Here is a 1,075,787-nt window from a genome sequence, read left to right on the forward strand (position 1 = left end):
TGCAACAGGAACCGGTAAAGTAACAGTACATCAATGTGCCTCTACAAATTTTGAATTACAGCATAGTAATGTATTCATGAATAAGCAGATTTAGCACAGCATGCATCAGAGTGCAGTGTAATAGGAATGCAGCAACATGCACTTAATAATCTGCAACTTCTCAGCGAAACATTAGGCCCATGTGCAAATTACAAGTAATGTTTGGCTGCAGTCAGGCAGGGATCAATACATCAAAATGCTGGAGTGCCAGTAAGCAAAATAAACAGCAATACAAACATACATGGGGTAACATTCAACAAAAGAGAAATAAAAAACACTCAACATGTGTTGCATAAAATTTGAATAGAATGTTAGTTAATTAATATTGCTGCATTCAGCCTGCAAACAGACCGATTGTCAGGAAAGGGAGAGGCAAGGTGACTGGCTATTGACCCAAACAGACAAAAGTGTACACCCTTTCATGAGGATACTGTGGGGAGGATGCCCTACAGTGGAAGGTTGCAAGGATCGCCAAAAGGGAACAAGTGATGAGGGGCCTGGGCATCCGTAAGCATTGTTTTTGTGACAAATGAGATTAATGCAATTAAATAACTTATTTTTTATTGACCTTTAATAACAAATCACAAGTCTCAAGCTATCATTTATTTTTTATTGTTTTTGAAATGGAACCATTGTACATTGTACAAACCATACCTACTAATGGAATAAATAAGTGAACAAAAAAAAAACATACTGCTGTACAACACACAAAAACTGTAAGGTGGAAAACGCTTAAGTTTTGCAAAAAACAAAATTCAATACACCTTCAATAGGTCAATAGATATTATAATAAACATTCCAAATCATGACAATGTCCGTGTAATATTACCACCATAAACAAAAAAGGTATACTGCCTTGTTGATTTTTTTTGTTGCAAGTGCCAGCACTTTTTGGAATGTTTTATCAACTACTTTTCCCCAAGCGTACAAATTCCAAGGAATAGTTCTACTATAAAATGATTGGCTGAGTAAATCCATAATTCAGAAGGCCTACACCTGTTTTCGGCAACTTCACAATTTTGTATACTTGTACTTCTTTACTTTATCTGAGAGTAATATGAACTACAACATTCATCAAGTAGCAAGGAAGCACTGGTTTAAGTTTGCAAGATCATGAAACATTATTTGCATAAGTGTCAGCCTGCTTTCTGCAATTGTCCAATTGCTCCAGATTCACATCGGTAGCTGTTCCATGCAAACATTTGCTCCCATGCAGGTTTGAGTTTGATAACATCCACTGGCCTACTCCACTGCAATCAGGCACTTCAAAAATAAGACTAATAACAGTCTTAACAATAATTCTGGATTTCCTCTTGTTAGGTTATGTTAATAACCTCATTGCCCCCTCTCGTAAAGTCTGGCACTAACTGGTTTAAAGATCTCAAACCTTTCATGCTACGTTACCATAGGTGTGTTGAAAAAGTAGATGTGATTAAAAAATAATTTAAATAAAGATCATAAAATAAGTCTTGCTTCAATGCTTTCTAGAAAAAACATCCTCCTTATTGAGCTTGTGTGGCTTTCCAGAAAACAAACACACAATACATACAATGGCTCCAGGGCCTTCGAAAAGTAACATAGAAGCTATTTCAGGTAAACCTGTTAGTGTCAGCAATGACTTTTACATATATTGAAAAAATTGGTTTTGAGGTATTTTAACGATACTACAGTATTAACTCTTCTCTTTAAAGTACAGGCATCCACTTCTATAAAAAGAGTCTATTCACACCTTTGCAAAACATGTGGAAATATCAACCTAAAAGTGTTCAGAAGTGTCCATATACAGTGGTCAGTAGAAAGTTCTACCTATCAAAAGTGGCATCTAAACAGTGCGTAATATACAGCTTCATTGTTCACAACCTCTACAGTTTGCTTAATGTACAAAACAGGCATAACAAATGAAACTTCAAATGTTTGTATGGGACAAATTTAAAAGCTTTGATATCCAGATGGGTGTTAACACATGGCCACAATTCCATCACATAATTCAAATATCCCCTTGCTGTCTTCTGCTGGACCTTTTTCACACTCAGTTGATGGGGTAATGTGCTATGATTGCTTATTGACGTATTCCTACACAAAGCGTACAGAAAATAAAAAACACACTGGGGGTTTCAGCTTCAGTTTTTGAAATTGGTAGCATTGTGACAACCAGGAGGAATTTTCAACAAGATATTTCTGGATGAGAAACTATTATTTTGCAAAGGCAAAATAAATGGTAATAAGGAAATTTAGTGCAGTCGTGCACACTTAACCTGGTTAGTACCCCAATAAGTAGATCTTGAATGCTTCACCCAAGAAAAGATGATCAAGAACATGTTTTACAAACATGCCTGCTGCCTCTTTTCTTTTTGTAGAGTAAATTGATTGGACGCAGCTGAAATTGGTTGGGAAGATAGAGCCCATAGGCCTAAACTGGTCTTTGAGGGTCACAAGGAGGTCAAGATATCCAACATGAACAATCACTAACTATATGGCCATACTGTACATATATGAGATTAACATATATCTAAGTAGGTAATGCTCAAAACGTAACCTGTTTTGAATCCCCTCAAAGTAGGACACTGCTACTCTTAGCATGTTACCAAACAGTCTTTTGATTCCCTGCAGCCAATTGCAGCTATGGTACGTAGCAAGCAACATATGGCATCCCTGTATATAAATAAATATAATTTTACCTTCAAATTATTTTAAAATTTACAAAGACAAAGTAACATGATTAAAATAGCATACTCAAGATGTAGGCAATGCTGTATTCAATGTTACAAAGAAGGTCACTTGAATTGTTTTTGTCTACATCAGTTACTCGTCATTACCAAAGCCCCTAACAATGCTAAAGTGCCCCATAAATCCACTGGGTCCTAAACATGCACGCAAAGACCATTTAAGTTGATGCAGGGAGTTGCCCACTTTACTTAAAATTTAACTGTGGTTGTTCAAGCTTTGTCTGCGTAGAATCGAGGATGAGCAACCAGGAGTGTTTACATCTTGCAGTTCTTCAATGAAAATCTTGATTGTAAAATAATTTTTATGAGGTGCATGGGAGTGTATGTGAAGCAAAACTATCTCATCCCTCCAATTCTAAAATGGTTACAAAACTGTAAAACCCCCACAAAAGAGGCATGTGTTGAAGTTGCTCAAGATAAAAGAACGGCCCGCAGACTAATAAAAGGTGTGCTAGTGCATTATGCAGACATAAAAAAAACTAGTATTTTGTCTAGGCTGTTGTGAAGAGAAGAATGTTACTATAATACAAATTATATGCCAAAGGAAAAACATTTGAACTCAAATTTATAAAAGACATAACTACTGATACTATTATCTTGACAGGGAAGCAACTCACTTTGTATGGCGTCTTCCTCAACTTTAGACAGTATTACAAATGGCTGAAAATGGGTTCTGTTCTAGATTAATATTTTCCTTCTACAGCCATTAGAATTACATTTTTATTACACCTGCTTAGTCAACAGTCTGAATTTACATCAATCATTACATATAAAAACTAATATTCAGAGGGAGTGAAAATTGTAATTGATGTGAGAACTCAATACAAAAACAGGTATTTAAGTATCCAATTGATAATCTGCAGATGAGCATATTTGCTTCAGCTGCTTTGCAATCTATGTTCACACGATAGACATTACTACACCTGACGTGTACGAATATCTAAAAACATTGGGGCAGTTTATTACTTTTGATATGAGCAAAGCACCAAACTCAATTATGTGAGACTTTGGTTTCACCTTCTGAACATTTTCATTAATCATGACCAAATTCTTTAAACCTCCTGCCAAAAAAACTAAAGACTTCACCAGATGAAGAATTATGACATTTCAGAGAGGTGAGCCGACTTTGTCAACAGTATTGGCCATTCTAAAACTGGCTTCAGCAAAAAAAGTTGCGTCATAACCTTATGTTGGGAGTCACTGTTTTACTGGGACACGAATCCTAGAGTCCAGTTGTTTACTGTTGATTTACTGTCTGTCTGTAGAGTAGTAAAGACTCTCAAACCCAAAGCAGCTAGTTGTTTTGATATAACTATGTACAGATAGTTAAAGTAAGCAATGATTTTTACTGATACAATAACGTTGTAATAGTGGAAAACTTAACACATGGAGCAAAAGCCATTTTCACCCTTGGAGAATTGATCAATTAGGAATCTAGTACAAAAATGAACATTCTAGAACTATCCCATATATTTCACTATATATATATATATATTTATTGTACAATTTGTTTTCAACAATTGTAACAACGTGACATATGAATTTTCAAAAACAAGACCCATTTATGCTCGACAGAGAAGCAAGATGAACAACATTAGTCACATACTTCAATTTCTTATAACATACAAACGACCAGTCTCTCTACAGTGAAAGTAGCGAATATGAAAATCGCAACTAAATCAACATTATTTTTGATCATTATACTTCAAACATTCAAAATGTACACCAGACACAGGAAAAAGGAGATTTTATCAAGCCTTTGTCTTATCAGACAAGGAAACTCAACTGTGTTAGTAATTCATTTGAAATGGGATACACCAACATGCACCGAGGCAGCAATCCCATGTGTCCTATGATTTTTCACTTAAATAAAATGCAAAAGGATTTTAAAAAATTAACACTGAGTCAGAACTGAAGATTTTCCTGGGGATGTGTCCTGATGTGTGTCCCTGTAAAAGCATCTTCTTCTCAGTAAACGCCCCATTAAAGTTTTGACAAAAATAACATCTGTTTGGGGAATGCTTTTACTCTTGACAAGTGCAAAGTAGTGAAGAAATATCGAACACATATTTATACTAAAAATAAGCAAACTTTCTCAAAGTGTGAAAATGGCTCGTTTGGCTCCTGCTATTGCTACATATAAGAATTCTTGAGTAGAGCGGTGCAACATACTACTTTCCTTTATACACACATGGGCAATTTGCAAAGATGATAGTTACAAAACAACTGGAAAATGTTTGCACTGATTTCATAAAACAAGGCACACAAATAAAAACAAAGCAGACTGTGTATCTCAAAACAATGAAATTTCACATGTAAGCCAATAACTGACCTGTACCATCTTTAAATATCTTACACTGTTAAATATAGAAAATAAAAAAATGCAGCAGCAACATGAAGGTAAAATTGAGTTTAGAAACAGTGCGCAGACCCTCCTGAGTTGAATACTCCAACCATTTTTAAAGACTGTAACTTAAAAGTTCTGAAAGTTTATTTCACAGGAACTGTTCTCAGTGTCTTAGAAGTCACATCTTTCAAGATTCTCTTGGATGTTTGCTTGGTATTTCCACTAGTTTAGGAGTTCCGTCCTCATCCAGGACGAGGTTTCAGTAAGGTTGTTCTATAATGAAGCCCATTGAGGTACCTTACATTTAAAAAGTGATCAGAAAACTTAAAATCAGCAAGTCTAGTTATCCTCCACGTTCTGTTGGGAAGCATCTGCTTTCATCTTTTTGGAAGGGGGAACACCTTCTGAATCCTTGATGAAAGGAGAAAAACAGTTAGTTTTACTTTAAAACTACTTTCACACATGATGCATTCTAGTGCATGGAGATGTTTAGCCAACCAGAACCCTGCATACATTGTAACACCAACACTGGATCTCTGCGTCTTTTCTCCCTTCTGAATTTCCTCAAGTTGACAACGCAACTTCCTCACCATGAGCCTTAGTGATATGGGCTAGGCCACCATAGCGCATGATGATGACCTTGCAGACATCTTCATACTGTACACGGACTACTGGCTCCCATCCTGCTGATGGTACTCCATTTAGTGTACCAAACTCACTACCGGCATCCCCATGCTCATGCCAAACAGCTTCTGTTTCTAATGTCCACATGGGAATTTAGATCCCTAGGCAATCACATTCTCTTTCGCTGGGGCTAAATTATTGGGTCTTAAAGGCTTACATCTTTCTGTATCATCTTATGGATAGAAATGTTGTCCTATAGGCCTTCTGTGTCTATATCAAGCAAGGACAAGTGGCTTTCATGTGCAAAAATATGCAAACTGCATTTGTGTAGGCGTCTGTTTCCATGTGTTGCCACATCAATGCTAGTGTGTGTATAAACTTTCATGTATGTGTGTCGCACAATTAAACTTTAAAAAACACATGTATTCAATGCACATACGAGATGACAAATAGGGTGTGTGATAATTCAGTTGAGTTTTGAGATGTAAAATAGTCACTCAACATTGCAATGTATGTACTACATAAGAGGCAGAATGATACATCAAGCAGCCAAAAGGATCAAGTGAGAGAACAACTTCACTGGGTGGAGCAAAGCATTCTACATACTTTAATTAATCTGCATGTTTTTTAGCAATAACATTGAGGCAGTTAATTATGAAGTCCCATAAACTGGGTAATGTGACCATCTGTTATTTTCAGCAGTTAGAAACAGAATAATTGAAGTAATAATCACTATTTTTAAAGTCATAATATGATAAAGCTCGGTCCACAGGCACAGACTCAGTCAAACTAAAATTTCATGAACCCCAGATTGAAGGAAAGAAGTCATACATATTTTCCAGTTGAAGATATCCTCTTGTTCCTTTAATAAACATTTCATGTCCGAATGTGAGTACAGAGTATCAACTAAAACAAACTAACCATCTGATTTTACCTCATGAAACATTTATGGGTATTTTGGAAAATAGAATCCCTGAGCCTGGCTAAAATGGTATTCCAAATATTTGACTAACCGTGAGCAGGGCTTTCTGACTCCCACCACTACAATTACAGTAAAAAAATCTTTACCTGAGAGTTTTTTGATACCTCTGTGGATAAATTCTTGTCTCCAGTGGATGTGTTTTCTGTCTTTTCCGAACTGTTCATTGAACTTTCCACCGATGACTGTGAATTCTGCCCAGAAGTATCTGAAAATACATTTGAAGGCGTTTTATCAGGTCATCAAGCACCAAGGATTTAGCCTCTGCACAGTATGAAAACTTTGCAAAATCTGTCATTTCTTTTGGCTTTTTTCTAAGACACATTGAAAACGGTATATAAAATTAACCAACTCCTAAAAGCTCTCTTAATTAAGTCTCTGTGTGAAGGATTGTAGTACGTATCGGCTCCTCAGTCTCTTCTGAAGAGCTGTGGGGGAGCTCTGAGTGTGTTGAGGACCCATTCCTTCTTCTTGGAACCTCTTACTATGCACACGTCCACCAGGTCCGAACCCTGGTATGGGCCAGTGAAGAGGAGTTTGGACAGTCTCATTCTGTTTGCCCTAAACGCTTATTGAAGCAAATGCATTTCAAGCCTTTTCTGAATTCGGGTTTGCTTGGAAGAACTCGAAGGATCCTGCACATTCTATAAGCAGGGTCCCACTTTCGTGAGCATGCTTGCCCACCTTCATATGCACATAATGGAAGCACAGCTTTTGTTGGCATGCAGAAAGCAGTATTGGCAAAGTGTCTGGTGTGCCTGTAATACAAAGCATGCACAATGTGGTGCTGTCATTCATGTATCCCAAACTATGAGCCAAAAATGTAGCTGCATCATAATGGAGTCAATTAAGGAGTGTATAAATCTGTGATATGAAGGAGATTGGTAGCATGATGCTCATTAGCTTGCCAGCACTGTAGCCTGATGCTAAAAAGGCTGGGTTGGGTGGTGGTGGTGGAAGCTGGTTGAGAAAATTGAGAGATTTCCCTACGAACGACGACTCCGGAAAGTGCAAAAAAATACTTTGCCATTAAGACGCTCGAGGGAAAAAGAGGTAACTCTGGAAAGTAGGTAAGGTCAAGATGAGGTAGGCACATATACAGCTTCCTTTTTTTCTTCAGAAAATTACACTGTAAAATCCTTTATGCACACACATCTGGAAAGAAAGTGGTTTCTGTTCAGGTGCAACAGAACTTGAGCTAAAGTTCACTTCTTCAGATTATCACTTCAGTTTAACAACTGACGAAAAAGCCAAAATGTTACAAAAAATATGCATCTATTTTAGCCGAATTGTTTGGCAGACCAAATAAAAACATTGACGTGCACCTTGTTTTTCAATTCTAGTATATTCCCCAGCAGACAAGGGTGAGCAGAGTTTATAGAAGTTTCTACAATTTAGCTGTAGTCAGTATTGCATAATTTTGAGAACAAGGGCATTGGTGCCAGTTTGAAAAACAAATTCTGATAAACACTAGCAAAGCCAATGGGTCTTGCCGTTGGGACCTCTTCGCTTTGCCTATGCCCTTTAGTGATGCTGTATACCAATTGCAATAAGCTGTGTCCTGCAGTCAAAAGCTTATAATAAATAAATAACTAAGATGCAATAACCGGACCGGTACTGTCATTTTGTAGATCCACGCATGCGTCACTATAAATGTGCGTCTACAAAATCAGGCAAATAAATGAACATATAAATAAAATATGAACTGGACCAAGAGGATGGGGGGGGGGTTGCAATGGGGAGCAGGAGAGGTGGGAAGCAACATGTAGTGGATGGGGAAAAGCAGCACACCAGGGGGAAGAAGCAATATTAGGGAAGTGGGGAAAAGCACACAATGGAGAAAGCAACATGGAGCACTGTGGTATTTGGAAGGAGGAAGAGGCATACAAGACAGAGCTTGCGGCTTGGGAACAGATTTAAAGACCTCTGGGAGAAGTCTCACGCTAAGGACACCTTTTGCCTAGAGCCAGCTGAGTGCAACAGACGGCCCTTCCGCCAGCACCATGAAAGCCTTTATGTCCCGAACGTATGCTGTCATGCAAAAAAACGGAATGCAGGCGATAAAATAAAAAAACAACCCTTGAAGTCAGCTTTTAAGCTATACCCTTCAAAATAAATCCTTGTTGCTTGATTTAAAAGACAAGCTAGGAGGGGTGGGGAGACACAGTGCAGGGTGGGGTATCAGAGGTGAAGCAGCACAAGCCGGAGAGAGCTAGCAAAAACATGCACTCATGGAGTTCTGAATGATAAAGAAAAAAGCAGTTCTCTAAATATGTGCAGTGGAAGGTTTCAAATCATCCAATCATAAGGTTTGCAAAGAGGTTATGCTCCAGGGTAAGGAAAACACACCCAAAAAAAAATGACTCATTGAAAAAGATGCAAGCAAATGAGTGACAATAAAGCAAGCAATGGTGAGTAATGGGTGGGTTGAAAGCCCACTGTAAGCGCACAATAGATCTTATGCAACCAGACAACTAGTACTGTTTGGTAGTCTCGACCTACGAGAACGAGTAGTTCCCAAAAAGTGAGTAGTGGAAGGTTAGAAGCCAGCCAGTCAGAGATATGGCAAAGAGGTTATGCTCCAGGGGAGGGGCTAACTCAAAACGAGGAAGCTGGGACAAGGAAATCTATCAACTAGGCAAGCCATTGAGAGTGGCAATAAGGCCAACCAATGGAAAGCAATAGGCGTGTTGTAAGCCCTCTAGGTCCTTAGAAAAAAAATAATTGTGGACTTACCACTAGTGTGGTATATGCTCCAATACAAGCAAAGTATTGCAGACTAGTATTTTTTTGAATACATCAGACCAACGTTAAAAAAAATATATACAAGGGAACATTTCTTTTCAGTGTACATTAAAAAACATTTAAAAAACAAGTATCTCATCTGCTTCTGACTGAAACAACTTTGGAGTAGCTGCACTGCGAATTTGGGGTTACCGCACTTCAATAAAGCTATTCAAAACTGTAAGTATTGTATTGTATTGTATGCAATATTCATAAAGCGCGACTATCACCCAACTGGTACCTTGGCGCTATAGTACATGAATCATCATCAAACGGTAGGGGGGGAAAACGGAGGTAAGTCAAGCAAGACAATTCCAAAGCTGTCAAGCTCTAGGGAACAGCCATGTTTTGATCTTCTTTCTAAACTGCAGATGATCATGAGACTGTCTGAACTCCAAAGGAAGGCTGTTCCAGAGCTTGTCTGCAGCAAAGCTAAAAACCCTGCCCCCTGACTTGGCTCTTCGAATCTTCGGGACTTTCACCAAACAGGCAGTAGCAGAACGAAGACACCTTTTTGGAATATACCATATAAATATCTCTTGAAGAGGTATGGGTCCAAAGCCATGCAGGGCCTTAAAAACCAGGCATAAGGACTTAAACTGGACCCTCTGCATTATAGGCAACCAGTGAAGCTCTGCAAGGGCCAACGAGCCTGACTAGCGTCGAGGTTTCATCAGAGCCAGTTTAGCTGCCACAGTTTGGACTCTTTGAAGGCGTTCAATCAAAAATGTAGGGGCCTCCAGCAGTAGGGCGTTACAGTAGTCTAATCTACTGAGGATGATACTACCAACGACCAACGCTCTGGCCGTCTTTGGTAGTATCGGAAGAATCTTCCTCAGGGCTCTGATCAGGGAAAAACAATTCCCCACCACCTTATTTACGTGCGTTTCCAGAGTTAAGTTAGCATCAAGCATAACTCTCAGATTACGTACAACTTTGGCCGGAGCCAGAGTAGACGTGAATGAAGAGGACCAAAGATTTCCAGGAAAAGGGGGCAGGACCCTCACTGCAGCACAATATAAAACTTCAGTCTTATCTGAGTTGAATTGAAGTGAGTTAGCTCTTAGCCAATGGGCAGTATCCTGCATGCAATCATGGAAGGCTGTCAAAGGAATCGACTGATTTCCTTCTAGAGAACACAAAGAGTTGGGTGTCATCGGCATAGTTCACCAATTTCACACCATGCACCTTTACGATTTCAATCAAGGGTCTCATATAGACATTGAAAAGAATAGGGCTTATCGCCGATCCCTCTGGAACGCCATGGTGGACACTGGAGAACTTAGATTGATACGGCGGGAGAGAAACCGCCCAACACCTATCAGAAAGATAAGAACAAAACCATTCTAGGGCCATCCCTGACACCCCAACTTCTTCCAGCCTGGTCAGCAAAATATCATGGTTGACCGTGTCGAAAGCGGCAGACAGGTCAAGCAAAATAAGATTGCCCCCTGTCTGTCCGAAGTCGAAGATCGTCTAGCACGGTCACTAGAGCAGTCTCAGTTCCATGGGCAGGTCGAAAACCGAACTGAACATCGTCCAACCTGGAGTTGGATTCCAGGAACTGAGACAAAGTTTTGCTGACCAGTCGTTCAATGATTTTAATCGGGTATGGTAAAAGAGAGATTGGTCTGTAGTTAGCAGCGCAGGTCGGGTCCAGTGTCGTCTTTTTCAAAAGTGGAGTAACTACTGCCCGTTTCCAACACGCTGGTAAGTAACATTCAGAATTTTGTGGATGGCTGTGAATACCATGTAGCAGGCCAAGTAAGTAGTAAATGTACACAAAGAGCAAAAGAGTAATGAATATTTAGAGTGCTTTGTTTTTGTGCATGTATTTAGGTTGCTATGTACGAGTGATGCACAATGTAAATAACATTTACAATACTGCATGTGTTCTATGTACATGGAATGCACACTTGTAAATACATTTTGAATGCCAACAATGGGTTTTGGGTATTTGTGCTGTACAAAGTACATAATGCTAAGAGTGCCATGGATTTAGGCCCAGATCTCTCTACTGGGGTGAATGTATGACATTGTCCTGCATTCTGTCCATCAATTGTTCTTTTTGAATGTTCATTTAGCATGTTTAACTGCAGCATTTAGAATGCCATGCAAGTCCCTGCGAACAGCATGATCAATTGGAGCGCTACTGCAGCTGTTACTCATGGCTATGCTGCACAATGTAACACAATGAATGCCATGTCTACGTTCCTTGCACCAGGCCAGCAAAATCCAGCAAACATTTGGATTTATTCCATTTGTTTCAGATTTGATGCATGTTGTGAATACCATTTAGAATGCTGATTATGCGTTGCACACCGTTTAACAAACTAATAGGCACTTATGTCATATATTTGTTGTACATGCATGTGCAGCATAATGTTAATATTTTAAGATATGTATATACCGGATGCCCAGCTACTGAACCATCTAACACATTTCAAATGCTGTGTATTGTTACACGGACACATCGACTTTCAGAAGCACTGCAGTCCGTAACAAGCTTGGTAATACAGACGTAGAAGCACACATTTGCATAAATTTATATACAATTGATACATGTAGTCACAAGGATGCAGACAGAAGTAGTTGGCAGGTATGGGCCATTGACCACCTGAAGAGGCGAGGTATTGCCTTACCTTCAGAGTCGTTTAGCTCGCTCACGTTTATTCGAGCGTCCTCAGACTTCGCATCCGCGCCGTCAGCGATAGAGGAGTTAAGGTCCGGTGCTGGGCTGGAGTTACTGCTGTTTTCTTGTTTTGTGGGGGAAGCGTCCGCTATGGAGCTCTGGTTGCTGTTGTCATCTGGAGGAAGATGCATACATGTGTCAACACCACACCTAGACCTTCAGGGGTCTTCATGTTCACACAATGAAATCGAGACTGGTCATTTGTTTTCAAACCAGCCAAACTACTGAGATCCTGTTACAATCTTTGGGGGTTCTGCAAATGCTTCCCACATAGGTCAAAAATAACCGCAAACATGGATTTTTACACTTCGGTCACTGCCACTAGGTACACGCTTGCGCTCATCCTGTAGTCAACCCTGTCCTAACACCTCCACCTCCTGTTCACAATACAAGGACATGCATCAAGAGCAATCCCAATTAAGCTCACTCATCCTCGTGTAGCTCTTCATCCTCTGGGTGCATCTGGCTGTCTGGGAGCACTTGCTTAGTTTGTCACCATCAATGCATACGGACGTCCTATCAAGTCTGCTGAGATCATCCTTATGCAGCCCTCCGAGAATGATAAAACTGTCTTTTTTCCAGAGATTCCGATCGTTCATGCACAAGCAGTGTTCAGTCAGCCACATACTCTGTAGATTTGTCATCAGTTCTTTTAAGTTTCATGAGTCCTTCCTCAGCTATGGACGTCTGTACACTATCTTCACCCAGCCCTGCACCCGTGGCTCCGTTTCATTAATTGTGTTGCTATTCCCCTTTTGGATAATACTACATTTAATGTCACAAATGTAAACCTCATTTTACCCTTTTTCGGCTTAAGGTTGATGCTCAGGCATTACTTAGGCCTTTTTGCTGGGCTTTTCGGATGTATCGTAGATAAAACTTGCTCCAAAAACCCTTTATTGAGGAGCTAGCCCACTTCATGTGGAATAAGCCAGTATTGATCCCTGAACATCTGGGGCAGTCCCAAGAGCGACTGGATATATTTTGTGCAGCTGTGTCTTGGTTATATATGTTCTATTTACATAGGTAAATTGAACTCACTTATACCTGGCATCGATTGATATTTTCTTTGCCTGAAGACATACCAGATCCCACTTTTTTTAATCAGATATAGGTTTTCGTATGTTATCTTTGCACAGTCTCCAAGCGACAAGAATCCCTCCGTCTTTATTCCTCAGCAGTGCGTCATGCTGGCTTGCAATCAGCCAGCCACCAAGATCTTGATAACAATGTTCAGTCTGGTCGCTGTTACTTTAGGTGCTTCTGGGAAGCTTGTCCATATTTCCTTGGCTGTTGTGCTAACTTCACATACTGCAAGAACAGTCCCTGTGTAATACTGAAAGCCTCCTATATGCTTTGTCAAATTTATGAATTTATCGCTGCTGTATCAATCTCCAGCTATTAAGCAGCCCTCTCTGTCCACTGCGCCATGTAATTTCTAATCTTTTTGAAAAGCTGCAGACTCCCTATCTGCAGATCCAATGTGAAGAGATATCTTTAAATCACCTTTTGCACCGGCTCCACTTGTCTTACAGGCTTCCTAGCGATATATGGCTTCTCATCAATTCCTGCAACTTGGCATTGGGGTGGGTGAATTTAAGCACGTTCATTTCCCAATTGTGGTCCTCATCCAACTAGCAAACTGTATGTTACAACAGTGCGGCAATATAATTTAGGGTCAGCTAGCCCTAATTCACATTATTTCAAGGGTAACTTAATTGTCTCGAGCTTGACCCGGCTGCACTTCCCCACTTAGATTAGCTGGATGAACAATTGATCCAATTCTTTACATAAATGAGTTGACATTGGATGCAGGAAGTAGAACCACCTGGGCAGAAAGACCATTTCAGCCAGCAGTACCCAATTTATTACTGATCCCGGCTATGTGATACAGAAGGCTATTGAATTCCCATGTTGCACCCGTATTGGTCTGCTGTGTGCGACAACTAGATCCCCAAAGAGCACGGTCATTCTTATAAAAAACGCCCAGCCCAGGGCATGAACGCTTGTCCAGCATTTTTAACCCACCTAGAGGGAAAAGTGTGTTTTTCACCCGGTTAAGGCAAAGCTCAGATAGCTCCCCCAATTTAAAGCTCTTGTTACACGATTGGAACCAATTTCTCTAGGTCTCTCAGGTATAATAATGCATCATGTGCATGAAGGACGATAACTTGTGGCTTCCTTTCCACCTTTACTCCACAGTCTTGCAGTGCTTTCTGTAGTAAGCACCCCACTGGCTTCATTTCAATCCCAAAAATGAATGGAGAATAAGAGGCGCCCTCTCGTTCTCTATTCACCTCCTCTCAGACACTACCTGCCTGGTTTTCAACCCTACACTAGTCTGTGTACACATTATCTTTCTCCATTTCAGAAAAACAGCACACAGGACCACCCAATCATGATGAAAGCTTTTTCTTTATGAGCAGAGCCAGTGCATGGGGTCGTTAGTGGTATCTAACCTGTGCAAAAACATGAATGAGGTGCTGCACATTTATTTGTGTGCCTCTGTTGGGTACTAAGCCACGTTATTCCAAGTGTGTCAAACTTTCTATGAACTTAAACAATCTATTTGTTAAGGCTGTGCTCAATATTTTAATAGTAGTATTTAGGACAGAAAACGCCCGTTATGAACCTCTTTCCTACAGATCTTTATCTGGTTTTGGAATAATCACAATGAAAACCTCCCTTATGGATGAAGGCAGACAGCTGATCGGCTCTTTTTGAAATACCCTAACAGTGCCCTCTTAAATTCCCCATCTCCTCTTAAGATCCCATGCCTTTTTAGTTATAAGTGAATTCTATATCTCCTGGGGTAACTATTACATCCTAGTATATTACGGGCTAGAAAGGTAGAGTCAGATGGGAGAAGATTGTCCAATCCCAAACGGAGCTAAGAGATATGTACAGGGAGATCTATCCCCTCTTGGAGAGGGCACTGGGTGAAGCCGCTATGGCTGAGGGCTCACTAGACCAGGCTATGATAGGATCTACACATGTAGAACTTTGCGGTATCTTGGAGACCCATTTCCATCGGGAAACCAGGAGGAAACCGGCAGCCGCGAGGGGGAATAACTCTTGGTATAACAAACCCTGTAGGGAAGCTAAGCTAGCCCTTCTATCAGAACTAAAAAAGGGAAATAAGACACCGATTAAGGAAGCGAGGGCATATTTTAAGAAAGTCACCGAAGAAGCTAAAAAAGAATGGGAACTAAACAGATGGGAGGAGCTCTCCTCTGCACTAAAGAAAAGGGACTCGAGGTCCTTTTGGAATCTGGTTAAAACTGGGTCATCAGGTTCCCAGCAAGCAGTTCAACCTAACTTAGGGGAGGAAATATGGAGTAGCTACTTTGAAGACCTTTACGCCTCCAAACTATCAAATTCAGATGCTCCTTCTCCTCTGCCAAACGAAACCTTATCCCCTTATCAGGGGGTGGTCCAAATGTGCACGCTTGTAGAAGTTAAAATGGCTTTGAGCAAAGTTCTCCCAAACAAAGCCCCAGGCTTAGATAGGATCCCAGGTGATCTATTTAAGAGCGAGCCGGACATCTGGGTTCCCTATCTACATGCCCTTTTCAATGCAATCTTGGCTGGAATGCCGTTACCGCCGACATGGGCCGGTGCCGAGATTATACCCATACATAAAAAGGGTTCACCCCTTGATCCGGCAAATTATAGGCCGATCAGCCTAATCGACGTGGCCCAGAAGATCTTTGCGCGTATTATACTAGGGAGACTCCAAGTATGGATGGACGACTCCAACATTTTAACACCACTCCAGGCGGGTTTTAGAGCTAAAATGTCAACAATAGACCAACTGTTTAGATTACAAATGATCCACTGGAAATCCATTATCTTAGAAGGAGGCAGCCTTTATCTCTCTTTCGTAGATTTAAAGTCTGCCTTCGATATGGTGGATCGCCGACAGTTGTGGGAGTTGTTAAAAGGGATGGGAGTGCCCCTCTATTTGTGCCATTTACTAGAGCGCTTACATAAAGACACCTTCGCCAGAGTTAGGTTTGGCCTAAACGGAGAACTAACTTCCCCGTTCCGAGTTGAGAAGGGAGTCAGGCAGGGTTGCGTACTAGCGCCAACCCTCTTTTCTTAAACGGGCTGGTCGAGGACCTCCTGGCCTTAAGAGATGTAGACTCACCCAGGTTGGCAGGCAGGAAAATACCTGCATTAATGTTCGCAGACGACACCTTGCTCCTGTCCAGGACCTAATGGGGATGGAAAGAATCCTGGATGGATTCGCTTCATTCTGCAGGAAAAGGAACCTGGTCATCAATGTGAGCAAGACTAAATATATGGTTCTTCATGCCGACACCACAAATCGCCCCATGCCAAAATTGGATGGCTTGCATTTAGAACGGGTGAGCATTTTTGACTACTTGGGCCTAACACTTAATAATAAAATGAATTGGGGCCCCCAGATATCAAAAGCAAACTTAAAATTTACACAGATAACAGGGGGCATCTTAAAGATGCATAAAGATAGCCCACTAAAGCTAATCAGCCCATTAGTAGAGGTATACAAGGTCCAGGCGAGAGGGGTGGTCTCATATGGTGCTGAACTTTGGGGCCATAACATGGTCCAGATTTTATCTAAGTCAGAAAATCATTTTATTCAACAATTATTGGCACTACCCACGAGTACCCCCATCCAGCCTCTCAGGATGGATTTGGGCATACACCCAATTGCCGACCTTGTAGCCTCACGCCCGGTCATGTACTGGCGTAGACTATGGAGCACTCCTGAACTTGTCAACTTTCGGGAGGAATTGAAATCTATTTTGTTGCTCCCAAAGGCAGGTGCCATCCCGTGGCTAGCCTATGTAAAAAAATCTTTGAGGGCAATCGGGAGAGAAGATCTTTGGCACACACCTGAGGAGTCATGCCCTATCCTCCCAAAAAAGACCCTGGCTAAAGCCCTGGAGGAACATAACTTGATGCAGGTCCTACAGACAGAGAATAGAACTAATCTGACCTCGGCATTTCTCGAGGTGAAAATCGGATATAGTTTTGAGCCTGCACTAGACTTGATTCACCCGCTAATCGCCAAGAAATTATACATGCAATTTAGACATGGATCACTCCCCCTCTTTTGCAGAACAATTAAGTGGGTTGGTTTTAGTAGACAGCCTTGTCCTGGGTGTGGTGTTGATGAAGAGACAGAGGTCCACGTCATATTCTTCTGTACAGCCTACAAAATCCCCCGTAGAAAATGGATTATCCAGCTCGCTTAAAACTTGGGGGTTAGGAACTATAGAGATTTGTTCAGGCTGTTGAAGTATGACCCATCCCCTTTATTCGTCACAGCGATAGCTAAATTCTTATTTTCAATGTGGTTAATCAGAAGACGCTTAATACCACAATAAGGTATATCTCTGTACTATTTCCTTTTAAACATAGTGATAAATTTGCTGTTCTGGCCTAAGTGTATGCTTACATGCCTTTTTATCCACACTTTTAATGTTGTATCTTTTTATTATATTTATTGTTCTAAGATGTATGAACTTTTATGGCTGACAGCCGAAATAAAGTTTTCTGACTGACTGACTGAATTCTATATCTCCTGGGGTAACCATTACATCCTAGTATATTACGGGCTAGAAAGGTAACTGCAGGCCCCATTGGTGTTCCCGCCATTGCTGTCTTGTCCAAGTCCAGCCTTGGCTCCGGTTTTCTATCATAACTTAGTCATGTGGCAGCTAAACCTTTGATGAAGTATTCATGTTGACACGGTAGTGACTGCAATGCGCCTGTATCAAACCCTTATTCACCTTCCCCCCCCACCCCAGGCAGCCATCCATAACAGGTCAATTGTATGTGCTGTACGCTCAACTCTTCAGCGTCTAACAATACAAGCTTCCCTCCCCAACTTTCCTTCCCCTAAACCAACATCAATTTCTTTAGCCCTCTATGAGAATAACTGTGCGCTTTGTTAAACGTCTGTAAAACAAATAAGCTGGGGTGGGTGGAACCCTTTTTTTTTTTTTAAACTATATCATCACTTCCTCACAAAGAGACTGTAAAAGCAGGTACACATTCAGAGTCTTATCTAGCAATAAAATCAACGGGAAGAAGGCAAACATCACTGCACAGCCTCCTTGGCAGTAACACCAGCTGATCAATTCAACAATCACCAACACCCGTTCTACAAAAACATCATGTGGCTCAGCATGTGACAAATACAACAGCATAAAGCACAAGAGACAAGACACCACATAGAGGCTTTCTTTAAACCTACAATGTAAAAGCAAAAAAAAAAAAAAACATTTCCAGGCTAGCCAAAATGACCAATCTCACAACTATTTTAAGGAAACAAAGGTATCACATATTCACGATTGGTCTTTTCCATCCCCGAGTTCTTCTCAGGAAGGATTTTACAATATAATGTGTTGTTTAAAAAAAATTAAAAACAAGAAAAACTTCATAACCATACCTTAAATGAGCCCGGGGCAGCAAGACACTCATTTGCCAAAGAAACCGTTTCAAGAGTAAGGACAATGAACAAACACTGAGCTATTATGGTGGGATTGCCACACGCACAAACATGCTGCAGAGCTTCTCTTCGGGTTGTCAGCAATAATAAGCTTTGTTCCCTGATGCAAAGTATGAAACCAGCAAGCTGCCTGCGAGGGTCCAAGCCACAGCACTATAATTAACAAACTTGTCCCTATTAATTAGCAACTTTTATTAAGTCATTTATTAAGTCCGTTCTTGGGGAGATTAGCCCCTCTCAAAAATGCTAAATCACACCCACTACTCAAGAGGTCGATTTCCAATTACCATGTTTTAAAAGAAAGATGTGGTCCTGTGACATAGATGGTCAAGCTTCCTTCCCTATGGAAGGGAGTGTTAAGAGATATGAGCTAAAAAGCTACACACATAAAGGTAACTCAACAACCTATTGGCTTTTGTTGACATTGCAAAGTGCCTCAGAACATCCTAATTCTCTTTTTTATATGGGAATAAGTGGGAGCAAGGGCCCCGTACAACTCGTCAGGCTAGGATTTCAACATGCTGGCTGTGGTAAGAAGTTAAAACACTACCCAAGCTGCCTCATCATTGGTCTTCAGGGTCAAATGGACAACCCTTCCAGCAAGATCAAGACTTTCAGCTGGCTGCTATCATGGTCTATGAAGGGATAATCCCTAATATCAGCTAGGGCGGACTCAATGCCTTTGAGAGGTCTGAATCTTATCTGGGAGGCATGTAGATGCTGCAGGTTCCCACAAAGCTCTGGTGTGGTTGTATGTAAAAATACAGAGGACAAAAAGATCAACTCGCACATATAGTGAATCTAAACATGGACTTCCAATCCACTGTGAAAGTAAGCATATTATCAAAAGCCCTGGTTTAATATTGTTAAGCCACATCTACTTAATTTGACCACACAGTGCAAGTTGGTATTGTAGAAACGTTATATTTGCAAGCCAATTTTAAAAACTCAAAATTTTGGTATCTCACTTTTGGAGTTGTAGAGTGATTTCCCATTCCATAATTTTGCCTGGGAGTGGAATCTTCAGTATAGGGCAGTAACAAGCCAGTACTCTAGGGGCCGTTGTTAGTTCCATAAGTAAAGGGAATTTTGTTCCATGTTTTTAAGCAACAAGGATCCTGCTTTGGAAGGAACTCGACTCAGCCGGTAGGTTGCAAGCTTTGATTTCACATGCTATTTCAAGAATGTTAAACGTGTTCACTGCAATAAATGGGCCAGTGCCACCTGAATTCTTAAATGAGCTAAAGGCTTGGGCTGAATATTTCCAACAATAATGGGGGAAAAAAAGAGGTTATTGGTTAGCCGCACATGTCAAAATCTAGTGGGCCATACAGTTCTGAAATGTCGTTGTAAGGAAACTGTGCCGTTTTGCTTTACTGCCTCCATGATACGTGTCAGGAGCATGCTTTTTTGGACATACAATTAACCTAGCCTCTTGGATTTTTTCATTTGATTTTGTTATCTTCTTCCTTAGTCTTTTTCTAGCATTGTCCCAAATTTTGCTCAACCATTTTTAATTTCAGATCACTGGGTACACTGTGTGCTTTAGTTCATTCAATGGGTTTGGTTTCTTTAACAGGAGCTGTGTTACCTCACTTGGAGCTCCAGGAAACGTAGAAGGTGGAGAAATAGAGACCAAATTACTCTCAGGATCATGGTTCTTGTAAGTTTACGAATCCGTAGAGAGCAGGGCAGTTTGAACTCCGGCTGAGTCCACCCTGGTGTTACCACCCAATCCGGTTAGGCACCGATGATGAAGCATGTCACGATAAGGTGAGCGAGGCATCTACTCCAATATCTTTGGATACCCAAGAGGCACTAGGAAATTGAATCTTCCTAGAACAGGATCTGTATTTTTCCTTTCTTCAAATCGGTCCAGTTGCTCACGTGTGAAAAGTGATTTTGGGAGAACGCAACTGGCCTTAGTCTCACGCTCTCCAGCCTTATGAGAGCAGTTTGAACTCATACACTGTGTACCATGTCCATGATAGAAGCACAAACTTATAACTGGTTCTTTTGATTTAAATGTTTGTTCAGATAATACAGCAACGTCACACAGAGTTGAGTGATTATGAACAACGGCGGTTGTACTGAATGTTGCATATGAATGTTTGGAAGGAAGATAAGCCACATTCCTCTCTCTGGGTACGTCCGCGAGTGGTTCTCCTTGTACCAGTCTGATTGATTCTTCGACATATTCTAGTACTCATGCTCACAAGACATAGGGGTCGATTCCGATCCTGGAGAAATATTCCCCGTACAAATCTTATCCGGATTTTTTTACGTACGTATCGTACAAGTCCCGTACAAACTGGCAAGTACGATTTGTATGTAAAAAGCACCACACGGATCGCATTGGGAATATACCCACGTCCTCGGGTCGGAAAAAGTGTCCAACACATCCCCGGACGTTTTTACGTACGACTCGCAAAACCGACGTCCGTACGCGCAAGTACGATCCGTCCCGTCCGTCCGAATCCACAACCGTATGGTAAAAACACCGTACGGAGCGAACCTCCACAGCAACCATGGAGACGTCCAAACAACCCCCCCCATGTCCGCGACGTCCCCCCAGCCCCCCGTATGTCCGCAATGCCCCCCCCAGCCCCCCGTATGTCCGCGCCGTACCCCCAGCCCCCCCTATGTCCGCGACGCCCCCCCGTATGTCCGCCCCGTACCCCCAGCCCCCCCTATGTCCGCGACGCCCCCCGTATGTCCGCGACGTCCCCCAGCCTCCCCGTATGTACAGTGCGGACCCCCACCCCACCCCCGCATGTACGGTGCGGACCCCCCACCCCACCCCCGCATGTACGGTGCGGACCCCCACCCCCGTATATACGGTGCGGATCCCCACCCCACCCCCCGTATGTACGGTGCGGACCCCCAGAGCTACGCGCTGGGGGTCCGCACCGTACATACGGGGGGTGGGGGTCCGCACCGTACATATGGGGGTGGGGGTCCGCACCGTACATACGGGGGGTGGGGTGGGGGGACGTCGCGGACATACGGTGGGGCTGGGGGGACGTCGTGGACATACGGGGGGGATGGGGGGACGTCGCGAACATACAGGGGGGCTGGCGGGACGTCGCGAACATACAGGGGGTGCTGGGGGGACGTCGCAGACATACAGGGGGGCTGGGGGGACGTCGCAGACATACAGGGGGGCTGGGGGGACGTCGCAGACATACAGGGGGGCTGGGGGGACGTCGTGGACATACGGGGGGCTGGGGGGACGTTGCGGACATACGGGGGGCTGGGGGGACGTCGCGGACATACGGGGGGCTGGGGGGACGTCGCTGACATACGGGGGGCTGGGGGGACGTCGCTGACATACGGGGGGCTGGGGGGACGTCGCGGACATAGGGGGTGGGCTGGGAGGACGTCGCAGACATACGGGGGGCTGGGGGACATCGCAGACATACGGGGGTGGGCTGGGGGGACGTCGCAGACATACGGGGGGCTGGGGGGACGTCGCGGACATACGAGGGGGGCTGGGGGGTGTCCGGTGCGTACCGGGCCCCCTTTTCCTCACGCTTCGCGGCATACTTAGCTTTACCGGCACTTTTTGTGTGCCGTAAAAATATAGCCGTCCGGAGTGCTGTCGGTGCGAATCGTACTTGCTGGTACGTAAAAAGCTGCCCAACTCCGTCCGCATGTCGCGTACGCGCCGTCCCGGATCCCATTTGTATGTGTTTTTGTGTCGGTCGGTGTTTTGTACGAATCGTACGGAAACGGTGTTTCTGTACGAATCGTACTTGCGGGTTTGTAAGGTGTTTTTCCCGGGTACGAGTCGGACGGAGAAAACGCTCCGTCCGACGATTCGTACCCGGTTTTTCCAGGATCGGAATCGACACCATAGTCCTTTATCCTCTACTCATTTCACTGCACCCTACCACTCTTGACATCATTATTTTTCCTTGGCTTCTGCTTTCAAATCTTTGATGATAAGATATGGACCTCTCCTTTTCACCTTTCATATCTGACAGTCAAATCAATTCAGCTGTCTCATAGGCATCAGCCACTACATACTATTTGCTCTCATGCTTACCTCATTTAGAATTACATCATTTTATTTATGGACTCTTCAACTCCTTTTAGGTATCCTACTTCAATCTCCTTCTTTCTCACACTATTTTGTCCACTGCATCGGAAAAGAATCTCTGCCAAATAAAATTAGGCTCCGAGGATGGAACACAATATACCACTGCCAGAAATCAACATTAGGCAGCTCCACTTAGATCTCATCTAGCATTTAGACAAATTAGAACTGTGGTTGAGATAAAATGTGAGTTCTGCAGCTACTCTCTAGTTAGTATTAAAGAGCATGCATTAAACTCCATTGAAAAGTGGATGCACATTGCAGCCAGGTGCCGCTGGTAACAGACGATGAATGTCTTGAGTTGTTTAATCTTCTAAGAGCTGAGTTTTCCGCTTGTACCATCCATATACTCAAGCACAGCTGGGGACACACAGTAGATACGTTTTATTACACTTTCTTAAAGACATTTCTAGAATAGAAAAAGATGCAGCACTTGAGGGTCCCAGAGAACTAAGAAGACCACTAAAAGCAAGTCTGTGCCGTCCACCCTTGGGATCCATTCTAGTCCTGTGGGTAGATACGGACTCGCACAAATGTAAAGGTCAAAGCAATGATAATTCAGAGAACTCTGCAGTTAAAGGTGTGGATTCCACTAGGAAGATGAATGGGGAGGACAGAAGAGAATTCCATATCCCACTGCATTCAACAACACACTACATACATCTACCTTAGCACAATGGAAAATTGCCCTCTGGGCACCAGACAAAAAAAACTGATCATGGGAGTATTAAAATAAGATCGTAAAAGTAGAAAATTAACATTTAATTAGTTTTATGTTTTGCAAATGCAATTTATTAAATTATGAGTGTCATTTATGGGGACTAACTGGTGGGCAGTAAAGAGTTTGCTGGCTGTGAAGGCAAGAGATACACCTTAAAGAGTGCATCCTGGGTTTTATAAGTGTGACAATTTGATGTAAGCACAAGCCATTTTCAAAGTCCTATTAGCTGCATTCAATGTAGTTTTAACATCAAGAACGCTTGAGATTCCCCCAAAAAACACTAAGTTATCATGGAATGGTAAAAGGTTTGAAAATCACATAATGACTTGTCAATTCGTTTGACAAAATGTGAATAGACTTTTGTGAAGATTAAACCATACGGAGATTGCTGAGCTGATTAAAAAAACATAATGGTCTTGATCATGCGTACCCCGGGAAGAAAACTATGAATATGTTGACAAATAAATAATAAATAAATGAAAAGATATGTAAAGAGGCAAATTCATAGTCATTTCAGAGTGGCTCCTTGACCAATTTAACCCTTGGAATCCATTATTTCTACAACCATTATTTTTTTTATTGGTTCTTAGGTGACCATGTAATATCTAAACTGCTCCATTGCCCTGTGGACAAGTCTGCACTATAGAAATACTTTAAATAACAAAATTAAAAAATACAAATGTGGTACGTCTATCTCATGAATTGCCTGGTAAGGGCACCTTGTGGCTGCACAGGATAGATCATTTATTTTAATTATATCCAAGGATATAGTGAACCGATTACAACACAAAAGAGAAAACTGGCCATATGAATTTAGTTTAGAACAATAATTGAAGAACAGAACTAGACATATGACACTGCAACCAACCTACACTTATAACACAACCATGTCACCTGATTCTGTGTCATACAAAAAAATCAATGTCTAAATAGGAGAAAGTAATCAACTTTGCTTTCCTAGGCTTTTCGATCTCCCTAAACACAAACCCATTCCCTGCCACCATAGGACCAGCTATTTGCTAGATTGATAGAGTACTCTACAGACTAGCCATGTTGCCCTTCAAACCCGCTTAGGCCCGATCACCACCCTACCTCGCCAGTAGCTCTCTACATGAACGGGGTGGTCTGCTAGCCTGCACCTCCTTTCCATTCCTGCACCTCTGCCCAAGTCATGTCCTTCAAACGTTGTTATTACAGAGCCACGTGTTGCTAATGGCTACTTCAGAGCACTCGGTTTGGAAGCAGAGGACATGATGACGGAGATGAACTGCTGCTGAGAGTTCAAGTCTAGCCACACGCACGACTAATCAAAGATCCACTGCTCCTAAGTAGTGCCTCTTTTCTGGACAGAGGTTCAGTTGAAAACTAATCTGATACGTTCAGTGAGAATCTGGTCACCTGGTTATGGACCGTCTGTAGTTTGCGGAGGAGTTTTTGGGGGGAAGTTGTGCATACATGACACTGCAGTAGTCCAACAAACCAATTCCCCAGTCTAATATGAAGTCTAGAACAAGAGGATTTCCTAAAGCAGAGACAGGTGAACATTGACAGTTTTAGACCACGGCATTGATTTGAGGTGCAAGGATGGATCTGAAAATTTGAATGGGAGTGATTCAGTGGGCATCCCTCTTTCACAAGGTCTTTGCTTCATTCAGGCAGAGGAAGATGCACTTCATCCAGTGGTGGAAGTATTCAAGATGCTCTGCGAAACTTGTTGAGTTCTTCTCCAAGCGGGCGTGTATTTGAACATCACTAGTGTAAATCTGGAAGTGTCCCTGCTGTTGAAATATTATTTAAGCCAAAGCACACATGCAAATATTGCACGTCTTTCAGCTCTCCTCTAGAATATTTTATTTCAATTGAACTTCAACCTCATCACTTTAAAGTCAGTCCCGATGGCCCACTGGTACTAAACCGAAATTCAGAACAGTCACAAACCCCCCAACACCAATACGCCTCCTTCAACCTGAACCCATTGCCCCCCGTTAGCATACAACAAAGACCTTCATGAATTGTACAATACTGTATGTACTTTATTTGTAAATAATAAAAATGTAATGTATGGTCATTGCTTTCTCAATGAAGCATCCCATAATCACTCATCATCGTTCTGAGTGACCGCTCTGCCATCTGTGACATAATGTAACACTGCTGCTACTATAGACAGTGTTTCTTGTTTAACATGTCACCACTAAATATAAAATATCAATTTGCCACATAGTCTTCCTTTTAAAGTGGCTAGCTAAATTACCAAGCTGGTAACCCACCCTCTGTGATCCAACAGATTACAAACCATGCAGGTTTCATGCAAATCTGCAGCCGGTGCAATAATCAACTCAGCTCTCAAACCCACAATTTAACATAATTCAACGGTTGTGTAGATTAAATGTATCGTATGCTTGAAGATAACCACCTGATTGCATTTACTTTGTTACTAGCACAGTTTAACGTCTGCTAATTCAATTCTACCAGCCCATTTTACTGAAATGAATTTGCCGCCATCCACAACTCACTTGCCCAGTTCAGATTTACACTTGGCCCTAAACCACAGCAGATTCAGCAGACTACGGCTCACTCAGCACTAAAAACAGCAACAGGTATTGACAAATAATTCATCAATCCAAGAAGTCAGCCACCGTCTTGCCCAAAGGCCCCTTGTTGCCACCCACACTTACCATGCATGTCCATCATGCCTGGGGAGGAGCTGTTCTCTGGAGTAGTGACCTCAGAGCCACATTTTTCGTCTTTGAGCTTCTTTTTATTCTTGTTCTTCTGTAATATATCAAGATATAAACAAATATTTTACTAAAACAGTGTCTGATGTCCTCTACGGCTTTTACTTGTAATGGAGGCATTAACTGAGCTGACAGAAGGCCTTTTTTGCACATGTGCTGTTGGGAGATAATGGCCGATAACTATTCTTTCTCCTCCTCCTCGGGCACTTTGGGCTCAGGACACATTGCTGAGGGAACAGTGAAAAGCTGTTCACGTCTACAGCACAGGGCACCAACGCTAAGCGCTCGATGTACTTCTCCCACTGATGCAAACCTAGACCAGTTACTGAGATTAAACCAGCAAGGATACAGCAAATGTGCACACAAAGGTTTCTTCCTACAGCAAAAACTTAAGTTTAATGATCACAGTATGTCATCTGTCCTTATTTCGCCTCTTCATTCATGAGCAGCTTAATTAAGCAGTTTCCAATAGTAGCAATAATATTGTAGTGTTTATATATTGCTTGTGACTGCCCATAGGCACACTCAAAGTGCTGTAAGTAACAGATGATATTATGCCAAACTGATGAAACTTATATTATCAGTCTGAGAAGGGTGCAAATCTCAGTGTACCCAAATCAATGTTGTGACAAGGCCTGGGCAACATTTAAATTACGCAGGTGTAATTTGCAAACATGTTGGAAGGTTATGAAAACATCTCAAAATTATGCCTCTATGCCACTTCACGTAATTATGTGGATTTGCAGTTAAAAAACCATGAACAGTTGAACATGAGTGGCTGTTGCTTGTGATGCGATTGATTAAATGCATCCTCGCACCAAAAATGGACGTGTGGACGCATTCTGCGCTAAAATATAGCGCTAACTGACGGATTCACATTTCAGGTTATTCTGCGAATTTTGCACACCCCTACTTGTGACTTACAGTTTAAATAGGCATTTGCACCAGATGCTTAACTCAGAAGCATTTTATATAACGCCTAGTAAAATAATGCCAATTTTAGTTCAAAGTATTTGTGACAATCAGCCATTGATGCATCAGAAAGAAATACGGAAATCAACTGATCGGCATGAAAGACGCAAATGCATATCTGATGACGCAATATCCCGAAATGCCTTGGGGCCACAGACCCAACAACAGCGGGTTATTTAAGTGCTGTCGTGTGACGCAGCAATGACCACATCAAAACGATATTTAATTACTTTTATTTGGAGTCCATCGCCACTTCTTCCATGATTCGGAACGCTAGGCTGTCCAAAAGAATACACGTGGATGTTTGTTGCTCATAAAGAGGGCATCCGTTCAAACATTTACATGCAGATAATACATATATCTCACATGCAAATAATTAGGCGGGAGCAGACATTTAATGTCTCACTGTAAAAAGTCAAACAGTCACGATGGATACCATTTCAATGAAGTGGTTGAGCTAACACCATGTACGTAATATACGTTAACTGCTACAGTTCTTGTAAAAGTTAATTTCCAAGGACATTAGATAGAATAGCGTGGTCGGGCATTTACCCATATCTAACAGACATTTGTTTACGTGGTGTGGTTGGCCAGGACAGGTCTGTGGCTGCCAGATGTTCGGGGTTTCAATGTTCATTTCTACTGTTTTTTTTTTGCCAGGCTCGTGTTCAGTAACCTGTGACGTGCATTTTGTGGCTGGTTTAGTCGGACTCGCCAGTTCATAAAAGTGTTGGGTTGTCTTCCATAAATACGTATGCAGGAGAGGCAGGCCAGAACGCCAACTCATGCATTTCTTATTGTAAAGCTGCAATTGTGCACTTTCAAGCATGCGCGCTTCACGTACCTTCCGACAGGATAACCTGGGACATTGACTTAAACAGAAAGTAGCTATTTTCGAGTATTAATTGAAGCAGGCATGCGAGTCTGCTAGCTTCTCACGGTGGCTCCTCCGCATATGATAACATATGCAGCAATCACAGATCACTGACATCTGCCCAGCATGCAGTCACTGGAGGCCTCTACTCCACTTGGCAGTGACCTTGGCAAAAAGCCTTTCTTGTGTGGGCAGCATCCGGTGGAGCGCTTCCTAACGCTAGTTAGATGAACATCTAATTGTGTTCCTCTTTAACAGACCGGCTCTAGCTCTTCTTTATAGTCTCTGTTGAACCCTACATTGGAGGGAAAACTGTTCCCCAAAGAGGTCACAAGGTTACAACCATTTACGTTCTTTCGGCCATTGCGCAGAAAGCCACGCCGCCGTGAGATTCTCGTTTCCCGGACCCTCCACGGCTGCTCGATCAGGGTCAACTCCAAAAGGAAACTTTAAAACCTTCTTTACTTTTCACTGCCTATTTAATCTCTCCAAAATGAGACTGTCAACAACCTCACAACTGCTCTATGCCTCAGCAAGGATGAAGGCTGGCTACTGCCAGTGTCCCCCTTGGACTCGGCAGGATTAGTTCGCGCACCTTGGAAAATTGTTCCCTTCTGCGACCCGTACGCAACCTGGACGCCTGCAGACCAGACGCCTGGCTCACCAGTGGCCGCAAGAGCCTTCATCATAGGTGGTCTCGCTAGTGCCAAATTCAGGACCACTTCCGGCCACCTACACTAGGCTGTTAATACTGAGAGTGACAACGTGAGATAGAGAACAAGCATTTGCAATGCAATAGGTCTGGCATTTATGAGTTCGAGCTATTGGCGCTGTAAATGACAATGCCATTTACCCATGTGTTTTGTTTTGGAGTGGATGTATGTGGGTTGGACTGGAACGGTTAGTTCTGGAATTGAGTGGATTGGATTTGTGTTGTGGAATTATGCGGCATGGTGGATAGATGGGGTGAGAGCTGGAAAGAACAGATAGACAAACAGTGTGGTGTGGATTTGTGCAGTGGAATTATGTGGCATGGTGTGCAGTGGAATTACGTGGGTAGTAAATATGTGGTATTTAGTGTGGAGTGTAAATGTGTGGATTGGTATTTTGTGTTGTGAAGTGGTATGTAGTAGAGTTTAATTATGTGGTGTGCCGTGTAATTTTGTGGCATGATGTGGAATTCTGTGGTATGGTTTGGATGTGTGTGGTGTTGCTAAGTTGAATTAATGATGTGGTTTGTTGTTGAATTATGTGGAGTGGAATGGAAATTTATGGTAAAGAATGAAAGTTAATAACAAACACATGGAAACCTGTCAGTTTATGCAAATGTAGCTTAGCTGAGGGTGTTACGAGGCACAGCAGCAATTTTAAGGTTTGCTTTTTCAAGGTTTACAATTCATTACAGGTGTACAAGAAATACTACTGTTGACATTTAGAGAGAAACAAACAGGGTATGGCAGCTGTATTAGAGGCCAAAAAGTATTAACCGTTTTTATTGTTTATTAATGGAGAAGATATTAGGTAAAACTCAACAACTTTATTTAAAAAAAAAAAAATCACACAGCTATGCGCGTTGTCGTAAATTAGAAATTAAATGAAGTCCTAAAACATGCCCCAGGAATGAAAACGAAATAAACATACCATCTGCTGTGAAAGTGTAAATGCCACGACTGAAGCACGAAAGCCCAAAATAAATACAGTATACATGTGCCGCGGAACGCAAACAAAATAAATCTACTGCTTAAAATATACCGCATACCATGTATTTATGAAGTAAAAAGCCCACAAGATAAGCACGTGTTTTTTCCGGACAACCGAGATTAAATGTATCAAAATCTCGAGCCTATATAGCATCCATTTCCTGATGGGTTCCAACTTTATTGACCCCAACAGCTTAATGTTAGCAGTTGGTTTTCCTACAACGCTCCTGCCACAGTGCACTGTATACAGTTGGGTGCAAGTAAGGGCAACTTAGAACTGGACCCAGGCAGAATACATAGAAAAACATGCGAACGCTTAGCAGCCAGGTTCACCTGCTGTGGGTCCTTTCCCAACACAGCCAACAAACAACATGGCACATGGGTGTTGGTCAGGTTAGACGCTCGGGTCAGCCACAGACTCAGATGCCCTCATGATAACCCCATCACACACCGCTATTGCCCAGCTCTTATACAAAAATATACATACTGTTTAAGAGACATCTCGGTACATTAACTGAATGCAAAATCCAAGTATTGTAAACATACAAAGCGAAAGCACCCCTATGCCCCACGCTGTCAAACAGTTTCAAGCTACAGCTGAACACACTTCCTATTCTCACTTGAACGGGCATTAAATGTCGCCCTCACAGATTGGCTCTCTTCATTGTGAGTGAAGCATTCCGATTGTGCACATGTATTTAGATCACAAATCTCAGAAAAAAAGGTCATTCGTGTGCTCCACGATAATATCGGGGTTTTGAGTTGTTCATGAAGTACACAAACTCAATGTACCACTGAAGGGTCAGAAAACACAAACGTGTGAAAACTTTGCTTCTCACCTAGCTCTGGGTTTTCAACATAGTGATGTAAAGTGCTCCAAGCACAGGCTGTGCTGTGCATGGTTTCCTGAGGAAGCATACATTCGTGCTGTCTGAGAAATGTTGATTTAGTGTATACGACACACTCCAAGACAAGTCCAAGAAAGTATAGAACACATCTACGGTAAATGTGTAAACTGGCCCAAAGCACTGTCAACAGGTATACACAAAAGAGTATATGTCAATATAAGGTGATAGGGTAAGAATATTAACGCTAGAATTTAGTCGGCCGGAATAACTTGCACCGACATGGTTTGGTTGGTGTTTTAGCTAGCATTTACGCTATGTTGTGCAAGCGGGAGCTACTTTTTTGTGAAGTGTATAGAGCACAAACTGTCACTGGTATGAGATTACAGCGTATTCAACCGCCGGCCTTCCAAACTACAACCCTAAATTTTTTTTTCAAGGTTTGCCCACAAAATTGTAAAATGGAAAATACCCACTGCAGTTCTGCAAATCCGAGGTACTGTCGCTGACACGCTCTAGGAGAGCGGTTGAACACATCGAAGTTAGCCTGCAATATGAGCACAAGTGAAGCACAGCTGCCATGTTTTCACTCTGCATATGTGTGACATTTTCAGGTGTTCAGCGTGTTTGTGTGTGACATTTGAATGCCATGTGTGAGATTCAAGTGATACGTCACTAGCATGTCTGCCCTTGCAATGAGACCGGCTTCAGGCAAGTTCCTCTTTTGTCCAATCTCATGGGCTGGAATAGGCCTTCGAAGAGTCACCACGCTAACTCAGTTCTTACACAATATCCCAGACCAACTTTCGTTTTCTGATATGTTCACCCCTTGAAGCATCTGATAAAATGGACCCGGCAGCGAAAAGTCATAAGGGCTACCACTGGACTGCAGGGCGGCGGATCCATACTCGGACCTTGGCCGCAGTGCTGCCTATGCAGATGCCACGCTGCCGAGGAGGGCAGCCTTCTTCCAGCTGGAGAGTAGATGGGACTGAGGGGCCACCCATCCTGGTTTATAGAGGAGAGCTGCCCAACTAGAGACCAGAGAAATCATGCAGGTAATGGCCAGCATCAGTAAGGTCCCCAGCTGCCTCCATGCCGCCAAGGATACTTCCACTGTTCTAGGCTTCCATTTTACAATGAATCTATTCTAGTTGGGTAATTGCAGTGCTGGAACATTGTGTTCTTGGTTACGTGGATTCATCTGGTGACCTGTGACATGTGTGAGTGGACAGAGCTGCACACCAAGACACGTGGTCTTTTACTGGCCAATAGGAAAGTGGTGCATGGGAGCGGAGCAGCTGTCACCACAATAGCTAAAGGAGCGGCTGGGACCTCCCACAAAAACATACAAAGGCACTGCTATTTGTATTGGATTTATTTTTCTATTTAATTATTTATGTCATTCTTACACTGTCACTATCACTCTTCTACAGAGGTTATCAACACTTTTTAGAAATCCAGGCGCAACACGTCTGTGTCAAGAATCACCTAAGGAAGCATTAACAGAAGCAAAGAACAAGGATCGACGCTCCTAGCTTGTTTCGAAGGAATTTTAAATATTGCAAAATTGATTTATTCATCATAAGAAATAGATTCACTATCAGTCAAGGCTGGGGCAGTATCTTGGCACCAACCCCAGTCCCGCCAAGACACTTCAGCATACTGACAGGAGAAGCAGGCACGGTCGAGTAAGCCCATAGCTATTTCAGCCTGACTTGCAGTTTGTACTCGAGTCTCAGTAGCAAGTGCTCAAAAGAGAGAGCTACCCAACTTCTTAATGTAAAGGTCATTATGCTGGCATTACGAGAACGTTCTTCAGAGAACAGCACAGAATCTTAGATAACACTGCACACTGCATCCAGCACATACTGACAAGTGTGCATTCTTGTAAGTCTCTAAAACATACAGGCAATCTACACGATTCTAAAACACAATCTAGTAACCCCCAGACTGGCAAAGCTTGGCACGGCCTCTATGAGATGACAACTGTCACACAAGCTCGTAAAGTCTTGGATCTTACAGGCTGCCGTCGAACTCTGGTCCTACCTGCCAACTCTAGACAGGCGATCTTTTAAAGTGCAGCGCTGCCACAGGCGGGTGCACCATGAGGTGGCACGCAGCTGGTATCCCTGGGAGGTGCCTGGGTGTCGGACAGCCCATCGCAGTGTGGTTCAGGAGACTGCTTGTGCAAGGGACTAAACTGAAACGAAAGTGCTGGAGAACGAGGTGGTTCATGCACGGAGTCATGGCAACCATCCCTCACCTACTCAACCCAAGCATGATACAAGAGGGGCAGCAGTTTCCAAGTGCCGCACTATCGATGTGCAGAGCCATGTTTGCGTTGACGGCATGTTTTTTTCAAAGATGCCGTTCAAGCGAATCCAGGTTACCTGGTGGACCTTCAAATTGCGTGACACATTATTTCAGTGCGGTCATGCGGTGATAATGGCACATTTACGTTAGTTTGAACCGTTGACGAGCTACACTTGACAGGGCTACTGAAGACACCTACCGCACTTGTAGCTACTTAAACGGTGGTAGGGCCAAGGAGTGAAGCCTTCGAGTCAGATGAAAAACTGTCTGATCTGGGATCGCAGCGGGAGGCTGGGCCGTGTGCACAAGAGGCAGACTTTACTACAGCAGTACTAGATGGGACGCCGCAGCCCCAGGACTCAGTAGCAGCAAGAGAAACAGAGGGAGACTCTAGGCGGTGACAAGCTGGTGACGTAGGAGGTGGAGTGCATGAAGAAAAAGTTACTTACCTTCGGTAACGCTTTTTCTGGTGGATACAGTATCTGCCTGTGGATTCCTCACCTTGTGAATATCCCCTGCGCCAGCATTCCACGGAACTTTTTTCCCCAGCTCTCTACGCCGACGTGGACGACGTCATAATGCATCGGCTCCGCTCGCGACTCCGTATGACGTCACCGGAGCCATAAGAGAGCCACGTCGGCGTGATGAGGTCAGTTCCACCCATTTTTTCCGTGCCCCCGAGGCGCACAAGTGGACCAACGACAGATTCAAAGTATACACAGTATACAATATACCATCAAATATACATAGAACATATACAAAAGGAAAGCTAAATAAAACAAGCATTTCCTACTAATGTACCAGAAAGCATAACAACATCTCAAACAAGACAACTTTTAAGGTATACAAAAGGTGGACAACGGGGAGGCGGGTGGGCCAGTGAGGAATCCACAGGCAGATACTGTATCCACCAGAAAAAGCGTTACCGAAGGTAAGTAACTTGTTCTTCTGATGGATACATCTGCCAGTGGATTCCTCACCTTGTGAATAGATTCCCACAGCAGTCCCCACTCCCGGAGGAGGGTGTCCACCTTTCTATACCAGAAAGTCTTGCAAGACAAAGCGCGCAAAGTGGCCCTCCCTCCTCATCTCAGTGTCCAAGCAATAATGCTTTGCGAAAGTATGGAGGGAGGCCCAAGTCGCGGCTTTACAAATATCTGCCACAGGAACACCCCTGGCCAAAGCATATGTAGATGATTTAGCTCTAGTTGAATGAGCCCTAATACCCTCAGGAGGAACCTTACCAGCCAGGGCGTAGCAGATCTTGATGGCAAGGATGATCCATCTCGATAAAGTGCGCTTGTGCACCGCTCTTCCTTTAGAATGACCAACATAACCCATGAAGAGCTGATCGTCCAGACGAAAGTCTTTCGTTCTGTCAAAGTAAAAGCTCACAGCTCTCTTAGGGTCCAGGCGATGAAGTCTTTCCTCCTCTTTGGAGGGATGAGGAGGCGGATAAAAAACAGGGAGAGTAATAGACTGCCCCAAATGAAACGGAGTAACTACTTAAGGCAAGAAAGCAGCCCTGGTCCTAAGAACCATCCTTTCAGCATGTATTGTTAAAAAAGGGGGTTTAGAACTAAGAGCTTGAAGCTCACTCACCCTCCTTGCCGAGGTTATGGCTACAAGAAAGACCGTCTTAAAGGACAACAGCCTCAGAGGACAACTATGAAGAGGCTCAAACGGGGACCCCATCAGAAAAGTTAAGACAAGATTAAGGTCCCACTGTGGCATTACAAAAGGAGTAGGAGGAAACTTGTTTGTAAGGCCTTTGATAAACCTTAGTACAATCGTAGATTTAAATAATGACGGTTGATCAGGAAGACATAGAAAAGCCGATAAGGCTGATAGATAGCCCTTGACCGTGGCCACAGCACAGCTCTGCTGAGCCAAGGAAAGAGCAAACTGAAGCACATCAGAAAGATGGGCTTTTAAAGGGTCAATGGATCTCTCTCCACACCACTTAACAAACTTAGACCACCTATATGAGTAAATGGACTTGGTGGAGTGTCACCTGGCTGATAAAATAACATCCACCACATCAGGCGGGAGAGAGAAGGAATTCAGGTTGCCCTGTTCAATCTCCAGGCATGAAGGTGTAAGCTCTGGAGGTGGGGGTGTAGAACCTGCCCCTCCGACTGCGAGAGGAGGTCTGCCCTCAGAGGGAGACAGAGCGGAGGGCACGAGGAGAGATGGAGAAGATCTGTGTACCACACCCTTCTTGGCCAATCCGGAGTGACCAAAATAACTTGGGCTCGGTCTTGGCGAATCTTCCTCAGAACCCGAGGAATCAAAGGTATGGGAGGAAACGCGTAAATGAGTTGTGAGCCCCAACTCAACTGAAACGCGTCCCCCAACGCTCCCTGCATCGGATACTGCAAAATGACGGGCAGTGCGCGTTCTCGCGTGTGGCGAATAGGTCCACCCGAGGTGTCCCCCACATCCGAAAGACATGACGAACCACCTCTGGATGGAGCCTCCACTCATGGTCGGTGGAGAACTGCCGACTGAGCCTGTCCGCACGTACGTTCAGCACCCAAGCCAGATGATATGCCATTAGACAAATCTGATGGTCCTGAACCCAGGACCATAGAAGCAGGGCCTCTCTGCAGAGACAATGCGACCCCACTCCTCCCCGCTTGTTGACATACCACATCGCGGTAGTGTTGTCCATCAGGACTTGAACAGACTGACCGCGAAGGGAAGGGAGGAAGGTCTTGAGTGCCAAACCAATTGCTCGCAATTCCAGAAGGTTGATGTGAAGCAACCTTTCCTCTGGAGACCAAAGACCCTTGATCTCCAGATCCCCCAGATGAGCACCCCACCCTAAGGTGGAGGCCTCCGTTATCACTGTGGCCACTGATGGAGGCAGATGGAAGGGCTTTCCTTGAGACAGATTGCCCCCCACGCTCCACCAAGATAGATCCGCTGCAGCTTCTCTGGAGATCCTGATCGACTCCCTGAGATCTCCATTGTGCTGATACCACTGCCTGCGGAGGCACCACTGGAGCGCCCTCATGTGCCAGCCTGCATGGTTGACCAACAGAATGCAGGAAGAGAACAGACCGAGCAGATGAAGGACCTTCAGAACTGGAACAACCGCTCCATTGTGGAATAAAGGGACCATCTCCTGAATGTCGAGAATTCTTTGAGGTGGAGTAAATGCTCGACACACAGTAGTGTCCAGTACCGCCCCTATGAACAGGTTGTGTAGAGAGTGCACCAGGTGAGATTTGGGCACATTGATCGAAAACCCCAAGTCGAATAACAGCTGAGATGTTACCTGCAGATGATGCTTCACCATCTCTGGGGACTCTGCCTTCAGAAGTCAGTCGTCCAGGTAGGGGAAAACCGGAATCCCCGACCTCCTGAGATGAGCAGCCACCACCGCCATTACCTTCGTGAAGACTCGAGGTGCGGTAGTAAGACCAAACGGGAGGACCGCAAACTGGTAATGTTGCGACCCAACCGTAAAACGGAGATACTTCCTGTGCGACATCAGGATTGGGACATGGAAGTACGCGTCCTGCAAGTCGATCGACACCATCCAGTCTCCTTGCTGCAACGCTTGAAGAACCTGCGCAAGGGTCAGCATCTTGAACTTCTCCTGTTTCAGGTAAAAGTTCAAGACTCTGAGGTCCAGTATCGGACGCAATCTGCCGTCCTTCTTGGGAATCAGGAAATTCCGGGAGTAGCATCCCTGACCCCTTTCCTGCTCGGGAACCACCTCTATCGCACACTTTTGAAGCAAAGCTAGCACCTCCTTCTGCAGAAGAAGTAGATGGTTTTCTGAGCAGTTACCCTGGCAAGGAGGGTAAGGGGGAGGAAACTCCCGAAAGGGAAGGGCGTACCCAGTCTTAACGAGGTTTAAAACCCAAAGGTCGGTTGTAACAGATTTCCAACCTCGCAGAAAGTGGGACACCCGATCCCCCACAGGTCTTACATGATCTAGGATGGGGGTTCTAGGACTGCTTCCCTGAAGCTTCATCGGGAGCAGAGGAGGCAGAAGATGAAGATGGGTTGCGGCCAGAACCTCTCCGTCCTCTTTGTCTTCCTCTATAGGACCTATAGAGGGGATTCTGCTGCTGCTGTTGCTGCTGAGGCTGCCGGAAGGAGCGAAATGAAGATCTCCCAAAGCCTCTGAACTTCCTAAGACCAAATCCTTTAGCAGGAGCTTGCAAACCTAAAGATTTCGCCGTCACCCTGCTCTCTTTAAATCTCTGCAAGGCAGAATCAGCCTTTTCACCAAAAAGTTTCTGTCCGTCAAAGGGCAAATCCATCAAGGGGGCCTGAACATCCGTAGAGAAGCCAGATGAACGAAGCCACGCTTGCCTCCTAGTGGCTATAGATGACCCCATTATCCTTGCCACAGAATCAGCCGTATCAAGCCCCGACTGAATCACCTGCCTTGCAGCAGCCTGAGTGTCAGTGACCACTTCCATAAAAGACGCCTTATCACCTTCTGGCAACTTAGGGGCTAAAGATTTAATTGAGTCCATAAGAGCATGAACGTAGCGCCCTAGTAAGCAGGTGGCATTAGTGGATTTAAGCACCATGCTCCCTGTAGAAAAGGTCTTTTTAGCCGCCTGATCCGCCTTCTTAGACTCCCTATCCGCAGGAGTCTGAGGAAAAGCTCCTGAAGCATGCTTCGAGCATGACGCCTGTACCACCAGACTTTCTGGAGAAGGGTGGGAAGAAAGAAAACCTGGATCCCCAGGAGCCACCCTATATCTTCTTGCCACCTGTCTGGAGACTGCCGGCGAAGAGAGTGGCTTACGCCAGACGTCCATAACTGGCTCCAAAATAGCCTCATTAAAAGGCAACAAAGGCTCACTGGTCGAGGTAGGCGAATGTAGCACCTCCGTCAGAAGGTTAGGTTTATACTCAGCAGAGGGCAACTGTAAGTCCAGCAACTCTGCGGCCTTCTTTATTACAAGATGATAAGGAGCCAGTTCCTGCGGTGGAGAGGATCTAGTGGAAGAATGCTCCCACTCCGGAGTTGTATCGAGACAGCTAGCCTCTTGAATCCCCTCAAAGTCGTCAGAAGAAGTATCCACCTCACCTTCTTCCACCTCCTCCCTATAACGCCCCTCTTCCAAGACTCTCAGGGCCTCTCTCCTTGAGTGGATCCGAGGAACCGGCGGCGCCGTACGCGGAGTCGGCGGAACCGAACGTGGAGCCGGAGGTGTCGGCGCCGCCGGACGCGGAGCCGAGTGAGTCGGCAACGGTGTCGAGGAAGGCTCCGAAGAAGGTCGATCCAATCGAAGTCAAGATGCGCCATCAGCAGAAAGGGCATAAACGAGGCCTGAGCATAATGCTGCGGCACTCCCAAGGTGTATGCCATAGGACCCACGGGACCAGTAGGTGCGCCGGATGGGAAGGCAGCCCGTTGGAAAATCCCATACATAGAATTTAGAAAAAGCGCCGAATCGGCACCCGGAGTCGGGAACTGCGGATAAGGGATTGATCCCGGATCCGGCTGAGGAGTAACTGGAACCGGAGCCGTAGTGTCCTCAACAGGCGCCGCAGGATCATCCGGCTCTGGAGAAGGCTCTTTTTCCTGTTCTTGCTCGGCCTCAGAAGCAGAAGACTCCACTGGAACCGGTGACTGCGCCGGGGACCGCTTCGGCGAAGGAGATCTCTCTGGAGACTTGGAAGGAGACACATCCTTACTTCGACGTCGAGGCAAAGTCGATCTCGACGCCTTGCTCTTCGAAGACCGGCGCCGAGAGGAATGCTTCCTTTTCTTATGGTGTTTCTTCGACTTCGAAGAATCCGAAGTCGACGACTCCGGTCTCTACCTCTCCTTCTTCCTACCTCTCTTCTCCTTCTTAGCCTTGGCCATGAAGAGCTTCGCCTCTCTCTCCTTCAAGGCCTTGGGATTCATCCTTCTGCAGCTGGAACAATCCTCCACGTCGTGGTCAGAAGAAAGGCACCACAAACAATCTTCATGGGGGTCTGTCATCGACATGTGGCCCCCACATTCCCTACAAGGTTTGAAACCCGACTTCCTAGTCGAAGACGTGGCAAAATTTTCAACAGTAACTCACTACACGACTACAAAGTAGCAGGAGAGTGCTGGAAAACCGTTGCGCGTCGACGGCGCGGAAAAAAGGGAACTGACGTCATCACGCCGACGTGGCTCTCTTATGGCTCCGGTGACGTCATACGGAGTCGCGAGCGGAGCCGATGCATTAGGACGTCGTCCACGTCGGCGTAGAGAGCTGGGGAAAAAAGTTCAGTGGAATGCTGGCGCAGGGCATATTCACAAGGTGAGGAATCCACTGGCAGATGTATCCATCAGAAACCGGGTTTATTCCACCTCTTAGAAAATGACGCCTCGAAATCAACCAGGTCAGCTCGAGACCATACGCATTCATAAGTTGTTGTTAAGGAAATGCTCTTCCCATGCGCTCACAGAAAAAAAGGTAGGAAAGGGTTAAGGGTGGTTGTACTGGGAGGGTGTCAGTGAGGGAAACGTAGATAAAAAACCCCAAAAATGCAGACAATATTACAGACAGGATGTGGCATAACATCAAGAACTGCCAACTGGAACTGGGAAACCGGGTTCATGCCGCAATCCACACCGTGATGTGAAAATAGCGAATGATGTGAAAATAGCGAATGCCGCGAAGATTACCATCCTGATAAAAGCTTTCCTCTATGAGAACCCGGGACATGATTGCATATTGTGCCGAAGACTTCAATACTCCAGATACGTGTCAACCTAAGAAAACTCGAAGGGACCGCAGTCGAAACATTCTGGAAGTTGGGCTCTTCAGACCAAGAAGGCTCTGATAAGGAAAAAATCAAAGCCCACCTTCAAAACACTGGACTATATCTTTCTAATCAAGAAGCTTCTAAGTAGATGTATAAGCTACCAAGTCCAACACAGAACTGAAAGTGACCACCATCCAATATCCATTGTGGTCAACATGAGTGTGATGACGCAAGAGGAATACCACCAGGCAGGCCAAATACTTTCCATCAATGTTGGTCCATTAATAAAAAGTGTCAAACTGGGCCCCGCCTGCATTGCCAGAAACTCGCGATGGAAACTAGCCAACTCTCTCACGGCCATGGGAATTGAGAAACATTGGGTGGAAATAGTTAAAAAGCTAAATAAAGCTTTAATAGCACATAAACGTAGCAAACTACAAAGAGTGCCTAAAAAAGGAAGGCAGGTCTCATAACTTGACAACAATGAATTCAAAGAGAGCAAAAGGAGAGCGGTCGTGCAGAGCTCCTACATAGAAGAGCACACACTTGGAAGGTATGCTGAAAGTGGCTAGGAAACTAAACAAAAACAACCTGGATGTTAAAACAGAAACTACTAGAGGAGGAATGGAAAGACATATATTCCCTGCTAGTGCCCAGCAAGACCAGGGACTCATGGGGTTATGTCAACAGCCTGACAAGCAGTAACATCAAGGAGAATGCCGTCCCTGCCAGTGAATGGGTTTTCCATACAACAAAACTATATGTGGATCCTGACGAAACTAGAGATACCATCAATAATCTACTTGATAATACCCTAGAAGGCTTGGAGGATATCCCAATGGTAGTCTCAGAAAAGGAAACATTAAGCATCTTGAAGGGTATCCGGAAAGATGGAGCCCCTGGACCAAGGAAGACCAGGAATTCTAAGCACCTTACACCCATAGTATGTTCAATTAATGCATTTCACTATCAGCCATCCAAAATTTGTGGAAAGGCTCCATCTTGCATCCAATACATAACAATACATAAAAATGGGAGAAAACACCCGGCCAGTAAACTACAGGCTAAAGTCATTATTGGGCGTAGATGGTAAGGCTTTTGCGAAAGTGCTTCTACATGAGCTGGATGCTTGGATCAATAAAAATAACAATACCTCATTATCAGACGGGATTCAGGTCAAACTCCTCTACCGTGGACAATGTGATTGCTCTTTCCTACCTGGGTGCCAAGGCTATTGAAACAACTAAGTCCCCATTTTACGCCCGTTTTGTTGATTACAGTGCCACCTATAATGGTATTGATCTGGACAAAACCTGTGAAGTGGGGAATACCTAGGAAACTCTGCGCGGCCATCACAGTCCTGTACACGGACACCTGGATCTGGACCATGATAACCAAGAGTCATGCTACAACAAAAATCTATACAAACAAAGGATTAAAGTAGGAATGCATCATTGCTCCCACTTTGTTCAACTTATATAAAGCAGACTTAGGCATGGAATTGCTGATCTGCCTAGAGTTTGGCCTTGTGAAAATGGACATTGAATGAAAAAAAAAAGTTTAATCAAGTATCACCATCGTGTGGTCAGAGTGGATCCAAATTCAATAAGAGGTGCATTGAATGTGATATTGCAGGATAAAAAAAAGTAGCTGGTCAAGGTGCTTGGGCAGTAGCAGAGATTTATTGAATTTGTCCTTAAAGACTACAACAAACACACTTATAACAATAGATCGCCTGAAGAGGACTGTGCACGAGCAAGGCAAGCGTGTATCAAGGGAACAGGACATAGAACAGATTAGAAATATCTCGGGTCTTGCTACATCACATGAGGCCACCTCTTGCCAACCATATTTGAAAGTGGCTTTGGGAAGACGAGCTCTAAAGAACATATTGCTGAATAGGCTCCTAACCCTGCCAATTTGCGAACATAGGTCCCACTGGAAGAACATCCCCGCAGTTCACAGGCAGTGTATGCTGTACCAATACTACTCTGAATCGGCAGAGCACATCTTCTACTGCTGTCCTGCATTGCTGCATCAGAGGCAAGACTATTTAGGGACAATTATTTTGCAAAACGGGTAAGAACATGCAAAGAGACGCTGATATATATTTATACAACAGCTGTCCCAATGGAACTGGTACGGACTGGTGACTTAGTGGACAGATGCATCCAGTGTAGGGGCCCTTGTTCGACCTCACGGTCACAGGTTCAAATCCCGGTGGGTCAACTCAGCCTTTCATCCTTCTGAAGTCGATAAAATGAGTACCATTGAATTGGGTAACAATAAACATCTGTTATTCAGCGCCAAGATACCCTTGGGTGAACATGCATTTTACAAATACATGTTATGTTACTGATGGGGATGGACATTTGAGAACTTTTAGCACTACCCCAAGGATGCTCATGTAAGACATGGCCTGATAACCTAGTTTTAGCACATGGAAAAAGTTCTAACACCAGGGTTCTTTATTGCCATGCAGGTTTACAAAGCGCATTTGAACCAGCATGTGGCACTTTAGTGAACAGTTTATTATCCCGAGAACGTGCATGATAGATATAGCTTGGCAAACTGGTTTTAGTACAAGGAAAGAGTTCTTACATCAGGACACATCGCACTTTTACTGCTAAGCATGTTTACAAAGCGCCTTTGCACCACTATGTGGCACTTTAGCAAACAGTTTGTTAGTACTTGGCCTCGCTAGCGCACAGCTTTTAGAATTTGGCTATCTGTACCTTGTGAACACACACATGCTTTTAAATCGCCTTGGCTCAATACGCAGCACTTAGGTGGCAGTTTATACAATAGGGCCCCTTTCACTTTACTGCTATATATGTACACAGAGCGTTCTTGCAGGAGCACGCAGCACTTCAGCGAACAGTTTTTATAATTGGTTCCCTATACTTTGCTCTAAAAATTACCTTGGCACATGGCACTTCTGTGAACGCGCCTCTAATTTTTAAAGTTGTTGATAGTTCGATTTTTATGTCAACCTTACATCTAAACTATATTTGACAATGTTTACGCTTTGTGTTTTTAATCCTTGTGATGTTTATTTTTTATATACATATAACACACACATTTCATTTATTCCTGTACATCTCCAGTTTTTATCAGCATCTCTGTGTGTTACTTGGTTACATGATATATTGGTGCAATGTTTTATTCTTCAAACGTTCTTGTAATGATACAATAAAGCTGTTTATTGATAAATGGCATTATACGAGGGAGGAATAGAGTAGATTAAACAAACACAGCTGTTTTCTATTTGGCAACACACAAGTATACCAACACACAGCTGCAATGCTTAGAAAGATGAGATGCAAATACATAACAATTAGTGTAATTCACTCTGATTCACAAGTCAATTCCATAATCACTTGATTTTGGTAAACCAAAGAAAAAAGTCCTCAGAGTAATTTTGACATCAACTTAAAAAATGCACCGTGATAATCCAATATTATATTTAGCTATTTATTTAAGGGAGACTTCGAATACTCCAGGCTCAAACTTAAACAGCATATAATGAACACATCTAACACGTGTTTCGACCCGTGGAAGCAAATTAGACTAGGATTTTTTCAAGGCTGAAGAAACAAATAATAGTGATCAGGCTAGAAGAAAAAGGGAGCGCATACTAAGGGAGGAAATTTGGAAAAGGCTTACTCAAGCTATTATAGCAGGGAGTTTTGGGCCATAATCAACTCACCATATTTTAAGACTCATAGGGACCCTTCGTTGGATACACATGTTGGAGAGGAGGAGTGGATAGAACACTTCACTAATATCTTCTCGCCCGCTGACCCCCCTGCCCACTGCCCATCTGCCCCTCAGAATATTAGGAAGGTATTCTTGTCATTCTCGCTTATTGAGGTGAAGAGGGCCCTATCGTCATGCAGTATAGGAAGAGCCCCAGGTGTCCCAATAGACCTCTCCCAGGACAACTATGACCTTTGGGTTCCTTTACTGACCAATGTTTTTAACAACATAGCAATATTAGCCCCCCCCCCTTCATGGAAGACAAGTATAATTGTTCCTATCTACAAAAAGGGGGACAAGAGTAGCCCTAAAAACTACAGGCCTATTTCCCTTTTAGACACTACTGCGAAACTTATGGGCCGTCTGCTTTTAGCAAGACTGGAGGCTTGGGCAGTTGATAAGAATATATTAATGCAAGCCTAGTATGGGTTTCAACAGGGTAGGGGAACTGTAGATCAGTGCCTCAATCTTTAATTGATCATTGATGAATATACAAGGGCTAAGGGTGGGAAAATCTATCTTGCCTTTATGAACCTTTCAGCAGCATTTGACTGCGTTTCTCACCCAAAGCTCTGGTATATCACGGAAAAGATGGGGATCGACCCTCCAAGAATTGACTTTAGCCAGCAATTGTACTTGTAGGCATCAGCATCGGTTAGATACGTGAAAAGCGGGGAATGTACCCGCCCTTTTAAGATCCTAAGGGTGGGTAAGACATGGCTGTGTCCTCGCGCCGTTCTTGTTTTCCATCTATACGAACCGCGTGGGGAACGCCCCTCCTGGATGTAACCCCTGATCTCCCCGTGTCTGAGTCTATCCAGCTTCCAATTCTGGCGTATGCAGACAACGCAGTCCTTATCTCCAGAACAGGGATAGGGCTGCGTCACCTAATTACCACTTATGCCGCCTTCATGGATTCTCTTGACATGAAGGTTAACCAGTCAAAATCATTTGTAATTATTGCTGGGGGTGGGTGTTCGAGGAAAACTATTACACCTCAACACAGAATCAGGGAAAATTGAGGTGGTGGAGTCGTTCCCCTATCTTGGGGTGCTTTTTGATAAGAATCAAACGTGGTCTAGACTAATTGATGCAAGGGCCATGGGAATGGAACGGAGTCTGGGAGCATTAAAAGCATTTACCTCCAGGATGGGCAGGAGACCTCTGACCACTGTTAAGCAGATTTATCAAGCTAAAACAAAATCAGCGGCCACATATGGAGCAGGAGTCTGGGGTCTGGAACACCACAAACAACTCCAAATCATTGAAGATACGTTTTTTTAAATCCTTGGTCTCCCTTCCCCAATCAACTTCTAATTTTATACTCGACACTGAGTTAAGCCTACCCCATATTACGTATTCAATTAAATTGGCTCCTTTGCTTCTGTGGTTTTCAATTTGGCAAAGGAAAACTCTCCCTTTAACCCAGAGTATAATAAAAGATTGCCTGAGCCTCGACAATTATAAGAGAATCAGATGGATTAACTATGTCGAGCAAGAATTGACGGAGTGGGGATGAAAGTATTGTTTACAGACCCGCTTTCTTGCAGGTTAATGTCCAAGCAAAGACTGGTCGACACTTTTATGCTGAAAGCCCAGTACATTCGTAGGGAGAACAACCACAGGAAGCAGTCTATTCTGGTTCATCAACCTTATTTATGTCCTTGGGCAGGTGGATTCTCCTACCTAGAGGAGGTTACAATACCACAACACAAATTTATATTACTCCTTTTTCGCTTAAATTTGATCCCACTAATGCGAGGGTTCCCATCGAAAACTTATAACAATTCGACCCTGATCAACTGTCCTTGTGACAAGTCGTCCGCCCAAACAGACCTTCATATACGGTTTTTTTGTGGTCGCTATCTTAAAGAAAGGAAAAAGTACATTGTACCAATTTTAAAGAGCCATATTTTGTCCAATGTACGGTTGCACTATTCTTTTTTAAATCATTACCAGACCATCTAGTGTGCTTCTCCCTAGCCTCATTTCTATGGGCTTGTAGAAAAAGGCGGATCATCTTGGGATTATAAAACTTTTTAGGTACATTTATTTAACTATTTATATTCTGCATTTTAACTTATATTTGATATGGCAGATTTTAGTACTTATAAACTGAATCTTTGTAAGATTTTTAACTTCTTATAAGAATCCTGATGAAATGGTTACCATATTTTATCTATGATAGTTGTTTTACCTTTTAAATGTATTGTTCTTTCTGTACTTTTATGATTATGCCTAAGAATGACCAAATAAAGTTGAAATTGAATTGAATAGTGATCATCCATAGATAATGAGCAAAATAACTAAATTATATCATTCACAAGCAAAAGAACCAGAATCCAGAATAATAGAAAAAAAGAATAAAAATTAAAAAATGGAGAACAGAAAAACACAAAATTAAGAATAGATAAGGGACAAAGAGAAAACAAAGAAACTTTGCTTAATATTAAATAATAATTTGATGTAGAAACATTGGTGATACATGCCAGGTGTGACACTCCGTGAAGTAAAATTAAAACTTAAAAGTGTTGTGAAACATACGAGAGGATGTGTGCCACCACCAACATAGGGCAACAGAGTGAGAACTAAAATTATGACTGATCAGCCTTAATGGAAAGACTAATCAAGAGAGGTCGAAAATTAAGAGATCAACTTTATCATGTTTGACTTCAGTGTTCCCGAGGCTGACGATATAAATAAAAAACAATCAAATGATCTCCTAAACGTCCAGAAATTATTCAAAAGATAAAGAGGATCAGAAAAGCAGACACCAAGACCGGAGAGTGTACAAGTACTGACTTCGTGAGTTCCCAGTCTCAAAATTCAAAACGAGCAAAGGGGCGTCACGCCATTGCCTAGCAAAAGCTTCTCATGCGGGCTGTTTTGGAGCGAGAAGCTGCTAGTGCTTGCTCTGCTATAGTTCAAATCAAAATTACTCTAAGGATTTTTTTTGGGGCTTACCGAAATCAAGTGACTATGGAATTGACTTGGAAATCGGAGTGAATTATACGAAATGTCGTTATGCATTGGACTCATCTTTCTAAACTAACTGGAACTTTAGTTTATGGGCTTCACCTAAATGGATACATGTACAAACTAATTAATCAATAATCTGTCAGGGTATTACTGGACAAGGTATTCAAATAAAAGCAGCCCATTTATTTATTTTACATAGCTGCAGTGATTTGCTGGGATGCGGAGATGCCTTTGAAGGGGTCAGAGGAGAGCATTTTTGTCAGCTTCCGAGATGTGTGTAGTTCCCTGAATAGGGAATTTTCTGTATGAATCAAATATATACAGCACCGGAAGCAATACTCTATTAATTAGACCCGGTCACAGGCCTTTTGTCATCAAAGCGAGTTACTCCCATTTGCCCAGTTCTTTTAGCCCTGTATAGTTACTGATTAATCCTAAAAAAAAAAAATTGTAAACATTCCCCTGTGGTTATATGGTGAGGAAAGAGATAAAAAGCATTTGTTTTCTTGTACAGTGTATAGATTTTTACACCTATACCCAAAAAACACCAATGAGTTAAAAGCTCAAACGTTTGAAAGATTCTCAAGCTATCTGATTAACTTTGATAGAAGTGAAACTTCTCAACCTAGCCTTTTTCTTAAACATACACTTGAGTACCTAGGGGTTGAACTGATTGCCCGCGCCAAAAACATTAGGTAAACTGTTCTCAATTTTTTTGAAGTTTTTCCTAATTGCAAGATGTCACTACTTAAAATTAAGACTGTGCTTAGAAGGGGCTGTTTCTTGGTGCTGGACATTTTCTGCACAGCAACACCAGTTGCTAACTTTGAAGCTGCATGTAAAATGTGGGATTTTGCCAAGGGATGCTGGAAGAGCAATGGTTCACTGATTTGGGCGCAGTTGCTTCTGTATGTCATGAAGTGAGAGTTGAGACTGTTCATAATCACAGATTCTTCAGATTTCAACATTAATACCATAAAAAGAGGATGCGCCAACATACCAATTTAAAGGGGAAGTTATTGACAGCCACACGCTGCAAAACATGCAGCTCACATCAAGGAGATGTGACGTCAATGATGCCAACTTATTCGGTAGTGAATCAGTGCTAGGAGAAAATCTTTCAGCAGCTCCAACACTATAAATACACCTCAAACCCACCACGGCATTAGGTTATCATAATGAGCCTTTCCGGCAATGCATAAACAAGACACCGAGATCAGACAGTCATTTCTTGGGATGAAACGAGTGTCAGAAAGTGAAAAATCTCACTGCAATTAGATTATGTCTGGTGATGCCCTTTCTGGTGTGCAGGGCTCCCCAAAGTCATGAACACAAGTTAGTGAGATGTCATCACTGAGGGAATATTCTGTAGCATTTACATCAATGTCAACAAAGGCTTGGAACAAGGCCTGGTCATTATTGGACACCACTGGATTGATAAGAGATTGAATCTGGGATCCGTGAAGATGGATGTTCAATCGGAAGCAGTATACTCATTATATTCAGGGCTAGCTCCTATGATAAATAACTATGACAGCAGAAGAACCAAGTGGCAGGGAACAGAGTGGATCATAAGCAGATTCTGGAGACAATGATACCCTGTCAAGAAAAGTTAGCATCCTACACGCTAAACTAGCAGAATCTTGACACAATCCCAAATGGGCCTAGAATTATAATATACTGTGAAAAGCAATTTTGAAAGGGTTGATATACTATAATGGCACTATTGCAGCAATACTCAGAAGGGCTATGTTTTTAATGGCGCAGTACTGACATCTAATGGCAGTCTCAGAAAAAGGCTTTTTTTACCCTCCAGAGGGAGTACAGTGCACACTGGTGAGCAGCGCTAAAAGCTTGCTCACCCTCTTCTGTGCCTGTCGAAATCCTAATAATCTTTCTGTCTTACAGGACACTTGGAGGCAAGGCATTGGCGTATCTCTAAAATGCTGTACAATTCAGAAGCCAGCCTGATTGGGCGTCTACCCGTTCAGAGGGCACTAGGGCTTTCAGGAAACAGCTCTGTGAGCTGTGTGCTACCATCATCCATGTACAGCATTCTGGTCCCAATCATAAATCTTAGCGGTCAGTCATCAACTTGTTAACAAGGCTGGTATATATAAATTACACAATGTCTCATTTTCAGCAGAGCTGGTATCCTTTCAATGAGACAGTATTGGCACTTGTCTGCGAGGGTGACAAGCTTCTAGGGCAGAGTTACAGCAATTTGTAGCAGGGCTGCTACACCTGTTGACGATCTCAGCAGCGAGGTCAAGAACTGAATGGCCACGGAGTCAGCACTGCCTTCTTACCCTCCTAAGTGGACACTGTCTCTTCTTGAATTTTCTTTTCAACATACTGTGAATGCACAGTATAAGACTATTTTTACACCATTTGTTTGCTCTGGTATTGATAGTTTTTTATTTTTACCTGAGCTGTGCCCTCGGGCAGCTTTTTCTGCAATTCAAAATAACTACTTTTTATCCCTTCCTAAAAATACTTGGGGAATTTATAACTTTTCTCAAATGATTCCAGGATTGGAGTTAGAATAGTAAATAAGCCTTCTGAAATTTCTGGGGGAAAGTTGTTCTTTCCCCAAACATTCTAGGAGTGGAGTTACAATAGTTCATTTGATCTTCCAGTGCCTACTCCCACTGCTGCCATGAGGGCGCAGTTCAGGGCAAGAAACATGAACAAACCAGTTCTCATACTAAACTGCAAAAAACGTATAAGGGGTGTGGAACCGATGCATGAATATCTGGTCGCAAAATTATTTTTGCGACTAGTAAAGATTTTTAACAAATGAACCTATAAAATAAAAGTAGATTCTTTAAAATCCGAATCGTAGTGGATAGCAATCCGATCTACCTCATGAATATTGATGTGTTAGTTCACAAATTACAACTGACTACCATTGGAGGGCTTCGCATGGACGGTGGCCAGCTGTGGCCAGCAGACCACCTTGTCTGTGATTGCCTTTCAATAAAGTTTTATTTATTTATTTTTAATTAAGCTTGTTTTTTAAACTAAACTGCATTAAAAAAGATAAGTTCACTTTTTTTGTTTATGAGTTCGCAGTGGTCCTGACGGTACACTTCAACAAACGTTTTTTTTTTTTTTTAACATCCACAAAGGGGAAGAAGGGGTCCTTGCCTCACGCCTTAACTGCCAAAGCTGAAAAGAGAGGGCGAGTCATGCAGAGAACATGTTTTTCCTTGTAACCTGTTATACTGACTTTAGACACTAGATGGTAGTATTCACACAAGATACACGGCTAGGGAACACGAAGTTCTGCTACTTAAAATAACAGTGACAAGACATGTGTACTGTAAGACTTTCCACGATTCCAAGGCTCTCTGCCAGTCTCCAGTAGCAACAAGCATTAGCAAAGCCAACAGGCCTGGCCTTGGCTGTTAGCCTGTTGGTCTCGTCAATGCAGCGCTGTAAGTCCTCCGACGGCTCATGTCTTTGGTCCACCCGAGAAGATCCTCCTTGAACCTGGATGTTTAGGCAGTCAAGTTGTTACATTCACCACAAGAGGGATTTTAGAACACCTCTTAAGGTGTGTTCATGAACCACAGAAGAACACTGCTTGTTTCACCAAACCACCCCTCAGGGGTACTGTACACTAGAAAATCACATGTTCCTAAATGCACGCAGATGTGCAAGGCAGCAATGTGGTTACACTGCACACATTCTGCAAGCATTGCTCTGGATGTCACTAAGGGCAAACTATCTGTTTGAATAACATGTTCTTTGGAAGATTCAACCCGCTTTCGGAATATGGGGACTTTAATGCTGGCTATGCTGCCGTTCTTTGTGAAGAAGCTGTCAATGTAGTTTACGGAAACTATCTGAGCAGATCTACAATACATCACAGGTGACTAAACAACCCTATTCTAGACCACAGCCTCCAACTGGGTTCCTCCAAAGAGTGAGCTTTAGCAACACACTTACTCCGAGCAAAAAGTGTGCGGCTGCTTTAGAGTGAGCGGTACAAAAGGGGGTGGTGATGGACGGAGCATCAGAACCAATCAAACACTCTGAAGTGTGGTAAACACCACTCGGACTCGTGGCTTGTAAGTAGATGATGAATTTTATTCCATATAAATGCACCCACAACCAGACGCCTCCACAGCATACCAGGATCTCTGACAACTGACCTTGTCAGAATCCTGGCACACAACGTTCAGCGCTAGATTGTAGAACAGCGCTTGAACAATAACACGCACGAGCCCAACACTCCCAACACGTGAATATAGAGAACGCCAGTCAGCATCACATTACAACTTCTCCCTTCCCACCAGGAACTAAACAAAAAGAAAACTCAACCAACAATACAAAATTCATCATAGCATACAAGCATGAACCAAATAAAACAAAAGTTCATGACAACAAATAATCATGACATCATGACAAAACATAGTCACTTAATTTCGTGGGCAATCTTCTACAACGAACCCCCAATTCTGATGGAGAAGTGGAATCATTCGAGTTGGAAGCGACTGTTCGGGTACCCGTACAAGGTTCCAAACTAGAACGTGTAATGGGAGACAGAGTAGAAGATTCCCCAACACTAGAAGGCAAGTCATTTAATAAATGAACCCAATCAGAATCTTCTAATTCTTGACTGGAAAGCTTAAGTAAACAGTCAGCCTGAGAATTGGAAAGTTGAACAAGCGATCTCTTACTCCACCACCCTTTATGGCCAAGTAAAGCTGATGACTTACTGACTCCCGTGACCTGCACTGGAGGAGAAAACCTTGAAGTACCCTTTGGCACTCTTTTGGGATTCTTAATAAGGACCCAGCTACCAACTTCCAAGTGTGAAGACTTGAACACTTTACCTTTATCATGAGTACTCTTCATGAGGTCCTGTTTCTCAGCAACCCTGGAAGCCACTTCATGATTACAAGTCAAATATTTATCCTGTTTTTTAACCAACCACTTTGGAAATAAACTGGTATGAGCAGTTCTACCTCTTAACAATGAAAATGGAGACACACCAGTGGTACAATGAGGAGATATGTTATAAGCCCATAATTTTGCCTCAAGAAAGTCTTGAACATTTTGTCGTGAGGATAAAGCTGTTTGAATAGCATCTTTAATTAATCTATTCGCTCTCTCAACCAAACCATTTGACGTTGGTGAATAAAGAGCAACTTTAAAATGTGTAACGTCACAATCAGTAAGAAAAGAACTAAACTTCTCTGAAATAAAATGAGTGCCATTATCTGAAACTAAAACAGAAGGTGAACCTTCAAGAGAAAACACTCTTCTCAAAAACTTTACAGCATTAGAAGAACTTGGTGAATCGCAAAACATGTGGTAAATCCATTTAGAATGGTAGTCAATTAACAAAATGATGTACTTTAAATCATGTTGCAAACATTCATACGGGCCAGAAAAGTCCAAGCCAACTTTATCCCAAGGTTTCGTAGGATAGGGAACAGGATGCATTGGCGTGCTCATAACTTTCCATTTCTTGTCTGATAATAAACACTCTGGGCATGAATCAATAACATGTTTAACTTGTGATTCTAAGGATGGCCACCAATAGTATAACTTGATGAGTTGAGAAGTTTTCGAAATGCCTAAATGGCCTCTGTGAGCAAATTTGATAATGTCATTTCTGAGTTTGGCAGGGGGAACAAACCAATCATGTCTCATGACTATGTTATTGACTACAGATAACTCAGATGCCACCATGGCGAAAGCCTTCAACTCATTAGAAAGTTTTCTATTTTCTGGCCAACCCTTGACAATGTACTCAGAAACAAGTTTAAGAGTGTCGTCTTTATGCTGTGCGTCTAACCAAGACTCCTCAGAAATATTTGGACAAGAATGCACAGCATCAAGGGTCGCAATAACACATTCCGTATCCTCTGAAATCTCAACCTCTGAGGAATCATGAAAAGCCATGCGAGACAGGCAATCCGCCCTAAAATTGTTCCCCCCTGAAATATGTTTAATTACGAAATGAAACTCTTGCAATTTAGATAACAGTCTAACCAACCTTGCTGAAGCTTTGCCAAGGCCATTACCGGATAGTAATTGCGTCAGAGGCTTGTGATCAGTAAATAGATCAAACTGACGTCCCCAGATGTAATTTTTAAATTTTTCAATGGCCCAAACACAGGCAAGAGCCTCGCGTTCTATGGTACTGTAATGAGTTTCAGACTGCTTTAACATCCTAGAGGAGAAAGCTATGGTGTGCTCCTTACCTGACACCCACTGCCCAAGAACGGCACCTAAGCCGGTAAGGCTAGCATCAACCATAATAAAACATTTCGAGGAATCATGAAAAGGGTGTAAAGCAGGTGCATCCATGATGAGTTTCTTAACTTGCTGAAAAGAAGAAGAAACTTCTTCAGACCACTCAAACTTTGATCCTTTACGGAGAAGAGCACGTAGGGGCTCCACCGTTTGTGCATACCCCTTAACAAAACGGGCATAGTATTCCGCCAAGCATAAAAAAGACTTAAGTGCATCTTTGTCCTTAGGAGGCGTGGCATGGCTAATGGCTTTAATAAGAGACATTTTTGGCTTGATACCCTCTTGTGAAAGTGTATGACCCAAATATTCCAATTGTTGTGTTGCAAATTTACATTTTTCTTCCCTAACAGTCATTCCTGCCTGATCCAATTTGTTCAAGACCAATGATAAATCATTCAAATGAGTCTCCCAGTCATTAGAATAAACTAGAATGTCATCTTGATAGGCTTGAACACGTGTGATGTCTTTAAACAAGCTATCCATGATTTTTTGAAATACGCTGGCTGCAGAGGCTAATCCGAAAGGTAATTTAAGATACTTAAACACCCCAAAAGGTGTGACAAAAGTTGTTAACTCCTGAGAATCAGCAGTCAAAGGAACTTGATGATAAGCAGAGCGCAAATCAATGAGTGAAAAAAACTTAGCCCCTCCCAAATTAGCAAGGAGATCATGGACTTTAGGAAGAGGATGGCAGTCAATAAGAATGTTATTATTCAAAGTGCGCAAGTCTGCACATAATCTGACCTCGCCAGATTTTTTGCGGACAATAACAATGGGAAAAACCCATTCAGAGGAGTCGCAAGGGGCTATGACGCCATCATCGCATAGTTTTTTAAGAACAGCTTTAAGCTCATCCTTTGCACTAAGTGGCAAGGGTCGTACCTTATGAACAAAAGGTTGAGCATCAGATTTTTATCTAATCTGATGTTGAAATCCTTTAACGGTTCCCAACTTTTCAGAAAATAATTTTGGGAATTTACCCACTAGCTTTTTGATATCCGAATTGCAGTCTGAAAGACATAAACAGTCAGAAATAGCAAGTGCATCGTTCATGGAACCCGCAGGGCTGTAGCCCTGAGGAGGATCGCCAAGCTCAATTGGACTATCAGAACCTGGAACAAGACGTAAACCCATTTTCGCCAAATCTTGCCATCCAATAATATTGCGTCCTTTGACTGCAACGTAAATCTTAGTAAAAATGGATCTACCCAAGCATTCTAGCCTGTAGTCAAAATATCCCAACATGTCTATATCAAACTCCCCAAAAGCCTCTGGATTGACATCAGTTGGGCATAGAGTGATTGAATCTTTCCATTTATGACAAAATGTAACATCTGACAGAATAGTTATGGGAGAACCAGAGTCTGCCATAACCGGAATTTCCACCTCACCAAAATATGCAGTTCCTAAAGGACCTTTGACGCCGTGATGAGTAGCAATGGAATTGCATTCAATAGAAACTACCATGTCTTGAAATTGATTTGAACAATCATCAACAGCTTCAGCGTAAGCTTCACTGTTTACGGTGGTTGGTCTTTTTGAGGATCTACAAGAACCTTGAAAATGGCCAATCTTTTTACAAAGAACACACCTTTTCCCGATGGCCGGGCACATAGGATAATTGCTTAAATGCGATTTAGAACCACATCTATAACAGAATGTATTTCCTTTCCTTACAAACTGCTTGTTAGGTCTATGCATAGATATGGCATTCACAGAGTTAACAACATCCTGTGTAGAAGACTTAAATGAGGTGACGGGCTGGTCTTCTTGAAGAACTTTAGAAGTGACAATGGATCTTTCAATACTCTTGGCAATGTCAATAGTCTCTTGAAGAGAAGGTTTTCTACAACTAAGGAGACGTTGCTGAATTTTCTTTGAAAAGCAAGCAAAAACAAATTGGTCGCGAATGTAAATTTCAGGGTCAGCTTCAAATTCGCATGTAGATGCCAAAACTCGCAATTGCGCAATATATTCTTCCACCGATTCATCTTCGCCCTGTTTTCTTCTAAAGAAATTATGTCTCTCAAGCATAACGTTCGACTCCTGATCGTAATGACTAGCCAGTCGCGATAACGCCTCCTTATAAACGTTCCAATGGTCAGCATCACCTGCTTCACCAGCAGGAGTTGGAAATTTAGGTAGATTCTCAAAAACATGTTGTGCAGCAAGACCAAGACACCCATAGAGAATTGCTACTTTGCGCGGCGGAGGAAACTTGACCGCATCAATGGCTACAATATGATTTTCAAAGGCTTTTACCCATTGGCGCCATGGGATGCTGGGTTTCCCAGGCTGTTGCAAAAAGGGAGGCGGTTGTGCAAATTGTTGAGCCGATGCCATAGTTGCTGGTTAAAACCACAATCAAGACGTAGAGAATATGTTGGAGTAGCAACAAAAATTATTTAAATGTTGAGATAAATACGCTTGCTGAAATCAGTGACCCAAAAATAAATAAATAAATAAATAAATAAATCTCATGCAAACTATCCATTTGAAATGAGCTTATAACAATGTCTAACAGCTCAAGAACTAATCAGTACTTTAAAATAAGCCAGGTGTGCCTGTCACCGTCAAAACGTGCAGGCTGGATCCTACCTTAAGGCGAGGCAAAGAAGAAATCACCTGCAGAAGTCAGCTGCTCTCCGTGTCATATCGTTGGTTGGTTGCTAAGGTAACCTGTAAGCTGTACACAACCACACTATGGCCGCTAGCGCCGTTGCGCGTATACGTCACGCGTTGCTGTGCGTGCGCGAAGATGCGCATGAAGATATCACGCGTTGCTGCGCATGCGCGAAGACGCGCATGAAGATACGTTGCTTTGTGGTTTCCGACTTGAAAAGAAGAACACCGTCGAAATCGTAGCCTGCACAGATTGAGACTCAGGTATGAGAGTCTACGACGAAGTCCAGTTGTGCGGAAAACGTGAAGAGGTGAAGTCTTTTACGATCCACTCTTTGAAAAAAAATTCTTTGGCTGGTGGGTGCAGGACGCGTAGCTCCGTCCGGTCGTCGCCAAATGAAGTGTGGTAAACACCACTCGGACTCGTGGCTTGTAAGTAGATGATGAATTTTATTCCATATAAATGCACCCACAACCAGACGCCTCCACAGCATACCAGGATCTCTGACAACTGACCTTGTCAGAATCCTGGCACACAACGTTCAGCGCTAGATTGTAGAACAGCGCTTGAACAATAACACGCACGAACCCAACACTCCCAACACGTGAATATAGAGAACGCCAGTCAGCATCACATTACACACACACACCCAGTCAACAGATCTGGGTTTGATCCATCACCATTCTTTAGCCCACTCTGCCACCCCAGTTCAGACATGGCCATATGCAAATCAGTCTGACCGTGTGCCTCATGGGAACAGTCCAGCCCGAACTGCCAAGCCATGTCTTCCCTGGACCGGAAACAAGCTTCCTAGGACCGGTTTCTGGCATTTCAGCCGTCTTCAGCCAGGCTTGCTTGAATCCAGTGGAAAAGTGAGCAAGGGACTCGCGTCTGAGCATACCCTGCCAACTTATGGCGAACAAAGCGGTACAAAAGGGGGTGGTGATGGACGGAGCATCAGAACCAATCAAACACTCACACCCAGTCAACAGATCTGGGTTTGATCCATCACCATTCTTTAGCCCACTCTGCCACCCCAGTTCAGACATGGCCATATGCAAATCAGTCTGACCCTGTGCCTCATGGGAACAGTCCAGCCCGAACTGCCAAGCCATGTCTTCCCTGGACCGGAAACAAGCTTCCTAGGACCGGTTTCTGGCATTTCAGCCGTCTTCAGCCAGGCTTGCTTGAATCCAGTGGCAAAGTGAGCAAGGGACTCACGTCTGAGCATACCCTGCCAACTTATGGCGAACAAAGCGGTACAAAAGGGGGTGGTGATGGACGGAGCATAAGAACCAATCAAACACTCACACCCAGTCAACAGATCTGGGTTTGATCCATCACCATTCTTTAGCCCACTCTGCCACCCCAGTTCAGACATGGCCATATGCAAATCAGTCTGACCCTGTGCCTCATGGGAACAGTCCAGCCCGAACTGCCAAGCCATGTCTTCCCTGGACCGGAAACAAGCTTCCTAGGACCGGTTTCTGGCATTTCAGCCGTCTTCAGCCAGGCTTGCTTGAATCCAGTGGCAAAGTGAGCAAGGGACTCACGTCTGAGCATACCCTGCCAACTTATGGCGAACAAAGCGGTACAAAAGGGGGTGGTGATGGACGGAGCATCAGAACCAATCAAACACTCACACCCAGTCAACAGATCTGGGTTTGATCCATCACCATTCTTTAGCCCACTCTGCCACCCCAGTTCAGACATGGCCATATGCAAATCAGTCTGACCCTGTGCCTCATGGGAACAGTCCAGCCCGAACTGCCAAGCCATGTCTTCCCTGGACCGGAAACAAGCTTCCTAGGACCGGTTTCTGGCATTTCAGCCGTCTTCAGCCAGGCTTGCTTGAATCCAGTGGCAAAGTGAGCAAGGGACTCACGTCTGAGCATATCCTGCCAACTTATGGCGAACAAAGCGGTACAAAAGGGGGTGGTGATGGACGGAGCATCAGTGGGCAAAAGAACGATGGATTTAACCCAGATCTCTTGACTGGGGGAGAATGTCTGCATTGTCAGCATTCCATCCATCATTTGTTTGTTGTAACGCTTTTCGCCCTAAGTGGGATGGGTATTCCCAGACGTGGGACCCGTGCTCACTACGCCACTGGAGTCAAGCTATCCTGGCTGATAGCCAGAAACCGGTCCTAGGATGCTTGATTCCGGTCCAGGGAAGACATGGCTTGGCAGTTCGGGCTGGACTGTTCCCATGAGGCACAGGGTCAAGACTGATTTGCATATGGCCATGTCTGAACTGGGGTGGCGTAGTGGACTAAAGAACGATGGATTTAACCCAGATCTCTTGACTGGGGGAGAATGTCTGCATTGTCAGCATTCCGTCTATCATTTGTTTGTTGTAACGCTTTTCGCCCTAAGTGGGATGGGTATTCCCAGACGTGGGACCCGTGCTCACTACGCCACTGGAGTCAAGCTATCCTGGCTGATGACGGCTGATAGCCAGAAACCGGTCCTAGGATGCTTGATTCCGGTCCAGGGAAGACATGGCTTGGCAGTTCGGGCTGGACTGTTCCCATGAGGCACAGGGTCAAGACTGATTTGCATATGGCCATGTCTGAACTGGGGTGGCGTAGTGGGCAAAAGAACGATGGATTTAACCCAGATCTCTTGACTGGGGGAGAATGTCTGCATTGTCAGCATTCCGTCTATTATTTGTTTGTTGTAACGCTTTAGAGTGAGGGCACCTGTAAGAAAAGGGTTACAGTTCTCAGGTCAAAATGACCTACACAGTGCAGGACTGCTAGAAAGCAGGCGAGTCCAAGATGTACCCGAGAAGTTTGCGCACATATTGCGTTTCCTGAAATATTTATGGCTGGGGGGAAGGGGGAACTGCTTTAAATATTAAACCATATTCTGCTACCACTTCAACTATTGAAAGTGGATTGCAATTATCAAGGGCCAGAGCGCTGCACTGTTTTATAGGCCGCAGCAGCAAAGGAATCTAATAATTCAAAATTAGTACAGATTTACAGAGAGCGGTAAGATTATGCTCACACTGAGATATGTCTCAGCACTGGAGCGGTTATGTTCTGTAGAGACTAGAACTTTCTTGGCAGTTTAACAGAGCTACGCGTGCAACACTCCAGCAGTGCAAATGGATTACAACAGGCAGCATGGAAATCCAAGACAGTTTAGGGCGGGTAATCTGCCTGCAGAAATTAGGGTTGTGAAGTTGTAATTGACAGAAGCACAAATGTAAAGAATGATGTACAAGGTGTGGACAACTGCAAGCATGTGGCTTATTTCAGCAACTCTACCTTTGTCATTCGTCTTGAATCCTTTTGTACTAAAGGAACCCATCCCCCACCTAGGTGTAGTCCAGGTATACACACGGACGATACTGCTTACGTGAGACTTCAACATCCCAGCCCGGGATAACATAAAATTAATTTTGACCACCGCAATCATCTAATCTTTTAGAAATTACCTGGCCATACGCATTACAAGGGACATTTATCACTCTCATTCTAGGTTTCCAGAGCCAGCATTTTAAGATGACCGGTGTTTCCTAGCCCACACTGCACCTTTTCACCTTAGGAATGCCTAGCGTTCAGTTGCATCAAATGCTCAACATCATCCCCGTCATATACCGATATAAGACCTCAGAAACAGGTTTTCCAAAAAATCTTCAGAACTTCAATCCCTCCAGAGACTGAGCTGCCACATTCTGTGGTTAAAATATTATGTAAAGGTCGACGATATTCGAATCTATAGGATACAGACCAGGCTCCGAACAGGATCACTGCTGTGACTGCTTGGATACATGACGTGCTTTGGCTACTAGGTGCTTTGTGGTGTTAGCTCTATCGCTGGGTAAGAGTGGGTAGCCATAGTAAGGATAAGGTGGCTACCACGCACAAGGAAAATCGGGCTTTGGCAAGCCAGTCAGTCTTTATAGTCAGAGTGCTTAGTTATTGGCTTTGCTCGTTTGTAAAGTATTTTTTTTTAAAGTAAAAGAAAATACATTTCAAAACACTGGAGAAAAGGCAAACATAAAACCTTAGGGTCGGGCAGGTCTATAGAGCAATCCGTGAGTACCAGAAGGGCTGGTCTCGCAGGCCAGTGTGCAGGCCAGTATATTAGCTGTTTGGGGCCTATTTTATGGTCTGGTGGACCGTTCTTGTACTGTTGATTCCTCCAATATTGCCACAAACATTGCTGGCAGCAAACAAACACATAGTCAACTACCTTGCAAAACACATCTATAGCATCTGTACCAGTTCAAAACTGCCCCAGTTTCAAAATGTGAGCCACTTATTTAGCTTTATGGTTCTCTAATGAGGGCCACTTTGTTTTTGGTGGTAGGGCCTATTTTCTATCCCAGTCTGATTCTAAAGGGATCTAAAATCTGAACACTGAATTCAATATTTTCAGTCTTTATAAATGGAAGTTTATTTTCAAAATTTCATGAAGGAAACAATGAACAGAATTTAAAAGGCCTATTACACATGCTCAAAAACTACAAACTGAATAGTCGCAGGCACTTAAAAGAACAGAAGAACATTCCGAGGTAATGTGTAAATTTAAAGTCGAACACTTGCCATTTACTTTCCACATGAGTAGGATCTGGAACAAATACTCCAACCGTTTTGTGCTCTGCAGCAGCCCAGGGAGCAGAGCTATTGTTCCCTGGAGAAGACACTTCTTTCCCATATCTCTTCTCCCTTAAATGCAAGCTGAGCGTATGCAGCACCATGCCTCTTCCCTGGTGCCATAAAAGCTACCTTTGTGTGCTTAGGCCTTCTGGAAGGCAGGAGATAAAATAAAACTAAAACAAAGTTTGTTCTTTAGTCAAAACTGACATACACCTGTTGAACAAGCTTCTTACCTTCGGTAACGCATTATCTGGTAGACACAATGTCTAGCTGCAGATCTTCTGGATCCAGCCCGATGCCGGGCAAATTCAAAGGTAAGGAATCTACAGCTAGAAGTCTCTATCAGATGATGTGATTTTGAAGACGAGCTGGCAGGGGTAAGGAGCAACACGGAGAGCGAAGGGTGCAGACATGTGGGGGGTAGAACAGCATATGGCAGAGAGATGGAAAGCACATGCAGTGCTCAACTAACAAAAAAAAAAAGTAGTTCCCTAAATGTGAGCAGTGGAAGCATATACGTCAGTCATTCAAAGGGACAGCAAAGAATGAAGCAACTTAGAGTAACAATAAAGCAAACCGATAGTAAGCAATAGCCAGAATGTAAGACCATTGTAGGTTTTTGGTAAACCCACAATAGGTCTTTCACAACCAGACAGCTTCTGCTGTTTGGAAGGCCAGTCCTAAGAAGGGATGCTCTGAGATCCAGGAAGAAAATACAAACATTGCTGTTTAACCTCCCACGGCACCGGCTGTTATTTTTCTCTGAAGCCTTTGCTGAACGCAGGTTAACATAGCTGGCCAGTTGGTATGACTTTTCGGCCTCCGCAACCTGTCCTATCACACATGACGTTTGCACTTTAAAGAGTCTGGTTTAAAAAAACTGGCATGTTAAAACCAATGAATGATGAAGACAAACACAATGCCTGGGCTCTCTGTTGAGGTTTAGCGACTCAAACATTATTTACAATAAAGAACTTCTGAACACCTGAGTTATGAGGGTGAGTAACAGTTTCTACTGAAATTACCCAGAAAGTGTGGATGGAGTGGGAAGTAAAAGGCAGGATGCGTGATTGCGCAGTAGGACCAACATGTGCAGACTGTTACCAACGCATGCGGCCGCCAAGAGGGAGATGCCCCGATGCTGGCCGCATGTTAAAGAAAGGTCTAGTGATGTACAGCACTACTGCTACCAAATGCAAGAACGTCTGGTATCTATAGACTACGCTCAAGCCCACAATGTAAATTATACATTTGCCAGAAAGTGTCACAAAGAAAAGTGTGAAATACTTGATTTTCTACCAAGAGCGACTTTTAGCAGTGTCCAAACGGATGCACATATCTGTTTTAATTCTAATAATCTTAAAACAAAGAAGAAACCTCCGCCGAGATGATGAAAACATGTGACAAATCAAATACCAAAAACGAGGAAAAAAAAAACATTGTGATGGGAGATAAAAAATTAAAAACCAAGAAGCTCTTGTTTCAGTTTCGAATAAAATGGCATTCTTTCCTCGACTTAGCAGTAACCTTTCATATTTAAAAAGAAGTAACTGAAGGCATATCCAACATAATCATTCTGCTGTTTCACAGGCAGGCAGGGTCTATTCCGTTTCCTCCAGGTGAAAGCTCAAACAAAGAGAAGGAGTATCAGTGAATTTATACCCGAAAGCAGCACTCAACAGGAATCAAACTACCTCTTGCTGTTGAGGCCAATTCAGACTAAACCGGGAGCTGGAAGACCACTTTAAAGCATCTTTGTGTACACTTAAAACCATTTAATACTCCTATTTTGAGAAACAAACCATGCGGGCATGAGGCAGCAGCGCCTGTGGTCAACCTCATCCATTCAGTTCTTCGTTTTTGTTATCCACACTGCTGAAAAGGATACGAATCGGTGAAGACCACTCAGGTTCTTCCCACAAAATGTGCCTCTGCTAGAGTCTGCTGTAAAAGGGGACATGCTACTTAAATTTCTTTAGTCTACTCTGAATCTACTTTAAACTAGCTTAAGGTAGAAAAGGCAGAAACTGACTTTTCCACTGTACCTGGCCTGCCTCAGTAGTCTAGAGTACCGACAGACTCTTTCAGCTCAATCTCAAGGGAAAGAGAGGGAAACAGTCAAACATGTCTTCTAGAAATACACAGAAATGCATTGTAAAACTCCCACAAATCATATTGAGATGGACTGTCTTTTATATTATGGCTATGAGCTACGAGGGAACCAGCAAGGAGTCAGCAAGGTACTTATGACCCTTTGCTATCCAATCTCTTTTGATCCCTCTCCCCCCCTCCCCCATCTCACTAGTGTCTTTAATTTTTCCTTCTGCTCTTCTCCCTTGTTTATTCTTTACTGTTCCCCGCACTTAGTGCTTCAAATCGGCTATTGGGAGGCAGAAGCTCTAATCGAGCAACAAACATAACCTAGCCGTGTTTATATGTATGTATGTATATGCATGAGTTACCAAGTACTGTTCACAACAACTTGCAGTTCTTCATGTCAATAATTGATCAATAACAATATCGTAATAACTCAGCTTCTTAAAGATGCGAGACTCTCCTCCCACGCCCAAACCTCTCTATAGTTTCACTTTCTTCCAACGGTACAACAAAAGTAAGTCAGACTTGAGAGAGAGTAAGACAAAAGTTTAGGAAGTATCTATTATTCAACAATTGTGACCTCAGACTTAGAGGACCTTACCTTGCTGACAATACACGGTTACTTCATACGTGCTCACAGTGGATCAGAAAACTGAGAACGATTAGCTGTACTTGTTAAAGCGTCACCTGATCCATGATACATCTAATCCGGTCAGGCAAGAAAAAATAGTTCCCACACCCTTGATATAAAAGATTTCACATCCTGGTAGTGAAGAAACCTGCTCGGCTGCCAGAGACAGCACAGATACTTACATCGTCAACTTTGGGCTCTGTTACTGGAACCCACTTGTAGATCCTTAGGGATGTGTCGCCCACTGTCACCCACTTCTTCTCCCTGCAAATCAGAAGGCAAACAGCATTAGGAGATCCGGTGGGGAGAGTAATGTTCAGGCATTCAGAAGGAAACAATGTTAGGAGATTCATCAGCAAACAATGTTCACAGATTGAGTGAGCAAGCAATGTTTGAGGATTCTGCAGGTAAACAATATTGAGGAACTGAGAAGGGCAACAATGCTGAGGGATTCAGAAGGGCAACAATGCAGAGGGATTCAGAAGGGCAACAATGCAGAGGGATTCAGAAGGGCAACAATGCAGAGGGATTCAGAAGGGCAACAATGCAGAGGGATTCAGAAGGGCAACAATGCAGAGGGATTCAGAAGGGCAACAATGCTGAGAGACTCAGAAGGGCAACAATGCTGAGAGACTCAGAAGGGCAACAATGCCGAGGGATTCAGAAGGAGGGCAATAATGCTGAGAGACTCAGAAGGGCAACAATGCCGAGGGATTCAGAAGGGCAACAATGCCGAGGGATTCAGAAGGGCAACAATGCCGAGGGATTCAGAAGGGCAACAATGCCGAGGGATTCAGGAGGGCAACAATGCCGAGGGATTCAGGAGGGCAACAATGCCGAGGGATTCAGGAGGGCAACAATGCCGAGGGATTCAGGAGGGCAACAATGCCGAGGGATTCAGGAGGGCAACAATGCCGAGGGATTCAGGAGGGCAACAATGCCGAGGGATTCAGGAGGGCAACAATGCCGAGGGATTCAGGAGGGCAACAATGCCGAGGGATTTATAAGGGCAACAATGCCAAGGAATTCAGAAGGAGGGCAACAATGCAGAGGGATTCCGAAGGGAAACAATGCAGAGGGATTCAGAAGGGCAACAACGCCGAGGGATTCAGGAGGGCAATAATGCTGAGAGATTCAGAAAGGCAACAATGCCGAGGGATTCAGAAGGGCAACAATGCCGCCGAGGGATTCAGAAGGGCAACAATGCCGCCGAGGGATTCAGAAGGGCAACAATGCCGCCGAGGGATTCAGAAAGGCAACAATGCCGCCGAGGGATTCAGAAGGGCAACAATGCCGCAGAGGGATTCAGAAGAGCAACAATGCCGCTGAGGGATTCAGAAGGGCAACAATGCCGCAGAGGGATTCAGAAGGGCAACAATGCCGCAGAGGGATTCAGAAGGAGGGCAACAATTCCGAGGGATTCAAAAGGGCAACAATTCCGAGGGATTCAGAAGGAGGGGAACAAGGCTGAGAGATTCAGAATGGAAACAATGCCGAGGGATTAAAAATGGCAACAACACTGAGGAATTCAGATGGGCGACAATGTTAGGGGATTTAAAAGGGCAACAATGTTGTGTGATTTAAAAGGGCAACACTGTTGAGGAATTCAGAAGGGCAACAATGTAAGGGGACAGACTCACTCAAAAGCTGAACAGGAAATTGGAATGGAACAAGTCACTTCAACAAATTATGGCAAGTTTAATATCAACAAACCATCCAAAGTCTGTGTTGTCGCTTAAGTATCTGCAATTTGTACGACTGTTCAACGACTCAGCAGAATAACTCTGTAATCATACAAAGAGCATTTGGCTCTGCTCATTGGAGCAGCTGCTAGACGGCGGCTTGGGTTACAGACTGCTTCACCACGCACTATAATGTTCATATCATTTATACATTTACTCCATTAATGGGTTTCCGCCGCGCACAATATTTGGCTTGTTATTGACACCCACACCAACGTTTTGAAACTTCACATCATGTTTTCCCACTTCCTCCTCTGCAAAACCAAGAAGCACTTTCCAGGAAACATATTCGCCACTGAATTCCCAGCGGCTCATTGCGTTAAAACGTATTTTTTTTCCAGGTAGAAATGGAACCCTCAGAAAAATTGATTTTACATTATCACACAATTTCTAAGGATAATAACAGCCAAGGCAGAGGCCGTTTCCTTCACAACTGCATTTCTATATGACAATACACCGCTAAAGAACACCACTCCAGAAACCCAATTTCACGATATGTAACAAATTTAAATTCTTCTTTCAGGATAATCAAAGCAATTGAAAAATTGTTTCCAATTAGACTTTGTCAAAGACCTTTTTTCTACGTGTCTCAACCTAGATAATTGACATTTTTAAGCCACAAAAAGGACTCAAATGCATTTCATAAAGTCAAAAACAAACGAAAGCACTGCCATGTTAAATCTTCAGGACTACGGCTTAGAAGCATATTTACTACATTTAAAATATTGGGCAGACAGAACGCATGCAATACATTTACTGTAAAAACACAATCGTGAGAAGCATCCACAGCCCGCTCAAACTGGTGACATGTTAAATGTTATGCAAATTAACTACTTGAGGGGAGAACGGTACATTCCCTTGTGCTATGATGTCCTTGCTGCCAAGTCACATTTTGTGATGCTTGAATCTTTTACAACTTAAGATGTTTAAAGAAAACCTTAGTGTGCAAATGCATTCTGCACCCAATCTCCAAATGGGACTTAGATTTTAAAATGTACTACTACCAGATGGAGTCGCTCCCCCCTCCGTCCTCCCATGATTCCGCTCTTCTCAGAGGCAATGACATATAGTTTGGTATAGCCGTGCTCACAAAAATACATCTTTCATAAAAGACTAAGTACAAAACATTCGACAGTACACTTCAGACTCAACATAAACACACTTTTAAACAGCAGATAAACCATATAGCCATCACACTATGCACCCATGGCTATCCGCAAGAGAAGATAGATGTGGCTCCCGGCACAGGTGAAGACGCACCTCTTTAAAGAGCACAACATCATGATGCATCAACAGCCCAGCTCTGATCTGAGAACCCATTCACCTCTTCAACCATTTGCTGATCATATCTTTGCTTTTTACCCCCGACAGTGCTCCGTTACCTTTGACTAGGTTTGTGCTACATAAATACAACGTACATACATAAGACCGAACTCACAAAATACATCCAACATAGGCTAAATATGCCATTACTTGGCTATTAAGAAGCACCCAATAACACTAGACTGGTTATCTCCAAATATTTTACATACATACTTCTGCCAGGGAATGGGTATGCATACTATCCTAATAGAAAAATAAGCAAATCGATAATAGGCCTCTGATGTCACCAGGCAAACGCCAAGAATATTCAACCACAACTCAGTGAAGTGGACACATTCATGTAGCATGGGAGGGAAACAGCCTTTACAATAAAGGCTTTATCACACATTCGTCTTTATGATGCAAGCCTTTACAAAGCAGGATTTCACAACGAATATGGCATTATCATGCATGCCGTTACAACGAATTTCATCGTAAATGCATGCATGGTAAAGGCATATGAGTTTTGAATGTAAATAAGAACAAGTCTTCAAATTACAGCTGCCCGTGTGCTCTTTGCAGTAATGTTGCTTTAACTGGCTCCTGTCCTCTGCCAACCAACCTGTGCCATGTTATTACTCTGCTGGGTAGCAGTTCCCCAGTTCAGTGGGGCTATGATATTTAGAATTTCGTGAGTGCCTTTCACCAAGTGCCGCTTTTCGGTTTCTGAGCTCGGGTTCATGTCCCGTTGCCAGCTGTTAACTTTCAGATGTTTTTTCCAAGGAGATGCAATAAAATGGATATAGTTTAAGAAGTTAGAAAATTTTGATTGTAAGGACATGCGCTAAAGGCATATGCGTGGTCAAAGGTTTCGTACTAATGGCATGCGTGCCAAAGACGCATGCGCTGTAATGACGGCGTTATAACAGCATGCGTTGTAATGGCGCGCATTATTCCCCTCATACAACCAGCATAGGGGCATACACATTCGCATTCCTGATCTTAACAAGCTGAACCAGACTCCGGTCTGGATGGAAAGCTCTGAATCATTTGCTTTGCAATGTCAGAAAAACAGTAAATTGTGTGCTAAACAAATGCTAATAACCCAACTTCTGGTCCACTTAAGCCACTCCTCTCTCCTGGCCTGTCCTCGCTGTGCTGGGCACCTCCATGTGGCTCTTCTGGCGTGCATGTTCTGTTAAAGATCACTTGTTAGGCGCACGTCCACCAAAAAGGCCTCTTGGCGCTGGGGTAGAAGGATGCAACTGCTGACAGACATAAGCTTGTCTGAACTGCCAAGTTTTCAGTTATTTCTGAATCCCTTGTAATTCACAGAAGATCTTATTTCAAGGGGGAAAATGCTCCAAGTGAGGGAAGCAGACACAGAAAATCTGGCTCTCCCCAGTCTTTTTCTTTTGCTTCTAGGAACAACCAGTAGATTTAAATGTGCTGATCTGAGCTGGTGGTTAGAGATATACATTGAATTTCTGAAAATAGGAAAGCAGGGCTTTTGCCGTGTAGAGATTTAAAGATTAGGCACCCTGTTTTGAAAATGGACCTCTGACCTACCAGAAGCCAGTGCAGTGTTTACTCAAGGACTTGATGTGGCAAGAGCAAGGCAACCTGACCACCTGATTGTGTATTATCTGCAGTCTGTGCTGAAGGCCAGAAGGAAGTCCCATATAACGAGCATTGGCATAGTCAATGAGGGACATTACTAAGTCGATTATAATTTGATTAATCACTCAAGAGAGTAAAGCACCTTCCTTTTTTTTCTCCCAAAGTTGCTGGAAACAGGATGAGGTCACTGCGCCTATTTAAGGTTTGATAAATAGATCCTCATCTATGAGGATGCCACGATTTTTCACCACTTTTTTTGGGAGGGGAGGAGCGCCCACCTCCAAAGGCCTAAAAGTGGGGCTCTATAGGTGAAGTATGATCTTGGTCACCACTAACTTAGTTTTGTCAGAGTTCAATTTCAGCTGATGGTCATCTACTCAAACCTGTATGTAAAGCAAGGTGTTTTGAAGGAAGCTTCTAGCGTGTTGTCGATTGAGAAGATTAGCTGCATGTCATCAGCATAGTTATATCTCTTCACCTTTCGTTGCTGGAGAGAGTACATCAGGGGCCGGTTATAGAGACTGAATAAGAGAGGAGAGAGGGAGGAGCCCTTGGGCTCTCCACAGCCAAGCTGAACTTTCCGCAAGCGGTAAGGTTTTCTAGAAAGGACTTCATCCAGTCATGGGCGGTGTCTTGGAAGCCAGCAGTTCTGAGACAGCCAATCAAAATGGAATAGTCAACCATGTCAAAAGCAGCCGTGAGATCCAAAAGGACCAGTGCCTGTGTAACATCTTTATCCGCTCCATCACTTAAGTAATCCAAGGCTGCCAAGATGACTGCCTCCATTAAATGAGCAGGATGGAAGCCAGCCTGGTGGTGGTGGAGGGGACTCCTCCAAAAAGGTACTAAGGTGATTACCAACATGTGCCTCAAGTAATTTTGCCAAAAAGGGAAGTAAAGAGCTGAACCTATAATTTTTCAGGTTGGTAGGATCCTCCCCAGGTTTTTTCAGGAGGGGTAGCACCACCACCTTCTTGAAGGAATGAGGGACCTTCCCCTGACTATATCTGGGAACTGGGGAAAACTCGTTTTTTGAATCTCGAGGGGACAGATGTCATTTGGAGAGCCAGATTTGACTTTAAGCAACAGTTCATAAAGGCGATCTCTGATGATGTCTGGAAGGGTTACTATCTTCAGGTGGATTTGCCAAATTCAAAGAGCTGAGATGGATACTATCTTGTCTATATTTTATCTATAATGGAGGAGTTCATGGCATTGCATACATAGCTCTTGAGGGGACCACAGGTGTGGTTACTCTGTATGGATTGGATACTTCCTTGACTTTCTCAAATATAACTTTAGTTTTATTTTTCAGAGTTCCCAATTTTGCTAGAGAAAAAAGTTGCCTTTCCATCTCCCTGGTTTAGTTGAGCACCCTGCAGCACCAGTCTTGCTTTACAATCTCCCTGTGCCGCCTTACCACGGCTAACCTTTCTGCCTTCCTGTTGCACACTCACATTCAATCTCTTGGCCTGCTCCCGCTCAAAGCCACCAGATACTTTCTAAACTCCACTTGCCATCTGCACTTCATATGCCCCTTCACCTAGCTGATTACCTATGCTGCCTGCTTTTGCGGCAGTCTCGGTACCTCAATAGAGGCGGTGAAAAGACTCCCAGCCACTCCTCACTACCGCAAAAAGTATTTCACCAACCAGGCTTATTTCACCCGTTTTATATTTAAAAAAAAATAGAATAAAATACTCAGTCTTTAGGCTCGAGTTTGACTTTTTTGCCTTTCAAATTCAGGCCTTCCGAACTCCAGCTCCGTAAGACCAGCTCACACACTTTCCATATCACTGGCAATAAAAGACTGACTACCGAGCATCATAAACTGAGTTGTCTGTTGGCACTTAAATGGAGGGGGGGGGGGGGGGCGGCAGCTCAGGCTGTTTTGAAACCACATCACATCATCCTTACAGCTGATCGTGTGTGAAGTTTGAGGAGTCCAGTCGATCTACAGCCTTCATGGGGCAAACGCAGTTTTCCTCCTCGCATGCTCTTCTATATAAGGCAGAGTGTAGACTGACTATTTCCACGCTGCAATGACCTCAGACAATTCTGCCTCAGGCTGCGTTTGCTTTGAGGTTTGGTACTGATGCTGTTTTTTCGAGCCGTGGCTCCAGAAGATGAATTTTCTCGTGAAAATTGTAAGAAAAAAATAATTATACTGCACTCTTGGACACATTATTTTCCTTTTTCAGAAAACATTAACATTCAATTCAGTCTTACATTTGTATCAAATATCTAATTGCGGCATATAGGTGACCTTAGAAATTGTAGTCACACACTGGCGTAAACGCTTGTGAAGCACATGTGTGCAGAAAGTTACTATGAACATTTACTGTCCCTCAGTGGCCATACTACACTCGAGAGCGCGCCATCTCTCTTAAGAATGCACGCGAAAGCCAATATTCCATTACAGAGCAAATCTCAAACTGGTTATGCTGGAACAGACAAAAAGGCACATTGGCACAATACATGAAAGCTGCCAGTAATCCACACTGGTTCTTTCATACCTGAAACTATGTTGCTATCAGGGATGAGAATGAAGTTAAAAGCCAATATTTCCCTATAGATATCTCATACAGGTTATACAATACCTGATATTATGCCATCAGCTATTAGCATGCGCATGTGCACCAAGGACGCCATGGCAGCGGATTATCCGATACTGACTTGTCCATACTAGGTAAAAGGTGTGGCGCTGTGGCCAGGGCGATTGACTCAGCAATCTGGGGATCACAGCTCGATCCCCGGCGCCAGCGGCAGATTAGCCCAGCACCATGTGACTCTGGGCAATAGCTTGCTTAATCTTCCCGAGGGCCCCCAGCGCCTAGAGACCCTTACGGGCGATTGTTCGCGCTTTACAAATGTGGATTATGATTATTATTATACTTGAAAGTAGGAGGTTACCAGTGATGAGAACCTCCTGTGCGCACTAATCATCCATGACAGAAGGGATTACCACACTTGCGTATGTCGTTCCGAGTGGGACAGGTATGCACAGATGAGGGTCCCTTGCTCTCCATGCCACTGGGATCAAGCTATCCTGGCTGATGAGGGGTGAAACCCTGAAACCGGCCCTAGGATGCTTGTTTCCAGTTCAGGGAGGACCTGGCCTGGCAGTTCGGGCTGGACTGTTCGCATTGGGCACAGGGTCAAGACTGATTTGCATATGACTGGGTCCAAACCGGAATGGCATGGTGAGCAAAAAAACGATGGATTTAGGCCCAGATCTATGTACTGGGGTGAATGTATGATATTGTTCTGCACTCTGTCCATCAATTGTTGTTTTTGCGCTTCTGTGGTAAATATTTAAATTACCTGTACTATTTTTTATGCGGTAAAGTCTAGTAAGAATAACTCAGTCAAAATAAGAGGCAGAATCCGTGGTATTAGAGGTTCTGAAAAGGGCTTTATTCCTTACAAAGGAATTATGGTTCGAACCAGGCAATCATATTCCATCACCACGAAGGTTCAGGAAGGGATAGGCAATACATTATTGACAAGTAACAATATATATATGAAAAGCATTGCATTAAGACAGATGCAGGAGGCGTAACAGCTGATAATACAGATAAGAATACACATACGTAATGAAAGTAGGCGTAAATACAGGCGTATACTAGAAACGTCATTTAAAATGATGTCACAAGTGGGTGGATCCATAAGAGAATCCTGCAGTGTCAGCAGAAATATTTGGCAGAGAGGCGCGCGCAGCCGCATGACGTGTGATTGACGTGCAACTAGAGGGTGAAGGGGAATTAACATTTAGCTCTACATGTGGAGACAGAAGTCTGGGGGGTCAGGTCAACCTAATCCCAAATCGTATCTAATATCTTTGTTTAAGGAACTGTTTTATCCAAAAGGAAAGGTCTCTCGGACGGAATCTATTCTATACTGACTGTTAGTGCATGTACAAGCGTCTATGTGTCTACATGAGATGCGAGGGGGCAGGAATCTTCCATGGTAACAGGGGCTATGAATTACTTGCATAAAGACAGCGAGGCCGAGCCCTTTGCTCGGTAGCTGGAAGGATGTTTACCTAAACTACTAGACAGGAATGCATTGGATGAGGTGCGGAGCAGATAACTTGAAGGCTGAATACAGTTTTTGGCAGGCAACAGGCCGCGTCAGGCACCGTTAGCCGCGCAGGGAGTAGGACAAAGTTCATAGATACGGATGCAGGTCCAAGCTGGAGCATTTCAGAGGCAGAAGCAGGAAAAGGCTTGATGGCAGAATTCAGGGCCTACTCGCCTGAACTGTAAAACTAGAAAAGTGAACCATATAAAGTCGGTGGCCAATCATACTTAGGAATGGAATATTCGACCCATTCATGGCGGATCTGAAAGAGGACATGTTGACGTTGGACGCACATGTATTTGCGTCTTCATAGCTGGAACTGGAGGGAACATACATGTACTTCTAGCATGTACATGGAGCCGTTGGGGTCTTAGATAGGGGACATAACTGATCATAAAATTCATATTTCCTCATTCCCTCCTTGTCCCCTACGGACCCTTATGAAATATCCATTTTCATCAATCCATCAATCTGTTCATATAGCATCATTTGTTCTTCTTTCTTCTTCCGAGATCTTGAATGAAAATCCGAAGGCGGGATACACGATGTGGCACACAGACCACAAATCGCTGGCCCACATTGTAGACACAAGCAGCAACTGAATAGAATGAGAAAGCCAATACCTAGGAAGGAGAGGATCCTCCATCCCCAGGATGACAACACGCTCCAGAACCAACCGGACCAAGTCCAGGTGCCTGGATTCTGGTGTATCTGGCTTACGATCTTATGAAGTCGAGTTATGGCTTTATATACTGACGGCGCGTTTTCTGGTATGAAAACACAGCAACTTGATCCGATGACCCTACAAGCTCCGCCCCTATCGGCCAGGATGACGTCAAGGACAAGACGATTTTGAAGAACAACAATCCGCATCGCAGACTGCTCCTCTGTTAAGTTGCCTAAGGCGGAAGTAGTTTCATTCACTACTGCTTCAAGGGTTCTAGTTAATCTACGTATCAACTTACTATTAGTGACTGTACCTATGTAGGGAAAAAAAACCTTTATTGAAATCTGTGTATTGCTCCCATGCAGTTTCGGTGTAGTCGACAATCGGGAGATCTCTGCTGTCTATTGTGTACTAAATGGGTATTCCTATGGTAATCAGGCGGGGCTAGGAAAACAGGTGGCAGAAGGAATGCAATGTAACAGGTACCATCCCAATCTAGGGGTAGGCGTATGTATGCGGTGTGACCACAAATGAAGTAGGAGTGACGAGAAGCTCTAAATGTAGACTTGCCTTTATCACTGAATTCTATTACAGTGGTACATTTACTATGGCCCATGTGTATTGAACCATTCTTTCTTACACATAATTCGCCTCTAACTGGAAATACTGACATAGCGGGCAAGATTGGTGTAGCTTCGGATTCAACATTCAGGATCATGAGATTAAGTGTAAAGTTACCTAATCCATATACTTCATTTTCTAGATCAGTTCCTGTTCTTTTGGGAAGTCCCTCCTTGTTAGGGTAGCAGACTTTAAGTAAAACTAGGTTCAGGTTTCCCCAAACCCAGTTGTCTTGATAAACTACTGAATTTGAATCTAGGGAATTAATCAAACTAAACCATGCTCCACAGGAGCCATTGTGTGTGAATGGATACGGAAAGAGAGGCAGAACTCCCTTGTATTTCTGATAGGGAGGGAGTCGGCCACATATCCAACAATTTGTAGCATTGCTGGTTTGATGAGAATGATGTAACATACTAATGAATGTGTTGTTGCGCAGCGCAAATCTATAGGACAACTCATGCGGGGGTAATTCGCTAAAAGAATGTTCGGCAGTAACATTGAAAGCGCGCTTGGAAATAGGGTAATACATGTGTAATAATATACTGGCAATGATAATCAGAAGACTTAGAAAAAACATAATTAACAATGTCACTATGCAGTGACTACGAAGTGATTTACAGTACGCATGTTTCTTGAGCTGTTTTTGTCTATTTCTCTCTCTATTTCGGTCTAGAGGATACATGTCAGAGACAAATTCAACCGATTCACCTTGGAGAGGACTTAAACAATCAAATTGTCTGACTTGCTAGACCTTAGTTTCAGTTTATAGTTTTCCTTTTCTGTCTTGTCAACCAGGGGGAGTTTTGAGTCAGTCTGTGAGGGAATGCAGGGCTGATAATTCAAGTCGGATGATAGTCCATGAAATTTTTTGATATGGCTCGAGTGCAACCACCCTTTACGTCCCTCAATCTTCACAGCTGTCCTTGTGGTCAATAAGACGAGTTTAGGCGACTGCCAGCGAGGCTCCAGCGGGTTCCTTCTGTCGAAGTTCCTTACAAGTACAATATCTCCCGGAACCACGTCATGGGGCTTCACCTCAGTGTTATCGGGAAAAGCTGCAGCTACCTGTGAACGACAAGATTGTAGTGCAGACATCAAGGAAGCCAGGTAATCTGTCAGCATATTACAATCAACATCAGTTATTTTACGAGGTATAGGCGTCCCCCACATATTTGGTGGTCTACCGAAGATCACCTCATACGGGGATAGCCCTGTTCGAGAGTGTGCTACCATTCTCATGTAAAAGAGCGCAACCGGTAGAGCTACTATCCAGTCGACACCTTTTTCTCTACATACTTTGGACAGTCTAATTTTCAGAGTTTGATTATGTCGCTCCACGAGACCTGCTGCCTCGGGATGTCGGACACAGTGGAATTTCCATTGGTAGCCTAACAGAAGTGAAACATGTTTCATTAGCTCGGATGAGAATGGCTGGCCATTATCGGAGTACACGACACGGGGCAAACCATACCGTGGGAAGAATTCTCGAACTAACTGTTTGGCAGTAGTCGGGGCAGTGTAATCTGAGACGGGATACGCCTCTGTCCACCGGGAAAGAGCGCATACAACTACGAGGACATATTTGAATCCTCGACATCGTTCCATCTGGATATAATCCATCTGGAGGACTTCAAAAGGGTGATCGGGGGGTTGAAATCCACCCTGTTCTACAGGTACGCCTTTTCCTGGATTGAACTGACAACAAATCATACAGGTACGTACTTTCTGTTTAGCTGCTGCTCGCAAGTGTTTATTGAACCAAATGTGTTGAATACTGTCTAGCATAGCTTTCTCTCCTAGGTGCGCTGGACTATGTATTGTGTTAATGATGACTTGAACCATTGAGTCGGGGAGAAACCATATAGATTTTCCCTTCGTCATCCATCCTTGATCCGTTTGGATCCCTCCTAATTCAGTCCATCTCTTTATTTCTTCTGGTGTAGCATGTGTCTGTATGTCAATTACATCAAGGGCGGGATCCTTAACTGTCATGCAGTGTGTTGGTGTCGGAACTATTGTCTTTGTCGTGTCAGTTGTAGGAGTCTGATTCTGAGCAGTCTGTTTAGCTGTTCTGTCAGCTAGGTCGTTACCCTGAGAAATAATGTCAGTCACTTTTGTATGGGCTTTACACTTCATAATCGATATTGCAGTCGGCAGATGTATTGCATCTAACAGAGCTTGAATAAGGGGACCGTGCTGGATGTGGGCACCGTGAGAAGTCAAATAACCTCTCTCTCGCCACAGCACACCGAAGTCATGGACGACTCCGAATGCATAACGTGAATCTGTGTATATGTTAACTTTCTTATTTTTGGCTTGAATACAGGCTTGTGTCAGAGCGATGAGCTCTGCTGCTTGAGCTGACAAGGTATCGATACAATTTGTTTCAATAACTTCAGTGTCTGTTGTGACTGCATAAGCGGCCACTAACTCTCCTGTGTTTGTTCTCATGCATGAACCATCTACATACAGTGTCAGGTCTGGATCTGATAATGGAATATCTGTCAAGTCTTGTCTGGGTTTCGTTGGAATAGTAATAACTTCAATACAATCATGTGCCAATGGGTCTGTTCCACTTAATGGCAAAAGTGTGGCAGGATTTAATGTACTACAACGTCTGATTTCTATGTGTGGCTGGAACAATGTCAATTCATAACCCGTCAGTCTTGCTATAGTCAAGTGTTGTGTTTGGGTCCGGTTCAAGAGAACCTCTACTGCGTGTGGTACTTGTACTGTCAATTGGTGTCCTAACACTATGGCATCGCTTTGTCTGATTGCTAAAGCTGTCGCTGCGACTGATTTCAGGCACGCAGGAAGAGCCTGAGCTACGGGATCTAATGTACTGGAAAAATAAGCACATGGCTTGTGTGATCCTGCTTGTTCCTGCGTGAGTACTGACAAAGCAGTACCTTCACGTTCTGTAACAAAGAGTGTAAAACGTTTTTTGTAACATGGTGTTGCTAAAACAGGTGCTTGGCATAAAGCTTTCTTTAAGCTTTCAAAAGCTTGCGTATGTTCCTGAGTCCAAGGGAGGACAGTCGATGTCGCTGCCTCCTGTGTTGTCAACTGAATGAGTGGTTTCGCTAGAAATGCATATTGAGGGATCCACTGCCTACAGTACGAAGTGAGGCCTATGAATGCCCGTACCTCCTTTTGTGTCTTGGGTGGCGGCATGTTAACAATTAACTGGATGCGGTCGGGTGTAAGCTGTCTTCCCCCCTTGGACAGCAAGTGCCCAAGGTACACAACTTGCTGGACACAGAATTGCAGCTTCGAAGGGGACACCTTGTGCCCCTTGTCGGCTAAGAAATGTAGAACCGTCAGTGATGCTTTTTCACATTCAGGTTCGCCTCGGGCGGTGATCAGCAGATCATTGACGTATTGAAGCAGGGCAGTGTTAGCTGGCATGTGGATACTGTCAAGTTCTCTTTTCAGTGCTTGGCTATAGATGCTGGGGCTTTCTGTGAATCCTTGAGGTGCGCGTGCGAATTTAAAACTTCGTCCATTTAAACTGAATCCGAACAAATATTGGCTTTCCGGATCGATTGGGACGCTAAAGAAAGCGTTCTTGAGATCAATTACAGTAAAGAACGTTGCTTCTGAATCTATGGCTGTTAGCAATGAGGAGATATCTGGGACCACGGGATATTGTGGTACAATGCATTTATTTAATTCTCGCAGATCAATAACTAATCGATATACTGGTGGTGCTTTTGGATCTGTTCGTTTAAGAATCGGAATTATCGGGGAATTACACACATTGGAGTCCGTTTCTACAACCACTCCTTGTGCAATGAGCTCGTCAATGATTTGCAGTAAAGCCACAACAGCATCTGGGGGTAACTTGTATTGTCGTATTCGTGGTAGTACCACTCCTGTTTTGAGTGTGACTCGATATGGTGTAATATGCATACAACCTACATCAGTGGGGCCTTGTGCCCATAAATGTGCAGGTAGATTCTGTAACCGGTGATCCATGTCTCTAGACACGTAGTGACCTTTAAAGTCACGCAAAAACAGTCGTACTCCTTCCGGAGAACAACATATTACAGCTCCTAGAGCCTTCAATGTTTTTATACCTAACAAGTTTTCTGGACATGATTTAGTAAGCAATAGATCTGTAGTCCGTGTTAATGGACCGACTGTGAATGCAAGTGGTTGCGATACTTCATTAATAGTGGGCTTTCCTGAGAAACCAAGGGAAATATTTTGTGAGCCTGAGAGGGGTGCCCCTGGGACTTCGCTGTGACTGATAGTGGTTCTGCTTGCCCCTGTATCGAGTAGAAACTTTCTGTCTTTCCCTAATACGTGACTCTGTACGTAAGGACCTTCTTGATCTACGGGAACCTCAATAAGGGGTAGGCCAACTTCCCTCTCTAGGCTATTTCATGTGTAGCGCTGATACTCTGGATAGTCATTTTGTGCATACTGGTACATCTGTTGTGTCGTGTTTTGTGTTGCAGCAATAGGCTGTGGCTGTTGTTGTGGTTGTGGTGCGGTCTGTTGTGGAACTGGCATAGGTTGTATATTCTGAGGTACTTGTTGTTGGATCTGATCCTGTCTAGGCGGACGTGGTCTCTCTTTCGTTATACCCGTAGAGATATTATGTTTCAGAACTGCGCAATCGTGTATATAATGACCTGGCTGTTTACAATAGTTGCATGTCCCTCTAACAGGACCTACGGAATCATTGGACTGTGTCGTACCCTTTTTATGACCGTCAGCTGGAACTGACTGAGCAACAAGCATTTTCATTTTCGTGTCTTTCATACGTCTTTGTTCATGTTCTTGTTCTTCTCTAATTCTATTGTGATGATATTGTAACATTTGTAACATCTGTGACGGTGTGTTACCTTGCCAAGTACTCTCGAATTTTAAGACTCTATTCTTAACTTGGGGCAGGGAATTCTCAACTAATTTTGTCACAAACAGATGTGGATACGACTCACTACTTGCTTTTATGCCACTATTAATACCAAAACATTTTTCAAATCGGGAATAGAAATCACTAGTGTCTTCATCTTGTTTTTGTTTACAGGCTGAGATTGCACCCCAGTCTTCCTTTTTCGTGGTCAATAAACGTGGTAGTACCTGCACTAATAATCCTGGTAATGCTGTAGTCTTTTCCCCAAGCCCTGAACCTGCAGCTCGGGCCTTTTCTTCGTTTTCTAATGCTGTCCAATCTATCTTTTGGTCTCCCACCTCCCATTCGTTTTCTTTGAGTTTCTCGTAAATACCGGCAGGCAATAAAACTTTTAATATTTTCATAATGTCAGGATAAGTATACTCTCCCATGAGTAACATGTCTTTTATCTCACGGTGGAAACCTGCTGGGTCTTTGTCATGGCTAGGTACTACTTTCTTCATTTCTAATAATTCAATTTTAGTTATGGGCGTGTACACAAACACGCGTTTAAAAGTATTGTCTTCACCTCTGATTGGGTGTACTTCGCGTAAGGGATTCTGTCTGTCTATGTGATACGTTTTTCTTTCCAACTTGGGGGGAACTGAAACATGTTCTGGGCATACGAAGACAATGTACTGGTGTCGATATTCTAGAATTTCTTTAATTAAATCAGTACCTGAACCTCTCCATTTATTCGTGAGTAATTCTATCAGTATATCAGGTAGGGGACCAGGATCGGAGTGTTGGCTTCTATATAATATAACGAGGTGTTGTATCATGTATATACCAGCTAAACGCTGTTCGTCTGGGGTAAGATTCAAAAACGTGTGTGCTAACGCATCATCACTGTATTTTTCAGAACTGTCAGCCCATTGTACTGCTGACCTGGCTAATTCTTGTTCATCCATAGAATCGAGCATATGATACCCCCTTCGGTCTGGGAGTAATTTATCAGCAGCCTGGAATAAGTGTTCAGGGGACTTCGTATTTAGCATAGGGGCTTGAAAATGTCTGTTACATTCTGGACGTATCGGTCGTATCGGGTCATTAAAGTATCTGGTATTGTTACAAGGTCTTCCCCTACCTACATAGGCTATCGTTTCTAATTGTCCTGCGGGCATTTCTGATTCTTCCTCCTCCTCTCCCTCTGATTCAGTTTTGTCTGCCTCCGATCTGGCTTTATGTATTCGTTCTACTTCCTTGTGGATCTTTCGGCACATCGCTACTATACATGTCTGTTTATCATGTTTTCCCTCTGATATATTCTGACCCCATCGGGTAAGTACTTGCATTTCATCCTGGTCTACCTCGGACCTATCTCTGTCTCTGATCAAGCAGTTTATGAAGAAACGTAACAGTAGTCTCTGTATATCCACTTTCTGGTATTCCATGGCTTCGTCAATACTTTCAGGGCCTTGCCCTGTTTGGACAAAGCGATATATATTGTCTAAATGTTTAATCATTCCTGGTAGTGTCGTTAAATACATTGAAGCTCGTCGTATACGTAGTGATGATAGCAGCATTCTATCATTTTTACCGGGCACTGGATCATATCTACAATCTACAAGATGTTCCTTAAACATGTCGGACGTTGCTATTTGGGGGTGTACGTTGGTTTGCTAAATCTCTAAGACGATTTGCTTCGTGATGGTGGCGTGGCAAAAATTGCTGCCGCACCTCCTGTCGCACCTTCTGAGGTGCTAGGCACGAAAGGATTCGTGGGATGTAATGTAGAAACTGTGGATGCAGGAAAAGCGGTGGAAACAGATGGACCTATTGGAATATGCGGAGGAGTTTGTTGTTGCGGAGTCGGGGGCTGATGATCTCGGGGTTGAGCACTATCGACAGGTGGCGTGTGTGGTGGAACATTAACATATTCGGGAGCTACATCGTCTAAATAGGAGGAAAGGAAAATATCTTTTGCGGTCTTGGGATGTGCTTTAATCGGGAGTAATGGGGGTGGCAAATCTTTCGGTATTTCCGGGGTGGCCTTAGGTAAACCTTCGGCCAAAAGAGGATACATACCATTCATAAGAGTGTTCCGTTGTCTGTCTACTTGTTCTGTTTTTACTCGGATACCTTCCTCGACTAATACGTTTTCTCGGGCTTTATTTGAGTTCTCCCTACTTTTCTCTTCCAGTCTGAGCGCTTTCTCTGTGCGCCTATGCGATTCTTTACGCCATAGTTCAATGGCATCTTTCTGTGACTGTCTGGCTTTCTTTTTCCATAATTCTTCTTCTACTCTCATGATGCAATCTGCATCCCATGTCCCAGCTGCGGGCCACCTCTGACTTTCTACTAGATCCTTGGTGTAGTCCACCCATAAGTCAAGATATAACACGGCATCTAGGCCATGTTTATGATACATAAAATACCCTGGAGTGTCCCTAGGTGGAATGGGAACAGCTTCTTCGAGTACTCCTTTTCTAGTTTTGATCTGTCTTAATTTTGAAAAGAACGGCATCTTTAAACCTTGCTACTTGATTCTTATTTGAACTGGACTTGAACACAATTAATACAATAAACACAATAATGAACACTCATTCATACCACAATTTTTGAACACAGTAAAACATTTAACATTTAACAAACAATGATAATTAGGTGAAAACTAACTACTGACATACTACTAATACTAGATAATACTGAATTATATACATGAACATACTGGATATACTGCTAAACAGTACAGATACACTGCTAAAACAGTGCAGACCGGATCTGTGTACCCAAACCCGTCAGGACCGGCACAAATTAATGTGCACGTCTAAATGCCTCCCCAGCAACGGTACTCACCGGGTAGCACGGAACGGAAGGCCTCGGAACGGAACTGAACTGGACCGGACTGGACTCGGAACTTCGGAACCTGGTGGGCCTCTGTATACCTCGGATCTTGCTCTCTCAGCTAGGCTCTGGTCGGGATACTTCGCACTTCTCACCGCCTCGTCTGGGTGTTGATCGCAGCCTCAGTCACCCCCGCTTGGCCGGAGGGAGATACAGGAAATCCTGCGGTTACGCGTTTTTGTCCGTTCAGCTGTGGCAGGGGACCGGGCCTGCAACGCACCTCCGGCGCGTGAGATGAGAAAGTGTCCCTATTCGGGCGCCAATTTATGTGGTAAATATTTAAATTACCTGTACTATTTTTTATGCGGTAAAGTCTAGTAAGAATAACTCAGTCAAAATAAGAGGCAGAATCCGTGGTATTAGAGGTTCTGAAAAGGGCTTTATTCCTTACAAAGGAATTATGGTTCGAACCAGGCAATCATATTCCATCACCACGAAGGTTCAGGAAGGGATAGGCAATACATTATTGACAAGTAACAATATATATATGAAAAGCATTGCATTAAGACAGATGCAGGAGGCGTAACAGCTGATAATACAGATAAGAATACACATACGTAATGAAAGTAGGCGTAAATACAGGCGTATACTAGAAACGTCATTTAAAATGATGTCACAAGTGGGTGGATCCATAAGAGAATCCTGCAGTGTCAGCAGAAATATTTGGCAGAGATGCGCGCGCAGCCGCATGACGTGTGATTGACGTGCAACTAGAGGGTGAAGGGGAATTGACATTTAGCTCTACATGTGGAGACAGAAGTCTGGGGGGTCAGGTCAACCTAATCCCAAATCGTATCTAATATCTTTGTTTAAGGAACTGTTTTATCCAAAAGGAAAGGTCTCTCGGACGGAATCTATTCTATACTGACTGTTAGTGCATGTACAAGCGTCTATGTGTCTACATGAGATGCGAGGGGGCAGGAATCTTCCATGGTAACAGGGGCTATGAATTACTTGCATAAAGACAGCGAGGCCGAGCCCTTTGCTCGGTAGCTGGAAGGATGTTTACCTAAACTACTAGACAGGAATGCATTGGATGAGGAGCGGAGCAGATAACTTGAAGGCTGAATACAGTTTTTGGCAGGCAACAGGCCGCGTCAGGCACCGTTAGCCGCGCAGGGAGTAGGACAAAGTTCATAGATACGGATGCAGGGCCAAGCAGGAGCATTTCAGAGGCAGAAGCAGGAAAAGGCTTGATGGCAGAATTCAGGGCCTACTCGCCTGAACTGTAAAACTAGAAAAGTGAACCATATAAAGTCGGTGGCCAATCATACTTAGGAATGGAATATTCGACCCATTCATGGCGGATCTGAAAGAGGACATGTTGACGTTGGACGCACATGTATTTGCGTCTTCATAGCTGGAACTGGAGGGAACATACATGTACTTCTAGCATGTACATGGAGCCGTTGGGGTCTTAGATAGGGGACATAACTGATCATAAAATTCATATTTCCTCACTTCCAAATGTAGGCACATCAACTGACCAACCCACCTCTCCCTCTACGCCATGATCTCTGACTTTGCAGGTGGATTCTTCTTCAGCTCCCACAATCCTCCAGGGCCTGATGCACCTGCATTGCTTCACTGAGCCTTCCAAGGAAACCCTCACAGTCGTATTCATCAGCTTCTCGCGCTGCCTTCAGCCCCTACCCCTGTAGTACCAAAAGATGGTGGCGCCTCTTTCCCGTCTGCAACCACCAGGTAATACAGCTCTCGGTCCAGCGGTGGCAATGAAACATTAAAAAGCACCAACAATGGACAAGACCTAAGAACCTCCCACCATTTTAGATCCCTCTCGCAAAGAATGTTTTGCATCTCTCCCACCATAAACTCCCTTGCATGGCTATCATTTACTACATTTCCACTCAGTGCTAGCGTTGGCTGGGCCAACACAACTCTCCTGTGCATTTCCAGTATCCCCCTTCTACCCATCCCTTCATTGGCTTCTCACTTCCCGCTGCTGTCCCCCGGCTTTCTGAACCCTGTGGCTTGTGTTCAACTCTTCACGTATTTATTGTTTAAATGGGTGGTGAATAAGTGGTGCAAAGAATAGTGATGGCCCTACTGCTGTCGGCACCCCCTGCACCTTGAACACCTATGGCATGCACTTTGCTTATTATGTTGATTTCTCTATGACTAAGAATCTCAATGAGCTGGCATTCTTACAAAATTAAAATATAAAAATAGAACCCTCAGAAAAATTTAACACAATTTTTAAGGATAACAACAGGCAAGACAGAGGACGTTTCCTTCACAACTACATATCAATGTGACAACGCACTGCTAAGGAACACCACTCCAGAAACCCAATTTCACAATATGTAACACATTTAAATTGTTCTTTCAAGATAATAAAAAGCAATTGAAAAACTGTTTCCAATTAGACTTTGTCAAATACCTTTTTTTCCTGCGAGTCTGAACCCAGATAATTAATTTAACATTTTAAGCCACAAAAGGACTCCAATGCAATTCATAAAGTCAGAAAACAAGTTACAGCACTGCTATGTTAAATCTTCAGGACTACGGCTTAGAGGCCTAGTTTACTACATATAAAATGATGGGCAGACAGAACACATGCAATACGTTTAATGTAAAAACACAGATTCGTGAGAAATGTAAATGTCAAGGTACTTATAGAGCGCACTGTCACCAGACGGCCACCTTGCGGTGTCGCCTTTGCGGTTTCCTGGCGCTGATACTCATACCGCTGGGGAACCACTCCTGGCTTTCCCTGTGAAGTGTCCACTCCTGGGCACCCCCAGGGTGAAGCCAGGCATCCTTAGCGCTGTTGGGGCCGGTGTGGAGGCTAAGCAAGCTATTGCCCAGAGTTGCAGCGTGGGGCCCGTGATTAGAATAGGCACCGAGGCGAGAATAGACAGGTCCGAGGAAATTGAGCCCGAGCCCCGCCGAGGCAGGAATCGAACCCTGGTCCCTGGCCAGAACTCTGCTTCAGGGTCTGCCGCTCTAACCATTGAGCCACACTCCTCCACAGAAGCATCCACCGCCCGCTCAAACTGGCGACATGATAAATGTTATGCAAATTAATTACTTGATGCGAGAACAGTACATTCCCTTGTGCTATAATGTCCTTGCTGCCAGGTCACATTTTGTGATGCTTGATTCTTTTGTAACTTAAAACTTAAGTTGTTTAAAGAAAACCTTAGTGAGCAAATCCATTCTGCACACAATCTCCAAATGAGTCTTAGATTTTAAAATGTACTTCAACAAGGAGTCGTCACCCCCTACCCGGATTTCTCTCTTCTCAGTTCTTCTAGTTTATTAGATGCTCGAGCTGCTGTAAGCAATCATGACTTGTACTGAAAAACTTTTGTTTTAAAAAACACACATATGCATGCAGAATGGAACAGTAAAATGAGATTAACCAAAGTGCAACAGTTCAACTATTAAAAATCGGATTAACCTAATTGCCACTTTCAACTATTATACTATAGTCAATGCATACGTGGTTAAAAAAAAAAAAAAAAAAGTGTATTTGCAGAATGGCAAAAGATTGTATGTACATTGTCCTCTACAGGAGAATAAGGTATTGTTCCCTCTCTAGCTTTGATACCACTGAAATCGATGCCTTTCTGAAGTGCGCCTTTTGACGAATCCTTGCTGCAGCCCAATGGAGCATAAAGTGATTTAAAGCAGTACAAAACAGTTTATAATTCATCTGAAGTGCGTAGTATTAGGCTCTGTCGTCCGAATACTGAAGATTTATTGACATACGTGTCTGCCTTTGCTGCAGCACCGAATGGTTCTGCAGGCTCGAAGGCAAGGGGTAGAGAAGCAGGGTGGAAAGCGGGTGAACACTCAAGTGACACCTGAAGGTCAGAACCCACACTCTACACAAGAGAGGTGATTGGGAGTAATGAGGAGCGCGTAGTGCGAACTCCAATGCTTACGGTATTCCACCAGGTGTCACTGGCACTGATGAAGGCTGGAGGGCAGAGATGCAGTGGTTGTGCTTTCAAGTGATGTTCAAGGGTAAGAAACCCAACTGTACCAGAGGGAGGTGACTGTCGGTGATGGAAGAAGTGCAGAAAGACCTCCAGAGCTTGGGACTTTGCCACCGGAGATGCCTTTGGCCTTTACAGCAATTGAGCACTTGCAATTGTTTAAAAGAATTGATGGCAATAGCGGGTCAGCGAAGGGTAAGAGATAACCAAAAATTCTCTGCTGTCATCAGGTAAACCAAAGGGGATGATGGACGGAGCGTTTGAGCAAATCAAACACTCACCCCCAGTCAACTGATCTGGGTTTAATCCATCATCATTCTTTAGCTCACTCCACCACCCCAGTTCAGAAATGGTCATATGCAAATCAGCCTGACCCTGTGCCTCATGGGAACAGTCCAGCCCGAACTGCCAAGCCATGTCTTCCCTGGACCGGAAACAAGCATCCTGGGACCAGTTTCGGGTTCATAACCCTCATCAGCCAGGCTATCTTGAATCCAGTGGCAAAGTGAGCAAGGGATCCACATCTGGGCATACCCTGCCAACTTAGGGCGAACAAAGCGATACTAAAGGGGATGATGGAAGGAGCTGGGGTGGCATGGTGAGCAAAAGAATGATGGATTTAACCCAGATCTCTTGACTGGGGGTGAATGTTTTGATTTGTTCTGCTTTCCGTCCATCAATTGTATGTCTTTTGTCATCAGGTAAAGGCCCAATGTAGGCCAAAAGTGCCTAGAGCTCATTAAAGACATTGATCAGGTCGGGCTCAATGGAGAAGAGCTGCAGGTAACGGGCAGGTACCAGAACTTTATCTGGTTACTACAGACCCACCATTCGAGTAGGTCAGGGTTTATGAAGAGACAACATGGAGATATTTTCGGGGAGAAGAACCATATTGCGTTTACTAGATATGAGAATTTAAACTCCCATCCCAAAAAGGTTTGTAAAGTGATGGTACAACTCTGTAAAAGGAAGAATGCCCACAGTTGTGGACACAAGAGACTAATCTTCAGCATTGTTCCATGCTTTAGAGCAAATCAACTCTCTATGTTGGCCAACACTCTTTCCGACTGAAACTTCGGGGAATTAGGCAATGCAGTTATATTTATTAATGAGAATCTTATTTCCACACAAGCGCAACCCCATGATATATGGGAACCTCCGCGAAGGTTTCTGAAAGAACAGCGTAGCGCACAAGTCCAAGACCATGCGGGTGAGGAGTAGACGAGAATATGATGTGGCGTTCGCCTGCGGAGGGGTCCGCCCCCCCCCCCTCCTCAACTCTAGCGCTCCAACGGGTCTCACTTAAGCTTTCTTGTCTCGTCCAGAGAGGTACCCCCACCTTTCCCATACCTCCTTTCCCTTCCATCCCTCCTTTTCTTGAATGTTCCAATGTATCTCTTCTGTTCCATGCGACTATGTTGGACCATATTAAGTATTGAAAAACAGAGATCGGATTGAACCCCGTGGACAAAAATTTGCTATCTAGAGCATTTCAATAGGCTTCCATAGAAAACTGTTGCGGTGTATCACTGTCAGCTGGGCATGCTCCTTGATGTGCTCTAATACCCATGCTCATCTTGTCTATAATGGGCTTTTTCTTTTGTATATGGTCTGCAATGATCAATAAAGGTTTTTGAAAATTAAAAAAAAGAAAAAAAAAATATTTATTAATGATAAGTTTTGTGCTGTTTTTCCCCCCTGTGACTTTGTGTAAAGTGCCGAGAAAATAGATCAGTTGACATTCTTATCCTCAGAGGCCTTCTATGAAGAGATCGAACATCGATAGGGTTATCGCAGCCTTTCAGCTTCCCAGTGGTCAATAAACTGCATTAAGTAGTCTTCACAAGCCAAGACTACTATCAGAATTATTAAGTTTCCTTCTCACCACAGAAAAAAATTAAAGAATTCACGGAGTGAATTTACTGTGTACAGCTTTTGTTGATGCAGTTGTTGGGCGTTGAAGTACTTCATCTAATACGTGGTGTCAACTCAGTGGAACTCACTCATCTACCATGGGAGGAAGACTGGATGGGTGAAAGGGTAAATGGCTGGATGGATGAGTGGATGGATGGATGGGTAGAAGAGTGGATGGATGAGTGTACAGATGGATAGGGTGAAAGGGTGGATGGATGGATAATGGAAGGATTAGTGAAAGGATGGATGAAGGGATAGATGAGTGAAATGATGGATGGAAGGATACATGATGGATAGGTTTACAATGGTTGAATATGTTTGGATATGGCTGGGCTTACTTATTATATACTATTGCGCGACCTCCTCGGATGTGTCTGTAAAACTTACCTATTGTCCTGAATTTATGTCCTGAATTTTGACCCTTTGTCCTGAATTTTTACACTCACCGTCCTGAATTTGCACCAATGCCAGTTGGTCACCCTACCTATTTGTGGCATGCTGCTGAACGCTCTTTGCGACCGTTGTCTGAATTCCCCGAGGACACTAGCAGGCCACGAGCCCCACTTTGAGAACCTACCTCCTCGCGCAATGAGCAACATGTAAACTGGTAGGATTGGGTGCATGTATATTAATGAGGAATATGCCTCGACGCTTCCGTACACAGACCGGGGCTGGGCAGCGCACCTGCCACGGTTGGATGCGTGACAAGGTGCTTCCTGAAGAAACGGCTGACGCAGGGTGCGTGACACGTGCTGAAAGGCAGCGCGAGGGCACGGTGCTTCCGCCCTATGGAGCCCGGCTCCGCCTGAGCGCGAGCTGATGCCAACACGCAGATGCAGCCGCGCTCCGGTGCGGACAGTTCAAGCGCACTCCGCAGCCTGGGCTTCGGGGGAAATTGTTTAAAAACATGCTTTCCACTCACTTTGTGCGGCCACTATACTCTGGTGGAATGAGAGCGGGGTCGGACTGGCCTGTGGGGCAATCAGGCAGTGCCCGAAGGGCTGGTCTGACAGGGCGTGTGGGACCGCTGTTTTCGCTATTCCTGTTTTATGGTCTGCTGTGACGTCTTTTACTGTTCATTTTCCTGCTTTTATAACAAACATTGCCTGTGTCAAGCTGAAATTCATGCAATGATCCATTTACTTGCAAAACACCTATTCATTGTGTCTTTACAAGCCCTAAATGCAACAATCTGTAAACGAGGGGCACTTTTTTTTTGCTATCTAAGCCACTAATGGGGGCCACTTTTATTTCGGTCTCCTGCAATCCCGAAAGGGAAAATACGCACAATGTGGGCCAGTGCGTACCCATGGGTTGGGTATAACACGAGCACGGACCGGTTTCTTAGGTGAAAAAGCCCTGATCTTTGTCTCTTAAAAGGGCATACTCATCAGGGTGGGGAGATTTAAAACACTCGTTCAGTGGTGAAAGAAAAAAGGTACTCTGAGATCCCATACATTCAGTATGGGGAAGAGTGGGTAATGGCAGCGGAAAGGGGTTAGAGTCAAAATATGTGGGGCAGAGTCACGTGGAGCAGATACTGACAATCGACTTCTACAGTTATTTTTTTTAAACTCTGCTCCACCGGTCCCCTCAAAGAAATTGGCAGCAGGGACAACTGTGGTAGCATATCTGGTCTGAATTATTTTATGGGTAACAAGCAGAGGTATGACGTAGTTTATCAAGTTAAGAAACCTGCTGCAGAGATCTTTGTCTACCCAGCAAGTTCCAGGGTCTAATAGCAGTAACAGAAACAGTGATTAATGCACTTGCTTGAGAGATATTTGTGCATCGAAGGTTTGACTCATCAAGAAATAGAGTTTTAATATGCCTACTTCAAAGAACATCACGACATGCAAGTAATTGCTTTGTATTTTATGTAGCTAGCGCAATAGGTTAATGCTTTGTTGCAGCCATCCTTGTGTTATCAGCAGGTCTGAAGTTACAATTGTTCGTAACATATCTTAGTGACTATAGTGAATTATTTACCATCACCAAGGTGTTGCATGCATCCTGCTAGGCTTTAAGTTTACAACCTATTTTTCTCAATATTTCGTTATTCTAAGGTTACTAAAAATATTTATTTGGGTGGTAATAAACATGTATTGTAAGAGCTATACAAATGAAGTGTTATATTTACTCTTTTTCAGATACAAACAACATTCTTACATTGCATGTGCATTGCTTTCCTTCAAAGCTTAGTAAAGTAAAACACCTGACTCCCAAATATAATTAATTCCTGAAGCGCGAATGAAATGACAACACGTTGAGCATCTTTATTTCCTCGATTTTATTTCCTCGATGCATCTGCATTAAGGTGCTGTGCCCTAGCCTGTTCTCAGTCAGGATGAAAAAAAAAAAAAAGAAGTCCTGATAACACTCCACGGTTGGGCAGTCTATTGTAGTTCATACAGGCTGCATAATAACTCCTATTTAGTGCTTGACATTCTTACACTCACATAATACAAAACTGCTATGGGGCATGTTCATCATCCAATATTGTACCAGTCCAGGGCAAATAAACCAACCATCTCCAACTGAACAGGCAGAGAGTAACAAGAGATCTGCCACATGCTGTTGGCCAACAGAGGATTTTAATGTAGTCCACCACTGCAGGCCCCTGCGAGCTACATACTACGACTGCTTCTTGATACCTCACAATGACAATAAGATATGGGACGATATCACCAAAGTCCATCCTAGCAGATCTCTCCACCATGTCTCCCTCCAAATTACACTTGCTCTGGGTCATAAACTTCAAACAAAATATCTCAGAATAAACAACACAATGCGGTCACCATCTAAGTGAACAATGATCATTAAGAAACAAATGCCATAAAGGAACCAGCAGAGCAGCTCATAACTGCCTCTTCTTCAACCCGGACTGGGATCTCCACGGAGTCTCGCTGGCCGGTGTCGACTGCCGGGCCGTAAGGAGCTTCATAGCTTGCTCCCGCAAGGCCTTCGGAGCCATGGCCCAACAGTCTGAGAACGCTCGAGACACCAAAGACATACAAAGTGGGGGTCGGTTACCGACACGGCACGGTAACCGGCACCACACGGTTTAAAAACTGTCTTCCTAGAAGACATCGCTCTACACACAAAAAAAGAGATTTGGTCGAAAAAACCTGCCAAAAAGCGACAGAGGGGTGAGCTCTTCCCAGATAGGCGCTTAATTGGCGCAGAAAAAAAAAAAAGAACTGACGTCCACGCACCTGGGTGACTCTTATATAGGCGACTGCAACATCATAACTGACGCCAACAACGCCGTCACGCGAAGCCGAATAGAGCCACCCAACAGCACGAGCAAGGGGGTACTGCTCACACAAAAGTTTCCGAATCCAGCCTGGGGAATTCAAAGGTAAGGAATCTGCAGCTAGAAGTCTGTCAAATTGACAGTTTACTGAAAACCATAAACTGCAGGTCCGTCACACTTCATCATCCACCGCACTGCGTCGTGCTGCGTCCCCATACAGGATAACCGCTCCTCGGTGGTCATTGGTGTTATGCATGACATGGAAACACTTCCCACACAGCAACAAAACAAAGGAAACACACTTCCAACCCTACTCAGTGTAGCATGCTACACATGTAGGCAAGCACTTCGGCGCCCGATATAATGGTAGTAAGCTGTAAATAAATATTACAGTGCAATACAATTTATTGGGAACATTCTATGGTAGCAATGTTTTGCTACTTGTTATCCATTCACACAAATGAATACCTTATTAGCATCAGCCTAACACCTGAACAGAGACATTAGCAATGGTAAGTTAATTAGTCAACATAAAGTCTGCCACTGGGCTGCATAATGTTTCGCTTACTTTTTACTAACTTTTGATCCCTTTGATATAAACACATTTTATGTTGAAATCAAAAAATTATGCAGAAGATGGTTGTTTATGAGGCAAGTGTGGCAAATCCATAACTATGCGGACAACGCAGCATCTTGCAGAATTCCAGTGGCCCCGCACAGAGCACACCAGAAGAATACTGCTGCACAAAATGACATGTTAAGAAATTGATGCACACAGACAGAAGGGCAGCCCACATGGCACAGAATGCAAAAAGGTGTAGAAACAGAAAAGCAGGTGTCAGAAGAGGTACACAGACGGAAGGAAAGACGAGCTGAGCATACACACAACAAGTAAAAGCTGTATAAACGCTACACACAAGGTGTACAGCAAAGAATAGCTGTACACATGACAAAGATGGTAAAAACAATTGTACAGGAAGGGAGAACTGTACACAGAAAAAAGAAAGTTACACTAAAAAGACAGAGGAAGGAAGATCTGCACACACCGAGTAGAGGCTGGGCTGAGGACAGCTACACGGAAAGGGCAGAGTAATGATCAGCTACACACAGCATACCAGGAAGAAGAGCTGAACACACAGCTTACTAGGAGGAAGTGTTGCACACACAAGTTCTGTGAGGAAGAAATGAACACACAGCATACAGGAGTAGCGCACACACACAAGCAGGGATCAAGACATCTTTACTGAAAAGGAAACGGAAAAAAGAACTGCACACGGTGGAACCATGAGGACTGCACAAACAGTACACCAGAAGGAAGAGATGCGCGCGCAGGGTACGGAGGGGCAGGGGGGACGGAAGAGCCACGCGCGCTGGGTACCCAGGGAGGGAGAGCCACGCGCGCTGGGTACCCAGGGATGGAGGGAGAGCCACGCGCGCTGGGTACCCAGGGAGGGGGGGAGAGAGAGAGCCACACGCGCTGGGTACCAGGGAAAGGGAGGGAGAGGGAGAGCCACGCGCGCTGGGTACCCGGGAGAGGGAGGGAGAGCCACGCGCGCTGGGTACCCGGGAGAGGGAGGGAGAGCCACGCGCGCTGGGTACCCGGGAGAGGGAGGGAGAGCCACGCGCGCTGGGTACCCGGGGGGGGGAGGGAGGGAGAGCCACGCGCGCTGGGTACCCGGGGGAGGGAGGGAGGGAGGGAGAGCCACGCGCGCTGGGTACCCGGGGGGAGGGAGGGAGAGCCACGCGCGCTGGGTACCCGGGGGGGAGGGAGGGAGAGCCACGCGCGCTGGGTACCCGGGGGGGAGGGAGGGAGAGCCACGCGCGCTGGGTACCCGGGGGGGAGGGAGGGAGAGCCACGCGCGCTGGGTACCCGGAGGGGGAGGGAGGGAGAGCCACGCGCGCTGGGTACCCGGAGGGGGGGGGGGGGAGGGAGAGCCACACGCGCTGGGTACCCGGGGGGAGGGAGAGCCACACGCGCTGGGTACCCGGGGGGGGGGGGGGGGGGGGGGAGGTAGAGCCACGCGCACACAGCGTACCGGGAGGAAGAGCCGAACACACAGCGTACCGGGAGGAAGAGCCGAACACACAGCGTACCGGGAGGAAGAGCCGAACACACAGCGTACCGGGAGGAAGAGCCGAACACACAGCGTACCGGGAGGAAGAGCCGAACACACAGCGTACCGGGAGGAAGAGCCGAACACACAGCGTACCGGGAGGAAGAGCCGAACACACAGCGTACCGGGAGGAAGAGCTGAACACACAGCGTACCGGGAGGAAGAGCTGAACACACAGCGTACCGGGAGGAAGAGCTGAACACACAGCGTACCGGGAGGAAGAGCTGAACACACAGCGTACCGGGAGGAAGAGCTGAACACACAGCGTACCGGGAGGAAGAGCTGAACACACAGCGTACCGGGAGGAAGAGCTGAACACACAGCGTACCGGGAGGAAGAGCTGAACACACAGCGTACCGGGAGGAAGAGCTGAACACACAGCGTACCGGGAGGAAGAGCTGAACACACAGCGTACCGGGAGGAAGAGCTGAACACACAGCGTACCGGGAGGAAGAGCTGAACACACAGCGTACCGGGAGGAAGAGCTGTAGACAGGGTAAAAGCCAACAGGCAGAATCACACAGAGCATAGGGAAAGAGAGAGCTTCACACAGAGCATAGAGAGCTGCACACAGTGTGTACAGGAAGTGCACGGACACATGCAGTGAACAAGTGACCTGCACCTCCAATGTATAGAAACAAAGAGGGGGGGGGAGAACCGCGCACGCAGGGTACCCGGGGGGGGAACCGCGCATGCAGGGTACCGAGAGGCAGAGCCGCACGAGCAGGGTACCGAGAGGCAGAGCCGCACGAGCAGGGTACCGAGAGGAAGAGCCGCACGAGCAGGGTACCGAGAGGAAGAGCCGCACGAGCAGGGTACCGAGAGGAAGAGCCGCACGAGCAGGGTACCGAGAGGAAGAGCCGCACGAGCAGGGTACCGAGAGGAAGAGCCGCACGCGCAGGGTACCGAAAGGAGGAGCCGCACGCGCAGGGTACCGAAAGGAGGAGCCGCACGCGCAGGGTACCAAAAGCAAGAGCCGCACGCGCAGGGTGCCAAAAGGAAGAGCCGCACGCGCAGGGTACCAAAAGGAAGAGCCGCACACGCAGGGTACCGAGAGGAAGAGCCGAACACACAGCGTACCGGGAGGAAGAGCCGAACACACAGCGTACCGGGAGGAAGAGCCGAACACACAGCGTACCGGGAGGAAGAGCCGAACACACAGCGTACCGGGAGGAAGAGCCGAACACACAGCGTACCGGGAGGAAGAGCCGAACACACAGCGTACCGGGAGGAAGAGCCGAACACACAGCGTACCGGGAGGAAGAGCTGAACACACAGCGTACCGGGAGGAAGAGCTGAACACACAGCGTACCGGGAGGAAGAGTTGAACACACAGCGTACCGGGAGGAAGAGCTGAACACACAGCGTACCGGGAGGAAGAGCTGTAGACAGGGTAAAAGCCAACAGGCAGAATCACACAGAGCACAGGGAAAGAGAGAGCTTCACACAGAGCATAGAGAGCTGCACACAGTGTGTACAGGAAGTGCACGGACACATGCAGTGAACAAGTGACCTGCACCTCCAATGTATAGAAACAAAGAGTTTCAGACATAGTGCACGGGTTGGAACCATGAAAGCAGCACAAGCAGGGTACCAGGAAGAAGGGCCGCACAAACGGCACCAGGAGGAAGAGGGGCAGAGTGGGCAACACAGAGCACAGGCAAAGAGAGAGAGCTGCACACGTAGGAAGCCAGACAGCGCTGCACACACACGGCACAGGCAGTTGATGGGAGATCTACACAGAGAGAACAGGCAGGAGGAGCTGCACCAACAAGCACAGGCGCAGAGCATGGGAGCTGTAAAAAGGCACAGGCAAAGACAGCTGCACACACACGCAGCACAGGGTGGAACAGCTGAACAAGCAAGGCGCATAAAGACCGCAGAGAAACAGTACGCACGGGGCACAAGCAGACACTGGTAGCGCCTATATACACACATACACGGAGCTGCACTCACTGGGTACTAGCTGAGACCAGCGAGGTGATGCACACACAGAGCACAGGCAGGGAGGGAGTGGCAGTGCTACCCTCCCAGGTTACAGACAGGGATTAGGAGCCATCCGCTTTAAAAAAGTGATCATTTTAAGGAGGGAAAAATGAACAGTCGAGAAATACAAACATGTTTGATGCTCACTCACACGCTAAAGAGGCCGGCTACGACAATAAAACGATTTGGGTTAAAAACTCTGTGAAAAAATACACTCATATGTACACACTTTTCTGGAAGCCTACTCTGGCACTTCAGGGTACTTTTTAATTGTCTAAAGCAGCTCCCACAGGCCCTTATGTGCCACGGCCTTCACTCAGGAGGTGAAGAGGTTAAGCTCAGGCGTACACAGACAAGGGAGAGTCACAGAAGCAGAGCCAGATAAGGACAGAGGATCGACCCCCCCCCCACCTGTATTAATCAAAGTAAGCAACCATGTGCCCCACCACTGCACAGCGCCTGGGAGCACAGACGAAAGGAGGCGGGCCAACAGGATGATGGGTGACAGTGAGGGGTGTCCAGAAAGCGACAGAAAGAAATCATGGTAAGGGATCAAGAGGGCAGGCCAGAAAGCCCAAAGGAGACAGGGGCCTGCCTCTTACCACCCTCCAAAAAAGCAGTCAGAGCTTTCATGCAGCCTCGCCCAAGCAGATGTGTTCTCAGCAACCAACCAACCTTCTCCACGGTGCCTAATAACTGAAGGTAGTGATACCAACCTTCTTTGCACCCACATTCTCCTCTGCATTTGTTAAACTCATCCCAGATGGCGACAGCCTCTCTCACGGCTGACCACCAGATAGACACCAGACAGCCGTCCTTCCAATCATCATCAGAACCATCTTGGCATTCTTCATTCCTACCTCCCGAACAGCTCATTCAGAAGGATCTCACCTCCCTTCTCAATTCCACCCACAACGTTACCTTCCACCTCAGAATCTGTAGGCTCCTGGCTTCAACTAAGACTCCCAGGATGTATTCTCAGAGTTCACATCCAAGACCATGATTTCTCACTCGAAAAAAATACACCCCTGACTTTAGTCTCCCTGTGCACTCCACCACCAAGACCATGAAGGAAGTATAAACAAATGATCACCTCTCCAGAACTCACATTACATGCAACACCACATACCCACTCACTCCAAGGGATAAATAATGGACTTAGTCACACCCAACCTCCTCACTCTCTCCTGCCCCCATCCAGTCCCTCTGGACCACGACTGCAATCACCACCTTCACCAATGCACTCCACAAATAATTGCACAAAATCAAGGGAAGCAACTAACCTCACAGCTAGAAAACACAAAAACTCCCAACTGATCACTTACACAAAGCCAAAATCTTGCAATAAATCACACCAGCTGATAGCTTCATAGACCTCTCACTTACTCTATTGTCCAAAAACCTTTCAAGGCAAGACTCTCAGCCGCTTGATACATAAGTAAGCCGAACACCTGCAAGAGTGTTATCCACAGACTAGGGTGAAAAACTGTAGCAAACAACATTTCTCATAGACCAAACCCAGTTCAGAGCAGCAAATCTAACAGCACACAAGCACAACAGCAAAGCCAATAATTAATTTCGACCATAATTCCACAACACAGGCCAACAACCAAAGCATGTTTCAAGGCAGTCAAACAGACAAATCAATCATCTTTCTTTCCTGGTTTACTCAATTAATTCAAACATCAATCCCTATCAACAATGGCTGTATTACTAAATCAGCAGCTTCTGTCAAAACATAAACCTCTCCAAAATCCTTGCTAACAACCCACCAACACCCCATAAACTATTCCCAAATGGTGAAACGACGCAAGAAGGCCTGGTGGAAGTCATGAATGCGTACTAGGGCAGGGCCCCATGGTTCCTGTCCCCAGAAAGACTCACTTCCCAGTCCCACCTTGACAGCTTGAAATGTTTACGCATAATGTAGACCTCCCCTTGTCCCAAGAACATGCCAAATTCCTCCTGCCCTGAAAAAATATCTCCATACAGACAACTTACACAAGTACTATAGAATCATAGACCTGCCAGTCTTATGCAAAAGTCTACATTTTTTTAAGCAGTATTGCGATTACAAGCATGGGAAAGCCAGCACTGCCTGCTCCACACCTACCATTGAGGCCATCACAAGTGCTTCAAGAGACTGCAACAATTTAGTTCAATGATGACACCTTTTAATCACAGGCAGCATCATTTAGGGATTCTGCTTAATGTGCCTGCATAGATTGGAACGAACCAGACACTCCTCACTGTCCTAGCCTTCCCCAAATGGGATTCCAGCACACTGGTCTTCTGTGTCGGTCTGCAGGGTTCAAACCACTCGCAAATTATCTGCAACCTATCAGCAGGAGCCCTTTAAAAAACTTACTGTGTTAAAGCAAACAGGTCAAAGAATCAGGCTCGCCTGCTGACAAAAAAGGCTTTGCTTCAGAACACAAATGATAAAAAGTAGTCCGACATGCCTATATGCCATTTGTTCTTTTGGTTTGTAGTGTGTGAGTGTCCGGGACCGCAGAGCTCGTGAAGGGTTCTACCTAGCTCAGCAACTTGCTATAGATATTGTCCAGGCAAGGACAGTGCCGCCAATCTGAGGTAGGCCTATGAACAATTAAAGATGATAACGTGGATGCACCTTTGTAGTGGATACTTCAATCTTAGTAAGAGAACCAGATCCCTTAATACACGACCCTTGTAAGAAAATGTCCCTTATTTGCATGGTAACCTCTATTTTTTGCTCAATATTATTGCTGGTTTTTAGACTGTGCACCAACGCGCAGCTGCCTAGTCTATGTGCTCTGATCTCTAAAACGCGTAAAAATAGACTAATCCTCAATAAGCATAAGTAACTCTCTTATAAGACTATAGTATGTAATGTAGAAACAACACATGAGGGCATGGACAGTTAAATGTCACCAGTGGACTGCAGCACATAATGTGTCATCCATTAGTGTCATAAGGAAAACATGATTTCAGGCCTACCAATGTAGCCCGAGTACTGTAGTTTCTACCTGCAGTCCGACCTGCAAAATAACCTTGACATGGAATAACCTCCTCTTTAAATATTAATAAGTCACCTCTTTCTAGGCCTTGTAGCCCATAGATCAGGGTGCATAGATCAGTGTGCAGAGTATTTAAAAGTTGGGCATGTAGAAATTCTGTGTTACAATGCACGTTCATAACTAAATGTAAGGTGGGACCTGGGAAAAGCAAACCTTTTATCCCCCAGCCAGGATGACTCCAAAATCAGTGGGAGAGTAGCTACCTCGAGAAATGCTCATTTCCCTGGCCACACCTGTGGGTGGGTACATAGGCCCTGCACAAGTGAAAAAGGGTTCCTCCATCCTGTATTTTAGTAGTAAGGTGCACTGAGATATTGTCTGCAGTAGGGCAAACAGAAACTACTCAAAAAGGGAGTAGGGTTGCCTTGTAAGCTTTTACCCCACTGATTGGAGTCAAGAGTCACCCCCACCCATTAGAGCCAACCATAAATGTGGCATCCCAAAGCATTCACTTCAGAACACTTTCTGGACGTATTGATGAACGGTAGAAGGACTACACCTCCCGTTTGAGATCTGTGAGGAGACCGCAAGGGCTGAACCTGCTCCCACTTATACCCAGGAAAAAGAATGGGACTCAGCGAGTCATGTGGCTGACCTCCAATTTGGCTACATGGACACAAAGAGCTGCAAGAAACCATTTTCCTGAAGTGCCTACCTGACCAGTTGTAATTGCACTAGACCTGTACACTACTAGTGGCCTCTGCTGGAATGAGCCCTGACCACTAAGTGCTGTCCCTGAGGTCATGGGACCCTTATCTGTGTATAATTGGACCTCTACAATCTCTGAAAAGTTGTGGCACTTAAGAAAAATTCTGACTTCCAGATGCCAGAGGACTGGGTGCCCTACAGCTGTAGGTAGAGATGAATATGGTGCCCAATATCTGTTGGTGGAGATTAACAGGAAGCCCAATAGCTATTGGTAGAGAGGAATAAGGAGTCCCACAGCTGTTGGTAGAGATGAATAGAATGCCCAATAGTTAGTGGTGCAGATGAAAGGGATGCCCAATCGCTATTAGTAGACATAAATAAGGTGCCCTACAGCTATTGGTAGAGATAACTAGGGTGCCCAATAAACTGTTGGTAGAGATTAATAACGTGCCCTGCAGCTGTAGGCAGAGATGAATAGGGTGCCCAATAGGTACACATGAATGAGTTGCCCTAAAGCGATTAGTACACATGAATAAGGTGCCCTATAGTTACTGGTAGAGATGAATAAGGTGCCCTATAGCTATTGGTAGAGAAGACTAGGGTGCCCAATAAACCGTTGGTAGAGATGAATAAAGTGCCCTGCGGCTGCTGGCAGAAATGAATAGGGTGCCCAATAGGTACACATGAATGAGTTGCCCTAAAGCGATTAGTACACATGAATAAGGTGCGCTATAGCTGGTGAAGATAAATAAGGTGCCCTGTAGCCTCTAGTAGAGATGAATAAGGTGCGCTCCAACTGCTGGTAGAGATGAATGAAGTGTCCTTAAAGGTATTGAAAGCAATGAATAAGGTCTCCAAGTGCAGCCGTGCTCTGTAAACAACCGTGCGAGAGGCTCAGGTTAATTCTTGAGGCTGAAGAGGTAGTGACGGAGCGCGGACAGCGGAGGGGGGCAGCTGCGCGAGGCGCCACCCGCCTCCTCCTCCTCTGCCTGGGAAGCCGCTTCCTTCACACGCCGGAGGCGGCGGGCTCGCCGGTCACTGCGCCCCGCCACGGTCTCCATACCTCGTGCAGTGTTTACTACAGCACGCAGGCAGTGTTTGAACACATGGCCATGGAACGCTGCCAGCCAATCAGGAGGCGGCTCGGCAGCGCGAGCGCACACCGGGCGAGGCCTGGCAGTGCATCAATGACAACTAGCAGAAGGCGCATCTCAGAGCCCGCCACCACCGGTGGCATCAATGGCACCGCGTGTTAGCGCGTTCAAATAAACAGGAGTTATGGAAACTTGAAGAGGGAAGCTGGCCGAACTCCCATCGAGCGCAGGAATGCATCAAACGAGCAGAAGCACGAGGGGAAAGCAGCGAACAGGGCTACTGAAGTCGGTCTTTTACTGAGCAAACATATGCAGAAAAAATTAAATACAACTGTAAAAAAAAAGTGGGAGCAGAGATGGCGAGCACTGTCCATGGCAGTCTGTGTTTTGGCAGTGTACTTAGGGCCTTCTTCGTGGGTCAGTAGACGCAGGGTCGCCCAACTGCGGCGTCTGAAATGTGGCTACAATAGACAGCCACCAGTCCAATAGAGTCTGCCTTAGTTTCTAAAATGTGGGAACAGAGGGTAGCACCAGGCTGGTGCAGTCCACCATGGTTTCTAAAAACTTGGAATAAATACAGACCGAGATGGTGCAGTCTACCACGACTTAGTGGCACCAGACCAACACAGTTTACAAAATGTGGGTACAAAAAGGGGCCGCCAACAGTGAATACCAGGGTTTCTAGAATGTGGCTACCAAAGCGGCCAACAGTCCAAATAAAGTCTACCATGGTTTCTAAAATGTGATTATACAAGGTGGCATTTGGGCCAATTCAGTCTACCATGGTTTCTAAAAAGTGGCTACACAAAGAAGCCACCACACCGGGTCAGCGAGTTTACCATGGTTTCTAAAATGTGGTTACCCCTAGGGATGCACCAGGCAGGCAGCTCACTCTGCTGGCACTGCTCCAGAGACCCTCGGTCACCTTTAGCTTTACCTAAACTGTCTCACCTACTTCTGCCCTTTGAGAGCCCTGGGCTTTTTAGAAAACTGTTTCTTCCTGCCAGCACATTGCACTGGTCACTTGCTCTGGACACAGACTCTCAAGTCCTGGAGCTCTACTACCACCCCTTGCCAAGGAGAGTTTCTGGGGACAAGCAATGCCACACAACTGAAGCATGCTCACTGAAGTGACGGAAAACCAGGGCTTGGTTAACCTCAGTAAAACGATGAACACAAGATCATGGAATGTTTAGGCTACAGCCCAGAGGCTCTCCGACCAAAGTATACCTCATTGGTGTCCTCTTTTCTTCACATGATTATTTGCACAGAGTATTTAGAACTGGTTTTTAGCTAATCAGAGCACACAAAGTGAGTCAAGGATCCTACTTCAAGCACCCGTCTTAAACACCTATCCATACTACTCGCACTCAGCTGTAGTGGTGCGATACAGAAGCACTACCTGTGATCGGGAAAGGATATCTGGATAGCATAAGCTGTTCACAGTGTCAACCTGCGAGAAATCGGTGCCGCAGGAATACCTAATGCTGCCCATATCTTGGGAAACCAAACTTCAGTTTCTACCACCCTACCTCGGGCTCTTTGACAAAGCAAAATCATTCAAAAGTGGAAGTGTGCTACGGTCAATGCAACCTACAGCTTGTGCTCGTGCCACAATGAAACATTGGTATTTGTTTGTGTTTGCCCTCCTTTTCTTTGCAAGAGAAGGAAACTTTTCAAACCTATCTGCAAATTAAATACAGGGGCCTGCAAAACCACCATATCACACTGTTATCAAAGAAAAAACTGCAGGGCAATAGCCAGATTTGTTAAATTTAGGTTTATAGAACTTTATGCCATATTGAAACAATATGACAACCATTCAGTGGCCAATGCCGACCCACTTTAAGTGACAGCTGCAGGGAGCAATACGGCTACCTAGTGCGAATAACTCATCAACCACCACGTTGGAGTGGTCCATTAACCAAATCTCAAAGTGACAATTGTATATAGGTTAGTCTTTATGATACATCAATTAGCCTCATCGCCGCAGTATAACTAATGATGACTTATTTTAAGAGACACCAACACTGGCGACATTGTAATCTTACATGTGCCACCAGCTAACTCTCACCATAGCCTAGCATGTCCATCAAAATCCATTAACTTCCAATGAAAACAACAGAAGCGCAAATAGAAAATGTCCCAGGGCAATAGATACAAGAGCACGTTCAAATCCACTCTGAGACGCCATCATCAAACGATCTGCCCCACCACATGTGCACCTCTGGCAGTCCGCAACAATGCCAGCACCAACAGATGCAAAGAAATCTTCACCATTGTGAAGGATTTCACCTCACAAGCAGTCGCCTCCAATTCGATCAACCCCACGCAGGACCTCTGCAGGGATCTCTTTCAATTCTTCAGCAACAAAATCATTGCCATTTATAGCATCTTAAACCTGATCAGACTGGCCTTGCCAAATCCTCCTTATTTTATCCAGAGAACCAAAGCTAACCACATGGCCCATCATCACCCAAGAAAAAACCACCACCACTATGAAGTACATTCACTCAGGGGCACCAACGGACCCCTGCCCCCACCATGCCTACTCCATAGGAATGCAACCTGTCAGCGCCATGCTTATATCCATTCTGAATACCTCTTCCATGACCTTCCCAGACGCTTGGAAACGTGCAACTGCCCCCCCCCCCCCCATTGCTGAAGAAACCCTCCGTGGACCCTTCAATGCTCGAAAAGTACAGACCAATCTCCCTGCTACCATTCCCGGCTACAGTCTTAAAGAAAATCGTCAACAGGCGCCTCACTGAATACCTCAACGACCACCAACTCCTCCACACCACTCAGGCTGGTTTCAGGCCAAACCACAGCATGGGAACTGCCCTCGTCGCCAACATGGATGACATCTGGATGACTCGGGACCGAGGAGACATGGCAGCCCTCATCTTCCTGACCTTTTGTCAACATTTGACACTGTGTCCCCACGCTCCCATTCTCAATCCAATGTCTACACAACATCAGAATCCAAGGACTTGCACTTGATAGATCATCTCCTTCCCGATTAGAACGACTCAGTCAGTCAGCCTTCCAGTACAGACCTCGGACTCCTGCAAGTTCATCTGTGAAGTTCTGCAAGGATCCTCCCAGAGCCTGACCCTATTCAACGCATACACGATCCTGTTAGCCAGGTTCATCCACTCTCAGGACATCAATGTCCTCTCCTATACCGACGACACACAACTCATTCTCTGCTTCATGGACAAGATGCTCTGGTCACAAGCAAGCTGGACTATGGGAACACCTTCTATTCTTGGATCAACAAACAACTTACCAGAAAGCTGCAGACTATCCAGAATTGCTCTTGAGCTCCCACGCCGTACTCGCACCACCCCACACCTGAAGGAGTGCCACTAGCTCCCCACACACAAACGGGGCACAATTTAAACTCCTCACCCACACTTTCAAGGCACTACATAACATCACCCAATATATCTGAACAATTACTTCTGCTTTCACAAACCTTCCAGATATTTCCGCTCGTCAGGACTTCTACTTGCACACATCCCATGCATACAAAAACCAGATCTGGTGGTTGAGCCTTCTCCGACATCGCTCCCAAAGCGTGGAATGACCTGCCACTACACATAAAAGCCTCCGCCTCACTTCTTGTATTCTGCAAGAAACTGAGACTTGGCTTTTCGAGTAGTCCCACTAGGCCCTAGGTGTGGCTAGACTGCCCAGGGACAGTGCGCTCAACAAAGCTGCATAATATTAAAAGCCAGCACTATAGAGGGCATCAGTGTTTATTTATGATATACTGGTTAATTTTACTGCAGGAATCTATTTTAACACTATTTTATAAGAAGATTGTCACATGGGCCTAATCATCTAGTTAGAAATGGGTTTAATTAAATGTGTAATAAAGGATTTACAACTGCAGATATCTGGATAGATACCTTCCACATGGTGCTGAAGAAATGCAGTTATTTAAGAAATCACTAATATTCTTGACTGGGCTTCGTATTTAGGGGGAAGAATAAGACCAAAAGTAAATCTGAAGTTTTTCAAACAAAAACACATTTCCTACCATCCAAAAAACAAAAATACTGGTTCAGAGTAGGCTACTGCCGTCAAGGATAGGTTACTGAATGCCTATCAGATTGAGAAGCACGTCTTTGCAAGTTCGCCATTATAAACTTTTTAAAGCTATATACTTCTGTTTCAAAGGCTGCAAAATCAGAGCGAACCAACCAACCACACCTGTTTTTAAGCTGCTCTGCGCACATCACAGATGGTCAGTCCTGCACCAACTGACTACCTCACCAAAAACCTCCCGTACTTCCCTTTTTACATCAAACACATTTTGTCAAGACAAAATTGTATAGTGCTGTACTGACGATAGTAAGGCTTTGCAATGCTGTCTGGTTCAGAGACCTTCATTCCTAGGCCTCAATGAGTCCATCACCTACTGTAGTATTAAACTGACCATTGGTCAAGATCCTCAGCCCAGTCAGTGCTACAATAGTCAGTTACCCTACACCATGGCCAAAAGCCCAGTTCCACCATAGATTAAACAAGCACTAGCAAAGCCAAAAGCCCTGGCAAGCTGGTGCAATGGTTACTTTTTTTGTGCAAGTATGTCACAGAAATAAAAAGAAAACCTACTAGCACCTAAACGTGACAGCCATGTGCTTCCAATACCAATTAAAGAGAGATTGTGTACAGTGTTAATAGAACAGTGCAGGAACTTATACCAGACAGATGTACTTTAAACTGGTACAAAACCCCTTCTCAGTTTTAAAGTACGACAGGAATCTTTGATTCTTACTGGTGCAAAGAAAATGTATCATTGGTTTTAAACAAGTGTAACTGGAACACCTAATGTAAACACGCAAGTATGACTAAATATTTTTTAACAAGGATCAAGATCAGAACAAAAAAAAGAGGAGTGGCAAAGTAAAGTACTGGCCTACCAGCCCAGGGGGGGGAGGGGGGGGCTTCTTTTTAGATGGATGTTCGGCCAGCCACTGCAAGAAACCTATGGCTGAAGTAGGTTGACTCTCAGACCTCTGCCATATGCGGCGTTCGGCCGAAGCTATATGAGAATAACAGTTGAACAGACCAATGAAAGAAGATGGCTGACCCAGGGCTCCTGTGTGTGTATGTGTATATGTATATATATATATATATATATATATATATATATATTACCTACTGGCGGTCGCCAGTAGGTAGTTATAGTTAGGACCCCTTTTCCATAGGAAGACCTCAACATTCTATTTTGAATAACTTTGGCGCCGGTCGACGAATCCTCGCGAATTTCTCAAAATAGGTGGGGCGCTACGCTCCGCTCCTACCCTGAAAGTCTCGGGGGGATTCGTCAAGCGGGGGCTGAGATAAAAGGGGGGTCCCAAAACGCGTTTTTCCCATGCATTTTTCCATAGGACCTTTAGAACGAGCTACAGCCCGAACGGCTGAACAGAATTACTAGAAATTTGGCAGAGAGGTAGTCCTCAGGTCAAGGAAGTGCCTTTTGTAGGTTTGGTGTAAATCTGTTCAGTAGATCCTGAGGAAATAGCCTTTAAATCAATATATATATCTGTGGAAGCTTACGGTGCGCTTACCGTGCGCTTACCGTAAGCTTACCGTACGCGTACGGTGGCGTGCGCGAGCGCGATTCTGATTGGCTGTTAGATCTTAGTAAACATTCGAATCGGTCGAAACCAGGAAGTGGCGGCCGCCATTTTCTCTCTCGAACTGTCAGGGGGGTGAATAAAAAAGGTGGATAATGTGAAAAGGGGGCAGGCTCGACAGTTCCTGACCCCCTAGCCTTGGTCAGGGGGTCCCAGAAGGACCCTCAAGGGCAAAAATAAAAAAAAATTATTTTTCGAAAAATCGCCGTATGCGCGTAGCGTACGCGCACGGCGACCTGCGGAATTACGCGTACCGTGCGCGCACGGAAAAAAAAAATTTGCGAAAAGGGAAGCTTAAAAAAAAATAAAAAAAATTGTGAGGTAAGGTTGGCTCTTATAAGAGCCGTTGGGTTCATACAGGGATGGAGGAAAGAAAGAATGGGAGTATTATGAGCGTCTACAAACATGCTGGTCTATCTTATTGTTAATAAGGGGAAGACTGACCTCCCCAAAAACAATAAGACCACCACATTTTGTACACCTCATTTCAACACTCGCAAATCGAGGGTTGATGTCCAAAGGAAAAGAAGAAGGTGATGCTCCAACAACAGAGGAAGGGCTCAGCTGAGCTGCCGATGATGTACTCGGCTGAGCATCTGAGGCTGGGCTCTGGTGACTTACTGAAGAGTTTTCTCCAGTATGTCGAGCAAAGGTCCTTGGGTGTTTGTCCTGAAGGTGTCTCATCATAGAGTGATTTCCAAAGGAATATTTCCTACTTGGATTTCCTCTTGATAAAACACGATCACAAAGTATGCAAGTGACCTTTGGAGCATTGACCTTTTTCTCCCCCTCTGGAAAAGTGAAATACTCCCATACAAAAGAAGTCTTTTGTTTCCTCCTTCTCTGGATCATGGTGGTGCTGCTGGCCTCACTCTCAGAAGAGCTCTGCTGTTCTGCCATTGTATCCCAATGTCAATCCAGCTCCTGCTCCTAGAGAATCACAAGCAGAAATGAGGGGAATGGGTGTGGTGTGGGAAGAATCTGGAACTGAAAGTAGTATCAACCAATGAAAAGTGTTCTTTCAAGCAGTAAAGAGGGGAATGGGTGTGGTGTGGGAAGTTTCTGGAAGTGAAAGTAATTTCAACCAATAAAAAGTGTTCTTTGTAAGTCACATGGCCTACCGTGCGCGCACGTGACGCTTACGGTGCGCTTACGCAGCGCTTACGTCACTTTCGCGCATGCGCATTACACGCCCCTGCGTAACCGCGACGTTGCTTCCGGGTGTACGCGTACGGCACGCACGTATCACGTATCGCGCATGCGCATTACACGCCCCTGCGTAACCGCGACGTTGCTTCCGGGTATACGCGTACGGGCACGCACGTATCACGTAGGCGCGCTGCACTAATTACGTCCAGAGCGCGTAGCGTCAGCTTACCGTACGCGTATTTTACAAGCGCGTAGCGTCAGCTTACCGTACGCGCACGGAAAAAAATGCATTAAAAAAAACCGTTCGATAATGCAGGATATAGTACATAAATTATTAAAAAAAGGCTTACAAAAAATGAAATAAAAAAAAATTGCATTAAATTATAATAAAAATATAAAATCGAAATAAAAAACCACTATCCACATTGACCCCACCCCCTGTGCTTTTGGTGGCGTTAAGTGGGCGCGCACGCCACGAATGGCGTAAAGTAACTTAGCATTTAAAAAACCGTACAAATTCACTGAAAAAACCATAGGTTTCACACACGTTATAGTTAGGAATTAGCATTTAAAAAACCTTGCAAATTCACTGAAAAAACCATAGGTTTCACACATGTTATAGTTAGCGGAAATTTTACTGATAAAAAACCAGTGAAATTCCCCCGTTATAGTTAGTGCAGGCAACTATAACTCACGCGACCGCAATCTTCTGCTGATGACATATGTGTCTTTATGAAAGAAAAATATTTGTAATATATGTATAGCTAAAAATGTATGGAAGAAGACATGGGCAAATAAGTGTCTAAATACAGTATTAGCATCAGCAGAGGATTGCGGTCGCGTGAGTTATAGTTGCCTGCACTAACTATAACGGGGGAATTTCACTGGTTTTTTATCAGTAAAATTTCCGCTAACTATAACATGTGTGAAACCTATGGTTTTTTCAGTGAATATATATATATATATATATATATATATATATATACATATACACACACACACGAGTATTTTTTCATTTATAATATCTGATTATATGTGGCAGGCAATAAAACTAAAGCGATCTTTAGACCAGACCTAAATATGATGCCCAAAACCCAAATTATTGATCAGCACATCCCATTACTACAGGGAAGTAACTTTCTACCTCCTCTTCATCCAGCCAGAAGAAGCTCTTAGTTTAGTGAGCTACCGATGACATCATTCATTATGACATTTCTCTTTATCTTTACATCAAAACACCACCGAATCTGATCCAGAACACTGGGGTGAGCTGAATTATATATGATTGGTATACTGGAGCACACCCACTACACAGGCTTCCTACTAATGCCTGGATAACCTGCAGCATTCTCGGCCTCTCCCACAAACACATCACCGTGAAAGCTCTGGATTCCTCTCCACCCCTGGAAACTCCCTCCGGCCAGCCAACCACAACCTATTCTCAGCCCAGACCAAAGAGCAGTTCAAAAGCTGCTAGGCATCTGATATGGTCCACTCTCATTATGGACATTTGGTTTGAGACAATACAGCTCTTAAAAAACATAATTAAACCTCTCACCATACTCCATGGACCCACCCACTTCAGACAAAGTAGGTTTGCTGCCATTCAGTATCTGAGCTACTTTAAGAGGAATCTCCACATTAATCCATCTGATGAGGCGTAGTAAACATTGGCTGAGGAAGAAATCCGAGCTTGTTAAACGCAGGGCAGTCCCCAACACTTTCTGCAATGGAGTTTTTTTCACCTAAGTCCCACCACATTCCAATTCCACCAGACCTAAGCACATTTTCACTGACGAGGACTCTTTCAGATGTATAATGTCTACATTGTTGAAGAAGACAGACTATTTTAGCAGGCCCACTGGTACTGGCATTTTATCGCACTGCCAGATATAAAACCCTCTGCTGAGGTTTTACTACTGAATGACCCCTTAGTAGCAGTAAACGGGACTTGAACCTGCAGTAACTATTTCCCCTTGGCTCAGAGCTGGTGGCCGGCTCTTTGGGTCTCTGGGCTGGTGGTAGTTTTATTAGTATTTTCAAAGCAAAAACCACATCTCAGGAGCTTACAGAATATCATCAGCTTATTACATTACAGTTCATTTATGGCGATTACAGGTATTTCATAATCCATTAAACACAGAAGCATAACAAATGCATACATGCAATAAAATAATAAATACAATATAAAATCGCAGCAAGATCATATCAATGAAAAAGTCACATATTAGGCACAAACATCTAAAATATTCCAGAAAGTCTTCAAATATTAAATCCTTGAATAGCCTTAAGTGCAGAGTGTTCTCCTTAACTGTATTAACCAGTAAAATGGTTCACCATTCAAACGTCTACGTATTAGATAAAACAATGCCGATAAATATTTTGATAGGGCCAAGATTCCAGGTGCCGCGGTGTTATAATATTATCCTCAGAGCAATCTTATACCGAGGTACACCAACATTTCTTAGCCAAGAAATTAAGTGTTTTGGTCAGGACGTCTTATATTATGGGGGGGGGGGGGTGGAGGGGGAGCGGAAGAAAGTGACCCTCATTGTCTGTTAAGAGGCAGAATAATGTTCAATTGGGTTAATCGTTTTTTGCATTTCCTATGTTTTGGTTAGATCAGCTAAAGGCTGTGTCCTCATTCGAAATTGCAGCACCAGTTTCTTGGCTTGTTGGGGCGTCATAATTAAGATAATGTTCAAGACTGGGTTTAGTTTTATGTTTGATAGTTAATTGTCTAGTGTTTGAAGACCTTAAAATGAGACATTCTTCTCCATGATTGCTATGTGCACTTCATTTAATCTGTTCAGTTTCTGTAGAAGCGTCTTCCAATTTGATTAAGATATTATCAAGACCAAGGAGTCCCAACTGATGTCAGACAAATTTCAACCATTTAGGTTTCCACTGCCTTGATTGAAATAACTTCTGTAAGTGCAGCTCTACACATGCCAGGTTATTTGCTACTTCATAAACGAAACCAGTGCATTGGGGGTTTAAGACGTAAACTAGCAACTTATTAAATGAGACTGAGCAACATGATGCGTTTCCTGGAGTTACAGTCTCCCCATCATCTCGATACTGAAGATTTGAGCTCCCCAATCTCTTTGTAGGAATCTGGTCTGGCGATTGCAAACTGGGGAAGTTGCCAGACCCCATCAATCTTCAGCACCACCCATGGACTCAGACAGCCTAATGTTTCATGGACCAAAACTTCTCCTCAGCCTCATTCTGTTTAAAGACCCATCATACTCGCATCTCCTAAAAAGATATCAAGCAGGAGAGAGGATTCCACTCTCCTTCGCCTGTGGAGAGGCAGCCTCCATCGCTTGTTGACAGCACAACTCTAGAAAATAAACTCACTGCATACATGTGATCTTGTCTCTTGGGCACAAAGATTTATGCCAGGGAGGGAGGCAGCAGCGACTGTGCTCAGTGCCTGGGGTATCAGACCGCACCCTGAAATTCCTTTCCTGGAGCCAGACGTGCCTGCTTCTTCTGTCCTCCTGTGTGCACAGTGCAGATATGAGGTGTGCCGGCTTGCACTGCCCCTGGCATACCATCATCAGTGAGGGCCCTTTAACTCTGGAATGCTGTCTAATTTGTCCCTACCTGCTAAATGGCCAACAAGTTGGGAACAACAAAATCCAAGTATTTACACAACTAACGCACCAGTTGATAAAGGGACCCTTGTATGTCAGTCATGAATAACCTGGGTACCAATCAGCAATGGCAGTGATGTAGTTAGAGGGAAAGCTTTAGGCAGAGATCTCCGATGATGTTTTTCTGCAGTGATGCGATACAAAGCATCCATACGTCACTTTAAAAATCACTTATTTCTCAAGTGCACCTCTCAGATGTATGGAACACCCAGTAGAAAACAGTGTTGATGAAAATTGGAATTAATTGTTGCACCGTTTTCACTTACAAATATGAACACAAGTTTGGGGAAACCCCAAACGTTCTCCTTGTTTATTTAAACACAGTGCAGCACTGTTGGTAATGTCTAGAACCAAAGTGAACCACGGAGCCCAAGCCTGTGACAATAAGGACCACTGCACATCATAGCAGCAATGGAAGAGGGTCTAGTGACCTGCACCAAAACGTTGGAACAGAGTAAGAACGGAGCATGGGGGAACAGAGTAAGAACGGAGCATGGGGAAACAAAGACGAGCGAGACGCGGCCTATGCCATTTATGAGTGAACCAGATAATACTGATGGATTCGTGGAGCACTGAGACGCTGCATGGCTGTATTGCTTCTCTGAGCTTGCATTACACTTTTAAAATGCCCCACGGTGTAGGCTGTGCTTGCTCACACAAATCAGTGTGCATATGAAGTCTTTCTAGCCCGACTGTTGAATAGAGCATGGGGTGTCAACAAGACCACCGTAGACTCCATTGCATGAGCATGCATGTGTGAATCCCAACACCCACACCATCGACGGTAAACTGGCCCTGTTGTGTTAACTCAAACCCCTGCATCCCATCAAGGGAACCTCCGATTCATTATGTGCCACCGTGACTGATGGCTGGTGAGGAGAGAGAATGCTTGAGTAAAGTAAGATTTCAGACGCATAAAACGTAATCCTTCATAGAGGGATATCTCAAGGTGCAACTGTCACCCTTGCTGTTTTAGGTTTCAACGGTACGACATGCAGCCTATCAGCCCACCAGTAATACTAACTCGATTAGGAGGTCTCCTCTGGAGATTTCAACCAGCAGACGTCTGAAAGGGCTCAGTCCTGCTGAAGCTCAACTGATCGAAGACCCCATGCCACTTGCTCCTCACAAAGAAATAACCTGTTTGCATCTAGAATTGGTGGTCTCTAGCAGCTGCATGGTGCAGATATGTTACGTTCACCAACATATGACAAACCCTTAGGATTCAGTATTGAATGGTAGGTTTCACTTCACTACTACAGAGACAACATCCATACAATTGCACCCCAACAACTGCATGTTATTTGCAAGTTTATTTTAAACACATTTCGGTATCAGCCTTTCAGTGCATCACAATATTTTTTTAAAATTCTCTTCCATAGATCAATGAACAGAAGCACACTTCAGGCGACAATACGAGGTAAAAAGCACACAATGTCAACATTCACTACAAAATACTAAGCCTGGGCACTAAGGAGGGTAGCATAAGTTTTCAAGGAGATGATAGGTGAATAAAGGGTCTTAGACTGCTAGACTAAGAGCCCTCTCGGCCCTCAAAAACTTTCTCCAAATGATTAGGACATTACTGTTGCATGGAGGAGGCCATGTCTTCATCCAGAAATGGAGCATCTTATTTTGGACCCACATTTGACACGAAGAGGGAAAAATGGAAGAAAATTCCTTCTACAACAGAATTAGCACATCTTCGCCCCAAGAAGACGGGTTTTATTTTGGACACTGAAGTCATCTGGAGCCACAGAATGTGTGACTAGACAGGTCAGCAACCTTTTTCAGGGTACAGCATCTTTGTGTCAGGTCTTTGTTAATGTTCAGGAAATGTGGGAGATTTGCATTCGACACTACAGTCCTTGCTTATTCCACAACTCCTTAATGTGAATGTTTTGGGCTGTTTCAAGGTCTTATGATCATATTATTCCGGGCATTTCTTGTCTAACCGTGCCCTTAGTTTAATAGGGTTTATCTCTCACTTCTCTTATACAGGGTTTGTCATGTTTTTTCTGTCTAAAATTTTATTTATAATTCTATGTGCCATATCTTCAGAGTCTAGTTTGAATGTGTTCATCTTTAAGGGTTGGTCATGGGCGTCTGGTTTGTAACAGAGCATTTTTCTGTGTTCTGCAGAAAAAAATGACTATCTCCTTCTTGATATACTTTGCAGGCTTTTTGGCAAACCTGAAATTCTCAACATTTTAGTTCACCCATGACAGGCCCTGGAATTAGGCTCACAGCCATTCTTGGAAGGACGCAATTTCTGTGCTCATTTATGTTCTTGGCGATGTCAAATTCTTCATATAATTTCTTCCCATCTTTGGGTTTTCGTGCCTACTCTTGTATGTGCAGTGTGTCTACTGCTTGGGATAAAGCTTGAAATTTCATTTTCCGTGCATTTTGCTACTGACTGTGCCAGCTACCGGTTTTCAATTTGGAGATCTTCATATCCCTCCGCTATGGCTTCACCATGCGCTAAAATGGCATTAAAGTGATTGGTTGGGGGCAGAACATCCTTCCCCTGGCAAGCAGCTGCTCCTCCCAGACTCCTGGCTTGTCCCCAAAGCATCACCCTCATTTGGTTAACATTGTTTTAGGTCCACTGACCCCTATGTGGCTGGCCCGTTAGACCCATGATATTTTGTATTGCTGAAAAAACATTTCTAGAATGTTCCTCTTAGCCATTCTAATGGGGGCCCAAAGTGTGGACGTGACCATTGGTGGAACATCACAGGCTCCCACTCACAAGCTGAAAGACTATGTATTTTGGTTATCATTGGAGGATAAGCAGCTATGTTGTGTTTCCTTTTCTTTCCGGCTTCAATCTGGTCTGATGTCACCTTTGCTACCTTGATAGGTCCAGCCCTCTTTCCCTCTCTTCTAGATATAACTGGGATACCATGACTCTGTACTTGCAGTGCAATCCTTGGTGCTCACCAACAAAGTAGGAAATTTGCTTATACATAGCTTACACAACAAAACACTTGGTCTGCTACAAATTATTCTAAAGTCGGATCACACCACCCCTTCCGTAGTTCACACCTTCCTCTAGAATCTCTTACTGTTTTCAAGTTATGGGACATTCCTTGCACAGCCATTAACTTCCAGCCAACCACCAAACGACAACCTATTACTCAAGGCTCAATATGCATTAAGTGGCAAGAGCTTGGCATCTAAAGACAAACATGACTCAGAGTCCAATTTAAATGACATTAGCCCTACTTTCTGGTATACATTGAAAAAGCTCCATGGCTAGAACAGCCAGAGGGAAACATGTGATGGCAGAATAGACATGCGCCCTTTAGTTTTGAGTCAGGATATGGACCCGTTTCGATCTCAGAAATCATTTTGGATGAAAAAGTAGTTTGGATCCCATAAACAATCCATAAAAAACAAAAGGCTACGATCACCATTTGTCTGAAGTTTAAATCAATCGAATCCCACGGAGGAGGTAGGGCAGTCCCGGTAAGGTGTAAACACCTCCCTGCAGCTTTCAATATCATCACTCAATAGTGGCAGTGACGACAAATTGGCAGCTACAGACCCTTTGCACTGCTCAGTTCACGACAGAGACCCTCTTCAAACTGCGAGAAGCTCAAATGCCATAATCACACCTCTGAGAAACTCCACTTAATTTATAGGATTGCCTAAGCCTGCGATCCAAACCCCCACCAAAAAAAAAAACAGAGGAAAAGCACACTGGCGCAAGATTAAACGGAGAGTCAGCGAACGCCGAGCTTCACTAGAGATCCCTTTGATGGCTCAGGACTCAAGATCAATTCCCAACAAAAGCAGATGCGTGCGCCTGCAGCCTTTGTCTTAAAAAGAGACACCAACTGCTGCCCCAGATGCACTGCTGAGAACAAGCCCGAGTTACTGTGGCGAATACAGCAGGGCGAGTACAAATTTCCAAACGCGCACTGTGAAAATATCCCCTAAATGTTCCAATTGTGAAGTTGAGGCGCAGTAAACTAGACAGAAGCAATATGAAATTGCAAACAAAAGCAGGAACTAGTTCCCACCCCACTTATGAATAACCCCCCCAAGCACTGTCCAGTAAGTACGGCACATTTTACTTGAAATATTACGATACAACATACGATAATATAAAAGAACTATTGTCTGTTCTCTGAATCACATTATCTCAGCTTGTGCCAGCGAGGCCATCTATTTAGCTCGATGGGGGAAGAGGGTGGGGGACACAGCACAGACAAATGAACACACAAATATACCCACAGTTCATCACATTCAACTGCATAACTCTTATAAACGTTTGTTCATAATAAAAAAAGAATTGGGCATAGCAGAGACTTGAGATGGAAGCAAATGATCCAACCGTGCTAAGCATGTTAATTAATTTATGAAACCGAACAGGCTTAATTTACCCCAAAATACATAATGCGATTTAAATTATTTCCTCAAAATCAATGGTGCGGTGAGTGAGTTCTAAAACTAACTTTATCACAGGAAAGACACGAGCGCTGCGCTGTCTCCCTGTTGTCTATGAAAAAGAAATCAGGTCACTGAATTATCTCCTTCCTTTGATTGACTTTTTCAATTTTTATATAGCGTCACGGTCTCTGCTCGAGACTACGTTACATTTATTATTTTAAAATTATAAAGATTTATTAAGAACATCTCAAAAAGGGGAGCAGTTTTCCCCCTAACACTCATTGCAAGCAATGTAAACCACTGCAACAGAGAGCTGAGTAAGCACTGTGACTGAATTGAATGGTATGAGACAAAAAAAAAACCACCTGGCATTTAAACCGGGTCCTCGCGCATTTGAACTGAAACATCAGGAAAGCTCCATGTGCTGGTGCCCTCAGCAAGTTTGTGAAGAAAACTAGTTGAACAAGAAAATCTCCAAAACATGTTTTTTTCCCTCTCTGATCTCTGATGGAATCAGTGAGGCGGGTGTTGTATTTTTCCACGAAATGACCGAGTTTTGGTGAGAATGTCCTTTGGTTCCCTTTTGGGGTGCAGATAAGTGATTTTCGGGAGGGACAGGGGGGGGGGAGTGGGGCTGTTTTCGGGGAGCGGGGGCTCTTTATGTGGCTGCCATGCAGCACTTCCTCCTCCCGCAGCCCCCATCTTTCTTTTCTCTCTCCCTGCTCGGAGGGAGGGAGAGAGAGAGTGAGAGAGAGGGCAGCTCTCGGCTCCAGCCAAAGCGCTAAATTTAAAAACCACCACCACCAAAAAAATTAAGCGAGAGAAGGAGTCCGCGCGGCGCCCGGGGGACGGGGAGGATCCGGGGGCGGCCTGCAGCCGGGGCTCCGGCGTGAAATGGCTCCCAGGCAGGCGGGAGTGGGGGCGCGGGGGCCGCGCCGGCTCCGGTGAGGGGGGCGGCACCTCACACCTGGGATCCTGAGGGGAAGCCTGCCCTGCCCGCCGCGTCCTTCCAGGACAGGAGGATGTATCTCCCCCCTGGCTCCCCCGCCCGGCTCACCATTTCCTGACTTTCTCGATGGCTGCCATAACCCGCTTGATGTCATCCTTCGCCCGGCTCCGGGTCTCGGCCCGCACCGACCGTCCGGACATGGTGCGCCCGCTCTGTGCCGCCGCTGGGTGAGGGGGGTGCGGGCAGCCGCGGCCGGTGCCTCTCGCTCGCTCTCTCCGGCGCACGCACCGCACTCACACACAAAGCCTGGAAGTGCTGCTCCTCCCGCGCCTGCGCCCCGGCTCTGCTGCTCACACTGCATGCAGGCCCTGGGCAGGAATCGCACGCACTGCAGGCCTGAGCAGGAATCACAGGCACTGCACAGGGAAGGGAAGGCAGGAGCCGGCCGGGCACTGCAGGCCTGGGGAGGACTCGGCATAGAGCAGGAGTGAGCAGAAACCACTCACTGCAAGCAGGAGGGGAGGAAGGAGGCATGTGTCTTACACTGCAGGCCGTTGCAGAAATAACACTGCATACAGGAGGCGGTCCAAGATCACACACTGCAAACTGGCGGTGGGCATGAGCCGTACACTGTTGGCTGTGGCAGAAATAACACACTGCACGCATGGGCGAACCGAAGACCACACATTGCAAACAGGAGGAATGAGCCAGGAGTGGTTCGCAGGGAGGGTGGGACTTGGGTCAAATTCAGGGCCTCTCCTCTCGGCAGCTGGGCCTCGTATCCATGGGTGAACAGCTCCTGTGGGGCACATCGCTTCCTCTCCTCTCTTGGCAAGCTCCCAGGTCTAAGGCAGATCTACATCTCTCTAGTTTGGTATGTAGACTTCAGTCAGGCGCGCAACACCCATTGGACTCAAAGGGCTTCAGCCACCCCCCCGTCGTGTGTGGCAGCCCGGGATGAGACCGCTTCCCTGGTACCCACACAGCCCCACCCGAGCACTTCACAGGTCTTTAAAAGACCATTTGCATATTAATAAGGCCTTGCTGTTGTTTCACCCCTGCAACTCCACTCTGCCTATTGCTTAAAGATTCAGCCCCCCCCCCCCGAAATCAGCTCCACTCTGCCTATTGCTTAAAGATACAGCCCCCCCCCGTATTTTTTCTTAGCCCCCACGAAATGTGGCTCTAGTTGCTCCTCTGACTTCAGTAGATGTCCCCTTACCTCCAGGAGACTGGTTGTCAGGATCGGACTGAACAGACAATAGGCCTGAGCACCAAAATAAAAGTGCTCCCTATTAATTTTAATGCCATGTTTGCAAATTGGTGTCGTTTTTAACTTGTAAAGACAGCTTGCAAGGTCCGACTTGCAAGGTCTGAAGACCGCATAGGCAAAAGCAAAACTAGAGGTCGCTCATTCTCCTACATTGCATCCAAGACGTGGAACAATCTCCCTCAGCACATCAGAGCCCCTTCCTCTCTTCGTGAATTCTGCAAGAAGCTGAAGATCTGGGGCTTCGTATAAGGACCTTGAAGGCCACAAAGTTAAACACCTAAACAAAGTTTAAATGTATGGGCCCCACTTCTATACTTGATTTCCAGACAGGAGATCTGGATTTTCTCTTCAAAATCCAGGATCCTGTCTAATGCGGTTCTGTTTTACATTTCATTTTCAGAGTGCAGTGTAGACAGAGTTTTTATGTAAGGCAATGGCTTTCCCTGCAGGTAGTGATTTGACTGGATCCTAGGAGGAGTAAGCACAACATGAGCACAATAGGCTGTCGTTTGCCTTCCTGGAGTAGCCAATCAAGAGGAAAACAGAAGGACCAGCCCTGCCCAGAAGCATTGCACTGTAACAGCTGAATCTGCGGACTCACCCCCATGCCCCCAATTATCAACCAAATGGCAGTGCTTAGAAATGACTAATGAGCAGTCACCTGCTAAACATCTACTATAGAATGTCTAAAGAGAGCTATGTCTCTATTCCTACAGATTTCAATGTCTAGGCCTCACACTGTAGATCAGGGATGAAGGCCATACTCTGAGCCAGTTTTATCATTGGTTGCACTCGGTGTGGCACTCAGTGCGGCAATCTATGTTGGCACGCCTCCCCCCGGACCTCCTTCACAGATTGCCTCACTACCACCCTCTAATGACGCCCCTCACCTCTCTTTACATTTATATCTTACAACACTACTCATCCCAATGTACAGTGTCAGAGCACTTTATATCAAAAACATATTATAGAGAGACAATGAGTCATAAAAGTGTGTAAATTAATGTATAGGAAATGTTACTGAAGACATTGAGTAATACAATGTGCAGGAGTCACATGTCATCCATATTGGTAGGTATTCTATGTTAAGAGTGCTTGGTCTGGAGAAATGAAGGGCCAGTTTACTTAGCTTTCATGCAATGTAATAACCAATGCTGCTGCGTTGCATGAAAAGGAGAGAGCATCTCTAGGTTATACGGTGTGCTTTGGAAATTAACCCTCTACCCTACTTTATCATAAGTCAAAACTATAAGTAGACAAATCAACCCTCTTCTAGTGCATTAACCCCAAGAATTATCATCCCATTGTAAACATCCCTTAAAAAATGCCGGGCACACAAATATCTCTGCAGGCTGCTCTTACCTTGCCTCAGCTTGTCATGCAAAGGGTGCCCCCTCGAACTTGGTGCCCAGCGTGGTGGCACAAGACGCACCACCCTAATTAGCACTGGTCATACACTTCAGGGAAGGTTGTATTACGACCTCCATCTTTTGCCATTTCAAGCCAAAGGCAATTCAAAAAGGATACCACTGCCTTCAGCATTCACACTCTTGCAAACAATATGGTTTCCTGCTACTATTCAACATACACACACACGCAGAGATGTCAGCAGAGGGTCTAGGCATGCCCTAAGTAGAACTCTACACAAGCGTGTCTGTAGTTATCATGCTCACACTTTCAGAAGGTAAAAAGTCCTGTCCAGTGCTATGAATTCAAAAACAGTATGCTCCCACCGCTGCTCAAATCAGTGACATAGATGGCAGTCTTGTATCCCTAGAGAATATGATTTTGGTGCCCATCCTGAACTAAGAGCCGGGCACTGAGTCTCATGGTCAATTTTGGGCCGGGTTTTGTAAACTCACTTAGGTTTTCCTTTGTGCTGGTGCCTAAAGAAAATCAGGATATCATTTTCACATGCAGTTGAGTTACTCAGGGCAGGGGTGCATGTCCGTTTACCATGCAGGGAACATGCTGATCCTAATATACACACACTGCTGGCCTGGAGCAAGAACAGCACTCTGTATACAAGTGGCAGACAGAAGCTGCACACTGCAGGCCTGAAGCAGAATTAACTCGTGAATACCGAAGACTGGAAGAGACAGTTGGTGCACAGGAGCAGGAATAACACTCTGGCAGAACCAGTGATGGGACCATAGGGATGTAGGGGTTACTGGGCCACAAGCCTGTAGATTGGAGCCTTTTATCACTGATGTCCCGAGCCACGATCTACTGTGGAGCTTCAGACTGGGCACCAAGTACACCCTTTCCGCACTTAAGGGGAGCAAAGATGAGCAGTGCAAGGTGGCTCGGTGAGGGAGTGTGGTGGTAAGGGCTCAGCACCCAAACAGGCAGGCAACAGGCACTTCAAGTACTGCCCAGCCCAGTCTTTTTCTATTTAAAAAGAGAAGTTCTTCAATTGCACACCAAGAGGTAATACTACACAAAAGAAATGTTAATCAGTTACAAGATTCTGAGATGGGTGCTAAGGGATTTGAAACACTCAGAAATATTCAGGCATACATCTGGCACAGGTGCAAGCTCACTGTAACAGGGTTCAAGCAGCTTCTCTGGTTCTATGAATTATAGTCCTGTCCATATATGCTCACTTTGCCACTGGACTCAAGCTAGCCTGGCTGATGAGGAGTGTTACCCCAAAACTGGTCCCAGGATGCTTGTTTCCAGTCCAGAGAAGACCTGGCTTTACAGTTCGGGCTGGACTGTTACAGTGAGGTGCAGAGTCAAGACTGATTTGCATTTGGCTGGGTCTGAACTGGGGTGGCAAAGTGTGCTAAAGAATGATGATTGATTCAACCCAGATCTGTGACTGGGGGTGAGTGTCTGAAAAGTTTCAGCACTCCGTCCATCATCTCCTTGTGTTTACATATATGTCTCATTACCAAGGTTTTTTGGGAAATTCATTTAAGTTAAATAACCCTCTGGAATTTTAGCAGAGAGAGACACAGTAAATGTTCAAGTTCATATGGCTCAAGTTACCTGGTGGATCAGATGCTTGGAACAGTCTTGCTCGCACCACCGAATACTGTGGTCTGGCGGCACTTTAGCCTCCAACTCTTGGCACTGGTGCTTGAGAACTGTGGCTCCAGGTGGGAACAGTGCATGCCCAGCAGCACCCCAAGGTCACTCACCAAAATGAATCTTTTCAATGGGGTGGTCTTGAGTCTTTGATAGCAAGACTCAATGTCACATCAGAGTCCGCACTAGTTCTCCGGCCTCTGGCAAATGACAGTCACAACATTATCACTCTGGCTGACACATAACGAGGTCATACGATGATTCGGCTTCTGTGGCTTTTTGTGGAAATGCATAGGGAGGCTGGGAGACTCTGTCCAGATTCAGGTTGGCACAGGTTATTCTCCCCAGTTCAGTCCACCTCTTCTGGGCTCTTCCACACTCCAGGCACAGGGGCTGAGCTCCTCCTCGGACATCTCTTCCTGCAGGATTAGGTGCTCCTTCTAATCTCTTAGCTCACCAAACCACAGGCAGATCCACAGCTGCCCAGCAAGATGCTCAGACTTCAGGTGATGTCCCCTCATCTCTGGGACACTGGCTATCAAAGATACCAGCACTAGATGTAAGCAGTGCTTTAAGTAGTGTATGGAGCACTCCCTTCTTTGCTCAGTGGAGAACCCGGAACTGCAACTAAGTAAGATAGTTAGTGTCCCACTTTTATACCAGTTTTCCAGACAGGGAATGTTGACCCCCTATCAATGTCCACAAAACAGTGTGAAGACATTCCTATTCGTAGTTGACTGTTTCTTCTACATATCAGGCACCTTCTTTGTCCAAGGTGAAGGTTTTCACAGAAGGTGATGAGGAGACTGGGTCCAACCGAATCAGCATCCAAAACAAGAGCACGCTGAAAGACTCTGCAACTGTCGCCATCAGCTTTGTGGAGTACCACTCAGATGAGATACAAAGGGGACAGAGCCTGCTTAAAGGATTCCCTATCCTTAACAATAGAATCTGCTGACTCACATCTTCATTCCCACTATCACCTAAATGGCAGTGTTCAGGAAAAGATCATATTCAAACCATTGCTAGCAGGTCACAATTGAATAAATAAGGCAGCCATGTCTCCATCTTCCTACATGTAGTTATCTGAAGCTACTCCTTCTAGTTCAGGAATGCGAGCAATACATTTCCACTGTCTGATGAGGCTGCACCTCAAACACCATCTTGTCCTATGTTTTAAAGAGGGGTATTCAACATTGATCCTAACGGCCTCTGCACCAACACACACACACACAATATAGTATTCCACCACCAATCATATGACTGACACACACACACACACTCTCTCTCTCTCTCTCTCTCTCTCTCTCTCTCTCTCTCTCTCTCTCTCTCTCTCTCTCTCTCTCACTCACTCACTCTGTGCATACATTAAAGCAAATTTTAGACACATGGGGCCTGCAGGCATCACACATATCCCTAAACAGAAGAAAACTCTGGTCAGTTGTATCAGTCATAAAAATGGTACGGTGCCCCTCATGTATATGGCACAAAAAATGGACAGTAGTCCAAGGTTGATTTGAGATTACACTTTTTGCTCCCTGCAGACCACAGAGGTTGGATCTGAATCTCAGAAACATGATGAAAAGTCTAGGCCTCTACACTCACACCTTATTGTTGTGTGCTGGGCCACAGACGATGAGGATGCCCGATAACCTACAGTTGGAATCACTGAGGGCAGGGGTGCAAGCCTGTAATATCATGCAGGGAAAACATACGTCTCAACACACAGTCCATGCCTAAGTATGGTGGCCCATGCTGCAGGTTAAGTAGAAATCACACTGAGTCAGGCAGCAATGACATGCTGTTGTAACGTACATCATAGGCACGCCCACTGGAATTATGCGATTCTGCGGCTGTGAATTTTTTTTGCATAATTATGAATTTGCTGCATTTGTCACATTATCCATCATCTGCTGCATAATCTGCAGATTTTAACAAAAATATTAATTTGTTTCCATTTGAAACAGATCAGAAAGTTACAAAAAACATTATCAGGTGCGTATGCGCGCAGAGGATGTCCCTTCGCGAAGTTTAACTGGTCATCTTTCAGTAGCTTGTTTCTGCATTTGGTTGTTACACTGGTACTGATGAGGTGAAATATGTGCCCAGACAGTATCTCCATGTGTAATAATGACATAATATTGAAGAAATATTATCAGCCAGGAGGTCCCTTTTGCCCCCACATGACTGCTGACACCAAAACACTGCCTACTCCCCGCTGCAAAGATCATTGCACACCTTGTGATGAGGTAAGCAGACACCGTGTTTTCTGAAGTTCTGCCTGTGCACAGGGGTTGGGTAGGATCCGGGGACTACCGTTTTTTAACGTGAGGATAAAGCGGACAACGTTCCATGTTTGTGTATTGACGTGTTTCTCTTGGCAATGCTAAATGCAGATGTAAATATTATGTTAATATAATAGGTAGAAGGTTGTAAGAGATATAAGGGTACCGCTTGCAAGATTGTGTATTGTGTACATGTGTTGCACAGTAGTTATGGCGCTGCATAATTGATAAACTTAGTATTCCCAATATCACACTGAAAGTGGTCAAGGTTAGTAATTTGAAATTGGAAGGCGATAATATGCGTTCTAGTGCTTGACACAGGGAACATCTGAAAAGCTGGTGTTGCTAAACTTTACGTCCTAGTATGATCTGAACACTCAAATTACTGCCCTGGAATGAAATGAAAAAAACATTTATATAGCTCAATAGCTACCCTGAGGCATCCCAGCGCTGCAGACGAACGCGGACAGAAGAGAAGAATTCAGTGGTTTAGAGGCAGTGATTAAAAAGCAGGGTTTTTAAAAGTTTGCGGATGGGTAGGAGATTGGGCTCCGACCGCATGCGTGGTGGGAGGGCATTCCATAGCTTGGCGTAATTATAGGAAAAGGAGCGTTTGCTGCATCTCGCTCTCTTTATTTGAGGGAGTAGGGCGAGGATGCTGATCGGAGCAGTCTATTAGGTTGATAGGGGGTTATCATTGATTGGCTGACTGCCGGACCATTCTTCCAGAAGGCCTTGTGGGCAATGCACAAGGCTTTGAAGTAAATTCTCTCCCTAACTGGCAGCCAGTGAAGGCTTCTTAGTGCCAGGTTTGCTGATTGTCGATGAGGGGTCTGGAGGAGCGTGCGGGCTGCACATTTTTGAATTATCTGGAGCTTGCGGATGGTAGATTGAGGGGCCCCTAGATATAGGGCGTTCCCATAATCCAGGCGTGCTAGAATAAGGCCTTGGACCATGGGAGAAGGGGAAGTATTTTACGTAGCATCCTCAGCATTCTGTAGCAAGTGGCCGAAAGTTTTGGCACTTGATGGTTAAAACTAAGGGAGTGGTCCAGCCAGAAGCCAAGGCTTTTGATCTGGTTTTTGGGTACTGAGGCGGGGCCAAGGCATTTCGGCCACAGTAGTTCCGAGTTGAAAGAGGGGGATGTTTCCAAGAAGCATGAGCTCGGTTTTGTCCACGTTGAGCTTTAAGCAGGACAGTTCCATCCAGTTGGCAACCTCCTCTAGGCAACTTCTTAGGTTGCTCGGTGTCTTCTTGGTGGAGCATTTAAAAAACAAACCGCAGGTATCATCTCAGCAGTAGGCTTTATAAAGAGTCTGCTTAGTTCTCTTATAGGAGATGCACCCGACACTGTATTTCAAAATGCTGGAGTGAGAAATGTTACCTTCACAGAGACTAGATGTGATGAGCCTCCATTTAATTCGATTAGAACAGTAGATTGGGATCAGCTGAGGAAAATTTATTCCGATAGGCCAGATATTGGATCTCTCATGGCTCAGCCAATGCAGCCAAATGAGGATCCCGGTCAGTTCCTTAAAAGGATGAAAGAGAAATGGATCCAGGCAGTAGGTAAGGGTTGGGAAGTAACAGGAGGCAATGCAGTATTATTTTATAATGTAGTTAAAAAAGGGTTGACCTCTGACATGCAGGACAGCCTAGATAACATAGTAGCCCTAGAACCCAAGCCCAGGACAGAAATACAAGTGCACATAATCCATTTTTGCAAGAAAAACAGAAGAAAGAAAGGAACAAACAGGAGGTGACAGAGAAAGCAGCAGCCAAGTTAGTGCAGCAAAAGTTGGCAAAGAGAGGAGCAGTAGAAGGAGCTGTAGTGGCAGCCATCAATCAGATGACTGCAATGTCTGTGGGATCGGTCCCAGGCACCACTCGACAACAGTACCCACAACAGCAGGATGATATAAGGATGCAGGGAAGTAGTAGAGGAGGACGAGGAGGAATAGGAAGAGGTAGAATGGGTCCTCAGAGGAGGGATCAGGTATGTCATTATTGTCAGAGGTTTGGTAATTTTATTAGAGACTGCAAAACTAAAAGATGGGATGAACAAAATTGGAGGAAGAGCAGGCATTTATAATCAGCCAGGGAACACAGCAGTACAGCCACAACCAAATCTGCAAATAATACACCGCAGACGCCATCCTAAAATATACAGCCACCAGTAATGCCTCAATGACAACACGTGCCACCTCAGTAAAGCTACAAAACACCCCCAATAATGATTCCACTTCAAAGTGGACAAGGAGGTGTAGTTGTGAGGGAAGGAAATCCATTCCAGATGAATTCAGTGGGAGGACATACACAGTGAAGGTTCCCCCAGATTATTTCTATGTGTCCAGTCTTATCAGTGACGCACAAACCAGATGAGGAGCCTACTGCGACGGTAGCTATCAATGACAAAAGGTATGCATTCCTCATAGATACAGGAGCAACTAGGTCCTGTATTAAAGAGGGAATCCTTCCGATTTCTAACAGATCAATGAACACACATGGATTCTCTGGGGAAGTGATATGGGTTCTTTTTACCAAGACAATGGAAATGAAAGTAGAGGGAAGCACATTGATGGCAGTTTACTGTTTTCTTCAGTTGCCCTTAGCTAATCTATTAAGAAGAGGTCTGATGACCAAATTAAATATGACTATTCATTTTGAATCTAATGGTACCATGGTATGTTCCACCCCTGGAGTCTCACCTTCCAGGATCATGGCAGTAACAGTAGATTCCTCTACTGGAGATAAGATCGTGTTAGAGCACAACCTGCTGATACTACAGCAGTATATACAATTATAGCCGAGACACCAGAGTTACTTGGAAGGGAGGTTCAGTTACCCAAAGAATTTCTCTTTCGGCGACAAGGACAGGACTATTGCAAAGACAGGCTTTAGAAGTAACACCAACCTATGGCGCTCTGATAGCCAGTGACAATAATCATGTTTTATGGGCATGTGTTATTTTCATTGAGCCAGGAAAAATGGTTAGGGAGATATTCAATGACCAACTGTTTGATGATAATCCCAAGAAAAAGGTTGTAATTTTCCAAGATGACACACCATTGAGGACAGTGTTAGAAGTATGGAAGCCCACACCCAGCAGCACTTTTGATTCTGTTAGAGAAGCAGATCTGTCCCAAGTACCAGACACTTTATGGAATAAGGGCCCCGCTGATGTAGGCCTGATTCGTACTCCTACTCCATTCAGAATTACTTTAAAAGTAGGTGCTCTTGTTGCAGCGTGGAACATCAAATTCCCCCTTCGTCACAGACCAAATACCTCAATAGCAAATTCACTCAAATACATTCATTGGTGGGGCCCATAACACCAACACTCACTCTCCGTTGATCTGCTTCCCTAGAGGAATAAGCTTCCAAACGCTGACATGAAAGGAATATCTTTACCTAACCCTAAATGCGTTGACTACAACACATTTGTCAATTAATTAAATATCATTTATCTAAGAAAATTGCGAATTGTTAGAAATCATCATTAGATCTGCAGAACATCATATTTACCTAATCTGGATTAGAGTCGTCCTCTAAGTCAGTCAAGTCGGGAAAAAACCTTTAAATTCATCAAAGTCAGGCCGCAATTCAGTCTCTCAAAGTTTCAGGATAACAGCTGTCCAGCAGTGTCACCGTCCTCTCTGTCAGCATAACGCCAGGAAATCGAGTTCGTTAAGGAAGAGCGTTTTTTAGTTCATTTCCCTACCTACTTTTATAATGAAATTAATGTCAAAATGTATCAAGATTGGGGTTTTGGAAAGTTCTGATTGGTAGACTTGGGGTCATCCGTTAAAGTTCTCATATAGTCCGCAAAATGAAGTCATCGCACTTGCTGGTTCTGGTTTTAAGACAGTCCTTTGTATTGTCGTTGGTGAAGCTCCCAGAGCGTCCTTGACTAGAACATCAGCTCCTGGGGTCAGGACTAGGCCATTGTTGCTGGTGGTGACGCATGCGCACTTCACCCGGAACATCGTGTTGTCAGGAGCAGTCACGTTCAACGTCTCGTTCAGCCATTTTGAATTAGGCCGAAATGGTCAACTTAAGCAAAACAAACATAAAAACGTAATTAAAACATGGAAGTGTCTAATAAAATGTTAAACCCTCACTAATACCCTTATGTGTAAGTAATTATCTAACAGAATAGCAACATCCAAAGCGTTTATACTCACTAAATGATGCGCAACTTACAATTACATCACAAAAGCAACATATAACATGCAATATTCTACTTTTCTACTATTAGTATGTGTACATATGTTAGTTTACAATTAGTTTAGCCATGCAAAGTACAAATCCCACGTGTAATTCTTTTTGTTAATATAATTGATAAGTCTTTCACTGCAAACAAATTAATAAGATTACTATTAGTTGATTAATCAGATTAATATAAACATGCATAATGGGGGGGATATACAAAATTTTGTACTACCTGCTCCAGCACTCTCTTACCCAGAGTGAGGCAATATCTCAAAGACTCAGATGAGGGCATCGCCCTTACTATACAGGCGTTGCTTGAGCAAGGAGTCATTTACTCTTGAGTGTTTCCTTGTAACACCACGACTTACCCGCTCAAGAAATCTAAGGGTAATACTTTGTGTATGGTTCAAGACCTTCATCCCCTGAACGACATAGTGGTACCAGAATTTCCAATTATTCCTGACCCCTCCATCATTTTGACGAATATTCCTCAGGGAGCAAAGTATTTTTTTGTTATTGATTTGAAAAATGCCTTCTTTAGCATCCCTCTTCATCCAGACAGCCATTATTTGACAGTGTTTTCCTATCGCGGGACTCAGTACTTGTACTCTCGTTTACCCCAAGAGTATTGTGAGTCCCCTATAATTTTTAACAAAATGATAAAGAACGACCATCAAATTTCCAATATTACAGCACATTGTTGCAATATGTTGATGACATATTGATTTGTAGTCCTACTGAGCAGCAGTGCCGGAAAGACACTATATATCTTCTTGGAAGTCTTACCCAGAGAGGAAACACAGTAGAGAGAGAGCAAATTAAGTACTGTCAGGAAGAGGTTCATTACTTAGGGCAATTGTTGGCAGCTTCTGAGCGACTCGTAACCCCCAAAACAGCAGCATCCATCCACCGAATGACTAAACCAGAAACTGTCAAAGGAATGCCGACATTTCTAGGTCTCTGTAGTTATGTGGGACAGTGGATTTTTGATTATAGTACATTAATAGCGCCATTGTTGGCTTCTATCAAACAAGTGCAAGAGACAGAAATGACAATATACACGGACACCAGAGATGAGAAAGACTTTCCAGAAATGTAAAACTGAAATAACTGCTCCAGTTTTGGGAACACCTGACTACACCAAGGAGTTGTATTTATTCTGCCATTGCAATGGTCAGGTGATGACAGATGTCCCTACACAGAAATACCCTTTTGGACACAAACCCATTGCATATTTCAGTGGACTTCTGGATCCATTAATAAAAGGACATTATCCCTGGAAGCAAGCACTCACCCCTGCAGCCTTTGCAGTGCAGAAGAGCACCCCCATTGTCACCAGGGCACTTTTTTTTTTTTTTTTTTTTTTTTTTTTTTGAAACCGTTTATTGCAATCTCAAATAGTTACAGGTATGGGCCTACAACCGTCTGGCCGGCCGCTAGAGTGGCAGAAGCATATGACATATATACAGAAAAATCTCTTGGCGGTGCAAAAAGGTAAATCAGGGGATATCAGTAGCGCAGGCCACATAACTCCAAACCCACAATACGGTTTCCTTTTGTCAAAACACAACAACACAAAAAACCACACCCGCAAGGCAACCCGCAATCCCAAGTGACAGCACGCGCTCCTTAAGTGGGGGACCCCAACCAATCGCCAAACTCTGAAGAGGGGGAATGAGAACAGATCAGGGACTGGGGAACCACGTGCCCGTGGCTAGGGGAGGGGGTCGGCTAGGGGGACGGGGCTGGTGAGGCAGCCGGCAGCAGTGGCGGCTCGCAAATACCCCCGCGATAGGCGTTCCAGGGGCCCCAGATTTTCACCCACGCCCCAGGCTTACCCCTCGCAACATACACCACCTTTTCACGAAACATACACCAATCCATGTGTTCTTTCCAGGCCGACACCGCCGGGGGCCTCTGGGATCCCCACAATTGAGCAATGTCACGCTTAGCTATCATGTATCCCAGAGTCACCCACCGCGTCTGCGGAACCGAGTAGTCAGTTGGCTCCCACACATTCAGCAAGCATCTCCTCGCTTCAGGCAACAGCGCGACACGCGTAACCACTCGCAGGACCTCGTGTACACCACGCCAGAATCGCTCCACCTTTGGGCATTCCCACAAAATATGCAAGAAAGTTGCCAAAGCACCACAGCCACGCTTACACAGTCCATCCTCAGCAAAGCCCATACGTAGAAGCCTCGGCCCCGTCACGTAAACCCGGTGGAGGATCTTAAGCTGGACGAAGCGAAGGCGAGCCGGGATGGCCACCTCCTTCGGAGAGGCCACCGCGGAAATCCAGTCCTCGTCGTCCAATTCCAGCCCATCGGCAACCCAGGCCTCGCGGAGGCCAGTCAGCAGGCCCGATCGGTCGTTGATCAGTTTTTTATATATAAGGGAGATCGTACTGTCTGGGACATGGCCATCCAGCACTCTGTCCTCCAGGGGGGAAGACTCCGGAATGGACGCGACATCCGGGAAGACGGAGCCCAGCGCGTGGCGGACTTGTAAGTACCGAAAGTACTCACTGCCTTGCAACTGAAACTCCGTCTGCAGCGTCTCGAAAGTTTTGAATCCCCCCCTCGTCCAGAGATCTCCCACTGTGCTGATGCCGATCGTATCCCACTTCTCGAAGCCCTTCGAGGTCCACAGGGAGCCCAACCTCGCAGACGCATATAGCGGTGACGCCCGGGTCAAACGGTCCTTCCACCCCATAGCTGCGTTAGCCGCGTGCCATACACGCACCATGACACGTGTCGGTCCCGTCAGGCGAGGGTCCGGCGCGCCAGAGTAGAGCGCTCGATTGTAGTCGCCACCGGGCAGGAGCATCTTGTCCATTTCAAATGCCGGGTTCAGGGCGGGCCCGTAAAGGCCATGATTAAGCGCAGCTAGCTGGGAGGCCCAGTAATACCGTTTGATATCCGGGAGGGCAACCCCCCCATCGTACCACGGGAGCGTCAATTTAGCCAAGGCAATACGTGGCCTCCCGTCCCAGAACAGGCGACGCTGCAAACTCTCCACCTCACGGAAGTAGCGCGCCGGGACCAAGTCCATAGTGTTCTGGAGAGCGTACAGAAAGCGCGGCAACGACATCATCTTAAACAAGGCCGCTCGGCCGAGCGGCGAAAGCGGCAGACGCCGCCAACGCACCACATCCTCCTTCAAGCGCTGGAGGGGGGGCAGCAAATTCCGCTCGTAGCGGGCCTCCGGGTCCAGAGTAATATATATACCCAGGTACCGAAACCCCTGGGAGGCAATCTGGATCGGACAGTCCCGTGGTAGGACCGGAGCCTCCCCGGCAAGCACATATACACAGGATTTCGCCCAGTTGATGACGAGGCCTGAGTTGCGACCGAATGAGCGCAAAACATCAACTAGGACGATCAGTGATTTACGCGGGGAGGCGAGGTATAGAAGGATATCATCAGCGTAGAGGGACACACGGTCCTCATGCTCGGGGGTCCAACGGAGACCACGGATGGAAGGGTGCCACCGCAGCCACTCCGCCAGGGGCTCCAGGGCCAGTGCAAACAGGAGAGGCGACAGGGGGCAACCCTGTCGCGTGCCCCGTCCCAGTGCGAATGGGGCCGAAACTCGTCCATTCACCACCACCTGCGCCAATGGGCCGGAATACAACAACTTGACCCAGCCGATGAAGCCCGGTCCGAAGCCAAACTTCGCCAGCATCGCCCAAATGTATGGCCATTCGAGCGTATCAAACGCCATGGTGGCGTCCAAGGACGCCAAGATGGCCGGTTCCCGCACGAACGGGACACGCGCGAGCACCCCGTGCAAGCGTCGCAGATTAAGGGCCGTGTTGCGATGGGGTATGAAGCCGGACTGGTCTTGGTGGACCAAATCGCCCACCACGCCGACCAGCCGGTTGGCCAGCACCTTGGCGAGGATTTTGGGCTCCGCGTTCAAGAGCGAGATAGGCCTATAGGATGTGACCCGCTTACGGGGTCTCCCCTCCTTGTGGATCACCACGATCGTGGCCAGACGCTGGTCCGGCGGAAGGGAACCCCGCGAGCGGGCCGCCAGGAACATCGCGCGCAGGTGGGGCGCCAGTACATCTGGTCGCAGCTTATACAGCTCGATAGGGATGCCATTGGGGCACCAGGGCACTTTTAATGCTCTGTGTAGACGTAGAGCATGCAGTATTTGACATTATTCAGAAGGCTAGGAACACTCTGCCTACACAGAGTGTCATGATATGAGAAGATAATGTTGCTACCATCTTTGAAGGCTGTGAAGTGTCATACAGTGAATCCTGCGACATTCTTTGCCCATTTAATATTAGACTCTGAGGATGAGGCACATGACTGTGCAACCCAAATTCCCAATTAATGTAGTCAAGCAACAGACAATCCTATACCAGGTAACATTGTCTGTTTTGTTGATTGTCCTTCTACTATTGATCAGGAGACAGGAATTAGACACACAGTCTGCAAAACCGATCTGAGCTAATAAAAATCAACAACTCAATGTCTGATATTTCACCCATTGTCCGGGGTGTCCCACAAGGCTCAGTCCTCTCTTCGACACTCTTCAACATTTACATGGAGCCCCTCACCGCAATTCTGAGACAAACAAATATTGCCTATCACCTCTTTGCCGACGACATCCAGCTCTACCTAGAAATGTTCTTTCTGAACGACATATACTGGCTTAACACCACACTCTTAAAAATACAAAACTGGCTATCACACAACCACCTCAAACTCAACCAAGAAAAAACTGAAACTCTGGTCTTCTCCAACCACAGTAACTCACCACAGATCCAAGAATGGATAAATAACCTTGACGCCCTGAACTGCAAGGTTACTCTAGCGGACTCTGCCAAGTTTCTGGGGATCTCTCTGGACTCAAGACTTAACATGAGCTCACACATAATATCCACTGCAAAGGGCGCTTTTAATAACTTAAAATTCTCTACAAAATCAAGCCCTTACCTCCCTCCAAATTACCTAAAAACCGCAACACAAGCACTGGTTCTGTCCAGACCAGACTGTGGAAATGCCACACTCATAGGAGCAGCTAAAGCACACGTAGTCCCCATGAGAGCCACCCTACATGCAGCAGCAAGAATGGTCATCGGAGCAAAGAAACATGATCACATCACCCTGAACTCCAAAATCTAAAGTGACCACCAATCGATGAACGCTGGTGCTTCAAAACTGCCTGTCCTGTCTTACCTACAAAGCTCTACACACTGGTAAACCAGATTGCCTAGCAGCCAAACTCACAAAAGCAGGCCAATCGAGAAACCTAAGAAGCTTCAACACAATTATTCTCATCCTCCCCAAAAGACATAAACAAAAAGCCCTCTCACGCTCTTTCTCAGGAAACGCCCCCAAAATCTGGAACTCTCTCCCAATACAATTCAGAACTAACCTCTCCTTCACGTGCTTCAAGTGACAACTAAAAGAATTTCTTCTAAACCATCACCTTTCTTCCTCCAGGAAATAATCTAATCAATCGTATCGTGGAAACTCCACCGAGTTACACCTACCTCTCCCGGAAGCTCTACACAACGACTTGATGCTCAACTCTACAATCTTAATACACTATTACTGAATAAGAATGACTAGGCTCTCAAAACAATATTTTGAATGCACTGTGATTGACTGATAATTGTCTAGACTTCTCAAAATTGTATCTTATTGTACTGTGATTGACTGACAATTGCCGTAATGTTGCTATAAAGCACTCTGATAGCCCTTGGGGTCTTGCCAGCACTACAAAAAACTCCTAAAATAAAAATAAAAACAAAGCAGTAGTCAGAGCACAACAGCATGATTCCTCTGTTACACTGCGTATAGAAGAGCTGTTGACATTACCAGCGCATTATTCTGCCCAAGCAGCAGAATTAACAGCACTAATAGCAGTTCTTAAGCTAGGAGCAGGAGCACTCATTACAATATATTCAGATTCATCTTATGTGACAACTACCATGCATTCCAGGATTATGAGATGGACCAGGAGAGGTTTCCTGAAATCAGACGGAAGTCCTGTTATGCATAGGAACTTCTTAGAGGCTGTAATAAAGGCACTCATGGTACCACAGGCAGTGGCAGTTGTGAACTGTGCAGCACATACAAGTGGACAGGATTTTGTGTCTCAGGGTAATGTACTAGCAGATTGGACAGCTAAAGCTGCAGCTAGGCACACCCCCCGCCTTTGCCATCAGGCTCCCAATATGATCCAGTTCAAGTGGCTCAGACTGCCTTACCACCGGAGTCTGAATTCAATGCTACCAGAGACAATGACACGCCTCATTATGCTGAGACAGCGCAGTTACATCTGTGAGAATTACAGAAAGCTGCTCCTCTACATGAAAAACAGTTATGCGAGGATAGCTGATGCTCCCAGTTAGGGAATGACTTAATGTATAGACAACTATCTACAGGTGAACGAGTGATACCACAGGCTTTACTGACAATAGCTCTTGATCAGTTGCATTTACCTGCCCATACCGCAAGAGATTACCTGTCTATGCAAATACAACAAGACTGATTTGTTCCCAATTTACTCAACATACTTACTTTGTATCTTCATAATTGTATTATCAGTCAGCAATTTTCCCCTAATCCCACACTAAAAGTGATAAATTCTACCGTTCCATGATCACAAGGTCCCGTTAAAGTTCTTCACATGGACTATGTTGTGGACATGATAGATAGGTGCAGTAACTACAGGTACCTCATAGTTGTGGCTTGCCCTTTTTTTAATGGATTGAAGCAGGACCATGCGTCCATTGTGATGCTAAAGCAGTAGCTACAACCCAAATTTGTGAAGTAGTTCCACAATGGGGGATATAGGAAGGGATAAGTTCCGACAATGTGTCAGACCACGTGCTTTTTCTAATGCACAGGAGCAGAATGTCGCAAGTTCCCAACGCCCCTCTGAGATTCCTCAGCGCCACGTAGATATTAGCATGAACGCCTACGAAACCCCAGGGGGGAAAGGGGATGGGACAGAGAAGAGACAGTCGCACCACGTCTGATTCTTTCTGCAGCTTCAGACGTTGATTCTTCTTGCCTTCATCTGGCTAGCACGGGTGTGTAATTTTACTGTAAGGAAACAACATACATTAACATTTCAGTTCCTCCTAAACATTTAGATAAATCCACTTCCTTGCTCACCTACCCCGTCTTGGTGTGACCTTTGCCTCTCTTCTATAGTGGTGTGTGGCTTCTTTGTGCTGCAACTAAAATTATTTGATTATTAATTTCTTTCTCACAGCTCTTCCCTGCTAACTCTACTATTTTTTATCTTTCTACAGATTCCTTACCTATTCCTCGCTACAGCTGACGTGTATTAAGGTCTGGTAACTGGTAAGTGTATTTGTTTTAATTTATCCTTGCTCTCTTTTTCTGACTATTAGATTATTGGCTCTAAATATTTCAGTCCGTAAATTTATATACAATTTGAAAGTTGCTTCCTTCCAAAATCACCACTTGCAACAACTAAATAATAGATATGTAGTCGTTATCTGGTTGGTTTAAGTTAATTCCGATTTTTCCTCTCATAGGAAAATAGCTGCCTTATTATTCTCAGAACTAGTGCTGACTCTAACTTTCTCTTCAGGGAATAAGCAGCGTTTCCTACTCGCGCATGCTCTATTATTAATATGTATGTATGTATGTATGTATAAAATATTTGTAAAGCGCACTGCAACCCTTCGGGCATCCTGGCGCTAATGACATAATGAAGGGAAAATAAAAGAGAGGGGTTAGGAGTTAAACTCTGGGGAACAGCCAGGTCTTAAGCTGCCCACGGTAAAAGTGTCAGATCCTGAACCTGTCGTAGCTCCGAGGGGAGACTATTCCACAATCGCGCAGCCGCAGAGCTAAAGGCTCGGCCTCCCAAGGTAGCTCTCTTCGTCTTGGGAATCAAGGCCTGCCTAGCTGATGAAGAGCGCAGAGTGCGCGTGGGAATATGCCATCTAAAAAGATCTTGCAACAGTTTAGGGCCAAGGCCATGAAGAGCTTTAAAGGTTACACACAGGGATTTAAACAAAATTCTCTGTTGCACAGGCAGCCAGTGGAGCTCGGACAGAGCCTTAGTGCTGGATGAAAAACGCGGTCTCAGAAGAGCAAGTTTTGCGGCAGCTGCCTGGATACGTTGAAGTCTCCGGATCAGATAAACTGGGGAAGCAAGCAGCAAGGCGTTACAATAGTCCAGGCGACTAAGGATAGTGCATCGGACTACTGTACCTCGCACATGGAGGGGAAGTAGGGGTAAGATCCTGCGTAAGCCTCTCATAATCGTATAACAGTTCGAGGCCACCTTGTTAACATGCGACTCCAGACTTAGCTTCTCGTTGAAACAGACCCCCAGATTACGTACAGTCTTTACTGGAACCAGGGGGGTGTCCAATGGAAGAGGCCAAAAATTGAGAGGCAGGGCTAGAGGCACCCTGCCCACTGAGCAATGTAAGATCTCAGTTTTGGCACCATTGAATTGCAAGGCATTATTTTTCAGCCACGTCATTTCCAGCATACAGTGGTGGAAGGTAGATAAGGGATCCACCTGATCGCCTTCCAGAGAGATGATCAATTGCGTATCATCGGCATAGTTAACTGCCATAATGTTGCAGGATTTAATGATTTGCACCAAAGGTCGCATATAAACATTAAACAGTATCGGGCTAATAGAGGAACCCTGTGGGACACCCTGTTTGTTAGGCAAAAAATCTGACTGATACGGAGGCAGAAAAAACGCCTGCCGTCTATCCGACAGATAAGAGCAGAGCCATTTTAGGGCCGATCCTGTGACCCCCACCTCCTCAAGCCGATGTAAAAGAATAGTATGGCTGACCATATCGAATGCGGCGGATAAGTCAAGCAATATCAAAGTTGCAGAGTGCCCCTTATCCGCCCGCATTCGCAAGTCATCCAAGGCAGTGATCAATGCAGTCTCGGTACCATGCCCCGAGCGAAAACCAAATTGATTCTCCTCCAATATACCCTTGCTCTCTAAAAACCCCGAAAGCTCCTGGCTGACGAGGCGTTCAACTATCTTAGCTGGATAAGGCAGCAAGGAAATAGGGCGATAGTTCCCATAACAGGCGGGGTCTAGCGAGGGTTTTTTCAGAAGGGGAGATACCAACGCATCCTTCCAACAGGCCGGAACCACACCACTGATTAGTGACTGATTAGTAATCAGATGGAGGTGCGGAAAAGTTTCCGACCCCAATTCCTTCCAGAATTTCTGCGGAATAGGGTCTAACGGAGACCCCGAGCAGACTTTCTTAGCCACATTGGAAAAATCCTCCAAAGAAGGACACGTCCAGTGATCTAAACAAGGTCCTGCCGATACCTCTTCGTTTAGCCTGAATACTACACGGTCAGGTGGATCCACTGTTGATATCCCTGCTCCAGCCTTGCAGCTAGTAACAGGATCATGCTGCAGGCCCTCGAGGATTCCCTTTATTTTGTTGTGAAAAAAGGCTGCCAGCCCATCACACAAATCCTGCGAGGGAGTAATCTTATTGGCCAGACACTCTGGGTTGGTAACACCTCTCAGAATATTAAAAACACATTTGGCACTGTTCGGGGAGTTCAGAATAAGGTCCGCAAAATACAACGCTTTAGTAGATGCAATAGCATGCTTATATCTGATCAGCAATTCTCGCCAAATAATCTTATCACTGATTAGATATTGACTACGCCACTGCCTCTCTGCGTGTTTGCACTGAATTTTAAAAGCCCTTAGTTCCTCTGAGAACCAGGGGGCCGAAGGGGTACCTCTTTTCCTAAGCCGTTTCAGTGGAGCAAACCGATTAATAGTATTCGTAATGTAGCTGCAGAGCTCCTTAAAGTTAGAATCAACCGACTGTCCTGAAACAGGGAGAGGAGCCGCATTAAACAAAGAGGGACACAGAGCTTTCCTTCTCAAGGCTTTCCAGTCCCTGCCCAGGACGCTGTTACTATCTTTAAACCGGGGGGGTCTGCCCTTAGGGATCAACAGAATTCTGAATCTAATCAGATGGTGATCGGACCAATCCACAGGGAGGATATTATCCAGAGTCACTACATTCTCTGCCGCAAATATGAGATCTAGAGCATGTCCTGCCGAATGTGTTGCCTCCAGCACGTGTTGTGATAGATTAAAATTAGCACATGATTGAACAATATTATTATATGCTGTTTTCATCGTTGCGTTAGGCCAAAGATTAAAGTCTCCCAAAATCATCAATCTGTGATGAGTAAGTGCCAAATTGCCAATCACATCCAAGAACTGCTGTTGTGACTGTTCGCTCACAGTCCCCGGAGGTCTATAGCATAGAATTCCAGTCAGGACATTGCCGGACCTGTCCTTCAGAGAGAAGCCCAGAGTTTCAAACTGCGAGATCTCGTCAATATCCAATGGCGAGAAATCCCAAATTTCTTTGAAGATGATCCCAGTTCCACCACCCCTACCGTTAGATCTAGGTTTGTGAAAGGCTTTGAACCCAGGGGGGCAAGCAACGCCAAGGTCCAAGTCAAGACCTGGCGCAAGCCAGGTTTCCGTCATGAACAATATATCACAGTTATGTTCGTCAATTAACAGCTGAATTTCCGTTGAGTGCTTGGGGAGAGACCTAATGTTTAAAAGTCCACATTTCAGTCCCTCCTCGTGGGCAGAACAACCAGTAATCCCTAATGCATGCCCCACCGTCGGCACTTCCGGAATCAGAGCACAGTTGTTAAGCTGGTGCAACTGTAACCGGGTGTAGCAGAGCCGCGCAGTAGGTGGCTTCGCACTGGGCAAGGGCTTGTAGGCAGCATTATTAGGCACAATAGGCACGTCCGAGGCGCGGACGGGCGCAGACGGGCTTGCCTTTGGCGCGCCGCCGGCGCGCCCGCTGCGTGCGTCCGCTGCGCGGTCGCTCCAGGATGACGTTAAGTAGGCGCCAGCCACAAAAAGACTGGAGTGCTGACCTCCTAGCGGAAGAGCGCTAGTTCCGGTCGTGCTCGAGTGTCCGAATTAATTAAAAACGAGCTTCGTGCAAAATGCAAGGGCAGCAGCAGAGTATTTTTAAAACAGGGCGAATATATTTTTAAAATCAAAGCACAGGTAAAACACACAGTTCCCAATTCAATTCTCCACACCCCAAAGCGTCACTCCCTTCAATGTCAGTTTGTGCGCGGTCGCTCTAATAGTCTCTAATGCGCATGGATTAAATATGAGTTTTTCTCCTCAGTATACGCGCATGCTCAGGACTCGATAACATGGAAAATTCTTACTGCTTCTCAGTTGCACTAAGACTCGTACTCCAACACCGCAGCGAATGTTGAAGCGCAACAAAGTTTTTCCCCTAAGCTAACTTTGCAACGCTTCACTGCCAAACTTTCCTACTCTTCAATGAACTTTTAGGTATTATGCTTGATAAGGAATTGTACCGCCCTTGTAATTTCTTGGTCTTACTTCTAGATTTTAACACCAAGGTGCTAATAATTAGTCTTTTTCCATTGTTAGGTTTAGCAATCCTTACACAATGGCACTCATTTCGTCAACGCAATATTTATTCATATCACGGCACAGTTAGCGGCAAAACATAAATTATCCTCTGTGTAATATCCTCAAAGTAATGGTATTACTGAGTTCCTAATCGACCTCTTGAAGAGTAAAAGAAGTATGTTATTTTCTACATTGGACAAGAAATGGTTGTATTGCCTACCAATACCACTGCTTTGCCTTAGGAATACACCTAGTTCTGACCATCACTTGACACCTCATCAAATAGTGACATGGAGATCTATGAATAATCAAGTTCCTGCCACTAGAAGTAATGTACAGGGAGAAAGCTCCACAGAGATCCTAAATGATGAGATGCATATGTATTTTTGTGAACTAATTAAATGTGTAAGATTAATCTTCAAATAGGTAACTAAGGAGAAGGGGAAACACGCCACTGCCGAGGTCAAAGTATTTTGTTAGGAAATTGAGGGAAAAATGATTTAACAGCCCTTATACTGTGGCCAAGGTGACCCCTACCTCCCTCAAAGTGGATGGCATGAAACCCTGGTTTCACTGCACCCATGTTTGTCTAAGCTGAGCATCTCGCCGAAAATCATGAATAATGTAAATGGAACAAGAGGGGGAAGACAATCATCATTGTAAAAATACCCCTCCACCTCTACTTTTGGATTATTTTTTGAAAAACAACACAAAATTATCATTGTAAAAATAACCCCTCCACCTCTACTTTTGGACTATTTTTTGAAAAACAACACAAAAGATATGCATTTTTGTTTATATGCTTCTTTTTTGTCTCTTGATTCTATCTTGTCTACTCTTCTATAGCAAGATACCCTTTAGTCCTGATATTTTCCATGTACGAAGAGAATTCTCTAATAATAATGTGACCCTTATTGCCCATACTCATCTGTCAGATAATGTGTGGTATCAGCACATGTTAGACATAAGTTCGGAAAACACTAATGAATCCTCTTTTGTGTGTTCTCAACTCCTCATGCTACTGGATCAGATAGGCAGCTATTACTGCCATCATGGATGTCGGGACTGTTAGGGTCCTTGTTGTCAACTATTGTCTAATATATTATGTTGTTCAGTTAATCCTAGCATGCTGTAGGAGAATAAGCGCAAAGGTGGGAGGGATGTTTCCAGTTAGGGCACCAATGCAAGTAGTAAATTCCTAGGGCAACTAGTGCCAAGTGTAGACCAAGGTCTAGATGAAGTAGTTGAAATATCAACTAGAGGGGGGAATGTTGTAGGAAATGTAAAATATAAACACACAGTAGAAAAGGAAAAAACAAAAACAGCGCGACAACAGACACTAGCAGAAAGTACACAGCTGTATGCAATGAGAACAGTTTAGGACCAAATATTGCACTGACAAGAGAAATGTTAAAAGTTCACTTGAGGTCACAATGGAATAAGTAACTTGAATGGTTTTCAGTTAAAAGCCAACTCGTGTTTAGCAAACAAAAAAATATTTATGCACTCAATGTAAGACGTAGCGCCAAGTACAGCACAATGTTTATTACATCTCTGATTGTGTAAGATTAAAGCTCAAATGCAATTGACACATGTTAAAGTAGTGCATTTCTTAGTTAACACCACAAAATATGACTCAGCAGAAGTATTATACATTCTCACAGATAGACAGGACATCAGGAATGAACTATCAAGTAGTAGGAAGACATGCCATTCTACCACTGTAAATTGGACCCAGATGGTCCTGGATTTAGGATTTTTAGGAGTAACACATCCACCCACTGAGTGTAACAGCTATTCAGTAATCCCTTTATCCCCAGATTGTATTTGCAGGCCAGAATTTAGAGTCACTAGGTCAATCTTTGCCCATGATCAATGTCATCCCAAAATTGAATTTTCATTTAGGTCTATATCTTTATGGAGTGGTACTGATGTTCGTCAGGATGCACTAGGGAAATGTGCACATATCTGGGATGAAAACATTGCATTTAACATCTGAGTAGATAGCACAATCAGTCCCCAGACTGTCATGAGACTAACTTCTTTTTTTATGTTTCAGAGGAAATGGCATGGTTACTATAGGCCATGTTATTGGTTGTAAGACCACAATTCACAATGCCGACATGCAGGGGGTACCTCCGGCCTCATGGATCATTACTGGCAGTGCAGAGGATTGCAGTATGCCCAGTCACTGCCAAACTGGGGTTAATCTGCTCCATTGTGACCTTGCACACTCCAGTTTTGGATAATTCCTGGAATTAATCTGTCAACATTTTCATGCGCACCCCATAAGCCGTCCAATGATCTTGCTACATTACAATTGAAGGAAGAAAACTGCAGATTACAATAGTACAAGTACTTGGAATGATGTTCCCTAAGAGTACCGCCTGTTTAGTGATGTGTAACTGTTCTTTGGGAGCATTATGACATTTGTTCAGGCTAAAGCAACAACTCGTTGGCTTCAAGTTACTTGATGGGAAATTTTTTTAAGGTTATCAACATCACAAAAAATGTAATACTATAAAGGAAGAGCTGTGTGGTATAAGAATGATGGAAATCTGGCATCACTATGTACTTGACTTTATGACAGCCATGCAAGGAGGGGTGTGCAAGAAAATTGGAACTGCGTGCTGCATTTTTATCCCAGCGAATAATGCGGATAATGGAACTTTATCAAAGGCTATATAGACACTGCATAATCTACTAAAGAAAATTGTAGATGAAGAAGGTACCCCAGATAATTGTTTCAGTGAGTGGTTTTCATTACTGCCATCATGGATGTTAGGACTGTTAGGGGCATTGTTGTCAACTATTGTGGTCTTATTGTTAATATAGTATGTTGTACAGTTAATCCTAGCATGCTGTAGGAGAATAGGCACAAAGGTGGGAGGGATGTTTCCAGCTAGGGCACCAATGCAAATAGTAAATTCCCAGGGAAACTAGGACAAGTGTAGACCAAGGTCTAGATGAAGTAGTTGAAATATCAACTAGAGGGGGGAATGTTGTAGGAAATGTAAATATAAACACACAGTAGAAAATGTAAAAAACAAAAACAGCGTGACAACAGACACTAGCAGAAAGTACACAGCTGTATGCAGTGAGAGAACAGTTTAGGCCCAAATATTGCACTGACAAGAGAAATGTTAAAAGTTCACTTGAGGTCACAATGGAATAAGTAACTTAAAAGGTTTTCAGTTAAAAGCCAACTCGTGTTTAGCAAACATAAAAGTATTTATGGTTTAAACACACAGTAACACCATCCAGCACTTCATGCCCCCAAACATATTGTAACCTGATTAGACAATTGGTGCAGAAAAATCAATTTAGATTAGAACACACAGAGGTCATAGGTGCACAATGATAAAAGCACACACTCCACTAAAATTGCATTTACCACAAATACACATGCATTCACGAGTAGAATGCTTGATTGTTAAGCTTTGTTAGAATTGCAATAAAGAATGTGTAGCGGATTAGGTCAGAGTTTGGGGTTATGGGATCACAGGTCTTTGAGTGTTTTTCCGTCTTCAACCTGTAACCTACAAGTCAATTATTATTTGTTGTTTTGTAATAAAGCATAGTATAAGATATGTATTAAAAGAGCTGATTGTGAAGTAGCAAGTTGAGACCGGCAGCCTGCCTGTCTCTCTGTCGCGACAGTAAAGAACTGTCTTTCGTTGCCAAGCGGAGTCTATATCTTTTTCCATGGTGGTGGTTTTAAGTCACCCTGCAACAGCAGCAGTAAAGGAAGTGCACTCACTAAGACCATTACAGAGAGTGCGACTGAACTACTGGTTTCTTTCTTTTATTAGGATTGAGGGCATTCATGCACGGGGAAAGGGGCTAATGCTAGTACACTTCAGTCTTCCCACACTACAATGAATATCTCATGTTCACAATTTTTGTAGATTGACAGGTTCTGTGTTCTAGAGCATGTGCTTGATTTTGCTGCTCCGTTATTTGTTTTAATTGGGTTTTGTGGCCTAATTCATTGCTACAGGCAATGAGGCAGTTCTTTGCACCCTGACAGTAGCTAATCCTGCTGTCCCATATCTTTTATAGTGCCCGTGTGTTCTACAGTAGCTAATTCCCAGTTTTTTATGAGTTCACTGCATGACAATTGAGTGATTTACAGTCAGTAATCTTCTTTTTCAAGGATGGTTCAGCTCTCACACATTCTTTACTGGAATCCCTTCCAGGCTGTTCAGTAGGATCCAAAACTTTAAACTGCACTGCCATGATTCAGCCGCAGCTGACGCTGTTTGGTGTCATGTTCAAATCAGCAATGTCTCAGTATGTGATGTTGATGGCAGATTATAGAAGTCACCCCAAGATGGGTGACATCATTTTAATCTATTTTCCAATTCAACAACAAACTCAGACACAGCAGATAGAACTTAAGTAGAAAATATTTGCAAAGACGTCTTCGGGGAAAATTAAGAATGTCAAGGGAGAGGAGTTGGCCTAACGGCTAGGGCGCTCGACCTCGGACCGGGGGAACTGGGTTCGAGTCTCGGTAATGACGCTAAACATCCTGTGATTCTGGGCAAATCACTTAATCTCCCTGTGCCTATCAAAAAAATGAATGTGTGTCCTCATGTAACGTAACTGGTGCCATGTAAAGCGCTCTGATACCTGATTGGATTTTGGTCAAGTTCGCGCTATATAAAACTCTGCAAAAAAAACCAACCAAAAAAACATAAAAATGTATTTACACCCTCACGGAGGGCAGTACGGAATCACTGTTACTGAACTATCCATCAGAATGAATGTTACCAAAGGTAAGTCATTGTTCTGATAGATGGATGGTCCCTCAGATTCCTTATGAGGACCACTTCCCAAGCAACCATCCAGGAGACGGAATGAGGCGAGTCCCCATGACATCAAAAACAACTGAAGAACTGCCCTATGTTTCTTTCCAGATCCAAGCAATGATGCCTGATAAAAGAATGTACAGAGTACCAGGTATCTGCTTCACAAATCCTTTGCACAGGCACACCTCTCAAAGCTGAAGCAGCTGCAACTAGTATGCACAAGAAAACAATTCAGGGGTGATCTACCGTGAGGGTGATCTACCTGCATTGAAACAATGTGGAGGTGATCTACCTGCACAAACACAATGTGGAATGATCTATCCACATGCAAACAATGTGGGGTGATCTGCCCACATTCAAACAATGTGGGTCGATCTACCTACATGAAAACAATGTGGGGGTGATCTACCAGCATGGAAGCAATGTGGGAGTAATCTATCTGCCTGAAAACAATTTGGGGTGATATACCCACATGCAAATAATACGGAGGTGATCTACCCACCTGGAAACAGTATGGGGGTGATCTACCCACCTGAAAACAATGTAGGGTGGTCTACCCACATGCAAACAATGTGAGGGCAATCTACCCACATGAAAAAATTATTACATTGGGTGTAAAGATAAAGATCTATTGTATTTGATTTAGACCTTGCCTGAGGGCAACAAATACATGGTTAAAAGCTGATAAAACAATTATAATATTTGAACATGAAACCAATTTTAAAAAACGTAAACATTTTTTATACAGATTATAACAAGCAAATTCATCAAGTGGTGATTTACAAAACTCAATTAGACTTTTTGCAGAGCAAAGATTGTGTTTAAAACATATAGGCTGTATATGCCGGCGCAAAGCCACTACCAAAGTCGAGTTTGGGCAGACTACTAACACATGTAAGAAGTCTTGCACACCTCCATTGCATAAATCACACATTTCTGTGGAACTTTCCAATTTATCCCATTTAAAAGTATGGGTCTTTAAAGGAAGAATCCCCAGCCTCATTAAAATGATCGTGTACCGGACCCTATGCTCTAAAGAAAAACGTATATATCATTGTGGAATTTTATATTCTAGGTTATCTAAATAATGTAAATAATGTTTTAACTGTGAACAATGATCTACATTCGAATCGTAGCTTATTCTTGGGGTCAGGTTCTTTAAAAAGGTTAAAATGTGAAGGAGTCATAGATTTCAAAAGAGCAGTCAAGCAACCAGACTGAGTTAGTGCAATACTTAAATTCTTATTAAAATTATGATGAGATGAGATGACTCGTCTCTAAAAGTCTCCAGTTTTAAAATGTACCTAATAGACCCCATGTCTGCATGTAGGAGAATATAGACCCAGTGGAGTATATTTATGACGGCTTTTGCGTATGCACTGACAATGGATAACTTCAGGCGGATTGCTTGGACAGGGACTGACTGATTGACTCTTAGCAGTTTACGTAATAAAATCCTTTCTTTTATATTTAGTGGGTGCCACACCTTGATTGGGATATATTCTAAGACATATATTAAAATTGGTGGTATTTTCGAATGATAGACCTCGAGGATGGGTGCAAAGTGTCCATTCCCTGAGGAAGAGTAAAATCTCAATAATGCGCCGAGGTGAGCATCAGCCTTTAGGACGATGTGCCCAAGATGGGAAGAATTTTGTAGGGTCTGTGTAAAAGTTTCTCCCCGAGTAGACATATTCTTTAACATTCTCTAGGAGCTTACAATATAATGTCTTGTTGTAGTGAAGACAATGCTTTCTCCCTCTAAAGGGAAGGACTATTTTTAGAGATGTTTGGTATGAGAAAATTTTCCTTAGCATAATAATTGAAGGCATTTAGGTTTCTTTTAAGCCTGGGCAAAGCACTACGCTCCGCTCGCGTGGTTTCCGAAGTTTGCGCTACTTCGCACTACGCGGATTGCACGTAGCACAGTGCAAACACGCGTAGCATAGTGCAGCGGTCAGTTTTTGCTTGCTCGCGGTCCTCAACATCAAGTTGGCCACCGCGAGCAAACAAAATGACATCCCGGCGAGACTTTTTCCTCGTTCGTGATCAGCAACATCAAGTTGCCGATCGCGAGCGTGGAAAATAAACCTCCCGGCGAGCTTCTCAACGCGGGGAGGTCAGGTTTCTCATTGCGAGTGGTCGCGTATGCTCGCGACCGCTCGCGATGAGAAACTACCAGTCCGCGTTGAGAAAGCTGCTGCTCGAGTAGAAATCTACTCGAGCGGCAGAAAACGACCACTTGCACTGTGCAAGATGCAGTTTGCACTGATTGCACAGTGCGGACAAGCATCCGGCACTGTACAATCAGTGCGAACAGAATCTTGCACAGTGCACTACGCAGTTTGCGAAGCTACGTATAGCTCGCGATGTTCGAAGTGCACTTCATGTAGCTACGCGCAGCGCTACTTCGCAAACTACGCCCAGGGTTAGTTTCTTTGTAGGCCTATCAGGGTAAAGTCCATGATTGCTACATCGTCGGCATACATTAAAATATGTATGTAGCCTAAAGCTATTTTTGGCGGAGAATTATTAATTGTTTGAAAACACTCTAGGAGGTCACTTATATAAAGGGAAAATAAAATGGGGGCTAGGACACAGTGCTGCTTTAGGCCATTACTCATGGGGATAAGCCCCATCAAACCCTTTTCACCCCACAATTGGACTTTACATCATGTTGCAGAGTGTAATGATATAATTATAGTGAGCAGATCATTAGGTAGTCCAAGCTTCACTAACTTAGTCCAAAGGGTTGGCCTGTCTGCACGATCAAAGGCAGTGGTAAAATCAACAAAGACACAGTAAACAATCTGCTGCTTTGTTTGTCTATTACTGTTTGCAAGACTGCAATGTTATCCGTTAGAGAATGCTTTGGTCGAAAGCCAGCCTGAGTCATTGGTATCACTCCTGTGGAGAATGCCCAGTCTTTCAGGTGTTCCAGTATGCATGTTGCAAAAATCTTCCCAGTAGCGTCCAATAGGGCTGTCTGTCGATAGTTGCTGGGCAACAATTAGGGTCCTTTTTTCAAGATGGGAACCACGATACTCCCCAGCCATGTTTTTAGGATTCTCCTGGTGGAAAAACAGTGGGACAATAAAGGGGCCAAAAACTTGCCCCAGTCTTCGGGATTACTTTGGAGTATTTTAATGGGGAGTTTATCTTCGCCTGTTGCTGCAGTTGATCTTGTGGCTTTTATGTATAGTGTTATTTGTATCGGGGATGGTGCTAACGCATCGTGAAGTTTTTCCTTCTTTCTGGACCAAGATTGTATTGGTTTTACCAAGTCATGAAAGTTTGGTTTATAGAGCTCAAAGATATACTTTTCCTACTGGGAAGGGGGAACTGGAGAAGAATGGAGGGTTTTCCTTGTACCTGTTGCTTCTGCTACTATCCTCCAAAACTCCTTACTGTTTTTTCGATTTACTGTAGTTTGCATATCCACCCACTTTTTATCATTTTGTGCACATTGGATTTTTTTCCTGCTGTTGTTGGTGCACTTTCAGCTTTGCGATCTCCTTCTGTCTGGTTCCGGAATATTTTAGAAATTGCAGTCTGATCAGGTTGTTTAAATTAGATGTTATGCAGTCTGAATGCTTTAAAGCTGAGTTTTACCTACGCTTACCACACCTGGCTGAATGGCCAGTCAGAGAGACCACTATCTCTATCTCGGAATCATTGTCCTCGTAAACTGTTATCAGGTCGGCAACTGAGCTTCCATTGGTCAATAATGAAGTGATGATAGCAGAATTTAGTTTCTCAATTGCTTTGGAGTTCCCTTTTATCTGCCTGTTTTTTGGTTCAACTTCCACAATTCCGTTTTGATGATATAGAGACCAAGCGTCGGAGGATTGCAAAGGGATCTCAGTTCCCAAGAACAAAATTGCATGGTCACTTTCTTTTGTTTTTTTAACATTCAGGGTCTGCATTTTCCAAAAGAGGTCGAAACTGCATATTATGTAGTCAAGGATGGAGGAACTAAATGGCCCCTTTCTGGTAGAAGCCGCATGAATATCCCCTTCTAGTCTTCCATTTAATATGATTCCATTAAATGCCACTACTGGCTGAGGCAACAAGCATTTTCTCCCTTTTATCAGCGTTAGCCTTTGTAGGGAATAGCGATGATGGCCCGCTTTACTTTCGATCCGGCATTGTCCGAACGAGCTGTTTTTCGCGTGGCCACGGAAATCCTTTCTCTCACCATTTTGAGACGAACATTGAATTTTTACCGTGTCCTGTTATTCCGGAACTTAATTGTCCCAGGCATTGTAACTCACAAATGCGTCCCTCTGGAATATTGTGAACTCGCTACCCACCCCAGACGCCCCCCCTGGTTCCCTAATGTTACCTTGAGGCATTTGAATATGGGCAATTTAACTGATTAGTCCTGATGATGATCCGATATCCACCTGATAAGGATCGAAACGCCGTCGACATAGTTGTCCACCATACACATTCGAATTTCTGTATATAACGTATTGTGGAGGTGACAGTATATGTATTAGATGTTTCGCTACTCTTTATTTTTCAAGACAGAAACATCATTGTAATTGCATGAATGTGTTTCACATTTTGTCCTCACGATATGTAAGTCTCAGGATACAGGCTTGTGTCCCACTAAGACTCTACTTACATTCTCTGGATTATTGTTAACTATTTCTACTTATTAAAGGTGCCTTGTCCGGCTGGACTTTGGCAGTAATATAGTACCAATCTTGGCTATATTCATTGTATGATTAACTACTTTTCGATTTCAGGGACCATTGTTTCCTGTAATATGATGGTATTGACAGCATTTCCTCATGTGTGTGAGTGCTCCATTCAGTCAATAAAGTGTTAGAGATTTTTCCGTTAAAAGCCCCCATTATCAATAGCGATGGAAATCCTTTGGGTTCTAAACCAAAAGTCAATTTTGGCAAATGTTTGATCATTAAATGATCATTCCAAGGCCCTGGGGTGATTTCAACGTTAAAGATGAGGAGATCATGAGTAGAGTCCGGGTTCTCTTTCCTGTACTTGATATTTAAACATTGGGTATTGCACAAACACATATTAACTACTTCCTGATACCAGAATAATTCTTCCTTCAATAGGATTGCAAGACCTCCTTTTGCGTGACCCCTTTTCACAGCCTCTGTTGGGAGATCATATACTATATAATCTTTTTGATCGAAGGATGCTAATGCCCATGTTTCATGAAAGGTTACTATTGACAGGGAGTCTTCCAGAATCAGAGCTAATTTTCCAGGATCCTTCCCAGCTATGTTCCATGGTGCAATGCTTAATGTTCTGCTAAAAGAGTAGCTTGTTTGCTTTGCCCTGCTTGTTGCTGTTCAGGTTTTTGATTATCTGAAACCAAGAGGGATTATGAGGCTGAGACCTAGGATTTTTTGGGATATGATCCAGAATTCGTCTCTCTCCATTTTTTATGGAGATGATTAATGATCTTTTGGGAGTATTCCTTTGGGCTCTAGGGCTATGGAAAATATAATTATGACAAGTGGTCTTAGTATCTACCTTTACCTTTTGGCACTTTGCATTTTCCTTAATCTTGGCCACATCAAATACATTTTTTTCTGGATGATATCCTTCTCTTTTAGGATAATTGAAGGTATCACATTCGACCATAATTCAACATTTGCCACCGTATACTGAGATTTATTTGGAAAGACCACTAATTTTATTCACGAAGATGTTAGAGAGTGGAGTAGGTCTATTTTCTGACGCAGGTTTACTATTCTCCCACGGTTCAGAGGTGTTTTTCCCACAGGAAACAGATCCATTATTATCTAGGATACAAGGGCCAGTCGGCTTTTCTTTTTTGTTTGGGTTTTCTGGAGAAGAATGACCTTTGTTACCTGAGATATTCACTAGAAGAAGATCATTTGTATTATCTGTAATGAGGTTTGGCTCAAGAGGATTTAATTGCGACAAAAGTTCATTTATATTGTTCAAAAGTGGGAACTGGTCTTTTATTAAGGTGAATTCTGAAGATTTTAAGAGTTGAGCCTTAGCCACCGTTTCCCTTTTTGGGGATGTAGAGGGTGGGAATTTTATTGTCCTTGTTGATTGCTGAGAGAGTGTTCATTTTACTCTTTTTTTTAATACCCTTTGCTTTTAAAATTATTTTTGTTTCTCTTTCCCTTATGCTTAAACTGCAATCCAGTCTCTATTGTGGTTGAAGATTCAGTAGTGACTGTTGCCTCTTTACCGAGTGTTTGATTTGTTAAGTCTTGACTTCTTTTCTGGTCAAAGATTGGAAAAAATGAAATACCTTCTTTTATATTGATGTCACTTGAGGGCTCCTTAAATAATGTCCGGAGTGAAGACATTTTGTCATCGAGTGGCTCTTTGCTTACATCTTTGTTTCCAGTAGCCCTGTCGGTCTGCGTTCGCTTTGAATCTTTACTGAAGGGTGGAATTCAGGTGGAAGAAAGGGTGTCAATCTTTGTGCTGTTTCCTTGTCTGTTTTTTTCTGGTTTTCTTGGAGGAATTTGTTGATTTTGATTAAGTTGGTTTTTCCTTTTTTTGTCTACTAGTTATTGAAGAATACCAGTTTGGGTTTCCAAACTCTATTCAGAGTTATCTATATAATTTTCCATAAGACCCAATATGGATTCAAGATTCTTTTGGAGAGTAAAAAGTACACAGGGTACTGAGTTTTGTCTATTTGGTGAGGGCAGTGAATTAAATAAGGGAAGATCTGGTGACTGAGAACATTTTTCTAATTGCGCAGAGGTGGGGCTTGGAGTACTATTAAGCATTTGCCCAGTCTCCTTCATTGGTTTCAGGACCTCTAAGGGAGGAACTGAGTTAAAGTTTATGTCTGGTAGAGTAAAATCATTTACTGATATTGAAAGTGGTATCTTCTCTACCTTGGTAGTTTTCGTTTCTGGGGGTTTTGGGGTTGCTCACCTTTTGTATAATCGATAGATACATTTCTTTCATGTTCCTCTTCAGGAGCCAGACCATTTATGAGGATTAAAGATTCTCTCTCCAGATGTGTGTGTTTTCTCTGAAGGTTTCCGTGGTCGGCTCCTATGGTTGTGTCACTTGATTTTCGTATGCTAGAGAAATCTTTTGTTATTCCAATGGTTCCAGGGACTGCTCCAATATGGAGTGCTTTACATCTATTCTGCTCCGTGCCCAATCTTTTCATGTGAATGGGTCTGGACCTACGTTTCTTATATGCTATAGTAGAGAAGTAGAAGGAGAACCCCAGACTTGCTGACACTGCTGTTGTAGGTCCTATACTGTATTTCTGCTGCCTAAACTCCAGATATTCTAGCCAAACTGAGTTTAGAGTTGACACACGAGCACCTAGTGAGCAGCAAATGCATCCTCAGGGTGCCTTCTGAGGCTCAAGAGGATCCGCCTGGCTCCACTAGATCTCTTAACCCTTCATGAGTGGAGGGCTATTGCTGGATATCCTGAGCTGGGCCACTACTGCTAAAACTCCCGATGGTCGCCTGGATTGTAAACGTCTCCTGGTGCTACCTTTTCAGAATCATGTGGGCCTGCCAACACCGTTATTTTTCTTAGTCCTTTATGGGGGGGGGAGGTGGGGGGGTGGGGAGGGGAGGGGGAGCCCTAGCCATGGAGGAAGGTCCAGCAAAGCGGAGAATCAAAAGCACACCGCTCACTGCCGCTTCTTCTTAAACCACCTCACCACTCTTACCTCACGTCTGCTGATTAAGGTGTATCCCCAACGCGGACTCCGATTTACCAGCTCCTCCACCACACTTGGAATCCAGCGCCGTAGCAAGTAACTGCCCTAGTACCTGATACTATGATGGGGGTATGTTCTGCTTAGGCTGAGGGCCGCATCTTCTAAGCAGCACCGATTAGTGCAGTTGTGTTAGGCCAGTAGGGTCCTCCTGGTAGCCCACAAGCCACACCAGATACTATTCGGGCCCCCTCCGCAGATCTCCGGGGGCCACTCTCTGTGGCCGATGACTGGCCGCACTCGCGATCTCGGGGTAATTTCTGGTCTGGGGGGAATGGGCCTCTGGGGACCACTCTCAGTCACGACCCTAAAGAAGATTTCTGGTCCGGGGGAGCGGGTATGGGGGGGGGGCTGAGCCTTCTTCCAAATGCGGGGCTCTTGTACACTCTGGTACACGTTGCCTGGACAGGCCTAGCCCGCTCACCGGCACTCACCAGCGCTCCCTGTTTTGGAACTCGCTGCTCATTGCTCGCATCGTGAGCCGGCCCCTCCTCTTCCTCCGTAAAGCGTGAACCCTGATAGGCCCTTGTAAGAAATTGGGTAGTTGGTTGAGTAGTGCGTCGCCTATGAGGTTAATGTTTATTTATGCTAACAATAACAAGGCTCATGCCCATCTCACACCTCACTTTGAACTTTCCCTCCGCTGCATTGTGTGTAGATTTTATATTATTAACTCCAGTGGGGTGATAATTTAGTACACAACATTTAGGAGACTATATTTTGACCATGATCCAGCGCGAAACTACCGGGGTAAAACTTACATATCCTCCCTGCGTCACAGACCCGTCATCACTCTTACTCATTCATACACTCATTCATAGGTGGGGCCCATAACACCAACACTCATACTTTTTTCTCTCACGAGTCTGCGCACAGGAGGACGATGTATCAGCTGGACATGTGGGGAGATACCTCATTACCTATAGGGAAAGAAAATGTATTACAAAATATACATATTTACATCAACCCCTTTAGAATCCTAACCTTAACATCAAGGCACTCCACCACTTGGTCGATGGACCAATTAGTTGGACTGGTTGATGGTGATTTAGAACCAGCTAAAACACATTTAAAGTTTCAGAATCCCCTAATAACCTACTGGAAGAATCCACAAACTCATTATTTCTGTTAATCAATAATTTGTTTATCTAAAATTTGTTTGTAATCATATAATTAGGATTTCGGTCAATCAAGTTTAAATTTAATCAATCAATACAAATCTCATGACATTTTATATGTACCTAGTCTTTCTATCAGGGTCCTTTCTAAGTCAATTGGCTGTGCATAAACCAAATTCTTTGCTCAATTGTCCTAATAGAAAGCAGGCCAAGACTCAAAAGTCCAGGAAAGTTCTTTGCTCAGCACGACACAGTCTCAAAGACCTCCAAAAGACTAAAGATCGTGCAAGCATGTCAGTCTGTCGTCATCTGTAAGTAATAGTTTGGGGTAGCAGGTAGCGGCTTAGATAGAAATAGATAGAGATGACTCCTCCCTATTCTACTACCCTTTTTATAATAAAACTCTGGGTAACATGAAACATTTCTTAGGCTATGTTGAACGTGATTGGTCCGTTTGGTGAAATTTGCAATATCGTCCTGTTTTCCCATCGATTTGGGTTCTCAGATATTTTGCTGGGTCACTTCCTCGGTCTATGTCATTCTCATGCAACATTGTTGATTCCCAGTTGTGTGTGACTATTGTTTCCTTACTGACTGAAGCTTGGCAGTCCTCCATGTTCCTATCTTTGACCAGGAACACTGTGCGCTGAATTGAGGATGCCTGGAGATTTTCGGAGCCATCCGGGTCTGCGCAGAAGAAATCGCGCTCACAAGACGGTGGCCACTTCCGAACTCCATTTTGGATGTCATGGCTTGGTAGGCCCGAATGCCAACATAAGAAAAACAAACACAAAAGAATAATTAATATATGGAAATAAAGATTTTAATGTTAAACCCACACTAATCCCTTTAGGTATTAGTATTTTCCTAGTTTATAGCGACATTTAAAGCAATAATACTCACCATTTGGCATCAACAGGAACGCAAACGTCACCAAAGCAACATAAATCATGCAATATTCTATCAACACACATACTATTGTTAATAGGCATACCATAATTAGTTATTAGAGTTATTCTGCCATGCAACTAGCAATGAGTCCCGCGTGTAATACGTGTTTACCAAAAATGCAATTTGTTGGTTAGTATAACACAGCACACAGTTAATTCAATTTAGGATCTAAATCGATTACGTAATTTGTATTTTCATGCAAAATAGAGAAGGTATACAACATTTTGCTTTACCTGCTCCTTCAATCCCCCCTTTGGTGATTTTTTATATCACCATAAATTCCCACAAATTTAGAAAAAGTTTATAATAGAAATGAATTCAGTTCTCTTAGGTTTTGTTAGGTCACATGATTGTTTCCCCTGTTTCATCCCCTCGTTTCTTTTTATACACATTCTCTTTCCATTCTTCTTATTCATATCTTCCATTTCTCTTCCCTTTCTTTCTTTGCCTTTTCTTTTAGTAGTTTCTCTTTTTATATAATTTTGTAATTTTCTTCTTTTGCAACATATACATCCTAGTCTTAAAATTAATACTAAAAATATCACACATGTTACTGGAATTAGAATCTTTCCAATAAAGGTAATACCTAATTTTAGTAAAAAGTCTTTGATAGTAGAAAACCCTTTTCCAATCTTTTGCCAAACACTTTCAACCTCCAATGGAACAATCTCCTCATGCAAATCTGTTATATTCTTAATGTATGTTTATAAATCTTGACGTTCGTCAGGTATATTAGTACAACAATGTTGTACCTTCAGCATTCCACCGACTCCACCTTCTTTGGCCAAAATAATATCAAGGGCAAGTCGATTTTGCATTACCATGGCTCGCATGGCAAAGATTTCTGTATTTACTAACAAAAATCCTCCAGCAGTGCTTGTCAAGAAGCGATCCACTACTGTAGACAATTTTCTAATTTTGTGTGCATTCAGAGATATTCCAACGGCTGGTATCAATGCTCCAAAAATATCCCCAACAATTTCTGTCCAAGTCTCCCTCCGTCTACGTGTTAGTTGACTACCTATCTTATGTGCACCATCTTTTTTCCTTCCCACATGAAATATCTTTGGGAAGACCAGGCCTAGATAACATGTGCCATACCAATGGTCCGGTAATCGATAATAAGCTTTGTTCCCACAGATAAAATATAATCCAGGGAATACCGGATCATTTCCTCCCTTAAATCCTCATCCACCCATGATTCTATAAGTATCATGGCAATCACTCGCACCTATGAAATAGTTATCATACACAGTTTGATTTCTTCTAATACACAATTTTCCTTTCTGAGGCCAAACAGCTTTTTCTCCCTTTCTCTCAGGTATCTTCTTTTGCATTCTTATTCTCCTTTCTTCTACCATATCTAGAAAAGTATTTTCTTCTTGCTTCAAACTACAAGTGAGATTATTTCTGAATATTGATTCTAACGTTAATTCTCTAGTTTCTAAGAAAAATTCACCTAAAACTTTACCAGGTTTCACTCTATTCAATTCAGCAACTACAAGTACTTGTGAAAATATGTTATCTACATCAGAAAAATAATATTCTAGTTTACCTGTTTTATAAAACAAACTTGCTAATACGCTACATGTTATTCCATACGTTACTGGAAGGTGGTGATATGTGACTCCCTCAGACACAGATGCAGTTAACGGCATGCAGACGTATCAATCTCTCACATCCATGGTTTTTACATATTCATACAATAATTTTGAGAAGACATTGTTAGAAAAATCAGTTATCGACCTATCCTTATGTAAGTAAGTTCTATCTATTTCTTTAGTAGGATGAATATCATGAATCTTTTCTACATTAGACTTATTTTCATTATGACCTTCTATTGTTTCAAACGTTACTTTAAATGAAACCATTAATGCTAATACACTCCACAGAAGCATTAGTAATCCTGTACAACAGCAACACACCTTGCACCATCTTCGAAGGAACACACATGTAGATTTTCTACTCTCTGTGTTTGCCATTTCGGAAAATGATCAGTGTCTTTTGACTTAGCCTCGTCCACACACAACTAGTTTTGTCTAAACCCAAGGCTCTAGGCGCCTTCTTGGTTCTTTTCGGTTATGTCTCTTATTTCGGTAATTTTTCAAATTTCTCCTTTGAGAACACCTTGGTTTCCTCAATTTGGCGTTTGATCGTCTTTCACTTTACTCTCATAGTCTTGATTCAGAATTTCCTGAACATCTGTCTCTTCCCCAATGTCGGACAAGATAACTCTCAGGATTTCCGATTCTTCGTTGTCCTCAACCACTTCTGGTATAATCACCCCTAGATCCCCTTGGCTGTCTGCTTCCTCTTGTTCTTCAGGAAGTGCCACATATGACCATTCTGGTGATTTATACTTCTGGTTGGGTTTCTTAGTCCGTTTTCCTCTCTCTGTCGGTGTCTGTTCAATAGCTTTTGTTTTCTCTTGGCTAGACACCTCATTCACTTGTTCAGCTCTAGATGATTTTACTCGTGTCAATCGATATCTTAATCTCTTTATCTTGTTTGGCCAAACTTCCTCCTTTGCTGGCCTTTTTAACTTATTTCCTTTTTCACTTCTCTCAGTTCTCCATCCTCTTTTTCTCAGAACTCGACCTTCCAGTACTTCTTCGTCACTGTCCTCAGATTCAGTTCCACCTTGACTCTTACTTTCAGTAGTCTTTCTTTCCACAACTTCCTCTTTCTTATCTAATTCTGTCCCTCCTCGTGTTTTTTCCACACAATCTTCCTGCTGACTAACTGTCCCTTCATCTACCTGGATGTGTTGTTTCCCTACACCTCCTCGGGGGTCTTCCGCAACAATCTTTCCCTCTCTTTCTGTATCTGGTACTTCACCGTCTACTTCTGTGATTTCAGGTGGAATTTCTCTCGTTTTTTCATGTGGAGCTTCTTTATCAAGAATTTCTTTAACAGTCTCTTCACTGTTTCCGTTTACTCTTTCATGTACTTTTACGGGTTCAGTATCTGACTCTGAGCTAGTGTCAGAAATCTGCAATCTCCTTCTTAATGGTAGATTTTCTGGTGCTGTTACTGGATGTGTTTCCAACGCTGCCCTTTCAGGAGCAGGTCTTGTTCTTGTTTCTTCTGAATCTGACTCAGAACTGGTATCAGATTCTTCAAAATACTCCTCTTCACTGGTATGACTAGCATGAATCCAATTCCTCACTCCGGCACATTTCACAGCGGTCGTCGTAGTCAAGATTACCTGACGTGGTTTACCCCACTGTGGGACCAGACAATTTCTTCTTCTATGCACTTTAACTCTCACCCAGTCACCTGGGCTCAGATCATGAGCTGGCTTCTTTTCAAGAGTGGTTGCATCCGATCCAACCTGATGAAACACAGAATGAACGGAATCAGCCAACCCCTTGCAATAATCCAACACCAAGTCTTCAGATATAGGAAATAGTTTGTTGACAGAAATGAAAACATGTCTCATTGCCCTCCCCATTACTATTTCATGGGGACTCAATCCAGTATTCCTATCAGGAATAGATCTAATAGTCATGAGTACTAGAGGTAAGACATCAGGCCATTTCAAACCTGTGGCCAAACACATTTTTCCCAATCTATTTTTAATGGTGCCATTCACTTGTTCCACCACACCAGAAGCCTCTGGGCGAAAAGCACAATGCAGTTTCTGTTGTACATTCAATGCTCACAAATCAGTTTCATGATTTAATTATGAAAATGTTTTCCTCTATCTGATTCAATCGTGACTGGAAAACCAAATCTGGGAATGAACTCTCTCAATAGTAGTTTTGCTACAGTAATTCCATCACTCCTTCTAGTCGGGTATGCTTCCACCCAACGTGAAAATAGGCAAACTACCACTAGAACATACATCAATCGGTTGCAGGGGGGCATTTCAATGAAGTCAATCTGCATTCTGGTGAAAGGCCCTCCTTCTCGTCCTATTGTTCCTAGGCTCACCACTGTTTTTCTTCCAGGATTATATTGCTGACATATAAGGCATCTCTGACATAGGCTCTCAGCTACAAGTCTAAACTTGGCATTATACCATGTCTGTTTGAAAAGTCTGATCATAGCATCCCTTCCTACATGTGCTTGTCCATGATACATCCGTGCCATAGTAGAGATCATGCTATCAGGCATGACTGGCCTTCCATCCCGATAAACCCAAACGTGATCTGTCTCTCGGGGTGAACATCCTGCTTTTATCCACGGCTTCCTTTCCTCATCTCCTGCTTCTTCTTGTAATTGCCTTACCTCCTCCCATGTATTCAGAGGGTTAGTAAAAAGTAAAGGACATGAATTAATTTCTTTTTCCCTTCCACGATTCACTGAATTCTGGTTTCGTGCACAATATTGTGCCATGTAATTTGCAAACTCATTTCCCGCTGATATATAGTCAGCGGTTTTGGTGTGTGCAGCACATTTTACTACTGCTAATTGCTTAGGCAGCTTTATCACCTCAAGCAACTTTCCAACCATTTCAGCATTCCTTATAGGAGTTCCACTTGATGTCAAAAATCCTCTTTGGGACCAGATTTGCCCAAAGTCATGCACCACACCAAAGCCATACTGATTATCGGTAATCACAGTGACTCTCAGTTTCTTTCCCAACTTGCACGCTCTTGTTAATGCAAATAGTTCGGCAACCTGGGCTGATCTCACTCCTTTCAAACAAGATGCTTCCAATACAGCTGCTACAGTACACACTGCGTACGCTGCACTCAAAATCCCTTCATCTGTTCTCAAGCATATCCCATCCACAAACATCACATAGTCACTTTCTGTCAAAGGTATATCTTTTATATCAGGGCGTGGCTTAGTACAAAAATCAAGCCCTTCCAAACAGTCATGATCCACATCATCCCTGACTTCCACATTCTCAACATCAGGTAACAATGTTGAAGGGTTCACATTAAGACACCTCACAAGACTCACATTCGTTGCACCTAAAATTACTTTCTCATACTTAGTTAGACGACTATGCGTCATAAACTGAGTGTGGCTCCTAGATAAAAGGATCGCCACGTCATGAGGCACAAACACTCTCACAGGATATCCCATCACAATTCCTTCACTCTGTTCCAGGCTCTTACAAGTAGCTGCTACAGCTTTCAAACAACCAGACAATGCCACAGCTACAGGATCTAATATGGTTGAAAAATATGCAATTGGTCTTCTCAATTTTCCATGTTTCTGCACTAGTACGGAAAGCGCACATCCATTTCTTTCGCTGCAATATAGCTCAAACTCTTTTTCATAATCAGGCATGCCAAGAGCTGGGGCTTCACACAAACCATCTATCAATTGCTTAAAAGCCTTCAACTCCCCCTTATTCATTTCAATGGGGTCTTTTACATCACTCTTTGTCAAACGTACCAGAGGTTTTGCAATCAGTGAGTAATTACTGATCCACTGACGGCAGTTTCCAACCATTTCAAGAAACATTCTCACCTCTCTTTGAGTCATTGGGGCTCTCATTCCTTTGATTATCCTGATTCTATCTGCAGTCACTTTTCTCAGTCCTTTTTCAATTTTATGGCCTAAGTACTGTACTTTTTGACAAAATTGCAGCTTTGATGGGGATACTTTAAGGACCCGGTGGCTTGAGGCATTGCAGGTTCCAAACGGGTGCCGAGCAGCGAGGGCGGTGTGCCATATTGCTCTCACCCCCACCCCGGGATCCCTGAGGCTACGAACGTTCTTGCCTCACAAATAAACTCGTTTCTCTCCACCACGGTATCACTTGGCGGATTTTGCACTGTATATATTTTTCACACAGTAGCCCACGGTAGGGTGAACCTTAGCGCGTTCATACCACCGGGGCTTTTGCACTTCCACTCTGGTCCTGACGAAAGCCTGTTGAACACACATTAAGGCAGAAACATGTTGACCGCCATGGAGTGAACCAGGTCTTTTATTTTTTGACCCTCACTCCTTTTTAATTCTTCCAATTAGCAAAACTATTAAATTGTCTTTTTTGACTTAATTGGAAATTTTAAATTCACTGTCACTTCACAAAAAAACCCCGCTCCGCAGTAACCTGGCGTTGCAGCACACTGGGATGGCACTCGGCCATACCCAGTGGAGCCCGATGATGAAGTATGTCACCAACCAGGTTGGTGAGTGAGGGCTTTATACATAATTTGTATCATCTTCATAGGTCTGCGTCCCTCCCAACAACATATTGGTTGGTTCTGAGCCTGGAGACCCGTGCCTTTTTGATGAAAGGTGCCTTGTTTACATTACACTGACTTTGTTGTTCTGTAGATACTTTAAGTCCTCCATCTGCTAAATGATTCAGCAATGCAACAGTATCCACTACGCAGGCTTCTCGAGTTCTCGATGCCACCAATAGGTCATCGATATATTGGACTAGTACCAAACTTTCGGGCATTTTTAAATCTTCTAGGGACTTCTTCAGAATCTGATTAAATATCGATGGACTTTCTGTATACCCCTGTGGGATTCGGCACCATGCCAAAATACGTTCGCCAAACCTGAACGCAAAAATCTGTTGGCTATCAGGGTGCAATGGAATAGAAAAGAAAGCATGACACAAGTCAATGACTGTGTACCATTCTGAATCATGAGGAATAAGATCACAGAAGGATTTGGTATGATAGGACAACATGATACAACAATTTTATTCACTTTTCTCAGGTCTTGTACTATCCTGAAAGTTCCGTTAGGCTTTTTCAGACCCATAATCGGTGAATTACATGGGCTGCTCATTATTTCTTTCAAAATACCTTGTTCAATCATTTTGTCTGTTATGGAAGTAACTCCTGCAATTACCTCGGGTGTCAATTTATACTGTGGAATATTTGGGTAACTTACTCCTTCTTTTACAGGAATTTTTACGGGATCTACATTTCTCATTAATCCCACATCTTCTCCCGTGAAGTCCCATACCTTCGCTTTCACTGTGTTCTTCAATTCCTGAGGTAATTCCTCTGGGTCAAATACAGCAAATGCCTCAGTAACCTCAGGTTCCATGTTAGCTATAGTCATTTTGTACAGTACATCCTCATCAGGAGTCTCAAAAGCTATGCCATCAGGAGTACAAACAATTGTGTAGTTCATCTTGCACAATAAGTCCCGTCCTAACAAATTTACAGGGCAGGTATTGCACATGACAAAACGGTGCATCTCGGAAAATTTCCCTATTTTAACCGTAACTGGTTCAGTAAGATATGTTTTTATCTGTCTGTTTGAAACTCCAACTACTTGGATTGTCTCATCCGAGAGAGGAAGATTTTTAACATCAGCTGATCTAACAGTTGAACGAGTAGCACCAGTATCTACTAGGAAAGTAATGTTTTCGTCATTTACCTTTCCGTCTACAAAAGGGCCTGTCTGGTCCACTTCCAGGGTTGCGCCAAGTACGCATTCTTCTTCCTCTCCTCGGCACCGTCAATAACTCTCTTCTCACTCACTCTCATCGCGTTGAAGCCAATACTGCGAAACAGCACTAGCGCGCGGCAGCTTAGTTACCTGTTCTTCGGTGTACAATCCTGTCTCCAGACCCCCCAGGATATAGCGGCATGGATTAGCAAATTTAGCGGCACAAATATGGAAATTTAGCGGCACAAATATGGGAATTTAGCGGCAATTTAGCGGCGTTTTATTTGGCAGTTTATTCTACAACAAACACAGATCTGTTTGTTTTTTGAGTTATTTAACACCATGAAGCTATGTATATTTGGTTTATTTACAATGTAGAGACTTTGTTTGTCTTCAAGACTACAAATAGGACATAAACCTGTTACTGAATAAATGCCCAGGGTACCTGTATGCTTGTCGTGTTAATCTTGCAGTTCTTCTGAGCAGTCCAAATGCAGCCCAATATTGTGCTGCTGATTATAATGCAGGAACAATAATGCCCGGATGGATTGCTCTGAGAGGGACCATCGCCTGGCTGACAAAATAATTTTGTAGATGCTGTTGCTCCTTTCAGCATCTGCAGAACTGGTCACACAGTCCTTGTACACAGCTGCAAGCTGTGAAAGGACTGGAATGCGGTCAGCCATCCCACACCAAAAAAGGTCAGTGTCAATCACCCCAGAAACAGATGCCTGTACTGCTTCTGGGCCTACATGTTCAAAGTAGAGGCAAAGCTCCTGATCGGGGACTTTGCTGAAACCAGGGATGGCAGAATATGCACTCTTGTCTTTAGGCAGGATGCAGAGTCGTGCAGGATTGAAAAGGCGCACTTGCTTCAAGAACCCAATGCCCGGTTGGGCCTCCCCCATGTATTTGCCCGCCTTTTCCAGAGAATTTTCAAAAGCTTCATTGAGCTGGGCTGTTATCTTTTTTTTCTGTGTCAGAGTTAATTTAGCCCCTGCAGTCGTCTGCAGAAATGGTTGTAGTGACTCCAAAGTGAGGACTGAATTGTTTGTTAGGTCTATGTGAAGGTCCTCCAAATAATCATACACCTTCATTGTCACTGGTGTCTGACTCTGGAATAAGTCCATCAAATGCAAAATGTTTTGGCATTTTTCGGCCACAATGTCCAATTGCACTTTTATGCAGTTTCTTTCGTCGCTGTTCAAAATCCTTTGCAGATTTTCAAGGGAATCTGGGGGGGACTTGCTGAGTTGCATCTCAGACTCAACAAACCCAGCATAGGCCTCAAAATGCTTGCAATGGTACTGGACAGCAGCAAACCAAGAATTCCACCGGGTACTGCAAGGATCAGGCGCCATCCGTGGTTTCATCCCATGGTTCTCAGCAAGATGGTGCAGGTACCTTCTCTTTCTGCTCCCGGCCATGTAAAAGATGCGCGAGAAGTACAGGAGGAAAGCATTTAGCTCCACAAAAGGCTTCCTAAATGACTCTCCAATAAGGTTCATTATGTGTGCCAAGCAGGTGATATGTATGGAGTTTGTGTACAGATTTCTCAAAACAGTGTTGTATGCCTTGAGCATGTATGCCGCATTGTCAGTGTTAAAGGAAATAACTTCCTGAAAGGCTATGTTGTACTCTGTGAGCACCTTCACAACTGCTTGCGCTACAGTCCCATGGTTGCACTGTGAGAGGAACACTGTGTCTGCTAGGTGGGTGTGGATCTTACGGCCACCCTGCGCAGAGACCACTGCAAATACCACATTCAATACACACCGCCCTTCAACATCAGGTGTTTCATCAAATATAACACTGATCTTCTGATCTTGCAAGTGTTCTTTCAGCTCGTTCTTGGCTACTATATATATCTCTGGGAGATACCGCTCTTGAAGCTGATGACTTCCAGGTATTGCTCCACCATTTCGCACTCGCTCATGGAGAAACTTGCGCAGCACAGGGTGGTCGGTTTTGCTCAGCGGAATGTTCAGCGCTGTGCAGACATTGACCCACTCACCTATAATTTCCTGGTTTGAGGCACCGGCAGCTGTACTCTTTGTGAAAAGTGCGTTGACAGTCATCTGGCGGGCACGTTTAGGCGAAGAGTGAGGGTCTGGATCATCTGAACAGCGCTTCAAGTGTTTTTGGGACTTCACATGCATATCAACAGTGTGTTTCCGGATGTGATCCACCGCCACATTGCACACACTGCAAAACAGCACACCACCATCCGCATGCATCACAGCGCTGTACTCTTTGGCCCGATCTGCTGCAGTTATATGGGTGGGTAGATGTGATCGGTGCTTCACATTCTTCAAAGGCTGCATAAACTTCTCCATCGGGCTTTTGTTGTGGTGGCTTCCTGGCCGCTTGGAATGCAAAAGATCTCTGGCTTGTGGCACACTCGCGTTACTCACCTACAAATATATTTGTTGTTACTAGATGTGTTCCAAAGGGGAAAAGGACATTGCAGTTGTTGGGTGGAAAGTTAAGCAAGCATAGGGTAAACGTGGTTAGAAATGCATGGGACTCTGAAGCAAAGTTGCATACATGGCGCGTTAACATACAGGTAGGCAGAGGTCCTTCGAAGGGAAATGGCACACTTGTGTGGTCCCGCTCGGCAACTTTTAGTCTGTGGAGGGCAGTGGGGGTGCGAGGTAAACATAAAAAACATAAGTATCACTGTTGGGCAAAAATGGGAAGAAGGGGAAGGAGCCACCTGCAAAGAAAGTGAAACCTAACCGCGCGAAACAAATTTGTACAAGTTTAGTTGCAGGAGCATCTCCCCGGAAGTATACAGAAACCAAAACGTAGTCTTACCAGTTCTGTGCAGCAGGAAGCAGATGTTAGTTGCCAGACTGCCCAATGACTCTTGAACCAGCAGCTCCTTGCCTCCGGGACTCTACAAAAGAAGAAAAGGGAGTTACAGCTGGATTTGCTAGCCCTTCCCATGGCACACCCCCCACTACGCTGCTCTGAAAACCACAGCACCCCCTTGTGCCCCTGGGCCCGCATAACCAGCTGGCCTCAAAAGAATGGCACCTGGACCTGCCGCACACCTTGTGCGCGGCGGGCCCCCAACGACAAAAATGCCCACTTCTCCCCCCCCAGCCCTCCTTAGGTGGGTCAGGCGCGCTCGCTATTCTCGCTGGCCGCAATAAAATACAACAATTGTTTTACGCCACACCACTTTCAAATGTCACCAGCCGCCACCGACCGTGACCACTGGCGACTTTTTACTGACATCTATATACATAACTGCATAAGCACATAAATATATAAACATGATTTATTATGAATATAGGAAAGAGAAAAACTAGTCATCATTTGAAATGTTCTAAAAAGAGGTCGCATCTCATCTCACCTGCGGCTGCTTCTGTCCGTCTTTGTTCTCACACGACCTCACTCGCTCCTCGCTGTCTCCTGCACCTGCGTCAGAGAGGGCAAAAACACTCCCAGGTCATAAAAACACAAGCCAAGTGAAACTTCATCATGGAAGTCATAAGTCAGCGTAGGGTGCAAGAGGGCCATTAGTCTTATTATACTGTATTAATTAAAACCATTGCGTACATTGAAATGTATAAAACCTAAGCAAGTTTTTAAAGACTTTCAAAACAAGCTCACAGCGCTTTCCCAACTGTAAAATTATTTCAGCAGCAGTCCAGATCTGTTACATGAACATGTGAGAGAAATGCTGGAGAGATTCTACTAATAAAAAGTGGGGGATGTGGTGGGATTCAGTATTTCTCATCAACCCGGAAGTACATTGCTAGTTGTAAACATGGCCAAAGAGGGTTTACTCTGAATTTAAGTTTTGAAAAGGCGCAGCCCGTTTAGGGCAGCTTCTCTCTTTCCTGATTATTTTTTCTCCTTGAAATTGAAATTGCATGTATACAGCGCTTACTGCCCCATACCAGGCATTTAAGTGCTTTGCGGCAAGTACCAAGCTACTCCAGATCCAAAATGTAGCGGTTAGTCCATTCATTGCTTATATTGGGATTCGTTTTATGCTCTCAAAGAAACCATTCCATGCATCTCTTCCAGTTTCTTAACAAATGGTGTATACAAATTAATAGATATTGTTAGGTAGCAGGAATATGGTTGAAAGAAAAAAAGAGAATAAAGCAGACAGGCAGGCATTCAACAGAGTAGTCTATATACACAGGAGGCATGTAGAAGGGAAGGAGAGAGCCATTCAAAATAAATTAAATAGGAGAAAGTTGAAAATTTAAGTCAAGGTTACATTTTCGTGCAGCGTTTTAGGAAGTTAGTGAATAGTTATTTTGCGATAGCCTACAATCTGTGGATGCGTAAACCTGTAGAAAGAGACAACGAACCATCTGCTGAAGGGCCCAATTCCATTGTTAAATTATGCTCTAGAAGAATGCGGGGCTACCAGCATGCATGATAATCTCCGTCTTGTAATGAAATGGCGATTTTCCAAATAAAGTGCCATGAGAATCTGAATTCTATTTAAGACACCGAGGCAAACATTATCCTACCTGCCCTCCCTGTGTGGGCATAAGGGATAAAAATGAAAAAAAAGAGAGAGATATAAGTGGAATTATATATTATAAAATCATAAAATGTGTAAGATTATTTCACTAGCACCCTTTAACAGTGATCAAGTCACCATAACCACACTCTCTCAGATGCATTGAATTAGTTATATAGCGCCACTCATACCAGTGTAGGGTGTCCGAGCACTTTACATCACACAGAGACAATCAATCATACGTGTGTAAATCAGTGTATAGGAAATGTTACATAAGCCAAAGGACTAAAAGTGTAGGAGTCACATGTCATCCATACTCGTAGGCAGTATAGTTTACGAGTGCTTGGTGCGGAGAAGCACAAACGCAGAGTCGAAAAAGAAACAGCATAGTTGGGAGTTTTCTTTAATAAAAAGAATCGATTTCTATCCAAAGAAACCCTTTTTGCAACATTAATCTATACTCTAATGTTTGCTTTGCAGTGTGTATGCAGCTCTTTGATGAAAGTTAATACCTTGTTGTTCTATATTAGGACTTTAAGTTATCAATTGCAAAGAACAAAAGGACATCTCTTTTAAAAGCAGAAAACCTGCTGATCTATTTACATTATATGCACTCTGTAATCTACATGGTACACGTTTCTGCAGCAGGCATATTAACACTCTGCACTACCTTCACATAAGTCAAAACATTAACTATACAAAACTTTAATCTCTCTCCACGAAGAACATTAATCACAAGAGTTAACTTTACATTTTTGTGAGGCCTGGTAATTGCCGGAGAAAAGGAACCCGGCAGCAGGTGCTTTAAAAACATAATAAACTTGCAAGTATGGTGCCCCCAGGAAGCCAGCACCCGGTGCGGTAGCACCGCTCGCACCGCCCTAGAGCCGGCCCTGGGTGCCAGATTAAAACAGGGTTTGATTGGTTGTGGTTTAAGACGGGGCAGGGTAAAGTGACATTTAGGGCTAGGCCAAGAGGATATAGGGCCTCTTCAGCGAAAGGTGGGTAGCGAGCCAGACCTGTTGGTAGGCCTTAGGTTTTTGTAAATGGCTATAAGAAATGGGCATGGCTTAGGGCCTTTTGTGGTGATGCTGATTAAAAGTGGGGGGTTTACATGCTGGTCAGGTAGCCTTAATGGGTCAGGTCCATGTTTATATACACACAGATATTTTAAAGATATTTGTAAAGTTAAAATAAGTGGATCAATCAATGTTCTAATAATGTATACTTTGCGGTGTGTATGCAGTTCTGGGATGAAAGGTAATAGCTCGCTGTTCTATATTAGGACTTTAAGTTATAAATTGCAAGTAACAAAAGGATGTCTCTTTTGAAAGCAGTAACCTGCTGATCTGTTTACATCCTACGCATTCTGTAATCTTCTTGGTACACGTTCTTTGCAGCAGGCACATTAACCCTCTGCACTAACTTCACCCAAGTCAAACCCTGAATTACACAAAATGCTGATCTCTATCCAGGAAGATAATTAATCACAGGAGTTATCTTGACATTTATGTGAGGCCTGGCCATTGCCCGCGGAAAGAAACGCTGCGGCAGGTGCTTCAAAAGCTTAATAAACTTTAATTGACGGAGCCCCCAGGAAGCCAGCACCCTAAAGCCGGCCCTGAATCAGAGTGCAACGTAAAACTATATACAATCTATAGCCCTTCTGCTGCGGCGGCCAGCACGGGTCGATCCTTCACTTTTATTGCCTGTGGAAGCAAATGTTAAGGGCGAGAGACGCCTCCCAGCTCACAGCAGCTTACCTGGGCCTCTGGGCCTCCCGAGACGACGACGACGACGATCCGACGATCCACCACCAGCCAGACAACGATACAATGACGATCCAGACCAGCAGCGCCGCTCCAGACCAGGTGAGTCGCGTCGTCATCGAGTCGTCAGCACTGCCTGCTGTGAGGACCCCCCCTTAACCCCCTTCTATTGGTCTATTGGACCCGTGGCAAGAGCCACTGGCCCAATAGAACAATAGAAGAGGAAGAGAGGCGCGTGATCTGCTGTCTGCTGCTGGATGGGGGTGGGATGCCGCCAGGATGCCAGGATTTCGCGGGCACTTTTGTAAAAATCGCGGCATTTTTACAAAAGTGCCGATTTCGCGATTTTTTTGCAAATCGCGAAATCCTGGGGGGTCTGATTACTGTATCTCTGAGGGTTTACGCTCTGTGGAAAAGGCGGTTTTGGCACCTGACACTGTTGAGCAACAACCTGCTGCTGTCGCTGTGGTTGACAACTTACCTCATTCTGCACCTGTGGATTTAATGATGCATTATCGCCATTAGCACTTGGTGGTAATTTACACTCGGATTTCCAATGCCCTATCTTTCCGCAGTTATGACATGGCCACTTTTTTTTGGCTTTTTCTATACTAATCTGTCCTTTTCCTTTCCCAATATTGGGTTTTTGTTTCATATTGGTCATGCCATTTGCCTGTTCAATCAGTTGGGCTTTTTGACTTTCTGCCACTTTTACTTGAGCCCACATGGCTTTTTCTTTTAACTTACATTGCTTGGCTTAAATCTCGTCGCTAAAATATTTTGCATGCCTTAATACTTCATCTATCTTTTTATTTTGCCAATCCACGGTATGCTGTTTAATCATTTCACTTACTTCGGGTCGCAACCCGTACATAAATCGATATACAAAATGACTTAAATCTTTCTCACTCAAATTTTCATCACCACTGTATTGTTTAAAAGCCAATAACAATCTCTCATAGTAGGCGTGTACAGATTCTTTTACTTCTTGATGAGTTCTATCAATTTCTACTCAATCAGTTTCTTTTGGAGGCACTTTATTTTTCAAGAAGGCAACTACCTGTTCGTATTTTCTCATTACTTCTGGATCAGGGGCACCTGTTTTGGGATCTCTAGGGTATTCCTGAGTAGGCCAACCTATTGTAATGTTACATTCTGCACATAAATCTGCTGGCACAATTATGGCAAATAGACTGTTCAAATCAATCCACAGTACTTTTGATAATTTGACAAACCTGTCTACCTGCCTATACCACTCCACTGGCTTCTCACGCAAACAGAGAAAAGTTATTTGTGAATGATAAAATGTCTTGTCTATTCCAGGGGACATGCACATAGCCTCCTCCTGGAATCTCCCTCATGGGACACTCAGTTACCACTTTCTTTTCTTCTCTTACCGGGAAAGCTGCAAATGTTTTGTCTGTTACATCATCTCGTTTCCAAAACCATCTGCTCTCCCATTTATCTACATCGTCTGATTTTCTTAGTAAAACAATTAGGTCTTTAATTTGCGTCAGTCTTCCTGCAGTATTCAAATTCTCAATGTCTTTTTCAGAAAAATCTACTCTGTATGGTTTCTGTAATGACTTTATTTTCTCAAAATCGATACCCATTTCACTTGCCACTTCTTCCAGTTTTTCATGGAAGTTTCTCGCTCTCCATGTTATACTTTTACATAGAAACATTAGTTCTTCATCCTGATATGCTTTTAACTTTTCTGTGGGAATAGTTCCTACTATTAATTCTTCTAAAGTTATTTTTAATTTCGCCACATCTAAAGTTTGGGGTTCAGCATCTTTTTGCTGTAAACTCATTAACCATTCACTTAGTTCATCAGAAGTGGGACCTACAGGAATAATTTCACTCTTTGGTGATTCTGGTACTGATTCTGTCATCATTAGTGTTTTATTTGTTAGGCTCTGATTCATTGTCAAATTTTTAGGAGTACTTAATCCAGAAGTTCCTACCACTTTTCCACATGGATTTTCTCCTGAATCTCTTTTTTCCATTTCGGCTTGCCTATTACTGTTATAAAGGATCGTTAGACAATGTTCACTGTCTTTTTGTTTATCAAAAATAGGCATCACTGGTCCTATTGTTACAGGAACAGTTACGGCTTCTATATTTTTTGTCAATTTCCTAATCTTTTCAGTTAACTCTAAAGTAGTTCTGGCTAATTCAGCTGAGTTTTCATTTGTCATTCTACCAGGTTGTGTATTTTCTGATTCTCTAAAGGGATTATTTTTCCCTTCTTCAGGTGGCGTTGACTCAAATTTTATATTTTGTGGTGCCTCTTTTACTGGCGCACTTGGTGTCAATAACGTAGAATTTGGTTGGTGTGGGGGAGGATTTTTATAAAACATGTCCTCGAGTACATCATCCTCCGACTCATTCACACCATACTTGTAGCCTTCTGGCCCTGTATTGTTTTCTTTTCTGTACATTTTCTACTACTAGTCTCTTCAGCATTTCTCATAGGCAACATCCCATCAGCCATATTTGCACTCCGCCATCTTCTCATTCTGTCATCATGGTTTTCCTGTCCACATAGTCTACCAAACATGTATTTATACCTTCCGCCACTCCGCTGTTCTGTCAATGCTTCAAACTGAGTAGGTCTAGGTCTCGGTTCTAATCTCATCATCCTTTCTCTTAAGTTCCTTAATACCGCTATATTAAATGAACCATGTTCTGGTAATGCTAAAACTCCATCATCTTTTGTATACTTTGCCCAATTATTTAGCCAAATACATGTATGATACCCATATTTCGCAACAATGAAGGATGCGGGCGATTTTGGTGGAGGAAGCAACTGTCCCTCTCTAGTCATAATTGGTTTATCATTTTTGAATAAGTTCTTAATTTTTCCAAACCAGGACTTTTTCTCTTTTTCTGGTGGATCGTAATACATAATTTTTCTTATTTCGGTATCGCTAGATTTCCTCTACGACTATTCTGTGATCTTATCCAATCGTAGCGCGACTCACACTAACGCACCACTCCGGAGCGTCTATGTTACTTTTGCAATTCTCCAATCCCAGCGCGACTTACACTAACACACCAATCCGGAGTGTCTTCGTCACCCTGTCACTTCTCCACTCTTGGCGCGGAGTACACTAATGCTCCAATCCTGTGCGTCTATGTCACTTCACAGCTGGCCAATCCCAGTGCGGTCTTTCTGACTTCAGCTTTCTCGCTACTCCTGTTTCTGCTGACCCCTCCATTAAAAAATGTATCTGCAACTTTCTCTTGCACTTTCTTTTACTCAAAATCTGTTAGTAACAACATAAAAACACCATCATTGTCCGCTTCACTAACCAAAGAGATAGTCTTGACCTTTCTCACAAGAATTCCATATTTCTCGAGAGCAGCGCTTACCTCTGCCCTTCCACAGAATTATTCCATTCGCCGATAAAGTAGTACTTCCCTCTACCTTACCCTTCTTACAAGCATTAGCTAACCGTTTCTCTAGAGATAAAACACATGTGGAGACTACACTGCTCCTGAGAGTTAAGGCCAGAGTTTCACGATAAAACCGAATGCTATTTCACTTACACATATTCATACGGAAAATGTAGTTCATTTACACAAGAATCCTGTATTTCTCAAGAGCAGCGCTTACCTCTGCCCTTCCACAGAATTATTTCATTTGTTGCTAAAGTAGCACTTTCCTCTACTTTACCCTTCTAACAAGCTTAGGGGAGACCTATTACCTTTCCAGTGATAAGCGTAATCAGAGCTCACAATTGACTCCTGTTACTTAAGACCGAAATTTCACAGGTGGCCTTCGATACCCATACACCTCTTTCATATAGAAATGTCACTACCGATAACACACGACGATGTTACCAAGTCGAACCCATACAATGCGTCGTGCGACTCCAGTCGTCACACGTTTTCCCCGTGTACCTACAGGGCAACAAACAATACACCATGTGACTTGACTTGCCACACGTTTTCCCCGTGTACCTACAGGGCATCCAACTTCCTACATCCCAGAAGTCTTCAGAAACAACATAAAACGCAACGCGACTCAACATTGACTGTTAGAACATAAATCAATAATCAACCAAACATCCGCAATCAAAAATCAATAATCACCAGAACCAATGCAATAAAACCATAACTCTGCTACCAGAAAAACTGATCCAGCGTGAAACTACCTACCATATCCTCCCTGCGTCATAGACCCGTCATCACTCTTACTCATTCATACACTAATTCATAGGTGGGGCCCATAACACCAACACTCATATGTTTTTCTCTCGCGAGTCTGCGCTCAGGAGGACGATGTATCCGCTGGACATGTGGGAAGATACCTTATTATCTATAGGGAAAGAAAATGTATTACGAAATATACATATTTACATCAACCCCTTTTGAATCCTAACCTTAACATCAAGGCACTCCACAACTTGGTCGATGGACCAATTAGTTGGACTGGTTGATGGTGATTTAGAACCAGCTAAAGCACATTTAAAGTTCAGAATCCCCTAATAACCTCCTGGAAGAATCCACAAACTCATTATTTCTGTTAGTCAATAATTTGTTTATCTAAAATTTGTTTGTAATCATACAATTAGCATTTCGGTCAATCAAGTTTAAATTGAATCAATCAATACAAATCTCATGACATTTTATATTTACCTAGTCTTGCTATCATGGTCCTTTCTAAGTCAATTGGCTGTGCATAAATCAAATTCTTTGCTCAATTGTCCTAATAGAAAGCAGGCGAAGACTCAAAAGTCCAGGAAGGTTCTTTGCTCAGCACGACACAGTCTCAAAGATCTCCAAAAGACCAAAGATCGTGCAAGCATGTCAGTCTGTAGTCATCTGTAAGTAATAGTCTGGGGTAGAAGGTAGCGGCGTAGATAGAAATAGATAGAGGTGACTCCTCCCTATTCTACTACCCTTTTTATAATAAAACTCTGGGTAACATGAAACATTTTTTAGGCTATGTTGAACGTGATTGATCCGTTTGGTGAAATTTGCAATATCGTCCTGTTTTCCCATCGATTTGGGTTCTCAGATATTTTGCTGGGTCACTTCCTCGGTCTATGTCGTTCTCAGCACAACATTGTTGATTCCCAATTGTGTGTTACTATTGTTTCCTTACTGACTGAAGTTTGGCAGTCCTCCATGTTCCTATCCTTGACCAGTAACACTGTGCTCTGAATTGAGGATGCCTGGAGATTTTCAGAGCCATCCGAGTCTGCGCAGAAGACATCGCGCTCACAAGACGGTGGCCACTTCCGAACTCAATTTTGGATGTCATGGCTTGGTAGGCCCGAATGCCAACTTAAGCAAAACAAACACAAAAGAATAATTAATATATGGAAATGAAGATTCTAATGTTAAACCCACACTAATCCCTTTAGGTATTAGTATTATCCTAGCTTATAGCGACATTTAAAGCATTAATACTCACCATTTGGCATCAACAGGAACGCAAACGTCACCAAAGCAACATAAATCATGCAATATTCTACCAACTCACATACTATTGTTAATAGGCGTACCATAATTAGTTATTAGAGTTATTCTGCCATGCAACTAGAAATGAGTCCCATGTGTAATTTGTGTTTACCAAAAATGCAAGTTGTTGGTTAGTATAACACAGCACACAGTTAATTCAATTTAGGATCTAAATCGATTACGTAATTAGTATTTTCATGCGAAATAGAGAAGGTATACAAAATTTTGCTTTACCTGCTCCATCAACCACAACAATCTAGTACAATACTCTAGCAAGAGGCAAGGCTAACCAAATATCCACATTCCAAGATAAGATGTTTGGCAAGAATAGGGAGGCTCAAATAGTGGCCTCAAAAGGAAAGTAAGATCTAGTTAACATCCCATGCTGAAACCACAAAAAGAGTGGGAGGGTCTTTATTTCAAAAGCCTTATAATAAGTTAGCTATCACCGACAATTTAAGCAACAAGCCGTCATTGGGGTAAAAAGTACAGGTGGAAGAGAGAAACTACAGGCGCAAACACAGGACTTTCACAGTTCGAGACCACAGACTGTGCAGTTTTGGAGAAGAGGCGGTCAAAGAGAATAACATCCAACAAGGAATCCAGGTCAGAAACACAATAGGAACAAATAGAAGAGAACAAAGTAGTTCAAGAATAATCTGAAAACTGATCTGTTCTGAACCACCATTATCTGATCACCCCAGAAATGGAGGAAGCAACTGAAAATAAACCGGCCAAGACCCCCCTTGCACCAATTGGACTCTAATTCCCTGCATTAACTCAATAACAGAGACTCTTACCTGCACACTCTGAAATGGCTGTAAGTTGGCATGTAATGTTTTTAAAAACTTCCAAAATATGGTAAAGAACTCAATACCACCTGGTTAAATTCAATAGAGCAAAAAATACAACAGAACACCAGCTACTTAAATGTTGGGTCTGGACTGAATGAGCGGAAAAGACATGGCGGAGCACCAACGCTATACACATCACTAGGACACTCCCATTTCCTGGAAGTGAGAATCTAACAGAAGAAAACAGCAAAAGTTCGATTAATGGTGATTTGATATTGTTGACTACCATCTCTGCCACCAGGTGATTCCTTTCTAGGATTTTGATGTCCAAATGTGGCGTAACACATCTAAGAGATTTACCAAAGGACCATTAGATATGAGAGGTGATTAGGTGTGAAAAGCAAATGTGAGTTTTGAACAGTAGGGGGCAGCCAGGAATGTGAACGGCCTTTTGCTAAACACTGCAGCCATGTTTTAGGCAGACCATATTTAAGCATTTAAAATATAGACGAGCAATTGCATTGATTTTCCCATCCTGGAGTACAGCTATGTTGTGAATTGGGATCATGCAGTCGAATTAAAGTTTCTATCCATGTGGCACTTTCAAAAAACAAGTTGTACAGTCTGCGGCAGGAAACATGGGCTTTGTAAGTACATTACCCTTTTGGATGCAATGAGGAGAACGTTTCCTTCAATTCTGCATCTCATAATTGAACTTGGTGCCATTGCACAAAACCTTTGTTTACAATACAGTTGACTTACCAAAGTGTCAGTTCTAGCAGCTCCATGGCAAAAACATGTTTCTATCCAGAGCAGTGCACATGTAACTGTGGTGTACTCAGCAGTCATCGGCTACACGATGGGTCACCTACTCAATGACAGCAAAAAGAATGTGGGAAAGAGGAGAACAAGGAAAAGATGGGCTTCTTCTCAAAGAAGTCTAAAGCTCCTTCTCTCCGGATATAAATATGATAGTACTGAGGCAGTGGGCCAGTGATGAAATTAGGACCAGTAAGGTCACTAGTGTTGGCTGAGAACTCTGTTGATTGGATGGCAACCACAGTGTGTCCTGGGTTTTCACCAAACTCATCCCCAAGACTGATCAGACATTGGAAGGACTATCCCAGGCTCTGAGTGTTGCACTCTGACTTGTGTTTTCGGAATGAATAGGATGCGGACACCTACAAGATGGAAAGTGAATGGATTTATTTAACAAAGAATCTCACTGGGCAATATTTTCAGCTCTCAGATAAAGGGATATTGGATTTCATATTTGCAGGGGCGTGGCTTCAGGGGGGGCGTTTGGGGTGTTACAGCCCCCCCATGTATTTTCAGATGAATAGTTGGGTGCAAGTGCTTTCAGTCGAGTATGATGTGGTGTCTGTTCGATTTCACCTGGGACTTTTACATGTGTACACCGACAAAACCACACACACTCTCTTGTCTCTGTTTTGAAAGCCCTAGAAAAATAGTATTATTTTACAAAATATTGTGTTTCTCTGACTTAGTACTCCTACCATTTCTACATTCCTCTCTCTTTTCGCTGCCTCGTAAGCCCCTCTCATGTCTCCTACTTGTCGTATAATGTATTTTAAAATTATATGCCTGCATGATTGTCAGAAAATCTGAAGCTTACCCCCCCAATCTTACTGACCAAGCCACGCCCCTGCCCTTCTGTTATGTTTTTACTTTACTCACTGCTATAATATGCTGAGTTGCAGACTACAAAAAACAGTGGGCATAGAATGGATTTATATGTTTGGATAAGCTGGAAAGAGACTTTTAGAAAAGTAGGGGAAGAGGAAATGACATCACACACAATTTGATACTGAGAACATTGTAGGATTGATGTCTTCTTCCACAATTAGCCCCTCGTTAACTCCTGTTTGCTGCTGAGGGACAGGGGGAAGGCTAGGAGTGAAAATAAAGTGGAAAATAGAATCCTAGACCTATCTTTACAAGCGGCATGACCAGTGAGAGTGAGAACACAGGTAACATGAGATGTGGAGTGGTACAAAGGGGCAAGTCAGTGATAATAGCTGCTACCCTTTATTAACTTCCAACTTTTCCAAGTTTCTAGGGTATAAAAGTAGTAGTTGGTTTTATTCCGAAGAATGGCTTAAATTGAATGTATTCTGGACTTCACTGAGAATTGGTGAAGCCTTCAAATAATCCCTACAGCTTTGTAATGGTATTTGATGTTTGGATGTTCAGTGTCCTTCAGCTAAGGAATGATTGTCTTGTTTTTGAAATGCCTACTCAGCTTTGTCTCTTGACTTTTTTTTCTGATTGGGTCTATTTCATCAGGTGCTGTATTTCGAAGGTACCTGGTATAAGTATTCTGATCCACCTACATGTATTTGTGATCTTTTCTCTAACTGTGATACCTTGCACATTGTACTGATATGTCCTTTTTAGGTCGAGCCTAGCGCAGCGCGCATGCTTTGCTCTCCAAGAGGGCCTCTTGGAATCACTCTGGACTTTTCACACACTCGTGCGTGTGGCTTTTTTTCCGGCATTATTTCAATTGGGCTTTGAAAAAGATGGGCTTTTTCTCAAAGAAGTCTAAAGCTCTTTCTCTCCGGATATAAATATGATAGTACTGAGGCAGTGGTCCAGTGATGACATTAGGACCAGTAAGGAAAGAACTCTTTGTGCTCACTAGTGTTGGTTGAGAACTCTACTGATTGGATGGCAGCCACAGTGTGTCCTGGGTTTTCGCCAAACTCATCCCCAAGACTGATCAGAGATTAGAAGGACTATTCCAGGCTCTGAGTGTTGCACTCTGACTTGTGTTTTCGGAATGAATAGGATGCAGACACCTACAAGCTGGAAAGTGAATGGATTTATTTAACAGAGAATCTCACTGGGCAATATTTTCAGCTCTCAGATAAAGGGATATTGGATTTCATATTTGCACTGTTATTGCCAGCCTTTTGCAGGGACGTGGCTTCGGGGGGGGGGGGGGGGAGGGGAAGCGTTTGGGGTGTTACAGCCCCCCATGTATTTTCAGATGAATAGTTGGGTACAGGTGCTTTCAGTCGAGTATGGTGTGGTGTCTGTTCGATTTCACCTAGGACTTTTACATGTATACACTGACAAAACCACACACACTGTCTTGTCTCTGTTTTGAAAGCCCTAGAAAAATAGTATTATTTTACAAAATATTGTGTTTCTCTCACTTAGTACTCCTACCATTTCTACATTCCTCTCTCTTTTCGCTGCCTCGTAAGCCCCTCTCATGTCCCCTGATTGTCGTATAATGTATTTTAAAATTATATGCCAGCATGATTGTCGGAAAATCTGAAGCTCACACCCCCCAATCTTACTGACCAAGCTACGCCCCTGCCCTTCTGTTATGTTTTTACTTTACTCACTGCTATAATATGCTGAGTTGCAGACTACAAAAAACAGTGGGCATAGAATGGATTTATATGTTTGGATAAGCTGGAAAGAGACTTTTAGAAATGCAGGGGAAGAGGAAATGACATCACACACAATTTGATACTGAGAACATTGTAGGATTGATGTCTTCTTCCACAATTAGCCCCTCGTTAACTCCTGTTTGCTGCTGAGGGACAGGGGGAAGGCTAGGAGTGAAAATAAAGTGGAAAATAGAATCCTAGACCTATCTTTACAAGCGGCATGACCAGTGAGAGTGAGAACACAGGTAACATGAGATGTGGAGTGGTACAAAGGGGCAAGTCACTGATAATAGCTGCTACCCTTTATTAACTTCCAACTTTTCCAAGTTTGTAGGGTATAAAAGTAGTAGTTGGTTTTATTCCGAAGAATGGCTTAAATTGAATGTATTCTGGACTTCACTGAGAATTGGTGAAGCATTCAAATAATCCTTACAGCTTTGTAATGGTATTTGATGTTTGGATGTTCAGCGTCCTTCAGCTAAGGAATGATTGTCTTGTTTTTTAAATGCCTACTCAGCTTTGTCTCTTGACTTTTTTTTTCCGATTGGGACTATTTTATCAGGTGCTGTATTTCGAAGGTACCTGGTATAAGTATTCTGATCCACCTACATGTACTTGTGATCTTTTCTCTAACTGGGATACTTTGCACATTGTACTGATATGTCCTTTTTAGGTCGACCCCAGCGCAGCGCGCATGCGCTGCTCTACAAGAGGGCCTCTTGGAATCACCTTGGACTTTTCACACGCTCGTGCGTGTGGCTTTTTTTCCGGTATTATTTCAATTGGGCTTTGCGTGCGTCTTTCCAAAAATACAGCACGCAATTGGGCAAAGGTGGGTGCATGTCCCACCTTTCCCAGTAAATGTATCTGCCCAAGGCCTACAGGTTGCGGGAGCCAGCAGTGGTGCCATCTGTTCGGGATCATATTTCCAATTAGCGCGGTCGCCGCGCTTGCTTTTGTTTCTATTATAACCCCTGCCATTGTTTCCCTTCTCTTTCGATCTCTTCCCCTTGTGTTTATTTCATTATATGATTTCATTTCCTCCATCAAATATTTTCCTTTCTTTCTCTGTGTGTATGCATTAATTTATTTGCCCTTTATTTCATGAATTATTATTCTTTGCATTAAGCACTCTTTTCTGCCTGTCTGTACTCGTGCCGCAGTAGCCCGCTGCAGTACAGTACAACAAATGCAATATGTTTCAGGTAATTTAAACTCGGAGTTGAGTTCACCTTCCTCTTGAATCGTATCCCCTAACTTACTCTGAAAAAAGATCCACTGCTTTGGCCTGACGCTGCTGCTCCGAAAACAGCCGAACTTTAGGTTTTTGAGGGGGCTACAAGAATTGCACAACACCGGGACTGTCTCACTCGTATGTTTTGCTCCAGCACTGCATGTGGTAGCGGATTAAACCCAGTCCTACCGGCTATGCCAATGCTTGTTTGCATGCCTTCTTTCATATTATTCACAGGATGCGTTTAGACAGGGAACGACAACAACTTTCACCTTGCTTGTTAGAGTATCATGTGACTGTCACTGAACTGTGTAGAACGCCGGCCACTTCCTGGTTTCAGAAGCCGTGCGGTGCGGCTGGAAGATGGCTGGGTTTCTGTGCCTCTGCATGATTTTGGCGTCGGCTGTTTCTCCATCTACAAGTAACACGTTCATCCATTTTCTGTTCAGTAATGTTGAGCAATGTACAAATATTTCGTAATAATAATAATAATAAGGGAATTTTATAAAGCGCTTGGTTACGCTCAAAGCGTGTCCCCGAGCTAAAACAGATTGACTCCCACGGACACAACCAAAGAGACTGTGCAAGCTAGCGAGTATATAAATATGTTGTTAACTTCCTCCTAAAGCCCAGTTCAGATGACTCAAGACGGAGGTCCAAAGGTAGAGCATTCCAGCTCTTAGCCGCCAGGTAGCGAAAAGATCTACCTCCCATGCGAGCCCGCCTTATCCTCGGGACCTTTAAAAGGCCTCCGTGGGAGGAGCGAAGGGAGCGTGTTGGTTCATACCTGGTGATCAAGTTCTGGAGCGGTATTGGCGCTTTCCCAGTAAGGATGCGATGGCAGGTACAGAGGGCCTTAAACTCCACCCTGCTCCTCACTGGCAACCAGTGGAGAGTCCGAAGGGCGGTATTAGAGGCCACTCTTCTGGGAAATTTTAAAATGAGGCGAGCTGCCGCATTCTGCAGCACCTGAAGGCGATTTAAGGCCTTGTTGGTTGCTCCTAGGTACAGAAAATTGCCATAATCCAGGCGTGATGTGACGAGGGCGTGCACCAACGTTCTGCAGGCTGACGTAGGGAGGAGATCTAAAATCTTCCGTAAACTTTTCAGGACGCTGAAACAGACGCCCGCCACACGTCCTATCTGCGGTCCAAAAGACAGGTCAGCATCTAACCAGACTCCAAGGTTCCGAACTTCTTGGCAAGGTGTTGGAGCCTCTCCCAAGCATGGAGGCCACCACGCCGACGACCAGACAGATGGGTTCCCCCCCACTACGAGTACCTCAGTCTTGCTGCCATTTAGTTTAAGGCAGTTGGTGGACATCCAGGCTGCAAGGTCTTGCATGCAGACTCTGAAACTGTCCGCCGCAAGACCCGGCGCTCGCGAGAGGGAGATAACCAGCTGCGTGTCGTCGGCGTAGGACACGATGTACAGACCATGGCCCACAGCAATATGGGCCACTGGGGAGACATACAGATTAAATAGGGTGGGGCTCAGGCACGATCCCTGGGGTACGCCCTGGTCCAATCCAATATCCCTGGAATAACACTCGCTCTGGCGGACCTGAAAGCTTCTCCCCGTGAGAAAGGACTGGATCCATGCGAGGGCAGCTCCAGTTATTCCGCCAATATTCAGACACCGTGGCAGGGTGGAATGAGCTACGGTGTCGAAAGCTGCACTCAGGTCCAATAGGATGAGGGCCATAGTATGACCCTCATCCACCCCCTGGCGCAAGGTCTCCACAGCCATCAAAAGCGCTGATTCCGTAGAATGGCGGGGACGGAAACCAAACTGGGTATCGTGTAGTAGAGCTGCCTCATCCACGAAATCCATCAGTTGCATATTTACCGTTTTTTCCGCCACTTTAGCCAGATAGGGCAAAAGGGAGATCGGCCGAAGGTTCTCTAATTTCTCAAAGCTGATGTTAGATTTCTTTCTAAGAGGTAGCACCACCGCCTGTTTCCAGGCTTTGGGCACGGTCTTGGTGCTAAAAGACACATCCAATAGGCATCTTATATACGGTTCTAGCACCAAAAGACTATCCACTAGCCGTTTCGGCGTGGTGGGATCCCTCGGGGAGCCTGATTTGACGGATGAACAGATTTTTAGTAGATTCTCCGAGGGCGGGGTGACAAAGTTGGTCAAAGTATGTCTATCCCTACATTCCCTCGGGCTTTCCGCAAAGTCGGTTCCAGCAATGGGATGACTGGGAAATGCCGAGTAGATATTTGCTATCTTTTCGGAAAAAAATTCCGCATACCTATCACAGGATTCTACCGAACAGTCATCAGGAACCATGGCTGGTTTCCCACTCGAGAGGGTTTTATAGAGCAAGACGAGCTCCCTCGTCGAGTTGCCAGCTTCGCTAACTCTAATGGTGTAGTATGCTGCTTTGGACTTCCTGATAAGCCCGTGATAAATTCGCCTCTTCGTTAGGTACGCCTCCCTAGTTTCCTTAGACGGAGCCCCACGCCACTGTCTTTCGTCTCGCTTCAGTGCTGTTTTCGTGACCCGTAGTTCATCACTGAACCACGGGGCAGTTTTTTGAAGGCGGCCACCCAATCTGGCATGCGAAAGTGGGGCTGGCAGTCAAGCGCCTCGTTGATACGCTTGCATAGATTGAAATTAGCCGTATCCGCATCATCCCCCCCAGGGTTTCCCCCTTTGGTCAGTGCCGCACTAAATTTAGCCTGAGAGAAGGTAGCCCATCTCCGCCTGGGATGGTACAGTATAGCTGGCTCCGGGGGTTTAACCCCGGAAATTCGTATGAAGAATGGTACCAGGTGATGATCCGACCAAGGGATGGGAATAGGGGTCCTAGCTTCTACTTCCCCCCAATTGACGAATATGGGGTCCAGTAAGTGTCCCATGTTGCATAAGTTGGCTGGTTGTATAACCGTTTTCCTCGGGTCACTGCTGGTGTTTCAAATCGTTTTCTCATTTCAGTTCACTCGTAGCTGCCAAAGATTGAGATTGCTAATGTGTGGCATTTTCATGGTTTCGGTGTATTTATGAGTGAAATTCAACGACCAATGTGTGACACTTGGAGTGACACTTTCTCGCGAGTAAAATCAAGCAATAAAGTCCATGGAAAAAGATAAATTGCAGAAGCTACACCCAGGGCTTTAAGTGTGATGAAAAAACTGGGGGGGGTGGGGGGTTCCCTCTCAAAGGGGTGTGGCTTAATAACACGTAAGCTAAAAATCTGTGCTGCCCGACTTGTATTTTGCTGTTTCTGTTGTTGCATCCAGATATATGATGGCACAGGAGCTAGGGTAATATGCTTAATGCTACACACATACGCAGGGTATTATGCTGCATGTCTAAACACTTATAATGCCCGAAAGGCGAGACCTATTGGCTATGCCAATGCTCATTATAAATCTCTTCGGTATAAGTTTTTAAAACCTCTTTTTTTATCCTTAGATTTTTATCAGGCTAGGCCGAATTTTTATACCTACAACTTTTAGCTTCTCATGAAATTTGTTATAATGTGTCAATGGGGCATATGTATTAAAAAAACGTTTTGCGAGTCCTTAATAGCGATTTTAGCGAATCACTTTTAAGGACTCTCAAAATGAAATGTATGTATGATTCATAATATTAATTGCGATTCCTACGTATTCCTTAGTTGTGAATCGCAAATTGCGATTGGCAATTAAGGACTACCTTCCCATTCATTCCTATGGGCCTAGAGGCCCATAGGAATGAATGGGAAGACATTCACAATTTGCGAGTACCCATTAGGTACTCACAAATTGCGAATACAATTTCTAGGTTGCCAGGGTGCCATAAGGACACCCTGTTGCACCCCTGAAATATGCATTGTGCACATGTGGTGCATATACATGCCCTGAGGGCATGTATGTGCACCACATGGCACTTAGAAAAATGCAAAAAAGTGAATTTTTCTAGGAAATTGCAAATTACCACCAACTTGAAGTTGGTGGTAATTTGGGATTACTTAAAGCAAATTCGCACAACTTGGATGCTTCAAGAATTGCATTTAAGGCATCGCAATTTACGTTTCCTTAAATGCATTTGCAAAATAGGGAATCGCTAATTTTACGATTCCCTATTTTTCGATGGCCTTTTGTAATGATGCAACCAAAAAGACTTTTTCCCGTTCGCAAACGGGCCAATTCTGAGAATCGGCCCGTTTGCGAACAGGAAAATGGCTTGATACATATGCCCCTATGTTTCTTATGGGGGTTTACAGATCAGTTCGATAGGGGTAGCTATTATTGATCTGGTTTTGACATTTTTATGCAATTATATGTAAATATTTATATTTTTGCCTTGCTGTAGAACTGTGATGGTCTATCTTTTGCTTTCCTTGTATACTTTTATTTTTAAATTCGAATAAAGTACTGACTGCATGATTATTCAAAAGAGAGAGAATTTAAGTGTCAATAAATCAAAGAATTAAACCATTCATACACTATAGTTGTAAGAGTGATGCCTTTCTGGTGCATTAGTCACTTTCCCTGCTAGCAAGGTTAGTATCTTCATGCCAGTAATAGCTTCACAAAAGGTAAGAGGTAACATCAATGGTATACGCCCACATTTTTCAGTCTACAAGGGGGTGTGAGTCTGAGGGGATTTGAAAGGTGAAATCCATGGAGATGAACATTGTTTAGGTGTGTGAGATATTTTTAGGGCTGGTGATCCCATTGACAACTATGGGAGGCATTTTGCTTCTTTCGGGTATTAGGATGAGTCCAAGAAGGGTGGTACACTCCAGGAGAGCACGAGTGAGAGGTATGCCCATGGAAGAGGCATGATATACAAGTACTGATTACACAGCAACATAACATAACCACAAAAAAGATCATAACATAGATGATCCTACAGCTCTTCCCAGGAATAGCTTCACTTTCTACAGAAATAACCACTTCTTTGGGCTGCATGGCTATGTTGGCACCAATGCAGCTCCTTGGACCGGTGTAGTCAGCACTGTTGGAGTAGGGAGGGCGAGGGGCAATTATCTGAAGTGTCCTGATGCTGTTGGGCACATGAGTGTCTGACTGGCATAATCCGGAGGAATTGGTTCAATGCAGTGACCAACAGCATGCATGTAAGCACTATATATTGGTCACAAAATTGTTGATTTTAATGACTAATTTACAAAGGGTTGTGCGATTTTTCAACATTGGGCTAATAGGATATTAATATCACTTAGCCTGAAGCCTCGACTTCTACTAAAGCATTTAAGGAGAATATACCACACAAAATACCACACTTGGAAGCAAATAAAATGAAAGGTCTGGTTCTTCTGGGAGAAATAAAGGTCTCTAAAATTGATTCATATTAATGGTTTATTTTGGAATCTTTCAGATAGATAACATATTTGACCACATACATGCACATAAAAAGTAATTGTCATTGTACGATAAACAGCGAGATTGTGTACTTCAGTTTCATCCTCATCAATTTGTGGGGATTTTTGTTCATGGCCTGGGTGTGTGTATGGCCATCTGATGCTTGCTTGTCCGATCTAAATTCAGTGTTTTTATTGCTTGTGTTATTGGTGCACATTTTCAAATTCCCCTGGCTCATTTTGAGCAGCTCCACTGTTTTTCTGCACAGGCTGTAAACTCTCTTCATTGGTGTAGTCTGTTGTACTGTAGTTGGTGCCTGCTGCTTTTTTATTCTTGTAACACATCTTTTCCAATCACCCCAGCCTTGGGTTGAAATAAAGAAGGTATGTTTTCCTGTCCCTTCGCTCTTACTTTCTTTCAAGTATGTTTGCTGCACGTCTGCTGCTGGTCTGGCTCTCATGACAGTTTCCTTACAATAGGCATAATCAGATTGGTCCTTAAATTGTGGCTGCTTCTTTTTAATTCCAGCTATTGCAGGTGTCAGATATGAATATACTGAGTGCTATGAAAACACCAAAGTGCTGTCTCTAGAAAAGAAAACCTTTAGGATTTTCAAAACTACATCTTTACATATTAATTTACCTTTAAAGGTATTCTAAAAAAATAAAAGACAGAGGGCCAGATTTACAAAAGGGTTGCATTGCCCTTTCATCGCGCAATGTGACCCTTAAATGGGATTTGCTATGCCACACTGAGCCACCTGGTGTCGCTCTGCGTGTCAATGTAAGTCTAGATTACTGCAGCTCAAGTCGCTGCCGTGGCTTACTCTGACCTGGGAAGCCGTTCTACGGGTGGATTTTAGTGCATTTCCAAATTTACTACCAGTAGTAATCATGGTAATGCGTCAAAAAAGGTAAGCCATCCCAGGGGTGGTGCAACGAGGAGAAATAACTTTATTTCTCCTTATGTATTCCTCTTTCTACATGGGCTGCGTTGTGCATCACATGTAGATAGAAGAAAAAGCATCTAATGATTCTTTTTGTTCTTCCTGCACAAAAACAATCATGCCTGCAATGCCGGCACCCTTGCACCATGGAGCTAGGGTGCCTGTGCTGGCGCTTGGCTGCGCGGTGTGCGCCTGCGCAGGGAGGGAGCAGGGATATGGCAGATTCCTGCCCTCCCCATGTGATCCTGCGTTTCGCTGTGTTACATCTTTGTAAATCCAGCCCTGAAGCACTGACATTTAAGTACCATCAACACCGCGGCACCAAAATTACTATATCCCGTCTAGCCTGTGCTACTGCCTTGCCCATCTCCCAATACAAGAAATGTTTCAATGTGGAAATTCACTCTCCAGACTGAAGTATCTCAAACAGAGAAAGGGCAGGGAGCAACATTTTAACTCTGTAATGGTGCTATGGGAATCAGGATCCTTCAATCAAACATACAGGTATCATTAGAAAGGACGTGGCGGGCCCCCTGCTTTAGCAAATACTCTGCCCAAATTGATTCCAGAAAGCCGTCTACCATCAATAAGAGAGATCACATTAGAATATCTACTCTTAGTTTGTCAGGAACTGTGCAAGGAAATTCAGTGGTCCAGGCAAAACCGTACTCTGCCACTGGAGCGCTCCCCATTCTCCAGACAAAATAGCTTTTCTTCATCTGTTTTCTTGTAATTTGATGCCACTTAGTGGGTGCTGTAAGCATTTTTTCTATAGCCTTCATTACACATTGGCTGGTAGTTGGTGCAATATTTATCTCACGTGATAAAATCAGTCTGAATTTATCTGCTATGATAAATACCATTCAATTATGAGTTTTTCCCTGGTAAAGAGGAATAACCTATAGCTTTTTGGTGCTTACTGCACCAAAATCGCCCAGTTTCCGCCTGAACATACTGGCAGGTGTAACAGCACATATCAGAATTTAACAGCTGACTCATAATGAGGGCCTAAGTCTTCATAATGTGCCAGACCGCAATCTGGCATCTTAGCTCACCTGCAATTTAAAAAGTATGCCTTTGTACTACTTAAGTTTTATTCCCTTAGCAGCTGTCTTTTTAAAGTACTACATTTTTATTTTATAATGTGTTGAAACTTATTATCAAGATTAAAGAAACACACTCAATTTAGGAAACACTGTGTAATATTACTGATTTGTTCAATAACAAGAAATAATAAAAGAGAGCTCAAATTGACAGCTTTAAAAAAAATAGCACCACAACTGTGGGGAGAATCTGGCTCTCTAACTCCCACAAACACTGGCAACGCAGCTGCACATGTAGATCTATTCTTGCCCAGTATACACATGACAGCTGACAGATAAGATCCCACCAGTATGGTAAAGTACAGCACACTAAAACAAACTCATATATGGCCAGGTGCAAAGGAGGTCTCTAGTGAAGATCCTGCAAAGACTCACCTAATCTCAAGTCAGTTACAGCATGCTGGTCTTTCTCGACAACCGCATGCCGATTCCCAAACCGTTCATTATATTTATATCATTTTGAGGCGGTTGTATGTGCCTAAGGTGGCAAACAATTATTCAAGGGCACCAGTCCAAACCAATTAAGCATTGAGATATATATCAGTTGCCTCTGGGTAGTTATAGTTAGGACCACATTCCCATAGAAAAAGGATTTTTTGGTTTGTTAATACCTTTGGTGCCATTTGACAAATCTGCACGAAACTTCCAAACAAAATGTTCTTGCACCTCAGCTCCTTTTTCGAAAGTTTTGGGGTGATCCGTCAAACAGGGGATGAGAAAAAGGGGGTCCTAAAATGTGTTTGCCCCATTCATTTTTCCATGGTAATTTTAGACAGAGCTACAGCCTACATGGGTGAATGGATTTTAAATTAAATTTGGCGCAAAACTAGAGCGTGGTCCAGAAAGAGTGCTTTTTGCGATTTGGTGTAACTTCTTAGCAATTAAGGCTCAAAATAATTGTATATTTCACACCATGGAGGATTCGCGTGGCCGACAGATCTCATGGTGAGATCTGAATTGCTGTCACCACATCAAAATTTGGCGGCAGCCATCTTAGAATTTGGGACTCTGGTTAAAAAAAGACATAAAAGGGCAGGGTAGAGATACCCTAACCCACTAGGCTTGGTGGTGGGGTCTCAGAGAGACCTGAGGCCAAAACCGTTTTAATCATTTTTGCCCAGAAATAGTGGAGGCAAAAAAACACCCAAGCAGACTTCTGCGCTAGTACTAACCCCACCACCCCCCACAACTAGCGGAGGACCATGTCCCGGGGAGTGGTATAAAATATTCCTTTTGGGAAAGGGAGACATAGTCCTCCACCCTAAGCCTCAGGGACCGAATTCCAATTAAGAAGAGGGGGTGCACAGCCCCTTTCTCCAAGCTTTAATAGGCCCGGGGACCTCATCACCTTGGGCCGAATGAAATGTCAAAGGGAGAGGGGCCTTGCAGCCCCCTCCCTGAGCCTGTTAAAGCCTGGGGACCCCATCCTCTGAAGCTGGCTCAATTGCTGTGTCCTGGGAAGCCCATTAGCGTGGTCAGGGAAAAATATGTCTGCTACCACCTATCAGGAGCATTTTTAGAGCTCCTGCTGGGTGGGAACAGACATGCCTTCCCTGCCCTCAGGAACGGAGGGCAGGAAAGACATATCTGGTCACACTCAGCAGAAGCTTTAAAGTTTTGTTTCTCTTCCTGTGCTCTTGTGGATAGGGAAACACACATTGCTCCTGCTTGGAAGGAGTAAATAAAAACAGCTGCTCCCGCTGGGTGAGAGCAATGCTGGCTTCCACAGCACCCAGTATGGGTGGATGCAGGGAGCTGTATGGGGCTGTGGGGGCTTCATCTGTAGCCTTCAACTTGCTGTTTGGTGGTTGCCCTGGGTGGGCACGAGGGCATCCATCCAGAGGAACACAGGCCCCAGGGGCTGGGGTTCCAGAGACCACTATAAGCTCTGCAGCTGGAGCCACAAGCCTCCTTCCCCTGTAATTTAAGTTTGGCCCCAGGGTATGTAGTCCCCGATGCCTATTAAGACTTGGGAAGAGGAGCGCACAGCCCCCTCCCCTTTTGCATGGAATTTGGCTCCAGGGGATGGGGGTCCCTGGGGCCTATTAAGGCTCGAGGAGGTGAGCTGTATGCCCCCTTCACCTTAACATATATGTTTTGTTTTGGCTCTGAGGATGAGGTCCCTGGGGCTACGATTGGGTCGGGGAGGGAAGCAGTGCCTACCCATAATAGCCACCGGGATGGGGTTCCCAGTGCCCCTTGTGGCTCAGGGAGAGGGCCACGCGCCCCCATCCTCTACACAAATATCTTTTGACCGCAGGGGATGAGGTCCCCGGGGCCACTATTGCCCCGGCGAGGGCGGCTGTTTAATTTTTAATTAAAAAAAAGGCTCAAAGGATGTGGTCGCTGGGGCCTAAAGTGGCTTGAGGAGGGGCATGCACCAATGGATTGACCTCAAACTAGGCCCTGCTGCCAACCCCCAGCCTTACATGGCCAAAAGCCATGTGCGGCATGGGTTGGCTTTACGTATGGGAATTATAACTTACGCCCTCACCATGCACTGCAATTTACCCATATATTACATGACTCATCTCATTACATCTTCTATGACATCATTGATAATGTCATCGCAACATGTGTCATGACATCATTGATGACAAAACTCTGCATGACTGGGACGCGAGTTATAGTTAGCTTAGGGCCCAAGTGTTATTTAATTGAGATAACTGTAACTGGTGAATTTCAGTGTTTTTTTAAGTTTAAAATGTTGTCACAAAAAATTTGACCTAACTACAACGTTACATTAACCTACGTTTTTTTTCAGTGAAAAGAATATAGAGCACTATCTTTGATACGAAGAGGCTGAGGCTGGTAACTGATGCCGACCGGACAGCACAGTGAACTCACACTACAAAGTGGGATGCCCCGACATTTGATGGCCTACCAAGGAAGAAATATGCACTGATTTTAATTTCGGCATTTGGAGCCCACTATGGTCATTAATGTATCTCCTGGGACTACATGTCCCAGCATGCAGTCTTGAGTGTACTATACGCTGCGTGCACAAAAGGAAACGTCACAGGCACCGAAAATGACTGCAATTAGCCCCTGATGAGAGGCGGACGGCCTCGAAACGCGTAGGGCTTACCAACTTTGCATCGTGATGCCGAGGTAATGAGGGAGCTGTCGAGTGCCTCCTGGAAGCTGGGACCTTTGGACAATATATATATATATATATATATATATATATATATATATATATAATCTTCCTGAAAATTTCCACAATAAAAGTTTATCCACCATAGCTCCTTCCTCAGAAGTTTCAGGGTTATCCGTGAAACGAGGGCTGAGAAAAAAAGGGGGGCCCCAACACCAAACTTCCCCATGCGTTTTCCATACACTTTTTTGGAACGTGATACCGCAAAAAACTGCTGAACAGAATTACATCAAATTTGCCAGGAAGCTAGATCTCAGTCCAGAAAGTGACCTCACTATTTCTCTACTAAAAATTCAATTACATATTATCGAGCAAACAGAGAATTGTGTAGATGATTGTAAATCACAAACATACATCACAACAGTAGGTATGGAGCTTCCTGGTAGCAGAAAGTGAAACTCAAAACCCATTTTTCTGTTATGACAAAATTAATCAGAGATCTGGGGTCATCAGAGATGCTGGACCTAAGGAAAATGTTCTGCCTTAGCTCCGGCCTCTTTGTAATGACCTTCTAGATGGCCCTTAAACAAGGACAGTCTTCCCTCAGAGATGTTCAAAGACCCCCAGCTATTGCTCAGTCACCTCTATATAGCTCCCAGCGAACATCATCTCACCATTAGAGACCCTTAGCAGGCTAGCAGACACACACACAGCTGGTGCTTCAATATCCTGTGGCACTTAGGCTCACTCACACTTGGCATATACTCTGACACCACCAGAAGGCCGTTGGAGATCACCAGCCGTACCCCAAAGGCCTTTTCTACATTCAAACACCCCTAATCACCTTTCACACACCTCTGGCCCACCCAAGATATAGCGCTCAACATTATGGTCTTAAAGACTTTAAGGCTCAGCCAGGCTTGAAACACCCATTTGGACATTAACCACTTCAGCCAACCCCCATTCCCTTTCAGACAGCCCCAGCTAGTTATTAGACATCAAATATCTCTCAGACACTCTCTACATACCTTCAAACACTGCCAGCAGCCATGTACCGGCATTCTGACAACACAATGCAGCAATCGATACCCCCTACCAGCCCTCGCCCACACTACCTCCATATGGTCCTTATACAAAACATCAAGCATAGACTGTTGGTCTTCCTTTAGATACTTCAAGTTGGCCCTCAGAAACACACAGCACATCATTTGAGTCCCCCTCCCTGTCCTTAGTTAACTGCAGCTGTTCCTTAAACACCACTGGACGTCCCTCAGAGACACTGGGGGTTTATTTACAAACCCCTTGCGCAGCTGGTATGCCACTTTTTCCCATATTAAAAGTGATGCACCTGTAGCAGGCCCGCAAGGACCATCAGAATGTTTCAAAGACCTTCTGCTAGCCTTCCAACACTCGCTGCAGACTACCAGCAATCTTCAGCGTACTTTCAGACACAACTAACTGGCTCACAGAGACCCTCAGACAGCCAAAGCTGGTTCATAGACACCTACAGTCTGCTTTCAAAGAGGTTCAGAGATCCCTAAATGACCCTTGGCTACCTGCAGATATCCCATTCAGTGCCATCTTACACTTGGCTGCCCACTGCTTTCTGTTAGACACCCGTAGTTGGTCATTCAACACCCCGAGATGGGCCTCATCGCCTCTTTTAACGAACCACAAAATTATGGAAGGGATTAATCTCAATTCAAATTAGTTTTGATCCTGTTCTAATAGGATCAGTCTGCCCTAAACTAGTAGGCCAGGTCCTTTCTAAACTAGAGCACAAACAACCCTAGGCCAGGTTTGGCCTACTTAAGCCTAATCAGTGAGTATAGATGAAGGGTTTCTTTTTAAAATATATTTATTGCTATATATCAGTTTATTAAACATACATATGTGTGTGTGTGTGTGTGTGTGTATATATATATATATTCAATTAAAAAACCATAGGTTTCACACATGTTATAGTTAGCTGGACATTTCACTCGTGAAAAACCATTGAAATTCCCCCGTTATAGTTAGTGCAGGCAACTATAACTCACGCGACCGCAATCCTCTGCTGATGACGTCAGATATTACATCACTGTATTTAGACACCTATTTACCCATGTCCTCTTCCATTAATCTTTAGCTATACATATATTACAAATATTTTTTTTTCAGAAAGACACATATGTCATCAGTGATGTAATATCTGACGTCATCAGCAGAGGATTGCGGTCGCGTGAGTTATAGTTGCCTGCACTAACTATAACGGGGGAATTTCAATGGTTTTTCACGAGTGAAATGTCCAGCTAACTATAACATGTGTGAAACCTATGGTTTTTTAATTGAATTTGCAAGGTTTTTTAAATGCTAATTCCTAACTATAACGTGTGTGAAACCTATGTTTTTTTCAGTGAATTTGTACGTTTTTTTAAATGCTAAGTTATGTATTTATTTCTTTTTTTTTTAAGGTTTTTCACCGTGCGCGTACCGTACGCGCACGGTGCGCTTCGCAGTTCGCGGAATTTTTCCGTTTCTACCGTACGCGCACGCTACACGCACTCCGCGATTTTTCGAAAAAAAATTAAAAGACATTTTGGCCCTTGGAGGTCCTTCTGGGACCCCCTGACAAAGGCTAGGGGGTCAGGAACTGTCCACCCTGCCCCCTTTTCACGTTCTCCACCTTTGTTTTTCACCCCCTCAGACTGCGAGAGACAAAATGGCGGCCGACACTTCCTGGTTTCGACCGATTCGAATGTTTACTAAGATCTAACAACCAATTTATTTATTTATTTATTTAATTTATATGGCGCGTTATAACCACAGGGGTCTCTAAGCGCTGTCTGACCAGATTTACGTGAAAGATGTTACATTCACTTGAAACCAGCTGTGCACCTAAGATCTGCTCCATGCTTGTTTGAACAGTACCGTTTTTAGTTTTTTTCTGAAGGAAAGTAAGTTACTTTCCTTCCTGAGCTCTGGATCCAATTTGTTCCATAAAGCTGGGAGCGTGTTGGAAAAAGCACGGCCCCCCACCGTGGTCAATTTAAAGCGGGACTGAGACAGAAGAGTGGCGTCCGACGAACGCAAAGTCCTACGCGGTGTGTAGGGGGATAGTCGGGATTTCAGGTATTTTGGTGCTTTGCCATACTGAGCCTTGTGAGCGATACACAGTCCTTTGAAGACAATTCTCTGACGAATTGGCAGCCAGTGCAGCTCCTGCATCAGGGGAGAGGCATGGGCAGTCCTGGGTTTTTTAAATATCAGCCTAGCTGCATCGTTCATAACTCCCTGTAGTTTGTCCAGCAGCCGCTGTGGCAAACCTAAATAAAGGGAGTTCCCGTAGTCCAGCCTAGCCAGAATTGTGGCTGAGACCACGTGTCTCAAAGTAGGGAATGAGAGTAGGGCAGAGATCTTCCTTAGTTGTCTTAAGAGGCCTATACTGGTGCCTACTACAGTGGCAACTTGTTTTTCCATGGATAATTTATTATCCATATATAGGCCTAAGCTTTTGACTGCAGCTGCCGGTTTTGGTGGTGCGCCCAGCTCCCTAGGCCAAAATTTCTCACTCCAAGGGTTACCCGAGATGGAAATGGGCAATACTTCCGTCTTATCCGGATTAACTTTCAAGGAGTTCTCGGACATCCAATTGACTGTAGTTTTCAATATGTCCTGTAACCTAGTGGATGCTCCTGGACCATCATCCAGCGGGATGATTATCTGGGTGTCATCGGCATAGTTGTACACTAGGCAGTCCATCCTGTTCAGGAGAGCAATTAGTGGCTGCAGGTAGATGTTGAAAAGTAGGGGGGACAAGGCAGAGCCCTGTGGGACCCCGCAGGTGACCGGAGCAGGGGTGGAAAGTAGATCCCCCAGCTGCACTCGTTGTGTCCTACCCTGCAAAAATGATGTGAGCCATGCATGTGCTGTACCCACGACGCCAAAGGATCTCAACCGCGACAGAAGCTGTTTATGACACACGGTGTCAAACGCCGCGGAGAGATCCAGTAGTACCAGGGCGCTCGGTGTTTTTACATCAGCTCGCATCCTTAGCTCATCTAGAATGGATAACATAACTAGTTCCGTGCTGTGATTAGCACGGAACCCTGCCTGATTGGTCTCCAGCAGGTTGTTACTCTCTAGATGGCCCGATAATAGAGCTAACACGTGCTGCTCAATTACCTTAGCAAGGAAAGGCAGCTGGGAGATGGGCCGGAAATTTTTCAGACATTTTGTGTCTGCTCCAGGTTTCTTCAGTAAGGGTATCAGGCGAGCCTCTTTAAAAGCTAAAGGGATCTGTCCTGTATGAAGAGAGGTGTTCAATAGGTGCAGAACCTCTTCCTCTATTCCTGGCATTGCCATCTTGAATATGTCAGGAGGGCAAGGGTCCACCAAGGAACCTGATTTAACTCGGCCTATGATTTTAAGTAATTCATGTTTGGAAATAGGGGATAACTCAGCTAATAGTGGAATGTTTAGCGGGGCAATAAGGTCCGGTATGCGCGGACATTCGAGGGGTGCGGTTTCCGCAATTTCGTCCAAGATATCAGATATCTTCTTTACGAAGAAATCCTGGAACCTCTGACAGTCCTCCTGGGTGAACTCGGGACTTTGCTCCTTGTTCACCCTGAGCTCCGCCAGGACCCGAAAAATTTCTTTTTGCGGATTTCTTGCAGTAGTTATTCTTTCCTCAAAGAAAGCAGCCTTCCTTGATTGTATGGCTAGTTTGTACTGGGCTAAGGATGAAACATATTCTTGTTTGGAGATGGCGTCGTATTTTTTACGCCATGCCCGTTCTTTCTTCCTCACCCCGCGTTTCATCTCCCTAAGGGAATCATTATACCAAGGCGCCCCGGCTCCTCTCGCCACCTTCTTCATCCTGCGAAGAGGTGCCACCACATCAATGGCACTTCCCAGTTTATGCTGGAGGTGTCCACATAGAGCATCAACGTTGGCATCCTGCTCTTTGGCTGAAGGGTGGTGTTCTAAGAGGTGGACCAGTTTTTCCCCATCAAGGTTTCTCCATTTACGGGCCGTTTTCCAGCCCTCCCCAGGTTTGGACAGGGGGCCCCTCAATATAAGTTTACCCTTTATTAGAAAATGGTCAGACCAAGCACAGGGAAGAATTTCCGTGATACCCTGGGCTGGCATGGTGGTCCAGACTAAGTCGAGCACATGACCTTTCTCATGTGTCGGTCCCTTGACCTGTTGGGTAAGACCTAAGGAGGAGACCGCCTCCTCGATCTGTAGTGCTTGTCCTTCTTTAGGGGATTTTTCCCAATGATAGTTGAAGTCCCCAACGATCACCATTTTATCATATCTTGTACACAGGTCCTGGACCAGTCTTACAAAGAGAGTGGGGAAGTCAGACGACGCCCAAGGTGGCCGATAAACCACCAAGAACACCACACAGACCGCTCCCCTCCTGAGCTTAACCCCCATAACCTCAGCTCCTCCAAGGGTTTCAGAGAGGAACCTATTGGCACGGAGGCATGACTGATATAAAAGGGCTACTCCTCCTCCTCTCTTGGCCCCCTCCCTGTTAAAATGAATAGCCAAGCAGTTATCTGGAAGGGCCGCCACTAAATCAGGCGCTGAGCAATCCTCCAGCCATGTTTCGGTAAGCGCGAGGACATCTAACTCCCCGTCTTCCAGAAGTGTGAAGACCTCTAACCTATGGCTCTGCAAAGAGCGAGTATTCAATAGACCGTAGCTCAGGGTATGTGTGTTGGGAGTGCGATGTCGCCCTCTGACACTCCTCGGTGAAATTAGCAGACCCTCGCAACCCAGCCGATGTATGGTAGCCGGCTCCAGATGGGACTTACCCAAGTTAAGCTGTAATAGGTCGCCCCTTGAGTAAACCACATTCTGGCCAGGGGTTCTGGCCCCAGGCCCCGGATGGTCACGGATGGGCAAAGATGGGCTCACCTCTGGCGAACCTCCGGCGCACCTATGGCGCGCCCGCTGCGCGTAACCGCTGCGCGTATGCTCCATGTGAGCTTTAAATAGGAAGCTGCTGATGGTCCTAGTCCAACCACTAGACCGTCAGCTCTCCAAGATGGCCCCCGGAAGTGAGGGTGGAAGGACTCCCTCTATACCGCGTTAGACACTCCCTCCACAACAAACAGCACAAGCTGCGGTGGAACGGGGAGGTAGGCGGTGATAACCACACAGAAAGGTGACTTTGCTAATGTGCCCACAAATGTTTAAAATTATACCGTGCAAATACAGGTCATTTACATCATTTACATTTACATCAGTAAAGCGGCGATTTTTAAAAATTGAGATTTGCAGCTAAAATACAGGTAAGCAGCAATAGCGTGCTAGCGTGGTCCAGCAGCGTGTCTGCAAGCAGCGTTTCAATGTCGGTAAATGCTAGGTTCTAACGCGGCAGGAAATGCTCGCACTAAATAGGAGGCTGCTGATGGTCCTAGTCCAACCACTAGACCGTCAGCTCTCCAAGATGGCCCCCGGAAGTGAGGGTGGAAGGACTCCCTCTATACCGCGTTAGACACTCCCTCCACAACAAACAGCACAAGCTGCGGTGGAACGGGGAGGTAGGCGGTGATAACCACACAGAAAGGTGACTTTGCTAATGTGCCCACAAATGTTTAAAATTATACCGTGCAAATACAGGTCATTTACATCATTTACATTTACATCAGTAAAGCGGCGATTTTTAAAAATTGAGATTTGCAGCTAAAATACAGGTAAGCAGCAATAGCGTGCTAGCGTGGTCCAGCAGCGCGTCTGCAAGCAGCGTTTCAATGTCGGTAAATGCTAGGTTCTAACGCGGCAGGAAATGCTCGCACTAAATAGGAGGCTGCTGATGGTCCTAGTCCAACCACTAGACCGTCAGCTCTCCAAGATGGCCCCCGGAAGTGAGGGTGGAAGGACTCCCTCTATACCGCGTTAGACACTCCCTCCACAACAAACAGCACAAGCTGCGGTGGAACGGGGAGGTAGGCGGTGATAACCACACAGAAAGGTGACTTTGCTAATGTGCCCACAAATGTTTAAAATTATACCGTGCAAATACAGGTCATTTACATCATTTACATTTACATCAGTAAAGCGGCGATTTTTAAAAATTGAGATTTGCAGCTAAAATACAGGTAAGCAGCAATAGCGTGCTAGCGTGGTCCAGCAGCGCGTCTGCAAGCAGCGTTTCAATGTCGGTAAATGCTAGGTTCAACCAATCAGAATCGCGCTCGCGCATGGCAGCGTGCGCGTACGGTACGTTTTACCGTACGCGCACGGAGCGTGCCTATAGATATATATATGCTTTTAAATGCTATTTTCTCAGGAAATACTGAACAGATTTACACCAGACCTGCAAAAGGCACATCCCTGACCTGAGGACTACCTCTCTGCCAAATTTCAAGTAATTCTGTTCAGCCGTTCGGGCTGTAGCTTGGACTAAAGGTCCTATGGAAAAATGCACAGGGAAAACGCGTTTTGGGACCCCCCTTTTTCTCAGCCCCCGCTTGACGAATCCCCCCGAGACTTTCAGGGAAGGGGCGGAGCGGAGCGCCCCACCTATTTTGAAAATTTCGCGAGGCTTCGTCAATCGGCGCCAAAGTTATTCCAAATAGAATGTTGTGGATTTCCTATGGAAACACGGTCCTAACTATAACTATCTACTGGCGACCGCCAGTAGATAATATATATATAAATATATATATCTATATATATTGTTAAAACAAATGCCCTGGAGCTTCGGGAGGGCACTCGGCAGCAATCCAGCCAACGGGCTTACATTCTTGAGTCTCCTCAAAAAAGAAAATTTGTAGCCTGCGCGTTTCGATGCAGAAAGCATCTTCCTCAAAGGCTTGCAAAAATTACCACAGTAAAGGCTCTCTTTTATGTTTATTTATGCATGTCTCATCATTTGTTTTCCTTAATAGGCTTTGCATAGTACAGTTTAGTGGCATGCTGGGACAAGTAGTTTCATCACAAGCAAAAGCCTCCCCTAAGTGGGCTCCTGTCGGTAATTAATATTAAAATGCATGTCTTTTCCTTGGTAGGAGTTTGAATGCAAAGAAAAGTTTCTTTGTTTTTCGGATCGCTGCGCTGCACAGTCAAGGAATGGTTTCCCATCACAGCCTCTCTGTTGCCTTTACTTGAGATGGTGCACCTCCCTACGACCGGACGCCATGTGGATAATTTTGTTCAAACAAATGCCCTGGAGCTTCGGGAGGGCACTCGGCAGCAAACCAGCCAACCGGCTTACATTCTTGACTCTCCTCTGCAAAACAAAAAAGAAAATTTGCAGCCTGACGTGTTTCGATGCAGAAAGCATCTTCCTCAAAGGCTTGCAAAAATTACCACAGTTAAGGCTCTCTTTTATGTTTATTTACGCATGTCTCATCAGCATTTGTTTTCCTTAATAGGCTTTGCATAGTGCAGTTTAGTGGCATGCTGGGACAAGTAGCTCCATCACGAGCAAAAGTCTCCCTTAAGTGGGCTCCTGTCGGTAATTAATATTAAAATGCATGTCTTTTACTTGGTAGGACTTTGAATGTAAAGAAAAGTTTCTTTGTTTTTCGGATCGCTGCGCTGTATATATATATATATATATATATATATATATATATATATATATATATATATATATATATATATATAATCTACTGGCGGTCGCCAGTAGATAGTTATAGTTAGGACCGAGTTTCCATAGGAAATCTCAAAATTCTATTTTGAATAACTTTGGCGGCGGTTGATGAATCCTCGCGAAATTTTCAAAACTAATGGGGCGCTCCGCTCAGCTCCTACCCTGAAAGTCTTGGGGTGATTCGTCAAGCGGGGGCCGAGAAAAAAGGGGGGTCCCAAAACGCGTTTTCTCCATGCATTTTCCCATAGGACCTTTAGTCGAAGGTACAGCCCGAACGGCTGAACAGAATTACTTGAAATTTGGCAGAGAGGTAGTCCTCAGGTCAGGCATGTGCCTTTTGCATATATGGAGCCAATCTGTTCAGTAGTTCCTGCGAAAATTGCAGTTAAAAGTACACAAATATCTATAAGCGCGCACCGTGCGCGCACCCTTACGTGCGCGAGCGTAATTCTGATTGGTGGTTACATGTCAGTCATCGTTCGAATTGGTCGAAATCAGGAAGTGTCGGCCGCCATTTTGTTTGTTTTTGGTGCGACACTGAAAAAGAGAGGTGGCGAACGTGAAAAGGGGGCAGGGTAGAGAGTTTCTGACCCCCTAGCCTTTGTCAGGGGGTCCCTGAAGGACCCCGAAGGGTGAAAAAAAACATTTTTTTTTTAAATCGCGGGGTGCGCGTACCAAAAAATCGCGGGGTGCGGTGCGCGCACGGTGAAAAACCTTAAAAAAATATATAATAATACATACATAACTTAGCATTTAAAAAAACGTACAAATTCACTTAAAAAACCATAGGTTTCACACACGTTATAGTTAGGAATTAGCATTTAAAAAACCTTGCAAATTCACTTAAAAAACCATAGGTTTCACACATGTTATAGTTAGGTGGACATTTCACTCGTAAAAAACCAATGAAATTCCCCCGTTATAACTAGTTGAGATAACTATAACTCGCGCGACCGCCACTCTATCACAAGGATGATGTCATTGGTGATGTCATGAGTGATGCCACTGACCATGTCATGAGTGATGTAATATGTGACGTCATGAGCAGAGGATTGCGGGCGCGCGAGTTATAGTTATCTCAACTAACTATAACGGGGGAATTTCATTGGTTTTTTACGAGTGAAATGTCCAACTAACTATAACATGTGTGAAACCTATGGTTTTTTAAGTGAATATATATATATATATATATATATATATATATATTCACAGAAAAAACCATAGGTTTCAGGGGTGTTATAGTTAGCTGCCCATTTCACTCGTACAAAACCATAGAAATTCCTCCGTTATAGTTAGTTCTGCTAACTATAACTCACGCGCCCGCAATGCACTGCTGATGATGTCACATATTGCATCATTCATGACATGGTCAGTGACATCACTGATGACATCACTGATGACATCTCAAATGACATCACTGATGACATCATCCACTTGACAATCCGATACACCACATCATACACTAGTATAACCTTTCATCACTCACTGTAAAATACAGAGTACCATATTTGAAACCATTGACACACCAATACCAGTTACTACATACCCACTCACTGATTCCTAAGTCTACACACACAACTACCCATTCAACAACAGAATCATCCGCCTGTGTTAGCACTTGTGGCAAGAGAGGCGGAGAGTGCGCAAACATTGCCATCCCAGATTCCTCAAACATCTTGCATGCTTGAATGAGTTATTATTGTAATGTAGTGTTCTCGGTGTGAAACAAAACAAATCTCATCCATTAATTTTCCACTGGTTTCCTTAGAATCCCTCTTCACTCCTCTGCGTGCAAAGTCAAACTCTCTGCCCTGGCCCATTTCCCTAACTCCCCTTTCCATCTATCTACGGATGCTTCAGCTTTGCTCTGAGTGGCTTTGCTGAGTGTAGCTTGGAGCCCATGGCACAGTGAGAACAGAACCCGCGTCTGGGCAAATCCATTGCCCTTATTACATTTACTGCAACGACCAACAACATCAGGCAAGGAAAACTTGAATGAATCTCAGTCCCTTATGAGCGCTCGGCCTGTATTCCAAAATTCACGAATTCCTGAATTTAAGGATATGTCAGAATTTAGGTCAATGCACAAACATGTTATTGTTATTTGATGGATGAGAATAGACGGCTGTTCTAAATTGCTTACACATCTCCCATGTCAGTTGGCATGCCCATGTTGGCGAATTTTACCATCGAAGGGCTGATTGGGGCTATGTGCGAGTCCCGAAGGGAGGGAGCCCTAGTCATAAAACACAAAATTACAAAGAAACCCAGAGAACTAGCATGGGAAGAGCCACACAGGACAAGATTCAAGGACAAACCATGAAGGTTTAGGTGCAATTTAAAAACATTGCAGGAGGCAAAAATGCAAACGGTTAGCCAATTCAAAGTAGAATACTCAATTTTTGGGGGGTTATGTCTTTATTGGCACATTAAATACCACAGTAAACGATCCACAAATGTATACAAATAAGTAACAGCACTGAAGGTCTTGCCTCAATTGTTGATCTGTGAGTAAACATACAATTTGTGTGTCCGTGTGGCTGATGGTCATATAGGGTCGGTGTTCTAGTGGTGTGGTGGCACAGTCATCTTGTTTAGTTGTGTGTGGACAAAGGCATATCACCACATGAGTAACAATAAAGCGGATAACGAAAAGGACAAAGAACGAGTTCCGTTGTAAGGGTGGCAGCAGTATGTAAGGAGATAATGTCCTACGAAGAGCACCAAGTAGTGGGGGCCTTGACAGTGCAGAGATTGGGTGGGGGCCAGAACCATGTGTTGTGATGTGTGTCAGACAAGGGGGCGACCAGAAATGGGCAGAGTGGCTGAAGCGATATGAACCGTGTCCACACCTGTGCCAGACCCATGTAGTCCCAGACTATGTATAGGAATGTGGCGTCCGCATGTCTGCAGCGCAGGCACACTGGGGTTACTTCAGGGAAAATATTATGGAGTCGGTGTGGCGCGAGGTACGTGTGATGGAGATAATTAAACTGGGTGAATTTCAGGCGGGCGTTGTGTGAGACCCACTGGACATGCTCGAGGGTCATCCCCCATTGCTAGTGCGTCAGAGCCACCCCAAGGCATGCGTCCCACCTGGGCCTACTACAACACAGGGTGTGACTCCTATCTGATGCTTGTAGGGCAGCGTACAGCATAGTGACCGCCCTCCTGCCCATCCTATGAGCCAATGCACGCCGCAGTCCACGGTGCAGCGGTGACTCCTCTTGGCCTACTCCCCAAGCATTATGCACTTCTAGTACAAGCACTGTGTGCACCAAAAAGAGGCCCGCTCTCAAGTCATACACAGTTTGCAATTCTTGGAACCACCGTAGGGCGCCATCCATATACAGGGCACCTAACTGAGTCACCCCCGCGTCTCGTCATGGAGTAGGGTCATTAGCATCCATCGGGGCCTTAGCTCCCAGTATGTTTCACAGAGGCAACTGCGCTACATATGGCAACCGTCTCTACCTGGGCTCGATGTATCTGTTCCAGAAGATCTTAGCAGCCCGTGCTAGTCTGCTAGGTTCCTTAGTAGGGCCGCAGCGATGCAGCAGTCAGTCCAGCATGCGGTGCCCTGGAGTTCGTTTCTAATGGCTCTGCTGTCCTCCAGCCAGCCACCTCATGGGCCACTGTAGTTGTGCCACAGTGAAGTACAGCTCTAGGCCCCTCCAATGGCGGTCACTGTACCACCCCGCAGCTTCTGATAATACAGTCAAACATCTTCTTGAGAGATTGTTGGACTCTTCGAAGCTTTGGAAATTAAACTGTAAGAAAGATGCTCAATAGTGGAGCTGCAAAAAAAGATAATCCAGCCTACTAATACCTGCATATGTTTACTGTCTACGATTGACTTCTAGAGTGGTGGAATGGGATTTTTAACAAGTTTCGGATCTCCAGCCATCTCCATCTGTGACATAGATAAATGACTTTCTTCTGCATACATCCCAGATATGTGTTGCGCTCTTTGGATAGCAAGAATCCTCTTTTATTGGAAATCCTGTTGACTTGACCACACAAGCAAATCTGGAGAAAGTCACTTACAGGCTGGGAAATGACAAACTGGCCTTTATTTCCATTTGATTCAGATATCCCGATGTCTATAGTTAATCTTTGACATACTTTAAGTGACACTATAGGTAATACATGAATGCGTTTTAAGTTATTACTGGTAAATCTTGTGTTTAATATCAACCCAAATTTTATAAACAACATAATATACAAACCAACGTTTTGCACTTATTAGTTTCTTTAAATTGTACTGGATTTTTCCTCATTTTTGGCCATATTATTGTGTTGTATTCAGTATTTTCTTTTCCAAATTTAGAGAAGAATTTCTCAGAACCATGGTTGGAGGATCTTTGCTCGATTACAACCATCAATACCCTTCAAACCTAGACCCAATGCCCTTTCTGTATGTATAGAGTATATACAGAATGCAATATGTTTGCCATGAATGGTGCATGTTACATGTCAGACCTAAACAATGTGCAGGGCACACATAGGCAGCATATGCATAAAGAACACCTTTCTTGTAAGGTTGCAAACCACGCTGTGTGTGAAATATCCACAAGGCTCCAACAACCCCAGACCTATCAACTGCCTTTGTAGGTATATGTGCAATCTGAGATGGCAGATTCGAGCTGTTCCTGCCCTTTGGAACTGTTTGATGAAAACCCTTTTAATGCAGAGTCAGCCACACCGAGCCACTGTATGAAGACCCTTTCAATGCAGTCAGCCATACCGAGCCACTGAATGAAGACCCTTTCAATGCAGAGTCAGCCATACCGAGCCACTGTATGAAGACCCTTTCAATGCAGAGTCAGCCATACCGAGCCACTGTATGAAGACCCTTTCAATGCAGAGCCAGCCATACCGAGCCACTGTATGAAGACCCTTTCAATGCAGAGCCAGCCATATTGAGCCACTGGATGAAGACCGTTTCAATGCAGAGTCAGCCATACCGAGCCACTGTATGAAAACCCTTTCAATGCAGAGCCAGCCATACTGAGCCACTGGATGAAGACCCTTTCAATGCAGAGCCAGCCATACCAAGCCGCTGTATGAAGACCCTTTCAATGCAGAGCCAGCCATACCGAGCCACTGGATAAAGACCCTTTCAATGCAGAGTCAGCCATACCGAGCCACTGGATGAAGACCCTTTTAATGCAGAGTCAGCCATACCGAGCCACTGGATGAAGACCCTTTCAATGCAGAGTCAGCCATACCGAGCCACTGGATGAAAACCCTTTCAATGCAGAGTCCGACATACCGAGCCACTGGATGAAGACCCTTTCAATGCAGAGTCAGCCATACCGAGCCACTGTATGAAGACCCTTTCAATGCAGAGTCAGCCATACCGAGCCACTGTATGAAGACCCTTTCAATGTAGAGCCAGCCATACCGAGCCACTGTATGAAGACCCTTTCAATGCAGAGTCAGCCATACCGAGCCACTGTATGAAGACCCTTTCAATGCAGAGTCAGCCATACCGAGCCACTGTATGAAGACCCTTTCAATGCAAAGTCAGCCATACCGAGCCACTGTATGATTCAGATAGACAAACAGCACGACCAGAATCATAGCACTGGGGCCAGGCAGGCCACGTGCCAGCAGACGAAGGGGCTGGACAGTACAGACAGGTCTGAGGGGACATGGCATGCACTTTAGACTCGCACCAAATAAGCAGGCCATAGGTAACTTTATAAGCCCTCAAAGCACACAGCAGCTCGTGGACTGGACATGTTTGCCAATCTACTCAGTAAGTGAGGAATCATACGTCACAAAGTGCAAGCAGAATGCTGGCTCACCTACAGAAAGAACAAGTGGATATGGAGGTTTTGTGACCAGTTCTGCTTATGAAAGGCAGACTGAGCTAGGTTAAAGTCAGTCACATGCCAGCAAAAGCCTCACATGTAAAAGACACAGACTACGTCCCAACCCTAGCAGCCTGCGAAAGGCATTGTCTTGTTTTGAAATCTACAGATGCGTCCACTGGGTGCTTCACTCCTCATTTCAATACACAGCCACTCAGATATGAATATAGGGAAACAGTATTAACAACACTGTCACAACAACGCAGGCACTACAACGAATGCGTGGTTACCACGCGTTCCATTACAACGTGTTCCATTACAACGCAAGTCGTTACAACAACTTGCTTTAGGGGACTCATTGTTGGATTTTAAATCCAACACCTGCCCTACTGTTACACAGACTGGAGTTGGAATAGTAAAATATACTATTCCAAACTCCAGCGCTTCCCTAAAGCAAGTTGTTGTAACGACTTATGTTGTAATGGAAAGCGTGGTAATAACACGTTTGTTGTAAAAGCATGCGTTGCAAACGCATGCGTGAATACGTCATACATTCATGAACATATATCTTGAGACGCTACATGCCGGGCCCAGACCTACATTTTTGCACGCAGTTGCTGTTGATGGGCTCCGGCACTCATTTTGGGGAAAGAGACGTCCTTATTTTTTATCATCGGATTTTGACACAGGGCAAAAGGAAAAAGCAGGAAAGGAAAGCTAGGACAGGGGGGCAAACAGAGACTTCAAGAGTATGGTAGGGCACAGGACGTGTAGGGGGGATGAAAGAGGCATGAAGTGGAATCAAGACTAAGTAGCCTTGGTAATTGGCAACTCCGGCATTTGACAGCACTGGCAGTGGGCTCCTAGGAAAAACTTTAGGCCCCCTGTGTTTTACAAATGAAGCATATTAGATATTCATTTGTGAAGACAAAACTCTAAAAGATATGCACCCTCCCAATTCCAAGATCCCTTCCACTAAAACCTGTGACCAACCAACTTACACAATTTCAACCTCAATCATGAGCAAGCAGAATGGGTGATCCAGCTGTACTGTGAGTATGTCAACTCCGCATCCATAACTACCACAAAAACCTTACATCACTGACATTATCATATCATGTCACTCTTATGTGCCCACGCTCCACATGGCCACATATGGCAATCATTTACACCCTCATCGCTTGGTGTTTCTCACCAAACCTGCCCTGTGGCCAACAAACGCAATTACAATATCCCACTTCACAAAAACTCATACGATTCCTTCACTACCACATTAAAACCCCTGCTGCTTCACTGTCCCTTCTACCATTACACCATCCAACCGCAAACACCCTCTGAAATAGCATAAAAAACTGCGCAGCAGCAACATTCTCCACCAACAGTCCTTCTTCTCATGGGTACCTCATGTCCTGTGCAAAGCACGCAGCATAGCCACCTACCTGCATGGCCATCTTTACCATTACTTCTTGCTAATTATGACCCTGACACACACATCTACCAACAGCTTGTACAACACAACTGTAGGTCTACTCTACACAGACAATACAAAGAGCTGGGATTTGTTTTATCTCTACAATGGGTTCTCCAAATTCGGTCCTGAATGGTCAGATCCATGCCGATTTTTAGCATATCCCTATCCAGATAAATGTAGCTCTTAAAAATCTGGCATGGATCCCGCCCTCCAGGACCGACTTTGGAGAACCCTGCTCTACACAAGCTCGACCAATCCATGGTCTCCTCTTTGGATTGACAGGTGTTGCTGTACAGCTACATCCCTCTTTCATAAACATGTGTACTATGCTAACCCCTCCCAAGGTCATTCCATGCCTTCCATTCAAATCTTGGTTTGTACTTGGGCCCCTCCCTAAATACTCCATAGTTGTCAATCGGAGCGCAGAATGCGCAGAACTTCACACATGAAGAATCCCCAGGCCTAATGGTGGTAATGCAGCATGGATTTCATAGCTAAACATTTCGGCACAGACTGAGGCTACAGGTAAAATGGCCACTCAGTTTGCCTGTGAGCAGTTACACAGCCTTCTTGTGGTGCGGCATTGGGAGAAGACGGCACAACATTTTAAACTTCTTGCGCAACATTGTCAGAAGCTTGCAATATTTGGATGCAATGGGCTCAATTCACAAGAGTAAATTTAGTCGTAACTGTAGGTTTACAGCCGAATTTACCATTTGTGCACCTGCTAGTGGCCCACTTAGGAATTTCTGGTGGGCATAGATGTATTCAAAAGGGCAGATGTATTCCCGGAGGTGAGGAAGAATCTGCACTCGTAAATCCCACTCAAGGGTTGAGGTGGTGTTGCAACAGTGGTTTGCCTTGGAAGTTTCTGAATGCCCACAGACATGGATATTTGTGGAAATTCCTAACTCCTCTCTGACCTCAACACTGTGGAAATGGCTGAGATTCTCGCCAACCAAGGACCAGTGCTACTCCTCTTACAGGATGGAAAGGGTAACAGATCACCCCACATTTATTAGGTGTGTAGGGGAAGGACTTTCTCCACAAGTAAAATAGTTTTTTCACAGCAGAGGCATTTTTCTGAAGTGTGGATTTGCACAGGGTGTTCCATTGTGCTTGTGTGATGTCTCCACTGTTAACACCGCACAGGAGGAATGTGACCCTGGGAGTAGCGTCACCCGACATTACCACTAGTAAGTCCGCATAGCTGCACCTGCAGTAGGTTTTCAGACATACTATTGGAAAAACTGTGAATAACAAAAACAAGTATTCTGTGCCAGGTCTTCAGGCATAGCTAACTAGGCAAAATTCCTAAATAGATGGTATTGTATATAGGTGGCAGAGAGACACAGAGAACTCCCATGCCTAACCGTGGCAATGCAGCATAGCACGCACGATGGCTGCAGCACAACACCCACAAACTGGCTCCCTAACCAAAGATAAATCACACACACACCACTGCAACGCACACCACACTCGTACCTCATGCACTTCACCTGGGGTTATAGTGACGTGAGACTTTTACCATCTGGTAGCTCTAGAAAGTCAGTGTCATCAAAGCTGAGTGACCAGCTCACTTGCCAATATTCCATTCCCCATTGCCCTGTGAAGGAGTCTGTGGGACTCCAACAGCTTATGCTTTCTACCACTGCCAGTTTATTTTGCGATACACCAATAAAAGGTAGCAATCCTGGCGTGTTTGAGATTTCCCAACAACGTGCCCTTTCTGTGCATGTTTTGCAACAAAGACAAATAGACATTAATGATGGCCACATTGCAGACAATTGTTGCAATTAAAAGGTCAACACACTGACACTGATGCATAACTGGAGGCTATTTTGCACCTAGAAATGCAAAACGATGGCGTACAGGTGCAAAGAGCTGACTATGCCAGCGTCCACTGGACTGGCTGGAGTCAGTGATACATTTCCACGTGTCCAAAGTACGTTCCTGTCAAAGTTATGTACTGCAGGGCTAACTACAACAGCAAAGCCATTACTAAAAATGAATTATCACACTCAGTCTGAAAAATACTGGACAATCTGTACGTATTGTATGACAAGTATTGTTTACTAGGGGTTGAGAAACATGTATAATTTTCAGACGCGTTAAACAACATGTTTTTACATTTATCCAAAGTCAGAGATTTTACGAAATGTATAAGCCCTTTGACAGAACTTGATTTATTAAAAAGACAGTTTAATTTTAAAATAATGAAAAGTAGAAAGGGGGGTGATTCTTTGCTGACTGATAAGGCAGATATTTTCTTGTGTTAACACTGCTTTTATTGTGTGGCTTGTAGTTAAATCAAAAAAGATACGAAAGGTCGATTTATATACAATAAATTATACAAAGCTACACTGAGATTGGGATTAAAATTGCCAAATTTGCAAAATTAGCAATTAGGAAAGCTGCAATTGTCTCTTAGGCTTTCTAAAATAAATCTCAGTTAGATTGCCCTATAGCTATTTTGCACACAGTTGTACATTCCATTAATCCACATTTTGCTGGCCTATCTAGTACCAAACTGCAATTATTCACCAAATCGAAAACTTGCGACAAATAGAAATATGGATATATACACAGCTGCATAAATACTCTTCAGTTGCTTCAATGGTGTCATACTCCAATGTAGATTATAGTCCCATTATGGCACCAGGCCCCACCCTTACCACAACAGAGTATGCATGCATAAATAAATACACAACACAACTTTTGTTTGGGAAAAATATTGCTGCAGGTTTATTCCATACAAAAGTATGCAATATGGTGGGTTATCTTACGGGCGATCCAAGGGCAGGCAGTTGTATAAACCTATGCTGCCCTGCCCGCCTGATGAGCCACGCACTGTGGAGAAACCAATCAGCGCTACCCTTATGGGGGGTGATCCCCTTACTGGATCACGGGTGATCCCCTTACTGGATCATGTGACACATTGGTCCCTTATTACTCACGCCCTTTTCAGGGCGGAGCGTAGCAAGGCAAACCCCCGGTTGTTCAGGCCCACAACCGCCCGAAGGACTAACGGAGCGCCAACGTAGTTGTTCCAGGACCCTCCACACGAGGTTCCTGTGATTTGGCTCTGGCACCCCTATTGTGCTCTTGCAAAGGTAAACTTTCTGTAACCATATGCTTCCAGATCGCCCTGTAACTCCGCCTGCAACGCCAAAGAAAAACATTACAACATCCTATGTAATTCGCCTGCCAACCCCACGCCGGGTAAGCGGTAGGGTGGGAGACGGCGTGTCCGGCGCAAAGAGGACGCCAAGATGGCCGGGGGAGGCATAAATACCTCCCCCTCCTCTTTGTGCCGGAAGTGACGTATCTGGCCAGGGGACTCCTCCTGTAGTCCCCCGTATTAGTGGGGGTGGGGGGAGTGCCAAATGCAACTAAGGGTGGCCGCCCGCTTAGGGTGACCCCCTGCGGGGGCCGCCAGTAGCCGCATAGTCCCATTATGGCACCAGGCCCCACCCTTACCACAACAGAGTATGCATGCATAAATAAATACACAACACAACTTTTGTTTGGGAAAAATATTGCTGCAGGTTTATTCCATACAAAAGTATGCAATATGGTGGGTTATCTTACGGGCGATCCAAGGGCAGGCAGCTGTATAAACCTATGCTGCCCTGCCCGCCTGATGAGCCACGCACTGTGGAGAAACCAATCAGCGCTACCCTTATGGGGGGTGATCCCTTACTGGATCATGTGACACATTGGTCCCTTATTACTCACGCCCTTTTCAGGGCGGAGCGTAGCAAGGCAAACCCCCGGTTGTTCAGGCCCACAACCGCCCGAAGGACTAACGGGGCGCCGACGTAGTTGTTCCAGGACCCTCCACACGAGGTTCCTGTGATTTGGCTCTGGCACCCCTATTGTGCTCTTGCAGAGGTAAACTTTCTGTAACCATATGCTTCCAGATCACCCTGTAACTCCGCCACAGCTCTGGAGGCGGCTACCGTCGCCTAAAGAGCCCCCCCACCAAAACAGTTCCTTTCTCACTGCCACCTGCAACTTCCCGGACCATATTCATGTCCTGTAGGAACAGTTCCAAGCCCACCTGTGCCAAGTGCACCCCAACTTTGTCACCATAAGCTTTGGGGTTCGTCCGGCATGGCTCATGCCTGATGAAGCCAAAGCCCCTTGCCCTGCGAATTTGCGCATGGAGTGGTGCATGCTTCTCTGGGAATGGACCAGTGCCTCGCATGCCCTGCAAGGATGTGATGGCCTCCAGGAAGCACATAAGAACATACCTTTGGCCATAAGAAACTTGAATAATGTCAGGAGCAATTCCAATAGCTCTTAACTTTACCAATGCCGAGACCATTGCATTGTAAATGCTTGTTTTTGTTAGGCACGGGGAGATTAACTGACTTGCCCAGAATGACAGGATGTTCGCGTCATTGCCGAGACTCGAACCAAGTTCCCCAGATTCGAGGCAGACTGCCCTAGCCGTTAGGCCAGCTCCTCTCCGTTTGCTTTGGCAGGGAGCAAATCGTTGAATCTGACATTCTACCCTAAAGGGTGGAATTACATAACCCACGGGACCACAGACTCGTGTGTATATTACCAGTGATACTCTTAGAAATTAAGGATCCCAGTGTCAAATGAGGACTGTCCCGCCATGGACTAAGAGACATGGTCGCTAGGTTTGCCACTTGACACCCTACCGGGAGGTGATACTAAACCTCCCCCAGCATAAGCTGAAAGTCTTGGATTGCTATCATACCACCTGAGTCCTTTGAATCGCCCCCATTTCTTCCTTGCAGTAGTTATACTGGTAAGTGGGCAATCAATTCACCATCCCTCCTTTCCTGTCAGACTGGTGCCTGTTCGGTTTTATCTGTGGTGGCTGCCCACAGACTTCCCAAGCAGCCGTACTGCTAAAATTGTGAGCAGTTGCTAACATTGAGGGAAACTCACGCTTGCAACTACAGTGAGTATTTAAATTATTATGATACCGAGTGTCCGGTCGAATTATGCACAGGTAATTGACACTCTCCCACGTGTAGTCGCTGTGAAACGTTTAAACTAGTCCATAAAATTCAGCCAGTCACCCCCCTAGGTGGAGACTTGCCCTCTCAACTACTGCTAGTCTAACCCCCGGTCATACCACCTGATCAGTTGAATTTAGAAATTCACAACACTGCCAACCCCAGGGACCTATTACTGGGTTGTGTATATGTGGCCCCAGATGACCTTAACAATTTGCTTTGATTGGATGGGTGTTACCATGGACTGGCTGCCAACCCGCCTGCTGCCCCGGCTAAAGTGCGGGTGAATATGTCTAACACGGGCTACCTGTACCCTGCCCTTGCTTGCAGAGGGCACCTATAGCTGCATCTACCATACATAGCAAGAAACGACAATATAGCGAGCCCTATCCACACACAACCAATATTAAAACATGGTCCATCAGGGGCCGAAGCCTTGACTTTGCCCTCTGTTGTGTGACCTGGATTGCTCAGACCGGGCGACATGAGGGCACAAAATCATGTGTACCCGTTCTTGTGCCACACTTGCAGGAGGATTAGTATGCTCCTTGCCGGTTTGCTTGGAATTAGTGATGGTCCCTCGCGGGGTGAAAGCTCAGGGCCTTATCCCTGAAGCTTGTCCATCTATACTTCCCCAGGAAATCTACGACATAAGGATGTAAAGCTTTTCCTGGTTCCCCCATTGATTATGGTCGCTAGGCTCTCCCCCAGTTTGAACAAACATCTTAGCTAATCGTACGCCTGCCTAATACCCAGGACTGACTGGTTTAATGCTTTCCAAATAAAAGTGCCCAACCAAATGAGGCCAGGCACTTCAACTTTACTGGGTTGTCTCAGGTTTCTTTTAGCGCTAGAACTGCCCCCAAGTGTACATGATACCTGTTTTTATATGGTACCACCAGATGTTAGTTCCTAAAGGCCCTTGTAGCCCATTGCCTTATGCAGTCGCAAGACAATTCGCGGCACCTCTTATGTGTTGTAATTTCCCAGAGTAATTGTAAAATTATACTTTCCCACCGATGGGCTGGTAACCGGTGGCCAAGAAAGACGGAACCCGGGCATAACCTCCCTGTGTCCCATGCTAATCGCCATATTTCCAACTCCTCAATATCGTCTGACTTACTGAGGGCACGACGAGGACTCGTGGGACGGAACCACGGTCTGAAGCATTAGCGCCAATTAAGAAACCGCCAGGAAACATCGACATCATGCCAAAAGGGGGGGGGGGGGCCCTTCCCTGAAAACCAGCCCCCTATCCAGTACACCCCCATAATACTGCCACCCGACGTACACCCGGAGCCACCATTCGACTTTGGCAAAGGTGAAAGAACGTGCAACTTACATCCCTGCAACCCAGGCATAATACTAAGTTAGTTCCGCAGATCAATATAGGCGAACAAAAGGACCGCCGAACCCAGCTGTGCCGCAGCGAAGAAGAACCGTCTACAGTTTGAAAACCACTGAGGGGAGAAGTACAGTTCCCGTGTGCTTCGTCAACCATAACACTAACAAGGAAGTAGACCTCTCTGGCGTGCCCCACTTTGGCCTCCAGACATGCACGAGTGCTAGGGGGTGGTGAGGGCAGAAAACAATGACCAAATGATGCCCCGGGTGGGCTTGCATCCCTAGTCTTGGTGGGAGCACACACAGCGTCCCTGGGAAAAGCTGGCTCTACATAACCATCACAAACCGTGCCCATCGCGCCTTGCTGCTGCGCGCCACCACATGCTCCCCACAGCCCCCAGAGCTGAGGTGGGGGCAATCGGCAGCTGGACTAGCTGTTGCTGTGTTAAAGTATTGAAAGCCCGACCCCGTCCGCGCATACCGGATGGAATCCTTCGGAATTTGCACAAGTGTGTCTGTCCAATGTCAGTAACCTTCCTCAAGGTGGGCATGAAAGCACTGGGCCGTCTCAATAAAAATCCCTTCCAACAGGTGCCCCCAAAAGTTTCTGACGAGGGCGGCTGGTAATGCTACCACATGTGCGATTGATAACAAGTAAATGCACTCTTGACCTCAACCTTCAGGATGCCGTGTTTTAAACGCCTCAGGGCCCCCCACGCGTGCTGAATAAGGCCGTGCCCTTGCCTGGTATTTAGCCGCTATGTCCATGCATCCCTGCATTTCCTACAAAAGCAGCACAAACCTACAACAAGCCTAAACATTGTCATAGTCAATACTTCCATTTCCATAAGGTAACTAGGCCACAATTAAAGCTACGTTGCATAGCCAAACGAGAGCCCGCTGCCTTCATCCATCGCTGCCAAGGTTTCATATTGCTATGTATGACATTTTCATAATGACTGCGCCACTGTGGGTGACATTCCAAGACTATAAATGACACTACAGTGGGAGCAAAATCAATCAATGATACGGCACATATCCAACCTACCCATGCACATTTCTGAAACATGTTAGGGCGGTGGGACCTGTGATGCGATCTGCCGGTATAGTTCAAATTGTCTCGCTGGCTCCAAAAGTCAACCCCATCATGGGAAAGAACTCCCACTCAGTCTGTACCCCTAACTGTATTTGCATTGAGTGGTCCTATAATGAAATTAATCAAATTGAGTGCTTGTGTGAAGGCGTCTGCGAAGCATGGCTCATGTCGTGGCTGCTCAAACACGTGACGTATCCTGTGCTGACATCGACACTGTGGTACTGTTGTTCAATGGACATGCTCATCTATGGCCTAATATTAGTCAAACAGTGCAGCACACGACAACGGAAATAAATTCCACTATATCACACCACACTTTACTTTAGGCAGTGCCTTAATTTAAAATATCTGTAAGGCCAGGGCACTCGTCAAGTAACCACTCCAGCTTTCTTCACCTATTCCCTGTGCCAGCGCTGCCATGTACCTGTGTGTAAGTGCGACTATTCAGGGTTTTCAAAGCCCCCAATTTATACAAACATCATGGGCAGTGGTCAGCCTGGTAGCCACTGGACCAGTATGTTAGTACCATCAGTGAGCTAGAGCTATCATCTATCTCCAGCAACGAACGGTCACCTGCAGCGCAGAGTGGTTGAGGTTCTGCTCAGTTTACTACTCTATGTCAACTGTGGAAGTCTGACCTAATGAATTCTGAAATTAGTGAACCCAGCTTGGAGCAAGGCATTAGGACAGAGTTGGGACATCTGTGGAAGGGAAGGAGACGTGAGACCAAACCTTTGCTCTAACACTAATGTATCCCGCCTTTCTACTGCACACCACGTAGTGCACATACCGTCTGTGCGTTATTAAATATAGCAGTAAAGCAGAGGTACGTGTAGCAATTGTACCCAAGGATGAACTGTGCCCGTAAATAAGAAACCGTCGATGCGATCAATGGCTCCTAACCATGTCCCGGGGACCAGTTCCCGAACCTGGCCTCCCTCACCATTTCTGAAAGCTTCTCAGACCTTCCCCACAGACTGCTGCTGATAGAACAATTATACGGCTGTATGACCAGTAGTCAAAGATTAGGTGCTATGCAATAACCGCATCAGCAAAACCTACACAGATGATCTGGGTTCAAAACACATTGAACAAAGCTGCCAAAGTTTAGATTGCTATGTGTGACCGTTTTATAATTCAGTGTAATTCGTGAGAATTCACAAACTATGAGTGACACTTTTTTCCGAGCGTAATCCAAACAAGACGACGGCGAAAACACATCTCAGCACTTGCATCCGTTTGAGAAACAAAAGCCCTAGATGCTCGTACCACTGCCGCGAGGCACCAGAAACAGAAGGGCCCTTAGTGCTAAAAGTTTGCAGTTTGAAAGGGCAGACTGACCGTGGAATGTGATCAGCCGCATGGCACGATTTTCCTTTTAAATACCACTTTAATCACAAATTTAATGAAGCTGCAACTGTAACTGGAAAATTATCCTCACAATAGACACAAACTTCCTCTCTCCATTGTGCCAGTATCGCAGCACATCTTAAAGCTCAGACTTGGGCAAACAATCCCTACGCATTATCAATACTCATCTCCTTAATCCGAATGGAAGCTGATTCCGAGTGACACCAAGGGCATTTTCCCTTACAGTTTGAGGCTGACACTCGTTCCCACACATACAGCAAAGTTACATCGGCTGAAATTATTTCTTCAAATCACTCTGCCCCCCAGGCCTGCGCGGGGCAGGGGCCGAGCACCGGCCCGCCGTGATTATCACGGCGTTACTTTAGACTATAAAGCGCGAAGCCATATACCTTTGCTCGAGTTGCCAGCAAGCGCCGCGATCGATTCCCCGTAAATGCACCTCACGTGCGGGGTGGCCATTAATGCGAACAAGCACATCCGCTGAAGGATAAAAGTTAACATGTGGCAATTTGGATACTGGTCATGCAACATAACTACCCAATTATAGGTCACAAAATTAGTTGCTTGCAAAATTCTGCCCCTAAGACATAATAACCAGTTGCTTCTGTTCAGCCCTTTCCACCAAGCGCTGCCATACTACCCGTAAATGACATCACGTGAGAGGCGGTCATGATGACGTGGCACCATGCCGCTGGTTCTACAAGCTAGTCTTGTTGCTAGCAGAGGAGACTTCTCAGGCCATTGGAGAGAAGGCCCATCTTCTGTGTTCCTTCTTTGTTGCCAATACACAGTGCTGTGCCTGAAAATTACAATACGATATTAGAACCGATGCTACCTCCCTGCTTACGAAAACATAACAGAGGGGCCTAAGAACCAATTCACCAGCCCTTCGCTACACGCCTGTTATTACCCCTAGCAGTACTTTTCAAGCAGTAAACATTCTGTAATTTACAGTGGCGCGCCGACCCCCCCACTGCCGCCACCCAGAGGGGTTTGGGAACAACGCTTGCCACTGCACGATTGTGTTACCCCAAGTGCGTAGAGCCTCGTTTACACATGAGCAGCTGCAAAAGTATTCCCAGCTGAAACTAAGTGACAGTAGAGGGACTCGGACCAATGCATTCGGAAACTGAAGATGTAAACATCTATCGAACATACCTCCTCACCTTTGCACGAGAGGAGAGCGGCGCAACCTCGCTGCCCGCCCCACATCTCCGCACGTTCAACCCCCAGTCCTAGTCGCCGGTGCTAGCATGTGCTTACATAATTATCTGTTTGCTCCAAGCTCTCTGCTACGCCCTGGAGGATGTGGCTGTGAGGGACAATAATGCAGCTGGGTCGAGTAAAACTGCACCAAGAAAAGGCAAACGATGTGGCACAATACGGCCATACTGGTATACTTCATTATTTCCACATTTTTATTAAACTTGGTACACTTTCTGGGCCTAGGTCGCACTTCATTAGTACCAGTATAATACCTGAATACCGCAATAAGCTATAAAAAGGTGACCAGTGCAGCTTTGCAGGGCTTTCCACTGCTTGGCAACACGTTAATTTAATGCAGGCCCGGGTGAAGTTCCAGGTGCTGTCCTGACTCGGACCCCAGGGCCGCTGCTCCTGGTCGCGGGGGGCCCCAGCCCGCGTGGTGGGGTGGACAGCGAGCCGCGGCCGCCACCAGCATGCCTCCCTCAGAGCCCCGACCTCTCGCCCACCTCTCGTGGGGGCCGCACCACGAAGGAAGGAACACAACGTTGCGTGTGGGGCGGGGGATGGTGGGCAGCTCACCGGATGCGTGCACGGCCACTCCGACCAGGCGGGGACAGGGCAAACTGGGCCCCACCCAGTGCCTCTACCTCCCTGCTGGACCCCCAGTGGAGCCGTCCTCGAGGCCCAACAGTCCCGCTCAGGCCCTCCGCCGTCGCGGTGGGACATCTCACACAAACCACGCAAAGACAATCAAACGTACGCGTGCGAATCAGTGTACAGGAAATGTTACCCAAGCCAGCGGACTCAAAGTGCAGGAATCCCACGACATCCCTACTGGTAGGCAGCATAGCCACGCAGGTACAAACCACGCAGAGACAATCAAACATACGCATGCGAATCAGTGTACAGGAAATGTTACCAAGCCAACGGCCTCAAAGTGTAGGATTCCCACGACATCCCTACTTGTAGGCAGCATAACCCAAGATTGCTTGGTGTGGAGAAGCACAAGCTAAGAGTCGATTTCTAGCCATATCAACCCTTTTCGCAACATCAATCAATGTTCTAGCAATGTATGCCTTGCGGTGTGTATGCATTCTAGGATGAATGTCTGAGCTCACTGTCGAATACCAGGACTTCATCGTTATACATTGCAAGCAACAGAAGGATGCCTCTCCTGAAAACAGCATCCTGCTGACCCCCTTACGTCACACGCACTCTGTAATCCACCCGGCGCACGTTCTTTGCAGCAGGCACATTAACCCTCTGCCCCAACTTCACCGAAGTCAAAACCTTAACTATACAAAATCTTGATCTCTCTCCAGGAAGACAATAAATCACACGAGTTGTCTCGACATTCATGTGGGGCCTGACAATTGCCGCGTAAAGAACCGCAGCTTCAGGTGCTTCAGAAGAACAACAAACTTCCAAAACCCGGCGCCACCAAGAAGCCAGCACCCGGTGCGATAGCCCCGGTCGCACCGCTCCAAATCCGGCCCTGCCGGGGCCTCCCGCACGCAATCCATGAGGAGCGTCACCCCGTCGCTCCACAAAGACTCTCCCTCTCAACCATCACCAACACTCACCGGGACAACCAGGATCACGGAAAACCCGCCGCAAGACCCGGAGTAGCGAACGGCGTCAAGTCGAGACGAGAGGGACGGCGTGTCTGGCGCAAAGAGGACGCCAAGATGGCCGGGGGAGGCATAAATACCTCCCCCTCCTCTTTGTGCCGGAAGTGCGTATCTGGCCAGGGGACTCCTCCTATAGTCCCCCGTATTAGTAAGGGTGGGGGGAGTGCCAAATGCGACTAAGGGTGGTCGCCCGCTTAGGGTGGCCCCCTGCGGGGGCCGCGGGCAGCCGCAGTTCATTTAACAGAAGAGTGATTCAAATACTGCATTCGAAAATATGGATATTTTCAACACTGTTTGTCGCAGATACAATTCTTGGCAGTTACGTTCACGAGAGAATATGTTCATAGGAGAGCTTACAACAAGAAAGACATACCTGCCAACTCGAAGAATAATCTCACCGTGTGAGGAGGGGGTGGGGCCTTGAAGGGGGTGGGGCCTCGTACAGATAAGTACTTACCAGGCACTTTTGAACCACCTCCCCCTCCCCCCCAAGCCCTTCCTCCCAGAAATAAAAATAACAAGCATAGGCATAGCCAATAGGTCTCGCCTTTGGGACCTTATAAGTGTTTAGCCATGCAACATTTGCATAACTAAATACTTATAAGGTCCCAGAAGCGAGACCTATTGGCTATGCAAAGCGGCCGGGCTGCCGCGAAAGTGAAAGTGATCGCGATCACACATCAAAGCAGCCGCGGGGCCGCGAAAGTGAAAGTAATCGCGGTAAAGCGCGGCGAGCGCGCCCGCACATGCACTGTTGCTCTAGGCTGGCCTGGTAACACTTTTTGGAGCCCTCTCAATAAGTCTCGCCAGCCAAAAAAGCTTGCTGAGGCTGGTGCCGATGTTGTGGGGTGTTTTCACTCCCCTTAATGGACGTCAGCAGTTCAAAGCCTTGGAAAACGAGCTGGAAAACCACTATTTACTGTAGTTTTCAGCTCGTTTTCTCTGCCACCTTGTGCTGGGACCCGATATTGTGTGTCACATGGTGGCACCGTGTGAGCATTGTGAGGGGGGCAGAGGAAGTCTGCTGATGTCACATAGACAGAGAGAGGGAACTTCAAGGTGTAGAGTTCAGTCCACCCCTCTGTGAATGAGGGATGCACTAGAATCCGCGCCTGCCATGGCTCCTGGTTCACCTGTGTGCACTGGTATTATGAGGGGGGGGGGGGGGGGGTCCTGCTGATATCCGGGTACTGGACATACCCATGCCAGCACACTAAGAGGTATGGCTTAGATAACCTTTCCACCCCTCGGAGCGGTGCATTTCATGGAATCTGCAAGCCTGACAGGCCAGGGACACTTCCCTCCTATGCCTCCGGCGCAGCTTCGCCTGGGACTGTCCTGTCCCAGTACAAGAATGACGTCGAGGGAGGGAACTGCAGAAGATGCGGAGTTCAGTCCACCCCTCTGTGAATGAGGGATGCACTAGAATCCACGTCTGCCATGGCTCCTGGTTCACCTGTGTGCACAAGTATTGTGATGGGGTCAATATACGTGTGCCAAGACAAACTGCGTGCACGCAGGGCATATACTGTTCATGCACATTTGGTTAGTAAATTTGCGCATGTGCAAATGGCCCCCTTTTCCCTAATCGAGGAACACATTGCATGAATATAAGCAACTGTCTTTCTTTAAACGCCATGGGCGCCACATCTTGTATGGCCAGAGCAAAGATATGTTATTAATGAGTTAAGAACTTCTGGTAATAAGAGAACACGTTAAGTCACAGACCTGAGTGTCTTTTAAATCAATACTTTTTGTTTACAACACCTTTGATATAGACGAGCGCTACACAAAGCATGAACTCAACAGACAAGGTCTAAAAAAATATGATTTTATGTTTAAATTCACATAGGAATGTCCCATTAATGTAAACACTGTATAATTATTATGAATCATAATACGCTCTATGTGATTGTCATTTCACTGTTCATTGTATGTTAATAGAAAGAAAAAGTGACTCATGCACAAAAAGACAGGAAACAGGTAAGGTCTATGGATGATGCTAAGCTTCAAGACAATATCCTTATTCGTTCATTTACAGTTCATTTGTTTTTTTTTACAAATGTGAAAGTCAGCCTTCCTTTGCCATATATTGCGATGGCAGAGCTCGAGTTAAAACATCTACTCTTCAGGAATGGCGCAATCCTATTGGCTGGAGAGTATGACCTTGCACCAATAAGGACTGTCGCGCTCTTTTCAACACACGTCTGCGGTTAAGGCCATGTTGGTCGCACTGTCTTCATAGGTGACTTCCTGCGGAGAGGGAACAGGCAGACCTAGAATTTCAGTAGCAAACATTCGGGATGTAATGGTCTGTGGAATTTCTTGTTCAAGTAAAATTGCAGAACCTGGAAAGAACAGAACATAAAAATGTAAGACTAATAACCAAAGTGCATTATATACAGCACAAGCACAAATGATACAGGTTATCAAGTTTGGTTCCTGGGTTTCCAGATGATTTGTTTAGTAATTTGAAATCACTTGAAATTACTTCTAGATTGACTGGTGTGACATAAGTCAACTAGATTATTTACTTCCAATGACAATACCTGCAAGAAATTTGAAGGAATGAAAAGCAATTGTTTCAAACACTACTTGCTAAAAGCACATAAGAAACATAACGTCCATGTATTACTTTCTATCAGATACAATATCGCAACTTGTACACCGACTATATCCCTACGTCGGTTTTTTATAATGTACTATTTCCTTAGGCATCCTAGAAGAACTGCATTTTACTTTGAATATTCTAAGCCACTTATATGAGTGACCCAGTAAAGTTAATATGGGCAGAGTTCCATTTTCTCTTTTTTTATTCTATTTATTTATTGAGTGATGTTGTATAATGCGTACAAGGCCTGCGAGCCACTGAGCATTTTGTATAGAACATGACAAAGCATAAAAATCACATACAATGGCATAAGAGAAATGCTAGGCAAAAACAACATGGTACAGAACTAAACTGAAAAATATAGGACTAATACTAAAACCCCCACTGTGAATGGGTGTTCCAAACTGAGTGAGCTCCTGTTCGCGCATGGGTTGGAATTACAAGTTCGGTGATATCTTCTTTACCCAATAATCACCGCATAAATTCAATATCTCACCCACTGTTACATTTTGTCAGGTAACGCCTGCTAAAATTTAACAGGGTAAAAGTGTATAGCATTTACCGTACCATGCAGATTTTGTGGAGGAAGCACTAAAATCCGCACGTTAATCCTCAGAAACATGTAACTGGTGTAATTTATTGTACCCGATTGATAAATAACGTACCCCAGGGTATCAGTATTTATCTGATACCCTAAAGAGTAGTTGGATTCCGGCAAACTCGGAATCGGGGCCAAGTATCTAACACTGAAAAGCCTCTATGCCTCTGTCACTTTACACTGCAGGTCCAAGCTCGTGCACCTGAGAAAAGACCAGTGAAATAAAAGAAGGTAGGGGACACAGGTATATCTAAAGCAAAGCAAGAGCAAGAGAGTGTTCACAGCTGGCGGGATCCTAGAGTGACTCGAGAGGGTGGTGGCATTGTAGGAAGGATAGCTACATATAATAACCAGATTGCCAAAAGCTGAGAATTTATATAGAAGAGGGAAGAGAGTGGCGTTTCAGAAACAACTATTTTAGGTCTTTTATTAAAAAAAGATATAATTTGGAATAAAGTTCCTGCAAAAGTCTGATTCAGAGGGCTTCAGTATTAAAGATGGAGATTTCCAGTAAGATATTTTACTTTTTAGGCTGTGTACAGAGCTCTGCTCGTTTCTTTTTTGCTCGGTTTGTACTATACAAAATACCATATACAAACATAAATTAAGTGCTTAATTTGAGCCGGTGGTTGGTGGAGGAGTCCACCTACACTAATTTTAGGGGACCGGCACTTACTTTTCTTAATCAGACATTTACTGAGAGGAAGAGAGAGAACAAAACAGACAGGAGGAAGAGAAAGACAGAAAAAAACATCACAAAGGGAGAAGGCAAGAACCTACAAGAGTGATATAAGGGGGTGGGGAGTGTCTGGTAGTGGATTACAGAGGCAGGAGGTGGATTCAAGACTAAGCAGCCTTGGTACTGGGTGCGCCCACATTTAATAGCAACGGCTGCGTTCTTCTGAGCAGAGCTTTGGGCACCGGCGCTCATGCCTTTAAGAATTAAGCACTGCCTACATCTGGAGCTACCCATAGGAGGGTATTAATGGGTTTTACATAATAACAACCACAGAGAAACTGTTTTCTCTTTACAATGCAGTGGGAAACTACATTAAATGAAGGCGGAGCAGAGACAAGTGGGAAGGGATTTCAGGGGCGTACGGAGTGGGGAAAGGAGTCTGAAAAGTAGATTATTATATACAATGTATCTGGAGAAACACAGGCAAAGGCATTACATATGAATCTGAAGTGAAGATGCTTAGGGGCCTATTTACAAGCCCCTTGCGCTGCCTGTACATCACTTTTTCCCCATATTAAAAGTGACGCACCGGGGGCGCAGGGGCTTGGAAATAAGCCCCTTAATGAGTTACCAAGTTGGTGAATGGATAGAATAAGGTTCATTTATCTCATGAACTGGAGAACGTTTTTTTGACATGCGTTCTTCAGGGAGAGCGTACCAAAGGGTTGGGTACTTAGCTGAAAACATTGCCAAGAAGCTGCTCATTTGTAATCTCAGATTACCTTTGCTTCTTGGTTGTTTCTTTCCACCAGAGATATTCAGAGATGATGTGAGGTGAGCTGGTTGACTTACACGAATTGCCATAAAATAATTCTGGCCAATTTGAGCTTGATACAGGTTTTGATTGGAAGCCAGTGGAGTTGTTTCAGCAGAGGAGTGATGTGAGGACATTTTTCGTACCAGAAACTAGCCTTGCCGCGGAAGGTAGCATAGGGTTGAGGCAGGAGAGGGTGATTTCTGGAAGCCTAATCAGTGCTACATTCCATAGCCTAGCCGTGAGACCACTAGGGATTGGAGAACTGAACGAAAGTCTTTGGGATTTAGGAAGGGTCCTAATTTATTTTTCATAGGTTGGAATGTGGCTCTTGCACATTTCAGTGTATGATCAATATGAACATTCATAGTAAGATGCTGATCTAGCCAGACGCCCAAACATTCTACTTTGGGAGAGTGCAGTCCTGTGAAGCGGTTTCGTTTGAGTTCAGAAAGCCAAGCTGTACTGAACATTGATTTGGTTTGTCTTGATAAGAGAATTCATTTGGCCTTTTCTAATTTTAGGCTTAGAAAATTAGCTGCCATCCAATCTGGAAATGTTCGCAGGCCTAAACTCAACATGTGACTATCATCAACAAAAGGCAATGTCCGTGTAGATTTCTTTCTCGACTGCATATTAGTGAACAGAGACTCTGACCACCTCCATCAAGACCCTCAGAGAGACTCCACATGCGGGTTAAACAGAGGAGGCACTAGCACGGAACCCTGGGGAAATTCATGTAAGTGGAGAAGTGACCATTTATAACCGAATGTTTATGACCGATTACGAATTAGGAAAACCAACATAGAACATTGTCCCTGAAAGTCATGCGTATCTCTAGGATGCGCAGAAGCCTCTAGTGATGGGTTGTGTCGAACGCTGCCAGAGGGTAAACATCATTTACAACACATGCGAAGCAACGCATGCCATTACAACGTGGTCATGACAACGACTGCGTTGTTACATCACATACCATTACAACCCAAGTTCTTACAACGACTTGCTGTAGGGGGCAGAAGGTGTTGGATTTTAAATCCAACACCTTCCCTACTGTTGCACAGACTGGAGTTGGAATAGTAAATTATACTATTCTACACTCCATCCCCCGCGATACGCAAGTCGTTGAAATGACTTGCGATGTAATGGTCTGCATAGTAACAACGCGTTGTTGTAATGACCGCATTGTAATGGCATGCGTTGCAAACACGTGCGTTGTAACATGTCATATTCCGATCCTGCCCATTAGGATGTAGAGACAAGCATCACCTTTGTCCAATATAAAGTGAATTTCATATTGGACAATAATGCATTTATTGTTAAGAAACATCCAGCGGGCGAGGTCAGGAGACTAGACTTCAACCAGTGGTCGTGTCCAATAATGGAGGTATACTGGAGGCATGTTGTAGAGCCATTGAGGGAACACAGGCTCTGCAGTCACACACACATTGAACCATGGCTAGCTGGGCCTACACCCAGTACCAAAAAAGGGAAACATCTGATGTTAATTTGTAACCCTTTCCCTGCTAACACCAACAAGAAACAAAATGATTAATTAGCAAGATGCTGACAAATGAATGCTGGCATAGGAGATTTGTGAGAAACGTGCACACTGATGCGGAAGTAAAGGAGGACCAGAGACTGGCATGACATGCTCACTGGATTGTTTAAAGATGAAGTGAATTGTACCTAAACACAACCAGTGACCAACTGAGAAGATTGCCTGACCAACATAAACAATGGTTGGCTAAGAACTATGAATCACCCACTGACTACAATAGATTTGGTGACTTTTGTGAACGCCCATTTTGCAGATAATATTGTGAAAATACACAGCAGTATGTGCATTATTTGCTTAATGTCTGACACATCAACATTGCAATACAGATAACATTATTTTATATTTTTCCTTCATCTCAAAAACAAAAATTGTTTATTAAAAAAAACAGCCAGCTGAGGTACTACAAACATACATAACCGACTGACTGACCACATCTCACCACGGAGGCACTGTACATAAACACTGAAAAAGCTTACTAGTTAAAACTAAGGAAACGGTAACCCTTCCTCTTTGGCTTGTTCTCCTATCTGAGAAGGGAAGGACTTAATGGTGGGTGACCCAAGAAAGAAAATTGAGAGCTCTAATGTTGTTCATAGTTCCCCAGGTAAACCAGTATGGTTACCAGGTCTACCTACTGTCCTTTAGTGTCGTTTGTTTGAAGAGGCACCACTTTAATCACCTCAACCTCATTGCCTTACAGATCCTATGTCAGGACTGGAGCCTTCAGAATATGCTTTACCTTTCTTCCATTTATTGCTCAGCAGCCCATCTACTTCAAACAACAATTACAATGCAAGGGGCTACAAACTCCTTGAGTCCGAGCAAGCTCAACATTTCACAAATCAGGCAGCTCGAGCTCCCAATAAAACCGGGGGGCGGGGGGGGGGAAGAGGAGGAGTGGAGAGAGAGAGGGAGAGAGAGAGAGAGAGAGAGAGGGAATATATATATATATATATATATATATATATATATATATATATATATATATATATATATATATATATATTCACTGAAAAAAACATAGGTTTCAGGGGCGTTATAGTTAGCTGGACATTTCCCTCGTACAAAACCCTAGAAATTCCCCTGTTATAGTTAGTTCAGCTAACTATAAATCGCGCCCCCGCAATGCACTGCTGATGACGTCACATATTACATCACTCATGACATGGTCAGTGACATCACTCATGACATCACTGATGACATCTCAAATGACATCACTGATGACATCATCCATGTGATAAATTAGTGCATCTTCTCACACCCTAATATAACCTTTGATACACCGACTCAAAATTTCAGACGGCCATTTTGAAAACCATAGATACTCCAATACCAATAACTACATACCCACTCATTAACTCTTAGGTCTACATACACCTCCACTCACTCACCTGTACAGTCACTCATACTTACAGTCACTCCGTACAAGACTATCATATGCATTTATACACCTATATAGACACTCACACATCTCGCCAATCATCCATTGAGGTACTGACACACCTAGTCAGTCGTGCAAGTAATTAAACACAGTCCAATTTACTCACCTATACAGTTAAACACACTCAAGTTCACTTACTCATAAAAATAGTACCACATTCTTACGCTCTTATACAATCATTGATACAAGCACACACTCATCCATACAGCCACTCTCACAATCACACACTCTCACATATAGTCACTTATATACTCTTACACACATATATACTGCCTTTCACATATGTAGTTAGTCACACATGTACCACTGAGATATACATTCAATCCCTAACACACCCATACATACACTCACCCAACCATACAGTCCATCACAGATGCACTCTTAAAACCATGCACCCATAGAATCACCCACTCACACATCTATGCATAGAGTCACACACACCCTACCCACACAAACACTCAGGCACCCATACAGATACTCAGACAACCAATCAATAACCCATATAGACACTCATATGGCTATTCACAAAACCATGCAGCCACTCATACACCTACACACAGACACATACAGACATTCACAAAGTTTAGTCACTAGTCTGCAGTAAAATACATTTAATTGCTCACTTACAGAGTCAGTTACGCACCTAGAAAATCATCCATTCACACACTTGTACACCCACTCATTCTTCAACAGACCTTTCCCTATATATATTAAACATATTAAAACTGTACAGAAACACATACTCACTGGATGATGTCATCAGTGATGTCACTGACCATGTCATGAGTGATGTAATATGTGATGTCATCAGCAGTGCATTGTGGGGGCGCGAGTTATAGTTAGCTGAACTAACTATAACAGGGGAATTTCTAGGGTTTTGTACGAGGGAAATGTCCAGCTAACTATAACGCCCCTGAAACCTATGGTTTTTTCAGTGAATTTCTAAGGTTTTTTAAATGCCAATTCCTAACTATAACGCCCCTGAAACCTTTGTTTTTTTCAGTGAATTTCAAAGGGTTTTTAAATGCCAATTCCTAACTATAACGTGCATGAAACCTATGTTTTTTTCAGTGAATTTCAAAGGTTTTTTAAATGCTAATTCCTATCTATAACTTATCTCTAAAGAAATCATGTTTAATGATTTTGATTGGATTTGTATATTTTTCAAATTCAGTGTGTCAATTTCATTAATTACATTTTTTTTAAAATACTTTTTTATCACCATTTTTTAAACGTATTTTTTCAATTAATTCTTTTAAAAATTAAAAATTATTATTTGAACTAAATGGGTTTTTCAAACATTTTTTTTTATATTTTTCAAAATATTTTTTTAACTAAATGTTCAAAACGTTATTTTATATATTTTTTTTCCATGTTTTTGGATCCGCGCACCCAACGCGAGAGGAACCGTGCATCCAACGCGATAGGATGCGCGCACCCTGCGCGTATTTCGCCGTTTTTTTTTTTAAAAAAGGGGACCCCAGGGGGTCCTTCTGGGACCCCCTAAGCACCTCTAGAGGGTCAGAGTATTTCCACTCTGCCCCCTTTATATGTTTTACACACTTATTCCCCTTGCTTCTTCAGCCTCGCTTCTACCGAGGCAGAAAATTACCGCCAACAGTTCCTGGTTTCGAATGTAGAGAGACACTCGACAGTCAATTAGCATTCTGCGCGCGATCGGGAGGGTGCGCGCTCGGTTCGGGGAGGGTGAGCTTACGGTGCGTGTAGGGTCCGCGGATCCTCCCCGGCCATAGATATTTATGTACTTTTAACTCTCATTTTCTCAGGAACTACTGAACGGATTCACACCATTTATGCAAAAGGCACGAGTCTGAACTGAGGACTACCTCTTTGCCAAATTTGGTGTCATTCCGTTCAGCGGTTCGGGCTGTAGCTGCGACAACAGATCCTATGGGAAATTGCATGGGGAAAACGCGTTTTGGGACCCCCCTTTTTTCTCGGCCCCCGCTTGACGAATCACCACGAAACTTTCAGGGTCGGAGCGGAGCTGGCCAAAAGTTTGAAAAATTTTGCGAAGATTCGTCAACCGGTGCCAAAGTTATTCCCAATAGAATGTTGCGGATTTCCTATGGAAAATAGGTCCTAACTATAACTATCTACTGGCGACCGCCAGTAGATTATATATATATATATACATATATATATATATAAAATCTCATCAACTTCTACCCACATTCCCACTCTCTGCCTTGCTCTTACCTCGCGGGCAATTAGAGCCTTTCAGCATGTTGTTTCGGGAGAGTGCTCCTCACCACTGGGCTGAGATAGTACTGGTCCCTGCCCTTTCAGACTGCTGCGCGGCTCTTCACGAGCCCTTTCATTCACTTCTTGCCAATTTCAGCAATAGTTTGGTGCAGTTTATACCATTAGTTTAATCGTTTCTAGCAGTACAACGCGCCAGTCACCTGGGTTTCCGAAGGTGGTGCTCAATATTTCTTAACCTTATTGCTGGTTTCCCGACGATCTCAGTGCAGTTCTACATTATAAGGCTCCTGGATTACATAATAGGCAAGCCTTCAGTCTCAGGCCTTTCCAAACCACAGCCATTCTAAGACTCTTCAGACCCCGATCGACCATAAAAAGTTCAGCATTCCATCCATCATCTTTTTGTGTTGTGTTGCTATAGTCACTCTAATTGGGAAGGGTATGCCCAGACGCGGGTCCCGTGCTTACTATGCCACTGGATTTAAGCTACTCTGGCTAATGAGGGGTGGTACCCCATACAGGTCCCAGGATGCCTGTTTCCCGGTCCAGGGAGTACCTGGCCTGCCAGTTCAGGCTGGACTGGTCCCATAGGAAGCAGGGCTAAGACTGAACTGCATATGGCTGGGTCCAAACTAGGGTGGCATGATGAGCAAAAAAGACGATAGATTTATCCTAGATCTGTCACTGGGAGTGAGTGTTTGACAATGTTCAGCATTCTGTCCATCATCTTTTTGTGTTGATATAGTCACTCTTAAGTGGGAAGGGTATGCCCAGACATGGGTCTCATGCTGACTATGCCACTGAATTAAAGCTAGCTTGGCTGATGAGGGGTGATACCCCAAGGATGCTTGTTTACCGGTCTCTGACGCCTTTCAACGGCTCAGGTAATCGTTCCTGACACACCAAGGTCCCACCTCACTGGATTTCAACAGTCCTAGTCCACCTGGGTTTCCCCTATCAATGATCAGGGGCTAACCCCTGGTGAGGAACGAGATGATGGGGAAGAATGAGAAGACCCAAGCCAAGATGACGACTCAGATACCAAGCCGGTGCCTAGCAGACCCTGGAGACAGGAAGATGTTCCAAACGTCCTAGGCTGGACAACCGCAATAATGTTGGGGCTTTCGGGGTTCATGACATTGAAGGCATGATGGACCCAGATGATATTGATCACCCACAATCTGTGTATAAGTTCCTGGGCCCTAGACTGGCCCAGTAGGTGGCCAACAGAATTAGGAAGCCCTTGGACAAGGAGGTTAGAGGCCGTCTTAGAGTGGAATAAGGCCCTTGAATGAAAAATCACCCTGGTGCCAAAAATGTATGGAAAAATGGCCAATTTTATAACCAAATTTTTGAAGGATATCAAGAAGGGGCTACAACACTCCTGGAAGGCCTGCCAGGATAATTAATTGAATATTCTAGGTCCTTTAAATAAAATACTGGATGTGGCCAAAGATAAGGCCAATTTGATTTCCCCTGATGTTTTGTCAGGCTGTGTGCACAGGACCCCTAGACTGGCCCAGTAGGTGGCCAACAGAATTAGGAAGCCCTTGGACAAGGAGGTTAGAGGCCGTCTTAGAGTGGAATAAGGCCCTTGAATGAAAAATCACCCTGGTGCCAAAAATGTATGGAAAAATGGCCAATTTTATAACCAAATTTTTGAAGGATATCAAGAAGGGGCTACAACACTCCTGGAAGGCCTGCCAGGATAATTAATTGAATATTCTAGGTCCTTTAAATAAAATGCTGGATGTGGCCAAAGATAAGGCCAATTTGATTTCCCCTGATGTTTTGTCAGGCTGTGTGCACAGGACCGAATGGATCCTGGGGAATGCGAATTGTTGCTCTCATTGGAGAGAAGACGTTCCCTCCTCATTAAAATCAACTCCGAGTTAGGAGGAGCTACCTTATCTCAGAGGCAAGATCAGTGGCCAACAAAGGCCTCTTTGGGGACACATTGGTGGAGCTAAGCGAGTGTCACTACCTTTCATCTTTGAACAAGGCTCAACAGTCCATGAACCAAGTGTTCAGTAAATACGCTTTTGGAGGGGCTGACCGGGGTGCTCTTCAGGACGTTCCTTCTCCCCTTCCTCCAAGAGATTTCCAGGAAATCCCCAACAGCAGTACCAGTATCAAGACCAGAAGTGGTTTTGTGTTTTTTCCCCAAACCGAGACAGGTGCAGTCGAGGCAGAGGAAGCTTCTGTGGAGCAGCTAAAGCCCCTGGTGGTACGTCAGGTAAGGAATATCCCTTCTTTCCCACCAAAGGTCCATTCCTAGACAGAGGTGATGAAGAACACGTGGATGGTGCAAACTGTGCCAGGTTTCCACATAGAGTTCTACGAGACCCCAGTTCAGGCCCATAAACCTCCTTCTCTAGTGCAATCAGTGACAGACTATTCTTATCTCGCAGGAGGTAAGTTCTCTCCTAGACAAAGGGCTCCCACAATGCTGCACCCCGGTGGGTTTCTTAGCGATGGTTCCTGGTCAAAAAGAGGTACCAAGGAATGCAATAACTGATCAATCTACAAACATTCAGTCAATGGTTGGTGTACCACCATTTCAAGTTGGAGGGCCTCCATCTTTTGCGAAATATTCTTCTTCCAAATGATTGGATGGCTGCAGCTGGACCTACAGGATGCATATTTCACCAATCCAATTTTTCCCCCTCATTGCAGGTTCTTGCAATTCACCTGGGACGGTCAGGTTTACGAGATTGTAGCTCTTTCTTTCAGACTCTCTTCAGCCCCTTGGTGCTTCACCAAAGCCATGCAACCTATGGTGGAGCTTCTGCATTCCAGGAGCATCAGATTGATCATTTACCTGGATGGACGACATTCTGATCTTTCATCTGGGTCTGTTGTTCCTTCCCCAGCATCTGGATTTCTCTCGCTCTCTCCTTCAATCCCTGGGCTTGATTAGCAACAACAGAAATCAGAGTTTATTCCTTCTCAGTCAATGCGTTTCCAGGTCTTTATCATAGAGTCAATTGAACAGGTCCTCAAACTCCCTCACAGGAAGTTGTTGCTGATACGGAAGGAGTTGAGGTGCACTAAAGTGATATAGTTTATCCCTCTCTGCTACCTGGTCCAGATACCCAGTCTCCTTGAGTTGTTCATCCAGGCTATATTTCGGGGCCAGTTGCACTACAAAGCCCTGCAGAGGTTGAAATAAGTCCATCTACAAAAGGGACAGTCCTATTCAGCCATAGTCAGACTGTCCGTGGAGGCCAAGTCAGAGATGCAATGGTGGTTCGACCACATGACAGCCTGGAACGGCAGGGCCATCTTTCGGCTCTGTTCCAGAAGTGGTTAATGAATCCAGCGCCAGCAGACTTCTAGGCCGGGGAGTTTGATGTGAAGGCCACTACAGGAGCGCCATGGTCGGAGGCACTGGAGTAAGAGTTGTAAATCAATCTCAAGGGACAAGGTATTGTGCTCAAACCTCCTGAAGATGGACAATGTGTCGGTAGTCCATTATATCAACTATCTTGGTGGAACAAGGTACAAGGATCTGGTGGAGCTGGCAAAACATTTCTGCCAATGTTGCCTGAACAGGAAGATAGCGGTCTGGGCAAAGTATCTTCCTGGAAATTCAAACCATATTACAGACTGGAATTCCAGATATTTAAGGGATTTCAGTACTTGGAAGCTTTTCAAGATGATGGACAAATGGGGTCCTTGAAATGTGGATCTTTTTGCCTCCTACCTGGATCATCAGCTTCCTGGCCTCCTTATTTAGAGGTCGGATTCCCTAGCAGTGGTGACAGATACTTCCATGCAGAATTGGAGTCTGATTCAGAGGTACACCTTCCACACCTTCTAGATGATAATCAGAGTCTCAGCACAGGTCAGGCGCCAGAAGACATCCTTGATTCTGGTGGCTCCAACTTGGAGATCTGAGACATGATTTCAAGTTCTACTAGAACTTTCAATGGATTCTCCTATCTGACTTTCCTGGAGTCAGTCCATGTTTACAATTTATTTGTATTTTTCATTTTGGATAATTTGCACACACAGTTCACAGCAGTGCAGAGGGCCTCTCCACCAATATACATTGTTCGATAAAACGTGCAAACAAATTTCTTCATGTTTCAGGTTCCATCACCCACCCCCTCCCCCACCCGTCCCAACTTCCAAAAATCAGCAAGTACAGTGTTGCATAGAAAAAAACACAATTTACATTACATCTATAACTATGCTGGTGTACCGGGCCAGCACATTTTTTCACACAAGACCATTGTGTACTACATCATGGGGCCTGCAGATCAGGGTTTTGTAGCACAAACAAAGTTAGTGGTGCCCAAAAATGTTTTGGTCTCGAGGCTATGGGCAACTCCTCTGCATAGATGCTCATTTGCTCTTTACAATATATACCAAGTCTCTGACCCATTTCTGAACCGTTGGGGCAGACCTGGCAACCCAGTGCATCGCAACTGCTCGTTTAGCAAATAATGTGGATATTGTGACCAACCTCCTATTGCATGGTTTAACCTGTTGCATCAACCCCAACAGACACACCTCAGGAGTGCATGGGACCTGTTCAGTAACAATGTCAGTTATCATGCGTACGACCCTGCAACAGAACACATTAATGGTAGAACAAGCCCATACCAGATGCAGGAAGTCTGCCTCCTTCTGCCCACAGCACAAACAGTTAGCCTCCTCATGCAATCCGAATTTCTTAAGTTGGCTGGGAGTATAGTACAGCTGATGCAAGTATTTGAAGTGTATAATACGGAGATTACAGTTATCTGTTAGCCGACCAGTCAGACTACAACAGGACTTCCAATTCTCAGTCGTCAACGACAAGGTCAGCACTGTATTCCATTTTGTTAGTGATGGGGGTCTGTTAACTCATTCTCTGACTGAGAGGCCCTATTGAGCCTAGTGATCAGCACCTTGCTTTCTTCCCCGGCCAGCACCACCTGCAAAGCCTTAAGAACAGTGGGTTCGACAGGAAACCCTGGATAAATGGATCATATCGCTTGGCGCACTCTTACAAATGTGAACCCTAGCATGGTGTTATATGCACTCCCCGCCTGGAACTCAGCTAAGGACTTAAACGTCCCGTTATGGTACGTATCTCACATCTTAGTGACTATCGCTTTCAGCAAGACTCTTAGCGCTCACTGTTCCTGCGCAGCAGAGATACCGGGGTGAGCCGCTATTGGGAGTTCCGGAGCATAAATATAGTCCAGCCCAGCCCGCTTGGCAAGGGTCTTCCAGGCCCACGCTGTGCATTTCACAGTGTTTATTTCTTTGCTTGCTGCGCCATCCCCGCCTTGTAAAGTTATAGCTATCAGTGGCGTCGGAAGCGTAGTGTCCGCCTCCACCGCAGTGTGCGGCAGGAAGTTTTGGGGGAAAAACCAGTAATGCGCATACTGCGCTTGCGCACATAAATAATACAAACGTAGATCAGGCGCCTCAAAGCCACCTCTTTCGAATGGTTGTGTGAGCACTTTCCAGCTACAGCTCGGCTTTTTCCTAGCCCACACCAAGGACAGCAGACAAGATTCGAGGAATTTAAAGAGTGCCATATTGAGCCGAATCAGGATATTTACAAATAGATACAAAGCTTCGGTAAAATGGTCATTTTTACAATAGTGATTCTATCAGCGAGCGAAAGGGGGGAGACAAGCCCATTTCGTGACCTGATCTGTGATTTTAGCACTAGCCCACCCATAGTTCATAGTTACCACCACATCAGGGTCTGTGTATCCATATACCTAGGTACTTTACCTGGTTCGTGGACCATGTCAATGGAAGTCCAGCGCCACCTTCTGGGTTCCGGCCGTCAGAGGAAATACAGTGGGTTTAGCCCAATTTATGCCAAGGCCTGAATAACGTTCAAACACTACATATTCACGGAGCAGGGCATGAAGATACGTCTCCGGCTCGCGAACCTACAGCACCATGTCGTCTGCATAGAGGAAGACAGCAAGCTGTCTCATATTGAATCTCAGTTCAGTCTGCGCATGCTTCTGTCGTATTTTACAATCCAGCGGCTCTAGCGCTAGGGAGAACAGCATCGAGGATAGGAGGCAGCCTTGACGCGTGCCCCTCTGTATTGAGAAGGCCTCGGAGACCCACCCATTCACCTGAAGTCTAGCCACAGGCTCGGCATATAGCAGGAGTATCCATTTTAATAAGAAAGGTCGCATGCTCATCCTCTGAAACACTGTGAACATAAAGACCCACCGCAAGGAGTCGAAGGCCTTCGTGGCATCAAGTAACACCGGCTCAAAATAGTGAAGCACTGCAAACAGCGTTCTCAAGTTATGCGCTGTAGAGCACTTAGAGACAAAGCCGGACTGATCCGGTAAGACCAGCTTTGGAACCAACGGTTTCAGCCTATTTGCAGTTATCCAAGCTAGGATTTTAACATCTATGTTAATGAGCGATAGAGGCCGATAGGATTCGCATCTATTAGGTTTCTTTTCCGGTTTCAGTAATGTTACTATCAGTGCTTCCCTGAGTGTCGGGGGTAGTATCCCAGTATCATATGCTTCTGCATATACATTTAATAGTCTGGGCGCTATCTCGTCAATGTAGGTCTTAAAAAATTTACTGGGCAGGCTGTCCAGGCCAGTCGCTTTACAAGTTGGTAATGACATGATAGCCTCCTTTACATCATCCACATTGAAAGGCTGCGTAAGATACTGCCTGTGCCCCTCTAACAGCCAGCCAAGCACGATGTCATCCAGGTATGCATCGATCTCTGCCTCCACAATTTCTGGCTGGTCTCCATATAACTCCAAGTAGAAATCTAGGAAGATCTTGCTTATAACAGAGTTGGAGTATTTTATATATTCTTCCCCATCTTCCAGTTCTATAATGTTTGCCTGTCCTCTGGGCATTGCTACTTTCGCAGCAAGTGAGCGACTCGGCCTACCCCCTTTCCCATAGTAGCGTGCCCTGCTGCGACGTGAACAGTGCAGAATCTCCTGCTCAGCTGTTTGATTGTATTCAGTTACGAGATCTCCTATGCTAGCAAGTATCTTGGAGTCAGGCCCGCGCTCATAGTCCTTCTCTAACGTTGTGATTTGTGTAGCCAGCTATTGCATTCTGAGTCTGAGATCTTTCAAAACCCCGGCTTGGGCACCTATACATTCCCCTCAAATCGTGCCTTTAAATGCTTCCCATAAGGTTCCCGCACACTCCACGGATCCCTCATTCTCAAGAAAAAAGTATCCAATAGCGGTACCTATAGTGAGCCGGAAGACCGGGTCCGTGAGAGAAGATTGCTGCAATCTCCACTGAAAAGGGGTCTCACGCAATCTGGGGCATGCAGGGCCATGAAGACAGGAGAGTGGTCAGAAAGTGTTTTTGGCAGGTGTGCCACAGTAACTACCCATGGAACACTTCTTCTGACGCAATCCAGTAGTCCAGTCTGGACCAGGAGCCATGCACTCTAGATGCAAAGGTGCTCTCTAGAGCCTTGGGGCTATATAGTCTCCAGATGTCTCTCTTAGGCGTGCATAACCTTCGTTAGTACCTGTGAGGCATGTGTCCCCCTCACTCCTACAGCCGGTGACCTGTCCATTCCAGCGTCAAGATACCGATTAAAGTCCCAACCCCAGATCAGCGCTGCAGGGGGAAAGAAGGTTATCTGTCTCCATACATCACTAAAGAATACATGATCATCCACATTCAGACCATAAATATTGAGCAGTAGTACTGACGTACCCCCTAGTCTACCCAAAACCATCACCACCCTGCCCTGCTCGTCAGTTTCAGACCGGATCAATGTGAATGGGGTTCCTTTCTTGACTAGTATCATCACACCATGTGCATAAGAGGAGTATGATGATGATGCAATTTTCACAGCAGCCCATTTCGCCTCTACATTCTTGTCAGTCCATTTAGTTAGGTGCGTCTCCTGAAGGAAAGCGATGTTTACATTAACTGTGTCCAAATAGGTGAACACAGCCCTGATCTTTTTGGGATTGTTAAGCTCACGTACGTTGCAAGTAATAACATTTAGTAAACTACCCATGTCCGCAGACTGTCTTATTTCAATTTCTCAATTCCATCCATCTAATGACCCTACATAGTAAATCGTTAGCCTCTTCTAAGCAAAACACCGTACTAGCTGTGAACCCCACCCAGCCAACCACCCTTTCCTCCCACTTCAGCAACCCCAACACGCTAAAGTCATGCTCCAATCCCAATAACATCCCTCCCTTACAAGGAAACAACCCCCTTACCTTACAGTGAATAGAATAATTTGGTACATACATCACATCTAGCTGTTGCTACGGCTCTCTAGATGGATCCCTTCCCCCACCCACTTCAGCTTCCCCAACAAGCCAAAGCCATTCCCTAGAAAAAACAACAACCCTAATTGCACAAACATGTACAAGAAATTTGTGTGGGGTGTACCCAAAGGGGGCCGCTAGAGCACCTTCAACCTCCCATATGTGAGGGGAGGGGCTGAACAGCAGAACTACAACTCATCCACTAATGTCTACACAGCAGAGCAAAATCTATGAAACCATATAGTGGCAGTAGGAGCAATTAACGATCCTGCACCTACCATTCTACGATAGCTACGGCATTAACTTACAAACTGGTATACGCACATATGAAGTGATGCATGCCTAAGCGTAAAACAGTGCGCTACTATAGTTAATTTGAGCATTGTCCAACCCGATATGGCGTCTCCGACCACACCTCACTCGAGCTAAACTCAGGCTTCTACAGCCCTATAGGCAGATAAATAAACCATAGCTTGAGAAAGAACAGCATACAAACATATAGATGCACATGCCTGCCTCATTGTGGACAACACCGTTCATCAGTGGACCCACCAGCCTCCCAATAGTTCAGTGCCACATACATCCAGTCACATGTTAGTCCTACTCATCCTCAGGAGACTTAGATTTCTCCCGTCGGGATCTCCTGAACGACTGTGCCTACTCCATGGCAGCTTTGGGGTTAGCGCAAATCTTGGCTTTGTCGTTCTCAACATGGCAAAAGGTATCTTCTCAGTAATCAGCAGCTTCTTGACCGCCTGGTACTCCCGCCTGGCACCCTGAACCGTCGCCGTGAAGTCCGGAAAAAAAAGACAGTTTATTCCCTTGATGGGCTATCTCACCTGTTTCTCTGGACATTCTGAGGAGGGTGTCCTGGTCCCGATAATTCAGAAGCCGGGCAATTATCGGCCTCGGAGAGGCTCCTGGTGGAGTACGGGTAGCAAAGGCACAGGGTGCTCTTTCGACCACTAGCATAGCGGACAGGTGGTCGGGACCAAAAATTTCTCTGAGCAGATCTTCAATGTACGTCTCCATCCTGCATGTATTAGTTGACTCAGGCAATCCCGTGATTCTTATGTTGTTGCAGCGGGATCGAGCCTCCAAATCCTCGTTTGTCACCTGGATGACTGCGAGCATCCTCTCCATGTCATTTGTCTTGGTGGTAACCACTTCCAGGCAGTCCTCCGCGTCCGATATCCGTTTTTCCGCTTCTCCCAGTCTGGCGCCCTGTTTGTCTAATTGAGCAGACATGTGGTCCATCCTTGTGTTGAGGGCACCAATTCTCCCATCAATAGATTGCAGGCTGTTCTGTATGGCCAGCAGCGTTGATTCCAATGAGGTGGTAGTCTCAGTCGGGATTTCCAGTTCAGAGTCCGAAGCCGCCCCTCGTTGTGCCTTATTTGATTTTCGCCCATCAAAGTTGAGTTGTGGCTGGGATTTATCTGGCTTACCCACAAGCAAGCGAGCCCACCGTAGAGGACACAGGGATTGATTGACACCCGCAACGTATGGTTGCTACACGATCGGAGAATGAGCCCGATGTAGAACAAGCCTAATTGTTGTTTCAGGTTCCAATATCCCACAGGTGAGGATGGTGTGGTTTTACACTCCTGAAAAAATTATAACTGTGATCTAAGAAAAAAGTGTAAATCACGTGTAGTTTAAACGTTACAGTAACTCTGTTTTTTTTCAAAATGAAAGTTTTATCTAGAGGCCAAGATTCTGGGGAAGTGCCTCAAGTTGACATCGATTTGTCTGTACGTACATATCGAGTACCTAATCTATAAGGTACTAACTGAATGAATATACATATAAGCTTCACTATTACATTTAAGTGGAAATAGAACTAACGGATATCCCTTAACATTGCAGACATGACCACTATTATCGGGGTTGTCATGTTGTGACATTGAGATTCGCAAGAACATACTCCAACTGAGTGCAGTCGCACCGGTGAGTGTTGAGACTCAACAAGCCTGTACGATAAGCACTGGGTAAATGAAAGTATGAGTTATGGGAATGTATGGTTTAGTTTAAAAGCATGGTATAAATGGATGATTGTCGCACTTATATTCCGAAATAAGCTTCTGTATTGTAGATTAAAAAAAGGAAAAAAAGAACATCAATGTTATATGTGAATTGCTGGATATATGAAAGATTATTACTTTGAAAATATTGTTACATATGTTTATTCATTTTATATTTATTAATATAGGCAAATATAGGACTCTGCTTTTTAAAATTTGAGGAGAAAAAAGTATTGTCCTGAAGAAGGTGGTTTTTATTGTCAATACACCATCTAAACGCGTTGACGCTTATATATGGTGTTAAATTTGGAGAAGTCAGCAAGTTGTTACAGACAGGGAACTCAGACCTATGCTTGATGCTGGCTATACAAATGTCCAAATTAACGTGTAGAAAGACATAGTGTATTGTCTTTTTTCGTATTCTCCTTTCTAATATGTCTTTTAATGATTTTGGAATTGATATGTTTTAATTTTGTTAATTTTGTTGTTAATTGTATATGAATTTTTGATGAATTTTAATGTGATCGAATTTATATATGCAGTGCATATTCATGTATTTGTAATGTTGATTAAAAATTTATTGATATCTATGTTAGGTTGTAGCTGATTTATAAGTGCCCTAATCATCAATATTGGTGTGAGATGTGTGGTCTATACGTATGGTATATGTGAACGATAAGTGCTGAATACTCGATTTACCCAAAGGGAAAACTTTTTTTTAATTTTATAGTTGTTGGGTGCTCCATCCCTTTGGTTGTGAGAGCCCCTGCTCCTTGTTTTCAAGGTTTTGTGTACAGCCTTTTGGCTGGAGAGTTTGCTCTGGGTGGACCGGTAGTTTTAAACGGCCCAAAAATATAAATACAAAATATATAATATATAATAAGTGCTGAATACTCGACTTACCCAAAGGGAAAACTTTTTTTTAACTTTACCCATTGTGTGGCCTGGTACTGTCCTAATACGCCGCGTGGGTAGGACTCTCTCCTTCTTTTGCACAGATGAGCCGATGCGCATACTCAACATGGTGGTCTTGCAGTACCTGCCTCAAAAACCAGACAGTCTCCTTGATCCGGCTTCACAGAGCACCCCCTCACACCCAGTCGTTACCTCAATGGCCGTGACAGTGATACAATGCAGACTGTAGGATGAGCTGTGCCCCTCAGGCAGCCAGGACCTTGCGTGGTTACTGTGCAGCTGCAGACAAGCAGGGCTGGCCTCGCGATCCTCCGCACGCGACTTTCAGAGGTTTAGGGTAGGCCCACAGGCTCCGCACTCACAGCATGCCCCAGCTTCACCCCTGGGGGCCAGCAAGCAGTCCAATAATCGGTGCCCCCACCCAGTCCAGACTCCAGCGGATACAGATCCACAGATCTGGGAAGTTAGTACCACAGCATAGGGGCACAGGTTTTCTCAACAGTGCCAACCGCACCCCCCGCTATAGTCTGTCAGATATTTGCAGACCTGCGTTTTGTTATGGGGCACCAGACTGGGTCACTGTAATCGCCTCCCACAGCGATGCAAATTCAGCTGAATAGCTCGACGGGGCCCGGCGCGAGCCATCCCGCGCGTCAGCCGCCTCCTCAAGAAAATTAGCCTCGTCTCAGCGTTTCACCACAGACCCCAGGCCCAGCGCCAGGAGTTGTACGGGCCCCCAGGGGTGCGCACTCACTGCTAATTTAGGCAGGGTCGCCGCTCTCACACCGCGTACGCCGTCACCGCTTCGATGTCCTGCGGGGGCGGCACGCAGACAGCGGCATCCCGCAGCCCACCAGTCTCACACAGCAAGCTTCACCGCTACCTCCCTGTCGTGTCGTGACCCCAATGACGACCGACACAACGGGTATATTTCAAAGAGCTTTATTCCTTTACCTCTTACTCGTGTCTCGTCCCTACTCTAACTGCCCGCTTCTCCCGTCGCTCCTCCTCTTCCCCCATCCCGGATACTCCGCCCACCTAGCTACTAGACTGCTTACAATCTTACATCTCCCCTTTTGTTAACAAAACGTGTGACAAGGGTTCACATTTCTTCTATTAACCGTCTAGGCCGTTGAATGTCGTGTCTGGGCCGGAGAGACATGCCTTCAGACACAGTTCCATGGCTGCCCCCAGCATCCCGTTCCCGACTTGTGGGTCTCCGATCATGTTCTTCACGGCGCTCAGTCCCAGACGTCGTGAGTCCCGATGTGAGTGTTTCTTGCATGGCGGGACTGCATTTTTGGAAATGGGACACATTTCTAGTGATGCGCCTGTTCTCCGACTCCGCCGTCAGCATGGTGCCCTTTTGTCAAGTGACTGTAAGGGGCTCCGCTCTGAACCGACAGTCCATTTTCCTGTTTTGTTCTTGCTTGACTACAACACAGTCCCCTTCATGAAAGGAGAGAGATCTGGCACGTCTTCTTTGGTCAGCATACACTTTCATGCTCTCCTTGCCAGCTCGATCAGCAACTACTACTTCTTGATGAATACGGCCTGGAGACACCGGTAGTAAGGCACCCTCCCAGGTGGGTATCCGCGTCCGAATGGGACGCCCCAACATGAGTGTAGCCGGACATTTACCTGTAGTAGCATGGGGTGATGTTCGATATGCCCGAAGCACTTCATTGAGAGCTGTTTGCAGATCTCGTTTATCAAGGGTGGCTTGCTGGAAAGTCTTTTTGAGTGTGGCCATAAACCTTTCAACTGTGCCATTGGCTTGTGGCCACAAAGGCGTTATTCTCCGATGCTGGACATCCATTAATTTTGCAAAGTCACTGAATTCCCGTCCATTGAATGGTGGACCATTGTCTGTTTTCAGTTCCTTGGGCACACCCCAGGCTGCAAAGACTTCATCCAAAACCGCAATGGTGGCGGCGGCACTGGTGGACGGCACAAACTGGGCAATGGGAAACCGTGAGTATTCATCCACTATCACGAGAACATATTTGCCTGATTGCAGTGGGCCATAAAAGTCCATGGCTAGTTCATGCCACACTCCGGGCGGTAGCGGTGTCATCTGCAGTGGGGCTGGAGGATCACCGTGCCCTACCAATTGACACTGCGGACAATCCTTCAGGGTGAGTTCCACCATCCTATCAAGAAGTGGGAACCAGACGCGCTCTCTGAGAGCCCTTTCTGTCGCAACCACTCCCCGATGACCCTCATGGGCCAGGTTGATAACACCTTGCCTCAGTTGACTGGGAATGACGATCCGTTGATCTCTTAACAGCAGACCCTCTGCGGTGACAGACAGCTCCTCACTCACGTTTTTGAAAGCCTGCAGTTCTTGACGCGTTGTCGGATCACTCTCCTCATTGGGCTCTTCTTGCCTCCATCGGTGTGTTTGTACTCTGCATATCACCTTCTGTAACATCACATCGTGCAGGGTGGCTTGTTGAATGGCCTCCAGAGGAACGGCGGGTGGTCGCGCTTGATCCACCACGAAATGGATGTATTCCTCCGCGACGGACGGTCCAGATGTGTGGGATGCCCTGGGGTGTCGCGACATGTAATCAGCCGGGTTGGCTGATTTCCCTGGCTTGTGCACAATGGTATACGTATACTCTTGCAGGCGCAGGCCCCAGCGCTCTATGCGAGGTGGCATTTTGGAGCGCGGATTTCCAAAAATGGTGACAAGCGCTTGATGATCCGTTACCATGGCGAAGTGCTTGCCGTATATGAACACATGAAAATGTTCACAGGCCCACACCACTGCAAGACTCTCCTTTTCAGCTTGTGAATAGGCCTTTTCCGTGTCGGAGAGACTTCGGCTGGCATAGGCCACTATGTGTCTTTGATCGGTGTTGTTGTCGTATTGAGCCAGAATGGCCCCTAAGCAGACAGGGCTCGCATCCACCGTTATCTCTGTCTTACGATCAGGGCTGAAATATGCCAAACTCTCGGCCGCTCCCACAGCTTGTTTGATCTCCTGAAAAGCCGGCTCACACTCGTAAGTCCAATCAAACGGTTGTCCCTGCTTGGTCAGAGTTTTGAGCGGATGACTGAGGGTAGCATAGTCTTTGATGTACCTCGAGCAGTAGCTCGCCATTCCCAGAAAGGACCGCACGTCACTGACATCTCGTGGACTCTTTGTGTCATTCAACGTGCTCACTTTATCAGGGTCGGGCTTCATCCTGGCCCCCGAGAAGACGTGCCCAAAGAACTTCAACCTCGACTGATGGAACTCACATTTATCTTTGTTAAGCGTTAAGTTAGCTTCCAGGAGAGCATGGCATACTCGGTCGAGGGCGGTGTCATGGTCCTGGACATTTGCCCCATACACTAGGATGTCATCGCTGTAATTCAGCGTGTTGGGGATGTGGTGAATGGTCTGGCGTATGGCCTCCTGAAATATTTCGGCGGCCGAAGAAATACCGAAACTCAGTCTTTTATATCGATACAACCCCAGGTGCGTTGCAAAGGTTGTGATGTACCGAGAGCTCTCGTGAAGTTCCAGCTGATGGTACCCTTTGTTGAGGTCCAGCTTGGAGAACACTCGGGCACCATTCAGTGCGGCTATCATGTCACTCAGATGTTGTCCTGGGTGTCGCTCCCTTTCGATGGCGGTGTTAGGTACCCGCATGTCGACACACAACCGGACCTTTCCAGGAGTCCCTTTCTTTGGAACGATGACCACTGGTGACACCCATGGCGTGGGACCTTCCGTTCTTTCAATAATGTCAGCCACCAACAGATCCTGGAGTTCATCCTCCACGGCCTGCTGGAGATGGAATGGCACCCGCCGAGGATGTTGAGCTACAGGCTGGACTTGGTCATTGATATGTAAACGAATCTGGCACCTGTTCATTTTGCCAAGTCCCATGAACAGTTTCGGGAACTTGTGGACGATGTCGATATCATTGCTGACGCGATAGAGAATTTCCACCAGTCGCAGTTGCTCGGCCGTCGGCAGACTAAGAAGACAGTCAGCCTCCGGCCCTTCGATGACGTGGATAACAGCGGGCACTGACATCGTTTTGTGTCTCAGCGTAGTTGAAAACTTCCCGAGACAGGGAAGCGGCTTCCTGGACATCCAGGTGTAGACCCGAACATATGCAGGACTCAGAAGAGGGAGAGGGGTCATTTTTTTGTACTCAGTCACCGGAATGTAGTTTAGTGACGCTCCACTGTCCATCACAAATTTTGTGGCATGTTCACCGACACTGATGTCCAGTCGGGGATATCTCTTGAGTTGGTCCGGGTCAGCAACCATGCTCGCATATTCAACTGAATACTCTCGTTCATCCGATGTTGATCTGGAGTCTCTAGATGGTGACCTCCTCGACCATCGGGATGTCTGCGACTCTCCGCTGGAGTGGGAAGACCGTGACGAGGACTTTGGGCGATCATGCACCGCTCGCGCGTGATGCCGGCGCGTGTCCACTCGCGACAACCTGAGTGTGTTCTTTTCTTTCTCTCGGCGATATTCCCCGCACATGACTTCAAAATTGTTGCTCCGACCACACTTGCGGCACTGCTGTCCCATTGCCGGACATGCACCTGTATGTGGGAAATCATACCCACACCTGTAGCACTTTCTCACCGGCGCCTTCCTCACATGTTCATGGTGTTTGCCTCTCCTTCCCGACTCAGGCCGACGGCGTCCGGAGCGCCGGTGACGCGAAGATGGTCGGGAGTGCCGCCCACGCTCTCTGGATCCTCGGCGAGGGCGACTGGCTTGCACCTGACAGACTTGCTCTCTGCGATCGGTACATCCTGCTTCCATGTTCTTGGCCTGTTCCTCAGCCTGATCGTGCACCCTCGTCATCTCTTCAATTTCGTCAATATTGTGACTCTTCTTCAGCAGTTTTCTCCGGAGTGTCTCAGACTGGCAACCATCAATGACGCGCAACCGGATGGCGTCCTCTGTTGAAAACGCATCGAAGTTGCAGTGGCGTGCCAACCGACGTAGCCGTGTTATATATGCACTCATCATTTCGTCTTTCTCCTGACGCGCTCGTTGGAACATGTATCTCTCGTAGTCTACATTTTTCTTGTGCAGAAATTTCTTGCCTAAAGCTTCTCGTGCCTTGGCATACGTCCCCGCATCTGCAGCCGGGAGCTCTTTAATCATTTTGCTGATGTCCTTTCCTATGAGATTACGTAGCGCAATTAGTTGATCTTCATCTCCTGTTACCTTGGATCCTTTGATATAATCTTCAAAGTCTTCGATCCATTCTTCCCATCAGGGCCCCATGCTTCCACCAACCACGAGTGCCAGGGGCTCTGGAGGACGCAGATGTGATAATCCCATCACAATGGGTTTTGCTTCATGACGTACGGGCGATCCGTGATTTGACATCGCGATTTACTTTTGTATAACACGGCCTACTGCGATATCTTCCTGCACTTGCTCGTGCTTGTTTGTTGACACCCTTCTCATTCACCTGCCACTACTGTGGCACTCATAGTATGTATGGTCCGTATTGTCTTTAGATATCTTGTTTATTATATATTTTTTTCTTCTTGCCTTTGCTCGTGCTTGTTTGTTGACACCCTCCTCATTCCTTTGCCAATGCTTTGCTGAATTTCGCTTGTATCTCCCGGGCGTCTGACTCTAAAATGGCCACCCATTCATTTCATAGGGGTGTCCTCCTGTAGCCGCCTGATTCTAAGATGGCCGCCGGACCGACATCACACGAGGCTTGGCGGCTCTCACGTTCTTCCCCACACGCTCAGGGCTGCATCGAGGCCTCACTCACCAGCTCCATGCAAACTCCAGCGCTTCACCTTCGCCCCTCGGGACCTCGTCAACATCCAGGTAAGCGCGCACTTCAGCCTCAGCTCCTTCTGGCACACACGTGCTTCCGTCCTCGCGCTGGAGGGGGGGGGGGGGATAATTACTCACGGCGGGCCAGCACTCCTTTGACTCTCGCTGACACTAGCACTCAATCAGCACGGCGGGTGCCGGGGTCTCACTCTTACTCTCGACCCATCAGCCTCACACCGCCCTCAGCTCTCTCGGGGCACTTGGGCTGGTATTTGGCGCGAACAGCGCCTCCTTTGAATTTTCTCCTCGGCGCTCTTCACCAAGGGACTCAACGCGATCAGAGCATCGCGGAGCGCTTTCAGTGATCGCTGGTCTTCGGGGCAGACGGCGATCTTGTCAGGGCTGGCGTGTCGCGACGGCGACTACCTCCGCACTCTGCCCAGGGACGGACCACGTTTCCTTCGGGGTTCAGGGGGAGCAGACTGCTCATCCCACCCTCGTCGCCAGCTGTCGTGTCGTGACCCCAATGACGACCGACACAACGGGTATATTTCAAAGAGCTTTATTCCTTTACCTCTTACTCGTGTCTCATCCCTACTCTAACTGCCCGCTTCTCCCGTCGCTCCTCCTCTTCCCCCATCCCGGATACTCCGCCCACCTAGCTACTAGACTGCTTACAATCTTACACTCCCGGGACGTGCTCTGGGTCCCCGAGGGTATCTCAGCAAATCTGGGGGCCCCCCGCCGCCTCCGCCGTCGATCCGCACACCAGGCAGTTTGGGAGCAGCTGCTCAGGGACTCGGCAGTCAGGTACGTTTATCTGCTGCGGCCTCTTGAGTTCTGGCCAATCAAGCCACAGCACAGCCGGCCTCTGCCATGATGCCCGTAGGCCCGTTCAAACTGGGCTCTTCATTCTGCGATTTCCGCACCCAGCAGCATGGCGAAAACACCCTCCCTGGCAGAGGCGCAACTAGAGACAAATTTCGGGGGGGGGCTAAGAAAAAATTTCGGGGGGGGGGGGGCTGAATCTTTTAAGCCATAGGCAGAGTGGAGCTGCAGGCTCTCTTAGAAGGGGTGAAACAACAGCGAGGCCTCATTAACATGCAAATGGTCTTTTAGAGACCTGTGAAGTGCTCGGGTGCGGCTGTGTGTGCGCCGGGAAGCTGTCTCATCCCGGGCTGCCACACGCGACGGGGGGGGGGGGGCTGAAGCCCTGTGAGTCCAATGGGTGTTGCGCGCCTGCTCCCTGGTCTTAGAATATGATGTGTGCTTCGCCCCAAGGGTGTAGGACGAAGGATGGTACGATGAGCGCAGGATATTAGTCGGATCGATGGTTCAGCCGGCAGAGCTGCACTAATGCACAGCCATCTTGCCGTGTGCTCTCTAGCTTTTGGAGCAGGCTTCAGAGCTCTTCAGGAGAGTATAGGTGGATTCCACTTCTGAACAGTATGTCTCAGCTTGGTGCAGATGGAACAGTTGGAGCCTAAGAAGGAATCTGGATCCCATGGGGTGGATTGTGTGCATGCCTTACATTTTTTGTCAGAACTCTCTCAGAAGGAGCCGGCCGACTGTTTCATCAATCTGTTAAGGTCCGCAATCTCAGCCAACCGTGATATATGGCCCAGGATCCCGGTAGAATATTCCTTGGTGTGTAAGTTATTGAGAGGGGTACGCCTCTCCAAATCCCCACAGTGTCAATACTCTTGGTTATGGCACATCAATTTGGTGTTGCGACTTTTCGAATCATGGCTGGGTAACGTGCATCTGTCTCAGAAGAAACTCACAGGTAAGTTGGTAATGCTTTTATATTTGATCTCTTACAAGCAAGCCTCGATTGTTAGGGCTATAGATGTGTCCTCTAAGGTTTTTGCACCTGAAGGAGTTACCTATATGGTGTCTCAAACAACAAGATCAGCATCAGGATGGTTCAATATCTGTCATTTCTGGATCATCCCAAGCTTTGTGTAGTGAGATGTATTCGGGCTTACGCAACCCTCGTGGAGGAAGTCAGACCAGCAGGTACCCAGCAGTTATTAATATTGTTGAAAAAACCCTTTAAGACAATATCTTCCCCAACAATTGCCAGATGGGTTGAATGGGTAATGTCAGAGGCAGGCACTGACACAGCTACTTTTGGGGTACATTCTACCAGAGGAGCGATGGCTATAAAAGCGTTTGCTGTGGGAGGCTGGTTGAGCTGCAGACTGGTCATTGGACTCCACATAAACTGGTTATGATATGGCAACCATGGTGATGAGTAAGCTTTAACCAGGCATAATCTGAAGCCTTCGGTAATGATATAGAATAAAAAATGTCCTAGCTGTTGTGAAGGAAATGTTCAATTCTATTAAGGAAACAGAGGCAAAGATTATCCCACTTGAAGGAAACTGGATTATTTCCTCCCACCCTCTGGCTGGGGACATTTGAAAGTATGTTGTGGTAGGTATAATTATTGGCTTCGACTTTACAAGTTATCATATGGCTATTGATTGCCATGTACTCTGTTGCATTGTGGTGATTTACTTGCATTTGTTATAGTTGTTATGACCTCTAGTTTTAAGATTTTGGGAAACTTGGATATTCTTTCTTGCAGGTGGTGATCAGAAAGAAGATTTCTAATAAACAGTCTTTAGTTCTGGAGACTTCTGCACGAAGTAAGAGGAAGTGCTTTTCCTTGAAGACGGTTTTATAGGATGCCCAAGCTGCCTGATTGGTGGACTATTCAACTTGCTTGGACTTAAGGGTTTTGTAGTGCCTCAAGTTGTTATAGTTGTTTGCAGTTGATGTGCTGCTGAGCAATAAATGGAAGACGTTTAAAGCCTAATCGTCGTCTCTGTGTCCTTAATAGAATTCAATCAATCAATCAATAAATCAATCAGTAGTCTTATAAACTGCGACTACTCACCCGTGAGGGTCTCATGGCACTGAGGGGGCAGGGGGTCTGAGGTTCAGTCAAAGAGCCAGGTTTTGCACTATAGCTAGGACATTTTTCATTCTCAATTACTACAGTTTGCAGAAAGAGCTCCAATTCGGATCGTTAAACAGAAAGAAAAAAAATGTTTTATTATTTTGTAGGCATGTGCACGCTTGGTACACGTGCCTCCAAAATAATGCAGCTGGCAGCGTAGGCTTTTTTCCTCTGTTTATTAGTCACTGACCATGTGCAGCTTTGCTAAAATCATTGGCAAAGCCAATAGGTCCCAACAGCGAGTCCTACTGTTTTACCCAGGGCTTGTTGCCTTTTGGCAGGGGCAGAGGCTGGTGCACCAGATAGTGCCAGTGTCGCTTCAAAACCTAATGCTAAAATAAGCAGTTTTAAAGTGAATGTGATCAGTTCAGTGATTAGTGACTGGCCCTGCATGCTTTGAAGCCATTTGTTTTTGCAATTCATGCAAAGTGAGGCAGGAATACTTGCAACTGTCTCCAGACCCCCACCTCTTGAAGCATAGCAGAGACGTGACGAGCAGTGCTGGCTTCTGTCCTCTGGTGTGCAATCGCTGTGTGGCAATGGCTCACACACACAATCACACCTGACAGCGCCCCCAGGAAGGCGAAAAAAGCGTAATTTTCCACCCACTCAGCCCAGGCGTTCCCTCGGCCTCCACACGTTTACAGAGGGTGCTGCTGAGCTGGGGGTCTGCTCCAGGCAGGATCCCCCAGGGATGTGCTGCTTTCACCTCCTCTTTTCCTTCAATAACTCTACATCGCTTCCCTTCAGCATCTCGTTTCTCCATTGTGGTCCACTCACCCCTTGTCTATCTATTTGCTCCCTCTGTTCTCGCATTTTTCCATTGGTTGTGATATGTTTTCCTGTAGTATAGTAGCGTGTGAAAGTATAGGTGCAAAAATATAAGCTTAAAAATGTAAACATAAAGGCGGCATAAAATATGTGGCTGGAGATATTCTTTCCCTATTTCCTAACATGTTTCTGGGCTGACATTGGAGAAGTAAATTAATCCAGTCCCATAAGAGCTGGACAGTGAGGTATGGCTGGATATAGGTTCTTTTAACGTGTCATTTTCTAAGCATTTTTGCTCCCTACAGCTTTAATCCATTTTGAAGTTTGTAGTTTCACATGGAACATTGCTTTGTCTTCCATCTCATGTTTTTCTGTGTTGAGCTCTAATGGCTGCAAACCAGTGGCTGGTTTATTCGGAAATAGTATGTGTAGTTGAGAATGGGACCACTAAAGAGATGATTTTTAGATCTTGCCTAGCGATGCAGCGCATGTGCTGCTCGCCTTGGCGAGATCTATTGTTGTCGGTTTGGTGGGCGAAGGGGGACAGGAGATGTGCACGCGCGCTTGTTTTCCATTGCATTCTGCGTGTCTTTTCATAACAGCGTTTCAGCAGAACACGTACGCGTACGGACAGGAGATATGCACGCGAATGTGTTTTCCATTGCATTCTGCCGAGTCCCCCGGCCATGTCTTTTCATCACAGTGTTTCAGCAGAACACGCACGCGTAGGGACAGGAGATATGCACGCGCGCTTGTTGTACAAACCAGATTTCTTTTGCTTCGCTTGTTAACATTGGGCCTCTGTCCTGGGCGTCCCCTTACCGCAGGCACTCAGTGTTACCTCAGAGCGGCACGCGAGGACACCTGCACTGTAGGATTCAGCGCGAGTTTATGATTAGCAACATCTTATTAACTATTATAAACAAATCCTGTGCACACGCAACACTTTAGTAATAAGATCACAGAAAGAACAACAAAGTTCAACAAAAATGAAGAGATGTTGTTTTAATTTAAAGATGAGTTCATCAGTAGAAAGGGCGCCAGCCGACACGTGTTTCGTCAACAGTAGAAAAACTGTGACTCTTCAGGGCACGATGAACAGTGTCATCAGGAGAAACAACGGTAAACTGTAAGGATCAAGAGTATAGCGGTCTCCCATGGGTCGATGCGACCAGGAACACAGAAAGCCTGGAAGTTGCGAATTGAACTGGAAATACTGGCTGCCGAAGTGTTGTTCTTTCTGTGATCTTATTACTAAAGTGTTACGTGTGCACAGGATTTGTTTATAATTGTTCTGGCATGGGCTCTCGCCCACACCTTATACAGGGGTTTTGGGTCTTCCCCTGACCTGTTTGCACCGTAAAGCATTTGTTCTTTGTTCTTCTCACTTCACCTGTCCATTTACCTGCCTGAGCGCCATTTATCCTGTTTCCAAAACCCTCCCTGGTGAAAATACATCTTATTAACTATATCTGCAGGGAAAAGTTTGTTCTTGAACCTCCTCTGGAAGATGCCAGTGAAGATTACGAGAAGGCCCCATGCGCTCCAGAGTGGTCCCGCTACTCAAGGCTCTGCACTTCACCCACCGCACGAGCAGCAGGCCTGGGCCTCTGGAGGGCTACTATCTTTAAGAGCGTCCTGTGCATTCTGTCGGAAAAGTAGTTTGGCGAGTTAGTGTGCCTGCTGAGGCTCAGCTCTGTGCTCGCCGTGCAAGTCACTGGTTTGATTAGTGAGACCGACATAGCCTTTCAACTTTCTTGCGTTCATTGGCACCTGAGTTTTACAGTCCTATAAACATGCAAGACTACGATAGTAAGCGCTATATGAAACGTTACTATGGGCTGGTGAAGGGTACACTTATTGCTTTCCTTTGAGTGATTTCAGTGTGGTATTGTGCTTTAGTATTTTGTCACGTGACTGACGCTCTTGCTGTAAAGTGCTGCTGGGGCCGCTGGTATGAAACGTACATTTCTTGAGCCTCTACATTCTTAATTATTTTACTGGGGAAGGTGAACTATTGCTTGCGAGAGTCATTTATGTCCTTCACACCTTAAATTTAGTTTTATTTGTAATAATTGGTGATATATCAACTCCAGTGTTAAATTTTATCTGTTGTAGCGGAATGAGCGGCTGAGACACCCCTGGCGACATTCCAGTCCGTAGTCTGCAAGTTGCATGCATGTCCCTACAGCAAGCGCTCAACCCACTGTACTATTCCACTAGCTGTCTATGCAAGCACATCCCAAGCATGCCCTGGTCCGGGACTCGCAGGGATGGAATTCGGCAGATAAGGTTTCCTTTCCGTCAACGAATTACCACATTGCCAAACCACTCTTTTTTTGGCGCTGCTCGATAAGAGAGAAACTGTTTGCTTTGAGGAGCGGTGAATATTTACTGTACTTCTCTGCACACAAACCGCCGTTTGCTTTTCCTCATCGCTTGGTGGTGGTGGACTTTCGAAGCTTTACTGGTGGACTTTCGAAGCTTTACTTGTGAAAGGGCCAGTGTCATTTAATGAAAAAATATAAGCAGGTGCACTGGAAATATGCGGCAGGGATGGCTCAAATTATGCAGCAGAGTTGACTAAATCATGCGGCGAGAAAAGGTAAATCACGTGGTGTAATTACCACCCGATTTGTTGATGTTAAAGGTAAGTTACAGCTTCTCTTCCGTGCCCAGCCCCTCTCGAATCCTGATTGAGCACACCTGCTTCGTGTTTTTCTCCTTGCTGACAGCTCTTTGATCCAAGACATGCTCCCGCTCTCCCTTTCTCTGTCCTTGCAGAATGAAAAGGTGCAGAAGACCGATAAAAATGTGCAATTTATCACAGAAAGAAAGTAGCACGATAACCGCTACACCGTGCCAATAGCGTACAATAGGGTGCCAACAAGTCAATACTTATTGCTTCAATTGTAGGGTGGTATTCAGGATTTTGCTATCTTATCTATTGACCAAATATGAATTAAAATAAATAATACAAAGAAGGGGTTATCTGAGGGAAAGGGAAGATAAAAATTGCGCAAAATATTTCATACACTAACGTGCAAATATAAATGTAACATAAATTAATTCAGTGCATTTAACATCTTCACACATGTGAAAGGCAAATATCATAACCAGAATTAGGTTATGTAATGAAATCAGATTATATGTATGATGGTTTTGTAGTTCTACACTTCTTAGCATACAGCTGAAAGTCCCAATATGAGGAAGTGCACAGAACACATCTATATACAAGCATTTGCAGTGCAATAGATCTCGCATTTACGAAAGTTTGAGCTATTGACTTTATAAATGACAATGCCTTTTATTTTAGTTTTCATTTTTAAAACATAAATAAAAGGCATTTTCATCTACAATGCCAATAGCTTAAACTCTCGTAAATGCGAGACCTATTGTATTGCAAATGCTTGTTATAGCTGGGGTGGATTTGGCTAAGCCCTGTAATTGGGATTTCTACCTACTTTCACTTTCAGGGAAGGTGACTGTTGAGCTGAAAGGACCAGCGGTACACAGTGTCTGCTGAATGGACTCATTTAAAAAACTGCACAAATGTGAAATGCTAGTATTATCTCACATTTTTGCCTTGAATCAGCACAGCTGCATCAGATGGTTTCACAACCATTATACATCCGACATAAATAACTTTAAAAGAGATTCAGAAAAAAACCATAGACAAGCTGGTGTGTGAGTCTGTCCACCCTTCTTCTCTTAAGGTGCGTTTGAGTCATTCCTTTCTTTGGTGTTAGAGAAAAATGTATGAGTAAAACCCTCAAAAATCAAGCTATTTAGCCAGTGCTTATTTTGTGAAAAAAATAAGTGCCAGAGCCCGAGTCAGGGTGCCACTGCAGCTTTCACCACCCATTGCTCCTGCTAGCACAGCCAATAACAGTACCAACACATCTACCAACCATCACACTGCTGTAAGTGTAACAATCCAGACTATTACACGCCCCAAAACTATACATCAATAGCTTGGGCAGCAGTTATTAGTAATTTTAAATACAAGTTAAATTAATGAATAACTGTTGTGCTCATCTCTAAATTAAAAAACACAGTGCCTACACGTGGCAGACTGTCATAAGTCATAGCGGCTCCTCCACTAAGGCTGAGGAGCGTAGCCCCGCAGTGTGACTATAGTAAAAATAAAATGATAACTCAATGTTATTATCATTTTATTTGTTCCTGCTGCTTTGTGGCTGGGGCGGGCGGGGCTGCTCCACTCTCAGAGCAGGACAGGGGAGGAGTGGTTTGCCCACTCTATGTGCGCATGACGCTTTGGCCAGCCCTCTCAAGCTGTCCAAACAGTCATGGCCACTTTGCATGCTCTCCACGCAGGCTGTATTACAGCCTGGGTGGAGAACATGCCCAGGCCCCCAGTCCCTGTCTGAGCGCCGAACCACTGCACTCAGACCAATCACAACGCTGCATAGCAGCGTTGTGATTGGTCAGGGGAGCCTGGGTGCTTTCTGTTCCGACCTGAGTCCGACACGGAGGAGAGACACGGCGATAAGGTAAGTTTTGATTATTAAATTTGTTTACATTGCCCCCCACCCTGCCACCCACAATGTGCCGGTATTGACAATCAAGTGCCGGTGCTGAGCATCGGAAACCACCAGCTCAAATTAAGTACTTCATTTGGCATGAGGCAAATGATACTGTACGAGGGAAGTCTCAGTAGTGGGAACACTATACAAAGGCTGTGATACAAGTGTTATAATTTGTGGGTATGCCTTTATATACTTGAACAAGCATGAGGAAGTTTTGTTAAGGATTTCACAAGTTAGAGACCTGGCACAGCTTATATTAAGCAGATCCAATGCCATTCAATGGAAGGCTACCACACTACCGGGACTGAAACATTGGTGCGCAGCGATACTAAAATGGGGTAGAGCTGAGTCTGTGGCACTCCGCAGGGAGGAGACTCGAGGGTTGCGCTGGGCCTCCCTAGCTACAATATGGGACACACTACTTCATGAGTTGCAAGAGCTTAAGGAAGATCTCCCTGATTGGAGGGGAACATTTGTTGTCTACTAGTTGTTCCTAATTCGCACACACCCGACCATCCCACTGTCTCTACTACCTGAAACTGAGCCATACACCCATGATAGAAATGTAGGAATCGGAGAAGACCCCTGACGTCTGGGGAACCGACTCCTGGAGGGAAGACGGACACATTGCTTTTTGATTTTTTCAGCAATCCTGTCTGGAAATGTGACTGTTAAGTCCTGTAAGTACTGTGTGCTTGTTCACCAGTTTAAGCTTTGGACTTATTACTCCTGTTGAATCTTTTACTCTGTGGGGTTCTCGCACCTGGCCATATAACACACAGATCAGTTTGTTTGTAACTTGCTTCTATGCTACTGTGATGAAAATCAATAAAGATTGGTTCAACAAAAAACAAAAAAAGGATTTCACAAGTTAGTGTGACAGTGACAGCGATACACAAACATGTGTCCCATTTCTACAGGGAGCAGCCTTGATTGCTCTACTAGCAGCAAATGTCCTGCCTAACTTTTCACGCACAACTTGGATTGGCTGAGAATGAGAGTGCTGTATTCTTTACTCACAGTTTGGGTTTTGTGGATAACACTGTGCCATTTAGCTGAAAGTCCAGGGAGCCCATGGACAAAGAAAATGAAAGCGATGCAAATGTGAAAGAGAAGGGTAGAAAGACAACTTGAGAGGGAAAGAGTAATGCGCGGGGGCAACCGAGAAATGAGGCAGAAAAGTGTCGAGAGATGGGAAGGAGTGTAGGGTTAGTAATGGGAATAAGGCAATGAGATAGAGCTGTAGTAGACACAGGGAAAAGAAAGCCAGTTAAAGAAAGACATGCACAAGGACTAAAAAACAGCATACCTTAAAAAATCAGAGATTAGAAAAAATTCTAACTCTACTGTCAATGAGAATACTAAGCTTGCAAACACCATAGGATGGTAGAAGGTCCAAAACTGGAGGTCAATGCTGGAAAAAAGCCATATGCGCCACTGGTTAGAAAGTAGAAAAGAGGTATAATCTGCAGTTGGCTAGAGAGAGCAGACAGGGGGCAGGAAAAGGACAAGGGAGGTTGAAAAAGGAGAAGAAAAACTCTAGTCCCTAAGACCATTAGGCCCTCTTTTAATTAACAGCTAACATTTTAGCATCCAACAGTAATGTCTGGAAGCTGCTCTGTAACTGATACAAAGCCTATGGCTGAGAATGAACTGTACATCTCTGTGTTGAGGGCTATCCAGTGTCTCTAATTCAAGTCTGTTCTTTACTGTTAGATCCCACATGATTTACAGTTTCCACCTTCCTTATTTGAAGTAGGGATCTCATAGGCAGCATCTTTATTGTTACCCGACTATGCCTTTAAGAGTAAACAAGATGAAGAGAAAAAAGTAAGGGGAGCCAAAGAAAAAGAAATAAGAAGGGAAACAAAGACAATAAGGGACAATAAGAGGGAAGAAAAGGGAACAAAGGCAGTGAGAAACTAGGGCGAAGGTTAAAGTGCAAGGATGGGAGAGGGAAGGGAGGATGGAGAGAGACTTACAAAGAGTAGGAAAAGAAGGAAAAGGGGAGCAAGGTAAATAAACTAGGGAGAGTGAAGGGTAAGGACGAAGGAGTAAGAATGAAGGTGGAAGGAGACTGACTGTAAGAAAGGAGGGATGAGAAAGAAGTCAGAGTTGTTGTGGATACAGAACCTGGATGAGAGGGACTAAGAGGGTGAGAGAGCAGAACTGATGAATGAGGGGAAATGGTCTGGGAAAAAAGTCAGCACATGATGAAAAATGTTTTGTAAAATGCACCATTTACTGCTTTTTTTTAAAAGTGTTTGTGCAGCGGGTACTCCACCAAAACCAAATCCCTCTTACAGTGATAAGGCTCATTGACAGCGCTTGTTCACTCCACACAGTATGGAGGCTGGTGTAATTGTAATTGCATTTATATATCCCTTACTAGCCCTGACGAGGCGTTAAATAGTTTTTTCTGTGAGTAGCATGCTGCTCTGGAACGCAAAAAGGATTGGTGGTGAATTAGTGTGGAGAAATATGAAATTAATTTGAGCAGAAGACATGTTAGACTGTTATTTGGATTGAAAAGGATAGTGGAGGGAAAGAAGAGGGAAGGGTTTGCATTTATATAGCGCTTTCTACCCCTGATGAGGTGCTGAAGTGCTTTTCAGTGAGTAGCAAGCTACTCTGGAACCCAAATAGGATTAGTGGTGAATTAGTATAGTGAAATATGAAATTAATTATGCCAGGGCTGCTTCTGGTTCTCAGCCGGTAACAGACTGGTTGCAATGGCTGCTTTACTGATTTGGTGCCCCAGATTGATCAATAAAGGAGAAGAGGTTACAGATGCAAACTACAACTATGTATCTAGGCTCCTCTACAACAGTTGCTCCACATGAACCCTAGACCATCAGTAGCACGGTTGAAGAATCAATACAGATTCATACTGTCAGAAGACAGCTTACATCAGAAGAAAAAGAATGGACAACGAAAGAACAGTTTGTCTCTAAAATGGCCAGGTGGGACATTATGTGTGACACTGGTCACAGCTGCCAGAAAAGTTCAACATTTAGGTTGGAGCAGCATGCGGGTCCGGTAGTCCACAGTGGCTACCCGCTGAAAAATCAATTCAATTCAAAAAGAAATAAGAAGGGAAACAAAAACAGTAAGGGACAATAAGAGGGAAGAAAAGGGAACAAAGGCAGTGAGAAACTAGGGCGAAGGTTAAAGTGCAAGGATGGGAGAGGGAAGGGAGGATGGAGAGAGACTTACAAAGAGTAGGAAAAGAAGGAAAAGGGGAGCAAGGTAAATAAACTAGGGAGAGTGAAGGGTAAGGACGAAGGAGTAAGAATGAAGGTGGAAGGAGACTGACTGTAAGAAAGGAGGGATGAGAAAGAAGTCAGAGTTGTTGTGGATACAGAACCTGGATGAGAGGGACTAAGAGGGTGAGAGAGCAGAACTGATGAATGAGGGGAAATGGTCTGGGAAAAAAGTCAACACATGATGAAAAATGTTTTGTAAAATGCACCATTTACTGCTTTTTTTTGTTTAAGTGTTTGGGCAGCGGTACCCCAGCAAAACCAAATCCCTCTTACAGTGATAAGGCTCATTGACAGCGCTTGCTCACTCTACACAGTTTGGAGGCTGGTGTAATTGTAATTGCATTTATATATCCCTTACTAGCCCTGACGAGGCGTTAAATAGTTTTTTCTGTGAGTAGCATGCTGCTCTGGAACGCAAAAAGGATTGGTGGTGAATTAGTGTGGAGAAATATGAAATTAATTTGAGCAGAAGACATGTTAGACTGTTATTTGGATTGAAAAGGATAGTGGAGGGAAAGAAGAGGGAAGGGTTTGCATTTATATAGCGCTTTCTACCCCTGATGAGGTGCTGAAGTGCTTTTCAGTGAGTAGCAAGCTACTCTGGAACCCAAATAGGATTAGTGGTGAATTAGTATAGTGAAATATGAAATTAATTATGCCAGGGCTGCTTCTGGTTCTCAGCCGGTAACAGACTGGTTGCAATGGCTGCTTTACTGATTTGGTGCCCCAAATTGATCAATAAAGGAGAAGAGGTTACAGATGCAAACTACAACTATGTATCTAGGCTCCTCTACAACAGTTGCTCCACATGAACCCTAGACCATCAGTAGCACGGTTGAAGAATCAATACAGATTCATAGAAGACAGCTTACATCAGAAGAAAAAGAATGGACAACGAAAGAACAGTTTGTCTCTAAAATGGCCAGGTGGGACATTATGTATGACACTGGTCACAGCTGCCAGAAAAGTTCAACATTTAGGTTGGAGCAGCATGCGGGTCCGGTAGTCCACAGTGGCTACCCGCTGAAAAATCAATTCAATTTTAATTTGAGGTGGTACTGCCCTTATTGCAAGAACCAATAAAGTAGCTGCACAGCTGCTTTTTAGGGCAAATGATTCTAAACATTGTATTAAGTTACTTTGAGAGCCTCAAGCTGGACCTTTAAAGGCAGTTTGTGGAAACAAAAAAACAAAGGGAGTCCACTCTCAATTCCAAAGAACCGTGCTATCCTTACAAACGGTGACTAGACCCTTCCACTCTCAAATCAAACACATTATTTCACTTCACTTGAAAGTGCTCCCATGTATCCGTGGGTCGTAGCATGCCCTGATCCGCAGCGGGGCGTGGAAGAACCCGATGATGAAGCATGCCACCAAGGGACCTTTTGGTGGGTGAGGGTTATTTTAGAACACATATCGTTTCTCCCATGCTAGAAACTGAATGGTTCTCTTGGGTTTAGTCACAATTTGCAAGGATAGCACGGTTCTTTGGAAATGAGAGTGGACTCCCTTTGTTTTTTCATTACTTGTAGAGGAGGCCGAGTCCACGACTTATTATACCTCTTCACTCCCTTCTTTGTTTTTTGTAGTTTGTGGAAACCCCTTAATGTCAGGTGACATAGTACAAGACACCACCAATATTGTCATGATCTCTCACCCTGGGCACCTAGAAAATATTACAGATTTACCTAATTTCTGCACTATCATATTCTACTGGCTCAATGAACCTGCATGATTTTCTTCTGCTCTATGCCAAATATTTGTTTTTGAAACTCGGCAGCCATTGCCAGTACGGATTCTGTTAAGGCCAAAGGCAACATCCCCCAGGTCTATCAGGAATTGTCTGATATATTGTGTGAAAAATGTGCAGTATAATAACCTACACATAGACCTTATGAATGTGCCATTGTTTTATATTGAATATTTCTTATAGCTACATCTATGCCCTCACCCATGTCACCTTCAGGGAAACCCATATTTCTTGCACCCAAACCACATGGCCATTATGAATACTGAGTAATGCCTTTTGGTCTGTGCAGCACTTCTGCGGCTTTCCAGCACTTTATCAATGACATCCTAAGTGACACCTTGGACCACTGTGTTGTATATCTGGATGATTTTCTAATCTTCTTCTCTTTCCTCCAAGAACAAAGACAGCATGTAAGAGAAGTCCTAAGTGTATCTTTGAGGAATCTTATGTCACCCTTTTTGGTTATGCCAAGGGCACAGACATGGATGAAGAGTAGGTTAAGGTAGTTCTCCAATAGCCTATGCCACAAATTACTAAGAAGCAGAGCATGTTGTTGGCTCTGCCACTTCCTCCAGGTAATTTATCCATTTCCTTTTGACCATTATTGTCTCATCACACAACTAACTCAGGAGGATTCCTTTTCATTGGGACAGAAGGAGAAGCCTAACAAGGCATTCAGCAACACAGAGAACCGCAGATAAGACAACTTAAAAATGAGACTCTTTAAGGGGACTGTTCCTTCAATAGGGGAATATTCCTTTAATAGGACCTAAATTCTCCCGTAGCTACTCACTCTGCTCACTGGCGTAGTGAATATTTGATTTCACCTTTTTTACTAGTTGCCGCATAGGAAACTAGTAATACAAGAAAATGTAACCACTTGTAGTACTTGTCTACCAGCTAAGAATATAGGTGGAAGATCAGCAGATCTCTCACATCTTTTACAGACATCCACACATCCATGGTCAACCATCTCAATAAACTTTAGTGGTGACTTACATGCCCTAGAAATACATAAATTTTGGGTTGCTACTGACTCAGACATTTTATACCTATAAAGTTGGTTTCCACTGCTTACGTACTGGTGAAAAAAATATTGCAATATATACCTCATCTTCATGGTCTACTTACTGTCAAACCAAAGTATGAAATTTACTTCCAGCAGTGGCCACACCCAGTTTAATGATCAGAGAGTAAGGCAAGCTGTAGAACAATATCTTTGTTGCTTATAACACAGTTTCAGAATGACTGGAGCAAGTGGGTGTCATTTGCAGAATTCATACACTTCTCTTTCAGATCATCACTATTTTACTGTTTCTACAGATTTTATTCTTGGATTTCTGAATGCCATCTGCTGATGAACCATCTATCCAGTACTTCCTACCAAAAACAAGATATTCAACATCTGAATTTCTTCAGCTAGCAGAGTTAGCGAGATGCAAGCTCTCTATTCACATGAACCTTACACAGTATTCCATAGCAACCAGATAGTGATGAGAACCCATCCTAAATTCCTCCCTAAGGTAGTTGCAAATTTCCATGTCAATCAGACTATTGCCTTACCTACATTCTTTCAGAACCCGTCTTCTCCTGCAGAGAGATCTCGCCACACTTTCAATGTTAGGAGCGTTTTCAAGTTCTAGCTAGATAGGCCATAATCTTTTAGAAAATCAAAGCAACTCTTTGTCAACTATTGTCTTCTACGGACAGGATAAGCAACTCCCACACAATCCTTATCTTGATGGATTGTCTCCGACATGGTCCTTTGTTATCAGAAAGAAAAACCCTATCCAATAAACCTCTGGCCCACTCCACCAGGGGTAAATCAGCTACTGTTGCATTGTTTAGGAACATCCCAATTGCTGAGATTTGCAAGGCTGCAACTTGGCGGTCAGTTCACACCTTTGCTAGACACTACTGTCTTGATTCAGACGCTAAGGCTGATACCCAAGTGGGGTAAGCATCTCTAAAGAATTTGTTTGCCTAATTTGACTTTTCTCCATTCTTATCTCTTCCTAAGCAGAATCTTTGAGGGATAAGCTTGCTAATCTATTCAGTGCTTATCAATGGAGATCCACAGAGAGCAAAATAATGGTTTCATACCTGTAATCCTATGTCTCTCTCAGGGAAATCTCCAGTATAAGCAACCTTACCTCCTCCCTGACAGATGAGATGATATATGTATACCACTATACTGCTAATTAATTGTCAAAAAGAACTGAGTAAACTGACATTTACAGGGCATGGGTAGACACTGGAGGTCAGAAGGCCCTTAAAGGCGCAGTGTCCTATTAACATTGTTTCAATGCTGTAGCCTATACATGCTACATTGCTATGTATTACTCCTTATCTTACTTTAAAAAGAAATAAAAATAATTTGTGAAGGATGTTTTCAAAAGGTCACTTTTCATTTTGCTTAAATGATTTTTAAAGGTATGGCAATTTTTTCCTTTTAAATGTTACAGTAATTCAATAAAGATTGGCAATATAGCCTGTTTTTAAGGCTTCAAAAATGTAACGTCTGGCACATATGTTTCCTGGTCTTTCCCAAGAAAGGCAAAGTAGAAGCAACTTTGAAAGAACTGCTCCAGAATCACCTGCATGTGAGTGGGACTATTCAGTGCTTATGATTTCAATGGAGATCCCCTGAGAGAGAACTTCAAGTAGCCTTCGCCACACTCAGTGCTGTCATCAATGATATCATTTCAGATATCATCTATGATGTTATCACCTAATGTTATAGAACATGTTATTACTGATGAAATAGGTGAGACCATAAGCAGTGCATGGAGAGGGAGTGTTGGATTCTTGCAGGAGCAGAAGAGTCCTGCAGGTTCCAGCTGAAGTCCTGTGGCAACTCAAAAAAAAACAATAATAATAATAATAAAAAAAAAATATATATATACATATATATATGTATGAATGCATACATATATACTTATATATATATATACATACAAACCTACATACATACATATAGGTGAACAAGGCAGGGGATCCTGCCGAAACGCGTTACAGCCCGCAAATAAAATAATAAACTTACCTGAAGACTGGAACTGCGGTGTCAGTGGCTGGTTGAGAGATTACTTGTGCCAGAGTTGGTCGTGGACATATATACATACATACATACATGCCATACATGACGTGTGTAGGGGTGTGGTAATGCTGTAATTTAAACCTGCTGCACGGGCCTCTGATGAGAAGCTAAGAACGATTTGAAACGCGTCAGTCCAGGGACGAGGTACGGGGAGGGAAAGTCACATGTCTTAAAGAATAAAGGAATGTTGCCAACCTACTACGGCGTGCGGTCCCGCATCTGGGGGAACTCTTGGGAAACATATATATATGGTCCAGTTGAAGGCATTCGCCGAAACGCGTCGACCGTCCCTGTTGTTGTGCACTTGGTGAAATAGATGGAATAAACGATATTGACTGACCTTGCCGTGCTGTGGACTTCCTTGGTGCCGTGGATAACTTGGTGGGGGATGCTACAGAGTTCTTTCTTCAAATATATATATATATATATTATCTACTGGCGGTCACCAGTAGATAGTTATAGTTAGGACCGTGTTTCCATAGGAAATCCGCAACATTCTATTTTGAATAACTTTGGCGCCGATTGACGAATTGGCGCGAAATGTTCAAAATAGGTGGGGCGCTCCGTTCCGCTCCTACCCTGAAAGTCTCGGGGGGATCCGTCAAGCGGGGGCTGAGAAAAAGGGGGGGTCCCATAACGTGTTTTCCCCATGCATTTTTCCATAGGACCTTTAGTCCAAGCTACAGCCCGAACGGCTGAACAGAATTACTTGAAATTTGGCAGAGAGGTAGTCCTCAGGTCAGGGATGTGCCTTTTGCAGGTCTGGTGTAAATCCGTTCAGTATTTCCTGAGAAAATAGCATATATATATATATATATATATATATATATATATATATATATATATATATATATATATATATATATATATATGTATATATATATATATATATATCAGAGCAGTTCTGAAGCGCACTCACTTGTAAACAGAAATTATGGTAGTTTTATTGTTCACGGTATGTTAACACAAAGAAAAGGGCATCTTTTATTTCAATAGGCACACAGTTACTTCCTGTTTATGTTGCAGTGCATTGTGGTAAGTGTAGTTGATTATTTATCAAGAACTTGTATACCACAAGTTTCTTAGTGAAATCTATGTGCTCATTACTTTGTGATTTAAAAACATATTACATTTTATCCTTTTTATGGCAATATATGCTTAATGTCTTTTGATATCCAATTAGTTATTTGCTCTCTGGTGAGCTTTTCTGCTGTTGTTCAATATTTTTCAACCATTCTTGGTAATGGATCGTATTTTTGCAGCATTTCTTATATCATTTTATCTCCAAATGTTTTTTTCAAAATGTTTTTTTCTCTCTAGTGAGTGTTTGATTAGGAGATGACTGATGCTTCTATTCCTGTATAATGTCTTAGAGGTGTACATAAAGTTCTTCATTTTGATTAAGACCCCTCGGGTCTAAGGTTCTGAATGAGAGTATGTGTTTTGATTCTCTTTGTCTCAGGATTCTCTTACAGTCTCCACCTCTCTCCGTCAATGGGATTTGTTCTAAGGCCCAGTATTTTAAGGATTCCCATTTGCCATCATGGTGCATTTCCATGTGTTTGCTATGGCATTTGTACGATCCTTATGATTTGTGGCTCTGATGTGCTCAAGAATTCTCTTCTTTACTTCAAAGATCGTGCTTCCTATGTATCGCAATTTGCATGGACACTCTACCATGTAGACTACAAAATTGCTTTTGCATGTAAGGTGTTGTTTAATTTCCCATTTGGTGCTGTCTCTGATGTCAATCTCTCGTTTATGCTTTGCGATTTAGCACACCTTGCAGTGTTTTCACGGCCAGAAGCCTTCTCTTTGTAGCCAAGTCGTTACTGGTGCTTGTTGGAAATGACTGTGGACAATTTTATCTCCTATAGTTCTTGCTCGACGATATTTTATATTTGGATGGTTACCAAATACTGATGTTAAAGTTGTGTCCAATTGTAGAATACCCCAATGTTTTTTTATTATTCTTGTTAGACTTTTGTTTTCTGCACTGTATGTAGTGATCAATCTTATTGCTGTTGATTTGTCAGATTCATTTGGTTTTTGTTTGTTCTTGAGTAATTCCCCTAGTTGTTGGTTTGAGGCTCTTTGTAGACTTTTTTCTATTACCTTCTTGGGGTATTTGCGTTTTTGGAATCTGTTGCTTGTCTCTTTGCTGTGTTTAGTGAATTCTGTTTCGGTTGAGCAGTTCCTCCTTAATCTTAAAAATTCCCCATATGGGAGGCTCCATTTTCATGATTGATTATGGAAGCTTTCTCCATGTAGTATCGTATTTGTAGCTGTTTTTTTGCGATGTAATGTTGTATGTAGGGAATTGTTTTCCACGTAGATATTTGTATCCAGGAATGTCACTTGTGTCCCACTGATTTCATACGTGAATTTTAGTTTTGACACATTGTTGTTTAATTTGTCAAAATAGTTTTCAAATTCTTTTTCCGTGCCATCCCAGATGATTAGGAGGTCAACTATGAAGCGCAACCATAAAACTACCTTTTCTAAGGACTCGTCATTTTCTGGTGCCCACGCCAATTTTTGTTCGAACCATCCCATGGTCAGATTCGCATAATTGGGGAGGAATGAAAAACCCATGGCACATCCTTTTATTTGTTTGTATAGTTGTTTGTTGAATAATTGGTCTTCCGGGGGGGGGGGGTGTTCTTTACTTTTGTGAATTTTAGGCAAACAATAGAATGTTGCTAAAGTTGGATGACTGCAACTTAGATATTTTTGTTCTTCATTGTCTATCAATCCCATTTCATACCAATTTTGGAGTTTCAAGGTTAGATTTTCTTGAGTTTCTTTAGTGGGGTCCGTTTGTAATTCATTGTAACATTCCAGATCTGTCAATTGTCTTCTTGCTTCAGCAACATAATCTCTTTTGTCCAGGATAATGATATTTCCACCCTTTTCCGCGGGTTTAATTTCAATTGACTTATCTTGTTGTAAATTATTCAGAGCTTCTCTTTGCTGTTTCGATAAGTTATCTTTAAAGTTTGTATTTCTGATCTTATAAAGTTCTTCTGTTATAGCTTCATGAAACAGATCTACCTTGTTCCCCGGTGGTAAAGTTGGGTTATATTTTGATTTGGGTGTAAGTCCACTCTCTCCTGCCCCTCCTGGGGGTAGCAACTCATTTAATTCTATCATTGCAGCTGTTTCTTGTGATGACGCCACTGCCCCCATTGTTTTTTTTTTTTTTTTTTTTTTTTTGGATCTTTCTTTTTCTTTATTCATCTCAATAGTTCATATACAAACGAAAGCAATGGCAGCCGACCTGTGACTGCCCCCATTGTTAATAGAGTTTCCAGACCTTGTACATCTTCAGCTAAAAGAGTACTACTTGGTAATGTTGTTCTTACTATTTGTTTTGAAGATGTACTTTCTGCGTATATTTTCGCTAGTTTGATTTTTCTTGTATATTTGTACAGGTCAATTCTGGTTTGGGCAATATCTATGTGGGAGGTTGGACAGAAATTTAAACCTTTTTTAAGAACTTCTTTTTCAATGTCAGTTAAGATTTTTTCTGAGAGATTGATGAAGTTTAGTACTTGAGTTTTTGCATCTTCTATTTCTGTTTCCTGGGTTGTCTCAGGTGATCTTTGGTCCATGTGTCCAGTCGTGGTTCTTCCCTTGCCTCTCTGCCCTCTTCTTGTCTTCCTTTTGTTCCTCTTCCACGGCCTCTGCGACCACTCCCGTAGTAGGTTGAGTCTCTTAACACAGAATGAATGACATTTTCTTAAAGTCAATGAAGCAGTGCTCCCAATATTCTAACTGATCCCGAAGGTTCACAAAGATGCAACAAAACTTCCTGGCAGACCTATTATTTCAGCCACAGGTAGTCTCTTAGAAAAAACGTCCAAATTTGCAGATTATTTTCTCCAAGAGCCAGTCAAGAACTTGTCTTCATACATTAAAGATACAGGGGATTTTTTATGTAAGATCTATGACATCCATTGGGAGGATGATTACATCCTAATGACATTGGCTGTAACATCACTATATACGAGCATCACCCATAAGGATGGAATGAGAGCAACCAGACATTTTTTAGGCTCCTGAACCATGACATTATATAGACACACGGAAATGATTCTAAACATGATCCATTGGTGGCTTACTAATAACATATTTTTATTTGGCACAGATTTTTAGCGTCAGCTGAGAGGAACTGCGATGGTTACCTGCTTCGCCCCCAGCTATGCGAATCTATACATGGGCTGGTGGAAGGAGCAGGTGCTACGTGCCATATGTTCTGGAGAAATGTTTAACAACGTAATTCTATGGTCATGTTTTATCTAAGACATATTTATCATCTGGTGTGGCTCTCTGAGTTCAGCTGAAAAGTTTGCGTAAAAGATTAATGTAAATACACTCAATCTCCATTTTACTGACCACTTCAGTCAACAGTCAGTAGAATTTTTGGATCTGTCAGTATACCTAGAACGAGGTAAACTTCATACAAAGACGTTTAGGAAAAACACAGATGCTAATACAGTTTTACATGCCCAGAGCTTCCATCCAAATAGTTTAAAGTACAGTATCCCCTATGCAGAGAATTTAAGGAAGCGAAAGAACTGCAGTGAGGACATTCAACTAGGGACTGCACAGCAAGAACTGGAGCAGAGATTTGTAACAGGAGGTTACAGTAGAAAAGTACTGAGAGAAGCCAGGGCTAATGCCAATCTTAGAGAGAGAGACAAACTCTTGTTCTCAGAGAAGCTGCAGGACAACTCAAAACAAGATCTCAGATTCATTACAGGATTTAACACCAGACAAGGAAGTGAGACAGATTCTACATAAAAAATGGCATCTGTTATTCAGTGATCCAGTCATAGGCCAGAAAATAAGCAAAAAGCCCTATTGACGTTTTGGAGGGGCAGGACAATGAGGGATGATCTCGCAGCCCAGAGATGAAAGTGGGTGGATCATGGTTGAGTGGTAGAGGGAGCTTTACAAGATGCCACAGACGCAAAGCCTGTAGATATGGAGTTAATACCAGACAAGTTCTGATCCCTGTTACAGTTCAACATTGGACAACAATCTCTACACTGTAAGAGTGATCATGTAGTTTATGTCCTAAGGTGCACGTCAAAAAAGTTACATAGGCAGTACTAACTGGTAAGACGATGCTTTTTGTTGAATCACATGGCAACAGGGAGCACGGGCCGGTCTGCAAGGATCCGACCATGTACGGACCCTGTTTGCCCCTATGATGACGCAACTGGCCCTGACGTACCTGCCATATAATAAAGATATATCGGAGTCCCTTGCGTTTGCGAGGTGCGATAATGGCCTCTCTAGCGCACTTACCCAGAGGGAATCCCCCCCAAACAATGTTTTATATTGCTCATATGTTATTATTTGTTGTTAATTTTTTTTTTTTATAGTGCACTTACAGTCGGCAACTACTAGCAGGCTGCACTCCCTTCACGCTCCACCGCTAATACTGAGGTGGGTTAGGACTGGGAGTTGCTATCATTTAAATGGGCAATATATATTGAATGAGCCAAATGTTAGGAGGGCTGGGCGAAGCATCATACGCCTGCGGTATTGAGCCGTAGGTGTGGGAGGGGAGTGGGTTAGGTTGGTTAAAGTTATGCACAGCGGCGGTGCATGGTACAACCTAGAACTTATGCAGTTGGGAATGCACACACCATTTTAGGCAGTCTCTGTTTGGTAACACCCATGAACACCTGCTTTCTCAGAACATAGAGGTCCACGGCTAAACTAGACCCAGCTAAAATCCCCATCATTAATTGCCTAACATGGAATATGCGAGGGCTTCGGTATCGCCGCAAGTGCAGGCAGGTCCTACACTATTTAGACCGGCACCAAGTCCAGGTGTCAATGCTACAAGAGACGCACTTAGCTCCTAAAGCGCCATTCACCTTTTGAAAGAAATGGGCTGCACATAGCTGCTTCTCCTCATATTCAACGTATGCTAGAGTCACATCCATTCTGTTTAAGGCTGGCCTGGGCTACTGCTCACTAGGATCCTTGCAAGATTCCCAGGGCAGATTCAGTGTTATGTGGGGCAGGTTGGCGGGACACACGGTAACACTGGTGTGTTGCTACGTTTCCAACATTGATGATGCTGGGTACTTCGATAAGCTGTGGGGACACATTTTAGAAATAGGTTCCACCTTTATTATGTGGGGGGAGCTTTAATTTGGCATTGGATCCATGCACTGATCGCTCTAACACACACTCGCCTTCGCATCCGCAAGCGACTAAACATCTCTCAAATATCATGGCTGATCACCAACCTTTTGCTGCATGACCGGTCCTGCACCCAACGCAGAGGGAGGGCACCATCTTTTCCAGTGTGCACTCTAGCTGGTCCCATTTGGATTACTGGCTGCTATCAACAGGTCTGAATAAATGGCTCCGTGAGGTTTCGCATCTGGCACGCACACTCTTGGATCACTCCCCTGTGCTCATGAAGATATCACCGCCAGGTAACGAATCCCCATATTGTTCCTGGAGGCTCCAGCCCACGGCCCTGCTTGATAGCGCTTTCCGCTAAGAAATTCCCTAAGAAATCCTTGAATTCTTCCCCCGCAACATAGACAGCGTTTCAGCTCTTGCTTGTGTATCGGAGAGCAGCAAAGTAACAATGAGGGCCTTGATGAAGATGAATATCCTACCCTATATTTATTCATCAACATACCCTACAACGGGGGCGTGGCCAACTGCCGAACATGGGGGGGTCGCCTCTTAGGGAAGCTCCGGATCCGGGCAGCAATTATCCTGTTCATTAGCCGTTTTCAGCAGTGTTTGCTGTCTACCGGGACCGGGCGCCGCAGTATAAGCCTGGTGCCGATAATCGGAGCCGCATCTGAGCTCCCGCGAGGCCCCTGCTGTAGAGCGGTGCGACCCTTTGTTGGTGGGCCTGCAGGACGGCGGAGTGTCGAGGTGAGCCGGGTTGGCATGATCACGCGGCCCGCCGAACAGCACGCGCGGCTTGGAGGCAATTGGAAGAACCGTGGTGGGGAGTCCTAGGCGGAGCTGAGTGGACCCGGCAGGGTCGTGTGAGGACATTGGAATGAGGCCTGAGATCCGGCACGACCTGGAGGGCGAGTGCCGGTGGACTTGGTGAGCACGGCGCGGGCCTTGGCCACTCGAGCACCGATGCTGCGGCGTGGCTTACACGGGCCTCCTACTTCACCCAGCGAAGTCAAGCGGAGCCATCCAGCTGGCGAACAGAAGCGGATGGCAGGCAGGTGACACTACTAAGGGTCTGCAGGGGAGAAGACGCTGAAGTGCTGTGTGGGCAGACCCCAGAGGCGATAGAACAGTCTGGACTCCATGAATGGGCCACCAAATGCCTGATGGTGTGTGAATGGGGCAGCACTTCAACCGGTGAAGGTGAACAGACCAGAGCAGGGAGTGTGGCAATAGCGCATGCTGTGCTGCAGAGCTGGTGGTGACATAGCAAGCAGGGAAATGCCCTAGAGAGTGGACGCACAACGGGAAGCCTGGAGTGATTCCACCCCCAGCCTCCCTGGGATGGCCTAGACCTACAAAGTCGAACAGCGCCACGTGGCTGCAGACGGGGTGAGCTGCGCACAGTACTGGGCAACGAAGACAAGACCAGAGGTTCGCAGGATGGGGATGGCAGGCGAGTACTACCCATTATTTTAGGGACGGACGGCAGGACCGGCTGGGACAGCTGTACAGCAGGGGGCCTGGCAGAAACGGCTGGCAGTGTGTGTGATTGGCCCAACGGCGACAGAGTGCGCATATTCCCCGCTATAGCAAGGGACAAGGCCCCTGGCAATTCCAAGATGGGGCGATTGAAGGGCAAGCAACAAGAAAGCGATACTGGCACTGACCACGTCCCATATACGGCAGCATCTATGGACGCCTCCCAACAGGCCAGCTGTCTACCACCTACCAATGCAGTGGACACAACGGACAAGCTGGACTTAATCTTACAGGAAGTGAGAGACTCTAGGAAAGCTATAGAAACTCAAATCGGCGCCCTCACGACCGGTCTGTCGCTACTCTGAGCTGACCATGCCAAACTCGCCGACTAGGTGAAGGACCATGCGGTAGAGCTTGATGTCCTATCCCCTCAGCAGACCCAAAACACCACCCATATTAAACAACTGCAGACCCAAGTTGCCACCCTGATGGAGCGAGTGGAGGATGCGGAAGGGAGAGCGCGGAGAAACAATATCCGCGTCATTGGTATGCCGGAGAGAAGCGAGGGGGCTGACGCTGCCCGATACATGGAAAGATGGCTCAAGGAACATGTCACTTCTGAGGGTCTTTCAGATCAATACTGCATCGAGCGGGCACACAGGATTCCTATAGGCCATCCGAAACCGGGGGCCCCGCCACAACCACTCATAATTAAACTGATCAATTACAGGGACCGAGACGTGCTGTTGCAGAAATCAAGAGAAGTGCCCCAAATTAGATTCGAGAACACTAAGGTCTCGTTGTACCCAGACTACACACTGATGGTGCAGAAGCAGCGCTCCTCCTTCCTGGCAGTTAAAAAGAAACTGCGGGAATTGAATTTACAATACGCCCTCCTCTTCCCCGGCGCGATTACGGATCATTTACGAGCGGAAGACATATTTTTTTGAAAGTCCAGGCGACGTGGAGGAATGGCTGGAGGTGATGGAACCGGAAAGACGATCGAGGACTGCCTCTCAGACCTCGACTTCCACAGCACGAGATGGTCGGCCGACAGGACAGTGCAGCTCGCTCAGACTGCGCAAAAGAGATACGCAGCTTCGCCCGACGACCCAACAGATGCAGAATGACAAGGAGACAGTGATTCTTACGGTTTCATCCTTCCGAAACACGGCACAGATCGGCGACTTGACCACCTCAGAAGTGGACACTCGGAGATCGGACTCAGATGGGAGCGTAGCCCTGTTTCCTTCTGTGACCCCGCAGACGGCAGATGGGCTGATTCCTTAGTGGGTTGGACTGTACTGTGAACCCGGATCTTAACTGAACAGTAACATACACGGTTGCTATATCCTTACTATTATAATTGTTATAACGGCATTGTATTGATTGAATATATGGCCCGGGGGCCGTTTGACTACCATTGTACCCCTGAATCGGAGTGTGCGCTGGATGGGTAGGTTTGGCCACCTACCCCAAAATGCAAAAGCTCTGAATGGATGCTATTTAGGTTTCTATGTTTTTTGTTTAGCTGGGTGGTCCGGTATAGTTTCACGACCGGACCGAGTATTGGGTGTTACTGGGGTGGGAAATGGTCCTGGGTTGCGCGTTCTCTTAGGTTGGCACGGCACTATGCATGCTATGGCGACCGCATGGCGGCCAAAACTGGGTACGCGATGCACATGCAGAATAAATACACCATAATAACGAGGAATGTCCGGGGCCTGGGCTCAGTTCAGAAACGCCATAGGATACATGCACAGCTACTGAGGCGCAAGGCACAGATAGTGTACCTGCAAGAGTCTCATATGGTTGAACTGGAAGTTGGGAAATTTCGTAAAAAGTGGAAGGGGCAGGTTTTCTCTACCACATGTTCGGGATTTGCGCGCAGCGCTACAATATGGATCAGGCATGGAGTGCCCTTTATGTCAGTGGAGCAAAGAGTGGATCAGATGGGGAGGTAAATTTTGGTGCGGGGTACCCTAGATGGCCAACCAGTAGTCCTGGGTTCTATATATGCGCCGAACTCGGAGCAGGAGAAGTTCCTGGGTACGCTGTCTGTTGCCTTAGCGAGTTGGGAGAGTTACCCATGGATAATTGGTGGGGATTGTAATGCTGTGATGAATGTTGCACTTGATAGGTCACATCCTCCCCTCCATGGGACGGGGGTCTGCAAACAGGCGAGTGCGCTATGTGGATGGGCAGAGGGATGGGGGTTGTGTGACGTGTGGAGGATGAGACACCCAACACACAGGGAGTACCCCTTCTATTCATCAGTGCACATGCTACACATGAGAATTAATAGGATGTACTTTTCAAATAACATTGCAATGCAGGTGATGAATACTCCATATTTGGCGAAATCCTTCTCTGATCACAACCCACTGGAAATAGTGATTGAGTGGGGCAGGGTACCCATCCCAGTGAAAATAGCAACACAGCGTCTACTAGATTAATGGAGTGGGACGCCTTTAAAACTGTGGTCCGCGAGAAGGTAATAGGGGTGACGGTAGGTGCGCGGCAAGAGGTTCATTAGTCCCTTGTAGAGGTGGAAGAGAGGCTCAATAAGCTGGAGCAGGAAGCCGTGCCTAACGTCGACAAGCGGGCACCCTTGCAGGAGGCTAGAATCAGACACTTGGCCATTGAGCAGGGATACATGGCGCCCACGCCCCTAAACTCCTTTCTGGGAACACGTGTCCCTGGGGAAGGAATTACCCACCACACGGTAACCTGCACCAATAATGCGTGGATCGCTTAGCTAGAGTAGTGGATAAACCTGTGCTATATTCTCCGCTTGTGCCACTTCCGAATCTCCTGAGCGCTCCTGTCACTCAGGAGGCTGTATGTCAGGTAATGCTTTGCAAAAGGAGCCTCAGTGTATCAGGAGATTTATACCACGAGGGCAAGTTTAAAGACCACCAGAAGCTTCTGACCGGGGAGGTGGGCACTCTGCAGGAGGTTTTTCTGTACGTAAGACTGAAGCATGAAATTAGGGCCAATATCCCGGGATTCCCAAAGGAGCCCCCCCACGCTAGCGGTCCTGCACACAGTGTAAAAATGTCAGGACCGGCGCACACCGTGTCCCAAATAATATCGTGCTGCGCTGTTAGAAAAGCCACAGTTGGCATGTGGGGCTAGAGAGGCATGGTATCATGACTTGGAAACGCCACTGACAGATGAGCAATGGGCTTATTGCTGCACACAGCCCGAAGTCATCACGGCAAGCAGCCGACTGCGTATCATCCACTTTAAGTTCCTACACAGAATCTATTACACACATACACTGCTATGCAAACATAAATTGAGAAACGACGATCGTTGCCTGCGGGGCCGGCAGGAGGGAGTAGATTTCATACATCTCGCATGGCAATGCAGTGAAGTTCAGAGGTACTGGCGGGAGGTGATAGATGCACTATCCAAAATGATCAGCGCACCGCTCCCGAGGTCCCCCTTGCTTGCGCTACTGGGTTACACAGCTTACATACAGAAAACAAATAGGAAATCCGCAGCAATGGGCCTGCTATTGGCCAAGCACAGGGTGGCTTTCAGATGGGGCAGGGAGCGGGCCCCTAAATTCAAAGATTGGCTCACAGACTTCATATATTGTAAAGACCAGCTTGCGATCTATTCAAAACTACAGCCCGTCACATTCCTCCCAGTGATATTTGGGAACCCCTGGTGGAATATGTGAGGGATCATGCAGATTGAAACTGTGTGCATCTGGCTGGTCGCCTGGGTGGTCTTCCTGTGTTGTAGTTCATGGAGAGAGAGCGTGGGGACTAAGACATGTGCAAAGGGCCTGCCTACTGGAGGAAACTCCTGTATTAGGATGCAAACGCTGTTATATGTATTAATTATGCAGTATTTGTAAGAAAGGAGACCCCATGCTCAACCAACAATTTGTAAGTTAATGCGGGTCTGAGACCTAATGCAGACATTATAAGACTGCATGACATTTGTATGTATACTTGCCCATCACATGTACTGTACATTTACGTGTGATTTTGTACCAAGAACTGGCTGTGTTCTAGTTGGAAAATTCAAGAAAAACTTTTTTTTTAAATTAATTAAAAAAACAATCAAGCAAGCGAACGTATCCGCAACCATCATATATCAGCAGCTAGTCTGGTCGCATTTTTTTGATAGGCTATGAGATGACACAGTAATTATGTTAGGCACACTGCAACAAATAACATTGTTTGCTGTGTAGCCAAGGTTTCTTTCAGACACATATTAATTCTGTTGCAGTGAAATAATGCTCCTGGCTATTGTAGACCCAGAGGGACTGAAAAACTTCACAAGTGATGAATACCATTTCAAACTGTTTTTAAAACACTATGACTCTTCATCTATTATCTGATGCTTCAAAAGACACCATTTAGCTAAATTTTCTAAGGTTTTTCTTGGAAGGTGGAGGCCAATGACAAACCCGAGATATAGGAATAACAGTGTTAAGGAAAAAGGCGGCATAGAGAAGCAGTGGTAAATCAAAGTGCAAAATGGAGGGAAGGTGTAAGGAATAAAACACAAATGGAAAAGAAAGGGTACAGGAATTCGCCCTCATTAAGAACAACTGTAAACAAAAGAAAAGATGAAAAATTAAAGCAATGAAACCATCTCAACAGTGGACGGTAACCCAAAATAAATCAAAATACCTAGTGCCACCTGATGTGAATGCATCTGAATGAAACAATAACAAAAGTAGGCAACAGAAGTAACTGAAAGAGCAAATATGACATTGAACTTCTTAATCTACCTGTAGATTAATATAGTAACGCATACCTGTTGCATCATAACTTTCATTTTCAGAGCTACCGCCCTCTGGATTTAGACCTATAAGGGTAGTGAGATGTTCAGCAAGCTCCTCCTCTGTCATATGTTCACCTGGAACAGAAGAAAAGTGTTAGTAAGTATTATTTGGTATTCTATATTATGAAAGACTGTAGGAAACATCTATTTCCTTCGATGATACTCTAACTATAGTGGTCAACTTACCCCATGTCATAAGGGTGAACGTCAGCAAAGTCTTTTACCCAGTATCTGGAATCTACTAGATCTGAAACTCGACCTCATGAACGTGGGTGGGGTAAGTTGACAACATATGAGTCACAATTACAATGATGGCAAGTGGGTGTATTGGAGCTTACACTCAAAGATATGATGCAACTAGGTATGATTTAAAATGACTCCCACAACGTGACAATCACAACGGACAAAAGCCTCTTCGATTAGTCTTATTTTTTACATTAAATACTATACAATGCATATCACACGCCTTAACATTTCCAAGGATGCAGCACCATACTGTGCTTTTCAAATGCCACTTACCTCTGCTATCAGTTTTACAAAAGGGTAATAGACAGAGACAAGGTAGACTTGTTCAAGTTTAATTAGGAAGCTCTTGTTTGCCCTCCTCATCACCTTTGTTCGGAGATACAGCAATACAGCGTCCTAACAAAAGGCGAAACCTTTACATTTATTTTATGGAAGCGTACAGCCATGTTGTACACAAGGTGTGCAGGTAGCAATTTGGGATAACACAATCCGATAAAGTGATCTGATACATCAAATAGAAGATGTCTCATATTTAAAGGCTTGGGGAGAGGGTTAATGCAAGCATATGATAATATGGTTGCAAAACCAAATAACATTGAAATAATTGTACAATTTGTAAGTATGTATGGCTGAAAGATGTAATCATTAATTGTTGTTTTAGGTTATGTAAGATTTTTTTCTCTTTTAATGAATTGTGAAATGTGTGTATATTTCTATAAGAATTTATTTCTTGGAAATAAGGTATTTTGACTTGACTTGAAATAACATTGAAAAATGCAACTGACTACTTAATATGAGCATTTCCTTTACTCTTACAGTAAAGCATCACATACATAGCTGTGTGTAAAATTGGTTCCGACATTCAAAAGATAAAAACACAAAGCCTCTGAATCAAGCAACTTAAAGAGCACTAGCAAACCAATTCATCTTTAGCTGCAACACACATGCTGTTTTCCACATAAACTAAGGCATAATTTTGGACTATACTGACCATAGAACACTTGCCAACATCTCTACCAAAAATAAAGCTACAACCTTTAAACCAAAAATGTGTTTTAATAATTCTGTATTGCTACCATCACACTCAGAATATATAATTGAGATACAATCTTAACAGTACACATTGCAGAGATGAGGGTTGTACTACTGAATATAAACACCAATAATAACATGGTATACTAATACTGAAGAACAAAATACCGAATGTCAAGCGCATATAGGGAAGTATAGGTTTACTATTCCTAACTCCATATCTAGGTACCTTGAAGATATATGTACCATGCAGGTATATATATGTGGAGTTTGGTATAAAACAATCTAGACTTACTTACCTGTCCATATTTTATTTTCGATATTCTATCCCATCGATATTGTTGATTCGATATTCAGGGGGCATGCCAGTGGTCATTACAGGGTACATATTTGTTTCAGACATTTAAACTACTTAATTATTCCATTTGGGCTCTGCTATGAGTCCAACGTTTTTCAAACATTACTTCTGATAGAAGACCTTGCTCCACATAAAAAATCTGGAAATCTGGTACTCCTTATGTAACCGCTCTATGTTATTGGCTTACAAGCATAGTTTTGTCTCCACTATAGATTTTTAGTTTTGGGTAACTAACCATATAGACAACATGTATCGGGTCAGAAACTGTAGGTCAGCAAGGATTTAGGTTTGGAATAGCTATGTTTTTCTCTTTTCCAAGAGGCAAGTCAATCTCTCATCTTTATACTACCTTTTGTTTAGTGGAAAATATATATTTATAAATTACTTTGCACACAGGTAACAATGCATAATTTTTAAATTTTTACATGTATTTCTGATTAAATAATAAATAATAACAGCAATACAATCCTGAGCCGAGCAAATATCACTCTGATGCTTGTCTGCACCAAAAAGAGCATCTTAACCTAGGAGGCTTATGGTCTGTTTAATGCGTGAGAGATGCTCATTGCAATGAAAGCATGGGTCACTGTTTCAGTTGCTCCTCCTTAGCAGCCTCACTCCAACTCCTGAACCAGCTTGTTCCCCGGGAAGGGATGTATGACGTTACAACGCATACATTTACATCGCGGTACATTACATTGCGGTTTTTACAACGCAAGTCGTTACAACGACTTGCGTTGGAGGGCGCTGGACTTAGGAGTAGTATAATTTACTATTCCAACTCCAGTCTACGTACAGTAGGGAAGGTGTTGGATAGTAAATTATACTATTCCTTGTCCTAGAGCGCCATCTAGCGCAAGTCGCTGTAACGACTTGCGTTGTAAAAACCGCAATGTAATGGCATCGCGATGTAATCCCCGCGTTGTAAACAATGTTTCCCCCGGGAAGCCATGATTCTGTGGTGCATACAAGAGACTTGTTATTTTCGTGGTCACGAATACAACTATGACCACGTCCAGTTCTGAATGCTTCAGACACTTATGATTGCATTTCCTTTTCCTATTCCTATTCCTCAAAAGGTACACTTTCCTTACCTGCTATCTATTTTACAATAAGAGACATGTAACTGGCCAGAGCCTACATCCATCATAACTACCTAGTAGAAAACCAAACACTGCCTCCCATCCTACTTTGTTGAAGTAGATTTTCGTACTGTCATCAAAGTTCTAAAAATGTACAAACTACTTGAAGAGAATGACTTTAGGAGGGTTTCTATTGTTGTAGTACTTCATTCAGGTCAACGCTTTTTCGCTGGTGCCATGTCACAAGTCAATGCCTTTCCACCCCCATTAAAATGGATAATTGAGTTCAAAATGTGTTGTATAGCAAGCAAGACACTTGTCATAGCCAGGACCAGTTGTTTGTCTGAGACATTCTATTCTTTCTGGCTCTGACGGAATTCTTTCACTGTATTTCAAGCCACCGTGGCCTACACATCCATTACCTAAGTGAGACAGAGGTCTCTCTCCAATACCCATGGTTCTGGTGGCTAATAGCCTGGAAGACTAGAAATGAATGGTCAATGTTTTATTCCCTCTCAAGCACTAATAATCAACGATAATCTTAATTCCTCCTGAGGGGAGAGGATGTAGTGTAACGGTCAGAGCTGTCGACTCTGGAACTGGGAAACCAGGTTTGAGTCGTAGCGTGGGAGCAACTTCTTGTGATCTAGGGCAAATCACTTAATCGCCCCATGCCAGAAAAACAAAAATAAATATGTAATGTAACTGGTGCTCATGTAAAGCACTCGGATACCTTTGGGTCAAGGAGGCGCTATATAAAACTGCAAACAAACAAAATAAAGAACAGGTATTTTTTTTTCTGCTTCCATGAGGAGACAGACTTGGTGGAAGACATCTAAAAGGCAGGCATGCCAAACATAACTTCATCAGGAAGAGACCAGTCAGAAAGAGATGTCCTCTGTCATTGTGTGTGAAGGCACAAATATCACTAGTTAGATTGCAAAATCCACCCCGAGGCTTTTGCCAACAGTGTGTTATGTGCTTAAGTGAGGTCAAACAAATCAAATTTGGACTGAGCAGGAGTGATAATTCAAACCAGATTGTGCTGTGTATCGTTCATGGAAAGAAAAGGTGGTAGTCCTCGGCTGAGGTGTTGAGTGTAAGAAGAACATTCTATGTGACAGCATCCAGAAAAAGAACTACAAGTCCCAGCCGCCTATGAACTTTTGAATAGTCTGGAAAGGTGATGGCCATCTTGATAATCAGGATAGAACTTCCCTCGTGGCCCACTGTATTTTTGTTAGGCAATCGTGATACAATGTTGCGGCAACAAGGACCCTTCTAACGGGATCTCAGATTTTGCTTGCCAAGAACCATTCTAAGACTAAGGCTGTTACATTTTGGTAAGGATTTTCTATGACAGCACAATAAGTATTCTAGGCCTGGAAAATGTTGCTCAAACTGTCATACTAGGTATGAAACCCAAAGTATAAGGTAATAGAGTTCTAGTATATTTACACAAATTGCTAAACTAGGAAACAGCTAAATGCAGTCCTACAAGAGTCAAGCAGAAACTATAACTCATCTTCCACGGAACGCGCATAGTAACAAAGCCTCAGATAGTTATTCAAGTCATAAGAAGAAGTGTTAGTGAACATATATTTAAAAAATACTAATTGTATGTTTTTTCTTCATGATTTACAAGTTCCACATCAAAGTAGGGAGCTGGATACACAGAGATATTGCTACGGTATAGCCATTTACTATTAGAGTTAAATGCAGGACCCTAAAGGGTAAGCTACTAAAAATATCTCCTTGCCTTCAGATATCTACCCTGCTAACATCCTTGATCAGCCTAAGTAACAAGTAAGAGCAGGAAGTCCATATTTTTTCTCTTTTATACTGTAGGGGGCTGGCTTAGTATATGGTACACACTCTAAGGAGTGATGCACTTTGCACTAATCCAGGCAACGTTTATGGTGATTTTAGTGGTCTTTGAAAACCATAGAAAGCTCTCAAAGTGGTAGATGTGGAGAGCAGCCTTCAGGTTTATCTTGAAGTATTGTAAAGCAGCTTATTTTAACACATTTGATCGACAGTGTAGATTAGATGGCAAAGAACTACACAGTGATTTATGAAACTAAGTCTATTTTCTACACAGCACAATCACTAACACATTGGTATATCTCCTACCTGGAGATACCAACAATACACACAGGAATAACAGGAATACTTCAAAATAATCTGGTAAGTAGCACAAATATACACGGGTATTAACGGGGAACCAAACCAGATACTAAGAAAGTGGAATGCAAACTGCAAAGGAGAACGCAACTTGGACCAGAAGACTCAGAGGAGCTGGAGAAACAAGGAACCATCAAAGGTAAGTACCCAGGAACCCCACAGAGGCTGTGTGCAGAGTGGAAAATCAGTCGCATGCCAAATGGAAGTCAATGGAGAAGTTGCGGTTGCAGGTTTAAAGAATAAGGACCCTTGCTATAGGACCCCCGAAGAAACCCTTTGGAGGACGGAAGGTTGGAAAGCCGCCCCACCCGTGGATGCCCCAGGAACCAGGTTACTTGCACCAGGGAAGCCGAGTGAATAGGGGTGAAGTGACGTTGGAACCAGCCGTGAACGACGATGGAAAACCTCAAAGAAGATGCATCCAGAAAAGCCTGTGAAGGAGTCTGGTGGAATCCAATGGTGTATTCTTGAAGAATCCACCTTTGGAAGCAAACAGAGGGGACACTGTCTATGCCACTCGGAGGTGACAAGGAGGTACAGAAGCACAATGCCCGCTGATGTTGGGAGGTTCAGGAGCCCTTGTTGCTGCAGCTGCGAGGACCAGGCGACGCTGACGAATACCAGGAGCCATGCACTAGCTGTCGGATGTCGGTGTCTAGGGGATTGGTGCCTGGCGGGAGCACCAACAAGCCTTGGTAGTTGCAAATGTTGTGGAAAGCGAAAAGATGCAAATGTTGGGACCAGAAAAGTCAAAGGAACTCACCAAATGCAGGAAAGTCAGAGAAGGCCCCGAGCAAGCAGGGGAGCCCACTGAAGCAAAGGAAGACCCTTGAGAGGACCCACAGCCCGGAGGTACAGGAGTTGCAAGATGACCTCAAGCAGTTCACCAATGATGTAGGCCCACGATGCAGAGGATGCAGTGAGGACGCTGATCTTCAAGGGATGAGGTGCTGGAGCTTCTTGTATTCCGAAGATCTCTGGAGTGCAGAGTCAACAAGTCTTGGCAACGGCAAGTCCACATGGTGCACAGGGGTTTTGTTCCATAGGCTCCAACGAGGGATACTGTCCTCAAAATTGCAGGGAAGAGAGGTCAGGCCTCTGTGTTGCTGGACCTCGGGAAGTCCGTAGGGCAACAGGAGCAGCAGACCGGTCAGCTTCGTTGCGGTGCCTGCAGATGCAGGGGAGTGACTCCTTCACTCCATGGGAGATTTCTTCAGATGTCCTTGATGCCCACAGGCCTTCTGGAGAACTTGAATGAAGCACAGACACAGACGGCGCAGAAGACCTGAAGAACAGCGAGACCAGGAGCAGCAGGAGTGTTCCTTGATGCAGTCTTGGTTCCAGTTCAAGTCCAACAAAGTCCAAGTGTCCAGATGCTGAGTTTCAGAGGTGAGTCTTGTTCCACGACAAATCTGAGGACACACTTCCCAGTGGAGGGGCTGGAAAGATGGGAGGATACTCCCTTGTCCTTTGTCCAGTTTCGCACCAGAGTGGGAACCAAGGGTTCCTCAACTGGCTCAAACTGGAATATGCAAGGAGGGCACCAAGTGTGCCCTTCAATGCAATCTGGTGGCACTGCAAAGCGCCCCCACCGCAGCCCACTACACTAAGTCCTGTCTGGGAGAAGGTTACACCTCCCTGGCCAGGAAAACTTTTCTTCCACCTTCCCCTGCTCAAGCTCAGCAGCAAGAGAACAGAATCATGTCTGTAGTCTGCAGCAGCACTAGCTTCCTGGCAGACACTGAAAGGCTGTTACCAGGAATACAGAGGGGTCCACAAGGAAGCCCCCCAGTTTATGGGATCATACTTCCAGCACCGGAATCGGTGTTGGGGTATGATTCCAACACGTTTGATACCAAACATAACCAGGTTAGGTGCAGCCATTATATAGTTAGACAGCTCGTAGTGACTGATGTCCACTATATGCCTTAAAATGGCTGACCACACTTACAAAGCCTGGAGAATCGACTTCGGATTTTGTAGGGTTGTCTTGCTCATGCAGGGGTACCCTCACGCTTGTAAGCAAGCACCTTGCCCTCAGGTCTGAAGAGCCTGCCATAGGGGTGACTTATAGGTTTTAAGAAAAGAAACATATATCTGTTGTGAGGGGTGCAAGCACCATCTCACACAGGCTGCGAAGGCAGGCCTGTAGTCACAGTTTAAGTGGACTCCCATGGGCGGAAAAATTAATGCTGCAGCTCATGGGAGACCCCTGGTTTATCTATGCCCTGGGAACCTTAGTACCATATACTAGGGACATATAAAAGTACACCAGTAGCCAATTGTGGATGCACCAAAGCACTTACCAGAGCCAATTTAGGGGAGAGAACACAGATGCTGGGGTACTGATTAGCAAGAACCCAGCAGACTAAGTAAAAAAGACACTGACACCAGCCAAAATGTGGAGGTAAACCTGAAAGCAGATCCTATTTTCCTACATACCATTTCCCTTTCCAAGTGTCTACACATTGGCCCTCATTAGCCAGTATGTGTGGTCACTGGTAAAGGAGGTGAGAGACAGAAGAGTGAATTGCTCCAGTTGGATTGTGAGCACAAATGATTGCATCCTGACAGACTGCCTAGCCCAAGGTGTCATCCAACCTGAGCGATGGATGCTGTCACTTCTCAAGTCAATTTTTAGATTTAGTAACCAAATTATAACAGAATGTTAATTTGGTAGGGTCTGAGAATATGGCCTTATAATCAGAATGAATCACAATCAAACATGAAATCAGTACCATTCAGCAACAATTTAAATCTCATGAGCTTTTATCCATTAACAAAACCCACCATACCTATAGTGCACCATAAAAGGTTTACAGGGAATCCAAATCAATTCACAGTATTCCTTAATCAGCGTCAATTGCATTTTTCTATCAACCAGTGTAATTTCCAGAGGATAAAACCATCACTTAGGAATTGGGTTTGGCTAACCCCAACGGAAAAGAGCATGATTATTTTATCAAGGGTTATGAAATGAACTGAAAATATGACACTGCTAGTTAATAACCCTGCTAAGTGTGCAGAGCTTATATATGCTTGGGTCCTCATTAGGAAAAACTGGAAACCAGGATTTTCCCCAGCAGTGGAGTTATTGGGGCTTAAATTCAGGACAGAGGCTGAAAAATCGTGATAATAGCCAGAAGAACAAGTTACTTACCTTAGGTAACTCTTTTTCTGGTGGATACAGTATCTGCCTGGGGATTCCTCACCTTTTGAATTACCCCTGCGCCAGCATTCCACAGAATCTTTTTTCCCAGCTCTCCCACATCGACGAGGACGTCACAAAGACACGGCTCCGCTCGCGACTCCGTCTGACGTCATCGGAGCCACAAATAGACCTCGTTGGTGTGCTGACGTCAGTTCCACCCATTTTTTTCCGTGCCTCCGAGGCGAACAGGTGGACCAACATCATAATTGAAGTATACACAGTATACAATATAAACATAGATACACAGAGTATAAAGAAACAACGGAAAAGCAAAAGCAAACTAGGCATTTCCTATGAACAAAACAAGGCATTTATAATACACAGGAAAACAGCCATGTTAAATAAATCTTAAAACCTTTGGTATACGAAGGTGGACAATGGGGAGGAGGGTGGGTCAGTGAGGAATCCACAGGCAGATACTGTATCCACCAGAAAAAGCATTACCGAAGGTAAGTAACTTGTTCTTCTGATGGATCCATCTGCCTGTGGATTCCTCACCTTTTGAATAGAATCCCACAGCAGTCCCACTTCCGGAGGAGGGTGTCCACCAACCTATACCAAAAAATCTTGAAGCACAGAGCGTGCAAAATGGCCTTCCCTCCTAACCTCAGAATCCAAGCAGTAATGCTTCGCAAAGGTATGGAGGGAGGCCCAAGTTGCTGCTTTACAGATATCAACAACAGGAACACCTCTAGACAGAGCAGAAGAGGATTTCGCTCTGGTGGAATGAGCTCTGATACCTTCAGGCACTTCCTTCTTGTCCAAGACGTAGCAGATCTTGATATCACAAGATGATCCACCTGGAGAGAGTCCGCTTGTGCACAGCCTTGCCTTTCATTCGCCCAACGTAGCCTACAAAGAGCTGATAGTCCAGCCTCAGATCCTTGGTTCTGTCCAAATAGAAACTGACAGCTCTCTTAGGATCCAAGCGATGAAGTCTCTCCTACTCCTTGGAAGGGTGAGGGGGAGGATAGAAGGTAGGTAAAGTAATGGATTGCCCCAGATGAAAAGGAGTAATCACCTTAGGTAGGAAAGCAGCCCTGGTCCTGAGAACCATCTTTTCTGTATGAATGGTCAAAAACGGGGGTTTGGAACTAAGAGCCTGAATCTCACTTACCATCCTAGCCGAGGTAATAGCGATCAGAAAGACCGTTTTGAAAGAAAGAAGCCTCAACGGACAACTATGAAGAGTCTCAAAAGGAGAGCCCATTAGAAATGTAAGAACAAGATTTAAATCCCACAGAGGCATAATGAAAGAAGTGGGAGGAAACGTATTAGTAAGGCCCTTAAGGAACCTCATAACAATGGGGGACTTAAACAAAGACGGCTGGTCCGGCAAACATAGAAAAGATGACAAAGCCGACAAATATCCGTTTACTGTAGACACAGCAGAGCCCTGCTGGGCTAAAGAAAGGGAAAACTCAAAAATGTTAGACAAACAGGCTTTCAAAGGATCAATAGACCTCTCTCCACACCATCTAACAAATTTAGACCACCTAGAGGAATAAACAGATTTGGTGGAGTGTCTCCTGGATGACAAAATAACATCCACCACATCCGGTGGGGGAGAGAAAGAACTGAGGTTTCCCCGTTCAATCTCCAGGCATGAAGGTGCAAGTTCTGGAGGTGGGGGTGTAGAACCCGCCCCTGCGACTGCGAGAGGAGGTTTGCCCTGAGAGAGACGGAGCGGAGGGTGCGATGAGAGGTGAAGTAGATCTGTGTACCACACCCTTCTTGGCCAATCCGGAGTGATCAATATTACTTGGGCCCGGTCTTGGCGAATCTTTCACAGACCCCGAGGAATCAAGGGTATGGGAGGAAACGCGTAAAGGAGCTGTGAACTTCAATCCAACTGAAACGCGTCCCCCAAAGCTCCATGCATCGGAAACAGAAGACCGCAGAACGACGGGCAGTGCGCGTTCTCGCGAGTGGCAAAGAGGTCCAACCGAGGAAATCACCACATCTTAAAGATGAGATAGACCACCTGCGGATGAAGCCGCCACTAGTGATCGGCCGAGTAATGCCGGCTGAGACTGTCCGCACGTACATTCAGCACACCGGCCAAATGATTTGCAAACACACAAATCTGACAGCCCTGAGCCCTGGACCAGAGTCGCAGAGCCTCTCTGCAGAGACGAATGACCCTACACCTCCCTGTTGGTTGATGTACCACATCGCGGTAGTGTTGTCCGTCAGGACCTAAACAGACAGACCGCGAAGGGGAGGAAGGAAGTCCTTTAGTGCCAAACGAATAGCCCGCAATTCCAGAAGGTTGATGTGAAGCAACCTTTCCTCTGGAGACCAAAGACCTTTGACCTTCAGATGAGCACCCCACCCTAGAGTGGAGGCATCCGTGATTACTGTGGCCACCGGTGGAGGAAGCTGAAAGGGTTTCCCTTGAGACAAGTTGCCCTGTACACTCCACCAAGACAGATCCACTGCAGCTCCTCTGGAGATCCTGACTGACTCCCTCAGATCTCCGTTGTGCTGATACCACTGCCTGCGGAGACACCACTCGAGTGCCCTCATGTGCCAGCGTGCATGGTTGACCAACAGAATGCAGGAAGTGAACAGACCGAGCAGGCGTAGGACCTTCAGGGCTGGAACAACTGCTCCATCGTGAAAAAAGGGAATCATTTCCTGAATGTCGACAATCCTCTGCAGAGGAGGAAATGGTTGACAGACTGTAGTATCCAGTACTGCCCCTATGAACAGGTTGCTCTGTGAGGGCACCAGGTGAGACTTGGGTCATTTATCGAGAAACCCAAAACGTATAACAGCAGCGCTGTTACATGCAGATGATGAAACACCATCTCCGGCGACTTTGCTTTGAGCAGTCAGTCGTCCAGGTAAGGGAAAACAGAAATTCCCGACTTTGTGAGATGAGCTGCCACCACCGCCATCACCTTTGTGAATACTCGGGGTGCGGAAGTAAGTCAAAACAGGAGGCCTGCCAACTGGTATTGTTGGGACCCTACCGTGAAACGGCGATACCTCCGATGCGACTTCAGGATGGGGATGTGAAAATACGCATCCTGCAAATCGATCGACACCATCCGGTCTTCTTGCTGCAACGCCAAAAGAGCCTGAGCTAGGGTCAACATCTTGAATTTCTCCTGCTTGAGGTAAAAATTCAAAACCCTGAGGTCTAGAATAGGCCTTAACCTGCCATCCTTCTTGGGGATCAGGAAATAACGGGAGTAGCATCCCTGACCCCTTTCCTGCTCTGGAACCACCTCTATCGCACCTTTTTGCAATAACACAACCTCTTGCTGCAGAAGCAACAAATGATCTTCTGAACAACCACCCTGGCGAGGAGGGTAAGGAGGGGGAATATCCCGGAAGGGAAGGGCCTACCCATTTTCCACAAGATTCAAAACCCAAAGGTCTGATGTTATAGATTTCCAATCTTGTAGAAAATGGGACACCCGACCCCCTACAGGACAAGCATGCTCCAAGATGGAGGATCTAGGGCTGCTTTCCAGAGACAGCAGTGGCAGGGGCAGAAGAGGAAGAGGAAGAGGAGGAGGAGGAAAGTTGATAGGCTGCCCCTCGCAAACGACCTCTGTTCTTTCCTCTGTAAGACTTGTACTGGAGGTTCTGCTGCTGTAACTGAGGTTGCCGACGGCCTCGAAAGGAAGACATCCTGCCAAAGCCACGATATCTTTTAAAACCAAAACCTCTAGACTTAGTTTGGAGTTCTAAAGATTTAGCCCTAGCCCTACTGTCCTTGAATCTTTGCAACGCAGAATCGGCCTTTTCCCCAAAAAGCCTTGACCCATTAAAGGGAAGATCCAGAAGCGTATTCTGAACATCAGGAGAGAAACCTGAAGACCTAAGCCAGGCATGCCTTCTTGTAGCCACAGCATAGCCCACCACTCTTGCTACTGAATCAGCAGTGTCCAATCCAGACTGTATAACCTGACGAGCTGCTGCCTGGGTATCTGACACAATCTCCTGAAAAAGTACTTGATCATTTTCCGGCAACTTTGGAATTAGCTGCTTTGCCGAGTCCATCAAAGCATGGACACTGCTGATTCAGTAGCAAGAGTGGTGGGCTATCTCCCCAACAAGCAGGTTGCATTAGTGGATTTCAAAGCCATACTTGAAGAGGAGAAAACCTTTTTAGCAGACTGTTCTAGCTTTTTTGAATCCCTGTCACCAGGAGTCTGGGGAAAAGAACCTGTCGAACATGTTTCGAACAAAAAGCCTGCACCACCAAGCTTTCAGGCGAAGGATGACTCGAAAGAAATGCAGGATCATTAGGAGCAGGCCTGTACCATCTTGCTATGGACCTTGAAACCGCAGGTGCTGAGAGAGGCTTCCTCTACACCTCCAAAATAGGCTCAGTTAAGGCCTCATTAAATGGCAAAAGAGGCTCAACTACAGAGGAAGGAGAGTGTAAAACCTCTGGTAAAATAGTCGGCCTAAAATCTGCAGTGGGAAGCTGAAGATTCAAAAGTTCAACGGCCTTTCTAATTACCGCATGATAAGGCGCAACATCCTGCGAGGGTAATGATTTTGGAGAGGAAAGTTCCCATTCCGGGGAAGTATCCAATCCACTTGCCTCCTGAAGGCCTTCAAACTCATCTTCCTCAATCTCGCCTTCCTCAGCCTCATTCTGCTGATATTCCTCTTCTTCAAGAAGCCTTTGGGCCTCTTTCCTAGACCTTATCTTCAAGACAGGATTCGGCGTCGACGGAGCCACACACGGCACCGAAGGCACAGCTTCCGATGCGTGCAATGGCGCCGACTGGAGTCGAGAAGAAGAGCGACCTCCAGATGGAGCCGGAGACTAAGAGATTGACGTCGAGAACCTCGGAGCCGTAAAATGCCAGGACAGCACCGTTGGCATAAAAGGGATGAATGGTGCCTGGGCATAATGCTGTGGAATGCCCAAATTAAAAGCAAGTGGACCCCGGGGGCCAGCGGGCCCACCGGTAGAGTAGCCTGCCTTGGCAAACACGCCATACATCGTATTAAGGAACTGTGATGGCTCCGTACCAGGACCAGGAAAGGATGGGAACAGAGCCGTATCCTGATCCTCATGAGGCCGTGTAGGCGTCGGTGAAGTCGGGCCTAAGACTGGAGTCACTAGTACAGGCATAGTAGAAAACCTGGGCGCCGGGGAAGAGCTCAGCCCCGGAGTACCCTTCGGCATCGGTGAACACGCCAGAGAACCTGTCGGAGAACGTCCCGGAGTTGCTGGAGGAGAAGGAGAAGGAGAAGGTGATGGAGAAATGACATCTTTTACGCGATGTTTCTGAGCCAGTGAGGGCGATCTCAAAGCCCTACCCTTCGACGAATGACGTCGAGAACCATGTCTTCTCTTCTTCTTGTGCTTCTTTGACTTCAAAGCATGCGAGGTCGACGACCTCGACTTCGACCTTTTTCGACCTCTTTTCTCCTTCCTTGCCTTTGCCATGAACAATTTGACCTCACGCTCCTTCAAGGCCTTTGGATTCATCTTCCGACAGCTAGTACAACCATCGACGTCATGGTCTGACAACAGGCACCACAAACAGTAGTCGTGAGGGTCCGTAATCAACATATGACCCCTGCTTTCTCTACAAGGTTTAAACCTTGACTTATCCGATGCTATCGCACTGCCACTTCCAAAGGAAACAGCAGAAACAAAGTTACTATCAAGAAATCAATGGAGAGTCCCAGAAAACCGTTACGCGTCATCAGCACGGAAAAAAGGGAACTGACGTCAGCACGCCGACGAGGTCTATTTGTGGCTCCGATGACATCAGACGGAGTCGTGAGCGGATCCGTGTCTTTGTGACATTTTCGTCGACGTGGGAGATCTGGGACAAAAGTTTCCGTGGAATGCTGGCACAGGCGTAATTCAAAAGGTGAGGAATCCACAGGCAGATATATCCATCAGAATGTCCTGCCTTCTCTCTCCAGGGGGAAAGGCACAAAACCGAACTGTGTCCAGAATGGCTCAGTTGAAGAGGAGCATCTGACGACTCAGGTGTGACTTTGGCTTGTTGATATTGAACCGCAAAGATGACAGGAGGTTTGCCATAGTCTGGAGGTGGTTGATGACTACCTGGGGTGAACCCGCCTTCAGCAGCCAGTTGTCGAGGAAGGGGAAGACTAGGACCCCGACCTCCAAAGATGCGCTGCTACTACTGCCATCACTTTCGTGAACACCCAAGGGGAACTGATGAGACGAAACAGGAGCACAGCAAACTGAAAGTGGTTCTGTCTCACCACAAACTGCAAGTAGCGCCGATGGGCTGGTAGGACGGGTATATGGAAATGATATCCTGCAGGTCCAATGCCACCATCCAGTCTCCAGTGTTGAGGGCAGACAAGACCTGGGCCAGTATGAACATTTTGAATTTCTACTTCCAAAGGAAGGCTTGTGAGGGCACATGCATAAAATGGGATGAAAGCCTCCACCCTTCTTGATACCAGAAAGTAGCAGGAATAACAACCATATCTTCTGGTGTGGGTACCCTATTGATAGCCCCTTTTGTCAACAGGGCTTGCACTTCCCTCCTCAAAAGAAAGAGCTTGTCCTCAGTCAGTCGCTCTGGGGATGGTGGAAGGCGCAGCAGCATGGAAATGAAAGGTAGGGTTATATCCCTTTCAAACAATTGTCCAAAGTTATTGCTTACCAACCTGGCAAGAATTGTCAGATCCCACGGGTGGCGGTGCTTCGCTACGGTCACGCCAAAGACTTTGAGCAGATGGAGTTGCGTGGGGTAGTAGACCGGGCTGCATGTTGATCTTAACTACGGAGGCAGTGGCCACCACCGTCTCGACTGCAAAACTGCTGGGTGCCCTATTGAGGTTGGATTGGCTGGCAGTGTGGAGTATGGCTGCTGAAGCCGCAGCAGGGATGATGCGGTTGACAGGGTGGGGCAGATTCGCCCAGGTAATGTGCTGTGGCCCTAATCTCCCTTAACTCCTTGAGAGCCGAGTCTGCCTTGTCCCCAAGCTGGAAAGTCACGTCAAAGGGCATGTCAGTGAGGGATGGCTGAAAATCACCTGAAAAAATGGTTGACCGCAGCCAAGAATGGCTGGAAATGGCGACCCTGGTGCCAATGGCCCACCTGATGGAAATGGTGGTGTACAAGCCACAGCAAGTTGTGAATTTGGCTGCATCATGACCGTCCTGTATGGTCTGGGAAGGACAGGTCGAATATATTCAGGGACCTCCGGGACAACTTTGGCCACCGAATTGCAAAGAGCATGGGAATAGTGCTGCAGCAGTCAGCTGGCAGTGACTGATTGAAGCACCAAGCTGGTGGATGAAAAGACTCTTTTACAAAACATCTTCACCCGTTTTGACTCCTGATCAGAGAGAGTAGTAGGGAATGTGTTGGGGCTAGTCTTACTTGACCCACCAATCTTTCATGAGTGGAGTGCTGGGATAAAAAATGCAGTGTCGCCTCGGCCCGGGAGGTGGCATTAAACAATCAGGTAGATGACCAGGAGGCCACAGAAAGTTTTGGCCCATACCTCCAACATAGGTTCCATAAGGACCTCGTTAAGTGGCAAGAGGGGCTCAGTGAGTGTTTGTGCCGGCTATAAGACGCCTGTAAGGACACTGGTTTTGACCTCCAAGATGGGGAGTTTGAGGTCACGGACTTTGGACACTTTACGTATTACCATGATGTGAGAATCACTATCCACAGTGGCTGGACCGTGGGGTGAAAGGAGTACTGACTCAGGGGAGGTATTGAGGCCACTAGCCTCCTGCAGGCAGTCATACCAATTCTCCTTGTGATATGGTTGGCCAATCTCTTCACCCGCAGAGTTGTCAGAATTTGTACTGAACAAGGAATTCAGGATGTGCATTAGTCATTGTGGAGGCAGATCAAGAAGAAGCAGAGGGGCTTCACAGAAGCCAGACATGGCCATGGTCAAGGTCGAACTGGCACTGACTCAGCATCATAGAGGACGATGGAAACCTCGTCTTCCGGCATTGATGGAGTTGGCATTGGCGTTGAAGAACCGGGAACCAGCATGGATCGTGGTGCTGGAAGCGGGATCGAGAGTGGAGCTGGAGCTGGCCCAATAAGGGATCGAAGGGTCCTGCTGCCGCCAAGAATGATCCTTGCCTCGTCTCCATGACGCCCTAAGGCATGCCAGAGGGAATCAGCAAGGATGCAGACAGTCAGAGTATGACCTCATGGGACTCTTTGCTCTGTTTCGGAGGGGAGGACAGCCCCAAAAACTCAGGTTGTGCCAGAAGAAGTTGTGGGTTCGGCTTGAAGTCGAAAAAAACTTCAGGAGCGAGATCGAGATGCTTTACGCCACCTCTTGCCTTCTTTGAAGAGTTTGAGTGGTGGCAATGGGTCAAGTCATGCTTAGATTCTTTGTTGTTTGCTGATGTTTTTTCTTCGACTTACCTGAAGACTTTGATCTAGATGAAGGCCGGCCTATGGAACAACTCCTGAAGAATCTGGATCTCGAACAGGACAGGGACCAAACTTTTGACTTGGACCAGTGTCACCTCGGAGTCTTCAGGTGCTTGGCGATGTAGTGTTTCGCCTTGAGGTCTTGTATGGCCTTCAGGTTCATCGACTCGCTGTCAATGTAGGCTTTAGAGTCGGAGCTCGACCCTAGGCACCACAGGGAAATCTGTTGAGGATCTGTCACAGATTTTGTTTGTGGCAGTCCTTACAAGGATTAAAACCTGCCATGTTGGGAGGTGACATATCCCCTGAAAATAATTTTTATTGAGGTAAAGGTTTAAAAAGAGATGAGCGGTAGCACCAGATTCACGTCTGGTGGCAAGGAAAGAAATTAACTGATGTCAGCGTGCAGGAGTGGTGTCTAAATAGGCTCTGCACATCCTTTCTGGAGCAGAACGGCTTTAGTGCAGAGCCATAGGGCACCCCCTATTGGTGCACACAGGTACTACTGAAACGTTGCCAGATCCAGTTTGACGTCTGGGGAATATTCAAAAGGTGAGGAATCTGCAGCTAGAACTCTCTGTAAGAAATCCTCACTTCCTTCTTGTGGCAAGTCATCAGCTACCTTTTGCAACAAATACCATAAGGATCTGTGATATTTGCCCAAGAGGGTAGCAGCACTAGTAGATTTAATTGGCACAGACTTTCTACGAACCGTTTGCTCTCCTTATTAGGAGAAAGCATGGAAGAAGGAGCAGTCTCATGATTCTTACTTGCAGCGGGACAGTCACTGAGTCAGGTGCAGTGCTAAACCTGAACAATGGCTCCTGCTCTGGGGATTTCTATTTTTTTTCTGTAGTACGAACAATGCGACCTTCACAGAAGCAGGGTGAGTAACAAATCCACTGCAGGTTTGAAGAGACTTGGAACAGGAGAAAGGAACGGTCTTGAAGAAACAGGCTGGTGTAAGGCGTCTAACAACACCGAAGTATCAGTAGAAGTGGCTGGCAGTGGTCTATAACATTTATTAGCATTTCTAATCAAGAATATCTGAAAAGTATTGATGCCAATGGGGGAAAATCCTGATTAGTAGTGCTCAACCCAGTTCAGAGAATATCTCCTGGTTTTTGATGTTGAAGAACAACATTAAGGTAAAAAAATATTCCCTTGAAGAACACCTAAAAGAAAGCATGGAACAACAAGGGGCCTGAAAATACAAAGTATTTTAATGGTTGCAAACACTCAGATTCACTAAATCTCTGGATTTGCGACTCCCAGAACGCTTTTTGTAATGGACTAAACCCAATTAATGATTTGGAAAAGGTTTTCTGAATAGTTAAACAAGCTAAGTAAATGTTAGGTGATTGCTATTTGGAAGGGGTGTGTTCTGGGAGTCCTTTCCAAATACTGATTCCTTAAGGTATGTAGTAATGTTTTGAGACCGAAATCAGGTCGCAAAATATTAATATTTTACCACCAATTCACAATCGATGGTATATCATTCGCAAATGCGAAGGCGTACCCAGTGGACCCCTTACTCTCTAAGAATGTTAACAAAAATGTTTTCTGTAGGTAGGGAGTGTTCCATAGGACCATTTCATTCTCCTAAAAAAGTATCTTTTTACTTTTCATTTTTTTTTTTAACTCATTCTGTTTTCCTTTTAGGAAAAAGGGCAGATTTAAGGAATAAGATTGTTTTATTTAAAAACAATCACAAATATGGTGGTTTGCTCACCCGAGCAGGCCACCATACCTATGCCTCTAGCCAATTGTAGTGGGTGGCAATTTATAACCTACCTCATACATATTAATGCGGTATGTTGAATTGTGATCCACGCGGCGGCCAGAGCCATTTTTCTGGCGGGCCCTAGGACACACACGACCCATCTGCTGTATACCTTACATTGGTCTTGGTTTTCAAAGCCTTTCACAAGATAGGGGCCCCCTACTTAAGGGAAAGATTCCAACATTATACACCCCAACGCACCTTGAGGTCATCTGCTCAGCTTCTGACCTCCACGCCTAAGGTCCTGTTGTCTCGGATTGGGGGAAGATCCTTTCAAGTGGTAGCCGCTCGCTTATGGAACACTCTACCTCTTTCTCTCAGACAGGTACAGGATCTCCTCACGTTTAGGAGAAAACCAATGACCTGGCTTTTCCAACTGTAGGTTCCGGCCAGTTTTTTGCATGGAGGCGTTTCTTTCTGTTATCTGTCATGTGGTCTTTTGGTTTCAGCGCCGGGACACTCCTGGGAGTAGCCGCGCGCTTTATAAGTGCCATATATAACATAACAATGATCCAGAATTCTGTGAACTGACCTATAGGTCAGTTTGCTAAATTCTTTTCCATTCACAAAGAGTCAGTGCGCAATTTGCGACCACTTTTTAAAAGTGGAAAATTCGTACATCAGGCCCACGATCTTTTTTAGACTCTATAACGGCAAGAGTAAGGTCTACAATGCCATACAGTCTGAGATCTGCAAGGAGAATGTGACCTCCAAGGAGTCCTCGATATCCTTGGTGATGCTGTGTCAGAAGTAATGTATGGTCTTGATGGTGGGGCTGTTGCCTTTGACCCAGCAACTGGAATGACTGGTGAAGTGCATCTTCGTGGTGAAGTTTCCAATGGTGTAACGGACTGGGGAGGCGATAGGACTCTTCAGGGTGGAGACTTCAGTAGTTCACCCACTGGAGTAGTGGATGTTGTAAGAAACTAGGGGGCAGATTTACAAGCCCCTTGCGCCACTTTTGCGTCACTTTTTCCATGTTAAAAGTGACGCAAAAGTGGCACAATGGGCTTATAAATCTGTCACTAGGTGTGTGAATACTCATAATCTGAGGTCGCAGGCAGTCTCCAAACCCATTACACAGACTGGTGAAGAAAGGCGGAAGTATACCTCGAAGTTGAATAGTGCTGTGACATGGCAGACTCCATTGATGTCAAAAGGCTGTGCTTCTTCGACGCTGAATGCCTTCTCAATGGTGAACCAACTCTTGATGGCAAACAGGTAGCCACATATCAGGCCTCCATGTCATGTACATTGAGGTCCATCATGAACAGCTTTCCATAAACATGCCTCCCTCTTTGGAGGAGTCCTCAGAGATGGAAATTGGAGCACTGGTAGAAGGTTCCCCTTCTCCTCAGTCCACTGACCTACCAGTCCATCCTTAGAGGGATGAGTGATAGCTGCGCTTTTCCTACTGAAGTCAAAGAAGGTGTATTTCCCCCCCGGTCCTTCAGGGTGCACCTTGAAAACTTTCTGTAGTGGGAGCATTTGTCAAGAATGTGGATATCTAGAAAGTCTACAGTACAAAGATAATGAGTATCTATGTGTACCCTTTTCTGCCACATGAGGGCCATTTCACAAAAAAGGTATGGCATTTTTGGTGAAGAAAGTAAAATAATTTCTTTCAGGAAAGAAAAGAAAATACTCTAAGTCCCTAGGGACATCAAGTAAAGATGTTTAAAGAAGGTTTAGGAAGGTGTCCAGTAGATGAAGCCAAAATGGACAAAGGTCAGTGCTCCAGGATCTTGTCACCAGGAGCCAGAAAAAAGAAATGGAGCAAATGCCACTGAGAAAGCATGATGGGATACTGGAGGATTGTAAGGTCTAATAGATGCAGTGTTAATTTTCTAGTATTACATGGTTGTAGCCTATTTCACTACATTGCACTATCTTTTCATTCTGATTCCTTTAAAAGGAAAAGGTCTGTGGAAGATTTTTTTTTCTTCCTGGTTCCCTTTGTGACTTTTATATATTTTAATAAAGGCTTGACTTGTAAAAAAATGAATAAATAATAAAGAAAATTAACGGATTTTCACATAATCCCTATTTTGAACCGTTCTTGTGCCGTGCGCAAGGCCAAAATACACAACTGGGGTGCCATTTATATCGGAAGAAATGCGGGTAACACTGGGTAGTAGTAATTGTGTGAATCTGCACAAAATTCCAGCAGATAACCCTCACAGTAATGTGAGGAAAATCTGTGATTTCCTCTCGATTGCCAAGGGGCTGGGCATGCTCTGCGCCCTAGGCAGTCAGAAAGATTGTTGGTGCTTTAGGGCCCGGGATTGGTGCACGCCTAGGGGTCAGTCCCCTCCATCCCAATAAATATGTAACCAAGACATTCCCTAGTGTTCTAGTTCTAGTGGGCTTTCTACCCCCCTCTCCCCCCGGGGCAGATTGGTGTTAATTCCCCTTATCCACTCACCAGGGGGACAGAAAGACTGTTGGGGTCCCGGGGTGGGTTGGGAGCACTGGCCAGTGCCTGTAGGGCCTCTCACCCACCCTGCAATGATAGCTGCCACATGTCTAGTGGAGTGGATCCCTGCTTGGGGATTCGTGTGTCTAATGCGATCCCCAAGTAGGGGGCGAGACACTGGAAAGGGGACATTGTTCTCTTTCCAACCGTGCGTCTCTTGTGTTGATTGGGGGAGGGAAGAGTTAAGCACTAATCAAAACTGAAAGCTTTCCCTTTTGTTTTGCTGTCATGTCAGTGTGCTGTGGATCTTGAACAGTTTGTACCTGAGCATGGGGAAGTGTGGTTCTACTCTGCCTACTTCTATCCAACTATTATTGTTAAAATTTTTGGTTTAGGTCCCCTAACAACATTTGGGCCTGTTCCTTTTTTTATACCAATATTATCTAAAGAAAAGATCAACTTATTTTCTTGAGGAGGGAAGCTCAGCCACCGGCTTGATTTAGCTCTCGTCCTTCAGGGGTCTTTTCACAGGCACTAAGCAGGAATGCTTCGTGCCCCAGCATTAGCGTTATGGTATTTTACTTGCATACATAGCTCCCTTCCCTGCTTAAGCATTATACATGCTAGATTTCTTTTTTCCTTTAAACTTTCCCCTTGTTGACACCTATTTCTACATTTCCCAGCTCTTCTGATTCCATTTTTACCGAGTTGCTACTCTTATAATCTAATTGTCCAGATGATGACAATGTAAGTACTGATTTTGGTGTCAAAACCTCAACAAACCTTTCAGTTTTGACCTACATGATACCCATAAGGAGGATGGTTAGTAAGAAAAATGCCAGCATCTACCCACCTGCTACCAACTTAAAATTGTAGCAGCCACTTAAGTGTTTATACCATGTACTTGTCCTTTTCGTTCATGTTGCAGAGGACCATCATTTGAGCACTGTGCCATCACTTATTCACCACTGGCGCACCCTCTTATGTCCTCATTTGTATGTACTGAATCTCACATTACATAACTGATAAACCTTCGATGGTGTTGTGTGTTGTACAACTTTGGGTGATTAATTCCACTGGTTACATTTTAGGTGTCCCCTAATACTGAAGATTCCAGAGGACCTGGAAATAACGAGCATTTTGTGTATTGCCTGGTGGTTTTAGAGCATTTACTGTAGTTGGTTGTATACCGTGCGTGTCTGCAGGTTGCTCGCCTGCTGCCTCGGCAGGTTCAGTGTAGCATCTCACATGACTGACTGTATCCAGTGCCTGGTGGGGTCTGCTCCTCTAGTACTCCCGGGGTGGGGGATGGGGGCATAGAGCTGTGCTCAAATAGTTGCACCAATATATTAATGTAATTTGCATACATTCTTGCTGTTACTCCTCTTCCGGCAATTACCCACCTAAGAACACCAACCGAAGACAGAGTAGTAACACCAGACTGTCCCATATGCATGACACCTAGGGGCACATGCATCATTTTTGCCCCTTTGCGACCGCAATTTTTGCATTTGGGATGCATCATCCCAAATGCAATTATCGCTATTTAAGTAATCGCAAAATTTGCGATTACTTAAATTGCAATTGCATTTAGGGAGTCGCAAATTGTGATTTCCTAAATGCAATGCAACAAAAAAAAAATTGTGATTTTAATTTTAAGAAACACAAATCACCATCAACTAAAAGTTGATGTTAATTTGCGAAAACGTTGAAAAATGCAAAAAAGTGCATTTTTCAAAGTTCTATTTTGCACATAAACATGCCCTTGGGCATGTGTGTGTGCAACATGTTTTTTAATTGCACTTTCAGGGGTGCATCAGGGTGTCCTTTTGGCACCCTTGCACCCTTGAAATTGCATGCGCAATTTGCGAGTGCCTATTTGGTACTCGCAAATTGCGCATGCAATTCCCATTAATTCCTATGGGCCTATAGGCCCATAGGAATAATTGGGAAGCCATTCCTTATCTGCGATTCACAATTTGCGAGTCGCAAATAGGAAATGGGTAGGAATCGCACAATATTTTGCGATTCCTACATGAATAGCATTTTGTGATTCCCAAATAGCAAATCGGTAAAATTAGCTATTTGAGAATCGCAAAATGCGGGCTTGATGCATGTGCCCCTAAATGTTACATAAAGCCAGCTCAATTTCTAAACATATTTATGAAAGTAGCACAAATACTTTATTCACATATATACATAAATGCTCCAAAGTGTGATCACATGCTGCAAATGACTATATATATATATATATATATATATATATATATATATATATATATATCTATCTATCTATCTATATATATATATATATATATATATATATATATATATATATATATATATATATATATATATATATATATATGTATATGTATATATATATATATATTCACTGAACAAAACAAAGGTTAAGGTGACATTATAATTAGGTGAAAATGTATTTGCCAAAGTTACGTTTGGAACTAAAAAAATCACAGAAATTCACCAGTTAGCAGAGCTAACTGTAACATGGGCCCCGCCATGAACTGCTTATGACCTCACATATTACATCACTCATGACATGTTCAATGACATCATTTATGACATTGCTGATGACATTTTTAATGACATCATTGATTACATCATTGATGACATCACTGATGACATCATCCAAGCTACTTTTGTACACATTACTCTATAAAGGACTATGGCATTAGAGGTATGAAAGTAAGTATATAATAGCTCACAATAATATGAAGCATCATTAATGAAATGACACATACAACCACCTTAAGTGAAGCAAGCTTCTGTTATGTGCAACATTGACACATTGACACTCTACGATACACTTCATGGGTAACTTAGCTCATGGTGACAATCAACCACACAAAGAGGGGTAACCCCTGCCGTGCACGGTGTTCAATCTGTATACAACTGTTCAGAGAAGAAAACAAGTTACTTACCTGTAACTTTGGTTCTCCAGTATTGGCAACTTTCATAGATTCCCATAGCTTGTATCATTCCCCGTCGTCGGAATGGGAGCCTCAGTAAACAAAAAATACCATAGCAGTAGGTACAAAAGAGAAAGAAAGGCTTAGGCCTCATCTCATTTTGTAGCATATCCACCTCTTTTTGTAAAAGAGACCAAAATAATACAACAACCAATCAGATTAGCCTCACCCCATAGAACCCTCCTGAGAGAACCTCAGAGCCTCAGATTTTCGTAGCCGTTGTGGAACAATATAACAGAATATGCTGAAGGATGAGCTTTCCCAGGGGAGGAGGGGAGGAGCATGGGAATCTATGAAAGTTACCAATACGGGAGAACCAAAGTTACAGGTAAGTAACTTGTTTTCTTACTCCAGTATTGGAACTTTCATAGATTCCCATAGCTTGTATCAGAATAGCTAGCAGTTAGGAAAAAAGGAAGCACATTTTGTGTAAAAATACATTGTATCACCTTGCATGTATAGAAGCATGAGAAATAAAAATTACCAAACACCAGTCAGTAAACATAATCAGATACAAAATGTGCGAACCAATAACAGGAAGGAGGGTTAGAAGGGAAAGCTCACTGCTCACTGAAAGAGATTCCGTAGAACAGCCTGTCCCACTGCAGCATCGCTCCGCATGGAAGATTCCAAGCAGTAATGTGTCGTGAAGGTATGGGCACTGCTCCATGTAGCTGCCCTGCAAATGTCTTTGATCGGTACTCCAGCGAACAGAGCAGCTGAAACCGAAACTGATCTTGTCGAGTGCGCCCGGACTCGCCCTTCTAGGGGCTTACCAGCCGCTTGGTGACAGAAGTGGATGGCGCTGGCAATCCATCGAGCAACCCCTTGTTTTGAAAGGGGAAAACCTTTGTGAGGTGCACTGAAGGCGACAAAGAGCTGAGTAGATCTCCTGAAGTCCTTGGTGCGTTGAATATAACATTTTAAACACCTCTGAACATCTAGAGAATGAAGAGACCTCTCCGCTGGAGTTGTCGGTCTAGAGAAAAAAGACTTAAAAATGACTGGCTCATTCAAATGAAAATCCGAAGGAACCTTCGGGATGAATTTTGGATTTGTCCTCCGAATAAGGGTGTCTTTGTTGAACTGCAAGAACGGATCCTTAATAGTGAGAGCCTGAAGTTCACCAACCCTCCTGGCTGATGTTAAAGCGAGGAGGAGGGCCACCTTCCATGAGAGAAATTTAAGATCCGCCCTATGAATTGGCTCAAACGGAGGCCTTATGAGTTGAGAAAGGACCAAGTTGATCTGCCACACGGGTGGAGGAGGTTGAACTGGAGGGAAAACCCTAAAAAGTCCTATTATAAATTGTTTCACGATTCTCGCAGACCAAAGAGAAGGGCCTGAAGATATTCGTCTGAACCTAGAGATCGCCGCCAGGTGAACCTCGATAGAAGAATGTGCGAGACCTGACTTGGCCAGAGACAAAATGTATGGCAAAATCTGATGAGGAGCAGAAGAAAACGGATGAATGTTCTGCTGGCGACACCATAGGCAGAAACGTTTCCATTTTGAACGATAGGTCTTATTCGTACTTGGTGCGCGGGCCTGTGCTAGCACCACTCTACATTCGTGAGGGATATTCAAGCCCTGAAATTTTCTGTGCTCAGGAGCCACGCAGACAACGACAGAGATCTCGGGTCCGGATGTACCACTTGGTCCTGGGAGATTGTCAATAGAGAAGGAATTGGACGGGGTGAATTGGATGATCTTGGGAGAGCAGGAGAAGCTCTGTAAACCAAAACTGGCGGGGCCACGCCGGTGCCACTAGAATCATTCTGCAGGGTTCTGCTTTGAGCTTCCTGAGTAGTAGTGGGATTAGAGGAATTGGAGGAAAGGTGTAAACAAAGGCACCTGACCAGGCCATCGAAAGCGCATTCCCCAGTGATCCCTGATGGTGTTCCCTGCTTGCGTAGGACTGGCATTTCTGTTCTCTGGAGTGGCAAACAGGTCTATGGAGGGTCTGCCCCAAAGATTGAAAACTCTCTCCAGAGTGCGCTGATCCAATTCCCACTCGTGGCTCACAGATTTGAGACGACTTAGCGTATCCGTTGTCTTGTTGAGGGCACCTGGAAGATGTTCCGCCGAAAGTGAAATTTGGTGACAAATAATCCACTCCCGAATCTCTTGTGCCTCCTTGGACAGCAGAGGAGACCTTGTTCCACCCTGCTTGTTCACGTAATGCATGGCCGTTGTGTTGTCTGTACGGACCAGGACGGTGGATTTCCGAATCCTCGGAAGGAAAGCCTGTAAATCTAAACAAATTGCTTTTAGCACCAGTAGGTTTATGTGGAGAAGACGTTGCTTGGGCCGCCAGCGGCCGCTCACTTGAAGGTCTTGCAAGACCGCTCCCCAGCCTTCCAGAGAGGCGTCTGTGGTAAGTATCAACGGAGCTGAGGTGACAGTGAAGGTGAGACCCTTTGAGATATTGTCTTTGACCATCCACCATCTGGCTGCCTCTTTCATAAGAGGAGTGATGAGTACTTTGTTGTCGAAAGAGCAGTCTGCCTGGCGCCACTGCAAATCCAATTGCTCTTGGAGCGGGCGCATATGAAGTCTGCAATGCGGAATCAAGGGAATGCAAGATGAGATCGTTCCTAGAAGAGATTTGTATAGGGTAACAGACAGAAACCGTCTTGTTTGCAAATGACGGGCGGAGGTGATCAGTCTTTGCTGTCTTTCCTCTGATGGAAAAGCTTTGTAACAAGCTGTGTCCAGCATTGCCCCCAGGAACTTGGCCGACCTGGAAGGACAGAGGACTGACTTGTTCTTGTTGAGTTGAAGTCCCAGATGACTGAAAAGTCGAGTGCAGCTTTCGACTGCTTTTGAGGCTGCTTGAGAAGAAGGAGCTTTCACCAACCAGTCGTCTAGATAAGGAAAAACCTCTAGCGATTGTTTTCTGAGAAACGCTGCGACTGGGGCCAAGACCTTTGTGAATATCCGCGGCGTGGATCTTAGTCCGAAAGGCAGGACCTTGAATTGAAAGTGGCTCTTGGCTACTGTAAAGCGTAAAAACCTCCTGTGGGTCGGGTGGATGGGAACATGGAAGTATGCGTCCTCGAGATCTGGAGTGGCCATGTAATCCCCTGGATTGACAAGCCGCAAAATGTCCTGTAGGGATACCATCCGAAACAAGAGTTTTATGAGATAGGTGTTGAGCTCCCTCAGGTCTAAAATTGGGTGCCATTTGTCTATGGTCTTGCGAACGAGAAAGAACCGGGAATAGAATCCTTTGCCTCATTGGGACAGAGGTACTGGCTCTATCGCTCCTTTGAGAAGTAGTTGGTGAGCTTCTAGCCGTAGAAGGTGCAGATGTTTGGATTCAGTGGCGCGAGGGGCTCTGGATGGTGGCTGGTGTTGAAACTCCATTGTATGGCCAAAACGGATGATATGGAGGACCCACCGATCTCATGTTATGAGATTCCAGTTGTGGAGGTATTGTGATATCCTGCCCCCCACTGGTGTCACAGGGGGCGAAGGAACAGTAGACTGAGCTGGGAAGCCGCTATTGGCGCTTAGAGGAATCCCTCCCCTGGCGCCCTTGTTGTTCTCTAGAGGGTTGGCGAGAGAAAGACGACGATTGGCCCTGTCTTTGAGAATACTGGGGCCTGTAAGACTGAGATTGTTGCAAATAGGAGGAATAGCGCTGCTGCTCGTATCCACCTCTATATGAAGAAAAACCTCTTCCTCTCGCACCACGGAAAGGTACTTTGCGGTATTACAAAGTCCCAAGGGACTTCGCTGTTTTAGTGTCCTTTTTTATCTCCTGCAGCGCATCGTCCACATGCTTTCCAAAAAGCATCTCACCATCGAACGGCAGATCTAGTATTTTATTTTGGACTTCCGGGCGAAGCCAGGTGGCCCGAAGCCAGCCCTGCCGCCTAAGGACTGCAGCAGCTGCCAAAGAGAGGAAAGCTGTGGTAGCAATGTCCTTTGCGCAATCTATAATTTCCGAAGAAGAACGCTCTCCTTCCTCCAGGATTTTCTTTGCGTCAGCCTTCGCTCCCTCAGGTAGCTAGTCCAAATACGGAGATAAATCGCACCACATCTGGCGATCATATTGTCCCAGAATCGCCAAGGCTTTAGCCGCCCTGACCAGGAGGCTGGACATAGAGGAGAACCTCTTACCCACATTATCAAGGCGCCTACCCTCTTTATCCGGTGGTGTGGTAAGGGGCGCAGACGAATTCTTTGACTTCCTTTGGGCCGCTTGAGAAATTACAGAGTCCGGCTTCGGTTGGCTAACCAGACAAGCAGGGCTATCTTCCGGAGCTTTGTACTTTTTCTCCAGTCGAGGAAGAACAGGCATGACGGTAGCTGGAGATTTCATTACTTTAATCCCCTCATTCCAGACATGATCCACAATTGGAATAGAATGGACAGACTTTTTATAAGGCTCTTTAAAATCATAAAGAAAACACTCCGACTGTACTGATGGTATGGGAAGATCGAAGCGTTTGGATGCTCTTTCCATTAAATTGTGAAAGCCCCCTATATCTGCTGGCGGAGAATCCGCAGGATCCGGAGATGTAGAAGCGGGATCCGGAATTATATTGTCATCTCATTCCCTATCAGGATCTGGGACTGAGAGTGTGTCCTGGTCATCATCCGATGAGTCATCATGAACTGTGACTACATTTTGTTGAGGTTCCATTGGCTCCGGAACCGGAGCTTGTGGAAGCAGAGGTGGATCAGGAGCAGAAGATCGTGGTGGAGGTGGAGGTGGAGGCACTTGCACCGACTGTTGACCTGAAGATTGAGATGGAAATCTTTTCTATATAATCCAGCAACATGAATTGTAAATCAGAAATCAGTGAAGACGGCATTGCCACCATGCCCTGCTGCGACTGTTCCTGCCTAGTTTGCGGCAGATATTGTCCTTGGTCTGCATAGTAGTCCTCAGAATCAGATTCCTGAAACTTGACGTGTAATTGGGATGGACTATATGCATCCCTGTAAGGTCCCTCATCTTCATCTGAAAACTCCTCCTCCAAAAGGAGTTCTAGAGGTAATGGTTTCACTCTACAAAGAAAAGTCATCTCCGGTGTAATCTGGTGTCTTTTTATTGAAATTGCCACACTTTGAATCGTCGACAAGCCTGGACCGTCATCGACGAAGGAGAGATCGTCGACGGAATCGTCGTCAAGACCGTCGTCAGTATTATGCTGAAAGCTGTAGATGTAGTCGTCGACGTCGTCGTCGACGTCTACACCATCCTTGTCGTCATACTCGTCGACGTCGAGGTAGACATCAACGTCGATGACATGGAAACTTGAATCTTAGGTTGCAGGGTCGACGAAGTCGTCGTCAACGAAGTTACTGGAGACGACAAAGCTCTCGTCGACGAGCCCGTTGACGGAGCTGAAATCGACGTCAATGGATTTTTCTACGCAGTCGTCGACGTACCTGATGCTGTTGTCGTCGGTGGGCGGATTTTATTGTCAACTTTCCCCTCAGGCAGGACGGAACCTGGTTTTTTTAATAGTCTTCGCTTCTCAGAAGGTGGAGGTGAAACCGAAAGCCCAAAACTCACCTCAGACCAGTCCTTCCCTCTCCTTTACACCTCGGTGAGATTTGATGGGACTGCGCCTGTCAGACCTATCAGAGGTCTTTTGTAAGGCTTTGGCAGGGAGTCAGAAGAAGTTGAAGACCTACCCCTCTTTTGAGACCTCCTTGAAGATGTCGCAGAGGAGGCATCATCACTGTCACTCAAAGTCGGGTCTTTCCGTGACTTTAACTTTTGCAACCAGGTGAGCAAGCGTCCCTCTCCGTCTCTCAAGGTCTTTGAAGAGAAGGTACGACAGATCTTGCAGTCGGTGGCCTTGTGGTCAGGGTACAAGCAATAAATACAGCCCTTATGTTTGTCCTCCACATAAAGCCTCTTCTTTGAACAAGTAGCACAGGTTTTGAATAAAGCCTTTTTCTCCTTGTCAGACATCCTGAAGAACGCGGAAGAGAAAAACAGTTGAAAAAACACAGAAGTTGAAGAGAAATCTGAGCAGAGCTCAGTGGAGACTCCCTTGCACAACGTGCGGTAGAAAATCTGAGGCTCTGAGGTTCTCTCAGGAGTGTTCAATGGGGTGAAGCTAATCTGATTGGTTGTTGTATTATTTTGGTCTCTTTTAGAAAAAGAGGTGGCTATGCTACAAAATGAGATGATGCCTAAGCCTTTCTTTCTCTTTTGTACCTACTGCTATGGTATTTTTTGTTTACCGAGGCTCCCATTCCGACGACGGGGAATGATACAAGCTATGGGAATCTATGAAAGTTCCAATACTGGAGTAAGAAAAACTTCCTCTAGAAACTCGAGTCCTGTTACATAACTAATGCCCTACTACAGACAGTCTAAAACCTTTTCCAGTTAGCAAACCGCTCGTGAGAAATGAAGCGGAAATGAGTAGGAAAGTGGGTACTATAAGCAGTGTGTACCCTATGCAGAGAGTTTACCTTCTACCACACTATTTGCAGACAGCCAACCCCTCATGAGGAATATACACCATATCATTAAACAGTATCTACTAAGAAAAGTGTTCACTCTATGCACATTTCCTCTCCACATACAGACTACTCACTGTAAACACCTAAGGCCTGAAAGTGCTATAGGTCATTCTCATCCCCAAGGGCAACACTTTACTTATAGGGGAAGGGGGCACATGGAGCCCTCCCTAAGCCTTAAGAGGCTCAGGTGACCCATTCCCCTGGGACCAAATACTTTTACATTAAGGGAGTGAGGTCGCGTGGCTCACCTTCCCAAGTCCAAATGGGCCGAGAGGACCCAATTCCCCAGGACCATATTTAAATTATTGGGGAGGAGGGCGTGTGGCCCCTTTTCCGAGCCATCCCACAGGGCCGATTACCATAACTAAGGGGAGCAGACTTGCCTTTTCTGCCCACACTGATGAAGACAGGGAAGGCATGGTGGGCTCTCCGGGACAGAGTAATTGAGTTGGCCCAAGGCTCAGGGAAAGGGGCTTTATGGCCCCCCTCTCTTTAAAGTTCATTTTGGCCCTGGGGAGATGGGGTCCCCAGGCCGTACAAAGGTTCGGAATGGGGTCTGCGCCCCCCCCCCCCTTTTTACACCAATCAGCCCTGGAGAACAGGGTTCCCGGGGCCTTTAAAGGCTCTGGAAGGTGCCTGCCCACCCCTTTTTTTCCCCAATAAGACTCCGGGGATGGGGTCCCCGGGCCGCCATTGGCTCAGGGAGGTGAGCCGGGCACCTCCTCCCCTTATTTAAGATACCTGGCCCTAGGGAATGGGTCTCCAGGGCCCGAAACGGGCTCGGGAAGGGGGGGGGGCCTACTCACTCCTCCCTCCCTACATGTGGCGACCGACACTGGGTTTCATAGATATATGGTGTGTATATATGCGTGTATATATGTGTGTGTGTGTGTATATATATATATATATATTTTATCTACTGGCGGTCGCCAGTAGATAGTTATAGTTAGGACCGTGTTTCCATAGGAAATCCGCAACATTCTATTTGGAATAACTTTGGCGCCGGATGACGAATCCTCGCGAAATTTTCAAAATAGGTGGGGCGCTCCGCTCCGCTCCTACCCTGAAAGTCTCGGGGGGATTCGTCAAGCGGGGGCTGAGAAAAAGGGGGGTCCCAAAACGCGTTTTCCCCATGCAATTTTCCATAGGGACCTTTAGTCCAAGGTACAGCCCGAACGGCTGAACAGAATTACTTGAAATTTGGCAGAGAGGTAGTCCTCAGCTCAGGGAAGTGCCTTTTGCAGGTCTGGTGTCAATCTGTTCAGTAGTTCCTGAGAAAATCAAAAGTAAAATCATATATATATGTGGGCGGAGCCTAACCACACATCTCATCCTGAGATCTGATTGGCTGTCGGCACTTCATCCAAGAAGTGTTGGCAGCCATCTTGGGACCAATATACATGATAGCACCTCATTAAAAAGCATTGCAGTTAATAGAAGGTTTAAAGACTTTAGTTACATTATAAATCATTTGTTGATGGTACCATACTCATTTTAGGAATTGTGGTATGTTCTAAGGTGATTTCACCATGTGAAAAAGCCTTCTGCTGGGATATCATGATTGAGAGAAAAATATTTTCTCATGCTTTTCCCACAGAGGTTTGGAAGGTGATCTATAAGCTAAACTGAGAGCTTATTTTCTGTAAATTCACATTATTTTTCTCAGTCATGTGAGAATGAAGTCTGACATTCTCAGTAAAACATGTACATCCAACAAGGGCAGACACTGTCAGTTGATTCCTTTGTGTTCTACTGCAGCTTCCCAGAGTGTTCCAAAGAACAACTAGAGCGCTAACAGTCCTACTTATGATAAAAGTATGGCACACCTGAAGCCATGTTGCTTGGATTAAAGTGGTAACTCTTAAAACATTTAATTTGGTTCATTTTTCCATAAAAAGTATGATTAGTGCTGCAGAAAGAAAAATTAGGGCACATTTTGAGTGACTTCTCAAATCCTCTTCTATTTCATTAAACAATTCTGACATGCAGACTGAAACATGCACTTTCAATACCAGCAGCAGTTTTCCCTGGTGAGCAGTAGCTTTACTACAGTGATCTAATGAGCAAAAAGAGTGCTAACATTCTGAATTTATGGCAAATGTGTGACACATCTGAATGCCTTCTTGATGGAATCAAAGTAAAAAACTGAAAGTATTTCCTACTGAGGAGACTGCAGTAAATGGGGAAATTTGGAAACTTCATAACAAATAAGTCTCCCAAGATGGCCACCAGAGACAAAAGAGCCCAAACGTAGCCCAAATATCACCCAGATGTAGCCCAAGTATAGCCCAATTACAGAATATCCCAGAGTGTTCTTAAAAACAACTAGAGCGCTTACTGTCTTCATTATGACAAAAGTATGGCACACCTGAAGCCATCTTGATTGGAATAAACTGGTAACACTTAAAACATTTAATTTAAAAAGGAACACAATGAGGGGGTTCATTTTGCCATAGAAATTATGATTAATGCTGAAGAAAGAAAATGAGGGCACATTTTGAGTGACTTCTCAAATCCTCTTCTATTTCATTAAAATATTCTGACATGCAGACTGAAACATGCACTTTTAATACCAGGAGCAGACTTCCATGGTGAACAGTAGTTTTACTACAGTGATCTAATGAGCAACTAGACTGCTAACTTTCAGAATTTATGGCAAATGTGTGACATATCTGAATACCTTCATGATGGAATCAAAGTAAAAAACTGAAAGCATTTGCTACTGAGGAGACTGCAGTACATGAGGAAATTAGGAAACTTCATAAAAAATAAATCTCCCAAGATGGCCACCGGAGACAAAAGAGCCCAAATGTAGCCCAACATCACCCAGATGTAGCCCAAATATAGCCCAATGACAGAAGTGTGCAAAACACTTATTATTTTGTGTTTTTGCAGTGTTATATAGTGCAGACTTGTCAGGTATTGGGGTGCTTTACACGAGCATTGGTTACATCACACAAGAACAAATTCATTTTAGTTGTAGACATGGGGAGACTAAGTGATTTGACCAGAATCACAGAATGTCGAGCTGAAGTAGAAACTCCAACCTGGTTCCCCAGTTGCAAAGTCTGCAGTTCTGGAAGTAACACCACATCCTCTCCCCTAAGTGCAACATTTAATCAAGTGGTCAACTGGATAAAAAAACATAAAGATAACAAATAATTTAAAAGTGCTTTGTCGCTATTTGAAAACTCAGAAAATGTGTCCTTATTTTAGTCTTTTAGAGCACTAACCATAATTTTGATGCCAATAAGACCCTCTCATATATGTAATTTCTAAAGGAAATGCTCTAGGTATTACAGTTTTGATTACATCAAGATGACGTCGCGTTCCACACTTTTGTAATAAATATAGAATGTTAGCAATCTAGTTGTTCATTAGGATAATTTAACCACACTGAGCAGGCAGGAAGTAGGGGTGGGCGGAATTTGCGTAACCGCATTACGCAAATCTCCGCGAAACGGTAAAAAATCTCCGCGAACATGCAGAAATTCCGTGAACACGCGGAATTGCATGTTCGCGATGCTTTTTTCCTGTCCACAGTTGCTGTTTGCGTGCTCGGGGAGAAATATCTCGCGAACACGCATTTTGAGAATGCGAACAAGAAAACATTTCGCGAAGTCGCGGAAAGCAGAATTTTGGTCAATTTCGCGTTCTCCGCGGAACGCGAAATTACCAAAATTCTGCAAATTCCGGGAGCGGAACGGAATTTACCACCCAGGCCTAGCAGGAAGGGCCGTGGCAGCACAACAGACTATGGAGGGCAGTGGAAGGGGGGCCCGGGGCAACAAACCAACAATACAGGACTTGCAAGAGAGGCTGTGGCAATGTAATAGACCATTGTGGGCAGAAGGAAGAGGCAATGGTAGTACAACCATACATGCCAACAGACCCGATTCAGCCAGGAAACGTCCAATGTTTTTAAGCTCAAATGGGCTTTATTTGATCTGTCTCCTGTCTACACTCTCCTCTTTTTCAATGTAACTCAAAGGGGAAAATCAATACCCCAGTTTTTTTTCAAAATCTCCCTCTTACCAAGTTCAAAATGTTCGCAAGTATGGTACATTGGATCATGGAAGGAAATGGGGTAGGGACATGGACTTGGATAACAGAGGACAGGAGGGACATGGAGAGGTGCACCAAACTGACCCTGCAGGGCAGGCATCAGGGTTTGCAGCAGCACAATACGCCACACAGGGCAAGCGGGACGGGAGTGCAGCACAACAATCCATAGAAAGCAAGAGGGAGGGGACAGGTCCATGCACATGGACAACAGAGAACAGAGGGGCAAGAGGCAATGGTAGCTAGCTGACCATAATGGACAGACAGGAGAGAAAACTGCAGCATAACAGACCATAAAGGGCAGGAGGGACGGATCAGGGGCATTACAATGGAACAGACAAGCCGGGAGGGAGTAGGGGTCTGCACATGTAAACAGAGGGCTGGGGGCAAGGGGGCAGGAGCAGCAAGATAGCCATGGAGGTCAGGCAGGATGGGCACTAAAAGCAAGACACACCATGAAGAGCAACAGTGAGACTGTGATGGCATACACACAGACCATGGAGGGAAGGTGGGAGGGGGTCAGGGGCAGCTAACTGACCACACAGGGAAGGTGGGAGGGGCCATGGCAGCACAGAAGACCATGCATGGCAAGTGGGAGGGTTAGTGGCAGCACAATGGCTATGATGGGCAAGAAGGAGGGTGCAGGGGCATGCACAAAGGACGATGGAGGATAGAAGGGAGGGTCAGGACCTGTGCACAGACAAGAAAGTTCAGGGGAAGGGGCCTCACAACAGACCGCACGGGGCAGGCAGGAGGAGCCGTTGCAGCACAACAGACCAGGGAGGGCAGAAGGGTGTGGCAGTACAATGGACCATGTAGGACAGGAGGAAGAGGATAGGGGCATGGCATGTAGACAGGCAGGGTGGAGGTGGCAGGGACAGGTTACAGTCATCTGACAATGCTAGGCAGGTGGGAGGGGAGTGGCAGCTCAACAGAACACTCAGAGTAGATAGGAGTGGCAGGTCCATGGAACATGGTGGGCAAAAAGGATGGAGCAGGGGCATGCACAAAGACATCGGAGGGCAGGGGGGAGGAGAATAGGGGCAGCAAGCTAAGCACAGAGTTTAAGCAGGAGGTCTATGATGGGGCATAGAATTGGGCAATGGAGGGCAGGAGGAGTGGACTGGTACATCATACTAAATTGAGGGCAGTGGCAGCACATCAGACCATGCATGGCAGGAGGGAGGAGGCTAGTCCATGGATTCAGACAACAGAGGATAGGGAGGAGGGGGATGGGGCAGCAAGCTAACTGTTCAGAGAAGGCAGGTATTAGGAACTTTATTGTTTTTAAAACGTGTGTCTGTGCGAACTACTTAAAATATGAACAAGTATGCAGCATAATCTCACTTTTATTCAGGAAGAAGTGGACGTTTGTGACTGTGACTCCGGGCTCACTTGGCAGAAACACCCCCCTGACCCTCCACCCCCTATCGCAAAATGTAATGCCCATGAAAAGGGTAGGTGAACACAGTGTTATATAGAACATAGTCCTGAGAGCACGATTGAAAATGAAAACTATATATAGTGTATGGTATAAACTATGCACCAAAAAGTGTGATATAAGAGGAACCGGGCGTGAAATATAATATGCAATACATTGTGCGCAATGACAGATTCATTGGAGAGCGCGAGATAGCACAGGCACTAGCGCGTGCTATGCGATATGCGCCTTGGAGTGTAATATGCACAGGGCAGTGTTGTGTAACCTAACTAGTCTCTAAAGTTGTAATATAAAATATGTGCTGGGGAGTGTAACGTTGCATATGCACTGTGACAAAGATATGGATCCCAGATTGTAATATGTATGGCATAGCACTGTGCGTTATAACATAGGCATCGAGGAAGGCACGTTAGATGGGGCAATATAACCCGTGCGAAGACAAGTGTGGCATGACATATTCACGGGGTGGTGTTACAGTGCACATGGGCTAGAGAGTGTCATAGCATATGCACTAGCTGGTGGAATACAACACAGAGGTGTGTGGCACTCGGCAGGCAATGGTGGGTGTAACACAGCATTGGGCTCTGCCAGGAGCGCGCTGTGACTCTCAAGTGATGTTCGTCCCCTTTCCAGAGAGTAAAATAAAAAGTATTACACATCCGGCAGTGGATGTGTGTTTTATTACCCGTGAGGGGGGTTTCTTGCATAGTTTTGGTCGAATTTTTGTCGAATCCCCTTTGAATGGCTTGGTGTGCATGTGTATTAAATGTGCCCGTCAATAGCTACCCATGTTTGTATAAATAAACGACAAGGGTGTCTACCGGGATTAGGCACGGTAGGGCATCAGACATGTCAGAGCTTCACTAGTGGTGTAAATACATTCCACGTGGATTCATTGTATGCATAGTCGCCTTTTAATGAATATCACGCAAATCGTCATGGTGATAGGTACGTACGGTTTGTCCAGCATGTCCTAGGTGTGTCTATAAATATATATTTTTTAAAAATAATAAAAAACAGTGGCCGGCCCTGGGGATTGGGGTCAAAAAAATATAATTAGGAGACAGGCCCTGGGGGATGGGGTCATCAGGGCCAATAAATTAGAATAAGAAGGGGAACCACACAGCCCCCCTTCTTATAAAATTAAAATAAATAAAAGACTGGCATCGTGCCGGAGGCCACACCACCTCCTTGCAGCACTCTGCAAACGCGCCCCCTGGTGAGTTGTAAGTTGGGGAATTAATTCCTCTTCCATACTGAGGGTCCCTGAGGGCCAACTAGCCCAATAGGCATCTCCAGAATGCGCCAGGGAGCTGCGCTGCAGACAGGTGTTCTGAGGCCAAGCCCCTTTTTACACCTCTCTGCAACGCAGCTCTGTGGCGCTTACAGGAGGTACCTAGTGGTCTAGTTTGACCCTAGGGACCCTTAGGATTCAAGGGGACTTAATGACTTAATCTCTCAACTTAGAACAGCCACAGGGCGCGTTTACACAGTGGTGAAGGGAGGGGACGGGGCCTGAGGTGACGTGTGCAAACACGCACTATGGCACGTTTTAAATTGGGGATATAATTTCCCTTCAATACTGAGGGCCCCTGGGGGCTAACTAGCCAACCAAGTGCTTCCAGTAAGCGCCACTGAGCTGCATTGCAGAGAGGTGGTCCAGGCCGTGCCACTTTTTACACCTCTCTGCAACGCAGCTCTGTGACACTTACTGGAGGTACCTAGTGGGTTAGTTGGACCCTAGGGACCCTCAGGATTCAAATTAACTTAATCTCCCAACTAAAAACGGACACAGGGCGTGTTTACACAGTGGTGAAGGGAGGGGACGGGGCCTGAGTTAACGTGTGCAAAAACGCCCTGTGGCCTGTTTTAAGAGGTAGTTTTAATCCCCCTGCCCTATTATATACTAGGGGCTTACAGAGGAGGTCATGCTAATCACAGGGGGACCCCAACGCATAATGTTCCCTAGTGTATGTAGGTGTTTTCACTGTATTCTAAGTGTCTTTTAACATAGCACTGGCTCTAGGACTGGTTAGTCAGACTCAGTTACCACCAGTATCCGTCTGAAAAAGTTGAGGGTACAGGATGGTTTTGCAACAAGGATTCTTTCTGCTCTTCTTTTTTTTTCTTTCTGCACGTTATCCTTCTTCCTGCACTTTTCTTCGTCTTTGAGGACTTCTGTTGCTTCTTTCTGCACATCTTTTTTTTCTTTCTGTGCATTTTTTCTTCTTTCTTCACATGTCCTATCTCTGTAGGCATAGTTAGAAATTAGCATTTAAAAAACCTTTGAAATTCACAGAAAAAACCATAGGTTTCAGGCACGTTATAGTTAGGAATTAGCATTTAAAAAACCTCCGAAATTCACTGAAAAAACCATAGGTTTCAGGGGTGTTATAGTTAGCTGGACTTTTCACTTGTACAAAACCATTGAAATTCCCCCGTTATAGTTAGTTCAGCTAACTATAACTCGCACGCCCGCAATGCACTGCTGATGACGTCACATATTACATCACTGATGACATCTCAAATGACATCACTGATGACATCATCCAGTGAATGTCTGTTTTTCTGAAAATTAAATATGTTTTATATATGTATATCTCAAGGTCGATGGAAGAATAAATGGGTATATAAGTGTCTAAATGGATGATTTGTTTTTGAAAAATTGATTGTGTAACTGACTGATTAAGTGTATCATAGTGAATACATGGCTTAGTGAGTAATGTTTAAATATGTAAATATCTGTATCAGTCTCTCACTTTGTGTATAAGTGGCTGCATGGGTTGGTAAGTAGCTACATGGGTGTCTATATAGGTTATTAGTTGGTTTTTTGAGTATCAGTCTGAGTGTCTGCATGGTTCGGTGGGGGGTATTACGTAGTGCATAGGTGCATGAATGAGTGATTCACTGTTTGTATGTGTTGAAGACAGCATGTGTGCAGGACTGTATGGGTGGATGAGTGTGTGTATGGGTGTGTTAGTGAGTGAATGACTGTCTCAAAAGTGTCTTTATGAGTAACTACATATGTTTTAAACTAGTATATGTGACTATTGGTGTATATAAGAGAGTATATGTGAGAGTGAGAGATTGAAAGAGTTCCTGTATGAATAAGTATGTGTTTCTATAAGTGATTGTTTAAAAGACTAAGTATGTGTAAGTTTCCGTAGAAGTGTGGTGGTGTGTGTATAACTGTATATGCAAGTAAATGTATGTTTGATTCTTTATTAGCATGAGTGACTATGTGTGTGAGTAACTCTATGGATGAGTGGCATTGTGTAACAGGATGTATAGGTGTATGAGTACATATGATGAGTGAGTACATGTATGAGTGACTGTATAGGACTGTTGGTGAATGAGTGGATGTGTATGTGGATCTTCGAATTACTGAAGAGGTTGTTGTAACTGGTATTGGTATGTCCATTGTTTTGAAAATTTTAGTCTCTATTTTTGAATGTGTGTATCAAAGGTTATATTAGGGTGAGAGGAGGTCTGCCACTCTATCACAAGGATGATGTCATCAGTGATGTCATCAGTGATGTCATTTGAGATGTCATCAGTGATGTCATGAGTGATGTCACTGACAATGTCATGAGTGATGTAATATGTGACGTCATCAGCAGTGCATTGCGGGCGCGCGAGTTATAGTTAGCTGAACTAACTATAACGGGGGAATTTCAATGGTTTTGTACAAGTGAAAAGTCCAGCTAACTATAACACCCCTGAAACCTATGGTTTTTTCAGTGAATATATATATATATATATATATATATATATATATATATATATATATATATATATATATATTCATATTCCGGCAAGTGACCTCGCGGTCACGAAATGAGGCGCACACTGGCAACGTGATTCAAGTAAATTTAATAGTCACACGTGTAAAATGGACAGACACGTTTCGGCTACACGCCTTCCTCAATGTCACATTTTTGTTTCAAAACAGTTCTCTTTTATAAAAAAACGAAATCAAGCAAATAATAAAGCAAGAGAGAGGACTGGCAGTCTACAGTTCATAAACATAGAAGAGGGTCAATACTGACAATACTGACGTGATTACGGTGGCCATGATGGAATGTCTGAAATCATTATGAACTATACAATGTGCAAATGATGCTTGATTTACCACAATTCATGTTTGAACAATGCATTACTACATTTTTGGTAAATAATTGCAAAATTTCTATATACAAATCAATTAATTAAAACTTCGTTCATTGTTTTCTTCAGATATATAATTCATAATGTCTACAATCATGCCCTTTATGGACTTATCGTTCATCATGGTACTTATGCAATCAATAATCGTCAATGCTCAATTAATTATTTAACCCTTTCGGGGTCTTTGTTTGTAACTCTACAATGTATCGCGATTCAAGTTTTCTCAGTTTCTTAGTTCTGTTCCCTCCTCTTTCACTCTTGGGAACTTGTTCTAGACAAAAGAATCTCAGCAAGTTGGCATTGGACTCATGTTTTTCTTCAAAATGCTGTGCAACAGGATATGCTGCATCGTGATTCTTGATAGCACGCATGTGCTCAAGAATAATTTTCTTAGTGGGATGAATCATGCTTCCCACATATCTCCTGTTGCACGGACATAGCAAACAATAAAGCGTATAATCAGAATTACAGTTCATGAGTTTGCCCACCTTTGGTCTAGTCTTCCTTCCTGGTATGGTATAATCTTTCACTTTGGGACTATTCCTGCATGCCTTGCAATTCATGCAAGGAAAAAATCCCGAAATCATATCCTTTCTCTTGGGGGCTTTCATAAAATGACTCCTTACCAGCTGGTCTTTAAGTGCTGGTCCTCTCCTGTATGTGATTAGTGGGGTCTGTGGAATAATGAGTCCTATAACATGATCTGATTTCAAAATCTTCCAATTTCTTCTGACGATTTGAAAAATTTCAGTGGATCCTGTTTTATATTCTGTTATCATCCTCACTTTTCCCTGGGGTTCAGTTTACTCCCTCCAGTTTCTAACAGGAGATCCTTCCTTTCTACCTCTCTGACCTTATTATTGGCATTAGTCAGGGTCTCTTTTCTGTATCCTCTCTTTAGGAACCTATTGAGAGCATTGCTGCTCTCCTTCTTAAAATCCTCATCAAGTGAGCAATTACGTCTCAGTCTTACAAGCTCCCCATATGGTACTCCATTGATGACACTTTTGGAATGGAAGCTATTGGTGTGCAACACGTTGTTTCCTGCTGTGGGCTTCCTGTACAGAGTTGTCTCTATTTTGTTCTCTTTAACATAGACCATTGGGTCTAAATAGGGCACACTGGTCTGGATCATAAATTCAGTGAATCTCAGATTCATGTCATTTTTGTTAAGCTCTTCTATATACGCTTTGGCCTCTTCCATTGACCCTCTCCAAATAATGAAGAGGTCGTCAATATATCGAGACCAGAGAACCACTTTTTCCAACCAGACTTCATTTTTACCTGCCCAGGTCACGTGCTTCTCCCACCAGCCAACGAATAAATTCGCATAACTGTGGGCGAAGCACGTGCCCATAGCAGTTCCCTGTTGTTGATGAAATATTTCTCCTGAAAATAGAAAAAAGTTGTTATAGAGACAATACGCAATCAATTCTTTGAGCATGATGTTATGTTCAAAATATTTTAGGTCTCTTTTTTTTTTTTTTTTTAGAAAGAACTCTACTGCCTCGAGTCCCTTCTGATGCTGTATACTCATATAAAGACTTGTTATATCGAGAGTCACCAATAACATGTCCGGTTCCCAATCGATATTTGCGATAATTCTCAAGAAGTCCTTTGTATCTTTTACGTATGAGCTAAGATCAACTACCAAAGGTTTCAAGAAACAGTCAATGTATACTGAAATGTTTTCTAATAGACTGTTTTTTGAAGAAACAATCGGTCTACAGGGCGGATTTGTTGTACTTTTATGAATTTGGGGAGATAATAAAACGTTGGTAACTCTGGTGATTCACAACAAATAAATTTAAAATCTTCTTCACCCAATGTTCCTTTTTCCCTCCATTTAGTGGCAAGTTGATGAAAGTCTCGTCTGCTTTTCTCATACATCGTACGTGTTGTAACCTTATAACAGCTTGTATCCGAGAGTAGTCTTCTTGCTTCCTTGAGGTAGACTGATTTGTCCATTATTACGACATTTCCTCCTTTGTCAGAGGATTTGATTATCAGTTTGTCGTCTTCACTTAAATTAGTTATCAATTTTCTTTGATAGCTTGTTAAATTGTCTTTGGTCAGATTGTGACCCCTTGCGTGTAATTTCTTAAGGTCCTCTATTACCAGGTCGTAAAATGTATCTATTGCATCGTAAGATGACTGTGGGATGAAGCGTGATTTTTTTCTCAGGGTGCTTGCGGCACCTTTTTGCGTGATCCTCATCTCTTCTAGGAAATCTATTGTATCACAAGGATCATCCTGATTGCTGTTCATTCCATTTTCCAATTCCCTCATCGCCTGGAGGGCACTTAGTTCCATTCCTCTTTCAAAGTACTAGTACTTGTTGTTTCCTTCTCCTTTGGATGTAAAGTATGTATTTTCAAAAGTTTCAATTTGCGTACGAATGTATATAAGTCAATCCGCAAGTTAGTGTATTCAAACTGCGTTGTTGGACAGAAGCTGGGACCCAACTCTAAGATTTTGGTTTCTTCCTGTGTAATTTGCCTGCTAGAAAGGTTAATCACGTTTTTTTCTCTGGCATGATTTCTAATTCGGTTTCCCCCCTCCACGCTTGCTCCTTGTTCTGTGTCCAACAGGTGAGATGTCTTAAACCCTTCCTTCCCCGTCGGGTTTTTCGTTTCTTCTCTCTGGGGGCTATGTTCTTGCTGCCGGGCACTGTCTTGCTTCCCTCATTAACTGGTACTCGTAAAAAAAGTTGTGGATGTTGTTCCGATATTTCTCTCCTTTCTTCTTGTTACTTGCTAACTTCGGAGGCTTCGATGTCAGACTCAGATGTATCTCGTGAAGATACCTCACTGGTCTTTTGTTGTAACAGCTGTTTTCTAGGGGCATCGTACTTCCTAGCAAATGTTAGGATTCTCCCAGACTCATAGTCAATTTCGTCTCTCAGATATTTTGTTTGTTTACAATGTCTAATAATGCTCTCATAATCTGTCCGCTGTTGCAAATTCTCTCTTAGTTTCACATCTTTGTCAAATGCAATCAATGCTTCGAGTTCCTTAATTTCATCCAATAATTTTTGTCTGTCACTCCAGGCGTATTTTATTAAGATTTTAACCATGCCCTTTGCTGACTCAGTTGTATATTCCGCCCATTCCTGAAGCAGTAGCGGGTCCGGATGTTCATAAGAGGGTGTCGTATATATACGTAGGCCTCTGGGGATGCGGTCACAGTCCAGATACCTCTGCAAAGAGGTAGCATCCCACCATTTCCTTGTATCTTTTTCGTACGTTTTTTCTAATTTACTGTAGAGGGTTTTGAGATTACTACTCGTCGTTCCACCTCCCGATGTTCCTTTCGGGTAGGGATCAATATTGCGTTTACTTTTCGTGAAGAGCCCTTCAGCTGCCTCTTCCCTCTCTCGATCTGTAAACATTCCTGTTTATCACCAAAGACGTATGACTGCTAGTTGAATATGATTATTTTGCCTACATGCCTGCCGCTCTTGCGTTTGTATTCAGGAAAGTGATACAGGTTGTACTCATCAGCGGGCATCTGTTGACGGCTCCGCGTTCTCCAACCCGCAGCTCCCGGTGTTCCCCCGCTGCAAGCATGCCCTTTCAGCTTCCCTTATAAGATTTCCTTTCCCAATGGACTCCGATACTCCTTCGGATTGACGCACGGCGGGGCTGGCAGTAATATTCAATTCCTTTGCGTTCACCTACTGCCGCTCCACATGGCACGGGTGCTTTCCTCCGCGTTGGTGAAACGCGATTCAATTCCAGCAAGTGACCTCCTCCCACAGTCGCGGGCACGAAACGAGGCGCACACTGGCAACGTGATTCAAGTAAATTTAATAGTCACACGTCTAAAATGGACAGACGCGTTTCGGCTACACGCATTCCTCAATGTCACATTTTTGTTTCAAAACAGTTCTCTTTTATAAAAAAACAAAATCAAGCAAACAAAGCAAGAGAGAGGACTGGCAGTCTACAGTTCATAAACATAGAAGAGGGTCAATACTGACAATACTGACGTGATTACGGTGGCCATGATGGAATGTCTGAAATAATTATTACATATGAACTATACAATGTGCAAATGATGCTTGATTTACCACAATTCATGTTTGAACAATGCATTACTCAATTTTTGGCAAATAATTGCAAAATTTCTATATACAAATCAATTAATTAAAACTTCATTAATTGTTTTCTTCAGATATATAATTCATAATTTCTACAATCATGCCCTTTATGGGCTTATCGTTCATCATGGTACTTATGCAATCAATAATCGTCAATGTTAAAAAAAAAATATATATATTTGGTCCTTCGAATTTGCCGCTCTGCTCTTTTACTCTCTGCCCGTGAACAAGAGCACATGGAGTGCTCGAAACGCGTTGGGCTTCTGCTACGTGAGGGTGATGCTGCTTCTCTGCTGCTCTGATGTCCCTCCATTAAAGGCATTCAAACTTTCGTTGTGTGGCATCTCCTCATTGGGCAAACTGTTTTGTGGATATGAAGGCAGCCTGGCCCAGGTCGCGGAGATGCCCTGCCGTGGAGCGCACGGAACCGGTGTTTGGAAACCTCCAGACACAGCGGAACGAAAGGGCCGTGTTGAGGGATTTACACTAATCGGCACGGCAAGATATTCAGCCCCCACCCAACGCCCATGGGAAATATTTGGAGTTACTCTAGGCAAAACGGCACCCACTGGGGTTTTTACTACAGAAGGAACCACAAGAACCACAATGCCAGAGTGCATACGCCCACGAGGGCGGGACTTGTTATCAATCAATTGGTCCTTCGAATTTGCCGCTCTGCTCTTTTACTCTCTGCCCGTGAACAAGAGCACATGGAGTGCTCGAAACGCGTTGGGCTTCTGCTACGTGAGGGTGATGCTGCTTCTCTGCTGCTCTGATGTCCCTCCATTAAAGGCATTCAAACTTTCGTTGTGTGGCATCTCCTCATTGGGCAAACTGTTTTGTGGATATGAAGGCGGCCTGGCCCAGGTCGCGGAGATGCCCTGCCGTGGAGCGCACGGAACCGGTGTTTGGAAACCTCCAGACACAGCGGAACGAAAGGGCCGTGTTGAGGGATTTACACTAATCGGCACGGCAAGATATTCAGCCCCCACCCAACCCACATGGGAAATATTTGGAGTTACTCTAGGCAAAACGGCACCCACTGGGGTTTTTACTACAGAAGGAACCACAAGAACCACAATGCCAGAGTGCATACGCCCACGAGGGCGGGACTTGTTATCAATCAATTGGTCCTTCGAATTTGCCGCTCTGCTCTTTTACTCTCTGCCCGTGAACAAGAGCACATGGAGTGCTCGAAACGCGTTGGGCTTCTGCTACGTGAGGGTGATGCTGCTTCTCTGCTGCTCTGATGTCCCTCCATTAAAGGCATTCAAACTTTCGTTGTGTGGCATCTCCTCATTGGGCAAACTGTTTTGTGGATATGAAGGCGGCCTGGCCCAGGTCGCGGAGATGCCCTGCCGTGGAGCGCACGGAACCGGTGTTTGGAAACCTCCAGACACAGCGGAACGAAAGGGCCGTGTTGAGGGATTTACACTAATCGGCACGGCAAGATATTCAGCCCCCACCCAACCCACATGGGAAATATTTGGAGTTACTCTAGGCAAAACGGCACCCACTGGGGTTTTTACTACAGAAGGAACCACAAGAACCACAATGCCAGAGTGCATACGCCCACGAGGGCGGGACTTGTTATCAATCAATTGGGCCTTCGAATTTGCCGCTCTGCTCTTTTACTCTCTGCCCGTGAACAAGAGCACATGGAGTGCTCGAAACGCGTTGGGCTTCTGCTACGTGAGGGTGATGCTGCTTCTCTGCTGCTCTGATGTCCCTCCATTAAAGGCATTCAAACTTTCGTTGTGTGGCATCTCCTCATTGGGCAAACTGTTTTGTGGATATGAAGGCGGCCTGGCCCAGGTCGCGGAGATGCCCTGCCGTGGAGCGCACGGAACCGGTGTTTGGAAACCTCCAGACACAGCGGAACGAAAGGGCCGTGTTGAGGGATTTACACTAATCGGCACGGCAAGATATTCAGCCCCCACCCAACCCACATGGGAAATATTTGGAGTTACTCTAGGCAAAACGGCACCCACTGGGATTTTTACTACAGAAGGAACCACAAGAACCACAATGCCAGAGTGCATACGCCCACGAGGGCGGGACTTGTTATCAATCAATTGGTCCTTCGAATTTGCCGCTCTGCTCTTTTACTCTCTGCCCGTGAACAAGAGCACATGGAGTGCTCGAAACGCGTTGGGCTTCTGCTACGTGAGGGTGATGCTGCTTCTCTGCTGCTCTGATGTCCCTCCATTAAAGGCATTCAAACTTTCGTTGTGTGGCATCTCCTCATTGGGCAAACTGTTTTGTGGATATGAAGGCGGCCTGGCCCAGGTCGCGGAGATGCCCTGCCGTGGAGCGCACGGAACCGGTGTTTGGAAACCTCCAGACACAGCGGAACGAAAGGGCCGTGTTGAGGGATTTACACTAATCGGCACGGCAAGATATTCAGCCCCCACCCAACCCACATGGGAAATATTTGGAGTTACTCTAGGCAAAACGGCACCCACTGGGGTTTTTACTACAGAAGGAACCACAAGAACCACAATGCCAGAGTGCATACGCCCACGAGGGCGGGACTTGTTATCAATCAATTGGTCCTTCGAATTTGCCGCTCTGCTCTTTTACTCTCTGCCCGTGAACAAGAGCACATGGAGTGCTCGAAACGCGCTGGGCTTCTGCTACGTGAGGGTGATGCTGCTTCTCTGCTGCTCTGATGTCCCTCCATTAAAGGCATTCAAACTTTCGTTGTGTGGCATCTCCTCATTGGGCAAACTGTTTTGTACATATATATATATATATATATATATATTATCTACTGGCGGTCGCCAGTAGATAGTTATAGTTAGGACCGTGTTTCCATAGGAAATCTGAAAATTCTATTTTGAATAACTTTGGCGCCGGTTGACAAATCCTCGTGAACTTTTCAAAACTAATGGGGCGCTCCGCTCAGCTCCTACCCTGAAAGTCTCGGGGGGATTTGTCAAGCGGGGGCTGAGAAAAAAAGGGGGTCCCAAAACGCGTTTTCCCCATGCATTTTCCCATAGGACCTTTAGTCGAAGGTACAGCCCGAACGGCTGAACAGAATTACTTGAAATTTGTCAGAGAGGTAGTCCTCAGGTCAGGGATGTGCCTTTTGCATATATGGAGTCAATCTGTTCAGTAGTTCCTGAGAAAATTGCAGTTAAAAGCACATACATATCTATAGCTGCGCACCGTGCGCGCACCGTGCGCGCACCGTGCGCGCACCGTGCGAGCACCCTAACGTGCGCAAGCGTAATTCTGATTGGTGGTTACATGTTAGTCAACGTTCGAATCGGTCGAAATCAGGAAGTGTCGGCCGCCATTTTGTTTGTTTTCAGTGCGAGAGTGAAAAAGGAAGGTGGCGAACGTGAAAAGGGGGCAGGGTAGAGAGTTCCTGACCCCCTAGCCTTTGTCAGGGGGTCCCTGAAGGATCCCGAAGGCAGAACATTTTTTTTTTTTAAATCGTGGGGGTGCGCGCACGGTGAAAAACCAAAAAAATATAAAATAATTTTAATACGTAGTTTATTGTAAAATAAATATATAAAAAAAATAATAATACATACATAACTTAGCATTTAAAAAACCGTACGAATTCACTGAAAAAAACATAGGTTTCACACACGTTATAGTTACGAATTAGCATTTAAAAAACCTTGCAAATTCTCTTAAAAAACCATAGGTTTCACACATGTTATAGTTAGGTGGATATTTCACTCGTAAAAAAACAATGAAATTCCCACGTTATAGTTAGTTCAGATAACTATAACTCGCGCGACCGCCACTCTATCACAAGGATGATGTCATCAGTGATGTCATGAGTGATGCCACTGACCATGTCAAGAGTGATGTAATATGTGATGTCATGAGTTATCTGAACTAACTATAATGGGGGAATTTCATTGTTTTTTTACGAGTGAAATATCCACCTAACTATAACATATGTGAAACCTATGGTTTTTTAAGTGAATTTGCAAGGTTTTTTAAATGCCAATTCCTAACTATAACGTGTGTGAAACCTATGGTTTTTTCAGTGAATATAATATATACATACAAAAAACAGGTTGCCCGTAGTGAGGAGGTCGTCCTGCTTGTAACTGTCCATTCAGATACGCGGCTCAACGCGTTTCAGGCCTTCGCCCTTGCTCACGAGCCGCCAAGAACAAGGAACAAGGCACCGCCCATGTGGAGGGGATTTTTTCTAAATAAAAGCAGGTGTTCAAGATCATGGTGCCTTGTTCCTTGTTCTTGGAGGCTCGTGAGCAAAAGCGAAGGCCCGAAACGTGTTGATCCGCGTATCTGAAGGGCTGTTTTTTTGGATTCATGCGACCATGCCTGGTCGCGAGGAAGGCCCGTTGCGGATAGCGGATCCAGGCACCCGGAAATCTGAATGTCACTATGGAGCGGAGGTTTCAACACGAGTGGGGTTGCTTATTCCAGCAGAACCCAGTTTTTTACTCTCAATTAACCCACTGTGGATTTTATTGAATTGAAATTAAGGACAATGGCACCACCCACTGGGGTAACTGGTGATTTTTTTAACTGCAACTACCAGAATGCATGATAACGCATACGCCAAGTGAGGCGGAAATATACGCCCATGTGGGCGAGATTTTTTCTAAATAAAAGCAGGTGTTCAAGATCATGGTGCCTTGTTCCTTGTTCTTGGAGAGCAAGGACGAAGGCCCGAAACGCGTTGAGCCGCGTATCTGAATGGACAGTTACAAGCTGACTCTGCTGGGGCCCTCGTTGGTAGACGTTTGCCCTCCAGGACGGCCTCCACTCTAGGGGCAACCTTTTTTTTGGGATATATATATATATATGTATGTATGTATATATATATATTCACTGAAAAAACCATAGGTTTCAGGGGCGTTAGAGTTAGCTGGACTTTTCACTCGTACAAAACCATAGAAATTCCCCCGTTATAGTTAGTTCAGTTAACTATAACTCGCGCGCCCGCAATGCACTGCTGATGACGTCACATATTACATCACTCATGACATCGTCAGTGACATCACTCATGACATCACTGATTACATCTCAAATGACATCACTGATGACATCACTGATGACATCATCCAGTGAATGTGTGTTTTTCTGAAAATTACATATGTTTTATATATGTATATCTCAAGGTCGATGGAAGATTAAATGGGTATATAAGTGTCTAAATGGATGATTTGTTTTTGAAAAATTGATTGTATAACTGACTGATTAAGTGTATCTTAGTGAATACATGGCTTAGTGAGTAATGTTTAAATATGTAAATATCTGTATCAGTCTCTCACTTTGTGTATAAGTGGCTGCATGGGTTGGTGAGTAGCTACATGAGTGTCTATATAGGTTATTAGTTGTTTTTTTGAGTATCAGTATAAGTGTCTGATGTCTGTATGGTTCGATGGGGGGTATTACGTAGTGCATAGGTGCATGAATGAGTGACTCACTGTTTGTATGTGTTGAAGACAGCATGTGTGCAGGACTGTATGGGTGGATGAGTGTGTGCATGGGTGTGTTAGTGAGTGAATGACTGTCTCAATAGTGTCTCTATGAGTAACTACATATGTTTTAAACTAGTATATGTGACTATTGGTGTATATAAGTGAGTATATGTGAGAGTGAGAGATTGAAAGAGTTCCTGTATGAATAAGTATGTGTTTCTATAAGTGATTGTTAAAAAGACTAAGTATGTGTAAGTTTCTGTAGAAGTAACTGTGGTGTTGTGTGTATAACTGTATATGCAGGTAAACGGATGTTTGATTCTTTATTAGCATGAGTGACTATGTGTGTGAGTAACTCTATGGATGAGTGGCATTGTGTAACAGGATGTATAGGTGTATGAGTACATATGATGAGTGAGTACATGTATGAGTGACTGTATAGGACTGTTGGTGAATGAGTGGATGTGGATGTGGATCTTACAATTACTGAATAGGTTGTTGTAACTGGTATTGGTATGTCCATTGTTTTGAACATTTTAATTTCTATTTTTGAATGTGTGTATCAAAGGTTATATTAGGGGGAGAGGAGGTCTGCCACTCTATCACAAGGATGATGTCATCAGTGATGTCATGAGTGATGTCACTGACCATGTCATGAGTGATGTAATATGTGACGTCATCAGCAGTGCATTGCGGGCGCGCGAGTTATAGTTAGCTGAACTAACTATAACGGGGGAATTTCTATGGTTTTGTACGAGTGAAAAGTCCAGCTAACTATAACGCCCCTGAAACCTATGGTTTTTTCAGTGAATTTCTAAGGTTTTTTAAATGCTAATTCCTAGCTATAACGTGCCTGAAACCTATGTTTTTTTCAGTGAATTTCAAAGGTTTTTTAAATGCTAATTTCTAGCTATGCCTACAGAGATAGGACATGTGAAGAAAGAAGGAAAATCGCACAGAAAGAAAAAAAAGAAATGCAGAAAGAAGCAACAGAAGTCCTCAAAGACGAAGAAAAGTGCAGGAAGAAGTATAACGTGCAGAAAGAACAAACAGAAGAGCAGAAACAAACCTTGTTGCAAAATCATCCTGTACCCTCAACTTTTTCAGACGGATACTGGTGGTAACTGAGTCTTGACTAACCAGTCCTAGAGCCAGTGCTATGTTAAAAGACACTCAGAATACAGTGAAAACACCTACATACACTAGGGCACACTATGTGTTGGGGTCCCCCTGTGATTAGCATGACCTCCTCTGTAAGCCCCTAGTATATAATAGGGCAGGGGATTAAAACTACCTCTTAAAACGCACCACAGGGCGTGTTTGAACACGTCACCTCATGCCCCGTCCCCTCCCTTCCCCACTGTGTAAACACGCCCTGTAGCCGTTTTAAGTTGGGAGATTAAGTCCCCTTGAATCCTGAGGGTCCCTAGGGTCCAACTAGACCACTAGGTACCTCCAGTAAGCGCCACAGAGCTGCGTTGCAGAGAGGTGTAAAAAGTGGCACGGCCTGCACCACCTCTCTGCAACGCAGAGAAGTGGTGCTTACCTGGAAGCACCTGGTGGGCTAGTTGGACCCCAGGGTCCCTCAGGATTGAAAGGGAATTATTTCCCCAACTTAAAAACGCGCCACAGGGCCTGTGGGCGTTCTGAGTTGAGAGATTAAGTCCCCTTGAATCCTAAGGGTCCCTAGGGTCAAACTAGCCCACTAGGTACCTCCAGTAAGCGTCACATAGCTGCGTTGCATGGAGGTGTAAAAAGGGGCGTGGCCTCAGAACACCTGTCTGCAACGCAGCTCCCTGACGCATACTGGAGATACCTGTTGGGCTAGTTGGCCCTCAGGGACCCTCAGTATTGAAGGGGAATTAATTCCTCAACTTACAACTGGCCAGGGGGCGCGTTTGCAGAGTGCTGCAAGGAGGGGGCGTGGCCTCCGGCGCGATGCCGGTCTTTTATTTATTTATTTTTATGAAGGAGGGCTGTGTGGCCCCCTTTCTTTTTCTAATTTATTAGCCCTGGGGACCCCATCCCCCAGGGCCTGCACCCTAATTTTTTTTGTTGAAAAAAATTAATTTGGCCCTCCCAAGGCCTTAATCGGCCCCGGGGACCCCAACCCCCAGGTCGTGGCCTTTTTTTTATTTTTTTATTCTTTAGGAGGGGGGCTGTGTTGCCCCCCTCCTCAGGCCACTTATGGCCCCGGGGACCCCATCCCCCGGGGCCGGCCTTTGTTTTTTATTTAAAAAAATATATATATATTTATAGAAACACCTAGGACATGCTGGACAAACCGTATGTACCTATCACCATGACGATTTGCGTGATATTCATTAAAAGGCGACTATGCATACAATGAATCCACGTAGAATGTATTCACACCGCTAGTGAAGCTCTGACATGTCTGACACCCTACCGTGCCTAATCCCGGCGCCCCTGCTGGTGGGTACTCTCCAAGTAGACACCCTTGTCGTTTATTTATACAAACATGGGTAGCTATTGACGGGCACATTTAATACACATGCACACCAAGCCATTCAAAGGGGATTCGACAAAAATTCGACCAAACTATGCAAGAAACCCCCTCACGGTTAATAAAACACACATCCACCGCCGGATGTGTAATACTTTTTATTTTACTCTCTGGAAAGGAGACAAACCTCACTTGAGAGTCACAGCGTGCTCCTGGCTGAGCCCAATGCTGTGTTACACCCACCAGTGCCCGCCGAGTGCCACACACCTCTGTGTTGTATTCCACCAGCTAGTGCGTATGCTATGACACTCTCTAGCCCATGTGCACTGTAACACCACCCCGTGAATATGTCATGCCACACTTGCCTTCGCACGGGTTATATTGCCCCATCTAACGTGCCTTCCTCGATGCCTATGTTATAAAGCACAGCGTTATGCCATACATATTACAATCTGGGATCCATATCTTTGTCACAGTGCATATGCAATGTTACACTACCCAGCACATATTTTATATTACAACTTTAGAGACTACTTAGGTTACACAACACTGCCCTGTGCATATTACACTCCAAGGCACATATCACATAGCAAGCGCTAGTGCCTGTGCTATCTCGCGCTCTCCAATGAATCTGTCATTGCGCACAATGTATTGCATATTATATTTCACGCCCGGTTCATCTTATATCACACTTTTTGGTGCATAGTTTATATCATATACTATATCTAGTTTTCATTTTCAATCGTGCTCTCAGGACTATGTTCTATATAACACTGCGTCCACCTACCCTTTTCACGGGCATTACATTTTGCGATGGGGGGTGGAGGGTCAGGGGATGTTTCTGCCAAGTGAGCCCGGAGTCACAGTCCCAAACGTCCTCTTCTTCCTGAATAAAAGTGAGATTATGCTGCATACTTGTTCATATTTTAAGTAGTTCGCACAGACACACATTTTAAAAACAATAAAGTTCCTAATACCCACCTTCTATGAACAGTTAGCTTGCTGCCCCATCCACCTCCTCCCTATCCTCTGTTGTCTGAATCCATGGACTAGCCTCCTCCCTCCTGCCATGCATGGTCTGATGTGCTGCCACTGCCCTGCATTTAGCATGATGTACCAGTCCACTCATCCTGCCCTTGATTGCCCAATTCTATGGTCCATCATTGACCTCCTGCTTAGCCTCTGTGCTTTGCTGGCTGCCCCTATTCTCCTTCCCCCTGCCCTCCGATGTCTTTGTGCATACCCCTGCTCCATTCTTTTTGACCACCATGTTCCATGGACCTGCCACTCCTATCTACTCTGAGTGTTCTCTTGAGCTGCCACTCCCCTCCCACCTGCCTAGCATTGTCAGATGACTGTAACCTGTCCCTGCCACCTCCACCCTGCCTGTCCACATGCCATGCCCGTATCCCCTTCCTCCTGTCCTCCATGGTCCATTTTACTGCCACACCCTTCTGCCCTCCCTGGTCTGTTGTGCTGCAACTGCTCCTCCTGCCTGCCCCGTGCGGTCTGTTGTGAGGCCCCTTCCCCTGAACTCTCTTGTCTGTGCCCAGGTCCTGACCCTCCCTTCTATCCTCCATGGTCCTTTGTGCATGCCCCTGCACCCTCCTTCTTGCCCATCATAGCCATTGTGCTGCCACTAACCCTCCCGCTTGCCATGCATGGTCTTCTGTGCTGCCATGGCTACTCCCACCTTTCCTGTGTGGTCAGCTAGCTGCTCCTGACCCCCTCCCACCTTCCCTCCATGGTCTGTGTGTATGCCATCATAGTCTCACTGTTGCTCTCCATGGTGTGTCTTGTTTCTAGTGCCCATCCTGCCTGACCTCCATGGTCATCTTGCTGCTCCTGCCCTGCCCCCTTGCCCCCAGCCCTCTGTTTCCATGTGCAGACCCCTATTCCCTCCCTCCTGGCTTGTCGGTTCCATTGTAATGCCCCTGATCCGTCCCTCCTGCCCTTTATGGTCTGTTATGCTGCAGCTTTCTCTCCTGTCTGTCCATTATGGTCAGCTAGCTACCATTGCCTCTTTCCCCTCTGTTGTCCATGTGCATGGTCCTGTCCCCTCCCTATTGCTTTCTATGGATTGTTGTGCTGCACTCCCGCCCCGCATGCCCTGTGTGGTGTATTGTGCTGCTGCAAACCCTGATGCCTGCCCTGTAGGGTCAGTTTGGTGCACCTCTCAATGTCCCTCCTGTCCTCTGTTATCCGAGTCCATGTCCCTACCCCAATTCCTCCAGTCTACCATGATCCAATGTACCATACTTGCGAACATTTTGAACTTGGTAAGAGGGAGATTTTGAAATAAAACTGGGGTATTGATTTTCCCCTTTGAGTTACATTGAAAAAGAGAAGATTGTAGACAGGAAACAGATCAAGTAAAGCCCATTTGAGCTTAAAAACATTGGACGTTTCCAGGCTGAAACGGGTCTGTTGGCATGTATGGTTGTATGACCACTGCCTCTTCCTTCTGCCCACAATGGTCTATTATATTGCCACAGCCTCTCTTGCCAGTCCTGTATTGTTGGTTTGTTGCCCCTGCCCCCCTTTCCACTGCCCTCCATAGTCTGTTGTGCTGCCACTGCCCTTCCTGCCTGCCTACTGTGGTCAAATTGTTGCCTCTGCACTCTCCTACCTGCCTTCAATTTTCAGAGTCCGTGCCCCTGGCCTCTGCCTCTCAACAGTATCCCAATGAACAACTAGATTGCTAACATTCTATATTTATTACAAAAGTGTGGCATGCCTGACGTCATCTTGATGTAATCAAAACTGTAATGCCTAGAGCATTTCCTTTAGAAATTACATATATGAGAGGGTCTTATTTGCATCAAAATTATGGTTAGTGCTCTAAAAAACTAAAATGAGGACATATTTTCTGAGTTTTCAAATAGCGACTAAAAACTTTTAAATTATTTGTAATCTTAGTTTTTTTATCCAGTTGACCACTTGATTAAATGTTGCATCCAAGGGGAGAGGGTATGGTGTTACTTCCAGAGCTGCAGACTTTGCAACTGGGGAACCAGGTTGGAGTTTCTGCTTCAGCTCAACGTTCTGTGATTCTGGTCAAATCACTTAATCTCCCCATGTCTACAACCAAAATGAATTTGATCTTGTGTGATGTAACCAATGTTCATGTAAAGCACTCCAATACCTGACAAGTCTGCACTATATAAAACTGCAAATACACAAAAAATAAGTGTTTTGCACACTTCTGTCATTGGGCTACATCTGGGTGATATTTGGGCTACATTTGGGCTCTTTTGTCTCTGGTGGCCATTTTAGGAGATTTATTTGTTATGAAGTTTCCTAATTTCCTCATTTACTGCAGTCTCCTCAGTAGGAAATGCTTTCAGTTTTTTTCTTTGATTCCATCAAGAAGGTATTCAGATATGTCACACATTTGCCATAAATTCTGAATGTTAGCCCTCTAGTTGCTCATTAGATCACTGTAGTAAAGCTACTGCTCACCACGGAAGTCTGCTGCTAGTATTAGAAGTGCATGTTTCAGTCTGCATATCAGAATTTTTTAATGAAATAGAAGAGGATTTGAGAAGTCACTCAAAATGTGCCCTAATTTTTCTTTCTTCAGCACTAATCATAATTTCTATGGCAAAATGAACCCCCTCATTGTGTTCCTTTTTAAATTAAATGTTTTAAGTGTTACCAGTTTATTCCAATCAAGATGGCTTCAGGTGTGCCATACTTTTGTCATAGGTAAGACAGTAAGCGCTCTAGTTGTTCTTAAGAACACTCTGGGACATTCTGTCATTGGGCTATACTTGGGCTACATCTGGGTGATATTTGGGCTACATTTGGGCTCTTTTGTCTCTGGTGGCCATCTTGGGAGATTTATTTGTTATGAAGTTTCCTAATTTCCTCATTTACTGCAGTCTCCTCAGTAGGAAATACTTTCAGTTTTTTACTTTGATTCCATCAAGAAGGCATTCAGATGTGTCACACATTTTCCATAAATTCTGAATGTTAGCACTCTAGTTGCTCATTAGATAACTGTAGTAAAGCTACTGCTCACCAGGCAAGTCTGCTGCTGGTATTCAAAGTGCATGTTTCAGTCTGCATGTCAGAATGTTTTTATGAAATAAAAGAGGATTTCAGAAGTCAAAATGTGCCCTAGTTTTTCTTTCTGCAGCACTAATCATAATTTATATGGCAAAATGAACCCCCTCATTTTGTTCCTTTGTAAATTAAATGTTTTAAGTGTTACCACTTTATTCCAATCAAGATGGCTTCAGGTGTGCCATACGTTTATCATAAGTAGGACTGTTAGCGCTCTAGTTGTTCTTTAGAGCACTCTGGGAAGCTGCAGTAGAACACAAAGGAATCAACTGACAGTCTCTGCCCTTGTTGGATGTACATGTTTTACTGAGAATGTCAGACTTCATTCTTACATGTCTGAGAAAGATAATGTGAATTTACAGAAAATAAGCTCTCAGTTTAGCTTATAGATCACCTTCCAAACCTCTGTGGGAAAAGCATGAGAAAATATTTTTCTCTCAATCATGATATCCCAGCAGAAGGCTTTTTCACATGGTAAAATCACCTTAGAACACACCACAATTCCTAAAATGAGTATGGTACCATCAACACATGATTTATAATGTAACTAAAGTCTTAAAAACCTTATATTAACTGCAATGCTTTTTAATGAGGTGCTATCATGTATATTGGTCCCAAGATGGCTGCCAACACTTCTTGGATGAAGTGCTGACAGCCAATCAGATCTCAGGATGAGATGTGTGGTTAGGCTCCACCCAGATATGTATGTGATTTTACTTTTGATTTTCTCAGGAACTACTGAACAGATTGACACCATATATGCAAAAGGCACATGCCTGACCTGAGGACTACCTCTTTGCCAAATTTCAAGTAATTCTGTTCAGCCGTTCGGGCTGTACCTTGGACTAAAGGTCCCTATGGAAAATTGCATGGGGAAAACGTGTTTTGGGACCCCCCTTTTTCCTCAGCCCCCGCTTGACGAATCCCCCCGAGACTTTCAGGGTTGGAGCGGAGCGGAGCGCCCCACCTATTTTGAAAATTTCGCGAGGATTCATCAACCGGCGCCACAGTTATTCCAAATAGAATGTTGCGGATTTCCTATGGAAACACGGTCCTAACTATAACTATCTACTGGCGACCGCCAGTAGATTATATATATCTATCTATCTATCTATCTATCTATCTATATATATATATATATATATATATATATATACACACACACACACACACACACACACACACACACACACACACACATATATATACCAACAGCGACGCACTGATTGCCGGTCAGCACCTTTTGCCATCACTGCCAAGGGGGACTTCTAGTCTCAGGTTCCTTTACTCCCTGGAGGCAGGAGACTGCCGCTGACACGCTCAAATAGCACCGACATCTACCGCAGCGCAAGACACGCTGATTGCTGGTCAGCACCTTTTGCCATCACTACCAAGGGGGACTTCTAGTTCCTTTACTCCCTGGAGGGAGGTGACTGCCGCTGACGCGCTCAAATAGCGCCGACATATACCGCAGCCCAGGTCAAGGTCAGGCTCGTCCTTGCCCGTCATCGCCAGGAAGAGGCAGGGCAGGGCCACCTCCCATGGCTTGCCGCTCTCCAAGGATATAGTGGAACCCTCTGGGACTTGTTGACTTATGGAAAGTAGCTGCTCATAAACTGAGTTATATGCGCACAAACACTGTATAGTTGGTATTATTGTATATCTGCCCATGGAAAGCTGGTCATATTGGGCAACCAAAGACCTTTCTCAACCTCTGACCCAATAGTTACCTGTTGATTTGGGGGAAAGGAAAACAATTGCGAGCGACAACAAGGAGGGTGGGTCACCTGAGGGGGGGCGCAGAAAAACTAGAAAAACCAAAACTGCACGCAAATCTGCAGCCCAAAACTGTGTCTTGGATCGTATAGATGATCTATTGGTGGAATGTCAAGACATCTTAGCTCCACTGTCTAGCACTCCTATTAATACACCTATGTTAGGGGAACAGCACTCTACCATTGAACATGACTCTGAGCCCAATCAAGCTAGCAATATTAAGCGAATTGCAACCATATTCACTAAGTGCACTACACAAAGCACTGTCCCTAAGGTTCGTGGGAATAACACCGACAGGCAGTGCGCATCTGAGGAGCGAGATAGGGAGGTAGGAGCCTTTCCCTCTTCCACTCTAGGGGCAGGTAATAACTCTGTCAATAGTAGGAATAAGTCATATATAACCACTAATACTGCTCTATCTAACCGATTTTCGCTACTTCAAGTGAAGACAGAATTAACGGTGGATATGCAGGAAGAAGCGCAGGGAGATACTCCACAGTCCAGCCTAGGTGTTGTATGTATGAATAGCCAGAATGAGATCCTTGGGGAGAGGGGGAAGAGGGGATAGAGGGGGAGAGGGGGAGAGGGGGAGGTTTCCAGAGTACAGCATTCAACTAAAGAGAGTAACACCTGTAAGATCATTGCTGAATTAAGAGATGGAGTTAATTCGTTGAAATCACTAATTTTAGTGCTCTCAAACCAAGTGAAGCTTCTTGTAACAAACGAGCAATTGAGAGTAAACCCTAGCAACCTGCACACTAGTCCTCTATCAAATCATGTTCCAGCAACAGATAGTAACTCTTCAGCAAGGCCTATAAGAAATCCAGTTCCCCTAATGTCCTCCCAAACATGTCGCCCATTAGAATGTAGAAATACTAGTCCTCCCAGATTAACGCGGATGGTGAATAGAGGCCACCGAACTCCATATCAGACCCAGGATCATGGTCCTAACAAGACTTCTAAGAGTATTTTTATGATTAATGTGCCTAAAGTTCTAGCGGTAGGCAGACAAGAGGATCACCATTTATTACTCAACAAATCAATCCACTGGATTCGTAAAATAAGGGGGTGTAGATCCATTATTAGGGACAATATTATCTGGGCTAAACAAATTTCATATGGTGCCTCCCTTCCATCAAACTCCATCTAAGAGATGAAAACTTAGTCCACAATTTAATTGCTCTAGAGGCAAGAACCTGCTCCCTGACAACCACCAATATCCAGTTGAAATATAGTCCTTCTGTCTCAGTACAGCCACAAGTACACAGAAGTGTTAGTGCCTTGATGGGGTCTGATTCATCTTTAGCTCAAAATGACTGACTGAGGTGTCACAATTACGACACAAACATCAATTGGGCTCCGAAGATACTCCAACTTGGAACCCCTACAACTGACCACTGAATACAATGCCGCCTTCTTGTTCTGAGCTCCTTGATCCTTTGCATTGTAGTGATGGAACTCAAATAATGGCAAGGCCAAATCAGCAAACTATTCCCCGAGCTCCACAGATGTGCAATGCTTCAGAGAGATGTCATCATACCATCCCTCAAGGATTAGAAGAAATTAATTCAACGTTTCGTGTACTGACGTGGAATGTGGCTGAAATAAGATCTAAGATCGTACTCCCCCACTGGATCGAATATATTGAACAATTTGATGTCGGTATTTTACAAGAAACCTGGGCGATCACACCGGTCTACATCCCCGGGTTTGTTAATTTCTGTCGACTGGCTGTCATTGGTAGACCAGGAAGACCAGCGGGGGGCTATTGACCTGGATTAGGATAGATCTGCTATGCACAATTAGAGAGATTAAAATCAATTACCCCAATATACTTGCAATTAGCCTCAGGGGTGGAAATGGTAGGATGGTGGACATATTCAATGTCTACGCTCGTGGGACCAAGGCAGGCACATGTTCTCCAACCCTCCAAGCGCTAGAAAATACTCTTGAGGAGAGGGAGATATCAATACCTCTGATAGTTGCAGGAGATTTTAATTGTACATACGAACCATTATGCACAATTGACGTATCTGACAGCGACCAGGTAGAGGCATATTGGCATTCTAACCCCCCCCCTCGATTTACCACCAATCAGAAGATGGACACAAACTGCCCTGCAGCTCCCGGCCATAACTCTTGGTTACGGGCTTTGTGCAGCAAATGGCCGTACCAACTCTGATAAGATGGGAGCCAATACTTTTAATAGGACATCTAATATAAGCCGAATTGATTATGTTCTGATAGACATTAGGTTGTGGCCAGAAGTACTGGATATGGTGGTTGGGGAAACAGCTGATAGTGATCATAACCCGCTCTAGCTTTCTATGACCCCAATCTGGAGTAAAACCAGTAACACTTTAGAGATAATGCTCTCGTGTAAGGATTTATATCCCACGAACGATAATAGATGATTAAAGTGGGCACGGGTAGCAAACAAGACCGTTAAGACTGAAGCTAAAAGTCAAAGCTTTCAAGAAAGCATTAATATGCTTCACAATAGAGTTGAACAGCAATATGAGCTCAAAACGGTCACAGACATACACTCAACCTTTTTTATACAGTTAGCTTCCCACTTTACTTGCTCGAGACCTCGTCGTAAGAAGACATTATTCAACTCGCAACATTCTTGGTTTAACCAAAACTGTAAGGAAGCAAGGTCATATTTGGCAGCCGAGATTAAAGCCAAGAATCCTAATAATATAAGATCGTCGAGAAGAGTATACAAGAAAACTCAGAGAGAAGCTAAAAAGGAGTGGGTGGAGGATCGCTGGTCGCAGATCAATGTCGCTTGCAAACGGAAGGATCAAAGACAATTTTGGCTACTTGTAACAAGGGGAGATGCTGAAAGACCTAGATCACCCACTAACAATATCACAGGGGCCGCATGGTTTGACCATTTTTCCGGTATTTATTCTGGACCAGGTGTGACCATCACTGGAGGCTCTTCCCTAGAATTAACCAATTTGCAGCCATATGTTGATCTTTTTACTGTAGCTGATATCACAGAAAGTATTAAGTCTATACTTAAAAACAAAGCATCAGGTCCAGATGGAATACCCGGAGACGTCTTTCTAGCTGATATTCCCAAATGGTCTAATTATATGTAGTTACTAGCCAATGGCATTGCAGCCGGGGTCCCTATACCTCCTTTTTGGAAGGGAGCGGAGGTCATCCCGATCTACAAGAAGGGGGACCGATCGCTGCCCTCAAATTACAGGCCGATAAGCTTAATAGATGGGGTACAGAAAGTTTTCTCCCGTGCCCTGCTTATCAAAATCACTGATTGCATGGAAGAGAATAATATATTATCTCCCTTCCAAGCAGGGTTCAGGAAAAAGTTTATTACTATCGACCAAGTCTTCCGCTTCACCCTATTGGCCTGGAAGTCTGTGATACTAGAGCAGGGCAGTCTTTACACTGCTTTTATTGATTTGAAGTCAGCTTTTGATCTTATCCCAAGGGCCACACTTTGGCAAGTCCTACAAGATCTGGGGTTCCCTCATAACATTCTGGCACTTCTAATACGAGTCCACAAGGGAAATTATGCTAAAGTAGGATGGGGAGATCAAATGCAACTGACCGACTCAATATGGGTTGTAAGAGGGGTGAGGCAGGGCTGCGTTCTAGCTCCCACCTTATTTTCGCTTTTTATAAATGAGGTGGTGAAACATCTAGCGGAAGTCCACACAGATGCTCCCTCATTGGGGAGTGTCAAAATAACTACTTTGCTGTTTGCGGATGATACGCTATTAGTCTCTAAAACCCAGAGTGGCCTTCAACTGCTATTAGATCGCTTTATGTCTTTCTGTGAGATGAGAGGTTTAGAAGTCAACACCTCATAAACAAAACTCCTGCTAATGAATCCCCACAAATCTTTCAAAGGGAAATTCACATTGGGGGGGATCTCATTGGAAAGGGTGGATTCCATCGTATATCTTGGTGTAACTCTCACAGAAAAAATTGCATGGAAACAGCATATTTCAAAGCGAATCCTACAGCAGAGAAAGACTTCTAGGGCCCTAATTTTAGAACACAGGACATCACAAATTATACCGATTGCAGCTCCGCTTCAGATATACGACCAGAAGGTGGTTGGCTCGGCCCTGTATGGGGCTGAAATCTGGGGATATGATCATCTGGAGGGCCTGCTTCTTACTGAAAATAAATTCTTGATCACTCTGCTCCCTCCCCCAGAGAACCCCGCTTACTCCCTTACGGTTAGCCTTGGGTAGAACTACAATAGTGGATAAGGCAAGGCTTCGCCCGCTAATCTTTTGGCTCCGCATTAAAAAAATACCTGAGCTTCACCACTATGCAATTGCTACTGAAGAGGTCCACAAGCTGGATCGTTTCAGAAAAATTGGCTGGTTTTGTAACATCAAAACTTTGCTTTATGAATTAGGTCTGGGAAACCTTTGGGAAGAAACGGATTCCAGCGTATTGCCCAGTAGAGTGTGGGTTAAGTCTTATTATTGGAAATGGGTGGCAGAGAAAACTGTCACATATGCAATAGGAGGTTGCCTCACAATAGAATATATGGAGTTTAAGGTACTTGGAGTGTATGAACCTTATATGGATTTTATTACTGTCCCGCAAGAGAGGAAGTTATTTATCCAATTTAGATTTGGTTATCTCCCCTTGAACTCTTTCACTGCGCATTGGAACAGGGGCTCCTTAGACACACTTTGCCACTATCCATGTTGCTTTGAGACAGAGGAAACGATCCAGCATATTCTCTTTGTATGCCCTCTGTATAAAAACCCAGGATCTAAATGGTTAGCCCTTGCCTGTAGACAACTAGGAACCAGCAGCCATTTAGAGGCACTACGTATCCTCAGAACAGATACAAGGCCACTAATAGTATGTGCAGTGGCCAAATTCCTGGGGAGAATGTGGTTTATCAGGAGGCAGACGCAAAAAATGAATTAAGCACACCTTTTATTAATCTTCATTTAGTATCTAATCTGCATCCGATACTTTGTGTGCATATTAAATTATGATTCATGCCAAAATTACTGAGAATTTGTGCAATATTGTACTCTTGCACATTATACATTAGCACTTTATGTACATTTACAGCTCCATAAGTGTTTTTAGCTTGTCACGGTTTTACCTTGTTGCGGCTGTTTTTATTAACCTGTTCCTCATTTTTAATGGCTTGGTTTTATTATGTTTTACTTTTGTATAAATAACGTCATCCATCTTGACCCACAATACCCAACATGAAAATCCTTCTCTTATCAATATACTGTATTGTACACCTATATACTTTGATGGTCGTAATGACCGAATAAAGTTTGATGATGATGATATATATACCGACAGCGGTAGGGACTTCCAAAAATCTATGGAAGAATGGAGAGAACGCATCGCTCTACCGACGGTGCCCTCTGGGTGTTCAGCGGTTCTGTGATATATTTTCACTCCCAGGTACTCCAAGCAGTTGGGTTCCCACTGCAGGCTGCTCAGTGCAGCCGATGAAGGTCTGTTCGGAGTCATAGGGAACAATCTCGATTTCTGCCAGTTGGCCTTTAGGCCAGGAGGCTACCAAAGTTATCCAAGCATGATCGGAGCCCCCTTCAAATACTCCGTTGTGTTGCTGAGGAATATCAGATCAGCCGCATAGAGGGCTATATGGTGCTGTGTCTCTTTCACCACCAGTCCTCTATAGTCCTGTCTCGCTCGGCATGCCAGGGGCTCCATGTCCAGGGCAAACAGTAGCGGCGATAAGGGGCACCCCTGTCGCGTGCCCCGCTCCACCGCCTGACTTTGGGAGACAGCCTCTCCCATGCGCACCCTGGCCTTCGGATTTGTGTACAGCATTTCACCCACGCTGAGAAGCCACTTTTGAGTCTCAGTGCGTTCAGCACCTCATGTAGAAAGGGCCACTCTAGGCTATCGAAGGCCTTCTCAATGTTCACTGCGAACACCGCGGCTATGGTTCTATGATAGTCCTCAATATCCATGATGGCCAGGAGCCGTTGTATATTAATTGCTGTGCTCCGCCCTGGGATAAATCTGGCCTGATCCGGATGGACCAGCTTTGGCATGTGCGGCAACAATCGGGGTGCTAAGATCTTACTTAATATTTTGTAATCCATGTTTAGCATGGAAAGTAGCCTGTAGGCCATGCGGTCGTATGCTGGCTTTCCTGGTTTCAGTACCGGTACAATTTGGCATTCAACTTCATAGAGTTTCAATTCTTGCTGCTGGCAGAAAAGACAAACTATGGAGGCAGGTCTTGGGTACACTAAGAACAATTTCGAATAGGTTTTCAAACCCACCTGATTTCCATCTTAATAATTGTGTATGTATCCGTATTTAGGGAAGACATGAAATGTAGTTTTTTTGTTTCTAAATTTTCTTTTTCCCCCAATCACAAAATGTGGAAATTGAGATCACCATAATCTATAAGTTTTATATAAAAATGCTGCATTTCCATCAGGGGAGGCTCCACCATGTGGGCGGCGGAGCATCGCCCCACTGCTTTCTCGCAGTACGAGAAGTAGAAACATAAAATGGTATTTTAAATACCATTTTACGTTTCTGCTTCTTGCACTGAGAGAAAGCAGAAGGCAGGGTTTGGTTGGGGGCCGGTGGGTGGGCGGTCCTGCTCAAGGGCAGGGTAAGAGTGGCTTGCACACTGTCTTGGGCGCTGAATGTTTGGTCGGCCCCAGTGCCGGCCAAACCAGTCATACGCACTCTGTACCATAGACGCCTGTGGGATCGGCGTCTCAGCCAATGACAACGCTGCCATTGCAGAGTTGTGATTGGCTTAGGGGAGGGGAGGGAGGCTACCTGTGGCTGTATCCTGTTGTAGAGAGGACGACACAGACCGCCAATGCGGGACAGTCCGGCAAAGGTAAATTAACGTAACTTTTAATTCTTTTCAAATTAAACATCCCCCCACGCGACCCCCTACCCGCAGGCCTCCATCCCACCCGCGAGTCATACCAGCCGGACTGATTTCCATCATAGTAGGGTCTTATTCTGCATTGATGTAGTTTCCATTAACAGAAGGGGTTGACAAAACTTATTAAATATTTTATACAAGTATGTGTTTTTTTGCAAAGATTTACACCAAATGTACTTGGCTGATATTTCACATGATTATTTAAAGTGAGGGTGTACCTTGCATACAAATTCCCATGGAGAAGCAGAAAATGTCATTCTACTGCGGTTTTGCAGTTCATATTAGACACTTTCTGCTCACACCAGCATTCAACGGGTGAAAATGTTTGATAACTAGTGTAATTGTAGAATGGGGGAAAAAACGTGAAATTTACATTCCAAGAAATACAGGAATTTCATATGATTTCGCACAGGTAACAACAATTTCACTCTGGCCTAATCAATAGGTCTGCAATAATTGCTACGTCGTCAAAGACCGATATCGTCGCACCTCAGTGCAGAAACCATAGGCACTCACCCTGAGTTTGAAGTAGATAAAGCAATTGTCCTCGGTCCATAGCCCATTCCCCGTTCTCGTCTTCCATACCCAGCACTTTGAATGCCTGCTGCAGCTCAGCCATAGAAATGCCAAACGCTGGTCGATGGTTACAGTAGAGTCGTAGCAGTCCGTCAAGATTGATGTCTGTCACCTGCTTTCCAGTATTCACATACTCACTGAATTTAACTTCGTTTAACATATCCTCAATCTAAAAGGGAAGAGAAGACTACCACTGTTAAAGGGTTACATCATCCCACAAGCTGATCACCCAAGATGTGTCCTAGGATCAACTGTAGGCTGACCTCCCTAAAAAAGTCAAGCTGCTTTGTCATACAGTGAGACAGAGTACCATAATGTACCTTGAAATAGAAATGGGCATCTGGGTGAGGCCAAACGATAAGTAACACGGTCTCAAGGGTTAATCTATAAGTTGGCAAAGTTTCAAGCAACGTGAGGAGCAAACTTCAAAGAGGCTTTTGAGATGTGTGAACCATCAGCTGACTGTAGTTTAAGTTAGGCTTGTTGGCAGGCCTGCAGAGTGGCCATTCTGTTGCTTTCGTTCCTTTTCCCAACATTATTGCCAAGGCTAACTGTGGAGCTCAGTGAAGTCCTGGGTATTAGATACTGAACAATGCCTATGCTGTGACAAACTTTAAGGCTAATAAGCATAACAATGGTCCAATGGGCCTCGTTGTTAGCATAACGATGCGTATTAAGTCAGAGTTAATGGAACATATTGACTTTTCATACACTAATTGATGTAAAAATTACACTAGAAGCCACTTTTAATCTTGCATTTGTGTATTTCTTATATCGTATCTTACAGGTGCATAAAATAAAGTGACAAAAGTGCAGATGATGCAGTGCTCCCTGAAAAGGAAAACAAATATATACAAGATTGTGTAAAAACACTGTACAAAGTCCTGGGTTATATTTTAAATCAAGGCAGTAAGGAGCCTGTTGATGATTTCTCATGTTATTCCAATATGAGGTAATCATAGTTCAATCAAGGATGGGTTGTTGAAGTTTCGACCAAATAGTAGACTAACAAACAGGTCAAGACCAAGGGGCATATGTATCAACATCTCCATCTGCGATTCTCAAATAGCGATTTTTTGAGAATCGCTATATGAGAATTGCAAAACGGGATGTATCTAAACATTCGCACAAATTTTGCGAATTCTTACAATTCCTTAATTGCGATTAGCAAATTGCGAAATCGCAATTAAGGAATACCTTCCCATTCATTCCTATGGGCCAGGAGGCCCATAGCAATGAATGGGAAGTCTTTCTCAATTTGCGAATCGCTATTTGCTAATCGCAAATTGAGAATGTTTTCAAAGGTGCAAGGGTGTCATGATGACACCCTGATGCACCCCTAAAATCAGCATGTGTGCGCATATGGCGCACATACATGCCCTAAGGGCATGTATGTGCACCACATGGCACTTTGAAAAATGCCAAAAAGTGAATTTTTCAAAGAAATCGCAAATTACCACCAACTTGAAGTTGGTGGTAATTTGCGATTTCTTAAGGAGAAATCGCACAACTTGGGTGCGTGTTACATAGCATTTAAGGAATCGCAATTTGCGATTTCTTAAATGCTTGCGCAAACTTAAGAAGTCGCAAAATTAGCGATTCCTTAAGAATGCGCTGCTGAAATGCCTCATACATCTCATTTTGCGATTTTGTATTCGCAAACGCTGTTTTTTTGCGATTCGCAGCGTTTGCGAATACAAAATCGTTTGATACATATGCCCCCAAGTCATCCATCTAAAGCAGTTTTTTTCAGGGATGTAATACAGAGACTGTATATTGTGAATCATCTGCTTCATGTAATGGAACGTGTATCAGAAATTTTCACAAACCTTTCCGTCCTCCATACTTACCTTCCTTTCCTTCCCCTTTTGTATTCTGGGTATTTAAATGTGTTTTCCATGTATTGATCATAATAGGTGGTGGAAGTTCATATTGTTTTAAACGTACATCAATTTGTGAATGACTGAGTTACAGATCTGGTGATTGTAGATCATGGATATAAAATTGGGTGAATTAAACTGAGTATCACCTTTTAAAGACACCGCCTCCTATCCTGTTATCCCAGTTTCTACAGCTTCCATATTTCAGACAACACAGACTGCAACATGCACGAGTTCCAATAGTAACCTTCAATATTTCACAATCATGCCTTTGTACACCACATAATGGGGACTCACTGCAACCACTGTGTGCTTTCAACTCAAATGAGGCTTTGTCAAGGGGAAATAGGATAAATAATATGGATTTCCTATGTCGCCCTCGTATGCTTTGCCTCAGTTATCCACGAGGGAGTCTTCCACACATGGTCTTGGAAAATGAATCAAGTCCTTAGTCCAGTGTCTTTACAGCTCTCTTAATAAATTCAGATCCCACTCACTTATAAATCCTCTATGTACTGTCTTTATCTCTTTCAAGAAAATGGAACGGTATCAGACTATAGCAGAAGCATTCATTAGTTTGAGTAAAGACCTGGAAGACTGAGCCTCGTATAGGCCTATCACTTAGCTATATTAAGATATTAACAGCATTTGCATGCATCAAAATATCAGTCATAGATCACATCTGGTATAGTTTGAATATCAGAAACACATGACTGTTTCAGTATTTTGTCCACTTCACTTTATCGGTCTGGAATTTCAATAACATCTTAGTTTTTAAATTTTAGCTTCAATATCCAATCACTCCCTGGTTATTCTGAGGCAGAAGACAGAATTACGCACAGCTCCAAACTTGAGAAGAATGAGCAGTCACAGTATACTTCAAATTACATCATTTGATTGCATTACCAGGCTCTTGAGTTAGTTTCTTCTGGAATCAAATGGTGCTACCAATCTAGTTTCACGATTGATACAATCCTTAATACAGTGAGTACCCTTACCTTCCGACTTACACGCTGAGAGCCTGATTCACAAAGGTAAACTTACACCCCTGTGCAAGCTTCCTATTTTTTTGGTATTCACAAACTACAGGGTTAATTTAACTAACAGTAATTTTATGACGGCAGAGACTCCGCAATCATGGCGGAGACTCCGCACATAAAAAACATAAGCCTGTGGTATCTTTTTAGGTGCAGAGTTCTCTGCCCCGCCGGTGGAGTCTCTTCAGTCGTAAATTGCTATCTTGTAAAATTAAAATTGTAGTTAGAAAATACCAAAAAAAGTATAAACTTACACAGAAGTGTACGGTAACCTAGTGTATCAGGCCCTCAGAGCCTTGTGTGTGAATACCATATCTGAAGAAAGTTTGAGATTTATCAGAAATTCATGTCAACATCGTAAGTGGTAGGTGGTGACTATGGATCCATTTTTGTCTCAAATTAAAGGATTTGCTAAAGGTTACAATTAAATTAAAATTTGCTCAAAATGGCATCTGAGATCAGAATGCTTCATGTTTGTTCATAATACAAGGCAAGACCAGAGCTCACAGTACAAGTAAGGCTCACGATTTGTACAGATATTTACATAAATTCATATTGATCTAGATATAGAATCAATGTGTTTTTGGTCTGTACATCATTTATTAAGCTTCCAATATTGACACTAATCCTGTTGTGTAGTTCGTACTAATCCATAGGATCTGCGCATTGTTTGGACAACATAAACTAAGGGCTTGGTGTCAAGACTGTTTCCGGACACCCCCGCAGGATATAGTGGCCTATATACCAGCTAGCTCACAGGGCCAGTTTAAGTCCCCCTAACCTACCAAGGAGTGGACAGTTTCTGGCAACCACTGAACACGACAACCCTGATTACTCAGGAATCGTGGCAACAGTACAGAATCATTCACTCAGTCACTCGTGCTTACTTTTTGTCAGAGGAGTATACAGAATACACAGTGGGACGTTTTCAATATATTTATTGAACCAATGTTCTTCTTGTATAAAATACATGTGCAGCAATGATTACGAGACCGAAGCTAATAAAGGAGATTACAAGCACCAAAAGGGTAAACAGTAGATACATTTCTACCATGGTGCTGAAGCAATGAATATATGCAGGCATATATGCAGTATGGTAACCTAACGTGCTCCTACGATGCAGACCCTGCTCTGTGTACCTAGAGTGTGTATGGGTGTAGAGCCAAGAATCCCCCCTAGGGACAATCCAACCCAATTACCTAATGGGAGACAGTAAAGACCCCATCTTGGTCTTGAGTTAGACATCCCTTACGGAATGTCAGATCGGTGCGTGGTGATTTCTCAGCATGCAGACTCTTTCGGTGTTAGCAGAAGTGCCTCCTCTACCAATCTATCGAGCTGCTTATCATTTATAATAAAAATCAGCCTTCGTGCTGTGCGTGCTAGATTAGTGATGTTAAGGATATGTAGATAGCGCTATCACTCAGTGGATGCAGATAGGACAACTTTTGTACCTTGTGCACAGAGAGGCCTAGTACATGATGTTCGTGATAATGTTATGCAAAGCTAGATGTGTAAACAAAGTAGTTTCAGAGAAACTAATTCAACATTGTCGTGCATGCAAATGCGTGCAAAAGTTCACTGCTGAAATGTTATTTTCTAGGACAAATTAAGGAATAAGCTGCCTCACTACATGTGCCTAACTCGAGAATATAACAATCCATTCGGTCAAGGCTGTGCAGACTGACAGCATTTAACTTAAAAAAATACAAATGCCTTTCCATGTAGCTCGTCTGAAGTAATTTCAGTCTCTTTTCAACTTACCCTTCCATCCTGATTAATATCACCACTAACCACCTCTGAGCAGGAACCCCGAGTCGTTTTGCTGTTTGTAAAAAGACTATTTATATTCCCAAAATACATAATTTCCCAGACCAATGTTGCTTGTGAGCCTAACAGTGACTTGATGGATCATTGGTTTTGGACAGGAATAAGGAAAAAAAAGTTTCCTTACCTACAACTTCAGCTCTCCAACATTGGCATCTTTCATAGATGCACAGTAATTCCAAGTCATTAAACTGGTAACCCCCAGAACAATGTTAATACAGCAGTGCACCCATTACACTCAATAACACTGAATTTTCATGGTGTATTTTCAACCTATCCATATTATTGGAAAGGATCCAAGTTACAACCAGTCAGAAACCAGCAACCTCAGCAGCTGTCCTTCAAATGCCAGATTTTCTACCCCACGTTCAAGACAGAAAAGCTCTGTCCAAAAGAAGGCCTTCTTAATTTTGTTTTTTTAAAGAAAACATCTTTATCATCATGAGGTGGGTCAAAATAAATCACTGTTCAGGGCATACAAAGCATGTGGATAGAAGAATACCTGCATGGATGAGCCACATTCAAAATGCCTGTACTGCCTGCATCCCAGCCATAACCCAAAGAAGTGTTATGCCTTCAATACCTTTTCAACAAAAACACTAAAAGACAGAGAAAGGTTAGCCTTAGCTATTTTGGAAGAGAAAATGGAAAGGCTTTGTCAAAACAACAAGATAAGCTTACTATGGCTTCCTCTTAGAAGTCTTTGTCAAATATTTCTAAGCTGGCTTTATGACCTTCTGACATATTTTCACACATTTAGGAGAATGTTGGAGTCCACTGAGGAAGAGCTTGTGTAAAGGCCCAAGATGGTTGAGGTTGGCTCTTCATTTCCTCCACAGTTGATGAGGAGACCTGTGGACCTGACTAACAAACAGGCAAGTCTGTTAGATACAACATTTCCTTGCTTGCCAAAAGTAATATTACAAAAATGTGAGGTGAGGCTGAGAGAATGGTGAGGGTGAATATAAAGGAATTCAGAGCAGGGGCCCAATGAGACACCTATCTAAGCATTCATCAACAGATTCACTATAGTCATTGGGATAAAATAAAGTTTACATGGAATGAGAAGCAATGGTGATCACTGTGATCTGGTAAATGAAGTTTATTTCCTACTGATGTTGCATGGTAAGGTCAAACTTGAAAAGAGTCTTTTGAAGTTCATGAAAAATGTGGTAAGATTACGTGACACCTTGAATGAGGTGTGCGTTGGAAGAGGAGTAAATGAAGAACATGTAAATAAAGTTAGGTCATGCAGAATCTGCGATCTGTATGTTTCAGTTGCTTTTAAACATGAAATAAACAAAAGAGTATTTAACACCCCACGAAATGGTGTGGACAATTGTACATTAGGTGAACGGTAGACATTCTGATTTTCAGTGAAGTCTCTGACAGTCTTGCCTGGAAATGAATATGGAAAGAATTATGGGCCAAGAGAAGTGAAAAACCCAGTAATACAAAGTGGAGGCCCTAGGTACATGATGTACCAACTCAAGATCAATTTACCCAGCTAAAACAACTACAATTGCCAGACCAACATACACAGATAATCAGGCAGACATTTTCCAAAGGATTTATAGACTCAGCAATATTGCTGAGAGCAAGAGAACCCCTTCTCTGTTGAATCATACTGCAGCATCAACAGTGAAAAAGAGAAGGGCCTTGTTCACAGACATCATATGTGAGGTGCTAATTATAGTGCTTAGGTAAGTGAATCGATAGAGGATTTGATACAATTACAGAACCTACTACACTGCACCCAAATCAGTTCACCTCTCTGCTATGGTTTTTCCTTCACCTCTAACTATACCGTAATATATATGTGCTCCTTTGTCTACCACAATATCACTACACCTACCTTCATCCCTCTACCGCTAGGACCACTACCTATATCTGAGGACTTCTGCCCCAAATTGCACCTAGGACTTTTTTTTAAGTTTCCCCATGTTTCTGCCGAAAAAGGATTGCCCATGGCTTTGTAAATAGGCAAATTAGAGGTTTCACCAATGTGAGATCATCAGGTTAGAGTTCCCCATTTTGGTTTGTCTTCAAAATGAGGCAGAACTCTCTTTCTTGTCTGAAGGCCAAGAACGCTTCTTTGTTAACTTAAAAGACTCTCTCAGAAGCTAATGTTATGGATAACATGAGTTATAAACTTAATGTAATCCTCACACATCCCTGAAGCTTCCTGATTCCTCCCTGATGAAAGTATGTAGGCTGCAAGAACCCCTGAAAAATAGGAAAAGGAAAGGAATAAGAAAAACACTTTGGTACTTGTACAACTTCCTCACATTTTGGCCTTGTTTGCTGAAAGACAGCTTAGTCAGCAAACATACTATACAAAGACAAAGGAAAGGTCATAAACAATGTAATAATAGCTTTGCAATAACACTCCAGTATGCAGTGCAATGTGCAAAGGAGAGCTGGAGACCTATTAGGTGCTGGAATAAGGGAGGTAGCGGCTGGAGGAATCAAGAGAAGCATTTCTGGTGAGATCAAAAGGCAGAGGTCTTCTGGTGGAAAACTACCAGCAAAGCAAAGGAAAAAGCTTCAAGGAAAATAAAAAGGAAAGGTTACTTATAGTGGAACCCTAGGAAACAGGGGGGAGCAAAACAAAAAAGGTACAGAAAGTAAACTGGGTGAGAACTGGTATAATGAAAGGAGAAAACAATGCATGAATCCAAGTTGCAATTTAACTAGTGGATATCTGGAGGGTTCATCACCCTAATTAATCAAATTTCACCTTTTATTCGGGAGCCCACAATAGCTTCTCTCGCATCAATTACATCCTCACCCCTTCGGTCTAGGTCAGATATATCCACCAAATTAAACACCTTGCAAGAGGTATTTCGGACCATTCCCCAATATGGGTGCAGATCGAGCCAGGGAACAGTAGCAGTACTCGAGTAGCACCTATTAATCCATGGCACCTTCGCAATCCGAGAATCAAATACAAGCTCGCCCAAGAAATTGATCATTACTTTAAAGAAAATTAAGGGGCAGTTGATTTGGCACAGACCCTCTGGGAGGCCTTCAAGACAGTAATATGGGGACATGCAGTATCTCAGATAGCAGGCGCAAAGAAGGAGGGGAATGCAGAGCTACTCTGATTAGAGCAGGAGATAGTAAAGTTGGAAAATGAGGCCACCAGACAGGAGGGGCAGGACAGCGCACACACTCTCAAACTTAAGCAAACCGAGTACAGAGATGAAGCGAGAGAGCTGGCAAAAGCATTAGACAGACACAAGCTGGGTGCATTTATGAGTTGGGAGATAAAGCTGGTAAATTGTTGGCCTGGCTTGATAAGAGTGAAATGGCTAGTCGGCTGGTCACGGAGTTGGAAGGGCACACAAGGGACAGTCTTAGGGACCCACAAGACATTACTAACGAATTCGCTAGGTACTATGAACAGCTTTACACATCCAAAGTTACTAGGCAGGATAGCGAGACGATAGAACTGCTGTTAGAAATGCAATTACCGACGCTAGCAGAAGACGATAAAGCCTCACTAGACAGTGATCTCGCCCAGGAGGAAACAGCCCAAGTCATCCGGGCTCTACAGTCTGGGAAGGCGATGGGACCAAACGGGCTGCCCATTGAGCTTTATGAACTGAAACCAGACAGAATAGCCCCATACCGCAATTCCATGTACGAGGAGAGCCTGGAGAAGGGATGTCTCCCGCAAGTTCAGAGGATAGCCACACTAGTATTTATTCATAAGGAAGGGAAACTGAAACATAAGTGTTCTTCGTATAGACCCATATCATTGCTCAATGCCAAAATGAAAATACTGGCTAAGCTGCTGGCCACCAGATTGGCCTGTGTGATCTCCGGACTGGTCCATCCGGATCATTCTGGCTTTATGCCGGCCAGGAATACATCACTGAACTTGCGACGATTGCATGGGGTTATGGGAAGAGTGGACACTTTAAGAGAGGATGCGGTGGTGGTGTCATTAGACGCCACCATGGCGTTCGATACTATAGAATGGCCGTACTTGTTTGCGGTTTTGGAGAGGCTGGGCTTAGCCCTAGATTTATAAGTTGGGTGCGACTCCTGTATACAGAACCGCTCACTCAGGTTGTGGTCAATAACAAAAAAACTACTGTTTTTCATCTTTACAGAGGGACGTGTCAGGGGTGTCCCATATCTCCATTACTGTTTGCACTAACGCTGGAGCCTCTAAGTTGTTGGATCCGCAAGGACCCTATAATTAGAGGATTGAGATGGGTAGAGGATTGGGAGGATCGCATATTCCTATATGCTAATAAAACATTCTGTTATATTTGGCATTGCCAGAGAGATCATTGCATAGCGTTCTTAACATCTTCACGAATTTTGGTACATTTTCCAGGTATGCAATAAACTTGACAAAATAAGTGATATTTGTGCTGAATGGCAACCCTTCCATCCTTCCCAGGGATTGTCAAGTGACAATAGCTAAGGACGCGTTCAAATATTTAGGGCTGTATATTACTAAATATCCTAAGCTATTCTACACTACCAACCTGTTGCCCCAGCTGCAGCGACTAACACACGATGTGGAACATTGGAAAGCTATTTAAGATGATGTAATTATCGCGCTTTCTATATATCCTTCATAACTCGCCGGAAGTGGTTCCTGCGTCTTACTTCAAAGCAGTGGAGAACGCGCAGAGAGCCTTGCTCTGGGGCAATAATCCGCCACGAATATCATTTCCGAAATTGGTGCAGAGCTGGTATAACGGGGGAATCGGGTTACCCAATATCAAAAAATATTATTGGGCTGCCAAATTAGCTTCCATCAATCATTGTATCTATCGGCCCCATAATGATTCAGGATATGCGATGGATAGGTGGCTTTTGCCAGGGAGTAACTACACGCGAGCATTGTATTCCAACCGTACGAAGCTAGGGTTGACAGGGCCTACATATCATGCGGTCCAGGTGTGGCACATGGCGCAAAAAAGTATGGGATGGGCAAAGACCATAACCCTGGCTAACCCATTGTGGGATTCAGAACAGCTGGGATCCCTTTGGAGATCGAAAGGCTTTGATAAATGGGACGCTATCGGGATATCACGGTTGGGAGATCTCTGGAAAAAAGGGGAAGTGGTGACTTTCGAGACATTACAGCGAGAGTATGAGCTAGTGGAGAACGAAAGATTCAGGTATGTACAGCATGCATTGAAAACGATAGTGCCTCGAAATGTGTCAATACCGGAGGCTTCGCCCCTGGAGGATCGGCTACTGGATGGGTACATGCCACATAAGGCAATTTCGCTGACCTATTCCAAGCTGATCAACAACTCCCCTGATCCACTTCCGCAGCTCCGCACAAAGTGGGAACGAGATCTTATGGAATTGGATGTGGAAGAATGGCGGAAGACATTGGCGTCACCTAAAGAGGTGGCGATATCATCAAAATTGAAGCTAGTACAACAAACCTCCCTGCAGGAATTGGAGGTGTAAGGGCAGGATTTATCAATATATTGCAGACACTATTTACTGTAAATGAAGCAACTGTGTTATATTTATGTGGGAAGAAAAGTGATTAATGAGTTACTTGTGAATCTGTATTGTTTACTGTTTGTATTCAATAAAAAGAATTTAAAAAAAATAATAATCCAAGTTGCCATGTACGTCTCCTATCAACAGCCCACATTTGCCAACTTTAGCATTGAACAAACTTTACCCTAATTCACACAGCAGTAAACCAAGGCAAACCGTAAGTGAGCTTTAGAGCTACTGCTTCCACTTTCCAAGTTTCCAGAAGCCAGCCTTCCTAAGGCTGCACCCTCCTTCTTGCCTCAGCTTCCCAATACTTCAAATGTACCATGAGTTATCTGATAGTCCTTCGTTTCTTTCATGGACATTCTGCCTCAGCTCCCAATTATTGTGTATATTTCTGACAGTTCCTTTAAACCTCATCCAGACGCTTAGAGCCCCTGAATGTGTTTTTGATGGAGTTTCTTTTTGTCTTTTAAGGTTATTTTAAACATTGTTTTTATGTTGTTACATATGCAAAAAAACATATAGCACGAAAAAGAAAAATGTGTTTTGTTATAGTACAATGGATTAATTTCCCTGGAATATGCTGCCAGTTTCACAAACATCTTAGATTGCAGGTTATTGTGTAACACAAATAGTTCTAAATTGAAAATAAGCAAACCAATTTCCTACTCCTAGTCCTTCTAACTACGGTGGCCAAAACCAGGCCACACACCTCTAAGACTGTGATGTGACATGGCACCAGATGTAGGTTTGAAACAGCCTTCAGAGAGTGAAAGTGCATTGCCTGCATTTCTGATGTGGAGGGAGTAACTCTAGGCATGGAAGTGAGGAGGGATCCAGACTTAAAAATTCAATATGACAATTTTAGGGAGAATGATAAGTGCTTCCTGAGCACTGAAATTTGATGATAAGGGAATTAAGTTGAGAAATTGGGGAGTGGAGAGCCCCCCTACAAATAGGGAGTGGGTAGCCCCTCCTTCAAAGGCATGCAGGGTCACCATGTTCCTGCCTGGAGTGATGGAGGTGTAGAGGAGATTGATTGGTAGGAGCCAGGTCATCTACTGCCAGGCTGTCTTGGTATAGATCATTCACAGATAAACGAGGACGATTGGTATACCTTTATCTATTCTCTCTCTATTGTGGTGAAAACCCTGAAAATCTGTTGTTGACTCCAGCCAGCTCCCAAGTTGATAGAGAGGCTATGGCAGACTCCCAGATGGCAGCAGTATTGTCTGCAATAATCTGCAGTATGAAAACCTCTAGGGTTGGCAGCCTCGATGGTCTTCCATCCGTGATCTTTAAGAAGGATCCTAGAAAGTAGGGCCTAATTATGAGTGAGTATTTCAAATGAGTAACATATTCAGGCATCCTCCCAGACTCATGGAATGGAGCCAGAGTGACGCCTATTCGTAAAAAAGGCAAAATGGATCAGCCTGATAACTATCGTCTGATCTGTTTACTCGATATTACTTCTAAACTCTTTGTCCAAACCTTAATAAATTATCAAGCTACCTGGGTTTTTGATTGGGTTCGGGAAGAGAGTGAGCACCTGGGATGCGGGAGCGGGAGCACACTGGGGGGAGGGGCCACGGGGACAGCAGCAGCAGGAAAGAAGGGCCAGAAAAACAGAGGCAAACAGAGAAAGGCAGAGTAAAAAGTCAAAAACAGAAAAAAGAAAAAGACAGAAAAAACTGAAATAACAAAAAGACAGAATAAACTGCAAAACAGAAACAAACAGAAAAAGACTACAAGGCCGCCACCACGACTCACCACCATCTCATCAAATCAACTAAAAGAAACTTCATTCAGGACAGACTTCTCTCCAACTCCCACAACTCCAAGGAACTCTTCGCCATCATACAAGAATTCACCAGACCCTACAGTGAAACTACCGACGTCCCTCCCTCCCAAGACCTCTGCAACAAACTCAGCTCCTTCTTCCATCACAAGATTAGGATGCTCTACAACAACTTCAACGACCAAGACCATGGCACCGACCAAACAACCCCACTAGCGACGCCATCAAGCCGACCCTTCTCAACTCGGCCCGGTCACCAGAGAAGACACCGCAAAGACTATGAAAAGCATCTACTTAAGAGCACCCACTGACCCCTGCCCGCCGCACATCTTCCACATGGCCGCCACCGCCATTGTAACCAAACAATCAACTGCGCCCTCGAAACAGCCACGTTTTCCAGCGACTGGCAACGCGCCAAAGTCAAACCCCTCCTCAAGAAGCCCTTCGCAGACCTGACAGACCTCAAGAACTACAGGCTCATCTCTTTTCTCCTCTTCGCCGCCAAAGTCATCGAGAAAGTTGTCAACACCCAGCTAACAAACTTTATAGAAACCAACATGATCCTCGACTCCTAGCAATCCGGATTCCGCAGCAACCACAGCACCAAGACTGCCCTCATAGCCGCCACTGACGACATCTGCATCCTCCTCGATCAAGGCCAGACTGCAGCTCTCATCCTACTAGACCTCTCAGCAGCCTTTAACACCGTCTCCCACCACACACTAGCCGCCAGACTCCATGATGCCGGCATCCATGGAACCGCCTTAGACAGGATTTGATCTTTTCTCTCAGGCAGATCACAAAGAATAAGACTCTCGCTCTTCCTCTCCAAACCCACAGAGATCAGATGCGGAGTACCCCAAGGATCCTACCTCAGCCCCATGCTCTTCAAAGTCTACATGGCCCCACTCGCAACTATCTTCAGAAAACACGGACTCAACATAGTCTCATACCCCAACAACACCCAGCTCGTCCTCTCCCTCACCAAGGAACCCGGCATCACCAGGCACAATTTCTAAGAAGGAATAAAGGATGTCGCATTCTGGATGAGCAGCAGCTGCCTGAAGCTCAACTCGGACAAAAGGGAAGTCCTTATCCTCGGATCCACCCCCTCCGCATGGGACAACACCTGGTGGCCCCCGCCCTCGGAAACCCTTCCACCCCTACAGACCACGTCCGCAACCTCGGCATCATACTCAACTCCTCACTCACCATGAACTACCAGATCAACGCTGTGACCTCCACATGCTTCAACACCCTCCACATACTCTGCAAAACCTTCAAATGGATCCCCCCCGAATCCAGGAAGACGTTCACCCACGCACTCATCACCAGCAGACTGGACTATGGAAACGCACTCTATGCCGGAATCGACAAAATACTCCTCTGCAAACTCCAGACAGTCCAGAATGCCGCAGCCAGACTCGTACTCAGCATCCCATGACATGACCACATCACCCACCACCTCCGTGACCTCCACTGGCTCCCAGTCAAAAAAAATAACCTTCAAACTGCTCACACACGCCTACAAAGCCCTCCATAACACCGGACCCCAATACCTCAACAAAAGAATCTCCTTCCACGCCCCCAAGAGAAACCTCCGCTCTGCCGACCTAGCAGCAGCCACAGTCCCCGCATCCACAGGACCAGAACGTTATGCAGATCCTTCTCCTACATCGCAGCCAAGACCTGGAACAAACTCCCCCTCCGCATCAGACGAAGCCGGACACTGAACCTAATCAGAAACGATATCAAGACCTGGCTCTTCGGATGACCATGGAGCTGCCCGTAGCCCCCCTGCCTTGAAACCCTCATGGGTAAGTAGTGCGCTCTATAAATCCCTGATTGATTGACACCGGACTCATTCCTGTGGACCAGGGAGGTTTTAGACCAAAGCACTAAACAATGGACCACTGTTTTTCACTGTGGGGTGTTGCAAGGAGGTCAATTGAGCTGGTAAGTGGCCTTTGCTGCTGCTTCGTTCACTTCCGGGCAGCATACAACAGGGTGTATAGGGGCACACTTTGGCAAAAGCTTCAACAGTGAAATATATCTAAGGCCTTGTTAAATCTTTTGATGAGGTACATAGTGATAACTGGGTACAAGCTGATCTGGACGGGTTAGGTAGCCTGTTGAGGAAAATCCCGGTAGCGAATGGCTTACAACAGGGATATGTTCTAGCTCCCCTGCTGTTTAGCCTGTTTATAGTGGACCTCCCCAGACTTTAAGTGCCACTCACAGTTTTCCACCTAAGATTAGGGGTAGGCATATTAGTTGCCTTATGTATTCAGACGATACGGTGGTGATGGATCTTAAGCCTATCGGGCTCCAATGCAAATAAACGCACTAAGCTGTATTGCCTTGAAAATAAATTAACGATTAACACTGAAAAGACAAAAACCCTGTTCCTTGCAAGAAGAAAAAGGAGATTCACTTGGTTTCCAGGCAATGCATGGTTGGAACAGGTCCAATGGTACAAGTATTTGGGTATGATTTTCTCAGATGATATAAGATGGGACAAACACCTGGCTACCCAAAAGCTTGTATTGACAACTTGAATGGCTTGAAAAGGTTTGATTGTAGATATGGCAGCTATACCTTTGAGCAATTCAGTAAAGTCGTACAAGGTAAACTAATCCCCCAGGCCATATACAGAGCTGTGGTGCTGGCAATGGATAGATGGGGCTCATGGGAAGGGTTTGAAGGTAGTATTATGAAATTATTCCTTGATTTACCAAAATATGCAATGGTTCAAGTTACACGGAGGGGGTTGAGAACTGTAGCCTCGAGTTCTCAGGCTGATGCAAAAGCCCTACGTTTTTATTTTCTGACCAAACATGAAGTCCTCGGTAATACATTATCAGTGTTAGTAATGTCAATATTCCCTGGTAAAATGAACAGTAATGCTGTATAGAAGTGGGTCCTAAACTACCCCAGTTGGTTCCGGTTCAAGCTGCTTCTCGGCCTGAGTCCAGCTTTTTTGTTTTAGGACTGGGATTACGGATAGCCAGTCTCCCAAATGTGAAGAACAAGCCTTGCTGGAAGAAGCTGTGGGCCTGCCAGAGACCCAAAATACAGCAACCAGTGCCCGAAGAGAGTTACCCTCAGAAGGAGCTTCTCAATGGTTCAAAGAGAACTGCATTCGCTGCCCATTAAAGATAGGATTCAAGTCCCTCACACTGGCATACAAAGCTACTTAAGCACCAGAATATCTCAGAGACTACAAATGTGTCCGCTTGAGAAGGAATTACAATTACAGAATAAGATGATTAAAGCAAAACCTAACACATAATTCCAGAGCTGGTGCAAGATGTTTTCTAGTAAAAGGGAAGATGCCTGTAGAAGAATCTGCCAGAAGACCCGTGCTTATGCTCCAAACTATAACCACTTAAAAATGTGTCTGCTGAAGATAGCTCAAAGTGTAGGATTGAGATGCACTGGGCAGGTAGTGCTATATAAATACTAATATTGATGCTGTTCTTAATGATCTCTGATGCACAGGTTCTTTCTTGTCACTCATTATTGAGATCATTGCACCTAATCATCAGGTTCTTAAAGGTCCATTATTTTATTATAAAAGCACTTTTGAGTTTGTTCCTCCTTCTCTGTTTCCTTTTCCACAATGTGTAGCCTTCCGCCAAGGCGTCTCTATTTCTTCACATGTTAGCCAAGCTGAGTACTGGTTTCCTATTTTACATCAATGCATCTTATGATGAGGTCCTCATTTAATTTCACTGATCTTCTCAGATCAGACCACAAGCTGCTTGTGGCGAGGCCATTCACATGGCACTTCACTGTCTTGCTGGGCTGCACCATCTGAGCAAAGGCTGCTATCCTGCTCAGCAAAGAAATGAACGATTTCATGAGACAAAGCTGTCTGTTGTAGTGTTTGTTGGATTGTGGTGATATTTCCATTTATGTAACAGTTTTATACAGCCCCTCCATTCAATAGGGCGCTTTACAAAAAAACTAGAGTCAATACATTAGTAAGAAGACATTTAGATAAAGGGTAAGACATTAAAGTTCAGACACATCAGGTCGGCTACATCATAAAATCAATACTTATTTCAGGATGAGATGGAAAAGATGAGTTTAACTATTTCCTGATTGAAATAATACTGGACCAAATTCTTTGACTCACTATTGGGGAATCCTAGAGGTTTGCTCCAAAACCTGTGAAAGCTTGATCATAAACTTGGGAGGTTTTGAATCTTAGAGCTTCCAGATATAAAAGAGATCAAGCTCCTGAGACCTCAATGAACTAGATGGCCTGGCAGCAAGGTATATTTAGAGACATACATTTAGATGTGAAGGACTGGATTCGATTGGATCCAGGACAATTAGAGATCTCTGAACTCCAGACAACTGAAGTTGTTTACTTGTGGTGTCCTGAACCCACGGCGCGACTGATCCTCACAATGAATTATCAAGCACTTCCTATCAGCACTTGGCACTCGCAGGTATTGAGACAAAGTTGTCCGAGGCTTACACAAGAAAGTGATGAGGGTTACACACTCAGAACAATGGAAAATAGCAGAAGGCCCTTCAGTGCTTTACTTTATAAAAACAAAAGTACTTTAATACACATATAACTATATGGATAGTGTGGTACATGAAATACAGATGCACAAAGAAAACCATAATTCCAGTGATTTGACCTCAAATGTTATTATGTGCTTACATGCTATATTCCCCCTTAACTCTGCTACACTTCAAACACTAAATGTATCTCGCCATTTGCAGTGTTGAGATTTGTGATGCTATTCAAAATGTCCAGAGTTTTGGAACCGCTGAGAATAAGCACAATGCATAAGCCAGCCCAAATTGACCATAACAGCCCATGTTACCCTGGCAAAAAGTACAGTTTACTAATGGAAAGAATACAAGAATGCAATAGCCCTAGGATCACTGGATAGGACACAGCATATTTAAAAGGTTCCATACCTACCACTGGTCGGGAATTTTATGGAGCTATGGGGCATAAACTCCAGCATCCTTCTTAGTCAAAACGAGCTGGAGATGGTGGACTGGGGGGTTCCAATTTAACTATCTCAAGAGAGGCTACATTCATCTGGATGCTGTCAATGGTTTTCTGGAATCATGGCAAACTCCTCCAATTACCTCTGTGAAAAGTGAAAGGCCAGGGGTGAGCTACGTTGATTATAGTTATTCTGTAAATGTTTGGCCCACTCTGCAAACATTAGAAAACTTCAGGTGATTTAAAATACAGCTCCTGGAGGCAACTGGGTTTTCCTGCAGCAATGATGGGATCATGATGAATAAGACACTCCTGCAGGTGAAAAGACTTCTCCTGGGTTATGCTGACAGACGTTGTTGGGTTCACCTCATGCTCAGCAACTGGGAAACCTTGTGTGCAGTGCAGACCTCAGAGGCTGCAACATGTAATCACAGGCAGCCAGCGAGCTCTCTTCTCTAAGGCAAAGTCTATCACCCAATCCCTCAACAGGCATGGCTCTTTCCTCCCATTGTAGTTAAGCAGCATTTCAAACAGGATTCCTCGTCCAGTGCGGCAGGAAAATAGAAGTCAGACAAACTTTACATTTGGATCTCAGCCCTTCTCAAATATACTGAAGTGCAGTTTCATGCTTGACTGATGAGTGGTTATTGAGGACCAGTATTTACGATAAATATGACCTAACCAATCACTCCCCTGCAATGTTCACATTCTGGGGGACTCCTCAAATCCAAGACTGCATTACCACTAAAAAATGAACTAATGTTTATACTATGGACAACATGATCCTTTCATGTGCTGGTTCCAAAAATGACAGGGAAATGTGCATTGAATCCCAGACAGTAGAGCCTCATTTTACTGAGATGTAGATTAGGGAGGAAGAGGGGGGAGGTGCTGGGACCACTCTGGAAGAGGAAAAGTGGCAAACATACAAAGCAAAGACTACACCATACACGCTTGTACTCTGCCAAATGCACACACAGGCTTCCAGCTCAACCACGATATAAACAAAGTGTAAACACAAATCTTGCAGACTTGTCCCACAAGGGCATACAGAAAAAGGCCTCTTCCTTCACTATACTTCACGCTGCTACTTATGAGACCCACAAAGCTTGGGTAAGGAGGACAGAAGACACTCTTTCAAAGAAGGGTGCTCTTATTATACTCCCCCAACCACACAGCTCTGCTTTGGGGTCTCAGAGTATTTAACAGAGCGTCCTTTCAGTAAGCTCACATGAATGTCAAGTTCTAGGCTGGGGTGATGGGAGATCAGTAAAGGAAAGTACGTGAAAAATGTATTGCACAGTTACTTAAAACCATTTGAAGTATATCTTACATCAATGAGATTTAAAAAATAACGATTCCTTAAAATTCTTCACAGTGCATCTTACTTTAAAAAGAGTTCACATGAGATTCTAACCGATTGAATTTGTGAGGAAAATACTATTTGTGTTAAAATAAACTTTATATAAACAACATTGCGACAGAGTTCAATGTTTCGTTTTAAAATGTGCCTTAATCAAATTAGCAGCGTCTGTTTTCTAGGTAATGGCTTGATGCAATTCAAGACTCCTCGGTGTTGTCAGGACCTTCTTCTTCAGTAAGTCTGATGCGTAGCTCTTCCATTTATCTCCCAAATCTGGCCAAGTCTGTCGGTACCTTGCAAGAGAATAGAACCAACGCTGCTTCTTTCACTGTCCGGACTCCTTTGAATAGCCACATTGGCTTTAGAAGCTTCTGACGAGACTGCAACAGGCCGGGGCTGCAGCACATCAAATGAAGCAGGGATTCTGTTTTAAAATTGCTAATTCTACAGTTGATTCTAAGATCAAGGGATTTCCACCTTGGATTTAGTTATTTGATTGAAGGGGGCACTAGTCTGGTCCACAGAATGTTTTTAGGGCCTTCCTCCCCAGTGCTTGGCTAAGGTAGGGCTGGGTTTTGTGCTCCATATATGTTGAGATCAGCCCAGATTGAACTCCTCCCATTTCGTAATATGGTCGGTTTTATGTGACAGTTGATAGATTTGTTTGTTGATTGCATTCTTGATAGCCGGGTAGTTTATGTCCTCTTGACCCCAGTTCGGTATTGCCAGGTTTAATGTTTCCACTGCTTTCTGCATATATATTTTTCATGGGTTGGTTGTTCCTTCGTAGATCGGTTTTAGCATGTTCTTCATGCTTCCAGCGGGGGCCTTAAATACTTGGTAATAGTATTTCGCCTACATACCTAGGCATTCTTTGTTTTGTTGCACCAGATCAAACTCCAGGCGGATCAGGCTATTACGAGTGTATTTTGGTGGCTTGAATATGCGTTTATACGCCTGGCATTGTGCTTTTTCTAACATACTGTCCATTTTGCCTGGAAATGCCTGCTGTGCGTATCCGCTATTGCCATTATTTTGGATTGTAGTCCCTTACTGATTGGGACTGTCGTTGGACTTTGCATTTTCTCGTATAATTTGCACAGAGCGTAAATTGTCAATTGTACTTTGAAGTTCATTTTATGTAAATGTAGAGTCGCTTTTCCAGAATCGCTGAGCCAACAACCAAGGTAATTATAGGATTTTGAGGCAGAGATTGTCTCTTTACCCACGTGCCATTTAAGCAGTGCTTTTTTTGCACAACGCCCGAAAATCATTACTTTGGTCTTATGTGAGTTTATTGTTGGTTAATTTATCTCGTTGTAAGTGTTTAAGGCATTTAGACCCCTTTGTAGTTCAATTTTAGTGTGGTCCATCACCACTAAATCGTCTGCATGTTGTAGAATTTGAAATTTGTTAGCTCAGATTTTAGGGCTCGGAAGGTTGGCATTATCGAGCATCTTACCCAGGTCTGCTGTATATTAAAAAGTGGAGGGGCAAGTTCGCATCCCTGTTTTAGGCCTCGGTTTGTGAAGCACTTTTTTGTTGCTGTGTTGTCTGCTAGCTTGACTTTATTCCAAGTATTACTGTATAGCGAGATAATGGCGCTGAGAAGCCCTGCTGGAATTTGCCAGTTGCCCAATTTGGTCCAAAGATTACGTCGAGGCACCCCATCGAAAGCTGCTGAGTAGTCTACAAAACAGACGAAAAATGTTATTTTTATTTTTGATATTTGCTTGCTGACTCGGGTACGATATGGCTACGATGTTATCGATTGTTGAGCAGCATTTACAAAACCCTGTTTGGTAGGGGTGGAGGTTTTCATTATCTTCGATCCACCTATTTCACTCTGTCAATAGGGTGCTTGCGTAGGCTTACCCTTCGATGTCCAGAAGGGCAATCAAGTTTTTTGGTTCTGTGTTGTCTCCTTTCTTGAATATTGGTCGTAAGAATGACCCGCGCCATGAGTCTGGCACCTTGGCTTGTAATCGACATTCAGTGAATAGGTTAGATAGAACTCTACCCCAGTATGCCGAGTCTTCTCTAAACATTGCTCCCGGTAGGCCATTGGGACCAGGAACCCCGTCTTTTCTTATCTTTTTTATTATTTTTTCGACTGCTGGGCCATCTTGATTTTTACCCCTGGCTTCAGATGTGGGCTCCACTTCGTTCTTGGGAGATATGATAAAAACACAAAGACTGTACAGGGCCAGAGAGTATGGCCTCTGAAGAGCCATGCTAGGGATTTTGTATCCCAAAAACACTCAAGGCAACAGATTACGAACATGATCTTATGGGTAGCCAGTGAAGGTCACTTACATTGGGGAGATGTCATCAAATCAAAAGTTTTTATGAAAGATAAAGGTTTGGCCGTGGATGGGAAAATAGCTTAACTATGACAAGTGTGGACTGAGGGACACTTGCAAATATGACATTTCCAATATTCCAGGCATGAAATAATCAAAGCATCTTTTTGACAGAGTGAAGGTGAAAGTTAGTGGATTTCACTATTCTGCTGATGACTTCAGCGAACGAAATAGTGGTGTCAATTATAAACGAACAGGTTTCACTGACAGAGAAAATCTTTGACTTTGAGCTCATCAAGAAATGAAGCATCAAATCTGTTTTGCTTTTTTTTGCTAGGGAGGCATACGGAGGGACTCACTTTCTGCAGGTTGAGTATCAGAAAGTTGTCAGATATCCAGATTTGAGGTTTCGTATGGCTGGTGTAAAGGGTGCAGTTGTTATTGATTGATGAGATTTTTCTTTAGAATTGGGTGCACGTTGTTGGAAGGAATCTCCAGGGCCCAAGAATAATGGACTCAGTGTACAAGGCAGAGTACCATTAAACACAGCACTTGGGTATCCAGCCGTTCCAATTTAGAAAAAAGTGTTCCAAATGGGCTGCATATGGCAATTCAGCCATAAACACACTGCATGGAGAGGGTATCCAGCAATATTCCAGCAACAGAATGATTGTATTTTCAAATATTGTGGGATTGTCAGTCGTTTACTTACTATCATGTATGGTGGTATATAGTATGGGGCTCTCACGGGGGAGTTGATTGATGTTAATAAACTGAGGTGGGAAAGCTGCTGAATTTTTTTATTTTTAAAAAAAATATTTTTATTGAGTTTTTGCAAACAAAAAGCAACACATCTTGGTATCAAGTTTAGCAGGAAATCAGCCCAGAGGTAGTGCAATAAGTCAGTACAGGCACAGTTAATATACAAAGACGCTCCATCTGTATCATACATTCGTATCCATCCCACACTATGGCAAACGATAGGTTGGCTATTCTTGGTCACTGAGTTCAGAGTCTGAGGCATCGTGCGGGGGTTCACATATATTTCCTCTATAAATATTCCACCTACCCCACACCTGGGACCACTTTTTGGAAAGCTGCTGAATTTTAAACGTAAGCTCAAACCCCAAGTAACCAAAAGGCTGATAAGTAACCCACAATAAACTATGGGCCCAACTCAAGTCATCAGTGATATTTTATTTTGCTAAATGAACAGTTCACAGATCTTCAGTGTCCAGCTGTGAAAGTACCAGCAATCCGATTGTCAGTGTCCGGGGGAAAGACACAGACTTAGGTGTACCAGTTGGCACTCATATTTGTCCCGAAATCAATGTAGGGGATGACTGCTGGTAATGTACTACTGTCCAGAGCATGTTCCTCAGAGTATCAGAAATTTCAAAGGTTGCATCACATAATTAGCACGGCATGGTCAAGGTTTTAGGTTGAAACGCGGACCTATGGGACACAGAGCAGCTACTGGGCTCACCAGACCAATTGTGAATTGCCTAGGATCAAACCACACATATATTATACGATAATTCTGCAACTGTAGGGCTAGAAGGAAAATGCCAACAGTTTAGAAAACATGAACTGACCTTAGCTAATGTAATGATGCACTACGTTCTAGTGTGATTATGGAAAATCCTCTGTGACTGTAAAGGGGAAAATACCAGTCCCCACAAAGTCAGAGATGGCACAAGGGAAACTAGGGATGATGCAAGTTCAGCACACTTGCAGTCCTTAACTGAGCCCTGCAGGCCTTCAACAGCGTCGGATTGGTAAGACGAGCAATCGGGCAATGGACCTCTATCAGACTCGCAGCTGTGGGACGCTTTTTTGGCCAGCGCAGTGGCCAATTTGGTCTGTGTTTTTCAGATGCCGCCAGCGGCCCAGTGGGGGCCATAGCGTTCTTTCCGGAGGCACATGGGCCTCTCTTACATCCCCTTCACCAACGGGGTGGAGGTGTCATTCCCAGTCTCTAGCTGGGTCGGCCAATTACTGAATACAGATAGAGGGGGGAAGTCCTGAGCAGAAGTGGCCCATAACAAGGTTTATAACACTGCAGAACGTCAGCATCGATGTTTGAAAGATTATTTTGCTTTACCATGTATCTATCTCAGTGCTTAATTTCTGCTGGTGTTTTCCGGTACTGGGGACCAGCACTTATTTGTAAACATTGGCACGTTTTTTTTAGAATACACCACATGGTGGCGCCATGTGCGTATTTTTAAGGAAAGTTCATTTATATTAATATATCTTAAAAAAAAGTTACATCACTCACTCTTAAACATGAAGTTTAACGTGACACTTTTATGATTAATGATTTTAATCGAATAAAGCTGAATTGAATTGAATTGAACGTGACACTTTGGTTGTGTACGCTGCAGTGGGCCTGTGTTAAATAACTTGGCCACTGGAACTTAATGTTTTACAAGCACTGGTCCACCTGTTATGTCTGACAACCCCTCTGGCCAAAACAAGGCTACGAAATACCATAAAGAAACATGGTTTGTCAATAAACAGGCAAACAGCGCTCACACTGCCTAAAGATGCCTTAGGCGCTATTTCTCACTAGTTTTATTAGTGTAATAACTTTTGGGCTGTTTTGCACTTTTAAATTATCGCTTTAAACACAGTACGACTGTTTTACAAAACAGGGGTGGTATACGGCAGGTTTTTTTTTCTTTAATTAAAATGAATATATAAATTGATAAAATGAGCATGAATGCTATGACTTCAATCTGCTAAATATAAACGCTATTTCGAAGCGAGTGTGGTAGGGTGCCTGCGGCGCCGTTATCATCTGTCATCATGAATGAAAAACAGTCGTCTGAAGTGAAGAACCCCCCCTCGAGCGCCGTGGCGTTTACTAACCTCCTGCTCCGTTGGGTAGAATCCGAGGGCGCGCATTATGAACGGCACTTCCTTCAAGGGAATTCGTGTCGACACTTGCCTGGGCTCCATTGTGTCGACGCCTTGACTACGCAGCAGTGCGTAGTAAAAATAGTCCTCCATTTCCTAGGCAGAAACAAGGAAGCACAATGAATCACCGGTCCAACAGAGACACCACTGAAACAACAGCACGCGACTGGCGTCGTCAAAGCCATGTCATGAAATTAATGAGCCAGACGCCGCAGGTGAAGCTCCTACCACTGCGATCTCATGCATTTGCTTATGCGCGTTTAATTATACTGCACAAGAATAGGGTTGCCACCTTGCCAGTATTTCATCTGCATGGCCTGTATTTCAAGTTAAGGACCGTAAAATGAGAAAAATCTGTAAAAAAATGATGGGTTTTCTCCTCTAAGCATAAACTTAAAGCAGTAAAATACAAGGAGAGACATCTTCAAAAACACTTTATAGCTGTCCAAACTATACCTACATTGAAAACATATTTAAAAAGAACATATTAAAAAAACTATATCTAATATTTTACTTAAAATTTGAAGTAATTGTTAATATTGTTCTCTGAGACGGATGGAAGTCATATGCATGAAAATTTCCCCACGGATACTATTCTCACCCTAAAAAACTCGCCATCTCTCCCGCCATCCAGCAGTCCATAGAAGGGGACAAGATCGTGTCCCCCAAGAGAGGCAGCCGCCTCCAGAGCTCTGCAACAACAACAGAGGTACTGGTCAAACAAGGGCGCCTCCAATCAGAAACTGGTGCAAGAAAAGATCAGCGTATCAATAACATGAAAGCACCAAAAGACAGAGATTACATTTCTGGCAACAAAAAAAAACCAACAAGAGAGTTAGAACCAGTAACTCCTGGCTGTCAAAGTTACCCCACCCCAAATAAGTGCTTGCTCGCAGAAAAATCATTCTTGACCAGGCTTTTCTTCCTGGACTAAGCATGCCTTAGGAAATACATGAGTACCTCAGGCCTAATACAGCTACTCGCAGGAAATGCTTTTTGAATTGGGTCTGGATATGGAGGCCTAATTCATATGAAAGAAATAAGTCAGTAAGACATAATGTTGCTTGATTCACAAATAAGTAATTCTGCTTAAGTGAATAGGCATTGAGGAGGGTTAAAACTGCTTCCCTCATTTAAGAAACACCAACTCTTATGTTTGAATTCCTTCTAGGTATGCAACCTATGCATTGGAATGCAGGACCTGCACATATATTTCTGGTGTTAGCCGTTTGTACCGATAGTTAAGAGTCGCACCATTAAAGGGATTCTGTAGGCAAAGGTTTAAATGTGCAGATACAAAAGGGAAATACAATACAAATCTTTGTGAACACACAAAGTTAGACATTTGGTGTTGGCCTCCTTTGACTTTGCCTTTCCCTGACCACTCCTCTCTCCCGACACCCCCTTGGAACACAAACTCAAAGCAGCTACGCCACTTGTCATCTATAATAACTTAAGGTCTAAAGAAAGCCCCTCAGTGAGGTCTCTTTCAACTCCAAGTCTTGGGCTTCAGAGAAGGAAGTAAGGAGGGTTGGCCGAATGTGCAGGAGGGAGGGAGGGAAAACCGTACCTGTGGGGAAACACCCTGTGGGGTCAAAAGAAGGTAACACAATTTGCAGCACCAACAGATTTAAAAGCATAGTGTTACAATTCAATGCCTCGAACAAGGAACATGGGTCAGAACCAACACTGCACCTCTCCTGTGCACACGGGAAGGTCGGACCACTGCTGCTTTTATTGCACCTTCTACGTGCATGTAAGACAAGCTTGTACTACTGCTACCAATGACGTATCTGATTTAACAGTGTTTGTACAGAAGTGTCTGCAGTTTTGGTTCTCGTTAGCTTACTGTAAATTAGTTTCCCACATCAGCACTGTGCAGTCTTTTCCCCCTGCCGTAAAGACGTAGGCGCCATCACAGGAACAGACCAAGTTGGCGACACCGGCTGGATGGCAAACGAGAGCCGAAGACTTGTGTGGATTGCCATCAACTGGCAACATTTGCAGCCCAACCTATGAAGAAACCAAAGCGTAACATCAATTACACAATGCCAGGGAAGACAGTGAAGCATGGTATGCTTGCCCCATGCACTAGGTATGTCATATGATATCAACCAGATACGCCATATTTAAGAGCCTAGCAAAGCAAGTATACTCTGGGAATAAACAGCGGTGCAGAGGTACATAAACCAATACTTATATATAACCGAGGTGTCCGTCAGACTTTGATTGTGTACCCGTTCCTTAAAGCAGGTGGAGGGTTGAAGTGTCCCCTCGAATGTGCAAGAGACTACCTCTTTTTTTTTTTTTTTTGAAACCTTTATTACAGAATGCAATAGATATACAAGTATGGGCCTACAACCTTCAGGCCGGCCGCTAGCAAACAGTGGGATCATAAAACACAGTTATAAAACACAAGCGGCAAGTGGTAAAGGTCCCCGGAGTCGAAGGAAGAGTTTGCGGCCACACCGTCCAGACTCCCCAAATGGCGGTTCCATTTTTTAATGAAAAACTACAAACAAACCCACAAGGCAGCAAAAGTCTAAGCAGCATTATGTGCTCCCCTCGGGAGGACCCTACCGATACACAGGAATAGGGGGGGGGGACGGGCCGGGACAGAAACAAAGTGGGCATGATGACACAGAATCAAGGTAACAAGCAGACTAGGGAGACTGGGCCGCTGCCAAGTCAGGCGTCAGTGGCGGGGTACAAATCCCGCCACGATAGGAGTTCCAGGGGCCCCACACTTTCACCCATTTCCCAGGCTTACCTCTCGCCACATACACTACCTTCTCCCGAAACATACACCAATCCATGTTGTCCTTCCATACCGAAACCGTTGGTGACCTCTGGGAGCCCCACAGTTGTGCTATGTCACGCTTGGCCACCATATATCCCAGTGTCACCCACCACGTTTGCGGCACCGTGTAATCAGTCGGTTCCCACACATTCAACAGACATCTCCTAGCCTCGGGAAACAGCGTCACATGCGTGACCGCTTGCAACACCGCATGTACACCACGCCAGAATCGCGCCACCTCCGGGCATTCCCACAGAGTATGGAAGAAGGTCCCTAACAAACCACACCCACGCTTACACATCCCATCCACGGCATATCCCATACGCATCAGACCCGGCCCTGTAACGTATACCCTGTGGAGTATTTTGAGCTGGACGAAACGAAGGCGGGCCGGTATGGCCACCTCCTTCGGGGAGGCCACCGCAAATACCCAGTCCTCGTCATCCAGCTCCAATCCATCGGCAACCCATGCCTCACGAAGGCCAGTCAGCAGTCCCGAGCGATCGTTGATGAGCTTTTTGTAAATCAATGAGATAGTGCCATCCGGTACATGCCCGTCTAGCACTCTATCTTCCAGAGGGGAGCACTCCGGGATGGACGCCACATCCGGGAATACAGAACACAGCGCGTGACGAACCTGTATATACCGGAAGTACTCCCTGTCCTGCAACTGGAATTCCGTCTGCAGCACATCAAACGTTTTAAATCCCCCCCTATTCCAGAGATCGCCCACCCTGCTGATGCCAATCGTGTCCCACTTATCAAAGCCTTTCGTGGTCCACAAGCAGCCCAATCGCTCAGATGCATACAAGGGCGTCGCCCGGGTCAACCTATCCTTCCACCCCATCGCCAAGTTTGCCGCGTGCCACACCCGTACCGCGACCCGAGTAGGACCCGTCAAACGTGCGTCGAGCGATCTAGAGTAGAGCGCACGATTGTAGTCGCCACCCGGCAACAACAATTTGTCCATTTCAAAAGCCGGGTTAAGGGCGGGCCCATAAAGCCCGTGGTTTATCGCAGCCAGCTGGGAGGCCCAATAATACCGTTTGATGTCTGGGAGGGCCACCCCCCGTCATACCACGGGAGCGTCAGCTTCGCGAGGGCGATACGCGGCCTCCCATCCCAAAACAGTTGGCGCTGCACACCCTCCACCTCCCGAAAGTAGCGAGCCGGGACGACGTCCATCGTGTTCTGTAGGGCGTATAAGAAACGTGGCAACGACATCATCTTAAACAGTGCCGCACGGCCGAGTGGCGAGAGCGGCAAGCGCCTCCAACGCGCCACATCCTCCTTCAGGCGTTGGAGGGGGGGGAGCAGGTTCTGTTTATATCGGGCCGCAGAGTCCAGGGTAATAAAGATACCCAGATACTTAAATCCCTGCGGAGCAACCTGGATAGGACAACCCCGCGGAAGGATAGGAGCCTCCCCTGAGAGGACATATACACAGGATTTAGCCCAGTTGATGACTAGGCCGGAGTTGCGGCCAAATGAACACAATACTTCCACTAACACAATCAACGATTCACGCGGGGAAGCAAGGTACAAAAGAATATCGTCCGCGTAAAGGGAGACGCGATCCTCATACTCAGGAGTCCATCGGAGACCACGAATCGAAGGGTGCCACCGCAGCCACTCCGCCAGGGGCTCCAAGGCGAGCGCAAAGAGGAGCGGCGACAGCGGGCAGCCCTGCCGCGTGCCCCTGCCCAATTCAAAAGGAGCCAATACTCTACCATTCACCACCACCTGCGCCAGCGGTCCGGAATACAACAATTTCACCCAGCCAATAAATCCCGGGCCAAACCCAAACTTCGCCAGCATCGCCCAGATATACGGCCACTCGAGCGTGTCGAACGCCATAGTGGCGTCCAACGACGCCAAAATGGCCGGCTCACGTATGAACGGGACCCTCGCGAGCACCCCATACAGACGCCGCAGGTTAAGCGCGGTGTTGCGATGAGGGATAAAGCCGGACTGGTCCTGATGGATCAGATCGCACACCACGCTGACCAGCCGATTAGCCAGCACCTTGGCCAGAATTTTCGGCTTCGCATTCAACAACGAAATGGGCCTGTAAGACGTGACCCGATCCCGCGGCCTCCCCTCCTTATGAATAACCACAATAGTGGCAAGACGCTGGTCCAGCGGGAGGGAATCCGCCGAACGGGCCGCGAGGAACATATCATGGAGATGCGGAGCCAGTGTATCCGGCCGCAATTTGTACAATTCGATGGGAAGGCCATTAGGACCCATGGCCTTGCCAGAGGCGACCGAACGTATGGCGAGGGCAATCTCCTCAGATGTCGGAGCCGCGTCCATCAACAATTTATCCTCCTCCGAAAGGGAAGGCAGCGCAATATCTTTAAGCAGGTCATGGGAATCCTCTTCCGGGCGGGAAGATACCGGGGAATACACCCCGCAAAAATACTTAGCGAAGCAGTCAACAATTTCCTCCGGCTCAGTGACACACACACCATCCAGTCTCTCAACCGACGGGACAACTCGACTCGCTCTCTCCTTTTTATCCAGCCACGCAATCAGTTTACCAGCCTTATCACCCACATCATACAGTCGAGACTACCTCTTTTTGTTAGGGATTGCTTTTTTTGAATTACGTTGCTGTTACATCCGTATGTAAATACAACGAGCAGGAAAGATTGGTTATGCATATATATATGTCTTTATTTTTGTATATTTGTCCTTATGTGTCTTTTGGTAAAAATCAGATAAAATATACGTTTTTTTAAAACCATTTTTGGAGTCAGTATTGGTTTGACAATAAAAGAAATAAAAAATTGTAGAGATTTAAGACTCACAAATAGGGACTAATATACATTTTCCCTTATATATAGTATTGGTTTAATCTGTTCCTCTGCACCGCTGTTTATTCCCAGAGTGTATTTCTTGACTAGATGCAGTAGGATTATTGGGGCAAACCCCGTTTTTTGGAATATAGCAATGCAAGTATGTCATTTAAATGCAAGTCTGAAATGTGGTGCCAAAATGTGAATTTGTATTAACGGGTGAGGGAGACTCCTGGGGCCAGATGTACTAACGGTTTTGCGGTAATACATCATTCGCAAAATGCTTTGCGATAGCAAAAACATGTATTTCCTTTTCATGAAAGCGCCCATCCGCAAAATAGAGAAGTGAAACATGGTGGTGCCTTTCTGTATTCTTCTTAGGTATTTTATAAGATTGTTGCAACCTGTGCTATGCTGCACAACACAGCTACAATAAAAGGACTCCCACTACTACCTAATGATGTCAGTTCAAGATGCCACAAGGAAGGGAATCTCTCACATATGTAACAATAAACTATTTTTAAGGTAAGTTTATTTTTTGTCAATTGTTAAAAAAGACCCTCACTCATTCTTCACAACATGTAACTATTTTTCCATGTTTATTTATTGGAAACATGATGATCCATCATTAAATGAAAAAAGTAGATTTATTTGTTGAGCACATATTTTTTGCACAAAACGTACTCAAATTAAGTACATTTCGCTGATTAAACATTTGACTTTTGAATGTCTCTTCCTTGTTTTGGAGAGTGTAGGTCTGTCTGTTGTTGATTCCAACGTATCCCCTTTTTTTTCAGGTGCGCAACTCCTAGTACTCTTTGGGTGGGATTTTTTTTTTTTAATGCTTTTCTCGTGGATTGCACCACATAAAGATGATATTGGCTCAATCAATTTACTGATGTTATTGGTGACAGATTTAAAAGGTCCTTCATCCACCTTACTACCAATATCCTCAGATGAGGCACAAAACTCCCTTTTTAGCGAAGACAGGGACGAGGAACGAAACTCCCATTTTTGTGAAGACTCCACCTCCACAAAAACCATCAATCTTTTGTCATGGACTATTGCAGGTCTGGAACCTCAAAAACTATCATGTCTTCTTAAAAGTTCACTAGCATTGGTCTGCCTCCAGGAAACCTGGTCTCTTGGAAATTTTAGTCAAAAGGATTATTTCTCATTCAAAATCCCAGCAAAAAGGGTAAACAAGCATTGGCATAGCCAATAGGTCTCGCCTTTGGGACCATATAAGTGGTTAGCCATGCAGCACACAAGTAGGTACTATAAGTAAGTATGTTATACCAAAAAAATTGGTAAAATTAAAAGGCCCTCGCTAATGACAGACCTAAAAAAAAGACACCAAAAATGCAATCTGTCAAACGACTGAAAGAACTCACCTCCCCAAAAAAGCCCACAAAAAAGTTATCCCTCCCTACCAGACAGCACAAAAACCAAGGAAAGAAGTTGGGCTGATGCGTGTTCATTAACATGCTGTTGAACCAGGGGCATTGCTAGTGTACGAACAGCAAGTCGACTATCTACAAGATTATAAATAGCCAAAACTTAACGCCTCACTCCATTCATTTTGCTTTCCCTTCAGTTCTTCTTTTTTTATCCTAAGGATAATTCCAGCTACATGTGAATCTCTGATCAAAACAATATAAACTCATTTTGATTTGTTCTTGTGTCCGCTGTCTATTTATAAACCGCGTAGCTCCTTCAGATATGCCCCTAACACTGACCTTGCCCTTAATTCTGTCATGTAAGGAGAACTGTAATCACTCCCCAAAATCTGCCTCTTTTCCAGCTAGTCACCCTAAAACTGCGTCATTCTCATCTAAGGCTACCTTGTGGCTGTGATTAAGAAGGCGATGCCCAGATGAGGCTTATAGTTCCTAGAGAATTTGGAAATGCCGTCAGGGGATCGGTGCTTGTGGGAGCCTAGGTAAATACGAGACAGATGTAAATACGGTGTAGCATGTGGAATGGAACAAGTGAGGAAGTGCTGGGATGAAAGGCTTACCGTTATCAAATAGAAAAGCTCATACAGACTCTTCTCATAATATAAATACAGAGCCTCCAGGGGCGTAGGTATTATTAAACTGTAGGCAGATTTAGGACAGGCGTGAGGGCGAAAGCCCGAGGAGGGTGCCTAAACAGTGAGGAGTGAAGGAGCAAGGCCTACCGTGCAGAGAGCACAATGAAAAGCAATCTTATGGTAGACCGTGTTAGGGTGTCAACTGCAGAATTTTAATAAGGCAGCATTAGCGGGAATTTGGAAGTGAGAAGCCTGTGAAGAAGAAGATAAATGGACCAGTAAGTGGAGTGGTGCAACAAGGAGGTGGTCAAACCCAGAATGGTGAAAAACCAGCGTTTACCGTGCGGTGGGGAATGAGAATAATCTAAATAAATTGGCAGACCGTGGCTCCGTGTCCACAGATGAAAACCAGCAATGCTGGTAATTAAACGGTGCGGTGACCTGCGTAAGAAGGAAGGATGCATTAGGGCAATTAGAAAGCTAGTGCGGGACAGATACCCCAATAGTGTTGTGCATGGCTTACTGTGAATTAGGGAGGTGTCTGCTGCGACCAGGAGGCTAAGTGAGACGCCGTAGGGCACGAGAATAATCTAAATAAATTGGCAGACCGCGGCTGCGTGTCCACAGATGAAGACCAGCAATGCTGGTAATTAAACGGTGCAGTGACCTGCGGAAGAAGGAAGGACGCATTAGGGCACTCAGAAAGCTAGTGTGAATTAGGGAGGTGTCTGCTGCGACGAGGAGGCTAAGTGAGACGCCGTAGTGGTGGGATTAAATGCAATGGAAGGTGTGATCATGTGACTAGTCATATGATCCGTTCAGTGTGTGCTCGGCCGCAAAAGTGAAAGTGATCGCGATCAAGCGCGGCGAGCGATGCGCTTAATGAGCATGACGAGGAAAGCCATATGGCGCCTCTGCTCGTAAGCACGCGCCCGCGCACATGCACGCAAGCTGTAGGCCGGTCATGGTAGCATTTTTTGAAGCCCTTACTAAAAGTCTCGCCAGACCAGCGCATTCGCTGGGTCAGGCGAGACCTAAAAAGGACACGCAAACGGGGGTTTGATGATCCTACTGAAGGAAGACATAAACTGGAATTTTGAAAGAATCGAAATGGGAAGTAACAACGTGCAATGTATAAGGATAAATTCAGGGAACAAAAATTGTCGAAATAATGAAACCGTATTTCTTTTTAAAGTTTTACATTCCACCAAGACTGGAATTTAATCCAATGCTTGTAAAAATATTCAACCAGATAGTCTTAATACTAGTATTGTGTGGTAGACATCAAGTCGTCATCACAGGAGACTTCAATGCAAAAATCTCCAACCACGCGATTAAAATTTGTAGAATTATAGTAGAAGAAGTCACCTGGGCAATTCCATCCCCAATATTCCCCAACACCATCAAAACAGACAAACGAGGAAAGATGCTACTTGAATTAGCAATCGGAATTAGCGGAGTGATCTTAAACAGAAGGCTTGATGGGGATATACTGGCAAGTTACACAAGAAAAGGAGTCCATAGCAGCTCTATACTAGACTACATAATATGAAACACAATGCTACACCAAAAATTCTATTACCTTGACTCCCAATTCTCACCCGATAGCAACCATGCAATACTCCATATGAATCTCATCTTAAATCTGTCTTTGATCTCCCCATGGACACTTTCTCGGATGAATGGTGAGTCGGTCCAAGACTCCAAGCAGGGCCGAATCATCTGGAATACGGCAATCATAAAGATAATCAATGAAGTATTATCCTCTCAACAGCTCTGGTCACCAGATAGCATTTTTTAACCCAATTAAGCATTTTGAGCAAACTCTCACTGCCATTACCAACAAACGCCATAAGAAGGTTCCCCCATCTAGTTCCCCTTTAACCCCAGCGTAAAATCCGCCACAGTGCGGGCGTTTCCGTGCGTGGACGGGGTCGCGTCGGCCAACGGACGTGCGCAGCACTACGGAGGTAGTGCTCACGATGGCCGTTGGCCGACGAACGCAGCGAACGGGTTAGGTCCAATAAGATCACTGGAGGGAAGACCAACTCCAAAAGACTAAATCACTTAATCAGACGGCAATTTATCACTGTTTCAAGAAAAGCAGAAATAGCTAGCCTGAAGAAAAAACTACAAAGACACATTAAGGTAAAATATAAAGCAGCGTCAGACAAACACTGGATAGAATTACATATGGCCACCACCAAAAGGAATTCCAAGCAATTCTGGCACCTGATTTCAAAGGAATGGGCAGTCTAAATTTCATAAAATTGATGCCGATATCAGAGACCGAGTGGTAAAACTACCTTCTGGATCTCTACAAATGAAACAGAGTATTCCGGCAGTAGGGATGCACCATCCAACTTGAGTCCTTCTTTTGGAACTGAACAACCTTTACCTTCCTCCTCAGGAAAACAAATTAAGCTTTATGTCAGTAAGGCGAGAACGTCAGCAGCGATGGGTCCAGATATGACACCAATAAGAGTACTACAAAGCGACCCGGCGAAGTGGAGTGCATTCCTGGCACTCCTTTTTCTATATTGCTACGCCATCGCCCAAATTTCTTACTCCTGGACTGGGAGTATCATCATTCAAATACTCAACTTAATCCTGGGAACTATAGGCAAATTGTACTCCTGGACGCCTCAGGGAAAATATTTGCAGCAAGCATTCTTGAGCATCTAAGGGACTGGGCTTTCTCCAAGGGTATAATTCCTCAGTTTCAAGCGGGCTTTCGGCCCAATCACCCTGATCAATAATATAGGTATTCTAAACTCTATTATCGATAACTATGTACTATCTAAATCACAAACAATATATCATCTTTTTGTTGATTTTTCGACAGCCTTTGATAGGGTCGACAGACCTTTGGAGGAAACTAAAGAAAATAGGGATACCAGATTCACTATTGAGGCTGATAGTAGCCCTTCATACCTCAACATGGTGTAAAGTCCAGTTGGGAGGTGAGAAAGGCCTGACTCACAAGATACCCACTCATAACGGCCTAAAGCAGGGCTACCTTTTAGCACCCCTCTTATTATCGCTTTACATAAGCGATCTTCCCGAGATTTTTCAAAATGTAAATCATTTCCCTCTGAAAGTAGCATTTGAAAATATACATACACACTCACAAAATATACAGAAGCAAACTACGTAAAGGTGAATATCTCTAAAACTAAGGTAGTTCCATTTAAGGGTAGGAAACACCACACCCCTTACAAATGGAAACTAGATGGCACTACAATCGAGGTGGCAAAAGCCTATGCGTATCCCGGAGGACAGGTGATTACACAGCGTGACTGGGAGTGACCGGACGTGATTGACCTGTGAGCCGGTGGTCCAGCGTGTCTGATCCCATTAGGGGGCCTACTTGGCTGGCCCCCAAGGGCTGTGCAGGAGGCCAAGCTAGGCTTGGTGCGGCTTGTGGTCACTGGGGGTTAGAATCTGTGAGGCCCGGCTTGTGTCGTACCTGACTGGTCATCCCCCACCCCTTGGACCCCTGAGCGTACCCCGGATGGGCATCACCAGAGAGGCCGGCCTTCCTTTGCTACCCACTCGGGCACTCGCAGTCACCACCTGGTTGATTCGGGTTGTGTGACACTGCCATCCCCCCTTCCCTTCGGCCCTCCCTCTCAACATGGGCAAGGACAAAGTGGCAGGCCCAGGCCCCAATCAAAGCACATTGGACCAATTAACCACCGCATTGAGTGGGCCGTGGGAGGAGAGGCCAGTGGCTCGCCACCAGACAACGCAGCGCTGCTGGCCGTGATTACCCAGGCCAGAGATTACCTCGACGCAAAGATTGGGGCCGAAGTGTCCTTTCTGCGTCAGGACCTCAGAAAGCCCGTGGACCGCATTACGGAGGCGGAGACCCGGGTTTCCACTGTAAAGGACACCGTGACCTCCCTACAGAAGAAGGTAAACAAATTCATGAAGGTGGCACAGGAACTAGCGTCTCACGTCAAAGATGCTGAGGGCAGGTCCTGGCACAATAACCTACGCTTTGTGGGATTTCCAGAGGGATGTGAAGGCCCCTCAATGGATCGTTTTTTGACGAACTGGCTTAGGGCTCTGTTGCCAACAGATTCCATGTCCTCTTGCTTTGTCGTGGCGAGAGCGTACAGGGCCCTGACTAAGAAGCCCCCACCTGGTGTGCGCCCGAGGCCAGTAATCGCAAAGCTACTCAATTAGGCAGAATGAGACACCATCCTACAGTTCACATGAAGTCACAAAGAGAAGTTAATTTTCTAATCAAGGCCCATAATGATATTCCCGGATTACACTAGGCTAGTGCAGCAGCAACGCCAATCATTCACGGCGACAGAATGCAGACTCAGAGAACTGAATGTGCAATATATGTTGCTATATCCCGCTCGATTGAGGGTCACCTATAATGCCAAATCCTACTTTTTTGACACCCCGGAGGCTGTCTTCGCTTGGGCAGACGAGACCACACACTTAAAACCGCATACACCGCCTCCGCTGGAATCCGACTCCTCACAAGGGTCACAGGGAAACAGGCAGCAGAGAGGCAATTCTAAGAGGAGACATAGATCCAGATCCAATTGGCAATCTCAGATGCAAGATGACGAACAATAAGATTCTCGACCTGTCCCGGCCTCTCTGGCCTGTGATCCCAGCCAACACCCAATTTCTTCAGCTCTCTGCAGTATCGCTTCAAGACTATTCACGGCTTGGGGGCCTCCTACTTTGACAACTACGCCTTTGAACATTCATGTCGCACTTCGATGGGAAGTTTGGGTATAATTGGAGGTGCTTCCCCGGGACCCTCTGTTGGAGCCCCGGGTGTTCCACCTCCGCGACAGATACTCCTTGTTGTTGGAAGTATTGGGGTGGGAACCAGTGTAAGGTGTAAGTTACGACCTACAAAGTTCATATTGTAGCAGTTCTTACACATATACAGGAGCCATACCACTACCCTACAAACGCATCTGAGGCAGAATACCTCACTGATGATAGACAACACCATACATGCTCCCTCTACAATTCAGTGACTTGACTATAGAGTCCTGGAATGTCAGAGGACTCCTAAATAAAATCAAGAGAAGTGCAGTCCTCCGGCAAGCCAAACGCTGTGAGGCCGACATCCTGCTCCTGCAGGAGACCCATCTCCTGGGTAATAAAACCCTGTGCCTTACGCCATTTGGGTATACCACTGCGTTTCACTCTGGGTTTACATGAGGTTTCTGAGGCACAGCTGTCTTGGTCCCCCGCCAGGTCCCTTTCATCCTATCTCACAAGTGGTTAGACCCGGGGGGTGGGGGGCGCTACACTATTGTCTCTGGTATGTTACACAGGGAATGCATACCCTTAGGGAGCATTTACGCTCCCCCTCCTCTGGGGCATACCTTCACAAACCGAATCCCACAGATATGGGGGGAACTCCCAGAGGGCCTGGTGTTGCTGGGGGTGACTGGAACGATGCAATGTTCCCTTTGGACTGTCGACGGGAGACGGGGACCACACCCCAGACAGGTTCATCCAAACTGCACCACCTAGCTACAACGTTGAGATGGGTTGACGCTTAGTGGGCCCTTCACCCTTCCGGACTACGTTTTTCTACCACAGAGCTACATACACAAGGTTTCACAAATCTCCATTTTGCCCAGGGGAAATGTCCGATCACTCCCAGGTGCTACTTAAGCTATGTACTGGGTCATTGAGGACCCCTATCAGGTGGCATATGTCGCCTTGGCATCTTCGGGCACCGGAGTACCAAGAAGTGCTCCATCAGGCCATATCAGAGTATTTCAAGCCAACATCGCCTAGGTTCCCAATAAGGTCACCCTTTGGGAGGCGCTTAAATCTACCATCCGCGGGGTTGACATCAGCTTCCGGGCTGGTGAAAAGCATAAGCGTCTGGCTCAGATAGTGGAATTGTAAAACCGCCAGAGGTCCATTGAAGCCCAAATTGTCTCCGGGGCTGCCCCACAGGCTCGGCGCAATGTTCTTCAAACGCAGCAATTAATGCATCAGCACCTTATGGACGAGGCGCGTGTGATCTGGCTGGCATCGCAAAATAGGATATATCAATGGGGTGACAATACCAGCAAAATGCTCCACCGGTTGTTCCAGGCCAGGATGTCCCTCATTCCTGAATCAGCAATTTGTGGCACGGATGGAGCAGTGTGCACTGCCCCCAAGGCAATGGTCCATGTATTCGTAGCCTACTACGCTTCCTTATACGAGCAAAGAGAGATCATCTCAAGCACTTTGATAGGGGAAAATCCTATCAGATCAGGCTCATGACCAACTAGAGGCCCCAATTACAGTGGGAGAGCTTGGTGCCACTCTTGCCAGCCTACACCCAGGCCGAGCGCCCCAATGGCTTACCCTGCAACGTCTTGCGACCATATATGACGGCACTGGGTCCCCATTTGCTAAATGCAATTCATGGTGCTCTAGAACAACATATCTTGCCCCTGGACTGGTGTCACGCTGAAATTATCGTTTTCCTCAAACCTGGCCGTCACCCGGAAGATCCCACATCTTATCGCCCAATTTCCCTCCTTAACTTTGAATCCAAACTATTAGGCAAGGTCCTAGCCGACCGCCTCTGCACGTGTAGCCATGACCTGGTCCACCCCGACCAGTCCGAATTTAAGCCACATTGGTTCACTCGACAGAATATTCGACGTGTCCACAAAGCTATCATGAAGGCCCCGGAATTAGGTTGCCCAGCTGCCGTCCTCCTGGCAGACATAGACAAAGTGTTTGACTACCTTAGTTGGACATACCTGTTTAAACTTCTTAAGTCCTTAAATCTTGGCCCTCGCTTTTCGTCCAGCTACTATACACAGATTTGTCGGCCTCGGTTCGGGTAGCTTGGCATAGGTCGACTCTGTTTCCTATTTGTCGCGCCACTCGGCAGGGCTGTCCCCTGTCCCCGCTGTTATCTGCCCTGGCTATTGAGCCACTGGCCTCTTGGGTGCAAGGGGATCCACTGAATCAGGGTTTCGAATGGCCGCGGACTAGTCCCGACAGAATTATGTTATACGCGGACGACGTGCTGCTCTTCATGACTGATCCCTGGTTCTCTGGACCCCGTATTCTCCAGATTCTCCAGGTATTCGGGGAGACTTCAGGTCTAAGTGCCAATCCCTCGAAATCCATTTGTTTTCTGTATGCGGGGACCAGGGGCGTGAGACCTGTGTCGCCCAACTATCCCATGCACCAGACACACAATATCAATCCGTTGCTTGCAGACATACAAGAAGAGACCATGATCTGGTCCCCTTTGTCATTATATGGGCGTTCTGCTATATTTAAGATGATCTCCCGGCCCCGGAAACTGTGCCGGCTGCAAAATGTCCCGTATAATATCCCTTTCACTTGGTTTGCTGAAGTCCATGCAATCCTGAATAAGTTCTTGTGGGGTGGTGGCACCATCCGAGTTGGACTACATAATACTTGCACTCAGCCGACGTACTGTGGGGGGATTGCGGCAGCTGCAGTGCTTGATTTGTAAAATATTAAGTGCCAGGGCTCTGACCAGGAGGCCACTGCAGCTTGCACCACCCATCGCCCCTGTCATCGCTGCCAAAACAACTACTATCCATCTCTATCGCATGTAAGTGCGATAGTTTGGATTATTCCAGGTCTCCAAAGCTAAAGGAATGGCTAAGGAGGCAGGTATTAGTAATTTTTTAGTGTATATTGTTTTCCTAAACAACTGTTATACTGCTCATCTCTAAATTACATGAGCAGCGCCACCTTGTGGCAGACTGCCCTAAGTGTGGCATTGACAATTAGGTGCCGGTGCTGAGCACTGGAAACCAATTAAGGGCCGGTGCTCAGCACCGGAAAGCTCCGGCTCAAATTAAGCACTGGGCAGCTGATATCTACGCGTATTACACTGCCTCCCATTTTCTGGTCATCAGCGAGTGGTGGTACAATTCGCGTACAGACCCAGCATATGCATTAGAGCATGTGGTCATGGAGGATATTCCCCTCTTTTTATATAGCCAGTTGAACCTGGACAGCATGCCTTCTGCTGGTAGAAACATGGGCGGGGCGCCTGGCACAGATGACCCCGCAGTGGCATGGTACATATCTTCGCCCGGTGGCTACTCTTTCGGGTTTTCATAAATGGGACATCCTGGGAATCTCCACCTTGGGGGATATCATGCAGGGTACTATTCTCAAATCGTTCCAGCAACTACAAAACAAATTCCAGCTGCATAAGTTGCAGTTTTACAAGTACCTCCAGCTGAGACATGCCTTGAACCCCGATACGTTCATTGGACAGCCTTCCAGAATTCCACCCTCTGGAGGGCCGCCTTTTAATGGGAGATCTCGGGTCCCACACGATCCGTCAGATCTACCAAATGCTGACCACGCACACTAGAACTATACTGCTCAAAACCAGGGTGGGGGGCTTGTGAGACAGACCTGCCAGACTTGAAAGACGATGATTGGGCAGACATAGGCTCGTGCTAGTCCTTGTGGCGCTGCTGTCTCCGCACGCTACAGTCTTATTAAATTTAAATACTTCCACTGAGTATACTTTACCCGTTCCTGCCTCTGGAGAATGGGGGTCGTCCAATCTCCTACCTGCTTCAGATGGGGGGCGGCAAAGGGAACATTCTTCCATACGGTCTGGAGCTGTAGTGAACTACAACCGTACTGGAGTAGGATTTTGTCGTGCCTGGGACAGGTCTTGTACTGGGACCTTCCCTTTGATCCAAAGCTGTTCCTGCTCCATAGCACAGAAGGGATCGGGGGAACCGCTATAAACAACATCTTTTATTCCTGGACCTCACACATGCTAAGCGAGACATTGCTCAGGAGTGGAAGTGGTCTTCCTCGCCATCATTGGGGGGATGGAAAAAGGCTCTGGACAGGTGCATGGGGGCAGAGATCGCGGTCTTTCAGGCCAGGGGCTGGCCGCAGAAACACAGAAAGATCTGGTCCAGATGAGCAATACACCGGGACATAGATCTACCCCCCCCCCGCCGTGCATTGACCCTCCATGTCTCTGACCTGGACATGTTACCAACCAGTGGTTTGCCCAGGACGAGGCGCTTTATCATGTATTTGCATTCATCTAATCATGCGTTGCTCAGGGAACAGTGTGGTAACCTGTGTCAAATTTTCTGCTATTGTGCCTGTCGTTTTGCAGGCCAGTTTGATGTGTAGAAATAATCTGATGGTTGTAATTTGATATGTATCAAAATGTACGCTTTGGGCTCTGCCAGTCCTGTGCCATCGAAAATCAATAAAATTTGTTGTGGGAAAAAAAAGCCAATACGTATCTCGGGCGAGACTTTTCACAAACCCTAGAAGTTCATTCTCACCTACACCTGATGAACCAAAAAGCAGTAGCACACAAAAACGCCATAAGGAACTTTTACACTTATTTAGAAATATACAGGGCAAAAAATGCACCAACCATAACCTACGCTACAGAGTACATTCTAATTTAGAGTGAAATCAGGAAAAAATAAGATGGAGCCATTGTCCATTTGGACTGAAGGGGCCAAGCGTGCTCTGTGTAGTATAAGGTTTTGATCTCGAAAGTTGAAGATACGCGCCAGAATAGGTCTCTGAGTGGCCCCTGGCTTTGGCCTTCCGCCTGGTACTCGGTGCACCCTTTCAACTGAAAAATAGTGGACAAGCCTCGGGCCTGCAGGTGTTTCAGTATAAGGTCTTCCACGAAAAGATCAGTAGCCGGGCCGTCGGCGAGCTCAGGAACGACCAATTATGCGCACTCGATCACCCTTCGTACTCGTCCAGTTTAGCTTCCAGTGTTTTGGTCGTGCTACTCAGGACTTTCACTTGTTGTTGGAGGGTCGAGGAGTCTGATTTCAGTGTTTGGGTTGCTTCTTCAACTTCTAAGACTCTGTCGCTCAGTTTGCGTATATCTGCCCTCACCAGTGAGACTTTGGAAGTTATTGAGTCTATGGGTCTATGCTGGCTTCCAGTGATTGGTGAACTTTGGTGATGGAGGTCATGATGTCTTTCAAAGTTGGTTCGTCATTCTCCGCTGCTGGCTCTTGCGTGCTGTTACCCTCCTTTTGCCCTTTTTGTAGTGTGAATTCGTCCAGCTTAGTTTGGTGTGTGTCCTGCCCTACTTTTGCTGGTCGACAAGGCGCGTCCACTGACCAGGCAGTCCTTGGAGTCTCGGAGTCTCAGAGTTGAGGGCCGGTCCACTGGGTACTCACTGCCGCCTGACCAGGGGGTTGCCGTGCAGCCTATCAGCTGCTCCCCGGGTCATTCCCCCACTCCCGGGCCCCGCTTGGCATCCAATGTAGCACCCAGAGACGCGGGCACTTGTGAGAATTAGGAGGCACGGTGGACTCCTCTTATAGCGTATTGTTAACCTGGTCTGGGATTGACTTTTGCCCACCTGTGAGGAGGCGCTGTGAAGGCATTAGTGCAGCACTCCCAGGCGTGGGGCGCTCTCTTCAGGTGTGCTGCCTCAGTGGTGCATGGGAGATGGGGGGGAGCACAGACCTATCCACGTCTCCCCCACTCGTTAGTTTCTCCCCCCGCTGGCGTGGAACAATTCTGTTGCCTCAATGTTAGCCTCCCATCGGTCTTCAGCGCGTCTCTGTATACAGGGCAGGTCGTACCCCCTCCTGCCCCACCTTGATCCTGCCTGCGTCCCAGCACACCGCCGGCACTTCACCGGTCACCCACCAGTCCTCGTGTCAGGTTGGGCCGCACCACTCTCACCTCAGAGCGTCGGTGGAGAGCCTGAACCACGCCGCCGTCGCTGCCTGGGGAGCTCACTCGCAGGAGGCACAGATTTCCAAGTCTCGGGTCATTCCTCCGCATCTTCCCTCCGGCAGAGCTGCCACTGTAGATCTCGGTCTGCACAGGGGCAGAGGCCGCGAGATCTCACGACCTCCCGCTACCGCCGGGTTGGTTGGAATTTCGCTGCGGGCGGGGATGTTGCCACCGGACGTTGGTAGATGTGAACTTGTACCCTTTTCTCCGGATATTTGTGTCGGATGATGGAGGTAGGGGGATTGGGCTCACAGAGCTCGCCTTGTGAGCGGCCATTTTCTTTCGATGCAGGTCATGCCCCTATCACCTCTCCTATTGAGTTTAAGATCCCCCAAAAATATGTAAGTTTTACTTTGGAACATAGTATCAGGAGATGTATTACCATGCTGCGTCTAGGTTTACTTCCTTTAAAGGCTTATACAAGAAGTTGATATCACCCTGATGAAGATAGTGGGGTATGCGAAAAATGCCATCACGGAACCCAGGACTTAATACATATCTTATGGATATGCTCTAATAAGGAGGTAGTAGAGGCTAGAAATTGTTTTATAAAACCTACTGTTTTTAGATATAACCTCTCCTCCTCCACTGACCTGATCGCTTTTCATAAATGTCCACCGAATTAATTTGTTTGTGATAAATTGTACAAATTTAGGAAATTTGTCTTATTCATGTTCGAAATTAGATTTTTAAAATATTTTATAGAAGAATTTATGTAAAGAGATGGAATTATGTGTAATTGTTGATCTTGTAAGAGATCTAAATCAATTAAGTTAAATTGAATATCCTCCATCGCATCCGATTGCTATGGCCGGATGGTTAGCTTTGAATGTTCAATGTATAACAATTCCTGCCTGGAGGGTGTTGCTCTTGACATATTTAGTGAGCTTTGAATTTGGGGTCCCTTAGCCACCCTTCTTTGCCTCCTATGTCTTGTGTGTACAAAGCAGCCATAGAAAGATGTCGACGTTGAGGTTCAGTACTGGATGATGGTGTAACATGTGAAGGACGTCTGTGACACACTGTTTTTCTGCATTGAATAACCTGAGTTGGTGTGGTTGTTCCTTCTGATAAAGAAGAGGTGTCTGTAGCTTCTTCCTCTTCAGCCCTTCCTCTTCAAAACCATCTTTCTTAACAAACTCAGATGCAAAGGTTTGATATTGGTTGTTAAAGGATTAAACAGATACTAAATAATATATTACACTATTTATATAATTGCTTTATATCATTTTATTTTTAGAAATAGAGTATTACTTTTTGCTTTATAAAAGGATGCAGCAGGCAAATTTCCAATTAAAACTTACCGGCCAAACCATGTGAAACTTACCGGCCACCTAGGAAAAATCTTTCAGGCCCATTAGAATTAAGAAGCTCAATTCATAATAAGTGCCAAGGTGGGGATACTAGGATTGGTAATGCAGCCACAATCGCAAATAAATTAGTTACTTACGAGTAATTTCAATTCTCCATAATGGTATCTTTCACAGACTCATATCCTTGAATCATTCCCTATCCTGAGGCTGGGAATCACTGGGTAAATAGCAGTTAACATAGTTAAAATGGCCATAGGCCAAACAACGTGTTTGATTAGAAGTACAGCCACCTAATTTGAAAAACCCATACATTAGAAAATTAGCTCTTAGCTCAGATCTCATAGCACATGTTTGAAGGGTCATGTAGAAACGTGAGCCTGTAACCGGTGCAGGAGAGATTGTTGCATGTGAATCTATGAAAGAGACCAACACTGGATAACTGAATTACAGGTGAGTAACTAATTTCTTTCTCAGCACTGGATCATTCTAGTTTCACAAGCTTAAATCATAATAGCAAGCAGTACATAAACCTTTCATTAAACAGAAAACAGTCTCACCTTTACTAAAACAGACAGCATAGAACTGCTTGTCCTACTGCTGAGCTGGCTGCTGCATTCATATTCAGACAGTAGCGATTGCTGAAAGTCGGCCTACTTTTCCAAATGCCTTTTAAAAGGCACTTCAGTATAAAGTGCAGCAGTTGTCACCATGTAGTACAATGTACCCTCACTCTAGGTACAAGTAGCTCGTCTGACTTACGTAAGTCCTTAGTTTTTTCCATGTAGAACATGGTACACCTGCTAACATCAGCTAATGTGGAAGGATTAGTGAAAAAAGATCACAGATAAACAGGTTTATTTAAATAAAGGTCTTGCGGGACAGTAGGCATACATTTCAGACTGGTGGGCAGAATTACCTTATCTTTGGTAAATCAAAGATATGGCTCCTTTATAGGGAATGCCTGCAATTCTCTCACTCACCATGCTGAGGTGAGAGCAAGTAACAGTGTAGTTTTCAATGAGAGGAATTTCTGATGCACTTTATGGATGGGAACAAAAGGAGCCAGCATAAGTTGACTCAAAACAGTATTCAGTTCCCATGGCACTAGAGAGCACCTTATTGGGGAAAGTTTTGAAGAGCCCTTTCATGAACTGTTTTATATTTAAGGATCCCAGTTTTCCATTTTTACTAGTGTCTACAGATAAATACATATAGAAAACAATAGCCCTGATTACAAGTTTAGTTGCTATTTATCACACCTGGTACATAATGATACCACGGGTTACATTACTTATCGGGTGTGATAAATGACACATAATACAAAGTGGTGAGAAATAACATGCAAATACCTATGACACGATAAATACCGTATGCTTATTCCCTGTTAAATTTTGGCAAATTTGACCTCAGAAATTTAACGAATGGTGAGGTATATAACACATATGATATTTATTGGATGAGTTAAAAACCTACCAACTTGTAATTCTGACCCATGCATAAACAGGGGGTTACGCATATGTCGGAATACACAAACCACCTTGTAAAGTTATTCCTGTGGTTATTTATTTTTAAAAGTGGAAAAATACAGAGAATTGGACTTCTTTTCAGTGACTCTACATGTTGTTGTACAGGTACAGATCGACCCTTTGCCAATCCTCAAAATGTTGTGCATAATGTGAAAAGCGACAGTATTTGGCAGATAGAGGAAGTGGGAGAGCCATGGGAGTTTTTGAAGCACAAGATTAAAGATGGCCTGCTTAGGGATGCACAAGTGTGACTGGCCGTAAAAATGAATTTAAAGCAACAGCATCCTTTGGTGCACTTTTTGGTGCAGTTTCTCCATCTCACCTGCTAGCAACAGTGGCTCCAATAATATTAAGAAGAAGAGAGAGTAGGAAAAAGGGAGAGCATGCTACAAAATAACCTTATTCCAAATTAACACATATTTCCCGTGACAACCAGATCTCCTAAGTTACCCATATATAGTAATATTAAAATAATAGCGAAAAGGACATTGGTACCTTATCATCTGTGATATAAGCCAGATAAGCCTTGCTTGGATCATCACTGTCTTTTCGGGGAAGGATTTCCATCTTCCTGAGAGGAGACCCATACGTTGGACCTAAAACAGTCTTTCTGAAAAACAGAAACAGAACACAATGGCAACTATGAACAAAATAGAATATTCAATATCAAATTCAAATCATTAGTTCTTTCTGTTAAAATTCTCGTGAGGGATGTGTAGTACTGATCATGCTTATCTTTGTATTTATAAGGATAGCTGGAAGCCAAGATACGGGCAATCATTTGAAACTATGTGGTACTTGTGAGGCGGAAAAAGTAGCTCTGGCCCAATTGTAATTCTTTGAAGATGAGAAAATTCTAGGGAATTCATTCTAGATTGCTTACAGAGCAGGTCACAGAAGGGAGTTAGTACGGTGCTGGAGGATGAATAGTTACTAGTTAGTAGTGGCGATAGCCAGGCCTTTATTTTACTAAATCTTTCAGCAGCCTTTGACGCCACCAAACAGTCCATACTGCCCAGCAGCTGGTTGAGCCAGGTTTTCTGGGTGTGTCTTGATCTAGATTGCTGATGATCATTAAGTCCCACTTTTCATTTCGTGCCGAAAGCTCAACTGTGGTGTTCCGCAGCGATTGATGCTATTTCCTTTCCTCTGCAACACTGAGCTGTGGCCATATTTACCATGTATGCAGATGGAATCCAGCTGATTTCTTGGTTGTCTAAAAGCTCTTCAGGTAGGGCTGGTATCTAAAATCAACCCCATCATGGCTGTGTATCTCTTCCTTACACGCCAGTGAATGTAGAAATATGTTGTGATGCCACCTTAGCAACAGCACACCAGACCTGCTCTTTCAAACGGAAACCGGGATGAGCCCCTCTTTATCTCCTGACATCGATTCCGCTCTCCCAGCAGGATACAAGATTGCACGCCAAGACCGCCTTCACAAACCCGGAAGAGGTCTCACATCATATACAAAGACACCCTCAAATGCACAACCACCATGGACCTGGACACCCCCTTCATGGAACACATGCATTTCAGCCTACAAACCAATGACTGATACACCCTGAAGGTCACCCTAGTGTGCAGACCACCGGACCACAAAGCAACTTCAGCAACCTCATCTCAGACTTCCTTGTCACCCTCATCATTCACGCCAAGGACATCCTACTTCCTGACAATTTCAATTTCCACTGGAAGACCCCACCGACCACTGCTCTACCAACCTCCAAGAGAGCCTGCACAACATTGGGCTTTCCCAGTTCATCACAAACCTCACACATAGTGCAGGACACACTCTAGATGCTAACTTCACCTCCAGCAATAGCATCAGTTACCACTCCACCTCACCGCTCACATGGACAGACCACTTCATCATCCAACTCAAAATTTCCATGCCACAAACCAAAGCTCCCACCAGCATCAACCTACACAGCTGTACCTGGAACAGAAAAACTGAATAAGACCTGCGCAGCGCACTAAAAACCGACAAACCCAACACCACAGACAACCTAGTCAAGGAGATCACCAACGGATCACCAGTGGATCTCAAACTGCAGACACTCTTGCACCCATCAAAACTCACAAACGCCACAGAACCAACATATAGGCTTCCTGGTATACAGACAAACTTCAGGTTCTCCAAAGTATACTGCAAACAGCTGGAAAGGAAATGGAGAGCCAACCACAACGCCAACACCAGATCAACCTTCAAGGCCCCACTAAAGCACTACCCACCACCTTCTGAGAGACACCTAAAGAAGATCCCTCACCGCTTGAATCAAAGACAGCTCCAACCACAACAAAGAGATTTTTGCAGTCATCAAGTAGTTTACTAACCAAGAAGCCTCAGCCAACTCCATCAATCCCTCCCTCTGTGACAACCTCTCTAACTTCTTCTACAGCAAAATAGAATAGATCTACAATAACTTTGAAAAACAACCTGAACCCAAGGACATCATCAACAACCTGCCCACTGTCCACTCTGACACACACCTAACCACCTGCAGAACACTCACAAAGGAAGACACCTCTTCAGTCATGAAAACTGTCTACTCTGGGGCTGACTCCTGTCCACATCATATCCACAACTTAGGAGGACCTTTGATCATCAAATTCCTCATGCACGTCATCAACAGTTCCACCAATTACCCAAAGACAGGAAACATACTGCAGTCATGGACCTCCTTAAGAAACCTTTGTCAGACCTCAACGAGTTGAGCAACTTGCCCCCCATCTCCCTTCTACAGTACCAAGCCAAAGTGATAGAGAAGGCAATCACCGTTCTTCTCACCAACCACCTGGAACTGTGCTATCTTCTTGGTCACAAACAATCCAGCTTTCGCAGCAACCACAGCACGGATACAGCAGTCATCGCCGCCACAGACAGGATCCATATTCTACTGGACCAAGGAGAAAACACCGTCCTCATACTACTAGAGGTCTCTGCTGCATTCGACACAGTGTTACACTCCAGTCTCATCAAAAGACTATACAACAGGGTCATTTGAGGTCCAATCCTCGAATTGATATGCTCCTTCCTCACAGGGAGAACACAGAGTCAAACTCCCAACCTATACATCAGAACCTCAAGGGTAATCTATCGCCCTACCTTGTTCAACATGTACATAATGCCGTTCACCTACTTCCTCAGAGCTCACAGCATCTCCATCTTTTCCTACACCAACGTCACCCAGCTCGTCCCCTCAATGCCTGATAAGTCCTTCACGACCAGATCCCGCTTCACCAAATGCATGACCTGCGTAGCGTAATGGATGAAAGTCAACTGCCTGAAACACAACTCGGACAAGATGGAAGTGTTGAACTTCGGGAACAAGAACTCCCCTTGGGACTCCACCTGGTGGCCGTCAGAGCTCGTGCCAACACTTATATCCACTAACCACGCAAGAAACCTGGGAATCATCCAAGACGACAAACTTGACATGGCCTCACAGGTGAATGCAGACAGCTCCTCCTGCTTCTACATACTACACATCTTCAGAGAAACCTTCAAATGGATCTCCAAGAGCACCAGGTGTACCGTCACTCAGGCCCTAATCACTAGCAGACCAGACTACTGTAACGTACTCTATGCCGGAATCTCCAATCACCTCCTCCACTTCAGACCATCCAGAACGCTGCATCTAGACTCATCCTGGACCTCCACATCACCCACACATCATGCCACACTACAGATTCACAAATGCTGCAAGCATAAAAGGTACTACACAACAATGGACCGGCATACCTCAATTGCTGCCTTCACTTCCACCATCCCACCAGACACCTACGCTCTCCCTCATTCTATCTCGCACACACCACCCGTATCCACAAAAGCAGAACGGGTGGCCTAGCCTTCTTCTACATCGCACCCAAAACATGGAACAACCTCCCTCTACTCATACGGGCCTCCTTCTCACTTCTTGAATCCCGCAAAAGACTGAAGACCTGGCTCTCCAACTAAACACCCTGCAGACGACCTACAAACCTGCTGCAGTGCCAGGATACACTTCTGGTGATATGTCACGCTCTACAAATCCAAATAACAGAACATAATACCATTGTAGCATCCACCTGGGAGAGGGTCATTTTTGCCACAGATTATGGGTCCTCACTGGTCCCTGACAAATATCTTGCAGCCGCTAGATATATTTTTCCAGTCAGATTTATTCCTCAAAACCCAGGTCTCCAATGTGGCCAACATGTGCTTCCTTCAATTAAAGATCTGTAAGAAAGTGTCTCCTCTGATCGACCTGCTATAGCATATAACAGTGATAAGTGCCCTGGTCAAATCTCGGGTGAACTCTGGCAATGCAATATATCTGGCAGCCCCTTTAAACAATTTGCAATGCCTATAGCACGTGCAGAATGCTGCTATGTCAACTGTCCACAAGGCTATTTATGCCAATATGCCTGACTTTGGGGCCTCAAAGTTCAAGTAATATGTCCGAAGCCGTTCACTATGCTTGGCCCACCAGTGTCTACTACTAATTCCTGAAACTAGAACTTCTACTTACAGATCTAGAACAAGTTCAGTGGCTGCAGCGAGTTACCCTGGATTCTACTTCCCCTAGTTCTACGATAAGAGCAAAATATGATAAAGTTTAAGAGAGGACACCAATTTTTTTTTTTCTCTCAGTAGTAATTCTTCTTTATTGTAACGGATACTTTAGGCATTCTCTTGATGCAATTTATATCCTTTTTTTGTTATCTGTTGTACTGATAGCACCAAGAAGCTTAACAGACGCGCGCTAAATAAATGTATATAACATAAGTGTACGTGGCTCTGCAAAGTAGTAAGGCCCTCATTCTAGAGTGCATAAAATTAACGTGTTAACATCGCTCTAGGGTGCATCCGTTACTGTGCCTTATAGTTTTACCATGAGCTCATTTTACCACCCCATTCCAGGTTTCTTGAGCCTGGAATGGGGAATAACTTGCAGATTCTGTTTTACCACACCTTAAAGAAAGAAAATTACAAATACTCCTCCACATTCCAGGCCTCTTTTCCCCACACAGCTTCATGCAATACCTGGAGGGATTTGCTGGGGCAAATGAAGAGAATGCTGTAATTTCACCCATCTCATAATCAGAAACTGGATGCGCACTATTTGCATAAGACATCTAACTCAGAGTGAAAGCCAATGGACCTGATTAAACGTTGGGTGGCATTGGAAAGGGTATACACATCCAGAGAAAATGTCCACCAATATTCCGCATTTCCTCCAGATATCAGGGAATTTTCCATTATGCAACACAGAGAGCACTGTGTCCAGCCACTTCCCCATATGCAGCAATAGCCCGTTCAAGGAAAGGTTGTGTCTTGTTGTTTCCTGTGATAAAGCAGGTTGTGTCTCAAAGTCATCAGTGTTTGGAAAAGTTGTGTCTTGTCCAGTCCTGAATGCAGTGGGCTGTGCCTGTTATAAATCTTTGCTTGCTAACCAGCAATAACCCATCACTGGGGGTAAAGTTGAGACATCTCATGTAATGTGATGTGATGTCATAGGTGGAAACGTTTTGCCACAAGGGTCTCTACACTTGGGAATGGACTTTGGAAGCTTTAAGACATCTTCCCCTTAGGTGTATGTGCAAAATATCTCTCTTCACTTCCATGCATCGGGCACGTTTCGATGTAGACACAAGTGTATGGCTACTTTGGTGTTATAGCAGTATAAGCAGGCTAATCATGCACAAATAAAGCGTGAGCGTTAAACATGAAAGCTAAGCCCTGCCTGAGCCTGCTGTCAAAGGCAGCACTGAACGCTTTACTTCCTAATGCCGCCTCTTTGATGCTGATGCATAATGGCATCGTCAGTACCTGTGGAGCTATTCTCTGGATGCAAGGAGCTCCTTCAGGGATGCAACTAAACTAGAGCCTTGTTAAACGATCCCATCAATTTGTTCCCTCTGTCCTCAAAAATGTTGCAAAGCACATTGTTACATTCCAATATTATCAGAGTACTCCAGTCAATGAAAAAAAGATGACAAATTTGCTGGTGTCGATGGGATCCTGGAGAGGTTTCAATTCTCAGATCTGCACCGAGGTACACTACAATCCTCCATACCTGATCAAAATTCTATCCGCCTCAAGCTACATGAAAGCATGACAGGAGCGGCTGCTAAAACATTTTGACATAATAAGGAGTTGTTTTCTTTAATGAGAAACCGGTCTTTAGCACGCATTCCGTGGGAGGGCACTAAATAGGAGGCGATGCATCTGCATCACGCGCGACCTGTTTAGTATGCGCCGCGCCATGCAGATCCGCCATCTCCCACAGCATCCCAATAATTGCAGACTTCATTCAAATGCGAAGAGCTATCTCTGAATTTATGTTTGCGGGAAACAAATAAAGCAACACCATAAATTACGTTTGATGAGAGACTTTCATCCTCGCCAATGATATTGTTTTAGTTTCCTGCTAAGCAAAAGCGCTTCAGATTAATCTTATTTAAAGCACGGGAAATGATTGGTTTCCAAATTTGTTTGGGCTTTGTGTCAATTTCTCAACAGAGAGAAGATATTTTTTCTGCAAACTTTGGTAGATTAGGGATTCCACTATTTTCGATTCCAGAGGTCTGTGAGATGGGCGGCGGATCTTCATTCTTGCCTATTATAATTTGTTACATGCTGGTAACAAGTAAGACTGGGCGCAAAGGCACCCAGGGAGCCAGCCGTGCAACGGGAGCCAGTCCTCACCAGAGATTAGCAGAGCCATCAGTCATCGTGCAGTAGGGGGAAAGATGAGGCGTTGCTGGAGCTTTAATAAACTGATGGATGCGCACCACAGAGGCGGGAACCGCTCCGGAGCGGAGTTTATTAGTTTATCGTTCTAAACAAGGCTCCCAATTCCATTAAAGTCTACCATTAATAATCTCTCAATATGACACCGCTCGCAAATGGCCAGGGTGTGCTCAGGCAGGGGGCGATGCGCACAGTACAGCAATGCAGCAACTCTCTCCAAAGGCCTCTTAGCACAAGGACTTGCCCATATCATTAGAGGCCTGATTCATGGAACCTCTTGAACCGGAAATGGCTTCAAAGCAAGTGTCAGAGTCTGGAGCCTCTCCTGAACATGAGGCTCTGGGCTGCTTCGAGACTCGCAAATCATCACCAGTGTCAACGATTCCAAAATATGAATTGTGTGTCTTTCCTTCGAAGACTTTCTAAGAGGTCAGGGTATCAGCGTCCCGAAAATATCCTTTTCTTAAAGGAGAACTACCATCATACATTTATAAACCTACCCCGTGTATGTTTGCTACAGGACTATTTGTCAAATTTATAGAGGGTTCTATAGGAGAAGCCACCAGCTGGAAGCAGCTACTGGGGATCTTTCCACACTGCCCACACCTGCTCTGAACACGGCTGTCTGCAGGGGGGTCTTTGAAGCAGCACGCCCCCACTCCCTCCCTTTCATGCAACAAATGTGAGAAGTGGGCAGGGTGCTGGACGGTGCTGTAGGACATGGCGGCATGCAGCTGGCAGCCCTGTTGTGCCCAGCAGGAGCCTGTGAGGTAGTTCTGTGCTTCTGAGGTTTACAAAATAGAAACTCAAGCCTTGGGTGGATACAGACACGTTACCCACCCAGTTGAAGCCTCAGACAAGAACTGTGATGTTATAAAAATGAAAGGATTTACCAGTATTATGGCAATGTAAGCATTACACCAGGGATGACGCATTGTAACGTTTTGCATTGCATTCTAATGCACTGTATTGTACTGAAGTGCATTGCATAACATTGCATATTATTTTGCACAGCACACATTGCAATACGTTGTATTATACAGTACTTTGCCATATAAGGAATATATATAGTTTAATAGCATAGATTTCTAAAATTTTTAAGTCCATAGTAAATTGCCACGATTTCGAGTATTGTAGTGAAACGTATTTTTCTAAAAATGGAATCCACTGTATTTGAGACAGGATAAAAGGTGAATGTTCTTTGATGCTGAGGAGTGTGTAGAAAGGACTGAGAGTAGGAAATACCCTGGCTCCCTCAATGTTCCAGCGGTGTGGCAGCTGGATTGACCATCTGTGGGTGTCAGTGATCACTCGACTGGTAAAGACCAATGCATTGTCAGGGGAAGACCCACATCCAAGATTACTGTGTCCTGTTCATGTAGTGGTCCCCTAAAATGAGGCGGATCCCCCTTTAATCCAGAGATTGGTTGGATGCAGATTCAAAGAGGATACTGTTTTTTCCTGGGCCCCACTGTGCTCTGCTGTTCACAGCGCACCTCATCCCTTGGAACAGTGGTATGAGCAGTGCTCCACTGCATGAGAGCAGAAGCGTGAGGAAAGGTGCCACACTTTCGAAGCCCCCTGTGGAGCATGCCTTGAAGCGCTGTGATACTTCAGGCAGCAGGTAGGCGCCGCTGCGGCAGTTAAGGTGCTGCTAAGTCTAAAAAGATGCAATACCTGAGACAGTCCACTCTGGGGCAGTGCCAACTCTTGTACATCCACATCAGGAAAAGCTCGTGTGGACATCCTGTTTCTCCGCTAGCTGTTAGAGGGAGTATGGCAGGGGATACTGTTTCGCTTTACACTGCCGGCTCTGGGACAGCAGAGGGACATTGCTGCTTCTCTTTTGAGGGTTGACCTTGATGAGGCCTTCAGTGAGTGACACAGAGGGAGGGGAGGCACCACTGTGACTGGTCTCATTTCAATCAACTAGAGGAACTTTTTAGGTTGCAGCCTACCAGACAATACAGGCATCTGGTTTGCTATACACATTTTGGGGACATTCAAAAAGTTGACATTGAAATGCATTCTGCCCGTTGCCTGCCAGTGGCTTTGTGGTTTGTAACTCGCATTTTCTTGCTTTCCATTTGCTGACTTTATTTGTTTTAGGCTTGCTAGCTTGAGTTCGTACCATCACTTACTTGCCCAAACCATATTTACAGTAGTCTTCCGAGTGCTCCCTTTCTGTAAACAGGGCTGTAAATCTTGTTCCTATCTAGTCATATCTGCTGTTCCTTCAAAGACTGAGGTCAAATGTTAGGCGCTGTCTTCTGAGGGTGCTTGTTTACATTTCCTTCTCTGACTTCAAAGTGAGAGGATTTATGAGACAATCTTGCTGGATACTGGGGGTAGGAAAGAGTTGTTTTCTAGCACACAACAACATTTAAATGAACTGTGTAAGTATTTCAGAATTAGGAACACAAAATTAAGCAATTTTTTTCGTTATTTCTGATTGTGTTGGAAACAAATACTTCAATATGATCAAACAAATCATTACATTAAGTCAGGGTTCTCCAGAGTCGGTCCAGGAGATCCAGATCCATGCCAGACTTTTAAGATAGCTACATTTATCTGAATGGGGATATGCTAAAAATCTGGCCCTCCAGGACCGACTTTGGAGAACCTTGCAGTACGTGATGCAATTTCCACACATTGTTGTCTGTGCACCGTATAGTTTTATTAGTAAAACTCAGTAGCGGCTCCTCGAGGGAGTGCTGTGGGGCGGGGGAGGGGCAGGGTGAGGGGTAGTAAACTCCGGCATACGGCCGACCGGAGTTGAGTAAATAAATAAATAAATAAAACAAATTACATCACGCGCGCTGCAACGCCAAATCGGCAATGCAGCGCTCAATGTAATTCGTTTTATTTATTTATTTATTTACTCAACTCCGGTCGGCCGTGTGCCGGAGTTTACTACCCCCCACCCTGCCCCTCCCTTGCCCCGCCCCACCGTCCCGCAGCACTCCCTCGAGGAGCCGCTACTGGTAAAACTGTATGTGTGTGCAAATGTAATGGTTACGTAAAAGGGGGTGCCGTTCCTCCCCCGTTTGTGTAACTATGATAATTTAGGAGTGTGGGTGCTGGACCTCCCTTCATTTACTGTGCAAGCGTTATGGTAATGTCAATTGAAAATGTGTTGTCTGTAATGACAGTGTGCTACCACACCATGAATACTCCACTCCACTCTGCACCACAGCACTCTGCACCACTCCCACCACTATGCACCACTTCACCTTACGCCACTGCACTCTACGCCTCTCTACTCTACCCTGTACCACTCTACTCTATGCCAATGCACTCTTCGCCATGCTACTCTACACCACTGACCTCTGCACCACTCCATTCTAGGCCATACCAATCTACCCTGCACAACTCCACTCTATGCCACTCTGCAATACTGCACTCTACGCCAGTGCGATCTATTTCAATACACTCTAGGCCAATGCACTTTACTCTGTAACACTCAACTCAACACCCCAGCACTCTGCGCCAATCAACTGTACGACACTCAAATCTACTCTGCACCGCTACACTCTACACCATTTTACTTTATGCTTTTACACTCTATGCCACTCTTCGCAACTGCACTCTACCCTGCACCACTTCACACTATGCAACTTTACTCTAGTCTAAAATAATTAACTCTTTGCCACTCTACTCTTAACCACTGCACTCTATGCCAATGCACTCTACACAAATGCACTCTGTCACTACACTCTACAACACTGCACTCTACTCTGCATCACTGTACTCTACGTCACTGCTCTCTTTGCAACTCTACTCCACTTTACACCGCTGAACTCTGGCACTCTACTCTGCAACAGTGCACTCTTTGCCACTAAACTCTGTACTACTCCTCTCTACACCACTGCACTCTACTCTGCACAACGATATGCTACTCTACTCTGCACCATGCTATGCAACTGCATTCTATGCCATTCAACTCTACTCTGCATTCTATGCAACTCAGCTCTACTCTGCACTCTGTGCAACTCAGCTCTACTCTGCACTCTGTGCAACTCCGTTCTACTCTTTGTCAATCAATCAATCAATCAATCAATCAATCAATCAATCAATCAATCAGGGGTTTATAAAGCGTGCTACTCACCCGTGCGGGTCTCAAGGAGCTGGGGGACGGGGGGGGGGGGGGGGAGGGGCGGCTCCGGGTCAGTCGAAGAGCCAGGTCTTGAGGTTCTTCCTGAAGGTGTGCAGAGTCGGGGAGTGTCTGATGATAACGGGAAGCTACATCCAGGCCTCCGCTGCAATGTAGGAGAACGCCCTCTCACCGGTTCTGCTTCTGCGGATGCGGGAGACCTCTGCCAGGGCAAGGTCAGCGGAGTGGAGGTTCCTCTTGGGTACGTGGAAGGATAGTCTCTCATTGAGGTATTTGGGTCCGATATTGTTGAGGGATTTGTAGGGGTGGGTGAGGAGTTTGAAGGTGACCCTCTTTTCGACAGGGAGCCAGTGGAGGCCTCGTAAGTGCAGGGTCATGTGCTCATTGTGCGGTGTCCCAAGGACGAGTCTGGCTGCGGTGTTCTGGATGGTTTGGAGTTTGTGTAGAAGAGTTTTGTTGATTCCGCCGAAGAGGGCATTGCCGTAGTCCAGTCTGCTGGTAATGAGTGCGTGGGTAATGGTCTTTCTGCAGTCGAGGGGGGATCCATTTGAAGGTCTTGCGGAGGGTGCGGAGGCAGTTGAAACTGGTGGAAGCAACGGCGTTGATCTGGCGTTTAATTGAGAGGGAGGAGTCCAGGATGATGCAGAGGTTCTGAGCGTGGTCCGAGGGCGGAGGGCCACCAGGTGTTGTCCCAGGGGGGGCTGCAGGGACCGAGGATGAGGACCTCGGTTTTCTCTGAGGTAAGCTTCAGGCAGCTGTCCTTCATCCAGGCTGCCACGTTCTTCATTCCTTCCTGGAAGCGTAGTCTGGCGTCTTCGGGATTCTTTGTGAGCGATAGGATGAGCTGAGTGTCGTCGGCGTAGGATACGATGTTTAGCCCCTGCTGTCTGATGATGGTGGCGAGGGGGGCCATGTAGATGTTGAAGAGTGTGGGGCTGAGTGATGATCCCTGGGGTACTCCACAGCTGATTACCGTGGGTTTGGAGAGGAAGGGAGTGAGTCGGATCCTCTGGGTTCTGTCGGAGAGGAAGTATTGGATCCAGTCGAGGGCGGCTCCTTGTATTCCCGCGTCGTGTAGTCCGGCTGTGAGCGTGCGGTGTGAGACGGTGTCGAAAGCTGCAGAGAGGTCTAGAAGGATGACAGCTGCGGTGTGTCCTTGATCCAGTAGCATGCGGATGTCGTCGGTGGCGGCGAGGAGGGCTGTTTTGGTGCTGTGGTTGCTGCGGAATCCGGATTGGGAGGCGTCCATTATGGAGTTCTCTTCTATGAAGGCAGTCAGCTGGGTGTTTATGATTCTCTCTGTTACTTTGGCCAAGAAGGGGGGGGAGAGAGATGGGCCGGTAGTTTTTCAGGTCTGTAGGCTCGACCGTAGGTTTCTTGAGGAGGGGCTTTACCTCTGCTCGTTTCCAGTCGTCTGGGCAGATGCCTGATCTGAGGGAGGTGTTGATGGTTCGTCCTAGTTCGAGTACGATGACGATGGCGGCCCTGTGGAATATGTGCGGTGAGCAGGGGTCTGTAGGGGCTCCTGAGTGGGTTTTCTTCATGGTTGCGGTGAGGAGTTTGATGGTAGCGGGGTCCCAGGACGTGATGGTAGGCTTATCGGCGGTGGTTGGTAGGGGGGTGGTGTTTGTCGTTGGTTCGTTGAAGTTGTCGTAGAGTGCCTTGATCTTTAGATGGAAGTAGGAGCTGAGCTTGTCGCAGAGTTCCTGGGAGGGTGTGACATATTCGCAGGTGGGTTTGGCAAACTGCTGTATGACGTTGAACAGTTCCTTGGCATTGGTCACGTTGGTCTGGACCTTGTCTCTTATGAAGGTCCGTTTGGTGTCTCTTATGCGTTGGTGGTATTCCTTCAGGGTGCTCTTGTGGTTGTTCTGTGCTTCTGTGGTTTTCAGGTTTCTCCAGGTTTTTTCTAGGCACCTGCAGGAGCGTCTGGCTTCTTGAAGTTCTGTGGTGAACTAGGCAGCTTTTAGAGGGTGTTGTTTGGCAGGAGGGCGGATGGGTGCGAGTTTGTCGGTGCAGCAGGAGATCCAGCGGTGAAATTCCCTGGCTGCGGAGTTGGTGTCGTTCGTAGTGATGGGGGTTCTAATGGAGGTTGGTGCTGAGGTGTTCCTCTGTGACCTTGCTCCAGTTCCGTCGTGGTGGGCGCTGGGCGGGTTTGGGTGCGGTGGTGGTGTTGAAAGTGAAGTGGACGCAGTGGTGGTCCGTCCAGTGGGGCTGGGTGGCGTGGCTGAAGCGGATGTTAGTTCCTCCTGTGAAGATGGGGGTCGAGGGTGTGACCCGCTATGTGGGTGGGCGTGTTGACGAGTTGCTTCAGTCCAAGGTTGTCGAGGTTGTCAAGGAGAGTGGTGGAGTCGAGGTCGTCACCGTTGTCGAGGTGCAAATTCAGGTCCCCGAGTAGAATGTAGTCTGTAGAGGTGATGGCGTGGGGTGCGACGAGCTCAGCGATGGTAGCGCCGTGGTGCGTGCGAGGTCCTGGCGGTCAGTAGATGAGGGTGCCGCATAGCGTGGCCCTGGGGCTAGTCTGGATCTGGAAGTGGAGGTGCTCTGTGTTGGAGAGGGGGTCACTCATGCTGGATGTGGAGAGTTGGAGGGGGGTCTTGTGTGTGATGGAGAGTCCTCCTCCTGGGCGGTGCGGACGGTCCTTTCTCTGGATCTTGTATCTGTCGGGGATGGCCGTTGCGATTTCGGGGCCGGAGGTGGCGTTGGTCCAGGTTTCTGTGAAGAATGCGACGTCGGGCGAGAGGGTGTCGATCAGGTCCCAAATCTCTACGGCGTGAAGGTGCAGGGAGTGCGTGTTGAGATGGATGCAAGTAAGGGTTTCGGTGGTGCGCGCATCAGGCGTGCCTTCGGTGGTTGTGAGAGCTTCGTCGATGGTGAAGGATCTGCGGCAGGGTCTGCACGAGAACTGCCCGTGGGTGGTGTTGGGCGCGGATCTTGCGCAGTCGGCGTGTCTTCCGGGGTTGAGTGCATGGAGGGTGGTTGAGTCGTAGCGGTGGGGTCTCAGAGAACCAGGGTTCCTGGCGCTAGTCGCGGTCAGGTCGCGGACGGGCACAGACGGGCTTGCCTTAGGCGTGCCAGTGGCGCGACTGCGCAGCAGTCACCATAATGTAGGGGAGGAGGGAGGGACGTGCGGCTGGGAGGCGGGAGCGGGGTGGTAGGGGGAGGGTTCAGAGGTCGGCAGCGACGGGAAAATGGAGTGGGGACGAGGGGGGAGCACCAGCGAGGGCAATGGGCAATAGGGAACAGAAAAGAACCAGGCACACTAAATACAATTACACCAGAAGAAATTAAATCCAAAACACGCTAAATTTAACCTAACTCAGGGTGGTCTAGAACCCTGAGTGGCGGCTGCCAGAGGCGATGCAGAGTACCGTGGAGCTGCTGGGGAGAGTGCTTTGAGAAGTTGGTCTGATGTATGATGTCACTAGTTCTAGTGTACACCTTATATCAGTCCAAATACCCTTATGGTGATTGGTTGTAAAGTCAACCTTATAGACCAGCTATCCTAGTGGTAGCATGGACAAGAGCAGTCTTAGGCTAAACTCTGAATGGCATGTGAAGCCAGCTGTGATACCATATATAATCCCTTGAATACCAAATGAAAGGACACCACAACAGATATATATATAAAATAAAGTGTATTTATTCTAGTCAAACCCTCAGCACTCTTTATGAGATTAGAGGTAAGTACAACACAGTCTTATTTAAGCATACATTAAGTCACACAGGTAAGTAATACAGTTAGGCCCTAGGGGCCACGCAAACCATATACTAAGTGGTATAAGGACCACTGTCACGGAAATAGGATAGGCCTAGGCCTAGGGAATCGCTGGGGCTACACTACACTAGCAACAGTTAGGAAGTGGGAGGCCCACGGGATTCAGGTGCAGAGTGGAAACACTCACGCGTAATGCGTAAAAGTCACTAGCAATAGTACAGTTTAGAAATAGATAGATTTAGGACACTTCCGGAGTAGCTAGGAAGTCGAGACTGGAAAACTAGACACTAGGATAGTCACTATCCTGATGAGCACCGGAGTACCCAAGTTACCTAGCCCACAGGCTGCGGGTGAATAGGGGTGAAGTTGCGTCGGGTTTCGTCGTCGACTCCTATGGATGCCTGAAGAAAGATGCTGACAGGCAGTCAGTGAAGAGTGTCCGGTGGATCCCAAGGCTGGGATCAAGAAGAGAGGAGACCTGCAAGCAGAAGGGACAGAGTCAAGGTCACTAGCCAGTGACCACGTGGAACCAGGAAGGAACCAGGCGATGTTGTGAAGATTGCAGGTGAAGGTGAAGCTTGTCGCTGCAGCCACGAGGACCAGGAAGCATCGAGGACGACCAGGACCAGGAGGCGAGCTGTCCCACGAAGGCTCTTGCTGTCGGCGGCGTCGAAGTTGAACTAGGACTCACCAAGCCTTGGCAAGCGGAACCCACGAAGAACGGAGGACTTGCTTCTGGTGCAGACCAGGAAGGTCTGGGGTGCATCTCTTTTGCAAGGAAGCGGGAGCCAGTCTGGGGGAGCCAAACCAGCAGTGAAGATTTCTGGATGCGTCGTCACAAAGGCCACTAGCCAACGGGCAAACAACCGGACAGACGCGGCAAGCAGGAAAATGCAGAAGGGCCCCACGCAGGACTCGTGGAGTGTGGGGGGCTGATCTTCGGTGCAGATGGTGCTTGGGGTTGGGGCTTCTCAATCCCCGGTGCACAACTTCGAGGGTGCCTCAAAAGCTGCGCTGGAAGATACTAGCCACTTTTCCCAGGTAGCCGGTCCCACGTCTCTCGTCGCCTCCACGGATCTCAGCTCGGCTGTGGATGTGGATCAGGGTCGGAGAAGTCTGGAAGTCAAGGCTCTGGTCGGGCTCTGCAGTCGGTCCCTCGTAGAACTTGGGCAAAGCAAAAGGTAGTCTCTTGATGGTGCCTGTTTGCACAGGGTAGCCACTCCTTGGCCACAAGGGAGATTCTTCAGTCTTCTTCTTTCGTCGAATGTCGAAGGTCCAGAGTTTCTGTTCAAGTTGCAGGTTCAGGATAATCTAAAGTCTTGAGGCCCAACTCCCACTCTTATACTAATCTGGGGGGCTGGGATACCTGCTAGGTCACGCCTTATGGGTGGGACCTGGGAGGGGGTGGTTACACCCACTTCCCTTTGTCCAGTTTCGCGCCAGAGCTGGGGCTGGAGTGCCCCAGCGCCGGTTTGAACTGGACTATGCAAGGAACACCTTCTGTGCCCCAGGCATGTCTCATTCCTTTCAGCCCACCCTGCCCCAATACACTAAAGGCTGTCTGGGGAGGTGCTAGCACCTCCCCAAGCAGGAAACCTATTGTCCAGGCCTCCCTGGCTGGGATCACTCCCAGCAGCAGGAGGTCAGACTTGTGTCGTGGCAGCAGCATCCATTTTGTGATGCTGAGGCTTTGGTCAGAGGCTAACAGTGAAGTATGATTTTAACATGTCTTTCCCTCTAGAAGGGGGGAATAATATCCTCATGTCCAGAAATGGTATGGGGGTATTATTCCACAGTGTTAGACACCTTACACGACATGTTTCGATAAAGCCAAACCATAGTTACCATAACCGTTTAAGATTATAAGGCACTTTAAGAGTATATGGTAGGCTATATCATAGAACAGCTATAAGGACATGATTCCGAAAGCTGCAGACAGGCTCAGCTCATGCTAGAGCACCATCTCACATGTTACCAAGCACTCTGCCTCCAGGATTGTTAAGGCCTGCCATAGGAGTGACTGATAGGTACACATGTGTCTATATATAAGGGTAGATATAAACATACAATATCTAAGCAAGGGGTGATTACACGACCTTGCCCCAGCTGAGTGATCAGCCAGTTGTGTCTGATTGGAAGGCCAGACCAGGGGTGGCATAATACATGCTGCAGCCCCTGGGAGGCCTAGGGTACACCTATGCCCTGGGTACCTAGGGTACACTGTACAGGGTCCAATAAGGTGATCCTTACCAATTGGGAATGTACCTAGGGTACATGGAGTCCATTTTAAAGAGAGAGCAGACAGCCTGAGACCCTGAATGGCAGGATCTCAGGCCAACTAAGTCGAAAAACCAGCTAGACACTAGGCAAAAAGTTGGGGGTAACCATAGTCAGATATCCACCTTCCTACAAGTGCGATCGCAGGACCGGATTCTGAGGATTCACACGCGCTCCCCCGCAGCGGTCGCCATAATGTAGGGGAGGGTGCCCTCTGCATCACTGAACTTTACGCCACTCCACACCACTCTACGTCACTGCACTCTACTCTGCGCACCTTCACAATGTACCACTGCACTCTCCGCCATTGCACTCTACCATGCACCACTCTAATTTACTCTACTGCATTCTACAATGCTGCATTGTACGCTGCTGAATTCAATGTTACTGCACTCTATGCCACTATATTCTTCAACACTCTATGCCAATGCACGCTACACCAGTCCACTCTACTTCATGCCACTCCAGTGTATGCCACTGTACGCGACTCCACACTGTGCCACTATCTGCCACTCCACTCTACAGCACTCTACTCCACTCTTTGCCATTCCACTCCACGACACTCCACACCACTCTACTTTGCGCCACTAACTTTTAGCCATGCTGAACAGCAGCCACGCTGGTGTACAACTTGGCTAAAATACATTGGCCAAGCCAATAGCTCTTGCATAGGGGAGACCTATTGGCTTTGCCAGTGCTTGTTTACATTTGGGCTCACCCATTCCTGTAAGCACTGTGAAAGTAAAGAAGCAGTAGGCTGCAATTGAACATGACGGAGACTCCAATGACCCAATGGTTGTCCATTGCGCTAGTCTAAAATGTAACTGACACTGCTAACAATGTTATTGGATGAAGGGAGCAGACCTATTGCCCTATTCTGATGGCTGTTTTGGGGATGATCTGTGGGTTCATCCAAAACGTGAATGGCACTCCAATGAAAAATGTTAGAAAGAGCTTGAGCCCAAAACCCACAGTTTTTTACGTTTTCTATGAGCATGTACTTGAATAAAGGTTGGCTGTGTATTTACAGAGCTTCGCTTGAGATAAGGGTAGGCGATGCAGTAATTTGCAGCTGGGTACACATGGCCTAGGAAGTGGCAACAGATCAGAAGCTGTGATATGGAAACCAGAACTGAGCCATAGCTCAGTTCTAATCCATGCCTAACCCATGGATCCACAGCTAAGCTTCTTGTGGGTTGCGTCAAACACAGCCTAACCCATGGGTCCACAGTGAAGCTTCTCGGTGGGTTGCGTCAGACACAGCCTAACCCATGGGTCCACAGCTAAGCTTCTCGGTGGGTTGCGTCAGACACAGCCTAACCCATGGGTCCACAGCTAAGCTTCTCGTGGGTTGCGTCAAACACAGCCTAACCCATGGTTCCACAGCTAAGCTTCTCGGGTGGGTTGTGTCAAACACAGCCTAACTCATGGGTCCACAGCTAATCTTCTCGGTGGGTTGCGTCAAACACAGCCTAACCCATGGGTCCACAGCTAAGCTTCTCGGTGGGTTGCGTCGAACACAGCCTAAACCCATGGGTCCACAGCTAAGCTTCTCGGGTGGGTTGTGTCAAACACAGCCTAACCCATCGGTCCACAGCTAATCTTCTCGGTGGGTTGCGTCAAACACAGCCTAACCCATGGGTCCACAGCTAAGCTTCTCGGTGGGTTGCGTCGAACACAGCCTAAACCCATGGGTCCACAGCTAAGCTTCTCGGGTGGGTTTATGTTAACTGCGAGATATTTGTCATTAAACCAAGAGGTCCAAGCTGTTTCTCTGATGGAATCTTTGAAGGTCATAATTCACTAATAACATGCAACTAAATTGCGAACTTAGAGGTATTTTTCTTATCGAATTAAGGTTTCAAGGTTCGAGCTGTTCTGCACCAGGCACAGAACTACATCCATGTTATGGAAAAATCACAGCGAAATGCCATTAAAATGCAAGAGTCGACTGGTTGCCAAACACTGTTGAAGTGTGTTTTACCGTAGCAGCACTCCATGGCACACACCTAGGTACACTATCTCTAATGTTTGCTTTACAACTATGCATTGGCTCATCAGACTATGCAGGGGAGGCTAAGGGTTCCCGCAGTGAGAAATCTCGGATGCATCCTCCAGGCTGCAGTGTCTACAGAGCCCATCCGACTGTTCTGCAAGGCCTGCTCCCTGCCGAGAAACTATTTGTACATCAAATTGGAGTGTGGTGCATCATGTAGGTTGGACCTGCTCATGCATTTAGGGCCTAGTTTAGATCTTGGCGGACGGTTTTCTCCGTCACCGGATATAGGATATAATGGGACTGGCTATCCGTCACTGTTGGGACTGAGTAACCCGTTCGCCAAGATCTAAATCAGGCCCTTAATGTACAATTTATTGCAAGTGCAGGCAGCGGGTGGAGCGTACGAGAGTAGAGGTGCGCCCCAACACACTACTTCTGTCTGTTGCAAAAATGTAATCGAAAAAGGTATGCACTGTACAGGGCTGGACGGGCCATAGCAGGCACCGGGCGTTTCCCCGGTGGGCCGCCACGGTGGGGGCCGGTTTTGGGCCCCTGGGTGGCCGTTTTTAGGTCTCGCCTGAGACAGCGCTTTAGCGCTGTTCTGGCGAGACTTATAGTAAGCACTTTTGGAAGTGCAAACGAGTGCTTTCAGGCCGCCAACTACTGTGCATGTGTGCCGGGCGCGCGCACCATTTGGCAGCCTGAAAGCACTCGTCCTTCACTTTCGCCTGTCACACAGCCCGCTGTTGTTTCCAACCTCCCCTTGAACAGCGTGAGCAGAAAGGCCACAACAGTCCCGAGTCAGCCTCCCCCTCCCAGATGGCATCGGCTGAGAGGACTCTGTAGCTCAGCCTTCTGCTTCCCCCTGCCCCCCTCCCATGCTGCCTTCGGACAGTATCAGCAGAGAGGCCACGCAGCACAGCCCTCTTCTGCCCCCTCAACCACCACCTTCGGACAGCATCAACAGAGAGGCCTCGCAGCCCAGCTGTGTTCTGCCCCCCACCCCGCCTTTAGACAGCATCAGCAGAGAGGCCGCAACAGCCCCCCCCCCCCACGCCACCTTCAGACCGCATCAGCGGAGACGCATAGATGCCAAGGTTTCATATTGCTTGTGTATGACATTTTCATAACTTCACTTTAATTCTGAGTGGCATTCAGCGATTATGGGTGACACTTTGTTGCAAGCAAAATGAAGACGAGGGAAACATATACATCAGAAATTACCTGTCTTTTTAAAAAATAAATTGACTGCTAAAGGTGACATTCGACATCTTGAAATCGTAAATAATAAAAAAAAAAGGCAAGGCATACACGTGCATACGTCATCACACTGGGCCGCCACTTATTTTTGCTGGTCTGTCCCTTTTACATCCATCTGTCCTCTTTGACCCCCGCGCCTCTTACATTGTCCCGCTGTTTCTGCCGCTCTTATATCCACATCACAAAAGTCTGATGCCGCAGGGACGCACACATATACCGCAGCAACTCAAATGGACTTGGGAACCTGCATATCCAAGCAATACCTGGTCCCCGTCAGAATTTTTAATGAGCAACACCATTATGCTTACTGATCTGTGAAAGTTAAGTGCATTAACGCATTTAATAACATGAAGCCTACATGAGTCTTCTAAACCTGAACAACAAATACATAACCTACATGGACCACCATGATGCGTCCATAGATTGTTTTTGCATTGCAATAATAAATATATAAAGTATGACAACACAACGTGACACCAAAATATATATCAGTAGCTTTGGGAGCAGCTTCACCCTGACTATGCTTTTTACAAGTATCCCCGGCCTCCAGCATGTAACTCTACCTTTCTCTAACTCTCTTTTCAATCTCTATCTCATTCTCTTTCTCTCTCTCTTCACTCTACCTCACACTTGTATACGCAGATAACTCGAACTATCTCTATGTAGCAACTCGCTCTCCCTTTCTATCATTTTCGCACTTGCTCTCACATAAGTAAAATACATTTCCATTACAACGCCAATAACTCTAACTCTAAAAAAATGCGAGACCTATTGCATTGCAAATGCTTGTTGTTACCGGGGGCCGGCAATAGCGGCCCCCTGTAACAGTAGCGGCCGAAACCGGCCCTAACAAACAACTCAGCCACATTCCCCCCCGCCCCGCCCCCCCACCCCCCACCCCCCTGCCCTCCTAGGAGGCCGGGCGAGCAGTTTGCCAGGGCCGGTTTTGGTTCCCTGCAGCTGTAGCTGAAACCTCTTGACAACTCTTGCCCCCTGGATTGTACTGAAAAGGCTTCTCCTCCATTATACAATGCATATTATGTTAAATCTTTTGCCCTCTTCTGATTACAACACTGGTCCTACCCAGCTCGGTCTGTGCTATAAAGGTCCCAAACCCATACACAGATACATCTGTTTTTTCAGATGCCGTATTTTGACCCCTCCGTAACATCAAACTGCCAGTGTAGAAGACCCTATTGGCTATGTATTTGTTTCTGCGCGGAATTTACGTAATACATCCCCACACGGTGCAATGCATTAAAATATGTTTCCTATCTCCCTGTAACAGAAAAAAACTGTTTTAGAGTGATCATAGCAGTAAACAGTTTCTATCTTAACTAAGCACTAGATATTGAATAAAAACCAATAAAGAAATGGTTGGGAAAAAAATCCTGCAATGCTAACACAAGTACATACAGGCATGCATACGTGTACGTGTACGCGCGTTAGCAGAGGACTGTGACAGTGGCAGATGGATGAAAGATAGTCTCTTATGCATCGCAGTACGTGCACTCCATTGGATGCGGATACACCAACACAGCCACTAGGGGGCATGCTTCCGCTGGGCTGAGCCAAGTGCTTGAAAGAAGCAGCCCCAAAGCCCACTGTCATGTATATTGGGAACAATAAGTCGGTTTAGACAGCTCTTTAGACCCAGATCTAAAAAGATCTAAACGTGAACAGTTGTTGCCATGAACGCGAGAATCCAGTGCTTAATTTGTAAACAAATAAGTGTCAGTGCCCTCGTCAGGAGGTCTCTGCAGCTTGCACCACCCAGTGCCCCTGCCAGCGCTGCCTACACAACTACTATAACACTCTTACAAGTGTGATAATTCAGATTCTTTCAGGCCCCCAAAGCTATAAGAATTACTTCGGTGGCAGGTATTAATCGTTTTAATTGTATGTTGAATTAAGAAACAACTGTTGTTCTGCTCATCTCTAAATTACACACACACAGTGTCACCATATGTCAGACTGCCATAAGTGCCGGTGTATGTTAACAATTAAGTGCCAGTGCCGAGCACCGGGAACCACCAGGCTCAAATTAAGCACTTCTGGCATACATTTTGCAGTAACCATTATGCCTTTAGAAATTCCTTTACAATTCAGTCCTCGGGGTAATGGACAGCAATGGCGACCATTGAACCCACGAGAGGCGTGAATACCCACTGTTTGTGAACGGGGCAGCCTTTCCAGCTATTGTTAGATCCCTGTCAACCCATTACACGGGCGTTGCAATTCTCTCAAACGATTTGACCTGCATTTTCTATAAAACCTGTTTATATTTGTTCCTTATGGTACACATGATTTTCTATCAAAATGTCCTGCTTGGTAAACAAATTCCAAATTCGCTAAGCAAAACTGCAGGTAGCAGAACGACCCCTTCCTAATGTCCGAGCAGTGTCATTTCGTAGTTCCAGGCTCGTTATCCAAGAGGAGGACACGACTTGCGTGGTTTACTCTTATTGTGTTAGATCTCAAAGGCTTCGAAGCAGACGACGCAAGGAAGCTTGTTCAAGGTAACTTTACATGCGCCGGTTGGACAATACATATGATTTTGTTGTCGGACCTCATTAAACAAGAGTGATTTCCAGAGGAGGCGGCTGAAACCTCTTCAGCCACGACGGCCGCTGGCACACACGTGGGGCTCTAGTGCTGCGAGGCCCAGAGTTCATCTTTCATCCGAAAATATGTATTAATGTCGACGTTTGGCAATCGCATTACGCAATAATGGCAGGATTTTTTAATCGCTAACGGGAAATCAATTTAGACGTTTAAGATTGACATGATGTCCTGGTGTCTTGATGACACAAGATGAAGAGGGCCGCCCTGTGGATAAAGCCGCAGTGTCTCAAAGTCCATCGGATATCGTCAAACAAAGGAACGCCTAATGTTGGTGACTGTTAGAGGGCCAGGAACTGCTTTACTTTTCTTCACTAACATCTACCTTTAAAAGGACTGCCATGTTCTGAAGATTTCAGAATGTATCTAGTAAACTCCCAATATAAATATTTAAAAAGTACACGTGTAGTGGAAAGAAGCAGAAACAATTAACGGGTTTGCAGTCAAATTATTCCTAAAAACCAAAACGTGGAGGCTTTGCCTAGGATAAGTCTTCCTCTGTGTGGAAAACAGAAGCGACTGTCCACGTCCTATTCCAAGCTCGTTACTTCTATAAACTGCAGGATCCCTGGGAAAGCACGTTTTTTCAAGCAGGCTTCTTATCGTCAAAAACGGCTCACCCCGTCACGATACCCAGAGCATAGTGTGTCACCTGCACAGCTCACCCCGTCACGATACCCAGAGTATAGTGTGTCACCTGCACAGCTCACCCCGTCACGATACCCAGAGTATAGTGTGTCGCCTGCACAGCTCACCCCGTCACGATACCCAGAGCATAGTGTGTCACCTGCACAGCTCACCCCGTCACGATACCCAGAGTATAGTGTGTCACCTGCACAGCTCACCCCGTCACGGTACACAGAGTATAGTGTGCCACCTGCACAGCTCACCCCGTCACAATACCCAGAGTATAGTGTGTCGCCTGCACAGCTCACCCGGTCACAATACCCAGAGTATAGTGTGTCGCCTGCACAGCTCACCCCGTCACGGTACCCAGAGTATAGTTTGCCACCTGCACAGCTCACCCCGTCACGATACCCAGAGTATAGTGTGTCACCTGCACAGCTCACCCCGTCACGATACCCAGAGCATAGTGTGTCACCTGCACAGCTCACCCCGTCACGATACCCAGAGTATAGTGTGTCACCTGCACAGCTCACCCTGTCACGGTACACAGAGTATAGTGTGCCACCTGCACAGCTCACCCCGTCACAATACCCAGAGTATAGTGTGTCACCTGCACAGCTCACCCCGTCACAATACCCAGAGTATAGTGTGCCACCTGCACAGCTCACCCCATCACGGTACACAGAGTATAGTGTGTCACCTGCACAGCTCACCCCGTCACAATACCCAGAGTATAGTGTGTCACCTGCACAGCTCACCCCGTCACGGTACCCAGAGTATAGTTTGCCACCTGCACAGCTCACCCCATCACGGTACCCAGAGTATAGTGTGTCTCCTGCACAGCTCACCCCGTCACGATACCCAGAGTATAGTGTGCCACCTGCACAGCTCACCCGTCACGGTACCCAGAGTATAGTGTGTCACCTGCACAGCTCACCCCGTCACGGTACACAGAGTATAGTGTGCCACCTGCACAGCTCACCCCGTCACAATACCCAGAGTATAGTGTGCCACCTGCACAGCTCACCCCATCACGGTACCCAGAGTATAGTGTGTCACCTGCACAGCTCACCCCGTCACAATACCCAGAGTATAGTGTGTCACCTGCACAGCTCACCCCATCACGGTACCCAGAGTATAGTGTGTCACCTGCACAGCTCACCCCGTCACAATACCCAGAGTATAGTGTGTCACCTGCACAGCTCACCCCGTCACGGTACCCAGAGTATAGTTTGCCACCTGCACAGCTCACCCCATCACGGTACCCAGAGTATAGTGTGTCACCTTCAGAGCTCACCCCGTCACGGTACCCAGAGTATAGTGTGTCACCTGCACAGCTCACCCCGTCACGACACCCAGTGGTGAAACCCATGCCCGAGGCACTCAGGGCTTTAGCTGCAGGAAGCACATCCAGGTAAAGGGACTGTGGAGTGGGAGGACCTCGAGAAAATATAAGAGAGTTATTCTCTGGAGACAGAAGGTGTGGATGAAGGCCTCAATTCATCTCTGACACCGGTAATTACCCTGGGCCATATTTCAGAGCATCCTTTTTGTTCCCTGTGCCATTCCATTCATAGATCAACCGTATGTAAATCAGTCTGCATGGGGACACAGGTAACCTCAAACACGTTTCAAGCTTGTCAACCCACATCCGTTTGTGTCCTATCACACTGGGAGCTCTTGGCTACTATCAGTTACTCTGGGTCGCATCCAGTCCATTTGTTGCTCATCATGCCACTAGGACTGGGACTAGAAGCAAATTAGTCTCTGCCCCGACGAGGCCAGTCTAGCCTTAACTGCTTTGGCAATCCCATCTGCACAGGAACACAAGCAACTCTAGGCATAAGTTGGCCTTGTTGGACCCCTTCAGTGAAACACAGCTTGCGTCCTACAGCACAGTTTACTTACCAGGACTCAAACAATTCAAACATTTCCATCCATCACTTTTTTGCATTTGCAGTAAAGAGGGCAATAATCTATAACTCATGCGCCAGACCCTGCCCATAAAGAAGTCCTCAAAGTACGTCTTACTCTTGGGTATCAAACCAATGAAAGGACAAGGTTGATATCTACTCTCTTTTGTACATTTGCTTATTTATGAGATGCTCTGTTTCCTTTCTCGTCTGGTAATTCATTTTTATCATTTTTTATTCGAAATAGAATTTTGGGTTTTATATAACATAAGAATAGGCAGCTATCTGATGGTTATGCACTTATTAGGATATTGTTTCAAATCTCATCTTTTATGCCGCAAATTTTAAACTCCATTTATAGTCGAATTGTTTACATGTTGCTGTGGTGAATTTTATGTTGGCATGTGGCGTGAGCCTTATGTTTTGTTATCTATAATACTATGCACGTGATCCTATGTGGACCTCCTTGGAGTTCCAAAACTTGAATAAAAAATATTGAATTGAATTGAATATTGACAAGGGAGTCGACAGTGTGCCACTCCTTTTCATTAACGAGAAGGACTCATTCATGACCGACGCTGTGCTACCTCAGCTTCAGGGCATGTACAGAACATTGACCAATGGAGGGAACGCTTTTGAAAAGCCTCTAAATCTGCCTGATAGCAAATGTTTTCCTATTAGTGCCACCACACATGGAAGTTGGAACCAATGGGTCCGTAGCAGTTTATTGAGGTGAGGGCAATGCAAGTAGCATTCATAAAGCCTTTTGAAAACAAGCATTGGCAAAGCCAAAGGTCTCGGTTATAAAAGAGCTATTGGCTTTGCCAATGTGTTTTAGCCATGTTGTACGCCAGTAAGGCTGCTGTTCAGCGCGGCTAAAAGTTAGCGGCATAGACAAGAGTGGTGTGGAGGGGATTGGCGTACAGTGGAGTGACAAAAAATGAAGTAGAGTGGAGTGTCGTGGAGTGGAGAAGAGTGAAGTACAGTAGAATGGAGTGGAGTAAAGTGGCTTAGAGTGGATGGACGTAGTGCGGAGGGGCATAGGGTGGAGTGGCGTAGAGTGGAGAACAGTGTCGTGGAGTGGCATAGTGTCATAGAGTGGAGTGGCACAGAGTGTCGCGGCATAGAGTGGCCAGTGGCATAACAAAAATTGAGGGGGGGGGGGCATGCAAAGTATATGGAGCTCTTCCCCCCCCCCCCCCCACAATCCGGACCCAGTTATGCGCTCTCAGGCCAGGGGCAGCTGCCAAAGTACAGTGCCTGAGAGGACCCCCCTGGAGCTCGAGCCCCCCCCACCCCCCAAGTGGGCGGGTCGCAGGAGCTACTGCTATGCCACTAAGAGTGGCGTACAGTGGAGTGGTGTAGAGTGATGTACAGTGGAGTGTTGTAGAGTGGTGTACAGTGGAGTAATGTATCGTGGCATAGAGTGGAGTAAAGTGGCATAGAGTGAATTGAGAGGAATAGAGTATTGGAGAGTGGAGTGCCGTAGTGGAGGAAACTGTTGTGGAGTGGAGTGGGGTGGCGTACAGTGGAGTGGCGTGCTGTGGACTGATGTAGAGTGGAGTAAAGTGTCGCAGAGTGGAGACGCATAGAGTGGAGGTACATAAAATGGAGTAGAAGGTCATGTAGGGCCCTAGAGTGGTGTCAAGTGGGGTAGTGGTGTAGAGTGGTGTAGACTGGTGTAGAGTGGAAGGGCGTAGTGTGTCATAAAGTAGAGTGGAATGGGGTGGTATGGCGTAGGGTGGCGCAGTGTGTCAGAGTGAAGTGGCGTATTATGGAGCAAAATGACAGAGTGGAGTGTCGTAGAGTGGAGGGGTGTGGAGTGGCAAACAGTGAAGTAGAGAGGAGTTGAGTAGAATGGAGTAGAGTAGAGTTGCACAGAGTGGAGGGATGTAAAGTGGAGAGGTGTAGAGTGGATTAGAGTAGAGTGGCCTAAAGTGAAGTAGCATAGAGTGGCATAGAGTGGAGTAGAGTGGAGTTGAGTAGTGTGTCAGAGTGGAGAGGCATGCAATGCAGTAGAGTGTCAATGTGTCGTAGAGTGTTTGAGTCGAGGGGCGTAGAGTCGAGTGGAGTGGAGGGTCGTGGATTTTCATAAAGTGGAGTGGAGTGGCTTAGAGGGAAGTGGCATAGAGTGTAGTAGAGTGGCATAGAGTAGAGTGTCACAGAGTGGAGTGGAGTGTTATAGATTGTTGTAGAATGTCAGAGTAGCATGGAGGGCAGTAGAGTGTCATAGAGTGGAGTGGCATAGAGTGGAATAGAGTCGTAGAGAGGTATAGAGTGCAGTTGCGTATTGTGAAGTGGAGTGGTGTAGAGTAGTGGAGCAGTGTCAGAGTGGAGTGGCACATATTGGTGTAGAATGGTGTGGAGTGGCGGGGCACAGAGTGGAAGGATGTAGAGTGGAAGGATGTAGAGTGGAGGGGCATAGAGTGGAGGGGCATAGAGTGGAGGGGCACAGAGTGGAGACAAGTTGAATAAAGTGTGATAGAGTAGAGTGGCGTGAAGAGGCATAGAGTGGAGTGGCATAAGGTGGTATAGAGTGGAGTGAAATGAGTGGAGTAGACTGGCCTGAGGTGAAATGGCATAGAGTGTTGTAGAGTGTTATAGGGTGGCATAGAATGGTGTAGAATGCCATAGAATGTCAGAGTATTATAGAGTGTCAAAGAGTGGAGGAGCGTAGAGTGGAGGAGCGTAGAGTGGAGGAGTGTAGAGTGGAAGGGCATAGAGTGGAGGAGCATAGAGTAGAGGGGCATAGAGTGGAGGGGCATAGAGTTGAGTAAAATGGCATTGTGTGCAGGAGAGTGGAGTAGAGTGGAGTGTTGTAGAGTGGCCTGTAATTGAGGAAATCATTGTAGAGAGGAGTGAGGTAGAGTGTCATGGACTGTCACACATTGGAATGACACAGAGTGGAGGAGAGTAGAGTGGAGTAGAATGGAGTGGCATAGCGTAGTTTAGTTTAAAGTGTCAGAGTGGAGTGGGGTAGAGTGGAGTAAAATGGCATGGAGTTTCGAACACTGGAGGGAGTGTCAGAGAAGACAGGAGTAAAGCGGAGTGTTATAGAGGTGACTGGAGTAGAGTGGCTTAGAGTGGAGTGGTGCAGAGTGTTGTGTCGTGGAGTGTCGTGTTATAGAGTGGAGGAAAGTGTCAGAGTGCCATGGAGTGGCACAGAATAGAAAATAGTCATAGAGTGGTGTAGAGTGGCATAGAGTGGAGTGGCATAGAGTGAAGTAGAGTGTTTTATATCGGAGTGTCGTACAGTGGAGCACAGTGTCCTAGAGTGGTTAGAGTGGAGTGTTGTAGAGGGAAGGGGCGTAGAGTGAAAGGGCAGAGAGTGGAGGGGTGTAGATTGGAGGGTCGTAGAGTGGAGGGGCGCAGAATGGAGTAGAGTTGCTTTAGAGGGAAGTGGTGTAGAGTGGAGCGGCACAGAGTGGCATAGAGTGGAGTGGACAAGGGAATCGTGTAGTAGAGCGGAGCAAAGTGGAGTGTCATAGAGTGGAGGAGTGTAGAGTGGCATAGTGTAGAGTGGAGTGTCGCAGAGTGGGGGGGATAGAGCGAAGCAGCACTGAGGGGCACATGTACGACCATTTCATTTTGCGACTCGCAACTGGCGCTTTTTAAAGAATCGCAATTTGCGAGCTGCAAAATGAAATGTACTAATTTGTCTCAGACACATTAGCGATTCCCAGTGGGGTCGCGAATGACCTACCTCATCAATGTTCATGAGGCAAGTTGCATTTTATTACCCATTGGAAATGGGCAATGACACAGGGATACTGGCCTGCTGGGGACAGCAGACGACCATGTCTGTGTTTGCTTTTAAATAAAGCAACTTTTATTTTTTTAAATGCAGCCTTAAAAGAAAACGTGATGCATTTCAAGAAGAAAAATGAAACGTTTGTTTCATTTCTGAAGAGTAGGCAGTGGTCCTTGGAATCACTACCTGCTTTTAAAAATCGTTTTCGCAGACAGTCACAAAGAGGAAGGGATCCCTGGGGATTACCACCTACTTGAAGTAGGCTGTAAATTGCCATTGTTTTACAACCACATTCCGGTCACAAAACAATCGTACATGCTCTTGCGACTCGCTATTAGGAAGAAATGCCCTTGGCACACCCCTTCCTAATAGCGACTCACAAACCCTTCTATGCGAGTGGGAAATAGGTTACAGACTCGAAAAATAGAGTTGGTACATTGCACAATCCATTTTAGCAGTCGCAAACAGGCCAAATCTCCATTTGGGACCGCTAAAAATGGTCATACATGTGCCTCAGAGTGTGAAAGAGTGGAGTGGCATAGCGTGGAGTGAAGTAGAGTAGAGTGTCGTAGTGTGCAGTGTCATAGACTGGAAGGTCATAGGGTGGAGGGGTGTAGAGTGGAGAGGCGTAGAGTGACGTAATATAGAGTGAAGCGGTGTAGGGTGGAGGGGTGTACAGTGGGGTAACAAAGCGGGAAGTGTCGTAGAGTGGAATGGCGTAGAGTTGAGTGTCAGAGTAGAGTGGTGTCTCCTTTGGCTCCTGCATTGTAGATCCAGTCTGCATGGAAGCTTAATGGAAGATGATTCAGACAGCTGTAAAAGATTCCGGTCCCATGTTTGTTTTGCCCAGTTAGGAGCTAAGAAGATCATAGCTGACCCAGACTTCTTACATGTTTAGTGCGAACAGAATCAGAGAAAGGGGTAGAAAAATGACACAAGAATGTCTTGTATCAATTTATTGAAAGAGCATCCCCTGGAGATATTACTTTTGACTGCATGCCTGCACAAATTCTAAATTGTTTACTTCAATGCCAAGCAGGTATATTACTGCTTTATCCGGGTATTAAAAAGTTGTTATGCTAGACGAGAATGCAGTTTCCATGTGTGCTTTAATAGTCTGCTTAAGGTGTCTGCATGTTTGTTATGGACCTCTAGTAAGGCTTAGACTGAGATTCAGCTTGAAATTATGTGCCCTATGCCAAAGTTGTTGCACCTTTCTGGACCATTCTATCAATATTGTTCCTTCTGCTTCCTGATGTAAAACATGCAAATCTTATTGTTTGTCAGTGTTGTCCCTGGCCCTCTCTGCAGGGTAACTTCAAAACCTTTTGCATACCCTCTACTATTGGCTGAATTTGTTTTTGGTGGCCTTACTATGTGCACTTTACCACTTCTAACCGCCGCTATAGTGCGTGTGCTCTCTTCTCTAAATATGGCTGAATTGGCTTACCTCAAATTGGCATATTTATTTTACATGTAGTCCCTAGTAAAGAGGTATTGCATGTGCTCAAGGCCTGTAAATTAAATGCTACAAGTAGGCTTGCAGCACTGATTGTGTCACCCACTTAAGTAGCCCTTTAAACATGTCTCAAGCCTGCCATTGCAGTCTGTGTGTGCAGTTTTTAAACAGCCATGTCGACCTGGCAAAATAAAACTTTTGTCAGACCCAAACCTTCCTTTTTAATACATATAAGTCACCTATAGGTTAGGCCCTCAACTGCCCAGAGGGCAGGGTGCTGTGTACTTAAAAATTAGGACATGTACTTTTAAGTTTTACATGTCCTACCTCTCCCATAGGATAATATTGGAGTTACCTTATTACATGTAATAACCTGTAACTTCCAATTGGGAGTAAGTAGACAAGTCGAGTTTGGTGTCTAAATAAGTTAATTAAAAGCCTACTTTAATGGTAAAGTCGAATTTTTAATCCCAATTCTGGAAATGCAACTTTCAGGAAGTTAGCATTTTCTTTTCCTAACCATTTTGTGCAGTCTGTTCCTTGGTCAAATGACTAGGTGTAGCTGGCAGTTCGTCTCTGTCTATTTCTTCCAGACAGTGAGACAAAGGGATGATAGGTGTTGGCAGGATGGGCCACTCTGAGTTTACGGGGAGGAGGTGCAATCACCTACCACCCTTGTACATCAACATAGCACTGCCTTAGCACTCTCACAAAGGAATTGTCACTAGTCTAGTTTAACCCCACACAAGCTGAAGCCAGGACAAGGAGGAAGGGGTTGCCTGACACCCCAGGGGGGTGAAAACCTCTAGAACTTTCCTCGACTTCAAAGTGGGCACCAGATATAAATATTGGACCTTAGATCCCAACTCTTCAGTACTCTTCTGGACCTGTGAACTCTGCCAGGAAGAAGGACTGCTGTGCTGCTGAAAGGACTGCCACATGACTGGACAGCTGCGCTAAAGTACTGCTGCCCTGCTGTGCTCACCTGCTTTCTCCCGCCCTCATGCCTGGGTGAGAAGGACTGGACCTGCATCTGTGAATCCAGGACCACCTGAGTGACTCTAAGGGCTAGTTGGCCAGCCTTCTGACTACAGCCTCAGGGACAGAAGGTTCCAACAACCTTGAACCCAGCACCTGGACTCTCCCATCTATGAGTCCTACAATGCCAAATAGTGCCACCCCAGTCGTGCAACCTTGGAAGTGGGCCTAAAGGTGCTCTGCCAGCCCATCTGTGAATCCAGCAGAACCAACACACTCCTCTGCTGCGTGGTGCAACCCCGAGCAGAACTGAAGCATTGCCTCTGCTGTGTGGACCTCCCCGGCTCAAGAACTTCGCACAGCCTCATAGTTTCATTGGAACCGACGTTGCGCGATGCACCTCTAACCGGGTCCTCGCATTGCCTCGACTGTGCGACGCAACCTCGACACGGGACTGTGCAACTCTTCTCAACCAGGATTTAAGTTTCTCTTGTTCAACTGACCTAACTGGGTCCCTGTAGGTGGCCCGTGTCTATTGTGGGTGGCCTGAACATGTGACTGTCCCAATCTAGCGCCACCAGATATTCACAGTTGGCGCTCTGTGGTTTTTTGAGATATATTCACTGACATTTTTAAATCTGCATCGCTTCAGTTCCACCACTTGGATTTTGGTGGTTTTGGTCTTAATTTATTAATTAAAATTTACTTTATGTTGACTTTGGAGCCAAAAACGGGGGACACTCTGTAAGTAAGCTTTGATGCACCACGCTAATTATCCAGACCTTTCTGCTGATCACGGGGCGATCTAGCCCAGGTTACTCTCCTGATCGCTGCTCTGAAGTTGCACCTACCTGTGTCCCCTGAGAACCGGTGCTGAGGCAGTGCGGACAAGGTAGGAAGCTGCAGAGAACATCTGTCGATAATCATGCCAGCAGCGCTCACAAGGGCCTTCTCCTCTGAACCCCGCCCAGATAACTGGAGGCCGGGAGCGCGATGCCGCCACACGGCCTTTGGCACCAACAACTGAGGCGAAGCACTCCCCCTTCACCCTAGATGTTGCAGAATGTGCTGTGGGCCTGCCGCAATGACCGGGCTTGAGTATAAGACCCTTCCGACCGTGATTAGGCCTGGGGGCTGGCAATGAAGGGAGGCCCCACGGCGGAGCGAGTTCCCCCAACGGTAGCCCTGCACATTGGCCTGGTGCCCCAGGGTGGAGTCATGCCTAAAGGCCTGTGGTGTTGCCAATGGCCTGCGCAGACCTCCCCCCCAAAGTGCAAAGTGGGGATACAGATTCAGCTGTGGCTCGCCTCATCCTCTGGCGATGCTGACGAGGAGAGGTGCCCAAACACCCGGTTGGGCGATAGTCTTTTTGTGGTATTTTCCCAGTGCCAATACAGCGGTCCCAGGGTTGGGACTGGAGGGTGGTCATGTGTCCTAGATGCCTCACCCTGCACAGTGGGTGCTCCCCACCCCAGTGGCACCACAGAGACAACACTACTTTTGCAGAGCCGGCCACACCCGTGGCATTATCGAGCCACATGGCACTTTCTGCCCACCCCTCACAGCAATCTACCCTTGGGGGGGCTTGTCTGGCAGGAGTTGACAGAGACATGTGGTAAGACTGGGAAAACCTGGCAGGAGGAGCAATCCATGACTGGCCCGATGTGGCTGTCTCCATAGTAGTCTGGGCCATGGAGGAGGGCCCTGCGCAGATGAGGATCAGAGGTCAGACTGAGACTGATGACTCAGTGCTGTAAGATGACCTGCTGTTTCCTGGAGAATTCCCAGCTGGGTTCGGTTTGAGAAGTTACTGCACTGGCGACATGGGCCACAGACTGCTGTTTTTGTCCCCTGTCCTTGACCTCTACCCCCACCCCTTTTTGCCACCAATCACACCATGGCAAGAGACAAGTCCTCTGGCTCTGCAGAGTAAAAGAAAATCAACAAATACACCAAGCAGGCAGCATCGACGGAGACCAGCACTCGGAGGAGTTACAAACATTCTCCATTCAGCAAGCGATCCAAGTCCTTATGGAAACCATGGAGGGCAAAATGGGGGAAATGAAAGTGGACCTGTCCCTGATCTGGCAAGATCTGGGGAACATAGTAATCAGGATCACAGAGGTAGAGGGAAGAGTCTCTGAAACTGAATACACGGTCAAATCGCCTCTTGTCACTGCAGCACCTGGTCGGACACCTGGAATCCCAGGTAGAAGATGCTGAGGGAAGATTGCGCTGCAGTAATTTGCACATAGAGGGTATCCGAGAGGGGCCGGAGGGGACCACACCGACCTTATTCTTCTTCGACTAGCTAAAGAGTTGGGTGCCAGTCTTAGAGGTTTCAGCCTGCTTTATACTTGAAAGGGCGCACAGGGCACTAACTGCTAAACCTACTGTGGGCTCCCTGCCTCGCCCCTTCATTGCACGGGTTCTTAACTATGCTGACCAGGATGCCATACTCCAGGTGGCACACAAAACTGGATCTCTGGTGTTCCAATTATCCCACAGAATGATTTTCCCAGACTACACTCTAAAAGTTCAACAGCAGAGACGATCCTTTCAAGAGGTCAAACAAAAACATAGGGCCATGAAATCCAATATATCCTTGCCCGCTTGAAAGTCATTCCAGGATAAGACTTTATTTTTTTACTCGCCGGAAGTAGCCTGGGACTTAGTGGCGGAGCTTCCCAACTTGCGCAGTGGACCTCCATCTCACTTAGGGGCAAGGGGAGAAGGCCATTCAAGTGAGTGGTGCACAGCTACCCGTCGCAAAATTTGCCACTGCAAGGGCAGGGCTCGATCTGTAGGGCCAGAAAAATCTCCTGTATGACAGGTGGCTGGGGCAGTGAGACTCTCGCATAAGGTGGTGGACTCCTATTAGCTGTTGATGTCACAAGACCTCATGATGTAATTGACTCTGCATGGACTTGGCATGTGCCTACAAAGGTCGTAGAGAAGAGGTGGTATGGCTCAGGCTTGGCTGGGAATCCACGCCTAGAGCAGTATTATTTTATGGGTTTGTGTTTGTTAGGGTTCATGCAGGGGGTACAAGGAGTGGTTTGGGCGGGGGGTTGCACAACAAGGGAGACACACATCTCAGGTTAGCCCAGTTGGCTACTGTCCCTAACTGCATCACAACAGGCACTTCTAGTTGTCAAAGTATGGGTGGGAGTTGGGAAGGGGGATGGTGAGGGATAGGGGACTTTTTGTTTCGACCCAGCATTGGTACATATTGACTCATACTAACGGCATGTTAGATAATCTTAAGAGAGGAGCAGTTTTAAAACCAGCTCACAAATCCAACCCCAACATCTTAATGTTACAGGAGGTGCACCTCCTGGGTAATTACTGCCCCATTCTTGGCTCTTAGGGGCTATTCGCAGGTATTCCACTCGGGGTTTCACCAGGGCATGAGGGGGGTGACCATCTTGATCCATTGGCATCGCCCTCTGGTGGTGTCCAGGGTGTCGCATGACTTCAAGGGCTGCTACATTGTGGTGACTGCCACTTTCTGGGGGTCCCCGATCACTCTTGTTTGCATCTGCGGTCCCCCTCCCCTTACTTCTGACTTTGTGTGGATGCTGAGCCGCCTCCTCATGGAGCTCCCCACTGCCCCGTGGATTCTAGGAGGGGACCTCAATGGACCTGCACGATTACCTTCACACTCAACACTGCTCAAGTAGGAACATATGCAGGAGGTCCATGAGGCATGGATGGCTACACGGAGCCGCATCTACCACTGGGGAGACAAAGAAGCAAAACGCTGCACTGGCTATGCACTGCCCGCACCTCCGGTGCTTCTATTGCTGCTATTGAGTCAGATGGGGCTCACACAAAACGGGCAGCGAGGCCATAACGGAGTCCTTTGCTTAATACTATCGCAGGCTCAATTCTGCAGGCCCCTGGGTCAAACACAAGTTTGTGCCAGACTTGCCGGTGATGTACTTATCACCAGTGGATCATGACTCCCTGGAGGCAGAGGTCACCTGCGAAGAATTGAAAACAACCCTCTCACAGTATCAGGAGGGTAAGGCGCCGGGGCCTTTTGGCCTCCCGGCAGAGTTGTGGAAATTTGTATGGCCCCAGGCAGTTAAGCTGCTGATGCAAACCTTTAATGAGGCCCTGAAGAGGGGTGAGCTGCCCAGAAACCTAAGAGCAGCAGACATAGTGGTGTTCCTGAAGCCGGGCCTCCGTGGGACCCGTTGTGAGGAGTACAGACCAAAATCCCTGTTGAACAAATTGTGGGCCAAGATGTAAGCTAATCAGCTATTGAGTGTGATCGGTTGCCTCATCCACTGCAACCAGTACGGGTTTATGCCCCATCGGGCCACTTGACACAACATACGGAGGGTCAACAACATCATTGAGATGTGTACTAGTGGACTTCCAAAAGGAGTTCAACTCGGTGGACTGGTATTACCTGTTCACCTTATTGACCCGTCTTAGTTTTGGGCCAAAATCTATTAGCTACATGCAACTGCTATATATGGGCCTCCGGCCGAAGGTGCAAGTCGGTGGGGCTGGGTCTGACTGGCTCAATATAGAGAGAGGCACTCTCCAGGATTGTCCCTTTTACCCCATTGTTTTTCGCCTTCACAGTTGAACCCCTGGTGGCCTGGGTGAGGGCAGATGATCTATTTTGTGGCTTCCCGTTTTCCTCGACAGTCATAGACAAAATATCCCTATATGCAGATGATATGTTAATATATCTGGATGATCCAGAGGCAACAGGCACTGTGCCCTTCAAATCCTCCATGTTTTTGAGACCTACTCCGGTCTCCGCATGAATAGGGCCAAATCGTCCATTTACCCTATTGCCCACTGCCCGAAGCCCTGCCATCGGGGTTTAAATACCTGGGGGTGTTTGTTATTGAAGACAGTGCCGACGCCTATGAGGTCGATTTACAGTCTCAACTGGTGGGATTGGTGAAGGACGTGAAATTCTGGTCCTCTCTCCCATTGTCCTTAGGTGGACACTCAGTCATATTCAAGACGGTTGCCCTCCTGCAGCTCCTATACCAGCTTCAGAATCACCCCTTCCCCGTTGGGCCAACCTCGTTTGCTAAACCCAGCCCTCTGATAAGGGATCTCCTGTGGGGTGAGGGAATACTCCGGATTGCCCTTGAGAAGTGCTGCAGCCCCACCTTTGAAGGTGGCTTAGCTACCCCGGACCAAAATAATCTCCCCCACTCACTTTACGGTAGGAACACCCCAAGCTCCCTGACCACTTCCACACAGGTTGTGCTGTCTATCTGGGAGGTTGCGGCAATAGCCATTGGGTGGGAGGGTAGGTTCACATTAGAGACCCCTCTGTGAAAGGGGACTAGACTCCCACAGCTCTTTGCGGCTTTGCCAGATGGGACATTATCAGCATGTCAACCCTGGACGATATCTCCACAATGGGTTAGTGAAGTCCTTTCAAGAGCTGCAGGCGTAGTGCCACATATACCCCACCCAGCTTTTCTGCTATCTCCAGCTCTGTCACATTCTCACGCCATATTTGCTACCCAACGTGGTCCTTCCTGAATACTCTCCCCTAAAAGTGAAAATCATACTTACCGACATCAAGGAACATAAACTGACCATCCTATAACAGATGTTTCTGCGCAAGCAGCCAGACCAAATGGTCGGGGTGAGGGAGGCATTGATACGGGACTTTGGCCCGCTGGAGGACAAGGACTGGACTGAGACGGTAGCTGTCCCTAGGGAGACGGTGATAGTCTCACATTTTCGTCTGATCCAGCTCAAACTGTTGCACTGCACATACCTCACAAGAAAACAGCTGTTAAAAATGGGACTGGTTAGCTCAGGATGTTGTTTGCGCTGTAAAGACCCCAATGGGAACCTATTAAAGACCCAGTTTTATCACACTTTTTGGAGGGAGTATTGGGGACTCTAGAGACAATACTGGGATGGACAATACATAGGGACCTGAAATTGATCCTTTTACACTTCAAGGAGGATTTAGGGGATTACAGATACAAGCGAGCGCTGCTTTGGTTGGTCTGCTGATAGCCAAGAGTGACATCGCAAGGGCGTGGAAAGATGCTGTGGCCACCCCATAGCTAGATGGGCCACTGGCATGGATCATTGCATGGGCCTTGAACATCTGGTATACCTGACCAGGCGGTGCCCACAGAAACATAACAAGGTTTGGAAAGAGTGGGCCGGACACAGATGGATACACCTGCAGCCATGTCCATCTTGTCTGTGGTCCTTGGAGGGGGTAGCACAACCCTGTGGGGCCGCCATCAATTGATTGCCTTGGGCTTGATGTTTAATGCTTTATGTTTGGACTTGAGTGGGGGCAAACATGATTGGCTCAATATGTGGCACGGCAATGTGTATTTTGGAGATTCTGTTTTATTTTACTGCTGTTTCTGAACTAAGCTTGGGCATATTGTATGGTTAAAATCAATCAAAAACGTTAAAAAAATTTACAATTTTTTTAATTGGTGTGGGATTTTTCTTGTGTTTCACTTTATTACTGTTCGCAGTGCTGCATACATACTGTACACATTGCTTTTAATTTAAGCCCGACTGCTCTATGCCAAGCTAATAGAAGGTTGAGCACAGGTTAATTTGTGGTTTGCTTGTGTCTTCACCCTGACAAGGATTGTGGTTCCTCTTTGAGCAGGGTTTCACCCCCCCTCAACCAGCAACCCAATTTCTTAGAGTCAGCATAGGAACAGACTTTTCCCACAGATCAGGAAGAACACCTGGACAGCTTGCCTTATTTCTCCTAACTCTAACACTTATATATGGCAGAAAGACCTTCAAGGAGACAAACTCTAACACCTATGTTTGGTAGGAAAATTCTCAAGGAGACCAGCACACATTTGTGAAGAAATTGTTCAAGATTGGTGCCTCTGCCTGAGTTAAACAAGAACTCTGCTAGAGAGTTCAGTCTGCAGAAGGCAGAGGGGAAAACCATGCATTAGATTATCCATCATTGCCCTTCACGTTTAAAACTGAGTGGCATGGCTGGAAAACGAAATATACAAAATACGGCCCCACTGTTACTGCAGACACTCTTGTAGTTGTCTCACTGGATGAAGAGTGGGAGGAACAAGAAGGATGCATAGTGACATGATACCTAGAAGAGCGTGTTTCAATCTGAAAGGGCCAATAGTGTGCAAAGCCGATTATGAAGCAAAGAAGAAGCCGACAAGCCAGATATAATGCTGATATAATTGTAAATGCAAGTAGGCATCCTGAAGATCTATGGTAGCCTAAAATCGAGTGAAGTGGTGAAAGGGTGATTGACTGCATAGGCAAAGATGGAGGTGGAAGAAATGCCTCCTCTAGGGTGGAATGGCCAATGGAATTAGAAAAAATTGCTAACTCTAGACAAATCCCACAGTCACCACCACCCGTGCACCTGGTGTAATAAATAGCCTTCCCTTCTGTATATAAAAAAAATAGACGACTCTCGCACAATGTTGCCATATGGGGATGTGGCACAAAATGAAACAGTTGTTGGGATCGACTGCTTTTGTGACGGGAGGGATAGTTTTGTGACCATTCTCGGTTCCTCTGCCTATTCCCTATCTATTTTGTCCTATTCACTGCAGTGAACTCTGTTTACAATGTCATTTACATTAGCTGCTTTGAGTGTGACCACACCAATATTACACAATTTCTTGCCTATAACTTTGAATCTAAGCCTGTATCAGAAGGGGTGGTGGCACCTTGATTACCAACATACCGCTTGACAATTACGGCAACCATCAAGGAATAAACCAGGAGGCAATGTTAAAAAAAAGTGAGGGTCTGTTTAGGGTGCACCATACTTGTTCCTAATCCTAATGGAACCATTTTATTGTCCACACGTGTAACAAATATAGGATAGTAGCAGTTGTACTGTTGCAACAGATCCCCCAATGTATGACTGGGGATCTATGATTGCAAATAGGAAACAATTATTTGTTTTGTGCTTATTGTACTATAATGTTAAAAATCCTGGTTGTCATATTTATTAGAGCCAAGGAAGGCAACATCCTGTGGGGACTCCTTAGATGCAAAAGAACATATTGTAGAACCCACTAGTTATTTTGCTAATCATTACAAACATCAAATCCAGTTGGATCTTCTTTGGCATCTGTCTCACGGAGTTTGAGTATGGATCAGTCTCCTGTAGAACCTATGTGCATCCGAAGGTGGCTGCACATTTCTTTTCTGATTAGGCAACGGTTCAGTGGATTCTACGTTGCCTGAAGCCGAGTCACCAGCTGCTAAAACCCCAGCCCTCAATATACATTTTTATCACTTGGCTTTAATGGACCACTCAAATGTCAGATGACAAAGCGCACCAAAAAGAACAGGACTGAAGTCCTGAACAGGAACATATGGCAGCATGATCACTGAAAAGGACAGCCGGATGGAAAATAAGGAACAATGACAGATGAAGGGGCACCCAGAAACATTTACAAGGAGGTATTGGGCTGTGCCCAAGGTAGTTTTGGCAAAGGCAGGATCTCTCCTTTGTCTTATTTTTAATTAATGCTTCAATGTGGATACATCATTGTCCAATTGTAGGCAGTAAAGGCACCTAGTGTCCATCTTCACCCGTCATCTCTCTAGCACTTTGAGAGCAGTATTTAACAGAGCCTATTATGAAAATGACAGAAATGGACAATCCAAATCATATTATGTTCTGCAAATAACTGCCATACTGCTTCTCGTTAGAATGACACTGAATAGAGAAAGAAGTGTCCAAACTCTAAACTGTTGGAAAAATAACATCTCATGAAGAAAACTTTGGGGGATATTCTCAAGAACAACAGCGAAGCACAATGGAGTCAGCCGGAGCAAGTGCAGAGGACAACCAGAACCCCACAAGCCCCCCGGAGGTCCAGCCTTGGACCTCGGGGTCAGGGAAGGGTAAGGACAAGAAGAGTAGGAAGAAGCGGTTCAGTCCACTGGAAAACAGGATCCTGATAACGGAGGTGATAGAACACCATCAACAACTGTTCGTCACCTTCACTGTGTCACTGGGAACCAAATATGGAATATGGCAGACCATCGTGGACAAGGTGAATGCAGTTGGAGTGCTGAAGAGGACAATGGAAGAGATCAAGAGACGCTGGAATGATGTCAAGCGCAAAACCAAGCAGAAACTCACAAACAACCGGAAGGCAGCAATGCAGACTGAAGGTGGGAGTCCTGCACCACAGGAGGAGCTGAACGAGATGGAGGAAATGGTGTCCACAGTCATCAGTGGGGAAAAGGTGGCAGGAGTCGGGGGCCCGGACACTGCTCAATATGACCGGACACAACAGCAACAGGGTGAGTAACGACCAGGGACTGAGGGGATGGGGGGAGATGGGCACAACGGCACACATGCACAAGTAAGCATAGCACATCTGCTGACAAACCAAGCCCCAGACCCCCAACCTCCACCAAGAGACCAATGCACCCAAGTATGCAACATCCCAGCACTGTATAAGCACAGAAGTCAGAGGCACACCGCATGTAAGGTATAAGGGGCATCCATATCAGAGCTGCAGGGGCGACTCCCCCAAAATGCGGCTCACACACATCAGATGCAGAGCACTTCAATATTGACAACGATGGGGGGCGCTAGAGGGCGCCAGGCAAGATGGCCGCACTTTAGTGCAGCTCCGCGGGCCAATCGACAATCCGCTACCCAATTGCTGCATCTCCGTTGAAAAACGGTCGTCCTGTATAGCGCACCACCCCAGCATGCGACTGGAGTGAGATTGGCGGCTGGAGTCAGCTGAGATTTCCAATAACTCCCACTATCTGGCTCGGCCGGTGCGGCGCGGGACTGGCGGCCGCCTCAGCCCAGGCCTGAACCGCTTGGCCGGATGAGTTGAAAGAGGGCGGCGGCTGCGATCCTTCTTGGTGTAAAAGGCGATGATTGGTGGAGGATCGTTATTGGCAGCGGGCTTGCCTGTGTTGCGGTGCTTCACGAGGGCTGCCTGGGGCTCTGGCCGGCACCTTGGTCTGGATGGTGAGGTGGAGGCTCCTGCGCGTCAAAAATTGACTCCCTGGTCACCTGTGTCCCTAAAACCCCGGAGGACGCATCAAGAGTGCCCAGAGACCAGCGGTGGTGGATAGAGACCCGGGAGGTGTCGTTGGAGACCCCGCGAGCTAGCAGCGGGCTGCGGTGAGTGGGTCGCGGCCCTGTCTGGGGGCCCGATCGTAGGGCTGCGGCCTGCGAATTGTGGCCTTGCTGTGCGGCTTGAGTCAGCGCGGGGATCTGCCTGCATCTGCCTAACGCGGGGCCTGGGACCGAGGAGCCGGGACGGGGCCCTGTTTGTGTGAATATTGGGCCTGTGCTTCTCCCACTGTTGTGGGCTGCTCTCCAGGGGCTACCATTGACTTTGAGCGCGCGCTCGGCTGCCCCGGGAACACGCTTTCCTGCCCCGTGTTTTCTGGCGTGGGGGCCACGCCTGTGGTTATTCCCTCCTTAGAGTCTGCATCTTGGGTTGCCCACAAAAAACAACAGCTCAGAGCGAGAAGCACACGCAGATCCTGCCCGAAGGACTGGACGAGTGGGACAATATCGTGCCTGCCTGGCCGACCCCATGCTGGCACGCTGTGGCCTTGTGAGAGAGACGTGCCGCTTTATTCTCGTGTTGCTAGCTGGGGGTGGTGGCCTGCAGCTGATCAAAGGGGGCCCCTCTTATTTGCCTGTGGCGTGGGGAGGCGCCGGCGCACGGCCCAAGGACGCTGACTGCAGCCTCTAAACCATTGTTCCTTGGCAAGCTGTGGTATCCTGCTGATACGGGTGCAATAAAGTTGTGTGCGCCTGTGTTACTACCTACTGGAAATTATACCTTCCTATCTGGCAGACTTTCATTCAACATGGGGAGGACAGATAAATCTCAGCCTCGCATCACTTTTGAGGCACGTAAACCCAGTGAAATATCGCAAAAGGCGTCCTCGGACTCGGAAGTTGACGCCCCTGGTGGGGAGGAAGGCCAATCTACGCTGGAAGTTACCCTACTGGCACTGCAAAAAAGCCTCCAATCTATCGAGGGTACCATGGCCCCTGTCAACCATAGGTTGGACCACATGTTTTCCCAGCTGGAGAAACAAAATGCCAGAATGGGGAAGCTTGAGCAGCGGGTCTCCACTACTGAAGACGGCTTGAGTGGGATATCAGACAAGACCCTCAATATGGAGAAGGTACTGGCCCTAATACAGACCAAGAACAGGAATTGGAGGCCAGGTCTCATTGCAATAATCTTCGAATCACCGGTCTGCCGGAATCGACGAACGCTGGGAAGATGGAGACCTACATTGAGACCCTAATCAAAGACATCTTTGGCCCTGAGAACCTGTCCACCATATTTATTGTGGAGCGGGCGCATCGCTCACTGGCGGCGAGGCCGGTGCCCGGGGCTCCACCCCGCCCCATTATTGCTCGCTTATTAAATTATAGGGACCGAAACTGTATCTTGAGGATGGCCAGAAAGAAAGGCGCTATTGAACATCAAGGGAACTCTTTATCCTTCTTCCCAGACTTCACTGTTGTTGTACAATCTGATCGGAGGGAGTTCGGGCTGTGAAGAAGCTCCTTCAGGCCGAAGGCATTTCCTATGTCATGCTTTACCCTGCCCGTCTGCGTATCGGCCAGGAGAGAGAGTCGAAAATCTTCTCTAACCCCAAGGCAGCGATGGAACACGCTAAAAAGCTGACGAAACGGAGGCGAGAGTCTCAGACTGAACCAGACGAGGAGGAGTCATAATATATGCTGCAGTTGGGTGCTGTGGATCATATGCTGTAGCTTGTATTGTTGTCTATTTACATGATATATTTGGGGTGTTGTGAAATTACTGCTCGGTTTGACGGCGCTGGCTGAGTTGTGCGCTACCTATTTCGAGAGCAATGTTTAGGATGCACAGAGTATTATTTCATTGGACTTTCTGTAATTGGCGCAGGTATATAGCCCTGATTAGCCACCTCCTACCTGTGGGAGGCAAGTAGCTCTCTAGTGTTCCCCTCATGGGAGTACCCCATTGGATACGCAATGTTGAATTCGCTGGTTGTGGGTCGTTTAATTTGGGTAGGGATGGCTTTGGCATGTTGGGGGCGCTGAAGTGGGAGGGCGGACGGGGGGTTGAGGTGAGGGGGGGCAACTGTCACTTTATCATTTTGAGAATTGTCCCATCTTGGATACACTGGTACATACAAGTCTTGGGTCACCTCCTTCACCAGGACTCTTTGCACTCAACATTTTGGATGAGAGGTAAAATACAATTTTTAACTTGGAATGTGCGTGGCCTCAATACACCTAAAAAGATCAGGTCAGTGTTCGCCTATTTAGACAGAATGGATGTCCAGATCGCTTTCTTGCAGACTCACTTCACGAAATCCACTGAAAACAATGTGGGAGGTAAGTGGTCTAGCCTACGCGTAGCTTCCTCCTATTCCAGTTGTGCTCGTGGGGTGATTACACTGATCAAGAAAGGAGTTCCATTTCAGGTCATGCGCACCGAGTCGGATGATCAGGGCCGAGTGGTTCTGGTGCATGGTCAGCTGGGTGGGTCGAATGTTTTGCTAGTGAACGTGTATGGACTGAAGGTGGATGATCCCGCCTTCTTTGCTGATGTCTTGCGTCGCATCACAGGGTTCCCGGATGCGGAGATAATAAGGGGGGGTGACTTTAATGTCTGTTTGGATATGACTGTTGATTGTATGGGTACGGGGCTGGTGCAGCCCAAACTAGCTGCAGAGGCATTGCAGGGCTATATGGATGTGGGGCGTTTGAAAGATGTGTGGCGCTTGCAACACCCTGAGAAGCGAGAGAGCACGTTCGTTTCCTCCGTGCACGGGACCTGGTCCCGCCTAGATTTCTGGTTGGCCTCTGAGATTGAATCCACATGGGTGGCAGGGGTACGTCATTTGGCTCGGACACTTTCCGACCACTCTCCAGTGCTCTTGGAGCTCCAAATCCCCGCTTGTGCAAGACCGCCGTTCCAGTGGCGTTTGCAGCCGTCTTCCCAGTCTGATACAGTCTTCAAGGCCACTTTTCGGGAGGCTATTCACAATTTTTTTAAGGAAAATACTGGCTCAGTTGATAGTGCAGGCATCGTGTGGGTGTCATTTAAAGTCACCATAAGGGGGTTCGTATGGGGGTACAAGCTGGTGTGTTACGGGATCTAAGACGCAGGATGCACAAACTGGCTAAAGATATTTCAGCTCTGGAACGAGAGTACGAGACCAACCCACTGCCCAAAAAGCTGTCAAAAATCTAGGAGCTGGTGACAGAGTACAGATAGTGCATAGATCCAGGTGTAGTAAAGCTCGTTATTATGGTGAGGGGGGACGGCCTAGCCACTCCCTTGCACAAAAACTGGCAGCCCCACAGAGCCAGGAATGTATAACGCAGATACTAGACAAGGAGGGAGAGGCCCATTACACCGCAGGGGATATTAGTGAGGCGATACTTGGTTATTACACTGCCCTTTATCGGAATAGGGACATGGTACAGCCTGATGCAATCCATTCGTATTTGGATGACGTTGCGCTAGGCTGGTTGGCCCCGGGACACAGAGAATATCTTATCCAACCCTTCGACGAGGAGGATGTTAAACTTGCTATCATGTCCCTACCCACGTGTAAAGCTGCAGGCCTAGACGGGCTTCCGAGCGAGTTTTACAAAACATTTGCGGATGACCTCGCTCCTCATCTCCTCGAGGTATACGCGGAGGCGTATGATACTGGCCGCCTTCTGCCCTCATTACGGGAGGCTCTATTAGTAATGCTCTTGAAACCTGATAAAGAGCGCAATAGCTACGATTCATATCGCCCATTATCCATGATCAATATTGATGCCAAGATTTTAGCCAAAATGATAGCCCTTAGACATCAGCCGCTGGTCCCCGCACTGGTGCTTCCTGACCAGTCGGGGTTTGTGCCCGCACGCTCTACTGCGCATAATCACCGTACCCTTTTTGCGACTCTCCATTATTTTGACCCCGACCCAGGCCGTGGCGGTCCTACTCGACGCCACGAAAGCTTTTGATTCTCTCTCTTAGGCATATATGTTTATTGTACTCACATGAGTGGGGTTCCCCCCCTTTTTTTGTTGCAATGGATCAGGGTGCTGTACACTGAGCCAGCCGCCAGGGTTCGGGTGAACGGGTGGGTGTCGTCGGCGTTCCCCATATGCAGAGGTACACGGCAGGGCTGCCCCCTGTCGCCGATGCTATTCGCCCTGGCTCTAGAGCCGCTGGCTTGTAAGTTATGCCAATTGCATGCCCCGGCTGCCCTACACTTTCGGCAGCGACCACTTATTGCCTCACTCTACGCGGACGACATGTTTTTGTATGTCCGAGAGCCTGCGACCTACCTCCCTGCATTGCTCCGTGAATATGTAACATTTGAGGGTTTCTCTGGTCTCGGGATAAACTGGGCCAAATCGACGGTATTCCCCTTGACGGCTGGTACTTGTGAGATCGAGTTGGATTTTCCCTTGTCCTGGACCCAGGACCCTGTGAAATATTTAGGGATTTGGTTACATAGAGACCCTGAGCAGGTAATCTCCATGAATTATGGCCGCACTATCACACACATTACTGAAAAGGCCGAGCGGTGGGCCCACCTACCCCTCTCGCTTGCAGACCGCATTGCGGTGACCAAAATGACCATTTTACCAAAATTATTGTATCTCTTTGTAAACATTCCTCTCCGCCTGAATCTGTCCATCTTTAAGGCGCTGCAGACGGTCCTATTGTCATTTGTCTGGGGTGGCAAGAAGCCTCGTTGCAGTTGGGATACTTTGGTACAACCATTTGAACGCGGGGGCTTTAAAGCATCGGATCTACACCTCTACTATCTATGTGCGCAGGCGCAATTTGCGCATTAATGGTTTTTCCCCCAAAGCTTTCTCCCCCACACTGCCATAGAAGCTAATGCTATACTCCCCTTGCCCTTAGTGGCTGCTGCACTTTCTGGGGGTAGTGGAGGCTCCAGGACTGAAATCAACCCGGTGCAATGTGCTGCTTGGGCCTTGCAGGCATTAGCTAGAAGGGCGCGTTTGCCCTATCTCTATGCCCCAAAATTGCCGTTGGCGGCGCTCCCCGGCATCTCGGCGGCGCAGGAACTTTCAGCTCTGAACGCACTACAAAAGGTCGGGATTACGCGGATGGGTGACTTATACAAACAAGGCCAGTTCCGCTCACTACTAGACGTGCAGGCAGGTGGGACGCATGGCTTCATGTTAGGCTTCACGTATGTGAGGATCCGTCAATCGGTTAAGGACGTCTACCCGGATTACCCAGCGGAGCCGCAAACATTACGAGCCCTGCAGGTGATGCTTACCAGGGAGGAGCGTAAGGGCCTAATCACCAAGTTGTACTCCGCGTCCCTCCGCGAGAGAGAGCCAGAGGAACATCCCTCATACACTAAGTGGAATGATGCGCTGGGGGGTGGGGTTGCCTGTAGATCACTGTTGTTAACTGACTGGGTGCCTCACGGCTAACTGTAATCCTCGCATCATCCACTTAAATTTTTTACATCAACTCTACTACACCCCCACACAATTGCGAAAATTTGGGTTACGCGATACTGCTTGTTGCGTGCGGTGTGGATGGCCAGACACTGACTTTTTACATCTCTCATGGCGGTGTACGGGGATAGCTGCTTTTTGGGGAAAAGTAGCAGGCGTGCTCACAGATATTGTGCTGGAACCGGTGAAATGTATGCCTGAGGTATGCCTGCTGGGGGATGTGTCGTCCCTGAAACCTTGCAAGAGGAGGTTGGTGGCTGCGGCGACGCTCATGGCCAAAAGAGCTGTGGCGATGTGCTGGGGCGCGAGGGGACTGCCTACCATCCATAAGTGGATCAGAGATATGGTTTATTGTCGGGAGCAACTGGAAGTATATGCGGAAGAACTACCTAAATCTTCCCGACCCAAGGACATTTGGGCCCACTGACATTATACCTCTTGAGTCATCCTGATCTGTAAGGGTCACGCACTCGTATTTATACTCGGAAGATGTCCGCTGTTGTTAGACTCACGTTACTGTGCCTCTATGAATGTGTATCTCTAGGAAGTAGTGACGCTTTATTTATATAGGTCATATTTGTTGCAGTGCCGGCAGGGGAGCGGGGAGGGGATGGGTTTTCTTTTCCCTGTGTTATAAGTGGCATTTGCCTTGTAATTGTTTTCTATATTTGTTGGCACACTGTATACTCTAATTTGAAGCATTGGCTCTAATAGTGTGATGTGGATGGCTCGCGCGAGCACTGATGTCTTGTAATGCAAAACCTTTAATAAACAAAGAATTTCTTTTTTTTTCAAAACATCCGCAACACGTCCACAACAGAACAGAGGACACAACTGCTGCCGCTTGTGTGCAGAAACTGGCCAATCACATATGGCATCGCAGGGAAATATGAGTTGACAATGTACAAGTACAAACACACATCCTTGTTGTTGTCGAAATTACCACTGTCCCATCAGGGACCACTCACAGTCCCTAACGGACACAGACAATCCGCTCCATGCCCTCCAATGAATCATGGCTGAGATCACCAGAGTCCTGCCTGTGCGACAAGAACGACTGTCTAGTCCAGGGGTCTCCAACCTTTTCTGTAGTGAGAGCTACTTCTGATGAGTGAAAATCATTGTGAGCTACTAAATGCCAAGCAACTCGCACATTTTTACGAGAGACACCCCCATACCCAGCTTCATTGACTTTAAGCCTGATTTCTTCAGAGACCACACTGTGATTTGAACATGCACTGCAGTGAACTGATTCCCCGTGGAGAGCAAAAAGTAAAAATCAGTTCAGCAATTATTGATCGTCACTTGAAAGGTGAAAATAATATTTTTTTTAACAAGTGGCTTTTTTCTTTCCATTACATGATCTGACAAATTCTGTGTTGGTACCCAAAATATGTGGATCTTTTAAAAAACATAAAGGGTGGCAGAATCTGGAGCTAACCTATGATGGCTGCATGAAAGCAGTGCTCAACCAAACAGTTTGTACACACTGTGAGGTGCACAGCAGATTCCTTGTGATCGAAACTTGCTGCTAGTGGTGCCTGGGGATGGTGATCTGGTGATTCTGCATTAGCTGAGAGTGCTGCTTGGTGACTTGGCGGTGCATGGTATCAGAGGCCTGACAGTAACTGGGGCTGTTGGTGAGGCTGTACATGTGTCTCTTTTGCCGAGTCGCCCAAACCTGCTGCTGGCGCCCCAACAGCCCCTCAGCTCCACAGATGACAGTGCCTACCTGACACAGCATACGGCTGTGCGTGTGAGATTCAAGTGAACTCAAGGAGAAGAGCTGCTCCACTGCCAGTCACATACTGGACCTTGATGCCACGGCCGACAAATCATTGCAAGGGCCTCATATTTGCATGCCAGATGAAGCCTTTCAGACAATTAAAGGAGCATGATACCTGATGATATATTTTTTTATCACATATCACTGGGGTGACATTGGATCATGCGCCTCCCGCCGTTCTTCTCCACTGCGATCCTCCTCAACAACTTCGGCCCACCAATGAGTAATCGGGAGCGTGCACTGCGCAGGAGCCCACTACTGTTGATATGCCCAGCTGAAATTTAGTTTTGAGAGCAAAATATTACCTGGGCGACTAATGGTGGACTCAGTCTGATAAGATATCATGACACCATTCTGTGCAATGTATTAATTAATTCCCCTTTCAAAAACAAACCCCTTTAACACCCTCGCCATGCAACCAAGCACTGAAGCCATACTCATCACAGTACTGACAGCTGACCTACTGAAAAGCACTTTACTCTCTTCACATCGACATACATATCTAAGAACCATTCAAATAAAGTTACCTAAATATATGACACCAGCAGGCGAAACATAGTGTTAACTGCCTGACTAGCAATGTGGCATCGAAAACAACCAGTACAGGAAGCACCATGGACAACTGACTACACCTTGAACTAAAAGGGACACACCCATCCGTGCACACGATACACTACACATGTTTAAAATGATCAAACTCATTTTACTTTCACATTGACCAGCAGACACTAATACTAGATCAGGCGCTTAGCAAGCCTCTAGCCAAGAATACACAACCAAAGCACATATGGTCGAGGGAAGTCCCAAATGACATAAAAAGGACCCCTAGAATGTAAAAGTGCTTATTTGCCAAACTATTCGTGGAAGGCGCTAATTACGCAGTTTCTGTCCCCTGCTGCCGGGAATACAAGAATAACGGTCTTCTCTAATATGTAAATACATATTTATGTTGCTCGATTGCTGTCAATACCTGGTGCAAATTAATTTTAACACTTCATATGATGAGAGTAAGAATCACGGGACAAGGGGACACCAAGCAGGGGAAAATACCCTCTGAGGCCAGGCAGACTGCTTTTGTTATTTTCCCCCGCGCTGCCCCTCCAGCTGCCACTGCTCACAACTAATAAAGCAACCACAACTATTTCAAGACATGGCTTACCGATTGATCTACTGTTTCCCACGCAGATCAGAGATTCGGTGGCAGGCTGGAAAAGGCAGGTGGTGCAAGTACTGGTAGGTTAGCAGTTCAGTACTGCCTGCACCCCGCCACTGCCATGCTATCAAGATTTCCGGCCTCTTTCTGCACCGGCACATGACATGCAGATTGAAAGCACGGTGCCACGCTGCGAAAGGCAGGTGGCGTAGTGATGACTCAGATGACAAACAACGTCGTCCTCTTCAGCTCGCCCCCTACCCCCCAGCTGAGCTCAGTTAAGCCTATCAGAGCAGCTGGTTTGAGTAAGGGCGGCAACAGCTATTAAAAAAAGGCCCAAAAAAGTTAAAAGAAAATAAAAGGTTACAAAATCAAAATGCTGCAGAAAGCTACTCACAGGACCTCGGCGAGCTACCGGTAGCTCGTGATCGGCCGGTTGGAGACCCCTGGTCTAGTCAGAATGGCTCCAGCGAGCTCACCTGGGCGTTGGGACTCATGCGAGGCTCATGGAGAACACGGAGAGGACGCGTGTGGAAAGAGCGGCTGACACAGCTGCACAACAGCGAGAGGTAGCTGGGTCCCTCAATGGCATAAAGACCCTCCGCATGGCATTGCTGCCACAAGGCCAGGCGCTGATGCATGCTGCTGCTACCACTCCATCCACATCTCCGGCCCCTGATGTGTCAGTGCCACACTGTTCGGCACACATTCCACCTCCGGCCCCTGAGGTGTCACTGCCACACAGTGCTGGAGACAGAACACCACCTCCCACATGTGAGGCACCTGAAACAGCGGAGGACGAAGATGCGGATGAATCTGCCATGGTGGTGAGAAGAAAGCTGTAGCATTCATCTCCGCCATATGGCCTGTTTCTGCTTGGTTCTGCCCTCTGCATCATCACCTCCACTGTCACCCGATGCACTCTGCGACACTCACCTTGGACCTCGACATAGACTGCCATATTCTGTTTGGTCACCAATGACACAGCTATCAGACTGCAGACTGAACTCCTCCTCTTCTGATGTACTTGTCCTTCCCTGAAGGACTCTAGCTGGCCCTCCACAGGCTATCAATGTAAAGTGGCGTTTGCATGGCCTTGTACTGCTCCAGCTACGACACTCCATTGAATGTGCATTAAACATTCTTTGTCACACCGATGTGTCATGTCTATGATCTTGCAAGTGTAGAGGTATGGATGAATGTAGGGACAATGATTCCCCCTTACGTCCATGTTGCTCATGTTGTGAGACTTGGGTCACAGGGTGACACATTGCCGATTGCGCTCCAGGTGGAACCGACACTAGAACAGAGACACACGCATTAGTCACTTCCTTGTCCAGACCAGAACGGAAGCACGCCCAGAGCCCCGGGGTCATTGTTCACACCCTTACGCTGGACTAGCATACGCCATGCCAGCCCACTCTGTTTACGCTCACAGGGGGGGGGGGGGGAACAACGATACATGTCCTAGGTCTTCCCTGTGAGGATCTGCTGCTCACAGGTCTAGTTGGCAGCCTGCCACAGCCACTCCCTCACGGCTGGTTCATACCCACACCACACCCATTCAGCACCGGCGTCACAGGACATGTGACCCTGCCAATAAAAAGGGCCTGGCGCACGTGCTGGATGCCATTTCCACTCTGTAACTGGGTTTCTCCGTGTGGGTATCATTTATGCATGAGGGCCTAGGGCCCTGCCACATCCCATTGCCCGGTGCGGGGGGTGACATGATGGCATCCGCACCACGGGAGTCAATCATAAAGGGTCCATTGCTTGCGTGGCACAGACTTGGTGGCACCGGATACACTGCGGCAGGCACAGGCACACCGCCACGGGGCGGTGTCTTTCGGTGCACTGAGGTAGAGGCACCTAAAGTGCTGAGTGGGTGTGCGGCCTGCGATGATGTGCCGTCCAGGCGGGCCGGAATGGTGGCATTAGTGTGAGCCCTGCTGGACCGCAGTGTAGGCCTGAGCCAGCGGACAGTGCGGGCCTACCGACACGTGGCGTCGCCTCGCAGTTCACAGAGTTAGTGGCACCTCTGGTGCTGAGCGGGTGTGCAGCCTGCGATGAGGACATGTGCACTGATATGTTCTCTGCCATAGTGAAATCAAGACCCAGAATCAAGTGTGTGACCTGGTGGACCGCGGTGCGGGGCTTCATGATGTGGAGGGTGCCATGGTCACCGGCCCCAGGCTTGGAGCTCCCAGCGGCACGTGGTGGGCCCTCTTGGAGACACGCCGGTGGCGGAAGGTGAGCACTGAGGCCTGGTTGCGAAGGGCCAGGCAATCACCGCTAGGTGTGCGGAGGGGCTGGGGTGCAGCAGCCTGTGTGTGCAGGGGCGGGCAAGGATGGCGTGCGCTACTGTATGGACTCTGCCATTAATGTCTCTGCAAACTTGTTCAGATGAGGGACCTGGGGGACTGCAGTGTGTACCGGCACGTGGTTGGAGACACATCGGTGGCTGCAGATGAGCAGTGAGGCCTGGGTCTGCAGTGTCGGCACTCTCTCTACCTCTCTTTCTCACTCCCTCTCTTTCTATCTCCCTCTATCTCCCTCTCTTTCTCTCACCTTCTCCCTCTCTCTCTCTCTCTCTTTCGCGCTCTCTCTCTGTACTTTGCTAGGTGCATGACAAACCTTCTTATCTTTATTTCTGTCTTGCAGACTGTGACTTTCAGAATGCCCAGAGAAGACACGCCGTGCCTCTTCAAGACTGTTGTTTTTTGGTTAATCTGTAATAAAGTTTTTATTTGGATTATATGATATGACTGTATGATTTCAACAAGATGTGGAGCGTATTTCGTGCCATCTCCCGCTGCACTGCTGAATTGCGCATTACTGCGCCTTATATGTTCAACCATTGTACTCGAAAGTAATCCATGTACTCCATATTTTTAATTCCATTTATTTGTTCTCTCAACTCCTGTTCAATCCACATGCAGAAATATTTTGCCATTTCCATAGCTTCCCATGTTTAAGTTGTGCCCATCCGGACCTCTTTATAAAAACACGCACTGATGCATAATTCGTCCAAGGCAGTGTTTATTAAAAACCCAATGCATTTCAGGCTACCAGAGCCCTTCTTCAGGGGTCACTATAAATGAACAATAAAACATTTATCATTAACTTAGTGATCATTATTGTACATCTTACATGATTAGTTAATTATTATTGTGCATATTTGCAAATTTAAATCCTGGTTGTGTTATATAAAGTTAGCCTAATGATATGGGATTCAGGCTAACTTTATATAACACAACCAGGATTTAAATTTGCAAATATGCACAATAATCACTAAGTTAATGATAAATGTTTTATTGTTCATTTATAGTGACCCCTGAAGAAGGACTCTGGTAGCCTGAAATGCATTGGGTTTTTAATAAACACTGCCTTTTACGAATTATGCATCAGTGCGTGTTTTTGTAAAGAGGTCCGGATGGGCACAACTTAAACATGGGAAGCTATGGAAATGGCAAAATATTCCTGCATGTGGATTGAACAGGAGTTGAGAGAACAAATAAATGGAATTAAAAATATGGAGTACATGCATTACTTTCGAGTACAATGGTTGAACATATAAGGCGCAATAATGCGCAATTCAGCGGGTGCAACTGGAGATGGCGCGAAATACGCTCCACATCTTGTTGGTTTCAATTCAAATGTCACTTGGGCAAGACATGTTTCGAGTTCGCACGCACTCTTTGAGAATGAATATGGATAAACTTTGGATTAACAGGTGTGCATCCCACCACCATAACTTTTCATGACTGTATGATTTCCCATTTTTTCTGGCCGCATCTGTATGTTAGGTGTTGTGATTGCGCGACTTCAGACTAATTGTTTTATTCATGGTTTCGTGGTGTTGATGTGCATTTTCTTTGTCCAAAGGGGGGGGGGGGGTGAGTGGTGGGGTCCTGGGGGTGGTGGCGGTGGGTGTTGTTGCCCTATTGGGGATCCGGGCTACATGTTCAGTTGCTCCTGGGCATCTGTAGCTCTTCATGCTATGGGCTGTGCTCCCTTGTCTGGTGCCGGTTATTGTCCGACTTTGGTTGGAGCAGGTGTTTTCTGCTGCTAACGTGCCTTATCGCCTGTTTTGGGATCTTATCGCCGATCTGGCTGGTCGTTGAGAATGTTGTGGAGTGGTGTTGTCGCGGCTTTTTGCTCGGGAATGTCTGCTCTGCATCTCATTAGCGATAGTTGCCGGAGTCATCCGTGGCGATGGTTTTTGAGGATGCTATCGCCGGAAAACTGGTGATATCGGATGTTAGCACCAGCTTGTGAATGGGGCGATAACTTTATCGCAACTTTTGCTGCGCTATGGTGCCTATAACTCGGCGATAACTCCTTGAGAATATTTGTGTAATACAAATTTGAGATGTTTCCAAATTCCACTCTGGTGGCTGGGATTTATTCACAAGTAATACATCTATGGCGCATCCCCTGCTGGAGAACCAGATTTTAAATGTTTTCCTTAGTCAAAAATGAGTAAATGAAACAAGGGCAACACATAAGTGAAAAGGGTCTAAATTGATTAAAGCCAGGCGAACATTTTTAAGCAATTATGTGTAGATGAAAGTAGAACTCTAAGAAAGGGATGCATAAAGAATTGTGATTACAATGACGGTGGTTATCAATATAAGTTGCAATATGAATGTTCTTAGAAAAAGCACATCAAATGCACTTTCATGCTTTTATGTTCTTTTTTTCAGCAACAATTATAAACCATAAAGTAACATCATTAGCACAAGAGAATGTGAATGGGCCTTTTCTGCACCACGTTTTTGCCTCTAATGCATTTTAGAACATCGCCTAAATTATATGTTGCGATTGGAGCTGTCAATATCTTTGAACTCATAAGAGTTTTTAATCCATTGGTGTTAGAGACCTTGTCTCATTGGAAAAGCAGAGCAATTTTACTGCCATTGATGCCACAATATTCATGTTCATAGTTTGCGAAACGAAGACTCAACTTGGTGTCAGAATAGATGTGAAACCAGTCCAGAGATACATGTTTTCAGCTAAAAGATCGGAGCAACATGATAGCTCTAGTAGTGGGGTCAGCTAAAAACAAAACTATTCAGGAAAATTATATGTTTATTCTTGAACATTTGCATATAATGTCCAAATTAAGTCTATCTTAACAAGGTGATGCCAAATAAATGTAATGTCATGATATTTGAGATACTGCATTAGCAACCAACTAAGCTCTTAAAATAAACACAAAAAAGGTGATGTGAGGACTTTTTTATTTTTTTAATTATCTTTATTGGAATGTTGTTCAAACATATGACATTTCACCATCACCCACATACACAATAACAAGTTCCTCCTTTGAATAATGAATCCAGTCCTTTGTTTGCAAAAGAAAATACCAAAATTAGGAACTATACATCTTATATTTACAAGGTGAGTTTTCATAATCAAATTGTATATACTGGTTCAGGATTATCTGCGGGGTTATATTTGTTCCAGCTTATCCGTATAATGAGTCATGTTTATGAATCCTGTAGGAGTTTGCCCACCACAACGATCAGTGAGTGCCTCTAGCAATGTATCTACTATGGGGCAAGTGGTGTTACGTTGCCAATTTAAGTGCCCTAAAAACTGGCAATAAACCAATTTGTGAGCTAAGGTCGTCTTTGCCTTACATTATGGGTCTAAACTGTCGTGTCCCCACTAGTGTCTTCTGCCCTATTAGGGTGGCTCGGGTGTTCCCAGGTGGATAGTATATCTTTCCACTGGTCTGCAATTGGTTGTAGTTTTGTTTATTGGTCTCCTCTCTATGCAGAATTCTACCCTCCGCGCTAGCCCTAGTGACGACATCACGATTCCAGATAGATATCTGTGGGCCAATGACAGACTTCTATGCCATGGCAATCCGTCGTTTAGCCAGTATCAGGGCGAGGTCAGCAAATCTATTTCCTGCTTTACGTTTTGGCGGGTGGGGGAAGAGTCCTAAGAGGCAAGTTTCCTTTGTGACAGTAAGAGTGCGCCCTAGTGTGGCATTATTCTTGGTCAACACATCCAACCAGTATGCAAGCAACTTTTCACAGCCCCAGGTCATATGCACAAAGTCTGCATCCAATACCTCACATCTCGGGCATTGTCTCGGTTCACCCCCATAGGCGACGTAAAGGCGATGGGGTGTCATATATGACATGTGAATAAAATTACATTGAATATATTTCAGTCGCATATTGCAGGATATCTTCTTGGGGGATTCCAGCACTTTACTCCATTCCAAGTCAGTTAGCTCCCTGTTCAGAATCATTTGCCATTTGTCTCGCAGAACCCTCAGAGGGGAAAGGGAAGCTCGGAGGAGGGAGGTGTAAAACTATTTAATTTGATGTTCCGCTGAGCCCAGGGTAAGTAATGAATGTAGCACATTGTGCGTTTCCGGTTCCTCATCTCCCAAACCCCATAGCTGTGCAAACGCTCGGGTCAGGGCCTCAAACTACAGGAACTGTCCGGGTGGGAGACCGCACTCCTCCATCAGTACTGCAAAGGGTAGCAAGATCTTCGCCCGGTAGCAATCACCCACCGTGTCAAGCCCCACCTCCAGCCAGGTTATCATCTGGTCTGATGAGACGATTGATTGTGGCTCCCCGTGTGGTAGCCCAACCAGAGGCAATTCTGGGGAGTACCTCGGTGTCACATTTATCCTAGCCATGCACCGTTTCCAATATTGCAGGGCAGTGATTTGTAGAGTCGAGGTATACGGGACCTTGGTAGAGTTATCCAACAACCTTGCCACTAATAGCTGGGGGCGTTTGCCAGTTTCCATCAAAAACGTCCCATCCGCGTTCACTCCGTCCAACATTGGGCTAACAATTGCAGTTGGAATGCCAAAGAGTAAAGCTCATAATCCGGCATTCCGAGGCCTCCCTCTGTCATTGGTCGCCGCAGGGTCTTCAGCACGACTCTCTGTCTCACATCCCCTCAAACCGGGTCCAGCAGTAGAGAATCGAACTGTCGGAATCACCTCGCTGGCATTAGCACTGGTGGGTTAGTAAAAAAATATAGCTGGCGAGGCAGCATGACCATTTTGGTCATCAAGATCCTGGCCATTATGGGAAGTCTCAGTGAGCGCCAAAATGCCACGTTAGAGTGATCTTAATGCTCTATCTAGATTGCCCTTCTTCAAGTCATCTAACGAGTGGAAAACATGCATGCCCAAATATCGGAATTTGTAGGGTGCCCAGTTAAGTTCAACCGGTAAGGTTGGGGCCTGGACAAAGGGCCAGCCACTGGGAACAGCTAGATCTTTTTTTTATTAACCTGTAGGCCAGAGAGTGTCCCAAACCCTTCTAGAAGTAGCAAGGCCATGTCAGAACCCCTTTCCACGTTATTCAAGTAGATCTAAAGATTATCCGCATACAAAGAGATTATATGTGTTCTTCCATCCAGCCTCAATCCCACACCTTCTCCACCCTGTCGAAACAGTGCTTCCAGAGGCTCTATGGCCAAGGCAAATAGGAGCGGTGACAGGGGGCAGCCTTGACGAGTACCATGTATTATTTTGTATTCTGACGATATAGTTTTGCATGTCCGGATCCGGGCTGTAGGGTGTGAATATAACAGTCGCACCCATTTCACCCACTCATCCCCTAGGCCCAGGCGTCTCATCACCTCAAGGAGATAATCCCAGCTTAACCAGTCAAAGACTTTTTCCATGTCAATCGACAATATAGCCGCTTGTGTGAGGGACCATGCTTCCATATGATATAGCACCGAGTAAAGTCTACGGGAATTATATGAGGTGTTGCGGGAAGGGATAAAGCCATTCTGGTTGGCATGATTTAAAGACTTCATGTGCGGTAGTAATCTGAATGCTAATATTTTACTAAGTATTTTGAAATACATATTGAGCATGGAGAGGGGTCTGTAGTCTGCAACTCTGGCGCCAGGGCTGGTGTCTTAGGGAGTGGGATCACCATGGCATTTCTAGTAGTTTCAGGTAAATGGCCAAGTTGCAAGGACTCAGCATATAAAGTCACTAAGGAAGGTGCCAGCTCTGCCGCATATTTCACATAAAACTCTGCAGGGAGGCCATCTGGGCCCAGCCTCTTCCCCGTGGCCATCGTAGTGAGGGCCTTGAGGACCTCCTGCAGTGTCACGGGTCCTCCCAACGATTCTTCCCCTTGGTCACCTACCGTTGGGAGCTGTACCAGATCAAAAAAGCCCTTAGGTCAGCCCAGTTTGCAGCCCGTGGGGCGGTATACAGTTTCTCGTAATGTCCCTGGAATAACCCGTTGATTTTATCTGGGTCATAGACGGGTATATTGCATCTGGCAGAAAGTGTGTGATTGGCGTCCCTCGAGTCTCTGGTCTGACTAGCCATGCTAGTAAACGGCAGGCTATCTTCTCCTCTCCCTGGGCCCTATCTAGGTAGTCCCTATATTCATGGTAACTCAACCTTTCCAACACCTCAGTATGTCGTGTGAGAGCGTCTCAGAGGTTGCCTTAGGCTTGGGTGTCTGTGCCGTGCCTCATCCAAAGCTCGTTACTCACTTTCTATAGTGTCCAGCTCGCGATGGAGTTCTCTTCTAATTCCAACCAATTGCCCCATACAATGTCCCCACACTACCACCTTAAATGCCTCCCATTCCATTAATCTAGAAGATGCAGAGTGTGCATTGTCAGGGAAGAACGTACCAATGAGAGAACACAAAGTTTCTCCAAACGGGACATCCTCCAGCAGCCGGGGATCAAGTCTCCATGTAGGAATAGGGGTTCTCTGCCTAGGGTATATAAAGCATCAGGAGTGTACTATGGTTGGAGAAAGTCCGCTCCAGGTATTCCGTATGTGTTATGGAGCCAATAAGGTCAGGGGAGCATAGGAAAGTATCTAATCTCGTGTGTAGTTGATACATGGGGGAAAAGGAAGAATACTCCCTATTGTGTGCATGTTGGACCCTCCAAACGTCCCTCCACTCTCGAAACCCTGCTGCTATGCGGTGTGTTTGCGCCCCTGGCAGGGTGAGTGGGAGTGGTCCAGTAAAATGTCTGCAATGCAATTAAAGTCACCTCCCAAGATCACATGCCCCATCGGTGCATTCGCCAGCTGGGCAGAGAGGCGGGTCAGAAAAGCCCCCTGATCTTGGTTGGGGGCGTACATTGCGCCTAGTGTAATATCTTTACCAAATAGTCTCCCTGCAATGAGGACACAACTGCCTTCTTTATCAATCAGGGTTTGTGATGGTTCAAAGGGGACTCCTGCTCATATCCAGACCAGCACTCCTCTGGCATACGCCGAGAAGGAGGTGGCAAAGACCTGTCCTCTCCACCGTCTACGTAGTTTTTCAACATCTCCTTTGAGTAGGTGCGTCTCTTGTAACAGAGCAATTTGTACGTCCCTTCTCTTCAGATAATTTTGTATATTATGGCATTTAGCTATGGAGCCCATCCCCTTAATGTTCCAAGTGAGGAATTTCAACATCACAGTAGATGCCATCGCAGAGGTGTTTGTTCAGTTTCCTCTCCCCTACCCCCATCCAACCACCCCTACAGATACAGTAAAAGCCCCTCTCGATCTTGCAAAAAAAAAAAAAAACACAAAAAAACTAACGTAAATGCAAAAAACCCTCTCTTAACCACAACTCCCCAGTCCCAGGACAGCGTGGCAACGGCCAGCCTCCCAAACCAGTCACACATCTGCAAGACTTAATAAGGTCCCAACCCAACTATGGCGAGGACCCTGGGGGGGTTCCCAACTCTTTGAGGTAACTCGCAGGCACGGATCCGATGAGCGCCGGCCCCCATATTTGTCCCAGTCACATATATTCCTAGAGGGTGCCTTCGCCCCTCATCCAATACAGAGCAGCTACTGTTCGTGCATGGGACCCACGTCATATTATGTCATCAGCTGTTTTGGGGATCAACTCCGGCATCAGTATAATAAATTTCATCAGGTCAGAGCTTCCGAAATGTATCCAGAGAAAAATGCTTACTAATTATTGGAACATGCGGATTTTGTTGCTTTAAGCAGCAAAATCTGCGTGTTAGTCTCCATTTTTGGAAACAAACTCTTAACTGGGAGTTATTTTTCAGACCCAATAAATTGTTACCCTGCGTAGTTTCATTTTGTAGGGCTCAATTAATATCTGCCCAAGTACCGTGCCACCACTCATATTGAGGGCCATAAAGAAAATAAGGATAGCTCTTCCGGGGTGCACTGAAAGCCACAAAGAGCTGGGTTGATTCGCGAAAGGCTTTGGTTCTTTGATGAAAATTTGAGACAACACTGCATATCTAGCGAAGGAAGAGCTCATTCCGCAGCAGTTGTTGGTTGTGAAAAGAAGGTCTTGAGGATAAGAGGCTCATTCAAATGAAAGTCTGACAGAACTTTGGGGACAAACTTAGGGTTGGTACGGAGGACTACTAAACTGCAGAAACGGTTCCTGGATAGTCAGAGCCTGAACTTCACTAAGCCTCCTGGCCAATGTCAACGCCAGAAGAAGGGCAACTTTATATTACAGGAATTTGAGGTCCATTTTATATATAGGTTCGAAAGGATATGAGTTGTGACAATACTATATTAGGATGCCAGAGAGCTGGCGGAGGCTTGACAGGTGTAAAGGTGCAGAACAGAACTTTCATGAATTGCTTAACGATCCTTGCTGACCATAATGATGGTCCTGAAGATGTCCTCCTAAATCGGGATATAGCAGCTAGATGGACTTTAAATGAGATGTGTGCTAATCCAGATTTTGCTAACAGCAGGATGTACGGAAGGATCTCATGGGGTGAGGACAGCAGAGGATGGACCCTTGATTCCTGACACCACACACAGAATCTCTTCCACTTCACTCTGTAGGTTCTACTAGTGCTTTGTGCCCGGGCATTGGAAAGAATATCTTTTCACAATCAGATGGGATATCGAGATGATCAAATTCTCGGTGTTCAGGAGCCATGCCGCTAATCGAAGAGATTTGGGATCCGGATGTAGCACTTGTCCCTGGGACATCGTCAGAAGAGATGGAATGGGATGCAGGAGAATAGGTAGTCTCTTCAAAAGATCTGTGAACCAATGTTGATCGGGCCATGATGGGGCTATTGGGACCATCCTGCAGGGTTCTGCCTTGATCTTCATGAGTAGTCGTGGCAGGAGGGAATCGGTGCATTACCCAGGATCCCAGATGATGATGCCAACTTGCGAAGTACCGGCATTTCTTGTTCTGCCACGTCACAAAGAGATCCACTGGTGGCCTGCCCCATTTGAGAAAAAAGCTGTTGAGTGTCTCTTGATGGAGTTCCCACTCGTGACAAGACGATTTGAGCCTGCTTAGTATGTCTGCTGTTGTGTTTTGAGTGCCCGGAAGATGTTCCACCTTCAGAGAGATTCCGTTCTGGATCACCCACTTCCAGATGTACTGAGCCTCCTGAGAGAGGAGGTGAGATTTGGGGCCTCCTTGCTTGTTGAGATAATGCATTGCAGTTGTGCTGCCCATTCTGACCAACACCGCAGCGTTCCTTATTTTCGGCGGGAATGCCTGCAATGCCAATCGCACTGCCCTGAGCTCCAGCAAATTGATGTGAAGGTGCTGGTGTTGCTGCTGCCAACGGGCACTGACCAGGAGGTCTTACAGGAACACTCCCCATCCCTTCAGGGAGGCATCAGTGGTGATTATGACCATACCTGGCTAGACTGTAATGACGTCCTCGAAAGAACCTACTCCCTGACACCATTGCAAATCTAGCTCTTCCTACAATGGACGCATTCACAATCAGCAGAAAGGAATAAGAGGGATGCAAGATACATTATCCCCAGGAGCGACTTGTAATGGCGAACTGAAAGTGACTTTCTTCTTGTGAGTGACGGGGTCAGCGATATTATTTTCACTTGTCTCTCTCGAGACAAAAGGGAAATGCTTTGTTTATTGTGGTGCCCAATATTGCTCCCAAGAAGGTGATGCTTGTGAAGCGCCAAAGGACGTTTTCCCCTCATTTAGGGTAAGGCCTAGCTCGGAGAACAATATTGTAAATGCCTCTGTGGATGACTGAGCTGCTGACTTCGATAGTACTTTGATTAGACAGTCGTCAAGATAAGGAAACACCTGATGCCATTGTTTCTATAGGAGGGCTGCCACTAGAGCCAGGCATTTGGTGAATATTCTTGGAGCCGATCTTAGGCCAAACAGCAGCACCCTGAATTGATATTGGCTTCTGGCTATGGCAAATCAAAGGTACTACCTGTGGGAGGGACGGATGGGGATGTGAAAATATGCAACTTGTAATTCTAAGGTGGTCATGTGATCCCCTGGGTTTAGGAGTAACAAAATGTCCTGTAGAGGGACCATGCGAAAGGACTGTTTTTAGGTCTCGCTGAGCCCAGCGCATGCGCTGGCTCGGAGAGACATTTTGTATGTGAGTTTTCAAAGTGCTGCTGGCTGGCCTAGCGCTTGCCTTCACGTGACCGTGCAGGCGCGAACCGCTAGCCTTCAGTAACACTTTGAAATCTCCTGCGATCACTTTCGCTTTCAGAGTGATCGCGATGGCAATGAGGCAGGCTTTCAATGCTTGTTTTTCTTTACTTTTGGTATAATCGCGGCTCCCGTGCTTTACTTTACTTTTGATGTTATAAGTAAAGCGTGGGTGCCGCGATTATACCAATGGTAAAGAAATAGATGTTTTTTTCTTTTTCTTTACCTTTGGTATAATCGCGGTACCCGCGCTTTACTTATAACATCAAAAGTAAAGCTCGGGTGCCGCGATTATACCAAAGGTAAAGAAATAGATTTTGTTTTCTATTTCTTTACTTTTGCCGTTCCTGCTGCACCCAGGAGCCCGCCAGCGCGTACATGCGAACTTCGCTTTACTCTTAGCGCTTCTGTGAGAAATAACACCCACTCCACTCAGCATGGCGCTACACGGACTAAAAGTGCTGGGATTTTTAGTAAGTGGTGACTTTTTCCATAGTTATTTGAAACTGTTGCTTTTTAGATTCTCTGTTCCGAGTTGACATTTAAAACAGCTACCAACCAAGATAAAGTTACTTATTAACTTCTGCCACAAGATAGTTATTTTTACACAAACCATTGCAAAATACGTTCATTTATTCCTGTTATTTACAGAGTATAAAACAAGGTACAGTGTCATGCGCTATATAAATAAGTAGGGTTTGTTAATCGGAACATACCAATTTTACTCTGGCAAAAATATCATCTATTTTGTGTGCATTGTTAATCAGTGTCTAATCACTTGCATTAGATTGCACCGTGCGTTGCTTAAATCCTCGGATATCCCGGGGGATCATGTTCACAATTTAAATATTACTCACTCTCTTTGTAGTGGATTATTAGCTCTTGAAAAGCTTCTGCGCAGTATTTACATTATTTTTCCCTGAATGGCAGTAAGTTTCATTCTCAAAAAAGAGATTGATTTAAATCTAAAGCCACAAAAGAAAAGAGAAGCGAGCCTCTGGTCGCAGGGCGCAATAGGTGCGCAATTATTTCCATATTACGGTACGCTCGTCCCCTGGAGCTTCGGTAGAGGCTTTAAGGTGAAGCTCGTATTCTGCTAGAACACACGCAGCACCTTCAATGCTTTCACTGTGGGGCTCTGCCTGGGAACGTCAGCTGTTGACATCTCCCTCTTAAAAGAGATCCGGCTTTCTCTCTCCCAGGTGTGAGATCAAAATAGACGATTTTATGGAGCACAAGATCACACAGGGCGCTCGCAAGACAACAGAGGTGCCTGACGATTGGTTTCTGGTCCTTAAATAAGGTTACATTATTCGGTACATTCAGCCTACCTCGTGAATAAACAGTCCGCGTGATACATTATGGTTTGTCTGAGATATCCTTTCTTTCAAATAGGGACTTTGACAGGCACTGGCTGTCATCTCTCAGAGTTGTACAACAATCACAGACAAATTGAATCTTTAGGATGATGGCAAATAAATCCAGGGTACATGAAGTCAAACTATACACCCACATTTTCTGATTCTGCTTGGATTTTAGGGAAAAATCCAGAGAAAATTGGCTGTTTGTAGATGAGTTGCTGTGCAGTGAGTGGATGATTTCAGACAGGTTTTCGTTCCTAGTGCACTCTGCCGTGGGTGAAATATCTCTCACTTTTACTCACCGCATTATTAAAGAGGTTTGGGTTGAGGACATGGGTGAACAGATAAGTACCCAAAACAAAATGTTTAAAGAATGAAGTGTACCGCAGACCGTTGAAAACATGGACAGGACCAAGTATGGTACGTGTTAGAGTATATTAAGGGCTTATATGATATACTATTGCGTATATGTTGTTTTATGGCATGTATGCCATGATATGTTACAAAATGTTTTTGTTGCTATGGTAAGATATTTTATAGTATGAATTTAATTTTGTTTCATTACTTATGTTACACATTATAATTGCTATGTTAATGTATGCAATAGAATGCTATTTTATGTTATGTTTTGTTTGCCATGTTATGGCATGTCGAGTAAAGTATCTTGTTGTGGTATTTATTTCAATTATTAATGTTACATATGCTATGATTCTTATCTTAAGTTATTCAGAAGTATGCTATATTATGGCCTGTTTATAACACGGTATAGCATGTTAAGTCATAGTATGTTTTGGTAGTTATGTGTATTACAGAAGGTTATGTTTTATCGTGGTATGTGCTTTACATGCTAATGTACTGCATTGCACTGACATGCATCCTATGTTGTGTTATGTTCCACAGTGGATTATTTCCAATTCCCTTCTCCCGCTCGAGAGGAGATGAGCTCAGTACCAGAGATAATCATGGAATCAATTGTTTTTTTATAAACTTTTTTTGGAACAGTGCATGCTAATCAGTCCACTAATCAACGGATTAACTACACACATTTACACAACTTTAACTTACTGATTCCTTTCGGATAGATATTAAACCCCATGTGTTCTACATGAATTGTATTCATATATTTTATTTGTAGTTGTTCAATGTCTAGGGTATTGTTTGCACAAGCCAATAGGTCTCGCCTTTGGAACCTTATAAGTATTTAGTTAAGCGAATGTTGCATGGCTAAACACTTATAAGGTCACAAAGGCGAGACCTATTGGCTATGCCAATGCTTGTTTGAGGTTTGTGTTGAGTGTCCTTAAATCCAGGCTCAGACACCATTGTCTGAAATTTTTCCATGCTAAAAAGAAATAGGAATAGAACCCTTTCCCTCTCTGGGACTTTGGAACCAGGTCTATTGCTCCTTTTCGGAGCATTGCAAGAATTTCCAAACGCAGGCGATGTAGATGTTTTACTTTTTGCTGACCTGGTACAAGGTGGAATATGAAGGAACTCTAGGATATGGCCGAATTATATCAGGTTGAGGACCCACTGGTCCATTGTTATTTTTTTGCCATTGATGAACATGTGAAGAAATTGGCCCTTTCTAAGGAAATCTGTGGATGAGTCGGGAAGGAGATAGCCGGAGCCTGGAACTCATCATTGGTGACGTGAGGAATCTTTTCTTGACACCCTGCTCTCCCTCTGGGAGTAGATCCTGAATATGTCCCTGATTATGGTTGCCGCTGTGCATACAGTGGTCGATATGGCTGGGAAGAGGTGGAGTTGGAGGGATATCTATACTGCGGGTATCCACCTCTGTAGGAAGAAAGGCCCCTTCCTCTCGCTCCCCTAAAGTGTACCGTCCGGTATGAGGCGTCCCCAATGACATCGCAGTGTCGGTGTCTTTCTTTATATCCTGGAGCACATCATCGATGTGCTTTCCTAACAACGCTTCTCAGTTGAATGGCAGGTCAAGAATCTTGTTCTGTACTTCTGGCCTAAACGAGGTGGCCCTGAGCCATCCTTGATGGCGCAACACTACTGCACCTCCCAGCGATCTGAATGCTCTAATGGCGATATCCATCGCACAATCTATCACCTCCGCAGATGCTCTCTCTCCTTCCTGGAGAATCTTCCTTGCCTCCGATTTACTGTCCTCAGGAAGCTGATCCACATACAGAGCTAGATTGGACCACATTTGTCAACCAGATCGACCTAGAATGGCAAGAGCATTGGCGGCTACCAGAGCTGACATTGAAGAAAAACGCTTACCAGCGTTATCAAGGTATCTGTCTTCTTCATCTGGAGATGTGGTGATAGGCATAGAAGGGTTCTTGGACTTCCTTTGCGCTGCCTGAGAAATTACAGTCTGGTTTCGGATGACCCACAAGGCAGGCAGGAGCATCTTCTCGAGCCTTGTATTTTGTCTCCAATCTGGATATCACTGGCGTCACAGTGGCTGGGGTTCTCATGACTTTGAGCCCTTCCTCCCATATGTGACTTACAATAGGGATAGCTCTCATAGATTTTCTAAAGGGCTCTTTAAAAGCATACAAAAAATAGTCACTTTGAGATGTTGGCATTGGTAGATCAAACCTCTTGGCTGCTTTTTCAAGTAAGTTGTGAAAACCACCAATATCCACTGGTGGCGAGTCAGTGGGTACAGGAGAGGGAGAAGATGGTGTGGGAATGAGGTAGTCGTCCCACTCTTGGTGTGGATCTCTAAGTCCCCCTTCTTCCTGGTCATCATCTGCAGTTCCTGGATCTTGTTGAGGAACTGATGGTGGTTATTTCTGAGGAAGCTTTGGCTGTACATCTTGAACCCTCTAGGGAGTAGATGGGATAGATCGTGGCCAAGGGGCCAATGTAGACTATTCGGGAGGAGCAGATGCCGGTGGAAACCTTTTCCTATAGTCTTCCAACATAAACTGCAGGTCGTGAAGTAGCGATGATGGCATGCAGACGACCTCCTCCTGATAGGCACAGTGGTATTCCTGTTGAGCAATATAATACTGATACTCTCCAAACTCTTCATCAAAAACATCTTCCTGGCACTTGACGCAGCGGGTCAGACTCCCCCCTTTCCTCTCAGACCCTACACCTACAAAGTCCCCCAGGGGTCCTCCCTCAGCCCTACGCTCTTCAATGTCTACATGGCTCCGCTCGCCCCCATCATCTGAACCTACGGACTCAACATTGTGTAATACGCAGACGACACCCAAATCATCCTCTCCCTATCCAACGAACCCAACACCGCCAGACACAACTTTCAAGAAGGCACGGAAACCGTCGCCAAATGGATGAAAAACAGCTGCCTACAATTAAACACCCAAAAAAACGGAAGTACTCATCATGGGCCCAAACCCCGACGCCTAGAATGACACCTGGTGGCCCCCCGCCCTCGGAGGCCCGCCCACCCCCACGGACCATGCACGCAACCTTAAAATCATCCTGGACTCAGAGCTCATAATGGACCGCCAGATCAACTCCGTCTCGTCCTCCTGCTTCCACACACTCCGCCTCCTACGTAAGACCTTCAAATGGATCCCCCTCGAACACTGAAAGACCGTCACTCACACCCTGGTCACCAGCAGGTTCGACTACGGCAACACACTCTATTCCGGAATAAACAAAAACCTCACCCGCAAGCTACAGAACATCCAAAACGCCGCTGCAAGACTGATCCTCAACCTGCCAAGACACTGTCACATATCCCAGCACCTGGGCGCACTCCACTGGCTCCCCATCGAAGCTAGAATCACCTTCAAGATGCTAACCCACGCTCACAATGCCCTCCACGACACCGGACCAGCATACCTGAACAGCCAACCTAAATTCCAAGCACCCTAAAGGACCCTACGGTCAGCCCAGCTCTCCTACACAATGGTCCCCCGCACCAGAAAGACCAGATCGGGAGGCCGCTCCTTCTCCTTCCGTGTGGCCAGAGTCTGGAACGACCTTCCGCTCCACCTCAGACAGATAACATCGCTCTCCATCTTCGCAAGAAACCTCAAAACCTGGCTCTTCGACAGACCCCCTCCTTGATGGACTGGAACAAACGACCCCCCAGCGCCTTGAGACCCTTACGGGTGAGTAGTCACGCTTAAAAAACACCTGATTGATTGATTGAATGCAATGGGCTATTTGCATAACCAAAAGGACCATCATCCTCCACAGAATCTTGAATTTCCAACAGATGAGAAGGCAACAAAGGTTTAACCTTGCTAGGTGAGGTATCTTCTGGTACAATCTGTCTAGTTCTCAGTTTCTCTTTTTTCCAGTGTTTATTCCATTGTCGACGATCTTGTCAACGGTACGGCTGATGACACCACCGTCGGTGAACTTATGTTAACATCATTTGCTATAGAACTCGACTCACCCGGGAGCATCTCGGTGCTGTTGCGGATCCTAACAGGAGGTGCGTGCCCTATGGATTCAGAATAAATAGGCTTTTAGTAGTTTCCTAAATTTGCAGTGGATATCGATGGCAATTCAGAAACCATAATCGTCTGCATCGTTGTCGCAGATGTCATTGTTACCGTCGTCTCAGTCGCCGTCATCGGTGCCGCCGCCGTCTTCCTTGTCGCTGCCAGTGTCGTCGATGTAGTCGTCATCATTACCAATGGTTTCGTTGACGATGATGTTGTTGACAGCCCAACTGACGGAGAAGAACCAGGTTTCACTGATGACGGAGTCGCTGGCACTGGTGTCGACCGCGGTGCGGCACTTGCCTTCTGCTTAGAAGTCAAAGAATGGTAGGCCTCCATACTTGTCGACGACGGTGAGGGCTTCTTCATCGACGGTCTAGCCGATGATTAGCTTTTCGTTGACTTTTTTCTTCAGGAGGTACAGAGTAAGGTTTCTTGAAAGAGTACCTGTCCTGAAGGGTGTAGAAGAAGGCTCAGAGCTAGCAGTTTGTGATTTACTGTCCCCTGAATAATGTCCCTTTCTCTCCTTTTCAAATTTGTGAGGAGATTTTGAGGGGCTGCATCCACGTTTTTGGGGATGCTCACTAGAAGAATGAGCGTGCGGTGATCTCCTCCTCTTATGTGACCTCCTAGATGATGAAGAGGATGCCTCATCACTGTCCTCACAATAAATCACTTTATTCCTTGTCTTACGTTTTTGAAGCCATATTAGAAGGCGCCCCTCACGATCCCTCAAAGTTTTATTTGAAGAGGTACGACATACCTTAAACTCCTTTGCCTTATGGTTGGGATACAGGCAATAAATGCAGTTACTGTGAGGGTCATCTGTATGAAGTCTTTCCTTAGAGCAGGTGGCACTGGCTCTAAAAAGACTCTTTCTTCTTATCTGATATGACTATGCCGGAAAAAGGTAAATCAGTACTAAAGAAAATGGTACTGCTGTAGAAGATGTTGATTGAAGAGCAGAAATCTGTCAAAAACCACTGGAGTAGTAGAAGAAGTTGAGCAGAGCTCAGAGGAGACTCCTTACTACAACGTGCCGTGGAAAATCTGAGGGTCCAAGGTTCTCTCAGGAGTGTTCTAAATGGTGAAAGGTCTTGATTGGTTCAGGATTGACTTTTGGTCTATTTTACAAAACAATAGAGATAAGTTACAAAACCGAAATGGGCCTAGGCCTAGTTTCAACTTTGGATTAGCTTTGAATTTCTATTTAGATATACCAGGGACGCCAATCTCGACAACAGGGAATGATTCAAGCATGTGAATCTATGAAAGTTCCAATACTGGAGTAACTTGCTGTAATCAGCAATCCACCAAAGATGCAGAACTCAAACTTCATAACTAGTGTTGACTTTAGCGGGTTTTTGGAGGGTTATCCGTTATATTTTTACTTGATGATCTGATGGGTAACTGATACGTTTTATCATCTAGTATGAACTATTCTGGTAGATGTAGTCCTCAGTAGTGTACATACTCACAATCAAGTGTTTGCCATCCCATGTTGGCGTAGCAAGTGCTGTATATCCTTGGACCTGTCTTTCTTCCTAACTGGCAGTCATCAATAAGGAGCAATCCACTGGTTTGGGGGTACCTGGCAAGCTAATTTTAGTATATCATGTTCGGTACCACTCTAAGCACACAGGTGCATTCCCAGGGTTCATCAATCCAGCATCCTTTAGGAAAAGTGAAACAGCAGGGGACGAAAACACTGTGCCTGGTGTTATGTGTATTTGTAAAGCACACTATCACCTTCAAGGGTATCCTGGCACTCAGCATGGGTGTGCACCTTGCCCTGTACATGGTAGGTTGGTTAACTGATAATGTCTACAGCTTCTTGCGAATTTCATGAAGAGAGGAGGAGACTGATTTCTAGTGGGAGGCCGTTGAATGCTTTAGGAGCGAGTTAAGAGAACGCCCGCCCTCCTGATCTGGTTCTGTGTATGCGTGGGATGTGTGTGAGTAGGAGTCCTTTTCAGCGGAGGTGTCTAGGTGGAAGGAGATGCAACTGTTTAGGTAGGTGGGGTCTGAATTGTGTATTGCCTCGAATGTTTGTGTTTGAGAAGTTTGAATTGAGTGCGCTTGTGTATCGGGAGCCAGTGGCACTCCTTGAGGTGTGGTGTGATTTGAGTTCAGTGTGGGAGGTCAGGAATGAGTCTGGCTGCCAAGTTATGGATGGTTTGTAGCCTTCTAGTGAGTCGATTGATGATCCTGGCATAGAAGGTGTTACTGTAGTGCACTTGCAAATTTCATTGCGTGCACTGCATCCCCAAATGCGATGCAGTGCACACAACGAAATTAGTTCTATTAATTTATATGTTAATTTACCTGTAAACCTCCGTAATCCATAGTTTACTACCCCCCACCATGCCCCTCCGCCTCCGCATATCGCCGCCCTGCAGCTACTCCTACTACCTGCGGCTGCATAACATGTGGGTTTATAAAGTGCACGTTCACCCAGAAGGGTATCTTGACGCTGAATAACAGATGTTTATTGTTACCCAACTCAATGGTACTCATTTTATTGACCTCAGATGGATAACAGGCTGAGTGGACCTGCCGGGATTTGAACCTGTGGCCTTGAGGTCGAACACAGGCCCCTGAAGTGGATGCATTAATCCACTGAGCCACCAGACCCGATACTGGTGGGATCGGTGTTACTATAAAATGACCTCCTATGCTTGAAGAAGGATTCTGTAATATGGAAGAAAGGTACAGGGGTAAGATTAAAAACAAGGTGTGATGCTGTTTGGATGCATTACCAATCCTAAGCATCAACAGTGGTGGTCAGCATGTTTTGCCCGTCGAAAAGCCTCTATGAGTCTATGGCCATTGTCTGGACCTATTTCAATCAAATCCTTTTTTGATTGTACTGTGGGTGTTTTTGCATACATTTTTCTTATAAACCTACGCCTCTTCGTTATGAGTTATAATGTTGCGGAAGGCATGGCTGTGGCTTGCAGCTGGAAGAAGGAACTGAAAACAAGAGGAGATAATGTACTTAGAAAACAAGTACAAGCAGTACCCCATTTTACGGCTAACTCCGTATTGTCCTGCTATGTGCCTGCTTCTTGCAAACTCAATCTAAAACCTGTGGGGTAGGGGTATGTGAAAGATTAGAAATCCCAGGGTTTTGGGGAAATAAAGTATTATCGGTACACATAGGGGGATGTGAAGGGATGAAGGGCATATTTTTGCCTTTTAGAATTTTACAGACCCCCTAGGATATTGCGGCATGGAATAGGAAATTTAGCGGCACAAATATGGAAATTTAGCGGCATTTTTGTGACACTTTATTTTACTTATAATCATTCATTTTCAGCCTGAAATCAATGGGCACTGTTTTAGCAGAGTATTCCACTTTGAAATAGGCATATTTAAAGTGTCTGCAGCTCTACGGAAGCACAGCTCCAGTCCTAACCTCGTAGGAGGGAGCTGTAATTCTAAATGTAATTTTTTAAGTAGACCTCTCTGAGTGGGGTCTAGTTTCCATGAGTTCATCCAAAGCAATTTAGGACCCTCACCTAGCCTCAGAGGATTCTCCAAACCCAAACAGGAAGCTTATGATCCATGGCTCACATTCCTTCCTATGACTCCGTCCCAGTGTTCTTCTGATTGTATTTCTTGCTTCTATGTAAAGCGCCCTAAGCTTCATAGTTAACAAGCCCTATATATAAAACTAAAAAATAAACAAAATAAACATTCCCATGGGTAAATACAAGCATGAACCACAATGCAGTATTGTCATATTATGGTGTGCATGTTTGAGTTACACAGTATTGTCATATGATGGTGTGCATGGCTGAGCTAATCAATATTGTTATATGATGGTGTGCGTGTTTGAGTTATGCAGTATTGACATATGACGGTGTGCGTGTTTGTGCAAAATCTCAAATCTGAGCATGTATTGCACTGCTTTGAACCCGAGCTGCAGTTTCTTTAATGTGGGCAGTCAATAAACATTTCTGAAAGATTTTTTACCAGTGAGGATCATTTGGGTACTAATTGAGTGCAAAACTGCAAATCCGTATGCGATTGACAGTGTTTTGAACTAAATCAACTTCAAATTACATTTTCAGGTAGAATTTTTACTCGGAACGTTTGGGTAATGTTTTGAGTGTGTGATGCAGTTACACAATTTCGGCCATTTTGCAAGATTAATACGCGAGTTACGCCCACCCCTAAGGTGCCTGCACATAGTACAGGAAACAGAAGCGCTATCTTTACTTCATTATTTTATATGTCCGAGAGCCCTCCCGCTCCATCACTCTGTTGATAGGCACAGTCAGGGTGTCCTACTGAGAGCTCAGAAGGGTTCATCTCGGCCTGAAAGCTAAGTCAGGTAGTTTCACGTGGAACCACAAACTGAATAGAATGACCTGCAAAACAGAGCCTTAAAAACATCTCCTGCTAAAATATCAATAACTCATGAACCTGCTTGCAAAAATATCAATCTACTTCCATAGTTCTGAATCCAGACAAACTCACATCCCATCTATTTAAGTACCTTTCAGACCACGGGCCCAGCTGGTGCTTGATAGTGGGTTTAGCGGCTTAATGGACACTTTGCATGCAGACATTAATTTATGGCAGATACTTTCAACAGTGAGGTTTTAAGTTTATGTTTTACAGTCTACACTATGCCGTTTCTGGGCCACATGTCAAAGAAATTAGCATTCTGAAGTTCGTACGGGTGTAAATTTACTCATCTCCGGAATTCACAAAAAAACAAATTTCCACCTACAGTGGGACACCAGACTTAGCTTTGCAAGCATTACCCCGGAAAACATCTGTCGATCCATTTTCTCGTGCAAAAATGTACACACTTTTCTCATGAGAGAAGCCGTGAAAACGCACTTGCTAATCATGGAAAACTGATCTCCCTCCAATGCACCCAACTAATCTTCTTCCCTATTCCATTTTTCTTTTACAATTTTATATTGCGTGAGCGCAACCCGAAGGCTTTTGAGTGCTCTACATGGGCATCAGTTACATTACAGAAGGTGATATATATAAATAATTTGCCCGGAATCACATGACGTTGTGCCGACGCCGAGACTTGAACTTGGTTCCCAGTTCAAAAATCGGCAGCTTTCGCCCTAATACCACGTCCTCTCCCCCACTATGAAAAGGAAACACCTTTCCCATTGACGTAAGCAAATCACCGATGAGGAGTGGGTTTACCAAAATGGAAATTTCAGGGAGAGTATATGAGAGGAAACCAGTATTCTTTCAAAATACATATGAGCATTTGCATGTGTAAGTCTGTCCTACACGCACATGTGGTTCTCAGATAATTGACCTATGTTTTCACGTGCTACGTTAGGCTGCCCACGACAACTTCGAAGGGTGAGTAAAATGTATTCTGCTAAGTAATCTCCCATTACAGTCCAAGTGGAACAATGCTCTCTTCAAGGCGCTAGAATTGTTGGATTTCCAGTAAGCACGCCGCCGCGCCACTAGTCTGTTCACTGACTTTGTCTTGTCATGATGTTATTCTGGTCGGAAGCAGGTACAATGATTCACTGAAGGCTATTCTTTTATCAGTCTTGTGTATTGCTGCCGTGTATTTATGTTCTGATGCTGAGTCCAGACTGTGGTCACCCGAAGAGTTGCTCTCCGTTTACATCAGCTCACAGGCAATTTGTGACCTGCACAACTCAGGGTCGGAGTTTTCATTAGAGAGCTGAAATCAAGAGAACGGCACACTCTGCGTGCCTCGCCCTTCTCCTTCAGGTACTTGTCTTTCTTTAACTTACTTATCTACTATTGGAAACGTACTGAAAATCAAACACACCGGTCGTGTCTCATATTACAAAACGACATTTTAGAGAGCTGCGTACTGAGCCAAAGTGCGCCGCTGAGCACCCACCGGGCAGATAGTTCAATTCACTTATTCAACGTTTTAGGCTCAACAGAATCCAAATACTGGGATTGGGCTGGGTATTCTGAGAGGGTTCGGGAGGGGGGGGGGATAGCGACACGGCAAATTGGGGTTGCTGGTGTGGGAGGGGAGTGGGATTGTTCGCTGAGTACTTTCTTAGGCTTCGTTGCCAGTTTGTTCAGGCTCTACTTGGCATGCTCCGGTGGTGGTTCGCACGCATTCTGACCCCCACTGACAGTCCATGGTTCCTGGATGGCGGTCCCTGGTCCTAGAGCACCCCACTATACTTTTTTGACCTGGAATGTGCGCGGTCTGGGCAATCCTCGGAAGAGGCGCCATATCCTTGCTTACTTAGACAGACAATGTCCACTGCGCCATGCTCCAGGAAACGCACCTGTCCCCCAGTGCACCTCCCGGGTTCGCGGCACGCTGGGCTGGCTCTAGGGGCTTTTCTTGCTACTCCTCCTATTCACGGGGCACCTCAATTCTGGTGAAGCGCACGCTCCCACACACCCCGATTGGCGCACATGCTGACCCGCAGGGTAGATATAACATAATGTGGGGGAGACTGTGCGAGCAGTCCATTACTATGGTTTCGGGTTATGGACCGAACTCTGATGATCCGGAGTTATTTCGGGTGCTTTGGGGGAAGATACAGGACATTGATACTACACACATCATCTGGGGAGGTGACTTTAATGTAACTGTTAACCCCGGGCTCGACCGATCACACCCACAATCGCATCACTACACTGCCGCGCAACTAACCCTTCACACCTTGGTAGCGGATAATACTCTTGTAGACCCTTGGAGGGTTCGGTACCCACAGGCGCGCCAGGGGTCCTGCTACTCCTCAGCACACGCTTCTTGGTCGCGTATTGATTATTGGCTGACGGACAAGGGCCTTGTGGCATGGACCTCCCATGTGTCGTATCTACCTTGCACATATTCGGACCACTCTCCGGTGATGCTGGTTCTCGCCCCACCTCATGCAGAACCCCCATTTCTTTCCTGGCGCCTCAACCCACACTCGCTCCTGGATACGGCCTTTAAGGCTGAACTTGAGCAAGAAATATCGGATTTCTTCAGTCGTAATACCGGGTCTGTGTCCCAGTACTCGACCCTCTGGGAAGCCTTTAAAGTGACTGTGAGGGGCATATGCATAGCGAAGGGCGGAGGGGTGTTAAAAGATATTCGGAATACGCTTCAGCGGTTCGAAAGAGACATAAAGCGTACCGAGTCTGAGCTCCGGACCACGCCTTCCCCAGCTGTGCAAGCGCAGCTACGCAAAATGCTCGACGATTATCAGGCCACTGCAGAACGGGAGTGCAAGTTTAGGGGGAAGTATCACGTGGCCCGGCAGTATGGGGAGGAGGAGAGACCGGGGCAAGCGCTGGCATCTACCATCAGGCCCCCGAGATTCGCCAGTACTGTCCTGGAGGTAGAGTATGAGGATGGTCTAGTGCATAGTGGTTCCGCAGGGATACTTGCTGCATTTAAGCAGTTCTATAAAAAACTCTACACTTCCCAACGGCAGACCCCAGCAGATTTTGAGTCGTTCTTTGATGACACTGCTATAGCCTGGCTGGGTGATGGCCAGAGAGAATTCCTCCTCTCGCACCATGAAGATGAGGAGATTGTGTCCGCTATCATGCAATTGGCTTCTGGCAAAGCCCCGGGGCCAGACGGCCTCCCGGCTGAGTTCTATAAACTGTATCGACACCTGCTCATTCCCATATTGCGGCACGTGTTTGAAGAAGCCCGGGAAAGTGGCATCTTACCTCGCACCATGCGGGAGGCGCTCATCATCTCCATCCCTAAGCCTGGCAAAGACCCTAAACACCTGGATTCATGCCGGCCCCTCTCCCTTATCAATGTTGACGCCAAGATCCTTGCGAAGCTTGTAGCCAACCGCATCAGGCCTCTGATGCCGGTGCTTGTCCTTCCAGACCAATCCGGGTTCATCCCACACAGAAGCACGGCTCACAATCTGCGCACTTTGTTTGCGCTGCTTCATGACATGGATCCGGGGGAGGATGCGGCTGCCATTTTCCTTGATGCCACCAAGGCATTTGATTCCCTAGAATGGGATTACCTATCCTTTGTTTTGGTGCGCATGGGCTTCCCTCCCCCTTTTTTGGCATGGATTCATTTGCTCTATACGGGACTCCGCGCGACTGTGTCGGTCAACGGACTGCGCTCGTCTTCCTTTCCGCTGGCCAGAGGCACTCGGCAGGGGTGTCCACTTTCTCCTGTGCTCTTTGCCCTGGCCATAGAACCCCTTGCCGCAAAAATACGACAACATCACAGGGAGCATTCCATTGTATACCCGGAGAGGCAGATCCTCATCTCGCTGTATGCTGATGATCTCACTCTATATTTGCGACACCCTGGTGTCAGTCTGAACCCCATACTGCGGCTCTTCATACTGTTTGGGCGATTGTCGGGAATCACGTTAAATTGGAATAAATCGCATATATTCCCCCTCACTGATTCCACGCAGCGGTTCGTCCCTGAATATCCCCTCCGGTGGTGTGAAGGGGCCCTCAACTACCTTGGTATTAGTATTTCCCGGAACCGCATGGAGCTCATGCGAGAGAATTATGGAAGACTTCTGGACTCCATTACGGATAGGGTCGCGCGCTGGATTGCGCTGCCCCTCTCCATAGCTGGTAGGGCAGCGATCATCAAAATGGTTATTCTGCCCAAACTCCTATATTTCAACATTCCATACGCCCCCAGCCGTCACTTCTCCGCTCTGAAGACCCAACTTATCCACCTTCTTTGGGGTGGGAAGCAGGCGCGGCTGAAATGGGACACCATTACGCGACCTTTCTGGGCCGGGGGATTTTCTGTGCCAGACATTGAGCTGTATTATAGTTGCGCCCAAGCCCACTACGCTGCCTACTGGATGAAGCCCCCCCCTTTCATGCCTCACTTGGCCATCGAAGACGGCTATATGAGGCCCACCCCTAGCACCGCTTATCTTAGCGCTCCCAGAGTGCCCCGGCACCAGGCGACTACTACTGTCCAGTGTACTGTAGGTGCGTGGCGGGATCTAGCTACGGCAACTTGCTGCGCGCTTCTATACTCCCCGCTCCTGCCCCTTGCTGGCCGGCAGGACCTCCCGGTGACACAAGAGGGAGGTTGTAGACAGCTTCTACGGAGGCTTGGGGTGCACACTTGGGGTCAGCTGTACAGTGGCGGGAAGTTCCGTACTTGTGAGCACTTTTTTCGAGAAGCGAACTCTACCCCCTTAGATCGCTTCTACTACAAAAGGCTTTGACAGTGCGTGAAGACTGCTACGTCTGCCTTTCCTCAAGAACCGCCGTTGATGCCCGGGCTACGCGCCCTACTCCAACAGGATGCCCAAGCACACGTACTCTCCCTCATATACCACAAGGTCCAGCTACACAGGGAATACACCCCTCCAAGAGCCCGAAGTCGATGGGACACTGAATTAACCCAACCTATTACAGACAAACAGTGGCTTTACTGCTGTAAACAGACGGGGGAGGTTTCTGCCAGCAGTCGGCTTAGAATTATACACTATAAGTTCCTCCATAGGATCTACTACACACCGGCGCGGTTATATAGATTGGGGCTCCGAGATAACGACCGGTGCAACAGATGTGGGGAGGAAGGGGCAGACTTTCGTCACCTGGCCTGGGACTGTCACTCCATACAGCGTTCCTGGACTGAGGTCTTTACTGCGCTGGACCTGATGACAGGCCTCCATGTCCCTGCGGAGCCACTAACTGCCCTGCTTGGGTATACTGAACCCCTGTCTGCCAAAATGCGCAGATACATCTCATTAGCATTACTCTTAGCTAAACGAAGAATAGCATGCCGGTGGGGGAGGGGGAGGGCGCCGAAGTTCAAGGACTGGCTCCGGGATCTCACTTACTGTCAGGAGCAATTGCAGGTATATGCGGATCTCCAACCCCCCTCATCTCGGCCACGAGATATATGGGGACCCCTGCAGACTTATTTGTTGGACCATGCGGTTGACACGGACCACGATGGGCCTGCAACGGGACCTCCAGCATAGTCTTCGCCCATTGCTCTGGCCCTGGGCTCGCATATTTAGGGTGTTGGAGGGCGTGCGACATTGGGAGCCACTGCCGCGCTGAGTGGACTGCGGACTTTTAACAACGTGCTATGCTCCAGACTTGTATGATCGCAGGTAGAGCTGAAGGTTACTTACGTTGTTTGATGGTTACTATTGCCAAGCTTTGTATGCACCAGATACTGCTATGAATGTTACAGCCGACTGACCTCTAACCGCGGCCGGCCCAGATGGGTTGTAGGCAGCTTGCTGTGTACCCCCCTACCCCCAGCTGCTTGGATATTTACATAGCGTGATTATGGCATTGCCGGCCCTGCAGGGATGTAGGCGAGTTGCCGAGCTGTACACTGATCATATTTGTTAATAAACTGGTGCAAAAAAAAAAACAGTTTTAAAGTTTAAGGACCGTTCTCGATGGACTTCAAGGAAACCCTTTGGAACTTAAGAGGTTGGAGAGCCACCTCACCCATGGATACCGTAGTACCCGAGTTACCTATCCCAGGGGAGCCGGGTGCATTGGTCTGGAGTGGTGTGGCGGAAACAGCCGCCGTTTTCAATGGAGGGTTGCAAAGAAGAGCTGCTGCCGGGAAGGAAGAAAGTGTCAGTTGAAATCCAAGGGTGGAGTTGTGATGGAAGGAACCTGAAAGCAGAGGGGACAGTCTGGGTCACTTCAGAGTGACCAGAGGCTAAGTGAACGAATGCCCACCGATGTTGGTTGCTTCAGGTGCGAAGAAGGGATGCTTGACTCTGCAGCCGCGCGGACCAGGAGAGGTCGACAATGACCAGGAGCCAGATGTGAGCTGTACCACAAAGGATGTCGAGTGCTGAGGGGTCGGTGTCCGGCTGGAGCACCAAAAAGCCTTGGCAAAAGCAACCCACGCAGGAAGGTCAAACAGGTTACGATGTGGACCAGCAAGGTCCAGGGGACTCACCAAGCAGTGGGGAGTCAGGGCACATCTGGAGCAACCAGGGAAGCTCAACAGAATTCAAGATGACCCACAGGAGGACCCACAAGCCGAATGACCAGGAATCGCGAGGGGACCGCGAGCAAGATCACAAAGTACCAGCCCACGGAGCACTCGGTGCGAGGAGGCCGGAGTTCTTTGGTAGAAATACTGCTCAGGGTTAGGACTACACGGAGTCCGATGCACAAGCTCGGGAATTGCCAACAAGCATATGCACTTGGAAAAGTACACGGTGCACAGGGGTTCAGGTTATGCGGTCCCCACGAGGGATACTGGCCTCAAACTCGGTGATAGGGCAGCTCGACCTCAAGGAACTTCGGAACCCACATCCTGTGTTGCTGGAGCCTTTGGAGTCCGCAGGAGCTCAGGATCAGCAGACCGGTCAGTTGCGTTACGGTGCCTGCAAATGCAGGGGAGTGACTCCTTCACCCCAAGGGAGATTCTTCAGTTGTCCCTAGTGCAGCACAAGTCCTGCACGGAGCTTGTATGGAGCAAGGGCACAGACAAAGCTTTGGACGGAGAGGGAGACGGAGTCGGGCCCAGTCGAAGTCCAGCGAAGTCCAGAGTGTCCAGACGGTCGAAGGTCAGTGGTTTCTTCTTGTAGAATCTTGTCCACGTTAAATCTAAAATCTTACAGCCAGGTAAACCCTTATGTACACACGGGATAGGGTTGGACAGATTCAGGGGACCCTCCTAGGGGAGGGTAAGGACAGTGGGGAGATAACTCCCATGTCCTTTGTCCAGTTCCACGCCAGAGCAGGAGCCAACGGCTCCCAGAACTTGTTTGAGCTGGACTATGCACAGGGACACCAAATGAACCCCAGGTGCAGACTTCCAGGCACTTTGGAAGTGCACCCACTCAGCCCCAATACACTAAATAGTGTCTGGGAGGTGGTCACACCTCCCTGTGACAGGATACCTATTGTGCTGCCTTCCTCTGCTCGAGCTTGGCTCAGCAGCAGGAGGGCAGAAATGTGTCTCTGGTTGGCAGCTTCCATTTTGTGCTGACCGGGTCGAGAAGGCTGGCACCGATAGACCAGTGACCCCACGAAGCTTGCTTCAGAAGGGTGGAATCATACCTCCCACACCGGTTACCGGTGTGGAGGTATGATTACAAGGTGTGTGATACCAAACACTACATGTTTTGTTTCAGCTGTTTTCGAGATAGCATTTACCGTGAGGTTATAATGCACCTCTACCTATATGTCTGGCTGAGTCACAGACAACCCGGGAGAATGGTCTCCAACGGCTGCAGAGGGGCTCTGCTCATGCAGGGGCACTCTCTCACGTAAAACCCAGCATTCTGCCTTCAGGATTGTTAAGGCCTGCTATAGGGGTGACGTATAAGTTTTAAGTGTAGTGACCTATAGATATAGTGAACCTATATCTAAAGTAAGTGGTGCAAGCACCAGCTTACACAGGCTGCAGTAGCAGACCTGTAGTTCCATTGTGCATGGCCTCTCATGGGTGGCATAATACATGCTTCAGCCCATGGGAGGCCTCTGGGGTACCTATGCCCTAGGTACATGGGTACCATATACTAGGGACTTAAAGGGTACCCCTGTATCCAATCTGGAGTGTACCAATGTACATGGCATAACTTTTTAAGGAGAAAGCAGACAGACTGGGGTCCTGATTAGGAAGATCTCAGTCAGACTAGTCAAAACAGTGTAATATCAAGCAAAAAGTGGGGGTAAACATAAGAAGCAGATCCTACTTTCCTACATTCCCTACCTGCTGGTGGTAGTGTCTTAGAGCTGATTTGAAGATGTCTTTTACTGCAGTGTTTTGCCCAGTTCTCTATTTGCTCACTAGTTGCTTGCAGTGGCATTTGAGCAGCCTGAGTTCCTCTGTGACCAGCTGGCTGGTGGGCAAGTCCTCTTGCTATTGGGCTGCGCTTGAGGGGAGCCAGGAAGTCGGTGCATGGTGATCCAGCTGTTGAGGTTCTTGATGGCTTTTGGCAAGTTGTTGATGTTCTCAGACAGGTGCTCGGAAAGGGCCAAAGCCCACTCTTCTGGGATGCTTTTCCAGCTGCAGCGGGGGTGGTCCAGTGGTGGTAGGTCAGTGGCGGTGGGGGATGGGTATGCTGAAATTGATAAGGACATGGTCTGTACAAGTCATAGTTGTTGGCTTGTTGAGAAGATAATTGGGTACAATAGGTGTCAGGCTGTGTGGGTGGGTTCAGTAACTTGCTGGATGAGCCAAAGGTTTCCAAGAGTTTCTAGAAGGGTCATAGAGTTTGGGTCAGTGTGGTCTTCTAGGTAAAAGTTTAGGTCTTCGAGGAGAATGAAGGTGCTAGTGTTGATGATGAGGGGTGCAACGAAGTTCATGATGACTCTGGTAAAATTGGTTAGGGGTTCTGGTGGTCTGTATACAAGGGTTCTGCCTAGGGAGAAGTTGGCTGTCATGTGCATCTTGAACATGAGGTGTTCCCTGTATCTGGTGGGGGTGTCTGTGTAGATGGTGCAGCTGATTCCATAATTGAATATAATGGGGATTTCATCTCCGGGCTTGTGCCAATGATCTTGTCTGATGATCTTATAGCTGTGGGGATGGCTGTAGCAATGTTCAGTGCAGAGGTTGGGCTGGAAGGAGGGAGGACGTATAATACCATGGGCTGATGGGAAATCCAGTGATGTCACTTCCTGTGCAGATGGATGAATGACAATCCAGTGATGTCACTTCTTGTGCAAATGGGTGATGGGAAATGTAGTTCCTTGCTCGGGCTGCCTGTTCTTGTTCTCCAAGTGCACTCTGGTTGATGCGGTCTTCAGAGGTGCATCTCTCTGGGGATGTGTCTATGTGCGTGGAGTGGCACAGAACCTGAAATATTAAAAGCATTTTGCCAAGTGCACCCAATCTGTATTGCTTCTCACTGATGAATGCCAATTAAGCATGAAACATGCAAGGATATACACCACCAATGATTGTGCTAACACTGGTTGGCAAGTACTTGAGTGACACTGAGCATTAACACCATTGAGGACTACATTTATCATAATGCCTTGGGAGGAATGATGCACACTGGAAATATGCTTCCCCCGCCACTGTAGCCCAATATTGTGTGACCATGTCAGCAGGATCAGTTTACTGAACATCAAGTGTATATGACCCCTGCAAACCATTTGTTTTACATGAAATGTGGTAAAACACCCAAAACAAAGAGTATTAGAATCATGCCTCTCTAGGGAACATAAAGCTTTCACTTTTTCAGAAATACCTGATATTGTATTTTCAAAACAGCCTGTTCATAAATAGGAAGACATAGGCCTATGTTTTATATAAATGCTATTCAAGTTAACTCTACTGTCTTGGAAGTAAACATATTACCTAACATTTCCTTTTCTTCTCATTTGGTGATGGCAGACAGTGTGGAAAGAGCAGAAGTTGGTGGTTACTTGGCAGAATGATGGAGTCTTGTGCTTGAAAATGGAATGGGTGAACTGACACTAGCGGTCTTCTAGGAATATGCTTAGTACCCATTCTCTTTAAACTGAAATATTCTGGAGATGACTATTGTGGGTCCCCTGTACGTACGTACAGTGTGGTGCTTTATTCAGATGACAGAGGTCCTCATGAGACCAGACAACTTTCGCCAGATCAAAACGCAGATAACCTATCAATTGGTACTTTCATGATTTGATTCTTGAATACACACATACATTTGTTTAGATTCAGTCATCAACCTTGGGTTTTAGAACAGTCTCTTTCTATATGTTTGTATGTATGTTCACTGTTTGAACACTGTGCTGTCTGCAATAATTTTACACAGTACAAATTGCACCACGTTTCTCAAAAGCAAATTAACTTTTTTTGAAAACAGCAGCAGACGAAAAAGGGCCGCAGCACAAGCTGAAACAGAAAAATTGATGTTTTCAAACATGCATGCACCTTGTGCCAGGCACCATGCAATGCCTGCCACACGGTGTATGGATGTTTGGGGGGAACCGCAGGTGCCCCCTACGCCCAAAGCAGAGGCCCAGGGGGAAAGGGGCTCTGCAAGGGGCCCCCAAAGTCCCTTTCCGTCTGCCTTTCTATGGAGGTCAGACCGCCATAGAAAGGAAGACAAAAAGAGATATCGTAATCCACACGGCGGTGCCTGAGCAGGTACTACCCCCTATTGTAGGGATTACGGTTCCACCGCTGCCCCAACGGGCTCCTTGAGCCCATCAGAACAGCAGCGGTTGGTCCCTGTCCCAGATGCCTCTGAACGCCGGATCATAATTCGGAGGTCAGACCGCTTCAATGGATGTCGGTGAGCCAGCCACCGACGGCCTGTTAATGGTGGGCCCACTGATATCGAAATAAGGGCCTTAGTTATTAGTACAGTACCATTTGTTAAAAAATATTCTACAATTATAATATATACATGAAATTAATTTACATTAACAGTTAATTTACAAATATGTCATATATATATACTTTAAATCTTTAATTAGCTTTTCAAAATTTCAGGACTATCTTCAGTACTGTCTTTTTAAATGTCTTTGTGATAAAGTATATAGATTCATGGCATTTGTTTATGTGGTGTTACTTGACATAATTACTTTGTTTATATATGTTTTTTTTTTTTTTTTTTTTTTTAAAAGGTTTTTATTAAACAGAAAAAAGGATACAAGCATGGGCCTACAACCACCAGGGCCGGCCGCTAGAATCAAAACGGATCACACAGTGTTAAAGTCATCAACCGACCCATGGTCCCCAGCCCATTACAGAGCTCCGGATACTCCTAAGGGAATCAGGATACATACATTTACCATAAATAACAACTAAAAACAAAAGGCGAGGCGTAGTGACATAAAGTGGGCGTCAGACTACAGCGGGGGGACCCTACATCCGACCACCAGATGGCGGTCAAGGGAAAGGAGGACTAAGAGGTCAGGGGGGGGTCACGGGAGAGCCAGGTCTACACTCGGATAGTCCAAATACGCAAGGAACCATCAAGGGTCAGGGGGACAAGGCAACCTTGGAAGTGTCCACCAGGGGGGGGGCACAGATATTTCCCCGATACTGATTCCATTGCCCTCAGATTCTACCCCATGCCCCCGGTTTACCACGAGCCACATACACAGTCTTCTCCCTGAACATGCACCAGTCCATGTTCTCCTTCCATACGGACACGGTGGGCGGCCGCTGGGAACCCCAAAGCTGCGCTATATCTCTCTTGGCAATCATGTTCCCCAGGGCCGCCCACCGAGTCTGGGCCGCGTTATAATCATTGGGCTCCCACACATTCAGAACACAGCGACGCACCTCCGGCAACAGAGCGACCCCGGTGACTTGTCCCATTACCACATGCACCCGGCGCCAGTATTCCGCCACCTCGCGGCACTCCCAAAGGATGTGGAGAAAGGTGGCACTAAGTCCACAGCCCCGCTTACAGAGCCCGTCGTCAGAGAATCCCATCGAAACCAAACGGGGACCCATCACGTAAACCCGGTGGAGAATCTTCAGCTGGACCAGACGGAGACGGGCCGGGATGGCCACCTCCTTAGGGGACGACAGTGCGGACTGCCAGTCCTCGTCGTCCAGCTCCACCCCATCTCCCGTCCATGCCTCCCGAAGACGCACTAAGAGGTCAGCCCGATTATTAATAAGTTTTTTATAGATTAGAGAGATAGTGCTGTCAGGCACGTGACCATCGAGTATGCGGTCCTCGAGGGGCGAAGAAGCCGGGACCTTGGTCCCTACCCCAAAGACCGAGAGCAGGGCATGCCGAACCTGGGCGTAACGGAAGAACTCCCTTTCAGTAAGCTCGTATTCACTCTGGAGCGCCGCGAAGGTTTTAACCGCGCCCTTGATCCATAGGTCTCCCACTCTGCTAATACCGATCGTGTCCCAACGCTCAAAGCCTTTCGTTTTCCAGAGGCTTCCCAGTCGGTCGGAGGCAAATAAAGGAGTGGCACATGTTAAGCGCTCACTCCAGCCCATGGCTACATTAGCCGCCTTCCAGATCCTTACCGCAATCTTAGTAGGGCCCGTAAGGGTCCTTCCAGCCGAGCGGGAGTAAAGCGCCCTATTATAGTCACCGCCGGGAAGCAGGAACTTATCCATCTCATACGCCGGGTTCAAGCCAGGCGCATACGTGGCATGGTTAATGGCCGATAGCTGTGAGGCCCAATAGTACCTTCTAATGTCGGGAAGCGCGATGCCCCCGTCGCACCAGGGGAGAGTGAGCTTTCCCAGAGCGATACGCGCCCGCCCGTCCCATACCAGTCTCCTCTGCAGGCTCTCCACCTCCCGAAAGTAGGCCACCGGAATGACGTCGAAGGAGTTCTGAAGTGCATAAAGGAATCTGGGAAGGGACATCATTTTAAACAGTGCTGCGTGACCAAGCGGGGACAGGGGCAGCTTACACCACCGAGCCGTATCCTCCCTCAAACGCCGAAGTGGAAGCAGGAGGTTCTGCTCATAGCGAACCGCCGGGTCCAACGAGACGTACACCCCCAGGTACTTAAAGCCGGACAGAGATAGTTGGATCGGAAGCCGAGGCGGCAAGAGAGGAGGGCCACCAGAAATAGGATAGACACAGGATTTAGACCAGTTAATCGTCAAACCCGAATTTCTCCCAAAGGAAGTAAGAACATCAAAGAGAACATTAAGCGACTGCCGCGGCGAGGTGAGATACAAAAGAATATCATCCGCGTACAACGAGACCCGATCCTCGAAGCCCGGGGCCCACCGGATCCCTCTGATCGAGGGCTCCCAGCGGAGCCAGGCAGCGAGCGGTTCCAAGGCGAGAGCAAAGAGCAGAGGGGACAACGGGCACCCCTGCCTCGTACCCCTACCGAGACCGAAAGGCCGGGAGACCCGCCCATTGACAACCACCTGAGCCATTGGTCCAGTGTAAAGAAGCTTCACCCAGCCAAGAAATCCCTCCCCAAAGCCGAATTTGGTCAAGGCAGCCCAGAGGAATGGCCACTCGATGGTATCAAAGGCCATCGTGGCATCCAAAGAAACCAGTACGGCTGGTTCGGAGAGGTACTCCGCCCTAGCGAGGGCGCCGTGGAGACGCCGCAGGTTAAGAGCGGTGTTACGATGAGGGATGAAGCCGCATTGATCAGGATGGATCAGATCACAGATAACGCTCAGCAAACGATTGGCGAGGACTTTAGCCAGTATCTTAGGCTCGGCGTTTAATAGAGAAATAGGCCTGTAGGAGGCACAGCGGTCTCGTGGCTTACCTTCCTTGGGGATCACGACTATAGTAGCCAGACGCTGGTCGGCGGGAAGGGAACCCGTCTCGAGGGACTCCTGGAACATACGACGGAGGAAAGGCGCGATTTTATCAGGGCGCAACTTATACAACTCAATAGGCAGGCCGTTGGGACCCATAGCCTTGCCAGAGCGAAGGGACCGAATCGCGGTGGCAATCTCGTCAACGGACAAGGGGGTGTCCAGCTGTTCACGGTCCTCAACGGACAGGCCGGGCAAAGCAATATCCCGCAGCAGAAGGCGAGAGTCTTCCTCATCCCTATCCGTCACCGGGGAGTACACGGCCCGGAGGTGGTCAGCGAAACACTCCACAATCTCACCAGGCTCAGTCACACACGCTCCATCCGAGGCCCGAAGCTCCGGGACCACACGATTCACTCTCTCCTTCTTGTCCAGCCAAGCAATCAATTTACCCGCCTTGTCCCCGGCGTCATACAATCTACCCTGCTGCTCCCTATACATAGTCTTGGCAGCATCAGTAACAAGAGACCTATATTCAAACTGCTTCAAGCTGAGGGCATGGAGCCCGTCCGGAGTGACACCCGCCTCCAAGGCCGACTCCAGCCCCGAGATGTCAGTCTCCAGCTTCACCACTGCCTCACTCTTGATCTTCTTAGCCACCACTATCTGGGAGAGGGCGTGTCCGCGGAGCACGGTTTTAAAGGCTTCCCACAGGGACATTGCGGACGACACCGACCCCTCGTTTTCAAGGAAGTATTGGTCAATCGACTTGACCAAGCTGTCGCGAGTTGTAGGGTCTCGCAGGTACCAAGGGTTAATGGGAGCGATCCGCCCTGCAGACCGCGACCCGGTGTCAAAGAGCAGCCACAGCGGGGAATGATCAGAGATACCCCGCGCCAGGTGCCTAACCTCTCGAATCCGAGCAGTCTGGGCCGCGGGCATAAGGAAATAGTCTAATCTGGAGAGACTCCCATGCGCCCCAGATTGAAAGGTGTACTGACATTGTGTCGGATGCATCAATCTCCAACTATCTACCAGACCGAAGGTCTCCAATAGTCCGCCGAGCCATGCCTGGGCAGCGGGGAGGGCCCTGGGCGGGTGACGATCCAGGTCACCCGAAAGCACCGAATTGAAGTCCCCGCCCATAAGCAAAAGACTGTCGGGAAGTTCAAGCAGCATTCGACCCAAGTCCGAAAAGGTGGAGTTCTGGAGGCCCGGGGGGACGTAAACTGAGACCAAGGAAAGGGACTGCCCCTCCCACCTCCCAGTCAGACCCACATAGCGCCCTCTATCATCCGAGACTACCCTGGTGATCTCTAACGGCAGTGAGGATCGCAGGAGAATGCCCACCCCTCTAGAACCTGTGGTGAAACCAGAATGAGCCACGAGACGGTATCCCCCCCTGTTCATTGCATGACAAACATTACCAACCAGATGCGTCTCCTGTAAAAACACCACATCAGGAGCCAGACGACGCAGATACTGCAGCACAACACCCCGCTTGATACGGTCCCCCAACCCATTGACGTTCCATGACATCAACCTCAACCCGTCCCCCCCCATCTCCTCCAGTAGATCAAAGGTCCCCCAGCCAGTAGCACAGCCCCCGAAACTGGACAAAAATCAATACCTCGCCCTGAAAACAAAAAACACACATCAAAACAACTCCTCCCACCCCCCAACCCCCCCCCAAATCCAGCTCCCCCCACCCTGCACCCCTGCGGTCCAAAAAACCACCCCAACTTGCAGTGTGCCTGTCGCCCTACTAACCCCATTCTACGGAAAGACCCCGGAGGAGGAAAGGGACCCGTCCCCGCCCGCCCCCCACACAGGTCATAGTGAGACAAAATGAACAAAAGAAGTAAAACCCAACCGAACAGTGCAAAATGGCAAAGTCAAGGACCAAAAGTCACTCCAAAGGGGACCCGTCACCTTCGGTACCGGCAGAGGGCCCAGGCCGGTCACCCTTGTCCGGCAGCGAGTCCAGCCAGTCACTCACAGTCGCGGGAGAGTCAAAAAAGGCAGTCCGACCCTCATGTTCCACTCGAAGTTTTGCGGGATAAAGCATAGAGTACTTAAGGCCCAGTTCACGGAGACGACGCTTCACCCCCTGGAAACCCATCCGCTGTTTCTGGACAAGTTGGGTGAAGTCCGGATAAAAGTTAATTGACGAGTTCTCATGACGAACCGGGCCGTGGACCCGTGAGGCCTGCAGAATCGCATCTCGGTCTCTATAGTGGAAAAGTTTGGCTACAATCGGCCTCGGGGGGGCCCCCGGCCGCGGTCGACCGCCCGGAACTCGATGGGCCCGCTCCACGGCAAAGAACTTACTTAGGCCAGCGGGGGCCAGCTGTTGGAGGATGAGTTCCTCAACCAGGAGATCAACCGGGCGGTTGTCGGAGGACTCCGGTACGCCTATGACACGGATGTTATTGCGTCGGGCTCGTCCCTCGAAGTCCTCCAGCCGCCGGGCCATCTGCTCGTTAGCCATCTTGATGTCGCCAAGAGTGGTCTGTAGGTCCAACACATCCGCACCAAGGGTAGAAGTCCGCACATCGAGCGCTTGAACCCTCTCGTTGGTTTTAGAGAGATCCGCCCGAATTAATGTGACATCGATTGCCACCGTGTCGATTTTACGGGCCAAGGCCTCGTACTGCGTGGCGATGGTCTCCCTGATGCCATCAATGGCGCCCATGATGTCCTGCAGGGACAGCTCCGGAGAGACGGACGTGCCACCACCGGCGGCGTCTGGGGGGGCGCCGGCCGCTCCAGGGGACCCTCTGCCATGAGTGTAGCGGTCCATGTTGTTCGCCTGGACCGGTCCCCCGCGGAGGGAAGCTTTAGTCTTGCGCCCCTCGGGGCCCCCCTTGCCCCCCATTTGGGCCACGCTCACCGAAGGGGACCGCCGATCAAGGGTCGAATGGGCACCGGCACCGTAGACGGGCGCCTCACCAGAGTCCGCAATATAGCGGTGTGAGGGGACCAAAGGCGATGGGCACACTAGTAGCAGGCGGAGACAAAGGCCTCACGCAGAGGCCTAGGAAACACCCAGCCACACCAAGCGATTCTGCCGTCCAGCCCCTTCAAAGTCCAAAAGTGAAACCGAAAGTGATGGAGCGACCACTGGCACAGCGCTGTAGCCGCTGTTGTTCAATTACACCCCGGCTCCACAGTTCGCCCTCACACCGGGCACCGCCGTCGGGTGGGTCCCAAAAGTTCAGACCACAATAAGTCAGGATTCCCAGGTCCGATTCGATTTCTGAAAGGAGATCCGTGTTCAGCCAGCCTTCATCTTCCAGATTCCGTAAACTATATCAGGATAATCTCAGGATAAATTCCGAGGAGCAGCGAGGGTCCGGGGAGCCCTGTGCTCACGCGACCATCTTGGATGCGCGCTAGGCTCCTCCTCCCTATATATGTTTTTTATATATTACTTGCAGCCCTGATTAGGTTCAATGCCCTTCGTTGAAACGCCTTGCCTGTTGTCTTGGCTGTTTGTTTGGGAAACATCACATTTCAATAAAGGATGCTATAAAGATACAAAGAATTGTGGACTTTCCATTTTCTGGGTACACCATTACATGCTGTTACTTTTCGAAATTTGCCCCTGCTTTACCATAGGGAGATCCCCACTCAGATAACAGAGTTCTCTGCCAAGTCTGAGAAACGTCAAATACGTTTGTAAAGTCACTACTAGTAGTAGCTTTATGGTCGTCTATGACGTTTTTCCTGACTCACTCAACTCCCAGATGTTGACATGGAAGTATACACTTTGAGTAACTTTACACTTGGAAACACCAAATTACCAGAAGTAGTAAAATTACTCAAAAATGTAACAGTATTATCTCCCTCAACAACTTCGAATCCAAGTTACTGGGGAAAGTTCTTGCGGACCGTTTGCGGTCCTGCATTCAGGATTTGGTCCATTCGGGCCAATCTGGCTTTATGCCGCATCGGGCCAACCGGCATAACATTCGACATGTTCACAAAGCCATGGCCCCGGAGTTGGGGCACCCCGCGGCCTTCTCTTGGCAGATATAGATAAGGCCTTCGACTCCCTCAGCTGGGAGTACCTATTCGAACACTTAAGAGCGATCAATTTCAGGCCCCGTTCTAGCGTACGTATGCCTACTTTATATAGAACCTATGGCCTCTGTTCGCATCGCTGGTTATCGCTCTCCCTTCTTCCCCATTGGGCGAGGCACACGGCAGGGCTGCCCCCTGTCCCCTCTCCTCTTGGCCTTGGCGGTGGAGTCCCTGGTGGCGTGGGTTCGTAGGGATCCGGTGCTCAGAAGCTTCGACTGGCCACGATCACAGCCGGACGGTATTGCATTAAACGCAGTTGATGCTTGTTTTTTATGACCAACCCTTGGATCTCGGGCCCACGTATTCTGCAAATTCTTTGGGTCTTTGGTCAGACCACTGGGCTCCACATTAACCCTGCTAAATCCGTGCTATTCCCAGTATGTGGCCCTCAGGGCAGGAACACGTGGGCATCTCAGCTAAAACACGCCACAGAGGGCTTCCAATATTTGGGAGTGTATGTGTCTCCCTGTCTTCAGATTTCATGGGCACGCAACATAAACCCGCTTCTCGCCAACCTTCGCAATGAGACTACTATTTGGTCTTCCCCAGCTCTCACGCTATATGGACGGTCTGCTATTTTCAAAATTGTCTCTCTCCCCAGGGTGCTCTACCATCTTCACAATGTCCCATATGACATTCCGCAAGCTTGGTTTGCCCAAATGAACGCAATACATAAAAAAAATTTATGGGGGGGAGGGGCGTTTCGGATGGCACTGCAGACATGTCGCGGCTGCTGACGTCTACTCCTACCACGTGGCGGCCCACTTTCTATTCATTACCAACTGGTGGTATAATTCACCTACAGACCCAATGTTCACATTAGAGCATGCAGCCATGGAGAGGACTCCCATCCTGCGGTTACTCTATAGTGCACAGAAGCTTGACTTCTTACCACACGCCAGCCGAACAACGATTAGGTTATGGCGGTATACCGTCTGACAAATGGGATGGCACATGCGACTGAAGCAGGCGATGCCCTTATGGCAAGGTAATTATTTGCATCAGGTGGTCGCACTGAAGGGGTTCCACCAGTGGGACCAGATTGGTATCTCCACATTAGGGGACATTATGCCTGGCACCGTCGGTATATCCTTTCAGCGACTGCAGGAGGAGTTTCATCTCCATAAAATCCAGTTCTACAGGTACCTCCAATTACGTCATGCTTTGACCCCCTGGCTTGCAAATCTAACCAACCTCCCAGAATTTCATCCGCTAGAAGGCCGCCTTCTTATGGGCGATCTCGGTGCACACAAAATAAGACAGATATACCAGACGCTGACGACGCACTCCAACACGACCCTACATAGAACGAGGAAGGCGTGGCAGGATGACATCCCTGACCTGACAGACGATGACTGGGCGGAGGCGATAGCTAGTCCTCGGGGCGCCGTAGTAGCCTCCAGATACCGTCTTATTCAGTTTAAGTATGTTCATCGCGTGTACTACACACGTCTTCGTCTCTGGAGAATGGGAGTTGTGGCATCCCCCCCAGTGCCTACGCTGTGACAGGGAGGAGGGGACATTTCTCCATACGGTGTGGAGTTGCTTGGCATTACAGCCTTTTTGGTGTAAGGTATCGACGTGCCTTAAAGAGGTGTTGTCCTGGGACTTGCCACATGATCCCCAACTGTTTCTGCTCCATAGCACAGAGGACATAGGTGGGAACTGATATAAGCAACAGTTACTTATTCTCGCCCTCACAAAATCGCCAAGCGGGATATAGCCCAGTAATGGAAGGGAACTTCTCCACCGACAATAGTGAAGTGGCAAAAAGAGCTGGATAAATGCATGGGTGCGGAGATGGCAGTATTTCAAGTGAGGGGTTGCCCCCAAAAACATAGAAAGATATGGTCTCGATGGGCTACATACCGGGGCATTGATCTCTGTCCTCTTCCTTCGCAATCCCCGTAACAAAAGCTCCATGGGATGTTTGCAAGCCACAACGTATGATATATTGTTTCATCTCTTTGGGTATATGTGTGAATTGAAATTTGCTTGCCAATGCGAGTGGGGTGGGAAAGTGTGCATACAGTTTTCAGTTTTTTCGCTTTTGTTACGTACGTACCCATTGATATTTCCATGGCTGGTAACCCTTCAATATTTTATCATCAAGTGGATTATGTCGGGCTTTCGCCCAAGTGGTACTTTAAAAACCTAATAAAATATGTTTCAAAAAAAAAATTTACTAGTATGTAAGATTTACTCACATGTAAGTTTACCTTTGTGAATAGGCTCCTTTGTGTAATATGATGTGCTGAAAATGCTTTGTGAAGCACAACTAGGAAGATGCACTGTGCATAAGTTTGAATGCTTCGGAGATCATTCTTCTATGGTGTTCAACTGCTTTTCCCAAGAATAATTTAAGATGGGATATGATAGCAATTTGTTTTTTAAGTATTGCCTGAAAGAATCTGCAATCCTAAATCAATTTACTCCCACGTAATATTACTTCACAGTAGTGAAATAATATTCTACTCCGGTGCAACATTAGGTTAACGTAACTTGGCTTCTAGGTGTTCCTGGTTGGGAATGTCATGCAGCATTGGCGAACACCCACAAAACCTAGCAAATGCATTTTGCTAAGCATTTACTCCGCCTTTTGCATATGAATACTCTAGAAAAGCTTCAGTTGTCACAGATTCTTAGGATTTCAAGGAATTTCTGCGAAAATTCCCCCCCATAATGAATCTATTGCAAACGTACATACAAATTTACAGGAGTAGATTTACAATATTTTTGGAGAATCAGGCCCAGATTCTACCCCATGACACAATCCCCATTCTCCTGAGCTGTACTCTCTTCCTTTCGCTAAACGGACCTTCTTTGAGTCTTGACTAACTGAGCCTTGGAACATGCATTGTTTAAATGATTAAAATCATTGAATATTCAACAAGCTTTAAATCAACCCTGGGGCATACAGTATTCAAATGTGACATAAAACGTGTATACAGCCACCTGCTTAAAATTTACTAATCTTGTTCAATGTTCAATAAAAGAGTCCTCCCCACTCTGAAGGTCCTTAAGTCACACCTCCATTCTCTCCTGAGTCCATTCCCATCCAGAGTCATACCCATTGTTGAGCACATTAAGATAACAATTGGGACCAAACGTTGGGGCAAGTAGTTGACTAACCTGTAGTTCATTCAAAGGTTGCCACCAAATCAACATCAAATAGATCCATAAGAGCCAATGCAGTAGCTACTAAAAATAAGATAATTAAAAATAGTGGGAATATACAGTCCACTGTGAAGTACATAGTGTAAGTGATGCTACTGTTCATTTAGTACTGTGAAAACAAGCCAATTCCTTTTCTTGATGTTGTCTACATATTCCAGTTATTGCCCTGAGACTTCTTGCACAGCATTTGTGGGTTCTTTACAGTTTTCTCCACTCACTCACTCTCATTAGTACTATACCTGCACATTTTGGTAGTTGCATTGTAAAGCTTCATTTTGAACTGGTCATTGGAAGTTACAATGAAACTCTCCTTAGTAATTGGAGGGTACCAGGCCAGGCATTTGGGGATGGCACTCTGTTCAATGCGGTCACTGCTCAGGATTTGAAGAGTACCCTCGGTACTGTTGCTCAGATCGTACTCCACCTGAAAAGAATATTCAGTCAAATCAAGCAGGTAGACATAAGTTCACTTCGATGCACATGTTGGTCCATGTTTCCAAATGCAATCACTCTCCCTAACTTTCACAGATCATCCAAATACCTTTAGTGTCTAGTGTTGTAACACCTGCATCTGCGCCTTTTGGGGCAGAGCCAGCATCCATTCACTTATAGCTTAATCTTGGTCTGTAATGTCACAAAGTGAGTGCAACATTTAAACTCACTCTGTTTTTAGTTACATATGAACCCATAACACAGCTTTTGATCAACTTATGATCTTGAAAAAATAAGTTATTTATCTGAATGGAAAAAAAGTTACTTATCTGCAACTGTAGTTCTTTAGTATTTTTATGTTTCATAGGTTCACATCCACTGAATCATTCCCCATCGTTGAGCCCCACAGTAGAATTCAGAAAGCAGTTCTATGCTAAACATAGCCTGCAATGGCTGAAAACATTCACTTTATTATCCTATTCATGTAATCTGAAAAGAACTAAACTTAAGCCAATCAGATTGCAGCACCCTGACCACCACTCGCCTCAGAGCAGCAATACTCAAAGTATGGCCCGGGGGCCACATGCGGCCCTCTTGACTTTTACATGCGGCCTCCTAATCAACAGCAGCACTAGGCTGATGTTTACTCCACTCAGCACTAATATTAATAAGATGTTAAATAAACAGGCAGGTATATATTTAAAGGTTAATTGAAGTAACGAAAGGAAGTAACTAGGGTATCCTGCACCGCTTAACATTCTGAACATCTTTATGTTTTTTAAGATATCTTACAGCAATAGCATACGTATATGATAAAGTCTCTGGCAAAATGATTGCGAGTACCAATGCCTCAGAGGCTATCATACTTCAGATTTTCTAGTACAAGTGTGAACAGCAATTAGTTTTACTGAATATGTGAGCCTCAATAGGGATTGCGGGTGGGGTGCATATGAACCTATGCAAGATACCAATACTGGAGAACTGCAGTTATAGGTAAGAAACGTTTTTCCTTCTCCGGTATTGGATCTTTCATTGATTTATATGCTTGAATTAGAACCACAAGCAGTTAAACAATACATACATCATTTTTGTGCAGTTTCACATGCGACTAATCTTCCACGTTGATGCCCTACAAAGGTCTTTCATTGACACATCTGTGAATAGAACAGCACAAGTGGACACACTTCCTGTACAGTATGCTTTGACTTTACTTTAAAGAGGTCTTCCTGCTGTGCGGCAACAAAACACAATAGCCGTAGAGATCCAGCGGACTGTGCTTTATTTTCAAAGAGAGAGATCTTTACAAAAGGTAACACAGGCTACCAATAGTTGATCTGTCTTTCTAAATTTGTTAGTACTGTCTCTATAACATTTCAAGCACCTTCTTAAGTCAAGTGTGAAGTGCTCTTTCCGCTACATCGTTAGAATTTTGAAACTAGGTTCATTTAAGTGAAATTCTAATGGTACCTTTGGAATTAATCAAGGGTTTGTTCTTAATATAACCCAGTCATCTCTAAACAGCATATAGGGCTCCTTAATGGTAATCGCCTGTCGTTCATTCACTACTCTTGCAGATGTTAATGCTAACAGCAAAGTTGTTTTCCAGGAATGATAGTTCAGTCTGACTTGATGAATGGGTTCAAAAGGACTCTTCAACTGGGAAAGTACTATATTTAATTACAAAGGAATTGGTGGATGCTTCAATGGAGAACAAGCTCTAAAACGTTGTCTTAAGAATTCCATCACAATTCTATTTGACCACAGGAATGTCTTATAGAAAGATCTCATAAAACGTGATATAGCTGGTAAGGGTACTTTAACACACCATAAACAGAATAGTTTTTATTTACATTTCTATGTTCTGTTGGTTGTTTCCGCCCTGCCTCCAGCTAAGTTCTTTTTACAAAACTATGGTATATCTAGATGTGAGTATTCATTGTGTTCAGGAACCGACAAGTTTAAGAACTCTGGTTGTCACAATGGGAGAAGTGCTCTGTCAACCAGTGTGGTCTGTGCCGTGTAGGGGCTATTAGTATGATTTTGCCTGCATCCCTCTTCATCTTGGATCAGTACCTTTGGAACCATGGGTATTGGGAGAAACGAATAGACAAAGATTCCTGACCACGCTAACGAAAGCACATTCGCCCATGACCCTGTTTGCGGGTTCCAATGTGTGTAAAATTGGCATTTCCAGTCCCGGGCAGTTGTGCATGGATCCACTTTTGGCCTGCCACAACGAGTGAAGTCATATAGTAGTTGACAATTTAACTCTCAGTCATGGCAGTTTTATCATCCTGCTTAGGGTGTCCTGGCACATGCTCTACTGTTAATGTGATGCTGTCCTGACCATGTCCAAATTATTAGTGCTTCTATACGCAATAGTTGGAATTTCATGCTTCTTTGAATGTTGATTTGCATTTTTATTGTATTATCTGTGCACACTGGTACCGAAGAGCCCCTGATCCGTGGCCAAAATGTCTGGAGATCTAATGGCAGCTTTTAGTTCTAGGGGGCTGATATGCAAAGTCCACCAGGATGAAGCGATTTAATTCTTGGAGTTATGCTCACTATATCGCCAAAGGGACCCTGGATGTGAAACCACTGCATGTCCAGCTTTTCTTGCAGATGCCTCATTTACAGGTGGCAAAAAGGGGATCAAAGGAATGCATGAGGATATCATCCTTAATAGTGATTTGGGGACAGGTGAACAGAAACTGTCTTTTTAACAATTTGTTGGCAATGTCCATTACATTTGCACACCTTTTTAGTGTCAGATAAGCATTATCTTTTGTAGTATTCAGCCTGGCTCCAAGGAATGTTACCTTCCTGCACCATTTGAGGGACGTTTTGACTCTATGGCAGTAAGACCTACATTTCTGAAGAGACACAGACAAGGCTCCATCGACTTTTTAGCTGCTTGATAAGAAGAAGCTTTTACTTGCCAGTCATAAATGTAAGGATAAACATGATGATCTTTTCTTCTCATATATGTGGCCTCTTGAGCAAGACATTTTGTAAAAATACGAGGGGCAGAAGTGAGGCCAAATGGGATGGCTTTGAATTGTTTATGCCACTTCAAACTTAAATATTTGTGGCGTTTTGGATGAACAGGGATATGAAAATACGCATCTTGGATTTCTAATAATGTCATGTAGTCTCCATGATTCAGAAGATGAAGGATGTCAAGGAGTGTGACATGCAAAATGATTGTTTTCTGAGGTATTTGTTTATTTGTTGATGATCAAGAATTGGCCTCCATTCTCTGGATTGTTTCTTTATTAGAAAAAGAAGAGGTAGAAACCTGTATTTGCTGGACAAAGGGCACTTGCTCAATAGTTCCCTTGTGTAACATGATCAGAAACTCTAAAAGTTACAGACAAAGGTGTAGATGGGATGTGCTTAACGGTGGTGTATGTGGGGGTCTTTGGATATATTCTAAAGTGTAAATGTATGTTATAAGGTCCAAGACCAAACAGTCTGTAATTACACACGTGCAATGCCTGTGATAATTGGTGATTCTTCCTCCCACTTTGTTTGAGGGGAAAACTATAGTGGTCAGTGCTTCCATCACATCACGGTCTTCTGATAGAGTCCTTACTCTAAGATCCCTGCTTTCTTCGAGGAACTTGCTTCATGTAAGCAACTGGCGATAAAGCTCTGCTGTGAAGTATATTGTTGCTGGCAGGCCTTTTGAGGAGGTTGATAGGACGGATACCTCTAGGACTAATATTCTGCTTTAAATGTATATTGAACTCAGCCTGTGGCTTCATGAAAGGGCTGGTGTCTCTGCTATGGAATGCTAAATGATCTTGGCATATCAGTGTCAGTTATGATTGACTGCAAGCTCTTGCCCACACTCGTAAAAAGTGCTTCTTCGATATCGGGCTCCGAAAAATGCAGCACATGCAAGCTGCCTGAACCCTACAGATGTTATTTCCATGGCACAGTCTACTGTGGTAGGCAAGGCTTACTCACCTTCACACTGCGTGTTCTTTGCCTCAGCTCTCTTAGTCCTCTGGCAAAAAGTCCAAATATGTGCTAATGTCCGACCATATTTGCCAGTCGTAATGACCAAGGATCATCAATGAGTTGGCCGCCCTTACCATAGCTGCTGTAATGTAATGTAATGTAAATTTATTTAGCATAGCGCACAATTACCCGGAGGTGTCTTTGCGCTGGTGGTTTATCACCAGATGGTCAGCAACGAGAGAGCAGGTAACCAAGATTGACGGAGTGATTCAGCAAAAAGCCATGTTATTAGCTGCTTTCTAAACTGCAGCAGGTTGGATCGGGAGTGCAAAGTTAGAGGCAAAGAGTTCCAAAGTTTACTGGCACAGAAGAAGAAAGTCCTGCCACCCCATCTAGCTTTGTTTTTTCTGTGGACAGTTATTGTCATGTCAGAGAACCTTTTACCAATATTGTTCCCTCTCTGTCAGGTGGTGTGGTACTGGAAGTGGTTGGGTTTTGCCATCTCGTTTGGGCAGCTTGCAATACTATGGAATTAGCTCAAAGATTAGACCTGTAGGTTAATCATCCTGAGCCTTATATTTTTGTCCAGGCGAGGGACAGCTGCAGAGATTATTGCTGTGTTTCTCATGACATTTACACTTTCATTCCAAATGAAATCTACTAATGGATTAGCTTTAACAGATTTATGAGTGGGTTTTTTGGAATCATAAAAACAACTGGATTGCTTCATTGCTAAATCAAGTTTTTATACACTCATTCTAAAAGAGCATAAAAACCTCAGATGTCATCTGGCGGTGAGTCTCCTGCTGGCAGAGTAGGTGGTGGGGAAACAGGTGCTAAGTAATCATACTGCTCTGAATCTAGATTTAGATAATCTGTTACTACTTCTTTCTCACAATCGTCATTGGAAAAAAAAGTCATCACCCACTGTAGATAATACAGGACGTGGTGGAGGGATTTGAAGTGACGGCAAAATACGTGGTGTATGAGGAGTAAATGGACATTGCTGTAGAACTGCCAAATAAAGTGGAAAATATGATTGCTTTGGTGATTTTGTTTATGAAAGCTCTGGAAACCTTTTTATAGTAAACTGCCGACAGGAGTCTTTAACGAATGCTTAAATCTGTAACAAATGATCGTGGAACACCACCTCCATCATCTCTTTGTGGAATTCCTGTTCATAAGACTCATAATCTTCAAAGTACTGAACGGTTCTAATCACCTGTGAGTCTGTTCGAGGTGGAAATGAATATTCACCCTACATGTATTCCTCATCCTCCTCTTGACATTTAACATAAAAGTCAGCTGGGCTATAGGCAGCACCAAAAGACCCTTCATCATCAATGTCCTGAAGGTAACTTGGTGCTAGAGGTCCCACCTTGCTTGGCGATGCAGGACTCGACAGGAATGGCACTGAAACACCCTTCTAAGTACTTAATGGAATTTTTTTGGGCTTCGTCAACTGCGCCAGTCTCTTCTTCAGTATCTCCATCGACAGTAATACCGATGGGATCGTCAACAGAGCGGCTGTCGAAGGTGAGGTGCCAGTTACCACTGTGGTGGTCGCTGCGGCGATATCGTAGTTGACATTGTTGTTGTTACAGTCCTAGGCAGCGGTAACACTGAGCTCTTCAACGGTTTCTCGTACGTCAATGGAAGTACTGTTGTCTTAGTAAGCCGACAATGTTAGTAAGCTGATGATGTCTTAGGAAGGGCCACAGGTACCTTTATTAAAGCACTGGAGGCTCTGATCCGGGTCTGTGGACCGATGTCACCTCGCCTTTTTTGCTTTGTTGATTAGAGAGCTTGAAGGATGGTCTTTTGTCTCTTGTCAAGTGTTTGCTAGATATTCAGTGTAGCGTCTGTCCTGTATGTTTCAATATGATTTGTCATTGCTGCTTCGCTAGAATGTGTTCCCTGTAACTGGCCCTCTCCACACACTGCCACCTCCAAATTGATGTGAATTTCTCATGCACAAATATGTAACCATGCACTTTCGAAATTAGAATGTATTTATTGCACTATTAAGGCTCTTACCACTAAGGACCGGAGTGGCGATCACCAAATCTTCCTGCTGCTGTGACTTCCGCCTTATTTAAAATCTGCTAACCATCAAACCAAACTATCAAAACCTCCATTAGCACTAACATCTATGCACGCACATTAGGTCCATGTGCAGGGCAAATATTTAGAGTTATTTCTTTGGAATATTTCACACTGCACATGGATGCGGGATATGCAATAGTTAATTTAGAGTTTCCTGCATTGCAATTGTGAAATCTGGAAAGAGGGATATTCGGACCTTCTTTCCTCATGTGTGAGTTTGAGAATGGTGACTCTATCTTGGTTTGCAACCGACACAAACCCCAGATTGACCACATGGAACCTCTTGTTTACCCAGGACACCACCTCCACCATGTAATCCATCCACTTGGGAGCTCCCTCAGACCCATGCCCCCACCGCATCTTCAACCTCGGAAACCAAAGGATTGGTCAGGAGCTCACCACCCTGCCCAACACCTATGTCACCACTGCAACATTTCCTCACACCTGGAAGCACGCCAAAGTCAGACTACTCAAAAAACCCTCCAGTGACCCCAGCAAACTCAAAACCTACCGACCAATCTCCCTGCTCCCATTTCCAGCAAAGGTACTGGAAAAGATCATCAACATGACACACCTGGAGCAGAACCAGCTACTCAACTCCTCCCAATGCAGCTTCCGCAGCGATCACAACACCAAAACTGCCCTCATCGCAGCCACCGACAACATCCAAACCCTCCTTGACCAAGGAGAAACAGCAGCTCTCATCCTTATCGACCTCTCAGCAGCCTTCAACACTGTATCCCACCACAGGCTCCTCGAAAGACTCCACCACATCGGCATCCAAAGGGAAGCGCTCAGAAGAATCACCTCCTTCCTCAGCGGAACCCAGAGGATCCACTGCTCACCTTTCACCTCTGAACTCAAGAAGATCACCTGCGATGTCCCCCAGGGCTCATCCCTCAGCCCTAAGCACTTCAACCCATATATGACCCAGCAGGCCAACATAGTCAGATCCCACGGTCCCAACATAATTTCCTACACACACTAAACTCCACCTCTCACTTACCAACGACCCCACCACCACCACCAGAACAAACTTCCACAGATGCATGACAAGAGTCGCTGACTGGATGAAAAAAAACTGCCTGCAGTTGAATATAGACAAGACAGAAATTCTGATCTTCAACAGCAACACATGGAACGACTCCTGGTGGTCATCAGACCTAGGTCCCACACCCACTCCTTCCAACCGCACCAGAAACCTCGGAATCATCATTGACAACAAGCTCACCATGAAATCACAGATCAACGCTGTCTCCTCTGCCTGTTTCCTCACGTATACCATGTAAGATCTTCCAATCGCTACCCCTACACACAAGATGCACAGTGACACAGGCAGTGCTTAGTATGTAAAATATTAAGTGCAGGTGCACAAATGTTTTAGGCTGCCACACCCACTTTCCCCGCTCCACCCACTTCTTCCACTGGCTCCACCCACTTACTCTATTGGCTCTACCCACATCCTCAACTGGCCCTTCGGAAAGCCAGATGTAATACCCAGTGATTCCATGATATATAGGGGGTCATGTCTTTAAAAAAAACATTCTGGGTCATGTCCGTCAAGTATCCAGGTACATTAGGCTTACACAGTCTTCATATGCACCATATCATCTCCAAATTCACCGCCCACGCACTGCAATGCACATGGCTGCGACATAATCTATCCTGCAAACATGGGTAGTGTACGGTGGTAGGTGGTGTTCCCCACAGAGCTGAAGGTCGGATAGTGCTGCGTATGTGCTACTGCTTTAATAATAGGGTTCCTCTTAAGTGGTTGTTATTGGCACCCTCGAGCAAAGGGGGGAGAGGGACTCCTGCTTTGATTGAGGTGCAGTGTGCTGTGAGTGAGGGAGGGCTGAGGGAGTTGCTTTCAGGGCTGGAAAGACAGACCCTTCCTGAAAGCAGCATCCCAGCCACCATTGGAACGGGGTTACTAACCCTTTCCAATCTAGTAGCTTAGCCCCTCCTAGATTCTTATTATGCACAGAGCTTACTGTTAGTCTATTCAATAAAACCAAATAGATTTTTTGGTACAGCAGGAATGCTGAACTCACAAATTGGAACGTGCTCTCGTATGTAATGAAGAAAAAAGTGGCTCTGCAAAATAAAATATTTGCATAGGATGACATAATGAGACCAGTTTATGGGTCATGTACATGACAGATCAAATGGATTCTTCAAGTTAGCATACCGGGGGGTTATGATTTTTCGAGGTCTTCGAGGACTCTGAAAGCTCTTTTTTGTTGATCACGCACCCTTTGAACTGTGAAGGCAGACAAAACATGCATTCGCAATGCAATAGGTCTCACATTTATGGGAGTTTAAGCTATTGGCAGTATAAATGACAATGCGTTTTATTTATGTTTCAAAAAACAAAACATACAAAAAAGGCATTGTCATTTACAATGCCTATAGCTCAATACCGGCACTTAATTATCAGGACTTGGTCGACACGCGTTGCTGCACGTCATTGACTTTCTTTGATAATAATTTACCTCACTACTGGTACTGGACTTGGCAGTGTGTCACAGTGTTACTGTTATTTTATGGAACTCGTCCGCAGTGTCTGCTGCTGAGCTCGTCCGTCTGTCTCACTCTCATCAATCCACAGTCCCAGTCAGTCAGTGCAATCTCTATGTTCCGCGGCCGCGCTGCCCTTAGTTCAGTGTTTCCGGCTGGCGGGGTGGGACACTGATTTGAGCTGGATTTTTGGTTCACCTGCCAGGGTTGGGTGGCAGCAGGCAGCGTGAGCGTGCGCAGATTTCAGATTGCGCATTGCCATGCCCTAGCATACCCGCGCTCGGGCCGGTCGCACCTCACCACCGAGTTAACGTAACTGGTCACACTTCAATCAACAGCCAATCAACTGAACTCCCCAGCCAGTGCGACTGAGCACGACGACCGCCGACGACGTTGGTTGAGGATCGCAGGCAGCAGTAGTAATGTAGCCACTAGTCCAGTAACAGGCAACAGCTGCAGCACCAGGTGATGCAGGCACTGCAGGCTGTCAGGCCCGCCTGGCCCAGTGTGCCCTAATTTTGTCAGTTAACCCACGCACCGCTGTGCACTGTCTGCACTCTGCAGTCTTTGTGTGTCCATGTTCTTCTGGCTTTGTTGCGGTTTTGAACACTGACTGACTAACGACCCACCCGGCCCCCCGCCCCCTCCCCCCGACGTTCCCTTGACCCTACACCAACGACTCGTTGAAAAAGTATGCTAGTCTACTGCAGAACGAGCACCTACCTGGCCGATTGTTTGCATACGTTTGCGGAAGTAGTTCACCTACGGCCTTTAAATGTTAGCACAATAATATAAAAAACAATGCATTTTATTTCTAACGTAAACACATACAGATTTGGTAGTGCGAGGGTTGGGGCTGGGCGGCAACAGGCAGTGTGCGCAGTTTCAGGTGACCATGCTTACACAAAGGGAGCTGGACAAACCTCTCCAGCGCTCCAGCCTTACTGAGCACTTCATTGTCTGTCTTGTTTTCCCTGCAATGTCACCTTAGGGCCCACAACATCACAGTCCGAACTTCCTTTCAGATTAGAAAAAAAAGTTTTGTTTTAATATTTTTATGTAATCTTTTTATCGATCCACTTAAAGGACATAATTGCAGCTTTCCCCATTGACAGAAAACACGAGAAGTTACAAACCTATCGTGGATAATGGCGTGATTATAATGAGAACCCGATTTTCAATCCATAAGTCAGTTAACAAGACTGTTATTACCTGCCAAGTCACTGCTTAATATTGTGTTGCTTTTTTTTTTTTCTCGTGTCTTCGGTGCCTCTGCTCTCGCTACCTCATCTCCCCTTTCTGTGTCCTCCCCCCACCACTAGCTGCTTTAAAAACACTCTTAAAATGGCCTTTTTAGAATGTACACTGTTTGTGTGTAGGTTGACCCATGGTCTGTCAAGTTACCCAATCTGGTGGTAAGTGGTTTTATTTTATAAACTGTTGTAATTCATTTTAGTTTTCAGGCTGTTTAGTTGTAGTTTCACTCCTGACTGTTTTTTTCGTCTCACTTGTTTTACTTGTTCGAACGCCTGTTTCACTTGTTCGAATGGAATATGCATAATGCTGTCACTTTCACCCTTTTAAATAACAAACACGTCCTGCGTCCTTCTTCATTTGGAGATGTTATAGTGCATATGATGACTGTGTAAGCCTAATGCACCTGGATACTTGACGGACATGACCCAGTATGTTTATTTTTCAAAGACATGACCCCCTATATATCATGGAATCACTGGGTATTACATCTGGCTTTCCGAAGGGCCAGTTGAGGATGTGGGTAGAGCCAATAGAGTAAGTGGGTGGAGCCAGTGGAAGAAGTGGGTGTAGCCGGGAAAGTGGGTGTGGCCGCCTAAAAATTTGAGCACCTGCACTTAATATTTTACAAATTAAGCACTGCTTACAAGTACAGTACGTGGTCGCCTTATTACAAGTGCATTATATTCTAATTATATACTAGTGGACTTGCTAGAAGGCGGACGGCATATCCGTCACATTAGTGATGGAGATGAGCATTCCAACCTCTAAAGCAGACTCATAGTGTCTATCATAATTTCCACAACCTATTGAACACTCCTTTTCCCATAATCATGGATAATTCAGTTAATACTCCAGCGGCTGATGGTACAAATTGTATTGGGGTGAGTAACCACATTCTTTTTGTGTATCCTGGCATCTGATCTAAACTTGGCCTGGGGTGTAGGTTGTGCCATAGAGCCCATCTAGATCTTTTCATCTGAGGAAACGATGGTGGAGACCTGGGTGAGGAAGAAGGTTCTTTTCTTTTGCACTCTGAGGCAGGAGAGGCAGGTCTGTTCATTTTTTTTCAGAGACTTAATTCCTCCATCCTTCTTTGGAATGTTGGAGGTCTAAAGATGGCGCTTCTGCACTGTCTTTTCTTGAGGGGCCCTTTGGGCAGATTTCCCCCGGGGAAATTTATGAAGCCACCCTAGAATCCTTCTTATACAGTCACTGAGAGTCTTGGCAAAAAACTGCCTGCAGATTTTGCAGGTCACTGAGTGTCTTGGCAGAAAATTTCCTGCAGATTTTACAGACTTTTGCTTTATAATCAATATAAGGACAATATATGCACATTTTGTGAGGGTCATCAGTATAAACATTCGTCTTGTAACATGATTCAAGAGGATCCTTTATTTAAGATTTTGCAATGGCCAAAGTAATTGTAATCACCTAAGAGGTAGCGGTGGAAGAGCAGATGGATAAGTTACTTACCTGTAATCCTAGTTCTCTTCCAGGGGTATACTCATCAAAGTCATAAGCACTGAATAATCCCTGCCCATGTGTGGGACCCCGGAGCATATACAAATAGACATATATATGTGTATGTTTAGAACCACATGTACATAGTACTTCCAAAAACATACATATATACATGTATACACATATAAATATGCAATAGTTAATTTAGAGTTTCCTGCATTGCAATTGTGAAATCTGGAAAGAGGGATATTCGGACCTTCTTTCCTCATGTGTGAGTTTGAGAATGGTGACTCTATCTTGGTTTGCAACCGACACAAACCCCAGATTGACCACATGGAACCTCTTGTTTACCCAGGACACCACCTCCACCATGTAATTCATCCACTTGGGAGCTCCCTCAGACCCATGCCCCCACCGCATCTTCAACCTCGGAAACCAAAGGATTGGTCAGGAGCTCACCACCCTGCCCAACACCTATGTCACCACTGCAACATTTCCTCACACCTGGAAGCACGCCAAAGTCAGACTACTCAAAAAACCCTCCAGTGACCCCAGCAAACTCAAAACCTACCGACCAATCTCCCTGCTCCCATTTCCAGCAAAGGTACTGGAAAAGATCATCAACATGACACACCTGGAGCAGAACCAGCTACTCAACTCCTCCCAATGCAGCTTCCGCAGCGATCACAACACCAAAACTGCCCTCATCGCAGCCACCGACAACATCCAAACCCTCCTTGACCAAGGAGAAACAGCAGCTCTCATCCTTATCGACCTCTCAGCAGCCTTCAACACTGTATCCCACCACAGGCTCCTCGAAAGACTCCACCACATCGGCATCCAAAGGGAAGCGCTCAGAAGAATCACCTCCTTCCTCAGCGGAACCCAGAGGATCCACTGCTCACCTTTCACCTCTGAACTCAAGAAGATCACCTGCGATGTCCCCCAGGGCTCATCCCTCAGCCCTAAGCACTTCAACCCATATATGACCCAGCAGGCCAACATAGTCAGATCCCACGGTCCCAACATAATTTCCTACACACACTAAACTCCACCTCTCACTTACCAACGACCCCACCACCACCACCAGAACAAACTTCCACAGATGCATGACAAGAGTCGCTGACTGGATGAAAAAAAACTGCCTGCAGTTGAATATAGACAAGACAGAAATTCTGAGCTACTGCTTTAATAATAGGGTTCCTCTTAAGTGGTTGTTATTGGCACCCTCGAGCAAAGGGGGGAGAGGGACTCCTGCTTTGATTGAGGTGCAGTGTGCTGTGAGTGAGGGAGGGCTGAGGGAGTTGCTTTCAGGGCTGGAAAGACAGACCCTTCCTGAAAGCAGCATCCCAGCCACCATTGGAACGGGGTTACTAACCCTTTCCAATCTAGTAGCTTAGCCCCTCCTAGATTCTTATTATGCACAGAGCTTACTGTTAGTCTATTCAATAAAACCAAATAGATTTTTTGGTACAGCAGGAATGCTGAACTCACAAATTGGAACGTGCTCTCGTATGTAATGAAGAAAAAAGTGGCTCTGCAAAATAAAATATTTGCATAGGATGACATAATGAGACCAGTTTATGGGTCATGTACATGACAGATCAAATGGATTCTTCAAGTTAGCATACCGGGGGGTTATGATTTTTCGAGGTCTTCGAGGACTCTGAAAGCTCTTTTTTGTTGATCATGCACCCTTTGAACTGTGAAGGCAGACAAAACATGCATTCGCAATGCAATAGGTCTCACATTTATGGGAGTTTAAGCTATTGGCAGTATAAATGACAATGCGTTTTATTTATGTTTCAAAAAACAAAACATACAAAAAAGGCATTGTCATTTACAATGCCTATAGCTCAATACCGGCACTTAATTATCAGGACTTGGTCGACACGCGTTGCTGCACGTCATTGACTTTCTTTGATAATAATTTACCTCACTACTGGTACTGGACTTGGCAGTGTGTCACAGTGTTACTGTTATTTTATGGAACTCGTCCGCAGTGTCTGCTGCTGAGCTCGTCCGTCTGTCTCACTCTCATCAATCCACAGTCCCAGTCAGTCAGTGCAATCTCTATGTTCCGCGGCCGCGCTGCCCTTAGTTCAGTGTTTCCGGCTGGCGGGGTGGGACACTGATTTGAGCTGGATTTTTGGTTCACCTGCCAGGGTTGGGTGGCAGCAGGCAGCGTGAGCGTGCGCAGATTTCAGATTGCGCATTGCCATGCCCTAGCATACCCGCGCTCGGGCCGGTCGCACCTCACCACCGAGTTAACGTAACTGGTCACACTTCAATCAACAGCCAATCAACTGAACTCCCCAGCCAGTGCGACTGAGCACGACGACCGCCGACGACGTTGGTTGAGGATCGCAGGCAGCAGTAGTAATGTAGCCACTAGTCCAGTAACAGGCAACAGCTGCAGCACCAGGTGATGCAGGCACTGCAGGCTGTCAGGCCCGCCTGGCCCAGTGTGCCCTAATTTTGTCAGTTAACCCACGCACCGCTGTGCACTGTCTGCACTCTGCAGTCTTTGTGTGTCCATGTTCTTCTGGCTTTGTTGCGGTTTTGAACACTGACTGACTAACGACCCACCCGGCCCCCCGCCCCCTCCCCCCGACGTTCCCTTGACCCTACACCAACGACTCGTTGAAAAAGTATGCTAGTCTACTGCAGAACGAGCACCTACCTGGCCGATTGTTTGCATACGTTTGCGGAAGTAGTTCACCTCCGGCCTTTAAATGTTAGCACAATAATATAAAAAACAATGCATTTTATTTCTAACGTAAACACATACAGATTTGGTAGTGCGAGGGTTGGGGCTGGGCGGCAACAGGCAGTGTGCGCAGTTTCAGGTGACCATGCTTACACAAAGGGAGCTGGACAAACCTCTCCAGCGCTCCAGTCTTACTGAGCACTTCATTGTCTGTCTTGTTTTCCCTGCAATGTCACCTTAGGGCCCACAACATCACAGTCCGAACTTCCTTTCAGATTAGAAAAAAAAGTTTTGTTTTAATATTTTTATGTAATCTTTTTATCGATCCACTTAAAGGACATAATTGCAGCTTTCCCCATTGACAGAAAACACGAGAAGTTACAAACCTATCGTGGATAATGGCGTGATTATAATGAGAACCCGATTTTCAATCCATAAGTCAGTTAACAAGACTGTTATTACCTGCCAAGTCACTGCTTAATATTGTGTTGCTTTTTTTTTTTTCTCGTGTCTTCGGTGCCTCTGCTCTCGCTACCTCATCTCCCCTTTCTGTGTCCTCCCCCCACCACTAGCTGCTTTAAAAACACTCTTAAAATGGCCTTTTTAGAATGTACACTGTTTGTGTGTAGGTTGACCCATGGTCTGTCAAGTTACCCAATCTGGTGGTAAGTGGTTTTATTTTATAAACTGTTGTAATTCATTTTAGTTTTCAGGCTGTTTAGTTGTAGTTTCACTCCTGACTGTTTTTTTCGTCTCACTTGTTTTACTTGTTCGAACGCCTGTTTCACTTGTTCGAATGGAATATGCATAATGCTGTCACTTTCACCCTTTTAAGTAACAAACACGTCCTGCGTCCTTCTTTTCTAATCACACTTTAGACTCTTTGGCTTGTTACCGGATCCACCATGTTTTACTGTAGAAAGAACACCACATCCAGCCCAAACACTCCAAACAACAAGTAATTTGCAATGCAATAGGTCTCGCATTTACGCAAATTTGAGCTATAGGCATTGTAAATGACAATGCCTTTTATGTATGTTTTGGTTTTTGAAAAATAAATAAAACACATTGTCATTTACACTGCCAATAGCTTAAACTCCCGTAAATGCGAGACCTATTGCATTGCAAATGCTTGTTTTGTCTGCCTTCACAGTTCAAAGGGTGCGTGATCAACAAAAAAGAGCTGTCAGAGTCCACCTGAGACAGGGGCTCCATCCACATATTGATACCTCTGAAGACCTCGAAAAATCATAACCCCCCCGGTATGCTAACTTCAAGAATCAATTTGATCTGTCATGTACATGACCCATAAACTGGTCTCATTATGTCATCCTATGCAAATATTTTATTTTGCAGAGCCACTTTTTTCTTCATTACATACGAGAGCACGTTCCAATTTATCAGTTCAGCATTCCTGTTGTACAAAAAAATCTATTTGGTTTTATTGAATAGACTAATCGTAAGCTCTGTGCATAATACGAATCTAGAAGGGGCTGAGCTACTAGATTGGAAGGGGTTAGTAACCCCGTTCCAATGGTGGCTGGGATGCTGCTTTCAGGAAGGGTCTGTCTTTCCAGCCCTGAAAGCAACTCACTCAGCCCTCCCTCACTCACAGCACACTGCACCTCAGTCAAAGCAGGAGTCCCTCTCTCCCCTTTGCTCGAGGGTGCCAATAACAACCACTTAAGAGGAACCCTATTATTAAAGCAGTAGTGCATACGCACCACTATCCCACCTTCAGCTCTGTGGGGAACACCACCTACCACCGTACACTACCAATGTTTGCCGGATAGATTATGTCGCAGCCATGTGCATTGCAGTGCGTGGACGGTGAATTTGGAGATGTTATAGTGCATATGATGACTGTGTAAGCCTAATGCACCTGGATACTTGACGGACATGACCCAGTATGTTTATTTTTCAAAGACATGACCCCCTATATATCATGGAATCACTGGGTATTACATCTGGCTTTCCGAAGGGCCAGTTGAGGATGTGGGTAGAGCCAATAGAGTAAGTGGGTGGAGCCAGTGGAAGAAGTGGGTGTAGCCGGGAAAGTGGGTGTGGCCGCCTAAAAATTTGAGCACCTGCACTTAATATTTTACAAATTAAGCACTGCTTACAAGTACAGTACGTGGTCGCCTTATTACAAGTGCATTATATTCTAATTATATACTAGTGGACTTGCTAGAAGGCGGACGGCATATCCGTCACATTAGTGATGGAGATGAGCATTCCAACCTCTAAAGCAGACTCATAGTGTCTATCATAATTTCCACAACCTATTGAACACTCCTTTTCCCATAATCATGGATAATTCAGTTAATACTCCAGCGGCTGATGGTACAAATTGTATTGGGGTGAGTAACCACATTCTTTTTGTGTATCCTGGCATCTGATCTAAACTTGGCCTGGGGTGTAGGTTGTGCCATAGAGCCCATCTAGATCTTTTCATCTGAGGAAACGATGGTGGAGACCTGGGTGAGGAAGAAGGTTCTTTTCTTTTGCACTCTGAGGCAGGAGAGGCAGGTCTGTTCATTTTTTTTCAGAGACTTAATTCCTCCATCCTTCTTTGGAATGTTGGAGGTCTAAAGATGGCGCTTCTGCACTGTCTTTTCTTGAGGGGCCCTTTGGGCAGATTTCCCCCGGGGAAATTTATGAAGCCACCCTAGAATCCTTCTTATACAGTCACTGAGAGTCTTGGCAAAAAACTGCCTGCAGATTTTGCAGGTCACTGAGTGTCTTGGCAGAAAATTTCCTGCAGATTTTACAGACTTTTGCTTTATAATCAATATAAGGACAATATATGCACATTTTGTGAGGGTCATCAGTATAAACATTCGTCTTGTAACATGATTCAAGAGGATCCTTTATTTAAGATTTTGCAATGGCCAAAGTAATTGTAATCACCTAAGAGGTAGCGGTGGAAGAGCAGATGGATAAGTTACTTACCTGTAATCCTAGTTCTCTTCCAGGGGTATACTCATCAAAGTCATAAGCACTGAATAATCCCTGCCCATGTGTGGGACCCCGGAGCATATACAAATAGACATATATATGTGTATGTTTAGAACCACATGTACATAGTACTTCCAAAAACATACATATATACATGTATACACATATAAATATGCACCCTATAATATGTCCAATAGACTGAAAAGCCAAAATTACATGGATTTCTACATTAAGAAAATAATATCACATGTAAATAATGTAACATAGAACATATACTGCACTAGTGTTCAAGAACAACACTTTCTTTTCTAATTGCAGGCAATTTGTTCTTAGGCTGCATAGATGAATAATCATCACCGGTGATAGAAAAAACTGGCACCTTGCCTTTAAGGATTCAGAGAACCTGGACACCGTGCCTTATAGACCTCCAGGAGCCCCCTGCTCCCATCATGCACCACAGGTGACAGTTAGGTCAGTTCTTTTTGTGCGGCGTACTAACATGTAGTAACCAGGATATCAGATGCAAATAACACATTATCATACTGTTGATGCTCATCCGGGGAGGCGGGAGGGTTGCTTATGACTTTGATGAGTATACCCCTGGAAGAGAACTAGGATTACAGGTAAGTAACTTATCCTTCTCTTCCAGGGGATACTCATCAATAGTCATAAGCACTGAATAGAGTAGCACGCCCATACCCACTTCCTCGCGGATGAGCAAACAATCGCAATAATTTTCAACATAGCATCTAACAAGTAATTCTCCAAACAGATTTTTGAGTGAAGCATGCCCGAATTGGGCATCCGCCTGTGTATCAGAGTCCAAACAGTAATAGCGTGTGAAAGTATGCACTGAGCGCCATGTGGCTGCTTTACAAATCTCTGCCATAGGAATGTTTTTAAGAAGAGCTGTGGTAGAAGCCTTTCCCCTGGTGGAATGGGCCTTAGGCTTACCAGGAAGGACTCAATTGGCCAATTGATAGGACAAGGATATACAAGACACTATCCACCTAGAGATAGACCGTTTCGAAGCGGCAGATCCAGTACTTATGGACCCATAGTTTATAAACAGTCGGTCCGTTTTCCTCAAGCCTTTTGTTTTGTCTAAGTAAAATTTCAAAACCCTCTTAAGATCCAACGAGAGGAGGGACCTTTCCGGAAGGTTTGAAGGATTCAGAAAGAAAGTGGGGAGAGTGATTGTCTGGTTAATATGGAAATCCGAGACTACTTTGAGTAGAAAACTCAGATGCGTTCTTAAAACCACTCTGTTTGCATGAAAAACAGTATAGGGCTCTTTACAGCATAATGCTTGGATTTCACTTACTCTGCGAGCAGAGGTGATAGCCACTAAAAAAAGCAGGTTTCCATGTCAAATGTTGTAAAGAAGCTCTATGAATAGGCTCAAAAGGAGCACTCATCAGTTTTGTTAATACAATGTTGAGCTCCCAAGGTGGCGAAGGAGCTCTAACTGGAGGGTAAACCTTTTTTAATCCCTCGAGAAAATCTTTGATCACAGGGATTTTGAAGAAGGAAATTTGATTAGGTAATTTTCTATACACTGTAATAGCTGCAAGATGCACCTTAATAGAGGAAAATTTCAAACCAAATTTGGCCAAATACAGTAAATATGGTAAAAGCACCTGTTCCTGACCCCAGACGAGATCTTGTCCATTGTTCGTGCACCATAAGTAAAACCTCTTTTGTCTTGTGGAAGGCCTCTTAGCCTCTTTAAGAATGTTCAGACATTCTGGAGGTAAGTCTAGATGTCCGTATTGAAGGACTTCAGGAGCCATGCCGTCAGCCGCAGGGATGATAGATTGGGGTGGAATACCTTCCCTTCGTTCTTGGATAGTAGATCTGGCCGGCATGGTAACCTCCTGTGTGGGACTTCTGATAGCTGAAGGAGATCCGGATACCACCACTGATTCCGGAGCTATCAAAATCATCCTGGAATTGGTCCTGTAACACTTGTTGATCACTGTGGGAATCAACGGAATTGGTGGAAAGGCATACAATAATGTCTGAGACCAATTTACCAAAAGGGCAGGGAGGGAGGAAACCTGGATGCGAAGACGGGGCATTTTGCGTTTACCGCGTATACAAACAGGTCGATGTCTGGCGTTCCCTATTCTCGGAAGATGCTTTGAATGACTCCGTCGTTGAGAGACCAGTCGTGCGCTTTGACGTATTCTGTGCTCAGGGCATCCGCTTGGACGTTGAGAGTCCCCGGAAGATGCATTGCCACAATGTTCAAGTCTCTTGCAAGAAGCCACTTCCAGATGCTTTGGGACTCTAGAGAAAGAGGCCTTGATCGGGTACCTCCCTGTTTGTTTAAATAATGCATGGTGGTCGTGTTGTCCATTTGAATCAGAAGGTACTGAGATTGAAGTGACGGGTATAATGATTTGAGAGCTAAGTGCACTGCTCTCAACTCCAAGAGATTGATATGGTAAGTTTGTTTTCCGTTTCCGACCACAGGCCTTGAACTTGAAGAACCCCCATGTGAGCACCCCATCCCTGGAGTGAAGCATCCGTGACTATTGTTTGTGCAGGAGGGTCCAGGTGAAAGGGAACTCCTTTCATGAGATTGGATCTCTTCATCCACCATTTGATGCAATCTTTGTCCAATTGAGAGAGAAGCAGCTGATCCTCCCAGCGCCCTGACACTTGCATCCATTGGTCTTCCAGAGATTGCTGCAACGGACGCATGTTCAGCCTGGCATTTGGTACGATGAAGATGCATGATGCCATCAATCCCAGCAGTGATGATACCTGCCTGACTGTGGGATACTGTGTGAGAAGAAGGTTGCGGCATTTCTCCTGAATTGAGGGCAACCTCTCCTCCGAAGGACACAAGCTTGCTTCTGCGGTATCCAGTAAGGCACCCAGATAGTGGATCTTCTGAGATGGGTTTAAGATTGATTTCTTGTAGTTTACATGAAGGCCAAACCAGTTTAGCAACTGCAGACAGTACGAGAGATGTCTCTGAAGCAGAACAGGTGACGAGCTCTTCAGAAGCCAGTCGTCCAGATAGGGGTATATGAATATCCTTTGCTTGCGAAGAAAAGCTGCCACCACTGCCATGCACTTGGAAAATGTTCGGGGCTGATTTGAGTCCGAACGGGAGAACTTTGAACTGAAAATGTTGGGCAGACACCTGGAATAGTAGAAATTTGTGATGTTTTATGGACACTGGAATATGAAAGTATGAGTCCTGTAGGTCTATTGCACACATCCAAGCTCCCTGATGAGGCTGAGGGAATATTTGATGTAAAGCCAACATTCGAAATGTCTCTTTGCGAATGTACTTGTTGAGCAGTCTTTAAGTCGAGTATTGGTCTGTATTCTCTGGTAGGACCTCTTCTCTGAACCAGAAAATAGCGAGAATAAATCCCTTGTTTTCGTTGTGGAATAGGGACCCTTTCTAGGGCATGCTTTTGTAGGAGCACGTTTACTTCTGCTTGCAACAAGTGGTGTCTTTGAAGAGACTTTTGCTGTGGAGGGAACTGATGGAGGTGGGGATTTGAACCTGAGCAGATAGCCATTCTGCACAATATTCAAAACCCACTTGTCCTTTGTTAACCTCTTGCACTCCTCCAGGTGTAACATAACACTTCCTCCCACCGGAGTGGTCAACGGGCATGGAGGAAGCCATCCCTCATTGTTTTACTGATGGTTTAGGAACGTTAGGTTGTTGTTTCGTAGATTCTCTCCCTCATCCAGGTCTTCTTTGTTGGTAATTGGTCCTGGATTGACCTTGACCCTGATTTTGCGTGTTCCAATGAGGGGTTTGAACCCTCTGTTGAGAGGAGTGTTGATTATAGGGACAGAATCTATGCCTAAACTCTTTCCTCTTTTCGATCTTCATCTTGGACATTTCGTCGTCCGCATTGGCAGCGAACAGAGAGGATCCGTTGAATGGGAGGTTTGTGATCCTTCTTTGTGCATCAGGTTTTAGCCCCGTAAGACGAAGCCATGCCGATCACCTTGAGCAGATGCCATGCGAGTATCCATGGCCGGCCAAGTTAGATGCATCTGCAGCTGCACTTATAACCTGATAAGCTACCAGTCCGCCTTCTTGTAATATTTCTTGGAAGTCCTGTTGATGTTCCTTCTGGAGTTTGTCCGAAAATCACGCCAAGGAATCCCAGAGAGACCTATCGTACCGACCCAGCGGAAACACTAGCCACCTTCATAATTGAAGCCGAAGTATTGCACATTCGTTTGCCCAGAGAATCCATATTCTTGCTGTCCTTCTCTGGTGGGGCAGTAGAAGAAGATGTAGCCGAATGTGCCTTCCTGGCTGCAGCCACTATCACTGAGTCTGGACGTGGGACTGCACGAAGAAAAAACAGGTCCTGCTCGGGGGCCTTATATTTCTTGGAAATCCTGGTGGGAACTGAACCCACTGTCGCCGGGGTAAGGAAGGTCTGCATTGCAGGTTCTAGCAGACCTGGAACCAAAGGAAGCAGAGGCTTTGCAGAAGACCTGTGATGTAAAGTTTCAAAGATCACTGATGTGGAAACTGGTGGAGTTTACATAGTGATATTGAGCTTGTTGGCACCCCTACAAAGGACTTCATTAAAAGTTCCAAGATCGTCTATCAGGGACACCCTAGATGGGGGTGTAGTGGACAGAGTAGGAGAATAATCCCTAATAGAAGATCTTGTTGACGTAGTTGTTGTTGGAGATCTACATCTTCTCTTAGGAGTAGGAGAGCAGAGAGATCTTGAATGTCCTCTTGATCTTGAACGCCTTCTCACAGGTGATCGAGACCTTCTTGGGGACCTGCGTGGAAGGGATCTCCCAGAGGCTCTGGGTGGCGATAGAGATTTGGAGAATTCCGTTCCCAGAACTCTAGGTGGCACTTTCCAGTGTTGAATACTCTCCAGCCATCGTGGCGATAAGTTAGTAGGAGACTTTTCTCTTGGATGCAGAGATCCCTCAGGTGTGACTTGTATAATGTTGATTCCAGGAGAAGATGACACTTCTCTCGACGTCTACCGCTGTGTCCTCGACGTCGACCTTGGTTTTTCTGGTGCGTCTTTAGAAGTGGCAACAATCCTCTCCCTCAACGTCGAACGTTGCCTCGACGTCGACCCAGATAATGCCACCACCGACGTCGACCACTGTGGAGACACACTGGAAGATTTATGTCTCTGCAATGATGCTCTCGACGTCGGTCTCCTCGACGGCGATCTGGACCGTCTTCTCGACGTCGAGCGTCAGTGGGTGTATGGTACCTTCGACGACGATTTTCTCATCGCCGATTGTGCCCTCGACGTCGTCCGTCTGTGGGTCAGAGAGGGATTTCTCATCGTCGAACCTCTGGACGCCGACCTTCAAGAAGGAGGCGGAGATCTCGACCGGTGTCTAGTCGTCGACGGATGTCTTGACGTCGACTTAGACCGGTCTTCACTCACATACTTCGAGCCCGAAGTATGCCTCGACATCGACTTACTTTTTGTCGATGACGGTTCTTGTCTCTTCGACGGCGATCTGTCCCTCGACGTCGTAGAATGGCTTACTCGCTTTTCTGACGCCGATTTCAACGCAGACGGCAAGCACTCTGGAATCGGCCTTTTTATGGAAGCAGGTGAAGCAGATCGACCCTTCTTATGTCGTCCATGAGAGGAGGGCTTCTTGGAATGAGACTCAAGGCCACTTTTGGTTTTTCCTCTCTCCATCGACGCATGAAGTCTGATCTTTTCTCTGACACGCAGAGTTCTTTTAGAAAATTGTTGCCAGTAGTAACACTTCTGTCGATTGTGTGAGGATGGCAAACACACAATACACACAGCGTGAGGGTTGGATTTCGCCATCTTCTTCCCCCAGGAAGGACATTTGTTAAACAAAGCTGGCATTTCTGACATAAAAAGATAGTAAAAATGTCAGAAAGTAGTTAGAAAATAATACCAGCCAAGAAAAATGTCGAATGAAGTAGTAGAAAATCAACTTCTGACTGAAAAAAGTAAAAAAAAAAAAGACTGAGCTCAAGCTTCAGGATCCTCACATTAGGAGCCAGAAAAAAGAACTGACCAAACTGTCACCTGTGGTGCATGATAGGAGCAGGGGGCTCCTGGAGTTCTTAAAGGCACGGTGTCCAGGTTCTCTGCAGCCTTAAAGGCAAGGTGCCAGATTTTTGGTATACGGTGATGATTATTCATCTATGCAGCCTAAGAACAAATTGCCTGTTTTATGAAAATAAAGGGTTGTTGTTGAACACTACTGCAGTATATGTTCTATGTTACATTATTTACATGTGATATTAGTTTCTTACAGTAGAAATCTATGTAATTTTGGCTTTTCAGTCTATTAGACATATTATAGGCTGCATATTTATATGTGTATACGTGTATATATGTATGTTTTTGGAAGTACTATGTACTTGTGGTTCTAAACATACACATTTATATGTATTTTTGTATATGCTCCGGGGTCCCGCACATGGGAGGGGATTATTCAGTGCTTATGACTATTGATGAGTATCCCCTGGAAGAGAAGTCATTTTCTCATTAAAATCTGCTAAAGCCCCCGGACCTGACAAAATCCCCGGTGACCTGTTCAAATCTGAACCCCTGATCTGGACAAGTTGTAATAATCTTATTTCTAATGCCATAGCAAGGGGAGGGGAAATTCAACCACTTGGAGGGGTGCTGAAATTATCCCGGTGTATAAGAAGGGAGATCCAAGTATTCCCTCCAATTATAGGCCTTTTGGACAATCTACAAAAAAAGTTAGCAAGGCAAGTCCTGGAAAAACTACTAAGTTTTCTTCCCACTTCAAGACGGATTTCGTCTGAAGACCAGCACATTCAACCACGTTTTCCATCTGTCCCTTCTCCATTGGAAATATGCACTATTTGCAAGCAGAAATTGTTTGTGGACCTTAGGGCCACTTTTGATCTGGTTCCCACGGGCAAATTATGGGGTGTATTGCTTAAAATAGGAGTTCCTGGGAACTTGGTGAATCTCATAGCCAAGTTCCACACAGAAAACTATGCCCAGGTCTGCTGGGGTAGTAAAGGGGAGCTAACGGACCGCATTCTTATTTAGCGTGGTGTACATTAGGGGTGCGTCCTCGCTCCCACTTTATTTAACTTATATATTAATGAAGTGGTACAAGTTTTTTTAGACTGCCAGAATGATTCTCTTCTTTTAAATAGCAAAACAATTCCAATCTTATTGTTTGCAGGTGACTCACTTTTGATTTCAAAAACACCCATGGGTTTACAGGTATTGATTAATACATTTCTGGATATTTGTTCAAGCAGAAGCTTAGAATTTAATGCAACCAAGACTAAGTTTATGGTGTTCGGAACAGGGACGACCAGAAATTGCATTCTGAGGGTAGGAACTGAGTCTCTAGAAAGAGTGCATAGCATAGATTATTTAGGAGTCAAGATCTCAGACAAACTTAGCTGGGAGCCCCAACTTAATAAGAGTATACTTCTTATCAAGCATAGAGCCTCAGCTATTTTGCGGCTGCATAAAGAATCAAACTCTCTTGCAGTGTCTCCCACACTAGAAGTATACCGTGCGAAAGCACAAAGTGCTGTGTTCTAAGGAGCTGAAGTTTGGGAATATATTAATACCCAGGAATTGGCTATAGCGGAGAATAGTTTTGCCAGATCATTACTCGCTTGTCCAGTCATGTATCCCCCTGACCCTGCTCTTTTTTTATTTAGGCATTAGACGAATCTCTTACCTGACCCCACTAAAGCCACTTGTTTTCTGTGTACGTCTGTATGTCTGTGAACTACTCCAGAACTTAAGGAATATAGGGACTCTTTGAGGGAAATCATGGCCCTTAGCAATGTCAAACAAATACCTTGGTTTAATGTTGTACGCAATTGGTTTCTGAAGTTCAGTTTTCAAACTTTTTGGCATAATGCTATCAGTATTTGTAAGTCCGACGCTAGAATCATAAAAGAAAGTTACTAGTTTTTTTTCCCGCGAACACTGTGTTTTGCGAAAGAATGATGGGCAACTAACTGAGAAATCCCTTGAATTTAAGGATATTACCTCTTTTGAAGTCTCTCTTGACATAATTACCCCTGCACTCACTAAGAGTTTGTATGTGCATTTTCAATTGTCTGTCTGACTACAAAAGTGTTTCCCTGAAGTTGAAACAAGGACACTGGTTCCATTCTTTACCCTGCTTGTGGGTCAACACCGGAGACCGTGGAGCAGTAACTGCTCTTTTGCCCAGAATATTTATATTTGAGGTGCAAGTGGATATGCCCAATATGTTGAAATCTTGGGACCAAAATCCACTCAGTAGCTTTTAGGATTCTGACAAGAGACAGCTCTACACCAGTAGTGTTTGCTGTTAACCGCTATCTCGCTGCGTTGTGGCACAAGCATTAATTTATTCTGTCTGCGGGAGGTTAAGCCACCAAGTTGTGATTTACATATATTTTTTATCTTGACCTCTTGATTATTTTATTCTACAAGTTCACGTATTATAAATTAGAGCCCCGAACCAGATAGCAGTATTCTTTGGTGTGTCCAAAATTATTTTAATCATCTAATCCAGAGGTAGCGGTGGAAGGGCTCAACATTCACAATCTAAAGAAAGATTTAAGTAGAAATTTCTGAAGTGAAAAGTGTGACTTATCTGTCTGAAGGGACAGCCAAACTCTGGTAGTCTCTTTGCACACAACATGTTGTAGAAATCGGAGTTATTATGGTCGCTGAGAGGGGTAAGAATCAGGGCACTCAACTATTTGATGAAGGGAGTCTGTTACTAAAGTGATAATGGTTAAGGCCTTTCAGGCCAATGATGAGTTTTAAAAGTTACTGTGGGGCTTCCCACCTTGACGATGCGGATGATTCAGGCATGTTAATCGATGGAAGACCTAATGATTGAGAATGCTAGTACTCTGCATTCAGACTACACACATTTGCTCAAACTCTGTACAATTTTGTACCAAATTTTACAACAGTTGAAAAAAGACATTTATTGAGACAGTTGTCCGTTCAAGCCATATCACCCTCAATAATGTCTGCTATCTTTGCTATATTTTTACATGAACAAATAGATGAGAGAACCGATGATGGTTCATTATACTCGAGAGAATCATTGCCAAATAATGAAGGCCTGTCAATTCAGCTTTACTGCGCAAATGCACAGCCACAGGATCAGCATTTTATGCACTTCATGGCTTCCAGAGAATTTCACATTTCAGTAAGGCAGTAGATACAGCCAGGTGAATTTTTGCCTTCTGCACATTCCTGGAGCGGCATACACATGTTCAGTCCCCGCAAGTCACCCTTCACTGAGAGAGCGTGTAATGTGATTGGCGGCTGACATCAACATCATGATCCTTTGTAGTCAGCAGGAAAGGCAAAATACATTACCACCATTATGAAATTTGCCAGCCCATATGCCATGCATTCATGGCTGGGTCACATTAATATAAAGGTGTTGCTAATAGCATACATTCCGCAATGCATTTGCCATGCATGACCTTTGCTCAATTCCACTGAATGCCCAGAACTGTAAAACTATTGGAGTGACTCACTTTTTGATATTGGATAATCACTATGCAAAACTTGCTGAACTGGACCGAAGCTCTTTAGAATTACTTAGTTAGGTCCCCATACAATGAGCATTAACATTTAGAACTGATTACATGTTTTGCTGCATCTTAGTACTTTTTTTCATCACAATCAGTTGTAATTGTACCAACCAAGTTTCTGTCCATCCCAAGACTTAGGAGTCTTGCTTCATCACAATCCACGTTGATGCCAAATATTAAACTTTGAATAGGCTTGTAGTGACTGCGAAGTCGTCCAACAAATTCCCAAACTGGATCCTCGCCTTTGCAGACTTGCTTGAAAAGTGTCACTGTATATTCTACATCCTGAAATAAAATGTTTGACAACATTAATTTAGCTGATGTGATTTACCTACATTTTTACAATATATTCTGTAAGTCATGTGGTTAGCGATTTTCAGCAGAATTAAGGAGTGCTGTCAATTGCCTATGGCTTGGATGTGAAATTGCCATACATAACCATATGGCCAGAGGATCATAACACCCAGACTATATTAATATCAGCCCATGTTTATTCATGAATTCTTAACACTGCTGACAGTCAACCTGTTCTCCCTTTGACCTCATAGGAATTAGAGGTATGAAGTGGAATAAACCCTTTCTCAATGAGGTTTAAATGCAATATGAGGTCCTCACCTGGAAGACATGTTCACCTGCTACCCATCTTAACTTCACACTCGGACAATGGACATTTTGACCAATGTCAAAGCCAACAGCATTTACAATGTATCTATTTATTTGATGCAGTTTTATGTAGTGTGAACATGGCTCACAGGACTCAGAGTGCTTTACAATAAGGAGGTGAATTATTACTAGATAAGATAGGGCAATCACAGTAATAAAAACAGGATATAAACCGCAATCTGTTAAAGATTGGAAGATAATCTAATCTAAATTGGAGTAGTTCAAATACCAGACAACTTTCATAATGCATAAGTCTCTGAAATTTGTGGGAGGGAGTCCAGGGGTGAGAGCTAACAGAAGATTCTGCAAGAAGTAGTCAGGAAAATAGTACCTGTGAGACATCATGAGTAAGTGCCAGTGTAATGTTCAGATTTAAGACCATTTGCACAATTCACAGAACTATCTGGTGTACGTGAAAGTTCTTTCAAAGCATCTCATGGCATCTTCTGCTACTTTTTCTAGAATCTCTACAGAATGTGGCTGGAGATTTGGAAGCTTTAGTCTCTCTGGCAGCACAGACTTAGTCAACATACCATCATGATACAGAGAACTCAATGGACTGTAAACCATGCACCCCTCTGAGCTTTACATAGCGAAGAGGCGTTTTAGGCAAAATTCAGTCCTGTGATACTCACAAGAGTATTTATTAATGGGCTCCAAACCTCTTTTCATCTGATAGACTTACACAAGAACTCTCACTAGGAGTATATTTTATGATTTTTATTAAATCAAAAGCCTATCCTAGTGCACACAATATGTATAGTGGATACTATAAACAAGGGCGTGGCAATGATAGTGGTTAACAAACAGAAAAGTAAAACATACTCCAACATGATAACATTAATTCAGAACTTCACTGTATTGGTTCTCCAACCACTCAATTTCTCTCTCTAAATAAGATATTCTTAGCATCAAAAGGAACCTGTGCACATTTCTTAGATGTACTTGTGATGACCCTTATACCTTAGTGGAACAACAGTAGTGTTGCTTCATAAGAATCAATCAACAATCTATTGCTTCTGTCACTGCTTTCAGCAGCAAAGGTGTATCCAGGCAGGCTGGTAATTCAATCTGAAGGTTCGATGTGCCTTCCTTTAGGTTTCAGAAAGGTGAAGATGTTTATCGCTTTCCTAGAACAACCCTCTGCTTGTATCACACTGGAAGCGAAAATTCCTCTATCTTTAATGATGTTCCACTTCAGCTTATTTACGCTACTTAGACTTTGATGAATGTTATTGAAACAATCAATATACATGCCCTAATGCTATTTCAACTACTTATGTTTCTGTGAAGAACAAGTTATTGTCCTTCGGTAACACCTTGTCTGGTAGAGACCCGATCTAGCCCCAGATTCCTTACCTTTTGAATTATCTTCAGGTGTCAGACTAAACCTGGAAATTGTTCTCGAGTAGTACTGCTGTGCACTGGTAGGTGGCGTCATTCAGCTCTGTGTGGCATCGTCCATGCCAGAAGTGGTATGAGCAGTGCCACCGCAGTGTGCTGACGTCAGTTACTTTTTGCGACTTTCCACGCCAGGAGCGCCAAGCCACGAAGAACACTGACCACTGGTATGAAAAACTAGGGTCCTGAAAGGGGAAAAGCCCTGTCCTAGAAATCCATTCAAAGAGCGCGGAGGATGGGTGGGTCGGTAAGGAATTTGCAGCTAGAGTTTCTACCAGATAAGGCGTTACCAAATGTAAATAACTTGTTCATCTGATAAAGCCTTCCAACTACAGATTCCTTACCTTTTTAACAGTTACCCAAGCAATACCTCCTCGAAGGTGGGTCTGCTGACCAATTTCATACGAGGAAGTCCTGAAGGACTGAACGGGCAATGTGCCACCCCAATGGACCTGACTGTTCAGGCAGTAATGTTTTGTGAACATGTACAAGGAAGCCCACATTGCTGCCTGGCAGATATCCAGGACCAGAACTCCATGTGCTAATGCAGTGGTGGCAGCTTTGGCTCTGGTTGAATGAGCATGCAAGCCCTCAGGGGGTTGCTTCTTGGCAAATGCATAGCAGATCTTGATACAGAGTATGATCCATTGGGAGATGGTTTGCTTCTGCACCGCCGGTCCTTTCTTCACTCCAACATACCCCATGAAGAGTTGGTCAACCACCTGAAACTCTTGTGTGGGGTCAAGGTAGAACAACAACACTGTTTTTGGGTTTAGCGAGTGAAGTCGCTTGTCTTCGTTAGAGGGATGTGGTGGAGCGTAAAAAGCAGGCAGAGTGATAGCTTGGCCTACGTGAAAGGGAGTGACCACTTTCAGTATAAAGGAACTATTTTGTCAATGTAGATGTTCAAGTATAGCAGCTTGGATGATAAAACCTGAAGCTCGCTGACCCTCCGAGCAGATGTTACTGTCACAAGAAAGGCCATCTTGATGGTAAGGAGCCCGCGAGGAAAATTGTGCAAAGGCTCAAAAGGAGCCTACATAGGGAAAGTGAGGACAAAATTGAGGCCCCACTAAGGCATAATAAAAGGGTAAGGTGGAAACAAATGTTGCAAACCTTTCAAAAATGTATTTACAACAGGGAAGTTGAAGAGGGAAGGCTGGTCAGGCAACCACAGGAAAGCTGTAATAGCAGAAAGATAGCCCTTGAGTGCCCACAGCAGAGCCCTGCTGGGCAAGAGAAATAATGAAGAGAAGAACCTGAGAAAAGGGGAAAGAAAGGAGATCGATCTGTCTTTCTGTACACCATGCCACACATTTTCCCTAAAAGCAGGCGTTTACCGTCTTGGTAGAGGGACACCTACCAGCTAAGATGACATTGCAGACTTTGGGCTGTCAACTGTTGTTGCTCAATCTCCACGCAAGAAGGCGGAGCATTGACAGGTTTGGGTGGAGAACCCTCCCCCGCTGCTGCAACAGAAGATCCTTCCAAAGGGGCATCCTGATCGGAGGCATATTGAATTTCTCCTTCTTGAGGAATAAATTGATGGGGGCACAGGTGTAGGATAGGACAAAAGCCTCAGTCCTTTTTGGACACCAGTAGCGGGAACAGCAACCACAACCTACTACTGGCATTAGCACCCTCTCTATAGGTCCCCTAGCCAAGAGAGATGTCACTTCCTGGCAGAGAAGATACAGGTGGCCCTCCGTCAGTCTGTTGTTAAGTAGGTGTCATGGAGGGGGCGCCACAAAGGGAAAGGAATAGCTCCTTCAGCCGATCTGCAAAACCCACTGGTCTGATTTTTAAAAAAAATGTATAGACCACCAGTGGGGCAGGTGATGCCAAAACCTGCACCCCACTCGGTGCCCAGGATGGTAAGAGGGCAGACTGTAGGGGTTTGGAGGCTGCGGCTGCCAGGGGACTGGTGAACTGGCCCAATATTTGGCTGCCCGACCCACTAGGTCTGTGAGTATCACGTCCTCAGCCACGCAGAGGCGGGAAGCTTGGACTTCGCAGTGGCCACGAAAGTAGCAAAAGGTGAACTTGGGGTGGTGAAGGGCCATGGAAAAGCCCAAGGACTTGGCCTTAGCACTGCTGTCCTTAAAGCACTCCAGCGCTGAATCCACCTGGCCTTCAAAGAGACGAGACCCAACAAAGGGAATGTCTACAAGCAATGGTTGGACATCCCCAGAAATGCCAGCTGTCCTCAACCAGGCGTGGTGCCGCAAGACCACTGTCAACATAACTGCTCTGACCTGTGAATCGGTGGTTTCTACTCCACATCTTATTGTGAACTTAATATTGCCCCCTCCATCGACAACAGCCTGGGAGAGTATGGCCCGGGCCTCCTACATGACTGTTGGCAGTACCTGCGCAATTGCATCTCACAGAGCATGGGAATAGTGGCCCAAAAGGCATTCGTGTACACGGATCGCAATGCCAGGCTGGTAGAAGAAAACAAGTTCTTCCCTAAGCTGTCCAGCATTTTAGATTCTTTTTTTTTTATAACAATTTTTATTGAAAATAAAAATCACAACATAGCAGCAGTAATGACACTTAATGAGGACCTCCACTGGCCAGGTATACAGTCAGACGCTGGAGATAACAGACGATAAAGTCAGGGCAGCAAGAATAAATCAGATTAATTACTGAAGCAGTACAAAGGGGGGTTTCATAAACATTGTAGGATCAGGGAGCCCCCCGTGCACATCGTATGTCTGGTGGCCTGAGGGTTTCAAGTCACCGCGCTTGCCCCAACTTTCTCCAATGTAGCCAATCTCTCCCTCCTAAGCTCCACCGTAGGAGAAATACAGATGTCCCCCCGGTATTTGTTCCATCGTCCCCACTTGTGATCCCATTTCCGCGGGCAGCCTCGGCTTTTGTAGACAGTTTTCTCCGCCACCATGGCATGATCCATATCAGCGGCCCAAACCCGTAGCTGTGGCATGGAGTCTATCCCCCACTTCTGGGCAATATTCCTCCTAGCAATGGTCCAACCCATGGCAGACCATGTTTGTTCCGCCTGGGTAAGGTCCGTAGCCTCACAAATATTAAGGAGGCAGAGTTGGGGAGAGGGGATAAGGGCTTACCAATGGACCTCGCCATCTGTCGGGTGACGTCTATCCAGTATTGTTGAATGCGGGGGCATGTCCATAGAATATGTATGAATGTACCTATCTGGTGGCAGTGTCGTAGGCAGAGCGTATTGAGTCGTCTCCCCAATTTGCACAACAGTTTTGCATCAAAATAGACACGATGCAGAATTTTTAGCTGAACGAGACGAAGTCGCATCGGCATTGCTACCTCGCGAGGGGAGGCTAACGCTTCAGTCCAGTCCTCGTCAGTCATTTCCCCCAAGTCAGTCTCCCAGCTAGCCCTCAACTTCCGCATTGGGTCGGTCCGGTTGTTAATTAGCTTCTTATAAGTCAAGGAGATAGCCTTGCGCTCCATAGGGTCCAGCAGCAGCCTATCCTCTAAGGGAGAGCAGTCTGGGAGGGGGGCACCAGCGTGTGAGATGGATTAAGCCACGCCCTATTTACAACACTAAGTTAGCATAACCGAGATCATGGTTAACAAGCAAGCTTGTCGTTTCTGCTGCGCTGCACACGACACTGTTGTTATGTGTTATTCATTTTAGAAATGCTGACTTGACTTTGCCTTACAGGATAACGAACTGTTGTTGTACAATCTTAACCGTGAAATGTGCCCTTGGTCTGTACATCATGCAAAGAACGCGTCTGGGTCACTAGAAGGTACAGAGTGTTGTATTTGGATTGATCGTACCACTTGTTAGACATATCATGCATACAGCTGCCAATATTTGAAGGACAAGCGTCTTTAATATTGCAGAACAGTTTGGTTTTACATTCATTCGAACAAGAAGAGCTGATGCATGCTGTGAGAGCTGATCCTTTGATGTGATTCTACTAAGCTGATCTATACAGTATGGGGTCCCCCCCTGTTAGCCTAGGAGACCTTCTAATAGTCTAATAATAATAATGTATTAGATTATAGTGAAAGGAGTGTGGCCGTATACCACTGTCATTAATAGTATGATTGCTCCTTTCATTCTATATGGTATTGTAAAAATGCTCATGATTCTGATCTGTACGGTTAGTCTGCTAGTGTTAGCCAAAGTACTGCATCTTAGGACGCGAGGTTTATAAAATAAACTCTTTAAACTTTACCGTGTCTGTATTATTATGTTGTGGACTAATAAATAAGTACGAACAGGTATTTCGGATTCCCACCACTCCTGAGAAATATCTAAGTCGCTTGTTCTGGTTTGTCTATACATTGGGACCACCTAGCTAGATCTAGGTTAACGAATGAGATACTAAGCTAGTCGGATAAGGGGTTCTGGGTTCTGAGGGGAGTTTTCTGGTACACCACAATTCTCTGAGGTCCTGGTCTCCTGCGCATAGTTCTGTGCAAAAGCAGAATCCCTGCAACATGGCGCACCTAACGTTTGGTCTTAACGTCTGAGACGCTTTAGTAGTGGTAGTTTTAGTCCACAACAACCCTCACTCTCGTTTCCGGAAAACTTGAGTGACGGTTTAACCTACCTAGGTTTAGACTAAAGGTTCTATCAAGCTTGAAAATTAAAAAGGTTAAAATTTTTGAGCCCAAGTGCTACTGTGAATATCGTTGTTATTCTTTAAGGAGTCCTTATGGCGGTTAATATTCCCGCTCATAGTAGGGTTCCTCTGCGCGCTCATTTGAGGGCGTATGGGGTACCTGATGATGGGATGTCCGTAGTCTTTGTGGTCAGTGCTGATACCACCTACCCGTATGAGTTGTTTTACTCATGGGTGACCTTTGCGGAGGTGGATACGGACGATAATTTGTTCCACGAATATACAGCCTCGGCTGTTCCTGCGGCTTATGCCCCGTATAGGACTCTGGAAATTCCTATATCTGCCTGGCAGCATACAATTTGGTTTAATGGCGCCCTCCCCCATGAGGTCGTATCGGCGAGAATGGGCCCGTTGTCAATTGCAGGGGCTACATGGCCGGTACTGGCCGGATATACTCCACACCCACGCTACATGACGATTGGCGTGGGTGATTTACGAACACTACACACAGCCCTGATTACGGTCCATAGGGCTTTAGTGCAGTATGTGTCACGCACAGTTCAGGTGGGAGCACCTGCGGTTGCTGGACACGGGGCGGATCACCATCACGCGGTGGTGATTAGCCCTGTTATGGTTAACGCGGTTGTCGGCAAGCGCCCCCTCAGTAAGGATGAATTTCCTTACTGGCTTGCGGAAAAATTTGATCAATTAGAAGCCGTGTTTCCAAACACTACGCCTGTGGATAAACACAGGATACTCACCATTACTTTGCCGAAAGACCTGGTCCCTGAACTTGTGGATTGTGACAATTGGGGCAAGGTCTTTGCTGCGACATATTCGAAGTGCTACGGCACTCCGTCTATGGCTGTACTACCCTCCGTCATCAAGAAAGTTCAAGAAAGTCATGGTGCGGAGGCAGCTATTGGGTTGGGAATGAGGCTTATCGACAGTTTCGATGTGGTTTGTTCCATGGTAATGGGCAACCTCAAAGGAGATGCCATGCAGTTCCAAGTAGGTAATATGCTGGAGCTTTTGGCTGATGCCGACAAGCCTAGGCAGTTCGCAAAAATTATCACGAAAGCCTATAGGATGGTTGGACGTAGTGCCTTAGGTGTGAAACCCACCATCAAAATTCCAGATGTAGTGCAACAAACTAAGGTGAGTTCGTCTACAAAAGACGAAAAGCCCAACTTTCCTAAACAAAGTTGGCGAGCCAAAAAACAAGAGAAGCAGCAACAGAAACAGGTTTCTCGTCCTGCCTCACCAGTTCAGTCGTATAGTGAACGCACTTATGATTTGCGCGATCGTACTCGTATTAAGTCACCTGATAGGTTTCAGGTTTCTGAACAACGCTCTCCTCGTTCTTCACAGGAAACATCGACTTTGCACGCTGGTGGTGAACGTGGAAGAGGACGGGGCACTCAAAGTCGAGACCAGCCCCGCCAGACTGACGGTAAAGGCAAGCAGGAAGACGCTGCCAGACCGCGTCCACCGTTTCAGAAAAAGAAAGTTGCTGCTATCTCAGCGAGATATGCCTCAGATGGTCAGAACACAGCTTCGGAACCTGACATGGGCACTAACGCTGCTAGACAGCGTGGCGGAAGTTACAGTAGTGCGGGAAGCATTGCGTCCATTTCTGGAGGCGACAGCAACTGACATTTATGTGACAGTTGAAACTGCTGATACTCGCGTAGCCCCCCCAGAAAGATTATTTGAAATAGTCCTTAATATTGAGGGTGACATACAACGCAAAATTAAAGTGGTTTTTTGGGATAATCTTACCACCACATATGATATTCTTTTGGCGGAGAAAGATTGGCCTCCGGCTTTCATTTTGGACGCCCCTAGGGGAGAGGAAGTTATACTTCCTTCCTTTGGACACGCAGTGCCCACGGAGGAGTCTACTAGGTTGGCCGGGGAGTGGGCGCAGGTGCTTGCGCCTGCGTTATATCGTAATCAGGTTGGCTGGGATAAATATTCTCAAAATCACGAGATTCCATTGCGATCCGATCCCCAGCCTCAACCCCAATATCCCATGCGTCGCGAGGCAAGACCTCACGTCGCGTCCATCCTTGAACAATTGGAATATCAAGGAGTGATTGAGACATGTGTGTCACCCATGAATAATCCTTTATTCACTGTAACGAAGCCTGACGGGTCGTACCGCCTAGTTTTGGATTACCGGCATTTAAACTCACATTGCCGGACCTGTGCGGTACAAAATACTCATAGTTCGGCTCTCGTAGATAGACTTGTGAGAAAACGTTTCAAAACTACGCTCGACTTATCCAATGGCTTTTATTGCCATAATCTGGCCCCTCTTAGTTATGAGTGGACAGCATTCACCTCGGGTGGCACACAAAAATTGTTCAAGAGGCTCCCGATGGGCTATAAGAACAGCCCTGGAGTTTTTGCCGCTCGCGTGGTCTCTCTCTTAGAGATGGTAGACCCGGAAGCATACTCGTATGTCGATGACATCTATCTGACAGACGACGAGTTGCTTCCTCATCTTGCTCGTGTGGATAACATAGTGACTATGTTTGCAGACTTCGGTTACAAGTTTAACTTTAAGAAGTCGCACATTGCTGAATTTACAGTGTTGTTCTTGGGGTACGAACTCAATAATGAAGGTCGAGGCTTGGCACCGCAGTTCCTTGAGAAATGCCCAAACCTTCGTATCCCTACGACACTGAAAAAACTACAATCCTTGCTGGGTTTTCTGAATTTCGGTCGATCCTACATTCCTGATTATGCCCAGCGTATCAAGACACTTTATGCCTTGATACAACCAACTTATACCAGATCTTGCTGGCTGCCAGAGCACTCGTTGGCATTATATACTTTGCAAACTGATCTTCTTACAGCTAAATATCTAAAAACTCGTGACAACCACACCAACTTGGTCATTAGAATTGTTCCAGGCGCGGAAGGTTTCACGTACTTAACGTTCAATGAGGGTGACACAGTCCCCATTGCTTACAAATCTCATCTGTACACTTCGGCTGAGCTGCGATTTTCCACTGTTGAAAAAGTCTTGACAGCAGTTCAGATGGCGATCCTGAAAGAACGAGCGCTATCACAAGGAAAACGCATGCTGGTGGTAACACCGTTTCCTGCTCTTGAAGCAGTCACTAAAGCTAGTGTACCAAATTCTAAGGCTTTGCATCCACGGTGGATACAATGGGCAACCTCCTTGGCTTCGCCAGACGTCGAATACATCTTTGACGCGGCGTTGCAGACTCAAGAGAGTTTGGAGTATGAATTTGTTCATCCAGCTCCACAGTCATTGCGCCCCATAGAGGAATACCATTGTGTCATATACACTGACGGGTCGGCGCAACCCGCAACTGGATCAAGGCACGCTTATTCAGCGGCTTGCGCAATTGTAGTCGGTACTTTCGTGAATAGAGAGTTCAAATCTGATGCAGTGCATACGCAGTCATTGGGTGATTGTACCGCGCAACTGGCGGAGCTACGTGCTCTGGTGCTTAACTTCGAGTTTGCTGATCACAGAGTGACTACTCTTATAGTGAGTGACTCTTACTATTGTGTTCAATCTTACAACGACAATATACTTTTTTGGATTATGAATGGTTTTCGTGATTCCAAAGGTTGCTCAGTAAAGCATAAAACGATTTGGGCTCGAGTGTCGGAACTCAAAGGGAGTCTGCCACTTGTGGATGTAATTCACACTCTTGGTCACCAACGAGTTGGTGTCCATGCTGTCGGTAACAGTTTGGCTGACGAGGCAGCAAAAACAGCAGTGGCGACATATTTAGTAGCAGCAGTTACAAGATCAAAATCTAAGATAGATGCAGACATCTTAGCAGCTATTGCGGCATCAGAGACAGGGACAAACTTCCCTAGAGGTTTCCCTTCTCGATACCATTATCACTTAAGTCCTGATAACGTCCCATTAGTGAGGATTTTTGTTTTTTTTTTTTTGTTTTTTTTTTTTGAAAACCTTTATTGACAGTTCAATCAAGAACAAGTATGGGCCTACAACCCCCCGGGGCCGGCCGCTAAGCAATCAGAGCAAAAACAGGCAAGTGTAAACACAGGCAGCACTTCGGGGAGCAGAATCGTAATGCTAATACTGTGAACAAAGTAGGTAGGGCACCAGGAGAAAAAGCTTTTCATTATATAATGAAACAAGGCAGAAGGATCAGGTGCCAGACAATTTTCAAACAGCAATTACAGGTATGCAGAGTAATAAACGTAAGCGATTTACAGCAATCCATTAGGTCAATGGCGCAAACACAAGAACATCAGGATGGGGAAAAATGTCATAAGCAGTTGCGCCTGCAGTCCCACGCCAGAACTCCCGGAGAGCACCCCGGAAATTGTGGTACACACGGAGCGGCAGCGAGTCATAGCAAAGGAGGTGTATCACGCTGATCCCAGAAAAGAAGAACAAAAAGAATCAGAGAAGAAAAAGGAGGCCATGGAAAAAGAGATAAAAGACTAAAGAATCCCCTCCCCCAACCCCCCACCCTGCACCTCTGCAGATGAGTACGGCCCCCCCCCAGCAGTGTGCCTGTCGCCCTGGAACCAGACCCGAAATATAGGAGAATAGGGAAAAAGAAGTAGGAAAAGAACCCCACCAGACGGGGGGGGTAGAGAAAGTATTAATAAACTGGAGGAGGGCCTTCAAAACATACCCCCGGCTTCTCCCTCCCGCACAGTAAGTTTCCCCCAAAGTGAACAATAAACGGCACAAAATCTATCTTCTCAAAGAAAAATGGGGAGCATTATGCACCTATTATGCTGTTAGCTATGCCAGGAGAGCACGCAACCCCTGAGCCCGCCCGTCCACTAGATGACCACCCCTGAAGGATCAGCCTCATCCCTGACCACTCTTTGGGAGTCTGCCCATGCCTACCCCTCGACCCAGCACCATATCCGATGTTCCAAGGTAGAGGATTGTCCAAAAACGTCCGAGAAGCGACGCACACAGGTGGGGTGGAAGTCTCTGAGCATCAACACAGTCCGCAGCGTGGAGAAACAGGCTTCCCAGTGCTGCACAAGGATATGCACTGCACTCCAGGTCCAGGAAGGCAGAAGCAGCCAAAGCAGACAATAGTTGCTGGAGTTGTCTCTGGGTCGCAGGAGGGCACGTACGGGACGAGGCTACCACATCCCACTCAGGTCTAATGCCTCCGGGGCAGATCAGGTCCTCAGCTGGACGAACACACTGTAGCATACTGGCCGGAGTGTCCAGCCGTGCACTAACCTCAGGGGTGGCCGCCAAAGTGTCCTCCTGTGCACAGTGTGGGTAGTCCCTGTGTACGTGCGGACAGGCGGGCCGCCACTGCCCCAACGCCGACGCCACACCGTCAAGCTTACTCCCCAAGACCCCGACACCATGAATCAAGGAGGAGTGAAGAGCACCAAGGGCCTCGAGGAGGTCGCCGTACCCCAGCACAGCTCTCTGCGATCGCGCCGCCACACTCCCGAAAGTCGCACTCTCACAATCCCGCTGCGGCCCAGCGGACAGGATGGTAGGCTTCATCGCAACAAGATGGCCGCCAAGTATGCCCGACCCTCACCGGGGCCGGGACCCCGGGACAAGCGTCTCGATGTCCACGTCGCTGGTGACCGGGTTCCGGGGGCAGGCGAAAAGTTATCCGTTGCGTGGTCACGGGCAACAGTCGTCCCCACTACGGACCAGCTCCCGTAAAAATTCGGGGGCGGCCCGCAATGATCAGGGCAGGATACGGGCGGCGGCCGGGCAGCTCACCATCAAAGGCAGGGGCAGCCACCGGAGGGTCTGAGAATTGCACCCCCGGGCATGCACTCGGTCCGCTACGCTTGACAGTAGAGACGACCATGTAGGCCGAGTTTGGCACCGCTCCGGTGGACCGACTCCACCCAGTCACAACAGGCCGCTGTTGTTGAACTGCCACCCGGCCACGGCGTCCACTCGAGGTCCCGGCTCCAGGGCCGCACAGGCCGCAAAGTTCAAATGCACATTTCTCCAGCGATACCGCAGCCAGAAACCTCGGAGTCACACAGTCGGGTGCCTCTCTCCTTCAGAAACACAACCGCGTAGCACAGGTTAAGGATCTCGTGCAGGATATCCGTGCGGGATGCGGAGGTTCACGGAGCCGGGAGTCTACGCTGCCGTCCCGGTCGCCATCTTGGCTCCTCCTCCCATTAGTGAGGATTAACGACGTTGGTGATAGATTGATTCCCAACGCGGACTGCAGACCAAATCTGATAACAGCTGCCCACGAAGGTGTTGCGTCTGCGCATGCTGGAGTGTCAGCAACTGTCTCTCTTTTGCAGCAACGTTACTGGTGGTACGGTTTGAATAAACAAGCGCGGGCGTATGTACTTAATTGTGACATTTGCCAGCAGATCAAACCTTCTTCTGTTGCGCGTCCACCTCCAACGCAGCTGCATATATCTAATCAACCACTAGCATGTGTTTATTTAGATCACTGCGGTCCTTTTACCTCTGATACTGCATACAAGTACATCTTGGTTGCAGTGGATTCGTGCACACGTTTTCTGTGGATGTGGCCACAAAGGAGTGCTGATGCCAGGACTGTCATCAAAGCATTGCATGTCTTTATAGGGAGTTTTGCGTGTGGTACCCTTCACTCTGATCAGGGCCCGGCGTTCGCCTCTAAGGCTTACAAAGAGGCTATGAGAAGTTTGGGGGTCCAAGTCAAATTTTCGTCTCCATACCGGCCTGAGGGCAATAGTGTTGTGGAACGGATGAACCGTGACCTAAAGCAATCGTTGACAGCCAAGGTGTTAGGTACAGGCCGGAACTGGCTTGCCCACTTGTATGACGTACAACGTGCACTTAATAATCTCCCTAGAAGGTCTCTGGGTGGGCGGACCCCGTACATGATGCTCTTTGGAGTGAGAATGTTTGTTCCGGACCTTGATGGTCTAGACATGGCGGCAGCTGCCGAGCCTTTTGACCTCGATGACCACTGTGCTGTATTACAGAATCTACAAGAAGCAAGAGACACTCTAGCTAAGGAACACGTGCCCTCTACAGCTGAAGAAGCGCTCCTGATTCCGGTGATCGGCTGGCTGCCTCGAGTTGGTGATCTGGTCCGTGAGAAGGTGGAGAACAAGAAGGAGTTTGGCCCCTCTTATCGTGCACCAGTCCCGGTGCTTGGAGTATTGGGTACACGTACAGTTGTTTTACCACCACTTCCTGGTCGCAAAGAAAAAAGGTACATTTCAATTGAAAATGTCAAGCTACACAGGGTGGCCGATTCTCCATAGTATGACACCTTCGGTTTCCTGCCCTTCAATGCTGAGAAACTCTGTTGTGGTGCCACCCTCTATCATCGTGCCTGAAGTTTCCATTGAGATGATTACAGTTACTGATCCACCACCTACTGCTGGTGGTTTGCCCGCTGATCCTGAGTATGCTTATCCTACAGAAGTCGCTTTGCCCCTTTTAAATACAACAACACTTGCCCAGTCCCAGTCTTCCTTTGAAACTGAATCATTGACTTCCACTGTCCCTTCCAAAATCTCTATATTTTTCGCCTGGTTCAAGAGACATTTTTTGGTTGCACCTTGGACTTACATCTGGTTGGTGCTGATTTGTATTTTTTTATTCATGACAATTGGCTTTGTGGTAGTGTTTTTTAGACTTATCAACGGACACTACCTGAATGAGCGTTCTACAATTCAATTAATTGATGGAACTTTGGCCCCCCCATTCCTCATCACACATCATGAAAAGAGACCAGACGTTTGTGAACATCACCGCCTGGCCTGTACGTGATGGGATTGCTTGGGATGCGGTGAACTTTCAAATTCATGGTGCCACCGAAGTTATTAATGTGCCAACAGTTTTTCGTGTTTCTATGGGTGATGTAGTTAAACAAAACATCCGCTCAGATGATTGGGATGTACAAGCAATAGAAGCACTGTTTTCAGATTTAAAATATTATGCTGCATTTGATGCTGAAGATCTGTATTTAAATACTGCTAACTATGATGAGCAGTTTTGTTTTCAACATTATGGCACACATTTCCTACACAGAGCAAATACTTTTAGAAATTTTGTTAATTTCATACAATGGGAACATTGTCCTGTCCCTATGCCCGGCAGCTCTGCCACTTTATTGAAAAAATTCACATACTTTTCGGATTTTAGTGTGTCAAACCCTGAGTCTTTTTATTTTAAGGTAGCGGTAGAACCCACTTCTAAGGTCAGACTGACACACACAAAATTATTATATTCCAAATCCTTTATGGAGGAATTGGCTATTGGAGGTTATGACGTTTGGAAAGCTACTATCGATCTTAAATCGGTTTGGGGAACTAAACCGTGGCAGGTACAAGGAACAGAAGCTTTGCATCGTGCCTGTCTTATCCCTAACCATATTTTATTTTTAAATTCATCTATTTTTCAGACCACCTGTTTTGGATTGGCTATATCTAAAAAATTAATTTCCCCCTCCATACCTGATCTGGGTGCTTATCCTGGTTGGGAAAATAACTCAGATCTGTCCCTTACTATGTTGCAGTCGCTTGTGTCCAATGGCACCTTCAATATTTCAGCATTGAATCCTGAGGGTTGGTTGGTATGGCAAACAAGCTCAGATTCCTGTCAACGTCGATTTCTGGATTTGGCTCCGGGGTATACACAACTTAGGGTTGACCCTCGTTTCACATCTTCACACACGGTGACTACCTACTCTGTAGGTAAGTTATGTCAGTCATGGCTGCAACATACCACGTTAACTTCAGTTAAGCTTCATTTGTCACGTTTAAATGAAAAAATAGATTTGAATGATTTCATTAAGGGTCCTGCAAATGGCAGGTCTAAACGATGGGCTTATGCTATTTACAATGAAATCTGGAAATTGTCGCAAATTGAAGCTGCTTCTAGATTACGTGCTATTGATCAGGCCAATATGGAAAAACTATTGGCTGTGATAGATAATAGTATTAATACGTTGTCTTCTAGAATTTATACATTAGATAATATTGTTTCTTCTGTCGTAGACATTGTGCAAGATGATGTATCTGTGTTGTATCATGGTCAAAATCAGTTGCGTTCAATTATGCAGTTTGCATGGACATTGCAAACGTTAAAAGCAGGGAAAGTCCCTTGGGATTACATGAATATGTCATCATTGTTCCTGCCGTTTAATTTGACTGAAAAACAGCAGTTCATGTCCATGAAAGATGCAACTTATGCATTGCTGCACATTGAAAAATTAGAACCTTTACCTTTTTCTGTAGCTGAGTTAAATTCAGCCGTGTGGTTAGTTCACGGATTAGTAACTTTACCGTTCAGTTTGTTCAAGTTTAGTTCGTGCATGAAACACTATGCTATCGGCAGATATGAACAACTTGGTGATGCGTTTCTGCATGAAGTTTGGTCACTTCCGTTCACTTACAGATGCGTGAGGGATGGCAAGGAAGTTTACTTAAAAGATGAAGAATGCAATTCCGCTCCTGATCACTCTGTTGTTTGCAGACATATACAATTACATGGCGCTTGCAATATACACGCTCCTAATTTAGCTTGTGTCCTAAAGGGGATTCCAATGCCAGTTATAACGTCTTCTTTTAAGCTGCTTGCCAACGGTAGTTATTTGCTTTTAAATAGTGAAGCTTGCTGTGGGATGCTAGTGGGTATTCCTTACATAGTGACTGTTTCACAAAAAGTAGTTTGCTGTAATAACGTCCTTTTCCCGCCCCCGCAAGGCCGACTCGATATATCCATCTGGCCAGCGATTCCAACCTTGAACGCAGAGTTCAATAGGATGAGCAGAATAAGGGCTCTTTTGTCTAAAAAAGAGGTTGCGTTGACTTCATCCCGTGAAACATTTCTTCTTAATGTTGCGAACACACGCACTGAGGTACAAGCTCTTTTAAATACCGACCTCCCCCTCCATTTTGGAACCTTGATTCAAACTATCTTTAATGCTTCGTCTACGACTGGCCTTGTTCATTTTTTTAAAATTGTGGGCTCCGGCCTCGTGACATCTTTCCAGACTGTTTTTGGTGTGATCCCCGCATTTTTACATTCTATTTTTTCAAGTGTCTTCGGAGGGTTCCCCTTGCTCCTCGCTTTGGTGGCTGGGATCCTCGTGTTGATTTGCGCACTTCGATATGGCTGCACACCGGGAGTTGCTAGACAGAATGCTGCGCTTGCTCCATCTTCGTAGCCGGATGCTTGATTTCTACGGCACCTTTCCACTAGCGGTATTAAGCGTCAATTATGGATTGTCTTTCCGGTTTCCCTTTTTTACGTGTGTGCAACCTGTTTTTCATTGCCTAGATTGTCCCTTCCAATGGGCTCTGGACTTGTGCCTGTCAAACTTGGCGTCACCTGACCCGGATTTTGATGAACTAATGTGTCCCTTAGTGGCTCATGAATTCAACTGTTCTGGTGTCGGGTTTATGGCTTTGGGTGTTGCACACGGAGTCCTTGGAAACTGGGATATCGGAGAGGCAGCTATTGAATTCCTTGAAAGGAGTTATATCGAGGAGACTGACAGGTGTCCTATTATGGTGCTGGATGCTCCGATGATTGATGAACATGTGTGTTCCTTTCCTTTGCTCAACTGGATGGCAGATACTTTTGCTGAACGCTCCAATGATTTCCTCTTGGAAGCAGTCGCAACTTATGGTGCATATACCTTCATGGATTGACTGATTGACATTGTCAATGCTGCTTGCATCCAGAATTGTTAATTTTCTACGTAAATTTTGCTTATTTTTTAGCACATCATTTTTTCATTTTCTAAACGAACATTTTTTTTATCCTCGGACTTTACACTTACCTTATATGCCCTTGGTTCCGCTCTAAATCACTTGAACTCTGCGTTCTTGATAAGTGTATCCCTATTGGTTAGTGCTCCGATCATGGGGGTGTGTGAGATGGATTAAGCCACGCCCTATTTACAACACTAAGTTAGCATAACCGAGATCATGGTTAACAAGCAAGCTTGTCGTTTCTGCTGCGCTGCACACGACACTGTTGTTATGTGTTATTCATTTTAGAAATGCTGACTTGACTTTGCCTTACAGGATAACGAACTGTTGTTGTACATTCTTAACCGTGAAATGTGCCCTTGGTCTGTACATCATGCAAAGAACGCGTCTGGGTCACTAGAAGGTACAGAGTGTTGTATTTGGATTGATCGTACCACTTGTTAGACATATCATGCATACAGCTGCCAATATTTGAAGGACAAGCGTCTTTAATATAGCAGAACAGTTTGGTTTTACATTCATTCGAACAAGAAGAGCTGATGCATGCTGTGAGAGCTGATCCTTTGATGTGATTCTACTAAGCTGATCTATACGGTATGGGGTCCCCCCTGTTAGCCTAAGAGACCTTCTAATAGTCTAATAATAATAATGTATTAGATTATAGTGAAAGGAGTGTGGCCGTATACCACTGTCATTAATAGTATGATTGCTCCTTTCATTCTATATGGTTTTGTAATAATGCTCATGATTCTGATCTGTACTGTTAGTCTGCTAGTGTTAGCCAAAGTACTGCATCTTAGGACGCAAGGTTTATAAAATAAACTCTTTAAACTTTACCGTGTCTGTATTATTATGTTGTGGACTAATAAATAAGTACGAACAGGTATTTTGGATTCCCACCACTCCTGAGAAATATCTAAGTCGCTTGTTCTGGTTTGTCTATACATTGGGACCACCTAGCTAGATCTAGGTTAACGAATGAGATACTAAGCTAGTCGGATAAGGGGTTCTGGGTTCTGAGGGGAGTTTTCTGGTACACCACAATTCTCTGAGGTCCTGTTCTCCTGCGCATAGTTCTGTGCAAAAGCAGAATCCCTGCAACAAGCCGGAAGGGCGCTGTCGATAGTATGGCTAATTTGAAGGTAATGAAAATATTCTGACGGTGCGAGCTGGTATTTGAGCTTGAGCTCCGCAAATTACGCCTTTTTACCTTTGATCCAGACGTCCCCAACCGTGGAGATGCTGATAAGGTCCCATTTATCGAACCCTGCGCAGATACTCAGTCATCCCAGGCTATCAGGCTCCCAGAATGGGGTGGCCTTAGTCAGCCGCCCATACCAACCCATGCGCCGCTGGAGCCTGTGCCAGATTTCTACCGTTGGGGCCGTAGGGCCGGTCAAGCCTAGGTTTTTGTGGTTTGAGTATAGCGCTCTATTATATCCTCCCTTTCCCAGTAGCCATCGATCTGTACGGAAATTGGGATCATCGTGGGGTCCAAACACCCACCGGTTGATTGCGATCAATTGCGATGCCTGGTAGTAAAGGCGTATATCCGGCCATCCTATACCGCCATCATACCATCCCATGGTAAGTTTCTGCATTGCGATTCGAGGCGGTCCGCTATCCCATAACAGGTCTCTAAGTGCTGCCTCAATCTGCAAAAAGTAGGATTCGGGGATCGAGATGGGCGTATTCTGCAGGGCGTAGAGAAAGCGTGGGAGGGCCAGCATCTTGAATAAGGATGCACGACCCAAAAGTGTGAGGGGCAAAGTTTTCCAATGGACCACGTCCGCCTTGAACCTCTGCAATGGGCCCGATAGGTTACGATCATAAAATAGGGTTGGGTCTAGTGTTATAAAAATGCCGAGGTATTGGAAACCCTGTGGTGCCACCGGTATGGTGTAACCCCTGGGACTGTGTGGTGGGTCACCCCTGAGGGGGTACATCTGGGATTTGGACCAGTTAATCTGGTAACCGGAGTGGGCCCCAAAGATATGGAAAATATGGAGTACACGACGGAGCAAGCGCGCCGGGGATGCTAGATACAACAAAATATCGTCCGCATATAAGGAGATACAGTCTTCATAGTCTTCCGGCCATTTAAAGCCTCTGATCTCAGGGTCACCCCTGATCCAGACCGCTAGTGGCTCAAGGGCCAAAGCGAAGAGGAGTGGTGACAACGGACAGCCCTGTCTCGTGCCGCGGCCTAGGGGGAAGGAGCCCGAACGATGGTTGTAAACTGACACGTGGGCCGTGGGCAAGTTATATAAAAGACTGATCCATCCGATCAGCCGGGGCCCCAGCCCCACACGAGTCAAGACTGCAAAGAGATACTCCCAGGCCACTGTATCGAATGCCATTTTGGCATCAAGCGCGAGCAAGAGTGCTTCCTCTTGGAGTGTCGTCACCCGACCCAGTGCCCCGTGGACCCGGCGCAGGTTGCGTGCAGTGTTACGGCCTGGCATAAATCCCGACTGGTCAGGGTGGATCAGTTCCGTGAGATATGGAAGCAGACGATTAGCCAGCAGCTTAGCTAAAACTTTGGCCTCCATGGTAATCAAAGAAATGGGTCGGTACGATGCGCTGGTTTACCAGGTTAGCGGACGACCACTATGGTGGCAGTACGGATGTCTGCTGGGAGGATGCCCGACTCATAACACTCATTATACAGATTCAGCAAGTGGGGCGCAAGCTTCATAGCCATGGGTTTCAGGAGCTCTATCGGGATTCCGTTGGGGCCCATGGCCTTGCCGGATCGGACATCTTGAATGGCTTTTTGGATCTCCTCAGCCGAGATATATGCCTCCAGGGCCTCTTTATCCTGCTGGGAAACACATTGCATTCCGATAGTGGCAAGGAGATCTGCCGCCCACGGTGCTTGTGAATGCTGTGGCTTAATATAGATTTGCTCATAGTATTTAGCAAATGTTTCAGCAATGTTTTGGGGTCAGTGGTCAGTACACCATCCGGCCCTTTGATCGCGCCCACCCATCGCGCAGATGATTCTTTACGTTCCAGCCATGCCAGAAGTTTACCGGTGCGCTCACCCTGCTCATATATTCTGTGCCGGGTAGCGAAGGCATGCCGGCTGGCGTCCTCAAAGAGCAGTTGTTTATAATCTTGTCTCTTAACATTGAGTTTGTGTTGGGTCTCTTGAGCAGAGGTCTGCGAAACATCGCGCTCGAGGTGAAGTATCTCAGTCTCCAACTCACCTACTCGTCGCCTACGCTCAGCTCTGTGTCCAACTATCATGGACAACGCTCTACACTTTATCACCGCCCCATACGCCCCCCAGAGCGTCACCGCCGACGCCACAGACCCAGTGTTTTCCTCAAAGTAGTAATCAGTGTCTTGCCGCAAGGAGTCCCTAATGTGTGGGATTTTTAGCAACCAGGGCTGGATCATAATGGGGCCAGGTTGCCTTGCCCGACGGGCTCCGAAGATAGCTGTTACTGGGGAGTGGTCTGATACTCCCCGTGCTAAGCATGCAGACTCCGTGAAGTGCTGAATCTGTTGCGCCTGGGTGAACAGGTAGTCAAGTCGTGAGTGACTGCCATGAACACCAGATTGGAAAGTGTAAATTGTATCTCGGGGTGTGACCACCTCCAAACGTCTACCAGTCCCAGAGCGTCCGTAAAAGTGCGCAGTTGCGAGCCGTGCGGAGAGTCCCCACGAGGTGGAGAACGGTCCATGGTACCGTCCATCGTTAAGTTAAAGTCGCCACCCATTACCAGGGCACCCTCGGGTAAGGTCATCAAGAGCGTCCCCACTTCTGCTAGAGTCTGGCGCTGGAGGCCCGGAGGGGCATATACAGAGTGCACGTTGAGGACCCTACCCTCCCAGCTGCCTGAGCAGGCCACATACCTACCTTGTGGTTCGGACCGTGTATTGTGAATCACATAGGGGCAACCCTTACAAAGGAGGATCCCCACCCCTCTGGATCCTGAGGTAAAGCTAGAGTGCGTACCATACGATACCCCTTTCTGTCCAGGGCCCTACATGAGTTGCCTATGAGGTGGGTTTCCTGGAACAGCACTAAGTCTGGTCGGTGACGGTGGAGATATTGCAGCACTATGCCCCGTATAATTTTGTCCCCCAACCCGTTAATGTTCCAGGTCATGAGGCTAAGTCCCTGACTCTTCACCATGAGATCTCAACAGTAGTATGATGGAGTGATCGGAGTGGCTATTGTGGGGGGGCCCTTCAACCACTGCTCTAAATACAGTACGCGTCGTCCTACCGCCCTTCCTAAGAATAAAAAGGATGAAACCAGTAGCCTGGAGGTAAGTACACCTTACAACGTGTTGATAGAGAATGCCATGTAGCACTGTTACAGTAAAACAATAAAAAACATCACTCCAACTAAACCAAATCAAGCAACCCCAAAATCCTGAAAACATACCCCCCACTCTGCCTCCCTGCACAACGGGACAAGAACCGCCCGCCTCCCCCAACTTGCAGAGCGCCTGTCGCCCCCCAGGAACAAGTCGAGGAAACGTGAGCTGCCCCACACCCAACATATTGACTGAAATCTCGTAGGTTCCTTCCCCCCGCCCGACCAGTCTCACTAGTATAAAAAACTCATAACTCAGTCTGGGTTATTAGATCCTGTCAAACAGAGCCTCATCGTCGCGGCACATTCAGCAATAGTAACTACACGATAAGCAGCTCCCATGAATATGCGGAAACTGAGGAAAAAAACAACACTACAGCGGTGGAAGCCAGGCAACCAACCCCCCATTGTCTTCCGTAGAGGCCCATGGTGACAGCGTACCAAAGGGGTGAGTGCCTCCCACGTCCCGGGACACACCCATCATTGTCACCCCGACATCATGAGAGCCACGAGTCCGCCACCAGATATGTTCCAGGGAGTTCCGATGAGGTAATACAAGCAATGTAACATCTTACCATCGTCCAGAGTTAGTGTTCCCCGGTTTGACCCTGGGCATCAGAGTCTGAGTGTGAAGGAGATCGTCTCTGCTGGCGCCAATCATCGGCCCTATCCGCCGCGGAAGGCCCCTTTTTTTTTCCTTTTTTCCACAGTACGCCAGCCCTCCAACCAGCCCCAGGCATCCTCAGGGCGTGTAAAGAACCATGATTTTCCATCAGCCTCCACCCACAATTTGGCGGGGAACATCATCGTGTACTTAACTTCCTGGTCACGGAGCGTTCTTTTTACCTCCAGGAAGCTGCCTCGTTGTTTCTGGACCCTTAGAGTCAAATCAGGAAAGAACGTGATTTTGCTGTTCTCAACAGTAAGGGGTGGGGCCGCCCTTGCACATTGAAGGATGGTGTCACGGTCACGTAAATTGAACACTCGGGCAAGAAGTGGTTGAGGGGGCTCCCCCGGACGAGGGCGACCACCCGGCACTCGGTGGGCCCTTTCGATCGAGAAAAAATTTGAGAGATCTCAGGGCTGTAGATGTTTGAGGACCAGGTCCTCGACAAAGAGATCCGCTGCCTGCCCCTCCGCATTTTCCGGAACACCAATAATGCGGATGTTATTCCGGCACATCCTGCCTTCGTAATCATCCAACTGCCGAGCCAGTAATTCGTGGGAGGCACGCAGGTCTGCGACCTCTCGCTTGAGAAGGCCAGTGTCGCTGGTCAGTTCTTTGGTTACACTCTCCACAGCTCCCACACGTTCGGCAATCTTCCTCACGTCCTCACGAATCAGTCCCACATCAGATGTCACGGTGTCTATCCGTGCTTCGAGGGACGCCTTGACAGCCGTGATCGCATCTAGGAGGTCTTTGTTCGTCGGTTCTGCCTTGCCGTCCGAGGCCGGTGTCACGACCCGCTCACCGCCTTGTTGGTGTTGCCAGGCGAATTTCTCCAATTTAGTCTGTGCTATTGTTACGCCCGGTTGCCATAATCACCACTTAGGTGGCGCTCCCCGGCCTCTGGGCGCAGCCGCTACTCCCCGCCGCCCGCAGTGGACTACGCCACCCGGCCTGTCGGCTTTCGCAGGATACACCCCAGTCGGGGGGACACTCCACCAAGGCTCACGCACCAAGCAGTGGGTCAAGGATAGGGCCGGCTCCTGCCCCCTGCACACCAAGTTAACCTCCACAATATTTTGTCGTCCCAGCTGGCACTACCGGCCCGGGGAAACCAGGCGCCGTCTCCAGTCAACCTGTCACTGAGCCGAGTCGTACCCGGAGAGTCACAGTTCCATAGGGTAGCCCGCCGTCCCGCAGGCCACCCAGAGGCCACTCACAGCCGGCGTCAGAAGCCCTCCAACCAGCAGGAACAGGGAATCGTGGGCCTCACCGCTGGCCACCACACGTCGTGCCTGGATAGCACAGTAGAGGAGTTGGGCACACCCCTGGATGTCTTCGCCCCGGTGGGTCTCTCCCAACAGCGCGGACCGGTCCACCACCAGACCGCCCGGGTAAAGGAGTCAGAGTAGGGGGCACGCTCACACCGCCCGGGGCCAGGGCACCAGCAGCGCCGGAATCGCCGTTATCCGACCATCAGCAGGGTCGGCGGGAGCCCCCAGACCACAGGGGATGCCTCAGAGCACGGGTCGGGGCAGTGGGGGACGAAGGAGACAGGATATTGTGGGAGTGGCGCTTCAGAGCCTCGCTACTGAGCGGCCATTCCCGTCGGCGGCAAGCCACGCCCCCTGCATTTTAGATTCTTGATCCGGTGGTGCGGTAGGGAATTGCCAGGATTTACGCGAGAAGTAGAGGCTTGGACCACCAAGTTCTCCAGGGTAGGATGTGTGAGGAAATTGGGGTCCCTGGGGAAAGGCGGTGGCAGCAGGCAATCATCCTATTTACAGGAGTCCCTGTTCTGGGCTTGGATCAGGTCCCAAGCAGGACATCAGTAAGGGTCTCATAAAAGGGAAGAAGGGGTTCCGAGGGGGACATTCCAGACTAAAGCATCTTCGTCAAGACGTTTATCTTGACTGCCACGGAGTGTAGACTAAGGTTCAGGACCTCGGGCGCCCTCTTCACCACCACTGTAAATGTCGCTTCCTCCTCCGTAGCCATGGTAGGGGGAGAAAGCATGCCAGTATCTGGAGAGGAGGCCAGTTTGCTAGCTTCCATCAAATCTTCACACCAGTCCACATTGGTGTCAAAAGGCTGGTATTCTTCAGGGTCTAGGACCCCTCCCAATCCTCCCAGAGTCCTAGCCCATAAGAATGGTCTCAGGCTCTGGTCTGGAAGGCATGGCTCCAGTCGGTGCCACCGATGGGCGCTGGCAGCGCCGGGAGCGTTTGCATTGGGATCAGTGCCGGGAAAGGTCAAGGTGGTATGACCAGCAACAATCCGGATCCATCTGTGGATCCAAGGAGCCCGACTGGTGCCGGAGACGCCACAGTGGATCCAGTAGGGGCCCCTCCTGAACCTGCAGAGCCCGAGGGTCCGCCAGCAGGAGCATTCTTTGAGTTGAGTGGGGGTCAGTCCGTTTCCTGGAAACTCAGGGAAGTATAGAGCCGAACCAGGCTCCAGGTCGGAGCCAGGTCTCGAACGCCGATGCTCCCTCATCTCATCAGCCGAAGGACAAGGTGAAGTCAAAAACCTCTTCGACTTCTTGCACTCTTCTTACGGTGGGACTCACCCAAGTGACCTAACAACTTCGAGAGCGACGACAATCTCGGACTCAGGAGCTTGAGGGATCGCACTCTCTTGGCCTTAGGGCTTAGGGCACAGCAATCAAAACAGGCCTTCGGATTGTGGTCACGCTCAAGGCACCAAAGGCATACAAGAAGTAGGCCAGTCACTAACATCGATTGGTGACAAACACCACAGGGCTTGATGCTGCCCTTCTGCGATGACATCCCTGCCACACTAGGAGAATATCCTCAAAAAACACCTTGACAAAAAGTCAAAAAAAGTTTAGTAAAAAAATGCCTAAGGGGTAGCTCTCTCTAGATATGTACCAACTGGCATGAAAAGAAAAGAACTGACATCAGCATGCTAGGGTAGCGCCTATATAGGCAACGGGCATGTCACTTTCGGCACGGACTACACTGCCGTGACATGGAGTCAAACAACGCTACCTAATGGCACGCAGAGGAACTGCTCGATAAACATTTCCAGATCCAGTCAGACGCCTCGACACAATTCAAAAGGAAAGGAATCTGTGGTGTTAGACCTGGCATCATTGGCGTGGGTTTTCCCCGTATTTTGTGCCTTGACCTCATGTGTTTTTGCCGTGTGTTGGACTCTGTTTTGCTGGTCTCAATGCTTTGGGCACTTTGTCACTGCTGTTCAGTGCCAAAGTGCAAGTGCTCCTTTTGTAAATTATTGTTATGGATTGGGGTTTCCATGATTGGCATACCAGATTTACTAGTCAGTCCCTAGTACAGTGCTCTGTGTGTGCCCAGGGCCTGTACATCAAATGCTGCTAGTGGGCCTGCAGCACTGATTGTGCCACCTACATAAGCAGCCTGTAAATGTGAATCAGATCTGCCGCTGCAGTATCTGTGGGCAGTCTAGTACTGCCATGTCGACTTGGCAAGTGTACCCACTTGCCAGGCCCTAACCTTCCCTTTTCGTACATGTTAATCACCCCTAAGGTAGGCCTAAGGTACCCCTGTGGGCAGGGTGCAGTGTATGTGAAAGGTAGGACATGCCCTGGTGTGTGTGGCATGTCCTGATAGTGAATTACTGTCAATTTCGTTTTTCACTATTGCAAGGCTACCTGTTCCCATAGGATTGAATGGGGAGTTTGCTTATAACATCTTATAAGCCTAATTATCCCTGGGAACAAGGTAGGAAAATAAAGTTTAGTATGCCTGAACTCAGAATGTTAAAATGCATATTTTAGTGAGGGTGATTTTTACATTCTGTGTTTGAAAATACCACTTTTAGAAAGTAGGTAGTTTCTTGCTTAGCCATCTAGTGTACATCTGCTGCGATGTGGATTGACTGTCTGGGTTTGGAGGGGCTGGGGATGTCCAGTGGCTCCAGAGAGTCTGATGAGTCAGTGCAGGGCTGAATAGACCTGGGCTGCTATTAGAGTAGGGGGAGGAGATTTCCTTTCACCTGAATGGGACTGGTCTGCCTTCCACAATACTGTCTCCACCTCCTGCCAGGAAGCTGCACCAGAGAGGACAGAACTGGTTTTGACTGAGCACAGGGCTTCTCTGCCACCAGAGAACAAAGGATGTGTAGTATAAATATTGGGGCCTGACCCCAGAACTTAAGATCGCTTCTGGGAATCAAGAGGAACCTTTGTCGAGGAGAAGAGCCAGAGAAGCTGAGGAGGAATAGTGCCCCTGTGCTGTTTTGCTGTCTGGGGTTGGGAAAGGAGAAGGACTTTGCTGTTTGCTGTGTTCCCTGCTTGAGGAAGATCTCCAAGGGCTTGAAATAGAGCTTGCATCCTGTTCTGAAGTCGCAGTGACACAAAGACTTAATTTCTTCTGTCTTTCTGTATCTGGAACTGCCGTATCAGCTGCCACAGAAGGAAATTGCAACACCGATGCCGGCGAGCAACGCCGTAACCTGCACTGAAGCCATGGGCACCGTTTGTGAAGAGCACGACGCACCACCCCGATTTGCACCGTAGGCCTGACGCCTGGTGACGTCATGCCATATCGACTCCAAAGCCGTCACCGAGGCCACTGCCTGCACTGCACGAGAGCCGAGGACACCGCTCGTGATGTCCACGATGCACCATACCGACTCGCACCGCAGCCCGACTTCACTGACGCCGGTGCTTCATCAACGCGAAGCCGATACTCGACGTGGGTGACTCCCGAATCCATCGACACCGCACCGTCATAAGGAACCGGCGCCTCGCCGCCACTGTGACGTCACCTCCCCGACACAGTATGGAACCGAAGTCGCACCTCCCCTGCATCGCAGTAAGGAACCCAAGGCTTCACCTCCCCTGGGGTCGTAAGGAACCGCTACCGCCCGGCGCCAACAAAGTATCACCTCCCTGACGCCGGCACTGTCTTTGCTTTCATAGTTTCCAAGGTACTGTTCTTTGGGGGTCTGCTTGACTCCGCGCCTGACACCACTTACTTCACGGTCCTGACTGTACTTTGGGATTATTATCTGTCACGACGTCTTAATAACTCCAGGTGGAGTTATTTGTTGCTACCAACTTTACTTGAGTGAGTAACCTATTTTGATAACTGTATTTTGGCCTTGTTTGGTTTAGATAAAGAATACTTATTCTTCTAACTGCTCGTGTCAAGCTACCAAGGGGGTGAGCAGGGGTTATTTTAGGAGTATATCCGCCTTACCCTGACTAGGAAGAAGGGCCCCTACTAGGACAAAGGTACCTACCTCTGCCAACTTGAGATCCCCATTTCTAACATGTGGCTAGAAGTCTCTATCGGACACCTTGTTCACTGTTTCGAAACTGAAAAATCAAGCTACCCCCTTGGTAGCTTGACACGAGCAGACAGGCTTATCTCAGAGGCAGTGTGTAAAGCATTTGTGAACACATACAGTAATACAGTGAAAACACTACAAATATCACGCTTTGCCACCGCTACAGCCGTGCCCAAAAGACGCTTATCGGCCTGTGATCCATCAAGGCCGTCAAACACTCCCAGGATCAGACGCAGCGGGTCGTGTCGTAGGGGACCTCCCACCCAAGAGCTTGCGTAAGTTCACGCTCCACCCCTGCCCAGAACGGGGCAAGAGCGGGGCATTGCCACACCATGTGATAGAAATCGGCAGGGGAATGGGTGCAGCGCGGGCACGCCGGAGATGACCGCAAGCGAGCGCTGAACATTCGCGCCGGAGTGAGGTAAGTCATGTGAAGGTAGTAGAATTGAACTAGACACAGCTTGGAGGAGGTCGTCAGGGTCTTAGGTGCCATAAGGGCGTCCCTCCAGTCCACGTCTTCTAGGGGGCCCAACCACCCCTCCCACCGGGCAAGGAGCGAGTCTAAGGATGCTGGGCCATTATTCACCAAGGAGCGGTAAATCCGGAACACCACCCCTCTGCCCAGGTTCCCCATCATCACTTGGGCCTCCAGGGGACTAAATTCAGGAAGGGAGGTGGGGGCCGGGATATGGACTTGGAGAGCGTGCCTCAACTGCAAATATTTGTAGAATTGGTAGGAATGGAGGGAGTGGCAGTGTTGTAGGTCTGCAAACGATCTGAGATGGTCCCCCACCCAAACATCCCCGAGCTGCGAGATCCCGATGTGATCCCATTTACGGAAGTGTTGGAGGGACGAGACCTCTTCTAGCCATGCCCCACTCCTCAGAGGCGTCTGCCTCATGAGTTTCCGATCCCATTTAACATACCGCAAAGCGGTACGCCATGCCATAAGCACCGTTCTAGTGACAGGGGGAGATCATGGGGAACTGGGCTCCCGTACAGGTACCCCTGGAGTTGCGCAAAATCTATCATCCGGAGCTCTACTCGGTACGCCGGGTCAGACCAGCCGCCCGCGAACCAATCGTGGATCACAATCAACCTAGCGGCCAAATAGTAAAGGTGGAGATTAGTCACCCCCATTCCTCCATCGTAGGGGGGGAAGCGGCAATGCGCTAGAGACACACGCGTTCTCCCTCCACCCCATAAGAATCGGGTGAGGACTCCGTCCAGCTCCCGAAACCAACTACCTGAGAGATGAGTGGTCACAGTTTTCAGGATGTATAGGAAGCGGGGCAGGACCATCATGTTGAAGAGGGCACTCCTTCCGAGGGGATTAAGGGGAAGGGTCTGCCATCTTCTGAGGTGCGCCTTGGCTTTAGTGACCAGGGGCGAGATATTCAGGGCCCACTCGAGTTCTGGGAGGAGGGCCACCCACACCCCCAGATACTTGAAGGATTGCCTCCGCAGGGGGATGGTCGTTTGCCAATCGATACACGCCCAAGAAGAGTGCAAAGGGACTAGGGTGGACTTAGCAGGATTGAGCCTGAGGCCGGAGACCCTTTAGAAGGCCAAAAGGACATCTAGGCATCGCAGGCCCGAGCTCTCCGGGTCCGCCAGGAAGAGGAGGACGTCATCGGCGTACAGGGCAATTTTGTCAATCTGGTGCGGGTCCCAAGCCCAGTCGCAAATGAGGATCCTGGCGGATGAGGGAGGCTAGGTGTTCCATTGCTAGTGCAAATAGGAGCGGCGAGAGTGGGCAGCCCTGACGGGTGCCCCTCCGGACAGGGAATGCCTCCGAAACCACGCCGTTAATGAAGACCCGTGCCTTGGGGGTGGAATAGAGGACCCGAACGAGGCGTCGGAAGGAGAGGCCGAAGCCCATCCTCTCCAGCACGTCCCCCAGATAACCCCAATCCACCGTATCAAATGCTTTTTCAAAGTCTAGGAAAAGCAATGCGAGATACGGGTTGAACAGATGACGATGCGCAAGGGCGAGGTGAAGCCGGCATATACAATGGCGGGTTCCCCGGGCGGGCATGAAGCAGCATTGATCGGCATGCACCAGGTCTTGTAGGTGGGGACGGAGCCATTGGGCCACCATGGTGGCAAAGAGTTTAATTTTAATTTAATAAGGGAGATTAATAAAGGAGATGGGACGGTAGTCCTTACACTCGAGGGAGGGTGGCTGCGTCTTCGGGGGGACTACTATGGTGGCCACATCAGTCTCTGGTGGGAAGGCCCCCACTTCAACTACCTGCTTGAACAGGTCTTGTAGGTGCGGAACTAATGTGTCTTGGTAGGCCGCATAGTACTCTTGGGGGTAACCATCAGGCCCGGGCGTTTTGCCGGAGCGCAACAGTGAGATAGCCCCATGTATCTCCTCCGGGGTAAATGGCCGGCCCAGAGCCTCAGAATCTATCTGGAAGAGGCGGGGCAATTGAGTCCCGGCCTCAGTCAGCAAAGCCGCCAGTGAGGACTGGGGAGGGTGGGCTGCGTAAAGGGTTGTGTAGTAGTCCGCAAATGTCTGGGTGATGTCTTGGGATGTGGTGTGGTGAGTTCCGGTTCCATCCCGAAGCTCGAGAATAATGCGATTGGCTCTAGGATAGGACACCAGATTGTGGAGAAGTTTGCCGTATTTGTCACCCCAACCATACACCCTCGCGACAGAAGAGCGCCAGAGCATTATAGCGGACTCCATCGAGATCCGCAGAATTTCCTCACGGATCAGGGTGAGTTGATGGGCGGAGTCTTCACTGTCGGGGGTAGCCTTGGCCTCCTCCAACTGCGCGGCCTGGGCTTCTAGCTGTGTAAGCCGGGCAGTTTATTCCAGGTGTTTCACGTGGACCAAGCCCCTAGCCACCCCGCGCATCACAGCATTGCTGGCCTCCCACAGCGTGCCCGACGAGGAGACCGAGCCAGTATTCGTGGAAAAAAATTGCTGCAGTTCCTGCCCAAGGGACTCCGCGAATTTGGAATCCTGCAGGAACCAAGCATTCAATCGCCATACCGTCCGAGCGATGCCGGGGGGCTGCCGAGACGAAGGGAGACGGGTGAGTGGTCTGAGACACCCCTGGGGAAGATTGTGGATCCGGACATCAATTGACAGTCCACAGCCGACAGCAGAAACAAGTCGATATGAGAGTGAGTATGGTGAGCCGCCGATGTGTGGGTAAATTGGACCTGGCGGGGGTTCCACACCCTCCAAGCGTCACAGAGACCCAGGGCCGATGACCAGTCAGATAATCGTTTTGCAGAGGCAAGGCGGGCCGCCGATGGGGTACCCGTTGTGTCACAGGCGGGTTGTAAAACAGCATTAAAATCGCCTCCTATCACCGTCAGGCCTGGTGGAAAGGAGGAAAGCACCAGTGTGAGGCAGCAGAGGGCCGGGACCATGATGGCGGGGGGGATATATGTGCATAGGAGATTAATGGGATGGCCCTCAATCCTACCCGTCAGGGCCACGTAACGGCCATGCACGTTCGTGTCAGTGTGTGTCAAGGTAAAGGGAGGCCCTTTCCGGAGTAGAATGCCCCCCCCCGGGAGCCCCTCGAGTGCCAGACCCTGTCAAACCCATACCGGGTAAGGAAATTACATTGTGTGGCCAGTAGGTGCGTTTCCTGCAGGAACAGGATATCCGGTGCATATCGGTGGGCGCTTCGAAGGACCGCGGTGCGTTTTATGCGGTCTAGGAGGCCGTTGACATTCCACGAGACGACGTGGAGAGCACTAGAGAAGGTAGACGCCATCTTTGGGAGTGGTATAAAAAGAAGGAGTTGCAAGCGCAGGCAACGTCTGGTCCCAGTGTGAACAAGTTCCCCTGGCCGGGACCTTGGGCCAGGAGGTGCACTCCGAGGTGAGCCGTGTGTCGTCGCGGGCAGCGTGTATGTGTGTGGAGCTACCAAAAAGAACAGAGAACAGCGGCCCGTAGGCGGCTAAAAACAACAAACAAACTGGAGACAACGGTCTCCCTCCCCCTTTTGCCCCCCATTTCCCCCCACCCTACACTTCGGAACATGAAGCATCTGTCGCCCTGCAAAGGAAAAACAAGTTAAACAACAAGAGACTGGTTGCTAAGCTAAAACGATTAGCGGAACATGACTATGGCAGAGATGGCTCCCCCTCCATGAGTTAGGATAAGCAGTAAACAGCTATAGCTATAGCTATACGTAAGCAACAGAGAATGTATGTTGAGTCCATGGAGTGAAGGAGGGAATAATTCGTCGGAATCAAGGAGATATGAACGGCCCCTCCCTGGGAAGTTCACAGACCGTCACCCCCAGGGCGCCCCAGAAAGTGTGGAGAAGCGCACTTGTCATGTGTTATCGTTCAGGTGACCTCCAAGTCTCCGGTTCCGTGGAGCAACGGGCTCCTGGACAGGTCTGAGTCGAAATGGGCCTGGCGCAGACTGGTCGAGAGACCCGGGTGGGCACTCAGGTCATTCAGTGAGGAGGTCGAGCTAGGAGTGAGAGAACCCCGGACCGAGGTTCGTGACAGGGGGTGCGATGACGGCGCACCCGGAGAGCGAGGCGTCCCCCCACGGCGATCTGTCTTTCTGCGGGACCTCGTCCGGCGCCATTGGGGTTTAGGGAGGAACCGGTCCAGCTGCTGGGGAGCCCACTGGGCGGGGGAAGGGGCCGACCGGGACAGGAGGGGCCTCTCCTCCGTGAGCCAGGTCCACGCCGCCTGGGGGCTGTCAAAGAAAAGAGTCTTATGCTGGAAGATGACCTTGAGCCGGGCCGGGAAGAGGAGGCCGTATCGGAGGCCCATACTGCGAAGCTTCTGCTTGACCTCATCGTAGGTCCGGCGTTGGGCCTGCACCTCCCTGGTATCGTCCGGGAAGACCATTATCTTTCTGTTTTGGTAGTGCAGCGGCCCCTGTGCCCTAGCTGCCCCAAGAATGGCATCTCTGTCTCGAAAGTTGAGGACTCGCAGAATTATAGGACGGGCGGGGGCGCCAGGTGGATGCCTGGGCGCCAGAGATCGGTGAGCCCGTTCAACAGCAAACCACAGTGACAAGGTGTCCTTGGGCATCCAGGAGCGCACCCAGGTCTCCACAAACGTGTCGGCGCGTCCCTGCTCCACTCCCTCGGGAAACCCCAGGGGGCGCAGGTTGTTCCTCCTCGATCTATTTTCTGCGTCCTCAGCCCAACGGTGGAGCTCCGAGGTCTGGGTCTGGAGGCGGGCCACCTGGGTCTTAAGCTGGGTGATGTCGTCCTCCACCGTGGAAATCCGGGACTTCGCCTCCGTGATGCGCGCTGTGGCGTTGCGCAGGTCCTGGCGAATGAGAGCCACATCCACCCTCACTTCGCCGATCTAGGATTCCACGGAGGCCTGAGAGGTGCTTATCGCCTGCCGGATGGTGGAGAGATCCCAGGCACCCCCGGAGCCCAGGGCCCCCGAGAGGCCAGCCGCCCCCACCAGGCCGAACAATCAAAGGGAAGTGGGAGACAGTCGGAGGGAGCTCGCCCAGCAGGGCCCACCACCACGCCACCGGAGGCACCCCCGAGGGGTAGGAAATGGCGGGGGCCGAAGCACAACCCTGTCACCCCGGCTGCCACCCGATCTAGTGGCCGGTCCCCCCCATTCACCGTCTGTGCAGGTCGGAGGGCGGTCCCTGATGTCCCAGCAGACACACAGCTGCTGCCCCGAGCCCCAGGGGAGGACACAACAGTCAAGAACCAGAGCTGCGCTTCCCGCGGGCTGCAAGGGGTGAACGGCGACCCCCTCCCGTTCGCCGCAGAGACTCCAGCAGATCCAGTCCAAAATGCCACAGCGGGCGCCGGCACGGAACCCAGAGGACGGCCCCCACCCCGCCGAGCAGCAGAATTAGCTGCTGGCCCGAGCGGGGGCAGGAAGCAGAAGCGCCGCTGTCCGGCAATGACAGCCGAGGCTCCGCAGGCACAGACAGGACCAGCACTACTCCGCCCCCGGAGGCACCAGCTCAGGCCCCCGCAGTCCCCACGCTCCGTCCCAGCACCGGAGGAGCGCGGGGGTGCCCCAGGGGGAAACGACCACCAAGAAGGCTCAGGCGGCGGGGGCAACGGATGCGGCTGCGGCAGGGGAGCGCCTGTCTAGGCGTGGAAGGCCGCCGGGGCCGCCATCAGGAAAGTCAAGGCCGAAAGGAGGAGCCCCACCCCGCCAGCCCGCCAAGCAGCAGGATCCACGGCAGGTCCAAGCGGGGGCGGGAAACCAAAGCGCCGCTGTCCGACAATGACAGCCGAGGTGCGGCAGGCACAAGCAGGTCCCGGCACCGTTTCACACAGCGAGGGCACCAGCCCAGACCCTCACTGTCCGCCCCAGCACAGGAGGATCGCAGAGGTGCCCCCCGGGTGAGACGTCCAGCAAAAGGCTCCGGCAGCAGTTTGACAGGTGCGGCCGCGGCCAGGGAGCAACCGTCTAGGCTGCCATTTTAAGTGCCAGGGCCGAGAGAGGGAGAAGGACGAGTCTCGGCAAGAAGAGGTCCGATCCGCATACGAGAGGGACCGGACCGAAGCCAGCAGTTTGGGGAACCAGGATCTGCCCCTGGACACGGTAAGCTGCAGCTGAAGACGGGCGGATGCCAGGCGAATGACGTAGGGGGTCTAGAGCACTCTTAGAGTGCATCTGCCATCTTGACGCCTCAGGCCACGCTCCCTGCAATGGTGTTTAAATGCAGACTATTTATTCTCAGGGGATTCCACTGGCTTCTCCTCAACCTCTGTTCCTGGTGACAGATGCCAGCTACGAGGGATGTGGAGCTACTATATGAGATTATATGGTTTTGTGTCATTGGGCAAGGGAGGAATAGGGAACTTCTTTCAAGTGGAAAGAATTGCTGGCATTTTACAATGCTCTTTTGCCATTTGCCCCTCTGATTTAGAACCAAGGGATTCTGGAAAGATAATCAGGTCTCTCATTCCTGTACAACGCATCTAGGCAGTTGTAGCATTCCAGTATAATCCCATCTGGCAGAGCTGATAGGGACAGGTTGAGTCAGATTCTCTCATCATCAGTGTCTCTAGGGCTTTGCCCGCATCTGTTTCAAGCCAATCAGAATAAGTTCAGAACACACTGGCTAGATCTCTTTGCTTACCCCTGAACTATTTTCTGTCCAGTCTCTCCTCTCTCTTTTTCCATTTCCAAAAGGGTGGGGTGTAGAAGTGCAGAGTATTTAGTGGCCCAGGGTGCACCTATATGCATTTCTCACGTTTTTATCTGTTGAGTTAATTTCTTTGGGAATCAGGGAGGATCATGTGGAAATCCTGACCATTGCTCCAACTTTAACCTCCTTGGATTTTTTGAGTTTTCTCGTCCCCTCTCAAGTTCCCACAACTGTCAGAAACATCTCTCTGAAGACTACCCCTGGGAGTCTGGAAATTGAAATGGTGAGTCTTTGGGATGTTCTGCAGCGGTGGCATTTTTTATTTGAAATCCTGGAGACAGAGGTACTGGGAATATTTTTAATATTGGTGTGTTTCCAGGGGGTTTCAGGCAATTTTTTGTGATAGGGGTAAGATTCTGAAATTTTTAAAAGATAGGTTTTTTTGGGGGTTTCACTGGTTCTACTTTACTTAGTCAGTGGCCGACCATCGACTCTATTAAAGGGTCTAGTTTTTCTCCTTTGGATGTTTTGGCTTTCTATTTTTAGAAAAGTTTTTTTTCTGAGACATCCAATGGTACATACTCCAGTTCCTTTTTGGGACCTTCCAATAGTCCTTCACATCTTTCATGAAGACCGCTTTGAACCTTTGTAATATATTTCTTTGAAATTGCTATCCTTAAAAATCTTCTTTTTAGTGGCAAGCTCCTGAGGCCGCTGGACAAGAGATTGGTATCTTGCTCTTTAATGATCTTTTATAAGAACTTTTCTGACAAGCTGGCTTTAACATCAGACTCCTCCTTTCTGCCTCAGGCCCTCTTTTCATCTTTCTCAAGGTCTTCTTCTATCCTTCTTCTATTTTTGAGCAGAAGGCTCTATGACATACTCTGTAACCTCCACAGCCTCCATAGGGAATTGTCTGTATTCCTGGATAGGATTTCTTCATATTGCCAGGTAGATTTTCTTGTTGTTTCTTTTGGTTTGGCTAGTAAGGGTCATTGTTCCTCTACAGGTACTTTAAGTAGATGGATTAGGTGAACTAGATGAAGATTAATCCCTTCAAACATTACTAATTTCGACTAAGCTCAGTTTCATGCTTGTCCTTATAATCATACTAACAGTCTGTCTGAGTGAGCTTCTACTTCTTAGTTGGGTATAGGGAGAGGTCAGGTTGGTATTGCTAAATAACTATGGGGGTTGGGTACATATAACATGAAAAGGAACCTGGCAGTCTACAGATGTGAAGATGTCGAAGGTGAGAAAATATGATCCATGCAAGGGCTCTGGAGAGACGGTCTCACATCTTTAGTTAAGAGCATTGCAAGAAACAAGGTGAAAAAACAAGTTACTTACCTGTACACTGTGGTTCTCCAGTATTGCTATATTTTATAGATTCACATGCTTGAATCTTCCCCGTCGTCATGGTGGGAGTCCCACGGTAACAGTAGAAATAGTAGTACTGAAATACATTACATAGACCTCCATAGAGAGAAAAATTCAATTGAGCACTCTATCAACCTCATTTTATAACATCCAAAGTTCAGCCAATCACAGCAGAGACTTCAGAGTAACCCTCTCCACAGAGCCACCACACCTCAGATTTCGAGCACAAGTGTGCAAATATATATATTACTCTGAGGTAGAATGGTGAGCCTAACCGGGGAGGAGGGCGGGTCGCATGTGAATCTATAAAATATATCAATACTGGAGAACCACAGTGTACAGGTAAGTAACTTGTTTTTTTTCCTCCAGTATTGTATCTTTTATAGATTCACATGATTAAATCCTATTAAAGAGCAGTATATTGATAAATAGAAGTAACAATGAAGGCGAACAATCCCACCATGACAGTACCAAGAAAAAAACATACATACATATATCTATATAAAACCAGAATTCTCTTAATGCAAGTAGAAATAACAGTCAAGTAGATATACAAGAATAAACAAAATGAGTAAATAAACAAATCAGGATGGCTACAAACCTCCTACCTTAGGCAAAGAGATGACAAAGAGCTGCTTGTCCCATGGCTATATCTGCCTTCCGCCAACCAACTTGGCAGTAATGCTTTGTGAACGTGTGCGTCCTCGCCCACGTTGAATAGGCCTTTCAGAAATTCCTCAATAAGTCTATGAGATCAAAATGAAGATTGATCCAGACGTTGTCTGTATCTAGAAATCGCAGCAGGTTGGAATATAATGGAAGAATGCGAAAGTCCCGCCTTGGCTAGGTGCAAAAGATAAGGCAATACTTGTTCCAGTGTGGATGAAAGTGGATACACAGAAAGAACGCTGCTCCACACACAGAACCTTTTTCCATTTTGCAAGGTAACATTAGAGCATGGAAGGAGCTCGAGAATTTTTTTAAATTGCTTTGCAATCATTGGGTATGTTCAAATTCTCAAATTCAATGAAGTGAGGAGCCAAGCCGACAAGTGAAGAGAGGGAATTTGAGGATGAATCACTTGCCCCTTGTCCATATAAATAAGATCCTCCCTTTTCCTTGATCTTCCACCAAGACATTGCAGCTTTCATTGCCTTTGAGACTTGAATCATGTCGTTGAATGACCCCTTGGGTTGAACCCATTGAGTGTCCAGTTGCTTCTGCAGTGGGCGCATACTAAGACGACAATTGGGAATTAGTTGAATGCATGAGGACATCTTTCCCAGCATAGATTTGTACTTTCTGACAGAAACCGACTTTTGATGATAGAAGATCTGTCATATCCTTGAGACTAGCGACCCTTTCAGGAGTTGGAAAGGCTTTGCTGAGATTTGTATCGATGCGAGCTCCTAGGAAGGAATGAGAGAAGACTTTTCTAGATTGAGGTGAAGACCCAGAGACTGGAAAAGATTCTGGCACGTTTGAGTAGAGTTCCTGGCTGCCTGAAATGAAGGAGCTTTTATTACCCAATCGTCCAGGTAGGGGAATACCTGGTGACCTGAACGTCTCAGAAAGGTAGCTATCAGCGCCATGCATTTAGTGAAGACCCTGGGGGCCGACTTCAAACCGAAGGGAAGCACTCTGAACTGACAATGGCACCCCGCCACTTCGAACCTGAGGTATCTTGTATGCTTGGGATGAATAGGGATGTGAAAATAAGCACTGAGAAGATCAAGAGATGATAGATAATCGCCTTTTTCCATAAGAAGAAGGATTTCCTGCAGAGACAACATCTTGAAAGATTGGTTTTTGATGATTTTATTCAGTAACCAGAGGGCCAAGACTTCATTTCCCTGTCTTCTTTTTGATTAAGAAATGGGAATAAACCCCCCGATTGCACTGATGTAAGGGTACCTTTTCTATGGCATGTTTGGAAAGAAGAGATTTTATTTCCCTCTTGAGATCTGGCAAATGACGATGTAGTACCTTCGGAGGAGGAGTAGATGGAGGATACTGTACAAACTCTAGGGTGTGACTGTGACGGAAGACATCCAAAACCCATCTGTCTGACGAGATGGACATCCAATTTTGTAAGAAGTTTGAGCAGGTTGGTTCGAATTGTTGTGGGACTGTAGTGGCAGGGGCCTGGAGAAACTCATTACCTCTTGTTTGAATCCTGCAGTCTTCCGGCAGATTGCTGCCTTTTACGACCAGTGGGCCGTGAATAGGACGATGCAGTGCTGGACCTGAAAGGTTGACTGGACGCCTGATAGGTGCTTTGAGGATAATGTTGAAACCCCTGTTGGAACTGTGGTCTGGGTGCATACTGCCCTCGAACTCTGCCCCGAAAGGACTGGAAACGACAATGTTGTAGCATTGCTAGGGATTTAGCAGTGTCTGTGTCCTTCTTTATAGACTGAAGGGCTTCATTTATATGACTGCCAAATAAACATTCGCCGTCAAAAGGCCTATCTAGCACCTTAGCCTGAACCTCAGGTCGGAAGCTAGTTGCCTTCAGCCACCCCTGACGCCTCAGCACCGCTGCTCCTGCCATTTGCCGAAAATAAGTAGAAGAGATATCCAAAGCGATCTCTATAATTTCAGTGGAAGCTCCTTCTCCTTCTGATAAGATATCCCTTGCTTCTTATCTTCAGGAAGATGTTCTAAAAGTGAAGAGATGTCCGACCACATCTGTCAGTCGTACCTTCCCAGAATGGCCATAGCATTGGAGGCTCTTATAGAGGTGGCCGCCAGGGCGGAAAACCTCTTCCTGATGTTGTCCAGACGGCGTCCTTCTTTATCCGGAGGTGCAGAACACTGTGATGCCGGGTTTTTAGCTCTTCTTTGTGCAGCCTGCATGATTACAGAATCTGGTCTAGGATGACCAATGAGGCATGTGGGTGAATTATCCGGGGCTTTGTACTTCTTATCCAGTTTCAGAATTACCACTGGGATAGAAGCTGGTGTCCGCATCAGTTTTTGCCCTAATGGATTGTTGAGTGCCTGGCTTAAAGTCATGGAAGAAACACTCAGTTTGTTCAACTGGCACAGGTAGATCAAAGCGCTTCAAAGCACGTTCTAGAAGGTCACGAAAGCTCCCGATGTCAGCAGGGGGACAGTCTGCAAGTGGAGGGATAGGAGATGACGGTGTGGGAACTACATAATCATCCTATTCGTCCTGGGTGTCACATCAGTGTTTATCTCTCCTTCCTCTACCTGTCGTTGGACCACATTTTGTGTATCATCAGAAATAACATTAGGAGGAGGCAAAACCTTTTCCCTTGTGGGCCCAGAATTTACTTGTCCTGCATGCTCTACCGGAGCATGCTGAGTTGGTGGAGGATGTTGCGGAGCATTTGCCTTGGGAAAGTGCCTGTGGTAGTCATTTAGCATGTGACATAAGTCTATTACCAACGACACTGGAACGTTAATAGATGGTTCCCTAAAATGGCGTGGATCCTCTTCGTCCTAGGGATAACGCTCTTAAAAAGATTCTGGCTGTTGTATAGTAGCTGTATCAGTGAAAGAATACTCTCCTGCAAGGTATGAGGAAGGATTAATGTCTTCTAAGTCCTCATCATCATCTGAGTCCTGACACTTAACTTTTAGTTGAGAAGGACTATACGCAGGGCCAAACATGCTATCATCCTCAGATTCCTGAAAGTCAAGCAAACGTGCTGGAGGCATGGAGACATTTTTGATAAATACCGAATCTTTGATGGTCCCAAATTGATTTTTTCTCCCGTCGATGGTACCGTCCATGGTGTTGACGCTGACACCACCATCATCGGCCGAAACGAGGACAGCGTCGTCGACAGAGTGCTTTTAGATGGAGAAATTCTCGTCTGCAGAGGAATGCTTGTCGACGAAGGTCTCGTTGACGGAGATGGTCTCGTTGACGATGACGCCGTCGTCATCGTCAACTGCGGGCCCGTCGATGCAGCGGCCGTCGACGTTGTGACAGTCGATGTTGTCGCCGTAGAAGCCCTCGGCGGCAAAGAAATCACCTCAGGTCTACTGGCAGAGATAGCTCTTGTCGACGACGCCGTCGACGGAAGAGAAGGAAGATCTCTCACAGGAGTTAGAGAAGCAGAGACTGGAGCAGAAGAGGATTTTAAAGTTCCTTCTACCTGCTTTCTTTGGCGTTTCTCCTCAGATTCTTCCTGCTCCTGTGATTTAGATCTCTTGAAGTCCCCTTTGTTAGAAGAGGAGCTGCCTTCTTTTCTTTTCCTGGAGGAAGAATGGGGCTTTTCCTCAGTGTCAGAGCTAGATTCAGAAAGAGCTTTTTTCTTCTGGAGCCACAGGAGCAGTCTTCCTTCCCTATCCTTGAGGGTCTTGGCCGAGAAGGTTCAGCAGTATTTGCATTCCCTGGAATTTTGGTCAGGGTAGAGGCAATAGAGACATTGCTTTTGGGGATCTTCTGAGGAAAGTCTAGATTTCCCACAAGTTTTACAGGGCCTAAACAACCCTTTTTTATCTGGCATTGTGAAAGTCAGAGAAGGGAATACCTTGAGCTGGAAGCTGGAGGTCAAAAGTTGAAAAAGCCAACTGTCACTGAGCAGAGCTCAGAGAGACTCCCAATCACACGACGTGCGGTAAGAAATCTGAGGTGGTGGCTCTTTGGAGAGGGTTACTCTGAGGTCTCTGCTGTGATTGGCTGAACTTTGGATGTTATAAAATGAGGTTGATAGTGTGCTCAATTTAATTTTTCTCTCTATGGAGGTCTATGTAATGTATTTCAGTACTACTATTTCTACTGTTACCGTGGACCCTGCCACCGACACCACTACCAGCTACATGGAACACCTCACTTTCATGATACGCGCCTTACAGTCAGCTTCTTCCTGTGCGGAGCCCTCAAATACAGACCACCTTAACCCCGCACCAATTTCTCCAGTGAGATCACAGACTTTGTTTTACCCCCTCATCATCAAAGCCAGCACCTTCATTCTCCTCTGTGAATTTAACTTTCACCCAAAGGACAGCTTCGACCCAAACTCTACAGCCCTTCTGGAAAACCTCGCAAACCTGGGCCACACACAGCCTGTTACCAAGCCCCACCCACACCGCCGGACAGCTATCTGACCCGATTGTCTCCTCAATCATCAGCATCACAGTTGATAAGCCAGCTACTATGACCTGGACAGACCACGCCTTCATCAGTTTCAGTATGCCCATCTCAAACCCTCACCTACCACCACAGGAATAGCCTGCCAGAGCTGGAAAAGCATTTCAGAAGAGGAGTGGGCTTCTTCCCTTTTCGAGAATCAGCTCGAGCACACCAGCGGCTTTCTGATAGCCATCAAAAGCCTTAACAGCTAGATCACTGCATGCGCCAACACCTTGGCTCCCTTCAACCGCAACCCAAAGGCAAGAGCTCAAGCACAGGCCAACTGGTGCAAGAAGGAACTCAGACTGATGAAATGCCACTGCAAGCAACTGGAGCACAAATGGAGAAAAAGCCAAGACATCGCAGGTAAGGAAATCTTCAAATTAGCCCCAAGATGCTGCCACCAGCAGATATAGAACACCACACACAGAGCTCTTGTAGATTGCATAGATGCCAGCAACAGCAAGGAAATCTTCGCCATCAAAGATTTCACCATGCCTCCTGTCGCCTCCAGTAACATCACCAGACCTTTGCAATAAGCTCTCAGAATTCTTCTATAACAAAATCACCTCCATATACAGCAACTTTGACCCTCAACCGGATCCCGTTACCACTGCACCTCAACTTCCTATCATGATTGATGAATGAACCCCTTACCTCGTGGCCTGTCATCACCACTGTTGGAATTACAGCTATCATGAAGACCATCCACTTGGGACCCCATCTGACCCTTGCCCCTACCTACACCTTCACCAAAGGCCTCCTACCAATCAGTAAAGTACTAACACCCATCCACATTGCCTCCATCGACTCAGCTCAACTCAGCTATAATCCCGGACATCTGGAAACATGTCACCATCATACCACTGCTCAAGAAACCATCTACTGACCGTGTCATGCTTTACAAGTACAGACCCATCTCCCTCCTTCCATACTCTGCAAATGTCTTCGAGAAAACAATCAACCAACGCCTCACCTACCACCTCAGCAACCACCAGCTCCTCTATGCCACACAGACTGGATTGAGGCCCAACCACACTACAATCACAGCACTCATTGCCACCAGAGACGAGATCTGCATGATCCTTGACAGAGGAGACATGGCAGCCCTCATTCTTCTGGACCACTCTGTAGCATTTGTCATGGTCTCAAATCCCATCCTCATCAGGCGTCCGCACAAGATTGCATCCAAGGACCCGCTCTCTACTGGATCTTAACAGATAGAACACAAGTTGTCAGCCTGGCACCTTACTGTTCGGAAGCCTGCAATCTCACCTGTGGAGTCCCTCAAGGTTCATCGCTCATCCCCACCCTCTTCAACGCATATATGATCCCGCTGGCCAATGTCATCCATGCACACGACATTAACATCCTCTACTATGCAGACGACATGCAACTCGTACTCACCCTCTCGGACAAGACTCCCACCATCAGAAACAAGTTCACCGCCTGCATGATCAAAGTCGCTAACTAGATGAAAGAAAACTGTCTCGAACTCAACACGGACAATACAGAAGTAGCGATCTCTGGCAAGAACACCTCACCATAGGACTTCAACTGATGGGTGGCTGAACGCGAACGTACACCTAGAACCCACACCAGGAACCTTGGAATAACATCAACAACAAACTGGACATGACTGGACAAGTCAATGCTGTCACTGCATCCTACTTCTCTCACTCCCTAGTCACCGCCAAGTTGGACTATGGAAACACCCTCTTCGCCGGGATCACCAAGGAACTCACTGGAAGATTACAGACTATCCAGAACTCAGCAGCAGACTCATTCTCAACTTTCCACACAGAACTCACATTACACCACACCTCAGGGAACTACAGTGAATTCCAAACATGCTCAATTCAGACTCCTCATACACACATTCAAAGCACTCCACAGCCCAGGCCCCACCTAGCTGAACAGTTGCATGTCCTTCCACCAACCATCCAGACACCTCGGCTCAGCAGCACTCCGACTCGCCAACTTTCCATGCATACACAGAACCAGGCCAGGCGGACAAGCGTTCTCTTACATCACTCCTAATGCATGGATCAACCTCCCTCTCCACATCAGAGCCTCCTCCTTTCTTGTTGAATTCTGCAAGAAGCTGAAGACCTGGCTTTTCAATTAACCAACCTACCACAGGTAGAGCTAGGCACACCCACTTGTTCAACTCCAGGATACTGTCGCGGGTGATAGTGCGTTTTACAAATATACATAAAATAACGTTAGGAGAACTTCTAATCAGAGAGCACAACTATTGTAGGAGGAAGATCAGTCCCCTACAGTGTTTCAATGCTTTCCATTTTAAGTGAGTCAGTGCTGTCGCTTTTGCATCAATAAATGAACATGCATGGTTTTGCGACACAGTGCATTGCATGAAAAATGTTTTGAGTGAAATAACTTTGAAATACTCACAGCTGTTGCCAGATACTGGGAGTTATAGGAGAAGCTCATGTCAGTTATTGTCCCTCGGGCGTACTGGAAAGGTTCTGGGCACTCATCTTCCAGTGTCAGAGAATCAAGGATGTACACACTTCCATTAGTACAACCAACAGCCAATAAGGAACCTAAATAAAATAAATGGTAACACAGCACAGCCATGTTCAGAATGTACAATTTAGGAAGAAACTATTAAGAAGTTAGGTGCCATCGAGGTGTAAACAAAGCCAGTGAGATAAGTGTTCATGTTCCGGTTTACTTGCATTAAGAATAAAGAGTGTAAAACATATATAATTTGAATAGAATTCAGTATTACATGCTCCAACTGGATTATGAGTGGATGCTCTGGTCCGTTGACTTCACAATGTCCTTTGGTGATTTTTCCTGGTTGTGCATTATTTCTGCATTAAACGCATGTTGAACTTTAGGTCCCCAATTTGTTATTTTTATTTTAGAAAAACTAGCAGTATTGAGCTGGGTAATGGTAAAAACTGGTGTTATGGTATCAACTGACTTGGATACCACAGTGCAGTTTAAGCACTCTCCATATGTAAAACTGATATTGGTTTATTGTAAAAGGCCTAAGCAATGTATGTGTGACTTATTAATCCAATTATAGAATTTAATTTTACATATGAAGCAGATATACTGATTTTAAACTGCCTGAAGACAGTGCAGCTCAGGCAAACACAAATTTAGTAGTAAGTCTCAGTGATTAGTATTGTTCATTTCCACAGTGGGGTGCACTTCAGATGCAAATAGGTGTGATTCCTTAAATGCGATATTGGGGTTTTGCATTGCATTTCTAAATGTATGTTTGAAGAGAATAACTAAGTACATCTCTGGCAACATTTAACAATGGTTTGTCAACATGGACACAGGGCCACCCTTCAATTGACAGTCCCACAACATGTCAACTGCATCACATAGAAGCAGGTGTCTGCTGTTGAGGAACTACAGAGACAGGTGTTGATGTGTGGCCAGCAAATCACATTTAAAGCATTTAGACCAGTGTTTCTCAAACCCTCGGATTAGACCACCAGTGCGGACCAAAAGGTTGAGAAGGAATCACTTGGTGGGGAAGAAGAAGAAGTTAAGTTAACAATAACTACATAAAGTTGAAAAGGGAGATTGCTGAGTCACAACATTGTGACCTGGACTACAGTAATGAAAAGTATGAGAAACTACTTTGGATTAAGACACTTTGTGTAGAATCCTGAACTCTATCAAATCCCCTGTAGCAATCTACCAACCAACAGTTTAAGCATGACCTGTGAATCTGGTACCACATCTCATGGTACATGAATGTAGTGGAGTTGATTGATGTGTACATGATAATCAATAATTTGTCCAATGCTAGGGCCAAAAACAACGAAATACTTTTAAACTGGAATTAAGGTCCCTCTACACAGCAATTATCTATGACACTGGGGCATTCTCCCTCTTTGACCCATCTGGTTACAACGCATGTCAGATACAAGGATTCAAATTGTATACAAAGGTAATTATATGCAAGCACCCCAGTAAGTGATCTCAACGGAACTCAGAATGCAGCTTCTTTCCCATTATATACAAAATAAAGGAGTTTACTATAAATCAAACCAAAACATTTAGAATTGTAAATACCTTGTATTGGCAATTGTTTTTTATCACTTACCATCAATGTTATAGGTGAGGCAATGTAAGCGTAAGCCCCTTCCGAAGATCCTACTAACAAACTGATTTTTCTCCTTGTAGTCCCAGACTTTCAGAATTCCACTGTAACTGCCAATGGCGAGAAGCGGCTGGGAAGGATGACAGGCAAGGCCGGGCACAACTTCGTATGGCTCCTGCATTAACTTTTTAAGTTTTGTCCCATTTGTTGAAACATGCAGTACGGTGGCATTAGATGTAGAGACCACAAAATTGCTGTTCATGGATATTAAAAGACACAATTAGGACAGCACATCCTTAAATCAGTCTAAGAAATTTAAGGATTAAATAACTAGAAAATTAGGTGAAACATCAGCCAGTGAATTGGATGTCTAGACATATAAGAGTATTCACAAGCGATGCACAAGGTCTCATCAATAGCTTTAAAAAATTTGTACCCACTATATAAACATGTTCTCTTACTTATTTTACAATTACTGTAGATGCAGGGATGTCTCTGAATTCCACATCTAAACACTAAATCATGCAGGTTTTTTACCATTCAGGACTGACACCCCATGTTCTTTGGAGATTTTTTAACCTCCACCGTAATTCAAGAACCAAGACAACGAAACAATTCCAACACACTCCTCAAGATTCTAAACTATAAGCAACAATGCATCAAGCTGACCCATGCTGAAGACAACACAGTGGATGTTACCCTGCTAGGCTCACCATCAATCTAGTGTAAGGTCGCTGTACCCCTGCAATGGATGGACTACGATACCAACCTCTTCTTCGTCCTTCACTGCAAAACTGTGCACCATTGGCTACTAAAAAAGATAAATCAGCTGTATTGCTCCTTCGAAAAATTTTCTTTGGACTCCCTCGAAAACGAACTCGCTGCCATCTCAAATATCCAGCAGAACTCAGCAGATGTCAACAGACTACTCAACCACGTTGACCTCAATGTACTTAAGAAAACGTGATCATCCAAAGCAACACTCTCAGAGCCTTAGTACCCCTGAGAACAAGCACACCAAAGATAGGAAAAGAAATGGAGTTGATCGAATGACTTAACCTGGCCTAACCTGACTCAGCTCACAGATCGCTTACTCAGATAAACTAAAGCCACCTACTACAAGACAACCATCAATGAAGCTAATAGTAGCAAGGCTCTTTTAAAGAGTGTTAAGCACTGCATCAACTCTTTCACAGAACTCACAATTCTGTGATCAGTCAACAAGTGCAATACTATCAATCACTTCGTCTCCGACAAGATAAGCAAAATCAGGTCTCACATTAACAGAAAGAAGCAGACATCCACTCCACTGACAACCCCTTTACATTCAGTTCCCTCATGGTCACTCTTTAATTCTCTTTTGGATGAAAAACTAACCAAAATACTTAGTGTACTCGAAGCAACCATTTAGGAAGACACCATTATGCCATCATCCATCATGACATCTCTCCATAGAGATGCCACAACTCCTCTCCTCAACATGTACAACATCTCCATTATGCAAAAAACCTTCCCAGATAACCTTAAAACTGGACAAAAGCATTGTCAATGAAACCACAAAGCAGAATTGGAGCTGCACCACTTACAAACAGACATATGTACAAGTTAAGAAATAGGCATCAAGATATCACAATTAGATGAAGAATGTCTGTCAATGCAATGCGTATGTTATTCTCTTGTTTATTGAGGATTGTTCAGTTCATAAAACCATCAGCCAAGGCGTTTCGTCCTTTTTAACAAAGGATAATACATGCAGGAAAATAAGTCATTTCGAAAATCCAATGGACAATAGATAGATGTTGGTAAAACACGTAGTATGATAACTATGTGTCGTGGCTTTCTATTGAACCTTTTCCACCAAGATGCACTTCCATTGCAGTGCACACAATCTGGTGGATACTCCCCACCACGTAGTGCCAGTCTGATATGGACCTTCACGCTTAACTCTGACACATGGTTATCATACTACGTGTTTTACCAACATCTATCTATTGTCCATTGGATTTTCCAAATTACTTATTTTCCTGCATGGATTATTTTTTCCAAGCGCTAAACTGATGTCAGCAATTGGCATTTATATTGGAAAGTGCCCTTAGCTAAGGTGCATTTCTGTGATTGTGTCTGACACTTTACAATGATAGTGCCCTGAAGAAGTCCTATGTACACATGTCTGTTTGTCAGTGGGGCAGCTCCGATTCTGCCTTGTGGTTTCTTATCCCTCTGTGAAGGGAGGCGCTTTTGGACATTCGGAAAATTGCACACAAGATTGTTCTGAATGTAAAATATTTTGGTGATCAACGGTACGGGTGCTGTACATGTGTTTTTGGTCCACTGTCCATACCCTTCGCTTCTAACCATTGTCAAGGAAAATACATCTGGCTTGAAAGTAGTAATGTAAAACAATATAACATTTTACAATTAGATAGTAAAACAGGGCAAGTGACTATGCAGTTTGGGAAGCTTGAGTGAGTCTGTATGGCCTGTCTCACTCCGATGAGTGTGTGGATTGTGCAGCAATGCAAAATGCAGCCTGACTATGTATGGAGACTCACAATAAAAGAAGCAAACTAAAGGTGGCAACACAGCTTTACATTTAAGAGTAATAGTTGCAAATGTTTTAAATTTAGCTTGCTGCTTCTGTCTTTTTGTTTAATAGCCCTATATCTGGAGTTGCCTAATTTGATGCCAGTGAATCTATTGACCCTTGAAGGATGACAAAGTTAGCCTTGCAAGGACTTGACATGTCCACCTGTAGTTTACAAACAGATGTCTGCTGGATTCACTGAGCCATTTGACTCAAGGAAACAGGGCAATACCAAAGAGTTTGCTGAGTGATACTTTGCCTTGTTTTGGCCTTGCAAACAAAGGTGGAGGGTGACCCAGTTCTTGCAGAAAGTGACAGACAGATGTGTGAAGTAGCTCCCGAACCTAGGGCTGCAGGAAGGATTGGGGAGGAAGTCAGCCTGGAACCACGTCCAGGTTAGCCCTTCTTGAGTGACTTAGACTTGAACACAAGGAGCTTTTTTCCCCAAGCTGTGTAAACAGTGGTCCTTGTTTACTTGTGCTGCCCAGCGATTTATGGCCGCTTGGACTTTTGACATAATGTATTGTCTCTAAAATCCCTAAAATTCCCTTCAAACCATCTTGACAGCATGGGTCTATTTTCTTAAATTATCATATAATGCAGATTGCAAGTTGCTTAGTTGAGGGGGCTCTTCCAGACCAATATTTGTATTGTGTTCCAGTATATGAAGTCACAAATGCATTTTGGAACAATGAAAGCTACACCCACCAGAACGTAAAGTAAAATCTTGGTTGGATGAGCTACTATTGCATGGACCTGATCAACTTAAAAGCTGTGAAGTAACACTTTACTTTGGAAATATTGAGTACAGAAAAAAGAGGTGAAAGTGGAAAGGAAGATAGGGAATAAAGAAAGCAAAGAGCTGAGCGACCCCCCTCTTCCCCCCCTCCCGCTCACCCCCCCCCGTCACAAAAATATCGTGTGTTGGACGTGCGATGGCAGGGTCGCCGTCCCGTCTCTCGAGGAATAACTGACTTGTGGTTTTATGTCTCTATGTTCCCAAGAGAGTCTAGAATTATCTAGCTGCGTATTGTTGGACCTAAAGTCCTAGGGTAGCTTGGCTCAGGTGGAAAGGCCTCGTTCCGGAGTAACATGTCGTGCTTGCATCACACTCACCTCAGCACTCCAGCGTATCACCACTAAAAACGACACTACACCAAGGTATTATAAAAGTTAGAAAAGCTTTATCTTTCCTTTTATCAGGTTTCTCTTTTCTTTCAAATGAAAGCAATCAGTTTTTATCTACACCACATTAGGGTCAAAACATTTTGTTGTGGTTAAATTGGCAGTACTTAAGTACCTTAGCCCTGATGTGAAATCAAGCGCGCCACCTGGTGGTCAAACACAGCACAGCAAATTCAATAACGCCTTAAATAGAGTCATTAACCATAGCGCTGCACATAGCAATTTCATAGCGCCTTAAATAGAGTCAATAACATAGCGCCGCACATAGCAATTTCATAGTGCCTTTAATAGAGTCATTTACGTAGCACTACACATAGTAATTTCATAGTGCCTTAAATAAAGTCATTAACATAGCACTGCACTTGGTAATTTCATAGCGCCTTAAAAGTGGCCCTTCCGCTTAGCGGTGTACTCAGTACCTCATTAGTGCTATCCCCGGCAAGTACCTAAGGCCTTAACGAGACTCTCCGTCTGAGGCGAGGTCCTCGGGCCCCAAACTCCCTTGTCCTGGAGCCCTACAGAGGCAGGAGATGCTGGTGAGGTGGGTCCCAGGTCAGGGGGAAATGTTGTGGCTCACTGGGCCTTCCCAGGGGAGGGGCGAACTCTGGGCCTCTCTACGGCCTTCCGCCCGCCTCCCCCAGGGGTTACCTTTCTCCTCAGCCTTCTCTCGGCCCTTGCGCTGGTTTTCGCCCCTCACGGGCCTCCTCTCAGTCAGCGCTCCACTCGGCGTGGTCCGGCGAGGTGGTGGGGGCTCCGCAGGACTCCAGACGGCTCCGGAGTTTCCCTCAGACTTCCAGGGCCCGCGCCCGCAGCCGCCGATGCAGCGCGGCCTGCGGGGCGCGGCCCAGTCGGCAAATCACCCGGCGGCAGGGGCGGCGTCTCGCAGTCCGCCCCCGTCACGTGATGGGGGGAATCCGCTTCACGGCCTTGCGCGGCCCTCACAGGATGGCTCCAGGCCTGGTGAGGCCTTCGTAGGGTTCCAGTGGGCTTTCCTGCCTTCCGACTGCAGCGAAGGGGCCCTGGGCTTCTCCACGGGCTCCCGATGATTATGGGGGCAATCTTTCCGGCCCTGGGCCGCAGCGGTGAGCTATTCTCTGGGACAGCCCCGACGGGGGTGGCACAAATTAAGGGGGGGCCTGCAGTTCGGGGGTGGCGAAGTGTTCGGCGCCTAGCGCCCCTTGTCTCCTCACAGTGACGCCCAGGCTCAGGACAGGTTGGTTGGAATGCGGCAGGCCACACGCCAGTGGCGGAACAAGATAGGGAGGACCCAGGCACAGTCAGGAAAATGGTGGATAAGGTCAGAAATGGTCACTCTCTTCCCCAGTTCTCTTCAGGGGTCCTGACTAGGCGGGGAGCACAAAAAGTTGACGTGATCCCAGGGTCAGAGGCTGAAGGCAGGGCTAGGTCACGAGGTAAGGGGTGGTGTCAACCGAGGGGGGAGAAGAAGCAGGCCCTAAGAACAGTCAGTTCCCCCCCTCTGGCGCTCCTACCTCCCCACTCAGGTGCCTTACTCCTGACTACCTCAGTTCACTCAAAATGGCCGTCGTACCTCACCTCTATATATAGCCTGGGCCCTGACTGGCTAGAGTGGCCCAGAAGGTTCTGGAACTCCTCATGCCAGCCTATGGCCCAGGTTCTAAGGTGACAGTTTAGGCCACCATTTTGTGGAGGAGCTCTCTCCCTCCCTCCATTTTAGGGAAGCGTCTTGTGCCACACCATCAATTAGTGATGATGGGGCACCCAGAGCCTCTAAGTCAACACAAAAAAAAAATAGGGGACAGAAAAATTAGAGGGTAAAGGAAGAAAAAATGAGGAGGGGACAGCCAAAGGCCTGGCAGGTCTAACACGTATTATTTTTGGTTGTATTATTTCTGTGTTTGTAATCCCCCGCCCTGCGCCTATACAGGATATAGGATATGAAGATTGTCCCAGCTTCTGTACAGGATAAAGGGTTTGGAGATTGTCTCTTAGGTTGAGAGCCGGCATCGAGTGCCAAGTGTTAAGGTGTCGCCGCCGCCGACAATTGTTCATTGGTCAGTAGGTCCTTGGGCGAGACTTGATGTGTACATTGAGGTAGGAGTGTGTAGCTTATTGAGGTAGCTATTGAGGTAGATAATAGTTGTTGAGGTAGATGTTGGTTGCGATTCTCTTGTGCTGGCTTTGAGTCACTCAATCCCCAGCTCAGGCGAGGCTCTCCTTTTGCTGGATCCGGCTTGTGATGTCTCCATTTCTTGGGCTGTTGGGCCGTCCAGGTATTTGGCCAGCTCCTTAGGGTCGTCGAAAATGTGGGATCGTCCGTTGTCGCTTATCCTGAATTTGGCGGGCCCAATAAAAGAGAATTGTATGTTTTTCTTCCTCAGTTTGTCTCGTAGGGCAAGGAACCCCTTTCACCTCTCTACAAAAGGGTTCTGGCAAGTACTGATAACCTACGTAATTGAGAGACCAGGCATATCTCTCCACACAAAAACGACACCCATTCCACATGCAGTTCACAAGAGGCCTGAAGCCATACCGCACGGGGTGAGTAGGGGAGGGGGGTGAAAAGCACCACCCTCCAGCTCAGAACCCGGAGATAGCACAATCGCGAACTGGGTATATAGAGAAGACTCACCAGACATGACTCACCCCACATAATGGCCCGCAGTAATACTCTCAGCCTGGCTGCTGATCTAAACATAGTATCCCTCAATGTCAAAGGGCTCAACCACCCCATTAAACGCAGGAAGATCTTAGACTATTTAGCTAAAACTAAAGGAGATATAGTCCTATAACAAGAGACCAAACTATCCCTGGAGGATACCAGGCTAGTGAAAAGCAACTGGATCTCACAGATGGCTTGCTCACCTGCCGAAAGGAAGAAGCGAGGGTCATTACACTGATATCTAAAAGTTCTAATCTAACACTAGAATCGCAGTACCACGATGAAGAGGGTAGACTTTTGGTCACACATCTGAGAAGGGGAGAGGAGCTAATCCACGTAGCTAACATATACGGCCCAAACACGGACGACCCAACCTTTTGGGAGGGGGTTTCACACACACTAGATAGTTTCCCCCTGAACGACCTCATGGTGGTGGTAGGGGATTTTAATATACCACTGGACCATATAATGGATAGACAGTCATCCTGTCAATACCAGCCCACGAACGCACACATCACACTCAGAAATATTGAGTACAATTCATGAAGACATTTGTAGCCATAAACACAAGCTTATCGCTGAAAATGAGTAAATTTATGCCTTTGGGGAATCCACAATAGGAAATGTGGCAGACACAAAAGGTTTTATTGCAACAGATTTCTCCGTCACAAGTGTGTGGAATTCCTCAGTAGTATATCCCACGCAAGGGGCTGTCGGTGGGCAGAACAAAGCATGGTTAGCTTTGTAAGTTTGTAAACACCCACAAGCCAATACATTTTTAGGCATTCACAAACGGCAGTCCAACCCTTTGTCACCATGGAAATCATTGGTGACTGATGAAGTACATTAGCCTCCTAGATGGAAAGGAAAAGAGATCAACTCCAGAATTTGTTGGGATATAGGGGAAGGACTTTCTCAACAGGGAAAATTATCTGAAGTTTTGAAAGAACTACATGGAATTTCCCAGGAGGAGAAGGATTTCTTACAGGTGGTATACCTTTTAAATGCCTCCCAGGAAGTCTTTAATAACAGAATACTTGAAGAAACCCGGAAGAACGAGGTTTGTGAAGTACATTTTCTGTAAGCCGTAATAGCACCAAGATGTACCTTTAATGACAATTTGTTGTTGTTGGATTCATGTTTTTATCAATACACCACATTCAGATTTTTTTCTAATTTGAACACATAGGAGGCTCTAGCAGATGGGCATTTGGTTTCCTTTAAAATGTCCAAACAGTCCTGAGGAAGATACAGGAGCCATGCTGTCTAACTGAGGGATGGTAATTTGGGATGTAGAATATGGCCCTTGAACTTGTGAAGGAGATGAAGTCTACACAGAAATGTGGGAACGCCGAAAGGAGAAGATTGGTGAACCACTATTGTAGTAGTAAATATGGCATTATGAGTAGCATCATTACTCTGGAATAAGTCAGTTTGCCAGTTTTAATTAAGTCAGTTTGATGATTATTGATGAGATCAGAAGTATCGCAGAGTTCCATACAGAAACTACCCTAACCAGTCAATAAACACAGCATATCCCTTCATTCCTGAGTGGTAATACCTAGAGGTGAAGTCTGGGCATTTCCTGTTATCTGCATTTGCGAAAAGATCAGGTAGTGGATATAAATAGGTATCAAACATTTTGCGCAATGCTTCACCGTTTATGGTCCACTGGTCATTCTTGGGGAATAATCCTGCTGAGTGTGTCAGCCTCTGTGTTTTGAACACCTAGAAGGTGAAGCACTGATTTGAAGGATTCTGACTGTAAACGATCTCCAAATCGCTTGCGATTTGAGGTACAGCAACTTGGATCTGTTTCCTACCTCGTGTAGGTAGTGCACTGTTAGTATTTAGAAAGCAGAAACATATATAATGTACCTTTAAATGCCAATGCTAATTATGAGCTTGTCAATGCCATTATACATGAGGCACAGGGTCAAGACTGATTTGCATATGGCCATGTCTAAACTGGGGTGGCGTAGTGGGCAAAAGAACGATGGATTTAACCCAGATCTCTTGACTGGGGGAGAATGTCTGCATTGTCAGCATTCCGTCCATCATTTGTTTGTTGTAACGATTATACATGAATATGTCATATGTTGAATTACAAAGTAATTTCATACTAGCTTAAATATATATATATATATATATATATATATATATATATATATATATATATATATATATATATATATACATATATACATATATATATATTCACTGAAAAAACCATAGGTTTCACACATGTTATAGTTAGCGGAAATTTTACTGATAAAAAACCAATGAAATTCCCCCGTTATAGTTAGTGCAGGCAACTATAACTCACGCGACCGCAATCCTCTGCTGATGCTAATACTGTATTTAGACACTTATTTACCCATGTCTTCTTCCATACATTTTTAGCTATACATATATTACAAATATTTTTTTTTCATAAAGACACATATGTCATCAGCAGAAGATTGCGGTCGCGTGAGTTATAGTTGCCTGCACTAACTATAACGGGGGAATTTCATTGGTTTTTTATCAGTAAAATTTCCGCTAACTATAACATGTGTGAAACCTATGGTTTTTTCAGTGAATTTGCAAGGTTTTTTAAATGCTAATTCCTAACTATAACGTGTGTGAAACCTATGGTTTTTTCAGTGAATTTGTACGATTTTTAAATGCTAAGTTACTTTACGCCATTCGTGGCGTGCGCGCCCACTTTACGCAGTTAGTGCCGTGCGCGCACAGTGGGCACGCGGTGCGCTACGCGCACCGCGTGCCCACGTTACGCTAGATGGGCCATGTACGCACGATGCGCTTCGCGCACCGTGCGCACATGGAGGACATATGATGCATTTCGTTTTTAAAGGTAATATTTTAATTTTTCGCAATAGTTATAAGCCATGCACAAATGGTGCCCTTCGGGCACCATTTGCACACGGGGTGGAGAGAGTGTGGATAATTTTTTTTTAAAATATTTTTTTTTTTAAATATTTTCGCTTTTCACTGCTGTGTTAAACCATGCAGAATTGGTGACCTGCGGTCACCAATTGCACACGGGGTGGGGTTAGTGTGGATAATTGTTTTTTTTAAATATATTTTTACCGTACGCGTATGGTAAGCGTAATCGGCGAAATTAGCGAAAAAATAAAAATTCCGTTTTTGGCCTTGGGGGATCTTTGGGGACTCCCTCTACATGGCTATGTGTGTGGGAGCTGTCAAAACAGCCCCTTTAAATGTTTTTGTGCTTTGTTTGTTAATCATCTCTCTCAGTGCGAGAGAGAAAATGGCGGCCGCCGCTTCCTGGTTTCGGCCGATTCGAATGTTTACTAAGATCTAAGAGCCAATCATAATCGCGCTCGCGCACGCCACCGTACGCGTACGGTAAGCGTACCGTAAGCGCACCGTAAGCTGGCTCAGATATATATATTGATTTAAAGGCTATTTTCTCAGAATCTACTGAACAGATTTACACCAAACCTACAAAAGGCACTTCCTTGACCTGAGGACTACCTCTCTGCCAAATTTCTAGTAATTCTGTTCAGCCGTTCGGGCTGTAGCCCTGTCTAAAGGTCCTATGGAAAAATGCATGGGAAAAACGCGTTTTGGGACCCCCCTTTTATCTCAGCCCCCGCTTGACGAATCCCCCCGAGACTTTCAGGGTAGGAGCGGAGCGCCCCACCTATTTTGAAAAATTCGCGAGGATTCGTCGACCGGCGCCAAAGTTATTCAAAATAGAATGTTGCGGATTTCCTATGGAAACGTGGTCCTAACTATAACTACCTACCGGCGACCGCCAGTAGGATAGATATATATATATATATATATATATATATATATATATATATATATATATGCCCTGTCAGCCCTTTGGGTGGTCCCTCCTCATCATTATTTATTTTGTCCCACTTTTGCCTCAAACCCTGTTTGAATTTTTCCTTTTTGGGAACCACCAGACTTTTTCGTGTTGCTGCAGATTCAGGGAGCCATTTTACCTACCCCTGAAACCTCTGTCTGAGGGCCTGAAGCACAAAATGGTGGCCACCTGTGACATCACCAGCATCCACTGGAACCTGCTAGCACCTTCCAGAACATTCCAGAACCCTGTGACCGTTGGAGGCGGTTTAGAATGTTGGGAAGCTAAGACAGAGAGTTGGCAGTTGGAGCTGGCAGTTGGCACCTGACTGGTGAAGAGTGAGCAGCACAAACGTGAAGGAGGAAGGAGTGAAGCAGCAGGGGTGGAAACTTGTGCCTGGAGTGGGGTCCATAAACCCACCCTTGATACTAGTCCCTACTGACGGAGCCCAGCCTAGAGCCCTGTGTGGGAAGAAGTCAGAAAAACCATCCTGAGGACCTGGACAGCAGGAACAGGCCTTAGAAACAAGAGAACAGCAAGATCCTGACCTGGAAGCTGGTTTCCCTGAAGTCCGACGTCGAGTAGCCTAAGACCTGGAGCCCGAGGTGGAGAAACGGCGCTGACTGGAAAAGCAGACGTCGTACCCGGAGCCGCCAGAGGTCGAGAGAGGGCGCCGTCAGAGGTCGTGAGGAATACCAGAGGTCGAGGAGGAAGTCACCCGAGGTCGAGTGAGCGGCGTCATCGGAGGAGTGAAGTCCGCCCTCCGGAGTCGTCGGAGACCGAGGTGAAGGGTAACGGAGGTCGGGAGTGAGGATCGCACTCCGGAGTCGCCGGAACCTGTGAGAATCGTGCCGGAGGTCGGGAGTGGAGGTCGCACTCCGGAGTCGCCGGAAACCTGTGAGGAGCACCGGAGGTCGGGAGTGAGGATCGCACTCCGGAGCCGCCGGAAGTCGACATCGAGGCAAGGCCGGCCGACGTCATCGAAGCCGAGGTCGCCATCGGACCGGAGCCGCCCGAAGTCGACATCGAGTAAGACTGCCCGACGCCATCGAATCGGAGGTCGAGATCGAACCGAGGCCGCTGACATCGAGACCGGATCCGCCTGCCGGCGTCGTCAAAGAACTGACATTGTGCCGAGGCCGCCGACATCGAACCGGAACCGCCTCACGGCATCGATACGACTCCAGCGGCGTCGGAGCATCAGAAAAAGGGCAGTAAGTGGAGTAGAGGGCGCCTAAGGCCCTGTGGAGACCTGAGAGACTGCTCTAAGGGGCTAGGGAGGTGCTGGAACCAACCTGACTGTGCCTGGGGTGAACTGGGACTAATCTAGAGGAGTTGTGTGGAGAGAGAGAGCCAGGTCTCTGGTATTTTCCCCCTTTATCCACCTCAGTTTAGGCCTCAGCCTTGACTAAGCCAGGGAGTAGACACCCCCAAGCCTTCCACATCCCCACAAGCTTTGCCTGGGCCAAATCAGCCCTTAGGAATTCAAAAGTGATCTGAATCCATGAGTGTCACTGTCAGCTTTTGAGTATTTATTAGGGGCACTGTATTTATTGTATTTAACCTATTTATTGTTCCACTGTATTTATTGGTCCACAGTATTTATTGGTGCACAATATTTATTGGTTACAGTATGTATTGCCTCCGAATATTTAATTGCCTGTCTGTATTGCACTTTTATTTATGCCTTCAGTATTTATGATCACCCCTATTTATTGAATCATTAAGCCAGTATTTATTTGTCCTGACCTATCTGAAAAGTTGTATATTATGATTGTTATTTATTTTATCCAATCAGCAACTAAGAGAAAAAGCAGATAAAGAAAGATATTTTCATAATTTTTACGGTGTAGAGTCGTTTTTGGAACGGATGCACGCATGGTTATTGTTTGGGTATGTTGTATGCTTAGCACGGAGCCTGATTCCTGACCACTCGAGCCAAGCTACCACAGTGTGTCCGGAAGACCACCACCACCCCTTCTAGTGTGGGAGTGGTTTTCCAACATAAATTGGTGTTCAGTGGTGGGATAGAGCTGTGCCTACGCATACTCAACAATAACTGTGGGTAGTCCATAGGCCTACACCGGGAGTTTTCTCAAGAGCGGCCTTCCTAATTGTGGGTTTTTGTTTTTTCCAAATTTACTCTGGTGGTGGGAGGAGGTATTATTAAAGGTACCCCCCTGCATAGTTACTGCACAAAAACCTGTCCTCTAACCTGAGTGGGCAAGATGGAGTTTGTACTAGAAAATCTAGAAACGTACACTGTGGCCCAACTCTGGGAGTTTTGCCAGCGGGAGGGGGTGTACTGTCCCCCAGGAGCAAAGAAGGGTGCACTCCAAACCAGCTTAAGGGCTTGGGGGGAGGCACGCCGAGAAAGCAAGGCTGAGGAGGAAGACAGGGATGGAGAGCCTGACCCTGAGGGGGCTGAGATGTACCAACCTGAGGTGGGGAACCTGTCAGCAGGGCCCAGAACCATTTCTAGGAAGGGCAGCAGTGCCTCTAGCGGTGGCTTGTCTGAGGTGGAGTTAACAGACCGGAGGGAGAAAAGACAGCTCACATGGGACTTAGCAAGGCTGGAGAAGGAGAAGGAGGAGCAGAGGATGGCCCATGAATTACGACTGAAAGAAATAGATCTTCAGATCTTGAGAATCGGGGCACAACCTGTTCCTAATGGTGGCAGCCAAACCCAAGAGATCACCAGGGAACCTAAACCATACCTGCCAAAGGACATAGTAGCTAGCTATGGAGTGGGCGACGATATCGCCAAGTGGCTAGCGGCCTATGAGGTCTCATTGAGGGCCCATGGGGTTCCAGAGAAGTACTGGGGAGGGGGATTGTACAAGTACATGCCTCCAGCGGGTAGGGATGCTTTATTGGCCCTCGAGGAGGATGAGCAGACCCACTACCCCACCATGAAACTGGCGCTCATCAGAAAGTTTGGACTAACACCTGAAAAGTACAGACAGAAGTTCAGGGGTAGTCACAAGCTGGGCACGCAGAATTGGGTGGACTTCCTGGACTATGCGAAGAAGGCAATGGAAGGTTGGATTCAGGGCAGTGAAGTGAGGAACTACGAGGGGTTGTTTGACCTGGTACTGAAGGAACACCTGCTCGAGAAATGTTTCCCTGAACTGCGGCAACACCTGGTGGATAGCAAGCTGACCAGTCCCCGGAAGCTTGCTGAGGAGGCGGACATTTGGGCTAGTACCCGGGTGTCCACAAGGGGGACTGGAGGGGATACTCAAAAGGCCGGACAGGGCGCCCCCCAGAAGAAAGAGGGAGGGGAAAAGAAAAAGGAGTTCTCCAAAGGCCCCCAAAATAACTTCCAAGGGAAGGGAACAGGATTCACCCCTAAGGCTAACCCGCCCAGAAACCCTAATCCTGGCCAGAGTCAGCAGCCAAGGGTTGTCCATTGCTATTAGTGCGGTGGCGTTGGACACTATAAAGGAGATCCGAAGTGCTTGAAACGACCACCCCCTCCCACTGGAGGAAAGACCCCCGGAGTAGCTAGTGTAGTGCTCGGGGAGGAGATGCCCTTAACTAAGGGAAGGGAGTGGGCGGGTGTCACTTTAGTGTCCCTGGGAGAACGGGAGATGGTTCCTAAGATCCAGGTGCCCGCAAATACCGCAAAGTATGGGCAATGGGTCACCATCAACGGCCAAAGAGGGGAGGCTCTGAGAGACACAGGAGCCAGTATGACTATGGTGCGTAGCCAACTGGTGTCTTCAGAGCAGGTAATTCCCGATGTACTCCACCCAGCCGCGATGGCTGACGGCAGAACAGGCCACTATCCAGTGGCCGAGGTTCCCTTTGAATGGGGGGGGGTTGCAGGTTCACTTCGAGTTGCCGTAAGCCCTGCCGTGCCAGTCGATTGTCTGCTGGGGAATGACATGGAGCACAACGCTTGGAAGGAGGTGGAATACCGGACTCACACCGAGATGCTGGGTACACCTGACTGGGCCTGTGTTAGCACAAGGTCCACGACTACCCGAAGAGGGAGTTCATTTCGGCTGGAGCCTGGAACAAAGGCCCAGCCAGCTGCCAGTCAAGGGAAGAACCGAGGACAGGAGGAGCCTGCCTCGGCGTCCCCACCCCGTAGGACGGATAGGCCACCGGAGGTGGTGGACCAGGAGTCTGCGGTGGGGGACGTTACCAACCTGGAGGACCTACCCATCCCGGCCGAGTGGCACGTGGAGGGAGGCCCGTCCAGGGAGGAATTCTGCCAGGGCCAGAGGGAGTGCCCTACCCTTGAGGGGCTGAGGCGGCAGGCCGAAGCCCAGGCAGCAGGGAACGTTGAAGGGAACTACAGTGTTTACTGGGAGGATGGCCTCCTCTACAGTGAACCCAAGGCACCCCTACACGGATCGTCACGAGCCTTGGTAGTTCCTCAACGTTATCGAGCCTTCCTTCTGGAGTTGGCTCACGAGATACCATTGGCAGGACACTTGGGGCAAGACAAGACCTTCGCCCGTCTTGTCCCACACTTTTATTGGCCTCAGATGAAAGTGTCGTCCGATACCTACTGCCGGACATGTGTGTCTTGCCAAGCCAGTGGGAAAACAGGGGTGAAGCTGAAAGCTCCCCTGGAACCACTTCCTGTCGTTAGCACCCCCTTTGAAAGGGTGGGCATCGACATTGTGGGTCCATTAGATCCGCCGACTACAGCTGGTCACCGGTTTATCCTGGTTCTGGTGGATCATGCCACACGGTACCCAGAGGCAATACCTCTGAGGACCATAACAGCACCTGTTGTGGCAAGGGCCCTGATGGGAATCTTTACCCGAGTGGGTTTTCCCAAGGAAGTTGTGTCCGACAGGGGGACCAACTTCATGTCAGCGTATATGCGGGCAATGTGGAAGGAGTGTGGAGTGACATACCAGTTCACAACTCCTTACCACCCCCAGACCAATGGTCTGGTGGAGAGGTTTAATAAAACCTTGAAGGGCATGATCAGAAGTCTGCCTGAAAGCCTGCGGAGGAAATGGGACGTCCTCCTACCCTGCTTACTTTTTTCCTACAGGGAAGTGCCACAGAAGGGAGTGGGCTTCAGCCCCTTCGAGCTTCTGTATGGGCACCCTGTACGTGGACCTCTCAACCTGGTGAGAGACGGATGGGAAAGAACTCCCAGGAAGCTTCCCCAGGATGTGGTGAGCTACATGCTGGCCTTCCGGAGCCAAATGGCTAAGTTGTGGAAGCAAGCTTCTGACAACTTGGAAGCCAGCCAAGCAGTGATGAAGGCGTGGTATGACCACAACGCTCACCCGGTGGAGTTGGAGCCTGGCCAGAAGGTGTGGGTGATCGAACCAGGAGAGCTTAGTGCCCTCCAGGATCGCTGGTCAGGACCCTTTGAGGTGTTGGAGAAGAAGGGTAAGGCTACCTACTTGGTGGACCTGAAGACCCCTCGTCAGCCCCTGCGGGTGCTGCATGCCAACCGCCTCAAACCCCACCACGAGAGGCCCGAAGTCATCTTGATGATGGTGACTGACGGAGGAGAAGACGTGGAAAGCGAGCCTCTCCCTGATCTGTTTGCGTCTCAAGAGAAGGATGGGTCGGTGGAGGGAGTGATTCTCTCCCCATCTCTAACTCCTGAACAGCAGGAGGACTGTCGCCAGGTCCTGGGGCGGTACTCCTCGTTGTTCTCCCTTGTCCCGGGTAGGACTCACCTGTGCGTCCATGACGTGGACACAGGAGACAGCCCACCTGTGAAGTCCAAGATCTACCGGATGTCAGACAAGGTGAAGGCCAGCATTCATAGTGAAGTCACTAAGATGCTGGAGCTAGGAGTGATCGAACCTTCTAGCAGCCCCTGGTCCAGTCCGGTGGTGTTAGTACCAAAAGCTGCACCACCGGGTGCCCAACCAGAACTGAGGTTCTGTGTGGACTATCGGGGACTGAATTCAGTGACCAAAACTGATGCTCATCCGATCCCTAGGGCGGATGAATTGATTGACCGGCTGGGAGCTGCCCAATATCTAAGTACCTTTGACCTTACTTCAGGGTACTGGCAGATCTCTTTGACTGATGGAGCAAGGGAAAGGTCAGCCTTCTCCACGCCCAATGGCCACTACCAGTTCTGTGTGATGCCCTTTGGGCTCAAGAACGCACCTGCCACGTTTCAGCGCCTGGTAAACCAGATCCTCACCGGAATGGAGAGTTTCTCTGCTGCTTATCTGGATGACATAGCCGTCTTCAGTAACAGCTGGGAGGATCACTTGCGTCACCTGCAAGCTGTTCTCCAGGCCCTGAGACAAGCTGGATTGACGATCAAGGCCAGCAAGTGCCAGATCGGGCAGGGGTCGGTAGTGTACCTTGGACACTTGGTGGGTAGGGGAGCGGTGCAACCCCTCCAGGCGAAGATCGAGGCCATCATGGCCTGGGAACCCCCCAAGACACAGACTGAGGTCCGAGCATTTTTGGGCCTCACGGGATACTACCGCCGCTTCGTGAAGGGGTACGGTACCATCGTAACCCCCCTCACGGAGCTCACGTCCAAGAAACAACCTCGACGGGTAGTCTGGACGGAGGCTTGTCAGCAAGCCTTTGAGAGATTGAAGAAAGCCATGTGCGAGGCCCCGGTCTTACGGGCCCCAGACTTTTCCAAGGAGTTCATTGTCCAGACAGATGCATCAGAACATGGCATTGGGGCAGTGTTATCGCAGCTCAACGAAGAGGGTCTGGATCAACCCGTGGTCTTCCTATCCCGGAGACTACTTCCCAGGGAACAGAAGTGGAGTGCAATAGAGCGTGAAGCCTTTGCAGTGGTATGGGCTCTGAAGAAGTTGCGGCCATACCTGTTTGGCTCGCACTTCCTAGTTCAGACCGACCACAGACCCCTTCGTTGGCTGATGCAAATGAAGGGGGAGAATCCCAAGTTGTTGAGGTGGTCTATTTCCCTACAGGGGATGGACTTTCAGGTGGAACATCGGCCTGGAGTGGACCACGCCAATGCAGACGGTCTCTCAAGGTATTTCCGCCTTAGTGATGAGAACTCCCAAGGGGTTGGGTAGCTCTCCCCACTTTCAGCTGGGGGGGACGCGTGTTAGACCTGTCAGCCCTTTGGGTGGTCCCTCCTCATCATTATTTATTTTGTCCCACTTTTGCCTCAAACCCTGTTTGAATTTTTCCTTTTTGGGAACCACCAGACTTTTTCGTGTTGCTGCAGATTCAGGGAGCCATTTTACCTACCCCTGAAACCTCTGTCTGAGGGCCTGAAGCACAAAATGGTGGCCACCTGTGACATCACCAGCATCCACTGGAACCTGCTAGCACCTTCCAGAACATTCCAGAACCCTGTGACCGTTGGAGGCGGTTTAGAATGTTGGGAAGCTAAGACAGAGAGTTGGCAGTTGGAGCTGGCAGTTGGCACCTGACTGGTGAAGAGTGAGCAGCACAAACGTGAAGGAGGAAGGAGTGAAGCAGCAGGGGTGGAAACTTGTGCCTGGAGTGGGGTCCATAAACCCACCCTTGATACTAGTCCCTACTGACGGAGCCCAGCCTAGAGCCCTGTGTGGGAAGAAGTCAGAAAAACCATCCTGAGGACCTGGACAGCAGGAACAGGCCTTAGAAACAAGAGAACAGCAAGATCCTGACCTGGAAGCTGGTTTCCCTGAAGTCCGACGTCGAGTAGCCTAAGACCTGGAGCCCGAGGTGGAGAAACGGCGCTGACTGGAAAAGCAGACGTCGTACCCGGAGCCGCCAGAGGTCGAGAGAGGGCGCCGTCAGAGGTCGTGAGGAATACCAGAGGTCGAGGAGGAAGTCACCCGAGGTCGAGTGAGCGGCGTCATCGGAGGAGTGAAGTCCGCCCTCCGGAGTCGTCGGAGACCGAGGTGAAGGGTAACGGAGGTCGGGAGTGAGGATCGCACTCCGGAGTCGCCGGAACCTGTGAGAATCGTGCCGGAGGTCGGGAGTGGAGGTCGCACTCCGGAGTCGCCGGAAACCTGTGAGGAGCACCGGAGGTCGGGAGTGAGGATCGCACTCCGGAGCCGCCGGAAGTCGACATCGAGGCAAGGCCGGCCGACGTCATCGAAGCCGAGGTCGCCATCGGACCGGAGCCGCCCGAAGTCGACATCGAGTAAGACTGCCCGACGCCATCGAATCGGAGGTCGAGATCGAACCGAGGCCGCTGACATCGAGACCGGATCCGCCTGCCGGCGTCGTCAAAGAACTGACATTGTGCCGAGGCCGCCGACATCGAACCGGAACCGCCTCACGGCATCGATACGACTCCAGCGGCGTCGGAGCATCAGAAAAAGGGCAGTAAGTGGAGTAGAGGGCGCCTAAGGCCCTGTGGAGACCTGAGAGACTGCTCTAAGGGGCTAGGGAGGTGCTGGAACCAACCTGACTGTGCCAGGGGTGAACTGGGACTAATCTAGAGGAGTTGTGTGGAGAGAGAGAGCCAGGTCTCTGGTATTTTCCCCCTTTATCTACCTCAGTTTAGGCCTCAGCCTTGACCAAGCCAGGGAGTAGACACCCCCAAGCCTTCCACATCCCCACAAGCTGTGCCTGGGCCAAATCAGCCCTTAGGAATTCAAAAGTGATCTGAATCCATGAGTGTCACTGTCAGCTTTTGAGTATTTATTAGGGGCACTGTATTTATTGTATTTAACCTATTTATTGTTCCACTGTATTTATTGGTCCACAGTATTTATTGGTGCACAATATTTATTGGTTACAGTATTTATTGCCTCCGAATATTTAATTGCCTGTCTGTATTGCACTTTTATTTATGCCTTCAGTATTTATGATCACCCCTATTTATTGAATCATTAAGCCAGTATTTATTTGTCCTGACCTATCTGAAAAGTTGTATATTATGATTGTTATTTATTTTATCCAATCAGCAACTAAGAGAAAAAGCAGATAAAGAAAGATATTTTCATAATTTTTACGGTGTAGAGTCGTTTTTGGAACGGATGCACGCATGGTTATTGTTTGGGTATGTTGTATGCTTAGCACGGAGCCTGATTCCTGACCACTCGAGCCAAGCTACCACAGTGTGTCCGGAAGACCACCACCACCCCTTCTAGTGTGGGAGTGGTTTTCCAACAATATATATATATATATATATATATATATATATATATATATATATATATATATATATATATATATATATATATATATATATATATATATATATATATATTCCTTAATATACCTACAACGTTTTATGGATTTCTGAGGCCCAGCATCCATTTTATTTGGCGTTGTAATTTTGCACATTTCCTGCACTTTGTATTAAGTGTAGCCTCATTATGATGACTGGCAGCAGAAGCACCAACGCAGCATTTGCATCTTTAACTTTATTCCAAGTTCCTCTCACGTTGTTTCTCGTGAGAAGATTCTGCTTTCTGCTCATTCGTTAAATTCCCCTAAATAACAGTTTCTGTCACGTGTTCACATTTCCATTGACTTGCATTGTGTACAAAATATGTAAAACAGCTACTGAAATGTATGGATTTTAACATAATATGTTCCAAATGGATTTTGAGCGGAAGGTCTGGTCTGTTGAAAGGACAGTTGTCACCAATTAGCTTTCTGGCTTATTGCTATTTTTGCATTCAACCCATGTTAAACTTTAGGCTTCCCTGAAGTGTTGTGTTTTATTTAACGCTGTTAGTCATTTGAACAGGCTAGGAATTGGTCTTTATTGCTGGAAGAAAAAATGTGCTAGCCAGGTGGACTGCTCTCTAGTTCAGTAAATTGATCCAGAAGTGTGATGAACTCTTGAAGAGTCTCTAGTTGGAAATGGAAATATTTATTTGGAGAAATAGAGATGATGTGACCCACAATATTCACCACCCATCTGCCTTTTGTGATGCTGCGACCATCATTCCTTCTGTTAACACCTACTGAAAATGTCTGCCTTCACAAGGGAGTCACAAGGGAGTCTGCTGGAAAAGCATTGTAATGAATCCCGTAGGGACCTCTGAAAAAGGTCAAGTAAACCTGTTGCAATGGAAGCTTTCATAGGAGTAGCAAATATGCCAGGAACCAATTTAGTCAAAGCTGTGTCTGGAACAGTTCAGCTGGTGATTTTAACAGGCCAGGAACATGCGGAAGAAAAGGCCTTGTTGTAGAAAGATGACAATGTGTTTTAAAAATGACAGAAGTTAATGTTGTAACCATAGGCAAGAAAAAAGCACTAGTGGACCGCATCGAAGATAGCTCCAACAGCTGCACGGAGATCTTCTTAATTGTTAAGAATTGTCGGTAGCTTACGGAACAGATAGGAAGCAATTTATGCTAATTAAGGAGTTGGCCGGCGGGTAATGCGATTGGTTAATTTAACATATAAAAAGGAAAAGGGAAAGACACGAAGTAAAGCAGTGATACTTAAAGGGCAGTGGAGGCTACTAGGAACTCATTGATACAGGGGATAAGGTATGTTGATATAAACGAATGTTCCGCTACAATTTGATAGAGTTTTGATAATTAGGTTCAGGAAGTAATATTGACTTGGTCCTTCCTTGTTATGTTGTTATTTTTTAGACTTGAATTGAGACAGGGGTCTCCAGCGCTTAGGATTCATTTCGTGGAGGACATTATATAAAAGAGAAGAACGGATATAGATTTAGGTGAGGACATTTAATTTACTATATGGAATACTAAAGCTAACAGTGATTGGGATATAAAATAGGAGACTAATCAATTATTATGTTTTATTTATTTAGGAAACGTTTAATTATATATTTGAGAAAGGAGAAAAAAAAAAGACCTTGATGAGATTGGCATCCCTCTATGACTGATATTTTATACCACCGCGTCATTATTTAGGAGGTATGTGAGAGGTTATCATATATAATTATAATTAGTGATATTAATGCCAAAATTAGACAGTCATTTATAACAATGCTCACGAACACGGGATATATTTTTGTCCTGTGATAGTTAATAGGCGAACTAGTGACAAGATTATAATGTGACAAACTGTGATGTCATTTTTTCATTAACACTGTGTGATTATGTTTTTGGGTAAATGCTCTATATTTAAGATTGTTATATAGGCAGGTTATGTGTGTTGTATATGTGTTAAACAGTATATATTTGATGTCAGCTTGACTCTTGGGAATAGAGATTTATGATGTATGTACTAGTGATCTTTTCGTTTCTATTCTTGCAGCCCTGATGAGGTCCCAAGGGGGACGAAACGCGTTGGCTGTGTTTATGTATAAAAAAAAGTTTTGTTTGGACTTCTAAGAATGTGTTGGAGCATCATATTGAAAATAATCTGAAAGAATAAAGGAATATATTTGGAAGAAATCTCTTGGACTACAAAAAATATTTTTTGGACTACAATAATTTATTGTTTATTGATTACTTACCCACTCCTTCCATTGATTGATACATTATTTGTTTGTAAGTGGTTTTAACGGTGGGCCACTGGAGGTGGAGTGGAGCATATACGTTCAGTATTATCTGTATTAATTGTATATTCATCAGTGCACACATATTTTGACCCTCATCGTTTCGGATAGTTGACTGTTAAGGATTACACCTCGCCTTCAGCCACAGTCACCAACATCGCGGCCTTCTAGCAACTCTGACAACCTATCCAACTTCGTCCACAGCAAAATGGCAAACATCTACAGCAACTTTGCACACAAACCTAACCCTAGAGAACTCGTTGCTAACCTAGCCACCACCAACTAATCAAGACGGCCACCTGACCGAATGGACAACCCTCACTAGAAACGACACAGCGGCAAATTATATGGACCATCCACTCAGAGGCCCCAACAGACCCTTGCCCCCACCACATCTACAACACAGAAACATCACCAATCAGTACCAGGATGCCCACATCCTCAACACCTCCATCACGTCTACCCCTTTCCCGGATGGAACATGTAGAAATCAACACCCTCCTCAAGAAGCCCACAGCGGACTTGAATCAACTAAGTAACTTCTGACCCATCTCCCTGCTGTCCTGTCCAGCCAAAAGGATTGAGAAGGCCATTAACAAGCAAATCACAACCCACCTCGAACTTCACATTTTCTAGATAACATTCAATCAGGATTCAGAAAGAACTACAGCACCGAAACAGCACTCATCACGGCCACCGATAACATTAGAATCATCCTGGACCGAGAAGAAACAGCAGTCATCATCCTGCTCAACCTCTCTGCACCCTACGACACTGTCTCCCATAACACCCTCATCAGAAGACTCCAAGAGATTGGCATACAGGGATCTGCTCTCAAATGGATCTGTTCCTTCCTCACCGAAAGAACCCAAAGGGTCAGGCTACCACTCTTCACATCCGTGACCAGGAAATTGATTAACCGTGGGCGGAGAACTCCGCTCCGCCCACAGAGTATGCGAAGATTTGCCTACTCCACGTTCCGCGGAGAACGCGATGTAGGGAAGTCTCCACACACTCAGCCGCGTAGCGGAGTTGACCAGCCCCTGCCTCCACTGCCCCCCCTCCCCCCAGTAAGAATTACATAAATATACATTTAAGGTAAAATAATAAACACTTACCTTGACTGCGGCGTCCCCGGGCTGCCGTCCTCCTCTTCCTAGGCGTTTCACGGTGATCTGCGCATGTGCGCACGCCCGCACATGCGATTCCTTGCAAAAAATGCTTGGGCGTGCGCACATGCGCCGATCACCGTGAAACGCCGAGGAAGAGGAGGATGTGTTTATAGAACAAGGGCACCCAAAAGGAATCGGGTAGGGACCTTGGGAACTAATTAAGTATAAGAGACAGTGGTCCCTGGAAGGTAAAGTGGATCGTATGTAATAAATATAGCCTCAATCAGTGCAACTAGTATGAAAAAGGTCACCTTCACACAAGATTATATACACGAGATAATGTGTGTAAGGTTGACAACTGTGTCGACGGCGTTTCGATCCTTAGCAGAGGGATATCGGATCATCATCAGGACTAGTGAATAAAGTGCCTGTAAACAATTGCCTGTGATTCAACTGTATGGTGTACATCATAAACATGGAAAGGAGTCAAGGGGGGAAGGAGGGAGAAATAGATAAAAAGGGGATCAGTCAATGATTAGACAAAGTAAAAAATCAATTATGATAAGCAAAGTGTGGTTAGCTCAAGGGCTAGTGTCATTGACGCGTGGTACCGGTAGGAACGGTGCAGCGAATCAGACGCAAGCGGATGAAAATTTACGCGGAGAGGTGAGTGAGTGCGGTTCCGACTAACGACAAGAATTAAGTGGAACCGAAAGTTTAGGCGGAGCTGTAGTGGTAAAATGGTATAACAAGCCATGCTGAATAATGAGTCTATGGCCAAGTGCAACGATCAAGGCGACAAGTGTTTGAGTAAAATTGGAACGGAAAGTTGGAACGAGCATGGTGATAAAAGCGCGGCAGCCATGCATTGCTGAGTGAGGGATAAGGAACGAACCTATGGGCAGGTGGTCGCCGAAGCGCGTAATAAGAAAAGTACCTTTGAGGGCGGGGGCTTGAATGAGACGCGCTAGAAAGAAAAGGGCTTGGGCTTGTGGACCTGGGGATGAAAGAATGAATTAAATAGTCGGTAGGTGACTAGTGCGTAGAGGGCGAGTGAGGCAGAGGAAGATGCAATGGGGTTTACCTTGGACAGTTGCGTGTGATCATGGAAGGGATGTTGAATGGGGAAGCGGATACGATGCTCTGGAAATTGCGGAACCTGCGGAGAAGAGAATGGGGGTTATCCCGGGACGGGGAGCGATTATCGGTACGGTCAGAAGGGATTGTTCTTACCTTACAATGAAGGAACCGTAGGCGACAAAATGAGCGTCCAGGGTCCGAGTGGGACGGGCAAGCCTGTGAAGATAAGACAGGTCTAAGGGTCCGGAGGGGATTGCGGGGAGTTAAGGATTCCAACATTAAACAGGGGAGTGCGCTTACCTTAAGAAATGAGTTGTATGGTGTACGATGGCCACCATAACTATGGGAGAGTGGAGAGGGGGAATGGGCGGGGTATTTGAACGGGCGTCATGAGACCTCGAGTAGGTGGTCACGTGACCTGGTGGGTGGGGATACGCACGAGAAGGAAGTAATGCAAGGTGGTTAGTGTTCACAGCGGCCATATTGGAGTGGCAATGAGTAGCGCAAAGCGAGAGGTAAAAGGTAAAAGGAGACAGAGAATCAATAGCTCGCAGTGTTGGGGGTGGATAGAAGTCGGATTCTGTGTCATATTTGTAAACGGTAGAGTGGAGTCAAAAGATGAAGACAACAAAAGAGGAGGGCATAGAGCAGTGTGGCAATTGGTGACTTGGAAGAAAATGTAGAGCAAAAAGTCGTGACTGTTGAAAACAATAAGAACCACATTGTAGATCTTAAACATATAAGATCAACTGTGCTGAACCGAGAGTAAGATCATGGTTAAATATAGGTGAACATTACATTGACGGATAATGTTATATGCAGGGTGGCACAACACTAAGGTTACAGAAATGTTGTCCAGTCTTCAAGGCGATTCAATCCAGTGTGGATACTGCCCGTTTTGAGGATCCATTTCAATTCTTCTTTGTTGAGCAGTTGCGAGAGGTCAGCTCCCCTCGGGGGCACTTTCACCACACTTATTATTGTCCACCGTATGTCATCTTCCGTATGGCCAAAGGTTTAAAAATGTTCAACCAAGGGGGCAGCTGGTGTCTTATAACGGAGCCTACTTCTGTGTTGGCAGATCCTGATCTGGTTCTTTTGCGTTGTCTGGCCTATGTAGCTCTTATCACAAGGGCATAAAATGGCATAGATAACATTGCTGGTGTTACAGTTGGAAAACTCTTTGAGTACATATTTTATAGTACCAAACACAAGTTCCTTACAGTCAGAAGTGAATCTACAGGCCGTGCAATGCCCGCATTTTGCGTGTCCTGTCAGACGTGGGAGCTCCCAGTGATCGTTAAGTGTGCCTGTGTTACGCAAGCAAGGTAGTGCAGCCCTGACCAAATGGTCTTTGATATTTTTACTCTTTTTAAAGGCGAAAAGGGGTCTGTCAAGATTCAATATACCCGCATTGATGACATTCCAATGTTTTAGCACGCTCTTGCGTAGTTTGTGTGAGGATGGTGAGAAAGTAGTGACACAAACAATGCGGTTCAATGATTTTTTGGGTTTGGGTTCAAGGAGTCATTCTCTGGGGCAGTACCAGGCTCTTTTAAGGGCATTACGTATTAATCTCTTGGGGTACCCTCTAGCTGTCAGTTTACTGCTAAGTACCTTTGCCTCTGTGAAGTAATCTTCCTTTAATGTGCAATTTCTGCGAATGGGCAAAAACTGGGAGTATGGAAGAGAGTCTTGCAATGCTCTAGGATGGTTGCTATTATACTTGAGCAGGGTATTGCGTTCTGTGGGCTTTCTAAATAAACTGGTAATCAGATGGCCCTCTCTGTGTATGATATTCAGGTCTAGAAACGGAATAGATGTTTTGGTATGTGAGAGTGTACATTTTAGTCCCCCGCAGTTGTTGTTCAACCAATGTAGAAAATGTTCTAGCATAACCTGGGTGTCGCGCCAAATCATAAAAATATCGTCAATGTAACGCTTCCACAATGCAAATGCATTGTGGAAGGGATTCGGTTGTACGAGTATGCAGTTGGTCTCAAGGGCATCCATGTATAGTATTGCCAGATTGGGGGCAAAACGGCCCCCATTGATGTACCTTTGGTTTGCTGGTAGAATTGTCCATCAAACAGGAAGAAATTCCTCGTGAGGCAAATTTCAAGCAACTGAAGTATAAAAGTAGTGGGAACAGCATGTGGTCTAGCTCATGTGTCAAGGATACTTTCTATCACTAGTAAAGAGTCAGTTTCGGGGATATTGGTGTATAATGACTCCACGTCAAGAGTGCACAAGGTGTCAGTGCATGGATCGAAAGAATGATTCTCGACCAACGTAATCATTTGCATACTATCCCTTACATAGCATGTGGTGATGGGTACAAATTATTTTATGAAGAAGTCGACATAAAGGCCCAGTGGTTCCAGAATGGAACCACACCCTGAAACAATGGGGCGTCCCGGTGGGTTGGCTTGATCTTTGTGGACCTTCGGGAGTGTGTAGATGACTGGTGTACGAGGTGATTTAGCGTTGAGTAATTCGTGTTCTGTTTTAGACAGGAAACCTTGGTCAAGCCCTGATGTAGTCACCTGTAGAATTAGTCGTTGCAATTCAACAGTGGGGTTGGTTGGAAGTTTACAGTAGTGATCTGTGTTTTCTAGTTGCCTCATTATTTCGTTTTTATAGCTATTCAATTCTTGTAAGACTATACCACCTCCTTTGTATGCAGGTTTTATGACAATGTCCTGGTTGGTTTTAAGAGTGTCAAGAGCAGATTTCTCTGCCAAAGAGATGTTGTATGGGACAAAATGTCGTTCCTTTACCATTTGGCAGAGATCCTTGAGTACAATGTTTCTCAAATGTGGAAATGTCAGGTGGGACCACGTTAGCAGAAGGAGAGAATGTGGATGCTGGTCTTAAGGGTGTATTGGATTTTTTGGAGGGCAGAGGGTTCAATAAAAAGTAGATGTGGAGCCTTATTTTGCGGAAAAATCTGAGAACTTCAGTTTGGAGATCAAGGAAGTTGGTTTGGGTGGTAGGTACAAATGATAATCCTTTGTTGAGTATGGATAGTTCAGAATCATTGAGTTGGTGTTTAGTCAAATTAAAAATGGGCAACATCAAATTAGAAGGTGTCTCACATGTGGTGGTAACTACAGGAGCTCTTTGGACTGGTATGGACCTAGAGTAAGCCATAGGGATGGGGTTGGGGTTGGTCACCATTGGTAATGGTTGCGTCGTGTACGGCGTTCTCCTGGAGGGTTCTGCCAATGAATACGTTTCAGTCCACCTCTCTTTTGTGGCTCTTGTTGGCCGTGTCCTAAAAAAGAATTATTGGATGCTCTACTAGATGTGCCCTCGCCCTAATAGGTACTTTTCTTATTACGCGCTTCGGCGACCACCTGCCCATAGGTTCGCTCCTTATTCCTCACTCAGCAATGCATGGCTGCCGCGCTTTTATCACCATGCTCGTTCCAACTTTCCGTTCCAATTTTACTCAAACACTTTTCGCCTTGATCGTTGGCCATAGACTATTTATTCAGCATGGCTCGTTATACCCTTTTACCACTACAGCTCCGCCTAAACTTTCGGTTCCACTTAATTCTTGTGGTTAGTTGGAACCGCACGCACTCACCTCTTTGCGTAAATTTTCATCCGCTTGCGTCTGATTCGCTGCACCGTTCCTACTGGTACCACGCGTCAATGACACTAGCCCTTGATCTAATTGATTTTTTACTTTGTCTAATCCGTAACTGATCCCCTTTTTATCTATTTCTCCCTCCTTCCCCCCTTGACTCGTTTCCATGTTTATGATGTACACCATACAGTTGAATCACAGGCAATTGTTTACAGGCACTTTATTCACTAGTCCTGATGATGATCCGATATCCCTCTGATAAGGATCGAAACGCCGTCGACACAGTTGTCAACCTTACACACATTATCTCGTGTATATAATCTTGTGTGAAGGCGACCTTTTTCATACTAGTTGTTTCGCCACTTCAGTATTAACTAATTGAAACAACCGCATACTGCCTGAGCCTTTTGTACTTTAATTGTTTGTTTGATATGTAGGTCCTCGGATGCAGGCTTGTATCCCACTGTTATTTGACTTGCATTTTATGTTCCATTGTTAGTTATTGTATATATTAAAAAGTGCCTTTATCTGGCTGGATATTGGCGTAAATGTAGCACTGATTGAGGCTATATTCATTACATACGATCCACTTTACCTTCCAGGGACCACTGTCTCTTGTACTTGAGGAAGAGGAGGACGGCAGCCCGGGGACGCCGCAGTCAAGGTAAGTCTTTATTATTTTACATTTAATGTATATTTATGTAATTCTTACTAGGGAGGGCGGAGCGGAGTTTCCACGGAGTTGGATCCCAACGCCGTGGACCTCTGCGTAGTGCCGCTCTGCCAGCTCCGCCCAGGGTTAAAATTGATATGCAGAGTCCCACCGGGATTGTCCCTCAGCCACACCCTTTTCAACATATACATGATACCGCTCACCAACATTATCCGATCACGAGACATCACTGTTGTCTCCTACGCTGATGACACCCAACTCATCCTCTGCGTGATGGAACAAAACAACCACCGCCAGAACCAACTTCACCAACTGCATGACCATAGTAGCAGACTGGATGCGAACCAACTGGTTGCAGCTCAACTAAAACAAGATAGAAGTATTGGTCTTCGGCAACAAGACCTCCCCGTCTGAGCTAGACCCAACATCCATACCCACAGACCACACAACAAATCTAAGGATCATCCTAAACGACAAGCTCAACATGATGGCTCAAGTTAATGCTGTGTGCACCTCCTGCTTCCACATCCTACGCATGCTGCGAAAAATAATCAAACGGTTGCCTCAGAACACCAGATGTACCATCACGCGAGCGTTCATCACCAGCAGGCTGGACTACCACAGCGCACTCTATGCCGGATTCTCCAAACAACTCTTACACAGACTCCAGACCATCCAGAACACCACTGCAAGACTCATACTCCACCTCCCACGCCACACCCACATCATACTGCATCTCAGGAAGCTTCACTGACTCTCATTCACAATGTGCAGCCAATTCAAACTTCTCATGCACACTGTTATACCTGGCATCTTGGCGTAGGTCTCCCTTCCACTTTTTGCTGTTGCCTCATGTGTTTTTGCTGGTGTTAGATGCTTTGGGCACTGTGCCACTGCTGTCCAGTGCCACAGTGCAAGTGCTCCTTATTGTAAATTAATGTATGGATTAGTGATTCCATGATTGGCTGGTTTGGTTTACCTGTCAACCCCTAGTACAGTGCACCAGGAGTGCCCAGGGCTGGTAATCCAAATACTGCTGGTGGGCTTGCAGCACTGGTTGTGCCACCCACAGAAGCAGCTTCGAAAAGTGTGTCTAAGGCTTGCCATTGCAGAACCTGTGTGCAGTCTGGTACTGCCATGCTGACTGGGCAAGTGTACCCACTTGCCAGGCCCTAAACCTTCCCTTTTCTTCATATCAGACACCCCTATGGTAGGCCCAAGGGCAGGGTGCATTGTAAGTATAAGGTAGGACAAGCCCTGATGTGTGTGGCATGTCCTAATAGTGAATTACAGCCATTTTTGTTTTTAGGTCTCGCTGAGCCCAGCGCTTGCGCTGGCGCAGACAGACATTTTGCATGTAAGTTTTCAAAGTGCTGCTGGCTGGCCTAGCGCGTACAATCGATCGTGCACGCGCGAACCGCCAGCCTTCAGCAGCACTTTGAAAACTGTGCTTTAGCGCGTCATCGCGATCACTTTCGCTTTCAGAGCGATCGCGATGACTTTCGCATTTTACGGCCGTGCGGCGTTACTTTTACTGCCGCACGGCCAATGCTTGTTCTCCTTGAAGTTCATAAATCACAATTTTACTAATCTAGCACAGTGACCTATGAAGAACTATGCAACTTCTTCACCGTGTAACCCTTATTGCCTTAAGTAACACATCCTGTACATTGATTTACACATTTGTAAGAATAATTTTCAATGTATAATTTGTGCGTGTGATGTGAAGCACACCAAAACTCTACAATGAGATAAGTATCACTATAAAAGAACTCAAAAATATATGTTGGTACTTTTAAATTATTATTCATGTAAATACTCATACATACCGATACATCTGATATTCTTCAGTGAATGCATATCTCTTATATACAAGGACTGAAAAAAGGCAAAAGCTTGCTTCCAAATCGTAGTTACTCTCAAGTACTTGAGAAGCGATAAACTATGTCCCTTTGTCTCCCATCCGTTCAATTGCCATCTAGGTGTGAGGCACCAGATATTTCCTCCGGCCCCGGATGGACAGCAATTTCCCTCCGAAAATCGACAGAAGACAAGTCGGGTGCACACGTCCCCCCACTATTTTCAGAGGGTGGACACTGTCACTCGTGCCAAGAAGTTGGGCTCCAGTGATATATGCTTAACTTGTCCCGCTGTGATTTTTCGATACTGGGGCCTATTTTGAAGTGCCTGCATGTTGTCTCCTTTCCATTCCGTGTAGCAACGTGCAGGCTTCGAGATGGCCTTTGTATTTTCGATTCCAGCTGCTTCCAAAACAAAGACTGAATTTAAGGGGCCCTCAGCCTTCTTTTTGTTCGAGTATAATCCTAGCTGTGAAATAATCTGTGCATTCAGGGCCTGCCTGGCAGAGCTTCCCCAGCAGAAAAACAGTAAAGATGCGCAGGGTTTATCAGGACTGTCTCCGGGACACGATACCAACATGAACTTTCCCAAGTGAAAATACGACAATGAAAGGTGAACGACTGGTGGCGTCCTTACTTTCCCAGGCGTCCCACCCAGTATTAGCAACATGAACAGTCACTGTGAGCAGCAGCATTATCTAACCCAGCTGCACTGGTGAGGTTTTCAGCCTTCTTCTAAGTCTTTGATAAATCCAAAATAGCAGCATGTGATACATCCCAGGATAATTTACACTCCAAGTACAACCTTCTCAAACAGATTAAGAGGAGCTCTGGAACACATCCCCATTTTATAACAAATCACACAAACAATCCGCTGCCATTAAAAAAATCTATAGGGTGAAAAATAAGTATGCTAACTGCTCTCAGCAACAATAGCAGTTTCTCTTTACAAACCACTGATGCAGCTTTCAATGGTGCCACAGGACCAATGCCTATTAGTTTGAGGGGTCAAAAGAGCCCTGATCATTGTTCTGTTTTAGAGAAGCAGTCTTGAAACCTCATATCTCTTGCTTGCATCAGGACTCCTGGCACTGTAGCCACACGACTGATGCAAACATCAGCTTAGATTCAGAGATTTTGCTTGTATCTATACACAACCAACTGTGGTATGTGTTGTCAAATAGAAAAATGTATAGTTGTCAAAACTAAGTGTACAATGGAGAACTGAAACTTCTTCCTTCCTCTGCAACACATTTTAATCCTCTCTGCAGCCCCCCTTACTCATAACTATCTGTAGTTGGACAACATTAACTCTCAAAAACTCCTTGTAGCTGTGCAAAATATTTTGTTCTCCTAATGTTGCAACATTAAGATAAGCATTGGCATAGCCAATAGGTCTCGCCTTTGGGACCTTATAAGTGTTTAGCCATTCAACACTTGATGTTGTTGCACCAAGGATATTGTGCTGGATAACTAAACACTTGTAAGGTTCCAAAGGCCAGACCTATTGGCTATGCCAATGCTTGTTCACTATTGCAAGGCTACCTGTTCCCCATAGGCCAGAATGGGCAGTTTGATTATTACATCTTATAATCCTAACTGACTCCGGGAACATGGTAGAAATTCGAGTTTAGTATGCCTGAACTCAGAATGATAAAATACATCTTTTAGTGAAGTTGGTTTTAACATTCTGTGTTTGAAAATACCACTTTTAGAAAGTAGGTATTTTCTTGTCTAACCATCCAAACCTGCCTCTGCTAGGTTTGTATTCCTTGTCTGGAGTTTGAGTGACAGGGGCTGGGGAAATTCCAGGAGACAGGGTGAGTCAGCACAGGGCTGAATAGAGATATCTGCATCTAGATGGGTGGGAGGAGTTGCACCTGGGACCTAAATATGGCTGTGCCTTCCCTCCACATTGCTGGTTCCACCTCCTGTGGTGTGTCTGATGTCTCTGCCCTACACTCTGAAAGGAAAGAAGGAGTCTTGTCAACAAAGTGCTTCAGGACTGACCAGAACTAGTTTGGACTAGGCAAAGGCCTCTCTGCCTTCAGAGAACAAAGAGAAACTGGGTATAAATATTGGGACCCAAACCCAAGAACTTTAGATCACTTTGGGAAACAAGAAGAAACCTTTGCTGAGGAGTGGAACCAGAAGAAACTGAAGAGAGACTATCCCTAAGCTGAAGTGCTGCTTGGGGGATTGGCCTACAGTGGTTGCCTGACTGCCAAAGAAAGGAGAATGACATTGTGTGCACTTTATTCAACTTGTGAAGGATCTCCAAGGGCTTGGAAAAGAGCTTGCCTCCTGCTGAAGTCTCAGGGACGTTACAACAAACAAATGATGGACGGAATGCTGACAATGCATACATTCTCCCCCAGTCAAGAGATCTGGGTTAAATCCATCGTTCTTTTGCCCACTACACCACCCCAGTTTAGACATGGCCATATGCAAATCAGTCTTGACCCTGTGCCTCATGGCCCAGATCTCTGTACTGGGGTGAATGGATGACATTGTTCTACATTCTGTCCATCAATTGTTGTTTTTGCATTTGTGACCCCGAGTGGAAAGGGTATGCCCAGAAGTGGGTCCCTTGCTCTCCATGCCACTGAAAATCAAGCAAGCCTGGCTGAAGACGGCTGAAATGCCAGAAACCGGTCCTAGGATGCTTGTTTCCAGTCCAGGGAGGACCTGGCTTGGCAGTTCGGTCTGGACTGTTCCCATGAGGCACAGGGTCAAGACTGATTTGCATATGGCTGGGTTCAAACTGGAACGGCATGGTGAGCAAAAAAACGACGGATTTAGGCCCAGATCTCTGTACTGGGGTGAATGTATGACATTGTTCTACATTCTGTCCATCAATTGTTGTTTTTGCATTTGTCACCCCGAGTGGAAAGGGTATGCCCAGACGTGGGTCCCTTGCTCTCCATGCCACTGAAAATCAAGCAAGCCTGGCTGAAGACGGCTGAAATGCCAGAAACCGGTCCTAGGATGCTTGTTTCCAGTCCAGGGAGGACCTGGCTTGGCAGTTCGGTCTGGACTGTTCCCATGAGGCACAGGGTCAAGACTGATTTGCATATGGCTGGGTTCAAACTGGAACGGCATGGTGAGCAAAAAAACGATGGATTTAGGCCCAGATCTCTGTACTGGGGTGAATGTATGACATTGTTCTACATTCTGTCCATCAATTGTTGTTTTTGCATTTGTCACCCCGAGTGGAAAGGGTATGCCCAGACGTGGGTCCCTTGCTCTCCATGCCACTGAAAATCAAGCAAGCCTGGCTGAAGACGGCTGAAATGCCAGAAACCGGTCCTAGGATGCTTGTTTCCAGTCCAGGGAGGACCTGGCTTGGCAGTTCGGTCTGGACTGTTCCCATGAGGCACAGGGTCAAGACTGATTTGCATATGGCTGGGTTCAAACTGGAACGGCATGGTGAGCAAAAAAACGATGGATTTAGGCCCAGATCTCTGTACTGGGGTGAATGTATGACATTGTTCTACATTCTGTCCATCAATTGTTGTTTTTGCATTTGTCACCCCGAGTGGAAAGGGTATGCCCAGACGTGGGTCCCTTGCTCTCCATGCCACTGAAAATCAAGCAAGCCTGGCTGAAGACGGCTGAAATGCCAGAAACCGGTCCTAGGATGCTTGTTTCCAGTCCAGGGAGGACCTGGCTTGGCAGTTCGGTCTGGACTGTTCCCATGAGGCACAGGGTCAAGACTGATTTGCATATGGCTGGGTTCAAACTGGAACGGCATGGTGAGCAAAAAAACGATGGATTTAGGCCCAGATCTCTGTACTGGGGTGAATGTATGACATTGTTCTACATTCTGTCCATCAATTGTTGTTTTTGCATTTGTCACCCCGAGTGGAAAGGGTATGCCCAGACGTGGGTCCCTTGCTCTCCATGCCACTGAAAATCAAGCAAGCCTGGCTGAAGACGGCTGAAATGCCAGAAACCGGTCCTAGGATGCTTGTTTCCAGTCCAGGGAGGACCTGGCTTGGCAGTTCGGTCTGGACTGTTCCCATGAGGCACAGGGTCAAGACTGATTTGCATATGGCTGGGTTCAAACTGGAACGGCATGGTGAGCAAAAAAACGATGGATTTAGGCCCAGATCTCTGTACTGGGGTGAATGTATGACATTGTTCTACATTCTGTCCATCAATTGTTGTTTTTGCATTTGTCACCCCGAGTGGAAAGGGTATGCCCAGACGTGGGTCCCTTGCTCTCCATGCCACTGAAAATCAAGCAAGCCTGGCTGAAGACGGCTGAAATGCCAGAAACCGGTCCTAGGATGCTTGTTTCCAGTCCAGGGAGGACCTGGCTTGGCAGTTCGGTCTGGACTGTTCCCATGAGGCACAGGGTCAAGACTGATTTGCATATGGCTGGGTTCAAACTGGAACGGCATGGTGAGCAAAAAAAACCGATGGATTTAGGCCCAGATCTCTGTACTGGGGTGAATGTATGACATTGTTCTACATTCTGTCCATCAATTGTTGTTTTTGCATTTGTCACCCCGAGTGGAAAGGGTATGCCCAGACGTGGGTCCCTTGCTCTCCATGCCACTGAAAATCAAGCAAGCCTGGCTGAAGATGGCTGAAATGCCAGAAACCGGTCCTAGGATGCTTGTTTCCAGTCCAGGGAGGACCTGGCTTGGCAGTTCGGTCTGGACTGTTCCCATGAGGCACAGGGTCAAGACTGATTTGCATATGGCTGGGTTCAAACTGGAACGGCATGGTGAGCAAAAAAACGATGGATTTAGGCCCAGATCTCTGTACTGGGGTGAATGTATGACATTGTTCTACATTCTGTCCATCAATTGTTGTTTTTGCATTTGTCACCCCGAGTGGAAAGGGTATGCCCAGACGTGGGTCCCTTGCTCTCCATGCCACTGAAAATCAAGCAAGCCTGGCTGAAGACGGCTGAAATGCCAGAAACCGGTCCTAGGATGCTTGTTTCCAGTCCAGGGAGGACCTGGCTTGGCAGTTCGGTCTGGACTGTTCCCATGAGGCACAGGGTCAAGACTGATTTGCATATGGCTGGGTTCAAACTGGAACGGCATGGTGAGCAAAAAAACGATGGATTTAGGCCCAGATCTCTGTACTGGGGTGAATGTATGACATTGTTCTACATTCTGTCCATCAATTGTTGTTTTTGCATTTGTCACCCCGAGTGGAAAGGGTATGCCCAGACGTGGGTCCCTTGCTCTCCATGCCACTGAAAATCAAGCAAGCCTGGCTGAAGACGGCTGAAATGCCAGAAACCGGTCCTAGGATGCTTGTTTCCAGTCCAGGGAGGACCTGGCTTGGCAGTTCGGTCTGGACTGTTCCCATGAGGCACAGGGTCAAGACTGATTTGCATATGGCTGGGTTCAAACTGGAACGGCATGGTGAGCAAAAAAACAATGGATTTAGGCCCAGATCTCTGTACTGGGGTGAATGTATGACATTGTTCTACATTCTGTCCATCAATTGTTGTTTTTGCATTTGTCACCCCGAGTGGAAAGGGTATGCCCAGACGTGGGTCCCTTGCTCTCCATGCCACTGAAAATCAAGCAAGCCTGGCTGAAGACGGCTGAAATGCCAGAAACCGGTCCTAGGATGCTTGTTTCCAGTCCAGGGAGGACCTGGCTTGGCAGTTCGGTCTGGACTGTTCCCATGAGGCACAGGGTCAAGACTGATTTGCATATGGCTGGGTTCAAACTGGAACGGCATGGTGAGCAAAAAAACGATGGATTTAGGCCCAGATCTCTGTACTGGGGTGAATGTATGACATTGTTCTACATTCTGTCCATCAATTGTTGTTTTTGCATTTGTCACCCCGAGTGGAAAGGGTATGCCCAGACGTGGGTCCCTTGCTCTCCATGCCACTGAAAATCAAGCAAGCCTGGCTGAAGACGGCTGAAATGCCAGAAACCGGTCCTAGGATGCTTGTTTCCAGTCCAGGGAGGACCTGGCTTGGCAGTTCGGTCTGGACTGTTCCCATGAGGCACAGGGTCAAGACTGATTTGCATATGGCTGGGTTCAAACTGGAACGGCATGGTGAGCAAAAAAACGATGGATTTAGGCCCAGATCTCTGTACTGGGGTGAATGTATGACATTGTTCTACATTCTGTCCATCAATTGTTGTTTTTGCAGAAGTCTCAGGGACAACAGACTTCACCCACCAGCTCCCCAAGAGTTCTTTGGAAGTGCCTGCTGTTTTGCGAAGCTTTCTGAGGGACTGCGTGTCGCAAGGAGCTGGAAGCGCGAAGTCACAAACAAGAAGTGTGTCGCCGAACTGCCACTGCCGGTGCCGCTTCACGACACGAAGCGCCACGTATCACCGGAGAAGAGGATCGACGTCGCCGCAGATGCCGCCGCATCACCGGGAAGCGTGTCGCAGAAGAATCGTTGAGTCATCGCAGGTCCACCGAAGTGTCTCGCATCGCCAGGGGAGAGGATTGACGTTGCAGCAGCTGCCGCCGCATCACTGGGAAGCGTGTCGCAGGGCCTGTCACGGCTCGCACAGTTGTGGAAGCAACTCGCATCGCCAAGGGAGAGGATCGACGTCGCAGCAGACGCTGCCGCATCCCTGGGAAGCGCGTCGCATCAAGAAGAAAGAGCCATCTTTGTTTCTTTGCACCAGATCTTCAACGCACCACCGTCCATGCAACACTTTCGTTGTCTTGCATTACACATCTTAAGGTACATTGAACTCTGAGTGTCCCATTTACCATCTTAAGAGAACTAAGCTAATTCTAATATTTTAAAGTGCAGTACTGTGGATTTTTGTCGTTTGTGGTCTTGTGATAAGTCTATATAAAGAATACTTATTTTTGATATAAAACTTGTGTGGTGTTCATCTGTAGTATTGTCACTTGATTACTGTATGTGTTCACACATGCTTTACACACTGCCTCTGAGATAAGCCTGTCTGCTCGTGCCAAGCTACCAAGGGGGTGAGCAGGGGTTATTTTAGGAGTGCACCCCCTTACCCTGACTAGACACAAGGGTCCCTATTTGTCACAGGTACCTACCTATGCCAACTAGAGACCCCCAAATCTAACACACACAAAGTCCTACACAACACAGGATCAGAATACCTGAACAGTTGCGTGCACTTTCAGCAACCCACCAGACACCTATGCTGTGCCTCACTCTCACTTTCACACATTCCCCGCATCCACAAAAGCAAAACTGGAGGTTGCTTCTTCTCCTACATCACACCCACAATCTCCCTCAACACATCAAAGCCTCCTCCTTACTTCTGAGTTCCGCAAGAAGCTGAAGACCTAGCTCTTGGTATAAGCACCTTGGGGACTACAAACCTACATGCCTGCCCAAGCGCCTGGATACCCTCTCGGGTGATTTGTGCGCTATACAAATCAATATAACCTAATAATATTAAATTTTGCTACCCATTCGCAAATTATTGATTACATCGACAGGTGAAACCATAGATTGTGGTGAATCAGTAAGTGTTGGAAAATATCTTCTGTAGAATGCAGAAGGGGTTGTTATGGCGAGTGCAAGACAAACATTACACAATACAATGTTGGTAGGGTGAAGTAGCTAGGTAAATGGTGTATGTAAAATTGCTCTGCTCTCACCATTAGATAACTTGCATGCTTTGTATAAGTTACATAATATTTACAAAATAGTTTAGAGTGTAGTCCAAGTTGGTTAGTATTTACAGAATGGGTAGGGCAGTCCATGGTACAAATTGACACAGTAAGCGGCAGAGTCCATTTGGTTGAATTAATCAAACCGCTATAAAGATTTTAAAGAATTACATATCATTTTTGTAGGTGTTTAGATTGAGATTCCTGTCTAACTGGAGGCCTAGCGATTTTGTGCACTCAATGATAGCGAGGAGGCAATCCAGGATATTGAGTGCTTTTATGCAAGAATACACTGAAAGGGAACAGTTGGGAGGAGAAATATGTAAAACATCAGTCTTTGATGGGTTCTGATTGAGGTGTGATGATTTATCCATAACTGTATATTATCCAGGATAAGAGGAAGAAATTCAATGTCTTTTGAGGAAGAAACTTTCTGCTATAGCTGAGACCCGTCTGCATAGAAGTGGTAGGATGTGTTGAAGTTTATTAGCAAGTTGCCTACAGGTCCCATATATAGGCTCAAGGAGGTTGGTGAGACAATCGAGCCTTGGTGCACCCCTTGCAAGAGTGGAATTGGGTTGAAGCAAGAATGTGAGATTTTTTTTTTTTTTTTGTTGTTTTTTTGTAAAATCTTTTTATTGATTTTATAACAGAACAGAACAAAAGCAGGTCACAAAAGACAGGTCTTAAAAGTGCATTCACATCCGGGGTGTCGCAGCACCGGGAACCTACAGAGACAGCAGGAGGACTAAACCAATATGCTTGACGTCGGGCACCAGCCATTGATTATACCGGAATCTCGAGGCCAGACAGCCGGGCCTGCGGAGGCTCAACTATGTCCCCTCGGAAAAGAATGTGAGATTTGATGGCTTTGGAACACCATACAAAGTAAGATGAGAACCAACTACATACCATTCCTTGGATACCCATCCTCTCCTCTAGAATGTTTCGAATAGTGGGATGATCGATGATGTTGAAAGTCAAAGCAAAATCAAGGAAGATGTTAAGGCATGAGTGCGTTGTTGATAATATGGAGATTTGCTGCCTCAGTACAGCCATCTGATCAGAAAAAAGACTGACCATCATCAAAGAAATTGTTGTCTGAGATGAACTGGTTTTTTTTACGTAACGCTCAGTTCTTCATGACCCTCATAGCTACTAGATGCCTGGCAGTGGTCAATAAGCATATGGGGCAGCAGTATACTCCTCCTACTCCTTCCATATTGTGTCAGTTTTTTTTACTATAACCTAGTTGCCTAGAACATAGTAAACAGATGAAGGGAGGATGAGGGGTTGGAAAAGCAAGTAAAATAGTGTGAAGCAGCCCACCAATAGCTGCAAGGTTTGATGCTGGACATTAATTGTGCTCCTGCCTTTTTCAAGAGGGGAGTGACGGAACATGTTTTTCGATTGTCTGTGATGAATTCTTGAGACGGAGATTAACTGAGTGAGCCCAAAATGGAAATATGGAGGTACTGATCTCCTTGATGATGAAGGCTAGAAAGGGATCTGTGAAGTAGGAAGATGGTCACAGTTAATGTTTTGCAAAGATACGTTTGAGTTATCTCTCTTAATTTGGACGATGACAGGGCATTTCAGAATTGGTAATACGGTAGCATGGTTGGCAGGTGTTAGCGCAAGGAACAGTTCAATAATCCCCATTTCATCCTTAAAGAAATGGACTTTGATTTTAAGAGTTTGGAATACAATTCATAGCCTCAGATTTACATCAAGCGCAGTCTGTAGCGTCACCATGAACACTTTCCCCAGTAAGGATGCATACTTTGAACATCATCTCTCCTAGTCACCTGCTCCAGCTAGATCAAAACCTCAACAGAATGCTCCACCTTCCACTCCCATAAACATTGTGCAATACTTCACCTCAAAAGCTGGTTGAAGACATGTTCACATCCATCAACACCTCAAACAGCAATACCCCATGAATGTATTCACATTGAAAACAGTCCAGGCACGGAAGGAAGCTGGCTAAGGCTGTAAAGCAAATCTTTTAACATCCGAAACAGCAATTTGAAAAGCTGGAAAAAAGTACAACAACTGGTCTAACTACAATAGGTAGCTCAACAAGGAACACCTAAGAAAGATACCAATAAAGCCAAAGCTGTTGTAAAATTAGCTGCATAGCAAAAGCCCCTATGAAAACAAATGACTATTCTAATTATCACCAATTCCACTCATACCACATCACCAAAAAGCAGAAGGATCCAAGCCCAAATCTCACCACCAGACAAAAACCACAAGACACACCCCACCCATCTAACAATCTCAATGACTACTCTTTTCCTGGTATTTTTACATACAACAAGTTGTTAGAAGGTCTAGTGGAAGCAAACCTCTTAGCATCCATCACCGTAGAAATGTTGCAGTTTATCTTTTTCAGGAGGATAGACTGTATGTACTTAAAGCAGCTTGAGTTGCTTTTGTCCCCAAAACCAGACAACGCTTTACTGTATTTTCAGTTATCTCACAGGGGGAAGTACTGTTGTGTTAAAGATTAATATGGATATTCTTAGTGCTGCAGCCAGTGGCAAGCCACATCCCACTCTATCTCCTCCTGTTTCCACTTCCTCCTCAGTCTGATGATACTGTCTGTATTAGTGTCATGGCTACTGGACAGTATGTTGCCTGGCAGTGGCCAATAAGCAAATGAGGCTGAGGAATACTCCTTCTACTCCCTCCCTATTGTGCTAGTCTGTTTACTATACCCTTGTTGCCAAGAACATAGTAAACAGATGAAAGAGGGGATGAGGGCTTGAAAAGGCAGCTAAAATAGTGTGAAGTAGCCCACCGACAGCTGCAATATGATTATTCTTTTTTGTTTTTAAATATACTGTCATGCAGGTGCCTGCACTTCCTCGCAGAAGTTGCAAAAACCTCCCACATTGCCCTACAGGGGTTTTCCCCCTCTTCTCTAGGAATATAAAAAACAATACCTATGAGCTTCAGAATGATTTGAGGGCCAGTTGAACATCGAATAACCTAAAAATTCAGGTGACTCAAATTAATTGAAGTGTGGTTCTACCGGGCCTGTTTTTGGCAGGGTGTCCACCTTCCACAGGTCACTCCGGACATGGTTTCCGGTCCTGGCTAAAACAATGATTTGTAGGTGAAAAATTCAGGACTGGTGAAAAATTCAGGACTGGAGACGGTGGCCATAGCAGCCTGGTGTGAAGTGGTCACAGACCATACAAGGCAAACAGCACATCATAGCTTATCAAACACATTCACGCAAGGGATTACTGTAACACATTTAAAATCGATTAGCACATTAAATACACTGATAAAATACACTTCAATGAAACCTCAGACTTTATAAATTAAATAGCAAGTCACACACTAATTAAATACAACAAAGATAATTAAAGGATCACTTGTTCCACAACAATGTTTTAGAGAGAACCTGACTGAGCCTATAGAACAAGTTACTTACCTTCGGTAATGCTTTTTCTGGTGGATACAGTATCTGCCTGTGGATTCCTCACCTTGAGAATATCCCCTGCGCCAGCAACATTCGGAAACTTTTGGAGCAGTCCACGCTGATGAGGTCGAAGACGACATCACAGAGACACGGCTCCGCACGCGACTCCGCTGATGTGACCGGCTCCATAAGAAGACCTCGTCGGTGTGATGACGTCAGTTCCGCCCCTTTTTTCCATACCTTCGAGGCACACGGACGGACTGACAGCAATATATACACAGTATACACAGTACATAATATACAAAGCAACACACACAAAGTGGAGAATAAATAGGAAGGCAAAAGAAATAACACAATGCCTTTGAAAGTAACAAATACATTTTGAAACATCATCATTAGAATTGTAGGTATACAAGGGTGGACAACGGGGAGGCGGGTGGGTCAGTGAGGAATCCACAGGCAGATACTGTATCCACCAGAAAAAGCATTACCGAAGGTAAGTAACTTGTTCTTCTGATGGATACATCTGCCAGTGGATTCCTCACCTTGTGAAAAGATTCCCACAGCAGTCCCACTCCCGGAGGAGGGTGTCCACCCTTCTATACCAGAAAGTCCTGAAGGACGGAAGAGCAAAATGCCCGTCCCTCCTCGCGTCAGAATACAAGCAGTAATGCTTTGCGAAAGTGTGACGGGAGACCCAAGTTGCCGCCCTACAAATGTCCTCCACAGAACACCTCTAGACAAAGCAGACGTGGAATACTTGGCTCTAGTAGAATGAGCCCTTAAACCTTCTGGAGGTTCCTTACCGGCCAAAGAGTAGCATATCTTGATGCACAAGACAATCCATCTGGAAAGGGTGCGCTTGTGCACTGCTCTGCCTTTCCTGCAGCCAACAAAGCCCATGAAGAGCTGGTCGTCCACTCGAAAGTCCTTTGTCCTTTCAAGGTAGAAGCTCACCGCCCTCTTTTGGTCCAGACGGTGAAGCCGCTCCTCCTCCTTGGTAGGGTGAGGGGGAGGATAGAAGGTAGGAAGGGTAATGGATTGCCGCAGATGGAAAGGAGTTACCACCTTTGGCAGCAAAGCAGCCCTGGTCCTGAGTACCATTCTTTCAGCATGAATGGTGAAGAACGGGGGTTTTGAACTCAGAGCTTGTAGCTCACTTATCCTCTTTGCCGAGGTAATCGCAATGAGAAAAACCGTTTTGAAAGACAACAGTCTCAAGGGACAATTGTGTAAGGGCTCGAAGGGAGAACCCATCAGATAAGTTAAGACAAGATTTAAGTCCCATTGAGGCACAATAAAAGGAGTAGGAGGAAACTTGTTTGTAAGGCCTTTCAGAAATCGTAAAACAATAGGAGATTTGAACAATGACGGCTGATCCGGCAAGCAAAGGAATGCCGACAAGGCAGAAAGATATCCCTTTACAGTGGCTACAGCAAAACCTTGCTGAGCAAGAGAAAGGGCAAACTGAAGAATGTCAGATAAACGAGCCCTCAAAGGATCAATAGATTTCTCCCCACACCAGAGCACAAATTTAGACCACCTATAGGAATAGATAGACTTGGTGGAATGACGTCTGGCAGACAAAATTACATCTACCACATCTGGCGGGAGAGAAAAGGAATTCAGGTTGCCCCATTCAATCTCCAGGCATGAAGGTGCAGGCTCTGGAGGTGGGGGTGTAGAACCTGCCCCTCCATCTGAGAGAGGAGATCTGCCCTGAGAGGGAGACGGAGCGGAGGGAACGAGGAGAGGTGGAGAAGATCTGTATACCACACCCTTCTTGGCCAATCCGGGGCGATCAATATGACTTTGGCCCGGTCTTGGCGAATCTTCCTCAGAACCCGAGGAATCAAGGGTATGGGAGGAAACGGGTAAAGGAGTTGTGAGCCCCAACTCAACTGAAAAGCGTCCAACGCTCCCTGCGTCGGAAACTGGAGACTGCAGAATGACGGGCAGTGAGCGTTCTCGTGAGTGGCAAACAGGTCCACTCGAGGAGTTCCCCACATCTGAAAGATGCGCTGAACTACCTCTGGATAAAGCCTCCACTCGTGGTTGGCGGAAAATTGTCGACTGAGACTGTCTGCACACACGTTCAGAACTCCAGTCAGGTGATTTGCCATCAGACAAATCTGATGATCCTGAACCCAGGACCAGAGACGTAGAGCCTCTTTGCAGAAACAAAGCGACCCCACTCCTCCCTGCTTGTTGACATACCACATTGCGGTAGGGTTGTCCGTCAGGACTTGAACCGACTGACCGCGAAGGGAAGGGAGGAAGGCCTTGAGCGCCAAACGTATCGCCCATAATTCCAGAAGGTTGATGTGAAGCAACCTTTCCTCTGGAGACCAAAGACCCTTGATCTCCAGATCCCCCAGATGCGCACCCCACCCTAAAGTGGATGCATCTGTTATCACTGTGGCCACCGATGGAGGTAGATGGAAGGGCTTTCCTTGAGACAGATTGCCCTCCATGCTCCACCAAGACAGATCTGCTGCAGCTTCTCTGGAGATCCTCACAGACTCCCTGAGATCTCCTTTGTGCTGATACCACTGCCTGCGGAGGCACCACTGTAGCGCCCTCATGTGCCAGCATGCATGGTTGACCAACAGAATGCAGGACCGAGCAGGCGAAGGACCGGAACAACCGCTCCAGTGTAAAACAAGGGAATAATTTCCTGTATGTCGAGAATCCTTTGTGGAGGTGGGAATGCCCGACACACAGTAGTGTCCAGTACCGCCCCTATGAACAGGTTGCGCTGAGAGGGCACCAGGTGAGATTTGGGCACGTTTATCAAAAAACCCAATTTGTACAACAGCTGAGTTGTAACCTGCAGATGATGAAGCACCTTCTCTGGCGACTCCGCTTTGATCAGCCAGTCATCCAGATAGGTGAAAACTGAAATCCCGACCTTCTGAGATGGGCTGCCACTACTGCCATCACCTTCGTGAAGACTCGAGGTGCAGTAGTAAGACCAAACGGAAGGACCGCAAACTGATAATGTTGCGACCCTACCGTAAACCGGAGATACTTCCTGTGCGACTTCAGGATGGGGATGTGAAAATACGCATCCTGCAAATCGATTGACACCATCCAGTCCTCCTGATGCAGCACTTGAAGAACCTGCGCAAGGGTGAGCATCTTGAACTTCTCTTGCTTCAGAAAAAGATTCAAGATCCTGAGTTCCAATATTGGACGCAATCTGCCGTCCTTTTTCGGAATCAGGAAATACCAGGAGTAGCATCCCTGACCCCTTTCCCGCTATGGAACCACCTCTATCGCACCTTTTTTTTAGTAATGTCAGGACTTTCTCCTGCAGGAGAAGAAGGTGGTCCTCTGAGCAAGCACCTTGGCAAGGAGGGTAGTTTGGAGGGATTTCCCGAAAGGGAAGGGCGTACCCATTTTCTACAAGATCTAGAACCCAAAGATCTGTAGTAACCGATTCCCAACCTTGTAGAAAATGGGTAAGCCGCCCCCCCACAGGACCAGCATGATCCAGAATGGTGGATCTAGGGCTGCTTTGCAGTGGTGGGAGGGGCTGAGGAGGAGGAAGAGGATGAGGAGGAGAGCGGACGACCTCGAGTGCGACCTCTGATTCTACCTCTGTAGCTCTTATACAGAGTGTTTTGCTGCTGTTGCTGCTGCTGCTGGGGCTATCTGTAAGAACGAAAGGTTGACCTTCCGAAGCCCCTGTATCTCTTGAACGAACCCCTTGGCTGAGTTTGAAGGCCCAAAGATTTAGCCGTGGCCTTACTCTCCTTATATCTTTCAAGCGCAGCATCCGCTTCTTGCCAAAAAGTCCAGAGCCATCAAAAGGCAAGTCCAGGAGCGTTGACTGCACATCAGGGGAGAACTCTGAAGACTTGAGCCACGCACTCCTCGTGGCAACAGAAGAACCCATGATTCTTGCTACCGAGTCAGCTGTATCCAAACCGCTTTGGATTACCTGACATGCAGCCGCTTGGGTATCCGACAGGACCTCATTAAAGTTCATGCTATCCTCTTCTGACAGCTTTGGGGCCAATTGCTTTGCTGAATCCATAAGAGCATGGATATAATGGCCCAAAAGACAGGTGGCATTCGTCGATTTTAAGGCCATACTGGCAGAAGAGAAGACCTTCTTGGCCGACTGGTCCAATTTCTTTGCATCCCTGTCACTCGGAACTTGGGGAAAAGCACCTGTTGATTTTCTGGAACAGGCAGCCTGAACCACCAGACTCTATGGAGATGGATGAGATGTTAAAAAGTCTGGGTCCCCTGGAGCCGTCCTATACCTCCTAGCAATAACTTTAGAAACTGCAGGAGCAGAGAAGGGCTTACGCCATACCTCCATTACTGCTTCTATAATGGCGTCGTTAAAAGGGAGCAAAGGCTCCGATGCAGTAGAAGGAGAGTGCAGAACCTCTGTTAGGATGTTAGGCTTAAACTCTGCAGATTGCAACTGCAGATCTAGAAGTTCAGCCGCCTTTTTAATAACAGCGTGGTATGGAGCCACATCCTTTGAAGGAGCATCAGCAGGAGGAGTAATCTCCCATTCCGGCGATAAATTCAGGCCACTAGCCTCCTTCAATTCATCAAACACATCGTCCGACTCCATCAGCTCACCTTCTTCTACTTCTTCCATCAGGTACCTCTGTTCCTCCAGTACCCTTTGGGCCTCCCTCCTAGACCTGATCCTCACAGCAAGAGTCGGCAGCGCCGTGATCGAATCCGACGGCACCGGAGCCAGCGTCGAGCGCGGATCCAAAGGAACAGCCGGCGTCGAACGAGGTCGAGTAGGCGCCGGTGAAGAAGGAAGCGGCGTTGATGTTCTCAGCGCCGGTGGATGCCAAGACGGCAACGCCGGGAAAAATGGCATGAAGGGAGCCTGAGGATAAGCTTGGGGAACTCCCAAACTGAAGGCCATAGGACTCATAGGACCCGAAGGTGCACCAGAGGGGTACAAGGCTCTGGAGAAGACCCCATACATAGCATTAAGATAATGCGTAGGATCCTGACCTGGGCCTGGAAACGATGGATAAGGCTCAGGCTCAGGCATCACCGGACTCGGGCCGACCGGCGACGACGGTGGAATCAGCGGAGCCGAAGGCTCACCCGGAGCTGGATGCTCCTCAATCGGAACCGGAGACGAAGCCGAGGCTTAAAACCAGACTTCTTCGTCGACATTTTCAGCTGAAGACAAGAAGAGAGAGAGAAACCAGCAGAAAACAAAGTATCAAATACAGCTACAGAGAGAGTCCCGATGGCGCGGAAAAAAGGGAACTGACGTCATCACGCCGACGAGGTCTTCTTATGGAGTCGGTGACGTCAGCGGAGTCGCGTGCGGAGCCGTGTCTCTGTAACGTCGTCTTTGACCTCATCGGCGTGGACTGCTACAAAAGTTTATGAATGTTGCTGGCGCAGGGGATATTCACAGGGTGAGGAATCCACTGGCAGATGCATCCATCAGAATGATGCTTTGGTAGCAGATGTACTAGCTAATGCTTCCCGAACGTCTTCTAAAAAGGGTGTAACACTAGGAAATGTGTAGCAGACTGATTCATATTTGTGGAGCAACTGCGCAAACGAGACACCTGAGGCAGGTCATCTGGTCTAAACTTAACATAAATTAAACAAATAGCAAATCTCAATTTGGTTCCCAGCCTATAGCACTCTACCACATGGCTGCCAGTAGTAGACTTTAAAATTGCTCCAGTAATCTGTTCACTAAACCTAGCATTCTTTTCGAGCATTGATTATGGGCTAGTCCAAAGCCTTGGCAGTCCTATGAAAGATGAAAGATGAAAGAGCTCCAACTTGCTTGACGCACGGTGATTCCCTGCACCTCGTTTACTCAAGAGTACCTGATGAAAACTAAAAAGTGACAGGTGGATTGCTGGAATTAAATATAGCCACTGGTACTTACTATGGGCCACAATCCAGTCCATCATTATTATGCCAACCAAGCAACACAAGTGTTGAAATATCGCGCACTCCCTTATAATCTCTAATGTGTATTGAGTTTACTCGAGTAGCGGCGTGCTGCTAGAGGAGCGACCCCTGAACCAAGGTCGAAGAAATAACGAGAGTTGCACTGTCCCTTCTAGGGTGGTGTCCCTCTATGCGCACAGCATTGTGGGGTAACGAAGTTACCAAAATTCGTTTTAGTTAAACCAAAGTTCATTTATTCATGGTTGAAAAGTTGAAATTCATTATTCCATGTGACAAATTATGGCATGTTGAGTCAACAAAGGTACTGATGGATATCCTCTATGCATTTCGGGTAAAAACCCTTCGTCAGGAGGAATCCTGTAAACAGAAACAGGAGAAAAAGTTGCATATCCCCTCATCGGGTTTGTATTCCATTGAAATTACAGTGTTAAAAATGTAGAAAATGAGAAAAATATGTATCCCAGATATCAAGCTCCAAAAAAGTGCACAACGAAACAGTGTTAGAAAGAACTACGCAAAACGTATTGGAAATTACACCCGAGTGACCCGGTATTTTTCTGAAAATTTACCGCGTGTGACTCAAGTAGCAAAACAAATACAATGATAACAGCGTATTAGTTGACTACGTTAAAAGTTGTGAAAAACGTATACTAAAGTCAGGATTCACCTGACTTTAGTATACGTTTTTCACAACTTTTAACGTAGTCAACTAATACGCTGTTATCATTGTATTTGTTTTGCTACTTGAGTCACACGCGGTAAATTTTCAGAAAAATACCGGGTCACTCGGGTGTAATTTCCAATACGTTTTGCGTAGTTCTTTCTAACACTGTTTCGTTGTGCACTTTTTTGGAGCTTGATATCTGGGATACATATTTTTCTCATTTTCTACATTTTTAACACTGTAATTTCAATGGAATACAAACCCGATGAGGGGATATGCAACTTTTTCTCCTGTTTCTGTTTACAGGATTCCTCCTGACGAAGGGTTTTTACCCGAAATGCATAGAGGATATCCATCAGTACCTTTGTTGACTCAACATGCCATAATTTGTCACATGGAATAATGAATTTCAACTTTTCAACCATGAATAAATGAACTTTGGTTTAACTAAAACGAATTTTGGTAACTTCGTTACCCCACAATGCTGTGCGCATAGAGGGACACCACCCTAGAAGGGACAGTGCAACTCTCGCCAACCAAGCAACCTCAGACAGGAACCAGCCTTATGCAAATCAGCCTTGGTCAGCTCCAATAGGTACAATCCACCTCCAACTACAAGGCCAGGTGCCCTCCGAGAGTTATACAAGCAATGCCAGATTGGTTATGTCCTATTTTGACACAATCCAGTCCATTGTTTTTTGGTCAGAACAGTCATGGGATTACTTGTGTTCCTGCTTAGAGGGGACCTGGCCTGGCAGTTCAGGCTGGACTGTTCCTATGGGAGCAGGAACAAGGTTAATTTGTATTTGCCTGTATAAAGCAGAACCACGATTTATAGACCAACATTCTGCAGGTTAGTTGAAAAAAAAACAATTATGCAATTACAATCTACAAAAATCCAAAAGAGTGAAAACATTTTGTGAGAAAATGCATTTGATGATTTCCCAAAAATAAGTAAAAAAATGATAGCAATATGCAGATCTGAAAGTTAAAAAAAAACATAAAATACACAGAAAAAATCATTAAAAAAGAGACTGCTGGAAGCCTGAATTAAAATAATGAAAATCAGGAAGTAATTAAAATAAAGAGACAGTTTATAGGTGCGGTATCCATTTTTCTATTTCAACCACAACCCGAAAAACAGAAAGAATGGCTGGAGGACTACAAGAAAAGAGAAACGGGTATGAAAGTGGTAGGATGGCAGTTAAGGATGGAAAACGGATCCGAAATAATCTATCTGCAGGTGATGGGGTAACCTTAAGTTAAAAAACAAAAAACATTCTGGGCGTTTTAAAAAGATCGTGGATGAAAGAGATGGGGCACTAAGAATAACAGAGGCATTACAGAAGTGCTATTTTACGTGCTGTAATATGACCAGTAAAAGGGCAAACAGGGCATAGCCGTTCCTAATTGTACTCATTGTATATGGATATTCCCATCTTAGATGTTTGGGGGATAATTCTCAAAGGAGTGTACAAGTGTATAAAAAAATACTACAGGAGCGCTACTTTAAGTACATCAAAATGCCATTGTGAATAGCCTCCTGTGTCTTTAAATCAATTTTTTTTATACTTTGCAGCTAATCGCTAACTACGATGAATGCTGCTATGCAAATGAGATCTCTACCTTCCCCTATTTCAAGCTGTGGTGTGCTCACCTCTAAGAAAGTTGAAGCACACAAGTTACACTTCTGCTGATTGTGACTGCTGTACTCAGTGTTGAATTCAAAACTCACCTGACAGCGAACTGCTGGCCCTTGAGAGTACTATCCTGGGGATATTTGGTTTTCTGACTGGCAGAAGTAGGAAGACTCTTAGAGAAGGAAATGGAATGGACTGGCCCCAGGTTTAAATTGCCATACCAGTATACAATTTCAAGCTGATCATCAAAGAATTTGATGTGACCTTTTTCGTCGCCAGTTACAAAGTACCTAAAGGAAAAAACAAATGGTTACTACAACAAACTGCCTCCCAAATGTACTCGACTTCTTGAAATCCATATTCCTATTTACAAGACAATTCAGTCTGCAAGTCCCTTTTCGGGACCGGGCTCAACTTGACTTTTCAATCCATACACCACAAGTGCTCTTTTGTTCTCCCTCTTACTGTTTTCATCTCTAACTCAAAGTCTACACCCCATCACTGTTAACGGCAATTTATTACTTTTTGGAAACATAGTCATATTGCACAGATCCATATATCTTTATAATCCCTTAAAACCTTTTCTATTGAAATGTTGTTATAATTACAAGCTCCAAAACCCTAAAATCACAGAAGTTCAGCAGGTAGGTTGACTTCAAAACACAATCACCCTGCCAAATCACTTCTAATGTCAGAACAAATAACATCATTGATGATTTAAATTCAATTCTAAGGAGGATGTATTATTGTTAGATATCCTAGTAAAGAATATATATAGAAGATAGGCTGCTGCAATTAAACTAACTACCAATAGATATCCTCTTGGGCATAAATTGTAGCTGGAAGGTTGAGGTACCACTGTCAACATACATACATCTTTGCAATGGATAATTATAGAAGCAGAAATTTAAAACAGCAATTATTTGCCATTTAGATAATCTCAATGAAGTTAATGGTGATGTGATATGAAATGTTACAATTTACGCCCTTTATTGTGTCGTCTGTGTATGTGTATAGCAACAGATAGTGCAATAACACTAACTAGCAATGCATATTCTAATGGACATTTTTTTTTTTTTTTTTTTTTGAAAAACCTTTATTGACATTTCAATCATTAACAAGTATGGGCCTACAACCCCCCGGGGCCGGCCGCTAAGCAATCAGAACAATAAGAGCAAATGTAAACACAGGCGGCACCTCGGAGAGCAGGATCTTCATTCCAACATAGTCCGGCCAGTGAGCCGCGCAGGTAGGACACCAGGAGAAAAAGGGTTTTTCATTTTATAATGAAACAAGACAGTAGGATCAGGTGCCAAACAATTTCCCAACAGCGATAAGGGGCAAGAATAATCGACGTAAGCAATAAGCAGCAATCTATTGGATCAATGGCGCAGACACGGGAAATTCCGGATGAGGAAGAATATCAAAAACAGTTGCGCCTGCAGGCCCCGGTACCTAACGCCCAGAGAACACCCCGGAAACTGTGGCACACATGAAGAGGCGACGATTCACAACAAAGGAGGTGTACCGCGCTGATCCCAGAAAAGAAGAAACAAGAAGAAGCGGAGAAGAAAAAGGAGGCCATGGAAAAAGAGATAAAGACTAAAGAGTCCCCTCCCCCAACCCCCCACCCTGCACCTCTGCAAATGAGTATGGCCCCCCCCCCCAGCAGTGTGCCTGTCGCCCTGGAACTAGACCCGAAATATAGAAGAAACAGGGAAAAAGGAGTAAGAAAGAACCCCACCAGACGGGGGGGTGGAGAAAGTATAATAAACTGGAGGAGGGCCTTCAAAACATACCCCCGGCTTCTCCCTCCCGCACGGTGAAGTCTCCCCACAGCAAACAATAAGCAGCACCAAATCGACCATATCAAGAAAGGGGAATGGGGAGCATTATGCACCAACTATGCTAATAACCATGAGAGTACGCTACCATGAGTCCGCCCGTCCACTAGATGACCACCCCCGAAGGATCAGCCTCATCCTTGACCACTCTTTGCAATTCTGCCCATGCCTACCCCTCGACCCAGCACCATGTCCGATGTTCCAAGGTAAAGGAGTGTCCAAAAACAAACGGGAAGCGACGCACACAGGTGGGGTGGAAGTCTCTGAGTACCAACACAGTCCGCATCATGGAGGGACGTCTTTCCCAGTGCTGCCCCAGGATCTGCACTGCACACAAGGTCCAGGAAGGCTGAATCAGCCAAAGTAGACAAACGTTGCTGGAATTGTCCCTGGGTCGCCGGAGGCCGTGCACGGGACAAGGCCACCACCTTCCACTCAGGTCCAATACCTCCGGAACAGATCAGACCCTCAGTTAGCCGATCACACGGTAGCATACTGTCCGGAGTGTCCGGCTGTGCACTAATCGCAGGGGTGGCCGCAACATTATCCTCCTGTGTGCAGTGTGGGAAGCCCCTGTGTATCTGTGGACCAGCATGCCGCCACTGTCCCAACGCTGACGCCACACCATCGAGCTTACTCCCCAAGACCCCGGCGCCACGAGCCAAGGAGAAATGAAGGGCACCAAGGGCCTCTAGGAGGTCGCCGTATCCCAGCACAGCTCTCTGCGATCGCTCCGCCACACTCCCAAAAGTCACACACTCCCAATCCTGCTGCGACCCAGTGGACAGGATGGTAGGCTGCATAGCAACAAGATGGCCGCCGGGAAGGCCCGACTCGTATTGGGGCCGGGACCCAGGGACAAGCGCCTCGAGGTCCACGTCGCTGAAGACAGGGGTCCGGGGGCAGGCACAAATTCCGCCGTTGCGTGGTCACGGGCAACAGTCGTCCCCGCCACGGACCAGCTCCCGCGAAAAGCCGGGAGCAGCCCGCAAGGATCAGGGCGAGCTAGGGGCGGCGTCCGGGCAGCTCACCGTCAAAGGCAGGGGCAAGCACCGAAGAATCTGAGAATTGCACCCCCGGGCATGTCCTCGGTCCGCTACGCTTAGCAGTGGGAGCGACTACGGCAAAATGCAGGCCGAGGGCAGCACCGCTCCGGTGGACCGACTCCACCCAGTCCCCACAGGCCGCTGTTGTTAAGCTGCCACCCGGCCAAGGCGTCCACTCGAGGTCCCGGCTCCGGGGCTGCACGGGCCGCAAAGTTCAACTGCAGATTTCTCCGGCGGTACGGCAGCCAGAAACCTCGGAGGCACACAATCGGTTGCCACTCTCATTTACAAACACGATCTCATAGCGCAGACTGAGGATCTCGTGCAGGATATCCGTGCGGGATGCGGAGGTTCACGGAGCCGGGAGTCTACGCTGCCGTCCCGGTCGCCATCTTGGCTCCTCCTCATTCTAATGGACATTAATTGTAGGTGGAAGACTACAGTTCTGCTTTCAAGATACAGATGTCCTGTGAATGCATACATATAATAACAAAGCTGTATTTCCACTCTCAGCAAACATGCTAATGACCAAGGGTCCGATTCACAAAGGTAAACTGAGGCGAAAGTCTAACTTTACAATTTTCGATGTTCACTAAGGGCATTTATGAGAAGTAAAGTTAGACTTTTGTTTTCAGTTTACCTTTGTGAATTGGGCCCCAAAAGTCTACAATGTTAAAGATGTTATCAGTGATTTTATTGCTGATTTCAAGGGTGATATGACACCCTAACTCAAAAAGATAAACTAAAAATTGTATTTTTGCCTAGTGAGGTTCATAAACAGGTAGAGTGGTTTTGTAAACTATGAAATGATCGAAAATAATAAATGGTGACTTAGTCAGATTCAATTTCTCTTCAGTTTTCTAATATGTCAGATGTCAATAAATGTTAACATTTTTCTCCTTAGTTGGACCAAAAACTATATCTGCCCACATTTGGTGTAAATTGTTCAATTGCATGTTGCAGTTAAAATTATTTTGAGAATCTCATAACTGACTCCCGTTCGACCAATCTTCATGAAATTTGAAAGCATCAATCTTGATACATACAATTTTATTTTTTTTCACAAAAGTTTCATGCATGTTCATCAAGCGGGTAAAAGCTATTACATTAATATTAAAAACACTTCTCCTGGGGTTTAACCTGCTTAATCATAACGACAGAGTCGCTATCTATGACTCAGAAATATCTGTATTTGTCAATCTATCAAAAGATTCTCACTGAATTACGGTGGCTAATCTGGATTCAAACAGTATCCCTCAATGAGAGCCAAGGGATCTCTTACCATTCCCCTCCGTTCTCTCAAGCCAAATTTCACTCAAAAGGCCATCTCATCCTCAACCAGATCAATTGAATCTCCTGGAATGTGACAGGGATTAGAGCTAAATGACATAGCCCAGATTGGATTTTGTTTATAGAGGATTTTAATCTCCAGTGCTTAAAGCAGACCTGGGCAGTAGACCACTTCCATCTACAAAGCTATTTAACGCACAAGTTACTTACCTTCGGTAACGATATATCTGTAAGAGACATTAGTTAGTGATAGATTCCTTACCTTAGAATTACCCCTAGGCATCAGACTGGATCCGGAAAGTTTTTGTCAGCAGTACCCCTGCGTGTCGGAAGGTGGCGTCGTGCGGCTCTGCGTCCGTCGTTGGCGCGTGAGCGCCGGTATGACATCACGGCAGCTACTTAGACACCGCCCTCATGTGCTGATGTCAGTTCTGTACACGACTTTCCTCGCCAGGAACGCAGAGCCATGCAAGATACTGACCACTGGTGCATTGAAACTAGGGCCCTGAAAGGGATGACCTCAACCCTAGAAATCAGTTCGCAGAACGGGGAGGATGGGTGGGGCGGTAAGGAATCTATCACTAACTAATGTCTTTACAGATATATCGTTACCGAAGGTAAGTAACTTGTGCCTCTGAAAGAGACATGTTAGTGATAGATTCCTTACCTTAGAATGGATACCCCAGAAATCCAACCCCGGTGGTGGGTCTGCGTACCAAGATCACACCAGAAAGTCACAGAGAACAGAACGGCCAAAGAAGCTGTCTCTCCAGACTTGACTGTCAAGGCAATAATGCTTAGTAAAACACGTGGCTGCCTGACAGATGTCTTGCAGGGGGATACCACGTCCCAATGCGGTAGTAGCTGCTGTCCCCCTGGTGGAATGGGCACTCAGCCCCACCAGAGGCTCCTTTTTAGCCAGAGAATAACAGGCTTTTATACACAAGACGACCCAGCGGGAGATAGTTCTCTTGTGTACAGCCCGGCCTTTCTTGGTGCCTACGTAGCCAACAAAGAGCTGGTCATCCACTCGGAACTGTTGTGTGCGATTCAGGTAAAATGAGAGTGCACATTTTGGGTCCAGACGGTGGAGCCTCTCTTCCTCTCTGGAAGGGTGCGGAGGCAGAAAGAAAGAGGGCAAGGTGATAGATTGCCCGATATGAAAGGCAGTAACAACCTTTGGCAAAAAGGAAGGACGAGTGCGGAGCACAACGTTGTCCAGGTGAACAGATAGAAAAGGAGGTTTACAGGAAAGAGCCTGGAGCTCACTCACGCGCCTAGCAGAGGTGATGGCAACCAGGTAAGCAGTCTTCAAAGTCAATAAACGAAGAGGACAGTTGTGCAGCGCACATCAAATAGGTAAGAACGAAATTCAAATCCCACTGCGGCATCACAAAAGGAATAGGATGGAAAAGGTGAGTAATGCCTTTGAGAAACCTATTTACAACAGGGTACTTGAAAAGAGAGAGCTGATCAGGGAGCCTGAGAAAGGCTGAAATTGCAGAAAGGTAGCCCTTAATAGTGCCCAGACCAGAGCCATGCCGGGCCAAAGAAAGAAGGAACAAAAGGACTTCTGAAAGAGGGGCAGAAAGTGGATCCACAGCCTTTTCTGTGCACCATGCCACAAATGTGTTCCACCTGCAGGCGTATACCGATTTAGTGGAGGGACGCCTGGCTGCCAGAATGATATCACAGACTTCAGGAGGCAAGTCAAATGGAATCAACTGTCGCAGCTCAATCTCCACGCAAGGAGGTGGAGGCTGGACAGGTTCGGTTGGAGAGCCATCCCCTGCTGCTGCGACAGAAGATACTCCCAAAGAGGCAGTTGGATCGGGGGATCCACGCTCATACTAAGTAGCTCGGGATACCAAACTCTTCGAGCCCAGTCCGGGGCCACAAGAATGACTTGGGCCCGGTCACTTCTGATCTTCTTCAGCACTCTGGGTAGAGGTGGTATAGGCGGAAAGGTGTACAATAGACCGCAACTCCACTTGTGATGAACAGTGTCGCCGAGCGAGTGCCGCCTTGGAAATTCCAACGCGCAGAACTGCTGACATTGCACGTTCTCTTCGGTGGCAAATAGATCTAACCAAGGCTCTCCCCACTGTTGAAAGAGACCTTGCGCCACCTCTGAGTGAAGACGCCATTCGTGATCCATCATGCACCTGTGGCTGAGTTCGTCAGCTCTGGCGTTCAAAGAACCTGTCAAGTGTTGAACCATAAAGGAAATGCCTTGATGTTCCAGCAATGTCCAGAGATGCAGACCCCACCCCACCTTGCTTGTTGCAGTACCACATGGCGGTGGTGTGGTCTGTGAACACCTGCACCACTCTCCCCTTAACAGAGGGAAGGAATGCCTTTAGTGCAAGTAGGATCACCCGGAGCTCCAGAAGGTTGATATGGAGCGTGGACTCCGCCGGAGACCAGAGACCTTTGATCTCCTTCCCACCCATGTGGCTGCCCCATCCCAGGAGGGATGCATCTGTCACCAATGTGTGCTCCGGTTGGGGAAGGGAGAGTGATCTGCCGCTGACCCAATGCTGGTTTGTGAGCCACCACTGCATTTGTCGTGCAGTGCCCTCCGAGATCTGGACGTACTCGGACAGGTTCCCCTGATGCTGCACCCATTGGAACTTCAGGTCCCACTGCAGAGCCCACATATGCCATCTGGCATGATTGGTCAGCAGGATGCCATAAGACCCAGCAGCCTCAAGGTCATTCTGACCGAAACCCAGGGCAAGGGCTGTAAGATCAGAATCGTAGCCCGAATGTCCCGAACTCGCTGTTCGGGAGGATAAACCCGAAACCGCGCCGTGTCCAGAACCGCTCTGATGAAGAGGAGCTTCTGAGAGTGAATCAGGTGCGACTTTGGCACATTGATGGAGAACCCCAGCAAATGCAGGAGGTCGGCTGTAGTCTGGAGGTGGGAGACGACTGCCTGGGGCGAGCCTGCCTTCAACAACCAGTCGTCGAGATAGGGGAAGACTGAAACCCCTGATCTGCACAGATGAGCTGCGACCACCACCATCACTTTCGTGAACACCGAGGGGTGCTGGTAAGGGCAAGAAGCATGGTGAACTGAAAGTGCTCATGGCCTACCGTGAACCGCAGGTAACACCGGTGGGCCGGCAGGACGGGGATATGAAAGTAAGCGTCCTCTAAGTCCAATGCTGCCATCCAGCCTTGCGGGTCTAGGGCAGACAAGACCTGAGCAAGTGTGAGCATCTTGAACTTCTCCTTCCGGAGGAAGCGATTGACATTCCGAAGGTCTAAGATAGGACGCAGGCCCTTGTCCTTCTTTGGAACCAGGAAGTAGTGGGAATAACAACCACGACCCACTTCTGGAGTCGGAACGCGCTCAATGGCCCCCTCGGCCAAGAGGGCCGCAACTTCCTGCTGGAGAAGTGTCAAGCGATCTCCCGATATGCGGTGGAATTGAGGTGGCATGGCTGGAGGGGTAGACTCGAAGGGGAGGGAGTAGCCCCTCGGACTATCTGTAAAACCCACCTGTCAGAAGTGATGGTGCGCCAGTGGGGGAGGTGATGGCGAATCCTGCCACCCACAGGCGTTTGATGGGCCTGAAACACCGGACTAGGAAGGTTTGGAGGCAGTGTTGGCAGGGGTGGTGGCGGACTGACCCGCCTGCTGGCCCCGTGACCCACCTCGGCAGGTCCCACGTCCGCGGCTGCGCTGAGACTGTTGCTGCGCAGGCCTGTGGCTCTGAAACAAATGTGTTTGGGTGCCCCTTCCTTGGCCACGAAACGAGCGAAAAGCAGAAGCCGAAGCCAAAGGAGTGCGTGTGGCCGAAAGGCCCAGGGACTTGGCCGTAGCCCGCAAGTCCTTAAAGCGCTCCAACGCACTACCTGCCTTGTCCCCGAAAAGGTGAGTGCCATCAAAAGGCATGTCCATCAGAGTGTTCTGGACATTCCTTGACAAGCCAGTTGTCCTCAGCCAGGCATGACGGCGTAGCACCACTGTCGTGGAAATCGCTCTGCCCAGTGAGTCGACGGTGTCAAAACCACAACAAATCATAAACTTGGCTGCATCTCTCCCTTCAGCAATAGCTTGGGAGAGCACCATCTGGGCCTCCTCCGGACACTGAGGCAGCACCTGCGCCACCGTATCCCACACAATGTGAGAATAATGGCCCAAGAGGCATGTGGTGTTCACAGACCGCAACCCTGAACTGGCGGAAGAGAAAATCTTCTTCCCACACTGCTCCAGTTTCTTGGATTCAGAGGCTTGGACAACCAATCTCTCAGGGGTAGGGTGTTGGGAGAGTGAAATGGGGTCGCCCGGGGCCAGGTGATGGCGTCGGGCCACATTCCTATCCACAGGAGCCCCTGTGTTGGGCCTGGACCAGGTGCCCAAAAGAACGGCTGAAAGCGTGTCATTGAAGGGCAGCAGCGGCTCTGAAGAGGAAGCCACCGGCCGAAGAGCTTCTGTCAGGAGGTTAGTCCTGACAGCCACTGTAGGGAGCTTGAGGTGGAGAGCCTCGGCTGCCCTACGCAACACCACTGAATAAGTACCACCTTCCTCTGTAGCGACGGTAGAAGGAGACAGTGCGCCAGGTTCTGGAGAAAAATTCAGTCCACCTGCGTCCTCCAAATCCTCTGCCCAGTCCAGGTCTAACTCGCGTTGGGTAGCAAGAGGGTCTTCAGACCCCCCAGTCCTCCCCTTCATTCCGTAACCTGCTGGGCAGGTGGAAAAGAAGGAGGAGTATGGAGAACGGGATAGAAATTCCCCATTGGCATCGGAATCGGCGTCGATCGACACCGGTCCGGCACCGTCTCCATGTCGGGGACGACATTGACTGGGCGGCCGGCCGATGCTGGCGGCGGATCCGTCGACGTCGGTGGAGGTCGTACGAGGTCAACTGAAGACGGCTGTGATCCATACATGGATCCATGGCGGTCTCGCTGCACCGAGGCCAGAGCCATCTAAGAAGTCGGGGCCGGAGCCGACGACGAAGAAGGGCGAGGACCCCCAGTCGAACCCGCGGGGCCCAAAGGCGCGCCGGCGGAGCCCGACAGGCCAAAAAGGCGAGCCATGGCAGACAGGAAGTCCTGCAGCTGGGCCGGAGTTGCAGACGGACCCGGGAAAGGCGGGTAGGCCTTCGGCAACTGCACAGGCTCCGCCGGAGCCGCGGGGGTGGCACCACCCGCACACCCAGCCATGTCGCGCAACAGGCTAGGGGAAGGCAAAGAGCGACGTTGCTTCTTCGACTTCTTGTGCTTCGTCTTACCTGACCCCGAGTGAAGACTTTGTCGAACGATGATGGCGGCTCCGCGACCGGTAGCTCGACCTCCCACTGGACCGGGACTTTGAACGGCGCGGAGCCGACTCCCGGGCCTCAAGGAACTTTCGGGACTGCTCCCGCAAAGTTTTCGTAGCCATGGCCCGGCATTCAGGGCACGATGTTGGGTCATGCTCCCGTCCAAGGCAGTAGAGATGCTCGCGGTGCAGGTCCGTCGCTGACATCATGCGGGGACAAACTTCGCAACCGGGCATCCCTGCAGCACCAGGAGTCGATAGACTCAAAAAAGACAGAGACAAAAGTCCCAAAATCTCAGTCAAAAATTGACTGAGGGTACCGCTCTCTCCGGATCTGCGCTCGCTGACGCAGAAAAAGAAAGAACTGATGTCAGCGTGCGAGGGCGGCGTCTAAGTAGCTGCCGCAACGTCATACCGGTGATCACGACACCTACGACAGACGTGGAGCCGCACGACGCCACCTTCCGACGTTCAGGGGTACTGTGATGAAAACGTTCCGGATCCAGTCTGACGCCTGCGGGTAATTCTAAGGTAAGGAATCTATCACTAACGTGTCTCTTTCAGATTTACAACTCACTTGCTATTCCTTGCAAAGCGGAGAGCGCTAAGGGTGGATTAGCCACGTTAGTATCTGTCAGTTTTCTGCGGAAAATGTACCGGATTGGGTTAGTTTCCCCTACTACCAGCTATATTAGCTGAAACCCATGGGGGGGGGGGGGGGGGGGGCTAACATGATTTTAATAAAATATTATGTAACAAATTGTTTAGCCATTGAAGTGTGGATGTGGTCATAGAGCTAGAGGGAAAGTTGGTGACCCTCCCTGCAATAGAAGAACAGGTATAATGGTATATTTTGGAGAGGAGACTTCAATTACCCCATATGTCGTTTGCCAGCCAAACAGGTATGTGGGTCAACTGTCTGAGGGAGGCCCTGTCTCATTTTTTTCATGCCCGTTATGGTGTAAGCTTCTGTGAGGAGAGTAGTGCTCACTGCCTATCGGCCTGATTGGTCAATCTCTGGGCCATAAAAGAATGTGAATCGGCTGTAAGTGGTCTATGGCTGTTTTCAGTGTTATTGAAGTGCTTTATTGAGCGATGCTTTTGAGGGCTCCCAGCCTTATGACGTGGAATGTTCAAGCATGTGAGTCTATAAAAGATCCAACCCTGGCAAAACTGCTCTTAAGGTAAGAAATGTTTGTGTACCTATCGCCCTGGCTCTGCATCATAGAAATCTTTACTGAAGTTTATAAATAAAGATCCTACAATGAACAACTAACATTTTCTTCCTTTGATCAAAAATCACTTCCAAAATACCGCCCCCAACACCTAGCTTATTTTAGTTCTCAAAAATTATGGAAGAGGGAGTTTTCTCCCAATTTGAAGCTTTCCTGGAGTGGCTTTAGGCTTCATCATAGCATCAAGAAAATACTGGTATCACTGCTTCTGAATCTTCTAGAATCTAAGGACAAAGGCAAATTATCAGCGCTTGTTCTCGATTTTTTAAGTAGCGTTTGATGCACTAGACTTTAACATACCGCAAATCTGCCGTTTCAGAAGTAATTAGCAAGTGCTTTAGGTCCTTCACGATAGGAATTACAGAAGTTAAGCTTGGTCAATTCATGTCTTGCAAAGCAGCTGTGAAATGTTGGGTACCTCAAGCTCCACTGTTGTCACCACTCTTGTTCAGCTATTTATTAGGCTTCTCTTCCATAATCAGGACCAACTGGCTATGGGTATAGTTATATGCTGCTAAGGCACAGGATCTACCAGTGGTTCAATAGCCTTGATAATGGTTCTTTCTGAACAAGAGCACACTTTGAAGATATAACATGATGAAGGAATTCAATTGGGTTAATGCTGAGTGGGGCTAAGACAGTAGAACTGCTCATGGGACCAGGTTAGAAACTTTGAAACTTAAGTAAACTTCCTAGGCCGCCTGAACTTCTTGGCTTGTCAACCACATCAGCAAACACAGCACAAAACCTTAGAGTTATATAGGACTCCAATCTCAACTTTAAAACCCACCTAAAATCTGTTCTTTTCTACGATAGACAACTAAAACAAATCCTGCCCAAAGAGGGTGAAGAATGTGGTAAAGGTGTAGTCAGCTCTCTTATGAACTCTACACTCGAACATTTTAATATAGCATAAGGAAGCCTAACCAAGTAGCAGACTGGACAGCTCCAGTTATTTCCACAATATAGCAGCAGGGAAGGCTCTGAAACCAACGAAAATGGAAATCACCAGAGGCAAGCCCCTTTTCATTATCTTTTAGCATCCAAACGAATTACATTTTAAATGGTATGCTAATATTATAGGAATAGCCCATGTATTTGCAAGAAAACATGTCACATTCCAGGCGATTGCTCGGGTAAGGTAATCAAATATTTTTGAGGGTTCCAAGAACGAGCCATCCAGGGCGTCCAATTTGGTAGTCATTTACAAAAGATAGTAAATAACTAGTAGCTTTGTCCTAGGATGCTTGTTTCCAGTCCAGGGAGGTCCTGGCCTGGCAGTTCGGGCTGGACTGTTCCCATGGGGCACAGGGTCAAGACTGATTTGCATATGGCTGGGTCCAAACTGGAACGGCATGGTGAGCAAAAAAACGATGGATTTAGGCCCAGATCTCTGTACTGGGGCGAATGTATGCCATTGTTCTGCATTCTGTCCATCAATAGTTCTTTTTGCATTTGTCACCCCGAGTGGGACGGGTATGCTCAGACGTGAGTCCCGTGCTCTCTATGCCACCGGAATCAAGCTATACTGGCTGAAGAGGGGTAAAACCCCGAAACCGGTCCTAGGATGCTTGTTTCCAGTCCAGGGAGGACCTGGCCTGGCAGTTTGGGCTGGACTGTTCCCATGGGGCACAGGGTCAAGACTGATTTGCATATGGTGGGTCCAAACTGGAATGGCATGGTGAGCAAAAAAACGATGGATTTAGGCCCAGATCTCTGTACTGGGGTGAATGTATGACATTGTTCTGCATTCTGTCCACCAATTTTTGTTTTTGCAGTATCAGCAAAAAGCATTGGAAAAGCCAATAAACCCAAAAGGTGAGAGCCATTAGCTTTGTCAGTGCTTGCTCTAAAATACATGTATAGAGAAAAAATACATAGATATCTATATATCCTTAGATGGGGTTTGGGTCAGCGACCTTCATACTTTGGTTTGTACAAGTTTCCTTCTCATTTTGCATCTGCCCACCGCAGAATACAGGGTGGGGCAGCGAGTCAGCCCATTTTTCCCATTGCTTTCCTTGCACTGTGAGTGATGGAATTATGGATGATGGACCTGGTCCATTCATTTACTCTTTTATAAATAAAGTTTGTTTCTGGTCTAACTCTGGACCTGTCGCACTATTTTAAAAGAATCTCCATTTCTTTTTGTGGTGGCTTTTGTTAATTCTTATTTTTATATTTTCCTTGGGATTTATCTTTATATCTTCGGGTTCGTCGAGTATTCACCGTTCCCATTTCTATTTTGCAACTATTCCTATGCCCCTTTAGCTTAAGGTTGGCCTTCGGTGCTATTGTAACTATCTGGACGATGTTTTCAACATTATTGTGACCAGGATGGATTATTGATGCCCAGTTTGTAATTTTATTTTTTATTGTCTCAGTCTTTGGCAGAGATAGCACCCCTTTATTATGTCTATTAGTCATCATGAAAGACTGCTACACGTATTTTGCTCAGCACTTGTTGTTTAGTATTATCATTCTTTTAATCCAATATTAATCATTCTAAGATGGCGCCTTGTTTTCGAATAACGTGTAAAGCTTCACTCACTCCAACCCTCTTTCCATGTTCAGTCTCACCCCTCTCACCCTTGGCCTCATTGGTTGGCGGCCAATTGATGACAGGTATTTGAGAGGGGCGGGTTTTTCGATGCTTTTAGCGAGGGTTACTGCAACGCCGCTCCTTTGCCGTCCCTGCGATATCGACAAATACGGGATTTGGACGTTGCATCAGTTAGTAAGTATTCTGTGCTAATTCTGTATGTAGCAGACGTTAATTCGCTAACGTCCACTTACGCAAATATAACCTCCATTCTATTTGTCTGTTTTCGCACTCTGTATTAGCCAGCAGGTGCTTCGCGGCAGCTTTTTATGGAGTTGACGCTTGCTTTCCAACGCTGATTGGTGCCAATATATCTCCTATTGTGCCCGCTCACTGTTTCTATCAGCGGCGGACTGTTTAATTACGGCGTTCCATACGTGGTAGTTCTGACCGGATTATGTATTTATTTCGTTTTACGGTAATTTCCTTACTGTTTTCAGAACATCATGTGAAGATATTTGATGATGTTAAGGCTGTCCCTAGTTAACGCCAGGAGCCGCCCTTACTTATCCTTGCTTTTTCCTTTTTTCTTATAGAAATTTTGTGTATGCCCACCAGCAACCTTCCTATGATCGGATATTTGGTTACCCATTCGTCAATTTTACATCTTGTATTTTTATGCGCCTAATCTCACAAGACCTCTTATGAAGCATTCGTTGCTCGCACCTAGAGGGAATCATCACTGATCCAAGTAGGTTGTTGATTAAGTATACTTATATCTTCTTTGTTGCTTTACTTAGTTAGGTCCTTGCAGAATATTATGTCTAAGGAGATACCGGTATATTGTTAACTTCGCTCAATATTAAGGGTACATATTGCCTCTCCTAGATTTCTGGTGCTCACGACTTGAGCATTTACCTCACGTCCATCTTCCAGTTATATGAAAGGAATCTCCCTCATTTTTGAGCTCTACCGGATGCTCCTACGGGACACCGAACTGCGTTGGCATATAGGTTTGGCAGTTGGATATCCACGGCCTTCCAAGGATTTAGCTTTTAGTATGTATTATCATTGGGTTTTTGTTTTCCTCCTCTTACTGGCGTAATATCCACTCTATGCACTTGAGAACTTTCAATATTGGGTTCGGTGTTTCTCTTTTAATCACCTTTGTTGTCTCGTGATCTTTTTATGTCACATCAATCTTTTTCTTTCTTTTCTGCTTAACTTTATTTCTTTGACCTTGGTGTTTGGGCTCACCGTTTCTTATCATGTCACACTAATATACTAGGGGTGATTTGCTCTTGTAAGCTACTGCTGGACCCTTTGGGCCATATTTATCGAGTTTTTGACAGATCAGTTATCTGTGAGTAACTGGAACCGTTCTGGACATAAATATATTAATATTGCCTTTGAATATGAAAATATGTCAACATATTAATCTGTTTGTTGAATTTACTTTATTGTATTGATTATATATGTTTATTTGATTTTCTAGATCTTGTCCTTGCCCCCCACTATCCCTGGTCTACGCCCTGATGAAGGTGGGGCCCCTGTGTGGGTCCTATACCGAAACGCGCGTTGGTGCTTGATACGATGACCTTCTCCCTTTTCGAGTACCATCTGGCCTCTTCTGGATGAGATACAACCACTTCATCCATTTGAATACCCAAGGATATTTGCTCTCTCCCCTAATTTGATTTGATGTAATGAATGTGGTTTTGATTGAGTGTATGTATGGATGATTTTGAGTTCTATGTGGGGCATTACCTATGTTTGTGATCAACAGATATATTTATTGATGGGTTTTGATTGTTTGTATAAAATTTATATATGTACCTACTTGATATAAAAAAACTTTTTGTATAAAATTGAAATGAGTATTTCAACCAAAAAGTAAAATAAATACAAAAGGTCTATCTTTATACCTATAACTTTTGTTGAGTGTTTTATATATTCTTATCTGTCCATTCCTTTCCAGTTCAGGCTTGCATCCTATCAGGTACCTATTTACTAGGCCCTAATATATACCTATTGAACCGGTTTTGGTTTCTCTTCTGAGTATTTTTTGCTATTTACCCCGCATATACCTGTTCTCTATTGTCTTCTTGGGGTCCCCCTCTCTTTATTGGTTATTGTTCTGCATTCTGTCCATCAATAGTTCTTTTTGCATTTGTCACACCGAGTGGGACGGGTATGCTCAGACGTGAGTCCTGTGCTCTCCATGCCACCGGAATCAAGCTATCCTGGCTGAAGAGGGGTGAAACCCCGAAACCGGTCCTAGGATGCTTGTTTTCAGTCCAGGGAGGACCTGGCCTGGCAGTTCGGGCTGGACTGTTCCCATGGGGCACAGGGTCAAGACTGATTTCCATATGGCTGGGTCCAAACTGGAATGGCATGGTGAGCAAAAAAACAATGGATTTAGGGCCAGATCTCTGTACTGGGGTGAATGTATGACATTGTTCTGCATTCTGTCCATCAATAGTTCTTTTTGCATTTGTAACCAATTAACCGCACCTACTTAGCACATAGAGACAACTGAGTTTGTTGAGCAACTGCACATACAATGGGTAATGGAAAAGCACTGAAAGTCCTGCAAGATTAGCGCCGCTCAATTAACTTATTTGATAAGTTGAATCCTGGAGACTTTAGCCATGGATTAACTTGAATCTAAATTATTTTCTACCATGATTGTACCATGCACCACAATCTTGATGAACCGATTTATGGCCAATGGACACATGAGTGTCATCACAACCAAAGCATCATACAGATTCACAGGCAGGGACTATGTGGACACTAACCAGCCCCACCCACATGGCTGATGGGTGGGGATCCTGCCTTCCATATAGATCGCAGTAAAGCATAGTTATCCACCCGTCAACACTCTCTAGGCAATTAGTGTCTCTAATGACAGGAATATCAAAGTTCCAGATGTTAACCCTCGGATTGTATTCTTTTTTTTTTTTGTTAACATTTTTATTAGAAACCGTTGGTACACAATAAAATACAGACAAGGGCCTACATTCACCAGGGCCGGCCGCAATGGAGCCCGAGGGCCCGCAGTGCGACACCACACATTCGACTGAACCAGAGGCAAAGCCCCCGGCAGTTCGTAAGCACATGGAACAGGCCGCGGCCATAGGCCAATAGCAATCGGAATAAACAGTTTCATTTTTCATTAAATATAAAACACACTCAAGGCAATGAGAGTCTCGGATTGTATTCTTAATGCTCCTGTCATGTTGTGCGTGGCCTTGGATTTCGTTTTCTCTGCAATACTGCCACCATTCACCACCCCAACTCATCCGAGTTTTGCCTCCATGTCATCACCTCATTTGTATGAAAATAAAGTCGTATAAGCACCCTATGAATGTACCTACTTTGTTAATCTGCCACTGCTCTAGAGATCCTCTAAACTGTTCCCAGGACAGTGTAGATGGATATCACACAATTGTATAATTGCATGAAGTCACTGTTGTGTCATATCTGCTGGATTTATGTTGTGTTTTGGGCTCTGTGTGTTTGCTCAGTTTACACTGGTTTACTTTCATATTTAAGCTGATATTTGGGAAAGTTCATCATCACATTTTCTGGATGGTCTTGAATATATGGCTTTGCCTGACTGCACCATTTAGGTAGAGACCATTTTTGGTACCATTGATGCCACATGGCCAGGGTTGATCATGAGGGTCAGCTTCAAAGGATGACGTTCTTTGTGGGATACCAATGTAGGTAGGTAGGTATAGCTTTATTCGATAAAAAATATCATAAAAGCACAACATACAATAAAAGTTTAAAAAGGATCAAGAAAACATTAGCAATAAAAAGAATTGATCGTAAATGTATCTAAAATTGAACTATATCACAAGGTAAGACACTATATACAAAATACAAAGAACAAAAGGACACGAATTTCATTGTATAGGGGTTGGTAAAAAAGAATAAAAACTGGCCACTAGAACATTTCAGTGCATAAGGGAGGCAAGTTTTTTTTTTCTCAACAGGCAAGCGCAACCCAAATACTTGGCCATTCCACATACAATAGTGAGGGACGAGGTATCCGTTTTTAAGATACGCAACACAGTTACATGGTCTCGACTGCCCAGCATTCTACAAATCGGTCTCAGCCACTTGGATCTCGCTCTTCTAGAAGTAAAACAGGCAAAGAGAAAATGGGGAATTGTCTCCTTCGGGGCTGCACAGCTTCGGCAGCCAATAGATAGGCGTGTGTGGCCCTTCCAACTAGCTGTGACGGAGTTGAGAGGTAAAGTCCCTAATCTGAATCGCACATACAATGATCTGTCCAGTGGAATCTGGATAAAGTCAAGATAGGGTTCCAATTTGCAAAGAGGCTTATGCTCGAAGAAAGTCTCAGTCAGTTTCCCCACATTGCCGTTACTCAACTCTCTGACATTAACCCAACTCCAATATGCCTTCTTGAGATCCTGTTTCGAAGGGGGTGTCTGGGATTCCCAGCAATCTTCGTATCCAATGGTTCTCAACAGTTGGCTTACATGGGAGATCCATTTTAACCTCCTCCCAGTATCGGCTAATATAAGTTCACTTAGGCCTGCAGCGTACTTGGCAAGTTCTGGTGTCCTTCGTAATCTTGCCCAGAATAACAAAGGTCAAAGTCGTGCAATATCCTGAATGGAGTGTCTGCCTAAATCATAAAACAATGGTTTTAAAGGAGATGATGTGGGAACAGAGATAAGATCCCTCATGAATTTGTTCTCAGACTTAACTAGGTCATGGATGTTTTCATGGCCCCAAAGTTCAGCTCCGTACATAGCACAAGATAATGCTTTTGCCTCGTATACCACAAGGGCCGGTGCCACGGGTCTACTCGTAGAGAGATGTTGTTCTCTGATAATGGCATCCGAAGCCCTCTTGTGGCATAGAAACATCTTAGTTAAGTGAGGGCTCCACTTCATCCCTTTCGCAATTCGGATGCCTAGGTAATCAAAAGAGTCCACAATGTCTAACAGGATACCATCCAGACTAAAAGTGTATCTAAAGCGTCTTGGAGGGTTGATTGCCATTAATTTAGTTTTCTCAGTGTTTATGATAAGGCCATAGGATTTGCAGAAAGAGCCAAATCTATTTAAATTTTTTTGTAGGCCGGCAGGGGATTTTGAAATCAGGAGAGTGTCGTCAGCGAACAGGAGGGTGTACCAATGTAAGGAGGACCATGAATTGTGTGGGCTCCAGAGCTAGTGATACTTTTACATAGAACAATACAACTATTCATTGTTAGTACAAAGATCTGAGAAGTATGTCTGGAGCAAACAAATCACTTTGCTTCAAATGTATTATCTATTCAGTGAATAGTTGGGAACAGGTACTGTTCTGCTGGTCCAGTACATGAGTTCACTGCCGATATAGGTAACTCACAGGGCTCAGGATCTAGCTAACTTATATAAGGTAAGGCCGCGTCCAAAGATAAGATGGACGAAGGCAATTGATCTCCTTGATTCTGACAAATGCACTTTTTTAAAGAATATGTTGTGTTTTTTGGGGGGAGTGTCAAGCTTCAACCAAAGACATAGATCGGCTGCTGTCTCTGGGGGAATCAACCACCCAAATACCTCACAAGGGAAAAAAGGGTAACAGAGAGAGTAAACACTGGAGCGCTTGCTGTTGCAGGGTGGCATGGCAAAACCAAGAATAGATTAGCATCTGTTAGAGGAATAGGCCATTAACTTGTTCTCAGGTGGTTTATGAAACAAGTACTAAATGAGTAAGAGATAGATGGAAAGGTTTAATTAAGAAAGCATTCTTTATATATGTTATGTATAATAAGTCATTGTGTTACCCAAATCCAGGGAAGATGGGACAGTCATGAGATCAGAATACCAGTGCTAACCCCTAGGACATATAGGAGATGGAGTCCAAATCAATAGCAACCCATGGTAGTACTCCAATGGCAGACAAACAGAAAAGCCAAGGGGATTTCTAGGGAAGGATAAACACGAGGTAACAAGAAGGGTAAAAAAACAGGATGCAGGGTTTGGTGGATGACTAACCAAAAGTGGACAGCCAATACAGTAATGAATCATTGCCAAGCAAAGGCACCTAGTTGTAGTGCAGTTAAATAGGTGCTACCAATAATGAACTGGAAGTGAATTAATTATCTGGAAGTTTCCATCCTCATGGAAGTTGGTAGTCTAGCCTTCCCACTTGCCACTGACCAGTGTTTCAAAGTTTCCACTCTCTTCCCTGTCTGAATCAGGTGATTAGGAGATGTATGCGAGGGACAATACAGTTATAGAGTGACTATTTACACAAGGATTGGGTTGGCCCGGGGTGGAACATCAGCCTCGGTGACCCCTTCCTACTGTACTTTTTGACTTCATTCCTGACATCGACAGTTCTCCAAATCAAGTATTCTTCCACCTTTGCTTCTCCTCATCTTTCCAGTATACATTTTCTAGTGCCTAATGCAGTTTGGGGGTTTTGAGACGTTTCTATCAATCAATGTGCCATTCACAATGTCCCTTTTCAGTTTCCCATTCCAAAACATGCCTCCCATTTGTGGTAAACAATTGTGTGTATCCAGGCCAGCAGTTTGCATTGTTCTTTTCCTTTAACCAACTCTAGATCCTGTACCCATTCTCTATGGCCTGCCTCCTCTTTCGTCTACATGTAACAAGTTGTTTTAATAGGTTAACTAAGACAAAATATTTGTTCATTCATTCCATCTTCGTTTTATTTCGTTTTTTACCATAAATGTGTTGATCCACCTTCCTTATCAGCTGTATGTAGTTCTAGAGGCGGTAGGCCTCAACCTTATAACAAAAGGCACAAGTCCAGAGAGTGCATCACTTATCAAGGCAACAAGCACAGACACCAAGAGATTGGGTTCTATGGTCAGATCCTTGTAGGTTATGAGGTCGTGTATTGTGAATAGTTTAGTGTTGGAGGTATTTCAAACTGCTAGCGTTATTGGCTGTATCATGTACACAGATATGTGTGGGACGTATCTGAATTATTCAGCAATAAAATCTCCCAGTGGTACTGCTAATCTCCTGGTCTTCCTCCCACAAATATTTTCCCCAGATCTAGATGGAGTCTTAAGGGACTTCGTTGGCACTTGTGTTGCAGACGTGTGGCTTTGTCCAAGCTGCGCCTCCCGGTTGACCCGGGTGGGCTTGGTACCCCCAACTTTAAATACTACAATTTGGCTGCCCAGCTCCAACAGCTAGCCAGATAGCTGGCAGGGCCCACACGGCATGAGATTGACCACCCTGCGCCCTTGGGGACATCCTGGCACTTTCAGCCCGGGAATGGCCCTTGGCATGGATCTTCCCCGCCTTCTATTAGTGGCGTTATGCTGCCTGGCAAGAGGTATATTGCTTACCATATCCACCACTCCTTAAGCTACTGAAGTACCACTATTGGGCCTACCCAAACCTATGGGATGCTTAGAGGGCTGCAAGTTATATTTTTAGAAGCGGGCTGGCATACCGACTCTGGGCAACCTATTCTGAGATGGTCACCTCCTGCAGTTTCCAGACCTGGCAGAACACTTCAGCCTCCACGAGGGACAACTCATTATCTACAGCCTGGTGCCAAAAACCCTCTGGTGGATTTGGTCCATAGCTGATGCGGCACTACACACACTTCGTGAAGAATTCCCTGCATACCGTGGGTGCTGGCCGCAAACTTATCACTTGGCCCATTAAAGTCCTGATTACTCACACACAGGTTTTGTGACAAACCACACAAGATATCTGGAAGGTCGAATTTGGTGGGGCCCTTCGTGATAGTTAATAAGCAAGGGAGTCAGGATTCCAGCAGAAAGTTTCTCAGAACGCTAGACTGAAGCTCAGACAATTTTACATACTGTACACAGCTTACCTTTCGCCCGCGTGCATCAGCAGAATATTCCCCGGGTCTTCAGACTCCTGCGCTAGATGCCCCACTGCAGAAGCTGATTTCAAACACATCTTCTGGGATAGTCTCTTCTTACTCACATACTGAGCGGAGGTCATAATTTGCCTCAAGATGCTAACCAAAATGTTTGAGATAAGTTTCTGGGTGATGGTTGCACTAGGTGTGGCGAGGAGTGGCACCGCAGCCAGGGCGACTGACTCCGGAATCTGGGGATCACGGTTCGATCCCCGGTGCCAGCGGCAGATTAGCCCAGCACCATGTGACTCTGGGCAATAGCTTGCTTAATTTTCCCGACGGCCCTCAGCGCCTAGAGACCCTTACGGGTGATTGTTCGCGCTTTACAAATGTGGATTATTATAGGTCTTTACCGACGACCCCAAATAATGCAAGGTGGCTTCCTATTTCCATAACTTGGAGTTAGCGCTTGCAAAAAAACGTGATGACCCTGCCTTGGAAGAGTGCCCACCTCACCCTCATTACATCATCGACTTGACTGCTCAAGCTGTATCCTGGCTCCCCTTCTTTTCACTATTTATATTAATGGACTTGGTAATAGCCTGGCGAGCGCCGCGTATGGGAGACATTCTGGTACCAGCACTCCTATACGCGGACGACGCAGTCCTATTAGCTCGAACGGGAGTTGGGCTCCAAAGACTTTTGGACCAATTTGGGGCGTTTATGGCCCAGCTAGATTTAAAAATCAATGCCAAAAAATCACACACAATGGTGGTAGGCAACTGCAGGAATAGAAAAAAATCCAAGACGTTTTTCTGTGAAGGGGAGCTGGTTTCTAGGGTCACGGTCTTCCCTTATCTGGGCGTCCTTTTTGACGACAAGGGATCTTGGGGCCCCCAGATTAAGGCGAAGAGCGTGTCTATGGCTCGCTCTTCCTCAGCCCTTATGGGCTTTTCACGAAGATTAGGGTCTCGGCCCATGGAGGCCCTCCTGAAAATCTATAATTCTAAGTGCCTATCAATCGCCTCTTATGGCGCATCTTTGTGGGGTTATGCACAGCTGGACAGGATCCAAAGAGTGGAGAATAGTTTTATTAGACAACTTCTCTCTCTCCCTAAATCTTCTCCCACCTTCGCCTTACACACGGAGGTGGGACTGGATTATTTTACGGATAGGCTGAAACTGGCCCCCCTGATTCTCTGGTTAAAAACCTGGCTCAACCCGGAGCTAACATTAAACCATGCCATTTTGACTGATGTCAGGGGTTTGGACCGAGCCCATAAAATTACAAGGTTGTCCTACCTGGAAAAATCTTTTTATCAACTAGGCCGTATTGACCTTTTTAAATTGCCTGCCTCTATCAAGAAGGAGGATGTTAAGTGGACTAAAATTAATTTCATGGAGAGGGCCAGATTGGAGCGGGAGGCAAAGGAACTGGAGAAACCTTCGGTTAGGGCTCATTTTATGTTAACCTCTTCCCCTTCTTTGGAGCCCTACCTTAAAATTGTCACGAAACCTTTACACAGGTTCTTGTTGACTAAATTCAGGTTTAATATGATCCACCAGACCCTAGGTAGTCACCCCTCTTGGATAAAACCTGAATCTGGCCCCCCCTGTAACTGCGATAATTTCTCGCAACAAGACACTTTACATTTTATTATGTTTTGTGAGAGTTTCAGGGATATAAGGAAAAGTTATTTGGTCCCATTATTGAAAGAGGCTGGCTTTATACAGGTTAGGCCCGCCTTGGTTTATCTCCAACACCTGGGGTCCCCTCGTATTATTTTTTGTGTGGCAAGCTTTTTAGTGGCAGCACTTAGGATCAAAAAGCAAACTTCCCTCAATGGTAATAATGAAATAAGTGAGGTTTTAAACAGTTTTTAAAAAATTAATCAATTCGCCCAGAATTTTTTAGGGTTTGTCCCCTTTTTATGTAAAATTGTAATTGAATGTTTTCATTTGTATTTGGTGATTGTATATTTGTATTGTTGTTTTTTAAATGTCTTTTATGAGTCTAACGATTCGAATAAAGAGTATTTGACTGACTGCTCAAGCTATGGGCGGAAGCTGGGAGCCTGGCCCTCCACAGAGCGGAAGCCAGGAGCCTACGCCGACGGCAGAAAGCTGCAAACTGTAACATTTTGATGCCAATGTTTATTGATCCCCAGATGATGATTGAGCCCCCTTCCTGAACACTTTCCCTCCTTTCCGAGACTGAGGCACCCACCCTCCAAGGAACCACTACACTATACTGCCCCTTGATAGGTGGCCCAGCCTTTCCCCCACTGCCCACTTGCCCTACTACGCACTAGGATTGAGGCCTTCCTCCGTCAAAGTTTTGCTCTCTGGTTCATTTTCTGGTTGCTCTCCTTTGGTTTCCCTTAACTCTTTTACACGTTTAACATATTGCTTGATCGCCCTTTGTGGACTTACATTCTCCATTCGCCATCAAGGTATGGACCTCCGGCTGTTGAACTACTCCCTCCCACTTGTGGGAGTTACCTCCGCCTCGACTCCTTTTATGCAGGAATAGGCGGGCTACTCTCATTGCTTGGTATGAAATATACCTAGAAAACTGTCATATGAGCCCATGATTCGCTGTTAAATGATACGCTGTGCACTGCTATACAAAATGCCAATAAAAAACATTTAAAAATAAGACAGGGTTTAAGTCTGGGGTCCAGTATAGGGGGAGGGGAGGGGAGGGAAGGAGCAGGGGGTTGGCGAGCCTGGATTAGGACCTTTAGATCTTCTTTTTGATGTTACGGATGAGATAGTATGGACCTGTGCGATCTTTGATGGGGAAGTGGGAGAGGGGAGTTGGGGGTGGGGTGACATACCTATGTATTGTATTGTTGTTCATGGGGGTGGGGGGGGGGGGGGGAGTCGATTGCTGTAATGGTTGTCTTTGGTTTGCTTTGGCAGATGACTCTGGAGTGCAGAGCCCTGCACAATATATGCAAACTGACAAATAAAATATGTTTAAAAAAAAAAATGACAGGGTATTTTAATTTCTTGTGAAAAAACAAATCATACGTGATGAAAGTCGACGTATGCTAATATCAAGCAATTCATAATTAATTGCTAGCAAACTAAAACTGCCCCAACAACAGTTATTGGTTGCAAATTCAACTACTGCTATCACATATCTTTTTACATGATATGCCCAAAACCGCTCACAATTTCAAATAGCACAGACACAGAAGCATTTATGTGATATTCTCCCTTTGTTTATTCTCATCCAGAAATCTGTAGCAGAATTAAGGCAACGACAGTTAAGAATGTGTATAGTACAAAAATGTAAGTTAGATATTCGGTGTTTAAACCTTTGCAAGAAGGGCATTCACAAGAGAGGCTGGAAATGAACATAAGACTAAAGCACAGTCCAAGACTTTTACGATCAGTGAAAAAAATGGCACAAAACATTATGGCACAGAGAAGACATGTAGCGGCACATGCATCAAGCATTTTACCGGTTGCAAAAGGCCCGATGATGGCCTTTTCCGATGCATGTACCTAATTGCAATTTTTTGCGGTTACCTAAATTGCTAATGCATTTAGGGAATTTGCGATTCCCTATTTGAGATGCATGTAGCATTTCCTAAATGTGACTGCATTTAGGAAACGCTAATTACCATCAACTTCAAGTTGATGGTAATTTGTGCATGCATTGGAAAATGCAAACAAAATGCATTTTTTCAATGCGCTATGTAGAGCACACATGCCCTCAGGGCATGTGTGTGCTACACATGTGCATACTTACCTTTTTTGGGGGGTGCCTCTGGGGGGCCTTAGGCCCCCAGGCACCCTTGGATTTGCATTCGCAAATTGCGATTGCCAATTTGGTAATCACAAATTGCAAATGCATTCCCATTCATTCCTAAGGGCCTGCAGGCCCATAGGAATGAATAGGAATGCATTCCCTTAAAGCGATTCACAATTTGCAAATCGCTATTAGAGAATGTTATCAATCAAAAATTCGTTATTTCGGCCATGTTGGCCATAAAAGAGTACAGGATAAAACTTAATAATGCATGATTAATAAGTCATTTACATTTTTGAAAATCAATTTCATAAAATCATTAAGCGTCTTTTTTTTTAAAGAAAAGAAGTCAGTGTATTAAATCGTTAACATTCAATGTCAATTAATTGGCGCCGCTTCGTCCACATAGCTAGCAAGAACTTTGAAAGTGCAAAAACAATACAACTTGACGAGTCAGACTTAAGAATTCTAAAAGCAGGTAAGCAGTTTTTAAAACCAAGGTTATTGCAGAGAGGAACCAGCCATTGCCTCCTGGATTTAGTGTATGCAGGACAAAAAAAAAAAAGAACGTGGAGTTCATCCTCTACATCACAACTACACCCGGGGCAGTGCTTGTTTGCTGTAACTGACCATTTGCTGGTAAAAGCTTTTAAGGCTAAAGTGCCATATCTCCATTGTAAGAAAAGTTTCCTTGCCTGGAGCGGGAAAACAATATCCATGAAGTTCTCAAAAAAGTAAACATTTTTAACAATTAAAAATGATTTGGTCAGAGTACCGATGTTGGAAGCATGGAGTGTAAAGTTCAAATGTTTTTCCTTAAAAATCCTGGTAAGCAACTTGCTCGAGACTTGGGAGCAAGAACTTTCCGGGTTATCCCATAAGGGCGCTAGTCCCAATCTCAAGAATTCATGTCTAATAAAAGCCAGCCAGGGGATTTTCCCGGAGCTACTATAGGTCAATATCTGCTTGAGTTCTTGCCTATAGTATAGCAGATGTGGTGTTGCCCATAGCCTGCGCCAGAACCTTAAAGGTTTTAGTGCTAGCTCATCTTCTATTGGGCCTAATCCAAGATCCAACCTAAGGGGGAGAAGCGGAGTGCCCTGAGGAAGTAACAGGAGCTGCCTTAAAAATTTAGATTCAATTTTCGCGATGGGTAAGCCACTTAGGTGCCCCCACAGCTCCCCACCATAGAGGGCTGCAGCCCTTGCTTGGGTCTTATAAATCTCCAAGGCTGGACTCACTGGCTTATATGACGATAGGTTTGAAACCTTAAGACAGTTTCAGTTGTGATTTGGCCTGCTGCGGACCCCAGGAAAGATTCTCTTCAAGGGTAACCCCCAAATATTGAAATGTTTTGACCCTTTCCAGCCTTTCACTCCCCAGGGTCGGGCTAGCGCGAGTGGAAGGCGGAGGATTAAATATCATAAATTTTGTTTTATTGACATTTATATCCAGACCACGAATGCGACAAAAATCTTCAAAGCCATTCAGTATACGTTGAATTCCCATGGGGGACTTTGAAAGAAGGAGGGTATCATCAGCGAACATGATCGCCGGAACCCTCCTACCTACCAACCTTGGGGCGTCATTATTTGGTACATTTTCCAAATGAGCAATTACACCATTGATAAAGAGGGAGAACAGGGTTGGTGCCAAGACGCAACCCTGTCTCACACCTCTACCAACCGGAAACCTTGAAGACAATGCCCCGTTTCTACCACTTCTAACATTGGCATAGTTCCCCTCGTGTAATCTCATCAGTACCTGCAGAATTTGTTTCAAAACACCAAGATTATTGAGGACCCCCCAAAGTTTGTCCCGTTGGACTAAGTCAAATGCAGACCGGAGGTCCACAAACACCATGTAGAGACTGAGACCCTCGATCTTTGCCGTTTTCCAGTATAGTAATATCAGGCGAAAGATCTGGTCCATGGTGGATGTGTTCCTCCTGAAGCCTGCTTGGAGAGGAGTTAGAATATCATTTTCCTCTATCCACACCATCAGACGATCCAGAACCAGCCGCGCAAACATTTTTTGCGGGACATCTATGAGGCTAATAGGCCTATAATTGACTGGGAGCAGAGGAGAGCCCTTCTTAAAAATCGGGACAATCTCCGCTCCCAACCAAGTATCTGGAACTTGCATACCTCTAAGGATTGCATTAAAGAGGATGACAAAGTAGGGTCCCCAAATCCCTGGTTGGTGCCTGAATAAGTCCCCCGGGAGTTTATCCAGCCCCGGTGCCTTACCCACAGCAAGTTTGCGAATCACGCAAGTTACCTCCTCCAAGGAGAATTCTGGTACCTCCGAACAAGTGGGTAAAGCCAAGGGTACCAACATAACATCCTTTGGCTGATTATCTGAATATAAAGCTTCAAAGTGTGCTTCCCATACCGTTGGAGCAATATTAGGTTCTATCGCCGGTCTGAGTTCCCCAGAGCCAGTACTAACTAATGACCAAAATCTCCGGGCGTCCCTAGCTTCTAGAGCAGCAGTGAAATTAGTCCACCTGTCCAAGTCCCAGTCTTTCCTTGCATTGGCCATTACCACCTTATAATGCAGTCGCAGATCCCTGACTTGTGTTTTAAATGTTGCCGATTTGACTGCCATAATCAGCTGCGACTTAGCCTTTCTACAAGTAGAATTGTACCAGGACGCAGCTGGAGTTCTTTTCTTCTTTGACAGAGCCAGGGGATTAAGGACTTCAGCTAGATTAGAGACTAGGGCCGAATGAATAGACCTTAACTTTTCATTAAAATCCGGGTTAGGGACTTTAGTAATTAAAGCCTCAACCTCCATTAATCTAGGGAAGACAGTATCATATAATTTGCCTAGATCATCACGTGATTGCAATAGATTCCCCCATTTTACCCTACGGCTGTTATTGGAGAGCAACAGCCCTTCATCTGGGTCATTCAGGACTGAGCTTGAAGTTTCAGATGGACCTAGGGGTTCCATTTCCAAGCATAACGCATTATGATCGCTATCTGTCCTTTGGATTACCCTAAAGTCAACAACTCTATGCCACAACCTTGTTTCGACCATAATATAGTCCAGGCGAGATTCTTGGCCCCTCTTGTTAAAGGTGCAAATCGACGGAATATCGGACGGTGTACGCCCTTAAAGAATTATTTAAAGTAAGAGACAAGATCTGAATCGCCAATGGGGACCATATTTTTGGACGGGGAGATTGGCAAGGTGGAATAGCCCAATAGTCATCCTCTCCCATAAATAAGGGCCCCTTCATTATTTCCCAGGAGAGGCTCATAGTGGCAGTTCACATCACCAGCTACCAAAAGGTGAGAGTCACCTGGGAATGAACTAAGAAAGTTGGATAGTACATCTATAGTAGGGGACTCTGTGGCCAAGCTTACAGGGCGTGAATATACGTTCACAATGGCTAACTTGACGGAATTGGGCCATTTAATATTAATACATTGAACATCATCAGAATGAGTGAGCAGGTTCTCCACCATGCAGCCTAGATGAAGAGCGACCCAAATGGTGAGACCGCCCGAAGGTCTACCTTTGCCTCCCCACCATGCAGGAACAAAATAAGTGGCAAATCCCGCTCTAAAATGTTCTTCCCTGGCCCAGGTCTCCTGAAAAAGACAAATATCGTGTTGGTCCACCAGGTCCCCCCACTCCATGCAGTGTAGTTTATTCGTCAAGCCTGCCACATTCCAAGATACAATTTTTAGAAGCTTGAAGGGAGTGGCATTGTTAGGAATTTGGTCTCTACCAGTTACGTCACTACCGAATGCAGTGCTGCCCAAATGTACTTCTCTCAAAATACTCGATTCTAGGGTCTGTGGTGTGGGATAGAACTCTTTGCTTCTTGGAGCCTCAGGAACGAGTAACATGTTGGGGGCCTGCGGACGGGGGGCAAGATGCTTGGGGATGGTGGGTGAACCGGTGCTAGAAAGCTCTGATTTTCCGGTTGAATTTGAATAACTCCTACATAGGATAGAACAGGAGGTGTTCAACTTAGTGTACCGTAGTCAATCCACCATCTCCAAGCCACTAAACCGGTTATGCGTGGGTACATTAAACTGGTCGATTAAATGCCCTTGAGGACCCCTCGCTGGCCTTCTTCTACCCGGATGTGTTACCCAAGGCCATCCACCTCCACATTCCGGTGTTACAGGGTAGAAAAATGACAGAGGAAGAGAATGGATAGTTGACCCGCTAATATTGTGACTCCAGCTGCAAATGTGCTCCACTGTACGGGGATCCCTGAAATTAATCAGCACACAGTCACCTATGATGGTCTTTGGGCTGCAGCCCACCCAGGGAACCCTATGTACCATCATAATTTCACTAGTAATATGATGCGGTAATGGTCTATTAATATTGAGCCAGTGTGTTACTTTATTTTTTAGTGATACAAAAGATTCCTGGGTTGGATTTGTTATCTCAGGGATCCCCGCCAGTACAACCAGATATGGACTGGTTTCTAGCGGTAGATCAATTATATTAACCCCCTGGGATTCCACCTGAGCCGGTAACTGCGTAACTAAGTTTTGAGGAACTGAGAGCATGGAATCGGCCCGTATTGAGAATTGGACTTTGTTGGCATTTGAGGAGGGCAGCTCTAATTGGGGCTGAGTATGATCTAATCTGGCTCCTTCAGACACAGGGTTAGTTGCAGAGTTATCGACTCTCGGGCCAGTTGACTTTGACTTTATGCCGACCTGAGCATCAATTAAAGCGGATTCTAATTGGCAAAGCTGATGCTCAATTCGGCCAAGTCTCTCTTCTAATGGACCCAGTGTAGATCTCCATAAAGCGCCCAGTTTTGTAAACAAGAGATTCTCAGACATTAATATTCCACTACGACATTTATCTCCTTCGGCCCTAGCCTCAATACATTTGATGCTGGCAGGCCATGCTTAGTTGGAACGCTAGGGACATTACATCCATTAATGGATGTTGTTACAACCCTAGCACCTGGTCCTTTGGCCAAATTCAACTTCCTAGAACGAGATGAATCAGTGGCTATGTGCTTCTTCTTAGATTTTGACTTAGCACCTGTGAGTCTCTCCCTAGGATTCCGAATTCCCAAAATCTCCGTGGGGTTAGCCAAAATAGAGGGGTCATTATCCATTAAAGGTTCCGTTGTCTTAGAGTTCGATATTAATGCTATAGACTCATTGTCTTGTGAGGAAAGATGGGGTTGGACAAGTGCCTCAACAGAAGACAAATTACTACAGCCGTCGCGCTCCGGTGTACGCGCAGTGGCAAAATGACCCAATGAAGAGCGTTTAGCCATCACAAGATCTTGCGACACTCGTCTCTCCATAAGGGTTATCCCCTGATCAATCACTGAGTTGGCCCTGGTAATGAAGTTATCCAGAGTTCCTGTTAGTTGGGCTCTATCAGCTGAAGTCTTACTCCTCAAATTGCAAACCATAATAATGCTAGTGGGGAGTTTCCACTCACTTGTGTCTTAGACTATGCAGATGTGAAAAGCGTACTTACAGCAAGCGGAAAAGGGATGGCCTGGTCCGGTCTCTCTCGGTCTCGAACGGGCTAAAACGGGCCCGCCCTTGGCCCGGGCCTCGCCGGCGTGCGCCCGCGATGCGGGTGAAGAGGTGGTATAAACCCCGTAGGGAATGGGCGGGGCAACACCTACAAGCTGCAGGCAGGGGCGGAGACAAAGGGAAGAGGGCACAGCTGATGAAAGAACCGGGCTGCTGGTCCTCGCAGTCCCGTACGCCAGTAGTCACCAAACAAATCCTCCTGCTGCAAGCGGCTCCCGCGAAGCGGGGGCCGCGAGCAGTTTAAAGCTGCAGGCAGGGGCGGAGACAAAGGGAAGAGGGCACAGCTGATGAAAGAACCGGGCTGCTGGTCCTCGCAGTCCCGTACGCCAGTAGTCACCAAACAAATCCTCCTGCTGCAAGCAGCTCCCGCGAAGCGGGGGCCGCGAGCAGTTTCAAGCTGCAGGCAGGGGCGGAGACAAAGAGAAGAGGGCACAGCTGATGAAAGAACCGGGCTGCTGGTCCTCGCAGTCCCGTACGCCAGTAGTCACCAAACAAATCCTCCTGCTGCGAGCGGCACCATTAGAGAATGTTATGGATTCACATGATTAATTGTAAATCTTTCATGCATAGGCATTTGCGATTAACAAATAGCGAATCCTTCAAATTCGCTATTTGGTAATCGCAAATGATTACCTTGATGCATGTGCCCCAAAGGGTTGGACGGAGGATGTATAAGATGGTTAAGTATGCATTTTTAACTCATGCTGCTTTAGCTGTAGCCCCATTTCAAATTCCCCCAAAACTCTGAGAGGATAAATAAAATGGTTATTTATTACCATTTTATTTTTCAACCCCGTCCCGAACTGAGCATCAGGAGGGGGCTTGGCTGCAGCTGAGTGACAGCAGCAGGGAGGAGGGTGGGCTGTTTATGCGCTGTTTAAAGTGCATATGTATTTTTGACCGGCCATCTTGCGTCGGTCAGGCACAGATGCACACTTTAAACTCGAGACAGCTGGGTTAGAGAAAATTCAGACCTCCTGAGTGCTGTGGAGTGCCAAGTGAGGCCACTCCCTCCAATTAGGGCGCTGCTCTCACGTTGCATGAGAGCAGCGCCCGGATTGTTCAAAGAAATTGCAGCATCCAGTTTCTGTAAGAAGAGGCCCGGAGCAGAGAACGTCTTGTTCATCTTCAGGTAAGTGTTCTTTATGTTATTTTGGTACACACGAGCACACCCTCCCCGTAGATGCCAGCCACCACTCAGTGCAACTAGGGAGTGTATTTGGGGGAGGGGAGGGGACAGCCATGAGCAAAGATGCTCATGCTTCAGTGAGCTCCGAATCGTTCGCCTGCATCCCCCACTATCCTGATTAAACATGGGCTTGAGGACAGAAGCAAAGGTCCCACCTGTACCCTAAACAAGGTGGTAAATGTGTGGAGCAATTTTGTGGCGTAGGATTCAACCCATGCCTAGGTCGGAGACAGCGCAAGCCCGGAACTGCCTGGCCTGCAGCCATCTTGATGCAGCAGATGAGACATGACCGGTTCTGAGCAGGAGATTAGCAGGTTAAGAAACATCAGTCTAGCGAAGAGAAGGCGGAATCTGTGAACTTTTCAGGAGTTCACCCTGCCATGTACTTGTCCTGAAACGAACATTGAGGTATGAGGGAACTTAGCAACCTGGAAGACCTGGCAGAGGTAGGTATCTGCAAGTGAGCAAGAGCTTCCCACACAACAAGGTTGATGGCGTAATACTGGCACTCAATACATCCCCCCTCTCTATTATCAACCAGAGAGAGGCCGTGAACAAGACTCTCCATCCCCTTGCGGACCGTCCCCTACACCACACCCACCCTTATCACCACATCCAACAAATAACAACTGACCCCAACCCACAGTCTACGACCCCTCATGTTCTCTCAATTCCCACTCGCAAGAGGGCGTGGAAACCACGACACGACCCACCTCACCCTGGGCCCACGGACTCCCACAGACCCAATATGGTCAACACAAAAAACAAAAGGCAGCTCAGCAACGATAAACTCCCCCCCCACTCTCAGGACGATTACGCCCAGAACTCCCCCTCCCCCACCTCTGAGGAAACGGCTCATTATCTTGCCCTACTAGAAACCCAGATAGAAACTATAATCCAGGGCCTTAGCGAAATCACACTGAACCTCGCCTTGCTCCGAAAGCCCAGCCAACGCCTCCACTTAACTCCCACCTTTCCTGGCCCCACACAACACAGGCATCCCAAGGTTCTGTGCCCTACATGGATCCCAAACCCCCGCCTGAACCTGGCACAGAGACCCAAAAGAACAAGAGGAGAGGAGAGGAGAGGAGTTGGCCTAACGGCTTGGGCGCTCGACCTCGGACCTGGGAAACTGGGTTCGAGTCTCGGTAATGACGCTGAACATCCTGTGATTCTGGGCAAATCACTTAATCTCCCCGTACCTAACAAAAAATTAATGTGCGTCCTCATGTAACTTAACTGGTGCTATGTAAAGCGCTCTGATACCTGATTGGATTCAGGTCAAGTTCGCGCTTTATAAAATTCTGCAAAAAAAAAAAGAAGAGCTACAATGTCCTCAAGCGAAGGGTCGGATCTTGCCTCCTCTTATGACACCTCCTCCACTGACACCCTAAACTCCAAGATACAGGTGATCACAGGAGTCAGGAGAGACTACTCAGAGATCCCCAAGACCCCCAGCCTTTCTCACGAACATCCCTAGGGCCCCCCTAACAAAGAATCCAAAAAAAGAGGAGACCTCCACCAACTGCATGCTCCTAAACTGCAGATCAGCCATCAAACATGCAACAGAGCTGGCAGAATCAATCCTCACACATGACATAGACATTACGTTCATCACCGAGACTTGGCTAAATGATCTCTTACCCAATCATGGATATGCTGGTGCCACCAGGCTTCATAATTATTAACAAAGACAGAAAGGACCAACGAGGAGGAGGCATAGCAATCATTCACAAGAACAAGATCTCCATAACTGAAACCGACACCTTCAACTATAACTCCTTTGAATGCCTAACCACCAACATTAAGACAAGGGACAAAAAGTCACTACGCTGTCATCTCCTATACCATCCACCAGGCAACACCAACACATTCGGCGAACACCTGTCTGACCTGATTGCCAATTGCTCACTCCGTGACACAAACAACTTAATTCTGGGGGACCTCAACCTACACGGGAACGAAGAAAACAACTCGCTAATCCTAACCCTGAAGGAACTCCTCCACACCAACAACCTCACCCAACACTGCTCAGAGGAAACACACAACAGAGGAGCAATCCTAGATGCCATTATTGCCCATTGAGACACAATCATGATCGACCACATCCTGCCTGTTGACTGGTCCGACCACATCATCCTATTCCACATCAACCAACCGACTCGAGAGCAATCCCTTACGCATGCCCCTCTGAATGGGTAAGAAACCTCAATCAGATTCCCTTGGCTGACCTAGAAGAAAAGGTTAGCTCTCCTTCCCATCCTCACAGAGGATCTCTCCACAATAGAACTCGCCTCCCTCTACAACACAAATATGTCTTCCATTCTGGACCAATTTGCCCTATTGAAACTAAAAAGAGTAAGGAACATTCCATCCAGATCCTGGTTCAACACAGACATCAACGCTGAAAGGCGACAACTTAGAGCTGCAGAAAGACTCTGGCAGAACAACCCTTCCAAAATCCTCCACGATCAACTTAAATTAGTTAGCGCGAATTACAAAAACCACACAAAGAACGAAAAATCCACATTTTTCTTCAACCTCATTAGGCAACAAACTTCCAAGCCCCCTACATCCTCAGATCAGGCCTCCAAAGAGCGTCTTCAACGACAAAATCACCAAGATCGAGCTTTCACTGGACAACTGGACAACTACAACTACCTCAGTCCCCCTCTCAAGATCCCCCCACCAGGGACAGAAGAACCCACACCCAAACACCCCCCAAAAACCTGGAAATCCTTAATCCCCATCTCGGAAAAGGAGGTAGTCAATCTAATCTCCTCCTCCAAACCTTCTTCTCATGTCCTAGATCCTAATCCCACCCAAATGGCCAAAAAACGTAAACTCTCCCTAGCCCCGCTCTGGAGCAAAATCATAAATAGCTCTCTAAGAACTGGAGACATACCAGAATGCCTGAAAGTCGGCCAAGTCACTCCATTACTGAAAAAAATAGGCTTGGACACCAATGATCTGAACAACTTCAGGTCCGTCTCCAATCTCCCTCTCCTAGCCAAAATCCTAGAAAGGTGCATCCTCCTACAACTGACTCAACATAAGGACAGCATCAACCTTCTAGACCCACTCCAATCGGGCTTCAGAAAAGGCTGCAGCACTGAGACCACGATCCTCAACGTCATGGACGTTATCCACAAGTCACTTGATACGGACCAATGCTGCTTTCTTCTGGACTTATTGGCAGCCTTCGACACGGTTGACCATAATCGACTCATCAGGGTCCTCCAAGAAAGGGTAGGTGTGGATGAGATGGTTTTACACTGGTTCTCCTCCTTCCTCCACAACCGCACCCAAAGAATAAAAATCAAAAACTGCACGTCTGACTTACACCCCATCAGCAGGGGTGTCCCCCAAGGATCAGTACTCTCCCCGCAACTCTTCAACATATACATGGAACCCCTCACCAACATACTCAAAAAAGCCAACATCCCCTTCCACCTCTATGCAGATGACACCCAGATCAAATTTGAAACCTCCTCCATTGATGACATTCAGAGACTCAACAACACTCTGAGAGAAGTTCAACGCTGGCTAACAATAAATCATCTCAAACTCAACCAAGACAAAACGGAAATCCTATTCATTTCTATCAAAGAAGAGAACCCCCAAATCCTAGACTGGCTAAAAGCTATTGATACTCTCAACGGCAATCTCATCCTGGCTAACTCTGTTAAATCGCTAGGAATCACCAAAGACCCAAAACTCGACATGACAAAGTAATCAAGAACTTCGCAAAAAGCGCAATCCTCAACATGAAACTACTCAACAAGATAAAACCCTTCATCCCGCCCAAGGACCTCAAACAAGTGACTCAATCGTTGGTGCTGTCCAGACTTGATTACGTGAATGCAATCCTCACAGGTACAGCTAAATCACACCTAGCTTCCCTCAGAACAACTCTCAACGCAGCAGCTAGAATGGTCACCGGAGTTAAGAAATACGATCATATCTCACCCGTACTCAGAAAACTAAAATGGCTCTCAGTTGAAATGCAAGCCAGCTTCAGAACTGCCTGCCTAACACACAAAGCCCTGCACACAGGGAAGCCAGAATACCTGGCCTCCAAACTCAGGCCGGCCAGGCAAGGAACCTTCAGGAGCACCAACACTCTACTCCTCATCCCTATGAAAACACACAATAAAAAAAATGCTACCCAGTCCTTTGCTGGAAATGCACCTAAAATCTGGAACTCCATTCCAGTCAATATCAGGACTACCACCTCCTTTGTAAAATTCAAGAGACAGCTCAAAGACCTCTTCCTCAATCGTTCCCTCCCTAACCGATAGCTGACGTCGAATGTTTTTTTATTTTTTTGGGAAATACCTTTATCACCCCTCTCCAAAGGAGACTCGGTGCAAATCAACAGACACACAACTTGAATACTACCTGACCTCCTTGCATCAATGTGTTACATTGCTCTGAGACTTTAAAAGAGCCTTGAGCCAATATGTTTACTTTTGTCTAGATTGTCTTGCAGGCCGACTGTTGTAAAGCGCTCCAATACCTTCGGGTCTGGCTAGCGTTATAGAAAACTCCTAAAATAAAATAATAATAAAATAAAATAGAGTTCTCAACCGATATTTTGATAGGGAGATACTGTCATTGATCAGGTACAGTGCTAATGAATTGTACGCTTGGCAAACCTCACATGCAGTAAAACATAACAGTCACTATTGACGACTCCTAGACCTCACAGAGTGTCATACTGGATTTGAGGGGACCATTCCACTCTGTTGAGAATCCTGGGAAGACATAATTTACTTACCTGTACCTGTAATTCTCTAGTATTGGAAGCTGTCATAGATTCACATGCTTGAATCATTCCCCCTCGTCATGATGGGAGTCCCCGGTACATTAAATAGTAGTAGTAGTGATAAAGGAAGACTAATAGGAAAAGACTAGAACAGGCCTAGGCCTCAGAGTTTATTAAGCTATCATAGTCATTATTAAAAAGGGACCAACGTTTTCCTTCAGCCAATCAGCATCAATCACCCACTAGAACACCCCCGAGAGTAGCTTAGATCCTCAGATTTTCGAGCACTAGTGCTAACTCTCATATAGAGAAATAGAGGTAAGTGAGCTGTCCCCGCGGGGTGGAGGGTGGATCGCATGTGAATCTATGAAAGCTTCCAATACTGGAGAACTATAGTAAAATGTAAGTAACTTATTTCTTACTCCAGTATTGGAGCTTTCATAGATTCACATGCTTGAATCAGAGTAGCAAGCAGTTATGTAGCACATTTATAATGGCCTTGAACAGCGTAACAAGACAATGCTACAGCAAGTCTTTAAATAAATAAATATCAGGCCACCTGATAGTCACAATCATTGGAAATAATACTTAGGAAACAAGTTCCCACACCCATTTAACAGAACAAATACTTTATAATATAAAATGTGCTACAGCCTTAAAGGTAGGAGTGTATACAGGGATGGCTCACCTTAATGAAACAGGTTGCGAAGCACCGCTTGCCCCACTGCTGCGCCATTTAGGACTGTAGGATCCAGACAGTAGTGTATTGTATATATGGGTCTACTGTTCCACGCAGCTGCACTGCAAGTTTCTGGAAGAGATACTCCTGCAAACAATGCTGTAGACGTAGACACAGCCCTTGTTAAGTGGGCCTGGACCCTTGAGGATAGTGGTCTGCCAGCTTTGCGATGGCAAAATAGTTTAGCACTGAATATCCATCTAGATATACTCTGCTTAGAAAGCGGGAAACCTATCCTTGGAGCTCTGTATGATACAAATAATTGAGAAGACCTGCGATAGGGTTTTGTTTTTTGTAGATAGAACTTAAGGCAACACCTGATGTCTAGCAAATGGAGGGTTATTTCCGTAGCAGTTGATGGGTTTGGAAAGAAAGTCTTTAATACCACCGGCTCATTCAGATGGAAGTCTGAAGGAACTTTTGGTATAAATTTTGCATTTGTAAGGAGAGGACCATCCGTCTTGAATTGTAAAAAATGGTTCTTCTGTGACAAAAGCTTGTATTTCACTTATACTCCTGGCGGACGTTAATGCAAGAAGCAACGCTACCTTGCACGATAGGAATTTCATCTCTACCCAGTGAATCGGTTCGAAAGGAGGCTTCATCAGTTGTGAAAAAGGACCGTATTTAACTGCCATGTCGGATGTGAAGGACTTTTCAGAGGGTAGGCACGGAACAAACCTTTGAGGAATTTCTTGATTATTCTGGAGGACCACAACGGTGGAGAGGAAAGTGTCCTTTTGTAACGAGAAATGGCTGCTAGATGGACTTTTATAGAACTGTGTGCCAAACCTGATTGCGCTAATTGTAGGAACTAAGGCAAGACTTGTTCTGGAGATGAGGAAAACTGATGTATTTCTGCTTGACAACACCAGGTACAGAAAAGCTTCCACTTATAGCGATACGTTTTGTTGGTACTATCCGCTCTAGCCCTGGCCAAGATAGCTTGACAGTCATCAGGAATATCTAAATACTTTTTTAATAATTAATTAATTGAACTCAGGAGCCATGCTGATAAGTGAAGGTGTCGGGGATCCGGATGGAGGATCTCTCCCTGGTTCATCGTGAGTAGGTTGGAGAACATTGGTAGACGGATGTGCGGGACCTTGGAGAGGGGGAAGCAGTTCCATGTACCAGTGTTGCTGTGGCCAAGCTGGAGCAATGCGAATCAGCTTGCAGGGCTCATTCTTCATCTTCCTGATGACTCTTAGGAGAAGAGGAGTGGGGGGAAAGGCGTAGGCAAAGATGCCGTACCATGCAATTGAAAACGCATTCCCCCATGACCCCAGTTGGGGATGCCAGCTTGCCTAGTGCCAGCATTTGCGGTTCCGGAGAGTTGCGAATAGAACTAACTCTGCCCCAGCGGCTGAAGATGTCCTGCAGAGTCTGCTAGTGTAGTTCCCACTCATGCACGATGTTGTGAGCCTGCTGAGTGAATCCGCAATCGTGTTTTGTATTCCTGGAACATGCTCTGCTCGGATGCAGATGTTGTGAGTTATAGGCCATTCTCATAGCTTCTGTTTGTTTATGTAATGCATCGTTTAGTATTGTCTGTTCAGACAAGCACCGATTAACCTTGTATTATGGGAAGAAAAGCTTGAAGGGCTAAATGAACTACTTTCAATTCCAGGACATTTATGTGTGATTGACTTTGAGTCCGATGCCACTTGCCGCTCCCCTGCAGTTCTTGGAGGTAAGCTTCCCAGCCCTCCAGGGATGCATCCATGGTGATTACAAAGGGTGTCGGCATGTGCTTGAGGGATAGCACCACCGACAGATGATTTTTGTCTAACCACCACTCCAAGGCCTTTAGCATTCATGGGGTTACCTTGACCATGTCGTCGAACGAGCCTTTGGACTGTGCCCACTGTTTGTCCAGCTCCTCTTGGATAGGTCGCATTTTGAGGCGACAAAATGGGATCAGAGATATGCATGAAGACATCATTCCCAAGAGTGACTTGTATAGTCGGAGTGAAAGAAACTTTTTTCTTTTTAAGGATGCCGCCAGCCTGAGAAGCACCCCGTGTCTAGCTTTGCTCCTAGAAATACAATGTTTTGCGATGGGGTCTTCTTGGACTTTCCCAGATTTAGAGTGAGACCCAGTCGACGGAAAAGATCTGTGCTGACGCTGAAGATGCCTTTATCAGCCAGTCATCCAAATACGGGAAGACCTGATGCTGCCTTTGCCTGAGGAATGCGGCGACTGGTGCAAAGCATTTTGTGAAAATCCTGGGTGCTGACTTGAGGCCAAACGGGAGCACCTTGAACTGAAAATGGCGCCCGGCAACCAAAAACCTCAGATATTTCCGGTGCTTTCGATGAATAGGGATATGGAAATACACATTTTGGAGCTCCAATGAGGTCATGTCATCTGATTGGTTTAGAAGACTAAGAATCTCCTGCAGAGAAATCATCCGAAAGGATTGCTTCTTCAGGGAAAGATTGAGGTTTCTGAGGTTGAGAATTGGTCGCCACTGCCTTAGCTTCTTTCTGATTAAGAAGAAACAGGAGTAGAAACCTTTGCCCCTGTGACAGCCTAGGACCTTTTCTATCTCCCCTTTGGAGAGCATTATCTTGACCTCTTGTTCAAGAGCTGTGAGGTGTTTTTAGTGAAAAGGCTGTGGGGGGGTTGTAGGTGGTGTTTGGATGAATTCCAGTGTGTCCAAATTTTATCAGACGTAGGACCGACCTACTTGTCTGTTGTAATGGTTTGCCATTAGAGAAGGTGGTTGGAAATTCTCGGTGCGGTTGAAAGTTTTTGATGGGAAAAAACGAGGAGAATGTGGTGAGGGATCTGTAGCCAGAGCCTGTGAGATATCATTGTCTATGGCCTCCGTTCTTGCCTGATCGTGCTGCCTTTCCTCTGTTAGGTCTAACATAGTATGTCTGCGGAGGCTGTTTTTGATGGAAGTGGGAACGGTAAGGCTGGTGACTTGATGAGTACAAAGGGTATTGATATTGCTGATCGCCTCCCCCATATGATTGTTGTTCCTTCCCACAGGAAGCACGAAAAGGAGGTTTCCGAAATTGGAGTGACCCCAAAGACTTGGCGGTATCCGTGTCCTCTTTTATTGATTCGATGGCTACTTCCACATGACTCCCAAAAAGATCCTCTCTGTCATATGGGTGCTCTAAGATTTTATTTTGAACTTCAGGGCGGAATGAGATGGCTTTAAGCCAGCTCTGCCTTTTGAGAACCGCCGCCATCCATGGCATAATCTATTATTTCATTGCATGCCCTCTCTCCTTCATGTAATATCTTCGTTGCCTCTTCTTTAGAATCCTCTGGGAGTTGGTCCATGTAGGGAGCAATGTCAAACCACATCTGGCGAGTGTAGCATCCTAAAATCGTCAAAGAATTTGCTGCTCTCACTGTCAATGCTGACATTGATGAAAACTTTTTCCCAATTGAATCTAGACGCCTGCCGTCTTTATCAGGAGGAGCTGAAAGGGGTGCTACTGGGTTCTTTGAGCGGCGTTGAGCTGCCTGCATAACCACTGACTCTGGTTTCGGATGTCCCGTAAGGCACGCTGGTGCATTGTCTGTAGCTTTATATTTTTTGTCGAGGTGTGGAAGCACAGCTGGTATGGATGCTGTAGTCTTCATAAGCCATATCCCCTCTTCCCAGATGTAATCAATTCTTTAAAATCGTAAAGGAAACAATCGGATTACCTCGATAGAAGAGGTAAGGCAAATCTTTTTGCTGCTCGCTCCAAAAGATTATGACACCCTCCTATATCCTCTGGTGGAGAGTCTACCGGAGGAGGTGTAAGTGAAGCAGGCAGAGAGATAGAATAATTATCCCATTCTGTGCCCGTGTTGCCAAGTTCTCCTTCTTCACGTTCTTCATCCGAAGAAACTGTTTCCTGGAAAGGCACAGACTGCAGTGTTTGGGAGTGACAGTCTGGTAGGAGTGGATCTTTGCACTGGTGACCCCACTATGGGCGGAGTGACAGCAACCGGAATTGCAGGTGGGAAACGGTGGTGGTAATTTTCCAGCATTGACTGAAGATCCGAACTTAAAGCAGAGGGCACTGTCACCATCTCTTGATGATAGTACTGCCGGCCTGGCTCAGGCTGTGCATAGTAAACTTGACCATATCCGTCTTGTTCCTGGTCCTCATCATCCTCTGGCTGATACTTGACAAGCAGTTCTGAAGGACTATATGCAGGTCCAAAGGGGCTATCCTCTTATGAATCTTCTTCCAGAAAAGAGGTGTAATTTTACTTGGTGATGTATGTTCTGGGGTAATATCTGTCTCCCTCGGTGAGGCGACAGACCTTGGCAATGGCGATTTATCCCATGGTCCTGATGTAGGAGCCTTCGTCGATGAGGTAGTTGTCATCAGCGGCTGCGTCAACGGTGACCGTGATGGGCTCAGCAATATGACATTCTCCTGCGGCATTTTCTTCCTCGTCAATGACGAATCCGTCGGCGGTGACGGTATCTTCGTCGACAAAGATATCTTCGACGATGACAGTGTCTTCATCGGTGGCTGTACTGTCTTCGTCGACGATGATGATGGCGGTTTTAACTTTAGTGACAGAGAGGAGATTCTCATTGACGATGCCAGAGGGATAGTTGACGAAATCGAGGCCTGGACAGACGACAAACAGAGATGTCGTCGATGCTGACAAGGCTGTAGAGAATGATGTTGATGTTGACGCCCCTGAGGAACATCCCCTTGTTCTCGGCGGCAAATCCTTCTTCAGGGGCAGAGAACTTGCAGATGGTTCTGAAGAAGGCTTTTTAAAAGTTAATTTAAGGTCTGGAGGTGGAATTTTTGGCTCAGAATTATAAGGCTGAGCTTTCTTGAGAGACCCTTTACTGTGCCCTGAGGAGACATCCTGAGAGGATTTTTTGGCAGTGTGGTTCCTTGATAGAGTGCGAAGAATCCCTTTTTCTTTTGAGGGAAAATGTTGATGATGTAGACTGTTCCCTCTCTGAGTCTGACACAGGATCAGATCTGGTCTTCATTTTTTGGAGCCAAGTAAGAAGCCTTCCTTCATGGTCTATGGGAGTCTTATTCGAGAAGGTGCGACATATCTTGAAGTCAGACGCCTTATGAGAAGGGTATAAGCAATAAATGCACTCTTTGTGAGGGTCTTCCACATACAGTCTCTTTTTCAGACAAGTGGCACACTCTCTGAATAGAGCCTTCTTAGCCTTTTCTGACATGGTTCAGTCAGATTTGTGGCAAACAACAGATATAAATAAAAGAAATATATCTGTTTTGAGAAAATATAACAAATAAAGTCACTTTCCCGTGATTTGAAGTCCAGAAAATCTTCTTGAAGATTGGAGAAAACTGAGCAGAGCTCAGAGGAGACTCCCTAGCACGACGTGTCATAGAAAATCTGAGGTTCTGAGCTTCTCTCAGCAGTGTTCTAGTGGGTGATTGATGCTGATTGGCTAAAGGAAAACTTTGGTCTCTTTTTTAATAATAACTATGGTAGGTTAATAAACTCTGAGGCCGAGGCCTGTTCTAGTCTATTTCTATCGGTCTTCCTTTATCACTACTACTACTATTTAATGTACCGGGGACTCCCATCATGATGACGGGAAATGATTCAAGCATGTGAATCTATGAAAGCTCCAATACTGGAGTAAGTGACTGCGCTCGCTGTGGAGTGCCGCACGACGAAAGACAAGAAGGGTATGTTAAGTACTTACTGGTGCAGAGTAATGGCTAGCATGAGTGATAAATAATACTGGACTTATGCTGTTTGGGACACAGTCACCACCGTGGGCAGGAGCAGGGCGACAGAGGACATAAGTTTGCGTTCGGAATTTGTATGCCACCACACCCAAAGGAAAAAAATACCACTGTGTCCGATGCACATGCGGTGAACTATGGTAATAAATTGGATTCAATCATTGAAGCCGCCAAAACATCTAGAGAAGTTCTAGGGACCAAAATTAATAAAGCTGTGATAGACCTGGGCATTCTATGCAGCGAACACAGTTGCCAATAATGAAATGCCGGAATTCTCTGGAAAGATAGAACAATTAGACAGAACAGCAGGGGACGTTGAAGGCTGTAACCCCCGAAACAAAACCTGAGTGGTTGGCTTACTCGAAAACGTGGAGCAAACTGACATGGTGGACTACCAGGATGTTGGCTGTCCACCGAAGTGGCACCACAAGGTTTATCACAATTTTAGAGCTTGAAAGCAAGCAGAGAGTCAAAGCAAAACACCCGCCCCCGGGAGTGCAACCTCGTCCTGTGGTCGCCTGCCTACTCAACTACAGAGACTTGATATTGCAGAAAGCCCAGAACGCTAGGTCGACTCCATGTTGAAAACAGCTCTGTGGCCATCGTTTCAGATTACACCACGGCTGTTCAACATATAAGGGCATCGTTCCTAGAGGTTAAGAAATGATATGCAAGAAGCAGGTTTACAATACATGTTCATCTTTCTAGTGAAGCTGTAGGTACTGTCCAGCCCGTCTCTGAATTTTAAGGATCCTTCCAGTGCTTGGGAATGGCTGCAGAACCAGTGGGCAGGAACAGATAACACCAGAGTGAAATGGCCATCACAGAAGCAGGTGGAACAGAAACGAGCAGCGGCGGTGGAAACAGTCACAACATTGGTCACAATGTTGCAACAAGAACTGAATTGGAACACTTCAGACACAACCCGGAAGAGCACAGACTCAGATAATGTTTGCAGCTGAACTCTTGGATTGCAGATGGCATTAGATTTCCCTCAGTAGGGGTGAAGGATTGCAACCATAGGAGGAGAAAATGGGAACCAGGTATAGGCTAGTGTAACGTTAGTTAATTGGTACAGTAAGAGGCCCCAAGCTTCTAGAATTAATTTTGAGACTACTCTGTTAGGCTGGAATGGTGTTTTGGGGGATAAAGTGCAGATGGAGAGGAAAGTGTGGGCACAGGCCACCAACTCTCTATACTACATGTCCATAAACTGGGGAAAGTAAACTACATTTCAGTTCTATTTACGTTTCATTGGGCGGTGGCTGTTGCCACATTGACCAGGGGCATGGGAGTTGAGGAAAATGTTGTTGTACATGCTCAGCCTCACTGATTCATAGTGGAAGGTTGTTTAACTAGGTATACTGGAAACGCAGTGAGGTTATGGGAGACCCTACTTCCTAGGCCTAGGAAATTCTCCCCTCAACAGATAATAGTGTGTTAGAAATGGGGGTCTCTAGTTGGCAATGGTTGACAATGGTTTGTCCAAGTAGGGACCCTTCTTCCTAGTCAGGGTAAGGGGGATAACCTTCCGAAACTACCCCTGACACCCCCTTGGTAGCTTGGCACGAGCAGACAGGCTTATTTCAGAGGCAGTGTGAAGCATTTGTGCATGCATACAGTAACACAGTGGAAACACTACAAATGGACACAACACCAGTTTAGAAAAATAAGCAAAACTTTACCAGCAAGACTAAATACAACAAAAACCCAACATACAATACTGTAAAAATAGTTACTTTGCAAGATAATCTAAATTGCTGAAATATCCCAAAAACAGTTCTTCTGAGTTGGTAGCTCCGTCCGGGATACCGCGATGCTGAAAACAACAGACTTTCGCAGTTCCAGCCAACTGCGTCGGTACAGGCCAGCTAAAGCGTCAGCAGACTTGTAGACAGTACCTTTTCTCGTTGCAGCCGATCCCGTAGGTAGGAGTCGGTCGGGGCAACTGTCGCGGTTGCGATGTGAAGTGGAAGCGGTGTAGCGTGCAGTGCCCTCACGGCATGGTGCAGGCAGCGGCTTGGTGACAGTCGTCCAACGCATCAGTGAGGCCAAGGCTTACGATGCGGAGTGAGATGGGGCTCGACGCGGTGCTGGCAGGTCGCGGTGCAGGCGATGGAGGCGGTCAATAGTCGGGTCGGGCAGCGACAGTGTCAGTGACGTCTGGGCAGAGTGAAGCGAGGCCGTGCGGAGTGCGGTGCAAAGAGGACGCGGTGCAAGCAACGGCTCGGTGACGGTCACCCAGTGGCGTCGGTGAGACCAAGGATGTGGTGTGAAGTGCGGCAGTGCCTTCAAGACAGGGAACCAGCGACTGACTTGGTGTAGGAGAGTAGGGTCTGCTTTCTATGTTCACCCCCACTTTTTGCTTTTGCTTTACTGGTTTTCGACTTAGATGTGGCTGTGGGCCTGCTAATCAGACCCACAGCCCTGCTGTTCTCTCTCTAAATTAATACTATGTACTTTAGGTGCATAACCCATTTGGATAGGATCACCTTATTGGCCCCTGTACAGTGTACCCTAGGTACCCAGGGCATAGGTGTACCGTAGGCCTACCAGGGGCTGCAGCATGTATTATGCCACCCCTGGCCTGGCCTTCCATTTTGACACAACTGGCTGATCACTCAGCTGGGGCAAGGTCGTGTAATCACCCCTTGCTTAGGTGTAGTATTCCTATACCTAACTTACATATAGACACATGTGTACCTATCAGTCACTCCTATGGCAGGCCTTGACAATCCTGGAGGCAGAGTGCTTGGTAACATGTGAGATGGTGCTCTAGCATGAGCTGAGCCTGTCTGCAGCTTTCGGAACCTTGTCCTTATAGCTGTTCTATGATATAGCCTACCATATACTCTTAAAGTGCCTTATAATCTTAGACGGTTATGGTAACTATGGTTTGGCTTTATCGAAACATGTCGTGTAAGGTGTCTAACACTGTGGAATAATACCCCCATGCCATTTCTGGACATGAGAATATTATTCCCCCCTTCTAGAGGGAAAGACATGTTAAAATCATACTTCAACTGTTAGCCTCTGACCAAAGCCTCAGCATCACAAAATGGATGCTGCTGCCACGACACAAGTCTGACCTCCTGCAGCTGGGAGTGATCCCAGCCAGGGAGGCCTGGACAATAGGTTTCCTGCTTGGGGAGGTGCTAGCACCTCCCCAGACAGCCTTTAGTGTATTGGGGCAGGGTGGGCTGAAAGGAATGAGACATGCCTGGGGCACACAAGGTGTTCCTTGCATAGTCCAGTTCAAACCGGCGCTGGGGCACTCCAGCCCCAGCTCTGGCGCGAAACTGGACAAAGGGAAGTGGGTGTAACCACCCCCTCCCAGGTCCCACCCATAAGGCGTGACCTAGCAGGTATCCCAGCCTCCCAGATTAGTATAAGAGTGGGAGTTGGGCCTCAAGACTTTAGATTATCCTGAACCTGCAGAACTGAACAGAAACTCTGGACCTTCGACATTCGACGAAAGAAGAAGACTGAAGAATCTCCCTTGTAGCCAAGGAGTGGCTACCCTGTGCAAACAGGCACCATCAAGAGACTACCCTTTGCTTTGCCCACGTTCTACGAGGAACCGACTGCAGAGCCTGACCAGAGCCTTGACTTCCAGACTTCTCCGACCCTGATCCACATCTACAGCAGAGCTGAGATCCGTGGAGGCGACGAGCGACGTGGGACCGGCTACCTGGGAAAAGTGGCTAGTAACTTAAAGCGCAGCTTCTGAGGTACCCTCGAAGTTGTGCACCGGGGATTGAGAAGCCCCAACCCCAAGCACCATCTGCACCGAAGATCAGCCCCCCCACACTCCACGAGTCCTGCGTGGGGCCCTTCAGCATTTTCCTGCTTGCCGCGTCTGTCCGGTTGCTTGCCCTCTGGCTAGTGGCCTTTGTGACGACGCACCCTGAAATCTTCTGCTTCTCTGCAAAGAAGAAGCACCCCAGACCTTCCTGGTCTGCACCAGAAGCAAGTCCTTCGTTCTTCGTGGGTTCCGCTTGCCAAGGCTTGGTGAGTCCTAGTCCAACTTCGACGCCGCCGACAGCAAGAGCCTTCGTGGGACAGCTCGCCTCCTGGTCCTGGTCGTCCTCGACGCTTCCTGGTCCTCGTGGCTGCAGCGACAAGCTTCACCTTCACCTGCAATCTTCACGACATCGCCTGGTTCCTTCCTGGTTCCACGTGGTCACTGGCTAGTGACCTTGACTCTGTCCCTTCTGCTTGCAGGTTTCTTCTCTTCTTGATCCCAGCCTTGGGATCCACCGGACACTCTTCACTGACTGCCTGTCAGCATCTTTCTTCAGGCATCCATAGGAGTCGCCGACGAAAACGACGCATCTTCACCCCTATGCACCCGCAGCCTGTGGGCTAGGTAACTTGGGTACTCCGGTGCTCATCAGGATAGTGACTATCCTAATGTCTAGTTTTCAAGTCTCAACTTCCTAGCTACTCCGGAAGTGTCCTAAATCTACCGTTTTCTAAACTGTACTATTGCTATTGACTTTTACGCATTACGCGTGAGTGTTTCCACTCTGCACACGAATCCCGTGGGCCTCCCACTTCCTAACTAACGCTAGTGTAGTGTAGCCCCAGCGATTCCCTAGGCCTAGGCCTATTCTATTTCCGTGACAGTGGTTCTTATACCACTTACTTAGTATATGGTTTGCGTGGCCCCTAGGGCCTAACTGTATTACTTACCTGTGTGACTTAATGTATGCTTAAATAAGACTGTGTTGTACTTACCTCTAATCTCATAAAGAGTGCTGAGGGTTTGACTAGAATAAATACACTTTATTTTATATATATATCTGTTGTGGTGTCCTTTCATTTGGTATTCAAGGGATTATATATGGTATCACAGCTGGCTTCACATGCCATTCAGAGTTTAGCCTAAGACTGCTCTTGTCCATGCTACCACTAGGATAGCTGGTCTATAAGGTTGACTTTACAACCAATCACCATAAGGGTATTTGGACTGATATAAGGTGTACACTAGAACTAGTGACATCATACATCAGGCCAACTTCTCACATTGGTGAGCAGCGGTTGGGATCTGAGCTTGCTGTTGTAATACCATTGTAATCTTGAGATACTAAATTGAAAGATCACACAGATATTGTCTAGGTACATATAACATAGATTATAATACTTAAGTCCTACTGGACTTTGTAGTTGTAGGTTGAAGGGAGTAACACACCCTGACTACAACTACTAGAGAGGTTTAGTAGATACAACTAGTGTAGGTAGGTGCACACACCACACCCTCACTAGATCATGTCTCTGAGAGGAGATCAAGTAGATGCTCCCTCAGGAGGATCAGGTCTGCAAAAGACCCCCTCTAGATATGATACCTTAACATTCCAGGAGATGAGACACTTGTGTACCTCCAGAGGAATAAAACAGGGTGCAAACCCTACCCTCCTTCAGTTAAGACAACTCCTAGAGGAGTATGACATTATTAGGGCATCTCAGGCAGGTACCCTAGGTACAGAGGAGGGTCTACCCACCACAGAGGAGTCAGAGGAGACTTCAGATGAAGAGGTAGACAGCCAGGGCCAAGTAGGAAGACTTAGCCAGGCTAACCTAAGCTTACATGGGAGTTTGAATGGGGTCCCCCCTTACAGACCCCCAAGTAGGCTTACACAGAGAAGCAGGAGGGACAGATCCCCTTCAAGGGAATCCATCCACTCCCATGTCTCTAACATCTCTAATGCTTCCTCTCACAGGGGAATGACTTCCCCTGAGAGAAAGGAGCATGAAGCCAGAATGAGGGAAGCTAATCTGAGGATTCAGAGGGAAGAACTTGCCCTTGCCAAAGAGAAGCTTGCTCTGGCTAGAGAACAAAAGTTGAGTGGGTCAGAACCCACTGGTGGCAGCAATATCCCTAAGGATAGAGACAGGCACTATGATAATAGAAACCTGAGCAAGATTGTCCCTCCCTACAAGTGTGGGGATGACATCCACAAATGGATAACTGCTTTGGAGAGAGCTTGCAAAGTACAGCAGGTACCCCAAAGTCAGTGGGCAGCTATCTTGTGGCTCTCCTTCTCTGAGAAAGGCAGAGACAAGCTCCTCACAGTTAGTGATGAGGATGCAGATAATTACACTGTCCTGAAGAGTGCTCTGATTGATGGGTTTGGCCTAACCACTGAACAATACAGGTTGTTGTTCAGGGATACCCAGAAGACACAGACTCAGGACTGGACTGACTTTGTAGATTGTGCCACTAAGGCTCTGGAAGGCTGGCTAATGGGAAGTAAGGTTAAGGACTATACAGGATTGTATAATTTGATCATGAGAGAGCAAATACTTAACAACTGTCAAAACCAGCTATTGCATCAACACCTGATTGATTCTGATCTGACTTCTCCCCAAGAATTGGGAAAGAAGGCGGATAGATGGGTTAGGACTAGAGTTAAGCAGAAAAACCAGAAACAGGGCGGTGATCAGAAAAAAGCAGACCAGAATGGTAATGAGCAGAAACAAAAAGACCAGAAGTCTTCACCAGGCCCCCACAAGGCTCAGGGGGAGGGTGGTCCCAAAAAGGATAAAAAGAAAGATGGCCAAAAAAAACCATGGTGCAACTATTGTAAGTCCAACTCACATTGGTTTAGTGAGTGCACCAAAAAGGATAAGCCCCCAGCCACCATTGCCCCTAAGGCAACTGTACCCCCTAGTTCAGCTGTAAGTGGTGGTTCCCAGCAAAAGGGTGTAGTAGGGTTAACCCTGGGAACTGAGGAGGACTCTGGCCTAGTCAGAGTACCTACTCAGGCTGTTCTGATCTGTGATGGGGACTTAGCTTTGTCCTCTACTGTAGGCCCCAGTAACCTGGGCAAGTACAGACAGACACCTTTTATCAACCAAAGAATGGCTCAGGCCTACAGGGACACTGGAGCTAGTGTCACAATGGTGACACCTGCTTTTGTGGACCCTGGACAGATCATACTAGGTGAGAATTACCTAGTGACCAACGCTAGCAATGCCACTACCTCCCATAGTGTGGCTATTGTTAACTTCTCCTGGGGAGGGGTAACTGGCCTCAAGAAAGTTGTTGTTAGTTCAGACCTTCCTGTAGAGTGTTTACTGGGCAATGATCTTGAAACTTCAGTTTGGTCTGAAGTGGAGTATAGGACCCATGCAGAAATGCTGGGGATAGATGCACATGTCCTTGCTGTGACCAGGTCACAGGCCAAAAAGTGCACCACTGAACAAGTGCTGGATCCTGAAACTATGGACCAGTCACAACCCAAGAGAAAGAGCAGTAGGGTTAAGGCTGTGCCTTCCCCCCTGCCTCAGGTGGTGGATCAGCCCTCCCAGGAGGATGATTCTGAGAGCCCTGAAGGAACTGTCCTAGAAGAACTTGAACCTGATCAGGTTGAGTTTCTTGGGACAGGGGGACCTTCAAGGGCAGATCTGAGGCAGGCTCAATTAGACTGCCCCTCTCTTGAACCCCTCAGACAGCTGGCTGCTGCTGAGGCTGCAGGGAATGCTCAAGGTACCCATAGAGTGTATTGGGATGAAGGGCTACTGTATTCAGAGGCTAGAGACCCCAAGCCTGGTGCATCCAGGAGGTTGGTCATACCACTGAAGTTCAGAGGCTTCCTTCTAACCTTGGCCCATGATATTCCCCTTGCAGGACATTTAGGCCAGAACAAGACTTGGGACAGGCTTGTCCCTCACTTTCACTGGCCCCATATGTCAGAAGATACTAAGGAGTTTTGTCGCTCCTGTGTCACCTGCCAAGCCAGTGGCAAATCAGGTGGCACCACCAAGGCCCCCCTCATACCACTACCTGTGGTGGGGGTCCCCTTTGAAAGAGTGGGCATAGATATTGTAGGACCAATGGACCCACAAACAGCATCTGGGCACAGATTAATACTGGTGATAGTGGACCATGCCACCAGGTACCCAGAAGCAATTCCCCTGAGGACCACAACAGCTCCTGTTGTGGCAAGGGCCCTGCTTGGAGTATTCTCCAGAGTGGGCTTTCCAAAGGAGGTCATTTCTGACAGAGGTACCAACTTCATGTCAGGATACTTGACTGCAATGTGGAAGGAGTGTGGTGTTAACTATAAGTTCACCACACCCTATCACCCACAGTGCAATGGGCTTGTTGAGAGATTCAACAAGACGCTAAAGGGAATGATAAAAGGATTACCAGACAAGCTTAGGCGAAGATGGGACATCCTTTTACCCTGCCTTCTGTTTGCTTACAGAGAGGTCCCACAAAAGGGGGTTGGCTACAGCCCTTTTGAGCTTTTGTTTGGGCATCCTGTAAGAGGACCCCTGTGTTTGGTGAAGGAAGGATGGGAGAGACCTCTCAGACAACCCAAACTAGACATAGTGGATTATGTACTTGGTCTCCGCTCCAGGATGGCAGAGTATATGAAGAAGGCTTCTAAAAACCTTGAGGCAAGCCAAGAACTCCAAAAAGCTTGGCATGACCAAAAGGCTGTACTGACTGTTTACCAGCCAGGACAGAAAGTGTGGGTGTTGGAGCCAGTGGCCCCAGCAGCACTCCAAGACAAATGGTCTGGACCCCACACTATTGTTGAGAAAAAGGGAGAAGTCACCTACTTGGTGGACCTTGGGACTCCCAGAAGCCCCCACAGGGTGCTTCATGTCAACAGATTGAAGGCATATGTTGACAGGGCAGACATGGGGCTACTCATGGCTACAGATGAGGGGCAGGAGGAAGAGAGTGACCCTCTGCCAGACCTGTTGACTCAGAACCCTGGTGATGGCTCAGTTGATGGTGTGGTCTTTTCTGACAGCCTCACTGTCCATCAGCAACAGGACTGCAGACAGGTTCTGCAATCCTACAGACATATGTTCTCTCTGACCCCAAGTCAGACAAACTGGTGCACCCATGAGGTGGACACTGGTGACAGTCTGCCTGTGAAGAGTAAAATCTACAGGCAACCTGACCATGTCAGGGACTGCATAAAAGTTGAGGTACAAAAGATGTTGGAGCTGGGAGTCATTGAACCTTCAGAGAGCCCTTGGGCTAGTCCTGTAGTTCTTGTGCCAAAACCTCACACCCAAGATGGTAAGAGAGAGATGAGGTTTTGCGTGGATTACAGAGGTCTCAATGCTGTCACTAGGACAGATGCCCACCCAATACCTAGGGCAGATGAGCTCATTGACAGACTGGCAGCTGCTAAGTTTTTGAGCACATTTGACCTAACAGCAGGCTACTGGCAAATCAGACTAGCTGAGAGTGCAAAGGCCAAAACTGCTTTCTCGACCCCAGGAGGACATTATCAATTTGTGGTAATGCCCTTTGGTTTGAAGAATGCACCTGCCACTTTCCAAAGGTTGGTGAATCAAGTCCTTACTGGGTTGGATGATTATTGTGCAGCTTATCTTGATGATATTGCTGTCTTTAGCTCCACCTGGGAGGATCACCTGGTCCACCTGAGGAATGTTTTAGAGGCCCTGCAAAAGGCAGGCCTCACTATCAAGGCCACTAAGTGCCAGATAGGGCAGAGCAAGGTTGTATACCTGGGCCACCTAGTTGGTGGGGGTCAGGTTCAACCACTGGAGAGCAAGATCCAGACCATAAAGGACTGGGCTCCTCCAACTACCCAGACTCAGGTCAGAGCTTTCTTGGGCCTGACTGGGTACTACAGAAAGTTTGTTAAGAATTATGGGTCCATAGTGACACCACTTAATGACTTGACCTCCAAGAAGATGCCAAAGAAAGTTCAGTGGACAGTAAGCTGTCAAAAAGCATTTGATGACCTGAAGCAGGCCATGTGCAGTGCACCTATTCTGAAAAGTCCAGACTACTCCAAAGAGTTCATTGTCCAGACAGATGCTTCTGAGTTAGGTGTGGGAGCTGTTCTTTCACAACTGAATGTAGATGGTCAAGACCAGCCCATTGCTTTTATAAGTAGAAGGCTGACCCCTAGAGAGAAACGTTGGTCAGCTATTGAGAGGGAGGCCTTTGCTGTGGTTTGGGCCCTGAAGAAGCTGAGGCCATACTTGTTTGGCACTCACTTCAAGATTCAGACAGACCATACATAAGCCCCTCTTGTGGCTAAATCAGATGAAGGGTGAACATCCCAAACTTCTTAGGTGGTCCATTTCCCTACAGGGGATGGACTTCACAGTGGAACATAGACCTGGGACTGACCATGCCAATGCAGATGGACTCTCCAGATATTTCCACTTAGAACATGAAGACTCAACTGGTCAAGGTTAGTTTAATGTCCCTAAGTTTGGGGGGGGTTGTGTAGGAGAGTAGGGTCTGCTTTCTATGTTCACCCCCACTTTTTGCTTTTGCTTTACTGGTTTTCGACTTAGATGTGGCTGTGGGCCTGCTAATCAGACCCACAGCCCTGCTGTTCTCTCTCTAAATTAATACTATGTACTTTAGGTGCATAACCCATTTGGATAGGATCACCTTATTGGCCCCTGTACAGTGTACCCTAGGTACCCAGGGCATAGGTGTACCGTAGGCCTACCAGGGGCTGCAGCATGTATTATGCCACCCCTGGCCTGGCCTTCCATTTTGACACAACTGGCTGATCACTCAGCTGGGGCAAGGTCGTGTAATGACCCCTTGCTTAGGTGTAGTATTCCTATACCTAACTTACATATAGACACATGTGTACCTATCAGTCACTCCTATGGCAGGCCTTGACAATCCTGGAGGCAGAGTGCTTGGTAACATGTGAGATGGTGCTCTAGCATGAGCTGAGCCTGTCTGCAGCTTTCGGAACCTTGTCCTTATAGCTGTTCTATGATATAGCCTACCATATACTCTTAAAGTGCCTTATAATCTTAGACGGTTATGGTAACTATGGTTTGGCTTTATCGAAACATGTCGTGTAAGGTGTCTAACACTGTGGAATAATACCCCCATGCCATTTCTGGACATGAGAATATTATTCCCCCCTTCTAGAGGGAAAGACATGTTAAAATCATACTTCAACTGTTAGCCTCTGACCAAAGCCTCAGCATCACAAAATGGATGCTGCTGCCACGACACAAGTCTGACCTCCTGCAGCTGGGAGTGATCCCAGCCAGGGAGGCCTGGACAATAGGTTTCCTGCTTGGGGAGGTGCTAGCACCTCCCCAGACAGCCTTTAGTGTATTGGGGCAGGGTGGGCTGAAAGGGATGAGACATGCCTGGGGCACACAAGGTGTTCCTTGCATAGTCCAGTTCAAACCGGCGCTGGGGCACTCCAGCCCCAGCTCTGGCGCGAAACTGGACAAAGGGAAGTGGGTGTAACCACCCCCTCCCAGGTCCCACCCATAAGGCGTGACCTAGCAGGTATCCCAGCCCCCCAGATTAGTATAAGAGTGGGAGTTGGGCCTCAAGACTTTAGATTATCCTGAACCTGCAGAACTGAACAGAAACTCTGGACCTTCGACATTCGACGAAAGAAGAAGACTGAAGAATCTCCCTTGTAGCCAAGGAGTGGCTACCCTGTGCAAACAGGCACCATCAAGAGACTACCCTTTGCTTTGCCCACGTTCTACGAGGAACTGACTGCAGAGCCTGACCAGAGCCTTGACTTCCAGACTTCTCCGACCCTGATCCACATCTACAGCAGAGCTGAGATCCGTGGAGGCGACGAGCGACGTGGGACCGGCTACCTGGGAAAAGTGGCTAGTAACTTAAAGCGCAGCTTCTGAGGTACCCTCGAAGTTGTGCACCGGGGATTGAGAAGCCCCAACCCCAAGCACCATCTGCACCGAAGATCAGCCCCCCACACTCCACGAGTCCTGCGTGGGGCCCTTCAGCATTTTCCTGCTTGCCGCGTCTGTCCGGTTGCTTGCCCGCTGGCTAGTGGCCTTTGTGACGACGCACCCTGAAATCTTCTGCGCTGGTTTGGCTCCTCCAGACTGGCTCCCGCTTCTCTGCAAAGAAGAAGCACCCCAGACCTTCCTGGTCTGCACCAGAAGCAAGTCCTTCGTTCTTCGTGGGTTCCGCTTGCCAAGGCTTGGTGAGTCCTAGTCCAACTTCGACGCCGCCGACAGCAAGAGCCTTCGTGGGACAGCTCGCCTCCTGGTCCTGGTCGTCCTCGACGCTTCCTGGTCCTCCTGGCTGCAGCGACAAGCTTCACCTTCACCTGCAATCTTCACGACATCGCCTGGTTCCTTCCTGGTTCCACGTGGTCACTGGCTAGTGACCTTGACTCTGTCCCTTCTGCTTGCACGTTTCTTCTCTTCTTGATCCCAGCCTTGGGATCCACCGGACACTCTTCACTGACTGCCTGTCAGCATCTTTCTTCAGGCATCCATAGGAGTCGACGACGAAAACGACGCATCTTCACCCCTATGCACCCGCAGCCTGTGGGCTAGGTAACTTGGGTACTCCGGTGCTCATCAGGATAGTGACTATCCTAGTGTCTAGTTTTCAAGTCTCAACTTCCTAGCTACTCCGGAAGTGTCCTAAATCTACCGTTTTCTAAACTGTACTATTGCTATTGACTTTTACGCATTACGCGTGAGTGTTTCCACTCTGCACACGAATCCCGTGGGCCTCCCACTTCCTAACTAACGCTAGTGTAGTGTAGCCCCAGCGATTCCCTAGGCCTAGGCCTATTCTATTTCCGTGACAGTGGTTCTTATACCACTTACTTAGTATATGGTTTGCGTGGCCCCTAGGGCCTAACTGTATTACTTACCTGTGTGACTTAATGTATGCTTAAATAAGACTGTGTTGTACTTACCTCTAATCTCATAAAGAGTGCTGAGGGTTTGACTAGAATAAATACACTTTATTTTATATATATATCTGTTGTGGTGTCCTTTCATTTGGTATTCAAGGGATTATATATGGTATCACAGCTGGCTTCACATGCCATTCAGAGTTTAGCCTAAGACTGCTCTTGTCCATGCTACCACTAGGATAGCTGGTCTATAAGGTTGACTTTACAACCAATCACCATAAGGGTATTTGGACTGATATAAGGTGTACACTAGAACTAGTGACATCATACATCAGGCCAACTTCTCACACTTGGTTAGAAATGGGGGTCTTAGTTGGCAATGGTTGACAATGGTTTGTCCAAGTAGGGACCCTTCTTCCTAGTCAGGGTAAGGGGGATAACCTTCCAAAACTACCCCTGACACCCCCTTGGTAGCCTGGCACGAGCAGACAGGCTTATTTCAGAGGCAGTGTGTGAAGCATTTGTGCATGCATACAGTAACACAGTGGAAACACTACAAATGGACACAACACCAGTTTAGAAAAATAAGCAAAACTTTATCTAAACCAGCAAGACTAAATACAACAAAAATCCAACATACAATACTGTAAAAATAGTTACTTTGCAAGATAATCTAAATTGCTGAAATATCCCCAAAACAGTTCTTCTGAGTTGGTAGCTCCGTCCGGGGATACAGCGATGCTGAAAACAACAGACTCTCGCAGTTCCAGCCAACTGCGTCGGTACAGGCCAGCTAAAGTGTCAGCAGACTTGTAGACAGTACCTTTTCTCGTTGCAGCCGATCCCGTAGGTAGGAGTCGGTCGGGGCAACTGTCGCGGTTGCGATGTGAAGTGGAAGCGGTGCAGCGTGCGGTGCCCTCGCGGCGTGGTGCAGGCAGCGGCTTGGTGACAGTCGTCCAACGCATCAGTGAGGCCAAGGCTTACGATGCGGAGTGAGATGGGGCTTGACGCGGTGCTGGCAGGTCGCGATGCAGGCGACGGAGCCGGTCAATAGTCGGGTCGGGCAGCGACAGTGTCAGTGACGTCCGGGCAGAGTGAAGCGAGGCGGTGCGGAGTGCGCTGCAAAGAGGACGCGGTGCAAGCAACGGCTCGGTGACGGTCACCCAGTGGCGTCGGTGAGACCAAGGATGTGGTGTGAAGTGCGGCAGTGCCTTCAAGACAGGGAACCAGCGACTGACTTGGTGACAGAGTCGGCTGCTCTTTTCTTCTGCGGTGACTGAAAGGATAAGTTACTTACCTGTAATCCTAGTTCTCTTCCAGGGGTATCCTCATCAAAGTCATAAGCACTGAATATTCCCGCCCATGTGCGGGGACCCTGGAAATAATAAAATTATACATGAAAAATGGCAGAACCTTGAACTGGTAGTGGGAGGTTCCTACCACGAATCTTAGGAATTTCCGATGACGCTGGCCGATGGGTATATGAAAATACGCGTCTTGCAGGTCCAGCGAGCACATCCAATCGCCTCGACGGAGATGTGGATATATTTGGTGAAGTGCAAGCATGCAAAACTTCTCCCTCTTGATATGTTTGTTGAGTGTTCGTAAATCCAAGATGGGTCTGAACTCTTTTTTTTTGTACTTCTCTTCTGAATTAGAAAATATCTGGAGTAGACTCCTCTCCCTCTCTGCGCTCTCGGAACCCTTTCTATGGCCGATTTGAGTAGGATGGTTGCCACCTCTTCTCTTAGCATCTTTGTGAGAAGTTGGCCTGATGTATGATGTCACTAGTTATAGTGTAAACCTTATATCAGTCCAAATACCCTTATGGTGATTGGTTGTAAAGTCAACCTTATAGACCAGCTATCCTAGTGGTAGCATGGACAAGAGCAGTCTTAGGCTAAACTCTGAATGGCATGTGAAGCCAGCTGTGATACCATATATAATCCCTTGAATACCAAATGAAAGGACACCACAACAGATATATATAAAATAAAGTGTATTTATTCTAGTCAAACCCTCAGCACTCTTTATGAGATTAGAGGTAAGTACAACACAGTCTTATTTAAGCATACATTAAGTCACACAGGTAAGTAATACAGTTAGGCCCTAGGGGCCACGCAAACCATATACTAAGTAAGTGGTATAAGAACCATTGTCACGGAAATAGAATAGGCCTAGGCCTAGGGAATCGCTGGGGCTACACTACACTAGCGTTAGTTAGGAAGTGGGAGGCCCACGGGATTCGTGTGCAGAGTGGAAACACTCACGCGTAATGCGTAAAAGTCAATAGCAATAGTACAGTTTAGAAAACGGTAGATTTAGGACACTTCCGGAGTAGCTAGGAAGTTGAGACTTGAAAACTAGACACTAGGATAGTCACTATCCTGATGAGCACCGGAGTACCCAAGTTACCTAGCCCACAGGCTGCGGGTGCATAGGGGTGAAGATGCGTCGTTTTCGTCGTCGACTCCTATGGATGCCTGAAGAAAGATGCTGACAGGCAGTCAGTGAAGAGTGTCCGGTGGATCCCAGGGCTGGGATCAAGAAGAGAAGAAACCTGCAAGCAGAAGGGACAGAGTCAAGGTCACTAGCCAGTGACCACGTGGAACCAGGAAGGAACCAGGCGATGTCGTGAAGATTGCAGGTGAAGGTGAAGCTTGTCGCTGCAGCCAGGAGGACCAGGAAGCGTCGAGGACGACCAGGACCAGGAGGCGAGCTGTCCCACGAAGGCTCTTGCTGTCGGCGGCGTCGAAGTTGGACTAGGACTCACCAAGCCTTGGCAAGCGGAACCCACGAAGAACGAAGGACTTGCTTCTGGTGCAGACCAGGAAGGTCTGGGGTGCTTCTTCTTTGCAGAGAAGCGGGAGCCAGTCTGGAGGAGCCAAACCAGCGCAGAAGATTTCAGGGTGCGTCGTCACAAAGGCCACTAGCCAGCGGGCAAGCAACCGGACAGACGCGGCAAGCAGGAAAATGCTGAAGGGCCCCACGCAGGACTCGTGGAGTGTGGGGGGCTGATCTTCGGTGCAGATGGTGCTTGGGGTTGGGGCTTCTCAATCCCCGGTGCACAACTTCGAGGGTACCTCAGAAGCTGCGCTTTAAGTTACTAGCCACTTTTTCCAGGTAGCCGGTCCCACGTCGCTCGTCGCCTCCACGGATCTCAGCTCGGCTGTAGATGTGGATCAGGGTCGGAGAAGTCTGGAAGTCAAGGCTCTGGTCAGGCTCTGCAGTCGGTTCCTCGTAGAACGTGGGCAAAGCAAAGGGTAGTCTCTTGATGGTGCCTGTTTGCACAGGGTAGCCACTCCTTGGCTACAAGGGAGATTCTTCAGTCTTCTTCTTTCGTCGAATGTCGAAGGTCCAGAGTTTCTGTTCAGTTTTGCAGGTTCAGGATAATCTAAAGTCTTGAGGCCCAACTCCCACTCTTATACTAATCTGGGGGGCTGGGTGTGAGAAGTTGGCCTGATGTATGATGTCACTAGTTATAGTGTACACCTTATATCAGTCCAAATACCCTTATGGTGATTGGTTGTAAAGTCAACCTTATAGACCAGCTATCCTAGTGGTAGCATGGACAAGAGCAGTCTTAGGCTAAACTCTGAATGGCATGTGAAGCCAGCTGTGATACCATATATAATCCCTTGAATACCAAATGAAAGGACACCACAACATATATATATATAAAATAAAGTGTATTTATCCTAAGCAAACCCTCAGCACTCTTTATGAGTTTAGAGGTAAGTACAACACAGTCTTATTAATGCATACAGTAAGTCACACAGGTAAGTAATACAGTTAGGCCCTAGGGGCCACGCAAACCATATACTAAAGAAGTGGTATAAGAACCACTGTCACGGAAATAGAATAGGCCTAGGCCTAGGGAATCGCTGGGGCTACACTACACTAGCGTTAGTTAGGAAGTGGGAGGCCCATGGGATTCGTGTGCAGAGTGGAAACACTCACGCGTAATGCGTAAAAGTCAATAGTAATGTTACAGTTTAGAAATAGATAGATTTAGGACACTTCCGGAGTAGCTAGGAAGTTGAGACTTGAAAACTAGACACTAGGATAGTCACTATCCTGATGAGCACCGGAGTACCCAAGTTACCTAGCCCACAGGCTGCGGGTGCATAGGGGTGAAGATGCGTCGTTTTCGTCGTCGACTCCTATGGATGCCTGAAGAAAGATGCTGACAGGCAGTCAGGAGAGAGTGTCCGGTGGATCCCAAGCCTGGGATCAAGAAGAGAAGAAACCTGCAAGCAGAGGGGACAGAGTCAAGGTCACTAGCCAGTGACCACGTGGAACCAGGAAGGAACCAGGCGATGTCGTGAAGAGTTGCAGGTGAAGGTGAAGCTTGTCGCTGCAGCCAGGAGGACCAGGAAGCGTCGAGGACGACCAGGACCAGGAGGCGAGCTGTCCCACGAAGGCTCTTGCTGTCGGCGGCGTCGAAGTTGGACTAGGACTCACCAAGCCTTGGCAAGCGGAACCCACGAAGAACAAAGGACTTGCTTCTGGTGCAGACCAGGAAGGTCTGGGGTGCTTCTTCTTTGCAGAGAAGCGGGAGCCAGTCTGGAGGAGCCAAACCAGCGCAGAAGATTTCAGGGAGCGTCGTCACAAAGGCCACTAGCCAGCGGGCAAGCAACCGGACAGACGCGGCAAGCAGGAAAATGCTGAAGGGCCCCACGCAGGACTCGTGGAGTGTGGGGGGCTGGTCTTCGGTGCAGATGGTGCTTGGGGTTGGGGCTTCTCAATCCCCGGTGCACAACTTCGAGGGTACCTCAGAAGCTGCGCTGTAAGTTACTAGCCACTTTTCCCAGGTAGCCGGTCCCACGTCGCTCGTCGCCTCCACGGATCTCAGCTCTGCTGCAGATGTGGATGAGGGTCGGAGAAGTCTGGAAATCAAGGCTCTGGTCGGGCTCTGCAGTCGGTTCCTCGTCGAACGTTTCACAAAGCAAAGGGTAGTCTCTTGATGGTGCCTGTTTGCACAGGGTAGCCACTCCTTGGCTACAAGGGAGATTCTTCAGTCTTCTTCTTTCGTCGAATGTCGAAGGTCCAGAGTTTCTGTTCAGTTTTGCAGGTTCAGGATAATCTAAAGTCTTGAGGCCCAACTCCCACTCTTATACTAATCTGGGGGGCTGGGATACCTGCTAGGTCACGCCTTATGGGTGGGACCTGGGAGGGGGTGGTTCCACCCACTTCCCTTTGTCCAGTTTCGCGCCAGAGCTGGGGCTGGAGTGCCCCAGCGCCGGTTTGAACTGGACTATGCAAGGAACACCTTGTGTGCCCCAGGCATGTCTCATTCCTTTCAGCCCACCCTGCCCCAATACACTAAAGGCTGTCTGGGGAGGTGCTAGCACCTCCCCAAGCAGGAAACCTATTGTCCAGGCCTCCCTGGCTGGGATCACTCCCAGCAGCAGGAGGTCAGACTTGTGTCTGTGGCAGCAGCATCCATTTTGTGATGCTGAGGCTTTGGTTAGAGTTAAACAGCAAAGTAGGATTTTAACATGTCTCTCCCTCTAGAAGGGAGGAATAATATCCTCATCACCAGAAATGGTATGGGGGTATTATTCCAAAGTGTTAGACACCTTACACGACATGTTTTGATAAAGCCAAACCATAGTTACCATAACCGTTTAAGATTATAAGGCACTTTAAGAGTATATGGTAGGCTATATCATAGAACAGCTATAAGGACATGGTTCCGAAAGCTGCAGACAGGCTCAGCTCATGCTAGAGCACCATCTCACATGTTACCAAGCACTCTGCCTCCAGGATTGTTAAGGCCTGCCATAGGAGTGACTGATAGGTACACATGTGTCTATATATAAGGTAGGTATAGGAATACTACACCTAAGCAAGGGGTGATTACACGACCTTGCCCCAGCTGAGTGATCAGCCAGTTGTGTCTGATTGGAAGGCCAGACCAGGGGTGGCATAATACATGCTGCAGCCCCTGGGAGGCCTAGGGTACACCTATGCCCTGGGTACCTAGGGTACACTGTACAGGGTCCAATAAGGTGATCCTTACCAATTGGTTATGTACCTAGGGTACATGGAGTCCATTTTAAAGAGAGAGCAGACAGCCTGAGACCCTGAATGGCAGGATCTCAGGCCAACTAAGTCGAAAAACCAGCTAGACACTAGGCAAAAAGTTGGGGGTAACCATAGTCAGATATCCACCTTCCTACACAACCCCCCCCCAAACGAAAGGAGATAAGGCTGGCCTTGACAAGGTAAGCCTCTATTGCCTGAGTGGCCATATAAGGAAGAACCAGCACTGGCATGGTTACCCCCTGTCTCATGGTCCACTAAGCAATCCCTCATCCTAAAGATATCATAGGGTCTCCACCATAGGGAATCCCTACCTTTGGTGTGTCTTTGCAAAGTAAAAGGCTGGTGTTGAGATGGAGTACTGAAGTGAGTGTCCCCAAAGTGAGGCCTCAGCTTCCTCCAATCATCCTCCACCATGGATGCCTTTCTTTCTCTAACTGAGTTGCACTGTGCTCTCAGGGTCAGCCTCTGGCTACCTAAAGCTGGAGGCTGGGTCCCTTTTGTGGGCTTACTGGAGGGACAGGTCAGGTTTGGGGCCCTAAGGTCCCATGTTTGCCTGTGCCCCACAGAATCCCTCTGGGGGAGGTCCCTAACTACCTGTGAAGGGGATCCCTCAGAAATGTTTTTACCCATCACCTGGCTAGGGCAACTAACCAGGCAATCCTCATTCTTTTGAAGGGGGGGTTCTTGTGGACAGGGGCCCTCTTGGGGTCCACTGGCCTCCCTGACCTCTGCAGCCCTGGGCTGACTGAGGCAGGGTAGAGAGAGGCAGGCTACCTGCACCAGACTGGGTCCCACCTTGGAAGGGGCCACTGACATCAGAGGCTCTGCCAGGCCAGGCCTGGCTACCTCTGGGGCAGTTCCTTCACAAGGGGTGAGGTCAGATCCCTGAGGAGGCTGACCTCTTCCTAATGTCTGGGGAGAGGGAGACTTTTCTTCCTCCCCACTACTCTCTGTTTGTGTGGAGTGATCCATAGTTTCAGGCTTCACTACACCTATATCAGTCTGAGTGTGGGCTGAGACCATTACAGCCTTGCCAACCTTTTCAGGAAGGCACTCAGTTTGTGTTTGAGCTGTGACTGTCACAGCTCTGCCAATTTCTACAGGGAAGTCTGTCTGTGCCTGGGCTGTGGCTACCACTGCCCTTCCAACCTTTTCAGGGAGGAAAGCTACTTGGACAGGGGTTGTGACTGGCACAACCCCACTACCCTTTTTGGAAAGGCCTACCATTTTAGAATGGGTGTCTTGTTCAACTCCAGCCCAAGCTGAGAGTTCTAAGTCATTCCCCAGCAAGCAGTCCACAGGCAAGGTTGGAGACACTGCCACCCTTTTAGGGCCAGTGACACCTCCCCAGCTGAGACATACCTCTGCCATGGGATGACTGTTCTGTTTGCCATCAATGTTAGTTACCTGGTATGAGAAACCAGGCAAAAGCTGCTCAGAGGGAACTAGCCTATGGGCCACCATAGTGATGCTAGCTCCAGTGTCTCTGTAGGCCTCAGCTTTTCTACCATTGATGTAGGGTTCCTGTCTGTACCTACCCAAAGTGTTGGGACAGGCAGTGAAGTTGGCAAACCCCATGCCACCATCACAGACAAGAGTAGCTGCTGCAGGGGAATTGGCTAAGCCAGGATCCCCCTGTGTTCCCCAAGAAAACCCAACCAAATTTTTGGGGGCACTCCCACCACCTGGGGGATTACTGCTGACAGTAATAGGTGGTGTGACAGGAGTAGTTGAAGGAACAGTTTTGTTTTTAGCCTGTGGACAACTGCTGTCAGTTTTCCAATGCCCAGGTGTTTTACACACATGGCAGTAAGGCTTTTTAACTGTGGTAGAGGAGGGAGCTTGGGACCCACCACCCTGTGTGGAGTTTTGGGGCCCTGAGGAAGATTTCTCTTTTGCTTTATCCCCACCCTTCTCTTGAGGCTTGGTGGTATCTTTCTTTTGGTCACCACCCTGATTTTTAGGCCTAATCCTGGTCCTGACCCATTTATCTGCCCTCTTTCCCAATTCTTGGGGAGAGGTCAAATCTGAGTCTACCAGGTGTTGATGGAGAAGCTGGTTCTGACAATTACTAAGGATCTGCTCCCTCATAATCAAGTTGTACAATCCTGTATAGTCCTGCACCTTGCTGCCAGTTAACCAACCTTCCAAAGCCTTAGTGGCACAATCCACAAAATCAGACCAGTCCTGTGTCTGTGTCTTCTGGGTGTCTCTGAACAACAACCTATATTGCTCAGTGGTTAAGCCAAACCCATCTATCAGAGCACTCTTCAGGACTTTGTAATTGTTTGCATCCTCATCACTGACTGTGAGGAGCTTGTCTCTACCTTTGTCAGAAAAGGAGAGCCACAAGATAGCTGCCCACTGACTTTGGGGTACCTGCTGTACTTTGCAGGCCCTCTCCAAAGCAGTCATCCATTTGTGGATGTCATCCCCATTCTGATATGGGGGGACTATCTTGCTTAGGTTTCTATGGTCATAAGACCTATCCCTATCTCTAGGAATGTTGCTGCCACCAGTGGGTTCTGACCCACACAATTTTTGCTCTCTAGCCAGAGCAAGCTTCTCTTTGGCAAGGGCAATTTCTTCCCTCTGAATCCTCAGATTAGCTTCCCTCATTCTGGCTTTATGCTCCTTTCTCTCAGGTGAAGTCATTCCCCTGTGAGAGGAAGCATTAGAGATGTTAGAGACATGGGAGTGGATGGATTCCCTTGAAGGGGATCTGTCCCTCCTGCTTCTCTGTGAATGTCTACTTGTGGGTCTGTATGGGAGGACCCCATGCAAACTCCCATGTAAACTTAGGTTAGCCTGGCTAAGTCTTCCTACTTGGCCCTGGCTGTCTACCTCTTCCTCTGAAGTCCCATCTGACTCATCTGTGGTGGGTAGACCCTTATCTACAGCTATGGCACCATCCCTGGCAGCTCTTTCAGCATCATAGGCCTCCAGAAGCTCCACTAGCTGTCTAAGGGTAGGGTTTGCACCCTGTTTTATTCCTCTGGAGGTACACAATTGTCTCATCTCCTGGAATGTTAAGGTATCATACCTAGAGGGGGTCTTCTGCAGACCTGCCCCTCCTGAGAGAGCATCAACTTGATCTTCTCCCAGAGGCATGATCTAGTGAGGGTGTGGTGTGTGCACCTACCTACACTAGTTGTTTCTACTAAACCTCTCTAGTAGTTGTAGTCAGGGTGTGTTACTCCCTTCAACCTACCACTACTAAGTCCAGTAGGACTTAAGTATTACAAACTATGTTATATGTACCTAGACAATATCTGTGTGATCTTTCAATTTAGTATCTCAAGATTACAATGGTATTACAACAGCAAGCTCAGATCCCAACCGCTGCTCACCAATGTGAGAAGTTGGCCTGATGTATGATGTCACTAGTTATAGTGTACACCTTATATCAGTCCAAATACCCTTATGGTGATTGGTTGTAAAGTCAACCTTATAGACCAGCTATCCTAGTGGTAGCATGGACAAGAGCAGTCTTAGGCTAAACTCTGAATGGCATGTGAAGCCAGCTGTGATACCATATATAATCCCTTGAATACCAAATGAAAGGACACCACAACAGATATATATATAAAATAAAGTGTATTTATCCTAAGCAAACCCTCAGCACTCTTTATGAGTTTAGAGGTAAGTACAACACAGTCTTATTAATGCATACAGTAAGTCACACAGGTAAGTAATACAGTTAGGCCCTAGGGGCCACGCAAACCATATACTAAAGAAGTGGTATAAGAACCACTGTCACGGAAATAGAATAGGCCTAGGCCTAGGGAATCGCTGGGGCTACACTACACTAGCGTTAGTTAGGAAGTGGGAGGCCCACGGGATTCGTGTGCAGAGTGGAAACACTCACGCGTAATGCGTAAAAGTCAATAGTAATGTTACAGTTTAGAAATAGATAGATTTAGGACACTTCCGGAGTAGCTAGGAAGTTGAGACTTGAAAACTAGACACTAGGATAGTCACTATCCTGATGAGCACCGGAGTACCCAAGTTACCTAGCCCACAGGCTGCGGGTGCATAGGGGTGAAGATGCGTCGTTTTCGTCGTCGACTCCTATGGATGCCTGAAGAAAGATGCTGACAGGCAGTCAGGAGAGAGTGTCCGGTGGATCCCAAGCCTGGGATCAAGAAGAGAAGAAACCTGCAAGCAGAGGGGACAGAGTCAAGGTCACTAGCCAGTGACCACGTGGAACCAGGAAGGAACCAGGCGATGTCGTGAAGAGTTGCAGGTGAAGGTGAAGCTTGTCGCTGCAGCCAGGAGGACCAGGAAGCGTCGAGGACGACCAGGACCAGGAGGCGAGCTGTCCCACGAAGGCTCTTGCTGTCGGCGGCGTCGAAGTTGGACTAGGACTCACCAAGCCTTGGCAAGCGGAACCCACGAAGAACAAAGGACTTGCTTCTGGTGCAGACCAGGAAGGTCTGGGGTGCTTCTTCTTTGCAGAGAAGCGGGAGCCAGTCTGGAGGAGCCAAACCAGCGCAGAAGATTTCAGGGAGCGTCGTCACAAAGGCCACTAGCCAGCGGGCAAGCAACCGGACAGACGCGGCAAGCAGGAAAATGCTGAAGGGCCCCACGCAGGACTCGTGGAGTGTGGGGGGGCTGGTCTTCGGTGCAGATGGTGCTTGGGGTTGGGGCTTCTCAATCCCCGGTGCACAACTTCGAGGGTACCTCAGAAGCTGCGCTGTAAGTTACTAGCCACTTTTCCCAGGTAGCCGGTCCCACGTCGCTCGTCGCCTCCACGGATCTCAGCTCTGCTGCAGATGTGGATGAGGGTCGGAGAAGTCTGGAAATCAAGGCTCTGGTCGGGCTCTGCAGTCGGTTCCTCGTCGAACGTTTCACAAAGCAAAGGGTAGTCTCTTGATGGTGCCTGTTTGCACAGGGTAGCCACTCCTTGGCTACAAGGGAGATTCTTCAGTCTTCTTCTTTCGTCGAATGTCGAAGGTCCAGAGTTTCTGTTCAGTTTTGCAGGTTCAGGATAATCTAAAGTCTTGAGGCCCAACTCCCACTCTTATACTAATCTGGGGGGCTGGGATACCTGCTAGGTCACGCCTTATGGGTGGGACCTGGGAGGGGGTGGTTACACCCACTTCCCTTTGTCCAGTTTCGCGCCAGAGCTGGGGCTGGAGTGCCCCAGCGCCGGTTTGAACTGGACTATGCAAGGAACACCTTGTGTGCCCCAGGCATGTCTCATTCCTTTCAGCCCACCCTGCCCCAATACACTAAAGGCTGTCTGGGGAGGTGCTAGCACCTCCCCAAGCAGGAAACCTATTGTCCAGGCCTCCCTGGCTGGGATCACTCCCAGCAGCAGGAGGTCAGACTTGTGTCTGTGGCAGCAGCATCCATTTTGTGATGCTGAGGCTTTGGTTAGAGTTAAACAGCAAAGTAGGATTTTAACATGTCTCTCCCTCTAGAAGGGAGGAATAATATCCTCATCACCAGAAATGGTATGGGGGTATTATTCCAAAGTGTTAGACACCTTACACGACATGTTTTGATAAAGCCAAACCATAGTTACCATAACCGTTTAAGATTATAAGGCACTTTAAGAGTATATGGTAGGCTATATCATAGAACAGCTATAAGGACATGGTTCCGAAAGCTGCAGACAGGCTCAGCTCATGCTAGAGCACCATCTCACATGTTACCAAGCACTCTGCCTCCAGGATTGTTAAGGCCTGCCATAGGAGTGACTGATAGGTACACATGTGTCTATATATAAGGTAGGTATAGGAATACTACACCTAAGCAAGGGGTGATTACACGACCTTGCCCCAGCTGAGTGATCAGCCAGTTGTGTCTGATTGGAAGGCCAGACCAGGGGTGGCATAATACATGCTGCAGCCCCTGGGAGGCCTAGGGTACACCTATGCCCTGGGTACCTAGGGTACACTGTACAGGGTCCAATAAGGTGATCCTTACCAATTGGTTATGTACCTAGGGTACATGGAGTCCATTTTAAAGAGAGAGCAGACAGCCTGAGACCCTGAATGGCAGGATCTCGGGCCAACTAAGTCGAAAAACCAGCTAGACACTAGGCAAAAAGTTGGGGGTAACCATAGTCAGATATCCACCTTCCTACACTGGGATACCTGCTAGGTCACGCCTTATGGGTGGGACCTGGGAGGGGGTGGTTACACCCACTTCCCTTTGTCCAGTTTCGCGCCAGAGCTGGGGCTGGAGTGCCCCAGCGCCGGTTTGAACTGGACTATGCAAGGAACACCTTGTGTGCCCCAGGCATGTCTCATTCCTTTCAGCCCACCCTGCCCCAATACACTAAAGGCTGTCTGGGGAGGTGCTAGCACCTCCCCAAGCAGGAAACCTATTGTCCAGGCCTCCCTGGCTGGGATCACTCCCAGCTGCAGGAGGTCAGACTTGTGTCGTGGCAGCAGCATCCATTTTGTGATGCTGAGGCTTTGGTCAGAGGTTACACAGCAAAGTAGGATTTTAACATGTCTCTCCCTCTAGAAGGGGGGAATAATATCCTCATCACCAGAAATGGTATGGGGGTATTATTCCAAAGTGTTAGACACCTTACACGACATGTTTTGATACAGCCCAACCATAGTTACCATAACCGTTTAAGATTATAAGGCACTTTAAGAGTATATGGTAGGCTATATCATAGAACAGCTATAAGGACATGGTTCCGAAAGCTGCAGACAGGCTCAGCTCATGCTAGAGCACCATCTCACATGTTACCAAGCACTCTGCCTCCAGGATTGTTAAGGCCTGCCATAGGAGTGACTGATAGGTACACATGTGTCTATATATAAGGGTAGATATAGGCATACTATATCTAAGCAAGGGGTGATTACACGACCTTGCCCCAGCTGAGTGATCAGCCAGTTGTGTCTGATTGGAAGGCCAGACCAGGGGTGGCATAATACATGCTGCAGCCCCTGGGAGGCCTAGGGTACACCTATGCCCTGGGTACCTAGGGTACACTGTACAGGGTCCAATAAGGTGATCCTTACCAATTGGTTATGTACCTAGGGTACATGGAGTCCATTTTACAGAGAGAGCAGACAGCCTGAGACCCTGAATGGCAGGATCTCAGGCCAACTAAGTCGAAAAACCAGCTAGACACTAGGCAAAAAGTTGGGGGTAACCATAGTCAGATATCCACCTTCCTACAATCTTGAATTGATGAGACGAATGTACCGGGTGGACAGATGGAGGAGGACTCCGGAAACGAAGAGAGTATCCATGTTGCAGTATAGTCAGAACCCACTTGTCTCTGGTGATGTTTTGCCACTCTGGAAGATGTCGCGAAATACTTCCTCCCACCGGAGCGGTGGACGGTTTTGGAGGAAGCGATAGCTCATTGCTTGCCTTGAGCCTTGTTTCCACTGTTGGACTGGCGGTTGTTTCCTCGTCCTCTAGTTGATCTGCGGGACTGAAATTGTTGTTTTTTCTGCCCTTGTTGGTTTTGATTTTTCTGCCAGTGAGGGGTTTGAACCCTCTGCTGGAAGGCACGCCTGTCAGTTCCCCTACGACGGCGGAACTCTTTCCTTTTCTCTAGCCCCACGGCTTTCATGGTCTCGAGATCAGACTTCATCCGAGCCATCTCGTCGTCGGTATGTGAACCAAAAAGCAAATTCCCAGAAAAAGGCAGATTGAGAATTCTGGCTTGTGCCTCAGGTTTCAGAGCCATTAATCTTAGCCAGGAAGATCGTCTGGCTGAAATACCATGGGCGTAGGAGTGAGCTGCCAGCGTTGCTCCATCTGCTGCCGCACTTATGACCTGATTAGAGACCAGACTGCCCTCCTGCAAGATCTCCTCAAAGTCCTTCCTATCCTCCTGCGGAAGTTTCTCTACGAATCTTTGGAGAGAATCCCAAAGCGATCTGTCGTAGCGCCCCAAGAGCGCCGAGGCACTGGCCACTTTCAAACTGGAGGCAGCCGATCCGCACACTCTTCTTCCCCAAGAGTCTTATTTATTTATTTATGGGTTTATATAGCGCTGGAATCGACTCCAACTGGAGTATCTCTGCGCTTTAGGGCCAGATTATCCATCATTCATTACAGAGAGAGAGAAGGCTAAAACTAGATCTCATTTTTAAACAGCAAGGTTTTAAGTTGCTTCCTAAATCTCAGATGTTCAGGACAAAGTCGAAGGGTTAGCGGAAGACTATTCCACAATGTTGGTCCCACCACTGATAAGGCTTTGCCACCATGTCTAGCCTTCTTGGCGCGTGGCACTGCCAGCAGATGACCATTAGTGGATCTGAGCGTCCTGGAAGGAATGTAAGGGATAAATTTCTTTTCCAGGTAGGAGGGACCTTGCCCATTTATGCTTTTATAAATCAAACAGCATATTTTAAATTTTGTCCTTTGACGGATTGAAAGCCAGTGCAGTTTTTCTAAAAGTGGCTTTGATGCTGTTCTTGGCGGGGCATTAAGGACCAGGCGAGCCGCCGTGTTTTGTATTACCTGGAGTCTGGCCAACACTCCCTCATTGGCTGAAAGAAGCAGGCCATTGCAGTAGTCGATCCGACTCAGAACAAGGGCCTGCACTAAGGTTTTTCTAAAAGAGTCCGGCAACAAAGGAAAAACCTTTCGTAGCAGGCTGATGGTATGAAAACATACGCCTGCAACATAGTGAGTATGCTGTTTTAACGACAGATCCTGATCAAGGCGAATCCCCAGGTTTTTAACGACCTGTTTAGGTTCTGGGACAGTGCCAAGATCAGAAGGCCACCAATCAGGTGTCCACATTATTTTGGCTTCCCCGAACAGCATAATCTCAGTTTTACTGACGTTGCACTGTAGGTAATTAATGGACATCCATTGTCCTACAGCCTTCATGCCTGCAGAGAAGGAGTTCTTTATTTCCGTAGTGAGGGTTTTGAAAGGAAAGAGGAGCTGCGTGTCGTCAGCATATGACACGAGAATGAAACCAAATTTACGCATCACTCTTGCCAGGGGTGCCACATAGATGTTAAAGAGTGTTGGGCTCAGACAGGAGCCCTGTGGCACCCCTTTCGTAATTTCTTGCGTCTTGCTTTCTTTGTCCGGTGGCACTGTGGATGACAAAGCCACCAAATGGGTCTTCCTGGCGGCCGCAGTGATTACAGAGTCAGGTGGAGAGTCCGCCTTGAGGAACAGAGGATCCTCCGGAGCAGGACGATATTTCTTAAGAATTCGCGCCGGAGCTGACTTGATGGTAGCCGGCGTGAGGAAGACGTCCATCACTGGTTTAAGCAACCCAGGGACCAGGGGCAACAGTGGACGAGATGCCGTTCTTTCGTGAAGGGTCTCAAAGATGACTGAAGAAGTCGTCTCTTGAACAGGCATTGGAATGTTCAACTTTGCTGCTCCCCTGCACAAAACATCCTAGAAAGTGCTGATGTCATCCACTGGTGAAACTCGAGATGGAGGAGTATCTGAAAGTGTGGGAGAGTAATCTCTCTTGGAAGAACGGCTTGAAGAAGAAGAAGAAATAGGAGACCTACGCCGTCTTCTCTCAGATTGCCCCGACTCTCTTCTGCGAGAGCTGGACCTCGATCTTCTTCTGGACGAACGTGAGCGCCGATCATACTCTCTTTCCCGAGAGCGAGCGCTTGTTGATCTCCTAGGCTGGGTAAGATTCCTCAATCTAGTTAAGGAGATGCTTACTGCATGCGCCATGGAAGGCATACGTGGTGGTATGGACTGAGGCAGCACTCTGGTGGGGCTTTATCCCGGAGGATGATCCTCTTCCTGCCTTCTTGGTGTCGGTGACGCTGTCGGCCCAGGATGCTCTATAGGTGAAATAGGAGCTGGAGATGAAATTATCACTTTAGGTGATCTGGATCTTCAAGGAGGAGATCCTGATCCTGCTGAGGCTGAAGGCGAAATAGAAATCGGCGGTGAGCCAGAAGCTGAATCATGCTCTGATGCCACATCCGGAGTATACTTCACTCTATGCGGAGACTTGCGTTTCGACGCTGAACTGGATGTCAGTTGGCGCTCCTGATACCCTACAGCGGAGGACTGTCTCGCCGGTGATAGGCCTATCGCCGGAGATCTGGACCTCGACACCGAGTGGATAACCGGCGACGATTCATGCCTCGACGTCGAGAGACTTGTCGTCAACCGAGGGCTTCTCCTGGACGGAGGCCTAGATCCCAACGGGGTACTTCGCCTCGACGTCTGTTTCATCGCCGACGTCATGGACATCTCTAACGACGGAGGCACCTGCCTCGACGTCGATCCAGACGGAGGCGCTTGCCTCGACGTCGATCCAGACGGAGGCGACCGCCTCGACGTCGATTCATGCTCCGACGACGATCTTCGTCTCGACGTCGGCAATGTCTTCGATGACGATCGCTTCTCCGTCGACGGCGAACCAAGTCGCGACGTCGATGATCGCCCATGGTCTTTTGACGACGATCTTCGCCTCAAAGTAGATTTCGACGTCGACCTTCTTTCCTTCGACGTCGACTTCCTCCTAGATGTTGACTTTGATGTCGAACGATGATGTTTCTTCTTCGACGCCGAACGATACCTCCTCGACGACGAAGTCTTCGACGACGAACAAATGCGTTTCGCCACCGGATCCTGCATCGACGTTGATTTTCTCTTGGAAGCATGAGCATCCCTGGTCTCCTCACCTCTCAACGACGATGCCGCCGCTGGAGTCTTCGACGCCGAGCCCGACGCCGATGGAGAACACACAGGGATCAACTGCTTCGACGTCGACCACCTTTCAGAAAGGCCATAAAGCCTAATCCTCTCCTTTTCTTTCAAAGTCCTCTTAGAAAGGTCCTTACAATGTCGACAGGAAGCAGGAGAATGAGTGTCCGGTAGACAGATGATACACACATCGTGAGTATCTGAAGCAGCCTTCTTTTTGCCACAGGATGGACAGGGCATGAACAAAGAAGGCATTTTCTGACAGAAAAAAGTTTTGAAATCTGTCAGCAAAACAGGAAAAATGCTTCACCAAAAAGAAATAATAAAGATGAAGCAAATATTTCACTAGAAAAGTAGCCAATCTTGACTAGAAAGTCAAAACTGAAGAGAGCTGAATTCCAGGGTCCTAACTGAAGGAGCCGGAAAGAACAACTGACCCAACTGTCACCCCTGAGGCATGATGGGATATTGGAATCAGGGCTGCCTTAAAGGCACGGTGCCAGTTTTTTACCTGTGCAAGGCTTTTCAGTCTCTATGGTATTGTATTGCAATGCAGCCTGCAGGCTAACAATGTTTTGTGGATCTGTGTTTTGCACAGTGTTTTCTTTTCTTTCTCATGAGTTTTTACCTCATTAAAAAAAAAGAGAGATTTAGGTGTATTATTATACCTATGGTGTGTTATTGGATATTTATATCTACATTGTCTAGCCTACTATGGGGGCTGCATTTGCTTGGAAAAAATAATATATGTTTATACATATACAGAGCTGTATGTATATGTGTTTTTCATATATAATTTTACTATTTCCGGGGTCCCCGCACATGGGCGGGAATATTCAGTGCTTATGACTATTGATGAGGATCCCCTGGAAGAGAACCAGCGGTTCCAGAGATGGTGCCCAGAAGGATAGTGAAGTCTTTGCTGTTCCTGAAACTTCTTGAAAAGGGGGCAAGCTCTACACCTCAAGCCCTTTGAGATACTTTGTCAAGCAGGATACACACACAGTTCCTCTCCTTGGCAGAAATAGCTACTGCAGGCCAACCCCAGACAGCACACAGCAGCTTGGTGCAGCTTCCTGGCAGGAGGTAGAGACAGCATTGTCCAAAGTAGACCAGGCCCATTCAGGTGTGAAAGGAATCTCCTCCCCCTACTCTGGATGCAGCCCAGGTCTATTCAGCCCAGCCATGACTCACCCCGGAAAGGCAGGACACAAATCCCCCCCACCCCCAACCCCCCCAAGTGGCTGTCTGACCAGAATGCACATCCCCAGCCCCTGTCACTCCAAAGCCAGACAGCCAATACACAAACCTAGCAGAGGCACACTGGTGGCCAAGCAAGAAAATACCTACTTTCTAAAAGTGTTTTTTTCAAACCCAGAATGTAAAAATCATCCTTCCTAAAATATGCATCTTTAGATTCTGAGTTCAGGCATACTATACTCCATTTGCCTATCTTGTTCCCTTGGGCAGTTATACTTATCAGATGTTATAAGTAAACTCCCCATTCTATCCTATGGGACAGAGAGCCTTTCAATAGTGAAAAACGAAATTGGCAGTATTTCACTTTCAGGACATGCCACACACATCAGGGAATGTCCTACCTTTTATATACACTGCACCCTGCCCACAGGGGTACCTAGGGCCTACCTTAGGGGTAAGAAAAGGGAAGGTTAGGACCTGGCAAGTGGTTGCACTTGCCAGGTCAACATGGCAGTAGAAAATGCGCGCAGACACTGCAGTGGCAGGTCTGAGACCCTTTTAAAAGTATGCTTGCGTGGGTGGCACAATCAGTGCTGCAGGACCACTAGCAGCATTTGATTTACAGGCTCTGGGCACACACAGTGCCTCGTACTAGGGACTTAGTAGTAAATCAAATAAGCCAATCATGGAAACACCAATCCATAATCACACTTTACAGGGAGAGCATATGCACTTTAGCACTAATAAGCAGTGGTAAAGTGCCCAGAGTCAAAAAACCAACAAAAACAGGAGGCCAATAAGCAAAAAGTCTGGGGATAAACCCACTGGAAAAGCCAGGTCTAACACAGGACATAAGGTTCTTGATCAATATAATGAAAGAAATTGACACAATATCTACATAAATACACACTCCTTATGTGGACCATGAGAGGAATGGGTCACTAAGTACGATATAAAATACTTGTCTACCTGAAGCGTAGAGGGGTAGACATGGCTTTGCTTCAAGAGATACACTTAGTGGCTCAAGAGTGTCCAGATTGAAGAGGCGTTGGAAGGGTCAGGTGTATGCCACAAATTATTCCTTATATGCCAGGGGTTTGTTCGTTTGGATAAACTTGGGGTGCCTTTTGGGATCCTCTACTTATATAGATGGGGAGGCAGATTTGTCACCCTGCAGGGTAAGTTACATTGCACTCAAGTGAGTATGGGTAACATGTCTGGAACACGGGGTGACTGCAAATTCTGGATTCCCTGACACCATTGTTAGCCTAAGACACGCAGGGGCCAAAGCTACTGAGCAGAGATTATAACTGTATAGTCGTTCTTATCCTCCACTTGCAGACTCCCTGATTATCAGAATGACACAATAATTTAGAAGTTGAACAGGAAACTGTGAACTCAATGACATCTGGAGGTCTAGAAATGAGGGGTGTAGGAAAGTATTCTTTTCAATCTCAGACACATGATTCACATCTCAGGTTAGACAAAATGTTGGGTTATTTGAAAGTTGGGAAGATGGTCACACTTACAGAATATGTTGCACCCTCTCTGATCATAATTCTCTTCTAATGTGTGTAAATGGGGGCAGAGTCTAACCCCGATCCCAGCTTGGAGACTTCCATTTCCCCTCTTGCACAATCACATGTTTAGCGACCTCTAGGCTCAGACTACACAGGGGTATTTCCAACATAAACAACACACTACTGATCATGTTAGTATATAATGGGAAACATTCAAGGTTGTGGAACCCAGACATTGCCTGAGTCAAGCAAAGTGGGTAAGGCACACCTTGGAGAGGGAATGAACCACACTGGAAGGTACAATTCGTAATCTTGAGACAGAAATGTCAGTCAATCCCTTGATTAGACACCAACTCCTGGAAGAGAAGAAAAGCATTGCACTGGCATTCACCAGATGGTCCACCGCATATTAGATGGAAAAGAGATATTGAGATTTGGGCAGTGGCAGAAGGATCCACATTGAAAATTGGAGCAAGACATGGGCATCACAGGGACCTACAGCAGATTTATGAATGGAACTTGTAAACACAGTCACAGAGGATGATAATCACAAGCAGCTGCGAATTTACACATAAGATCCATTTTAGGAAACCACAGATTTACTGTACTGGACAAATACAATGAACTGTACAGCATAAATGTTAACACCACTCTGTAAAGAGAGAAGTTAAATACTAATAGCTACACTATATTCACAATTAGGTAAGAGGCTGGGCAGGGGAGGTTTATCTTAATAAACTGTTGTTTTATGAATACTGAATTCTGCACTCTTGGTTGAACAGAAGCATCAATGTTGGCATTGACACGTTGTCCTGGATTGGTGAAAGAAGAATGCAAATTGGAAATACATTGTACGATGGTAATGAATATGACTCCATTATATGCATTTTGTGCTAAGAAATGCATAAAAACTAATACAAAATGCTTTACAAAACTAGGAGTATATCAGCAGGAACCCACTGGCATTAACATTTCTAACAGGGTTACATGGTTGCTTTCCAATTACTAAGAAACAAATTGCGTGCTAGATTGACAGACATGCTAAAGTGGAACAGAGAGATACCCAAAGGAAAAATCACAGTTTAGCCATAAAATGTAGGGCTTAAGGCCTGATTTAGACATGGGTCAAGAAGTAAAATTTACTAACTCCCAGTATATGGAGTAATTCTGCCATCAATGGAATTGCAGTTGGCAGAATTTCCACAGCCATGCTGAAGAGTGAAGGTGATAAATCTGCCAGTGGAGAACGTACGGCAGATGTTGGTAAGCAGCGATTGTGACCTTACCACAAACCACTAAATCAAGACATTGGGCTTTGTCTGCTATGTCCACTCATATCCACTTCTTTACAGATTTCTAGGTGGTTATCTCTTGACACCATCATGCATGCTCTGAATGAGCAGAACCGGTTATGCCACAAACAAATGCGAGCTGTCCTAGGAACAAGCTATAAATAGGATCACTGCTTTCCAAGTAGCCCTCGAGATAAATGGGTGTGTGCCAGAGAACAGCATAATCTTAGAATCCCTAAGGAAGCAGAAAAGACACTGCCCAACTTGCATTCTTGAGTAAGACAGAGTACAGTTTTGCACTGAATAGACTTTAACACTCAGCTCTTTCTACAAAAGTACAGTAGGGAGCATTTCGATAGGGACTGCCGCTGCATGGACTTCATTTAGGGGTCACAAGAGGTCGCAGCTGCGACCCTAGCTTGCCCCTTGAGACCCATGGTACTGCTTTTGCGACCCCTAGCCTCAGAGGTGGCTAAATCATTGACAGCTCGTCCTTACAGACGTGTCTTGGGGCTCCACTCGCTTTGTTTTCAGTCATTATTTATTACACTAATAGTGAATAATATTACATTATTCACTTTAAGTGTACTAAAACATGGAGCACAATTAGGTGTAACATGAACATCCCTGGGAGCTTAGGTGAGTAACAAAAGGCTTTTAGATGTCTATTACGTGTGTGCTTGTGGGCGAGAGTGTGTTTATGTGAAAAAGAGTGTATGTAAGTGTGAATGAAAGTGAAAGGGTGTGGGATTTCATTTCCGCTACTCCTGGCATTTTGGTGAATTGACATCCATGTGCCACTGGCATCAGTCTCTTCATAGTGTAGGGTGAAGGGGCATTTGGGCATTCACTTGTGTTCCCACTGTGTCTGCAGAACTAATCCATACTGATGATCAGTATGGCAACAGCATGGAGCATTTTAGCGCAGTCACGAAAAAACCAAAAAGAGTAGAATGCCGCAAATTTTGAAAGCTCTGACGTATAAACCTGTTCAAGAACGCACTCAGCCAGCAGTACCGCAAGGCATTTATTCGGGTAAGGAACAACTCCGCATTCCGATATGATTTCAGCTCTCAAGTCGATGATGTAAGCCTGATGCGTTTCTGAGCCACTGCTCGTTTTCAGAGGCTCGACACTGAGTGCATGCTTGGACACTCCCACACTATTAATAATTGAACGGCCTCAGATGGGCTATTCTTTTTTTCCCTTACTTTATTTTTTTATTTATTTTTATACGGAAAACAATCGCAACAGCTGTTACAGGGTTAGCATAGGTTGAATAGTTGCTGTTTATACATCGGTGTATATATATAGCTAACCCCACATGGCATTGTTTTGAAAACAAACAAAAGGCAGGGAGGAAAGGACAGAAAAGCAAGGTGTGAGAAAAGAGGTAGGGGACAGGCACTGAGAGAGATACAGTTGTTATTAATTACATCTGACATTCTGTGAAGATGTTTGAGCTCGCATGCAGGCCCGACAAGGCTATAATTGGATGCGACCATTTGGGCCCAAGTAGATACAGTTGTCCTGGTGGCCTAGCAGTTTCATGGAGGTTCATAAGAGTCTGGGTAAGTGTCCAGAGATCACCACATCCCTCTGGAGGCTGGTTTCCAGGGTGAGTTCTGTAGTGCAATGTTGTCGGCTCCTCTGAGATGCGTGATCCAGTTGATCCAGCCTTTATAAGTTATCTTAATTGTGTCCTTCTAGTTGGCTAGGACCATTTTCACTGCTGCTGTCAGTAATAGGTCTAGTAGGTCCTTATCTTGTTCCGTTCTCAATTTCGTGCTCATAAATGCCGAGGTGAGGGTGGAAAATTATTTTGCTAGTGTACAATCAAACAAATAATTTATGAAACCAAAGATTTTTCCCCAGAATACTTTGAGTGTTGGGCATTGGAAGATAAGGTGTGCTAGGTGCCCCTTCCCCTTGTTACAGTTCCAGCATAGTGCGTCTTCCCTGAGGCCTAATGAGAATATTCGTGCAGGGGTCCAAAAAGCCTTGTGAAGCAGCCAAAACTTTGTTTGCACAAGCACTGTGGAGATCTTATTGTGTGAGGCCGAGGCTCATAGTGTGGCCCATTCTTGTTAGTTAAGTGATGTTTTCGTTTGGTTATCCCAGTAGGTGACTGTCTTATCATTAAGTTTGGAGGTTTTTGGGAGGAGGAGTTTGTAGAGCTGCAAGACTTGGTGTCCTAATTTGTTAATGTTTGACACATATCGGAAGATTGAGGGATGTGGGGAAGATAGCTTAGTTTTTGATAGGGCCGATCTGATTTTCAGAAAATTATAGAATTCAATGTCATTTAAGTGGTGTCTTGATTTGAGGTCTGTGAATGTAATGGGGTACATTTTGTTCTCTAGTTGGTAAGGGTAGTAAATACTTTTCTCAATCTATGTATCGAAGGTAATGCTTTTCCCTTTATAACGAACCTTGCTATTAGCCCAAAGTGATTCCATTTTAGACCCTTTGATACTAAACTCCAGCATCTTGTCTACCTTTAGTAGCGCAATGTTTGTGATTTGAAAGATAGGCTTGGAGGCATGGGGGTATCTATTTGCTGTTAGTAGGGCCAGTGGGCTCAGATTATTCAGGATGGCCCTCTCTACCTGAAGCCATACCGGTATGTAATCGGCCGGCAGTGATATCCAGTATGGGCCTTGTTTTGCTAGAAAAGCTAACTGGAATAATCTGAAGTCTGCTAGGTTTACCCCTCCTCGGGTTTTATCCAATCTTAGTTTCTTAATGCTTATCCGTGCCTTCTTTCCGCGTCAGAGGAATTTAGAGATCAGGATATCGACTTTTCGGTGGAACTCATCTGTGAGGAGGAGTGGGAGCATACTGATCAAATAGTTAACCATTGGGGTGATCATCATTTTAATAGTTTTGATTCTACCCCACCACGTTATGAATTTTGGGGAACAAGAGTTTCTTAATCTTTTCTAGTAGTAGCTTCTCGTTGTGATGTAGCGTGTCCATTAGGTCGCTACCAAAGTGTATGCCTAGATATTTAATATGCCCTGTCTGCCAGGCCAAACCCGATACCCCCAGGATGTCTTTCGTGCAGTGAATGTTTAGTGGTTTGCATTTCGATTTGTCTTTGTTTAGCTTATACCCTGAGAGCCTAGAAAATTCTGCAATCGTAGTCATCAGGGCCCCGATTGAGGACTTCGGCTGTTCCGTTACTATCAGTATATCATCTCCGTAGGCGGCTAGTTTTATTTCGAAGCCATTGATATCGACCCCTTTTATGTTTGTGTTTAACTTTATATCCTAGATAAGGGGTTTCAAGGCCAGTAAGAATAGCGAGGAAGACAGAGGGCATCCCTGTCTAGTTCCTTGTTGTTATGTAAAGGGGTCAGAGAGTGAGTCATTGACTATGATACGAGCTGAAGGTTCAAGATACAGGGCCATAACCATCCGTATAAATCCCTCCCCCAAGTTGAAGGATTGCATGCAGCGTTCCAGGAAGGTCCAGGAGACTTTATCAAGGGTCTTCTCGGCATCTAATTCGATAGCTACTGCTGGATCGGGTTTAGTTGTCACATGCTCCAATATGTGGCAGAGAAGTTGGGTGTTGTCGTTAGACATACGGTTGCGTAGGAAGCCGACCTGGGAGTTGCTTATTAGTTTGGGGAGAGCCGCGTTGAGTCTAACTGCCAATATCTTAGCATACATTTTACAGTCCACGTTAATGAGGGAAATGGGTCTGTAGTTTTTTGGTGATAGGTGGTCTTTACCCTCCTTTGGGATGACTACTATGTTAGCTTCTGACATGGATTGTGGAACTTCCCCCTTAGCTGCAGAGAGGTTAAAAACCTTTTTCATGGTTGGTTTGAGCTGGTTTAAGAAGGTCTTGTATAAAGCGGCTGTATACCTGTCTGGCCCAGGGGCTTTATTTCTTTTCAGTGATTTGACCGCATTTCAATTTCGGTGTAGCTAATTTCTTGACCTAACCTGATTTTGTCCTCAGTGCTTAACTTCGGAAGCTCGATTCTTCCGAGGTATTTTGTACAATCCTCTTGGTTGAGGTTCTGGTAGTTTTTGTAAAGTTCTTGGTAGAACTCTTGGAATGTCTTAAGGATGTCTTTGTGCCTTGTGTGGGTTTTGTTGTTTGAGTCAGTGATAGATGAAACCTCAAACTGGTTGCGTTTGTGTTTTAGGTAGGAAGCAAGAAGTTTTCCTGCTTTGTTGGCTTCGCATGGATTAAGGGCTTTGTACTTATTAAACCACAATCCTGCTCTCTCGCTCAGGATTTTGTTATATTCATATTTGTTTTGTGTTAGTTTTGCTAGGAGCTTGTTATCTTGTGTGGCCTTTGCATGGGCCGTTTCTAAACACTTGATCTCCTGCTCAAGTTGAGTTAATCTCAGGTTTGTACTCTTATTTATTTTTGACTTAATTTCAATTATTGTACCTCTGATGCTCACTTTTAGGGCATCCCAGAGTGTATTGGTGCTAGTCCCCGTGGAGTCGTTATATTTGAGGTAATCAGTTATGGCCTCCTCAATCTTTTTTTTGTTCGCGGGGTCTGATAGCACTTCGCTGTTAAACATCCACCTTAGAGGGACGGCTTCGTTATGGCACCCGCTCAGTTTTAGGCTGATACATGAGTGGTCTGATACTAGTCTTGGCGCTATTTCAGAGTGTTCGATTAGGTGTGTGTGAGACCCCGTGATTAGTATGTAATCTATCCTGGTGTAGGTTAGAATAGAAAGTGTAGTCCCTAGTTTCGGGGTGCTGTAGGCGCCATGCGTCTTTAAGGTTGAATTTGGAACAGATATTTTGGAGTGCTGCGTGAAAGTTTGTGGGGTGGTATTGACAGGAAGATGGTCTGTCCGTTATGTGGTCCAATGGGATATTAAAATCCCCCGCCACTACCATGAGATTGTTTTGGGGGAAGCTATCTAACGTGCGTGACACCTCCTGTCGCAATCACACGACACGGGCCCGCAAACTACATCACCCAGAAGACCCTGGGGCGAACAGGAAGAACTCGCTTCACGCAACGACGTATAAAAGGTCGTCTCCCCCGCTAGGAGGCGCTTGACAATCTTTGTGAGCATCATTACGTAAATCCTTGCCGGAGAACGCCGCCGAGCGGACTACGCGTCTTCAGAGAACTTGACTTCGGAATCACGTTTTGTATTCTGTTTCTACCAGAGTTCGCCGCCACGTCAGAGCCGACCAGAGCGTCCGCACGAAACCTCCCGTCGTCGAAGGACTTCAAGGTAAACCCGTGCAGAGACGCGGAAGGGAGGAGACTACTTTGAGACCTTCGCTCCCGCTGTGACTTAACAGCGGTCGAGCGCTATACTGGGAAGCATTGACGCCTTCTTTTTCCTGGGCGCCCCCGCCGACAGATAGCTGGTGGGCGCAATTAATCCCCGCAGTGAAAGTGCGGTAAAGCGCTTGGAAGCAGCGCTAGACATCCCCTTGCCAGTGCACGCTCTAGCTGTGAAAGAACAGCAGTGGAGCTCTCGCTGTGCCAGAACAGCGTTGGGGTGGGCGGGGGGAACACAAGCCCACCAGAACCGAGGTGAGAGACAAGACGCCGGATTGTTGAGGGTCATAACGAGCCCTCCCTTGTCCTCTCTCCTCTCCTTGTTTTCTCACGGACACCTAGGCAGCCGCCTTCATTTATTCGTTCCCTATTCTTGCACGGAGAGGCAGAGGCACACGGGACCAGTCAGTACTGAGACTCCTGCCTGCTAGCCACCGGATGATCCAGAAGCCTTCATGCTGAGAGAATCAAGGCTCGCACCTCCGTGAGTAAAGGGGTATTGGGGTAGGGGTATAGGAGTAGCATTAGAGGGCCGTATACTGGTTATAGCTTTCTATTTTCTTGTCCGTAGGGCCCTTCTTGGGAAACATTCTCGAACCAGTCTATACCTGACGTTACCCTAGAAGATCTCCTGTGCCTTCACACCTTTCTGTTTCCCTTTCCCCCCTTTTTTCCCCCGCCTGCTTCCGTACATTGCGCCGGCCTTCTGTCCGCAGTGAGCGATTAGCAGAAGAGGGAAGAAAAGGGATAGGCAACGTTCTCATCGTTCCTGCTGGCCGGCTCAGGTTAGTGGTTTGGGGTATACTATACTGCTGACACTCTGACCCATACGTGACAGATTGTCAAGACCAAGATTGTATCCCAGCCCGAACGACGGATACGAATGTTGTCCTCACTTCTCTTCTGGAGAGCTTTGCGGCTCTTCAGGCAGAGGTACAGGCTTCCCGCTCGGAAAACCGAGAACTTAAGAGTGAATTAGGTACCCTTCGCCGAGAAGTAGCGGGATTATCCCGTCGAGGGAGACCCGCAGCTAGAGGAGCGTACATTAAAGAATGGACCCTTCCTCCTCCTGGTATCGCGCAAAAACCTGGCCAGTTAAAAGGGAATGGAGTTTTTTTCCCCTCAGAGCACTGTTCCTGTCACCGATTCTGTCCCCACGGTACACGTGGTACAGAACACTAGTATACCTTTAGCACCCCCCGAAAGGTTCTATGGAGACCCGAAGTAATTTGAGACATTCCTAAATCAATGCAGGTTGCACTTCCTCTGTAAACCTGCCATTTTCCAAGATGAAGCGGCAAAAACAGCGTTTATGATATCCTATATGGGAGGGAATGCGGCCAGTTGGACCATCCCCCTTATGGAAAGGAATGACCCTGTACTACATCAATTTTCGGATTTCTGCGCAGAGATGAGGAAACTATTCGACCGAAAATCACACATGCTGACTCTGGACAGGGAATTGATTTCATTGAAACAGGGCTCACAAGATCTCCTTACCTACATCACCTCATTCAACCGCCTGGTGGTGGAGACAGAATGGCCACAGGAAAAGCGCACATCCCTTTTTTATCAAGGGTTAAGAGGGGAGTTAAAAGACGTTCTCTCTCAAGTGGTAAACCGACGTGCGAGGAATTCATCGCTCTCACGGTCCAATTGGAACATCGCCTCCTGGAAAGGAAGGGTGATAGAACGAGAGGAGAAAACCGCTTTCCGTACATCCGTTCTAAAGCACCCCCGGGAGACTCCCCAAAAAACAATGATACTTCCGAGCCTATGCAGATTGGAGGAATAAAAGGACCCTTAACGTACGAAGAACGAGAAAGACATCGGAACATGAAACTTTGTCTCTACTGTGGAAAGAGTGGGCATTTCATAAGGGATTGTCGAACCTGGACTTGACTCCCTGAGAAAACGGGCAACGTGAGAATGCAGGTATCTTCTGTGCATCACGAGGAGACATCGGAAAACTAGGAAGCCCGAGTCTGGATGAGATCCCTAGACCAGGTGGACACCAACCAGTGATCTCCCCAGCCGTCGCTAACACTATCCAGCCTGCAGTAGCGCATCTCAATGTAGAGGTTACTCTATGGATAGGACCTGATACCCCCCTGGACGTCCCTGCCATGTTGGATTCCGGCGCAACCGGGAATTACATGGACCTTCAATACGCCGACGCCATAGGAGTTCCGCAAGTAATAAAGAAACACCCGGAAGACGTCAAGGCGGTAGACGGTACAGCACTGTCCTCTGGACCAGTCATCTATCAGACACAGCCTCTTCTCATGAAAGTCGGGAGTAACCACTACGAATACATCCGTTTTGATCTGATAGATGCGCCTCATTTTCGGCTTATATTGGGTATGCCTTGGCTCACCTTACATGATCCCGTTATTCAGTGGTCTGCCCGATCCGTCTCCTTGCAATCCGTCTATTGCATGGAACATTGTACGAAACAAGTTATTCATCAAGTAGAGACGGACAACACGCAAGCCCGTCTTCTGGCGTCGGGGTGTGCAGAGACAGGATTCTGCTGTACCATCACCGTACCTGAAGCTTACCAAGACTACCTTCAAGTGTTTGATAAAAACAAAGCCACTCGACTCCCCCCGCATCGCTCCTACGATTGTCGAATTGACCTTCTCCCAGGAGCTGCCATTCCCTGTAGCAGGGTGTACGCTCTCACAGAACCCGAAACGAAGTACCTCCAACAGTATCTTGCTGAGAACCTGGCCTCTGGCTTCATCAGACACTCCTCATCCCCCGCTTCGTCCCCGCTTTTTTTCATACCAAAGAAAGATTGCGATGAACTCAGACCTTGTATCGATTTCCGGGCGATCAACCGAATTACGATCAAGAATCGGTACCCTTTACCCTTGATTCCCGTGCTATTAGACCAACTCAAAGGCGCACGATGGTTTACTAAACTGGACTTAAGGGGGGCCTATCATTTGGTACGTGTGAAAAGCGGGGATGAATGGAAGACCGCCTTTAGAACCAAGTTTGGTCTCTATGAATATTTGGTGATGCCATTCGGACTGTGTAACGCCCCGGCAGCCTTTCAATATTTCATGGATGAAGTACTCCGAGGGTTCCTGGAAACGTTCTGTGTGGTGTACATAGATGATATCCTGGTCTATTCCACCACTCCGGAGGACCATGTGAGGCATGTTAAGGCGGTGCTGGAACGACTACAGCATCATTCATTGTTTGCAAAACTCGAGAAATGTGTATTCAATGTAGAGGAGGTCGCCTTTTTGGGGTACATCATCAACGCTGGGGGTTTTCAGATGGATCCAGGCAAAGTAAAAGCTATTATAGACTGGAAGGCTCCCCACAACGTGAAGGCGGTGCACAGATTCCTGGGGTTCGCTAATTATTATCGGCGATTCATCCGAGACTTCTCAAGGGTTATCAAACCCATATCAAGTCTGCTAAGAAAACACACCCCCTTTTTGTGGGGATCAGAAGCCGACCAAGCCTTTCAGGCACTGAAAGACCGATTCACACAAGCTCCTATACTCCGTCATCTGGATACTCGACTCCCGTTTGTCGTCGAGACAGACGCGTCACAGTATGCAATAGGAGGAGTCCTATCACAAAGGCACCCGGAAACAGGACAGCTCCACCCCGTAGCATATTACAACAAGAAACTCTCCCCTTGTGAGACCAACTATACTGTTACTGACAAAGAGTTATTGGCGATCAAAAAAGCCTGTGAGGAATGGAGACATTACCTTTTGGGCGCACGCCACACTGTCAAAATCTACACTGACCACCGGAACTTACTATTCCTGAAGACAGCAAAAGCCCTGACTCCCAGACAACTGCGATGGACACTCTTTTTTTCGGATTTTGATTTCGTTATCAAATACCGCCCTGGAACACAGCATGGAAAGGCCGAGGCGTTATCCAGAACGGAGGAGTCAGAATGCTACGCAAAGATGGAGGAAGGGGTACCTCCATTCATCCTCCCAGACAAGCAGGTGTCCGTCACGATAGCGTCCCAAACGCCCCACGAGACTTCTTGGAAGACCTGAGGGTAGCAGTGGCAGAGGTGGATGCTCAGACCTGGATTCTCGAACACCCCGATCAAAGACGTGAAAAGGAATGTCTTTTGTACCACTCCCACGCCTTATATGTGCCGGACCCTCTTCTCCAACAACAGGTATTAACCTGGACGCATGATTCCCCTCTAGGAGGTCATTTGGGAATTTATAAAACAATCTCGTGCCTTGAACGATCCTTTTGGTGGCCTACCTTGAGAAAAGACGCCCATAAATACGTGACAACATGTTCGGTATGCGTTCAAGGCAAAGCATTGCATACAAAACCTGTGGGTTTGTTACGACCAATCCCTATTCCCCCACGACCATGGCATACCATCTCGATGGACTTCATCGTCGAAATGCCCCCTTGCGAAGGATATACTGTAGTACTGGTACTGGTGGATCACTTGACGAAAATGGGGCACTTCATTCCTCTGAAGAAACTCCCCTCCTCCGCAGACCTGGCTCTTGTTTTTCTCCAACACATCCTCAAGGCTCATGGTATCCAGAGTATCCTAATTACGGATAGGGGGTCTCAATTCACATCCCGTTTTTGGACCCTCTCCATTGATACACGAACATCCATGAGCTTCCATCCGCAAACAGACGGAAAAACTGAACGCTTAAATCAGACCCTTGAACAATATTTAAGGTGTTTCACATTACAAAATCCCTTGCATTGGTACCCCTTACTATGGATGGCTGAATTTGCGTATAACAACGCTGACCATTCCACCTTGGGGTGTTCACCTTTTTTTTGCCTCTACGGCTTCCATCCAATCATGCTCCTTTTTGACTGGCCCGCGCAATCCAACCTTCCAAGCATTCAAGAACACCACGCCCACCTACACGCGGTGTTGATTGAGGCCAAAAACAATTTGGCTGCTGCCCAGACCGCTCACAAAAAGTGCGCAGACAGAAGGAGGGAGGAGGAACCCCAGTATAAAGTAGGGGACAAAGTGTGGCTATCCACGCGTAACCTCCAGCTGAAGGGGGTAGATAAGCTCAAACCCAGATACATCGGACCATACAGTATAGAAAGAATCGTAAATCCTGTAGCCATGAAACTGTCCTTACCAGTAGCCTGGCGCATACATCCTGTCTTCCATGTGTCACTGCTACAACCCTGCCCTATGGACATGAGGCTCCCCGTGAGACCACCACCTGTAGAGGTGGACGGCCAAGAGGAGTATGAAGTAGAGGAAATCCTAGATTCCCGTCTAGTAAGAGGGAGGGTTCAATATTTAGTAGATTGGAAAGGCTTTGGGGTGGAAGAAAGGACATGAGAACCTGCACACAATCTCCACTGCCCTGATCTATTGGACGCATTCCATGCATCCCATTCCGGGAAACCGGGTCGACCGCCGAGACGGCAGTCTTCGAGAGGGGGTTCTGTCGCAATCACACGACACGGGCCCGCAAACTACATCACCCAGAAGACCCTGGGGCGAACAGGAAGGACTCGCTTCACGCAACGACGTATAAAAGGTCGCCTCCCCCGCTGGAGGCGCTTGACAATCTTTGTGAGCATCATTACGTAAATCCTTGCCGGAGAACGCCGCCGAGCGGACTACGCGTCATCAGAGAACTTGACTTCGGAATCACGTTTTGTATTCTGTTTCTACCAGAGTTCGCCGCCACGTCAGAGCCGACCAGAGCGTCCGCACGAAACCTCCCGTCGTCGAAGGACTTCAAGGTAAACCCGTGCAGAGACGCGGAAGGGAGGAGACTACTTTGAGACCTTCGCTCCCGCTGTGACTTAACAGCGGTCGAGCGCTATACTGGGAAGCATTGACGCCTTCTTTTTCCTGGGCGCCCCCGCCGACAGATAGCGGGTGGGCGCAATTAAGCCCCGCAGTAAAAGTGCGGTAAAGCGCTTGGAAGCAGCACTAGACATCCCCTTGCCAGTGCACGCTCTAGCTGTGAAAGAACAGCAGTGGAGCTCTCGCTGTGCCAGAACAGCGTTGGGGTGAGCGGGGGGAACACAAGCCCACCAGAACCGAGGTGAGAGACAAGACGCCGGATTGTTGGGGGTCATAACGAGCCCTCCCTTGTCCTCTCTCCTCTCCTTGTTTTCTCACGGACACCTAGGCAGCCGCCTTCATTTATTCGTTCCGTATTCTTGCACGGAGAGGCAGAGGCACACGGGACCAGTCAGTAATGAGACTCCTGCCTGCTAGCCACCGGATGATCCAGAAGCCTTCATGCTGAGAGAATCAAGGCTCGCACCTCCGTGAGTAAAGGGGTATTGGGGTAGGGGTATAGGAGTAGCATTAGAGGGCTGTATACTGGTTATAGCTTTCTGTTTTCTTGTCCGTAGGGCCCTTCTTGGGAGACATTCTCGAACCAGTCTATACCTGACGTTACCCTAGAAGATCTCCTGTGCCTTCACACCTTTCTGCTTCCCTTTCCCCCCTTTTTTCCCCCGCCTGCTTCCGTACATTGCGCCGGCCTTCTGTCCGCAGTGAGCGATTAGCAGAAGAGGGAAGAAAAGGGATAGGCAACGTTCTCATCGTTCCTGCTGGCCGGCTCAGGTTAGTGGTTTGGGGTATACTATACTGCTGACACTCGGACCCATACGTGACACCTCCGACCAGAAGGATAGGTCGTCTGCGTTGGGGCCGTATATGTTTGTTATGTGGATCAGCTCCTCCCCCCTCCTCAGATGTGTTACTAGCAGTCTGCCCTCACTATCGTGGGAATGTGAGTCTATTGTTATGTTTGATCTTTTGGATAGCCAGGTCAAAACCCCTCGCTTCTTCTTGTCGGCTGGTGAACAAGCCATCTGTGAGATCCAATTACCTCTCACTAGTTTGGCATCCTCCATGGGTAGTTTGGTTTCTTGTAGGAGGACTATATCGCCTTTAGTTTTAGATAGGTAATCTATTATCTTCCGGCGTTTAATAGGGTGGTTAAGACCTTTGACATTGAGGGACACTATGTTGAGGTCCGTTGACAGGGTGAGTGTTTTATTAAGGGCCATCAACTATGGTGTAGTGTGGCTGTAGCCTCCGTTCTGTATACCCAATTCTCAGATTTGCTATCTCGGTGTCTTGAAAGGTGGCAACATTTGTTCTACCTCCCTTCTCCCACAGGTCTGTGTGTCAAAGTTCCCCAGGCGTTCTGCAAGCAAAAAATGTTTTTTCACCAGATGTGTACGTATGGATGGTCTCCCACGTACGTTGGCTACCAGGATCTGCCAGATACATTTTGTATAGAAAAAGGTGTGAAAAAGGAAAGGGAGATAAAGAATATAGAAGTCAAAGAACTTAGAAACCCTAGTGCGGATTCCTCCCCTCCCCCCACCTCCCCTCCCCCCTCAATGAAAAAACTCGTATATCGGAGGTGCGACGGCAGGATCACCGTCCTGCCTCATGGAGAATTAATGTTGGGTAGTTGACCTGCTGTACTCCCTAAGAGTTTGGGCCCATACATTGTTATCTTACAATACATACAGAGCGTTTTGGATAGAGACCCTATACGGTATAATTGTCTATAAAGGATACGGTGCTGTGCCTCCAGTGGCTTTCCCTTCTTGATGTTGGGCCGTCGACGTGGCGTACCTGTTGGGGACTGTTGGTCGGAGCCGCTCGAGGTAGATGTTGCATCGTTGCTGAGGTAGATAACGGTTGCAGTACTTGGCTGACCAAAATAGCACCGTGCGAGGTATAATTGAGGTAGATACTGGTTGTTGGTTTCTTCTTGAAGCAGCTACCTTAGAGCTGCCCTGCAAGTGATGTGTGAGGTCATGTTTCATCCGGTATTCGGTATCCGGTATTCGGTTCCGGCGACGGTCTTCTTTTGGTGGAGCCGGCTTGTGACGTTTCCATGTCTAGTGCTGCTGGGCCATCCAGGAAGGTCGCCAGGTCCTTGGGATCGGTGAAAAAGTGATGTTTACCTTTGTCTATTATCTTGAATTTTGCGGGCCCACAAATGAGAATTGGATGTTTTTGCTCCTGAGTCCGTCGCGTAAGACAAGGAAACCCTTCCTGGTGTCGACAGTGGGCTTAGAATAGTCTTGTGTGAGGATGATCTTGTGACCTTTCCAGCTAATTTGGCGATTTTTGCAGGCGTAGTTCAAAATGTACTCCGTGTGCTGTGATCTCAATGGCTTGCAGATGATAGGCCGTGCTGCTTGGGTTGTAGAAGATTTAAAAGTGGGAACTCTGTGAGCTCTATTCAGCTCAAACTGGCGATCGAATTTTAGGTTGGTAAGTTTGGGGATCAGGTCTTCGAGAAAGGCAGAGCAGGAGCCTGCTTCATCTTCCGAGCCCTCCGGGACCCCTAGTATTCAGATGTTCCCTCTGCGATTGCGGTCCTCAATCTCCGCTGTCTGTTTCAGGAGGGATGCTGTAATTTTGGATATTACTTTCATCTCCTTACTTGAGCTGTGGTAGAGTCCTCTACATCACTGATCCTTTGTTCAGCTGCTGCGAGTCTGATGTTCACTGAGTTCAGGTCCACTCTGACCGCTGCGATCTCAAGTTGAATCGCGTCCGTGGTGTGCTTTGTGGTTTTTGCAAAGTCGTGAACATCGGCTAGCTTTTTTAGGATCATTTCTACGGTGCTGTTGATGTCTGGCTTTTGTTTGATCGGGAGTCAGATATCGCTGGCTCACCTTTGCTATTCTTTAGTTGTTGTTGTAGTCTCGATTCTCTGTCCGCCATGTTTGCTTGTTTGCCTTGCTTGTCTCCTTGACCCCTCTCACTATCTCAGCTGCTACCTATATTGGTTTGTTTGTTTCCCTTTTTCTAGTAGCTTCCTGTGGGGGTCTGTCACCTGGAGTGCTGCAGATCTGATAGTCCTGGCGCCGTCTTCCACATCCACTACAGTTGGCTCACCGGGTTCCTGTGGTCTAGTGCGAGATGAGAGAAGAGGCTGTATGTAGCCAGAGCACTGTGACCACCTTGTATCTGCTACAGCTGTGGATAGCACACTATCCTTTTCACTCGCTCCCACTCCCAGCTTTTGATCCCCCTGCTGTGAACGTTCCTATAAAGACAGGGTACCTCAGAGTTCAGATGGGTAGTGTCTATCCCTGCTTGGTGGTGCCGGGGTTTATGCAGTCCTGGGTTATCGCTCGCTGGTATCCCACACTGAGTTTTTCTCTACCAGGGCAAGCTGCGTTGCTTGGTTTGGGTTACGTTCCTTAATGTGTGCGGGCGATCCAGTGGTGCAAGGAGGCCTTTCGGCGCAGTGCCTGTATCTTCCCCTTAAGCCTTTGTTGGGGCAGTCGCCATTTTGAAGTGTGTGCAAGGTTGACTCATTGATCCGGTTTCGGTTTCGCTCTGCAGAGAGGTTCGTTATGAGCCTCCATGTAGCACTCCTCTGTGTGTTTGTTGAAATTTTATTGCAAGAGTTTTGCTTAGTTTCATTTAATTTGGAGGGCTTGCCCTCTCCGGTAAAACACCAGCTGCCACTGAAGGGGCGAGATTTCTCTAGCGTTCGGACACCTCAGCAGAGCCTTCAATAGCGACGCGACGTAGCTCCGAGTGTCGTATTGCCGGTACTTGTTCCTTCAGAGACTCTTGTCTTCCTGTTGCCTACTCCTTGTCGCATAGTGTCCCGTCCTGCTTGCCTAGGTATTCTACGCCGTCGTGTTGCGGTCCTGTTGCTTCGGCTGCCATTACTAGAGGTCTGTTCTGAGCTCCTTACAGTTTCAGTTTCGATGGGACAGCGCGCTTATCGTCTTTAGTTTTATTTATTTCCTTATTCCCTTATTATCTCTTAAGGGGTCATGAGACGCCCACTTCTGCTCCTGAAAGTCCTGTCTTCAGTGTGGGGTCTCGCAGCGCCGGGTTTCATGTGTTGCGAGCGCCTTGCTATCTGCTGCTGTTGCCGTTACTTTTGCCCTTGCGCCCTCTCACTCCAGCCCCCTGTTGCTATGTACGCTTTGTCACCTGCGTTCCTCAGAGTTTCTATCTACCATTGTTGGTACCTGCTGTCATTGGGGTTAGGAGATCACCGTTGCATCTCACACCGGTGCCGCACCCGCTTTCATGGTTGGTTTCGATTCTGCAGCGGGCTGGGATGCCGCCAATTTACCCCTCGCGTCCCTTCTTGCACCTCTTCCTAAGCATGTTTTTTTCTCGTTTCTGTTGGTATCTAGGCCCTCGGAGAGGGTAGCACCTCTGGGTCTGGCACTTCCGACGTCCAATTTTCTAATGCTGGTTCTTTTTCGTCAATAGTTGTTGGAGTATTTTGAGTATTCTCCGTTCCAGCGGAGCAGCAGGATCAGGCAGCCATCAGCTCTACCGTCCAAGCCACGCCAGATTGGCTACTCCAATGAGTTGGAACGCAATGTCTTGTGAGATTTGTAGTACGTGTCAAAAAATCTTCCCTTGATGGGTGCACTTTAATAAGGCTGGTTCCAATTCAAAGCCGTTCGATGGGCCTCGGAGTGCGTGTTGTCCATAAATCCCCAACTGCTGCTTCACTTTGCAGGCTTGGCAAGATTCCGGGCACATATATATACATAAATATATGTATATACATATATATACGCACACATATATATACACATATATACATATACACACACATATATATACACACATATATACATATACACACATATATATATATATACACATATATACGCATATATACATATATATACACACATATATATACACACACACACATATATAGACACATATATATATATATATATATATCAAAGAAACTCCTTTTCTTTCACAGTTCAATTCTTAAGAAACCAGAAACAAGAACGGACTCCTTATTTTGTACACATTTTTAATGCTTTGCGAGCTGTGCCGCCATGACGCGTTTCGGCCTGTGCAGGCCTTGATCACATGATATATATATTGTGACCGGTTTACCCAAAAAAGTAGTAAAACTGCACCCATATGAGTACTCCTTGCAAACGTACTAAATTTGGGAATTCACAAACATTGGCAGTAGTAGGCTTGGAAAGCTGCATCAGTCTCAGGTTTCCAGGCATACTACCGACAATCAAACACCCATAAGGTGATCAGACGAATGCTTGCAAGTAGTCTACCCACTGGCAATTGCTCAGGGCAACATTCTAACCCATTGTTTATCGCCCACTGTGCCACTCTAGACAAAGGGCATGATTTGGTGTTTAGCAGATGCAGAAAATGCAGACAGAATGACGGAGGACTTTGTGTCAACTCTACCCACCAAATTTAGAGATGTCTAAAAGCCCTGCAAACATCTTTATGCATCAGCAGGGCTCACAGTGATGGTGGTTCCTATCAATGTAGGAAAAGTTTGACAAACGGCTCAATCACCCATGACCACTGGCATCAAACTTTTCCAACTTTTTTTATTTGTCACAACGAAACTCCCAAGGAGAAAGTTTATCTTTCAAAAATAAAATACAAATAAGCGTATGCAATCGGAGTCTTCTCTGAGGGTCTGTTTTTTTTTTTCTTTTATGCCCCTCATTGCCAGGATATACCTGGCTGTGACAAACAGTTAAAAAAAATCTGACAGTTCAATGTAAAGAGGGAGGAAGGAAGGTCGGATGGCTTACTTCCGACGGCCCTTCGTAAAGACATCGGAGTTATTTTTATACTGATGGAGGAAATTTTACTCTGACAAAGAAAACATATAGTCAGCCAGATTCAAAATCAGACAGACAGACCTTGAGTTTGACAATACTGCAATGGAGTTTGGCAAGTATATCTAGTATAGTATAGTATAGTAATATTGGCAAGTATCTATGACTATGCTTTTTAAATCGGTTAAGCCTGCGCATCTGAGGAGAAATCATCTCTTTTCCATTCATAGAGCATATTGGTCACCCTTGAAGCTGTCAAAGTTTGGGAGGAGAGGTGTAGTCCCTTGCCCAAAATGCGGTAAAACGAAGGCGGATGATGTTCACATGTTTTTAGAATGTGTAAAACTGCAAACTTATTGGAGTGAAGTGAGTGGGGCGCTGTCTCAAATGCTTAAGCTGCAAGTTAAGGTAAGCGTTTTACTTGTTATTTTTGGTCAGTTGGTGCCTGAAGTAAAACCTACTAAAGGTCAGGCGAGACTTATCTTTTACAATGCATTGCTTGCGCGCAGGGAAATCTGTAAATTATGGGTGTCTCCTCTCTCTCCAAATTTGGATGATTTGTTGAACTTGGCTAAATATATAGCCACCTTAGATGGGAAGAGTACTAGAGATGTTAGTTTGTGGCTCCCTTTCATTGAATGGTGTGACAATCTAAACAATAATAGGTAGTTTCCTAGCGGTCCGATGATTACGCCTTACCAGCCTCGCTTGGCATCTGGGTTTTGGTATTTGTGGTTTTGTTCTGCCTGGTGGAAAGTGAGAGGGAGAAAGCAGACAAACACACATGACCCCCCCCCTCCCTATTTCTATCCATACCTACCCGCACTGCCAAATGCATGAGGGCACAGGCGTCTAGGTGACCATCAGGATGCGCAAAGTGGAAGAACGTCATTGTTTTTTCTTCCTACTAAAGAGGCTTATGAGGACTTAACAAAAAAAAAACACCACAAAAAAAAAACACTGCAATGGAGTACCCAGTTCGCCAAACTCTAAATCACCCCCAGAGGCCTCCCTAAGCCAAATCTGTACTGACCCTGATCCTCATGGGAACAGTCCATCCCGAACCTTGGTCATCTCAACCTTTCACCCCGTGGTCCAGTGCTTTTTTAGTTTGGGAAAATTGAGATTCACACCCACGAATCTCACCGACTAGGCTACGCCCCGACTGTGACAGACTCATTGCCTTGTATATTCATAATTAGTTATTCGTAGTTAGTATCGTGGACTACAGAAGTTACTTTTACCTACAACAACAAACTTCTAGGTTTTCCAAGCTCCCATCCCTTCTGTTGCTGCACCTTACCTTGCGAATCTCATGCCAAGAATCTCACTCTGTTCCCTATCATCTATTCTTCTGGGGGTCTGTGAGGCTGGTTCCCTTTCCTGACTGGTCACACCTATTCCTATCTATGTGTGACTGGGCAGGTATTTTACTTCCTAGTCTCTATTGGAGTGAGGATCCCAGTCACACCTACCTATATTGTTGGATCCTCTCCTCTGAGACAACACAGGGACATTGCACTGGCACTGCCGCTATACAGGAGGATTTTCAAAAGCATTTTTTTCTCCAAGAGTCATCAAGGAAAACGTAGATTACCCGGGTTACGAAGACATCATTTAGAAAGGAATTGGAGCTTTGCTTTAACCTGCTTAATAAACAAACAATTACAAACTAATGGGGTTAACCTTGGAGCTAAAGGATACTGGTATAGTGTGATACATACAAAAAATCTTGTTATCTGTGAAACATAAGGGAGCCTTTTTACTTTGTAACATGAGAGGTGAGTCGCTGAGCTACCATGAGGCGCTCTCTTGTTTTCTTTCAACCCCAGTTAATAGCGATAATTTACCTTTCTGGCCCTTTTTCAGAGCCGATCCATTGATGAGGGACTCTCCCAACTTCAACCAAATTGATTAGTTCTGGTTGTTTGGTGAGTAAAAATCTTCTCCTGCATTTTTATTAATACGTATTATAGTTTTTTACTGAACTCAAACACACAATGACGCACACAGATGTACTTTTTCTTATAGTGCAGACCAAGATTTATGCACTTGAGGTTGTTTTCTCACTCTTTGGAGACTCAGTATGTGTGGTGAGCTCTTTTGTTATGAACGCTTTCATAGAGTTAGTGCCGCCATGTTGTGATCCCACAAATAATGGTGGTTTCGTGTGGTTTTTAGTGATAGTAGAGCTTCCCTTCAGACGATAAACCAGTTGGCCTTCGTTAGGATCCATTTATCAGTCCACACACGGAAGGTTATATGACTACAGGTTTTTCACGCATTAGGGAGAGAGTCTGTTTCTATCCTTACAAACACGTTTAATATTTTAATGAGGCATATATTCCTTTCCCTTTCTTAGCTTCCTCCCTTTTCATGGTTTACCTTGTCCTGATGAAGACCCGTATTTAAGGTCCTAGCTGGCCTTAATCTTCAATTTTCGGGTGGAAACTTTGACAATTCCCGACTTTTACAGCCTGGATTGGATAGACTGTCCACAGGGAAGCAACATTGACCCAAGCAATTACCTCTTTAGAGTGGAATAGAATCGAATTGTTGGATTGGATATACAGAGAGGCTCTGTTTCAAATGTTAATGACGATGTTATGGGTTTTTCGTTAATCTTCGCATGTGTACTTTTTCTGAGCACCTTATGTACTGAATGGAGCAACCATTTGTATGTAAATAATGTATGTATACTATTAATTTCTGATACAATTAATTTTTTGCATCTGTTTTACATTTCTTTCTGTGATGTTGTAATTTCGTGTCTACTCTTCCCTTCTAAGAAATGGGATTTATCTCTTTCCTATGTATTGGTGTAATTGTATTGTGATAGGATACGCAGGGCTTTAAGTGGGCCGGTCTCACCGGTGCTGAGCACCGGCAGGTTTTTTAAAGGGGGCCTCGAAACAGGTCTCTATCAGGCTCTGCTTTGTGCTCTGGCACAGGCGGTCCGTTTTTTTTCCGGACTGCAGTGACAGCAAGCACATTGATGTGAGCGTGCTCACACTGCTCACTTCTCACTAGTGGAGAAGTTACGGCATGACGTCATACCAGGTGAGCGTTGTAGGGGAAGGGAAATCCTTTTTTATTTCAACATATTTTTATTGATTTTTACACATATAGTCATCAACGCTTTGTCGTTACAGGGTGGCAGCCCAAACTGGCTGTGTTTGTTGACAATACAGTTACACATTATGTATGTTTGGCTGTCCCCCTATCCACTGTCCCGCTAAGAGAATAAGAATGAGTGAAAAGGGAAAGGATAGAGTAATTTTTCTCTCTGACTTTCCCTTCGCTTTTTGAAATTCAGGAGCAGCAACATTGTGGTGGTGTCACCAGGGCTTTAAGTGGAAGCTTTTTCAATATTATATACAAGCTATAGCTGCTGCTTATTTATTTTATGCAACTAACAAGCATTGACAAAGCCAATAGTCCTGACACGCTATTCTAAGCACAGATGTTTACCCTATATGTTTTAAGCCACGCCCTTAATTATATAGGCCACGTCCCTTTGAGAGACCCCTTAGTTTTTTCATCCCACTTAAAGCCCGGAGGTTACGTTAATTAATTTAACTTGTCTGGATTGTCAGATAGGACCATTTTTGAATATATCATAATAAACAATCGAGACACCAGAATCCTCACTCTAAAGAGGGGGTGGGGGATAAGGGGGGTAAAGAAATCTGGGGTAAAGAAATCTGGCACAAAAAAAATCGCCGGAGATATACAGTTACTACATGGTATCGGGTTGGTGTTTTTTTTACACCTAAATACAGGATTCTCTATGACCAATAGAGAATAGCGTGGTGACTGTTTGGGGCCGGTTCTACGACATGGCATTCAGCTTTAGGCACATTCGGCCATACAAATCTAATGAACTCCCTGAGCAATTTCAAAAGGCAAAGAAAACCGCAACTGAGAACAATTTACAAGCAACCAGCGATCTGAATTAGGGCACAAATAGAATTCGCGGCCGATTTCAGTTACCGCTCCGATCAGAATGAGGCCTGAAGACAATTCTTTCCTCAGCTTAATAGTAAAATGAACGGGGGGAAAAGATAACCTAATTTTCATAATTTCTTAGCAACTGGTAATTACCTGCCATTATATGAGGCTTTTACGTTTTTTGTATTCTTCTTCTTCCCTTTAAGGCAGAAAGGCTCTTTGTGAAGGGATGTTGTAATTGCGCCGAGAGGCTCGTTACCTGTCGAAGACGGTGAGCACGGTGATGGCCTCCTCCTGCACGGGCATCAGCTTCAGCGCGCGCTTCTGGTGCGGCCGCAGCGAAGGGTCCGGCGCGAAGGACTTGGGGCCGATGGTGTCCCACACCACGAGCTTCCCCGCAGCGGTGGCCGTCAGGGCTTTTAAGGTCTCGAGGTAAAACACCGACTGACTGAACGCGCCCACGGCCTTGTTGAAAGTCTGCAAAGTGAAAGAAAGCTCATGAGGTGCGGTTCTTTCAGGCCTCGCGAAAACCCACAAGAGCTCCGTCGAAACAAATGAAAACACTCCCGCGCCTTTTACTCCATAATCTCGGATGTCAGCGCGGGAAGCGGGAAGCCCTTTTGTAACGCTGCGCACATTACTTCATGAGTCTATTAAATAATAATGGCGCTTTGTTGTCACGCCGTGCAGCTGTGAAATTGTTCATTAAAGATGAAAATCAGATTAAAAGTTTAACATTCAACTTTCAAAGTAAGAAAAGGGAGAGTTCGTTTTTTTAATGCAGCACAAAATAGGGTCTATAGCTATGGTTTAAACTCTGGTTTAATAAACTCCATCACACATGACAGGAAAGGAATTCCGGTACTATGTGTTGTATGTAATTAAAATTGACTTTTAAAATGTCAAGCATAGTAAAGCCAAATTTAAACTGTCAAGGTGATAATGTTGTGTACTTCATTATTACATATAACAATTCCATAACTGTCGAATTTTAAGTCGTTTTTAGTACATGCACTCTTTAATTTATCTAACTGTACCCTAATATACCCAATAGTCCCCCTTAACGCTTCCAGTCACTGAAAACTTAAAACTCCGAACTTCTTAATGTTATCCTTCCCTGGACCATAAAAACCCCTTACTACACCTTAATGCTATCCTTCCCTAACCCTAAAAGCCCCTAACTGTCCCATAACACTACCAACCCCTGAAAAACTGCCAACCCCACAGTGTACCTCTTAGCACTACTCTTCCCTGAATCCTAAAACCCATTTCCTATCCCTTAACGCTGCCCCTTCCGAAACATAAAAACACCTCTCTTCACCTTACGGCTACCCTTCCATAAACACTAAAAAAACATTATTGCTAATCTCCCATATACCCTAACCTCTTACTACCCTTTTACACCAACCATCCCTGAACCCAAAAAACCCAGAACTAGCTCTTATTGCTACCCTTGCCGTAATCTTATAATCACCTAACTATCCCTTAGTGCTACCCTTCCCTAGACCTAAAAATCTCCTGCTACCCTAGACCATAAAATCCCCAACTTCCCCTTAGTGCTACTCTTCCCTGAACTCTAAAATAAAAACCTTACTACTCATTTACGCTGCCAGATTAAAGAAAGCCATGACTGGCCACACTTCTCATGAGATAGAAGGACCTGAAAGATACCTGGATTGCAGGAGTGGTAGGACGTTTAGAGGTTTGTACTTTCACGCGCAAGGTAAATCGGTGAGCATGAGCTCCTGGGGATGCTAACGCAGCCTTATTAAATGTAAATGGTTTAAGTACAAAAGTAAGTTCAGAAGACAAGGTGTGCTATTTTCTTCTTATATGAACTATGTCTAACAAAGGCAGTCAACGGCAGAGGAGCCAGTGCTGACTGTGCATTGAACAGGTGGTCTGGCAGGTTTGCGATCCAACGACTTAATTAAATGAAATCACAACCGTAATACACCCAGGTGGCAGATATAGAAATGCATGTATGTATTTGTTATTCTTGTTGGAAGCTTCAAAGGTGGATACAGTCCTCCTAAACACTTATGGGCCATGACAGCTCCCTCTTGCATGGTGTGCCCTTATAAATTCTCTACTTCTTGTATGAAAGGAGACTTGAACACATTTCTGGGCCATATGATTGATAAAAGTAAAGAAGGTTTATGCTGAGAGCTAGAAAGGCATCGCAGAATTCCCATGTCACAGCGGTGCAGAGGAGTGCTGAGCCACTACTCCCACAAAACCGTGCTGTGCACAGTGTGTATACTAACTCAGGGCCTGATTTAGATCTTGGCGGACGGGTTACTCCGTCACAACGGTGACAGATATCTCGTCCGCCGAAATATGAATCCCATTGTATCCTATGAGATTTATATTCTGGTGGAGGCAGGCGCGCAACGTCCATTGGGCTCAAAGGGCTTCAGCCCCTCCCGTCGTGTGGGTCTGCCCGGGCTGAGACAGCTTCCCGGGCACACACGCAGCCGCACCCGAGCACTTCACAGGTCTTTAAAAGACCATTTGCTTGTTAATGAGGCTTTGTTGTTTTTTCACCCCTTCTTAGAGCCCCTGCAGCTCCACTCTGCATATTGCCATATTGCTTGAAGAATTTCTCTCTTAGGCCCCCCCCCCCCGAAATTTGGGTCTAGTTGCACCTCTGGGTGGATGGATATCTGTCACCGCTGTGAAGGAATAACCTGTCCGCCAAGATCTAAATCAAGCCCTCTGTAGCATGCTGCAAAAATAACCAACACATTTAAAACAATAAATCATAACCATTGGCTGAACCACTAACTTTGGTTACAGAGTAGCATTTCACCCGCCATAAAGCACTTCAAACCCTCACCAGGGGTAGTAAGTGCTATATAAAAATGCAGTTACAAAACAATACAATGCAATAACGAAACCAAGAGCTACATACAGCATAGCTTAGAACCAGAGTCGAGCACCCACTGCTGCATGCTTCAAGCTGAGCTGTCCACAGCTCGGCGTAAATGCAGATAGATTATAAGCCAAATCACATTTGACAGGCAGGTTTGCGCATGGCCAGTATTTTACCAACATGGCAGGCATTTTTCTATCAAACTCAACACATAAAAATGAAAAGACCTGCAAAAACTGGCACTTCCTTCCTTCTGAAATATAAAATCCCTTCCAAGCATTTTAAAACTATTCATATGATTTCTAAATGATTATTAAGGTACACACAGGTGGGTTTGCCAAATTAAAAAAGAATGCATAGGATTTAGCGTAGATTTATATGGTAGGCACCATTCTGGAATATCAATTCATGAGGAAGTAGCTGATACTTTTCCTTGAAAAATGTCGTAACGACTTCGACAGTGGATCTTGTCCAAGTGGGAGATGCTGCAACAACGGAGTCAGGACACACAGACATATGGTAATGAAAATCCCATGGTAATTACCTGCGTGATTTTTTTCTTTTCTTAAAAACAGCATTAGATATGTGTATACTCACTGTGTTTGTTAGCGACGGAGCACTGTATTCCAAATGTGTATCTTCCTGTAAATAAATATGATGTGGTTAATGTTATGTCATATCAGTCAATACTAAAGTATCACCTCCACTTAGGTGAAACAGTAAAATCTACTTGGTCAGATGCAAATCCAGCTTTTCCTCTCCGGTCCAGTGCATACTCAGCAACTGCCATTGCTTCAATTCACAGCAATTACTGCAACAGTGCAAGTCCTAGGCAAACACATACACAAATGAAAGACATACTATTCTCATACATCATACTTTGCAATGAACAACAAACAAGAAACAGTACAAACCTGGCTCACTTACAGGAATCCTGATTGCTTCAAACTCCAACTCTGACCGAACTCCATGTCACTTGGATTCACCCTGGACACCAACCTCCCCCTCAATGAATACACTGCCAAAATACACAAAGACAGTGTGGTACCAGCTCTCTCTTCTAAAGTATGTAAAACCATTTCTACCAGAAAGCGACATCAGAACTGCTGTCCTAAACCTCCTGCTCTTGCATCTGGATGGGGTAATGACCTCTCAGACTCCACACTGGCACCCCGTAGGGCATCCTACCAGTGGTTGATTTGTAAAACAAGTGCTAGGGCGCTCGTCAAGAGGACACAGCAGCTTGCACATCCATTGCCCCTGCCAGTGCTGCCAATTACAGTAACACCACTACTTACCATCACATTCCTACAAGTCTAACAATTCATACTATTCAAGGCTCCCAAAGCTATAAGAATGGCTTGAGTGGCATGTATAAGTGATTGTTAATGCAGATTAAATTAATAAATAGCTGTTGTTGTGCTCATACCCAAATCTGGCAGACAGCGCCACCATGTGGTAGGCTGTCACAAGCGGAGGTGCTAAGAATTAAGTGCCGGTGCCGAGCACCGGAAACCACCAGCTCAAATTAAGCATTGCATCCTACACACCATAGCATGTGTCATCCAGGGCCTGAAGAAATATGATCACATCACCCCATTCTGATGAAAAACTCCATTGGCTCCCCTTGCCAGCCAGTACTATCTTCAAAACCAGCTACATCATTTACCACACTGTCATGAACAGTACCCCGCTTATCTTGCGGACAAGTTCATCTTTCTGGCACGTCCGGAGCCAGGACACTATCAGACTGAGACTAAGAAGTGTAAAAAAAGAAAAAACAAGGCAACACCCCTTTTTCGCCTATGCACCCTGGATCTGGAACAACATCCCTGTATCCCTCAGGACCACCCCAACACTGCTTCAATTTACAAAAGAGTTTTGAGACTAAAAACCCGACTTGTGAGATAGTAGCCTTTGCTAGGAAGGTTAGAGTAGAGGATCTCTTTGCCAAGAGGTAAGTAAGATCATTTGAAAATTGTAAGAAAACCTAATATTTCCCAGAAGATGAAAGGTTTAGGTATTATCAATGCAAGTCCCTAACAGGAAAGCTACAACCAGACAGAAAACACCCTTTGTGATACAGTGAGGGGATTCTCTGGAACCAATGGAATCATATCCTCACCAGACACAAGACTAACAACTCCGCCCACTATCTACAAATGGAAATCTGTGGAAAAATGGGGAAAAATCACAGGCAAAGATACCTCAGAGGAAACTTGACAGACTGTGGAAAGATGTAGTAAAATATAATAAATTAATTCAAACACTGAGAACTAAATATCAGAATTATAATTGGGTGGTATATAACACAGGATAGGATTAGCCATCTATTCCTGAGGGCATCAACTAGCTGTTGGAAGTGATAAGGGACATGGGAGACACGCCATTGATCGCAAGCTTCTGGCAGGACATACTAGCTTTCTATAAAGGGTACTGTGGGGTACCCCATACCAGAAGAAGCCAGAAACATAAAAACTGGGAGTACGCCCAAATGGGTGGAATATATCGCAAACACTATTGGAGAAATATTAACCCTGCTCTTAGTAAAAGCAAGAAAGATGTTAGCAAGAACGTGAAACAAGAACCATCCCATTGATAGTACAATTGTTTGGGAAAATCTTGCAATGGAGAAACTGCCCCTCCAAATCATCAACGTCAAACATAACTTTAAAAAAAACATGGTCTCTAGCACTTTATTACTTGAGCACAATTTACGAGGTGTTAGAATGTCGCCTAAGACTAAGGGGGCATTTACGATGTCAGTCGAAAAGGCTCCAAACGGCATTCGGTTCGTCCGAATACGATTCGTAAGCCTTGTTTCTGACCGACTCGGAAACATTTCCGACCGACCGATTACGATGGTCAGAAAAAATTCGGACTGCTAGACTTGGTTCCGACTCGCGTCCGAACGGCATTCAGAGACACTGAGTCGGTCGAAGCTGACCCGTACATCTCTACGGGCTGCGTTCCTGACCAAGCGATTACGATGTCAGATTCGGACAGCCTTTCTGAATCGGTCCGTCCGACACGGATCGATTGTCAGAATCTGACTTTGCGTGCCTGTATCAAGCGCTACTTTCACTCAGATTACTCCAGTTGGGGCCTGTGGGGTGCACAGTGTGGCATGCCCCATTGGGCTCCCGTCACAGGGTGCAAGATTTTCTGTGCCAACCCATTCTTTCATTAGGAGCATGTGTTGTCAGTCGGAACACAGGCTCCCATTGAAGTCAATGGGAGTCCGACTGAATGGTGTTCGGAAACATCGTAATCGGTCAGTCAGAAACAATTCCGAAACAGAGTTGATTGGAATGCTTTCCAACCGACATTGTAATCGGCCCCTATGCTTTTTTAAGTGAACCTCGTCAGATAAGAAAAGGGAAACATAAAAAGGGCAATACAGCAAAACACTCAAACCTAAAGAACCTTGAATCATAGTTATAACAAGACTGAACTCCATATTGCTAGGTGCAAAGGGAAGGCGGGAAATGTGACAAGACGTGCGTGTCTGTTATAAATGATAAGAAAGAGGGTAAACATTAAAAGGACAGAAATGAACATGCGTAAACTTAAGTTTTTTGTCATGTGAATAAGTGCAGCTAAAATGGAAGGTTTTGTTATATGAGTATATGTAAGAAAAACCAATTAAAACAATTTTAAAAACAAAAGGGAGAAATAACAATGTAAAACATAATACAATAATTATGCTATAAAGTTGTACATGAGCTCACGATATTGGAATGGACTCAAGCTAAGGATTTCAGAGCGAAGAGTGTGCTCGCGTGGAGCAGAGTTTTTGTTGGAAAAATGTGGGTACTGAAAAGACATATAATGCAATGAATGTCTGTTGAAGAAGACTCGCAGGCTGCAGACTCAATGTCAAGGTCTACATTAAGCTACATAATAGTTTTAATAGTGCACACCCAAGGTGATTCGTAGATATGAAGGAGCTGTGCACAGATATAAAAGTATTCAGGTTCAAGTTGAGAACCTCTTCTCCGGTTCACCAAGTCAGGGTTACCTACAGTTAAGTTCTTTCTGATGCATGTGATGACTCTTGGAGATTCCTTATTTGCATCCCTTCCCAGGTGCCAGAAAACTTCTAGAAATGTTAACCTACCTACTTCTCCTCACCAGTGTTGGGTAGTGCTACTCTGAATAGGCAGCAGTGTCTCACAGCTCCACCAAAAATGACATGTTGACCTTAATATAAGGCACTATGTGTGCTGGGTCATCACTACTTTTCCTTTGAACAGGCAAGATCCAGGACCATTGTTTTTTCTCAACATTTTCATTTCTGCACTTTTTCACTGCACTCCTCACGTGGCTGCCATCTCTTGAGCCCCCTGAGCTGCCCCAGCTAATCTGCCGTTTTCCATGGTCTAAGTGCAAGTCTTGGGAGCTGGAAGCAATGCGCATGCTCTGGACCACGTAAAAACCCCGCGTGAAGTCTAGACATTGCCTGTTTTATGAGTTCTAGATGAAAATTTCTCCAGATCTAGGCCTGGGATGAGAACAAAATGGCAGCCCTGTACTCTCGCCGTTGAGTCTTGGCCTGGAGGCCTTCATAGCAAAGGTGTAGAGAATGAGCGGAGCAGAAAACAACAAAGCAGAAGCTTGGTGAAGACCAGGCAGTGACAGGAAGGTGCTCACTTCTCCTGATTCAACAGGCTCAGCACAAAGGTGTGTTGGATAACTAATCAGGAGTCTTTACTGTTGTTTAAAGTATGCCCATCCTCTTAGACGGTGGAAAGCTCCTAAGCCAGTCTCTCTTTGCCCAAACTATCCAACAATAAATTCAGGAAGTAAAGTGTCTTCACCAACTCCCAGCTAGCCTGTGAGGTTGTGTCACTGATGAGCAAGGCCTTGGCTACACGTTCATGGAGCTCTACGGGCATGGTCTCTTCCAGGATGTGGTGTCTGGGATAGTACTGAAGAGGACCTCTCAGGCATAAAGAGCTTAACTAAGGGAATTAGGATAGTCATAGCTTGTTTGTAACCCTCCATAAAAAAGTATCATTCATTTGAAAACAGGCTGAAATCCATGATGACATAAATCATTAACAGTGACGAGAGAATTCAGAAAATGCTGAAAACAGCAGCAGAGAATAAGGGTTAAGAGGCTGCAGACATTTGGGCAACAGCAAGTATGTAGGGTATTGTTAGACCTGTCAGCCCTTTGGGTGGTCCCTCCTCATCATTATTTATTTTGTCCCACTTTTGCCTCAAACCCTGTTTGAATTTTTCCTTTTTGGGAACCACCAGACTTTTTAGTGTTGCTGCAGATTCAGGGAGCCATTTTATCTACCCCTGGAACTTCTGTCTGAGGGCCTGGAGCACAAAATGGTGGCCACCTGTGACATCACCAGCACCCACTGGAACCTACTAGCACCTTCCAGAACATTCCAGAACCCTGTGACAGTTGGAGGCGGTTTAGAATGTTGGGAAGCTAAGACAGAGAGTTGGCAGTTGGGGCTGGCAGTTGGCACCTGACTGGTGAAGAGTGAGCAGCAGAAACCTGAAGGAGGAAGGAGTGAGGCAGCAGGGGTGGAAACTTGTGCCTGGAGTGGGGTCCATAAACCCACCCTTGATACTAGTCCCTACTGACTGAGCCCAGCCTGGAGCCCTGTGTGGGAAGAAGCAAGAAAAACCATCTTAAGGACCTGGACAGCAGGAACAGGCCTTAGAAGCAAAGAACAGCAAGATCCTGACCTGGATACTGGTTTCCCTGGAGTCCGACGTCGAGTAGCCTGGAGACCTGGAGCCCGAGGGGGAGAAGCGGCGCTGACTGGAAAAGCAGACGTCGTACCCGGAGCCGCCAGAGGTCGAGAGAGGGCGCCGACGGAGGTCGTGAGGAGTACCAGAGGTCGAGGAGGAAGTCACCCGAGGTCGAGTGAGCGGCGTCGACGGGGGAGTGAAGTCCGCCCTCCGGAGTCGCCGGAGACCGAGGTGAAGTGTGCCGGAGGTCGGGAGTGGAGATCGCACTCCGGAGTCGCCGGAACCTGAGAGAATCGTGCCGGAGGTCGGGAGTGGAGGTCGCACTCCGGAGTCGCCGGAACCTGAGGAGAGGAGCACCGGAGGTCGGGAGTGGAGATCGCACTCCGGAGCCGCCGGAAGTCGACATCGAGCCAAGGCCGGCCGACGTCATCGAAACTGAGGTCGCCATCGGACCGGAGCCGCCCGAAGTCGACACCGAGCCAAGTCTGCCCGACGTCATCGAATCGGAGGTCGAGATCGAGCCGAGGCCGCCGACATCGAACCGGAACCGCCTACCGGCGTCGTCAAGAACTGACATTGTGCCGAGGCCGCCGACATCGAACCGGAACCGCCTCACGGCGTCGACACGACTCCAGCGGCGTCGGAACTTCAGAAAAAGGGCAGTAAGTGGAATAGAGGGCGCCAAAGGCCCTGTGGAATCCTAAGAGATTACTCTAGGGGTTAGAGAGGTGCTGGAACCAGCTGGACTGTGCCAGGGGTGAGCTGAGACTAATTTAGAGGGGTTGTGTAGAGTGAGAGAGCCAGGTCTCTGGTATTCCCCCCTTGATCTACCTCAGTTTAGGCCTCAACCTTGTCCAAGCCAGGGAGTAGACACCCTCAAGCCTTCCACATCCCCACAAGCTGTGACTGGGCCAAATCAGCCCATAGTAATCTCAAATGTGATCTGATTCTATAAGTGTCACTGTCAGCTTTTAATTATTTATTGAGGGCACTGTATTTATTGTATTTAACCTATTTATTGCTTCACTGTATTTATTGTTCCACAGTATTTATTGTTGCACAATATTTATTGGTTTGCAGTATTTATTGCCTCAGAATATTTAATTGCCTGTATGTATTGCACTTATATTTATGCCTTCCTTATTTATGATCACCCCTATTTATTGAATCATTAAGACAGTATTTATTTGACCTGCTCTATTTAAAAAGCTTTGTATATTGTGATTGTGTATTATTTATCTAATCAGCAACTAAGAGAAAAAGAAGATAAAGCAAGATATTTTCATAATTTTTACGGTGTAGAGTCGTTTTTGGAACGGATGCACGCATGGTTATTGTATGGGTATGTCGTATGCTTAGCACGGTGCCTGATTCCTGACCACTCGAGCCAAGCTACCACTGTATGTCCTGGAAAGACCCCGTTACCACCAACCTCTTCCGGTGTGGGAGTGGAGTATTTCCAACATTAATTGGTGTTCAGTGGTGGGATAGAGCTGTGCCTACGTATACTCAACAATAACTGTGGGTAGTCCATAGGCCTACACCGGGAGTTTTCTCAAAGCGGCCTTCCTAATTGTGGGTTTTTGTTTTTTCCAAATTTACTCTGGTGGTGGGAGGAGGTATTATTAAAGGTACCCCCCTGCATTGTTACTGCAAATAACTGTCCTCTGACCTGAGTGGGCAAGATGGAGTTTGTACTGGAGAATTTAGAAACGTACACTGTGGCCCATCTCAGGGAGTTTTGCCAGCGGGAGGGGGTGTATTGTCCCCCAGGAGCAAAGAAGGGTGCACTCCAAACCAGCTTAAGGGCTTGGGAGGAGGCACGCCGAGAAAGCAAGGCTGAGGAGGAGGACAGGGATAGAGAGCCCGACAGTGAGGGAGCTAGTTTGTACCAACCGGAGGTGGGGAACCTGTCAGCGGGGCCCAGGACACTTTCCAGGAAGGGCAGCAGTGCCTCTAGCGGTGGCTTGTCTGAAGTGGAGTTAACAGACCGGAGGGAGAAAAGGCAGCTCACATGGGACTTAGCAAGGCTGGAGAAAGAGAAAGCGGAACAGAGGATGGCTCATGAGATAAGGCTGAAAGATATAGATCTTCAGATCCTGAGAATCGGGGCCCACCCTGTACCTAACGGTGGCAGCGAAGAACGAGAGTACACCAGGGAACCCAAACCCTACTTGCCAAAGGACATAGTAGCTAGCTATGGGGTGGGCGACGATATTGCCAAGTGGCTAGCGGCCTATGAGGTCTCGTTAAGGGCCCATGGGGTTCCAGAGAAGTACTGGGGAGGGGGATTGTACAAGTACATGCCTCCAGCTGGTAGGGATGCATTATTGGCCCTCGAGGAGGATAAGCAGACCCACTACCCCACCATGAAACTGGCGCTCATAAGAAAGTTTGGACTAACACCCGAAAAGTACAGACAGAAGTTCAGGGGTAGTCACAAACTGGGCACACAGAATTGGGTGGACTTCCTGGACTATGCAAAGAAGGCACTAGAGGGTTGGATTCAGGGCAGTGAAGTGAGGAACTACGAGGGGTTGTTTGATCTAGTACTGAAGGAACACCTGCTCGAGAAATGTTTCCCTGAACTGCGTCAACACCTGGTGGATAGCAAGCTGACCAGTCCCCGGAAGCTTGCTGAGGAGGCGGACATTTGGGCTAGTACCCGGGTGTCCACAAGGGGGACTGGAGGGGATACTCAAAAGGCCGGACAGGGCGCCCCCCAGAAGAAAGAGGGAGGGGAAAAGAAAAAGGAGTTCTCCAAAGGCCCAAAAAATAATTTCCAAGGTAAGGGAACGGGATTCACCCCTAGGGCTAACCCACCCAGAAACCCTAATCCTGGCCAGAGTCAGCAGCCAAGGGTTGTCCATTGCTACAAGTGCGGTGGCGTTGGACACTATAAAGGAGATCCGAAGTGCCTGAAACGACCACCCCCTCCCATTGGAGGAAAGACCCCCGGAGTAGCTAGTGTAGTGCTCGGGGAGGAGATGCCCTTAACTAAGGGAAGGGAGTGGGCGGGTGTCACTTTAGTGTCCCTGGGAGAACGGGAGATGGTTCCTAAGATCCAGGTGCCCGCAAATACTGTCAAGTATGGGCAGTGGGTCACCATCAACGGCCAAAGAGGGGAGGCTCTGAGAGACACATGAGCCAATATGACTATGGTACGTAGCCAACTGGTGTCTCCAGAGCAGGTAATTCCCGATGTACTCCACCCAGCCGCGATGGCTGACGGCAGAACAGGCCACTATCCAGTGGCCGAGGTTCCCTTTGAATGGGGGGGGGTTGCAGGTTCACTTCGAGTTGCCGTAAGCCCTGCCGTGCCAGTTGATTGTCTGCTGGGGAATGACATGGAGCACAATGCTTGGAAGGAGGTGGAATACCGGACTCACACTGAGATGCTGGGTACACCTGACTGGGCCTGTGTGAGCACAAGGTCCGCGACTACCCGGAGAGGGAGTTCGTTTCGGCTGGAGCCTGGAACAAAGGCCCAGCCAGCTGCCAGTCAAGGGAAGAACCGAGGACAGGAGGAGCCTGCCTCGGCGTCCGCACCCCGTAGGACGGATAGGCCACCGGAGGTGGTGGACCAGGAGTCTGCGGTGGGGGATGTTACCAAACTGGAGGACCTACCCATCCCGGCCGAGTGGCACGTGGAGGGAGGCCCGTCCAGGGAGGAATTCTGCCAGGGCCAGAGGGAGTGCCCTACCCTTGAGGGGCTGAGGCGACAGGCCGAAGCCCAGGCAGCAGGGAACGTTGAAGGGAACTACAGTGTTTACTGGGAGGATGGCCTCCTCTACAGTGAACCCAAGGCACCCCTACACGGATCGTCACGAGCCTTGGTAGTCCCTCAACGTTACAGAGCCTTCCTTCTGGAGTTGGCTCACGAGATACCATTGGCAGGACACCTGGGGCAAGACAAGACCTTCGCCCGTCTTGTCCCACACTTTTATTGGCCTCAGATGAAAGTGTCGTCCGATACCTACTGCCGGACATGTGTGTCTTGCCAAGCCAGTGGGAAAACAGGGGTGAAGCTGAAAGCTCCCCTGGAACCACTTCCTGTCGTTAGCACCCCCTTTGAAAGGGTGGGCATCGACATTGTGGGTCCGTTAGATCCACCAACGTCAGCTGGTCACAGGTTTATCCTGGTCCTGGTGGATCATGCCACACGGTACCCGGAGGCAATACCTCTGAGGACCATAACAGCACCTGTTGTGGCTAGGGCCCTGATGGGAATCTTTACCCGAGTGGGTTTTCCCAAGGAAGTTGTGTCCGACAGGGGGACCAACTTCATGTCAGCGTACATGCGGGCCATGTGGAAGGAGTGTGGAGTGACCTACCGGTTCACAACTCCTTACCACCCCCAGACCAATGGTCTGGTGGAGAGGTTTAACAAAACCTTGAAGGGCATGATCAGAAGTCTGCCTGAAAGCCTGCGGAGGAAATGGGACGTCCTCCTACCCTGTTTACTTTTTTCCTACAGGGAAGTGCCACAGAAGGGAGTGGGCTTCAGCCCCTTCGAGCTTCTGTATGGGCATCCTGTACGTGGACCTCTCAACCTGGTGAGAGACGGATGGGAAAGAACTCCCAGAAAGCTTCCCCAGGATGTGGTGAGCTACATGCTGGCCTTCCGGAGCCAAATGGCTAAGTTGTGGAAGCAAGCTTCTGACAACTTGGAAGCCAGCCAAGCAGTGATGAAGGCGTGGTATGACCACAACGCTCACCCGGTGGAGTTGGAGCCTGGCCAGAAGGTGTGGGTGATCGAACCAGGAGAGCTTAGTGCCCTCCAGGATCGCTGGTCAGGACCCTTTGAGGTGTTGGAGAAGAAGGGTAAGGCTACCTACTTGGTGGACCTGAAGACCCCTCGTCAGCCCCTACGGGTGCTGCACGCCAACCGCCTCAAACCCCACCACGAGAGGCCCGAAGTCATCTTGATGATGGTGACTGACGGAGGAGAGGACGTGGAAAGCGAGCCTCTCCCCGATTTGTTTGCGTCTCAAGAAAAGGATGGGTCGGTGGAGGGAGTGATTCTCTCCCCATCTCTAACTCCTGAACAGCAGGAGGACTGTCGCCAGGTCCTGGGGCAGTACTCTTCGTTGTTCTCCCTTGTCCCGGGTAGGACTCACCTGTGCGTCCATGACGTGGACACAGGAGACAGCCCACCTGTGAAGTCCAAGATCTACCGGATGTCAGACAAGGTGAAGGCCAGCATTCACAGTGAAGTCACTAAGATGCTGGAGCTAGGAGTGATCGAACCTTCTAGCAGCCCCTGGTCCAGTCCGGTGGTACTAGTACCAAAAGCTGCACCACCGGGTGCCCAACCGGAACTGAGGTTCTGTGTGGACTACCGGGGACTGAATTCAGTGACCAAAACTGATGCTCATCCGATCCCTAGGGCGGATGAATTGATTGACCGGCTGGGAGCTGCCCAATATCTAAGTACCTTTGACCTTACTTCTGGGTACTGGCAGATCTCTTTGACTGATGGAGCAAGGGAAAGGTCAGCCTTCTCCACGCCCAATGGCCACTAGCAGTTCTGTGTGATGCCCTTTGGGCTCAAGAACGCACCTGCCACGTTTCAGCGCCTGGTAAACCAGATCCTCACCGGAATGGAGAGTTTCTCTGCTGCTTATCTGGATGACATAGCCGTCTTCAGTAACAGCTGGGAGGATCACTTGCGTCACCTGCAAGCTGTTCTCCAGGCCCTGAGACAAGCTGGATTGACGATCAAGGCCAGCAAGTGCCAGATCGGGCAGGGGTCGGTAGTGTACCTTGGACACTTGGTGGGTAGGGGAGCGGTGCAACCCCTCCAGGCGAAGATCGAGCCCATCATGGCCTGGGAACCCCCCAAGACACAGACTGAGGTCTGAGCTTTTCTGGGCCTCACGGGATACTACCGCCGCTTCGTGAAGGGATACGGTACCATCGTAGCCCCCCTCACGGAGCTCACGTCCAAGAAACAACCTCGACGGGTAGTCTGGACGGAGGCTTGTCAGCAGGCCTTTGTGAGATTGAAGAAAGCCATGTGCGAGGCCCCGGTCTTAAGGGCCCCAGACTTTTCCAAGGAGTTCATTGTCCAGACAGATGCATCAGAACATGGCATTGGGGCAGTGTTATCGCAACTCAACGAAGAGGGTCTGGATCAACCCGTGGTCTTCCTATCCCGGAGACTACTCCCCAGGGAACAGAAGTGGAGTGCAATTGAGCGTGAAGCCTTTGCAGTGGTATGGGCTCTGAAGAAGTTGCGGCCATACCTGGTTGGCTCGCACTTCCTAGTTCAGACCGACCACCGACCCCTTCGTTGGCTGATGCAGATGAAGGGGGAGAATCCCAAGTTGTTGAGGTGGTCTATTTCCCTACAGGGAATGGACTTTCAGGTGGAACATCGGCCTGGAGTGGACCACGCCAATGCAGACGGTCTCTCAAGGTATTTCCGCCTTAGTGATGAGAACTCCCAAGGGGTTGGGTAGCTCTCCCCACTTTCAGCTGGGGGGGACGCGTGTTAGACCTGTCAGCCCTTTGGGTGGTCCCTCCTCATCATTATTTATTTTGTCCCACTTTTGCCTCAAACCCTGTTTGATTTTTTCCTTTTTGGGAACCACCAGACTTTTTAGTGTTGCTGCAGATTCAGGGAGCCATTTTATCTACCCCTGGAACTTCTGTCTGAGGGCCTGGAGCACAAAATGGTGGCCACCTGTGACATCACCAGCACCCACTGGAACCTACTAGCACCTTCCAGAACATTCCAGAACCCTGTGACAGTTGGAGGCGGTTTAGAATGTTGGGAAGCTAAGACAGAGAGTTGGCAGTTGGGGCTGGCAGTTGGCACCTGACTGGTGAAGAGTGAGCAGCAGAAACCTGAAGGAGGAAGGAGTGAGGCAGCAGGGGTGGAAACTTGTGCCTGGAGTGGGGTCCATAAACCCACCCTTGATACTAGTCCCTACTGACTGAGCCCAGCCTGGAGCCCTGTGTGGGAAGAAGCAAGAAAAACCATCTTAAGGACCTGGACAGCAGGAACAGGCCTTAGAAGCAAAGAACAGCAAGATCCTGACCTGGATACTGGTTTCCCTGGAGTCCGACGTCGAGTAGCCTGGAGACCTGGAGCCCGAGGGGGAGAAGCGGCGCTGACTGGTAAAGCAGACGTCGTACCCGGAGCCGCCAGAGGTCGAGAGAGGGCGCCGACGGAGGTCGTGAGGAGTACCAGAGGTCGAGGAGGAAGTCACCCGAGGTCGAGTGAGCGGCGTCGACGGGGGAGTGAAGTCCGCCCTCCGGAGTCGCCGGAGACCGAGGTGAAGTGTGCCGGAGGTCGGGAGTGGAGATCGCACTCCGGAGTCGCCGGAACCTGAGAGAATCGTGCCGGAGGTCGGGAGTGGAGGTCGCACTCCGGAGTCGCCGGAACCTGAGGAGAGGAGCACCGGAGGTCGGGAGTGGAGATCGCACTCCGGAGCCGCCGGAAGTCGACATCGAGCCAAGGCCGGCCGACGTCATCGAAACTGAGGTCGCCATCGGACCGGAGCCGCCCGAAGTCGACACCGAGCCAAGTCGGCCCGACGTCATCGAATCGGAGGTCGAGATCGAGCCGAGGCCGCCGACATCGAACCGGAACCGCCTACCGGCGTCGTCAAGAACTGACATTGTGCCGAGGCCGCCGACATCGAACCGGAACCGCCTCACGGCGTCGACACGACTCCAGCGGCGTCGGAACTTCAGAAAAAGGGCAGTAAGTGGAATAGAGGGCGCTAAAGGCCCTGTGGAATCCTAAGAGATTACTCTAGGGGTTAGAGAGGTGCTGGAACCAGCTGGACTGTGCCAGGGGTGAGCTGAGACTAATTTAGAGGGGTTGTGTAGAGTGAGAGAGCCAGGTCTCTGGTATTCCCCCCTTGATCTACCTCAGTTTAGGCCTCAACCTTGTCCAAGCCAGGGAGTAGACACCCTCAAGCCTTCCACATCCCCACAAGCTGTGACTGGGCCAAATCAGCCCATAGTAATCTCAAATGTGATCTGATTCTATAAGTGTCACTGTCAGCTTTTAATTATTTATTGAGGGCACTGTATTTATTGTATTTAACCTATTTATTGCTTCACTGTATTTATTGTTCCACAGTATTTATTGTTGCCCAATATTTATTGGTTTGCAGTATTTATTGCCTCAGAATATTTAATTGCCTGTATGTATTGCACTTATATTTATGCCTTCCTTATTTATGATCACCCCTATTTATTGAATCATTAAGACAGTATTTATTTGACCTGCACTATTTAAAAAGCTTTGTATATTGTGATTGTGTATTATTTATCTAATCAGCAACTAAGAGAAAAAGAAGATAAAGCAAGATATTTTCATAATTTTTACGGTGTAGAGTCGTTTTTGGAACGGATGCACGCATGGTTATTGTATGGGTATGTCGTATGCTTAGCACGGTGCCTGATTCCTGACCACTCGAGCCAAGCTACCACTGTATGTCCTGGAAAGACCCCGTTACCACCAACCTCTTCCGGTGTGGGAGTGGAGTATTTCCAACAGGTATAGTCTGTCTGTCCTCCACTTAAAGAAGGGGCATCACTAAAAATCATTATGGAGATAGTTCTCTTCCAAAAATCCGTGAAGAATAGAATGAAGAGCCAATTACATATAAGCAGGGCTACTGGAAAAATGTGATTGTGCCGCACAGGTGGATTTCGCATACTGCTGCATAATCTGCAGATTTTAACAAAAAAAATATTTCTAGCTCAAACGGTTCAAAAGTTACTAAAAATGCAGTGGCACGTGTTGTAGTGCAAGGGAAGGCCTTTTGCAAAGGTTGCCTGGTCACAATTCTGTTGCTTATCGCTATATTTGGGTATTATACTGGTACTAATAAGGTATGCCCAATGCCCAGACAGTGTTAAAAAGTGTAAAAAGTGTAAAAAGTACTAAATAATTAAGTAATACTATTTCAAAAATTGCGGCATTATGCCACATAATTCACCTTTTATTGCCACATAATTTCCTCAACCCTGCCTTATAATTTGGCCCTCTCATGCCATATAATTCCAGTGGCCCGGCATATAAGGAAGCTGTAAGATTCCCTGTTAGGGGTTCCAACTTGAGTCCAGCATGAGTTTGCATAGATTTAATAACACTAATTGATGATATCCTGAGAGCAAACTTTAGGGTCTCATTACAAAGTGTCTGCAAAATCAGCCCTAGAGTTAGCAATACTGGGGGCAAAGAGGGAGAACGGGAACAGAATAAGAGCCGAATTACAAGTAGGACCATGAGCATCCCCTAAAGAGTAATTCATGAGTTAGTAATTTCAGGCCTGCTTCATCTGGTTATTCCTCATTTTCCCTCGAAATTTGATCCAGGGACTCCACCTACCAGATGGAGTTTTAGGGGAAAAGTAGTCTCAATCCATGAGTTACTGCGGATCTTGTAATCCCAGTTCAGCCAATAACTCTTGATACCGTCTGAATCTGGAAAACCAGGGACTCCATAATGAGACCTCTAATCTGTGTCTTTTTTTTTTTTTAAACATATTTTATTTGTCGATTGCATATATATCACAGCACCCTGTGTATCAGAGTCGTCAATCAAATCACATTGCATCATGTCACTAAAGCAATCTATTTTTATGCCTGCCATCCAACAATGCCACAAAATTATATCCCAAATTATAACAAACCCCCCCAACGCCCCCACCATTTCCCCTGCGTCGCACCATGTCCATACGATCCCCACCACAGCCTTAATGTCCTGCTGCCAAGTCGTATCACAAGAAGATATATCCCCTGTCTTCCCCCCCAGCACGGCGCCCCCCCAACCTGACTAGTCTCAAGAATTATCCCCATAAACGATCCTCTACCTCCACTGGTTGCTCCAGCCACATCCCCCGATAGTCCGCCCATCTTTTCCATATTTTATATTGCTTGCGTGGGCATCCCCTGGCCACAAATATGGGCTGTTGCAGACCCATACAGAAATCTAGGCCGTTTTTCCATGCGGTCACCAATGGAGCCCGAGGTGCTTTCCATGCTCTGGCGATGTCCCGCTTTGCTAGTGTAAGTCCAAGCCGCAAGAGATGTCGCTTATAGACATTACCCCCAATGCCCTCCATAACATGCAGCAGCGCTACTCGTGGCGTTCGTGGGATTTCCCACTACAGTACCTCCGACAGGCAGGTAATCACCCCCCTCCAAAACCGGTCTAGGGAAGGGCAGTGCCAAGTAGTGTGAAGAAATGTTCCTTCCTCCCGGCCACATCTGAGGCAATCCGGAGCAGCAATCATGCCCGCTCTGAACAGTCTGGCCCGGGTGAAGTAGACCCTATGCAGATATTTGAATTGTATGAGGAGCAGGCGCATCGCTATAGCCGCTTCTCTAGGAGCCGCCAGGGCTTCCCGCCAGTCCTCCTCATCTAGTGCACCCACGTCAGTCTCCCAATCCCCCCGCAGTTTCTGTAGCTTTGTAGAACAATGGATAACTAGGGCCTGATAGATCCTTGAGATCTTCTTGGTCTCCAAGTCCCCCATGAAGAGTCTCGCTTCCAACGGACTGAACTCGGGGAGGGATGTCAGTCCCTCCAGGCTAGGGGACAGTGCATGGCGAAACTGGAGATATCTATAGAACTGTGATTGGGGCATAGAAAATCCTCATTGTAAGTCCTGGAATGACTTAAGCGTCGTGCCACTCATAACGTCTCCCAATGTCGAGATGCCAATATCATCCCATCCGCGGAAGCCCCGTAGAGCCACCAGGTCTGGGAAGCGCCCATTATTCCAGAGGGGGGTCTCCTCGGTCAAAACATTCCACCAACCCATCCGACGCAATGCTTGCTGCCATATCAGGAAAACCACTCGCATGGCCGACGGCATGCTGCTGCACATAGGCGCCGAGTACAGGATAGTGTGTAGTGTGTTAGACCCCATAAGCAGCCGCTCCAATGCATACGCCGGGTCCCTCCTTTCACCATACCACCACTCGTTGAGGACAAGGAGATACGAGGCCTGGTAGTAAGACAGGACATCCGAGGACGCAATTCCCCCGCAATAAGAGGATAGAAAACATGTTCTAAGGGCCACACGTACTTTACCCCCCACCCACAGAAACTGCCCCAACACAGAATTCACCTGCCGGAACCATCGAGGTGGGATCGGATATGGATAGTTTTGCAGCTGGTATAGTAGCCTAGGCAGCGCCACCATCTTAAATATTGCTGACCTGCCATACAGCGTCAGTGGCATTCGAGACCAGGTCTTGAGGTCAGAGCGGATCCTCTCCCACACCGGCGTTATGTTGTGCTCCCAAGAAATAACCGGTACCTCCGAAAGGAACACCCCCAAATATTTCAGCCCACCTGCAGCCAGCTGAATATCCCTCGCCCACGCACCGGGCTTCGAGCGGTCCCCCAGAATCCACAGTGTAGATTTGCGAGGATTCATATAGAGTCCCTACGTCTCCCCAAAGATCTGCATGATCCGTAGGAGTCGCGGCCCGACACATCTAGCTCCGTAAGGAAAAACAGGACGTCATCCGCATATAATGCGATCCTGTCCGATACCTTCGGAGACCATTCAAAGCCTCGGACCTGCGCATCCATGCGTACCCACGCCGCCAGCAGTTCCATCGCTAGCGCGAACAGGTATGGGGACAGGGGGCATCCCTGCCATGTACCCCGCTGTATCGGAAAGATAGTAGATGCCACCCCCGCCACCCGCACCGTCGCTGTCAAATCTGTGTAGAGGAGCTGAAGGTAGGATAGGAAGCGCTGGCCCAGGTTGAGGCGGCGCAGTAAGGCAAACAGGTATACCCAACTCAAAGAGTCAAAGGCCCTATCCATGTCTGCTAACAGGAGCGCCGCCTGCTCCCCAGTTTGTCGAACAGCCGCCACCGCCACGTGTGCCCGCCTTATATTGTGTCTGGTGGCCCTCTTGGGCATGAACCCAGCCTGATCAGGGTGTATAAGAGCCGATATGTGTGTCAGAAGGCGATTAGCCAATGCCTTGGCCAGGATCTTAGCCTCCACATTAAGGATGGAGATAGGGCGATACGAAGCCCGTTGATTCGGGGGCCGGCCGGGTTTAAGAAACACCACCACTTCTGCGTGTCTCCAGTCTGGGGGGAGTATGCCCTTTTCCCTGGCCTCCTCCACCACGGCCTGAAAGTATGGGGCCAATTGCGTGTTATAGCGTCTGAAGAATTCGTTCGGGAACCCATTGGGTCCGGGCACCTTCCCAGAGTTAAGCTCTCCCAAGGCTGTGCCGAGCTCTTCCTCCGTTAATGGAAGCTCCAAGCGATCCCGCACTTAATCAGATACCGCTTTAGGGGGCAGATCTGCTAAGAATTTATCGACGGTGGCGGCTGGCAGGCATTCCTGGGGGGCATAAAGATCTGCATAATAGGCAGCAAAACTTTCGGCTATAAAGAGCTGGTCGGTGATCGGTACCCATTTATCATCCAATAAACCGGGGAGGGCCTGGGCATGAAAGGCGCCCTGGCAGAGCCGATAGATCATTTTCCCTGACTTGTCCCCCCACTGGTATATTCTGCTACGTGTCGCCAGCCAAGTCTGACGAGCTTCGTCCATAAGAAGGGCAGCGCAGGACTGTTGGGCCTGGAGTAATTGCCTCACCAGTAGCCCTCCCCCTTCTTCCCTGGCCTGCCGTTCGAGCGCCTCAACGGAGGCCTCCGCCCGCGTCACCTCCTCCCTGCGCTTGCTGTGGGCCGCCGAACACCAAGATAAAGCCACACCTCATAGTGTGGGCTTCAAGGCCTCCCACAAGGACCCAACACTAGACACGATCCCTCGTTTGAAGTGAGGTAGTGAGCAATGGTTTCCCTCATATGCGTACTGTAATCTGCATTCTGCAGGTGCCATGGCGAGAGGCGCCACCGAAAGGGCTGTCGCCCTCTGCCCATAGCCAACTCAAGGGACACTGGGGAATGGTCAGATAGGCCACGGGGTAGGATCTCTACCAGCACCACTCTACTAGCCTCCGCCAGGGGAATAAATAGGTAGTCCAGCCTTGAGAAGGTGTTGTGAACTGCCGAGAGGTATGTGTACTCCCGCCTATCGCTGTGGGTCCAACGCCAGACATCAATCCAGTCAAGACTAGCCACCAGGGAGCTTAGTTTCGTGGGGCCACCTCTCCTCGAACCACCCTCCCCCCCACTTCGGTCCCTAGCCAGGTCCATAACATCGTTCCAGTCCCCTCCCACTACAGAGAGCATATCCGGCATATCCGCCCAAAGGGCCAGTACCCTCTCCACATGAGACCACTGCAAGGGGGGGGGGCATACACACAACCCAAAATCAAGGGGACCTCCCCAACCGTACCCCGAATAAATAGATAGCGGCTGTTGGACCTAAAGACCTATGGTAGCTTGGCTCAGGTGGACAGGCCTCATTCCAGAGGACATGTCGTGCTTGCATCCCACTTACCTCGGCACTCCAGCGTATCACCACTCAAAACGACACTACACCAAGGAGTTAGAAAAGTTAGAAAAGCTTTATCTTTCTTTTTATCCGGTTTTTCTTTTCTTTCAGAGGAAATCAATCAGTTTTCATTTACATCTCATTAGGGTCATAGACATAGCCCTGCACATAGTAATTTCATTGCACTTGAAATCAGGTCATTAGATATAGAACTGCACGTAGCCATTACAATGCGCTTGAAATCAGGTCATTAAATATAGCGCTTCACATAGCCATTACAATGCGCTTGAAATCAGGTCATTAAATATAGCGCTTCACATAGCCATTACAATGCGCTTGTAATCAGGTCACTAAATATAGCACTTCAGTGGAGCCTCAAGCATAGTGCTGCATCTATCCAAGCCCTAGAGCTTCAGAGCTGGGAGTACTTTGTTGCCTGAACTCTGGCCTCACATCAGCTCCTTACTCGTGGTTAGTTGTGGCAGCCCTATCGGGTTAGTCCCAGAAGAGCTGAACATACGGTCCCTGAGTGCGGCTCCGCACAGTTCCCCCCAGCGCGTCTCAGCGCCAACTTGGTCTGGGGATCCCGGTGCGAAGGGTAGAGGGGACTCTCAGCAGACTTGACAACGGGCTTCCCCGGGGGAGGGGCGAGCTTCGGGCCTCCCGCCCTCCTCCCCTGGAGGTTACCTTACTCTGTGGCTCAACGTTGGCCCTGGTGAGGGCTCTCCGGCCTCCCAGCGATCTCCGGGTCGAGGGCCTCCTCCTTCCGCGATACCATCGAGTTGGTGGGGGATTGGAGGCGCGCCCGCGGCTCCCGTTGTCAGCGCAGCCTGCGGGGGCGCGGCCTCTACTGCTTCAGGAGTCGGCGGGGGCGCCGTCAGGCAGCCCGCCCCGTCACGTGATGCGGGAGGCTGGCTTCCAAGCCTAACGCGGTCTTCTTCGAATTCCGGCGGCCCTCTCACAAGATGTGCTGCGTTACTGAGACTGCGGCGGCGGGGGCCCGGTCCTCTTCGCGGGCCCCAGTGACCATGAGGGTGACCTTTCCGGCCCCGGGCCGCAGCGGTGAGCTATTCTTTGGGGGCAGCCCCGGCGATAGTGATACAAATTAAGGGGTGGCCTGCAGTTCGGGGGTGGCGATGTGCTCGGCGCCTAGCGCCCCTTTTTCCCTCACAGCGACGCCCTAGCTCAGGGCAGGTTGGTTGGAAGGCGGCAGGCCACACGCCAGTGGTGGAACAAGACAGGGGGAACCCAGGCACAGTCAGGAAAACGGTAGACAAGGTTGGAGATGGCCACTCTCTCCCTCAGTTCCCCTCAGGGGTCCTGTCTAGGTGGGAAGCACAACCAGTTAATGTGATCCCAGGTCAGAGGTTGAAGGCAAGGCTAGGTCACGAGGTAGGGGGTAGTGTCAACCAAGGGGTGGAAAAAGCAGGCCCTAAGAACAGTCAGTTTCCCCCCTTCAGCGCTTCCATCTCCCCACTCAGGTGCCTTACTCCTGACTACCTCACTTCACACCTTCTACAAAATGGCCGACGCACCTCACCTCTATATATAGCCTGGTCCCTGACTGGCCAGAGTGGCCCAGAAGGTACTGGAACCCCTCATGACAGCCTATGGCCCAGGTTCTGAGGTGACAGTTTAGGCCACCATTTTGTGGAGGAGCTTTCTCCCTCCCTCCATTTTAGGGAAGCACCTTGAGCCACACCATCAATTAGTGATAATGGGGCACCCAGAGCCTCTAAATCAACACCCAAAAAAATTAGTGGACAGAAAAATTAGAGTGTAAAGGAAGAAAAAAATAAGGAGGGAATAGCCAAAGGGCTGGCAGGTCTAACAGCGGCCCTGCGGATCAATACACTGCTGCGCATGTATATATGGGACCCTACGATGGACCAGTATCGCCACCCCTCTGGATCCCCTCGCAAATCCTGCATGAAAGATCTGTTGGTACCCATATCGCTGTAGGCATGGGGTCTTCGTACCCAGGAGGTGCGTTTGCTGCAGCATGAGGATATCCGCCCGAGCCCTTTTGGCCTGATGCAATATTTCTCCCCGCTTAATTTTGTCAAGGGCCCCTCTCACGTTCCAGCTTATAATACGGAGGGTGCCTGGGACTCCCGTGTCCCTTAACGACATGCTAGCCATAGGGAAGGGACCCCATCCACCTCACAAGTAGGGGGCTGCGGCTGGGTGTATGAATAGTGTCATGAACCCACAATGGAAGTGCGACGCGGAACCTATAACAACTCCCCCCCAACAAACCACCCACCCCATACCTCAATAACTCTGAAGCATCTGTCGCGGTGGGGCTAGTAACCAGGGGCCATATGTATGAGCACATTTTCCCATAGACACAGAATGGGTAAAACCCTTTGATACATATGGCCCTAAATCCCAACGGGGGAAGTGGCACTGCCCCATCCAATGGATCCCCAACTCCCAGCTCATGTTCCTTGGGCTAAATCTCGACTAGTACAAGCCCGGCAGAGAACCAGCCCACATCTTAACTCCCCTGACAATTATATCACAAAGACTATGATAAGCACATTGAGGGCCAGGGAGACCACCCCCGCACCTTACCAATCCCAAGCGTCAGTGTACCAAAAATCAGTGTCCATGCTCCGGACCTCCCCCCCCCGAGGAGACCCCACCAGATACAGAGCGCCTCCTGGATCGTGACCGCCTGTCACCCCTCCGTTGCCGTCCCTTCGGATCCTTCCGGGCCACCTCTCCAGAGTCCGACTCCCTACCGGGCGGCGTAGGCACCCGCACCCACACCGTTTCGTCGGTCCACTTAAATACCTCCTCCGGGGTGTCAAAGAAGTGAGTACGGGATTGGTACACCAACCGCAGGCGAGCCGGAAACAACAGGGCATACTGGAGCTTAAGGTCTCTCAGCCGGGCCTTCGCTGCCATGAATGAAGCATGTTGCTGTACTAGTCAAGTGTAGTCGGGAAATATTGATATGCGCACATTTTCATAGAGCAGCGGTTCCTTAGCCCGGGCCTGTTTCAAAATGGCATCACGGTCCAAATAATTCAGGAATTTTGCTATTACTGGCCGCGAGCGTGCCCCTGGTGGCGGCTTCTGCATCAGTGCCCGGTGAGCCCATTCCACCACGAAGCAGCGTGACATAGCATCCGGCGGGAGCCAACTTTCCAACCACTGCGTGAGGAAACGTTCCATATTGCCTGCCTCGCAACCCTCTGGAAAACCCACGAATCTCAAGTTGTTCCGCCGGGCCCGTCCTTCTGCATCTTCCACCCGAAGCGCTAATCCCCGCTGGATCTTTTCCATGTTCGCCATTTTGTGCTTCAGCATGGTAACGTCGACTTCCACTCCAGAAATCCAGGTCTCCGCTTCTGTGATGCGAGACACAGCGTTGCGCAGATCTTGGCGCAGCAACGTGACATCCGACCCAACCGCCCCAATCTTGGCATCGAGCATGTCTCCAAGTAAACAGATGATGTGGCCTACTTTTAAAATGGTATGATTAATGACAATCATTCACGAAGAAAACAGCCCAACACTAGCATACATTTGGACAGTACCGTCTAGACCCATCAACTGTGGCTTGTCATGACATGTTGCACATGCAGCTATTCACTGTGGCATACATCATGTTAAACTTGATAGCTGAAGGTGTTTTATGGCATACAGCATGTGAGGCTTGACAAATTGTTGGGATGGGAAATGTCGCCTGCATGGTATGTGGGCATGTGCGCCTGCTCTGAGTGCCCGACTGCATGTGAACCTGATGTCCTGACTTTTTATTTTGGCCCTGGTGTCATGCTCATGTAGCGTATGTGCAGAGGCATAGACCCGCCCCTAACAGTGCGACGTCCAGGGCCTATGTTGTGACCTGTAGGGGTGCATCATGTGTGCCCTCTTAGTGAACAGTGGACTACTTTCTCTGTTGAGGGTGTATCATGTAAAGCGGTGCTGCAGTGTATTGTGTTTAATTATGTGTGGTATGAACAGATCTTTTTATCTGTGTCAGTGAGAGAGTGGCCTTCTGTCCCCTTTTGTGTAAAGCTTTTCTTTTACTTGAGTCCCAGGACCGTATGCTGATATCCTGTGTGCATGTAGAGTGCTTGTGCAGATAATACACTTCCATTCCATCATGTGCCATGGTAATCCAGGGGCATTAAACACACACACACCACCATACATGTAACAATGTGTCACATGTATGGTGGTGTGTTTTTTTTAATGCCCCTGGATTACCATGACATAAGATGAAGTGGAAGTGTATTATTTGAGTTCTTTTGACTGGAGGTTGGAGACCCAGACACTGAAGAGAGAAGGATGTAGTCAGAGCTAATGTTAGAAATCTTATGAGGTCCTTGCTACAAATGACTGCTTAATAGTATTGCTGAGCAATGCCGTTTTGAAGACAGGAGGGGTGAGGGACAGCAGTTTCTGTTGTTCAAGGTGAGGAAGTTTCTAGACACTGTCTGCATTTTTGCCTGTCTCTGATTACCACTTTAGGAAGTTGATGGCAGCATGGTGTAGAGAACACTGTGCCTATGTTGTCCTACTTAGAACCAGCCCCATTGTTACCTGATGTGAGAAGCAGCACTTAACACGCTCGCGGCCAGTAATAGCAAAATTCCTGAATTATTTGGACCGTGATGCCATTTTGAAACAGGCCCGGGTTTCAGGAGAACAGCCAGAGAAGGACACTTGAAAAGAACCACCCCAAATTGGTTCTCAAATTTAAAAAACAGTGAATCCACATCCCCTCTCTAGAAAATGCATAGAAAAGTGGGATCTAAACCAACCCACTTTGTTCCAGTCCCTAGTTCTTCTTGACCAAGTAAGAGGGTGCTCCATAGAGCATGTGAAGAGCTGCTGTAACCGTTGCTGGTATCTGTGGACAGTCTCTAAGAGGTGAGAGGACCTCGCCTGAAATCACCACTTTCTGCTTGCAGAGCTGCGGATATGTCTGAAGAAACTAAAGGTCTGACTGCCTTCAGAGACAGGCAAGGACTGTGTCTAGCTCTGCAGGAAAAGAGAATGCACAGGAAGAAGAGGCCCAGCATGTTTCCGGTGTCAGGAACACCCAGAGAAAGCTGGCAAACTTAAGAGGGTAATCCAAAAGGGACCGGTACTAAGAAGAGATCTCCTGGTCTATCCGTGCAGTATCTGAGAAGCTGCAACTAAGCCTGTACCAGAGAGTGTAAACCTGAGTCGACCCAGGAGCTTGTCGTCGGATGAGTGACCAGTAATACCGACTTAAATATCAAAGCACTGAAGAGGGAAACACCAAAAGGGCCTGGTGGCTGCAACTGGCTCGAGAGCTGAAACTAATCGACCTGGAGGATGCAACTATTACCAGCTGATGCACAGCTTCACAGCTAACTCCTAAGGGCTGCCACTGCTGAGGATTGGAAGCTGGTGGTATTGCAGTAGTCTTTCTGAGCCAGTCCTGAGAGACTGCCCTGGACAGAGCTGCTGCTGTGGTGAACAGCCCCAAAGGAGTCCACCTTGTATGGGTGAGAACACCCCACCCCCTCAGTCATGCTACACATCCAGGCCAGCTCAGGACTGGACTGGGCACCGAAACCGGCCCTGGCAAACTGCTCGGCCGGCTCCCTTGGGGGCAGGGAGGTGCGGCCGAGCTGTTTGCTAGGACCGGCTTCAGCCGATTTTATAACAAGGGGGCAATATTCCCGGTCCCGTAACAAAAATGGCCCCCCAGAGGCCCAAAACCAGACCCCACCCTGGCAGCCCACCGTGGAAACACCTGGTGCCCGCTACGGCCAGTCCGGCCCTGGGCCAGCTGCCCACAAGGGATGAGATAGACCGAAATGAGTGGGTGAAGCCACTGAGCTTTCTACAGAATGTGTGGTGCCAAAGTCGCCCTAAAGCTTTGAATTGAGTTACCTACTGTATTCATGAAATCTACGAGCAATTTGCACCTGAGCCTGATCCTTGCCTATACCCTGGCATAGCGGGATGGTAATAGCGGAGCCCCAACCTCAGTGGGTGGGAAGACTATTAGTGGGGAAGAGAGGAAAGTGTAGCACCGAGGGAGGTATAGTGCCTCATGATTTCCAGTGCAATTTACAACAAATATGTATGGTGGCTCCACTGAATTGCGTAGTATTTCGTTTGCTGTGATATTGAAAGTATATTCTTTTTCCCCACAAGATGAGCATTAGACTAGGCATTATCTTAAGGTGTCTGTTGACTGCTGAGTTATGAGCTCTTGCCCCTACACTGCCTAACAAGCCTGTGACTGTTGCCCATGCTGCCCTGGGGGTCAAGGGTGGAATGGGTTGTCCTTGGCTCACTTTACATAGCAAAGGTAGGATAAGCCCCAGGACACCACTCTCCAATAACTCAACCACTACGTATGGGGTCCAGGGACCCCTTTCTGCCCTGTGGCCCCCACAATCGCGGTCTCACACAAACACTGCTTATGATTCAGGAAACACAAAATTAGCTGTGTAACGATGGTTAAATACCCTCGATTCTACAACAGCTCTAAAGTCCATCTACAAGCTGTATGAGCTCTAAGAGTGCAAAATAATCCAATAAATCTGTAGAAAGTACTGCATCTCAGATTAAAGAATTTGTGCAGTTGTGTTAGACTGTAGAAAGCAATACGGTCATTTTATACTTACCCATGCATAAAATATCACTTGTGATACACTGTTGCTGATCAGCTGTGTATGATCCAGTGGATTAAATATTATGTAGTTCTAAAAATAAATACCAATTGTAAGTATCATGCAATTAAAATATAATGCAGTTCTGAAGCATCAATTTAAAAAATGTTTCCAAAAACACAACAATTTGAATATTCAGTTTTACCCACATTGGAAACTGTATTTTACTTTACTGCTGTTTATTTAATTGATTAGCATCTGAAACAGGCATGAAACTATACATCAAAAACAGTACTTGGGTCTTTTTCTGTGCTTGGCATATAAAACAAGGGTGAGAGGATTGATACAAAGACAGCTATAGACAAAGATTGATCATATATTGGTCCTCTTTGCTATCATGATATCCTTCATCCAAGTGTCACCATTGCAAGGCGAAGCAGATGGGGCAGAGTGACAACTGAGATGGAGGAGGTGCTTTTCAGGGCTCTTTGAAGGCGTCTAAGATGGCAGCAGATCATAATTTGCCAACAAACATTCGAATATTAATACCGATGCCCCCTCGCTTTCACTTTGGTTCCACCAGAACCCAAAATTGAATTCTGGAAGTATTGTGAAATTCAATAATTCGATGCCTTCCTAGAAAACAACATCACCAACGTCCCCAAGCCACAAGGTCATGAACCTGGAAGAGGACAACCCTAGCCCGGCCTAAAGAAAATGGCGAACATGCTGACTGTCGTTTGAGATGTAAGTTAAGAAATCTCAAGAGAGTCCACGCTGCAGATAACAGTACACACTTACAACTGTCCTGAATTCACCTACCTACAATACCACTTTATGAGCATGAAAGACCCATGCATATAATTCCCTCCTAGAATGTGATGGATCACAGATTCCCATCTGTGACCAATCTAATGATGGACCTTTGCATTCCTACACAGGTTGGCCGGATAATCATTGTAAATGTATATTATTGCTTCCATATTTCCCCTGCACATATCCAAGTTTGCACCGTCCACTAAGATCACCCTGAGTAGCATATTCCTCGGCCTTGTGTTGTTGATCTGTAGGCGCTATGTGTTATTCATTAAACTATGCTCCAAAGGCCAGAGTGAGCTGGATCCTACCGAGCAGATGTTTTTGAGGTCTGTGTTTTAAATTGTGTACCATGGCGCCTGGAGATTTATATTCTAATCCGGGTTTGTCTCCTGATCCTGGCACGCGCACAGCATTTCGCCCACAATGGTGACACTGGGGGCAGATCACTGAGCCCGGCAGTGCCTTAAATTGTACATGCGTATTGGGCGACGTTGGTGAACACATCTAGTTATCACTGCACTCACCAAATGGAAAATGTATATCTTAAGTGAAGGTGCGAACGCCGGGGAATCACACTCACCCCAGTGACAAGGACCTGCAGGCACAACACATGGTCAGTTTAATCCCGCTGAAAATGTCCGTGGACGTCAACGCTAAACTGGGTGTGTTTCACAAGAAACCCCGCCAGGGTTTCCGGCTGATCCAAGCACCGAACTGATCGCCCCTTACGGGCAGTCGAGGAGGAAAGGTGACCAAGGGTGGACAGGACTGGGCCTCAAAGGGGGGTTCGGGAACTTTCTGGAGAATCTCCCACTCGTTAAACAATGGAGACGGCTCCAGCTCTGCTAAAATACTACAATTACACATTCTAGGTCGTACTGCCTTCTATATGCCCCTAAAGGATATAATCTCGGGTATCCCTGTCAGATATGCGTTAAACTAATCTTTATACCACGTCAGTATGTTAAAATTCGCAATAAACCCAACAGTGAGAAAAATATTATAAATATGTGTAATGTATGCACTACTACACAGGGCCTTAAGTGGGATGGAAAAACTGGGGGTCTCTCATAGGGGAGCGGCCAATATAACTAAGGGCGTGGCTTAAAACACTGAAGCTAAAAATCTGTACTTAACATAGTTTGCTGCCTGACTGGTATTTTTCTCCGCCTGTCCATTCATCCAGATATACAATACAAGAAATATTACACCTACAACAAGCCAGGGATACTGGCTTTGTCAATGGTTGTAAATTGCGTGAGATAAATAAACAACAAATATGATTTCGTTGTATATAATATTGAAAATGTTTCCCTTCTTGTGGGCGAAGTTGTGGCGTAGGGCTAGAACTGCCGACTGTCGAGTTGAGAAAGCAGGTTCCAACTTCCCGTCAGCTCAATATCCTGTGATTCAAAACATGAATATGTCCTTGTTGAATTTAACTGGTGCTTATGTTTGATTTTGATTGGTACAATTGCAGTGTTAAGCTTTTTTTCCCCTCCACCCAGAAGGTAATAAAAACGGAGAGCACGATAGGGACCCGTTTCGGCACCTGCTTTTAGAACTGCTCTACACCGGCAGGACAGGCCAACTAAAAGCCAGGACCCGGCCAACTTTAAGCCCTGACCTGCTACTACATAAAATGTACTGTCAATAACCCTGGGCGTAGATCGCGTAGTAGCGCTACGCGTAGCTACACGAAGTGCACTTCGCACTACGTGAGATACGCGTAGCGCTACACGAACTGTGTAGTACGCTGTTCGCGATTATTGCACAGTGCCGGATGCTTGTCCGCACTGTGCAATCATTGCAAACGGCATCTTGCACAGTGCAAGCGGTCGTTTTTCTGCCGCTTGAGTAGATTATTACTCGAGCGGCAGCTTTCTCAACGCGGACTGGTAGTTTCTCATCGCGAGCGGTCGCGAGCATACGTGACCACTCGCAATGAGAAACCTGACCTCCCCGCGTTGAGAATCTCGTCGGGAGGTTTATTTTCCACGTTCGCGATCGGCAACTTGATGTTGCTAATCGCGAACGAGGAAAAAGTCTCGCCAGGATGTCATTTTGCTCGCTCGCAGTCGCCAACTTGATGTTGAGGACCGGGAGCGAGCAAAAAATGCCAACTACGCTACGCGATTTTGCACTGTGCTATGTGAAATTCGCGTAGCGCGAAGTAGCACAAACTGCGCAAACTTTGCGAGCGTAGCGTATTTGTCCGCCCAGGGTTAACGGTCAATGTATTGTCCGTTCATTGCCACTCAACGTCTCTATTTCGCCACACAACTGCCAATAAAGTGGGGGGTAGAGGGGCTCGTTCGGAGTTTCTTAGAGAACACGCCGAGTTTCACCGGCAGGACCCGGCCAACTTAAAGCCCTGACCTGCAGCAACATAAAATGCACTGTTAATGTATTGTCTGTTCATTGCCACTCAACGTCTCGATTTCACCACACAGCTGCCAATGACGTAGGGGGGAACGCTCTGGGTTTCTTAGAGCACGCGCCGAGTTTCAGGTGGAAATGCTTAGATGACAAATACATCATCAAAAAGGCGGCTAAAAAAAAAACATGATATCAACTAAATATCACTATGAATTTTTTAATACAACGCTGGAAATAAAGCATAGTCAAATGTGACGTCATTCCTTGCTTCACAAGTTGACGTGCGGTTTCGCTCAGGTCCGCTCTCAGTAAGTAGGTTCTGGAAAGAAACGTGCAGTCCGTCACAAGAGCCTGCTTGCTTGTGTAAGTGGACATAATGACAGGGCGCAGCCGTCAGCGCCCAGGGTGAGCGCGCACGGTCCATGATTCACCACGTCAGCCTCCCTGCCATGTTTACAAGCTCCTCGTGCGGAGCGTTGCGCCACTTGGGCGAACGCGAGAGAACACTCGAGGAGCACGTGCCAGGCGCACCCCGTGGTATCCGGCAGCAGCTGAGGAACCGGGCTGCAAGAACATTCATCTGGCGCCGAGAAACTGGTCTGAGGGGCGGCAGAAGTATCGAGTCATCCCTACGAAGCAACTTAACCTAAGAACGGAACCATGGGGATTAACCAGAAAACAGAGCAACAGTCCCTCTAGTGGGTGAACACATTAATGACAGTGGTACCAGCTAACCACGGTTCGCATCCTAATTTTTCTACTTGACATTGGAAAATTAATTTATATCCCTGAGTTTCCTTTTGTTGTCCAAAATCGTGACAATTAAAACAACCTAAACTCCAGTACTAAATGTCATGTAAAAAAATCGAGGTGTTTAAAGTTACTCCAGAAAATACGAATTAAATTCTCGGTCCATATTTTGAGAAAATCCTCTACAAAGAGTTTGTCAGATTCAGTGCTCTTCATGTTCAGAGTTACCAAGCAGTGGCAAAGCAAATATATCTGGCGTTGGCTGCCAGTCTTTTTGACTATGTCAATGCTTCTTTTGGTTTGTCTAAGTTTTTATAAAACAATTTAGTAGCTCCCGGTCCTTCGCCAATAATAAAAACATTTTTTTTGTAAAAAAGCAAAAATACTTTTGGGTCTCAAAAAGCACACATAGTAGTCCCTGGCAATGAAGGAACCACTTTGTGTGTGAAGTAGCAGAATGCTGTCCCTCAGAGTGAAATCAGCCAGTAGCTGAAGAGGGCTGGCCCACTGACCCATGGTCTATGCCAGGGGTTTTCAAACTGGGGGGGTGAACCCAGAGGGGTGGTAGGTTCTGGCCAAAAGAAGCATTATGCTGATAAAAGTGCATGGTTTTAAGCTGAAAGAAATGAGCGGCTGTAAGCCACTACATAATGGGCCATCACTAACATCTTTGTCATTTAAATCCTAGCTGGGGAGTATGTGTCAGAAGAGAAGAGACTCCAAATATTCTTCAAAACCCTCACCCCCATTTCTGATCATCACCCTGTGACCAGAATAGTATGCTTGGCAATCATGTATTTGATTGCATTTTTAAAAGGGGTACCAGAACTTAAATGCAATGTTTAAATAAGTCTAGACATATTTAAACATTGCCAATTTAATAGAATAGTTGTGAAAAATTCTGCCAGGGGGGTAGGGGAGCATTTGTGTTTTCTTTACATTGGTGGGCACGGCATTACAAACTTTAAAGACCACTGCTGTATGCTGTAGAAGGCAGAAGAAACATGTCCATGACTCAACAATCAACCAATGGATGAAGATATCCAGCAGACAGCTCCAATAAAGTACATTATATAAATTATATATATTTAATGTTACTAAAATAAAAAGGTCTTGGCTAAAGCATTGTTAGGAGTAGACAACATCATTACGTTAATGGTAACTTCATTAAGTTAACTAAACTTCCTGGCCTTGGTCTGTGCATGTAAGCAAGTTCCCCAGCAGGGCAGCCTGTGCATAGCGCATACCTGCTAGAGTCCCGAGAAGCCCCTCCAGGCAAGTGGTGGACACAGGCTCCCCTGCTGAGGGAACGGTCAGGGGGCCTGGCAATGTATTTACCTTATTGGATTGATCATTCAGGTAAATACGCCCCTGTCCCCTTCCAGTGCTCCTAAAAGCAACTGTGTTGGATTTTTTACCATGCATGTGGAGCAACACTTGATACACACAGAAAAGGCCTGAGGAGGTTTTACGACTGTCAGGGGGCGACTCACCTCGTGTCAAATATGGCAACACAAAATAGCCACCCTGGGTCAAAATAGTGACAGCGGAGTGCGGGGGAGTCCTTTTTATAAGACAAATTCCCTCACCCACCCGTAGGTGGCATGCTTCATCATCAGGAACCTCCTGGCACTGTGAGCCTGGTCACAGTGCAGGCTACAACCCCCTCACTGTGAGGGAGGATCTCAGCGATGTTCTATTAGTGATTTTAGAGAGGTATACTAAAACCTTTAAATAAGCTGGGCGTGGAGGAAGTGTGTGAAAGCAAGTGAAAGTGGGGTTAAAACTAACTACCTGGAGTGTTAAAAATTAATGTTAATGGAACATCCAGGGGTCAGGATTAAAAGAAGTATGTGGGCCATGGCAGGAAAATTCAACCTAGCATGGTCATAACATGGTCAAATGGTCGACATGTTTCAGCCTTAGTGCCCTCCGCAGAGGTGACGTGGCTTTCTTCAGGACCAGGTGAAAGAGTGAGGGAATGTGAGTGAATCTTACCACCATACCAGATCTGGTCAGTAGAAAAAAGGATATAGCCAACTTATAGGTTGATGCATCAGTTGTAGGAGACTGATAGTCAGCGTTGTCCCCGTATAATCGGGGAAGCTAATGGCAACTCCTCCTTGGCGCACACTAGAGGTGGCTTCCAAAACATTGGAGTGAGCTCCTCCTTGCCAGTTGGTGCAACACTGACATCAGAAAAACACTGGCGATTTTTTCCTGTTCTTAAATTCACCCACATATTTTGCCCACCTTTACTTATGAGCTCTGTATGTAAGTGGTACTTGTATAGCACAATCCTAGCAAAAAGGCAGCTTAAACTCTGTCGGCTTATGTGAAAAACGTGCCTACAGAGCATTCCACAAACGCAACACACAATCTTCAACTTGCTGCTTTGACATATGTGAACTGGGAAGAGATTATGTTTTTTTGTTTATCAATGAGAAAATCGGCGAAGACAGGATCATCCCCTGATAGGGCCAACGGGGACAGAGTCACTGGTTACACACTTAAACGTTATAGTTATAAAAGTTTAAACAAATTCGAGGTGGAACATAATGCACATCCTTGAAAAAGATAGAGATGTAATAGGCATAGGGAGATCTTGCACAGAATTCAACAGAAAACTGAAACATGGTATGTATGCATTTTCCATTCATCATGCAATCTAAACGTCAATATGAAATCTCTGTGCAATAACCTTTATTCAGCTTTACCTGCTGGCCATAGTTTGCACTCAGCTCTGCGGTAGAGATAGCATTTTCTTCAGTCGAAGTCCAATTCCATATTGAAACTCTCTGATAAATAAAAAGAGAAATCCAATCTCACTCATGAGTGTTTATCATGGCTGATGAAGCCCTGACATCTCGCAGGTAGAACACACACACAGCTTCTTACTGCAGTAGCACACATCATGGACCGGTCTGTGTTTATAGAAACTATGGGCCTGGTTTAGATCTCAGTGACGGGTTACTCTGTCACAGCGGTGACAGATGTCCGTCCTCTGAAATATAAATCCCATTGGATCTAATGGGATTTATATTTAGGTGGACGGGATATATGTCACCGCTGTGACCGAGTAACCCGCCCACCGAGATCGAAATCAAGCCCTTTGTCTCATTACATTGGTTTCTGGGTCCAAAACTTCACATCTTATTAAATTATAATCTTCTGAAACAGGCACGGGAGTGGCACCTGGGTCTTCTGCCAGTGTAACTTTTATTCATGCAGGTGGGAAAAGCAAAGGTAGCATGTTCCCAGGTTCTTAACACAGAGGGAAGCAGCTATACATGCTGCAGCTATTACCAGCTGAGTGAGTAACCTGTCAGGAAGTTTGGGCGACGGGCGGCACAGGCTTGGCGAGTGTGTACACCATGTGCAAGTATATTCACAGCTGCGAGAACCATCACTCCCTAAATAGGTTGATAATGACTGGACAAGGCCACAATGTACATGCAGCATTTTGCAAACTGATCAAAGTGAGCGCTGTGTTTAACAGAGTCAGGTTGCGATACTTGACGTTTAGGATAAGTTGAGGCATTTGCATGGAAAGATTCAAGTACTGGATCCAGCGTAGATTCAAAAAGATACCAGGGGTAGTAGAAAGAAAATGTTACTTACCCACAACCACGGTTCTGCAGCATTGTCATATTTCATGGCTTAACGTGCATGAGGTATTCGCCATCATCGAGCAGGAAGCCTCCATGTATACATAGTAGTGTGCATTTATGCTCAATAACATTGAACTATACATAGCCTCCTATTCACATCATTACACCCAAACTCTAGCCAATGAGATACCGGCATCCTCGGCTCTCTCTCGAGTCAGAGGCTTCCAAGTTTCAGATTTTCTAGCCTGTTAGGTGTCACACTTATTGGCTGGAGCCTCTTGAAAAGGGGATGTGGGTGGGCACATGCAAATCTATTTAAGATGCCAGTGGTGGAGAGCCATGATTACAGGTAACATTTACCCTTCTCCGGCTTTGGATCTTTAAAGAGTCACACGCTTGAATTAATATCACCAAAGCAGTATATTAAAGATAGTGAAGGTGTGCATGAGGCTTACCTTAAGTAAAAAAGGTTCTTAGCACTGATCACCCTACGGCTATTTTCTTGTTGAGGTCTGAACGTCGAGGCAGTAGTGCTTCATGAAACTTCTTTCCAAATATCTTTAAGTGATATTCCTGCAGGCAGGGCTGTTGTAGATGCCGTAGTCCTAGTAGAGTGAGCTCTGACTGCTCTTGAAAGCAGTATATTCATATCCTTTTAAGCTAAGCTAATGCAAGTCACAATTCAGTATGCCCTTATACCTTTGAGTGAGAAGACATCATTTGAGTCATCTTTTGATGTCCAAGGAATGCAACGTTCTTTCTGCTGGTGTGCTGGGATTTGGAAAAATGTTAAAAAAGAAATATTTTGGATTTAAGTGAAATGTTGTTGGCACTTTAGGAATGAATTTTGGATTTGTAGCTTTGTCTATTGAAAAACGCAGAAAAGTTTAATCACATGAAAAAGCCGAATCTAACTAATGTAATGGCCAGCAAAAAAGTTGTCTTCTAAAGGAGGTGTTTTAAGGCCGCTTTATGAATTAGTTCAAAGGTTGCACTAATTAAGGCTGCCAGTTTCAAGTTTAAGTTCACATTCCAGAGACAGTTTCAGTGTATGATGGAATGCCCCCAATAATCCACTCATGCATTCTTTCATTATTATATAAAACAACTTCTTGCGTGGAGATCTTAGAAATCTTGAAATTGCAGTCAGATGACCTTTTATGGATGCAAAGGATAGGCCATAATTTTCCAACTGCAACATGAATGGTAGAAATTGAGGGGACTTTCCAAGGGATTCAGTTTTCCTTTTTCAGTAAATGAAATAAAGCATTTCCACTTCATATTATAATTTATGGTTGAATTGGCTTTGGTCGCTTTTAAAATCCCCGGTTACCGGTAAATGCCCGAACTGTAGGTCCTGGTGAGTCGGGCTGTTAGTCGGAGGAAAGGAGAGTTGTGGTGAAGTACTCATAGGGGAGCTGGCATTAATCAAATCAGAGTTTGTACATACATATCCCAAAACTCAGAGGACCAATCTTGACATGCCCACACCTGAGCCGGTAGAATTATTGTGCACCGCTCCTTCTTGATTTTTTATAATACTCTAGTTAACAGAGGAATCAGAGGAAAAGCATACAGGAATGTTCCTGTCCCATTGTTTGAGAACACATCTTCTTCTGATCTTGGGTAAACAACCTGCTTGCAGACCCGAGGAACCAGTTAATTACCTTCGGTAACACTCTTTCTAGTGGATACTCTAACTGCAGATTCCTCAACTTTAGAATAAAGATCTGGAAACTCCTAGCAGTGCTCCTGCATGCCTGCAGTTGGCATCTTGCAGCTCCATGTGGACTTTGCTCTGCCCCAGAAGAGGCGAAGCGGAGCCACTATAGGTGCCACCCTTACGGGCTGATGTCAATTTGATTCTGACCGCACCCTCAGACGTGGAGCCCAAAACTTAATCAGAGGTACCAATGTGCAGATCTCTAGATTGGGACCTTTCTAAATGAGAAAAGAGACTATTCCACAGAATAGGGAGATGAGAGGGAAGTGAGGTAACTGTGGTTAGATAGAGTATCCACCAGGAAGAATGTTATCAAAGGTAAGTATCTTGTTCTTCTGATGGATACTTCGAACAGCAAGATCCTCACCTTTAGAATAAATATCAAGGCAGTACTTACCACAGAAGCCAATTTGTGGAATGGGCTCAGACCAAAAAGTCGTGCAGGACCAAATGGGCAAAATGACATCAGACCAGGCTGTTGAGACAATACAGCTTTGTGAAAGTGTGCACTGATGCCCACGTCACAGCCTGACAAATGACCAGAACAAGTTTCCGCATGCCAGAGCAGATGTAGTAGGCCCTGGTGGAATGGGTTCTCAAAGAACATTTGGGGGGGGGAGGGGGAGTGATGAGCTGCTCATCATGAAAAGAAGTTATTTCTTTTAGCAAAAAGGCTACCCTGGTCCTCAACACCAGTATGTCTGAAAAAAGGTGGTGTAAGGCCATTCATCGAGGGGCCTGAAACTCACTCATACACTGGGTTCAAGTAACTGCAACAAGAAAAACAGTTTTCAGAGTCAGGAGAAGCAGCTATGTATCAGTTCAAAAGGAGAACACATGAGGAAAGTCAGGACCAAATTTAAATCCCACTCTGACATCACAAAGGGCTTTGGAGGAAACGAGTGTCAAACTTTTTAAAATCCTCTTCACAACAGGGTGATTTAAAACAGGACAGCTGGGTCGTGTAGTGTTGTGTGAGTTAGCAATGGCTGAACCCTTTTGGCTCCCGATGGGCTCCATAGGACTGTGACGTGAGTGTCAGAGCGTAGTCAAGGGAATGCAGGTTTACAATGTTGAGCTCACGGTTCCACGCAGATGAATAAAGACATGTAATACCAAGCTCTGTGTGTGGCGTAGTCAATGGTGGGTACGCAGGCTGGGGAGGGCGATACAACTGGTGAGGAGATAGGGGATAAGTAACCCAAAGACCTACAGTGCTTTCCCAGTGAGTTTGCTGTGGTTCCGCAAACTGCTCGTGCATGCCACGTGTGCCTTAGTCGAAGTACGGAATTGAAGTCTGGCTTATGTGGAGTCAAAGCTCAACTTCAGCCAGTGTAAAGCATTTGAAGATAACAAAAGCATCATTGAGAAGTCTACACATCAATGGCCAAGGACCTGCTGGCAAGGCCATAAACAGAGGTACGGGCTACTACACAACATAGAGCTATACATCACACAGAGTGATAATGCTAAAGGTGGATACAACCAAGTTTTGAAAGAGCAGCGAATAGCAACAGAAAATAGCAAGATAACGCTGCAATTTGAAGCGTTGCAAGGCAGAGATCAACCAGGTATCAGAAAATACACAGCAATGCTTAAAAGCAAAGTCATTCCGATAAAAGAAACAATTGTCTGCTTATCAGCACCGATTAAAGAGAGTCATCATACCACAGCACTGGTTGGTGAAGTGGCCCAAGGACAAGTGTCCAGGGTTGTGTTTACCTGAAGAGGCGTAATGAATCCTGTTATATTTGGTATCAAACATGTTGGAATCATACACCCACGCCATAAACGGTGGGAGAGGTATGATTCCATGCACTGCAAAGCTCCTCCGGGAAGCCCTCAGTGCTCCCGGTACCAGTCTTCTAGAACCGGACAGCAAGCTACGGCTGCTGCTGACCAGAGACATGTTTCTGACCTCCTGCTGCTGAGCCAAGCTCGAGCAGGTGAAGGCAGAACAATAGAAATCCTGTCACAGGGAGGTGTGACCACCTCCTAGACAGGGTTTAGTGTATTGGGGCAGGATGGGGCCGCTTGCCAGTGCCACTGAGACTGCTTGAACAGCACACTTGGTGCCCTCCTTGCATACTCCAGTTCAAACCAGTTCAGGGAGCCGTTGGCTCGGGCGCGAAACTGGACAAAGGACAAGGGAGTATCCTCCCCACTGTCCAGCCCCTCCTCTACGAGGGACCCATGAGTCATCCCAATCATTTCCTTCGGGTACTTAAGGGCTTACCTGTGGGATCAGTCCCTAGATTCGTCGTGGGACAAGATTCATCTTCGACCATCTGGACACTCTGGACTTCGCTGGACTTTGCTCTAGACACCGAGACTAGGAATGGTAATACTCCTGCTGTTCCTGGTCTTGTCGCCCTGCTAGTCTGCTGCAACATCTGTGCCAGTGCTCCACACAGGATCCTCACAAGGCTTGTGGACATCCAAGGCACCTGAAGGAATCTTCCAAGAAGTGAAGGAGTCACTTCCCTGCATCTGCAGGCACCGCAACACAGCTGAACGGTCTGCTGATCCTGGGCTCCCACGAACTCCAAAAGGTTCAGCAAAACAGGTGGTAGTTCTGCAACTCCCTTGAGGCCTGCACTGTCTTCTCACTAAGTTTGAGGCCAGTATCCCTCGTCAGAACTGCTGGAACATAACCCCTGTGCACCGTGTCGACTTGCTGTTGCCAAGGCTTGTTGACTCTTTTCCTCAGAGCTCTTCAGGCTCCAAGATGCTCCAACCGCATCTCCGACAGACAAGATTGTTGTCCTCACCACATCCCTTGCACCGTGGGCCTGGTGAGCTGTTCGAGGTCCTGTTGCTACTCCTGTGCCTCCCACCTGTGGGTCTTCTCAAGGGTCTTCTTTAACTCCACTGGGCTCCCCTGATTGCTCTGGGCCTACTCTGACTCCCCTGCTTGTGGTGAATCACTTGGACCTTGCTGGTCCCGACGCTGCACCTTTTTTGCTTGCCACATTGTTTGCAGTTGCCAAGGCTTGTTGGTGCTCCCGATGGACACCAACCCCTCAACTCTCAACATCCGACATGGGATAGTTCATGAATAGCTCCTGGTCTTTCACAACATTGCCTGGTCCACACAGCTGCAGCTCCAAGGTCATCATCAACTCTCCTGCATCACCTGACATTGGTGGGCATTTGTCTTCCATGCCTCCTGGTCACTCCTGAGAGGCATAGACTCTGTCCCCTCTGCTTGCAGGTACTTCTCACCTTGAATCCACCTTTGGGTTCCACTGGGCACTTTCACCTTCTTCGTCAGCGGCATCTTCCTGAAGTCCTCCATTGAGTTTGACGGCGGTTTCCGACGCCACTTCCCACCTATGCACCCGGCTTCCCTGGTGTAGGTATCGTGGATCCTAGGGTATCCACAGGTGGGATGGATCTCCAATCTTCTGTCTTCCACAGGGTTTCTTCAGGGTCCACTGGCAAGGGTCCTTTTTCTTTAAAATTGCAACTGCGACTTACCCATTGAGTTGAACTGAGCACGCGGTTGTGTTTCTACTCTGCACACGGCCTCCGTGGCGTTCCTGGGTACTTACCTCGGGTGGATCCTTGGGTCCCCAGCCCTTTTACGTCTATTGGGTACAGTATTGACTTCAGTCATGGTTCGCATCCCACTATTTTAGTATATAGTTTGTTCTCCCCCTAACGACCAGTGTGTATTTGGGCTATTTAGCAGTTCTATTTGCAAAGTATTGTGTGCATTGTGTTCATATCTCCGGGTAGGAGATATTTTTCTGTGGTTTTAAAAAAACCTTTTTCTATTTCCTCATATTACCAAAGAGCATCTGCAATAAACCATGAACCCCACTGTTAAACTATCCGCATAGCGGTCGCTGCATTCACCCAGGTCCTATAACCGTGCTGGACAGTCACCTTTACCAGTGACTCTGTGTAATTATTGTAACGGGTGATCAAAATCCAGGGAGCTGCACCAGATTGAGAAATCAGTCCATATACCCAGGGTAGTGCTCTTCACCATACCCTAATCCAACTAGCAAACCCTGACAACCGCCTTAACCCAATCTTCCGCTCTCGGGGGCAGAGGGTCCCTCTATTTCATACAGATTTCTCTTCTGGCGATTAGGATCAAGAAGAAGAGCAACCCTCTATGAGACCGCCTCAGTGACGTGCTTATTTTTCCATCCCCTCCGAGGAGGACAAGCATTAGGGTGGGGTCCCTTAGGTCCCCAGCACTTCTACATTTTCTGGGTACAGTCTTGACTAGAGTGGTGGTTCGCATCCCAGTATTTTAGTATATGGTTTGGTCTCCCCCGGAGACCACTGTGTATTTGGGCCATTTACCTGTTCTATTTGCAAAAGTATTGTGTGCATTGTGTTTATATCTCCGGGTAGGAGATATTTTTATGTGTTAGTGAGTGTCTTATAATAAATACATATTTTTATAAAAACACTGTGTGGTTCTTTTTCACTTAATCTATACCAGTACGATTATGTTCTGGTAAAACAAGCTGCTTTACACTCCTTCTGGACTAAGCCTGAAGGCAGCTCTCCACAGCTACCACTTGGAGAGCTTTCTAAGGTTGTCTAAGACCACTAAAATCACCATTAGTGTTGTCTGGATTAGTGCAGGGTGCTACACTTACATAAGTGAGCACCATAGCCAGCCTCCTACAAATGCCATGGGTTTCTCCCATAGTGGTAGTAGCCAAAAAGAACATTCATCCATCCATCCAACTATCCACTCTCCGGTTTACTCATACATCCATCCAATTTTTTATCCATTCATCCACCCTCGATTTCACTCATCTATCCATCCTTTTACTCATCCATCCTTACATCCATCCTTTCACTCATTCATCCATCTACCCATCATCCCTCCTTTCACTAACCCATCAATCCACCCTTCCACTCGCACACACATCCATCCTTTCACTCACTTTTGTCTGCCAAACTGTGGACAGAAGAGACCCATAAAAAGCGCCACCCCCACTGTAGCTGCTAAAATTGGGGGTTCACAGTGCCCCAGCACCCATCCTTGTACTCATCCATCCTCATACATACATCCACCCCTTCACTCCACCATCCATCCATCCATCCATCCTTTCACTCAGCCATCTATACTTTCAGTTCCTCATCCATCCGTATTTTCACTACCTCATCCATCCTTTCTCTCATTCATTCACTCTTTCATCCATCCAGCCACCCTCCCTTTCATTCATCCATCCATTCTTTTACTGATCCATCCACCTTTTCATCCAGCCACCCATCCGCCCTACCTTTCACTCATCCATCTATCCTTCCACTCATTCATCCATAGTTCCACCCATCCACCCTTTCACTCACCCATCCATCAATCCATCCTTTCACTCAGTCAGTTTCACGTTATTTATGAGCATTGTTTGCGGAGCTGTAGACAAAAGAGGCTCCACTTTAGATGTTAGAGCGGGAAGTTAACGACGCCCCTGTCCTTCAATGACACAAAAAGGTGGCAAACGAATGCAATGGACTCTTTTACCTGCACTGTTCCTCCACCGATCGTTGCTAAATATTTTGCGTTACTTGACATTGCAATGGCAACAACGCCCCCTTCTGGATGGCTGTCGAATATCGTGCGAACCGGAATACTGTAAAGCAAAGCACAAGCATTCGGTGGTTAGGGCATGTGTCTTTTGCATCTTTATATAATAAGTTGAAAAGTATCTTGAACTGTAAAGCTGTACACAGCTCATGAATAACCACATTACAAGTAGAGGGGTATATTCGGGTCAGTGCGCCAACACGAGTTTACACACAAACAAGATACTAAGATGCAGGGCATTTGAGCGCCTGCAGTTTTACCAAGCACAATTGGCTGGAAACTCCCGGTGAACGGCATTGGGGGCCTCAGGGCCCCAGTACAGAGGGCTGATTCTTTCTGATGTCCCTTGGCGCGGGACTGTTTTGAACCATGAGACGCTTCAAGTCGCCTCCTCACTCCCTTGGGGCGCAGACAGACACCTGGTGCCCTGGACTCTTGACTATCCATGGACCCTTTCAATTGGAGTCCAGAATTTCCAGCCAAGATGACATTCACCCTCGGCCTTCCTTGGGTGTCAGAGGTGTCCACGGAGGTTGGCTGTCAGTTGGGCCCTGGTGGAATACTGTCAAGCACTGTGTTGTACCCTACTTAGTTGTATAACAAGTATCCCAGCCCTGCTGCCTCTAGCTGCTCAGCCAGAGCGTGAGATGGTCATGGAATGTTGGTGTGCCTGTGATGCATGCAATGCCTGGGTGTCTGAGTGGATGAGTGTTGGCAGTTAGAGATGGGCTGAGCAGCTAGGCAGGCTGCTCCTGGTGGCGCTGGTACCACACCTGTGCTGGCTGGATTAAAGACTGATGTAACCTGTACTGAAGACTGAATAAAAAAGACTTAATAATACCTCCTGGCTCCAGGTGTCTACCTTCATAGGACACAACACACTGGTCTTCCGACCATGAGTGTCAAGGGAGAGCATTTGGTGGTGCTATGTAGTGTATTGCAGTATATTCGTAAGAAGTGGTAGAGACACCACTTCAAGTCCTCGCCTTCGTCTACCCCAATACACAGGGACTTCTTGAGGGTTCTACATCTCCCTTGGCTTGAGGCCATCGAAGCATTATCTTCTGGTGTGGCCACTGAGGCATTATCTTCTGGTGTGGCCACTGAGGCATTATCTTCTGGTCTGGCCATTGAGGCATTACCTTCTGGTCTGGCCACCGAGGCATTATCTTCTGGTCTGGCCACCGAGGCATTATCTCCAGGTGCAGCCTTTGAGGCATTATCTCCAGGTGCAGCCATTGACGCATTATCTTCTGGTGCTCGATTCCCAGATGTTCCAAGTACTCGCTGCATTGTGCTCCTTGAAACACAGATCCTTCTGATCTCCACTGGCAGGCCAAAAGAAGCACACACTTTCCTCAACAGTGGACGGCTTTTGTGAATATCATCGATGTTGTCAAACCACTATCGGGTATTTAGAGGGCCCGTCCATTACTACTAATGACAGTCAATTATGTGGAAAACTGCTGAAATCCACGCTGACGTTTGACACAGAGTCCTACAGGGCCTCTCTGTCACAGTTGGGTCTGGGAAGTAGGCTCCTCACATCAGCAGGCCTGACGGACATGTCATTACAATTTCCTCCCCTGTTTAATCCAGTATGGGAAACCACAACTTCTCCCTGAGTCGTGATTTTGTCTCGGCAAAACTTGATGCTATTGGTGCACTAGCTCAATCACCCTCTTTTGTAGTGCGTTAGGTGCCATAATTCAATTTGCTTTCATAAGGAGTCCATCTTCGGTGGTGCTCAACTCCCTTCGCATCCTCCACAGTTTAGACAGTATCAGCTTATCGGCACAACCCCATCGGTGGTAGCCTCTGAAGAACGCTACCTACTTATGTCGTTGCATTGCTTTTACACCTTTCTGTAGGCAGTCTTCTTCTTTTGATGCCATCAGGATCTCCTCCAAGGTCATGGCTTTCAGGCAGACACTCAGAGCGACTAGATGGATATATTCTTCTGTATCGTCACTTGGTGCTGTCATTCCTCATCAGGGTGCATGGTGGTGCCTCAACAAGAAGTCCGCCAGGTTACTGCCACCCTGCTTGTAGACAACTATGAAGGCATATTGCTGGAGCTGCACTATCCACCTCTCGATCCTTAGCTGAGGATGCTGCACTGTGCCAGCGAACAGGTGGACCAGCAGCTTTTGGTCCGAGACAACTTTGAACACTTGCTTTGTAAAGATGCAGGTGAAAGCGGTGGCATCCCCACTTGATGGTGAGGGCTTCCATCTCGATCTATACATGGCTTGTTTCCATGTCGGTTGGAGCCCTGCAGGCAAATGCTAGAGGATTCCATACTCGTCGTTCATGTTCCTGGAAAAAGACAGCACCAAATCCTAAATGGTTTGCATCTACAATGAGGTCTGTGTTCTTCAGGCGAAGAAAACAGTCCATCATTGTGTCATGTAGTAGTGCTTTCTCAAAATTTTCATATGCTCCCCTGCCTGAGCTTTCCATTCCCACTGGGTATTGATCATTGTTATCACTCTTAGGAGGTTTCAACAGGGTTCGGAGATTGTGGACAAACCTGCCACAGTGTGTGGCTAGCCTGAGGAAACTCTTCAATTCTGTGGTGTTCAAGGACGTAAGAGCTTTTTGGATCCATCTGACTTGCGTGGATGCACATTCAGACCTTCTTCGGCGAAGGCATACCGTACGGAATAATTTTATGTAGGAACTTAAAACATTTTAAATCTGAAATAAACAATTAGTACTACTGCATAGCCAAAGAATTCAATGAGGGGAATGGGGAGAGGTAGGGGGAAAGGGAAAGGTAGAAGGAGAGAAAGAGAAAGAGGGAGGGAAAGAGAAAGAGGGAGGGAGAGAGAGAGGAGGAGAGAGAGAGAGAGAGGAGGAGAGAGAGAGAGAGAGGAGGAGAGAGAGAGAGAGAGGAGGAGAGAGAGAGAGAGAGGAGGAGAGAGAGAGAGAGGAGGGGAGAGAGGAGGAGAGAGAGAGAGAAGGGGAGAGAGAGAGAGAGAGAGAGAGAGAGAGAGAGAAGGGGAGAGAGGGAGAGGGAGAGGGAGAGGGAGAGGGAGAGGGAGAGGGAGAGGGAGAGGGAGAGGGAGAGGGAGAGGGAGAGGGAGAGGGAGAGGGAGAGGGAGAGGGAGAGGGAGAGGGAGAGGGAGAGGGAGAGGGAGAGGGAGAGGGAGAGGGAGAGGAGAGGGAGAGGGAGAGGGAGAGGGAGAGGGAGAGGGAGAGGGAGAGGGAGAGGGAGAGGGAGAGGGAGAAGGAGAGGGAGAGGGAGAGGGAGAGGGAGAGGGAGAGGGAGAGGGGAGAGGGAGAGGGAGAGGGAGAGGGAGAGGGAGAGGGAGAGGGAGAGGGAGAGAGAGAGAGAGAGACCAAACCGCTTAACGGAATTACAACAAATTTAGCAGAAAGCTAGACCTTGGTGTAGAAAGAGTGCTTTTTGTAATTTAGTGTAAATCTGTTCAGTAGTTTTGGAGTTATTAAAGAAAAAAGATTTATGTATTTATGACATGGATCCAAGTGCCACCAGCAATGCCACAATTGGCTGGCAGCAACCTGATAGGAAAGTTGCACCCAACACTATGCCAATCAGGACACAGCTCCGGGGGGGAGTGGGGGGGAGAATAAAGCAGAAATAGGATATGCGGTTTCAGGGTGGAGCTGCCCTGACCCTATGGGACTGATAGAGGAGGCTGTAAGGGACCTTGTCAGGGGGGTGCGTGAGGATCTACGGATCCACTGCGGCGCTCAGCACCCCCCGTGTGAATCCGCAACGGATTGGCATATCCAGACCCCAATTACACACAAAAATACACCCATTGAAACTCTCTCACACACCCACACAACCACTCACACACCTACTCACACAACCATACACCCACTCACACACCCATACACCCACTCACACACCCATACAGTCACTTACACATCCACTCACAGACCCTGAGAACCACTCACAGACCGACACAGGCACTCATGCAGCCATGTACACACCCATATAGCCAATTACAAACTCACTCACAGACCTACACAGCCACTTACATAGCCTTTCACACACTCATACAACAAAACCCCTGGCACAGTCACTCACATACTCATACAACCACTCATACACCACTCAGAGACCCACACAGCCTCTTACACACCCACTCATACACTCACCCACCAAACATTCATATGCCTACTTACACACCCACACAACCACTCACACACCCACTCAGTGACCCAGAAAACCACTCATACACCTACTCATACACCCATACAGCCACTCACACACCCTCTCACACACCCAAAGTCAGTGATATACCTGGACATTCTCAGATAACCACTTACACACCCAGTACAGACCCACACAGTCACTCACACACTTCTACGGCCACTCAAACACCCAGCCACACACCCATACAGCCACTCACACATCCACTGTATTAAATGTGTTGTTATTTTGTATTGAATGTGTGCTTTTGATTGGGGACATATCTGTGGATTCTTCGCATATCCGCTCGTAGCAAAGCTGGCAGATCCCTTATTTGGCTGAGGATCTGCGGCAGATCTGCAGATCTGAGTGAGAAATGACAAATAAGGATTTTGAAAAAAAAACCAGTGTTTGGGAAAAGGGTTTGTTCTGAAAAGAGCCTTTGGGCTTATGTTGTGTAGATGATAACTATTCATAGAAAAGGATGTAGTCTTATGTTTTTCAGGAACCCCCTGTTGCCTGTGTCTGTGAAATGGACTCTGTCTTTTCAATATATTCTGTCCACCTCAAAGTGTAAGTTGTTATGGTATATAAAGCCAATCTTGTGGTCTCGGAGCAATGCAGAAACAGCTTTATGGACATGTTTCCTGGAGTTCTCCAACTGTGATCTAAACTGGGTTGAACAATGCCACTTCGTTCTTTGGCAAATGTTGGAGAACTCCAATGCAGTATGAGGGAAAAATAACATCAATTTACCAAATGCATCCTTCATTAGGATTTCCAGTCCTACCCCAGTAATTGTGCCTAGGTCATTGCCACAACAGTTCACAATCATGAGGTCTGGATGTTGGCAATCTGCAATGCTTTCAACCAAAGGCAGCAATTGCTGCCACTTTAACCCTCTCTGGCCAACCCAAGTGATGTCTAAATTTGATAAACCTAGGTACCTGTCAATGCCACTCTTTCTAGCACTCTTGCTGACCCAAAACACAAAACTATGGCCCACAATCCAGACTCTAAGCATTCTGGAGACAAGCAGGAGTAGTGCACAGGAAAAGGCTACAGCAGAACAAGGCAGTTTTGAAGATGAAAGGCAGCTAAAGTGGAGGACTGCACATCAATATATAAAATAACGTATTTGATTGGATGGAGATGTGCAGGGAAATAAAATCAGGTAGTCACTTTAACAAAAAAAGTAATTACCTCTGTGATTGGCTTTGGGGAAAAAAAGTTATGTTGTTTGGGATATGCTTGGAATTGCCAGAAGTCAACCACACCTGCTACAGTTAATGTGAAGCTAGTATGCTGTTTAGAGAAAGTCTTATGAACTTTTTCCTACTGGTAGGCAGAGACTACTAGAAGCATGGTTACTATGGAAATGGAGAAAAAAGAGTGCAGGGGAAGGTAACAAAAGAGACTGCAGTGCGGAACGGAAAAGCAGACTGGTGTATATAAATTGCTCAGTAGGGAGTGTATGTCTTATAATCGACAATAGTTTACAAAATGAAACAAATAAAAAGCATTTACAGCAGACTATTGAATGCTTTTCAGGGCTTCTGTGTAGCTCTGTGGATCCACCGAAGATTTACACAGGGTCGCGCGGAGCGCCGCGGTTGTTCTGTGAATAACCTACCAAAATTGGCCTTTTTTTTAGAGGAAACATGGAAAGTGTTAAAGAAATAGTGGCCATTTAGGGTGATATAAAAAAATAAAAGATGAAAGGAAGTCTGTGATTTGCTAAGTTTAGGAGTATGAGTAAGAGCACATGAGGAAGGGTAGCCATTTAGGTATTTTTCTACTGAGAGTGGAGGAGGATAGCCATATCTCTGACCTGAAATATGCAGTGGAAAACAGATGTTAACAGATAATACACTAAATGTTGGACAACAGCAAAGAGATTTTACAGGTATGTTAATTAGGCTGTACTATAAAAAAGTATATTAAAAAAAGTGTGTGTATATAAGTTGAAATGACATGTGCAGCTTCTAGACACAACAGTAAAAGGCAAAATAGATGGGAGTTTAGATGAAAACATTAAGTAAAAATATACACCCTTATGCATCAAGCCAAAATCCAGTCGGTAAAATACCGATTCGGTAATAGCTCCCGGTATTGTGTTAAAAATACCCAATCCCAATGCATCAACCCAAAACCCGAGCAAATAACGAATCGCTAAATAAATAACCTCGGACATACCGAATCGCTAATACCCAAAATGCTAATTTACCGAATCGCTAAATACCGAATTCGCAATTACCGAAATCACTATTAGCTCCCGGAAATTGCCAATAGCAAATAACGAATCGCACCCCAATGCAACAAAACTCGCTAATAACGAAAATCCCAAAAATCGCTATTTTGCCAGAGCTAAATAAGGGGAATCAAAACCTGGAGGTAAAGTCACAAAAAAAATAAATAAAAAAAAAAAAAAAAATTCCAACATGTGCAAATGATTGAGGCAATCACTAAACCCTTAAATTTGGCCCAGGAGACCCTGTTGGCTCCCACAAAATGGCTGCCCTCTACGTGCTTGCAAGGAGGATGCGGATCAATGCAGCAGGACAGCGCAGGAGAAGGGTCCAGGAGCGAGTGTTCAGACTGCGCATAACCCTGCTCGGCCAGAATGAGGACGAGGTGTACCAGAAATATCGCCTCAATCGCGCTATGATCATGCGCCTGATTGCAGACCTGGAACCAATACTGCAGCACCAGACCCACCGGACAAATGCAATCCCTGCGCACGTTCAGGTACTATGCAGCCTGCACCTACTGGCCTCAGGGAGTTTCCAGGGGGTAATTGCGGTTGCCGGAGGTGTCTCGCAAAGCGCACTGTCACGCTTCTTCCAAAAATTCCTAGATGCCATGCTGACAATGCTCCACAGACACATCAGCTGCCCCACAACCCCACAGCAGTTGGACCGCACCAAACAGGCATTCTACCAGGTGGCACAATTTCCACATGTGATTGGATGCATCGACTGCACGCATATCCCCATATGCCCTCCGTCAGCAAATGAGTACCTTTTCAGGAACCGCAAGTCATACCACTCGATCAACGTGCAGGTTGTGTGCGATGCCAACAACATCATAACGGACCTAGTGGCACAATTCCCAGGGAGCACACACGACTCATACATCTTCCGCAACAGTGGAATGCACAGGCGACTACTCAATGGCGAATTTGGAGAGGGACTCCTGTTAGGTAAGTAGAACTACGCTTCCCCACACCAACACCACACATGTATGTACATCACCAATGCTAAGTCTATGCTTCTATCTTCTAGGTGACAGTGCTTACGCCCTGCGGGAATACATACTAACCCCATACCTAAATCCAGCAACCCCGCAGGAACATCGCTACAACGCTGCACACATCAGCACGAGGAATGTGATAGAGCGGACTTTTGGGATTCTCAAGAGCCGCTTCCGTATCCTCCACAAGACTGGCGGCGCAATGCTATACCAACCAGACACATGCTGTCGAATAATTGCTGTATGTGCAATGCTGCACAACATTGCCACCAGAAGGGGGATACCCATGGAGGTGGACAGGGATGACGACCCCCAGGCTGACCAACCACCCGCCCAACGACGACCGGCACACATCCCTAACACAGCAGAGGGCCATAGGAGGCGGACAGACATAACGCAAAATCATTTTTGACCCTGGGTAAAATGAGACATTACAAGTTGGTGTTGGGTGCAACTGTTTAATGCACAGTAGCACAGAGGATTGTGCAACAGAACTAGCATTGTGAATCATGCTCCGATTGCATAAATGTAAATAAAAGGTTCTTTAAAGTCAGGCCTGTGCAAACAGAATAATTGGATGGCCATGGTTGCTCCACCATGGACCTGCAGCATGTCCAAATTTCTAGTGCCGCTTGCCACGTACACCAAGCCTCCGCTCAGGTGCATCCAAACCCTCACCACGGCCTGTCCCCGTGGAGGCACGCGAACTTCGGCGCCTGGTGCTGGCCTCTGCCAGTGACACGCTGCTGACACTGGAGGCAGCCTCACTGGTGTCATCCCCTCCCAATGCTGCAGCACTGCATGTGCTGCTCTGCAGTTGTTCCACAGCAGTGGTGATGTGTCCCAGTGACTTGGCAACATCACCGCAGAAGTGCCCAAGGTCCACCTGCAGGGAGACTGTGCGGCGTGCCAACACAGCGGTGCAGTTGCTGTGCCGTTGTATGGCCTTGGTAGCGGCGGCAGAACGCAACATTAGCTGCCGGTTACTCCTCCTCTGGGACTCATGGCCCTCCCTGATGGCACGGGTGAGCTCACGTACCTCCTCCCTGAGCTGAGCATTGCCATCAGCAACCGCAGTGGTCTGGTCCCTGACCGCCGTGCCCATGTCCCTGACCGCGGAGCCCATGTCGGTGACTGCTGCAGTCATGGCGCGCATCTCCCTCGCTAGGCGCACGATGTTGCAGCTGATGCTAGCCACATGTCTTCCCTGCAGGTTCTGTGTGCGCAGCATCCTCTCCTCAATTGCAGAGGTTGTTGGGACATCCTGGTCAGCTGAGGAGACGGAACTGCGACGGGCCCTGTGACGCCGTGCGTGTCTTGAGCCTCCATGTGGTGCAGCAGGTGGTGTGGATGTGCGCTGCGTGGGTGCCAATTGCGGGGGGGGGGTTGCCATCTCCTGCAAGGGCGCAACTTGGTGCCTGTGCCTCTGCGGTATTGTGGCTGCACTGGCTGCAGGCTGGCTTGCTGGTGCCGTTGCTTGTGGCGCAGGTGGTGGTGCCTTGGCTTGTGGCACTGGTGCTGGTGCCGATGATTGTGGCGCTGGTGGAGGTTGTGCTGGTGGGGTGGCAGGTGTTGGCGGTGCGTGCGCATCCTGCACAGTCTCCTGGTCTGACTCCACGGGTGTCTCAGATATGATCAGCTGGTCGCTGTCGTCAGAGTCCCCAGGTGATGCATCTGTGTGTGAAACAGTGCATGATTAGTGGGATGATTACACCTACATAGTGTTGTACCCATCAATGTCCCTCTGTGGTCCAACAAATGAACAGTCTACAGCCATGTACAAAATATGTGTTGTGTGAGGATTTACGCCTGTGCCTGCACTCTGGGCTGACTAGACTACAACTCCCAAGATGCAGTAGTGTCATGTGTGGAACTGTCTGTGCCAGAGCTGCAGACACAGTGGGATTGGGCTGGGGGCATGGGTATGGATTTACGCTATGCTGGGTGTGGCACAGGCATGCATCTTACCTTGGGCACTTGTGGCTGCGCCGGACGTGTCCATCTGGATCACCCCCACGACGGCTTCCCGCTCTATCGTCCCTTCCACAAGGTCCTCCAGGGCTGTGTTGGATGGTGCAGTGCTTGTTCCGCCTCCAGTCCTTCTTGCCTCCCGGAGCCTCTCAGCAATCCTCTCTTTTGCGCGCTTCCGGAGGTCATACCACCGTTTTTTGAGATCGTCGATGCTGCGGCTAGTGACGCCAACCGCATTGACCCTCTCACGGATGCGCTGCCAGATGCGCCGCTTCTCGGTCTCAGGCACCTTGAGGGACAGCTTGCCAAAGAGGCGGTCGTGTTTGCTGGCCACTCCCTCGATGAGGTACTCCAGCTCCCTGTCTGAAAACTTCTTCTTGCGCTTGCGTGCAGATTCAGCGCTGGATGGCACTTCCTGCGACATGATGGATGTGTGCTGTGACTGGCAGAATCTGTGTGGCCTCACTCTGCACAGCCTGTCCTTCTTTCCAGCTCCTGTCTGCTCCTCTGTCGAGGCTATGTGGGTGGGGCAGCAGTATTTCCTGGTTGGTGATGTCATCAGCCTGTTCCCGGTGCGACGCGGCAATTTGCGATTTCGCTATTACCGATTCGGTAATTGCTAATTCGGTATTACCGAACTCGCTATTAGCCAAATCGGTATTACCGAACTCGCTATTTGCTAGTGGGGCCGTTTGCGTGCCCCGCTATTAAGGAATCGGTAAATTTAGCGATTTTTAAGGAATCGCTAAATTTTACCGAATCTGTTGATGCATGCCAATTACCGATTCCTTAATGGCGATTCCTTATTTTTCGCTATTAAGGAATCGGTATTACTTTGGTTGATGCATATGCCCCATAGTGAGCAGCAATGGAGGAAGAGGAATTGGTATACTGAAAATATAGCTATTTTATTAAGCCAGTATGAATGAATGTGGTAGAAATTAGAAGTGGGTGCTTGCTTATAGTGTGTAATTTAATAGTATGTAATTTGCACCCAGTCACACAGTCAGGCAGGCACTTATACACCCAGTTACACTCCCACAACAGCACTTATGTACCAGCCACTCATATATCCCCACAGGGACTGATGCACTCAGTCACACACCCCTAAAACCATGCACATACCCATTTACTCACCTATACATTTACTTACATAGTCATTCACACACCCATACAGGCATTGTCACACACACTCATACACATATACAGACATTCATGTATCCAGCACTCAGGTAGTCAGTTACACACACACTTACATACACGCCCATAATCCAAGTCACACACTCGGTCCCCCATCCTTATAGCCACTCACATACCCATTTACAAAACCATGCAGCCACTCACACACACAGTCAGATAGCAACAGAGGCACTTATACATACAGTCACGCAACCATACAGCACTTATGTATACACCCCAATAGAGCCACTTGCACACAGTTACACACCCAAACACTCACTAACACAGCCAGTTACCAATCCATACAGCCACTTACACACCCATTTAGACACCCATACAGTCACTAACACACCCAGTCAGACACTAACACAGCTATGTACACATCCAATGACTCACTCAAAGAGGCACTGATACACTCACTCACATATCCATTCAACCACTCACACACCCAGTCACCTACCTGTACAGCCACTCATATTCCCATTTATATACCCATACTCAGACACTTACACAGCCTCTTACACACTGACATAACTACTTATGTAGCTACTCTCTTGCTTATAGAATGTAATCTAGTCTCAAGTTAAATGTATTCTATATTTGCTTTTCAGACATCTACTTGTGCTTAAAGAGTAATGGAAGATGGAAGGATGAGGTGAAACAAATATTAAGAATTATGCTTCTTGATAGCATCCATAAACTAGGCAACAGAGAATCTATTTAGTTCAATTGGCATAAGGTGTTTGGCACAACGAGTGACAATGTCTTGCAGTTTTGGTGAAACAGCGGGATGGTAAGTATCTGGTTAGGTGATAAGGATCCCACAGATGGTCCAACTGCTGATGATGATGCACCACCTTTCCTCTCACTTATTATCCTCTGCTACGTCCTTGCATGTATGGTTTTCAGGTGTTTCAAAACAGACAATGTGCCATGTGAACACTTCTTCAGAGTAACTCCTGGCAGTTTTTTTCCTGCATAGAAGGCATTGGAGAATTTTCACAAAAACTTTCTTTTCTCCTGAAGGGATGGAGAAATATTTCCAAACGTCGGAGGAATTCTTCGGAGGTGGTAAGTTTTCTTCTTCTTCGTCCTGCTCTTTCCTTTCACTTTTATCTTCAGCAGAAGAGATCTTAACTTTGAAACTCTCATCTTGTGAAGGAAATGGACAAATACGATAGAACTGTGCTGCAGAGACTGCCTTCAGAGAGATGTGAAACTGAAATAACTGATTTAGTGTGTGGTTTCAATGTGGATGGGTGGCCAGACTTGTAGTGGCATCGCAGTGGATATGCAGATCAATAAATTGAATGGAAAACAGAGAAAGACTTTGTGTTTTTCATTTGTAAAAAGTTTAATAATTTATGTTCATTTGTTAATTGTTGGTTTTAAATTGTATAATAATAAATGCGTTGTTAAAATGTTTTATAAACTTGTAAAAATGTATATTACCAAATGGATCTTATTGGTGAAATTGTAGTAAACTTTATATAAAAAAAACTGTGAAATTCACAAAAACATTAAAGGTTACAGGAATGTTACAGTTAGGAAATCGCATTAAAAAAAACATAGAAATTCACCGAAAAACCTAAGGTTACCGGGACGTTATAGTTAGGCTCAGATTTTATACACACAAAACCATATGAATTCAGCAGTTATAGTTACCTATGCTAACTATGAGTTACACCCCCACAATGCACTGCTTATGACCTCTCATATTACATCACTCATGACATGGTCAATGACATCACTGCAGGACATCTCAAATGACAACACTGATAACATCATCCAGCAAAGTAAACTTCAATATACTTCATAAAATACAATTTAATTTTTTTTAAAGTAAGAACAAGACCCAGTTGAGAGACATACAGCACAGAACTCACTGTAATAATCCCGGCCCCCTGATATACCTCTGTAAAAAAAGTTGTTGTCCAGAGATTTTAATTTTTGATTTGTGTTTTTGGATCATTAGAGAAGTAATTAAGCTTGGGTAGACATTGCTAATCCGGGCTGAAGTTTTCTGGATGACCTTTTAAAAAATACTTCATTTGGGTGTCAAAATATAGGTTTTGGGGGTGAAGTAGTCTTATAGAGACGGAAAAAAACTCCTCAGAGCAACCATTCTGCCTTTTTCCAAAATGGTGGCAATAACAGTGGCGGCTACTCCTCTAAGGCGGAGGAGCGTCGCCCCACAAAAAAATAAAATGATAATATCGCTATGTTATTAACCTTTTTTTTTTTTCCTTGCAGTTCTGTAGGTGTGAAGCGGGGCTGCCCACAGAGCAGGGGAGAAGTGGTGGCACACTCCAAGTGCGCATAACAGTTTCACTGGCCATCTTGGGCCGTCCAAACAGTCATGCGCACTTTGCATGTACTCCACCGGTTGTGATGCACAGCTTAGGTGAAGAATATGCACAGGCACCCATAACCCATCTGAACGACAGTGCTCAGACCAATCACGCTAGAGAAGTTTGGAAGCCTGGGTGCTTCCTGTTCCTGCGTTGTCGCAAGAAGAATGAAGGAGAGGTGGCCACCAGTAAGGTAAGTTTAAATTTTCTCCCCCCCCTCTTTTCTCTGAACCATTTAGAAGAGTCCACTCAACATGTGGCACAACACAAAGGTCAGCTTCCTCGAATTTGCTGTTAAGTTCTTGAACAATATGGCCTGTACCTTTTGAATATCTCTCTGCGGGCACCAACTTCTCATTGACAATCACTCCACTTGCAATAATTGGAAATTCTGTGTTTACTGAAGCATCAGCAATGTTTTGGCGAGTTAACATCTTCAAGTTCATCTTGGTCAATGTTGATGACCAGAATTTATCAAGTTGCACAAGTATAAGTGTCGAATTTTCGATGCAGGCAAGTCAAATTTATTCCACTTGTAGACTTTCGTCTGATTCTCTCACATTCTTTGACAGATAGTTCAAAATAACTGCGAAAGATAATGTGCAGTTGTTGCAAGGTGTACACTGACTTTGATATCTGTAGAACAGTCTGAACGACCTCTCCGAAGTTTTGTATGGATGAAATCTTGACTATTCGCAATTGTGTCATATAGCCCTCAACAACAGCAGTGTTCAATAAGGACACCTATTTTAATTGAAATTCTTCAGGTGAAAGGTTTTTTCGAGCTCTTGTACGAGTTTGTGCTTGACTGGTTTAGTTGTAGCATCTCCATCAAATAATGCGTTTCTTGGAAAAAGATCATGTGACTGAATATCCTCGATAAATTCACCTCTTTTTTCTACATCTATCTCTCTATGTGCTTGTGAAAGTTGTTTTTTGTAACCTGTTTTGTAGTGGCTAGCTGGGTGAAACTCTTACTATGGCAATTAAAGAGTGGGTGTTTAGCTTTAGTAATTATGTCAAACAGCTTTTTCTCTTTCAATACAGATTTCTCCTGCTTCAGTTCTGTGTATAGTTTTGATCCATGTTGCAGGACATCTAGTAGACATGTCTTTATATCATTATCCACATATTATTTGGTCATGAAGTTGTGTAGTTGCACAGGCTCAGTCATTTCAAAGGGGTTTCCTTGCTCCTGCATGAAGATGGCTGTCAACGTGTTTATAAAAATGTTTCCCTCTCTTTCCCACAAGTTCATGTTGAGGAACAGTTTCACAATGGTCCATTAACTTTGAATTTGCCATCTCTCTGAAAACTTTGCAGACAGAAAGGCCTTCATGGAAAACTAGCTGCCATTGAGCAATACATTAACTTTTACTTGTCTGACCATCAATTCCCTTGGAACGTTTCTGTGATCTCTGGATCATCTGTTCCAGTTTCATATCTGGAGCCACAGCTTTGAAAATTCCCTCGCTGTCTTTCACCACACAATGTCTTTGGATGAATTTTCTGTAGAGGTATGGTTTTGCCACCTCTAGGTTCTTCACTCTTTCTATATACTAGGACCCATATCTCAGGTAGGTTATGCAATAGAATTTGCGAAACACAGTAATCAGTGACTCCACAGTATTCACATGCAGCTCCCAGTTGCCTTCCTGATCAGCATGTACCAAGTTTTTCACTAGAGCTATAATGTGTAAAACATTTCCCCAATACTTGCAAAGTTCTGATTTTTCTTCACATTCTTTGACAAACTCTACGAACTTGGTTTTCAGGTTTTCTGATTTTAAACTGAGTGTATTGAACATTGCCTGGCTTTGCATTGTGTCTTTTGAATGATGTGCACCCTGTGCGTTGTTCACTTCTGAGATAATATATGCAAAACCTAATTTGTCATTCTTGTTCGAGAAAGCATTCCAACGCAATGTTTCTATAGCCTCAGATATGATGAGCATACCATGTAATGAACAAACATAATGAGTTTGGCTCAATACTGAATGGACAGGTTTGCTTCTAATGATTTCAGCCTCAATAAGTGCATCGTCTATGCCATATCCACTGAGATAAGCTCCTGCACACCGCAACACAGCTTTTGTCATCAGGAAAACACCCATCATGATAGAAAGATCATCAAATTCTACTGGTGTAACGCCCTGAACGTCTCAGGATCGTTTAACAGACACGACAATGAGGACGCAACCACTTGTGAAGGGTTAGTTCTTTTAATGAAGGCAAATAAAATACAAAGAACAAACAAAAGTTATAGTCACTGGAATCCTCCAGGCTAAGTACGTTACCAGCCCACAGCACGGATGGTCCTAACCGTCCTCTGCATATACGCCGATCCCGGCGTATGCCAACAGAGGGCAGAAATGAAATGGCCGACAATGCCAATCGGTAGGCTGTGAGGGGCACGAAGAGTGTTGGGGAGAATCGAGGAGTCAGGGAAACACCCAGCCGGGGTCTCTACCTGAAGGGAGCAGCCGCTCAACCTCTTCCTCAGACTGCACCGGGACGCGGAGTCACCTCCTGGTGATGCGTCACCGATACCCCAATCACAAGCAAGAAGACTGAACCGAGAGCAGCCGCTCGATCGATCCTGTGGACTTCCGAGTCTGTAACGCGGCAAACACCTCCTGGTGTGCGTTACAGCTGGCAGTCCCTGTGTCTCTGGTCGGGCTGGGAGTTACGACTCCAACCAGCAAAAGCGCCACTGCGCTTGGACTTAGCCGAGTCAAAAAGCGAAGCTCAATGGTTGACCGGTAGAGCTTCCGGGTCCTTCACAGGTGACGATGGGGCAAGACACGGCCCAGGGAGTAACGACTCGACCTACCTCCGTTCTTGCCTTACTGGAGCACCACTCCTGAACACTGCTCTTCACGAAGCAGGTACGTCGGTGTAAACACAATATCCGACAGCCTTGTACCTCCCGGTTCCTCCCTTTATAGGGCGTGTTTTCCTTGAGTTATGTAACAGCTCTCCTGTTTACATAAGGGCGTGTTTCCCTTGAGTTATGTAACAGCTCTCCTGTTTACATAAGGGCGTGTTTCCCTTGAGTTATGTAACAGCTCTCCTGTTTACATAAGGGCGTGTTTCCCTTGAGTTATGTAACAGCTCTCCTGTTTACATAAGGGCGTGTTTCCCTTGTATGACAGGAATTCTTGACAGTACATCCTCCCTCTCAGCGGCTCCCCACGGGTCCAGCGCTGGCAGGAAAACGCCGATGGAACAAGGAGACCAAGCGCGGAGCATGAACCCCTTCAGCCGGTTCCCATGAATGCTCCTCCGGGCCATAGCCTTTCCACGCAACCAGGTACCACAGCTTCCCCCTGCGCCATTTGGACGCCCGTATGCCCGACACTTCATACTCCACCTCCGACTCCACGCATACCGGCCTAGGTGTCCCAGACGGCTTGGAGGGTGCTGGTTTGAGCAATGATACATGAAAGACAGGGTGTATCCGCAATGACTGGGGCAAGCACACCTTCACGTTCACGGGACCCATACACTTGGTAATTCGATAGGGGCCCATGTACTTGGGATGGAACACACTGTTCTTTCGAAACCTCATGTTTCTTGTGGATATCCAGACGTAGTCTCCAGTGCGGTACAGTGGCCCGGGCCTTCTCTTCCTATCTGCCGCAGCCTTGTATCTTCTCTTGGCCTCTATTAGGACAGCCCTTGAGCGCATCAACGTGTCTTTTATGTGTGCCACCCTGTCCGCTGTGGCGGGAATCCTGTCCTCTCTGAACGGATGTAGAAATGGCAAGAACCTGGGATGTTGGCCATAGTTGCTATAGAACGGAGATGACTGTGTGGAGCTGTGAGTGGCGTTGTTATAGGCTATCTCTGCAACCCATAGCAAGTCGACCCATTCTTCCCTGCCCTGGTCCACAAAACATCGCAGATACTGTTTGAGCGTTTGGTTCAGGCGCTCGGTTTGGCCGTCCGTTTGAGGGTGGTAGCTGGTGGACAGGGCGGTCTTAACATGCAGCGCAGTGCACCAAGTCTTCCAGAATTGCGCAGTAAACTGCGACCCCCGGTCCGACACGATCACCCCAGGTAATCCATGCAGTCGTACCACATTCTTTAGGAGTAGTGACGCCAATTCCCCGGCCGTAGGGACTCTCTTGCAGGGGATGAAGTGCCCCATTTTCGTCAAGTAATCCACCACCACCAGTATTGCCGTCATCCCCTGGTCTACCGGTAGGCCCACCACGAAGTCCAGTGATATGCTATCCCATGGTCTATCCGGGGTCGGAAGTGGATGTAAGAGCCCTTGGGTTCGGCCATGGTCGGCCTTCATGGTAGCACACGTAGGACACTCCTGTCCCCACCTCCTGACATCCACTCTCATGGTTGGCCACCAGAAATGCCGTCCCATGCTAGCCACCGTTTTTTCAAAGCCCAAATGACCTGCGCATGGAGAGTCATGGCACCAGATGAATGCTTGTTTCCTTAGCCTAGGCGTGGGTATCAATAGGCACCTGCCCTTCAGGGGTATCCCGTCCTTCAGCTGCCATTCTCTGTGACTGAGGAGCCACCTCCGCCATGCGAATGACCTGATCCCTCTCTTTATTCCCCTCAGGAAAGTATCCGGTTGGATAACCCCCAATACCATCCTCGGGGAAATGATGGAACGCTCGGTTGCAGGCAATGGTTCCTTAACTGCAGATTGACGGGACAGGGCGTCCGCCTTCCGGTTTTCCGTCCCCGGCCGACATGTGATGCGGAAGTTGAACCCCGCAAAGAAGATCATCCACCGCAGCTGCCTGGGAGAAAGGTGTCTCGTGGCCGTCATGAACTGTAGGTTCCGATGGTCCGTGTACACCGATACCACATGTCTTGCCCCCATCAACCAATGCCTCCATTCGGTGAAGGCGTCCTTGATTGCGAGAAGCTCCTTCTCCGCAATATGGTAGTTGCGTTCGGCGTCGTTGAGTTTGCGGGACATGTACGCAACGGGATGAAGCACCCCTGTGTCGTGGTTGCGTTGGGACAAGATAGCCCCCCGCGCCACATCCGACGCGTCCGCTTCCACCACGTAGGGGAGATCCGGATCGGGGTGAGCCAACACCGGCGCCTTACCAAAGGCGCTTTTCAGGGCCTCAAAGGCTTTGTTCGCTTCAGGGGACCAGACAAACTCCTTGGACTTCCTCAGTAGCTGTGTGATTGGGGCCACCACTCCTGAAAATCCATCTATAAACCGCCTGTAAAAGTTGGCGAAGCCAATGAAACTTTGGACGTCCTTCACGCTTTGGGGCACCGGCCATTCTTTCACCGCCTTGATCTTTCGTTCTGCCATCTCCTGTCCCTCTGGACTCAGCATCACTCCGAGGAATTCCACGGATGTGACGTGGAAGTCACACTTGCTGAGTTTACAAAACAGCATGTTTTCCCTCAGCTTTTGGAGCACAGCTTTGACGTGGTGTACGTGCTCCTCCACACTGGACGAATAGATGAGGATGTCATCGATATATACGACCACGTAGATATCCAACTCCTCTCTGAATACCTCATTCAAAAAGTACTGAAAGGCTGCCGGGGCGTTGCACAGACCGAACGGCATGACGAGGTACTCAAAAAGGCCGAACCTGGTCTTAAAGGCGGTCTTCCACTCGTCTCCGTCCCTCATGCGCACCAGATGGTATGCCCCTTTCAAATCCAACTTGGTGTAGATACGAGCTTTCTTGACCTGTTCCAGAAGTACACTGATGAGAGGCAAGGGGTACCGATTTTTTATGGTTATCGCATTCAATGCCCTAAAGTCCACACAGGCTCTCAGCTCCCCATTAGCCTTCGGGATGAAGAAGAGTGGCGAGGCGGCCGGAGACTTGGACGGGCGGATGAATCCTAGCCTGAGGAGTTTATCCAGGTACCCCCGGAGATGCACGTTTTCAGGCTCCGTCAGGGCATACAGCCTGCCGCTGGGAACGCTGGCCCCTGGCACCAGGTCGATCTGGCAGTCAAACTGTCTATGTGGTGGTAGCACTTCCGCCTTCACCTCATCAAATACATCCTCAAAACTGTGATAAGCCTGGGGGAGAGCCACATCTTTTTCTGCCGCTGTAGCCACCGTCTGACTCCCGCTCTCATCTGCGTCAAGGGATTCCGTTCTTATTCCACAATGCAGGATGCAATACGGTGACGTCATTTCGATGCGATGTGTTGGCCAATCCACAAAGGGGTTGTGTTTCTGTAGCCACGGCAATCCCAATATGACGCCATATTGGGGCGCTCGGATGATGTTAAAATCGATTTGTTCCAAATGGTTCCTCCCATATCTCATCGGAAGGACCCCCGTGTGCTGTCCGATGGGCCCCGTCACCAATCGCCTTCCGTCTACCGCATAGACGTCTTCGGGTACTGCTTTGGGAAGAAGCACTAGCCCTAGCCTGCATGCCTCGTTGTGGTCCATAAACATGCCAGTGGCCCCTGAATCCACCATGGCCACAACGGGTATCCACTGGTCATGCACTCCCACGTGCACCGTGATAAACAGGTGTCGTTGTCCCTTAGTGACCGAGTTGGAAAGTGAAGGGATGGATGAGTGACTCCGAGATGCCCCTTCTCTGGTCTTGGAGTCCTCTAGTTTTCCGCCGGTATGTCCACCACGGCTGTTACCGACCGGTTGGCCCGATAACGTGACTTCTTCGGTTTGGCAGGGCATTCACGTACGTAGTGGCCTTTTTTGCCACAATATAGGCACAATCCTTGTTTACGGCGTGACTCTTTCTCCGTGGCTGTGAGGCTCGCTCGTATTGCGCTGATGTCCATGGGTTCTCCCTTGGATGCGGTGGAAGTTTCAGGACTTCCCACCGTCACATAGGATGGAAGGGATTTTCCTTTTCTCCCATGATCCCCCTTTCTTTCACTTAGCCTATGTTCCAGCCGTAATACCAGGTTGATAAGGCCCTCACATGTCTTGGGTTGAGGGTCAATATGAGCCACGGCGTCCTTGAGCTCATCGCACAGCCCTTGATGGAAGAGCGCCGTCTGTTTAGCAACAGGCCACTTGGTTTCCGCAACCAGCCTTCGAAACGCGTTGAGATACTGCACCAGGTCGTTGGATCCCTGTCTCAACTCAAGCATTTCACGGTCCGCCGTGTATGAGTCAGCCCTTCTGTCGAATACCTTCAAGAATTCCTCGCGAAAAGCACCCCAATCACATAAGAGGGGGTCGTCCCTGCTCACCAGAGGTACGGCCCATTGTGCCGCGTTTCCAGCCAAATAGGATATAAGGAAAGCCACACGAGCCTGACTCGTGGGGAACGCCTTTGGTTTGCACGATAAATGTAGCGCCACTTGTGTGAGGAATACCTGCACTGTGTTAGGATCCCCACTGTACCTCTCTGGTGTTGCCAAGGGGATGGCTACCGGCATTTCCACTACTACCGCAGGGGTCTGGTTCGTGAGGGAGGTGCTGGGCGTGAGCGGGTCCAATTGGATAGCATCCAGTCTGGCTTTTACATCGGCTGTTTCTTGCCTAGAGGCAGCCACTTCAACTTGCATGGCCGCTAAAGCAGCCAGCACATCATCAAGTGTTGCCATGTCTGTTATCGACCGGGAGACAGTTAGTGTTATTAAGGTCGGATATTTTGTAACGCCCTGAACGTCTCAGGATCGTTTAACAGACACGACAATGAGGACGCAACCACTTGTGAAGGGTTAGTTCTTTTAATGAAGGCAAATAAAATACAAAGAACAAACAAAAGTTATAGTCACTGGAATCCTCCAGGCTAAGTACGTTACCAGCCCACAGCACGGATGGTCCTAACCGTCCTCTGCATATACGCCGATCCCGGCGTATGCCAACAGAGGGCAGAAATGAAATGGCCGACAATGCCAATCGGTAGGCTGTGAGGGGCACGAAGAGTGTTGGGGAGAATCGAGGAGTCAGGGAAACACCCAGCCGGGGTCTCTACCTGAAGGGAGCAGCCGCTCAACCTCTTCCTCAGACTGCACCGGGACGCGGAGTCACCTCCTGGTGATGCGTCACCGATACCCCAATCACAAGCAAGAAGACTGAACCGAGAGCAGCCGCTCGATCGATCCTGTGGACTTCCGAGTCTGTAACGCGGCAAACACCTCCTGGTGTGCGTTACAGCTGGCAGTCCCTGTGTCTCTGGTCGGGCTGGGAGTTACGACTCCAACCAGCAAAAGCGCCACTGCGCTTGGACTTAGCCGAGTCAAAAAGCGAAGCTCAATGGTTGACCGGTAGAGCTTCCGGGTCCTTCACAGGTGACGATGGGGCAAGACACGGCCCAGGGAGTAACGACTCGACCTACCTCCGTTCTTGCCTTACTGGAGCACCACTCCTGAACACTGCTCTTCACGAAGCAGGTACGTCGGTGTAAACACAATATCCGACAGCCTTGTACCTCCCGGTTCCTCCCTTTATAGGGCGTGTTTTCCTTGAGTTATGTAACAGCTCTCCTGTTTACATAAGGGCGTGTTTCCCTTGAGTTATGTAACAGCTCTCCTGTTTACATAAGGGCGTGTTTCCCTTGAGTTATGTAACAGCTCTCCTGTTTACATAAGGGCGTGTTTCCCTTGAGTTATGTAACAGCTCTCCTGTTTACATAAGGGCGTGTTTCCCTTGTATGACAGGAATTCTTGACAACTGGATTGCTCATAAAAATGTCAGCTACAGTACGGAGGACACCTTCATCGCAGAAAAGGCTGGTCTTCAAGCTAAGCACGCACATTTTGGAAATATTTTAGAACTATGTATACTGTTACGTAGTTTGTGACTGGAGATGGTATTACTGGTAAAAACCCAACCTTCTTCAGTGGGACGGTATTTTGGGAGATCAGAGCATGACTTCCAGCCCACGAAGGAACTGGCTTTTCTTCATCCTTCAGTCCGCACCAAATAAGCAATATGATAAATTCAGTTAAATCAGCTTTGCGGCCCACAGCATCAGGTAGAACATCCATGTCCTCAGCCATTATGAAACTTTCTGGTAGACTGGGACGTGTTGATGGCTTGAAGTGATTTTGCACACGTTGGCAAGGCAGTTAGGTTATAAGTTTGCAGCTTCATTTGTTTATGACAACAGCTGAGAAAGCTTGTTTTCCAGCAGCTACTTAATTGATACAGTCTTGAAAAAGCACCACTGCAGTATCATGTGTGCTGAATGTTCCAGACAAAGAAGAGCTGTCTTCAAAATTTAAATTATCAAGAGCAGCAATTGTAAATCCTTTCCTGGTAAAGTGACTTGGAAGTGGTGTGCTGTCTGATTCACAAGATTTTACAGAATGAGCTGCTAACAAATTCCTGCTCCATACTATGTCATTATAACTTGTTGATACACCAATCCTATTTATTGAAGTGATTAGCTCTCTACTTTCGCACCTGTCATAGACAGCGTGGGCAGTCATCATGTGCAGCGGAGTTTTCTTTTTGCTGTGATGTATCCATAAAACATGATTTGGAAAAGACAGTACATTTTCATAGCATAAGCCTGTCAATTACTGAGATTGTTTCCCACTTCTTCACTTATATCTTCGAAGCCATCATCAATGTTGTCGGCTTCTGTTCAGAACTCAAGAACTTTAGTGTGTAACAGTTTTGCTTTGCTGATATTAAACAATGATATAAAAAAATGTTAAGACAACATCAGGCATTCTTGTTGACTCCCATGATTTGCAGAGCTCTAGGGCATCACAAAATTTGTCATGAAGTCCAAAATCTAAATCTTTTAGGACATTTCTTAAAATGGTTCCTGCTGATTTTACTGCATACTGTAATCTTATTTTGGCAGCAAGAACATCATTAGTCAAATCAGCTGAGAACAGCATAAGTGGCACATTATTTTTGATAGACTGACAAAAACAAATTCTGTCACTGTACATTCTTATCAGAAAAATCTTAATTTCATTATTATAGATCAATACAGTTTCATCAATGTTGATCATTATTTCACTGATATGACCCGTGGACCCGTAGCCAGCACTCAAGAGTGCTTTTGCAAAGAATGCAAACTTAACTGAAGACTGCTGGTTGCGTTGCGGCTGGGAGCTCATTGTACAATTAGATTTTTGAATATATGCACGCATGCAGTTCGGGTGGGCATACAAATCCGCTGCAAATACATTCACCTCACTGTTTAGATCAGCTACTCAGCTGAAAACATCATCTTGGATGAAACTAGCTGAAGATAAAAACATGTTTGCCCTTTGATTCTTACACACTTTGTTCTTTCATCAATACCATTGGCCCTTTATCTGGCTAAACCACAGATAACATATTGAAGATCCTCTGCTCTCTGATCAGTTTTTGGAGAGGAACAAGGGGTAGCCACCAGTCTTCTAAGTGGTTGGGAATTGGGTTTGGTTGTCGTCACTTTCTCAGGAAACTCGGATTCTTGTTGTGATTCACTGGTTGCTGCTATTTTTTCCAGGCTCTTTTCCATTGTATACGACTTGTAGCACTTGTTGTTACAATGATAAAATATTTGATCCTCTTCACCCATCAGTTTCAATCTTTTGTGAACTTCGTCTTGCCATATTTCTCCAGCATCTCAAACTTTCTTTTGTCCAGCTGCAGCTCTTAGCTTTTCTTTCGGCTAAGTTTGGCATATGACACATTTTTCTTTGTTGGACTCCTCAGATTTTGTTGTTAGCAACACTCTGTCAGGAGATAAAGATCCTCTGCTACCACCCGCTTCACTCATGTTTATGAATTTGAATCAAGGGAAAACATGAAACAAAAACAATATTAAAATAAATTACCAATATGATGGCTAAAACCCATCATTATAGAGCTGCCATTTTGGAAAATGGTGGAAAGGTTGCTCTGAGGAGTTATTTTCTGTCTGTATAAGAATCCTTTTTTTTTTTTTTTTTTTTTTTTTTAAAGTTCCAAAACCTTTATTATCACCTTACACAGTCATACATCTCATGCCTACAACCTCACGGGCCGGCACCAGATAACACTTCCCCGCATATTTCCCCATCCTATACACAGCCATGTGGCCGACAACCCAGAGGTCCGGCGGCAAATACCTGTTGATCAAGCATGACAGTAGAACTGTGAAATGCACCATGAACCCCGGGCAACGAGCTGAGCACCATGTCCATTAGGCGCAGCTGCTCTGTGCGCTACCTGCAATCCGGAGGCGTGAATGTTCAGGAGCAGAACCCCCTGCTGCAGTCCACAAGCATCGCATTCATGAGGGGTCATCTTAGGTATCGATACTGTATAGCCCAACAGCATCATAAGCGGATCTAACTCCACCGTATCCCCCAACATAGCCGTCAATGCTGTATGCACCTGCAACCAGTAGTCAGCCACTCCCGGACACAACCACGCCAAGTGCAAGAAATCAGCTCCTTCCGCATGGTACCTCTCACACCTGCCATTGTCCGAAAGTCAGAATCTAAGCTTTTTAACTGGCGTGTAATACATTCTCTGCAAGAACTTGTAATGGATAATATGCAGTCGGCTACTGGAGGATATCTGGGAGGTGAGCTCACAACAATACGTCCATTGCTCCTCCGTTATGTCCCTGCCTAGCTCGATTCTCCACTGCTGGAGTGCTCTACAGTCCAACCTTCCACTGTGCGCTCGAATACTGCTGTATAGTTGAGAGACTAAATGCCTACCGTCCGTAGACGTAAGCAGGACTTGTAGAGGCCTCACTATGTCGGGTTCCTCCGGGAAGCGCGGCAAAATCTTCCGCAGCCCCTGCCGCAGCCGGACATAGTAAAAGACATCCAGCGGAGTAGGCTGAGATCCACCAAACAACTGCTCTTTCGTTTTGAACCGACCACTAGCGAAGAGATCGCCCCAATGCCGAATTTTTATTTTAGCGCACAGCCCCTGGAACCCTCCTTCCTGTAACAGCGACAAGTCCGGGTGATAAACCAACGGCAAGGTCGGAGCATACAAAAAACCAAGCGCCAGACCAAGAGCCAGTCCGCTCTCTTTCTTTTCCCCCCCCCATCACCTGCCTATTAATGTACCGGCCTCCCCAGCCCTCGCCCGCATTCTTGCCGGCCTTTCAAGACCTGTTGGCCAACTTGGTGGTCAACTACGCCTCGGTCTTGGTGCTAGGGGACTTTAATTACTGGCCCTCTGACCCACACGAGTGCTCAGCCTCAAAAGAGTTTACAGATTGCCTTTCGTCCCTTAATTTCGTGTCGCACATATCCGTTCCCACCCACTCCCATGGGCACACACTGGACCAGGTTTGGTCCCTTAACCTCCCCGTGGCCTCGGCCACCGTCTCGCCATGCCCATGGTCCGACCATGCCCTCATTTCCTTCTCTATTCCCCGTAACGTGATGCCTAAAACTCCGCATGCCAAAAACATCTGGGCACGGAACTGGAATAGACTGGATTACCCCTCCTTGACCTCCATGCTCCGCGACTCTACCCCTACTCTTGTTGGCTTACCATCTACCTCTCAAGCCAAGGCCATTAACACCTGGCTGGCTGAAGGCTACGACTCTGTGGCGCCCCTACGCCGCATCTCCATCCGCCGACCAAAGGACTCTAATAGATGGTTCAATGACCACCTAAAAGACCTCAAACTGAGCGCCCGACGGGCAGAGAGGCAATGGAGGAAAAATTACAATCCCTTATTAAAAACCCACTTCATCTCAGCACTGGACAAATACAAAACAGCAATCCTGGCTGCTAAGACCACCTACTTTTCGTCAAAAATTACTTCTGTTCAAAATAAACCCAGGGAAATCTTCGGGATAGTGAATGACCTGGCATTCTCAGACCGAACCTCGCCCAATATCCCTCCCTCCCAACCTCTCTGCGACCAGCTTAATACTTATTTCTTAGATAAAATAGCAACCGTCAAGCTCAATATCCCTCCACCTTCTTCCGCCTTCGTCGATCCCTCCCCCCCTCCCCTCCCCTACCTGCTTACCTCCATCCCCCCCTTCACTCAGGACTCTTTTTTGGAGATACTCCCTAAAGTGAAGTCGGGGTCTCCCGCGGACGTCTGCCCAGCACGAGTCCTGCAGCAAATCTACTCCAGCTGCCCTGACCCCCCCATTGCCTTCCTCAACAGCTCCCTGGCACAGGGCGTAGTGCCCACTGCGCTCAAGGCAGCTACCATAGTGCCCATCCTGAAAAAACCTGGCGCTGACTCTTCTATCTCGGCCAACTATCGCCCCATCTCCCTGCTACCCTTTCTGGGCAAGGTGATGGAACGCCATGTTACCGCGGTGCTCAGCACCCATGTTGAGGCAAATGGGGGACTGGCATCCCGCCAAGCCGGGTTCCGTCCCAGGCATTCGACCGAGTCAGTCGTGGTCTCAGCCCTGGACAAACTCAGAAAGGGTATGGATGAAAACAAACACCAGGCACTGGTCCTCCTTGATCTCTCCGCCGCCTTTGACACGGTGGACCACACCATCTTACTCACCCGTGTCAAGGCGGCCGGCATCGGGGGATCAGTTTTGATCTGGCTCTCCTCCTTTCTGAGGGAACGCACTCAGGCGGTCCGGCTAGGCGACTTCACGGCCACCCCCCTCCCTGTCACTTGTGGTGTCCCCCAGGGATCCTCTCTCTCCCCCTTACTTTTCAACCTTTATATCTTTCCTCTCATCTTTGCACTACAGCAGCTGGAGGTCACCGTCTATAACTACGCGGATGACCTCCAGCTCATCTTTGATCTGTCCCCTTCTCCTCTCTCGGTCTCTAATTTCCAGTCAACTATGACATTTATCAGGGACTGGATGAACCACAACCACCTTAAGCTGAACCCGGATAAAACCGAGTTGGTTCTCACTGGTGGTTCGTGCAGTCCCTGGAACTCTCTCTTCTGGCCCCCCTTCCTTGGCTCTGCACCGACCCCCTCCACCACGGTCAAAACCCTTGGTGTCAAAATAAACAGCCAACTCACCCTCCATTCACAAATCAGTTCTGTGGTGTCCTCCTGCTTCCTCTCTCTCCGCACTATCCGCACTGTCTCCCGCTTCTTTTCCCCCCAAGCACTTAAGATCATTATGGCCGCACTTGTGATATCGAAACTGGACTACGCTAACGCTCTTTACCACGGTATCCCCGCATACAGTCTGCGTAGACTCCAGACCGTCCAGAACCAAGCAGCCCGGCTGGTGTACGGTCTCCCTCGGTATCACCACTCCACCCCTCTTCTCAGGGAGCTTCACTGGCTCCCTATAAAGGAACGGGCCCTATTCAAGATCGGCTGCATGGTCTTCCAGGCCCGCCAGGGCACTGCCCCCGTCTTCATTTCCTCACTAATCAAGTCTTATGTACCCGTAAGAGAACTTCGGTCTTCCTCCAAGTCCCTCCTTCAGATCCCTCGCTTCACTCGCAAAAAGTGGGGCGGGGCTAATTTCTCCACCCTGGCTCCAACCTTCTGGAATTCACTCCCTGACCATCTCCGCTCTGCCACTCAGTATCTCCCCTTTCGTAGAGATCTGAAAACGTTCCTCTTCAGCCAGGCTTTCCTCACCTAAACTCCCTCAAAATTCCCTTCACCTCTCCCGGGTCTTTCCCCCTCAGTTGCCGATCTCCCCAGCGCCAAGAAACCGCAAGGTGCATGTTGCGCTCTAGAAGTATTTTAAATTAGAAATTAGAAATTAGACGACGTAGTATTCGCTGCCACGCATCTACCGTGCACGGCACCGTAGTGAATGGTGTGTCAAGTGCGTGGATTGGGCCCTGAATAATACCCGTCAGTGGTAGAGGTCGGGATATCCAGTCCTCCACCGCCAGCTGCGGCAGGAATGGCGTAGGTGCAAACCAATGGTATGCAAAGTGGGCCTGCGCACTCAAATAATACTCTAGAAAATCAGGAACATCAAATCCGCCACAATCGTACGGCCGAGTTATAATCGACCATGCCAGTCTAGGCTGCTTACCAGCCCAGAACAGTCGTAGTAATTCGGAACGCAACGTCCGAAAAAAATACGCACCCGGATAGTACGGGATGTTCTGGAAAAAATATAAAAAGCGAGGTAATACCACCATCTTGATCAGAGAGGCCCTGCCTGCCATGGTAAGTGGCAGAGACACCCAGCGAGTAACATCCTCTGCCAGCTTATTTATGGCCGTACCATAATTCAGCCGCAACGTCTCCTCCCGGACCTTTGAAATCTGAACCCCCAAATATCTGAGATCCGCCTCACACCATTCAAGCGGGTAGTCCAGGGGAAAGCGGCCCACTGCAGGCGTCAGGGGAAAAAATTGCGACTTCTTCCAATTTATTTGAATGCCCGACAGGCGCCCAAACACCAAAAATTCTCGGAGCAGCGGATTAAGGTTAACCTGCGGATCCACCACATACAACGTTAAGTCATCAGCATAGAGAGACACATCAATCTGCCGTTGGTAACATTTAAAGGCACTCTGCTTATGCAATTGTCGGATACGGCATGCCAGAGGTTCTATCGCAATAGCAAATAGTAATGGGGAGAGCGGGCACCCCTGCCTGGTACCCCTAGTCAGCGGAATCGAGTCGGACAACTCACCATTAATTAGCACTCTCGCTTTCGGGTCAGTATAGAGCAATTTTATCCATGCAACAAATATTTTGGGACAGCCCATCCTGTACAAGATAGCAAACAGGTAGTTCCACTCAACCGAGTCAAATGCCTTGGTGGCATCAAGAAATACAGCCGCTACGGGCAGTGCCGGCGCTATCGTATTGATCAAGGAAAAAAGCGTACGCAAATTGCTAGCAGTCGAGCGATCCGGGACAAACCCCGACTGATCTGGAAGGGCAATTTTAGTCATAAGCAGAGAGAGCCTAGTGGCCAGTACCTTCGCCCGTATCTTTGCGTCACAATTGATTAGAGAGAGCGGCCTATATGAATCACACTCTGCCGGGTCTTTACCTGGCTTCAGCAGTGAGGTAATCAGTACCTCCCTCATTGTCCCCGGTAACACTCCCACCTCCAGTGATTCCTCATACACCTCCCGAAGCACTGGAGCCATGACATCTATATAGCATTTATAGAATTCCGCTGGTAGTCCATCAAGCCCTGCCGCCTTACCATTACTCAGAGACATAATTGCCTCCCGTATCTCATCCAGTTCGAATGGAGCTCCGAGAAACTGCCTATGGTCATCGCTTAACCAACATAACGCCACATCATCCAGAAAGTACCCAAACACCGCCTCCCCACCACTGCGGGCTTCATATAACTCCTCATAATGCGCAATAAATTGACCTAAGATTCCCTTCGTATCTTGTTGTAGGTTCCCTCCCTGCTCTCGTATCTCTAATATGTGTGTGGGTCCCCGTGAATGCCTAGTAATCTCCGCTAAGGCGCGACCTGGTCTCTCGCCTTCGCAATATCGGCGGGCTTGCCAATGTCGGCCCCTGAATTTGGACTCCCTATCTGCTTCCTGCTCGTAAAGCGTGAGCCGTTCTCGGAATTCCTTATGGAGCGGACCCATCGGTTCCTGGGCCATCCTGGTTTCCAGCTCCGCCAGTTCCGACTCTAATTTGGTGAGCGAGCCTTGTATTGCTTTTAGTACACCAAAGCTCTTAGATATGTAGTACCCCCTGACCGTCACCTTAAACGACTCCCATATGGTCTCAACACTGTCCACCGACCCCTTGTTGCGGGGAAAAAACTCCGCTATCTCCTCCCCCAGTTCTGCCTGGAACACCGGATCCAATAGTGCCGTGGGTTGCATACGCCACCTGGGTGCTGCCCTGCCATATCCTGGGATTGCCACCTGTACCAATACCGGACAGTGATCCGAATACGACCTCGGTAAGTGCGTCACTCAACCTAAGTCCACCGCCAAGCCAGTAGATAGAAAACAGTAGTCCAGCCTGGCCCAAGTGTTGGCATATGTTGTGAAGTGTGTCCCCTCCCGGACCCCAGCATGCACAAACCTCCAACTATCTACGAGTCCCCCTTCCGCCACTATTCCCGCCATTGCGTCCCTCGCTCCCATATTGTATTACGGGCTACCATCCGACCTGTCTAGCCCCGAGGTCATTGTGAGATTAAAATCCCCCCCCCCATATAATATGCATGGAACCCGTGTTCAGTATCTTGCCCCATAGCATGGTGAAGAAGGCAGGCGAATCCACATTTGGCCCATAGCAGTTCACGATTGTGACCGTATCAGTTCCAAGTCTGCCCCACAACAAGACAAATCTCCCTTCCTTATCCGTAAGTTCACCTAGCATCACAAACGGCACCGCCTTCTTGATCAGTATCGCCGTGCCCCTGGCATACCCTGAATACGAGGAGAAGCTCCGCACTGCCGCCCATTTGCTTGCAAAAGTGTAAGTGGCCCGGGGACTAAGATGCGTCTCCTGTAACAATGCGATTTGCACCTTATGCTGTTCCAGATAAGCCACCACCCTCCTACATTTCCTTGCGTCATTTAACCCCCGGACATTCCAGGTTGCGATAGTGACGTTTGACTTGCGCGCTTTGTCAGCCATGCGTCGTTAAACTCCCAATATCAAAAGTAGCCACCCAGATCTGCATGCCATGACCACCCCGGATACCTACCGCCCAACAATAGCCCCCCTCCACCCCATCAGATCGAATATTCAGAAGTGGCCCTGTCAGTAGCGCATCATACTCCAGCCCACGCCCTCCTCCATGGACAAATAACCCACACCCGGTGCTAAGCTCTCTCGCCCATTCTGGAACTACAAACATACAAACCATAACAACATCCCGTGTTCCCACCCTCCTCCCACTGAAGCAAACCCCAACCTGCCAGTCCTGTATCCCCTTCTTCCCGCCCACAATTGCCCCAAACACCAGGGCAAGTACACTCCCCAACCCCCAAACATGTACTAGGATATTTCCCATCAGGAAGCGAATCTAGGTGGCACCACCAATTCCCTCCCCAGGAACGCCAGCCCGACCACACATTGTGCAGTCCGGCTCGACGAAACGAGGAGGCGTCCGGCGCTAGAACTAGATCCACCTGGGGCCCACAATAAGCAAACCACTGCCTCCCTTATCAGCATCCAACACTGTGCCACACCCTGAGCAGCCTTAAAAGGAGTCTGCTACTGCGTCGGCGCCCCACAACCCACTGCCACCTCCCCATGCTCGTAGCCACGCAGCACCCAGGCCTAACCAACCCCCAGCGCAATGTCTCACAGCAAGGAATCCCAGTCTCAACTCACGGGCAACTCCCTCATCTGCACATGTGGTCCAATATGCCAGCTACGGCCTCCCCACTCACAGTTCACCATCCACCAGCTCCTCACGCCTGGGGTCCACGTCGTTCTCCGCTCCAGCCTCTGATCTGCGGGAGCGCTTGTACTGTTTAATGAAGTCCTCCACCAGCTGAGGATTCGTGAAGAACTTCTGTCTCCCCTGGTACGTGACCCGCAAGCGCGCCGGGTAGAGCAATGCATAATCCAGTTGCAAGTCTCGTAGTTTCGCCTTAACCGCTATAAATTTCCGACGTTCCTCCTGCACCATCGGAGTGAAATCTGGATACAGCGTGAAGGAGTTGCCATCATAGGATAACGTGCGCGTACTCCGTGCGGCCCTCAAGGCGGCGTCCCGGTCGCGATAATTGAGCATCCGGGCGATGATCGGCCTGGGCGCCGCTCCCGGCTTTGGTCTGGGGCCTAGGGCTCGGTGCGCCCTCACCACAATAAATTGGGGAGAAAAAACGTCCGATCCAATCGCTGCCGCCAACATCTTCTCCACATAGTCCTCCATTTTCCCCACATTCGTCGACTCCGGAATACCTACGATGCGTACATTATTCCGCCTACTTCGCGCTTCCAAATCCTCATTCTTAGCAGCAATGAGGCGCAGCAGATTGTCCATTCTGGATAACTGTGAGGTGTGTTGTGTCACCGTGTCCTCAGTGTCAGATATCCGCTGTTCCGCCCCCGTTATCCGTTCCTCTTGGACGTCCAACTTCTGCACCACCGCACCACCGCATCCATACGGGACGACATTCTATCCACTTTATCAGCGATCGTCGCGAACCCCTGACGCATCTCTCGCAAGACATCTTGTAAATTGGGCGCCGCATCCGCCGAACCTCCCGCCGTCACTGGCGGCTCCGCTGGACCACGAGTCTCCTCCACAACCTTGAGCGGCTTCTTACTAGCCTCAAACGTGAGTTTGGGCTGTCTCGCATCAGTCCTGCCCATCCTGGTCTCCGGTCAGAGCGCTCCGCCAACAGCAGCAGACGACCCCTCGGGACCAGAAGCAGCGCCGATGCTCCCTCCGCACTGCCCTGGAGCTGCTGTCCCACGTCACACAGCAAGCACAAGCTGTCAGTATAACCAAGCGCAGTGTAGTAGTCCAGTCGCCACCAGCTTCACCCTCCGCACACTTGCACCGGTCTCCGCTGACGGCTGGCAGCCGCGCCAGATCACCAGGGAAGCAGGCCACGTGCAGCACGTTCCGCCTCCTCAGCGGCCACTAGCGAGGTCACACTTGCCGCAGTACTCCCAGTCACCTCCTGGGTGCCCAGCCGCAAGCACGGGCTTCCAGCTCCTCCAGGCCCAGCGTCCCAGCGCAGTATCTTCTCACTCGCCAGACCTGTCTTCCTCGGTGCCCGGGAGACCTCCGCTCCGAGTCGTCCGCAATGCCCAAGGCAGGGGGTGGGGGGGGCCGATACCGCCCGCCACTACGCCGGAGGTCCAGATGTCGCTCGACTCCCCCAATGCACACCGCCACCGAGCGCACCTCGAAAGCGCGCTACACCCGGGAAGTGGCAAAAACTTCGCTCCACCAAAGCGGAGGGTGGGGGTTGGGTCTCCCCGTCAAAGAGCGTCTCCAGCTCCTCCAGCAGCTCACCGATCTGCCCCGCTCCGCATCCACCGCTAAGGCGCCGTGTCCCCCGGATGCGTCTTTCTCGGTCCCAGCGTCCACGGCCTGCGGCCGTTATCGCAGCCCCGGCCTCTCCTAGCAGCTTGATCCGGCAGTGCAGCCCTGCTCTCCCATGCCCCTCTCACGCCGCCGACAGCGAGGCGTCGTTCTCCGGCACCGCTCGTCCGTTTTCTCTCAAACGCGGCCAGTACCCTCCGGACACCTCACCGATGCTCCGCTCTCAATTTCGGCACCCAGGTGGCCCAAATAAGGATGATTGAGCGGATAATTACCGCCGGACAGCGGGAGCCCTACGCGAAGGCTTCCATTCGCAAGTGCGCCACTTAGCGCCCCCCCCTGTATAAGAATACTTGACCCCCAAACCTATGTTTGGACACCAAAATGAAGTATATAGGTCTCATTGTTCCTGAAATATTACATCATCACTGCAACATATCTGCCATTTTTAAAAATGTTTTCCAGAAATATTCTACCCGGATCAGCAATGTCTACCCAAGATAAATTGCTTCTCCAATGATACAAAAACACAAATCAAAAATGAACATCTCTGAACAATTTTTTAGAGCGGTATATCAAGGAGCCAGGACTATAACCTTATTAACTACTACACTCACTTATCAAGTATGAGACAGTTCTCAGCGGTTAGTCCTGTGATTTCTAAACCACTACTGTAAACACTCATGAGCAAAGTGAAATGTCCATCTGTATAGGCTAGTCTATTGCAAAGCACAACACAATAGGTGAACCTGGAAAGAGGTTTTAGTGCAAATGTCAGATTTACACAAACCACTACAACATACAACCAGTAGGGAGCCGTTAGCAGACAGCCTCTGTGTGACAAACCACTAGTAAAATGATTATTTATCGTGGAGAAAGGTGTGAGCAGAGAGGTGAGTCTGGTGTAAATGTCTACTACACTGAGCCATCACCCTAGAGAAAGGTCTTAGTGAACAGATTAATTTATTGTAATCTACTACTACAGTCATTCATCACAAAGGAGAAAGATCTAAGGAAACTAGTAAATATGCCATAACACAGAACTAATCTCAGGCATCGCTGTGAAGTGAAGTCTGAGACTGTTGCAAAGCACAAACCATACACATACATCAGCAGGGGGCATGTGTACGTGTAGAGGTTAGTTTACTGATAAACAGTATATTTGCTTTAAAAACTGAATTATAGATCAAATGACGTATGTTAGAAATAGTACTACTCATTAGTAGTACAGAAAGAACAGTAATTGAACTCATGTAGCAGCTTAGTATATATCTTTAAATCTGAGAAAGTTTACAAAACACTTATGCTTACTGGATGATGTCATCAGTGATGTCACGGACCATGTCATGTGTGATGTAATATGTGACGTCATAAGCAGTGCACTGCGGGGCATAAGTTATAGTTAGCTCAGGTAACTATAACTACTGCATTTCTATGGTTTTGTGTGTGTAAAGTCTGAATCTAACTATAATGTCCCTGTAACCTTTGTGTTTTTTCAGTTAATTTCTTAGTTATAAAAAACAAAATTCCTAACGATAACGTCCCTGTAACCTTTGTTCTTTCCAGTGAAAAAATTAAATATATATTATATATATCTATATATATTCACTGAAAAAAACAAAGGTTACAGGGATGTTATAGTTATACATATACATTAGGATAAATATATAAGGAAAACAAAGGTTACAGGGATGTTATAGTTATACATATACATCAGGATAAGTATACAAGGTTAGCATCACTTATGTTTAGGAAGTCTTCTAATCCAGATAATGTCTCACTAATATAAATTCGGAACAACTCGGCTGCCTGGGAAATCCTAAAGTTGAGGCATTTGTATCTCCTTCGCTCCAGGTGGACATAAAATCATTATACGTGTACTGGCTTGGTTGAGCATCACCTAGTGGTAGCCAGTGTTGAGATCTAACTTTGAACCATTACACACCGTTGAGGTCTGCAATTATGTCGTCCATGGTGGGTGTGATGTGTCAGTCACGCCGTATGGCCTTATTAGGTAGTCGTATGGAGAGCCAAATGGCTCCCGGCTGCTTCAGCTTTGGGTATTGACCATGAGAAACACCTTCTTGATTATATTCATTTGTTCTAGCCTCAAGATGCCTTTTAGACATCCGAGCGAATAGAAGAGGAAAGAAAAGATTGTATGGATGATGTTTACCTGCAGGTCATGCAACTTGCGAGCAAAGAATACTAGGCATAGGTCTTCTGCTATGTGGAAGCCAAGCAATGTTCCTTCTTCCTCTGTAGTGACATGAAAATGGGTTTGTGTTTCAACATCTTCATTGCAGACAGTTACGTCGATGATGCCTGCCAGCGAAAGGGGCTACTGTCCACTGTAGACATAGAACTTGGTGCACGACGGGGCTAAAGGCGAGTGAGATAGACTGTAGGATGTGATACAGTTTAATGTTCATCATATTTACGGACGTCTCCTGTCAGTGTGCTCACTAATGTGAGCCTGTGATGGTTATTTGGCAGATCAGATTGTATTTACATCAATTCTTGCCTTGCTTGGCGTGTGAGACTAAAAAAATCTTCTAGTCATTATCGTAAAGTTTGCTTCGTCTGTCTGGCATCATGGCACTGTGGATGTTGTCCTGTTTCTCTTCCAGTGATAGCTGTTGTAAAGCTGATGTGATATCGCCCTGGGTTTTATTGTCCTTGTTCTCCAGTTCTGCACATTCAGGCAAAGTGGTTCGCCTTCCCACATTTGGATCATGTCTTCTTCTTTGCTGGACACTACCTCTTCCCTGTTTGGTGTTGCTCTCATAAGGTTTTGGTGTTCTGGTGCACTTGTCAGGGTCACTTCCATTTCTTCGGTCTGACTGTTAGACAGTTCATGGGATCTGGCTAAGATTATTATGCCTTCCAACTTGATGCCAGGTTAGCGCAGTATCAAATGTCTCCGAACTCAAGATCTGCATTCTTGTTTTACTTGGGTTCAGACTTCTTTTTCAGCAAATTCAAGCACTTTTGATGACAAACAATGTTGAATTAACTTTCAGAAACAAAGGCACCCAACAGCTTTAAAAAAAGCCCAGCCTTCTGATTGTATTAAAGCTTGACAAGGGGAAACCCGTAAGGTAGGAAGGACCCAGGGTACTTACTAATTTGAAAAACAAGAGGTCCTTCAAAAACAATGCAGCATGCGATAAATATAGACCAGAATCGGCTCTATATCACTTGTACAATGCCCAGCCGGACATTGAAGTTTTAATGATCAATAGAATTAATTTCTGACATACAATAGAATGTAGAGTGGGACACAGTCCTGTGTCCTTACCAACTGAACAAAAAGTACAGACAGTCAAACACAAGAAACATACATCAGGCTGAAGAATGAAGCTTATAGCCAGTACGAAATACAAGGGCAAGCTTTCTTAAAGGTACAATGTCATGCACAATTTTTAACAAATGCGTTTAAAATGCATGTTTGTACATGGGGTCGACGACGTTTCGATCTATTCAACCAATACATAGATCATCATCAGGACTAGAGAGAATAAAAGCCTGAATTTACAATTCCTGTAAGAATGGAAATGGGAGAAAATAAGAGAGAAGGGAGAGGTACATTAAAACCTAACAATACTGAGAAGAAACAATGGTGCCAGTTACCATGCACGGCATGCCATACGTGAGAAACACAACAGACGGCTGGTTGTTGAGGCGAAGGAATTTGTATTTGTGAGATTGACCGGTGAATTAACCCGAATGATCGAGGCAAACACGCACGCTCAGACTGTGAGTTGAAAAAGTACGCGTGAGCATGTGCAAGGGACTAACAAGGTCCGTAGTGGAGCGTGTGGTGAACCGCCAGGTAGTATAGTTGTTCGGTGAACTAGTGCATGATCTAGCTAGCGAACAGTCAAGAAGACGTGAGGACTAAGGGTGAGCCGGTAACGTCGTGACTAGGAACGCAGGGAAGGCGGGAAACTAACCCATTTCGGAGAAGAATCAATCCTAGAGTAATTGCACACAGTTCCAGGTAAGGAAGTGATTGCGCGGATCAGCCGACCAGGACAATACCATGGAGGTTCAGCTGAAAACTAAGGACGGGAAAAATTACAACCGGAACAACCCGGGAAGGGAAGGGCGGAATGAGGGAAAGGGGACTCACCAATTATTCGCTGCAGCTTGTGGAGGGAATTAAGGGAACGACCAACTGCCCAGCAAGGCGGCCTGAGAATCCAAAGCCCGCCTGTGGAAAACCATAGCGCGGAAGTTAGGGGTGAAGGGAGCAGGGTCGTGGAGAGAGAACACATACGCGCCGCTAAAGCACTTACCAGCATCAAGGGGAACTGCACGATCGCTAGTTGGTAGTGACTGGCTCGGCTGGTTGGTATAAAAAAGCCCCAGGAGTCACGTGACAACCGGACCAGGGTCATGTGACAGGAAGTACCGGCTGTGCTGGGACGTGATTACGTGAGTGAATGGACGGCGGACATGTTGGGTCAGTGTTAGGTGATTAAGGTGAATGGAAAACCAGAACGAGGTTGAGTTAAAACAATACGAGGTTGAGTTAAAACAATACCGTAATTTCGACAATTGTTACAGGCAAGGAACAAGTCACAGAAATTTCAGAAAAATTACAGAAGGGTCTAAATGAGAGAAAGCCAATCCTCATTCCTGTTTAGACCATTGCGAATTGTGTCAAGTTGAATAATAAGTTTCAACTCTTCTTTATTCAGGATTTGTGCCAGATCGCCACCTCTTGGTGGCAGCTTGATGATTCGTAGAACAGTCCATTTAATCTCATTGTCCTGGTGATTAGCCAGTTTGAAATGTTCGACCAGTGGTGCGTTGGGGACATTACAGCGAATCCTGCTGCGGTGTTGACCGATCCTTGTTTTAATCTTCTGGGTAGTCTGCCCAATATAGTTTTTCTTGCATGGGCACTGAATCAAATAAATCACATTACATGTATTGCAATTTGAAAAACCATTAGAATTAATGACAATGTCACCAAACGAAAAGGTTTTGCCTTCTAACGTCAGATCACATAACTTACAGTTGCCACATTTCGCGTGCCCCACCAGTGGCGTGAGACCCCAATATGAATTAAGAGTTGTGGGAGATGTTTTTTTGGGGATTGCAGCGGGCACTGGGTGGTCTTTTAAATTGCGGTTTTTGCGGAAGGCAAATAATGGTCTTTCCAGATTGAGGCTGCCCGCATTCAATATGGGCCAGTGTTTCAGGACAGATTTACGCACCTGGTTGGAGATGACAGAGAAGGTGGTGACACATACAATTCTTTTGGTTTCTTTTTTGGGGTTGGGTGTGAGCAGTGCTTCCCTAGGGCAATACCAGGCCCGTTTCTGGGCGTTGCGAACAAGTCGCTTGGGGTAACCTCGAGCTTTGAGCTTTTCAGAAAGGACTGAGGCCTCGGTAAAGTAGTTTTCTTTTGAAAAACAGTTGCGCCGAATGCGCAAAAATTGAGAGTATGGTAAAGAGTCCCTCAAGGCCCTAGGGTGATTACTCTCATATCTAAGCAGTGTGTTCCGTTCGGTGGGCTTCCTGTAGAGTTTGGTGAGGAGCTCACCGTCAGAGTGGTATATGGTCAAATCAAGGAAGCGACTCCTCATCCATTCCCTTCCTTGATTTGACCATATACCACTCCGACGGTGAGCTCCGGTCAGTTGGTAAGGACACAGGACTGTGTCCCACTCTACATTCTATTGTATGTCAGAAATTAATTCTATTGATCATTAAAACTTCAATGTCCGGCTGGGCATTGTACAAGTGATATAGAGCCGATTCTGGTCTATATTTATCGCATGCTGCATTGTTTTTGAAGGACCTCTTGTTTTTCAAATCAGCCTTCTGATTGTGGCACCAGCCAAAGAACATCACAAGAGAGAATGAGCAAGCATTGATAATGCTGTTTCTTCTGCTTGGATCTATATTTTATTTGGTCATGCAATAATAATATTTGACACACTGCTCCGAAGATTTTCATGTGGTGCAATGTAATGATTTGATCTTTTATTTTCTTGCCCTGCATTGTCCCTTCTCTCTTCTTTCAGTACAGAAAGGTAACTGGAGTAGTAAAAGCAAGATAGATGAAGTAGAGAGAGAAGGAGGAGTAGCAATTGTATAGAGATAGTGGAGATACGAAGACTTATAAGGTAAAAGCAGAAAGATAATGAATTCAGGAAGAAAGATACAGAGAGGTAGAAAAAAGAAGAGGTATGCAGAGAAATAGTAATAGCGAGATAGGTAAAGTCAGCAGAAGAGTAGCAATGCAGAGAGAATGGTAGAGAGAGGTGAAAGTTAGAAAGAGATGGGATACAGAGATAGAAGAAGTAGAGGGGCGTTGATCAATCGGAGAAAGCGGGAAGAGATGTAGGGACAGAGAGGTGAGGTAGAGAAATGTATAAAGAGTTACAGAGAGAGGGGCAGTAGAGAAGTTGTGCTAAAATAGAGATGGTGGATCAAAGAGAGATGAGAGAGAAGAGGTAATGATAAAAAAGAAATGGGTAGAGAAGGTGCAAGAGACGTATTGAGAAAGGAGTAAATTGCTGAGATATGAGAGAGGGAACAGGTAGAAAGCGAATAGTGGGAGGTTGAAAGGTGAGGCAGCAAACCAAAAACAAGTTGGATTGAGTGGTTAGGCATGGAGAAGGAGAGAGGTGTGGTAGAGACTGAAGAAGGAGAAACAGAAGACAGATATAGAGAGAAAAGAGGTAGGACAAGACAGGATGAAAAAAAGAGACAGGGGGCTGAAGAAGGGATATCGAGTTGTGAGTTAGAAAGAGAGGTGGATAGAGCTGGAGAGGTGAAGTGGATTGAGGAAAGGTACTGGAAAGTGATATGGAAACATTCCATTGAGTTGTAGCGAGAAGGATAAGGCAGAGAGACAGCTGAGGTAAAGCAATGGGGCAGCAAGGTAGAGATTTAGAGATATGCACAGAGACTGGTATATAGGCAAGGGAATAAGAGTAAGGTTAAGGGAGGTAGAAGAGAGAAGGGTGTGTATTGAAACAGGCGAGGTAGACAAAGGTGAGGAACGAACTGAGATTGAGACTAAGGAGAGAAATTGAGATAAAGCAAAAGAAATGAGGTACAAGAGGTGATGTGAAGTAAGGAGAGAGACAAGAGACAAATATAATGTAAGTGTTACAGGCTTCCTGAGAGTGTGAGCGTTAAGCCCTTGCATGCCCAGCTGTCAAATGAAAAAATAATCAGTTTTGTATTTCCCTGTATGGTTGGACTTTTTACTTTCCTGGTAACTTTACAATAGGGCCCTCTAGAAAGTGGTGGCCCTTGGTAATTACACACTTTGCCCACACCTAAAACAACTGTATCTGCAGAAGTGGAAAGGTATATTAATTAGATTGTGTGTAAATCACCACATACCCTGAAAAAGTGTCCCAGATTAAAATGAGACTTTCTGGTCCTTTGTCAGCTGTTGCAATCCACCGCCTGTCTTCACTTACACAAACACAGGATATGGAGCTACAATGGCCCTAGGAAACACAGAAACATTCCTTGTTATAGCAATCAAATTAATTTAATCTGTGTAACTTACATTACCAACGAGAGCAAATGCCAGCATAAGAGTCAGTTTTACATTATATGCCATGTTATACTCAATTGCAACATACAACAAGGTCATGGAAAGCACACTTGAATTAACTTCAGTCACTGGAGATCACCCAGACGAGTAATCGCAAAGGGCTGCATTCCAGAATTTCGTTTTTTGCTCACTATGCCAGTGTAGACAGAGACCTGTCATATGCAAATCAGTCTTGGGCATGCTCCAATAGGAACAGACCAGCCCAAACTACCAGGCCAGGGGTGTTGGACTTGGCCCTTTTTGAAGGGTCATCCCTAAACTTTTTGCCTTCCGCCTGTATTTTTTCTGACCTGGTGTTGGCTGTTTTATGACTCTGGGCACCTTACCACTGCTGATCAGTGCTAAGGTGCATATGCTCTCCCTATGGTAAAATGTTGATGTTGATTGGTGTCCATGTTTGGCTTATTTGGTTTACTATCAGCCCCTAGTAAAGTGCCCCAGGAGTGCCAGGGCTTGTAAATACAAATGCTGCTGGTGGGCTTGCAGCACTGGTTGTGCCACCCACAGAAGCGGCCTAGTAAAATGTGTCTAGGATCTGCCACTGCAAAACCTGCGTGCAGTCTGGTACTGTCACGCTGACTGCGCAAGTGCCCCCACTTGCCAGTCCCTAAACCTTCCCTTAACTACATATTAGTCACCCCTCTGGTAGGCCCAAGGGCAGGGTGCATTGTAGGCATAAGGTAGGACATGCCCTGATGTGTGTGGCATGTCCTAATAGTGAATTACAGCCATTTTCGTTTTTCACTATTGAAGGCTACCTGCTCTCCATAGGCCAGAATGGGCTGCTGGAATTACTACACGCTGTAATCCCAGTGGACTCATAGAGCATGGTAGAAAGTCAAGTTTAGTATGCCTGAACTCAGAATAATAAAATACTTCTTTTAGTAAAGTTTATTTTAATATCCTGTGTTTGTAAATACTACTTTTAGAAAGTTAGTATTTACTGACCTGGCCATTTCAGTCCGCCTCTGCTGTGTGTGTGTGTTCTGCCTAGTAACAGTAAAGGAGCAGGGCTGGGGAATTCCAGGAGACAGGCTGGCTGCCAGGTGGTGGGTAGAGAGATTACACCAGGATGGGTGGGAGGAGTACACCTTTGACTCTGAATAGACCTGTGCTCTGCCACCACAATGCCGGCTCCGCCCCCTGTGGAGCGGCTGATGTCTCTGCCCTGCTGCTGAAAGGAAAGAGCAGAGTCACCACAACAAAGTGCTCCAAAACTGGGCTGAGCCAGGCCCAGGGCCCCTGGCGACAAAGAACAAAAGAATTGTGCAATAAAAGAAGGAGCCCTGCTCCTAAGAAATCAGATCCTGTTTGCGCCAAGAAGAAACTCTGCCTGAAGAGAAGGACCTGGGAAAGCTGCATGGAGGACTACTGTCTCTGACCTGTGAGACTGGCCTGTGGTGGGTGCCTTGCTGCAAGAAGGAGAGGAGGAAAAGACTTGAGAAGGGAACAGACTTTTATTCAACTTGTGCTTTCAAACAATCTCCAAGGGCTTGCTTGTGAACTTGCCCCCTGAACTGCGCCCCAGGAACAGTGGGCGCTACCTTTCCCCCAGAAGAGGAGAAGCTGCTGGAAGCGATCCTGTGACGCTGACCCCTGAGGACCTTGTGCCCCTCATCTGAGCACCGCGACATCTGCCACCGGGGCTACTGCGAGCACCGCAAAGACCTGTCTCCCTGGTCCAAGCACCGCAAGCACCTGCCCCCCCCGAGCCGTAGCTCGCATCGCGACGAGAGAGACTGATCAGGCTCCAAGCGCTGAGCCTCTGCGACCCCCCTGGCCGTAGAAGCTCCTGTGAAGACCTGCGACGCACTGTGTGAACCCTACGTGAAGCTGACAGCGTGACGTGCTGAAGAGATTGCCCCCGAGCTGCCCCTCCTGCTTCTGCCCGTGATCGTGTGGCCGAGACCGTCCTGAAGCACCCCACGAAGCACCGCCGCCCACTACCAAAGAGGGACGACAACGCGACGTGGGACGCTCCTGCAGGGACCCCTGAAGCTGCTGCGATCGTCCTGGTACAAGAATTAAGGTACTGTGTGAGAGCGCGCTGGACTGCGACCCATCCGTGGCTTTGTTCGCACCGTACTGACTTTGGAGACCCGCTACGCTGTTCACGCGTGAGGCGGGAGCTTTGGCAACCATCGTACCAGCTGTCTGAAGCACTCCGGAGAAGTACGAGCCGTATTGCATTGAAAGTATAACACGTTGCTCACGCGAGAAGCGTGAGGTTTGGCAAGAGGCGTACCGGACGTGTACGACGCGTACCAACGAAGGTGCGGTCCGTACGGTTCACGTCCCGAGTACGCGTGCTCACGCGAGAAGCGTGAGAAACGGCAAGTGACGTCCAAAACCTTGTACGAAGCGTACGCAAGGCGCTACGAAGCGCACAGAACCTCTAAAGAAGCTATTTTAAGTAGAATTTTGCCATTTTAACATCTGTGGACTGCCTACAAGCATTACAAGTAACTGGAACATTATTTGAAGTGATAGACTGTATTTTTGATATCCTGCCTAAAGAAATCTTTTATATAAAGCCCTATATTTTTATATAAATACAGCCTTGTGTCTTTGTGTGGTGGGGTGGTGATTATTGTGTGGGACAACTTGAACGCTTAACCTAATGCCCTCTGGAATCTAGCCTGACTGCTCACGCCACGTTACCTAGAGGGTGAGCAGGGGTTATTTTTAAAGAGGTAATCCTACACTCTGACTTAGAGGAAAGGGTCCCTGCTTGTCGCAAGTGCATACCTGCGCCAACCAGAGACCCCGGATTCTAACAAGGTGCCTTCCAGATGGGAACGCAAGCAACCCCAGATCAGTTTGGACCTACTTAAGGCTTATCAGTGAGATATAGCTGGAGTACTGTGACACAGGGAGTGTAGGACCCATGTTTGGGCATACACGTCCGACTTAGGACATTTATTGCAACAAACAACAAGGGGATGGAACGAATACCTGAAATAATTTCAACCACTGGTGATTCCTTGGGCTTGCATTATAGACCATCATTTTTCACCAATGTCATTAGAGACCTGTCATATGCAAATCAGTCTTAGTCCTGCTTCAAAAGGAACAGTTTTGCCTAAACTTCCAGGTCAGGTAACCTGCAGAAGGGAACACAAGCAACCCCAGACCAGTTTCGACCTACTTTGGTCGCATACGTAAGATATAGCTTAGGCACAGTAAGAATGAGACCCATGTCTGAGCATACCTGTCCAGACATGGGTCACCTGCTCATTGTGCTGTAGCACTCAAACTGCACTGTACTGAAAAAGGCCCAAATTGACAGAAACTGGTCTGGTATTGCTTGTGTTCCTGCTCAGAGGAGAACTGGTCTTGCAGTTCGGGTTGGACAACTTTAACTTTATGGGTACCCTAAAATGACGTCTAAAAGCATCTCAAACTTGTTTAAAATCTAAGTTTTAAAAGGACACATGATTTTGTATCCAATTTTAAATTTCCAAGGAACCCGTTGCAATTAATGCTCCCAAAAACATTCTGAGATAAATTATCTTCAAAATAAAATTTTGAAAAATTGCATGGCTTGAAAGACATCATTAAAACACATATCTCTTGTTTCAATCAAGCGAGGGGAGATTAGTCAGAAGATCAAACAAGAAATAGAGACAAGCAGTTGTGTGTGAAGGCAAGAGTACAAAAAACATCCGGTGTAATAAATTTCTGAAAAATTACACACCTTAAAGTGACAGGTTACCCACTGAAAAATAAATATCAAGTCTAGTCTAGGCAAGCTTTTGTGCTAGGATGAGCACAGTTGAGCCTTTCCTATTGTATCTGGCTATATTTATTTATTGATTGATTGATTTGCAAAGTGTATGGCTACATGGCTGTATCCCGGTGCTAAAAGACAACAGTCAAGTCAGCGAGGGAGTGTTACAGCTTGAGTTGATATAGCCCTGTTTTTCCCTCTTGAAAAGTTTTATATTGTGAATTTTTCTCAAACAGAGGGGCATGGTGTTCCATTTGGGGATCACCAATGAGAAGATTCTGCCACCATGGTTTCTAGGTGGAACCAGTTGATGGCCTAGGTAGGAGGGTTTCTTATTATATACGGATTTGTGGTCGATGCTTAGTGCTTTGAAGAGGATTATTTTGCTCACAGGGAGCCAGTGTAGGGTGTTAAATGTTCTTTGATTGATGTAGCTTTTGGGATATTTAAAATAGGTCTGGTGGCTGCGTTTCGAACTGTCTGGAGTTGATTTTGGGTATATTAGGTATTTCGATGACTAATCCTCAGCATTATCAGCTTTTGGACCACTATTCCACTGGAGGACTTAGAAAGATTTATGCAGAGTGTTTCCAAATTACCAAACCAAGTGTCCGCCACTATATTGACCTGTTTAAAAAAAGAAAGATTTGTGTCCATGGTGACTCCTTTGTTTCTACCTGGGCCATAGGAGGAAGAGTAGGGGGGTTAAGTGCATTGGGCCACCAATCAGGGGACCAGGTCCAGGAGCGATTACTAAAGAGTAAAATTCCAGTTTTATCTCCATATAGTTTTAAGTAGTCAGTACTTATCCACTGACTTACCTTAGGCATACAGTTGACCTAATTTGCCTTTTGTGTCTTAAAATATTTTTGATAAGGAAATAAGTAGTTATCATCAGCATATGGCACTATGTCTAATTCAAATGGTTTTACCAGTGAGCCAGAGATGTCAAGTAAATACTGAACAGCGTGAGACTCAAGAAGGATATCTGAGAGGGAGGAGCCAAGATGGCGACCGGAGCAGACGCTTGAGCGCCCGGCTCCGCCGGCCCTTGGCCTCGGACTATCATCCTGATTCCTATCCTTGCCGATTTTCGAGGTGCACCGTGCGCGACGACGCGCTGACCGCGCCGCCGCTTTCCCGGAGTCTGAGCCCGCCCGGATGCCGGAGTTCTTGGTGCCTTTGTTCTCCGCGCTGGACCCCTGCTCTATTGTGGCCTTGGCCGGCCCCCTGGAAGCTCCGCAGTCACTGGACCCCCGGCGCAAATCTGAGCCCCGCGGCCCCGATCCCGCCTCACATCACGGATTGTCGCCAGATGAGCCGGGGGAGAGACGCCCGGACACCTCCTTCACCTTTCGCCTGACGGGCTGGAGCTATAGGGTAAGCCCCGGTGTGGCGGGTCTCCTGCTTCGCTCTGTGGCCCGCGCTGTGGAAGGCTGCGGACCCCCTTCTTCTATTGCCTAGTCGGCTGCAAAGAGAGTCCGAGGGAGGGGAAGCGACTGTTGGCTTTCACCTGTTGCGGCGCAGACCTGCGTGGAATTGCCTCCTTGTTACGACCCCCCCCCCTGGCCACTGTACCGTTCAGCGGTAAAACATGGCGTTGATTGCCTGCTCGCTGCTGGGGGGCGATGCTCCGGTCTCGCCCGCTGCCCGCTTCGCCCTCCCTCTACCAGACTCCAGCTCCACAGTGCCGTCCCGGATTGCTGCCGATGTGGGGGCGCAGCTTCCGCTGACATGCGGCTCCGTTCTGGCTGCCCTGCGGGACCTTCGTCTGCAATTGTGTGTCGGCTTGCAAACGCTGAGTGAGCGGTTCGACTCCATACTGTCGGCTGCGGGTCGTGAGCGCCCCGTTTGTTCTCAACAAGACGTGGGTCTGCCAGTGCTTCTGTCCTCTTGCGGGGACGCAACGACTGTGTATAACCGTGCTACACTGGTGTCTGCATCTGGCTTTCCCGGCACCCAGGATCAATCGATCTCCTGCTCAATTGTGGACACTTTGTTTCCCCGTTCATTGCTGCCTGCTTTGTTGTTGCCTGCCTCACCGCGTCCGCAAGAGTATCCAGCTGAGCGACACCTGACGTCCTCGAGGAACCGTTCACGGTGGCCTACGGCTTCTTTTATGTGGAACTCCTGTACTTTACAGGCCAGGTCTGGATTTTATATGGTGCACAAGGGGACCTCAATAGATGATCGGCGCCATTTTGTGACTCTACTTCTCCATCTTCTCCCAAGCGGCCATATTGTCTTTGTCTGCACGGGCTGCGGGGCCTTCATGTGGGGGCTAGTCTAATCTTACGCCCGCGATCGGGCCAGGGCTAGATTGATTTCTATCACCATGGTGTCACGGATGGGCTGGACTGGGACTGGAACTGTCTGCATATGTTGTGCGCACTCGTCGCGATTTGTCTGCCTTCATTTATATTGTTGTGACATGTTATCTTCACACGACCGCCTTTGGGTGTAGTGGGTTCTCAGTGTGTGGAGACGTAGTTGGCCGGTGGTTTCGGGCGCTCCGAGGTTACGTGGGCTCCTCCTCGCTTTCTTCTTTGTTTTCTTATTTTCTTTACTCTATTCCTACTTTCTCTCTTGTCTATATTTCGGGTTCATTGGGCGACAGGCACTATGCCGGGGGGGGGGGCAGGCCGTAGCCTCCGCATTGGTGTAGGGTGGGGGGGTAATTTACCTTTTCTTTTTAGTTCTATGGGCCTCTTTCTTCTATGTCTCTGCGCTATACTTGTTTCCGATTCGGGGTCCGGGTGTGGGGTGAATTGAGTGGGGGCGGCTTTGGAGGGGTGCGTATTTACTCATGTGACTATCCTGTTATATAACTGCATCGCCTCACTGTCTGAGATTTTCTATGGCCGTTTTAATGATGCTTCTGCTCTCCCGTGTGATGAAGCCATCTTGCGGACTCGAATCTCCTTGGTTCTATCCTCTACTGACTTTTTCCTCGATAAAATTATTTTGAAAACCTTAAAATTAACCTTTACTTCTCCTTCCCCTGGTGTCAAGGATCTCTCCAGTGTATAACTCCTGAATTGTTGCTAATCTTGACCATTGACGCACAGGAGTTGTAATGTGTGTCTCAGTGCTTAACCGTTTTGTGGCCGGCCTGATGGTTGTAGGCCCGTATTTGTCCTTTTCATATGCACAAATAAAGGTTTAAAAAAAAAAAAAAAAAAAAAAGAAGGATATCTGAGGATTGCCACAATTGCGGGTGAAGTGAGAGAAATGATTGTAACTAGCTGAAAGCCTCTTCATGAATGCCAAGTGCAGTGGGGAGATCAGCACTGGCTGGCATATGGTGTTGAAGCCCTCAGAGAGATCCAGGGCAATGGAGCCTTCATGATCCTAAACCGAACCTTAGACATTGCCAGCAGAGCAGTTTGTGCTGTCACATGATCTAAAGCCAAAATGAGTGGAATCAAGCATGTCCGTGGCCTTGATGTATAAGGAGAGTTGGATGTTTACAGTCTTTTCCAGAATTCTAGTTGGCAGCGGCAAAAGGGATATAGACATATAGTTGGCCAGAACTTGAGGGTTGGAAAAGTTTTCTTCAAAAGTTGGGAGACTGAGGTGATTTCTTATGTATTAAGACATTACCCCAACTATAATGAAAGGTTGCATAATTGCATGATGTATGCCTCATTCACTTAATTCACCCCTTGAGAACCTCGAGGGGTGAATAGGTCTTCCATCATGCTGTCGACGATTTCTTGCAAGTTTGTTACAGAGTTTTTGGGAGGGGAGTATCTGTGAGCTGCAAACATATTGTTTTTAAGAGATTTCAAAATCTTGAATAATTCCTGAGGAATGTTTTTGGTCTGAGTTATGGTATTGGAGTAATTGTTAGCTTTTCTTATTTATATATTTTGTTTATATTTGGCGTTTTCACTGGGATACTAGAGTTTAGGTACAGGCTTGTACTTCTTTCTCCAATTTCTTTCGAACATTTTGCACCTTCTCCTATCAACTTAAGAGCACCATTAAAACATGGTGCCGATAAGGTAAAGCAATTGAGCTTAATGGTATGCATAGGCGAGAAATTATTTAAGACCGGGGTTAACTTAATGTTATAATTTTCTACAGAGAAGTTAATGTCTTTGGAAAGAATGAATTGAGTCTCCTTCCATGCCATACTGAAATTGTTTGTTGAGATTTTAGACCAGGTGGGAGATTTTATCTCAAAAGGTTTGCTAGGCGGATTAGGAGGTCCCTTGCGGAAGGGTACCTGAAATGCGAGGGCTGCATGATCGACCAGGGAATCATATGTGGTTCAGCTATACTGAGGGCAGTTATATTGCTAAACATGGAATCAAGTGTGTGGCCTGCTCTATGAGTTGGTAGGGTAATGTAGTTATAACATTGCTAGAGTCTCTAGAAGGTCAGTGGTGTCCTTATTGTTAGTATCCTTTAAGTGGAAATTGAGGTCCCCTGAACCATAAGGTTTGGCTTTGCTAGGACAAATGGTGCAAGACAAGAACCAATGTTGGCAATAAACGTATTCCTTGTCCCAGAAGGCCAAAATGTAAGATCTCCTGAAAAGGAGCAAGTGAAAGTGATCCTAACGTTAAACTGTAAGCTCTCTGAGTGGAACTAAGAAAATATTTAGGTGTTTTGACTCTTGAGTGGGCCTTTGACAACATGGATCATTGTAAGCTGTGGGATGCACAATCACATGCTGTCCTGGAACTAGAAGCTATAGAAATACTTGAATTGCTCTAGACAGGAACTACCTCCAGATTCGGATTGAAAGTGTCAGTAAATTATAAAATAGAATGTAAGGACATGGACCGGAGTGAAGTGCGGAAGCGGTGTGGTGAACAGAACTGACAGTGGCATATTACAGTAAAGAGCCCATAACACTATACTAACTCTTGGAATCAAAGGGCATACTATAGCCTACAATTAGCTGATCGCTTGCCCCTCGGCTTTCCACTTTTCTGGAAACAGAATCGTCAACGAGAAAGTTTGATGCGGGCTTATCACAGCACATAACTAATCGCTATTTGTGACCCACGGCTTACAGCAAACAGGACGGGCACTTTACAGCCCATGCTAAGCCGACCTCTTGGATCCTACGGCGCCTTAAATACTGATTACGCCACCTTTGTCTAGAACTCAAACTTAAGAAACCTTCTACTACATGGCCATCCACACCTCTTCCTTGGACTGGCCCACTACGTTTGCAGATCTTTGACAGATATCATACCATACTACTAGCACATACGAGGACTATTGATCCACGGCACGGCGATGACACCACACCTGTCGAGTCTCCAGTATTCCTCAAAATCTTGAGGATCCATTGTTTTACATATTTAAGCCTTGAAACAGTTACAGATGTAACGAAACACGTGTCGGCTGTTATGTTTCTCCATCACCAGGCTGTTCTGTTTCTCCATTAACAAGAATTGGACCTTCACCATCATACGAGATAACATCTTATTGTTTAACATTTATAACAAATGTATGAAGACTTTACTTTGAATGAATGTCCAGCCCATGTACACAAAACGCCATATGAGAAACATTGTATATGCTAAACACTGTGTAGTAACTAAACAACGTACAAACTATTAAAACTGAGACAATCCCTGTACAATCTAACCATTGGTGTCTCCTGTGTTTTCAGCTACCAAAAATATATGTAAAATTTGTGCTTTAAATTAAATTAGGAATGAAGCGGTAAATATTAGGAGTGCCAGGGTATAATTGTCATATTAAGTCTAGGACGGCGATCTGGTTAGATAATCGTGCATTAACACCCAAGGTAGTGGGGTGTTTTGTTACCTTGATTGGCACCAAGACTTATTTTCCATTTAATTTGAATCAGCACTACGCTGCCCACATTAACTCTTTTTCTACACTGATGTGCGACCCCTTGCGCCACCAATACCACCTGCCTGTATTGTTATTCTTCATAGCACAGGAACTTTTTTTGCCAAAAATCTATCATCTTTTACAACTTTATGAGACATGAACTCATTAATAATCATTTAATAAAATTGAAAGGAAATGGTTATTTACTTGTAGCCCTTGTTAGAATAATTCCCTTCCTGCGTGTGGGGACCCCAAAACACTTAGGGCCTCATTAAGTGTTTGGCGGTCCTCCTGTCGGCCCACCACCGCGGTACTGACAGGAGGACCACCAAGCCTGTTGTGCGCCCGTCTGCCGGATTATGACCTTAATCCATGGTGGGTAGGCGGGCAGGCGGTGCTGCGGCGGTCTCACTGCAGCAGCTTTTTAAGGCTCATAGGAGTGCCTTAATAGCAGCTTGCTACCATCACTGCACCTGCAGCATGTTCCTGCACAGTGTGGCACAAACCATGTTGTGCATGCCATAACGTGCAGGAAAAAGGTGCAATTCCAGGGGGGCACAAGATGTGCATGCACTTCCAGGCCCAGAAGCGGCAGGGGACCCTGTTAGGGTCCCTTTACTTCCATGTCCGCCACCATTTTCATGGCGGGCTCACAATGGGCAGTGGAAATGAAAGACCGAAAATGCTCGACGGTGCCGCAGCAGCACCGCCAGCATATTCCTGGCCCTTTCTGCTGCACGACCGCCAAACTCGAAATACTGCAGGTGGACCCACAGTAACGGCAGTGGTCGGATCGCTACCATGAGTACGGCGGTCCTTAGGACTGCCGTAATTGTAATAAGGCCCTTAATATCAATATATAAGTTAATTTATAAACAAAGAGGGTAAAAGGTATAACATATTCAGATGTTGCAGAATATCTTCCAAACGCCTACACCAGGCATGTTTTCCACATTTTAGACTGCTAGTTGTGAGGGAAACCTTTTCCCAAAAACTATGTTGCAGCACCTATAAGTCTAACTGCTGCCTACATGTTGAAGGAATGAGAAAAATTTCAGCCTGATAGGCTTACATTAAAAACGCCAAGACGCTTTGAGGAGCCAGGGGCTTCTACTACCCATGAGGCCTTGTACTAGAAGTTGCTTCAGAGAGCAATTTTTTTCTGAAGCAGAATAGTGGGAGATAGGGCTACATTTCAGAGGTTTTTATACCGGACACCTAACAAATGAGGCAAGGGAGAGTTGTTTATGACTTTAATGAGAGTTACCTTGATGCAGAACTGGACCACAGTTAAATAATCATTTCCCGTGCATAATAGGATCCTCATGGAACATCAATATTGTGATAATAGAGTAGCAAGCGATAAATATCCTAACTTCGTGGCTCTTGGGCATGAGGCAAAATACCCAATATGAGAAACTGAAGGCACATTGAATATAGGATTAACCAAGAGGTTCCTCGGAGCAGTTTGAAAGAACACTAAAGTCAGTTTTCGTATTGGAATCATGACAATAATGTCTTGATAAAATGTGGACTGATTTTCAAGTAGCTGTTTTTCATGTGTCTGAAAAATGAATGCTTCCTAGACAAACTATGGTGGCTGCTTTCCCCTTACTGAAATGGGCTGTAGGTCTCTCTGGCAGGGGTTTACTAGACGATTGCTAACACAGGTATATACAGCATCGAACAATCGAACAAGGGCCAGACTGTTTTGAAGTGGACAGACCCTGGCAAGTATGACTGTAGTTGCTAAAAATTTGGCTAGATTTGTGTAAGGTCTTTGCTTTATCTAGATGGAATCTAAGGACTCTTCTGACATCCAGAGAGTATAATGCACATGCTGGTGAAGAAGATTTGGTAAAGAAAAGACGGAGAGTAATGTTCTGGTTAATATGAATATCTGATACCACTTTAGGGAGGAAGAAAGTATAAGTTCTCAGTACAAATCTGTTTGAATGAAACATCATGGAAGGGTAAACTACTGATAAGGCTTGAATTTCACTAAACTTACGAGCTGACATGATACAGGTTAAAAAAGCAGTCTTCAAAGAAATATGCCACAACAATTAAGCCTCGTGGATATATTCAAAGGATGGACCAATTAATTTTGACCACATGAAATTGAGCTACCACTGAGTAGGAGGTGTACTTATTGAAGGAAAGACTTTCTCAGGCCCTCTAAAAAGTATTTTAGGAAAGGAATTTTTAAAAGGGATGTTAGATTGGGAGCCTGTAGTAAAAGAGCCATTCTTGTGGTTTGGCACCCTATGATGACCTCCAACTACCACCATTTTAACTGACTTTAGTGTGTTATTTTACCCTAGCCTGGATATATGTGACGGTCCTGACTATGCCTGCTTCTTTTCTGTCCTGTAATCTTGCTGTCTTTCAGTGGGAGCTGTCATGGAGTAGAACAGTACATTTATATTAGAAGTGCTTACTATTGGCTTTTACATGGTTTCATGTCATCTTTTCCCTTGTCTTGACCTTGCTGCAGTTTCTCTGCGTGCAGAGCAGTGCTTGCAAGTTGTTTGGGTTAATTATGAGTTCTTGCTATTGGCTTTGACATGGCTTCATGTCATCTTGTTTCCTGAATTTGACTATTGGCTTTGACATGGTCTCATGTCATCTTGCTTTCTGACTTGGCCTTGCTTCTGCGTGCACATAATTATGAGTTCTTACTATTGGCTTTGACATGGCCTCATGTCTGACTTTGCCTTGCTCCTGCCTACACAGCAGTGCTTGTGATTCATATTCAAGGTCTTTCTGTTCCTCACTTGTTTTTCGCACCTCACTGACCAGTGTTAACTGGATATTATCTGTAGAATGTACAACTCTGTCTCGGAGTCAAAATATAGGGGCTTGGCCAGCCACTGTCTTGGCCTTGACGCAGACTGGTACCAGCCAGCTCGGTTTTTTCCAATGAGAAAGGGGCAGGGTTTTCTAGAAGCTTCGCCTCATGTTGAATAATGATATTTAAGCTGGGAGCTTTCGTAGGTCAGGTGGAAGTTCACAACAGAATAGACGTATTGCTGTGGAATGGTGACGGAACTTGAGTCCTGACTGACGCTCCTTCCTGGGCTGTTGAAAAGCCTTCCCCAGCTAAAGAGTTGGCAAGGATGTTGCAGAATTAGTCGGTGAGGTGTTCCTAACCACTCTCTCTCGTATATATTTTCTATTCTTTGCTACTTGTACATATTGCATTCTATTTCAATTGTTCATTTAATCATTCATTTGACATTTGAGAATCTGCATTTAGTGATATATTTGGCCTACCGTTTTGAACATTGCATTAATAAACTTATGTGTGTTATATTCCACACATTTGGATTGGTTTATTTACCTCGCCTTAAGTGAGTGTTGTGTCTTACCTCAGTCTTAAGGGAGTGTTGGCGTTTTGGGTGTGGCTTGATGGTGAGTAGCCACATTCATTACAGACCCTTTCAGATGGCTGTTATAGCAAGAAGTTGGACTTTGATGGAAAACAAAATATTTTTGGTTGGCCAAATTTAACAGGCATGGCAGAATCAATTTCTCTTTGCATGTCATTCACTAGTACCCCTTTTATTGACACCATAAGCAAAATCTCTTCCACTTGAAGGAATAGCAAGTCCTAGTTGAAGAGTGTTAAGGCTTCCATAGATATTTCATGCTTTGAATGCCCATACTGCCTGATCCTAGGAGCCACTGCCAAATTCAAGGATGTCAGGTTTTGATGGAATATATAATCATGTAATCTGGTGAGTAGGCTGGGTTTGTAGGGCAATCACTTGAGTGGCTTAAAGATATTTGTAAAAGGTTGGGGTACAACTACTGCCTTGCTCAGTCTGGAGCAATGAGGATCATTATTGCTTCGCAATTCTGGAGTTTTATTATGAATGGGAATAGTAAAGGAAAAGAAAGAACAACGAACAGTTATATCCTTAATCCATTTAATAAAATGGTACTGGCCAATGGACCAGATTCCAGTATTGTTTTGTTTTGAGATGTTAAGACGAGATCTATTGTAGGATATCCCCATTCTGCTAAAATTAATTGTGGAATATCGTTAGCCATAACCCTTTTGTGATTTTCTTCATAAAATTGGATTGTGAATTTCACCTGGTTGTTAGACCTGTCAGCCCTTTGGGTGGTCCCTCCTCATCATTATTTATTTTGTCCCACTTTTGCCGCAAACCCTGTTATAATTTTTCCTTTTTGGGAACCACCAGACTTTTTAGTGTTGATGCAGGGTCAGGGAGCCATTTTCCCTACCCCTGGAACTTCTGTCTGAGGGCCTGAGACACAAAATGGTGGCCACCTGTGACATCATCAGAACCCACTGGAGATTTCTAGAACCTTCCGTAACATTCTGGAACCCTGTGACAGTGAGAGGCAGTTTAGAATGTTGGGAGGCCATCTCAGTGTGGCAGTTGGCAACTGACTGGAGAAGAGAGAGGACGGAGATAGAAGGAGGTCGGAGTAAGGCAGCAGAGGTGGAAACCAGTGCTTGGAGTGGGGTCCAGAAACCCACCCTTGATGCTAGTCTCTTCTGACCAAGCCCAACCTAAAGCCCTGTGTGGGATCAAGAACAGAAGAACCATCTTAAAGGACTGAATATTTGGAACAGGGCTTAAAGAAGAAGAACAGCAAGTTCCTGACCTGTTCAGCAGTGTCCTCCTGGAGTCCTGACGTCGAGAAGCCTGGGTGGAGAAGCGGCGCTGACAGAAAACAGACGTCGTACCCGGAGCCGCCAGAGGTCGAGTGAGGGCGCCGACGGAGGTCGTGGAGAGACACCGGAGGTCGAGTAAGGAGTCACCCGAGGTCGAGGTGAGGGCGCCGACGGAGATCGTGGAGAGGCGCCGGAGGTCGAGTCGGGAGTCACCTGAGGTCGAGGTGAGGCGTCGACGGGGGAGTGAAGTCCGCCCACCGGAGTCGCCGGAAACCGAGGTGAAGCGCGCCGGAGGTCGGGAGTGGAGGTCGCACTCCGGAGACACCAGGAAGTGGGGAGCCCGAGTCCCTGTGACGCCGGAAGGCGACATCGAGTTGAGACCGTCCAGCGACATCGAGTCGAGACCGGAAAGCGACATCGAGACGAGGCCGTCCAGCGACATCGAGCCAGGGCCGCCCAGCGACATCGAGCCGAGGCCGCCCAGTGATATCGAGTCGAGACCGCCCAGCGACATCGAGTCGAGGACGCCCAACGACATCGAACCGGAGCCGCCACACGGCGTCGACACGGTGCCGAGCGGAGCCGATCATCGTGAAAAGGGCAGTAAGTGGTAGAGGGGGCGTCTCAGGTCCCGTGGAGCCCTAAAAGACCATTCTAGGGGCTGAAGTGGTGCTAGAACCAGCCTGACAGTGCCAGGGGTGAACTGAGACTGGTACAGTGACCTACATAAAGAGCTGTGTAGTTTGGAGGGCCAGATCTGTAGATTACCCTTGTTCTGCCTCAGCTTAGGCCCAGCCTTGACCAATCTAGGTGGGACACCCCCATGCCATCCAAAGGTCCTTAAGTTGTATATGGGCAAAGTAAGACCAAGTGACCTCATGTAAATGATTTGCACTGTAACTGTCATTGATTGTGTTACCTTATTTATTTGAGGTGCTTTATTTATTGTCATCCACTATTTATTCCTGCACTATATTTATTGTCTGACTGTATTTATTTGCCATCCGTATTTATTGTATCTCTATTTATTCCTTGCTTATTTATGACCTGAACCTATTTATTGAAATCCCGAAGTAGTGTTATTTATTTGACCTGCTCTTTTGAGGAAAATCTTACTGTCTTGTATTTATCTAATGAAACCTGCAACTAAGAGAAAATAAGATAAAGACATATATATTTTCAACTTGACTTGCATTATTTTTACGGTTTAGTGTCGTTTTTGGAACGGATGAACGCATGGTTATTGTGAGGGTGTGACGTACGCTTAACACGGTGCCTGACCCCAGCCGCTCGAGCCAAGCTACCATTGTGCTGGGAACCTGGTGACTGCTAACCCGGTTGCCCGGTTTCCAACATAAAATTGGTGTTCAGCGGTGGGATAGAGCTGTGCTTGCGTCCACTCGACAATAACTGTGGGTAGTCCATAGGCCTACACCGGGAGTTTTCTCCAAGCGGACTTCCTAATTTTGAGTTTTGTTTTTTCCAAATTTACTTCTGGTGGTGGGAGGAGGTATTACAAAAGGTACCCCCCTGCATAGCTTCTGTAAGCAACTGTCTTCTATCCTGAGTGGGCAAAATGGAGTTTGTGTTGGAGGATGTGGAAACTTATACTGTGGCCCAACTCAGGGAGTTTTGTCAGAGAGAGGGGGTGTTTTGTCCCCAAGGTGCAAAGAAGAGTGAGCTCCAGACCAGCTTAAGGGCTTGGTGGGAGGCACGTCGAGAAAGTAAGGTTGAGAAGGAGGACAGGGATGGAGAGCCTGACAGCGAGGGGGCTGGTTTGTACCAACCTGAGGTGGGGGACCTAGTAGCGGGGCCCAGAACACTTTCAAGGAAGGGCAGCAGTGTCTCTAGCAACGGCTTACTAGAAGCAGAATTCACTGACCGGAGGGAGAAAAGACAACTCACATGGGATTTGGCGAAGCTGGAGAAAGAAAAAGAGGAACGGAGGATGGCTCACGAGTTAAGGCTCAGGGAGATAGATCTCCAGATCCTACGGGTCGGGCACACACTGTTCCTAATGGTGGCAGCGAAGAAAGAGAAATCACCAGGGAATCCAAACCCTATTTGCCGAAAGACATAGTAGCTAGCTATAGTGCGGGTGATGATATCGCCAAGTGGCTAGCGGCCTATGAGATCTCATTAAGAGTCCATGGGGTTGCAGAGAAGTATTGGGGAGGGGGATTGTATAAATACATGCCTCCAGCTGGTAGGGATACATTATTGGCCCTGGAGCAGGATGAGCAGACCCACTACCCCACCATGAAAGTGGCGCTCGTGAGGAAGTTTGGACTAACACCCGAGAAGTATAGACAGAAGTTCCGGGGTAGCCACAAACTGGGCACACAGAATTGGGTGGATTTCCTGGACTATGCAAAGAAGGCCTTAGAGGGTTGGATACAAGGCAGTGAGGTGAGGGACTACGAGGGGTTGTTTGATTTGATGTTGAAGGAACACCTGCTCGAAAAATGTTTCCCTGAACTGCGTCAACACCTGGTGGATAGCAAGCTGACCAATCCCCGGAAGCTTGCTGAGGAGGCGGACATTTGGGCTAGTACCCGGGTGTCCACAAGGGGGACTGGAGGGGACTCTCAAAGGACCGGACAGGGCGCTCCCCAGAAGAAAGTGGGAGGGGAAAAGAAAACGGAGTTCTCTAAAGGCCCCCAAAATAGTTTCCAAGGGAAGGGAACAGGATTCACCCCTAGGGCTAACCCACCCAGAAACCCTAATCCTGGCCAGAGTCAGCAGCCAAGGGTTGTCCATTGCTTCGAGTGCAGTGGTGTTGGACACTATAAGGGAGATGTGAAGTGCCCGAAAAGACCACCCCCTCCCATTGGAGGAAAGGCCCCCGGAGTAGCTAGTGTAGTGCTCGGGGAGGAGATGCCTTTAGATAAGGGAAGGGAGTGGGCGGGTGTCACTTTAGTGTCCCTGGGAGAACGGGAGATGGTTCCTAAGATCCAGGTGCCCGCAAATACCACAAAGTATGGGCAGTGGGTCACCATCAACGGCCAAAGAGGGGAGGCTCTGAGAGACACAGGAGCCAGTATGACTATGGTACGTAGCCAACTGGTGTCTCCAGAGCAGGTGATTCCCCATGTACTCCACCCTGCCGCGATGGCTGACGGCAGAATGGGCCACTATCCGGTGGCCGAGGTTCCATTTGAATGGGAAGGGGTTGCAGGGTCACTTCGAGTTGCCGTAAGCCCTGCCGTGCCAGTCGATTGGCTACTGGGGAATGACATGGAGCATAATGCTTGGAAAGAGGTGGAATACCGGACTCATGCTGAGATGCTGGGTACACCTGACTGGGCCTGTGTCAGCACCAGGTCTGCGACTACCCGGAGGGGGAGTTCGTTTAGGCGGGAGCCTGGAACAAAGGCACCGCCGGCTGCCCATCAAGGGAAGAACCGAGGACAGGAGGAGCCTGCCTCGGCATCCGCGTCCCGTGTGACGGATAGGCCACCGGAGGTGGTGGACCAGGAGTCCGCGGAGGGGGATGTTACTGAACTGGAGGACCTACCCATCCCGGCCGAGTGGCACGTGGAGGGAGGGCCGACCAGGGAGGAATTCTGCAAGGGCCAGGAGGAGTGTCCTACCCTTGAGGGACTGAGGCGACAGGCCGAAGCCCAGGCAGCAGGGAAGGTTGAGGGGAACTATAATATTTACTGGGAGGATGGCCTCCTCTACAGTGAACCCAAGGCACCCATGCACGGATCGTCACGGGCCTTGGTTGTCCCTCAACGTTACCGAGCCTTCCTTCTGGAATTGGCTCATGAGATCCCCTTGGCAGGACACCTGGGGCAAGACAAGACCTTTGCCCGGCTTGTCCCACACTTTTATTGGCCTCAGATGAAAGTGTCGTCCGACACCTACTGCCGGACGTGTGTGTCTTGTCAAGCCAGTGGGAAAACAGCGGTGAAGCTGAAAGCTCCCCTGGAACCACTTCCTGTCGTTAGCACCCCCTTTGAAAGGGTGGGCATCGACATTGTGGGTCCGTTAGATCCGCCTACTACAGCTGGTCACAGGTTTATCCTGGTTCTGGTGGATCATGCCACACGGTACCCAGAGGCCATACCTCTGAGGACCATTACTGCACCTATTGTGGCTAGGGCCCTGATGGGAATCTTTACCCGAGTGGGTTTTCCCAAGGAAGTTGTGTCCGACAGGGGGACCAACTTCATGTCAGCATACATGCGGGCGATGTGGAAGGAGCGTGGAGTGACATACCGGTTCACCACTCCTTACCACCCCCAGACCAATGGTCTGGTGGAGAGGTTCAATAAAACCTTGAAAGGCATGATCAGAAGTCTGCCTGAAAGCCTGCGGAGGAAATGGGACGTCCTCCTACCCTGTCTATTGTTTTCCTACAGGGAAGTGCCACAGAAGGGAGTGGGCTTCAGCCCCTTCGAGCTTTTGTATGGGCACCCTGTGCGTGGACCTCTCAGCCTGGTGAGAGACGGATGGGAAAGAACTCCCAGAAAGCTTCCCCAGGACGTGGTGAGCTACATACTGGCCTTCCGGAGCCAAATGGCTAAGTTGTGGAAGCAAGCTTCTGACAACTTGGAAGCCAGCCAAGCTGTGATGAAGGCGTGGTATGACCACAATGCTCACCCGGTTGAGTTGGAGCCTGGCCAGAAGGTGTGGGTGATCGAACCAGGAGAGCTTAGCGCCCTCCAGGATCGCTGGTCAGGACCCTTTGAGGTGTTGAAGAAGAAGGGTAAGGCTACCTACTTGGTGGATCTGAAGACCCCTCGTCAGCCCCTACGGGTGCTGCATGCCAACCGCCTCAAACCCCACCATGAGAGGCCCGAAGTCATATTGTTAATGGTGACTGACGGAGCAGAGGACGTGGAAAGCGAGCCTCTCCCCGACTTGTTTGCGTCTCAAGAGAAGGATGGGTTGGTGGAGGGAGTGATTCTCTCCCCGTCCCTAACTCCTGAACAGCAGGAGGACTGCCGCCAGGTCCTGGGGCAGTACTCTTCGTTGTTCTCCCTTGTTCCGGGTAGGACTCACCTGTGCGTCCATGACGTGGACACAGGAGACAGCCCACCTGTGAAGTCCAAGATCTACCGGATGACAGACAAGGTGAAGGCCAGCATTCACAGTGAAGTCACTAAGATGCTGGAGCTAGGAGTGATTGAAACTTCCAGCAGCCCCTGGTCCAGTCCGGTGGTATTAGTACCAAAAGCTGTACCACCGGGTGCCCAACCGGAACTGAGGTTCTGTGTGGACTACCGGGGACTGAACTCAGTAACCAAGACTGATGCTCATCCGATCCCAAGGGCGGATGAATTGATTGACCGGCTGGGAGCTGCCCAATATTTGAGTACCTTTGACCTTACTTCTGGGTATTGGCAGATCTCTCTGACTGATGGAGCTAAGGAAAGGTCAGCCTTCTCCACGCCCAAGGGCCACTACCAGTTCTGCGTGATGCCCTTTGGGCTCAAGAACGCACCTGCCACGTTTCAGCGTCTGGTGAACCAGATCCTCGCCGGAATGGAGAGTTTCTCTGCTGCTTATCTGGACGACATTGCCGTCTTCAGTAACAGCTGGGAGGATCACTTGCGTCACCTGCAAACTGTTCTCCAGGCCCTGAAACAAGCTGGTTTAACGATCAAGGCCAGTAAATGCCAGATCGGGCAGGGGTCGGTAGTGTACCTTGGACACTTGGTGGGTAGGGGAGCGGTGCAACCCCTCCAGGCGAAAATCGAGGCTATCATGGCCTGGGAACCCCCCAAGACTCAGACTGAGGTCCGAGCTTTTCTCGGCCTCACAGGATATTACCGCCGCTTCGTGAAGGGGTATGGGACCATTGTGGCCCCCCTCACGGAGCTTACGTCCAAGAAACAACCTCGACGGGTAGTCTGGACGGAGGCTTGCCAGCAGGCCTTCGTGAAACTGAAGCAAGCCATGTGCGAGGCCCCGGTCTTAAGGGCCTCAGATTTTTCCAAGGAGTTCATTGTCCAGACAGATGCATCGGAACATGGCATTGGGGCAGTGTTATCGCAACTCAATGAAGAGGGTCTGGATCAACCCGTGGTCTTCCTATCCCGGAGACTACTTCCGAGGGAACAGAAGTGGAGTGCAATAGAGCGTGAAGCCTTTGCAGTGGTATGGGCTCTGAAGAAGTTGCGGCCATACCCGTTTGGCTCGCACTTCCTAGTTCAGACCGACCACAGACCCCTTCGTTGGCTGATGCAGATGAAGGGGGAGAATCCCAAGTTGCTGAGGTGGTCTATCTCCCTACAGGGAATGGACTTTCAGGTGGAACATCGGCCTGGAGTGGACCACGCCAATGCAGACGGTCTCTCAAGGTATTTCCGCCTTAGTGATGACAACTCCCACGGGGTTGGGTAGCTCTCCCCACTTTCAGCTGGGGGGGACGCGTGTTAGACCTGTCAGCCCTTTGGGTGGTCCCTCCTCATCATTATTTATTTTGTCCCACTTTTGCCTCAAACCCTGTAATAATTTTTCCTTTTTGGGAACCACCAGACTTTTTAGTGTTGATGCAGGGTCAGGGAGCCATTTTCCCTACCCCTGGAACTTCTGTCTGAGGGCCTGAGACACAAAATGGTGGCCACCTGTGACATCATCAGAACCCACTGGAGATTTCTAGAACCTTCCGTAACATTCTGGAACCCTGTGACAGTGAGAGGCAGTTTAGAATGTTGGGAGGCCATCTCAGTGTGGCAGTTGGCAACTGACTGGAGAAGAGAGAGGACGGAGATAGAAGGAGGTTGGAGTAAGGCAGCAGAGGTGGAAACCAGTGCTTGGAGTGGGGTCCAGAAACCCACCCTTGATGCTAGTCTCTACTGACCAAGCCCAACCTAAAGCCCTGTGTGGGATCAAGAACAGAAGAACCATCTTAAAGGACTGAATATTTGGAACAGGCCTTAAAGAAGAAGAACAGCAAGTTCCTGACCTGTTCAGCAGTGTCCTCCTGGAGTCCTGACGTCGAGAAGCCTGGAGACCTGGGGCCTGAGGTGGAGAAGCGGCGCTGACAGAAAACAGACGTCGTACCCGGAGCCGCCAGAGGTCGAGTGAGGGCGCCGACGGAGGTCGTGGAGAGACACCGGAGGTCGAGTAAGGAGTCACCCGAGGTCGAGGTGAGGGCGCCGACGGAGATCGTGGAGAGGCGCCGGAGGTCGAGTCGGGAGTCACCTGAGGTCGAGGTGAGGCGTCGACGGGGGAGTGAAGTCCGCCCACCGGAGTCGCCGGAAACCGAGGTGAAGCGCGCCGGAGGTCGGGAGTGGAGGTCTCACTCCGGAGACACCAGGAAGTGGGGAGCCCGAGTCCCTGTGACGCCGGAAGGCGACATCGAGTCGAGACCGTCCAGCGACATCGAGTCGAGACCGGAAAGCGACATCGAGACGAGGCCGTCCAGCGACATCGAGCCAGGGCCGCCCAGCGACATCGAGCCGAGGCCGCCCAGCGACATCGAGTCGAGACCGCCCAGCGACATCGAGTCGAGACCGCCCAGCGACATCGAGTCGAGGCCGCCCAACGACATCGAACCGGAGCCGCCACACGGCGTCGACACGGTGCCGAGCGGAGCCGAGCGGAGCCGATCATCGTGAAAAGGGCAGTAAGTGGTAGAGGGGGCGTCTGAGGTCCCGTGGAGCCCTAAAAGACCATTCTAGGGGCTGAAGGGGTGCTAGAACCAGCCTGAGAGTGCCAGGGGTGCACTGAGACTGGTACAGTGACCTACATAAAGAGCTGTGTAGTTTGGAGGGCCAGATCTGTAGATTACCCTTGTTCTGCCTCAGCTTAGGACCAGCCTTGACCAATCTAGGTGGGACACCCCTATGCCATCCAAAGGTCCTTAAGTTGTATATGGGCAAAGTAAGACCAAGTGACGTCATGTAAATGATTTGCACTGTAACTGTCATTGATTGTGTTACCTTATTTATTTGAGGTGCTTTATTTATTGTCATCCACTATTTATTCCTGCACTATATTTATTGTCTGACTGTATTTATTTGCCATCCGTATTTATTGTATCTCTATTTATTCCTTGCTTATTTATGACCTGAACCTATTTATTGAAATCCCGAAGTAGTGTTATTTATTTGACCTGCTCTTTTGAGGAAAATCTTACTGTCTTGTATTTATGTAATGAAACCTGCAACTAAGAGAAAATAAGATAAAGACATATATATTTTCAACTTGACTTGCATTATTTTTACGGTGTAGTGTCGTTTTTGGAACGGATGAACGCATGGTTTTTGTGAGGGTGTGACATACGCTTAACACGGTGCCTGACCCCAGCCGCTCGAGCCAAGCTACCATTGTGCTGGGAACCTGGTGACTGCTAACCCGGTTGCCCGGTTTCCAACACTGGTGATTTCAGATTTTTAGTAACTGAATTGCCTTTATTTAAAGGACATTGCCCAAGACCTACTATCATATGTTTTATGAATCAGTGACAGAGTGACTGATCTCATGCCTCCTTGTTTGTTCAGGTAGTGCATGGTTGTTGTGCTGTCTGTATGAATCAGAATCATCCGAGATGGTAGAAAAGACTTGTTAGCCAGGTGGCCTACCTGAAGTAGGAAGATTAATAGTTTGATGTGGAAATCAGATATCATTTTAGGTAAGAAGGATAGAGGAGTCCTCAAGATAAGCATGAAAAAGGTTCCACTGCTGATAGGATTTGCAATTCATTAACCATCTTTGTTGACGGGATTGGAATTTAAAGGCTGTTATCCATGAAAGATGTTGCAAAGTAGCTCTATGTAAAGGCTTAAATAGAGCACTCATTAGTTTAGACAGCACTAAGTTGAATACTCATGGAGGTTATGGTCTTTTTACTCTTGGAAAACCCTTCCTGAGACTTCCCAGAAAGTCTTTATTCACTGGGATTTTATATCAGTTAACAAACAAGTTACTTACTTTCGGTAATGCATTATCTGCTAAGGACAATATCTAGCTGCAGATTCCTTACCCTTGAACTTCCCAGGCATCAGACTGGATCCGGAAACTTTTGCTGAGCAGTACTGCTGCGCACCATCGTGTGGCTCCGTGAGGCTCAGCTGGAAGTCGCCGGTGCAGCGTCAGTTCCTTTTCTAGGGCCCTGTAAAGGGGAACAACTCTAGCCCTATAAATGAGTCCACAGATGGGGGAGGCATGGGTGAGTCTGTAGGAATCTGCAGCTAGATGAACAAGTTACTTACCTTTGGTAACACTTTTTCTGGTGGATACAGTATCTGCCTGTGGATTCCTCACCTTATGAATTACCCCCAGGCGCAGCATTCCACGGAAACTTTTCTACTCATCTCTCGCATGTCGACAAGAACGTCACAATGGTACGGCTCCGCATGCTCCTACGCGTGATGTCATCAGAGGCATAAGAAGACCTTGTTGGCATGCCAACGTCAGTTCCACCCATTGTTTCTGTGGTTTTGAGGCAAACAGGTGTACCGACAACATTTTCACAAGTATACACAGTATACAAAAGCAGCCAAAACTGGAAGTTTCTCTTCTTAGACATTTCCTAGTGCCAAACATCAAAGGATTCCAACAATAAATCATATAAAAATACACTGATTACTTTTCGGTATAAGCAGACAGGCACCGGGGAGGCGGATGGTTCAGTGAGGAATCCACAGACATATACTGTTTCCACCAGAAAAAGCATTACCGAAGGTAAGTAACTTGTTCTTCTGATGGATACATCTGCCTGTGGATTCCTCAACTCATGAATTGAATCCCCAAGCAGTCCCACTCCCGGCAGAGGGTGCCTGCCTGCCTATACCAAAAGATCCTGCAGCACAGAACGTGCAAAATGGCCCTCCCTCCTCATCTCCGAATCCAAGCAATAGTGCTTTGCAAAGTGTGGAGGGAGGCCCAAGTTGCCGCGTTGCAGATGTCTACAGCAGGGAGACATTTAGCTAAAGCCGAAGAAGAAAATCTAGCACTGGTAGAACGAGCTTGAATACCTTTAGAAGGCTCCTTCTTGGCCAAGGCGTAGCAGATCTTGATACAAAGGATAATCCACCTGAACAGTGTTCTCTTGTGGACAGCCTTGTCCTTCATCTTGCCCACATATCCGATGAAGAGTTGGCCGTCCAACCTGAAGTCCTTGGTCCTGTCCAGGTAGAAGCTGACCGCCCTTTTAGGCTCCTTCTTGGCCAAGGCGTAGCAGATCTTGATACAATGGATAATCCACCTGAACAGTGTTATCTTGTGTACAGCCTTGCCCTACAGCTTGCCCACATATCCGATGAAGAGTTGGCCGTCCAACCTGAAGTCCTTGGTCCTGTCCAGGTAGAAGCTGACCACCCTTTTAGGGTCCAGGCGATGAAGTCCCTCCTCCTCCTTAGAAGGGTAAGGGGGAGGGTAGAAAGTGGGTAAAGTGATGGATTGCCCTAGGTGGAAAGGAGTAACCACCTTAGGCAGAAAAGCAGCTCTGGTCCTATGAACCATCTTATCCGCAAGGAATGATGCGAATGGAAGCTTGGAGCTAAGAACTTGCAACTCACTCACCATCCTGGCGGAAGTGATTGCAACAAAAATATTGTTTTAAACACTAGAAACCTTAAGGGAGAACTATGTAATGGTTCAAAGGATGAACCCATCAAGTATGTGAGAACCAAATCTAAATCCCACTGAGGCATGATAAAAGGAGTGGAAGGAAACGTATTTGTGAGACCTTTAATAAATCTCATAACTATGACAGATTTAAATAACGAGGGTTGGTGTAGTAAACAGAGAAAAGCGGACAAGGCCGACAAGTAGCCCTTAACAGTAGCTACTGCACAACCCTGTTATGCTAGGGAAAGAGAGAAACTCTGAATATCAGACAAATGGGCCTGCAAAGGATCAATCGATCTCTCTCCACACCATTTGGCAAACTTGGCCCACCTACCAAAATAGACAGATTTGGTGGAGTGTCTCCTGGCCAATAAAATAATATCCACCACATCCGGTGGGAGAGAGAAAGAGCTCAGGTTGCCCCGTTCAATCTCCGGACATGAAGGTGCAGGCTCTGGAGGTGGGGGTGTAGAACCTGCCCCTGCGACTGTGAGAGGAGGTCAGCCCTGAGTGGGAGACAGAGTGGAAGGAGCAATGAGAGGTAAAGGAGGTCTGTGTCCCACACCCTTCTCGGCCAATCCGGAGCGATCAATATGACTTGGGCCCGGCCTTGGCAAATCTTCCTCAGAATTCGAAGGATTAAGGGTATGGGAGGAAATGCGTAAATAAGCTGTGAGCCCCAGTGTAACTGATACACGCCCCCCAACTCTCCCTGCGTTAGATACTGGAGACTGCAGAACGACGGGCAATGCACGTTCTCGTGAGTGGTGAACAGGTCCAACTGAGAAAACCCCCACATCCTGAAAGACCACCTCTGGATGGAGACGTCACTCGTGATCGGTCGAATACTGCCAACTGAGACTGTCCGCACGCACATTCAGTTCTCCGGGCAGATGATTTGCGATCAATCGAATCTGATGGTCCTGAGCCAAGGACCAGAGTTGCAGAGCCTCTTTGCAAAGAAGATATGCCCCTACTCCTCCCCGTTTGTTGATGTACCACATCGTGGTAGTGTTGTTCGTTCAGACCTGAACTGACTGACCGCAAAGGGAGGGAAGAAAGGCCTTGAGAGCCAAGCGTACTGCCTACAATTCCAGAAGACTGATGTGAAACAATCTTTCCTCTGGAGACCAAAGGCCTTTCACTTCCAGATCCCCCAGATGAGCTTCCCACCCTAGAGTGGAGGCATCCGCTATCACTATGACCACCAGAGAAGGAGATTGAAACGGTTTACCTTGAGACAGTTTGCCTGGATCACTCCACCATAACACCTCCTCTGCAGTGTCTCTGGAGATCCTGACCACCTCTTCTAGGTCTCCGTTGTGCTGAAACCACTGCCTGTGGAGGCACCGCTGGAAGGCCCTCATATGCCACCATGCATGGTTGACCAACAGTATGCAGGAAGCAAACAGACCGAGCAGGCGCAAGACCTTCAGGACTGGAACAGCCGCTCCATTCTGAAAATGTGGAATCATAGCTTGGATGTCCTGAATCCTCTGTAGAGGCAGGAAGGCACGGCTCATAGTAGTGTCCAGTACTGCCCCTATAACATTATGCGCTAAGAGGGCATCAGGTGAGATTTGGGTACATTTATCGAAAACCCCAAGTCGAACAACAGTCGTGTTGTTACATGCAAATGATGCAGCACTATCTCTGGCAACTTCGCTTTGAGCAGCCAGTAGTCCAGATAGGGGAAAACAGGAACCCCTGACCTTCTGAGATGTGCTGCCACCACCCCCATCACCTTTGTGAAGACCCAAGTGCGGGACTAAGGCCAAACGGAAGTACCACAAACTGGAAATGTTGAGACCCCACCGTAAAACGAAGATGCTTCTGATGCGACTTAAGGATGGATATGTGAAAATACACATCCTGTAATCGATCGACACCATCCAGTCTTCCTTCTGCATGGCAAGAAGAACCTGAGCCAGGGTCAACATCTTGAATTTCTCCTGTTTGAGGTACAAATTCAAAACCCTGAGGTCTAGGATCCGCCTCAAGCGACCGTCCTTTTTGGGAATCAGGAAGTACCGGGAGTAGCATCCTTGAACCATTTCCTGCTCCGGAACTACCTTGATCGCATCTATTTGCAGTAATGACAGAACATCCTACTGGAGAAGCAGAAGGTACTCTTCTGAGCATGAGCCCTAGTTGGGAGAGAAAGAAGGTGGAAACTCACAGAAGGGTAGGGCATACTCATTCTCTATGATGTTCAACACCCAGATATCTGTAGTAACAGACCTCCAAAGTAGAAAATAAGACACCCGTCCTCCCACAGAACAAACATGCTCTAGGATGAAGACGTACCAGTTGGAGGGACAGAAGAGGAGGAACAGGAGGAGGAGGAGACTTGCTGGTGTGCTGCAACCAGCAGACGACCTCTGCCTTTTCCCCTGTAAGATCTGTGCAGGGGATTTGCCTGCTGTTGCTGCAGCTGCTGCCTAGCACGAAAGGAGAAGTTCCTCCCAAAACCACGAAACTTGCGATATCCAAAGCCCCAGGACTGAGTCAGGAGTCCCAAAGACCTTGCAGTGGCTCTATGGTCTTTAAAGCACTGCAGTGCAGAGTCCACTTTGGCCCCAAATAGGCGAGATCCATTGAATGGCAGATCTAAGCAGGTGGCTTGGACATTAGAGGAGAACCCTGAAACCCGTAACCAAGCATGCCTCCAGGTAGCCACAGATGATCCCATTGCCCTGGCAACTGAATCAGCAATGTCTACATGAGACTGTATGACCTGGCGGGCTGCTGCTTGGGCATCCATTAGTACACCACCGAAAAATGTCCTTGAACTTCCTCCTGCAGTTTTGGAAGCACCTCCCAGGCAGAGTCCATAAGGGTGTGGATGTAGCGACCCAAAAGGCACATAGCATGTGTTGATTTGAGAGCCATCCTGCCTGAAATACAATTTTCGCAGATTACGCTATGCGTTTCGACTCCCTGTCTGCAGGTGTAGATGGGAGTGTCCCTGCAGACTGCTTCGAGAAGCACGAAGCCTGGACGACCAAACTTTCTGTTGATGGATGAGTGGACAGGAAAGCAGGACCTGGACACTGCTGGAGCAGTCATAGGCTTCTGCCATACTTCAAGGATGGCCTCAGTCAAAGCCTAGTTAAAAGGGAGTAAAGGCTCTGAGATAGAGGAAGGAGAATGGAGCACCTCAGTCAAGATATTAGACTTTAATTACGCTGTGGGAAGAGGCAATTCTAGCAGATCCGCTGCCTTCCTGATCACAGCGTGATAAGAGGTCACCTCCTGCATTGGGAGACCTTTCGGAGATGGGAGCTCCCATTCCGGAGAGGTATCCAAGCCACTAGCCTCCTGCAGACCTTCAAAATCCAGATCAGGATCAACAATCTCCCCTTCCTCCGCCTCTACAGGCTCCTCTTGATATTCTTCCTCTTCTATTAATCTTTGGGCCTCTCTCTGAGATCTCATCTTCAAAACAGGTGTCGGTGGTGCCAGACGTGGCACTAATGACTTTGGGATTGGCGTACAAGGGAGATCTAACAGAACAGTAGTCGACACCGGCCGAGAAAGAGTCAGCGCAGGTTCAGAACCAGATGGTGCCGGGGAAGATCCATCCAGTGGCACTCGCCCCTCCAGAGATTGTACCAGCGTCAAAAACCTTGGCATCAAGAGAGAGGCCAACTCCCTGGAGCCATCTGCATAAAAGGCATAAGAAGTGCCTGAGGAAAATGAGGTGGCAAACCTCCCAGGGAATATGCCATTGGACCCATGGGGCCAACAGGCGCACCAGTAGGGTTTGCCACTCTGACGAACAAGCCGAACATTGCATTAAAAAAAATGCAACAGATCTGTACCCGGAGTCTGGAAGACAGGATACACCAGATCCGGCACTGCAGGCTCTGAAGCCGCTCGAGAAGGCAGCACATTCTGCTCCGGTTGTGGTGCCAGAGACTGTGGAGCCAGAGGTGGAGTGGTTGGCTTCGGCATTTCTGGAGGCGTGGCTTCTCCTGGAGCCGGTGGAGTTACCGCTCTAAGAGTCGGAGTCACCTCAGAAGAAGGAGATGGAGATGAAGAGATTTCATCTTTCCGATGACACCTGGGAACCGGGGACACCAACTTTGGTGTCGCATCCTTCGACGAACGAGGCAGAGACCCATGGGGTCACTTTTTCTTGTGCTTCTTTGATGACCTCGAAGTATGCAGATTCGGCCACTTGGGACCTCGATCTTCTCTTACCCCTTATTTGTTTCTTGGCTTTGGCCATGAATAATTTGGTCTCCCTCTCCTTCAGCGCTTTGGGATTCATGTGCTTGCAATATGAACACTCCTCGACGTTGTGGTCTGATGAAAGACACCACAAACAGTCTTCATGGGGGTCAGTGATAGAAATCTGAACCCCACATTCCCTGTATGACTTGAAACCAGATTTTCTCTGAGGAGCCATATCTGCTGTTACAAAGACACTACGACTTGCAACAAAGAAACTCCCAGAAATGGAGAGCCCTGGGAAAAACTGTTATGCGTCGACAGCGCGGAAAAAAAGGGAAACTGACATCAGCATGCCAAAGAGGTCTTGTTATGGCACCGATTACGTCAGGCGGAGTCGTGTGCAGAACTGTACCATTGTGATGTCCTCGTTGAGATGGGAGAGCTGAGGAGAAAGGTTTCTGTGGAATGCTGCACATGGGGGTAATTCATGAGGTGAGGAATCCACAGGCAGTTGCAGCCATCAGAAATTGTCTCTACCAGATAATGCGTTACCGAAGGTAAGTAATTTGTTCATCTGATAGAGACTTCTAGCTAGATTCCTTACCTTTGAATGGATAACCAAGCTATACTTCCTGGTGGTGTGCAACGGACAGATTTACTAGACCAGCGCCGATTCAGATCCGGAATCAAATCCATGAGACGGCACTGGGGCTGGAGCAGTCAGTGTGGAGTCAGTGTGGATCCTGGGTGGGTTTCCTCTGACCTTGCGGGGTCTGAATGCGCGCCGGAGGGGCTGGTCTACTCAAATAGGCAGTGCCTGGCCTTGTAAAATTCTTTAATCTTCGCTGGGGTCACTCCAATATGCCATGGCCCAGCAGTCCGAGCACAACTTTGAGTCGTGGTCGTGCTTGAGACACCACAAGCAAACAAGATGGGAGTCGGTTATCGACATGGCGCAGTGACAAGCGCCACACAACTTGAAACCTACCCGTCTAGAAGTCATCCCTAGATACACAAGGAAAACTCAATCAACAAAACATCGAAAAAAGCCTGTCAAAAAGAGACTGAGGGTTAGCTCTTCTCAAGATCAGCGCAAACTGGAGCGGAAAGAAAGGAACTGTTGCCGCATGCCTGGATGGGGCCTATATAGGTGACCATGACATCACAACTGACGCCAACGACACTTGCGATGTCACGCGGGTCTGTCTGGAGCCACCCGACAGCACGCAGGGGTACTGCTCACTCAAAGTTTCCAGATCCAGTCTGACACCTGGGAAATTCAAAGGTAAGGAATTTGCAACTAGACACCTCTATCAGATTGTACTTTTAATTTGGCTAGTTGTAGCAAGTATGAAAGTATTACATCCGCCTGGCACAAAATTGGATTGAGACACTAGCTTTGGCATCAAATTTAGAACTCTTTCCATGTTAATACATAACAGGATCTTGTTGATGGGTTCTTAGCTTCTTTTAGTATGTTCATATAGTCAGTAGTTAGACTAAAATGGCTGTATTGTATGATTTGCCGCCAAATTAAATGATTAAAGACTTGAATGATGGATCTGGCCATGACATCTGGCCAAAAGATCTGGTCTGCACAGCAACCATTAGTGATGCTAGACAGCCAGTTGTAGCAGGTCCAGGTAACACCGCTGTCCCACCCAATCATATGCTATTAAAATCATCTTTGTCCTTTATTCTCATATTTTCACAATTACTGCTGATGTGAGTAGGATCGGAGGAAAGGCATGGAAAAATGTTGCTGACCACTAAGTTCAGCTCTGGCTGGTGCCCTGGACTCAAAATCTCTGCATTTTTATTTGTATTGTGGGGAATAGGTCAAAGGATGGAGTATTCCATTATTTGAAAATATCTTCTTACTGTTCAGAACCCATTCGTGGTTTTCCTTGTGATGTTGGTTAAGGAAATGGAAATATACTTCTTTATTTTGTGTTCCTCTGATTGGCATTGCCATCACAGATAATCCTCTGTCAAGGGCCCAATGCCACATGGTTTGTGCCTACAAAGATAATTGTCTTGTTCCTCCTTGTCTGTTGGAATGATCCCCATCTGTGGTATTGTCCATTTGAATCATTATGTTCTTTGAGGACAGAGAAAGAAGAAAGGTTTTGAGTTCCAAGTACACTGCTTTAACTTCTAGGAGACGGATGTGATACGTCTTTCTTCTGTTTATTCATAGTCTTTGAATTGTCAGATGATTTACATGGGCTCTCTACCCTAATAGAGATGCATCCGTGACTATGGTTTGTGTTGGAGTTACCTTTTGGAATGGAACCTCTACTAACAATTTTTGACTTTTACACCACGCCAATGAGTATAGTGCAGATGTTGTGAGGATGGGTGTCTTCCCAACTGTTGCCCGTTTGAGACTATTGGTCTTCAAGGCTGCTATAGCAGTCTGATGAACAGTCTTGTTAGGTAATATGCATATGCAGGATGCCATGGATCCTGTGAGTGAGGAAACTTGGCAACCTATTGAATCATTGGTCAGTCTCAGCTCCATGAATTTTTTCTGAATGGTTTATATTCTTTCCTCCGAAGCACACATACCTTTGCCCCTAGATAAGTGAGGCACTGTACTAGCTTTAGTATTGATTTGCTCATGTTGGTTTGGAGACCCAGCTTAGAAAGTAGCCTGGCCGTGGTTTTAAAATCCCCTGCTTCTTTCAACTTTTATTAGCCAGTCATCGAGGTAGAGATTTTAATTTTTTTTACAGAGTTTTTATATAGCGCGAACTTGACCCGAATCAGGTATCAGTGCGCTTTACATAGCACCAGTTGCATTACATGAGGACAAATTCATTTTTTGTTAGGCACGGGGAGATTAAGTGATTTGCCCAGAATCACAGGATGTTCAGCGGCGTTGCCGAGACTCGAACCCAGTCCCCCAGATTCGAGGTCAATTAGGCAAACTCTTCTCCCCATAAACAAATATTACATTTTTCCTTACCCTCCCATCTATTTTGACAACGTTTGTGGGGTTCACTTTAGGGCAAACTATAGTACATCATATTGATAATCTTTGTCTCGTACAAGAAATATCTGAATAGTTGTGACAAAGGAATGTGGAAATAAGTGGCATGAAGGTCTATGAAGCATAGCCAGTAGCTTTTCTTTATGTGCTGGTAGAACTAATGGAGAGCTAGCATTCTGATTTTTTCCTTGACGATAACCTTGTTGACAAACTGAACATCGAATATTGTTTCATCTGACTATTCTTTAAGGTTATGAAACACCTGGCTTCAACTCCCTTGTTCTGTTGGCTTTTGTAAAAGAAGACAAGCTCTGTCTTTTAGTACAGACAGCTGATGTTTTGATGTTGGTTTTCGTGAAACGGGCAGTAGAGTAGCCCTGAAACTAATTGGATATTCTTGTTGTATAATATTTAGAACCCATCTATCTAGGGTTATTAGTGTCCGCTCTTTCAGGTAAGATGTCATTGTTCTCCTAACAGGAGTGGGTATCGGCAGGGTATTAGGGCCTCATTGTTTGATGCTGAATGAATTCCTCTGTCTGGAATGCATTATTTTATGGGTAGTGGTGTTCTGCTTTTGATGCCGCTTATCGTATTGTTATTTTTGCGGTTGTGTCTGTTGTTGCTGAGTTTGATATGACCATCTTGGGGAGTGAACCATCTAATGGAGAGTACCATCTGTCTTTGGGTTCATACTGTTTAAAGACCAATGGCCTTTAGGTTCTCTAATTGTTTTTTTATTCTAACCATTTCTCCTTCAATATGCAGTTTAAAACATGCTGAGAGTGAAAAGGGCACTCTGGGCTGTAAGTTCAACAGAGAAAACCATGAGGATTTCTTAAAGAAATGTTATGACAGTAGCTAGTTGCAACAAGCTCAGCTGAATCTACTAATGCTCTAGTAACCTTGTTGGAGACTAAGTATTACTATCTCCATAAAATCATGTTAACCATATTTTGGCATTCCAAGACAAAGAAATTCATGCTATCCCATATTTCTCTATGGTATCTGCCAAGAACAGTTGTAGCACAGGCATTCTTCAAGTGTCTGGAGGCTATACAATATTTCTTATGTCCTACTAAATCCAAACATATATTTTCATATTCACATATATTTTCATATTCTCTCTCTCTCTCTCTCTCTCTCTCTCTCTCTCTCTCTCTCTCTCTCTCTCTCTCTCTCTCTCTCTCTCTCTCTCTCTCTCTCTCTCTCTCTCTCTCTGCTGTCTGCCGTGGCTATCACTGACTTAGGTTCAGCCTTGAAGAATGCTGGATTTTGCTGAAGAGGTTTATATTTCTTTAGAGGATGAGGTGTTACCGCTCTGACTGTTCCTGGAGTCATACATTTCTCCTCTGCAATGTCTGTAGACCTGGTACAAGAGGCAAAGGGCATTTAGGCAATTCTGTTGGATGGAGTGTATCCAGCATGGCTGATATCACTGGCTGAAGTATTTCTAAAGGTATGTTGAGTTTCTCAGCTCCTCTGGAGAGTTCCCCCTGGAATGTTAAAATTTCTTCCACTGAATGAGCTGATGATGTTGGAGTGTAGAAAGAGAGTGATGAGTCAAAGTAAGAAAATGATGAGTACAATCTATGTCTTGTACTGACAGGTAGGCTTAGCATAGAAGCGGTGGTTGGAGAAGAGAGCTTGCAATTTCTGAAAGGAGAAATAGAGGTAGCTTTGGCAGGGAAAGATACAGAGGTGTTAAGAGTTGCCTGGATCAAAACCTAAAATGGTATGATCAGCCTCAGTAGACGATGTGGATGAGAGGTTGGATATAGATCAGCAAACATTCTAGGGCAACTGAAAGGAGTAACCGCAGTCTCTGCTCTTTTCCTCTTATTTGGAGAAGAATGTGACTGGGCCACAAGAGAAACTTTAGATGATAAGGACTGTCCAGATAGGATAGATGGACACAGTGACCAGAACTTTGAAGTCTCTGGAGATCCTGATGAAAAAGTATGTGAACTTTTTGTCGTAAATAGAGTGTATGTCAATGCTGATCTAGGTCTTTGACAGTGATGTCGATCTTGGTTCTCGGGCAGTTGAGGGAGAGTACGTCGACATCGATTGGCCATGATGTGTCGCTGACGGCGTCAAAGGTGTTCTTCTGTTGATCTTGAGTGATTCAACATCAACAATCTAGAATAATGTCTGTTTTGAGGCAGAATCACAACTTTGCCATTCTTTGATGAAGAACATATTAGAGCAGACCCACTCGATGGAGGCACCGTAGGTTTTGGCGTTCTATGAAGCTGAGAATGGAGTTGTTTCTCTCTGCAACTGGACCTCTTTTCTTTATATCTCCCTATGTAGTAGTTTGTTCCAGAATTTAGCACGCTTAAAAAGGCTTGAAGAGAAGCTGATATTTCTAGACTCCTTTTTTTCTTTCTCTCATTTGTTCTGCCCTTATGTGTTGTGTCCTGACACCTTTCCTGTCTTTGAGCAGGTTTTTAGATGTTTTCTTATAAATGTCATATTCATTGACAGACTAAGATACAGGGAAGCAGACCACACATACTTTGTGGGCATTTATAACTGCCTTCTTCCTTCCACATGAAGGGCACTTGGAAAAAAGAGATGTCATTCCTTCTAGACACAGACAGAAAAAAAATAACTTTATTTGACAGGAGATATTCAAAGATGTTGAGCTAAAAAGTTCAAAATAAATTCCTCTATACTCACAAGTGTTCAGAGATACTATTTTACCAAGCCATAAAAACGAACTGGCAGGCAACTGCCAGTAAAATGCATTGTGGAAAGGAGAGCCTCCCAGATTCTTAAAAATGCCTCAAAATAAAACTGCAGGGTTTGAGGCAGAGCATGACCTGACCACCTGCAGATCTTTGAGGTGAAAAAGACAGTTTTCACATAGATGACATTGATATCTGCTGTGACACCAATTTTGGAGGCGGGAGGAGATTTTAGAGGCAGTGGTGGGGCTTGAATGAAGCCTCTGTAGGAACAAAATGAAGAGGTCCCAAAGGTTATGAGATAGCTCTGCAGTAGGTCATAGCCTAAGTATTTTCACTGAGAGTATGAGGAGCAGGAGAGAAGATCAACTCTGAAAATCTCATTATAAGGTGACATGACAGAGGTAATGTTGTTGTTGAATGTTGTGACAAGGTGAAATGAATGGATAGGGTCAAAGGCGAAGGTGTTCCGCGAATACTCTGATGTGCATTGCAAGGGAGAACTACTGTGTGCTTTGAGTGCTTTTACAAAGTGATGGTGATGGCAGTGCTTTATCGTCAAGGTTGAGCTTATTCTCGATAGAGAGCATTTTGGGGCTCAGGCTTTAGACAACGATCCTGTGGTCTTCGTTGGAGACCTAGAATGCTGTCAACGAAAATTATAAAAACAATATATTTTCTCCCTGGATCTACCTCTGTGGAGGTCCTTTGAGATTGTAGGCACTATCCCAATGTAAGCAGAGCAATCCCAAAAAGGTTTTTCAGCTTTTTTTGTTTCTCCTTCATCATTGAATCCCCCAATTTGCCATGAAGTCTTATTGCCTCTGTCCTCAAGGATATTTTTGTAAAAAAGTCACAATCCTTGATGGACTGAGGAAGGTAGACATACTTCATGTAGGTCTGAAACTTTCTTCCCTTAGAAGTAGCAGTAACTGATTAGAGAAGGCATTCTGACAAGAAAACTATCTGAAGAGAGTGGAAAATGTTTTGCTCAGCTTGTCATGTGTAAAATACATTGAGTAAAAGTAAGAAAGAGAATTGTTTGAGAATTTCTCATAAAGAAACAGGCGTAAAAAGATTCAGTGTATTCCACGATCCCATTCACATGATCCAATAAAAGGCACTGACTTCCTAAGGTAACTGTCAATACAAGATGTCATGAATAGTGAACACCCTTTGATCCTTAAATAGACAGGTTGATTTTTACCTCTTATGATTTAAATCTATCAGACTGCACTTTTCCTCATTACTTCAAATGTAGGCAACAGTTGATGTTAAAGATGCTGCAATGTAGTTTTAAGACAATGTTTATGGCAGAACTAGCAGTCTGAAATTCCAAACATCTTGCCGGGTATAGGCTACTGAATGGTGCTCTGCAACGTGACTATGTTGCACTTTTCACCCGCTTTGTATATTAAGACATATCTATTGATAGGAAGGGTTCCATTGTTTCTGCAAGCAGCAGATATATTATTCTAACATTTATGACTATTGATGCAGAATACATGCCAATAAAGGCAAAGCAATAGGTGTTATGATAAAAAGACTATGATGTAATCACATTTCTAATTGTGATTATATGGGCATATGGGTTGCTTAACGGTGGCTGGTGTCTTCATATAGAAATGTTTGCTGCCCATTGTAACGAGAGTGGGCACCATAAGACAGTTCACCAGTTCACAGGCACATGTCTTGTCAAGAGTTGATCTTCAAAAACATTAACTCACTTTCATTGTTCGCAGTCATTTTATAAGGACATCAGAAATCTTTGAGTAACTCCTCTTCTCACACAATGTGATCTGAGGGGAAGCCTTGATAGGAACCCAGGTGTCTAGTAAATTAGACGCTAAGAAGCATGACTTACCATTAATACAAGCTTAACCAGTGTTGGCATTCAAGGACCATAGCCAAGCCAGGTTTTCAGTATATCTACACAAGTTACATTTACATGCAAAAAAATAACATTTACAGAATCAGTGGTTATCTTGAAAACGTGGTTTGACTGAGTCTCTCAAAGAGAAACATTCCTCAAATATGTAGGTCTCTGCCCTGCAGTGGGTTCAGAGTTAGTACCTGGAGATGTCGCTGCTGATTGAGGTTGAAATCGTGCAGGACAGTGGTGTGAGCACAGAAGTACACAATCACCTTCTGATCTTCATCGTGGAGATTAAAAACAGGAAGATTGCTGTTAATGCCAAAAGCCCAAGTCATATTCTAGAGATAAAATACATAAATAGTGACAGATTAGAAATGCATTCTGCTACATGACCATATTTGTACTTCACAGATGTCAGGAGAACATTCCAACATATTTGCAAGGACTTACTCCAAGTCCCGTTTGCCCTTCAGCTATTTGCTAATTTTTTGCTGCCAACCTGTTATCTTTTTCCTATGTTTTTTTCATATTCCAAGATAATGTTTTTTTTAATTTTAGTTATGCAAATGGAAAGATGGCCTGATCACAGCCTCAACACAAACAAAACAGTCTTGTCAGGATGATTTTTTAAATGGAAATGTAATCCTTTGATGAAATTACAGCCTGAAGATCTCCTCAGAACTCCCCTGCCCACAACGTCTCTCAGCTTCCTTCCAGGTGGTCAAGCCATTTTGATTGGCTACCTTCAATTTATCAGAACAGATCTCTGTTATAAAATCATTCTGATTAGCTGCTGAATAGCCTTGCCCCAGATTGCTCATCCTGTCATGGACAGTCTGTGGCAAGATGGGCAGGCCATCAATCGTGCAACAGCGCATGGCCCACAGTCAAACACTAGTGTACATATTTCTTTGTCCTCAGGTACAGGAACACATTTCTGAAAAGCATTTCCCAGCCATGTACTTCTGCTTCTTGCAGTCAGAAAAAACATTCACCCATCAATATTTAAGAGGCCATGGAAAATTGAGTTGGTGCCACATGAGCTGAAACCCAGTTTCACCAAGTTTGAGGAATAGCACCTTCTTTAGGATGGACTCCTTATATTGCTGCTTAGAACCAAAATAGTTAGAGGCTCCAGCCACTTGAATTGCACTCTCTGCAGGAAGAGTGATTGGGCCAACTCTGAAAAATTATAGAACAAATGCAGCTGGAGCCGCACAATTTGGTGAACATCTTTGGGCATTGAGGGTTTAACCCCATTCAGTATGCTGAAAACTTATCTGTAAAGCAGATGATGGGTACATCAAGAAATATCTTCGATGCATCGCAAACAGGGATTTATTTCTATTACAGATATCTTCACAGCAGTTCGTATTGATGATTTTTCTTGGCCAAATTAATCCTTTGACTAAAATTATTCCAATTGATCTAATGGCCACAGTCATGGTGCAGAATATCCTCTGATTAACATAAACAAAATAAACATTGGGATGTGGGATTCCTTTTCATTCTAGGATGCCCCTGAATAAGTAATGCTGAAAGTTAATTGGCGTTTTCAAGCAGACTTCCACGCCACAGGCATTATTCAGTTAACTGAATGTGACATCTAAGAGCACCTTAATTAGAAATAGAGAAATTGAACTTGGGGCCTGATATAGAGTTTGGCAGATGCAATAGTCCATCATAACGTTGATGATATTCCTTCCGTCTTAGACAAGCGACCTAATGTATAATGCACTTGTAAAAAGGAGGACTGCACACCTCCCCGACCTGGTGGAGGCGGACCAGGCTGGTTTTGTGCCCGGCAGACAGACGGTTGACAACACCAAGAGGGTGACGCATGTTCTGGAAAAGGCCTCAAGGATCTCGGGGGAGCGGATGTTGCTGTCCGTTGATGCGGAGAAGGCCTTCGACAGAGTTCACTGGCCGTATCTTGAGCTGGTCCTCAAGAAACTGGGAATCGGCGATAAGTTCCGCACCATGGTCTTTAACTGCTATAAGCATCCTTCAGCGTCGGTGCGGGTCAACGGGTGTAGCTCCGGTGGCTTTGCCATCGAGCGCGGCACGCGGCAGGGCTGCCCTCTTTCGCCGCTCTTGTTTGCCCTCTACATGGAGCCGTTTGCTCAGAGGGTTCGTAATAATCCGGATGCTGTCGGGGTCCGGATGGGCCAGTACGTCCACACCGTCAGTCTCTACGCGGACGATGTCCTGCTGACTTTGGACGACCCTAGGAGGTCGCTGCCTGCTTGCCTTCGAGAGCTGGACGCCTTTGCGGGGGTGGCCGGCTTCAAAATGAATATGAGCAAGTCGATGGCATTAGACGTGTCCCTGGCTGCGGAAACCAGGAGGGATCTTCAGCGGCTCTTCCCCATGCAGTGGTCCTCGTCCACGGTGCCGTATCTGGGGATTCTGCTGGCGCCTACATTACCGGAGATGGTTACGGCCAATTATGCCTCCCTCAGCAGGAAGATCAAGGACGAGCTTGGCCGCTGGAACAAAGGCCTGCTGTCCTGGCTGGGGCGAATCGCGGCGGTCAAGATGACGGTGTTGCCCCAGATACTATATCTTTTCCGGGCCCTTCCGCTCCAACCCCCGGTGGGCTGGATACGACAAATGCAGGCTGACATCTCCCGCTTTGTCTGGCAGGGCCGCAGGCCACGCATGAAGAGGGTCCTCTCCACGCTTGCTCCGGAAGCGGGGGGTCTCGGCATTCCGGACCTCCGTAAGTACTTTCAGGCGGCACAGCTCCGCTATCTGGTGGAGTAGAGCAGGTGGGAGTCCGACAAACATTGGCTCTTCCAAGACCAGGCAGTGGCGGGCCGCACCTTACAAGAGGTTCCATTCCTGCGCCGCGCGCATCGCCCCCCTAATCTTTACGCTTCCTTTGTAACGCGGGTCCCCCTGCGTGTGTGGGACGCGGTCTGTGAGGCCCGGGGCCTTACCACCTTCCCTTCGCCGCTCACGCCCATTGTGGGCAACCCGGACTTCTCCCCAGGGATGGAGCCGGGGGTTTTCTCCCACTGGGTGCAGGCGGGCTGCAGGGCACTCTTCCAGATCTATGGCCCGGAAGGAGTGGTTCCTTTTCAGCAACTCCGCCAGGAGTTCGGCCTGACAGAGCTGGACAGATTGCGCTACATGCAATTTCGGCATTGGGCCCTCCAGCCCCAGGTGCGTGCCACCGCCGCCCGTCCAATTACACCGTATGAGAGGTGGTTGGCTACTCGGACCTCCGACGCTAAACTGATCACCGATCTGTACAAATACCTACAACCCCCGCCGTTTCACTATTACAACCCGGGGAGGGAGCGTTGGCACAGGGAATTGGGTAGGACACTCAGCCACAAGGAATGGGACAAAATTGCGTATCGGGCGCGGCACTCTGCATATCACACGGGCCTTACGGAGACCTTTACTAAGGTGTCCACATACTGGTACTACACCCCGGAGAGACTGTATGAAATGCATAAACACACTGACAGGGGGTGCTGGCGGAGCTGCGGGCAGGAAGGTACCCTTACACACATTCTTTGGGATTGCCCAGTGCTGACCGCCTACTGGAAGGAAGTCTTGGACGAGGTGGATAAGCACTTTGGGATAGAGCTGCCGCGACTCCCGGCGTATGTCCTGTTGGGCCTCCCCAATGACCTAATGTACCCACTGAAGTCCCGTAGGGGTAGGCAGATCGCAATCGCGCTGGGGTCTGCGGTTCAGAACATTCTAATCCACTGGCGCACAACCACCGTCCCCTCCATCACCGGTTGGTTGCATCGGCTCTGGCATGTGCTGGGGATGGAGAAGCTGTCGCTTACGGTTGCGGGGGAGATAGACCAATTTGAAGAGCTATGGCAACCCTTTCTAGCGCTGCTGTCCACTGAATTCCGGGAGCTCACCTGCCCGAGGTATCTTAGACTTCTCAGGCTGACGCCGCCGGTGACCCCGGCGGACTAGCTTACATGTGAGACGGGGACCCCCCGGGGAGGGGGGGGGGGGGTGCGGGGCTTCCTGGTTAGGATTACTCTGATGCGGGACCATAGGACGGGGGGGGGGGGGGGGGGGAGTGTTGTTGTTTCGTTACTGGGAGGATGGGGGATGGGAGGTGGGGGATTGTGTTCTATTGAGGTGTTGATGGGGGGGGGTTTATTGCTTAGATTTGGGGTGTCGGATACGCGTGCGGGGATTTCACAGCTTGTATTTCTAGCTTTCATTTACTGTGTTTTTCCCCCTGACCCACCGCGCTACCTATTGCCAACCCTCTGGAGTTGCACCCTTTTTCTTTGACTGTATTCCATGTATCCTGCCCTCCTATCCCCCTCCCCCATGGTTTGTTTTGTCTCAATAAAAACGTTTTAAACATAAAAAGGAGGACTGTTTATCTGTCACATTTGTGATGGGTAAACCCATCCACCAAACTCATACAGGAAATCTATCCAGAAAGACAATATAGCTCTCTGCTTGTTTACACCGAAAGAGTGAGGGTTGGTTGCCCCTAAATTATTTTGCAACCAGATGGAAAAAGGGCAGGGTTTGGTTTGTTACTGACTAGATAAAATGTCACACTCACAGAGAAGTAAGTGTCCATTAAGGAAAGAATGCATGAAAGCAGTTTGGAGAATATATTAATAGTAAATACTTTACAAAACAGCTGTGGTTGGCATGACCACAGTCCAACGTCAGTCTTAAAGTTTGACTTGCTGCTCTCCCCAAAACAGCACCCACCTGATAAAGATTCTGCTGCCACATGTGGAGAAATTGCACATAGTTCCATGCTGGTGGGGTACTCAAATATGTTGATCAATCTAATCACAGTAGTCCTTAGGTCTTTCACCGTACTTCATTTAGTGATCTCTTACATTTCTTTAGAAAAGAGCCAACAAGTTTCATTCTCAATCAACTTCTTCAGAGCAATATAGTCATCTTTCAAAGTATTATCAAATAGAATAATCCATTTGTTTTTATATAGCGTATTATAATTGGGTTCAGTGCATGAAATGCATGAATCTCACACTCAAATAATTTGTCATATAGCATAGACAGCACACCATTGCCGTACAGTTATCTTTCAATGTATTGCAGAATGTCAATGCATAATCTGGAGATGTGACTGAATATGTCAATGGTGTACTTTCTATGCTATATGAGAAACTGAGTGTGAGATTCAAGCATTACATTTACTGAGCCGGATTATTAAAAACGACATGTACCCAAGTAGATCATTCCTTTTGATAATATGTGTGGTGAAAAATCTAACGACTATTGTGATTGGATTGGTCAAAATATTTGCAGACCCCCAGCATAAAACTGTAAGCTGTTACTGCTCGCTGACAAAGCCCTTGGCAATATGATGCTTACCATATACTTTTGAAAAAGATGGTGATTTAAGCAATATCAACTGCTGAAGAGCAGGGGCAGGCATGTACTGATTATCTGATATAAAAAGCACACAGAAAGATAGGTCGAAATGGCTAATACACGCAATATGATTCATAACATTATGGTATTAATCAGTGCAATACTCACAAGTGCATCTGTCCCAGCAGTGGGGGGTTCCTGCTCAAATATTGTTTTGGGGGTAGCAGTGTACACCAAGGAGTCTTCCGCCGGAAGTCTGCAATAAATAGTTTGTTCTTCTTCAAAACTTTCCACTTCTGAGCAGACTTCTTGGACACCTAAAAAGGATTTCTCTTGCTTTACATCTACGAAGGATGGTTTTTGCTCTTCGCTCACCCCGACATCAGAAAGAGACTTTTTCTCCTGTTTGATCTCTCTCGCATCTAAAAGGGACGTTTTCAGGTGTTCCATCCCTTTCACATCTGAAATTGACTTTTTTTCATGTTTGATTTCTTTGACATCAGAAATGGATTTTGCCTCATGTTCAAGGTCTTTGATATCTGAAAGAGACATTTGCCTTTGTGCAAGCTCTGCGGCATCTAACATAGACTGTTGCAGTTTTTCAATCCCAATAACCTGAGAAGTGGACTTCTGGACCTGTTCGATCTCTAGGGCATCTGAAAGGGAAGTCTCCTCCTGTTCCATCTCTTCAGCATCTAAAAGGGAAGTATACTCTTGTTCCATCTCCTCAGCATCTAAAAGGGAAGTATCCTCTTGTTCTATCTCTTCGGCTTCTAAATGGGGCATTTCCTCCTGTTCTGGCTCTGTGACATATGAAGGAGTTTCTTCCTCCTGTTCAATATCTTTGACATCTAAAAGTGACATTTCCTCCTCTTCAGTCTCTTGGACACCAGAAGGTGATGTTTCTTCTTGCTCAAAATCAAAGGCACCTTCATCTTGTTTGGGGTCTGTGGCATCTGAAAGTGAAGTTTCCTCTGGTTCAATCCTAGAGGTATCTGTAAGTGACTTTGGCTGTGATTCAAGGTCTTTGACGTCTGATAGTGATATTTCCTGCTGTTCATCTGAAGGTGATAGTTCACTGTCCATTTCTGGAAGCTCTGCATCTATTTGCTGGCCATAGATAGTAGCTTCAGATTGCTCATATTCTTCTCCAAATTCTCCTACTGTTTCCTCTGAACTTTCACCCTTATCTGCCACAATTTCCTTAAGAAACAATAATTTTAATTAAAAATCATCTGTTGTAAAAAAAAAAAGAAAACTCACATGAATTGTCAAACACCTAAACCACTTCTTAAATATACATGTACATTTTAATACTAAACACAAAAATTAACTACCCTAGTTCAGTTTTCACCCCTTTGTGATGTCTATCGTGTGTATGCTACCCTTAGGGCTGGAATGTTAAATTGAAAGTGCATTCATGACAAAAGGGCTATTGCTCATTGTCATAACTGCCCTACTTCTCCATTGATGTTTATTTTGTTTCACCCACTCTAGATAAATTGGAAATATAATCTTCAGTGATATACATAAAACATTTAGCTATTTGAAAATTGTATTAAGAGTAGTGAAGCTGTGGCATTGGTTGTCACCAGCTGTAGGCTCTCCAACCAGTCCCCCTCCAAGTATACTACAGATATCACAACTATACCTGAAATCAAGCAAAGAATTTTGGCACGAGACCAAGTTCAGGAGAAATCTACCTAGCACAAGTGATATTACAGAGTCCTATCAGAGCATGCAAGGAAGTCCCTCCCTGCAGTACGATAAGAGCTGTGGGTCCATTAGAAGCATGGGTAGTGAAGGAGCATCCAATGTTCATGATAAAATTGACATCCTATCCCAAATCCTGAGATCCTTCACTCCCTTTTCCCCTATGGACTTCTGCATATCAGATGTGAGAGGGCGAGGGTAGGACACCGGTGATGATCAGTCACCCTGTCCAGTGACATCACATCTAGGGCTTTAGCATCAGTACATGAACGTGAATGAGCAAGTCAGAGAGTTTACAGAAATACTGTTGTACTGGGGCTCTATGGTGGCCACTCAGTGGTTTCTGGGACATCAATTATGACCAAGAAAACCAAGTACCCCATGAGGGTACCTAGAGATGAGGGTATGTTGGGCCAATGCAGAGTGCCCTGTAGTACAAGAGTCCTCCAAAGAAAGAGTAGCCCATTCTTATGAGGTAAGCTATGCACTAGTGGAGGGCATTCCTAGTGCATGGTGTGCATATTGAGAGAGTGCTGAGCTAATTTAACTGTGAATAGACCGCTCCAGCCTGCAGGAAGATGAAAAGAGTGGAATAAATTTGATTGATGTGGTCATAATAAATGCACTTACTTATGGAATGGCTAACTACCTTGTTATATTGAGGTTTAGCATGTGAGCTGCAATGACTCTCTACACCTGGATCATTGGGCCCAAAATAGGGTTCACATGCGGTTAAGGAGGAGACCTCCTTCTTGCAGACCTTAACTTGACATTATACTTACAATCCATGGGCCATTGAATCATGAAGCATTTATTGATAAGGTACATATGCCTTGAGGGTTTCAGGTGCCAGTTAAGTGAGCACTTCAGTACAGGTGGTTGACCCACAATTAATGTAATTGCCAACAGTCTCAGTTACTCTAAGAATACAAGATGCCCATCTCCCTGCTTTGCTCTTCATCTGTGCTGGGCATTGCAGCATACCAACCAATGACCAACTTTACGCTATATGGAGCAAACGTGAACAAATTAATTAAAGAGATTAGTTAAACTGTGCAGGTTTTGCTAAAGGAGATGAAGGAGGGCAGTACAAAAATGGCCAACAAAACAACAGGATCAATGTCAATTGCTATTATCTTGGTGCAGAGGAAGACAATTATATTGCAGGGACTGATTAATGGGATACAGAGGTCAGAGATCTAGCGTTTACCATCTAAGGTGAGAAGCATGGTGGGGGAACAACATGAGGCCAGTAAGACTTATAAAGTACAAAGAAGGGTAGTTCTACAACATGTCGCTCAAAGGTTTGTATACAGGACTTGCACATTTCTGACCTTTCTGAAGACAGTATCTGACCCCAAGACCAATATAAAGGGGATAGACCAGTCACCATTCCTGCACCTATCGTGTACTTCCAGCATTAGAACACAATGATCAATGCATACAGAAAGACTGGTGGAGTAAAATGAAAAAAAGGACCACCAGAGTTGTTAAGTAATTTGCCATTTAAATCGCCAAATGCAGACTAGAACTGTGTAACAGAATCTGGATGACGTCAAACATTCTGTCCTATTTTTATATCTCAAGCTTCAAGCGACATTCCAGCTTCATCATAATCAATTCTTTGTCAAGCCTTTTGAGCCTTCAGGAGACTTCATATCATATGAGACATTGTGCTAAAAGGAATGTTTGAACCAGGCACACAAGTTAGAACACAACAAGGCATGAACTGGTCACCTTCCAAGGAAAAAATGGAAACAACCTATATCATACACAAGAAGGAGAATAGGAAACATGGAAGAATGCTTCAAGATGCCTCTGGTAGACGTGGCAGCCCCATAGTCATGTCCTGCAAGAGTAAATATCTACAAGTACTACTGAGAGGTAACAATGTTTGAATTGTCTACTAAGAAAATTACTTCATGATGACTGAGGCACTAACTGCAACCATAATCATCCCAGACTGAAATATCCTAGGGCAGCACGTACATTAGTTATATGGGTCCTGGAAATAGACCCCCCACTTTCCAGAGCCTCTCTCTAGCCCTGAAATGTGTGCTAAGCCACCATGTAGCAGATGTTCAAGCTATGCTATTGTGTTCTGTTGACACCTAAAGCACTACATTAAATACCCAAAATAGTGAATTTCCTAGACTATATGTTTGCTAATTTCTCTGTTATGTGTTTAAATCTCATTAAGTCGGTTATATATTGAATATTGGTTAACAGGGGAATAAAGTTTAGCAAAAAATCATGTGAATGATTGATTGGGAATCTTAAATACATATTCTGGTGGCTAGCACGTTTTCCCCTAAAAGGCTCATATTTGCTTGGCGGAGATGCTTTAGGTGAAAAAGACCATGGTGCAAGGTCCTCCACTGCATGGTGGCATGGTAGAAGTGTTGTCACTGAAAATAGACTGCCAAAGGTGGGGGTACGTGACACAGACCAATATAATAATTGTCCATGGTGCATTGGGATTTTTTTGTCTGGGATCATCATCTCTGTAGTGGCAGTTCCAGACTGAGAAGGCAAGGGATAGAGGGTTGGGGGTGGAGGGATACATGCTATCTTATAGACTGACCCAAATTGGGAGGTCCCACAGATGCCATTTCCATCTGGGAACACAGACTATAAGCAACCTCTAAATGGAGAGGTGGAGTAGAGAGGAAGAAAGTTAAGTCTATCATCTATTTTTGGCAAGTGTCCATTTACTGACCATCGGCTAAGGAGATGATATGGAATGGGTTGAGGCAGATCAGCAGTATGTAGTCATAGGAAGGTTTACAAGCTACCAAATGTAAATCAGGTTTTGACAAAGTGAGGTGAATCACAGTCTTTGAATATTTATTTATTTAGCAGTTTTATATTGGGTGAACAAGACCTGGCAGTATCTTAATTAAAAACATGTTTGGCAAGCACTTGAAAGGCTGTCAATTGCCAAACAAGATTCAAGATCCTAAGCCAGCTGCCTGGAAGAGATTACAGCTGTCACTCCAAGCCTCCAGTGGGCTCCACCTCAGGCACTAACCCAATTTAGGAAGGATCTAAAAACCGGATTTTCGACTGCACCCCAGCACCCAGAAGGATCAATCCTCCCTCCCCCCCCCCCCCCCCCCCCCCAGCGCCTTGAGACCCTTATGGGTGAGTAGCCACACTTTACAAACCCTGTAAGATTGATTGAATGATTGGGGGGGGGGGGGGGGGGGAGGGGCTGAGGAGTTATTCAAAAATGTCAAGTTGTACCAGAGGCTCCATATTGGATAAGCAGCTGGAGATATCATACATCATACATCTGCTCCACACCGGCCTTCTGCAATAGTAAGGGGTGAACCACATACTAGTAACAGTACCTTGTTCAACCAGATTTTCTCATGCAGCATTTGCTACAAGTACCACTGAAAGGGGCATCAGTAATACCGGCTACTTACAGCAACACGAAGCTGAAGTATTCATTCAAGTCACCATATTTTCATGTCACCAAAATACAGATAGGTAAGGGGCCAGCAGAAAGTTCTCTATTTGCTAGAAGGGGAAAGAGAATAAGAGGTGTAAAAATGTGGTAAATGAGTGCATCGCGGAAGATTTTTGGTGGGGTTTAATCAATTTTATTTTATTTTTTATAGAAACTGATCTCCCATTGGACCAATTCTCTTAGAGTTACGTTGTCCACCAGGATGTCCTTCATTATCCACTGTCTTTGAGCAGGTTCAGTAACCCAGAGATCCAAATCATTGGAGGTACATGCGTGGTCAGAAACCACAATTGGTTCTATTTTAGGGTAGGAGGTGTGTTGGATAAGACAGCACTTCACAAGTATGTAATCAATCCTAGTGAAGGATTTGTGTGGATGGGAGAAGAAAGTGTAATAATTAACTGTCACGTAGTGGATTCACCAGACATATTCAAAACTACGTTCTCTATAGCAGTTTGTTAGCTGCGCATGGAGTGTGATAGGACAGAATTTTGCATTTGACTTTCTATCATTATTACCATCTAAGGTGAAAGCCACTCTCTATTATTATTCCTGTGCCCTTGGGCATATCTGCAATGACTTTGTTGAAGGAAGACCAGAAGAAAACAAGTTACTTACCTGTAACTGTAGTTCTCCAGTATTGGACCTTTCATAGATTCAGGGAGTCTCCGGTACATTAAAAAGCATTGCTTAGTAGTATAGCAAACTGAAAAAAGGCCTAGGCCCATTTTCCTTTGCAACCCATAACCTTCGTTATGTAAAAAAGGACTAAACTTGTCCCTGAACCAATCAGAGCCTCTCACCCTCTAGAACACTCCTGAGAGAACCTTCTGCCCCTCAGATTTTCGTGCACTTGTGCAATAACACTCTTTGTGCTAAATCCGAGGTGAGCCTCTCAGGGGAGGAGGGTGGGTTGCATGTGAATCTATGAAAGGTCCAATACTGGAGAACTACAGTTACAGGTAAGTAACTTGTTTTCTTACTCCAGTATTGGAGCTTTCATAGATTCAGATGCCTGAATCAGAATAGCGAGCAGTAAATAAATGCACATTTTTTGTTACCCAGAACCTGAAACAAGGGAACATATATAGCGTGCTAAAGATGGTATCTGTAAAACCAAATTCCACATATCCAAAATCCCTTGCAAATGGCATCCAATACAATAAACAACAATAAAAGGTGCAAAAGTAGACAATAAAGGAAGGAGGGATGGTAGAGAAGGCTCACCGTTACTGGATAAGGTTCCTCAGCATCGCTTCTCCCACCGCCACAACACTCCCTGTGGCCGCATCCAAGCAGTAATGCCTGGTGAATGTGTGCGTACTCGTCCAGGTCGCCGCCCTGCAGATATCCTGGATCAGTACTCCTGCAAATAGAGCAGTAGAGGTGGAGACTGCTCTTGTCGAATGTGCACGGACTCGTGCATTCAGAGGTCGACCAGCTGCCTGATGAAAATACCCTATGGCACTGGAAATCCATCTGGCAATACCCCTTTTTGACAAAGGGAAACCCTTCCTGAGTGCGCTAAAGGCAACAAAAAGTTGTGAAGACTTGCGGAAAGGCTTAGTTTTCGGCAAATAGAACTTCAAACAATGCTGGACATCCAGTGAGTGGAGAGCTCTTTCCGCCACTGTTGATGGTTGTGGAAAAAAACATTTGAGAATTAATGGTTCGTTCAGATGAAAGTCAGTTGGAACTTTTGGAATAAATCTTGGATTAGTCCCGAGTATTATTCTGTCCTCTTTGAATTGCAAGAAAGGCTCCTGGACCGTGAGAGCCTGAATCTCTCCCACTCTCCTGGCTGAAGTGAGCGCAATGAGAAGCACAACTTTCCACAAGAGAAATTTCAGCTCTGCCCTGTGAATTGGCTCAAAGGGCTGTTTCATTAACTGGGAAAGAACAACGTTCAATTGCCAGAGAGGTGGTGGAGGTTTTATTGGAGGGGAAACTCGGAACAGTTTTCATAAATTGTTTGATGACTCTAGCAGACCACAGAGACGGACCAGAGGCAGTTCTTCTGAATCGTGAAATTGCAGCTAGGTGTACCTTTATAGATGCATGAGCTAAACCTGACTTAGCCAAAAGCAAGATGTATGGAATAATCTCGTGAGCTTCTGAAAGCAACGGATGAATGTTAGACCTCTTGCACCATAAACAGAACCTCTTCCACTTCATCCGGTATGTTTTGTTTGTACTATCCGCTCTGGCTCTAGATAGAATCTCCCTGCACTCTGTAGGGATGTTCAGATGTTGAAATTCACAGTATTCAGGAGCCAGGCTGCTAAATGCAGAGATTTCGGATCCGGATTAAGTACTTCCCCCTGGCACATCGTCAGAAGAGACGGTATCGGCTGCAGGCAAATCGAGCGCTCCTCTGACAGTAGGAGAAGCTCCGCAAACCAATGCGGTCTGGGCCACCACGGAGCTATCAGGATTATTCTGCATGGTTCTTTCTTGATCTTCATAAGAACCTGCGGCAGGAGGGGAATTGTAGGAAAGGCGTAGGCAAAGATGCCTGACCATGCCATCAAAAACGCATTCCCCCAAGATCCCCGTTGGAGAAGCCAGATTGCGAAGAATTGGCATTTCTTGTTCTCCCTTGTCGCGAAGAGGTCTACTGTCGGAGTTCCCCAGTTCTGGAAGATGTTGCTCAAAATCTCGTTGGCAATCTCCCATTCGTGGCAGACAGACTTTAATCTGCTTAGAGTATCCGCCTTGGTGTTCTGGTCCCCTGGAAGATGTTCTGCTGTAATGGATACTTCGTGTCGTAGAGCCCATTCCCATATCAACTGGACTTCGAGACAGGGAGAGTGATCTTGTTCCTCCCTGTTTGTTCAAATAGTGCATTGCTGTTGTGTTGTCTGTTCTTACCAACACGGCTGCACCTTGAATCCTTTACAACAAACAAATGATGGACGGAATGCTGACAATGCATACATTCTCCCCCAGTCAAGAGATCTGGGTTAAATCCATCGTTCTTTTGCCCACTACACCACCGCAGTTTAGACATGGCCATATGCAAATCAGTCTTGACCCTGTGCCTCATGGGAACAGTCCAGCCCGAACTGCCAAGCCATGTCTTCCCTGGACCGGAATCAAGCATCCTTGTGTAGGAGAGTATGGTCTGCTTTCTATGTTCACCCCCACTTTTTGCTTTTGCTTTACTGGTTTTCGACTTAGATGTGGCTGTGGGCCTGCTAATCAGACCCACAGCCCTGCTGTTCTCTCTCTAAATTGATACTATGTACTTTAGGTGCATAACCCATTTGGATAGGATCACCTTATTGGCCCCTGTACAGTGTACCCTAGGTACCCAGGGCATAGGTGTACCCTAGGCCTACCAGGGGCTGCAGCATGTATTATGCCACCCCTGGCCTGGCCTTCCATTTTGACACAACTGGCTGATCACTCAGCTGGGGCAAGGTCGTGTAATTACCCCTTGCTTAGGTGTAGTATTCCTATACCTAACTTACATATAGACACATGTGTACCTATCAGCCACTCCTATGGCAGGCCTTAACAATCCTGGAGGCAGAGTGCTTGGTAACATGTGAGATGGTGCTCTAGCATGAGCTGAGCCTGTCTGCAGCTTTCGGAATCATGTCCTTATAGCTGTTCTATGATATAGCCTACCATATACTCTTAAAGTGCCTTATAATCTTAAACGGTTATGGTAACTATGGTTTGGCTTTATCGAAACATGTCGTGTAAGGTGTCTAACACTGTGGAATAATACCCCCATACCATTTCTGGACATGAGGATATTATTCCCCCCTTCTAGAGGGAAAGACATGTTAAAATCATACTTTACTGTTAAGCCTCTGACCAAAAGCCTCGGCATCACAAAATGGATGCTGCTGCCACGACACAAGTCTGACCTCCTGCTGCTGGGAGTGATCCCAGCCAGGGAGGCCTGGACAATAGGTTTCCTGCTTGGGGAGGTGCTAGCACCTCCCCAGACAGCCTTTAGTGTATTGGGGCAGGGTGGGCTGAAAGGAATGAGACATGCCTGGGGCACACAAGGTATTCCTTGCATAGTCCAGTTCAAACCGGCGCTGGGGCACTCCAGCCCCAGCTCCGGCGCGAAACTGGACAAAGGGAAGTGGGTGTAACCACCCCCTCCCAGGTCCCACCCATAAGGCGTGACCTAGCAGGTATCCCAGCCCCCCAGATTAGTATAAGAGTGAGAGTTGGGCCTCAAGACTTTAGATTATCCTGAACCTGCAACTTGAACAGAAACTCTGGACCTTCGACTTTCGACGAAAGAAGAAAACTGAAGAATCTCCCTTGTGGCCAAGGAGTGGCTACCCTGTGCAAACAGGCACCATCAAGAGACTACCCTTTGCTTTGCTGAAGTTCTACGAGGGACCGACTGCAGAGCCCGACCAGAGCCTTGACTTCCAGACTTCTCCGACCCTGATCCACATCCACAGCCGAGCTGAGATCCGTGGAGGCGACGAGAGACGTGGGACCGGCTACCTGGGAAAAGTGGCTAGTATCTTCAAGCGCAGCTTCTGAGGCACCCTCGATGTTGTGCACCGGGGATTGAGAAGCCCCAACCCCAAGCACCATCTGCACCGAAGATCAGCCCCCCACACTCCACGAGTCCTGCGTGGGGCCCTTCTGCATTTTCCTGCTTGCCGCGTCTGTCCGGTTGCTTGCCCGCTGGCTAGTGGCCTTTGTGACGACGCATCCTGAAATCTTCACCGCTGGTTTGGCTCCTCCAGACTGGCTCCTGCTTCTTTGAAAAAGAGAAGCACCCCAGACCTTCCTGGTCTGCACCAGAAGCAAGTCCTCCGTTCTTCGTGGGTTCCGCTTGCCAAGGCTTGGTGAGTCCTAGTCCAACTTCGACGCCGCCGACAGCAAGAGCCTTCGTGGGACAGCTCGCCTCCTGGTCCTGGTCATCCTCGACGTTCCCTGGTCCTCGTGGCTGCAGCGACAAGCTTCACCTTCACCTGCAATCTTCACGACATCGCCTGGTTCCTTCCTGGTTCCACGTGGTCACTGGCTAGTGACCTTGACTCTGTCCCTTCTGCTTGCAGGTCTCCTCTCTTCTTGATCCCAGCCTTGGGATCCACCGGACACTCTTCACTGACTGCCTGTCAGCAACTTTCCTTCAGGCATCCATAGAAGTCCATGACGAAACCCGACGCAAGTTCACACCTATGCACCCGCAGCCTGTGGGCTAGGTAACTTGGGTACTTCGGTGCTCACAAAGGTAGTGACTATCCTAGGGTCTAGTTTCCGAGTCTCGACTCTCTAGCTGCTTCAGAAGTGTCCTTAAACTGTTAATTTCTAACTACTACTATTTCTATCGACTTTTACGCATTACGCGTGAGTGTTTCCACTCTGCACCTGAATCCCGTGGGCCTCCCACTTCCTAACTGTTGCTAGTGTAGTGTAGCCCCAGCGATTCCCTAGGCCTAGGCCTATCCTATTTCCGTGACAGTGGTCCTTATACCACTTACTTAGTATATGGTTTGTGTGGCCCCTAGGGCCTAACTGTATTACTTACCTGTGTGACTTAATGTATGCTTAAATAAGACTGTGTTGTACTTACCTCTAATCTCAAAGAGTGCTGAGGGTTTGACTAGAATAAATACACTTTATTTTATATATATATCTGTTGTGGTGTCCTTTCATTTGGTATTCAAGGGATTATATATGGTATCACAGCTGGCTTCACATGCCATTCAGAGTTTAGCCTAAGACTGCTCTTGTGCATGCTACCACTAGGATAGCTGGTCTATAAGGTTGACTTTACAACCAATCACCATAAGGGTATTTGGACTGATATAAGGTGTACACTAGAACTAGTGACATCATACATCAGGCCAACTTCTCACACCTAGGACCGGTTTCTGGCTATCAGCCGTCATCAGCCAGGATAGCTTGACTCCAGTGGCGTAGTCCCACGTCTAGGAATACCCATCCCACTTAGGGCGAAAAGCGTTACAACAAACAAATGATGGACGGAATGCTGACAATGCATACATTCTCCCCCAGTCAAGAGATCTGGGTTAAATCCATCGTTCTTTTGCCCACTACACCACCCCAGTTTAGACATGGCCATATGCAAATCAGTCTTGACCCTGTGCCTCATGGGAACAGTCCAGCCCGAACTGCCAAGCCATGTCTTCCCTGGACCGGAATCAAGCATCCTAGGACCGGTTTCTGTCTATCAGCCGTCATCAGCCAGGATAGCTTGACTCCAGTGGCGTAGTGAGCACGGGTCCCACGTCTGGGAATACCCATCCCACTTAGGGCGAAAAGCGTTACAACAAACAAATGATGGACGGAATGCTGACAATGCATACATTCTCCCCCAGTCAAGAGATCTGGGTTAAATCCATCGTTCTTTTGCCCACTACACCACCCCAGTTTAGACATGGCCATATGCAAATCAGTCTTGACCCTGTGCCTCATGGGAACAGTCCAGCCCGAACTGCCAAGCCATGTCTTCCCTGGACCGGAATCAAGCATCCTAGGACCGGTTTCTGGCTATCAGCCATCATCAGCCAGGATAGCTTGACTCCAGTGGCGTAGTGAGCACGGGTCCCACGTCTGGGAATACCCATCCCACTTAGGGCGAAAAGCGTTACAACAAACAAATGATGGACGGAATGCTGACAATGCATACATTCTCCCCCTTGAATCCTTGGCAGGAACGCCAAAAATGCTAAGCGGACGGCTCTGAGCTCCAAGAAGTTGATATGCAATTGCTGTTCTTTCAATTTCTAGCGACCGCTGACCTGCAGATCCTGAAGGAATGCTCCCCAGCCTTCCAAGGATGCATCTGTCGTAACCACTAAAGGAGCTGGTTGAGTCAGGTAAGAAAGACCCTGCGAGATGTTTCGATTCCGGGTCCACCTTGTTGCCGCGTGGATCATGATCGGCGTCACTTTGAGTATATCTTCGAAGGATCCTGTCGCTTGATGCCACTGAAGTTCCAGCTGCTCTTGTAACGGACGCATCCGTAGTCTGCAGAAAGGTACGAGGGGAATGCAAGATGACTTCGTTCCCAGCAATGACTTGTACTTGCGTACTGAAAGAGACTTTCTTTTTATAAACGCCTGGGATAGAGATATTATTCCCCGCTGTCTTTCCTCGGAGGGGAACGCTCTGTTTACCTCCGTATCCAGAATTGCTCCCAAGAAAGTGATATTTCTTGACGGTTGCAGAGTTGACTTCTCCTCGTTTAGAGTGAGGCCTAATCTGGCAAATAGTTCTACGCAAGCCCCTGTTGACAACCGAGCTGACGCTGCCGATGGAGCCTTGACTAGCCAGTCGTCGAGGTAAGGAAACACTTGGCGTTTCTGTCTCCATAGAACCGCTGCCACTGGAGCCAGGCATTTTGTAAAAATCCTCGGGCTGATTTCAGACCAAAAGGAAGCACCTTGAATTGGTAATGATCTTCGGCCACCACAAACCGAAGGTACAGCCTGTGTGAAGGATAGATTGGGATATGAAAATACGCATCTCGTAAGTCCAGTTTGGTCATATAATCACCTGGGTTTAATAGCAGCAGAATATCCTGGAGGGAGATCATTCTGAAGGATTGATCCTCGAGGTAAGTATTTAGGGATCTGAGATCCAAAATGGGGCGCCATTGAAGAACGTTTTTCTTGATCAGAAAAAAACGGGAATAAAATCCCCTTCCTCTCTGGGAATTCGGTACCGGTTCTATTGCTCCCTTTCGGAGCATTGCCCGAATTCCTTGACGCATCTGATATAAATACTTGACCTCTTGATATCTTGGTGGTGTACACAGGGGGATTTCCAGAAACTCTAGAGTATGACCGAATTGTATTATGTTGAGGACCCATTGGTCCGTCGTTATTTGCTGCCAATTTTGAAGATGATAGGCAATTTTTCCACACAGGGGAATATGCGACATATGAGGAATAGGTGTCACCAGACTGTCATTGCCTCCAGGTGGTGTCTTTCCCTTGGCGACCTCATCGACCTCTAGGAGTAGATTTTGTGAAACCTTCTGTTTGTCTCTGTGAATATTGTTGACGATATGGCTGAGATGATGTGGAGTAGGAAGAATACTGGCCTTGTTGATAACCCCCTCTATAAGAGGTTTGGCCCCTACCTCTTGAGCCACGAAAAGGAACTTTTCTATATTGTAATGTTCCCAGAGATTTCGCTGTTTCCGTATTCTTCTTGATACTCTGTAAGTGCTTCCCAAACAGATCTTCTAAATTGAACGACAGATCCAAGATCTTATTCTGGACTTCAGGCCTAAAAGATGTTGCCCTCAACCATCCTTGTCTGCGCCAAACAGCCGCTCCTCCCAAAGATCTGAAGGCCGTGGTCGCAATGTCCATTGCGCAATCTATGACTTCAGCCGAAGTCCTTTCACCTTCTTGGAGTATTTTCCTGGCTTCTTGTCTGTCAGCCTCAGGTATGCTGTCTATGTATGGTGATAGGTCGCACCACATTTGCCTATCATACCTGCCCAGGATGGCTAGGGCATTTGCCGCATTGACCAGAAGGGCAGACATGGACGAAAACCTCTTCCCTGCATTATCCAAGCGCATACCCTCTCTGTCCGGTGGCGCTGAAATTGGACCGGACGGATACCTTGATTTTTGTTACGCCGCTTGAGTTGTAACGGAGTCCGGTTTGGGGTGACCTAATAAACAAGCCGGAGCATCCGAAGGCGCTTTGTATTTTTTGTCCAGTCTAGCAAGCACTGGAGTAACCGTTGCCGGCGTCTCCATAACTTTGAGACCTTCCCCCCATAGTGACTCACAATTGAAAGAGATCTAACCGTCTTGCGAAACGGCTTTTTGAAATCATATCAAAAGCATTCTGCTTTATCCGATGACATATTGAGCGCAAATCTCTGCGCGGCTCTCTCCATCAGATTATGGAACCCTCCAATGTCCTCCGGAGGAGAATCCACAGGCCTCGGTGAAGGAGATGAAGGGGACGGAATTAGATAATCATCCCATTCCTTACTAGGTTCTGTTATCTCCCCCTCCTCCTGCTCCTCATCGTCAGATGTGTCTAGAACCGGTTGCGGCACTGGTGATATTGGCACAGGAACCGGTACCTCTTGTCTTCGCACTGGTGTACACGGAACAGAGTGCGACGTAGCCACTGGAATCCTTTGGGTAGAATGAGGTAAAGGATGCCTCCTCTTATAGTCGTCCAACATGAACTGCAAATAAGTCAGTAGAGAAGCTGGAACACTCACCATCTCTTCCTGATCATGTTGTCGGGGGCGGTCCTGATAACCCCCATAATCATCCTCCCTGACATTTAACGTGTAACTGAGAAGGGCTACTTGCATAACCAAAAGGACCCTCATTATCATCCTCCTGCGAGTCCTCCTCCTCCAACAAGTGGGATGGAAACAGAGGCGTTACCTTACTAGGAGACATAATGTCCGGGGTAATCCTTCTTTTCCTGGCAAAATCCCGTTTTTCTGGGGTTTTTTTCCCTCGTCGACGAGCCCGTCGACGAGATTGCCATAGTAACCGCCGACGACACCGTCGTCGCCGATGCCGCCGTCGACGCTGTAGTCATCGTTGCCGTTGTCAACGATGCAGTTGTCACTGTCGTCGGCGACGTAGTTGTGGTCGTCGTCACTGTCGTCGTCGTTGACGCTCTCGTCTACAGGGTACAGGTTTAATAATGACCTTTATCTCACTTTTCTTCGTCGACGACGCTACTTTCTCCGTCGACGATCCCGTCGACGATGCAGATTTTTCTAATTTCTCCTCAGGCGAAGTAGAAGCTGGTTTTTTAAGCGTATGTTTAATTTTAAGGGGTGATTTTGAAGGCTCTGAACCTGTCTTCTTTGAATGCTTTACCCCTGAAGCATGACCCTTACTCTCCTTTTCCTTAATTTGAGGAGATTTTGAGGGATTGCGCTCTGAAGACCCAGATGTGATCTTTTTAAGAGCCTTCTCAGGTTTCTCCCCTGAGGTATGAGCCTGAGGAGATCTACCTCTCTTCTGAGACCTCCTTGAAACAGTTGACGCCTCATCACTGTCACTAGACACGACGTCCTTCTTGGTCTTAAGTTTTTGGAGCCAAATTAACAGTCTGCCTTCACGATCCCTCAGAGTCTTATTAGAAAAGGTACGACATACCTTACACTTCTTCGTCTGGTGGTGTGGGTAAAGGCAGTATATACAATCTTTATGAGGATCGTCAGTATATAACCTCTTCTTTGAACAGGTGGCACAGGCTCTAAACAAGCCCTTCTTCTCCTTATCAGCCATTCTCCAAAAGACGATGTAGAAAAATCAGTTGAAAAATCAGCTCAATCTAGAACCAACTGTAGTATTTGAGCAGAGCTCAAAGGAGACTCCCTAGCACAACGTGCGGTAGAAAATCTGAGGGGCAGAAGGTTCTCTCAGGAGTGTTCTAGAGGGTGAGAGGCTCTGATTGGTTCAGGGACAAGTTTAGTCCTTTTTTACATAACGAAGGTTATGGGTTGCAAAGGAAAATGGGCCTAGGCCTTTTTTCAGTTTGCTATACTACTAAGCAATGCTTTTTTATGTACTGGAGACTCCCGTCTCAACGACGGGGAATGATTCAGGCATGTGAATCTATGAAAGCTCCAATACTGGAGTAACTCAGGATCATCGTTGTTTGGGGCATAAATGTTTAAGATAAAACATTCAGCATTGTCTGTTTTTTACCAGGGTGATTAACCATCTCCCAGCTTTATCCTGTTACTGGGAGATCATGTTGCTGTTAGATTTCTGTGATATAAGTGCCACAACCCCATTGTTCTCTTGCTGAGTGGGGGAGCTAGCACAATCAGCAATCTAATTGTAGTTTAGTTTTAGAGCCTTTCTACGGTCAATCCTTGTTTCGTGTAGAGAACGACACCACTTTTATTGACCAAATAAAAGATCTAGGATTCAAGGACAACCCAACTTACTGTGCTACACTACAGCAAACTTACAACCTTTCCAACATGGACATTTACAGATTTGTAAAGCTCAAGGCTGCACTACGGAAGCTAGGGAGAACTCATGTACCAGATCTCCCAACATTGCTAGGTAGGTTTACAAGATCTGGCCATGTGGCCCTAAAGACATATTCTCTTCTCTCACCCTCCACATCACACCTTACCTGCAAAACTGTTTCCATGTGGAACACTAAAAATGCCCTCTCGGGTAATTATAATCCTGCTCCCACTTGGAGGAAAATACGGTCCTTATCTTTCAAGAGTAAAGTCCACCTGCAATCACACAATGTAGAAACAATATTTTGCACAACGCCCTTTGGACGCCAAGCAAGCTCTACAAATTAGGCCTCTTAAATCACAACTCTATTGGAACTGCAAGATCGCCCCTGACGCACATGGTATTCAATTGTGCACATGTTCAACCTCTTTGGACCGAAATACAAAGCCTAATTGAAACAATCTTTAATATTCAGCTAACCATCCATGCATTAAAGCTTCTCTTAAAACTGTCTCATCATGAGACCTCCCTACCCTACATCCTGAAAACCTCCTGCTTATTGATCTCACACTTGCCATTGGTACAAAACGAACCCCCTCAGAATGGAAAAGTGTTACTAACATTTCTTTCCATACGTGGCGGGCCTGGCTTTGCTTCACCGGATGTGCAGACAACACATGCTTCCGGGAATCTTACAACCTCTCATCCTCAGGAAAATTCTGGATTTTATTGAAAGGTTACCACCAATAATACACCCCCACAATTAACGCACAGCCCTAATCCTCTGGCCGCCCTACTCATAAACATCAGGTTTTTACCATGAAGATGCTTCCAAATTTCACCCTTGACTAACATAGCTTTACATTATACAGCTAGTCGTGATCCCTTTCACATACTTTTCTCAATCTACTTTCTCTCCTTGACTCTACTTTTCTTTCATACTGATTCGTTTCTCCCTTCTCTTATAAAATGGCTCCAGAACATATTTTGGATTTGAAATATGCTTCTGTTACAAACTTTATAGTGGATAACTGTTATCATTTACAGCTATAGTGGTTACCTTCTGCATTTGGAATTTTCTCAACTGATCTTACTTATAACTTCCACTTGTATGATGTTTCTCACTGGATACTTACACCACTGTCATCAATGCTGGAGTGTAATAAAAACTTTTTAAATGAAAATTAAAAACTAACACATTCGATTTGGTGGACTGCTACAGACCAAAGTTGCAAGATTGTGGCAGCAAGTACAATACACAAAAAAGAAGTTATTATTAATATTACTAACAAGGGCTTTATGATTAGTCTTCGTTTTCGGTATCTAGTGTGCCATTAACATGACATGTTTAAGGAAAATGTAGTACAAGAAAAATACATTGGTTTGTAAGCCAATTTCTGACTGAGGGGATGTGATCCTTGAATAGTGTAGTGTAGTAAGAATTATTAGAAAATTCTTACCCTGGTTGAGTGGCATCATCTAAGGTAGTAGGCACAGTCTGTCCGTCAGCAACAGCAATCAAAAGATGTGCCAGAACGTAGCTTAACAATTTGCTTACCTCATTGGGTACTGTGATGCAATAATATAGTGGTCACTGCTGCAAAGAGCACTTAAAGATATACATGCAAAAAGAATCCTCCTCCTTGTCTTTGCCTGCTGAGAGCAGACAAATGTCCCATTAGCTCTAACCCAAGGTTATATTGCTTACATGTATATGTGTGAAGGGTGAATGTCTATAAAAAGGAAGTAAATACTGACCAAACTCCAGAAATTGCGTATTGTGGGTCCTATCACTTAAATGGTTCCTGGTAAAATATTTTATGCACCGTGTACTTGCCCTGGATATCAAGGAACTCAAGAACATGCACTGGTGTGCTTGTGCAGGTGAGCTTTGGCTGTTGCCAATGGATTTGTATTGTGGAGAGCAATTCTAGACAGTGGTAGAAAAAGCTTTCAAATGGTATTGTTTTATTTAGTCAATGCTGGAGTGTCTACTCAGATCTACAATTTGTAGTATGATCAGTCATGCAATACCTCAGAAGCTAACGTCTGGAAGACCTCCTTTTACTAATGAAAGATTCAAATACTTGGAGTATTAATTGCACTACCTATTACAATGAATGCAGTTAATAATGTGTTCCAATAAACTTACATTCAAGCTTTCCCTTGCTGACACCGACCGGTGAGAGGCAGAGGAGGTCAACAAGTCTTCAGGAGGGGTTGATTGGGAAATGACTAGTTCCTCCTCTCCTTCTCTGCTCACGTCAGCATCGGCTTCCAAACTAGGTTCAGTTTCTTCCTCATCAGACGCAGGTTCACGAGGAAGGTCATGCTCGTCCTGCACAGCCCGAGGTGTTGAAATGTGTTTGGGGCTTTCAGTTTCCAAACCAAGATGCCCCAAAGCATCTTCTTCACTCTCTGCTCCATGGTCAGACTGCTCTTGTATTTCTTTGTCGTGTTCACTCGTTTTTTCAGTTGGGATTTCATTTGGTTCAGCCATAGTTTCCTGAAAAAGATAGATTTACATAAAGACACAGACTACACATCTTCACTTGTATTTAGATGTCACATTATTGTGAATAGCCACCGCATGGTTCCAAATTGTGTAATTAAAGGGTCAAATAATAAATCTTCATGTCAAAGTGCTCACAGAAACCGGCCGAGACAAAAACTCTCTTGAGTTTGGATTCGTGGTGCAAACATGGTCCTGAGGGTTGGTAGCATGGGATATTCTGGTGCTGGCTCTGCAGAAGCCTCCTTCTTCACATTGAGCATCAGCCCCGGCACCAGTTACGGCCGTATATGATATTTCTCCCATATATTTTTTCTCTGCCGCCATCCCTGTTATAATGCCACAGTTAGTTAACAGATTGATTAGATTATGTGTATAGTGAAAAGGATTAATTAAGAAGGATTCCAAGATTGCAAACTTTGGTGGCTGGCACAGGAGCGCCAGTGCTTTTATTAAAATGGTCCTGTCTCTATGTGGTTGCCTAAACTACCAAAGCCTACCAGACTAGAATAGGACTGACAAGAAAATGTGAATCTTAAGTTTAGGCATCATACACGTGAAGCGTTTAATGCCAAATATGTCAGGTGAAACTGGTTTCAGAGGTTCATCTCACAACAAGAATTGGCATAGCCAATAGGTCTCGCTTTTGGGACCTTATAAGTGTTTAGCCATGCAACAGTTGCATAACTAAATACTTATAAGGTCCCAAAAGCGAGACCTATTGGCTATGCCAATGCTTGTTTTATTTCCTGCGGGCACTTAGCAGAGGCGCATGGCATCAGTCACAAGCAAAGCTGTATGTAAGGAGGAACAATTCCAGGGCGACTTAACACCTACACCGAACGGCCACAGCACAATAAATATTTTTAAACCGCGAGTTAGTTCGGGATTTGGGAATGTTGTAGAGGGGCAGCAGTGTTACATTAACCTGGACAGCAGACAGTGTGGCATGTTATATCGATCTGCCATTCTGTAGAGCTAAATAATATGCAGAATGTACACAATATTTTAAAACAGGAAACATGACTTAATCGGAGAAACAAAGAACGTGCAGGAAACCAAACAGAGAGATACAGGTCAAAAGGGGGAGTAAAGAAGACAGACGGGGAATGAAAAGGAATGAAATGAGGTAAAGCATTGGCCGCGCGGCCGTGAAATTAACGCCGCGCGGACATGAAAGAGAAAGTGAGCCACACGGGTAACATGGTAGGGGGGGGTGGGGGCGGTGAGTGCTAAAGCAACACAGGGAAGGCTGGCATATGGTGAGCACTTTCGCGGCTGCTTTGATGTTCTCAGTGGCCGCGCGGCTCACTGAGAACATCAAAGCGGCCGCGAAAGTGATCAGCAGGCTGACAAATGGTGCGCGCGCCCGGCGCACATGCACTGTAGTTGCCGGCCTGAAAAGCACTAGTTTGCACTCCCAAATCCCGCTTTCTATAGCTCTCGCCAGAGCAGCGCTAAAGCGCTGGCTCAGGCGAGACCTAAAAAGCATCAGCGTCTCTCTTTCATCATATGAAGTAGGAGTGCGATTCACACGACTAGATTTATTTTCAATAGGAATAAGGGATCTTGAAGAGTGGTATGTTCTGATGATCCCTTATTTGAACTAATGTTATTGCAAGATTACCAAAGAACATACACTACATTTTATTTATACAAACAAAAGTAAACATATTAAAAGTACATTATAAATAGATTTAATGATATAGACCCATAGGAAAAAACATACAAACTTTATTTAAAATATGTGATTGTTAGATAGTATGAAATGATGTATGTAAAAGTGCCCTGCTAAAGCTAGGCAGGACTAAATTATGATTTGGAATTGTGTGTAATTTGTTGTATTCCTTTATTTATTGTATCATGGTTTTATTTATTCATTTATGGCCATGTACCAAAATAAAGATTTATTGATTGCTTCAAAATAACACAAACAAACATGGAACAATGAATATCGCTGTCTAATCACACCAACCAGTCTTCCGAACAGAAAGTAAAAGAGGATTCATCACAACAGCCTGCAAATAAACGTTATGAAGGATTATGACTCGGGAATAAATTCAAAAGAAGTTTAATCCAAATAAAAAGGAAGCACCGCCGGTTACAAGACTTCAGGCTCCGGCTGGCTCCGTGTAACTGCCTCTCTCTTGATTCCTGGGACCGATCAGATGTTCTATTCTAGAACAAACTGATCGTGCCATGAATCAAGAGTTTGGATAATAACAGAGAAAAGAGCTTGGGCATGCAAGCACAAGAAAAACATCTAAAAGGTATATATAACAAACGACTTAGTTACTTATCATTAATTTAACTTCCTGTAATATCAATTATAATGAAGGCCCGTTTGGTACTGCAATCCGGGAGTGGAGGGAGCAAAATCCAAGACTATGACTAGGAAGACCTGGACGTGAAGTAATGAAGAGTACCAGTAAATAATTGGGCCGTTACATGATTGTCTGTCTTCCTTGTCCATTGTCCTTGTACATTAAGAGGTATTAGAAAATTGGAGTGCTCCATGCTTCTACGGGCCGGTAAAGGCCCGCAGAGCAACATTCCAATGTTTTACAAAAGCCTCTCGAAGCTCGAGGGGATTTAAATCCCCTCAAGCTTCGAGAAGCCTTTGTTTAATTTATTAGAACATTCTGCCCTCTAGTGGCAGAATGTTCTAATAGCCTTATAGCCCTTCGTAGCAGGGCTATACCGCTATTAAAGTCCCGCTGCAGCGGGCCTTTAATAGCTGGTATAGCCCGCTACGGCGGGCTATAATAACCAAGCCATGAAGAGTGACCATTGGGTATTAATTTAAGAAGAGAGCACAGATGAAAAACATTTTCTTTCATAATGCATTTAACGAAAATAAAAATAAACTAGGAGTTAAAAGCACTCAAAGCATAAGAGTCACAATCTTCTGAAACTCCCCCTCTCACTTGCCTGCTAGGTCTCCATATTTGAGGAGGACTTGTGGGTCCAACATCGTCCATCTGTGGCAAAACTTACCACGGGCATAGAGTGTTCCCATGGACGTCGATTCACCAAAATGTCAGGGGTAGCGGAAGTGACATCACACATTCTTTGACCTGACTGACATCACAGAATTGACATCATCATGACCTTTGACTCTAAATCTTCACACAAAGCTATATCACATGATCTTGATTAGATTACAATAATTGACATCACTGAAGTTCTATAATAACTGTATGACTAATATTACAATACAAATGTCTATTTTAGATACCACCCATATTAGGGTGTGGAATCACTTTTAATTACTCATTTTCACTTGTTCTCACATATTCAAACACATTTATTCTCACTCATAGTTACGTACATTCACTGCCACTCACTCACACATTCTCACTCACACTCATTCTCACTCACACTCCCAAACTATCTCTAACACGCTTCACACTCATTCTTATTTATTCTCACTCACTCACAATCACTTTCACTCTCACAAACATACTCATACATAGAAACACACTCCCATACTTACACAGGGTCTCTCTTTCACACAAATACACTTTCACCTGCCCAAATGAACACAACTTACATTTAAACAATTTTTTTTTAAACTTACCTCAGCTGTCAGCTAATTTCCTTTTACAGTTGCTGTGCTCCATTTTTATTACACTGAGTAAATAATAAACTATTATTGATAGAATAATAAAAATGGACAGCTTGATGTAACAACTTCAGAGGCCAGGGGATCGCAAAAGCAGTGCCAGGCGTTGCAAAGGGTAATTAATCAAGAAGTCGCTGCTGCGACCAGTGGCAACTCCTAATCAATGTCCATGTGTCCATTCTCTGACCTCTCAGTTATTCTTTCTATCCTCTATCTCATTACCCCACTCTCTGTCTTTCACATGTATCCTTCTCTCTCTGTCTCTCTGAGTTACTCCACACCATTGCTTCTCTTATACCTGTCTCCTACTCTCTTCTCGGGGGGCAGTTCTAACACCTAATAACATCAATTAAAATAAAAGGAGGCATGAAGAGCTTTGTCAAGCAGGTCTTTGTTTATTTTATTATTGATATATTATGCCCCATTACTTCAGAAACATGTACTTTTTTTTAACACACCCCTTTACTTTTTAGAGTATATTACAACCGTCCAGCTGTTGTTATTCATATTAATCATATTTCCTGTTTTTTACTGACCCTTACAAATTCTCTCCCTTTTTCACCTCTATCCCCTCTCTCTTACTTAATCACTGACATACTATATAAGTAATGACTTAATTGACAGGTACTGTTCACATTTGTAATCAGTGTCCTACCTCTGTCCTTACTAGCTTTCTCTTTCTTTAGCCCCTCGTGAGGGGCTTATGAAGTTGGTCAGTTCCTCTTGATTCTCTGGTGTCCTTGATCTGCATCCATTTGGCCATATGCCTACTCATCTTGTTCTAGTCGTTTTGCTCTTATTACAGTAAGTTGTTTCCTGGTCATTTTGCTTGTATATTAGGTGCACCTTTCACCATTTCCTTTGGCACTCTGTGTATTTGGAAGCCTAGCTGCCCTTCCACTGGCGAGTCGTCACTTGTTTTGTGGCTGTCATGACTTTTGCTAACTATCGCATGGGGTCATTTGGGGTTTTCAACAGCTTCGAACAGTATATTTCATGGTCACTTTTGCTATGTCCTCCATTTTTTCCTTATTGGGGTGCCCTAAAGTACAGCACATGTAAGAGCCCTTTTCCTGCACAAATAAGTTTGAGGACTACTTGCCTTGGGTTTCTAAACTTCCAACAATGTAACAGTTACACCTGCTCACTAGAAGAATAAAACCTAGACCAGTTTTATCTTACTTTAGAAAGCTTTCCATTTGAGTCTAAATGTGTGAGATGTTCCTCCCTCAGTGAAGCTCCTCTCTTTAGCAACTTTCAGAGGAGACTTCTACATGACATTTGCGATTTATGCTGTTTTTTAACAACATTATTTAGTAGACTCATTCGAGCACAGAATGGTTAAGGTTTCTTCAATAGGAGTCAGCCAATATGAACTATGTACAAACACAGTCTCTTTTCTATATTTTGATCCTAGTTAGGTCTGTGTATCTTGGTACCATGTCGCCTGTACTCTGTTCCTTGGGCCTGTCTCTTTCTCACCTGACTCTAACCTATTCATCTTTCTCTCAGATGCCTCTTTTTTTTAATAAATACACACGGACACGGACACACACCTCATCTGTCTGGTGTGTGTCTCTGTTCCCCTGGTAATTAACTCGTCCTTTTCTCTCTCAACTGCCAGGCCCGAATGGCCATTGTGAGGCTCCCAGTTCAGAAAGGGTGACAACATTTTATTCTACTGCAGTGTTCTGAGTTTCACTGTCCCCGTTTGCAGCGTGATAGGAATAGATTTAAAAGGCTTAGAAGAGCTCAATTTAACTTCTGTTCCTGGCACTTCTTTAGAGACCTCTTAGGCTAGGGTTCACCTGGGCAGTGCTAGGGGTCGTACGAGGGAAGCCAGGGGTCGCAGTTGTGACTCCTGGCGACCCGAAATTGATGTCCATGGGTATTCCCTTCAAGGTGGGCAGTTATCATTTTGGCTCCAATGTTTGCAATGTAGATGCCCCAGTTCCCACCTCCCACCCTTGCCATTCCCTTATCGCAGAGTAAATGTAATGCATTCGCTTCAGTGCAGGCCCGATGTGATAGCATATTCAGCCACTTAGTGGTGCCTGGGACCGCAGGTGCCTTCCACTGCATTGCAATTTGCCGTTTGAATAGGACAAATGCAAGTCAATAAACCCGTGCAGATGTTTATCTCCTTTTGCTTTGAGACAGAGACCATGGGGACAGGATTTGGGGGTGGTAAGAGATGTTATGGTTAGGAAATCTTTTTTTTTTTAAACCTTCGAAATTTCCCAAAAAACTAAAGTTACAGGGACGTTATAGGCGACTTTGCAAAGTCGCTGAGAAAGGGGGCGGGCCTCAACGACATCTCAGCAATTCGCCACTGTGGAGAACTTACTTGTCAGAACAATAGCGGTTCTTGGCCCCCAACTGTGAGAAGTTGGCCTGATATATGATGTCAGTAATTCTAGTGTACACCTTGTATCAGTCCAAACAACCCTTATGGTGATTGGTTGTAAAGTCAACCTTATAGACCAGCTATCCTAGTGGTAGCATGGACAAGAGCAGTCTTAGGCTAAACTCTGTATGGCATGTGAAGCCAGCTGTTATACCATTTGTAATCCCTTGAATACCAAATGAAAGGACACCACAACAGATATATATAAAAATAGAATGTATTTATTCTAGTCAAACCCTCAGCACTCTTTATGAGATTCGAGGTAAGTACAACACAGTCTTATTTAAGCATACATTAAGTCACACAGGTAAGTAATACAGTTAGGCCCTAGGGGCCACGCAAACCATATACTAAGTAAGTGGTATAAGAACCACTGTCACGAACACAGGATAGGCCTAGGCCTAGGGAATCGCTGGGGCTACACTATACTACCAAAGGTTAGGAAGTGGGAGGCCCACGGGATTCAGGTGCAGAGTGGAAACACTCACGCGTAATGCGTAAAAGTCGATAGAAATAGTAGTTATTAGAATTTAACAGTTTTAGGACACTTCTGGAATAGCTAGAAAGTCGAGACTCGGAAACTAGACCCTAGGATAGTCAATACCCTTGTGAGCACCGGAGTACTCAAGTTACCTAGCCCACGGGCTGCGGGTGCATAGGTGTGAACTTGCGTCGGGTTTCGTCGTGGACTTCTATGGATGCTTGAAGGAAAGTTGCTGACAGGCAGTCAGTGAAGAGTGTCCGGTGGATCCCAAGGACGGGATCAAGAAGGAAGGATACCTGCAAGCAGAATGGACAGAGTCTAGGGCACCAGCCAGGAGCCGGGAAGGAACCAGGAATGAACCAGGCGATGTCGTGAAGATGCAGGTGAAGAGGTGAAGCTTGTCGCAGCAGCCACGGGTACCAGGAGGCGTCGAGGACAACCAGGACCAGGAGACGAGCTGTCCCACGAAGGCTCTTGCTGTCGGCGGCGTCGATGTCGAGTCAGGACCCAACAAGCCTTGGCAAGCGGAACCCACGCAGGATGGAGGACTTGCTTCTGGTGCAGACCAGGAAGGTCTGGGGTGCTTCTTTTTCACAGAGGAGCGGGTGCCAGTCTGGAGGAGCCGGACCAGCAAGATGAAAACAAAGGTTAGTCGTCGCAGAGGCTACTAGCCAACGGGCCAGCAACCGGACAACACGTCGAGCAACTCAGGTGCAGAAGGGCCCCACGCAGAACACGTGAATGTGGGGAGATGATCTTCTTTGCAGATGGTGCTCGGGATTGGGGCTTCTCAATTCCCCAAGCACAGCCTCGAGGAAGCCTCAGAAGTCGCGCTAGTCAGTTACTAGCCACTTTTCCCAAGTCGCCGGTCCCACGTCCCTCGTCGCCTCCACGGGTCTCAGCTTCGCTGTCAATGTGGATCTGGTTCAGAGGTGTCTGGAAGTCTCGGCGCTGGTCAGTCTCTGCAGTCGTCCCTCGTAGGATCAGTCGCAAAGCAAGCAGCGGTCGCTGGATGGTGCCTGGTTGCCCTGGGTGGTCACTCCTTGGCCACAAGGGAGATTTCTTCAGTCTTCTTCCTGAGGTCGAATGTCCAGAGTTTCTGTTCAAGTTGCAGATTCAGGTTAATCTAATCTAGCAGGGCTCAGCTACCTACTGATATACTGGGCTAGCGGGATGGGCTACCTGCAAGGTCCCTCCTATGGGTGGGACCAGGAAGGGGAGTGGTTACACCCCCTTTCCTTTGTCCAGTTTCGCGCCAGAGCTGGGGCTGGAGTGCCTCAGCGCCGGTTTGAACTGGACTATGCATGGGACACCTTGTGTGCCCCAGGCAGTGTCTAGTTTATTTCATCCCTCCCTGCCCCAATACACTAAGGCCTGTCTGGGGTGGTGCTCGCACCTCCCGAGGCAGAAAACCTATTGTCCAAGCCTCCCTCGCTAGAAGGACTCCCAGCAGCAGGAGGTCAGACTTGTGTCTGTGGCAGCAGCATCCATTTTGTGATGCTGGGGCTCTGGTTAACTTTAACCGGGTAAGTAGGTTTCAACATGTCTTCTCCCTCTAGAAGGGAGGAATAATATCCTCATTGCCAGAAATGGTATGGGGGTATTATTCCAAAGTGTTAGACACCTTACACGACATGTTTTGATAAAGCCAAACCATAGTTACCATAACCGTTTAAGATTATATGGTAGGCTATATCATAGAACAGCTATAAGGACATGGTTCCGAAAGCTGCAGACAGGCTCAGCTCATGCTAGAGCACCATCTCACATGTTACCAAGCACTCTGCCTCCAGGATTGTTAAGGCCTGCCATAGGAGTGGCTGATAGGTACACATGTGTCTATATATAAGGTAGATATAGGAACACTACACCTAAGCAAAGAGTGATTACACGACCTTGCCCCAGCTGAGTGATCAGCCAGTTGTGTCATAATGGGAGGCCAGGCCAGGGGTGGCACAATACATGCTGCAGCCCCTGGTAGGCCTAGGGTACACCTATGCCCTGGGTACCTAAGGTACACTATACAGGGGCCAAGAAGGTGATCCTAACCAATTGAGTTATGCACCTAAAATGCATAGTATAAATTTAGAGAGAGAACAGCTGGGCTGTGGGTCTGATTGGCAGACCCACAGCCACATCTAAGTCGAAAACCAGTGAAGCAAAAGCAAAACGTGGGGGTGAACATAGAAAGCAGACCCTACTCTCCTACCCAACCCTCCCCCCCCCAAACTTAGGGACATTAAACTAACCTTGACCAGTTGAGTCTTCATGTTCTAAGTGGAAATATCTGGAGAGTCCATCTGCATTGGCATGGTCAGTCCCAGGTCTATGTTCCACTGTGAAGTCCATCCCCTGTAGGGAAATGGACCACCTAATAAGTTTGGGAGTTTCACCCTTCATCTGATTTAGCCAAGATAAGAGGGGCTTATGGTCTGTCTGAATCTTGAAGTGAGTGCCAAACAAGTATGGCCTCAGCTTCTTCAGGGCCCAAACCACAGCAAAGGCCTCCCTCTCAATAGCTGACCAATGTTTCTCTCTAGGGGTCAGCCTTCTATTAATAAAAGCAATGGGCTGGTCTTGACCATCTACATTCAGTTGTGATGACACCTATACCGTTCATTCTCGATTGTGCCAGACTTGCAATGACTGAGAACTTCTTTAGATTTGAAGATAATATTTATCTTCAAATCTCTGGCACTTCGATGGGCAGCATTTTTGCTCCTTCGTTGGCAAATCTGTATGTGCATCTGTTTGAACAGAATCACGTGCTTGTCCACCATAATCGATACAGAGAACGGATATTGCTGTGGAGGCGATACACAGACGATATCCTGGTGGTCTTCCGCGGCACTGCACTGGATATTACAGCTTTTCATCAGTGGCTAAATCAAAAAAATACTTTTCTTAAATTCACAGTTGAATACAGTAAGACATGTTTACCCTTCTTGGATATCTCCATCTACCCATGTAATGGCCATCTTGAGAGCGAACTCTATAAGAAACCAATGGCTAGAAACTCACTTCTGACCTTCGAGAGTCATCATCCAAAGGCCCTGCGTGAAAACTTGCCAGTAGGCCAGTTTCTCCGCATCCGGAGGAATTGTTCAGAATTGACAAATTTCCAGAAACATGCGAGAAGTCTGTCAACACAACTCAAAGCACGTGGCTATCCTAAACATTTGGTTAAAAAAGCTTGGAAGAGAGCCTCCAATAACAACCAAGAGGCCCTTCTAGATTTATCAACACAGAAACCCACACTGACTAGACTCACTTTTGTCCACACTTTCAGTACCTATACCAATCAGGTACAGAGAACAATACGTAAACATTGGCGTATTCTACAAATTGGATCAGAGGCGGTGCCATCTCCACTCTTTTCTTTTAAAAGAGGCAATAGTATACGTGATAGCCTGGTACACACCAGACCAAAGAAAACAATTACAACAAGAATCAATACTCTGTGGAATTTGCCTGCATTTCAGGGCCATTTTCCTTGCGGTTCTTGCTCTGTATGTGAACAGACCCAACAAACTAAACAAGTAGAAATAGGCACAGGGAGACCATGGCTCCTAAAAAAGCATACAAACTGCAACTCAGAGAAGGTCATCTACATGATTACATGTCCTTGTCATCTTCGGTATGTAGGGATGACGACGCGCAAAATCAAACTGCGCATTCATGAACACAAGAGCACCATTCGGTGTAAAAAACAATCAACAAAACTAACTAGTCATTTCCTACTACTTAAACATGGGACAGAAGACCTTAAATGGGTAGTGCTGGAACAACCGTACATCCCTGCGCATATTAGTGATATCACACGGTTCCTTTTTCAAAAGGAACAGAAATGGATTTACAGGCTCAAGAGCGACACCCAGGGATTGAATGATGATATTCCCTGGGCGACATTATAGGCCTGCACTAATGCATTGTGATTTGAATAAGATATAGTGGGAAATAGCAGATAAACCATTATGACTATTACATGAAGGTGCCCAATATATACAATAGAATAGGGTCCACATTAACTAAATCCAGAGGATGAGAATTCGACTATACTAGTAATTGTTGTTTACAGATATTGAACTTCAGTCTGAGTAAGAACCTAAAGGACATGTATCACTTTATTGCACTACAACTTTGGGCGTTACTAGAAAAATAATAAAGGAGTTTTCTAAGTGTGGAAAACGATACTTGATATTAGGTGGCACTATAAACAACATAATCCCTTCACACTCACATAGCAAAGAGCAGAGTTACAATACAACGTGTTGCTCATTACCAGTAGTCCACTACATAGGGTGTTATAAGGCAGATATAAAGAAATCTGAAACATGCGTGATATGATGTCTGATCCACACGTGTTATATGACACAATCCATCCAGTACTATCATAGCAACGAGCTGAGTTAGAACCCCTCTTGTTGCTCATCATCATCAGTTCACACTGCTACCTAAGGAAAAACTAAAAAAACTATAAATCCCATGCTACCCCGGCGCTCGATTATGAAGCATTGAATCGAACGCGACAGTGTTCTAGACCATTGCGTCATGTACTATAAACAAATGAATACCTTTAGCATTTATACACTAAAGAGCTGAGTTATAACCCATCGTGTTGTACATTACTATCAGTCCACAATATGGGATGTTATAAGGCAGATACTAAGAAATCATTAACGAGCATGAAATGATGCCAGAGTTGCACTGGATACATTTATATTAGGTGGAACTTTAAAACGACACAATCCCCTTTGGATTGGTATACTAACGAGCAGAGTAAGAACCCATCTTTTTGGTCACAACTACCAGTCCACATTGAAATTCACGAAAAAACTACAGATCCCATGCTGCCCTGGCGCTCAATTATGACGCATTGAATTGTACGCGACAATGCCTGTGTATTTAGTCCATCGCGTTATGCGCTTCGGCGCCTCCCCATCCTGCCGAGTTTAATCTCGAGGTACCGACGGACAGGTTAGTGAACGCGTGCACTTGAGCTTTAACGGGTCTCAATAGGGGTGCGCTCTCACAATGTTATCTTGAAACGGCTTGACGATTTCAGAAACGTGGCCAGTAGTGCTGACTTCGCAGAGTGCAGGATATCGACCTTTGCAAAGTTCTGGTTGTATTCTATGTGCCGGAAAAGGGGTATTTTTCCTGTGAATTGATTATTACAAACCTATTATAGCCTCTTTTTAATACCATTTGATCACGATAGAGGACCCCTCTTAACCATCGAGCGCTACGCTTAAGATTGTGCCTATTTTGAGCAAGTTATTGGTGTGTCTAGAGGTCTTTAGCTTTTACAACTGACAGAAGAATTACCGTTTTCGAGTGTTTGGCCTATGAAGAATAGAGGTTTACACACAGAATAGGTAATTAATGAACTGGATGCGCGCACAATTGTATTTTATCAATGTGCAAGGGGTTGTTGCAAGACATGTACGATATTTTAATTGCTATTTTTCTAAAAGACATGTAATATGTCCTACACCCGTTCATTTGCATATAGAGCGGGGGCCTCATTTACTCCGAGCGGATGCAGGGTGAGGTGAGGAGAGCTCCCGTACATCGACGGGTAAGCGTTTTCTTTTTGTGTTGCTGTTTTTCTCATGGGTGTTGTATTGAACAAGAAACACTGAAAATAATCACAAATAATTACAAGTGTTCAAGAGGTTACATATAGACCCTTAGTGATAGACAGCAAATATTGATGAAGTGGAGTGATACACAATTCTGGGTACTGATCTTTCTCCTTTTTCCCTCCTCTTTTGTAGGGAATGGATTAACACTACTGATAAAATGATCAGAGTATCGCGAAAAAATCAGCAACCAAAGTAGGTTGTATATTTTCCTTTTCAGTTGTGTTTACTTTTGGATTACACATACACACAGCAGTAGCATAAGTTCATAGGTCCTGACGAAAGCCAGATTAGAATACAATCATATGGCTGAAACATGTAGACCGTTTTTTAGCTGGACTTGAGCAGTTATTTTTTCGAACTGCTCCTTCACTGGTTTTAGTTTCGTCACCCGAACAGAGTTAATAAAGCTTCTTTTCTGTTCTAGTAGATGATTTTAAGATTCACATTTTTGTTTTGTTGCACTGCTTCCCTCGCTACTACCCACACTATTAGGAACCTTGGTTGATACAACATCAACGTGAAGATACGGTTCACGTTGGTCCTTTCTTCTTGTGGCCCTGTTCTAACCAAGGGCACTAGAAAGGCTCCTAAATCCCAGATGATGTGGATGGCTACCTAAGTGGCTGATGGGATTTATTTTCACTTGTTGTAGTATCTACCTACTTCATCTTAAGTTTGTTGGTCGGACCCTAAGTTTCCCATTTTTGTGGCTACAGGTGTGCTTTCTCCCCATATCAACCGTCAGCAATTTGCTGTAATCATTGATGGAGGTCTGTGCATCCATGGGTTTCTCGAGCGCAATCCCTGTGTAGTTCCTGACACCAGGAGGTTCTGTCTCCTCATCTGCTGCTCTGGTCGGTCTCACTCTCTGACCCTTTATAAACAAGAGGTATGTGAACTGCATACATAGAAGCCCCGCCCCACACACTGGCGGTGTGCAACGTCTTCCCGCCCTTACCCCACTATGATGGACAGCTCACTCGAGGGACCCCGGCGCCCATGGGCGCGGTGGCAAAGTTACAGACACACATGGTCGCTGGAGACAACTCTTCTGGCCCTTTACCAGCTGTAGTGTAGGAAAAGCACTATACATTTACCCAACGAGGTAGCACTTACTGAATAGCCAGTAGAAAGTACTCCAGTTGCACAAAACGGTGGCATCTTCTTGGATAAATATGCAGGGCAGGATTCATTCTGGCACGATGCTCCTGTCACAAAAATTAAACCTCAACAGGAAGTACTTATACTGAATCTGACCTTCAACTCGGGCACCTGCTTTATTTATATCTGTAAGTCTTACAGATATAAATAAAGCAGGTGCCCGAGTTGAAGGTCAATTTCAGTAACGCATTAATCAGCACAAAATCTCCGCGATCACGTGAAATTTCGCGTGATCGCAGAGATTTTTTGCTGTTTCGCGATATTTTGCGGAATGCACTTTCGCAAATTCTGCCCACCCTTAAAAAGCACACGCACGAGCATGTGCGATTCCAGGCTCCGTTTTGGAACCCCACACAAAAGGGCTCTCGCTGCGCGAGCCCTAAAAATGGCACCAAATCCGAACCGAAGAACTACCGCCCAATATCACTCTTATATTCATCTGCGAAAGTGCTGGGTAAAGTGTTACTCATGAGATTGGAAGAATGGGCATGCGAACATTCAATTCTTTCCCCGGTGCAGTTTGGTTTTAGACAAGGAGTGGGGACCTTTGAGTATTGTGTGAATTTGGACCTCTTAATAGGTAAATATACATGTGCTAAAGGTGGTAGACTGTATTTCTCCTTCGCAAATTTGAGTAGTGCCTTTGATTTAGTCGACCATTCTATTCTCTGGTCAACTCTGCTCACTATTGGTGCTCCTAGACCGATCATCTGTTTTCTTGCAAGGTTACATGAAAAATTATCAAGCAAAGTACCCTTTGGTTCACGAGGTGAATGTGCTGAGAATTTTACTGTAGAACGAGGTATTCGGCAAGGTTGTGTTCTTGCCCCTCTACTATTTTCCATGTTTATCAGCGGGGTGGACAAGGCCATATAAGTAACCGTGGGCGGAGAGCTCTGCTCCGCCCGCGGAGTGTGCGGAGTTGTGCCTACTCCGCGTTCCGCGAAGAACGCGGAGTAGGCCCAACTCGACACACTCCATGGCGGAGCGGAGTTGCCCAGCCCCCACCTCCCCCCCCCCCCCCCAGGAAGAATTGCATTAAATATACTTTAAAGGTTAAAAAAAATCAACACTTACCTGATCTGCGGCGTCCCCGGGCTGCCGTCCTCCTCTTCCTTGGTGTCACAATGATGTGCACAGGCACACACGCGCATGCGTATTCCTTGCGAGAAACGTGCATGCACGGGTGCGCACACATGCACACATCATCGTGAAACAGAGGAAGAGGAGGACGGCAGCCCGGGGACCTGCAGTTAAGGTAAGTGTTGATTTTTTCAACCTTTAAAGTATATTTAATGCAATTCTTCCTAGGGGGGTGGAGGCGGGCGGCGGAGCGGAGTTTCCACGGAGTTGGGCCCCAACTCTGTGGACCTCTGCATAGTGCCGCTCCCCAGCTCCGCCCAGGCTTACCTATAAGCACTACAAACAGATGCCTCCCTAGTCGCCGGGAGTCCTATACCAGTGCTATTGTATGCAGAGGATGCTGTTTTGTTGGCAAGGACCCCGGTGGGCTTACAGTGACTAATGAACATCTTTGGGGATTTTATTGCTGCAAGAAAATTGGTGGTCAACAAAACCAAAACCAGACAATGATTTGTGGGGCCAAGTATAAGAAATGTAGAACGTTTTTTATGGATAATACCCCAATAGTTACTGTTGCACCTTTTGTTATTCGGGCATTACTTTTGCAGGTAATGGTTCATGGTCATGTGAAATTACAAATGTTAGGGGCAAGATGAATAGAAGTAACCATGGAATCTTTAGATTCTCAGCAAAGCTTGGCACCCGACCTATAAAAGACATGATAGCAATTTATAAGGCCAGGGTATTAGCAATTACTACATATGGGGCGGGGTTGTGGCTGCTGGGGCGTGTTACCCATTCGGCACGCGAGGGCATGGGGATACCAAGGCTCAAAAGATCCTTCCGGTTTATAATAAATAGAGCCCATGAAGGTTGTGGAAGCTTGGCAACAATAGTGCGTTGTAGGGCTTTGCCGCCAACACTGTTTTCCCCCCTTAGGAGGGTCTGTGTTAGGCATTGTTAGAGCTTTGCCTTACCTTGAATTCATTTGATATCCTACTTGATCCCATTTCTACGTTTTTCCTGCTTCTTCTGTGCTATGTGCTGTATCCAGATTATCATGTGATTTGGTATTACCTTTCTAATGATAAAGCTTGTAAGCCTGGTCATTTATCGTTTTTAAATCTTGTACACAAGCATTTATTCTTCTTGGGTATGATTGCAAGAGTTCCTTTTGTTTATTATAGGAACTAATTGTAAGGCTGGACACTGCCGACCGGACAGTGAATTTCTAGTTGTTTTGATTGAAAGAGCCTTTTGTGACGGTCAGCCGGAGGCAAGATGGCAGCTGCGTGAACGCTGTTTAAAGTCGCTCTCCTGCCGCAGAGAAACCCAGCAACAATTGAACCCGGATTAAATGGATTAAAAACCGGCACTATAGTAAAAATACCTCTAAAAAAACCCTAACACCTTAAGGGGCAAACAAATACCGGATGAGGCCAGAGCAGAAAATCGGAGCTCTGATAGCCCAGACGGTAAAAGAACTCCTCCTCGCCGCTCTTGTCCTAAAACGGAAAGCGTACCTGTTGCCCCGGAGCACTCTGCGGGCTCTTATTGCCAATCAGAGGGACATGGCAAAACCAACTCGGATGACTGGTCTAACTTAGTATCCCTCAAAAAAGAATGGCTCAGAATAACAATGCATGGAGCTGTTATGACTGAGTATCTGAGGGCTAACATTGCCCCCAATGGACTGATCGTGAACATCTTTCCCCGTTTATTTCTGGAGGATCCCCCATTCAAGAAGGATTGGTCCTCAGTCTCTTGGAAATGTACTCGTGACCTCCTAGTCCTTATAATTAACACTGCGAAAAGACTCGCTGATGCTTTGCTATTACGGATACAAGCCGCTGAGTCTAATATGAAATCTGCAGTGCCCAACAGCACTTACAAAACCAAGTTGGCTGAGATCAACTCAGAAATAACGGAGAATAGAGAGTATCTTCTCAAACAGAAGATAGCAAAGCTGCAGAAGGACATCTCGAGGTTTGACAGAGAAAAAATCTTCCCCTACCTGAAACCAGATTTTACACCTAACAGGAACAATTACTCCAGCGACGAAGAATCTAGTAACAATAGCAGGAGGGGTTCCAACAACAGCAACTCGAGCTCTGGTAGTTGGGATATTCCTAACCAGAGAAGAAAGAACAACCGTCCCTTTTACAATCAAGGGGAATCAATATTCCCAGGTCCACCACAAACTCAGTTTTGTCAATACCCGATGTTTCCCCCGTGCCCTCCCCAATTCTATCCAGGAACCAACCCCCAACCTTTTTTAGGCAGAGGCTGGGGCAGAGGAAGAGGGCGAAGGCGAGGAACACAGCATGTCCAGTGGCAGGACCAAGTTCAGCCACCGATGGAGACCCGGAGCCAACGCAGGGGCAGAAGGACCTAGTGATTAACCTCTCTGAAAGACCACTCAACAACATTGAACTACGAGTGATTCGCAAAGGACTAGGCTTTGTACCCACACCTAAGATTGATAAATTCAGGGAAGCATGCGAACTGCATAGTTTCTTTAGAAAGATTCGCCTAAAAGCCTTCTTTCACAACAAAACTGTTAATGATACAGAACATACAGACACTGGGCTACACAATCCATCAAACTTTACTCCCAGCGCTGGTATGGTCCCCCCAGAAGTCCTAACCTTTGAAAAAGCAATACTCAAGGATTTAGCCGTGACACGAGATAGGTCTAACACTTTCTACAATCTCTCTAAAGAGGAAATGAATGCAGCCAGGGCCCTGGCTGACGACCACTCGATCACAATCAAACAAGCAGACAAAGGTGGGGCTACAGTCATCCAGTCCACCCTTGATTACGAGAGAGAGTGTCGGAGACAACTAGGTGATCGGAAATACTATACTCCGATCATTTTAGACCCCACTCCCAGGTTGAAGGACACTATCAATAGCCTCACGCTGGAGGCTGAGACCAATGGGTGGATTACAAAGAAAGAGGCTGATTACCTTAACATACTGAACCCCGTAACACCATACTTTTACACTTTGCCAAAAGTCCATAAAGGAACTTCTCCTACCCCAGGTAGGCCCATTGTGTCCGGGATTGGCTCGGTCCTAGAGCCACTGTCCAGATTTGTGGATCACTTCCTACAACCCCTGGTCCAAAGAATACCATCTTATATCAAAGATACCAGTGACATCTTAAGAACAGTAGAAGGGTTTGCACCCAATGGGGAGATCAGCCTCCTTGTCACCTTAGACGTGGAGGCGTTATACACAAATATCCCACAACAAGCCACCCTAACTGTGATCGAAGAGGCCCTTCGTAAGGAAGACTGGACATCACCCACCCCTGTGTCTTTCATTATGGACCTAGCATCCCTAGCATTAACGGAGAATTTCTTTGAATTCAGGAACGAATTGTTCCACCAATGCCAAGGGACTTCTATGGGCAGTACATTTGCCCCTAGTCTAGCCTGCCTTTACATGGCAGCCTTCGAGGAGGAGATCATTCAGAGCCCGACCAACCCCTTTAATGAGAGTCTGATTATGTGGAGGCGTTTCATTGACGACATCCTCATCCTTTGGAAGGGGTCTTTGAGCAGATGTGAAGAGTTCTGCCAATGGATCAATACCCAGAACCCCTATTTAAGATTTACAAACCACATCTCTCCCTCCCACATTGCCTTCTTGGACCTAGACATCAGATTAGAGTCCGGAGTATTGACAACTAGCCTCTACAAAAAACCAACAGACAGGAATAGCCTGTTGCTGTATAGCAGTCACCACCCCAAAGCACTGAGGGACAACCTACCTTTTGGCCAGTTTCTCCGTGTTAGGAGAAATTGCAGTTCGGTGTCGGACTACAAGAAAGAGGCAGATATTCTGGCAAACAATTTAAAAGAGAGAGGGTACCCCACCGCTACCATCACAAAAGCCATGAAACGTGCAAGGAACAACCCTAGAGAGGTTTTACTTGAGACCAAGACCCGTGAACAAATCGAAACCTTGACATGTGTCACTTCATTCACCCCATCCTCCAACAACATGAAAAAAGTAATTAAGAAACATTGGGGCATTTTAGCTGCTGGGAATCTATCTCTACCCCAACCCAGGTTTGCCTTTAAGAGAACGCAAAACCTTAAAGACATTTTGATCCACACTAGACCTAAAAAAACAGCGCAGAATACCCAGGCCACCCTATGGGGACTTCCACCAGTCACAGGACATTTCCCTTGTGGCAATTGCACATCCTGCCAACAGACGATGACCACCAAGGAATTGATTTTGTCCGATAACTTAACCTGGAAATTGGTACGTCATACAAATTGTAACTCTAAGAATTGTATCTAATCTGTTACAGTGCCCTTGCACATTGAATTACATAGGGATGACGACACGACCGATCAAGACACGCATCACAGAGCACAAAAGTAACATCAGATGCTCTAAGGAGACCACTAAATTGTACTGCCATTTTAAAAATCTCCACCACACGGCAGACTCCTTAAGATGGGTTGTTCTTGAATCACATCCAGGCATGACACCACAAACACTTTTCAGATTAGAACAAAGATGGGTACACAAATTGGCTTCTGATACACGAGGTCTGAATGATGACATACCATGGGGTACCCTGACACATTGAGATCTAGATATATGCCTGCACTTCACTACTGTCCCTGTCCTCAAGAAAGACAAAAGAAAGGGAGGGGCACAGATTCATAATAGTGACAGTGAGCAGACATACCCAGCAACCCTTATAAGATATCACTGACATACACTGACATGTCGAAGCCTCCCGCTAGACCTGCTTTAACACCATGTTTTAATGCGCATACCTTTGTATGTATATGATTTTCATTTATGACATTTCACATACAATGCGTGACCTGTCTAGGCTTTTGACAGGGATATATCAGATGACGACTTCTTGTAGCTCACTGTTTTCTTTTAAGGACCCTCTGACCTTTTAGATACAATTACACGATCTGTTACATAGCGTAATACCCCATTCCAAGATGGCGCCCGTAGTCACCCTTTGAAGACGAGGCTGCTTTTCGAACTATTTCGTCAGTTTCAAATACCCAATCAGTACTCGCCGACACCTGACCGGATTGGCTTTTAACTGATCAGCGGGAAGCAGACCACACTTCCCGGTTTCGGTGGAGCGGGGTAGGTCTACAAACCACCCTTGGGCGACAAAACTGTAAGTAGCTGCTTCCCGTCCTTAAGACTAAATTGCACGAGCAGAGACCCCCTCGTTTTTGGTGAGCGGCTGACCGCGGCTGTGGCAGCAGGCCGATCCTTAGGCTTCCTCATGTCTCCTCCCGTGAGACGCCCGGGGCCGGGGGTCGCGTCGCTCCACGGTCGGCGGTTTTCCGATCACGTTTCTCGGGGGACCTTGCTATCCTTGCCCTATTGGACAATGCACCAGTGAGTGTGCTTCTCCTACCTGTATGAGCCTCTCGCCTCTTCACATTGTACTATTACTTACAGTAGGCTAACACGCCACCCCAAGAGGCTCGCCACGTACCGACTGGAGCGGCACTTTCTAATACGTTAGGTGAGCATAACCATATCTCATTAACGTAAGAATCTGAGTGGTTCCGATTTTGATCACTTGACACGTACCTGCACAATGCATCCACCTATGCATGATCACTCTTGTTTAGCGCAATTGCTTTTTATAGTGGACATGCATATGAGGAGTCCTTGGCTCCACATTTCGAAATGTATAGATATGACTAAGTGTGTGTTTTAATGTACTTTGTTGGCCTGTTTTGTTTCTTCTTTCCTTTTCCTATAGGCCAATCCATAACGGAAGTGTCTAGTTTTTCCGACACTTACCTAGGGTAGTTTTTATCCAGATATCACTGTAAATAATTAGCTACACACCCTCACAATCTTGTAGATAGTTTATTTCACCGGTCCTGATGAATTGCCGCTGGATCCCCCTGACCTTGTAGGCATGAAACATGTTGACCACCTGAGCAGAGTAGAGTAGTCCCTGACCCATTTAGTCAAGACCACCGCCTCTCATTTCATTTTTAATAGGGTGGTTTACTGACCGAATAAAATCCAATATTCAGACTAACCAACCCCGTTTTAATACACACTCACTAACATCTACACCTACCTGGCCCTCACTTGCACTCACCTTCGGCAAGGAACAAAAGATCTCCGCCAAAGAGCCCCATCTTTGGGTGCCCGTCGGGAATTGCAGCGCCGACCCGACGAGGAGCAAAACCCAGATGATGAAGCATGACACCTAGCTTGCTGGGTGTGTGAGGGTTTTAGTTCCACCAATTTGGGTTCCCCCACCCTACACAAGCTAGTACCCCTTCAGGCTTACTAGACATTGCTCCACACTTTGTCTTAATTCCAAGGATGAGTGTACTCTGCACACTCTTATACAAATAGAGGAACTGTATACCCTCTCCGTCTAACTACTTCAGGGCTTGTATACTGGACCTCGTTAAATATAGCCCACCCGCTTTTATATTTTTCCTTCATTTGATTGTAAAACCAAATATGCCCCCGAAAGCAAAGCCACCATCGAAGGAAGGCGCAGCGGCTGGGGCAAAAGGGATCCTAGCAGTCTGGAAGACGGCTGCGAAGAAAAGTGGAGACGCTGGTCACACGTTCGGCCCGGAGGGGGAGGAGATAGACGGCAGGACGCCCAGCAGAGAGCAGCATCCTGTCAACCCGGCAACCAGGTCTAAACAGCATACAGTTTCCAGGATGTTCTCCAGCCGGGGGCTTAGTGGAGCACAGACGAAGCCAACAAACAAAGGTAAAACCATTGTTAAGACACTGAAAAGCTGCAAAGACTTGGAAAATATTGAAGGGGGCTTGGCTGACAAACTTGCAATAGTAGTAAACCCGCCCCCTGGTATAACATTGACAGAAAGGCCAGTAACAAACTTGGCTAATACAAGCACCACTAGTACTGAGCCAAATATTTATATTGAGTTAAGGAAGGGGGATAAGAACTGCCTCCAAGTAAGTTCTATTGTGTCAGAAGCTCAAAGCGGGATAAGCTCTCTTGATCCCAATACTATTGTTAGCGCCCATATGTGCGGCAAAATCACAGGGACTCCAGATGGTGATAAATTCTATTCTTTGACAGACGAGTCTGAACTTACCAACACCAGTGAAATTGAGGGTACAGATCCTGAAGTCACAGGAGAGGATAGTGGCAGCCCTCCCCTGAGGCCCGACACTCAAAGGTGTGTACCTAATGGCACAAAAAGGAGAAGCACTAGAGGTGCGGGTAAACATAAGGGCTCAAACTCTAATAACAGTCAGACAAGTCAGCGAAAATGGGATTACTCCACCACTCATTTCGGGGTAGAAACTGAGGAGCAAAATGCGAATGGTATTCAACTCGACGCTCCTGAATGTCTGATAGAGTCTAAAAATAAGACAGAATCCCATCCATCCATGGGATTAATCTATCCTACGCTCAAGCAGATCCAGACGGAGGCTCGCCATGAGCACAAGAGGGCCCACATGGCGACGAAGAAACTTCAAGGGGCCATTCGTAAAGTTAATAAAGTTTGTTCAGAGATTTCGGAGAGCACTAACGTTCTAGAGGAGCGTATCGTGGGGCTAGAGGCCGGGGCTGAGAGCACAGGACAACAAATCGGGGCAAATGAGGCCAGGATGACCAATGTACTCTGGAAACTGGAGGATTTTGAAAACAGGCAACAGAGAAATAGCCTGCGAGTTCTAGGCATCGAAGAAAACGTGGAAGGGGAGGATATACGTGGATTTGTTCTAGGACTATTTAAGGGGGCCTTCCCGGAACTTGCTCAGTGGAACTGGGAATCAAAGGTGCAGAGGGTGCATAGATGCCCTCTGATGAGGAAAAAGAGAGCAGGCCAAAGTGAGAAACCCAGAGCTATTCTTATATTTTTCGGGAATTTTATCCTACGTCAGGCAATGTTTGAGAAGGCTAGACCTGATGCAAGGCGAGTAGCACACCTTTTTTGTACGGCCGTATTTTTGCCACACGAAGGTGGAGAGAAGATGGAGGCTCCAGCAGCTAATCACTTCCTTCCAGAAGCTGGGCTGCAAGGTCTTTCTAATGAATCCTGCCCGGCTCAAGGTCATCTGTAAAGGCACAATGAGGGTATGTACCTCAGAGATACAAGCCCAGGAGCATATGCAGGAACTTTTCTCCTGGACAAGAGAACAATACAAGGACTGAACTTTCTCGCTATGTTTTCTGCATACAGGATGTTTGGGGGACATATGTTTCTATAGGATTATTTCACTCTTTTGTTTTGGGTTCTTTACTTTCTTTTTTGGTTATAATTAGGCGGGGAGCGGCTAGGGGCACAGCGGAATGCAGGAGGCATCACAGGGGTCTATGGACCTTTTTTTGCCTTTTTTGAGTGGGGTGGGGTGGGGAGGGGAGGGAGGGATCCAAAAGAAAATAAATGGGCAGGCTCTAGGGATAGTGATGGGAAGCATTTGTAAATTGGTATGGTTATGCCATATGGCAACTAAATTCCAATCATTTACTAATGAGTATGCTCAGAATAGCTTCAATTAATATCTGTGGATTAAATAACACTCAAAAGAGACGGAGAGTTAGCTTGGAAGTCCAATTCTTGAAGGCCGATATTATCTGCCTTCAGGAAACGCATATTGCAGCCAGTAGATGGGAGGTTGTGGAGTTGGCAGGAAACCAATTGATTTCTAGGACACAAGGACAAGACGGGTGGCAGTAATGGAACAAAGGGACTAGCTAGGTTTTCTCGATCTAGCTCCGATAAAATGGAAAGATGGGTAATTACTCAATGTTGTTTCGATAATAATGTGTTTACACTTCGCTCGGTCTACGGCTCTGTCCTTGATGATCCAGCACTGTGCGAATGGCTGAATGTGGAATTAGTCGGGTGGCCACAGCCACTTATCTATGGGGATTTCAATATCAATATGAGCTATCAAACTTCTAACCAAATGGGGGTTGAGTATCAAGGTCGCAAACCCAAAGTTTACAAGTCTTTGACACAGCTAAGGAATCTTCATGGGCTGTTGGATGTTTGGGCAAAGCAAGAGTCTAACGACCCGGATTTCACGTATTTTTCTGCCCCACATCAAATACATGCAAGATTTGACTACTTCTTTGTGTCACAAGAGCTGCTGCAGGGATGCAGAATATATAAATATCCAAGAGTTATGTCCGATCATAACCCTTTGGTGCTGGAAATAAATATCCAGATTAAATCGCTACCGGCACGTTGGACATTCAATAGGGCTTTACTCAGTGAGGAAGGTTATGTATAGCACATGAGGATGTGGATTCCCAGATTTAATGAAGAGAACCAAGGGAGCACCAGCACGCATGTAGTCTGGGATACTCTTAGGGCTGGTGTCAGGGTAGAAACATCTAAATATGGCTGGGAGAGTCAAAAGAAAGAGAAGAATTTGCTACGCGAACTGTATGAGGAGCTGGAAAGGGCATAAAAACACCTGTTAGATGTTATTTCTAATGGGGGAGATCCAGAGGAAGCCCAATCTGGGATTCTACTCGCCAGATCTGGAATTACAGAGATTTTAATAATAAAAGAGGCAGGCAGGTACACGGCTTAGCGAAACAGGTCATATGAGAGTAACGAAAGGGTAGGCCATATGCTAGCAGTCCGTACTAGAGAATACATGGTTCAAGCTCGAATCGCTGAAATTAGAGACACTATTATTGGTTTGGCTACTGAGCCGGTAGCTGTTTTATCTGTGTTCCAAAAATGTTACCAGAAGTTATACAAAGAGGACCTCCAGATAGAGGATAGGGAAATAGAGGAATACTTGAACGGTCAAACAACTTTCCCCTGCAGAGAGAGAAACCTTAGAAACACCTAGAAGTGTTGAAGAGGTAAGAAAGGCGACCAAATCTTTACCATCAGGTAAAGCTGTTGGAACTGACTTGATACCGGGGGCATTCTATAAGAAATTCACAGTACAGGAACTTATGCAAGAGATATTTTTAAGGGAACAATTAGGTGAGTAGGCCCCCAAATCTTGGAAACTGGCTAATATAGTTGTGTTTCCGAAAAAAGGCAAACCTATTACAGAATTGGGTTCATACCGTCCAATTACGTTGCTCAATAGCGACACAAAGATCCACGTTAAAATTCTTGCTAATAGGCTAGGCTCAGTCATTAAGAAACTAGTCTCTCTTTACCAGGACTTTAAGTGGGCCGGGTCTGTCGGGGTCTGGCAACCGGCAGTTATTTTCAGGGGGCCTCAAAACGGGTCTCTATCGGGCTCTATTTCCGAGCCTCGCAAAGGTAGCCCGTTTTCTTTTTTTTTTAATTGGACTGCAGTGAGAGCATGCACATCACTCACTACTGAGAAGTGGAGACGTCATGCCAGGTGAGCCGCGTTGTAGGGGAAGGGAAATGCTTTAAAGAGAGCCATTTTCTCTCAGGATTTCCCTTCTCTTTTTGCAGCGCAGGAGCAACATCATCGTGGGATGATTAGGTGAGAGACAACCAGGCGCGCAACGCCCATTGCCCCGGGCTGAGACAGCTTCCCAGGCGCACACACACAGCCGCACCCGAGTACTTCACAGGTCTTTAAAAGACCATTTGCTTGTAAATGAGGCTCTGTTGTTTTTCACCCCTTTTTAGAGCCCCTGCATCCCCACTTTGCCTATTGCTGGAAGAATTAGCCTTCCCTGAAATTTGGCTCTAGTTGCGCCTCTGGAGACGACCACAGGCAGCCAACTCCAGCACAACCCTGCTCTGACCTTTCACAGTGTCTTGTTTTAGTGCTGCGAAAACACACGCTTTGCCTGGCTCACTTACTTCTCACATTCCCTCTTTAATATGAAGATAGTAGCGTTGGAATTACCTTTATATTCCTATACTGTGCTTCACATGGAAATATAGAAGGGCAGATTCTCACCACCCCAAATTAGCTGTTTGGTATACTCTCTCAAATGTAAAAACTACAGGTATTCAGTATGTGTCAGTCATGGCCGATTTGAAGCAGTGTCCCTATAAAGAAATGGACAAAAGGTTATGTTTCTGAATTAGCGTCTTACACTGAAAAGCTGGTTTACATTTCTTTCGCTGGATCAACCTTTGTTTAAAACACCACCAGAGAAGGGTGGTGAACTATGGTCCACAAAGAGCAACTGAAAGCTCTCTTGTTCTTTATCAGAAACATCTGCCTGTCAACGGTTACCACCAGCCTTTTCAGCTCCTTAAGAGGCTGAGTATAATACAGGGTGTTTAGGATCGGGGGCGGAAGGTGCATGGAAAGAAGGACGGATAGGTGAATAAAGGGCGAGTGGGTGGATGGCCAGATGGATGAATGGATAGCTAGATGGATGGATGGATGGATGGATGAGTGTATGGATGGATTGATAGAAGGATGAATGGATGCATGGACCAGTACTTGGGATAGGCGGGTGGGCTGATAGATGCTTAGGATAGGTTCTGGGACAGATGTATGTATTGATGTATGGGCGTATGGATGGATGGATGGCACAGTGCTTAGGATAGGCGGGTGGGCTGATAGATGCTTATGATAGGTCCAGGGACGGACGGACGGACGGACGGACGGATGGATGGATGGATGGATGGATGGATGGATGGATGGATGGACCAGTACTTAGGATAGGCGGGTGGGCTGATAGATGCTTAGGATAGGTGCAGGGACAGATGTATGTATTTATGTAGGTAGGAATGTATGGATGGATTGAAAGATGGTTGGATGGCGCAGTGCTTAGGATGGATGGATGCAGGGCTTTATGTGGGCCGGGTCTGAGCACCGGCAGTTATTTTCAGGGGCCCCGATACAGGTCTCTAACAGGCTCTATTTTCAGGCCTCGCAAAGGTAGTCCGTTTTATTTTTTTTATTTTTTATTGGACTGCAGTGAGAACATGCACATTGATGTGCGCATGCTCATGTTGCTCGCTACTGAGAAGTGGAGACGTCATGTTAGATGAGCCGCGTTGTAGGAGGAAGGGAAATCCTATAAAGAGAGTGTTTTCTGAAGGTAGGATAATTGGAGGGGATTTTCTTAAGCACACAATGCTAGTTATCTTGATTTAGACCGCACCCCTACTTGGATAGGCTACACACCTTTAAGATGTTTGCTCCGCCCCTTTTAGAGCACCCCCAGTTGTTTTTTTCCACTTAAAGCCCTGCTCCTTACCAACACGGATTTGTCCCGGGTCGGGGCACAACAGATCATATTCGACAGACTATTGCCCTATTCGATTCCACTAAGGTTACAGGAGACCCTATGGCTCTTATATTATTAGATGCAGAAAAAGCTTTTTATAGGGTCTCCTGGCCTTTCTTATGGGCAATTATGGAGAGAAAGAGGCTGGGTAAGGGGCTTATCAGAGCTATTCAAGATTATTTATCGGGAGCCCACCGCCAGAATAGCTATGATGGGCTACATAATTAAGATCACACGAGGTACATGACAGGGCTTCCCTTGCTCGCCTCTATTGTTTGCCCTTTATATCGATCATTTAATTAGGAAAATAGAGAAGAACGAAAAGATCCAGGCTATACACACTAAAGGAGAGGATACTAAGATCTTAGCCTACGCGGACGACCTGGCAATAGTTACACCTAACCCACAAGATGCCCTTGTGGAGATAGAAAGGGAGGCAAATCACTTTGGTAATATTTCAGGGTACCACCTTAATGACAGTAAAACACAAATTGTCAAGAACGATAAAATAGACCTGGAGGATGTACGAGTAATTCAGAACGCGAGATACCTGGGGGTATGTTGATAAAATTGTTAATATTAATTTGGAGCCATTATTGCGGAGATTTAAAACAGATTTTACTAGAATTAATAATTTACATCTCACTCTGTTAGGTAGGGGCAATGTTATTAAAATGTTATGTCTGCCAAAAATTCTATATTCTTTTAGAGCTATCCCAGTAGAAATACACAAATCATGGTTTTTAGCTTTAAACCAGCTGATCTCTAGATTTTTGTGGGCTGGGCAAAGCCCTAGGAGAGCACTAAAATACATGACTTTGCCAAGAGACCAAGGGGCTTGGGCGGTTCCTAACTTACAATTGTATTATTGGGCTGCAGTTATACAGCAAATGGCTGATCTGCTGGGAAGAGATAACAGCGAGATGAGGGAAAGCTAAAAAGTTTCTATATATGAATTCATATATGGGATAGAAGCTAGAGGCTGTCTTAGGCGGCATATTGACTTTGCTTACTTTAAAAGGGTTAAATTTAAGATATTGCTGGGAGCTTTCAGGGTCTGGACCGCAGTCTGAAAGAAACTGAATATGGGAAGGGTTCACAGATATACTCCCCTGGCTCATAATGAGTTACTACCAGCCATATTTCACTGTGGATATATGAGATGTTGGGTTGAAAGAGGAGTGAGATACCCGGGGGATTTAATGGAAGACAAGCAGATCTGTCTATTTGATACAATCAAAGGGAAATATGGGATCGGAAATAACCACTTTTTCAAATATCTACAACTTCGGGATTTCTTGACGTAGAAAGTAGTTAGTTGTAGCAAAATCCCTTTACTGGACACTTTATTGGGGGCTCGGCCAACGTTGTCCGCAATATATAAAATACTCAATAAAGAAATGGAAGACGATTTATCAAAACATACAAATCGCTGGCAGGATCTCCTGCAAGCAGGGACTGGGGAATGTGAGGACTCCCTCTTGTTGAGTCAGACAGCATTTATTTCGGCTAATCTGCAGTTACAATGCTTTAAAACCTAGCTCAATCGATATATTACAACAGCAAGGATTTTTAGATGGGGGGGTCTCCGGTGTACATTGCTCTTGATGCGGAGGGTTAGCAGCGGATAGTGTGTATATGTTTGCCACATGTCCTAGACTCGCTTCTTTACAAAATCAGATGGCAAGCAGGCTCAGAAGTATGCTGGGATTTGGGCTGGATCTTACTCCCCAAGTGATTATTCTTGGAGTAAGGAATCAGGAAATGGCTGGGCCAAACCAGACTTTGGTGTTCACAGATATGGCTGTGCTCAAGCTTTGCTTGGCCACCGCCTGGTTAGACCAGGATCCTCCTTCTGTACATTCCTGACTTGCTAAATTGTTAGCAGTATACCGGTGGGAGATAGCCGTGTACAAACGGAGGGGTCATAGGGCAGCAAGGAAAGGCTATGAAATCTGGGCACCAGTAATTAGATGGACTAATGGGGACGCTGGTTCAATGGAAACAAGTTTAGGATTGTACAATGATTTTAGAAAGTCTTGTCGCAATATCTTTACTTTATTTATATTTAAATTTAAATGTAAGCTTAGTTGTGCTTCTAAGGAACGCTAAGTTTAATTATCTTTTGGATCATGAGGTTGGGGGGATGGATAGTGCAGGGGGTGGCGGGTAGAGAGCGAGCAGGGGAGGGGGAAGCTTTAAAAATGACATTTAATGTACTCTTTAGTTTTTTTGTGTTTTTCTCCCTTGTTCTGGATTATATGTCTAAAAAAAAAAAAATTATAAAAAAAATGGAACTACTTGTAAGTCTATATTAGCGCTAACCAAACTTCCTATTTCCATCCATTCCTGAAGAAACTAACTGGAAAGGTCTTTTTTGGAACAGTTTCGTGCTTTTCTTCCCTATTTCCTCAGTCTTCCCCGAATGACACTCCTCAGTAGTTTCCAGAACTGTGAGTGGTGTATTTGGGAATGTTTTGGACTTTCAGACTCCATATATCTAACCTTTGATGGTTTGACACCTTTACCACCTGCCCAACACATTTCTGATATCCATTAATTGGTTTTCATCAGATCAGACATCTAGCAGAGCTTCCCACCCGACAACACACACCATCACATGCTAGACAGAATAATTTCACCTTCATGCACATACCACAACAGCAAAGCCACATAGCTGGCAAAGCCCTGCCAAACACACTCTCTTGCACCAGACCCACATACACCCTTGAAACACTCAGATAAAAAGTTACATAAACAATGTTGCACAAAAATATGTACCTGGGTTGTGACACATATATAGAAAGCACTCTGCACCAGTCAAGCAATTACTAACCAATCAATCAATACAACCTAAATAAAGGATAACTCATTTGGCAGACCCCTCCAACCAAAAAGTAATATAAAAAGTTAATATTTGCTGTTTAACCTCAGTTGCATCAATAATGGCATAAAACCACATGATCTAAGACATGCAAATGTTTTTCAAATATTCATTATTTTTAACACGTTCACATAATTAATCATTCCCACTTAAATTCATTATATAATAAATAATTATTAATTTCATTATTACAGTTACTTTACCAAATTTTCTTTATATATTAGCTCCTGAACCCTAACTACACTCATTCACACACTCACATTTTACTAGATGAAAACATCGGGCCCAGGACAATGACAAACATCTCCAAAAGACAGTGTGCATCATATCATATTAGCAATTATCACACTGGTTGTCTATATCCACTGAACCAAAAATACAAACAGGTCCTTCTTCAGGAAAACCCATCCAATTAAATTATTTTATTTACAGCAGGGTTCATGACTGCTTTTATCTAGAACATAGAAAATACCAATATTAAACTTCTATTCCTGTCCTGGATCATAAATTGTAAATTATAAATCAGGTCAGATAAACCAGCATCCTGGCTGAAACTGACTCTATACCAACACCACAAACAAGTGACATACAATAAAGGAAGTGACCACCACCAACTAGTGTGTCTCTACCTCCACTGAAAAACAAACAGGCCTTTTGTCGTGTAGTTCCTAAAAATACATAGGATCTGCATGTTTAAACAACATAAACTAAGGGATTAATGTCCAGATTGATTCCAGGCACCTCCAAAGGATATGTTATCCTTTAGACCAGCTAGCTCACAGTGCCACCATAAGCCACCTAACCTTACCAAGGAGCTAATAGTTTCTGGCAACTATCGAACATGACAACCCTTGATCATTCAGGGATCGTGGCAACAGTACAGTACTTTTCACTCAGTCAATCTTGCTCACTTAGTTTCAGAGAGATACACAGAATAAACAATGGGGACGTTCTCAATAAGTATTTTTTGAACCAGCGTCATTCTAGTATAAAACATGCTTGCTGAAACAATCATTAGACAGAAACCAATGTATAAGATTACAAGCACCAACAGAGTAAATAAAAGGTAGAATTCTACCATAGTGCTAAAACAGTAAATATATGAAGGCATATAGATACATGATGGTAATCAATCGTACTCCTAAGATGCAAACGCTATCTAAGTGTACCTAAGTGTACCTAGCATGTATGTGGGTGTAAAGCCAGGAATCCCCTAGGAAAGAGCCAACCCCATTACCTGAAGGAAGAGAACGAAGGACCCCGTCTTGGTCTCGATTTGGACACCCCGCAAGGGATGTCAGACCGCTGAGTTTTGTAGTTTCTGCAGGCCGGGACCTCAGCGTCTTCTCCTCTGCTTATTTATTGTTGGTATGGTTCTTTTATACCATAAAGATAGCCTCGGGGATCCTTACACAATCAGTATGTTGTGAGTACAATTATTTAAATGAGCCCAAATCAATACCTGCATTTATGCAAAGTAGTTCTTTCGCCCTAGGATGAAGATGACCATGACTTTTATACAGAGTATGTTAATCCTGTTATGTGCGTCATGTGCAGGGGCTTTTCTAAGAATCCTCGTGCATAATAAATGAGGCTAGTTTCAATAAAACTGATCGACGTTTATTCAGCACATAACTGGGTAAAAGGTCAGTGCTAAAAACGTTATGCAGAGAAGGTAGGACAAATGTAGGTAAAAGGTTGTGTAGCTACCTAGGCCTGGATTGGGGTACTTAACACCAACTCCTCATCCGAAGGTCGATAAGGTCAACTAATGCTAAAATATGCCTGTTTAAAAAGATAAAAACATTGTAGTAAAAACCAGTGTAAAAACATCTAAAAACATGGTCTATGTAAAAATGATGCTATAAAATTATCCAAGCTTTATAAGTCTGCTAACTAGTCAATATAATGTTAGACCAACTGAGCACATCGAAAGCCATGCTGCTCAGTGAGAGCAGAAAAAAATAAAATGAAACAATGTTTTTGCATTCAAATTAAGCCTGGGCAAAGTACTACCCTACGCTCGTGTAGTTTGCGAAGTTTGCGCTACTTCGCACTACGCGAATTGCATGTAGCACAGTGCAAACACACGTAGCGTAGTGCAGCGGTCATTTTTTGCTTGCTCGCGGTCCTCAACGTCAAGTTGGCGACCGCGAGCAAGCAAAATGACATCCCGGCAAGACTTTTTCCTCGTTCGCAATCAGCAACATCAGGTTGCCGATCGTGAGCGTGGAAAATAAACCTCCCGGCGAGCTTCTCAACGCGGGGAGGTCAGGTTTCTCATTGTGAGTGGTCGCATATGCTCGCGACCGCTCGCGATGAGAAACTACCAGTCCGCGTTGAGAAAGCTGCCGCTCGAGTAGAAATCTACTCGAGCAGCAGAAAACGACCGCTTGCACTGAGCAAGATGCAGTTTGCACTGATTGCACAGTGCGGACAAGCACCCGGCACTGTGCAATCAGTGCGAACAGCATCTTGCACAGTGCACTACGCAGTTTGCGAAGCTACGCGTAGCGCTACTACGCAAACTACGCCCAGGGTTAATTCAAATTTGGCTTGTTTTAGAAAAAAGGCCAAATTGTTCTCATCACACGGAGAGCCAAATGTTTATGAATCCTGTGTGGGGTACGCAACATCACTGTCGGTCGAATTTGCAGACGGCGGTTCCTGTAACACCTCTTGTATCAGGTCAATGGAGCAAAGGTGATCATCTTCAGTTCCCACAGCAGCCGCCGGGGGAACACTGGAAATCTGTGAACCTGTTGTAGAGCTGTTGTCCGATCCGACAGGAGCTGAAGCCTCCCATGGGGGCTTTAGGAATGCTATCATCAACATGAGAATATGCTGAGGACACTGTAATACGTGGGTCGTTAAGGGGTCCAGTAGTACTTCTTTGTCCGGTAGCGCAACAAATGGAAGCGTCAGACATATGTCCAACACGCACTCGTATCCGCAGAATAGGCAGTGGAGCACAGGCAAGATGCAGTTGACCCAGAATGGTCTGAATGATAGGAACCAATACTCCCTTAGCTCCCGAAGCCGAGGTGTGCCCAGATGGAGTACCATGCGCTCACGGCAATATCGCACCAGGAGTGCCTCTTTCATAACTTGAGGAACTGGGCCATTGATTGCGGAGCAGGATACCCACTACAAGTAGTAGGACCAACGGAAGACCTCCAAAAATGCTTCCCAATATGGAGTGTATGTATGCTGGAATAACTCTGAAGAATGTCTGAAAAGTGCTTGATAGTCCAGAACCTATGCTTTTAAATAGGTGCACGATCCCCCTCATGTCAGACATGTTAAAGATATGATGAACCATTTCCCCGAAATGGAGCGGGAAGTTCGTACGGACTAGCGCCTGTATCTCAGATGAAGACCTTGCAACCTGGAGATCAAAAGTCTCTCTGGCTGAGGTTAAGGCCACATCTTTCTGCAAAAGCATGGCTTTCAGTCTGCTCAGGTAATCACACTGTAAAAAGGAAACATTTAATGAAGGCCATAGTGTTGCCTCCCTAACTGTGTGGGTCGGTGGAAACAATACTTGCATACAACAAGTATCCCTGAACCTTACTGTGACTAGATATGCGACGCCTGGTACCATCCCACAACACCCTTGAACATTCAACATCAAATATCTCCCATTCGAGAGCATTTTGGAACACCGGACAAATCACGGCTGCTGGGGAACCCTTCAAGGGACAGGATAAGTTGGCAACCGAAGCATTACAGGCTCCGTGAAGCAAAATATCCTTACGGACTAGAGACCCACTTAAATCAGGTTCACAGTTTAAACCGCTGAGAAAAATTCAGTGTCCCCATTCCTGCATCTAAATCTGTACTGTAATTCCCAGTTCTCATGTATGTATCCGTCTCCCAACACGTCATACCTGCCTACCTGGTGATACTGTAGACAGTATTGAAATTGGAATGTCGTGACGGGCAGTGTAATATAGCCATGGATTACCCATTCTGTGGAAGGTGACTCAGCCACGGTGAAAGGTAATTGGTCCAATTTTTCAATGTGCAGTTTTATATATTTTGCATCTCTTCATGCCATTGACATCTGTCTTTCCATTAGATTGTATGCAGAACACAAGAGTTGTGCTCTTGATGTAGCGCCAGGGCATGTGGCCAGAACGCAATGATTGCAGCGCTCAGCTTAATAATAGTATGTATCGCAATTGCAATTGTCCATGCTATAAAATAGACAAATGCTGCTCCATTATATCTATTGCAGAAGACACAATGTTGCCAAGAGAATAAATTCTGGATGATAATGTGGTCATACCATTGTCGACCACTGCCAAAGCCTTTTCTAGGTTAACCCTATCAAACTCACGCAATCTCTCAGCAGCCTCCTGCTGGGAGATTTTCCATATCTCCATGTAAATAGCGTACAAGAAGCGCTTTTGACGTGGCTTCTGGCGACCTAACAAAAAATCCCTAAGATCCATGTCATCCGAGAGAAAAGACAAGTGCTGTTTCACCAGGGACAGTGTTGAAGTCTTTAGCCACTCTAGGCATAACTTCCAAACACTGTAAGATGTCACTACCCCGAGTTTTCTGAATGTACGTAGTGCAGGTCAAACCTATGGATACTAAATCCTTCGGTGGTACCCCTGAATCGTGACTGACACCTATTTGTGTTGATAGGCCAAACCAACCATCCCTTTCAATTGGGGTCAGATGAATTGTATGAACCATTGTGTAGAATGATATCTTATGTATCCTCACTGTGTTGTGTGTAATTTTGCCATCCCTTGAAGTGTGTAATTGAAGGAATTTGAGGTAAGTTCTAATCCTTTATCTTGGTTAGTCCGAGACAGGAAGTCTGTTGCACTCCTGTCATTCGGGAAGATCATCTGATGTGGTATGAGGCATGCTCTAGATAGGGTCTCAGTTACCTAAACTTGCCAAACTTTAGTCCCCCAGACAGACTATATACGTCTACAGTGTCTTTCCAAGAGTCAAAACCATGTACAGACAGCTGGGCAATCAAGGAAGCAGAGTATATCTGTTTTGTGTTAGTCAGCATACTTTTCTTTGCAGGTGAAAGTGCAAGCTTATAATAATAAGAGGTCCGGTCTGATGTGCTAAACCCTGTTCCCATTGATGGTAAGAGAAAACATTACATGGGAATCTTGCTTTGTGCAAGAAATTATGACAATAGTGTTGGTAACAAAACATGGTATCAAAAATTGATGTACCATCATACAATTCATTATTTGAAAATGCAGCAGACTGTTCTAAATCAGACAGCATAGTATTCACAGTTTCAAAGTCCCAATCATCAGAGAAAGTACTAGAGGTGATGATATCACTAAGAGAAATTTTAAACAAGTGTGGTATTTTTAAAGGTTCAGTTGGACCATATACATCATAGGAGACTCTATCCCTAAATATTCCTTTGGGAACTGCAACTGCTGTAATGTCCACTAAGGACAGGTCTCTCTGTTCGTGGTGTGATGATGCATGCGGTTTCAGGACCAAGTTCATATGTTGTACTGCAGAGCTTTCTGGGAGGTAATGTCCATTCAGGAGCAAGAAAAAGACAGTCACTATACCAAATCAAAGGACTAGGAACAGTAGATCATTCATAATCCAGAGCTGTATCCAGGGAGAAACAAAGTAAGTCTTTTTTTAGCCAAAGGTAGAAATCACAAAATTGTTGTTTTTGGGAAACAGGCGGTGGTGGTAACTCGGGTTCACTTGGATCCAATGAGAAAGTATCAAAATCGATTAAGTAGCCAGACTCAGTTTGATCTATCTTTGGTAGCCCAGCAGGTTTTGTGGAACTGGCAGATGTCTCCTGTCAAGACATATTCACATAGATGTCGGTATTAGGCCGAATAGTGATATGTGTTTCATTTGTGGCTTGTTACTGTTCAAGGTCAACAGGTACTAGTTCCATACCATTGTTGGTAACTCCTTCAGTTCGTAGAGTAGAGTCTTCAAAGGTTATTAATCTTTCTGTTTGAACTGCCTGCATGATAGTGAGAGGAGATCTGGTGCTACCCAGGAGCCCACGTGGTCTACTATTGAGTATCGGCCACATAGTATGGTTTGATCAGATCAATTGAGACAAATGTATTTTCTTTCTTGCCGGCAAGGGGCGGAAGAAGTACTGTTCTTGTTCCTTCGACAGCCAGGACAGGTATAGGTGCTCAGTTTTGTCCATAATCTTTTCTCTTACCAGGTCTCCAAACCTCGGAACCCAGGCAGGTCTTGCCACTACAGCTTTCACTTCTCCAGTGGTGGTACGTTTTACATGGATACTGCTTTGTAATGCCCGGAATTCATTGGCTTCCTGTAAAACAGCCAAACGATCCTTGATGTCAAATGGTTTTTCCTCTGCCACTGTACTGCCGCAGTAGAGGTCAGGTACCCATATTCTAATCCAGAACAGGACTTTGTATGGAGTACGGCCCCCAGGTAACTTCTTGGCATGTTGTTAAGTGCCCTCTGGACCCCTTATAGGTTATTAATCCAATTGCCACCCAAGCCTAAGACCCTTGCTGTTAAGGATTGCTTTAAGTCTCAGTTCTTCCTCTAAACAATTGAATTGATACGGGGAGAAGTACAGCAATTTTACACCCAAACTTCCCATGGCTTCTTTGTAAGCCCATGAGCTAGTTGCAGGGCCACGATCAGAATGCAATGTGCCAATTGCGTACGTCCCTATGAAGACTCGCAAGTCCTTTATAACAGTTTGGGCGTAAGCCGAGCGTTGAGGCCAAACCCACAGGAATCTATAGCATGAATCCACTGCCACTAGGATGTACCTGCAAGCCCCGTCAGATATAAGGGGCCAAAGTGGTCCCAATAGACGCATGCGAGAGGTCTGTCTTATATCAGCAATGATGTTTGTGGTGGATGTGCTACGGTGGAACCTTTTATCTGCAGACAGATGTCGCACTTAAGGACATAACCCTTGGTCGATTTAGTACGACCTGGCCACCAATAACGCTGCTCCAGTAGTGAAATAGTTACAGTGATACCTGCGTGTGCTGAACCCAGACCCTTGTGTGCAGCTAGAATTAATCCCAATCTGCGATCCATGTTTGGTATTACTGGTATTATTCTATCCCCCACTCCTAGAATTTTGTGCATCTAACTTGAAGGAGTACTTGAGTGGGAAACCTTTTGGCAAGGCTGAGCTGTTGTTGCACGTAGCATTCACACCTATATTATCTGTCCGTCTATCCTCGTACTAGAACGATTGATTGCAGCAACAGAAACAGTTCGCACTGTCGTCTTGGCGGCTTCATCAGCCAGTGAATCCCCTTCAATGTGCACGCCAACACGCTGATGACTCAATATGTGAATTACATGAACCTATGGCAAGCCTTTTTTCAGCTCTGCCACTTGTTCCCAAAGCATTTCATGCTTTATTGTGCAACTTTTGGAATCTCGAAACCCATTCTGGCCCCAATAGTGAAGATATTCATTATCTGACTGGACACAGTAAAAAGAATCGCACACAATGAGTGTGGAGAATTCCTGATCTGTGTTTTTTAGTGCCAATATCAGGGCTTTTAGTTCTGCCAGCTGAGCCATGCAATCTCCTAGAGACTGCGTCTGTGTATTGCTAGGACGGAACTTGCCGTCCCACATACATCCCTTCACAATCGCACATGCTGCGCTGTATTGCTGTTTACTTCCTACGGCAGGCTGGACAGATCCGTCAGTGTAAATTATGTATTCATACTGATCTGGAGGCATTATTTCATTCGGGAGAGGATATTCTTGTTTGACATGCAGAAATGCTTGCATTTTTAATGTGGAGTCAAATTTGTAGTCTACATCTGTTGCAGTGAGAGAATTAGCCCACTGTATCCATCGCGGATGCAGTGCTTTTGCGTTTGGAACGCTTGCTTTGTTAACAGCCTCTAAGGTTGGTACCGGAGTTATTATGCGTTTCCCTTGACCTAGTGCTCTTTCTCTCGCTACAGCAGTCTGTACTGTCGTCAGTATTTTTTCTGTGGATGCAAAAAGCATCTCAGCATTTGTATACAAATGTGATTTGTATTCAATGGGTACTGTTTCACCTTCATTGAAGGTGAGATAAGTGTACCCTGATTGACCCACGACCACACGGATCACCAAATTTGTAGTATTTACGTGTGTGTAAGTGTTTGGAAGCTATCATGTCAGCTTGTTTGAAATGGAGAATTTCTCTGTGCTCCTGTGTCCAATGTTGAACTGAAAATTCAGGTTTGATTAGGTCGTAGAAAGGTATTACCTTTTCTGCATAATCTAAAATTTATGTTCTGCCAAAATTTAGGAATCCTAAAATGGATTGTAAACCTTTCAGAGTTTTCGGGGGTTGGAGCAGTGCACATTTTTCTAAAATATTAGCTGCCAGTCTATTTCCTTCACTTGATAACTCATACCCCAAAAATGCGACATTTAGATGGGCAATTTTTAATTGTTTTAAGTTACATTTGTAGCCTACAGTGGAGCACCCCAAAATTATGTTGTTCACCCTGTGCAAGTGATCCAATAACTTAGACTCAGAGAGATACACAGATTAAACGATGGGGACGGTTTCAATAAGTGTTTACTGAACCAGTGTCATTTTAGTATAAAACATATTTGCTGCGACAATCATTAGACAGAAACAAATGTATAAGATTACAAGCACCAATAGAGTAAATAAAAGGTATAATTCTACCATGGTGCTAAAACATTGACTATATGCATGCATATAGATACATGATGGTAATCAAGCGTACTCCTACGATGCAAACCCTACCTAGGTGTACCTAAGTGTACCTAGCATGTATGTGGGTATAAAGCCAGGAATCCCCTAGGAAAGAGCCAACCCCATTACCTGATGGGAGAGAATGAAGGACCCCGTCTTGGTCTCAATTTGGACACCCCGCAAGGGATGTCAGACCGCTGAGTTTTGTAGTTTCTGTAGGCCGGGACCTCAGCGTCTTGTGTCAGCGTGGAAGCTTCTCCTCTGCTTATCTAGTGTTGGTATGGTTCTTTTATACCATAAAGATAGCCTCGGGGATCCTTACACAATCAATATGTTGTGAGTACAATTATTTAAATGAGCCCAAATCAATACCTGCATTTATGCAAAGTAGTTATTTCACCCTAGGATGAAGATGACCATGACTTTTATACAGATTATTTTAATCCTGTTATGTGCGTCATGTGCAGGGACTTTTCTAAGAATCCTCATGCATAATAAATTAGGATAGTTTCAAGGAAACTGATTGACATTTATTCGGCACATAACTGGGTAAAAGGTCAGCCCTAGAACCGTTATGCAGAGCAAGGTAAGACAATGTAGGTCAAAGGTTGTGTAGCTATCTAGGCCTAGATTGCGGTGCATAACAGTTTAGAAGGAAAAACAAAGAGACAAGTTTCCAATCTGTTTACTTAAATCATCATATAACCTTCAGGATACCTATCAAGAAACCAGAACAATCTAGGGTCCCAACTGTTACTTAACAATTAAAGTAGGGATAATTATCTATTAAATGGTTTCCTCTCCTCATACTTTAAAAATACATTTTGACCATTTGCATTTCCAAGTAGATTCTATATTTATAGGTTCCATTATGTCCAGTGACAAATCATGTTCCGCTCCAAGGAGTCAATTAAAACAAGGGAATAATACTTTAAATGAGATCCCAATTTCCATCTGTCTTCTAAAGAAATCATTGTTGAGTGCTAAAATATGTTATCTAAAAGGTCTATCGTGTGGCCTCACTCAGGAAACTAATTTGCTTGATCTTCACAGAGATATACATGCTTTCCTGCATAAAGTGAGACTACAAAAAAATGTTATGCAGTGGACTACTGATACAGTAGAAAAGCCTAACAAATCAGGGCTTACCTAGTCTAGATTTTCTGAGTCCAGAAGTAGCCATTTTTGAAAAAGCCGAACTTAAAATCTTGAAAACATGACCAAATTTGTTTCCTGCGTATCAATCAATTTGAGTGAGGAAGAGGTGAACTTCAGTATTTTTTTTTTTATTATGCTAACATTACAATTTTTTCATTAGAATCATCTCCAAGTTCCAGTTTTGTATGGGGTTCCTACAGTCCATAAAAATCAGAAGGACCACCTTTGAGACCAATTTCTCAAACATTAATGCTATAAAACAGCCCCAGTCGAAGTATGTAGATGTATTCTTGAGCCCCATCATTACCACTTTTAACTCACATAGCAATGATGAAGGAAAAATGGTGAAGACTAAAAATATCCAAGAAAATAGAGATTAATCCTTCAGAACAAGGGGTCGGGTTATGAAAATAGGAGAATAGGTGCTTCCCTCTGTATATGTTAAAAAATATCATCACTTTAATTCCACATTCACTCAATCTAACAGACTCTCACAATAAAAACCCTAACCAAAAAAGATAACAAATGTGAATGCCAAAGTTCTAGAAAATATAAATCTGATTTGAACCCAATAAAAATACATGTAATAAGTTTTTAAACCTTTTACATCAAGACATATAAAAACATGTATTGCACATAACATACAATGAAGAATTTTATAAGACATATCAATCTATCATTCCGCATACATACTTCTACTGTATGTGTCACTGAACATTCATGAAACTTATTATCATGTAAGAATATCCAGTGCCAGTAGATCATGTCACAATATTTTGTAGATATGTTTTGGTGGGGAAGATTTATAGGATCCACGTATTGCACATAACATACAATGAAGAATTTTATAAGACATATCAATCTGTCATTCCGCATACACACTTCTACTGGATGCGTCACTTAGCATTCATGAAACGTATTAATTATCATGTAAGAATATCCAGTGCCAGTAGATCATGTCACAATATTTCGTAGATATATTTTGGTGGGGAAGATTTATAGGATCCGCGTTTTTAAGGACTAAACTAAATAGTTATCTTCTGTAAATCAAGAATATTATTTCACAACTTCTAATGCAAACCTGATATTCTATACCAGACGTACAACTGGACATATATTTCACCTGGCATATCGACTCGGCGCCTCTGTGTGTCTCTTATATTACACTTCACAGAGTCAAAAAATATATACCACTCCACTGTACTGGGGGGACAGCCTCTCATGTGTCGAATATTTTACACTGTGTGTGTAAAAACTTAATTCCAGCAGAAACAGACCCTTAAAATTAAAGGCATGTTTATGGAATCTCTATTTATCCGATTTCAACAAGTTTATTTAGCGTTGTTGTGGCTCCTTCCTTAGAAAAGCCTTTTCATCACACCATTATGTTTGTCATCCTTATTTATACTTTTGGGCAGCAACATTTGATTCGTACCACAATAGGGTCAGGTTCACTCCACTAGTATCTCCACACAGCTGAAACTCATTGTATTCTCATTGCATTGATTGAATAAACAGTAGACAAATAAGAGACAAGCATTAGCAAACCCAATAGGTCTCGCCCCTTGTGGTCAAGTGACGGGGCTTCTTTGCATTGGCGCTGCTGAAAGACCAGGAGACCCAGTTCTACAGGGGCAATAAGTGCTACTGATCCCGGAGTGTCTTTTGCTGCTGAGCCTGGAGCAGTCTGCGCTCCAGGAACTCCAGGGTGACGGGGCCAAAAGCCCCGGAGCAGCACGTGCTGCAGGAGCTCAAGTGCTGCAGGAGCAACTAGTGCTGCAGAGCCATGAAGCGTGTGCTGTGGAGATGTAGGAGCAAAACGTCTATGAAGCGGGTACCGCGCTGAGCCACGAAAACACTGCATTGTGCCGTGAGGGGCAGGGCTACTTCGACATGCCCCTACAAGTCCCAACTCCACCATATTGGCTACAGGGCGGGTGCAAGAGGTTTGTGAAACCGGATGAAGGTAATGAACCAAAAATATGGTTGAAATGGTAAACTTTATTTAAATGGCTAATAAGCCTTATGTTTTTTAAAAGGTTAGCAGCCTCACAGAGATTGGCTGCTGTGACAAACGAGCAGCACTAAAGGAGACAGCGGCAAGGGAAGTGGCTGAAGACGGAGGAGGGGTGAGGAGATGAGAGGGTGGGACAGGGGGAGCAAGTCGGATCAACAGTGAACAGCGGAAGGGCGGTGACTGGGGGACGGCAGAAGAAACAGCTTGGGTTGAGCACGTTCAGAAAGGCAATAAATTGGTTTGCCAGTCTGAAATAAAGAATTTTAAATATTGGTAGCGGGTCATGGAGGAAAGAAATGCCGTTCATAAACGATTAAAGGCAAGCTTAAAGTGAAAGCGGAGATGTTTATAAATAAAGGCTCAAGGTGACAGCAAGTGTTAAAGCGCGTTGCTCACCTCTGTCACACCTTACATTTCAATTGAAAGTGGGGCCGTAGAGAACAAGAGAGGGGAACACGAAACACAGTTGAGGGGGCAGGGACCTGCACAACGAAGACAGCTGGAATAACAAGGGTGGGCGCTAAAGTGAAAGCGTCTGCGCTGTAAAGTGAAAGCGACCGCACTTAAAGTGAAAGCGGTGACGTTTATAAATAAAAGCGTGCCGCTCGCAGGCTCAGGACTTCGCACCAAACAGTGGATGGGCACGAACCTTGCTCTGAGACGGACCTTGGTGAGGACAGCACGCTCCTATTTTTGAAACGGCACGGGGCTTTTAACCTCTAACTTTTAAACTTCTACTTACGGGACTGCGAGGACCAGGGTGCACTCCTCACTGCTGATCACCTGCACCTGGTTCCTCTTCCCGCTCCTCCCCCTGCCTATTTAACCCCCACCTGTTCTCGCGTTAGCGGGACGCGTGCGGGGCGAAGCCCGGGCAAAGGGCGGGCCCGTCTGAGCCCGTCCGAGCACGGTTGAGGACGGGACGGGGCATAACTCTCGGCCCCTAGGGTATGATTTACATTTGTTACATCAAGTCACTGGTTGCCTGTGTTGCCTTTGAAACACCGGTCTGCTGGGCTCTTAGAATTATTGCTCTTGTTGTCCGTCAATATCACTGGTGTTTTGGCTATGGCAACTGGAGGTGTGGGGAAGGGGAGGAAGTCCCTTACTGGTTCAGGAGTTGTTGGCACATTAGATAACTTTATCACCAGGGCCAGCTCTGTGTTACAGAGGGAAATTGAACTAACTGAAAAAAGGCTCTCTTTGGACCAAATCTTTACCAAACGGTCCTCACTGGGGAACATTGCTACAGTGCAGTCACCAACTAACCATCGCACTTCCACCCAAGCGCATATTGTAAATTCCCATGACAGCCTATCCATATCTCCAGCTTTGATCCATAATACCAACAGCTTTACCGAGCTTGAAGAGTCTACTGCTCAAGCTCCAACTCTTCCTGTAACCTCTGCGGGGTTAACTAGATCTGGCCTACCAATCCGCTTGGAAGCTTCTAATGCAACTTTGATAAAGCAGACTGCTAGACGTAAGCGGAGTGGCACAGTTCCCCCTAACAAAAGATCGAAATATTCTAAGCGGCTTAAACCCGGAGTCTTAGACTGTGCAGTTAATACAGAACTTGTCAATCTGGCGACGCAAAGTACTGAGTGTGACCTGGGTACGGATCTTGGAGGAGAATTCTGGACTAAGTTGGAGCAGCTATTTACTGCTATATGCCTCCCAATGTGTAATAGACTTGATCTAATTGAAAAAAGCTTTCTGCTTTTGAACTACGGTTTGCCGGTGCCTTGGGGGTCACTGAGCCTAGTAGGTGGGAGGGCACTAACACTAATACTAATTTTTCTCTCTCTGCTAATAACTCAGTCGGACCAATTGCCTCCGCATTCAAACCACCTAACCCAAGGCTAGAAGTAGTAGCTCATTCCACCCTGCAGTGTGATAGGCCAGGAACCATTGCCCAAATAGCACCTGATGGTCCAACCTTACTATCTGTAACCGAGAATGCTCCGAGTAAGGGAAATCTTGCCACCTTAAATTCACCTGTTGATCTGAGCATTCACAATGCACCACAAAATACCCCTAGTCGCCCAAACACTGACACTCAAGCAACACACAAGTTAACTTGTTTGGACCTCCCCCCTGAATCAGTTCCTTATGTGGTGGTTCTTTCTGGGGTTCCTACCTTGGACAAGGGTATAAAGGAGGACTTTAGTAAGCTTAAAAATAAGTGTATTCACTGGCTGAATCGTCACAAACCCCTTCCCAATAGATGCAGGAGCGAAATCCTTTTCGTAAGACGGTTAGATTGGGTGGGTCATAGAACTAAAGATGTACAGGGAGACTGCATTATAATCAATTTCAGAAATCCTGGAACAGTTAGTTATATCTGTAATACGCAGTCATGTACCTCTGGCTGCTCTGAAACATCCATCAAAGCCCTTCCACTCACATATTTTTACCCGGGTCCACCTTCAGTAGGCTGTGAAGCTCTTGGGAGGGGCTGGGTGACTGGTCCAGGAAGGGCCGAGGTGGGTTTCCCTCCCAATCGATTCAATGAAACCCAAGTTAATACTCAATTTTGCCCACCTACTCTTGAAACTTTCCATCATTTCAACAGCTATAGTGTTTTAGATCAGGTGGACTGACGCTTGGACCCCAGTGTTTCTACCACCTTGACTGGGGCCCAGAATGGGTTATATAACAATAAGGTAGCCAGGGGGCTCAACCATCTCAGGTTTGATCCATCTTCCCCCCTGTTCACACCTAACTCCAAGGTAGCTAAATCTACGGGATGTTTTACTACACCTTTGGAAGATCTTCCCGTTCTGCCACTGCCGGGGGGGTTGGAACATGAACATGTCCGGGTAAATTTAGACAGGGAATGTACCCTCCCAAGTGCCTTTTCTACTAAACAAGAGCCCAAGACCGATATCAACTTTATTTCTTGGAACGTAGCGGGCTTAAAGAACAAACAGATCTGCGAAGAGTGGGGTAATTTTATGGACACCTTCGATATCTGTCTATTGCAGGAGACCTGGGCTTTGGAAAATCACCAACGGGAGGGGTTTGCTTCTTTTGACATTCGTGCTCTATCTAGTGGTAGGGGGAGACCTTCTGGAGGTCTCAGCACATGGGTTGCAACTTACCTGGGTGCTACAGCCAGGCAACTACAAACGGGCTGTGACGACATCCTATGTGTTCTATTAGACCTGCCTGGGAATGAACATCTAGTTCTTTTGAATGTTTACTCAAGACCCTCCCCAGGTGGTAGAGAATCTAAGGTCATTTCAGCTTTGAATGATTTTATCCTGACCCTAGATCCTGAATATTCTGTCATAGTAGGTGGCGACTTTAATTGTCAATATGAGCCACTCAGTCTGATAGACCAAAATGACCCTGTGGCGGAAGATACACATTCGAATATCCCTGAGCCTATGATCCCTATGGTCAAAGCCTGGACCCCACTAGTGTTACAAATTCTCTCTCTTACCCTTTCCTTATCCCTGAGGGCTTGCAATGGCAGATTCAAATCTGATCAGCCCGGACAAACTACCTTCAATAGAGTTGGACAACTGTCGATCTTGGATTATATCCTGATCGATATAGCATCTTGGGACAAGGTGCTAGATTTTAGGGTTGTCGCCCGCAATGATAGCGACCACAACGCCCTTACTATGAAATTAAAATCAGGTAGCTGGGGTCTCTCAACTAATGGCACTGTGGCGCTTCCATCTCCGCAACCCTTAATTCTGCACAATAACAGACGTAGAGTTAGATGGTCCAGCATTCTTGTGTGCCCTGAGAAACTGGCAGAAACTTATAGATTGGCATTGCCCTGTCTTAATGAAATGGCCGGAGTTGTGTTAAATTGCTCTTCCACCGAGAGCATATCTAGTCCTGTCAACATCCATACCCAGCTACCCACTCAACTTTTGGATGTTTTCTCCCGGGCAGAGGCCCCCAAGACTCATGTGGCCAATAAACAATCTTGGTACACCCCCGAGTGTAGGAAATTAAAAGCTGAATTGATCTTGGCAATCAAAGCCAAGGATAAATTTAGGACTAAACTACTTCGAGCCCAGTACAAACAACTGATCCACAGGGCAAGGAAGTCTTGGGAAGCTGACAAATGGGAGGAGCTAAGAATAGCATTACAGAATAAGGATTTTAGGACCTTTTGGGCCATTGTTAGCAATGGCAAGAAAGATCCTAATACCATCACTGGCTCTAACATAGCTCCTGCAGTGTGGGAAGGACATTTTGGGGGTTTATATTCTGTAATGAACTGTGACCCACCCTTTTTAACTGATCCTCTCCCTAACATAGCTTGTTGTGCTGAGTATACCCAAACAATTAAGATCAAAGAGGTTGAAAATGCCATCCGCATGCTCATACCTAACAAAGCGCCGGGTTTGGACAAAATCCCAGGTGACCTTTTCAGGTCTGAACCCATGATATGGGCACCATATTTATGTGTCCTGTTCAATTCCATCTTACTCGGCGCAGAACCACCAGTAACCTGGCGAGGCGCTGAGATAGTGCCAATTCACAAAAAAGGCTGTCCTTTACAGCCCTCGAATTATCGCCCGATAAGCCTAATTGACACGACCCAAAAGCTATTCGGGCGTATAATCTTGGACAGACTACAGGCTTGGGAAGTAGAAAATAACATTTTAAGCACTTTACAGGCTGGCTTCAGGAAGGGTATTTCAACCCTCGATCAGATCTTCCGTCTCCAGGTCATATACTGGAAGTCTGTGAGTGTGGTGGGTGGCAGCCTCTACCTCATTTTCGTTGATCTAAGATCAGCATTTGACCTGGTCCCGAGAGAAAAGCTCTGGGCAGTCCTGCAAACGCTTAATGTTCCCACCTATCTCTTAGATGTTTTGAAGAGTCTTCACAAGGGCAATTTTGCCCAGGTTAGATGTGGAAAGCATGGCGAACTCTCCGAACGTTTCCTTGTCAATCGAGGAGTCCGACAAGGATGTGTGTTAGCGCCCACGTTGTTTTGCCTATATATTAATGGGCTCATAAAACATCTCCTAGCCATAAAAGATACTGATGTCCCTAGGCTGGCCTCGGGCAAAGTACCAGCCCTAATGTTTGCTGACGACACCTTGTTGTTGTCACGCACCCCCATGGGAATCCAGCGTATTTTAGATGGCTTTGTAGACTTTTGCAGTGATAGGGGCCTTGAGATCAACTTAGCCAAAACGAAATTTATGATTCTTAACCCTCCCAAACACACTCGCCCCAACCCAGTATTGAATGGTATCCCCCTCGAACGGGTGAAAACGTTTGGTTACTTGGGGATCACACTCCAAGAAGATCTGGGATGGGGAGGTCAGGTTGTCAACTCCACTCTTAAGCTGACCCAAACCACAGGAGGTATGGCTAGATTGTTCAAAGGTTCGGTCTTTAAACCAGCTGCACCAGTGGTAGAAATTTTCAAAACCCAGGCCAGAGCTGCTTCAATCTATGGAGCCGAACTTTGGGGCCACTCCAAAATCGACAGCTTATCTAGGGTCGAAAACTCCTTTATAAGGAATTTGTTGAGCCTACCCTCTAGTTCTCCGATGGTCCCTATTAGGTTCGACCTGGGTCTGCTCCCTATTGAAGAGGTGGTGGCTGTGCGGCCTGTTTACTATTGGAAGAGACTTTGGTCCAATCCGGACCTGGAAACCTACAGAAATGAATTCTTGGGGCTCTGGCCTACAATTAAAAATATAAATATCCCCTGGTTAATCTATGCTAGGGACACTTGTGCCAAGATTGGCTACCAGGAACTCTGGGATACTCCAGAAAGTTCTTGTCTGGCTGTTTCAAAAACCAACTTGGCTGAACAGTTTAGACATTTTTATTTATCATGCTTGCACATGAATTCAAAATTAGGTAGGTTGACTGCCCAGTTTCTTCAGATTAAACCGAACTACGGGAGGGAGTTATTTCTGGATTTGATTTTCCCCCCTGTCGCTAGGAAGTTATATGTCCAATTAAGAATGGGCACCCTACCAATTAGGTCTTTCACTTCTAGATGGGACACTAACAAAAACACTTCATGTCCAGCATGTGGCTACAAACTGGAGGACGAAAACCATGTGTTCTTTTTTTGCCCAACGTACCTTTCCCATAGGAAACGCTGGGTAAAGCCTATCTGCAGAAATCTTGGCTTCAGAGACTGTGCTAATGCCCTGCGAGTTTTAAAATATGACACCCACCCCCCAATTGTTTTCGCAGTATCACGTTTTTTAAATGCTGTATGGTTGCAGCGCAGGAAATTTTCCACCAATTGTTAATTTTTCAAATATTTCAACCCAACTATTCTATTTCATATTGGTGGTTAAAACGTGTTCTGCCTTTTGACTTGGTTTTTTCTCCTTTTATCTTTTATCTTTTTTTTATTTATTTTTTTATGTGCATTGCTGTAATGTATTGTTGCTTTTATGGCCCTTGCGGCCGAAATAAAGTTTATGAATGAATGATAAATAAAAGCTGGAGGTCATGGCAAGTGTTAAAGCGCATCGCTCACCTCTGTCACACCTTACATTTCAATTGAAAGTGGCGCCGTAGAGAACAAGAGAGGGGAACACGAAACACGGTTGAGGAGGCAGGGACCTGCACAACGAAGACAGCTGGAATAACAAGCACGGCCGCTAAAGCGAAAGCGACCGCGCTGTGTTTAATTAGTAACCTGATCCACGACGAGGAATGCAGCATGCCGCTGCTTGCTCCTGCAAGCAAAACGCTGTGGGAGTTAACATTTTCCAAAATAGGTGGGACATGCGTCTGTCTCCCTTTAGCCATTTGCAGGCTATGATAACAAAATGACACAGGCAACAGCCAACCAAATGCTTGGGGGGGACTCAGACCCACACAGAAAAGTTTAGAGTGATTACAAGAAGCCTCGCAGAGCAGCGCATGCGCACTGGCTTAGACTTGACCTAAAAAAGCAGCCACTCTGCCTCTATTGGTCTATTGTTGATTCAGTCAATACAATGAGAATGTTGGTTCTCACTCAATTAAAGTTGATATGCCCAAATTGACTTATTCAACTGATGAGGCACATTGTTAGGCTGCTATTTTTCAACTCTCATTCATCATACTGGAGTCATTTTCACGAATCCCATGTCAAGCAGTCCCGAGAATGGTCTCATGTATTTAAAGACACCAGACACCAAAACGTCAACGATGGCTCCACTTCTCATTTAATATTCAAAGCTTGGGGACTGTTTTTAAATCTAAAACTTATCACCAAACAACTCACCTCGGCTCATCATACATTTTGTCTAAGGTGGTCCTTGATGGAGGCATATCTTACTAATGCATGACAAATGTATGGATCTTGCAGTTTTCGTGTCCCAGTAAGATTTGTTAATTGTTTGTTTTATTTCTTATATATAAAACTTTTGAAATGCCTGATATGTATGAAGACCTATCCATTCGTAAATATAAAGCATTACAAAGACCTTTACATATATCAAACTCATTATTGGTTCACACTAAGTTACACAAACTATTTCTAACCTAAATAGTGAACGGAATCTAGATCAAGTCAAACAACAAGGAACAACATATACAATTGAGGAACTGCATTCACATATCGATCGCAACGAAAGGCTGCTGAAAGCAAGCAAGCGCTACAATGCCTTATTAATGACAAAAAGTACTATGCAAATACTAATATAATATCCATGTACAGATGAGACCCTGGCTTTGGCTTTCAAAATCATATTTAAAGTGACACTGGCTTTGATTGTGATGCTATTGAGGATCATTTAAGCTTAAACGTGAGTGTTGCTCTTCAAGATTGTGTGGAAATCCGTTAAAAAGTTCTATAAGGAGCATCGTGGCCAAGTAAACGATTTTGGTATACATGCTTTCAACTTTTCTTTAGTTTTTTTTTTAATTTAATGTATAATTTTCACTTTTTCTTTCTAGTTCCCTAATGAAATGTATGTCTGTAATGTTCTTAATCCTACATGATGAGTTCAAGTCTATTTGGAAATCCATTAAAAAAGTTCTAGAAGGAGCATAATGGCCAAGTGCACGATTCTGGTATACATTGTTTCAACTTCTATTTAGTTTTTTTTTTTTTAATTTAATGTTTGATTGTATATCCCTTTAAGCTCATTAATGACATATCTGTCTTTAAATGTTCGTAATCCTGCATGATTTGTTCTGCTGTTTGGTCCACTAGCGGAAGCAACTAAATTTGTAATGTAATATTCACCGAGCACGCACGTTACTCAATTCCATGCATGAGCTGATAATCCATTCAATGTTCATTCTTTGTTTTTAGGGTAAGAATTGCAGTCCTGCCTTTAACGGAATTAACAGGACTAAAAATCTTCACTGGGTGAGCTAGTCACGCTTGGAACAGTAAACACGAAAGCTCTGCTGTGTTCATGGCTTATTTACATTTTGTCTATGGCACTTCTGGTAAAACGTCAGTCCTTTAATTCAGTACTACATTTCGAGAAAAGAACATCAGAATATAATGTTTTAGGTCTGTATGTCATGGAAATGTCCAGCAAAATGAAACTGTTCCATTGATATCGCATTATTACAAAATATTTACGCAACGCATAATTCTCGACGATGCCTACAACTGATACCGCTGAACAAATTATAAATTGTGTTTCATGCACAGATAAACTGTTGAACAGTTAAGTCACCCATACTGCCTCACACTCACCTGCTCTGAATGAACTCGTGAGGACGATCAGGCAGGTCACTACCACAGCAAGCTCAAGCGGCACAGCGTCGCCGTGGTAACTGTTTGTATGCATTCCCGTTCCCATGACATCAAACGACCTTTACGGCAGTGTTCGCCCTGTACAGCAGGGTATGGAAACGCAAGATGAGCCGCAGAGTACGTCGAGCGAGGCTGCCATCTTTAAATAGTAGTGTGTTCTATCTACGACAGCATGGACAACATCTGTTGAAAAATGTAGCAGCAAAATCGTATAGCAGGAGGTTGTACTACCTCGCATTTATATTAATAATATTTTATACTTTACAAAAAAGTAAGCACAAGTGTATCATTTTGTAAAGTATTAATTAAGCAACTAGCGACTAAACACGTTTAAATAACTGTCTTTCCAACTGTATAAACCATTTAGACTGTATATTTTAGTCTCATAAACCAGGGAACTATCATCAAGGGTCAATGACGTTCTCAGGAGGCAGGTCGGTTTAAAATTGCTAAAGTGGTGTTCTCCAGGTTGTCCGTTATTTGTGTTAATGCCACAACGGTCGTGAAACATCCGTAAATAGTACTGCTGATTTTTTTATTTTTTATTTTCCAACAGCAGTGGGAGAATTGATTTTCTGTTAGGAAAGAGCCTCGCGAACTGGCTTATGCTAACATTAGGTAGTGTTTACACTGTTCTCAATCTTACCTCAAGGTCACAGTATAACATGTGAAGACCACTGCATAGTTGGGAACATTTGAAAAAAAATTCCAGGGACACTTTGCAGCACAGCTATCAATTAGTTACTTGAAAATTTACACCCACTGCCCTAAAGCTCCGCCCACTCCACCCAATACCCATAGTATTTATTAGCATAATTTTACATTCCCTTTTGGCTCTTGTGATAACAGGATTAAGAAACGTACAACAAGATGTTGATAACATCTCAAAACAAATACAGGAGTGCCATCTGCTGGATTTCTGACAAAAATACTCCACCAGAGGTTTGTTTTGGATACACTCAGGACAGATATCACATTTTATTTCAAGTGAGCAATCTGCAGATCCTGCAAAGCTAAGTGATTTGCCAATCGTGCACAAATGCAGGCATGTGTAATGACGAGACGACAGAGAGAATAAAGTAAGCGACCAGCTTTATTCAAATTACATATCGGAATGCCGTTGGAATAACGGCTTACGCACAAGCATCCCCAACATTCCAAACGCGCGCCGGGGAACACGCGCACGGACACACAGGGCAGGACGGGGGCGGGGAAGGGACAAGACAGGGAAGGGTCACAGCATGTTACATCTTCTCCCGTTTTTCATAAGTAACTCTGGAATACATAGTTTCAAAACAAGCAAAGGAAACACATACTTTTATGCTTTCCCTAGAAGAGCTAATACATTGCGTAATCCTTGAATCTTACAGGCGGAACAATTGTTCTCCTATCACGAATGGTATCAACAGGACCAGTGGCCACACCAGGAAGAGATACTCTGGGAATATCCTCTATTGACACAGGAGTAGTTTTCCCCCCACATGCTCCACCCAGGCACAACTCAGCAGAGGACACCAGACCAGCGTCCTGCGAGCCACTGGGCCTGCTCACAGGCTCAGATATCCTGCTTCTTGCAACTTTCGACCCATTCCACCATTGACCATTGTCTAGGAGAACGGCAGTACCCTTTGTTTTGACCACGCGCCTGGGTTCACTATACTTGCTCATGTTGGCCCCCTTCCTGGGATACTTCACTCTCACCACATCACCTTCTTTCACGGACATCTTTCGTACAGCATTTCTTGTGTCATAATTAGTGCGCATGCGCTTCTGGCGCTCATCTACCAGACTTCTCATCTTACTCTCTTTTTCTTTATGGTTTTCATTTTCCCATTTTTTCCAAGCCAATGACCAATGTGGTTGCAAACGTGTGATCGCTGCCCTGCCCCTGATGAGTTCAAATGGGATTCTACCAGTGGTACTGTGGGGGGTGGTACGGTATGACCACAACCTGGTGCGTAGTGCTGCCTCAACAGGAATATGAGACTTCAAAGCCATTTGGATGGTTTCTTTAATCAGGCGATTGGCCCGTTCTACTTGACCATTGCCCTGTGGATGATATAAAGAGGATTTTACGTGCTCTATGCCATTTTTTTTAAAGAATGAGACTAACTCAGAGGATACAAACTGCACTCCATTGTCGGAGACCAGTTGATGAGGAAAACCTTCTCTGCAAAATAACTCCTTCAGGAAGTTAATTACCTCACGTGTAGTGGGTTGAGACACAAACTTGACTTCCACCCACTTGCTGAAATAATCAATCAGCACTATGGCATAACGCAATTCTAGACTCAGGGCATTCATGGGACCTATGAAGTCAATACCAACTTTGATCCAAGGACCTTCTGGCAGTTCAACGGAGGTCATGGGGCAATGGCGTGTCGTCAAAGTTTTGTCAGCTTCATTGCACATTGAGCAGTGAGTAACAAACATATCGACGTCACGATCCATGGAGGGCCACCAGTATCCTTCCCTCAACCTCTGTTTGGTGCCTGTCATTCCTACATGCCCTTCGTGGGATAAAGCCACCAACCTGCTTCTCATGGACATTGGTGCTATTAAAGTTCCACCCCGGAGAATGACATCTTCAACAACACCAATATCATCCTTAATTTTCCAGTAGGGTCTGAGTGCCCTCTCGCGTGGCCAACCTTTGATCACATATTTTTTAAGTGTTTCTAACACTGTGTCATCTTTTATAGCTTCTAACCATTCTGATTTAGTAATGGTACCATTTGAATCATGACCTTCAAATAAGCACGCAACAAGTACATCATCATCATCCATTTCGCATTCAGAATCATCCTCGCTCGGGGCACGTGATAAATAATCTGCCGATATATTCACACAGCCGGGAATGTATTCCATCTTAACTTGATGCTCCTGTAATTTGCATGCCAACTTCGCAATTCTTGGCGAAGGCTGGCTAGAACCTTTTCCCTCAAGTATACTGACCAACGGTTTGTGGTCGGTGCGGATAGTAAATTCCTTGCCCCACAGGAAACTTTTAAACTTTGTTACTGCCCAAACACAAGCCAATAATTCACGTTCAATTACTGAGTACTTTGTCTCCGGGCCCCTTAGCTTCCTGGACGCAAATGCGATGATTTTCTCCCCGTTCTCAGTCATTTGGCTAAGCATAGCCCCCAACCCGATCTGGCTGGCGTCTGTTGTTACAGTGCTTTTCAACTTCTCGTCGAATGACTGCAGAGACGGTGCTTGCTCAAGTTCCATCTTAATGGTCTTTATGCTTCGTTCACATTCTTCATTCCAAATGAACTCCGCATCCTTCTTCACCATCTTCCGAAGCGGTTCGACCTTGGCTGCATAATGTTGTATGAATTTGGAATGGAACTCACACATGCCCAAGAAAGATGCCAGTTCATCCTTATTTTTTGGATTTGGTGAACACGAAATTGCAGAAATCAAGGAGGGTTTTGGTCATACCCCATTTCCATCGATGAGATGTCCCAAGTACTCTACAGTTTCTTTTAGGAATTTGCACTTGTCTTCTTGCAGTGTAAGACCACTGTCCTGTATCCTCTGAAGAACTTTCCTCAGGATGACCAGGTGTTCCTCTTTTGTCTCGCTGTAAATCAGAACATCGTCCTGGAACGATCTGACTCCTTCCATGCCTTTGAATAACTGGTTCATTATGCGTTGAAATACAGCCGAAGCCGAACACAATCCGAAGGGCAACCTGCGAAATTGATACGCTCCTTCTGGTGTGATGAACGCCGTGTATTTTTTTGATTCATCTTGCAATTGTATTTGATGGTAGGCGGCGCTGAAGTCTAGTGTTGTGAAGATCTTCGCTTTACCTAACGTCATCACCATTTCGTTAATCAAGGGCAGAGGTTGGCAATCAGCTACTACGTGGCGGTTCAGCTCGCGAAAGTCAATGCACAAACGGATCTTTCCGTTCCTTTTCCTCGCGATAACCATTGGCGACAACCACTCAGATGCATTGATTGGTTCAATAATACCATCCTTGCACCACTTCTCCAGGATTGTCTTGACTTCGGTGCGAACTGATAAGGGTATATTCCTGACTTTCTGTTTCACTGGATATGCTTTACTCTTCAGGATAATCTGATGTTCAAAGTTCTTTAGGCATCCTAATTGTTCGTTGAACACCCCCTCAAATTCCTTGAGAATAGTCTCCAGGCCATCCTCTTGAATGCTGAATACATACGGTGGTTGACAAGGATTAATCATCATTTTAAGTTTTTGTTGTTCCAGCCAACCCAGAATGTTTACATTGTAGTCCACTACAAAAACCTTTGTGGAGGTGTTCTGTCCCTTAAACGACAAATCCGCCTTGAAGACCCCTTCTAATGTTATCTTGTATCCGCCATATGCTCCTGGAATGATTCTGCTAGATTCCAACGGTGTCTTGTACTTGAGTCCGCTGTATGTGTCCTTAGACAGAATTGTTATTCTTGACCCGGTATCCACCAACATCTCGACATCTTCACCATTCACACCAACATCACACCTGGGTTGGATTTGTCCATCTTCACCGTTGATGATGGCGACCAGCAGCACCAGGTTGTCCAGTAGCTCACTTTCATCTGAGTCTACATCAGTCTTTGACTCGCTTACCGTGTAAATTTTCTTAGAACGTGAAGTTCTGCAAACCTTAAGGAAATGTCCCATTTTTCCACATCCTTGACAGATCCTGCCCCTCGCAGGACATTCTTTGCTAGTTGCCATATGCGTGTTGGATCCGCAACGATAACAATTCGGCCTTCCAACATGGGTACTGGGGTTCCTAGGCCAAGTGAAATTCTTGCGTGGTTTGTTGGATGCGGACTCCTCCTCCTTTCGCACAAGATTGACACTCACTTGTTGCTTATCTGGTTTGCGCAGCAATTTAACACCTTTGGCCGACCTTTCCATGCTTTTGATGGTAGAAACCACTTTTTCTAGGTTTGGATTCTTGTGGCATAACAATTTCTCCTGCGCCTTCACGCACGTGGTACGCATCACCACCTGATCCCGTATCATTTCATCTGCATCTTTGAATGCACACGTTGTAGCTAACATTCTCAATGTTGCGACGTAAGACTCAATCGCCTCACCTGGTGCTTGGTACCTGTAGTAGAAGTTATATCTCTCCATTATCACGCTCATAGTGGTGTCAAAATAGTATTTAATTCTCAATTTGGCCTCCTTAAATACATCCCATTCTTCATCCCCTTCCTCTTTTTCGATTGGAGTTATGTGGTCGAATAATCTCCTTCCTTCTGCCCCCAAACAATTGTACATCATTGCTTGTTTTCTCATAGGATTATATTCAGTCCCATCAATTGCCTCCAAATGTTTCTCAAAACATTTTACCCACTGTGTCCAATTTTCCGCGGGTGGCCCAGGGACTTCTAGGAAGGTGCTGGGCATTGCCACCGCATTCATTATTCCAGTCATTTTGACACAGTGCAGGTACTAGTTGGGAAGATGCTTTAAATCTCAAGAAGCAAAGATTAAGAAGGCGTTAGGCTCCCTCCGGTGGCCGTTTATGGTATTTTTTTTTAGTTGGCAGACAATTTTCACTTTACTCACGTTTCGTTGCAGCTCCTGCCCGGGGCTGACAAGGTTGAAGAAAGGCAAATGGTGTGAGGCGAAGGGGTTAATGGGCGTCACACAAAGGCGGAGCGAAGAGAGGAAGTCCGTCTCACAAAACACTCGGTGGGAGAGTGTACAGGACGTCAGGAGCCTCTGGTGATCTGCCGTGATCCAGTGACAGGTCCTGATCCCGTGTTCGTCGCCAAAATTAAGATGTAATGACGAGACGACAGAGAGAATAAAGTAAGCGACCAGCTTTATTCAAATTACATATCGGAATGCCGTTGGAATAACGGCTTACGCACAAGCATCCCCAACATTCCAAACGCGCGCCGGGGAACACGCGCACGGACACACAGGGCAGTACGGGGGCGGGGAAGGGACAAGACAGGGAAGGGTCACAGCATGTTACACATGCTGGGACTGTCCCGGGATAGTGAATTACCTGGGACAGTCTCCAACTTGCTTGGACTGTCCGGTCAAAAACGGGACAGTTGGCAGCTATGCACTGCTGATTTGTATTCTAAATCAAGTATTGCTGATGTTTGCATGACCAGGCAGAGAGTGTTCCCAGAGATGTTTCTCACCATATTGTATTAGGTTCAAATCGTGTTTCTGTTAATTTGTTCAATTAAAAGTGTGAGAAGGACTGAATCTCAATTAACACATATTTCCCTATACTAACCTACCACTAATCCTCTTTGGGTTCCGAAAAGCGCTTTGACGCCTCTTCAGGGGCCTTACTACTATGATCTCCTAAATAACACCTTCTAGACCCTTCCCTCTTCTATCCCTCCATTTTGTCCTATTCAATCCATCTAACGGATTCACATGTTCACCACTCAAATTAACACATATATCCTTATACTAACCCACCACTAATCCTTTTTAGGTTTCAGAGTAGCATGCAACTCGCCAAAAAACGCTTTGATGCCTTGTCAGGGTCAGTAAGTGCTATATAAATACAATTACAATTCCTATCCTGAGAGATTTCTCAGATGTATTTTGTATTACAATGTTTCTTCTAGACTATTCCCTTTTGGTACAAACCCAGAGAACCATGTATTCCTACAGAATGTGTGTATAAGTTTTTGTATGAAGCCCTATAAAAGGATTTGGATTTCTGTACCAGAGAGAGCCCCGTTTCTTGAACTTTTAAAGGCGAATCTATGTTATATTTTACTTAGAACTATGCTGAGCTCTTTGTACTTATGATTTGTAAGTTTTGCTGCGAAAACCTGCGCATTGCATGTTCATTGTAATTTGCCTATTAATTCTTTATATAAGGCCTTAGTAGGGGATCACCAAAGTCTGTATCGGGTGTACACCGCTCCCGGTCCCAGTCATTAGCGTGCCCCGTGAGTTTGATGTTGGTGATTGAATTTTGCGCTGACAGTAGCTTCTAAATTCTCATGACATGTAAAATGTTGTGTGGTGGACGGGGTTACCTTCCGTTACAGTTAAAGCAATTGAGCTGTTTTCCTATAAAAAATGTTTGTCCTCGTTGTAAAGTGAGAGAACAACTCTGTTGGGGGGGTCGCAGTTTTTAGCTGTAAGAAATGTATACAAACACAACATTTTAAAACTAGTAAGCGGAAGATCTTGAAAAAAATCGGGGGACTTCATTTTCCCCTCTGACACACATTGAAGCAAAGTGGTAAACAGTCAAAATAAAGGCATTTGGGAGGCATGGCCACGGCTGGTAGAACACAATATGTCTCCATGCTGAGGTCCGAGCTGGGGATCTCTGGGGTATCCTCATCTCCTATCCAAAGACAGAGACCGACATACAATTGCAGTAGGAGAACCCTCCTGCCACTTGCAGCGCCCTAGCGCAGAACTGAAATGCCAAAATCTCCTGAAAAATGCCACCGCAAATCGGTACCTGTGGCGCCACCTGAACTAAGATGGTGGGCGCGAATGCTTGACAGACTGTGAAAAAAGTGCAAGAATCCAAGAGTGACCCTTTCTTGAAGTTGCTGTTGATGCAGCGCGGAACGTCAAATTTTCCCCCTTCGGCACAGACCAACTACCTCAGCAGCAGGTTCACTCATATACATTCTTTGGTGGGGCCCATAACACCAATATACTTACACTCTGTTGATCTGTTTTCTGAGGGAAGATACACTTCCAAACGCTGACATGAGAGGAATACCTTTACCTTACTCTTACACACATTGACCTCAGACCTAAGATATCCCTCTCATAAGGAGATGGATCATTTAGTTGTTTGAAGGTTTAGATTCACAGTCATTTATCTAGTCTTTAAATCCCATCAAAATCTCTTCTTAAAATAATCGACACAACACATTTGTCAATTAATCAAATATTCTTTATCTAAGAAATATTGCAAGAAACATTAGAAATCATCATCAGCATTTCAGAGCATCATATTTACCTATTCTGGCTAAAGTCGTCCTCTAAGTCATTCAGTCAAGAATAATTTTATTCAGCAAAGTTAGGCCACAATTCAGTCTCTCAAAGATTCAGGATAACAGCTGTCCAGCAGTGTCACCGTTCTCTCCGTCAGTATAACGTCAGGAAATCGAGTTCGTCAAAGAAGAGCAAGCGATGGGATATTTAGTTCAATTCCCTACCTACTTTTATAATGAAAATAATGTCAAAAAGTATCAAGATCGGGGTTGAGAAAGTCCTGATTGGTCCATTTGGGGTAGCGGGGTACAGTTCTCAGGGTGTCGAATGATGAAGTCATCAAACTTGCTTGTTCCGGCTTTTAAATTGAGCTTTGTCTTTGGTCTTGGATGGGTTCCCGGAGCGTCCTTGAAGGGTACATGCTCTCCCGGGGTCAGATCCAGGCCACTGCTGCTGGCGGTGACGCCTGCGCATTTCACCCAGAACCTCGTGTTGTCAGGGCAGTCACGTTTAACGTCTCGTTCAGTCATCTTGTTTAAGCCGAAATGGTCAACTTAAGCAAAAGAAACACAAAAACGTAATTAAAACATAGAAATGGCTAATAAAATGTTATCCCCTTGCTAATACCCATATGTGTGTGTATTTATCTAGCAGAAGCAACACTCAGAGCGGTTTATACTCACTGAATAAAGCACTAATCACAAATACATCACCAAAGCGACATATAACATGCAATATTCTAGTTTTCTACTATTAATATGCGTACTCAAGTTAGTTTACAATTAATATAGCCATGCAAGGTGCAATTCCCACGTGTAATTCTTTTGTTAATATAATTGATGAGTTATCACTTCAAACGGATTAATAATATTAAAATGAATTGATTATTCGGATTAATATAAACATGCAGAATGGGCGGGGGTATACAAAATGTTGTATTACCCGCTCCAGCAATCCCCCCTTTGGTGATTATATCACCACACTAATTAAAAATGTTGTATCCCTTTTTATGGAAATTTGAATCGATTTTTTGTTTCGTTCATATTTCAGTTTCCCCTGTTTCTTCTCTTTTTGCTGTTTTATACATGCTATCTTTTAACTCTTCTAGTTCTATTTCTTCAAATTCTCTTTCTTGTTTCTTATCTCTTCCCTCTTAAGTTTTCTCTTTTTATTCTTTGCTGATTTTCTTTCTTTCTACAGCAAATACAACCTAGTCTAATTATCAACACTAAAGTAATCACACATGTTAATGGAAATAATATCTTAACTATAAATGTACTACCTAGTTTTACTACAAAGTCTTTAATAGCTGATATTGTCTTACCAATCTTCTCCCAGACACTTTCAACCTCCAGTGGTACAATTTCATCATGCAATTCTGTAATATTTTTAATATACATTTTCAAATCTCTACTTTCGTCAGGAATGTAAGTACAACAATGTTGAACTTTCAGCATTCCACAGACTCCACCCTCTTTTGCCAATAAAATATCAAGGGCAAGTCGATTTTGCATTACCATAGCACGCATGGCAACCATTTGAGTATTTACCAATAAGAATCCTCCAGCGGTGCTTGTTGACAAGCGATCCACTACTGTAGAAAGTTTTCTAATTTTGTTTGCATTCAGAGATGTTCCCACTGTGGGTATCAGTGCTCCAAAAATGTCACCCACAATTTCAGTCCAAGATTCTCTCTTACTATGTGCTAAATAACTACCTAAACTATGTACACCATCTTCTCCTCTATCCATGTGAAAAAGCTTTGGAAAAAACAGGCCAACATAACATGTGCCATACCAATGGTCTGGCAAACGATAATATGCCCTGTTTCCACAAATAAAATACAGTCCTGGAAAGACTGGATCTCTTCCACCTTTAAATCCCCATCCTTCCATGATTCGGTATGTATCATGGCACTCACTATTCCCTAGAAAATAATTGTCATACGCTGTCTGATTCCTTCTTATACACAATTTCCCTTTCTGAGGCCAATCTAAAGCCATAGTTGGCCCTCTTAAATGTTTCTCCGTTTCTACATCCCAAACTGTTTTCTCCACTCTCCCTTCTGAAACCTTCCTTTGCATTTATAATCTCCTTTCTTCAACCATATCCAAAAATGTCTTCTCTTCTTTCTTTAAAGTGCAAGTCAAGTTATTTCTAAATATATATTCTAAGGTTAGTTCGTTTGTCTCTAAAAAAAATTCACCTAATACCTTTGCAGGTTTTACCTTGTTTAGTTTGTTAATTGCTGGTACTTGTGAAAATATAGTATCTACATCTGATAAATAATACTCTAATCTACCTGTTTGATAAAATAAACTAGCTATTACACTACATGTTATTCCATATGTTACAGGAAGGTGATGATAAGTCACTCCTTCAGATACAGATGCAGGTAATTGCATACAAACGTAGCAATCCCTTAAGTCCATTGTTTTTACATATTCATACAACAACTTTGAAAACACATTGTTAGAAAAATCTGTTATTGACCTATCTTTATGTAAATAGTTTTTATCGAATCTAGTTGGAACTACCTTTTGAACTTTCCCTATATTAGTTATGTTATCACCATGTCCTTCTAATGTATCTACAGTAACTTTAAATGAAATTAGTAGAGCAAGAATACTCCAAAGAAGCATTAATAATCCTGTACAACAACAACACATTTTGCACCATCTTCTAAGGAAGGTACATCTACTTTTGCTACTTTCTATGGTTGCCATTTTTCCTAAATGAGCTGTGTCTTTTGACTTAGCCTCTTCTACTTCACAACTAGTTTCTAACCCAAGGCTTCTAAGCACCTACGTGGTTCTACCAGTTTTTGTATTTTTCAGTATTTTATTGTTTTCCCATCAGTAACTTCTTTATCTCATTCAGTTTGGCATCTCATCATATTTCACTTTCCTCTCGTTTTCAGCATACAGGTTGTCCTGAACATCCGCTTCTTCTCCAATATCGGACAAGATAACTCTCAGGATTTCCGATTCTTCGTCTTCCTCAACCTCTTCCGGTACAACCACCTCTGGATTTCCTTGGCTATCCGCCTCTTCTTTCACTTCAGGCAGGGCAACGTATGTCCATTCCGGTGATTTATACTTCTGGTTAGGTTTTCTTGTTCGTTTGTTTTCTTTGACTACTGTCTGTTCTTCTTCTTTCGATTTTTCCTGACTCGTTACTTCATTCACCTGTTCAGCTCTTGGTAGTTTACATGTGTCAGTCGATATCTCAGTCTCTTTATTTTGTTTGGCCACACCTCGTCTTTTGCCGCTCTTTTCAATTTACTCCCTTTATCATTCTTTTCAGTTCTCCAAGCTCTCTTTCTCAGAACTCGGCCTTCTGGTATTTCATCTTCGCATTCCTCAGACTCTGTTTCAACTTGCTTTTTACCTTCAGCGAGTTCTTTTTCCACCACTTCTTTTGTTTTCCCTACTTCTGTCCCTCCTCGAATCTCCGTCATGCAATCTTCCTGCTGACTACTTGTCCCTGCTTCTAACTGGATGTTGGAGTTCCCTACACCTCCTCGGGGGTCTTCCGCAATAATCTTTCCCTCTCTCTCTGTATCTGGCACCTGTCCATCTAAAGGTGTTGTTTCAGGTGGAATTTCTCTCAATCTTTCATCTGGCACTTCCTTCTCACGGATTTCTTTTATAGTCTCTCCACTGTACTTTTCTTTGTTCTTCCTTTGTTCTTTCTTGGACGAATGTGCTCTTTGTTCTGTCTCTGAGTCTGAACTGGATTCAGAAATCTGTAACCTTTTCCTCAAGGAGTTACTTCTGGGGACCAAAGTTAACCTTGGCTCTGTCTCCCCCCTTTCAGAGTTTTCTCCCTCCTTATCTTTTGGCTCTCCGTCATCTGACTCAGTACTGGATTCTGATTCATCAAAGTACTCCTTCTCTTTACAGTCAACTGGATTTGGAATTCTCAGAGTATGACTTGCATGGATCCAGTTCTTCAATCCAGCACACTTCACAGCTGTTGTTGTAGTCAAGATGACTTGCCTTGGTTTTCCCCACCTGGGAACCAAACAGTTTCTTCTTCTGTGTACTTTTATCCTTACCCAGTCCCCTGGGCTCAGATCATGAGCTGGCTTCTTTTCAAGAGTGGTGGCATCCGCTCCAACCTGATGAAACACAGAATGAACTGCGTCAGCCAGGCTTTTACAGTATTCCAATACCATGTCATCAGTTATTGTCATCAGCTTGTTGACTGGTATAAATACATGTCTCATTGCGCGTCCCATGAGGATCTCATGAGGACTCAAACCAGTAGTTCTGTCTGGTATTGATCTAATAGTCATGAGTACTAGGGGGAACAACCTTTACAACGCAACTTTTACAACGCACTACACTTACAACGCATTTTTTACAACGCACAATCCATTACAACGCATGACATTACAACGCATGACTACAACGCATTTTTAAAAACTACCTTTACAACGCATTCCATTACAACGCATACTACCATTACAACGCATACCATTACAATGCATAATATAGTAATTTTTACCCCTATACTATCCAACACTTACCCTACTGTTGCACCCCCTGGAGTTAGAATAGTAATTTTTACCCCTATACTATCCAACACTTACCCTACTGTTGCACCCCCTGGAGTTAGAATAGTAATTTTTACCCCTATACTATCCAACATTTACCCTACTGTTGCACCCCCTGGAGTTAGAATAGTAATTTTTACCCCTATACTATCCAACACTTCCCCTACTGTTGCACCCCCTGGAGTTAGAATAGTAATTTTTACCCCTATACTATCCAACACTTACTCTACTGTTGCACCCCCTGGAGTTAGAATAGTAATTTTTACCCCTATACTATCCAACACTTACCCTACTGTTGCACCCCCTGGAGTTAGAATAGTAATTTTTACCCCTATACTATCCAACACCTACCCTACTGTTGCACCCCCTGGAGTTAGAATAGTAATTTTTACCCCTATACTATCCAACACTTACCCTACTGTTGCACCCCCTGGAGTTAGAATAGTAATTTTTACCCCTACACTATCCAACATTTACCCTACTGTTGCACCCCCTGGAGTTAGAATAGTAATTTTTAACCCTATACTATCCAACACTTACCCTACTGTTGCACCCCCTGGAGTTAGAATAGTAATTTTTAACCCTATACTATCCAACACTTACCCTACTGTTGCACCCCCTGGAGTTAGAATAGTAATTTTTAACCCTATACTATCTAATACTTACCTTAAATGCAATTTAATATTATGCGTTGTAATGGTATGCGTTGTAAAGGTAGTATGCGTTGTAATGGAAATGCGTTGTATAGGTAGTTTTTAAAAATGCGTTGTAGTGTCCTGCGTTGTAATGTCATGCGTTGTAATGGATTGTGCGTTGTAAAAAATGCGTTGTAAGTGCATGCGTTGTAAAAGTGTGCGTTGTAACGACATACATCCGAGTACTAGAGGCAAGACATCGGGCCATTTCATACCTGTGGCTAAACACATTTTCCCTATTCTGTTTTTGATAGTACCATTCATTTGTTCGACTATACCAGAAGCCTCTGGTCGGTAGGCACAATGCAGTTTTTGTCATACATTTAATGCTTCACAAATCAGTTTTATGATCTCATTATGAAAATTTCTTCCTCTATCTGATTCAATTGTTACTGGGAACCCAAACCTAGTTATAAATTCTCTCAACAGTAATTTCGCCACTGTCATTCCATCATTTCTTCTTGTTAGGAACACCTCTACCCACCTGGAGAATATGCATACCATTACCAAAACATACCTCAACCTGTTACAAGGAGGCATCTCAATGAAATCGACTTGCATTCTGGTGAAAGGTCCTCCCTCTCAACCTATTGTTCCTAGACTCACCACTGTTTTTCTTCCTGGATTGTACCGCTGACAAATTAGACATCTTTGACAAATACTTTCCGCCACAAGCCTGAACTTGGCATTATACCAAGTTTGTTTAAAATACCTAATCATGGCGTCTCTCCCTTTATGTCCCTGTCCATGATACATCCGTGCCATGGCAGACATCATGCTATCAGACATAACTGGTCTTCCATCTCGATAGACCCACACATGATCTTTTTCTCTTGGTGCACATCCTGCTTTTACCCACTGTTTTACCTCTTCCTCTCTTGCTTCTTCCTGCAATTGTCTTACCTCATCCCATGTTCCCACAGTGTTAGTAAACATTGGGAAACAAAAAATCATCTCCTTTACCTTTGCCCGATTGATTGAATTCTGATTTCGTGCACAATACTGTGCCATATCATTGGCAAATTTATTTCCAGTGGCAATGTAATCACCACTGCGACTATGAGCAGCACATTTTACCACAGCCAATTGCCTAGGCAGCTGAATTGCCTCAAGCAACTTTCCAACCACTTCAGCATTCTTATTGGGAGTTCCACTTGAGGTCAGGAAACCTCTTTGCAGCCAAATTTGGCCGAAATCAAGGACCACCCCGGAGCCATACTGGCTATCAGTTATCACAGTCACTCTCACACTTTTCCCAATCTTACATGCTCTGGTCAGGGCAATAGGTTCAGCTACTTGGGCCGACCTTACTCCTTTCAAATAGGATGCTTCCATCACTGCTGCAACTGTACATACCGCATATGCTGCACTCAGCACTCCATCATCTGTTCTCAAACAAGATCCATCAACAAACATGACATAATCACTTTCTGGTAAAGGGTCATCTTTTATGTCAGGTCTTGGTTTTGTACAGAAATCAAGTACATCCAAACAATCATGATCTGTTTCATCTCTTACCTCCACATGCTCTATATCAGGCAATGAGGTTGAAGGATTCACATTCACACATCTCACAAGACTCACATTTGTTGCACCCAATATGACCTTTTCATACTTAGTCAGTCGGCTGTGCGTCATATACTGAGTACGACTCCTTGTTAAAAGAATCGCCACATCATGAGGTACAAACACTTTCACAGGATATCCCATCACAATTCCTTCACTCTGTTCCAAACTTCGACATGTAGCAGCTACTGCTTTCAGACACCCAGGAAGGGCTACAGTTACTGGGTCCAACATGGATGAAAAATATGCAATTGGTTTCCTCAGTTTTCCATGCTTCTGTACTAGAACAGAGAGTGCACATCCATTTCTCTCACTGCAATAAAACTCAAACTCCTTGTCATAGTCAGGCATCCCTAATGCGGCTGCTTTACACAATCCTTCTCTCAATTTCTTGAATGCTGCCAGCTCCTCTTTGTTCAAATCAATGGGATCTCTCACATCACTTCTTGTCAATCGTACCAAAGGTTTTGCAATCAATGGAAAATTTCCTATCCACTGACGACAATATCCAACCATTCCCAGAAACATTCTCACTTCTCTTTGGGTCATTGGTGGACTCATTCTTTTTATGATCCTGATTCTATCTATGGTTATTTTCCTGTGTCCTTTCTCAATGCTGTGTCCCAAATATTGGACTTCTTTCTTACAGAATTGTAATTTCGATGGTGACACTTTTAGTCCTCCATCTGCCAAATGATTCAGCAAAGCTACCGTGTCTACCTCACAAGCTTCACGAGTTTTCGATGCCACAAGTAGGTCATCGATATACAGGACTAGTACTGAATTTTCAGGCATTTCTAGACTCTCCAAAGACTTTTTCAATAGCTGATTAAATATTGAGGGGCTTTCTGTATACCCCTGTGGAATTCGGCACCACGCCAAAATACGCTCACCGAAACGAAATGCAAAAATTTGCTGACTGTCATGGTGCAATGGGATGGAAAAGAAAGCATGGCACAAATCAATCACTGTGTACCATTCTGCGTCATGAGGGATCTGATATAAAATCACAGATGGATTCGGTACAATGGGACAACATGGTACAACAATTTTGTTTATCTTTATCAGATCTTGCACTATTCTGAACTTCCCACTAGGCTGTTTCAGTCCCATTATTGGTGAATTACATGGGCTACTCATTATTTCTCTCAAGATTCCTTGTTTTATCATTTTCTCAATCACAGGAGTAACTCCTTCGATAATTTCAGGGGTCAATTTATATTGTGGGACATTTGGATAACATACTCCTTCTTTTACAGTTATCTTTACTGGATCTACATTCCTCATCAATCCTACATCTTCTCCTGTGAAGTCCCAAACTACTGCTTTTACTGATTGTTTCAATTCTTTTGGTAGTTCGTCAGGGTTGAAGACAGCATAGGTTCCTGTAACCTCTTTCTCTCTGTTTGCCATTGTCATTTTGTACAGCACATCATCATCTGGTGTTTCAAGGGCTATTCCATCTGGAGTACAAAATATAGTGCAATTCATCTTGCACAATAAATCTCTACCTAACAAATTCACAGGACTGGTATCGCACACTACGAATCTGTGCATTTCAGAAAATTTCCCTATACTAACTTTCACTGGTTCTGTAAGGTAAGTTTTAATCTGTCTGTTGGAGACCCCAACTACTTGGATCTTTTCATCCGAGAGAGGAAGATTCTTGACATCAGCTGATCTAACAGTTGACCGAGTAGCACCAGTATCAACTAGGAATGTAATATTTTCATTATTAACTTTTCCATCTACAAATGGGCCTGTCTGGTCTACTTCTAGAGTTGCGCCAAGTACGCACTCCTCTGCCTCCCTTCAGCACCGTCAATAACCCTCTTCTGAATCGCTTTCACCGCGTTGCAGCCAATACTGCGAAGCAGCGCTAGCACGATACGGCTTATTTACCTGTTCTTCGTTGTAGAATCCATTCTCCTTACTATACTGCTGGCAATTTTTGTTCTGTGGAAAAGGTGTTTTTTTGGCACCTGATTCTGTTGTGTTACACCCTGCTGTTGTCGTTGCTGTTGACCACTCACCTCATTCTGCACCTGTGGATTCAAGGATGAATTTTCATCATTAGTTCTTGGTGGATTCTTACACTCGGATTTCCAATGCCCTATCCTACCGCAATTATGACACGGGAATTTCTTTTTAGCTTCCTCAATATTCCCTTCATTTTTCCCAGGATTAAATCTTTGTTTTGACCCAGCTTGTTCCACTAATTGAGCTTCCTGTCTCTCTGCTACTTTTACCTGTGCCCACATTGCCTTTTCTTTTAGTTTTCGCTGTTTTGCTTCAATTTCATCACTGAAATATTTAGCATGTCTCAATACTTCATCTATTTTCTTATTTTGCCAATCTACCGTATGCTGTTTTATCATTTCACTAATTTCTGGACGAAGACCATATACAAATCTGTATACAAAATGACTCAAGTCCTTGTCACTCAAATTTTCATCTCCACTGAACTGTTTAAAGGCTAAAATTAACCTCTCATAATAGGCATGTACTGATTCTTTGCTTTCCTGATGTGTTCTGTCAATTTTCACCCAATCTGTCACTTTAGGGGGTACCTTGTTCTTCAAGAATGCCATAACCTATTCATATTTCTTCATTACCTCGGGGTCTGGAGCTCCTGTCTTAGGATCACTTGGGTATTCCTGTGTCGGCCAATCTATTACTATTTTACATTCTGTCAATACATCTGCTGGTACGATTATGTCAAACAAGCTATTCAGATCAATCCACAATACTTTGGATAGCTTCACAAATCTGTCCACCTGTCTATACCACTCGACGGATTTTTCACGCAGTCGAGGGAAGTCATTTCTTAAATGACAAAATATCCTGTCTAGTCCATGGGACATGCACATATCCTCCTCCCGGAATCTCTCTCATAGGGTATTCTGTCACAACCTTCTCTTTTTCTCTCATAGGATAGGCTGAAAACGTTTTGTCTGAAACTTCGTCTCGCTTACGATACCTGCTCTTCCATTTGTCCACATCTCCCCATTTTCTCAACAAAATAATTATATCCTTAATCTGACCTATTCGTCCTGTGGTATTCATGTTTTCAATGTCTTTTTCGGTGTAATCTACACGATAGGGTTTCTGTAAGGCTTTTACCTTTTCAATATCAATACCCATCTCATTTGCCACCTCTTCTAATCTTTCATGAAGACTTTTTGCTCTCCATGTTACACTTTTGCACAGAAATAACAATTCCTCATCTTGGTAGGTTTTTAACTTCTCTGTCGGGATAGTTCCCACTATTAATTCTTCCAGTACCATTCGTAATTTAGCTACATCTATTGAATGGGATTCCTTGTCTTTCTTTTGCAAGCTTCTCAACCATTCACTCAACTCCTCTGTAGATGGTCCTACTGGCTTCTCTACATTTCCTTGACCAAAATCTTTTTGAGTTTCTGACATTGTCTCTATCATTGTCATACGTTTTTCTGCACAGTTTTGACCTACAAACGGGTTATTTGAAAAGCTTGGTTCAATCATACTCATAGTCTGTCTCCATGGATTCTCATTCTGACTCACTCTTGATTGTTCAACCGGTTTATTACTTTTATAAGGGACTGTCAAACAATGTTCGCTGTCTTTCTGTTTGTCAAAAATAGGCATTACTGGACCTATCGTTACTGGTACAGTTACCGCTTCCAAATTCTTAGTCAATTCTCTTATTTTCTCGGTTAACTCTAGAGTTGTTTTTGCTAGTTCTGCAGAATTTTCTCCATCCAATTTTCCTCCAGACTTTTTTTCTACCTCTCTAATGGAATTGTTTCTTCCTAAATCTTGAAATTCTGGTTCCGATTTTATAATTCGTACAGTTTCTTTCATTGGGGCACTTGGAGTTAATATTTCTGGTTCTGGTCGGTATGGTGGTGGATTCTTATAGAACATATCATCAAGAACATCATCTTCTGACTCATTCACTCTATACCCTCTCGATTCCACATTATGCCTCTTTTCTGCACACTTTCGTCCTTCATTCTCTCCTGCAGTTCTTACGGGAAACAAACCCTCAGTCATACTCGCATTTCGCCACCTTCCTATTCGATCATCATGCGTCTCATGTCCGTATGAACTACCAAACAGATACTTATATCCTCTACCATTTCTCTGTCTTTCTCGGTCATGCATTACGTCTTCCCACTCCGTCAAAGCCTCGAATTGAGTCGGTCTAGGTCTTGGTTCTAAATTCATCATTTTCTCTCTCAAATTTCTCAAAACAGCCAAATTAAATGAACCATGCTCTGGAAAAGCCAATACTCTGTCTTTCTCAGTGTATTTAACCCAATTGTCTAACCATATGCAGGTGTGATATCCATATTTCGCAACCATAAAGGATGCAGGGGTTTTCGGTGGAGAAAGTAACTGTCCTTCCCTAGTTATGATCGGTTTGTCCTTCTGAAACCACTTCTTAATTCTACCAAACCAAGACTTTTTCTTTTTTTCTGGTGGATCGTAATACATTTTCTTTTCTTTCGTGTCTCACTAGTTCCTCCTTACAACTGTACCACTTTTCTGTCCAACCGCAGCGCGACTCACACTAAAGCACCAATCCGGAACGTCTACGTCACTGTCACAATTCTCAAATCTCAGCGCGACTCACACTAACGCACCAATAGAGAGCGTTTACATCACCCTGTATTTCTCCACTCCTAGCGCGGCGCACACTAACGCACCAATCCGGAGCGTTTTACGTTTCTGACCGACTGTCCAATCCCAGCACGGTCGTTCTGACGTCAGCAGCCTCTGCGGCAGCTCCTGCTCCTCTCTACCCCTCCTTCACAAAATCCGCTCAGTAAGTTTATGTTTCAATTTCTACAATTCTGTTAGCAACAACATAAACACGTCTCCATTGTCCGCTTCGCTAACCAAAGAATAGCAATAGACCTTTCTCACGAGAATTCCGTCTTTCCCGAGAGCAGCGCTTACCTCTGCCCTACTACGGAATCGTTACTTCCGTTGATAAAGTAGCACATCCCTCTACTTCACCCTTCTAACAAGCATTAGCTAACCGTTTCTCCAGAATTAAAACACATAGTTGGAGACCCAATGCTCCTGAGAAATAAAACTAGAGTTTCACAATTAACCCGAATGCCTTTTCATTCATGCACTTTCACACAAGAAAAATGTAGTACATTCACACAGAATCCTGTCTTTTCCCGAGGACAGCGAACAGTCTGTCCTACTACAGAATTATGACATACGTTAACAAAGCAGCACTTACCTCTCTTTTGTCCTTCTAACAAGCTCAGAGAGTACCTATTACCTTTCCAGTGATAAGCGTTATCGGAATGCCAGTTGGATCCCTGGTACCGAAGACCAGAATTTCACAGGTAACCTTCGCTATCATACACACTTCTTCCACACAGAAAAATGTCTCTAATGGCAACACACGGCGATGTCACCGAATCGAACCCAGACAATGCGTTGTGCAACTTCAATCGTCACACGTTTCTCCTGTGTACCTACAGGATAACAACAATTCCGTCTTTCCCGAGAACAGCGCTTACCTCTGCTCTACTACAGAACCGTTACAAACTTCCGACTTCCTACATCCCAGAAGCCATGCAAACAACATAAAACTCAACACGACTCACATAGAGTGTTAGTACATAAACCAATTTCAATAACCAATCATCAATAAGCTATTTACAAGCAATATTCACAAACCAAAACAATAAAAACCATTGTCTTGCTACCAGAAAAACTGATGCAGCGCGGAACGTCAAATTTTCCCCCTTCGGCACAGACCAACTACCTCAGCATCAGGTTCACTCATATACATTCATTGGTGGGGCCCATAACACCAATATACTTACACTAAGTTGATCTGTTTTCTGAGGGAAGATACGCTTCCAAACGCTGACATGAGAGGAATACCTTTACCTTACTCTTACACACATTGACCTCAGACCTAAGATATCCCTCTCATAAGGAGATGGATCATTTAGTTGTTTGAAGGTTTAGATTCACAGTCATTTATCTAGTCTTTAAATCCTATCAAAATCGCTTCTTAAAATAATCGACACAACACATTTGTCAATTAATCAAATATTCTTTATCTAAGAAATATTGCAAGAAACGTTAGAAATCATCATCAGCATTTCAGAGCATCATATTTACCTATTCTGGCTAAAGTCGTCCTCTAAGTCATTCAGTCAAGAAGAATTTTATTCAGCAAAGTTAGGCCGCAATTTAGTCTCTCAAAGATTCAGGATAACAGCTGTCCAGCAGTGTCACCGTCCTCTCCGTCAGTATAACGTCAGGAAATCGAGTTCGTCAAAGAAGAGCAAGCGATGCGATATTTAGTTCAATTCCCTACCTACTTTTATAATGAAAATAATGTCAAAAAGTATCAAGATCGGGGTTTAGAAAGTCCTGATTGGTCCATTTGGGGTAGCGGGGTACAGTTCTCAGGGTGTCGAATGATAAAGTCATCAAACTTGCTTGTTCCGGCTTTTAAATTGAGCTTTGTCTTTGGTCTTGGATGGGTTCCCGGAGCGTCCTTGAAGGGTACATGCTCTCCCGGGGTCAGGTCCAGGCCACTGCTGCTGGCGGTGACGCCTGCGCATTTCACCCAGAACCTTGTGTTGTCAGGGCAGTCACGTTTAACGTCTCGTTCAGTCATCTTGTTTAGGCCGAAATGGTCAACTTAAGCAAAAGAAACACAAAAACGTAATTAAAACATAGAAATGGCTAATAAAATGTTATCCCCTTGCTAATACCCATATGTGTGTGTATTTATCTAACAAAAAGCAACACTCAGAGCGGTGTATACTCACTGAATAAAGCACTAATCACAAATACATCACCAAAGCGACATATAACATGCAATATTCTAGTTTTCTACTATTAATATGCGTACTCAAGTTAGTTCACAATTAATATAGCCATGCAAGGTGCAATTCCCACGTGCAATTCTTTTGTTAATATAATTGATGAGTTATCACTTCAAACGGATTAATAATATTACAATGAATTGATTATTCGGATTAATATAAACATGCAGAATGGGGGGGGGGTTCAAAATTTTGTATTACCCGCTCCAGCACTGTCCACAGAGGAGCGATGAGACTCACTGCAGCACCCTTAGACCACATTGGAAATACAAACCGCCTATAGATAGCTGACAACTAGTCCTGAACCCTCAGCTGACTGCCACCATCTCACCCAGGAAGAGCGCTCGGTGGCCCTAGACCACAGCCGGGACACAGACGGGAGGCGGTGCACTCCAAGGAGCAACAGCTGACACATGGCCCACCATGAGACCATTGCTGGAGCTCCTGCCTCCAAACCCCGCAGTGGCCCTGCACCGAGGAACTTAAATCTTACATAGTGGCCCAGCCCAATCCAAGTTAACAAACGCCGCTCACAAATAAGTAACCTCAAGTATGGAAAGGCTGCACCAGCGGATCTTCTTGCCTGCCTGACCAGAGTAATAGGCCTGGCCAATTCCTGCAATACACAGGGCCCTGGACTCTAGGACTCTAGGACCCACAAACTAGTGGCACAGCGGCCTAAACACTGTGGTGTGCACAGGGCGCTATCATCCTGGACTTAACCTCGAGGCCTCCTACTACCTCGCAAAGACCTGTGGCTACAGCATTCGCTAGCAGAAGCCCGTAAAACATAAGGAATATAAGGACTTCCCCAATTCCTTGATTACACCCACCGTAACTCCCATCTAGAACATCTTGATGACCATAATGGCAGCTACTAAAATTAAAGCCTTAAAGACGCCTTCGATAAACGGGATGTTTCATCAACAAGGAAAAAGCGATAGAACCCTGGCTCCACCTGTTGAACTAGCTATCCAACCCCAAGATGCCTCAGACATCCTGTTCACTTCTCAGGAACTACAATCACCCTCAACAAAAACAGACATCCAACTTCTGTTAGCTGAGTTTTTAGCTGTGTTTAAGAAGGAAATGACAGCACTCCACCAGGATTCTCACAAAACTATTGCGGATCTAGGTCTCTCAGTTCAAAAAGTAGAGCACAGACTAGGCCAGATGGAAACATCTTTGGTGGAACTTGCTCAAGAAAGTGACAACCATGATTGCAGACTAGAGAAACTGGAGGAACAGCAGATCTGGCTGGAGGAGAAACTGGAAGACTATGATAATAGGTCGAGACAGAACAACATCTGCATACAAGGGCTAGATACAAACATTCCAAACGTGGCACTGGAACCCCATTTCCAAGACCTAATTTTCCAAATATTGCAGCAACCAGATGACCCTGAGATCCAGCTGGATCACCCCCCTAGAGTCTTTTCACCCTTCCACCAAAAATGAAACGTGGCCCCGATGTCTTGACCCAAGTCCACTTTAACAAGGTCAAGAAACCCATTATGGCCTCATCTCGAACCCAACATACAATACAATTTCAAGACCAGATTACGATCTTCCAAGATGTTTCTGCTGCGACACTCGTTCGATGTCACAGGAAGCCAGGGAACTTCTCAATCTTTCAACACACTCCGAAGTTCCAAGTCAAGAACCAACAACATCTCTCTGAACAAAATGGAGGGCACCTCAAACAAGCTGATCACAGCTGCGAACATGTAGGCTACAACAGCGCAAGGAGAAAGACACCCACTCTCAATCGTCAGAGGAGAACCCTTAACCAGGACTTTAAACCATGCATAAGTTTGAACATATATCCGGCAACCCTATCATTCTCCTCGGCTCTCACTTTGCATTTAAATGTCATAAGGTGTATGACCCGAATTGGGTCCCGCGGGCTTCATCCCCCGATTTTACCTACTTTTTCCTTTGACTCTGATTTGCCCTACCAATCTCCCACTCCAAGAGAACCCAGAGACCACGAACATTTCTTGGTAACTGCCCCACCACTTCTTGACTCATTCAAATGTGTGGTAAAATGTTTGTATTTCTGATTTTATGCAATTTGTATATCAGTTATTGTTGTTTTTGGTTTCTACTGTTCATTTTCAACCCCCCCTACTAGAACATTAACAGCCCACCCACTTTACACTACACCAAGCGATGGCCAAGTCCCAAGTGCAATATATCGTCCAAGACCTACAGACTTCCACTCCCCTGATAATGGGGTTGATTCCCATATACATGATCTGATCACATCCATAAAATGCCAGCATGCACCCAAAAAACTCCTGCAATGACTACGCTGTCAATTGCCACCCTAATATACAAGGCCTCAACTCCCTCATGAAATGGGGAGCTCTGCTCAGATGGGTACATCCTAAAATCATAGATCATAGATGTACTGCTATTTCAAGAAACACATCTAATGATAAGGATACCACTAGATTGTGATCACATTGGTACCTGACACAATACCATGCTTCGTCCCCCAACAAACCTAACAGTGTGGCGATCCTACTGAAAAGGGGCCTGCCATTCACACTACATACCAAAATGACAGACAAGGAGAGACGAAATATATGCCTTGACTGCACAATTGTAACCACACACCTAACACTTCTGTCTGGCTATGAGCCTAACTACCACAAACAATCATTCTACGAAGACTTGTTCCCATATATTGTGGTGTTCCATTGGGGACCTGTGCTACTTGTGGGAGATCTCAACATGGCCCTAGATCCACACTACGATAGTTCCACACCAGGGCACCTAAATGCTCCCACCCTGTCCTCCCTCCGACATGGACTAGACGACCTAGCACTGATTGATACATGGCGCTCCCAACACGAAAGGGAACAAGATTACACATTCTACTCTAATGTACACAGGCCCTTCTCCAGGATTGACTACTTTCTAGTTGAAAGTAACTTGGCTCCTCAAATCCTTGACTTTGACATAGGCACCACAGTCCTATTGGACTATTCAGTGGTCACAATGCACTCGGACTTGATGCTTCCCCAACAAATGACTGATCACTAATGGGCAATTAATGAAATTGCATTGCGTGACCTGACCCTGTGTGAATCAACCTGAGAGTCCTGAGAGAATTACTATAAAGAAAACAACAATGGGAATGTGGCATGGAACATGTGATGGAATGCGGCTAAGGCAGTCATTCTGGGGGATCTTATCTCACACACCGCCCGCTTCACCCGACTAACAGCTCAGATAAAAATAGATCTTGAAAACAAGATACAAGACCTTGAACTCTTCCACAAACAAAATGGTTCTCAACGAGTGTATCGAGAACTGAGACTAGGCTGGGGCAAACTAGAACACCTTTGAATAAAAGTGATGGCCAAAAAAATGCTTTACATGAATGAGAAATATTATGAGAAGGTAACAAAGCAGGCAGGCTACTAGTCTACAAGCTGTGGAAACGTCAAACAAAGAACAATATAACTACCATAAAAGACGAAGCGGAACTCACATGCAAAAACACCAACTATAATGGCCATATTTCACCATTACCTCTCGTCCCTCTGTGCAGCGCAACCTCTGAACGAAATGACACAAGATGATTATCTCGAATCCCTGTTTTTTTCTCAATGCAGGAGATTTAGACTTCTCTGTAATCGACGGCCCTATAGCGAAAGATGAAGTTAGGGACGCTATAAAATACTCAAACTCAATAAAGCGCCAGGGTCAGACAGGTTATCAATGTCCTTGTATAAAGCATACATTAATATACTAACACTTTCAATCATGACTCTATACAACTAATGTTTTTACAAACAGAAGAACTCACTCCCACAATGACCAACTCCACTCTCATCCTATTAATAAAACCGGATAAAGATCCCACCTCTTGTTGCTCCTATAGACTTTCATTCTTAAACTTTGATGTGAAAATCTTCACATCTATCTTAATCTCACAGATACGCAACACCACGCCCCTACTAATAGGAAAAGTGTGTTTTTTTAAACATGGACAGGTGACTGACAACACTAGGGCCCTCATTACGATGTCAGTTGGAGTTGCCTCTGACCGACACCGTTGCGGATGGGGAACTGGCCGACCTCAGGTCGGCAGTTCAGACCGCATTGTTTGGATGCGACCTCATACAGTGCGGTCGGAAACATCATTTTCCTATGGGAGCTTGTGTGGTGGGCAAAAAATGCCCACAGCATAAGCTCTCATAGAACAATCAATGTTTTCAAACATCCCTGTACTGTGTGGCAGGCACCTCACTGTGCCTGCCACATGGTGCAGGGATGTTTAGTGCCCCCCAGGCCCAAATGTGGAGGGAAACAGGGGAAGGGGGCCCTGCTAGGGGTCCCCAAAGTCAGTTTCTGTCAGCCAATCCATTTTGGAAAGGTCATCATGGAATGGCTGTCGGAAACCAACATCATAATCCAAACGGCAGAAACTCTGTCTGTAAGGGATTATGACTGCTTTCCGAGGGGCTCCTTGAGCCTGTCGTACTGCGTCAGATTCCCCAGCTGGCATAAACTCCGATCGCTGTCCTCATAATACAGTAGTCAGACTTTAACCTACCATGTTGGTCAGAAAGCCTCCAACCAGCGGTCGGAGATTTTCTGACCGACATCGTAATTTGGCCCTAGGTTAGCATATAGCTTAATTAAGGTGGTGAACAAACTCCATATACGAATGGTTCTTCCCTCACTTGAACGCGGATCAAGCCTTCGATAGAGTAGACTGGAAATTCATAGCAAAAATACTCTCTAAACATTACCAAACTGATACAGGCCAATTTTAGACAACCTACATCTAGGCTAATAATCTATGGCGAAATGTCAAAATCACTGACATTACAGAGAGGAATGGGATAAGGTTGTCCACTGACCCCCTAATTTTCGCCCTTACCATGGAACCCCTAATACAAAATCAAAAAGCTAATCAAGAGATCCACAGCCGGGGGAGGAGCCAAGATGGCGACCGGGACGGCAGCGTAGACTTCCGGCTCCGTGAACCTCCGCATCCCGCACGGATATCCTGCACGAGATCCTTAACCTGTGCTACGCGGTCGTGTTTCTGAAGGAGAGAGGCACCCGACTGTGTGACTCCGAGGTTTCTGGCTGCGGTATCGCTGGAGAAATGTGCATTTGAACTTTGCGGCCTGTGCGGCCCTGGAGCCGGGACCTCGAGTGGACGCCGTGGCCGGGTGGCAGTTCAACAACAGCGGCCTGTTGTGACTGGGTGGAGTCGGTCCACCGGAGCGGTGCCAAACTCGGCCTACATGGTCGTCTCTACTGTCAAGCGTAGCGGACCGAGTGCATGCCCGGGGGTGCAATTCTCAGACCCTCCGGTGGCTGCCCCTGCCTTTGATGGTGAGCTGCCCGGCCGCCGCCCGTATCCTGCCCTGATCATTGCGGGCCGCCCCCGAATTTTTACGGGAGCTGGTCCGTAGTGGGGACGACTGTTGCCCGTGACCACGCAACGGATAACTTTTCGCCTGCCCCCGGAACCCGGTCACCAGCGACGTGGACATCGAGACGCTTGTCCCGGGGTCCCGGCCCCGGTGAGGGTCGGGCATACTTGGCGGCCATCTTGTTGCGATGAAGCCTACCATCCTGTCCGCTGGGCCGCAGCGGGATTGTGAGAGTGCGACTTTCGGGAGTGTGGCGGCGCGATCGCAGAGAGCTGTGCTGGGGTACGGCGACCTCCTCGAGGCCCTTGGTGCTCTTCACTCCTCCTTGATTCATGGTGTCGGGGTCTTGGGGAGTAAGCTTGACGGTGTGGCGTCGGCGTTGGGGCAGTGGCGGCCCGCCTGTCCGCACGTACACAGGGACTACCCACACTGCGCACAGGAGGACACTTTGGCGGCCACCCCTGAGGTTAGTGCACGGCTGGACACTCCGGCCAGTATGCTACAGTGTGTTCGTCCAGCTGAGGACCTGATCTGCCCCGGAGGCATTAGACCTGAGTGGGATGTGGTAGCCTCGTCCCGTACGTGCCCTCCTGCGACCCAGAGACAACTCCAGCAACTATTGTCTGCTTTGGCTGCTTCTGCCTTCCTGGACCTGGAGTGCAGTGCATATCCTTGTGCAGCACTGGGAAGCCTGTTTCTCCACGCTGCGGACTGTGTTGATGCTCAGAGACTTCCACCCCACCTGTGTGCGTCGCTTCTCGGACGTTTTTGGACAATCCTCTACCTTGGAACATCGGATATGGTGCTGGGTCGAGGGGTAGGCATGGGCAGACTCCCAAAGAGTGGTCAGGGATGAGGCTGATCCTTCAGGGGTGGTCATCTAGTGGACGGGCGGGCTCAGGGGTTGCGTGCTCTCCTGGCATAGCTAACAGCATAATAGGTGCATAATGCTCCCCATTTTTCTTTGAGAAGATAGATTTTGTGCCGTTTATTGTTCACTTTGGGGGAAACTTACCGTGCGGGAGGGAGAAGCCGGGGGTATGTTTTGAAGGCCCTCCTCCAGTTTATTAATACTTTCTCTATCCCCCCCGTCTGGTGGGGTTCTTTTCCTACTTCTTTTTCCCTATTCTCCTATATTTCGGGTCTGGTTCCAGGGCGACAGGCACACTGCTGGGGGGGGGCCGTACTCATCTGCAGAGGTGCAGGGTGGGGGGTTGGGGGAGGGGATTCTTTAGTCTTTTATCTCTTTTTCCATGGCCTCCTTTTTCTTCTCTGATTCTTTTTGTTCTTCTTTTCTGGGATCAGCGTGATACACCTCCTTTGCTATGACTCGTTGCCGCTCCGTGTGTACCACAATTTCCGGGGTGCTCTCCGGGAGTTCTGGCGTGGGACTGCAGGCGCAACTGCTTATGACATTTTTCCCCATCCTGATGTTCTTGTGTTTGCGCCATTGACCTAATGGATTGCTGTAAATCGCTTACGTTTATTACTCTGCATACCTGTAATTGCTGTTTGAAAATTGTCTGGCACCTGATCCTTCTGCCTTGTTTCATTATAAAATGAAAACCTTTTTCTCCTGGTGCCCTACCTACTTTGTTCACAGTATTAGCATTACGATTCTGCTCCCCGAAGTGCTGCCTGTGTTTACACTTGCCTGTTTTTGCTCTGATTGCTTAGCGGCCGGCCCCGGGGGGTTGTAGGCCCATACTTGTTCTTGATTGAACTGTCAATAAAGGTTTTCAAAAAAAAAAAAAAAAAAGAGATCCACAGCCTCCAACTGGGCCCTAATGAATACAAGCTGGCCCTGTTCGCAGATGATGTGCTTAGTTTTACCACAGACCCCGATATCTCTATCCCGGCTTTTGTCCGGGAACTAGAATTAATTGAGATTTAAGAAAAACTACTCCAAATTTTCCACCCTAGTAATAAAAGACCCACAAGTCCCACAAGTCACGACACATATATATGAAGCCAATATTCCACCACCACGAGTCGTCCTCTATAAAGACCTGTTCTGATGGGGGAGAGTTCGAGATTTCCTGGTTGGGCGTGAGCTGCGAGTGTCAGGGTGAATTCTCTCCCTAGACTTCTATATGTTTACCAGGCATAACCACTTGGCTGCCCTCTCCTGTCCATCAAAGGAATCCAACAGAAACACCTCACTTTTGCCTGGGGCAATAAATCTGCAAGGGTGGCCAGAAATATACTTTTCTAGAAACCAGTGGACAGTGGAGTAGGGCTCTCCAACATTACAGGATACATACAGGCAGCACAATGGTGCCCAGCTTTAGACTACCACCAGATCCCTCATACTACACTCAACATGGAGGTAGAACAATATTACACCAAAATCCCATTAGTCAACGTACTATGGCTACCACTTAAACATCTGCCAAGCCCACCAACTTTACTCCAATCAACAGCAATTCTTTTAGAACATTGGGAATTGGCTGTTCGCATTCGAAACATCACCTCCTTCTCATCCCCAATGACTCAGGTCACCCATAACCCAGAGTTTCTGCCACGCCAACAAGATCTAGGCTTTCTGCGAATGACAGAAGGAGAACCATTGAAACTGGGAGATGTTTACAAGGACGGGACAATAATGGCTGGAGACCCTTGCATAGATAATTTTCAACTTTTGCCCCGAGACGACTACTAACCCAAGTGCTGCACTGGATGAGACCGGGGAATTAAAAATAAAGTCCTTAGAGAAAAAACACAACTTTAAAGAGTATTCTATGACAAAATAAAACAAGCATTGGTGTTAGAATCCGGGTTCTCTGGTTGGCACAGGTAGGTACTTGTGACAAGCAGGGAACCTTTCCTCTAGTTAGGGTAAGGGGTTACACTCCTAAAATAACCCCCGCTCACCCTCTAGGTAGCTTGGCACGAGCAGACAAGGCTTATCTCAGAGCGTTATAGGTTAAGCATTTGTGAACACATACAGTAACCAAGTGACAACACTACAAATGGACACCACACAGGTTTTTATATTAAAAATAAGGATTCTTTATATAGAGTTACCACAAGACCATTAAAAGACAAAAATACACAATACTGTTACTTTAGATGGTAGAAGTTTGCTTAGTTCTCTTAAGAACTTAAATGCGACACTTTAAGTCAATGTACCTTAGATGCGACACGCAGGGCAACGAAAGTGTTGCAACAATGCTGATGCGATGAAGTTTTTGGTGCAAAGAAATAAAGACGTGAAGATCTTCCAGATGCGTTATGCTTCTCCGATGTTGCGAGAAGACTCGTCTCGATGCGTCAACTGCAGCGGCGTCACCCCTTTACGCGATGCGACGACAGCGGCCTTGGCAGCAGCAGTCTTCTCCGACGTTTACGAGACGCTTCCGCTCGATGCGATGCTGCAGCGGCCTCACCCCTTTCCGCGATGCGACGACAGCAGCTCCGACGACGGCACGCTTCTCCGTGGATGCGAGGCGCTTTTCTTGATGCGGGGCAATGCGACAACTACGATGGCTGCGATGGCGACACGCTTCTTCCTCGATGCAAGACTCTTCTCTTGATGCGGTGGAATGCGTCAGCTACGATGGCGACATGCTTCTTCGGCGTTGCGAGACACTTCCGGAATGATGCCAGACGCTTCCGCTCGATGCGATGCTGCAGCGGCGACACCCTTTGCGAGATGCGACGACAACAGCTCCGACGGCAGCACACTTCTCCTTCTCGAGTCGCGCTTCCAGCTCCTTGCGACACGCAGTCCCTCAGAAGGCCCAACAACAGCAGCAGGCACTTCCAAAAGACTCTGGGGAGCTGGGGGTGAAGTCCGCTGGTCCTGGGACTTCGTTCAGGGGGCAAGCTCAGTACAAGCCCTTGGAGATCTTTTAAGCACAAGTTGAATTAAAGTCTTTGTAGTCTTTTCTCCTCTCCTTTCAGCAGCAAGGCAACCACTGCAGGCCAATCCCCCAGGTCAGGGACAGTACTCCTCCTTACAGCTTTCCCAGTTCCTTCTCCTCCGGCAGAAGTTCTTCTTGTCAAGCAGGATCTAATTTCTTGGGAGCAGGGTCCCAATACTTATACCCCTAATTCCTTTGTTCCTCTGGGGTAGAGGGGCCTTTGCCCAGTCCAAACCAGTTCTTGAGCACTCTGTTGACATGACTCTGCCTTTCTATTCAGGGTGCAGGGCAGACACATCAGCTGCTCCACAGGAGGTGGAGCCAGCATTGTGGTGGCAGAGCGCAGCCCTATTCAGAGTCCAGGTGCACTCCTCCCACCCATCTGGATGTCAATCTCTCCATTCACCACCAGGCTACCTAGCCCTGCCTCTCTGGGTTTCCCCAGCCCTGTCACTCACACACCAGACAGTCAGATACACATCATAGCAGAGGCGGGCTGAAATGGTTAGGCAAGCAAATAGCAACTTTCTAAAAGTGGTATTTGCAAACACAGAATATTAAAATAAACTTTACTAAAAGATGTATTTTATTATTCTGAGTTCAGGCATACTAAACTCGATTTTCTACCATGTTCCCTGGGTCTGTTAGGATCATAGGATGTAACAATTCTAACAGCCCATTCTGGCCTATGGAGAACAGGTAGCCTTACAATAGTGAAAAACAAAAATGGCTGTAATTCACTATTAGGACATGCCACACACATCAGGGCTTGTCCTACCTTATGCTTACAATGCACCCTGCCCTTGGGCCTACCATAGGGGTGACTAATATGAAGTTAAGGGAAGGTTTAGGGACTGGGAAGTGGGTGCACTTGCCCAGTCAGCATGACAGTACCAGACTTCACGCAGGTTCTGCAATGGCAGACCTTAGGCACATTTTACTAGGCCGCTTCTGTGGGTGGCACAACCAGTGCTGCAAGCCCACCAGCAGCATTTGTATTTACAAGCCCTGGGCACTCCTGGTGCACTTTACTGGGGTCTGACAGTAAACCAAATAAGCCAATCATGGAATCCAACCAACATATACATTTTAAATAGGGAGCACTTGCACTGTGGCACTGGTTGGCAGTGGCACAGTGCTCTGTGAAGCTAACACCAGCAAAACACATGAGGCACAGCGACAAAAAGTGGAAGAGAAACTCACGCCAAGGTGCCAGGTCTAACACGTGTCCCCTCCAGCTGAAAAGTGGGGAGAACTACCCTACCCCAGGGAGTTCCTCATCACTAAGGCGGAAAAATCTGGACAGACCGTCAGCATTGGCGTGATCTGTACCAGGGCGATGTTCCACCGTGAAATCCATACCCTGTAGGGAAATGGACCACCTCAACAGCTTTGGATTCTCACCCCTCATATGCATCAACCATCTGAGGAGCCTGTGGTCTGTCTGAACCCGGAAGTGAGACCCACACAGGTAGGGTCTTAGCTTCTTCAGCGCCCAGACCACAGCAAATGCCTCACGCTCAATAGCACTCCATCTCTGTTCCCGTGGTGGTAACCTCCTGCTAATAAAGGCTACAGGTTGATCTAGGCCCTCTTCATTGATCTGTGAAAGAACAGCCCCCACACCATGCTCTGAAGCATCTGTCTGAACGATAAACTCTTTGGAGAAGTTGGGAGCCAAAAGCACGGGCGCCGTGCACATAGCAGCTTTCAGGGCCTCAAAAGATTTCTGACAGGTGTCAGTCCAAATCACCTTCCTGGGCTGCTTCCTTGAAGTCAGCGCTGTCAAGGGGGCAACAATGTTGCCATACCCCTTGACAAACCTCCTGTAGTACCCGGTGAGACCTAGGAAGGCTCTCACCTCTGTCTGGGTTTTGGGCGACTCCCAATTCAGGATGGTTTCTATCTTGGGTTGAAGGGGTGCCACCTGGCCACTCCCAACTTGGTGCCCCAAGTACACCACTGAACCCTGCCCGATCTGGCACTTACTCGCCTTGATCGTAAGGCCTGCCCTCCGCAGCGCCATCAACACTTCCCAGAGGTGGCGCAGGTGTTCCTCCCACGTGGAGCTGAACACTGCGATGTCATCCAGGTAGGCTGCACTGAACGAATCCAGCCCAACCAACACCTGGTTGACCAACCTCTGGAAGGTGGCAGGGGCATTCTTCATCCCAAAGGGCATAACCCGGAACTGGTAATGCCCATCAGGGGTGGAAAATGCTGACCTCTCTTTGGCCCCATCGGTCAAGGCGATCTGCCAATACCCAGACGTTAAATCAAACGTGCTGAGGTAGTTGGCAGCCCCTAGCCGATCTATGAGCTCATCAGCTCTGGGGATGGGGTGTGCGTCAGTCCTGGTGACCGAATTGAGTCCTCTGTAGTCCACACAGAACCGGAGTTCGGGTGTGGCTCCCGGCACTGCAGCCTCTGGGACCAAGACCACTGGGGTGGCCCAAGGACTGCTTGAGGACTCAATTACCCCAAGGGCAAACATCTTGGAGACCTCCTCCTTGATGCAGGCCCTTACCCTATCAGTCACCCTGTAGGCCTTGTGCCACACAGGTGTACTATCCCCAGTGTCCACATCATGGACGCACCAATCAGTGACACCGGGAATCAGGGAAAACAGGTCAGATAATTGTCCCAGTAACTGGCGACAATCGTTCTGTTGCTCAGGGGTCAGGGTGGAAGAGAGGATGACACCATCCACTGACCCATCTTGCTCCTTGGCTGACAGGAGCTCAGGAAGAGGCTCGGTCTCCTCCTCCATCCCAGCATCTGTCGCTAAGAGCATGCCCACTTGGGACCTCTCCAAGTGGGGCTTGAGGCGGTTGACATGAAGGACCCGCAAGGGGTTCCTTGGAGACCGCAAGTTCACCAAATAGGTGACAGGGCTCTTGCGCTCCACAACCTCAAAGGGACCGGTCCACTTATACTGGAGCGCACAGGGCTCCACTGGGGCCAAGACCCATACCTTCTGTCCAGGCTGAAGCTCTACCAGAGTGGCATTCTGGTCGTACCACCGCTTGATCTCCTCCTGGCTGGCTTCCAGGTTTGCCTCAGCAAGTTCCCTGAAACGCCTAGTCTGGTTCCTGAAGGCCAGCATGTAGCTATATACATTCTGGGGAGGTTTCCTGGGAGATTGCTCCCAGCCTTCCTTGACCAGACTTAGAGGTCCTCTCACTGGGTGTCCGTACAGAAGCTCAAAGGGGCTGAACCCTAAAGACTTCTGTGGCACCTCTTTGTAAGCAAAGAGAAGGCATGGTAAGAGGACGTCCCACTTACGCCTCATGGGTTCCTCAAGATCCATTATCATGCCTTTTAGGGTTCAGTTGAATCTCTCAACCAACCCGTTTCCTTGGGGGAGGTAAGGTGTGGTGAACTTTTAGGTTACACCACACTCTTGCCAAAGGGATTTCATATATTTAGATATGAAATTGGTACCTCGGTCAGACACCACCTCTAGAGGGAATCCCACTCAGGAGAAAATTCCCATCAGCGCACATCCCACCACGGGGGCCGTCACTGTCCTCAGAGGGATGGCTTCCGGGTACCGGTTGGCATGGTCCACCAGGACCAGGATTAACCTATTGCCCATCGCTTTCCTGGGGTCCAGTGGCCCTACAATGTCAATCCCCACTCGCTGGAATGGTGTACCGACCACAGGGAATGGCTGGAGTGGAGCCTTCTGCTTCCTTTCACTCTTCCCACTTGCCTGGCAAGTCTGGCAGGTCCTGCAGTGAGTGTCTGAACTACTGCGCATTTGGGGCTAAAAGAAGTGGATGACAAGCCTTTCAAAGGTCTTGTCCTGCTCCAAATGTCCTGCTAATGGCACATCGTGAGCCAGCCCCAGTAGGAAGGCTCTGAAGCGCTGGGGTACCAACAGCACACGGGCTGACCCAGGCTCAGCAACCTTAGGCTCAGAATACAGGAGGTCGTTCTCCCAGTAAATGAAATGTGTTCCAGACTGATCACTGTTGGCCGGGTCTGCAGCATGCTGCCGCATACCCACAAGAGAAGAGCACTCTTTCTGCTCCCTGCAGAATTCTTCCCTGGAGGGTCCTCCTTCTTGCTGCCAATGGGTCAGATCAGGCAGGTGCCCCAGTTCAGCTATCTGTTCCCCTGTAGGTTCCAGGGCATCCCCCTCAAGGTCTGCTTCCTCCTGGACCGTGGGAACTTCAGGGGCCGGTTTCCCACGCCCCCTGCCTCTTCTCCCTAAGGCCGGTTCCTGGGCCTCCCTCTCAGGCTCCAGGTCCTCTTGAGCACCTCTACTCGCTGTCATGGACCGTGTGGTCACACACGCCCAATCTGGCATACCCAACATCTCCAGGTGAGCACTCTGCTCCACCTTAGCCCAAGGTGAGCTCTCCAGATCGTTCCCTAACAGACAGTCTACAGGCATGGCGGGCCTCACAGCTACCTGAAGAGTACCAGTGACCCCCCCCCCCACTCAAAGGGAACCTGAGCCACCGGGCAGTGACTCTCGGTGTTGTCGGCAGCAACAACCGGATAGAATGCTCCTGGGACAACCTGCTCCTGAGACACCAGGTGGCGCTTGACAGCCGTCAAACTGGCTCCTGTGTCTCTGAGAGCTTCAACCCTATGGCCATTTATGGTCACCCACTGCCTGTATTTTTTAGTGTTCTCAGGCAGCTGGGTTTTGAGGACCACTTCACGGTCTCCTAATGAGACCAGGGACATTTCTACTGAACCCCACCCACCTTGGACACCCATCTCTCCACCCAGGGCTACACTAGCCGTCTGCCGGGGGGTTGCACCAGGGGGTGCTGGTTTACCAAACTGGCGACACTTGGGATCATTGGCAAAATGACCCAGCTCACCACATCTGTAACAGGTTGGGGGCCCTCTTTGAACAGGGGTACCTGTCGGGGCCCCAGTCGGTTTCTGTGGTGGGGGAGGCTGAGAACCTTTCCGTTGGTTCCCTTGGGGATTACTTTGGGGCCTCCTCTGGAACTCCCTCTGTTTATCCTTGTACCCCCCGCTCTTCTGCTGGGGACCCTGCCCACCTTTGGCGGAGTCTCCCACGGGACCCTTGTGGACCCTGGTACTGACCCAGCGGTCCACCTCCTCAGCAAGCTTCCTAGGGTTAGTCAGCCTACTATCAATCAGGTGCTGGCGTAGCTCAGGAAAACAATTACTGGACAAGTGCTCCCCTGCCATTAAATCAAGAAGCCCTTGAAAATTATCAACCTTGCTACCCTTCACCCAACCATCCAGTGCTCTGCAAAAAAAGTCACATACTCCACATACGTACTATTGGGAATCTTAGTGCAACCTCTGTCTATACATTTCAGAGGCTAACCCATACCTAGCCATTAAAGCTTCCTTCATATGGGGGTAAGAGTTATATACTTCTGAGGGCAAATCTAGCCGTGTGTCCCGCCCTTCACTCAAGAACCGCCCCCACAACCCCGCTCCCCAATCCTTCTCAGGGACCCGTGGGAGGACATGGCTACTTCGTAGGTTTTGAACCACTGCCCTATGTCATCATTTAAAAAAAATTCTTTCACTACATCTTTGGGTATGTACACTCTGGACTCTACCTGCACTGGGGGTGTGCTGTGCTGCCACCAGAGGGAGTGCTTCCCAAGCCCTGGGCTTTCAAATCCAGCTTCCTCATTTTCATTTCATGCTCCATTTGGCTTTTTTTCAATTCCATTTCCAGCCTTTTTTGTTCCATTGCCAGTTGTCCATTTAGTTTGGCCATCTCTATTTCATGAGCTCTGGTTTCCTTCCTGTCTGCCAACTCCTCTGGAGATAAACTTTTACTAGAAACACTGCTACCTGCAGGGGAAGGGGATCTCCTTCCCTTGGACCCACTGGCCCATCCAGCTGCTCATCTGCATTATCATCGTCAGTGGCATTCCTTGCTTCTACCCAGGCCCTCAGCGCCTTGTAGAACTCTGCCTTGTTTTTACATCCAGTTGTAGAAACATTAAATTTCCTGCAGAAGAATTTCAGCTGCTTTGCAGTGTAGTTATCCAATTTCTCTTCTTCCCATTCAAATTCAGTATTGACAGAGACTATGGATGCTGCTTTCTCCACCATGGTTAAGCTTGGCAGTGCTCAAAAATAGACAGTCCCAAAAGAAATCTACCAACAAGTATTGGTTGCGTTTAAGGTCTGCACTCACTAAGTAGTGTTCACCAATTACTGTACATGAGTCACAAATGCAAGTCCAGAATCCTCACCGCTGACCACCAATGTTAGAATCCGGGTTCTCTGGTTGGCACAGGTAGGTACTTGTGACAAGCAGGGAACCTTTCCTCTAGTCAGGGTAAGAGGTTACACTCCTAAAACAACCCCTGCTCACCCTCTAGGTAGCTTGGCGCGAGCAGACAAGGCTTATCTCAGAGCGTTATAGGTTAAGCATTTGTGAACACATACAGTAACCAAGTGACAACACTACAAATGGACACCACACAGGTTTTTATATTAAAAATAAGGATTCTTTATATAGAGTTACCACAAGACCATTCAACGACAAAAATACACAATACTGTTACTTTAGATGGTAGAAGTTTGCTTAGTTCTCTTAAGTTCTTAAATGCAACACTTTAAGTCAATGTACCTTAGATGCGACACGCAGGGCAACGAAAGTGTTGCAACAATGCTGATGCGATGAAGTTTTTGGTGCAAAGAAATAAAGACGTGAAGATCTTCCAGATGCGTTACGCTTCTCCGATGTTGCGAGAAGACTAGACTCGATGCGTCAGCTACAGCGGCGTCACCCTTTACGCGATGCGACGACAGCGGCCTTCTACGTTCCCTTTAAGGCGCGTGCACGCACCTTCGCCGACGTCACCGCGCACTCCCGGATGTGGAGCGCGCACAATGATTTCAGGACGTCCCGGCGGAGAGGCGCCGGCCGCCGCTTTAAGAAGCGAGCGGCGCGAAAACCAGGCACTTGTTCCAGTGGTGCCGGCGAGGAGTCGTGGAGAGTGCAGGTAAGGGGGCTTGGGGGCTTGTGGTGGCTTGGGGGGGGCTCGGGGGCGTGTGGCTGCAGAGCGCGGGACTGATTGTGGCCTTTTGTTTATGTATTGATGGTAATCACAGCCCGTGAAGGGGCTCTGATTACCATCAATACTTAAACAAAAGGCCACAATCGTCCCCGCGCTTTACCAACAAAACAGTAGAGTCGGTTTAAAATCACAGCGTGTACCAAAGTACACGCTGTGTTTGTAAACTGGCTCTACTCTTTTCCTAGTAAAGTACGGTGCGGGGAACGTAGCTTACAGCCCCTAATGGAACACCTTTTTAAAGCACGGGATAAAGGTGTTTTTTATTTGGAATAGACAAGCTTTAAATTATCTGGTTTGTACTTTTGAAAGCATTACTACTACAGCTCTCTAACAATCACTAGAGGTGTGCAGCGTACAAATGAAAATGAAATCGCTGTTCGGATAGGTATCTTTTACAAGTGTATGTTTATCAGTTTCAAGACTTGTTGATTTTTCGTGATTTCCACGTTTTGCACTGATTTGTATTATATGTGGAAAACTCCTAATTATTTTTATTAATAATATTCTTGCTTTGTTTAACGTGCAACAGGAGTAAGAGTTACTGGGAGAAAGCGGGTTTGACAACGTTGCTGAGCACAACTTCTGAATTAAAAACACAACTTTGAAGCTTTTTCTGTGAAAGTTTTCGATTAGTCTCAAATTAAATAATTTTATGGGACCTTTTAAGAGGACAAGAGGTGCTGCATCTTAAAACTATTGCATATCAAAATTCATGATCCATAATGGTTTATTCTAAATATCACTTTTAAAATCAGACCTATTCTATGGCCAATATTCATAGTAAAAGATAACGTTACACTGGTGCTGCCATGTTAAATCCTGTTTATATATTCCACTGGTCCAAAGGCCACCCACATAAGGCAGATAAGTCAAGGATTAAGTTGGACAGCCGTGGCACTGGGTCCCTGCAGATAGTTGGTACAACTTTTATAGATCAGTCAACTCTTAGGGATAATGTTAACAAAGCAATGTTGGCCCAATATCTGTTTAGCTGCCTCCTCCAGGCAAACTCATAGGAGAGTAACTTATTACGCATTTTTAGGAAACAGTTTATAAAATCTTGTTGCTATCCTATACAGTCAATGTGATAGGGCACACCCAAATATATATGGGCGATTTAAGAATTATTTCTTGGAGAGCATACAGTTTGGATAAAATAAAATGTTCGATCTTTCTATTCATGTTCAATTGGTAAATACGCTCTTTATCTCTAATTGATATGTAGTTTTTTTCTAAGCCTTTCACTTAGTTTGGCTGTCCTCCATTTTGTGAACGATTTTCAACTTCTAAAACGTTTTTAAAGTGGAATGCTAAGGATTGTTAGTGTCCTGCAGGTTGTAAAGATGTATGATTTGAAGGGCATTTATAGGTATTTTATTGATATTGCACTGTGTACCCTTAATGATGGACTAAAGCACCTTGCAGAAGGGTGTCAGACTACTCTGTTGTCCTAGGTTTCCCTGTACCAGCATCCTCCTTAAAATGTCTTCAGTAAAGAATAATAAAACTCTACAACAGTGTTTGTTGGAGTGATACTAAGGTCTGGGATCCCCTTTCCCCCAATGACAGGACACTCACTTGCTACCTTTGCTTAAACAAGCAATTTCAATGCAATAGGTCTCGCATTTAGGAGAGTTTGAGCTATTGGCTTTGTAAATGACAATACCTTTTATTTATGTGTTGATTTTTAAAACTTAAATAAAAGGCATTTCCATTTAAAATGCTAATAGCTTAAACTCTTGCAAATGCGAGACCTATTGCATTGCAAATGCTTGTTCCTAATTGTTAGCACTATGTTGTCTAGTGTGTTATGGTGCATGAAGGGTTTGAAATGGGGATTGGCCACACAGGTATAAGCAACCAGATGAACTTTTCAACTTACACATATAAATTAAACAAAAGACAAAGGAATTTATTATACTAGCAATAATCCCACAATTTGATTCTTCTCAAATATCATAGAGGAACTGAAAGGACCGACACCAATTACCCCATTGATTTTGAGTAGTATTAGGCTATTAGCATAGAATGTCTATAACTCTACAGTTGTGCTGCTCTAAGAAGATCAGTCATTACTGATGGTGCAAGTCTTGGAAACAATGGTTTTATACCAACTCTCAATAACCCTGTACTAGGGGTTCATGGAGGGTAGATTTCTTTCTAATGTATTAAATAAACTCTTTATTACGAGTCACCATTAAAAATCATTGATTAGGAAACCAATTAAACAAATTACTTTTTCATCCACTCTCACAGGAAAGCAAAATATAGCCTCCGTTGCAAGCTTAGAAGTACCACCACATTAGTTGTTCAGTATGTCGTGATTCAACAAGCTACTAGGAAAAATCTCATGAAACACTCAGAGGCATTAGTCATGCTATATGCATTAGTTCTGCAAATGAATCAGTGTTGGTGAAATCCAGTTTCCATATCTCTCTGGTATTGTCAGGAGAAATTGTAAAATAGTTCATATTTCATAAAAGTAAAGAGACATTATGATGAGGGTAGTTTTCATAAGCTACCTGTGGTGATGCTATTTGATTGGTCAATGTCAAATAGCACTGAAATGCTGATCAGCACAACATATTGTCAAGAGGTGTGCTATTTTGATAGATTTATTTTAGCGCCTGATCACAGCTATTACCTGGGAGCACTCATCGGTGATCAATGAAATATGAACATTACATTTTGCTTCCACAGCGACTGGTACTGTACAGGAGGCAAAAGGTTGCTATCAGTAGTACAGCAGTGATCCTTACAAAAGAGTGAGTTGAGTTTCTTGGCCTACTTCTGTAAATTCTTGTGAATTCACGGAAACTGTATATATGCACTTAATGCAAGGATATATACCATGGATGCACTTTTGAGACTTTTAATTGGGCCTTTAATTAGGCCTTGCGTAAACCATGACCTTTGTATCAACTCCATCTACCATAATTCACTTGCAGTACTTAATGACATTCTGGGTGAATTTGCATCTTTGTGCAAACTATTCCAAAAAAGTTCTCTGACTACTGTTGAAGCTGTACAGTATGCAAGAGCAAAGATTGGCCAAGTTAAGCAACAGTATTTGGGGGACACTGTCTTTTGGAGCAGCAATGTAAGAGATCTGATGGTGTTGTGCAAGGAAAGGCAAGAGTTTGACAGTGGGCCTATTTTGTCTTTTGTTTCCCTTCTTTGTGAGCACATGCAAAAAAGGTTCCCTGAAGATGAGTTAAAAGAATGGGCAAGTTTTGAAATCCAGGCAATGGCCGCACAATCACATTTTGATTTTGGGACTGAGAATATACAAAGACTTGTAGAAAAGTATAAAAATGTCTTGGTCCTGGGTGATTGCGAAACACCAGAAGATGTTGTTCGACAATACAGAGACTATAAATATGTGGTGGCAGAACATGTAAAGGGTGGGTATTTACCACCTTTCAAGACATGGTGAATTTCACTGTACGCAATGCTGCTCAGTATAGTGTGGTGTCTCAGCTTGTTGATATCTGCGCAATGTTTCAAGCATCTAGTGCAGATTGGGAACGAGGATTCAGCCTCATGAATACTATAAAGAGTACATTGAGGAATAGATTAGAGCAGAAGCATTTGGATATGCTGATGAGGACAAAGGCCTACCTCCTGAACGGGAAAGTTGACCTAGATCGAGTTTATCACCACTGGAAAAATGCCAAAGATCGCCGTGAGAAGCAACCCTGTCACCCCTCTAGTGATGCCACTTGACATGTCTCCCTTATTGTTTATATGTGATATTGTATAGGCTCCCAACATTTCCCCACCCAATTAACAGTGCTCAAGTTAAGAATATTTATTAAAATCTTGTGATGGTACCACCGTTTAAGTCTAGTGCTTTTCTATACTTAAAGTGTACTTGCCTGTGTAACCAATTCATGTCATGGCGTGTTTATCCAATTTGGAAACTGCCCTCAAGACACTTATTGTGGCACTGTATGAAGCAAACGTTCTGAGTGACATTTGGCACCGCGCACACGCGCGGTGTGGTTCCTGGCGCACATAGCCATGGTTGCAGCGCACAGAGACCCTCCACTGCTGCACACAGAGGAAAGACATTAGAGGTAACATTGGCGGCCTTGGCAGCGGCACTCTTCTCCGATGTTTGCGAGACGCTTCCGCTCAATGCGATGTTGCAGCGGCGACACCCCTTTACGCGATGCGACGACAGCAGCTCCGACGGCAGCACGCTTCTCCGTGGATGCGAGGCGCTTTTCTTGATGCGGTGCAATGCGACAACTACGATGGCTGCGATGGCGACACGCTTCTTCCTCGATGCGAGACTCTTCTCTTGATGCGGTGCAATGCGTCAGCTACGATGGCTGCGATGGCGACACGCTTCTTCCTCGATGCGAGACTCTTCTCTTGATGCGGTGCAATGCGTCAGCTACGATGGCTGCGATGGCGACACGCTTCTTCGGCGTTGCGAGACACTTCCGGAATGATGCCAGACGCTTCCGCTCGATGCGATGCTGCAGCGGCGACACCCTTTGCGAGATGCGACGACAACAGCTCCGACGGCGGCACACTTCTCCTTCTCGAGTCGCGCTTCCAACTCCTTGCGACACGCAGTCCCTCAGAAGGCCCAACAACAGCAGCAGGCACTTCCAAAAGACTCTGGGGAGCTGGGGGGGGGAAGTCCACTGGTCCTGGGACTTCGTTCAGGGGGCAAGCTCAGTACAAGCCCTTGGAGATCTTTTAATCACAAGTTGAATTAAAATCTTTGTAGTCTTTTCTCCTCTCCTTTCAGCAGCAAGGCAACCACTGCAGGCCAATCCCCCAGGTCAGGGACAGTACTCCTCCTTACAGCTTTCCCAGTTCCTTCTCCTCCGGCAGAGGTTCTTCTTGTCAAGCAGGATCTAAATTCTTGGGAGCAGGGTCCCAATACTTATACCCCTAATTCCTTTGTTCCTCTGGGGTAGAGGGGCCTTTGCCCAGTCCAAACCAGTTCTTGAGCACTCTGTTGACATGACTCTGCCTTTCTATTCAGGGTGCAGGGCAGAGACATCAGCCGCTCCACAGGAGGTGGAGCCAGCATTGTGGTGGCAGAGCACAGCCCTATTCAGAGTCCAGGTGCACTCCTCCCACCCATCTGGATGTCAATCTCTCCATTCACCACCAGGCTACCTAGCCCTGCACCTCTGGGTTTCCCCAGCCCTGTCACTCACACACCAGACAGGCAGATACACATCATAGCAGAGGTGGGCTGAAATGGTCAGGCAAGCAAATACCAACTTTCTAAAAGTGGTATTTGCAAACACAGAATATTAAAATAAACTTTACTAAAATATGTATTTTATTATTCTGAGTTCAGGCATACTAAACTCGATTTTCTACCATGTTCCTTGGGTCTGTTAGGATCATAGGATGTAACAATTCTAACAGCCCATTCTGGCCTATGGAGAACAGGTAGCCTTACAATAGTGAAAAACGAAAATGGCTGTAATTCACTATTAGGACATGCCACACACATCAGGGCTTGTCCTACCTTATGCTTACAATGCACCCTGCCCTTGGGCCTACCATAGGGGTGACTAATATGAAGTTAAGGGAAGGTTTAGGGACTGGGAAGTGGGTGCACCTGCCCAGTCAGCATGACAGTACCAGACTGCACGCAGGTTCTGCAATGGCAGACCTTAGGCACATTTTACTAGGCCGCTTCTGTGGGTGGCACAACCAGTGCTGCAAGCCCACCAGCAGCATTTGTATTTACAAGCCCTGGGCACTCCTGGTGCACTTTACTGGGGTCTGACAGTAAACAAAATAAGCCAATCAGGGAATCCAACCAACATATACATTTTAGATAGGGAGCACTTGCACTGTGGCACTGGTTGGCAGTGGCACAGTGCTCTGAGCAGCTAACACCAGCAAAACACATGAGGCACAGCGACAAAAAGTGGAAGGGAGACTCACGCCAAGGTGCCAGGTCTAACAATTGGCATAGCCAATAGGTCTCGCCTTTGGGACCTTATAAGTATGTAGTTATGCAGCACAATATCCTTGGTGCAACAACATCAACTGTTGCATGGCTAAACACTTATAAGGTCACAAAGGCGAGACCTATTGGCTATGCCAATGCTTGTCTATTGAGCTTCACTTGTGATGGGCCACTGAGGCCCTGTGGATATGACCTGAGGGAAGACATTGTTACACACTGACATAAGCAACTGATGCTGTATTTCTGCTAAAAGTGAAGCATCGAATAAGGACGAATCTGTCCGTGGTATGAGTAATAGGACAGGCACTGCCAGAAATATTCACTAAGATTTTTATGTGTTACCCAGCTTAGTACGGTGCTATAAGGAGGAGAGAACCACCAGCCTCTCCTAATCAGCGGCCTAGGCCGCAAACAATTAGCAACATAAGTCCCTAGCACACGTTGATTTTCAAACAGTCATAAGAATATCAACCTAAGGAACCTACATATGAATTAAAGAGTGAAGACTTCAAGATATACAATTTGTACTACTGACTTATATGTTGTCTCATGTTTATTTCGTATCTTTTGAACTACTGTGTTAATTAACATTGAAAATCAACGTATGCTAGGGACTTATGTTGGAAACTGTCCGTGGGCCCGTGCATATTCTACACATTCATAGTACACATATACACTACACACATATGTTACAACACATATATATTACTACAAACATATATTACTACACATATATTTCTAAGCACATTTATTACTACACCGGGATCAGTTGCTTTTAAATCTGCCTCTCATGGGTAGGATAAAATGTGCTTCTTGAGCTGTGCCCTTTGTCATCCCCTGCTTCTGTAATCTCAAAAGTCCCATCTTAAAGGGACCCCGCTACACTGTGGGGCCATCTCGTGCTGAGACAAAGTATGAACACATTGGCACTGTATGTGTGCGATAAGATGGGCCCTCCAGGTACACTAAGAATGACCTATTCCACATTTAGAAAGGCACATGCCACTCATGTGTTACGTGTTACAGACCCAAAAAAACGCCACGTAAGTGAGTTCTCTCTGAAATATCTACAGTAATACTTTCATTCTGGAGCCATTCTTGGGACATAATTACGAGTGGTCCAGAGAGGGTGCGAGGTGTCATAGCAAATAAAATCTGAATGTACTGGATCAGATAAATAGCACGCCACGTTTTTCACAGTCCATAGGGTCGAAAAACTTGGGGCCGCTTATGAGTTCATTAATATGGCAATTAAGTGTTTATCACACCTGTACAGAACGGGAAACAGCCTTTACCACGAAGCATTTTCTACGCATTACGTTTACAACGATACACTTACCTCATAAACGTCTTCACAACGCGTTATGCTTCAACGACCATCTTCACCACGCAAGCAACGTCATCACGGAACAACGTCATCCTAATCCGAAAAAAAGGAATAGTCCGTTTTCAAGTGTCGGCGGAGACCTGCGAAAAAAGGAAAAAAAAAGAAGAATGGGGGCTTGGGGGGGTTTCCCCCCCAAAAAAAGAAAAAGCGGAGTAAAGGTAAAATCGAGGCAACGGCAAAGCGTGCAAAACACATTCCGTTGTAACGCATGCGTGGTAAAGGCATGCGTTGCAACGGAATGCGTAGTAACGACATATATTCTACAGAACCTGAATTCATTGTCATTTAAATGTCGGCACATTTGACATTACCGAAAGAGAAAGGAGAATTAAAGTGCTATAAAGTGCAATCATAATGAGACATATTAACCGCTAATGCCCATAACATTGTAACAGCACCGACAAAAATTGCACAGCCATCTCGAAAAGATGATTCTATAATCCAGGATCCTTGAAGTAGTGCATCTTCGATTTAAGACATGTCCCTTCGAGATCATTAGACCAGCCAGGAAGGCATTCCGCTTAAAGTGTTATTCAATCGGTAACGTCGAACTAGAAACATTTAATTTATGCTTATCACTGCAGGCTTTAAATATGACCCTTTTCGGAACTGGAGCGGCGTAAGTAAAACGAGAAAATATTTACAGCAAGGGCAGACTATACTTGGCTCGTGCATAATATGAATTCGAATTCCGAAACAAAACGTAAAGTTTGGCAAAATAGTTTAATGGTATGCATATTTTTACTGTATCAGAAATGCAAACAGGACATAAGACCCGGACGTAAGTCACATGCAACTGCAACACTCAAGTCAAACGACTAGTCATGAAGGCACACAATTGCTGCTTTGACTCGCTGTGCCCACATATATAACCAGTGAAATAAATGTTATAATAAAAGTACTTGGGAAAATACAATACCAGCAAACAAATATTTATTGTATTTGTGTATGTATAGGAGCATCTGTGCACAATCAAAACACGTACGTGTGTTTTCTAAACGTCCTAGACAGTTTTTAAAATAAAAACACAAGTCAGACCCAGCCTCTGGAACGTTCAAAGTAAGTCAGACACAGCAATTATTGCATTTCAACATTGATATTATGCCAATTTCTCTGCTCCACAGAGATGTAAATAGAAATTAAATGAAAGAAAAGAGCACGAGAAAAAAAAGTGGAGAAAACCAGGTGTGAAAAAGAAATAGAAGAATCAAAACGAGAGAGCGAGAGAGAGAGAGAGAGAGAGAGAGAGAGCACCCGGAAGCAGAAAAAAGAGTGGAGAAAACCAGGTGTGAAAAAGAAAGAGAAGAATCAAAAAGAGAGAGAGAGAGAGCGAGCGCCCGGGAGTGCTGTGTGCGTGCGCGCGCAGTCTGCTGTTTTTCGAAGCACATACTCGTGCTTATGACGTGCCGCTGTGCACTCCCGCAAGATGTATGCCGCCACAAGCACGAGTATGTGCTTCGAAAAACAGCTGAACGACGGCTAAAGGTCCTCCTATAGGCGAGACCAAAAAAGGGACATCCCTATCATATACAGCAGTTAACCAAGCCCTCACAGTGCAACCCCCCACTTGCATATCAGCATGGAGTAGAGATCTAGGCTACAAAATATACGAAAGCTCATGGAATCGGATATGGATTAGGGCAGGCAAATCATCCATCTGTGTACAATATAAGGAAAACTCCAACAAAAGTCTAACAAGATGGTACCTCACACCTGCCTGGTTGAAAGTCACTATGGGAGGATCGCACCTGTGTTGGAGGGGATGTGCGGAGAGAGGTGGGATGATACACATGTGTTGGTCATGCCCAATGGCTCAAAACTACTGGGGTAAAATAACCCAGGCAATAGTCGGGATAACTGGGGTGAAATGTCCAATGGACCCTCTAGTTTTCTTCTTGAGGGTTCCCGGAGACAAGTCTGTCTACTCACTGACAACTCCACTAGATAAACTTATTACATACTTACTACTGGCCACTCGCTTAACACTGGCACAATTCTGGAATCAAGCTCTGTCCCCCCCCGCAGCACATATGAGTACTAATGTGTGGGCAGTCTATACCAATGAAAAATTGACAGCAATAATACATGATACTCCTCACAACTTAGAGAAAACATGGGTACCATTCCAAAACTATATGGAAACTAGGAAAACATTCATATGAGGTGTGACAGGTAGACTGCCCGTTCTCCACCTGACCCATCCTCCGTCTGTCCACAACAGGAACTCCACTCCAGGGTAACTCCTTATCCCCCTAACCATGACTTCTTGGACACCATATCCCATTCCACACACCACACCACACCACACCGACTATACTCATATACAGAAACTGCTTGGAATTGTGTAATACTGAAACTAAGCATTGTCAATCTAAAACAACAATTTTCCTTTTTTATTACTTTTCTATATGTTCATTGCAATCTGGCTTGATGTAATGAACCCAGGGAAATAATTACAAGTATTTAAAAAAGCCATTTTGGTTTAGAAAATTGGGAGTCTCCCACCTAAATTGAAAATTTGATAGCATACATAAACAAGAATTTTAAATTCTATTTAGAACTCGTAGGTGAAACATTATGCATTCTCCTCTTTGTTTTATTTTAACAGCAGCTAAGTAAACAAACACAGTAACCATAGAGCTGTAGAAAACAAGAAATCTCTGAGTTCCAACATGACGCCCGATTCAGAGAAGCTACCACTCGCAAAGAAGGACTAAGTTGATGACAAAAAGAAGCAGAGGCAATCCAAGAGATCGAAAACAAGCTGAAGGCAGTAAATATAAAAGACAGAAAAAGGAGGCTACCAACATCAGAAACCCCCTTTGTATCAAGACCCGGCTGTGAAAGACTGAATTACAGCGAGAAGTGCAAACAAGGTATTAGACGTCCTACCAGAAAATAGCCCCACCCTGATGAAGACCTTCATTTAAATACATCATTCCGGTCCAACCATCACGAAGGTCGAAACGCGTTGGCAACTATATACAAGGAGGTCAAGAGTAAATAAGAATAAAATCATGCCAAATGTCTGGCATCTTGAGCAGGAAAGGTTAAACTCAAATTAGAAATGTGTGATTAGTCTCTGACCCCCACAGGACCTAGAGAATAACGTCTATTGAGGACAAAAAATAGTTTCCCAATAGCAGATAAAATAAGTAGGACCGCTAAATAAAAATAACGCTTTCCACACAAAGTGAATGTATTTTTACTGTGTTATTGATTGTAAGGATATGTGTCTGTCCATGTGAAAAAACGTTTATTGTGCTGTTAATGTTTTCATATATGTAAATGTAAATATTACTTATTGCTTTAAAAAAACACTGAGGGTATGTTCCAAAACAATCGGTGATAGGAATCCTGAATGGAAAAATATACAAAAAAAGAGATGAACACGAATAGTGAAACCAAAGTTAATTAAAAAGACTTCTGTGGTAAAAAAAAAATCTAATTCATGGTGTTTGAGGCATTTTTTTGTTTGAAATGAGTTCCAACACGAGCCACATATTTCACAGAAAAATGTCCAATATCCAATCAGCACTCGTGGGCATATAAACAGGGTGAACAGTATTAACTCTGCCTCATCTGCTGCGAGGAACTCCTTTCTTGGGTATTGAAATTCATGTTTTCACTCCTCCTTTTGATCTGAAACTGAAAAAAACAGTATTTAAATGTCTGTACTATACCCTGGGTGAGTCAAATACAATCTTCATGTAAGCGATAGGAAGATATTTTCAGTATAAACAAGACATTATTTGCTCAGCTATACAATTGCCGGATGGAATAATCTTTGCCTATGTGTCCCTCATAGAATTGAAAATTCTTGTTCACGTTTACTATGACATTTTCAATTTGATGTCAGGTCCAGAGGCTTTAGATTACAAAACTTTAAAGCTTGTAAACCACTATGGAAGAAGGGTTTATAGCTTATGGTAGAACTTCTTAAACATGGAATCCATCAACCAGTCCGCCATGCGCATAATTTCTTCCATGAGTATTCCTACATCAAAACCCTTTAAATCCATTTCTGCTTGGACCAAATGAGCTCCAAAAATGGAGGTGTCTATCCCTGCTTCTGAAAGAAGAATTTCAACCAATGTGCTGATGTAGGGCAAGACAATGGGGGATGAGGCTGTAACACAGAAAGTAATAGTGGGCCCAAAGGAGAGCTCCGTAGAGGGGAGGTAACCTTCTGATACACTTGTAAACATTGAACTACAGGGTTTCATATCTCCTGGAAGCGCTGAAAATGCCAGCTGTCTGGTTGCTGGTTTTGAAATCAGGAAGGTAACGCCATCTTTGGTAAAAGATCTACCCGCTAGGTGAATGGCTTGAATATCAGAGACTCGGTTGCAATAGACTAGACATAGTAAGAGAGTCAACTTTACAGAGTTATTTTCTGACTAATAGGGAATTGTCAGGCCACGACTGAACGAATCTAAGGACTAAGGAAACAGCCCAAAGAGAAGAATACTTTGGTTGAGGTGGAACGGTAAAACATACACCTCTGAGAAGTTTAGAAACGAGAGGATGTTCTTCCACAGGAATGTTGGTAACAGGAAGGTGACCAGCCAAAATTGCCGATCTGTAAGCATTGATGGTTCTGTAGAAAAGGCCTTCCGATGATTGGATGAATCATCTGCTGCCATGGAATCCAAACTCTGTTCTAAGCACCAGTCAGGCCACCTTCTCCATGTTGTTTGGGAAATGCTTATGTGTGGAATCAGCCCAGGCTTTGTCGATGAGGATGAGAGCTTGTTCTGAAAGTGCTGGTATTTCCAGAAGGGCCTGTATGCTATTAGCTTCAACTGCTGAGACTTGACCAAGGGATGTTGAGAGGGTCCAGGAGGGGAATCAAGGAAGTTGGAGAGGGCAATCACAAGACAGTTATAGTAAAGTCGGAAACTAACTCTGTGTCCTCCAGAGGGGCGAAATCAAGATATAGTCCACTGGCTAGAATCTAACCTGTAGGGAAACTATCAACAGCATAAAGAATGAGGGAAAGGCATAGTCCAGTCCAGGCCCTTCTGTAAGAACGCATCAGTTGCTACAGCTATTGGGTCCGGCCTCCATCTGAAAAAGGATGGCATTGGAACGTCATGCAAGATGCAAATAGGTCAATTGGACAGGGACGCCATTTCTGCATAATCCTGAAGAACAGGTTCGGATCCAGTTGCCACTTGTTGGCATCCATGAGATGCCAAGAATTTCAATTGGCCACTGTCTTCGGAGTGTCAGGGAGGTAGAGAGCTATAACCGAGATTCGATGTTGAAGGTAGTAATGCCAGAAGTCTTTTCCAATCTCTGCCAGAAATCATAACCGTATGCCTTCTAAGTGATTAACGTATTCTACTGCTGACACACTGTCCATTTTCAGTAAGATACAACAAAGTACTCATTGGTGGGAAAGGGAACAAATCAAAAAGAGCCAGCTAACAACTCTAGACAGTTAATGTGTAAAGAGAGATCTGCTCTGGGCAATCGTTCCCCTGCTGTTACCTTGCTGCAGCAAGGGCCACAACCCCAACGGGTGGCATAGGATTACACCACTATGTCTGGGTTTAGTCCACAAATGGCTTTCCCATTCCAGGCAGTCATGTGGTTGAGTCACCACTGCAGTTCGTGACACACTTGCTGAGTGAGAGTAACCTGATCTGATTAAGACAAGCCTTTTTGTAAGTGGGCAATCTTTAGGCACGGCAGAGCTTAATAGTGAAGCGGGTTCAGACATATTGCCTGGGTGGATGATGCTGAAAAGCCCACTAGTCTTGCTAGCCACCGCAGGGTGATTGTTGTGTGAGTCAGAGATCTGCGGATTTCCATTTATATTGCTTTGATCTTCTGGTCTGGAAGAGCCAATGTGACTAAAATAGAATCGCACATAAATGCTAGCAAAGTCATTTGTTGTGCAGGAAGAAGTTGATGACAAACCCCAGAGATTCTAACAGGGATATTATGAGGCTCAGGTGTTTCCTGAGTAGACTCTGGTTGTGATACATCAAGAGGAAGTTGTACATGTATATGATTAAATGGATCCCTCTGGTTCTCAAGAACTCTTCCACAGGTTTGAAAAGCTTGGTGAAGAACCAAGGGGATGAGGACAGCCCAAAAGGCGTTGCCAAGAATTTGTAGGTAAGATGTTGCCATTGAAACTGCAAGAACCACCGTTGAAGAATGCAGTTTGGTACTGTTAAGTATGTGTCTTTCAGATCCAAGCCGAGCATGTAGTCATGCTCTCTTAGAAGGGCCCGTAACAAGTGAATCCCCGCCATCGTGAAGGTGGTAAAATATCCAAATGTTGAACTCTTTGAGATTGATTACCAGACAGAAGCCTCTGACTTTTTTGTCCACCAGGAAGATATTGCTGATATATCCAGAGAGACGAGGATTGCATGGAGCTAAGGGCCATATGTATCAACACATTTCCCCATAGACACAGAATGGACAAAACCCTTTGATACATCTGGCCCTAAGTCCTGTTTCTGTAGAAGAGTTTATAACGCTTGGTCTATAAAATGCACTTTGTGAGACTGAAAGTGAAGTTGGTGAGCAATAAAGGTTTGAACGGGAGTTGCATAGAATTGTAGCCCAAATCCGTGTACTGTTTGAAGGACCCACGCATCTTGGGGTATGGAGCCCCAGTTGTGAAGAAAAAGGCGAATCCAGCACCCAAGATCTGTATGGGAAGAAGAGGGAAGGCTCTATTTGGAAAGAGGTATTAGTAGCTGTTCCTTGGAAAGTTCCGTGGTGGAATCGTCCTCTTGAACCTCTTGCAAGAGAAGGCAAGAAGGGGTTTCCTCTTTAAGTGTTGTTCCATCGCGAGAACCTTTGTCTTTTCTGGTCACGAAAACAAGAGCCTTGGTATTGGAAACTGGTGGTGGAGCGGCCCCAGCCACTACCAGCCTGGCTAAAAAGAAGTGATTGAAGAACACTTAAGTGCTACCTGGACCTTATCTAATGAGGTGAAAGTATTGACAAATTTTGCTGCTTTCTTTATGAAAGGATCGCCAAACAGCAAGTCTTCGGCCGAAGGGACAGCCTCATTACTAGTCAATTCACAAAGCTTGGGGTCTATTCTGAGAAGCATAGAACATCGGTGCTTCGACTATAAAACACAATTAGCATTTCTTAATAAACAGATGGCCTGTTGGCCCCATCCAGCCAGAACGTCGGGATCAATGGTGGTGTCTTGGTCCTTGGCTGTGAAGGGCATATCCAGAATCTTTGATAGGAGACCAGAAATATCCAAGAGCTTGTCCTGGCAAGCTTTCCAGAATCTATCTAGCCCTTTCAATGGATCCTTAACAAACTTCCTTAGGAAGGTAGACAATTTGGGGTCCATGTCAGGGATATATAGCCACTGTAATGTCCCAGGAAGGTCTGTGACATTCTGCTCTAAGGCTGTTTCTAACCTCCTTGGGAAAGGATTTTCAAAGTCTACTTTGAAAAGACAGCTTGAAAATAAGAAGCCGTCTTAAGGGACAATGTTCACTCTGATGAACGGTGATACACAATATCATCAAGGTTGAAGGTATGCTGCAACAAAGGGGACTGAGAAAAGGAACCTGCGGGACCTTCAATGGAGTTGGGATGTTCAAAGCGCCTCTTTTTAGGGGCAGGTAACCAAGACCTAGTGTCTTCTTCATCAGAGGCATCTGTATCCCCTTTCAGGTGTTCCAAATTCTGAAGAGACACTATACTCTCAGGCATCTCACCATCATAATCGTCTTTCGGAAAGGCAGATATTGGCATAAGGTAGGCTTTCTTTAACTGTTCAAAAGCGTCCAATTGGGATGTGGCTTTGTTATGGGACTTTCTCTGAATCAGGATAAGAGGGGCACCTTGAGCTGTGGTACGATGAATCGATTCAAAAAAGGCTTGAAGCTTTTCAGCCAGCGGGCCAAAAGAATTAATCTGCATTGCAAGGGATACAGACTCTTTATCAGGTCCCAAAATTAAATCTGCAGCGCTTTCATGTGTCAGACACACAGGTAACTTAGTAGGACTAGACCATGACATTATGTCAAGTCAGAATGGCCATAATCAATTTAAATAACCACAAATAATTGCCCTATTGTTTTTTACAAGACATCTCTCGCTTCTCCAAGAGGCAAGCCTGGTGATAATGTGGAGTAGTCCCAGGCAAAGCAACTGGTAGCCCATGACCATATATATATATGCGCAAACAAATAAGCAGAGAAATCTGGGTAGTTCTCTAGCTTAGGTGGAAAGGAGCTCCAGTATAGAGCACTCTCAACACCAGCGACACTCTAAATTTGCTCACCTCAAATGTCTGCTTTAGGATTAGCACAGTGCCATCCATGCCAAGATAGAGAGGGACAAAGTCTTTTGCCATTTCCACAGCATAGTCTTTAATCATAGGACTAGTGCAGTGCTATCCACGACGAGCTGGAAAATGACCAAAGCCTTTTACCACTCCATGCACAGTATTACAGCTCTGGATTGGTAAAATACCGTCCAAGCCAACCTGAAATGAATAAAAGCAACCCCTGACACGTGTTTCGCTCTAATTAGTGCTCTTCCGAGAGGAATAGCTTTGTCCAGACACAAGGGAGCACCCAGTACAAGTCAAAACAATACCCTTTCAGGCATAGAGTGATGCATAAATTATGCAAAAAAATAGAAAAGCAGACATTTGAGGTTAGCAAATTTAGAGTGTCTCTGGGACATCTGAGTTAAACCACCCCTGCCCCCATGGCTGAGGCCCAGTAACGTCTGCTTACTCCATGAACTGGATTTGACACATGCCCTCTGCCAGAAAGTATATGTATTCAGAGTGACCAACTATACGCTGTTTGCCACCTAAGTCTAAATAGTTAGTGTCATTCACTTAGACCTAAGCTTTCAAAGGGAGTCAAGGGCACATTGGGCTCAGGTAGGTATGGCGCAAGAGGCACTAAAGGCATTGAAGAAAAATAATGTTTTTTTAAATAAACGAATACTGCTTTAAAAACCACTTCACAAGTTTTGGATAATCACCAGTACTACAACACATGACATAACTCCTTGTATTATTCTTGAAGTGTTAATGTACTTAAGTCAATGTATAGTGCTATGATGTGAGTTTTTAAGCACCATATTAAATGTGTTTCAATACTTCTGAGATATACTTTTTAGGTCCGGCTACTGCCATACCATGTGTGATCAACAGAAAAAAAGCTTTAAGAAACACTACCGTCAGTGAGACTTTGGCTCTTATCACATGTTTACCTTGATTACAGCATTTGATTGGGCAGCACTTGTGTGGTGCGGTCGAGAAATAATGCAGTGTTTGTTGCACTTCTATTGATTCCTGAGTGCTGTTCCCTCACCTAACATGGCTACCCCATTAAGACACAATAACGTGGCAGTGTGCAAGAAGAAGACCCCTCAACAATGATGTGGTAGTGTTGGCTAAGAATATTACTCTGTGAACCAACAACAGTATATCTGTTAGAAGTATTGATGATTAGAGCTTCGCAACAAGGGATTTCCCCCATCCAAAATGGTTGCTATGTCCAGCATGATGATGCAGAGGCATCTGAGCCTGTTTCCTTTTTCTTCCCCAAATTGCATTAGTGACATTCAAAACTAAAAAAAAAGTTCAAAACAAAAAAAGGTTGTTTGGCCAACCTTCCTTGCACTCCAGAAGGGCTGCTCGCTGCACCCTTAGCCTGCGGCTCTGCGGCTCAACAGCCTCATCCCATTCCCTCCTCCTACACCAACCTACTACCTTACTTCACTCTCCTCAGCTTCACTGGCTCCTTCACAGACTGCTCCCATCTCACACACCAGCTATAGCCTCAGCCCAGCTCCCCCTCCAATACCAGCCCCTGCAGACCACTATTGCTATACAGGCCTACAGGGCCCAGATGGTCTACATCACAGCTTCAGAAGGAGCAAACACAGCATGTGTGGCTTCCTTGTGACCACCCCCACACCTTTCTTCACAGTGGCTGTTATGAAGGCCAATGGGGCTCAGTGGGTCAACAAGTACCTCTTGAGCTTTAAATTCTTCCCCCACCTGCACCACACCCTTAGCCTGCAGTACCAGTCAACTCCCACGCCAGCTAACAGCCGCAGTTTCAGTGCTTCATCCTTATCCTGTTGTGCTGCTCCCCATCCTGCTGGCTTTACCTGTTTTCACCACTCCCTCTTGGCTGATCCCCTCAGCCTAAGACTGAGCCCGGCTCCACACTAGCCCCCGCAGGCGCAGCTCAATCTCCTTTCCCATACAATCCCACAGTCTTAGTCCACTCTCCACTCTTGAATTGCACCTGCAGCTATGGATGGAAGTGAATAAGAATCTAGTACTGCAGGAAGGACAGATATTCTGTGACTGCATTTGCAGACATGTGCATGTTCGCAAGTGTTCGGTAGTTTAATGTGTGTTGTATTACAGGTGTGGTCTGGAAGTGCAGGGTGTGCAGATGCGGCTGGCAACTATGGCGAGTGGAGTGGCAGGCAAATGGGTGGGTGCATAAAACAATTTTATTCATGAATGCATGACACGTCCTCTTTGCTCCGGTTCTCTTCTTCTCTTGTGACGTCCAGGGCCCCAGCCAACTACCTTAACCAGCCCCGGCGCTGCTTTCATACTGTAAACCAGCACAAGAGAAGCTCCAGGATTGGAGAATATGGCCTCTCTCTGTGCTCCCGAGGACACTGGAGGCTTGTGCATGCTCTCAACCCAGCTGTCTAAAACAGCTGGCTTAAAGAGGTTCAAAATGTGCATGTCTGGCTGGCTGGCGTTAGACAGCCGGTCAAAGTGACGAGCAATTTTAAACTAGTGCATTGACAGCCCACCACTCCTCCCTGCTGCTGCTACCACTGAGCAAGCTCTGCCCCGTCCTGACACTCAGGTTGGCAAAAAGTAAAATAGTAATGAATTAACTTTATTACCATTTAATTTTCGTTTCTTGGGGCATTTTAGTGGGGTGATACTCCTTCGCTCTAATGGAGGAGCAGCCCCTGGCAGTGTGAGTGCAGGGTCAAAGGATTACCTGTGTAAGTGCAGGGTGAAAGGTGTGAGTGCAGGGTGAGTAGCGTGCCCGTGTGAGAACTCGGTGACCAGCGTGCTCTTGTTAGTAGATGGGTAGAGTAAAAGGTGAGTTAGTGTGAGCGGAGGATGACTCGTGATCTGTGTGAGTATAGTGTGAGCTGCGTGAATGCAGGATGATGTATCCCTAGACACTCAAAGCAATTCACCTTAACTTTGACCTTGGCAGTTGGCAAGTGGGGATTCAGGTGTAATTTCAACTGTGGTTATCGAACCTGATCCTGCAACAAAATGTCAGCCTTTTGGACATGCTGGAAGTTACTTTTCTAGAGGTGGAAAAGTCATTGAAGGTCAAACCCAGATGCTGAGCTCTAAGTGTGGAAAAAGTCTTCTTGGAACTTCGGGCCAATAATTCTTGTGGATTCTGCCACCCACACCCTTATATCAGTCACAAAGCCACTTACCCTGCATCTCATGTCTAAATTGTGCACCATAAAACCAGGAACCCAGTTTTAAACACGGTTTACCAGCTAACCAAAATCTGTTTTACCCTACGCAATTAACTTATTTCACTGTGCCTTCTTGTCTTATATCGTCCCCTTCAAGAGTACCTTAAAAATCTTAATTTAGTATGTAACCTCTACAAAAACTTCACTTTCATATGTTTGAATTGACTTTAAAGTTGCTCTATATGTTCTAAAAATCTAAGCGAGGTTCACATGACAACTTGCTTGTCTCTTCGTCCACTACTAGCCAGGCCACTGGAATTATGCGGCAGAGGAGGACCAAGTTAAGCAGTAGTGTTGCCTAAATTATGTGCCAAGAAAAGCCAAATTATGTGGAACATTTTGTTAAAGTATTACCTCATTATTTTGTCATTTTTACTCAAGGTAACACTGTCTCTAAAATAGTTCACCTTATTAATACAAATTTAACATCTACATACAGCATTCAGCAACTGAAATATGGCCATTGAACCGTTGTGAAGGGCTTTCCAGAGTGCAGGAACATGTATCGCCATGTTTTTAGTACATTTTGATCCATTTGAGCTAGAAACAATTTTTTTGTCATAATCTACAGATTAAGCAGCAGACAAAGAATTATGAGGCAAATGCGGCATATCCAATATTATTTAAAAACGCTTAAATTGCATCATTTTAATGACCCTGCTAATAGCATCATCATCGCAGGCATGAATGTTTCAAAGTTTACCTTTGGAAACTGTGAATCTTGATAAATGTTGGTCAATGCAGAAATGTACATAAATAAAACGTTTCCAAATTAAAGAAATATACTTTTTGAAATGTGAATCTTTGGCAGATTTTTTAATTAAAAATGATGTAGCCTTTCATCCTTCTGAGGTTGATAAAATAAGTATCATTGAGTTGGGTAACAATAAACATCTGTTATTCAGCGCCAAGATACCCTTGGATGAACATGTGCTTTACAAATACACGTTATCTTATGTTACATACCACGTGGAGGGCTCAGTTCCTGTTTTGGAGTTCAGAGGCAAACCAGGCCTTTCTCCCACTCTGGCAGCAACAATCCATAACAAGAGTGGGGACAGCAGGGGGACGTTAGCAATTAAAATACACAAAGACGTGTGAACTGATAAATGACCTTTTGAAGACCTGCGAAGTACTTTGGATGAGGCTGAGTCTAAGTCGTCAGCCCCTGCCCAGCCCACGACAGCTGACATACTGCCTGTGCATTCCACAGCCTAGGCTAAGCAGACGTCGGGAGGGGGGGGGGGGGGGGGGAACCCTTTTAGCCCAATGGGCTTCGTGCACCTGAACCTAATCCCAGACCAGCAGCACCAATCATACCATGCAGGGGGCGGGCCCTACCGCCTCGTAGCAATGATTATCCTGTTTTTGGAAGCTAGAACCTCTAGTACCAGACAGACAGACAGACAGACAGGGGGCAGGGCAAATTCTCAACAGAGACACTAAACTAGGAAGAGAGAAATTATAGGAAGTTTTTGGACATTTTGCAAATGAGGAAATGTAATCAAAATGTAATATACTAACCCCAGATGTGTGACACTTGACAGTGCTGGACTTTTCAAGAGTACTTCTGGAACAATTGTGTACAAGTATTTGTCAGCAAGCAAAGACAGGTACAGCTGTGTAACTGTAAAGAGTGTACAATCTCAGTGTGAAATTTATGTGCCCAAGCGCCGTTGTAATCTAACATTTTTACACAAAGTGCAAGCGCTCTTCCCTCTGGAGCGCCCCCACCTGGCAGCATCGCAGCCTATTTTGTGATTGATTTCTTCCCATTCCGGAATTATGTAGCACTTGGTCATTTAAATTCTCAGCATCTGATAGGTTGAGCTGAATGAGTTCCAGGAGGCGGCGAGCCATGGCCTGGAAATGTTTTCCTGACTTTCAATCTCATGGCTGGGAGTTCTCGGAGTAGCTTGCTACTCCTGCCCACTATTCTAGAACACACTTACTAAAATCAGCCATTTCCACGCACTTTACTCTTGCATTTTTTCAGCCTGTATACATAGGGGAATATTTACAAGGAGCTTGCGCTGCCACTGCATCCTTTTTTCGACGCAGTCATTGTCCAAATGTACAAAAGTGACTTATCCGGGATGATGCATCAATTTTTGTCGGCTTGCATTGGTTTTTCCCGCTGTCGGATGTCTTTTATCGTTGTCTTGTTTTAGTTCACAAACAATAACCACAATCTCCATACTCTCCCCCCCACTAGTCTTGAATGTCTTGCGTATAAAACGTTGAATTGCCAATAATCTATCATGAAGAAGTCCTGGCCTGCTCATTACTCGTTAAATTATTTAGCCTCGCATGGTATCTTGTGATAAGACCCTACCTAAAAATATTTGGAAATAATTATTTGAAAATTTTCTAAAAATCTGCTTTGGGAGTCAGCAGCGTCCAGTCAAATTTACGCCCAATTCCCTCAAGAAAATGAAGTGCCCTCATTGCTTCAATCCCTGTGATAATGCAGCTTTCGCACAGAGCCCTTCTACCCTGTCCTCTTCAGCCCAAAGCATTGGCAGGTAAGATGGCGCAGGAAGTGACGCGAGGAGCACTGCAGCTGGTTAGCATAGCTAAGGGGCTTTTGCACATGTGGCATGTGAATGTATTTATTTCTTTTTGTGTATTTGTAAGAATAAAAGGTGTTGCATGCACACTCTGGGAGTTTCTTGGCCCAAACAGACAAAATGGCTGCAGCCTGATGAAGATTACTTGTGCTAAGATGAAAAGATCCAGGCCTTGAGAACCTGGCACATAGACAGAGAGGCATATGCGGGCATTGCCATGCACATACTGGTTTAGTTGCACATAGTGCAAGGATCTCAGTCCTTTGAGATATATTACTCCTCAGGGTCCAGATGATGCAATAATGGGTCCACCCCTTGACATCCCCAACTCCAACTGAAAGTTACGGAGTAGTAGGGCGATCAAGTGAGGGAAGGGTAGGATGGGAACAGCAAGGAGGAGAAACTTAAAAACAAAGAACAATACATGTGAATAAACAGTACATGCAACACTACACTCATATGGTCTCGCTAGTTTGTTCCAACTACCTTATCTACTGGAGGAAGCGTCCAAGCAGTTTTTTTGCCTTAGGAAATAAGCAGTCCTATGTGTAGATACTTTCTATAAAGCACAAACAACAGCAGGTTAAATCACACCCTCAACAACACGATAGACACCAGCGCACTTCCTTCATAGGAAACATACATACATACCGGTTCTCTCGAATAATAGGAGTGAAAACAATGGGATTCTTCAAAGAGATATATGGAAACCGTATCCAAAGTCCTCATTCATGGTCGTCCTAATAGCCTTCCCGACTGGACCCCTAAGCCACATATCAGAGCGCAATTGCGTAATTGCAATGACTGATAGTCAAGAGCCAAACAAATAGCTATTCCCTCCAAAGGTTCAAAGCAAGATAAGTCCGAGGTAATAGAAATCCTACCTCGTAGGACGTCAACAATGAAGAGAAAACGAAGAGCGGTTTACCTCACCGTGGTCCATGATAGAAGGCAAGTTCATGCTCTGCTAAACCTGGTTTACTGGGATACTGAGACGGCTCCTCTGTGTCCCGCGGGAAATCCGGATCTTTTCCACGGCACCCTCTCAACCCTCCAGGAAAAAAAACAAGACATGGGTCGTGCTCCGCCGAGCACAGTGAATCGGAAGCTTGCCACTGATCCCGTGAGTCCGGGCAAAGAACTCCAAGTCTTCAAATACTGGATGCGAATACACAGAGCTCCCTCCGTTACTGGCACTCTCTCAGCCGAGAGATGAAAACATCAAAATCCAAAATTATGCATGTTAACGAATGCGCGTCGCGTCCTGATTAGGGGAGGGTGGAATTTGCATAGATGCGCTACGCAAAACTCCGCGAAACAGTAAAAAATCTCCGCAAGCACGCAAAAGTTCCGCGAACACGCGGAATTGTATGTTCCGCCCGTTTCCTGTCCACGAACGCTGTTTGCGTGCTCGGGGAGAAATATCTCGCGAACACGCATTTTGAAAGCGCGAACAAGCAAAAAATTCCACGAAGCCGCGGATCGTGGAATTTTTGGCAATTCTGCATTCTCCGTGGAACGCGAAATTACCCAAATTCCACAAAATCCGCGAGCGGAACGGAATTTACCACCCAGGCCTAGTCCTGATATAGATGCTGGCCCCTGCTCTTCTAACCTTCTGGGAAATGTAGTATGACGGTCAGGTAGGCGCTTAGCCAGTGCGATTCCTGACACATAGCACCCATATTGGAAGGTCCCCTGGTGGGCAATAGGAATGTGATGCCTTATTTATTTTTACAATTAAATTAACATCACAAAGAAAAATAATGGGATGACAAAGAGTTTGCCACTGTTATTCTGGTGATCATTTTCAAATTAAATCACTATTGCAACTGAAAGCTGATGATTCAAACTAAGAGGCAGCATATTAGGTGCTGATCACATACTGTCCTTCTCGAGTCAAAGCAGGCTATATACAAGTGTATTGTTTTGTGGCAGGGCAAGCAGAACCTGAATGAATCAATTGCATGTTTCAGACAAACTTGCACTTAATCGACTAATGATTTATCAACTACCTTATTATATACTAAATTGATGGGTGTTTACATAACATGTTTATATGTGTAGCTTATATATGGTGTAAAATGAATGTATGGTGTAAAATAATTTGCATAAACTGTAAGATTACTTCATAGTATTTCTGGGTTTGCAAGTATTGATTGCACTATATTTATTTATTTAAGAGTTTTATATAGCGCTAGCTTGACCTGAAGGCATCAGAGCGCTTTACAACAGTAAATGTTCACATCAAAGATAACAAGTCTATACAAAGCATCTGAGTCAGAGCGCTTCACAACATCGACAAAAGCATATTTATACAAGCAGCTAAGTCACATTAGATCAAATCAATTAATCTGGTATACAACATATACAAACAACAGAAGAGTACACAGTCCCATTGCTTCACAGAACCGTCAATGCAAAACATGCCATGAAGATGTTTGCTTTTCTTTCTTCTCACATTTCTTTATTTCTTTATTTGTGCTCAAGGAAACCCACAGAATACAGTTGGACGGTGTGCATCAGAGCTAGAAAAAATATCACATGCCTCGAACATTTTTTGAAAGTTAAAGTGTCGCTAGAAAGACTGCTAACAGATACATTCCATTTAACTGCACTTGGGTATCTCAAAAGGTAATTTGTTATTTCTTCAACAGGTTTAGATCCAACGATTCCACGCTGTTGGTGGAGCAGGTAAACGAAAATTTTGTATACCTTCTCTATTTTGCATGATAAAACACTAATTACGTAACTTACTAACTATTAACGCGTATTAATTGTTTGCCGTGGTTTAATTAATCAACCTCACACCTTAATAAACACGAATTTCACGCGGGACTAAATGCAAATCGCATGGCAAATAACCCTAATGAATAACTGTGGTACGCACATTAATGGTAGATTGTGTTGATATAGAAAATTGCATGGTTTATATTGCTTTTGTGATGTTTTGCGTTCCACTGGGGTGAAATGGTGAGTATGATTGCTTTAAATGTTGCTATAAGCTAGGAAAATATTAATATATAAAGGGATTAGTGTGGGTTTAAACATTAGAATCTTCATTTCCGTGTATTAATTATTCTTTATGTTTGTTTCGCTTAAGTTGGCATTCGGGCCTACTAGGCCGCAATATCCAAAATGGAGTTCGGAAGTGGCCACTGTTGTGTGAGCACGATGTCTACTGCGCAGACTCGGATGGCACTGAAGATCTCCAGGCGTCCTTTGACCGAGTCACAGTGTTCCTCGTCAAGGATAGGAACGTGGAGGACTGCCAAAGTCCAACTAGCGTGACTGACAGCGAAGACAAAGGACACCTGTCCCGGGCAGTCGAAATATTGATACTTCGGACCCTTTCACATGAGAATTGTCCAACCCATGGGATGACATCTTCAGTAGAGCATGAGAAACAAGGAACTTTGTGAACACAATCTGAAATTGCAAATGTTAATGGTTTGACCAATCAGAGCCATTCCCAATACAGACAAGCATTGGCATAGCCAATAGGTCTCGCCTTTGGGACCTTATAAGTGTTTAACCATGCAACAGTTGCATAATTAAACACTTATAAGGTCCCAAAAGCGAGACCTATTGGCTATGTCAATGCTTGTTTTAACTGCTGCAATCTATTGAAGCCTCACGGAGAACATCAAAGCGGCCGCGAATGTGATCGCTATCGCGATCAAACATGAAAGTAATCGCGGTAAAGCGTGACGCGCGCGCCCGCGCACATGCACTGTAGTTCTAGGCTGGCCAGGTAGCACTTTTTGGAGCCCTCACAAAATGTCTCGCCAGACCAGCGCATGCGCTGGGTCAGGCGAGACCTAAAAAAGTAGCATGTTACCCAAAATTCATATATAAAAGGTGGGTTAGTAGAAGGGTGTTAGGTTGTTCCGTTCCAGGAGTGTGATCCAAATCCCGTTGACCGATTTGCTTGCATGAAGGTTGGGTCCCCGAGGATCTTTGGGACTGTGTCGCGCTGAATGGAAGAACTTTTTCCCGGACTGATTGGGGTTTTAGCCTGCATTCGATTGGAGGATTACATCAGAAGAGATTTGATTTATGCAAGGCTAATAGGTTGCAGGAGAATGGTCGACAAAAACAGAGATTAGGTAAATATAACTGTCATACTGATTTATGACAATGTTATTAAAATTCTGATTAATTATAATGATGATCATGCCAATGAAGGTGAATTTAAGTAGATAAACTAAACATTTATTAACAGAGAACGAGTTTGTGATTCTTTAAAGGGTATTGATCAAAGATTCTGAGACTTTAAATGTGTTTTAGCTGGTTCTAAAACACCATCAACCAGTCCAACTAATTGGTCCATCGACCAAGTGGTGGAGTACCTTGATGTTAAAGTTAGGATTCTATGTATAATATGTAGATAATGTAAATATTTTCTATAGGTAATAAGGTACCCCCCCCCCACATGTCCAGCGCTTCTTTCCTCCTGTGTGCGGACCTGAGGTGTGACGTATGAGTGTTGGTGTTATGGGCTCCACCAATGAATGCATGCATGAAGGAGTAAGAGTGAAGACGCGTCTGTGACGCAGGGAGGATATGTAAATTCGCCCTTTCCCGCTGGAGCACTGTCATAAACAAAATCTCTGCCTAATATATTGCTTAAACACTGTATGAAAATTCACCTTGACCTAATCTTTCAATGTTTCTCTTAATATTTCTTTTACATCTCTCTCCTTCCCTTCCACCTTCTGCATGCTTCCAGTATATTAAGGCATGCCTGTATGCCTTAATCTCTCTTTCCTTGAAATCATATCCTTGCAACTTCACAACGTCTACTCAATCCATCATGCATTTGCTCCTCACAACCCCCAGTAATGATCACGCCTGACTAATGAAAGTACTGGAGAAACTGGAGTACATGCATGGGGTGGTTTCCTTCGGAGCATAAGAGTAATCACGATAACCACTGGATTAACCACTAACTCTGGGTTCCGGAGTGGTGTGCTACTCATAGGAAAGCGCCTCAATGCCTCACCAGGGGTGATAAGCACTATATAAATGCAATTTCAGTTCAGTGTTTTATGCAAGGCAGCTCCAGTATGTGAGCAAATACTCTGATAATTCAGTAGCTGAAGGGCACAACTGGTACAGGAATGAAAATCTAATAAACTGAGGAGGCAAGTTTTTCACTATCCAGAAATGCCACAGAGCGCCATGCTAGCCCAGTGAGTAGAGGCGGCTCACCTAACGTGCTGCTTCAGTGCCAACCATTTCTCCGATAGCCTCTCACCCTCAGTGGTCTGCAGCTATGCAGTACCACCGATGCCACAAAGCTCACACTCTTGGAGTGCCAGGGGAAAAAATATTCTGCTGATGTGGACCTCCTGTCCATGTTTATCCCACACTCATGCACAGTTTGCGTGATTTACTGCACTGTGCTCTGTTAAAGAGGTAGCGCCGATAATTGGGTCCTGCAGTTCTGTAGTAGAGCGCTGTGTGTCAGTGTTCAAAAGTAGGGTGACCAACCGTCCATAAATTTCACGGACTGTCCATAATTTGGACCTCACGTATCCCTTTTAGGGAGGCCTTTTTTCCGTAATTATGGCCATTACAGGGAACAGCACTGCTCCCCTGCGAGAAGCCTCAGCCCCTAATGGGGCCGCCTCCCACTCCTCCTAGAGCACAAGAGCAGCCACACCCCACCCATTGTCATTCTGTATGCCGGCTGATTGCCACATACAGAATGACTATGGGGCAGTCTGGGCTGTTGAAGCATGTCGTGGTCTCCTCCTGCCTCAGTGTTTCCAGTCCAGGGAGGACCTGGCTTGGCAGTTGGGCTGGACTGTTCCCATGAGGCACAGGGTCAAGACTGATTTGCATATGGCTGCGTCCAAACTGGAATGGCATGGTAAGCAAAAAACACAATGGATTTAGGCCCAGATCTCTGTACTGGGGTGAATGTATGACATTGTTCTGAATTCTGTCCATCAACTGTTGTTTTTGCATTTGTCACCCCAAGTGGGAAGGGTATGCCCAGACGTGGGTCCCTTGCTCTCCATACCACTGGAATCAAGCTATCCTGGCTGAAGAGGGGTGAAACCCCGAAACCAGTCCTAGGATGCTTGTTTCCAGTCCAGGGAGGACCTGGCTTGGCAGTCGGGCTGGACTTGTTCTCATGAGGCACAGGGTCAAGACTGATTTGCATATGGCTGGGATCAAACTGGAACGATGGATTTAGGCTCAGGTCTCTGTACTGGGGTGAATGTATGACATTGTTCTGCATTCTGTCCATCAACTGTTGTTTTTGCATCAGTGTACAGCCGGGCATTTGAAACAAGTTAAAAAGAACGGGGTATAATTCTTTCACTGTCTCATGAAGGGGGTATAATTATTTCACTGTCTCATGATTTTAGAACGGGTGCATTTTCAATGTTATATTCAACAAAGCCATGGTTGCTGTTTTTTTTTATTTTAAGCAACTAACAACCATTGACAAAGCCAATAGTCCTGGCTTGTTGTTGGTGTAATGATTCTTGCTGTATTATATATCTGGATGCAATGACAGAAACAACATAATACCAGTCGGGCGAAACACTATGCTAAGCACATATTTTTAGCCTAGGTGTTTTAAGCCACGCCCTTAATTACATCGAACACTCCCTTTGAAGAGACCCCCCCAGTTTTTTAACTCCACTTAAAGCCCTGGAAACAACACTATGTCACAGTCACCTCACGTCCTGGCACTGCGCATCATGCGTGACTCATGACTTCTACATTTTCAGATTGCCTATGTGCAGGGGCATAGTGAACCCTACCCCAACCCCACCCTTTGCTTTAGAAACTACAGCAAGGGTGAAATTCTTGATGGGCCTCTTCTGTCTGCAACTGTGCAGACAAAGGCTCAGCTCATATTTAATATGAAAATGTGGGTGAGTAAATAAGTGAAGGAATGTGTGAATGGCTGGAGGGATTAGTGAAAGGATGAATGGATGAATGAAAGAGTGATTGGATAGATAATGAAAGAAAGGAAGGATGGATGAGTGAGCGAGTGGAAGGATGGATGAGAGAAAAGGTATATAGACGGATGTATTGGTGGAAGGGTAGATGGATGGGTAAAAGGGTGGATGGGTGAGTGAAAGGATTGATGGATGAGTGAAAGGGTAGATGATGGGCGAATGAATGGGTGGATGGATGGATTGATAAGTGAAAGGGTGGATGGATGAGTAAAAGGATGGATATAAGGATTGATGAGTGAGTGAAAGGGGGTAGATGGACAAACGGGTGGATAGATGAGTGAAGAAGTGAAAGGGTGAATGGATAAGAGAATGGATGGATGAGTGAAAGGATGGATGAGTAATAGGGTCAATGGATGGATTCATGAATGGATGAGTAGATGGGTGGGTGGAAGGATGGATGGATGGATAAGTAAAAGGGGGTGGAGAGAGAAAGGGAGGATGAATGACTGAAAGGGTGAATGGGTGGAAGGATAAGTGACTGGGTGGATGGATGAGTAAGTGAAAGGATGGCTGGATGGGCGAAAGGGTAAATAGCTGGATGGATGAGTGAATAGATGGATGGGTGGAAGAGTGGATAGATGAGTGTACTGATGGATGGGGTAAAAGGGTGGATGGATGAATAATGGATGGATGAGTGAAAGGGTGGATGGAAGGATGGATGAGTGAAATGATGGATGGAAGGATACATGGTGGATAGGTTTGCAAATGGTTGAATACTTTTGGATATAGATGGGCACACAGAGGGAAGGACAGAATGAATGGTGAAAGACTGAATAATAGATAAAAGAATGATTACACCTTGTAGCATTCATTATCTTAAGTAATATTTCCTATACATTGACTGTCACGTTTATATGAGTCATTGTCTCTATATAATGTGTGTGTAATGAAACGCACTCCGACACCCTGCCCTACATACTTGGGATGAGTAACACTATAAAAGAAATTAAATACACATGCGAGACGGTCTATGTGAAGATGAGGGGCACCATTGGAGGGTGGTAGCAAGGCGGGACTGGCCGGACCGGGCATCAGGTGTTTCTCTGGGAGGCAGGAAAGGGGGGGGGCGGTTTTGTTAGTGAGGGCTGGCACTGCAAAGTTCCTTGTATAGCCAGTAGTTTTCCATCAACAATAAAAGCAGCCTCACTTATATTCAGGCGTGGTTGACCATTGTCTGGTGACTAATGTACCTGCTGGAGCGAGATGCGAGTTTTGAATCGTCTAAGGTAGCAAGCTGCGGCCATACCGAAAAACTGTGAAGTGCACGATTGTCTCAACCTAATATAAACTTATTTTGACTTGTACTTAAATGGTTGTCTATTTACTTACTTTTATGCTATTGTGCAACCTTCTTCTGACGTGTCTGTAAAACGTACCTTTTGTCCACAAGTTCCCATTGTTATGACTGGTACCATAGGGAACTACTTTGTCTGCAGATGTGCTCCTTGTGCAAGAGCAGAATGTTATCACTCACAATGAAGTTGGCCAATGGCTAAAGTGAGCTGACCCACTGCCCAATGCGTATGCTGTATTGGTGGAAGAAAATGTGAATAATACAACAACAAACCAATGGATGAAGTTATCTGGCTGAAACCCCATATAAGAATGTAGATATATACACAATTTTAGTAAAATCAAAAGTTCTTGGCTAATAAAGACCTAAAGAGTCTTGAATGCAGCAGATGCATATGTGTGCCTGTATACATGTTCAGGTATGCGTGACGCCCTTTGGATAATGGATAGCAAGGCCAATCCCACTTTTTCACCTTATGGGTGATTAGCGTCACCAGATCAGTGAAGGAAAGCTAGAATCAAGTGAGAAGGGGGTGGGGGTGAGACAAAGAGAGAGAATGTGGAAGACCTGGAGTGAACTCTTAGGCCTACAGAAGGCACAATGACACACATACCAGAACCAATGATCTGTCCAAACAGAGTGAAACAGGGTGAAAAGGAGCAGATATAGCAATATGGATACAGGACGTAAAGGCACACGTGGTGACATGCGCAGTCGTACTGTAACTAGCCCCTACGCAAAGCAGGAAACTTCCCTGAGAACTGAGGCTGGACGAACCAACCCCACAGGGCTGCGCTGGCAGAGTGCCACAGCCAAAACAAGACAAAGGGTAAACAAATACGGGAGATAACAGGACAGGAAACACCAGAGCACAGCCAATGAGGACAAGGTAACAGGAAGGGACTGTAGGAACTAAGTGGGTAAAAATAACAAACGTGTGGGATCGAAAATTGGTGCGAAAATAACAAAATCGAAAGAGTTTTAGCACTGCTGTTGCCAGCCTTCCGCTCTCAGTTCAAACAGTGTTTTTGTAGGGCTCTCCCAATTCTGCCCTGGACATGCCCCTGATTTCTAGCAGCTGGAACAGCATACATTTTGGAATGACCTGGAAGTAAAGGAAATAAAGAAGAACACAAAAGAACACTTGCCTCTGCAGGCCTGTGGCCACCTCTCCTCCTTCCTCTTCTTCCTGTCTCCACCGGCAGCAGGAAGCAACAGGAAGTACCGGCTCCCAGACTTCTCATAGCCAATGCAGCATTGTGATTGGTCTGAGCAGTGAACAAAGGCACTCAGAGGGGTAATGGGAGGCTGTGCATGTTCCTCATCAGCCTCTGTAAAGCAAGCCTGGTGGGGAGGATGCAAAGTGCGCAGGACTGTTTGGCTGGCCCGAGAGGGCCGGCCAAGCAGTCATGCACACTTAAGGAGTGTAAACCACTTCTCCCCCTGCTCTGGCCAGCCCCGCCCAGCCCCACGCACCACTGACTCAATAGGAATAATACAATGATAATAACGATACCATATTTTCATTGCATTTTTCCTTTTGAAGCAGTGGTAGAGCAGGATCTAGGTGCACGTTGACACTGAGTGCGAAGGAGCTTGGCTCAGTTTCACTAACCTGTTGCGTACTCGACAACATGGTACTGACGGCGTCCGATAATAGGAAAACTGATACACGCTCAATAATAACATAATATACCAGGATTGCTGAACTAATAGGAACTGTGTTTTAGGATGCCGCAGGATACAGTCACCCTCTGTTATTTGGAATTATCACCTCAGAAATAAAATTCATAGTGAGAAGACTTAGCCTTCAAAAAGTCGCGGGACTAATTCCCATGTATGCGACGAAACACGTGTCAGCTGTTTCATTGTGTGAAGATCACTGAATAAAGGAGAAAAGAAGACGGAGAGAATCTGAAATCTTTGTACAAATTGTGCTTATTTTCTATGCACTGTTTATCACTTTCAAAAATCTATGACATGTGCTGGAGAGTGTGAGTGCAGTTTCACTAACCAGGTTTGCCCTGGTCAAAGATTTTACCTTCTGACTTTAGCCCTTTAAGTCACAATTCACTACAAGAGTACTAAAGCTCCAAGACCGTAGGGGAGCCACTCAGAGACTCACAGGGTATCAGTCAAAGGCCAAATAGCTGGTCAGCTGGGCAGTTGTAGAGAAAGGCCTCTTGTAGCTTGTTGTGTCCCAGTATCTTTAACAGGAGGTCAGCCATATGACACTTGGAGTTCACATCTGGGCACAAGAGAGAGAGCAGGCACAGTCCTCCAGGGCTCCTCTCAGGTTGCAGACAGCTGGTTCTGTCCTCTTCTGTCCTTCCTCTGTTCCAAGAATGTTCTGAAGTGGTGCTTTGAGGTGCCACATTTATGCCTGACGCAAGTATGTGAAAGTGGCTCTGTATATACTGTTCCCAAATAGGTACAGGGTGTACAGAGTCCACAGTCCCCAGAGGTTTGGCAGAGGCTAAAGTTATATATAACCTTACTCTCTAAAGTGGTAGCTTGGTTGAGCAGTAAGGCAGTATCAGAGGACAGTGTAAAGCATTTGTTGCACACATTCAGCCAGCAAATGGTCTCACAAACTCAATAACTGAACTCTAGGCCAATGGTTTATATATAAAAAATATATGCTTGTTTTATTTTAGAACCAACAAGAGGCATTCAAATATACTTTCTCAGAATGGGATGCTTTATATAAATACTTTTGCAATATGCAATTGACTTTTGTAGAAAGTTACAAGTGGTTGCAATAGGCATCACAATTCTAAACACAATAATGCATTGAGTTCAATGGAAGTTTCAAGTTATTTGCCACAGATTACTTTTAGGATTACTTTCCAATTCCAGGACTGGATCCTAGATTCAGTCCTGGGTCAGTACTTGGAATCAAGTGATAAAAGTCGACTTAATTACTGTGATGATTTTTAGACAATATTTTGCTATTTTAAAAGTTGACACTTCGAAAATATTTCATAGAAAACAGTCAATGATTCCCTATGGCAGAAAATTCAAGTTGCAGGTATAGTATGTTCTCGTTACTTTTGTAATCCAGTACTGGGTGCCTAGACTCAGTACTGGGACCTTTATCCAAAACAGGTAAGTAATTACGTTTTCAGATATTATATGATTTTTAAAGAATATTTAAAGATTGCAGAAATTGACAGAAGAAATTTCACAGAAAAACAGTCAATAATTTCCTATGGGAGAAAATTGGGTTACTGGTAGGTACAGTTGTAAGTACTTTTCAGAGTCAGTGCTGGGCACCAAGATCCAGCACTGGGAGCTCACCTAAGAGCAGGTGAGTATTTTTGTTTTCGTTACTCGGCTGATTTTTTGGTGAATATTTTAAGTTTTGAAAAGTCCACACTTGGAAGAAATTTCAGGAAAAGCCTGTCAATGTTACCCTATGGAGAAAATTGAGTTATTGGTTTAAAGGTAAGTACTCGACTGGCAGAGTTAAGGTTCTGGGCATAGACTCAGGGGTCTCCCAGGTTCAGGTAGGTACAGATGGTTCACCCTCAGCGGCACAAGGGAGTTAGGCCCAATGTTATCCTATGAGAGGTATGGGGGCCTTGGTTGGTGGCTGCTGACTAGCAGGCCACGCGGCTGTGGGAGCTAGGCTCCTGGTCACTTACTCAGGGCAAGTGGGGAAGTAGATAGGTGTAGAGGTTGCACTGCCAGGCCCACTCGGGCGGCTGGGTGCAGGGTGCTTTTGAGCCTTCGGGCGCTCAATTGATTTCAATGGGAAATCTCAGGTTTAGAAAAAGACTGCAAGCTCGGGGACGAAGATTCTTCAGGTGCCACCACCACTTCGAGAGGTAAGTTGGGTAGTTGGAGGATAGGTAGGTACCCCGGGATTGGGCACAGGGGGCCGCGGGGCACCGGGTGCAAGGGTGCCTTTTGGTGTCGGGAAATCTTACCCTCTGTTGATCGTGGTTGGGGGGGGCACCTGGTTCTGAGGCTACAGGCTTCTTCAGGAGTGTCGAGGGAGGTCCTTGGGTCCTGGACTCGGGGTCACAGTCGCCGTGGGGTCGTCTTCGTGGTCTCTGTTCACTCCGGTACAAGCCAGGCTTGGCGGGTGCAGAGTGGGCTGGGTTCGCGGTTCCGGGCTGCTGCCAGGGATTAGAAGTAGATTTTGAGTAGAGCCTCTACTCATGGTAGTCCCAGGGGGCTTAGTGTCAAAAGGTAGCCAGGTCCTCCGGGGTTTATGAGGTTGCTGGCCACAAGAGATGCCGGGTTGGAGCAGGAGCAGGTTCGTGGGTCAACAGGCCGGTAGGGCTGGGGCCAAAGCAGTTGGTGTCTTCCTCTTCTTAGCAGCTGCAGGGCAGGTGTTCTTTCTTCTAGCTCTTCTTCGGATTTCGGAATCTGGAATCTGGGGAAGGAAGGTTCAGGGTGCCCCTAAATACTAGATTTACGGGCGTTACAGGTAGGTGAAGGGCAGAGACCAATAGGTCCCTGTCCTGGGGTGGGTACACCCCCTATCCTGCCTCTCTCCTGTGGGAGGGGGGCAGTAGGCTGGTCCTGATTGGGCAGGGCTTCCCATCTTCAAGATGGCGAGAGCCCGGAGATGTGCTTCACCTCGCCTCCCCCACCTGAGGGGTGGGGTTGGCAGGCTGGCACATCCCCTGTCCTTATTTGGGGTTTCCGGCCAAGCTTCCCACCAGAGTGGGGGGTTGCAGTGGCCTGGGGAAGCTCACAGAGGCGGCATGCCTTTGAAGCTTCCCCCTGCCCATCCTGGGGGAGGAGATTTAGCACCTCGCCCAGGATGTGCATTGTTGCAGACCCAGGAGAGCAGGGGCTCTCCTACCCAGGGGTCCAGCAACATGTCTGCTGTGTGGCAGCCTAGGCAGCCTCAGGACAGATGTGGATTGTAGGTTAGGTTTCAGGGGGCATCTCTAAGATGCCCTCTGGGGTGCTTGGTACATTAAATCCCACACATACATCAGTGTGGGTTTAACGTGCTGAGAAGTTTGATACCAAACCTCTCAGTCTTCAGTGTTGTCATTATGGTGCTGTGGAGTTCGTGTTTGACGAGCTCCCAGCACCATATACTCTTAAATGGCAGCACAGCCCTTACAGTGCCCAGCAATGGACCTGGGTACTGTAGAGGCACAGGGCTACTGCTCCTGTGCCCACACCATTGGCATAGGGCACCCAGCTAGACGGGTGGCTGATGTATGCCATGTCGACTCTTTGTTTTGTCTTGTACCCAGACACTCAGCCTGCAAGGGCAGTGTGTGTGTGTGTGTGTAAGGGTACAGGGCCTCTAAGGGTGGCACAATGAGTGCTGCAGCCCTTGGAGGCCTTCCCTGGTCACAAGGCCCTGGGTACCTAGGGTACCATTTACCAGGGGCTGACATGTGGCCAGGGTTTGCCAATTTGTGTTTTGTGTTTTAGGGAAGGAACATAGGCCCTGGGCACCTGATTGGCAGGAGTCCAGGGCACACTCAGTCAAAGTACATTCAGCAATTCAGCAAAAAGTGGGGGCATACCATGCAAGAAAGATGGCACTTTCTCACAGCGAGCTAGTGGGTAGGAATGATCCTTGGGAATGCCCTAACCAATGGGGTAAAGGTCTTTGGGGTAAACACCCCACACACGTTAGGCTTTTTCAAGATGGCCGAAATCTTCGGCCACACTAAAATTGGACTCTGCAAGCTGTGTGTGTGTGTGTAAGGAGTATACTATGCCAATCTTAGTGTACCACCACATTTAACACCAAAATCTAGTCTGAGGCAGTCCCTGTACCCAAAGTAACCTCAGAGACAGAAGTCTGAGTTTTGAGCAATCAGATATGGAATATACAAGAATTGTTTTGGCCTCCCTTCGGTACAAATAATGTACAAACAAAGTCAGAAAACAAGGTAGCATACTATAAAAAAACTATAACAAGAATATAAAATAATATTGGTACATGTCAGGCATAATTGCAGAATATAGTCTTTCCAGAAATGCAAGCTCTTTGTCCGGTACAATGTTTTTGATTCAGTATTTATTTATATACTGCACATAACAATTCAATCAGAAATCCGCATATGAGCAGTAGAAATCTGTAATACAGATGGACTCATTTAAATAGACCAAATATGCAACTGAGGCTTGGGTAATGGGCACTGTTATGCAAAACTTTCTCAGCAGGAGCAGACACACAGCTTAAAGTGTTTTACACCTACAGAGAAACGCCATAAGTGTACATATTAACATGTTAGTGGGCTAAGTGAGGTAGTGATCCCCGCCTACCTTCAGCTAACAACAGGTCCTTCTTAGGAATGTTTTGATGTCCTCACGTGAGAAGCTAGTGAATGCATCAGTCCTCTGGTTGTTACAAAGGCTTATAAATGGTCAGATAGTTCATATGTGTAAGACTTGGTATCATACTAAAGCAGTAGTAATGGCAGGCTCCATGCACATAGATGAACCTTAGAGAACAACAACACCAAAGTTTCTGGCAGAGGAGGCAAACATCAAGGTGTGTGGGGGGTCGGGGCAGGACGTAGGGGAACATAATATTTTTTACTTCCTATTTAGTGGGCTATATATAAAGGGCAGACCTAGCCCTGTAGGTAGCGCGGCGCGGTACATAGCAACAAGATACATATCCCACTTTTGTTAGGCAGCTGTCTTTCATGGAGAGTTCAGGTCACAACGAGTGAAATGATGCAGAAGTAAACTTAACATTTCAGTGGGAAGGATTGAGGGACCAGTATTAAAGGCCTGATTTAGAATTTGGTGAACGGGATATCTTGTCCACCGTATTACAAGTGCCATAGGATATAATGAACTAGTAATGTGGCGGACGGGATAGCCGTCACATTTCTGACAGAGTAACTCAGGTCTGCCAAACTCTAAATCAGGCCTTAAGTAGGAAGACTGCTAATCCGCTTTGTTTGGATATGAGACTTCTAAATGTGGCCATCAAACAGAAGCATCATCTCACTCCCACATTTGATGACATAATCCGCTGGATCAAAAGGACCTACTGGTTTTTGAAAATAGATTTACAATCAGGGTACCAACAGCCCCTCCTGGACCCCCTGTAGAGGTAAATTACAACCTTTTTGACACGTCAGCCTCAGCTGATACAAGAAACTCAATTACAGCATTTTGTGTCTTCAAAGGGAGTTCTCTCATGCCTGCAGAGGGTGCTAAATGTCAGTGGTAGCATGCTTGTGCTTCCACATTCAAGAAAATCCTGATCTTCTTAAACAAATACGGCACAGCTAAAAGACTGTTGTCTCACACTCCAAATAGAAAAGTATGACTTGTTAAAATCCCAATTCAGTTTCTTTTGATACTGCTCCTCAGTAGAAAGAGTAGCTTCTATTCCCACCAAGGTTCAGGATTTCAAAACAACAGTCTCTGTCACAGAAGTGAAGAGTTTCCTGGGCATGATGAACTATTCCAGGAGGTTCATCAGAAACCTGACCTCCCTCACCACTTCCCTCCGAGGACTTACCAAAAGTAACCGGCCCTGGTGATGGGACTCACTCATGAAAAAGCCTTTAGGAACACCAATGATGCCTTGTCACCATAAACCACATTGACTTATTTTATTCCCACCCAGGACTTGGGATTATGTGTTGATGTCATCCCCACCAGACTGGTGCAGTACTCCTGCAGAAACAAAAAGGCAGGATGTGGACTCTGGTGGCCTATGCTAGCTGAGTGATCACACCAAAGGAGCTGAGGTTTTCTTAAATCAAAAGGGAAGCAATTCCCATGCATTGCGGATCTGTCCCTTGCATTTGTACCTGTCTGGCAGTATTGATCTTGCTGTTCTAATGTGTGTCCTCAAAACCCCTTCCAGACATTAAAAAGTGCATACTGCAACTTCAAGAGTAATCTTTATTTCTCTCTCGACACCCCAGAGCTGCCACAACCATGGGTGAAGAGGAAGCTGACCAGACAGAGGAATAAAGACGGCTGGTGATGGAAAGATCCTAACCCAGGCTGATCTCCCTAGATGAAATTAGGGAAGGAACTAGAAGTAACGATTGTGTGGAGAAGGCTCTCAGAGCTGTGGCTACTGCAAATAGTCTCCCCTTTGCCACTGGAATCAAACTATCCTGGCGGAAGAGGGCTGAAACCCCAAAACCGGCCCTAGGTTGCTTGTACCAGTCCAGGCAGGACCTGGCTTGGCAGTCGGGCTGGACTTGTTCCAATGAGGCACAGGGTCAAGACTGATCTGCATGTGGCTGGGTTCAAACTGGAACGATGGCTTTTGGCCCAGGTCTCTGTACGGTGAATGTATGACATTGTTCTGCATTCTGTCCATCAACTGTTGTTTTTGCATCAGTGTTCAGCAGGGCATTCCGTTAGATGGATAAAGGGTAAAACGCCCATGCTGCAACATGAGAATACATTTATATAAAGAAGCCTGTGAAACAAGTTGAAAAGAACGGGGTATAATTCTTTCAATGTCTCATGATTAACGGGGTATAATTATTTCACTGTCTTATGATTTTAGAACGGGTGCATTTTCAATATTATATTCAACAAAGCCATGGTTGCTATTTTTTTATTTTAAGCAACTAACAACCATTGACAAAGCCAATAGTCCTGGCTTGTTGTTGGTGTAATGATACTTGCTGTATTATATATCTGGATGCAATGACAGAAACAACATAATACCAGTCGGGCGAAACACTATGCTAAGCACATATTTTTAGCCTAGGTGTTTTAAGCCACGCCCTTAATTACATCGAACACTCCCTTTGAAGAGACCCCCCCCAGTTTTTTAACTCCATTTAAAGCCCTGGAAACAACACTATGTCACAGTCACCTCACGCCCTGGCACTGTGCATCATGCGTGACTCATGACTTCTACGTTTTCAGATTGCCTATGTGCAGGGGCATAGTGAACCCTACTCCAACCCCACCCTTTGCTTTAGAAACTACAGCAAGGGTGACATTCTTGATGGGCCTCTTCTGTCTGCAACTGTGCAGACAAAGGCTCTGCTCATATTTAATATGAAAATGTGGGTGAGTAAATAAGTGAAGGAATGTGTGAATGACTGGATGGATTAGTGAAAGGATGAATGGATATGGATGAATGAAAGTGTGAATGGATAGATAATGAAAGAAAGGAAGGATGGATGAGTGAGCAAGTGAAAGGATGGCTGAGAGAAAAGGTAAATAGATGGATGTATGGGTGGAAGGGTAGATGGATGGGTAAAAGGGTGGATGGGTGAGTGAACGGATGGATGGATGAGTGAAAGGGTAGATGATGGGTGAATGAATGGGTGGATGGATGGATTGATAAGTGAAAGGATGAATGGATGAGTGAAAGGGTAGATGATGGGTGAATGAATGGGTGGATGGATGGATTGATAAGTGAAAGGGTGAATGGATGGATGAGTAAAAGGATGGATGAGTGAAGAAGTGAAAGGGTGAATGGATAAAAGAATGTATGGATGGATGAGTGAAAGGATGGATGAGTAATATGGTCAATGGATGGATTCATGAATGGATGAGTAGATGGGTGGGTGAAAGGATGGAAGGATGGATGGATAAGTGAAAGGGGGGTGGAGAGAGAAAGGGAGGATGAATGACTGAAAGGGTGAATGGGTTGAAGGATAAGTGACTGGGTGGATGGATGAGGAAGTGAAAGGATGGCTGGATGGGCGAAAGGGTAAATGGCTAGATGGATGAGTGAATAGAAGGATGGGTGGAAGAGTGGATAGATGAGTGTACTGATGGATGGAGTAAAAGGGTGGATGGATGAATAATGGATGGATGGGTGAAAGGGTGGAGGGAAGGATGGATGAGTGAAATGATGGATGGAAGGATACATGGTGGATAGGTTTGCAAATGGTTGAATATGTTTGGATATAGATGGGCACACAGAGGGAAGGACAGAATGAATGGTGAAAGACTGAATAATAGATAAAAGAATGATTACACCTTGTAGCACTCATTATCTTAAGTAATATTTCCTATACATTGACTGTCACGTTTATATGAGTCATTGTCTCTATATAATGTGTGTGTGATGTAACGCACTCCGACACCCTGCCCTACATACTTGGGATGAGTAACACTATCAAAGAAATTAAATACACATGATAGACAGTCTATGTGAAGATGAGGGGCACCATTGGAGGGTGGTAGCAAGGCGGGACTGGCCGGACCGGGCATCAGATGTTTCTCTGGGAGGCAGGAAAGGGGGGGGCGGTTTTGTTAGTGGGGGCTGGCACTGCAAAGTTCTGTATAGCCAGTAGTTTTCCATTAACAATAAAAGCAGCCTCACTTATATTCAGGCGTGGTTCACCATTGTCTGGTGACTAATGTACCTGCTGGATCGAGATGCGAGTTTTGAATCGTCTAAGGTAGCAAGCTGCGGCCATACCGAAAAACTCAACCTAATACAAACTTATTTTGACTTGTACTAAAGTGGTTGTATATTTACTTACTTTTATGCTATTGTGCAACCTTCTTCTGACGTGTCTGTAAAACGTACCTTTTGTCCACAAGTTCCCATTGTTATGACTGGTACCATAGGGAACTACTTTGTCTGCAGATGTGCTCCTTGTGCAAGAGCAGAATGTTATCACTCACAATGAAGTTGGCCAATGGCTAAAGTGAGCTGACCAACTGCCCAATGCATATGCTGTATTGGTGGAAGAAAATGTGAATAATACAACAACAAACCAATGGATGAAGAGATCTGGCTGAAACCCCATATAAGAATGTAGATATATATACATAATTTTAGTAAAATCAAAAGTTCTTGGCTAATAAAGACCTAAAAAGTCTTGAATGCAGCAGATGCATATATGTGCCTGTATACATGTTCAGGTATGCGTGACGCCCTCTGCATAATGGGTAGCAAGGCTGTGGGAGCCTCGTGGCGTGGCGTGGTCCTGTTTCCCCGCGCTAAGCCGCACGAGGTCCCATGCCCATCGGGGCTCCTCCATCTTGGATTGCACGTCACTCCACGTGACCACCTGTATGACCCTGCTCTACCCGGCCTCGGTCCCAGCGAGGCCCGACATCGAGACGCCAACCCCTGGCTCGGGGGGATACCACGTGAGCCCTTCCCACTCTCGGCGGAGGGCAGTATCGATGGGACCCCCTACCGTCTCTCCACACCTGGGTGTGATCACCCCACAGCTCTCTGGGGCCTGGCGCCTCTCCTGCTGGGCGTCTGGCCGCCCCCTACCTGTCCTCTCCGCCCCCTCCGGGCGCACGGGTCCGGACATCAAAGGGCTCTCGTCCTATATCTGGGGCGACCCGACAACAAGGCAATAGTTGTATCCTGGAGTCGAGAGCCCTGCTGATCGGATCGCGGCTGACCCTACGAAGAAGACTCACCCTGAACCACCCCTTGAGCCCTGCTGACGACGTCGCGGCTCCACCGTGCTTAAAGACCTTCACGAACCTTTGGGGCCCTGCTGACGCTGTCGCGGCCCGACCTTGTTGAACCTTACCACCTGAGCCCAGCTGACCTCGTTGCGGCTCGACCGAAGCAGACCTACCACCAGAGCCCTGCTGACCGTGTCGCGGCTCGACCTAAGCGGAACTACCACTCGAGCCCTGCAGACGACGTCGCGGCTCTCCACGTCCGAGCCGCTCTGAGACCAGCATCCAAGGTCTGGGCAGAGCCCTCCCGTGCCTGGCTGGCACTAAGACTGTCCCGCTACCCTATCCTCTTGATCGAACACTGAGACTCTGACAGGATCCCTCGATCCCTCTGTAAATATTGCACGTATTACTGCCGATAAAGAATCTAATCTCGCAACTACTATTGAGTCCTGTGTGGTGGTGTTACTGGGCCTAGTGCGATCATAGGAGAAAGACCTCCCCGAGGAGGCTTCTCAGCGGCGCTCGGCTATAACTTTGCGGTAGGAAGGTGCCGGAATAGTCTCCCCGACTACCCGGCAGGCCTCCCTCCAACAAAGGCCAATCCCACCTTTTTCACCTTATGGGTGATTAGCGTCACCAGATCAGTGAAGGAAAGCTAGAATCAAGTGAGAAGGGGGTGGGACAAAGAGAGAGAATGTGGAAGACCTGGAGTGAACTCCTAGGCCTACAGAAGGCATAATGACACACATTCCAGAACCAATGATCTGTCAAAACAGAGTGAAACACGGTGAAAAGGAGCAGATATAGCAATATGGATACAGGACGTAAAGGCTCACGTGGTGACATGCGCAGTCGTACTGTAACTAGCCCCTAGGCAAAGCAGGGAACTCCCCTGAGAACTGAGGCTGGACGAACCAACCCCACAGGGCTGCGCTGGCAGAGTGCCAGAGCCAAAACAAGACAAAGGGTTAACAAATACGGGAGATAACAGGACAGGAAACACCAGAGCACAGCCAATGAGGACAAGGTAACAGGAAGGGACTGTGGGAACTAAGGGGGTAAAAATAACAAACGTGTGGGATCAAAAATTGGTGTGAAAATAACAAAATCGAAAGAGTTTTAGCACTGCTGGTGCCAGCCTTCCGCTCTCAGTTCAAACAGTGTTTTTGTAGGGCTCTCCCAATTCTGCCCTGGACATGCCCCCGATTTCTAGCAGCTGGAACAGCATACATTTTGGAATGACCTGGAAGTAAAGGAAATAAAGAAGAACACAAAAGAACACTTGCCTCTGCAGGCCTGTGGCCACCTCTCCTCCGTCCTCTTCTTCCTGTCTCCACCGGCAGCAGGAAGCAACAGGAAGTACCGGCTCCCAGACTTTTCATAGGCTACAAAGCACTCTACACACTTGTCATAGAACTTCCGACGGGTGACACAACACATCATGCTGATGCTGCAGGAAATACCCATTTTTTAGACTTTCCCTGTATTGCTATAAACTGGCTTCTCTGGGTAACTCAAAAGGGAGCTGGTTTCATAGCCGTGTTGCACTTGCAGAAAAGACTCCGTCTTCCATCCAATCCCGTTTGAAGGAGTGAACTTGCAGCTTATATTGGTTCCGCATTTCAACCACCAGCAGCCTGTATGCTACCACTTAAATGATGAGTTATTCTGCAAGAAATAGAGACTTTAATGTTCACCGGTGATCAGGTGAGCTGGTGAGATAGGTACTGTATGTGGGGGGTGAAGTAAAAGCATTTTGCACGAGTTGCAGCCTGTGAATTTCTCCTTTTGGAAGGATCGAGAAGAGAAATACCCTTAAAACCAGTAGGTGGCGCAATATCTTTTGTTTTACATAAAAAAGTTCATTTTTGCCGAACTGTTGCAATTGATCGTACTGTCTAGCGCAAAAAGAGTCAAATTTTAAGTTCCCAATTTCACATCCCCAGCCTAAGAAGAAAGACGACGCATGAAAATACCGTAAAAAAAAGTGAAAACAAATATGCAAACACGAGTACATTTAAAGTAGAGGTTTACAAGCCACAAGAGCCAAGCCTGAACCGAGGTACTGGTCTGGCTTTACCATGGCAACCAATTCAGGAGTCGATCCACTGCGGCTGTGGGGCCGCGAAAGTGAAAGTAAGCTCGCTCAAGCTCGGCGCGCATGCCCGCGCACATGCACTATAGCTCTAGGCTGGCCTGGTAGCACTTTTTGGAGCCCTCACAAAATGTCTCGCCAGTCCAGCGCATGCGCTGGGTCAGGCGAGACCTAAAAATACAAGGATAATAACGATACCTTATTTTCATTGCATTTTTCCTTTTGAGTCAGTGGTAGAGCAGGATCTAGGTGCACGTTGACACTGACTGCGAAGGAGCTTGGGTCAGTTTCACTAACCTGTTGCGTACTCGACAACATAGTACTGACGGCGTCCGAAAATAGGAAAACTGACACACGCTCAATAATAACAGAATATACCAGGATTGCTGAACTAATAGGAACTGTGTTTTAGGATGCCGCAGGATACAGTCACCCTCTGTGGTTTGGAATTATCACCTCAGAAATAAAATTCATAGTGAGAAGACTTAGCCTTCAAAAAGTCGCGGGACTAATTCCCATGTATGCGACGAAACACGTGTCAGCTGTTTCATTGTGTGAAGATCACTGAATAAAGGAGAAAAGAAGACGGAGAGAATCTGAAATCTTTGTACAAATTGTGCTTATTTTCTATGCACTGTTCATCACTTTCAAAAATCTATGACGTGTGCTGGAGAGTGTGAGTGCAGTTTCACTAACCAGGTTTGCCCTGGTCAAAGATTTTACCTTCTGACTTTAGCCCTTTAAGTCACAATTCACTACAAGAGTACTAAAGCCCTCCAAGACCGCAGGGGAGCCACTCAGAGACTCACAGGGTATCAGTCAAAGGCCAAATAGCTGGTCAGCTGGGCATTTGTAGAGAAAGGCCTCTTGTAGCTTGTTGTGTCCCAGTATCTTTAACAGGAGGTCAGCCATATGACACTTGGAGTTCACATCTGGGCACAAGAGAGAGAGCAGGCACAGTCCTCCAGGGCTCCTCTCAGGTTGCAGACAGCAGGTTCTGTCCTCTTCTGTCCTTCCTCTGTTCCAAGAATGTTCTGAAGTGGTGCTTTGAGGTGCCACATTTATACCTGACGCGAGTGTGCGAAAGTGGCTCTGTATATACTGTTCCCAAATAGGTACAGGGTGTACAGAGTCCACAGTCCCCAGAGGTTTGACAGAGGCTAAAGTTAGATACAACCTTACTCTCTAAAGTGGTAGATTGGTCGAGCAGTAAGGCAGTATCAGAGGACAGTGAAAAGCATTTGTTGCACACATTCAGCCAGCAAATGGTCTCACACACTCAATAACTGAACTCTAGGCCAATGGTTTATATATAAAAAATATATGCTTGTTTTATTTTAGAACCAACAAGAGGCATTCAAATATACTTTCTCAGAATGGGATGCTTTATATAAATACTTTTGCAATATGCAATTGACTTTTGTAGAAAGTTACAAGTGGTTGCAATAGGCAACACAATTCTAAACACAATAATGCATTGAGTTCAATTGAAGTTTCAAGATATTTGCCACAGATTACTTTTAGGATTACTTTTGGAATTCCAGGACTGGATCCTAGATTCAGTCCTGAGTCAGTACTTGGAATCAAGTGATAATAGTCGACTTAATTACTGTGATGATTTTTAGACAATATTTTGCTATTTTAAAAGTTGACACTTAGAAAATATTTCATAGAAAACAGTCAATGATTCCCTGTGGCAGAAAATTCAAGTTGCAGGTATAGTCTGTTCTCGTTACTTTTGTAATTCAGTACTGGATGCCTAGACTCAGTACTGGGACCTTTATCCAAAACAGGTAAGTAATTACGTTTTCAGATATTATATGATTTTTAAAGAATATTTAAAGATTGCAGAAATTGACAGAAGAAATTTCACAAAAAAACAGTCAATGATTTCCTATGGGAGAAAATTGGGTTACTGGTAAGTACAGTTGTAAGTATTTTTCAGAGTCAGTGCTGGGCACCAAGATCCAGCACTGGGAGCTCACCTAAGAGCAGGTGAGTATTTTCATTTTCGTTACTCGGCTGATTTTTTGGTGAATATTTTAAGTTTTGAAAAGTCCACACTTGGAAGAAATTTCAGGAAAAGCCAGTCAATGTTACCCTATGGAGAAAATTTAGTTATCGGTTTAAAGGTAAGTACTCGACTGGCAGAGTTAAGGTTCTGGGCATAGACTCAGGGGTCTCCCAGGGTCAGGTAGGTACAGTTGGTTCACCCTCAGCGGCACAAGGGCGGCCGGGTGCAGAGAGAGTTAGGCCCAATGTTATCCTATGAGAGGTATGGGGGCCTTGGTTGGTGGCTGCTGACTAGCAGGCCTCGCGGCTGTGGGAGCTGGGCTCCTGGTCACTTAGTCAGGGCAAGTGGGGAAGTAGATAGGTGTAGAGGTTGCACTGCCAGGGCCACTCGGGCGGCTGGGTGCAGGGTGCTTTTGAGCCTTCGGGAGCTCAATTGATTTCAATGGGAAATCTCCGGTTTAGAAAAAGACTGCAAGCTCGGGGACGAAGATTCTTCAGGTGCCACCACCACTTCGAGAGGTAAGTTGGGTAGTTGGAGGATAGGTAGGTACCCCGGGATTGGGCACAGGGGGCCGCGGGGCGCCGGGTGCAGGGGTGCCTTTTGGTGTCGGGAAATCTTACCCTCTGTTGATCGTGGTTGGGGGGGCACCTGGTTCTGAGGCTACAGGCTTCTTCAGGAGTGTCGAGGGAGGTCCTTGTGTGCCGGACTCGGGGTCACAGTCGCCGTGGGGTCGTCCACGTGGTCTTTGTTCACTCCGGCACAGGCCAGGCTTGGCGGGTGCAGAGTGTGCTGGGTTCGCGGTTCCGGGCTGCTGTCAGGGATTAGAAGTAGAGTCAGCGGAGCGGAGGTGTCTGGTGGGTAAGTGGAATGAGATGCGGTGGTTCAGATATTCTGGTCCTGCGTCGTGCAGGGCTTTGTATGCATATATCGGCAATGCTCCTAGCACCAACTTAATAATATTAGTAATAAGTCTCCCCAAAATAGTTTGCTTTTTATCACTCAAACACCAGCTTTAAAAATATTTTGGAACATTAACCATTTTTCTCCCAACATAAGTATAAGAGTTCCTCAAATAGACACATTTTCATCTCAACTACATATTTTTCAGCTTTGGTATACACATATTAATTCATCCAAGCAAAAACTTTTAATTTAGTTGACTGGGCTGCACACAGGAGAGCTACTTAGAGATAGCTGGAGAGCTACCAGTAGCTCACGTGAAACTCATTGGAGTAGCCTACCCTAAGGCATCCTGGCACTGAACTAACCAAAGATACATCCATCAAGAGGCACTGCCTAGAGTTAAAAAATCAGGTCTAAACTTTTTTCCTAAACTATAAATTGAGAGCCATCTAAGTTGCAGATGTAGAGTTTTCCAGGTATCGCCCAAGAAGAGAGACAAATCCTAGCCAAACCGACCATGTGAATACTGTAGGGGACCCTTCCCCCATCGCGCTGAATGGTACACCTGGGTGAATAATTGCGCAGACGGCTGCAGATTGTAGAGGCAAGCTGGAGCCACAAAAAAGGCAGTGGACAACACTATTGCACACCCAACCAATGACATGGAGAATGGGGATATTGATGATGACAATGAAGATGAACACACTACTTGAGTTATGTGGCATTAAGCCTGCAGCAATACAAGATCAGTTCCAAAGTACCCAGCACAAGTAAGGCGACAGCTCATGATGGCTATCATTGCCACAGGAGTGTCTATTAATATCATGGCCCATGCGGCATATGATATCCTCCGACATAAAGCACGCTAAGGCCCACCAGCACAAGAGTTTATGCCTATGGGCACCAAGTCCCTCTCCTGATAGCTGGAATATTTAACACACAAGTAGCCCTTGGTGAGGGGACCACCGAAGAAAAGAGATATGTCACCTGCATAGGGAACAGCATGCTGCTAATTTGCAAGACAAAAAAAATGCAATTTATATGATTTGCTTTTGGGATACACACTGCGGACGTTGCCACCCAGCAGTCAGTGCTTAATTTGAGACTGTGGTTTCTGGTGCTCAGCACCGCACTTTGTTGTCAACACTGGCTCTTATAACAGCTGCCACATGGTAGCGCTGTTTGTCTTTTTTTGTGAGAAGCACAATGACAGTTGTTTAATAATTAACTATGCATTAAAAGCAGTAATACCTGCCACCCTAAGCTGTAAAAATAGTTTGGGTGTCTTGTATTAGTCATTTTTAATGTGCGTTTAAAATCTAAATTGTCACACTTGTATGAGTGTGGTGATTAATTGTGATGGTACTGTCATTGGCAGTGCTAGTGGTGCAATGGCCTCCTGACAAGGGCCCTGGCACTTATTTATTTTTTTACAAACTGAATACTGACCATGCTAGAGGAATTACAGGATCTTTTTGAAGTGCCTGAAAGATAGAACTGTTAAGCTCCACACCGGCCAGTTGATACAACTAATGGCGCTCCTACAAAGGTGAGTAGCATTCTACTTGAGGGCGAAAGTAGAAGAGGAATTTATCAAGCTGGAACAATTAGACATGATCAAAAAGGTAGCAGAACCGACTCCATGGGTATCTCCAATTGTGGTTACTCAAAAAACTGCCAATCCGCTTTGTTTGGATATGAGACTTCTAAATGTGGCCATCAAACAGAAGCATCATCTCACTCCCACATTTGATGACATAATCCGCTGGATCAAAAGGGCCTGCTGGTTTTTGAAAATAGATCTACAATCAGGGTACCCCTCCTGGACCCCCTGTAGAGGTAAATTACAACCTTTTTGACACGTCAGCCTCAGCTGATACAAGAAACTCAATTACAGCATTTTGTGTCTTCAAAGGGAGTTCTCTCATGCCTGCAGAGGGTGCTAAATGTCAGTGGTAGCATGCTTGTGCTTCCACATTCAAGAAAATCCTGATCTTCTTAAACAAATACGGCACAGTTAAAAGACTGTTGTCTCACACTCCAAATAGAAAAGTATGACTTTTTAAAATCTCAATTCAGTTTCTTTTGATACTGCTCCTCAGTAGAAAGAGTAGCTTCTATTCCCACCAAGGTTCAGGATTTCAAAACAACAGTCTCTGTCACAGAAGTGAAGAGTTTCCTGGGCATGATGAACTATTCCAGGAGGTTCATCAGAAACCTGACCTTCCTCACCACTTCCCTCCGAGGACTTACCAAAAGTAACCGGCCCTGGTGATGGGACTCACTCATGAAAAAGCCTTTAGGAACACCAATGATGCCTTGTCACCATAAACCACATTGACTTATTTTATTCCCACCCAGGACTTGGGATTATGTGTTGATGTCATCCCCACCAGACTGGTGCAGTACTCCTGCAGAAACAAAAAGGCAGGATGTGGACTCTGGTGGCCTATGCTAGCTGAGTGATCACACCAAAGGAGCTGAGGTTTTCTTAAATCAAAAGGGAAGCAATTCCCATGCATTGCGGATCTGTCCCTTGCATTTGTACCTGTCTGGCAATATTGCTCTTGCTTTTTCCAATGTGTGTCCTCAAAACCCCTTCCAGACATTAAAAAGTGCATACTGCAACTTCAAGAGTAATCTTTATTTCTCTCTCGACACCCCAGAGCTGCCACAACCATGGGTGAAGAGGAAGCTGACCAGACAGAGGAATAAAGACGGCTGGTGATGGAAAGATCCTAACCCAGACTGATCTCCCTAGATGAAATTAGGGAAGGAACTAGAAGTAACGATTGTTTGGCTAAGGCTCTCAGGGCTGTGGCTACTGAAAATAGTCTCCCCTTTGACAACATCTGACTCAAAGGATACTAAAAGCCTGGCAAACCATGGAATCACTAAACCATGTGAGGCAAGAGCTGGCAGCTTCTGGAGATGGTTACCTGCTTTGGGGAAATCACTTAGTGACCCCATGCTCCCAAACACTCAATATTGTTCACCTGTCTCATGTGGGACACCAGAACATTTTGAAGACCAAAATCCAGATGCAGAGCAAGATGTGGTTCCCTCAGTTTGACAACCTGGCGGAAGAAGTGGTGAGCATATGCAACATGTGCCATCCACAAATCTCTTTGATCCTCTAGCTCACGTTATCTGGGAAGCCATCCTGGAATTTTCTTGGGTACTTGCTAGCACAGACTTTACAGTCTGCCAGATGGTAGGCACATGCTGTTCGTGAGCGATGATCATTCAAAATATCCCAAAGTGGAAATTGGGACAGTACCAGCGCAGATGCCATCTTCCCCAAACTGAAAGAAATTCTGGACAACCAAGAGCTGGTTCAGGAGCTCAGGACTCACAACAGCCTGCCATTCTGAAACAGGATATGGCATTGTTGACTACTTTAAGTTAGTGGGTATTAAGTACTGGCGAATCATGCCCTGCTGGCCCCAGGCCAATGGGAAGGGGAACAGCTCTTGAGGACGCTAACCGAGGTGATTCGGATTTCACAAGCCATTCACGATAAAATTGTAGGAGTGATCCATCATTCCTGATCGTGCACACACTACGACGGGGAGAGCTTCAAACCAAGACTGCATGGGGCATTTGTTCCTAGACTCAATACCACACCATCCACAATGGATACCCCTAGTCAGCGATTATGACTGGGTCAGAAATAAGAGGAATGACTGCAATGCACAGGCAAGCTGAAGTGGACAGTGGACAGTTCAGAGATACAACTGATAGACCTTGTTCTAGTAAAGGATCTCTACCCAAACAACAAGTTCCACTTACCCTTTGAGACTACTCCTTCGAGGGTAGAGAAAACATAAGGCACCATGGTCGTCGTCATCTGTGAGTCTGAGACAGTGGCTTAGAACATTTTGCTCACGAACAAGGGAGTCGTTTGGAGTGCAGAAGTGGAGAACAGTAGGGCAATTCCAAACTCAGGGATCATTAATGAGAAAATGAACATATCTACAGCCAAACATGAGTCTCAAGGCACCCCAAATGATCTTCTGACCTAGAGGGATCAGTACAAACTTGACTTATAAAGTTGCTGCTTACCAGCTACTACCTCAAGAGCAACATCACAGATACCAGCTGAGGGGATATCTGGCACCGCCCCAGACATACCTGGACTACAAACAATAATGAATTACACAAGTCCCACATGGAATCGTATCCTTTGACCTGAAAATGTGTTAGTATTGCCTAATGAAGGAAAGTGCCCCTTTTTGACATGGTCACCCCCACTTTTTGTACACTGGGACTGATGCTCTTGACTGGATGTGCACTGAGTGCCTGCTAAACAGGCCCAAGTGATCTTTCCCTAAAACTGCAACATGTTCAATTGTAATCCAATTAGCAAAGACTTTAGCACCCCTGCAAGTCCCTGGTAAATGGTTCCTATGGTTCCCAGGTCATGGTTTCTAAAGAGTGTCCCTAAGGGCTGCAGCATGTATTATCCCACCTAAAGGGACCCCCATAGAAATTGCATGCAGACTGCCATTGCAGGATGCGTGAAATGGCACAAGCCATTCTGAAAACACAACATTGCACACTCCCTGTGTGCAATCGCCAAGTACACTGCATGTCTTATATGTAAGTCACCCCTACAGCAGGCCTTGAAGCCCTAAGGCAAGGTGCATTATATTACATGTGAGGGCACATTTGCATGAGCAGATATACCCCTGTGATGTTTATTTTCATTACTAAGACATGGCAAGTGAACAGGAAGCCATGTTAAAGGTATGTACTGGGCATTGGTCATTACGAACTACCCAGCTACATAATAGCTTCCCTGAAAATAATGGTGTTTGGTATCAAACACCTTGTCTCAATAAATCTATACAGATGCCAGTATCATATTTATTGTGACATGCACCCAGAGGACACCTTAAAGGTGCCCCCAGTAAACCTACTAGTCCTCTAGTGTGTTGGCTTACTGAGTTTGTCCATTCGGATACCACAGACAAGCTTCTGACCCCCTGTATGTGACAACACATGCTCTCAGAAGCCAGAAACAATGCCTGCTCTGGCAGAAGGTGTTCACACCTCCTCCAGCAGGATAGTTAGTGATTCATCATATCAAGTCTAGAGGTTTCAAAGCTTTTGCTGCCTTTGATATGCAATTCTGGCTTCCCCCAGACCTGGGGAATGCCACCCTCCAGCCCTGTGGTCCATTTGGCACCACAGCAGGTGGGAAATTGGCTAGTCAGAAGGCGTGTTACAGTTGCAGGCTGGGCACACCCCTAAGGTGGTCCACCTATAGTGGACAGTCAAAGAAGGGTTTCACCATCTTGGTTTTGGTGAAACTAGGATCTCTGGGTCAGGATTATGCCCACTCCCCACAGGAGGCGGCCATTTAGGGGGTGTAGACACCCCAGGGGTAGGTGGCCCATTGACTACTACCCTAAACTCCCCTCAATGCCACTAAATTCAGTATTTAGGGGTCTCCCTGGGAACAGAAGAAGGACGAAGAAGAGTTGATATCACAAGAACAGAGGACCTTCTCTAAAATTGGCGCCAAACCCTGCTTGGCTGCTGGTACCTTCACAATTGCAAAGACCCAACTTGTCCAAATGCTGTGCAGCCTCCCTAACACCTGGAGTACTGTCCAGCACTTTGCCAATTATCTAGCATCTCCCGTGGACAGGAGGAGCCACTCCCGTACATCTGCAGGCACCGACCGCATCTGCCCAGTACACTGTATTATTGGCCATCGTGCCCACCTAGAGAGCAGCATGTCAGCACGAGATCTTTGTGGCTGTAAGAGGTCAGCCTTGTCTCGCCACCGAGTTTCGAGACTCTATACTAACTCCGGGCTGGTAAATCCGCTCCGCCAATGGAGTTTGCGGATTTTTGCCTACTCTGCACTCCGTTCCAAACGCAGAGTTTAGGCAAAAACTCTCATCCGTGACAGAGAGAGTTAGCCAGCCCCTCCACCCTCTCAAATTAATAAAAAATTAAAAACGAAGGCATTTACCTATGTGGCTGCCTCCTCCTCTGCCTGGCCGCTCTCCTTCCTGCTCCTCGCCGTCCTTCTCCTATGAAAAAACACTAAGTTGTGCGTCTTGCAAGACACGCAGGTAAGTGCCTTCGTTTTACATTTTTTATTCATTTGGGAGGTGAGGGGAAGAGTAGTGTATTTCCACTGAGCTTTTTCAAACTCCATGGAAATACCTGCTACGCCCAGACTTACTCAATAACCTCCAGGAGCCCCCCTGCACCAATACCCTGGGTACTAGAGTACCTGCATCAACGAAGGCTTGTTTGTGCCCAGTACAGACACCACCGCCAAGGAAGACCAACTGCATGTCGAGGGTCTTCAAGGTCAGCGAGACCCACAAGAAGAGTGGCCCAGCTATCCTGTTTTCTCCTCTGCAAAACCAACATCAATCGTGAGAGCCAAAAACACAAGTGGCCAGCCAAACCAGTCCCGCTGCCCCGAGCCCCACAGCCCGATTTTACAGAAAAGGCAGAGTCCACTTGCTCCAGAGACCCTCATGAGCTGAGCCTCCTGTGGGTTTTTGCTGGACTTATCCCCAAGTCCCCCCTTGCAGCCTTTTTGTTACAGGTACCATTGACTTCAACGATGTAGCATTTGAAGCTACCAACCCGTCCAGCGCCTCCGCACCTGCACACACCAGAGCAGGTAAACCCAACCTGCTGGTGGTTCTTTGGACCTTGATCCTCTAGCACCTTATGCAAGTACTATTTTGCTGTATTACTGTATATGTCTTTCCTCCTATAGGATAACATTACTGCATTCAAGGTTCATACCTCAAAACCCGTTGTCTATATTACTGTTTTCTTGTAAAATTCATAACTCCGAAAGTACTTACCTGATTCTGATGATCTTGGTGTCTAAACTTATATAAAACTCTGTGTTATTTTCTAACTTGGTCTCGAATTTCTTAAGTGTGTGTCTCATTTATTGATTGTGTGTGTGCAACAGATGATTAACACTCTCCTCTGATAAGCCTAAGCTGCTCGGCCACACTACCACAAATAGTGCATGTGGAATTATTAAAGTAAGCCCCTGTAAACCAAGAAGGACCGCCTAGACTTTTTGCATGGGGTTCCCCTACATTGGCCCACTAAATAAAAAGCCAACTTCCAACACTTATGTGTTATTTTTTTTTAAGGCTAGAAGGAATGTAGTGTTGTGTGCATGCAACAACAGAATTGGTATTGGCACTGTGGGTCCTGCCAAGGTCCCCCTCCCTACTGGGGAGTGTTTGGCGGTCCCGGCAGTGATGTCACAGCAGGAATAAATAAGCCGGGAGCCTGGGATCGTGGTTAGATAGAGCCCGCCACTGTGTGTGTGTGCTTTACTGCTGTGCTGCTACCTCACGAGCTCAAGAACAAAGAAAATGATAAGTGAGGTTTAAAGGGTGGGAGGTGTAATTGGCAGTGTTGACATTGGTTGTGTTAATTTTCTTAATGAGATATTTATTAATTTCACTTAATTTCTGTTTTGAGTGTGGAGTGGGCAGTGATGGAAGGAACTTGGGACAATGTTTGACGATTTTGCATGCCCTGCTTTCACTGTTACAATTGCCAATGGTTGGGTCTGCTCTGTTAAGTGAGCAAATAACTATTGCTCATAATGTTAAACATCTCTGTCCAGTTTTGATCCACAATGTAAAACATAAACTGTATGTACACTGAGATATAAATGCATTCCTTAAGCCTTGCATGACCTGTTCAGCCTTACAAGAGGAATTCCTGTAGTACTGTGAACAAAACCACAGGGGTTATCTGACTTGAAAATAACACTCTACCACATAGGACATCTTTGCTTCCCATTTGAGATTATTAAAATAGTTACGTAAGGAGACAGGTATAGATAATGAACCAAAGTATATAAATGTCACCTTGACTTAGTTCAACATGAGAAGTCATCGCGCAATTACTGCTCCCCTATCCAGTCAAAGTGATTGAGAAGGCCATCAACAAGCAATTCACAACCCACCTCGACCATCACCATCTTCTAGACAACACTCAATCAGGATTCATAAAGAACCACAGCACAGAAACAGCACCCATCACGGACACTGACGACATTCAAATCATCTTGGATCAAGAAGAAACAGCGGCCCTCATCCCGCTCGATCATCTTCACGGCTTTCAACACTATCTGCCATAATACCCTCATCAGAAGACCCAATGAGATTGGCATACAAGGATCGGCTCTCAAATGGATCTGTTCCTTACTCGTGAGAAGAACCCAAAGGGTCAGGCTGCCACCCTTTAAATTAGTGACCAAGAGATTGATATGCAGAGACCCACAGGTATCGCCCCTCAGCCCCACTCTTTTCAACATGTACATTACAGCGCTCACCAATATCATCTGATCACAAGACATCACTGTCAATCCTACGTCAATGATACCTAACTCATCCTCTACCTCAGTGTTTCCCAAACTGTGGTCCGCGGACCCCCAGGGCTCCCTGACACATTCCTAGGGGGTCCGCAGGCAGCAGTTTTGAAAGCACTGCAAAGTATCTTGTTTAATTAGCAGTTTTCAAAGAACAATAAAAGTGTCAAGATAACACCAGTGATTAATGTCCCTGCTGGAGAGAGATGAGAGTTTTGTCCAGTGGCAGCTTTGACTTATCTAATGTAGCGCAGAGGGTTAAAATGCCTACTGCAAAGAACATGTACCATGCATTTTAAAAAACAGTATTTTATATGCATGGGTCAGTGGGTTACTGCTTTTGTCAGAGAGATTCTTTTGTTACAGTGCAGTTCATAAGTGACAATCGTAATCTAGCACAGTGACCTATAAACTGTCATCAAACAGCTGCTTGCAAACTGCAAGGTACAAGTTAGTGACTTATGTTTTTTCCCAGTCTTTCATTATCCTGATGCTGCTAAAAAGGTTTATTTGGGCGGGACATACATTTTTATTGTTAAAGTCCATGCTAACCACTGTTATGTTCTGAATCCTGAATTTGTGCTTCTCCAGACCAAGCACTCTTTAACAATGCCTACCAGTATGAATGACATGCGAATTCTACACCCTGTAGTCCCCTTTGCCTTATGTAACATTTTCTATACACTGATTTACACGTATGATTCACTGTCTCTATATGTGTGTGATATAAAGTGCTCTGACATCCTACAATGGTATGAAGATGCTATAAAAATGAAATACAGGTGACAGAGGGGCTGTGGGGAGATGAGAAGCACTGTTGGAGGGTGATAGTGGGGGAATCATTGAAGACCGCCCAGAAAGATTGTCGAATTCTGGTGCATAGTCAGGTCTTCATTTACTATTCTTTAAAAGCGAATACAATTCAATATATAATGATAAATGTGTTGTAGACTGCACCATTGTTTCCTAAATGTTTTGGGGGGAGAGCCTCCCAAAGCCCCCTTTGTAGTGGTCAGGCTCACTCACTGCACTTGGTGTGCACCGTATGGGGACTGGTCTGAAATCATTTGCCAGGGCTGGATTGGATTTCCAGTCTGGCCCTGGCAGGAGCAGGAGCCTCGTACTGCGAAATAAAACCAACCATTGAAAAGTTAGTCACGGAGATGCAGCACCAACCTTCCCATTAACTTTTTTCCTTTTCTTGCACATGCTTTCAATATATAATACAACAGAAGTGGGGGAGAGGGTTGTTAGCCTCCTTGGCTTAACAACACACTCCGCCACTTCAGAAACGCAGGGCTGCACCATGTTTACAAGAATATGGTGCAGCCCTGCGTTTCCCCTGCGCTGGCGCTACACTTAACAGGGGAAGATTGTTTTATGTACAGGAAGGTCCCCCTTCCTGCACATAAAAAATCTTGAAATGTCGTTTTGTCACTTCTATGTGTGCTGCTTAATGCAGCACATATGGAAGTTACAAAATGTCATATTCTTTTTAAAAGATTGTTGATGTGCAGCAAGGTGTTTTGCAAAAACGAGTAGAAATGAAGCATTTCTCCTTGTTTCGCCAAGTTAAGACCAGGTTTTCCCTGGTCTTAATTTTGGCGCTGCCTCCCATTTACGCTGCCCTTGTAAATAGGGGGCCACGTCAAAATCAATGGGTGTTGTAGGGGAAACGCCCACCGCAACACCCACTGCCCACCCCTTTCACGCTAAGCATTGGATGAAAGGGGGTCTTATTTACAAGGCAGCGTTAAGCCACGTTAATGCTTAACGCTGCCTTGTAAATAAGGCAAAGCCCCTATCGCCACAGGAACGTCTCAAAAAGTGATGTTCCCATGGTGATAGGGGCTTGTAAATATGCACCTAAAATCATTAGTAATTCGAGAATTTGTTTTGTGTGCACACGTGTGTTAATTGTTTTCGAATTACTGTTTTAATGTTTGAAATTTAAATCCAACAAATTGCTTGGGGGTCCCCGGCTTCCAGTGGTGAGTCAATGGGGGTCCTCAGGAGTCAAAAGTTTGGGAATCACTGCTCTACCTGATGGACAAGACAACCACCACCAGGACCAACTTTGCCAACTGCATGACCATGGTAGCAGACTGGATGCAAACCAACTGCCTGCAGGTCAACTCCGACAAGACGGATGCAATGGTCTTTGGCAACAAGATTTCCTCATGAGGGGGGCGTGGCCAGGCGGTCCAACATGGTGGATGCGCCGTAAAGGAGCTCCAGTAGAAATGCAGAAATCTGTTGATTATCCTGCCGCACCGGCCTTTTAAATTGCACCTCTGCCCTATGCGGCAATCACTTATGCTCCGCTGATTCCTAAAATGGGTCTGGAATAATTTCTCGAGCTGACGAAGTGGCCCAGAGCGGCGATGCTGCTGAGGCCTCAGGTGGGAGGCGGTGCCTGGGCATGCGTCGACAGACGTTATGAAGACCTGGCATGCTGTAGAGCCGCGGTGATCACGTGTCGCACTCACAGGTTGTGGCGATCGATGACTGAGACGCGATTGCCCTGGGCCTGAGCGGTTGGATGCGGTGGGAGGAGAGGCCTGTTCTCAAGGTTGCAACTGGGGCCTCTCCGCACATTGAGCTTGCAGCTACCTTCAGGTAGCAGACGGCTGGTATGACAATGCAACAGCCGCCACAGGAAACATTGCCCCTCGCCTCTACATCGGTGGTCTTAACGGGCCTCGAGGCGTGACACACATTGGTGTGGGTGGCCCGAACTGAATACAGGCTGCGGCCCACAGCTATAATTAGGTGGCGGGTGGCCAGTGCGACGACGTGACCGCCGCCACAGGAAGCATCGCCCCACGCCTCTGCATCGGCGGTCTCATCGGGCTGCGAGGCATGACACACATTGGTGTGGGTGACCAGAACAGGGTCCGGGCTGCGGCGCCTTCCGAGAGGTGGTTGCGTGTACTGAGACTTGGGGGCTAGAGGCACTGACAGGTGGCCCCCTTGTGTTGCGGCTATACAGGGACACAGCCGATGCTTGGGCGAGGCTCTCGGCCTCTCCCGGCAGTGAGACACTTGCACACTTGGTGACTGTCTGCGGAGAGTGAGTTGCAAGCTTCAAGATATCCAGTGCCCCCGGGGATACATCACTTTGGATGTGCGACTGGGACTGCAAGGGTGGTTACCAAACAAACAGACCACATATAGCTGCAACACCGCATTGGGGCAGAACCTTTAGCATGGGTGCCGCCACTGCACCCTACAGACGCCTCATTTTGACTGTGCCCGCGGTGGCTCGTGGCTGAAATTCGCCACTAAAATTTTAGTGCTTATACAACCAAGGCTCACCACGTAATTGATTCAGGCTGCCCCCCTGTAATCCGGGGGAGTAGTGACGGCACGCTAAATATTCTATGCTTTTGGGCCATTGTCTTGGCAGGGCCCAGATTCACTAATTAAAATCTACATATATCCATAGGGACTGCTCCCCCAGCCGGTGTCTACAATATGATCAAGGATAAACTCACCAGTGCGACAGCCAAACAAAGTACCTTAGACAAATATACTGGCTCTGTGCCCCAGGCTTCTAATCCAGGAAATCCAACGGTATCCATGCCTGACAATGCTGCCATACTACACAATATGTATCCCACGGTCATGGAGAATACACATTAGTTGTTTAAATACCCCTCACACACCAAAAGGGCCCTTGGTGTCATGCTTGGTGTCATGCTTCATCATAGGGGTCTTCCTGCCCCTCTACAGCTGTCTCATTAACAACAGTGCTCCCACGCAAACGTAGGTCGTTGCACGCCCTGTCCCGTAGAGGGGCAGGAAGACCCCTATGATGAAGCATGACACCAAGGGCCCTTTTGGTGTGTGAGGGGTATTTAAACAACTAATGTGTATTCTCCACGACCGTGGGATACATATTGTGTAATCGGGAGATCCCTTATACCTGTGGGTGGATCCCTTTGTTTATGTACAATTGACTGGGAGGAAGTATCCACCTCCACCACTCGCTGAGTGGTACCTCTCTACTCCTTTCCTTGTTTTCCTTTCAATGCTGCCATACTGGCAGCCATAACGTAGTCCAGAGATGCGCTAGAGGCCAAAATTGGAGCAATTGGCTTGGATGTCATGCTACTTCGTCAGGATCTTCGCAATGCAGTACAATGCATAACTAAAGCGGAAACCAGAATATCGACAGTGGAAGATATGGTGGCTACCCGTCAAAAGACGTTGTCCACCTTAGAGACGCTTACGAAGGGTTTGGCTACGCATGCCGAAGATGCAGACGGACGAGCATGCAGGAACAATCTCCGATTTGTGGGGTTTCCTGAGGGCTGCGGAGGTGACAACAAGGATGACTTTCTTGTTGAACAGCTAACCGACTGGCTCCCCTCTGGTGTGCTATCTTCCTGCTTCATAATTGACATTGCACACCGGGCCTTGCTACAGAAACCGCCGCCCGGAGCATGCCCCGGCCTATCATCACCAGGTTTTTAAACTACAAAGACAGGGATGTCATTTTGAAACAAGCCAGGCTTAAGGAGACCATTAACCATACCTCAAATCCTATAATGATATTTCCTGATTATATGAGGATGGTTCAGCAGTGCCGACAATCGTTTACAGAGGCCAAAGCCAACTGCTTCCTGCTATTCCCGGCCAGGCTTCGGGTGTCCTACAAATCAAGGACACACTTCTTTGAATTACCAGAAGAGGTGTTTAACTGGACAGACAAAATCACCAAATTAAAGCCACACACTCCACCTAGAATGGATTCAGACTCGTCGTCTGGGGGCCCAGGCCGCAAGACCTCCCAGGCAAACGGAAAACAACGTCACAGGTTACGCTCTAAGAGACGCTCCAAGACTTGTAGCGAATCTTGCATTTGATCGACAGAGGACAAGGTATGAAAGACAGCATCCTAACTAATTCTTGATACAAAAGCACTGTCCAAAACGCCTACGGCATTGTAATTTGGGCTACTTTTATCAGCATCTCTCCTTGATATTGAGGGCACCTGTATGTACAAGAGAAATTCTTCAGGGATCCATTGGCAGTCGGTGGTTCCTGACCCCAGTTGGAGTTGGGATACCTACCATGCTGCAACAGATACTTCACTGTTCATGAGGTATTGGGGTGGGAGAGCGTTGGCATGGAATTTGGGAAAGTTACTGTTTATTTTAATGTCATATCTTCACATTCTACATGCCCCAGCTCAATTAACTATGTCGTTCATGCATTATCTCCCATCCACGTATACCACCGCCAACCACACCACTAGATATGTCCAAGCTTTATGATAGGCGTCTACACATCGTCAGCTGAATTGTCCGTGGTCTGTTAGATAAGGTCAAGAGGGGAGCGGTATTACTCCAGGCTACGCGATACGAAGCTGACATTTTACTTCTGCTGGAAACACATTTATTGGGTAACAAGACACCCTGCCTAGCACGCTTTGGATACATCCAGACTTTTCACTCCTGGTTTAATAGTGGCTCTCGAGATATAGCTGTTATGATCCACAGCAGAGTCCCCTTCGCTCATGACAAAACATGTTCTGATCCCCAGGGTAGATATATCATAGTCACAGGCACACTGTATGGCGAGGCACTCGTGCTGGGCAGTGTCTATGCCCCTCCACCCCTGGCATGGAGCCTAGTGGAACACCTGATGACAATATGGACAGAGATTCCCCAGGGCCTAACAATAGTCAGGGGCGACTGGAATTATATCATATGCCCTCATACAGATAGATGGCGCTCCACAGCGAGACCACTAGAAACAAAGGAATCAAAGCTACGGTCCCTGATACAGGGAATGGACTGGGTGGATACTCCATCCAACAGACCAAGGTTTTACATACTTTTGTAGTACACACGGGTCTTTCTCCCGCATAGACTACATTTTTATATCTACCATCTACCGCCCACATACATAGACTCGAGGCGGCAGGGATTCTACCCAGAGGACTCTCTGATAACTCCCCAGTAAATTTAGATTTGCAATTAGACTCTAAGCGGCCCCCTTTCCACTGGAGACTGTCACTGTGGCACCTACAAGATGAACAATACAGAACACACATGCACACTGCCATCACAGATTATTTTACTCCTGATGCCGGAACAGTGGAGCCCCCCGCGACCCTATGGAAGGCCATGAAACCAACACTTCGGGGGTGGATATTGCTTACCGCTCGGCACAGCATAGATAGCACAGCGAGAAACTGGTACAGATGTAAGCCCAGCTTATAGATTTAGAGCACATAAGCAGGGGGGGATGGTGGCATGGCAGGTCGACAATTGATCCATACCCAGCAAATATATGCTACCGAATTTATGGACGAGGCTAGAATGACGTGGTTGGCTATATGTAGCAGGATATACCAGTGGGGGGACAAATACAGCGCATTGCTACATCGTTTATGTCAATGGGCGCACTGCCCCTTAACCCTTCTGACTATTCGCAGCCCTACCGGGGAGATACACGCTGAAATTGCAGCTAGTTTTGCAGACTATTACGCGTATTTATATGACTCTAAGGAGACTATTTCGTCACCGCTTATCTATAAATTTATAGATGACATGCCTCCACGAGCCCTTGTGGACTCAGTAAGAGAGGAACAGGATATTCCAATAACGGAAGAGAAACTTCAACTGGCACTTTCTGAGATGCGCCCGGGTAAGGCAGCTTCCTGTGCAAATTCCACAAAAAATACTAGTTCCTACTAATGGCCCCATATCTGGCGGCGCTTAACGCTGCTGTAGACAATCAGCGCCTTCCAAGAGATTGGGGTCATGCAGAAATAGTGTTTTTCTTAAAGCCTGGCTGACCCCCTGAACACCACGCCTTATATCACCCAATATAGCTTCTTAATGTGGAGGCCAAGCTCCTAGGTAAGGTTAGTGCCAACAGCATAGTACCACACATTGCAGACTTGGTTCATGCCAGGCCGTGCTGCACGACATAATATTCGCCGTGCACATAATGCCATTGCGACAGTGGATCGCCTTGAGGAACCGGCAGCACTTTTGCTGGCTGACAAAGACAGAGAATTCGACTCTTTTAGCTGGACTTGCCAATTCGAACTCCTTAGACGACTACATTTCGGCCCGCACCTTCTTAAATATATTAAACTTCTATATACTGACATTACCGCCTCTATCCGCGTTGCAGACTCAGCCTCTCACACCTTCCCCAGCGGTCGAGGTACCCGCCAGGGTTGTCCCCTTTCTCCGTATTTATTCACACTGGCTATGGAGCATCTTGTGGCCTGGGTGCGGATGGATGCACAAATCCGAGGTTTTGAATGGTCCAGGGAAATCTCCGACCGCATAGCACTCTATGCAGGTGATGTTCTGTTTTTTCTTACACAACCTGACCGGTCGGGTCCAAGACTGCCCAGGATAATGCAGATCTTTGGTGAGACATCTGGGCTGTATATGAACACCCGGAAATCCTTCATGTGGCTTTTGCGGGGTGGATGCCTCAAGGGCACGTGAGCAAGTGAGATAACGATGGTTCAGGAAGGGTTTAAGTATCTTGGGGTCTTTCTGTCATCCTCCCAGCCCGTATCTTGGGAAGGGACCTTGACCCCAATGTGGATGCAGATTAAGGCACAGACCCGCTCTTGGTCACATCTGCCGCTCTCCTTGTTTGGCAGATCTGCCAACTTCAAGATGGTCTCCCTGCCCCGCCTGTTATACCAACTTCGAAACCACCCATACCCAATACCACCCAGCTGGTTTAGGCAAATTAATGCAACTCTTAGACACTTCCTCTGGGGTGGAGGCTCAGCTCGGGTAGCATTGAGAACATGCTTCCAATCTACATATTGTGGGGGACTCGCAACGCTGGACGTCCAGTCATATTATGCGGCCTCGCACCTCCTCATCTTGAACGATTGGTGGTATGGAGATAGATACGATCCCACATATGCAGATGAACGCTGGCTGATGGGCAATATGTCACTACACACGATCCTCTATGCGGGCCCGACACTAAAAGTGCTGCCACGGCAACCGCTACAATATTTAAGATCTGAAAACAATCGCTACATCAAATTCGGGTGGTGCGACAGACTTACAAAGGAAGCGCCCCTCTGGCACAATGGTCTTCTTCCTTAGCTATCAGGGCTATCTGACTTCTCCGGCTGGAAGGCTATTGGTATATCTACGGTGGGGGATGTGCTTCACGGTAGGACCTTAAAGTCTTTTCAGGAACTCCAACAAGAATATGAAATGCCCCGATCGCAATTCAATAAATATCTCCAATTCAGTCATGCCTTTTCCCCTTACCTCACACGCCTGGAAGTTATACCCGATTTTAACCCTATTGAGGCTAAAGTATTTATGGGAGAACTTGGAGAGCATAAGATCACTAAGATATATCAAACACTAGTCACAAATCTCCCCACCACACTCAGCAAAACACGCTAGGCTTGGCTGGAAGACTTGGTCCCCCTAGATGAAGAGGACTGAGCCGAGGTACTGGAGTCCCCACGTGGCGCGGCTATTGCAGTGCGATTGCGACTCATACAATTTAAATATCGTTATAGGGTCTATATACTAAATATAGGCTCTGGAGCGCTGGGCTAATCTATTCTCCTTTCTGCTTACGTTGCCGAACTATAGATGGTACCCTTATACATACTGTGTGGCAATGCATGGCACTCTTTAAGGTCTGGCAGGGCGTACTTGCATGCATGTTGGAGGTTTTGGGGTGGGACATTCCACACTGAGCATGATTGGCCTTGCCCCACATCACTGATGGTATCGGGTGCAACATATACAAACAGAGACATAGCGAAGGCGTGGAAAGACGCCTCCCATCAGTGGGAGTATGGAAAAAAGGACTTGATTTCTGTATGAGGTTGGAATAACCGGTATATAAAGCAAGATGTTGGCTCCAGAAGCATCTCAAGATTTGGAAGAGATGGGCACAATATCGGGGTTTGTATTTGGAGCCCATTCCAGCTTTATCAACAGATTAGTAATGGACAAAACGATAAATGGTGTGGGATGAACGTGATTGTAAATGCTTTTTCTATTCGATCTGGGTGGTTGAGTAAGGCATGCACTCGACTTTATACCAAATCTATGACACTACTGTTTACTGTTGGGGAAATATGTTTGATTACATTAGTTTTTTAATTGTTGTATTGGAATAAAAAAGTTGACATCATTAATGCTACTATGTATACTATACTACTTGGGAACCTGGTCAAACTAGACCAGTTACGGCTGTCGACAATAACATTTGTTGTGAAAAAAAAAAGACCTCCCCATGGGAATCCATCTGGTGGTTGTCAGAGCTAGGACCAACACCCACAACCAGAGACCTGCAATAAATCTAGGGAACATCCTAAACAGCAAGCTGAGCATAACTGCTCAAGTCAATGCAGTGTGCACCTCCTGCTTCCACATCCTACGCATGTTATGAAAGATCTTCAAATGGTTGCCTCAGAACACCAGACGGACCATCAGGCAAGCACTCATCACCAGCAGCTACTACAGCAACACTTTGTATGCAGGAATCTCCAAACAACTCCTACACAGACTCCAGACCATCCAGAACACCACTGCAAGACTCGTACTTGACCTCACATGCCTCACCCACATCACACCACACATCAATAAGCTTCACTGCCTCCCCATTCACAAGTGCAGCCAATTCAAAATTCTCTCACACACAGACACAAAGCCCTGTACACCACACAGCACAGGACAAGAATACCTTAACAGCTGCATACAGTTTCACCAACCCACCAGACATCTATACTCTGCTTCATTCCCACTCGCACACATTCCCCTCATCCGCAAAAGCAAAACTGGAGGTCACTCACTCTCCTACATCACACCTGTTAGACCTGTCAGCCCTTTGGGTGGTCCCTCCTCATCATTATTTATTTTGTCCCACTTGTGCCTCAACCCCTGTTTGAATTTTTCCTTTTTGGGAACCACCAGACTTTTTAGTGTTGCTGCAGATTCAGGGAGCCATTTTAGCTACCCCTGAAACTTCTGTCTGAGGGCCTGGAGCACAAAATGGTGGCCACCTGTGACATCACCAGCATCCACTGGAACCTACCAGCACCTTCCAGAACATTCCAGGAGATTCCAGAACTCTGTGACAGTTGGAGACCGTTTAGAATGTTGGGAGGATAAGAGAGGCAGTTGGCAGTTGGAGCTGGCAGTTGGCACCTGACTGGTGAAGAGAGAGGAGCACAACAGTGAAGGAGGAAGGAGTGAAGCAGCAGGGGTGGAAACTTGTGCCTGGAGTGGGGTCCATAAACCCACCCTTGATACTTGTCCCTACTGATGGATCCCAGCCTATAGCCCTGTGTGGGAAGAAGACAAAGGAAACTTATCCTAAGGACCTGGACAGCAGGAACAGGCCTTAGAACCAAGAAAACAGCAAGATTCTGACCTGAGAACTGGTTTCCCTGGAGTCCGGCGTCGAGTAGCCTGAAGACCTGGAGCCCGAGGTGGAGAAGCGGCGCTGACTGAAGTAGCAGACGTCGTACCCGGAGCCGCCTGAGGTCGTGAGAGGGCGCCGACGGAGGACGTGAGGAATACCAGAGGTCGAGGAGGAAGTGAACCGAGGTCGAGCGAGCGGCGTCATCGGAGGAGTGAAGTCCGCCCTCCGGAGTCGTCGGAGACCGAGGTAGAGGAGCACCGGAGGTCGGGAGTGAGGATCGCACTCCGGAGTCGCCCGGAGCCTGTGGGGAGGAGCACCGGAGGTCGGGGGTGAGGATCGCACCCCGGAGTCGCCGGAAGTCGACATCGAGGCCAGGCCGGCCGACGTCCTCGGAGCCGAGAGCGCCATCGGACCGGAGCCGCCCGAAGTCGACATCGTGAAGAGACTGCCCGACGCCGTCGAATCGGAGGTCGAGATCGAACCGAGGCCACCGACATCGGACCAGAACCGCCTGCCGGCGTCGTCAAAGAACTGACATTGTGCCGAGGCCGCCGAGACCGAACCGGAACCGCCTCACGGCGTCGACACGACTCCAGCGGCGTCGGAACATCAGAAAAAGGGCAGTAAGTGGAGTAGAGGGCGCCTAAGGCCCTGTGGAGACCTGAGAGACTGCTCTAAGGGGCTAGGGAGGTGCTGAAACCAACCTGACTGTGCCTGGGGTGAACTGGGACTAACCTAGAGAGGTTGTGTGGAGAAGGAAAGCCAGGGCATTGGTATTCCCCCCTTTGATCTACCTCAGCTTAGGCCTCAGCCTTGTCCCAGCCAGGGAGTAGCCCCCCTCAAGCCTTCCACAACCCTACAAGCTGTGCCTGGGCCAAATCAGCCCTTAAGAATTGAAGTGTCATCTGATTACATGAGGGTTGCTGTATACTTTTAATTATTTATTGGGGGTACTGTATTTATTGAATTTTTACCTATTTATTGCTGCACTATATTTATAGGTCCACAGGACTTGACGGTGTACAATATTTATTGGTACAGTATCTATTGCCTCAAAGTATTTAATTGTCTGTATATATTGCACTTGTATTTATGCCCTGTTATTTATGATCACCCCTATTTATTTCATCAAACAGCCAATATTTATTTGACCTGCACTAATTGAAACTTGTATATTGTGATTGACCTATTCATTTTTCCAATCAGCAACTAAGAGAAAAAGATAAAGAAAGAATATTTTCATAATTTTTACGGTGTAGAGTCGTTTTTGGAACGGATGCACGCATGGTTATTGTATGGGTATATTGTATGCTTAGCACTGCGCCTGTTTCCTGACCACTCGAGCCAAGCTACCACAGTGTGTCCGGAAGACCACCACCACCCCTTCTAGTGTGGGAGTGGTTTTCCAACATAAATTGGTGTTCAGTGGTGGGATAGAGCTGTGCCTACATATACTCAACAATAACTGTGGGTAGTCCATAGGCCTACACCGGGAGTTTTCTCAAAGCGGCCTTCCTAATTGTGGGTTTTTGTTTTTTCCAAATTTACTCTGGTGGTGGGAGGAGGTATTACTAAAGGTACCCCCCTGCATTGTTACTGCACAAAACCTGTCCTCTAACCTGAGTGGGCAAGATGGAGTTTGTACTAGAAAATCTAGAAACGTACACTGTGGCCCAACTCAGGGAGTTTTGCCAGCGGGAGGGGGTGTACTGTCCCCCAGGAGCAAAGAAGGGTGCACTCCAAACCAGCTTAAGGGCTTGGGGGGAGGCACGCCGAGAAAGCAAGGCTGAGGAGGAAGACAGGGATGGAGAGCCTGACCCCGAGGGGGCTGAGATGTACCAACCTGAGGTGGGGAACCTGTCAGCAGGGCCCAGGACACTTTCTAGGAAGGGCAGCACTGTCTCTAGCGGGGGCTTATCCAGCGTGGAGTTAGCAGATCGGAGAGAGAAAAGACAGCTCACATGGGATTTAGCAAAGCTGGAGAAGGAGAAGGAGGAACAGAGGTTGGCTCATGAGACGGAGAAAGAGAGGATGGCTCATGAGATAAGACTGAAAGAGATAGAGCTTCAGATCTTAAGAATTGGGGCACCAACTGTTCCTAATGGTGGCAGCAAAGACCAAGAAATCACCAGGGAATCCAAACCTTACCTGCCAAAGGACATAGTAGCTAGCTATGGGGCGGGTGACGACATCGCCAAGTGGCTAGCAGCCTATGAGGTCTCGTTGAGGGCCCATGGGGTTCCAGTGAAGTATTGGGGAGGAGGATTGTATAGGTACATGCCTCCAGCTGGTAGGGATGCTTTATTGGCCCTCGAAGAGGATGAGCAGACCCACTACCCCACCATGAAACTGGCGCTCATCAGAAAGTTTGGACTAACACCTGAAAAGTACAGACAGAAGTTCAGGGGTAGTCACAAGCTGGGCACACAGAATTGGGTGGACTTCCTGGACTATGCAAAGAAGGCACTGGAAGGTTGGATTCAGGGCAGTGAAGTAAGGAACTACGAGGAGCTGTTTGACCTAGTACTGAAGGAACACCTACTCGAGAAATGTTTCCCTGAACTGCGGCAACACCTGGTGGATAGCAAGCTGACCAGTCCCCGGAAGCTTGCTGAGGAGGCGGACATTTGGGCTAGTACCCGGGTGTCCACAAGGGGGACTGGAGGGGATACTCAAAAGGCCGGACAGGGCGCCCCCCAGAAGAAAGAAGGAGGGGAAAAGAAAAAGGAGTTCTCCAAAGGCCCCCAAAATAACTTCCAAGGGAAGGGAACAGGATTCACCTCTAAGGCTAACCCACCCAGAAACCCTAATCCTGGCCAGAGTCAGCAGCCAAGGGTTGTCCATTGCTATGAGTGCGGTGGCGTTGGACACTATAAAGGAGATCCGAAGTGTCAGAAACGATCACCCCCTCCCACTGGAGGAAAGACCCCCGGAGTAGCTAGTGCAGTGCTCGGGGAGGAGATGCCCTTAACTAAGGGAAGGGAGTGGGCGGGTGTCACTTTAGTGTCCCTGGGAGAACGGGAGATGGTTCCTAAGATCCAGGTGCCCGCAAATACCGCAAAGTATGGGCAGTGGGTCACCATCAACGGCCAAAGAGGGGAGGCTCTGAGAGACACAGGAGCCAGTATGACTATGGTGCGTAGCCAGCTGGTGTCTCCAGAGCAGGTAGTTCCCGATGTACTCCACCCAGCCGCGATGGCTGACGGCAGAACAGGTCACTATCCAGTGGCCGAGGTTCCCTTTGAATGGGGGGGGGTTGCAGGTTCACTTCGAGTTGCCGTAAGCCCTGCCGTGCCAGTCGATTGTCTGCTGGGGAATGACATGGAGCACAACGCTTGGAAGGAGGTGGAATACCGGACTCACACCGAGATGCTGGGTACACCTGACTGGGCCTGTGTTAGCACAAGGTCCGCGACTACCCGAAGAGGGAGTTCATTCCGGCTGGAGCCTGGAACAAAGGCCCAGCCAGCTGCCAGTCAAGGGAAGAACCGAGGACAGGAGGAGCCTGCCTCGGCGTCTCCACCCCGTAGGACGGATAGGCCACCGGAGGTGGTGGGCCAGGAGTCTGCGGAGGGGGACGTTACCAACCTGGAGGACTTACCCATCCCGGCCGAGTGGCACGTGGAGGGAGGCCCGTCCAGGGAGGAATTCTGCCAGGGGCAGAGGGAGTGCCCTACCCTTGAGGGGCTGAGGCGACAGGCCGAAGCCCAGGCAGCAGGGAACGTTGAAGGGAACTACAGTGTTTACTGGGAGGATGGCCTCCTCTACAGTGAACCCAAGGCACCCCTACATGGATCGTCACGAGCCTTGGTAGTTCCTCAACGTTATCGAGCCTTCCTTCTGGAGTTGGCTCACGAGATACCATTGGCAGGACACCTGGGGCAAGACAAGACCTTCGCCCGTCTTGTCCCACACTTTTATTGGCCTCAGATGAAAGTGTCGTCCGATACCTACTGCCGGACATGTGTGTCTTGCCAAGCCAGTGGGAAAACAGGGGTGAAGCTGAAAGCTCCCCTGGAACCACTTCCTGTCGTTAGCACCCCCTTTGAAAGGGTGGGCATCGACATTGTGGGTCCATTAGATCCACCGACTACAGCTGGTCACAGGTTTATCCTGGTTCTGGTGGATCATGCCACACGGTACCCAGAGGCAATACCTCTGAGGACCATAACAGCACCTGTTGTGGCTAGGGCCCTGATGGGAATCTTTACCCGAGTGGGTTTTCCCAAGGAAGTTGTGTCCGACAGGGGGACCAACTTCATGTCAGCATATATGCGGGCAATGTGGAAGGAGTGTGGAGTGACCTACCGGTTCACAACTCCTTACCACCCCCAGACCAATGGTCTGGTGGAAAGGTTTAACAAAACCTTAAAAGGCATGATCAGAAGTCTGCCTGAAAGCCTGCGGAGGAAATGGGACGTCCTCCTACCCTGTTTACTTTTTTCTTACAGGGAAGTGCCACAGAAGGGAGTGGGCTTCAGCCCCTTCGAGCTTCTGTATGGGCACCCTGTACGTGGACCTCTTAACCTGGTGAGAGACGGATGGGAAAGAACTCCCAGAAAGCTCCCCCAGGATGTGGTGAGCTACATGCTGGCCTTCCGGAGCCAAATGGCTAAGTTGTGGAAGCAAGCTTCTGACAACTTGGAAGCCAGCCAAGCAGTGATGAAGGCGTGGTATGACCACAACGCTCACCCGGTGGAGTTGGAGCCTGGCCAGAAGGTGTGGGTGATCGAACCAGGAGAGCTTAGTGCCCTCCAGGATCGCTGGTCAGGACCCTTTGAGGTGTTGGAGAAGAAGGGTAAGGCTACCTACCTGGTGGACCTGAAGACCCCTCGTCAGCCCCTGCGGGTGCTGCATGCCAACCGCCTCAAACCCCACCACGAGAGGCCCGAAGTCATCTTGATGATGGTGACTGACGGAGGAGAGGACGTGGAAAGCGAGCCTCTCCCTGATCTGTTTGCGTCTCAGGAAAAGGATGGGTCGGTGGAGGGAGTGATTCTCTCCCCATCTCTAACTCCTGAACAGCAGGAGGACTGTCGCCAGGCCCTGGGGCAGTACTCTGCGTTGTTCTCTCTTGTCCCGGGTAGGACTCACCTGTGCGTCCATGACGTGGACACAGGAGACAGCCCACCTGTGAAGTCCAAGATCTACCGGATGTCAGACAAGGTGAAGGCCAGCATTCATAGTGAAGTCACTAAGATGCTGGAGCTAGGAGTGATTGAACCTTCCAGCAGCCCCTGGTCCAGTCCGGTGGTGTTAGTACCGAAAGCTGCACCACCGGGTGCCCAACCAGAACTGAGGTTCTGTGTGGACTACCGGGGACTGAATTCAGTGACAAAGACTGATGCACATCCGATCCCTAGGGCGGATGAATTAATTGACCGGCTGGGAGCTGCCCAATATCTAAGTACCTTTGACCTTACTTCGGGGTACTGGCAGATCTCTTTGACTGATGGAGCAAGGGAAAGGTCAGCCTTCTCCACGCCCAATGGCCACTACCAGTTCTGTGTGATGCCCTTTGGGCTCAAGAACGCACCTGCCACGTTTCAGCGCCTGGTAAACCAGATCCTCACCGGAATGGAGAGTTTCTCTGCTGCTTATCTGGATGACATAGCCGTCTTCAGTAGCAGCTGGGAGGATCACTTGCGTCACCTGCAAGCTGTTCTCCAGGCCCTGAGACAAGCTGGATTGACGATCAAGGCCAGCAAGTGCCAGATCGGGCAGGGGTCGGTAGTGTACCTTGGACACTTGGTGGGTAGGGGAACGGTGCAACCCCTCCAGGCGAAGATCGAGGCCATCATGGCCTGGGAACCCCCCAAGACACAGACTGAGGTCCGAGCATTTTTGGGCCTCACGGGATATTACCGCCGCTTCGTGAAGGGGTACGGTACCATCGTAGCCCCCCTCACGGAGCTCACGTCCAAGAAACAACCTCGACGGGTAGTCTGGACGGAGGCTTGTCAGCAAGCCTTTGAGAAATTGAAGAAAGCCATGTGCGAGGCCCCGGTCTTAAGGGCCCCAGACTTTTCCAGGAAGTTCATTGTCCAGACAGATGCATCAGAACATGGCATTGGGGCAGTGTTATCGCAACTCAACGAAGAGGGCCTGGATCAACCCGTGGTCTTCCTATCCAGGAGACTACTTCCCAGGGAACAGAAGTGGAGTGCAATAGAGCGTGAAGCCTTTGCAGTGGTATGGGCTCTGAAGAAGCTGCGGCCATACCTGTTTGGCTCGCACTTCCTGGTTCAGACCGACCACAGACCCCTTCGTTGGCTGATGCAGATGAAGGGGGAGAATCCCAAGTTGTTGAGGTGGTCTATTTCCCTACAGGGGATGGACTTTCAGGTGGAACATCGGCCTGGAGTGGACCACGCCAATGCAGACGGTCTCTCAAGGTATTTCCGCCTTAGTGATGAGAACTCCCAAGGGGTTGGGTAGCTCTCCCCACTTTCAGCTGGGGGGGACGCGTGTTAGACCTGTCAGCCCTTTGGGTGGTCCCTCCTCATCATTATTTATTTTGTCCCACTTGTGCCTCAACCCCTGTTTGAATTTTTCCTTTTTGGGAACCACCAGACTTTTTAGTGTTGCTGCAGATTCAGGGAGCCATTTTAGCTACCCCTGAAACTTCTGTCTGAGGGCCTGGAGCACAAAATGGTGGCCACCTGTGACATCACCAGCATCCACTGGAACCTACCAGCACCTTCCAGAACATTCCAGGAGATTCCAGAACTCTGTGACAGTTGGAGACCGTTTAGAATGTTGGGAGGATAAGAGAGGCAGTTGGCAGTTGGAGCTGGCAGTTGGCACCTGACTGGTGAAGAGAGAGGAGCACAACAGTGAAGGAGGAAGGAGTGAAGCAGCAGGGGTGGAAACTTGTGCCTGGAGTGGGGTCCATAAACCCACCCTTGATACTTGTCCCTACTGATGGATCCCAGCCTATAGCCCTGTGTGGGAAGAAGACAAAGGAAACTTATCCTAAGGACCTGGACAGCAGGAACAGGCCTTAGAACCAAGAAAACAGCAAGATTCTGACCTGAGAACTGGTTTCCCTGGAGTCCGGCGTCGAGTAGCCTGAAGACCTGGAGCCCGAGGTGGAGAAGCGGCGCTGACTGAAGTAGCAGACGTCGTACCCGGAGCCGCCTGAGGTCGTGAGAGGGCGCCGACGGAGGACGTGAGGAATACCAGAGGTCGAGGAGGAAGTGAACCGAGGTCGAGCGAGCGGCGTCATCGGAGGAGTGAAGTCCGCCCTCCGGAGTCGTCGGAGACCGAGGTAGAGGAGCACCGGAGGTCGGGAGTGAGGATCGCACTCCGGAGTCGCCCGGAGCCTGTGGGGAGGAGCACCGGAGGTCGGGGGTGAGGATCGCACCCCGGAGTCGCCGGAAGTCGACATCGAGGCCAGGCCGGCCGACGTCCTCGGAGCCGAGAGCGCCATCGGACCGGAGCCGCCCGAAGTCGACATCGTGAAGAGACTGCCCGACGCCGTCGAATCGGAGGTCGAGATCGAACCGAGGCCACCGACATCGGACCGGAACCGCCTGCCGGCGTCGTCAAAGAACTGACATTGTGCCGAGGCCGCCGAGACCGAACCGGAACCGCCTCACGGCGTCGACACGACTCCAGCGGCGTCGGAACATCAGAAAAAGGGCAGTAAGTGGAGTAGAGGGCGCCTAAGGCCCTGTGGAGACCTGAGAGACTGCTCTAAGGGGCTAGGGAGGTGCTGAAACCAACCTGACTGTGCCTGGGGTGAACTGGGACTAACCTAGAGAGGTTGTGTGGAGAAGGAAAGCCAGGGCATTGGTATTCCCCCCTTTGATCTACCTCAGCTTAGGCCTCAGCCTTGTCCCAGCCAGGGAGTAGCCCCCCTCAAGCCTTCCACAACCCTACAAGCTGTGCCTGGGCCAAATCAGCCCTTAAGAATTGAAGTGTCATCTGATTACATGAGGGTTGCTGTATACTTTTAATTATTTATTGGGGGTACTGTATTTATTGAATTTTTACCTATTTATTGCTGCACTATATTTATAGGTCCACAGGACTTGACGGTGTACAATATTTATTGGTACAGTATCTATTGCCTCAAAGTATTTAATTGTCTGTATATATTGCACTTGTATTTATGCCCTGTTATTTATGATCACCCCTATTTATTTCATCAAACAGCCAATATTTATTTGACCTGCACTAATTGAAACTTGTATATTGTGATTGACCTATTCATTTTTCCAATCAGCAACTAAGAGAAAAAGATAAAGAAAGAATATTTTCATAATTTTTACGGTGTAGAGTCGTTTTTGGAACGGATGCACGCATGGTTATTGTATGGGTATATTGTATGCTTAGCACTGCGCCTGTTTCCTGACCACTCGAGCCAAGCTACCACAGTGTGTCCGGAAGACCACCACCACCCCTTCTAGTGTGGGAGTGGTTTTCCAACAACACCCAAGACATGGAATGACTTCCCTCAACACATACGAGTCTCCTTCTCACTTATTGAGTTCTGCAAGAAGCTGAAGACCTGGATTTTCGGATAAGCATCTTGGAAGACCACACACCTGCCCAAGCATCTGGATACACTCTCCGTTAATACGTGCGCTATACAAATCAGTATAACATAACATAATAATAGCAGACAGGTATGTGTGGCTGAAGAAGCAAGGGGGTTAGAATGTTGGAATTAAAAAAAACAAAGGGCCCGATTCACAGAACTAACTTAAGACAAAATCATAAACGTACTTCTTTTGGTATTCACAGAAGGCATTTAGTAGTAATAAAGTTAGGATTTTGTCTTAAGTTTGTCTTAAGACAGTCTTAAGACAGTCTTAAGACAGTCTTAAGACAGTCTTAAGACAGTCTTAAGACAGTCTTAAGACAGTCTTAAGACAGTCTTAAGACAGTCTTAAGACAGTCTTAAGACAGTCTTAAGACAGTCTTAAGACAGTCTTAAGACAGTCTTAAGACAGTCTTAAGACAGTCTTAAGACAGTCTTAAGACAGTCTTAAGACAGTCTTAAGACAGTCTTAAGACAGTCTTAAGACAGTCTTAAGACAGTCTTAAGACAGTCTTAAGACAGTCTTAAGACAGTCTTAAGACAGTCTTAAGACAGTCTTAAGACAGACTTAAGACAGACTTAAGACAGACTTAAGACAGACTTAAGACAGACTTAAGACAGACTTAAGACAGACTTAAGACAGACTTAAGACAGACTTAAGACAGACGTAAGACTGTCTTAAGTTTGTCTTAAGTCTGTCTTAAGTTTGTCTTAAGTAAAACTTAAGACAACATCCTAACTAACTTTACTACTACTAAATGCCTTCTGTGAATACAAAAAGTAGTAAGTTTAGGATTTTGTCTCAAGTTAGTTCTGTGAATCGGCCCCAAATTCATTAGTGTATAGATGGTAAGAAAAGCCAAATGTTTGCAAAAGAGAAAAGGAGGAGTGTACAGTGAGCGACACGGAGTGGACTTGGGCTCAACCGTGAATGATCCCAAGAGGAAGTGTGCTAGGATGGGATATCTTGGAGTCCCAGGGAACCGAACAAGTGATCAGAGAGATACGATAAGAACAATTTGAGGGCTGTAGCAGATGCCTAGGAACTTATGGGATGATCATAAAGAGGGGTGAGCAACTGTGTCAGACACAGCCAATAGATAAAAGTGTGAGATTGGGTGAGAAGTGATTGCGATGGGCTGAGATATCAAAGTATGCAATATGCAAGAGTGATGTTTCTTTAGCTCATGGAGATCAGTTTGAGAGGCGTAACTATGTTATTTGAGAAAGAATGAAGGGCTGGGCAGTTAGTACTAGGCCTTGTAGTATTTTGTGGAGAAAAGCACCCTGGATACTGGATGATAGTTTGGTGATGCAAGGATAGACAATGCACTTTGTTAACAATGGTAAGACATGGTGGATAAATACCTGATATGAGGAAATGACTGGATGGAGTAGACAATCTAATTATGTGTACGAGCTCGTGAGCAGAAGGTGATGTGACAAATTATCACAGCAGAGAAAAGTGAAGTTGGGGAACTATAGGTTGGAAGAACAACAATGAATAGTGAGTAAGAGCTTCTCTGATTTTGTAGCAAAAGTACTACGCAAAGACATCAGCTGAAAGTGGGGTGTTGGAGAAAATAGCTCTTCCTACCAAGGTCCTGCTCTGAACTTGGCTTAGCCACCGCACATACACTGTGTGCCTCCTTGTGCAGTACAGAAGGTTGCGGCAGCAGAATAAAAACACTCAGCGCAGCTCTGCTAGGGGCAAGCAGTGGAGGTGTGGTCAAGCCGGTGTGGTCTAGCAGAGTTGCAGGCTCTATCACTTTTATTTTGGCTTCTTTCAGATTTTGTAGAATGGGTGGGTAGATTATGTTTGAAAGAGAGGAAAGGTGATTAAGGAACGGAGTCTGTGGATTTCTAAAGAAATCTGATTTTGATGCAACTAACCTTAATAATTATCGCCCAATATCTTGCCCTCCACTCCCTGCTAAAATAGTGGAGAAGGTAATGAACCAACAGCTGGCTCAATATATTTAAGATAACCGTTTACTAGACCACACTCAATTTGGTTTCTGCTCAGATCATAGTATGTAGTCAGCTTTGATTAAAGCTACCTAGGAGATAAGGGCGGTGATGGACAAGGGCGGTGCAGCAGCCCTGATTCTCCTCAACTTATCAGCAGCATTTCATACAGTGGATCATAAGCTGTTGAGTCAACGTCTGAGAGTGCCAGGCATCAAGGACTCCGCCCTTGTACTGCTTACTTCTTTTTTAGCAGACAGAGTGTAATCAGTAGTCCTGGAACAATTTCAATCTGCCCATTATTCTCTGCCCTGTTGGGCCCCACAAGGCTCTTCCCTCAGTCCTACTTTAATTAATATTTATGTTTCTGAGTTTGCAGCATTGATTCAAAATTTTGGTTTTACCTTGACTTTATACTCCGATGACACACAATCGTAGTGTCAGTGTTAAAAAAATTAACCATCCACTTCTCTACGTTTTCATGTAAGTATGCAGGAGATACGTTCATGGATGAGCAAACATTACTTAAAGCTCAATTCTGAAAAAACGAAGGAAATAATATTCAACAGTGTCTCACCAGCATGGGACTCCTCTTGGTGGCCGGAGGAGTTAGGTGATCTGCCTAAACCAGTAACCAAAGCGAAGAATTTGGGCATGCTGATTGACAACAGGTTGACTTACGCAAACCAAACCAACGCAATTGTCTCCTAATCCTTCTTCACGATAGGGAAAATAAAGAAAATGTTTCCTTTTCTGCCAGCTAACACTAGGAAGACCGTTATGACGGCATTGGTGTTATCTAAACTAGATCACTGTAATGATCTCTATATGAATGTCCAAGGTCAACACCTAAAGAAATTGCAGACGGTACAAAATGTAGCCGCCAGAGTATTGTTAGGCCTACCCAAATTTCAGCCTGTCTCAAGAGAAATCCAGCGACTGCTTCGTCTTCCAGTTAAAAATCGTATCAAGTTTAAGACCTTATGCATTGCCTATAAAGCCTTGAATAATTCTGGTCCTGATTTTCTCAGACATCTCTTTAACTGGTACTAGCCCACCAGACGTCTACGTTCTACTGGGGCCAAATTTATGGTTACACCCACATTTAAAAAATCGAGCTGGGGTGGAAGAAGTCTGATTTCCGGAACAGCTAAGTTGTGGAATACCCTTCCCCTGCATATTAGAACCACGCCCTCTCCCCTGCATATTAGAACCTCGCCCTCTCCCCTGCATATTAGATCCTCGCTGATCTCTTTTAGGAAGGAGCTCAAAACCTGGCTGTGCCAAAACTAGTATCTCCATCCAGTTGTGTTCCTCTGAGCTCAGCGCCAAGACATCTCCCGGTATACGTTCGCTTAATAAAGCTTAATAGCAATAACATCAATGTAATATTGATTTTCAACAGCAAGTCCAGAGTGTGCCCTGTTGCATGTAGGTATTTTGAAACAATGTCTACGACACCTGTTTACCATTAGAAATGGCCAGATTCTCAAATATACAAATTGTGCGGCTGATGTGCTGGCAATATGATGGTGTTAGAAAATATGAATGGATATAAACGCAATTCTTCTAAAAATGACAATACAATTTGTATAATTTCTATTGTAAATTACTATTACTAATTGTATATAAAACGAAAAACCAAAATGTAGAACAATAAAAAATAGCAGCATGCCACAGATGCATATTTTTATACATATTAAAAAGGCCACTTCTGGGCAGTTCTGAGAGCAAGAGTAAATGTTATGTTATGTTATAAGGTTCTTATAGAGCGAACGTACACTGGTAGGTTTCATGTCACTGTGTCTAGGACTAGCCGGACCAAGATGGAGTTTATTCATAAGCTTGTGTGAACAACCATGTCTTGAGGGATTTTCCGAAGCTCAGCAGATGTACATGATCTAGTTTCCAGGGGAAAGAAATTCCAGATTCTGGGTGCCAGAGTTGCTAACCTACCGCCCCCTTGTCGCTTCAGCTTGAAGGCGGGAGTTGCCAGAAGGTGGAGGTGAGCCGAGCGCAGGTTACGTGATGGAGAGTATCTTTGGATAAATGTATCGATGAATTTAGGGCATTGGCCATGTAGTGCTTTAAAAACCAGGCAGCCTACTTTAAAGGCACAGCGCTGGGGGATAGGAAGCCAGTGCAATTTCCTCAGATTTGTGTGCTAACATGTTGCCACCTGGGTTTCTGGTGGATCAGTCTGGCTGCTTGATTCTGCACCAGCTGTAGACTTTGGTTAAGAACAGTGGCATACCAAAATAGACTGAGTTTGCGTAGTCTAAATGAGACATGATCGTGGTTGTCGCCACCTGTATTAATGCTTCCCGTGTGAGCATCCTGCTGATCTTTCTAATCTTCCGTAATTGGAAGAAACTGGTAGAGATCACAGAGCTGACCTGGGATTTTAGCGATAGGTAGTTGTCAATTGTGACGCCGAGACTTTTAACAGAGGGAGAAGGGGTAGGGCAGGGGCCAAGTTCCATTGGCCATAAGTGTGGGCCCCAGAGGTTATGGTTGTCACCCATGAGGACCAATTCAGTCATACCTGGGTTAAGTTTTAAGTGATTGCAGTCCATCCAGTGGCGGATGTGCAGCATGGTAGACTGAAATTCAAGGGCTGATTGGGAAGAGCTGTCGATGGTAAACATTAATTGAAGATCATCAGCGTAATTGAAAGTGGTAACATTCCTTTCTTTGAGGGACCGGATCAAGGGGAGGAGGTTGAGATAAAACAGAAGTGGGGATAGCGAGGAACCCTGTGGGACCCCGCAGGTGGTTGCTATCTTAGGTGCCGTGAACTCGGCAATGCGAACTGACTGGGAGCAGTTCTCCAGAAAGGAACTGATCCAGCCAAGGTCTGACCTCTGGATGCCTGCCTCCCTGACACGGCCCACCAATATACCATGGTCGACCGTGTCAAAGGTGCAGAAAGATCTAACAGCACCAGGGCCTGAGGGGAGCCCTTGTCGGCTTTCTCTCGCAGGGAGTCTAATACTGCCAATGTTACCATCTGGGTTGAGTGGGCAGGGCGGAACCCTGCTTGGTTTGAGTTGAGGTAGTTAAATTGTTCGATGAAGTTGGACAGGCACGTAGCCACATGGGCCTCCAGTACCTTAGCCAGGTAGGGGAGTAAAGAGATTGGATGGTAGTTTGACAAGGTCTGAGGGTCCACCCCAGGTTTCTTCAGAAGGGGAACATCAATTGCCTCTTTAAAAGCTTTGGAGACATGGCCCTGAGATAAGGATTCATTCAGGAAGGGAAGGACAGTCCCTGGAAGACTGGTGAAGGTGTCTTTTAGGACACGAGGTGGACAGCAGTCCATGGGAGATCCAGATTTTACTTTAAACGTTAGGTCTAGGAGTGCCTGTGTGCTCATAGCTGGGAATTGGTCAAAGGAGCATGGGTTTGCAGGCACGAGAAGAGATAACTTGAGGGGATGCGAGTAGGAATGCTTGCTTTTATGGTGGAAAGTTTATCAATAAAGAAATGATTTAAGGACTCGCAGGGTGCTTGAGTGGGTATGAGTGGGTATGGGTTTGGTGGTTATTCTGTCAGAGTTTGACAGTTCGTTTACGATTGGAAGGATCTCCTTAAACCTGTTGCTAGCAGTTAGAATTCTGGAGGAGAAATGAGCTGCTTTAGAAGTTAAAATGGCCTTTTTATATTTTTTCATAGCTTCCCAATACTGCAGAGCTCATATCACCTGAAAATTACAGTAAATTAATTTAAAGAACACAGAAGATAGTAACGCATTTGTAAGTATCAATCCATGCATTACTTATTGAATTAAGAGATATAGGCCCACATGCATCAAATAAAGATTTAGCGATTCTAAAATAGCGAGGAATAAGGAATCGCTATTATTGAATCGTTAAACCAAATGCATCAAATAAATCGGTAAATATTTGCGATTCCTTATAAATCGCAAAAATATTTACCGATTACTTATTTACCAAATCTGTGTTTGCGAATTCGCAATTTAAGAAACGGTAATTGCAAATTCGCAACTACCAATTCGGTAATTGCAAAAGCGTCAACCGTCTCATGGAGATGACATCACATGCAGGTAGTGATTCTCAGATTCCACACACCTGTACACAGGGAGAGACTGAGTAGGAGGAAGACTGTTGGTGCTAAGCCTGGAAAATACTTTTACCTGCAGAAGTTGAGACAAACAAACAACATGGACAAAGGAAAAAAACAGCAAAAAGGAGAAGGCAGGAAGAGGAAGATTAAATTCAGTGAGAGGGAACTTGAAATACTCACTGAGGAAGTTGTACAAAAACATGACCAGCTGTTTGGGAAACTATCCCTGCATGTTTCAGAGTCAGTGAGGAGGAAGATCTGGCTTGGGATACAAGCTAGGGTCAATTCTGTGGGGGTAACACACTGTGACTCAACAACCTACAGAAGAGATGGTATGACCTTCGCAGCCGGGCAAAAGAGAGAGTGGCTCAAAGGCTGGCCTCTGCAAGAAAAACAGGAGGGGGAACATCCACTCAGCCTGCAAACACCCCAATGGACGACTTGGTGAAGTCCACTATGCAGCCAGAGGCAGTTGTCGGGATCACGCAGATTGACTCCTCAGGACATGCGGGGACCTCCCAAGGTAAGAGCACAACCAAATATATTTCTATAGAAATGTAAACCAAACTGCCACAAATGCATACCCTGCGTAGTGTAGCAGACATGAGTCCAGTCCACCTCTTTCTTGCAACCCCCTAATGCATTGTGGGAGTTAAAAGCATACAAATGAAATGGCAAAGCATGGATGGAGTAGCACAGCTCAACTGCAGCATAGTAAAGCAAGGAAGTGACAACAGTCGACTTTCTACATCACAGAAGTCAATTTATTAGACCTTTGTAAGCGCAATGTCACAAACATGTGCAAAAAAATATATTTCATTTACCTAAAAAAATTTATCTTGCACTGTTTTTCTCACAGATGCATCACAGGAGAGTGACGCGGCAGACGTCCACGATTCTGAGGGACATACAGAACAGCCAGATGAAGAACAGGAGATGCCAGCATCCTAGCCCCTACCTGTTCCCACTCATCGCAGGAGAAGAGTCCAATCACTGCCCGATTTGGTTAGTGAGGAGGACAACCAAACAGGAGCACACCCACAGGGCACTGCCCATACACCACCACCCCCACCACCAGAGGGAACAATCCCGCAGTCACAGTCCGTTCCGCAGGCGAAGGCCAAGTGCATTTCTGAGGCCTGCTGAGGACGCTGGTGAAGCTGCCTGCAGTGTGCTGGAGTCCAAGATGCTGAGGGTCCAGCACCTGCAACAAAAGAACATGCGTATTATGCAGGAGCAACTGTGAACAATGGTCACACACATGGGTGGTATACGTGACTGCATGATGGAGCAGACAACTGCACTCGTTGAGGGGCTCAGGGCAAACAGTGAGAAACATGACTGTGTAGCAACAGCCATTGAACAGATGTGCAGAGTCATCCAGACTGAGCATGTCTCTAATGCCAGGAGGCAACACCATTCTATGGGGCGCATGCGCAGATACACCAGGACCATCAACAGGCTGAGTACTACAACAGCTCAGCTTTACAGGCGTGCAGTCGGCATGCAGGTTGAGATGACCCACTGCTGTGGGGATGTGGCCAGGGGCCTAATCCAGGTCGCCACTGCTGTGGAAGGGCTACAGACAGCAGCAGCCAGTGGGAACCTCATGCATGGAGGGGGGGGGGGGGACAGTGAGGAGGACTCCAGCCTTAGCAGCCTACTGGAGCCTGTGGCACATAGCAGGAGGCGCAGTAGCAGGAGTCAGGCAGGCATAGAAGGCACCATGTAGCTGGGCCTACTACAAGGGCACAGGAGGGCGTCACAGGAAGAGTTGGACATTTGGACATTTAAACAATCTGGTGAGGTAACCAGAAATGCGTTACTTATTCACACTGTAGTTGCAGTCCCAAGGCAATGAAAAGCAATTGTCTGTACATGGTATGTGTGCCTTAACACAACCACACAACTGTCACATTAAATGTATTAATTTATAACATTTATTAAGCGCTACTGTTACCCGTGGGTGTCCTGGCGCTGTGTGAGATCTAACCAAGGCTCAAAGCCGAAGTGAAAATTATTCTGTAAACAGCCAGGTTTATAAAGCTTTGCGAATAGCCAACAGGCTGGTCAACCCTCTGAGGTGTAATGGAAGATTATTCCAGGCTTTGGCTGCATTCACTATAAAGCTTCTTCCACCCCAGGAGGCCTTTTTTACCAAAGGCACATAGACCTGCTTAGCTGCAGATGAGCGCAGTGATCTAGTAGGAGTATACCAAAATAGCCGCTCTTTTAAGTAAGCTGACCCTGTTCCATGAATCGCCTTGTGAACCAGACACAAAGCTTTAAACTGGGTACGCATCCTAACTGGCAGCCAATGAAGCCTTCGTATCTCCTTAGAGATTGATGCATATTTAGGGATACCTGACACCAACCTAGCAGCAGCATTCTGCAGGAGTTGCAACCTATTCATTATGCCTTCCTGGATATTGAGATACAGGCTATTACAATAATCCAGCCTAGACATAGTAAGTGCTGTGACGACAGTTTGGTGACAAACCACAGGTAAGAGCGGCAGAATTTTCTTACAGGACCTAAGAGCAAAGGACGTAGCGGAAGACACTGAATTCACTTGGTCTCTAAAACTGAGCTTATGGTCCACCCACACTCCTAAGTTTTTTACCTTCTTGTTGGGTGCAGGGAGAGGACACAAGGTATCTGGCCACCATTGAGGGGTCCAAACATTTGGATCGTTGTCAAAGCATACCACCTCCGTCTTACTGGAGTTCAATTTAAGGCAGTTTTGGGCCATCCAAATCCCTACGGCATTCATACAGTCCTTAAATCGACTCGCCGTGCTCCGCCACTCCTCTGTTTGTAATGAGACCACAATTTGTGTGTCGTCCGCGTAGGAGGTCAAACTAAACCCGAATGACTGAATAAGGGGCGCCAAGGAGGACACATATACATTAAATAGTGTCAGGCTTAGAGAGGACCCTTGCGGGACCCCACAAGGTAATGAAAATGACTGGGATAAAAATTCCCCCAAAGACACTGACTGACTCCGATTTGTGAGGAAGGATTTCAGCAGTCTCCTTGCAGAGCCCTGAACTCCGATCTCCCGCAGCCGGTCCATCAACAAATCGTGATGGACCGTATCAAATGCTGCCGAGAGATCTAGCATGATCAGAGCAGCCTTGCCCCCTTTATCTAAAATGGTTCGGATCTCTTCAGTAGATTTCAAAAGAGCCGATTCAGTGCTATTGCCCCTTCTGAATCCATGCTGGGTTGGGTCCAATGCTTGCGTCAACTCCAGAAAGTAACTAGGTTGCATGTTTAAATTCCTCTAAACAATTTTTGCAGGTAACGGGAGTCTGGATATAGGCCTGAAACTGTTGGGGTCTTTTACATTTAGATTCGGTTTTTTAAAAAGAGGCAAGATAGAGGTTTTTTTCCAGTCTAATGGGAAGTATCCTTCTGAATACATAGTATTAAAAATGGGGGTCAAAACTCGGGATATCGGTTCTGCTGCTAACTTTATTATAGGTGTCAGACAAGGGTCAGAAGGGGAGCCAGATTTAACCCACATAAGAAGATTAAAAGTGTCAGTAACTGTAAGCTGGGCAAATGTATCCAGATGAGCTTTCTTTTCTGAAATTAGGTCATCCGTATTGCCCAGCATCCTCTTAGATTTAACATGAGAGAAAGTGGAAAAGATGGCATTCACTTTCTCATAGAAGAAATTAGCCAATTTGTCACAAAGTTCCTGACTCGGTATGGTAGTAATAGCCACAGGGTTAGCCAGACTGGTGACTGTGTTAAATAATTCCCTTGCTGAGTTTTTTGCGTTATTGATCTTAATGGAGAAAAATGTTGCCTTTGCATTATGAATCAACTGTTTATACTTAGCAAGTCCACGTTTATATTCCTCCTTATCACAATCCATATATTTCTTTCTCCATTTTCTCTCCAAATGTTTACAAGTCAATTTTTGATCCCTTAGATCCTGAGAATACCAAGGGGCGGAGGGTGCCTGTCTTGTAAAATGGCACATTTTACTAGGAACTAATTTATGACCTGCTTCTTCTAACCAGCTGGAATAGAATCGTGTAGCCTCTTCAAGGTTACTAGGAGGCATGATTAAGGTCTTATTGAGGACCTCGGAGAGATCTTCAGCCGTTACTTTGTTCCACTCTCGTTTCACCAGTTTTTTATTCATTGGCTTCTGAGAACGGCGCTCAGGGATAGTAAGGTTAAATAGAACTACCTTGTGGTCAGACCAATGTAACGGAAGGATAGTCGTAACTTGCAATTGTGGATTGTTAGAAAAAATACCATCAAGTGTATGTCCTGCTTGATGGGTCACACCAGTCACAAGTTGCTCTAGGTTATTGCCCTTCATCAAACCTTTAACCAAATACTGTGTTGTCATGTGCTTACCCACCTTACAAGTAATGTTGCGTGATTTCTGCTCTTCTTTGTCTGCCCTCTACTGCATTTGGTCCTCCTGCTGCATGGGGTGGTTGTGTCGGCAGTATGTCCTGTTCTGGCTCGCTGTCGGAGTCCACCAAGGGTATGCCTCTATTAGTGGCTATGTTGTGCAACATAGCACACGTTGCCACAATCTTACAGCATTTCTCCGGACTATACTGTAATGCCCCACCGGTCTTGAGTAGGATGCGGAATCGTGACTTTAGTACCCCAAATGTCCTTTCTATCACATTGCGCGTCGCAATGTGCGCACGATTGTAACGTTGCTCCCTTTGTGTGGCAGGATTCAGGTATGGGGTGAGTATGTAAGACCTTACGGGGTATGCGCCATCACCTACAGGATGTGAGAGATCAACATACATTAGTCACTGCTATGTGTCACCATGGCAAACAGTTTTGAAATACAGTATTATATTGATTTACCCAGAAGATATCCTTCTCCAAAATCCCCCGAAAGTAGACGTCTGTGTATACCACTGTGCCAGAAGATGTAGGCGTCATGTGCACTGCCAGGGTAACTTGCCACTATGTCAGTGATTAGTGTTTCAGAGTTGCATGTTACCTGTATGTTGAGTGAATGGTAAGATTTCCGGTTGCCGTAGATATACTCATTCACTGCAGGGGGACATATGGGTACATGCGTCCCATCGATACAACCAATCACATGTGGGAACTGTGCAACCTGATAAAAATCTAATTTGTTTTGCATCAATTCCTGTGGTGTCGTGGGGAACCTGATGTGGTTGTGTATCCTCTGCAACATGGCATTTAGTAAACTGTTAAAAAAGCGCAATAGGGCACTTTGGGAGACCCCTCCAGCTGCAGCAATTACTCCCTGGAAGGTCCCTGAAGCTAGGAGATGCAGGAAACACAGGGCCTGCACATGGGTGGGTATGGCATGTGTCCTGCTGGTCTGCCGCTGCAGTATAGGGTCTAACTCAGCAATTAGATCTAAGATAACTGCAGCATTCAGCCTATATTTATCATAGATCTCCTCCTCCGTCTGCCCTAGCAATGTGACGCGCACGCTGATGATTCTCTCCTGGATCCTCCTTCTCCTCTGTGCTGCTGCTCTCAGCCTCATCCTCCTCGCCACGACGTAGAGCGCTGCCATGGTGGGTCATTATGATGCATTCTGGGACAGTTTAAGTTGTTTGCTGATGATTTCCACCTGTTTTTGCTTATGTGTAATTTTTACCACCTGATTTGATTTCTTCTAGTTTAAGGAATGCAAATAGCGATTTTTGGCTAGTTCTGTATTTGCGAAAACTTGATGCATTCCATTTTGCGATTTCCTAATTGCGCTTCGTAAAATACAGAATCGGTATTACCGATTCTGTATTTTATGCAGCGCTAAAATTGCAAAAACTTGTATTTTGTGCGAATTTGCTTCATGCATCAGAACTGGCTATTTTGCGATCGGAAACGGCATTTTTTACCGATTCGCAATGTTTCCGCTCGCAAATTAGCTTGATGCATGTGGGCCATAGTGTCCGTATTAAAACGTAACTGATAGTATTGATTTTTTTTTTTTGTATGTGGAGATTTCCGTTTTGTTTTAAAATCCCACAAGGTGGCACTAGAATTCAGGGATTGAGCCGAAAATGTTGAGCGGATAAAACAAAGCGTGTTTCTTTTCATTTTCACCCCTTCAAATGTGAAAGCATGTGGAAGGTGAACTAAAGGCGCTTATCGTATTAAACAAATATGTAACAAGCACTGGCAAAGCCTATATCTCCCTCAATGGCTGCCAAGTCTGTGGCTTTATGTACAAGAACAGTTTCAAAGGGAATCATTCAAAGGAAACATTCAATCACTTTTCAGGGACTACTCTATTCAATTGCCCAGCTATCATATTCAATGCGCAAGAAATCTTTAAGATAATTAATTTAATTGTTTTATATCCAAACAAAACTATTTTTGTATAAAACAATAAGTCTAATGAAAATTCCAATTTGTGAATACCTGCTTAAAATGACCGTGAAGGTGAAGACAAATGAGTGAAGAAGAAGAAAATCAAATGCACTGCACATAACAAGAATACATCTTAATCATCAGGGCATTGAATACAAAATAGAATCCTCATAGAATTTTCTTTTCATCTTTTCTTAGCGTCTGGCATCCAATGCAAACATGGTTAAGGCTCAACAATCGACGTTTCGACCCCTACTAGGCATTCAAATGGGGTCTTCCTCAGGACAAACTGGCCGCAACCTGACCAAAAGGATCATGCATGAACAAAATCATTTAGCTGATCCCGGAAGACCAATGTCCAAATTCCATAAACCGGCGTAAAGATTAGAGTGTCCAAAAACGGCTTCCTCTGTGGGTCAGTATGAAGACCAAACTGCGCGGGGCCACTCACCGCGGAGAATCAGTGGGTGACACATCTCTACGGTGAGTGGCCACGCGCAGTTCTATGCAAGTCTCCCATCTTCTCAGCACCTCTTCTTCCGTTCCGCAGTTGTGCACTCAATGTTCCCTAGCACAGGCCCTACCGCAGTCGTTCCCACAAAGAGTATTGTCCTATCTTAACCTCTAATTCTAGCAGCCAATATCAATACTCATCCCAGGCTTTGTGCTTACATTACACATTCTCTTTTATTAAAGACAGTTGTCACTCGCTCTGAGTTTCTAAATGGACAGTAGCTTCAATTCAGTCCTCACTTGGCATGCCACCCAGTGGCGTTAATTATCCACCATTTTGGTCTTTCTCCACAGCGCCCTGGCACAGAGTTGTGTAATCAATGAAAACAGCACTTTAAGATATGGATTTACCATTTCAGATTGTTACCCAACTTCATTAACCCCTTCAGCGCGGCGGGAATTCCCCCGCGGTGCTGAAGGGTTCGAGCGCGGGCGGGGCCATGACGGAACGGTTCCGTCATGAGCACAGCGCAACCGATGCTCATGACGGAACCGTTCCGTCATGGGCATGGAAGGGGTTAATTTGGCAGATTTGAAAAAAACTAAATATATTCTCCGACCTCAAGCTAGGTGGGTGCTGCTCTTTTCAAGATTTCAGTTTCTAACTACCTCAGTTGAAGAACAGCTGGTTTGAACAGCTGGTTTATCAAGTTTAATTAACTAGGCGTTTTGACACGAGGTACTAATGGAGTTCAGTAGTTATCTGAAGTATGGCTAGACACACTTGTTGCATGAATGTTTTGGGAAAATGTAATGACTTTTTTGAAACATAATGACACCAAATTACCATTATGAAATATAAATAAAATTATCTTCATTAGTTTGTTGACCCATCCTTAAAACTCCACGATGTACCACTGTTAACCCCTTCGCTGCTGCGGACATTCCGCTGCAGCGCTGGGGGGGGCAGGGGGGCAGCGCGGCGGGCCTGTGCTCATGACGGAGCCGCTCCGTCATGAGCCACAGTTGAGCTGTGCTCATGACGGAACGGTTCCGTCATGACTCCGCCCATTTGCGTTGTCGCCCCGCACAGGCGGGGAAACAGCGCCGCGCAGGCGGAGCGGCCGCCGGCAGGATTGTCATGACGGAACCGTTCCGTCATGAGCACACGACAACCGTGGCTCATGACGGAACGGTTCCGTCATGAGCAGGGAAGGGGTTAAAGGTACATTTGTGATTCACAATAAAAATAAGTTCCCCAAGGTTTTTTGGCTTAATGCAAAAACAACACAGTATTTGTAAAATGATTTGTTGTAAAAAGCCAGTATATCAACTGTTTGTAATATTGTTGTTTTGATTCCCTCCATAGATGACACCGTGGCTTCTGCCCGGCAGCGCCACAGAAACTGCCCTTGCTCTTGCTTTGGTAAGGTTGATTATAATAAAGTAGACACACATTTACAGAAATTAAAAAAGACCAAGAGAATACTAGCCCCAGATTATCATGCCAGAGATTTGGCATTGCTGGGCACCAAGGGTCCCATAAGAAATGTATTTTACTGACTATTAGAACATTGGAATGTTGGAAGCTCCAATGAAAACAACGGAGTGCTCCGGGCTCATAATGGCTGGTATAAGCCCGGAGCACCAACATTCCAATGTTTCTTTGTTCACAGCTATGGCTGTGAACAAAGGCTTCAGGGAGCCTGAGGGGATTTCAATCCCCTCGAGCTTCGAGAAGCCTTTGTTTTATTTGTTAGAACATTCTGCCCTCTAGTGGCAGAATGTTCTAATAGCCTTATAGCCCTTCCTAGCAGGGCTATACCAGCTATTAAAGTCCCGCTGCTTTGTTAAAGTCCCTCACCTTCGGCTCGGGCCTTTAATGCTACAGCGGGCCTTTAATAGCCGGTATAGCCCGCTACGGCGGTCTATAAGGCTATATGACAATATTGGTACACTGATAAATCACAGGCCTATGAGGCTGCAGCTCCCTAGACCAGAGGTTCTGGATCTGTGGTCCTGGGAGTCTGCTAAGGTTATTCAGGGCATCCGCATCTGCTTAGAAAATTAAATAATATTAACAGAATAATAAAGTGCATATAGATAAAGAAGCAAAATATAAAATTGAACATTTTAAAACATTCTGTAGGGGGTGTGGCCAAGATGGGGGTCAGAGAAGTCACATACCGCAGAGCGCTTCGAATGCGGACCCGTTCTATCCTACAACCTTCCTGAGGCCCCTCACCTAGGGGGGCAGGTAGGGCTTTAAGTGGGACGGTTCCTGCAGCTCAAAAGAGCCGGTGCTGAGACGGGTCCCTATCGGGCTCTCTATTTTTGCCCTCACCCTCAGGGTGAAAAAAATATTAACCCTTCCCTGCCTTTGATGTAGCTTCAAAGAGACTCGTTATAAATCGTTTATAGTCTCATCATTTCAGCACCGAAGCATTTTCAATATTTATATGCAACAAAGCTGTAATCGGTGCTATTTATCATCTGCAACTAACGACTATTGACAAAGTCAATAGTCCTAGCTTATTGTAGGCGTCATGTTACTTGTTGTTTTATCTATCTGGATGCAATGAAGGAAGCAGCAAAATGCCAGTCGGGCGGCACACTATGCCAAGCAGGTGTTTTTAGCTTATGACTTGCAGGAGTCTATCCTGGAAACGGAATGGTTTCCAGCTTAGACTGCTGCACGCATTACAACACATTTACTTCTGTGCACACAGTCAGAAAGACAGACATGTCCATACACTCACTCTATCCCTCACTTTCACTCTGACTCACCCTTTCATTCAGTTTCCCTTACTGTTCCTCACTGTTACTCATTTCTTCACTAGCCTACTCTCTCATGCATTCCCTCCCTTGCACCCACTGTCCTTCACTTCTATTTACTCTCTCACTTTCAGTCACCCGATCAGTCCTTGTCACTCAATCTGGAATATTCACACTTTCACTCACTGACTCGTTGTTTTACTCACTCTCAATCTTTATTCACCCCCACTCAGTTTCTTACTCACCGCTCTCATGCACTCCCTTACTCACGGTCTCTCACTCACACACTTACACTCCCTCAACTCTTCACTTATTGCTTATCTTACTTGTACTCACTCGCACTTTCACTCGATTTTTACTCACTACATCTATGTTGCTGACTTTCTCAGTCACCCTTTCTCATGCACTTGCTCGACCCGAGACCCTCCCTCACTCTTTCACTCGGTCACTTGCTGTCTCTTACTTTCACACTCACCCACTAAGTCCTTCTAACTCACTTGCTTCATTTCATTCACTCTCCAAGAAGCCTGCATTTTTACTTTCTTACAGTTGTGTAAAAAACAAGCACATAGTTGCATCTTTTTTATATCATTAAAGTTGGTTCTGAAAATATTTTTGATGTTTGATAGCGATCAATATATATGAAGATATATATTTGTATTTTTTGGGGGGGGGGGGGGGGGGGGGGAACAAAAAACAGTCCTATTTTTACAACACTGTTATTTTACAGAAAAAAAACAAAATGGGAATAAAAAACTGTGGTGACTTTTTGGGGAGAATCGCTGGAGGTCTTTAATTTATTTCAGCCGGGCAGCCCTGTTTTGCTCACCACATCAGATGATGGTGCCACTCACCAAACAATGCAACCCCACAGTTTGATAACTTGGATCACCAACAAGACCCCAGAAGACATGCTCACCTCTTCACAGTGGTGTAGGAAGGGGGGTGTGGGGGGTGCGGTGGGTGCAGGCCGCCCCGGGAGAGCCAAAATGGCAAAAATATGTTTTAAACCCATATTTTTGCCATTTTTTCAAGCCCTGTGTGACAAGTGTCCTCACTGAGGGGGGTGACAAAATGGCATAAAGGGTGACAAGAAATCTTCCGCACCGGGTAGCACCGGACCTTGTCACGCCGCTGCCTCTACAGCATCCCTCTTCTATTTTTTTCCCCCAGCAGTGAACTGCCGCTCATGTAGTGCCTTAAGAGGGGCATCAGTGTGGTTCTGAAGCTGCTTTTCCCTCTGGTGCCCCTGCTCAGCTTCTTCTCACCCAAATTGCAAGTCACATATTTGGAAGGTGGTGCGACCGGTGCTGACGCATTAGGCGCTGACCTGGAAATGGGGGGGCCCTGACCTCAGGGGAGCTGTGTTTAGCAATAACTTACCATTTGAAAGCACCTGCTGCAGGGGTCCTTGTGCATGCAGCTTTCAGGCAGCAATAGCAATGTCAAGATAACTCGTGTGGTTAATTTTCCTGCTAGAGAGAGAGCGTTCAGAGTTTTGTCTAGTGGCAGCATTGACTCGCCATAAAGTAGCACAGAGGTTTACTATGCTTTTTGCAAAGAACATATTTGTATTTTTTGTGAATAGCTGAATGGATTAGTAAAGTCAGCCTTTACCAGCACTTTAAAACAAGTGAAATGTATGTGAGAGAGGGTCTATGGGGTGATGAGGGACACTTTTGCCGAGTGGTCGTGAGGGAAGCCCAGAAGGAGGTCATGAAGGGGGGGGGGGGGGGGGAGTTTGTCACAGCAGGCGCCACCATCCTATTTGGATGTCAACGCTTTTTCAGGTCAAATAACTTTATTTCAGCCGCCAGGGCCATAACTGTACAAACAAGTTAAAACAATAATAAAAATATAAAAGCATTGTTATAGACAGGGATTCAGTTTGAAACAATTCAAAACAATATTTAAAATACAGAATTTACTGGAACACGTGCACATGAGTCATACAACAAGATAGTACCTGATAAATAGTGCAAGCAGTGTCAAACAATAATAAGGGACGAAAGAGCCTTCTTTATAATAGGGACCGCCTTCACCGCCTGCCACATTAGGATGGCAGGCGGTGTGATGGTGGCCAGAAACACAGAATGCCATGCATCCTATGGGCTCCCTGAGCCCGCTGGTGTGGCGGAGGGCCTCGCAATCCCTGCATTGGTGGTGGTGCCGACCAGGCACTGCCGTAGGGACTACACTGTCCCTCCCCGCCAGCCTCTCCATGGCGGTTCACCCGCCATGGAAAAGCTGGTGGAAAGGGACATTGGGGGCCCATAGCAGGCCCCCTCATTTTCCCCCTGGCCCAAGGCTGTGGGTACTGGGGGGCACCTATGGTGCCCCCCTACATGTCCCTGCACCATGTGGCAGGCACCGCATGGTGCCTGGCACGTAGTGCAGGGATATGTGTGGTGCATATGCCAGGACCGGGGTAAATCTCCTCTAGTTGCACCCTCCACAGAAAGCAAGCAGCATTTGTCAGCTGTGTGGACCAAATCAAAATTTTATAAGGTACTTGTTATTATTATTAAATTTCTAAGACGCACAGCTACCCGGAGGTTTCCCGGCCCCATCGGATCCACGCAAGAAAAAGCCACCCTATTGGTTAAATAACCGAGGGTCTTTTCAGGATGCAGTCCAGCTTATTTGGCTATGATTAAATGTAGTCAACTTAAAAGACAGTCTCCATTGAGCACCTCAGCTTATGCAGGTGATGGGGCATACAGTACATGCAGGCGTTATCACCCCTATATGGTGCTGAACAACTGTGTCCTACCTTCCTCCTCCCATCCCTGACACTGTGATTAAACTGTACAACTGCAACCTGGTGTGCCAGCATTATGTGAAAATAAAGAAACCATGATTGAGGATACAAAATGAACTGAGACAGTGAAGACTTCTTTTTTACAATTTAATAAAACACACGATCAGTGAATTTCTTCTTTTACAATCACACGTGCCATTTTTGAACGGTGTAAAATTAGAAGAAGCGTAAGGATTATGTGTAAGTTTACATTTACAATTTTTGAGTTTAAAGTGATATGATAATGAATAACCATTATTTGCCAGGCATAACTCTTTATTTTGGGGTTCATCATTATTTTGAACCTATTGCCCAAATACAAAACAAAAACACTTCCATAGTATCTGTAATTCTTTTATTTCTTTATTAACCCCTTCCCTGCTCATGACAGAACCACTCCGTCATGAGCCACGGGTGCCGTGTGCTCATGACGGAGTGGTTCCGTCATGCTGCGGCCGTTGGCGGCCGCTCCGCCCACGCGGCGCTAATTCCCCGCCTGTGCGGGCGATTAGCGCAGTGGGCGGAGACATGACGGAACCCCTCCGTCATGAGCACAGCTCACCCGTGGCTCGTGACGGAGTGGTTCCGTCACGAGCACAGCGCCACCGCACCTGCCCCCAAACCCCCCCAGCGCCGTGGCGGAATTCCTGCCGCGGCGAAGGGGTTAAAGCACTCTTCTCTTTCTTGTACATTCCGTTTGCCACCAGCCTCCTAGGTTATCTGCCAACTCCTACACACACTAAAACGAAAGACCACAGAAGCCAGCACAAGACTAAGTTTAAAAGGAAGGTCGGTCCTCTGGCGCCATGTTAGCAGGGTCACCGTCTAGTGCCAGTGTGTTCCTCCTGCCCATCCAGCAATTTTTAGTTCACGCATTAGCCAAGGCCTTTTGATTTTACTAAAATGATATGTATAATATACTTACTTAAAAGGTCTTTCATCAAGCTCTCTTACTTCATTGGTTTGTTGTTGAGCCATTCACATTTTAGTTATGTCCACTACAGCATGCAACGTTGGGCTGGAGAAGTGAGATTTTTATCTGTCTCACTGGTGCAGGGACACCCTTAGTCTACGGGTTCACAAAATGAGGATCGACACTGGAGTGGAACAAAACACAAGTTTATTACATCTCATAAGCTGGCTCGGTCATACAGACACTGCAAGTATCTGAGAGGGAACTGACTAGCACGGTTTCAAACCTGGTATTTATACAAATTTGGTACAGTAAGACGAGCACTAAAACCTCTTTGTCATGGTTACATAATGCTTACACAACCCCTTTGTCATTGTTACATAATGCTTACATGCTGAACTGTTGAATCCTGATAAACCCCCTACCACGTCACTTTCATAGATAGGCAGGGGTGGGTACAGGCATAGGTGGGCTTGTAGATAGGAACATCTGCGTGCTCGGGGGCTTTCGGCAGGGCCTCTACTCTGGCACGTAAGTATTATCAGCACAACCAGCTTTCAGTGAACATGTAACTTCTGAATTTGCAAAAAGTCCCCACAGAAACACAAAATGGGGGCTGGTAGACAAAATGGAAGACAAGTAGAGGCTAACTTAACAAAATAATGTTTTTACCGATTAACAATCCCTCCTTTTAGCCTCTACTAAACACATTTCGTCTAATTAAATAATAAAATATACATATTCCAGATTCATCAAACTTCATGAATACAGAAAGCATAAAAGAGAACAAATTAACATACTTAGTGATATAATCACCATGACCACCATATTCCTCCACTTCTAAATCTGATTTTTTTTCCTGTGGGTTACCATCATCATCTGGATAACATGCTATATTTAGCTCTTTATTAAGACCGCTTATATCAAATCTAAAAATCTTATTAGCATGTGCTGCCCAAAAGACTCCAAACCAAGCCGTGAAAGAGCCATTGTGGGAGAATGGGAGTGGTATGAAAGGCTTTTCCCCTTTTTCCTGGTGTGCAGGCAACAATCCACAAACCCAACAATCAGAAATATTAGCTTACTTTGATAACTTTATTTCAGTCAGAGACCATAAAAGTGCAGATAAAATACATACATTCATAGCACATCGAATAAAATAATAAATATAGGTATTTAAAAAAAAAAAGAATTAAACAGTAGGTTATCAAAGATATTTCGGTGGTTTAAATTGGTTTAAAACTTATCCTACAGCGCCACATACCATGAAGGAAACGGGAGACAGCAAATACAATGGGCGGCGAAGTATCATATTTAAGAACTCTATATACCTGCACACAATGTCTAAAACCCAGGTTTCTGCATATTGGGATAAGCCAGGTTTTGCGTATATTTCTATATGCTGGGCAGTAAAAAAAAACATGGATAACATCTTCTCTAATGTGATTACATGCCGGGCAGGTTTCATTATCAGATTTTGCCCATTTCGACTCGAGGTAATTGATTAATTAATTGAGCATATAATTTCCTCGCAATAGGAGGTTGGACTATATCAAAGAATTATTCCCATCCGATTTCAAATTTGACTGAGAGGAACTCAACAGAGAGCCTACCATAGGATGTTGACCGTTGTAATGCACATAGATTTTGCTGCCTAACCAAATTTAACAGCTGTGCCCTAGATATCCTCAGGCAACTCAGCTCGGGGGTCCCCCATAGCTAAGGCAAACCTATTTTAAAAGAAAAAGCCTTGATATGGGAAAGCCATGGAATATTTTTATTTTTCATCTGGTCCCAGACCTCCCTAAATTGAGCTCTGAAGGATACCAGCTCTGGTGCTGACCAGAGCCTCCTCCAGTAAAGCAAGGGTCGCAGAGCTGCCAAATTCTCAATAGACTCCAAACCCAAGTCCATACGTAAGGGGATGAGGGGTGTACTTTTTGGTAGGGCCACCAGATTTCTCATGAAGGCCTGCTCAACCCTCAAAAGGCTAAATACGTTTTTATGGCCCCAGAGCTCGGCACCGTAAAGAGATGCAGTCCGAGCCTGGATGCCATAAATCTCAAGGGCGGGCGCAACCGGTTTAGAGATCGATCCTCTCTGAAGCTTGCCAATGCCCCCTGCTATTTGTGAAAGTCTAAGAGCGGATCTGGTAATCTGGTGGCCCCAGCCAAAGTCCTCCGTCAAAGTAATCCCGAGGTAGACGAAGGTTTTGACTCGCTCCAACGGAACACCATTCAGGAGAGGGTTCGGGCGCGTACGCCTCGGGGGATTAAAGATCATAAACTTGGTTTTATCCAAATTAATCTCCAATCCCCTCGAGGCGCAAAAGCACACGAAACCGTCCAGGACACGCTGGATGCCCGAGGATGTTCGGGATAGCAACAGAGTGTCATCCGCGAACATTAATGCGGGCACCCGACCAGTCGTCAACCAGGGAGCATCATTATCCTTTACATCGTTTAAGGTGTCGACAAGGCCATTAATGTATAGGCTAAAGAGGGTCGAGGCTAGAACACAACCCTGCCGGACACCCCTGGAGACAGGAAAGCGGTCCAAAAGATCCCCGTGTCTCCCACACCTAACCTGTGCATAATTTCCAACATGCAAGCGGGTCAGAATATTGAGCAGGTAGGGCGGATGACCCAGGTCAGCCAATACCTCCCATAATTTTCCCCTAGGGACTAGGTCAAAAGCGGCCCGCAGGTCCACAAAGACAAGGTAGGGGCTGCCACCCTCGACCATTGTAGTTTTCCAGAAAAGGACCTGGAGCTGAAAGATTTGGTCCAAGGTTGAGATACCGGATCTAAATCCAGCCTGGAGGGTAGACAGTATTTCCCATTCCTCCATCCAAGCTTGAATCCTGTCCAATATTATTCTACCCATTAGTTTTTGTGTTGTATCTAACAGGCTAATAGGCCTGTAATTTGAAGGTGTAAGTGGACATCCCTTCTTGAAAACGGGGACAATCTCAGCCCCCAGCCAGGTGTCCGGTGGGTCAGACCCCATAAGAATTGCATTGAACAAGACAACAAGATATGGCGCCCATATTTTTGGCTGGGATCGGAACAGGTCCCCCCGGCAATTTATGGAGGCCGGGGGCCTTATTTGGGAGCAACCTAATAATGGCAGATTCTACCTCCTCCAAGGTGATGCTCTCTGGGAAGACAGAGGGGTACACACTCGGCCCCGACCCTCCAACCGAGGCCCCCATCAGTCGATACTCGTGACGGGGGTCTGGGGCAGGGGGTCGGGCGATTATCACGGCTCCCTCCTGTTGGAACCCTGGGGCAAGCTTAGAGCCTAGCCGAGGTGAATCATCATGCTCCAAACATGCGTATAGAGCCCCAAAATGAGCTTCCCACACTGAGGGTGCAATATTTGGGAAGGTGACTTGCCTTCCTCCCTTTGAGCCTGAAATATTAGCAATACTATGCATATAATGCAACATTCAAATAAATGTTCTGGTCAGAAAACCTATGTTTCTCATCTAACAGTGAAAGAGTAAAATAATGTTCAGGCGGTGTAGGTGTTGGGCGTACAAGCATATTCACAGGAAATTTCATATGTAAAAACCAAGCTATCGCACAAATACCTATAACACTAATGAAACTTGCTGCCAAACAAATTAATCTCCACTTAGGTTTGATCTTTTTCTCCATAGCATGTTGAATATCCAAATGATCTTCCTCCATGATAGGCATTCGCAATATTGAAATCGACAATGTCTCTCTCTGTATAGTCTCTTATGATTTTTACCAACTCAGTTCATAAATGTTCTTTCTCAAAAGTAATATTTTAAATTTGATACCTAATCAATAAAGGGAACACAGTCACTTGGGCAAAATAAACACAGTTCCACATCAACAGGCTCTGCGCCAGGAGCAAAACAAAAATCGTTGAGACTTTGCAGTTCAAAGAGGACTGTAGCAATGAAAAATCAGTGTAACAAGTACTTCAAGAAAGGTCGTCCACAAGTTAATCTGCAACAGCCTGAAGGATCATTAAATAGATAGCTTTTTTCAATAAATATTTGAGCCAATTGGTGGAAAGTTCAGATTCTATTTCCAACCCTGGACAGAGTAGAGTAATGCACACACGGATAGTATCAGCAGTTTTCTGCACTACAAATCCTCTTATTTTTTGCATTCAAAGATTCTTTTCCCTTCAGCTCTTGACAGTTCTCATTTATTGATGACAGCATTTCTTGACTCTTTGTTATCAGCTTGCCATCAGGGTGGCTCATACAGTTCAAGCCTCGCATTACACAGTTCATTCAATGTGGCATTCTGTACTTTTTCCATGCAATTTGACCACTCAGGTGCTGAGAAACTCTGACAGAGCACCATCAATCATTTGCACATTTTCAATCCAAGCCTTTCACTTTTATTTTCACTTTGATCAGTTTCAGACATTTCAGCTATGGGTGCAAATGATTTTTCAAGGGAACACTGCAGACATGTTGGATACACTTTCAGCCAGCTTTTTTCTACCTCCACTGGTAGGCCCACAGCACTAATTTTTCCATCAGAGGCTGCACCAGACTCATTCATCCCTTTGACACCGCTTTCATCGGAGTCAGTTTTCACTTTTTTGCTTTTCCGGTGCAGTTTGCTTTAGTGCTGCTTCAGACTGTGTGTGTTCCCTTACAGCTTGACTGACCCTCTTCTGTTGGCTTTTGACCACTGCTGGCCTCTTTTCTTAAAGAGGAGCTGTATTATCAAGGGGTCACGGGACCATACTGTTTGAGAGGCATACACCCAATTTGGAAGGTCACCACATTTAACAACAGTCTTCGCCAGGATCATTTGGAACAGGCCTTTCCATTTCACAGCATCTCTCAGATCAAAGTTTTGGCACCAACCATTATGCAGATCTTGTGTAGCCGCTGCAATCTGGTGAGAAACTGCACGCTCCACATCAGCCAGACCTTCACAGCAATGGCTAGTCTTTTCATCAGTGTTTTTCACAAGTGCATTTGCATGTACATATTCAAGCCACTTCAGTGATGCTGAAACACAGTCTTTTGCAAAGTGTAACTCTGGGCTGTCTTTGTGTTGCTTTATTGTGCTTGAAACTTCAGGCAGATAGCTACAATCCAATCTTTGTCCAGTCTGTGGTTCTGCACACATCATCTTTGAGACCTCATTATGATCTGATTTCAGAGAAACTGGCAATCTATACCTAGGCATCCGTTTTTACAATAACACATTTGCTACTATACAGTTGTCATTTTTCTCAGATTCTGTTCTGATACAACCCTGTTTTTCTGCTTCTAAAACATTTTCTTGTACTTCTTTTAGTTATTTACAAGTGTCAGCATTAAATAAACAGTATCCTTTTCAGATTCACCTGTGAAAATTCCATTGAATGTATATGCTAACAGGACACAATATTGTACAACTGAATCAGCATTTGTCTCTCCCATGACAATAATGACTTGCATTTGAGCAGTTATACTGCATGTTATGGTAAGGGCAATACATTTCGAATTTGGGCTGAGGTAACTACTGAAAGCCATGAAGCTTTGAAAACATAATGTTTAGGGAGCACAGCATGTGCTGCTCCTAATCTGTCATTGTTACCTTTCAAACATGGGCAATCTACAAAATTGACATTGTTGGGCTCAATCAGACGTTCATCCTTAAAGTCTAACCTTGGCTTTATGCATTGATTCATGACACCTAGACATTCAGGTTCAGTTTCATCACAAACAATTTCATTTTGTTGGCTGTAAGCTCAATACATTTGAATTCAGATATTTCTTGGTCACACTATTTTCCCAAAACAACTTCACAAAGGAAGGAACCTTTTCAACAATTGGGCATTTTATCATTTTCTCACTCTTTTTGTGACTGACATTTACCATAGCTACTAAATTAAGGCAGCTGGGCATTTCTGTGACGTTGGGGTCAAGGGTCATTGGGAAATACGTCACAGACCTCTGAACACATTCATGTTTTTGAACAGGCACTGAGAGAGCGCAGCTCTCCCTCTCACTGCAAATTGGTGTATTTTCTTTTAAATAAACTGGCACTCCTAGTTTCTCTTTCAACTCTAGGAATGCTTTTGTGCAATTGTTGTCCAATGGAAGCAGATCAGACACATCCTTGTGTGTCAGCCTCAGTAAAGGCTTAGCCACTAGGGAAAGGTTTGTTAACCACCCACTACAGCAGCCATCCATTCCCAAAAACATCCTGACTTCTTTCTGAATTTGAGGTGGATTCATCTGATGAATTATTTCCACTCTCTCTGGTGGCACCTTTCTAGCTCCTTTTCCAATTATGTGTCCCAGTCATTCATCTTCTTTTTGACAGCATTCCTGACTAATCTCATGCAATAGCACTGTGACATGAACTTGACAAAAATCAATAACAGTAAGCCATTCTTCAGCACATGGAATGTGAAAAAAATATATTGGCTAGATTCGGTACCATAGGACAACCTAGAAAAGTTACACTGCTACTCTCCTGCATTACTCTGTTCTTTTCATTTAGTTTCTGTGAACCTGTGATCAGAAAGTTACATACATTTCCAATCAATACCATCAAAAATCCTTTACTCAGTTTATCTCCAATTATTAGTAACATTTCTGCAACTGATGGTGTTCTTGAACACGTCATCTAGTTCTAATTTGAACAAGACACGTTCTGCATGTTTTATTAATCTGACATCTTTCTCTGTGAACTCCATTACTTCTGTGTTTATTATTTCTTTCAAATCAGAAGGTAATTTTTCAACTGTCATTTCTGCTATAGCTGTCTCTTGTTGGGCCATTTTAAAACGCACATCCTCATTAGGAATCTGATAATTAACATCATCTACTACTTTCTGGTGCGCACTACACTAGACAATAGCCACTCGCTTTGGTAATGTTAATGCAGCCAGCATATTTTGAACTAACTCTCCATGCTGTCTCCTCAATTGTATGCAGTGTGGTAATAGCATAAGCTGCAGTCGTGGTGCCATCAGGTAGCTTAAAACAAGATCCCTCTACATACAATTCACCCTGAGCATCAGGCAGGGGCATGTCAGTCAGGGCCACTCGATCCTTTGTTTGTTCTTCAGTGGTAAAAATACAATCATGTATATCACTGGACTGCTCAGAGGGCAATGGCAACAAAGTAGCTGGATTCAAGGTCAGGCAGCGTTTAAGTGTAATGTGTGATGCTAACAAAGTGAGTTCGTGCCCAGTAAGATGAGCACTCGTCAAATGTTGTGTCTTAGTCTGATTCAATAATACATCAACTGAATGGGGAACAAAAACCATCAATTTATGATCCAGTACATGTCCTGCCGATTGTCTGATTGAAATTGCAGTTGCTGCCACGGCCTTCAGGCAACCAGGGAGTGCCCTGGCCACATATACTTGCATTTAAAGTTTAACCTTTCTCTCATCACTTTCTACACTCTCTTCTTGTGCTTTTAATTGTAATTCTTTAATTTTCTGTACAATAGCCTGCTCTTCAATCGGAGCCCTGCGACGTGACTCGCGGAGATCGTCTGCCTCTGACCTGGGGGCCTGCCTGGTGGTGAAGCCCACTTGAGCAGCGCAGCTTCCCACGTGGGTGCTGGGCCGCGCGGCCTCTCAGCCGCGCTCCCTCTCCGATCGCGGCTGTGATGACTGTTCTCCACCCCCTCCCACCCCCCGCCGTGAGGAAGAGAATTGGCGGCTGTCGGCGGTGAGTGCACAGGTTGCGCGATTTGGCCCAGAATACGGACCGCAATAAAAGAAAAAATATAAAAACTGGCTGCCGACATAAGCGTAACGGCGTGGGATGGGCAGTTATCAGAGCCCTGCAGGCCTTGAACTTTAATGTATTCCAGAGCGGAGTATAAACAAATAAAGTGGGCCCCTCCAGAAGCATAATATTTAAGGCCTGAGTGTGGGGCGGCGTTTGAGACTACTTTGCTGGTGACCACTGCAAACCTCGCTAGACTGCTGATTTAGCCGCTGCAACGGCCAACTTCCCCACACTTGCTTGGTCGGTCGATGCTGACCCTGCTTCGTGCGAGGTGACGTGTGGCCTGCTCAGATAGCCACCATTTGCCTCAACTGTGATATCCCCCATTGAGGCATTGCTGGAGACTGCACATGTGGCCCGTTGCACGGGAGGGGGCTGCGAGTTGAGCCGGTGAGCCTCGACCTGAAAAGAGCTGCAGGCATAACTCCGTTCGACCATCCAGCTGCCAGGTCGGAGGTTGGAAATACTTCCACTCCACAAAGGGACTGCTGGGTGGGAAGCTGTGCTCTGGTCGTCGCTTCCTCTCAGTGCTGGGCATTGTGGCGGAGAGGAGGGCACAGGGAAGACTGGGTGCCTTGCTGTTACAACCTGACGTAACCACATACAGTCGCATCTTCTGGAGCCCCGGCCGGCTCCCTCCTTCCAATACTCCTTTTGCTTCAAAGTGGGGAGTTCTGTTTGTATCCACCTGGGGCAGCTCACGAGTCTCCTTTTTTTGGTCATGGACAAGCCAGATGGTAAACAATCGAAGCTGGTGTTCGACGCTAAGAGGGTAGTCACACGCTCCAACTCAGAAGACGCTAACCAAGCGACTGGAGACATGGCGCAAATACCTCAAACGCAAGGTGACGAGGTCAAATCACTATTAATAGCCCTGCAGCACAGCATGACTGATTTGTCCGTAAAAATGGACACTATGAACACGCGCCTGGATTTCTTAGTCCAGAAAGTTAATAAGCACGATGGTCAGCTAAAGGAAGCGGAGAGGTGAATATCAGACACTGAGGACTTGAAGTTGCAGCAACAGGTTTCACACATGGATAAGCTGCTTAAAGTAATCGCAGCCAAGAACGAGGACTTGGAGGCTCGCAGCCGCCGTAACAACATTAGAATCATGGGAATTCCAGAAAGCACCAATACGGGCCGCATGGAGGAATACATGGAGAGACTGTTATGGGGTGCCTGTGAAGAAGATCCCTTCTCGTCCCAGTTCATAGTGGAAAGGGCTCACCGCTCCCTGGGTCCCAGACCACCTCCTGGTGGACCCCCCAGACCAAAGGTAGTACGTCTCCTTAACTACCGGGATCGAGATGCTGCCCTAAAACTGGCTAGGGACCACAAGAACTTGCAATATGATGGAGTGGAATTTACCATCTTTCCCGACTTCACGGTGGCGGTTCAAGTGGCCCGGCGCAAATTCATTGGTGTTAAACAAAAGCTCCGGGAAGGCTCAGATCAAATGTGCCCTACTGTATCCGGATCGCCTGTGGGTAACCTACTGGGGAAAAAGCAACATCTTCACAAACCCGCATCAGGTGGAGGAATTCCTTAAAACAACCCAACGTTGCTCTCCTGGGGGTGCATCGGGGGGTCGGGTTTCTAGATCGCCCTCCTCTCAGGTAGATTGATGTCCTCCACTCAACTGGGGTGGGGCTAGTGGCTGGGTCAACTTCCCCATGAAGCCGACGTTCCTTGGCAAGACTCGCTGCACAGGTCCCCTGTGGTCGGAACTGTATGACCTGATGGCAACAGTATGGCAGTCTGGAGACGATATTTGAACTGCCGCCGGTGCACTCCAGATAAGTGACTTAAACTGATGCGTATAACCTGTTTCCCCCCAATGTTGACTCTGAATGTACTCACTCTTCAATGTGGCAGTCGGTAACACGCTCTGATGAGCCATGTGACCCCCTCCTCCAGCTGGCTTTATCCCCCTTTGAGATACCACTCATTACCGGCCATTGAGGGAGAGAGGTGTGGGTTTGTTTTCGGTGTTGCCCTGGCGACCGACACCCCACCCCCGCCCCCCCATATGGGTAATCCCCCTTATCACTTGTTGGTCCTATTTGTGTTGAATTTAAGAAATGCTTTCAATTGCTGTGTGAAATTTTTGTTGACTTTGGGCTCGGGTCAGTGGGCTATTCCCTGCACGATTGGGGTGCCACGGTGGGTGGGGGGGGCAGGTCATTTCTGTTAACACACTACAAATGTTCCAGTCTGTCATATTACCAACTGAGCACATAATCACACGTGGCAGTATTTACAACTTGGCCTTTTAAATTGGCATCATCCAGCACCCAGTTACAACATAAGCATGGCATCGTCCACTGATCCCCTGTGGATAAATCTTCTTACGTGGAATGTTGGAGGCCTGGGAGATCGCCGCAAACGTAGACAACTGTTATCCTACCTGGACAGACACCAGATACCTATAGCTGCATTTCAGGAAACACACACTAGCCCCCTCGGGGAGCCCAGCTTTGGAAGCAAATGGGCGACAGTAGGGATATTCTCATCGTATTCGTCCTACTCAAGGGGTACGCTAGTGCTAATCAGGAAAGGCACCCCTTTTCTCTTAGATGGGTCTATGAGTGACTCATTGGGTAGACACTGCCTACTATGGGGACATCTAGGTATGCAATCCCTCACTTTGGTATGTTGCTATGGTCCTAATATTGATGATCCTCATTACAACACCTCCCTTTGGGGACAGATCCTGAAAATTGGTTCAACACATCATTTGGGGCGTTTCAATACGGCTTTATGCCCTTCATTAGACCGATCTCACGCTCAACCGCATCACTACACACGGACACAAGGGACTCTCTCACAGCTTCTCACAGCCTGGTGGATGCATGGCAGCATTGCCACCCGGGACAGAGAGAAGGCACATACCACAGCTTGCGCCGCTTGGTCCTGGTTAGATTATTGGTTAGTCTCCACGGGGGTGGTCCCTTGGGTAGCCTCCGCAACTCATATGGCTAGAACATGTTCAGACCATGCACCCGTGGTCCTACAGCTGACTCTCCCCCTGCACCACTGCCCCCCCATTTAGCTGGAGACTGGTACCCACAGCACTTCTGGACATGGTGTTTCGAGCTGAGCTGGGGGAAGAAATTACAGACTTTTTTAATCGTAACAAGGGCTCGGTTGCTAGCATGGGCCCGCTTTGGGAAGCTTTTAAAGTTACAATCCGTGGCCTCTGTATGGCGAAGAGTTTTGGGGTCCTTAGAGACATTCGACGAAGCCTACGTAAACTGGAAGATGAACTGAAAAACCTGGAAACAGATATGTGGTGGGACCCATTAGGCACGCGGAGGGCTGACCTTAGGAACAAACTCACTGACTATATAGACACTGCTAAGCGGGAGACTCGCTTTCGTGGGAAGCTTTTTAGTGTGCGGTGCTATGGGGAAGGAGAGAGGCCAGGAAGGGCGCCAGCCCAAGACATACAAAAGCCAAAATTCTCTACATTATGGTGCCGATTCGGATCCTGGAAAAAATTTCCCCGTACGACTCTTATCCGGTCTTTTTACCGTACGAATCGTACAAGTGCCCTACAAACTGCCAAGTACGATTCGCATGGGAAAAAGTCCATATGAATCACATTGGGAATAATTCCCCACACGTCCTTGGGTCGGAAAATGTGTCCGACACGTCCCCGGACGATTTACCATACAAATGTGAAAAGTGAAGTCAGACCGCGCAAGTACGATCCATCCCGTGCGTCCGATGTTACAACCGTATGGAAAAAACACCGTCCGCACTGAACTCCCATAGCAACCATGGAGACATGTGCCCGCATACGCGCTGAACACCCCCCCAGCCCCCGTATGTACGAGCCCAACCACCCCCCCAGCCCTCGTATGTACGCGCCGAACCCCCACCCGTGCATGTACACCCCCGTACGTACGGACCGTACACCCACCCGTGTATATACACCTGTGTACGTACGGCCCGTACCCCCACCCGTGTATGTATGGAGCGTACCCCCACCCCAACAGTGTATGTACGGACCGTACCCCCACCCGCGTATGTACGGACCGTACCCCCACCCGCGTATGTATGGAGCGTACCCCCACCCCAACAGTGTATGTACGGACCGTACCCCCACCCGTGTATGTACACCAGTGTATGTACGAACCGTACCCCCACCCGCGTATGTATGGAGCGTACCCCCACCCCAACAGTGTATGTACGGACCGTACCCCCACCCGCGTATGTATGGAGCGTACCCCCACCCCAACAGTGTATGTACGGACCGTACCCTCACCTGCGTATGTATGGAGCGTACCCCCACCCCAACAGTGTATGTACGGACCGTACCCCCACCCGCGTATGTATGGAGCGTACCCCCACCCCAACAGTGTATGTACGGACCGTACCCTCACCCGCGTATGTATGGAGCGTACCCCCACCCCAACAGTGTATGTACGGACCGTACCCCCACCCGCGTATGTATGGAGCATACCCCCACCCCAACAGTGTATGTACGGACCGTACCCCCACCCACGTATGTATGGAGCGTACCCCCACCCCAACAGTGTATGTACGGACTGTACCCTCACCCGCGTATGTATGGAGCGTACCACCACCCCAACAGTGCATGTACGGACCGTACCCTCACCCGCGTATGTATGGAGCATACCTCCACCCCAACAGTGTATGTACGGACCGTACCCCCACCCGTGTATGTACGGAGCGAACACACACCCCACCAGTCTAAGTATGGAGCGCACCCCAGGCCCCAACACCAGCACCCTCACCCAACATCGCGCATGTACGAGTCGTACCAAGCCAGAGACAAGGACAGCACTGTACAACAAAATGGCCGATGTACGCACCGTACAGACGCTAAAAACACACGTACACAACCAGGACAAAGCAAAACAACACAAGAAGACTCCATTCGAATCGCACAAAGCCACAAAACATGTCCAACAAGCACAAATACAACCTATTCACTGACCTGCAACTGCCAAACTCCCAAACAGAGGCCCAAAACACAACCACTCCTTATAACACACCCACCCAAAGTTCAAACACAGCCACACCCACCAATGGACCAATAAAAAGGGCCAACACACACAAACCATGATCCTTTGCAACAGACCCACTGCTGCCAGACCACACAGAGAAACAACTGCACCATACTACAACCTCCACTACACCTTACACCTGCACACCTTCACACAACCACCTTCACAAACACCCCCTCATCGCATTCACACACACACCTGCACAACCACACCCACACACCCACAACCATCCACACCCCCCACAACCATCCACACCCACACCCCTCACCATGCCCACTAACAAGAATCCAAAGTTCACTAGCCGAGAGTTGGAGGTCCTTGTCGACGAAATCATCAGAGTCGAGTCACACCTCTTTGGAACATTGGTCAGACAGACCAGCATTTCCGAAAAATCAGCCATGTGGCAAACGATTGTCGATGCTGTGAATGCTGTTGGGTCCACCAGAAGGACCAGGCATGAATGCCAAGCCAGGTGGTACGATCTGCGGAGGACGGTCCGCAGCAAAATGACCGACGACTACAACCAGGCCAACATCACTGGAGGAGGGCCGCCCCGCAGACCGGTACACTACCATCCCTGGGAGGAGAAGGTGATGGCCATGCTGCCGCTGGTGGGAGTGGAGGGAGTAGAAGGACTCCGAGAGCCTGGTGAGTACACATACAACTCACCTCACATGGGGGAACGTCATCCACAACCAAACTCACAATCATGCACGCAACCACCCCAAAGCTATCGCATGACTCAACCACACTCCATAAACACGCACATGCCACTAGCGCCACCATGCCCCATGCACCCAGCTAGACAATGCCAAGTCACAGGCCACAGAAAACACCAACACAAGATACGGTAAACCGGATGGCGGGAGTGTGGGCCTCAAAAATCACATAGTACAACTCAGAAGCAGACAACAATGCCCTCAGCCCATATGGCCTAGGTCACAGCCAGACAAACAGTGTGTCCCCACACAGGAAAGACTTGCCTGCAAATGGCGGACGCCTTGCATAAAGGCATGGGGGTGAAGGCACTTTTTGCACATGACAGCAGCTAATGAACAGCCAACACTGTGAAAGAGTGGCAGCACACACCACCACAGCAGCAGCGCAGACAGACACTACACCCAATGGGTGCCTGGAGATCAGAAACAAACTCACATGAACAAGCCAAGGGCCATTCAAAGATCTGCAAACAGTGTGTGCCTAGGAAGCTGGGCTGAGGTGACAGAGGGTGATACACAGAGGGAGGGAGAGGGGGAGAGAGAGGGAGTGAGAAAGGGATACACAGTGAGACCAAGTCAGCCTTGGGTGGTGTGGGAATGTCTGCTCGTCAGCAGGTGGACTGTGTGCATGTAGACAAGGGTGGCCAGTGCCTGAATCCCCCTCTCTTCTCCATGGCAAAACACTGGGCCATGTGTCAACCTGTGCACGAGCACAACGCCAGCTACCTGCATTATCTAAGTGTGTGGAACAACTCCATTTGCCCACGTACAGTGCAACACGGAAGGCGCCAATGCATGGCTCGCCACACCTGCTCACTCCACTGCTGACTGCAGTCACAATTGACGCAGCAAGTAAGACTGTCACACATAGGTAAAGTCTCAAAAGCTGTGGCCAAGGGACATACCCATGCACAAGTGCACTGTGAGTGGAATGCAAGACATATCCAAATACCCAGAGGAAATGTGCCAACATTGAAATGAATGAAACATGGATGTTGCATGGAACAAAAATAACATTGTCTCTCTCACACACAGGTCAACGTCGTGGATCACCCCCCAACACTGGGGGGGGGGAAGACTCACAGGACCTGTCTCTGCAGGATGACGATCCCACCGGCAGCGACGACTCTCACCACTCTGTGGATGACCCCGACCAACCTGGCCCCTCTGGTGTCCAACCACCTGCAGCACCTGCGTCAGGTACAACTGGGCCAACCACCACCCCCACTCCTGCCACATCCCAGGAGACACCCAGGATCCCTGCCCCACCACCACAACACAGCCAGGCTGACCAGGAGGGACACGGTGTACCGGGCACCCAGGAGGAGGCAGGCGACAACACAAATGACACCCCTCAGGGGTCCCGGAGACCCGATGTGCCCACAAGGGCAGGCCAGGCGCAAGTGGGCAGGGGTGGTGGGAGTGGAGGACGGCGGAGGCGCGAGCCTGACCAGTTGGCTGCGGAACCGGTATATTCCCATGTAAGAAACATCCTGGACACATACCGGCAGGACACCATGGGCATGAGCCAGGTTGTGTCCACCCTCAACGAGATGAAGGGGACCCTCGAGGAGATCAAGACCCAGCAGGCCCAGCAACATGCGGAGCAACATGCCTGTCAACAGCGACACCAAGGACGGATGAAGGACAGACAGGCTGAGCTCGTGACGGTGCTCACGGGAATTAACCGTTCATTCCGTCGGATAGCCGTCAACATGGGCAACCCTCCCTGTGCCACCAGGCGAAGAACATCACCACCCACAGGGAGGGATCAGGAGGAGGAGGATACATCCGACGGAGCATCCCAAGCATCGTCACGGCCTGCTTCTGAGGGTTCCCGCAGGAGGGCGGGTCGTCCACGGAAAAGACCGTGAGGGTCGGCGCAACAGCACCATCTCCCAGGACACCTGGCCTGGCACCTGTCCCACTGGTCCAACAGCAGCACATCAGCAAATGACATTCTCTGCCACATGGACTTGCTGGTCACTGTCTGACCAATGTTGACAAAGACTGTGGCATGGACTCTGATGATTTCCAATGGCAAGGATACCAACTCCCCCAGTGAACTTTGGATTCCACACACCCGGAAAGCCCCTCTTGTCACCCCCCCCCCCCCAACACGTACCCCAACACAAATAAAAACTTACACGATCAAGAGATGATGCCTACATTTTGCATTATTACATTACATGTGTCTTGTAAAGTCTAACCATGCCTGAGTTCTCATATGACTTCAACCATCCATACCCTGGGGCCGGAGTCTGGCACAGGACACACATGGGTCACAATGTATTAGGCAAGACAGACATGGAGCACCATACACACCCGTGATGGGCCCAACCAGCTGAGGGGGTGGCCGCACAACCGTGCCGACAGACATATTGAGTACTGCAACAGTCATGCGCAGAGGTCAGGGATCATGTGGAGTGTCCTGGGGGGCACCCAGGTATGTGTAGACAGGTGGCAGAACCATGTCCTGCAAGCTTGAGTCAGGTGGATGCAGAGAATGGTGGCCTGGCAAACGTTGGATGCATGGGGATGGCACATGTCACAATACCCACACAGTCATGGACATCATGCACAATACAGAGTCTAATCCCAGACAAACAGCTTGCATCTTGCTACTCTACACATAGACACATAGCCACTATCACTGAAAACCATGCCAGACATGCTGTATGCACCGTGGCAACACACCAGCATTGACTGAGAAGAGGCACCTTGGAGGCATAGGGACACCTTTATTAGTCATGTATTCCAGAATGCAGAGGCAACTCGGAGTACACATACACAGGTCATGTGGAGTAACATGTGGGTCCAACACTGGCACCCCCCTTCTGCACCACAAATGCTTGATATCCATGGAACTGGCACACAAGTGTCGGGTAACAGCTAAACACCCCCTGCTGCTCAAGGAGAGGCTGCCATACACCATTGATCCTCTGATGTGGAAGTCCCACACCATGTCAAGCCAATGCAAACCGTATGTGTCCGAGGGCAGTGTTGCACACATTGATGCCTTCATCACAATCCACTATCCCATTACAGATGACTGTCAACAAGTCTGACCATCTATTCAGGTGAATCCAGCTACATGTCATGTGTCCCATGGTGATGCGACATGTCTGCAGAGGAACCAAACATCGACAGGGGCAGTGTGCACACATCGTAAACAACTGCCACACCCAATACACCCCTGATGCATCCCTTACCCTAAGGAGACTTCCAAACTTGTCTGTGCGTGTAACGCTGAGTCAGCACACGATGACGTGTCCATGAGGAATAGCAGTGCCACAACAATGCAACCAGCAGACGGCATGCGCAAGTACCTGGGGATGAGAGACACACAAGAAGTCAGCCACAAAAAGCTCATCCACTTGCATGTGCATGTACTCGACACATATAAGGATGACAACATGCTAGGTCACAATTATGACTGTGGAAATACACATCACTGGCACCATCACTCGAGTGACACATCCACACACACCTCTGACTCACGTGGCATACATGCAGATGGACACACACATTGCAACACATGCCACACAAGGACCAATGCGTGCACACTCAGACACTGGTACTCACCACTAAGCAAAGAAGTCGCGTATGAGCCGACTCCGGATGTCCTCTTGCGGCTCCACATCCTCCACATCACTAGCCCCATTGCCAAGCCCTTCGTCCTCCACGGGTGGATGGTCCTGATCATCTTGATCCAGGATGAGTGGCACAGCTTTCTCAACTGCCATGTTGAGCAGCATGCAGCAGACCATGAAGATTTTGCAGACCTTCACCAGGGCATATGGGAGGGCGCCGCCGGTCTTGTGTAGGCACCTGAATCAGCTCTTCAGGAGGCCAAATGTCCTCTCTATCACTCGCCTTGTCCGGCCATGGGCGGTGTTGTAGCGGAGCTGGGCCGGCGTGCTGGGGTTGCGGAGAGGTGTGATCAGCCATGGCATGTTGGGATAGCCAGCGTCCCCTACATGGAAACCACATGGACATAAGTAGGACAGGAGAAGCAGTCGGGCAGGAAGTCTACGCAAAATACAGGACAGACAGAGTGTACCCACCAACAACACATGCTCGTTCGTTGCGCAGCTGCGTCATCATTTCAGGCACCCTGCTACGCCTCATGATGTAGGCATCGTGTGCTGATCCTGGAAAACGAGCACAGACATGTGAAATCACCATGTTGGACAGACACACCACAAGGGCATTGATGGAGTGGTAGTGCTTGCGATTCCTGTACGCTACCTCCTGTGCCTGTGGTGGTACCAAAGCCACATGTGTCCCATCTATGGACCCAATGACATGGGGCATCCCTCCCAGGGCATAGAATCCACGCTTGACACCTGTCAACTGTTCAGGAGTTGGGAAATGGATAAACTCATCCAGGTGAAGCAACATGGCCTCTAAAAAATCATGCAGCACACGGCTGAACATGGTCTGGGACATGCCACCAACATGAGCTCTGGTATATTGAAAGGTACCCGTGGCAAAAAAATGTAGGGCTGCCATTACCTTCAGCTTGGGTGTCAGTGCCGTAGGATACCTGTGCAGCGGTTGCAGGTGTGGTGCCAGCCTTGCCGTCAACTCCTCAATCAACGGTTGGGGGAAGCGGTAGCAGCGTATACAGTCATTCTCCCGCATGTCAGCCAAGTCCGGAATTGGTCGGGGAAGAGGCGGCGCTCTGCAGTAATTTGGAAGTGACAAGGAAGAGTGAGTGCACTACAACAATTTATATGTACTGAGCACATGTTAATCTGTCAATACACATATGCTACATACGGAGTCAGGTATGTGCTACATGCCCTGGACACGTATGGCTGCCAGGTGACACTCCTACCAAGACCCAGCTACACACGGGGATTGTGAACCTCCACATCCCATGGCATGGGACTAGCTGTGTCCCAGTGTAAGTGAACAGCCAGACGCAATACAGGAGTGACATACATCAACATATCAGCAGATGTAGGATGTTGATTGCAGAGACAGGTAGCGGAACACTAGAGCCACAGGTCACATGACATAACACTAGGACAGCCCACACACCTTTCCATGAAGGTGTACATGTCATGACTGATCACACATACATTGAGAGTATGCAGACAGGTCCTTGTTACGCTACTCCGTGTCCCATGCATACATACACACCTTACATCCGATACCACATGTGGCCTGGTGTGCGTAACAGTGTGCCATGGCCATCTACACACAGACATGTTGGTTGCAGCAACTGCAGATGCATTTGAGGGAACACCAACATCAAGCTAATGGGAACACACCACACATACATGACATAGTCACATCATGCAACGTGGGTAGTCACATGTCAGGTGTGGTAACCCCTGTAGCGGGCATCAGGGGACACTTGCGTGTGTTGACTGTGCCATGCCAGTGACGCTCATCCCAAGTGTTCTGTACGACATGCACACATGTCAAAGGAGTGAAGGGCATGTCTGGCACATAGTGCACCATCACACATAACATCTGTACACATCTCATCATACATCTATTGCCTTCACAACTCAGGAGTAATGTGCCACATCACAGCCTTTCACACCTGTGCCCCACACATGTAGTACTGCACAGACAATGCCTTGATGTCCATCCATGGACAAGTATGTCAGCTCTATTCCTTTCTGTGTGCTGCCTGTCACCACTGTTATGTGTGAAAGGCACCGTACATTCGCTCTGAGGGCGTGTGTACGTTCCCTATCACTATGGGAGTTCTGCCGTAGGCCTACCCATAGTGATAGTGAGCGTACACGCGTGTGTACGGTCCGTATCACTATGGGTACGCATACGCGAGCACACCCATAGTGATAGTGAGCGTACACGCGTGTGTACGGTCCGTATCACTATGGGTACGCATACGCGAGCAAACCCATAGTGATAGTGAGCGTACACGCGTGTGTACGGTCCGTATCACTATGGGTACGCATACGCGAGCAAACCCATAGTGATAGTGAGCGTACACGCGTGTGTACGGTCCGTATCACTATGGGTTTGCTCGCGTATGCGTACCCATAGTGATACAGACCGTACACACGCCTGTATGGTCCGTTGCTATGCATTTGGGGTGCGCTAGTGCCCCGGAACGCACCGTACCTGTGTGTGAATCTCCAAATTACATAGGGGACACACGAGGGACAAGTATGAAGCCAGAGATGCATGCTGGTTGCCATGGAAACCGAGTTTAAACTGTGAATTTGTTGAATGAGGTGGCCTGCAAAAGTCGGTTTGAAATAATCTACTTTGTTGCAAAGTTGTTGTTGAAATGACATCATGCTGAATTCTAGAAAAATCTAACCCCCTCACAGGGGTAGGTTTAAATGGATTGGAGGAAACATAGGATGCAAATGTGAGTGACCAATCACTCTGTACTCCTGTGCATGAAACAGGCCAGCAAGGCAGATATAAGGCAGCCAGGTCCCATGAGAGAGCACTTGCCTGCACATCTTTTGATTCCACAACACTGCTGCTGCTCGTGATTCCCTGGCACCATGTCAAGGTCTGTGGAGAGGGCCCAGCCTTTCACCCTGGAGGAGAATGTGGCATTGCTGGATGTCATCCTCCCACAGTACCCCATGCTGTATGGCCGACCAGGGTTTCAGGTGAGTGCTGAGTCCACTAGCACAGACTGTGGCCCTTTTTTGTGACTGTGACTTCTGGCATTGTGTCCAGGTGTGACACACATGCATTGTACTGTAGGGTGGGTCCCAGGGGGGCAATGCCTAATGTCTCCCAGCCAGAGCATGCTGTGGTGCATGTCTGCCGTCCTCACTTGCATTGTGTTTACTGTGACAATCACTGCATGGTGCATGCCACATTCTGCCTGTCTAATCCTCCTGGGAATGTTGCTTCTACAGTCCTCATGTGATTCTGTGGTCACCCCAGTGTGACAGGTGACTGTACCCACAGATGTGTGTTTGTTCAGTGTACCTGTGCTGAGAGTGTCCACATGATGTGTTCGTACCCTGGACATTGGTGTGTGTGTGTAAGTCCCCTGTCATGTGGGTGGGTGCATATGTGGAGTGTAGCACCCCAGCTGCATGAGGGATGGATATACCCTGCCCATCTGATGTGAGCAGGGAGCAGTGCTGTGTGTCTGACGTGCAGAGCCAGCCCCACACCTGTGAGCCCCCCCAGTCTAGTGGCACATGTGCAGAGTGAGGTTTGTAGCTGCAGTTGGCAATGGTAGGTGAATGTCCTGTGCCTGTGTGTGTCTGTGTACTCTGCTGAGGTAGCGTCAGTGGCCTGTGGCATGTGACTGCTTTGAGGTGCTGCACATAATCCTGGTGTACCTTCTGATGCACAGTGTGAGTCTGGATCATTTATTGTGTTGTACCCCTCATGCCACCTGTGTACTTTCAATGGCACGTGGTGCATTTGCCCTTACACAGAGGAAAATGTCCCTATAACAAAGGTGCAATGCTTTGGCTGCATACTATGCCTTGTTGAAACCAGCAAAATTGTTCTAATGTGTGTCTCTGTGACATGTGGCAGGTGTATTGATGTAGTCTCACTTTTTCAACCCCACAGGTAGGCGCCTCTGTCAAGGAGCAGATCTGGAGGGACGCCCTCAGTGCCGTGAGGAGGACGGATGGTCGCAAGCGGCGCCTGGCCCAGGTGAGAAAACGCTGGCAGGATATCCGGTGCTGGACGCGGAGGATCGCACGGGTCCTGCTGGGGGACTCACCTCTGGGCCCTAAGAACCATGGGTGTCGCCGTCTGATCCACAAGTGTGTGCTGGCGGTGGTCTTTCCTGACATGGACAGGCGTTTACGGGAGAAGCAGCAGCAGGAAGGGGGTAGGTACATGTGTGTTTGTTGTGTGTCACCAGCATTTGTAAGTGCGCAGTTGCATGGATACACTGCCAGTGTTTAAATGTGCGGTGCAGGTTCTGTCACCCACAGTATAGCGGTGCTGTCCTTCCTCCCTTCCCCTCCTTGCCATGTGTTCCCTGGTCTGTGTGTAGTCACTCTTTCACAAGGTCATCTGGGCTGGCAGTTTATTCACGTGACCAATGCTTGCAGCATCATGTGTGGGGGTGGTGTGTAACAGGTTTTGGGACCTTGCCTGTGCCCTGTCCAGTTCAGTACTTGTGGGGTCCATGTCAATTGGCACTGATGCCGAGTCCAGACATAGGAGTATGTCTCTGAAGTGTAATGCCTTACAGAAAGCATGTCCTATGTTGTGGCCTGTGACATGATGTGCATGAGTGTGCGATACGCAGAGTGCAGGGATGGTGGCCTGTGTTGCAGTCATTACCATTCAGGACCATGGAATATTGTGGCCACTACTGTCCCCTGGGGCATATTTTGCTAGGTATCATGTGTGTCATCACAATATGTGGACACTCTCAGTGTCTACAGCATAGGATGTGCTCTGTGCCATTGTCCCCTGGCACCATGTATATTTACGTAACGTGTTCTACAAGTGTCCACTGTACAGCCTGACCTAATTTTCCGCGTTCATACTCACGGTGGCCAGTGCCTGTGTGTCTTGTTACAATTATCTGATGATGGCCATTTGTAAATGAGATCGTTGTACAGGCGCACATGGGGTATTTTGGGTCCAATATGGGTTTCTTGCAGCCCATGTGTATTTCTCCCAGACTAAGAGATGCAAGTGCTTCCTGTGTCTCATCATATTGTCTCATGTAGGGGGTGGTTGGTGCGGGCAAGGCCTACATGTCGACACCTGAAATCTCATTGCTCGGTCTGGCCAGTGTGTGATGTTTGTCTGGACATACACTCAAGGTGCAGTGACCCATTCATGTTGGGCATGTCTTTAAGTATTACCTTTGCAGCATGTGCCTCAAGTTCATGGAGATGGTCCCTGCTCATCCCTAGTTACGGCAACGCTGTGTGGTGCAGATGCAGTGCTGGATTGTCCCCAGAGCCTGGCTCCTCTGTCCAAATCCATATCATGTCATTTGCAAATATGTCATGCTCTCCATAGTTTGTCAGTGGTATGGTGGGTGAACCAACTGTGTGTTGCAGGGCCTATATATGTACCTTGTATTGTAGATGTTACTCATCTTTCTTTTCAGGCTATGCACTGTAACTTATGTAGATTTGACTCATGTGGCATATGTATACAGGTGTGTGATTAATTCCTGTTTCTTCACCTTGCCCACAGCATCGTCGGGGGACACGGATGGAGACACCGGCACGGACCGTGCGGAAGGACCGAGCACCAGTGCCAGCAGTGACATCTTAGCTGGCACATCGAGTGGAACTGAGGCCGAGGGGAGTGAGCCGGAGGACCTGTCCACTGCCACCACAGAATATGAAGCTGACGGGTCCGAGGCAGAGCTCTCCGAGGGGGCGGAGGCTGCTCCAACAGCTGACAGCAGCACAACATCTCTCCCCGCCCCCTCCATTGCCATCAGCGGCCTCCCACTTGCTTGTGTCCCTTCCCGGCATGCTAGGTCACCACGTGTCTCCTTCCTGCCAGGCACCGCACCCCCTGCCCCTGTCTCCACTGCTGCCGCCAATGCCGAGTCTGTGGACATCCTGCGGCAGTTGCAGGTTGGTCAGGCTGCGAAGCTTAATGTCCTCCATGGCCACAGCCGAGTGCTCAACAACATGGAGGCATACTTGGAGGGTATTTCAGCATCGCAGGCTGACCAACGCAACTTGCTGCGGTCTATTGACTCGACAATGACTGCAGCAGTGGGTCTCCTGCAGCACTTCGTCCCACCCCCTACCCATGCCCCATCCACACTTCCCACTCCCATGCCTGTCCCACGTACACCCAGACGTCAGCATGCACACACCCCACCAGACACAGGCACCACACCAGCAGGGAAGGACAAGCGCACACCTCCTGGCACGCACACACAGGGTGTAGTAGGCACACCCACTGGGTCGGGGGGCAAACGTAAGACACGCAGCCAGAGTGGGAGTCTGCATTCTCCAAAATCCACTCCCTCCAAATCCACTCCCCTCAGCTCTCCTGGCCACAAATCCAGCAAAGACTCCTTCATGGCCGCTCTGTCCCTGAGCCCCACAGTGACACCACCCCGCAAGCGGTCAAAGGAGTCCCCGGTCAGGGTGGTTGAGTCCCCCCCCCCTGTCCACACCCTCCACGGGTAGCGCTGCGACCCATCCCTGTGACCCCCCCCCTCCTTGGGGCCTGTGGTTCCTTCGGGTGCAGGGGAGACGCTGGGCGACCTGGCAGTAGTGTGCAGCGCCGTGCTCCAATCTACCTTTGGCGCTGCCCCACCCCCTGTGTTGGAGTCATCCGTCCCTGCACCCACAACACCTACCCTTGCCCCTCCTGTCCCTGCGGTGCCTGGTTCTTCCCCCCAACATGATGCCCCCCCCCCTGTGGAAGACTAAGGAGTCTGACTGTGCAGGCAAGCTAGGGGACACGCGTCCCACTGTGTCCCCCATCCGGATTTGAGTCATGGACTGCCCTATGGGCCTTGTATATATTTACATTTATGATGAATCTTACTTACATCCTGCTGAATAAAGCAATTTGTTTTTTCCATGGAACACTACTGTTTATCTGGTATTGCTGTTGGTGGACCTGCTCCATGATTTTGGGTGGTGATAATGTGTTGGGTGTGTGGGAAATGTAGTCTTGTGCTGGTCATAGGGTGGACCCTGGTATCTGTGTGCCATCACAAGCTGTTGGCTAAATTACTTTGTTCATGTAAGCAGTTACTGCATGGTGACATCGTCCCAAGGTGTGTTCCTTCCTCTGTGTAACCTGACATCTTCCCTGCAGGGTGTTTCCAATATGTGGTGCTGAGCTGTGTCTACATCAGCTGGGTGTGTGACGGACTCCTTCAACTTTGCACATGCATGCTGAGCGATGTCTCCACCTGCATCATTCGTGGCATCCTTGGTGGTCACTGTACTTGTGTATGTAGACTGTTGAAATGACTTCATGTGGACATGTTCTCTATTAGGCGCTATGCATGTGTGTACTCCCAGCCTCGCACACATGTGGTACATGTACTGTAGGGTCTTTGTGCGCCTGACTGACATTTGTGGGCATTGTATCTGTGGGTACTCCACCCTTTGCGTTCCATGGGCACTGCTGGGAGGACTCTGCACCCACTCCTCCTGTGTCTGGGCACTGCTGGGAGGACTCTGCACCCACCCCTCCTGCGTCTGGGCACTGCTGGGAGGACTCTGCACCCATCCCTCCTGTGTCTGGCACTGCTGGGAGTGATAGGCACCCACCCCTCCTGCGTCTGGGCACTGCTGGGAGGACTCTGCACCCACCCCTCCGGTGCCTGGGCACTGCTGGGAGGACTCTACACCCACCCCTCCTGTGTCTGGGCACTGCTGGGAGGACTCTGCACCCACCCCTCCTGCGTCTGGGCACTGCTGGGAGGACTCTGCACCCACCCCTCCTGTGTCTGGGCACTGCTGGGAGGACTCTGCACCCACCCCTCCTGTGTCTGGGCACTGCTGGGAGGACTCTGAACCCACCCCTCCTGTGTCTGGGCACTGCTGGGAGGACTCTACACCCACCCCTCCTGCGTCTGGGCACTGCTGGGAGGACTCTGCACCCACCCCTCCTGTGTCTGGGCACTGCTGGGAGTGATAGGCACCCACCCCTCCTGCGTCTGGGCACTGCTGGGAGGACTCTGCACCCACCCCTCCGGTGTCTGGGCACTGCTGGGAGGACTCTGCACCCACCCCTCCTGCGTCTGGGCACTGCTGGGAGGACTCTGCACCCACCCCTCCTGTGTCTGGGCACTGCTGGGAGGACCCTGAACCCACCCCTCCTGTGTCTGGGCACTGCTGGGAGGACTCTGCACCCACCCCTCCGGTGTCTGGGCACTGCTGGGAGGACTCTACACCCACCCCTCCTGTGTCTGGGCACTGCTGGGAGGACTCTACACCTACCCCTCCTGCGTCTGGGCACTGCTGGGAGGACTCTGCACCCACCCCTCCTGTGTCTGGGCACTGCTGGGAGGACTCTGAACCCACCCCTCCTGCGTCTGGGCACTGCTGGGAGGACTCTACACCCACCCCTCCTGCTTCTGGGCACTGCTGGGAGGACTCTGCACCCACCCCTCCTGTGTCTGGGCACTGCTGGGAGTGATAGGCACCCACCCCTCCTGCGTCTGGGCACTGCTGGGAGGACTCTGCACCCACCCCTCCTGTGTCTGGGCACTGCTGGGAGTGATAGGCACCCACCCCTCCTGCGTCTGGGCACTGCTGGGAGGACTCTGCACCCACCCCTCCTGTGTCTGGGCACTGCTGGGAGTGATAGGCACCCACCCCTCCTGCGTCTGGGCACTGCTGGGAGGACTCTGCACCCACCCCTCCTGTGTCTGGGCACTGCTGGGAGGACTCTGCACCCACCCCTCCTGTGTCTGGGCACTGCTGGGAGGACTCTGCACCCACCCCTCCTGCGTCTGGGCACTGCTGGGAGGACTCTACACCCACCCCTCCTGCGTCTGGGCACTGCTGGGAGGACTCTGCACCCACCCCTCCTGTGTCTGGGCACTGCTGGGAGGACTCTGCACCCACCCCTCCTGTGTCTGGGCACTGCTGGGAGGACTCTACACCCACCCTCCTGCGTCTGGGCACTGCTGGGAGGACTCTGCACCCACCCCTCCTGCATCTGGGCACTGCTGGGAGGACTCTGCACCCACCCCTCCTGTGTCTAGGCACTGCTGGGAGTGATAGGCACCCACCCCTCCTGCGTCTGGGCACTGCTGGGAGGACTCTGCACCCACCCCTCCTGTGTCTGGGCACTGCTGGGAGTGATAGGCACCCACCCCTCCTGCGTCTGGGCACTGCTGGGAGGACTCTGCACCCACCCCTCCTGTGTCTGGGCACTGCTGGGAGTGATAGGCACCCACCCCTCCTGCATCTGGGCACTGCTGGGAGGACTCTGCACCCACCCCTCCTGTGTCTGGGCACTGCTGGGAGGACTCTGCACCCACCCCTCCTGTGTCTGGGCACTGCTGGGAGGACTCTACACCCACCCCTCCTGCGTCTGGGCACTGCTGGGAGGACTCTACACCCACCCCTCCTGTGTCTGGGTACTGCTGGGAGGACTCTGCACCCACCCCTCCTGTGTCTGGGCACTGCTGGGAGGACTCTACACCCACCCCTCCTGCGTCTGGGCACTGCTGGGAGGACTCTGCACCCACCCCTCCTGCGTCTGGCCATGTACGCTCCATACATACACGGGTAGGGGTATGGTCCATACATACACTGTTAGGGTGGGGGTACGCTCCATACATACGCGGGTGGGGGTACGGTCCGTACATACACTGTTGGGGTGGGGGTACGCTCCATACATACGCGGGTGGGGGTACAGTCCGTACATACACTGTTGGGGTGGGGGTACGCTCCATACATACGCGGGTGAGGGTACGGTCCGTACATACACTGTTGGGGTGGGGGTACGCTCCATACATACGCGGGTGGGGGTACGGTCCGTACGTACCCGTGCCAACGCTGTGGAATGCTTGTGCGGCCCGTACCCAGGCCTTTGGCACATGGGTACGGCCCGTACCGCCATTGTTGGGGTGACGTAGGTGTGGGCGTGGTACGACTCGTACCCACGCTCTCAAGGCGTGGGTACGGTACGTACCTGTATTGTTGTGTTGCCGGTTCGCGTCGTCGCCCACTTCCGTTGTGGCGGACGCTGGCGTTGCTGGACACGCCCCCACCCCCTCGAAGTGACCAGGGCCTGGAGGTCAGGTATGTCCAGGGCATGTGTGCTGTGTGACTTGGGTGGGGGTTTTGTGTCCTGCCCCTGCCCCCCCCCCCCCCTTTGCCCCTGGGTGTTGTTCTGACCTTCTGCGGCGTCTGTCGGTACCTGTAGAGGAGGTCGACTGCTATGAGGGCCGGGATGACACGTAGGTTCGGGTCCATGTCTGTCCGTCGCGTACAGGTACTCCTTGTGCGCGTCGTCCTGATTTCCCGGCAGTTTTTGGCTGCCGGGAAATATTCTCCGTGCGGGATGACGTCGGTTCGAATCGTACTTCCTGGTTAGTGGAACGCAGGCTGCATGCGTCCCGACGTCACGTCGGCGCTTTTCCGGATGTCATTTGTATGTTTATTTTCCTCGGTTGGTGTTTTGTACGACTCATACGGAAATAGTGTTTCCGTGCGAATCGTACTTGCATGTTTGTAAAGTTTTACAACCGGGTACGAGTCGGACGGAGAAAACCCTCCGACCGACGGTTCGTACCCGGTTTCTCCAGGATCCGAATCGGCACCTGTGTGTTAGAGGTGCTAGATGCAGCGGGCACATGTCACAGAGATAGCTGTGCAATTCTAGACACATTCACCACCTTCTCTGAGTCACTATACACCTCCTGGCGAACCGCACTCCACGATTTCACTCCTTTCTTGAAAGATATCGCCCTGGGCTGGCTGGAAAATTCCCAGCGTGAGTTTTTAGCTGCAACTTTTGGGATAGATGAATTTAGAGAAGCGATTATGCAACTGAAATCAGGTAAGGCTCCGGGGTCTGACGGGCTAACAGTAGACTTCTACAAGGCCTACATTGAGCAACTGATACCCATACTGAGTAAAGTTTATGAGGAGGCACTGGAGTCTCAAGTTTTACCAGCTTCCATGAGGGAGGCCCTCATCATCTCACTGCCAAAGCCAGACAAACCTACGGATCAATGTGATTCGTACAGACTGTTATCCCTAATCAATAAAGACGCAAAGATCCTTGCCAAGCTCCTGGCGAATAGACTCCGCATCTTAATGGAGAAATTGGTGCTGCCGGACCAGACTGGCTTCGTACCGGGCAGGGCGACTGCTCATAATTTGCGTATCCTATTCTCAGTAATGCATAGTGTTGACTCGCAGTTAGCGCTCGTGGCGGTCTTTTTAGACGCCATGAAAGCCTTTGATTCGGTGGAATGGGATTACCGGTTCACCATACTGCAATGCATGGGACTCCCAATCAGGTTTCTATTGTGGATTCGACTCCTGTATACTTCCCCCACAGATCGGGTGCAAATAAATGGACATGTATCATCTTCCATCATGCTTACGAGGGGCACTCGGCAGGGCTGCCCTCTCTCCCCGCTATTATTTGCCCTTCGCATCGAGCCACTCGCGGCGAGACTCTGGCAACATCATCCGGAAAAAGCCCTCAGATGCTTCTTACGTCCGATATTGGTATCTTTATACGCGGACGATGTCACTCTATACGTAAAAAAAACGATCCACAATCTCAACCCGCTGCTGCGCGAATTTGTACGATTTGGCGGCATGTCAGGCATAACCATTAATAGGTCTAAATCACAGATATTCCCACTGACCGCAGCTGTGCAGCCTTTCCCTTTTGATTATCCTATAGAATGGTGTGACAAGAGGGTGAAATATCTGGGTGTACAAGTCACCTCTGACCGTGCTGAGCTCCTATGCTGTAATTATGGATGTGCACTAGAGCACATCACAAACTGCATCACTAGGCAGATAGCCCATCCGCTCACAATGGCAGGACGCATCTCGCTTATAAAAATGATTATCCGCCCAAAGTTTCTATGCCTTTCTTTAAACATCCCGCTCTATACTGGCCGCCCCTTTTTTAACATGCTCAAATCAGAGCTCATAAGACTGGTTTGGGGAAGCAAGCAATCACGCTTGCAGTGGGAGATACTTACTAGGCCGTACTTACAAGGCGGCTTTGACGTGCCCAATTTTGAATTATACTACCTATGCGCCCAGGCACACTTTGCGCACTACTGGTTTCACACCCCCAGATATACACCCCAGGTCACCACGGAACATTGGCTGGCACATCCTGTCCCGCTACACGGGTCATCCTATCCGAGCCTAAAAGCAGGCCCGCGGGACCATCTTCCATAGACTGCACTATTAAAGCCTGGCAGCGCCTCCTTCGCATGCTCAAGGCACCAATGTTTTATTCTCCACTGCTCCCCCTCACATACCACCCTAAGATGGCACTGCTGGAAGCGGGGGAATTCTCCAAGACCAAATTCCCCACTGGGGTGACCTCTATCTTAATGGTAAATTTAAAGACATGTCACAACTCTTTCAAAGAGCACAGGCATCCTCTATGGATATATTTGGATATGTTCGACTGCGACAGGGCATAAAAGAATATACACCGTCCTATCCCCAGGAGCCCCCCACGGTTGCCCCACTGCACTATATACTGCGCACCTCTGAGACCTCACATCTGGTGTCAAGCCTTTACCGTAGATTTTACACAGATATTGATTACACGCCTTGCCCAGCATGAGCAAAATGGAGCATGGAGCTGTGGAGCGACATTACAGATCAGCAGTGGGATTACTGTTGCAAACAGACCAAACTTGTCCCTTCGAACAGTCTGTTACGTATTACACATTATAAATTCTTACATCGTACATATTACACCCCTACCCACCTGCATCGCTATGGTCTGCGAGAAAATGCACAATGCGAGAGATGTAAAGTAGACGGTGCAGACTTCCTTCATCTGGCATGGTCTTGTGGGGCAGTTCATAGGTACTGGCAGCAGATATTCGAAGCCCTGGCACAAATGACCCTACTGGAAATGCAGATGTCCCCAATGTTAGCTTTGTTGGGGTATACGGAGACGATTTCAGCCGCGCAACGTAAATTCGTTGCCTTTAGCATAATAATGGCCGGGCAACGGGTGGCTTGTTGATGGGGTAGGGGAAGGGCTCCAAAATTTAAGGAATGGCTTGGAGACATGATCCTGTGGCAAGGGCAACTGATCACCTATGCGGAGTTGATTCCTGCTTCCTCCAGATCTCGAGACATATGGGTTCCGCTCACTAGGAACCTCATTGAACACCCACTAATGTAAGGAGCGGACACGAACCCAGAGCCTACATAGAGGATTGGCTCTAAATTGCATATAGCTGGTGAAATTAATTTGTGTAATGTAAAATGACCAATTATGTAGTAGATTGCATTCCTGCAGTCAGAGCCGTATGTTTCCTTTCTGTAATGCAGTGATATTTGTTTATCTATATAACTATAGTCGGAATTGTGTAAAGGTCTTCTATTGAATATCAGATGTCCAGAAGAAAGAACTCCATGAACTTTCGCCAACGGTGTGCATATTGTTATGTGATACATTGACATGTTTTAATGACTATAATTGTACTGGAACTAACAGTTGGAACTATTTCTTATAGCTGAAAAATAAAAAAATAAAAAAGTATATGGGTGGTGGTGGTGGTGGTGGTAGTAGGGCCCTCCGGGACCTCACTTTGTCTTCATTTCACTTAATGTATTGATAACGCCCTTACACATAAGCAACTTACAGAGAAAAGTAATTGTATTTATATAGAGCTTACTACCACTGACGAGGCATTGAAGCGCTTTTCAGCGCGTAATATGCTACTCTGGAACCTAGAGGTGGATTAGTATAGGGAAATGTGAGTTAATTTGAACGGTGGACAAGCGAGTCTGTTAGTTGGATTGACTAGGATAATGGATGGATAGAAGAGGTAAGAATCTAGAAAGTGTTATTTGATAGATCATAGTTGTGAGATGAGGCTTGGGATGAGTCAAAGGAGGGATACATAAGGGAAGAATTTAGAAAGGGTTGCTTAGGAGATCACAGTAGTAAAATTAAGTTTTGGGTGAACCAAGGAGCGATAGAGAGGGGAAGAGTCTAGAAAGGTTTATTAATGAGATCATAGTAGCAAGCATTTTAAATGATGCGTAACCAAAATAGTAAAGGTGTAGAAATATTTGATTCTGTTAACCAAGAAGAAGTGCCAGAAGGTTTCAGGGAATGCATCATAAAGTAGGTGGCTTTTTAGAGGAGCCCAATAAATTGTACAAGGAGGGCATCATACAGAAACATGGAAACCGTTCCCCAAGTAAGGGCAAGAAGGGAAAAAGATTTCATTCTGGGAGGGGCATTCAAGAGGGGGCAATTTAACTAAACTGAGGCAGAGCGAAGAAGCAGAAGAAATGCAGTAAGGAAGGAGTCAAACTATGCACATACTCCAAGATCATATACAAGAAGCGCTATTGGAGATGGAAAGATAAAGGTAGCCAATAGAGATAGAAAAGGTGGGTAAAAGAGTATTGCAGTAGAAAGTTTACAGAGAAAATAGCAGAAAGTTAAAGAGTAATTTAGGAGGATTAAGTGAAGAAAAGTGAAATCATGGTCTCAACACATCTGGTAAGAGAAAAAAACGTCCACTTTATTCGCCTCACCCACGACCAATAACTCTGCAACTGTCACTTCCCTCGTTCTGTGTTCCACATTAAAGAGTATAGAGAAGATGAGAAACAGAGTTGCAGCAATAGGATTAACACACGTGGCCAGGATACCACACATTTTTCCTTTATAACAACCAACCAGATAACATTCTTTGTGTATAAGCAAATACAGAAACAAAATATTTAGGTCCTAATTTATAATAGATCTATATCAAAACTTAAAAACATACATTCAGGTCCTAGTTAAATAACTGTTGCAGAAATACTGACTAATGAGAGTCTGAACATTCCTCTAAAGACCTCTTTTCCACCTCACTCCTCACCCCAAGTTTGGGTAGATTGGAGGCCACCTGAAATTTGACAACTCTATTAAGATTCAGTTATTCTCCCATCTGCTGTCTTTACAGAATTTCTAAATAGTTTAATCACCTCTCTCAGTAATCTTGGAGTGAGGCTCAGCACCCGCTGGAGCATAAACCTTCACCCAGTTTCCTACTTTCACATTCACATTTCCCACAGCATGCTTGACATCAAAATCCCCTTTCCCTTTTGCCATCTTCCATTCACGCACTCTCTATTCACCATCCACCGCCACATCAGTCCACCCCTTATTCCAAGCCATCCAATCCAGAACCAATTTAAAGTTAGGTTTCCTCACTCTAAACAATTGTAAAGGCATTACACCTGTTTTGCTATGCAGTGCCAAATGGTAGGCAACCAATCTTTCCTCCAATTTTATCTTCCAATCTAATCTTCTATTTTCTTGTCAATTAATATCCTTCTTTAGTGGTCTTGCCAAATCTTTCCACCATCCCATTAGCTTCGGGATGGTAAAGAGCTGCCCTTTTATGTTCTTTCCTAATGCATAAGCATTAAGAACGTTCTCAAACTCCCTGGAGCAGATTTGCACCCCATTATCAGTCAATATGCTCTAGGCACAACCTCCCTTCTGAACACACCTTCAAGAAAACATATGACTGATGCCGAGGAGGAGTCTCTAACACAAGCAATCTCAGACCAACACAAGAACAAATCCGGTGTTTGCTCCAAATATTGGAAAAAAAATATTGTGATATAAATATATTGTGATGCAAAAATATTGTTGACAAGAATATAGTTTTTGAGGTAATATCATTTTTAATAATATTGATGTTTTTAATATCGTTTTCAATAATATAGTAGCAAAAATATAATTTTTTAATTAGGTCAATGTATTTCAGTTGATATATTAATTCTAATGTGTTGCTTTTGTTTATCAATATAGCTTGTAATTCTAAATGATTTAGAATTTCTTTATAGTAATTTATAGTGTCAGTTGGTTGTTGGCTTAATGGGGGGATAGGACGGGAAGTTAAATCATGATCAATTATTGAATACATTTTATTTAATTATATGATTGACATCTATTATGTTAATTGTCATATTGATTTCTTTTCATTATATGTGGGCAGTTAGGTATGTAGGGTTTTAAGGTAGAAAGTAAATTAAGTAATAAATAACAATTATTTAATTGAATTTAATTATATTTCTAGAATACTGATTTATTGTACTAATATTTTGGTTATAGGATACTAGGTGTTTAGGGGTATAGGATAGGAAGTTATGTAATTATTGATAACTTATTTAATTGTAAATATGTAAGTTATAGAATATTTAATTATATGTTTATTATATTTTAGTTGTGGGCTGCTAGGTTTGTAGGGATCTAGGCTGGGAAGCTAAGTGATAATTATTAATTGTTAATTCTTTAATTGATTTTACATATGTAAATTAGGGAATACCCATTTTTATAGTAATATTTTAGGTGTGGGCTGCTAGGTTTGTAGGGGTATATGGTGGAAAGGTAATTCATGAATAACTGAATAAGAATTATTACTTGATAATTATTTTAATGAATAGTTATGTAAATTATTTTATGTGACACATATTTTATGTTAATATTTTTTATATTGAGAGTAATATTTTTTCTACTTTCATGGTGTTAATTATATATGTAATGAGTTTGAAGGGAAGTACTTTCCCTATGCTTGTTTAGACTGCAGTAAGAATAGTAAAATAAACCTCTTTGCAATTTGACACTTTCCCTGCTATGGAGCTGTTTGGAGTGGGATATGTAAATCTTAACCCTCAAACTCCGCTTTCCCAACTGTTTTACATACTGGAGTGGGGATAGTAAATTTTACCCCTCCAAAGTCCAACATTTTCTCTACTGTTGTGCTGTTTGGAGTGGGAATAGTAAATATTATCCCTCAAAAATCCAATGCTTTCCATACTGTTGCACAGACTGCAGTAGGAATAGTAACGATTATCCCTCCAAAGCCCAACTCTTTCCACTACCGTTGCATAAACTAGAGTCTGAATAGTATAGTTAATATTCTTAGGCTCCCAATAGTTCAATCAATGTCGGTTAAATAGAGTGTATAGCAGTATTTGTTCATATTTAACAATATTTGTTCATATTTAACAACTTGTAATATTTATTATATTTTTTGTAAATTCTCTTTGGATTTTTTCCAATATTTTATTTATTGTGTACATTAAAATATTTTATTACATTTTTTATATTGATTATGGTTTTATTGTGTATGTATGCTGGATGATATATACATATGTGAAATAGGCATCACAGCATGTGATTTTGTTCTTAAAAAAAGGAACATGCAATTCACCCAACACAATGAAATGCTACTCAACATGATCCAGCTATGTCTGACTAAAAAATGTTTCCTGTTCGGGAAAGACTTATTCTAACAGATAAAAAGGACGGCTATACGTTTTTCGTTTAGCCCTGGCTACGCCTGCTCGACGATGGTACGGTGAGAACAACAACTAGCCTGGCAACCACAATATGACCAATATGTTGATAAAACTATTATGTGGTTAAGATATATAGATGATCTTTTTATTATCTGGGATGGAACAGAGAAGGAGTTTACAGAATACTTTTAAATAATTAACTCAACCTATACAAACTTAAAATTTACATACAGAATAAGTGATTCAAGAGTAGTATTTTTGGATACAGAAGTTTATATTCAAGAAAACAAAATCCAAACAACTCTACATTGAAAAGTGACTGCAACCAATTTAATCCTCCTTGCCAAAAGTTTCCATCAAACATCCACTATCAAGAACATTCCATACAGAGAATGTTTAAGAATACGCAAGATTTGTTCACAAGAAGAAGAATGGATATATTAAACATAGTCATGTAACATCTTGCAGATTTAAAAGGAGAGGCTATACTCAAGAAACAACCACCTGTCTTAACAGAACTACCCAAAAACAAAGAATTGCTCTTTTGAAAATGAAGAAAGAAATGACCGATTCTCAACAAAGGAGACCTATCCGTTTGATTACTGCATTCTCAGCCGAGGCCAAATACATTAAAAGAATACCAAGAAAAAACTGGAACATCTTAAGACTGGATCATACAGTGGCAGGCATCATGGGTGATCACCCCAATGTGACCTTTAGACGAATAAAAATTTAAAAGACAAGTTGGTACATAGCCATTTTCGGAAAGAAAAGAAGGGTGTCTCAGGTTGGTTGAAACAGACGTGCTTTTTTAAATGTAACAATTGTAAAGTGTGCCAAATCGCAAAACAACAAAAAAGATGGTCTTTATCAATAAACAAGAATGACTCATCAATCAACATATTACATGCAAAAGTCAATACGTGGGATATGTCATCGAATGTCCATGTGGCTAAAAGTACGTGGGAAGCACTATATGCGAACTTACATTTTTTTTAGAACATGTGCGAGCCTCAATCAATAGAGACAGAAATACGCAGTGGCTAAACATATGGAGTCCCATCATGACAGTAATTGGAAGACATTGAAATTCTATGCAATTGAACAAGTAGAAAGTCATGAAAGGGGAGGAGATCGAGAACGCAAATTAAGAATGCAAATCAAGACATATTCTACACCTACATTCACTTACTCCACATGGCCTGAATCAGAATGAAGAACTTTATATACATTTATAATATGTTGATCGTACTTTCACTCCCCCTTTATTGAGAAAGAATATAAAAATATGTTTTTGATATAAGACCTTTTGTAAAAAGAAACCATAGGAATTAGCTGTGCCTCAAAAACTCACATTTGCACGTCACTTTCACTGATTTTATGCAGGCACGATATTTATGAGCGCCTATACATATGTATAGAATTTATTAATAAGTACTTGAGACTGTAGTGATTAAATGGATCCCTGTAATAAATTGAGAGGTATGATATCTAGGACATCAATTTAATGGGGTTAATACAACAGGTGTATTAGTAACACAATATTGAGGCTACCTTTGGATATCAACCCAAATCCTTTCTCTGACCTGGCTATGTGAATAGTTAAATATTTAGCGATATAATTGAGTATTATAAAATATGCCAATAGGTAAATTGCACTTTATATTTATACAGGGACTGTTATATTTAGCTTTTAATTTATCTTGATATGAGAGATAATCAGCTCTGCGCCATAATAAATGCGAGAACTGTACTGCCTGAACTTCTGCACTTTGTCTGTCACGTTTATTTTCATTGTGCACTACATAGACCAGAATTCCATAGGAGAAATTAACAGGAAATGAGGTAATCATATCCGTTCTTTTAACCCCTTCGCTGCCAGGCCTTTCCCCCCTCCTGTGCCAAGCCTTTTTTTGGCTATTTGGGGTAGTGCGCGATGAGGCCCCTGTAACTTTTTGACCACATAAGGTATCCACGCCAAATTTGCGTCCTTTTCTTCCAACATCATGGGGATTCTAAAGGTACTCAGGGTTTGTGGATTCCGCTGGAGGGGTCACAGAAATGAGCCAAAATACAGCAAAAAAAAAAAATTCGGAAAAATGAGAAAAACGGGCTGCAAATGAAAGCATCTGGGTTTTTCCCTGCAAATGTTATCAAAAAAGGGTTTGTGGGGTTGAAATCACCATTTTCCCAGCTTTTTGGGGATACCAGACTTTTGTCAGAAACCCAAAATTGTTTACACAGTTTTGGCATTTTTCTGGGACATAGCCTATTTTTGCTATTTTTTGTGCTTTTGACCTCCTTCCAGTTAATGGTAGAAATGGGTACAAAAGCAATAATGGATCCTGGAAAGCTATACATTTTAGAGAAGTAGACAAAATTCTGAATTCAGCAAGGGGTCATTTGTGTAGATCCATCAAGGTTTCTTTATAGAAACTAACAGTTAAATATAGGATAAATTGAAAATTAGTTGAAAAAAACAGCCTTTTGTGTCAACGTTTTCACCTGTAACTTCTTCTAATTATGACGGCTCTTTGAAAGCAATATACCATTACATCCGCTGGACATTACTGGTTGTGGGGATATATAGGACTTGTAGGTTCACCAAGAACCCGACAAACCCAGAGCCAAAAACTGAGCAGCAACTTGCAATGGTTTTTTATTATGTACCGGGTATATAGTAATTATTCTGTAAAACTGTGTACATGGAAAAATCGGTATGAAAGACACCGATGTATTTCTGAAATGGGAACAAAATATAGAGTTTAGAAACAGTAGATATTTGCACATTTCTGAAATTGGGAATACTCATACTAGCATGAGAATTCTCAGTCATTTTTTAGAATGACTTCTTTTTTACACAATATCTTTCATTTGGAAGGCAGAAATGCATCAAAAGTCAATAGATCATAACAGTTCCTTTACAAATTTGAATTACCCGAAGTCTCCCGATACAAATGGTACCTCACTTGTGTGAGTAGGCATAGTGCCCGCGACAGGAAACGGCGCAAAACGCATGGTGGTCACAACTCAATTGAAAAATGACCCTTTTTTGGCAAAATGTCTAGCTGTAGTTTTTGAACCCTAGCTCTGCGGGCACCTTGGGAAACCTAGCAAACCTATACATTTTTGAAAACTAGACACCCAGGGGAATCCAGGATGGGGTGACTTGACTGCCTCCCACCAGGTTCTGTTACCCAGAATCCCTTGCAAACCTAAAAAATTGTCAAAAAAAACCACATTTTCCCCACATTTCTGTGGTGGAAAGTTCCGGAATCTGCGTGGATCCACAAATTTCCACCCACCCCGCATTCCCCAAAGTCTTACGAGAAAAACGGTACCTCACTTGTGTGGGTCAGCCTAGCGCCCGCGACAGGAAACGGCGCAAAACGCACGTGGTCACATCTCAATTTCGCAAAGTGAAAAATGACCCTTTTTTGGCAAAATGTCTAGCTGTAGTTTTTTAACCCTAGCTCTGCGGGCACCTTGGGAAACCTAGCAAAGCCATACATTTCTGAAAACTAGACACCCGTGTGCTTCCAGGGAGGCATGGCTTGCGTGGATCCCCCAACGTTTCCTTACCCAGAATCCCCTGCAAACCCACGACAGGCAAGGGCCCAAAACGTAGTGATGCGACATTGCCTATCCCCAAAAATTTTTGGGCCCTTGCCTGTCGTGGGTACTTGGGCCTCCCACACAAGTGAGGCACCATTTTTACCGGGAGACACGGGGGAACGCTGGGTGGTGGGAAATTTGAGCGAGCCCGGTGATGCCACAACTTTCCCACACAAAAATGAGTGAAAAAAGTGATTTTTTCAGCTAAAATTGAGGTTTGCAGGGGATTCTGGGTAAGGAAACGTTGGAGGATCCACGCAAGCCATACCTCCCTGGAAGCCCCCGCATGTCTAGTTTTCAGAAATGTATGGGTTTGGTAGGTTTCCCTAGATGGCCGCCAAGCACGGGCCAAAAAGACAGTTGACCCCCTTTAAAACCAGATCGTTTTGACATAATTAGTTGTTTGTTTCTACAGCGTGAGAATTTCGGCACAATATTGCAAGGAAAATGTGACAGACATTTTGAGGTTTGCAGGACATTGTGGATAAAATAACATTTTGGAATTCACAAGAGAGACATCACCATGAACTCTAGTGGGTTTACGACAATATCTACAGTTGGTGGGTTATTCTTACATGGAACATACACCTTGGCAGAGAAACTAAAAAGACAAAGATTCCGGCACAGCCATCTATTCCTCAAACGCACACACATACTGGTTGGATTTGGCACGAGGGCGAGTGATGGTTCAGTATATTAAATTTTATTAACAAGAGATTTCACAAAAACTGAAATGCACTGTCTATAATTAAATGGAGAAAAAACTGAACCAATGATTCGCAGCTCGTGAGCTGTAAAGCCACGGCAAGGCACCAACCGCTGTACAGGCCATTCACACACCTTTCATACGTGATACACACAAGACCATTCGCACCACCAGGCACAAAAACAACCCATTACACAATTCACAAAAGGAACAAGGTACACCCTGCTTCTGAAAGGCAAATATTACTGCACAGCCATCTAATCATCAAGCACACACACATACTGGTTGGATTTGGCACAAGGGTGAGGGATGGTTCAGTATATACAATTGTATTAGCAAGTGATTTCACAAAAATGAAATGCACTGTTAATAATTGAAAGGGCGAGAAACTGAACCATTGACTCACAGCTCGTGAGCTGTAAAGCCACGACAAGGCACCAACCTCTTTAGAGGCCATTCATACACCTTTCATACGTGTGAGACATACAAAACCATTCACACCGCCAGCCGCGGGCCCATCACATAACAAAACTCACACCAGCACACAGCGCCATTCAAGGGCCCATCACTTTCACACGCTCACATTCCTGACACAGCAACTACACAAGCTGATGGATTGCGTGGAGTGGCACTCAGCTAGCAGTGTGTGTAGTGACCAGCAGCAAGTCACTACTCACACACAGCCAGCCGAGCGCCAGTCCACGCACACCGCTAGCCAAACACCAGTCCACGCACACCGCTAGCTAAGCGCCAGTCCAGGCACACCACCAGATAATCGCCAGTCCAGGCCCACCGGCAGCCAATTGCCAATCCACGCACACCGCCAGCCAAGCGCCAGTCCACGCACACCGCCAGACAAGCGCCAGTCCACGCACACCGCCAGACAAGCGCCAGTCCACGCACACCGCCAGCCAAGCGCCAGTCCACGCACACCACCAGCCAAGCGCCAGTCCACGCACACCACCAGCCAAGCGCCAGTCCATGCACACCGCCAGCCAAGCGCCAGTCCACGCACACCGCCAGCCAAGTACCAGTCCACGCACACTGCCAGCCAAGCACCATTCCACGCACACCGCCAGCCAAGCGCCAGTCCACGCACACCACCAGCCAAGCGCCAGTCTACGCACACCACCAGCCAAGCGCCAGTCCACGCACACCGCCAGCCAAGTGCCAGTCCACACACACCGCCAACACATTTAGGATTTTTTTAGACAACAATAAAAACACAAACAAATCGCAAATAGATACAAATCTACAAACACAAAATCAGAAACTAAATACATTGCACTAACGCCAACCTTGAAACAGAATCAAATTTTTCAAAGAATACAGACCAGGCAGTTCACTTTACCACTAATGAATGCGCCCAAAAATTATTTTGCGTGTGGTACGCTCTAAAACAAGCAGGGACACACAGCCCAGGTTTAGAAGGACAGTCTGGGCAGTACATACGAATCTCCTTCCGCGTACCTCTTCGCCAACAGACTCTGCATCTCCTAGTGGGAAAATCTTTTGACGTGTGGGAGGGATGAAATCAGGAAAGTGGCGATCTTTCAATCGAACCACATCCTCCACCACTCCAAATCTAGGAACACTTGCCTGTTCCACAACAACAAGGCTAGCTATCACAGAGTGCTGAAACTGAAGAAATGTCAACTTTGATGCAGGAGAACACTCTTTGAACACAATAAAAGCATTGAAATTTGCTAATTCGAAGAAATGGATGGCCAACTTCTTATACCAAACATAAGCCTTCCGAATAGCAGAGTAAGGTTCCAACCTCTGATCTACTCTGTCAACACCACCCATGTGCTTATTGTAGTCTAGAATGCACACAGGTTTGCGCATTTCAGCAACCTGACCCCAAACAGCCACAGGTGAAGTACTCTCATCATGGATGGTAGTCAGCATGTACACATCCCTCCTGTCCACAAATTTTACAGCTAGTAGTTCATCACTACGCAAGGAACTGCACTGCCCCCTCTGAAGTTTTTGCAAACAAGCTCTTTCGGATAACCTTTACGGTTAGAGCGGATTGTGCCACATGCAAAAGTGTCCACTTTATACAATTCCTTAAATAATTGCACAGCAGTATAGAAGCGATCAAGGTACAAATGGTGGCCTCTGTTAAACAGTCTTCTAGCAAGATCCCACACAATTTTCTCTGAAACTCCAAAAGTGGACAGACAACCTGGGGGGTCAATAGTAGAATCTCTACCAGTGTACACACGAAAATTCAAAACATATCCTGTCCTACTCTCAGAGAACATATACAGCTTAATTCCATAGCGTGCCCTCTTGCTAGGGATGTACTGCCTAAAAACCAAACGGCCCTTGAACAAGACCAAAGACTCATCAATAGATATTTCTTTCCCTGGAGTATAGATCTCAGAAAATCGATCTACAAAGTGATCAAGAACGGGCCGAATCTTAAAGACGGTCACAGTCAGGGTGATCTTGTGGCAACGCCATAGAATTATCAACAAAATGCAGCATACGTAGCAAAAGTAAATACCGATTACGAATCATAACTGCAGGAAATATGGCAGTTGCCAACAAGGGGCTAGTAGACCAATATGAAGCCAAGGTTCGCTTCCTTACCACACCCATCAATAAAGTCAAACCCAAAAACTTCTTAATCTCTTCCAGATATGTGGGAGTCCACCGGGTAGCTCTAGACTGGGGTCTAAGTTTGTCGCTGTTGTCCCTCAAAAACTGTTCAGCATACAAATTCGTCTGCTCAACAATCTCACCCAAAAATACATCATCCATAAACAACTGAAAAAACTGTATAGGCAAAAAGTGTTCACAATCCACTGTACACCCTGCATCACCACTAAAGGCAGGCAACACCGGCTGCACCATGTTTGGATCAACCCAAAGTCCAGCACTTCCAGTAGGAAGCCTAGCAGCCTCAGACTGCACTCCAGATGCCTCTTGCACCATCGGCACAGCAGTACCCTCCTCAGACAGGCACTTCATCCACACTGAGAGTTGCTTCATCCACACCAAGAGTACCTTCATCTGCACTGAGAGTACCTTCATCATCCGATGATTCCATGTTGAGAGAAAACTCACTGCCAGAATCTTCCCCTCCCTCCTCTCCCTCAGACGCACGGTCAGTCTCATAATCATGCTCAGAGGAAGATTCAAGAAGCATACCAACCACCTGTTGAGCAGTCATTCTACGGCTAGCCATAATGCTTACTAATAAAGGTAACTTGTCAAACAAGTCAACAACAACAAACACTTTGTAAAATAAGTAATAAACAAAAAGCACCTTTATCAAAAACACATATATACTCCAAAACAATGCCACTCACTTGCCAGAGGCAGCTAAACTACTCACCACCACCTACTCTGTACAGACACAGTATGGATCAACAATATCCCACTAAAAAAGAAAGAGAAAAGAAATTACACATAAGACTATGCAAAACACATCGCAAAGAATTTCATGCTCAAACCACTAACTAAATATGCCGCCATTATGACATCACTTACAAAAAAATTCATTCAAACATTACAATATTACTCATTTGGAGTAAATGCAACAAAAAAAAATTCTTACCAAAACAATGCAACTACACAAAACTGCAGAACAACCACTGTCGAAACCGGAATCAAAAGCTTTAGACTAGAATAAAAAGGAGAAAAAAACATTAATGTCACATATGCATATAATGCTCTAGACCATCACGTACTGCGCAAAATGTATTGCTTGAACCTCCCACTTTCAAGAAGGAAAGATCGTTGGCCCAATCCTTTACAAGCAACGCGGCGAGAATCTGGAACTCAGCCTCAGCTCCGGACCACCCCCTCCCTCTTCCCAGTCCTTCAAAACTGACCTCAAAGTTCTCCTCCTGCAAAGACACTTCCAAACTTAATTCACGCCCACTCTATTGTCTGAAGGAAGTCTTTACATTATAGGAAATTCTGTTCTCCATGCCCGTAGAAGTGTCTTCCCAGTGTGTTCCTGTGCTTTGAGTGTCTGCCATTTATTGCACTTTTATACCTCTACTTGTACTTTGTACTCTTTTGTAACTTGCACACGTCACTTTTCCTCTTGTAACGTATTGTTTGCTACCTCTTGTATTTGGTTTGCTTTTGATACATGCACAATTACCAACATTGCCTCATGTAACGTAACGTTTGCTCTTGTTTTCAGAGTGTCTGCCATTTATTGCAGTATTTTACCTCTACTTGCATTTTGTACTCTTTTGTAACATGCACACATCACTTTTTCCTCTTGTAACGTATCGTCTGCTACCTCTTTGATTTTGTTTGCACTTTAAAATATTTTAAAAATAATGTGGCCATAAGGGGAGCGACCCTTGCCTAAAAAAACGAGAAAAAAACCTGACGCTGGTGGCCATTCCTGCTGCACGATCGTGCAGCAGGAATGCATAAAAGTGACATTGGGGGCAGAGGTGTAGCTAGAGCTTGTGGCGCCCGGGGCTATCTCTCAGATTGCCGCCCCTGGGGAGGGGGTGTTGCTGGGAAAAAAAGACAGCGACCACTTGAAAGAGGTCTGAGAGACAAGTAGTATCGCTACTAATAGTTACCTCGATCATGCAAGTTACATGCACATACATGACACGGTCCAAGGCTACACAGTTGAATACCCCGGTGACTGGCAGTACAAAAGAGAACACACAGACTGCATGATCTATCTGGGGACTCAGAAAAATCACATGTGACATCCATCAGAGAGCTGCGTGAATAATTACCTGGAAATCCCCTCAGCACAATGCAAACATGCACATACATGACACTGTTCAGGGATCTATCATCTACAGCTGACATTAAATGACCATTCATCATGGTCCCCCCCAATTAAAGCAGTGCACTTTGTGATCTGCATGGTACATGTTCTTTGCAGCAGGCACATTAACCCTCTGTGCTACCTTTCCAGGAGTCAACCCTTCCACTAGACAAAACTCCATCTCTCTCTAGGAAGAACATTAATCACCAAAGTTATCATGTCATTTTAATTGTTTCTGAAAATTGCTGGAGGCCAGGAAGGAGACAGCAAGTTTTTTTCAAACCATAATATACTTGCAAACACTACGCACCCACCCGAAATAGGTACCCAGTGAGGTCACACCGTTCGCATCGCCCTAACCTGCTCAAGGTTCATGTGACCTCAGTGACAGAGTCACAGCGACTGGATCACTGTTGCTCTAGGGTGTGCTGCTTCGTAGGCCTGCCCGCAAGACTGGAGATGAACTTCAGTATGGATTGTGGTGGACAGGCCTTCAAGGTTAACCCACAATTGACACCACTAGGGTACACCTGCTTGTGCTAAGACATCAAGCCTTCTAAGGTCTAGTGGGACCTTCTACGGTCTAGCATGGGAATGTGCTCCCTCAGTACAGTGGTGTGGTGGACTGGTCATGAAGGCTGAACCCGGTTCCCCAGTTCCAAGTTAGACAGCTCTGGCCATGGTGCCACATCCCCACTGAACACCATACTTGCCCACTGAGAGAAACCCGCACTGCCTTCAGCTATAACCTAATTGTGCCCGCTATAAACACTTGGATGTGGCTCAATTCAAATTATGCACTTGATAAGAGTAAAATGCTGCCTAAAAAAAAAAAAGTAAAAGCAACCGCTCATAGGGAATGCAAAGCATGTGAAATGTAAGCAGAAACAACATGGTTACCTTAACGATCTCTCACTCACTATTCAGAAATCAGCGAGTGGTTTTACCTGAAAAGTTATGGACATGACTAGAGGGCCCTGAAGGGAGCTGTTTCAATGTCCATTGCTTATATCCTTACAAAAAAGTAAGTAGAGTGGTATAAAAAGACCACATCCATAAACAAAGCCATGGTACACATTGTGTTTTCCAATCCACCCATCAACCACCTGGGAACAACAATGCTGTTCAAAGAAAGACGAGAAACGAAAGTAGCGCTTCACTGGCAAACTCTGTAACGTGATGCTGATGTATTTGGATGCAAATAAAAACAATCTGGCCACTTTTCAACCCCCCTGTCTTGCTTTATTTAGTTATGTATTTATTTACCTTCTATTTCTCTCCATCCTGCTGCACTTTGGCAGTTATATAAGGTGCACAGTCAAAGAGTGCACACGAATGTGTAATTAAATACGGTGCTATGTAAAGCGCTCCAATACCTTCGGGTCGAGTTCGCGCTATATAAATATGCAACCAAAAATACATTCACAGCTATTGCATTCCGAGTCCCCGGGCTTAGTTACTGAGACTGTCCAAGGTATTCAAAGCAGTGAATAGTTCATTGGGGCTGCGGCAGGTATGTGATCATATCTCCGGCAGTGAAGGGGTTAAAGTATATAAATACTTTTAAAAGGTTCTTATATTCTACAAATTAGTATCGCACATCCTATTCAACCGCTATTTCAAATACCGGTTTACAGATCGCCACTATAGAAGTTTCCATGGGAAGTACTCATCATGTGCCTTACTTTCCACACACCTATCAGTACTGTGTTCTTTGTGTTCCCTAATTCCCAAATTTTGACAGAGCGAAAATATCCAACACCTCCTATAGGTCACATAGGGTGGCAAAAGTAGACCATGTGCTCAAGAGTTACTTTTTGGTCCCCACAGGATGAGCATTGCGACTCGTTGGCTTAACCTTCATTGTACACTACATTTGTGAAACCTGGTTGACCTGTTACCACTCTAATTACTAAGTCCCATTTTTTTTAAATGTATCTTCAAATATGCAGACAGAGCCATGTCATTCTTTCGTGTAATGTTCTGTCCATTCCTTTCCTATGAAAGTGGGAGTCATAAATTGGTGGGTCTAAACTCTTTTTTTTAAAACTTTAACAACATTTTGTAAAAGACATTGAAACACAGAGTCAACCTGCATGCAAATAAAGTACAGGTATCTTACTACTTGTCAAACCTTTACTATAGCAGCCATGCATACTATCGGCAGAAATATATGTTTCACAGCCTAAATACAAGGTTCAACTCTAATCTCAGCATTGTGTTAACATTTCTGAGTGTAAGAGCGTCCATGTTCTGCTCCTCTTTGTCTTTATTGAGCAGGTACGTTTTGTAAAGGCCCCAAACGTTCTTCGAGCGGCTACGCGGGGGGAAGGAGCTCATTGTTTTTTTTTTTTTGTTTTGAAGACTTTTATATAGCGCGAACTTGACCCGAATCCAATCAGGTATCAGAGCGCTTTACATAGCACCAGTTACGTTACATTAGGACACACATTCATTCTTTATTAGGCACGGGTAGATTAAAGCGCACTGAGGCGGGGCAGTGGAGCTTGCCTCATTGCCGGGAGCTGGATTCACAAAAGGACACGGCATCGGAGGATGAGAGGACACATCGTGGGTGTTAGAATCAGGAAATCACAACATTCCTGCATTTTGGAGCAGCTGTCCCAGGGATCATCTTTTTGTGGTGAGCTTTAAACATTAACACGCACGTTGCTGTAAGGGGAGGCAAGAAGCAGTGGGGACGGCATACATCTCACTGGGAAGCGTGGCCCATTAAAACTGAAATACCCCCTCCCCAGCCCCAAAACTCACATCTTTCTTCTCCGTGGCGCAGGAAGCAAATGGCTTCCTGCGCACGGAGAACAAAGGGGAAACCTCCATTTACGACACGGGGGGAGGCAGGGGAATGTCTTCCCCTGCCTTCCCAGTAAAAAAAATTAAAAAAAAAAAAAAAAAAAAATAAAAAAAAAAAAAAAAAAAAAAGACCTCTCACTGCGTTTCCCCCGTGGGTGGGTGTCTTGACGAGCTGGACTCGTCATGGGCACAGCGCGACTGTGCTCCATGACGAGTCCAGCTCGTCATGGGCACAGAAGGGGTTAATAGCTGCCTTGTATGACCTCACATTTACCCGTGACCAAGCTCTAAGTTAGACCAAAATGCGTAGGGATCTACTGGTCTCTGTAAAATAAAATAAAGGAAATTAATCAACTTACTCGTGAGTGCCATCCAACTCCTTTTTTGAAGGTTTGTGGTGGATATAAAGACGGCAGGGCTCTGCCATGCAAGGAACCCGCACCGCCATCGAAGCGCCATCCTGATCCAGCGAAAAATAAGGAGCCATTAGATAGCCGCTCCGATTCTACCTTTTGTTTTTACAACCCCTAAATGTCCATCTTGGGCTATGTCAAAATCCTTTGCTCTCATACTATTGGGCATCAGATCTCTGTTGCCTTTGAACACAAGTCCATAATGTAATGACAGTTCATCCTGAACTATGAAATAAGGATGAAGATTATCTTCCATTAAGTTTTTACGTGGCCACCTTCCTTTGACAAGAACGGAAACATTTTGTAAAGTATCTTTAGCATGAACCTCTTGCTTCCAAACCTCTTCAGAGATCTCATCCGCACTCACTAAACACACACTCCTCTGCACAAACATCCTCAAACCCCATGACCATGCAAATAACTACAACCAAACGAGAATCATCGGTGTAGTTTTGTGCTCCAGGAATGTAGTCAACAGAGAAAGTGAACTTCTGTAGCTCAATTACCCTCAGAAACCCACCCACCCCCATGGACCACGCTCGCAACCTCAGCATCATACTCGACTCTTCGCTCACCACGAACCGCCAGATCAACGCTGCGTCCTCCACATGCTTCAACACCCGCCGCATACTCCGCAAGACCTTCAATCAAATGGATCCCTCAACTCCAGGAAGACCGTCACCCACGCACTCACCAGCAGCAGACTGGACTATGGAAAGGCGATTTATGCCGGAATCGACAAAACACTCCTCAGCAAACTCCAGACCGTCCAGAGCACTGCAGCCTGACTCGTCCTAGACATTCCACGACATGACCACATCACCCAACACCTCTGCGACCTCAACTGGCTCCCCGTCGAAAAAAGAATAACCTTCAAACTACTCACACACGCCTACAAAGCCCTCCACATCACTGGACCCCATTACCTCAACAAAAGAATCTCCTTCCACGCCCCCAAGAGAAACCTCCACTCTACCGCCCTAGCCACGGTTCCCCACATCCACAGGGCCAGAGCAGGTGGAAGATCCTTCTCCTACATTGCAGCCAAGACCTGGAACAAACTCCTCCTCCGCATCAGACGAAGCCCAACACTGCACCCCCCTCCCCCCCCCCCCCCCAGCACCTTGAGACCCTCACGGGTGAGTAGAGCGCTTCAAAAACCCTGATTGATTGATTGGTATTCTCACCAGCACACTATCCAAACCTTTCTTCATAAATATCACTCTTAAAGGCTTGTGATTGGTTCTGACTGAGAACAAGCATCCCAAAGGAAATATTTTATTATTAAAATGGCACTCTTGACCGCTAGCACCACTTTCTCTATTACTGAGTAGTTAAATTCAGCTTCAAGGTGTGCCCTTAATGCACGTGCAATAGTTTCTTTGCCATCTTCTACTAGATTACTATGAGGCACAGGGGTGCCCCAGAGGGGAAATAGGAGTAGTGGTGCCTGCATTGGCGAAAAATATTGCAGGTCTGTAGAAAGTAGGTGTCCTATTTTGACCACCTTATTTCTTAAGGGTAGTGGAGAATATCACCCGAACTTATTCTTGCACTAATGCAACATCCTGTTCCCACAACACAGCATGAAGTGCATTCATTCCTAGGTAAAGCAGGGTTTGTAGCTAGCGGATACCAAATGTGTGCCTTATTTCCAAACCTTTATATGACCGGACGCATAAGAAGGTCACCAATCCGGTCCTCTGCATGCAGATACACAACAAAAGTTTCAAACTATTAAGAAAGCTCTCAGCAAGTCTCCAGCATTAGGGATGCTAGACTAAAGAGTTCCATCTCTTTACACATGAGCGAGAAGGATGTGCCCTTTCAATGCTTACACAGGAACATGGGGGTCTTAAGAAACCCTGTGTATATCTGTCTGCAAAAATGGCAGCTGGTAGGGAATGGTGGAGGGGTAGAAAATAACAAAATAAAGAAAACCTAAAGATAGCTAACCTGCTGGTCCCATCACCTGTAGCCCCCTGTCCGCCGCCTTTCCGCATTGCAGGAAGCACCCGGGTTCCGTAAGCGAATGACAACTATGCAATACAGCGCAAGTTCCCCAAAACCAATCACAATGCTGCAGTGCAGCGTTGTGATTAGTCTGAGCTCCAAGGTTCACCGTTCAAACTGGGACAGGGACCCCGTGCATGGTTCCCCACCAAGCTGTGTAATGCAGCCTGGTAGGGAACATGCAAAGTGTGCATGGATGTTTAGCTGGCCCAAGACAGCTGGTCAAACATTTATGCACACTTGTGCTTATGACTCCTCCCCTGGTCCCTGCTCTGGCCAGCCTCACCCCTCCCCGCACCTAGGAACGAAAAAAATAAAAAAATAAATAAACTTTCGTTATCATATTTATTTTTCCTCTGCACTTCTCTTGAAGCAGTGGGGCGAGGCTCCTCCGCCTTAGCCGAGGAGCTTTCCCTGGTCTGCAATGTTAGACACTGTAGCCAGAGCACTTCCAAAATTTCTGTTCTACTGAGACTGCAGCGGTTGACACATTGAATAAAACCTGCGCGAAGCACTTGACCAATGTCAGATTGACTAGGTATAAACTGATTTTATTGTCGGCTAACAATATTACTTTACATTGTTGCACTTCTTTGAAGCCAACCAAATTGATGCCTTTGCCTGTGAAAGATCAAACGACAGATTTGCAGGAGTGCATTCTGGCGACAGAACAAACGAACTAAAGAAAGAATTGATATGTCTGACAAGCCTTTGATTGAACGACATGCAGATTTATAGGGTGATGGTTCATGTTTTAAACTGCCAACAGGAGAAACTAGTCCAGCTTATGCTATAACCACATTCCAAACAGGAACAGTGACAATAAGTAAATGTGCGGCCCATCAGAAGATGAGCAATGATGTGAGTGGGGGTAATCATTTTGCTGTTCAAACTGTTAGAACTACTGCCTTAGTAGAGACAAGTACTATGTATGTGGCTCAATCAGAGCAAAGACCACAAGCCGAATGCAATGTAAAAATGAATCCTCGTTTGTTAAAACTGAATGCAATTGAGGGAGAAAGTGTTGAATGGCAAAAACTGGTACTGAGGTTCAGTGGCATATGGTGACATTTGGAAGTGGTAGGGCATAATAGTGTCCGGGAGCTCACCCCATCTTTTTTTCAAAATGTATCTTACTTATACTCACTTCCTCTCACATTTAGTCTCTTTCCCATTATTCGCTCTAACTCATTCCCTCACTTGTTCATTCTCACTCACACACAAATGCTACCACAATCATTTGTTCTCATCAACAGACACTCACTGGCTCTATGCCCTGGTGCAACTCCACCTGCTGCACCATTGACCCATCGTCATGAGCCCTTTCTCGTGTAAGTCAATCATTAGGAGTCCTTTTTCCTCCCTCGAGTAGGTCACTCATCGTCATGAGCCTTTTCTCCTCCCTCGTATAGGTCACCCGTCGTCATGAGTCTTTTCTCCTTGCATATTTTATACCAGATCCAACAATACAGCATTTTGTTCTTGGCGACCTCCCTCGAGATTCTTATGGGCAGCACGCCAAAATAATATACAAGGCTGGACAGGGCCAACTATCTTTCTGTATTATTGGTTTTGTTTGTCTGCCATGTTAGCACAACACAACAGATCATTGCAGGAGCTCTTCCTGGACAGTTCATTTATAGTTTGTGTTTGTATGTCAGTTTCATCCTTGGTATGAGTTTTAAAGCATTTATCATTTCTTGCTCATCTCCACTACGTCAGAAACACTAAGGGTCCACAGGGACAAACTTGCTCACCCAATTAGAACTAAGGGTGTTAAGACATTGCCCTACACTGATGCTGCCCAGTAGCCCGAATGCCCTAGTGGCTAGACTCTGAAAAAGATTGTACCTTTGAAAGTGTGTTTAGAGTGTGCCTTCAGGCGCTTCACATGTGCCATTGTCAATGAGTGGTTTACTTGCACATTTGTTCAAATACCAGCTACTGGGAGCATTAGCAGAGCTTGATGCCACCTGGTAAGGCTGGCGAAATGTAGGTGGTAAGAACACCAATTCAGTGGAGGGGGTTGTGTCAGCTTTAGTTATGAAGCTTGCTTTGGGCATAAACTTTATTACTGGTAGCAGACCCACACAATTCAGGGTACTTTGCATGGGCACATCATGGTTTGTAGCCCCTTGAAACGGACAGCCTTAAGTCTTAGATTATGAATATGCAGTACACTACATTCTATTAACCACCTCATGTACGCAGGACCCCCCTCCTCCTCCCTCCACCCCAGCTTTGAACCCTCCACATTGCATAAAGAAATGGAAGCCAGATGCAGATTTATTGGCCAGGAATAGTTTTTTAAACTTCTGTTCCAATGGCTTTAAACAGATGTATTTGTATTTATTGGTATTTATAAAGCGCATCTATCATCCCAAGGGACATCACGGCGCTAGGACGGGTTTTTTGTGCAGTGCAGGTTGATCAATTGATAGGATCAGCATCTAGGGAACAGAGTGGTTTTTAATTTTTTCCTGAACAGAAAGTAATCATCTGCCAGGCAAAGATCGAGGGGTAGGTTGTTCCAAAGGACCGCAGCTGATTTGGAAAGGGACCGGTCGCCCATCCTGACTTTGGATGTGCGTTTGACTGAGGCGAGAGCTTGATGACACGATCTCAAGTTATGCGAAGGGACATGGAATTGTAGCTTATCTTGCAAGATGTGTGGCCCTCTTTTATGCAAGGTTTTATGCGCAAAACAAAGGAGCTTGAAACTGGCTCTGGCAGACTGGTAGCCAATGTAATTCCTTCAAGCAGTGTGATGCTGACCTGTATTTTATTTTTTTACATATTAATTTTGCGTCGGTGTTCTGGACCATCTGGAGTCTAGAGAAAAGATAGTCGGCCATGCCAACATAAAGGGCGTTGCTGAAGTACAGTCTGCTCAGGAGCAGAGCCTGTGTTACTGTTTGTCTGCAATTTAATGGGATCCAGAGTAGTCTGAACAGTTTCAGTGTAGAAAATGCTTTTCCGCACAACGTGCGTACTTGGCCCTGCATAGATAGGGTGTCATCAAAAATGATGCCCAGATTTTTTGCGCCACGTTTGGATTCTGGGGCAGTTCCTAGTGCCTGGTGCCACCAGCTATTGTCCCAAATCACCTGGGCACCCCCGAAGAGCAGAATTTCAGACTTCCCGGCGTTTAGTTTTAAACAGTGCTGGGACATCCAGCCTGCGAGTTCAGTAAGACAGTTTATTAAATTGTTCTTAGCCTCGGTATTGGTCAGTCTGTTTATCAGGGGAATCACTAATTGGGTATCATTGGCGTATGAACAGATGTCAAAACCCCATTTTCTACTAATATCCACCAGAGAGGATACATAAGCATTGAAAAGGGTGGGAATTAAGGTAGCTCCTAGCAGGACTCCATACTCAATGCTCTTTGAGGTGGATGTACAAGATCCCATTTGAATTGTTTGGGTTTGATCTTTCCAAAAGGATTTGAAGTAGTTTAGTGTGTGATACAGTATCGAAAGCCGCAGTAAGATCTAGTAGAATTAATGCTATGGCTCTGCCTTGATCAACTAGTGACCTAATATCCGACACACCTAGTAAAGTGGCTTCGGTACTGTTATTGGCCCTAAAGCCGGTCTGTGAAGGATCGAATAAGTTGTTGGATTCGAGGAAGGTGTCGAGTTGTTTATTAACTACGCGCTCCAAAACGTTGGATAAATAAGGCAATTGGGAAATTGGACGATAGTTGGCTGGGTCATATATTCCAAGTCCTGCTTTCTTTACAAGTGGAAAAACCGCATACGAAAAGTGGCTTCTTACTCGTACATCTGACAAGAAACATACGTCAGATCTCTATAAAATGCTCTTAGCCCGGAACACACACACACACACACCCGGAACACACACACACACACACACACGCCCGGAACACACACACACACACGCCCGGAACACACACACACCCCCACACCCGGAACACACACACACACACACACAGCGCCAGCTGCGCGAGGTGGGAGAGGGACCTAGGCAGAGCACTCCCTCACAAGGAATGGGAAGGGGTATATTACAGAGCTCATCACTCAGCATACCACACAGGGTTGACAAACTCACAAAACTAGTTACCTATTGGTACTATACCCCCGAAAGGCTACACTCTATGGACCCTTCTCAAGACACCACCTGTTGGCGAGGATACGGGGAGGTTGGCACATTGGTACATTTGCTCTGGTACTGCACACGCATACAGGGGTACTGGACCCAAATCTTGGACGAAACAGACGCACATTTAGACACGCAGATACCACGCTTTCCGGCCTATGTCCTTTTAGGTCTCCCAAATCCAGTGACCTTCCCACTTAGATCCCGCCGGGGCCGGCTGATGGCGATAGCACTGGGCTCTGCATTGCAAAATGTTCTAGCACACTGGCGCACCGCCCAGAGCCCTACCCTCACAGGCTGGCTGCACCAGCTATGGTACCTCCTGGGGATGGAGAAGCCGACACAGACGATGGCGGGGAAGGGCTCCTCGTTCGCAGAGTTATGGCACCCATTTTAGTCTCTTCTTTCCTCAGAGTTCAGGAAAGTCACCTGCCCAAGGTACCTCCGCCTGTTACGGTTATCTGAACAACAGGGAGACAGAGGGTGCGGCCCGACCTTCAACTACTAGATCCTAACACTCAAAATCTCCCCCCCCCCCCCTTTTTTTCCTGTGTTGTTGGTGGACAAGGGACGTGGTGGTGGGAGGGAGGGGAACGTTCTTTACACTGTATGTTTACTGTTCTGATTTTTTATTTTTTTATATGTCCCTTACTTTCTATAGCCAGCCACTTATGATTACAGTAAAGCACACGAAGGCTGTGTTTCAGCCGACACTATGGAACGTATGGTTTGTTGATAAAACTCAATAAAAGATTTAAACCATAAAAGTGGGAAAAACGCCGTTTTCTTCCATACGTCTGGGAAGGAGGCTTGCTCCAGAGATTGATTGATTATTTTGGTGACGTGAGGACATAAAACTGACACTAGTCTGGTAAAAATAAAGTGCGGGCAGGGATCAAGTGGAAATACTGCCTTGACCTCAGTCATGGCCACCTCTTCCTCTGAAAAGGAGTGTCAACGTGAATTTGTGCCGAGGTGCCAAGTTTTCCCAGTCAATTTTAGCGTCTTCCTGGGGATTATCGAAGGACGCGTAGATTTTTGTCACTTTGTCGGTGAAAAAATGATTAATTAGCTCACAGTTCTCTGTCGTGGGAGCCATGGTTTGTGATAAGCTGGTGGGTTTACAAAGTTCGCGAATAACTTTGTAAAATTCCTTGGATGAACTACAGTTATCCTCGATCCTTCTTGTATAGTAGTTTGTTTTGGCATTTTTTTATGGCGTGGTGGTAATTTTTCAATTCAGCTAAGTAGTTTTGTCTATCTATGCTGTCTTATGACAGTCTCCATTTGTGCTCCAAAGTTTGACATTTCTTTTTTGTTTTTTTTTTGTTTTAAATTAAGAGTGTACACTCTTTCGGATCGGGAATTGGAAGCCGGTTTGCTATGGAGTTTAGGGGCGCATTTTTCAAGCGACTTCTCGATCTCTTGTTGTAGGTGAGCAGCTGATGTGCTAACAGAAGAGGAGTGAGGTCGAGATGGTTGAAATGCGTAGTGAAGGCTTCCTGGGTGATTAAGTTCCAGGCTCCTTTCCTTGATTGAAATGTAGTTTCAGCTTTGAATGGTTTGTTTGGTAAAGCTAGGGAAAAGGAGATTAAGGAATGGAGGAATGGTCTGTCCAGGAAAGTTAAATTTTGTGAATGTTAATGGGAGCCTACTTGGGTAATTATATTAGGAATGCAGGAGAGATGTTCTTTAAAAAGAATGGCTATACTGACACCGCTGTTGCCTTTCCTATTTTAATCATTTGTAGCAGGGTGGTAGGGCAGAGACAATGTCCGGGGTATTATTATCATCATCAAGCCAGGTTTCGGTGGCAAGAGCCAAATCTGGGCTCAAGTCATTTAGTGTATCCCAGATATCAGTGCTATGTTTAGGGAGTGATCTAGAGTTGAAATAGATACCGTTGAGGGTCAGGTTGCTATGATGGTGGTTTAAATCTACCTCTATGGGCAGGGTGTGAGCATCTTGACTTCCCCCATTTGCAGGCGAGGCAGGTATAAGGTCCTTCAACCTCCGCTGGAGAAGTTTTTACCCAGCCTGTATTGTATTTGTCCGCCAGTTTCAGAAGCATCACGTGAGTATGTAAGAGGGGTGATCCTTCTGGGGTGTGGGGGGCAGCGTTTCTGGCCCCTGGGCCTGGTCGGGCGGGCGCAGATGTGCTTGACTTAGGCGCGCCAGAGGCCTGTGCGCTGCGCTTCGAGGCAGGCATCTGTTTTTATGATGCCGGTTGGGCAGCTAGACAGCTAACCGGCATAGTGCTTCGTGCCGAGAGTAGGACACTTCTGGTTTGCATCAAATTCCCTCCACACAAACGGAAAATCCGTGGTGGAACTGGGAAGACGCAGTGAGGACAAAGTGCAATGCGCAAATATGCGTTGTATCATACAAGTAAGTCAGGGTTAAAAACAAATTAAAATGGTTTGTTTTTAAAATCAGAAATACTTAAGACGTTCTAATTCACAGGAAACCCTTTACCAGGCGTTCCGCTCACTATGAAAGAAACCAATTGTTCTGGTGTTAACTCCTAGTTGCCTCTAGCGTGTCTGCTTTATGTGGAAAGTCAATCTTCAGAGCACAGGTCATAACTGTAAATTGGAAATTAGGTTTAGAGAAATATTCTGCAGGGAAGTTTACAACATACGTGTGGAAGGAGGCAGAGGGTTAACAGTTCATCCCGGAGGTCAATGCAGGTCACAGGCCCTTCATGAGTCATACCGAGGCACGAGCGGTTAACAGGGCAACCCATTCCAAAAATACCGCACTGCTGCAGTAGATTTATGGGCGGGAAAGATGCATGTGTGTAAGTGAAGTGACCACAGGTTTATGCCAGGCGTGGAGCATGCGGAGCCCAAAGACTTTCTTTGCAAGCCTGAGGTATTTTAAAATAAAATCATTAACACTGAACCGGACCTCTCACAGCCTCTTACAACAACCCAGGAGTGAGACATAGGAGTTATTTACCAGCAGGAGGGATTGGAGCAGGTCTAGAAGAGGGATTTAGAGACATGATGACTTCCAGAAGAGAGGGAAATTGTTCACAAGCCCCTTCTCAGTGGCGGTTCGTGACATACTGATTGGGAAGTGTGGGGGGGCTAAAAAAACAACTTACTAATAAAAATAAGTAGAATGCTTCACTTATCTTACACTGCACGTCCTCGATGTCGTCCTCAATGTTCCTGGCTCCAGACCCAGTGCTAGGTCCCACAGTCAACTCCCTTATCCAATCAAGAAGCTGCGCTCATGCTGTTAAGCAGCTTGAGTAAAGCATTTGGATTGGCTGGAGCGGGCTGACTTCGGTCCGAAAGGCACCGGAGGCCTGTGCCTGTTCTTAGACAGCTGGGTTGGAGTGGTTTGAATTGCACATGTCGGTTTGGCCACAGCTTAACTGAAATGGCCACTCCTCACTGCTGCCAATCAGTAGCAGTGACGCACTGGCCCGCCCCCAGACTCCATTTGCTGGAAGAGAGTAACATTTTTTAAAGTGTAATAAAATCATTTTATTACCATTTTATTTTTCACTTTCTGCGCAGCAGCGTGGGAGGGGATTTAAGGGCGGGGGGGGAATAGAAATATGGAGGAACTGCTGCTGCTGAGGTTGAAGGGATTTGGGTAGGACCTATTAGAATGATTAGGTTGCCTGATGCTTTGGTGTATAATTTGGCCCTTACTATCCATGGTCCTGCACAACTGGAATGCTATGTGCAGATATTTTTCTCAATTTTGGTATAATAAGGACTTTTGAAAGAATGCAGAGGCCATCTGTCAGAACTTTGTCATTTGTGGACTATTTAACAGCGGGAAGGGCACGCCCAAAACATGAGGACACTTCCTAGCTCCCGAAGTACCTTTTGAACATTTACAGATGAACTTTGTCGAGTTTCCACCTACACACAAATTTTGGTATGCACTGGTGGTGGTCTGTATGTTCACTGGCTGGATTGAGGTCTACGCAACAAGGAGAATGATGCACAAGCAGTGTCTACATTTTTGCTGAAGGAACCGATAAAGAGATTAGAGGTCCCAAGCAGGATTTTGTCACATTTTGTGCACAAAGCGGTGGAGTGGGTATGTAAGGCCCTGGCGATTAAATAAAAGTCCTCAGGCAGCGGGTGGGGTGGAAAAGACGAATGGTATTCTTAAGGCAAAGATTGCCAAGATATGAACAAAGACTGAGCTGACTTGAGTAGATGCATTGCCCATAACACTTCTAAGTATGAGCAGTACGGCAAATGCCAGAACTAAATTGTGCCCTCAGGAGGTTGCGATTGGCAGATTGATAGCAAGGGGAGGGCGCTCCACAATGAAATGCTGCTATACACATTAGTGATGCAACGCGGAGATTGCACTGCCCTGACTAAAGGACTGAATCTTTAGTACAACCAGGTGAAAGACGCCCTGCTTGCATCATCCACAACTGAAGGACACAGTCTCCAGCCCGGAAACTAGGTGCTCACTAAGAACTTCCAGTGCAACTTCCAGTGCAACAATGTCTCCAGCACAGGTGGAAAGGCCCCACTCAAATACAGCTGAATACCAACACCGCCGTGAAATGCCAGGGACATAAAAACTGGATACATGCTAGCCATGTGAAGAGAGCGCCTTCACAGAAGAGTCAAGAACAGACAGAACGCATACCAGATTTACTGCAAGCAGCGCATACTGACAGGCCCAGATACAGCTTGCATCCTAGATCTGTATGACAATCTTCTGAGCCCAACTAACAGCCTCAAAAGACCGGTCTCAGAGCCTCCCACGTACAGGTAACCTCAGAGGGCCTTGTGTTTATGAAGAATGCAATAGAGGTACAATTTAATACCAAGTGTGCTGTTGAAACGTAATAAATGGTAAATAACAGGAGAATATACAACTATGGAGAGATGTGAGGGAAGTTCAAAATTAGACTATTGAGTTTACCTTCTCTTGAGAAGTTTGTTGTTGCTTTGCTTGGTTTAGCCCTCTTTCTTGCAATAGTAATATTCGAAATAATGGCCTCCGCTTGCAAACAAAAAGTCCAACTTGTAACAACTGCTGCTTCAACAGATTTACACCAGAATCATCATGAGAGAAAGTTGCAGTGCAAATGACAAATGCATACCATAGAGCAATGAATGGTTGTTGGTTTGGTTTAAAACTTCCTGTGGTTATATCTCAAGGTAGGCTGGAATTAGCAGGCCCTCTTTCATGCAATGAATCATTTTATGGCCTATATTTTCCCCCGATCGAGCTCCTAGCTATTGTAGGAGCGAATAATGATCTTCCCAATATGTTACGGGATCAAAATACAATTCCCTTTGGGTGTTGAATAGATGGTGTTCCCTATTATTTGGAAGAAATTTAATGAAACTTGAGGCAAAATGCAGTGTTATTTCAACAACAAGTATGCAACCATAGTATGGGAAGTAAGACAAGGGCCTCGGATTTCCTGCAGTTTTTAATACCATCACAGCGAGATTTGTGTATACAAGGCAATGGTATACTTTCTGGGGAATGTGACTGCTTTGTTAATTTCGCTATAGCTAATACTTAATGGTCCTTAATACCCCTTCTTTCTGGGTGACAGAATATATGCAATTGTCGCTCTAAAGCATATGCGTGGCTTTCCTGGGGATAGGGTGGGGCTTGATATTTGGGATTACTAATACCAAGAATAAGACACCACTTCAAGTTACATTATCAGAGGCACTTAACTAAACAACATTATGCAGGAGGGAGGAGGGAAATTCCTCAAGTAGATACTTCTGAACAAGAGGCTATGGTGATTGGTAAGGGTATAATACCTATGTTAATTAATGTGATATTTGGAAACTTGAGAGGTTATTGGAAGCCACAATAAATGAAGCTACATCTGCCCTTGGAAATCTTTCGTGGAAGCAGCTGCAACACGTACTGCTACCCTCCAGAATCGTGCAGCCCATGGTCTAATTCGCACGGAAAGGGAAGCCATGTGTGAAATTATATATATTGAATGCTGAGATATAGATCCCAGACAACGCAACAAATGTTTGAGGCCATAAAGAATGTACACCATATTGGAACAGAGGTCCTCAATTTAGCAGAAAGAACTCTATAGGATGATTTCGGTCTCCGTTTGGGTCTTGTGGTTCATGGTTGCTGAAAGGTTTATTTATTTTCCGGGCAACACTAGTAATAGTATGAATTCTTATAAATGTATTACCTGTATGCCTTCACACATGTATTCCTAAACCTCATGTAAATAGAAGTACAACTATGGTGTCTCAAACTCAGATCAGCATGAAATTTTGTAAATGATGAAAATACAAATAGAGTGAATGCCTGTGTCAAAAGGGCATTCAAAGGAGAGAATTGAGAAAGCCTTTAATTTTTCCCACTGTGCTACATGTGAAGACAGAAAAACATGTTTACCAGTTTAGTTGAGCATGCCTGGGTACATGGAAATTGTCAGTTGAAGTATGTGCTCAAAGAAATGCTTTAATTGCAGAATGTTCTCTTTGTGGTTCAATGATCACCAAGGAAATGCTCATCTTTTGTTTAGCTTTGTACATAGTTATGTGGGTTTAGGAAACCATTAACAAAGTTGATGTTGTGTAGCTGTTATCATGAGATTAGTCATAGCTATTTAACTGCCTATTCTGTTGACAAGGTTGGTGATAAAAGCGTTGTATGAAGTGTAACCAGAAGCAATGAGTAAGGAAGGAAATTAATCAACTTTTGGTAACAATAGCGGCA

The 1,075,787-nt window shown here is 46.1% G+C and overlaps 2 protein-coding genes and 1 long non-coding RNA gene across 3 annotated transcripts; 1 reads left to right on the top strand and 2 right to left on the bottom strand.

Moving 5' to 3' along the window:
- Positions 1-4,229: 4,229 nt before the first annotated feature.
- Positions 4,230-114,633, bottom strand: BCL7A (BAF chromatin remodeling complex subunit BCL7A). Its single transcript, XM_085632797.1, has 6 exons — positions 114,400-114,633; positions 62,835-62,916; positions 26,189-26,285; positions 12,142-12,306; positions 6,805-6,923; positions 4,230-5,523 (listed from the first exon to the last, which is right to left on the bottom strand). Exons 1-6 carry the CDS (start codon positions 114,489-114,491, stop codon positions 5,452-5,454), a joined length of 627 nt encoding a protein of 208 aa, XP_085488923.1. The 5' UTR covers positions 114,492-114,633; the 3' UTR covers positions 4,230-5,451.
- Positions 113,779-140,132, top strand: LOC146783821 (uncharacterized). Its single transcript, XR_014970350.1, has 3 exons — positions 113,779-113,901; positions 132,380-132,431; positions 138,602-140,132. It is a non-coding gene; the product is annotated as an uncharacterized LOC146783821 (long non-coding RNA).
- A 75,389-nt stretch (positions 140,133-215,521) lies between these two features.
- CFAP251 (cilia and flagella associated protein 251) lies at positions 215,522-885,636 on the bottom strand. Its single transcript, XM_085633872.1, has 22 exons — positions 885,522-885,636; positions 835,163-835,516; positions 817,054-818,088; positions 811,734-811,874; positions 774,840-774,949; positions 734,703-734,811; positions 726,592-726,672; positions 719,942-720,019; positions 694,784-694,828; positions 691,571-691,788; positions 594,457-594,651; positions 545,153-545,403; positions 543,472-543,623; positions 499,948-500,121; positions 473,080-473,264; positions 379,910-380,024; positions 360,037-360,200; positions 358,789-358,879; positions 358,140-358,283; positions 334,530-334,758; positions 269,390-269,491; positions 215,522-216,006 (listed from the first exon to the last, which is right to left on the bottom strand). The coding sequence occupies exons 2-22, from the start codon at positions 835,508-835,510 to the stop codon at positions 215,855-215,857; spliced, it is 4,119 nt and encodes a 1,372-aa protein (XP_085489998.1). The 5' UTR covers positions 835,511-835,516; positions 885,522-885,636; the 3' UTR covers positions 215,522-215,854.
- Between the last annotated feature and the right edge of the window lie 190,151 nt (positions 885,637-1,075,787).

Source organism: Triturus cristatus, chromosome 11, assembly GCF_964204655.1.
Source record: "Triturus cristatus chromosome 11, aTriCri1.1, whole genome shotgun sequence".
Classification (NCBI taxonomy): Eukaryota; Metazoa; Chordata; class Amphibia; order Caudata; family Salamandridae; genus Triturus; species Triturus cristatus.

What these genes read in the sequence shown, in the direction of transcription:
- BCL7A (XM_085632797.1), bottom strand. Translation starts at nt 114,491, where the DNA reads ATGTCCGGACGGTCGGTGCGGGCCGAGACCCGGAGCCGGGCGAAGGAT. An exon ending in AGGCATGATGGACATGCATG is followed by an intron (nt 12,307 to 26,188) that starts GTAAGTGTGGGT and finishes ATCTTCCTCCAG; the next exon opens with ATGACAACAGCAACCAGAGC. An exon ending in AGGTATCAAAAAACTCTCAG is followed by an intron (nt 5,524 to 6,804) that starts GTAAAGATTTTT and finishes CCTTTCATCAAG; the next exon opens with GATTCAGAAGGTGTTCCCCC.
- CFAP251 (XM_085633872.1), bottom strand. Translation starts at nt 835,510, where the DNA reads ATGGCTGAACCAAATGAAATCCCAACTGAAAAAACGAGTGAACACGAC. An exon ending in ATCTGGGACACTTTTTCAGG is followed by an intron (nt 734,812 to 774,839) that starts GTATGTGGTGAT and finishes TTTGCTTTACAG; the next exon opens with TATTCCGGTTCGCACGATAT. An exon ending in ATGTGGGAAACTAATTTACA is followed by an intron (nt 358,880 to 360,036) that starts GTAAGCTAACGA and finishes TTGTTGTTGCAG; the next exon opens with AGCTCTGGAGGCGGCTGCCT.